This window comes from Triturus cristatus, chromosome 5_1, assembly GCF_964204655.1.
Source record: "Triturus cristatus chromosome 5_1, aTriCri1.1, whole genome shotgun sequence".
In the NCBI taxonomy this organism is placed as follows: Eukaryota; Metazoa; Chordata; class Amphibia; order Caudata; family Salamandridae; genus Triturus; species Triturus cristatus.
The window spans coordinates 613482027-614635459 of NC_140587.1; the positions used below are offsets into that span (position 1 = coordinate 613482027).

At 44.7% G+C, this 1153433-nt stretch overlaps 3 protein-coding genes across 11 annotated transcripts in view; 2 read left to right on the forward strand and 1 right to left on the reverse strand.

Annotated features, from left to right (window-relative positions):
• The first annotated feature begins 65661 nt into the window (after nucleotides 1-65661).
• ASPH (aspartate beta-hydroxylase) lies at nucleotides 65662-741463 on the forward strand. Of its 8 annotated transcripts, XM_085605550.1 has the most exons (25): nucleotides 65790-65927; nucleotides 105691-105757; nucleotides 140520-140666; nucleotides 152463-152507; nucleotides 158604-158672; nucleotides 263101-263181; nucleotides 301799-301876; nucleotides 304255-304527; nucleotides 313778-313849; nucleotides 320337-320390; nucleotides 344853-345329; nucleotides 368805-368858; nucleotides 414817-414861; nucleotides 512401-512439; nucleotides 537868-537953; nucleotides 542931-543017; nucleotides 552809-552959; nucleotides 557527-557663; nucleotides 589324-589422; nucleotides 599850-599939; nucleotides 611238-611375; nucleotides 686989-687124; nucleotides 691144-691235; nucleotides 725631-725764; nucleotides 738025-741463. In XM_085605550.1, exons 3-25 carry the CDS (start codon nucleotides 140588-140590, stop codon nucleotides 738173-738175), a joined length of 2667 nt encoding a protein of 888 aa, XP_085461676.1. In that variant the 5' UTR covers nucleotides 65790-65927; nucleotides 105691-105757; nucleotides 140520-140587; the 3' UTR covers nucleotides 738176-741463. The 8 variants fall into 8 exon arrangements, with proteins under 8 accessions (XP_085461671.1, XP_085461677.1, XP_085461672.1 ...); XM_085605545.1 differs by lacking the exon at nucleotides 105691-105757 and having other exon boundaries at nucleotides 65662-65927; XM_085605546.1 differs by lacking the exon at nucleotides 105691-105757 and having other exon boundaries at nucleotides 65667-65927; nucleotides 414820-414861.
• Nucleotides 158794-215845, forward strand: LOC146831277 (uncharacterized). The gene is made up of 4 exons (XM_085605553.1): nucleotides 158794-160390; nucleotides 170010-170183; nucleotides 209035-209079; nucleotides 214569-215845. The coding sequence occupies exons 2-4, from the start codon at nucleotides 170126-170128 to the stop codon at nucleotides 214892-214894; spliced, it is 429 nt and encodes a 142-aa protein (XP_085461679.1). The 5' UTR covers nucleotides 158794-160390; nucleotides 170010-170125; the 3' UTR covers nucleotides 214895-215845.
• An 87920-nt stretch (nucleotides 741464-829383) lies between the features above and the next one.
• Nucleotides 829384-1153433, reverse strand: part of CLVS1 (clavesin 1) — a 425751-nt gene continuing 101701 nt past the window's right edge. For both annotated transcript variants that reach the window (XM_085604129.1, XM_085604130.1), the window contains exons 3-6: nucleotides 1121168-1121342; nucleotides 965558-965668; nucleotides 947540-947775; nucleotides 829384-830548 (exon numbers count right to left, since the gene is read on the reverse strand). In XM_085604129.1, the coding sequence (XP_085460255.1) occupies nucleotides 830461-830548; nucleotides 947540-947775; nucleotides 965558-965668; nucleotides 1121168-1121342 (610 nt within the window). In that variant the 3' untranslated portion in view covers nucleotides 829384-830460. The remainder of the gene's footprint in view (nucleotides 830549-947539; nucleotides 947776-965557; nucleotides 965669-1121167; nucleotides 1121343-1153433) is intronic.

Sequence of the window (1153433 nt, forward strand, 5' to 3'; positions counted from 1 at the left end):
GGCGAGATGCGAGCATGACTGAGGGTGTGTTCCCTGTAAGAACCGTAGGAGAGAATGAAGGACGAAAGTGTGTAGAAAAGAGGCATAATTTGGAGTTGAGAGGGTATGGAGCGAATGAGTCTGAGGATGATGTTCTTGATGATATGTTCTATAAAAATCCACCACCGTATCGACCAGAACCAGAAATGTTAACTCCAAGTGCCCCAATGAGAGAAACGATGCGAATTATAAAATCAGAACCAGAATCCCTAAGTTTGAGTAAAAACAGTGGTACCAGGGAAGTAGAAAAGAGATCGTAAGGAAGAACAGATGGAGAAAATTCTGTAGAATTAGCAAGAACAACCCTGGAATTAACTGAGAAAATAAGAGAATTGACTAAGAATCTAGAAGCCGTAACTGTTCCAGTAACGATAGGTCCAGTAATGCCTATTTTTGAAAAACAGAAGGACAGTGAGCATTGTTTGACAGTCCCTTACAGAAATAATAACCCTGTAGAACAACCAAAAGTGAGTCAGAATGAGAATCCATGGAGGCAAACTATGAGTGTAATGGAACCAAATTCTACAAATAATCCATTTGTAGATCAGAATTGTGCAGAGAGACGTATGACAATGATAGAGAAACACAAAATGATTTTGGACACAGAAGTGTAGAAAAACCAGTAGGACCATCAACAGACGAGTTAAGTGAATGGTTGAGAAGCTTGCAGAAGAAAGACAAAGAATCCCAATCAATTGATGTGGCCAAGTTACAAATGGTATTGGAAGAGTTAATCGTAGGGACTATCCCGACAGAAAAATTGAAAACCTATCAGGATGAAGAATTATTATTTCTGTGCAAAAGTGTGACCTGGAGAGCGAAAAACGTACATGAAAGGTTAGAAGAAATAGCAAATGAAATGGGTATTGATATTGAAAAGGTAAAAGCCTTACAGAAACCTTATCGAGTAGAATTCACTGAGAAGGATATTGAGAATATGAACACCACAGGACGAATAGGTCAAATTAAGGACATAATAATTTTGCTGAGAAAATGGGGAGACGTGGATAAATGGAGAAGCAGGTGGTATAGAAAATGCGAAGATGCCTCAGATAAGACATTTTCAGCCTTTCCTGTAAGAGAAAAAGTGAAGGTAGTGACTGAGTGCCCTATGAGAGAGATTCCAGGAGGTGGATATATACATGTCCCATGGACGAGACAGGATATTTTGTCTTTTACAAATGATTTCCCTCGACTCCGCGAAAAGCCCGTCGAGTGGTACAGACCGGTAGACAGATTTGTGAAATTGTCTAAAGTACTATGGATTGATTTGAATAGTCTATTTGACATAATAGTACCAGCAGATTTATGGTCAGAATGAAAGCTGATGATAAGTTGGCCAACCAAGGAATATCCAAGGGATCCTAAAACAGGAGCACCAGACCCCGAGGTAATGAAGAAGTACGAGCAGGTTATGGTATTTCTGAAAAATAAAGTGCCCCCTAAAGAAACAGACTGGGTAAAAATTGATCGAACACACCAGGAAAGTAAAGAGTCAGTACATGCATACTATGAGAGGCTAATACAAGCTTTTAAGCAGTTTAGCGGAGACGAGAATCTGAGTGAAAAGGATTTGAGCCATTTTGTATACAGATTTGTATATGGTCTACGACCAGAAATTGGTGAAATGATTAAACAGCATACGGTAGATTGGCAAAACAAGAAAATAGATGAAGTATTGAGACATGCTAAATACTTCAGTGATGAAATTGAAGCAAAACAGCGGAAATTAAAGGAGAAGGCAATGTGGGCACAGGTAAAGGTAGTGGAGAGACAGGAATGGTGGAACAGGCAGGGACCAAGCCAAAATTTAATAATGGGAAGTACAAAGGGAACATTGAAGAAGTTAAAAAGAAATTTCCGTGTCATAATTGCGGCAGGATAGGGCATTGGAAATCCGAGTGTAAATTTCCCCCGAGTACTAACAATGAAAATCCATCATTGAACCCACAGGTGCAGCATGAGGTGAGTGGTCAACTGCAGCAACAGCAGCAAGTTGTTCCCCCACAGAATCAGGTGCCAAAGCCGCCTTTTCCACAGAGCAGAAACACACAGAAGTATAGTAGTGAATCGGGATTCTACAATGAAGAACAGGTAAATAAGCTGCCACGCGCTAGCGCTGTCTCGCAGTATTGGCTGCAACGTGATGAGAGTGACGCAGAAGAGAGTTATTGACGGTGCCGAAGGGAGGAAGAAGAGTGCGTACTTGGCGCAACTCTAGAAGTAGACCAGACAGGACCTTTTGTAGATGGGAGGGTTAATGATGATAATATTACTTTCCTAGTGGATACTGGTGCTACTCGATCAACTGTTAGATCAGCCGATGTTAAGAATCTTCCTCTCTCGGATGAAACGATCCAAGTAGTTGGTGTGTCCAACAGACAAATTAAGACATATCTTACAGAACCAGTGAAAGTCAGCAAAGGGAAATTTTCAGAAATGCACCGATTTGTGGTGTGTGACTCCAGTCCTGTGAATTTATTAGGTAGGGACCTGTTGTGCAAAATTAATTGCACCATATTTTGTACTCCGGATGGAATAGCTTTTGAAACACCAGATGATGATGTATTGTACAAGATGACCACAGCTAACAGAGAAAGTGAAGTTACTGAAACATATGCTGTATTCAACCCAGATGAATTACCTAAAGAATTGGGAAAATCTGTAAAGGCAGAAGTTTGGGATTTCACTGGAGAAGATGTAGGACTAATGAGAAATGTAGATCTAGTTAAAATAACTGTAAAAGAAGGAGTAACATATCCAAATGTTCCACAGTACAGATTGACACCTGAAATAATTGAAGGTGTAACTCCTGTGATAGAGAAAATGATCAGGCAAGGAATTTTGAGAGAAATAATGAGTAGTCCATGTAATTCACCGATAATGGGAATGAAAAAGCCTAATGGGAAATTCAGGATAGTGCAAGATCTGAGAAAGGTGAATAAAATTGTGGTATCATGTTGTCCTATTGTACCAAATCCATCAGTGATTTTATATCAGATTCCCCATGATGCAGAATGGTACACAGTAATTGATCTGTGTCATGCTTTCTTTTCCATCCCATTGCACCATGACAGTCAGCAAATTTTTGCATTTCGTTTTGGTGAGCGTATTTAGGCATGGTGCCGAATCCCACAGGGGTATACAGAGAGTCCCTCAATATTCAATCAGTTATTAAAGAAGTCTTTGGAGAGTCTAGAAATGCCAGAGAGCTCTGTATTGGTTCCGGAAATTGACGACCTATTGGTAGCGTCAAAAACACGTGAAGCCTGTGAGGTAGATACAATAGCCTTGCTGAATCATTTAGCAGATGGAGGACTTAAAGTGTCACCATCGAAATTACAGTTTTGCAAAAAGAAAGTACAGTATCTGGGACACAACATTGAGAAAGGACTAAGGAAAATAACCATAGACAGAAACAGAATAATAAAAGGAATGAGAGCTCCCATGACTCAAAGAGAAGTGAGAATGTTTTTGGGAATGGTAGGGTACTGCCGTCAGTGGATTGGTAACTTTTCCTTGATCGCAAAGCATTTGGTGCGATTGTCGAGAAGTGATGTAAAAGATCCCCTTGAATTAAACAAAGAAGAATTGGCAGTATTTAGACAATTGAGAGATGGTTTGTGTGAAGCACCTACATTAGGCATGCCTGACTATGAAAAAGAATTCGAGTTGTATTGCAGTGAGAGAAATGGATGTGCACTTTCAGCGTTGACCCAGAAACATGAAAAAATTAGAAGACCAATTGCATATTTTTCATCAATGCTTGATCCAGTAGCTGTAGGTTTACCTGGATGTTTGAAAGCGGTGGCTGCAACATGTCGAAGTTTGGAGCAGAGTGAAGGAATTGTGATGGGATATCCATTGAAAGTGTTTGTACCTCATGATGTAGCGATTCTGTTGACAAGGAGTCGTACTCAGTATATGACACACAGTCGGCTGACTAAATATGAGAAGGTCATATTAGGTGCAACTAATGTGAGTCTTGCAAGATGTGTCAATGTGAATCCTGCAACTTTGTTGCCTGATGCTGAGATTGTGGAGGTAAGAGATGAAGTTGATCATGATGGTCTGGATGTACTTGATTTTTGTACCAAACCACGACCAGACATAAAAGACGTACCTTTGCCAGAAAGTAATTTTGTCATGTTCGTTGATGGGTCATGTTTGAGAACAGATGAAGGAGTGCTGAGTGCAGCGTATGCTGTATGCACAGTCGCAGCAGTAATTGAAGCATCATATTTCAAAGGAGTGCAATCAGCCCAAGTAGCAGAACTTGTGGCCTTGACTAGAGCCTGCAAGATTGAGCAGAGTGTGAGAGTGACTGTGATAACTGACAGCCAGTATGGCTTTGGAGTCGTACACGACTTCGGCCAACTATGGCTAAAAAGAGGTTTCCTGACCTCGAGTGGAACTCCCATTAAGAATGCAGAAGTGGTTGGAAAGTTGCTTGAGGCGATATAGCTGCCTAAACAATTGGCTGTTGTAAAATGTGCTGCACATAGTCTGGGTGGTGATTATATTGCCACTTGGAATAGGTATGCAAACGACGTGGCGCAGTATTGTGCACGAAATCAGAATTCGGTCAATCGGGCAAAGGAAAGAGAAATGTCTTCTTGCTTATTGATGTTCACTAACATTGTGGGAACTTGGGAAGAGGTAAAACAATTGCAGGATGAGGCAGGAGATGAGGAAATGAGACAGTGGGTAAAAGCAGGATGTGCCCCAAGGGAAAAGGATCATGTGTGGGTCTATCGAGATGGAAGACCAGTTATGCCTGATAGCATGATGTCTACCATGGCACGGATGTATCATTGCCAGGGACATATTGGGAGAGATGCCATGATCAGGTCATTTAAGCAGACCTGGTACAATGCAAAATTCAGACTTGTGGCAGAAAGTCTTTGTCAGATATGCTTAATATGTCAGCAGTACAATCCTGGAAGGAAGACAGTAGTAAGTCTGGGAACAATATGTCGAGAAGGAGGGCCTTTCACCAGAATGCAAGTAGATTTCATTGAGATGCCTCCCTGTAACAGACTGAGGTATGTTTTGGTAGTGGTCTGCCTATTCTCCAGGTGGGTGGAAGCATTCCCAACAAGAAGAAATGATGGGGTGACAGTAGTAAAGCTACTGCTGAGAGAATTCATTTCCAGGTTCGGGTTCCCAGTGACAATTGAGTCAGACCGAGGAGGACATTTCCATAATGAGATTGTAGGATTAATTTGTGAAGCATCGAATGTACAACAAAAACTACATTGTGCCTACCGACCAGAGGCTTCTGGTGTGGTTGAACAGATTTTTTTTTTTTTTTTTTTTTTATTAGGCGCACAGCTGCCCCAGCGAAGGGGCGTCCTGGCGCCTGATCAGGTACACAACACAACAGGTCAAGGCCAAGAAAAGAGAAATCAGATAGCAGGGGCAAACAGATGTGTTTTAATGGCGCGTCTAAAAAGAGTCAGGCTGTTTAGGGCGCGAATATGTAAAGGAAGGGAATTCCATAGATCAGCCGCCAGAACACGAAAAGAGCGTCCTCCCATCCTACTCAGCCTGAACCTAGGCTTAGTCGCCAGATGGTAAGATTCAGACCTGAGAGACCGCGTGGGGACGTAAGGAGAAATAAGGCCCGCCAAAGCAGGGGGAGAGGAAAGCTTCAGGATCTTAAATGTCAGACAGAGAGCCTTAAATTTGATTCTCTGTCTGACCGGAAGCCAGTGAAGGGAGGTCAGAACAGCAGAGACAGAGCCTCGTCTCGGAAGGCCAACAATGGCCCGTGCAGCAGCGTTCTGCACCCTCTGAAGCCTAGTAGCCTCAGCCTGGTTGACTCCAAGAAGCAAGGCACTCCCGTAGTCCAGCCGGGAAAGAATAGAGGCCTGAACCACCAGTTGCCGAGTGGGGGGGTCAAAGAATTTGAGGACTGACCTCAGCCCTCGCAGAATACCAAAACAGGTAGCTGCTGTCTTCTTTGTATGGCTGGTATAAGAAAGATTGGAATCCAGCCACACCCCCAGATTTTTAACTTCGGCCGCTGGAATGGGGGACACCCCGAGTTCAGAAGGCCACCACTGGTCTCCCCAGATGAATGGTACTATCAAAAATAGAATAGGGAAAATGTGTTTGGCCACAGGTATGAAATGGCCTGATGTCTTGCCTCTAGTACTCATGACAATAAGGGCAATTCCAGACAGAACTACAGGATTGAGTCCTCATGAAATAATCATGGGACGTGCAATGAGACATGTGTTTATACCAGTCAACAAGTTGATGACAATAACTGATGACATGGTGTTGGAATACTGTAAAGGCCTGGCTGACGCAGTTCATTCTGTGTTTCATCAGGTTGGACCAGATGCCACCACACTTGAAAAGAAGCAAGCCCATGATCTGAGCCCAGGTGATTGGGTAAGGATAAAGGTCCACAGAAGAAGAAATTGTCTGGTTCCAAGGTGGGGAAAACCACGACAAGTCATTTTGACCACAACCACAGCTGTGAAGTGTGCTGGACTGAAAAACTGGATCCATGCCAGTCAAACATTGAGAATTCCAAATCCGGTGGACAGCACAGGATAAGAATACTTTGATGAATCAGAATCAAGCACCGAATCAGATGACGAAGGGTTAAAGACACGAGGAAACCCTGAAAGGGGGGAAACTGGACAAAGATTAACTTTAGTCCCCAGAAGTATCGCTCTGAGAAGAAGATTGCAGATTTCCGAATCTAGCGATTCTGGAAACAAGCAAGAAGCACAGGGTTCCAAGAAGGAACACAGGAAGAAAAGGGGAAAGAATACTGAAGACACAACAAAAGAAATTCGTGAAAAGGAAGTACCAGATGAGAGGCTGAGAGAAATTCCACCTGAAGTAACAAATCTAAGTGAACAAGGGACAGGTACAGAGAGAGAGGGACAGATTTCTATGGAAGACCCCCGAGGAGGTGTAGGGAACTGCAACATCCAGTTAGGTGAAGGGACAAGTAGCCAGCAGGAAGATTGCGTGCCGGAGACCCGAGGAGGGACAGAAGTAGGGAAAACAAAACAAGTGGTGGAAGAAGAAGTTGCTGAAAAGACAAAGCAAGTTGAGACAGAGTCTGAAGAGAGTGAAAATGAAATACCTGAAGGTCGAGTTCTAAGAAAGAGAGCTTGGAGGAATGAAAAGAATGACAAAGGAAGCAAAGTAAAAAGAGTTGCAAGAGATGATGTTTGGCCCAATAAAATAAGGAAATTGAGATATCGACTGACACGAGTGAATTCACCAAGAGCTGAACAGGTTTATGAAGTGACAAGTCAAGTAAAATCAAAAGAAGACGAATTAACTGAAGACAAAGAGAGTAGAAGAACAAGGAAACCTAACCAGAAGTATAAGTCACCAGAATGGACGTACGTGGCTCTATCTGAACAGGGAGAGGAGGCAGATAGTCAAGGAAATCCAGAGGAGACTGTACTGAAAGTGGTTGAGGATGAAATAGAATCGGAAATCCTGAGAGTTCTCTTGTCCGACATTGGAGAAGAAGAAACAGAAGTTCTGGCAAATCCATATTTGGAAGACGAGAGGAGAGTGAAGAACAATGAGATGCCAAACTGAATAAGTTAAGAAAACTATTGATGAAGAAAACAAGATATTGAATTAAAGATAGAGACTGGTAGAACCAAATAGGTGTTAGAACCTTAGGTTAGAAAAACTAGTTGTGAAGTAAAAGAGGCTAAGTCAAAAGACACGGTCCATTTTAACAAGATGGCTAACATAGAAAGTAGTAAAGGTAGATGTACATTCATTAAAAGATGGTGTAAAGTGTGTTGTTGTTGTACAGGATTATTAATGCTTTTATGGAGCATCCTTGCTCTTGTCATTTCCTTTAAGCCTACTATAGACACATTAGAAGGACATAGTGAGAATAAACCTAATATAGGGAAGATTGCAAAAGTAGTTCCAACTAGAATAGATAAAAATGATTTGCATAAAGACAGGTCAATAACAGATTTTTCTAATAATGTATTTTCAAAATTATTGTATAAATATGTAAAGACAATGGACGTACGGGACTGCTACGTATGTATGCAGTTACCTGCATCTGTTTCTGAGGGAGTGACATATCATCACCTTCCGGCAACGTATGGAATAACATGTAGTGTAATAGCTAGTTTGTTTTATGAGACAGGGAAATTAGAATATTACTTTTCAGATGTAGATAACATTTTTGCGCAAGTGCCTTCTTATAATAAATTGAGCAAAGTAAAACCTGCTAAGGTATTAGGTGAATTCTTTTTAGAAACTAAGGAACTAACATTAGAGTATATTTTTAGAAACAATCTAACATGCAGTTTGAAGAAGGAGGAAAAGACGTTCCTAGACATGGTCGAGGAAAGAAGATTGAAAATGCAAAGAAAAGCAGCAGAAGGGAAAATGGAGAAAACAATCTGGGATATAGAGAAAGAAAAACATTTGAAAGGAGAAGCTAGTCCAACTATAGCTTTAGGTTGGCCTCAGAAAGGTACATTTTGCATTCAAAGGAATCAAACTGTGTATGATAATTATTTTCTAGGTAATAGTGAGTGCCATGATACATATCGAATCATGGGTGGATGGGGATTCAAAGGTGGAAGAGATCCAGTCTTTCCTGGATTATATTTTATTTGTGGGAACAGGGCATATTATCGTTTGCCAGACCATTGGTATGGCACATGTTACGTAGGCCTGGTCTTTCCAAAAATCTTTCATATGGATAGAGGAGAAGATGGTGTACATAGTTTAAGTAATCATTTAGTGAGGAGTAAGAGAGAATCTTGGGCAGAAATTGTAGGTGACATTTTTCAGGCATTGATACCAGCAGTGGGAATAACTCTGAATGCAAACAAAATTAGAAAATTGTCAACAGTAGTGGATCGCTTGTCAACAAGCACCGCTGGAGGATTTGTATTGGTTAACACTGAAATGGTTGCCATGCGTGCTATGGTGATACAAAATCGACTTGCCCTTGATATTTTATTGGCAAATGAGGGGTCTGTGGAATGCTGAAATTTCAACATTGTTGTACTTACATTCCTGACGAAAGCAAAGATCTGAAAACTTATATTAAGAATATTACTGAATTGCATGATGAACTTGCACCAATGGAGGTTGAAGGTGTTTGGGAGCGAATTGGAAAGAAAATAGCTGCTATTAAGAATTTCTTAGTAAAAATAGGTCGTACTCTTATAGGTAAAATATTGTTTCCATTAACATGTGTAATTTGCATAATTTTAGTGATAAGATTATGTTGTATGTGCTGTAGAAAAAGAAAAATAAGAAAAGATTAAAAAGTGAAAATTAAAAAAGAAAAGATAAACAAGAAAGAGAAATTGAGGAAATAGAATTGGAGGAGTGGAAGGAGAGTATGTATGAATCAGTAAAAAGAGAAGACGTAGGTGAAACCGAATTATGATTAAGAGCAAGAAATCATTTTAAAGATTCCGTAAGACAGAACAAAATTCTGGGTGGTGTGGTGATAAAATCACCAAAGGGGGGATTGCTGGAGCGGGTTATGCAAAAATTTGTATACCCATCCCATTTTGCATGATATTTTATTGATTAGATTAATGAATTAATTATAATCGAACTAACGGATTGGAGTGATGTGGAAATAACTAATCAACCTTATTAATGACTGAAATACACGTGGCCTAATTAATGATGTGAATTAAAAATTGTATGCATATTAATGATAGATAAATAGAACAGAGCATGATATATGTCGCTTTGGTGATGTAATTGTGATTCGTGCTTTATTTAGAAAGTATAAATCGCATTGAGTGTTGCTTTAGGCTAGATAAATACACACACATATGGGTATTAGCGAGGGAATAACATTTAATTAGTCATTTCTATGTATTAATTACGTTTTTGTGTTTCTTTGCTTAAGTTGACTATTCTGGCCTATCGAATGATGGCTGCTTTTGGTGCCTAACCCGACTGCCAACGCTGAACCAGGCTTGGGTGAAGTGCGCCTGTGCTAAGATGAGCAACAGTGGCCCTGTCCTGACCCCAGGCAAGCTGTACTTATCAAGGCCACTGGGAATAGTGCCAACGCTACAGACAAAAGACTTTATTAAAGAACCGGAACCAGCAAGTATGCTGACACCATGGACTAAACCTTATGGGAACTTAGAGGATGACCCCTGATCAGCCAATCAGAACAGTTAAAAACTCAATTTTGTTACATTTTGTTATTGAATTTATTATAAAAACCCATAGAATAGAGAGGTCGGGAGTCGCTCCTTCGATTTCCTGATGATATGCTGACGGAGAGGACGGTGACACTGCAGGACAGCTGTTAGCCTGAATCTTTGACGGACTGAATTAATGCCCAAACTTCTGATGAACTGAACCTGCTAAAATTGATGGGAATAGATTCGCGAGACTGCCAGATTTGACATAGAGGACGACTTTAGCCAGAATAAGTAAATATGAATGGCAACTTGATCAAATGAATGATTTAATTTGCAACATTAATATAAATTTGGATTTGAAAATCTACAGAAATGAGTTGGGTTGTTTATTCATTGAAATGTGATAATGAAAAGGTCAATTAGAGTATTAGAAATTCACTTAAGCCTACAACTAACAGATCCGTCCCGTTTATGAGGGGAATACCAAAGGTGAAATCCAGGGCCTAATGAGTATTAGAAGGTTATGTAGATTTGTTACTCATTAGGGTAAAGGTGGTATCTTTCCTACCTCATTATCCAGCGCTTGGAAGGATAATCGCCTCTCGCACGGACTGATGGTGAGTGTGTGTTGGTGTTATGGGCCCCACCAGCGAATGTATGGATAGAGTGCGTGTGGGAGATCTTTTGGTTCTTGACGGTAGGGAGGGATTTTGCACTCCGCGCTGGAGCACTGACATTAGAAATTCAATGAGACGCTTGTTAGCAGAGGGCTGCTGATTAGTTTTTCTAGAGTACTGCCATTTGGTGGATGGAAGGGATGAGGGCTGGGACTACTGTTTGTGTATTCAGGATGCAGATGTTTTTAGGCAGGAGCTACCCCTTTGTCTTTTCTCTAATAATTGCTGCAGAAAGTCTGATGACAGCTAGGTGCATGGATCTCACACTTCATTGTGCCCCTGTTTTGGGTACTTCTGCTTGCAACAAGCATCATTGCTACCTGCTGTGAGCCCCACCACCTTGCCCAAAGGCTGTGACTGAGAAACAGCCCAAAGAAGACATTTGTAAACCTAAGCTGATTCCAAAACCATAGTCAGTGGACCAACATCCCTTGTTTTGAAAATGAGTTCAGAACTGAGCCTTCACCACCCACTTTGTTTCAGTTTTAAGTTCTTCATGACTACGAAAGGGAGTGCTCCACATGGTACTCAAGAGACTACTGTGGGACCAGGCTTGTGTCTACATGATAGCCAGAGGTGAGAGGTCTGACGTTTGTACTTCTTGCTAGAGGAGTTGAGGGTCTGCTTGCCTGTTATCAGAGGGAAGGAAAGTTCCTGATCCTGCAGGAGGAGAGATGCCTGGGAGAAGAAGCATGGAACATCCAGAGGAAGCTGACTGTGAGAAGGGGCAAAGCCAGGAGGGACCTGTGTTATAAAGGGTCTCCCGAGCAGTTCCCCTTGTGAACTACACCAAGAATGTCAGGAGCGAAAAATCTATGTGTCATTGGCACCCGGAAGTCTCATGGTGCTGCTGCCGGACATCTGAAGTGAAGATCCCTTGTCGCCGCTAATGAGGAAAAACTAATAAGCCTGCAGGCCGCAAATAACGAAGACACACTCCCACTGAAGATCCGTCCCATGGGCTGCAACTGCCATTGCTGAGCAGCCACCTGCACCCGTCATGGGAAGCTGCAACTGCCAAAGAAGAGTGCCCGCCACACAGGCCTGCTGTGCTGAATGCTTCCAGCAGCTCACGTCCTGAAAGACTTCACCACTGCTGTGTTTTTTTCATTAATTCAGCCCCCACCAGAGGAGCAGACACACAGAAAGCACCCACAAGAGCCAGGGCAAAACCGAATAGGAAAAAGCAAGACCCGCTGTGAACTGAACAAAAGACAGAGAGGAGAGAGGACCTTAAAGACTCTTGCATGGGGAACTTGAATTGGCAAAAGGCCTTGAACAGATTTATGCATCTAGCCAGTGTGGTAATCCAGAGATAACTGCAGCTGTGGAAAGTTAAGACGGGCTGTTTGCTAAAGAGCTACACTCACCTAATACCCAATAATTGTGTATGATTTAGTGATGTAGTTAAGCATCTGACCAGGTGATGCACATACCGATATAGTACATTTTATAGATCACTAAAGTGAAATACATTATGATATTGATGTCATTGGTGTAAATACTAGTGCATATAGAGGGAAAAGCTAGGTGAAAGAAAGACAGACTATCAGTTAGGTCTATTTGGATGATATGTGAACACTAAAGTGTAATGAGATGGGCTTATAATAGAGCAATTGAAACTAACAGATTAATTGCTGCTTGGTGAAATCTAGTGCAGGTAATGTTATGGCCGGCCAAACCGGCATGCGCACTTCGCATGTTCTCCATTGGGCTGTGTTGCATAGCTCTGTGGAGAACATGCCCAGCCTCCCCAGGCACTGCCTGAGTGTCCAAACAGGACGCTCAGACCAATCAGGATGCTGCTTCTGCAACGTCGTGATTGGTTGGGAGAGTCCGGAAGCTAGATGTTTCCGGTGCTTCCAGCAGATGGAGGAGAGGTGTGCGGCGGCTGGAGAGGTGTGCTGTGGTGCGGCGGACAAGGTAAATTACATTTTTTTTTTTTAAAGTAATCCCCCCGCCCACCACGCCCGTTCTGAGCGAGCCGCTACTGTCTCAGAGAGCATGCAGTTTGAATATGTTGGAAACGGTCTTTGCTGCCTGTTGGGGAAAAAAGAGGGACCCTAAATATGGAGTGGCCTGGCAGAGTTGTGTCAGTAGGGGAGTGTCATGTAGGAAGTAGGAAATGGTTAGTGTCAGGATAACCGAAAAAGGTGGAGAAACCATTGCCCTTTTGGATGGGACTGTTGTTGGCATTAGAAAGAATTGAATGCCAAGACAGAATATATTCATGAGGACTGTGTGGACTGAATTAGCTGGGGAGCAAAGGATAACTGAGGGTAGATAAGTATGAGAAAAAAACCTTTATATATAACTCTGGGTGACCGAGTGTGTTTGCCTTCTAAGGATGACCTGGGTGTAATATTAGCGATTCATTTTGGATTTGTTGTATTGCAAAAACATATAATTTGTTACATACATAGTAGCTTGCCCCAAAAGGTCGTAGGTTAACAAATTTGCTACAAACATGTAAGGGCTCTGATGTTTTTTCATTAGTTGCAAAGAGAACCGTCTACTGCAAGAGAATGACATAAGAGATGGGCGGATTTCAGTGGGACTTTACACACAGCAGCATGCAAGCGTTGTTCATTAAAGTAGTAGCAACACAATATAATTACAAGATTGTTTAGGATCAAGCATAATATATTTATCCCATAAGAGAAGTGATAACCAGCATTGATCAGGTGGATGGTACATAATATAAAACAAGCATAGTGATTACAGTATTTCCAAAGTTTCCACCAAGTACCAGTTTATCATCTGTTTTTTTGTGATCTTGCTTTACTATCTCTTGCAAATTGACAACAGCCTTAAAAAAGACAAAGAACTGCGAGCCAAAGCATAGCGCGAAACTCTTGTTGGCTGAACAATTTAAACCTTTTAACTAATGACTGATGCATTATCGACATTAAAGGAAGGCGCTACCAAGATTTGATTCTGTTCTTTTTACAACTATGTCTCAGTATCGTAATGTATTACGTATTAGCGATTGATAAAATATTGTAACTTGGTATGTGCATTCCCTGAACTGCAGCTATGCCTGTACCCATGCCACATTCTGGGAACTGTAGACATTAGCAAACTCCTATATCATGAAGAGGGCACCAGAGTGGGGTGCATTGCCTTACATGGGATCATGAATGAGAGTTTAATCTTGCACCCGACACCTCTGATGTTCTGTGTGGTCTTTTGTTTTCCTGGGACATTAAAGTATTTTCTTTTAACTTAAAAATTAGCTCTGGGCATGACAATATGTTATTGTATGTGTTGGTTGACTGTTGACTTCTGAGCTCTTGTCCCCCTCATACTACCGCCCTGAAAAGCCTTTGACTGCTCAGCCTTGCTACCCTCAAAGTCAAGTGAAGAAGGGTGTTGTTTGCAGAGTTACAGCTGAACTGTAGGACACCTACAGGAAACGACGAGAACCGCTATGTTTGTAGCCCAGCAGCCCCTTCCTGCCCTGTGCTCCCCCGAATAGATCTGACATTCACTAATACTGCTGGTGTGACCTATTTGTTTTGCCACCCCAATTTGCATTCTTAGGTAAAAGAAGTCTCCGACTAGAAAATTATATTGCACAAAAGGTAATAAATTCGGTTTATAAGGACATAACTGCTTTATTCTTCTTGAGATAAAGTGACACACATAAGGCATAGCAATGTCACTCATCAGACTACGGATTAATGGAAATGTCAATGTTAAAAAAAACACTTACCAGCTAAGCATATGCATATAATAATCATCAGTTTAGTTAGGGCCACGATGGTCATTTTTCTAGAGCAATGTGTAAAATTAGAAGTGTCAATATTTCCCATTTATTTGAACCCTTTCAGTGCCCATGACGGAGCGGTTCCATCATGAGCCACTGTGGGCGTGTGCTCATGACGGAACCACTCCGTCATGGCACCCACCCATGGCGGAAGCGCTGGTGCTTCCCCCATGGGCAGCCCAACATCGTGCCACAAAGGGGGATGGCAGCGGAAGAGCTTCCGCTGCCACCCCAGCCCCCCCTCGGCGATACTGTGACGTCAGCGAACACAGCGCGCGCCGACGTCATCAGAAAGCGCTGGGACGCCTAGAAGCCATTTGCTTCCAGGCATCCCAAGGAGAAAGGGGGAGCGTTTCTGCTCCGGTGGGGCGGGGGGGCCAGATCCACACGCCTTGAGCCATCGGGGGAGAGGGAACAGTGTTTCCTCTCCCCTGATGTCTCAATGCAGGGCATTCCTGCTGCACGATCGCGCATATTGTCGCGATCGTGCAGCAGGAATGCCCCCACTAGACACCAGGGATGTCTTTTGTCATGAAAGGAAGCGACCCCTTGGGCATGTGTCGCTTCCATAGGGGGATATTTAATTTGAAGTCTTTTCTGCCCCCCACGCCCCCCAGGGACAGATCACCCGATTTTTGGGGCGTTTCTGGCCCCAGAGGGGGCAGAAAAGCCCACTAGAGCCAGGGATTGTTGTTTAATTGAATTGGAAGCGACCCCTTGGGTAAGGGTCATTTCCAGGGGTCTTATTTTAAGAAAAAGTATATTCTGCCCCGCCAGGGGCAGATCGGTTTGTTTATTTGGCCTTTCTACCCCAAAACCTCACTAGACACCGGAATTTTTTTAAATTAAATTGGAAGCAAACCCTTGGGCAAGGGTCGCTTCCTTAGGGGGATACGTTTTTTGAAGACTTTTCTGCCCCCCCTGGGGACAGATCGCCTGCATTTTTTGCTGTTTCTGGTCCCAGAGTGGGCAGAAAAGCCCACTAGAGCCGGGGATGTTTCAAAAATTAAAATAGAAGCGACCCCTTGGGCAAGGGTCATTTCCAGGGGCCATATATTTTTTAAATATATGCTGCCCCCCTGGGGGCAGATTGGTCTGTTTACAAAAACCCCACTAGACACCAAGGAGTGTTTTAAAGTTTAAATGGGAGTGACCCCTTGGACAAGGGTTGCTTCCTTATGGGCCTTATTAATTTTTAAGACTTTTCTGCCCCCCCTGGGGACAGGTCGCCTGCATTTTGTGGTGTTTCTGGCCGCAGGGGGGGGCAGAAAAGCCCACTAGAGCCAGGGATTTAAAAATAAATGAATTGGAAGCGACCCTTTGGGCAAGGGTCGCTTACAGGGTACATCTTTTTTTTTGTGTGTATTCTGCCCCTCCTGGGGCAGATCGGCCCGTATATTTGGCCTATTTGCACCCGGGGGGGGGGGGTCAGAAAACCCCACTAGACACAAAGGAGTTATTTAAAATTAAAATGGAAGTGACCCCTTGGGCAAGTTTTTTGGGCCTTTTTGCCCCAAAGGGGGGCCGTGGTGGGAGGGGGGGGGGCAGAAAATCCACTAGGCACCAGGGATTTTGTTTTGTGTGTAATGGAAGCGACATGGTTGCTTCCAAGGGGGTAAAATTTGGTTAATGTTTTTTCTGCCCCTTTTTTGGCCTTTCTTCCCTAGGCGGAAGGGAGGAGGTGGAAAACCCTACTAGGCACCAGGGATTTATTTTTTTAGCAAGGGGGGCACATTTCTGTCTGCTGATTTCTGCCCCACCTGGGGGACAGATTGACCTGGCAGACAACCTCACCCGATCCCTTGGGAAAGCTCACGCCCCATTTTTCTCAGTCCTATTTGAAGGCCCATCCGGCAGATTGACCATTTGGGTAGTGACATAGCGTGTTATAATATTAACTGTTTTATTTCTTGTGAATTGCAATTGTAATGCCTTATTTCTCCCTTTTTGTTTTAGTTCAAGGCTTTTGCTCTTTAGACTATTCTAAGTTGTGGTTTCGTTACTGGTGGTTCTGCTGTTTGTGTAGTTGCATGTGTTTGGTAAGAGACTTTTTTTATACAATTTAAATGTTTTTCATTTCTCTGCATGAATGTGTTTTTTGCAAATAGTGTAATAATAACAATATGTTTGTCTTCTGGTTTCTGAGTGTCAAAAACTTTTTGTATTTGTGCTCGATGTGTATTTTGTTGTCTTGTGAGTAATTGGTTTTGTTTTTTTCTTTCTAGTGGGATATCGTTGGTTTTTGCTGTCTCTCTGCAGAGTAGATGCTGGTGAGTGTAGCTGTCTCTTGCAAGTGAATCATATAGTTTTTGAGTATATAGATCTTTGTGATAAAGGCACACATTTTCTTTACTTATTTATTTTGCACAGTGTTGGTTGTTGTTGACTTGTTTGTGCAGTCTCCTTTCTTAGTAAGGATAATGGCTAGCCGCAGGATTACTGCTCAGCAAGCTGTTGGTTTGATTTTTGAGTCTTCCTCTGACCATGGTTCCGAGACTGACTCTGTATCTGAGGCAGAGGAGGGAGGGGAAGATTCAGGCAGTGATTTTTTGCTCCCCATGGAATCATCGGATGATGAAGCTACTCTCAGTGTGGATGAAACAACTCTTAGTGCGGATGAAGTACCTGTTTTAGAGGAGGACATTGATGTGCCAATAGTGCAGCAAGAGGCATCTGGGTTGCAGCCTGGGGCTGCAAGGCTTCCAGTTGGAAGTGATGACCTCTGGGTTGCCTCAGGCATGGTGCAGCCGGCATTTCCAGACTTTACTGGTGTTCCAGGGAGTAGAGTGAATACAGATTTTTTTTTGCTGAGCTGATACATTTTTTTCAGTTGTTTAGGGACGATGTGTTTTTGGCAGAGATTGTTGAGCAGACTAATTTGTATGCCGAACAAGTTTTGAGGGTCAACAGTGCCAGCCTTAAGCCCCATTCTAGAGCTACCCGGTGGACTCCCACTAATCTGGAAGAGATGAAGAAGTTTTTGTGTTTAACTTTTTTGATGGGCTTGCTAAGGAAGCCATCAATGTCTTCATATTGGTCTACTAGTCCCTTGATGGCAACCGCTATATTTCCGGCAGTCATGAGTCGTGATATGTATTTGCTTTGGCTTCGGATGCTGCATTTTGTCGATAATGGTTTAGCGTTGCCACCAGATCACCCTGAGTATGACTGTCTTTTTAAGATTCGGCCTGTCATTGATCATGTTGTAGATCGATTTTCTGAGATCTATGCTCCAGGGTAAGAAATAGCAGTGGATGAGTCTTTGGTCTAGTTCAAGGGCTAGTTCAAGGGCTGCTTGGTTTTTAGGCAATACATTCCTAGTAAGAGGGCACGCTATGGAATTAAGCTTTATATGCTGTGTGACAGTAGGACTGGATATGTCTCTAATTTCAGGGTGTACACCGGTAAGGAATCCAGGATTAACCTCCCTGGTTGTCCATCCACTTTTGGAGTGACTGAGAAAATTGTGTGGGAACTTGGTAGAGGACTTTTTAACAAAGGTCACCATTTATACGTAAATAACTTCTACACTGGTGTGCAGTTGTTCAGGGAATTGGCCAAAGTGGTCACTGTTGCTTGTGGCACAATCCGCTCTAACCGTAAAGGTTTCCCTAAAGAACTAGTTTGTCAAAAGCTTGTGCGGGGACAGTGCAGTGCGTTGCGTAGCGAGGAACTCCAAGCTGTAAATTTTTCGGAAAGGAGAGATGTCTACATTCTGACTACATCCATGATGAAAGCACTTTTTACCTGTGACTGTTTGGGGTCAGGTTGCTGAAGCGCGCACACCTGTGTGCATTTTAGACTATAATAGGCATATGGGTGGTGTTGACAGAGTAGATCAGAGGTTGGAACCTTACACTGCTCTTCGTAAGGCTTACATTTAGTATAAGAATTTGGCTATCCATCTTTTCCACTTGGCAACCTTTAATGGTTTTGTTGTATTCAAGGATTCTTGTCCTGAGTCAAAGATGACTTTTGCTAAGTTTCAGGAGTCTGTAATAGGCAGCCTTGTTTAAGTGGAAAAGGCAAGTGTTCCTAGAGTTGGAGTGGTGGAGGATGTGGCTAGTTTGAAAGATCGCCACTTTCCTGATCACCTTCCTCCAACATCCTCAAAAGACTTTCCCAGTAGGAGATGTAGAGTCTGTTGGCGAAGAGGTACGTGGAAGGAGACTTGTATGTAGTGCCCCAGTGTCCTTCTAACCCTGGGCTGCGTGTGCTTGCTTGTTTTAGAATGTACCACACACAAAATAATTGGCGAAGAGGTACGCGGAAGGATACTCGTATGTAGTGCCCCGAGTGTCCTTCTAACCCTGGGCTGTGTGTGCCTGCTTGTTTTAGAATGTACCACACGCAAAATAATTTTGGGGAGCATCCATGAGTGGTAAAGTGAACTGCCTGCTCTCTATTGTTTTAGATTTTTTTGTTCAGTTTCAAGGTTGGCATTTGTGCAATGTATTTAGTTTCAGATTTTGTGTTAGTAGATTTGTATCTATTTGCAATTTGTTTTCTTTTTTGTATAAAAAATCCTAAATGTGATGGCGGTGTGTGTAGGCTGGCACTTGGCTGGTGGTGTGCGTGGACTGGCGCTTGGCTGGCTGTGTGTTTGGACTGGCACTTGGCTGGCAGTGTGTGTGGACTGGCGCTTGGCTGGCGGTGTGTGTGGACTGGCGCTTGGCTGGCGGTGTGCGGGAATTGGCACTTTGCTGGCGATGTGTGTGGACTGGCGCTTGGCTGGCAGTGTGTGTGGACTGGCGCTTGGCTGGCCGGTGTTGGTGGACTTGCGCTTGGCTGGCGGTGTGGGTGGACTGGCGCTTGGCTGGTGGTGTGTGAGTAGTGACTGGCTGCTGGTCGCTACACACACTGCTAGCCAAACGCCACTCCACACAATACGTGAGCTGGTGTGGTTGCTGTGTCAGGAATGTGAAAGTGATGGGCCCTTGAATGGCGCTGTCTGCTGGGCTCGCGGCTGGCGGTGTGAATGCTTTTGTATGTGTCACACGTATGAAAGGTGTATGAATGGCCTGTAAAGAGGTTGGTGCCTTGTCGTGGCTTTACAGCTCACGAGCTGTGAGTCAATGGTTCAATTTCTTGTCCTTTCAATTATTAACAGTGCATTTAATTTTTGTGAAATCTCTTGTTAATAAAATTTTATATACTGAACCATCACTCGCCCTTGTGCCAAATCCAACCAGTAAGTGTGTGTGCTTGAGGAATAGGCTGTGCAGTAATCTTTGTCTTTTTTGCCTCTCTGCCAAGGTGTACATTTCATCTAAGAAAAACCTACCAACTGTAGATTTTTTCGTAATTTCTGTGGGGGAAAGTTCTGGAATCTGCGTGGATCCACAAGTTTCCTCCCACCCAGTGTTCCTCTAGGTCTCCCGATAAAAATGGTACCTCAATTGCGTGGGTGGGTCAAGGACCCGCGACAGGCAAGGTCCCAAAACCTATTGAGGCAACATCAAAATTATCGATCACAAACCGACCTGGTTTTGCAAGGGGGGTCCCATGAGTTTTTGGCCCGGGGCTTGGCATCCATCTAGGGAAACCTACCAAACCCACACATTTCTGGAAACTAGACAGCGGGGGAGTCCAGCGAGGTATGGCTTGCGTGGGTTCCCCAACATTCTCCTACCCAGAATCCCCTGCAAACCTCAAATTTCGCTGAAAGAATCACTTTTTTCTCAAATTTCCGTGTGGGAAAGTTCTGGAATCTCTGTGGAGCCACAAATTTCCTCCCATCCAGCGCTCCCCCAGGTCTCCTGATACAAATGGTACCTCACTTGCGTGGGTGGGTCAAGGACCCGCGACAGGCAAGGTCCCAAAGCCTATTGAGGCGACATCAAAATTACCTATCACAAACCAACCTGGTTTAGCAAGGGGGGTCCCATGAGTTTTTGGCCCGGGGCTCGGCGGCCATCTAGGGAAACCTACCAAACCCACACATTTCCAGAAACTAGACACCTTGGGGAGTCCTGCGAGGTATGGCTTGCGTGTGTCCCCCAACATTCTCCTAGCCAGAATCCCCTGCAAACCTCAAATTTTGCTGAAAAAAAATCACTTTGTTCTCAAATTTCTGTGTGGGAAAGCTCTGGAATCTGTGTGGATCCACAAATTTCCTCCCACCCAGCGTTCCCCCAGGTCTCCTGATAAAAATGGTACCTCACTCGCGTGGGTGGGCCAAGGACACGCGGCAGGCAAGGTCCCAAAACCTTTTGAGGTGACATCAAAATTACCCATCACAAACCAACCTGGTTTTGCAAAGGGAGTCCTATGAGATTTTGGCCCGGGGCTCGGCGGCCATCTAGGGAGACCTACCAAACCCACACATTTCTGGAAACTAGACACCCGGGGGAGTCCTGCAAGGTATGGCTTGCGTGGGTCCCCCAACATTCTCCTACCCATAATCCCCTGCAAACCTCAAATTTCGCTGAAAAAAATCACTTTTTTCTCAAATTTCTGTGTGGGAATGTTTTGGAATCTGCGAGGATCCACATATTTCCACCCACCCAGCGTTTCCCCAGGTCTCCCGATAAAAATGGTACCTCACTTGTGTGGCTAGGCATAGTGGCTGCAACAGGAAATGGATCAAATCGTACTGTGGAGACTTCAAAATTACCTATAACAAAACTACCTGGTTTGGGGGTGGCACCTGAGATTTTGGCCCAGGGCTCGGCAGCCATCTTGGGAAAGTACCAAACCCAAACATTTCTGAAAACTAGACACCTGGGGGAGTCTAATGAGGTATGGCTTGCGTGGATCCCCCAACGTTTTCTTACCCAGAATGCCATGCAAACCTCAGATTTAGCTGAAAAAAACACATTTTCCACATATTTTTGTGTGATATCACCGTGCTGACACAAATGTCCTACCCCACAGCGTTCGCCTTAGTGTCCCAAGTAAAATGATTTTGTAGGATTGGCTAAAAACGTATTTTTAAAAAAATGTAGCGCTTAGAATTCTCTGTGCTATACCCTTATTCCCTATGTTTTTGGCTCTTCCCAGTCACAGGCCCTTGCCACACCCACACAAGTGAGGTATCATTTTACTCGGGAGACTCAGGGGAATGCTGTGAAGTAGGACATTTGTGCCGGCACAGTGATTCCACGCGAAAATATGGGAAAAATGCGGTTTTTCAGCTAAATTTGAGGTTTGCATGGCATTCTGAGTAGGAAAACGTTGGGGGATCCATTTTTTCTTTTTTTTTACTTGAGAGCCCATGGCTGCCTCTGCAATGAGGCGTCCCAGCGCTAAAGCAGGACAGAGTGGGGAGCAGGCGAGGAGTTAAAGTTGAGAGAAAAGCCAGGCCATCTCAAGACCTGGTGGTCCGAGTTGCTGCGGATGTGTAGAGGAAGAGAGTTTCATAAGGCGGGGGCCAGTCGCCTGAAGGAGCGACCGCCAGATCTGGTCCTTCGTATGCATGGAATTCGTGCGAGGATCAGGCTTGCCGAGCGCAGCGCTCGCGGTGGGGAGTAGAGGGCGCACAGGTCGCTCAGAATATCTGGGCCGATGCCTGTCAGAATCTTGTGCATGGTACTGCGCGCCTTAAAACGCACTCGGTGTTCAAGGGACAGCCAATGCAGGCGGTGGAGGAGGTTGGAGACACAGCTGTACTTAGGGGGGCAAAGATGGCACGTGCTGCAGCGTTCTGGACTCGCTGCAGTCGATTCAACACAGACTAATTCGAGGCCAAGAGAAGTACGTTGCAGTAGTCCAATCAGGCCAGTATGGAGGCTTGGATGATCAGCTGATGTGTTTGTGCGTCAAATAGACCAAGTATTGGTTTAAGGCCACGCAGTAGCCCGAAACATTTTCCGGCCACTGATTTGGCATGCATCTCAAAGATGAGATCTTTGTCAAGCATAAAACCCAGATTTTTCACAGTGGGTTTAGGGGCAGGAGGGGCTCCAAGGGCCAGAGGCCACCAGTCATTGTTCCAAAGATGGGAGTCTTTGCCAATCAGAAGAATCTCAGGTTTAGCAGAGTTCAGCTGCAAGACGTTAGCTGTCATCCAATCTGCAATAGCCAATATGTCTTCTTTAAATTTCGCTCTGTCCTGGCTGGGATTGTTAGACAGGGTGATCACCAGTTGGGTGTCATCTGCGTACGACACCAGGGAAATTCCCCGCGCTTTGGCCAACCGTGCCAGTGGGCTCATATATATATTAAAAAGAGTGTGGCTCAGTGCCGAGCCCTGAGGAACCCCACAGCGGAGTGGGTGGACATAGGAGGCAAAAGGTGAAGCTATCACTTGGAAGTTCCGGTCGGCCAAGAAAGAAGAGAACCACGATAAGGCTTTGTTGCCGATCCCTATCTCCTCAAGACGGTCGAGCAGGATTTCGTGGGAGACAGTGTCAAATGACGCGCTCAGATCCAGCAGAACCAGAGCAGAGGTTCTGCCGGCATCCAAGGTGGATCTTAGTTGCTCTACAACCATCAGCAGTCCGGACTCGGTACTATATCGTGGTCGGAAACCGTTCTGGGAGCTATCAAGTATATGATTGACTTCCAGAAAGTGGGTTAACGTTGAATTTAAATGAGCTTCCAGGATTTTGGATAGGAATGGAATCAGTGAAATTGGACGATAATTTTCTAGCTTGGATGTATCCAATGTTGGTTTTTTAAGTAGAGGAACCACTTTTGCATGCTTCCAAGATTTTGGGACCACCGCAGAGGCGCGGGATAGATTGAGCAACTCCAGACACTCAGGTAGGAGGCCCTGTTGAACTTTCCTGAAAGCGTCCGGGCTTAAGGGGTCATCTGGAGATCCTGATTTAATTTTGACTACTAATCCCTCCAAGTCTTTAAGGAGAATAGTGGGTAATGATGTAAGAGAAACGATCTCAGGACCAATGTGCGTGTTCCTCCTGGTGAAGCTGGGAGTTACGCCGTGGTCGAAGTTATGGTAGATACCTTCAACTTTCTCCAGGAAGAAATTCGCCAGCTCTTCACATTGTTGGCTAGAAGATATAATACTGCCTGATGCTGAGGGAGGAGTGACCAAGTCCTTCAAAAGAAAGAATATAGTTTTGCTGCGATTGGTAATTGTGGTGATCAGGCTAGAGTAGTGGGCTGCCCTAGTTTTGCGCACTAGTTTATGGTAGGATTTGATAGCTGATCTGTACTGTAATTTAGCCTGGGAGTCATATGATCGCCTCCATATTCTTTCCAGAACCTTGCAATTCTTCCTGGCTAGGGTCAGGTCCTCGTTGAACCAGGTGTTAGCCCGAGCACCTTTAGAGTGAGTGAGTTTGACAGGGATGCAGGTGTCCAGTGCTTGGGTTACGCACCATGGAATAGCGAATCAGCTTCTTCCATATTAATGGCTCTATCTCTCCTATACGGATACACGCAAGCCATACCTAATTGGACTTCCCCGGGTGTCTAGTTTTCAGAAATGTTTGTGTTTGGTACTTTCCCAAGATGGCCGCCAAGCCTGTGGCCAAAATCTCAGGTGCCCCCCCCCCCCCCCCCCCAAAACCAGGTAGTTTTGTTATAGGTAATTTTGAAGTCTCCACAGTACGATTTGGGCCATTTCCTGTTGCAGCCACTATGCCTACCCACACAAGTAAGGTACCATTTTTATCAGGAGACCTGGGGGAACGCTGGGTGGGAGGAAATTTGTGGATCCACTCAGATTCCAGAACTTTCCCATACAGAAATTTGAGAAAAGAGTGATTTTTTTCAGCGATATTTGCGGTTTGCAGGGGATTCTGGGTAGGAAAATGTTGGGGGACCCACGCAAGCCATACCTCGTTGGACTACCCAGAGTGTCTAGTTTCCAGAAATTTGTAGGTTTGGTAGGTTTTCCTAGATGGCCGCCGAGCCCCGGGCCAAAAACTCATGGGACCCCCCTGGCAAAACCAGGTTGGTTTGTGATAGGTAATTTTGATGTCACCTCAATAGGTTTTGGGCCCTTGCCTGTCACGGGTCCTTGACTCACCCTTGGAGTGAGGTACCATTTTTCTCTGAAGACTTTGGGGAACGCGGGGTTGGTGGAAATTTGTGGATCCAAGCAGATTTCAGAACTTTCCACCACAGAAATGTGAGGAAAATTTGGGTTTTTTGACAATTTTTTAGGTTTGCAAGGGATTCTGGGTAACAGAACCTGGTGAAAGCCAGTCAAGTCACCCCATCCTGGATTCCGCAGGTTGTCTAGTTTTCAAAAATGTATAGGTTTGCTAGGTTTCCCTAGGTGTCGGCAGAGCTAGGGTTAAAAAACTACAGCTAGGCACTATGCAAAAAAGGGGCATTTTTCATTGTGAAATTATGGTGTATCCACTTTGCGTTTTGCACTGTTCCTGTCGCGGGCACTAGGCCTACCCACACAAGTGAGGTACCATTTTTCACAGAAGACTTTGGGGAACGCAGGTGGGTGGAAATTTGTGGATCCACGCAGATTCCAGAACTTTCCACCACAGAAATGTGAGGAAAATGTGGTTTTTTTTAAATTGTTTACGTTTGCAAGGGATTCTGGGTATCAGAACCTGGTGAGAGTCAGTCAAGTCACCCCTTCCTGGATTCTCCTGGGTGTCTAGTTTTCAAAACTGTATAGGTTTTCTAGGTTTCCCTAGGTGCCGGCAGAGCTAGGGTTCAAAAACTACAGCTAGGCACTTTGCAAAAAAAGCGTCATTTTTCACTGTGAAATTGTGGTGTGTCCACGTTGCGTTTTGCGCCGTCTCCTGTCGCAACCACTAGCCCTACCCACACAAGTGAGGTACAATTTTTCTCGGAAGACTTTGGGGAACACGGGGTGGGTGGAAATCTGTTGATCCACGCAGATTCCAGAACTTTCCACCACAGAAATTTGAGGAAAATGTGTTTTTTTGTGACAATTTTGTAGGTTCCCCAGGGATTCTGGGTAACAGAACCTGGTAAAAGCCAGTCAAGTCACCCCATCCTGGATTACCCTGCATGTCTAGTTTTCAAAAATTTATAGGTTTGCTAGGTTTCCCTAGGTGCCGGCAGAGCTAGGGTTAAAAAACTACAGCTAGGCACTTTGCAAAAAAAGGGTCATTTTTCATTGTGAAAATGTGGTGTGTCCATGTTGCGTTTTGCGCCGTTTCCTGTCGCGGGCACTAGGCCTACCCACACAAGTGACGTACCATTTTTATCGGGAGACTTAGGGTAATTCAGATTTGTAGAGCAACTGTTATTACCTATTGACTTTCGATGCATTTCTGCCTTCCAAATGAAAGACAATGTGTAAAAAAGAAGTCATTTTGAAAAATTACCGATAATTCTCATGCTAGTATGAGTATTCCCAATTTCGGAAATGTGCACATATCTACTGTTTCTAAACTCTATATTTTGTTCCCATTTCAGAAATACATAGGTGTCTTTCATAGCAATATTTCCATGTATACATTTTCCAAGAATAATTGCTATATACCTCTACATAATAAAAAACCATTGCAAGTGGCTGCTCAGTTTTTGGCTCTGGGTTCGTCGGGTTCTTGGTGCACCTACAAGTCCTATATATCACCACAACCAGTAAGGTCCAGCGGATGTAATGGTATATTGCTTTCAAAGAGCTGGCATAATTAGAAGTTACAGGTGAAAACGTTGACACAAATGGCTGTTTTTTTCAACTAATTTTCAATTCTTCCTATATTTAACTATTAGTTTCTATCAAGAAACCTTAAAGGATCTACACAAATGACCCCTTGCTGAATTCAGAATGTTGTCTACTTTTCTAAAATATGTATAGCTTTCCAGGATCCATTATTGATTTCATACCCATTTCTACCATTAACTGGAAGGAGGTTGAAAGCACAACAAATAGCAAAAATAGGCTTTGTCCCAGAAAAATGCCAAAACTGTGTAAAAAATGTAGGTTTTCTGACAAAAGTCTGCCATTCCCTTAAAGCTGGGAAAATTGTGATTTCAGCCCCACAAACACTTTTTGATACCATTTGCAGGGAAAAAAACAGACGCTTTCATTTGCAGCACTTTTTCCCATTTTTACCTCCAAAAAACACATTTAGATGTATTTTGGCTAATTTTTGGGTCCCCTCCGGGGGAATCCACAAACCCTGGGTCCCCTTAGAATCCCCATGATGTTGGAAGAGAAGGATGCAAATTTGGCGTGGATGCCTTATGTGGTCAAAACGTTACAGGGGCCTAAGCGCGAACTACCCCAAATAGCCAAAAAAAGGCTTAGCATAGGGGGGGGAAAAGGCCTAGCAGCGAAGGGGTTAATGTGACTTTGGCAATTACCTTCCATTATGTCACTGACATCTGCCAAAACAAATAAGGCATAATGGAAGGCTTGATATGTACAAGCATGCTAAAATGCCTGCAACAGGTGGGAGATTCTAGATTTTAGAACATAAATGGCTTTATTTTACCTTTCTCCTGCTTAAAACTTTCTTTCCTGCAAAATATGTTATTGGGAATTGAAAAGACAGATTTTTTCTAAATAGCTCTCTTATCAGTTTCCAAATATTGGGATTCATAAATATATGTTTTAATCTGTTGTTTTTGGTAACGCCGGCTTTTACAAATCGTGTGTGTATGCGTTAACATATTAAGGGCATACTTATATGTTTTGCCTAAGCTTGTTTTATTACTTTCACTCTTTATGAAAGGTCCATTTGCCTGAATGCTGTCCTCGCTGTTCTTCAAATAAATGGAAATAAAATGAAATATGTTATCAGGAGCGCATTGGGCTGAATAGGCTTGAATCCCCCCCCCCCCCGCACCCCTGCCTGCCCCTCATCCCGCGTCAGGTGTCTCAGCCCAGGCTGCTGCTGGGGTCTCGACTGGACAGTGTCTAGAGTCATATCAATGGCACGCCTGAGTTTTTCACAAGTCTTTAAAGACCATTTGCATATTTACATACCTTTGTGAACTGTTTACCAAGGCTTACTTTTTTTCTGGTTCCAGTACCCCCTGGGCCCTCACTCTGCCTATTCCTTACATTTGGATTTTACTTTTACTGCTGTAGTGTGAGAATGCATTTCATGAAAAGGTATATAAAGTAGGGTTTCCAAAAGAAAAATGGCAGCCATGTGTTGTTTAAAAAGCCTGCAAAGACCTTGTCTTGACACTAAATAGGGTTACAAATAAAAAGGTATGTATTCATTTGTAATGTGACTTCTCTGTCTTTGTTCCCTTTAATTATCAGTCATGGATCATTCAGGCAGCCCTAGAACACAATTAAAAGTGATTTCTATTTATATTTGCTGATGGAAGTATGCACAGGTAAGTGCTGAAAATACGGCTTTAGGTGACTGTTTATTTTTGTAACGTCTGGGACATCAAATTAATAAGCTGGCAACCCTAATCATATATATATATTTTTTAACATACTTTATTGATGACTTTAACAATTCTGAAATGTAATAGTCATTCTACAGAGACAGTCTTTTGCTTTTATATTAATAACATTATACATGCTACATATAATGACTACATGTGTCATTTCTTGAACGAGAAAGTCGAAGACAGTGATCTCCAATAGGGTCGTGAACATCAAAACAATAGGATCTAACAATATAGATCGACAATAGAAGACAATTAGATTCCAATCAACCAGGGAACCCCATTAAACCATACCCTCCCTCCCTCCCTCCCTAGCTCCCCCGCTCCCCACTCCTGGTCAGTCGTGTTTTGGTTTCTTCAACTATCTCTCTGTGGCGTTATGATATAGAACCCCAAAGGGTAGCAATGCCTTCGGGTTAGCAAACCTGTGTGTCTGGGTCACGAAACCTATAATGGAAGGGTCATATAGGAATCCTGTGTGCTAATGGGCTGGGATAGTCTGCGAAGGTAATAGATCGAGTGATTCTAGCTTAAGCAGCATAGCCTCCCAGTCCATCGAGATGGGTTGTTTCCTGAGCCCCCTATCCTCTTCCCTGTGAAGAGCTGCACCCTCCGCCCTCCCCCACTGAATCATGTCACTCTGCCACGTGGATACCGCCGGGCTCCTAGGAGACTTCCATCGCATGGTAAGAGCTCTCACTGCCATGATAAGGGCCAGGTCTACAAACCGTAACTGGACTTTCTGCACTTTTGTGCGTCTGCGGAGGCCTGCGAGACAATATAATGCATCGTCCGGGACAGGGAGTCTAGTGACTGCGCTCAATGCGTCTCGGACTCCTACCCAATAGTCACTAAGGCGGGGACAGGACCATAACATATGGAGGAAGTCTGCCTCATCCCCCCTACAGCGGGGCTGGCAACCCTAATCATAAGACTGGAAGTTTGTTCCAGGATCAGCACATTAATTATTTACTGACCCTCGATCCCTGATTAATGCTGTAATAGCAGGGCTTTAAGTGGCCGGGTCCTGTCGGTGCTTAGCATCAGCAGTTCATAAAAGCAGGCATGGAGATGGATCCCTATCGGGCTCTCCATTTTCACCCTCACACTTAGACTGGAAAAATAATCTTATCTCTGCAGCAGTTCACTGTTTTGATGTAGCTTATATTTTTTTGCAGTTCTCTATTGCTAAACTTAAAAGTGCTTTACATGAGCACCAACAAGGACATCTTCATTTATTTTTTGTAGGCACGGACGATTAAGTGATTTGCCCAGAAACACAGGACATTGAGCCATTACGCCACAACCTCTTGCACAAGAACTTAAAGCATTTTCAATATTATATACGAAGCCATAGTTGTATGTATGCATGTAGTATTTTTATCTTATGCAACTAACAACCTTTGACAAAGCCAATAGTCGTGGCTTGTTGTAGGTTTAATGTTACTTATGTGGAGGCAATAACAGAAGCAGAGAAATACCAGTCGGGCGGCACATTATGCTGAGCACAGATTTTTAGCATAAATGTTTTAAGCCACGCCCTTAATTATATTGCCCTTTTGAGAGACCCCCTGTAGGAAGTTGGCTCTGTATCTACTATATCAAAATGAGGTATAGTGTGCACAGAGTCCAGTGGAACCGCAAAGGTAGGCAGATGTAAAAGTAGATAGCATCTTACTCTCTATTTGTGGTAGTGTAGGCGAACAGTAAGGCTTTATCAAAGGGTAGTGTTAAGCATTTATTGTACACACTCTGGCAAGAAATGATGTCACACACTCAAATACTGAACTCAGACCAATTTGTTCATATAAAAATATTATTTCGTTATTTTATTTCTAAAACTAAGCCAGTCCTGGTGCAGGTAAGTGAAATAATACTTTGCAAAATCTTATGCAGTGATTTACAGTTGAATACTGGTTCAAATGCTGTTGGTTCATTTACAGGTAAGTCATCAGTTTGAAATTACTTTTCAGTTACTTTACAGATTACTGTGTATGTTATGTTTTAGATTACTTTTTAAGTTACTTTTGCTGATCAGTGTGTTATGCTTAGATATCACACTGAGACATTTCCTAGACAAAAGGTAAATAATTCAGTTTTTACACATAGGCAGTTTTTCAAAGTTTCATACTAACCAACTCCACACTTAGAGAATGTTCAAGGAAAAGCAGTCAAAGCAATCCTATGGGAGGAAATTAAGTTATCAGTTTGCAGGTAAGTACTGGTGTGTGAGAGTTGGTATTCTGGGGGTTAGAACCAGGGTTCCCCCAGGGTCAAGGATGCACTCTCAGAACACCCCCAGCGGCACTAGGACGGCCGGGTGAAGAGTGCTGAGGCCCAATGTTATCCAGTGGGGGATAGGGGGCCTCCGGTTGGTGCCTGCTCACAAGCAGGCCACAAGGTTGTGGGAGCAAAGCTCCTGGTGTTAGGCTCAGGGCAAAGGGGGATCCGAGTTAGCACACAAGGTGCACCCACAGTGGCTCAGGGTTGGCTAGGTGGAGGGTGCTGTTTTGGCATCGGGTGCCCTGTTGTTTTCAATGGGGTATTGCCGGTTTTGTTTTTTGGCTGCAGGCTCGGTCCAGGAAGACTTCCTAGAAGAACCAACAACTGGGCAGGTAAGTTGGAGTGCTCGGGACGTAGGTGCACCTTGGGTGCAGGGAGGCTGGATGCAGGGGTGTCTTTTGAGGTCGGTTTTCACCTTACCGGGCCACTCGTGGTTGGGGGGTTCTCCGTCCAGAGGCTGCAGGCGACGTCAGGAAGTCCTGGGGAGGTCAGCCCACAGTTGACTCGGACTCTGGAGTGCTGGGGGACCTCGCTGGGACCAGTGAGCCACCCAGATTTGGGCGGTAGGCATCGGATGCAGTCGTGGTTCCAGGCGTCTGGTTTCTTTGTCCTCAGCAGGCTCCGAGTCTGTCTTGGGAGTTTCTTTGGAACAGCGCTGCTGTTCACAGGTGATCTGGTCTTTGTTGAAGGCAGTCTGTCCTCCCAAGGGTTCTGGAGGTCACAGGCTGCAGAACATGGCGACTTTTGGCGCAGGATCTCTGGAAACTGCAGACGGGCCGGTAGGGCTGGGGCCAAGTCAGTTCCTCTCTGTAGTTTCCTCTGCTGGGCGTCTTCTTTCGTCCTTCTTCTTCTTAGGTTGTGGGAGTCTATCTTCTTGGTTCAGGGCTACCCCCTAAATACTGAATTTAGGGGACGTTTTAGGGGTCTCAAGGTCAGTAGCCAATGGGCTACTGACCTTAGGGTGACTACACCCTTGGTGTGTTCACCCCACGTGGGGGAGTGCCCACAATCCCTAATCCTGATTGGAGAGTGCCTGTCATCAACAAGATGTCGAGCACTGAAGAGTGGGCTTCACCTCGCCTCCCCCACCTGAGGGGTTGGATTGGCAGAGATGGGCACACCTTCTAGGGTGTGCCAATTTTTCCCACCTGTCTTCTCACCGAAAAGGAGGGGGGACAGGAAGAAGGCCTGCTCCTGATTGCAGGAGAGGCTGGGGGTTGCGTTACCAAGATAGCAAGGCCTTTGAAGCTCCCCTGCCACAGATAGCTCTTCCTGGTCTAGGGGAGGGGTGACCACCTCCACCCAGGAAAGGCTTTGTTTCTGGGCTCAGGGAGCAAAGGCTCCCTGACCAGGGTCCAGAAACATGTCTTGTGGTGGCAGGCTGGTGTGTACCAGTCAGGGAACCCACCAGAGGTCGGTCGTTTTTCAGTGAGCATCTCTAAGACGCCCTCTGAGTGCATTGTATAATAAATCCCACATAGGCATCAGTGTGGATTTATTATGCTGAGAAGTTTGCTTCCAAACTTCCAAGAATTCAGTAATGCCTTTATGGTGCTGTGGAGTTCGTAATGGAAAACTCCCAGACCATGTACTCTTTTATGGCTTTACTGCACTTACAATGTCTAAAGATTGACTTAGACACTGTAGGAGTACAGTGCTCATGCAACTGTACCCTCGCCAGGGGTATTGTGCACCCAGCTAGAGGGGTAGTCATCTGGAACTGTAGTTAACTGGTTCACTTCTTTCCTCCAAAATAGATCCCAAAGATTCAAGGTCAACCAATCCCTGTCCAACCCCATGCCAGTCACTTTAGGAGTTCCGCAAGGCTCCTCCCTCTCACCCACCCTTTTCAACCTCTTCATGGAACCACTTACTGATCTTCTCAGCCTCGCCAAGATACACTTCCACATGTAAGCAGACGACACCCAAATCTACATCAAGATCCACTCACTTGATGACATCATATCCCTCAACTCCACACTACAAAAAACCCAAACTTGGCTGGCCGAAAACCATTTGAAACTAAGCTCCCTCAAAACGGAATTCCTCTTAACCTCTCCCCCTAACAAAACTCCCATTATGCTGGATTGGATGAAGCACCTAACAGCCCTTAATGGACAACCTCTCGTCATGGACTCAGCTTGACAGTAACCTAAAGATGCAGAAACATATCAGCGCCTCCACAATAGGACCTAACTTCCACCTGAAGACCCTGAGAAAACTGAAACCCTTTCTGCCTGCCTATGATTTCAAACTAGCGGTTCAAGACCTAGTAATCCCTCGCGTGGAATATGGGGTGGTAACCTTATGCGGCCTCCCAAGGTCATCGACAGCCCCGCTAAGAGCCACGATCAACTCAGCTGCGAGACTCATCACGGGTTCAAAGAGAAACTCTCACATATCCCCAGACATGTGAGCCCTCAACTGGCTACCATTTGAAGCCAGAATCCATATGAAAATCGCTTGTATGACACACAAGGCCCTCTGCCACAACGCCCCACACTACCTAGCTCAGAAACTGGTGCTCTCTGCGGGCGTCGGAGCCTCCAGGAGTGCCAAGACTCTTCTTCTAAAACCACAACGATTTACCAAGAAAAAAACCTATAACCAATCCTTTTCTGGTATGGCTCCTAGGATCTGGAATGCTTTGGCCAATGAAACAAGAATGAACCCTTCCTCTGCCTCATTCAAAAAAGAAGTGAAAGCGATCCTCATGGCTAAATTCACGTCAACTCTATAACTGTTTACCGTATTTCTTACGTATGCTGTTTCTACGCTCCATAGTCGACCTTCTGTTAGCTTATTCTTTACGATTATGAGATTTGTATAACTTTTTCACATAGATCTAGGTATGCTATTTCTTGCTTTCCTCCAATGTCTTGTAAAGCGCTCTGTTACTCACAAGAGTGTTGTTCGCGCTATATAAAACCGACAAAATAAAATAAAATAAATAAAATATACCTTAGGCTGTGGGTTGCAGGCATGGCACACAGGAATGTGTGCCATGTCGACTCTTCACTTTTCTCTGCACCAAAACACGCAGCCTGCAATGGCAGTGTGTGTGTTAAGGTACAGGACCTCTAAAGGTGACACAATATGTGCTGTAGCCCTTAGAGCAGAGGTCTTCAAACTCTTTTGCTCTGAGACCCCCAAGCAAAAAGTTTTGAAGTTGGGCCCCCCTCCAAAACTATATGGCAAGGATTTGGGGAGGGGGGGATGATCACAGGGGGCGGGGATCATGTCATCATTTCAGGATTGCTTTTCTGTAGCTCGTAATCCACACTGAATATGGGACTTATAAAAATGCAACAGCACCAAACAAGAATAGAATTGACCCAAAACACTACTGCCCATAATTGGGGTGCTGTAGGCCTCAATGCAGTCCATCTGCGGCACTAATCATCGCTGTGGCCCTTAGAAGCAGTCTATCTCCTCTTCTTTCACTCCTTCCCCACAATGTCTGACCATCACTTCAATCTCGCAACAAGCCTGGTCTCCTTCTGAAAGAAAATGAGCTACTGCACGCTGCCCACCTTTTTTGCGCCAAGGGCGCTATCTGTCCTGCTGCTAGCAAGGAAAATGAGCCCCCATGCACCCTTTTTATTGTAAAACATTCAAACTTGTGATGCAGTGGGCCCCTGGGCAAACGTGTCACTGCACCTGCTTCACTAATGATAGGTACAGACATTTGTTAACGTCATAGGCTCTCATCTCACACCATCCCTCTTAATCCCATCTCTCATCATCCCTCTCCCTCCCATCTCTCTGCATCCCTCTAATCTCTCTGATGTCCAAATCAAGGTGTCTCCTCTGAACTAATTTTTCCTTTCCCTTAGCTCATTGCTCCAAGGTTTCAAAGAAGCACTGACGGGGGCCGTGGCTTGGGCGCGCATGGAGTGAGACATGTTACACTGAATCTCCGCTCCGTTAACTCCCGAAACTGCTTTAATCTTTGACACCGGGCCTGCTTAGCGGGTCGGGACGCCTGGCCAGTTGTGGGGACCCCCCAGCGACGACTTCCTCAGCGGGGGCGGCCCAGAGGATCCTGTGGGACTGAGCTTCCCGGCTAAATGCAGCCCAGTCCTCTCTCGCCGCCATCTTATCTGGCAGTCGCGGCTGCAGACGATTGTGCGCCTGGCGGCTTTATCTGCGGGTGCTGCGAGAGGCTGATCCCCGCACAGTTGTTCTGGACACCGCTGCGGCCGCCGGACTACTCTGGCCCCCGGACTGCTATTGGGGGCCCCCTCGCTCCTTGGCGCCTGCTGGGACAGACGCCGACCCCCCTGCCATCTTGGATGCCTGTGTATCAAAAGGAGTGGGGAAACCCAATATACCCTTGGAAGCTTGGGCGATCAAACTTAGAAATATGTTAAAAAGTGTGGAACTGATGGAAACCGTGTATGTTGTGTAAATAAATGATACTGCTCAGGAGAATAAATCACACTTGATAAGTCGCTGTGGCCATTAGCTGTTGTTTGCACGGTTCAAAGAAATACGTGCATTTAAACTGGTCACCGATATTCCCTAAACCGGATGGTGTACGCGCTCAAGTACCTTGACTCTTCTGGATATAATTCCTTTCAAAGAAATTAAAGGATGATACCTTTTGGTTTCACAATCAACCTCACGTCCTGAGGATGGTCTGACGGTCTTATTGCCAACAAAGACCGAAACGTCGACTGCAACGTCTATTTCTTCACATATTTGTTAATCTCAAGGAACCGTTTTCTGTTTTGTCAGATCGTTTTCCTTAGTTAATTCATGGAATAGATGTATACATAGTTGCTTCGCAGGTTAATTTGTGACACCTCTGGCATTATGTCCCGAGCTGGGACACACGCTGTGGGAGCCTGCCCAGCATCGCCTGGTTTGATTCTCCTGGTCCCCGGGCCCGCACTGCCAGAGAATTTGCCTGTGAGGGCCCTGGACATGCCCGGTCTATCAGAGGGATCGCGCTGAGCTGGGCGCTGCCTTGCTGCTTATGGGGCCCTTGGAGGGGGCCCAGAGACTACCTCCACATTTTCATTTCATGAGGTCCCCTCCTTCTTGTCCTGACTGGCTTGGTTTCTGACTGGAGGCCCCTCTTGTGTTTAAGGGCAGCGGAGATGACCTGTGTTGGGACCCTACCTCCTGGAGGGTGCGGCGGCCATCTCCTGTCGCCGGTTGGAAAGTCATCTTCTGCCTGGAGGGGTGCAATCATCTGTGACCCCCCTGCTGAATCTGGCCCTACACAATCAGAGGCCCTTGGCGGTGCAACTCTGGCTGGTTGAGTGCTGTGTGGGTCTCCTGCTCTTTCTCACTTTGCTGCTGGTCGCCCCGGGGCCCGCCGTCGGCTGGGGTAGCATTGGTTTTCCACTGCTGGGCCCTTGACTATTCAGATCGCCGCAGTCATGCCTCCTAAGCACAGGGGTAATAAAGGCACTGACTCTGCGGCTGCCTGCGAGAACCCAGTAACCTCCCTTTGGTCCAAGTCGACCCCGCGCACACAGAAGGACTCTACCATTTCCTCAGTGCCCTCTGGGTCATCCATCTCAGCTGTACCAATCACCCAGGCATACATGCCGTCCTTTCTGCAAGAAATTAAGGGTGAAATTGGCTCCCTTCGGCAAAACTTCAAGGCCGGGCTTCAGGACATCCGCAGGGAGGTCACTGAGCTAGGCGACAGGTTTGATGGTCTCTAACGCACGATGGACACCAGGACGGAAGATCTTGAAAGCCTCTGAAGGAAAGTAACCGAACATGAGGACCAAAATATTACCCTACAATTGAAGCAGGAGGATTTGAAAAACCGGATTCGGCGGAACAATCTGCGCATCAGAGGTGTTCCATTGGGAACAGAGGGGAAAGACATCTTGACGTATACGGCGGACCTCCTGCACGCCATTCGGGAGAGTGAAGGCACCTCGCTGCCTTTGCTTGACCGAGCACATCGAGTACCTGGCCCCTGTAACCGAGAGTTCACTTCTTTGCGGACAAAGAGGCCATCCTTAGAAAGGTGCAGGGGGTTAAATCGGTCTCCTACAATGGATTCTCCATACAAATTTTCCAAGATCTTGCACCCTCTACACTCCTCCAGAGGAAGGAATTCAAGCCCGTAAGAGACCTTGATGTTAAATATCAATGGGGCCATCCTTTTGCCCTGATGTTCACCTGGGAGGGTAGACGGAGGGTTCTTCGGTCCCTGCGGGAGGCACAGCAGCTCCTCCATCTTCCCATGGACTCTGACGATGATGACCACCATCCTCTCAAACGCGCCCTGCGGGCGCACTCCAGCCAGAATGGTCCACAGTTCCTCCCCCTAGATCCAGACGCCTCTCGTGGGAGCCCGAATCTTCGCAAGCCAAGCAGGATGTCATACGCCATATTCGTTCTTTGAGTGGCTCCCCATCTCTCTCGAACTAGCTGCCCTCTGCTACACGAGGTTCTCCATCATGACTCTACCTCTGGCTCAGGCTTGGCAGTCCTCCCAGCCCAGGCCTGGTGGCTGGATTAATACTTGCTTTGTCCATTATTCCACGGGATACAGACGGTGGAGACTCTTAACCTCCTGTGTTAATGCCGCCCCCCCCCCTCTCAGAGAGTCACTTCTCCGGAGTGGCCCACTGTTAGACCTGTCAGCCCTTTGGGTGGTCCCTCCTCATCATTATTTATTTTGTCCCACTTTTGCCTCAAACCCTGTTTGAATTTTTCCTTTTTGGGAACCACCAGACTTTTTAGTGTTGCTGCAGATTCAGGGAGCCATTTTAGCTACCCCTGAAACTTCTGTCTGAGGGCCTGGAGCACAAAATGGTGGCCACCTGTGACATCACCAGCATCCACTGGAACCTACCAGCACCTTCCAGAACATTCCAGGAGATTCCAGAACTCTGTGACAGTTGGAGACCGTTTAGAATGTTGGGAGGATAAGAGAGGCAGTTGGCAGTTGGAGCTGGCAGTTGGCACCTGACTGGTGAAGAGAGAGGAGCACAACAGTGAAGGAGGAAGGAGTGAAGCAGCAGGGGTGGAAACTTGTGCCTGGAGTGGGGTCCATAAACCCACCCTTGATACTTGTCCCTACTGATGGATCCCAGCCTATAGCCCTGTGTGGGAAGAAGACAGAAGAAAACCATCCTAAGGACCTGGACAGCAGGAACAGGCCTTAGAACCAAGAAAACAGCAAGATTCTGACCTGAGAACTGGTTTCCCTGGAGTCCGGCGTCGAGTAGCCTGAAGACCTGGAGCCCGAGGTGGAGAAGCGGCGCTGACTGAAGTAGCAGACGTCGTACCCGGAGCCGCCTGAGGTCGTGAGAGGGCGCCGACGGGGGTCGAGAGGAATACCAGAGGTCGAGGAGGAAGTGAACCGAGGTCGAGCGAGCGGCGTCATCGGAGGAGTGAAGTCCGCCCTCCGGAGTCGTCGGAGACCGAGGTAGAGGTGAACCGGAGGTCGGGAGTGAGGATCGCACTCCGGAGTCGCCCGGAACCTGTGAGGAGGAGCACCGGAGGTCGGGGGTGAGGATCGCACCCCGGAGTCGCCGGAAGTCGACATCGAGGCCAGGCCGGCCGACGTCATCGGAGCCGAGAGCGCCATCGGACCGAAGCCGCCCGAAGTCGACATCGTGAAGAGACTGCCGGACGCCGTCGAATCGGAGGTAGAGATCGAACCGAGGCCGCCGACATCGGACCGGAACCGCCTGCCGGCGTCGTCAAAGAACTGACATTGTGCCGAGGCCGCCGAGACCGAACCGGAACCGCCTCACGGCGTCGACACGACTCCAGCGGCGTCGGAACATCAGAAAAAGGGCAGTAAGTGGAGTAGAGGGCGCCTAAGGCCCTGTGGAGACCTGAGAGACTGCTCTAAGGGGCTAGGGAGGTGCTGAAACCCATCTGACTGTGCCTGGGGTGAACTGGGACTAACCTAGAGAGGTTGTGTGGAGAAGGAAAGCCAGGGCATTGGTATTTCCCCCCTTTGATCTACCTCAGTTTAGGCCTCAGCCTTGTCCCAGCCAGGGAGTAGCCTCCCCCCTCAAGCCTTCCACAACCCTACAAGCTGTGCCTGGGCCAAATCAGCCCTTAAGAAGTGAAGTGTCATCTGATTATATGAGGGGTGCTGTATACTTGTAATTATTTATTGGGGATACTGTATTTATTGAATTTTTATCTATTTATTGCTGCACTATATTTATAGGTCCACAGGACTTGTTGGTGTACAATATTTATTGGTACAGTATTTATTGCCTCAAAGTATTTAATTGTCTGTATATATTGCACTTGTATTTATGCCCTGTTATTTATGATCACCCCTATTTATTTCATCAAACAGCCAATATTTATTTGACCTGCACTAATTGAAACTTGTATATTGTGATTGACCTATTTATTTTTCCAATCAGCAACTAAGAGAAAAAGATAAAGAAAGAATATTTTCATAATTTTTACGGTGTAGAGTCGTTTTTGGAACGGATGCACGCATGGTTATTGTATGGGTATATTGTATGCTTAGCACTGCGCCTGTTTCCTGACCACTCGAGCCAAGCTACCACAGTGTGTTCGGGGAGTCCACCACCACCCTGCGGAGTGGGAGTGGGCTGTTTCCAACATAAATTGGTGTTCAGTGGTGGGATAGAGCTGTGCCTACATATACTCAACAATAACTGTGGGTAGTCCATAGGCCTACACCGGGAGTTTTCTCACAGCGGCCTTCCTAATTGTGGGTTTTTGTTTTTTCCAAATTTACTCTGGTGGTGGGAGGAGGTATTATTAAAGGTACCACCCTACATTGTTACTGCACAAAACCTGTCCTCTAACCTGAGTGGGCAAGATGGAATTTGTACTGGAAGACTTAGACACGTACACTGTGGCCCAACTCAGGGAGTTTTGCCAGCGGGAGGGGGTGTACTGTCCCCCAGGAGCAAAGAAGGGTGCGCTCCAAACCAGCTTAAGGGCTTGGGGGGAGGCACGCCGAGAAAGCAAGGCTGAGGAGGAAGACAGGGATGGAGAGCCTGACCCCGAGGGGGCTGAGATGTACCAACCTGAGGTGGGGAACCTGTCAGCAGGGCCCAGGACACTTTCTAGGAAGGGCAGCACTGTCTCTAGCGGGGGCTTATCCAGCGTGGAGTTAGCAGATCGGAGAGAGAAAAGACAGCTCACATGGGATTTAGCAAAGCTGGAGAAGGAGAAGGAGGAACAGAGGTTGGCTCATGAGACGGAGAAAGAGAGGATGGCTCATGAGATAAGACTGAAAGAGATAGAGCTTCAGATCTTAAGAATTGGGGCACCAACTGTTCCTAATGGTGGCAGCAAAGACCAAGAAATCACCAGGGAATCCAAACCTTACCTGCCAAAGGACATAGTAGCTAGCTATGGGGCGGGTGACGACATCGCCAAGTGGCTAGCAGCCTATGAGGTCTCGTTGAGGGCCCATGGGGTTCCAGTGAAGTATTGGGGAGGAGGATTGTATAGGTACATGCCTCCAGCTGGTAGGGATGCTTTATTGGCCCTCGAAGAGGATGAGCAGACCCACTACCCCACCATGAAACTGGCGCTCATCAGAAAGTTTGGACTAACACCTGAAAAGTACAGACAGAAGTTCAGGGGTAGTCACAAACTGGGCACACAGAATTGGGTGGACTTCCTGGACTATGCAAAGAAGGCACTGGAAGGTTGGATTCAGGGCAGTGAAGTAAGGAACTACGAGGAGCTGTTTGACCTAGTACTGAAGGAACACCTACTCGAGAAATGTTTCCCTGAACTGCGGCAACACCTGGTGGATAGCAAGCTGACCAGCCCCCGGAAGCTTGCTGAGGAGGCGGACATTTGGGCCAGTACCCGGGTGTCCACAAGGGGGACTGGAGGGGATACTCAAAAGGCCGGACCGGGCGCCCCCCAGAAGAAAGAGGGAGGGGAAAAGAAAAAGGAGTTCTCCAAAGGCCCCCAAAATAACTTCCAAGGGAAGGGAACAGGATTCACCTCTAAGGCTAACCCACCCAGAAACCCTAATCCTGGCCAGAGTCAGCAGCCAAGGGTTGTCCATTGCTACGAGTGCGGTGGCGTTGGACACTATAAAGGAGATCCGAAGTGTCAGAAACGATCACCCCCTCCCACTGGAGGAAAGCCCCCCGGAGTAGCTAGTGTAGTGCTCGGGGAGGAGATGCCCTTAACTAAGGGAAGGGAGTGGGCGGGTGTCACTTTAGTGTCCCTGGGAGAACGGGAGATGGTTCCCAAGATCCAGGTGCCCGCAAATACCGCAAAGTATGGGCAGTGGATCACCATCAACGGCCAAAGAGGGGAGGCTCTGAGAGACACAGGAGCCAGTATGACTATGGTGCGTAGCCAGCTGGTGTCTCCAGAGCAGGTAATTCCCGATGTACTCCACCCAGCCGCGATGGCTGACGGCAGAACAGGTCACTATCCAGTGGCCGAGGTTCCCTTTGAATGGGGGGGGGTTGCAGGTTCACTTCGAGTTGCCGTAAGCCCTGCCGTGCCAGTCGATTGTCTGCTGGGCAATGACATGGAGCACAACGCTTGGAAGGAGGTGGAATACCGGACTCACACCGAGATGCTGGGTACACCTGACTGGGCCTGTGTTAGCACAAGGTCCGAGACTACCCGAAGAGGGAGTTCATTCCGGCTGGAGCCTGGAACAAAGGCCCAGCCAGCTGCCAGTCAAGGGAAGAACCGAGGACAGGAGGAGCCTGCCTCGGCGTCTCCACCCCGTAGGACGGATAGGCCACCGGAGGTGGTGGGCCAGGAGTCTGCGGAGGGGGACGTTACCAACCTGGAGGACCTGCCCATCCCGGCCGAGTGGCACGTGGAGGGAGGCCCGTCCAGGGAGGAATTCTGCCAGGGCCAGAGGGAGTGCCCTACCCTTGAGGGGCTGAGGCGACAGGCCGAAGCCCAGGCAGCAGGGAACGTTGAAGGGAACTACAGTGTTTACTGGGAGGATGGCCTCCTCTACAGTGAACCCAAGGCACCCCTACATGGATCGTCACGAGCCTTGGTAGTTCCTCAACGTTATCGAGCCTTCCTTTTAGAGTTGGCTCACGAGATACCATTGGCAGGACACCTGGGGCAAGACAAGACCTTCGCCCGTCTTGTCCCACACTTTTATTGGCCTCAGATGAAAGTGTCGTCCGATACCTACTGCCGGACATGTGTGTCTTGCCAAGCCAGTGGGAAAACAGGGGTGAAGCTGAAAGCTCCCCTGGAACCACTTCCTGTCGTTAGCACCCCCTTTGAAAGGGTGGGCATCGACATTGTGGGTCCATTAGATCCACCGACTACAGCTGGTCACAGGTTTATCCTGGTTCTGGTGGATCATGCCACACGGTACCCAGAGGCAATACCTCTGAGGACCATAACAGCACCTGTTGTGGCTAGGGCCCTGATGGGAATCTTTACCCGAGTGGGTTTTCCCAAGGAAGTTGTGTCCGACAGGGGGACCAACTTCATGTCAGCATATATGCGGGCAATGTGGAAGGAGTGTGGAGTGACCTACCGGTTCACGACTCCTTACCACCCCCAGACCAATGGTCTGGTGGAGAGGTTTAATAAAACCTTGAAAGGCATGATCAGAAGTCTGCCTGAAAGCCTGCGGAGGAAATGGGACGTCCTCCTACCCTGTTTACTTTTTTCATACAGGGAAGTGCCACAGAAGGGAGTGGGCTTCAGCCCCTTCGAGCTTCTGTATGGGCACCCTGTACGTGGACCTCTTAACCTGGTGAGAGACGGATGGGAAAGAACTCCCAGAAAGCTCCCCCAGGATGTGGTGAGCTACATGCTGGCCTTCCGGAGCCAAATGGCTAAGTTGTGGAAGCAAGCTTCTGACAACTTGGAAGCCAGCCAAGCAGTGATGAAGGCGTGGTATGACCACAACGCTCACCCGGTGGAGTTGGAGCCTGGCCAGAAGGTGTGGGTGATCGAACCAGGAGAGCTTAGTGCCCTTCAGGATCGCTGGTCAGGACCCTTTGAGGTGTTGGAGAAGAAGGGTAAGGCTACCTACTTGGTGGACCTGAAGACCCCTCGTCAGCCCCTGCGGGTGCTGCATGCCAACCGCCTCAAACCCCACCACGAGAGGCCCGAAGTCATCTTGATGATGGTGACTGACGGAGGAGAGGACGTGGAAAGCGAGCCTCTCCCTGATCTGTTTGCGTCTCAAGAAAAGGATGGGTCGGTGGAGGGAGTGGTTCTCTCCCCATCTCTAACTCCTGAACAGCAGGAGGACTGTCGCCAGGTCCTGGGGCAGTACTCTTCGTTGTTCTCCCTTGTCCCGGGTAGGACTCACCTGTGCGTCCATGACGTGGACACAGGAGACAGCCCACCTGTGAAGTCCAAGATCTACCGGATGTCAGACAAGGTGAAGGCCAGCATTCATAGTGAAGTCACTAAGATGCTGGAGCTAGGAGTGATTGAACCTTCCAGCAGCCCCTGGTCCAGTCCGGTGGTGTTAGTACCGAAAGCTGCACCACCGGGTGCCCAACCAGAACTGAGGTTCTGTGTGGACTACCGGGGACTGAATTCAGTGACAAAAACTGATGCTCATCCGATCCCTAGGGCGGATGAATTGATTGACCGGCTGGGAGCTGCCCAATATCTAAGTACCTTTGACCTTACTTCGGGGTACTGGCAGATCTCTTTGACTGATGGAGCAAGGGAAAGGTCAGCCTTCTCCACGCCCAATGGCCACTACCAGTTCTGTGTGATGCCCTTTGGGCTCAAGAACGCACCTGCCACGTTTCAGCGCCTGGTAAACCAGATCCTCACCGGAATGGAGAGTTTCTCTGCTGCTTATCTGGATGACATAGCCGTCTTCAGTAACAGCTGGGAGGATCACTTGCGTCACCTGCAAGCTGTTCTCCAGGCCCTGAGACAAGCTGGATTGACGATCAAGGCCAGCAAGTGCCAGATCGGGCAGGGGTCGGTAGTGTACCTTGGACACTTGGTGGGTAGGGGAACGGTGCAACCCCTCCAGGCGAAGATCGAGGCCATCATGGCCTGGGAACCCCCCAAGACACAGACTGAGGTCCGAGCATTTTTGGGCCTCACGGGTTACTACCGCCGCTTCGTGAAGGGGTACGGTACCATCGTAGCCCCCCTCACGGAGCTCACGTCCAAGAAACAACCTCGACGGGTAGTCTGGACGGAGGCTTGTCAGCAAGCCTTTGAGAGATTGAAGAAAGCCATGTGCGAGGCCCCGGTCTTAAGGGCCCCAGACTTTTCCAAGAAGTTCATTGTCCAGACAGATGCATCAGAACATGGCATTGGGGCAGTGTTATCGCAACTCAACGAAGAGGGTCTGGATCAACCCGTGGTCTTCCTATCCCGGAGACTACTTCCCAGGGAACAGAAGTGGAGTGCAATAGAGCGTGAAGCCTTTGCAGTGGTATGGGCTCTGAAGAAGCTGCGGCCATACCTGTTTGGCTCGCACTTCCTTGTTCAGACCGACCACAGACCCCTTCGTTGGCTGATGCAGATGAAGGGGGAGAATCCCAAGTTGTTGAGGTGGTCTATTTCCCTACAGGGGATGGACTTTCAGGTGGAACATCGGCCTGGAGTGGACCACGCCAATGCAGACGGTCTCTCAAGGTATTTCCGCCTTAGTGATGAGAACTCCCAAGGGGTTGGGTAGCTCTCCCCACTTTCAGCTGGGGGGGACGCGTGTTAGACCTGTCAGCCCTTTGGGTGGTCCCTCCTCATCATTATTTATTTTGTCCCACTTTTGCCTCAAACCCTGTTTGAATTTTTCCTTTTTGGGAACCACCAGACTTTTTAGTGTTGCTGCAGATTCAGGGAGCCATTTTAGCTACCCCTGAAACTTCTGTCTGAGGGCCTGGAGCACAAAATGGTGGCCACCTGTGACATCACCAGCATCCACTGGAACCTACCAGCACCTTCCAGAACATTCCAGGAGATTCCAGAACTCTGTGACAGTTGGAGACCGTTTAGAATGTTGGGAGGATAAGAGAGGCAGTTGGCAGTTGGAGCTGGCAGTTGGCACCTGACTGGTGAAGAGAGAGGAGCACAACAGTGAAGGAGGAAGGAGTGAAGCAGCAGGGGTGGAAACTTGTGCCTGGAGTGGGGTCCATAAACCCACCCTTGATACTTGTCCCTACTGATGGATCCCAGCCTATAGCCCTGTGTGGGAAGAAGACAGAAGAAAACCATCCTAAGGACCTGGACAGCAGGAACAGGCCTTAGAACCAAGAAAACAGCAAGATTCTGACCTGAGAACTGGTTTCCCTGGAGTCCGGCGTCGAGTAGCCTGAAGACCTGGAGCCCGAGGTGGAGAAGCGGCGCTGACTGAAGTAGCAGACGTCGTACCCGGAGCCGCCTGAGGTCGTGAGAGGGCGCCGACGGGGGTCGAGAGGAATACCAGAGGTCGAGGAGGAAGTGAACCGAGGTCGAGCGAGCGGCGTCATCGGAGGAGTGAAGTCCGCCCTCCGGAGTCGTCGGAGACCGAGGTAGAGGTGAACCGGAGGTCGGGAGTGAGGATCGCACTCCGGAGTCGCCCGGAACCTGTGAGGAGGAGCACCGGAGGTCGGGGGTGAGGATCGCACCCCGGAGTCGCCGGAAGTCGACATCGAGGCCAGGCCGGCCGACGTCATCGGAGCCGAGAGCGCCATCGGACCGAAGCCGCCCGAAGTCGACATCGTGAAGAGACTGCCGGACGCCGTCGAATCGGAGGTAGAGATCGAACCGAGGCCGCCGACATCGGACCGGAACCGCCTGCCGGCGTCGTCAAAGAACTGACATTGTGCCGAGGCCGCCGAGACCGAACCGGAACCGCCTCACGGCGTCGACACGACTCCAGCGGCGTCGGAACATCAGAAAAAGGGCAGTAAGTGGAGTAGAGGGCGCCTAAGGCCCTGTGGAGACCTGAGAGACTGCTCTAAGGGGCTAGGGAGGTGCTGAAACCCATCTGACTGTGCCTGGGGTGAACTGGGACTAACCTAGAGAGGTTGTGTGGAGAAGGAAAGCCAGGGCATTGGTATTTCCCCCCTTTGATCTACCTCAGTTTAGGCCTCAGCCTTGTCCCAGCCAGGGAGTAGCCTCCCCCCTCAAGCCTTCCACAACCCTACAAGCTGTGCCTGGGCCAAATCAGCCCTTAAGAAGTGAAGTGTCATCTGATTATATGAGGGGTGCTGTATACTTGTAATTATTTATTGGGGATACTGTATTTATTGAATTTTTATCTATTTATTGCTGCACTATATTTATAGGTCCACAGGACTTGTTGGTGTACAATATTTATTGGTACAGTATTTATTGCCTCAAAGTATTTAATTGTCTGTATATATTGCACTTGTATTTATGCCCTGTTATTTATGATCACCCCTATTTATTTCATCAAACAGCCAATATTTATTTGACCTGCACTAATTGAAACTTGTATATTGTGATTGACCTATTTATTTTTCCAATCAGCAACTAAGAGAAAAAGATAAAGAAAGAATATTTTCATAATTTTTACGGTGTAGAGTCGTTTTTGGAACGGATGCACGCATGGTTATTGTATGGGTATATTGTATGCTTAGCACTGCGCCTGTTTCCTGACCACTCGAGCCAAGCTACCACAGTGTGTTCGGGGAGTCCACCACCACCCTGCGGAGTGGGAGTGGGCTGTTTCCAACACCCACCTTCGGAATCCTGGGCTGTCCCAAATAGACGCTGTATTGACTTTTTCATTTCCTTTGTTACTGCTACCGGCTGCTTGTCCCTTTTTCCTTGCTGCGCGACCTTAGGGGGCTGCTCTTTTCCAGTCTTTGAGGGTTGTTTTTTTGGGCTTCACTGGGATGCGCCTGGCCAGTCAGGGGGCTTGGGCCTGAGTTCTGGCGAGGTGGATGGAGAGCAACGTCTTCCCCCATTTGTACCATGACGCACACTGTTACATTCCTCTCTCTCAATGTGAAAGGGCTCAATTCCCCTAACAAGCGTCGACAGGTATGGCGCTATCTGCTCCAGCATGACCCTGATGTGGTTTTCCTGCAGGAGACCCACTTACTCCCCACTGACACCCACCTAATGTCCCACCATAAGTACCCCATCCAATTTTGGGCATGCTCCCCATCCAAAACTAGTGCGGTGGCTAGTTTTTTCAAGTCTGGTTGGCGTGAGGTGATCCCCAGATGTGTGGCTGATGGGGGGGGAGATTTCTTAAGGTTCACATGGTCTGGGGTTCTGCACCTTTGTCAATGTATACGCCCCTAATCAGAAACAGGATGCATTTCTAGGCCTACACCTTGGGGCTCTCCTTCGCTCCCTTTCTATCCCTGTTGTCCTTGGAGGCGACTTTAACCTGGTTTTGGACCCTGAGAGAGATCGTACTGTGCAGGCGCACCATGCTGCTGGGGCGATATCAGCGTCATTACGGGATGCCATTACCGACTTCGGTCTGGTTGATGCCTGGAGACACCTGCACCCGGATTCTTGAGATTACTCTTTCTTCTCACATGTGCACCGCTCCTATTCGCGAACTGACTATTTTTTCCTCTCGCTCCCTTTGGCTCACAAGCTGTGCAACGCGGAAATTTCAGACATATCCATTTCCGATCATGCACACGTCTTGCTCAGGCTTCAATCCCCTGGCGCCCGTAGAGACCCTCTCCCTCTGTGGCGTCTGCTCCCTCAGGCTCTCCGGGCCCGGTAGATGTGGCAGACATTCGCAAGGAGATCGAGGCCTTTTTGTTAGCTAACTCTCTCTCTGATACCCCTGAGGATGTCCGTTGGGATTCCTTCAAAGCTACTGTTTGGGGGGTTATCACCTCAATCTCCATCGCCAGGACCTGGGAGGCACGTCTGGTCGAATCCTCCCTTTCTCTGGATATTAAAGACTTGGAGCGCAAGGACCACGCATGTCCCTCCCTCTCCAACAAGCAGTGTCTCGCTGACCTGCGTGGTCAACTGCGCTTACAGCGTACTAATAAGGCGTAACGGCTTCTCGTCAATCTTAAACAAAAATTCTATGTTGGCGGTGATACGGTTGGGGCGTGCCTATGGGCCCAGACTGCCCGCTCCCACATTGCAAGGCTCAAGCGACCAAACGGCTTCTGGGCCATCTCGTAGTCGGACAAGGGCCTTGCATTGATGGCATTTTAATAGAGATCTTTATGCGCATACTCCTTTCTCCCCGGATGCGGTCAAGGCATTCCTTGATTCCTGTCCCTTGGACCCTATTGATCCCTATTTCACGAAGTTACTTGATGAGCCTATTTCCCATGAGGAAATTGCTAAAGCATTAAAACAGCTCAAGATAGGCAAAACCCCGGGCCCTGATGGCCTGCCGGTCACTTTTTATCTGGTCTTCTACCCGCAACTGCGGGATCACTTGCTTCATATTTTTAACAGCTTCACTGATCTTTCGGGCCTCTCTCCTATGATGAATGAGGCGGAGATAGTGCTAGTCCCCAGGCCTGGCAAAGACCCGACCCTGCCCGCCTCCTTCTGCCCTATTGCCCTGTTAAACACTGAAGCCAAGATATTCACGAAAATTCTGGCGAACTGATTGGAACCTCATCTTCCGAGCCTTATCGAACCCGATCAAGTAGGGTATATGCACCACCGTCAGGGTGCAACAATATCCGCCAGATCACCCATCTAGTGGAGAAGTCGCGTATCAGAGCTATCCCTGCCTGCTTGGTCTCCCCGGAAGCCGAGAAAGCGTTCGATCGTGTGGACTGGGGCTTTCTTCGGGCGGTTCTCCAGAAGGTCGGTCTGGGACCTGGATTATTTCTAAACTGATGGCCCCCTATGCGAAGCCCACCACTTGCATCTATTTTAATGGCTCTACCACTGCCCCTATCCCTATCCACCATGGCACTCGCCAGGGGTGCCCCCTCTCGTCATTATTATTCGCTCTTGTGGTCGAGCCCCTGGCTATTGCTATACGCCGCAACCAGGACATACGGGGTATTCCCATGGGCGGCATTGAGCATAAAGCCTCTCTCTTTGCCGATGACCTTCTCCTGTCTCTGTCCTCCCCAGCAACCTCCCTCCCTGTGGTGGCTGCGCTTCTGGGGTCCTTTGAGGCCTCCTCTGGCTAACGGATCAACCTTGCGAAATCCCAGGCTCTTAATCTTATACTCTGGGCCGTGGAGGTCCAGGGGTGGTGGGACTTGAACCCTGTGCAACGGACACATGAGTTGATTCACTACTTGGGCCTGGATCTGACTCCTACACTTGCATCTTGGACCTCGTCGAATTGGCCCAGATATCAGAAGTCCATTCGGGAGGAAATGCGTAGATGGGAGAGCCTCCCCTTGGCGTGGTTAGGGTGACTTAACACCATCAAAATGTCCCTCCTTCCTAAAATCCTTTACCTGTTCCAGTCTCTTCCTACTCCCATACCACACATTGATATTTTGGCCCTGCAACACGATTTTACCAAATTTATCTGGGGGCTATCCCGCCCTCACTTCTCTCATATATTCTCATGCTTCCCTGTTCTCGGGGTGGCCTTGACTGCCCCAATTTGTTGGAATATTATTGGGCTTGTCATCTCCGGTTTATATCTGAATGGATTGTCCCTGAAAGCGAGAAACACTGGTTCCATATGGACTGGACGGTAGGTAGCCTTGTGGGACTTAGCCTGGCTCCCACGAGAGGCCCGCCCTCGCAGTGCCTACATAGCGACTCCAACGAGAACGGTACTGGAGATTTGGGATAGATTGGCGGTGTCCCGGGGCCTTACATTTCCTTCCCCCAACACCCCTCTAATACGCAATCTTAGGTTCACTCCTGCCTTGCAGCCTCAGGCTTTTGCTGCTTGGACAATAGAGGGACGGCGAATTCTCGAAGACTTCTTCCAGGGCACTGCCCTTTGGACCTTCGACCAGTGCAAACAATTCTTTCATTTCTCGGAAAGTGCACATCTGCAATATTGCCAGTTGCAACACTGGCTTAGCTCCCAGACATATTCCCGGGAGGTGACTTGGCAGCTCACCCCCTTTGACTCCTTGGTTCGTAGGTTCGAGGGGTCAAGGGGCCTGATCTCCAAAACCTATTCTGTCCTTCAACACTCACAACAGCTCCTGCCTCATGCCTACTAGATGCGCTGAGCCTCTGATCTGGCTGCTGACATCTCCCCGGAGGAGTGGGCTTGTTTTGGAGGGTCACCCCCAAGGTGTAACGTAGCACGCCTCAGCGCGAATCAGCATACAAACTGATGACGCTATGGTATTATACCCCTACCCGTCTCCATCAGATGTTTCCGAACACTGGTTATCTTGCCCGGGTCTTGCTTTGTTTTGGAAGGAGGTTCTCAGTCATATTAAAGAGGTGGTGGGTTTCCCGATTCCCTCTACCCCGTCACTAGCGATTCTGGGCATTCGGCCCGGCACGCTGAAGGCTATGACTTCGGCGGACTGGCACCTAATTCTCCATCTATTGGGAGCGGCAAGACAGTCCATTGCCTCCTGCTGGAAGCGAACACACCCTCCTCCTATTGCCGCTTGGTTTCTTCGACTGTGGGATGTCTTGTCTTTGGATCTATTCACGGCTTGCCTCAATCACACAGACACTCGATTTGACCACATTTGGCAGCCACTTATACGCTATTTCACTAAAACCGAGCACTCCCGCTTGATGCCCCCCCGACTGCGCGCCCTGCAGTTGTTTCGAAGACTCCCTGGAGCCCCTCTCTCGGGGTCAGAGGCCAGACCCCCCGGAGCAACCCGCTTGAACTGCCAGGCGGGCCCCTTTGCCCCTGAGGTCTTTGGCCCCCACTCTAGGCCCTGGCCCTTCCTCCTTCCCCCCCCCCCCCCCCCATGGTGCATCCTCCTTTGATCCCCTCTCTCTTCCCTCCTCCCTCTAGGAGGACGCACCCTTAGCTGATTTCTTTTTCTTTCTGTCCTCACCTCTTCGCTATCTTTTGTTTCCTTCTTTCTTTTGTTGTATGGTTCCCTTTATATTGTGTATGGCAAAGTATATTAATATTGTCGCAGTGCGAAGTGTCCCCCTTCTGCGGGGTGGATGTTTCTTATTTGTTGGGGCCATGTTTACTTAGACCCATTTTGACTCTCTGGCTGAGATGCTATGTCATCGAACCCTGGTTTGGTTTCTGCCCTTTTGTTCCTCCCATAGTCCCTCCCTTGTTCCTGGTGGGGGGTTATTTTTAGCGCTGTCACTTGTGTTTTGGGAGGGCCCCATGCCTTAAATGCATATGTATATCAGGGTTTGTGGGGACGGGGCTGCTTTGATGAGTTGACCCTGTACTGATAACTTACTGTGTAGCCCAGCCTGTGATGCCTTCCCACCCTTGTTTTTTCTTCACTGCGACATGTACTTCCTATTTGTTTGAATTCAATAAACAGATATTAAACAAAAACTAAAAAAAAAAAAGAAGCACTGGTACAGCAAGTATGTTGCTGTCTAATGCAACTGCTGCACCAATAATACCTACAGCTTCAGGCTGTCCACTCTGCCCACTCAACAGGGCCATTACTTCTAGGCCAGATGCCCAAACAGCCTTTCTGCCACTTTGTGTAAAAAACAGCAACAAAAAAGCACATTTACCCATCCCTCCTCCCCTGTTGCTTGGGCCCTGTTCTGTGCGCAACAATAGTGACTTGAGCCCTAATGCTGATAAGCAAAATGCACCCTGTGTTCTTTTTAATAGTAAGACTGCCATAACTGGGTTCCAGCACCCACTCACAGAGGATGGGAACTGGGTCCTGTGCTGTGAAACAGATAGTAGAGAACTAAAGAAGAAGCATGCCTTCTCACCAAGGTGCCTGCTACCTGAAAGAAATGGAAATGTGTGCAGTGGTTAATTACCAAATATAAAGGCTGCTGTGGAGTCAGTGTAGCTTTTTTATTAAAGGAGTCAATCGGCTACATGGTGACAAACATGTTTTCTTTTTGAGAGGTAATATATGTGTTCATTAAAAGGAGAGCGCATTTTGTAATGGACACATATAAATATATTTAAATTAGATATAGTTTGAATGCTTATCACTGAAATGTGTTTTTTTAAACACTTGTTTTTCTTTAAACAGTATTTTGCAGCAGCCTGTTTTATACAGTGTAATACAATTTTAAAATAATGGCATTCATAGTGATTTCTGTCACAGACTGGGACCTCGTAGCGCTATAAACAATTCAGTATTCCTCATTGCACCAATCAGGATGTAATTCTGTGACTGTCTGGTCACACATGAAGCCATCTGCAGTGATCACATTAACCACCTGAGGTTTCATATGGTAAAATAGTGGTTTCCCCCTTGATTAGTTTAACTTGCATTTATTTTTTATTTGAGGTGTGTGCATGTTTTATATGAAGTTACCCAAGGTTAACGAAAAACAATAAAATGCAGAATTTTTAGCCATGTCTTGGACCACAGGCGCAACTAGACTCTGAGTTCGGGGGGGGGGCTAATACTTTAATCAATGGTGGCATAACCATTATTGGAACCTGGGTTACAATGACTAGTTGAGGCTCCCTTTACTGTAGTGGTATGCTACATAATCTGGACAGCACGATAACGCACAGATTGTTGAAGCTGTATTTAGTAGTACTACATGGTAACCATGAATTTTAGCTTCCAGTGTGTATTCATGCTTTTGATATGCTTAGCAAGTACCACAGCCGCATGAAAACAACTAATATTTGGAAAGATGTTGGGGCTAACAGCACATAATAAAGTACAGAAACTGAGCATGAAGTATGATTATCCATGATACATCTACAGCACAAAGATTAGCATTATCCAACTGTATCAGCTGCTACAGCTTTCTGGACATTTGTTATCCCTGGTAGTGTCTTTGTCATTGCTGCTTTTTGGGTTCAATGCAGTTGCTGGATCAGAAACTAAACATGGCTCTGAAAGTCCTGGACTGATCAATCAAAAGGAGGTCAGAGAGGCCTAAGGTGCGTCAACCGATCAACCATGTATTGTCATTCATGGGTAAAGGGCATGAAATATCAGGTCCATTTTGGTACTTTAATTGTTTGAAGTCCATGACAGCACAGGACCAATATCCAAGCATGCATCGCATATATGTATATTCGTAGAAGGGGAGTAATAAATAGTAGTGATTTCTAAAAATAGTAACAGTGCAAGAATAGGAAATTCTACAGCCTGAAGTCTGTTGAATTTCAACCCAATGTGTTCTCTCTCTTTCTCGCGCTCGCTCTCTCTCTCTCTCTCACTCTTTCCCTCTCTGTAATTTCTTGTGGTCTTGCATTTCCTCTGGATTTTCGATGCTCTCTTGGATTGCTCTTTCTAGGAACGTTTTCAGTCTTTCTCTCTATCTTTCTCATTCTCTTGTTCTCTTTCGGCACCTCATCCTTCTGAGTTCCTCCTCTGCTCATTATCCTGCAACCACATAGCACTTCCTCTCCCTTTTCAATCCCTACTTATCCATAGGCCTATTCTGCATTATTTCTTTGCATAGAACAGATGTCTCACAAAAGTAGAATTTGTGACAGCCCAACTTGGGTGGATGCATGTTGCCAGATGGTCACCATGCACCCAGCCAGCAGTTGTGTCTAAAATAAAAGGTAGTAGTACAGCCACAATATCATGTGGTACATTACCCCACTCCACCTTCCAAAACATGAAATGTTACTTCAAAGGTATCGTAGCATTGCACCTTCCAAAAGACACACTAAACAGGCAGAGTATAAGTACCATTTATGCATGTTTTTCTCCCACACAAAACATATACATCATTGGCAGCAGCAATAGACGCTTACCTCAACAGCACAGGTACAGCATGCTCAGCAGGAAGAGGAACCTAGGGCTCCCGGTGACACCAACAGTGTATGAAGACTGGTGAGAGGGGCAGGGTTATGCCATGAGGATCATCCCTGCATTAAAGTCTGTGTTTGAAGATAGGGTTAGTGCAGAAGTCTGCTTTGAGGTCCCCAGCAATATATGCTGAAGGGGAGAGTATGGGTGAATGCCAGCTCTGAGTGTTGGGTCAGTGGTCTCCTGCTGATGCCTCTGTCATCTCCTAGAACTCCTCTGTCTTCCCTCAGTGCTGATCTGCAAACCACACAGCCCATTACATTTTTTTCAGGACACTATGAGCCCATCAGCCACCTGGGAGGTGTGGTGGTAAATCCCATCAGAGGAAAACAAAAGAAGGCTTCAAGATGGCAGATAGTCAAGCTAGTAAAGGCAGTCAGGATGTGAAGGTTACGAGGCCCAGAGAAAGCAACAAGGTAGGAGTTAAAACACCCAGCCCATAGCAGATCGTAAATACTCTACAATCAGCACAATTTCTCACTGTGTGTTAGTAGTGGAACAGAGGCTAGAATATGTGAAAGGCCAGACCCCTCCCTATCCGGATTCCGCAGCAACCACAGCACCGAGACTGCTCTACTCGCCACCACTGATGACATCCGCACCCTCCTCGACCAAGCACACACCACGGCCCTGATCCTACTTGACCTCTCTGCAGCATTTGACACCGTCTCCCACCGCAAACTCACCGCCAGACTCCACGGCGCCGGCATACAGGGAACCGCCCTTAACTGGATCCACTCCTTCCTCAGTGGCAGAACCCAAAGAGTCAGACTGCCGCCCTTCCTCTCCGAACCCACAGAAACCAACTGCGGAGTACCCCAAGGATCATCGCTCAGCCCCACGCTCTTCAACATCTACATGGCCCCCCCTCGCCGCCATCGTCAGACAGCATGGACTCAACATACCATCATCACCAGACTCAACTTCCAAGAAGTAATGAAGGACGTCGCATCCTGGATGAGCAATAGCTGCATGAAGCTCAACTCGGAGAAGATGGCGGTCCTCGTCCTCAGACCCTCCCTCTCTGCATGGGACACACCTGGTGGCCCTCTGCCCTCGGCAGCCCCCCCACCCCCACGGACTAAGCCCGAAACCGTGGCATCGTACTCGACTCCGCCCTCTCCATAACCCGACAGGTCAACGCCGTCACCTTCAGCTGCTTCAAAACCCTCTGCATCGTCCGGAAGACCTTCAAATGTATCCCCCCTGAATCAAGAAAGACCGTCACCCACACACTCATAACCAGCAGACTGGACTACAGACACGCCCTCAACGACGGGATCAACAAGTCTCTGCTCCGCAAACTCCAGACCATACAGAACACCGCAGCCAGACTCGTCCTCGGCATCACTCGATATGAACACATCACCCAACACCTGCAGAACCTTCACTGGCTCCCCGTTGAGAAGACAGTAACCTTCAAGATATTCACCCATGCCTACAAATGCCTCCACAAACACTGGACCCCAATACCTCAACAAGAGAATATCCTTCCACGTACCCAAGAGGAAAATCTGATCCACCGACCTCGCTGAAACTCTGTGCATCCGCAGAGCCAGAACAGGTGGAAGAGCCTTCTCCTACATCGAGGCCAAGACCTGGAACGAGCTCCCGATAAACATCATATGTGCCCCCTCTCAGAACATCTTCAGAAACACACTCAAGACCTGGCTTTTCGACTGAACGGAGCTGCTTATACCCCCCCCCCCCAGCATCTTGAGACCCTCACGGGTGAGTAGCTCGCTTTACAATTCCCTAATTGATTGATGTCACTATAGTCCCACATGCACCATGACGGTCAGGGTACAAACTTAATAGTGCTTGGTGTCCCCAGTGTATATGGAACCAAAAAAACAAAAGACTTGTGAGTGTGTGATATATATGACTTGTTTTCCACAATTTTCAAAGACGAACATCAATAATTTTACAATAATCACAGCCACTGTGTAAAATAATCAGAGCTGATCAAATGGTTCGCTTAAATTAGTTGTCGACGACGTTTCGACCCTTCATACGATATAGGGTCTCTTCAGGACCTATGGATGTAGGGACATCTGAAAGGATATTGCGCAGCCACGTGAAGAGTGTGACACACCAGTCAAGTGAAAGAAGACATAGAAAGTAAAAAGAATACTCACAGGGGACCCAGCCGGGTACCCTGTGTGAGAAACGGGGTGAGGGGCTGGCAACCACAAAGATGCGCAGCGCGGCGAATGCCGATGTGTAGGACGTTGAACTTCCTGTGGACTCGGCCTGTATTAGGTGCGGGGAGATCTCAGGGTAAGTGCCAAATGCACAGGCGGTGCGGTTGTTACAGCCTACGTAGGGTGAGTTCTGACGCGGGTACTGGATCGGGCCGAGGTGTCAAGATGCACTCTTGGGAATTCATCTGGAGATCTGTAACGCGTGCCTAAGCTATGCGGTGAGGTAGATCCATGCAATCCATCTACCTGGGCATCTTGACATGTCGGCATGATCGAGTACCCGTTTCAGCACTCAACCTACATAGGCTGTAGCAACCGCACCGCCTGTGCATTTGGCACTTGCCCTGAGATCTCCTCGTACCTAATACAGGCTGAGTCCACAGGAAGTTCAACGTCCTACACATCGGCACTAGCCACGCTGCACATCCTTGTGGTTGCCAGCCCCTCACCCCGTTTCTCACACAGGGTACGCAGCTGGGTCCCCTGTGAGTATTCTTTTTATTTTCTATTTCTTCTTTCACTTGACCGGTGTTTCACACTCTTCACGTGGCTGCGCAATCTCCTTTCAGATGTCCCTACAGCCATAGGTCCTGAAGAGACCCTATATCGTATGAAGGGTCGAAAAGTCGTCAACAACCAATTTAAGCGAACCATTTGCTCAGCTCTGTTTATTGTACACAGTGGCTGTGATTTTGTAAAATTATTGATGTTCGTCTTTGAAAATTGTGGAAACCAAGTCATTTATGTCACAAACTCACAAGTCTTTTGTTTTTTTGTTTCCATTTACACTGGGGACACCAAGCACTATTGGGTTTTTTCCTTTATGTATATATTCATACACTCTTTGAAATATAAAAAAAACATTGGAAATACAACCGTAAGTGTTCTTGGTCTCCTTTCCTTCTGACATCGAAATAACCCGTAACCATTGCGATTGTGCATATAATTATCACTATAGATAAATATTTTTCTCCTGGAACCACTGTTTTCTGTCACATACAATTTACCCTGGTTCCCAGCGAGTAGGGTGTCCCTTGTTTTTGTTCTCGCGGGTACAAACTTCAGCAAAATCCAAGGAACCCTTTTTTGTCATTTAACAAATATGTTATGTTATGTTATGTTATGTATTGGCATTTGTAAGGCGCATAAATCACCCGTAGGTTTCATAGCGCCCGCAGAAACTCCAATGAAGAATAGGGGGTTAGAGGGTGTCAGAATAACCAGGTTTTCAGAAGTTTGCGGAACTTCAGATGGTTAGCTTCAAGTCTCATAGGAAGAGGGAGAGAATTCCAGATCAGAGGGGCTATTTTAGAGAAGGATCTGTCTCCGTTTCTAACCGTCCGAACTTTGGGGACGGAGAGGAGGTGCTTACATGATGATCTAAGGGTTCTGGTCGATTGATAGGCTATGAGCTTGTTGGCGAGATATAAAGGGCCTTTTCCGTTTAATGTTTTGTGAACCAGACAACACAGTTTGAATTCGATGCGCTTTTTTATAGGAAGCCAGTGTAATGATCTCAGGCTGGGCGCCGAGGATGTGCGAGAGGGGAGATCAAGGACCATCCTGGCAGCGGTGTTTTGTAGAACCTGGAGCTTGTTCAGTATATAATGTTGTGTTCTACGTAGTGATTGCTACAGCAGATTTTGCAAAAGTAGAAAAGTACTGTGTGGAATGTTTGAGTTAATCTCAACCACTGGTAATTATTCAAGACCCCAATCCAGTGCATGATTGTTTTGCCCACCATACCACCCCAGACAGAAACGAGCAAATTAGCCTTGGCCCTGATTCAGTAGGAATAGTCCTGCTGAGACTGAGAGCCAGAGCCCTCAGAACAAGAGCACAAGCAGCCCTAAACCTGATTTGGCCCATTTGCCCTGGTCAGTCGGGTGATTGAGTCCTATAATGGAGTGAGCACAGGAACCAAGTCTAGGCTCTTAAAGCGTGGTGCTGAAGAAAGCACAAAAGGAATTGGTGAAAAGCTTGAATTACTCTCTACCACTGGTAACTGCTTGAGGCTGCCTTCCAGTCCATCAATTTTTTTCTCGCCATGCCATCTCTGACAGGAACCACCCATGCTCCAATTTGTGCAACACTGTGAATAACATGTTCTAACCTTAACTCAGTGATATCCATTTTTTCAGACTGTGAAAGATGAAAGTTTGGACAGCCCTGCTTGAATTCCTAATCTCTTCAGGTTGCTCATAGATATCTGTAGATGGCACAAAAATGGCATATAAACCTACCTACATACACCCAGCTGTATATAATGAGCAGTAAGCAGGTTTATATATGGAAGGTTTGTTTTTTTATTTGATTTCAAAACATACTCTTTCTTTTGTGCATTTTACTTTAATAGTGCTGCACAATATCACTGGCTTAACAGCACCAAGAAATAAAGTAAACTCTATTAAGATGTACGTTATAATTCAATACACTGGTCTAAATGTTTGCAATTTTCTGTGGAAAGCAACATTCTTTTGGTATAGCACAGCCTTTTAACTGCCATGTGATGGGTATTTATTGTGGCTTACATGTTGAAGTGGAAGTGTTGCTGGATACTCCTGCTATCTATTTGTTGATGGGTGTGGGGTGTGATAATGGCATTTTTTACCCCTGCCGATTTCCACCACTCCAAATTAAATCTGGTAGGTCATTGTTTTTTGTTATGGCATTGAAACAATCATGTATATAATATGAGACAGGAAGGCAGCAGCATTTTTGGAAAGTAAGAAAAACACCTAGTGGCTTGTCTGGACTTTAAACCATCATTGTAGTGAACACTTTACATGTAATTGAAGGTCAAGCCAGTAGCCTCAGCCCTTTCAGCTAACGCCACTGAATATGACGGTGGGAGGTCTAAAGCCCTCTCAGCCCAATGGTCGGTGTGCACCTGTCTTGGATCCCGAATTCACACTCACTGACCCTGCTCCATGTCACTCAGAATTACTGTCCTGGCCCGTTTTTAGGGGCTTTAACTGCTGCATGTAAATGAAGACAACCTAGAAAGGCGCCTTTTGCGCTGCCAAGCAGTCTTCATTTACATGTAATTGCAGACCCATTTGCGCTCCCATAGGAACACTTCCACACCCCCAAGGGAGGCCTGCCCCACAGTTTGAAGACATCTGCCTTAGAGGCCTTCCCTGGTCACAGTGCCCTTGGTGCCCATGGTACAATTTTCAAGGGACATACATGTGGCCAGAGAGGTGCAAATAGGGGGGCCGCATCTTTACTTTTTCTAAAAAATATGATGATGTCTCATCCAAAGTTACTAAAGCCACTGAGAAGGCGGAAAGTGTGTCTTCCAACACTAGTGCTTCCCTTTCCTCTATTGAAAGCGATCTGGGGGAGGGAGTAAGTAATCTGGAAACCTCTACCTCGTCCCATTTTTTAAGGGAGGTACAACGTTACAGACTGGGGAACAAAAAGAAAAACCCAAACCAAGAATCAGGAGGGGAGGGAAGAAATACAAAAATAGGCGTACAAACCAGAATGCAAAGCAAAACACAAGTGAGGAAGTGAATACCATATTGGATGAATGTAATAACGATGATGAAACTACTGCCAATGATCTAACCGCTAATGAGTTGAATATTGTAAACTTGTCAGGAAGAACTCTGACCGATTGTGAAAAGGACATCCTACGTAAAGGATTGAGCTTTTGTGTTACGAATTCATGTGATTTTGTTGATGTTCACATTGATCTCTACAAATTTGTAAGAAAACTGAGATTAAAAAAGTTCTTTGAAAATCGACCTTGTATGCGAAATGTATTGTCTGATCACCCAAATGTTTCCTCATTAACTATTGCAGATCTGAATGCTACACATCTTTTGGCTACCCTTGATAATGATGATGACAATATTGATATTACGGACACTGCAAGTATGCTAGAAATTTTTGAGGACACCTCAATAGATAGTGGTTTGAAAGATAGATCAAGGTTTCAACCACCAAGAACACAGGACACCCACATTGACGAGTTCTACAATAGGGTCACACAACAGTTACATCAGTTGGAGGATAAACACACCGTAAATGCCCATTGTAAACACAAATATAATATAACTAAAAGAGAAAGGGAATTGTTAGCATCACTAAGGGAAGATCCAGAGATAGTTATAAGAGAAGCTGATAAGGGAGGAAACATTGTGGTGATGAATAGATGTGATTACTTGGGTGAAATTGACAGACAATTGGGAAATAGTGACTGTTACACACAACTTAAGGAAGATCCAACGAAACTAATTGAACAAAATATCAATGCTAGTCTACGTGATTGGCACGAATCATGTCTTCTGTCTGATAAGGAATATAAATACCTACTAGCACAGGATTCTAGAAAACCATGCATCTACATTCTCCCGAAAATTCATAAGGGAGGGGGGGGATTTCCCCCAGGAAGACCAATTATCTCGGGTAATGGGGGACCAACTGAGCACCTCTCGGAATATGTAGATGGGTTTTTACAACCCTTTGTTAAGAATCTGCCATCGTATCTTAAGGATAGTAGGGATGTCCTTTGTAAGCTGGAGGATTTCATCTGGGACAGTAATGATCTTCTATTTGTATCCTTAGACGTTGAAAGTCTGTATACATGCATAAAAACTGATGTTGGACTTGAAGCTCTAAGACATTTCCTATACAAACGAAATGCTTGTCACCTGGAGCATACTCTTATGCTCCTTGAAATGACTCGCTTGATTCTCAGTATGAATGCATTTTTGCATGGTGATAAATGGTTTCTACAACAACAGGGCACGGCCATGGGATCCAGGTTTGCTCCGTCTTATGCAAACCTTTTTATGGGTCTGTATGAGACGGAGCACGCCTGGGGACCAGGCTCAAAAAATTGGAGCAACAATATCATTTTCTATGGGAGATACATAGACGATGTGCTCCTAATTTGGAATGGAAGGGTGGAAGACCTATTGGATTACCACAAATACCTAAACCAAAATAGATTTAATGTGAAGATGACCATCAATTACTCTAGAGATTCAATTGACTTTCTCGACTTAAACCTATATGTGGCAAACAATCAAATACAAAGTAAAATGTTTGTTAAACCAACTGCATGCAATAGTATTCTGCATGCTGAAAGCTCACACCCCAGATCTACAATCAATGCCATACCCTTCGGGGAAATGATTAGAGCACGGCGTGTTTGTAGCGAAGAAAGCAATTTTTAAAAAAGCATTAATAACATCAAACATAAATTCAAAAATAGGGGATATACAGAAAAATGTCTGAAACAAGCAGAATCAAGGGCATTAAAAATAGATCGCAAAACTACTTTAACATCAAGCCAACAAAAAGAAAATAGAGGGGCAGAAACGGAAGAAATTCTGTTTATAACCAAATATAATGCTTACAGTGATCATGTATATAATATCCTGCGAAAAAATTGGCATTTAATTGCCAATGAACAAATGCCACCTGGTAGTGTATCTAAAAAACCGAGTGGTTTATAAAAAAGGTGAAACATTGAAAAAGATTCTCTGTCCAAGTTACATTAAAAAAACTGATATAAAACCAACCACATGGCTTCCAAATAAACCATCAGGGTTCTTTACATGTGGTTCGTGCAGTGTATGTAAATTTGGATGCAACAAAAAAACAGATTTCCGGTATAACACACAAAAAGGCTATACAATTAATACTTTTATTAATTGTAATTCAACTTACACAATTTATGTCCTTGGATGTGCCTGTAATAAAATATATATAGGCAGTAGTATCAGAAATTTGAAAACTAGGATCCAGGAGCACATAAGGGCCATAAAAAACAAGGATGAACGTTATCCAGTAGCAATACACATCCACGAACATCACCCATTGAAAACAGACATATGGTTTCATGCATTGGAACACATAAAAATACCGGAGAGGGGTGGAAACAGAGAATCGATTCTAAGAAAAGCAGAAGCTGGTTGGATTTGCCGCTTAAGAACAGTAGCTCTGGGTCTAAACACAAATGATGAACTTTATCATTTTTTGTGAATTTGAATGCCCTAAAATGATTACAGATGAACAGTTCCATCTCTAAATAAATCTTGTATGGATGATGATTGACACATATATAAGGGGTATGTAATTTTTCTAAAAACTGGCCCCCTTGATCCTAAAGGTTTTCCTTAAAAAGACTATTAAGAACTACCTGGGGTAGAATGCCACTCATGGGAGAGAATCGGAATATAAGTGGTGTAAATAAAAATATAATTTAGATATTGTTCGGAATATCTTTTTTGAACACATGGTACAATATTCAGATGATTCACGACGTGATGTCATGTAAAATTTAATATCATAAAGAACCATGACAATTAGATCACTTTATATACTTTAAAAACTTTTTCATTATATAAATGAGACAAATAGAATATCATTCAAAGATGGCAGAATCTAAAAAGAGCAAAAATTGATGAATAATCCTTTAAAGAGATTTTAGTACATATTATATAACTACACAAAATAATAAAGGGAGCACTTAATAATAAGTCATATAGGGAGCATGTCATTGGGAGCACAATGTAGGATTATCGGCATTGTGAGTATAAAATAGAAATCCTCAATACACTAAACCCTCGTAATGTAAAAAGTGGTGTGTATCCTCAAAAGATTAAAAAAAATTTAAATTAACAAAATTTACCTGGTATTTGAAAAATTTGGAGAGTTTAATATGAGACATAAAAGATTACTGTATAGTACTTATATACGAGTACTAATGAAATGAGGAGTTTTTCATATATATTGAAGAATTCCCTATCCGAAATGGTGGTATGCTTTCAATACAAACATAACAATAATATATAAATAGAACTATTGTTGACAATATGTTTGAATAACAAAATATAGTATTCAGACACACACTAGTATGAAAAATCATGTGATTAAGAAGGTATTACTTAAAAAAGCGCTGTGGATATGCATAAATAATAACATAAGGCATATGTACATGCACGCCATTGAAACAATTCTGTTTCAAAAAGGGTGGTTTGCCTTCATAAAAAACCAAATATAATACACTGCACGATTGGGTATAATTTAGGAATGATTGACAATATATAGAATATATGTCGAAAGATATATAAAAGGAGACGCTTTCAAAACGTGTGTTGATATATTAAAACCTTTGAATTGGCTATTACGCTTATGGAAATCATTTAAAGATGGCGAAATGAAAGTATCGGCATACGTTTTGATAAAGATGGATATAATGCACTGCAAAATCGGATATAACCGAATAAATGTTGATAATATATAGAGTTATGTCACTAAGAACATAAAAATATATGTATTAAAGGGAGACGTTTTTCGAACGCGTGTGGATACACTAAAAGCATCAAATTAGCTATATGGCAGCACGCTTTAGTATACCATTCCAAGATGGCGACATAAAAACATTGGGTGAGGTTTTGCGATGGGTTGATGACTATATGACTGGGCTTAAAGAACAGGAAGCGGATAATATATACACGCATAATATTATGCTTGAGCGTACCAAGAGAATAAATTCTTTTAAGTAAAAAAGACGAGAATGATATATGGTAAAGTACCTATTCTAAGATGGCGTACAAGATTAGAAATCGTTAATGGACGAGGCGCCGACTTGATACAGGTGCAGGTACATGTTTGGGCTTAAAGAATAGGAAGCGGATAAAATATATTTACGCATAATACTGTGCTAGAGTTCACCATATGAATCAATTAAATGATTAAATAGATCTTTTTACGTAAAAAAACGAGAATAAGACATGATAAAGTACCTATTCCAAGATGGCGACCAAGATTAGAATTTGTTAATGGACAAGGCGCCGATCAAACACAGGTGCTTCACATTTCAATTAAAGCGGGGTATTTAAACCCGACGATCACACTGCTTTTGGCAATACTGACGCCACGCGATTAGCCGGCAGACAAAAAACGAAAAGGTAAGCCTATGGATATACATATTGGAACTAACTAAGATTAATGGGGAACTAATAGAATACCAGGGAAATTGCTTTTATTTGTGGCTAAAACATTTGTGTGATATACATATTGGAACTAACTAAGATTAATGGGGAATTAATAGAATACCAGGGAATTTGCTTCTATTTGTAGCTAAAACATTTGTGTGTTATGGAATTGAGGAGAAATATCCATTTTAGAAGTGAGGGTTGTATTAGTATTGAATCCCTACAGTCCTTTTGAGCACGTTTAAATCATATCTATATAAAGACCTGGGACAGAAAAGAGATAAAAAGAAGAAGGGGAAAACTAGGGAGAAATAAAGAAATATATGTATACTGGCCTATGATTACCATGGATGGGGGTAGCAACATACTCTATGTTATTTACTTTAAAATAGATACTCACTGACTGAGGAATGGCGGACTTTGACTAACCCAACGAACCGGGAAAATATAAGGAACTGAATTTTCCAATCGCCAGAGCACTCTGTCAGGTAGGGATATGCAAATCCTTTCGAAATTGGCAACTTAGAAAGTAAAAAATAGCATAAATCCCTGTGTCCTAACATTATTACTTTATTATCCTTTTACAAATAACTCTACAAGTCTGTATACATATTTCACATCTTATAAAATTTAAAAAAATTTAAAAAAATGAAATATTTTCTTTGATAGATATCGCAAAAACGTACACAACAATTAGACTACCCGCAATCGTAACGATAGAGCACAGACCACAGAAAAACAAAGCTACTACTTAATGGTAAGCCTGATGGAATTGATACCTTTTTTCTATTTTAGCCAAGGGTCTTGAGATGCTCCAACATGACAGTATATATTCATGTGAAACGCATACGGAATTGTAAACAAATGAAATGTTCAAGGAATAGTATATATAATTGTTCCTCTCTTGTAATTTGGAATTCAGCAGAGTGATTATGATCCCATAGGAGATGTACTGGAAATGGGCAAAAGGAAGGAATGAGTTTTGAGTACTTTTGCTTTATTCTTTCATGTTAAAAGAACTGTCAATTCATTGTTTTAATCATAAAGAATTGGGAACCTCGAACCACTATGGTTTGTACATTCATGTTTATATTTATTTTTACTTAATAAGATGCTATGATTGTTTGAATTGTATATAGTGTAATATAAAAAGAAAAATTTTGTGTAAATAGTGTATATTAATTTTATGTACATATATGTATTGTTTATAGCCCTGAAGAAGTCCGCGAGGATGAAACGCGTTGGCTATGGTCTGTTTTAACATGTTGAAAGAAAATTTCTGAATAAAGGATCAAAAAGGAAAAGAATCATCTCTGCTGAAAGTCCATGGTTTTTATTTGAAAGACGAACTGTTGACAATTATTTATGTCATAACAAATGTTTAATATCTGTTGCTATTTGGGTGCTGGACCATTGGATTTTGCTTAGGGGGTACAAAGTTACAGTTTTGGGAAAGAACACAGGCCCTGGGAACCTGATTGGCAGGTACCCAGGGCATATCAAGTCTAAGTGCATCAGAAATCTAGCAAAAAGTGTGTGGGGGGGGGGGGGGTACTGCAACAGAAACCCAGCTTCCTACACTCCCCAGTTTTTTCATCCCACTTAAAGTCTTGCATAATAACAATATTTTAACTTATATCTTAAACTATATGCCGCCGTCAATAGCACGCTGAGTTACTTCCAAGTGTCTGGGAATGCACCCTGCATTCAGACAACTCACTCCTCATTCTCGCCCTTCACTCCCCTGCCCCCGCGGTTCAGGTCTAGTTGCGCCACTGTATGTTATTGTTCTGCATTTGTTTAACCAAGCACTGAAGTCCCTTTAGAACTTCTGCAGATGCAGAGCTGTTCCAAGCTGCCAGCTTACTGAAAACAAACTGCGCGTCTATTTTTTTTAAACATCCTGATCGACCACACTGCCAAGTGGTGTGTCGCCTAACAGAATAACCCGCACTGTTGGAGTCATAACGCACGACATTGAAACACTTCCCACATAGGATCAAAGAGGAAAGCCAACACATTCCCACCCACACAACATACAAAACGCAGCTATCTGCCCAAGCGCTTCAGTGCCCCCAAGTATGAATAGTATTAGTTATATAAAATACGGCAGCAATACAAGTGTTGGCAGAGTGCTTACTTAATACACATGGGGGGGGGGGGGTAACTACAATTTCCCAGAGAAACCAGCTCTTAGCGCTCTCCTTTTGAAACTGGGGATTTTACGCCTCTCGCCCCCTCCCAAAGCTCATTGAAACCTCGCGAGAGGCTGCGCGGTTTCATTGTGCCACGTTCAAAAGGTTCTCTGGAGCTTCGGCGTCTGGGAAGAAAATAAACACAATGGAGAAAGAGAATGGAGAGAAGAAGGTGGGCGAGGGAGAATAGTTGACCAATCACAGATGGCTCACTGTTCTGACAGGCAGCACAGGGCTTTCAAAGCCTGAACTTACTTGCCTGCACGGACTACGTCCCAGACCCACTATCTCTCCCGATTGGTCGCGGTCAGTTGGGGGCGGAGATAGGAGTCCTTGCTGCGTGGCGAAGCTACCCAGTCCTGGAAAGGGGCGGTAGGAGGATTGCCTCCACCTTGGATTGGGAGCGGCGTGACAAGACTGAGCATGCGCAGAAGAGGAGTGCCAACCACCGTACCTGGCAGTAACCCAGAGGGAAGGAGCAGTAAGGGGCGCAGCATAGGCACGGTGTATTCCTTTCCACATATCCATTAAGACTGTCCACCACGCTACGAGACCCCCACAGGCAGCATAAAGGTGGCACCGACTACAGATCCCACAAAGCAGAGGAACAAGCGAGAAAAGCAGACCATGCCTTCTAGACCGAACAACAGGGGCAAGAACCCCGGGGTCAAGCGAGGTCGGTACCCGTGTGATAGACACATATGCATTAGCAGGTGCCCATGCTTATTCTTGCGTATGTGTACCCTACCATGCACTCCTGTTTTCTACGTGTGCCTATATCTGCTCCCCGTGTGTGTGTGGCGCTATGGTTTTGCGCTGGGCTGTACTGAACGAGTGCTTTATGTAATCTTCCTTGCCGTACTGTAACTCGACAGTGTCTTACTGCTTGACCCTAAGCCATGCCCTGTGTATCCATGCCATGCGTCATGTATCGCGTTTGCCCTCTCTGCGTTGCGTTTGTGTCTTAGACAATTGGTACTCTGCCTATTGAAACCCTTTGCCAGTAGTATACTCTCCTTTTTGTAGTCGTGCTACACCAAGAGAGTTTTATTTGAGGTATTTTGGGGGCGTGGCGAAGCGCATGATGCTGCCACTATGCTCCATCAGTGTGTAGCCCATAAACGTATGTACATATCCCTCTGTGAATCTTTACCGCCCTCTGCTAGAGAACATTTCACCTTTCCTCCTTCTGTCCTCTCATAAATCTCTCTAAAGGACCACAATACGCTAATCGTAGAAGGCTGCACAGCATACTCATAGGCTGTTTAGCCAATTTGTAGTAAGTTGCACAATTCACCTCGAACGTGCTCTTTGCCCATCTGCTTATTTCTCCCTTAAAACACACCATCTGAACTTATCTTTCTCTCAATAGTTAAATTATTATTATTTGCACTGGTAGTTTACTGCGCTTGGACAAATCAGTATTTTGAACATTATCTATCCACGTTTCCTTAATAATCACGTTAGGGGGTGAATATTATCTGCTACTTAGGCCTACATGTAGTGTATATGCTCCCACCTTTCTTCTTTTTCGTATGTATTCAGACGCATGTCACCTGATACTTTTTTTTCTTATCAACTCCACAGTTTGTACATTTTTGAACGTTTAAAGTCGCACTTGCGAGTTGTGGTAGAACGGTGGCATTTGCTGTGATTAGTACAAATGAAATTGTGAAGGGATTAGTGCATCACCAGGCAAAGTAGGGCAGGAGCCCTCTGCATTGAGCAGGGTAGGCCTGGGGGCTGGGAGTTGTACAGGAATTACCGGAAAGCTTGTTAGATGAAGCAGACCCGCCTGGGATTGCTTTCATTCGTCGACTGTGCCATATTTAAAACAGTTATGTGTCCACAGTAGATCATTTCAGCGGTCAAATGTTTTCGACAACTCATTCGAAAACATGGCAGTCACATTAATTGAAAGGCATTGTTAGCTAGAACGCTGAATAGCCTGGGAACATTTTTACTAGCTTTGAATGAGTCACTTCGCTCAAGGCTGCTTTTATTAAAGCTTGCATGGAGACGAGGGAGAGAGAGAATATTTGGCTTCATGCTTGAAAAAGTATTGAAATTGTAAATTTTTGTGGCTGCCTATACGAATATCAAGTTGTGGGGGTGTCCTGTGCGTCGCGTGTGATGCTTTTTCTTTGTATTCTTACATGTAGTAGTGCTGTCTTTTCCTATTGTACATGTAGGTAGGCCTATTAAGTATCAGATTGCAAAGAAGGAAAAAAAACAGGGTTCGGTGAGCGCATCGCAATCTGATTGATGCAATAGCACACATTGAGATATCTTGCATGGTTTGGGCCTGTCCCAGAAATCTTCAATTGCCTCCTGTCCGGTTCCAAATAACCCATTAGTTCGCGTTTGTTTCGTCAGGAATGGATAACATGCGCATGTATTTGACTCCGTGAGACGGTTCACGTGCGAGAGTGTAATCCTGTGGAGTGTAAAAATGTTAGGAGAGAGAGAGGCCATGCTTTGTAAACAGGTTGGGCCCAGAGGCGGAAATTCACCCTTCCACTGCTTGGGCTACTATGTTCACGTGTCAGTTCTTAAAGGGGAGGGGAACAGATGGTTCCAATTTGTTGCTCTCATTGCTGTCCTCAGTCACGTTGCCTTTCTTTGCTTTTAGCTAACTGGCACTTGAGCGTTTTGTGCAGTTCAACTATTTAGAATAGGGATGACCAATTCTAGCAGGATAAGGCAAACTTTCCCGTTAGTTAAAGTAGCACAGACATTTTGCTGAGAGAGCCTATAGTCGTTAGCTGTGATTATTTGAGGTATATAGAGCAACCTGTGAGTAAGTTATTACTCCCAAGTGTGTCACTCCAGAATGGTGTCTTTCTGAGCTGTTCTATAATTGAGTATGCCTGCCAATTCAAATCTACCAAGAGGCCAATTTAATTTTTAAAATTGAAATCAAACTCTATGTGGATAACCTAGGAAGATTAGTTTATCTTTATGAAACTGAGCGTTTATGTACTAAATACCATACAGAGACAACAAACATAAATTCGGTGTATATACAAAGTAAAATAAGGGTTAAACGAAACAGTTAAACTTGTAACTGTGATAATGCCTCTTTAACTCTGTATTTGAAAATCAGCAGAGAGAACAGGGCAGCACCATATCCTCCTAATTATCAATTCTCATTAACAGAATTGCTCAATGTCTAACTTAAATATTTCTCACTCTACTTGTTACTTGATGTTGAGATGAGAATGTCCTCTGCATGATTTACAGTTGTGACTGCTGTCTGCATCCCCGAACAGCTTAAACCTGTGATCCTAGTTTTTGATCGTGCAGCTTACTAGTCTCATGTGCACCTTAGTCCCTCTTTGTCAATGATTGTTTCTGGTCCTTGGGCGGAACCAGGAGTGGGCGCACTAAGCGCACACTTAGTGACAGAAAGCTACTGTCCATGTCGTGGGTTTCCATGCTCGGAGCTCAGTGGTGACAGCATACTGTGTTAATTATAGTAACACCTTTTTTACCTGTGAGACTTGAATGTACGCATACTGGCCCATGTACAAAGCTCTCTGCTCACTTTGAACCTAGGATCCTGAGCCTGACATAACTTGCGCGATGCACATATGAATGTGTGCTAGGACTAATAGTGTGCTATGCACAAGTGATAACGGCCCACATGTTCCCGTTTAGAAGCCTAAAGCCAAGACCGAGTACAAGATGGAGAAAAAGCTCCCCTGTCAGCGTATTGATATTGCTGGCATCTCCTGGAAGGAGGGAGGAGCAGCAGTCAGTGGTGTGGAAAGCGGATACAGGCTGTCCTAAGAAATGCCAGGGTCCTTACCAATACTTTGGGCTGTAAATGACTAGCTGCCGTTAAGTAGATGCCAGGGGATGCAGGATGAGTCCTGCAGTATCTGTTGTTGAGGAAAGGCGTCCTTTAAATGGGCACAGAACTCTTATTACGGTTCCTGATCTTTGTGGGGATGGATTGTTAATAGTTGTGTGCAGCATGCTCATGCCTCTTTGTACTTCTGTGGTGGGAACTCCACCTCGAGACTCTACTAGGCAGAGCAGCAACGCAGACAAAGGCCAGATGTGGAAGGTGGCATGGCCTGGGCACATGAAAGGGGAACCAACCTAAAGTGGTTCCAAGGAAGCAGAACTGTAATACTTTCACCATCTGAAAAATCGGTATAAAGATGGGAGCTTAAGCCCCATTGTTGTTCGTTGTGTAATCTCTTCTGCCGAGGACTGGCTACTCAGCAGAGTACGTGGTGACTACTACGAAGCCCAAGGGTTGGTGTTGCATTGACAGCCAACTCCCAAGAGGCAAGGGAACATCGCCTGGAGTCCGGACTGAAGGAGGAATTAATGAACTGAACTGTCCTGGGCACCAAGACATCCTGCATGTGAGCAAGAGAAGGAAGTGCTAACCCCTCAGAAGGAACTGTTCGTGGATGAGACGGCTGTAACTTACTGTGGTGTAGGGTCTGTCCAGCAGAGACTTGCTAAGCAAGAGCACTGAAGGGATCGCAGTACTGCCGGCTGAGCCAGTGCTAATGGGAGTCACTTATCCATGTGCATCTATAAACGCACCTGGAGCTGTGTCCGAGTGGTGGGCCCAACTTAAGCAGGAAGTGCCTGTTGGTGGCCCGTGGGCCTTGTAGTTGGAATGCATAACCACAACACTGCCCAAGTCTGCTATAGATTTAGGACCAATTTGGAAGACTGTGACTAGAGAAGTGCCCCTGGAGAAGAATCGAGGTTGTCCTGTTGAGGCACTGCATGCAAAAAAAAATAATAGTGCTTGATGTCTGCCGCACCGAAGAATCCTCTGTAGGTGTGTGGCCGTCGCACACAAGAAGTGCCAAGTACTCACCAAAATATAGGTGAACCATGCTGTGAATAGCCACCGAATTGACAGAGTGAACCACGACCACCAGCCCGCTGACTGGAATAAGGCCACAGACGGAAGCCTCCGATCCTGGCATGACCCTCAGAGTGACACACTGCATGGCTGGCTGCCAGGCAGCTTTCTGGAACACTGCAGTGTGCCGCTTGGGAAGATTTCTGCTACAGGTGAGACCCCGCTGTGGCAGGTAGGCCAAACGCAGCCCTTCATCGAGCTAGGTGAGAGACTGAGCAGGCGTAGGCCCGAGAGACTGAGCGCTAAGACCAAATGAGGTGGGGGAGCATAAGCAGCACCTATAGATCTTACCTAGAACTCTGAACCTGCAAGAGGGGGGCACCCAAAGAAGGGGGAGCTCATGAAGAGACAGAAGGATGGCTAACACAATTATTCGTTAGAGGCCCCTGAAAGCACACAGACTCGCACCATTAAATCGGTTGTTCATGCATTGTTGAACATGTAGTGAAATTATGTTTTCTGTACAATAAAGGACTTTCCTTTTCTATGAAGAAAAGCACAGGGCTGGGCATTGATCTTATTGCGCTTTTACGGTAGTGGTATTGATGCTTGAGTACCCCCTTACTAATCGCCCTGAGAAACCTATGACTACTTGCCTCGCTACTCCTGAGAGTCAAGTGTGGAAAGGGGTTGTGCTTTGCTCAGTTTGTAGGGCTATAGTAAGACCGACCCCCAGGTCAGCAGTGACAAAAAGACCTCAAACTCCCACAGTGGTAGCCATGTAGCTCCTTCTCCTCCTGAACAGGGTCTGAAGCCTAATTAAGGACCCAGTGCCGGATTTACAAAGCCTTTTTGCAGTCCCAAACAGCTTGATTCGCAGAATCGAGCTATCTGTAGATGCAAACCGGCTTTTCTAACGTATCAAACCCAACATGCGATTCAATAGCACTTTAACGAATCCCAATTTTGGTTTCCCACTCAATACCAGCTCGCTATTTCGAGTGGGTGTGTTTAGGGCGTTTCTTCCAAATACAGAATCTTAGTGGTATGTATTAATGTTTTGTCAACATTTCATGGGTGGCCTTCCATTCGCAAACAGAAAGGGGTCCCCAAAGAACCACTTTCCCTGTGTGAATGTTGTAAAAAAACATAAGGAGGCTGTTGTCTAATGAACCACTGCCTACTCCTGTAAACAAAAAAAATATATATATATTTTTTTTTTTACACTTTTCATTCTTTTGTTTAAATGCATCTCATTTTCCATTAAGGAAACCGGGTTACATTTCAAGAAAAACCATCCCTTTACTTAAAAAAACAATTTGTCATTGAGGTCTGCTGACCTCAGCACACCAGTGATAACTGTGATTCCTAGTGGGTCACAATTTGTGAACTACCTCCTTAATATTCATGGGGTAGGTCAAATTGAGCCCCACTGTGACTCAGTAATTTGCAAATTATTAGTACATAGGTCTCCGCAAAAATACTGATTGCAACCAGTGTTTGAGACCAGTTATATGTACATCTGGCCCCTAGTCCGTCCCTTTCTTCTAGAAGAGCCTCCGACAGTGGGGTGTCTTAAGTTATAGTGGGTACAAGCTACCTGTCACTATTCATGCTTGCTGGGGGCCTTTATTATTGACATATTCAGGTATCTTTATTCATTCTTCTGCTGCTTTTCCGAAGGTATAGTGGGTACAAGCTACCTGTCACTATTCATGCTTGCTGGGGGCCTCTATTATTGACATATTCAGGTATCTTTATTCATTCTTCTGCTGCTTTTCCGAAGGCTTAGATTTGTTGCAATCACATTAACATTTTTTTTTGGATATATATGTTATTTAAAAAAAAATGTATTTTATAAAGTGGAAACTCCAGTGTTACACAGCACACCAGGAAGAGAGCATGTACGAAACCGAATGTACGAAACCGAATGTTTCATACTAGTACTCCCCTACAAGCAACATAAATGTTAGTTATTTGGGATGCCAAAATTGTTCCACCACTGCCCCAGATCTTCATGCACTTATGGGACAACCCTTAGCCTTGAAACTTGGTTCTTCAAATATCGTGCCTCTCTCAATGGCACTCAATCACGCACAGTTGCATATTTCTGGTGCCTGGCACTGTCTTTTTTGGCAACCATAGTACCAATTCCACCTAGAGCACGTTCTCCACAGGTGCCTCCAAGATCCCTAGTAGTCCATGCATGGTGGTCTACCTAGCATTTGAGACAGTGGTAAGTATCGATGTCCAGTATATTACAATCGCAGGATAGTCCAAAACTACATGGAAGAAATGACCTTCATTTGAGCTCCATTGGAAGCAATGTGGCAAAGGGATCCTACACTATGCTACAATCTTGGAGAGGGTGAAGTAAGCGGTGTGCAGATATTTAAGCTGCACATGCCTGGGGGGCATCTTGCCATCCTTCCTTTTTTGACTTTTTTTTTCTTCTTTGCGTTCTCGTTCAGTTTTATCTTTTGTCAGTGTTTAAACTCAATAGTGTCGTGGCTGAAAACAGTTGATCAGTAATTCTCTGGTCCTTGCACCGCGTCTTGATGCCTCTGGGAGAAAGCTCTAACTCATTTTCTTTTATTTTTTTTCTGTGAATAATGAATATTTGCACGAGTAATGAGCACTTCCTGGCTGTGATCCTGGTGCGAGGATTTGGAAGCAGCATGTGTTGGCAGATTCCACTATACAAATTCATGTTTGCTTTCCATTACACCGTGACCCAGATGAGCAAACAGTGACTGCAAATAACCGGTGGCCGTTGTAGGTAGCTTGCCTTATTCAGGGCCATCGCTGCACACCCCAGAGGTCACAGTTCTAAAGCTTTGTTTGATTGTGTTGGTCGTGTTAAGGAGAGCTCATCTCGGAGTAGCAGTGCTACCACACCTGCAGTTCAAAGCCACAGATGACCATGCTTCATGCTAGAGCTTGTGAACAGGTACGCTAAGTGCCCCGATATTGAAACCCGTACAGCTTGAAGACAGCACAATGAGTTCATTAGCTGTTATGTAGGCTATATCTAACCTGCAGTTCAGAAGTTAAAATCCTGGCATAGCAGGTTCAGCCTTTCATACCTCTCACTCGACACACAAAACGGGTGCCTTTGGGGTGCATAACAACATTTACTATACTGCAAAACACGAGACTAACCAAGAGCAGAATGAATGAAAGGCAGAGGGCTCCAACATTGCAAAGTGTGATTAAGACGCCATTAAATTGAGGTTCCATATAAAATATAGCCATACTCCCCTTTATGTACTTCTGGTTGTGTTTTGTCGTGGCTATGCCAATATGGGCCGTGTAAAGGGGACAAGGGAAACCCTACTCACAAGGAACCAGGGTAAGTATTATATAAACAGAAACAATAGTTCCTGTGGAAAATATAGTTAATAAATGAAAGTAAGCACAATGGCAGTGAAACAAGGGGTTAGATGGATGTCCAAAGGAGAAGCAAAACCATATACCACTCAATGTTTGGTAATGACAACGGATATATATATATATATATATATATATATATATATATATATATATATATATCTCTATCTATCCTTCAAATATAGGTACAAAAAAATCAGTGCAAGGTGTCCCCAATGAACATGGAACCTACAAAAATAGTGACCTATTGTGAAATAGACAATTGGTTTCCAACAATAGAGAAGTCGACCATCAAGAACAATGAACACAGCCTCCTTATTTAATAATAGGGGCTGGCGAATGGTTCGCTTTAAGTTATGTCAACGGCGTTTCGACCCCCTTTACAATAAAGGGTCTGTTCAGGACCGAATGATGTAGGGACATCTAAAAAACAATGGAAAAAATGCATCCTTGTGGGGGCCAAGACAGCTACATAGCTATATGGAAAGGTCAGGGGAAAGGCTGTACCTGCGAAGGGACATAGACTGATTTCCAGGAGCTCGTGGTATACCTCAACAGAATCCAAAAACACCTGACATTCATGTTCACTGGGGACACCGTGCACTGTTTTTATTTACCTATATTTGAAGGTCATATATGTAAATAACCGTCGTTTTTACCAAACATTGAGTGGTATATGGTTTTTCTTCTCCTTTGGACATCCAGCTAACCCCTTGTTTCACTGCCATTGTGTTTACTTGAATTTATTAACTATATTTTCCACAGGAACAATTGTTTCTGTTTATATATGCCAATAAGAGAGCAGTAAAACAGAAGCTGTGATGTGCCAATCAAATTCATGCAATTGGCTGTAATTGCATTGTGTGTGGTTCGTTGCATCACAAAAACGGCAAAATGTAATTGTGATGACTTCGCTATTTCGTGGTCATGAAGTTCAGTGAGCAGTTCTAATTTGCATTCCAGAAATGCTTGAACTCTGGAATAGCCTGTTTAGATTTTTCGGATCACTGGTATTTTCTCCGTCTCTGAGCTATAGGCGTGCTCACTTTTTGCCTTCTAAAGGTGAGAGCAGCACATTCGTTTTCCACTCTTTGTGGGGGCAGCATTATTAACAACCCATACCGTGTAGGGATGGGTGATTTTGGTTATCAGCTTATATAGGAAATAGTTTTATGTAGTGCATATTCACTGAGGTGCAGGTATTGTGTTATGGGTCTCAGCCCCTGGCGGTGTGAAGATTGAGCATACATAAGAATGCCCAAATCGTAACTTTTATAAGGACTAAAATCATATACGCAGCTACACAGCACCGTACTGTCTAAAAGGGCAGCGGGATGCTCCATGTGTGTACACAGAAAAGGAGGGGGTTAACCAGAGACAGTCAAGTAATCCATATGGCAGTGATGCGCCAGGCAGAGATGGTGTTGAATAAGTAAAATGAAGCCAAAAGGAGAATAATTGATGATATGAGCAGTAACCGTACATTCTTTTTTTGGCAAGCTTGCTGCCCAAGATCCCATATGAGAACAAGCACCAGTTGGGTGAGCCCTAGTTGGGTAGTAGCCCTAAGCATACTGGCTGCACCTGCATATGTAAGGAAGGGTCAGAAAACAAGAGACTGGTTAGTTGCTGCCCTGTCAGCACAGGAGCAGATCTGTCTGCATCATGTTACCCATTTGTCCTTGCGCCCGCATGCAAGCCCAGTACTGTTCTTGTGTCCCAGAGACCCTTGCTCTATTTTACATAAAGAGGCATCTTTTGGCCTATCTAGAATTTTCTCCCAGACAATTCCACTTGCATTCTTAGCAGTAAATGACATGTCAGGGTAAAAAACAGAAACCATGCTGTGACAAGAGACTGGCCCTTCTTCCATTGTTTTTACCTGGACAGCAGCATGGCACTGAACTGGTAGTTCTCAAGTTTGTTCAGTCTTAGTCCACCTCTTCAGTAGGTTGTTCCGATTCTCTTGTACTTTCTGAGGCTGGGGTGTTAAGCGGGTTCTCCCTGCCTGCAGTGACATGCGTACAATTTTCGAATATTGATAAAATCACTAACCTGGTTTGTAAAAAAAAAAAAAAAAATTCGAATGCTAGTGATTACCAACATTTTTCGTAGGCTTTCTTATTGTCCTTTGTTGCTTTCAGTGACAATGTACATTTAGTTAACAATGTTGCCTTTGGGGATACATTCTCCCCCCCCCCCCCCCATTTTTATTCACTACCTGCAATACAACACGCACCTACAGTTTGTGCTTCTCAGTTGTGATTCAGCATGGTGAGCCAGACATTTTGACTGTCAAATGTACCCTTTTGTGATCTTTGTAGCCAAATTGAGTTGCGTTTGAAGTTCATGAAGCTGTGTCCAAGGTCTGGAAAATGACCTAGCCATGGGTTTGTGCGCTTTCTTTGTTATTCCATTGAGGAATGTTTGCTGACTGGCCTGTCACGCCAATGTAAGGTGTCTAGTCGTGTTCAGATTTTATAACTACCTCCATTTAAAACCAAGGATACTATAAACCTATAAACCTAGATCATTTCTGTCCCTGGGCGGTTCACTCTTTTTTTTTATTTTTTTTTTTTATGTCTTGCCTGACCCAGCGCATGCGCTGGTCTGGCGAGACTTATTGAGAGGGGTCCAAAAAGTGCTACCAGGCCAGCCTAGAGCTACTGTGCATGTGCGCGGGCGCGCGCACCTCTCTTTACCGCAATTACTTTCACTTTCGCGGCCGCTTTGCATAGCCAATAGGTCTTGCTTTTGGGACCTTATAAGTATTTAGTTATGCAACTGTTGCATGGCTAAACACTTATAAGGTCCCAAAGGCGAGACCTATTGGCTATGCCAATGCTTGTTCTCTTTGGATGTAATCGTGGAATACTAGGTTAGCTTTTTGCTGTCCACCCCAAAAAAACGTTGCTGGGTCCACTAGAAGGGTTCCTTAGCATGAGTGTGTTTGATGTCTGGCAGTGTGTAGTGGGATGTGAAGCTTAGCTCTTTTGAAAACGTAAAGGGTTTCCGAGCGTCCATGCCATACACTGTCTGTAGCACATTGAGAAAGTGTTTTTGCATGGAAGCTTAAAGGGTCAAAGCAAGTGGATCGAGTCTGCTAAAGTTCCATCCCCAGGAATTGATTAAGGAATTGCGATTCTGTGGCTCATCGTACAGATTCAGCATAGCGTTATTTATACATTAAGGAGGGCCCTTTTGTAGAGTCCACATGTTAGGCGTACATGTTTTGAATGGGTAGAAGTTGTGCGCTTCCACAAAAACATGCTTTCTTTCCACACAGCTGTAATGATTTTCTTTATTTATCCGGCTGCCAGAGCTTGAAATTTCAGGGGCGCACACAGCACTTCTAAACTGTCTAAACCTCCTTTTATGTATTGTTAAGTTTTTTTGGTGTATACACACAGTAGTGGCTGCTGCTGGTCCTGGGTGGTGGTGGGCCGAAGGATGGGAAAAGAAAAAACACTTACCTGGAATGGCCGGCCCGTCTGGCTGCCGCCTCTCCTGCATCTTCCAAGTCAATTTCCTGCAGACTCCCGGTAACAGGAAGCACCCCGCTGACTGGCTCCTCTGAACCAATCACAGTTGTGATTGGTCTGAGCGCTCCGACTGCAACAGGGAACCTGTGCATGTTCCTGACCAGGCTGTGTAATGCAGCCTGGCAGGAGCATGCACAAAGTGCGCATGAACTGTTTGGTCGACCCAAGAGGGCCGGCCAAACAGTTTATGCGCACTTTGGGAGTGCACAGCACTCCTCCCCTGCTCTGTGTAGCCCCGTCCGAGAGACACTGACTACTATAGGAAAAATAACATGATAATAACGATGGTTATTATCATGTTGTTTTTCCTTTTGTTCATTGGGGCGACGCTCCTCCACCTTAGCAGAGGAGCTGCCACTGTGTGTGTGTGTGTGTGTATATATATATATATATATATATATATATATATATATATATATATATATATATATATATATATATATACACACACACACTACTGGTGGTCGCCAGTAGATTGTTATAGTTAGGACCGTGTTTCCATAGGAAATCCGCAACATTCTATTTGGAACAACTTTGGCGCCAATTGACGAATCCTCGCGAAATTCTCAAAATAGGTGGGGTGCTCCGCTCCTTCCGTGAAAGTCTCGGGGGGGGGGGGGGGATTCGTCAAGCGGGGGCTGAGAAAAAGGGGGGGTCCCAAAACGCATTTTTCCATAGGACCTGTAGTCCGAGCTTCAGCCCGAACGGCTGAACAGAATTACTTGAAATTTGGCAGAGAGGTAGCCCTCAGGTCAGGGATGTGCCTTTTGAAGGTCTCGTGTAAATCTGTTCAGTATTTCCTGAGAAAATAGCATTTAAATCAATATATACATCTATAGGCGCGCTCCGAGCGCGTACCGTAGGCTTACCGTACGCGCACGCCGCCGTGCGCGATTCTGATTGGTTGTTAGATCTTAGTAAACATTCGAATCGGTCAAAACCAGGAAGTGTCGGCCGCCATTTTGTCTCTCGCACTCTGAGGGGGTGAAAAACAAAGGTGGAGAACGTGAAAAGGGGGCAGGGTGGACAGTTCCTGACCCCCTAGCCTTTGTCAGGGGGTCCCAGAAGGACCCCCAAGGGCAAAAATTTATTGTAATTTTTTTTCGAAAAATCGCAGAATGCGCGTAGCGTACGCGCATGACGTAAACTGAAAAATTCCGCGAACTTCGCGTAACGATTCCGCGACTACGCGTACCGTACGCGCACGGCAAAATTTTTTTTGCAAAAAGGAGAGATTAAAAAAAAAATTGTGAGGTAAGGTTGGCTCTTAAAAGAGCCGTTGTGTTAATACAGGGATAGAGGAAAGAAAGAATGGGAATATTATGAACGTCTACAAACGTGCTGGTCTATCTTATTGTTAATAAGGGAAACACTGGTCTCCCCAAAAACAATAAGACCACAACACGTTGTACACCTCATTGAAACCCTCCGAAATCGAGGGTTAATGTCCAGAGGAGCTGAAGAAGGTGATGCTCCCACCTCAGAGGAAGGGCTCAGCTGAGCTGCCGATGATGTACTCGGCTGAGCTTCTGAGGTTGGGCTCCGGTGACTTACTGAAGAGTTTTCTTCAGTATGTCGAGCAAAGGTCCTGGGATGTTTCTCTAATGTGTCTCATCATAGAGTGATTTCCAAAGGAATACTTCTTCCTTGGATTTCCTCTAGATAAAACACGGTCACAAAGTGTGCAAGTGACCAATGGAGCATTCACCTTTTTCTGCCCCTCTGGAAAAGTAAAATACTCCCACACAAGAATTCTTTTGTTTCTTCCTTCTCAGTCTGATGATGGTGCTGCTAGGCTCACTCTCAGAAGAGGACTGCTGCTCTGCCATTGTATCTCAATGTCAATTCAGCTCCTTCTCCTAGGGGATCTCGAGCAGTAATGAGGGGAATGGGTGTGGTGTTGGTAGTTTCTGGAACTGAAAGTAGTTTAAACCAATGAAAAGTGTTCTTTCTGGATCACATGACCTACCGTGCGCGCTCCGTAAGCTTACGCTACGCGCTCGTAAACAAGTACGCATGCGCAAACGTGACGTAAACATGCGCTTACAGAGCGCGTACGTAGGACGCACTCGTGCATGCGCATTACACGCACCCGCGTAACCGCGACGTTGGTTCCGCGCAACGCGCATGCGTGTACGCGTTGCCGAAGAAGTACGCGTACGTACGTCACGTACGTATCACGTAAGCGCACCGTACTTATGATGTACGGAGCGCGTAGCGTCAGCTTACCGTACGCGCACGGCAAAAAATCCATTAAAAAAAAAATTCAAAGTTTCAAGGGTTGTAGAAGATAACTGTGATGTACAACTATATGTTAACATTAATTTTTACAAAATTAACCATTCCATAATGCAGGATATAGTACATTTTTTTTTTATACATAGGTTGGATATTATTTTTTAACAAATCTCAAAAAAAAAAAAAAAAAATTGCATTTAAAAAACCTTTGAAATTCACTGAAAAAACCATAGGTTTCACACACGTTATAGTTAGGAATTAGCATTTAAAAAACCTTGCAAATTCACTGAAAAAACCATAGGTTTCACACATGTTATAGTTAGCTGGACATTTCACTCGTGAAAAACCAATGAAATTCCCCCGTTATAGTTAGTGCAGGCAACTATAACTCACGCGACCGCAATCCTCTGCTGATGATGTGAGATATTACATCACTGATGACATATGTGTCTTTCTGAAAAATAAATATTTGTAATATATGTATAGCTAAAGATTAATGGAAGAAGACATGGGTAAATAAGTGTCTAAATACAGTGATGTAATATCTGACGTCATCAGCAGAGGATTGCGGTCGCGTGAGTTATAGTTGCCTGCACTAACTATAACGGGGGAATTTCATTGGTTTTTCACGAGTGAAATGTCCAGCTAACTATAACATGTGTGAAACCTATGGTTTTTTCACTGAATTTGCAAGGTTTTTTAAATGCTAATTCCTAACTATAACGTGTGTGAAACCTATGGTTTTTTCAGTGAATATATATATATATATATATATATATATATATATATTACACACACACACCTCTGTCTAAACTGGATAATTCATGGTATTTATCTCTGGCATCCCTACAGATGGGAGGAGGTAGGTACGTGCATGGAGTTTTTAGGTCTGGTTGGCAGTGCACCTGATTATCCTAAATGTATTTGCTTCCACACAAATACATATACATGTCCATGCTATTTACTTGTAATGGTTACCATATACAATGACTTTAAAGTCAGACCTATTAGCATTGCAAATGATTGTTACAGCTGCTTTATTTAGTCTTCCGACACTTTCTTTCCACTTTTGTGACCGGTAACAAGTTACATTGTGCTTGGATGGTGACCGTCTGCTGTCGGCCCTTCGTAAACACTGTTCATCTGTGTATGGTATAATGCTCACTCCAAACAGTTTCCCTCTGCTCTTCTTGGCAGTAAGTCTCACAGTTAAGAAAACCTCCCTTTGCACTAACATAAAGCGATTGAATAGAATTCCAAGTTACATGACCACATAATTACCGGGTTTTAAACGGATTATGAAAGCATTCAAAAGTCTGTGCACTTCTTTTTTTTTTTTTACATTTTGTTTTAAATTTTCTTTTAACTGTGCAGGTTTGTGGTTTTTAAAGTGTGAAGAAGAAAGGCGCTGCCAGGGGCGAAACGTAGCATATAGTTGCCACGTTTGTTTTAATGCAAAATCTAGACTTTGATCCCCACCCGTTTTGGCACAGTATTGTGCAGCATCCTTGTCGCCCTTAGTAAATACGTGGGTGTGCGCACACCTATATGCTATTTAACTCTATTTCTTTACTGTTGTTAACCAGCTCAGTGGTACTCCTTTTATTGACCTTAGAAAAAAAGATTAAGTTGGCCACAGCCAGATTTGATCTCGTCACTATCGTGTTGTCCTCAGACTACGACAGTCAAACTCAAATCCATTGGGTATTTTATCTACTTATCTGCAGGACTAGTTTCCGCTGGTGAAATAGCTAAAAGGAGGGCTGTGGCTCTGGCTTCAGAGATCTGTGTATTCAGCAGGTCTCAAGACAGTATTCCTAAGAGAATTCGGATGTCCGTGTATCACCTGCAGGTTTCGGTTTTTAAACCTGGTCTTAGCTCAGTGGGTTAATGTATTTATTGCTGAGGTCCTTGAGTAGCCTACGTGGCACAAGTTTGAATACTGGTAACCTATTCAATTGGATTATGCACCATCCACAAACCATTTGTATGCAATTTGTAAGGCATTCGTATGAATCCTTTAAGGGCTAATTCAAATGCTTTGTCTTGTGAAGTCGATAACATAAGCACCATTTAATTGGGCAGTGATTAACAGCTTTTAAGTGCCAAACAGCAATTGAATTGTATCTTTTGCTACTTAAAACCTGGTTATTAATATAATTATACATGGAGTAAGTGAGAATTTATGTAGCGCAAACTATCTCTTCGCACTTCAGGTAATCTAAATGCATTGTGTTACATTTCATATTCATAGAGAAGCCATTTATGTTCATTGCCTCTGATTAAGACCGAATGCAACATATCTTGAAACAAATTCTTCAATCCCTTGTTGTTTCTTCTAGTATCATCAGGTACATTTTCTTCACCATTTTTTTTGAAGTCTCATCTTTTTAAAAGAGTCTGACAAATTTGAATGTCTAGAATTCTCAAATTTTCTTGTAATCAACTTGAGAAGTGTTCTGCAAAACATAATGTAATTTCCTCTTGTGTACGGGACGAAATGTGTGACCGTGTACACCTGCTCCCTTTAACATCTCGCACCTTCTCCCCAGGACACAAGTTTGAATAAAAAAACTACTTATTGTCCACAATATACAACGACTAAAGAGTCTGCGCCTCTACTTTTCAGATCTTGCCTAAAACTGCATATGTGAAGTCTCTTACGAGACCTATTGTCTTAGAGTGGGCATAGAGTCCACCCATTGCTTACCATTGGTTGGCTTCATTGTCACTCGATTGCTTGCTTGTTATTAGTTAGCAGTGTGCGTCTAATTTTCCTCTACTTGTGTTTGTCGCACCCCTTACTATGCCCTTCCACTGCTTGCTTATTCAGACTATACATTTTTTCTTTTTGTTCAAACACTCTCCCCATGTGCTGCTTCACACCTTACATCCCAACCTGCCTCTGTTGCCCACCTGTTTTCTTCCTTTATCTTAAATACAATTGTGCACTAATATATCTTTTTTTTCTTTTTCTATTTGAAGGTCCAAAACGGTTGTCTGCCATTGTGGAACAGTCTATTTTTTTTCTTTTCCACAATGCTGTTTTGCATCGGCATAAAGCTTGGCAAAGTCATGAGTCTTGATTATCAACGCCAAAGGGTAGACCTATTGACTTTGCCAGTGTTTGTTTCTTTTGCAGATTCACACGGCTTCATATATTTATTTTTGGAATCTGCAATGCAAAAGCATTCACTCTGGTCACCGGGGGTCAACTGGCAACTATCAGTTCCATATTGTGCACAGTAACAGGTTCCCTTTTGAAAACTGTTGCACTGTCCTTTTGTTAAAGCATTGTTTGGCCTTCCAAGAAATGGAGCTGACAGAGTACGGCCTACTGGTCTGGCCATTCTCGGAATATAAAAAAAAATGGGTTCAATTGTGCCCAAGTGGCATCTTGCTTCTTTTTTGATTTACTTTACCCAGTCCCTCAAGTAACTGGGTAACCTGTGTGTCGGACATAACCCAACTCGGGCAGTCAGCAGCAGCTGTGCAAGGCCTTTTGGGTTGGCCTTGAGGCATGCAGTGGTTGGCCACAAGGTGTGGACCCTGGCCAGCCCTGTGACCAACTGGCCATGGGTGTTCAGGCATTGTGACCAACCGATTACAAACGTTCACATCTGCACCAACTCTAGTACCGTGGATAGGAAAGGAATGATGCAGATAAGATTCCTGCATCTCATATCAGATTCCTGGTTTTTAAATGTTTGAATTCATGAATCCCAAATGACAGCTACTCAGAAGTGTTAACTCTTTAAAGCCCACTCAGCAACTTTTTAAAATCGCTTCTATTTCAAAAACTAGTGCACAGATTTTCCCCAAACCAACAAAAATAGGCGTTCGGAGTGAAGTCCTACTTTCATGCCGTGTTTGGAGTAAATCTGTTCAGCAGTTTCCACTGTCGGCGAGTGTAAAATTTTCTATGGGAGCTAAAATGGAATACTTCATTCTTTTGCCACTCTGCTATTTTTAGGTATCGCCTGAGCCAGCGCATGCGCTGCCCTGCAAGACATTTAGTAGGTGGGTTTTCCAAGTGCTGCCACAGGCTTTTGGTGGCCTAAAGCTTGTGTGCACGCGCGCAGCCACCATCTGTCTTTCCTTCGTTGATCGCGATCACTTTCGCCGCGCGGCCGTGTCACTTTCTCGGCCGCGTGGCCAATGCTTGTTGGGGTAGTTGCACGATTTTATGGTTCAGTCACTCCCATATTTCACGCTGGAATTATTTGGTATTTGTTTTAATATTTCATTTTACTGTACTTCGTAGCTTTTTGTTCTCAATTTTCATACATATCGCGCTGTTCCACTCTCTTATCAGTTTCTGCGAGATATATATATATATATATACCTGTTTTTGTTAGTCTTTGACCGCTGAGGAAAAATCCGGAGAACCCCTTGTTAAATATTCGTGAGTGGTTCAGGCCATGATGACTGTCGGGGGTAAAATTAACATAGAAAGCTCTCTGTTCATGAGGAATTCAACAACGCTCTGCCATGATGAGGGAGACGAACTTTAGCCCTTATGTGCTTAGTCTATGCCTGTGCCCTACCTGAAATGTCACCTAACTGTGGAGATTTTACCAGTTCTGCTCAGGTTTTTTTTTTTAATACTTTGCGGCCATGCAGCAACACTGAATGTAACAAAGTGATGCAACCTCGTTTTTTCTTAGCAAAGTCCCCGCTGACCGCTTGAAATGATCGTGGGTTCACGGAGTGCATCCTACTCAAGGGAGCACAGACCCTGTCTTCGTCGTGTAGGAGTGAATGAAAGGTGTGTGGAGAGGATACATCCGGGGACATTCCTAAACACGATCCCTGGCATGAGCTTAACACGTGTAGAGAGACGTGCAGCCGTTACCGTGGACTGCTGGTTGGCTGCATTTTAACTTTGTGACCCGAGATGTTTACTTCCTGTTTTCAGGATACTTTTGGCGCAGAAATAAAAACCATACATGTCTGCTTTGTTTTGATATTTCTACAGACATAGCTGTATCTCACAGAGCTTGATTTAACTCCTTTTAATAGGGTGTTGGTGTATAATAACCACCCGGTGGCAGCAAACGTGGTACGGCTGCGCTCAGAACACTTTTTTTCTTATATTAGGCCCTGACCTGTGCCAACAGCACCAGGGTGGAGTATAGTTTATGGAGCAGTCAAGCAGGAAAATCCACGATGGGCTCGCACGTTTCCCTTTTCCAGCCTTCTCAGCTTTGTGTGTCACGTCTACAGAAAAAGATTGTGTTATAGGGCAACCCAAATTATGTGACTTAAGGACAGGAAGATCCAACCATGTCATCGGCTTATGGAAAGGTGAGCCAATGGGCGCGTGCAAACCAACAGTGCGTCAGCACGCACGGGCTGCAGTAAACGCTGAGGGCAAGCGCGCGGGACTTCGTTTTCCTCACCTGCACCTCGCTCTGCTCGCTTTGCCAGCCTCTGGCGGTACTTAAAGTAATGCTGGCCCACATGGGACCCTAAAATAGTTCCACACTGCATGGCTATATAACGTGACCTTCACTTGTCACCTTAGTTACAATGATATAAAGGAGGGTGCCTAGCAGTCCAACTGGGCCAGACTCTGACATCCTCCCTCTCCATGCAAGACCCCTGTCTTGCCCCATAGAATCGCAGAGAGGATGACTCCAATGACGCAACCAACATAGAAAAAGCTTTGGCATAGCCAATAGGTTTCGCCTTTGGGACCTTATAAGTGTTTAGTTATCCAGCACAATATCCTTGGTGCAACAACTTCAAGAGTTGCATGGCTAAACACTTGACGAGACCTATTGGCTATGCCAATGCTTGTTTCCCCTTGCATGGATTGGTGCGCAAATTGGCATGCTGCACAATAACTGGAAATACAAAGCAAATGCCAGAGTTGGTGCAAATTAGTAAATGGGATTAGAAGTTGTAGGCATATGCACTCCCTAATGCCTGAGGCATGTAGATTCGGGATCGTAGAAGTCAAGTCAACCATGGGGAATGTGCTCTGACAACTTGCTTTGGCTCACTCTCAACTCTCATTGGTGGTGAGGTACAAATATTCGGGAGCCACAACCAACTTCCACGTACCACCATTCAAGGAAAAAATCTTCCACGGGACTCATTGGTGCAACGTGTGAAATGCGACATTATGAAAAGAGATGATCTGAAAATATAAACTTAAATAATGAAAGAATAATGTTAAGAATACGAGCCCAACATCGAAACCTTTCACTGAGAAAGAAGAAACCTGCTAGTAGGATGCAAACAAAAGCACTAGGGACAGCTGCACTTGGTTGACCTAAGAGAAAGGTGGCTTTCAGTGTTCAGTACCAGTGATGACATTTTCCAGCTGGTAGTAGGGCAATGCAGCACATGTTGCCTTCCCATTTTAGACGTGATGAATAGAAAGGGTATGTGCTGATCTCTACTGTGCTATAAGTGCAGACCGCCCTCATGACAGAGCGGAGCCTTGCACCAGGGGCCCCCTTTGTATTTTGGGAACAAATAAAAATGCATCTTCCAGTTAATTGCTCCACATTGAACGGACGAAAGACCGCACATCCACCCACTGTGAATCCCGGGAGTCGCTTACGCACAAAAACAAACTGTAAGGTGAGATGAAAGGTCCATGGAAAGGGATGGAACAAGGTAGGGTGGAAACCCAGAGACATTAAAGCTCACAGCAATATTATTCAAAGATTCGATTCGTCAAAATTGATTTCTTTATCATGTATTGGTCATGAACTTGTCACCTATACGTCCTCGGCTACAGCACAGGTGTTCAAAAGAGCCAGAATGTCATTGTTCGCTCAGTAATCTTGTTCGCTCAGTAATCTTGGAATAATATTTTGTGTCTCTCTGTGTTGGGCGCTATAACAGAAAATATAAAGATGAAAACAAGTTAATTAAAAGAATACTGGCATGTAGCGTAATTTCTAGCAACAATATCCTCATAGGTAATGTTTCACAATTGTGTATTTAATTGTAGATCACGGCTTCACCAGAGGACGACTAGGCTGATCACATTTATGGTTTAAAAAGAGGACTTTGTTAACATGCCATGCTAAATATAGGAAATTAAAAATATATATCTGATTTCACACAAGTTAATTCAGACTAGTTAATGCCGTATCTAGCTGTACAGTTAAAGATATATTTTTCTGTGCCAAGTGCATGTTACGAAACCTGACACGAGTCAATTTCGCAAATGAACCACGTTTTTAAACAGAGCTTTCCTGGATCTTCTCATCCATACGTGGGTTTTCCCCTTTACACACAGTTTGCCCGGCCGCCAGAATCCCACTCTGTGAATACCTATGCACTCTCCTAAAAACCTGAAACTTTGGCCTCTTCAAACCCATTGTAACGTGGTGAGCCATCATACTTGTTTAGAGTGTAGATTTCAGGAGTTACAGCTTCTTTGCACAAGGACCCGTGCATTGCCTGTAATATAAGACATTTAATGCAAGCGGTTAACCTAATATCCCCTAACTCGAAAATGAGTTTATTCTTGTCCTGGCATGAACAGAAACTCTAGTTCATCTTTAAAACATGAAAAAACTACGACATATGTTGGGTCTTAGGGAATATTTTTAAGACCTGGCATGGCTATACTCCCCAACGACTAGCTAAATACACACTGATATCCACGGGTCTAGATAAGCTGTTAGAATCACAAAACAACGATGATGCATGTCACCACTGGTGAGTGATGGGAATCCGTCCTTTTATAGGATTTCTCCTTCTGTAGTCTGCTAGAGGTATATAGGTTTGGTCACCACATTTAGGTCTTTTTGCATCACATCCAACTGAATTGCCTCGTCCTCCAATCCCTCTTCCCGCTGTTGCTTCGTCCCTCTCAACCCGTGCCTGCTTGCCCGGTGCTTTTCCGATTGTCCCAGACTGTTAGTCTCCCAAAAAAATCCGCTACCTACGCCTGGATATGAAACACTTGAGGTCTGCTGTTTTCCCAAGAACAGACTACACAGATTCCACGTTATACCAAACACACGTCCAAATACAGTTGAGCGATAACTTCAGAGTGGGCTGGTCAGTTACTTACAAAATCTGCAGCACATTTACTTCCGAGGCAACAGTGGGTGGTTCGTTCCGGTGAGTGGTGCTCGTAGCTTTTTGAGGCAAGGGCTTTTTTTTTGCTAACCAATAACATACTTTATTGAGAGAGAAACCGCAACTGAGCCACTCCCAGGACAACTCTTTAGTCTGTCAATCCCATTAAACTGGCTTTCTAATTACCTTTCTCGGCCTTCACTTATTCAAGTCGATCAGTGTTTTTCGTGCAATTAAGTCAGTAAAGATTCTAGCAGAGGAAACAGGATCTAAGTCCCAGGTACGGTATCCTCTCGCTTGGTTTGGGAAGGGTTGCCATGCATGTTTAACTATTGTGGGTGCACTGAGATACCCCTCCTTTGTTTCATGTCCAGGCTTCCTGTGACAGTTTCGCCTCTCCAGCAGCTTTTTTTCCAGTCTCCCTCCTGCCACCGGTCGTCGTACTTACCAACTCTTTGTCCCTCATGTTTCTTATCTATCTTTTAGGTTAATGCGGTTATCCGCTTTGGTGCTTACGCTGACCTTGCATCTGCAAGCGTCAGTAACGGTTGTTGCCTCAGCCTGCCAGGCTATCAAACTAGCTAGGCTGAAGGAAGCTTCATAAAAGCATGTACAGCATAGCTAAACCGAGACCTATTGGCTTTGCCAATGCTTTCTTTCCTAGACGCGACGAGGCCAAGATATTCGAGCCGTCATCATGAGACTGCGTGGCAGAGGTCTCTGTGGCTCGCTCTGTCTTTTTTCCAGAAATGTGGTTCCTGAAGGCCCTGTTGCAGACAACATATTTGAATATTTACGGATATTTTTAAAGCTGTAGTTGTGCACCTCAATAACCTCCACCACAATAACCTCCTCCATCAACTAACTCCCCCCCCCCCCCCCCCCCCACCCCAAAAAGCATTATAGATGTATGTTAACCAAGGCGACCTTTAAACAGCTCAGTATGTAAATGGAATTAAAAAGCAGGTTGATTAACAGTATATTATATTTGTAACGTGTAAGTTAGATGGTGGTCTCATTATGGAAAACTCAGGTTCGCGTTTTCCAAACTGAAATTAAGTGCTAAAGTTCGAGTTTAAATCGTTGTTTCTGCTGAGAGCATAAAGGGAAATGTGACGATTCTTTCCCAGCATTACTGGCCATGCAAAAGCACCATCAATTGCATAAATACAATAGGCACGTGACACGAGTTGGAACGCTAAAATTTTTTAAATACACTAGCCTGCCCAGAAGCAGTCCTTCTCCCAAATAACTCTTTCACGTCTCCATGAATCTATCACCTCAGTCCATATTTTCTATCAAGTAACCATTTTATTAATTCTGTGAGCGGGGTTGGAAATACTACATTGTTAAAAGCCTTCTTATTTAATACATTTAGGCAATGTGGCCCCCGCAAGTCTCCGCTGCCATTTGTTCGACCACTTTGAGGAAACCCTTTATAAAATTAATACCCCTCAATGTCCCTCTCACCGTAAAGATACATCCTGCCAAAAGAGGACTTGCATATGCTGTTTTTGAGGAGTCCAAACATTCTGAGTTTTTTCCTTACAATTTCTCATAAGTCACCTTTTCAAAAACAGATGTTAGGTGAAGTATAGCTTTCGGTTGCAAGCTATAGATTGATCTTTAATATTTTGCAGAAAAAAATACCTACAAAATCCTTTTTGCAGGTATTTCTACATTTTGCAGAGTCGCAATGATTACACTATCGGTCGGAGTGACCAGTCATCCAGTTTAGGTGACCTCATTATGCGCAAGTAACTGAGAATACCAGACCATCTCTAGCCATCTGTTATGCCATCAGTGAAATCATGGAGAGCAGCCATTCCCCTCGTCACTGCGACAGGGGTCTTCATTTAGATTGCTATCAGAACAAGCATTGGCATAGCCAATAGGTCTCGCCTTTGGGACCTTATAAGTGTTTAACCATGCAACAGGTAATGTTGTTGCACTAAGGATATTGTGCTGCATAACTAAATACTTTATTAGCGTTTCAGGCTGTTAGCTTAGCTGTTAATGTCAATGAACCGTTTCCTGTTTCTTCACGCCTTGTCATGTTAAATTTGCATAAGTTGATTTCTCGCACACAATCCTAAAATCAATATTACATTCTGTTTCTGAATTTTCATGTCGGGTGTATTATTCTTTTGAAGTTGTATCTTGAAAATGTATCCTTGCTCATACCTATGCTGAAAACGCAACCAAACAAAGCTTTGTAAGTTTTTTCTCTTTTTTTTTTTTTCTCTAGCTTGCCAGAGAATTTCTTTCTTTCCGTTAGAGAAGGCCCCGAGGGTGGGTTGTTAATTCTTTTTATAGTCCCGGACAAAGGGATTTTGTTGTACATGCATAACATTGTATCCTGTGGTGAACCCACAGTTTACAGAAAAATGAAGTTGCCAGTTTACATTTACATCGAGGCGAATTTTGAAAATTACCCACCTACCATGCTCCAAAGCAAAAACCTTGGAGCTGAATGAGTTTTCCCGATTTTCTCACATAACCTGCGTAATTGGAATGCAGCAGTTTTGAACGTTCCATATAATTTTACAAAGTATACGTGCTGTGCATGGGCTTGTTTCTTGTAAAATAATTTTTATTTCTCACAACAATGAGCCCCCTTTACATGTAAACCCCCTGTCACACCTATATCTGTTTTTAAGAAGCACCGCTGTCCTTCCCAGTGGCCTACAGTTCAAAATGTTTTTTTTTTTTTTTAAGCATTGTCATTTACACCTTTGCATACAAAATTTAAAAGCACCCCTATAAATACTAACAAGCATTTGCAATGCAATGGGTCTCGCATTACTGAAAGTTTGAGCTATTTGCGTTGCTAATAGTAATGCAACGCCAATAGTCCAAACTTACAGTAATGTGACACATAAAGGCTCTTCGGCATGCTGTGGTGGGAGGGGTCTGAAGGCGCCGCCAACCGCAATCTTATAATTTCAGCGGCCCTGCTTCTAGCTATAAATTCGGAACGACAAGTTTCCTCAACAATGCAGCCACATTCTGCCCTGCTGTCTCGTTCATCATGTGCAACCTTATGTGCGGTTGCCATTAAGCAACATGAAAACAATAAAAAGCAGGATCAAAACAGACACACAACTGAGAGCAGAAATATTTGACAAACTAATTATAAAGCAAAGTCACGGTGCACTGAGAGACACTTGGAGACACTTAAAATCTGGATTGAGATAATTGTCTAATAAACAATAAAGGGGGAAACCAGGCTGACGGGGCGTAACTGAGAGAACTTCCCGATCAAAGCAAGAAAGGAATTCGTGACGGTCTTACTTACATATTTCCGAACTTCAAGCGAGGTTCCAGGTAGGATAATTGCTACTGTCAAGCCGTAGCATTGGTTGTGCAGAATTCACGAGCTTTGCCTGGCACCCCCTTTGTCGTTGGCGTGTACCAGCCGTGCGCGTCTGCAGTGTGTGTTTACCACAGTACGAGGGAGGGTGTTAAGCTTCAGTGTGAGCACTAGCCGGGGGCAGGTGGAGGCACAGACTGAGCTGTGGAGATCAGGACGCCCTGGAATGTGAGACGCGGCGGGGGTCTAGAACTACAGGGAAAATGCCTGGCACTTTCTGACGGAAGGGATAGTCCGAGGGCAGAGGTCGAGAGGGGACTGACCTTCTCCCAGCCTTCAGAGAGATGAGTCGTAGGAGCATTGGATGTTTTGGGAATAACGGGGCACGCCTTTTAGAGAGGAGCCCTATAGTTTGTGAAATTACATAATGACGAAGATAGTGTTCACATTGTGTATCTGGCTAGGGAATAGACATAAGAAAGCCCGATCAATGCTTTATTTCAACTCAGTCTTATTTATGTGTAATTTTGACTCTTATGGGAATGTGCTGAAGAAAAATTCTTGGTAATTAATTACGCCTAATAAAAACACCTAATAAACAAATGTTAAATAGTAAAGATGATAACTACTTTATCTTACTGAACATGGGATGACAAGCTGGGCACGATAATTGAAAACAGATGTTGGCGTGCTGGTAACAGACCCCAATAGGCCATGGGCGAGCAGCGTGACCGCCTTTGGCCTATTGCGCGCTCTCTTTCTAAAAAAGACTGCAAACGCCAATACCGTGGACCAAAAGGAATCGCATGAGCGTGTGCGATTCCAGGGTCTGTTTTGGAACCCTCCACAAAAGGGCTCTCGCCTGCGCGAGCAGTGCTGAGCTCTGCATCGCTAGGGCCGAGCCCTAAAAAGGTGTAAAAAGCTAGTGAGGAAATAATTGCAGCTTTTACTTGCACAAAAGGTCTATAGTGAGGTGAGTATGATAAAGAAAGTGGATGTACCCATAGAGGCAGTAAGAGCCCACAACCGAAGAATAAAAACATCCTATGCATTTTATTAGAAAGAAAAGGAGATGCGACTAAAAGAGATATAAGAGCTATACACAAAAAAATCTGACCTAGCAATGAATCCTGTTTGACTTCAGATCTTGGTGCCAATTGCCTTGGCGACTGCCCGGTCTTTTCAGTTCATGGACATTTCATTATGACATTGCATTAATGTTCTGTAGTTCATTAATTACACTCTAAATGTTGACTTGCACTGTAATCCCAAGTAAGGATCGGTGCCCAGCGATTAGAAAGTAGGAGAGGAAAATGAGGGTAAGAGTAACTACAGCTTGCACTTTTTGTAGCAGCCAGGGCAATAATATTTGCACTTCTGTTTTTCTGGGCTGCCTTAAGAAAAGCTGCAACTCTCTGTGTGAATTTTAAAAAAATAGTCACCCATAAGTAGTGGAAGGGACCTACAGTGATCTTCATTTCGGACTAGTTTTAAGTATAAGTATCAGGCAAGGATTACCTACTCTTATAATAGCATTCACTCTATTCGCACTCTAGAAGAATGTGGGTGATGTTTGAGATTGATTTCCTCTTGTAAAGCTTCTGGATGAGTGATCTTTTTCCTTGTATGGCTCTGTTCGTGCAAGTCCAGCAGGTTGAATCTTGTCTGGGCAAGTGTCCTGCCATAATCTGCAATCTAGATAGTCGAGAGGTATGGCAAGTATGATTGGGAATGCAGCGCGAAGATCTCAGTCCATGGAATACATTTAAGTTTCCACATTTTCCTACTATTCTGCTTTTCTTCTGCGTTTTGCAGCATATGCCATCACTTATATCTAACATGGTAGTTTGACCAGAATATATACACAGTTGGCCTTAAGAGCAAATGTCTGAATTCTTCGTTATAGACCCCACAGCCAACACACTTTCCTCTCAATGATCCCAGACATGAGCTTCTCTCCATATCTGACCACACCTCTGAGTCGATTGGTTATGTAGCTATAGATAGTATATAGAAAGGAATCCTCCCTCTGAAGCGTTGTGAAAATGGAGGATTTTGCCATATGTGTCTTCCAGGCGGTTGTGTTGGTGATGGTTCTGCCCAGATAGTTGAAGGTCTTCGTGACTGCAAAGGGATCTGTTAGCACCAAGATCTTGCCGACTGCCAACGTGAAGCGCCTGTGAACCCGATTGTTCGCGCTACAATGACTGCTAGCGATGAGTTGCAATGCGAGATCTGCACTTTGTGATACAGTATCGACAACCTGCGGTGACTGCCAACGCAATCCTCCTCAACTCCATACAGGATGCTTGCACTACAGCAACAACCAAGTTGGCCTGAACTTGTCACTTTCCCCAGTCTCGCACAACCAGATCACTGCGAGTTGCGTTTTGTTCTTTTAGATGCTATAATTACCCTAACTTATTGAAATTGCATATCTCCGGTTCTACTAATTGTATTTTTGTTGTCATAGTGTCAAATATTTATTAATATTTTACTCTATTTTTCTTAAATTGGGTGGTATTTTTCTTGTCGTGTGTTTTCTCTTTAACGGTTTGTATGCTGCATAAATACTTTCAAATTTGCCTCAAAGTGAAGCCTGTCTGCTTTTGTGCCCAGCTACCAGACGGTTAAGCACAGGTTAATTTAGTGCCTTTTTGTAGTTCACCCTGATGAGGATTGAGGCTGTTCCTCACACCCTCCTTAATCAACAAACCAATTTATCACAGTGTGCTATGCACCTGCGCAAACCCAGAGTATTCCGCTTATGCCTGGACCCCACGAGATTCTATCAGCACAAATGTCCAACAGCACAAACAAAAAGCATGGCACTTTACTCCCACCATGTCACCATTACATCCTTGAACGCCACCCACCGTCGTTGCCTCTCATGCCCACCTCCACCCAGTAACATCACAGACCACATGCCGGTCGTAGTCATCACTGCTGCGCCCAACTCAAACACATATCCTTGTAAATGTTGCATGTCTTTACTGGCTGATGGAGGGAAAGTATGCATTGGTCAGAGACTTAATGACTCAGTATGTCAGACTTAGGAATTACTGAGTCCATTTTTGTTACGAAATTGCTCAATTAAAAAAAATCTTCATATCGTACTCCAGAGTTTCACTTCCCCTGTCACATTTAAAAAGTGTGGAAAGGGGTGGCAAAAAGAAAATAGGTTTGCAAAACCGTAGAAATCAAAGCAGTGTATTCGCACCCGTAAATGGAATCATTCTCCAGGTCCTTCTAAACTAGAAAAGGAGCAGATGAGATGGCTGGTCTGAGCTGAACTCTGAACCCTCATAATGTGCCAGCAATGAGTGCCAGTGTTCACTTTGGGCATGGTTCCGAATCTTCTCTGCTCCACTTGGAACGGCATACATTCTCTTTTTATTTTGTTACTTCATCATAATGCCTAGGTATAAATATGTAGGGTCTCAGTCTAGCAGATCGAATACCTGTGCTACTGTATATTACGGCTTATTTTTAGGTCTTGCCTGAGCCAGCGCGCATGCGCTGCTCTGCGAGGCATTTAGCAAGGGCTTTTGAACTCTGAACACACGCTCTTGCGTATGCTTTTTCCTTTTAGCCCGCAATTGACCTGTGCATGCGTCTTTCTTAAAAAGGCAGCACGCAATTGGTTCAAGGCGGGTGATTGTCCCGCCTTCTTTGTTCCCTGGCCTAGGGTTCTCGGAAGCTAGCATTAATGCCATCTGTTTCCAATTATCATGTTTGCGTTAATTTGAAACAGATGGCGGTCAGTGCTGGTTTTTCGCCTGTTATCAGCAGGCCGGCGATCTACAAGCACTCCATTTAGATACGTTATTTAGTGTCTGGGAGTTTGAGTTCTATGGCTATTTTGGCCGAGGCAGCGTGTCCTTCAGAGCGAGCAAACCCTGACAAGCGTCCATCTGCCAAATGGCAGCAGCGGCGGTAAGCAACAAAGTGAGTTACCTTGTTAGGAGGGTCAGTTTAACAGATTCCACAGTCTTGAGCAAAGTAGCAGCTTCAGAGGCACGAGCGACAGATCGATAGCCGACCGTACCGTCTTCACAAGGCGTTGTTTCCTGTTTACATCGCTGCTGTTACATCTGAGACTTCCGCCCAGTCCTCGGTTCGCTCCCGCTTGCAGTGCCACACCTTCCCTGGAAGCCAAGGCAGTGTGACTGCCAGTCTGTATCCAAGCTGTCCTCCTCAGGTCCGCCCGTCCCACTCTTTTGTGGCCAGGTGTCTCTTATGGTAGGCCCATGGTGTCTCCGTGCCTGCGTATGCACTCTGAAGTAAGAACCGACTTGTGGAGCCGGAAGGCGGGAAACGAATGGCTCCTAGCCAGCTGGGTTATTTGCATGTATGGACACTGGTGCTATTGTGTAATCCAATAGAGAAATTAGGCGTTTCCTAGGTTGTTGTAACCTGGCATTTCTTTTGTTTGATACAAAGTGAATTATATTGAGTACGTTCTATTTTATTTTGAAGTGGACGGTCTGTCTACATCACATGCATGTCCGTTGTATTTTGAATTGTAGTTGCAGTAGTGCATGCTTGATAAGTGGGATATGTATGCACAAACCTACCCCACCCCACTCTGAAACTGTTGTTACCGTCATATTTAAAGTGTGCAAGTCCTGCAAATAAGTGTTGCACGTTTCTTATTACGCTGGGGGCTGTTTTGAAAAAATACTGGCCCAGTAAAAGCTCCCGAACTTGTGCATACGCGCTCGTATTATTGTTATTAGTAGGAGATTCCTGTTAAAAGTTATTACTGTCCACCTAAAGTACAACTGTGCCTGGAAGTGTCGATACGGTGCACAAGTGCTTATGCATCTTATTCCTGGACAGACTTGCACCTTGCTGACAACCGTCCCTACCTGCAGTGGTGAATTCACAGACCAAATGTTAGTGATATCCAGCCTATGGGTCAATCACTCAAAGTGCGTATAGCCATTGTGCTCTTCTTCTCTCACTGGCAAAGATAAACTGGCGGTACCATATGCCTAGCTGAATCCTTGGGATGATCGCCATTACTAACGTGAATCCTTGATGGATGAGTCACCTTTTTGTACCTGATTGAATGCATTTGTCTTTTTGCCAGTCCTTCAATTTGATATGCCTTTTGCCAGTAGCGGCTGTTTTTTAGGGACATTACATCCTCAATTCCACGACCTGCTGCCTTTTCAAGTTTTAGGTCGCTTAATTACACTTCCCCCCCCCTTCTTTTCTCTCTGGGTTTCAATACTTTTTATCCTATACTTGTAGTTGCGTAGAGCCCAAGCGTCCCTAGTTACCTAGCGCGCTGGAGCGCTCCCTGTACTTGGGTGTTTTTCCAGCAGCCGCATTGGTTGACTCTGAGACCCGCCCATTTTCCCTCCTACGACCATCACGCCCCTTCCATGGCAAGCGTCATTGATTCCCTCTGGCGCATTGCTACGATGATTGGTTGTACCATCCTGAGACTCGCGCCCAAGACTTGGCCATGCCCCCACACGTCAACCACCTGGATATGCTTAGTATTTATCCCCACACCGACAGTGCTTCGATGTCACTCGGGGCGCCGATGCGGGTCCTGGATTAGGCACAACAGCCGATATTGTTTCACACGCAGTAAGTTCACAGACTTGATGCGGGTGGGCACCGCTAAGTCTGCCCCCCCTTCCCTATGCCTTTCTCACCCCTCCTCGTTCTCATCCGTAGATCGTGGTAGGAACAAGCTCCTTGAGCCCGGCACCCATGAGGCACGCTATTTTAGCGTCGCAAGTAAGGCCCGCACCCACGGCTTTGCATTCTTCTCCACCTGTCCAATTCTCGCTTGTATCTCACATGATCTTCACTGAGTATGCTCTTTTATGTTTTCTACACAGACTCACTAAGTCGAGTGAGTACGCATACACCCACGCTAAAGCCAATCCAAAACAGTCAGTGTGTATTTGTTGAATGACGAGTGTAACTCGTGCTAGTCACTTTACCACTCGTCGCTGGATGTGTGCACCCCAGTATTTCCTGTGAGTGCACACGAACACACATCTGTTTGAGTGGGTTGTTTTTTATGTATCACGGGCGGATTCCAGCCTTGTTGATGATACAAGTTTGGACTTCTATTGAACCCTTGGTGCCACTGATTCTAAATGGCACGACGAGCATGACTGAATTGAGTCAATTGATATTTCTCAAAAACACTGGATGCAGAATGAGAGGAGCCTTATATTAATGCTGTGTACAGAATTGATCATGCTTTGCGTATATTGTTGTTTTTTGTCTTCACAGGCGTTTTTCCTTTTCTAGAATTTCAAGTAAGGATCTTTCCCCACTGTGAGTACATGATGGGGTTTCACTATAACCAAGGGTAGGGTACACCTTAGCGTGTGTAGACCGCCCTGGTTATTAACACCGGTCCTGATAAAAACCTGGAGATTCCTCCACTAGGTTGAAACATGTAGACCACTTTTACCTTTCACTTCACTTTTAAGATACCTCAGGTCAATCTAACCTCGTATGGTATCCCCTGAATTTTTTAACATTGTCCAGTTGCTCCAGAATAAATTTTTTTTTTTATCCATTGAGAGTTAAAACTGCCCAATTTTTAAATCACTTATTTTCACTTGCACACAATAAAAGAAAATACCAGCTCCGCTGTAATCAGGTGTCACAGCACACCCGGATGGCATTAGGCTATCCGGGTGGGACCCCGATGATGAAGCATGTCACCAACTAGGTTGGTGAGTGAGGGGGTCATCTAAAAAGGATGACTCTGTCCTTTCGGTGCACCTCTTTTAATTATGGAGGCACTGGGGTACCTCCATGGGTGTACTCCTCCTAGTGTTTGTTTATACTGATTAAGGGGACCAGGAGTACCCCCGCGCAGAATACCCTTTCTCTCACATTGTTTTTCTAAAGATAAACTGGCTGCACAATCCGCCAGGGCTCAACTATTAGGTAGACCAGTTGCAATACACTCAGTAGAAATCCCATGTGCTTTGCACAATATCTGTTTATATGGTTGTCAGGAGGTGTTAATGCGAAGTCCTTGGTATCTCTGCCCCCTGACTTCATAAAAGTGGACGTACTGTTAAGTTCATTGTGGCATAGTTTACAGGGATTCCAAATGGCACATTGGTGGGCCTTGTAGAAATAATCCGTTACTGGCGGAACCATTGTTACTAGCCCCGTTGGCAAATCTCATCCTTGCTCACAATTTTATACTGGCAGCACTGGCACTCGGGGTTCAAATAGTGGATAGGTTGTCATTTCATCCTCTTCACTCACTGACAATCTAACCTTGGCTGCACAATCTATTCACGCTGAAACGTCTGACACTGACTTCAAAACAGTCGGTGTCAAATGATTGACCGAATCGGATCAACTTTCTAGTAACGCGTAGGACATTTTATTGAGCAGGTCCTGAATATTATCTTAGTCGTCCCTTTTCAGCTCCAATTCCTTTTCATGACCGATTCGTCCTCATTTTTTTTTTAACATGCTTCAAAAAATACAGGTACACCCGCTACTGCAGTATGCTAGCTTTTCAAAATAGATAAGATGCAGATTTTTTTTCTCTGTGAATTTGTAGTTATTAAGCATTTTCAAGTTTTGAAAGGTCAACCGGAAGCATATAGCGGAATAAATCTACATTTTATTGGAATGATGATGGAGTCTTACAGACACATGGCACTGTTGAAGCCTGTGAACCCACTGGCAAAGAATCCGTTAAGATTCTAAAATCTTAAAAACCAGCACATGCACTAGAACTGCACCCCAGAGAAATACAGGCATAGCAAACAAGACAGACACCCTCTGAAATTAAATCTAAATAGAAAGAAAACGATAACCTAAAGCATCTATAGTAGGTGTCTTCCTCGTTACAAAAACAAAACTACGTGTGAATCCTATAGATAATGTATACCGCTATTCGTTCCTTACAAAAACGAGCATTGGCATAGCCAATTGGTCTCGCCTTTGGGACCTGCTACATAACTAAATACTTATAAGGTCCCAAAGGCGAGCCCTATTGGCTATGCCAATGCTTGTTTATTATGTTGCAGGCTTGTATGCCACTCGGATAAGGGGCTTTAACCTCCAAAGCAGCGAACAGTTTCATTTGTTTGGCAGAGTTCCAGCTGTATAAAAGTATTCGTAATTGGTGTGCAGTTTTCTGTGGTGCCTGCATAAGCTGGTTGGTATCTGTGTAGATAGCTTTGCTTATGCGAGTGGCTACTTCGGATCTGCATAGTTCAGTGATAATCAACGGGGCTTGGTTCGGGTAATTTTGACTCTGTTATGAAACTTTCTGAGCATTGTCCTTTCAAATGAGCACCTTTTAGGTGATCCGGGCTTTTCTGGATAATGCTGATATGGTATTATTTGACCAGTGTGGGGTGGAGATCCATTTTCTTGTTGTAGCTTGCCAAAAGGTGTGACTCACCGAATGCTTGTAGATACTCCAGGCGGTGTCAGTTCCCCCGCTCCTGACAAGTTAATTCGTGGGAATCACCTTCGGCCTTCTACATTTTCAGTTCGTTTAATTTTCCGTTGTTATTTTCTCTGCAGTTTTTCAAAACGTTTGTTTGTTGTGCTAGCCAGATGGCTTAATTTGAATCGGAACACAGGTTGAACCACTAGCCAGAGTATTTTACCTCGTACCCAGGCGAGATTTTTTTCAAAGTAGACATCACTTTAACACACAAACATTGTATCGTTCTATTGGTAATGTGCTTTTAAGTGCATTATGATGTTCCTGCCCCAAAGCCTGAAGTTATATGTATTTCGACCATCTATTCAACTATACTTGGGTTTTAAGTGTTTTTTGTAAATCAAAAGGAATCATTCCTTAGCCCACTCGAGGAATGAGGCTGATGTATGCATTCACCAGCCTTTTTGCTACTAAAGGATTTTCTTTTTGCAGAATATATTCAAGAAGGTTATGCTTGTATTAACGTTCTCTCTTCTTTTAAGTCACCGGCAAGTGCCAAAGGATTTTTTTGGACTTGCCAGCAATAGTGCATGCGCTCTCGCTTGTGAGCGATATTGTATATAACAAGAGGCTTGCTGCCCACTCATTGCTTACCATTTGTTGGCTTAATTGTCGTTCTTGTTTGCTAGCTTCTAATTGGCCAGTGCATGCTGGCTTAACTTGATCTTCCTTCAGCTGGAGCATCGACCAAGTACTGATTGCTTCAGCTTGATTGCTGCCCTTCCACTGTTTGCTCTCGCTGTGATTGAAGTACTATTTGTGTGTCTCTGTCACTCTCCCACCCTTCTCACTATGGCTTCTTTTCCCTCCCACTCCTTAAGAGTCCTGTTCCCCTCAGTTTGGCCTTCTGAAGCCCTCCTCTTTTGCATTACTGGCCATTGCTGACTCACGGTTCCAGCCATCTCAGCCTTCAGCAGCCTTCCATTGCCTGGGATTGCAGCACATTCCTGCTTCCCACTGTTGGCGGCTGCAGATGCTGTTGCCTCATGTTCCCAGTGGCTTCTGTCCATCCACTGTTTGATGGTTCTCACTTGTCTCCCGTTTTCTGTGGCCAGAACATATTCGGCATTCTTTTATGGCTTCCGCTGCTCACAGCTACTGCACTTCTCCCTGGAGTACCACACCTGCAGCACTATCTTCAGTTCATAATGTTTCCATTTATGTTGAATATATGGGTCTGTGTTGTCAGCATTTGTGTTTGTTGGTCGTGTTGCTTTTTCCCCTTCCGTCCCCATTCTCTGTGAAGCATATTCACCACCCCGCCCCCACCCTCCATGTTGCCTCTTTCCCGCTCCCATTCCCTTTTGCCTGTGTTGCTGCTTCCCCCTCACACCCTGCCTTTGTTGTTTTGCTTCTTCCCCTCCCACAAGAAAACGAGCATTGAAAATGCAATAGGTCTCGCCTTTTATTAAGTTAAAGCCATTTGCTTTGCTATACAATACCATTAGCAAAGCAAATGGCTTTAACTTAATCAAAGGCGAGACCTATTGCATTTTCAATGCTTGTTTTTTTATGCCTTGACAATAATGCAATAAAATGATTGAATACAAAAAAAGTTTGTACAGTGAATTCATGTACCTGCTGCAGAGCTCTTCCTGCATGCACAAGTTTGAATCGTTGAGCTGGCTGACTCAGACTGTTATCCTTATGATGTCACTAAAACGATCACCACTGTGTTACCCAATAATAGCATTGCAAATAATTGTGCCTAACCACGAGCATGCGTTATATTTTTCGGTTTTCTTTCAAGTCATTACGGAGAAGGTGTGAATTAGTGGCAGCAGTGGCATAGATGTAGAATCAGGGGATCGGGATTCTAATCCCCAATTAATGCCTTCCCCACATTGTGTGCTCCTGAGCGAATGGTCTATCTTCATGTGTATGGCTTCCTTTCTTCTTTTTTTGCAGTTTTAATTCAAACTCGACCCTTTATTTTAGGGACGGGGAGACTAAATGATCTGCTGGAATTACAGGCTGTTGACAGGACGCCATGACTCTAACCTGGGTCCCTAATTCTAAAGTAAGCAGCTCTGGCCATAACGCCACATCCTTCACTTGTGGTGTATACATCAATAACAGCTGCTGCCCTGGGACATCAGCAGAACAAAAACAATCACGTTCATTATTATCACAACGGAGCTGGCATTTAATTTCGCTTGTTTCTATCTATTTTGACTTTTGTTGTATATGTGGCCCCTGCTGAAGTCTTACACTGTGAATCCACGCAGATATATTCTCTCTATCGCTCTCTCTCCCTCCACAGAACGGGACATCTCTGTTGCATGTGAAAGGTTTTTCCCCATACCAACACAGTACAGACACCACAAACCAGTGCGATGTCATTTCAGACCGGTGAAAACACATTCAAACAAGAAAGACATTAATTTACCGTTTTACAGCTGAAATCCATTTATCGTCTTCCACGCTCTGTCCCATTCTCGGAGCCTTTAATCACATTACTCCATGGCCCTCCTTTCCCATCCATGTAAGATATCCAGCGATCTGCGCGTAACTCCCTTTGATGTCACATTTACCCGTGCAGCTTGGGTAGTGAGAGGTGCATGTTTTCATTCCTGAGCTTCAGTAGTCCGCCCACTTGCGGGATGTACACGGAGTCTCGCCCGAGACTTTGAAGTACAGGGCACGAGACTGTGCTATATGATCATTGGAGCGTGCGCCCTGCAGAAGTGTGAAGAATGCCTCCTTACTGCTGCTGGGGGTTGGTTGAGCTGCTGCTGGGAAGGATCATGTGCTGTTTCCCCTATTGGTAGAGGGGCACGCCACAGCTGCTGCTGGGAGAATGTCCGTGCAGTGTCTCCTACAGCCACTAACACTGGCTGTGTCGCCGCTGAAAGAGGGTATGTTTACAATGTCCCCCGAGGCTTTGCTATGGTACCTCCGAGGTGTGTGTGCAGAGCTCTGTTTCCTCTGTTCATCCGTGAGCAGATCCGCTAGTCCAGGTTTTTTCACGTTGCATTCCGGGACGTGTAGGTCTGTTTTAGGTTATTAAAAATTATGACTACAAATCCTAGAAAGCAAAGCAAACAAGCAATGCTCGCTGGAAGCCTTGCACCAGCTTCATCAGCACTGTCTGGGAAAGCCAAAGCATGCCGCCATGCAAGCGTAGGGACAAAAATGCGTGTGCGCCAAGGGCTCTCCACATGCGCGTGCATTTATTTGTCCCTACGCGTGCATGTTTAGCTTTGCGGGCGGCGCGAGCAGCCATGTTTGTCCATCTGGACACGCGTGCATTCAGCTTTGGCTGAATCGATTACAAAAGGTCCTCTCCATGGCGGTCTGCAGCGCTTGCGCTGCTTTCGCCAGGCGAGACCTAAAAAGCACTGTGATGCAGCCAGTACTGGCCACGACATAGTGCTTAAAAAAAAAAAAGTTGTAATACATTTTTGCCGTGCTGGATAGCAGCTGCACGCTGCTCTCTACAACATGGCTAAAAGACACTGGCAAAGCCAATAGTTTTTGCATAGGTGAGACCTCGTGACTTTGCCGATGCATGTTTTGTTCTGGTGATAGCCAAGACCTTTTTTATTTTACTAAAATTATATTTACCTTTTTTATTTTACTAAAATTATATTTACTTGTAGCTTCTTCCATCTAGGCCTCTTTATCCATTGGTCTGTTGATGATGATCGTGTTTGCTTTTCGCCCACTGCAGCCTGTAGCAGTGGTGTAGGTCACTTCAGCAGTTTGCTGACTTAACTGGGAGTAAATTCTGCCCTCTCATAAGGAGCACATCCACACACAAAATAGTGACCTTATGTTTCAGAGACTATGACAATGTGTACTTTTGAGTAATCTGGCAGCCCAACGCCAGACCTATTGACTTTAAATCCTATTTCTTTCTTGGAGGCCTTCAAACATTTAGCTGGATTTTAGCAAGCAACAATAATTATTGATCTGAAATTGACAGTTGGGGGTAAAATAATTCTAGTTCCACTCTGTTCATAAAAGCTCTGTTTGACCCTGGTCAGAACTCTGGCCGCCCTCTTCTTTGCTTTCTGGTAGACTCTTCATGATGTGAGGTTTCCAGGATTGTATTTAGTTGAAGTGACTGCCTCAGATCGACCCATATTAAATTAACTCTTTACACAAAATCCTCTGAATAACGAGAGGACGATGTTAGCAAATTGTAACATGGCGATTCAGATGTTATGACTTGAAGCAGTTCCAGTTGTATGTTTGTTAAATTCATAAGTTTCCAGGTGTGCTAGGCGAGTTTATGTAAAACGTTCTTAAATCACAAAAATTTGCTTGCATGCCTGCGATGTGCTGACCGAGTACAACGTAGTTTTGGGACATGACCCGAAGACATGTAAGTGAATGATCAGTGATGAGAAGCGAATGCTGCAGTCAAGGGCTAATTTCTACATCCAATAACTATCCATTCAATCCCACCGTCCACATTGTTGGAGAGTTGCTGGGTCCTGCCGGTGCAAGCAAGCCCCCTGCATTCAATTTGCAAGGTTCACTGCATAGCGTCTAGTGAGTGAGATGGTCAGGAATGTATGGCTACATTCGTATAGATCTTTAGCCTATGCATACTGGGCTTGCCAAGGCAGCAAGATATCCAATATGGCCGCTCTGACTTGCTCCTTCCCTTGTGCCAGCATGCACCCGGTGATGCACAGCAGAAGATGAGACCAAAGAATAGCAGATCTGTATGTGCATCCATTCGTGAATTAGAGATGCAAATACATGTGCCTTGCACTCCTCCATTGGCTAGCTGTGATCTCTGTGCATGTCTATGGTCATATGAGCACATGTAAATCATATCGAGTTTCGAAGTTTGCATTCTTTTCTCTGTGTATATGTACATGCCTTAATTAAGAATGTTCTGTAGCTCGAGTTTTTTTTTTTTTTTTTTCTTTTTCTTCGCCCCCTCCCCTCCCCCAAGGCCCTTCAACTTGCTGCCAGAACGCTTCTTTCTTAAAACACATTGTCACCTCCCTCCCCCCCACACCCCCCTTTTAAAAAAAATGTTGTTTTATACTTTTTAGGGATGGGTGTCTTTCATCCGGAAACAGAAAATATATATCTATTTTTTTAAAAGGCAGCCGTGATGTGCCATAGACACATCCGTCATCACACTAGCCCACCAAACACCTCAGTTTTTTCCCCCCCAAGCGCTGTGCAGCATCAGCAAACTGATATGTTTTTTAATTTGGAAAGCCAAGGGGGCGGGGGCAACTGTTGATGTTGCCATTAGGATCATGAGAAGAAAGCGCCGACTTAATCAACAAATCCTTTATAGCTGATCTTTTTTTTAATGTATACTTTCATCAGTAATCCCCTTCTTAGTTCTTATTTGAAATGGTGAATGTGCAGTTGATGCCCCCAACAGCAGTACGGCACATAATGTCTATTTACCAAGGCTCTGCAAAGGTCTAAATCTACTTGTTTAATTGTGATGCATATATTTGCATCGTTGTGACATCGTGAAGTTATTATTTTTAGATTACGCATATTCTAGAGTTTTGTGGGAAACTTCTTGTGCAATAGTGCGATCCATGGGCGTTTGTTTTTAACAAAGAAGTGAAAACAAATCTAAAATGACCTTCGTTAGTTTAATGTGATACCTGCCAGAGAGGTTTGCCCGGGGTGATTAATCAGATGGAAAGTACGACCTGCTCCCTTGGCATTTCTTATCTCTGGTTACACTCCTTCTTTTCATATGTTGTCTCAATTTAAAGGTTTTAAGGGTTTTCGAACTTAAGAGGTACTTTTGGGCAGAACTAGTGGCAATATTTCCCATGAGTGCAATCATTTGTAAAAACAAACATTTAAAAAATAAAGTACTGCTATATACGTATATATCTTTGTTTTCTATTTAGTTTTGGGGCAAGAGGCACACAGATCACAAATGTGTCAAATGCCGATGGATTGCCATGTTTGTAGCCGTCCCACTGGTTAACCTTGTTTGTATAAGAGGCTGTTCTGTTTTGAAAAACCTGTAGCCTTATGGAGCCGACATACCCAAAACCCGTATAGGTTGATCAGCTGTTATATTTAATGATTCCCTCGTAGTTAGTTCCTTTGTTGTGTGCGTTTGTGTATATATTTTTATGATTTTTCTTGTGTCTAGTATTGGTTTATAGCCATTTTGATATTGGTAGGTTGTCACGAAAGTTGGCTTTTTAGTTTGTCCCATAGGGTGTCAGTCCTAAAACCTATAAGCTGGGATCCTTCTTGAGGCTGTAGGAAAGCTACTTCTTGGACACAGTTGGGGCTCACAAGGCGACCAAGTCCTAACTGACTTAATAAAGTGGGGATAAGGATTATTGAAGTCACAACAGTAAAATCTGCAAAGGAAAGTAGTCCCACCAGTGAACAGTTTGAGAAACCGCAGTGATGAATGCTTCTTGTCTGTCGTTTTTTTTTTTTTTATTATTATTTTTTTTTTACTTTCCTAAGTAGTCTTATTCACGTGATATATTTTTAACTGTACAGCCATTTAAAAAAAAAAAATCTGTGCATGTGGTACGTTCACTTTTAGTCCATTGCATTCGAGGCAGCTAACTGTTGAGTAAAGGAAAGTGCTTTTTATTCTCTGCATTAACCTTTATTCTGGATTCTTCTTTTTAGCGGTTTTATCCAGCAAATAAATCTATCTTTACCTGATTGGTTCTTCCCTGATGGCGATTATAAACTGGTAACTGGTGTGTGGTCTGCAGTGATTGCTCATGGTGTTCAAATGCATCCAAAACAGCGTGCTTTCTGTGTGTGCATGCCTTCTTGTTGTCCATTAGACCCACAATTGCATTTTTAGCTGAAGTCCCAACTAACAGTCCATGAGCTAATTTAAGCATATATTAATTCATTTGGTAAACCACATTCAAACCCAGAGTATAAGGTGAGGATTTTCCCTTGCATCTTGTGGCTGATGACCACTCTCACACGCTATTGAACTTTAAATATGTTATGTAAAACTGATGGATTGGGAGGAGCATGTACGATCCTTCCTGGGTGTTCAGGTGGGAAGAGCTGCGAAAGGAAGACCAACAGAACCGCTGTTCCATACAAATGTCGTATTGTTTCCTCTGCAGCTGGTCCCTGGCAAATGACCTAGATCATCTAACTTAGTTTACCCTCTTTTACTCCGGACTGTTGCTTTTCATCCGCCTTCTCAAATAAGGTTACAGGTACAATGATCAGAGCCTCGGTTCCCCCCTCACCCACACCATTTGCTCCCCTTCACAATTCGTTCAGTTCTCCCTCTGTAGAGAACCCAGCCTCTGAGAGATCTATATTGAAACACCACTCCACAGATATACAGATACTCTATTAAAATTCATTCAGCCTGCATCATTCAGACAAGCCCCCTCATGTGACATGCCTGTTCCTTTGCTCTGCCACAGAAACATTGAAACTCACACATCCGTGCCTTTGAGTACTACTTCTGATAAATCAACTTGTCCCTCATCATCAGTACCTGTACTCGTTGCTTTAAAACTACTGTTGTGATCCCTATTCTCAAAATTATCAGTCAGCCGCCTCCTTTCCTTAAATGACTTGCTCATCTCCATTCTCAATTGTATCAATGAAACCCTTGAGATGGTTTCCTTCAGTTTACTTCCAGATTGAATAAGCAACCTATGCACCTTCCTACAGACATGGTTCTTAAAAATTAACTGCACTGAAACGGCCCTTGTGCTTGTCTTTAACTTCAGTACTAACTTGCATTACAATTGCCTCTGATTCCTCCTCCTACACGACCACCCACTCACTTCAGTGATATGGACCATAGCCGTTGATATTCCTGGATGTGAGTCTTTACCTGCTCCTAGTGACAAATCTGCAACTCTGTGGACATTCTTGCACAGAACTGCGTTCCATCGGCCTTGAGGTCATTTACGTCTGACTGCTTCCAAGTAGATCCTCAAGAACTGTCTGAACAAAGAACGACCGTGCAGTTTACCATCAATTTACTCTGTCTAAATGCATTCACAGCTCTATGGTCTTTCTCTTGAACAGTGTAATGTGCTTCTGGGCCTCCAGGTTATAAGCTGGTGTGTCTTCACAGTTACCTGGACCCTCTCTCACCTTCATGGGTTATCATTCTCTGTCGTCATCCACTCTAATCCTTGGAAACCATCTTGTTCACACCACATATAGCATTTCTTGTCCAAATGTTCTCAGCAGCTTATTAATAAATACAAATGAATGAAAGCGTCATGGAGATAAAACGTAGACTAGACCAATCTATTCTAGCACAGTGTCCTAGTAGCTTGTATTAATTCCAAAGAGCAGTGTTCTCTTTTGTTTCTCAGCGTTTGCTACAGTAGTTGCACTGCTCTCTGTAGGTCAGGCGGAAGTCTGATCCAGCCAGGCTACCAAGCCTATAAATACATACCAATATTTGGCCCTTGGATATAAGAAAGTTCTAAAGGGAGGTGGTGGGCAATAAATTAACGGATAGCCCAGCCTGCTGTGCTTCACCTGGACCCCTTTGTCATTGTGGGATGGTAAACACCCGATAATTATGAAACCCAAATCAAGATGGTCAGCGGCATGCTTCTGATGGCACTGCACTGAATTTTGCTTTTTGTGTAGCAGCATATGCTAGGCCGAAGATGGGTCTACCACAGTTGCAAAAAGTGACTGGGGCTCCTTTATGGTAATGTGCTCCAATTCCTCTGGTCCTTACTCATGCCTGTGGAGAAAGATTCCCCCTTTTATTCTTTGTTGATGTCCTACCTAATTCTTGTGATCCCCCTTCACTTGCCTCCCTGAGAGTTAGGTTAACATCCAGATCAGCCCTTGGCCTAACCTAGTCAGACACATCTGCCTTGGGGTGAGCAACAGAGGGCCACCTAGCATTTACATTTGAAAAAATATCTTCTGATGGTCTGGTGCCTATTTCTGCAGAGTGACCATAAAAGGTTTTGGTAGAAGAGTGCAGAACTATTATGTCCCTCCTTTTGGAGGGGCAAAATATCATGCTTAGTGGGAGGGGCAGCATGGGTGATTTCTTTCAAGGTGGAGTCACCTTACTATTACCAACCAGGACTAGAAAACGGAAGGCTGTATGCTTTTTCTCACTGACAAAATGTTAACAGTTGCAACCACTAAATTAGTCAAGGTTTAAAATTAATTTTAAGGACCTTACAAATCTATTTTTCCACATGCACTATAACAATAGAAATGAAGTGGTTTGGGGACATAATGGAAAGATCAATGGTTGCCGAGCTCCCATTGTATTTCGATTAATGGATGTCTTTGTTACTTTAATCTTGTGTTTCTTTTCTGCGATTGGACTATAGTTGAGGATTGTATCTTCATGTCTGAAAGCAGACTCTGATGGGGTATATACATTTTTTCCCCTGTTAATCACAGCCAGAAAAAAACCTGCTGGTACCAAACAGAACAAGCATTTGCAATACAATAGGTCTCGCAGTACTGATAGTTTGAGGTAACTGATAGTTTGAGGTATTGGTGTTGCAAATAATCATGCAACACCAATAGCTCATACTTTCAGTAATGCGCGACCTAGTGCATTGCAAATGATTGCATAGTGAGCCAGGAACCAGCATTGTATGTCTCAGTGCAGTACTGCAAGCTGCTCCTAGAGCTCGCCTAGTGAGCAACGCACCAGCATTGCATGTCTAGGTGCAGTACCGCAAGCTGTTCCTAGAGGTCCCTAGTGAGCATCATAAACTTTAAAGATCTGGTAAATCCACCCCACCCATAATGCATAGCATGGAAGACTGTACCACAGTACATTCAATATATACAATTGGTAGCTTTGAAATGTGACAAAAGAATTATTATATTAATTCCGGATTAGGTTGTACTTTATGTGGAGCTGATGAAGGGAAATTTATAGAAGGTCTAATATAGATGTGTAGTTGCAGTACTGGAAGCTGCACCTAGATGTCCCTAGTGAGCATAAAACTGTTGGTCACATATGGTACTCCCCTAAAGCATTGCATGCTAGACAGTACGACAAGTACATTCAAATAGCTATGTCCATATATACAATTAATAGCTATGAAATGTGACAACAGAATTATATTAATTCTGATTAAGTTGTACTCTATGTGAAGCTGAAGAAGGGAAACTTATAGAAGGTCTAATATAAATGTGAGATGTGTAGGTGCAGCACCGTAAGCTGCGCCTAGATGTCCCTAGTGGGCATCATAAACTTTGAAGATCTGGTAAATCCACCCTACCCATAATGCAAGACAGTACCACAGTACATCAGTATATACAATTAGTAGCTTTGAAATGTGACAAAATAATTATTATATTAATTCTGGATTAGGTTATACTTTGTGGAGCTGTTAAAGGGAAATTTATAGAAGTTCTAATATAAATGTGGGATGTGCTAGCGAGTTAAGTAATCACTGCCAACCTTTTTGAGGACCAAGTGAGTGTCCTGTCAGAAGGCCTTTAAGAAAATAGTGCCTAGCAATTGTAATTAAAACCTGGGGCGTAACAACACATGTAATAGGGGGTGTCCTCATGGGAGGTAACAAAAAGACAGGGAGGTACTAAGGAGGGACTACACAGCCTAATAACCAATGAAAAGCCACCATTTACAAAGGACAGGGACCGGAGCCAATTAAAAAGATGGGCGGGAAGTAGGCGGAGCTTTATACACATATCTGGAATACAGCATGTCTCGAAGAGATCGCGCAAGCGCTGCCTAGGCGAGACCTTAAAAGTACCCCAGACCTTGGTAGATCGCTGCCAGGGTGTGGGGGGGGAGGGGTTATTCGTTTTTATTTTTCAAAAGCAAACTTCCAGTTTATGAGTTTGTTTTCCAAAAGAAAAAAAAAAAGTTTGGTGTGCTGCTGTAATGTTTCATCACAGAATCTATTGTGACGGCGGTTCCTCTGAAGGCACAGACATGACTGCTGGACCGGCAGTGATCTCTAAGTATGCCAGCCAGTTGAACTACAGACACTAAATTGGCTCCAAAGTGTTTCTGATTATGAGAACGTTCAACGCTTGAAGTGTTTACTCTTAAAAACTGCTTCAATAAAGGTGGAAAATAGGCCTGCTGGGGGAAAAAGGTAATATAGGTATTTGATGGCTTAGTATTGTATTGGTGTGTTTGTCTCTGAATCTTCTCTATATAACTGTTTTGTTGTGCCTTCTTTGTCTTGTTCAACCATGCACGCGACCTCTGTACTTGTTAACCTAGGATGCATGGATTTGTGCACGCTCTGAAACTTGCATTGGTACTACTTTTTTCAAAACTGGATCCTATAACCACATTCCTTTTTTACTAGTATTTTCTCAAAATGTAGCCAGATTTTATTTTAGGTCTTCTGAATGTGACTTTTGTTTTCAGAGTATCAATCCATACAAGATTTCTGACGCCACAGTCTTCGTTTGTAGCAGAACTTCTTTCATTGGTTTCTTGTGCTCTTAATGCAGCATGAAATGGAGTAAGGAGTCAGTAGTTCATTCAATAATGGTTTCCTCTAGCCCTGCAACTATGCCAAAATTGCGGCAGTGTGGTGCAAAACTCTTGCAATCCGTTCAGGTTGTTCCAGTTCAGAAGGCTGCTCTTCATGACACTCGTTCGCGAATAAAGGTGCTGTTGATTCAAATTTGCTGCCGTTGTGTATTATTCTTCGTGTTACCCCGTTTTAAATTCCCAAAGATGTTACTTGGTGCTCAGAGCCTTTCAAAGTCCCTCAGGGAGATGATTTGAAGAAGCACTTGTATTGCAGATGAATGATTCTTTCTTACCTTCCATCTAACAGCGTAATTTTGATTACATAGAACAGTTTTCAGCACGCACATCTTTTTTTTTTTTTTATAGCATGTTTCTAAAGTTTCATTTACTTTGTACGGATTGTGTGATTACATTACGTGAACTTTGTGCCAAGCCTATTTCTGGGTTTAGTAATTGCTTGGCCCTTGTTATCTAAAAGCTATATTTTACATTTAGTCTTGTAAATAACATAAACTTACATAAATAAGTGTAATATGGCCATGTTTGTGTCAAAACCAAACCCTTTCAGGCATAGAGTGAAGCATAAATTATGCAAAAAAAGAAGCAGAGAACTCTGGGTAGTTCTCAAGTTTAGGTGGAAAGCAGCTCCAGTATAGAGCTCTCTCAACACCAGCAACACTCTAAATTTGCTCACCTCAAATGTCTGCTTTTCTATCAGTCTTTAAGCGTAGGATTAGCACAGTGCCATCTACGTCGGGATAGAAAGGGGCGTAAAGTCTTTTGCTATTTCTACAGCAAAGGCTTTCAGCATAGGATTAGCACAGTGCTATCCATGCCGAGCTGTAAAATGGCCAAAGCCTTTTACCACTCCAGGCACTGTATTCCAGCTTTGGATTGGTATATTAGTGTGTGTGTATACATATACACACAACCACAAAAGTACAGTACCCGTTTCCTGAAAATACCAATGAATTTAGTTTTCAATTTGTAATGCATTGAAATAAATTACACACAGACGGGCACATGCTTACGCGCACATGCTTACGCGCACACAGATGCACGCACCGACAGACAGACGGACACACGGACACATGCACACAGGCACGCACACATTGAGAATGACAGACGCACACAATGTACTGGCGGCAAAATTGAAAACTTACCTCAAACATCTCACTCAGATAAGTGAAAACTATCTTGAAAGAAATAAGCCTTTAGTGTGCGGAGCAGACACTTTCTCATTAAGCAGTTACACTGAAAGTTGAACTTCCATGTAGGATCTGGTCTAGTTTCGGGAACATGTTGACACTGTCTGTCTCTTTTGGTTATTACAAGGAAAATATTTTCACTTTTATAGGTTCCACAAAGCCCTTCGTTTTGTAAGAGAAGTAATAGCTCAGATGCTGTGGGATAAAAGGTGAACATGCAGCATGAATAATTTGGTTTATTGCTAATTCCATCACCATCCTGTGTAGATACACCCATCGATAGCAGGCGGATATAGAGCTTATAAAACTCATCCAAAAATAGCATCATAAGACAGCTAAGGCCCATTGAGAAACGAAATCTAGCAGCAGTCATATTCATTATGTTCTTACCAGATGTCAGCTGAATTCTTGAATATTCTTTAATAGACACACATTTGGTAACTGGCAGCTAATCTTAGATACAAGCAACGTGTATTTAGTATGCCTAGGACACGGCTGAGAGAAACCAACATAGCAGCCCGTGAATTCCACTAGTTTCAAGGTGCAATTAAAACCCATGGAAGAGAACAGTTGCTCATTATACAGGAGTTTCAGTTGATGGATTGAATGTACAGTATATGCAGGTGAAGGAGCAGACCAAATTACATATAGGAAAGCAATAATTGTTGTGTGCGGTGACTTCTCAATGTACACCGGTGTTAGTACACCCACAAGATTAAATTAATACAACAACACATATCTACTCCCACTCTGGTTTCTTTGTGATTAGTACTCCAACTACCCCAGACCTTTCCCCATTTCTTAGGGCAGCCCCTGCTGTGATAGACGGCATGCTCTGTTGACCCCAGTCCATATCAGTCTCCCAATCTTCAATATTGGGAGGCATACCTACCCCTTCGCACATGCTATATTACGCTTAGCTACCTCTGAAGCCACCACCAGCCAAATCTTTGTTTATCTGGGCCATACCTCCTCACCAGTGATGTTCATGAGATGCCATTTAGCCTCCAGAGGCACAGTCAGACCAGTGACCTAGGCCATTATCCACACATTTCCCGCCCAATAATGTTGAATTTCGGGGCAATCCCATAGTATATGGAAAAAGGTGCCCATTTGTCTGCAGCCCCTGAGGCATAGAGCAGTGTCACACCTCCCCTGTCGGTGCAGAAGTGGTCTAGATTAGTATTATGGTGTAGTATCCTCAACTGAACCAAGCAAGAACTGATATTTGGTAGCCTCGTGCCACACCCTCAAGAGTCTGGGTGTGCGTTGGCAGGGAATGCTCCCGCCCTCTCCGATATAGAGCCTGCAGGTAGCACCTGCCTCCCATAGAGTCTCCCTTTACATGATACCCGGGCTCTGAACGGTCAGCAAATACCCAGTCATTGACTGCCACCAACAGCACAGCCCAATAATATTTGAGTATGTTGGGGGCTACCAGCCCCGCTTCATAGACCCCTCTCTGGAGTTTACACAGTGCTATTCTCAAGCTGCCCCCATCAAACAGTACTTGGTGTATGTCATGGTCCATTTTCCTCAAGAATTTAGGGAGGGATCTTATATGGAGTGTTATGCAGGACATAGAGCAGAAGTGGGAGGGATATCAAGTGGAGGTCAAACTAAACAGGGGGAAGGTATCCACCCCCTAAACTCAGCCCTCTATTCATGAAAGACTGGGGTTTACCATTAGGTGTAAAACACCATCGACTCAGACTAGTGTGTGCTGCACACCCCCAAAAATTGTCTCGTCAGAGAATTCTCGGCCAAACTAGAAGAATAACTGACCAAGACCTACCGTTGCAAAGGTTAACCACATAGATTTCATTTTGGAAAGGAAGGAGGCACTCCTCATAATGGGGGACTTTGAAAATCTCCACAGGTGACAACATAAGGTGTGTAATCCGTGTTGCCTCAACGTCCCTTCTCCCAAAAAAGGGTCTTTGAGGTGAGGTCAGAAGTTGTGTTGGTTAATCCATTATGTGAAGACTAACCTTGCCAGTAGAGGTTGATTACTGTGCTGTCATTGTCCTCAAGGACACATAGTTTCGTGTATCATTGCATCAAATATAAGATAAGAGGTATAAATACTTTGTGGTAGGTGAATGTTTGATAATGGATCCAGTTTGTTGGCGTAAGGCCTGCAAATAGGTTTTAGCAAATGGCTTCCTTTGGTGACAGACCCATACAGTTCTTAATCTGTACGCCTACTGTTCAGTTGTCAAGGGAAATTTGTTCTAGAGATTAGAAAGGCCGTGAAAGAGTGTACCTTCTGGGATTTACTATTTAGCTTCAAAAATCGAGTTCTGCTCTAACTTTCTAATGTTGGGCATAAATGCAGTCAAAGAAGTAGTTCACAGAAACCAGCATGGACACAATTCTGACATTTAGGAGAAATATCCCATTTTAAAAGACTTATGGGACTGCAAGACCTCGGACTTTGTGAACTGACATTCAGCATGGATGATATTTATTTCAGACCATTGTAGGACTGGCTCACTGGCTATGGGTCTAGGGGAAAGGTGAGGTGGAGGATGTAGTGTGCAAAGAGGGATATAGTGGTTGTTGCAGTGAATGGAGAGTTAATAACCGTTACCTAAGGGAAAGTCTTTCTAAGAATTTGGTTTTGGGTCAATCCGATGCTTCTCTCAGTGTCGGTAACATATGATAGATGTGACAAAACTAAGCAACTGAGGCCCTCTTAAAGGGGTGATTTGTATCCTTCATATACAAAAATATGCCTTGATGTACGTTCTTCTCAAGAGGGAAATAGTGTATTGAAAAACAAATACAGGATATTTCCTTAAGCTTTTCTGGTAGTTCCTCTGATACCTGCAGGAGAATGGAGGCAATCGTGTATCATAATTTTCTTCATAGGACCCAAATGGAACAGATTAGTATGACTCTCCCATTTGGTTTTAGTCATTCCATACTTAAAGTTCCTGGTCCTTCGCATCCTCCTAACTGTAAATCAGCCCAGGGTCCGTTGTGCAGATTTAATGTCTCTGAACTTGAGTGATGGAGTTTATTTAGGGACACCCGGAAATCGTTACTCAGCCATTTAGAAAACATTTATAACCTAGTATTTGTTTGAAAGTAAACTACCCATAAATATACACAAGTCATTTTACAATATGTATTTCACTCCGTGAATACAGGGTTGATTTGGAATTCTGAGGGTGTGTTTAGCTCCTTCGACAGGCTATATGAAGAGGAAAGAATGAACATCTGTTAGGACGCCATTGACCTGCTTTCTTTGAGTTGGTAAAGAGTCATCCTTTAGCATAGGACTCCTTATCCGACTTGGAAAATGAAATTGACACGGTTGTCATTACTTTTTAACCGACTGCATAAAGTCAAAGTACTTGATTTGAAGAGGTTTCTAATAACCACCACCAATGTTTTGAGTTGTTTCATAAATGAACCAATCCATTCAGAAACGCATAATTGCAGATGCATACAGAGCATGTGATCTGTAATGCTAGTAAGCTACATAACAAATGTTAGTTATGTCATTTTTCCTTGCATATCTTTTTTCGTAAGCGTGTTCTTTGACACCCACTGGGGCCTATGAAAACAAAACTAAGGTGTCTTTCATTAGTCAGTCAGTCCAATGGCCTTTTTTTAAACGTTCGTCCACTGATGAATTTCCAACTCAAAAGTGGTTTGTGTGTACTTTTGTCCACGTTTGCACAAGAACTCTAAACACATGGCAACCAGTCCCTTTCATGTAGTTGCAAGTAAGACTACTTTTTACACACAGTCGCATCACAGATTGTTGATTAATGATACCAAGCACACTAGTCGCACAAAATGTTTATAAATAAAACATTGAGCGCTCTTAATCAGTGGCGGCTGGTGTGTCCCGAGGGGTGGGTGAGGGAGGGCACATAAAGATACAATAAAGGAAAGAAAAGTAATATACCTTTTCTGCCAGCGCTACGTCCTCCTTGATCCTTCTCTCCTCGAGGCAGGCTTCCTACTTCCTGGTGCTGCTATCTTGCCGCATGAGATCAGCGCTATTGGTGGGAGCGGCATCGATCGGTGCTCAGCACTAGAGGCCTTTGCAGTCTTAAGAAAACTAGGTTAGAGAGGTTTAAATTGCACATGCCTGGCTGGCCGCCACAAGACGGCCGGCCAAAGGGACATGCACATTTTCTACTTCGGGCACACTGCTCCCTGCTGCCACTCAGCACTGGCCCCGCCCTGATGCTTAGTTCGGAACATGTCGGTTGCTGAAAAATAAAAAGTTAAAAGTTTATTGCCATTTTATTTTTCAGCTCTGGCCTTGGACTTTCGTTTGTGGGGGCGACACTTCTCCGCTCAAACAGAGGAGCCGCCCATGCTCTTCACACACATTCGGCATTTATAAACCAAGAGACCAGTCTTAAAATGTTATTTCCAAAATCATTTGATGCAAGAGCAAAGGAAATCGTATAATTGGATGAACTCTCACGAACTCCGAAGCTTTATATCAACCACCTGAAGGCTATCTTTGTGTATTTTTTCCACTTTGTAGGAATTCCTGATAAAAATCAAGTTCTAAAGTTATTTTTCTCTTTAGATAGTACTTGCTTTGCAAAACAGTAGACCATCCAAAGTGAGTCCTTCTGGAATCGATTCATTTCCAAGGATTCTTAAATTGGACCAGCAGTTGAATATCTGGTCACTTGTCACATTGTGGTCGCCTCTACCCACCATATTTTCTCCTTTAAAACCCCATTAACCTTTTGTCAGGGCTCATTAGATGCCAGCGTGCAAAATCGCTTTTCACAGGTTTCTTGAAATTTGTCTTCCTAGTCCTTGGATCGCTACACTCCACATATTAACCAGTATCTGCTCGGGTACAGAAATCATTTATAGCTTTACAAGACTGTTCAAGGTAATATATTAGGACTTGTTAGAAATGGGATTTTTGGTCGGCTATGGCATGTGCCAAAGTCTGGTAGAAACCACCATTCTAGTCTGGATAAGGGAGTTACACTCCTAAAATAACCCCTGATCACCCCCTTGGTAGCCTGGACCGAGCAGTCCGGCTTACCTTAAAGGCAGTGTGTAAAGCATTTGCACATAACCAACAGTAATACAATGTAAGCTCTAGAAAAGGATACCACACCAGTTTAGAAAAATATCCAATATTTTTGTATATTTAAGACTAGACCAAAAACGATAAAAATCCACAATACAGTAGTTAAAAATGTTAAATTATCAAAATATGCTTGAAAAATAGTTCCTTGATGTCGCTAGCTCCGTCCGGGGCTATCACGGCGTCGTAAGCAAAGAAATCCAAACAGTTCTGGCTGACCGCGGCGTCGTGGGCCAGCTACAGTGTTGGGAAGACCCGCAAACAGTACCTTTTTAGAAATGCAGGGCGTCGGCGACCTCTCGTTGAGCTTCCGAAAGCACGGCATCCGCAGGACGGTTTTGGTTCCGGAGGTCGGTGCAGGAGTCGTTGGGGCTCTTGAAGTCACATGCTTTGTAGGTCGAACTCCCCGCTCGGTGGCGGCATCAGATGGGGTCTGTGAGACCAGGGTCGCGGTGCGAGGTGAAGGCGGTGCTCGCCGCTGTGCTGGCAGGTCACTGTGCAAGCAGCAGCGGTGTCGTGGCTGAAGCGCTGTTGTTGGCTGACGAACTGGAGTCGATCGTGCCGGCGTCGGTAAGCCAAGACTGCGGTGCAGGATGAGGGCGGTGCGTCGTGTAACTTTACGAGCGGTGCCCTTGAACCACGGTGCAAGCAGCGGCGTAGATGTCAGCGTGGAGCGTCGTCCGGGATACCAACACGTTGTTGTGAAGCGAGGTGGTGCGGAGTGCAGTGCCCACAGGTCGTGGTGCGAGCAGTGGCTCTTTGGCGGCGTCAGGAGGCGTAGTTGGTGAGGCGTTGCGGTGCCTTCAGGACACGGAGTCAGCAGCGGCATTGGGTTGCTTTTTCCTCTGTTGCAGCACAAAACACACAGTTCCCAGTGCTGAGGGCAGAAGAGCTTGAAGTCTTTGCTGTTCCTGAGACTTCTTGAACAGGGGGCAAGTTCTACCTCAAGCCCTTGGAGAAACTCACAAAAGTAGATTGCAGAAAGTTCACTCCAGTCCTTTCACTGCCCAAGACCGAAGCAGCCACTGCAGGCCAACACAGCAAAGCACACAGCAAAGTGGTAGTTCGTCCTCACAGCTTCTCCAGCTCTTCTTGGCAGTCTTCTTGATCCAAAAGAGTTCTAAAAGTCGGGGGTCTGGGCCCCAATATTTATATCCCAAAATCCTTTGATCTCTTAGGCAGAGAGTCTGTGCCCAGCCAGAACCAGTTCTGCCTTCTCTGGTGGGACTTCCTGGCAGGAGGTGGAGATGGCATATGGTCAGAGGCAGACCAGGCCCTTTGAGGTGCAAGGAAATCTCTTCCCCCCCCCCCCTTCCCCCTTCCCCAATTGCAGATTAGGTATATTCAGCCCTTTCCTGACCCACCCAGATTATTTGGAGCCACTCCTGCTCCCCAGCCTTCTATCATCCAAAACCCAGACAGGCAATCTACATTCCAGCAGAGGCACACGGGATGACTGAGCAAGAAAATACCTACTTTCTAAAAGTGGTATTTTCAAACACAGAATGTAAAAATCGCCTTCATTAAAAGATGCATCTTTAGATTCTGAGTTCAGGCATACTAAACTTTGTTTTCCTACCTAATTCCCCGGGCCAGTTATGTTTATAAGATGTTATAAACAAACTCCCTATTCTGTCCTATGGGGAACAGGTCGCCTTGCAATGGCGAAAAACAAAATTGGCTGTAGTTCACTATCAGGACATACCACACACACACCAGGGAATGTCCTACCTTTCACATACACTGCACTCGGGCCACAGGGGTACCTGGGGCCTACCTTAGGAGTGGCTGACATGTAACAGGGAAGGTGAGGGACAGGCAAGTGTGTGCACTGGCCAAGTCGACATGGCAGTTACAAACTGCGCACAGACTCTGCAATGGTGGGTCTGAGTTACCTTTTACGGGCCGTTCGTGTGGGTGGCACAATCCTGTGCTACAGCCCACAACAGCATTTGATTCACAGGCCCTGACACACGCAGTGCACTTTACTAGGGACTGACACATAAATCAAACAGGCCAATCATGGAAACAACAATCCATAACACATTTTACCACAGGAGCACTTGCACTTTACCACTGATTAGCAGTGAGAAAAGTGCGCAGAAACACTAAGCCAGCACAAACCGAGCCAGAACCGGGAGGTCAGAAAGCAAAAAACTCAGGGTAAACACGCCAAAAGATGCCAAGTCTAACAGGACTTATGGTAATATCCCTTAGTGAGACTCGGAACAAGAACCGTAGCAGTGACACTTTGCAACAGTGCAGGACAAGAAATGTAAGGGAAACACATTGAAAATGCATTGGTGCAATATATGTCCCCTCACATTATCTGTCGTTCTGAGACGCGGAAGAGGAAAAAAAGTAGAATCATTTATCCTTTTTTGTAAAAAGGCTTGTTGTAATGAGCTTATAGCCACCTTAGACGCAATGCTTTGAAATATTTCTCTCCTCCTATGGTTAGTAAGCTTTTCATAGCATCACTCCTATTCTCCTATATATTTTTAAATATTTCCCAGTCTGTTTTTAAAATAAGTTGTCTGATCTTTTTTTAATCCTCTTACTTGATTCTTAGTCTCCAGCCTTTTTTTTGTTGCATATGTTAGGCCCACATGCTTCTAAGCACCGTACAGAGAACAAGAACATGTACAATATGCATAATGTGAAATCATGACCATATACTCCACAATCTGCCATTAAACGAAATTTGCAGTTGGGGATACTAACAGACCAGTTGTTCTCATATGCTAGGTGAGGGCGGGACATAGATTGTTATTGCAATTCCATGCGAACTTTGTGTCTTCAAGTTACTCATTTTACGCTTGATGTTTTGGAAGGAAGCGATCTTTTGTTAACTGGATAATGGATACTACTTTAACCTAATCAGAACTTTCTAAGTTAGTATGACTCACGTTCGAGGAAAAATAATAGTTTTTTTTCTCTTAATCATTGAATATTTAGTTGGCAGGGAGGCAGCGTATTTAAGATCTAGGGAGCATTATGATGATCATAAGGTGTGTTTGTGTTATATATATTTTTTTTTTTTTAGGTATTGCCTATCGGCAGGTTAGGATTAATTCGGCCATAGTAGTCTTCAATTTCAATAGTTTGAAGTGTGTTTCCTAAGTCAGAAATTTTATCTGTAGACTGTTTATTTTTTTATAGTTGGGTGTTACTGGCATACGTTGGTGGGAAATGTCTGTTTATTTGAGAATCGTTCTTGGTCAGTTATGGTAGAGGGTCAAGAGTTGGAGCTGGTGGAGAACCTCGTGGTAACCCGAAAAGCCCTATCTTCTTGCACAAACCTTGCTTTAATGGAGAAAGCAGAGCTTCACTAATGTGTGCTATTGTATGTTCTATACTTAAAGTTCCACCCTTGCTCATGATTGGATAGTTTTCTTGTTTATCTCTGTTTCTTGCCCCTACATTGATGGCTTCCTCCATTTTCTTGTGTTCGTCCTGCACAGAGGAGCATTAATGTCTCACCACGTTTTGATTGAATGAGTTGTTGTCCACTGCTGGTGTAAGGACATTACAGTGCATGTAGGACTATTTTTTTTTTTTTCCTCTCTTACCTTGCTTTCTCTGTTCCCCTGCTTTACCTTCCACTCTTTATTTAAAATCCTGCTCTTCCCCTAGTGTTCCATTTGCCCCAAACACTGATGCTGGCTGGGTCTATAAATGGGTTTCAAACCATTCCAACATCGCAAGAGTGTGTATTTGAGTTTGCGGATTCATGATGACTGTCTTTGAGTGATGTTATGCTTTATGAAAGAACATTACCAGTTTGCCTTCCAGATGTGCATGCACGACCGACCAACAAACTTGCCTTTTTAAAAAAGTTTTTTTTTTTTTTACATCTATGATGGCAAAGATGCATAACAAACACTTGCAAAACAAGTAGGTCTGGCACCATGTGCCACAGGCAAGGCTCACTAACTTTGCCAATGCCTATTCTTAAATGCCGATTGCATACAGATTCAGTACTCCATAAAGAACTTTGGCTTCCAGAGATTTTTTTTTTTCTTTTGCTAGATATTGAGGACTTTGTGAATGATGTTGTGTATGTGAATTTGTGTTCATTGGAAGCTACTGGAGTAACTACAACTGGAGTAATGTACTCAATACATCTACTTCCAGAACTAGCTGCTGCTTTAAAAGTATCTTTCAATGAGGGTGAGTGTATTTTAGGGAATTCTTGTGAAGAGAGGTTTAATTTAGTCAAGCCTCAAAAGGAATTGAACTAATTTCTTCAGGCCTAGCACTGTTATGGAGGGTTTCATTCTACACGGAAACCTAATGCAAATTTAGTTGTATTGATTATGTGTAATTGAAAACGTTAACCTTTTATGAAGGATAAAACTGATTTAGTGCATGCAATTATCTCCAGGTTATAGACAAGGAAACTACCCGAGTTTAACAAGGGTGGTATATTGGTACCTAGATGGTGGGGTAGATTAGGAGGAATTTGTCCATAATAGCTTTCACGTTTAGTTGATGGATAGTCCTCTTTTTATTGATTGGTTTTTCTAAGTGAAAAAGATCATGTGGTGAGTCTTATGATTTAGGTGTATGTTTTTAGCATACATTTGGTAGGAAATGTCTGTTTATTTGAGAATGGCTCTTAGGGGTCCAACATATCCTCTCACTCACCGACGACGCCACTAGAACCAACTTCCACAGTACATGTCAAACGTCACCAACTGGGAGAAGAACTGCCTGCAGCTGAATACACACAAGACGGAAGTACTGATTTTTGGCAGCAACATATCCAACGACTCCTTGTGGCCATCAGACCTAGGACCTTCACCCACTCCCTGCGACCACTACAGAAACCTCAGAATCATCATTGACAACAAGAAGCCCACCATGAAATCACAGATAAATGCAGTCTACTCCGCCTGCTTCCTCCCTCTGCGCATGCTACGTAAGATCTTCAAGTGGCTACCCCTTACAGACAAGACGCACCGTGACACAGGCTGACCTCACCAGCCGACTGAGCTATGGCAACGCCCTCTACTTCGGAATCACTGCAAACCTACAGAGACTTAAGACCATACGGAACGCAAAAGCCAGACTCATCCTTGGCCTTCCACGACGAGCACACATTACACCCCACCTCAGGCAACTCATACAGGCTCGCTGTACAGAAGAGATGCTGACCAACGCACACAAGGCTCTACACAACCAAGCACCTGCACACATTACCTACTGCCTGGACTTCCACCAATCTTCGAGAAGATTATGCTCCATCTCTTTTTCACTTACCCATACTCCCTGCATCTACCTTAGCAGAAGTGGAAGACTGTCCTGGAACTGCCGCCACACGATCCTCCGTACCATCACCTCACATCCGGAATTCCGAATGGCCTTCAAGACCTGGCTGTTCGAATAAACCTCCGTGACCTGCTAGTGCCTGCATACCCTATCAGTTGATTAGCCGTGATTTATAAATCCTGATTGATCGACCTTGTATGACTCTTTGTGGATTTCAAAAGGAGTTTCCTATTTTTATTTGTTGAACTGTCTGTAAGCTACGAGGTACACCACAGAAGTACTTTGACCCCAAAGGGCTTGCGTTCCTATTGGGTTTTAATCAGTATATTTTAGCTAACTCTGTTGAAAGCAGCCAGTAGATCTAAGAGAATTAGAGTTGCTTTTATCTAGAATTTTTGTAAAGATTCATTTATCACATGTTTCATGTCTGTCTCTGTGCTACATTCAGATCTGAAATCTGATTAAAATTCATTTATAGGTTATCATGAATGTATTAGTTATATAGCAACACAACTTGTGATTACTTTTGCTACTAGAAGGAGATCTGAAGCAAGTCTGAAATTACTGCTGTCCATGTAATGTATAGATAGATTTTTTTTTTCCTGAAGTTGAAACTTGGCCCATTTTCAAACTGTCAAGAGAAACCCCTTGGATGAGGAAACTATTCACTACGCTTGTCCAAAAAAGTGGAAAGTGGTGTCATAGCTGTGGCTAGAGAGGCTAGGTTGGGTTGTTTCCAGTGTTTAGATAGTTTTACATGATTAAAGGAAATGTTATTATGAGCTTTTAGTTTTCCTCTTTCTTTAAGATCAAGACTTAGAATTGCGAAGGAGCTATAATGAAAGTGCAGTTAATTTCTTTTAAAAATGTTTTAATTCCTCCCAGATTTTAAGTGTTCCGAATTGGACTTTGTGGAATTATGTCTTCATTTTCTTTTCAATGCTCTAAGAGATTTTCTTTCTGGGCTCAGTTCTTCGGAAAACAGTTGAGAAGACCGTTTACAACCTTTTTTTGTGATGTGCCAAGTCATTGAGTGGTTAAGCCGTACCCCAGTTACATATTTTTTTTGTTTTTAATATCTGTGATTTTATTGATCTAAATTACAATTCCGTTCATTTTCCCCAAGAACTTTGAGGTCCGGGCATTTATTTTCTCTAACTAGTGTTATCTTTTTGTGTTCTTTTTTTTTCTTTTTTTTTGTCTTTTTTTTGGCTTGATAAAATAACTGTTATCCTTGTAAGAAATGTCAACTACGCATTAGACAGTCACACTAGTCAAAATGATTCCGGTCTTCTATGCATTATTTTCTGAGATCTTTGGTCAATCCTTTACAGTGAGTTGCTTTGCGGAAGTGTTGAGTAAATTTACTAGTGAGGAAGGACAGACAATTTGTGTTCAGTATTGTTCACTTTACTCCAGTGCAAGTTGAAATCACCGACAAATATTGTTGCCTGATAAAATCAGTTGGTTTGTCTTTCTGAAATGTTTAACAACTCTTGCAAGGAAAATTAAATTTTTACTGGAGTTGATTGTTATGTTAAGGATTGTAGAAGATGATGAAATGTATTTCATTTCAAGAAATTAGGACTCGGAAGAGGACTGAGTTTTAAAAGTGGTTATTTATAAAAGGTAGGAACCCCATGGATTTCTGTTACCACTGCACTAATTTGACAACACCATCACTTTTAATGTTGGAGTTTTTATCTGGTAATAGAACATCTGGTGTAAATTTAGGCAAAAGTTCAAGGTCAAGCTAATAATCTCATCAGTTATTTCAATACAGTGTTTCACAGATGTTCTAATTAGGCATGCAGGGAGGTAAGGCATTTACTGTTTTAGAAAGAGAAGTCATTAGGGATCTGGATAGGATTTTTGAGTTACCTTGTACGAGTTAAATGATTTTTAATAGTCCTGTGTCTTGATAAAGTTGAAAATTGTATATTCTGTTGATAGAAAAATCCCTTTTGGGCAAATGGTTTGGGAGTCCTAATCCCACAACAATACTCTGTTCTCAGTAGTGAATTGAGAGTTAGATCTACAAGGTTGATGTTCGATATTGCTTTATCGAACTGTTGTTGTATCTCAGAGGTCCGTAGATGTGTATATCGACTTTGATGTCACTTTTAAATGTCTCTGCAAGTGTTTTTCATTTTTAAAAATATATCGCCGGTATTCTAGGTAGGAGAAATGTGTGGTGTGGAAAAAGAAGGGGCTAGTGTCCTTAAGTTGTTTACCTGGATAAAATTCTTAAATCATCAGGCAGTCTTTATATTGAAATGGCCTAGTAGTGAGCTTGTTATTGTGGTCTTGTGTGACATTGGTAGTTAGTTTTCAGAGTTAATACCCTGAAAGGGGAGTTAAAACCTACTACTTGCGAAATTTTCATTTTCCTAACTGATCAGTAAAGGACATATTGACAGACCTGATTCTCCTGTCCAGAGACCTGCCTGTTTTGTCACTTACCATTTTTGAAACACTACATTTTAAATGTCCACATCTTAGAATCGTATGTTATTTTGTTTGCTACAAAGTCATAGGTTTCTTTTCATAGTCTTCATGGGTTACTGAGCATGATCACTGCTGTGTTTCCGGGATTCGACCACTCTTTGGGGCACACCCTATTGACATGTTGTGACTCATAGTATAGATAATCCTCTCTAGAAGTCCTATATGTAATGATTGCATGTCTATTTGACATGAACTGTAAATATTGCTGCATCTATGCACATATGGGTATTTATATTTAGGGGTTTTCTTCAGCCAATACAGTTTTACCAAGTGTCTTGTGCATGTTAGTATTTATACATTTATTTCAGTTTTTGATTATAAAAAAACGTCCTTTCAACCTTTGTCCCATCCCTCTCCGGCTCATCCCACACCTTTCTAACTACTATGAACCCCCAAACATCCTTTTTAAGCCATTTTGCCCAACTAATTGGCACACACACGCACTACTTATAAAGCCAAATACTACTTCCCCTTCCAAATCCATTTCCATCACTCTATCCCTAGTGTAAACTCTACTTGACACATAACCAACCAAGAGCACAAACCTAACACAACTAATGCAGACAAAAAAATAACTATCTACTATCAACCTCAACTCCTGGATTCTGGAGAACCACGATGCTCGCCACAAAGCGCTTCAGCGCCTCATCAGGGATAGTTGATGCTATGTGAATACAGTTTACAATTGAAGAAAAGGTTGTCCTATATTCTGTATATGTATAGTAATCTTTCACAGCATACATTGGGGGACAAACGCTTGCAACTCCGACATTCACTATCAGAGTAGGCCAATTTTGCTTAGCATTCATATGACCAGGTTTCTCCTCCAGAAAAACACACTATTGCTGTTATTGCAATCTTGAATACTTTACTGCTCGATAAGGTTGAACAGGTTTTCCCTGATAAATTGCAGCATCTGTGAAATCCCTGAACATATGCCTATTGAAGATGTTGAACAACCATATAGCTAGAAGCCTGTTGCTGTCTACTTATCTAAAAAAAAGTGTCAAGTTGTAGTCTATTGGTTTGAAGCCTTTCATGATGTCGCACTCCTCTAAATAATCTAATAGTTGTCTTAATCAGACCCTGCAATGGGAGAGTGACCTATTTATTAAATAGAGTAGTGCTGCTTTACACCTCCTCGCTCTGCCCTACCCTCTTCAACACTTGTATGATCCCTCTATCCAGCACTGCCAAAACCCATGGACTCCACATCATAGCCTATGCAGACAAGATACAACTCATCCCCTCCCTCTCCGAAGACACCACCAAGACCAACTTCCACAACTACATGACAGACGTCTCTAACTGGCTGAATCACAGCTGCCTGAAGCTCAACACTGACAGGACGAAGGTAGTGATTTTTGGAAACAAAAGCTCCCCATTGGACGCATCTTGGTGGCCCTCAAAAGACGGGGCTACTCCTACTTGCACTGACTAAGCTAGGACCCTAGGCTTGATTCTGGACAAGCACCCTGACAACTCAAGCCAACTCGGTCTCCTCTTCCTTGATGCTCCACATGCTTCGTAAGATATTCGAATGGCTACACCAAAGCTCAAGACCGAGGCCCTCATGTCCAGCCTACTGGACTGCAGCAATGCTCTCTAAGCAGGAATCGCAGCTCCCTTTTTCTGACTACAACAGACCATACAGAACACCGCAGCAAGACTCGTCCTGGTTCCCCAAGTCAAAACCAAATCACTCCCTACCCCAGAACTCCACTGGCTCTCTGTACAGGAAAGATGGCAGTTCAAGCTCCTGACCCATGCATACATGGTCCTACACAACTGCGGACCTGCCTACTTTCAACTACTGCCTCCACTTCCATCATCCCATCAGACATCTCTGTTCTGCATCCCTTTCTCGAACCCTCACCCCCACATCTGATGTAGCAGATAGGGAGGTCGCTCCTTTCCCTGCCTAGTGGCAAAAACCAGGAACGAGCTACCCTTTCATCTACATACCGCCCCATATCTTCTCTGAAGACCTGGCTATTAGGCTAATCCGCTAGACCCTGTCAGCGCCTGGAAACTCACAGGTGACCAGAAGTGCTCTACAAATCGATTGATTGAACCTCATCATCTTATCTAGAATAGTCAACCGTTCTTGCGCTACGCGCCTGTTATTACATTTTGTGGTCCAGTTCAGGACCATATAGTACACAGGTGAACACAAGTGCAGGTGCTAGTCTCTTCACTTTTCAAAGCATACGCTTTTTTCTGGTATTCTGACTTAATGGGACTTTCTTGATTTAAATAAACGTATGGGCCCTGGTAAGTACACTTTAGTTTTAAAGTAAGAGGTTTTTGTTTTAACAAGAACGAAAGGTCTGTGGTCGGTGCCGTTGAAGTTCTAGCTCTTGGTGGTGGATATATTTCTTGAATTCGTATTGATATAGTTCTGCGTAAACAGCAGATGGAGCCATTCTTCAGAGCAACGCTTGTAACGATGGTGAATTTCCATTCAAAAATTCTGTGCAGAATAACCGGCCTTAGCAACTAGTTGCATAATTATTTTCGAGAGTTTTTATCGCTCAGTTGTGCATTGCCCTTCTATTAACAAGATAATGCAGAAGCCAGTGTGGAATTCCTACTACGGTTCCCATTTTCCGTATTTGGGTGCGAGATTTCGTCTTTATTTAGCAAAATTTTAATATTTTTTCTTCCCCCTCCCCCCACCGTTAAAATTAACGTTTTGCTGCAAGGTCATCCGTCTTAATGCTAAATATTTTCAGGAATGTAAAAGTAGTGCTTCATCTCAATATATTCCTCTATCATCATCCTAAGCGGTTTTTCATCATTTCTCTTAACATAGCGTGAGACTGACTTGCTTCATCTCTATTCTCATATGGATTTTTACTATGCACAATTTCAGAATGCCCCGCTGCTCTACATTCCCACAGAGCAAGAGAAGCCGCATTTACAGGGGACAGAGAATTTGCCTCTAAGCTACCAAATGTATCCCTTTGCAGATACTACCTCATTCTGTTAAAATATCTTGCATAGCTGCATGATTTACAATCCTGGCTGAATAGCACCTGAGAATCTCTTGAGGCAAACTCGAAGAGCAGGACTAAAGAACTTCGCCCCCCCCCCCTCCTCCCCCAGTGTAACATGAATAGACTTGAGAAGCCAGCATTACCTGACACTGGGGCTCTCAGGCATGTGGGAGGTTCTGTTAAATTTTTCATCCTCCCGGGAAGCAACCAGAATACTTTTTATCGATCATATATTGAATATCGGTAAAAGAGTAACTAGGCAAATTGGCTTATTTATGCACTATACAAAGGCGTATTCCTGTTTGCGTCCATTGTACATGTCCATACTATCAGGTACCCTATGTGCATTTAATTTTCATAACTAACGTTTACGGTCGGTAAACTATATTGTCTTCATTCTTACTCGTAAAGAAAGGTTGACTCTGTCAGCCAAAGGTGGTGGAATTTTTTTTTTACATGAGATTTTACATTGCTCACATCTTAATTATAATAAACACTGTGGGCATCATTAACTATGCAGCTTCATAGAAATACTGTCCTATACTGGGCGATGCTCTCATTTTTGCAAATCACTGCAAAATTGAGTTTTCTCTGTATCGCACGCAACACACATTCCACATTTAATTGTTGGAAGTTTTGATTTTGGTTCGATCATCCGAGTAGCCTTCGGTCTCTGGACTGTAGTGGAACCTTGATTAGTAGGAAGCTGCATGGAGCGGACATATGGATGTGTAGATCAGGACTCCCTGCTACTGATATCAGTTCCCAGGGCAGGGAAAATACAATTGTACCAACAAATCCTAGGCAACCACTTTTTTACTTGGCATTATGTAGAATAATTGCTAATTCATTCTAAAGAAGGCTAGGTGTAGGCATGGAAACAAACCATAACATATTTTATTCTATCGAACGATCTGTAAAAATCAATGATATACAGTGTCTGTACAGTTACATGTCAGGTTAAAAACAAAATACTTCATAATCACTGTCTCTCATAAGGATAAACCTACATTGTACGAAGATTCGTCAATGATTGAAGCCACTCTATTGACTCTCAGAACAGATATACTCTTTGAGATGTTCTATTATTTATTATATTAATGGACGAAAAAACTGCCCTTGTCAACCATCTGTTGTGACTCTATCAGAAAAATGTCTTTATGATTGTAAAAGTTGCACTTAAAACTATCAAATATCAGTTTACATTTGCATCTTGAATTTAGATTAACGACACGTGACCTTGCTATGTTTATCCTAATGAAAGACCGCTGTCATGAATTATTCAGTTTTTAACCTGTCATGCAACTAACTGTACAGACACTGTATATCATTGATTTTACAGATATTTTATATTCTATTATCCTCCATAATGCTAAGTAAAAAAATAGTTGCCTAGTGATTTGTTTGTACAATTGCAGAGGACATATGGACATGTTTCCGGAAGGATAACAAAAGGTGAGATAAGTCAAGAGACTTGATACCATTTGGGGCCTTGGGACATAGTGCCCCAGAGGCGCAATGGGCTTGTGCAACCATTTTCTGCACCACCGGGGCACTGTTTTATTACCGAAGGGATCTCGGAGACTTGTGGGCCCCTCCTTTAAAACTGATAGTGCTGGCACTATTTTAAGAGGGCGCTCTCTCCTTTGAGTGAAACACTTTTCTTCCTTGTCTGTGCGTCATGGACGCTGGTGCAGAATACCAACAGGAGGCACACTACCTGTGCACCACAAAGAGGCGATGCAAAGCCCCCCTGAGGGCAACCCTCTGGACGGACAAAAGGGGGTCCCAGACTTTCTCCTGCAGGTGGGTGCATTCAATCAGTGCACCTGCCTGCAAGGAGATCTTCCCCCGTTTGAAGTGCAGGTAGGTCCTGCCTCATCAGTGAGTCTGCTTTAGGCAGCTGCTCCGTCTTTCACAAATGGGCTTCCCCTACGACAGGCACGAGTTTGCTGCTGCCCTGAGGACAGTGCATGGTTTGTAATAGGGATCTTTAGCCCTATTTACACCAGGCATACCTGTTTATAGGTGCGCTGCGGCTCAAACTGGGACAGTTCTCTTGTTGCATAATACGGGCCTAGGTCTTATGTGGAGCTGCTCTGGAATGCATGCTATTTGGGTGCATGGTGCAAACTTTAGTCTGAGGAACCGCTCAAAAATAACTTCTATACTGGGTGTGTGGTCTAAATCATTGGTGTAATCGGGAGCAGTTCAAGAATAGATGCTGGTTGGATCCATGGTGTAGTCCAGGAGCACCTTTAAAATCTGAATGAGTGCGCTGGTGAGATGAGAGCCCATAACGTGTTCAAGAGATTACACAAAGTATGTGACTAGCATTGTCAGTGGAATAGTATTGCTGGGATTAGAGGTCGGGCTCTAATCTGAGTGGTGGAAGGTTTAGGAACTTAGTTTAACTTTTTGAGAATGGATTTCCTTCAGTTCCATCCATGTAAATGGGGAAATTATTGTCTTTTGGAGTATTAAATGCATCCATGCTTAAACATCTTTAAGGTCATTCGGAGAGATTTCCTTTGTCTCTGTATTTACATATTTAAAATTGAGAGTACATATTTAAAATTGAGATCTAATCACTGTTATTTAATGTTTCAATTAGTCTTGAAGCACATTTGTTGGTGGTGTTCCTCATTTGTATTAAATATATTGTAATTGCATTAATATAGCGCTTAGTACCCCTGAGGCGAGTAGCAGAAAAAAAAGATAGGAGTTAAAATTTGAAACCACGATTGTCCATTTTCTTTTAACAAGACGATTGGATTGCACACAAACCACTGTTTCTTCTCATCCACTGCAGCTGGTAATATCACTTTACCTCCCTACCTTCAGAAGCCACATATCCAGTCAGAGGCTTAGCACTTTCAAACATCAAGCCATTGCCACCCTGCTAATTAACAACACTTCTGATTGTCATGGGTCTGAAATGTGTGGGATGAAATGGTCAATCTGGAGTCCCTTGCACAAGGAGTGAATAGAATAATACTGGGCCTTTCCATTGAGGAAAATCAAATATCCATTAGCCACTTACAGTATGCCATAGACTGCACAGCTTCAGAATTATTACTCTGGCTCTTACATTTCAGATTTTCCCTGACCATTAAATCCTTCACAAAGAGCGTAACCAAAGCATTTGGAATATTAAAGTTAATTAGGGGTGTTTGAAATTTTGGAAAAATGACACTGAATTACATGAAACTCATCTCTGTCATTGAACGCTCTATTTTAGCATGAAGTGCAATTTTGACACGAGGGCACATTTCCCACTGGAAAAAAAATAGCGCAAAAACACAAGTGCCACAAGCAACAGCTGCTTGTGTTCTGACCGTTCACATTGGTGCAGGGAGCGCGGGTCAAAGCTTGCCGCACGCAACATAAAATTACATGACATAATGATATAATTTTGGGAATCTCCTGTCACAAGCATAATGTGAAAACCCTGAAACTACATGAATAACCTTGCGTAATTTAAATTTCGCCGGAGCCTAGTTTTCATTGCAATGTGTATAGAAGCTGCCACTCATCTGAGGACAAAGTCTGGAAGCTGTGCAGGAGAGTAATACTGTGCAGGCCAGGGCTAAGCTATAGACCACTGTATGTGTAGTGTCAAACGCACAATTGTTAGTTAGAAAGGCCTACCAGACATCATCTGATCTTAGCATTTTTTGAAATTGAAAAAATTGCAACTTGCCCAGGATCAGGCAGAGGTTGTGGTTCCGAGTAGCAAGTCTTATTTTTTCAAGGTCTGTGCTTCAGTTACTACACTTCATGGCCTGTATTTTAAGCATACGATAAAACTTAGTTAGTGTCATGATAAACAAAGGAAACGTGTCGTCTTAACCTGCATGCTTTGCAGTGCATCTCATGGGCGGAGTAGGAAAACACCCCAGGGCTTCTCTGTTTAGCAGGAATTCTTTCACTTTCAACACTTTTTTTTTCTTGCATGTTCTCTTAATTGCTGCATACCTAAAGCTAAAAGCTTCGCATGGAGTTCAGACTCCCCTCGAGGCATTATTCACGCAACATAATTGAAAGTAAACGGAATAATTAGGAGGCCAAATGAAGGCACTGGCGACACGACGTTCTCGTCCAAAAATAAGTAAGAAGTGCTCTTTCTCTATTCTGTACTTATAAGGCAGAGAGACACCGTTGTTGGAACCTACAATTGATTGTGGAATGGGTCTAAAAAGCAGTGTTCTTGGTAGAAAGCCAGGCCCCAATGAAATGGCGCAAACCGGCTTTTCGTGGAGCCATTTTGTCTTATTGTAGACGACTCTTGAACCCTCCAGCTCGGCAGTTGATGCGTATCGGAGTCCACGTCGAACTGTAGCCCAGTTTCTACCCTGCACTGGAGTTTAATTTCGCGTGAGGGATCTCGCCTAAATGGCACCCGGGCCGGAATGTCCTGGGAGCAAGTGCTGTGCCGGCGCTGCATTTCCATATGAGTGCTTGGAGAAGTTTGGCACATGCGGAGGGGAGTTCTAAAAATAACCTGGAGCAGACTGTGTGGGCAGGTCCGGTTTCTGGTTCTAGCTGAGTCTGCTGCACTGAACTTTACTGTCGCTGCAGCAAGAGCGCAGTTTGGAAGTGAATTGGGTTCGATTCCCACGTCGGGCAGTGGTTTGGGCAGTACACCTTTTTAAAATCCATGGATACAGGACTTCGACATGGCTGAAGACTCAGGTAAGAGCTGATTTTTGAAACCTTAATATCAACGCCATTTTGAGGGGTTTTGTTCCGGTCTCTGCATTTCTAATGGATTAGAACTGTCAGGTTTCTCTTTGTTCTGCATTGTTGAAGCTAGCCCCCACGCCCCCCTCATCTTAAACCAAGCCATAAACTGTGGATGTGTTACAGAAACACCCTGGCCCTTAGGTAGCTTGTCAGAAGTCACTTTCAAACTGATAGCTTTACCATGTTAGACCTGTTCTGAGCAGCGTGCCACCTGTTCTGAGAAGCGTGCCTGATGGAAAGTTTAGCTGGCTTTTGAAATGCGTTCAGAATAATTGCTTTTCTGTAATTTTACAGCCAATCGTTGATCCCTGCATTCTCACGTATGCACTGCTCTGATGCATGAGAGTGAAACATACTGTTTTGGGAGCGAGCAGTAAAGGGGTATACCGTAAGGCTGGCGAGTCCTTTAATCTGGCCTACTTTCATTTGAACTGGCCTAGTTTTTAAGCAGCTGCAGTGAAATGTGAAACATGATCCATACTTGTGTCTAAGTCTTGGGAAGGGAATATGGCTGCTCTAATGTACGAGACAGATTCTACTGTAATCTCGTACCAAATAGTCATGGATTAAGCAAAAGGAAAGAGCACCTCCTAAATATAAGTTTGTTTCCTTTTGTTCTTTCTAATTGCGGAGTAAATAACGGGTGTATTATTGATTCTTCATTTGTTACATAAAACTAGAATGTAATGTGTTGCTGGACCAAGATCTTTGCTCCTGTATGGAATCTGCAACCACCTCTTGTTGATCTTGGATGATTGTGCATGCTTTGCTGGCTAGAAGCCCTTTTGTTTTGGGAGCTTGGATGGTTGCTCCACCCTCTACTGTGGGTCATCGACGTCACTGCTTTTTTAATAAGAGAAAATGGATGCCAGTAAACAACTGAATGTGCGAAGGACTTTTTTTTTTTTAATATTCAAAACATTTGTTGAGGGTATCCTTCATCCTGCTATGCATGCTCATGGAACTTGTGCTTGCAGTGTGTCACTTACTGTAACATGGAATAGTCTGATTATAAATCAAATAGTAGAGTCTACGTGTTCTTTCACCCCCTTTTTTAGACCGCTTATGTTAAATTAATCTGAGTGGTTTTGCTAGCTTAAAGGTAAGAATTTTTTCTTAAAGTTGTCCTTCTAAGGTGCTCTGGGTTAATGGCTTTTCCTGTGTTATGCAGTTAGGTTATAGGCGTGCATACATTCTACTTTATGTTGCCTGTGGACCATTGACCTAACCTAATTTATTCTTTCATGTATTCACGGGGGGGGTGTGTGTCTCTCAAAGGTTAAAGTAACATTACAGTTTGGTGAGCTTGTCAGACATTAACCTTTTGAGCTAAAGCAAAATAAAAACACAGAAATTCGCCAGTTATAGTTAGCAGTGGTAAGTATTAGCTGCACTGCTTATGACCTCACTCATGACATGTTCTATGGCATCATTCGAAATCACTGGCTTCTCAAATGATATCACTGATAACATCATCTGGTGAGTGTGTTAGAAAAGAAATATGGTAGTTACTCACCACTATGTAAACTATAAAACTAACTATCTAATTTTCTACAGCCAGTGTCCAGTTCATCAGTATGTGTTTACAAAACGTGTGCTCCGAATGCACCATAGGTGTGTAGAGATTTGAACATATTATAAATGTTTGTATCGAAGACTAACCCTGTGTGCAGGTGACTGTTGACCTGTGTTCATTATGTTCCACACGTTTTTTGGCACTGCTGAAAAGTTTCCAACATGGCAAAGATTCTACCTACTATATACTAAGTATTGTAAGCAGCCTTTAACTATTGAACAGAATCATCTCGGCATGACCATTTCTGCATAACATATACTGTGTGCACCAGGTACTAACATATGTATATTGGCTTATTTTGCTTCAGAAGAACGTCCTATCTGTAAAGTTTTCACCACAGCATGAAGACTTAGTATGATCTTTAGCACCATTAGACCTTAGTTATTTTAAACGAATAGTGTCTTTTTTGACAAGCGTTGCGTAGAGTGTACGCTGTTTACAGTACCCACTTTTCTACTCCTATCAACCTATCTCAATGTAGGTTGGGTCACTGTGTAAGCTGTCTGTAGTAATAATTATTGAACATATGTTGAGTATCTTGAGGAACTTTGCTTTCTCTGAACAATTGTGTGTGTGTATATATATGGAACACAGTGTACAACAAGGGTTTCCCATATCGGTGGTTGATTGTTAAAGTGAACTAGGCTACCTAAGAAGTGTATGGTATGGGATAGGGTCATTGCACTGAACACATGCTTTCTACACCTAGGGGAGTTGTATCTGGGATGGCTTTAATGGTGCTTCATATTATTCTGTGCTATTGTGTACTTCATTTCAGGCCTCTAATGCCATACTAGTTTATAAAGTAATCTGTACAAATGAAGCTTGGATGAGGTCAGTGATGTAATCAATAATGTCATTTGAGATGTCATCAGTAATGTCCTAATTGATGTCATTGAATGTCATGAGTGAGGTAATATGTGAGGTCATAAGCAGTGCATTGTAGGGCATAAGTTCTAGTTAGCTATGCGAACTATAACTGGTGAATGTTTACTTTTTTTTTTTTTTGAGGGGTTCAAAACAATGTTGCTGACGTTCACCTAACTAACGTTAATTTAACCTTTTGTGTTTTCTTTTCCAGTGACTTTCTAAGTCTTTTTAAAACAAACAAACAGATCTTCTATTCACACTGAACTATAACGTTAGTTTAACCTTTGTTTTTTTTCTGTGAATTTCCACAGCTATTCAATGCAAAGTAATATTTTATTACTATAGGTAAAGCCACCGCATATGACCAGGGTTTGTTGCAGGGCCTGGCCTGCAGCAAACCTCCCACCGGTAGCCAAGACCACGCTGTGCACAGCATTTGGCCAACTCCATGCAGGCGGCCACCCAGAGGCAGCCAACACCACTCAACACTACACATGGCCTTTAGTCCTACGTGGCGTTGGGGCTAACCGCAGGGCCTTTCTTGTAGCCAGGCTTTGCTATCAACTACCCGCAGGCAGCCAACACCACACCACGCATGCCAATACTTAGTATCTACTGCATAGAATCTTTGCACTGCTGGAAACTGTCTTTGGCAGTTGCGCTGCCCTGGACAGTTTTCACGGGTCTGAAGCCGTCTCATTTGAGTCCTCTCGGCCAGACTGACAGGTGCTCCTTTTCAGCAGTTGCAGCCTCCAGGCTGAGGCAGTTCTCCTGTTTCAGTGACTGCTTCTCACAGATTTTACCACACATTTGCAGTCCTTTAGACATCAGGCATGCCGGACAGCATGTTGTTGCTTGGCTCAACGTTTCTTTATTAAGACCCATACTCTGAACCCCTCATGGCACAGGTTGGTCCCGGAGATGGTCTTCTGTGTGTTCAGCTCACCGGGAAGATGGTAGGATTTGTCCTTCTCAACAATATCTCCTTCTGCAGGTCTAGGTACTATCCTTTCATCTCTGCCTCCAGCCTTAAAGTATGCATTTAAACTCAAACTGACAGCTTCTCCAGTAGGTTGCTTAGACTTTGGGTTATGGCCCCTCACCTCTAGGAGACTCAACAGCCCAGGTCACGAAACAAATTCAAGTCCTCTTGAAGGCACTCCCTTCATTATTCAAGAAGAACTCTGAAAAAAAGTTTTGTCAGGAACATTAATTTGCAGATAATGGTACCAAGCCACCACCGCTTCAAGTCGACAACCGAGGACATGGATACTGGTTCCATTTCAACAAAGGAGGACACTATCGCTGTGCACCTCCATGTTAGAGCTATTTCTGGACCTTAGCATTACCATAGACAGGGCTAGGCCTCGGTGTATATGCTAGAGTAACATGCTGGCTGGGTCACAAAGTCCGTATACCCGTTTCAGGTGCTGCTTGGTCACTAGGAGAGCAAGTGTGCTTCCAGATACCAAACCTGGGATATTCCTTTCCCAGTAGAGCTAGCTTTATGGCTAGCTTTATGAAGCAGACATACCTCTTGTGTCGGCTGATTCTGTGTCTGGCAGTGTAGCCACGTCTTTTGTTGGGAAGGCCTGGTAATGGCCTGGGACTGTAACGATGTGCCCATTAAGATCCATTATTGGTGTGTTATTATTTTCTCTGGTCCACTATTTACCATAAGAGATCACGCAAGTACATCTTCTGTACTTAATGAATAATAAATGCTCTGCGTTAGGGTTGACCGGAGCAGTAAGCACTTCTTTCTTTAAAAACGACAGAAATTCTGAAAATGTATCCTCGACGTTGAAGGAGGAGGCGGATTTTGGCACACGTTAGGAATATTGTTTCGAAGTTGCATGACTGGATTGCTAGTTATTTGTCGAGCTTTAAAAGAATACTAACTGCATGAGTTATTGTTTTATACAAGACTTCATCCGTGTTTCACAGAAAACCTGTAAAACACATCTCTTTACCAGCGAGTCAGTGCACAGTATGAGGTTTTGTTTTTTTGCGCACTAAATTGTGGATGAAACCATCTATTTTTTTGACACGTAGATTTCTGTCAATTGCATTTTCTTTGAAATGGATTTTTTTCGTTTTTACACATTAATTCTGTAGAGACTGGACCTGGCAAAGCAGATTAATAGTTGAATCCCATTTTTTTTCACAAATAAGTAAACAAAGTGCTTTTCCCAATATCTTACAGTTTGATGATAAGGGAAGGAAGTTTACAATTTTAGGGTTCACAGGTAATAACTGACCCACTCAAATAAGTGTGCTTTTATATCTACCACATTGTCACGATCAGCTTCTCTTGTCTTTTACAAGGATTCTGTTGACCAGGCATGAGTTTAACCATCCCTGAACACATCCATTTTACATTCGCTCCCTCCAAATCTAAAACGTTAGTATCTGTAAGAAAAAGGTGAGCCGCCTCTGCCTCGCATTCTTTCCTGCTCATCCGAGTTTGTAATGTGCTGCCCTGTTATATTTCCAGTAACAGGATCCGTTTTAGTTACCTGCTATAATTGCTCTTCTCCAAAGTGTGAAGTTGAGATCACACATTTTCCTCATTCCCAAAAGCGAGTCAAATGTGTTAAGGCCCTTGTTTTCCTAATATAGTGTCACCCCGCCATTTCTGCAATATTTAAAGGACATCTCATTAAAATATATATATTCCAAAAGAAGAACACGCACCACTTCAATCAGACGTGCTTCAATAAAAAGATGCTTTTATTCCAGGCAAATGCAAAAACAACAGTTGATGGACAGAATGTAGAACAATGTCATACATTCACCCCAGTACAGAGATCTGGGCATTTGTCACCCCGAGTGGGAAGGGTATGCCCAGACGTGGGTCCCTTGCTCTCCATGCCACTGGAATCAAGCTATCCTGGCTGGAGAGGGGTGAATCCCCGAAACCGGTCCTAGGATGCTTGTTTCCAGTCCAGGGAGGACCTGGCTTGGCAGTTCGAGCTGGATTGTTCCCATGAGGCACAGGGTCAAGACTGATTTGCGTATGGCTGGGTTCAAACTGGAACAGCATGGTGAGCAAAAAAACGACGGATTTAGGCCCAGATCTCTGTACTGGGGTGAATGTAAGACATTGTTATGCATTCTGTCCAACTGTTTTTGCATTCATTCCAGGTAAAGCATAACACGTTTCGGTTCCAGTGAACCTTAATCATATGCAACTCAGTGGCAGTTCAGTTCAACCCCTTTAAATCCATGACGGACAGCGAAAAAGGACCAGGTTTCTTGCCGATTGCAACATTTAAAGTGGCAGTGGTAACACTTCCGGAAAAAAAATATATACACACATATATATATATCATGTGATCAAGGCTGTGTGTTCACAGCCGAAACGCGTCATGCTGACAATGGAGGAATAAATTAAGCACAAACTCTCTACGGCGCACTTTGTGGTCTGTACCTGTGTAACTTGTGAAGTACTCTTCAAGTGATCCAGGATTATTGAATTTAACGGCCGAAACGCGTCATGACCAAGAGCAGTGAGAACCGAAAATAAATTTCGTTTTGCCACCTAAGAGGAGTTCGTGTCATTTCCTGGTGGAGTGATTGTTGCAACATATATATATATATATATATATACTTTCCCACAGCGGTTCAAAAGTCCGGTTTGCCAGGCGCTTCAAAAAGGTGCGTCGCCACCCTCGCGGTTTGAACCAAAACCGCTAAACATGCCACAATTTCCTTCTGAAAGAAAAATAGGGTCTCACTCCAGTTCGTGTAGATTAATTTATTCTTGAATCATTTGCAAGTCAGCAAAAAGCCACACAGGTCCCTACCAACGCGTTTCGGTATTCACAAAATACCTTGTTCACGGTGTGCTAGCGACCTCACCTGCACTAAAGAACAATACTAATCCTGCTTTCAAAATGTTTAAAAGCAGCCATGTCCTCCTTCGTTGGAAACATTGCAAATTGCTTACTTCTCCTCCTACCCCGTTTCTGACCCTGTCCCCTCCTCCCCCTTTGCAGATGTCACCTATCGAAATGGCCCTTCTCACCTGTGAAATTCAAAATAATATAACATACTGATCAGGTTGCGATTCCTTTTGCAGTTTTAATTTCATATGCTTGGATATCTACCTTTTTATATGCCTTTTACAAACCTAGGGTTTTAAAACTTTACTGACTAGAATCTCAAACCTTCTATCTTCGTGCAGTGCTTCCATTCAATGAGAAGGCTATTGAGGGGCTAGTTTTATACATGTCATCAGAAAAATGAGTGGGGATAATTATGGCTCTGGCTTCATGCAGCATATTGTTTGTAAACAAAAGCACTCCTACTTTTTATCAGTAAAGAGAAATAAGAAATACATTTTAAAAGCGGGACACATGTTTAAAAAATAATAATTACAAATTCTCCGTTTGTCAAGCTGCTTTCCATCTTTCTTTTTAATTCCCTGCAACATCGGGGTGTCAGCAACCCAGCAACTCTTTCCAGCTGGTAGTAAGACCGATTTCCCTCCCTCACGTTAACCCAGGTGGATGACATGCCTGGTCCTAATATACAGGGGGTGTCCTCTCTCTAGGTTGGTGACTGAATGGAGTCTGGTATCTAACTGGTAGTGCATGCTGGCATCTCCTACATTTAGTGCAATTGGTGGTAGAATTTCTTTTTAGCTTTGGCAGTCCCTTGGTTTGTTCACGCTTGAAACATCCGATTCCCCAAAAGACAAATCTCTGGACTCAGTATGACCTTACCACAGGGCAGCAATGTCCGATTGGTCAGTCAGTGTATCTGATGTCCGTATGGTCAGCACTAAGTGGGTAGGTTCTGCAGACAATGTAGTACGAATGGAGAGTAGGCACAGAGGACAGGCTTTGTGGTGAGTGCAGCAGGGATGCACGGGGGAGGAATCCCAGAAGCCAGTTTTTACAGTCGCAGTAGTGGGAATGTGGACTTAGTAGAGACCAGGATCATCAGCACGTGCGTCAGTCACTGGAGTAGAGAGGCTAGGCGATGTAGTTGGTGCAGGAAGGGAGAGAAGCAGCGATGCCAGGTGGTGTTGTCTGTGTAGATGACCGCAAAACCAGCTTTTTTTCTCTTCAATTTAAAGCTCCTCCGAATATCAGCAGGGTCTAGCACCATCTTAAAGATGCCAGCAAAGTAAACAATTTTGACTATGCTCAATAAAACTGCCATCACTGTTGAGGCTCTGGTACACTTTGCAGAACATGTTCTCTATCTCATGACTGTTTAGTACTTTGCCTGGCCCTGTAATGACGATACGCCTGCCTTACCCCATGAGCGCATGCAAAATTTCTGTCCCTGTACAGCTTTTTCAGAGTCAAGGCTCAAATGTTGGTGTCCTACGTATACAGACAATCTTGCTATTTAAGGTTATTGCTTCTATGTCAGAAGTTCAGACTGGACAATTCAGCAACGCGCATGAGAAATGGGAATCTAGAAATGTTCTTGCTCCCCCTGACGTGTTTAATTGAAAAAATGTTCATAAACCTCAATCGCTTCCATATAGTTACCAGTCCGAATCTTCATACAGATGGCTTAGTTCGATCAGGTGCGATCTCCATGCCAGTTAACCTCCCCACTAAAATGTTGCAGTATATTCAATTTGTATTCATTGTCCTACCGTTGTTTAAATACCAAAAGAGTGCTCGGCAACTTTGTTATTAATATTTTCTCCGCTCCGCTGAGAAGACAGTTCTTGTAAATTACTACCAGATTCTTATTTGCCTTTGACCTTTTGCAGATACGAAGACTGGTGGCAAGAATGGCAAGAAAGAAGGTTCTTCGGGCAGCTCCTTCTTCACCTGGTTTATGGTTATCGCTCTGCTCGGAGTCTGGACGTCAGTGGCTGTGGTTTGGTTTGACCTTGTAGACTATGAAGAAGTTCTGGGTAAGAGACTTTTACTTTTTCTTTCGTCTCTTCGTATGATAGAAAGATTTGTAAACTCCACTGTCTTTAGTGTCCATTTTTAGGCATTTCCTTCTCACTCTCCTCAAACCCACATAGCCATTTTATTTAATGTTCATTGTAAACCATATACAGAATATAGGCTACACCACTGGACTCTACTAACCCAACAAACGCATGGTTCCAGTCTCAAACATTTTTCCATACTCTTGAATTTGAAAGTGCTACTGCAAGTGTTTGCAGTGTTCCCGGTGATTAGTATCCTCTACTTTGCCAGGATAGCCATATTTTTCAAGCCACAAGTTTAATTCTATTACATTTGCTATAATCAATATTTGGAAATTGCTGAATAAAACCATTGGTGACAACCCCGTTTCATATTTGCAAAGTTAATAATAAAGTCTGTTTCAAGGTTTCGAAGTCCAGCAATATGCTGCCAATTCCCTTGAGTGATAAAGCTGAATATATCACCACTAAGGGAATGTCGCAGATCGGATTCCTAACTTGATAGCCTTAATTCTCAACCTGCTGCAATTATCCCTATTACTTCTGTGTACTTTTTCAAAGTAGAAAAGGAGTTTATTACAAGTCCTAAAACTGTAGGTATTGCTTGATTTTTAAGCACAAGTAGAAAATTAAACTTTTGTTGTAGCATTACATTCTGTAACCTTTTTCAATGTGGATAACTCACACTGCAATGAAAGTGCTGAATTAATGCTTGCTTACAATGATTCAGTGTGTTCCAGATTATTTGACTCTACTTTAACACCCACATTTTAAGTGCCCCCTCAATACTGATCAGCTCATTCAACAGAAACAAAAATGTCATTCCTGGCTTCCCAAGGAAAACTTAGAGAATGGGCAGCAGATGGGCATCATACCCTTAAGATGGGTGGCTGACTCTAGGATTGGATGCCATTTGCCTTGTGTTGGCAAACTTGTGGCTAACATGAACTTGCAGTACTCTTCTTGTATCCTATTGGAGGCCTTACTGTACTACGCCATATGTTGTTCCAGTCTTTCAGAGCCATGTGGGTTTTGTATTTTGAATTCCTCAGATTTTTCATGCAGCCCTATTCAGTTACTTAAACTATTTCACTTTTTCGTTGACTTTGCTTTATAAATTTGTTTACAAACCTGTTAGGCTTTTCGTTATGGTTTATGTGCATTAAAGAAAAAAGATAGTGAAGGCACTATTGCAGCCAGTGGCTACTAGAACACACAGGGTGCCAGTGGCAAGTGAATTGCACTTTTCATAGCACATACGCCGGTTTGAGCATCCCAAGTAAAGAGACAATCCAATACAAAAGAGTGAGCAATATTTTGCAGCTTTTCATCCCCTCTTGTGCAGTAGCCTTATAGTTACCCTTCTCTGGTTATAACCAATTCATTTAGATCAGTTGTTTGAGGCATTGCTTAGCAGTGGTGTGTAGAACCTGCTAGCAGGTTAACACCATCTAACCATTTTCATGTTTTCTACATGGCAATCAACTGGGAAGTAAAGGAGATGAGTGGAGTAGTCCTGGTTCTAGAACGTGTGAACGTTTCAATGTAAACTCCTAATTCCTGTTTGGTGAAACATGCTTGCATGTTTTCAAGGTTCTTCAATTTAGGACGATTCATTAACCTGATTAAACTAATATACTGGATGTATGTATTTTAACAATACCTGCATCATCAGTGTTTTTTTTTATCCACATAGACACATTTTCAAAGCATTCGATTAAAAACAAAATTGAAACTATCGGTGAATATTCTAAGACATTCAGTGCTCTAATTTGCTTAGATCTCTATTCATGTGTTTATTATTCGTATATGCGTGGATCTGATGAAATCGTATTTTTACAGTTACCTTATTAAAACTAAAATGGAATATGTATAATGTGGTGCGGAAAATAACTGATTCATTTGCTTTCTTTAAGCCCCCCACTTTACGTTGCATATCTTAAGCGATTTTTTTTCACTCTGTTAATCTCACATGACCGTGTTTGTTTTGGTCTCGGCTCGAAGGCTGCACTTGCGCAGTCTCGATCCGAGATTTAATGACTTGGAGAAGAGGGGCTTGAACCCGCCCCTCTTCTCCCCTGTTCTCCATTGGCTGGCCTCTTGAATGCTGGCCAGCCATTGGAGAAGAGGTCCGTCACTCTGAACAGGCCCCGTCCTTTTCGGATTCGGGGGGGGAGTTTTTTTCAAGAAGTCTAATTATCTCCTCCAGCCAATGGCAAGAGGAGAGTAAAGGAAAACACGCCCCCGAATTCGAAACCGCCACTGCGTTTCTCCGAGGCATTTCTGCTTCGCCTCGGAGAAAGGCAGTGGTGTGCTTGTTCCCTCTTGTCTTGGTTTCCTCCTCAAACCCCCCAGAAGTTGGCCGCCTCGGTGTTTAGAAGCTGCCTGCGGGGTCCAGGTGGGGAATTACAGCCCCAAAAAAAAATCAAGACCTGCAACGTTTCCGTTTAAAAAAAATATTATTCTGCTGTTATCGGGTGTTCCGTTTCCTTCGTAGCCATTGGCTCGCTTACGCTCTCCGATTTAAAATGAAAACCAGTTTTTCTCGTGCAGAGTTGAGCCCTCGGTACACGTCCCAGCCCCTGGTTCCTTCAACGCCTTTGTATTGATTCCCTGCAGCCGGGCGCAGCAACTCCACCACACGGCGGCTATCTTGTGAGGAGACTGGGTGGAGCGCGAGCGCCCGGGGGAGAAGGAATGCCGTTGTTTTAGTGCTTTCTTGTCCAGCAAAATGCGACCTTACCGGCGTGAGCACCATTCAGAGGGGGCACCATTGCCAATAATTCCTCGCCTCGGAGAAAGGCGGCGGTGTTCGGCTGCTGCTCTTGTCTCCTCCCCCCGTGTTGTTATGAATACTATTTACATTGTATAGTAGTTCCTTGCACTTGGAGATTGATCTATTCGATACTTGTGCATTTCTCATTTTAATAGGATTCAATTTCTGTTTTGTGTCCACTTATCACTCTCTTACTAACCATCACGCACAAGATGTGTTTCTAGTTATATTTTGTATATGGGCACAATTTTTGGCTCAGTGCATACTTATTCACTCACTATTCTGACCTCACGGCTACACCTGTAACTAGGATTAGTTAGTTTATTTTTGCTTTGACTAGTCCATTTCAAGATGGCGGCCGTTTGTGAATATGTGCCAGGGACTGCCTTTTTTTCCAATGTACACTTGCATACTTGGATTCGGTCTTTTTGGGGTTTCATGATTATATTGGATCCATATTAGGACCCACCCGCGTTAGTGTTTATTCAGTATGTTCATTTTTTATTGAGATGATCTGGGAAATTCTACATTATCGGCATTAGTATGTGTCTTTCAACCGGCAACCTGGGAATTATCAGTAATAGCTCATAACCTCTCTCCCCTATAAGATGGCGCCTTTTTTGGTTACACTAGTCCGCCTTTTATTTCCATTTTTTGGTCGCATGCGCACTTGCAACCACGTGACTGTCGTGGTTTGTCCTGCCTATTTCAAGCTAGCGTGTTTGACCCCAACTACAGTTTACTGGCGAGCGTTATCACGCGCGGTGACTTCTATGACACCTTGGGAATTTATGAGGTGAGTCCTTGGGCGTCTTCATATGTACACAACATTTGATACGTTTTATATACGGGGTCTCGTTTGTCTACTGATGATATAATTTATAAATTTGCAGGACTTGACGCATCATGATCGGATGTTTGTTTTCCGACCTTACTTCTGGTCATTATACACTTGCCCGTTATAGGAGGTGAGTGTTACGAGGCATGCCAGTTGACTTGAATAGCATAGGTATACACTAGACATTAGGTTGTGTTTATTTCATGTTGTGCACTGTTTCCCTGCAGTTTGCTCCATTTTGAGTTATATGTTTGGCACACATCATTCGCATTAGTGATCATTGCTCAGTGTAACTTTAATAATATTTCGGGTGAGTTACACTATTCACGGAGAGTAGTCTTGCTTCGCATGCTCATTATCTGACACACTCGTGCATAGCTTTACTTATTGCTGACACTCTCACTGTATGCTTGAAACTTGTAGTTTCTTTATATGAGAAGCAGAAGGACGAGCAGCAATACAAAGGACAGGATAAGGGTTCCTGTGTTCGCTGACCAATCGCCCCCACTATGGCCACCTCAGAAACCTTTCAGATAATCTGTCAATTTTTATTAGTCATTTATTTTTTAAATGCTTAATTTTTAGTGATAAATGCAAAGATCTAGAAACGACGGTGCCACTTCTGTTTTGGCTCCCAAGATCTGTGTATGTGTCTAGATCTATGCGTGTGTGTGTGTGGTTCTGTATGTGTGTGTGGTTCTGTATGTGTGTGTGTGTGGTTCTGTATGTGTGTGTGTGTGTGTGTGGTTCTGTATGTGTGTGTGTGTGGCTCTGTATGTGTGTGTGGCTCTGTATGTGTGTGTGTGGCTCTGTATGTGTGGGTGGCTGTGTGTGTGTGTGTGTGGGAGGCTGTGTGTGTGTGTATATGTGTGTGCCTCTGTGTGTGTGTGTGTGTGTGTGTGTGTGTGTGTGTGTGTGTGTGTGTGTGTGTGTGTGTGTGGCTCTGTGTGGGTGGCTTTTTTTTTTATAGGTGGCTCTATGCGTGGGTGGCTCTGTCTGTGTGTGGGTAACTGTGTGTGTAGGTGGCTCTGTGTGGGTGGCTCTATTTGTGTGTGGGTTGCTCTATGTGAATAGCTCTGTGTAGGTGGCTCTGTGTGTGTGGGTGGCTTTGTGTGTGTGGCTCTGTGTGGGTGCAAATGCAATAGGTCTCGCATCTGAGAGAGATTAAGCTATTGACATTGTAAATAACAATGCCGTTTCTTTAAATGTTTTAAAAACAAAAACATAAACAAATAATGTCATGAGCAATGCCAATAGCTCTAACTTTAACAATGCTGAGACCATTGCATTGTAAATGCTTGTTTTGGAAGCTGGGGTGATGTCAGCTCCTTGGTGTTTATGTTGTTATCACAGTGGTTATTGGGTCTTCTATGAAAACATTTGATGTGAGAAGGATGAGCAACTGTCACGTTGCAAATAAGTATTTACATTGTGCACCTATATGCTGTACGTATTCATAGTAATGTAGAATTTAAAATATTTACCTGATTGTCCTGCTTGCCTGCTTGGAACTACAATTTGTGGGCAACACGAACACAGTGCATCTTTAGCTGAAAGCAAGCTAGCGGCTCTCTGGTCACATTTTTTTCATTTTTACTACACACGTGATTCTGCTTATCCCACTGATCCCGAAGGTCTTGTGTGGGAGTAGATGATTCTGGTTTCCTTGTTTTCCTGCTTGTCTTCCAATAACTACAGATTGTGTGCAGTGCTGACTTGGAGGGCACTGAACACAGTGTTGTCACAGGTTGGACATAGGATTTCATCTCTCTTAGACGCAGAGAGGGAAGGGTGCCCCTTTCTCCTTTCAGAAAGCTGCACTTTTTCACCAGGTTGTAACAGGTGTTACAGCTGGCCTGAACTCTATAAAGTAGTGCCTGTCGGCATAAGGAGGGAAATAAAGCACAAAAACCTCAAAAATGCAGGTTCCTAATTGTAGGACGGTTCTTTCAAGGTTATGTTTTGGATATGGTAAAGACCTGTCCCAGAGCACAATTGGCAGGCCTAGCACAGAGCTAAAGTAAGATCAGGACTGGTGCGGAGCAGAAGCGAAGGCTCAAACTGCAGAAGAAAGTTTGAGGTGTTTCAACCTACTGGCACACTCTTCAGAGTCTTTGTATATAACGGTATAACAGGAAAGGGCTGGACTCTGAACAAAAACCATCTGACAAGATGGGCCTGTCTTAAAGACCTACTGCAATGGTAATGATGATTGGTAGCCATCTTGGAATGACGTCTTGCTAAAGAAGAGCTGTACTGCAGTGTCCCGTTTAGAACCATGCACATTGCTGTTGAAGAACCATATTGTGTTGCCACTGAGCTAGTTGCAAGGCCCAGAGGACTGATTGAACTGCTACTAAAGCTTTTTCCTTAAGTACCAAGCTCTCCACATCTTCAGACCACCCATCGATCGAACCAGCAGTTGTGACTTCAAAGCAAGGGATTCATTTTCGGATAGAGAATAGATGGCCAAATAATATTACTATTACTGTATCTCAGTTAATCACAGTTGAGCCAAAATCCGTGACACATGTGTCGGCTCCTCTGACCCACTCACCTCCTTTAAGTACTCAGTCTTATCTCCTCTGCTATGGATCTGCTTGCTAAAAAGACCAATTCCACTGCTTAGACCATCACTTTTTTTTACGTACTGAAGGCACCATACAATATACGTCATCTGACAGCACTGAATGTAAAAAATAAACCGCAGATATCTATTGTTCATGCAAAGCTAAATGATCAGTGCATATCTGATAACATGAGAGGCCTTGACTGCGGATCTTTAAGTTCCATCCTCACCATGCTCTGGTATTTAATTGACCAACTTTCTGATACAGACTGGTGACTTCTCAAATATTTAGTTTAAATGACCGTTTATCTATAGCTAAACCATTTACCTTAATGGCACTGCAGAACTCTAGTGCCTGTTTTAGGTATTGTGTTACTACCTGCCTCCCATTGCCAATTTCATAGCAAACCCCTACCACACTTACATCCTGAAGATGTTAACATCTTGACATAAATGCATACATTTAAGATTTTCACAAATGTCTCTGATAGCTACTTTAATTAGCTCCATTGAAGAAGAGGATTTGGCACACAATTCTGCTGGGTTTATATACAAAGTGCTTGAAACTTCACTTTGAGCCCAAGAAGAACCTGTTAACAACTTCATAAGGTGCTCTGCACTTTGCTCTCACTTCCTTAACTGAAGTGTAAAAGTCTGAATCGAGCAAGCAATATGTGCTACATGAGAAAGTACTTAAAGCTATTACTGTAAATGCAAGACCATGCATACAACATTGGACACCTTATTACTTGACTGAACACAAAACACAATACAAGCAATGAGGGCCACAAACACGGAAACCTGGGTTTGAGGGCAATTGACATGTGCATCCCCAGAACACTACCAACCGCTATTTCTAAGCAAGCAGATGATCAAAACCACAGAATCCATAGCCTGAATATGATCCTAGGGCTGCCCTGGATATTCCAGAAACAAACGTTCTGTGATACAGTTATGGATGAAAACAAAGTAAATCGGTGCCTACCTGTTTCAAGCAAAAAAAAGAAAAACAAATTACAAGAAAGTGCTGGCATCACTTCTAGACAAAAGCGTGATGGTGTTTCCTTTGGACAAAAAACCCATACCTGGAAAGAAATGTATATGAAATTCAGTACTAAACTGCAGTACATGCTGATGGAAAGCAAGGTGGCCATAAATTTGCTGGCATCCATCTCAAATGTTACAACAAGCATCGATAGGAGTACAGTTGAGAAAAATCAGGGGCCATTCCTGTAAAGATGTTCACCACCTGCCTTAATCTTCTTTCACCCTGGAGGGGGGTGGTGTAGAAATACACTCCTAATAATATCAATCTTCTTGGCAGCCTTGAAAAACTCTTAAATTAATCTCGTCAAAGTACTCCAAATATTACAATTTGGTGCTTTAGTTAAGAGTAATTCCTTTCAGTAATATTAAACTATTGTCTGGTTAAGAGTTCATCATCTAACATTCAATTTAAAAATGCTACCTTCAAGGGACTTTGTTTTAACTTGGTGCTTCATTATATAGCTTGTCAGATCAGTGTGCCCTGAAAAAGCACATCTACATGCTGTTTGCTATTGCCTTCCCCTAATCTCAAACAATTTAACTTTAATCAGCTGCATTCTGCTTTTTTGAGGGAATGCACACCTCTTCAGTCTTAGTTACCGTTCATGTATTATTCGGTTTCTGTACTGCTGTTGGATTGTTGGATTATAATTGTCCCAGCACACCTACGGCTAAGTCCGCACCCACTACCATGCAAATGTTAGATGAGACCTTTGTTCTGGACTATATAATGTTTACTAGCATCCTTCATCACCAATGGGAGCTTTTACCTCAACAGATTCTCATTGCCTAACTTAGCGTTGCATTGATGGACTCAACCAGCATATGAGCTTTGCGGCATTCACATTTGTGAATATTGCTTTCTTCACATGCTCTATTAATTTTGAAATCATTGCTCATGAGGAGTAACCATCAATATAATTAGATGGTCTGTTTGAGATTTCACCTAAATATCTTGCCAGAAGTGCTAACTGAGACGGAGGTATTGATAGATAATGCATGATGCAGAAGGACTAATCTAAAGAAAGTTGTGTGTATATCAGCAATGATAATTACAGATGAGGTTGACAAATCTTGTCAAATCAAATGGTGCACATTCTTTAGATAAGCTTTATACATTGCTTGCACAAATCTCCCCTGTTATGAAGAAAGGTAATAGTATGTATATCACTTGCTACTAAAAAGTGCAGAATTACTGGTATGATTATGAAGTAAGGGATATCCACAAATATAAATGAAGGAACACAAGGAAGCTGAAGAGCAGTGTACGGCCTATATCCAAATTACTTCACGTGAAATTAAGAAAGATAAACAAATACTCTAGAATATGATTAAAAAAGTGGAATAGTTCTGCAGTTATTAGAAAATAGAAAGCAAAGATGGGTGCCCTTGACAATAAAGGCCTTGGACAATATTAATCCTTGTTACCAAGGTTCTCTAAGAACTTTTCCATTTGGAAATTGAATGAACTTCTTTCATACAATTACAGCTGATTAAAATATGGCGATCCTTTGCTGCCGCAGGTTTTCATGGCCATACCAAGAATTTAATTAAAGCCGACCCAATATGGTAGGCTAGTATTTTATCTCACTTTTTTTTTTTTTTATTCCATCCTGAAGTGAGTTTTTCTGCCTCCATTGTGGGTTGATCCTCTTCTAGTGCCTATTTTGAAGAAATGTAACCAAATTAACCCTGCAGACTATAGTATCATTGCAGTTCTATCATAGCAGTAAAACATTTAGAAAATTTATTTTTGAGGATAGCAGACAGGTAATTGAAGGCTGTGGCACTAGAGTGCTACTGTGACAGTTTTATTGTCCGAATATGTCCACTGTACACAGTGCAAGGATGCTTGCCAGCCGATAAAGTATTGGTGTGTGGCGCAGTGCCACTTAATTGCATTTATTTTGGCATGTGCTGATCTCTGCTATGGAAAAAAAAATAACTTTGGGATTGCTGTAAAAACTTGGTTGCCATGCTATCAGATTCACATTGACATACTTTGGCTAGATTATCGTCAGACCCTGCCTTTCAATCACAAATTTCAAATAAATCAGGTGTTCGGCAAGGGTGTCTGCTTACCCTGATTTTGTTCAACATATACTTGTCTGATCTTGACTCTGGTCTCTAGCTAGTGGACAACTTTCTCCTGTGTTAGGAGATTGTAAAATGTATGCCCATATTGTTCAGATGGTCTCTTCATCCGTGACCATTCTGCAGTCATACGCCACCACACTCTAGACATCTTACATAATGAGGAGTTTCAAACTGGTTATCCATTAATCAGCAATGAGTTGGCTAATGTTATTTGGTGGAAGTACCAGTTCTATCTCATTACATGTTGGAGAGCATAATTTGATAAACTGATTTATATTGATAATCTGAGTGCTCATTTGAACTCCAATCTGCAGTAGCAGATTTAAATATATCTAAAAAGAATGCTTTAGATACTTTTTGTAATGCCTGGCATTCATCCGGTGGTTTATATGGAGATTTCTCTTTGCACCTTCTTATTAACATTTTATTTGGCAAAAAGCTGTTGGTTTACCTGCTTACGGGGTCTCTTTTTGAGGGTCCCAAAAAATTAACTCCTTCTGGGATAGACGAAGTGGAAACTACTAGGTCTTTAACTGAACGCTAGTAGAACTTCTACCGCAAGAGCTAGCTGATTAGATAAGTTGGGTGAATGCTTTAGCTGGTACTTTTGCTGGACCTTGCATTGTCAATCATGCTTCTGTTAACACTCTACAGTGTGGTATTTGGAAAAACCCACAGAATACCATAAACGGAAGCTATCCTCATGTCAAATTCTGCATCAGATGGATAAGTTACTTACAGCCTGACCTAGCCTTAGTCAATTCCATTATGACCAGTATCCTATTCAGATAAATGCTGAAAGGGACAATAAATTCTAAACGTAATGAAGCATGCTAATGTTATATAGTCAACCAGCGTATGGCAAATGGTCACAGAAACGTATCGGGTTTCGTTTTAGACATCTTATTACTTTGAATCATTGGGGCATATGAAAGCTTCTCCTGGCTTTATTATTTTGTGGTAAAATATTGGGACAATTATATTTTTTCACTGTAGTTTGAGTGCTCATTTTAGATTATGGAATCAGCACTTTTCCTATTTTCGATAAAGTTCTTTTATGCAAATCTGTTTAATGAGGAATTGTAAGCAATGACAATATTATTTTATTTCTTGTATGTTGATGTTTCTGTTGAATTGAATTTCTAGTGATAAACCATGATATGACACATGTTTTAGCCTCAAATAAACTATCCGTTTTAAATGGATTTCTCGGATGCCCCATGCTGCATTTATCACTTAATGTTTTGGAGGTCCAGCACTGCATGGCTAATAACCGCCTATAATCAGACACTTTTCAGAATGTTAATATTGTTCCATGGCACCCCTGTGTGCTGCATATGCGGAATCCACTCTGTAAAAAGCAATAGGTTTCACTTCTGTCCCAGGTGTAAATCTAATTCTAGATTGGGGCAGCCCTATTTAACTTTTAGTACTAGATTCAGATAAATGTTAAAAGGGGCAACTTAACTGTAGCTAGATTTTTGTTTTAGTTTTAAGTAGAGAAAAAGTAGAAACCGAAAAAAGTCAATCTTTCAGTCATGTAACATGAGTGCTGTAGACAATCGTTATCAGGGCAGGGACTAGATAACAAAGGGCAACCACTGTATCCTAAAGAGATCAACCTAGAAAGATCATGTTCTTACTTCATACTAACGTTAGTATGGTGGAGCTGAATATGTGGACCGATCTGTGGCAGTACCATAGTTTTTTCAGTTCAGCAGTTTTTCACGGAAGGTAGGGTGTATAAATCTAACTCTGGGTTCGCCCACTGATTATACTACAGAGGGGTTTAATGTCTTCATCGTTAGACACAGACTAGTCATGGTAATTAGCTTTGGATCCTCCAGGGAGGTTAGACACATACTTGCCAAATGAATTCAGTTGTTCATTTATTTTCCTGGGTTCATTAGGTTGTTACACTAAGACAGTATAAAAAAGCGTACATGGATGCGAAAACCAATGCCTGTGTCCCTTAAGTCTCCAATATTGATGCCAATAAGCTTTCTTTATAAGGCACAAACATGCTGTGTGCTGTTTTGTCTACAATTGTCCTAATTTAAATTTCAAGTGCTCAAATAGCTACATTTAGTGACTGCAGGCTGTCTTCCTTGGCCAGTGTGAAGAAATCTATAAGCTATACTAAATCTCATTAGCTGCGTCCAATAAAGTTAGAGCACAGTGTGCATCGTCATTGGTAGCTGCACCCTGAACAATATTGGTGCAAGTTTATACTGGTTGCAGAAGCCTCTCTGATTTATTTGATGGTAGGTAACGTTTCTCGTGTGGTGTTTTTGGTTCCAGGCCCAAAATGTTTATAGTGTAAATGTTTCTTTGTTGTATTGTATTTTGCATCGTATTTGACTGTGTTAGGACATAACAATTAGAAAATATTTCTCTTTTCTAAACTCATAAATAACAGTTTTCATGTTTTTATTGTGCATGCAGCCAAAGCAAAGGATTTCCGATATAACTTATCAGAGGTACTTCAAGGTAGGATATTGGAGACCTACTCAATCATTTCAGACTTCTTTCATACTCCTTTTTGCCTTACACTGAAACTGTGCCTTCCTCAAACAAATACTGTTTCTCATCTTTAAAACTCTCTCTTTTGCAAATGGCAGCATGGTGCCCACTCTATTTTCAAATTTGTTATACTGACTCTTAGCAGGGATTATGATCTAAGGTTCCAAATTCTGAGTAATCCCCTTGTTCTTCATTCTGCATCTAATCTCTCAGGCTTCCAAGGGCTACATATACTGATCTTGCTTTTGATATTTCTTTTTGGTATGGTGATGGGCAACTGAAATCTACCGCTTTATTTGTATCTTGATCATGGGCAGAGGGAATAATTCAAATTGGTCTGTGCTTGTTTGGCTTTCTGTTTGAGTTACATGGTATTTTTTTATGCAATATACAGACTGAAGTAATGAAATGAATGGACTCGCAGTTGCCTTCTTTAGGTCCATAAACCTTGTCAGCTACTCTGCAGGGGTGTAACGCAAGCCTGTGTGGCTCCAATCCTTCAGGGGCCTCCAGATCCTTCAGGTCAACCGCCCAACGCCAAAGAATATTCCGCCCAATACTAATTAATATTTGTGAGATATGTGAGACTCTGGGTCCCCTGTTCACATTCTGCAGGTGGGCCGCATCATTTTATGTTATGTCACTGCTATACTGGTTCTTTACCCCTAATAAGTACATAGAACAGGGATTACATGGAGGAGCGGATAAACTGAAGGGAGTACTCTGCGGTTTGTTTTCGTTCAGTTAATACTTTAAATGTGGAAGCAATGGGCATATTCTCACATGCAGTCTATAAACATGACACACTTTAAAAGACCATATGCGATCCTGAACATCTGCGGTCTTTTTCTCTTTAAATTTGCCTAAAACTGAGTTCTTCCTCCTGTTTTTGTTTTCAAGTTCCAACTCCAGATTGAACCACTTAATAATCAGTTTGCTTGCTTCACCAGCTCCCTCTCCACCAAAGTCAGGCCTCTGGGCGTCTTCATTCAAAGAATTCAAGACCAAATCCTGGACAGGTTGTAACCGAATCTTAAATACCCTTCCTCCCAACTCGTACCTTCTACGCTGCAGCACAAGCACTTTTTCATTTGCACGTTGATTAAGGAAAAGCCCTGCTGCTAGCCCCTTTGGTGGCGAGTGCAGGAATGACCATATCTGCCCATTCCACAAGGGAGGTCGCTGGCTCCTAATCTTGGCACACGTCGTGTCAATTAATTTGTCATTTGTAGGGGCAGGCGAATAGCAAATCAAATTATCTAGATAAACTCTTTCTGGACGCAACCGCAGTAGATGCCTCCCAAACCTAATGGAAATCCCAGAGTTAAAAAAAAAAAAAGACGGAAAAAACAAACCCTCTTGTGTTATGCCTCAATAGTCTGGAATTAACTGTTTGCCACACAAGCATATTGTAAAGTAACTCCACCACACAAAAACCTGCCCGCTTTGTGTCACCGGTAGAGGGTTATGGTGCAATGAGAACAAAGTTCAGCAATGTGGAAATCCAAATTCGAATGGATAAGATATTGGTGGTGTTGTCCACAGCATATGCTGCTGAAAATGGAGGCATAGGTGAAGCTTTAAGCACAGCCACAAAAGAGGTATGCGATTTAAAGAAAAAAAAGGTTTACAATATGAAAGGCGTACTATAGAGGCAAATTATACAAACCATGCTACTGGAAAATACGTGGTTCCCTAAACCCAGTCAAGCTAGGGCCTTCCAAGCTGCCTGCCTCAATGCTATTACATCTGCATAGATTAGGTTGTCTAGATTCTTGTGTAATGGAGTCTGGCACCCCAATCCCCTTTGAGATTTGTGTGAAACTGGGGACACGTGTGTCAATTCTTCATTTTGATTGAACCACACACACTTGAGTCCAGAATCTAACATGTCTTTGCCTAGAGATACTAACTCCCTAGCGTCCACCTATCCTATCCCCTTCATTCTTTGCAAATGTATCATTAAAAACGGGTGAAACGTGATATGAGCCATCCACTTAAGTATTTTTGTTGAGAGGACATGTCACTCTTCCATGAAGGCAACTCTTTTCCTTTGACAAGTAAAACGCCTAAAATAAAGCAAGCATTGGCAAAAACAGGTCCGATCTTGGAAGCTGTGCAACGTTTTTTCTTTCTTTTTTGCATGCCTATGAAACGTTTTAAAGTGAAAAAGTAAAAATGCCATCGTCTAAAAGTGCTGTGCTTATGTTTCATGGGGGGAAAATGAACCATGGGCTAGTTAACCAGCCTTGGCACATAAGTACACTCCTTTTCAAGCAGCTGTGCACGTGTAATCTGGAAAAGTGCCATCACTGACCATACAAGGCAGAAAATGGCTGAAATGTGCTGACCCAGTGCCCTATGCTGTACGCTGTGATGGACGGAGGCAAATTATGAATGACCTTTGAACACACCAATAGATGAAGATGGCAGTCTGAAAGCCACCCCATTTATTTATTATTTTTGTTTGTTAAAGCTTTCTCTAGACCAAAACTCATAAATGTCATGGGGGCAAAAAAAGTGATGGGGAATGTGTCCTGCCTAATTTCAGCAATCCTGTCCGCAACAGGAAACCTTGTCACACACAATCAATGTAAGATGTAGGTTGTGCTTGAAAAGGAAAGAGTGTGAATATTCATAGAAAACACCTCATGGCCATATAACATCTAACATCATGGATAGATGGGCTGACGTTCCAAACACTTGCATTTTCAGTGTTTCTCTATCGTGCCTGTCCGCTCATCACTGTTCAACCAGCTCCTCTTCTTCTTCTTCTTCTTCTTCTTTTTTTCATCATTGAAGTTGTTTTATATTTGTTGAGTTACTACTACACCAAGGGATTTATTTGGCAACATCTGTGCCAAAAACAGACGTTGTCTCCTTTCAGCATTCACAAGAGCTTTGCTGCAATGAAGAGAGGGGCAGGAGGTAGAAGCTCTTGTAAGGGGATTGCCCCTCTCGGGCTGAAAGAGGAATGGTACAAGTGTGTCAACCTCGAAACACCCTCGTAAAAGAGTGAATTTCAGAATGGCACCATCAGCCCAGAGCTGCACCCAGTTTGTAGCTCTGCCACTGCTACAGTCGGTCTAAGGTGTATTTTCTTGGGTCCTGAGGAGCACTGGAGTAAAGCTTCGTCACATTGTTGATACTCCTGTTTAATGTTGATCATGCTTGGTCTTAAAATTGTACTGCAACTCCACTTTCCATGATGAGATTAAGCTATTTTTTAATACGTAATCTTCAATGGCCTACTTACGCTGATCTTCAGATATGGCATATAGCTTTTGTAATTAACAGAGCAGAATGTCACTTAAGTCGTCCTCATTGCTGTGGTATCATGCTACTGTGTTAGTTAATAATAGGCACGTTTGTTATTTGTTACATAGTCTTGTCAATGAAGATATGTGGTACAAACATGGAAGACGGGTTTCTTCCTTTGTTAGTAAATTTCACTGCAGATATTGTCATTTCAACTTTTCATTCATTGAAAACCACTGGGAAGAGATGAACAGAACTATAAGGAGCGACACCCCATAGTGCTTTTTCCTGCTGAAATCAGCCTTGGCCCCTGTGTAGTTTCTCAGTAAAATTATATGTTTTTTTTTTGCTGGGCTTTCAAGGAGTAGGTGTTGCATGGAACAATTGTCATCTTTCCGAAACAGTTTTCCCTCGATTCCGCGAATATGCTTCTATAATCAAGGACTTTAAGGCATGTGTCCTTTTATCTAACGAGTGGAGGGGACCTAAATCTCTGCTGCATTTTAACAGTGTGAATGCCTGTTTGTGAATGTCCGACACACCGTTTTTGGTATCATCCTTTCTCCATCTCCATCTGCATTGTAGTAATGCCCATGCCTCACAGACTCTGCTTCTCAGATTGAGTAATCTGTGGCTGAACACACCTTTGGTCACTGGCCTGTGACATTGAAACCAGGTCACCTCCTGGCAGTCTTTTTTAAGCTTTCTGAACTTACTGAAGAATTGCTTTCAGAATGTGAGATTATTTTTTTAAAATACATTTACATAAAAAATGTTCATTGATTTGCCCTATACCCACAGTGTGTGGTCTCTCTGTAGGCAAAGGTTACCAGACCGTAGGGTACGCACTACTATGTGGCCACTTCCAGTGGCTCTTTAGAAGATGGGAAAGATGGGCTGGCCAAGCGCTTTGCCTTCAATGGCAGTCCTAAGATTCCATAGACCGATCTTTGAAATCAAGAGTAGTGAGCCATGCCAATACGCCAGCTTAAAAAAAAAAAAAATACAACCTGGGTTACCTTGTGTAGTCCAGGCCAAGTATTGCTTCGGATTTCACTCCTATGCAGGGTTGATTGGGCATCCATCCAGTTCTTTCCTAGAGCCATTACCATTCAGTACATCTTTATCATGAAAATTACTCTGACATTACATCCTTGTCCTGAAGGAGGTTAAAATAGTGCAAACATTCTTTTTAGTGCCTGTTCTTTCTTGGCTAGAAATACACAGATCCTTATACTCCACCACCTGAACATCAGGGGCCGTATTATGGAAACTGTCCCAGGAGGAAGGGGGGGCTTTGATATTACAAAAGGAGCCTCATACGCTTGTGTGGCCCCCTCTGTAATACTGATAGTGCTGGTGCAGATGTAATGCCAGCACTATCTCAAAAGTGCGTTCCCTCATTTGCATGGGGTTGTGGCCGCATGCAAATGTGGGAATCACTTTGCCTCTGCACTCGCGCCGTATTATGGACAAGGGCGCAGAGAGGCAAACATTAAAAGGTGATGTATTTTCAGAGCGCCCGCCACCGCACAACATCTCCTTGCATGCGGGTGCAGCCACTCACTGCGCCCCTCTTTCATTATAGGGCACCCGTTCCCTGTTTGCGCCCGGTTCAACTGTTTTGAGGCGTGCTGTCACACAATCGGGGAAAGTAGCTAAATATGGGCCTAGATTGATCAATCACTCTTGAGGAACAGCCTTACTTTGGTAGGCATGGCTGTTTGTGCTTGTGTATCCAGCTCAGTTAACCTGATACTTTGCAGTTCTATGCCAAGCAGAGGTTACATACAAGATCTAGACTTGTTCGCATTGACAAGCGATCATAGGCTTTTATTCCTAGTAATTCTGCTTGCTGGAGGGAATGGGAGGAGCAAATGAGAGCTGGGATTTCTTAATTTTTTCAAAAGCTCTTGGTTCTTAATGCATTCCATCTGATATTCCATAATTTTCAATGTCTGCAAAATTACTCTGCCATGACCTTTCTCTGTTAAAACCTATGTCATTGTTCTGGTCCCACTTCCAGGTATCATATGCCCATGACAAACTGCCTGGTGGCAAAAGATCTATTGGGAGCTTACCAAGAACTTGCACTGGGCTATACAGCCTGCCCATTGCTTACCATTAGTTGCCTTTATTGCCACTCTTATTTGCTTGCTTGCTTATTCAGTGGATTTCCGTGTCCCATCGTGTCCATCTTTTGTGTTTCTCTTTCCTGGAGCATAACCTTTTTACCATATTTTTGTTTGGCTGACTTTTGGTGCTCCACTTGTCAGTTTGAGGAGCTACTTTTTTCATTTGGTTAAGCATTTCATGAGAGAGCATATATTTTCCAGCTCTCTGCCTTGTGCGCTCCTCCCCCGCCAAATACTTGCACTCCTTGTGACTCTGTCGTGTGCTGCTCCGTATAGTGTTTTTTTCCATGCATGTGTATACAATCAGAATCAAGCAGGCATGCGCCTATAAAACGCCAGCCTTGTCATCACACTTTTTTTTTGGTTTTTTTTTTTGGACTGATGCCTCGTTGCCAAAAGGTTTTGACAAAGGCGAGACCCATTGGCTTTGATAATGCTTGTTTTTTTATGTTGTGCAAAACAATAGTTTGCGTACACCCTAGAAATGGGATTTATTTGTGAACAAATCCATTAATAAAATACCAAACAAACAGGTAACGCTTGTCCATCAATGTGATCTTATTGAAAGAGATGGGATCTGTGATTCATCAGAGCTATGAAGCGCTAAATAAATTTAATTTCAAATCTGTGCACTGCATTTAATGACCTTGTTCCTCCACCCTTCCTCTAGGCAAGCTTGGAGTCTATGATGCTGATGGAGACGGGGATTTCGATGTGGATGATGCCAAGATTTTGCTAGGCAAGTATAGTTTTCCCGTTTTCTATGCCTACATGTTTTTTTTTTTTTTTTTTTAGTTTAGATGCCGTTTATTACTTATTACTTAAATATTTTCTTGTGTCCACCCATTAAAAATACACAGAGAACAACAGTCCGATATATGCGTTGCTATTTGTTCGTTTTGTGATGATGATGCTCACATTACTGTTTTTTGTTTTTACATCCTCGCCCATCGAACAACAGTCTTTCTGTTTAATTTTTTGCTGACAGGTTTCTGAAACATTATTCATGTTTGTTTTGCATGGGTGGGGTGTTGAGACACCTTGTGTCCTTACATGATGAATGGTTTAGTTTTCAATGTCCAAGGTAATATTTATATTTTAAATAGATGCACTTTTCCACCAAGCACACTTTATGATGGGGCGGACTTGAGATTGTGATGGGTTCATCCTTAATTATGGAGCCTCTGTCTTAAATATTTTACGCCACAGTTTGGCTGAAAGGTTTTCTGAGGACTTGTCTGCTTTCTTTGAGGCCATCTTCAGGAACCTTTGGAGTGAAATCAGCAAGGAAAGTGAGCCTGGTTGGTTTAAAGCATTCTTAAAATTTTAATAAACATACCCTTTTCTGGTACATTGTATTCTTCATAACATTAAATTAATATCCCTACCTGGAACCTTGAATACCTTGGACCACCCACCGAACTGCCCTACAACCTTGAGGTTCATGGACTACATGTAACATCCTAATGCTTCGCATCCTTTTTTTTTTTTTTTTAAGCTGCCCACTATTCTAACTCTTATTTACATCGTCATCTTTTTGAACCGTCCACGGTAATGTGTAGCACGCGCAGTGCTAGTTACATTCCTCTCAAATGCAACCTTGGACGTGGAATAATTGTTACAGAGATTTGAAAAGCACTGTGTTGCTATTAATCTAACCCTACTGCATTTTGTCCTATACCGATGAGGACTATGAGCAGATGATCCTATGGAAAACATGTTTCTTATGATAAGACTGCAATCTGCGTCATAGGTACTCAAGAGGCCCTTTACCTGTGGTAGTCAAGGCAAGGTACAGTATACATGTGCAAGACCTTCACCTCATTGCAAAAATGAATGTAACAGGTCTTGTACAAAACCTGCCAATTTGTCAACATTTCAGTGGATAACGCTGCACTGCAGCCTTCGTCAGTAAACCTTTGGTTGAGATGCCTTTCCTCCACACTACGTTTTCTTTGCATGGTTGCTGAAGTGTCACTGCAAAGGGTACATTTTAAGAAGTTTAATTAAAGCCGGTCAAATTCAGTGCTTGATGATACTGACTTTTAAAAAGTATGTTAATGATAACCTTAAATGTAAGACTGCAAATTATTGGATATGAAAGCCAACACAGTAGTGGAACATGACATGTAGTTTTTGAATGAATATTACGCTGTACTTTCCTTGCCATAAAAAGATTCCAAAAGATAGGTGTTTGAAAAATGTCTACAGCTTCTGCTCCCAGGCAAGCTTTAGCTTCATCCATCTCTGAAAGTTACTGTTATGAAGGCATATGATCTTTCCTTACACCCATGTGCCTGGTGTGATGTAGTGTATCGTGTTCCATGGCTGGTCTTTGATCCACGGTGGGGTCATTGGTCTGCGACTGCAAGTTGCCATGCGCATTAACGTGAACACCATCATTTGATTCAAGAGAAGGTTTGGTACCCTTGAGAACTGATAAAATACACGAGGCAGGTGAGCGCCACTTTCATTTTTTTGGCTTGTTTTGTATTAAGGCATGCCTAATATTATTTAACAGAGCTGCACTTAAGTGTTTGTGGCCTTTTGAATGCTTTCCGTTGTGCTGAACATTTCTTCAGACAGTCTTTCTAAACCTATTTTATTATGTCTTTCTGTAAAGCAAAATAAAATCATCACTAGATGAACAGCTACAAAAAACAGTAGCGATAGGGAGCCCTGGGGAGTTTAGAATCGCTGCCCTCATCATCTGTCCCTAATACTACTTGGGATGATGTTACCATATATTATGTGGGTTGCCCATGCTTTGAGACATCAGAGCTGGATGATCCTGTTACACCAGCTGTGTTTGGCTCCTTAGAATTTTTCCGGCACCATGCCCTACAACCACACTTGCCTAAATGCCCAAGGCTCCCTTCCACTCTCGCAGTGCAAACACAAATGTTGGGGCTTATGGCTGTGGATGTTCCTTTGCTTGTTTGTAACTGGCATTATCTTCTCCAACTCACAAAAAGCAGTTCAGCTGCTTGATAGTAAGTTCTTGTTAAATGGTTTACTGTTAATCTAAAAGGGAAAACCCCATTTAGGAGAAAATGCACTGGGGAATTGCTAGCTAAAAAAGAATATCATAAGGAAGGCTATGAATTCTTTATAAATGGAGTGCATTTGAATACTCCTGAACATCCAGGTCACCCCTGCATTTAAAAGTAGCAAGTGACATACTACTACCTGCAGAAATTATTTTTAAGAAGCCTGGCCCTGTAAAGGATATCACAGTAGTCATTGCAGCTCTGCATTGTGGTAGATGGAAGTCTTTTGGGTCAATTTCAGGAAATATTTTCTCTTCATGTTACTGAGCAGGTACAAGTGCATAGGAGAGGTAATTCCACAGTAGTGCCTAGTTCTTCAGTTAAATGCCTTTCTGAAAGTTTAATTGTTTACTTCTATTTTGGACCATTTTTTAATCTTCCATATCCCGAGTAAGCCTCCGAAGATCTTGGAAAGGATGGCACTCATTGTGCTTTGCAGTTTTCATCCAACTTATGTTCTCGTGAGCCTCCTGTGCTTGGTTATGATGGCATAAATAATCCATCTTTAAATGGTTCAGAGTCATATAATGCGAATTGATGTTGGCCAAAATGTGTGGTCCCACTTGTATTGTGTGTGATTGAACTTGATTTTTTGCTGTTTTTTGTATGCTTTATATATCTATTCAGTTCTTTTTCTGTGCTGACTTTGTTTTGTTGTTTTCCCCTCAACATTGGTGTAAAAGAGGTGTGTTTTCAAAGTGAAAATTTGAAGGGATAGATTTTGTTTAAAAAAATAAATAAACCAATAACTCTACATGCAACACCTCCCAACCCCAATCCAATTTGCCGTTGATACCCTATGCACTATTAATTGAAGGTAAAAGATGCCTACACATTTATACCATACCCTAGTTGTAGTTCAATGGACTTCCCTTGTATGCTTCCTGTCAACCTTCTTTTTCCGTCCTTCCATTTAAATAGATGTGAGCCCATGTTTTTGATTGTTCTGGGGATGTCCTACGTTGATGGCATTCTTTCAACTCATGAGAGAGAATAGTGACACTGATGGTCTCATGTGGAGCCTTATTTTTGTGGTCACGCAATGTTCTATTGGAGTAGCTTTAAAGAGCTTGGGCCTGAGAGACTGAGAGGTCACCCCCCTCTCCCACGAGGCCTGCCTTCAGTACAGCCTGTAACTTTTTATACCCTGTCACCTGCCCTTTGCTCTAAATCTGGATTGTGAAAAACACTTTCTCTTTTAGTAAAACATGTAGATTAATGTTTTGTGCATTTCCTACTGATTAGAACTACCAGCAGATTGATCATGTTGGTCACAAGCCTTTTTCCTGTCTATTGCGTGGCATGTTATTAGCCTGGATTAGGTTAAGGGGGGGGGGGGGGGGGGAGGTAGCAGAGGTGCAGCTCAATTTAAACATCCATGTTTGTTGACTATGTGCTGTCGTCATTCCGAGTTCATTCCCCTGGCTCATTGAAGTTCCACCCTAAACTATTTTGTTCATGGTACTACTGTGCTGAACAAGGCCTCTCGCATGATTTCTACATTTTGTTCTGCTGAGTTTACATTAGTAAAGGGGAGCAGAGGCTGAAGTTTACATAGAGGATAAACAGCAGGAGTGAAAAAGAAGTGGGCATGTAGAAGACAGACTTAAAGACCTCCTCCTCTGTGTTGGCAGAAGTAGGAATATTTGTCAAAATGTATTCAATTGAGTTACCAATACTACATAAATCTGATTAGCCACCCATACATTTTTCAAATAACTTAATATTTAAAACCCTTTTTAACAACATGAGGTGCACAACTGCTGGATCTAGGCTTGCCATTTAGAGAACAAAGCCCCCACTGCTGTGAATTCCTTATCTTCACGATTTTCAGGTTATGTGTGCCTGTTGCTAGACTGCCAGACTTGTCATTCCAAATTGCCACTGTACAGTAATGATGGAGGAGTGTGCCATTCTGTGGAGACCAACTTAATCCCCTTCACCGAAGTCCATTTTTGCCTGATCTGGTGCCTTTATAAAAAAAGAGAAACCAAGAATTCATAAATGCCCCTTTTGAAGAAATAATTCACTATGGCATACTAAATACAAGGTAACACCTCTCAATGCACTGCAGCCGGTCAGAGCTCTTGTAGGATGACCTCATAGACTGCTTTAGGCACAGGACTCACGTCAGTGAACGATTATAGCTCCAGATAACCTATGTATATAAAACGAGTTTTTCTATTGTGCCTGCTGTAAGATGTCAAGCAGACTTGCATGCCATCAAGAGGGGCTTATTGAAGTGTAAAAAGAAGAGGACTTCTACTAATATGCATTAATGTGGAAGGGGATAGGAGTTTGTTTATTTCTGGACCTCTAAAGCTTAAATTGGTCTCTGCAACTTGAGAATTCAAGATGGTCAGATCGGTCCTGGGTGCAGCAGCAATTCATGTGTATGATTAGAAAATACATGTTTGGATGGTGTGTTGGTCACTTCCTCTTTGGGTCACCCAGTGCACAGCCTTCGCCTAATGTAGGAGACGTCTTACTGCTTTAGTTGTATCAGTACTAATCCAAATCTTATCTACAGCAGCAAAGACACACTTATTGTTTGAGCTATCCTGAAACTAGCACATCTTTCTCCAGGAAGGAGTAGGGGTGCACAGAGCTTCATCCTCCACTTTCGGGGCAGTCTATTCATCTTGGTCCTGTAGTTTCTGTCTAGCCTCTTTTTAATTGGCCTTTTTACATCGATTTGCAGTTATTGGACAAGAGAGATTACAAGAGGAGCTAGTTCCCCAAAGGGCTCATTGGGCCTATCCAGAGACAGAGTATCCTTATTTTGTAGAACGTTAATCTTGCTCTAGTCTGGACTTGGAGAAACCTGTACTCCTATGGTTTCATTTCAGGGTCCTAGGTCTACTCATCTGCATAACTGATAAAAGTGTGGTTGTTTCAGGCTTCTTTTAGGCAAGTGGCCAGTAATCGAGGGAAGACAGCTGTCTAATATCCTAAATCAATGACAATCTTCATGATTCTCAAGACATTGTTCCTGCTCTTGTCCAAGAGGATTTTGATTCGGCCAGACACCGTTTCGTGTTTTGTTCATGAACCTATGGAAGTAGATTGGTAAAGGTCACAAGTCTGGAGATGGATAGACAATGCAGCCTCTTGCCATGCCCTACATAAATCGGGACTGAAATAATTTTGTTCGATTGCAACATGGGAACCCCACTGGTCTAACAAAATGTTGTTTATGCTTTTCCGTCTGCACAAATTATTCCAGAGCTGTTTGACAAATTCAGATGTAGCTTTCCTTATATCCAGATTGTTCATTCGTGTTCTCTGTTTCCGAGCTTGATCACTTGCTTCCCGATGCTCGGAGTAGTGTTTTTGGTCTGTCTGACTATTTAGCAGTAATGCAGTTCAATATTAAGTACTTTGCCGGGTTGCAGTTTAAGAGTAATCTGCCATGTGTTTGTTATTGAGCACTAAAGAAGCTTAATACACTCAGGCCTAGTTAATGGCGTTCTGTTACACCTCAGTGATGAGGGTAATCAAGTTAATTCACTTGCTTCTGATCCAGTAATAAACAGGAGAAGCTCAATATATTTTTTGTTCATAGAAGATTTTAGTTACTATTCCGATGGCAACATTCTGTTGCCATCTTAATATTGTGGTAGATATTGTTTCTGAACCCAGTTTGAACATACAGCAACCTTTCTTATTACCTGACATTGTGGAAGCTAGCTTTTCTATGTGCTAATGGGCGGAGACATTTTTTGTCTTATTAGTGCTAATTGAGAAATATCTTGTTATCTTGACGAGTACAAGAATAATTTACAGTATAGCAGTCATGAGGTATGTTGCATTGCTTTTTCCCATAGGCCCCATTCTTCTTGGGCATAGAGATGACGTCAGGACTCCAAAGAGATTTGTAGTCTTATTGGGTTTGGTCTCAACTAATAAGCTTTATCAGTAATGAAGACCACAACCCTGCCAGCTTTGTCTATTAAGCCATAGTTGAATAGCCTCTTTGACATCTAAGTCCCATTTCATTTGGGTGCTTTTCATCTGAAGGTCACACGTGATTGTCTGATCAGAAATGTCAACAGAGATGTGAGCTCGTTGACACCATTCTTACTTTCCCACCTGAGTAACTGACCCCCCCTCCACTTATTTTCTTCAAGCTCTGCTCTCTAAATGAAAGTTTAGAAGTGGGCATGGAGCTTTGGCAGATGGTACTTAATGTAATAGCATCCCCACTTCCATGAGGTGTCTCCCTGGGCACAGGTCAAAAAGCTGAAAGACAGCTGTTTAATTCTTCAAGGAACGCACTTCTCAACTGGTTCTTTTCCAAAATGTTCTTAATTATTTATTTTCACAATAATTCATTTGTGTTAAAAAAGTCATTTCCTAAAATGCAATGTTTCTGGGTTAATCAATCCAACATCTTGTTGTCCGTTCCAATGCATTTCGGCTAAAAGCCTTCATCAGGGAAATGTCTATAAGAATCAAAATTAATAAGTGTACAGAATGGGGAATACACATCTGAATTAATATCACCACCACACCATAAAGATGTCTCAAAGGGTGCCTAATGAGTCATGCGGATTATTCACCAATCTATGTCTATTCCGAAGTTTATTAAGTCTTGGTGCCTGTTAAAGATCATGGCGTGCCGCTAATATTAATGTGATTCGTTTATAGTTTGTGACTTCTGGTGTTCTATAAGTCGGAATACCTAGTTAGTGTATCGGTTATGTTATCGTGAATGACATGCGTCTGATTACAGTTAAACATAGAGTGCTCAGTTAGAGCAGGAGCTCAATGGATGAGTTCATTCAAAATTAGCTAAATTATTTCTCTCAAACGTAGTTACCAAATTAGTGTTGGACGTCCTTGATTCGAGATTGGTAAAATTGCCTTTTAAAAAAAAGAAAAAAGATGCATGAAACCGCTGCTACTCAAGAACTGTTGAGTCACCTTCATAAATACAATGCCAATTAGTTTATAACTATTTCACGGTCCTGCTTTTAAAATTATTTTGCATCAGTATCTGACCCTGTGAGTATCCTTGATGAGCGTCAAGGGCTTGACTGCGGCATATGTCTTCGTGGTATCTGTGAAGTCATTTATTGTTGTAAGTACTTCCGAAATGGCTGGTATTTGTGCTCCTTCAAGCCATACTCTCTCTGTTACTAGTAACCACAAGCCCTTTGCTGATAAGACGACTTTGTAAATGCAGAAGTAAAAAAGTAGAACCAGTCATTTTTGCCTCAACGAGTTTTGCAGCTCCTGCGTTTTATAATGTCTGACCAGTCTGAAAGCACGTTCAGCTTGGGGGGTTCGAATTGAGCATCCTAAAGCATGAGCAGTGCAGCTAGTTTTAGTAGTCCTCTTTTTTTTTTTTTTTTTTTTTTGTTTACCCCGGCCAGATGTTAATATTGAAATTGGACTTATTTTTTTTCTGCAGAGTTATCGATATGTTAACTACAAAGATACCCTGAACTTATCATATTATGATGTTGCCTTTGAGAGGAAGACCTATACTCATTTTGAGTACTCTGTAAATGGTTAGTCCCTTCAAAAGCAGAAATTCGGTATTTCACCTCAAGCATGCAGTTTAGAAATTCTACATTTATATTAAAATGCAAGTTTAATAGCTGTGGGGTCTGCAGGAAAAAAAGCTGTGAACTTTTTTTTATATGAGGGTGCCGGACAAGCTCTGCTATTAAAATGGTCTTCTTTCGTGTCCCAATTTAGAATCCTGTTGGTGCAGTTTGGATCACATAACTTTGTTGTTTTAAAATTGAAGGACTCGCAGACCACTTCTTTGACACATCAAATGTTGTTTTAAATGTTTTGTTCCCCGTGGCAAGATCCTCGAGCCTGTCAGACTGACATTGCACCCCAAACTCCACCTTCCATAGGTTTGTGTATTATACAGACACTGATACTTATTTATCATACCCAAAAATATCTCAATGCATATCTTATTTCAATGCATTTTGGCATCCTTATTCAGTGCATTGAAATATTAATATAAAATGTAAGCAGTTCACTGTCCACCATATTGACCATGCATAATTCTCATCGAAATGTCATGCATAGAGGTATATTAAAATGGGTCCTGATACTTGTAGGCTTGAGGAAATGGTGTGGATACACTAACCTGTAGACCATCTAATTGCTTTTGTCCCGAGTCAAAGGTTTCATGTCCGAGAAGAAAATGGGAGCTCGGGTAGTGAGTTGGGTAGGATGTTGGTGTGTTTTTATGCAGCCTCATCTGATAGATTTGGGAAAGATATTATTCTTTGTATTATATCTGGATCTGAATCAGAGCTGCCACCATTTCAGATATTAAAATGTGGAAACCACCCGGTTCAAATTCCCGGCTTTTATGTGACACTTCATCAATGCACTTTTGACCAGTAGGAGCTGAAAATTCGTAAATGAGCACAGACAAGACCGTTCTATAGGGGCTTGTGTGTAATTGTGAAAAAAAGCTTTCAGGGATATGCACCTTGCTCTTTCTTTCTTTTGCTGTGCATAGTCACAATCTTTAATAAACTACTCTGTGAAGACTGACAATTTAGGCAACTTAATGAATTTCTACAGTGGTTCTGAGTTCTGTCCTAGTTGCCAAGACAAATGATTTAGCCTAGCTACACAGATCCTCAATGGGCTATTGATTAGTCTGTTTTGTAAGGGTTACCTACAAGACTGACTCTCAACAATACTAACTTGACATTAAGCTAAATTACTGATATGCATTAGAGTGAGGCAAATACGACATTGGAGAACCCTGGTGTAGATGAAGCAGAGAATTACAAATGTTACTTTTTTCTTGATGTGCCATTGAATAACTGAGTAGAGGGCTATAGTTATTGTCTTTCTAAAAGTAAGCACGGTTGTACTCCATGACTTTAGATTTAACCAACATGGCCATCTTTTGTTTAGGTTGCAAACCTGCATTTTCGCAGTACTACATTTTATAGGAAAATAAACAATGCTAAATTCTGTCTGTATACTTAGTTTCTACATAGAGCCTACCCACTGTTAGCTCGTTTCTTGAAGATCTTCAATTAGTGAATATTGATAGTGGGAGAGAACATTGTGAGCATTCATAGATGATTTTACCCTATTTGCTAAAGTGGTCATTTAATGAACATGGCCTAGTGACCTGCTTTGCTTTCTCAATTATATCTGCATATTGGGTTTTTCAATGTCCTTGATCTCACCTATGTTGTGACTCGGGACACCCCTTGTCTAATTGTTGTCATACCCTACAATTCTTTAGCACCCTCTTATTTTTTTCTTTGAGATGGACTGCTGGCCAGAACATCCTCTCTGCTATCTTTCGCTACACAAGTCCATAGGAATCAACAGTTGTTCAGATAAACAATTTCTGCGCTTCCACTTGAGCTCATGTCTACGATATGCCCCCTTGTAACACTGACCAATAAAATTCAGTGTATTTCGATTTTGCCATTCTTCAGAGGAATCTTGTTTCATTTGTCAAAGTATATTAAAGCTACAACAAACCAAGCAGTTGTCTAATGTTGCCAGGCGCTGAAATGGTATGTCTGTTTTGCAGGGCAAGTCCGGTGGCCAAAATGAGTGCAGTGCATCAAAGGCACATTACAATTGTGCTGCAGCCTATGAAGCATAGGCGTCTATAATCCCAGGCATTTGTTACATTACTGGTACTCCCCCAGAGATGTCAGATTTTTGCAGCTCCGAATTTAATGGGGTTATGGAGTTTTTCAGTACCATGCAGACTAGTACAATCTAGTTTTAATGATTTGCTTATAAATAGAGCTACCTGGAACGCAGTGGTGGTGGCTGGATTTCGCCTTTGTGCATTTTGCGTGTGGCCTAGTGATTGGACCATGATTAATTAATGCTGTTCATGATACAGATGCATCCGCGTGTTTTGCAACTTTTTCCCATGAGTTTTCAGGCAAGCTATAAAACTGCTCAATCGACCACAGTGCTTGTCTTGGACATAGGCATGCCAAACATTTCTGTGAAAGAGTACCGATTGAAGATGAACTCGTGGAACCAATTGAAGATGAACTTGATTGTTTCATCAAAGCAAGAAAAAACATTACTTTAGAAAAGCATTACCAGCCACAGGTTTCGATCGTTTAACCGTCGGACCCTAAATGAGTTGTAGGTAATAAAATTCCCCGCACCCGTGCTAAGCCTGGAATTAAAGGTTCATCCCCTTGTTGGGGAGAGAACCACGGAACAGAGTTTTCCAAATCAGTTTCCTCTTTTGTTTGTGGAAGGCAGTGCTATGACGTATTAGAAAGGGTCTGTGCTGTAATAGTGACTTGTGGTGGCACGTGTTGTATGAAGGTTTGAATTTTATAACGTTTTTTTTTTTTTAAATCCAGTGAGCGGCTACTAGGGAGCAGCAAGAGATCATTGAATAGATCCCTGGGCAATTCAAGAAGGGAGAGAAAAGTAAAAAGAAATAAAGCAAACATACAACATTTAACGCCACATCTCTTTCTGCATGTTGTCTGTTTCTACGGAACCAAACTAACCTGCAAAATGTTATGCATTGCATTGTAAGCTTATATTAGAAAGCCCAAGCGGAACATTTGTCATACAGTTGATTCGTGTGCATGTGCGGTGTTATACAGTCTTTCAGATGTGCATGTGGCTGTCAAATGCAGGACATATTATGGTTTTTTCAGGGCCCTTGTATTGTTCATTGACACAAAAGGGGTCAGGGTTCACAAGAGTCAAAAAGGTGTAGTAGCAATGATACTGAATTCTACTTTCAGGTTGTGATCAAACTCTGCAGAACATGCACATAACTTTGGTCAATGTTCAGTTTCCAAGATATGTAACTGTTTGTTCTGAACCGCAGCATGTTGTGTGCGCGCATCCTTCCCATAACCTCTTTGGAGGGTCCCTCATTCATTTTACCTCCTTTCACTCCTTTGTGCTGTCCTGCAATGACTGCTGCCCTTCATGTCTGTCCTGCATCCCTCTTGTCCAGTGTCCTTTTTCGGCCTAATCTCTCTCTCCTTTTTCTCTCTCCTTTCCCCCCCTCTGCTCTCGTGTAGGCCTCTCCAAAGATGGCAGTAGTGAGAATATTGATTCTCTTGAGGAAGTGCTTAACATACTAGCGGAGGAAAGCTCTGACTGGTTTTATGGCTTCCTCTCGTTTCTCTATGATGTAATGACTCCTTTTGAGATCCTAGACGAGGAGGAGAGCGAAGCCGCAGACGACGTTGATGGTACGTCACAGAATGAAGGGGTTCAGGGGAAAAAGACATGCGTCATTTTGGATTTGCAGAACCAGTAGCCGCGTGTTTTGCCCTCGGTTCATTCGCTGGTGTGTGAACCTGTTCGAGCTGCCTTCACCGTTGGCGTATGGGGAGCTTTATGGTTGCACCGTGTGGAAAATATCCTTCACATTTCAGTGGACAATGCTAACTAACTCTGAACACGAAGCCATCTGGCATTAGTGACATGCTGCCTTGAGCAATGGGGGACAGGGACATTACACAGTTGTGCAATGCGAGTCAGCAAATCATGTGGGCTAATTGCCTCATTGGTGTTGTAAGTTCCTGTGTGGTTTTGCTTCTGTTTGTGCATTAAGGGCACTAAACATAAGCAACTAATAACTGTAACGGGGTGAACTGATTCTAACTAACTCCTGTTTGTATTCACAAACCCTACCACATTTTACCTTGGTTTCATCAACAGTATTCTGGTGCGGTTTGACAAGCCATTTAAATGTTGCAGACCAGTTCCTTCAGGAGCTCGCCTCACCATGTACAAAGTATTTATGTAAAGAGCATTAAGTCTGAGATTACATGTGGCATGTGAACACACTTTATGCTGTTTTGTTATTCATGTAGTGTAAGCAGGTAACCATTGCAAATGTGTGCACTGCAGGAAGTGGCTGAAGATTTATTTCATGTTACATAAAAAGAGCCAAAAAAATACGCTTTCATGACGGTTAGCACATTGTTTTATGCAGACCGTGGTGAACGTTTGCTCTTAAAGGATATGATTTGAAAGTTCTTTCAGAATACCATTACACATAAATACAGAAATACACGAATAGGACGGCATGTGTTTTTTTTTTTTCTTCATTGTTTGAGTTTGATTAGGAAGTTCTAACCAACCCTTTTTGGCCATTGCACTATAAGAGCTGAAAGTTAACCCTAGGCTGCCGCCTATATTTCTTTCTCTCTGCTAATCTCTGACAAGGCTCCAAGTAGACACTCCCATCAGTTCGTGTCTTCTCTCATGCTGCACATAAAATATCATTGCATTGGTCTTGAAACGTCCGAGACTAGCAAGGAGGGAGAACGCTAGTAGCTGGCAAGTATTTGTTTTGCTGCAGTTGTTTGAAGAAGTCTCTAGATTTCGGGATTTAGATATTTTATTCCAATCAATTCCCAAACGGATTTGGGTAAATATTTTCCTCTGATATAAAGGTTCGTACAGGTATTAACAGGGGAGACCAGACAGACATGTGTTCCAGGAATGTGCTCACGTCCTGTATTTACTTACTTTTGATATAGTAGCTCCAGTTTGTGCGTGGGCACATTTTCTTTGGAATATTTATTTCATGTCTTTTTCCCATGTGAGCGCATTCAGTGCTCTCCGTTTGTTTCATTTGGCACCAATGAATGGGAATGCTGGATCCATCCACGTCCTTCGAATGTGCATCTGAGTGACCCGCTCACGTAGAGTTAAGATGCTGAACGTATTTTGGTATGATCTGAAATCCAAGCACAATGTCACTGCAGATGCTGGGCACTCTGAGCCACAGGCAAGTGGAGCGACTCACCATGGTCACACAGTAACCGGGTGCTGACGTGAAGTATTGATTTTGCACCATGTGGAGGGCATTCTAAAGAAGCCCACTTTCAGCCTCCTGACTTAACAGAAAGGCATGCATAATGCTCTCTAAAGTCTGCATAACAAGTAATTAAAATGCATGGAAATGAGAGTATGAACTATATGTAATTATTTGTTAGTGTCCTGGAGGTACATGAAAAGGTACACCTTGATATTCTGATAAATACTTATTTTACGAAGGGTAATGGCTCGCTCGCAGTCGAATGCAGGTTAAGTTTATAGATTGTTTTTGGTTAACTGATTGTATAAGAGAATAGTAAACTGCAGTGTTTACAGGGGCCACAAAGAATGGCTATTCAACCTAGCTTTGCTAGTATTTAGCGGCTATTACATGGGATTTTTGATTACATTATATTGGACTGCTAAAAAAAAAAGGTACATTGCCTGATTAACAAACTGTGCTGCCAGACTCAGGAATGATGATTGCATGAACCAAAGTTTGGTTGAAGGACTAACACGTTTGTGATTACTTATGCAAAGGATATTTTTTGGATTGTACTGGAAAGCCTGTTTTGTTGCTTCTAAAAACTCCTGTATAGAGGTTGACATAATCTTGTCATTAAGTACATTCTCCTTTCTTTTAATTGGCTTTTTAAAATGTGGCAAAAAGAATCCCCAAACAAAATTCCAACAGTATGCAAATGAAGCCTGATGTTTTCTTTATCTTGGAAGAAATATTTTAACTTCCAGTATGTGTTTTCCATGGATCCACTCTTAAAAATGTTTCATAATTCTCTCCCAAGTGCTCTAATATTTTGGACAGTGTGTAGAGTAAAAAAAATAAGATACTAAACCACAAAATGTAGAGTCACATCACAGCATAGATAGGCTTGTTTTGATTGCAGAATACGAGTCAACCAAACCTTTCTCCCCACCTATAGAAAAGGACACTAAATTCATGCTCGCTTCTAGGCGGTTTTTTTGGTTTTTTTAATAACGGATATTACTACCCTTTTTACCTTTGATCAAACTCCCTGTTCACACCACCTCCCCAATATTTTATCATATTCCCGGAACACCAGTATGACTAAAATTGCATTTCTAGTCATGACTGGATGAGTGGGCTTTGAAGTGTACTTGGAGTTGCTTGTGCTCGGTGTGAACTTTCTCACTATATTCCTGTCTCGTTGAACACAAAGGCCCAAGTATATTGGGCAACACTCTTTACTACAGTATTAAGATAGGGAACAAGGTAGAGTTTGGATTTAAGTAAGATTTCCAGTTTCCTTACATATAGCAGACTGTTGCTGCTAGCCTGCGGAGGTGTGCGGTGTAGTGGGGAAAGGGGAGGAAGGAAACTAGGTGGGCCACTGGAATGACTCTGACCTGGGTTCTGAACCTTCCAAAAACATGTCTGCCTTTGCTCTGTTACGGAATTGGAAACTTTTTTTATCCCTCAAAATAGGCGTGTGTCCAAGTGAAGATGGTGGCCTGATTTGTTGGAATGTTTCTAAGATGTAGTGCATTTGCGTGTCAGCGATCATTTTAGGTACACCTGAGACTGCTGTAACAGCTGTACAAATCGTTATACATATAGCGGTGGAAAAGCTAAAGGAAAGCTCTGCATTGCTCCATGTGACGCATTCTGCTGTAATGATCCCTTTGGTTTCAACACGTTTGTCGCAAGTACCAGTTTCATTCTAGCCATATCCACTGACTCCAGTGTATTTACTATCTAACCTTCTAACCAGCATATCCTAATCTTTGGTGTTGTGGGTGGCTGAGAGTGCAAGCAACATTAGAGCTTTGGTCTTGCTTTTTCCAAGGACGGCATTGGTTCTTCTCAGTTATGAGCCCCAGAGGTTTCAATGCCTCTCGGTTGCCAACTGGAGATTTTGAAGAACAAATTTTAGTGCATTGTATTTTTGTAACTGCGTTATAACCTCTCATTCCATGATCTTTCTGGGTTGTGATAAATTGGACATTGGCCAGTAGCTTGTCAAGATGTTTGAGTCAGTTTCTTCAGCAGGGGCGTAATGGTGGTGTGTGCGCAAATCTGGAGAAACAGTGCCTTAATCATTACTAATAGTTTTACCTTAAAAGAAGTGAGGGCTTCTTAGTAGATTTTGTACCTCCTTTTTAGTTTTCTGATTCTTAGAGGACCAAGGTTGTAGGTGCAAAAAATATTAAGATAATCATTATTCAGCAAGGCTTTGGGTTCAAAGCAGTTTCTGAAGAGTGTCTTAGTTACAATCTTCTTTATCTGGTGGCAGATATATAATACAGTTTAAAAAACTGCTATTCTTGACAAACATGAAGGGGGACATTTCTCTAAATAAGTGCTGCCAAAAAGACCCTCAATCATATAAACATATTTTCTAATTCATTAAGCCCTAGAAGGGCACTTGCATCCAAGAGCATGGGGTAGAAGGAAAAAAAGCAGAATGACAATTTTTATAGCATTGCACACAAGAGAAAAACTCAGATGGTTGGACAATGACCCGATTAGGTCTGCATTCCATGTGCCTTTAATGCAGAAATAAATGTTAAGTTTGGTCCAGTGGCAAGATACTGTTCTAGATTTTCGGGCACTCTCCAGCAAGGGCTGAACAGGTTTGTTTTAAGTTATTTTTAGGTAACCCCCTCATGGAGATTGGGATGACCAACCCCAGCTCTGGTTGCACCACAACCTGCAAAACTCAATGTCACAACCCTCCTCCTCGGTAGGCCCCACTTCCAGACCTTCATTTGGTCTGATGTCAGCCACGCAGAACAGGTATTCTCACGGTGCTTCAATCTCAGTATGGGGCTACCTCAGAGGGAAATAGAGGCAGTAAATGGCCCACTCCTCCACTTACTACAGAACATCTTCAAGGTTCCCAGGTTCAAAGATTGGATTCTACTATCTCACCAATGCCCAGAGTAGCCAGGACAACTCCAACAGCAAAGCTAACTCATGGAGCCCACAAGGGTGTGAGCATTCAAAATCCTAATCCGTTTCCACTGTACCATCACCACTCCCAAATACGTTGTGTTTCCAGTTTTGTGATTTGCCCCATTTTATGACTATTCCATCATTCCATAGTACATGTGTCCCTGGAATCTGGAAAGTAGAACGGGAAAGGTGTAAACATATCAACGTGAGGGATATCCCTCCCTGCAGCATGACTTTGTGCTGGTCCTAAAGAATGCAAGGGAATGTGCAGGACAGCATTTTTGCCTTCCTGCCTTAAAGTGTGAATCCATGGTCAAAACATGACTTTTTCGAGTAATTTATTATTTTTCCACTTGCCTTTTAAAATTGAGTCATCTTTTTGGCAAACTAGCCACTCCACCCAAATCTAATTTGGAAATATCGCTTGTGATTTTGAGCCAACTTGTTGTAACCAGGCTGTTAAGTTTTATTGTCTGCATTGGTCATGATTTTGCTTTGCTACAGACTAGCGTGAATATAGTCTACAGTGATGCTATTTCTGCTGTCTGCCAAAAACCACGCTTTTAGTGTTGTTGTCAAATTTCGACCCCCACATTCTGTGACCACCTTCATCTGCCAGCAAAAACATTAGATATTTATAACAAATAATAATACATATATAAAAAAACGGTTTGGTAACACAAATGATGAAATTGTAGAAATCTTGCGACGGTTGGCTATGAAATTAGCCAAATTGATCATATTCTTTAACAGTGTAGATTTCTGTCTTCATTTAAACCTTATTCTAAACAATATTTTGAATGACCTGTTTTGTGATGCTTAGTCAATGATGTCATGTGTTGTGATTTACTAGTGTACACGAAAACATTATATTTTTCTTGCTGAACTTTTAATTTACCAAGTTTGTACGCCCATTTCATATAGGACTGAATAATAAATCTTCCGAAGTGGCCTTTCACTTTTTTCCAGACCGGGCCAACTTTCTGTTCTAGTATTGCAGATTAACCAGTTTACACCATCTATTTTTACAGCCTCTACAAGATATTTTAAGTGGAATTTTGCCATGTTAGACTAACTGTTTTTTGGCTCCTAGCATAAGAAAATCCATTATTTTTCCTCCGCTAGCTTCGTTTGATTATGAAAAAAAGGATTCGGTGTGTATACTTCTCATCCTACACTTAAAACAAATTTTGCTCCGTGAAACAAAAGAAAGATTTAAATGCTGCTTTGGTTTTAACTGTGAAGATGGGGAATGGGTGGTCATCATTGCATTTTTCTCTTAATGAGGCACGTACTGCTAGCAAGCATGTGCTTTGTCCACTATATTCCTAAACCGTGAAATTGCAGTTTAACTGATCAACGTTCTACTTCCATTCATAGCTTGCTTCTCTCACTAATTCTGAAATTGTTTCTTCTTACAAAATCTTTAATAAGAAACTGATTCAACATGCGCACAAAAAACGGTAAGGCTTACCTGAGGGGTGTTCTAGAAGTTCTCCTAAATCCTCTGCAAATATCTGGACACATCAGTTGTACCTAACCGTCATATCAAAGCTGCCTGCCTAAAATTAGGTTAATTCCTTCCTATAGCAACTGTGTTGCTTAACACTTAGAGTTATCACATGGAAACAACTGATGTCTTATTGAAGCGTCACTGATTTGAGGAAAAAGCCTAGTGGCGTAAAAAACCTGCGGGCAATCCGGATATCCTAGGTAGAAAATGGTAGAGTGGCTTAGAACTCACAAAACCCAGGCCGAAGGAGGTGAAGACCAAATCCAGAAGGAGAAGACCACCAGGTGCAGATAAAGGGATCCATGCGACACAAAATCGGTAATTATGGATCTAGAACCTGCTGACAAAGGTACTAGAGGATTTGGGGTGCATAGTACTGAGAGTTCAGCTCTTTTTACAGGTTGAATCAGGAAGTAGGTGAGAGGCAGCAGGAATTGACCTGCAGGGAACAGCGCCAACATGATGGGTTTAAATGTGACATTGACTGTAGAGGTGACCATGATAGTTGGGGAGGAATTGAATGTGTAACTTTCTTTTTCTTCTCAGAGACACTTTTTTTTTTTATAAGAAAGTTTTTAGAGATCTGGGCTGAAAAGGAAATTCAGAGTTGGAGACTGGGTTATAAGTAAGGATACTGCTAATGTGGTGTTTATTAACTTTAGAGATGGAAGAATGTGCAGAGTTGGTTTCTGAGAGCAGCATGCATATGTTTAGGCAAGTACAGGAGTCTGTCTCCTGCACTGTGCCAGGCAAGAAAACTGCTGCTGTCTTCGGGGCAGCCAGAGGCTGTGGTTGCCTGAGATCTGTGTGGCATGCACGCCATAACTTTCTCTCCATGATGACATTTCCTGATGTGGAGATAACCTACTTTTTGATGCCTTGTGGTCCATTTGCTATAACTTGCAAACCATTTGGCAGGCAAATAAGAGGTCTTATTTGAGGTTTAAATGAGCACGATCTGGATTTTTTAATAGCCGATGAGATGGTTAACAAAAACCGGACTTTTATTTCAATCGCTTAATTTGGTTTGCTTATAAACTCACCAGAGATGCTCTGTTCTCCACATAAGCATGCAGTGTGTTTATATTTGTTTTTTCCTTCATGCTTTTAAGTGGCCCCTAGAATAGCAACCCTACCCATCAAGGAGTGTATGGAATGAATATCTGTCCTGTAAAATAACTACAATGAAAGAACAAAGAAGCTGCATGAGCAAGCATTAAGTGGAGTTTGTATATGATGTCTCAAACCTTTCCATAGCTGTAGTAAAGGGGCTTAATGGAAGCCCGCAGAGGGCGATAAATACTTGTGGGACCAAGTTAAAAAATTCCCATTAGCCAGGTATAACTGCTGGTACGTATAATGGAGAATGAAAATGTTCCTAGCTACCTTAACAGACTAGACACGGAGGTGAGGATTGTTTTACTTTCTCCACTTTTATTATCACAGTAGCCATCTTAAAACAAGCTTAAACTTAATTTCCCATAACCTCAAACAGTTCATTAACCAATCGGGGACCGATATTCCACTTCATATGCCTCGAATGACTCTTCCCCCTCTTTCTACCTGTGACAAAAGCTGGCATTGGAGTGGCTTACTCCTACTTGGAAGACTCCGTTCCTAGAAAATAACATTCACATGAGTCCATGGGGAACATTATCAAAGCCAACAGCACATTTAATCATCTACTTAACAGTTACAACAGCAAGCTCTGCACATAGCACAAAGAACCATAAATATGACATAAACTACCCAGATTACTTGCTTATAACACAACCGTGTCCTTACCCAAATGGGTGGGGGAAGAAACCATCCAAACGATGGGGGGGGGGGGGGGGGCGGGGCGGGATCCTTTCCTCGGTGTCCTTAATAGAATTGAAACTTTCTGTTACGATAGTTGGGAATTTTTTATTCTATGTACGGACTGGAGGCGAGGATTATGCTAGTTTAAAGCTTGTCCACCCCCAGGGCTACAAAGAAGGACACTGGTTTGAAGTAGATCCTTTTTAAGGGCGAATCTGAATACCAGTCTGCTGCATTTTAAAACTATTCTCCAGAAGAGCCCACAAGGGCGAAGGCTTTAGAAGCCATAGCTCCCATATTGGAATGTGCCCCTAGCAATGTAGTGTAGATGCCAGCTTCCTGCATGGCCCATTGGCCCGTCTTACAATAGTAGGGTAAATATACCGGCTTATAAGGTTTCCTAAGGGCGATTAGTAACTGTCGGTCTCCGTGGGGATGAACGTCCTTCATTAAGGCCTTGTATGCCTTGATGCAGTGTACCACACAACTTGGGAGACTCCACAAATGCGGGATAGTAGATGCATGGAATTACGTTTTGTACGTCTGAAGAGGTGTAAAGTGTCCCCATCAGGGGTAAAAGTTCTGCCCGCAAGATGCACGACATCAGAGACCTTTCTGCAGGAGACCAAACATAACAATGTCGCGACTTTTGCTGACAAGTCTTTCCTGGAGAGGTGCCTATTGTTAGGCCGGGACAAACTAGTTCAGAACCTTATTAACGTCCCAGAGAACCGATTATCTCTGTTCCTGAGGAAGGGATAGGCGAATGCCTTGAAGCAATGTCTGCCAAATTGGTGTTTCCCAGCCTAGAGACCTCTAATATGGGCATGACCCAAGGATATCGTTGAGCGAAAGGTGTTTGCTAATCTGTAAGCCGTGCCTTCCGAGGCCAGCAAAGCCAGAATGTTCAGGATATTAACAACGTCTGTCCCCACGGGTTCAAAGTCCCTCTGTTTACACCAGCCCAACCATCTAGACCAAGCCGAACAGGATCTCGGTGTGGATAGTACAATCAGACTCTCGGTGTGGATAGTACAATCAGACTCTAGACAGGAGGTCCGCAGCGCTTCTCGAAAGACCCAGGACTTGGCATTGGGACCTGGAATCCTCCACGGCATGAGGTGAAAGGTGCCGTTCATCGTCATGTGGTGAGGAATTCCTAAGGAGATCTGTACACTGGGGTAGACGGATTGGAGAATCCCAAACCGGAACCAGAAACCACACTTGAGACCTCCAAGTTGGAGTCAGGACCACCAGATCTGCCTGCTGCTTGCGAGCCTGGGCTGTGAGCCTCATTTACATGGCGAAGAGAGGAAAGGTGCTGTGTAACCCTTCTCTCATGACCTATCCTGAAGGAAGGTGTCGGTTGCACCTGCACTGGGGTTCGGTCTCAAGCTGAAGTACCGGGCAGTCTGATGGTCCAAGGAAGATGTGAAGATGTCCACTGTGAAGGCCCCCACCGATCTGAAAGGGAATTGAAATACTGAGGAGTGCAGTTGTCAAAGACTTGTGTCCTTCAGCTAACATGACTGCCAATCCACCACTTGGTTGGCTGTCCGCGGAAGGTGTTCCACCACCTCAGATACATGGCTGTCAAGGCAGTATCCTCAAAAGCTCTTGGCCAAGACCGAGAGGGCTTTGGACCTTGTGGTCCCCAGATGATTGATCTAGCAGACCGCCTCTATGTTGTCCATCTTTAAAGAGGACACTACATTGAGAATGATCCTTGGTCCAATATTTCAATGGGAAGGAGCCGCCCATCAGCTCGAGACAGTTGATGTGCAGGGGTAGTTCTGCGGCAGACTATGTGCCTCTGGTGATTAATTTCCCACATTGTGCCCCAACCAGTGCTGCTGGCATAGGACTCAATCACCAGAACCGGTGCAGCTCGCCCATGGCCTTGTTGGAGAATGAAACTTGTTAGGAGTATACAAGACCTTGGCGTAGGTGAGACACCTCCAGATGTTGAAGTGCTCAGTAATGGAGGGCCCCGGGAAAAAGGTCTGGATGGAAGACGACAGGAGGACGACCAGCCTGGAAATCTGTCTGAGAGATGTGGAGGGCTTGGAGAGGTTCTGTGACTCTGGTGCTGAATTTTGTCAATCTTCCTAGACGTTCCTCAAGGTCGACTCCCTTGAATTGATCATGAAGCCCAGGAATGTGCAGGTCTAGGACAGTCAGTGCAGATTTCTCCCAGTTGATGACTAACCCCAGGGACTGAAGAAGGGGAAACTGTGGGTCACCAGAGCTTGAGGGCACTGGTCCATGAATAGTATGTCATCCAGGTACACTATTGTGCGTATCCTAGGCCTGGGCGGTAAATTCTGTTCCACTCGCGGAATTTGGGTAATTTCGCGGTCCGCGGAGAACACGAAATTGCCAAAAATTCCGCTTGTTCGTGCTTTCAAAATGCGTGTTCACGTGATTTTCCCCCAGGCACGCAAACAGCATTTGCAAACAGGAAAAACGATTTGCGAACAAGCAGTTCCGCATGTTTGCGGAATTTTTGCGTGCTTGCGTAGACTTTTTTTACCGTTTCGTGGAGCTTTGAATAGGGCGACTAAGCAAATTCCGCCCATCCCTAGCGTATTCCCCAGCCCCACAGGTACACCACCACCGGCTTGAGGACCTTGGTGAAGCACCAGGGAGTGGAGGATAGGCCAGATGGAGGGAGGTGAACTCGAAGGTTTGACCTCTCCATTGGAACTGAAGGAACAGACGGTGAGGCAGGAATATTGGGACCGTGAGGTATGCGTCCTTAAGGTCCAGATGTACCATTCAGTCGTCGGGTCTCTGGAGATCCTGAAGGAGGTGAATTTCTTCCATTTTGAAGTGGCAGAAGATCAACCACTCGTTGAATTCCTGGAGATTTATCACCGGGCGTTGGCCCACATCCGGTTTTTCCCTCCAGGAATAGGTTGCTGAGAAATCCAGAGTGATGTGGAATGGTAGGGGAGATAGCCCATTTGGAGAGAAGATCCTGGTCCTCTAATTGAACAAAAAGGGGCTTCCTCCTCTGAGAAAAACATGTTTTGAGGAGAGAAGACCTTACCCGGGGACAGATAGAACTCTATGTGGAAACCCTGAATTGACTGCAGAACCCAGGCATCTAAAGTCAAAGGTCTCCAATTGCGCACAAAACTCACTAGACAACCCCCTGTCATTTGTGGAAAATCAAAGATGCTCTTGTGTGCGTTGGTGGAATTGCCACCTTCTCTGGAACTGCTTCTGGACCCTCTGCGCTGTGGGTAGCCCCTGGTGGGGTAGACGCTCCCGACCCTGGAGGAGTCTTGCCATTGGCCCATCTGAAGCCCTGGCCTATAGTGGAAGCTTGAGATTGCTGCCAGCCCACCGAGCGCCTCCTTCCACGGCCGCCCCCTGTAAACACCCGGGGAATAATTATGCATTTATTGGAGGATTGAGTTTTGTCTAGAGTTGAACGAGGCGACTAATTTGCCTAGCTCTTTGATTAATGGCTCCCCGAAGAGCCCACCTTGCATCATCTGACCTGCCTCCGAGGTGGCCAGATCTCCTAGTTTTGGGTCAGTCTTATTTAAAAGGGACCTGCGGCTCTCTATAGAGATGATGCAGTTGGCATTACCCATAAAGATGATGGCACGTTGGGACCAACCGGAGAGTATGTAAGGGGAGATAAGGGCACCGGAGTCCTCGACATCCTCCACAATGGCTAGAATCTTTGTCAGGGGAGCTGTGACATTTTAGTAGTTTATCCTGGCATGACCGCCAGGAACGGTCTATTCCCTTCTTAGGGTCCCTGACATACTTCGCCAAAAAAGTGTCCATTCTCTGGTCTTTCAGGCATCAAGCCCACCTTGCTGTCCAGCATGGGGCTAGGGCAATCTGCTCGAAGGCAGTTGCATATTCCCTTGTCGAGGGGCTTGCTTAATCTGCCTGCCACATACGTGGCGACCTTGGCTGCTAGGGCCCAGTCGGAGGAACATGGGTGCATGAGCTCCTTGGGGCCCAACATATCGGATTCGTAAGCTTGGGATTCCCCATTGTCTGAGACAGTCCCAGTTGTGAGCGGTGCGGATGGCCGCCACGGATTGTCATACTCAGCCTCCACATCAGATCCTGTGTGGAAGTCATCAATGTCTAGACGGGGGCAAGGAGGCTGGCCTTCCTCCTTCGTGCCTACCCAATCGGTGCATCTTGCTTTTGGTGGGGGCAGGGGAGGAGCTTGATAAATGAAATCTGGCAAAATCATCCAGGTCTACCGGGGTAGGCGGGTGCTTGCACGGATTTTCGGGATGTCCTGCAGCGGGTTGTCCTAGAGGTAAGAGTGCCAAAGGTCCTGGAAGGTCTTCCCTCGGCGTGAGGGGTTGAAGGAACCTATGGGCCATTGCAAGAAGTTTTATGTCCAAATGCACCACCGCATCGGAGTCTGCCTTAAGGATTAATGCATGGACCCCCTCACAGAACCCATCTGTGACTGGGGAAGTAGGAGAATGACTCCTCTTCTGTAGAAGCGTCTTCAAACCCCTCCATAGTATAGAGGGCAATTGAACTGGCGGTACTCAGATAATTAAGGCCAGCCAGAGGCTAGGTCATATTAGTCACACAAAGGCGTGAGGCTGAAGGCCATACAGGACACCAAAGGCCCGTTTTTTTTAGTTTTGTTTTTACACTGGGTGCCAATATTGCTGCCTGGGTCGATGTCCAAACAAATATTTGTCCGGTTTCAGGTTAAAGAAAAAATAAGGACTCCCACAGTGGAGTTATGACTCCAGGCGGTTGAGGTGCTGAAAATCTACTCCGCCTGGCCAGAGGCACTCATACAAGCTTCTAAGGGGAAGTACTGAATGTGCTCTGGCGACTGGACCACAGCTGAAGACCCTATTCGCGTGAGGAGTGCACTCTCCAGCGGCCCCGTGGCGTGTACTGGGCCAAGGAAAACAGGACGCAAACCAGTGACAGAATCATCAAATTACAACCGCATAGAACAGCGCATATATAATACACATGCTTTCTACCAGAACAAGAGAAAAAGAGGACCGTAGCCACGATACTCATCTTGACGGCTGCTGGAGCAGCGAAGAAAGAGGTGGAAAGAGTCATCTGAGGCATATGAAGTGGGATATCTGTCCTTGATTGGTTAAATGAACTATTTCCTTTTCCCGAGGTTTTATAGGAAATTAAGTTTTATTTTGTTTTAAGATGGCTGCTGGGGTGATAAAAGTGGAGAAAGAAAAGCATAAATCTCACCTCCGTTCCTGACCTAGAATTCAAAGCTGGCAATTAAGTGAATGTTGGGGAGTTGTAGGTAAAAGTAATTCCTCGCATAAGCGACTTGAGAGTGGATTTCCATTGTATAGTCTTGTGCCAAAGATGGTTTGTGGTCTATAATAGAACCCAAATGATCTTTGACAAAGGTATACCCTCCTCAAGAACATGAACTTAGATATTAAATTTTGTGACTTTGTAGTCCTTCACATGTACCCAGACAGACTATCTGTGTGTCGTAAAATTAGTGAGCGCCAAATTTCCATTTATGAAACTACCTCTGTCATTGGGTAAATCTGCTGATAAAGACCTTCTTTTACAATGTCTTATCCTTGAGATATCTATGAAATCTCAAATTATGGGACAGCTTTTGGTCATGTATCAGCTAGAGGTGTATTTTCTTTTTCTAATAGTTGCTTCCATTTGTCAAATCAAGAGGTTGTTTTGCTGTTTAATGTAATTGGTGAATACCTCTTGTTCAGGATGAAATGCAGCGGTAAGTTGAAGGCCTAATCATGTCATTGTGCATGTCAATGGACACCTGCTAAACAATCAAACTGTTTAAAAGTGGTACTTTATACCCTTTTCTTTCCAGAGGAGAAGGTTTACGATATGTATAAGCCGATTTACTTTTTTAGGTTTTTTTTTTGTGTGGAACATAGCCAATGTTTTAAAGGCTTACATTTCAAATTTGAAGTGCGGAAATATCGAAGGTAGTGTTACAGTGATCTTTTAATGCGAGTTACTGGTTCATTTACTCCCACTTTCTCAAGACTCATGGAATGTGTAGGACCTGAACACATTTTTGCCCTCTGTAAAAATGGCCCTGCTTTTTTCGGAACTTTTCAGTTTATACCCTGTGACGTTGAGGTTGATGTGTTTGTTAGCTCAATGTGCTTGATATGTGATTGGTTACTTCAGTGCCTCTTGGCTGAAGCCCTTGCTATGAATGTATGCCTCTCAGGAACACCAAGGCATATCAATGGTACCCCTGAGGTGGAGACCCGCCCGCAAACCACTAAATGAGACCACACTTGTTTGCTTGGAAAGGTCAAACTGCTTAATCTGTAGTATCCAAGACCAAATTAAAGTGGCCTTTTGTTTACCAATCCTACGGTCATTTCTCACATGGTTAAAGTTTTGATTTTATAAATGAATTATAATCAGGCTGTTCCATGTGGATGCATTGGATAGAAAATATGACGTTTTACATAGAGAATTATACAGTTTTAATAATCAATTTCTTTGTTTTGAGTCTTTTTGGCTTAACAAATCTTGAAAATAGGAATCCCCTTCTTTACTAAAGACAGTCTGGGGAGAAGTTGTTCTGTATCGTGAGTTTAGGAAGCGTAGCCAATATCATTGTTTTTTTCTAACCCAATAGACAATCAAAATTGAAGAGACACAGTTGTCTTTTGTATGTGCAGTAGTAAGACCGAAGTATCAGAAATGTTAATGGCTTTAAATGACCTAATTTTGTGACTGCAATTGGTCTATTAAAATTGCTTTTGTTCTAAGCACAAACGCGGATATTTAAACTGAATTTACATATTGAACTTACTTAAGATGTTAGTCTGTAAAGTCATTGCATCATGTTTTATTCCCCACTTATTTTTGTTAACCTTTAATGTGACACTGGGTTTTGTCTTTTATGTTATCCTGAACAAAAAACGAGGGGCGTGGGAGGGATAAATAAATGTACTGCATTCATTCCTCATGTAAATGAATGTTAAATTAAATAAATTCTACTTTGTTGACCTCCCTTTGTACTTCTTTTCAATATGCGACTACGTGAATATATCTTTTACAAAGATCAATTCAAGCTTAAAGTGCTGTTAAAATTTCATTTTCAGGTTTGAAGACTTAACATTTATCAACTTCGCACTTGCACACACCCTGCATCCAATGTCAAGGCAGCAGCATTCACTATTAATTTTCTGTTTGTATGTTTACCCCATTTGTACCACTCCTGTGTGAAACCATTTTCCCCTCAAGGCCATTGCTACAGAGCTGCTGTAAGTGCAGCTGATACACATAGGCCATTGTTGACTTACCACTTTCGGCACAATTCGGTTAAGGTGCCACAGACCAATATCTATTTAACGTGCACTCATAAAGAACCCATTCTCCATACAACAGTGAACCTTTCCTTGTCTTAAGCAGATACGATGTCATAATTCGACCTGTGAAACAAATAATTGAATTGAAATCCTTAATCTGTACTTCAGCAGTGTCCACCTCTTGAAGACCTTTTAACTGCAGAAAAGAGTAGTACTGTCACTCTAGAAGGTCAATGCCCCCCCCCCCCTTTCTAACAACATACGCAGTATCCATTCAAAGACTTTTGTGCCATCATCTTTTTGGTTAATGCCAATTGCAACATCTCCACAGAGAGCCGCAGGTCCCTTTTAATTTTATTACCAGCCCTAAAGACCAGCAAAGCTGTGTACTGTTGACAAGAAAGGCATGTATCTAAATCTCAAAACGTAGCTGAAGGGAGCCAAACCAACAGCTTTCTATTGAACAGCAAGATGACCATCTTTGTATCTAAAACTGGCAGTATGCATGGTTTTACCTTTCTATTAGAACTCCAATACATATCGTCGAGCCACGTGACCCTTTATTTTTGTCTACAGACTTTGCTCAAGGGTGTTTATAACTGAATCTTTAGTGGCCAACAATTCTTTTTTTTTTTTTTTTTTTAAAGTTTTATTTTTGAAACTTTAGAGCAAAACATACAGCTGTGTTCCAAAGAGTGACACTGAGCAGATACAGTCCTCATTATTGATACATAGAAGGCGTGGAGGAGGAACAGGTAATACATTTCAGGCATCATTGGCGAGACCAGCATTATGGAATCAGTGCAAAACAACATCCATGTACCCTCCCGCAGAAGTCGACGCATGGCCCCAACATCCCAGGGGGGGCTCCCCAAAACAACACACCTCACACCAGAATCACACCAGTTCAGCTGGATGTGCGACCTACATCTACAGCGCCCACCGTGCCAACGTACCACGCCAGCAGCCCTGGGCAGCCACTCCCGCCAGCACCCTCGGCCACCAGCCCGACATCACCCAGCTGCCAGCATGTCGTCCGTGGCGGCCGCCCCGTCCAGGAGATAGCATCGCAGCGGAGCCCAAATGTCCGCGGGTTTAGACGTCGGCAGCATAAGCTCAGAGTAAGTACATATCTGTTCTTGACAGTATACAAGATCCCGCACCCAGTCCTTGAATTTCGGAGCCCTGCCTCTACCCCACCGACACGCCACCCTTCTCTTAGCAAGCAGAAAGGCAAGTGCAAAGAATTTGCGGTGCGTTGCCTGTATAGGCTCTACGTAGCCCAGCAGGGCAAGGAGAGGGGAGGGCACCAATACTGTGGAGATCATTTTGGAGAGCGCGTCGAGCACCTGACACCAATAGCGGTGCACCGCTGCACACTACCATGCCAGGTGAAGAAAGTCCGCACCGGGAGCCCGGCAGCGCTCGCATCTATCATCACGGAGCTGATAGCTATGAAGTCTGGCCGGGGTGTAATAAAGTCTGTGAATGTATTTGTAATGGATAATTCTAAGGCGGCTACTGGAGGAAACGCGAGCCGTCTGCATTAAGCAGAATTGCCACTGCTTATCAGTCATCGGGGCCGGTAACTCTCGGTCCCACTTCTCCCTGGCTGCCAACTGCAGTGCCGGCATTGAGGAATGCACCGAACGGTATATTTTGGAAACAAGCTTGACTGGAGTGTCATCATTCAATATGCGTTGCAGCGGAGCCACATGTGGGGGTTCCCGCGGGAAGCTGGGCGTGAGTGCCCTCAGCCCCTGTCGGAGGCGGAGGTATAAAAAAACATCGAGGGGAGAAGGCTGTATGCCGCCATACAAGTGCTCCATAGATCGGAACGCGCCATTGTGGTACAAGTCCCCCCATGGATAGCGTGAAGTAGTTTCCGGAAACCCGCCTCCTGCAACAGGGGCATATTCGGGTGGTAAGCAAGGGGCAACAGCGGCGCGTACACCAAGTCTAGCCCGAGAGTGGCAGCCAACCGGCTCCACGCAGTCACAGTGCTAATCAACGTCGTGGGCGTCTTGTCCCTTCCCTGCACTGGAATGTACAACGCGCCCTCTAGAGGAATGGGGTGCGCCAGCCAGTGTTCGGCCGCAACCTGCGGCATATATCTAGGCTGCCGTATCCAGAAGTAGGCATAATGCGCCTGGGCTGCTAGGTAGTAGAGCTCAAAGTTGGGAATGCCAAACCCGCCTTGGTCGTAGGGCTTAATAAGTATCTCCCACTTGAGCCGGGGTGTCTTACCACCCCACACCAGTCTGGTGAGTTCCGAGCGGAGTTGACGAAAGAAAAAAGCACCGGGAGAAAAGGGAATATTCAGAAAGGTACAGCAGCTGCGGCAATATTACCATTTTAATCAATGAGGACCTGCCAGCCATGGAGAGGGGCAAAGTGATCCAACGAGTAACGCAATCCGTAATGCGGGACATCGCTGTACCATAGTTAGCCCTCATAAGCTCGTCCCTGCTTTTTTCTATACGGATGCCCAGGTACTTAAAATCCCCTTCACACCAGGCAAGGGGGAAGTCCAGCCCGAATCGCGCTGTGGAGGCTGTCAGGGGGAACAGGCAAGACTTGTTCCAGTTGATCTGGATACCAGAAATCACGCCAAATCGAATAAATTCCCGAAGGATCGGGTTGAGATTATCCTTAGGGTCGCGGATGTAAGGGGTGATATCATCAGCGTACATGGAGATCAGTATTTGCCGCTGGAAACATCTCAGCGCCCTGTCACGATGGTGTTGCCGCAACTTGGCCGCCAAAGGCTCCATGGCCAAGGCAAACAGCAGGGGCGATAGGGGGCAACCCTGTCTGGTGCCTCTAGTAATAGGGAACGCAGAAGAAAGCTGGCCGTTCACCAACACTTTGGCCGTAGGATCAATGTATAATAACTTGATCCACGAGATGAATATGCTCGGGAATCCCATGCGCCCCAACACTTGGAACAGGTAGTCCCACTCAAGGGAGTCAAAAGCCTTCGTGGCATCAAGGAACACGGCGGCCATGGGCAGGCCATCATGCACAGAATTGAGGATCGAGAAGAAAGTGCGCAGATTATGGGATGTAGCCCTACCTGGCACAAACCCGGACTGATCGGGCAGTATCCGGTTAGGGAGGAGCAGGTTAATGCGAGTGGCTATGATCTTGGCTAGGATTTTCACATCGCAATTTAGCAGGGAGAGAGGCCGGTAGGAGTCAGTCACTCGCCTCCTTCCCCGGTTTAAGAAGCGACGTGATGAGGGCCATGCGCATGGAAGGGGGCAGGTGGCCCACCTCCAGTGCATCTTCATACACCTCTCAAGACTGGTGCCATAAAGTCGATGTAGGTTTTGTAGAATTCGATTGGTATTCCATCCAGTCCGGCGGTCTTGCCTGACCTCATGTGCATGATGGCCTCCCGCACCTCATCTAGTTCAAAGGGGGAACTCAGAAACTCTCTCTCTGCGCATCACTGAGCCACCCCAGGGAAGCATCTGCGAGGTAGTCGTGCAATTGTAGCTCCTCAGCCCTAGTCGACGCGTACAGCACACGATAGTGTGCCACGAAGGCGTTGAGAATTTGCGCAGTATCCCTGTACAATGTGCCGTCCGCCCGCACAATCTCCATGATAGTATTAGATGGTCGCACTAGTCTCAATGTCGCTGCCAGGGCTTTCCCCGGCCGTTCGCCCTCACCATAACTCCGGGCGACCCAGTATTTGCCTCTAAATTTTGTTTCCCTAGCAGCCTCAGCAGCGTACTCTGACTTTGTCCCTAATACTGGCCAGAGTGGCATCATCAGGATTTACAGCCAGTGACGTCTCCAGCGCCCGAAGATCAGTCTCCAAGGTGCGCAGGCGCGTCACTATACTCTTCAGAACACCCGACCCCTTGGCAATGCACAGACCACGCAAGGTCACCTTGAACGCATCCCAAATAGTCTCAACGTCCTTCACGGAGTCTTTGTTGTGCCTAAAGAAATCCAAGCAGTCCTCCCGAAGCTCCTCCTGAAAAGGGGGATCGAGGAGCATCATGGGCTGCAGACGCCAGGCCGCCAGTGGGGGGCCGAGGTCCGCAGCCCGCAAGGTAACACGTACTGGCGCATGATCCGAGAAGGTTCGCGGGAGATGTCGCGCCGCAACCAGCGCCGCATGAAACTGCGGGGCCAGGAAGACGTAGCCGAGCCCAGGTGCGCGCCTGCGCCGTGAAATGAGTACCCTCACGGACATCCACTTGGAGGTGTCTCCACGCGTCGATTAGTCTATGCTCTTCTACGATCTCAAACAGCGCCCCCCGGGATCTGGTATAATGATGCGGGGCCGGGTGGGATCTGTCCATCGTCGGATTGAGCGCGACATTGAAATCACCCCCCCATATGAGGTGCTGCGTACCCGCACCCACTATATCTGCGCCAAGGTCCGCAAAGAAGGTAGGGTCGTCCACATTGGGACCATAGCATGCCAGGGTAACCACCCTGTGTCCTAGTCTACCACACATCAAGCTGTATCGGCCTTGGGCAACACCCCTTGTGCCCGACAGAATAAAGGGGGTTCCCTTTTTGACAAATATTGCAACACCACGAGAGTATGATGAGTAGGAAGAAAAGGCAGTGTACTTCGCCCACCTACCAGAAAAGGTAGGAGCAGACTGCGCCCTGAAGTGGGTCTCTTGAAGAAACGCGATGTGTATTGCAGGACGATCTAAATAGGACAGGATTTGTCTCCGCTTTCTAGGGTCACCCAGGCCTCTGACGTTCCACGTAAGTATGTTCAGGTCAGTGTCCCCCATAAACAGGTCATTACAAAACAGGAATATAAGGCATTGGTATAGGGCTCTCGCCTACACAACCCCAACCAACCATGCACGCCATCCACTCTAAGCACCTCGCACAGAGGCACCGTCCTTCCAGAGCCCTCACCAGCCGCAAAAACATAGTGGTATACATCTCCAACAATTGTGTACCCTCCACGCCCCGCAGGGGGACCTCGTCTTAACCACACAGCAGGAGCCCATGTCACCTTTGTGGACCGTAACACCCTGAACACAGCTGCGCCCAACAATGGAACAACCTTTAGAAACACTCCCGACCTCCCACCCCTCCCCGAGAACTGTACCAACATGCAGCCCATGTAGAGCTCAATTGCGAATCGAACAGAAGGAGTGTGACACCCCATCCCACAAGGCCCCGAACTGGGTCTGCCCTCCGCCACCCAGGAACCAGCCCTGCCGTGCAGCCTCCCCAGTCCGGTGAGCAGAGCCTGCATCCCAGGGAAAGGAGCCCACTCTGCGCCCCCATCCCGCAGCCCCCAACCCAATGAAATCAGCACTCCACCACATCCAGCGCTATGCGCCCCACTGTCACACCCCGCAGAATAGGTTTTAGGACCTTGAGGCTTTGCGTCCAACCTAGGGGCCGCAGTGCGTTCCCCCACTGGAAGTGCAACGAAGCTTAATAAGGCAGTAAAGTCATGCACAGTGCCAAAGGCCCTAGCTGCAAGCCGAGTGGGCTCACACCATCTTCGACGCAATCCAGCCTTAGGTACACACATCAGAGTTCCCAGGGATAGTCTCGCACCCCACATGAACACCAACCCATCAGCCCCAAGGAAGGGAAAGGAGGAAACCGGCATGGCCTCGAAACCCTCCCACCCACCCCCCCACCACCCACTGAAGCAGCCCCAACTCGCCAGCAAAAACTACCCACCCCCCACCCGTCAGTGCAATCAAAGAGCTCAACAGGAGCAACCAAGTCAGTTTAGTCAATGGGGTACACACTACGGGAGCCATCCGCTCCCCATCTGAGACACAGGAAGAGGGGGAAAGGGTGGTGCCTGGAATACATTACCCACCATCGACCAGCACACGACCAGGACAGTCTTGATCAGTCATTGACGCCGCCCCTCAAGAAGGGCTCAAGTGGCGAGTCACCAGTGAAAAGCAGAGGAGCTGTAGACTAGATCAGGGGCCTGGCCACCATGGCAAGCCGGTTAGCAGTTAATGTTCATTCCCCTGAGTAGCATCGTCCTCTTCAAGTCTTACGTCTCGCACTCTCCGCAGAGATTTCAGGAAGTCCTCCACTTGTTGCGGGTTCAGGAAGAAATGTTGCTTCGCTTGATGGGTGACAAGCAGCTTCGCTGGGTACAGCAACGCGTAATCAATCTGGAGTGCCCGGAGCTTTTTCTGGACTTCAACAAATTTGCGCCGCTGTTCTTGAACCACAGGCGTGAAGTCTGGATAGATGGTAAAGCTGACACCTTCGCAAGAGAGGTTTTGATTCATACGCGCGGCCCGCAACGCAGCGATCTCGGTAGTTTAGGAGCCGCGCGATGATGGGCCTAGGCGGGGTGCCAGGACGGGGCCGCGGCCCAAGGGAGCGGTGGGCCCTCTCCACGATGAACTGTTTAGAGAAGGTCTCCGCGCCAATAGCGGCCAGTAGTATCTTTTCCACGTAGTCTTCCATGCGCCCCGTATTGGTGGACTCCGGCACACCCACCACGCGTATATTATTGCGCCGGCTGCGGGCCTCCAACTCCTCATTCTTAGCAGCTATGACCCGCAGGACATTGTCCATTTTTGTAAGCTGCGTAGAATGGGCTGCAGTTGTATCATCATTATCAGATATCCGTCGCTCGACCTCAGTGATGCGTTCCTCGTGGGCATCCATTTTCTGGGCAAACGCAGCCACGCGTGAAGAAAGGCGGTCCACTATGGTGGCAAAGCCCTGCCTCATCTCCCGCATCATCTGTTGGAGGTCCGGCGTCGGAGAGGCCATGTCCACGTCAGTCGCCGGAGGGCCCCGCTCACCTCCATCATCCGGCGCACTCCGCAGCCCCGTCTTAACAACCGGAGCCGCAAATGACAGCTTAGATTGTTTATTGTCATGCTTGCCCATCGTGGGCTCGAAGAGGGGGGACGCCGCCCACCCCCACAGAGCGGAGGTCGCTCACGCCACTGGCAGGACAGAGCCAAAGGACCTTAGGAGCTGTCCAGCCCGCGCCGGCGGACGCACAGATGATGGCCCAGTCAGTCCCCGCGGGAGGAATAAAGGCAGGGAGCTCGGCGTCAATCTTCGCCGCCACCAGGACTACGCCAGCCAGCCCACCTCGTCAAACAGTCGCCACTCTCACATTATAAGGGTTTAGCCACGCGGCAAAGTCACCCCAGGCCCAGAGGCCCACGGGCAACGATCCCATCCCCCGGACAACGGGGGGGGGGGGGGCAGGAGCCAGCCGGCGGGGGTCCGCAGGAATAGTCAGGCCGAGCTCAATGCAGCCGCCGCAGGCGCCGAACCAAGGTCCCCGCTGTCGCACCGCGACTCCAGCCGCCAGCACCACAAGGTCAAACAGGTACAAGGCAATGACGGGGCCGTGCCGCCAACAGGTCTCCGTGCGCCACAGAAGCGAACACAGCAGGAGGGCCTCCTCTCAGCCGGGGCTCCAAATCGGCGAAGGCAGACGACCCAGAGTGGTCTCAGCGCAGCATAAGGCAGCAGTAAGCAACCACGTGAACAGCGTCGGGGGGAGGTGGGGGGCCCCCATCAGCACCTCAATCAGCACAAGCATACCAGAGGGGGGGGTGGGGGGCGGCGGCCCACACCGCCTGTATCCCCAAGAGTCCCCACCGTCCTCCAGCCCAGTCCGCTCCGGTATCTCAGGCGCCCCCGCTCCACAGTCCGCTCCAGGTCAAACGCTTGCGGGGGGGGGGGGCACCCCAGGCAAATAAACAGTCTCGTGCCACGTCGTCCCCCTCCGACACCCGCCGACGAGCAGACACCACGATCCCCGCTCAGGGGGGCTCCGTTACAACAGTTGACACTTCTGGGCCCACCTACCTCGTGTCATGCACCGGAGTCGCGTAGCTCCAGAGCCCGGCAGTACCCTCCCCCACACAGAAGCCAGGGGCACGGTCCAATTTGCGGCGCCGATATCTCCGTTCCCGGAGGTCGAACAGCTTCCAAACTTGAGGCGGAGCCGCAGGGGGACATCAGCTACATCCCCACCTGGTCGTGGTTCGGAAGACGGTCAGGTAACAAGGATAAATACAGGATTGTGCGTCCAGGCTGCAGGAGCCTCGCGCGTGTGCGGCCATGCTGCTTGTGCGCCCTCGAGCGCCCCCGTGGCCAACAATTCTTGTATGGCCAACGGTATCTGTTTATTCAACTCTACAAAACACTGGTTGATGTTAGTCTGCACTGTTTCTCCTGGCACTTGTTTTCTAGACCATTTTAACATTGTGTTTATTATTAAATTGAATGCACCAATTTTCTATACTTGTCTCCAAGTCAAGTAAGCCTGTGTTCCAATTCCAATAACTCACTGGACGTTGTTGTCCAATTCCTGTGACACAACCTTTTATGCTGTGGGTTTCTGTGAAATTGCCATATCTAAAATGCTAATCTTCTGAGAATGCTGCAGAGTGTGAATTATGAAAGGAAAGTAAATTCTTTTTGTCTATGAATCACATTTATCCCCTTTAAACATTTGTGTAATATGTTGTTAAGGGTACTCCAGTATTGGAACTTTCATAGATTCCCATGCTTGAATCATTCCCAGTCGTCGAGATGGGAGTCTCGGTATACATAAAATAGCAATAAAAAAACATTACAAAAGAAGAAACTAGGCCTATTCTAATTTTGCAATCTATCCACCTCTTTTTGTAAAAGGGCCCGAACAATCTGAACAACCAATCAGAACAGCCTCACCTTCTAGAACCTCCAGACCCTCAGATTTTCTACCGCACGTTGTGCAAAGGGATTCTCCTTTGAGCTCTGCTCACTTCAACTCTGTTCTGTTTTTTCAGCAGTTTTTTTCTTCAGGATTGTTTGATATTTCTTCTTGGAATGTCTGACAAAGAGAAAAAAGCCCTTTTTAAGGATTGTTCCACCTGTGACAAGAAAAGGTTGTATGTGGAGGACAGGCATCAAGACTTCATCTACTGCCTGTATCCGGACCACAAGACAGCGGACTGCAAAATCTTTCGGACCTTTTCAACAAAGACTCTCCAGGACCGCGTGGGTCGCCTTCTCACCTGGCTCGACAAGTTGAAGTCGAGAAAGGAAACACTGTCAAGTGACAGTGCAGGATCGTCATCTGCTACTTCGTCCAGAAGGTCAGTGAATAGGGGTAGGGCTTCCCCTTCACCATCTACAGACCGTCTGGCAAAGGCCTCAAAGACCCCCCCCCCCCCCCCCCCCCCCGTGAGTCTGAGAGCTGGAGTCCTAGCGAATAATATCCTCACCACGGTGCAAAGGATAGGGAAGGACTGCCTTCAGCAGCAGCAGTGGCGAAGTCTGCTAAACCTTTTAAAAAGCCTGGTGTTGACGCGCTCGTTGACGACTATGTCAACTACTTCAACGTAGACAATGATGTCGACGAGGGTGTCAACGGTAGCCGCAACGACTATGGCGTCGACGACGGTGACTACGGCGACGACAGCGGGAGTGTCGACTGTCTTGTCGACGACCGTGCCGACTACGCCCATCTCCTCGTCAACGATCTGTCCGTCGACGGTGGGTCTTCCATCGACGATCTTGTTGATGGTTTCTTTTTCTTCACCACCGTCGATGGTACCATCGACAACGTCTTCGTCGACGGAGAAAATCACCATTTCTTTGAAAAGAATCACGCCGGACATGACTTCTCCAATGATGGTTGCCGCTCTGCCTCCCGCGCTGTTGCTGGATGAGGAAGAAGATTCTGAGGGAGAGGAAGATCCTTTTGGTTATGCCAATAGCCCCTCACAGCTCCTAGTCAAGTGCCAGGACACTGATTCTGAAGGTGAATACCTCCATGGGCACCCATATCATCACACTTTTCACCATCAGGAGGACACTCGTCAGGAGATGATATCTGTTCCTTCTTCTCTCTTGGCGGATCTTCAAGGCATGTTGCTGGACTATAGGAGGAGATTCTTCCAGCCTCTTCCTTCTCCACCTCCTTTGGTGCAGGCTGTGTCTGCTCCGCCAGCCAAGGCCACCGTCCCAGATGGTATCACAGCCTCAAATCCCCAGTCCAGTTATACCTCCGGTGGTTCCAGAGGTGCAGGTTGATTCCTCGGACGAGGATCACGGCGATATCAGCAGGCCGGACCAGTGTGAGGAGTGGGATGATTATGTGATACCAGACCCAGCATCTCCAACACCGGCTACAGCTGATTCTCCCCCCGGCAGACATTGGGGAGTTTCACAAATTGATGAAGAGAGCCTCACGCAGATTTGAACTTCCCATGCTTTCCGTTCAATCCGAGTGTTTTCTCTATGATTTTAAAGAACCTTGTAGGAAGACGGTCCGTTCCATTCCTATTGTTGGCCACGTCTGGGAGGAAGGAATAAAGGCAATGAAGAATCCGGCTACTGTCATTCCAGTCTTGCCGCGTCTGGAGAAAAAGTACAAGGCCCCTGACAACAGTCCAGCATCCTTAACAGGTCAACCGAAGCCGGATTCAGTGATCTCTCAGGCGGCTCAGAGAAAATCACGCCACCCTTCTGCGCCCCTTACTACTCCTCCTGATAAGGAAGGCAGTCGCCTAGATAATGCTGGGAAGAGATTTTCCTCGATGGCAAGTCTTTTGATTAGAGCGGCTAATGCGTTGGCGATACTTGGCCGGTATGATCGTCAGATGTGGTGTGACCTCTCACCATATCTAGACCCGTTGCCTGAGGAGTCCAAGGTGGAAGCAAAGACAATCTTGCAGGAGGGAGAGGTTACATCAGCTGAGATTGACTGCGCAATGGACATTGCCACGACGGCTTTCCGCTCGCTAGAAGGCGCAGCTGTTCTTCATCGCCAAGGCTGGCTAAGGGCGACAGGTTCCGGCCGGAGGTCCAAAACAAGATCCTGAACCTTCAGTTTGATGGGGAAGCATTATTTGGTAAATATATTGATGATGCCCTCCAAGACATCAAAAAGGATACGGAAATAGCAAGATCCTTGGGAATCCTACAATATCGAAAGGTTCCTTTCTGTGGAGCCAGTGGAAGAGGTACTACAGCCTACAGGGATTCATATCAGCAGCAGCGATATGCTTCTTATAGTTCAGCGTCCCAGTCTTATCGTCCACCTTACCATCAAAGACAAGGCCAGACCTTTTCTTTCTCTAGGTCCAGCTCTAGAGGGAAACTGAATCACCAGGGGCGTGACACCACTAAGCGACAATAGCGGCGTGCTGGCTCTTCCTGCTGTACCCCTCTCCTCGACAACATCTGTGGGGTGCAGGGTATCTCAATGCCGCCACAACTGGCAATGGATAACATCAGACCGTTGGGTACTCAACATCATTCAATGTGGCCACACGCTGGAGTTTGTTCATCTTCCACCTCCATGCCCCCTGCCTCCATGCCTTCTAAACATCTGCGTCTTCTGCGGCTCGAAGTTCATCAGATGCTCCTCCAGGGAGCTGTAGAGCCGGTCCCCTTTTCTCAGAGGGGAGCGGGGTTCTACTCCAGTTTTTTTCTGGTCAAGAAGGCGCTGGAGAAGTGGCGCCCCATTTTAGATCTCAGGGAGCTGAACACCTATCCCCTAAAACGATCCTTTTGGATGGTGTCTCTCAACAACATTTTTTTTCTCCACAAACCTGGGGACTTTATGGCCACTCTCGATCTCGAGGATGCGTATTTTCACATACCCATTCATTCAGCCCACAGGAGGTTTCTACGGTTTACAGTAGCCAAGAGCCACTTCCAGTAGAAGGTTCTGCCATTTGGACTTCGGGCTGCTCCGAGGTGCTTCACCAAGGTGCTGGCGCTGGTGGCAGCCTTCCTCCGGAAGCAGCATTTTCAGATCTTCCCCCTACCTGGACGATTGGTTGCTCTAGGCCCTGACCAGACGTGCAGCGGAAGAAACAGTCGATGCATGCACACGTCTGTTCAGCAATCTGGGCCTGACTCAACAGGGAGAAGTCATCTCTGTCCGTCCACGGAAGCTCGATTCCTAGGGGCCATTCTGGACACGTCTCTCAACAAGGCTTCTCCATCTCTCAAAAGGCAAGAAAAACTTCTGTCCATGGCTCAGCTGTTGCGAGGAAGAAAGTATCTTTCAGTTCGCCATTACAAAACCCTGCTAGGAACAATTTCCTCTTGCATTTCTTTTAATACCTCACTGCAGGTTGCGGATGCTTTCACTTCAGGAACAGCTCGACCTGCAATGGCGACCGGTAGACGGATCCTTCGACAAGGTGGTGATCACTCCGGCTATGAAAAAGGCCACTTTGTGGTGGACGAAGGAAGAAAATGTATCCCAAGGTCTATCCTTCGTAATCAATCCAGGTAGTGACTACAGATGCCTTGCTGGAAGGCTGGGTCGCGGTGCTACAGGACTTGCATGTAAGCGGACATTGGTTGCCACAGCACCGCCTTCTCCATATCAATCTCCTGGAACTCAGGGCGATTCGTTTGGCACTACATGCCTTTCTTCCACGGCTGCAGGAATCAGCGGTTCCCGTCCGCACGGACAACACCACTGTCATGCACTATATAAACAAAGAAGGGGGTACCAGATCTCGTCCGTTTTCACAGGAAGCCCAGAAGATTTGGGAGTGGGCTATCCTTCACAGGATATCATTGAAGGCGGAACATCTTCCAGGAGTACTAAACGAAAAGGCGGACATGCTCAGCAGGCTGACGTCAGTCAGCCACGAATGGGAACTGAACCAGACAGTCTTGGAGGGAGTTTTTCACCGGTGGGGCAGACCCTCAATAGACTTCTTTGCCACCCCGGAGAACAAAAAAATGCCAGTTTTACACCAGCAAGCTACACCATCACAGATCGCTGGGGAATGCGCTTTCGATAGCCTGGTCAGGCACATTTGTATACGCTTTCCCCCCCATTCCGTTGATACCCAGAATACTCAGGAAGATCAAAACGGAGCAGTGCAGGATGGTCCTGATGGCTCCAGCTTGGCCGAGGCAGTTCTGGGTCACGGAATTTCACCTTCTCTCTCTGGACCCTCTGCTGCTACTGCGGACGGTCCCAGACCTTCTCATGATGTCCCAGGGCCAGGTCTGGCACCCAGACCCTCGCTCGTTGCACCTGTCAGCATGGCTCCTGAGCAGCGAGAGTTTCTTGGGCTAGGTCTCTCGGAGGAGTTTAAGGAGGTTCTCTCTCAGGCCAGAGCTTCTTCTACTAACAAGACATACCGTTTAAAATGAAAGCGATTCTGTATCTGGTGTCAGCAGGAGGGTTTCGACCCTTTTTCATCTTAACCTCACAAAGTTCTTCCATACTTCCTATCTTTGGCTAAAGCGGGGCTGGCTCATTCATCCATGAAGGTTCATTTGGCGGCATTTTGTTGCTATAGACGCACTGCGTCTGGGCCTTCTCTCTGGTCAGCCAGGATTGTCAAGCAGTTTCTTAAAGGCCTCTTTAGAGTCTTTCCTCCAGTGAGGCCACCGCCTCCTATGTGGCACTTGAATTTGGTTCTCACCCAGCTGATGAAGCACCCCTTTAAGACGATTCATAGAGCAGATCTGAAATTCCTCTCTTGGAAGGTGGCGCTTCTCCTAGCTCTCACTTCCGTAAGAAGAATGGGTGAGTTACAAGCTCTGACGATCCAGGAACCCTTCCTTCAATTCAGGAAAAATACAGTGATTCTTAGGACTAATCCAAGGTTCATACCTAAGGTGCCTTCAGACTTTCATTTAAATGAGTCGGTGATTCTTAGGGCTTTCTTCCCTCAGCCCACTACGCCGGCGGACAGAGCACTCCACTCTCTGGATGTGCAGAGATGTTTGAAGCTCTATCTGGACCGTACTAAAGAATTCCGAAAATCTTCTCAACTGGTTGTTTCGTTTAGCGCTCCCCGCAAGGGCCTTCCCCTGTCCAAGCAGGGTATTGCTCGGTGGGTGGCCAGCGCTATACGTTTTTGTCTTTCAGCAGCGGGCAAACCCCTGGAGGGTAGAGTCCGAGCACATTCTACAAGGTCCATGGCTTCCTCTACGGCCCTTTTTGCTGGGGTCCAGATCAAAGATATCTGCAGGGCTGCAACTTGGAGCAGCACGCACACCTTCACAAGACATTATTGCCTGGAGGCCTCGACACAGGAAGACACGGCTGTGGGCCAGGCAGTCCTGAGGAACCTCTTCCATTGAGTGGTGAGCTTTCCTTTTCTTCCCTCCTTCCTTTCTTGCTATTGGCACATTTTGACTTTGTGTTTATATGTGCATTTGCTATTTATACTTAAACATTACTGCACTGTTTTTAATGTTCTTTTGCTTGATGCAGGTTTTTTAAAAAAAGAGGAGAGACACACACAACAATGAGATAGCAAAATGTGCTTCTGACTGCTAGCTCCTCTGATTCAAGCATGGGAATCTCCTGAAAGTTCCAATACTGGAGTAAGAAAACAAGTTACTTACCTGTAACTTTGGTTCTCCAGTATTGGAAACTTTCATAGATTCCCATGCGACCCACCCTCCTCCCCTGGGAATGCTCAGCTTTCAGTCTCTTTTGGATAAAGTTTTACACAACGTATACAAAAATCTGAGGGTCAGAGGTTCTCTCAGCAAGGTTCTGAAGGGTGAGGCTGTTGTGATTGGTTGTTCAGATTGTTTGGGCTCTTTTACAAAAAGAGGTGGATAGATTGCAAAATGAGAATAGGCCTAGTTTCTTCTTTTTTAGTGTTTTTTTTATTGCTATTTTATGTATACCAAGACTCCCATCTCGACGACGGGGAATGATTCAAGCATGGGAATCTATGAAAGTTTCCAATACTGGAGAACCAAAGTTACAGGTAAGTAACTTGTTTTCTTCTGCTGCTTGGTATGTCATATCCTTCCACCTCCTTTATCCATTAATTTACTGTCCTCATTAGAGATCCATCATTACAGTATGTTATTCCTCATTGTGGGTTCCGAAGGATCTTGCATATAGCATTTCAGCGCATAGAATTTTGTAACCTGGCATGCTGGGGGTTTTAAAGTATATTTTTGTCTTACCTTGTACATTAAGAACATGCAGATGTACACGAGTTGTTGGTAGATGTATGTGCTTGTATAATAAAATGTATTTTATTTAAAGTGTCCAATTGCAAAGTTTTGTAAACTTGTAACTTTCTCATTGAACATTTGTCCGATGTCCTTGCTGTCACTTCTTTTTATCTACTGTCTAATGCCCACTGAACCATTTTGAAACAAATAATTGGGTGATAAGAGTCCAACTCTACTTGCTATCTGTAGTCCATATGCGCAGTTGAGCACTACCATGCTGTGTTTGGTTTGGTGCCTGCTCATGCCTTGTGTCACAGAGTAAATGCACTTGTTAGGAAGTAAGTTGCTGTGAATTGCCGAAACGTGAGAGGAATAATGTTCATATAATTGAAACATAATGTAGGAACTAAATAATGTAATATCCAGGAGCATTTACACCGGTCACGCTCTTCACCCATCGCTTACGTTTTAACAGCTCAGTTTCTATTCTCGGATGGATTTCAGAGCGTATTTCATTCCAGAACCCTGCATGTTATGCACTGAATTGCCAGTGGGTCTTTCCAGCTGCTCACTTTACCAATTTACTTTCCAATTGCTGAGATCATATCTTTGAGGCATGATTGTTTTATATTGAGTTCTGTGATTGATCGGTATAATTTTTCTTTCAGTGTACCTGGTGAGTGGTCCCTATGCTCCATCTGTTTTGGTTGATGTAACTACTTGATTCTTCAGACACATTATTTGTTCCGCTTTAACTGTTGGAAAACAAAGAGTGTTTAACATGAGAACTCTCGATTGAGAGGATTTCTGCAGTCATAAAAGTTCTGACCTCCTCTTTTGTGTTCTGACTGAACCTGGACCAATAAAGGATGTTGTCTGTCAATATGTTCATACCTGTGTAGCTATAATGGGCAGCAATTATGATTAAGGTTGCCTCTGGACCTTGTTCTTCAGGTAAATGATAGTCCTCTCACAAGCTTACCTTGGTCTTTCTCCAAAGCCAAAAAGCAGGTTTAATGGTGTGCTCAGACTCTTCTTGTCGCGGAGTGTTTCGCTCGTCTACTGTGATCACCCAGAGATTTATTTCACCACTTACTACTTGTAGGGAAAGTGAAGAGTGGAATGCTGTCCTCGCATAACTGTACCCACAGGAGGATGCACTATTGCAAATGTATGTTTTGGAACAGATAGCAATATAGGTCTTAATGAAAATGCTGTCCTGAGTTACACACGAAAGTAGGCACCATATAATATTAGTAATAAGCCACACCTATTTCAACTAGCTGGCAATAAAGATATGAAATATCCATAAATTATCTTCTGAGTGTGGTCTTAATTATCCTGGCTGGTGCACTGAGTCATCTTGGCTTAGTCTCCTTAATCAAGCTTCGATAGACTACGCTCTCATTCATCCAAATATGGGGTTACGGCAAATTGAATCTAACTGCAGCATGCTTGAGCTGCAAGCACCAGATATTTTTATCTTTCTGTCCTTCCTTGGCAAGAATTTGGGCTCCTTTGTCCTTCACAGTGCCCTTGTCTGAATTTCACTGGTTTCCATAGAAATGTATTGATTCTAAAGTAGTAGTATGTCATTGCTCTGTAACCAACCTGTTCTAGCCTTCTCAATTTCTTAGTCCAATTAAAAAATCATGTTGGTGGCTAGGAAAGACTCAATGAAATCATATCAGAACGGGTAGCTGCTTGTATACCACTGAGCTCAGACCAATGTGGGTATATTTTATGATGATGTTCAGTAATCATTTAGCGGAGTGGGTTTTCCAGGTGAATATGTAAAACCTGTGTTTAACAACCATAGCCTACAAGGCTGGGTTAGCTAGTCTTTTTTTCTTTTCTAGGGGCACAATTGGTCATTTTGATGGTCTCCTTATTGCGTCTGATCTTTTTGTTTTATGACGTGCCATGTAATACTACCGGTCTGTCGATCATTGTTTCAGCAATAGAGTCTGACTCCTTTAAGTTTTATTGTCCCTTTTGAGCTTTACACCATTTTGCACTGAAATGAAGCAGGGCTCAGAACATACCATTCATTTATTCCTCAGATCCTTTAGGATTTGTGAGCTTTTGTAATTTTCATTTGCAGTAATCTAGACGGGCAATAGTACAGACAGCTAGGTCTGCAGTCAGTGGTGCACCCATTTGAGAGGGTGCGTTAATCATTCGGGACAGCATTCACCAATAGGTTGTGGTGATGTCTTAGTCGGTGTCTTCGCAAGTCAGTAGGGACATCAGTCTGGAGAATTCGTTGGTGGGAAAATCAGTAAATGAATTCAATATCAGGAGGGCATGAGTCAATAGGGTAGTCTTTTAGTGGTGGGTGTAACTTTTGTTGCTCCTTTTTGTATCAGTTGCATGCTTTTGCATCTGTTTACTTGTATTGTGGGGATCAAACATGTACAAATGTGAGACTTCATCATTCATGAAGGAACAGGTTTGTCCTAGTCACTGGTTAGTGTAGTCATCTTGGTGTTATGAGACAATGGTTAAATATTGGTATTCGGAAGAAAGGGAAACAAGTGAGTGGTTGTTTCTACTGGGGTTGCAATAATTTGCACCTGAAGGGACATTTTGCCATTAAACAGATGCACTGAGCGGATGATGATGAAGGAGGATGTTCAGGTAGGAAGCGGAGGTCGTCGTGTGCCCGCACGCCTGCCTTCCTTTTTTCAGAACTCTTCAAAAGGTCTAGGCATAGGTGGCCCACGTTAAATTGGCCCCTCCGACTTCTGCAGGTGCCCTTCTGTGGACTTGTGATAGTGGGAGCCAGCCTGTCCAAAGAGGACTCTATTTATCACCTGTAGTATGCAGATATGCCTGTTGGAGTGGCTGTGTCTTTTTGTTCCCCCTCTTTTCTCTATTCTGAAGTAATTTTGTCAGTATCCAGTAGTTGGACCTGCGTGACCTTAAGCAGCATGACTTCACACTTTTACTTCAAACAGTTTTAACAGTGATAAACCTTTTGCTTAGGATATTCCCCCCCCCCCCTTCGAGTGTGTCCCCTGCTACCGGATCCTCCAGGTATCTGCTGTATCGTCCTTAGGCCCGTGGAAAACCTAGCTTATTTTCTTTTTCTTTATTCTTGCCAATGTCTCATACCACTCTCTTGGCCCTCCGATGGATCTTGTTTTGTGCCCAGACGGGTTCGATATAAAGGGTTCCAACAGTCATCCAATGAGGACCAGAAATTGGATAACTGTACTACAAGCTAGAAATCAGGCTCGTGTGTTGTTCTCAGCACAATGCTAAATAGGTGAAAGATAATCCCTGCAGGCCCAAATCTCCTGAAAAAACGTAGGCAATCCAATGTCACACACACAAAGTTCAGCTAAGGCTATACAAAATAATAACTTTAGTATTTGATGCTTGCAGATCTCTCGAATATGATCTCCTCTAGACATAAGTAACCCCAAGTTGAGAGTGTATTCATTTGGCTAGAAATAAATCATAATAGTCTATATTGTAATGTAGTATAGTTTATCATATTTTGAGATAAATCTAGTACATTAAAATTTGCATCAGATTATATGGCAAATTGAGAAAATCATTGAAGTAAGATGCCAAAGCTAGAGAGTTCAGGTAGGGACATGAAATGTGCCAATTAAAGCAGTCTCCCAAGAAGGAAGAAGCCACTTAACGCACAAAGCGTATGCGTCGGTTCATAAAGATAGTCAGGTGAGTCCACATTCAGGCAAGTTAGGACTGCTAGCCAACAGTTTGTCTGCCACCAGCAAAGCAAAAGCAAGGAAACAATGAAAAAGAATCCAGAAGGAGTGAGACAGCAGCCAGCTAACCAACATTGTCAGTTTGGACGATATTATATTCTTAAAGTTTCTGGAGGTGACACTTGCTTGGATCACCTCCTCTGGTCAGACCACTCAGTCCATTATTCAGTTCGTATAAGATGAGTGATAGGCGACCGTAAGAAGACACAAATTGTAGAGAAATAGGTTGTACAATTACGCAGTCCTCAAGAACTCCACCTCGTGAAACGTTAGAGCAATGATCCTTTAGCAAGAGCACAAAAGCAAGTTCAAAAGGACCGTTTCCCAGGCAGCTGTTCCTCACTGTGTCAAAAATTGTATAAAAAAATGTAGCAAAGTGTGCTTGTACAGTACATGAGAACTCAGGAAAGGAAACACTGTTTCACATTATTAGTAATACTGAGAAATTCTCTCGAACAATAGATTCAGCAAGTCAAGAAACTTCATATATGCAGTTAGGCCTACATTAAATTGTGCTAATATAAGATGAGATCTATATATCATGATTCTAGTATTAGTCTGATGCCCTTTAAATCATTTGGTATGGTTACAAAGGATACATGTCAATATGATGTATTGCTGCTTTTTTATTGTAGTAACGTTCAAACATATTTTATAATTTTTAAGATCTCGTTTTAGATGCATATCAGTATATCATTAGTACATGTGCGAAATACAATATCTGAAAGTTTCATGTATGTGAGCATCATTAATTAGGAATTTGTAACTTCTGCTTTTCTTTTGTCATTTTCGGTGCACATGTATAAAAACATAAATGATAGGTTTTATTAAAGTTCACTCTCATAACTAGGATTATTCATAATATTCGATAAATTCTTATTAGTTATACACATATAGAAGTGAAATAATAATGATTAGAGGTAAACTCCATGCCATGAAAGTTTACCATTTACACGTTAATGAAAAAATACTCTTCAGGTTAATAAATCAGCCTATACTACTTATATGAACTATATCATGTAAGCTAATCATTGTCTGCATGCTTTTACGATGCAGTAACTAAAAATATCTAATTTTGCTAATCTTTCTTGAACATGTAGTTTGTGCACGTTTATCATTTTTTCTCTCAGAATGTCATAATTCTATTTTAAAAGTTTGACTGAATTTTCTCTCTAGCATACCTAAGAGGTAGTGGGGAGTCTTGGCGGATCTTCTAAGCTGTTCATTCCTCATAGAGTGAGAACTGTCCACTTTCTTAATGCAAAGTGCTTTTTCTTCTCTGTACATCATTGAAATGCACACAATGTTTTGTTAGATTTAGTTATGGGAAAATACTGCTTTTATCACAAACCTATCCCTTGTTTTTAGATGATGGGGTTGTGGGTTGCAGTTATTTACATAATTTGCTTCCTCTCTCAACAGGATTTGCGAACACAAATAACTGCCTGACGATGGCAGGTAGTGTATGTTGCATTATGACACGTATTAACTCATCCTTTACAGCACCTCATTTCTTTGACTGAAGTTAAGTCATTTTGGGTTCACCCTTTTTTAGGTCTCGGCTAGCATTGCTGCGCACATGCGCAGCTCGCTCTGCGAGATTTAATGTAACTGAGGAGTTTCAGTAAAGGGCTTTAAGCCCCGCCCCTCTTTTGCATTGGCCGGCGTCACCGTTTATGCTAAACAGTGGCCAGCCATTGGAAAAGAGCTTTGTATGTTGCCTCCCTTTGGCTTTTTCTGCCGTCCCACTTGCACAGGCTCCCTTGCTTTCCGTTCGTCGTAAACGTTTTCTTATTTTTATGGGGCCATGTGTTTCAAACACATGGCCCCATAAAGACGAGATCCGGCTGCAGCACGGTCCTCTTTCGGGACCGTGCTTGTTTAAATACTTCTATGCGACTTTGCATTCGAAGGCATTGCACCACATATGGAAGATACATTAGGTTAGCACAACAAAAGACTTCTCATAATGTTTAGTCTTTTGTTTATTCATTCTTCAAAGACCCACGCACCTCAATCTGTAGCGTCTCGATGTATCTTTCTTCACCCGACCGTTAGCTCCCAGTTTGTTTGGAAAAAAATGCACCAGCGCTAATTACTTTGACATCACAAAAGTCAAATATGTGCTCGCCACCTCCACAGACAGAAGGGAGGAATTATCAAGGGTAAGTACGGTAACGTCTCGGTAAGTGATGATGCACATCGCCAGGCTGTCAATCATGGGCGGGCGCTCGCGCTCCATCTCATTACTGCATCCCGGGGCTATGAGCACAATGTGCGCCAAGGGGCCAGACATCCCATGCAGCAGGCCACCTGGGCAAGACACAGCTCTGCGCGTATCTTTGCAGGCATCTTCTCGATGGCATTTTTGTTTTCCTTCCAAATGTCTTTAATGTCAGATATTTATAACTCACGCTTTTGTTCTACCTCATGAACAAGTGCACATTTTGGGAACAAAACCGAGGTTCTGAACACTGAATAGCTTCTTACGCAAAACGTACCAGCCTTCAATGATTAAACATGGCGGACAGCCGTGGAAAGTGACAATGCAACCTAATCGCTTCGGAGCTGGTCATTACGATTTTGCTCAGCTGCAACGAGCAAAGCAGGAAAAACAAACCAAAGAAGCTCGCTAGTGTCCTGATGGCATAGGTTAGGTTACCCCGCCACACCACCCCTGTTAAGGCTACTGCTAAATTACTTATTTTCTCAATAGGTCATTATACTTGAATAAAGCTTTTTGCCAAAACGCCACATAAGGTAAATAGGAAGGAACAAAATTAGATATAGGAACAGTCTAAGAGAAAAATCAAAGTATTCCAAATAGTGAATGGAGGTGGTAAGGTATCATCCCACTACAACGCATTTACCACAACATGGTAACTTACAATCCATTACATTTACAATGCATTTAAGGTGGGTGGATGGGTAATTTGGTGGTTTACGGATTGCAACTGGTTGGGGGAAAGGTTTAGTTTTAGGGTAGTAAGGGAATTGTAAGGTTCAAAGATGGTTTAGTGTACAGCGGTAAAAAGAGGTTTTTTGGGGTTTATGGATGGGTAACGTGCTTCTTGCGCGATCACCTCATCGCTGCATTTGCCCGCCTTCTACATGGGGCACATTCCTGAGGGAGGATCTGCCACCTGTTAATGCCTGATCATGCCGGAGAATTGAGTCGCTGGCTCTCTAACAACCCCCCTCACCCACACACAAACAGGCAAAAGTGGATTGGACATGAATATTTCAGGCGCCCGCTGGCCTCACAGCGTAGGCAGGGCAGAGCTGCTCACCCCGTTCAGACCGCGGCTCGGGGTGACTGGCGGCAGAGGGCAGCAGGGCAAGCCACCGCAACATGCCCAACAGCCCTGCGAGTTTCTCCTCAGAGGCCTCTACCGTGCCCTCTTGGGTGCTGGCAAGATACTCATGCCAAGCCCGTCATGACTTCGGCATTGGTCAAGGGGGGGCTTGCTGCTGCCTATTAAAGCCACAGGAAACGGGTGTAAGGAGCGGTGGGGGGTCCGGTCTGACATTTAATGAGCAGGTTTTATTTTGTTGCAGGTTTATATTGCGCGAACTCTACCTATAGGTATTGGGGCGCTTTACACGAGCACCAGTTACTTTACACTAGGACACATTCATTATTTGTTAGGCGCAGGAGAGATTAAGTGATTTGCTCAGAATCACAGGAAGCTGAGCCGTCGTGGGCATAGAATGCAAGCGTGGTGTAGATGCCATCGGAGTCTGAATAGCGCCCCTCCCTGGCTCTCAGATGGGCCAAGCACAAGGCTACACTAAGAGGGAGGGGCCGTAGCTACCATTGGTAGTAGCAGGGCCAGTTGAACGCTGACAATGGCAGTCTACTGACCAGCAGTCAGGGGGACATTAGTTTTTTTGCTTGCGCCAGGGTCCATGGCGCCCTACTGATTTCGCCAGGTCTCGCGCACCTGCCGCCAGCCCTCGAGTTGATATGTTTGCCACACGTTCTTATTGGGAACATCACTGATAATTGTGTGAACCCAACGTCACTTAGTAAGTGGTGGCCAGACATTGTCTTAAAATACTGGTTTTATTTCTCTTTAAACGGTTCTCTCTGTAAAACCCTTACCACGCGCAACAAAATTGTAGAGCGTCCCAAGTAAAACGAGCATTGAAAATGCAATAGGTCTCGGCCATGATTACGTTAAAACCATTTGCTTTGCTAATGGTATTGTATAGCAAAGCAAAGGGCTTTAACTTGATGAAAGGCGAGACCCATTGCATTTTTAATGCTTGTTGGGCTTGTCAGGAGTTTCACCATCATTCACACCCTCCCTGCCCAGCTACAGCCTTTTCTTGATGGCATGGACCCAGGCGCGCATTCTTTACTTCTCAAAAACACTGACCTGTTAACTGACATTTTTATTAGGCAGAGCCTTTGGGCAAGAAGGAAGTTTAGGTTTGAAAAATCTGATTAGTAACTGAGATTAGCATTATCTTTTGAAAGGTGAAATGTGAGTTAATGAATTTAAAACAACTTTTGTTCTATTGGGGAATGAATAAGGTTGACTGAATAAATTCATGGTACTGCTAGTTAGATTTTTTTAAAAACTTTTTTAGTTATTGTTATAAGGTTAATCCTGTATAACTAGCATCGCTTCCTGCCCCCGCAAATTCCTCAGCCCATCATTTGTTTGCTTCCTTCAAACGTTTGACGTGCTACCTGCTTTCTAGGTTCCCATCTCCTAGTGCCCATGTGTTTTCACTTCATTGCCCTTAACATCAGCTAAATTATCACATCTGTATTCAAAATCTGTGTTTTTTCCCTAGTGCCTTGTCGAAATTCTTTTTGATTCCCAAATAGTCATATTATAGTAATTACAACTGTTTGTAGTGTACGGCGATGGGAATTACTAAGATGTAATCGTAGTAGGAATCTTTTCAACAACTATTTGAGCTATAACCATTCTTACATGTTTGTCAAGTGCAATGCCATTGCTAATTGCATAGAATGCCGGGTTTCCTTTGTTGTATTAATTTTGATTTATTTAAAACTTATCCTGAAATGCCTGTAATGTATTTTCATCTTGTGAATATCAGGGCGAGATCCAGGCGGGATAGAAAAGGCCAAATCTAAGGCAGAAGGTACCTTGCTGTGTTTTTCTGAACTCCTTTGTCAGCCGTGTGTGCAGTTTGACTTTTTGGAGGCTGATAAGCATGCTGATGTAGAGGTTACCCAATGATTTGCAGTTATACGCCTGCATTACATTTGTACTAATTAGACTAAAAGGCCAGTGCCTGTTTTGGGTAAAGAGTATGGGTTTTTATGTTTAATGTTGAATGCTCAGTTATGCTATTTTTGAAGATAACTAATACATTTTTCACTTTAGAGATGCTTTCAGAACTTGTAATTCTGACCCCTGTCCTCCTCCTGCTTCTCTACTGGCTGCTTCTGTTTAATAGAAATTGTCAATTGAAGAATTTCAATGGCTCAAGCATGTGTGTAGGTCAAGCCTATAGATAGTGTTCACGTCACTGTATCAGAATTGTTAAGATTATAATAAAGGGCCTCAATCCACCCTATTAGTTAATCCTCATTAACATTGTGGTCTTAATGTGAACCATGTCTTCAAAAAAAAGCCTGATACTTCCCTTTTTACTTATTTGGTGCAGAAGCTTCTCAACGCTAGTTTTCTGTATTCTGCCAAGAACGTTCTTAGTTAAGACCATACAAATCTCATCTATCCATTTTGAAGTTGTGCTATAGATGACTTTGCTTTGGTGCATGATTCTTCATTCATCAGTGTGATGTGTTTTAAACATGTACATATTGGTAGAGCTTATTTCTTTGTTTTGCATACTGACTCCTCATCAGTTTTTACAAGAAAGCTGTTGTCTTCCTTTTCCCCAAAGCAAGTTGCTCTCCATAGCACTACTATGTGGGATGTGGTCACCATAAGGGAGATTGTATTGCTCTATGTGTAGGAACCTTATTCGACAGTCTTGGCCTGAGGATGTCAGCCCATGTTCCAACTCTTCCTCCCCCATGGGATGGTGCCCCCAACCAACCTAGTGCAGGCGACTTTTAAGAGGGAAAGGGCTCTAACATGTCAAGTTCTATTACAAGAAAGAGCAAATGAAACCTGTCCCTCTCCACCTTGTCTCGGCACATTCTTAAGTGCCCCCTGAAGCATAAGATATACAGGAAGAATCAAAGACACAGAGAGGCTCTGGCCTTGCTCAGTCTTGCCCCTGGCGAGCCCTCCATAGTACCCTTGTTGGGTGGTTACCCCAAAACTGGTGCACTGTACCCAGGATAACATCCAGCTGTCCTACTTGCTACTCCATATATTGGAAGAGTAAAACCTTGTTTCAGGCTCGGGTTGGGCCTGCTGTTGGTGCCCGAAAGTATAGGGAGTACTGGCTCTTCTCGATTCTCTTCCAGATTAGGAGGAACAGCCCTAGTACTTAATAATCCTCATGCTTCTAGCTTAGCCCTACCAAGTTTCGTTATTGGACATCCCTCCCCCTTCAGCCTAGACGAGGGAAGTTTTCTTCATTGAAGGATGAAGAGTGCTTTACTCAGACTCTTTCCATCGCTCAGCCTGAATGCTTAATTCCTAATAAGCTAGCAATTGACTAGAATGTGGTTTAGAGTAATTTCAAGTGAATTAGATTAATTCACACCTTCCAATCCGCACCGATTTGCTTTTCTTTAAGTTTACGTGTGTGCACAACCTGGCTTTCAAATATCTATGGAAGAGTCTTGGAGCTAAATTGAGCTTGAAGGGAGGGAGAGTTGTTCTGTTACAATCTTTGAACACCTTGAAGAACCTGCCTATGCACCTCTGGTCTAACTGACATTATAATCCTTTATGAGGCTGCTGAAATCACTGCTCTCTTAGAGCCCTGGAGTGATCCATGCTCCTAGATAACATGCCCGAGCTGTATTGCGCTTTATAGGCAATCAGCCCGTTCTTATAAGGACTTTCTTGACTCTTAGTCGGAGCTAGTTTTAGAATTCTGGGCAGGTACAAATACCCACTACCTACCATACTTTTAAAAACACATCACACCCTCCACACTGAGCTTTTGGCTGTGCTCTGCCAATCCTCTGTGGAGAGGTATGGGCCTCTTCTCTCCATGCGCCTCCGTGCTCCATCCAGTATTTCTAAAAATAATGGGTCTTCTTCAGGCAAACACTTAGCACCCACTGTTTTCAAAAATATTTTGCTATGGCATTTTAGCCGATCTGACCGGTTTGCTTTTACTCATGTTTGAATTGCACCGAGAAAGAATACATGTGATGAGACTGTGAAGTTAAAACTATCTGTCCACTATATGAAACATACATTTTTCAAACATGACTGGGTAGGTTGTACCGTGCATTGTTATGCAATCTCCTGTGAATGTAAATTTCATTTTGTTTTTGAAATGCAATGAAAGAGCCATGTCAAAGTAACTTGTTAATGAAAGGTATTCTGTCTGGTCACTAAGCAAATAGGTGTGATTAGGTTTAGAACACTTGGATTTTACCAGCGTGCATGCTGCATGGAAAAAATATTGCTAAGTATAGCATTCCTAGCTGGGGCACGTATGCTATTGTTCTTCGAGTTAACTTCCTGCTTGTGTGGTGTGTTTTTGTTATTGATGTGAAGAAAGGCATTCCTAAAGATGTCCAGATGGTCATTGTGGCACTTGCTAAGCTTTATCTGCATCGTGGTTTTGCTGTCAAGTTACTATGTTTTCTGTTCCTTCTAGCTGCACGGAAGTGTGCTTTTTTTTTTTTTGATAGAGTAGTTCATGTTGGTGTTTCTTCTTTATAAATGTTGTGCTTGCAGAGTGGAAATAACTCTCGTTCAATTGCTACATGCCTCACGGGTGAACAGCGTTAGTCCTGTCAATCCACTTATGAGATGGGGAGGGTTTAATACCGAAAGAATATGCTGAATGTTATTTATATCCAAACTATATCACACATGTTCATTTTACTTGACTTTAAAAAAATCACTTGGATAGACTCTAGAATGAAAGCTGTACACCCCTGATGTAATTGTAAATGAATGCAGATAGCCTTGTGTTTTTTTGTTTGATTCATGACTGCTGTTTTAGTGTAAATGTGCATTTCTTTACTCCATCCAGACAATGTTGCTATGTGTAGGATCCTTTACCCGAGAGACCAGCTACCATTTATTTTTATTGCACAATCCATATGTCCTCAATTTAACAACAACTTGTCCTTTTGTTAGGCTATTTTACTGTATAATTTGGTAGTGGTTGATCTTCATGTTGACTGTTGTCCAAAGTCTCGTTTTGTAAGCCTAAGAGTGAGGTGAATTTCTACTTTTGGTGTCTTCCTCAAAGCCTGGTTCTGTAGGTAACATAACACAGATCGCCTTCTCAATTCATTTTTAATGATGGACACCTTTCTCAAGTAAGTCTGGAAGAATATACTCTGCAAGGATTCTCTACATCCTGACTGGGTCTTAATCCTGATTTTCAACATCTTTCCAAGCTAAAGATAATTATGTTCCAAATACCTCCATGGTAAGAAAATTGGATTGGATTACTATTAAGTCCCTCCACAATCTGTTTGGGAAATGAGAATGTACCAGAATTAAATAGGCCATTGTACCTTACGCTTGTGTGCCCCGCAAAAGCTTATAGCTGCACGTTTATTGTACTTTAGTTTTGTGTTCAGAATGGTCTATACTTTCATTTAAGCCCGGATATGTCTTTGTGATTTGATCCTTGCTTCAGAGTACTGCTGTCAATTTAACTTGCGGGTCAGAGTACGGATTCCATAAGAATTTTTGGAAACTTGGATTTGGAATTTTACTGTTGGATTTGAATTCTGGGTGAAAGAAGGAGGTCTTGAATATATAGATTAACTGCAGCAACACTTGATAGTGCATACTCAGACTTATTCGAAGAGGTCAGTTTAATTCATCTTGTAACAGGCACCACCTCTAATCTATGAATAATTGATATTGAACTGACTATAAATTTTAAATTGATAGCTTGTTAACATGCATTTAGTTCCAAACAGATGTTCAGTGAGCACAGTGTAGGTACATGCAAATTACAATACATATTTTTTTATCTACATTTCTCAATAGTACTCAAATAGGACAACATATATGAACTTCTAGAATTGCAAGCCTCCAGTGCACCCACCCTCCCTACACAGAAGGCATTTATTCAGTATGATAGTAGCTTGAATAATCAGGAGGAAAAGTTTAGAAAAAAAAATTATTATCCTACTTCTATAATTAACATAATTTCAACAACCATTTCAGTGCCCTGCATTTACTATTCAGTTTATTGTGGCTGGCTTTTATCCTCCCTCGTATGATGTTTCTAACCATTGGGAGCGAGAGATGCCTGGGCAGGGTGGAGCTGCTTATGAAGTATGTCGACTTTATTTTGTGTGTTATCATCAACCAGAAATAAAATTCTGTTGAAAAAGGCAACTAAATACTGCCCTCTTGCTGTAACCTTTCTATTTCACTTCTAAATGCAGTGAAGGGCACAGGCTGGTTTTGGCCTTAACACACGCTTTTTTAAAGCATGCGCTGGAAGGAATAGGTCTTTATTTACAGTTTCTGTACTCTTCTTCTCTTCAGTGTGTTAAAGATTTACCAGCCCTACCAGCAGCATCTTAATTTTACTTGCTGGGGCGGGCTTTGGTCCTCTGCTAACATAATAAAAAGATGACCTGGATTTGGTGGAGTCAAAGTATTTGCTTTGAGCATTGCACCTTCCAAATTGCTTGGCTGTGATGTCCTCTTAGCGTAGTTGAGATTTTGTTTCGGTGTAGACTTTACGAATTCTTGTTCTGAATGGCCCTACTTGACAGTGTACTCTTGGGCAAAATACTTCCTTCACCAAGCCGGCTATAATTAGCTAGCATTTCAGAGAACGTGCCTCTGGTTTTCACCTGTACCAAGCATTTTCTTCAGTGTGATGATAGGTTTCAAGGAAATGCCTGGTATTACTTAGGAAGATTAATAGCTGACTGGCTCAATGATCCTTTTCTTGGTACGGTATGAATACAATTTCTTAAACTCCTTTGCATTAGCAGTCATAAATCAATGTAATGGTTTGTTTCCTTACAATGCAAATACAATTTATTTTTAGAAATCACTAGAACCTATTCATTTTTATAAACCGCTAGAACCGTAACTGTTTAATGCAAATCAGTACGTAGTTGCTAGATGGAATCCAGGAGTAAACTCTAAAAACATCTTTTACTCACTGTGTGGACTACAAACTATAAAAATTAAACTCACACTTGAATGCCTGTTTATCTTCTGCTGGCTTTCAGAAAAGGTCAGTGAAATACATTTTCTTTATAAAGCTTCAAGTCAATGAAACCATCTTCTGGTTACCAATCTTAGCAGTTCTCATTTTATTGAAAACCCATATGGACGTTTGTGCCCACAGACTTGGTAAAGGTTGAACTGTCGTAAAAGTGAGGCATGCTTTAGGGCTGCCTTAAGTTGCCCTCTCTCTGTGAGTAGGAGCCCTGCATGGCGTAAAGGAATGCACTTTTTACTGTTCTCGAAATGTTTTTAAGTGTTATTGTTTAATTTCACGTTTCTCCTTTCCAAAAAAAAAATAACACATTAAAGTCAGAGAATCGATTAAAGCCCAGCTTAAGAAGGCTCAAGAAAAGCTTGATGAACATAAAGCAAAATTAGAAGACAAAGAAAAATCCAAGAAGGACAAGGAAACTGCAGACAAAAAGAAACACAAGAAGGTGGAAACGTCCAAGAAGGATTTGAGCAAGGAGAAAGAAAAGGGAAAGCCAGCGGACAGAATCTCAAAACGCAAGGAATCTGCTAGATTGACCAGCGTGAGGGAGGCCAGGAAAGAGCGGGAGGGTAGCAGGGCGTCTCGAATATTAGCTAAGCTGTCTCGAAGTGCTGCAAAGGATGAAAAGAAGAAAGAGAAATGAGGAAACTGTGCTTCCCTAGTTAGTTTAATGAATTTAAAAAATGACTTTGTGAAAAAATGCTATTAGACGTGGAAGGATGTTGTCGGAATAATTATGGTAGAAACGGTATTTCTGGAAAAAGATGACATTCAAAGTTATGGTAATTCTGATCCGCTTGTGTAGGCATTTGTAAATTATATAGCTTGGTATGTGTGCAATCATTCTCTCCAAGAAATGCAGTAAAGTCTTTTTAGATGTAAAAAACGAAGTACCATGCTCACAAGAGATCCAGGAAACCTTCTTCAATGTTGATCTGCGTCCTATTAGTCTGTGCCAGACAATGGGTCAACACAATATAGATTTGCGAAACACAGTTTGAGCATACTCCATTTTACTCTCTTATAAATATATGTACATAGTGTAGTGATTATATAGTCTGTAACCTAACACCATAGCTTCAGGACAGTACTGAATGCAGGCCCCTTCCCCTTTAGCCTTCTAGCTAACACGTTTTGGGTTTACTACACCGAAATGTTTAGATTTCATGATGCACCTTCCAGCTGCTCGTGTGCATTGCCCCTGTTTTGTTGAACTGCCTATATTAGTGGAAACATAAACAAAGCACATTTCCAGTAGCATAGTTAGTAAAACGTTTTGAAATGCTAAATATGGAGGATGATTTTGTACACTTGTTGTATAGATGCATTGTAAATACATTGTTCTCGAAGCATGGTTTTCCTATCTGTTCCACCTGTACTTTAGCTAGTACTTTTTCAACTCCTGTTTGCTGTCATGATTTGACTGATGGTCTTGAAATTCAGCCGGCTAACACTGTGATGTGGCTTGGTCTTGAAGGTAGTGTCATCTATGTGACTTTCATAATATTATACAAATTGCAAAGTTTTCCCCCCCACTGTCAGGCAACTTTTAATAAATCTCCGGACACATTGCATGTGTCTGTGTGCCATCTGACTCATGTTCATTTCTGCATTTTTCTGTCTTAAAATATTGTCATGCCATTCCTTCAAAGCCCAGTTGTGGTTTACTGTACTGTGCCTTAATGTCCTGGCTTGTCAATTCTGCCATAAAGTTCATTCTGATATCTTCCTTCTCATAGCTTATGTGTAGGGTGTTTATGGTCCAGCTGCACAAATTTGGCCAATGGAAAAAAACTGTGCCCGTTCGCTTCTCTTGGATAACTTTCTTGGTAAAAGCCTAGCGAACTTGGGTAAAATGTCAATTGTTGCATAATATTTAATTTCAGATACCTGGATGTTCAAGTCACATCAACTTTCCCCAGTTCAAGCAGAAGAGATGTTAAAACCAGGCTTCTCTAAACGTCGAGTGGCTAGAAGACCACTCCCCAACACAGCATAGCATTGATGGCTGTGCTCACGTCTAGTGTCTTTTCTGTTCCCAAATAAGCCAGTAAAGAGCAATATTTAACAAAAATGCAAATTAGTAGTTGAATATAATTTACAATTGGTGTAGCCTTGCCCACTGTATCTTCTCAAAAGTAACTTGATTAGTACAATGTACTAAACGTGGCACTGGTGTAGACTAAGTTTCTTCTATGAGTATCCAAATCTGTTGCCTTTCTTCTCATATATTAGGTAGTTTTATGGAGCATGCAACACATCCCAAACTGTCTGTCAAATATTATAAACTCTGTTAAATGTTTCTCAATACATTGCATTTTAGTTAATCAGTGTGTGCACAACAAATAAACATAAACCACAGTCATGGCCTGTTTGTGGTGTAGCAAGAGATATTCACTATGCCACATGTCCAGCAAACTGGCACAGTCTAGTTTGAAATCTGCTGTTCATCTAGAAACACTAGATATCACATATATGGTGCACAACATGCGATTCCTCGAGATGACCTAGTAGTGGTGCATAAAGGAAATTAAGACAGTTGGTCAGATTTCTGGTATTTTAGTCTTTGCATGGCACCATATTCCACAGATTTCAGGATTAAAGCTAAATCCCTCTGCACCCCAGAGATCCTGGAGGCTGGTGGTTTTCTTTTAACAGCTTCACAGCTTAAGGGCAGATTCAGAGCAGCCATTTAAACAATGGAAAGATTTCATATACTTGTCAATCGGCGAGAGAAGAATTGCGTCACTGAAATCAAAGCAACATGTTTCAGTTACTGAGTTAAAGAGACTAGGAATGTTAATCCATTAACGGGGGTCTCATAAGATCTTGATCCAAGATCACTTAAAATATTTGGGTATGTATCGGTTGCTGGTGAGCATGGGGGTCTTATTGTTAAGGCTTTGGAATTTCATTTTAAGTACCATCAGCATTTTGACATTGTTTCAATTTTATTTGCCTCAGTTTGTCTTATATCGGCCATGTTCGGTTAAATGTAGTATAAAATTCAGGTTTCCTAGAAATGGCCGCCCTTGGAAGGGGGGGGGGGGGGTGCAAACTGGGAGCCAATAATGAAATACTGCAGACTGAAAGGGTTCTGACATCGAGATTTGTAGGGTATTCTGGTAAGCAAGTTGTTTAATTCACTGAAAGGGTATTTCTGTATAAATTATGCATTCTGTTGTTTCCATAGTCTTAGGGTATTTTCAGACAGTGAATAACTGCCTGAACATATTCGTCTGAAGGATGCAGTGATTAGCAGATACCTAGAGAATAAGAAACTTTTTAGAAGGTACAGTTTTTGAGCCAACCTGCTCAAACAGCAAACTGTGTCTACTGCCAAAGGTTGTCTGATGGAAGAAGACCCACTAGCTACAGGGTCTGTGGTTCCATATCAACACCTACTAGGTGGGGAACCTGATTTATGTCAAAGCAGGCCACAATTTTATAGCCCTGTTAGGAGCAGATTTAATTCAGACATTTTTAGTTCTTCTAGTGGTGTATGGCATAAACTGTTTTCAAATTGCCTTTCATCTTTTTTTGTTAATGGGCTTCCTGCAATTTGCCAATCTGGTGGTCATTTGTGTAACTGTTACTTTTTTCCATGTTAGCTAGAGCAACATATCGACACTGAATAAAGGAAACACGCTAACCCTGTGCGACTACTTACAAAGGATTGAAAGGGAATCATAAATGACCTGTTTGCTCTCCTCCCTTCCCCATTAAGGTGCACAAACAAAGAGGTGCATGTCGATGCATGTAAAAAGGTAAAATGCCAACTAGGCCAAATCGGGAGTCTATGCTAAGTTCTGATTTTAAGGGCACAAATCCCTCACCCAATGTTGTGGCACGCTTAATCTGTTTTGGCTCCTCTCCTAAGACGTAGATTGTGTGCGAGTGGGTTCTTTTTCTGGGGTTCGTTTGCAAGCTTTCTTGGTTGTGCAATTATTTTTAGGACCAAGTTATTGCTCGATTAGTTAGTAATTGCTTCAGATGGTTATGGCCCTTCAAGTCTTGTATATTCACATGTTTCTTGCCTCTAATGCCTTGTCTAGGCCAACGGCAATTCTTGAGGATAGTGGGGTCCCTGTTACCTACAATCTCAAACTCCCTTTCTACAGTACGTGTTTTTGTGTGTGTAGATTTTTTTTTATATAAAGGTAAGTGGTAACATCCATTTGGTATGAATTGCGAGATTCTTTTCTCGTTGGAACTAGATGGGTGCCCAAAATTTGCCATTGTCTTATGAGGCAGACGAGGCACCTACTCAAGCCCTCTTGCTTTTAGAAAAGCTGGAGGTGACCTAACCCTGTTTCAGCTGTCACTTCTTACTTCATACTGGTGGTAGAGATGGCTGAAATTGTCCTAACTGGTATTTTACCTGCTTGTATGCATCGGTATAGACCTCTCACACCTAGTTTATGTAATCCTGCGGGATATCACAGGCTAAATGGGAGAACGGCGAAGAGTCTCCCTGAAATCTGCCCGAAATAACTGGTTTTTGCTAGGCAAGCTGCAAGTCATTAATATCGATCTGGTAAAGACCATTTTGGAGAACAGTGTGGGTAATTGTTGACTACCTTTGTGTGATCAAGTATCATCAGTCAGGGGCTGCTCCTCCTCAATGTCGGAGGAGCGTCGCCCCACTGCCTAGCTCAGAGCCAGCAAATGTAAAATAAAATTATGTTCTAGCATAGTTGTATTTTCCATGTGTCGGCTCTGAGCCCGCTTGTGGAGGTAGAGGCAGGGCATGGGAGGAGGACTGCTAGCTGCAGTCCCTAAGTGCGCCTATGTATTTGGCTGGACGTCTCAGGCCAGCCAAAACACACATGTGCACTTGGGTTTCTCCAGCCTGGCTGCATTGAACAGCTGGGCTGGAGAAACCCACACAGACTCCCTGGCCTGGTCTTAAGCCCGCTCAGGCCAATCCCGGCGCTGCTCTCATAGGAGTACAGTGACTGAATTGGATGGGAGTCTGTCCCAGAGTCTTCTGGGTAGAGAAGAAGCGCGACACGGCCGTTAGCTTCAGGTACGTTTTTAATTTATTTTTTATTTTTCCTCCCCGCACCCTTCCCCCTCTGCGCTCCTGCGTTGCCTCCGCACCTCATGTATGTGGCGGCTGCCACTGCAATCAGTACATAGCATCCACCATCTCCCTAAAATTCTTCACTGGTGATTCACACACTTATTGGTCAAATCTCATTACAATAGGCACAATAATGGGTTGACACTAAATATAATCGAGCTGGTCTATCATTACATTTTGGTGAGTTTTTAACACAACTCTGATGTGAAATATGCCTACATTTGTCCAGTTGGAATGTTCCAAAGACTGTTTTAAATGCAGGATGACTCCTGCTCATTTAAGGGATGATCTCGCCAGCCCAATGAGTGAATTTGTCACTGCTCGCAGTTATGTAGCTTTTAATGGTGGTGGCTAATAAGAGAGGACAGATGGATGAGGTCATGGGCATTGTTGCTGTGTACATAATGGGGGTAAAGTCTATTGGGAGTATTAGGACACATTTTCCACATCTCCATTTGGACAGAAAATAGTTTCAGATGGAAATGACTTGGCATTATGAGAAGATTAAGGTCATGAAGATAAAGAAGGACTTTGAGCATTTACTTTTGAGAACATTTGTGCATTAGCTTTTAAGGATATATGGATTAAATTCAGTTTCAGCTTTCACTGTGTAAGCTTTAGTCATTGTTCAAATAACATTATGTGCTGATAACACAAACCACTCCCATTTTGTATTGGTCATTGATTTATCATTGTTCAAAGTACCAAAATGTCAGAGTATCTCAAACATGCAATTTTAAACATGTCTGCGGATTTATCAGTCCACAAACTCGTTTCACATGTTTTGTCACCTGTAAAGTGTAAACCATTTCATCATGAGGCTATCTATGTGGTATGGGACATATTTCAAGGCAGTCACCATTACTGCTTGCTACCATTTTCTAAACATTTCTCTAGTGATGTCTGTGCAATTTTGCCTTCCGCAATCCATAGGTTCCCGATGGCTTTGCTTCTGTATGAACTCAATGATCCTTTAATTAGGAAAAAGACCAGTTCTGTGTAGTAGTTAAAGCTATTGGAAAGTATCTTCATCATAGCCATCTTAAGGGAGAATTTGAATGCAATCGTAAAACTGTTTGAATTGTGATTGCTTTGGCTCCCACTTCATGTAATTGCAATAAAAACCACACTGTTTGACTGAAAATCTTTTGCACAACCTTGATGTCGGGGATGCCTTCAGATTTGGATGGGTGTGATTAACTCCATTCCAGTGATTGACTCTGTGTAACACATGAAGAAAGCTCTGATACAGCCATGCTTATGCAAAGATCTCTTCTGCCAGCTTGATCACTTAGTGCATTTCTGATGGTTACATTCTGCAGGGGAAACTTCTTCCATTGAATGTATCGGCCCATTCCACCAGAGCCCTGACTGCATCAATGGCATGCTCCAGAAACGTTCCTGTTAGGAAGATTTGCATTGTAGCGATATGGGCCACAGTATACTCCTTCTGCAAGCGTTACACATTTGACGTTTTGTCCAGTGTTGGGTTTGGTAATGAAATCCTGCAAAATGATTTTTCATAAGCCTTTTTAGTTTCTCAACTCTACTTTTGCTCATTCTTTTGTTTTTGACATTTGTTGTAGATCCTAAGTCTTGATTCCTAAAACCCTTGGTCATAAAAGTATTATAAAATGTTGTGATGGCCCCATTACTCCTGATCTGCAGAGTCTGTTCTGCCCCCAACGCACTTCTGTTTCCCCAGTGCCAATATATCACAATGATAGATTACTGAACATTGAGAGGGAACCTTCTTATGTTTATACAGTGGCAGATTTATGGGTTTACCTGAGTATAGCTCTGTAGTGAACTGCTTTGAGAAGCTATCTCCAGCCTCGCCAGTAAGCCAGATGGTAGCCCCAGTGAAGAAAGTATTCTCCCATTCCTACCCTGGACTACAGGAACTTTTTTAATGAGCTTGACTGTGCCATGGACGTTTTTAAATTTAAGAGCTTCTGTCCTAGGGCAGTCTGTTTGCAATTCGGTTATGTTAGTAAAGAATGTATGACACTTCCCCCCTGTTTGTTACCACCCAATACACGATGCACTTTCAAGACAAAGAGGCTACTTCCATTTAGCCTCCACTCCGCATCAGGCCCGAGACAATTTCTTGCAAGCGCCTTAGTTAGATCCAGCTGGGGGAGCCTGTTGATAGTAGAGGGTAGTGCACTAATCTACCATCCACTTTCTATGGATTGATACAGGCAGTCCTACTCCTTTTTGCCAAAACAATCCCACTGTTTGCCTAACTGAATATGCACTGGTCATAATGGCAGTATGCTCTAAAATAGACTATTCAGCTAGATGAACAACATCTCCACAAATTACAGTTTGTTTTATTGGCGAAACAGGTGCAATGTATTTGAACCAGAAGATGTTCTCATAATAAAAATCTTTGTGATCATTCTGCAAACATTTGGCCTCTCCCACCTTTAATGAAATGGTTTAGAAAATGCGAATTGAATGAAAATCTTAGTTATTCACAGCTCGATTGAACTTATTCTATTGAAATAACTCCCACGCCTTACAGAGATGTTTGGAGGCATATACAGATTTCCCTTTTCTGACCGTGAGGACCAGAACACTTCACCCCTAGGAGTGAGCGCTAGAAGGAGCTCTGTCTTTATCCACTGACCAAAATGCAGGCCAGTATTCATAGTTTGTGACATCGGTGTATGTAGTTCTGACTTTAGTTCCACCGTAAGGAGATAGCATTGTGTTGCCCAGGACTCACCACTACGTCGCTATCATGCTATTCCAGCAGGGCACCTACTTGATTTATAAACTGCACAAATGCTGGTACTTCAGAACAGCTCCAATCTTCCACAGGCCCGATCATTCAAAAAGGGTTCAGTGGAAGATGAGAACAGTCTGGCTACTTTGGCACCAACTCCTGTAGTCCCATTCATAATTTTTTTCAAAACGCTTCTGATTCCGTTCATAGAAATTACACGATTCATTACCTATCCTTTGAGAGGGTCTGGGAGGTTCTGCTGTCTTCGTAGTCTGCTGGTGCGGAGTTATTTTTCCGTAATCTGTGGAGTTGGAGGGTAATGACTGTTGACGTTTTTCACCTCTCAGAAAACCGGCACTGCTTTGGTTTTGAGATTGTTGACACTATAAACATTTCCTGCAACCTGGTTTGCTCTCATTAATCCTCCTTGACTTCTCGTGTAATTGGTGTTCTCATCTGTGCTCGGAGTACAGTGCACATGGGAATGTAGCCCTCTAGTCTACACTCCTAAGTACCAAATGGAAATTCAATGCTGGAATATCACTCCATTCATGCTTAGACATAGTTTCCCTACAAGTCCCCCCACCACCCAACTTTGAAAAACCTTGGTTATGCTTAAAAGCCAGAGAGCTGGGAATTTCGTACATATCTGGAACAGAGGACTCTGTGCCTCTTGCAATGAATGGTGAACAGGAAATGCTCCATGGAACCATCCTTCACTCTAATTAGCTTTAATGAGAAAAATACTGTGTGCAGCACCTAATAATGAATCTTATCCCGCCTATGCAATTGGTTAACCTTGCTAGGGGTGGAAAAGACTTCAAGACCGCTGCAGAACTTCCTTGCCTTTAAATGTAACAGCGGCATGTTTTCATCGCAAGGTCTCGTCAGTGGAGGGAGGGACATCTCCGATATCTTTCTTGCAGGTAAGGCTGTTGCTTGCTTCGCATTAGACAATGGTGATCTCTTGGACAGGGAAACTTCCCTAAATAGCTGCACCTTCCCGCTTGAGAGGACCTGCTGCTCTTTAACAAATATAATTGTCATCCATCTGGGGTTATGTAGCCCAGAAGTGTATAACAATATTACCAGATGATATAACCTAAAATATTTAAATGATTAAGGCCTAAATCCCCTTTGACACCTTAGTGGGTGAGTCCATGAAAATCTGGATTTCTTTTTCCTTGTTCCAAATAAAATCGTAAAAAATTGCATAAGCTTAGAAGAATTGTTTATTAGCAACTTAGGTACACATGACAATAAATATAGTACTGTATTGTCTGAACTGGGGTGGCGGAGTGAGCTAAAGAATGATGATGAAATGTCTGAACTGGGGTGGCGGAGTGAGCTAAGGAATGAGGATGAATCGTCCCCTTTGGTTTTGCTTTGTTCGCCCTAAGTTGGCAGGGTATGCCCAGACGTGGGTCCCTTGCTCACTTTGCCACTGGATTCAAGATAGCCTGGCTAATGAGGGTTATGAACCTGAAACCGGTCCCAGGATGCTTGTTTCAGGTCCAGGGAAGACATGGCTTGGCAGTTCGGGCTGGACTGTTTCCATGAGGCACAGGGTCAGACTGATTTGCATATGGCTATGTCTGAAGTGGGGTGGCGGAGTGAGCTAAAGAATGATGATGGATTAAACCCAGATCAGTTGACTGGGGGTGAGTGCTTGCAATGTTCAACACTCCGTCCATCATCCCCTTTGGCTTTAATCAATATAGTAAACCAAAACGTATGAATTGCTTGGTGTTCTGCTTTGTGAAAATGTATTGACTAGCTAATTCCTATTACTTACCTACTTAAAAACAAAAGTTGTCCTCTGATGAAATGAACGTGAAATATTTGCTTGATTAAATAAACAAACTTCATCGGATTTTATGTTTTCATGCGCTGCCAAATTTATATTCCAAGTTTTGTTCATTTTATTGGCCTTTCTCTGCCTTTGGGACTTCATTTCTCTACTGCCTCGGCAAAACCTGTTTGTGTGTCCTTTTTCTCTACAGCTGGTCATCAAAAGGCTTGCTTACACAGGTGTTCCGGGATTGTAGCACCAAACTGCCATCCACGCTGCCTATTTTTTCATAGGGTTTTTTCTTTTTTATATACCTAAACACGTATTAAGCTTCTGTGTTGCAATATAAGAATTTATTGTTTGCACTCAGATTTGCTTGCACTAAATAGCTAGTCTGCAGCGAAATGCGAATCACTCGCACTCTGATTATTTTTACTTCGGAGATCAATTGTTAAGCCACATCTCTATTTGACTATAGTTAAGTTAACTCCGAACTTGTGCGGCCCACATTTTTGACCAAATTACATGTAAAGATGTGGAGTGATTATTCATTAAAGAAACCTGGCAGATCAGTAGTTCACCATTATACCTGTTCCCAACAGCTGTATTCCAAAGACACTAAAAAGAACTGACAAATGTGACATTGGAGCACCTCTGGTTTACAGATGTTCTATGAGACTGACCGCTGGAACCTCTTTTCCAAGTAATATGAAAGTGAGATTCTGAGATGGGCCGAATGGAATAGTGACCATACGGTCCTCAAATGTCTGCTTTCCTGCTGCCTACCTGGTATCCTTTTGCTGATATATTAGTTCTGGGCGATTTGACTGCATTGTTTCGTGATTTTTTTCCCAGCCTTGTTCAATTTGAAGTATTTCGACTGAACCATTGCTCTGGCTTCAACAAATTGTTTTTGTCCTGATGACAACCCTTGATTTTCCATGGTTTGAACCACTGACATCAGTATAAATAAGTTCCTATTGCTCTAGAACTGTTGCGGTACCTGGAGGTCTGGGGCCTAAGTATACAAGCAAATTAGTATTGTTCCATTGTTTGACTGTTCTATGCACACTGTTGCACTGCACTATTGTTTCTCTCACTGTGTGATCACTGGAGCTCCGAGAAGCTCTTTTCTTTCAAAATATAATAATGTGGAACATCTACTGATGGTATTCTTTTTCATTTGCCGACTCTTGGAAACTGTGATGTCATTTGTGCATTTGAATAATTTCGTACAGAAAATCTTCTATGCATATTTTTTAATTGTGTATAACCGTCACAGACAGATATGCATTTCTTGTGAGTACATGTCCCTGGCTTCAGCCCCTGTTATCTAAAACATTTGATCCTGCCACAGCACTGAACCAGCGCTTGCTGATTTTTTTTTTTTTTTTTTTAGATGGGTTGCTTGCTAGGGAGTCCTCTCTTCTGATCATGTTGGCCTTAGTGGCAGTGTTCCACTCTGACGTCCATATGCTTATTTTAGGTTAATTGAAGGGCATTTTAGGAGTCTTTCTGAGTAAAGAATGCTTCCAGTTTTCTTCCTTGATGCAGCAGTTTTCCGTTCCTCTTGCAACTGTTGCAGTTGTCCTGTTTGACTAGAGGTGACCATACCAATTTAGGAAGTGCTGGCGTCATTATCTGGTTGCCAAGTCTGTGGGATGAATTGAATTTCACCTTGGTAGATTGTTTATCTGCTTTCCAGGTAATCGTCATTTCTTGGATGTGCTAGAAGTTCTAATACCTTAATTAATTATTTGGTTACTCGGAGGAAAAGGTTTCGGAATTTTTTTTTTAAGACCTGTCTGAGCACAGTGAGATGTTCCATATGTTTCTAAATATCGACGGCAATTGAATTCAGGAGTTGGACAGAACAAATATTCCTTGTTCGCTTCTTCTTTTGATATTGCCAGCAAATGTATGTGTTGGACAGCCTTGTGGAGTGTCCTTGGGGACCACGGTCTTCGTACAAGGATAACGTAGATTTTGCTTGATCGAGGCAAACGTGAAATCGCTCTAGACCCTCTCACTGGTCTGCTTTTTGTCCACTCAGCTATGGGAATGTCAATCAAATTGTTCCACGGTTATGATAGAGTAGGGAGAGGAGACCCGTCAATTTTCCTTGATAGCCAATGTGAGAACATTTTGTAATAACTTTAGGAAATATTTTTCTGTGTTGTTCAAAAAGTATTTGCTTTGGATTAATTGGAACTTTATAATTATTTCACTCCTAATTATGTATTCCAGACAGGGCAGGGCACAGTTGTCTTTGGGGTTTATTGATGAATGAAGATTTTTTTTTTTTTTTTTTTTTTTTAGCTGTTATTTCTTGGTGGTGTCCAGGACTTTTTTCTGTATTTTCTGCTATTACCTAATTAGTTAAATGTTATGTTCAAATTTACCTTTCCCGTTTCCAGTGGTGGAGTTGATTTAGTGGCAAACCATAGATGAGGGAGGCATCAAGTTTAACCAATGAAGGTGGTACAGGGTCTTTTGAGGTTGTTTGTCATGAGATGTCTATGTTAATGCCTTCTAGTATAGATTGAAATCTAGGCGCATCACTCCACGCTGTTTTTGTACTTATAATTTCTTAATTGATAATCTTTTGATTCTTCCCTTCCCATAGGACGATAATCTGTTTTTTTAAGGGTTGCAAGAAAAGGAGGAGGGAATGGAAGTTAAAAAATTGACATGGTGTAGCACATTATTATTAGTGTGAACATCATCTCAATGGAGTCCTGTTGGCCTAACCAGACTTGATTGGGAGGTGACCAAGATATCAACTTCCCTTTCATATCGCTGGGGATTGTCTTTTGTTTTATTGATTAATATACTTGGAGAAGAGTGTTCCGAGGTAAGTAATGTGGTTGTAATTCCATTAGATTTCTCTGTTAGAAAAATGTTTATTGCATAGCCTAGTTTATGGGCAGATTTTGCCCATATTTGTGAGTCTAGATCCAGAGATTGAGAAACCTAGTTCAAGTTCCATTAATGTGGTTGGTGCCGATTGTTGTGGATTAATGATCGGTAAAAGGACAAAATCTGCATATGCGGTAGTTCTAATTAGTCCGTTTTGGCCTTAATGTCTTCAATCAGTTGGTTCAGAAACCTATCTGTGGTTATTATCAGGATCATGAAGAACAGAAGGGGGCAAAGTGGTCATGTTTTCGGTTTTGTAATTGTATTCAGATCTCAAGATGAGAGGAGACTGAAAGAGCGGAAGCCTGTTGGATATGTGTAGAGTAGTTTATTGTATTGGATGAATGTTGTTGTCAGTTGGTGCCACTCCAGCATTCTGAAGAGATGAGCTCATTCCACTCTCTCAAAGTCTTCTTCCTCATCTAAATTACTGCCACATCAAATACTTTGCTTCGTATCTTCTACCAATGATATGATCATGGCTACAAGTCTTGTACTGAATCCAGAGGATCTCCCTTCATCAAACCCTGGTGTTTTGGTGGATTAAATGAGGGAACATGGATTATAAGCATGTGGCTTATATTTTGCTGAGAAGTTTGCTGAGTCCATTAATTAGGGAGATGGTTCTGTGGTTCTTATTCAACTTGGATCTCTATCTTTATGGATAGCTGTGATAGGACCCTCCATGAAGAGGTCCATTTTTTTTTGTTTTGGCCTCTTTATGAATTGGCTGAATATTGAAATGAGCTTATGAACTAAGAGAGGGAACTAAGATACTGACATCCTTTTGATGTAATGATGTTATTTTGTTTCATTGACAGACTAGTTTCAATATACCTGGTGTTCTCAGGTATGTAATGTGGGCGGGTTCTGTTGGAAAGGCAATGTTCCCTTGAATTACTTTTTAAGCATGTAACTCTCTTGCCCTGAGTAATCTGTGATGGAAGTCTCGAGTATGCTGACCTTTTTTCTTTTGTGCTGAAGCTGAGAGGGGCAACTAATGACTGATTACTGGAGAATGGTCTCTTAAAAAGTGCCCAAGTACATTTTTGTGAGGTCCTTCCCTTTTGTTCTCCTCAGGAGTGCAGTAGTGAGAGGTCTCTTTCGAACTGCAGAATTGGTCTTTGACCCTGACCTGCAATTGTGTTCCCCTTTAGGTGCTACTCCCAAAAGGCTGGTGAATATACAGTTTGAATGCTTCTCCACCTCCTGTGGCCCATGCGTTGTGTCTTTCTGAATAAAAAGCTCCCAATTCCATTATTCTTTCCTGATATTACTTGAAGGCAACAAGTCTGGCTGGCATGTCTAGGCATAGCTACACAAAGTAGCTGAACTCCTCATTCCAGTCAAACTACTGTGCTAGGGGAATGAACTCCCCCTCTACCCCTCTCGCCCTCTCCCCCTCTCTCCCCCTCGTGTTTCAAGCTTTGCACCGACCAGTGTAGGTACTACCACACAGGATGCTGGCAAATCTTCTGAGATCCAGAGCTGGTGTCCTCGACGGCCAGCTTCCCATTCAGGTGAGAGGAAATCACTTGAGAAGTCTGCTACTTTCTGCTGAAGGTACAGAAGGTCAGCCTTGGATAAAAAGCCTATCTTGCTGATGACAGGAGTGCTGGGAAGTGTCTCTGCTGGAGGAGTTTATTCAGAACAGCACTCATTTGTGGATGCCTTGTGGAAAGCGGCAGATAGAGGTTGCGTGAGCCAGAAGGTACATGTGATTGGCACCTTTATAAAGTGTTATGTGGAAAATGGATGCAGCTCTCTTGCTGCATCCCTCTTGCTTGCCTATCTTGGCTGTGCCGAACTGGGTTTTTCAGAGCATCTCTGCCATCTTCCTTGGCCCGGGAGAGTTTGTCTGGGTTGCTGGATTTAATTGACATATCCAAATAAGGAACTCTGGAAGGCCAGGGCCCTCCTGTCATTGAGTAGTCATCCATCTCACCAAAGTGTGTGATTTACTGCAACTGTGACCAGTGTTTTTTTCTCTAGTTGAGATATGTGCATAGTGCTTCTGAGTGTGCTAGTGTAACCATTACCTCATTACTCCTGTGAGTAGAATCTTCTGTGTTTACCCTATTACCGCTGTGATTAGACAACTTTGGTTGTCCAATGAACTCCTGATCTATTGTCTGGTGGGACACTCTACTTACTCGTTAGATATCCAGGAGGGATCACCTCTTGTATAGGTTGGGGGGGGAGGGAAGAGGGGGAATTGTGTGGACCTCTAAGCACATTGTGTGGATCTGCAGCTGTACCCGGCCTGACTGCAACCATTTTGTAGACCTGCAGAAGAGAAAAGGTGGGGCAGTGTGAAAGAAGGAACTGTGACGTGGTAGCTGTAAGTGAGCAGCGGGGCGCCCAGACATTTTCACCTGCAGCACATACTGAGGCAAACCATGGCGCTGAGGACTGTCAGCCTAAAGACTTGGATTTACTCCTCCTAATCTATGAGTGGCCTTCTAAAGCAAATAAATGTTTTCTGAGTTGGGGAATTCTGTTAGTAAGCCTTGAACTGCTCACATTTCTACCCAGAGAGTTAAGTGCTACAGGTACGTGGTGTTCGGTTTTCAAGGCCTTAGTAGGTCAGCCCCTATACACCAGACCTGTGGATTCGCCTCAGTCGGAACTCTTTAAATGACAGCAAGATATCGGATTCCTTAATACTAGCTTCTCAATGGACTTGTAAATTGCTGGGAGATTCTTCGATTATCCGATTTTCCAGCCTTCATGTGTTTTAATATTTTTTGGATTCCTGTAAGACTTCTCTTACTTTCTCCCCCACTAATGCAGTAAGATCTACGCGCACCCAGACCTTACATACATCTCGGATGACTTCAGGAGACAGTTCTGTGTCTTTTGCTTTATTGCATAATGTCTGGTTTCATCAGTTGAACAGTACTGATATACCATCTTTGAATTCTGGTTTGCAAAAGAGTGAGAATTCCTTTGTGTTTCAATGTGCTATGCTTCATATATCTACTGGTGTTTCATCTCCACTAACCCCCTTGAAGGCAGTGTTGGGGTTACCCTGAGCTGTCCGAGGCGGAGAGTGCTATGTGCCTCTAGGATTCACTCATATGGGCAGGCAGCTTGATACTGTTCCATTCAGCAGCTAATGCACGATGTGCCCAATAGGAGTTTCCTCTCCGCCCCTTCTGTGGGTGTAGTGCTCAGTATCCAATAAGTGAAGAGGCTCTGCAGCTTTGGTGTTAAAGTTGCAGGTCACCCACTGGATTTAAACACCAGCAGATCGTCTCTGCAGACCGTCCAGAGGCAAAATAGTTACTCTTCTTATCGACCACCATCCAGCCAATAAGGTTGCTTGAGAGTTTGCTGGTAGAATTCGGTGATTGAGTTTCTTGGGCTTATTCACATTCACTCCCATCCTTCAGTCAGTCCCAATGAAATCTTAGGAAATATTCTGGTCATACAGAGATATTAGAAAATGAATATGCTAAAACGTGTATTTAGCTTCAATTGCTCACTTACTAATGTGCACACGCTTACAATTCTCATGATTGTGATGCCGGTAGAGGTTTTCATGTGTATTTGACTGACTTTTTAGTAACCTGCAACAGAATGGACATTACATCATGGCCACCTTTGTGAAATGTGAAGCGTTGCCTCCTATTTATGTCCACACTATATTCAAACACCTCAAATGTATTATACGATTTTTGTTTTTCTTTTTAACAAATTGTTTGACTTTGTTTTTAATAAGTAGTGCAATGGATCTGCTAGGCACGAAAAGCAAAGAAAAAACTAAGATGAATTAAATTTTTAAAGAGCATACTAAAAAATAAATATTCCTTCAATATTACGCACACCTACCCCCCACTCCACCACCCCCCTACCCCTAAATTAAAAATACCTCCAGCATTGGAGTTTCCAGGTTGGGGGGAGGGGTATGGGGATTGGGAAGGGTAGGGTAAAAAGGGTAAGGAAAGTGTTGCATTTCTTTTTTTTATACTAGAGAATCCATGATTTTGTACCAGGTTGCCACATTTTCCATCCCTCCCTGCACTTTTATCTGAACATCTCAGCTGTTTTCTTCAGGTTATGTGCTTGAGTGAACTGCGAATCGTGTAACTCAGATGGGAACAGTATCTGTTACTGACACCATTGTGATTAAGGTGAGATTCGTAGCTGAATTCCCTACATAGAGAGAGGAGCTGAGTTTCTTGTAATTTTATATGGATTTTTAATTCTCAAAAACGTTAACATTTTGACATTTCCAAGCATATACAAAAGAAAGGGGCACATTTATAAAAATAAAGAAGTGGTCTACCAGCTCGGGCATACTTGGCTTTTCCCTGAAATGCGCTCCTGTTCCGCTGGCTGTGCAAGTCTGAGCAGGCAAAATGTATCGCTCAAAGTGCAGAACTCCCTGTAGGCGAAGTGGGCTTTTCATTGCCCTCTTCTGTATGTTGGGGCGGCTTGAAGGAAAATGCGAATGACACTTGATCAGACAATGTTTTTTATTATTTTGGAAAACATAAGGCTAGGAGCTCTAGGCCCTGGCCATTAAAAAAGCAGTACCAAAAACGGAAACTGTATGCTCTTGCACACACATTTCGATCCAAATGAAAGCAGTCCATAAAAGTGAACCAATATAAAATAATATCGAACAAAATTCACAATTTAAAAGCAGAACGAACCTACAGAATCAAACTGGGTAAAGCTCGCAACATAATTGTCCTGTTTTTGAAAGCGCTACTCGCAGGCTATAAACACATTTGTGTTTTTCGCCAAGAAATACCTCTGAGGGATTAAATAACGACATTGAGAAAGTGTGGTGTGGGGTGGGGTTCTGGGGGGGTGGGGGGAGTAATGAAAGAGATGCCAAGTTAGGGGTAGTGGGAGGAGCCTTCTCAAAAGGGAAATACCACAGCAATGGTTTAGAGAAGAGATGGCAAACTCTGCACCAAGTTGAGAAGTACAGCAAAATGGTGATCGCGGCGGAATGGCGAACAGAAGGACCAGTAGGAAAGTATCGAATTTGGACAGACTGGAAACAGCAGGGGTCTAAAAGAATTTGGGCAGCAGTGGGGACAAATCATATTAAATACATTAAAACAGTGGCTACTGTAGCATCCTGTGTCTTCAATTGATCATTCGGAACACTTTGTAAACTTCACGTTGTCAACATTGTTTAATAGAGAACGGTTTCCTAAGAAATAGCACAAAGTTATTGAAACTGTACATTCGAAAGTACATGGCTAAACCGGTTTCTTTATGAATCAGCACCGATCTATGTTTTTGTTGATTCATTTTGGGAAGGGAGTCTAGAATAAGGAAGCAGAAAGTCCAATAATATGTTACTGTCTAGGACAGCCCATTGTGTGAAATTAAATGGAAAAAATGAAATTAAAAAAATCTTGCAAAGCACAACTATTACCCAAAGGCATGTTGGCGCTAAAACCAGAACAAGGATCTAATCGGTAGGCAAAGAAAGTCAGAGAAAACAGCCAAGTCTTAATGAGTTTCCTGAAGGCGATGTGCTTTTCTGTAAGCTCAGTAGCTAAAGGCAATGAGCTCCAACGTTTTGCCGTAAGATAGGAAAAAGATTTACCTCCCCATCGACTACATTAAACTTGTGACCCATCAACTCATTCATGTGATGTGATCTCAAATGGTTGAGAGAAGTATATCAAGTGAATCTTGAAGCAATGAGCTGGGGCCTGAGTTGTTCAATGGTTTATGGGACACACTCAGTGAGTTAAACATAGCTCTGTTGCGAACTGGGAGCCAGTGCAACCTATAAAGTTATTTGGACACCGACTTGTGGCAAGAAAAAGTTTTTTGTTGTTGAAACTGTTTATTGATTTTTTGCAAAAGATGACCACATACAATAAACACACTGCAGTCAGGAACAGAAGGTATCGACAGGGTACACAGCACATCACAAATCGCAAATAAGCAGCAAATAAAATGCTTGTGGTGTGATTGTGACTTCTAGCATAGTGTAGACCAGTGAGAAGATAGTCCAGTAACGTCCTATAAGTGGACAAGTCCAGGAGGAGCGTGCAAAGTTAGCTTCAAAGCCATGGCATTTAGGACACTGGGATGAGATAGTGGGGTCAAGCGCGCAACATCCATGGGGGAGATGTATGCCCGATACAGGAACATGAAATTTAGAAGTTTGTGTTTATGATTGATAAATATGAGTTTAGTTTGAGAACAGCAATAGGACCAGACTTTGTCGGGAAGTGGGCGTCCCAGGTCTGCTCCCCAGGCCTCCCGAGCACACTTGGAGGAATCCGGTTTCATGGACAAACAGGCAGAGATTAGTCGTTCTCCAACATTGTCGGATATGATAAGTGTTAGTGGTGGAAATTTTCTGGAGCTAGAGGGTATGTGGGCTATCTGGAACGTCAAGTGTTATGGATTCACCATAGACCAAGTGATCCATGAAGGAGGCACCATGAAGCGAGTGTCATCAGCATGTACAATAACATGGTGAGAAGACATCTCCTGTGGTGTGCAGGTCATGACACTATAGGGTATGTTGGACGAGTTTCTCTTGTGTGAGGGAGAGCCAGGGGTTACCATTCGGGGGCAGGGCAGGTGAATAGAGGATGCCCCCTCCTATAACACGATGAAGTTTCCACCATGCCCAAGAGGTGGTGGATAAAGTTTGTATATCGGAAAGGCTCATGGGGACGCCCTTCGGTAATGTGGATGAGAGTAATAGCTCTCCAAACTGATCCCTCTCTGGTTTGAGATAAGGAACCCAGGCACATGGATGGTACCAGCGATACGCATATTGGCATTGGACGGCATGGTAGTAAAGATAGAGATCTGTGACTCCGAGGCCGCCGCGCTCGTATGGGAGGGTTCATGTTTCATTGGACACGGGGTTTACGCCCAGCCCAGATAAGTCTCAAGAGGAGACTGCAGAATGTGGTAAAGAAGTGATGCATCACTTTGGGATATTTAGGAAAAAGTTATTGGAAACTGGGCAGGACAAACATTTTAATTATCGCCACTCGGCTGGCCATAGAGAGGGGGTGTTTGATCCATCGTTCCCCATGTCGAGAGTTTATCGATGGCAGCGCCGTAATTAAGCCACATTATCTGGTCTTTTTAAGTGAATGCCTGAAAATTTGGTAGTCTGTATTCCAGTGCAAGGGATATTCCACATTCACCGGTTGGGTGCGCTCAGTGGGAAAAGCTCAGATTTGGCCCAATTAATGTGCAGACCGAGAAGCCCCCTAATATTAGAATTTCACGAATTAGAGGAGGTAAGTTATCTGAGAGATGGCGGACGAACATTAGTGTGTCATTTGCATACATGGAAAGTAAGAGGCCAATGTGTGAGGAGAAGGCTGCGGTGCATGTAGGCGATGGGCCAAGGGGTCCATTCCAATAATAAAAAGGACAGGGGAAAGGGGGAAACCTTGTCTGTTCCCTCTAGCTACGGGATGCGTTCACCCTTAGTTGTGCCACCGGGTTGGAATAGAGAAGCATAATAAGGGAGATGAAATTGCGGGATAGACCCACTTTACCCAGTGTTGCCCTCCCGAAGGACCACTCCAGAAAGTCGAATGCCTTCTCGGCGTCTAATAAGACCACCACTGCAGGGGTCATAGGGGAGATCCGATTTAATACTGCAAATATTGCCTGCAAATTAAAAGAAGTGGGTCTGTGGAGGGGACAAAGTCTGACTGAAAGTGGGAGGTGATCTGTTCCATCAGTAGGGACAGCCTAGTGGCGAGAACCTTGGCTACAATCTCATTGTAAAGATTGAGGAGGGAGAGGTGGGCGATAGGAGGCGAGCTGTCCATTTTGGGGCACTTGAAGCCTAATTAACACTGCTTGGTTCAGCCCCAAGTAGAGAGAATTATAATAGTCTAATCATAAACAGATTAAAGCTTGTGCAATTGTTTTGCGAGACATGATGGGGGATAAAGGAGAAGATCTTCCTTTGTACTCTTAGAATAGCAAAGCAGATAGCTATAACCCTGTTAGCATGAAATGAAAAATAGAGGGTACTATCAAAGATCACCTTCAAATTTCTTGCAGTGTTAACAGGCATTGGTAGTGCACCTAAAACATTTGGCCACCAAGCCTTGGACCAAATGGGCGAAACTTTCCAAAACAGAATAAACTCGTCATTCAGCTTAAAACAGTTGGACCTCATCCAACTGCTCACAATGCAGATACAGTCTCTAAAATTAGCCGCATTTAGCTGAATGTCATCCGAGAAGGTAACGGCGATCTGGATGTCATCTGCATAGGAAAAAACTAAAGTCAAAAAGATCAAATTATACTAGCCAGTGGAAACTCATATAAATTAAAAGCATGTGGAACTCGAGGAAGACCCCTGAGGAACAACATTGGAGTGGAAGAGGCTTGCATCGAAGCATATCGAACACTACAATCTGCGATCTGTAGGCCAGAACAGAGTTAAGAAGCTGGAGAGCCTTGCCCACAATTCCCAGCTGTCACACTAGTATTGAGAAACGCTGTGTGAAAAGCTGTCATGAGGTCCCCAACAGGATCAGGGATTCAGAGCCCCTTTATCCAGCACTCCTCTGATGTCATAAATGACAACCATTAGTGCAATTGTAGAATCTGTGGGCAGTTAGGACACTTTGCCAAGGTGAGTCAGTCTAATAAGGAGAGGGTCAGTTTGGTCCCAGAGAGGGAGTTTAGTGAAGGGTCAGAAGATGAGTAAAGTTTTTGAAAGGAATGTCGTTTTGGTGGTTGAAGGGGTGAATCAGTTTGTGTTGACCCTTATGAGAACATCATAGTTGGTGGAAAAGTGTTACATTTATTGATTGATTCAGGGGCAAGAATGAACATGGTCACAGACTAGTTGTACAGAGAGAATTGGCAGGATAAAGAGTTGTCTTCCTGACACAAATCCTGCTTCGTATGATGGGAGGAAAATCGAGTTAACTGTGTATTTTGAGACCTCTTCGGAGTACAGAGGGAGGTATATAAATTGCAAGGTATATGTGGTGAAAAAGGGGTGCATCTTACTTGGATGGTATCATCGGGGCCTTATTGGGATGACTTTCAGGCGAGGAAGGAAAGTACAGGTAACAGTGGTTGCAAGGGAGGGTGTCTATAGATCTTCAATCAGTGAAGGACAGTCTCTGGGTTTAGCCCTACAAGTCTGTCTTCAAAGAGAAATTGGGTAGGATAAAATGGTTCAAACATAATATTTGTGTTCAAGTAGATGCTAGCCCAGTCAAACACAATATATGGAATGTACCGTTTAGTGTGTGAGAAGACCTAGCTGATGTGCTCAAAAAAAATGTGAGGATGATGTTATTGAGTCATCTTTGTGGTTATCTCTCTTGGTTATAGTCTGCAAGAAGAATGGTCAGTTGAAGGTATGTATAGACCTCAAGAGTTTGAATGAAGTGATTTGGGTTGAATCACATCCACTTCCTAGAATAAAATATATAGTCACAACGTTTGCAGGTGCTGGAGTATTCAGCAAGATTTATCTGGCATCCGCATATCATCCGGTGGAGCTGGACCCCTCTTCTAGACATTTGACTGCTTTTGTCTCACCTGTGGGCACCTTCCAGTTCAAGAGGATGCCATTCGGACTAGTGTTGGAGGATGAGGCAGAGATGGACAGAGAAGCAGCAATCCAGGGAGGGTGAGTGGAAGAGCAGTAAAGAAATGAAAGAGAGAAGGAGAAATTAGGAAGGGACAGACTTTTCAAAATGGCATTTTAGTTGCTGGAAAGAATACTGAAGAACATGATAAAACCATGAAAAAAGTGTTAAAGGTTGCAGGAGACAGATTGTAGCATGAAAAAGTGTGAGATCCAGAAAGACCGCATTGAGTATCTGGGACACGTAATTTCTGAGAAAGGAGTTCAACCGCGACCATGTTTGGTTGAGGCTATAGTTAAGACTCCCATTTCATATGCGTGTGATCAGGTTGCATCCTTTGTAAGGGTGTGTGGATTTTATGCAAAATTTATCAATCTTTGCTGCTAAAACATCCGGTCTACGTGAACAGTTAAAAAAATAGGAAAAATGTTGTGGGATGGAAAGTGTCAGAATGAATTTGTCATTGAAAAATGGGATGGTCTCTGCAGATGTATTGGCACCTTTTTATCCTTCCAAGGAATGATGCGACCAACCGAGGACTGGGTGCTACCCTTGCTCAGATGAGGGAGGGTTTTGAGAAAACAGTTGGTTTCGCTTCACAGACTTTGAGAGAAAATGAGAAAAAAGATCTGTCATAGAAAAAGAGCTTTTGGCTTGCTGTTGGGCTGTTGAACGCTTTAAGTGCTATGTCTCGTGAAGGAAATTTGCACTGAAAATGGATCATAAGCTTTAGGTCAACCTCTTGAATGGTAATGTTATAAAGGATCATACTCCTAGAATAGCAAGATTGCGTTCAAAATTATTGCAGTCTAACTTTCAAATTGAATGTGTCTGGCGGGAAAAATTTCGGAGCTGACTATTTGTCACGCTCCCCTGTTCCTGGTGATAACAATATTTCTGGTAGAAATAATGATGATGAGGAATGCTTAATAGCCACGATTGCTGTGTGCAGTCAATGTGATTTTACAGAGCATGAATAGAATTTAGCGTTCACCGAAGATGTTCTAAAGGAATTCTCTAGTTTTGTTACAGGACTGTGGACTAGAGAGAAGCAGTTACCTCTAAATATACAGCCATTTTCTAAAATAGCAGATGAATGGTCTATATATAATGATGGCATGTTGATGCAAGGAGATAAATTCATACCTCTGCGTGGGCTGAGAGAGAATAATGAGGAGTGCCCATGAAGGGCTTTTCGGTCAGACGATTACCAAAACGAAAGTCACTGTGAATTATTAGTGGCAGAGGATGGATAATGATGTAATTTAGATGGTTGATAGGTGTAATATTTGTGCCAATAGCGATGCAGTTTTGAATACTAGTCCTATTCCTCTGCAACCAACTGAAATACCTGAGGGTTCTTGGTCTAAACTAGATATATATTTTATTGGACCTTTATATTTTATTGGACCTTTTATTTCCATTCCATGTAAGTTCAGATTTTCCATGGTTTTAGTTGATTACTATAGCAAATGATGGGAGGTGAGGTTCATGAAAGAACCGAACACAAATGGGTCAATCATGGTCTTGAAAGAAATTCTAAGGGAAGGGTGTCCCAAAGAGATTGTGTCGGACTGTGGTGTCCAATTTGTATCAAGATCCATGAAGGATTCTTTAGAGAAAAATGTCATCAGACCTAAGAGGATTGCCCTTTATCATCCACAAGAGGATTGTCCTTTATCATCCACAAGCTAATGGGCTTGTAGACAATATAAAACGTTCTTTGATGGACTGTGTGCAGTGATCTGTTCAGAATAAAATTGATGTGACAGAAGCGGTTGATAGCATGTTATGGGCACATCGATCATGCAGATTTGGTACCACTGGTATGAGTCAGTTTGAAGTTATGAGAGGGCGTTCTCCAGTGTCCAAAATGTGTCCGGGGTGGTTACAAACGTTTCAGTCTAAAACAGGCCAATCAAAACAAATGAACAGTATAATCTGACCTAAAATTGAGGCTTTCCAAGCTAACATGAAAGTTTGATTCTATGACTGGCATAAAGTTAAAGATGATTTTCTGCGAATAAAAGTAGGAGATTGGGTGCTAATTAAAGATCCTACTTATGTTGTCAAAGGCATGTCTAAGTTCAGGACACCGATTCAAGTGGAGGTTTCCTGACCTTTATTGGTGAGAGGCTACTACACTCACTCTAATATTTGTACTGGGAGCAGCAGTAAAGATATATATGTGATTTTCAAAATCTTACTGGTTTGCTATAGTTTTTTTTTCTTTTCACTGGAAACACAATGACTTCTTTTCAGACTTGAGGGTGTGCCTGAGAGAGCTCAGAGAATTACTGTTCAATGTGAGTGGAGACCGTATCTAGCTGCGATCCAGTTAATCTTTCAGAATGCTCCATGTGTAGGCTTGATAAGTTTGAAACCATTTCAAAAGATAGTTTCCACTCACAAGCTAATTCCATATCCTCTAGCTCTCCTCTTGATCCTTTTACACCAAGGGTTTGGAAAGATCTGTCAGAAGAAACTGGTTTTGGATACTTAGAAGATCATCCGCATTGGATGTACTGATGGTACCGAGTCAAGCAAAAAATAGTTTTCAAAGCTTTATGTATTGGTTTTAAATCTCTTCAGGGTTTAGGCCCAATTCTTCTTCAAAACTGTTTAAATATATATTCCCGGGGTAGACTGAAATGAAATGAAGTGGATTTAGCTTTGCTACTTGTCTGTCAACCTCTTCTGCATTGCCAAATTTTCAAAAATAAGCAGGGTGGAAGTGCTTTCAAAGTGAGCGCTGCCCAGATCTGGACTAACTTCCTGCTTTTCTAAGGTTTTCAGCCAAACTTCTGCACTTCAGGAAAGCCCTAAAAACTTGCATCATCCCTTATTAACTCTGCTGTTTTTCGTTATCTTATACGCAGTGTCTTTATCCCGGTTGGTTGCTCTAGCGCCAGGATAGCTTTTTGGTGATTAGTGCGCTCTATAAATATGTTAAATAAATAAATCCTCAAGAGACTTATTAAACTCTATACACTTACAATCACTTATGTTTATTTTTAATGAAGTTCACATAATTGAATGTGCAATTGCTGTTTCAGGTCTTACCGATCTAAAAAAAATATATATATATATTGATTGGAACTCAACTGATAATTCATAGGAATATAAAAGCTTTGGTCAGTCAGGTGAATAGGAAGGCCTCCTTACATAACAGGAAAAAAGCTTTTTAAGGGCTGCATTTATGGTCGACTTAACAAAGAAAGCATAAGTAGCACCCATGGGAAATATATTCCCCCACATTTGTGTAGCTGAACAAGTGTCTGCAGAAAGTTTAGTGGAAAATGCCTGGTGCTATTACAAAGAATAATTAGGGACAGAGTCTCCAAGAAATATTGGCCTATCAAAAATGTTTTGATTTCAATATGCATTGGCTCCCGTGCATTGCGAATAATGGGCCTGCGGATCACAGGAGTCTACTTCGTGGTTAACACAGACCTGATAAATGTGGCAGAAGAGGTAGGCAGAAGGCACGACATGTTGACGGGGACAGTCAATGCTAATGATGAAAGTTATAAGCAAATGTTGGGGAGGAGTAACATAAATGAGCAAGGGGCAACAACAAAAATAGAGGAACAGGAACAAAGGTGTCTTGAAGCACCAAGTAAGGGTGGTGAAACAAAGAATGTACATGGAAAAAGAGCAAAGGTAAATACGAGAAGGCAAAAACAACAAATATCTCGATAGAACAAAATAGCAAAGCAAACAAAGGCTTTGGCGGTTCCAAACTAATGGGTGTGTTCAACGAATGGGGTATAGAAAGAAAAGCAATTTGTTAGTGACGGAAAGGGTGGAGAGTGTACACACTGCTGACGAGAGAAAGCACACACTATGGGTTGAAGAAAGAAAAACACCAGCAGTGGAAAGAGGACCAACGATTAAGTCGATGGAGACCAAATACATGTGATTTGTGGTTTGAAAAGGGCAGCAAATGTGATGAGAAAGGAACAGTAAATGTTGGAGAGCAGTTGGTTAATGAGTTAACTTTCCAATGCTTGTAAATCAAAGTCATTGGATAGAAGGTGTAAATGAATTACTGCTTGAGCTTGGGGGAAGAAGTCCGGTTTTGTTTAAATGGCAAATAATTTATGTAGAAAATAGATCAGGTTGTGCATAAATTGAAGTGCGCACAGGTGAAAGAAGATGTGGATAAGACGGCCACATAAGGAAGAGAACAGATATACCATGCAATAAAAAGAAAAGGACATGATGAGAACTGAAACTTTAAGGTTTTTGTTGCATTGTACAACTGTTGCGTTCTGCACTAAAACGTCTGCCTAATATACAAACTCTAAACGTATTGCGTTTGTCCAAACCTCTATTTCAAACCCTTTTTGGAAGGTAAAACCTGAACTGCTAGGCCCTCCCTGCAGTGTTACTATATAAATCTCATTTTACACTTCATTACATTAGGTAAATGGACGGCTGTTACTCTGCCCTCTTTCGTGCCGTTTTTATCTATAGTAGTAAACAGTATCTGGAGAAAACACCCTGGCATCTTCGTCATAGCTGCCAAGGCTTCAGATTTCTATGTGTGACATTTTCATAATTTCAGTGCAATTATGAGTGACATTTCAACCACTATTAGTGACACTTTCTCGCGAGCAAAATCAAGCAATGAAGACGAGGGAAACGTATATAAATATCAGAAATTACACCAATTTGACCAACCAGAAACTCTTGAAGATCTTAAAACTGCTGCAGATCACCAGAAATTGAAGGGCACTCCCTTGTAAACTGATTGTTGTTTTGGGAAATTGCAATTATTATTTATTATTATGACCGCTTGTATAGCGCATGGTTACTCCATGCCGGAGTGTCCCCACGCTGGATTCCTTCAAGGCTGAACTCTGAAGGTAAAGACTGAAGCTAAGTATGGCTAGAGTGAGATTTTTCCTATACAGCCAAGTTTTAAGATGCTTCCTGAAAGCTGCTGCTGCTTTCTCCAGTCTGAGATGCAGAGGCAAAGAGTTCCACAGCTTGCCTGTGCATCATTGGTACAGTCAAGTTCTTTCAACAGGCTTATTTAACCCCTCCTCTGTGCGCAATCACTGCAGTAGCATTAATTTAATAATACCTTGTCTCTAGAAAGTCGAAACACCACACTGCATCTCCTAGGTGGAGAAAAATAAAAAAAACGAATGCAGCTGCCGATGTGCTTGAAATGTCTCTGAGAGTCTGTGCCTGTCCCACTCACTGCCTTAGACAGCTCCATACAGTCTCAGCCGCTGTACAGTAGCGAAGTGAGTCTGTCCCCAGTCACAGCACTGGTGAGGAGCTCTCGATGCAGAACTGGTCACGGTGGTTCTTCTTGGTTAATATGAGAGGCAAGCCTGCCCTAATCACCACCTGCTCAGCCTCTCCCGGACTCAAAGCATGTGTTCACAAAGATTTCTAGAGCACCCAGTCGACAGCGGCAATTACTGGGTGCTCTGGTTAGGGCACAGGCTAAGGGAGGAAATAAACATCGGAAATCACCAGAAGTTGAAGGGCACTGCACTAACCTAGTGACAAGGGTGAATGTAACAGCAATTTGTACATGGCAGTTACAGAAGTGTTTAAAGAGATGTAATTCATAATTACAGTAAATGGATTACCTGTTCGCTCGGGCACTTACTGATTATTCATCATTGTCACTGGGCACTTGACCTGGTTGTTGGCGCAGCAGACCGGTGGCCTGGGCCCCACTCCTGTGTGATACCACTGCTGCAGTGCCGTCAGTCATGCTGCAACTGGCAAACACTACAGCTTGCTGCACACACTCTCACGGCAACTGGCCCCCGGCGCTACCTCAGCGACTCGTGAGTAAGCCGCTCTGGGCCTGTCTGTGGCTGAATGGTGCAGGCGGGATCCTGTCCATATTGGATCCATGATCCATCTTTACGGCAGGCGGCGGTGTCAGCAGCTCTCAGCTTAGCTTGGCTTGCCCTACCCTGACAACTACGAAAGTCAGCCACAGCCGTTGTTGGGTCGCATCAGAAATCGATCACCTCATCCCCACCATCCTGCAGCGGTGAGAGCGGAAAGTTCGGGAAGAGCTGGGCCTTTTGGCTTCAAGAAGCACGGGCGGTAGCAAGAAGACGGATCGTGACTCACCTAGCCTAACTGTGTCTCTCTGTCTGTCTACTTCACCATTGGGTACTGACTGACATCAGTTTAAGTTAAGCGCCATGTGTGTCGGCCCAGAGCTCTACCACTTGGATACATTGTAGCAGCACTCGCAGCGCTGCAAGCAGGTTTAGCCAGCTCCCTTAGCCTCTGCCTACCGGGAGCAGTGCACACTGCGCTGTCAGACACTGCAGCTCAGTCGATCATGTGCATTATAGCAGCGCTCCAAGTGGCAGCTGAGGAGGTGCTATAGTGCGTGACAGTACATTTCAGTACAGTGATGCAGGCCACCACACTGAAATGCGTTAGACTAACCTGATGAGTGTTACTTGGGAGGGCTGCTTCCCCTTTCCTTTTACACACTCCTGTGCCTTGATGATGTGTCACTGTAGTGCAGTCATGACTTCCAACACATGTAAAAGCTATACCCTTAAGCAGAGACGGAAATTCCCTATTGACCCAAATCTGACGCCCGAGGAATACATTGCTAAGAATACAAAGATAGCCTTGTACTGTCTTCCAACTAAAAAGAAATGAACCTGTTCCTCCCAGAAAGACACTTTAAGTATGCTGTTCATGCCCTTGTACACTAGCATCTGGATGGTTCAAACACTCCGCTCTGTCCTCCCAGATTCCACAATGTCCAACATCTTAAAGGGAATCTTGTATGATGTAATACTACTTGCTTACTTACGCCTACTACCTTTACTGGGTATAGACTCTGTCCTGGGCTTTTCTTTCAGTCTGTGTTGTAATCTGGTCAGGAATGCTGCTGAAAGAACCATAGTATGTCATGGAATGTTGGAGGTGAAGTGGTCATTATTTCAGGAGCTGAGCTGCAGGCTTGACTGTTGATGCTGGATCTGTACAACTGAATAAATCTCCTTTATCATCCAACTTCCTGAAGGAGTCTTATTATTAACCTGGCGACGATTGGCGTTTTGGCTTGATTGGGGACAAGCGCTCCAGCATCAACTCCCCAACATTTTTTTTTGGGCACTTCAATGGTTGAAGTTTTGTCTGAACCCACGAACAAGGAACACTTTTTGGACTGTGCGTTTACTTTGGATATCATTCGTCTTGAAATGGTGAAGAAGGGACAGAAGTGCGGTGTTTTGGAAAGATCTTCGAAGAAAACATGACTTTGTGAAGAAGTTTAACGTCGTGAGCAATTGCCTGCAACTGGAATCTAATTATTCATTTATTCACATCCTATTCTCGTTCTTACGGATTTCCTACGGATAAAGACTTGTAAGGAAAAAAAAAATAAAAAAAATAAAAAAACGCTGGATGTCTTGTTTCCTTATCTACGGGGAACGGTCACCAGCTGTTACCTTTTGACTTGGAGGAGCGTTCTTACACGAGAACGCCGCGAGTTCTTCTGTGTGACTTCATTCTGTCTTGCTGAGTTCGGCATCCATCGGAACGCTTCCATCTGCTGGAATCTTTCGGACGAGCTGCTTGTGACGTCTTATCGCATCATCACGCTGAGATTAAAGAACGTGACCTTGCGCTAGAGCCAGATTGCAGAACCAGCGAGACGGAAAAGTTGCTTGTGACGTCTTCTTCTGTGTCATCACGCTACGGTTAAGAAGCGTGACCTCGCGCAAGAGCCATATTACGGAACCAACGAGACGAAATCAGTGTCTTTTGTTTCCTGAAGATGCTTTTGTGTTTAATTGGATTTTCTGATGGAAAATGTGACTTAGCAGCATTTGTAAGCGGCATATATTAAGACTACCTCGGTTTCTTACATCTGTTGGACTTTCTTGACTACCTGGACTACGGTGACTACTTTGCTTATTTTAGTTTATTTTTTTTCATTGGTGTTGAGGAATGGTTATGTGTTTACATATTTTTCAATTCGGAAAAAAGGGGGGATTTTATTCTGGGTAACAGTACACTGTATGCAATTTAACTGTACACAAGTTGAATTAGTTAGTTACGTGTAATCATTTTAGAATGGCCTCTTCAACAAGTATGTCTCAACCCCCAGCTTTTCTCTCAGAAAAAGGTGACCCCATACTTCCATGGAAAAGGTGGAGGAATCTATTTCACTCCTACATTGTAGCTATAGGAGGTGAAAAGTTTTCGGCCACTAGGAAACAAGCTATATTGTTGCATAATCTGGGTGTCGAGGGACGAAACATTTATGATAGTATGGACCTTATTCCAGTGGGAACTGGAGATGGTGACTCCAGTGATGTTTACGAGATGTCTGACAATGTTAGAAAGATATTTTGGACCCAGGATAAATGTGGTTCTTGAGAGACATAAGTTTTTCACTAGGATACAAGGGAGCAATGAAAGAGTGAAGAGTTATGTTGCATCGCTTAAAACTCTTGCACGGACATGTGAGTTTGGGGATTTGTCTGATTCTTTGGTCAGGGATCAATTAGTGCGATGCACTAATAGCACCCGTGTGCAAGAAAAGTTGTTATTCAAGAACCCTACATTGGTGGAAGCAGTGGCGATTGTGGAGGGTATGGAGAACACCTCTTCCTGGGTGAAAGAAATGAGGAAAAACCATGAAGAGAAAAAAAGAGACCAGTGAGGTTCATGTAGTTCATGAGGCAGAGAACTTAAGTGTGTGGAAAATGTAGCAAGAATTTCTCCTCCTGAGAAGTCAAAGACAGCTGAAAAAGACTCACGTATGCAAATCTCAAAAAACCAACCTTCTAGATCTGATAAGGAAGCTCGTACTAACCTGAGTTAGAGTGATGAGAAATCCAAAGATTTACCCAAAGTGAAGTGTTATAGGTGTGGCAGTTCTTCCCATTTTTCAAATTATCCTCATTGTTATGCTAAAGAGTCTATTTGTATGAAGTGTGGGATAAAGGGACATTATGCAAGGGTTTGCAAGTCAACTCGTAACCCGGACAAGAAGACTGAGGTGGTGCGCACAATAATTTTGAATGTTGAAGATAGCAATGGTGGGAAATTAACCATGCCTGAATGTAAGATTTTGGTTGATGATTTTGGTTTTGTAGTTTTGGCGGACTCAGGTTCTCCTTTCACCATAATAGGGAACAAACAATGGGATGAAGTGGTTGGTTTTGACAATGTAGTGCTTCTTCCTCCTGACATTAGTCCTGTCAGTTATGGAGGTGCGAAAATAAATGTTTTAGGGTATATTCAAGCATGTATCAAATTCAAAGATAGAAGCATGGTGGGGAAGGTCTACGTGGCGGAAAGAGGAGACAATCTATTGGGCTGGAGGCATCAGCGTGATTTGGGCATCATGCTAAATCCTAATGCTAAAAATCCTGAAGAGCAAGTCATGTTGATAGATAGAGAGGAGGGTAGTAGTACACTGGGTATCAAAATTGTGTGTATTTCAGCAAATTTCCTGAAGTCTTTACTGAAGATTTAGGGTGTTTGAAGGGTTTTGAACACCAAATCATTTTAAAAGACCAGGCTGTACCTTGTGTACATAAAGTAAGGAAAGTTCCCAACATGATGATGGAACCACTGAAATCTGAGCTGGATAGGTTGTTGAAATTAGGAGTCATCAAGGAGATAGAGTCCTCAGAATGGTTGGCCCCAATTGTTTTGGCCCCAAAGGATGGTGGTACAGCGGTCAGGATGTGTGTGGACTTGAGGAGTTTGAATGAGTGGATTTGGGTAGATCGGCAACCCCTACCTAACATATCAGAGTCTCTCAGCACACTAAAAGGGGCTCGCATTTTTAGTGTGCTAGATCTATCGTCAGCTTACCATCAAGTTCCTTTGCACAAAGAATCAAGACATCTTACGTCATTTGTGACCCCTCTGGGAGCATTCCGCTTCTTGAGGATGCCGTTTGGGTTGGCATCTGCAGCGGCATGTTTCCAGAGGGTCATGAAGAAAGTGTTAGGAGGTATAAGTAACATCATGTTTTTTCAAGATGATATCTTGATTTATGGCAAAGGAAAGACTGAACATGGCCGAACATTGTTAAAGGTTTTGGAAAGGTTGAAGGTGAAGGGACTAACTGTAAAAAAAGAAAAATGTCGAATTGAAGTAGACAGTTTCGTACTTGGGTTATGTGATATCCGGTGATGGTATCCAACCGAAATTGGAACTAGCACAAAGTGTGGTGAATGCTCCAACTCCAAATGATAAGGAGGAGGTAAGGTCATTTTTGGGCCTTGCGGAGTTTTATTCGAAATTTGTTCAGGGTTTTGCTTGTGTGACTGAGCCTATTAGAGCTTTGTTGAAGAAGGGGGCACATTTTGCATGGTCTAGTGATTGTCAGAAGGTTTTTGATATGATCAAGGTTGAAATTGGGAAAATGCCTACATTGGGGCATTTTGATGTTAATAAAAAGACGGTGTTGACTACGGATGCTAGCCTTAAGGGACTGGGTGCGGTGCTGCCTCAAGAGGTCAATGGAGAACACAAGACTGTTGCATTTGCTTCAAGGGCTCTTAGGGGAGCGGAGAAAAATTATTCTTGTATTGAGAGGGAAGCTCTGAGTATTTATTGGGCTGCACAACATTTTAAATTTTATTTATGGGGAATTCCTTTTCCTGTTAGGACGGATCATCGTCCTCTTGTTCAGATATTTTCTTGCAGACGTAGTGAACATATCACACCCAGGATTAAGCGCTGGAGTGAAGGTCTGCAAGAATTTAATTTCCTAGTACAGTACATACCAGGGTCCAATAACCAGTCTGCAGATTGTCTTTCCCGGTTACCTTTGGTGGAAATAGGTGAGGATGATGAGGTGGAGAGTGTGTGTTGGGTTACGGAATCTTCCTTGACGCAAGAAGCATGGGCTGATGGTGTGGACAGAGATAAAGAATTGGGGCTGTTAAAGCTATGGGCCAATCAGGGTTGGCCAGATTACAAAATGTTGGATCTCGAGATGCGAGCATATTGGTCGGTCAGGGATGAACTCTCATACATCGGTGGGAATCTTATGAGAGGTGATAGAATAGTGCCGCCTGTAGAATTCAAGAGCAAGATCATCAACACGGCTCATGAGGGACACCTAGGAAGAAGCCTCACCAAGGCTCGGGTGAGAGAAAGGTACTGGTGGCCTAGCATGGATCGCATTGGTTGAAGGAGTTGGTGAGAATGGTGATGTTTGATGCAGGCATACAGAGGGTATTACATATCCATCCCCAGCATGCTTTATGAGCAGGCAGTTGGAAAGTCTGCTGCTATAGGTCATGGTTGCTGATGGTGTTTGGTACTGCAATACTTCTCATCAATGGCCTGAAAAAATGTGACCCCATCACCCCCATCTTGATTGAGCTTCAGTGGCTCCTCTTGCCTGTTCGCATCGTCTTCAAAACCAACTGTGTTATTTAAAAAGCCACCAAGACCACCTCCACCCCTACCTGAGTGGTAATCTCTCCATTGTAAATATCTTTTTGGACACCTGCAGCCTGGCCACCATCATATTGGAAGCAAAGAAGTGTGTACAAAAAATAATACAGGCATCTTCCATCTATGCACCAGGATCTGGAACAACATCTGTATCTGTTGGGATTTCTCCAACGCTCCTCCAAATTAGAAAAGAGCTGGAGATGCTCCTTTTAAAAAAAAAAAAAAAAAAAAAAAAAATCACTATACAATAACAATCTACTTTTGCTCCCAGAACCCAGCCACCTCTTCAATCATGTGTTGTCTATCATTTCCTTTAACACTATACAGTACTTCTCTGCCTTTTGTCTAGACCTGGGCTATATTGATATCACATACATACTTAAATGCATGCATAGTATTATAAATGCTTGAACTGTTAACATTCATTGTTTTTTCTGTGCTTAAATTACCGTGCAAACAACGCTTTGAAGGAGTGGAACATTTGTACCTATTTCAAAGGACTGAAAAGACATTACACTAATGCTGCACAATGATCATGGGCGCTCCTGAATTGCAATGGTATACGTTGTTTGATTGCCTAAAAGTGATAAATCACCAAAAAATTGTTAAGATCAAGTGATATGCACCATCAGCTCACTGGCGTGAATCCCAGCCAGTGACATACTTCTTACCAATGAGTTGAGTTGAAAGATCTAGCATTTGAAACCTTGGCACAGTTCTGTTTGTGCTGTGCATTATTTTATGTGTATAATGTCTATGATATATATTACTACAATCATTAGTAATTAAATTGTATCCATTAATGGATAAACAGTGTTTGAGGGGACCATAGTAAAATCCATCGGGGACTGCCTTACTTGTGGTATTTATTGATTGCAACTCTACTAAAAATCAAATTCATGGGTAATTTGACATTCCATTTTTTAGGTCTCGCCTAGCGAATGCAGCGCAGCTGCTTCGCTTGGCGAGACTCTATTGCTGTGGCTTTTCCTAGCGAAGGGAGACAAACCATGTGCGCGCACGGACATCCGATGTGTACACGCATGGTGTCTCCTCTGCTTCACATGCTCCCACCGGCGCACCCGCATGGCGTCTCGTCTCTGGCTCCCACCGCGAGCTCACAAGCTCATAGCATGCTTTCACTATCCGTCACCCGTCGGCTCCACGGAGACAGGTTGTTATTTAATAGAGCGTCCGTAAAAGCGCCTCATTCCTTGCTTTTTTTGTCTTGCAGCACATATATATTGCCAATTTATCACGGGCGAGATTACGTGATTTTCTCACAATCACAAGATGTTGCGGAGCAGAGACTCGAGCCGGGATCTCCTGCTCTTGAGTCAGCACCGCCATAGCCTCTCCACTCACTTTTCCCTGAAGAAAAGAAGTCAAACAGTGGCCCTTCATAAAAAGTATCACAGTATTGGCCATAAAAATATAATCTGAGTGTATTAATGACTGTAAGCAGTCCCCGACCGTCAGTGATATTCGATCCGTGTTAACCTTTACACATAAATACAACACTTAGCTTGTGCACCTTCGCACCACATGCAGACACTTAGTAAATAACCTGCAGTGACATGTGCGTGATTTCATTTACAGCTGTCAGAAGGTATAGGGGAGAGGACAGAGTAAAAGGGTAATCCCACTGCTCCGCCATACAACAACACTTTGCTGCAAACAACGATGTACCTGTTGGTTGTGCAATATTACTCACAGCTGCAGGACCTTCTCGGAGAGGAAGCGGTAGCAGCTGTAATTCTAAGCTTCCTTCCTGTTATGTCTCACCACTGTGCACAATGCTTGATGTGGCCATATGACAGTACCCTAAAGTAAATATGTCTGCATAAAAGTAACATATTTCGTTGTTAAAGTTATCATGGTGAATGTCTTACATTGAGCATTTTTTTTATTGCTATTCGCTTAATCTTCAATTACAGATATTAACAAGCATTTGCAATGCAATAGGTCTCGCATTCACTCGAGTTTGAGCTATTGACATTGCAAATGACAATGCCTTTTATTTTTGTTTTCGTTTTTAAAACATAAATAAAAGGCATTGTCATTTGCAATGTCAATAGCTCAAACTCGCATAAATGCGAGACCTATTGCATTGCAAATGCTTGTTTTTATTGAATTTGAGCAGCTGTCCCAACCTTGGGCTCTGGTTTCTCCAATAAGTCCTCAGTCGAGACAAGTTTGAGATGAGCTCAGAGTTGATCTCCTAGCTCTGCTCTAATCCACAGAGGACAGAGCACACTAATATGAAGCAAAATATGCAGGGTGTGCTACAGCTGTGGGGAAGGGCATGCATTATGAAGGAACTGCTAGGACACATCTGGAGCAAGGCATGGACAGAGTAAGAAGTCGGACTGCTTGGAATGGATTGTCCTTGATGTTCCTAGTGATCTCAATGAAATCTTCTAGAAAACAGCTGATGCACCCCTCCCAGAAGTCAGATAATGTGCTGGCCATTTTATGGCCTTTGGCAACCCGTCCCCTGGAGCCCGCCTGATATATATTTGGGTAGGGGGCTTGGTAGCCCCCCTCCTCGAGTCACCTAAAGGCCCTGGGTACCCCATTCCCAGGGAGCTACAACATAACACTGTCCTGGGGACCCCACCTCTCATGGGCAGGGAATATTTCAACTCTCTGCCTGCCTTCCCTCGGGCAGGTAACACAGGATTGCCTCAACCCGGCAGGAGCAGATGCAAAAGTTGCTCCCGCTGGGCAGAAGCAATCTTCTGAAGCCGCCACCCATCCCACCCGGGACAGGTGCTGGTGGGGCATAGGCCTCCCCTAAAGTTTTGCGTGTCCCAGTGGGGCCAGACCACCCAATCAACAAAAAGGTAAGTGTCTGGCTCCTTCGTGGTGCCATACAAAAGGGAATTTGTGCAGGGACTTCCCACGATAGAGCCCAACACAAAAAGCATGGTGTGGGTGTCCTGGGTGGGGACCAGGACATCCACAAAAAAATACACCTAAAAAACAGCGGTATAGAATACAGGAGCCACTCATTTTCTACAGCTTCTGGCGAGTAGCGCCCCTTAGTGTGCTTTGTGGGCTAATTAACATATATTTCATGCAGATGCCCCAATCTGGGCAGAGGCAGCACCAGCATATTATTTGAGTTGTGGAGGCTGCAGGGAGTCCAGCAGCCCCTTGAAATAAATACAAAATTAACTATATGTCTTGCGGTGTATATAACCAGACCCCAGGAAAGTTGATAATATTTTCTAGAATTTCTAGAGATGGAGGTTTTGTTCTTCAGCTAAGCAATGCATGGTTCCCTTGTGGTTGGTCTTTTGGCTACATTATGTGGCCTGAGGAGTGTAAAATAAAGACTCTTAATACATGCTTGAAGTTGTTTTGAATAAAAATTCTTAATTTTGGGGGTTTATTAACAAACACTGCAATGGTTGTTATTAATGATGAATATCAGAGTATGGTTTTGGATGCGGTTTGTTCTAAAGATGCTTATTAACGAACTTTTTTTTATTAAAGGGTGATATTTTGATAAAGTCAATAGGCTTGTCTTTATATATTGATGCCCTGGCTCCTTGACCAAGCCAATAGATTTGCCTGTACATATCAATTTGGTGATCCCTAGACAAAGCCAAGAGGCTTGTCTTGTATATTACTGTAATCATCCCTTGTCAAAGCCAATAGGCTGCCTTTTATTTATTTAAGTGACTTGCATTAAAGAACCTAGAAATTCAGTGAAAAAACAAAGGTTAAAGTAACTTTATAGTTAGGTGAAAATGTCAGTTACAACATAAGATTTTAAACTAATAAACCACTGAAATCGACCACTTATAGTTAACTGAAGTAACTAGAACTCACCATGAATGAACTATTTTTCAGCCACCATGCACTGCCTATTCCCTTGCATATTTCATCACTCATGACTTGTTCAATGACCGCATTGATAAATCACTGATGCCATCTGAAATAATATCATTTATGACGACACTGTGCTTTGTGACAGTGTAAGTTATAGTTACTGCAGTTAACTCTAATTGGGGGTGGTGTATGGCTCTATGTACCTTTGCCCCCTCGCTTCTGTGTGTCTGGAGACCACAGATTCCCTATTGCATTGTGTCACTATTTTTGGAACACATCCCTCGTGTATCTGACACCCGGGCAGGGAGGTTTGCTTTCCGTTCCTTTCTGCATGAATTATGTGGCCACCCACAGTGGGATTGCATGATGAGGACTCCTGTTTGCCCCTGAGTTCCCAGAAAACTTCACACCATTCTACCCTACATCAAATATGTGTGTAAATTTGAACTTTTGGCTTATTTTAAGGTCTTCGTTTTCTTCAATGCTTGCTCTGACTGTATCAATTTCCCAAAACTGCCACGAAACGTAATTGAGAGATGCTTGATTTCCAAACGTTCATTTCCCCACTAATATTTACCAGATGGCACAGCACAGCAGATGACTGGACGGGGCTCCCCATGCTACAGACCCAGTCAGGAAGTCTCCGGGCTGCCAGTGCACAGTGCTGAAGGGGGCCCTCTGGAACTCTGGGGCCCCTTCTTTACCTGCGGGGGCTATTGATACGCCACTAGATGGATGCTGTTTATAGACCACTCTGGCTCATTTTAGCTTTTGCCTATCATATCTGAAGTGGCGTATGTGATAGTTCTTACCTTGACCTCTTTCAATCCTGAACCAGTATTTGGTTATCCTTTTGGGTACATAAAAACTTGTAGTACTAGTTAGAAACAATAGATTGCTCATATCCAGATTCTAGGCTGTACCTACTGTTTCCTGTGCCTTTTTTTGTATATGGGAGAGACTTCTAGCCTCATTTCCTTACCTTAAAATTGTCACCAGGTGTCAGACTGGATCTGAAAATTCGTGAGCAGTATCCCTGCATGCCGTTAGGTGGAGTTCAGCTCAGTATTGCCTGTGCTGGAAGTGACATACGCGGCGCCTATATAAGCATCACTCCAGCATGGTGACATCAGTTCTTTTCTTTCTGCGCCAGACAGCGCAGGTCTGGAGAGAGGTACCCCCAGTCAGTTTTCGACTGACTTTTTTCTATTTTTGCATTTTGTAATGATTTTTCCACAATTTTTTTTTTCTCCTAGTATGCTAGGGATGTTGCCTAAAAATACAGCGGTTTTCAAACCCTGCGGTGCCTGTCACAGGCAGATGACTGTGACATACGGACACTTGTTTTGTTTGTGGTGTTTGGTGCGGGACCATGACTCCAAGTCATGCAAGGACTGCTGTGGCATGAACCTGAAGGTGCTATGGAAACGTTCCCTAAAGCTCCTCGTTGCCCAACAACCCAACAGCTCTCTCGATCCTGCTCACACAGAAGGTCCCTGGACTGCTTGCGGTGCTGCTCCGGATGATCGTCGTCAAAGTCGTCGGGTAAGTCCCAGAATCATAAGAAGGTGAAACGTTCTTCGACTTCACCATGCTGGTCGAAGATATCAGATGAGGCACAGAGATTACGACACCGCTCAAGGCCTTGGTTCTCTGCGGAACCTGTGCATGGGTCTGCGCTTCCCAGGGTTTTCCCAGAGCCGGAGCGACCCTCGCTCAACTTAAGGAGATTTATGAGGCCATAAGACGGAGCCAGATTGACGTCGCCCGGACAGAGCCTCCGGTCCCGGCCGGTACCATGCCCTCCGAGTTAGAGCCAGTGCAATTTTCTTTTGATAGGCCTGGGGAAGGGGACAATTGGGAGAGGTCAGAGGACCTTTATGCATTGCACCACCCCCTAGATCAGCCAGAGGACCCGTAGAATGAGGAACTGTGGATGCCAATGGATTAGACACTTCGCCTGACACTGGCTTGGTCTATCCTCCTTCTGGGGCTACAGAGAATGGAACATCCTTTGAAATGGTGGTGTGGAGGGTGACTGAGGTCCTGAATCTTATGCTGTCCTCAATAGAAGTCAAGGCAAACGTCTTGACAAAGGTGCTTCAGCTGAAGTTGCCCCCCAGCACCTCTCATCTCATTCAGTGAAGCCCTTACGGATGTCCCGCTTAGGGCCAGGCCCAAGTCCTGTACAGGACATCCATAATGTGCATATGAAGAGTGCCCACTGCCATCGCTATGCTCCTGGGCACCCCACTTTCCTCAACCAGCATTTCACCCGTAGACCTTAGGGTTCAAAGCTTCCACCTCTAGAGTTAACCTTACCACTCCATCGGGTAGGGAGTCCAAAAGGTTGACCACTTTCAGCAAAGAGGCTGTGTTCTTCAGCCAGCCTAGCACTGCAGTCAGTGAACACCGCATGCCTTTTGGCATGCCAGTATGGAATTTGATTGTGCAGGGGCTGTTTATGGTCTCTGAAAAGGTCCGAGGCATACTCACCAATGCCAGTCAGTCAAAGAAACTTTATTCGCTACGCTTCCGTAGCATAAAACTACAAGTGAAATAAAATACATTAAAAAGAGAACGTTCCCATGACCTGGCCAGGGAATACTCTGGGACAAGCTTAGAAACTGTGTGCAAGCCTTTTAAACCCTGTGTAATAATATATATCCTTTGAAACGGAAATATGTAACCATGACAAAGTTGTTAAATTTCAATAAAAAGAAGTTTAAAAAAAAAAAAAAGAGAGAACGTTAAAAAACTACAACATATGACTCTTCCACATAAAAACACAGCTATAAACAGCAAATGCTTTTGCTTTGACAATCCTATTAAGAAACCCCAAATGCATAAAATAGAATTAAACAACCATAATTTTTACGAAAAGTTTCCTTTGGCTTGACTCCACATTATAATCAGTCCAAACCTTGAGCCATAAAGTGCAGTCATACAGTCCTGCGAAACATGCCTCTTAGAGACTGCAGACATACCATGGTACACAAATGTGTTTTTTGAAGTGCAGTAGTGCCAAGAAGTTGCACTCAACCTTGGGCACAAAAGGAAGAACTAAATACAGCTTACAGGACATTTTTTGAGTTTGGGAAACAAGTAGACTGAGATCATGGTACAATAAAAATTCTGAGACCAAGAAATTACAGGATAACATGCAGAACATTTCATAGAACCCTTGTATACAGTTGACTTACTAATAAAATGCTTTGAGAGTGCAATTGAACCAAGAAAGTACACCATAACTTGGATACAGGAAGCCTATGTTAAGCAGCATGCAAGACAATTCATGAGCAATCAAGAAGCAAAGCTTACACAACAAAGTGCTAAACATTCCTGAAACCCCATACATTAGAAGTACATTTTGCAGAACAAACCCTTCTGAACTATTCTTATTTTTAGAGATTACCATATGAAGAGAGTCACAGTATGGCAGACCAAAGGGCCATCAAGTTGTAGCAAAAAGTTCAGCTCAGGTCTGCATTGTCTAAAATTATACCTTTTCAGAAGTGGTACCATCAATCTTATCCTAGGGACATTGTGTGAGAGGAGTTGGCCTAACTGCTAGGGCGCTCGACCTCTGACCTGGGTAACTGGGTTAGAGTCTCGGTAATGACGCTGAACTTCCTGTGATTCTGGGCAAATCACTTCTTCTCCCCGTGCCTAACAAAAAACAAGCATTTACAATGCAATGGTCTCGGCATTGTTAAAGTTGGAGCTATTGGCATTGCTCACGACATTCTTTTTGATTTTGTTTTTTACAATGTCAATAGCCCAATCTCTCTCAAATGCGAGACCTATTGCATTTACACCCACACCCACACTTTCTGTGGTGCCGCTGCTTGCTTCCGGAACTCCCTCTGCGAGGAACTTCAACTGCCCCCACTCTGCTGGTGTTCTGGAAAACAGAAAAAAACGGCTTTTCAGTAACACATCCACGTACCCTCTTACTCGAAGGCCACTTCCCGGAGGTGCAGTGTTATAAACGTATCTTTCGCTTCTGTGTACTGCAGTACTGTTACCAGGTGTCTGTGTGACCCGTGCAGCGCATTGATGCCTCGGGCAACAGGGCGCTATATATAAAATTAATAATTCTATAAATAGATTAGGAAGGGGGCAGGTGTTTCAGGCAGGAAGTAGGACGTTGATAAGGCTATACAGAATAAAAGACTGCCAGTAGATACTTAAGACAGCCTGTGCAGAGATTGCTTCCAGTTCCGGGTCAAGAAAGCTCTTCCTCGAGGCACTGATTTTCTCGGGATCTGATCTAGACAGGGTTATCGAGCTAGAAGCAACCTTCAAATGTGCAGCTCGAGCCCACCCCGTCCTGTGAACTCCTGCGACTGTCAACACAATATAAAATAGTCAATTGTTGTTGAATGGCAACAGTGCAAGGCAATAAAACGGAGCCAGCTATTAGGAAGTTCTGATGAACAATAAGAGCTGTGCTTCCCTGGCCGGGATGCGAGAGGGAGGGGCCTCAGCCCCCACCGCTGCACTGGGAGCAGAGCATCTGGCTGTCTAGCAACACTGACATTCAGAAGTCAGTCAGTCCTGAATATAAAGAGCCGTAATACCTCCGTTTCCGAGGAATACCCGCCATTATTTGGAGTAGGATAAGAATAACACCATCTCCATGAGAAATGCATCCTGGGAAGAACCCTTCTGGGGTCAGTGAGACGTGATTGTGTCCCTGTTTGCACTAGTGACACTCGAGAGCTGAATGGAAACTGTGTTTGCTCCGGTGTAGCGCCAGCACTTGCTTGGAAGCTGTCCGCTTAAATATTAAAAATGTACAAGGGAAGCAAAATGAGCTTAAAGCATTCGCACAATCCTATTTTTGCACGCACAGGGCTAAATCGAGCACAAAGCATACTGCGCAAATATATGCCCTAATATGTTTTCACACGGAATCTGCACCGTGGTGAGGGTGATCCAATTTCTTAAATTCAGGTAATGGTTTATTTTTCATTTACCGCCTGCACCGGCCCAATCAGTGCACACCTTTCAAACCTCTCACACATTGAGCAATGAACAGGCGGGCTTTGTTCTAATTGAGAACTGTACACTTGCACATTGTGTGATCCTGGACTCATTTCTCAGTGCCTGAGTTACCTTATCCGTCACGATAGGTATAGCTCAGAAACGGGCGAACCCCACGCTTTAGGACAATGTAAACATCTGGCCTTATAAGCGCCCACTCTTCAGCTGTCTTTTCTGCGTCACCTCTTGGAGCTGAACTGACAGATGAACCACTTGCATCCTGTCCGTGCCTGCGCCCTGCGGGTTCGTGGTTTCAGCCACAGGTTTCGGGGGTCAGGAATAGCAGTCCGGAGTCCGCGCGGCACATTTAAAGCAGCCACAGATGACTTCAAGCTGGACAGATGGGTTTCTGGAGATAATAATAATATTATTAATATTCATTAATAAGGTTGGTGGTGACAATCTGTTTCCACAGCTCTTACTACGACTTGAGTGGAGCTTCGAAGTGCTGTGAGCAGCAGGTGCTCTTGGGGCTGTATTCCCTGGCTCCACACATTTGAGCTCCCCGCCTTCTCTGACTTTTGGCTGTCTCGCAGACGGCGCACGCTCCCTGTTATTATGCGCCGTTTTGCCCTCAGGGAGGGGTCGTCTGCACCGAAGTGCGCAGCTCAGAACCGTGGCCTCGGCAGTGACCGGGAAACAGGGTCCGCTCTCCGGCCCCGGAGGTGACACTCCTGGTCCTACAGCGAGTGACGCAAAACTGGAGTGAGCGAGGCTGGGGGAACCGAGGGGAGCGCAGGTCGCGAGAGGGAGGCGAGAAACGCCGTCTGCGCGGCATGTGAAAGGAAGGAAGGTACACGGGCATTACTGGAAGGGCAGAGAAGCGAAGCAACAGTATTCATAACACGACACCGATAACAAACTCAAAAATAATAATAATAATAAGATTTTTCACAAACAGTCATTGGCACATGTACGTAGCAAATAATAATATACGTAAGCAGCCTGACGGTACATTACACGTCCACACAGGCGGACTCTGCCTTGGTTCCCGGTTGCCGCGGGCATCGCAGCGACTCAGCTAATCCCAGGTGTTCTTGGCGTCAGCCTCACGCAGGGGGGCACGAACCAGCGGGGTGGGCACCACGCGAGTCTACAGCGTGTCTTGCTCATGCTGCCTGCACAAGGGGCCAGTAGGCTCTCTGATTGGTTGACAATGTCCACCAATCAGTGCTTATTTGGTAGTTGCCAACCAATCAGAGAGCCGACTGGCGCGTGTAGGCAGCGTGAGCAAGACATGCCGTAGACTCGCTGTCTTATGGGCGTGTTTTAAAAAAGAGAAATAATCGAAAAAACACGCCCCCGAATCTGAAAAGGACGGGGCTCGTTTGGAGAGACAAACCTCTTCTCCAATGGCTGACCAGTATTCAAGAGGCCAGCCAATGGAGAAGAGGAGAGAAGAGAGGCGGGTTCAAGCCCCTCTTCTCCAAGTCATTAAATCTCGCGAGCAAGACTGTGCAAGCGCAGCCTTCGCTAGCCGAGACCTAATGAATGTGTGTCCTCATGTAATGTAACTGGTGCTATGTAAAGCGCTCTGATACCTGATTGGATTCGGGTCCAGTTCGCGCTATACAAAACTCTGCAACAAAACAAACAAAAACAAACAAATTGTAAAACAAACAAAAGAACACAGTGTGCAAGGTGGTTTCGGCACATGGGCAAGGGTCTTGCTCCTTCAGGGAGTGACACTTTTGGGGGAAACTCAAAATAAGAGGCAGATAGTTAAAACAGGACTTGGTAAGGACAAAGCAATGCTGTTGATTCTGAATGACAGACAGATAAGGTTTCAAACCTACGTACCAGGAGATTAAATTATAAGAAGTAACTGCAGCTTTATTTTTATTAATCACCAATCCTTTTGCAGCATCATTCGCCAGAAAGGTCTGCTTCAGCTTTGACTTAGTGCAGACCAAACAGGACTTGGGTGAGGAAAATAAATCCGGAAGCCCTATTCCCTCCAAAGTCCGTTTGACATATGACATATGACATGAAAGGTATGTCAAGAGCTGCATCTAATTTCAAGCAGTCCTCAAGGACTTTTTAATTTAGGGTTGCAGTCTCCATTGTCCAAATTGAGTGCCACAGCAAGAGCGGGATTAGCTTCATTTTATCTGTAATGTAGGGAATACCCAGCTCGCCAGATAGCATTAGGACAACTGCGTGGGACTGTCAGATGTTTTTTAATAAAACTATTCTCAGCTAACAATCTCACTTTCGGGAGATTTCCAGGCTTCCCTTACGAACATACCCATTGATGGCCCTTGCTTTTTTGGAGCAAAGGTAGACTCTGCGCTGGAGTGCTTTAAAGGGTGTGTGGACAAAATATCGAAAACACAAATATCGTGGGAAAGAATATCGTGTCAAAAATATCGAGGACAAGAATATCGAGAAGGTAATTTCCTATGGGTTAGTAAAGTTTTACCATATTTAACTCCACATATAGGTATTTTGACGATATATCTTCAAGGTACGAAGTTCTGGAGTTAAGAATAGTACATTTATACCTATATATTTGCACTTACCTACTCGATATTCTTGTCCTCTATTTTTGACACGATATTCTGTCCACACGATATTTGTGTGTTGGATATTCTATCAGTGAACCCTTTAAAGATAGCAGGGCACGGCTAGATATTTGGGCCTATCCATCGCTCCCTGCCAAACCCAGTCTGCTTTCTGGTGCCCACAAAGGACGGAGGCTCCGTCTTATTCTAAACCTGTGCCTTCTCATCTTCTTGAAGAAGGAGAAGTTCAAGATGCTCACGTTGGTTCAGGTCCAGTCTGCACTGGACCCGGGAGACTGAATGGGTAGTGCTGGACTTGCCTATTTCCACATACTTGTCCTGCTTGCCCATAGGCGCTACCGGCAGTTCACGGAAGGCCACAAGCACTTCAGCTCACTGTGCTCTCCTTTGGCAATACCAGCACCCCTCGGGTGGTCACCAAAGTGATGGCGGTGGTTGCAGCACATATGCGGAGGTCAGGGTTCCAGTCTTCCTCTTCCTTGACGAATGACTGTTGAAGGCAAACTCGCCCCAGGCAGGAGTCTCCCACCTCCAGATTACGGTGGGCCTCCTGCACTGGCTGGGGTTCACTATATATGTGCCAAAGTCGCTCCTGACTCCCTCTCAGGCATTCCCTTTCATTAGAGCTGTTCTTGACACACTGGAGTTTTGGGCATATCCTTCTGAATGGTGAGTCCAGACAATTGGGCATCATGTTCTCCTGCATCCTGTTACCACATGCTCGTTGGCATATGCAGTGGGACCTGAAGGTCCAGTGGGCACAGCATCTGACATGGTCCAGATCTTGGAGGAAACTGCACAAGATCTGCAGTGCTGGCTGACCAGCCATGATTGGGTCCGTGGCAGACCCACCCAGAGATAACTGTAGTGACAGATACTTCACTCATCGGCTGGGACAGCCATCTGGGAGAGGTGGCAATCAGAGGGATCTGGTCTCTGGCGGAGTTCCAGTTCCATACCAACCTATAGGATCTGCAGGCAATCTGACTGACATTAAAAGCCTTTCTTCCTTCAATCAAGAAAAGGCTAGTTATATAATTAATTTTGTAAAGCGCATAGCTACCCCAGCGAAGGGGTGTCCCAGCGCTGATCCCAATGCAAACAGAAAATCAGAGGAGTCGCTGGAAGAGGGGCGGAAGTTATTTCGGAAAGAGATGTTTTTATAGCCATTCGGAAGGACACATGATTTTGGATGTTTCTGATGTGAGCAGGGAGAGAATTCTAGAGTTTAGGAGCGAGGGCATGAAAGGAGCGCCCTCCGGCCCGGGCTCTCTTAACACGAGGAACATGCGCCAGGTGTTGACCAGTAGAGCGCATCTTGTGGTTGGGTGTGTAGGGCGTTAGAAGATCGGCTAAAATATCGGGGGCATGGGCATTCAGGATTCTATGAGAGATGTACAGGGCTTTGAAATTAATTCTTTCCTCCACCAGGAGCCAGTGCAACCTGTGCAAAAAGCTTGGAGTAGAGTAGGTTCTCGGCAGGTCAAATAGCATCAGGGTGGCAGCATTTTGTGCCCTTTGTGACGATGTATCTCTGCTTTATAGGCCCCTAGGTACAGAGAGCTTGCGTAATCCAGCCTTGATAGTATAGTAGCCTGGATAATAACCTGGCGGGTGTTGAAGAATCCAAGCAGTAATTTGAGACTGCTTAGAAGTCCAAAATAGACTCCGGCTACCACCTTTGTTTGTGCCTGGTAAGTCAACACAGAGTCAACCCAATTCAAGTGTTCACGGACAACACCACTGCCATGAGGTACTGCATTAAACCTTGTGTCAAGATGAACTGCATCTCTGGACATGGCTGGAACTTCAGGACATTTTCTTACTGGTTCAACATCTAGTGGACTCTCTGAACACCGAGCAGACCAACTAAGCCATCGATGCCTAGCAGATCACAAATGGCATCTCTATTCGAAAGTGGTGCAAAGTCTCTTCTGAGACTGGGAAGAACCTTGGTTAGATGTGTTTGCCACGGTTGACAAAGCTCAATGTCGGCAGTACTGCATGCTGGAGTTTCCAAGGTGGTTCTCGCTCGGAGATACTTTCCATCTCAAGTGGATCTCAGGCCTCCTGTACACCTTTCAGCCAATACCACTCCTGGCCAGAGTTTTTAAGAATATCAGAAATGACCTGGCCCAAGTCATTTTTGGGTCTCCGGATTGGGCATGGAGAGTTTAATTTCCAGAACTCCTGAACATGAGCATCAGTCCTCCAAACAGGATGACCCTTGGAAAGATCTTCTGTCGCAACTGCAAGGCAGGGTCCTGCAAACAAATCTGCTCACCCTCATGCGTGAAGATTGAGCAGCGGCAGATTAAAGCCTATGACCTTTGTCCCGAAGTCTGTGGTGTTATTTTGGCAGCCTGGCATCCCTATCCCAAGACAGCATACTCTGACGCTGGGACAATTTGTGAAGTGATGTGCATCCAAGATCATAGACCCTCTTGCTGCACCCTCATCCCATGTTTTACTGTTTGTTCTTACTCTGGCACAGCAGGGCTGTGCTCTGGGTACTGTTAAAGTTTGTCTGCCATATAGACCTTTCTGCCATTTCTGAATGAACCTTTTTTTTTTTTTTTTTTTTTTTTGTCACCTGTTGTGACTACAACACCGGTTTCCCCCAGCACCATTCATTATGGCCCATGGGGACCTCAATCTGGTCCTAATGTTTCTTATGTGTGCGGCCTTCTAGCCACTGATCAACTGTCCACTACGGTTACTTACCATGAAAACAGCTTTTCTGGTGGCCATAACATCAGCCAGAAGGGTCAGTGAACTGTAAGCACTCCGTTTCCTTGCTACACTACATTCTAATCGAACTGGTTCTGAGAACCCGCGATTCCTTCCTTCTGAAGTGACTCTATGTATGCTGAAGTATCACGTTTCCTACTTCCTTTGCCCCGCCTCACGCTTCTAAAGAAAAGGAGACACTATCGCCTGGACCCAAAAAGAGCGTTATTATTCTACCTTGATCGTACAACAGTATTCCGGTTGAACAGTCAACTGTTGAGTTTCTCTGGGCAAAGGAAAGAAAACCTGTGCATAAACTGACCATATCACGATGGATAGTGCTCTGCATACAAATCTGCTATGCATTGGCCAAAAACCAATCCCCTGAGAGTTGGTGTGCTTATTACAGCAGAGCCAAGAGTGCGACCACTGCGTAGGCTCGCAGAGTCCCTGTCCTGGACGTCCTATCATTCAGCAACTTGGGTATCTTTACACACGTTCACCAAGCACTATTGCCTGGATGGTCCGGTCCATTGTGATGGGCATTCTGTCCATTTGGTCCCACTGGACTTTTTGGTGTAATCCATTTGCAGACCCACCACCGAGTAGGTATTGCTTGAGTGTCTGTTCTATGGTAAGGAATCTGTGGCTAGAAGTCTCTATCAGATCAGCAGGCTACTTAACTTCGGTAATGCCTTATCAGGTAGAGACTCTATCTACTCTCAGATTCCTTACCGACCCTCCCATCCTTCCTACCCGCAAATAGATTTCTGCATAAAGTCCCCTTTATGAGGGTTTTAGTGATGCACACCAGTTAATCAGCATTCTTTGTGGTTCTGCGCTTCTGGCATGGGTAGATCACAAAAAGAAACTGATGTGTGTGCGCTGGCATGGCACCTATATAGACACCACACACTTCATTTCCACTGAGGCAGAGATAAACGAGGCCACCTACCGGTGTGCAGGGGTACTGCTCAAGAATGTAAAGATTCAGTCTGATGCCTGGGGATAATTAAAGGGAAGGAATCTGCAGCTAGATGGTCTCTACCATATAAGGCGTTACTGAAGGTAAGTACCTTGTCTTTTAGGTTTTTTACATACTTCAATAATAGAGTGCTTTAATGCTAAAGTATATTGCATAACTGTGATTACAGGACTCAAGGAAGGTCCCGAAGTAGTACAAGCCACATCAACAGAAGAGGAGCCGGAAGAGCCTGTTCATCCTGATATAACTGGTGAGTTTCTTACATAAAGTCCGAGCTGACACTAGGTGGCTATAATACAGTTCTGTTTTTTACCATTTTGACCAGGTTAGTGAGGTATTGCCTCACATGGACTGACAGAAAAAAATAGACTATACATAAATATCTGCCTGCAAAAATGGAGATCTGAACATCGTCCAACTATCAATCAACAAATGTGTTAGGAGTTAGGTTGATGTATTAATTCCTTCAATGTGTGGGAAGTAAGTCTAGCTGGAATTAGTCTCAATATTTGGATAGACTGATCTGAATGTGTGGTTGATATTTTGGTAACCTGTATTTTTAAGTCTGCTTTTGGTATGTGTGTTTTCAATTTGAACAGTTTGTAAGGTCTTGCTCTATTATGCAAGAGGAAACATGCCACTGGTAGCCTTGGATGTGGAAGTTGTGCATCTGAGATTGAAGTGAATGGCACAGAAAGCAGTGACTGAGCACTAAATAACTGATTATTGGACAGTTTATTTTCCCATATTGACAGCACCACTTTACTCTGTCTTCCTCTCTTTCCATGACTTAAACTTGCTTTGAACATGTGTAATGGCCATGTTGCTATGGGCCCAAATTGACTTGCACTCAACTACTTCGGTTTTCCATGCAAGCACGTTATGAACATGCATCTTCTAAAACATTCCATACACAAATAAATTGCAATTCCCATCCGTACTGAGAGCGAGAAACTCTAATGGATGCCTGTCTGCTGTATCTAACTCAGTAAAGGTTGTTTAAGACTAAGCAGCAATGGTATTTTTTTATCGTTGTAAAAGTACAACTTGTGTTGAATTGTATACTGTATTGTTCATGGAGCTTAGCATAGAAGCACTTACTTCTACCAGTTTCATGTAGTACATTCAAAAACCAATTGCGCTTCTCTTTTATAGAAAATGCACAAAATAGAAAAAGTGAGTGTTCTCCAAGTGGTTGACTGGGGTCCAGAAATATTTTGCAGTCCACTCGTGATTGAATATAGATCTCCCTGCTTTCGTATATTATTTCCTGCCAAAATCTGGGGAAAAAACCAAGTTGACTCTACCAAGGCTGCATCCTTTTTAGGTCGAGCATTCAAGACCTTTTTTATATATTTTAGTATAGAAATGTGCATGTACTTTGTGGGTTCTGGAGATCAGCCATAGGACTTGTCTGCTTCCGCTTAGGGACTTCTTTTTCTGTTCAACTGCCTCTATTTAACTGTCTTGATAGAAAACGACCAGCTGAGGTCAGTAAAATACCAGAATCACTTTAACATTCCCTAGATTCCAGTCCTTACAAATTGTCTTCCATGAGCACGCATAGACAATAAAAAAAAATAAAAAAAATCTTCAGGGCTCGACAAATCTATTCAACCGCTCACATTTGCGAGGTAAATTTTATGAGGTCGAGCTATTTTTAGGTCCTACTCGCCCTTTCTGGCGAGTAGGAAAACATACTAACTTTTGTCCTCCTTTGAAAATGGAGCAAATGTGACAAGATAACAAGATTTAAAGGCCTTTTTATTGCTCACAAAGCAAATGAGCAATAAAGATGCCTTTAAATCTTGTTATCTTGTCACTTTTGCTCTGCTTTCAGAGACGGAGGTCAAGTAGGTTACTGTTAGGTCGAGGAGATTTTTCAAGGTACTAGACCTGCAGGACTAGCACCATTTTTCAGATTTTTCGAGCCCTGAATCTTGTATTTTCAGTGATATGACCACTGAAGGCCCTGATTTTATATTCAAAACAGAGCTTTGGACTATACCATTTCCCGCTGAAAGGCCATATTTCTCTCCATATGTTCCGATACCTGGTGTGTCACACAGTGTGGTGCTTACTTCCCCTCCATGTTAAAGAACAGTAAATGTTTCAGCACCCAGGCTAATGTGTTGCATAGCTAAATACATATAAGGTCCCAAAGGCGAGACCAATTGCATTGCAAATGCTTGTTTGAGTAGGCTTGGCTTGTTCTTCCAATTCTCCAGGAGTAAAATTTATTTTTAATTCCAAGATCCACAGAATCTGATAGCACTGTTACCTGGAAGACACTGTCCTCTTTTCCCAGGAGTAACAGGGTTCAGACAACTCTACTTTTAGGTCTACAATATGTGTTCCATAGCAGCTGGCGCACCGGTTTTCTCCCAGGCAGGCAACAACTGCCTCTGTTTCAAGGCTTTCTGCCTCGAAAGTAAGCAGGCTTTGATGCAGGAGCTTAATTCCCTTTAGCCTGGAGTCATCGGGACACTGGCATTACTTGTGGTGGAGTACAATGCTGTAGTAGAAGTTCAAGACAGCTGGAGAAAACTCTCTCCAGTATTCAGGCAGTCAAATTTGTAATTGCATCAGGCAAGAGAATTTTTCTATCCTAGATCTGAAGAGTAAGACTCATTTCTTTGAGTGAGCAAAATAGAATTTCAAGGATAAACTAATTAGTCGTTTTGTGACCAGTCATAGACAACACTAGGAAAACTCCAAGGTTTCTCGGTCTTCTAGCAAAGTTCTGCACTTTCCTTCCTCGGTACATCCTCTGTGGCAATACATTTATTGCAGAGTTCTATGTACCCAAAATGGTGAATCCCACTCTCCGCTTCGTGGAACTGTCTTCTCTTGTGTATTACTAGGTCTTTTTTGCCTCCGCTCAATCCTCAGGTCCGCATTCGCTTGGGTTGGCCCGAGACACTAATCTTTAAAATTTTGGACACACATTTACAGTAGCTAGAGCTGATGGGCTTTCTCTAAAATATTCTGGGAATGGAATTAGAACAGTTAGCCTGTTTGACTATTTTAGGTAATGTTGCATTTTGAATTCAAGTATTCGAGGACTGAAATTTAGCTTTACCAGTGTCAGCACAGCTTCTTTTGCTCTAAGCAGCTAAAGACAAGAATACAAAAGAATTTTACACGAACAAAGATTTAAGCAGGAGGGTCCTAGGGAAAATGTTATAGACCTGCATAGGATTATATCCCCAATGATACTCAACAAGAACAAATATAGAATCCTTGGGTCTGTTGCAGCAAGAAAAGAGAAGAAGTGAAAAGAACCACAGACTATAACACGCAGATCTAACTGCGGGCAATTCCCTTTATAGGACGAAATCCCTCACTCACCAGAGGTGACATGCTTCATCATTTGGTATTCTCCTTTCAAAGGAAAACTTAGTTCCTTTGAGGGCTACAACCCCCTCTCTGAGACCATTGTAAGTCACCACACACATGCAGTTTAAATCAATACCGCTGGTGCACTGTTTTTTAATCCTGGCAGAAAGTACATATGAATAAAGCTGATATTTTTGTGCTCTCTAGCTAGTTTTAATGTCGCATTCCTCATGTTATATTCTTTCTTTGCGCTGCGCCCTCACTCACACTACATTTTCTCCTCTTTAGTGGATTTAGAATATCCTATCGGAGTAGACACTAAAACATGCCTGAGCTCCTCCCTCTCAGAGAGGGGGTTGTAACCCTCAATGGAACTATGTTTTCCTTTGAGAGGAGAATCTCAAATGATGAAGCATGTCACCTCTGGTGAGTGAGGGATTTCGTCTGATAAAGGGAATTGCCCGCAGTTAGATCTGCATGTTATAGTCTGTGGTTCTTTTCACTTCTTCTCTTTTCTTGCTGCAACAGACCCAAGGATTCTATATTTGTTCTACAAAAGAAATTCCCCTTGAGCTAACATGATATCCAGACCACCTGTAGATCCTTCCTGAAGTAATTGTGCTGTGATCCCCTTCCTCGAAAGGGCTAAGTTGCCACAGGTAATTATACAAAGTCATATTTTCATATTCACAGCATTGAAAATATTTCTCCTCATCCTGGGCATTGTATGCTTTCCAAGGGTCTGTCAAACTTTATTTGCATATAATAACCGCACACACCTGCCTTGCTGATCTCTAGGAGAAACGAAGAATAATGTTTGCTGAAGGTTGGCTGTCATGCGAACAGAGTTGGCATCCAATATGCTGGACATCTCTTAGGACTCCATTGCTGTGATGGTTATGGCACGGGAGGATGCTCTTTCGAAAATTGAGAATATAGCAGAGGAATTGATGGACTTGAAGGGTAACTGATCTAGAGGATAGGACATGCAGTGACAATATACAGATATGAAATGCATGGGAAAACAAGGAAGATGACCACATAGAACACTTTTATCAGGCTCTCTTCAGACATGTACTGGAGGAGAAAGAGAATTTTGATGATCCGAGAGTATGTGCGTATTCAACTGCAGCCTCGTGACCTGCTCCTGGAGCTCGCCTGAGGGACATACTAACAGAACTTGTCTAATCTGTATAGGATCTTGAGGATGGCCCCTAGGACAGACCGCATGCTTTTCAGAGACTGTACACTTAATCTGTATCATAACCTCTCTCAAAACACACTGAACAAGAGGAAGTTCCTACAGGATTGTTTGAGAGAATTCGGAAAAAGACCGACCAAGCACAGTTGGGCTTTTCTCTTGCATCGCTGTTAGAGTATGAATCTGAGACTCATACAATTAAAATGCAGAGGAGGGGGAAAGAGTCCAGAATAGGACAGATGGGAGAAAATAGCAGAAAATAGCCAAGTTATGTTATTTTTATTTGTACCGCACACAGCTGCCCCAGCAAAGGGGCGTCCTGGCGCTTTGAGAAGGTGAACACAACACAGCACTAAAAGCGGACAAAAGGAGACGAGACACAACAGATAAGCTAAACAAATAAAAAGGTCTTGATAGCCCGTCTAAACTGAAGGAGCTCATCGATGGCCCGGATTTGTGGAGGAAGAGAATTCCACCAACTCGCTGCCAGGACTCGAAAGGAGCGGCCACCAATTCTGCTCAACTTAAAACGCGGGACCACTGCTAAGTTCTGGCCTAGCGATCTAAGAGTGCGAGAGGGGACATAGGGGATCAGCAATTTCTCCAAGATTTGTGGGGGAGTACCCTTTAGGATTTTAAATGCAAAGCAGAGAACCTTAAATCTAATCCTCTGCTGCACAGGGCGCCAGTGGAGAGAACGCAGAGTATTGGACACCGAGCATCGCCTAGGCAGACCTGTCACCAGTCGGGCCGCAGCGTTTTGAACCCGCTGGAGCCGCAGAAATTCTGACTGGTTTATCCCCGCCAGTAGGGAGCTGGGATAGTCCAGCCTGGACAGCACTGATGCTTGGACCACCAGCTGTCTTGTGGGTGCATCAAAGAATTTGAGGATGGGTCGAAGTCCTCTGATGATGCCATAGCAAGAAGCCGCCACCTTCTTGGTATGACAGATGAAACTCCGAGAAGGATCAAGCCACACCCCCAAGTTTTTTCTCTGCCGCTGGGAGGGGAGTCACACCCAACTCCGAAGGGCACCATTTGTCATCCCACAAAGCCACCTGTTTACCAACCACCATAATCTCCGTCTTCTTGGTGTTTAACTGGAGACAGGTGGAATTCATCCAGTTAGCCCATTTCCGCAGACCATCACAGAACCTGGGAGCCTCCAGGTCTGAGTCCCCACTCAGTGTGACCGCCAGCTGCGTGTCCTCTGCGTAAGAGACCATGGTCAGGCCCCACCGCTTGACGACCGCAGCCAACGGTCTCACATACAGATTGAAACGGGTGGGACTCAGTGAAGACCCCTGTGGGACTCCCTGGTCTAGCGGGTAGGATGACGACTTACCGGGCGGGATCGCCACCTGGAATGACCTATCCGTAAGGAAGGAACGAAACCAGTGCAAGGCGGAGCCAGAAACGCCCACCTCCTCAAGACGCCGAATCAGAATCCCGTGCGAGACCGTGTCGAAGGCGGCACTAAGATCTAATAACAGTAGTGCCGCCGTCCGACCGGAATCCAGCACGGAACGCAGATGCTCGACCATCGAGAGAAGGGCCGTCTCCGTGCTGTGACCCGCACGGAACCCGTTCTGGGTAGGGTCGAGAATGTTAAGCCTACCAAGATGGTCTGTAAGAGTGGCATTCACATGGGCCTCCGCTATTTTCGTGGCCCAAGGGAGAAGGGAGATAGGGCGGTAGCTTTCAGGTTTAAGGGGGTTAAGGGTCGCCTTCTTCAGAATTGGTGTGACTACTGCCTGCTTCCATCTAACGGGAACCACTCCAGAAGAGAGAGACAGGTTGATCAAGGACAGCACCGGGGTACGGCAAACCGGTGCCAGGGTCTTGAGTTGGGCCGGTTTCAGCGGGTCTGCCGGAGATCCAGACTTGATTTTGGCGCTGAGAAAGTCAAACACCTCCAGAGATAAGAGGGGTAAGATGGAAAGACATTCCCCCTCACCTAAGGTGCGACCAACCTGCTCTAGCATCAGGGAACCCGTTGGGAAAGTGCGATAGATGGCTTGCACTTTTTCATGGAAGAAAGAGGCCAAACCCTCACAATGTGAGTCCGAGCATATTTCCACTGCAGTTGCTCTCTTCGCCATCAAGTCCTTTAATACTTTAAAAATAAGTTTCGATGGATTGGCAGAGTTCTGAAACTGTTGAGCATAAAAGGAAGCGCAAGTTTGACACACTGCCCTGTGATAAATCTTGACCTTGGCCAGATAACATATTTTCAGATCTGGGTCGTACGACTTCCTCCATAATCTTTCGGCCTGTCTACAGGCCCTCTTAAGAGATGCCAAGGGAGTGTCATACCAAGGGCTCGGCTCCTTCCGGTGACACTTGGACCAACACATAGGAATCAGAGAATCGAGGGCACCAGATATCCACTCACAGAAAGAGTCGTATCCACAATCGACCTCGGTGAGCGGACCTAAAGGAACCTTCTCGAGCTGATGGTAAAAATCCTCCAATCTTAATTTGTTCCAGTGTCGTTTAAGACCAGTCTATCCTGAGATAGAAAAGGAGAGTCAGACAAAGAGCATGCCGTTTTCACCAGCATGTGGTCTGTCCAGACCAACTGGGAGGAACCAAGAACTCTGAGTCCTTCTAGATTTGTGAAGAACGGGTCAAGAATATGACCACCTTTATGTGTGGGGAAAGTTATCATCTGCGAGAGCTGTAAAGCCTCAAGATACGCCAGAAAGCTCCTAATAGAGGGTAAAGAAGGGCAGTCCAAATGGAGATTAAGATCTCCCACAACATTAAAATTTGCGCATCCTAGTGCCTCTATGCTAATATACTCAGGAAGAGCAGCCCTAAAAACAGTCACAGCCCGGAGGCCGGTAAATTAATAGCCCAGAGAAGGTAAACTGGTGACTAAACGCTATTTTAGATAGGGCACCCTCACACCCCAAAAGTTCAGCGGCTTTCCATTCGCAGGGATAACACCGTTTGGTGGCCATCGCAATACCTCCACCTCTATTCGTCCGATTTAAAGTGAAAATAGCATACTCTGGGGGAAAGGCTAGGTTAATTATCGAGGAGTCAGAGTCCTGGAGCCACGTTTCCGTCAGAAAAAGCACATCCGGCGAACCATCAATAAGAAGGTCGTAAACCTCCTGATGGTGCTTTACCACAGATCTGACGTTTAAGCTCCAGATACTCAGGTCCCGTTGTCCTCTCCTCTTTATAACAGGCCCCAAGGAGCGTATAAGAGAGGGGGGTTCCAATGACCAAGCACCACACCTACAATGATATGGGCCACACAGCGGGACTACAGGCGAAAACTCGCAGCGTGTACATCGGTCCCGAAGGGCCAGTAGATCGGCCCTACTATAAGTTCTCAAAAATATAGTCATGGTGGCCAGGTCCAGAGTTCTGCCGCGAGCCGCGCTTCCTTAGCGCGGACGGGCGCAGACGGGCAGGACTCTGGCACGACTCAGGCACAGCGAAGGCACGCCCACTGCACGTAACCGCTGCGCGTTGGAGGGAGCTTTAAATAGGCGTCCCTCTACTCAGCCGGAGCGCTAGACCGCTCGTCAGCAACACCCACCCAGAGTGACCACCACTCCAAGATGGCGCCCAAAGTGACCACCACTCCAAAATGGCGCCCAAAGTGACCACCACTCCAAGATGGCGCCCAAAGCCAATCCCACCCCAGAGACCGGACCCGCCAAAACAGCGGTGAAGGAACCGATTAGAGTGCAGATGAGGGGGTTACAATAAATCCTATTAAAATCAGGGCAAAATACAACTAAGAAAAACACAAATAGTTATAAGGGTAGCTTTAAAAATGATAGCGCGGTATTGAGGCGCATAGCGCGATGCAAAGCGCGAGTGAGACGGTTTGGCTGCCAGTACGATCATGATATAGGGCAACACATCTAGATTTATCTTTGTTCTTGTTAGAATCAGTCCCTGTTCCGATACTCCTCAGGATTCGGGCGACGCTATATGGGGTCCACCTCTCGACGTCACCAACTTCCTGCACTAAAGGCACGGAAGACTGGAGCAATCAAGCGAGGGAAGGGAAGGATGGGAACAGCGGGGATTAGAACCTGTAAAGAAAGAATTAACAGGCAACACAAAACACAAGTACACTGCCAATACAGTTTACTACTCTCGATAATTCTCGCTACCAATTCAACAATTCTAGTGATGATTTCTTTAGTTCATTTTTAAACATGCACACACAAACTTGTATGCACCAACACTCACTTGGGAGCCTGCTGACCCCAAAACAAATAGTAACCCCTGTGTCTTAGGGAATGTATGAAGAAAGATATATATATACAAAATGCATTAACAGAGAACCAGACGTTTCATTCTCTGGAACTTAGGTGTAGTGGTATCGGGACGATGCAACTGGAAACTCCTTTTTTTTATATTGCACCCTATCCTATGGATTCCCTCTAACCTATAACCTAAATTATCTGTTCTACTGTTCCTGCAGGACAAGTCTGGAAAGGCTGCTTTACTTGTCCTGGCAGCCAAGGTTATTTACTATACACATCCCTTACTCCCAGCTTGTACTAGAGATTGTGAACCGGTCGTAAATCAGTACGGTACTATGGCGGTTACGTCACCGCTCAATTCTGACACCACACACGAGAGAAAGAATATCCAGACCTTTCAGGAAAAGTAATTGAGGTGCTGTCGCTAGACGAGAGCTTAGATATAAAGTACTGAGTCCCCTTCTCTGAGGGCTTAACAATTGCCACCACCCATACTTGCAGTTTGTGTAAACTCCTGTATTTGCCCTTCTCTTACACGCAGCCTTCGCGCGGAACTCGTACTCCAGAGGACACACTTCTTCGGTGTCCCAAGTGAATCGAAAACAAAGGCCTCCGGTCCGTCCTCGTGCTGCAAACAATCTTGCCGGTGCTGCCCTTCTCTTGGATTTGCGGTCTCTGCCGCCTGTGACTCCAATGCTGATCTCGTCGGCTTCCACGAACCAAATTGCGGGAAAACACTGTAACAAGGTCCCGCTCCTCGAGTCTTCGGATTCGATAATTACGCACAACGTCGTGCGCGCGTTCAGGGCGTTTTAAGCCTGTGGCTCCTCCCACTCATGCACATTGCATTCTGGGAATCGTAGTTGTGGCAGGCGCTTCGAGCCCAGATCCTGACAGTTCTTACCTTAAACATATTCAAATATTGTATGGCAAAAGTTATGATGTTGTTGCACTACGACCATACGTGGCTTGTGTGCTGGTGGGGGAGGTAGGTAGGCTTGGGGGGAGGAAATCTGGCTACAGGTGTGTTTACACTCCTACACCTGCAATGTGTGTATTCCTTGACATGTGATCAATCTCGAGTAATAGCTCTGCCCTATTGGCGGGATCCTGCAGCCAAAATTTGTTCAGCCAACATGTGGTCGCTCTATGAAGCAGAGTGAGCACATCCACTGTGATAGTGATGGGTGCGTTGTCTGACAAGGCGATCGGACCTTTGTCCACTCCAGTAACAGCTGCCCTTAGGTGTGTGGTTACTAGGAAGTGATCTAGCGGTGTGTAAACTTTGTGCGTCATTGAGTAGAAAGTAACATTTTGTCCCTGCTAGTGTGTGTCTCTCCACCTATCAAGCACCCCACTCTCCCGCAGTGAGTCCTTGAATGCATCGGAGGCCAAACTGCCAAACCATTCCGGTTGTATTTCTGAAGGACCCTATTCACCACATTATCATCAATATATTTAGTTCCCTTCCCATGAGCATTTCTCTCTGTACATGTTCCAGCCCTGTGGAGATAACTGGTTTGAGGAAAAGCTCCACATGCTTGTTAGATGTGTAAACATGGAGGAGAATGTATTTGTGATTTCCAGTTTGGATTCCCACTTCAAGGGGTTTGCCTTTTGGATTCCCACTTCAAGGGTTTGTCTTTTGTTTCATCTGGGAAGACCTCTAGTCTACGCCATTGAAAGTTCCTACCAAATAGTCACCGCCCCTGACTCCTTTGTAGCTGTGGAGAAAATATACTGTCTGGGGAAATATTTCAGCAACATTCTATGCTGGTACGCTGAGAGCAAGTATATCTCTTGAAAAAGGCAAATGTTGGGTCCCATGCTTTTCAAGAATTAAAGCTAGTCTCTAGGCAGGAGAGTTAAGCCCTTTCATATTTAAACTAACCATCTTAATTGCCTAGTGTGTTGACCCCATGTTATTCAGCAAAGTCTTCCAATTCTCCCTCTGTGGGACTGCTCCCCCTTGTCATGGGTGCTGGGCTCTACTGTAGGACTGCCACCCTTTGGCTTGAATCCGATTGTGTGAAATATCTCCCCTCCCTTTCTCTGCTACCCTATAATCTATAAAACTGCGTAACTTAAGTCAACTGTTAAACTCGATGTCTGATACAATCAGTGGTCATCTCATTTCGGGTGGATTACCACTGTGGTTTGCCCTTCACCACCCCGCTACTGCATCTAACTCCCCTTGAACTCTGGGGCTGATGGGAACTCACTGTGCTGTGTCATCATCATCCATGTCCTGTTCCATCAGGTAATTGTGGTGGTCGCTTCCCTCCTCCAGAGATCGGACTATATGGTTCACTTTTTTCAGCCTCCTTGAAAGCCGCTTACTTCACCCTTTCAATTTGTGTTTGCGGTTTGGGACCTGTTCTGCGATTAATTTTGACCATGTGCCATTGGCTGCACAGATTTAGTCTAATATCTCCCGGTTGTGCTACACTTCTCGCGGGGTCTTGACGTAGTGCGTCTGACCGTGCCACTCAAAGTTAATAGAAAACAGATTTCCCTATTGATAAGGGGTCTTGTGGTTATAGAGGTGGTCCATGATTTGTTCCATGCCACGGCACCTCTGAAATGTGGGTATAGCTATATCATTGTAGAAAGTAAATTTATGGCCCTCGTAAACGACCTCACCCATTTTAAGAATAGGTAATGAGAGTTTATTTTTCATCTAAAACATATAGTTGATGTAAGATTTCAGCTGGCGCCGCCCACCGCTGCCTGCTCAGGTGGGTACTATGAGTGCGATCCAGGTAAATATATGAGCCATCAGGGCAGCCCCTGAGATGGCGTAAGAGTTTCTGGACGTAGGTTTGGATGTCTGAACCTTCTACTCCGAGCTGGAGGCCTCCTTTTCGTATATTGTTACGCCTGTATCTATTTTCTTGTTTTAGTGCCAGTTCATCATAGCTGTCTTCCAGTGTCAGCAGTCAAATACTAAGTTGGTGAGTCCCGTCCAACCATGTGTCCACAATCTGTTCACGGTTGTTTACGTGGGTCCTGAGATCTAATATGTACTTCTGAATGTCTTTGAGGTAACTCTTAAGATCTGTGCGGATTGTACTGATCTCATCCTTTATTTACCATAGAAATTGTTCCAGAAAGTCTTGTGAGATGCTAATACCTCACTGACTAGTATGCCTGACCACCTGTTGCATAGCATTTGCCCCATCTGGTTTCCCCTGTTTTGTAGGCGTTGGCATATCTTTTATGGACGTGTCCCTCCTGAGTCTTAGTCTCCTCCTTCTGGAGATACAGGTGGTACCTCCTTAGATGAATGCTCGCCTTGAGAATAGTCAGGGTTCACCACCACCTCCCTGTTTGCAATAGGCATCAATATGGCCTCTAGATACTAGGAGGGGTGGCCGGCTACAGGGAGCTGTTGAGTGTTCCCTACGACTGTTAGCAATAATCCTTCAGGGTCCCAGTGGTGTACAGAGAAATCTGTTCCAGCAGTGTGTTCTCTTTAGCTGAACTTCACTCCTTTGTCCCCTGATGACAGCACATGCAAGAAGGCTGCTTCCGGTAGGTGCACTCTCATCCCCTGGCCTTCCCTCATCTAATTTGGTGTCCTAGACACAGGGCACCTTAATGCTGCTGCTGGGCTCTGGTGGGGTGAGTCCATTCTGCCTTCCTCTGGAAGAGGCTTCAATCATGACCCCTTTTCCTGTCTGTTTTAGTGTTTTATTTAAGCTCCAATGAATGCAGGGCACAGCAGCTTGTCCTGCGGAGTCTGATGGGTTCCGCTTGGACCTTTGCTGGGACAGCAGGGTGCAGCTCTCAGATTATTTCACCATCTCAAACTGGTTTGAGAACGCATATATCGCCTCTCCTTAAGACCTGGGTCCTTGTGGTTGGGCCCGGGCAAGTTAGTAAACTTTTATTACTAAATTAATTGAAATCGTTGCAATACATAGAAAGTTTTTTAAACATAAGCAATCATAAGTTAGTTCATCGGTTATGTAATGAACTTAGGTTTGTTAACGTGGGTGAGGAAATACATGAAAAAAGCGCATTACAGAGTGGTAGAAGAAGAAATTGTTATAAAAAGCTAAAAGGGAACAAGAGTCAAAGTGCAACTGTGCTTTTAGGTTCATAATGAACTTTTAAAGGCCATCACATAAAAAATAACGTAGAGAGGCTCATATTCGAAATAGGAGTGGCGGTTGCTCGCAATTCTTTTCTTTGATGGCAGATTTCATAAACTTGAGGAATCTGACCTAATTCACCCTTAAGGCAGACCTCCACTGCTGTAAGATATGTTCTGATGGACAGGCCCCTAAATATCGGGTTTAGCCCCTATTTCAGAGTAATAACAAAGCTATGACAAACACAAATTAAATGAGCTAATGACTCCGGTTCTGCTCCACACAGGCGGCAAGAACGATCAGAGCCATGCCCCAACCTGCCACAACAGAAAGCTTTGAAGGAAATCAATCTAGAACGGTATTTCATTAGTGTTCTTTTCCTTTTAAGTGGCCATGGCTGCTTCAGATAATGAGCATCCCTCAGAAGATCATAGATCATGAGAGTCTGCCATACATATGATTCGAAGTAATTCTGTAGGCCACAACATTTTCAACACTTCAGTTTACCAATTTTGAATATTACTAATAGATAATTGTGTGGACCCCTTAATTACTCTATTAAAGTGCTCCACAAAACCATTGCCTTCAGGATGATGTGGTCTTGTGTAAGATGACATATCTTTCTCAAAAAGAAATAAATGTTATACGCATCTGACATAAATTGAGGTCTGTTATCTTAAATGAAACATTTAGGTAAACTCTCTTTTAAGAATACCATGTTTAAAAATGTATTATTCCTTCACGATCTGCTTTTCTTACTATGTCAATTAACCCGCCATTTAGAAAAAATTGCCCATCACAACAATGTCTTTTTTTCTGCCATTTCATCGTCCGTTGGGCCCATTCTATCTATTCCAATCTTTTCCCAAGGCATATTGGGACAAGATATGGGTAACAACGGTGGGCGATACCTCCTCTAAGTCTTATCTGGATTCCCTGACCAATCTTTCAATATCACCATCCAAACCTGGCCACCCATAAATATTTCTAATGCTCGGTTTTGTTGTCTTGACATACCTAAGTGTCCTCCTTGACAAATTCCCAATCTTTTTTCCTCGAACCATTAAGTGGTACAAACTTTCCACACCTTAACAACACGTCTTTTTTTTCACTTAATTCATTTCGTACTTCCCAAAATAAAAAACTTTTTTTGCCCATCTTCCTTTCCTCCGGCCATCCATCATTTACATGTTTGTGGACTTGTACACATTTGTTTTTCCATTCGTCCATGTCTGTGCCATCCATCCCTTCATCAAATACATTCGCTACTCAACTGTTAGAAATGGCATTTCTGGTTGGCTAAGGTATATACCCAGGCCAGGCAGAACCCACCACTCTAGTCAGGGTAAGCTGGATACACAACAAAGATAACCTGAGCCCACCCTCTAAAAGTGTGGCACAGAGCAAGCAAACTTATGAGCAGAGGCAATGTGTAAATTATTTGTACAACACAAACGCTCACAGCAATCCAATGAATACACCACAAAAACATTCCACATTGGTTTATAAAAATAGTTCTTCGTGGTCAAGGAAACTAGCAAAATGATACAAATGCGATCAATACTTTTTCAGTGTATTTGCATTCAAAATATACAGGTTTAAAATGAAAATACAGTGCGATAATAGGTTCTCTGTGTTAGGGGCACCAGCATCGTACTCCCTCCCAACTCTCGTAGAGAAAGCCTCTACACGATCCCTCGATACGGGAATGAGGATAATTCACCCTCAGCTACCCACCATGTTGCGTACGCAAGCTGGAAAGACCTCACGGTTCTCGGGGAAATCACAGTACCGTTGCCGTCAAAGGTGGTCATGCAGTGAGTCGCGCTGCAGCTTTCTTCACGGCTGGAGGCGGGCCACGACTTCGTCAGGCACGCTCTGATACAGGAAGCAGGCGTGTCCTGAAGTTGTCAGGGCAATGCAGGTTGTGAGGCACGCTGGAGCGTCCGCTTGGAGTGCTGCAGCGGCTGTTGTCGGAGTGGAGCACTTAGATGGGCACGGACTTCAGTGTTTGGTTGTGGTCCTCGATGCAAGGGGGACCTCACATGGAAGCTCCTTCCTGGAGTAGGAATTTTTAAAATGGGGGGGAAAACACAAAGCACTCAATCGTTTCTAATCAGTGGCCGTGAAGAACACTCGCTCTGTTTAGACCACGAGCGGCGAAACGCAAAACGCTCGATCAGGTTGGCATCAAGAGCCCACTGCCGGATGCACAGATTGCGCAGTCCCACAGCAGGGGCTAGCAGGCTAAGTCTTTGATGGCCCTGAGACTTTTGAATAGGGGGCAAGCCAACAAGCCCTTTTAGAACACTGTCACAAATGCAGAGGTAGCAGGCCAGCACAGCAAGTCAGGTAGCAAAGTGGCAGTCACTCCTGCAGCTCAACGAGCAGCTGGCCAACTCAGAAGAGCAGTTAGCAAAATGGCAGTCCCTCGTGACAGCACAGCAGTCTTTCTAGCAATGTGCAGATGTAGAGCCACAGATCTCTGGTTACAGATCCAAACGTGCATGATTTGGTGGGGCCAAAGCCCCAGTACTTATACCTAAAAGTGCTTTTGATGTGGGGGGGTGACTTCAAAGGACTTTTCTAAAGTACACAAGTATCCCTTTCATCTCAGTCTTCTCTGCCTTGCTACTGGGGGGGTGGGTAAATCAACTCTGTGTGTGGATAGGACACTACCTATTGAAGTGTAAAGGCCTGCCCAACCATTCCTCCCTGCGAAGGAAGGCCCATCCGAATTCAAATGCAGTTGATTGTCATGTGTTGTGGCCGTCTAGAGGGAATGCATTAATGTGGCTTTCACCCAGTCCAACCCAGACATGTACTGGAGACAGGCTGTCGGGCACACAGAGTAGTAAGTGCAAAGAAATGTCCACTTTCTAAAAGTGTTGTTTATAAAATAGTAAAGTTAAATCCAACCTCACCAGTAGGTAGGATTTATCAATATCATTCCAAAGATATGAAACATAGAAAAGCTACTCCTCTTTAATCAGAAATTACTACTTAAAAAGGCATAAGGGAAATTCCAATGCTATCCTATGGGAGGGGTAGGGCTCAAAGTAGTGAAAAATAAAATAGGCTGTTTGTCAATGCCAGGACTTGCAAAATATAACCGTGCTAGGTCTGGGCATAAAATTCTGCTTGCAGAGTGTTTTTTCTTCTCCGCCCATCAATTAGAGCATGGATTTCCGAAAAACTCCAAGGGTGGAGTTTTTCCTTGATTTCGCTCGCCAACGTTAAGTTGGCGAGTGAGGATAATCTTACTCCAGACCACCACGTGGGGACATTTATCAACAAGGAAGGTTGCGGATGGTCGCTCCTGCTCATGCCGAGAACCTTCTATTTGTGTCGAGGAAGCTCCCGCTCGAGTAGATCATCTACTTGAGCGACAGAACGGAGCGCCCTCTTAAGCTGCGTGTGGTGCCATTTGCACTATAAAACTCGGAACCAAACCCAGTTCTAAAAATCAGCACAAATGGCGCAATGTCACACACTCTGCCGCTTACAGAACTCCACATAAGCGGAACTCCACAAACTCCGCCCAGGCCTAAACAGTACATGTCCTACCTTTTACGTAGATAGCACCCTGCCCTTAGGGTTACCTAGGGCCTACCTTAGGGGTGACTTGTATGTAATAAAAGGCGAAATTAAGGCTTGGCAAGTAGTTTTAAATGCTAAATCAAAGTGGCAGTAAACTGCCCACATAGACAGTGCAGTGGCAGGCCTGAGACCGGTTTGAAAGGCTACTTGGAAGGGTGCACAATCCGTGCTGCAGCCCACTAGTAGCATTTAACTTTCAGGCCCTGGTTAATGGTTTACCACTTTACAAGGGACTTATAAGGGAGTTAAATATGTTAATCATGTATATATCAATTACACACGAGTCGGGAAGAAGCACATGCACTTTATCCCGGATTAGCAGTGGTGAAGTGCTCAGAGTCCTAAAGCCAACAAAAACAAGGTGCGAAAAAGAGGAGGAAGGCAAATGTTTCGGGTTACCCTGCAAAAAGGGCCATTTCCAATACCGGCTATCAAACAAAAATTGTTCACAACTATCAGCAGGCAACGGCATGCAACTTAGTCTGCTACTCTCTTTTAACCCCGAGTATGTACCATATGTCATAATTAAGCCCGCAGGCATCCACCAGCTCTGCAAACGAGATCAGTGTTTTGTCTAGGTAGCAGTCCCCGAAATTGTCCAGTCCTGCTTTAGACCACCGCACCAGTTGGTCGCTCGTAAATCTAGATTGTGGGTCACCATGAGGCAACCCCACTAGGGGCAGTATGGGGTAATACTTGGTGGGCTGCCACCCACCTCCCTGGCATCTTCGCCACGTCTGGAAATCTGTGCCTTGCAGCAGGGAGGAGTAAGGGGTAGGTGTAGCCGGCAGCAACCATATTGCCATCACCAGTTTAGGGCTAGATGTCGGATCTGACAGGCATTTTCCCCCTTCGTTTACACCCTCCAACCACTGTGCTAACCACTGCAGCTGGGCAGCCAACATATAGAATTCGAAATTTGGGACCCCTGGTCCACTCTCCAACATAGGGCACTGCAAAATTTTCAAAGACCCCCCTCGGGCACCCGCCTCCCCACACCAGCTCCCGCAAGAGGGCATTCAGGGGGTGAAACCAGCTGCTCGGCATCAAGACTGGTAGGTTTACAAAAAATACAACAGCCGGGGAGCATTTCCATTTTGGAGAGGGTGATCCGCGACATGATGGGTAACTGTAATGTGCACCAGAAGTGTACGCAAGAGCAAAGTGAGATTGGTGCCCCTCCCAGGTTCCCGTCCCTTAGGTCATCTAAGTCAGGAAAAATGTGAATGCCCAGATATTTAAAGGTGCTCTAAGCCCAAAGAATGTCGGCTGGCAACATTGCCGGACTGGGCAATGGCCCCGCTATCGGGAACAAGTATGTCTTGGATTTGTTAACCCTGAGGCCCGACAGCCGACCGAAGTAATCTAGGATATGCAAAGCCTCAGCGGCACACTCAACCGCCTCAGACTGGTATAGCAACACATCGTCCACATACAGAGAGATGTGGTGCCGCTGCCTGCCAAGGGACAGTCCCAGCCCCTCAAGACGGAACATTTCTGCTAGAGGTTCAATGGCCAGGGTAAACCGGAGCAGGGAAAGGGGACAACCCTGCTGTGACCCCGGGAAATGTTATACTGCCTAGAAATAGTTATACCCATCTTGACTCTCGCAGTCGGCTAGACATAAAGAAGCTGCACCCAACGCAACCAGTCCTCCCCCAGGCCTATACGCAACAGCGCCTTAAACAAATACTTCCAGCTCACTGTGTCAAAAGCCTTCTCCAAGTCCACCAACAGAACTGCTGCCCGTCGGTAGGTTGGGGCCTCCACATGATACAGTATAGAGTAGAGTCTGGGGAGATATAAGAAGTGCTGCATGATGGGATAAACCCATTTTGGTCTGGGTGCATCAGGGACTTTATATGTGGAAGTAGCCAACCTGCTAGTACCTTGCTCAAAATTTTTAAATCCAAATTGAGCATAGAGAGAGGCCCGTAGTCCTTCACTCCAACCTCTGGTAACCCGCCCCCCCCCCCTCTCTCCCCCCTCCCCCCCCTCCTCCAAAACGCCCCTGCAAATAATGCGACAAGATGTGGGGCTAGTGTCAACGAAACGCTGGTAGAACTCAGCCGGGAGGCCGCCAGGGCCCGGTGTCTTACCAGGTGTCAACACCGCAATGGCGGCCTTGACTTCCTGTAGGGTGATCGGGTCTCCCAGCTCCTCCTGAGCTTCATCCTCCAGTGTACGGAGCTGTAGGGGCCCCAAGAAGTGTCTTATATCTTGCAAGGGGGCCACGGCTGGAGCCTCGTACAACTTTTTCATAGTAAATCCGGAATGAGTCATTAATTACATCAAGATTGTGCACCACTTCTCCCGAGTCCAAGCCAATTTGTGCGATGGATGCTCCCCCAGCTCAGGTTTGCTGAACATCGCCAGCAGTCTGCCCGCCCTCCCTTCTTCCCTCTGCACTATCTAGGTAATCTTTGTAGTTGTAACACCGCAGTCCGCCCTACGCGTCGTCATAACGTTCTCGTTCTTCCTGTAGGGCCACCAGGGCCCCCTCATCCACCCCCTGTAATTATCCAGTCTTTGAATGGTCCCCTCCAATTCCAAGAGCTTCCAGCGTAGTTCCCTATGGGCCCCCACATGCCTGACCCATACAGTGGCCCCGTATGACCTCCTTAAATGCCTCCCGTTCCATTGGGGGCGATGAGGCTGTGTTAGCATTAATGGGGAATTCTGTTTCAGTTAATGTGAGCAACGAGGCCCTGAAGGGGATTTAATTTCCATGCGGGGATCGGGGGACCCCTCCCCGGTGGTTGATGTAATATTAATAGTGGGCTATGGTCCAACAAGGTACGCCCCAAATATTCAGAGTGGGAGACGGAACTATTGAAGGCTGGGGAACAGAGGAATGCATCAGGTCTAGAGTGCACCTGGTGGACTGGCGAAAAAAAAAGAATATTCCCTGTCCCTTGCATGCTGCAGTCTCCATATATCCTCGAGACCACAGTAGGACATCCAGGTACGGAAACCCTATGCCGTGCGGTGTGGCTGAGTCCCAGGTAGGGAGAGGTGGGAACGATCAACTGCAACATCCTCAATGCAATTAAAGTTGCCCCCTAAGATAAGGTGACCACTCAGGTGGAGAGCCATTGAGGCAGAAAAAGACTCCCCTCCGTATCAAGCCAGGAGTGTTCAAGGACAAAAGGGACCCCAGGCTTCATCCAAATTAACACCCCCTAGCAAAGGCTGAGAAGGTGGTTACAAAGATCTGGCCCCTCCATCACCTCGTCAACTTCCCAGCCTCCTCTCTATTAAGATATGTCTCCTGGAGGAATGCAATGTGCACATCCCTACACCGCAGATCGGAATAAATGTTGTAGCGTTGGACCATTGTACCCATTCCTCAGATGTCCCACTTAAGGAACCTTACTGTGTTAAGTGTGCTTACCGTGCCCACAGGAATACGCCCCACATCCAGTTAATTGGGACCCTTTCCCCGCCCACCCCCTCTGTCATGCACAACCGCTCTCCTCTGCAAACAAGGCAAAGAATTCCAAACGATGAACCCCCATATTGAACATCTCCCAAACCCCAGGGCAGCCTGACAACGGTGAGTTGCCCAAACGACATGTGAAACATACCCCTTGATGAGGCCCTAACCCAGCAAGGCCCTCATATGGCCATGTCTGAACTGGGGTGGCAGAGTGGGCTAAAGAACGGTGATGGATCAAACCCAGATCTGTTGACTGGGTGTGAGTGTTTGATTGGTTCTGATGCTCCGTCCATCACCACCCCCTTTTGTACCGCTTTGTTCGCCATAAGTTGGCAGGGTATGCTCAGACGTGAGTCCCTTGCTCACTTTGCCACTGGATTCAAGCAAGCCTGGCTGAAGACGGCTGTAATGCCAGAAACCGGTCCTAGGAAGCTTGTTACCGGTCCAGGGAAGGCATGGCTTGGCAGTTCGGGCTGGACTGTTCTCATGAGGCACAGGGTCAGACTGATTTGCATATGGCCATGTCTGAACTGGGGTGGCAGAGTGGGATAAAGAACGGTGATGGATCAAACCCATATCTGTTGACTGGGTGGTAGTGTTTGATTGGTTCTGATGCTCCGTCCATCACCAACCCCTTTTGTACCTCAGAGGCAGGTGAACGGGTAAAGACATAGTTCTGGCATACAAACCATCTGGAGCACGCCGGCCCCTCCAACTACAGGTCCGCTCGAGACCAGGGTCCATCAACAACAGTTCAGCAACAGCTGAGGAGCCAGGATCACCACTAAGTTCAAGCAGCCTCAGCTGATTTCATCAGCCATGTTTGGTGTCACCACCAGCAATTTTACGCTGGCACTACGGAAGGTGTCGTAGTCGTTGTCCCCAGTGTCCCTTGATGAGCGAATCTCCACCTCTGGGGACACGCTCCTGCTCTGCATAAGTGCCACCACCGCCTGAAGGGCTTCAGCTCTCTCCCTCTCTGTTTGCAAAGAAGTCGGTTTTTTAGGGGCTCCCCTGCAAGACTGCCTTCTGGAGCGTTTCCCCAGGTCCGTTGTTTTCTTCAGCTTGGGTCTGGGGCCTGCGGACCAGGAGGCCCCAGCACTGTAAATCTGGGTCTGGGGCCTGCGGACCAGGAGGCCCCAGCACTGTAAATCTCAATCCACTCCCAGGCTACTTTCGTCCTGCAACAAAAGTGAGTGTCACCCTCCAGAATGATCTGCAGTCTGGCTGGGAACATCAAAGAAAATTTGTGACCCTCCTCCCTCAGTGATTTCTTAACCTCCTAGAAAGAGGCCCACTTTCTTTGCACCTTGAGTGTATAGTCTAGAAAGAGGGTAACTTTACTGTTATTAACGCTGTAGGGGCCCTCTATGCGTGCCTTCTGCAGGAGGATATCTCTGTCCCGGAAGTGAAGCAACCGGGCCAATACTGGCCGCGGAGGATGTCCCGGCGCCAGTGGCATGGGGACTCTGAGGGCCCTTTCGAGAGTGTAGAAGGTAAACAGTCCCTCTGGTGCCACCACGCTTCTCAGTTATTGCTCCAAGTAGGACACCATCAACTCCCTCCGGCAGCCCCAGGACTCGAATGTTGTTCCGCCTGTTGCCCACCTCTGTCTCTTCGGCCCGTCGCTCCAACACGCTCACCCTGTCCATGACGGCTCCCATCTGTTGCTCCAGGGCCTTTTGGGTAGGGTCTATTACAGTAATGCAGGACTCCGTCTCCTTCACTCTTTCGGAGAGCTTCTGTGCTCTTCTTGTAGGAGGCCGAGCCCCACGTGCTGATGTCCTGTTGGAGGGTGGCTTTTGTGTCCGCTATGGCCTCTAGTCTCTTGCTCCGCTGCAGCTGCACTGGGTCCTATGGGGCAGTCTGTGTTTGCTCCCGAACACTATCTTTCCCATGGCGCCGGACAGGCCACCCGATCAAGGGATCTCGCCAGGGAGGGAAGGGCAGCCCAGCCACTAGCTCAGAGGCTGTTTTTTGCTCCACGAATGAGGCCTATGGTACTTGGGGGGGGGGGGGGGGGGGCACCTTTGCTCCCAAGGCAGCCCCCTTGTTGGGGGACTCACTGACCTGTGTACAGCTGTCCAGATCCCGGAGCCAAGTCTTCGCCCAAGCCACTGGCCACTCAGAAGCCCAGGGCAATCTTTACTTTCTTTTTTGGCAGTAATCCGCCTCCAGCCGCTTCTGCCGGGGGTGCACCCCCACTGTGCTGTCCCCGAGCTCCTCAGGGAGACCCACAGGGATCCAGAGCCGTCCACCCAGTCAGTATGAGAGGGGTCTACACCGCAAACTCCCTGTGACTCAACCGTGCGTCAGCAGAGTTTTGGCGCCCACTACGACTCCATATCAGTCCCAATGGACGACCGGGCTTTTCCTACAGGCCCCAGAGGGAGTGGGTGTATCACATTCGGACCTCTCCAGAGTCCTTCTTGACTGGCCGCAGCCTCTTACCCACAAGTCAAGTCCCCAACACTGCCAGCAAGACCCCAGAGGACCAATTCTGTGCCCCGGTGAAGCCCTGAGGCGGTCCTCAGTCACAGGGGAGGCCACAGCCCTCGCAGCAGTTCTCTCTTCTACTTGCGGGCCCCAACAATGGCACCTTGTCACTACATCCAGCCCGAGGGGCCACCCTCACCTCCTCTCAGCCGACGGGGACAGCAAGCACTCCCTTGTTAATGGGACCGACAGCGAGGCCTGCGCCTCAATCTACGAGCCCCGACCAGGCTCCGACGACACGCCCCGCCTTTCTCCTTGCCACCGATGGCCGCAGTGCGCTCGCGACTTGACCGCAGCGCTGTTGTCACCCCCATGCTTCGCCAGGCCCCCGCTGCCTACTGCAGGTTATTTCAGACCGCCGTCCGCGAGCCCTCAGTCGGAGTCCAAGATTTGGAGAGGCCAAGGTTCTGCACCGTTCTCTTACACTGGTCAGCTCTGGGTCGCCATCTTGCCTTCTTCAGGCTCCGCCAGGGACTCTGACTCGCCACCGCTGTACAGGAGACAGGCGCGAACACCGGGACAAGCTTTTGGCTTCCCAGCTCCTTCAAGCCAAAGTTAAGACGCACCCGGGATCGCAGGATTGTGCTGATCATTAAGGGGCCGGCTCGGAGCTCCGAGCTCACGCGTCTGCCATTCTCTGCTGCTTGGCCACCAAGCAGTTGGTAACCCTATACATATTGACAAAAGTGAGTGAGACCCCATATGCATGCTAAAGTCTTTTTATAAATGCATAGTTTTCTTCTGCAGGTGACAGAGCACGTGAGGCAAATGCTACTACTCATTAGTTTTCATCATATTGAGGCAATACAGCCCCCAATTTCTTTTTGCTTGCATCTGTAGTAATACAAATTTTGCATTTAGGATCAAGTCCCTTCAAGAATGGTTCATTGCAAATATAATTTTTAATTTCAACGAATTCCTATGACATTCAGCAGACTATATGAACTTGAATCACATTTCTGATGTGATATGTTTTTACCGAAAAAGTTTGGGCAAATTTTGAGTAGAATTCTACTAAGCCCAGGACGGCTCTCACATCTTTACTTGTCAGCGGTGAAGCATTGCAAATAGCAATCAAGTTGCTTTGCTTTAATCCCCTTTCTGCTGATACTATGTCCAAAATAAGTTACCTCTTTCTTGGTAAACATGCATTTACCAAATTCTACTCTTGGCCCTTGTTTTTTTTTTTAAACATTCCCAAAACTTGTCTTAATTTACTGTCATATTGCTCTCTAGATTTGCCCATAGTAAGTATGTCAGTCTGAAAAAACATCACCTTATCTATTACCTTGAATAGAATGCTCATCAGTCTCTGAAACATGGCAGCTGTTGATGCCAAACGGAAAAGAACCCTTAGAAAATGAAAGCATGCAATGGGCGTTATAAAGGTAAATTTTCTACAATCGGGCTGCAGTTGTACCTGGTGATATGTGGACTTTAAATCAAGTGCAGAAAACCAGTGTGTACCTTTTGTATTCACAAACATCTTGTTGATCCTTTGTAAGGGATATTGATCTACCAGTATATTTTTGTTTAATTTCCTAAGTTCAACACATAATCTGACCTTTTCATTAGACCTTCTGACTACTACCAATGGCGAAACCCATTAAGCTACCTGTCTGATTATGCCATTCTTGACCAGATTTTTCAGTTCCTGGGTAACTTCATTTCAAATGGAATGTGTCTCACCTTGTGTATGCATAGTGTAGCTGATGGTTTTAGTTCAGTTTTATTACTGAAATCTTTCAGCAGCCCAGTAGTAACAGAGAATCGTCTAGGGAATTCATCTAGTATTGGAGGCATACCCTGAAGCAGAGATCAGACCCGGGACCTGGGTTCGATTCCCGACGCGGCAGGGTCCATAGCCCAATTGTCCACGGACTTCATAATTCTCGCTTCGGTGCCCACTCTAAGAATGAGTTCACACTATGCAGCTCTGGGCAACAAGCCTGCTTAATCTCCACAACGGCCCCTGCGGCGGGATGCCTGGCTTTCACCTTGGGGATGCCCAGTACGGGTTATCTTACAGGGAAAAACCAGGACGGGTTCCCAATGCAAGCGCCAAGATGCCCGTAGGGTGATAGCTGCGCTCTATAAGTACATCAATCAATCAATCAATCATTGCCTTGCCAATATCCTTATCTATTTGAACAGATAACACTGGTTCTGCATTATCGGGATTCAGAATTATCCCTAAAACTGCTTGGTCATACCCTCTAAGCACAGATGGGTCCTTTTATGACAAATATTGCTTACACATAGCTTTTCTTCCTTTAAATATGAATTCTGATCTTTTTAATTCTATTGAGTCAGTGCTGTCCCCCGTGTAAGTGTTGGCTTCAACATCCGGTTTTCTAGGTCTCGCCTGAGCTAGCGCATGCGCTTGCTCAAGCGAGACCTTTAGTAAGGGTTCCAGAAAATGCTACCGCTGTGGCCTACAGCTTGCGTGCATGTGTGCGGGCACATGCTTCCGTCATAGCTCATTAAGTGCATCGCGCGCGGGCACCCTTCCAGCCCGCGATCACTTTCACTTTGACGGCCGTAACATTAATTTCCAGGGTAAAGCCTGTTGCACAGCAATGTGACTCTATGAGCCAGGAAGTAATGGAGATTTTCACGAAGGGTGCAAGACTTTGCATTTGTTCACCCAACCCAATCCGCCAAGTGGTAGATGGCAAACAACATGCAAATATTGCAAGAACTGGGATGATGGCAAAATCGATGTCCAGATCCTTCCCGAACTTGAACTCTCCGCTCTCAGCGGTAATTTGTTGAAAGACGCCCAAAAATACAATACTTTGATTCTTGTCCCGCTTGTCGCCAATGTAAGGTAAGTGAGGGTTCCTCAATAATGGCATGGGAACAATTGTACGAGTGAAGACAATATTTTAATGCCACAGAAGATAACATCTATAAGAGTATGTCTATGTTCCGATCAATCCAAGGAACTGGTCCTGACTGAACATTCCTGGCTCCCTTCATATTCCCCATACATATCCTTCCCATACATTCCAGCTCACGCTCGCACCATACTAAAGTATACATTTCCAATGACAATGCATCCTTTAATAATATCATGTGTAACCAAATCTACCTCAACCAGAGCTACGCAATCCTGTGTCCTGGCTGGTCATCACACCTACAAGGCAACACTTTGATATGAAAAAGGGAGATTTAGAAAACAAATTGGGGATATTTTCTCTGTTGTCTTACATTGAAATGGAACCAATATACCTAGCGCCTATGTAGATAGGTAGGGTGGCAACTCTGCCCACCTACGTTTTCAATAATTTAGATTTATGGCCACATTGTATACTCAGTCAAATGTGAATTACGATTTCTATATGTACCTGCTTCAAGTTATATGTACCTGTGCCAGGCTTTGTTCAGAGTGGGTAGCCAGGTAAATGGGTTAGAGCATCCCTTGACAGATTTAGCAAAGTCCCAACTGATACACTTTGGGGAGGGTGAACCCTATGACATCACTAGCAGCACTATAACAAGGCACAGCACGACAGCGAGGGAGGTACACCAGTGGCCATCAGAGAGACTCAAGATGCAAGACCTCTTGCTTCTTTAAGCACTCAAACTAAAGGGCTATGAACCCTACTCTCCACAACAGGACACGCAACGCTCACAACAATCATGGAGTCCGATCAAGTCCCTTAACACCCCTCTCTCTCTCTCTCTCTCTACATCTCTCTCTCTCTCTCTCTCTCTCTCTACATCTCTCTCTCTCTCTCTCTCTCTACATCTCTCTCTCTCTCTCTCTCTACATCTCTCTCTCTCTCTCTACATCTCTCTACATCTCTCTCTTTCTCTCTACATCTCTCTCTCTACATCTCTCTCTCTCTCTCTCTCTCTCTCTCTCTCTACATCTCTCTCTCTACATCTCTCTCTCTCTACATCTCTCTCTCTCTACATCTCTCTCTCTACATCTCTCTCTCTACATCTCTCTCTCTCTACATCTCTCTCTCTCTACATCTCTCTCTCTCTCTACATCTCTCTCTCTCTACATCTCTCTCTACATCTCTCTCTCTACATCTCTCTCTCTCTACATCTCTCTCTCTCTACATCTCTCTCTCTCTCTACATCTCTATCTCTCTCTACATCTCTCTCTCTACATCTCTCTCTCTCTACATCTCTCTCTCTCTCTACATCTCTCTCTCTCTACATCTCTCTCTCTCTCTACATCTCTCTCCATCTCTCTCTACATCTCTCTCTCCATCTCTCTCTCCATCTCTCTCTACATCTCTCTCTACATCTCTCTCTACATCTCTCTCTACATCTCTCTCTACATCTCTCTCTACATCTCTCTCTACATCTCTCTCTACATCTCTCTCTACATCTCTCTCTACATCTCTCTCTACATCTCTCTCTACATCTCTCTCTACATCTCTCTCTACATCTCTCTCTACATCTCTCTCTACATCTCTCTCTCTCTCTCTACATCTCTACATCTCTCTCTCTCTCTCTACATCTCTCTACCTCTCTCTCTCTACATCTCTCTCTCTCTACATCTCTCTACATCTCTCTACATCTCTCTCTCTCTACATCTCTCTCTCTCTACATCTCTCTACATCTCTCTCTCTCTACATCTCTCTACATCTCTCTACATCTCTCTCTACATCTCTCTCTCTACATCTCTCTCTACATCTCTCTCTCTACATCTCTCTCTACATCTCTCTCTCTACATCTCTCTCTACATCTCTCTCTACATCTCTCTCTACATCTCTCTCTCTACATCTCTCTCTACATCTCTCTCTACATCTCTCTCTACATCTCTCTCTACATCTCTCTCTACATCTCTCTCTACATCTCTCTCTACATCTCTCTCTACATCTCTCTCTACATCTCTCTCTCTCTCTCTCTACATCTCTCTCTACACACACCTCTCTCTACCTCTAAGTGGCAGCCGGAGCCTGATAGCACTGCTTGTCCTTTAAAAAAAACAAAAAAAAACATTGGCATAGCCAATAGGTCTCGCCGTTGGGGCCTTATATTGTGCTGCATAACTAAATACTTATAAGGTCCCAAAGGCGAGACCTATTGGCTATGCCAATGCTTGTCTAATCTATTGCCCAGAACTCTTCCAAACAAGTCGTTCCATACATTCCTGTTGATGATAATAGTAAATGGTGAACCAGAATCCTCCATTGCTTTTCCTGATACCCCATTAATGGTTAATTCACACTTAATTTTTTTTTCTAACAGCATGTTAAACATTGAGAACATCATACTCAATTCAAAATACACTAACCGCATCGGAATCGTCCCCATGCTGATCGTACTCTGACATGTCTTTCTCTTGTTTATAATTCATTTTACTATCCTCCTTTTTCTTGCATACTCTTAACATAATGTCCCATGATACCACAGATGGAACATTTTTGATTTTGTGCCGGACTCTTTTAGTAAGCGAAGTGTTCCACACTACCACATCTGTAACGCTTTCTAGTACTCCCTCAACTTTCTTTTTCGTGTCACTTTTACCGGCATTTGGTGTGGCTGAATTAAGTGTAGCTTTTTTGAGTAATTGCTTGTGGCTTTTTTGTTGCTTTAATAACATTAATCTGTTTACTTCCACTCTGATATTCTTCTACTACAGGTCTTGTACCCCCAACCAGGTAACTCCGCTTTCTTCACCAAATCTATGACCCCTTTCAATGGAAGCCTCCTTATTTACCCACAATTTAGCCTGTATGTTAGGATTACTGGCATGCATTATGATTAGGTAACGAGGAAGTTATTTTTGTTCGACACCAAACTTGCATGTAATAGCTAAATGTTTAAGTGTCGCAACATATTCCTGTACATTTTCCTTTTTTTCCCTTGTTTACGTTGGAAACAAATTACCGGTCTACAGCTACACATACTACAGGGGAAAAATGAACATTGAAAACTTCTAAAGCATGTGTCAAGACATCATTCATTCATTAAGTCTTTATTCGATTAAAAAATCATAAAAGACACAGCATCACAATATATAAGCCACATCAATAAATTAGATAAAAAAAGCATTAAATACACCAAGACTAGTATAGTAACAGTAAATCAATAATAACAATAAAATCTCATAACCCAAAAATAGCTTTTACGATTGCAGATGATCTAGATGATCCCTCCTTATGGCCCAACACGTGGACCAGAACTTTGCCATGACAACCACAATCACCTCCTTGGTATCACACTTAAGGATACGCAGAGCTGTTTGCGCTGAGCTTATCCCTAACTGTTTACACAGTGGCTTGATCCATTTCATACGAGGAGCTCTATATGCTGGACATACAAATAACACATGTGAAATTGTTTCAGATGACCCATGACAACAATGACAGGAGGAATCTGCATTTGAATCCTGGTTGTTTCCCCATTTTTTAGTAAAAGATTTTAGGGGCAAACAACCCACTCTATATTGATGGTACAACTTCCTGTCAATGGTTCCAATAATAATGTCCCAATAGGGTTCCAATAAATAATCGACCTTATGGTCCATAAAAAGATCAGATAATGAATCCCTAGGGGTCTTGGCAAGGGACCTAAGTTGGAGCATCTCAGCATACAATCTCTTAAATTCACTCTTGGACGGAAAAGAAGAACCTTCTGGATCTGACCAGAGATGGCCTAGGTTCAGAGCCTTAAGAGCTACTCTTAATGTTATGTAACCAAGAAATTTGACGGCACTTGTCCACCCCTATGAGATATTTAAGGGCCAAAGCGTAAGGAGCGAACTCTGGGGTTGTCCACAAGCGTCTCCAGTATGCCAATGGTCTAAACCCAGCTACCTCTTCAAGGGACACGCACCCCAAATCCTGCAACAATGGTTTTAAGGGTGTAGATTGGGGTAAACCAGTGAGAGATCGCAAGAACTTGTTTTGGGCCAGTACCAGCGGACGCAAGTTTTCGAAACCCCAGAGTTCCGCGCCATAGAGAATAGACGCTCTAACCTTCCCTTGATACAGCTTCATAACTGGAGCTATTGGTTTGGTTAGGGAGGATCTATGTTCTTTTAAAAGAGCTCCCGCCATTTGGTTATGTTTGATAACTAGGAGATCCAACTGATGGTTCCAATTTAGTCTCCGCCCCAGAGTCACACCTAAATATGCAAAAAAATCAGTTTGCTCAATAGGAGCATTATTCATTCTAAGTACAGTACTGATTTTTTTTCTTCTTGTGAAGAACCATAAATTTTGTCTTCCCGACATTGACCTCCAGCTCATTATCACTACAGAAGAGTTGGAAGCAATCCAAAGCACGTTGAAGGCCGGGTTTAGTTTTAGACAATAAAAGGGTATCATCTGCAAACATTAAAATCGGAATTCTTAATCCATCAAGTGTAGGGGCATCAGTAGGAAAATCAGTGAAATAGGAAACGACATTGATAAAAAGGGAGAATAAAGTGGGTGCTAAAACGCACCCCTGGCGCACACCTTTATCGACTTTAAAGCTATTAGTAGTCTCCCCTTGCCCTCCCCATCTCACACAAGCAGTGTTATTTTCATGGAGCCTTACAATAAATGATAAAATCCCTTGAGGCATCCCAGCCCTTTCCAAAGAGTCCCAAAGCTTGTTACGTGGAACTAGGTCAAATGCGGATTTAAGGTCCACAAAGGCTGCATATAGGGCACCACCGCCCAGCACTACTGTGTTCCAGTACAGCATCATAAATCTAAAAACCTGATCAATAGTGCTGGTATGGCTCCGAAAACCCGCCTGAAAGTTGGATAGTATACCATATTCGTCTATCCACTCCAACACCCGAAACCATATTCGTCTATCCACTCCAACTCCCTCCTGTCCGACCTTTTTCCCAATTTGATTATGCGTTTTTAACCCTCCAGGTCCTAAACAATGCAATGGTACATTATTTTTCTTTTTCTTTTCTGGAGTAAACACTTCGTCAAAAGTCTTCATAATTACAGAAGTATTCTTTCCAGTCTTGCTATCGCATTGATGGTTCTCCTTTAGCTGGCAAAAATGCTTTTGCATCGACCAGTGTAACACATCAAAAGCACACATTGCTCCAAGTATCCAGAGAATATGCGCTTCTGTGCTGAAATAGGCTTACCACATGAAAATGTCAAAATACGTTAAATCTAAAAACGATTTGCCACAAATGCACAGGTAAATAAATTGTACTTTTGTATCTTTGTGCAGCTGTACTTGATATAGCGCTGAACCACTGGTAAATATATTTTTAAAACCTGTTCAGACTAGCATTGCTTTATTTGCGCCTGACAAAATACGCTGACTCCAAAATGCGCTGATTTCACCTGGTATCAATTAGGGGTGGGCGGAATTTGCGTAATCGCGTTACGCAAATGTCCGCGAAACGGTAAAAAATCTCCGAACACGCAGAAATTCCGCGAACACGCGGAATTGCTTGTTCGCGATGCTTTTTTCCTGTTCACAATCGCTGTTTGAGTGCTCGGGGAGAAATATCTCGCGAACACGCATTTTGGGAACGCGAACAAGCAAAAATTTCGCGAAGTCGCGGAAAGCGGAATTTTGCTCAATTTCGTGTTCTCCGCATAACGCGAAATTACCCAAATTCCGCAAATTCCGCGAACGGAACGGAATTTGCCGCCCAGGTCTAGTATCAATCACCCTTTAATGCATCAAGTTAAGCGTACATCGCATTCAAGGTGCTTGGGGTGCATATAACTGCTACTTACTGGAAATGCTTTGAATGCCGAATTTTCTATGCACAAGGGTTTGCGGACTGTAGCTCACTTCAGCCGGTGTCTGATGCACAAGTCTGTGCTTACTGCAGCTGTTGCTATGAGGAAATGCAAACTGCTCCCGCGATTGCGGACTATACGCACGAGGTCAACAAGTCTCAGCTGTAGAAATGTGCCGCACAAACTGAATCCATTGTAAAGCCAAATAAATCTGCAGTTTACCGGGAACATGCTGACAGAACTCGTGCTTGGCTATTTCACCGCCTTGAATCCTTTGCAAGTTAAAGAAATGCACCGCTCACCTTAAATCATTCATGAGCAGAAAGGGCGCGCCGCATCCTGCGAGGCACTTAAACTTCAGTCTGCACCTGATAAACCGGCAACGCCTGCCGTCACCTTTCACCACAGTTATTCAAGCCTATAAAAGATTTCCAATACAATCTGACCTATTTGTAATGCACTTGACCCATAAATTGGTTTCAAATGATGCGGTCATGGCCAAATTTAATTCATTGAGCCGCTATTTTCTTTATCACGTATGAAAGCACCTTTAAATGTGCGAGTTCGGCATGTCTGCTGTACAACAAACTCTTTTGTTTGATTTAATAGACAAAACTTTTTTTTTTTCATATATAATACAAATCTAGCCACATATAGGATACACCTGACCCCTGACTTGCCTCTTAGTTCATTAACAGCATTGTCATCAGGGCGGGGGCAGGAATGTTTCTCAAATCATGTTTAAAATACCTATCATTTTTATTAAATACATAACTAAAGCTTGAAGTGGTGGCACACTGTAATTTGTAATCTGCAGATTTTACATTGAAATGGTCACAAACTTTCCCACTAACATGCTGCTTTACTGATTAATCTATATAGTGTAAAAACAATGTTTGGAAATGGAGTTTCTGCAAATATGTGTCATTCGCACATCGCCAAGTTAAGTGTTTTGTTTGTTTTTGTTCTATTTAACGGTTAGTTGGCATCACACTTGTTAATTAGAAAAAATTTGCTTTTGTAATTCCTGATATGTTTTGAAATATTTGTAATAATAATTTACAGGCTATCTATATAAATGTTATGCGTTAGAGAACAATACCTGACCAGACAGCTCACTTGACAAAAAACTTAAACGCTAGTAAGAGAGAGAATTAAACTTCATTTTCCAAGCGTCATTTAGTTGAAAGACAAACTGACATTTACCCTCTTTCCTTGAACAGAAGTGCATGTATCAAGATAAAAACAAGATTTAATGGCATCTTTATTGCTCATTCACTTTCTGAATGAACTGAACACCTGTTCCTTTCCAGCCTAAGCTTACTCATCAGATGGGACTAGTGGGTGCTAAAAATAGCTCAACCTGATAACATTTTACTCAGAATTTCAAGGCTAGCAATACTGTGGCACGTAATGTTGCGTTGCGTGACAGGCCATGTTCCTGACTATATGTAATCTCTGGCGTGCACTCTAACATAGTTGGAACGCAGCAATAACCCGCAGTATTGCTTAGCCGAGTCAGTTATGTTGTTGCCCTCGACAGGTGTTCTCATTTGGCCATTTGTCGCTTTTCCAGAAACCATGCACCTTCAGTGGTTTTACACTATCTAATCAAAGATTTCACCTCAAGAGTACCAGATTACCAGCCAAATACAGTAATAAGCAACTGGCAGATGACCAGTCCAGCTTTGCAAAGGGTAACACTAGAGTACAAGACCCCACGTTTTCAGTTACATTTGAAGAAACTGGCCTATTTGAACCTGTGTTTGTGCTCACTCTAAAAAAAAAAAAATTAACATGATACCCCAAAAACAGTCTTGGTGCATTATTCATTTTGCTAATTATTTGAACTTGCTTGTTGAGCAATGTCCATTGTAATGGGAGTCTATTTTTCCTTGTGACCAGGAACATTAAAACAAAAAAACACATAGCTTATGTGATTCACTCTAAAAAAAAAAAAAGCCTTGCTCTTTCAATTTCTTTGTTTTGGTCTTCGTTTCTCAAGATTGGTTGTTTACATTAACCCCTTCGCTGCTGCGGACATTCCGCTGCAGCGCTGGGGGGGGGCAGGGGGGCAGCGCGGTGGGCCTGTGCTCATGACGGAGCCGCTCCGTCATGAGCCACAGTTGAGCTGTGCTCATGACGGAACGGTTCCGTCATGACTCCGCCCATTTGCGTTGTCCCCTCGCACAGGCGGGGAAACAGCGCCGCGCAGGCGGAGCGGCCGCCAACAGGATTGTCATGACGGAACCGTTCCGTCATGAGCACACGCCAACCGTGGCTCATGATGGAACGGTTCCGTCATGAGCAGGGAAGGGGTTAAACATCAAAGTGTGTTGTGGTTGGCCCTAACCTTAATCGACCTCCTCACCACCACACCGCCTTCATAGTGTAAGTCACGGAATATATTGAACTGACCCATGTTACGTGTGTAAACACACATTTAAGTGAAAATGCAGTATTGTGCACAGTACCAGATGCTAACGTTCCACAGCTATTGCAAGCACAAAAATCTTGCTGACATCAATTTTCCAATCATCTTGTTCGCCCAGTACATATTTTTCACCTTCTTTGTAATAGTTCAAGCCAGCCTAGTTTGAGCACGCAAAGCGCTCCTACCCCAGGGGGGGCACAAGACTGAAGATGCGATTATGCACCAAGTTTATATCTATACGTTGTACTGATGTAGTAGGACAATGCCAGTTTGTATCCTGCTAGGCCCTGCATTTGGCCACACATTCGCGTTCTTGTTTGAGAGGTAAGTGTTAGTTTTATCACTTTTAAAAGTCCTACTTTTCAGAGTTCTTAAGTTGCAGCACTCCATAAAAGTGCTTGGTGTACAGAAGCATGGCTAAAAGTTAAAAACAAGCATTGGCATAGCCAATAGGTCTCGCCGTTGGGACCTTATAAGTGTTTAGCCATGCAACAGTTAACGTTGTTGCACCAAGGATTTTGTTTAGCATAACTAAATACTTATAAGGTCCCAAAAGCGAGACCTATTGGCTATGCCAATGCATGTTGTGCTACTGATTTGTGTTTCTCTGGCACTTTGGCCTGAAATCAATTTTTACTAGATTAGGCTCACTGTGAAGATAGGCCCCAGGTCGTAGTTGGAGTGGATTCTATCGGTAAATAGATACAGCAAAACCAAGATCATTCCTGCCCGAAGTGATAAACTGCTGCTTCAGTTACAGACCAATTAACTTTGTCGGGCTGGACAACATAAATGGAAAAATAAAATCTCACACTGAAGTGTGCAGTTCAAAATATCTTTAGAAGAATCGCATTTAATTGCCCTGTTATTCATTTAGGTGTATTTACGCCTCAGGGTGGAGTGCTACGTCTGTTTTCAGTAATTCTTTAATTCCTAGGTGTGAAAATACAAGCCCGTTGTCCATCTATATAGATAACTAGCTACGTCTGCAAATATGGTTTTATGCTGCCACCCAGAGGCTTTTTTAGGCTATTACAGTCCGTTAACTTGCAGTTGTGGCTTGAATTACACGCTTACAAATATTCAGTCACTCAAGCAAGTACGTTTTCTAACAACCGCTTAGTAATCCTCAGTTGAGACTTTAGTTGGCAATCTTTGTGTAAAATAAGCTCTCATAAGTGAGCCTAAATATTGTATTTAGGGGTTAAAACGAGTTTCACTTTAGCTGAGTTACTGTGATAAATAAATTGTCATTTTGTACTCACTGTACCTTAGTTGCCCTCTTTTGCAAAGGAATGGCTTTCCGGCCCTTCTCTTAAACACTTGGTAATTTTAGGGCCATTGAAGAATATAATGACAGCAAAACTTTTTCAGTGAGTTCAGACCACAAAACTGTTGGACACATTTCTGCCTTGAAGTACTTGACTCTACTGTAACTGTAGGATTACGTTCCAGTCGTTAGTGTCTTATTTCTCCCTCGTCTTTTATGTTATGCTATACTGGTTTGTAGGCTGTGCATATTACCCTGTGGGGTGCCCTGGCGCCTGTCAAGGAGATATAGGTTTGGTTATTATCATGTGGAACAGTCATTCTGCACAAGAGAGCACCCACTCTGCCTCCGATGTGAAGTAAAATGGTAGCTTTTTCACCTGACCCCAAATGTCGGTGATGTCTTAGTTACAAACCAACTGAAATTGCAAATTACATTAATCCTCTCCAATGGCAATTTGAGTTAACGCTTGTTATAGTTTAGAGGGTATGCAGACTTCATGCTGCGTTCTATCTGCTGAATGCCATTTAACCACCCTGTTCTTCACCAGGTAAGAAATCGACGTGTCAGACAAGGGCGTAGGCGACACTTAATTTCTTGGGGGCGGGGGGTGCATGGACGTCCGTTGGGAGGGACATGCAAGTGGTTTAGCTTGGCTCAGAGTCAAAGCACGAGCCAAGTCTAGGAAAGGTGTAAACCAGGCATCAAATGTCCTGAAAAAATATGATCGAGACTTTAAAATGACAAAAAAAAACATTTTTCAATGTTTCTCAGTGCCTCAAGCAGAACATGTCAGTCTGAAGCCATGTTGCTCTTCGCTGGAGTATCCTTGACCAGCAGTATCCTAAGAAGCAAACTCGGAGAGGGTTCGGAGACCCCTTCCTTTTTTTCAACTATTTAATCTCAGTAATTGAGGTGTAGAGCCTCCCCTCAAATTGTTCTTTTTCTCAAGTCCTCAGAGCCAGTGGTAACTTGAACAGAAACATGTCATCTCCTGCTTCCCCCTACTCTGCTGGCTCTGCTCCTCTCCATGATCTTGGAAGAGGCTCAACACCTCAATCACCGCATTTAAATCATTAGGGAAAAAAGAGGGTTTGCCTCTCAGGTTACAGAGCTTCGGGGAGACAGGCGGTGTGCAGCGTGGCTTCAACGAAATATGTTCTGTCTGCCTCTGCAAAGCTTCTACTTGCAAATCAAGTGAGGTTAAATCCCCCAGTACGCCATGGTTCCTACTCCTATGGCTGGTGGTCCGATGGCACAGAAGAAAAGGGAAATGGAGCAGACCGGGGCACACCGTACGAACAAGCATTTGCAATGCAGTAGGTCTTGAATTTACAAGAGTTTGAGCTAATGGCATTGTAAATGACCATGCCTTTTTATTTGTGTTGTTTTTAAAACCGATAAATAAAAAGCCTTGTCATTTACAATACCAACAGCTTAAACTTGCGCAAATGCGAGACCTATTGCATTGCAAATGCATTCGGCACCCGTGCTATAATATTTTGTTTTTAAAGTGTTAGGAGAGAGCGTGGGACAAAGATATTTGAGAAAGTAGTGCTCGGAGGCTGTAATTAAAGCCTACTGAGTAACAACACACGTAGCGGGGGGTGTCTCCATGAGAGGTTACAAAATGAGACAAGGCGGTACTAAGGAGGGACTACTTAGCCTATTGACAGACTCAGTTTACAGTGGACAACGAAACAAGCCAATGGAAAAAATGGGTGGATATTGGGTGGAGCTTCAAGTCCCTACCTGAATACAGCATGCCTCCCAGAGCAGCACATTCACTGCTCAGAGTCGACCTAAAAAGGAAGCAGGGCCCTCCATTCTCCCAGGATAACAACAACAAAAGTGCTCTCCTCAGTTAGACTATGGAAGAGCAGTTGGTAGTATTGCCAGACTTTGATTCGAGACACATTGCTACCCACATTTGATTGTGGGCTTCTAAGATGCACCAACAACATGTCACCACCACCCTTCCAGAAAAAACATGAAGGAGGGGTAAACAAAAAGGTATTTGAGAGGCAGTGGAACTAGATGACTTGAATGTATTTCTTTAACTCGTTTGACAAAAGGCAATGCATTCTGATTTTCATACAAATTGCCTAAGGTGGTCAGTTGGGTCTCTTTTTTTTATGATGTTAACATCTTGCCTCTCGTATAGGATATGAAATACGGTGGGCTATTGGATGATCTCATAATTCCCATCCTCTTATTCTCGTGGGTCAACTAGTTACTTTTAGGATTTACCTTGCATTTCTCCGATTCTATCACATCCACAGCTAGACAGTTGACTGGTTAGAGAAGCTCTCAGCAGGAGATTCTCTACAGACTCCAGGTTGTATGCACCGGTACATTCTCTGAGTCCCTCTAAGGTCTGCAGAACCTCCTTAATCCTATTTTGACAGTGTGAATACAGTAGCAGTAATGCTTTGGTGTTTAGTGCAACGACATAACAGTTTTGGCCATAAAAGAAAATGGAACCCAGATACCTTCGAAGGTTAAGCATGGATATTCAACTTGGATAAGATTTTAGCTGTTTAGTTCTGTCAGTGCAAAAGACATCTGCAATTGTGTGCTTACCACATACAATGCACATAACACACCAGCTGTGAAAAGCGAGAGGCCCATGCTTCACTGTGAATTCGTTTTTCATAGTTTAAGTGCTCCAGAGAGGGTGGCATTGGTTTATTACAAAGACGATTGACGCAGCGCTGAAACCCTTCAGACACTCACAGATAGGGGTTGAATCCATCATCGTTCTTTAGCTCACTTCGGCATCCCAGTTCAGACATGGCCATATGCAAATCAGTCTTGACCCTGTGCCTCATGGGAACAGTCCAGCCCGAACTGCCAAGCCAGGTCTTCCCTAGACGGGAAGCAAGCATCCAACATCTCCTTGTGTTTGCATTGGTTTATTACATGGCAAGGACAGTGCACAAGTAATGATCAAGCCATGAGCATTGCTTAATCATTAGAGTACACCTGCCTGACCTCCAGATGTGCAACCTGCAAGTCACTGGTTTTGAATCCAGGTAGAATTGATTTCAGCCATCTCATCCATCGATTGGTGCTCGCGAGGCTTTTTTTAATCGGGCAGTCCCTGGTTGTAGAGCAGTAATGTGTATGGGTGCTGTCACGTTCCACTGTTATTCCAGGACCACAATAATATTGCACTCATTTGAATAAACAAGTTACTCCAGTTTTGCTCAGGACTCTATAACGAGGTTGATGTGGCAGGTGTTAGGAACTCTGGTATGAGACAGTAAATACTACTAAATGACTTGGATGCCCAGCCAGTGCTATAATTTTAAAGAAGAATATATATATAACCGTATATGGGTGGCTGTTATTAGTAGGAATGTTTTTTCGCCCTGGAGTTCCGAGTGATGACGGATGGATATCCAGAGTGAAACAACTTTAAAAATCAACGGGGGCATAGGACCTAGAAGATGGTCCAAAGGGTTTTGAAATGAGGACCGTCTCCTCAACCGCAGAAGCAGAAGCTGCTGCCAGCTCTACCTGTTTGTCTGCGTTAGTGAAACTCTGGAAAAGCTTCTTTCTTAAACGCCGTCAATGATTGCCTCATCACGGTAAGTTAACTAGACATGGGTGTCTAATGTAGGCCCAGGAGAGATGCATCCATGCCCGAATTTCTGCATAGCCATGGGCAATAGAAAATGTTCCATTTAGATTATACACATATATTTGGATTTCCTAAAAATCTATAATGGGTCGAGTCTTCTGGATCTACGTTTGACACAACTTTTCTTAGGTGAGAGATTGACTCGCTCGTCAGAACTGCGGCTTTAAAAATCTAAATAAAGGCATTGGCATGATCTGTCGATTTTCCAGCTGTCTGTGTTTCAAAGTGTGGTGATGAGCCAAACTCAGGAGAATTTTCGTCGCTGCAGTGCAAATTTTGTGCTGTACCTGTGATGCTACTGGTGACGGCGAGTTAGAAATGCCCTGTGCAGACATTACTATAAAGTATAGAAATGTGACAAATATGTGAATGAATTGTGTGTGCAGTGTCGGAAGATTATAACTGTCGCCATGCTTTTTATTTTAGATGATTTCGACGACTTAGAGGATGTAGAGGAGTTGATCCACGCCACTCACCTTCACGAGGCTCACCATTCCCCACCCGGTATGAATTGATTATCCTAGACGGCCCCACAGTTCTTGATAAGGATTACTTTGATAATGTTGCTCTTTGTTTAGCATGAAGTCGCCACTCTAGAACTCTGACATATTCTTTTCTGCAATACTGTGCCAATATTTGAGCTGCCTCATTGGTACGTTCCTTCACTTTTCCTGGTGTTCTCCACGAGAGAGATGTCTTTGTACCTCTGTGGTTTGCATGGATGCGAGGCGGGAGCATATTCCCGCAAGGATATGACTCTATTGCAGGGGCACTTGAAATAAGACTCATCCACTGAGTTTTGAGGGGTAACATGAGAGCGTTCTTCACAGAAGAGAGGTAAACACAAGGACATGTCTTTCAGCAAGGTGTGTGGGGGATCAAAAAAGTGCCTTTCATTCTGTGTTTGCCTAGTTTGTCAGTTACCATCGATTTCCGCGCGCCTAGAGACCTGTAGGTGATTGGGCGCGATATAAATCCAAAATAACAATAACAACAATCAACTTTCCGTCTAGATCATCCAACACACGAAGCGCGATCCCTGTGGCGACAATCGCAATGATGTTAAAGTATATATTGAGTCATAGGAAGTAGTCACCCATTTGTAGAGTTCCTGAGATTGTGTGGTAGTTGCATTGCTTACGTTTGGGACTTCTCCTCTGTCCCTTTTTTCCTCCGAGCACGAAGAAGCATGTGCGCCTCCTAGCGGCCAGGCAGAAGCTTCCTTTGAATCTCACCTACACTGTTTGGGGTTGCTACACTGTTATGGTGGGTGTGGGGATAAAGAAAAAAAGGTCGGGCCAGGAGTCCAATCAAGAATCAACACATTGGACCTTATTGAGAGATGGATGGTAATGCTTAGGTTTTTTTTATGACAATCTTAAATGCTTATTCTGCAGGATAATCTGCTGGCTGAATTTTAAGCCTTTAGGGTGAGCAGGGGAAGCTGCTGGAGAAGCAGGCTGTCTGCAAGAAAAGACGTCCCGCTCACATCCATATCTTACTCCTTTGAGAGCCCACACTTGTTGGTTTTCCCCAGTGTCAAAGATTGAATCTCAAAATAACGTGAGTGGTTTCATTCAGAGTTCCACACTTTTGAAACCTCTTTCTAACCTTACTGTACTTATCTCCTGGATGAGAAAAAATTAATTTGAATTAAACAGAAATGAAAATGCACAAAAATATCATCATATGTCTGAGTATGTGTCTACCCCAACCAGCTACAGAGCAGATATGTAGGCCTAGCCTTGACATTCAGTTGACCTCTATAAACCATCACATACATGAACTTTTAAGCCTTCATAATTCAATTTTAGAGAAACTACACTTTTAAATATTGATGTATCTGGTATTAATATACCAGATTGATTTTCTAAAACATACATAAACTGAGTTGATCTCATGGCACTAAAGGAACAATTGCAGGCCCTCGTTTTAGCTTCAGTCCTCCATGAGAAGAATATCCGCACAAGCCTCGGCTTCAGCGACCGAGGATGCCCATATCTTGTATAACCGGCTGCATCTGGCTTCACACAAGAGTGCTGCCTGGGAGTAATAACTGCAAGCAGGAAATGTTTCTATAAAATAAGAAACTTTCATTCAAACTAACAATAGGTAAAGGAACAGAGTAGTGTCGGCCTGACCTATGCAAACCATCCAAGGATACAAAATAACTTTGTGAATAAATTATAATCCTGCAATCCCTGTATAAAAGCCCATCTCGAATTTCTTTATTGAGGCGACAAGTGCTGTACCTAGTTGCCTGTGATAAAGAAATGATTTAGCCTTTCAACTGTAATAACGTACCCTAGTTAAGTTCTAACATTACAGTGCCTCTAGCTAAAGCCAGAAACCCAGAGGGAATGCAGGACATGGAGCATAATTAAAGCTGCAGTTTAAAAAAATGAAAACGAAACCTGGCTTTTAATCCTTCTGCTCTTTTTATTTTTTATTTTTATATTCCTGCATGCTTCTACACATTTTGAGTTAGTGTTTTTATAAATCTCACTTGCATTAAGCTGATTTTAATCTCTTTTTGAGACAAATCTCCAACTGCTGTTTGGTGTGTTTAGTTTATCCTTTTAGGGGGAGGCTCATACAGCAATACCTGCTCCGCGCTAGGCATTCTGCTCTATCCTTGAGCACCCAACACTTTCTTCCAAAGAAGCGATGAATGAATGAAAATATTTATAAAGCGCAGGCTACTGCCTGGAGGTGTCTAGGTGCTGTACAGATCAGACAGGTGGTGAAATTTTGGATTTCCTAATTTGAAGCATAAAGCCAGGTTTTCAAAGATTCTCTGAACTCTAGTAGATATATAATGCTTTAATTCTTTCTTTTTGCTATTAAGATGACAATCTGTGTAATACTATGTTTTTGACTAGATGATGAAACCGAGGAAGACGCGGTAGATGAACAGGCACCCGTCGAAGAAGAGGAACCGGATGCAGAACAGCTCTATGAAGACTTGTTTGATGAGGGAAAGGAGGAGTTGCCATCAGAGGGTCAGTTTGAGGAGGAGCAGGAGGAGGAATATGTCGAGGACGGAGACGTACAGGTGGAACCTTTAGCAGCACAGGATCTTCACGGAGAACCAGAGCAGGAAGAGCCCGAAGGAGTTATAGATCATGTGGAAGAAGCCACCAATGATGAAACCGGTTAGTGTTCTTCTAAAACTATCTTCACCCATGTGTGCAGTGGGTAGAACAATTATTGAGATTCAGACAACTGTGTGTAAAGAGACCCCATTGCAAATTAAGTAGCTTGCTAATAAATGTTTTGAATAACTAATAATCGCATGCCAAACAAATATTGGCCTAATTTAGAAAGTCAACATCAAATTCATGTGGATTTTTATTCATCTATGTACTGTTTTTCTGCATAATCTGATCAGACAAATTCTGCGGTAATTTTGTGCATCCGAGTGCCATTTGTATTTCAAGAATGTGTTGGCGCCACATAAGCCAGTGGGTAGCTAGCTATAGGTGGCCGTAAAACTTTCAGTTGTGAGTCAAGCAGTATATGTTATCTTGTATCCTAGTTCAATTTATGTACAGCGACTTAAAATGACACCTACCAAATGAGCAGATATATTACTTTAATGATAACGTATGTTAACAAGCAAGTTAAAAACTGATCAACCTAAACTTATCCTGAGAAAACGTATGGTCATCCCCCCACATCGGGATATAAACTCGAACCAAAAATGAGACCATACGTTAGTAGCACTTTCACAAGTTAGACTGTCACATTTGAAGTACTACTGAAATATTAAGTAGAGCGAAACCGCTGCAGCAAATTTGTTTGTTGCAGGTCATGGACAGACATTTACTGTAGTTGTAGAGGCGGCCTGATTATAGTTCAGCTTATGTGGACTTTAGGGCTAGCCCAGCTGCCATCAGACCTTGAGGAAATGTATGTTTTTGGCGATATCTGGGGAAACCTAATTCATACCCAACAACTTTTTTTTTTTTTTAACTGCAATAATGTACTCGTCTCCTGGATGAGACAAAAATTGACTTGAATTAAACAAAAATGAAAATAGACAAAAATATGCAGAGGGCGTCCTATGTCTCTGCGTATGTATCGACCCCCAACCAGCTACAGAGAAAATGTGTAGGCTTGGCATTCAGTTGACATCTATAAACCACCCATGATATGTTATTCCTTCAAAATGAAATTTTAGAGAAACCTCCTGTTCGAGGCATATGAGCTGCAGATCACACACTGAGGATAAGATCGCCATCTGGTGTTGGGCTCGGATGATTGCAGGTTGTTGTTGTCTTCGGAAGAAGCCTTTGGTCACGAGATTGGTGACTCCTCCCCTGGACAACAGTGCGCATGGGCATCCACTCCATCGTCAGATTGTTTTTTTCCGCCATTGGGTTCGGATGGACTTTTTTCCGCTCCAGCAGAAAACTTCCAGCAATCGAATTAACTCTTCAATCTTCATTCCATCGACATCGAAATCAACTTGGACCGGTTCCGGAAGCGGCTGATGGACAGGACACACTTTAAAAAATGCCCCCAGTGTGGAGCGAAGTTCCCCCACAGTGATCACCACGAGGTTTGTAACCTCTGCCTGTCGCCGGAACACAACGAATCGAACTGTCCAGCTTGTGCCGCTTTCCGTTCCAAGAAGACCCTCCGGGACCGAAGAGCTCGACGCCATATTATGGCCAAACCAGCTCCAGAACGGGGAACATCTTTGCTCAGGATGTTCCTGAAGATGACACCGAAGATCTCGATCGTGTCCGAGGCCGACTATTCCGATGACCTCATTACTCCAGGGCAGCGTGTGAGTACCACCCCCCCTGCCCCTACCCCATCCAAAAAGACATTGGTCAAGACTCTGCCAGCTGGGCCCAGTCGCGACTGAAAATCCTCTTCAGAAGCCCCGCCCTCGGGCCCGGCTCCGAAGACATCTAAGCCTGTAGGTGGCTCGGGCTCGAGCAAACCTCATGTTATTGTACCTATAACACCTTCGGCACCGAAAACTCCACTGTCGGCACCGAAACAGGCTTCAAGACCGAAATCTCCTTAGGCACCAAAACGTTCCTCGGCACCGAAGTCTCCACCGGCGCCGAAACGTTCTTCGACATCGATGCCTAAAAGTCCCTCGGCGCCGAAGATTCCATCGGCGCCGAAGATTCCATCGGCGCCGAAGATTCCATCGGCGCCGAAGATTCCATCGGCGCCGAAAAAAGTTCATAAAGACCCGAAACGGCCATCGCCACCACCACTTTCGGAGCCGGATGAACTTTTTCGCCCAGATCCTACTCAAAAGCGGATCTACATCAATCCCAAAACCGGACATGTGACTGCCGTCCCATACAAGAAACAGAAGCTGGACATCACACCACCTCCAGCTCCCATACGGAAGAAGGACTGTGCTACTTCACCACTTCGTCCTTCCTCTCCTGTGTTACCTCCTAACCCGTCCCCCCCCCTCCTCCTCCTCCTTCTCCTTTACCTTTACCATCTCCCTCTCATTCACCTCCTCCACAGGATGATAATAATGACTTGGGGGGAGGGGCGGACCCTGATTTATTTAATTATCCTCTTGATCCAAACGACCCTTTTACGTTCCCAGACATCGCACCAGTAGATGACTGGTCTTATCCAATGCCTGACATGCCTGACCCCACTACCTACCCCTCCAAGCCCTTCCCTCCTGATGACCATTTGGGGTTTGGCCAACTGATAAATAGGGCAGCAACATTCCATGGCGTCACAATGCACACGGACGCCCTTGAAGAGGACTTACTCCTCGATACTTTTGAGCAGTCACAAAAAACTGTTCACATACTGCCCATGATTAAAGGGGTTATAAAGCATGCCACTGAAGTCTTTAAAGACCCTGTTAGAGCTAGGGTTCTCAACCCACGCATCGAAAAAAAAGTACCGCCCAGCCCCGCAGGACCCTGCATACATTAAAGCCCAGCTCCCTTTAGACTCCTTGGTCGTATCAAATGCCAGGAAGCGTGTTAACTCACAGACAACTGGAGAAACGCCTCCCCCGGACAAGGAGTCTAAGCTTTTAGAGGCCTCAGGCAAACGAGTCGCCGCACAGGCGGCGAACCACTGGCGTATTGCCAATACCCAGGCCCTGTTAGCCCGGTATGATAGGGCGCATTATGACCAACTTGAGGACCTTATGCAACATCTGCCTGAGCCCTTTAAATCCCAGGCTACTGACCTCATTCAAGAAGGCAAATTAATATCTAATGCCTCCATTAAATGCGCCTTAGATGCGGCAGACACCGCTTCTAGGGCGGTCAATACTAGCGTCTTACTCAGACGACATGCCTGGCTCCGTATTTCTGGTTTTAAACCGGAGGTTCAAACCACAATTCTAGCTCAACCTTTCAACCAAGAGCAGCTATTTGGCCCTGCAGTGGACACTGCATTAGAAAAAATGAAGAAGGATAATGAGACTGCCAAATCTATGGGAGCACTGCAGTCTCCACAAACCCGGGGTTCCTTTCGTCGCTCCTTTTATAGAGGCTCCAAAAATGTGGGAACTGAGACCACGTCCACCTTTAAAAATTCTGGACAAACATCCCCTAACAGAGGATATTTTCGAGGAGGTTATAGGGGAAACAATAACAAAGGTCGAGGGCGGGGCAATAACAACACCCGCACCTCCCCAGCCACTAAACAGTGACTTGCCACCACTCCCCCCAGACCATTCCACTCCGGTCGGGGGGCGGCTCCAACAATTCCTACCTGTCTGGACTTCCATCACCACAGACAAATTATCCAGTCTGGCTACTGCCTCGAACTAATACAATCCCCCCCAAACATACCACCCAAACAACGTCCAATGTCCTCACATCATCTCTCTCTCCTCAAACAAGAAGTTCAATCCCTGTTACAAAAACATGCGATAGAACCAGTCCCTCTTCAACATCAGGGAACAGGGGTATATTCCCTATACTTCCTCATTCCCAAAAAGGACAAAACATTAAGGCCCATACTGGATCTCAGACTACTAAACCAGTATATACAATCAGATCATTTTCATATGACCACCCTCCAACAAGTCCTCCCACTATTACAACAGGGAGACTTCCTTGCCACATTGGACCTCAAGGACGCGTACTTTCACATCCCTATGCATCCCGCTCACAGAAAATATCTACGATTTGTGGTAGATGGGCAACACTATCAATTTACAGTTCTCCCATTCGGAGTAACAACAGCACCCAGAGTGTTCACCAAGTGCTTAGCAGTCGTGGCAGCGCACCTCAGAAGGCAACAGATCCATGTCTTCCCCTATCTGGACGATTGGCTCATAAAAGCCAATACTCACCAAAAATGCGTTCTCCACACTCATCGCACTATTCAAACCCTCCACAATTTGGGATTCACTATCAACTACCCCAAATCCCATCTACAGCCTTCCCACTTACATCAGTATCTAGGAGCAACCATAGATACATCCAAAGCCATAGCTTATCCCAGCACTGCCAGGATAGCCAGTATACAAAATCTCATCTCTCAATTTCAAACTCATCAATCTCTTCCAGCAAGAGTGTTCATGCAGCTCCTAGGCATGATGGCGTCATGCATCTCCATAGTCCCACACGCACGACTTCAAATGCGTCCCTTACAGGAATGTCTAGCACAACAGTGGAACCAAGCTCACGGACAACTTACCGATCTGGTGTTGGTGGACAGTCGCTCACTTCGCTCACTGAAATGGTGGAACACCATCAACCTGTCCAAAGGGCGGCCGTTCTTAGAGCCTCTTCCACAAGTTGTGCTAACTACCGACGCATCTCTCACGGGGTGGGGAGCCCACCTCCTTCACCATACCATTCAGGGCAGATGGACCAGTCAACAAAAACTGCTCCACATCAACCACCTAGAACTCTTAGCAGTGTTCCTGGCACTAAAATCCTTTCAGGTACACCTAAAGAACAAAACTGTCCTCATACGCACAGACAACATGACAATGTATTATATACAGAAGCAAGGAGGGACACATTCTCTCCAACTGTCCCAACTGGCACAGCAAATCTGGAGATGGGCAATTCCCCAAAACATCTACCTGTTAGCAGAACATCTCCCAGGAATCCACAATCAGGTGGCCGACCTCCTAAGTCGCCACACACAGCAGATCCACGAATGGGAATTACACCCCAAGGTTCTACTCCCATTCTTCCAAAAATGGGGACAACCAGACATAGACCTGTTCGCCACTCCCGAAAACACAAAATGCCCAACCTTCGCCGCCAGGTTTCCACACCCACAGTCGAAGGGCAATGCCCTATGGATGAACTGGTCAGGCAGTTTTGCATACGCTTTTCCGCCTCTCCCACTCGTTCCATTTGTGGTACGCAAACTGAAACAACAGTCGCTAACACTAATACTGGTAGCCCCCACTTGGGCACGTCAACCGTGGTTCACCACACTTCTGGAACTATCTTTAGTTCCACATCAAAGGCTACGCCTCTCCCCGGATCTATTAACCCAGAACCATGGAGAAATCAGACACCCAGATCCTCAAACACTGAACCTAGTGATCTGGCTCCTGAAGTCTTAGAGTTCGGGTACCTCAACCTCCCTCCAGACTGTATGAATATCATAAAGGAAGCCAGACGACCTACTACTAGAGCATGTTATACCGCAAAATGGGAACGATTTGCCATCTACTGCGCTAATAATAACATACATCCATTGGATGCTTCCATCCAAAACATCATTTGCTATCTACTACACTTGCAAAGATGCAATCTAGCGTATTCCTCTATACGTTTACACCTAGCAGCCTTGGCAGCCTACTTGCAAAATAGGCAACACCTGTCCCTTTTTAAGGTACCAGCCATCAAAGCGTTTATGGAAGGTCTCAAAAGAATTCTTCCCCCAAGATTACCACCTTCCCCAGTGTGGAATCTCAATGTTGTTCTAACAAGACTTATGGGTCCCCCATTTGAACCTATGCACAAATGTGAATTACAGTTCCTAACATGGAAGGTAGCTTTCCTTATCGCAATCACTTTCCTACGAAGAGTAAGTGAAATACAAGCCCTTACGCTAGAGGAACCTTTCTTACAACTACACCGTAACAAAGTGGTTCTTAGGACAAACCCTAAATTTCTTCCAAAAGTGATTTCCCCTTTCCACCTTAACCAATCAGTAGAGCTACCGGTCTTTTTCCCTAACCCAGACTCCGTAGCTGAAAGGGCCCTACATACCTTAGATGTCAAAAGAGCCTTGCTTTATTACATCGACAGGACAAAACCTTTTCGAAAGACAAAACAACTCTTTGTTGCTTTCGCACCACCACATAAAGGCAATCCCATCTCCAAATCCGCTATAACCCTGTGGATAGTTAAGTGCATCCAAATATGCTACCAAAAGGCTAAACGTACACTTACAGTTCCCCCTAGGGCGCACTCCACGCGTAAAATAGGGGCTTCTATGGCCTTCTTAGGTAACATTCCCTTAGAAGACATTTGCAAGGCAGCCACGTGGTCTACCACGCATACCTTCACTAAACACTACTGTGTTGAAGTGCAAGCCAAACAACAGGCCTCAGTGGGCCAGGCTGTCCTAAAAACTTTATTTCAAACTGCTGCAACGGATACAGGTGACCACCGCTAAGGGGAAGTACTGCTATATAATCTATCCTCAGTGTGTGATCTGCAGCTCATATGCCTCGAACGGAATCTTACCAGTATGCATCTGTTCTTGGCATGTAGAGCTGCAGAGTCACACACGCCCACCCGCCTCCCCGGGACCTGTATCTGTTCCAGCATCTGTCTTACTTAGACATTGCACATGGACATCCTTTCTTTTCATTCCTATACACTCCATCTTTTCCCATCATGGCGAAAAAACAATCTGACGATGGAGTGGATGCCCATGCGCACTGTTGTCCAGGGGAGGAGTCACCAATCTCGTGACCAAAGGCTTCTTCCGAAGACAACCTGCAATCATCCGAGCCCAACACCAGATGGCGATCTTCTCCTCAGTGTGTGACTCTGCAGCTCTACATGCCAAAAACAGATGCATACTGGTAATTAGCATATTCCTTTTTAAAATATTTATGTACCTGGTATGTAAACAGTTTTTCTAAAGCATACTCCTACTGAAGCGGTCTTATGGCACTATGGAAAAAGGTACAGTACTTTGTGTTGCCACACTTGGGGGCACAGGCATCAAGATAAGAAATTGCGCTTCCTTAATAGCGATTTTTAAGGAATCGCTATTTAGGAGTCGCAATTTCTTATGCAAAAATAATAGCAATTCCTACACATTCCCTAATAGCGAATCGCAAATTGCGATTCACTATTGGGGAATGCTTTCCCATTCATTCCTATGCACCTAGGGGCCCGTAGGAATGAATCTGAAAGCATTCGCAATCTGCGATAATCAATTGATAATCGCACGTTGCGAATGCAATTGCAAGGTTGCTAGGGAACCTAAGGCCCCCCTGATGCACTCCCAACAAAGGTAAGTGTTCCCATGTGGCGCACACACATGCCCTAAGGGCATGTGTATGCGCCACATGGCACTTAGAAAAATGCAATTTTGTGCATTTTGCTAAGGATTTGCAAATTAACACTAACTTTAAGTTGATGTTAATTTGCAATTCCTAAATGCAAAGTCGCATTTTGAAAATGCTTCTTGCATTGCATTTAATTTTGCGATTACCTTTAGGGTTGATGATTCGGAAATGGCATTTTACCGGTCGCAAACGGGCTGATTCTGCGAGTTGGCACGTTTGCAACTGGTAAAAAGCTTGATGCATGTGCCCCTTGGTATCCCAAGTGATTTTTTTAAAAATCTTTATTTAAAGTTCTAGTTTTTCCCTTTTTTTAAATGGAACATTCATTTTCACTTATTCTCCTTGCATTCATAAGGTGGTGCCACCACATTTCTTTATACAAAAGGTTGGCACGTTCAGCAAATAAGAGGCGGTTGAGTGCAGGCTGTGTCCAGAATACTATTGGTTGAACTTTTTGTTTAGGATCAGTGGGAACTGGTTCTGCTATTTACAAATTAACCACACTCAGTGTGTTCGATTCTATAAGCTTTCATACTTGGAGAAATTGCAGAGAAATTCACGGAAGACCTGGTTGAATTTTCTGAAGTTGAATGGTATTTTTACTGCTACTTTTTTTCAAAGTAAGTTGCAAGATTGGCTACATAAGCCTGTCCTCCCCACATACGCCTAATTTCCAAAACTCAGGGTTGAGCATAGAAATGCATTAGGTGTATTTTAATACAATTTCGTATTCAAAAGGATAAAGCAGCCTTCAAAGATCCCAGAAGACTAGAAATTATCTTTGTCTGCCATTATTGCATTTTTCTGACTACTGTAGTGGGACTGGCCACAATTTCATAGATGAAAGGTACATCAGGCCCTCCAAGAATGGTAAAGCCTTCAAAGCAAGACCCTTCCCAGACTGAACGTTTAGCTCAAGAAAATTTGTGGGCATTGACCAACGAACTGCAGTGGGAACGAATGATAGCTGAAGTTGCACCACCCTGTTTTTCAAACTCCAAATGAGCATACATAAAACATATATTTAGTAGAAGACTTCAAGGGCTGTCAATAGATAAATGGCATAGTTGAAAATTAGCCTTAGTAAATGCAGTCTTGCAGGCTTTGTCGTGAACACAAAGGGTGTAATACCATTAGTCTGGTTGAGAGGATTAGAAAGGTTCTACCAAGCTAAGAGTTTTGCTTCACACGCTCACCTTTCATATAGATTTTGAAAAAAGTTCCTCCTTGTCAAGTTTTGTCTGTAGGAAACGGAGTGCTGATGCTCAGCAGTTGAAGATCACACCACTCGTGCAGATTTTCATCTTCAAAATCTCCAAAATGTAAGAGCAAGATCGCGTGCAATGCCCCAGTCCGTAGTTTGATGTTATGAGACAAATATGACCTACATATATACTTGTTGGTGCCTACCCAGCACGTCTTTGCAGGTCATGACTGTAAAACTTGTGAATGATTCTTCTTGGGTCTTGACACAAACGGACCTTTTGAGTCATCGTAAAGGGTACATTGAAGACCCATTTCTTTACAGACCTTTGTAATAATGCTATTATCACCTGCAGTTCTTCCTTGACTCTTAACTTGTTAGTTGGCCATGGCTTATGGATTTTTATGGTTCACTTCTCTGAAATTAGTGGTTTCTTGTATTGGCAATGCTCTGACTTGCCATGCACTTAAAACAAGATCAATTAATGCATGGTGCCTACATTTTTTAAGAAATGTTAAATTAATTTGCTTGACCAGCTCAGTTTCAGACACTCCATTAGTTTACTTGGGCTAGACTCATAGCTGCAAAACCATAAGACAGTCCGATTGTATGGATGATAAAGTGCACCAGTCTGTTTCATTAACTTATGAACTATGGCATTCAAAGTAATTTCCTGTTCTTTTAGAAACTGAAGATGATGGTCACAGTAATGCAGAAGTCTTTGAAGAAGATGAGCCGGCTCCGGCCGAAGTGCATGGTGAGCACATGAATTTCTTACTTGTTAAAAGAGATCATGGAAAATAATGACTTGCTTTGAAAAGTACAACAGAGTTGCACGTTTCTGCACAAAACACTAACTTTATAAGAAATAATATTAGAGGAACATATTGCTGTGCAATTTCCTTCTTGTTGTATCTTTTCTTCATACCACTATTTTCAAAAGGATATAAATAGTTTGATAGTGAATGCATTTATTTGCATAGTTGCACATGTAATTCTAGGGCCCGGCAAGTTCATGAATACATTGAGTAAGGCAGGAATGTTAATTGATTTGTGTACCATATGCCTCCATTAGAGTTGTCCCACTAAAATATCTGGTTTATTGTCGAAGCTAAATCCCTCTTCACAACTTTCCCAAAGATTTTGGTTTTGATTTAGAGACCCATGGATGCTACTCAGTCACTTTAGAGAATGAGTATATAGGTTTCGATTCACCTGGCCTTCATGGACTTGCCCAGTGCTTTTAACACTGTTAGAAAGGGTAAGCTATGGTCGTTGATGGGGGGAAATGGGATTTGAAGAACCCCTAATCACCCTCCTACGTAGGTTGCATGAGAGTACTTCTGTAGCGGTTCGTTTTGGACCAGGAGGAGAGAAGACCAGGCCGATTGCCTCCAAGGAGGGGGTTCGCCAGGGTTGTATCCTGGCCCCCTTTCTATTTCTTATATATACAAATGGTTTAGAGGCATTCCTGATTAAACAGCAACTGGATTTTCCAAAAATAAATGGCAAAACGGTCCCCTTGCTATCATATGCCGATGATAGTCTTAATGACCTTGACGGCCAATAGCCTACAAAAAGCTCTTACCGCCTTCACTGATTTTATGTTAGCCCTGGACTTCAATGTACATTTTTGCAAATCATTCGTCATGGTCTGCGGCCCAAAGAAAACTAAAACCAAGAAATGTATGGTAAAGAGAAAAATTATTGAGAAGGTGCCCAGTTTTACTTAGGTAATGTTTTAGCAATAAATTAAACTGGGATGACCTCGTTATGGTAAGTGCCCAATAGAATAGCAGACTGATAAAGGGGATTTTCCTTTTTTCCTGCAAATTGGGACACAGGCCGGTAGCAGAGATGATAACTTTATATAAATCAAAATGTTAATCTGTAGCTACCTTCGGGGCTGGAGTATGGGGTTATCATAAGAGCTACCAGATTCAGATTTTAGAGAATATATTTTTAAAAAGATTATTAATGGTTCCTAGTAACTCACCAACATTATTATGCCATTCTGAGGTGGGCCTGCAATATGTGAAATACAGAATAAGTATTGGCCAACTCATCCTATGAGGGAAAATCTGGTCCTCAGAAGACCTAATATTCCCTAGGAGTATACTTGGGGATTGTATGAACATGGACAATGCAATGTCACTCCCTCGGCTATCGTATGTCAATAACACCTTCCGTAAGATTGGACTAGAAGAATATTATAATAACTCAGAAATTATTCAGAACATCTGGAAAATGGTTATTAAAAATGCATACCGTATTGAAATAAGTATTTCTAACCAGGATCGGGGAATGTTGGATGCTAAATCATCAGCAATTTTACCTGTCTTTTACTTTGCACGTACAATCGCTTTTTCTGATGACTAGACTAAGACTTGGCACGTTGCACTTTTAGCAGCCTATCCTAAACCGGTTGGTTGGTGAGAGACTAGCCCCCTGTCCATGCAATAATATGGCCAAACCGCGCACAATGCACTGTTTTGTTCATTGTATGCAGTACCTAGCGCACGCTTTATAAAGCCCTTATTGAAAGCTATTCAGCCTTGTTCCTATATGGAGTGCTTTGATCATTTGAGATCATTATCTACGGATGCAATGTGTAGTGCAGTGCTTAGTTCAATTAGAATAGCACTTTCAATCCGAAAACGCTATGAACTGTGAAAGGAAGCGAAATTTTATATTTCTTGTAGGTCCTTTTAAGAATCAATTAAATGTATAAATTGTGTTGTCGAAGGTTGGGATCATTTTAAAACTGAGTTTTGCTGGTATATTAATAATAATTGGAGAATATGTTCATTTTTAATAAATGTTTTTAACTGTATTTTTATATATATCTTGTATGCAAACTTTTATGATTCACAAGAATCGAATAAAGTTATGTTGATGATGAGTATATTTCTTTGATAACCCGTGTGGTATTCGGCGAACTTGATATAGGATTTTGTGCAAAATCTAATTTATTTTTCCTTGATAGTGTCTTTACCTTACAATGAAAGATTAAGATCAGACTATCTGTTACAGTCCTTCACATGGACCAGGCAACTGCTAAGATTAAACATTACAGTATTTATAGAATTGGGTAAAATATTTAACCCCACATGTTAGATCTCCTTCTGGAGGGGAGGGGGTATTTGATTTGGCAATTCTTTAAAATGATCGATTGGAAGTATGCATAGCCTCAACCTTGGATAAGTTCTGCTCATAACTTGAGACTATACCCTAACGACAAGCAGTTGGTGTACGGAACGTCCAGGCATGGAGAGCAGTAACAAAACGTTATTTTCATACGCCAACATTGGCCCTACCAAACACTCCCTATAGGAGTATGAACTTTAAGCGATTACATAGAGACTGACACAAGTAATAAAGATTTAAGCTCTGCATTCTTACGGTTGAAAATCAGACTAATAAAGTAAGTCAGGCAGTGGAAACTTTCCAGTGACTTCAAAATAAACCGAACCCTGTCAAATGCCTTTCCCTCATCCAGTCTAACTGCTGCACTAGAGATATCAGTGTTTATTGAAAACATTCTTATGGTCTAGATCTTTTCGAAAGACCATATCTCCCTTTATTGAAGCATGTTTTTGATGAGTTAAAGTTAGACGTAGTACTGTGCAACCTAAAATTTTGTATCCTAGTTGTTATTTTAAGGTTTAGCTTTCCAAAAGATATGGGGCCAGTAAACAGTGCATTGAGCCCTGACTGTGTCTGGTTTTGGGACTGAACGGTTTTGAAAAGTGAATAGAGCTGATGTCATCAATTTTGGCTTTGTACATTGAATCAAAATCTCAGTATACATGGGGATCTAGATCAAAACTACTATTGTAATAATATTTGGCATGAAATTTGTTTAGAAACCTATCCAACCAATATAAATTGCACATCTTCATCAAACTCATAGCCTCACAATCTCCTGTTCACTTATAGGTATCTGGAGACTGCTTTGACAGTTCCGACTGACAGCGGGTCTGCAAACCTTTATTTTAAAGTCCCGTTCCATATTAGAGACATATTGAGGTACCTCCTCTGTATACAGTTGATTGTTATGTGCAGCGAAAACGATAACCACTCTTGTCAGTTGTTATTATTCCATATTCATAAGCATGTGAGCGAACCATTGGGGTGCCATGTCAACCTTTCTCATTAATGCTGTTAATAAATTATAATGCAAATTCTAAATACCTATTTAACATTTAATTCAAGTCGCACTCCTTCGAGGTAACATACGTTTGCACATCCTACAAAAAGACAAACTTCTTTTCGTTTGGGTCAAGGCAATATATTCATAATGGTAACTAATTAATCTTACCCTTGTATGGAATGATTGTATGCATTTGGTACGGCACTAATTGTCATTATGATCTCTCATCTTGAATCCGGTCTGGTGATTGGCATTTTCGCTTTGCAGTGAAGCGCAAGTTTATTATTGTCCTGATTAGTTTAAAAAAAAGTTTCAAAAAATAAACAAGCTGTGGTTATTAACCCAGCTGTTTTAATCTTGTTTTGTCTGTATGTAATTATTTGGTCATTGTGCATAAACACAATATTTGTATTCTGTTTTTATATCCCCATAAAATGTAAAACAATGATATCTCTAACAACATAAATGTTTCTTTTGTTCTTGAGCAACCTCCATATAATGTAAAGGAAACACAAACGCATTAGTTTCCTGGTTGATTTCTAGGTCGAAGCCTACCAGGCAGCGCAGCTGTGTGGTTTGTCAACAAAATCTTGGGGACATTCTGAAAACGTCCCTGGAAATACATTCCTACCATTGCCTTTGTGGTTTGTAACTCACATCTGCTTGGTTTCTATTTGCTGGCTTTGTTTTAGGCTGTCCAGCTTGAATTTGTCCTTTCCATGCCCCATATGCTATTTACCTTATCCTTCCTCCTGTGCTAAATTTACAGTATCCTTCCACCAGTGCTCGATTTCTGTAAGCAGGCTTTTATATCTTGTTCGTTTTTTTTTTTCTCGTATTTGCTATGCATTCATAGACTGAGGTCTTCATTACTGCGCTCTACACCACTCCAATCTAGGTCACTCCAATCTAGGCCACTCCACTCTTCACCACTCCTCTATGCCACTCTACAACTCTGCACTCTTTGCCAGTGTACTCTAAGCCAATGCACTCTACTCTGTACGACTCTACTGTATGCCAGTGCACTTTATGCCAATCCACTCTACGCCTATTTAAGCTGCTCTGTACCACTGCACTCAATGCCACTGTCCTCATCACCACTGACTCTCTCCTGCACCACTCCACGCCACGCCACTTAACTCCACTCTACACCCCTCTACGCCACTGGTCTATTCTGCCCCACTCCACTCTGCCACTCTATTTTGCGCCACTCCTCTCTACATTGCACCACTCTGCTCTGCACCACTCTGCTCTGCACCACTCTGCTCTGCACCACTGCCCTTTTCCTCTAACCACTGCACTCTGAGCCACTGAGCTCCATGCCAATGCACTCTACACCACTTTACCCAAAACCAATGCACTTCACGCCGCTGCACTCTAAGCCAATTTACCCCGCACCACTGCACTCTACGCCACTTTACTCTGCAACACTACGCCACTGCACTCTACACCATTGTACTCTTTCATTGAACTCCCGTCCACTCTATTCTTCCCTGCACCACTGTACTGTCACTGCTCTCTATGCCACTGTACTTTGCATTACTCTACACCACTGCACTCTACAACACTACTCTGCAACACTGCACTCTCTGCCACTGGACTCTACACCACTGTACTGTGTGCTACTGCAGCCACTGCATTCTACTCTGCACCACTCTACTGCACTCTTCGCCACTGCACTCCACGCCACAGTACATCACTGCTCTCAACGTCAGTGCTTTCTACTCTACAACTTTACTCAAAACAATGCACTCTGTGCCACTGCACTCTACACCAATCTACACTGTACTTTACACCACTTCACTCTAAGCCACTCTACAACAGTCCACGATACTCGAATCTGACGCTCTGCACCATTAAACTCTACTTCACTCTGACACTCTACGCCACTCTGCCTCTCCACAATACCCTACTCCATGGTATGCCACTCTGACACTACTCCATTCTACGATGCTCTACCCCACTCCATGCTACTTTACTCTACGACACACTGCTCCACTACTCCCCTCATCTCCAATCTGTGCCACTCCCTTTGCTTTATATAGCGCGAACTGGACGCGGACATCGGGTATCAGAGCGCTTTACATGAGCACCAGTTTTGTCACAGATGGACTCATTAGTTTTTGTTCGGCACGGGGAGATTAAGTGATTTGCCCAGAATCACAGCATGTTGAGCGTCGTCGAGACTTGAACCTGGTTCCCCAGCTTCGAGGTTGACCGCTCTAGCCGTAAGGCTACACCATCATCCTTCTTTCTACGATGATTTACTCTGCTCTATGCCACTGTGCTCTACAACACTACTCCACACCCTGAACTCCCTCCACTCTAACACTGCCACTGTACTCTACTCCACTCTATGCCACTCATCTCTACGACACTACTTCACTCTACACCCTTCCACTCTACGATACTCTTCTTCCTCCATGACACAGCACAATGCTACCCCAATCCATGCCACTCAACTCTACACCACTCTATGCCACCCCACACCACTCTCCGCCACTCTCCTTTACTGCACTAACTAGCAGCCACTCTGGTGTGCAACATGGCTAAAACATATTGACAAAGCAATATCTCCTGCATAGGTGAGACCGATTGGCTTTGCCAATTCTTGCTCCACTTTCTCATTGTTTTCCTTGTCTTGGCGCCCTTTATTTCATTCTTTTCATCATTTGTGATCTGCATGAATTGAATGACCATGCTTCATTTGCGAATTAGTAAAACTGGATAAATATCATAGTTAACTACCTTTTATTTACAATTAAGTAAGTACCACACAGCATACTAACTGCACCACCCCAGCACTCACACTTCCAGCACCCTCTCATCTGTCCCATATGTAGTCTGGCCAATTAAGGCATTGGTGATTAGTACAAAAGGATAAAAGAATGAGGAGCATTGATGAACACCTACTTCGAACTAAAAATCTGGTATTAGTGGTGCCATGAGGGCCCTAAAGATCTCCTGTATTAAGTGACGAAACAGCTAGTAGAATGCTATATTGTATTAAAGTAATAGTTATTCAAAAGTGTTTCTGTATGACAAATGTGACAAAATTGTACAGAAAATAATTGTTTTTGTTTTTTTCCAGATTCCGATGACATCCAAGAAGAGACGGATGAAACTGGAGATGCTGAAGCAGAAGGTTTGTTATGCTTTCTATCCGCAGTTATGATCTAATAATTGGTAATGAAACTGGGATTTCTGGGTTCTTGCCATTTGTAAATCAATGCACTCATGGGATATTTCCAGGTGGGGCCAGGATAGAGTGGGTGTGGCTGTCGAGACTCACCAAATACATGAGACTGCAACAGACAGTGCTTGTGAAGTGGGAGTTGTGATGTTCGTTAGGAGATATTCCCATTTTTTTGTATGAAAGAGGATTGTTCTGATCCAGACTTTACCAAATGTGGTCTGTGTGAGAGAATGTTGTAGTTCTGCTGCCAGAGCTGTGAAACTGGTGTTTGTCTTACTGCTGCTCATGCAGTAACTCTGGTTTGCAGGCAAAATTTACACTTCTCTGAATGTTTTTATGTGTCCACTGTTTATTTAATATAATTGTTTGTGTACGCACTTCCGTGCATGTGGGCATTGCAGGAATTGCAGTAGCTTGTGCTTATGTTTTTGTGAAGGAAGCTCAACAGCTGCAAGCTGTCTTTGCCTTTCGTCAAGAAAGCAAAGTTGGTATTGCTGCTGCCAGATCTGGTTGATAGATGAATGATCTGCTGCCTATTCAGTCTTGAAGTCCTTGTGGTGGCATCTTCCGTGGCAGCCCACTTGTGATTGCATGGGTCGCTCTGGGACTTTAAGAGTAATAGACGAATGCCTTCCATTTCAAATTCTCAACTCAAGAGTTATCAACCACTATAGCTGAATATCAAATGGGAATGTAAATTACGTTTAGCGTTACTCTCCTTGGGGGAGGATGGTGCTTCAAAATGAATATTTGTCCACAAAAGCATGTGGACGTGTGTCCTAAAAACAGCGCATCAAACAAAAGCTGAAGAGCTGTCATCTAGATACGCCAACGCCGCATCTGTGGTTGAATTGACCACACCATGTATCGGCAATTATCAGCAAAAGGCTTAATATTAAACTGCATTGACAAAATGGCATGGCAATTCTTTCTATTTAATCTGCAAAGTTTTTTCCATTTCAAATGACAAGCAGGATTTTTTGTTAAGAAAGAATTAAACTTCCAGCTGAATAAAGTCAGACATGGCCAAGTAAATGGTGTACCGAGTGTAATTTCATATTGCTAACCCAACCCAAAAACCTGAAAAAATAAAAATAATTTTGATACATGGTAGTTCAATCTGTTTGCCTTTTGGTGTCCTGGGGCTGATCTACTAGAGCCCCGAAAATTGTATACCTCTTGCATCCCATTAGCGCCGGCAGGATAATGGTTGAGCAGTCTAAGGCTTACTCAAGAAAGTGTTGTGAAGAAAAAGTAGGAACGGAGTATCTTACAATATAACCCCCAAAATTATGATTGTTCAATGCTCTAGCTTAGTAAAAAATAAAATTGTATTCTAAACAAAATCTGCAAATGTTCGTGCACAAGTCAATAGAACATAATACTTGGGAACCAGATCTCACAGTGTAATACGTGATTCTGCATTTGCCCTTTCCAAGACCAGAGTGTGTCATTCCATAAGCTTTCTGTGCCACCTTGTTCTATTTCTATGGGAAGCCACCCATAAATTAGCATTTTCTAAATGTCAGTCTTTACTCTGGTTCAATCCTCATCGGGATGTGTACTGTGCAGTATATGACAGTAGATACACATGCCCTGCATATTCCAGCCATCTAGTGTTGGGTTCGGCATTTGCAAGTTGTTTTTATTCAAAGAAGTCATTAGTCATGCAATGTACTGTAACTCCTCCCTTAGTATGCAATGTGCATGAGCAATGACTCAATGTTAGATAGTTTTTTCCACCATTGGAATGGGAGGTATACTGACAGGGCTTCAAGAGTTGATGTGTCTTTTGCGTTTCATATGGGCCCACATGGTAAAAACTTAGTCTGCCACTGTCATAAGAATCTCTCCACCGACCATGTTTGTTTCCTTCGTTGATGCCCTCCTCAAACAGACTCCAAGCGATCGAGTCCTTCAATGCTGTGGGCCCGTGCCCTTTTTCGGACTGCATGCCCCCTTCAGTGGCCTGCAACACCAGCAAATGTTGAGCTTCTAAGGGTGATGGAATGGACACTCTTACAGAACTGCTCCCTAGTCTACCAGAAGTACCCATGGCCAGACTCCCATGAAGGTTGTACTCTTACTCTCCCTGGACCGCAACTACGCCCCATGTGAAAGTTTCCCTTGACTTCTGCTCACAGATAGCTCCAGTACCAAAGGGAGAGGCATTGTTTGCACAGAAAAATGCTTCCACATTGCACCGCTGATACCCCAACATCTTAGTCGAACAAGAACCCTTCGGCACAAAGGAGAAAGAGGACACCTGCCCTTCTGACATACAGTGCACAAGGCCACATCCAGTCCAGAGGCCATCTCCTCCAGTGTCTCTAACCCAGAAGAATAAAACTGAAGATGGTTATGTGTGTGGTTGGCACCTACATCATCCCTAGCTTCACAAAGGCCTCATGCCGATGCAAAACACTGCTCCTGTCTGAGTTGGACATTGAACCAGGGCCTCTGCTGCCTTCTGGCTCCAGTCGGCACTGACCGAAGCCCTCCGATCTGAGGAATGAGCCTCCGAAGGGACCAGAGGTTGAAGAGATGCTAGAGAAAATCATGGACACCCACCACCATCGCATAATCAATGGGTGCCCTTCAAACTCCAGGTGCTATGAGCTACTTTCGGAGGCAGCAATCTCGAGAGAAGCGAAGGCCACCTCCCTTGACCAGCTATGATGCTGTTGGAGGCCGCAGCAAACATTCTACCAACAGGCAAGCAGGGGCTACACCAAAGATTCCTTCAGGGGTAGCAACTATAAGAACGACATAGGTCTTAGTAAAGAGACCGTCTCCAAGCACTAACTTGCCACACCTACTGTCATCTTCCTCCTTCTGTCATGTGGGGGGTGGCTATGCATGGGAAAGACTTTAGGATTTCCTCCTCCCCGCTGGGAGGATATCCCCGGGTTCTCACAGTCTGCCATCATGGCTTCTGCCTAGAACTACTCCTCCAAACCCTCACTTTCACCCTCTCAACAGTTGCATCCTGTTGTATCATTTCCGCATGATAACTCTTCAAGACATCATCCTGCTGCTACAGCAAGGTGACTTCATGGTGACTTTAGACTCTAGGACACCTACTTTCCTATACCCATCCTCCCTACCACCCAGTAAAACCTCTGCTTTGTGGTAAATCCCCAACACTACCAATTCACAATACTGCCCTATAAGTCACCACTGCCCCAAGGGTGTTAACCATGTGCCTACTGGAAGTAGCTGTACATCTAAGAAGGGCAGCACTCTTATGTTCCCTTACCTCAACGATTGGCTAGTCATGAGCACCAGCAGACAACAATGCCTAGCCCACACTCAAGCTACAGACTCCCTGCTCTGCAGCCATGGATCCACTGTAAATGCCACAAAGTCCCACCCTCAACCCCTTCAGAATCAGCCCTTCCTGGGCTCTGTCCTAAATGCAGTTACAAGCAAAGCATACTCCAACCAACAGAGGGTGTTGGCCTTTCAGCAGCTGCTGCCTGTTTTTCATCTCAGTCTTCGCCTCAGTCAGAACTGTAATGTACCTCTTAGTAATGATGGCCTAATGCATCGCCATAGTACCCCATGCCAGGCTCCACAAGCAAACAGTCAGTGAGAGGATCTAGTGTAAATGTAAAATGTCAAGGTACTTATAGAGCGCACTGTCACCAGACGGCCACCTTGCGGTGTCGCCTTTGCGGTTTCCTGGCGCTGATACTCATACCGCTGTGGAACCCCTCCTGGCTTTCCCTGTGAAGTGTCCACTCCTGGGCACCCCCAGGGTGAAGCCAGGCATCCTTAGCGCTGTTGGGGCCGGTGTGGAGGCTAAGCAAGCTATTGCCCAGAGTTGCAGCGTGGGGCCCGTGATTAGAATAGGCACCGAGGCGAGAATAGACAGGTCCGAGGAAATTGAGCCTAAGCCCCGCCGAGGCGGGAATCGAACCCTGGTCCCTGGCCAGAACTCTGCTCTAGTGTGGTTGGAGGCCAGTGCCCAACTGTCGCTGCAGTTGTGGTACAGTAACAACTTGTTGCGGGGCAGGTCCTTTGCAGATCCTGTTCCACAGGTGACCACTACAACAGACAAATTCCTCACAGGCTGGGGAGTGCATCTAGACAGCATGTCAATACAGGGGATGCGGTCCCTCCTATGTAAGTGGTGCCACATTAGCTACCTCAAGCTCCTAGCCATACACCTAGCTCTCAAAGCCTTCTTGTAAGTCATCAGGGGCAAAGTAGTCCTTATCAAAATGAGGAAGATGACAGTGATGTATTGCCTTTTATAAACAAGGTGATAAGCATTCTCCCCAGCTCTCAGCACTAGCGCAACAGATCTGGCACTGGGCCATCCATCGTGGCATACACCTTCTGACATAGCACCTTACAAGGAAAGCCAACAACTTTGCTGACTCTCATCAGGATGCATTAACAGGTCCTCAAGTGTTTGGTGTTTCGGCTGTGAGCCCGCTGCGACCCTGCTCGGATGGTTATTTCCACCGTTTTATCTTTCTTCTAAGCATCAAGCGTATTTACGTTTGTTCCCTGCCATGCCATATATCGCCTAGAACTCTGTTTCTTGTTATGCCTTTCACCTTATGAAGATTCAGCTGCGTCCATTATCATTTGGATAAATTCATCCTGTTGGCCGCACTTTGGAGCTTTCTGAGCACCATTTAGCTTCTTTGCCTGCCCTCCAGTGCTTTGGGCCATCGTCCTGGCTATCTAATCCAGGCGCTTCATATTTTCTTTGCACGCACGTGAACTTTTCGCCCTGAAGAAGGTGTGACCCATATGTGGGTTTGACACCGAAACGTGCGTTGGCGCCCCTGTGCCTCCTTTGTTTGCATCTTTTCTATGGAGAAGAAACCAGTTTATGGACTTTATCAGTGCCTTGAAAAGATGACCAACTGAGCCTGGATTTTCCATATCACCCAATATTGTCTGATTTTTCTGTGGATGTGAACTATTCTCGGACTATGTGACTATGTTTGGCACTACCTAATGCATTGCTACCTGATGGAATGTTTGAGTATGTTTGAGTCCGTGTTTGTCTGCTTGTCTGAAAGAGTGTGTGCGTGCGGCTTAGGATGTCTGTAGAGTTTGTGGACAGTTACTGTCTTTTATATATTTTTTCTACTATGGTGATCAAATAATATAAATAAATATGATATCCCTAACTCACAAGTATCTTGTACTATAAATGGGAAGGGTACCCTGTATAGGGCTTATATCGGTGACGTATAGCACTTCATAAAGAAATCTTTAGGCAGTGTTTTTTCTGATTGCCCCTCAAGTGGGAACGCCACCCACACGTCCTACTCTCCTGCTTCTACTGTTGGGGCACCCCCACACATGGACCTGTGTTCCACCCACAACAATTCAAAATGCCCAACTTTGCCTCCTGGTTCCCACACTCTCAGTCCATGGACAGTGCTCTGTTGATGAGCTGGCCAGGGATATTTACCTATGCTTTTCCTGCTCCTCCTGGTAGGGAAGATTTGGCAAACATCCCTCACTCTCATCCTGGTGGCTCCCACTTGGGCTAGACAGCCTTGGAACTGTATGCTGCTGGAGATATCCATCAGTCCCCACGAGGAGCTCACCAACAGGCCAGACCTTTTCATGCAGAACCAAGACTGAAATAGGCACCCAGACAGCTCAACCTAGCAAACTGGTCTTAGAGTTTGGCTATCTTATCCTTCCACAGGAGTGTACAAATATCCTTCCTGAAGCCTGCAGGCATACTATTGGAGCATGTTATTCTGCAAAATAGAAAAGGTTTGTCCATTATTGCATACCCAAGCAACTGCACCCTTTAAAGCAATCCCTCCAGGACATAATTTGTTACCTCTTGCACTTGTAAAAGTCGGGGCTCTCTTACACCTCTATACAGCTACACCTGCCCTTTACTGCAGCCTACATTTACAACGGGGAGCATTCTTCATTATTAAGGATACCTCTCATCAAGGCATTTATGGACGGCCTCAAAGGATTATACCTATCAGGGTGTCCCCACCTCTGTATAGAACCTGGATGTACTCACCAGGCTCAGAGGTACCTTGTTCAAATTCCTACACTCTTGCCCTTTTACAGTTCCTCTTGTGGAAGATGGCCTTCCCCATATCTTTCCTCAGATACATTGGTGAGCTTCAGGTACTCGTAAGTGTGCAGGGACGGGGTGTCAGAGCTACTCCTAAGTTCCTCTCCAAGGTATCGCCTTTCCACCTCAACCAGATTATAGAACTCCCAGTCTTCTTCCCACACCCAGACTCCGCAACAGAGAGCGCTTTATACTCTAGTTGGGCCATCCCATCATAAAAGCTGGCATAGCTAGGTGGATCGTCAAGTAGATCCAGACCGATCACAAAGAAAAAGAGCCCTACCAAAGACCCCCTAACCAGGTTACACTCCGGCCACAAAAAAGGCGCAACCTTGTCTTTTTTGGCCAACATTCCGCTTGGTGACATAGAAAAAGCAGCAACCTAGTGAACTTCATGCGCCTTTACAATAATTGTGTAGATATCCTAGACCTTTACAATAATTGTGTGGATATCCTAGACCATCAATGGGCTATGTTTGGCTTGACAATACTAAGAACTTTGTTTCAGGCTTCTGCACCATCCATGGGCTAAACACTGCTTACAGGGGGGTATTGCTTTAAAGTCTGTGCAGAGCATGTGCATCTACAGCCACACATACTATGAATAGATAGTTATCCTGTAAGCATCTGTTTCTAGCTTCTATTGCTGTAAACTCACATGCAATCGCTCTCTTCACCAGAGCCTGTGTCTGCTGCAGATCTCTCCTCATTTCCATTTCTTACTCTTACAGTACACATGGTCATCATTCGTGTTCAATCGCCACTCCATATATATGCTTACCCGCTCTGCGAAAAGCAGTCTAGCATGACTTTGGCGGTTTCGAACAATCCTCATTGCTGCTGGACTATTCCTTGTTCGCCTGACCGACCTTTTCCTCTAGTCTCCTCCCCCCCCCCCCTTAGGCCTCCCACACCCCTCTCATCGTACACTTTCACCGATACACAGGGAGTTTGGATCGTTGGTCCCCAGCCGGTTTGTCTGTCTCTCACTTTGACTACTTTGTCCCTCTGAAGTACTTCCTCCCTTGCCGGTCTGCCTGACACTATCTGCATTCCTTACCCCTTTTACTATTCCCTCTCTACCTTCCATTCCCCATTAGACGTGTGTCTTGGCTATGCTATGCGTCAATATCTCTTGTTATTGTGTAATCGCTGTTTTTCTCCTATTTTTTTTTTTTTTTTTTTGGTTTTTAAAAATTTTTATTGAACAATAATTCGATTACAAGCACGGGCCTACAACCACCAGGGCCGGCCGCTAAGTACAGAATGAAATATACATTTATCAACGCTGCAGTCGGTTCCCGGGGGTCGGCCCCGTAGTGAGTCCGGATAGTTCTAGAGGCACAGGAGACTTAGATCAAACAAACACAAAAAACTAAAAGAAAAACAAAAGGCGAGGCATAAAGACAAACGGCGCAGGTCAGGCTTCCTCCGGGGAACTCCAGGTCAGACCATTAAGCAGCACACGAAAGGAAGGAGTACCGGGAGGCTGGGGACGGGGGGGGGGGGCCAAGGGAACTGAACGTCCATATGTAGTCATTCCAAAAGGTGCCCGGAACCGTCAAGGGTCAGGGGGACAGGGCGATATCGGTGTCCACCAGGGGGGGCGTACAGATACCCCCGCGATAAGCATTCCATTGCCCCCAGATTCTGCCCCATGCCCCCGGCTTACCACGGGCAACATACACAGTCTTCTCCCTGAACATACACCAGTCCATATTCTCCTTCCATACTGACACGGTGGGCGGCCGCTGGGCACCCCAAAGCTGCGCTATATCTCTCTTGGCAATCATGTTCCCCAGGGCCGCCCACCGAGTCTGAGCCGCGCTATAATCATTGGGCTCCCACACATTCAGGACACAGCGACGCACCTCCGGCAGCAGCACAACCCCAGTGACCTGTCCCATAACCGTATGTACCCGGCGCCAGTAGTCCGCCACCTCGCGGCACTCCCACAGGATATGGAGAAAGGTGGCACTGAGCCCACAACCCCGCTTACAGAGCCCATCGTCGGAATATCCCATCGAGACCAAGCGAGGACCCGTCACATACACCCGGTGAAGAATCTTAAGCTGTACCAACCGGAGACGGGCTGGAATGGCGACCTCTTTGGGGGACGACAGTGCAGACTGCCAGTCCTCGTCGTCCAATTCCACCCCATCCCCCGTCCAAGCCTCCCGAAGGCGCACCAAGAGGTCAGCCCGATGATTAATCAGTTTCTTATAAATTAAAGAAATAGTGCTGTCCGGGACATGTCCGTCAAGTATGCGGTCCTCGAGGGGCGAGGAAACCGGGATCGTGGTCCCCTCTCCAAAGACCGAGAGCAGGGCGTGTCGAACCTGGGCATAGCGGAAGAACTCCCTGTCCGTAAGCTCATATTCGGCCTGAAGAGCCGCGAAAGTCTTAACCGCGCCCTTATGCCACAGGTCTCCCACTTTGCTGATACCAATCGTGTCCCACTGGTCAAACCCCTTCGTAGTCCAGAGGCTCCCCAGGCGATCGGAGGCAAACAAAGGAGTAGCACATGTCAGTCGCTCACCCCAGCCCGTGGCCGCAGTGGCGGCCCTCCAGGTCCGCACCGCGATCTTAGTAGGACCCGTAAGGGTCCGGCCAGCCGAGCGGGAGTACAGCGCCCTGTTATAGTCCCCGCCGGGAAGCAGGAACTTGTCCATCTCATACGCCGGGTTCAGGCCAGGCGCATACGTGGCATGGTTGATGGCCGAAAGCTGCGCGGCCCAATAATACCTGCGAATGTCGGGAAGCGCGATGCCCCCGTCATACCAGGGGAGAGTAAGCTTAGCAAGAGCAATACGCGCCCGCCCGTCCCACACCAGTCTCCTCTGCAGGCTCTCTACCTCCCGAAAGTAGGCAACTGGGATGACGTCGAAGGAATTCTGGAGTGCATAGAGGAACCTGGGAAGGGACATCATTTTGAACAGCGCGGCCCGACCCAGCGGGGACAGGGGCAGCCTGCACCACCGGGCCGTATCCTCTCGCAATCGCCGAAGCGGACGCAGGAGATTCAGCTCATAGCGAGCCACCGGGTCCAGCGAAACGTATATCCCCAGGTACTTAAAGCCGCTCAGTGATACCTGGATCGGAAGCCGAGGCGGTAGGAGTGGAGGACCACCGGAGATCGGATAGACGCAGGATTTAGACCAATTGATCGTGAGACCCGAATTACTCCCAAAGGAAGTCAGAACGTCAAAGAGGACGTTGAGCGACTGCCGCGGTGAGGTGAGATATAGGAGAATATCGTCCGCATACAGCGAAACCCGATCTTCAAAGCCCGGGGCCCACCGGATCCCTCGAAGCGAGGGCTCCCAGCGGAGCCAAGCCGCGAGTGGCTCCAGGGCGAGAGCGAAGAGCAGAGGGGACAACGGGCATCCCTGCCTCGTGCCCCTGCCCAGGGCAAAGGGCCGAGAGACCCGCCCGTTCACCACCACCTGAGCCATGGGTCCCGTGTACAGAAGCTTCACCCAGCCAATAAATCCTTCCCCAAAGCCAAATTTAGCCAAGACAGCCCAGAGGAATGGCCACTCGATGGTGTCAAAAGCCATCGTGGCATCCAAAGAGACCAGCACGGCCGGTTCGGAGAGGAGCTCCGCCCTGGCAAGGGCGCCATGAAGACGCCGCAAGTTAAGAGCGGTGTTACGATGCGGGATGAATCCGCATTGGTCCGGATGAATCAGATCGCACACGACGCTCAACAGACGATTGGCAAGGACTTTCGCCAGGATCTTAGGCTCCGCATTTAGTAGTGAAATAGGCCGGTAAGAAGTACAGCGATCTCGCGGCTTGTCCTCCTTGGGGATAACGACTATCGTGGCCAAACGCTGATCGGCCGGGAGGGAACCCGCCGCCAGAGACTCACGGAACATGCGACTGAGGAAGGGCGCAAGCTTGTCAGGGCGCAGTTTATATAGCTCAATGGGCAGACCGTTGGGACCCATAGCCTTGCCCGAACGAAGGGAGCGGATCGCGGTCGCTATTTCATCCACCGACAAGGGGGCCTCCAGCCGCTCACGGTCCTCAACGGACAGGCAGGGCAAGGCGATATCCCTCAGTAGAAGGCGAGAGTCGTCCTCATCCCTGTCAGTCACTGGGGAGTACACAGCCCGGAGGTGGTCGGCAAAACATTCCACAATCTCGTCAGGCTCCGTCACACACACACCATCCGCAGCACGCAACTCCGGGACCACACGATTCACTCTCTCCTTCCTGTCCAGCCACGCGATCAACTTTCCCGCCTTGTCCCCGGCATCGTACAGTCGGCCCTGCTGCTCCCTATACATAGTTTTGGCCGCGTCAGTGACCAGGGACCTATATTCAAACTGTTTCAAGCTGAGGGCATGGAGCCCGTCCGGAGTAACATTCGCCTCCAAGGCCGACTCCAGCCCCAAGATGTCAGTCTCCAGCCTCACCACTGCCTCACTCTTGACCCTCTTAGCCACCACTATCTGGGAAAGGGCGTGTCCGCGGATCACGGTTTTAAAGGCTTCCCACAGGGACATTGCAGAAGACACCGACCCCTCGTTATCCAGGAAGTATTGGTCCATAGCCTTAACCAGGCTGTCACGAGTCGTAGGGTCTCGCAGGTACCATGGGTTAATGGGAGCGATCCGCCCTGCAGACCGTGGCCCGGTGTCAAAAACAAGCCACAGCGGAGAATGGTCGGAGATACCCCGCGCCAGGTGCCTGACCTCTCGAATCCGACCAGTCTGCGCCGCGGGCATAAGGAAGTAGTCTAACCTAGAGAGACTCCCATGCGCCCCCGAGTGAAAGGTGAATTGACATTGGGTCGGATGCATTAATCTCCAACTATCCACCAGGCCGAAGGTCTCCAGCATCCCACCCAGCCATGCCTGGGCAGCGGGGAGGGTCCTTGGTGGGTGACGATCCAGTTCACCCGAAACCACAGAATTAAAGTACCCGCCCATGAGCAGGAGGCCGTCCGGAAGGTCAAGCAGCATTCGACCCAAGTCAGTGAAGGTGGAGTTCTGGAGGCCCGGGGGGACGTAAACTGAAACCAGGGCAAGGGGCTGCCCCTCCCACTTCCCAATCAAACACACATAGCGCCCTCTGTCATCCGAGACTATCTTAGTGATCTCCACCGGAAGTGAGGTTCGCAGCAGAATGCCCACCCCCCTGGAACCAGTTGTGAAACCAGAATGGGCCACGAGGCGGTATCCCCCCCTGTTCATTGCATGACAAACATTGCCAACAAGATGCGTCTCCTGGAGAAACACCACATCAGGAGTCAAACGACGCAAATATTGCAGTACTACACCCCGCTTGATACGGTCCCCCAACCCATTGACGTTCCATGACATAAGCCTCAACCCGTCCCCCCCCATCCCCCCCAATAGATCAAGGGTCCCCCCGCCTGCCGCACCGTTCCCAAATGTGGACAAAAATCAGTACCTCGCCCTGTAAACAAAAAACACACAGCAAAACAAACCCTCCTCCCCCCCAACCCCACCCCAGGACCAACTCCCCCCACCCTGCACCCCTGCGGGCCAAAAAACCCCCCCAACTTGCAGTGTGCCTGTCGCCCCACTAACCCCATTCTACGAAAAGAACCCAGAGGAGGTAAGGGACCCGTCCCCGCCCGCCCCCCTCACTGGTCCTGGTAAAACACAATATGCAAATGAAATAAGACCCGACTGTACAGTGCAAAAAGGCAAAATCAAGGACCAAAAGTCATTCTAAAGGGGACCCATCACCTGCGGGGCCCGCAGAGGGTCCGGGACGGCCACCTCCGTCCGGCAGAGAGTCCAGCCAGTCACTTGCAGCCACAGGAGAGTCAAAAAAGGCTGTCCGATCCCCATGTTCCACTCGGAGTTTTGCAGGGTAGAGCATCGAATACTTTAGGCCCAGCTCACGAAGACGACGCTTCACCCCTTGGAATCCCATCCGTTGTTTCTGGACCAGTTGCGTGAAGTCCGGGTAAAAATTGATGGTCGAGTTCTCATGACGAACCGGGCCGTGGGTCCGTGAGGCCTGCAGAATAGCGTCGCGGTCCCTGTAATAGAACAGTTTGGCCACGATAGGCCTCGGGGGGGCCCCCGGCCGTGGCCGACCGCCCGGAACTCGATGGGCCCGCTCCACGGCAAAGAACTTACTTAGGCCAGCCGAGGACAACTGTTTCAGGATAAGTTCCTCGACCACGAGGTCAACCGGGCGGCCGTCAGAGGACTCCGGTACACCTATGACGCGGATGTTGTTGCGTCGGGCCCGTCCCTCGAAGTCCTCAAGCCGCCGGGCCATATGGTCGTTAACCACCCTGATGTCTCCAAGCGCGGCCCGCAGATCCGACACATCCGCACCGAGGGTGGAGGTCCGTGCGTCGAGGGCCTGGACCTTCTCGTTAGTTTTGGAGAGGTCGGCCCGGATCAGGGTGACATCGATCGCGACAGTGTCAATCTTACGGGCCAGGGCCTCATATTGCGTCGCGATGGTTTCCCTGATGCCATCAATGGCGCCCATAATGTCCTGCAAGGATAGTTCCGTAGTGGCGGTCGCGCCTCCTTCCGCAGTATCCGAGGGGAGGCCAGCAGCGCCAGAGGGCCCCCTGCCCTGGGTGTAGCGGTCCATGTTATTGCTCTGGACTGCCCCCCCGCGGAGGGAAGCCTTGGTCTTGCGGCCCTCGGGACCCCCTTTGCCCCCCATGTGAACACGGTCACCCGAGGGGACCTCCAATCAAGAGGTGTAAGGCACCAGCAAGAAGACCACAAAATGTCGGTATAGGGGGTCCGAGGCGATAGGCGCTCTAGCGGCAGATGAAAGAAAACCTCATGCAGAGGCCCAGGAAGCACCTCTCCACCCCGAGCGCACCTCCCTGCCGGTCTCCTGAAGTGCAAAACCGAAACCAAAAGTGGTGGATCGGCAGCTGGCACCGCGCTGAAGCCGCTGTTGTTCAATTGCAGCCCGGTCCCTCGGGTCACCTTCACCCCGGTCACCTCCGTCGGGTGGGTCCCAAAAGTTCCGACGACGACAACTCAGGATTCCCAGGTCCGATTTGAGTTTTGAAAAGAGATATACGCTCAGCTGGTCTTTATCTCCCAGATTCCATAAGCCACGTCAGGATATTCTCAGGATAAATTCCGAGGAGCAGAGAGGGTCCGGGGAGCCCTGTGCTCACGCGACCATCTTGGATGCGCGCTAGGCTCCTCCTCTTTTCTCCTATTTTTATTCTTGGCTCCTGTAACTGATGTAATTTTGTAACCTGTAACTCACTGAGCCTCATGTAAAATGCTCTGATACCTCCGGGTCTAGCTGGCGCTATATACAACTCTGCAAATAAAATAAATAAATGACTTCATTGTCTGTGCACATTGCCTGCTAAGGAGTCACAGCACAACGCTTGACTTGAAAGATTTATTCGAAGAACAGCAACTTCCAAACGTACGAGTCCAACACTTGATTGCAGGATTATGTAGCGCATGTGAATCTACAGCACTACATGCTATGATCAGCTGCTTACAGGATACGTAACATTTTATCTTTGTAATGTGGTGCAGAAAAACTAGTCCGATGGTTGTGCTTTTCTTTTGCAGCTTCTAAGTCAAAGTTCCTTTATTCGCCTGGTTGTCTCTTCTCTAGCCTTGGAGAGTTGTCTCGGTTGGGCCATATAAAGTCTCAGAAACCAATGCTTTGGTCACAGGTCCAAACATTGCCCCCTACCCTCAAAGGATCCTTCCTGGATATCTGCTGAGTAAAGAGGGTTTTCCACTGGATCAGATGTTTGGTCCCCCCACAAAGTTGAGCCCTGTAGCCCACGCTCACTGGGCCTTAATGGTTAATGGGACTACAGGACACAGTTCGTCTGGTCACCAAAAAAACATTGTTTGTGGTAGCAGTCAATCAAGCTCTCCGGACAACTAGGGGAGACCTGGTTAGTAGCAAGAGGGTGGCCTTGCCGAACTCTGCTTGGTTAATGATTAGTGTTAGTTCAATTTGACAACCCCACCAAACTCTCTCAGGCAAGGAAAGAAGGCTGGGAGCCTCTCAAGGTATGTCTGGAAGCAGCAAGAACAGGTACTTTGCAGGCCGGGGCGCAGGGGCTCAACACAGATCCCAATACCTGCAATTCTGTTTTCTCCCTGGTGATTTGCAATTCACCTGTTCTTTCTTGTGCAGCCTCTCCACTATCTGGGCAGCTCTGCTACCAGGCAGCAATGTCTGGATTTTGATCTGGGCAGACTTCTACTACTACAGAGATACCTTCAAGGCCCACTGTCTGCAGCAAGTCAGACTCCTTATATAAGGCAGACCCTCCTTCAGGACCTCAGGAAGAAAGTTGCAAACTTCTCAGGTGATGTTCCCTCGTTTGACTGGGAAGCTGACTGTCAAGGACACCAGCTGTGGATCTGACGATTCTCCAAAACCTTGTGAGGTGTTGTCTGCACGCTTCAGTGAGAAGTCTTGGAAATTTGACCTAGAGTTTCAGTTCTTTCTTTGCTGTATTTGTAGACCGCTTTTGTGAATTTTCTTGGCACTGTTCTGGGACAGGTACAAGTTGGTTCTGCCACTTTGTATCCTTCTCTAGACAGGCAAATTCTGTTTTTGTCTTCAAATGACAGCAGGAAGGAGAGGTGGAGCTGGGAATCTTATTCCGAGAGACCCAAAAAATGGGCACATAAGGGAGAGAAGCTTTCAGGTTTTACACTCAAACGCCTATTAGGTGCAGTCCGAGTCCAATACTTGATTGCAGGATTAGGGAAGCAAAGGCAGGTTAGTGACCAAAGACTAATTCTCCTCTTGTTAATAGATCTCTGCCTCCTGTCCTCCAGTATCCCCTATCAGCTTGATGAGGGTGACACCTGAAGGGGACGAAAGGGCACACCCTTTCAGAAGAGTATCTCTGTATTTCTAAAGAGACTTCTCCTCCCAGTCATCCTATGTAGTCTAGTCTGGGGACTCCCTCAAACTTCAGGAATGTCACCAATAAACATCACTTAGTCTGGTAAACTACAGCCTACTTCCAATCTTTATTTTGTGCACAGTGCTTGCAGCAGAGATCCACAATTGATCCCCAGTGTGTGCACAGTCACCAATGGCTCGTACTCTCTAGGCTCATCTCATTTCACACATATAGACAACAAACATGCCTAACCATGCATACTCATTGAAGTGCAGAACAGGTTGCAGAATTCTTGACAGACCAGCTAAACAGGCAAGTACAGAAGGCCAACTCCTCATGCAGGGAACTGCCACTATAAATGAACGCGCTGCGATCAATGTCTGTTTAGGGCAAGCCTTTTGAGTTGACAGTATCCATGCTGACTTTGGGTGGCATACATAGGGCACCCCTCTTGATCGTAGAGCCCCTCCCTCTCTGTCTCAGTTCATAAATCAGCCATCTACCACTTGCACGCGTGATTGTCGTGCTCTCTGAAATAAAAAGAATAAAAAGGTCAAAATACGAGATATTTACATCATACCTGGGGCCTTATGTGTACAACAGTGATACATTGGACAGAATGAACTTAGGATATCCAGACTGAAAAACAAATCCTGCATAGTTAATGTTTGGGCACCCTAAATACAAATGAAGGTTGAACCACTATCAATTTGTTATTACCTTTGTGTCCATTGACAGTATTTTTGTGGTCTGATACCAACAGGCCCCCTTCTAAGTGAAAGAGTTCCTATTTTTTTTCCCCAGTTTTATATATATCTACTGGCGGTCGCCAGTAGATAGTTATAGTTAGGACCTAATTTCAATAGGAAATACGCAACATTCTATTCCCAATAAGTCTGACGCTGATTGACGAATCTTCGCGAAATTTTCCAAACTTTTGGCCAGCTCCGCTCCTACCCTGAAAGTTTTGTGGTGATTCGTCAAGCGGGGACCGAGGAAAAAATGGGGGTCCCAACACGCGTTTTTCCCATTCAATTTCCCATAGGATCTGTTGTCGCAGCTACAGCACGAACTGCTGAACGGAATTGCACCAAATTTGGCAAAGAGGTAGTTCTCAGTTCAGACTCGTGCCTTTTGCATAAATGGTGTGAATCTGTTCAGTAGTTCCTGAGAAAATTAGGGTGAAAAAGTTAGTGATATCTATGGCCCGGGGAGGATCCGAGCACCCGACCCGCACCGTAAGCGCACCCTCCCCGAACCGAGCGCGCACCCCGACAATCACGCGCTGAATGCTAATTGGCTGTCTACATTCGAAACCAGGAACTGTTGGCGGCCATTTTCTGCCTCGGTAGAAGCGAGGCTGAAGAAGCAAGGGGAATAAGTGTGTAAAACATATAAAGGGGGCAGAGTGGAAATACTCGAACCCTCTAGATCTGCTTAGGGGGTCCCAGAAGGACCCCCTGGGGCCCCCTTTTTAAAAAAATAATAAAACGGCGAAATGCACGCAGGGTGCGCGCATCCTATCGCGTTGGGTGCACGGATTCTCTCGCGTTGGGAGAGCGGTTCCTATCGTGTTGGGTGCGCGGATCAAAAAAACATGGAAAAAATATATAAAATAAAGTTTTGAACATATAGTTAAAATATTTTTAAAAATATAAAAAAAATGTTTGAAAAACCCAATAAAACAAATATATTTTTAATTTTGAAAAGATTTAAATGAAAAAATAGGTTAAAAAAATAGTGTTAAAAAAGAATTTAAAAAAAACCTAATTAATAAAATTGACACACTGAAATTGAAAAATATAGAAATCCAATGAAAATCATTAAACATGATATCTTTAGAGATAAGTTATAGATAGGAATTAGCATTTAAAAAACCTTTGAAATTCACTGAAAAACCATAGGTTTCAGGGGCGTTATAGTTAGCTGGACATTTCCCTCGTACAAAACCCTAGAAATTCCCCCGTTATAGTTAGTTCAGCTAACTATAACTCGCACCCCCGCAATGCACTGCTGATGACATCACATATTACATCACTCATGACATGGTCAGTGATCACTGATGACATCTAAAATGACATCACTGATGATGTCATCCTGAGTGTGTTTCTGTAAATTTTAAATATGTTTAATATATATATATATATAGGGAAAACCTATGGAAGAATGTATCAGTGATTGTATAAGAGCGTAAGAATGTGGTACTATTTTTATGAGTAAGTGAACTTGTGTATGTATAACTGCATAGGTGAGTAAATGGGATTGTGATTAATTATTTACATGACTGACTAGGTGTGGGAGTACCTCGATGGATGATTGGTAGTGTGTGAGTGTCTATGTAGGTGTATAAATGCATATGATAGTCCTGTACTGAGTGACTGTAAGTATGAGTGACTGTACAGGTGAGGTGAGTGGATGTGTGTGTGGATCTAAGAGTCAATGAGTGGGTATGTAGTTATTGGTATTGGAGTATCTATGGTTTTGAGAATGGACGTCTGAAATTTTGATTGAGTATATCAAAGGGTGTGAGAAGATGCACTAATTTATCACATGGATGACGTCATCTGTGGTGTCATCAGTGATGTCATTTCAGATGTCATCAGTGATGTCACTGACCATGTCATGACTGATGTAATATGTGACGTCATCAGCAGTGCATTGCGGGGGCGCGAGTTATAGTTAGCTGAACTAACTATAACGGGGGAATTTCTAGGGTTTTGTACGAGGGAAATGTCCAGCTAACTATAACGCCCCTGAAACCAATGTTTTTTTCAGTGAATTTCAAAGGTTTTTTAAATGCCAATTCCTAACTATAACGTGCATGAAACCTATGGTTTTTTCAGTGAAAAAAAAAAAATATATATATATACACACATCTACATAAAAGTAATTATTTTTTACAAATATAAAGAGAACAAGGGAATTAATATGAAGCGATAAGGAGGATGATGTGTAGGGCATTGCACCCAAAAGGATTTAAAAAACAAATGACAACACTGTCCTCTACTGGATACCAAAAATAATTAAAATATCACACTAAATCACACGTTTTACAGTGAGCACTGTCCATTTTAGGTCAAAAATAGGATCCCATTAATTACTGTAACAAAGTAGTTTATTATTTGGGATGGATGGTAGTCCTCCATGAGTAATAAATCCAGTATCCTGTTAGGTCCTTAAAAAGCATTCAATAATTTAAAGCATAGCTCAATCCCTGGTAGGTACGGCACAGAGTAAACCGACTTAATTTAGAGAAAATGTGCAAAGCTTTTAGAGATACCAAAACAGTTAAAAAGTCAAAAGCACACCACAATCGAAATCCCACTTTCATTTATTTGATAAAGATTGGGAACATTTTAATGAACAAAATGACACAAAAACGACACATACAATAGGGGGAACTGGAAATATGAATTAGTAAAATTTCTTACAAAAACAAAAAAGCACCAAGAAACAGTAAAGCACCAGTCAGTAATTGTTCGCGAGTAACTGGGACCTTGGTGCGATTTTTGATGCAGGAGAGCCAGTCTGATACTCCAAGCAGGTTAATCTCGGTCAAAATTTTACTTTCTAATATTGTCTCTGAAATAAGTCTGAATCCTACAGCCGGACAAGTAGCAGGCTGTATCTGGAAAGGTCCCTTCGAAGTCTGATAAGACTAAGATGGGTCCAGGTGTAGCAGTTGGGTTTGACAGGTCTGAGCAGGAAAAGTCAAATTTTTGGCCCAGGGAAGTCTTCAAGTTAGCCGGATTCTTTTGGTACCTTTATCCGGTTAAGATTTCTAACTTTGGACATAGTCTCTCTTTTTTTAAGCTTTTGTTCTTCCAACAGGGCAAGGCAGTAGGCTGTATCCGGGAAGGTCGCACTGAAGTCTGATAGGCTTGCTACAAGGGTATGCTGAACTAGATTTTGAGGTGACAAGAGGGACTAACCTGAGTTTCTTGCTGAGTAAGGTTGCGGATTTACTTGAGTGAGTGCTCCCAGTACTCCAGAGATCTGCAAAGCCAACATATTTTAATTTCAGATTTTTCAGAAAACCTCATCTAGGACACTAAGGGTCACACGACCTCACAGATAGCACTTAGGGGCCAGGACTCTGCCCAGCAGAATTCACCGGAAGGATCCAGTCGTCTTCCAGTTGTAACTGGTCATTCTAGGTAAAAAAAAAAGCCTCTTGCAGCTTTTGATGTCCCTGTAGCCGAAGTGGTGGTCAGCTTGCTGACCCTTAGAGTCCATTTCTTTGGCCTTGGTAGATGATGGGAGCAGGTCCAGCCCTTCGGGTCTCAAACAGCAGGTATCATCCTTCTGTATGTCCAGAAAGTGTTGGAGGAGTTGATGGTGAAGTCCATTTTGTACAGTTTAGTAGCCAGTGGGTGGGGTGACTCCTGGACATTCTGTAGCCAATAGGTTAAAGTACTCGGGGGGTGCAGTGGAGGGTGCGGGTTTAACCCTACTCACCTTTGCAACACAGGTTTGCTGAACTGCAAACTGTTCCAGATTGCACTATTTTAATGGAAATCCAAGATGGCACAGGCCTTCTGCCCCTGAAGAGGGACTAAGGGCCAGCCATTGGCGTGCTTATGGAAATGAGCAGTCCCCTTCATTTCAGCTATGCCAAACTTCTTCTGAGATCAGCTCTCCCTCCCACTGGATTGATGCCCAACTGGCTTCAGAGGCTTAAAGATCAACCTTCCTTTCCTCAGGTCTTCCCTCACACTTAACTGTGAATGTGTAAACCTCACCCTTCCCCATTTGTAGTAAATTAAAGTCCTCAACCCTCTCATCTGCCCTTGCTAGTTTCACATACTTCACGCCCAGCCTGCCCAACAAGACTAAGCCATTTTGCTGTTCATGGAGCTATTTTCGCACTCCATTAAGGCAGGGTCAGCTGCTGACAAACTAAGCAAATTAACCTCCAGGACCTTCATCCAGGAAAAAGGTAACTTCTTAAAGTTACTTTTCCTAAATGTTTATTAAAAATCTAACGTTACCAATGTAGTGTATTTTTAATAACTATTAAAATAGTTGTTGAACAATTTGTCTGTTGTCTCACACCTGAGTTAACAAATTTAAGAAATTAATCTGCAATCTAGTTTTCTCCTAGGAGAAACAGATTTCCACAGTGAAAATAGATTTTGAGGGGATTTTTCCCGGTAGGGTCATGCCAACATTACATTTCTACCCATCCCACTTTTGAATAATGAGCAGGCTTACTTAAGGGGTGACTTCTTAATAATTACATGGAAGGTTTTTGTTCTGTCAGAAGGGTTATTTTGACAGGTCGGACTGGAGATTTAAACAGTAGTTGGGCTACATTGGTAGGCCTGAAGCCGTGCTCTCCTTGTCACGCTTGCGGATGGCATAATAAGTTTTGCAGTCTACAGGTGACATGTAACTTTTCATGTCATGGCCATATTGCTGTACCATATACTAAAGGCCAGCAATAAAATTCAACAAATAATGGGGATGTCCTTGCACAAATGGGCATTTTCTCACAATTGCTCCCTTATTAATGACTAATTATCGCAATGGCTTGGATAGGGTAACCTATAAAGCCACCCTAAACCGATAACTGACAAATTAGGTTCACCTTTGTGGATCACAGTTCTAATTCTGCCAATGGAATTAATACCATCATTAAAGAGGTTTCTCAGCCCACAGCTGGCACGAATGCCATCACTCAATGTCAGTATCTCTGCTTCAACTCTCTGAACTCTTCATTGGCAAGACAGACACTACATGAACCTCAGCCCCCTCTCTACTAACTCCCTTTTTAAGACTCCTCTTCCTGGTCTCCTTATGACAGCTTTTTTTCCAATTTCTCTCCCTTCGCCGATGTAGTAACCAAACTGTCAATCTCTAGTAAATCTGGGTCTCCGGACGATCCATGCCCTCACTTTTACTCCTTCTCTCCTGATGTCATGGGTTTTGCAGTCACCTTTCTGCGCAGTACGTCTTTTGTCTACCGAGATCCCCAGTGCATGGAAACATGGCAATGTTATCTAACTACTTAAAAAGCCAAATGCAACTCTCCATTCCTCTCCAATTGCTGACTCTCAACTCTCCTCTCCTAGCCAGAGGCCTTGGAAAAACAGTTCACGCCAAATAATCATTCTATCTCAAAGTTAACTCCTTGTTGAACTTGTCTGAATCTGGGTTCGGCCCATAGTACTTAGACCATTCTTATTAGTGCTACAGACCGCATTCGCCGCATCACAGATCAGGAAGCCTTTGCAGCCTGATCCTTTTCAATCTGTCTGCAGCTTTGGACACCATTTACCATGCTTTCCTTCTTGACCTCCTCCATGACAGAAGCATCTGCCTGGGTGCCCTTAACTAGTTTAATTCCTTTCTTTCTGGAAGGACTCATTCTATCCCACTTGCCCCTTACTGTTTCAACCACATCAATCTGACATTCAGTGCACCCAAAGGCTTCACTATCAGCTTGACATTGTTCATTTTGTATGTGGCCCTTTTTGCAAGTATCGTTGGGAAACAGGGTTTCAGTACCACGTCATATGCCTATGATACACAGCTCAATTTATCTCTGACGAGACGGCTTCCACCCGTAGGAGCTTCAATACCTGTATGAGGTGGACAATTGGAAGCGCGAGCATTGCTTAAAGCTAAACCGCGACAATACTGGGGTTCTGATCTTCTCTTTTTTGGAGGACAGCTAGTGGTCATCGGCACTTATCTGTCCCCCACCACTTGTGCCAAAAACCTCAATCATTCTAGATAGCAGTGTCAACCTAGCAGACCAAAGTACATTGGTGCTTGCTGCCTGCTTCAGCATCCTTAAGATGCTCAAGAAGGTCTTTCAGTAGCTCCCCAGTAGTTCCCGTAGGTCTGTCATTCTGGCCCTTATAAATAGCTTTTTGGACAACGGTAATGCTTTGTATGTAGTCATTCCCGCCTGTCTCACAAACAGGTTCCAGGTCATTCAGTTTGCGGCGGCTCGTCTGGTCCTCAGTCTGCCTGCACCTCTGACTTCTCACCTACGAGCCCTTCCCTGGGTTGCCCATTCAGAAAAGGGCATCTTTAAACTGCTCTGCCACACCCACAGAGCCCTGCACCTCTCAGGTCGCTGCTGCCTCTGCTGCAGAGTCTTCTTTGCACGACATTCCCGCCTCTTCCGCTCCTCTAGCCCACACCCCATGCTGTAGATGATCCAGAGCTGGCGGCAACACGTCTTCCTTCCTGGGCGCCCGCCACTGGGATGATCTTCCTATGGCTCTGTCTTACTTTCTATTTAACGTCCTTCAAGAAACCACTCCAGACCTGGCTATCCTAAGCGCTTGCTTTCTGGCAGTAGGCCTCCTTGGCGCTTAGATTTCGGCATCTGTGAGACTGCACCCTACAAATCAAAATACCATAACCTATTCTCAAAATGACCCTGTTACTGCACCGAAACTAATGATGGGAGAGATTGATGGATTCGAAATTATTAAATGGAAGCGGATATTGGGTGTCGTAATGGACTGAGGTGAGTGTTGATCAGGAGGGGAGGAATGATTGTGCCTTATGGTGCCCTGGCTGTGGGGCTGAATGATCCGGAGGAGAATGAAGGAAGTAATATGGTGAACATTCTGTCATCGAGGTAAGATGTGATCCTTTTCAGTGCTCTTCCTATGAAGGAGAGTGGGGTGGTGAACCCTATCAAAGGTAATGAGAGATCAGATAGGTGTAAGGTTGCTGCTCCAATTCTCACAAAAAGTGAAGTGTAAATTCCTTTTCTGAAGCACATTGTGTTTGCTACAAAAACATTTTATTTTTAATTGTATGACTAATATGACGCTTTAAAAAAAAAATGTTTTATACCAATACCACCCTCAAAGGATTCCCTCACTAAGTTCCCTTTATTCATGCATTGGATTAATTTACATTGGCACCTATACCCAGAGCCTGAAAGCACTGCTGAATGTGAATTTAATAGAAATATGATAGCTGCTGACTGATGCCTGTAGGGGATAGGGTTCATATTTTGAAACTGCAATTTATATGATTACTTTTGGCTGATATCTACAGCTCTTTTTAGTACATTTTTGTAAAAATATGTACATCCAGTTTACCTCTGTTAAACGCATCCCATGGACTCTGATTAGTAATATAGAGTCGCTATACAAAAGGTGAATTCTTTGAATTCGACCACTGGTGATTCGCTTATGCAGCCTATTGCATCGTAGCATGATTTGCATTGCTTTTATCATACAGTGCCTTTTACACACCTCAGACCCTCCACACTGAGGTGTCGTTCTTACCATTCCTTGTGATAACATGGCTAGCAAGTGTCGTGGGAGCTTGGTTTTCAGCAACAGTAGCCCTCCGTGCTGATTTTTAGGTCGAGCCTAGAGCAGCGCATGCACTGTGCTCTGGTGAGACTTTTAGTAAGGGCTTCAGAAAATGCCACCACTGTGGCCTAGAGCTTGAGTGCATGTGTGCGGGCACGCGCTTACGAGCAGAGGTGCCATATGGCTTTCCTCTCTCATCATGGGTGACAGGCCCTGGCTGTTCTCTCCACCCTCTGCATTCCACAGACCTTCTCCAGCATGCGCTTTCCCCTCTCGACCCCTCCCTTTGGACAGGGAGGAGGGAAAACTGCTCCTGTTTGCATACCTCACCACTGTTCATGCCATGGAAGTTTGTCAATAGGGCATGAACAGTGCATTTAATTTCTTGAAAACAAGTGTCCCTGTCTCCCTTTCTACTCTGGGCTGCTCACTCCTCTGGCCCCACCTCTAGGCTTCAAGATCAGAGTCTGCCAGCAGCTTCACTCTGCAACTCTTCTCTCCTCCTTCTCCCCCCCCCCCCCCCATCCCTTTTCAGAGGGGAGGGGAAGGGAGGCTGGGTCCATTGCAAGCTTCTCAACCAGCAGCTTTCGGTATGTCATAGAAGTGGCCACTTTACCCTTAATACGTATTGCTTACCCCCTCTGCCCCCCTGCTCTGTCCTAACACTTACTATCCCGTTCAAAGCTCGCCTTGCTTACCCCCCTGCCCCCGCTCTGTCCTAACATTTATCATCAGGTTCAAAGCTCGCCGTGCTTGCCCCCCGCTCTGTCCTAACACTTCTCATCAGGTTCAAAGCTGTTCGTGCTTACCTCCCTGCCCCACGCACTGTCCTAACACATCAGGTTCACAGCTTGCCGTTATGCAGCACAATATCCTTGGTGCAACAACATCAATTGTTGCATGGCTAAACACTTATAAGGTCCCAAAAGCGAAACCTATTGGCTATGCCAATGCTTGTTATATTTAGTATTGGCATTACCTATTGCCAGTGAGATAAATGTTGTTCTCCGATTGGTTGGGCCTTTGCATGTGCTTTTTAAACGTTTTCTTGGCTTTCAGTTTTTTTTGTTTCTTCCACTTGAATGTTTGTTTGGATTTTAACAAATTGCTCACGGGAAGCGATTGTGACAGAATGAACATTGCAAGTTAGTAATTTACTGTTGTTAACTTGATTTAAGGAGAGTATGACCACAGCGAGGATGAGGAGCCAGAACAAGAATCCTTCCTAGAAGCTGAACCTGAGCTGGAATCTGAGGAAGAGCCGGAGCCAGAACGGGAACTGGACGCAGAGCCTACCCCGGAAACAGAGCCAGAGGCAGAACTGGACGCAGAGCCTACCCCGGAAACAGAGCCAGAGGCAGAACTGGACGCAGAGCCTACCCCGGAAACCGAGCCAGAGGCAGAATTGGATCTGGAGTCTGAATCAGAGGTAGAGGATCCATCCGAACCAGAGCCCCAGCCGGAATCTGAGCCCACTCAAGAACGAGAGTATGATTTTGAGGATGAGCCTGAGCCTGAAGCAGAAACTGAAAGCACGCAGGAACCAGAGCAGGAACAGGAACCAGAGCAGGAACAGGAACCAGAGCCAGAACCAGAGCCGGAACCAGAGCATCCGACTGAAGAGCAGAGGGACCATAGCCAACCAGATGTAGAAGGTATTTTATGTTACTTGTTGGGTTGGGTTGGATTGGTTTTCTTTATGGCAAATGTACATTCTCAATTAAGTATTTCAAACCTTTTCCTTTTTGTATTCTTTTACCGCTATACAGCAGCAACACTTTATCTTCAGACTAATATTTCATTTGTGTTAGTAAATGTAAACTTGTAAAGTGCATTAAACCATAGGCCTCAAAGCGCTGTAACCAGCAAGAGAATATGGGGGTGACCAACAGAGGCAATTATAGCTGTGAGAAAATCCTAGTATACACATTCTTGCGAAATGCAGAGTATGAAGTAATACTAGCAATGTGTACCGGGAGAGTGTTCCATAACCTAGCACCAGCCACCGAAAATGCACGCTCACCCCATCGCCTTGAGACCTTCACGGGTAAGTAGTGCGCTTTACAAATGTCCTGATTAATTGATTGATCTTGCCCTCCTGAAGAAGGGAACAGTCACTTTCCTCTCACCAGCAGATCTCAACTGTCTGCTGGGAAGATACTAGTTAAAAACGGTTCTTAAATAATAAGAATCCTGCTGGTTAAGGGCCGGAAAAATCAGACCCGTGGCTTTGAACAACAGGTGCTTCCTCGCTAGCAGCCAGTGAAGAGTTCTCAGCCCCTCACTCACCAATAGATGTTTAGTAATGCCCAAAACCACTCACGCCGCTGCATTCTGGATAACCTGAAGTTTATTAAGGGAATACTGGTTAGCGTTCAAATATAAAGTGTTACAGTACTCAAGGCGAGATGTTATTAGCGCAATGACCACCGGCACTCCTGGCTCCTTGAGAAGGAAGGGAAAGATCTTTTTCCGGCACTTGATCCAAATACAAGAACTCAGTCATCCTAAATTGGAGGTCAAATGTCAGGGTGTTTTGGAAGATTATCCCCAGGTTTTTAGCGGCGGTTCTAGAAACAGGTAGTGAGCTACAAGTCTCTGGCCTCCAGTTGTTGGGCCAAACAGAGTTCTCTGCCTTGAAGATCACAATCTGTTTTATCGGTATTCATCTTGAGCCAGTTCTCTCGCATCTATGTACTGACTTGTCCCATGCACAATCTAAAGGTGTCGGCTACACCTTCCCTATCACCTGATATTTAAACAATGATTTGTGTATCGTCCCCAAAGGACAATACCTGAAAGAATGTACCAGTTTAGCCAAAGGGGCCAACATAAAGGTTGAACAATGTAAGACTAAGGGAGGACCCCTCTGGAACACCAAAGAAGAGCTAGAAAGATCTAGCTCTAAAGTCTCCGCAGCTCACTTTTTGGGTCCTATTTGCCATGAAGGATACTGAAAGATTGAGGGCAGACTCAATAAACCGCCCTAAGAAGTCCTCTTCCATAGATGTAGGCACTGGGCCATCCTCCACAACTTGAAATTCAGAGAGAATCTTGAAAATCTTGGCCCCAAAGAAGAGGCCACCCTGTTGGTAACATCTAGAGAATTTTCCAGCTCCTGTTGAGCTGGCGGCGTTGTGAGATCTCAAACCACCTTAGTAAAACCATTCTCCCCAGAATGTTATGTAATGTGGTGTGTTTTAATTGACAATTCTCCAATGTAAAGTTAAGCTTCATAATCTTCTTCTGATTCCACAAATGGTACATATTTACATTGCTAGTGCAGTATGTTTCATGCACAGTAAACATGTTCAAGTTACATTGTAAGAGCACATTATAGCACATCGTTTTTGAAAATAGCACTTTGTCTTTTTGAGGTTTTATCAAGTAAGCACAAGGGGCCATGCTGTTTACATAACATGTTTTGTGGCGCAACTTCTTAGCTAATGTTTCATCATTTTTTGTATTAAACCACTCTCTAGTTTACTGGAATGGTTCACATGGGTTGTAGTTGCACTGGTCATCGGGTTTGTTCTCAAACATGAGCAGATCTGAGACACTGGCTTGCCTTAGTGATGCATTCCTTGCCCCTTCTTTCTACCTGTGAGGGGCCAGCAGTGGCGGTGCGTCCATTAGGGCGCTGGGGCGTTGACCCATAAGCCACACCCGAGGCTCTGTCTCAACTGACAATGCATGTCAGTCAGCATAACACCGGGCCGCCCACCCGCTTCAGAGTCTGAAGGGGGTGGGCGGTCCAGCGTCATGCTGACTGACATGCATTGTCAGGCCAGCGTGTGGCGCACAGCAGGCAGCAGCACAAGTGCGCATGTTGGGTTTAGGTCGGAGAATTTTCCGACCAGCCCAGTCATGAGCACTACTGTAACCCCCCCCTCCTCCACCAGTGTTGAGTTGCTGGATCAAAGGAGCTGCACTCAGTGGAAGGATTGATTACTTGTTCGGTTGTCACACTGCTGGTGGACACACAGGAGGCTGCTAGGCTGTGCTGAAGGTGAGTGTCCGACTAGTCTGCCATGCTTCATGTGCTGTCACTCACGTTAGACACGGGATGGTGGCGAAACCGGGGCTCGTATAGCGTCAAGAGCACAGTGCTCCTGCTGCCCCCTTGTCTTCCTGGACCACCTGTCCCGTGCACTGACCGAGGTCTGCAGGGGCCAATTTTGCGTACAACGAGGGTTTGTTGGCGCTATTTGGGTACATGATGTATCACTCATTGATTGTATGGCTGTCCTGCGCAGGTTAATGCATCAAGGCTACTTACTGTTTCACTGTGCACAAGTGCTTTTCAGATTAGTGCATGAAGGGCACCTGCTGGTGACTAGTACGGATTAGCCTGTAGTGGACGCATAAGGGCACCTGCTCCCTTTGCATTCTTTTCACACACTGTACCTGGCGGTTCGTCGATACACTGTACCGACTGCTTGATTCTGTTTACACGCTTGCGCATGGTAATGCATACATAGAGGCCCATTAGTATAGCGGGCGGATCGCCACCACCATACAGGCGGTGGCGATCCGCCCGCTAAAAACCTTCACCCGCTGCCAATGTGGCGGGGGGGGGGGCGCCCGCTGGATTTCCGCCGGTAGGCAATCCGCCCGATTGCCTACCGGGCGGAAAAGCAGTTTATATGGTGGCGGTGTCTGGTAGACACCGCCATACATATTACTATGCAGGCGGGGACCTGCCTTTCCATGGCGGCAATGCTGCCCCGAAAAGGCAGGCGGTTTTTGACATTGGGGGCCCGTAGCGGTCCCCCAGGGATTCTGGGGGGTGGGGGGTGAACATAGGGGGTACCCCCCTACATATCAATGTACAATATGGCAGGCACTGCATGGTGCCTGTCACGTTGTGCATTGAAAGGCACAGGCTGCCTTTGTGGCATTGCGGTAGGCGGTGCTCTCTGCACCGCCTGCCGCAATGTTGCAGATGTGCCATGCGTCCGCCAGTGTGGCAGGCGTATGCTAATCGGGAGCGCGGGACCGCCACACCCTCAGGGGGAGGACCCGTTTCCCGATGGTATGGCGGGTGGCCAAAGTCCGCCCGCCATACTAATGGTGCCCTTAGTCTCTGCCAGGGAGTGCATAGTAATCAACTTGTGTTTAATTGTATTCGCACTGAGTTTAATGCACACATGGCACCACCAGCTAGTTTACACAGTCAGGGTTTTTGGCGCCTATTTGTATTGATGCAATGAGCGGGTTAGTTGAAGCAGAGTACTGGTGTTACATTCTGGATGCAGGAGTATGATTCGCACTTAGAGCGAGATAGGAATACTGGTTTTGGACCCGGGACCTTCTGGTCTGTGCTGTCGCTGAGTTGGGGGTGATTTGGTGTATATTACTTTCTTTGTGCTAGAGATTTGGATGTCCGTATCTGAAGCCGATTGGTGGTGCAGGGGTGTGTTGCGTTGGGCAACAGTCTTGGCACATGTACTGGAGTATGTCTTTTTCAGTGCTGAAAATATTCATGTGGTTGGGTAGGAGTATGTCTGGATCGGAAAGCAGTATTGTGATTGGATACAGGGTGGCCTGTTATCTCTTCGGTTGAGATGGTGGGCAGTAGTAGTGAACAGCAGCATTTGAACTGATAGTTTGTGTATCTGCTGTGCTTGGTGTGGGGCTACAGCATTAGGGGCTTGCTTTGAGTTTTGCATGAACAGGGTTGGATTTTGGGTGAATCAGTATGTCATTTCTTTTGCTGAGTTGTATCGGAACTAGAGTTGGTTTTCGGTGCAGAAATAAGTGGTGTGCTTTGTTGTTGGTTAACAGCACAGAGTGGGTTAGCAGTGCAGAAGCATGTCTGTTGTGTAGCAGTTGAGTATCAGCATTTTAGGTGAAGTTGTAATGGAGTACGTATTGCAAATGTAAGTCAGCTGTGATGGATTAGATGCCATTTATGCTTGGGGTTTGAGCAGCTTTAGTGGGGTCCAGAGCTACTGTATTGTGGTATGGTTTACAGTCACGCTTTGACGAACAAACTGAAAAGCTGCCGTGAACACTTTACTGGTGTCACACCAGTAAAGTGTTCACGGCAGCTTTTCAGTTTGTTCGTCAAAGCGAGAGATATGTGCTTACTGTGTATCATGTGCTTACAGTGGCCAGTCCTCTGATGTATGGCATTAAAACTGGCCCTGTGTACATGCCCCTAAGTTAACACTGATGCCAAAAACATGGATTGACTTGCAAACAATGAATGTTAAAAACGTAGAGGGAATGCATTTCAGTGATGTAGTTCCTCTTATTTTACATGTTTACTTAATCTTGCATTCCCCACGAGTTAGCTATTTTATAATGTTGTTGTTTATCTGTATTTTATTCTGTGCATACTTTGAGGCTTAAGCCATGCCAGGTGTTTGAGGAGCTTTGATTGAGCAGGCAGGCGCTAAGGCTAAAGCCAAACAAAGTGCCTGTCAGTGGGTTGGCCTCTCTGCAGAGCACACAGAACAATGTTTGTGTATTCCATTTGCAACTGAAATTCTGTGGAAATGTGTGTGAAGGGGTACACTGATGTCAAAATATATGCAAGGCAAAGGTAAGAGAAATTAAAGTGCTTATATTTGAGGGAGTGCAGTGCATGTTGGGGGCAGTGAAGTGACAGATGTGAGAAAGGGCATTCGGGGAAGAGTGAAAAGAGGATGCTGAAGAGGAAAGAGGTGGTTGAAGATGTGCAGATGGACAAGCTATGCAGAGAAAAAGAGGATACATACCTAACATAAAGCACACATAATTGAAGGACGAAACTCCTTCCACAGGCCTCGATGCTATTTAATTCACAGACTCACTATTTCAGAATTTAAACATTTTCAATGTTAATTATTTATAAGAAATCATTGTTGTTACTCATTTATCTTAAACTGCTAACACCCAGTGACAAAGCCAATCATACTGACAGGATTTAGGCGTATGTCAGTTGCTGTGCCATTTGTATGGATAAAATTACATCTCAGAGAGAAACCAAAATACTGGTCTGATGGCACACTATGGGAATCACAGAAATGTATTTGGCATGTTCCTTTACTTTTGTCATCGCACTTAAAGACCTGTCTGCACATATTTCTATATGACTTGTTCCAGCCAGCAGCTGTGGGTGCTTCCCGAAGTCTGGTTAGAGCATATTTTTCCAAAGTTAATGCTGCATGCAGTTCAAGACACTGGGCAAGCATACATTTTAAATAGCTAAAGTTGTCATGCAGAACAATTTACATATTACAGTAGCTGTTGAACAAATTAATGCAAGAAGATACAGGGCAGTTTTTAATGTGTTTTAATATTTCCAGACTATACGTTGCCACTGCTTAGTAAGCCTTGCTTTATCGCTGCATTCATTTGCTTTAAAATGCACCATTTGCCAATCTTTTTTAAATTTCTTTCTCAGGAGAGGCTCCTCCCTAGATCCCAGGTTTGTCCATTGAACTTGTTCACATCGAAAGGGTAGAGCCAAAGCAGTCTTGCTTAGTACCCTAGCCCTCTTCAGAAGTCAGACTTGCTTGGCAACCCAGAAATTCTCTGAAATAATGAATTAGTTTTCTTTTATGAATTCCTAGAAGAACTGAATTTTTAGACAATTTATCACAGAAATAGTGCTGAAAATCGCACCAAAAAGATGCCCCCCCCCCTCCCCCAACCCCTCCTATTACCGTCGGGCTCGCTGCGCTCGCTCGCATTGGTTGATTAGTTCTGCTTACGCCTACCAGTTTCAAATTCCACCAGCCACCACTGGTGAGGGGGCAGAAAGTAGGAGGGTTTTGGTGGCAATGGGAGTGCTCTCTGGCTCCATGCAGACTTTAACCACGCACAAGAGAATTAGAAATGCAGTTTATCTACTCCATGCCTGCAAACACGACTTGGCATTTTCCGGTTTCTTTAGGTCATGCGCTTTGCCAGATGCAATCGGTGTGTGTGTGGGGCAAGCTGCCCGTCAGCCGAGAAACGTGCTCAGTCAGATGAGGCGTGTTTTTTCCTGAGTTCCATAATCCTGCTCACGGGGCTTTTGGTAGTTTGCACGTTCGCTGGAGGCCTTCACGGACCTGCATGCTCATGCATGTGACGAGACTGCTAGGGCGTCAAATGTTACAGATTATCAGGGACACGGGGTGAAATAATCTGCCAGAAAGCGAGCTGGTTTATTTGAACACATTTGCTGGTGATAAATGACCTGAACAAAGTTCTTGTGACGCATATTTGTTAGACCTTGTTTAGGATTGAAAGCATATTAAAACGGCCGAACTGGGCATTCTCTCCAGCAGTTAGCAGTTGGAGTTCGAGAAGGCCTATCTGTGCCATTGCTCCCAATCCACATTGGAGGATGTTTTTAAGAGCACTGTCCTGTAAACAGCCGGTGAAACAGAACCGGAACATACATGCTGAGCTGGACCTGTGAGGGGAAAGAGTATTGTTGGGAGAGTAGAGCCACATAGACGCCAGTGACATGCTTCAGATGTAAAATGAAGCACTGGGAAAGCAAATAGGTCTTGTTTTTGGGATCCATTGCCTTTGCCAGTGCTTTTTAGCTATGCTATAAAGCATTGACAGGATGCTGTGCAACATGGGCTAAAACAAAACGCAAGGATAAGGCATGCATGCGCTATTATGCATGTGTGCCTACAGAAATGATGCAGATCTGTGATTGACCAGGCACCCCCTGCAAATAGAAGTGTGGTGCCACTTAGTTGCTCCGCGTGCAGGAGCGAGGCAAGGCGGGTAGTCCTTCAGCTGTTTCACCATGGAGAGGGGCGGCGCTTGTGACGTCATCTGGAGGCGGCTTAGTGCTGCACGGTATAAGGCATCCCAAGGTCAGGGGTCCGCCTCTTTTCTCTCTACTGCGCACCCTGCCAACATGCCTCGGCAACCAACTCCTGGAGGAAGGAGGAATTGATGGATTTTCTTGCAGCAGAAAAAGGGGGCTACGCAAAATTTGAAATGATTTACTGAACTTACACCTTGGAGGGGTGTTTTGTGCGGGCACTGGGCAGGCAGGAGAGGGGACTGATCTGCTGGCAGTCCTGGACCTTCTTGCCCTACCCGGGGTTTCCTGGAGTTGAACATTTTTTTTTTTTTTACCTGGTAACAGGTACCACGGCAGGGACGGAGAACTATGCAGTGCCCTGGTGTATGTGGAACTGTGGGTATTGCCCATCCCTCGGAGTGATGGAGTGGAAGTTGACACCAAGGTATGCACTGGATGCCTGTGGTTGACGGCGTGTGTGTTGGGTATAGAAAAGAGGCCTGCTGGCACTTTGCATTCCAAAGTGTTGTGCTGTAATGGGTGGAGACAACTATAGTATTGCTTGCACAATCTTTGAGCTGGTTTGCTGATCTTAAGACCTGTATTTTCATAACAATGTCTTTGGCTGATCTTCAGCTTGTGGATACATAACAATAATGTATGTTTAACTATGGTTACCATTCCTCTCTGATGCAATGTGACTATGTGAATAAAAGACCTCTGAAACAAAAGGGGCAACCTAGGGACCTGGGCCGGATAATTTTTAATGAAAAGGTGGTCCCTATGGGGGAAGTGTAGCCCTTGACTTCCAAGGTAAGGTGTCAAGAAGGGGATACAAACACCTCCAACACAAATAACTTGGCATTACATATTTATCTTTTGATTTTATTTTAGCACATTTTTCTTTGAAAAAGGTGCTAAAATAAAAAGATAGTAGTGCGAGTTTACGAGACGTCTCCGGCCTCCCGCTGCATTGACGTAGAAGACGGACTGCTCAACACCCAGCCACAATTACCTGCAGTATGCAGGCCATCTCGGAATTCCGTAAAACTTAATTTCTGAATAGCAACTGCCTCCAAAACCAACTGATATAAGACCAAAAGCGACTGAAGAATTTAGATTTTGAAATTTTATGACAATGGCAGAAATCATATTTGTGATAAAGTTCACAAATCTTCATTAGTGAGTTCCATATAGTAACACAGGAGCAGGCCCTTAATTCTTTTTAAGACTGCCCCACTTCTGAGTCATGCTGCTGCCCGATCTCCTCATAAGCGCCAGCCCAAAGTTGGCACCCATCACTGATCCTCAGAGGCTGAACATACGGACTTAGAAAATAGGTACGTCATTAGCAGTTACATACTGTATTACTGATAATTCAATAAAGGAATCAAACGTCAATCCTGAGACATGTAGATTAACTCTGAAATACTCTAACCAACATTCGCAAGCTAGAAACATAAGTTAATAATCCTGGAATTTTCTCCAGTCCAGATGGTGATTTAGAATTCAGTTACCATTTATGTCCTTCAGCCAATTGCCCACTATTGGTGATCTACTAACATGACGGGGACATGGTTGAGAGTAGATGGGGGGGCCCCGCCATCGTTCAAGCCCTGCCCCCTGGATCGACAGGGGAACAGGGAGAGGAGGTGGATTAGCCATCATCTATAAAGACAAATTTAGTTGTCGTACTACATGGAACCCCTTACAAGATTGCGAAAGCCTTTTTTTTTTACGATTAGCATATCTCACGTCAGTACGTTCTCTGCCATTTTAGTTTATTGCCCCCCTGGCCCTTCAGCTAGTTTTTGTAAATCACTCCTGGACACTGTTGCCGGTCTGGCTAGCCCCCTCCCCAACTTTACTCTTCTTGGGGATCTTAATTTACATTTTGATGAGGTTCTACTCTCATCTGTGGTGGAAGTTACTGATGGCCTTGAAATGCTTGAACTCCGACAATTAGTCAATAAGCCTTCTCACAATAAGGGCCATACTCTCGACCCCATCTTTTCCAACGCCCCCAGCCTCTTGGTGAATGACCCAACCCCTCTTCCATGGTCCGATCATTACCTTATTCCTTTTAATTGGACAGTACAAGAGGCTCCTCCTCTGGTTGAGAAAAGTATCAGGCTCATACGCCCCTGGGCAAAATTGTCATCTGATTTATGGACTACTTATTTGAAAGATGCGGTCCCTACAGTAGACTCTAACCCAGTAATTGCGAATGATGAATTTAATGGATGGCTAGAATCATCACTTGATACGATTCTGCCTAAGAAACTTACGCATAATAAAATAGGAGCCCACCATAATCTCTGGTATTCGCCCAAACTACGATCTCTCCGGCAGGCTACCAAGAAGCTAGAGCGAAGCTGGAGGAAAGATCCTACAGTTGATAATAAAATGAAATCTAGAACTGGAATAAGGATTTATAAGCTTGAAATAAAATTGGCTAAATCTGCCTACTTTGAAAAGAGAATTACTTCAGCAGCAAACCGCCCTCGTGAAATTTTTAAAATTGCTAAAGAGCTCTTTATTCCCCCCCCCCCCCCCCCCCCCCCCCCCCCCCATTGTTACTGATATTCCTCTACGGTAAATGTAATTGCACATTTTTTTACTGATAAAATACAATCTATTTATAAATCTTTCCTCGCGGCTCCTGATCCACAGATAGTACCCCCCATATGCTCCGTCACTTATCTGTTGGAATCAATTCCCTCTCTGAATCTGACGTCTCATCAGGGGATCTTGAACCAACTGAAATCGGGAGCACCTTCCGATGTTGCCCCCCCCCCTAGTATTTTAAATCGAGTCTCTGAGACTGTAGCTGCAGTGATTCTAGAAGTAATTAACGCCTCTTTAGAAAAGGGAATAGTACCTCCCCTCTGGAAACAGGCTATGGTCAGAGCTCTTTTAAAAAAAAAAAAAAAAACACCTTGACCCGGAGATATAGCCAACTATCGCCCTATTTCATTGCTCCCAGGAATAGGGAAATTGGCAGAGAAGCATGTAAACACCACTATTTCTACATTTCTGGAAAATAACAATTGCTTTCACCCTACTCAAACTGGATTTAGAGTCCAACAGAGTACTGAGACCGCACTTGTGGTGGTGGTGGAAAATGTAAGGAAAATTCTGGACAGTGGGGGCTGCGCTGCACTTATTCTGCTTGATCTTAGCGCAGCTTTTGATACGATTAACCACCAGCTACTTATTTAAAGGCTTAGGAAGGCTGGAATCACCGGATCTGCACGGAAATGGCTACAATCCTTCTTAGAAGACCGTTCCTTTGTAGTCTTTGAAGAAAATGTTATCTCAAAGCCAATGCCTCTTAGATGTGGGGTTCCTCAGGGCTCGTCCCTGAGCCCCACTCTTTTTAATGTGTACATGATCTCTTTGGCGGAATTAGTAATACCTTTCAGCATCCAGATTGTCACGTATACGGATGATGCCCAGTTAGTGGTATCACTTAGTCAAGAGGATAACTTAGCTCCAAATCTGGCTCTATGTTTGCAAAAAGTTTCCGGATGGATGGATAATTCTTATTTGAAACTCAACGGAGAAAAGACTGATGCTTTTGGTAAATTATACTTCTCGAACAATAGCCCCTTCCTGGCCCAACTGTCTCGGCCCCCCGCCCTCTCCCGAAGCCGAAATAGAGTCTTGGAGTGTGGGTGGATTATAACCTGGACTTCAAAAAGCAGACAGGCAAGTTAGCAGCCTGCTGTTATGGAATACTAAGAATGCTCAGAAAGATCCTCCCCCTGCTCCCACTAATTGTAAGAAGAGTATTGGTCCAGGCACTCATCCTGTCTCGCCTGTACTACGCTAACGCTCTCTATCTAGGAGCTCCCCCTCTACTATCAAAAAGCTTCAGGTTGTGCAAAACTGTGCAGCACTTTTACTCACCAATTCTTCTAAGCGTACGTCAGCTAAACTCTCGCTCTTGGCGCTTCACTGGTTGCCGATTCATCAAAGAGTTCATTTCAAGGCATTGTGCATTACTCACAAAGCCCTTTCTGATAAAGGTCCCCCATCATCAGATCCCTTATTCAGTCCTACCGTCCTTCCAGGTCACTTAGATCTGACAATAAGCAGCTAGCTATAGTTCCAATAATAAATAAAGCACAAAGCGGAGGACGCCGCTTTGTGTACAATGCTGCTAAACTGTGGAACAACTTACCTTTGTCGATCCGTTGTGAATCGAAATCCCTCCCCTTCCGTAAGCTCTTAAAGACCTTTTTGTTTCCTTAGTCTTTTGCCTGCTCAAGGGGTCGCACTAGCACTGGGATGCCTTCGGTTAGCCATGTGCTCTAGAAATGCCTTATCAATTCAATTTTCAATTCAATCATTTAGTGTACATAAAGAATGAGATAAACACCTGGCCACTATCCAACCCCATGGTTCCTATAATTGTGCGTATTGTAAAACCTATTCGTTTGCCAGTAAATGTATTGTTTATTTTGACAACCAAGTCAAACATATGACATCATTCACTTTTTAAATTGCATATCCATCCTTATGAAATATGTAATTAAGTATGGCTATCACAAGTAGAGTATGAGCGCCACAAGTAGAAGTTGTAAAACATTTGGGGGGGAATAAACAAGGAGATGCCAGATATGGTATGACTTGCCACATTAAAAAAGTACGTCAGGGCTGTGTAGCTACCTGAAACTCTTTGCAATCCACTAAGTAGTTAAAGATAGTTGGGGTGGAGATTGCCACTTAGAAGGGAGTTGGATATATCGCTTATCTAGCCTTGGTCCTGAAGATGTGTTATGCTTTTGTTATTTGTAAAGTGCACTATCACCGACGAGGGTATACTGGCGCTGAGCAGGTGTGTGTCCCTAGTCCTGGCTATGGTAGGTTAATTGAAAAGCCAGATCTTCAGCTTCTTGCTAAATTCAAGAAGAAATAAGTAGTCTCTGACGTGGAGTGGGAAGTTGTTTCACACTTTAGGAGTGATGCAAGAGAACGCCAGTCCTCCTGATCTGGTTCTGTGTAAGCGTGGGATGTGTGTGAGTAGGAGTCCTGCTCTGTGGAGGTGTCTGGGTGGTTGGTGGAAGGAGATGCAACTGTTCAGGTAGGTGGGGCCCGAGTTTTGTAGTGCCTTGAATTGGTGTGTGAGGAGTTTGAATTGAGCACGTTTGTGTATCGGGAGCTAGTGGAGTACCCTGCGTTGTGTTGTGATGGGAGGTTGAGGATGAGTCTGGCTGCTGAGGTCTCAATGGTATGTAGATTTCTAGTGAGTTGCTTGATTATCATCACAGTGTAGAGGGTGTTCTCAGTCCAACTTGCTGGTGACTACGGCGTAAGTGACAGTTTTTCCAGTGTTGCTTGGGAGCCATTTGAAGATCTTCAGCATCTTCTGGATGTGGAAGCTAGATGTAGTGATGGTGTCCTTGTGTGGCCATGTCCAATTTGCTGTAAAATTTTTCAATTCTTCTGGGTGTTTGGTCTGAGTTCCGCCAGCCACAAGTTGGAGTCCTATAGTGAGGTGTTGTTGCTGAAAATCACTACTTCTGTCTTGTCTGTGTTGAGCTTGAAGCATTTGGCTTTCATCCAGTTAGTGACTTCGGTCATGCAGGCAGTGAACTTGTGTCTTGTGTTGAGGGTCTTGTCCGCGAAGGAGAGTATGGGTTGTGTGTCGTTTGCAAAGGAGAGGATGTTGATGTCGTGTGTGCGTTTGACGTTGGCCGGAGGGGTCATGTGTGCGTTGAAGAGGGTCGGGCTGAGCAAAGAACCTTGAAGCATTCTGCAGATGAGTGTGCAGGCTTATGCGGAGTAAGGTGCCAGGTTGACAGCTTGTGTTCTATCCGTTAAGAAGGAGGAGAACCAGCAGAGAGCGGGTCTTTGGATGCCAATCTCGTGCAGGCACCTGATGAGGATGGGGTGTTAGACCATGTCAAGTGCAGTAGAGCGGTCCAGGAGAATGAGGGCTCCTGTGTTTCCTCTGTCAAGGATAATGCACCAGTTGTCTGTAGCAGCGATGAGTGCTGTCTGTACTGTGGTTGGACTTGAATCCTGACTGTGTTGCGTTAAGGAGCTGGTGAGGTGGTTTGCAAGGTGTTGGTTGATTATTCTCTGTATGACCTTTATTGAGTATGGTAGGGGAGAGATGGATCTGTAGTTTGAATGCGTGGTTGGGTCAGCAAATGGTTTCTTGAGCAGAGGCATGACAGTAGCATGTTTCCTGGTGTCTGTAAATATGGCTGAATCGATGAAGGCTTTGAGGATGGGTATTAGTGCTTGATCAGTAGGGGTCCTTAGATGAAGGCAAGGGTCAGATGGTGCCCCGAGTAGATGGTGTTCATGGTAGCAGTGATTCTTGATGGTGGGGACAGTGGGCCATAAGGTATGGGTTCGCTCATCAGCCGTGGTGAGAAGTTGGGGTCTCGTTGAGGGACGAAGATGCTGTATATGAAGGTGACTTTGTAGCTGAAAAATTCAGAGAGCTTGTTGTAAAGGTCTTGTGTGAACTATTTGATGGTGAAAATTTCCCCTTGCTGCTATTGATGGCTTTGCTGCGATACGCAAGAGCTGTGCACTTGGTGTTCCATATCTGCTGGAGGTAGCATCTTTGGACTCATTAGAATAAGTCTTTATCTGTTGTGTCTTGACTTATTCTGCATTTGCACCCCTGCTTGCAGTGATGTTTCGTTCCTCTGTATACCAGCTGTTCTGTGGTTGATCTCTTGCTGTTGGGTTGCGCTTGAGAGGAGCCAGGGTGTCTGCATATGCAGTGATCCAGCTATTGCGGTTCTTGATGGCGTTCAGCAAGTTGCTCATGTGCTCGGAGCGGTGCTTGGAGAGGGCAGAAACCCACTCTTCCTCTGAAATGGTTTTCCAGCTGCGATGTGCGGTTCCCGTAGGTATGCTGAAACTGATGAGGCCAGGGTCTGTCCATGCCATAGTTGTTGGCTTGTTGAATGGGATGGTGATTGAGGAGAATATCGGGTCCAGTTGGTACCCGGCGGTTTGTTGTTGGTCCTGAGTGAGGTCAAGGTTTCAGAGACTTTCTAGATGGGCCATAGTGTTTAGGTTTGTGCTGTCTTCCAGGTGAAATATAAGGTCTCTGAGGATGGTGAGGGGGCTGGCATTGATGATGAGGTGGTGCTACCAAGTCTGTGAGGTTGCTGGCGAAATTGGTGTGGGGTCCTCGTAGTCTGTATACAAGGGTTATGCCTAGGGAGAAGTTGACTGTGATGTGCATCACATGAGGTGTTCCATGTAGCTGGTGGGGGTGCCCGTGTAGGTGATGCAGCTGATGGGATCTTTAAATACGATGGCAACTCCACCTTCGGGCTTCTACTGACTGTCTTGCTTTGCTATCTTGTAACTGGCGCGGATGACTGTAGTGAAGTCCGATGCCAAGGTTGGGTTTATCCATGTTTCTGTGAGAAAAAGCAGGTCTGGGGCGGGGTGGTGCTGTAGGTCTCCTATCTCCATGGCTTCTTTGAGTGAGCGGGTGTTAATAACCTTGCATGCGAGTGTGACCCCGTTTGGGTGATTTTTGATCTGTTTGAGCAGGTTGCTGGTTTGTGTGAGCGAGTGCTAGGTGCTTTTGGTGCGGGAAGGGTGGGTGTAAGGTACGGGAGGGTTCATGAGATTTTGCAGGAGGCACTTGTGAATGCTTCTTCCTTGTTGTGTGGTGCGGTGTGGCAGTAGTGTGCGAGCGTCGGCCGGGGTTAAGAGCACAGAGGAGTGCAGAAGGGTATCGGTGGGTAAGCAGAGAACATGGGTTCTGGGCGCAGTCCAGGCACGAACGAGGGCGGACAGTCTTGTCTTTGACATGCTGCAGCCGCCATTACCTAGGTCCTGGGAGAAGCTTAGGCTACCGTGGGTAGGAAACAAGTGATATCACTTCCTGTGCAGATGGATGATGGTACATCCAGTGATCTCACTTCCTGAGCAAATAGTTAATGGGGTTTCCAGTGATGTAACTTACTGTTCAGATGGGAAGTAGGAAATGAAATCCTCCTGAGTGGCTTCTTCTTTTAAAGACTGTTTTGTCAGGTATAAATATTGATGAATTAATCTGTTCATTTTTGTAGAACAGAAGCAAACGTTTTTGTCATTGTGTTAGAGTAAAAAAAAAAAAGTTCCACAGTTATTCTAACATTACAGTTGTCAACAATCTAATATCTGGGTGAAGAATCGAAAAAATCATTGTATCTTTTTTCACTACTAAATAAAGTAAGGGAGCTGAGTTTACAATTTGGCACAATCAGGCACCCGAACCCCAGGCAGTTCAATCTTGCGAATTGGCTACCTCATTCTGCCCCCCACGTCTATGTCCCTCATTAAGGAGGCCCGCAGACCCATAATGCGGGCCTGCTATGTGGCCAAATGGAAAAGGTTTGTCCATTATTTCCGCCCTAAATGCATTGACTCATTAAAACCAGCAGTCCAAGACCTAGTTTGCTATCTGCTTTATCTGCAGATGTCAGGATCTTCATTCCTATACGTCTGTCAATCTCCACTTAGCTGGCAGTTGCAGCTTACCTTCAGAATAGGGAACACTTGTTTATGTTCAGGTTCCCCATCATCAAAGGTTTTATGGAGGGCCTTTAAACTGGTTATTCCCCTTGCGTACTCCCAACCCCTAACTGGAACCTTAACGTTGTCCTCATTCGACACATGGGCCTTCTTTCGAGCCTCATCATTTGTGCCCTCTACAGTTTCTCACTTGGAAGGTGGCCTTCCTAGTTGCCATTACATCTCTCGAGCGAGTGAGTGAGCTTCAAGCTTTTACCCTCTAGGAACCCTTCTTTCAGGTGAACAGTGAAAGAGCCATCCTTTTTCCACTTTAACCAAACTTTTTAAACAAATGGAGGTGCACTGAACATAACACAAAGTCCAAATTATTTTCTTTCTTTTTGGCTTTTATTTCAAAATTGACAATGGTGCACACAGCTAACGCGTTTCGTTCCTCAAAAACCAACAGTTTTTGGAACTTCATAATGGCTTAAATGGTGACGAAAGAGTATATATAGATCTCATGCCAAGGTAATAACATTCGGAAATTCATAAAGTACAGAAATCGTCTCCTGACACTGTTTGATAACAGACCTAATAGATCATACTGCCAATCAATTTAGTAGAAGCTAGTAATTGATGATATTTGCTCGTAGCAAAGACTGACCCATACTTCGGCAATATCAGCACCTTCAGTAGTGCAAAACTAGATAGGAATACAATTATTCCATGTTTGATGCCAGTTCCATAAATTAGGATTATATTTCCAGCATGGAGTGGTGCGGCAACCGTGATGAGCAGTCACGTCTTCCTACTCGGACGCCACACTGTTGGTTTTTGAGGAATGAAATAAAAGACGAAAAGAAACAAAAAGTCCAAATTATTTTCTATTATGTTCAGAGCGCCTCCATTTGTTCAAAACGTTGTGAGAATCTGTAACCAGAGGCACCAAAAGGTGACCGGTGCCGGAGTCCTGTGCACGACAGTCCAGATTAGGCAGCAGTGAGCTAGTGAAGTGCTAACCGATTGGTCCGTCACCTTGTATCTATTTTCTGGTTCACTTTAACCAAACTATTGAACGCCTGGTGTCCTTCCCACACCCAGACTACTTCAGAGAAGGGGCTCTTCTCACACTATATGCTAAAAGAGTGTTCATATACTACATTGATAGAACAAAGCCCTTTTGCAAAATTCAACAACTGTCTCATTCTCAAAACAACACAAAGGCCATGCTCGCTCCAAAGCGGGCACAGCCAGGTGACTAGTCAAATGCATTCAGACTTACTACGCTAAAGCCAAAAAGACAACTGCCTACACCACCCAGCCCCTACTCTACCCGCAAAAAGGTGGGCCTCCATGGCTTTCCTTGGTAACATTTCCATATCCGACATTTGTAAAGCAACTATTTGGTCCACTCCACACACATTTACTAAACATTACGTGTAGGTGTTGTACAATGTCAGAAAGCTAATGTTGGCCAAGCTGTATTACGCACACTTTTGGTGTGCATTGCAACATCCTCTGGCTAGCCACCGCTTAGGGGAGAACTACTTTTGCAGCGTGAATCTTTCTGGATTCACTATGCTGTGCATTATTCCGCGATCTTGTGGTTGGGTCCGGATTCGTAGTCCTTTTTTTTTTTTTTTTTTTTTTTTTTTTTTTTGTAGCCCAGGTGGGCGTCGACGACCCACCATTTGGTGCACCTCCCGTGACGTCGTCGTGCTGCCTGCGGAAGTCCCACCTTTGGGGCGCCATCTTCAGATTCTTTTTTCCGCCGTTGGGTCTGGATCGTCATCGGGAAGCTCCAGGATTTCAGTCGGAGGAAGAAGAAGGAAAAGCGAGTTTCGTCGATAAAGAACTACGAAAAGATCACAGGAGAGGAAAATATAACATCCGGAGAGTGAAGAAGGAAGAGTTCCACCTTTTCTTCGACGCCCTTGGAGAATGCGCACTCAGAGGCCCTGAGAGCAATGGACAAGACGCCATTTAAGTTCTGCCCTAACTGCCACCACAAGTTCGCGCAGAAGGACCAGCATCCGGTCTGCAATCTCTGCCTACCGGTCGACCACCTGAGCAAGGACTGCAACGCCTGCTCAGCTTTCGCGCCGAAGACGCTCTGGGTGAGAGAACGTCAGAGAAGAGCCAACGCCAGCATGGAAGGCAAGGGTAAAGCCCCGTCGCTCTACGATCTGGGCCTCTCCACAGACGATGAGGACAACGTCGCCGAGGGACCCGAAAACTTCACGGTCGTAGAGACCGACAAGAAGACTCAAGATGAGGTAAGAGTCGTCGAGTTCAAAACACCCGAAAACGCCTTGAAAACCCGAGGGTGACTCGAGAAAATCTGAGTCAAAGTCCACAAAGGGAGCCCCGGCGCCGAAAACTTCGACGACCAAGGGTGGAGCCATGGACAAGAGGCCGAGCGGATCCTTCGAAAAGGACTCCCTGGTGCCGAAAGGCTAGGTTCGTCGAAGACAACCCATGAAACGGGGCGCTCGACGCAGAAGGACAAGCCGGCGTCGACGCAAGTTCCGTCGAAGAGGCCCGCGGTCGACGCCGAAAGCATCTCCGAGATGGAGAAAAAGAAGAGGCGGCTCGAGGCCGTGGTGGAAAGCATCCTTCAGAGGAAGAAGGAGTTCGACGCCAAGATGAAGGAATACAAAATTCCAACGGCTCCGCCGACGGAAGTATAAGCACTCTTCTCTGGACCCCCCTTACATCAAGGGTAGTATCACGGCCGACTCCATCATAGCTTCCACGGCCAGGAGAAGGGCCAACGTGCCAGCGACTTCGGGGCCACCACCCGATAAAGAGAGCAGGAGGATGGACCTCACAGGAAGAAAGGTCGAGAGAAACGCCGCAATGCACTGGCGCATGGCGAATTCCAATGCACTGCTCAATAGATACCAGTACCAGCACTGGGACGAGATGGGGGAACTAGTAAAACACCTCCCCGAAGAATACCGCCAAAGAGCCTCCCACCTGGTGGAAGAAGGTAAAAACATCGCAAACTCTTGCATTAAGACTGCGTTGGACAGGGCCGAGACTTCGGCCAGACTAATGGCCATAGGGGTCACCGAGAGAAGACATGCATGGCTAAGAATCTCGGGATTCAAACAGGAGGTGCAGAACAACATTCTCAGCACCCCCTTCAACGGCGAAACACTGTTCGGAGCAACAGTAGACGAGAAACTCACCCAGCTGAAAAAAGAAAACGAGATGGCAAGGTCCATGGGGGCCCTACAGCTCAGGGGGATGAGGAGAGGCAATCCCTCTAGGAGACCCTACGGTCGGGGAGGAAGCCAGCAGGGAGCGTCGCACCAGGCGTTCCAGCAAGGGCAGCAGGGTGATAGTCACGGACAACAAGGTCAACAGAAGCAAAACTGGCAGTACCAACCTCGGGGCAGTCCTTTCGCGGGAGAGGAAACGGACGTGGCCAAAGGAGAAGAGGGGGTGACCAACCCTCATCCAAGTGACTCAGCACGCAGAAGGACGCCTACCCACAACATACCCCCAGGGGTGAGGCGCAATGCAGTAACATCAGGGGGGAGAGGAAAACCAAAAGCCTACGATCATCCAACGCCAGTAGGCGGAAGACTGAGTCTCTACCTTCAGGAGTGGCGACGTATAACCACAGACAAGTGGATACTGAACGTCATGCAATACGGATACTGCGTGGATTTGGAGAAAAGACCTCCAGACAGAAAACCAAAAAGAAGGCAGAGATCGGGTCAAGAGCTTGCCCTACTCAGAGAAGAAACGCTGAAACTACTAGAAAAAGGAGCCATAGAGGCAGTGACGTTCAGAGAACGGAACAAGGGGGTCTACTCGAACTTCTTCGTGGTGCCGAAAGTAGACGGAAACCTCAGACCCATCCTGGACCTGCGGTACATAAACAAATTCATCAGAACGCAAAAGTTCAAAATGACTTCGCTGCAGGAGGTGCTGCCCCAAATAAGGGACGGGGACTTCATGGTCACCGTGGACCTCAAGGATGCCTACCTGCACATTCCAATAAACAGAAGACACAAGGGTCTTCTAAGGTTCAACATCAACCAGGAGCATTACCAGTTCACAACCCTGGCCTTCGGGCTAAAATCAGCGCCAAGGGTTTTTACGAAATGCCTGTCGGCAGTCGCAGCCCACCTACGAAGGGAGGGGATCCATGTCTACCCCTACCTAGACGACTGGCTGGCCAAGGCAGACACACGCGAGAAGTGCTAGAGACACGCAGCACGCGTGACAGACACTCTGACGAACCTGGGGTTCTCGATACACTGGGGGGGAAGTCATCGCTGGAACCAGAGCAGGTGAAGATTTTCCTGGGAGCAAAAATCAACACCCTAAACAGCACAGTGGTGCCCAGCGACAGGAGAACAGATGCCCTACTGAAGGAGACGCGTCTCTACCAGAAGGGGCGAGCTCTGACAGTGAGGTCAGTGAGCAAGATCATGGGGATGATGGCGTCGTGTATCCAGCTGGTGCCGAATGTACGCCTGCACATGAGACCATTCCAAGAATGGCTACAACAGCAATGGTCACAAGCAAACGGAAGTTGGGAGGATCTGGTGGTTGTTACGCACGCAGTGCAGGAGGAAATGACGTGGTGGAACAGAGACAACATGACAACAGGGAAGAGCCTGACGCCACCAAACCCAACAATGACCATTACTACGGACGCATCTCAAAAGGGATGGGGAGCGCACATGGACAATCTCAGAGTGAGGGGTCTGTGGGCTCCAGCAGATGCGGTACGCCATATCAATTACCTCGAATTGAAAACCATCCTGCTAGCCCTGAAGGCATTCCAGAGACACCTGTACAACCAGAGGGTGTTGGTTCAAACAGACAACACCACGGCAATGTTCTATATCAACAAGCAGGGGGGGACTCCGTCGTTCCCCCTCTCCTCTCTGGCACAGGAGATTTGGAGATGGGCCATACCTCTCAGGATAGATCTACTGGCAATTCACCTTCCAGGGAAGGAGAATGTGGAGGCAGACTGGCTAAGCAGGCAGACCTCGGCATCGCACGAGTGGGAGCTCAATGGCCAGGAAACGCAGAAGCTATTCCAGAGATGGGGAACTCCCACAATAGACCTATTTGCAACACGCCAAAATGCAAAATGCCAAAGCTTCGCGTCCAGGCAACCAGAACAGCAGTCCCTGGGCAATGCCCTATGGATAAGCTGGTCAAGGACATTTGCCTACGCCTTTCCACCGATACCCCTGTTACACAGAGTGCTCGACAAGTGCAGAACCAGCAACATGACACTGATCCTAGTGGCTCCGCAGTGGGCGAGGCAGACATGGTTCTCCCAAATTCTGGAAATGGCGCAAGGCAATCCCCACAGGTACACGAGAAGAAGAGACCTGCTCTCCATGCAAAACGGAGAGGTCCTACACCCGGAGCCAGAGAGCCTCAGCCTGGTGGCATGGCTCCTGAAGACCTAGAGTTCGCTCACCTTAGTTTGCCTCCAAGCACTATGCGGGTGCTGCGGGAGGCAAGAAAACCAACTACACGCAAATGCTACAGCGCGAAATGGCAGAGATTTACTATGTGGTGCAGGAAGAAGGGGCTGCAAAATACGATGACAAGAGACTCAACAGTACTGAGGTACCTCACACACCTTCTAAAGAATAACCTCTGCTCGACCTCCCTAAGGGTACACCTAGCGGCGATCGTAGCCTACACCAGAGGAGAGAAGGGTGTAAGTTTCTTCACATCGCAGGTTGTAAAGAGATTCATGGAAGGAGCCAAAAGAATTGCTCCTCCTAAAAGGTTGCCGCCGCCAACATGGAATCTCAACGTGGTACTGACGGAGCTCATGAAGGCACCGTTTGAACCCATTCACAAGGCCTCACTGCAAATGTTGACTATGAAAACGGCCTTTCTGGTAGCCATAACCTCGCTACGCAGGGTGAGCGAGCTTCAAGCACTAACGCTACAGGAACCCTACATTCAGATTCACAAGGACAGGATTGTCCTGAGAACAGACCCACATTTCATGCCCAAGGTGGTGTCGGCGTTCCACATGAACCAGAGTATTCAGATACCGAGTTTCTTCCAAAACCCGACTTCAAACGCAGAAAAGGCTCTACACACTCTTGACGCTAGAAGAGCGGTGATGCACTACATTGAGAGGACCAAGGAACTCAGAAAATCAAAGCAGTTGTTTGTGTCCTTTGCTACTAGCTTCATGGGTAGGCCAGTGACTAAGGGCACCATCGCTAGATGGATCGCCCTCACTATTCAATTCTGCCACAAACAGGCTGGACAGGAGCTAGCGGAGGGGCCTCAGGCTCACTCCACAAGGAAAAAGGGGGCAACCGTTGCCTTTCTGGCGAACACGCCCATTCAGGACATATGTCTAGCGGCAACTTGGGAATCTGTGCACACGTTCACAAAACACTACTGTGTGGGCATTCAGATAAACAAGGAAGCACAAGTTGGACAGAAGGTGCTTCAACACCTTTTCAACGACCAACGCTCATCTACCACCCAGCCGCCACAAAATTAGGAAAACCGCTACAAAATCTATGCACAGCATAGTGAATCCAGAAAGATTCACGCTGCAAAACGAATAGTTTCTTACCTGTCGGTGTAGTTTTGCAGCTTGAAGATCTTTCTGGATTCACTAGCGAACCCGCCCACCTCCGCCAGGAAGATGAGGATGGAGGAAGAGGGGGTGAAATAAGGAAAATCAGAAGGAATGAAATAGTACAGAAAAATGGACATAAAGGATTAGTCAATCGCCTAGGGTTAAAAAAAAACAAAAAAAGAACCCGAAGATGGCGCCCCAAAGGTGGGACTTCCGCAGGAAGCACGACGACGTCACGGGAGGTGCACCAAATGGTGGGTCGTCGACGCCCACCTGGGCTACAAAAAAAACAACAAAAAAAAACAAAGAAAGGACTACGAATCCGGACCCAACCACAAGATCGCGGAATAATGCACAGCATAGTGAATCCAGAAAGATCTTCAAGCTGCAAAACTACACCGACAGGTAAGAAACTATTCGTTTATATCCATGCAGAGCACGTATATCTAAAGCTACACATTCTACAAACTGAAAATATTACTTACCTTGTAAGTATCTGTTCATGCCATGTAGTGCAACAGGAAACCATTTTAGACAATGTATAGAAAAAGAGATCCAAATAGGTTTCTTGATGGTAGCCTCTTTGACACCACAAGGAAGGGCCTGCTTGATGTTTGAACCAGATTGTTTTAGTGGCGTACACCCCAAGTTGGTACATGCCCAATTCATTATTTTGAAAGTTTGTGTGAAATTTTGATACTTTCCTGTGACTTGTAAATCCAAATGAGGAAAAATAAAAAAATCACTTTTGTTATATTGATGTTTCCATGTAATTAGCTCCCACGTATTATGTAGTGTGGCACCAGGATTTTGCACATCATTGGATCTTCCAGAGAATGAACACACAGTAGAAGTTCATCATATTTCTAGATGGGTGCGAAGCTATTTTAGAGAAAAAAATACATTTTCTGTGTAAGTCATGTGGCAAAGTACCTACTTGTTTGTTCTCTGTGAAGAATGGTTCTATGTGATAACCAACGAGGTCAAGAGGCGCTCTTTCAAAAGTTTTCTAGAAGCTTTTTTTTTCTTTCTTTCTTAGGGCTGCTGGCAAGTTGTTCCAAAGGATAGCAGTTTTTAACTTTGAGAAACTGTACATCGTAAGCAGTTAAAACCTTTTGTTTGAGGTTGCAAAGTGTGTCGTCTTTATATAGCTTGAACTGCATTACATAAAGTATACATGTGGCCTAGGACTTCAAAGTAAAGGAAAAACATTTGAGCCTTTTTTCCAGTGTGTTTGCTCTACAGAATGAATAGTTGTATTTTGTCTTCCTGAACTATTAATTGACTTTCTCTATTTCCAAGGTAACACAGAGCAAGAGAAGCCACACATTTCTGACAAACACCCAGATGAGAGAGGTGAGCTGTTGTTTCATGGGATCATGTCTGTAGCGTGGTATTCAACGTGTTATTCTTAAGTGCTTACTGTGAAACTGAAAATTACAACCGGTTATAGATTGTTTCACTTTTTATGATCGGTCACTCGTGTCCACTCGAGAGAGCCACATGTTGTTCTAGTAATGTTTTTCTAGTGGCAGTAATGGATGTTTGCTTTGCTGCAGTATGCGTTCACGATCCCAGTGGTCCAGCTGCCCTGAAGAACAAAAACCTAGTAGGCAGCTTTATGTATTTGAAATTAGAGTGTACTGTAAATGTATGCAGTGTACATGTTAAAAGGTATCTTCCTCCTTGGACTCCAGTTTAATGACAAGTCTTTGGAGGTCTGAAAACTCCTTCAAGTAGAAACGTAACAATTACCTTTTGCTTTTTCAGAGTTCTTAGACATGGGAGTCTCTTAAGGATGGCTAGTGTTAATCATGTATGCAGTGCTGTAAGCACAACACGGTACCACTGCGAAATACACTCCTACCTGGGTCTATTTACAAATGAATGCAATGGTGCTGTGCCTATCAGCCAGCAATGCCCACACGGGTGTACTGAAGGCTTGCAATGAAGTGGACGCGGAAAAGTATAGTCTTAGAGTACATGCTGTGGGTGGCTTGCTCATGAGGTGGGAAGGCTGATGTGTACAGTATGTGAAGAAAGAGAGCAAGATTTTGAGATTATATTTTGAGGGACTTTATGAAGTAGCGTCACAGAATCGAGAGTTTACGGTTTCTTCCTCGCCAAGCCTCACTTATGGTTGTGAAATGACGATCACCTGGCTTGTAAATTCTGCTTATTCATATGATGCATTCCAAATTATTGGAAAGTCAATAGATTTAAATTAAAGTTTTAACTCTTCAATCTCCTCAGATCTTCCTGAGTACGCACACGGACCTGCTCATCCTTTTTGTCCCTCACTGTTAAAATGCTTCTACTATTTACATCTAGTTTTTGTCAATTTCTATAGTAAAGAATATCTAAATGTTCATGGCGAAACTTGAAGATGACAGCGGTAAATGTTCTTGTGCCATTCATCATATTAGCAATATCCGCTTCTTTAAACTCCGTTCCTCCCACCTAAAACAGCAGCTCTCCGCGTACACAAGTCTCGCTGTCTAGCATTCCTGCACAGATGTGTAGTTTCTGCTGTCATTAAACTTCACTGTAGTTTTGCTATCCGGCAATGGCCTGCTTTGTCTCTCAACTGCCTTTATTGCTACTGTCAGTGTCTTGAAGCACCTAAGTTTTGCAAAAAGCTATGCATGTTGTCCTGTATTTAAATTTAAATGACTATTTGTACGTTAACAGCAGCATCAGATTGGGAAGGTGGGCACTTGGGCATTGGACGATGGGCCGGTTGCCTAGAGGTCACCAGTGGGCCGGTTTTTGTCAACCGGCCCATATAATCTTATTGTCTTCCCCACCAGGCCACTGTACGGATAGGGAGGGAGAGCATCATGAGCAGGGAGGCTCCGAGGGAGTTGCTTCCAGCAGCGTCCCCGGGCCAATATTCTGTCTGTACACTGCAGACTTTATCTTGGCCTCCCGTGGGACCGACGCAGATGCCCAGAAGCAATGTCCCACACCCCTGCTGTGGGCCATTATCACCTCGGCTCCCCTGGAGCAGCAGCAGCTCTGTGCTTTTCTTCACCCTCCCCTGCCAGGCCATCACCCTGAGGATACAGTTGGCTGGGCTGGGGTGAGTAAGTGAATGGCCTTGCTGAGGGCCTGTCGTTGGCACCTCGGCTACAGTGTCTTTCAGGCCTTGGTGGTTGGGAGGTAGGTGTATGTTTGCATAACCCTCACTGTGAAGCACCTTTTCCAGAGCAGAAAATTGAGATAATTTAATGTTGGGGTCAGAGCTGCTGAATGTGGAACTATGGAAATAGGTTTGAGTCCCAGCCTCACCTCAACATTCTCATATAATTGCGCCCTTTGGCCGAGTTTATGCTAAATAAAATTACAATAAACAAAACATACCCTTCTGTTTGCTCATTTTTGAAGAATCTGCAAAGGCTGGAACTTAATAATGAGAGAGGATTCTTTATTCAATAATACAAAAAAGTCTGTATTCCTTCTTAACATGGCTTTTCTTCCTTTGTTTAGTTTTAACGATCAGTCACGGATCATTAAAGAAGCTTTAGACCACATTTTAAATTGCTTTCCCCTTACGTTTACTGTTCAAACTTTAAAGTACATATCGATCAGGGGAGAAAATACCAACTTTAAGTGTTTTTCTTCATTTTTGTTCTGGCAAGGGCATTAAAATACTGGTAATGCTGTAAAAGAAAAAAAAACAGCTTAGTGGCAAACACAGCCATATCAGGAGTTGTGACCTTTGGGCTACTTTAATTTCACTTCGCCCGCGCTGCCAAAATGTAGTGCTTCTAGTTTTCACCAATGTTTCTGGCTCTAGGAGCTTTAAAATACATAATGTTCGAGGCATGTGAGCTGCAGATTACACACTTTTGCATAGATCGCCATCTGGTGTTGGGCCCGGATGTTTGCAGTTTGTTTTTCCTCTTGGAAAGTCTTTGGAAGTCACGAGGTTGGTGACTCCTCCCTTGGTTCGTATTGCGCATGGGCTTCGGCTCCATCCTCGGATTGTATTTTTCTGCCATCTGGCTCGGATGTAATACTTCGCGCTCCGGTTCCGAACATTTCCAGTTCGACGATCGAAGCGGAATCCTCGCTCATTGCGGTATTGTTTAGATACCAGATCTCCTCAATCACCTTCTCTTCGACACATCTTCGATTCCAGTCGTCGTCGCCGGCGGCCTTCGGGCTTATCCAAGCTCCGGTCCCGGCTGATGGAAAGAACTCCATTCAAGAAGTGCCCTCGATGTGGGTCCAAATTCCCCCACACCAATCTTCATGAGGTGTGCAACCTCTGCCTCTCCCCTGAACACGAGGCTTGGGACTGTCCCGCCTGCAAATCTTTCAGATCGAAAAAGACTATTCGAGATCGAAGGGCCAGACGAAACATGGCGCACTCCTCGACCTCCGTTCCAGTCGAGTTCTTCGGGGACGACGTCGAAGCTCCGGGACAGCAGCACACCGAAGAGGACCTCGTCAGTGCTTCCGAAGCCGACGACTCGGATGTGGAGGACATCACCCCGGTGCAGAGGGTCGTGAGTACTATACCCGCGCCGACACCCAAAAAGGCTTCGGTCACGCCTTTGCCTCCGGGCCTAGGCAAGACCAGAGACATTGCTTCCAACACCCCACCTTCGGGCCCGGTGAAGAAGCCAAATAAGCCTTCAGGCGGCTCAGGCTGGAGCCAGCCTGCCAGCTGTGCCGAGAAACACACTTCGGCACCGAAAAAGAGACCAGCCTCGACACCGAGCTCCGCACCAAAGTCCTCGTTGTCGAAACCTAGCCTTTCGGTACCAACCAAACCCCATAGGGCCCTCGGCACCGACACTCCCGCACCGAAGCCTACCTCGGCGCCGACCCGAAAATCGGAGGCTCCAAAAAAGCACGGCACGGACAAAAGTCATCGGCCCCGAAACCTTCGGCGCCGACGGAACCAACATTGTCACAGGAACTGTTTACACCGGATCCCTTGCAAAAGACACTTACCAAGGATCCAAAGACTGGACATTTGGCACTCTCTTCAAAAAAGAGACATTTGGACAAACCGGCTCCGCCTCCACCTCCAAAGAGGAAAGACTCTGCTACCTCCCCTTTCAGAGTGCCTTCCCCACCTCCTACACCTCCTCCACCCTCTCCACCTCCGCCCCCTCCGCCTTCTCCACCCCTGCCCCCTCAGCCTTCTCCACCCCCGCCTCATCGCTCCCCGTCTCCAGACGATGATGATCAGGGGGACCCATATTACGATCCAGGGGATGTGCCACAAGACCCCACCCCTACAGGATCCCCAGACCCATGGGACCACTATAATAATCCAGACATCCCAGATGTCCCACAAGATGACCTTTACCCATCCAGGCCATCTCCACCAGAAGACTCATTAGGTTTTCACCACCTACTTCAGAGGGCGGCACATTATCACGGGGTAGAGCTACACACTGACCCGGTAGAGGAAGATTTCCTCCTCGACACCTTTGATACCGCACATGGGTCTACCTCCATACTACCTATGCTCAAGGGGGTAATAAAACATGCGCCAGAGGTTTTTAAAGACCCAGTCAGGGCTAGGGTCATTAACCCACGCATAGAGAAAGTATAAAGCTGCCCCCACAGATCCTGCCTATATCAAAGGGCCAGCACCACTAGATTCCCTAGTGGTCTCCACTGCACGGAAGAGGTCAAACTCCCAGGCGTCAGGCGAAGCACCACCACCTGACAAAGAGTCAAAGCTACTGGACGCGTCAGGAAAGCGCACTGCGTCACAGGCAGCCAATATATGGCGTATTGCCAACACTCAAGGGCTATTGGCCAGATACGACAGGGCGCATTATGATGAACTAGAAACCATCATGCACCATCTCCCAGAAAAATGCAAAAATGGGGTCAATGAATTAATTCAAGAGGGTAAGACCATAACTAACACCTCTATACGCTGTGCCTTAGACGCAGCAGACACGGCCTCCAGGGCCAGTAACACTAGCGTCCTCCTCAGTCGCCATGCTTGGCTGAGGGTTTCAGGCTTTAAACCTGAGGTACAGGCCTCCATTCTAAATCCTCCCTTTGACCAAGAACACCTATTCGGCCCAAAGGTAGATGAGGCCCTCGAGAAGATGGACACAGATACGGCGAAATCTATGGGCGCCCTGCAGTCACACCCTCCTAGGCGCTCCTATCGCCGCTCTTCCTTTCGGGGTACGGCCAGAGGCTACTCCTCAGATAGTGCGTCCACTTCCTACAAATCCCCTGCTCAATCCACCTTCACAAGGGGTTATCAAAGAGGCAGCTATAGGGGCAATAACAATAAAGGCAGAGGCAAAACAAATACCGCCCGCTCTGCCACACAGTCTACCCAATGACTTTCCCCCGCTCCCTCCAGACCATCCCACTCCGGTCGGGGGCAGGCTACAAAATTTCCTTCACGTCTGGGAGACCATCACCTCAGGCAGATGGGTGACTCAAATTATTCGTTCAGGGTACTGCCTAGAATTGACATCTACCCCCCCAAACATTCTACCCAGGCAACGCCCAATGTCACAAGAACATTCCACGTTACTAAAACAGGAGGTAACCTCCCTTCTACAAAAACATGCGATAGAACAAGTCCCTGCCAATCAGCAAAATTTAGGAGTCTACTCCCTATATTTTCTGATACCAAAAAGAGACGGGACTCTACGACCTATTTTAGATCTCCGGCCTCTAAACACATATATACATTCGGACCATTTTCACATGGTAACACTTCAGCAGGTACTTCCGCTCCTCTCCCAGAATGACTTTCTCACCACACTGGACTTGAAAGACGCATACTTTCACATTCCGGTACACCATGCTCACAGAAAGTACCTCAGATTTGTAGTGGACGGGCAACACTACCAGTTCGAGGTGCTCCCATTCGGGGACACAACAGCACCAAGGGTATTCACCAAGTGCCTAGCGGTAGTGGCGGCACACCTCAGAAGACAGCACATTCACGTCTTCCCATATTTGGACGACTGGCTAATAAAAGCCACGTCCTACAACCAATGTGTACATCACACCGCCACTACAATCCAACTACTTCACCAGCTAGGCTTCACGGTGAACCACCAAAAGTCCCAGCTAATACCATCCCACACAAAGCAATACCTCGGTGCCACTATAGACGCCTCAAAAGCCATAACCTACCCCAATCCTGCCAGGATTGCAAGCATTCAGGCTTTGCGTCAAAGATTCATACCTCAACACTCTCTCCCACCAAGAGTGTTTATGCAACTAATAGGGATGATGGCTTCTTGCATTTTCATAGTGCCTCATGCTAGACTCCAGATGCGTCCACTCCAAGAGTGCTTAGCGCGCCAATGGAACCAGGCCCAGAGGCAACTGACAGATCTGGTGTTGGTAGACGGTCGCACCCATCGCTCTCTGCAGTGGTGGAACACCACAAATCTTTCCAGAGGTCGACCGTTCCTGGACCCGGTTCCACAAATAATCCTGACAACAGACGCATCGCTCTCCGGCTGGGGAGCTCATCTGTTACACCTCACAGTGCAGGGCACATGGACGCCGCAACAAAAGTTACTCCACATCAACCATCTGGAGTTACTGGCAATCTCTCTAGCCCTAAAATCCTTTCAGACACAGATTTTAGGCAAGGCAGTCCTTATTCGCACAGACAACATGACGGTCATGTACTACATTCAAAAACAAGGCGGCACACACTCTCCACAGCTCTCTCAACTAGCACAGAGCATATGGAGATGGGCAATTCCACACAAAATCTTTCTCCTAGCCCAACATGTCCCAGCAGTCCAAAACACCATAGCAGATCTGCTCAGCAGACAGATGCAGCAGATCCACGAGTGGGAACTTCACCCGCAGGTTCTTCACCCGTTCTTTCAGATGTGGGGGCATCCACACATAGACCTCTTCGCCACCCACGAAAACAAAAAATGCCCAAGCTTCGCCGCCAGATACCCACACCCATTGTCCAAAGGCAATGCGATATGGATGAACTGGTCAGGCAAATTTGCGTACGCCTTTCCACCTCTCCCACTAATTCCATTAGTGGTGCGAAAGCTACAACAGCACTCCCTCACACTGATTCTAGTAGCTCCAACATGGGCCAGACAACCGTGGTACACCACGCTGCTGGAACTCTCGGTAGTGCCACACCAAAAGTTACACCTCTCACCATGCCTCCTAACCCAGAACCATGGAGAGATCAGACACCCGGACTCAGCTCAGCTCAACCTTGCAATCTGGCTCCTGAGATCCTAGAATTCGGATACCCTAACCTTCCCCCTGACTGTATGAATGTCATCAGAGAAGCTAGACGCCCTACCACTAGAGCCTGCTACGCTGCAAAGTGGAAAAGATTTGTTGTTTATTGCCATAACAACACAATCAAGCCTCTAGACGTATCTATACAGCACATCATATGCTACTTACTCCATCTACAAAGGTGTAACCTAGCATATACATCCATTCGGCTACACCTCGCAGCAATTGCTGCTTACCTACAAAACAGACAGCACCTATCACTTTTCAGAGTGCCTGCCATTAAAGCCTTCATGGAAGGCCTCAAACGAATAATTCCCCCCAGAGTACCACCCTCAGCTGTGTGGAACTTAAATATAGTTCTCACAAGGCTAATGAGACCGCCTTTCGAACCTTTGCATAAATGCGAACTGCAATTTCTCACATGGAAGACAGCTTTTCTTGTAGCCATCACTTCCCTTAGAAGGGTCAGTGAGATACAAGCACTTACTATACAAGAACCTTTTCTCCAAATACACCAGAACAAGGTTGTCCTCCGTACCAACCCAAAATTCCTACCCAAAGTCATTTCCCCATTCCATCTAAACCAATCGGTAGAATTACTGTTTTTTTTCTCGAAACCTCAAACTGTTGCAGAAAGGGCTCTACACACGCTAGATGTTAAAAGGGCCTTACTTTACTATATTCAAAGAACACAACCTTTCAGAAAGACCAAACAACTATTTGTCTTTCTCTCCACCACACAAAGGCAACCCCATCTCTAAATCAGGGATAGCTAGGTGGATTGTAAAATGCATACAGACTTGCTACCACAAAGCAAAACGAACGCTATCTGTTCCCCCTAAAGCCCACTCTACACGAAAGATAGGGGCTTCTATGGCTTTTCTAGGGAACATCCCATTAGATGATCTCTGCAAAGCAGCTACATAGTCAACACCGCACACTTTCACTAAACATTACTGTGTAGATGTGCAAACCAAGCAACAAGCTAGTGTGGGCCAGGCTGTACTAAAAACACTATTTCAAACCACTGCAACAGATACCGGTGGTCGCCGCTAAGGTTGGGAACTGCTATATAGTCTATGCAAAAGTGTGTAATCTGCAGCTCATATGCCTCGAACGGAATATGCTACTTACCAGTATGTATCTGTTCTTGGCATGTAGAGCTGCAGATCTACACACGCCCACCCGCCTCCCCGGCTACCTGTATCTGTTCCAGTCTATCTTATTTAGATACAACACACATGGGTTTCTTCACTATTATTACTACGCTCCATCTTTCCCTGCTGGCGAAAAACTATCTGAGGATGGAGCCGAAGCCCATGCGCAATACGAACCAAGGGAGGAGTCGCCAACCTCGTGACTTCCAAAGACTTTCCAAGAGGAAAAACAAACTGCAAACATCCGGGCCCAACACCAGATGGCGATCAATGCAAAAGTTTGTAGATCTGCAGCTCTACATGCCAAGAACAGATGCATACCGGTAAGTAGCATATTCCTTATCAAACATTTCTCTAAAAATGAGCCCGATGAGACTAGCCAAATGCTGTTTCGTGAACGGGCATGATCCAGTAATGTGGGCCACTTTTTGGGGAGTGCCCGGGCCAAATTGTGATCCTTGTCTGAATCTGGTTAACAGCCAAAATGTTGCTACGCTAAATTAGTTAGGCCCAGGTAAGGGAGTAGGCTTTATATATAAACAGGGTTAAAACCAAAGGAAATGATGGACGGAGTGTTGAACATTGCAAGCACTCACCCCCAGTCAACTGATCTGGGTTTAATCCATCACCATTCTTTAGCCCACTCTGCCACCCCAGTTCAGACATGGCCATATGCAAATCAGTCTGACCCTGTGCCTTATGGGAACAGTCCAGCCCGAACTGCCAAGCCATGTCTTCCCTGGACCGGAAACAAGCTTCCTAGGACCGGTTTCTGGCATTTCAGCCGTCTTCAGCCAGGCTTGCTTGAATCCAGTGGCAAAGTGAGCAAGGGACTCACGTCTGAGCATACTCTGCCAACTTATGGCGGACAAAGTTAAAACCAAAGGAAGCTTGTTTCCGGTCCTGGGAAGGCATGGCTTGGCAGTTCGGGCTGGACTGTTCCCATGAGGCACAGGGTCAGACTGATTTGCATATGGCCATGTCTGAACTGGGGTGGCAGAGTGGGCTAAAGAACGGTGATGGATCAAACCCAGATCTGTTGACTGGGTGTGAGTGTTTGATTGGTTCTGATGCTCCGTCCATCACCACCCCGTTTTGTACCGCTTTGCTCGCCATAAGTTGGCAGGGTATGCTCAGGCGTGAGTCCCTTGCTCACTTTGCCACTGGATTCAAGCAAGCCTGGCTGAAGACAGCTGAAATGCCAGAAACCGGTCCTAGGAAGCTTGTTTCCGGTCCAGGGAAGGCATGGCTTGGCAGTTAGGGCTGGACTGTTCCCATGAGGCACAGGGTCAGACTGAATTGCATATGGCCATGTCTGAACTGGGGTGGCAGAGTGGGCTAAAGAACGGGGATGGAGCAAACCCAGATCTGTTGACTGGGTGTGAGTGTTTGATTGGTTCTCATGCTCCGTCCATCACCACCCCCTTTTGTACCGCTTTATATATAAACAGGGCGCATAATAAGTTGTTTTCCACAAATTGATTAGGGGCCAAACAATTTATTTGCCATCTTGAATGGCTGAGATGGAACGATTACAAAGAAGACCTGAAAATACAGTGTCAGAAACCAGTCTTATTATTCAGATCACAGTGACACTGATTAGGTTCCTTTTATTGTACCCGATAAAATCCAGCTGCCTGAGATTTGGTCATTTAGTCCAATAAATTGCACTTATTCCGAGATTTGGCAAATAACAAGCCCAAAAAATTTGCAAGTCACAATAAAATACCGTGCTCTGTTCCCCTGTTAGATTCCAGCAGATTTTACCTGCTAGCATTTAATAAGGGCTGTGAACTTTATTGCACTTGATAATTAGTGGGCGCCATAAACTGTGTTTAAGTTCGAATTTGGAGCCCTGCGTAAGCAGACATGGGTTGGCAAAAAACGGTCCCACTGGTAGTCAAGGTTTAAATGCGCAAAGTCTGCCTTTATCAACAAGTCTTCAGCTCTTCTAATCTGGCTAGATAATTTTCGTCCACCACAACTAATGTGTGTACTCCAAAAACTACCTTCTTTCTTGAGGCTTCCCCAGACAATCCTAATGCTCTTATCTTTTGCCACACTAAAATAATGTCAGGAGTCACGGGAGGTTTCCTCCCTCTATCTCCACTGTGGCCACTATTTTCTCGTTACAAACCATTTCTACTGCAAGTGACCTCTTTAGTTGGAGCAATTGCTGGCATCGCAGAAATTCCAACATGGCTGCCAATAATTCCATACTGCAACAGCATATCGCTGTTTAGCAGTCTAGTGTTTGTAGTACCAACTGCCTGAGGAATGTTCTTCAACATTCCTCGGTGCACTTCACTGAGGAAATCACCAGAAGAACACCTGAATTCATGGCGTCGTGGAAGATAGGGTAGAAGCGAAATCTCGGGGTTAGAATTCGCCGGTCAACATACACTTCAAGAACCAGGTTAGCATGCTTATAATTTTGGTTAAATAATAATTCTGTTAAAAAGAATTCCGATTTTCTGTGGACAGTTTAGAAGTCTCTAAATAGGTTCAGGTACTAAATAAATGAGGATAGAATACAGGAGTAATATTTGGCTGGCACTACTTATTTCCTTAGTACTCTTTAAGTTAATCGAGTGTGTCACTCTTTTAAAATCTGCATTTAGCCAGAGAAACTCCTAAGAAGCATTGTGTGTTAATAACGTCGAAATATGAATGTCAACCTTAGAGAGAGCCCATAGAAGGTTTGACATTTTTGGCGCGAAGTCAAGCACCCGAGAAAACTCGTCAGACGGAGGCTTCCATTGTCGAGTTTACAGAGACAATTAACTGAATTAATTTAGGCTTTAACTCTGCTTGTGAATGCAGCGAGTTAACGAAAATAAGCTTAGCGCTTTCTGACAGAACTTCAGACAAGCGTGTGATAAATAGTTTGAAACTGTCTGTGAGGCTTTGCATGGCAGCATTTCCTTCCTACTCTCCCCCCTGGTGAAAGCAAAAAAAAAGGTTGATTTAAAAAACGCGTTCCAGTAAATAAACGCGTGTAACTAAAAGCCAAGAAACAAGAGCAAGCAGGCACATTCCTAAGGGTTTAGGAACCATTTAATTAATTACACTTCAGTCAAGGGTTATGAGCTTAACTCCTTCCGCATAAAACTAAAATAAATAGATAGTGGAATTACTGAGAAGCGCTAAACCCAAACTCTGCAGAAAGAAGGCTGACAAGAATTTTATCCTGAGACTACATGCAGGCTTCACCAGTTCTCATCTCGTAAGTGGCAAGGGGAAGGATTAATACAACCTCATACACAATACAATAAAAAAGACATACTCACCTTGATTTTCTTACCCCCTCTACAGTCCAGAATCAGAGCAGAGAGACAACCTATAAAAGAAAGAAAAAGAGAACAGAGTGAAGACTTCACTTAGTGTAGAATTACGCACAAGAGAAGTGTGAAGAGTAGCAAGCCCAAAACGCCATCCTGGTAAGATAAGTTATTTATAGACTTAAAATACAGTAAGTTTTTGGTTAAGGTACAGTCTATAATTTGCATAAATGTTTTAGCCAGAAGAAGAAGAGCAAAAGAAGACGAAGCAGACCTGGCAGAGTTTTGGAGCTGTCTCTTCTTGTCCCAACCCCTTTTCCCCCCTTGGAACTTACCTGCAAAGGCGTTCTAATACCAGGCGGGAAGTTCTGAGAGGGGCATAGGTACTTAGCATCATTCTGCTCCTGTGAGGCCTTACGCAAGTTTGATACGGCTCTGACAAATAACGCTTCTTAAACCACCAATTCTTTATTACTCTCCACTCTAGCTGTTTGATCCCTTAGACAAAACTGCCTTTTTAGACTTAAGTTCTTAATTAGAGTTCAAAATGTGGCAGATATCCAGTCCGTTGTATTACGAACACATTATAGTCTATGGCCCTTGTGATCAGCGGATGAGATATTATCTATGTTTGTGACTGAGTATCCCATATGCCAAATTCTAAATATGGCTCTTAATCTTGAAGAGCTTCACACAGGCCACCCCACTGTCTTCTTTTGATGAAACTGTGTTAACGAGTAATCCAGCAATTTAAGATGTCTGAAATCGCTTTGTCTGTCTTATGAGGGGTCAGGCACCCCTTTTTCGGTCTTGCCTGAGCCAACGCATGCGCTGCTCTGTGAGACATTTAGTAGTGGGCTTTGAAAAGTCCTACCACATGCTTTTTGCTGGCATGGAGCGTGCGATTACGCGCACATGCATGAGCGGAGGCACCATCGCGCACGCACCACTCGCGTCATTTTTTTTCTTTTTCTTTTAGCGCGCGCACACAGCTCCCACTTCTCCCCCTCCACATATCGTGTCTCGCGGCCGCTCGCGCGCGGCCAATGCTTGTTATCTCTCGGAATTAACCATACAGGATGGTTGCCTTTTTCACAAGTAGGGTAACTGTTTTCTTAAATAAAAAAGGTATGGCACGTCCTGCTACTCGGATCCCGCCCACTACGACCGCTGGTTCGTAGCCGTCCTTTGATTGGGCAGTGTTTTTGTCTAGCGCGTGTACTACATGCCTACTGTTTCTAAGTGGCATTAACGATAGGGTATGTGCTCTTGTCCTGCAGTTTAATGGAATAGAAATTCGACACCATGAGGCGGTTGAGATCTCACCCTTAGGTGGTGCTCACTTCGATCTAGGCCTGCGTCGCCTTCTCTCTAGATTTCTCTTTACCTTCGAGGCCTCTCTCCGCCCCTGTGCCCCATCCAATCAATTCCTGCTGCCCCGCACCCCCTGCCCCCCCAGACCTGGCTAAAGCTCCAAGCAGCTGTCACTCATCTGTCGGTGGAAATAACTGTCTGTAGGTTAGCTGATAGGCTTTGTTAGAAGGGAGCACTTTGGGGCTTCGCTATATTTCGGGATTGTAGGCTTGGTATAAAGTGTCGCAGAGGGCCGATGATCTGCGAGGGAAAATACCCCACATGGCAAGCGCACATTTAAAAAATGGCCATTGCTAGCTGAGTGCATAAAATTATTCATGGGGTCCGAGTGTGATGGGTTTATCCACTTGAAATGTGTTAAATCTGGTCCATTTTAGGAAGGGCAAGGTTATTTTTTAAATACAATAAACCCTTATGAATATACACAGGTTTATGTGGGATCAAAAAACTGAGGGGTTGGGGGGGGGTCTCTCAAAGGGGCGTGGTCGATGTAATTAAGGGCGCAGCTTCAAAACACATATGCCAAAAATCGGTGTTTGGCATAGTGTGCCAGCCGACTAGCATTTTGCTGCTTGTCTTTGCATCTAGATATAGAATACAAAAAGTAACAATACACCTACAAAAAGCCGGGACTATTGGCTTTGTCTGTGGTTGTTAGCGGCATAAGATAAATTAGCAACAACAATGGCTTTGTTGTATATAATATTGAAATTGTTTCAATTCTGAAAGGATGAGACTGCAGCTGGACATCTCTTCACTGCCTGTGATGTAACTTCAAAGGCACTCGTTATAGTTCTTGCAGAGTTAAAATCTTTTTTCACCCTGATGGTGAGGGCAAAAATGGAGAGTCTGATAGAGAACAGTCTCCGCACTGGCAGGACCCGGCCCACTTAAAGCCCTGGATATACAGTTAGAAAATCTATGGTCAGTCACTGCTCTCTCTGCCCACAAACTACCTGTATACTCACATATAACGATTACCACAGCATCATGCCACTATCCTTTCTGTCTACACACTACCTCCTTTGTTGATACGTTTTTCCCTACCAGTTCTGCTCACACATTGCTTCCTCTGCTGACTCACTGACTACTGGTCACACACTGCCCCTTCTCCTCGGAACATGCTCCATCTTATATGCTGTTTCCTAGCTATTTTGCTCATACTGGTCCCTGTTCTCCTCCTCTACTCCCTGACCCTTCTTCTCACACGCTGCCCAATTTGCGCCCTGCTCCTTCTGCTCAACAACCAAACCTTCTTCTCACACACTGCCCCTTCTACGCACACAACCTCCCTTCTGTTCTCACACTTCCACTCTGCCCCTTGCCCCTTCTGCTCTCACACTGTTCCCATCTCGCTGACTCTCAAACCGGCTCCCTGTGCCATCTGCTTGAACAATCCCCCTCTGTTCACAGATTACCCAACTGCACTCTGCCCAATCTACCTGCCCCCATTGACAACACACACTACCCCATCGGCTCCCTCAGGGCACAAGTCCTAAAAAAAGAAGTGGGGGGACTAACCAACCAAGTTAGGCAGTATGCAAGTGGCATTCATGGTGCTTGAAATCACAGCACAACATCATGGTGTGGCTTCACAGTTAGTGACAAAAGATGTTATCACCTTACACATATGTTTTGCTGGTCTATTATGAGTAAATTTCAGCTTATTATGAGATTTAACAAATGGAATTTTACATCAGGGTTGTGCCAAAAAAGTGAACTATCCCGACCCAAAATGTGAGCATCAACTTATACATTTATTTTGTAAAAACTCTTCTACCAAGAAATTGGCAACCAGGGGAAACGTGGCAGTAAATCTGTTCTGTTTAAATTGGTTGCAAAGTCCAAATTTTAAATATCTTAAGGTTATAAAAATGTTTTAATTATGGTATTTAAAATTGTATTTGTGTAGATACTATCAGACCAGCACATGTGACATTCTTACAGTGCATGCATATCCCTTATACATAGGTATTGAAGAAAGTCAAAAACACTCCTCTCAAATTCGTGAAGAGATAACAAGCTGTGAGCCTTTGTTTCCCCTCCCTTGCCTCTAGGCGTGACCGCTCAGATAGCTTCCAGCCAGGATAGTGGAGCAAAAGGCTGCCTGATAACCGCTTAAATTCTACTTTTGTTATGGGCCCAGCTGGAGTCTGAAATACGAAAGCCCCCACACTGCCTGCAAGTTGCTGCTCTGAAAGAAAGTAGACATCATCCAGGCGCAGCTGAATGCGTCCAGGTGCCTGGAAATTACACCTGGACAAGTTCATCATATTTCAGTGGGGCCCAGCTTATTGCAGGGTGGAAGGCGTCCACCCTGTGAAAATAGTGGGTGGACGCTGTGGATCCATGTGTACCCCGGCTTGTGCCCTGGGCTCCCTGCACCTTCTGCTATAACAGCCCGACCTTGCACTCTACATAATCTGCTCCCTGCCATTTCTGCTCTTACACTGCCCTCTGCTCTCTTCACTTTTTGCTTGCACATTTCCCTCTTTTTTCACACACTGCCCCCTCGGTTACCACGCTGCTCTATGTACCCTTCTTCCTCTTCTCACACACCACCTCCTTTGCTCATACACTGCCCCTCTACTAAAATAAGTCTTTTTGCTTCTCGTGCCTTTTCTTTCATTGACCCTTCTTCTCTCTGCCACATCTGCTCTCTAAGTTCCCTTTGCTCCCTGTCCTAGTTCCTCCTCTGAGAGAAGTAGTACGCCTTCCCGTCTGTCACTAACCCACTGATAATATCTCTTCAGTCTTCAGAAACAAATGATTTGGATTGCAAGACTTTCTTGAAGAGCAGTCTGTGCAACAATGGAATTGCTCAAACCTAGTCCAAACCATCATAAATCCAGGGGAAGGAGGGGACGTGTGTGTCCGTGTTCCATGCAAGGTGCAGTGACCCCGAGCGTGCATTGTCCTTAGTGAAGCGCGCACATCCCCGGAGAGCGATCGCGCCACCACTTTTAAAACGCGAGCGGCGCGAAAACAGGTTGCGGGGATGCGTTCCATAGCAAGTGGCTCCTGCACTTGCTACATTTCTTTCCTAATGGGCCACGGCTGCGGGCTGAGGGTGGGCGATTGTTAAAATATTTGTTAATTGTAGCGCAATAGGGTGCTGCAATTAACAGGAATACTTTAACAAGTGCCCACAATCAGCCCTCAGCTCCACTAAGAAAAGACATGCATCAAGTTCAAAAGCACGACATGTAAAGCACACGTCGTGCTTTTGGTCTTCTTGCATTTCTTCTCTTCATGGAGGGCTGATTGTGGGCACTTGTGAAAGTATTCTTGTTAATTGCAGGAACCTCCTGCGCTGCAATTAACAGGAATATTTTCACAATGGCCCACAATCAGCCCTCAGTCGCGCTCTATTTGGCTCTCCAGTGAGTGCCGCCACAGAAGCTGCTGAACAGTCTTAAGTTTGTGGTGTCTGCTGCCTGGTATGGTCATGCCACGTGAGTCTGGGCTGAACATGGCTGCCGTAGTTTTAGTGCCTGCAGCCTCTCATAACACTGGCCCCGCCGGTACCCAGAGCAAGAGTTTTAGAAGTCTCACCAGGCCTAGTCAGCGCTGCCCTGCAACCTAAGCAGTCAGCTTAATCAGTTTTTTACTTGTAAGCTTTACATTTCTGGGCAAATCACTTAATCCCCCCCGTGCCCAACAAAAAAATAAATGAATCTGTGTCTATAATGTAACTGGTGCTCATGTAAAGCGCTCTGACCCCTTCGGGTCGAATTTGCGCTACATAAAACTAAAGAAAACTAGCATTGGCATAGCCAATAGGTCTCGCCTGTGGAACCTTTTAAGTGTTTAGTTATCCAGCACAATATCCTTGGTGACACAACCATCAAGTGTTGCATGGCTAAACTTTTACAAGGTTTCAAAGGCGAGATCTATTTGCTATGCCAATGCTTGTTTAAAGTTTCCCTCTTGGTCCTTCTTCTAAAGAAACCAACTCATGAGTTTACATTTTTCACACTACCACTCCAGCTCAGATCTTCTTTTTCTCCCACAAACTGGTGCATCTATTTCAAGCTGCATGCTTCCCTTTAACGGGCACTAAATGTATACTGAAAATGCACTTTTTACAAGTAAACAGTTCAAGGCACATTTCTGCTGTCAAATCCATCACCAGAAACAGTACTATACTGAAGTTATGAATCAAGAATTTCTGATGGGCACTTCTACCTGTAGATTCCTTATCTTATAAATATGATTCAGGTGATGGGCTGGATCTGAAAACTATTTACCCAGTAATAGCACTTAACTGTCTCATTGATTCTGGTCTATAGCTTTTCTCTGCTTCAAAAATGAAATCTCACAGCTTTCAACAGGGACTAGGTCTGATGTCTTGTCCAAAAATTTCTAGATGTGTCCTTATCACGGTTACTGTAAGAAGACATCCTTTTTGGAGCTACATGACATCTGTGTGTGGTGTCTTCTATCCGAACACCTGACCTATCCGCCCCCAACTCTCGTTTATGTACCCAAATTCAGTCAAAGAGCAAGAGTCGTAGTTCTTGTCGGCCAATGCCCTCAGGGACTTTTCAAAGTGTTACCTTTACTCCAGTATTAGAACTTTCATTGATTCACATGCTGAATCGCCTCCCTTCATCAAGGATCCGTCTCTCTGTACCTCTAGAAAGCAATGTATTGGTAGGTATAGACTAGAAAAGGCCTGACCCCTTAGTTTAGCAACCTATCATAGTAATTTAAAAAAAGAAAAAAATGTCCAGCATAGTCTAAAACTCCATACATTGACCAGTTAACAGAGGATGTCCAAGCAGAGGCCAAGAAGGTTTTGCATGAAGGTGAGTGCACATTTTGTAAAGTAATAGATTGCGCCATGGATATTGCCATTACCGGTTTCCAAAAATTAGCTGACACAGACACAGCCAAGTCTTTGGGGACCTTACAATTTAAGAAAGTGCCTTTTCATGGCTCACATGGAAGAGAACAACCTTCATACAGAGGGGGCTACCATCAATATCATTACCTCTCATACTCCTCATTCGCTCAACAATATTGTCCCCAAAACCAGAAGAGAAACCCACCACAATCCTCATATGTCAGACCCCTTCAAAGGGGAAAATCAGAACGTCAAGGAAAGGACACCGACCGACGTCCATGATGTAACTCAGTCTCCAGCTACTTCCTTTATTCCTACCTCTCACCTTGGTGGCAGAGTTACCAACTTCCTCCATCAATAGCAGGAAATTCCCAGCTATCAATGGGTCCTAGACCTAATACAGTTCAGCCACAGATTGGAATTCCACCAAAGACCACTCCCCTCCAACCTTCCATCCACAAGTATCTACAACTTCTCAAATTGGAGATTAAAATCATACTAAAGAAGGGAGCTATAGAGAGAGGTCCTATAGCCCACAGACGGAAAGGTTCCTGCTCCCGTTTCTTCTTAATCCACAAAAAAATCAAGGAAGTGGCGACCGATTCTAGACCTCAGTAGCCTCAATGTCTTCTTCAGGAAAAAATAATTTTGAATGGTAACGCTTCAAGAGGTGCTGCAGCTCTTGAACCAGGGGGACTTTGACAACCCTTGACCTCCAAGATGCGCATTTTCACACACCCATCCATCCAAAATACAGGAAATTTCTAAGGTTCACGTTCGCCTGAAGCCCCAACCAGTTCAAGAAGCTCCCCTTTGGCCTCAAATCTGCCCCTCACATCTTCTCAAAGTGCCTCGCACCTATATCAGCTTTTCTCAGACAACACCACCAGCAAGTCTTTCCTTGTCTCGATGACTGGTTGGTCAAGGCATCTTCCAAATGCACTGCATGTGCTTCCACAAAAGCCTGCATGGATCTCTTCAAACAGCTAGATCTTAGGTTGAATCTAGACAAATCAATCCGCATCCATCACAGACCATAACACATTTAGCCACGCTGGACACAATATACTCTAATGTGTATCCCTCACAGGACAGAACTACAACTCATGATGGTGCCACAGACCATTAAAAAAAAAAATAAGTTTCTTTCTGTTTGCCTCTAGGGATGATGTCCTCTTGCTGAACTCTCATTACTTCTAAGATAATCAAGTGAATGGAAAATGGCAACCAGCTCAACGTCACTTACACATCAACTTACTAGAGTTTAAAGCAGTACATCTCGCCTTGCAGGCGGTTCTCCTGAGAATCCACAATTCTGCAGTGATAGTCTGCATGGACAATACAATAATGTACACCACATCAACAAGCAGGGTGGCACAAGCACCCACCTGCTATCCTAAGAAGCACAAAAAATATAGCAATGGTCCATTCATCACTAGGTGCGTCTTCAAGTGGAACATGTTCCCGGAAGCAAAACACTATAGCGGAAACTAGAGGACCCTGGACAACATCTTTCTCTGGCAGGGCAACCAAATCTGGACCTCTTTTCCATTCCCCAGAACCGCAAATGCTGGTTTTATGCAAGCTGGCATCACCAACTGAGATCATGGGGGAATCAATTTTCGATTGCATGGTCAGGCATCTTTTCCTGCGCTTTTCCTTAGATTCCTCTCGTCTCAAGAGTCCTGAGGAAAATGAAAGCAGAACCCTGCAAGCTAATTCTCATCGCTCCATCATTGACGCACCAACACTGATTATGGAGTTTCTTCTCCTATCATGAGCGTCACATTCAATTGAAGACGTTTCCCACTCTATTTACAATGAATCAGGGCAAAGTGCTCCATCTGGATCTCAAGTCTCTTCATTTTCCATGAATTCCAGCACATGAACATACCATCGGACTGTAGAGCAATCCTAGCTAGGGCCTGTGCTGATAGTACCAATAAAACGTATCTCCTCAAATGGAAAAGATTTTTCATCTGGTGTCGTCAGGCTAAGATGCACCCTTTCATATCCTCTGAGGAAGAAATTCTCCTGTATCTCCTTCACCTGGTCAGGTTTAGCTCAAGCTTCCAGCAAAGTCCACTTGGCAGCCATTTCTAGTTTCAGGCGATCCACATCTCAACCGTTATGGTCTTCCAGGACCATTAAACAATGTTTCAAAGGCTTACTCTGAACATTTCCTCCTGTAAGGTCTCCTTTGCTTTAGCAACTGAACATTGTACTGTCTCAGCTTATGAAAGATCCCTTCAAGTCCATCCACAAAGCGGATATCTAATTTCTCTCATAGAAGCTGGCCCTCCTCTTTGCCTGGACCTCAACCAGAAGGCTTAGTGAGATTCAGGCCTTTACCATACAAGAACCTTTCCTCCAATCAGGGGCAATAGGGTTATCCTTCGCACTAACCCCAAATTAATTCTAAAGGTCTCTGCAGACTTTCACCTTAATGATACAGTGAGTCTCAACTTTCTTTCCAAATCCTACAACCCCAACAGAAATAACACTTTACTCTCTAGGCATCAAGCAATACCCAAAATTCTACTGGGACAAGAGTAAAGCTTTTTGCAAATCCTGTCAACTGTTTGTAGCTTATATCGCTCCAAGGAAAGGCTTTCCTCTCTCAAAGCAAAGCATTTCCAGATGGATATCCAATGCCATTCAATTCGGTCACCAGAAGGCTGGAAGGCCGTTGACCTCTTCGGTTCATGCCCATTCTACAAGGGATATATCTACTTCTAAGGTATTATTTTCCGGTGTGTCTCTTCCTGAAATATGCTGATCAGTGACCTGGAAGAACATACAAACCTTTACTTGGCACTACTGCTTGGAATCAGCAGTCCACAGTGATGCAGCAGTGGGCCAGGCAGTGCTTCGACATCTTTTTCACTAAAGGTGAGCTATGCCTGCCTTTCTTCCATCCGCTTATTCTTTACGCACATTTTCCATGTATATGCATATAGTGATATATGTATATCATTTTTGCTTTATATACTGCTATTTTTGTGTGAAAATGTTCTGTTCAAGGCATATGAGCTACAGAATTCACACTGTGCATAGATCGCCATCTGGTATTGGGCTCGGATGCTTGCACCTTGTTGTTGTCCTGGAAGTAGTCTTTTGTGGTCACGAGATGGGTGACTCCTACCTTAGACGATAGTGCGCATGGGCATCGTCTCCATCCTCAGATTGTTTTATTCCGCCATCAGGTTCCGATGCAACTTCAGCGCTTCCGTTTGGTACCGTGTTTTTCCAAACCTTTCGACGCGCAAACCATCGCAAACTCGCTGTTATTGTTTTCGTTCGCCTTCCTTTCGACGCTCTAACTCACAAACTCAATTCCGTTCGTCGACGCGGGCCGCTGGGCCTATCAACTCCATTCGGGCCTACGGCTAATGGAAAGGTCTCCATTTAAAAAATGCCCCCAGTGTGGAGCTAAATTCTCACACAGTGACCAATACAAGGTCTGCAACCTCCGTCTCTCGCCCGACCACGAGGAGAACAATTGCCAAGCCTGCACCTCCTTCTGCTCCAAGAAGACTATCTGCGATCGCCGGGCTCGACGACACGTAATGGCGCAACAGGCTGCTCCAGTGCCAGAGGACATCTTTGATGAAGGCCCCAATGTTACAGAGGCAGAGCATTCGGAGGATCTCGATATCTTATCCGAAGCAGATGACTCCGATGACCACATCGCTCCAGGTCAAGGAGTGAGTACAACTGCCCCTGCCCCAACCCCACCCTAAAAGCAAAAGGCTCCGGTCAAGACTTCGCCTGAAGGCCCTAGTCGCGACCGAAAGAAAACTTTAGGAGCCCCGGGCCTGGCTCCAAAGACAAAGGAGAAGCCTTCTGGCAGCTCGGGACCGAGCAAGTAGAACACCAATGCCCCAAAAACATTGTCTGCACCGAAAGCGGGAACACATCCTACTTCTGCGGGCTCCAAAAAGGCCTCTCCACCGAGTACCTCGGCACCCAAAGAACACAAGACCTAGGAACCGAAAACACCTCAAACCTTCAGATCCGAAAAAGATTTCGGACACTACACCGAAGCCGCAGGACACAAAAACCCCTTCTAAGGCTCCAGATCCGAAGTCCATCTGCATTCGGAACCGAAACAATCGGCGCTGAAGGCTACCATCGAAGAGGAAGAACTATATGTGCCGGATCCCATCGATCCTAAGCAAAAAACTCTCCATGTGGACCCTAAAATAGGACATATTGTCATCGTTCCACACAAGAAAAGGAAATTGGACACACATCCCTGAGGTGCCTGTGAAGAAAAGAGACTGTGCAACTTCACCTTTAAGACCCTCTTCTCCTGTTCTTCCTCCTAAGCCTACCTCTCTTCCAAAGTCTCCCATGCTTCCCCCCCATATTCACCACCACCACAGGATGATGACCTAGGGGGTGGGGGAGGAAATAATGACCCTTTCACTGATCCTGGTGATGACAATAACATACCACCACACCCATGGGACGACTACAATGTCCTTGTAGATCCTCCAGATCTTCCTGATCCAGATGTATACCCCACTAGACCTTCTCCCCGAGATGACAACATTGGGTTTAATCAGCTTATTGATAGGGCTGCCCAATATCATGGCGTCCAAATGCATTCATACCCCACAGAGGAAGACTTCCTAGTGGACACTTTGGTACAGACACAAAAGACAGTACAAACACTGCCCATGCTCAAAGGTGTCATTAAACATGCTCCAGACATATTCAAAGACCCAGTCAGGTCCAGAATTATCAATCCTCGGATTGATAAAAAATATAAATCCGTTCCTAATGATCCCACCTACATTAAAGGACAGCTCCCCTTAGATTCCTTGGTAGTGTCCAGTGCCAGAAAGTGTGCTAAGTCTCAAACCTCCGGTGAAGCTCCACATCTGGACAAAGAATCTAAATTACTGAATGCTTCAGGAAAACGGGTGGCCTCCCAGGCAACTAATCACTGGAGGATAGCTAATGCACAAGCATTACTTCGCAGATAAGATAGGGCTCACTATGACAAACTAGAGACCCTCATGCAGCACTTGCCTTACCAATACAAGGCCAAAGCCAATGATCTGATTCAGGAAGGCAAGTTAATCACCAACGCATCCATTAAATGTGCCCTCGATGCAGCAGATACTGCATCTAGATCAATCAACACCAGGGTGTTACTACGAAGGCATGCCTAGTTGCGAATTTCTTGGTTCAAACAGGAAGTGCAAACTACTATCCTGAATCAACCGTTCAATCAGGAACAACTTTTTGGCCCAGCTGTGGACACAGCTTTAGAAAAAATGAAAAAAGACACTGACACTGCAAAATCCATGGGAGCATTACAGTCTCCATCTACATAAGGCTCCTTTCGCCGCTCCTTTTATAGAGGCGCATCCAAAACCATCAGTACAGACACTGCCTCTTCCTCCTATAAAAAATCCCACACAAACATCCCCCAACAGAGGATATTTTAGAGGTGGATACAGGGGAAATAACAACAAGGGAAGAGGCTGAGGTAACAACACTCACGCCTCTCCCACTAACAGTGACTTCCCTCCACTCCCTCCAGACCATTCCACTCCGGTCAGAGGAGACTCTCACAGTTCCTACCTGTCTGGAATTCCATCACTACAGACAGGTTATGTTATGTTATCCGGATTTGTAGAGCGCACAGCTGCTCCAGCAAAGGGGCGTCCCGGCGCTAAGTAAGACAAATTATCCAGTATGGTTAGTGCCTGGAACTTACTGCAACTCCCCCCAACATACCACCCAAACAGCATCCAATGTCCGCAGAACATCTAAGGCTCCTCAAACAGGAGGTTCTCTCACTGCTTCAAAAGCATGCAATAGATCCAGTCCCCATAGAGCATCAAGGAACAGGGGTCTACTCCCTGTACTTCCTAATCCCCCAAAAAGATGGGAGACTCAGACCAATACTGGACCTGCGACCTCTCAATCTCTACATACAGTCAGATCATTTCCACATGATCACTCTTCAACAAGTCCTTCCACTGCTTTAACAAGGCCACTTCCTTGCCACATTAGACCTCAAGGATGCCTATTCCATATTCCCATACACCCTGCTCACAGGAAATATTTAAGGTCTACAGTGGATGGCCAACTCTATCAGTTCAAGGTTCTCCCATTCGAAGTCACCACAGCACCCAGGGTATTCACAAAGTGTCTTGCGGTAGTAGCAACACGCCTGCGAAGGCAGCGGATCCATGTGTTTCCATACCTGGACGACTGGCTAATAAAAGCCAAGTCATACAGCCAGTGTGTTAACCACACTTGCCAACTGATTCAGACGACTTGGGGTTCACAGTAAACGACACCAAGTCGCTCCTTCAGCCCTCCTACCTTCATCACTATCTAGGAGCCACAATAGACACTTCCAAAGCTCTAGCAAACCCCAATCCAACCAGGATAGCCAGTATGTAAACCCTCATCACAAAATTTCAACCCAAACACTCTCTCTCCCAGCTCAATTGTTTATGCAGCTCATAGGAATGATGGCCTCTTGCATTTTCTTTGTGCCTCACACAAGACTTCACATGCGCCCTCCACAGGAATGCTTAGCACGTCAGTGGAACCAGGCTCAAGGTCAACTTACAGATCTGGTGTTGGTGGACAGCCGCACACATCGCTCTCTGCAGCGGTGAAACACACAAAACCTTTCCAGAGGGCGGCCGTTCTTAGAGATAGCGCTAACAGCGGACGCATTACTCACCGGCTGGGGAGCCAATCTCCTAAACCACACAATTCAGGGCAGGTGGACCACTCAACAAAAAGTGCTCCACATCAATCACCTAGAATTACTGGCAATCTTTCTAGCGTTAGTCATTCCAAGCACATCTTCTCAACAAGACTGTCCTAGTCCGCACTGACAATATGACAGCAATGTATTACATACAGAAACCAGGAGGAACACATTCTTTGCAGCTGTCATCTAGCGCAAAGTATATGGAGCTGGGCCATTCCACAGAACATATATCTTCTGGCAGAACATCTTCCAGGAGTGAAGAATCGGATTGCAGATCTGTTGATTCGTCAGACTACACAGATACACTAATGGGAAACTTCATCCGCAAGTTCTTCAGCCCTTTTTCCAGATGTGGGGCCACCCAGACATAGATCTGTTCGCCACACACGAAAACGCAAAATGCCCAACCTTCGCCACCAGTCCCACACCCGCTGTCCAAGGGCAATGCGATATGGATGAACTGGTCAGACAGATTTGCGTACGCTTTTCCGCTACTTCCGCTCATTCCACTAGTAGTACGCAAGCTCAAACAGTCTCAAGATGATCCTAGTTGCTCCCACATGGGCACGGCAACCATGGTTCACAACACTCCTCAAACTCACAGTAGTTCCACACCAAAAACTGTCTCTCCCCAACCCTGCTGACGCAGAACCATGGAGAGATAAGGCACCCAGATCAGCACAACTGAATCTAGCAATCTAGCTCCTGAAGTCCTACAGTTCGGTTACCTCAACCTCCCACCAGACTGTATGAACATTATTAAAGAAGCCAGGCGCCCCACTACTAGAGCTTGCTATGCAGATAACTGGAAAAGATTTGTCATTTACTGCAATAACAACAAAATTGACCCACTAGATTCTTCAATTCAGAACATCATTTGGTATTTGCTGCATCTACAAAGTTGCAATCTAGTATATTCATCTATAAGATTACATCTGGCTGCCCTTGCCGCCTACCTACAAAACAGACTACATTTGTCATTGTTTAGAGTACCCGCTATCAATCCGAAATCTAAACATTGTCCTTACTAGACTCATGGGTCCCCCATTTGAACCTCTACACAATATGAACTGCAGTTCCTTACAAGGAAAGTAGCTTTTCTTGTCACAATCACCTCTCCAAGGAGAGCGAGTGAGATCCAGGCTTAAACCATACAAGAACCATTCTTACAAATACATCGCAACAAGTTGGTTCTTAGGACAAATCCAAAATTCCGTAGCAGAGAGGGCTCTTGACATACTTGCTGTCAAAAGAGCTATACTTTATTACATTGATAGAACTAAACCTTTCAGGAAAACAAACCAATTGTTCGTAGCTTTCTCTCCCCCTCATAAAGGCAATCCCATCTCCAAAGCCAGAATTGCCAGGTGGATAGTTAAATGCATTCAAATATGCTGCCAGAAAGCTAAACGCACATTGACAATTCCCCCCTAGAGTGCATTCAACACGCAAACTAGGGGCTTCCATGGCATTCTTAGGGAACATTCCCCTAGAAGACATTTGTAAGGCAGCAACATGGTCTACCACACACACCTTCACCAAACACTATTGTGTAGATTTGCAGGCGAAGCAACAAGTTTCAGTAGGCCAGGCTGTTCTTACAACACTTTTTAAAACCACTGCAACAGATACAGGTGACCACCTCTAGGGGAGACACTGCTTTACAGTCTATGCACAGTGTGAATTCTGCAGCTCATATGCCTCGAACAGAAAATGCTACTTATCAGTATGCATCTGTTCTTGGTATGTAGAGCTGCAGAATCTCACTCGCCCTCCCACCTCCCCGGATCCTGTATCTGTTCCAGTGTTATCTTACTTGGATACATTACACATGGACATCTTTTCTGTTGCTTACAAACTCCATCATTTCCCTTCATGGCGAAAAACAATCTGAGGATGGAGTCGATGCCCATGCGCACTATCGTCCAAGGGAGGAGTCGCCTATCTCGTGACCACAAAATACTTCTTCCAAGACCATAACAAGGTGCAAGCATCCGAGCCCAACACCAGATGACGATCTTTGCACAGTGTGAGATTCTGTAGCTCTACATGCCAAGAACAGATGCATACTGGTAAGTAGCATTTTCCTTTTCATACATACGTATATGCAAATGTTTTTCTTGTATGTACTATTCATTGAATAAGCCACAAAATGTGCTCTTCAACAGCTGTTTAATCTGATCCAAGCATGTGAATCTATGAACGTTCCAATACTGGAGTGAGATATTAGTTACTTACCTGTAACTGTACTTCTCCAGTATTGGAATGTTCCATAGATTCACATGCGACTCACCCTCCTCCCCTGGGAAGCTCACCTTTCGCTCTCTTGCGCTCGCGCTCGCTCTCCCTCGCGCTCGCTCTCCCTCTCTCTCGCTCAGTAGACATGCATATGGTACACTCATGCTCTAAAATCACAGGAGTGTTCTAGAGGGTGATACAATCTGATTGGTTAAAACACAAGTTTGGTCTCTTTTTTAAAATGACTGATAGGTTACTAAACAAAGGGGCCTAGGCCTTTTCTAGACCATACCTATCAATACATTGCTTTCTAAAAGTACCAGGAGACTCCCATCTCGTTGATGGGAGATGATTCAAGCATGTGAATTTATGAAAGATTCCAATACTGGAGAGTACAGTTGCAGGTAAATAAGTAATTTCTTCCCTTTCAGGTAAGTTTCCCCTCAAACAATCTCCCAAGAGACCTTCCAATATAAAGCACACAAAAAACACAAAGGAGAAATTCTATTATTTCTTGAGTAAGAGGTCTCACTACCATTAAGAAATTCAGACTCTATTAGCCAACCATGCACAGGTCAAGTCTTTCCCGCAGGCTATTCTAAATAACTTTGGGGTGGGCCTCTCCCCAAGACTATGCTTACTCAAGTGGGTTTGGTGATTCTGGCAACTCTGACGCCACTTGACTTCGTGCTTCCACAGGCTTCAATCTTAGCACTGCTTTGTACGAAGTGCGCCCAACACCACCTAGAACGCCAACTCAAGCGCCACCATCTGAACTGATTTCAGCACCGCCGCCATAATACTCAATTACTGGACATCATCTCAGTGGCAATAGAAAAGGGTAAGGACAACCCCTCCTTAAGAACCAGAGATTTCCTCAGACCGAGGAACTTTTGTATCTTAAGTTCTCGTCATAACCAGTAAAGATTATGAGCATACACAGTATGATGACTCGGACTGATAGCCTCCTCCCCTTTTACAACACAGATTCTATCCCATTTATGGATTTACAAATGGAAGTTGTCTAGATACATTACTAGAAGGCAATATCTCTCACCTCTCTGGGCCTTCTTCAGAAGAAGTCTCTTAAAAAAAGAAGCAGAAGTGTTGGAATTAACCTTGCCAACTACTGAGACCAAATTTAGTGTTCTGAAAGTAATCTTCTAGTCTTCCTCTGCACTTTCAGAGCCCCTGTCACCTTTTACTGAGGCACTCCTGGAGTTTGTAGTGGCTGTCTGAGAAAACGTTCTCGAGCCCAGCTGTCCACAGATCAGTCCGATGCAACAGACCAGCATCTGACCCCAAATATTTCTTGTCACATCACCAAAGGGTCTAATGATTTAAGCCTCCTGTCCTAAGTTGAACCCAACTGCCATTCCTATGGCTTCTTCAGACTGGGACACTAAGAGACTTGAATCTGTGGATCAAAATGTCCTCTGTACTCGTGCACTGTGCTTGATGAATGCTATGTGGCTACTGGGCTGCTATCTCTGCAATATGCGAGATAGCAACATTGATTGTGGTCAGTCTGCTTTGTCACTTGGAAAAGCCTTCCTCCAGTCTGGGAAACAATGGTTTGTTCGTTTCAACATTTACCCAGAAGTGCTGCCTGGAATCTGAGGACACCATTATCATATGTCGCCATACCAGGATGCATTCCACTGGAAATCCAGACTACCCTCATGTACATTCTCTTTGATGTCAAGAGGCTGTACGGAGGTGAAAAAGTAAACTCCTCGAGGGAGCGCTTCGAAAACAGCAGAGTCGCATCACACTCTCTGGACCTAACCCTAATTTTCCACCAGCGTTTCAGGAAGTTTCAAGCTGTTCCAGGTCACAGCAGTCCTGGAAGCTCCAAACTTCACAACCAATCAAACATGGCAACAACTATCTCTCTTTTAAGTTAGGGTTAGATTTAAAGGACACCCTCACCACCAACATCTGGAGCTCTGGTCCCTTCCACCTTCTGATGGCTCTTTTGCCTCAATTTTTTTTATCCCACCCAACACTACCACTTTTCGGTGGGTGGAGGGTTTCCCATTTCTCTACCAATTAGGAGACTATCAGAATAGATCTCTGATTTATCAAGCGAACCTACCTTTCCTATCCTTACTTCTCTTCTCCCATACCTCAATTTTGTGAGGGGGCTTTCAAGTCCCCAAGAAGAACGGATATCTCAGTCCCCTACTGGATCTTCGCCTCTTGAACCTTTTGATGTCTCTGGTCCAAATTATTTTGGCATTCAATGCAGGGTTAGCCTAGTTTCCCTGGAACTCAAGATGCCTAATTTCATCTTCTGATCCTTCATATCCACGCTATCTAAAGTTTAGTGTGGGGTATGAGTTCAGATTTCCTACCTTCGTGTTGGTGACTAGACCCTGAGTTATCTCCAAGGTGTAGGCGACTTCGTTGTAGATGTCAAGGGTCTATGAATTTTGCAGTATTGCATCTTTCATAGATTCACATACTTGAATCATTCCCAGTTGTCTAGGTGAGCGTCCCACAATACCTTCTAAAGCAGTAGAAACCATATACATAGCTTATATTGGCAAAAGACATTGACTTTAATAGCTTATCCACATCATTTATAAGGAACTGAACTCCAGCCATTCAAGAGATAGCACCCTCTAGAAAACTCCCTACAGAGGCATCTTCCCTCAGATTTTCTACTGCACGTCATGTGAAAGGGAGTCTACCTGAGCTCTGCTCAATTCTTCCACTTTTACCCTGATTTTGGTTATTCAACTTCTGTTTCTGCTGGCATAAACATGTCAGAATCCTTGAGAAAAAGCCTTTTCAGACCATGTGGGACCTGTGGAAAGAATAGGCTACACTCCGAAGATACTCACAAGGAGTATATCTACTACTGTTATCTTGCCCATAAGGTAAAGGACTGTAAAATGTCACCCCTTTTCATCCAAAACTCGCGAAGATCGAGAGGGGTGGAGGGGTTTTTATTGTGGTTACAAAAGCTAAATCCCAGAACGTCTAATTTCTGATGAGGAGCTCCACGAATTTGGGAGCAGTGCCCTCCTAATCAAAAGGGACAGGGTATCAAAATTATTTAAAAACCAGAAAAGGATCCCTTTTGTGTCGCACACAACAATTCACACCAATAGTAACTGTGTATCTTATATAAGTATAGTGAAAATTCCCCTAACTATTGGTATGTAACAACACTCTAAACACTGACCACTGTAATATGTCTGGTTTATTACAGATTGGTGTGTGTATGTATATATATATATATATATTCCAAACGAACTTGTCATCCACTTCAGGATCACATAAGTCAAGCCACACCACCATCCTTTGTAACCACCTTTATTCCGGCAATCAGAGGTAATATGCATGACGCGTTTCAACTCTAGCGAGTCTTTTTCAAATGCACCAAACAACGTGGCAGCCTCATAGTTCCTTTATATCCATTAATGAAAGAGTGATGAGGGTCACATGACATTCACTCGGTTTTCAAATTTTTAAAGGGGAACAGTGTTCATGGTAGTGGTCCCTTGCTGACAAATGTCTCTTAATGTTTACGGAACACAGTGCGTAGTTCAAATGTTTTAATTCTTAAAGTTATTAAATGAACCTTCAAACACTTTATTTAATTTTCTTGATAATGGATTGCACTGATAGGCGTTCCGTTTTGTTAAAGGACCACATTACCCATCATCCATCATAATAGTCACACAAAACCGTGTCCCTTCATCACTTGAATTGCTTTTATAAATAATATTAGTGCGACCTTACTTGCTGTTTGTCATTTCTGCCTTTCAGAGGATTAAATTCCATATGTGGCTAGGTTAAACTGCAAGCAAGCTTCGGTTTTGCCACTAGATGTAAACTTGTCTTTCTCGATTTTAAAATAGATCCCTTTGCCTTTCACTCCTTTTTCAAAGGCATGGTGTGCAAGGGTCAAATACCCCCGCAAATCCTGGCTGTCATTTCACAGGTTCACAATTCCATCGTGCGGGCCTGCATTCCCTGCTGGCCCAGCTTCAGAGGTTTTGTTCACGTTGTTCATTTTCAGCCGGCGGGCATCCTGTTACATTAATTCCAAACGAAGAGCAACGCTGCAGGAAGCCTCAGCCTGTCGGATCGGGGCTCGTTGGGGCGCGTTATTCCCCTACATACTCCAAACGAACTTGTCATCCACTTCAGGATCACATAAGTCAAGCCACACCACTATCCTTTGTAACCACCTTTATTCCGGCAATCAGAGGTAATATGCATGACGCGTTTCAACTCTAGCGAGTCTTTTTCAAATGCACCAAACAACGTGGCAGCCTCATAGTTCCTTTATATCCATTAATGAAAGAGAAGGAGAAAAAGGAGTGAAAGGCAAAGGGATCTATTTTAAAATCGAGAAAGACAAGTTTACATCTAGTGGCAAAACCGAAGCTTGCTTGCAGTTTAACCTAGCCACATATGGAATTTAATCCTCTGAAAGGCAGAAATGACAAACAGCAAGTAAGGTCGCACTAATATTATTTATAAAAGCAATTCAAGTGATGAAGGGACACGGTTTTGTGTGACTATTATGATGGATGATGGGTAATGTGGTCCTTTAACAAAACGGAACGCCTATCAGTGCAATCCATTATCAAGAAAATTAAATAAAGTGTTTGAAGGTTCATTTAATAACTTTAAGAATTAAAACATTTGAACTACGCACTGTGTTCCGTAAACATTAAGAGACATTTGTCAGCAAGGGACCACTACCATGAACACTGTTCCCCTTTAAAAATTTGAAAACCGAGTGAATGTCATGTGACCCTCATCACTCTTTCATTAATGGATATAAAGGAACTATGAGGCTGCCACGTTGTTTGGTGCATTTGAAAAAGACTCGCTAGAGTTGAAACGCGTCATGCATATTACCTCTGATTGCCGGAATAAAGGTGGTTACAAAGGATGGTGGTGTGGCTTGACTTATGTGATCCTGAAGTGGATGACAAGTTCGTTTGGAGTATGTAGGGGAATAACGCGCCCCAACGAGCCCCGATCCGACAGGCTGAGGCTTCCTGCAGCGTTGCTCTTCGTTTGGAATTAATGTAACAGGATGCCCGCCGGCTGAAAATGAACAACGTGAACAAAACCTCTGAAGCTGGGCCAGCAGGGAATGCAGGCCCGCACGATGGAATTGTGAACCTGTGAAATGACAGCCAGGATTTGCGGGGGTATTTGACCCTTGCACACCATGCCTTTGAAAAAGGAGTGAAAGGCAAAGGGATCTATTTTAAAATCGAGAAAGACAAGTTTACATCTAGTGGCAAAACCGAAGCTTGCTTGCAGTTTAACCTAGCCACATATGGAATTTAATCCTCTGAAAGGCAGAAATGACAAACAGCAAGTAAGGTCGCACTAATATTATTTATAAAAGCAATTCAAGTGATGAAGGGACACGGTTTTGTGTGACTATTATGATGGATGATGGGTAATGTGGTCCTTTAACAAAACGGAACGCCTATCAGTGCAATCCATTATCAAGAAAATTAAATAAAGTGTTTGAAGGTTCATTTAATAACTTTAAGAATTAAAACATTTGAACTACGCACTGTGTTCCGTAAACATTAAGAGACATTTGTCAGCAAGGGACCACTACCATGAACACTGTTCCCCTTTAAAAATTTGAAAACCGAGTGAATGTCATGTGACCCTCATCACTCTTTCATTAATGGATATAAAGGAACTATGAGGCTGCCACGTTGTTTGGTGCATTTGAAAAAGACTCGCTAGAGTTGAAACGCGTCATGCATATTACCTCTGATTGCCGGAATAAAGGTGGTTACAAAGGATGGTGGTGTGGCTTGACTTATGTGATCCTGAAGTGGATGACAAGTTCGTTTGGAGTATGTAGGGGAATAACGCGCCCCAACGAGCCCCGATCCGACAGGCTGAGGCTTCCTGCAGCGTTGCTCTTCGTTTGGAATTAATGTAACAGGATGCCCGCCGGCTGAAAATGAACAACGTGAACAAAACCTCTGAAGCTGGGCCAGCAGGGAATGCAGGCCCGCACGATGGAATTGTGAACCTGTGAAATGACAGCCAGGATTTGCGGGGGTATTTGACCCTTGCACACCATGCCTTTGAAAAAGGAGTGAAAGGCAAAGGGATCTATTTTAAAATCGAGAAAGACAAGTTTACATCTAGTGGCAAAACCGAAGCTTGCTTGCAGTTTAACCTAGCCACATATGGAATTTAATCCTCTGAAAGGCAGAAATGACAAACAGCAAGTAAGGTCGCACTAATATTATTTATAAAAGCAATTCAAGTGATGAAGGGACACAGTTTTGTGTGACTATTATGATGGATGATGGGTAATGTGGTCCTTTAACAAAACGGAACGCCTATCAGTGCAATCCATTATCAAGAAAATTAAATAAAGTGTTTGAAGGTTCATTTAATAACTTTAAGAATTAAAACATTTGAACTACGCACTGTGTTCCGTAAACATTAAGAGACATTTGTCAGCAAGGGACCACTACCATGAACACTGTTCCCCTTTAAAAATTTGAAAACCGAGTGAATGTCATGTGACCCTCATCACTCTTTCATTAATGGATATAAAGGAACTATGAGGCTGCCACGTTGTTTGGTGCATTTGAAAAAGACTCGCTAGAGTTGAAACGCGTCATGCATATTACCTCTGATTGCCGGAATAAAGGTGGTTACAAAGGATGGTGGTGTGGCTTGACTTATGTGATCCTGAAGTGGATGACAAGTTCGTTTGGAGTATGTAGGGGAATAACGCGCCCCAACGAGCCCCGATCCGACAGGCTGAGGCTTCCTGCAGCGTTGCTCTTCGTTTGGAATTAATGTAACAGGATGCCCGCCGGCTGAAAATGAACAACGTGAACAAAACCTCTGAAGCTGGGCCAGCAGGGAATGCAGGCCCGCACGATGGAATTGTGAACCTGTGAAATGACAGCCAGGATTTGCGGGGGTATTTGACCCTTGCACACCATGCCTTTGAAAAAGGAGTGAAAGGCAAAGGGATCTATTTTAAAATCGAGAAAGACAAGTTTACATCTAGTGGCAAAACCGAAGCTTGCTTGCAGTTTAACCTAGCCACATATGGAATTTAATCCTCTGAAAGGCAGAAATGACAAACAGCAAGTAAGGTCGCACTAATATTATTTATAAAAGCAATTCAAGTGATGAAGGGACACGGTTTTGTGTGACTATTATGATGGATGATGGGTAATGTGGTCCTTTAACAAAACGGAACGCCTATCAGTGCAATCCATTATCAAGAAAATTAAATAAAGTGTTTGAAGGTTCATTTAATAACTTTAAGAATTAAAACATTTGAACTACGCACTGTGTTCCGTAAACATTAAGAGACATTTGTCAGCAAGGGACCACTACCATGAACACTGTTCCCCTTTAAAAATTTGAAAACCGAGTGAATGTCATGTGACCCTCATCACTCTTTCATTAATGGATATAAAGGAACTATGAGGCTGCCACGTTGTTTGGTGCATTTGAAAAAGACTCGCTAGAGTTGAAACGCGTCATGCATATTACCTCTGATTGCCGGAATAAAGGTGGTTACAAAGGATGGTGGTGTGGCTTGACTTATGTGATCCTGAAGTGGATGACAAGTTCGTTTGGAGTATGTAGGGGAATAACGCGCCCCAACGAGCCCCGATCCGACAGGCTGAGGCTTCCTGCAGCGTTGCTCTTCGTTTGGAAATATATATATATATATATATATATATATGCCAATCGTAGATACCCGAAGTATGAAGGCGCCACACCCAGCGTAGTTTCAATCTTTATTACTGGAAGACAGCAGCACACACAGCGAGACCCTCGCAGCTTAATCCTTCGTGCCATACGCGTTTCAGGAGCAATCTCCCTTGTTCACTGGCTTTCGTCGAGGAGGAAACAGCTGTGCTAGTTTGAATCGCACTCGCGATCTTTTGAAGTGAATCCGGCCCCAATGGGCGTGTCTTTGCAAGGTGTTCTGGTCATTGTGGTACAGGTAAGTTCTTGTATCCCAAGTGGATATTGCCGTTCACTTCCCTGAAGTATTTAAAATCCGATTAGGTCGCTGGTTAAAGTCTGGCTGGGCTGCTGCTCGTTCATGTCTCACCAGAGAAAACGCCGTTCCATTCGCGCTCTTTGAATTCACAGGCGCGTGGACCTGCTGGGGTACGCAGTGGGGCAACCTTCGTGGCCAGGGCAGACCACATATATGCCAATCGTAGATACCCGAAGTATGAAGGCGCCACACCCAGCGTAGTTTCAATCTTTATTACTGGAAGACAGCAGCACACACAGCGAGACCCTCGCAGCTTAATCCTTCGTGCCATACGCATTTCAGGAGCAATCTCCCTTGTTCACTGGCTTTCGTCGAGGAGGAAACAGCTGTGCTAGTTTGAATCGCACTCGCGATCTTTTGAAGTGAATCAGGCCCCAATGGGCGTGTCTTTGCAAGGTGTTCTGGTCATTGTGGTACAGGTAAGTTCTTGTATCCCAAGTGGATATTGCCGTTCACTTCCCTGAAGTATTTAAAATCCGATTAGGTCGCTGGTTAAAGTCTGGCTGGGCTGCTGCTCGTTCATGTCTCACCAGAGAAAACGCCGTTCCATTCGCGCTCTTTGAATTCACAGGCGCGTGGACCTGCTGGGGTACGCAGTGGGGCAACCTTCGTGGCCAGGGCAGACCACATATATGCCAATCGTAGATACCCGAAGTATGAAGGCGCCACACCCAGCGTAGTTTCAATCTTTATTACTGGAAGACAGCAGCACACACAGCGAGACCCTCGCAGCTTAATCCTTCGTGCCATACGCGTTTCAGGAGCAATCTCCCTTGTTCACTGGCTTTCGTCGAGGAGGAAACAGCTGTGCTAGTTTGAATCGCACTCGCGATCTTTTGAAGTGAATCAGGCCCCAATGGGCGTGTCTTTGCAAGGTGTTCTGGTCATTGTGGTACAGGTAAGTTCTTGTATCCCAAGTGGATATTGCCGTTCACTTCCCTGAAGTATTTAAAATCCGATTAGGTCGCTGGTTAAAGTCTGGCTGGGCTGCTGCTCGTTCATGTCTCACCAGAGAAAACGCCGTTCCATTCGCGCTCTTTGAATTCACAGGCGCGTGGACCTGCTGGGGTACGCAGTGGGGCAACCTTCGTGGCCAGGGCAGACCACATATATGCCAATCGTAGATACCCGAAGTATGAAGGCGCCACACCCAGCGTAGTTTCAATCTTTATTACTGGAAGACAGCAGCACACACAGCGAGACCCTCGCAGCTTAATCCTTCGTGCCATACGCGTTTCAGGAGCAATCTCCCTTGTTCACTGGCTTTCGTCGAGGAGGAAACAGCTGTGCTAGTTTGAATCGCACTCGCGATCTTTTGAAGTGAATCAGGCCCCAATGGGCGTGTCTTTGCAAGGTGTTCTGGTCATTGTGGTACAGGTAAGTTCTTGTATCCCAAGTGGATATTGCCGTTCACTTCCCTGAAGTATTTAAAATCCGATTAGGTCGCTGGTTAAAGTCTGGCTGGGCTGCTGCTCGTTCATCTCTCACCAGAGAAAACGCCGTTCCATTCGCGCTCTTTGAATTCACAGGCGCGTGGACCTGCTGGGGTACGCAGTGGGGCAACCTTCGTGGCCAGGGCAGACCACATATATGCCAATCGTAGATACCCGAAGTATGAAGGCGCCACACCCAGCGTAGTTTCAATCTTTATTACTGGAAGACAGCAGCACACACAGCGAGACCCTCGCAGCTTAATCCTTCGTGCCATACGCGTTTCAGGAGCAATCTCCCTTGTTCACTGGCTTTCGTCGAGGAGGAAACAGCTGTGCTAGTTTGAATCGCACTCGCGATCTTTTGAAGTGAATCAGGCCCCAATGGGCGTGTCTTTGCAAGGTGTTCTGGTCATTGTGGTACAGGTAAGTTCTTGTATCCCAAGTGGATATTGCCGTTCACTTCCCTGAAGTATTTAAAATCCGATTAGGTCGCTGGTTAAAGTCTGGCTGGGCTGCTGCTCGTTCATGTCTCACCAGAGAAAACGCCGTTCCATTCGCGCTCTTTGAATTCACAGGCGCGTGGACCTGCTGGGGTACGCAGTGGGGCAACCTTCGTGGCCAGGGCAGACCACATATATGCCAATCGTAGATACCCGAAGTATGAAGGCGCCACACCCAGCGTAGTTTCAATCTTTATTACTGGAAGACAGCAGCACACACAGCGAGACCCTCGCAGCTTAATCCTTCGTGCCATACGCGTTTCAGGAGCAATCTCCCTTGTTCACTGGCTTTCGTCGAGGAGGAAACAGCTGTGCTAGTTTGAATCGCACTCGCGATCTTTTGAAGTGAATCAGGCCCCAATGGGCGTGTCTTTGCAAGGTGTTCTGGTCATTGTGGTACAGGTAAGTTCTTGTATCCCAAGTGGATATTGCCGTTCACTTCCCTGAAGTATTTAAAATCCGATTAGGTCGCTGGTTAAAGTCTGGCTGGGCTGCTGCTCGTTCATGTCTCACCAGAGAAAACGCCGTTCCATTCGCGCTCTTTGAATTCACAGGCGCGTGGACCTGCTGGGGTACGCAGTGGGGCAACCTTCGTGGCCAGGGCAGACCACATATATGCCAATCGTAGATACCCGAAGTATGAAGGCGCCACACCCAGCGTAGTTTCAATCTTTATTACTGGAAGACAGCAGCACACACAGCGAGACCCTCGCAGCTTAATCCTTCGTGCCATACGCGTTTCAGGAGCAATCTCCCTTGTTCACTGGCTTTCGTCGAGGAGGAAACAGCTGTGCTAGTTTGAATCGCACTCGCGATCTTTTGAAGTGAATCAGGCCCCAATGGGCGTGTCTTTGCAAGGTGTTCTGGTCATTGTGGTACAGGTAAGTTCTTGTATCCCAAGTGGATATTGCCGTTCACTTCCCTGAAGTATTTAAAATCTGATTAGGTCGCTGGTTAAAGTCTGGCTGGGCTGCTGCTCTTTCATGTCTCACCAGAGAAAACGCCGTTCCATTCGCGCTCTTTGAATTCACAGGCGCGTGGACCTGCTGGGGTACGCAGTGGGGCAACCTTCGTGGCCAGGGCAGACCACATATATGCCAATCGTAGATACCCGAAGTATGAAGGCGCCACACCCAGCGTAGTTTCAATCTTTATTACTGGAAGACAGCAGCACACACAGCGAGACCCTCGCAGCTTAATCCTTCGTGCCATACGCGTTTCAGGAGCAATCTCCCTTGTTCACTGGCTTTCGTCGAGGAGGAAACAGCTGTGCTAGTTTGAATCGCACTCGCAATCTTTTGAAGTGAATCAGGCCCCAATGGGCGTGTCTTTGCAAGGTGTTCTGGTCATTGTGGTACAGGTAAGTTCTTGTATCCCAAGTGGATATTGCCGTTCACTTCCCTGAAGTATTTAAAAGAATTCACTTCAAAAGATCGCGAGTGCGATTCAAACTAGCACAGCTGTTTCCTCCTCGACGAAAGCCAGTGAACAAGGGAGATTGCTCCTGAAACGCGTATGGCACGAAGGATTAAGCTGCGAGGGTCTCGCTGTGTGTGCTGCTGTCTTCCAGTAATAAAGATTGAAACTACGCTGGGTGTGGCGCCTTCATACTTCGGGTATCTACGATTGGCATATATATATATATATATATTAAATATGCTGTGTACAATATTACATTATAATAGATTTTAAAAATCCACATTTCAAAATCGCATACAATATTTATTACATATAAAAAATTCATCGCAAATCCATACAAAAATACATTTCTTCATCTAATAGTTGTGGGTGACAGTAACCCTAAATTCATCATATCCACAGATAATTATAACCAAATCACATAAAGATACAAATCTTTGTCTCAAGTTGTTGACAGAGTTTTTGTAGTTTTTATAATTCACCCCACCTTCTTCAGGCCAAACAGTTTTTTTAAAAGACCGTTTTATCTCAAAAGGGGTTTCCTTTCTATACCCTTTTTATTTTGGATTGTATTCTCAAAAGAGTGGGGTTATCGCTGTTATTTCTCTTCCATGTACAGTGATCCCCTTTCTGTATTGCTACATCCAGGTAGTCATTCACCGCCCTAGTTAGTTTTTTACTGGATATTCCTAGTACTTGATTCCCTGCCCGTTAATTTATTAAGTTGATGAAGGGGGTCTTTATTGGTCTTATCCCCCACAATCTCTTTTCTTCCTTTTTCCTCCGTAGCGTCCCGTCTTTATGATCAGGGTATTGGGATTTTTGAAAGTCCCAAAAACCTATATAATGAGCCAACAAAACGAGGAAGCAAGTGAAATGAGACTTCTTTTAAATTCTAAATAAAGAAGGAATGAGGATTATCTACAGATCATACCCAGCAGTGAAAACTGAGGTTTGGCAGTAAATTAATGGGCTGGGAATCAAGTACTAGGAATATTCCGTAAAAAACAACTAGGACGGTCAATGACCGGCCTCAACAAAATACAGCTGCCACGATTATGAACTAAATCAATCCATTCTGAACAAAATCTTCCAACAATGGGGCAAACCATCACTTTATTTCTTTGCATCTCAAGAGAAACCGAAATTAATTTTTTTTACAAGCTGGTAACCTTAAGAAGGGTTGTGTGGGAATGCGTTTTCAGTCAGATGGTCAAGATCTTTGCACACGATTTCCCCCTGATCCCTCTTACTCCGACTTCTCAGAAAGATGAAGAAAGAGCCACGTCAAAAGATTTTAATTGCTGCATGGTAGCCCATGCAACCCTCTTACACAGAACTTCTACTGCTGTCAGAGGAGAATCAGCTAGAACCTTTGTAGGCTTTTACTGTTGATGAGCCGCAACCAGGTGTTTCATCCAAACCAGACTTCCCTGCACTTATCTACATTGCTCCTAGATTGAAGAGATATCCTTGGGAGAGGCAGAGCGGATAACACGAACAAAACATTCAGATTATTATGGAAGCGTTTCTGCTTATGGACCCACATGTCAAAAACTCCCCCTTTCTTAGCAACTCCAGAGCAAATATTGCCTTACCTGCTATCTTTGGCTAGATCAGGCATAGTTCATTTTTCGGTTAAATTACACTTAGTGACAATTTCAAGATACAAAATGACATCTGGAGCCCCTTCGTTATGGTATAACGGAATTATTACACAGTTTCTTAAAGGTTTATTCAGAGTCTTCCCTCTGATAAAATCTCCTCCTCCGATCTGGCAACTTAACACAGTACTGGCACAGCTCATGAAGAGCCCTGTTGAGCCTAGTAATAAGACAGATCAAATTCCTGACATGGAACGTAGCATTACTTCTAGCTTTGACATCAACCAGAAGAGTACGTGAAATACAAGCGTTTACTATCAATGAGCCTTTATTACAGTTTAAAGATGACGCTGTGGTTCTTAGGACTAATTCCAGGTTTATTCCAAAAGTTTTATTATGGATTTTTATCTGAACAAACCTATTCTGCTTAAAATATTCTTCCCAAATCTACAGACGGTTTTTTAAAAACATTGTATACACTGAATATGAAGAGATGCCTAAAGTTTTATTTGCCTTGCACAAAACAATTAAGAACTACAGATCAATTTCTAGCCGCATATGGAAACCATAACAAAGTTGGTTCGGATTCCAAGGCAAGCAAAGCTAGATGGATATCACCGACTATTCAATTCTGCTATTATAAGTCAGGTAGGCCTTTGATGGAAAAGGTTATGGCACACTCTACTAGGGCGGTCTCAACAGAAACAAAAACACTGTTTGCTGGAATACCTATTGAAATCGTATCCCGTGCAGCGACTTGGAAAAACAGGCATACGTTCACACAGCATTATTGCCTGGACTCGTCGCAGTGCAGTGATGCAGCTGTGGGACAAGCAGCATTATTCCATCTTTTGTAACTCTCATTCTTCAGCATTGGTATCGATTCACATCTGACCCACCCTCCTCTCCATAAGGCTCTCCTTCTTGTAAATGGAGACAAATGCTTGAAAATCTGAGGGAAGGTTCCTCTGTAGGGAGTATTCTAGAGGATGTTGTCACCTGATTGGCTGGAGTTTGGTTCTTTATAAATTATTTGAATAAGCTATTAAAGTCAAGGTCTTTTTGCCATTTTAAGCTATGTATACTGTTTCTATTTGCTTTAGAAGGTACCATGGGATTCCCACCTTGACGATGGGGAATGATTCAAGCATGTGAATCTATGAAAGATTTCAATACTGGAGAACAAGAGATACAGGTAAGTAAAAAGTTTTTTTCCAAACATGTACGACCAGATGTTGAAGGCTTGATCCCATGTCTTCAGTGGCCCATGACTTCCTCACAACTTGAGCTTCACAATAGCACATGAAAGAGCCCATGCCCTATGCAGCGGCTATCTTTCATAGGATCGATGCTAGACACAAAAAGAATGAAGGCCTTCCTTCCTCTTAGGACAGCTGATATTTGGGATGTGATTCCAAAGTTTATGGCTCGGACACCAATCCTTGTTTTGCAGGTCCTGATCGGATGTCCTCATGCTTCCTCCAACTGACCCATACCTCAGAAGGCACACAAGAGCCCTTCAGTGCAGTCTAAAGAGGCAAAGGCTCAGGCATCAAGGGCTTGTGTACATATTTTCAATTCTGACTTACCGGATCTGCACTGTTTGTGTCCCTCCAATCTGTCAGCGGGTTATCCATGAAGCTCTGTTCTGTTGCAGGATATTGTAGTTTTCAAATGCCTCTTTATTAAGCAGGAGTACTCATCTGGGAAACATTACTGTGTGGGCCTATGATCCATGTTGGATCAGCGTCTACACATAATTGTTTAGGAGCTGTGGGTGGTCTCTCTTGTTATGAAGGCTTTTGCCCCTTCCATCTCAGGCAGTGCCACTCTAGTTCTATTGGACACCACCACCAACACCATCCATTACATTAACAGACATGGCAGTGTTGTGCCATGGACCCTATGTTGTAAGTTGGTGTAGCTATGGCGTGGACCAAGCAATTGTGCATTTTTCCATTAGTGCCATACCTCACAGACATTCTAAGCATGAGAGCGGATACTTGAGTCACCTCTCCATATAAGACAACATGCATTGATCTCTTTGCCACAGCCCAGAACAGGAAATATCCTCGGTTTTTATGCCATATATTTCCCTCTGAATGGATCCCTAAGGGATGCCTTTAGGTTCACTAGTCACATGAACTGCTTAACACATTTCCGCCTATCTCGCTATTGGCAAAAGTACTGTGGAAGGAGCGGGGGTTCATGCAGAGTGGTCTCCTACTTCTTCAGACTGAGCGAGGAGATTCGATCTGTCACAGGGTCTTTGATATGCATTGCTGTGGATCCCACTTTCAGCACTAGTCCTGGAGAAGGTGCAGGAGGATCGAGCACAACTGTTCGTGATCGCCCATCAACTGGGAAGGAACTTTAAGTATGCTGACATGTTGGTACTCTGCAGTTAAGTTCCTTCTTTCTCTCCTGCACAGGGTAGACTGCTCTCTCCCATCAGTGTGGCCATGTACTTCATCCAATCCCCAAATTGAGTGATGCTAACTAGAATTCTTTATGCTTGCTGTCTAAGGTTGTGGACATCATCCTGGCTGGTAGGAAACCCACCACTGTATCCATTTATGCAAGTCTGTGAAGAACATTTGTTCAGTGGATTAAGTGAAAATGTCGGAAACATTACAAACACATCAATGTTTTAAGATTTGCATGATTTCTTGCCTTTCGGAACCAATCAGTGGCTACTATAAAGTGTTATTTGGATCTCCAATTTGTCTTCTTGCCCCCCTGACCAGCCTATTTTACTTAAGGTGCCACATTCACTGAAAGGTTTGATTTACTTAAACAAGTCAAGAAAACCTCCCACTCAGTTAATTATTCCTTGGTGGATTTAAAACTTGTACAAATGTTCCTCATGGCATCCCAGTTCAAGCTGATGCACAGTTGCCTGGTTCGACTTTGGCAGTAAGGTTGGTGGACTCTAGGATTTCTTGTCCAACTACCATTCATTGTGTTCTATCGAACTAAAGTTTTTTTATCCTTCCCATCTTTTTTATTTTGTTTTACTGAAAGTGGGATTTGCCTGTCACCTGGCCCAGTCAATCACTCCTCCATCTTTTTAACTTTTCCTCATCCCTCCAAAGAGGCAGAGCTGCTGCATAGTCTGTGCCCCTGGCATCTTACTACATTGACTCCACCTGACCGGGTATGATGTATGATCAGCTCTTTGTGTGCTCCATCTTAGCCAAGAAAGACAAAGTGGTGACAAAGCACACCATTTCACATTGGGTTTATCCTTGTATTAAATCTGCTGTGCCTTGGTTAAAAAAGATCCTCCTGGAGGCATTTGTGCCTATTTTGACAATGTCATTGTGCTTCGATGGCTCTCACCAGAGGCATCCCAGAGGTTCCCATTGGGTGGGTAGCCACAGGGTCATCTTTACATCCTGTTAAGCCTCACAGCTCAAGCATACAGTGGTTGATACTTTGCCAGGGCTGTTTTGCATAACTTCCATGATGAATTGGTGCTACTCAATCCCATTGGTGAGCAATGCTCTGAGACTCATTCTTAAGATGAGGAATCTTTGAAGTGCACAGGTCCAGTTTACGGGAGTCCCAAATCCATTGGCCTCTAGACTCTTTGTTGGGGCTGTGGCAGACTACAACTAGACGGCCCTTTACCCCACCATGATGGAACATTCCCCCCCCCCCCCCCCCTCCCCCCACTTGCCAGCCTGCACCACGCAAGACTGTTTTGAGATGGATGAAAATGTTGTGCAGTTGACCAGCCTGGCGAGTCATTTCAGAATTGGATGATGAGCACAGGTAGTGAAAGGGAGGATTATATTTAACTTTTTTAGGAAACGCTGAGTTACTTCAAAGGTGAATAAGCTGAATCTGTTCCTCTTCCCTGCATGCCTTAATTTCCAGTCATGTATGACGGAAGTAGGACGCTGGATGGCTAGTAACTGCCTCCGGCTTAACTCGGATAAAACCGAGGTCATGCTGTTTGGAAACAACCCTAATTTTTGGACGCCTTCATGGTAGCCGCCATCTTTGGGGGTTCTCCCCACCCCGGTCGAGAAGGTTAAAAACCTAGGGATTGTGGTTGATGTAAAACTCTCTATGGCCGCCCAGGTTAAGACGGTAGCCTCCAGTCTTGATTCTTCTACCTTTCGACTGCCGTAAAACGGTGGTTACAGCCCTGGTATTATCCAGGTTGGATTACTGCAACAGCCTGTACTTAAACCTACAGCAAAATCTGTTGCACAAATTGCAGATGCTTCAAAATGCTGCGGCAAGACTCCTCCTGACAGGTACCCCCAAATTTGCTCCGATTTCTAACGTTATTCAAGACCTGCACTGGCTTCCAGTTAAAAACAGGGTCCAGTTCAAAGCACTTTGCTTGATTTTTAAAGCTTTACATGATGAGGGCCCGGATTTTCTAAGAAACCAATTTCAATGGTATTCCCCACCGCGCCTGCTACGATCATCTGAAGCTAAACTGATCACTGTCCCCTGGATAAAAAAGGCTCGATGGGGCGGGCGCAGCTTTTCCTTTGGCGCCGCCAAGTTGTGGAATAAGTTGCCTTTGTACTTGAGAAACATTAATAATCTGCTATGCTTCAGAAAGTCGCTGAAGACCTGGCTGTTTGTGAATTAATTCCTTTTTTGCCCGGTTTCTTGGGAGAAGTAGTTTAGCGCCAGGACACCAAATTTGGTAATCGTGCGCTTTATAAATCGCTTTAACATAACATAACATAACATAACAAGGCTGGTTCCGTGGAGTAGAACACAAGATGTGTTCTTGCCAGCTGGAATGTCCAAAACTAGAGGCCAGTAGATTGTGCAGCACAACAGATTGAAACTGTTAGACCTCCGAACTTACCACTCCACTCAAAGATTGCACAATTTAAAACACATTGCTTACTTAGATTTTTGTCCTGGTGCTTGCAATTTACTCACCTTATCTGTCAAGTGTAATTTCATTCCATATTGTATGATGCAGTTCAGTGACATTTTGGTGGTCTGTTTCATATTTGCCACCTTCCAACATGGAAAATGTTTGATACTACAATGACAACTCTGTTCTGTAGGGCACATTTTAAACTATGCATCCTTCTTTCATGTCTTACCCTATGTCAAACCCTTTGTGAACACACTGTGGTGAATATCTCAAGTGTCCTAAATGTAATAATTATTCTGATGACCTCTTTGTCTGGCCCACAATGCCTTTCAAATGCATTGCAAAAACACAGGGCTAGCCTACCTTAGTCTGCAGAAAAGGAGTGTGTTGCTCCACAATTCTTTCTATCTTATTGCTTCATTGGTAGATTCTTGCAGAACAGAAAGCCCAACTTATGAGCCATTTCAAAAGTAGTCATGTAGGTGGTTTGATGAGATACAGAATCTCACACAGGCCAGACCTTTTTGGTTTACATTTTGCTTGTTATCAAGGAGTAAGAAACTGCACAGCATGTCAGTCAGTGAAGATAATTATAGTTCACATTCTTCAACTGAATAGGTTTCATGCTGTAGCAAAATGCTTCCCTGATGTGACATAGAGCAACTAGATTCCTGACCCTGGTTGATTAATTTTACTATGACGAAAGACCTCTTGGAGTCAGTAACTCCAGTGAACTTAATTTTTTTAACTTTAAGACCATTTTACATTTTAAACTTCATTTTCAAGTGTTCTGTCATTGTAGGTAAAGCACAGTTCTAAAGTTTCTATCAATTCTTTAGTCTGCACATCCTTATGTATGCACAGGTATCTTGGAAGGTATCTAGTATTTCTTTTTGAAAGAAGGGCATTGCTGTGGCATTTCTGTTAACCTTTTTCTCTCATAGAGTTGTACAGAACTGTTTCTTCGACTAGTCCAGTCCACTTTCCTTATTGAGTTGGAATTAATCTTGACCTGAAGCCTGGTTTAGACGTGGACCTTTCCATATTGATTGACAATGTAATGAAGGTGTATGGATCAGTGGTAGATGAGAGCTAGGCACTAAACTGTTAAATAATTCTACCAATGAAATATCCTCACTGTGGATCCACAAACCCTCAATCATTCTTGTTCTGTAGACAAGGGTGGGCTTTAGATTACGGTCAGAAAATCCTAAAACAGGCATGAAGGTACTCTGCAACATACTATTTGTTTATGTCGAGTAGCAATTGAGCACTCCAGATGCTACTTGCTTTTTGATAGTTTCTAAAGGTCATGAATGCATGGTGGGAGCAGATCCATGAATAGGAGCTCTTCTCGGTAGATGCATAATTATTGGTTATGTAGCCTAGATATAACTCAAAACTGGTATAGCAATTTGGCCTTTTCACTCTTGATCTGAAACAATCAGGAGACTTTAATCTCGTTTCACTTTTCAGACTAAAACTCGTTGTAAATCTGCATTATCGGGTTTAATGTGCTTTCTTACTTGCATTATAATAAAATCCAAATTATTTCTTTTCAGAAGAAAAGGCATTGCCTGTGGAAACACAAAAAGAGCAACCATCAGGTATTGTTGTTTTATTTTTTTCATAAATGTATGCATCTGTTTCTTGATATATTTAGTGGATTACCATGGCGACAGAGAGGGTACTGTTAAATGGTATCTATCCGTAACAGCATCCACTTAGGTTAATTTTTTATATATACTCGTTTAATGTTCTTTTTTGTTTTGAGAGATAGCTGCACAGCTCCAGCCGTATTCCTGGGGTTCTTTATATAAGTCTAGGTTAGACTCTTCTATTTGGTAGACTGTGATAAATTAGTTTCCCTCAGCATCTTTTGCTAACATTACTTTTCCAAAATAAAATTTACAATAACCTCAGCTTTCATAACATCTTAGCTCAATTTTAAAGTTGTATTCTGTCGCACACAAAAAAGCGTTGCCAAAAAAGGTTTTTCCTACAACAGTTTCCTTAGTTGGATTTATTATCTATTCCAATGTTAGATTTATTAGTAAATTTTCCCTTCAAAAATGTTCTGAAGGGAAAAATGGTAGCATACTCTCAGAGCTCTGAACCCTTCGGCAACATGCTGCAAATATTATGCTGGAGATAGGCTAAAGATAGCTCTCCTGATTGGCATCTGATTATGTGTAAACTGACCACAACCCAGTAAAATGGCTTGTTATCAATTTTCAGCTCTTCCAAAAACCCCACGGGACCATATCTGATTCCAAAATTGCAAATGCCCACATTTAACGAAAACTCAAAGCCCCGATGGATTATCAAAAGGAATCCTCAATGGATTCAACGGTTCTGTTCTACCACCAATCATTTACCCACCTTTCATCACTCGGACAGCTGCAATGATATCCCCTGCAAGCCATAAAACTCAACTTATGAAGTGCCTAGAGGAATACAAAATGCAGACTGTCTTGTACAGTTTGTCTCCAAGATTGTGGGCACTCTGGAAGATATGAAGCAACAAGTGGATTATCGGAGAAGGAGATCTAATTGGATTGGCCTTGCCAACAATTATTAATCGCTCTCAACCAATTATGACTCCAAGATGGCAGATGCTTTGAAAGTCCCATATCATTGAACATATAAAGATAAGGTATCAAAAATTGATGTAGACTTCTGCACCCTGATACTAAGGAATTCACATTCTTCAGCTTTTCCTACCAAATGCACTCAATAGATAACCTTCTATTATTCTTCTCGCACCTTCGCTTTCCAGAAGAAACAGACATTGAACCAATAATTGTCTGAGACCACATATGCATCTTTGACTTTGCCATGTGCTATAGCCATTATAAATAGTAGAATCTGGAGATTGAAGAGTCCCTGATACTGCAACAGAACATTAACTTGATCAAAACCACCAATATTCACTATTTAGCGGAGCGTTCCAACTCTTGTTCCTCATTTCAGATTTTATGGGATGCACTAAAAGCCAATATTACAAGCATGTTAATTGGCCTCATGCTGAAGACAATTAAAACTATCAATGAAAGACTCCTATTACAACATTAGGTAAAAGAACTTCGACTAGAATTTATGCATTGAAAAGTTTGAGAGACTATGGAATGAATAAATACACAGAAATATGAATATTACAGCATATTGAGTTTCAGAGTAGGCATGTGGGCTATGAAACTATGATCCTTAGGTTGGTGTGAATCCAGGGACGCAAGCCAAAATAAAGCAGCATGCTTAACATTTTGGAAAGCTATATCTGACTTCCTGTCTGGATTATATTTATAGTATACACACAGCACTCTGGGAAATTGCTGATGTATTTATATTCTGCTATTCTAGTTTATAATAGTTTGTATGCCTCTAATCTGACCATAAACGCAGACATCTGTGACCGCTATAGTCACAATATTGTCCTCCCAACTATTTCAGAAAAGTACAGGCAATTTCTAGATGCTCCAATAGAGCAACCCAAAGTCTTCAGAGGAGTATAACATCACAATAATGGCAAGTCACCTGGACCCTATATGTTTACAGCCCAGTTTTAGTCCTGTTGGGATCCTGTTTCCACTGATGAATTTATTTCAGAACTCTACCTCTTCTGTAAGAGTTTGATACTGAAAGATGGCAGCTGCATTTCTGTTACCTGTAGCCAATATAGCTTATTACTATTGACTCCAACATATATGTTAACATTTTGGTCAATAAAAAAATACCGTCGATATTCATGAATCCAATAGAGATTCAGTAATAATTTTGTTTTTCTCAATGGCATCATATGACTCTTTGACTGCAATGGTTACAGAAGCAGGAGCCATCCCTAAATATTTGTTACCTAAACTAAGATAACAGACGAGGCTGTATTTTTCACTTACCAGCAATAAAGACAGATGCTGAAGCATTTAGAGCTCGGACATCGTAGTTGCTAACTTTGATAACACACTGTGATATGCTAGGATCTTACTCCATTGCTTTAGGTTATACCCTGAATAAAGTCAAATTGCAAGTCAGGCGTTTTATTGTTTTTTGCATTCAAGATTTAGTTGGAGTTACTGGCTTGCTTCGCAACTTGAATTCCTAAAATATTTAGGCATCTGGTCTAACGATGACTTGTCCAGACAATTAGATAAAATGAAAAATCACACTAGACAAAATATATTATCTACTTGATAGTGGGTCTCTGGCATCTATTTCATGGTGGGAGAGATTGGAATCTATAAAAATGATGATCACTATGATGATTAATTACTTCATAAGTATAATACCCTCCATGCTTTTCTTAGATGTTTTAGTTAAGTGCTTTCTATGGAAAGGCGAGAAACTGTGTATGTGTGAAAAAATATAAGTTGGCCTGGCAGTTTGGAAGGATCAAACTAGAACAATTTGTGACTCTTTTTCTGAAAATCTGAACAACCACAATGATTGAGAGTAGAATGCTGTCTACCTCACAATCTGTCATGAATTTCTGTTTACCTTCATGTAAGATCAAGCCCGAACAAATACTAGACCTGGTAAATTTAACCCTGCTCTTCTGTGTCTTAAGAGAAAATAAATGGTGCCACAAAATATTGGGATAACTAGATCTCATAAGCTGTATTCTGGGTGTGATATCCAGGGTCTCAAACATTTCCCTATCATTTGCTGACCTTAGATATAAATAGAAAATAGACCAGTCCGAATTCTACAACTTTTTAAAATTAAAAGAAGCAACAGCTAAACTGAACTTAAATGAGGACTTGCGGTTTATTTCTAAAAGGCACCTAATTTTAAAAGTATATGAGATACTAAGGCTGTAATTACGATGTCTGGCGGACTTGGGTCCGCCCGACTCCATTTCGGTGGGGGAACTGCCCAACCGTAAGTCATCCGTAGGGATTATGTTGCTGTTTTCAGCTGGCCGATGGGCTCCTTTAGCCCAACGGAAGCCACCTGGAATGACCGGCCGGTTTGAGTTCCGACCGCCTACATTATAATTAGGTGGTCAGAAGTCAAACCAGGGATGCCGGTCGGAGGCTTTCCGACCAACATCCTAATGAGGCCCTTAGACTCAAATCCTAAACTCAACTTATTCTCTCTTGAGAGAGGGAAAGCGATTGGACAGTGTACCATAAGAAACCTCTTTCTAAAGAGAATTAGGCTAGAATTTGAAAATCTGCCTTTATGGTGAAGATCACCACTTATCTAGCCCAAACAAAATGTATGCTGTTACATAAAACATTCTGGACACCCTTTTGTTTGTACAGAATACACCTTCTTCCCTCTAATACATGTGAGAATTATTATAAGGAAGTGAGGTACTTAACACATGTTTGAATGTTCTCTTCTGTCAGAATATTGTGGGACATTTCATATTGTGACTAGGCCTGGGCCAAAATTCCGTTCCGTTTGCGGAAATTGCGATAATTTGACATTTTTGCGTTCCGCGGAAAGCGCGAAAACGTCAAAATTTCCGCATTCCGCAGCTTAGCGATAATTTGTTTCTTGCTCGCGCTGTAAAATAATACATTCTCGCGTGCGCGCGATCGCCTTACCTGAATCCCCGCGTTTTCCGACAAGTTTTTCCGGTCGCGTTCTCCACGAGATGTTGGATTGTTGGTAGCCATTTGCGCTGTCTCGCGACAGTTTGCGCCCGCAGTAACGTCATGCGTCGCGCGATCACGTCTTTCTTCTTGCGATCATGCACCGCGAGACAAGTGAAAACAAGATGGCCGCGCCCGCGAGCAACCGCATGGGTAAGTTTGGCGAACCGCGACCACGCAGAAAATACCGCGAACGGGCGGGAAAAAAACTTCTGCATCTTCGCGATATTTCCGCATGTTTGCGGAGATTTTTAACATTTTCGCGATAATTTGCGAAAGTGAATTTCGCAAATTCCGCCCACCCCTTATTGTGACAAAGTCTTCCAGATAAAATTGAATCTCAACCTTGTGTCTGTTTGTGTTGGGACATTTTCTTTTGAGGATACATCTGGTTTAAACTCCACAGATGTTTAACTATTTTATTTAATTATTACACTAGGCTTCAAAACCATCCTGTCTAACTTGGATTCCACTAGGAAAATGTGTGTAAGTAAACACTTGATGGGAATAGAAGTGCTTCACCTGAAGCGCTGATTACATTTCAGTACAGCAGTCAAGTCAATGAATCAGAAGTACTAACCATTGTTCACGATCAGTGGACCTAATGAGGAATACTAGTTTACCAATGACCCTTGATGCATAATGCTGTATGTCAATACAAGACTTTTCTCCATTGTTCCATTCTTCCGTATATTTTATCTCTATTTTGAGTTTGTATACAACTCTGATTGTTGTCCTGTTTTTGCTCATTTGAATATACATACCTCTACTGTCTACTTTATTCAAATCTATTCCACGCTCTTTCAGCTCGTAATATGGCTTGTTTTGGTCGGCCAGAGAAAAAAGTGTGTTATGAGCAAAATTACAGTTTTGTATATTTCAGTATAATAATTGTATTTCTATTGCTGCTATACACTTGTAAAATGCAATAAGGAGTTTTGTAATAAAAGGCATTTTAGAACCTCTAATTACCTTTTTTTTTAATCATATTGAAAAGAAAATAGAAAATACAGTTCAAAACTTGCAAAATTGACTATATTTTGCAACTGAAAATTCAATTCTGTTAAGCAGAGGAAGGTAAGGAATATGTTTTACACTCTAGTGAGGTACCATGTCCTTAAAAAATGTCAATGCTTATTAGGTTGCAATACTACAATTACAAAACATGAAACCAAATATTCTACCATAAGTCGATAGTATCAATCTTTTTTTACAGCAAAGAAAAACCAGAGAATCCATAAACCATAACTTTGTCTCAACTCTTGCTTTTGTTCAATATCTGAAACAAAATAAAACTAAATTACAAAGCAGAGATAAGGAAAAATAGATATTGCCCATTTGTTAGTTCATATAAGACAGCTTCAGTAATACACACTATTCAGATAAATATAGATTCAGCAAATGGGTGGGGGTAATCTTAGTTTTTGTGTCCTTAAATGTTGTGTTGTGAAAGCTAGGAAATTATGTATAATGCTTGTTTAGGGCAATGATTGCCAAGATCCATTTGATTCAGAGCACCAAATTAGGAGATGGCATGTGTGCAAAAGCTTTCCTGAAAGAAATAGAAGATTGACCAGGCCTCCATAGCAGGGAATTCCTGGTAAACTAGGATATGAATTGGAACTGGGATAAGATTTTGTAAATGGGCCTCTGGCAAGAACATCCTACTGCTTAAATACAAGTTCTGTACAGCAGATACTCTCCTACAGGAGATTTCTTAATTAACATTGCCAGCTTTGCTGATAATTGTTTGTTCAATGTGTCTTCATATGGTACCAGGTCTTGATAAAACATTACATTGACCTTTCTTGGTTGAGATTATCTTGGCGCAAGTGAAGAATGTTCAGTAGTTTGAACACCAAGGAATGTTCTCCAAAAGATGGATCCACCTAAACATGGCTTGCTGAAATGGCAAAGGAATGTACATTTCTGTAAGCTAGTCCCTTTTCAACTAACTGACAGAAAACGAACCCAGATAACATCCAGTCTCCCAGGATCAAAATCTCAGTCACTACACTGGTACTGTCATTGCTCGGCCGAAGCGTATCTTTTTTGTGTCCTTGCTGATGTAGAAGTCTTCTTGCTTTCTGTCATCCCATGAAATTCTCCAAATCATCAGAGGCAATTGACCTACCTATCAGTGGTGCAGACCAGCCATGAGGTTCATTGAAATCCTTAGAGATTTGTTTATATGGATTGGAGAATCCCACAAATGTTTCACAAGAACTAGAAGGCCACTTGCAACCTCCTAAAGTGGTGGAATCAGCATCAATTCTGCTTGGTTTTGCCTGAATTGGCTGTCTGCCTCAGTATCATCAAAAATTGTGGAGGCATATTTTTGGACCCCAATCCAATCCTGAAGAAGACCTCCTTGTCGGGTCACCAAATGATTAACTTTACCAATCCAGCTACCCAGCATAGTTCTGAAATCTCCATGATGCAGCTTGAAATCACTGGACTCTCTGAGGTAGCGGGAATTCCAATCTGATATAACATTGGCTTTGCCTGGAAGGTACCCCACAAGTAATATCTTGTGGTCTAGGTAATGTAAAAAGAAAAAACCTTGACTATCACTACTGTAAACTTCGAAATCCCCCACGTTGCCTCACATCTTGAACCTCAAAAATTATTTCCATTCTAACTGTTCTTTTCAATCTCCTGTTCAGAGCCAGACGCAAACAGTTCTTGGCAGTTGTGAGCAATGTTAATTGGGAGATAAACCATTTCTCTAGTGGATAGTGTGCTGCTTCAGACTCTCCATCCCAGCGTACTGACATCTGCATTGATCACCAGCTTTGAACCAATAGCAGGCGGGATTACACTCAGTAGGAGTTATTACAGCAGGTCTTGCAGACAGCGCATGTGCTGATGCTTGACCTAAAAAGGTGCAGAAAATGTTAACTGTTACATTTTTTTATGTTCTCAAGCTATCGCTAAGTCTCCTGTCCTGGTTTCTGAAAGAGTCATGAAGATTAAAAGTCAGTGGATTGCAGAGGTCTAGCATCTCTAGCTATTGCCGTACCCTGTAACGAAGGGAGCCAGTAAAATGTCCTGGATTGAAGAAGCCAACAGTCCCACTAGAGTCTGAGAAAGCTCCGCTCTTGAACAAGCACTCTTCTCAATTATTATGTTTTGATTGCGGTCATGTTGTCCCAGGCAAGTAAAGAATTGCTGTCACGGAGTTTCTTTTTAAGCATATGAACTCCATTTGCAACTGTGTATCCAGGTCTGATTTTGGAGTGCTGAACCCTAGGTCCTTACAATGGCTGGCAGCATGAAAGGTGCACCCAATAGTTTCTGCTGCTTAATCTAAGGTCTCAGTGCTGCAGCAACATTGTGCCACACTGAGTCTTTCAAATGTGCTATCAGTCGCTGCAGGTAACCCTTGGACTAACATGTAGGAAGTCACCTCTTCTACTCCTACCTCATTTTACCCCAGGTCAGGGATGCCAGTCGAACAGATTATAAAAAAATAAAGGAAAAAGGAAGACTGCAGATACGCCACTCTAAGCCACATAAAAGGTACAGGTCTCTAAACAGATCAGTAACAGGAAAATTAGTCTACCAGTTTTTGGTGTATTTGCAGCCTATGCAGTAACCAAGGTTATGACCTAGTTAATAGGGAGAATAAAAGGCATTAATGTAAGTGTCTTCCATTACAGGTGGTTGTTGGGTAAATTGGCAGACCATGTGGCGATGTAGAGTGAACTCTTGCGAGCTTGTAGACTGGGTGCAAAGGCTTCTGCTGCTGTTCGGTTAAACCGACGAAAGAGCAGATGGAGCGCTAGGCCTTTTAGCACTCTGGAAACTCAAAGTCTTTTCGCTCAAGATCAAAATCTGTAGCCAGTCACAACACAGATATAGGGGGGTCTGCGTGGCCTGTGAGATAAACTAATGTTATATTCCAAAAACGAAATTCTTGATAATGAAGATAATGCCAAATAATGCAAGAAGGATAGTGCCAGATAATGCTCGTGTGTGCTTCCATTGCTGAATAGTTTCTCTAAAACCAAAAAGACTACCAAAATCTCATACTAAATACAGTTCTAAAATGGTATAGTGTATAAATATGAATGTGAAAAGAAAAGGGCACTCGTCTCAAGCTGTCGAGCAGCAAAGAAAGAGGTTAGGAAGAGGCTAAAAACAGGAGATGCTGTTTACTTGAGATTTGGATATTTAGTTTAATGTGACATTTGTACAGAATTGAATTTGCAGTTAGAAAATACCTATTGTGGGCTTACTGTGAACATCTGTGAACATACTGGGACTTTAAGCCTGCCCACTGATTCCTATTGGTGGGCTTCCTGTCACTGTTACTCTCATTTGCCCTCTTATTTGTGTCCAAGTCTTTTTTGTCAGCATAGGCTGTTTACTATCATGTTTGAGTGGGTTTCTTTACGCTTCCACTTCTTGCTTTTCAAGCACTATTTTCTTTAAGCGCTCCACGAAAGTGTGTGTTTTCTTGTTATGCCCCTTGTGTACTTCTCTACCCCCTGCTCACTGTTGCCCATGTACTTCTCCCTGCTCTCCGCGCTCTTGTGCCCTCCCTGTTGCTTTCTCGTCCATGTGTTTTTGCCCCACCAGATCCATGTTGCTCTCACCTGCTGCTTCTCATCCGCACCCCCAGCCTCTTTGTTGCTTCCGCCCCCTAGCTCTCATGTTGTTTCCCGCACCTGCCCCCTCCTTCTCTTTTGCTTGTTGCTCCTCCTACCCACCTGACCTGTGTTGTTTGTTCCCCGCCCTCTAGTTGCATTACCCCACTTGCAGCCTCATTCCCTGTTGCTTCTCACTCACCCCCCCCATAGCCCCACCGCGCCCTCCATGCTGCCTAACTCACTTTCTCTGTGCTGCCCTACCCGAACCCTCCTCTGTTTCCCCACCAGCGTCCTGTGTTTTCTTTTCTTTTTATTTGCAGATTTAATTTTGTACTGTTATTTAAACATGCTTCACAGCATCGGGGATGCGGTACATCACATGTCTAACAAGCATTGGCATGGCCAATAGGTCTTGCCTTTGGGAGGGACCTTGTAAGTAAAAAAAAAAAAACTGAAGTGTAAGACTTCACATTTACATTTCCTGCATCCTAAATACGAAGTAAATGTAAACGTGAAGTCTTATACTTACGTTTTTTTTTTTGTGTTAAGGCGTGCACACACAGGGAGGGAAGGACAGGTACTGAAGGGTGAGAGGAGGAAGGGGTGAGAAGAAAGTCACATTGGAGAATGAAGGATAAACAAGAGAGAACAGTTATTGGAGAACAAGGGAGATAGTAATGAAGACATAAGAGGAAGAAATAATAACGACTGAGAGAGCAGGGAGTGAAACGGGGAAAAGCAGAGAGAATGGGAATACGTGGTGTAAGAGAGGAAAGATGACCTAGAAATGCCTAAGGTCGGCAGCGAAAGTGAAAGCGCTGCGTTGTATCAAAAGAGCACCAGGGCCAGCGCGACCGTCATCTGTTTCCAATTAACGGGACCGTGAGACGCGGGCGCGATAATTGGAAACATTTGGCACTGCTGCTCGCTCCCGAGCTCTCTAGGCCAGGGGAGAGAGAGAAGGCGGGACATGCACCCGCCTTTGACCAATTGCGTGCTGTCTTTCTTGGCAGGACGCATGCAAAGGCCAATAGCGGGTCATGAAAAAAAAAAGAGCATAAGTGTGTATTCAGAGTTTAAAGTCCTTACTAAAAGCCTCGCAATCGGCGCATGAGCGCTGGCTCAGGCGAGACCTAAAAACCATCACAAAGCCAATAAGTCTCCAGGTGAGGCCATTGGCTCTACCAATAACTTTTTTAATGGCTGCTGTCATTCAGTAAAAATATTGCAAAGCATAATACTAATTTCTGGTTCTGACATAGAATTTGTACAATTTTAATAAGTTTAAAATAATTGCTTAAATTATTTGTATTTTAAAGTACGTGTGCTTGGAGTTATTGGTTAACTCAAGTGTAGTGGGGGACACTGGTTTCCTATCCTTTAAGTCAGGTTAATGGAGGGAAAAGGTATTGGGTTATGGCAAAGTAGTTGAATTATTAACTATGTATAAGAGAGAACATGCCTCTTTTTAAATCCTAGACTGGATAGAAAAACATGTTATTAAACATTTTTGACAAGAAATGCTATGTAAAGATGGTTAGAAAAAATGTATCATAAGAAACTTCACAATTATCCTTCATTGTGTATGACTTACAATTATGAATTTTGAGTCAGTCCGGCTCTCATTGACATCCGTGATGTTTGCATACATTTTGTTAATATAGGATTTAAAACCCGAGTTTAATTTCAGGCCTGAACAGGATTCTCAGTTCTTCGGCCAATGTAAAGTGCACGTGCGTGGGTACCGCAATAAACTAGCAGCAATCGGGTTCTCCAAAGCATCAATAGTTCTAATTTTAAATGTGCAGAGATAAAGCCAATTATGCTTTTCATGACGTTTTAGCAATTAACTCTTTGCTAACGTTATGGTAGTGTCTGCAGATGCCCATTTGGCAGATAAACACTGTAGGTCGACGCACCCCCTTCTTCTTGCAGCCTGCCTGTTTGTCTTGAACCCTGGGCCAATGGTAGCTTAGCCAAAAACTGATTTGTGGACAGTTTTCAGTCATGCTCAGCGGCCTCGCTTGCATTATTTTGATGTTAAACGCATTTTCAGCAGTACTCTTGTATACATGGAAGGTATCCTCTGTGTGTAAAAGTCCCTTTGACCAGATTTGCCCTCTGTGCGTCTGGCTTGCATGCACACTACATGCAGCATTCGGGATCCGTACGCATATCTTGCACCACTCGAATTTTATTGAGTGAAAATCATCAATAATTTAAAATATTTACACGCGATGAACTATGTGAAAGGCGCAGTAAATCAAGTTTCTAAATCTGCCCTGTTCCTGAACATCAAATTACACCGATTTAATGTTTCCTTGAATATTTTTTCATCTAAACGTTTCGCCATGCTTTTGCATATTATGCCCTGTTTATTATTCTTTTTATGAATAAAATAAGTCCACCACAGTGTGTGACTGTGTATCGTAGAATCTTACTTTTGGCTCGGTTGAATGTTGCTGGTTGGTGATGGCTGACCAGTGCCCTAGTCAAGAATACAGTGATTGGACACAGGCAAGCCCGGCTCGCCATTGAATACCTTAGTGATGGGATATTATTGCTGCAAGAGTTACTGCCATTCCAAGAGCCATTCTTGTAACACAGTATAGACACCAGGTACCTCTGGTGGAAATTATCCTGATGAATTGCAAAACATTAGTCAGTCCTTTTTTTGTTACTTAGTTTGTCATTCTGGTTCCCTAAGTTGGCTTGAGAAGTTTATTGTAATCGTTGATTCTGCTTACGATGAGTGGGTTACTGAAACTCTTGGCATGTTTTATTACATAGGGAAAGTCCAATGCACACCTGATTGAAGGGAGGACTGATGCACATTAAATGGAACCATGATGTGAATGGAGTGGTAATTTAGACCGACACTTAGAATGATATTGGAGTCTACAACGGGCCATATGATAGACTATTTGTTACGTTTTCAAGTTTTTACCGTTTGAGATAGCTTACACGAAGTTCTATTTAATTATATTAAGATTTTTATGATGTCGAGTATGTCCTCCGATGTCTAATTAAATAAATGCAAGTTCCATTATCAGCTGTCTTTTAAAGTCTAGCTATAGACACCTCTAGCTGTGTGCCAGATTTAAGAGTTAATGCAGTCAACAGAATGTACAGAGGCAGTGAGGTAGTCCCTTTCAGCCCACTCACTGCCATTGGGTGTTGAAAGTGTCAGTCATGTGTGGAGTTTTACTTGTGCACCAGCTGTTTCATTGTACAAGTCCATGTCCATTAATTCAAAAGCAAGCGCTTCATTGAGGGACTACTTAATGCCCATGCTCAACTCTGAGGCTGGCCAATCTCAAGCTGATTGAACTGCTGAGTTATTTCTGTAGTTGCTTCTATGAACATCTAGAACCCACAAGAGGAATCAATTTGACCCAAATAATTAAATGAATGTACAGAGACAAGAGTGTATCTTCAGTTTCTATGATGTCAAAGACCTGCTGTTCAGGAACAAAGCCTTGCTGGCCATCTTGGAATGCTTTTACAGGAGTAGTCTTTCTTCGATGTATACGGATAAACCCTCCCCCCGAGAAAACGTATGTCAAAAGTATCCTCTTGCACATATGCAGAAACTTGGTGGATTCATTGGACATTTATAATATAATTGTATAGGATAACAGCAATGGAGAAGGGAAAATCGTAGGTAATGACTTCAATGCTTAAATGTTAGTGGAAACAAATAATCCACATAGCCCAGATAAACTTAGCGTTAACTATTCTGTGCTCTTATCAACATTTTAATCTGATGCTTGTTTTTGCGCTAAATTGGTGATGAATTTGCAGTTACCTCTCTAGAATGTCTGGCTTTAATTATATAGGCCCAAAATACTGTTTTTCGGGAACAGTGCATGACCCAGGTTTGTGCTTTATCATTGCAATTTCCGCTTCCAAGGCAGCCCTTGCTGCTTGTTTCTAGATCACTGAGATTTGTATTCTCTTGGAAGCTAATTACTCTTGGTAATGGTAAAGAATTACATACTGATGGCTTACGGAGTCCAGGATGGTGGTCCAAGTGTCCTGCATGCGCGCTCAGACTGGGGGCTTCCATTGCTGGACTGAGTGTCGTACTGAGGGTGGAAGTTGGGAGGCAGGGAATATAGGGTGAGTGCTGAGGACAGAGAGTGCTGTTCTCTGATGCCGATTGATCAAAGGCTCTAGGTATTTATATCAAAGGTACCTCAGCACAATCTGCGCAAGCTGAGTCTGAAGTTTAGAAGAAAGATGGCGCCCGCTCAGATGGAGCAGGCTTTAGGCCCGAAGACAGGCAGCTGATAACAACCTCACCTGGTTAATAGGCATATAAGTAGCAGATATTAGTACACAGATGTAGACAGTCTGTTTTGTTTTCACTGTGCCCATCTTTAACATTTATGTTCCTCCTGTGTTCGAACTTTGATTTACAATCACAGTTTCTTGAATGGTCTGCAGTTCTATTTAGATCTGGCAGAGGCTGCTTTAGCGGTCTGTCAAATCTTTTGAATATTATTCATACACATAAGCGGGATTTTGGGTCAACCTTCTTCAGTAATAGCCTATTAAAAGTGCCATTAGCATTTTTCCTCTGCCCACATAACAGCCTTCAAATGTTGCATTTATGATTCATGAATGTTTTTTCTGCTAAACTATCCTGTCATTGTATTGTATTGAACATACATATTGTGATTCATACTTCAGTGTGGGGTGCCGAAGCACCTTAACTGGCGGGTAGCAATCTACACTGTACGGGGCTGTGTTGTTCAAAAGGGTGTTGTCAATAAAGGGGTGCCTATGTGGCAGGCATTGTTGTGACCAGAATTGTGTTCTTATCTTGTTTGGGGTGCAGTGCTTAGGAGTTTTATGGATGGAAAGCAGGGTGAGAGACACACAGATTTATCATTGTTGAAGGTTGGTGGCTAGCAGTTAGCTCTGCAGATCCGTAATTTTCTGATTTCTTTCTTTTAGTACATTTGCGTGCGTGTGCTGGTGGCAGAAAAGGGGAGTGTCCATTCTGACGTCTTATGTTGGAGGGACTAGGCACAGTTTGGGGTGCTGAGATGAAGATTGATTAGATTGATACCAGGATGAACTATTCGAGTCCTCCAGTTCACCAGATGTGCATATTAAATTAAAATAGACCTGTAATGTATTCAGTTGATAGAACCAGCATGTCTAATAGGGTGATGTTTGGCTGGAATTGATATGATCAAGTCATGGGTTAGGGAGATGATTGGGACTGCAGTTGATGAATTATTTGGGGAGGAATATTTGTATGCTCCCAGGATTCAATAGCTATACATATAGTACATTTAGTGTACAGGTCTGAATCCATATCTGTAACATGCTTCATTGAGTTCCCTCTTGTCTCTCTGCTGAACTTCATGGGGTTGACCAGACTGGTGTTTTTTCCTGCTATTTTTTCCACAAAGTCATTGAAGAGCATGTGACTGGGACTAATTGGGACAGAACACCGAGCCTGGTGTAAGGTCCTAATATGTGGTTTATTGTGGGAGTCTGGAATGTAGATTGCCTCTCTTCGCATAATTGTGTCTATTATTTCTTGGCATAATGTGGACTTTCATGTTGTGATTGTGCTTGCTTCTATTGTATGCTTGATTTTTCCATTATTTTGCATTTGGTGCCAAGGTGGCAACTCTTGGCATATTGTTGGCATTCATTTGCATGCCTCATTTATTTGTACAATAATTGGGTTCCGGAGTACCGTGCTACTCTCCGAAAAGTTCTTCAATGCCTCGTCAGGGGTAGTAAGCACTTTATAAATATAATTACAATTGTGTGATTCAATTTTGCGTAGCCCTTATTATACAGTCATTGCTGTGTTTGCTTCATGAAACAATCTTATTTCGATTAGCTTACATGATTTGCACTTGGGGCAAAATAGTTTTCGCTTGGAAATTTAGCAGAGTAATTTTGTTTTTCATCTACATTTTGACAATATTCAAGACCATGTATGTGGTAGGATAAGATGATCTCCCAAATAGTTATTTGTAGATTCCGTAAAGAAGATTCACATCACAGTAAAATGATGAAAGAAGGTTTTTTGTTATTTTTAACTTGGTCTCTTGGGACTCTTTGGTTTATAGCAAAATGTCGTCTGATCCTATTGGCCTCAAGTGTGGGCATTTGTCACAGATTCTATCAGCAAGAACTATCTTAAATACTTCTGGTATTGTAAATGAATCAGTGCATTTGCTTGTTTTCATATAGCAACATATGAAAAAGCAGTTAAACTTAATACTCGAAGAGGGTAACAGAGGGAGGGATAATAAATTAGGGCGTCTACAGTCCATGTAGATGACCCATTACGTTATTTCTTCACTGGTACCACTGAATTGCTGGAAACATTTAGCATTTGGAGGTTTCCCCTTGAATTTATAATGACTTGCATGCCTCTTTTTTTTTTTTTTTTTAGATGTTTGTGAATGTTCCTGCCACCCATACATCCCTATCCTTATTCCTACACTTTTTATAGTGTACTTTTACATTTACACTTTGCAATAAGTATTAGATAATTAATATGTGATGGTTTCCATGTCTACTCTCACCGCTAGCAATGTTTCTTTAAAAAAGTTTTCATTGATGTCACCTCATGTCTTGCAATTCCCTTCTTTTCCTCTGGCCAAAATGTCTGGACCATATTGCACTCCAATGATTTGTAGCAAAGATTGTCCCTTTCGGTCACTCTCCTCAAACAATTGGTTGTTTCACTCCGCTAATTGAAAGTAGCCTTTCACTTGAGCCATGTATTCAGTACAAGTGTATCAGTTGCTCAGTTCTTAATTGTGCTGTTATTGCCACTTACCAGAGACTATGTTTTTGGATAGTTGTCAGGTGTCAACAGTGATGCAGTTTAGGATGGTAATGTCAGCCAACACCGCCATTTAGGAAGTGATCCTGACCAGAGCATCTTTCTTTGAGTTGCACTACATTCTAGCTTAATTCCACTTGTGAAAAATCCTATGGGATTTTAAATGCCCAGTTCTGCTCCTCATTGAGGATCCAAATTAGTGTAAATTTGGGAACAATACCAAACCTTTTTTTTCTAAATCTCTCTGAAGAGCTATTTTATTGAGCTACGAAGTGTGTAATTTAGATCATATTTTATATTTATATTTTTTTGTTTAAAGATTTCCAACTAGGATTGTGTTACATCTTAAAAAGTTCCCATACTCATCATGTGGTAACCTAGTGGCTTGTCTGGAAGTGGCTTCTGTAGCTGTTTTAATGCAGAGTTTGTGTACTATTAGTGTTTACGCATTTGTACATTATATGTGGCATGCCCCACCCCTCTGTTTGCCTTTTTATTGTTGGTTTTGTGTGTCCACTGTCGATCCAAACATACTTCCCTTGCACTTAGTAATTTGCTCAGACAGGGCCTAACCCTGATACTTAGGTTCTTTTTTTTAAGTTAGATTCCTCTAAAATCTTCTAACTGCAGATTGGATATATGTAGTAGTTTAGTATTTCTGTGTTTTTATGTCTTTTATTGTTTGCCTGTCTCTAATGATGTGTACTTCATTCTGGTATCTTATAGCATGTTACCTAGGTTGCGTGGAATGGTGGGATTCAAACAGAGTTTGGTGGTTGTGCAGGGCTGTTGCTGAGCAGCGAGTTAACCATGTAGTCTGTAAACATTAAACTACGACAAGAAAATGCAGAAGTGTTCCTGTGTACTTACTTCATATTTGTGGTGACAATCGACTACACGGTAGAACCTACGTGTCTCGTCCTCTCTGATGGCGGTTGAAGGCTTTCATCATCTCGTGAAGTATGCTGTGCTCTGCAGCGCACCAGCTGAGTTGCCGTAACTCATCTAACCCCATTGGTTTTCCTCTTCCATACGGAGCTGCACTACCTTGTGTTAAAGGTCAACAGTGAGTAAATCATTGCGGCTGTTATGCGCACCGGCACTCTTCAGATGCTCTAGTCGTATGACATGGAGAGCCGCCATCTTGCTAGTGTATGAGCTTGCACTCAAGCCATACACCAACATTGAGTCTGTGTACCAAAGGCATCATTGAGCCTACTCAGTCTTCTTTGTGGCTCTCTCCGCTGGTTGTTGCACGCAACAGGAGTAGGGAGTTGCGTGTTTTTGTGGACTTAAGATCTTTCAACAAAGAAATCTGGGTTGACTCACATTTTTTGCTGAAAATAGCTGATTTATTTGCTGGTATCAAGGGGGCTAATTTTTTTAGTAATCTTCATTTAGCCTTTGCCTATTACCAGGTTGAGTGTCACCCAGAGTCATGAAATTTCACTGCGTTTACTTCTCCCCTAGGTACATTCCAGTACCAGCGCGTGCCATTTGGGCTCGCTTCAGCAGCCTCGGTTTTCCAAAGAGAAATGTTGAACTTGCTCAAGGATGTGCAAGGTATCCTGGTCTTCGCTAAAGACAGGAATTCACATGATATTGTCTTACAGAAGGTACTCGCTATCCTCGAGAAAAAGGGAGTTATCTGCAAACCTGAGAAGTGCAAGTTTTTGAGTTACTTGTCTCTAGAGGGCATCAGTCCCAGACCGGGATTGGTAGATGCTATTGTTAACTCTCCACCCCCTACGGACAAAACTGATGTGAAGTCTCTTTTAGGATTATGTAAGTACTCCTCCAGGTTAATCTCTGATTTTGCCACCAAGGTGCGTCCCATTAGCAGTTTGCTCCAGAAACGGGTCAAATTTGAATGGTGTAATGAATGCAAAGAAGCATTTGCTTTAGTTAAGTCTCGTTGGCAAGCAACAAGGCTCTCAAACCTTTTGATCCCAATTTTCCGTGTTGTATTACAGTTGTTGCCAGCCAAGTGGGGTTAGATGCGACTTTGACGCAGAAGATTGATAATATGGCGCATGCTGTTGTTTTTGCGTCAAGAGTGTTGAGGGATGCTGAACTGCAGCATTCCATGATCGAAAAAGAATTGTTGGCATGTTTGTGGGCCATTGGTAAATTTTGCCCATATGTGTGGGTATGCGTTTTTTGTTGCAGACTGACCGCAAACCCGTGGTCAGCCTTCTCGGTGGAGGCGTAAGCAAGAATTTTAAGACTGGCTACGAGGCTCCTAAAATACCAGTTTGATGTGACTCACATCTCCGGGGGAAAGAATGGAAGAGCACACTTTGTCTCGTTTTCCTTTTGGAATCGAGGATCATGATGATATTCTGTTGTGTGATTTTTTTGGATGAAGACTGTGAGGATTGTCTAGTTGCGACCTTCGAGATTCTTGAACTCCAACTGAGTTCAGAGAAAGATTGGGAAAATGCTTTTGAAAATGACCAGGTTCTACAGGATGTGTGTGAGTTAGTAAAGTCTGGATGGCCCGAGAAAAGGTGCGGTCTCCTTTGAGGCAGTCGTACTATAATGTTAACTGAAATTTCCTTGGAAGATAGGTTGCTATTACGTTCTGATAAACTTATTCCACCTCATTGTTTTAGGCATGACATAGTAAGAAAAGCTCATGAAGGCCATTTGGGAGCCACATTAATCAAACGTCGAGCCTGAGAGTTGTTCTGGTGGCCAGGCATGGACTACGAGATTGATGAGGTGGTGATGAATTGTGGTGTGTGTATGTTCTGCTGACAAGAGTCTCAAAATTGTGACTCCACCTCTTATGCCAATTGGGTGTCTTTAGAAACCGCGGGTCAAACTAGGTTTGGATGTGATGGGATCATATGACTCTCTACCTCGTGGGTGCAGGTATATTCTTGTTCTCATGGATTACACCTCCAGATGGCCTGAGGTCATGATGGTGAAAGTGCCCAATACCAGTGTCGTAATAAAGTTTCTCAATGACTGTTTCATGAGGGAGGAGTTTCCTGAGGAGATCATAACCAATAATGGGACACAGTTTGTGAGCAATGAGATTTGTATGTTTTTGGAGTCGTGTGGAATCACCCATCTTAAGAGTTCTCTATATCATCCCCAAACTAATGGCCTGGTTGAGAGGATGAATAGAGTGGTTGGTGGGTGAGTGTGTGTGTGTTAAGTGGGCTAAAGTGTGCAATCAGGATGTGGATTGTGCGTTGAGAAGCATGGTTTGGTTTTACAGAACTACACCTCACTCATCTACCAAAGTGACTCCTTTTGAGTTGCTGAGGGGGCGTGTAGCAAACACCTCGTTTAGACCTGGATGGATGTCGAAGTGGCTCAAAACGGAGTCTGGTGTCAAACAGTTAATGTCCATTGTGAAGGAGAATGTGACTGTCACAGGAGAAACAAAAAATGTGGTACCACAAGAAAGTGGGTGCCAAAGTTGTTTCATTGATACCTGGAGACATGGTCAGGATGAAGTCTTCTGTTCATGTCAAAAAGGGCAAGTCCAAGTTTGGCAGACCTGTCCGAGTTCTGCATGTCAAAGGCAATGCTGTACGGGTGGAGGGAGGTAATTGGTGGAATCTTTCTAAGGTTGGTAAAGTTAAATCCAGTTCTGACCACGTGCTGGTTGAAGACAGTGGTGTGTCATGTCAGAACAAGAATTTGAAAAATGTGAAAGATCAGAGTTTGGGGGCACATGGTTGTGTGTTTCCAAGAAGGAGTTCCAGGGCTAAGGTCACTCCTAGCCGCTTCCGAGATTAATGAGTTCTTTGTTTTAGTTTGGTTGTGTTCTTTAGTTTGGTGTTTTTATTTGTTTTTTTTTTTTTTGAAGAAGGTGAGATATGTAGTAGTTTAGCATTCCTGTATGTAGTAGTTTAGTATTTCTGTGCTCTTATGTCTTTTATTGTTTGCTTGTCTTTGATGATGTGTACTTCATTCTGGAACCTTATAGCATGTTACCTAGGTAGCATGGAATGGTGGGATTCAAGCAGAGTTTGGTGGTTGTGCAGGGCTGTGGCTGAGCAGCTACTTAACCGTACAGTCTGTACACATTTAACTATGACAAAAAAACGCAGAAGTGTCCCCGTGTACTTACTTCAGTAGTTTATGCCACAACAAGTTGGTTTCAACCCACCCCCCCCCCATGCTGTCTTACTGCACGTTTATAACTATTGACTTAGTAACAACTGCATATTGTGTTCGAAAAAGGCATTTAGGCCCATATCTCTGTACTGGGGTGAATGTTTGACATTGTTCAACATTCTGTCCATAAATTGTTCTTTTTACGCTAAGTCAAGCCCAACTCTTCACCTGTATGTATTTCCCCAAGTGTTAGCCTTTCGGCTCCATCGAAATCTGGGATTTCAAGCCAACTCTATATAGGTGATAGTTTACGTTCTGGGCAGTGGTATTCATGATAGACAATAGGCGCATATGGTGAGTACACCCGGTATCTGTAGGGTTCAAAATTAGTTACGGTGCTAAAGGGTTGGAGAGAACCACTAGCCTCCCCCAGTAATTGTGGCAAGAGCAACACAAAATCAAGGTTGAGAATACCAAAGCACACGCAGAGATATGGTTCACAAAATATGTATATTATGCATGTAACACAATAAAACAAGTCTTCGTTTCTTTCTTGTGTATTCCTTCAATTTAATATTCTCGTTTTGCGTAGTAGTTTCACAGTCTTCACAGTGGTTCCCAAGCCAACACGTGTTTCGTCGCCTCTAGTAATATCGTACATGCGACTTGTTCACGGCTAGGTACAAATTAATATGATATTCCACATTAGTCCAAATGTTATTGTAGATGTTGCAAACATTTGTTAACAAACGCAAACAAATGTGCTCCCAGGGTTGGTGACAACGTATTAGGCTTTTAAGGTGGTGGTATCCCAAGGCTATGGTGTACATACTTACACCGTGAATTAAGGTGAGTAGTAGCCTTATCATATGTGATGGTGAATCTCCGAACGTATATAGATTTGGCGTGTGGGCGGTGTACGTGGAAAATGTTTGTTTGTATGGTGAAAGTACGTTCTATCCGGTGTTTACCAAATGTTTCAAGCGGTATGTATAGTCTCTAAAAAAAGAGCCAAAAGTGCAGACAGAAGTGAGCTAGCTAAAGAAAGACTAACAGGTGGTATCAATCTAAAATGTCCTGAAAAAGAACAAGTAGATATGATGAAGTCACTGACCTGAACACTGACTTGTAAAAAATATCTAAAATGTACAAGAACAGAAAGGAAAAGAATACGTGGCTGTGAATAACTATGTCTCAAAACACGAGTCTAAGGTAAAGACACCGCTGACAAAGTTACTGGATGTCAAGATAATTACATACATACATCAAATATGACGATAATTCCAAGTCATACAGTCATGCGACGTGGGGGGCAGGACCTTGTAAGGTATGCACTTCCAATTAAAAGTGGTATTCAGTACTTTTTAGTACGATCCCCATCTAGTTCAAAGAGAGATAAAAAGTGTCTCTGTTTAGGTTCGAGTTCGTCTATTAAAACTGAAATGAAAATAGTCCCTAAAACAGGAGAGATTCAGTCACATACATAAATGCGCCCAGTGAGCTTAAACTTATTTCTTTACCTCTGGGTTGAAGAAAACGTCTCTGAAATGTGAAGCTACCCCCTCGCGTCTGGCTCCGAATTAGAGTTGCCGGTAGACGTAACGAGGCGTGTTTATCTCAAACTCCCGATGTCACATGACCGGAAATCGGTCCTACGGACATATCTGCGAGGTTCTAAAACAGGCGCCATATATGAGAGGATTACAGATAGTATATACAATACTATCAAAGACCCCAATATGAAACGAGTTAGTTTCGTGTACTGTATATGTCGGGCAACACTATGTATGTGAACCCTGAGATGCCAGTAATATTATACGCCGTGTAATAAGGTATACGGCAGAAAAAGAAAATTTCAAATCTAATATCCTACTAATACAAAGGTAAGTAATTTCAGATATTTTTTACAAGTCAATGTTCAGGTCAGTGACTTCATCATATCTACTTGTCCTTTTCAGCACATTTTAGATTGATACCACCTGTTAGTCTTTCTTTAGCTAGCTCACTTCTGTCTGCACTTTTGGCTCTTTTTTAGAGACTATACATACCGCTTGAAACATTTGATAAACACCGGATAGAACGTACTTTCACCATACAAACAACCATTTTCCACGTACACCGCCCACACGCCAAATCTATATACGTTCGGAGATTCACCATCACATATGATAAGGCTACTACTCACCTTAATTCACGGTGTAAGTATGTACACCATAGCCTTGGGATACCACCACCTTAAAAGCCTAATACGTTGTCACCAACCCTGGGAGCACATTTGTTTGCGTTTGTTAACAAATGTTTGCAACATCTACAATAACATTTGGACTAATGTGGAATATCATATTAATTTGTACCTAGCCGTGAACAAGTCGCATGTACGATATTACTAGAGGCGACGAAACACGTGTTGGCTTGGGAACCACTGTGAAGACTGTGAAACTACTACGCAAACGAGAATATTAAATTGAAGGAATACACAAGAAAGAAACGAAGAATTGTTTTATTGTGTTACATGCATAATTTACATAATAATTTTGTGAACCATATCTCTGCGTGTGCTTGGGTATTCTCAATCTATATAGGTGATAGTTCAAACCAAGCTCCCCGTGCTCTGCCATTCCATCTCGCAGGAAACCGGGACCTGCTAAAGGGGGATCATTCAAAACTCATCCCTGTCCATCCATTCTTAATCTCAAACTTGTAATTGTGGGTACCTTCTCCCATACTCTTCATTGGATACCCCTTCCACCGGCTCAGTCTGCATCTTTTAGCCATCATTGAAGTTTCAGAGAATGGGTGGATTGCGCACCGCATGGAATTCAGTCAATTCCTTATGGGGAATTCAGCCTTATTCCTGCATATAAACGTGTACTAGCTGAAGGCAATTTGCTTGGTATTGAAGGCTTTCCTACTAGTTCTGAGATCCAGGATGATGATTGTTCACACAGACAACCGCACAGCACTCTGCATCAGTAAACAGTGGGGCCTACCAACTCCTCCGCTTTGGCCGCTGGTAGTGGCATGTTCCTTCTGATCATTTACATTGCAGGGCTCAAAAGAGCAGTCCGCTCAAGCAGGTTTCTACTTCTCTCAGGAGTAGCAAATTATAGGAAGTAATTGAGCACCACTTTACGGCATTGTTGTCCTCACATATGCGTTTTTTTATTTTGTTTCAACTACGCGTGCTCTTTTTGCTTCTAGGAAGAGACTGGCCTCCCATGATGGCTTTAAATTGGACTGAAGGAGGGGTTTTTGACGATTGTTCCCCAATCCCACTGTTACTCAAGGTCTTTCAGAAGATCAGTGGGGAAATGGATTGGTTTGTTATCCAAGTTGCTCTAGTTGGAGGGGGGGGGGGGTCTTCCACCTCTAAACTCTACCATCGCTCAGCTTGAGCTCATAGTTCTTGCAGACCTGACATTTTGACTGCTTTACAGAGAACTGAGGGGGCCTGAAGGTTGCCTCATTCTTAAGAACACTGAATATAAGCAAATGGCTGATGTTTCCACAGGATCCACTGAACACTGCAAAGGATCATCCTTTTTGCTCAGTAGATTTGATGTTCTTTTTACATCATCGTTGAATGAGTGGATTAACTGCAAGACCTACCATGCACCCTAGGAGCACATTGAACACACCTTTGGAATCCTTCTGCACATCTACTAAGACTGTTGAGATATCCGACCTACCTAAAACTTTTGTCGCCTTACGTATGGCGTTGCCCATCTCTGAGGACTGAAACTTGTACTGCTCATGTTATTGTTCAAGCTCTTCAAATCGGGTGCATCTAGCAAAGCAAAACGTCTGTCAGCCTTCCAAGTGGCAATAACATCGAACAGGTACAGAACAGCTGCAAACCTCTTTCAGCTGAATGCTCTTGTCTATGTTCCTTATTGACCAAGTGCTTCTTTAGACTCTTCCTTCTTTCCAAGAGTATTGTTCAGTTCTGTCTGAAATAAGATATTATCCAGACATCTCTTTGCTTGAGGGGAGTCTGCACAGTTTGGACATTGAGCACACCTTCCATTCTTATCTGGATTGAACTTAAGATCAGTGTCTTCAACATATCAACTTATTTTCACTTTTGGGGGCATGGATGTCAGCTGAGCAGATGCTGAGGACACTATTTCCAGATGGAAAGCGTCACACATTACCCATTGCTGCAATCTGCATGGAGCCGCGCTTCCATGTGATGTCAGGACACATTGCATCAGGGAAAAGCTATTGGTGGTGACATCCTGCGGCATGACCGTGTCAGACATACATGGTGGCAGCCACATGGTGTATTCCCTGGATTGTGTTGACACTACGCTCTCTGGACTTAATCCTGGAGCAATGCAAAGTTTGGCAAAGAAGTTCTGCAAAACCCCCTTGCCTGGCCTAAACTGCCCAGTGCTATCTTTCTCCTCCTCCCTTTCCTGTTTACACTTATTGCGCGATGAGCCTTTGCTTAAGAGGAGGATAAAGTTGCATTTATGATGACTTATCACTCATAGACATTAAACTTGTTTTTCATATTAACAGCTTCCCACCAACCCCTCAGCAGTTTGTTAAAAAACCATCACTGATTGCTCTTTCATTACATTGATGGGTATTGGTGCGAGTGCACATATGTACAGGGTTTCGTTGATGCCATGTGTAATGCACTGGAAAAATAAATTTCAGTATAGAAACGGGGAGAGCAGTTTCTGATCCTGCCTCTAGGTGGCAGGGTCCCCATACGTGTGTTAACCTTCTATTCATGCTCTTGGATTGGTGCGTTCACATGTGTGCATAAGGTGGGACTACTCAGAACATGCTTGTCATACTCTATTATGTTAACTTGTTGTGAGAGTCCGCCATTACCGTTTTTATGTAATTACATTTTTTAAGAAAGCTTGTTGCTGGTAGAAGCTTGTTTTTTAACAACTATTTTGAGTACTCCTCTAAACTAACCTTGGCAAAATCCGTAAATCTCGCCATGCATACCTATTAATTTTTGTCATTGCCTTTTGCCGATGCAGTGCAGCACCAGGGAAAAGCAAAATGCTTTTCGTCAATTTTGTCTAGTATTGGCAAAATAAATAAAGGCACAATGATCTGGCTACTTCTGTTGGTCACGTTATTCCGTTGGTGCACATGTCACCACGCGTGCGCATGCCAGCAGAGTGATGCACGCGTCATCTGCTTTTCTACTTTATTTACCGATCCAAGATGATGGATTCCCCTTTTGTGAGCTAATCAACAAAAAAAAGTAAAGCAGTTCTTAACATGAAAGCTCAAAATTAGAAGACCGTATCTGATGGGAAGACATCAGAGCAGTAGTTGAAGGGAGAAGGGGAAAGCAGAATTCAAGAGAGCGAGACCAACACTGGGTGTGGTGTAAGAAGCTCAGATTGGATAGAACAGCATAGGGTGTGCAGGGGTTGGAGGGGGCACATGAGCGATCAGAAAACGAGGCAGAGAGCTGGTAAACCCATCCACTCTCATGGTGTGCTTAACCAAAAATAAAAAAGTCGTTCCCTAAAAGTGAGCAGTTGAAAGATTACAGTCAGACAACAAAGAGGATGGTGAAGAGGCTTTGCTTCAAGAAAGAAACAAACACAAGATCCAACAAGATGGTCAAGAAAAGCCATAGAAATGAGAGTGAGATGAAAGTCAATAAATGGCACGCTATCGGTCTAATATAAATTCACTGTAAATTATTGCTAAATATACAATAAATCTTTCAAAAACCAGATAACTTGCACTGTCTGGTAAGGGAGATTTAAATGTACAGCAGACTTTATAAACAGATTCAATATTTTGGGAGTGTTCCAAAAATGTAAGCGGCCTCTTGAAATAACTGCTGTTTTGAGACAGTGAATGAGATATCTTAGACTTGGTACCATTGGCGTGAGTCTCCCTTCCATTTTTTTCTGATTGCCTCCTCTGTTTTCTATATGTTTTGCTGGTTTAGATGCTTTGGGCACTGTGCCACTGCCATTCAGTGCCACAGTGTAAGTGTTCCCTATGTTTAATTGATGTATTGATTAGTGACTCCATGATTGGGTTATTTGATTTACTTGTCAGACCCTAGTACAGTGCACCATGTGTGCCCAGGGCTTGTAAATCAAATGCTGCTGGTGGGCTTGCAGCACTGGTTGTGCCACCCACAGAAGCAGCTTGTAAAGTGTCTCAGGTCTGCCATTGCAGAGCCTATGTGCAGTCTAGTACTGTCATGCTGACTGACCAAGTGCACCCCCTTGCCAGTCCCTAAACCTCCCCTTATCTTCATATCAGACACCCCTATGGTAGGCACAAGGGCTGGGTGCATTGTAAGTATAAGGTAGGACAGGCCCTGGTGTGTGTGGCATGTCCTAATAGTGAATTACAGCCATTTTCATTTTCACTATTGCAAGGCTACCTATTCCCCATAGACCAGAATGGGCAGTTTTATTATTACACCTTATAATCCTAACTCACTCAGGGACATGGTAGAAATTCGAGTTTATTATGCCTGAACTCAGAATGATAAAATACATCTTTTACTGAAGTTGGTTTTAACATTCTGTGATTGAAAATGCCACTTTTAGAAAGTAGGTATTTTTTTGCTACTGTCCAAGCCTGCCTCTGCTAGGTTGTGTATTGTGTGTCTGGTTCTGTGAGTGACCGGGGCTGGGGATTCCAGGAGAGAGGGTGAGTCAGCACAGGGCTGTATAGGAAGATCTGCATGTCGATGGGTGGGAGGAGTTGCACCTGGGACCTGAATAGGGCTGTGCCTTCCCTCCACAATGCTGGCTCCACCTCGTGTGGTGTGTCTGATGTCTCTGCCCTGCACTCTGAAAGGAAAGAAAGAGTCAGGTAAACAAAGTGCTCCAGGACTGACCAGAACTGGTTTGGACTAGGCAAAGGCCTCTGCCTTCAGAGAAAAAAGAGCAAAGTATTATAAATATGGGGACCCAAACCCCAAGACTTTAGATCACTTGTAAAACAACAAGAAGAAACCTCTGCCAAGGAGAAGAACCAAAAGAAGCTGTAGGAGTTGTACTGCCCCCCCTGCCAGTGTGCTGTGTTGTTGGGTTGGCCTTCAGTGGTGTCTTCATTGCCAAGGAGAGGAGAAGGAACTTTTACAGAACTTTCATCATCTTGCAGAATATTACTCCAAGGGCTTGAACTTGTGCTTGCCTCCTGCTGAAGTCTCAGGGACAACAGACTTCACCACCAGCTCCCCTCTGAATTTCCTTGCTGGGAATTCTATCTGTAGAAGCCTGCGTGTCGCTGGGAGCTGCAAGCGCGACGGAACGAGAAAAAGCGTGTCGCCGCCGCAGCTGTAGTTATCGCATCGCCGGAGAAGCGTGCTGCCGTTGCATCTCCCAGAAACGTGCCTTCGTCGCAGCTGTTGCATCGCCGGAGAAGCGCGTCGCAACCGTGAGGGTTGCCGTCGCATCATCGGAGAAGCGTGTCTCAGGTCCTGTCGCAGCTCCAAAGTACAGAGTCGCCGCAAGGATGCCAGGGCGTGCCGCATCGTCGCATCAAGGGCGCCATCTTATCGCATTGCACCAGACTATCGCATCGAGGCGCCATCTTGCCGCATCGCAACCGGGCTGCAGCACCAGAATCTACACATCACCTCCTCTCCGGTAAGGATCAAGACGCATCCCCTACTCTGCGCAAGCATTGAGGCGCGACGCATCGTCTCCCCCGAAGCACGGAACCGACGCATCTCCAACGCTGCAAGCCTTTTGTTTATTTTGCTTTACGCATCCAGGTACTTTTGTGAGAACTGTGTCGCATTTATCATCAACTTGAACCAAGTTAATCCTACCATCTTTGTCAATTTTGAATACCGTATTGTGGATTTTTGTGGTCTTGTGTTAAGTCTATATAAATAATACTTTTTTTATATAAAACCTGTGTGGTGTCCACTGTATTACTGTATGTGTTCACAAATGTTTAACACACTGCCTCTGAGATAAGCTTGTCTGCTTGTGCCAAGCTACCAAGAGGGTGAACAGGGGCTATCCAGTAGTGTAATCCCCTTTCCCTGACTTAGAAGCAAGGGTCCCTATTTGGTCAAAGGTACCTACCTCTGCCAACTAGAGACCCCCAGTTCTAACATTGGTGGTCAGAAGTGAGGATTCGGACCTGCATTTGTGACTCATATACAGTAATTGGTGTAAACTACTAGTGAGTGCAGACCAAACGCGACCACATATTTTTTTGGTAGATTATTTTTTCCTTGGACTGTTATTTCTTTTCCTGAGAACTACCAATTCTTACTGCCATGAGTAGGCCAGCATCTGTTGTATCTGTTGCATCTATGGATCTTGATTTTGAGGAAGAGTGGTTGGAAACCTACACTTTGAAACGGCTCAAGCATCTCTGCAAGAAATTGAAAGTTGCTACACCAGGCATTTCTAAAAAGGATGACTACCAAAAGGTGCTGAGGGCCTGGGTAGAAGCAAGAAATGCCCCTGAGTCAGTGGTGGAGCCAGCTGGGGAGTTAGATGGTCAACTGGATAAGCCAGTTTTTCCAGCCAGGGGAGGGGTGCCATCCCCACCTGGCAGAAGTGTCTCTTCCAAAGACCTGTCCCCCAGAGAGTTGGAAGACAGGGAGAGAAATAGGGCACACAAGCTGGAGATGGCTAAGCTTAAGATGGAGGGTCAGAGGGAAATGGAGAATAACAAGTTGTCCTTGTAGAGAGAGAGAATGGAGCATGAGAGGATGTTGAGGGAGTTGGAGATCAAGGCAAAGGGCTTAGAGATCAATCCCTCTGGTGGCAGCGCACCATCTGTGCCTTCAGAAAGCAGAGTGTACATTCCCAAGGATGTCATCAAGGATTTCCACAAGCATGAGGATATTGGGCAGTGGTTTGCAGCCAATGAGATTGCAATGTTGCCCCACCGGGTCCCTGAGAAGGATTAGGGAGATGGGTTATGGGGCCGCTTTGTGAGTGAGGGGAGGGATACTTTGTTAGACCTGCCCAGTGAGAATAGGATGTCTTATGCGCACATGAAGGAAGCCCTGACTACAAGGTATGGTTTGACCCCAGAACTCTATAGACAGAGATTCAGGAATTGTAAGAAGCTGGAGGGAACCACTTGGGTAGAATGTGTCTTTCTTTTGCAGAGCTATGGATGGTTTGGTGAAGGGGAGCAAAGTGAATACTTTTGAAGCCCTCTATGATTTGTTTGCAAGGGAGCAGTTGTCTGCTAACTGTTTTCCAGGGCTACACCAGCACCTTGTTGATAGCAAGTTGACTAACCCTAGGAAGCTTGCTGAGGAGGCGGACCACTGGGTCAGTACCAGGGTCCACAGGGGTCATGTGGGAGATTCCACCAAAAGTGGGCAGGGTCCCCAGCAGAAGAGTGGGGGGGACAAGGGTAAATGGAGGGAGTTCCAGAAAGGGCCCCAAAGTAATTCCCAAGGGAAGGGTTCCCAGCCTCCCCCTGAGAAGAAGTCAGAGCCCCCGACAGGTAAACCTGTTCATAGGGAGCCAGCTACCTGCTTTCAGTGTAAACAAATGGGACACTGTTGGTATGATCCCCAGTGTCCCCAAAATGGTCAGTATGTGCCACCCTGCGCACCCCCCGTCAGATGGCCAGTGTAGCCCTGGGAGTGGAGGAGAAGGGTGCCCAAGGTTGGTGGGGTCCTGCAGAAAGGTCCCTTGTCTCATTAGGAGACTTTGAGATGGTCCCTCAAGCTCAGCTGCCTGATTACACTAAGAAATACAGGCAGTGGGTGACCATCAATGGCCATAGAGTGGAGGCTCTTAGAGACACAGGAGCCAGTGTGACAGCAGTCAAGTGGCACCTGGTGTCTCAAGAGAAGGTTGTCCCCAGTGCCTTCTACGCAGTTGTTGCTGCTGACAACACAGAGAGCCACTGCAAGGTGGCTCAGGTCCCCTTTGAGTGGGGTGGGGTCTCTGGTACTCTTCAGGTAGCTGTGAGGCCAACCATGCCTGTGGATTGTCTATTGGGCAATGATTTGGAAAGCTCCCCTTGGGCTAAGGTGGAGAAGAAGGCTAATTTGAAGATGTTGGGTCTGCCTGAGTGGGCGTGTGTAACCACTCGGCCTAAGGCAGCCAGTAAGGGTGTTGAAGAGGTCCTGGAGCCTGAAAGTATGGCGCGGGAGCCTGCCTTGAAGAGAAGAGGTAGGGGGCGTGGGAAACCAGCCCCCAGTGTTCCCACGGTCCAGGAGGAGCCAGACCTTGAGGGGGATGCCCTGGAACCTACAGGGGAGCAAGTTGCTGAACTGGGGGGCCTGCCTGAGCTGACCCATTGACAGCAAGAAGTAGGACCCTTCAGGGAGGAATTTTGCGTAGAACAGAAGAAGTGCCCTTCTCTTGTGGGTTTGTGGCAACAGGCCACAAACCAGGCAGCGGGTGATCAGTCTGAATCACATTGGATCTACTGGGAGAACGACCTCCAATCATTCAGAGCCTAAGATTGCTGAGCCTGGGTCAGCCCGTGTTGGTGGCACCCCAGCGCTTCAGAACCTTCCTACTGGGGTTGGCTCATGATGTACCTTTAGCTGGACAGCTGGGGCAGGACAAGACCTTTGAAAGGCTTGTTACCCACTTTTATTGGCCCCAGATGCGGAAGAGTTCAGATACTCATTGTACGACCTGTCAAACTTGCCAGGCAAGTGGGAACAGTGGGTGGAAGCAAAAGGCTCCTCTCCAACCTTTCCCTGTAGTCAGTTCCCCCTTTGAACGGGTGGGAATTGACATTGTGGGGCCACTGGACCCCAAGATAGCCATGGGCAACAAGTTTATCCTGGTCTTGGTGGACCATGCTAACTGGTACCCGGAAGCCATCCCGCTCAGGACAGTGACGGCCCCCGTGGTGGGACGTGCACTGATGGGGATTTTCTCCTGTGTGGGGTTCCCCAGAGAGGTGGTGTCAGACCGTGGTGCCAATTTCATATCCAGTTATATGAAGTCCCTGTGGAAGGAGTGTGGTGTTGCCTACAAGTTCACCACTCCTTACCACCCCCAAGGTAATGGGCTGGTTGAAAGATTCAACCGGACCTTTAAAGGCATGATCATGGGTCTTGAACCAACGAGGCATAAGTGGGACGTCCTCTTGCCATGCCTTCTGTTTGCTTACCGTGAGGGGCCACAAAAGTCCCTAGGGTTCCGTCCCTTTGAACTGTTGTATGGACATCCGGTAAGAGGACATTTGAGTCTGGTCAAGGAAGGCTGGGAGCAATCTCCCAGGAAACCTTCCCAGGATGTATACACTTAGATGCTGGCCTTCAGGAACCAGACTCGGCGATTCAGAGAGCTCGCTCAGGCAAATCTGGAAGCCAGCCAGGAAGAGATGAAGCGGTGGTATGATCAGAATGCCACTCTGATTGAGCTTCAACCTGGAGAGAAAGTTTGGGTTATGGCCCCTGTAGAGCCTTGTGCGCTCCAGGACAGGTGGTATGGTCCATTTGACGTGGTGGAGCGCAAAAGTGATGTCACCTACTTGGTGAATTTGCGGTCTCCAAGGAACCCTTTGCGGGTCCTACATGAAGCCCCACTTAGAAAGGTCCGAAGTGGGCATGCTCCTAGCAACGGATGATGGAATGGAGGAGGAGACCAAGCCTCTTCCTGACCTCCTGTCTGCAACAGAGCAAGATGGATTAGTGGATGGTGTCAGCCTCTCTGCCACACTGACCCTTGATCAGCAGCAAGATTGTCGCCAACTGTTGGGACAATTCTCTGATTTGTTTTCCTTGGTTCCTTGTGTCACTGAGTGGTGCGACCATGATGTGAACACTGGAGACAGTCCTCCTGTGAAGCACAAGGCTTACATCAAGGAGGAAGTCTCCAAGATGTTTGCCCTAGGGGTGAATGAGTCCTCCAACAGTCCTTGGGCAAGCCCAGTGGTCTTGATCCCAAAGGCTGCTTCGCCTGGTGTCACACCCGAACTCAGGTTCTGTGTGGACTACCGAGTACTCTATTCAGTCACCAGGACTGACGCGCACCCCATCCCCAGAACTGAAGAGCTCATTGATCGGTTGGGGGCTGCACGGTAACTCAGCACATTTGATTTGACGTCTGGGTACTGGCAGATCGCCTTAACTGATGGGGCGAAAGAGAGGTCAGCATTCTCCACACCAGATGGGCACTACCAATTCCGGGTTATGCCCTTTGGGATGAAGAATGCCCCTGCCACCTTTCAGAGGTTGGTCAACAAGGGGTTGGCTGTACTGGAAGATTTCAGTGCCGCCTACCTGGATGACATTGCAGTGTTCAGCGCCAGTTGGAAAGAACATCTGCGCCACCTCTGGGACGTGTTGATGGCACTGTGCAAGGCAGGCCTCATGATGAAGGCGAGTAAGTGACAGATTGGGCAGGGTTCCGTGGTGTACTTGGGGCAACAGGTAGGGAGCGGCCAGGTGGCGCCCCTGCAACCCAAGATTGATACCATCCTGGCATGGGAACCCCCAAAGATTCAGACACAGGTGAGAGCCTTTTTAGGACACACGGGGTACTACAGGAGGTTTGTCAAGGGGTATGACAACATTGTTGCACCCTTGACTGAGAGGACTTCCAGGAAGCAGCCCAAGAAAGTGAACTGGACTGACACCTGTCAGAAGACTTTTGATGCCCTGAAGACTGCCATGTGCATAGCACCCATGCTTCAGGCGCCCAACTTCTCAAAAGAATTCATTGTTTAAACGGACGCTTCAGAGCATAGTGTGGGGGCTGTTCTATCACAGATTTAATGAAGAGGGCCTAGACCAACCTATAGCCTTCATCAGTAGGAGGTTACTTCCACGGGAACAGAGGTGGAGTGCAATTGAGCGTGAGGCATTTACTGTGGTCTGGGCACTGAAGAAGTTGAGACAATACCTGTTTGGGGCTCACTTCCGGGTTCAGACAGACCACAGGCCCCTCAGATGGTTAATGCAGATGAGGGGTAAGAACCCAAAGTTGTTGAGGTGGTCCATTTCCCTACAGGGGATGGACTTTACAGTGGAACACCGCCCTGGTACAGAACACGCCAATGCTGATGGTCTGTCCAGATTTTTCCGCATTAGTGAAGAGAATTCCCAAGGGGAAGGGTAGTTCTCCCCACATTTCAGCTGGAGGGGACACGTGTTCGACCTGGTACCATTGGCATGAGTCTCCCTTCCGTTTTTTTTTTTTCTGATTGCCTCCTCTGTTTTTGAAATGTTTTGTTGGTTTAGATGCTTTGGGCACTGTGCCACTGCTATTCAGTGCCAAAGTGCAAGTGCTCCCTATGTTAAATTGATGTATTGATTATTGACTTCATGATTGGGTTATTTGATTTACTTGTCAGACCCTAGTACAGTGCACCATGTGTGCTCAGGGCTTGTAAATCAAATGCTGCTGGTGGGCTTGCAGCACTGGTTGTGCCACCCACAGAAGCAGCTTGTAAAGTGTCTCAGGTCTGCCATTGCAGAGCCTATGTGCAGTCTAGTACTGCCATGCTGACTGACCAAGTGCACCCACTTGCCAAACCTAAACCTTCCCTTATCTTCATATCAGACACCCCTATGGTAGGCCCATGGGCAGGATGCATTGTAAGTATAAGGGGACATGCCCTGGTGTGTGTGGCATGTCCTAATAGTGAATTACAGCCATTTTCGTTTTCACTATTGCAAGGCTACCTGTTCCCCATAGGCCAGAATGGGCAGTTTGATTATTACACCTTATAATCCTAACTGACTCAGGGAAGATGGTAGAAATTCGAGTTTAGTGTGCCTGAACTCAGAATGATAAAATACATCTTTTAGTGAAGTTGGTTTTAACATTCTGTGTTTGAAAATACCACTTTTAGAAAGTAGGTATTTTCTTGCTTAACTGTCCAAGCCTGCCTCTGCTAGGGTGTGTATTGTGTGTCTGGTTCTGAAAGTGACAGTGGCTGGGGATTCCAGGAGAGAGGGTGAGTCAGCACAGGGCTGTATAGGAATATCTGCATGTAGATGGGTGGGAGGAGTTGCACCTGGGACCTGAGTAGGGCTGTGCCTTCCCTCTACAATGCTGGCTCCACCTCCTGTGGTGTGTCTGATGTCTCTGCCCTGCACTCTGAAAGGAAAGGAGGAGTCAGGTAAACAAAGTGCTCCATGACTGACCAGAACTGGTTTGGACTAGGCAAAGGCCTCTCTGACTTCAGAGAACAAAGAGAAAAGTAGTAAACCCCAAGACTTTAGATCACTTCTGGAACAACAAGAAGAATCCTCTTCCAAGGAGAAGAACCGAAGGAAGCTGTAGGAATTGGACTGCCCTCCTGCCAGTGTGCTATGTTGTTGGGTTGGCCTGCAGTGGTGCCTTCATTGCCAAGGAGAGGAGAAGGAACTTTTACAGAACTTTCATCATCTTGCAGAATATTACTCCAAGGGCTTGAACTTGTGCTTGCCTCCTGCTGAAGTCTCAGGGACAACAGACTTCACCACCAGCTCCCCTCTGAATTTCCTTGCTGGGAATTCTAACTGCAGAAGCCTGCGTGTCGTTGGGAGCTGGAAGCGCTACGCAACGAGAAGAAGCGTGTCGCCGCCGCAGCTGTAGTTATCACATCGCCGGAGAAGCGTGCCGCCGCCGCATCTCCCAGAAGCTCGCCTTCTTCGCAGCTGTCTGCTGTTGCATCGCCAGAGAAGCGCGTCGCATCACCAGAGAAGCGTGTCGCAGGGCCTGTCGCAGCTCCAAAGTACGGAGTCGCCGCAAGGCTGCCAGGGTGTGCCGCATCGTCTCAAAATTATCGCATCAAGGGCGCCATCTTATCGCACCGGACTGTCGCATCGCATCGAGGCGCCATCTTGCCGCATCGCAACCGGCCTGCAGCACAAGAATCTACGCATCACCTCCTCTCCCGTAAGGATCAAGAGGCATCCCCTACTCTGCGCAAGCAGAGGCGCGATGCATCGTCTCCCCCGCAGCACGGAACCGATGCATCTCCAACGCTGCGAGCCTTTTGTTTATTTTGCGTTACGCATCCAGCTACTTTTGTGAGAACTGTGTCGCATTTATCATCAACTTGAACTAAGTTAATCCTACCATCTTTAAGTCAATTTTGAGTGCAGTATTGTGGATTGTCTTATGTGAAGTCTATATAAAGAATACTTATTTTTATAAAAATCCTTTGTGGTGTCCATCTGGAGTGTTTTTCACTGTATGTGTTCACAAATGCTTAGCACACTGCCTCTGAGATAAGCCTGTCTGCTCGTGCCAAGCTACCAAGGGGGTGAGCAGGGGTTATCCAGCAGTGTAATCCCCTTTCCCTGACTTAGACTCAAGGGTCCCTATTTGGTCAAAGGTACCTACCTCTGCCAACTAGAGACCCCCAGTTCTAACAAGATATAAACGAGAATTTGCGCAACTAGTAAAAAAAACTAAAAACATTTTCATACCATAGAAAAAATTACAATTTCCTCACTGCTTGAATCACATTAACATAAATAATGTATTGGTTTACTGTTGCAGACAAGAGCCCTCCTCCCAGCCTATCAACAGAGGATATAAACACCACTAGGGCAAAGGAGGGCAAAGGCAAAATAGGAACATTAGCTAAAAGCTAAACACTCCATTTTACCACACTATATGGCAATGTCCGAAGATCATGCCGAAGATCATGCCAATATGGGTGGCAGTGATGAGGACCATAGCACAGACGGAGGAGGTGTCGGTGGCACCAGAACCTAAAAGATGTTTGTTAAATATATGGGATCCCATTGATTTAAACCATCCAGCACAGGACTGGGCAATTTTAGGAATGATGGTCGCCAAAAGAAATATAGCTAGGTTGTGGGGCTCCAGATGCCCACCAACAATCAAGGCCTGGTGTATGGACATGGATGAAGCCATGGTAGCAGAGAAGACTACATATGTTAACTGAGGCTGTCCCCAGAAATGGGGGAAAGTGTGGGGAGCCTGGAAGAAATACAGGGGCTTTATCTGTGAACCACCGAAGTTGCTGAGTGAGGACATTTCGAATTGAAACGGGGAGGGGATGAAGCGGTGTACATGGGTTAATGGGTGTGGTCTGTCCTGTACTAGATGTAACAGTGATATGCACAATGGCTTAAGAAAATGTACCAGCCAACTGCAAATATGTGTTCATTTATGTGACTTTGTTTTGCCCTAGCTTTAATTTAAAAAAAAGAAACCAAAAAAAAAAAGGTAAACTCACTTGGCATGCTTTTTTTCGCGGTTTTGTACCAAATATTCAACATTTTAGTAACTTTTACTCTTTGAGAACTAGAAAAAAATGTAGGTGGAAATTTTGAAAATGATGTTATAGATGTTGGATTGTGTTGTAAATGCAGCACATGTATATTTAAGTGAAAATGCTGTTGTCCTGGTTGTAGGCTGTATTACACCCTGTGCACTACAAGGTTTGGTAATCACTATGAAAAGTTGAATACTTTCATAAGTTTAACCTGCACAATGTATAAGTGCATGTAATCTGCCCTCCCCCTGTTTAGGCACAGCAGGAAACATATCCCCCAACCTTAGGTTCATGGCCTCTATTAATTCACACCCTACCACTAAATGTGAAGGCATAGTGCTGCTACAGAGAAAGAAAAAAAGACAGAAAAATAAACATGCAAAATAAACTGGGAGTAATGTGATATCAACGAAGGTGAAAGTTATTTTTAAAAATAGTAAAACCTGACTCTTTCAGCTTTGTAAATGGGCTAAGAACATGTTTAGGATTGACAGACTACTAACTTGAGGAAAACTCACAATTGAGTTTGTGGTTGTGCACCACCTTTCTAGGCATTCCAAAGGATTTCTTTAAGCCAGGAACTCCATCTTTGGGCCACCGACTCCCTCTGGCTCTCCTTCGCACACCACAGAGCAGAGAGGTGCCTTAGTTTGGTAACTGCCAGCAGGTCTTCCCCCAACACCAACTGGGCCCACTGGATCCACTCCGGGATTTGGACTGACCTCGGTCTCAAGACCGAGACACATGCCAGAGAAAGTCCTTCTGACGCCACACCAGATGTCCCAGTGCCACCCCGACTGCGTGGAATCCATTGTCCTGTCCACCTCAGACATCCACACCGCCAGTGATTAGACCTTGCCTGTTTGGTACAGACCTCTGCCCTTTGAAACACCGAGTCCGGACATAGACTTTGGGGGCGTTGGTGATAATGACTAGCCCTGACCGAACCAATGACCGGGCCTAGTCCTTCAATCAGGACAATTGGTATGAGGAGTGCCAGCAGACTGGACACATCTCCTAGTTCTGGCCTAGTTTCAACTCTAGTACGGAGAAAGGTGCATCCTTTGCCATGGCAGCAGATGTTTTCGACTTGCACCTTCCCTCTGTAACATTCAAGCCCAATGTCCTTACAGAGGTGCTCCAATAGGGGCTATCCTCTGCGCAGCCCCTGCTCCCCCTTAACGAAGCCCTCACAGACATTCTACTGGGGGCCTTAGACAAGTCCTGCACCAGTGCACTGAGTGGTGCGTCCATGATGTGGACACTGGAAACAGTCCTCCTGTGAAGCACCAGGCCCATCGCCACTGTCTGCATAGGCGGGCCCAGCTTTCCTCACCCCGAGAGCCTGGCCTCAATTATCGAAGCTACTCTTAGCACGTTCCCTATCACCGTACCAGACGGGGAATTCTAGAATCTGGATACCTTTTGGGAAGAAAACTTCCCCTTCTAACAGCCTAGCATTGTGGTTGGTGAAAATGCCTTTTGGGCCTGTATTCCAACACGTTGTGGGATTCAGTTTATGCAAGTTCTGCCCATGGTCCAGGATGAGGTCTGGGCTATAATGAACCAGACCATACTTGATGGCTGGGATGCAGCAAAGTTCACTACTAGGTGTGGATTGGACACCACAGACTCATTATGCAGGGTGGTTGCATTTGCAGTGCTCTCGTCTGCCACGCCTGGTTGAGATCAATTGGCTTCTGGTTTTCTCTGGAGCTGTTGATTATTACTGTAATAGACACTTTAGTTACGTAAGGCATAATATGTGATGCTGCAGCTGTGCTGTCCTCACTTTCATTGGGGATCTTGTATGAGGTGATGAGAAATGCATTGAGATGTGTAGGTTGTGTGTGCGACATACTACATAAGTAGTAAAATAATTAAAGCATTGTTCTAAACCTAGTTGCTTCCTGTTGCATTATGTCGAGTCTATTTGCTCTCTCCCGTTGATTGTTATAGTGCTTCGTTCTTTAGCAAAATTATCTTGCTGTTCTGTAACAAACTATTTTATTTCGGATCGATTACATAACCATTTGTAAAACCTGCAGCCAGCACACCTCATAAACTAAACTGAACTCTAAACCAAAAGCACTCCACACCTCTTATAGCTCCATTTACACCATACAGGTGTAACCATGATCTAGAAACCTAGCAACTAACACCACCTAAACCCTAAGCTACTGACCATCTGCACCTCCTGTTCACTAGGCCAACCACCCCCACCCGATATCCTACTCATCACTTTGATTTTATGCTAATGTATACTATTGACTTTGCATTCTGCACATAACCCGTACTTTTCACAGATGCATATCACTATACAACTACTTATATCATTTCTTTGTAAAGGTTAATGAAAGCAAGTACTTTATTAAGTTGTCTTATAACACAATATATTTGTAATGGATATACCTTACCGCTGATTTTTGTATGTCAACCTCTCGAAGCACCAGACTCGCTGGCACCAAGTGCTACAGCGGAGAATCCGCCCAGCTCCATGGGTTGCAACTTCATGGATTCACTATAATGTGACATGAGAGCAGAAGGCATCAGTTAATTTTTTCAGAAGCACTAAACAAGACTGAATATATCAAGTTTATTTACATTTATTGTAATTTTTTTTACTTTGGGCAAAATTTGTATTTTAGAGGCTTTGTTGGCCCCATTGTCAGAGTTTCAAACCTTCCCCCAACGCTGTTTGAATGTGCTGGGGACAGTCTTGCCGGTAGCGTCTTTGGCATATGAGTAAAGCTCCTGACATGACTGCCTTTGAGCTATGCTCATTAATGCATCTTAAAGCCACCAGGCAGCATGAGGGCTGTTGCGAGCTGCCTTATCTGAGATGAACCACATGTTTCCAGAAAGCAAACAACGGAAACACAGGTCACACAAACTTCTTACTCCTCACAGAAGAAGTACTAGGAAAAGAGAACATTCGATAGGTAGCACTCTGAGTCATCTTAAGTCCTTCTGATTCATGAGAAGCTGAAGCCAAAGTCCTAGATTAATTTTCCACTGTCTGATGCAGCACCTTCACTAGCACAAGTTTGCCAACAGGAAAAATTGGAATTTTTTGGCAAACCTCATCCTTCTGGCCTCCATAGCTGAAGTTGTGCAGATTTTCGAACACTCGTGTAACTGATGTCGGTTAGCAGCAACTAAAAAAAAGCCATAGGTCTATATAGGAAGATTCCTAGATATAAAGAATAATCACTGAGAGGTTGTTTGAGAGTAAAAGATCTCTTTTGCTCTGATGTAAATTCTTCAGAGTTTGAGCACTCATCTTCAGAACGATAAAGGCATCAGGCAAGCAGAGCATATATTCCCCTAAAGCATTCTGATGAGGGCTTTTTGATTTGAATCTCAGAATTAAAGTGGATTGGACACTCCTCTGAGATAGGTTTTACAGTTTCATAAGGGCTCTTGCATGCTGAGTAGTTACTGTTTTGGCTGTTGGTAAGAACACTGCATAGGTTCTAGATGTTTAGCCTCACAGTGAACAGCAGAACCCCATACTCTTTAGTTTGGTTTGCTTGGCAACACTAAGCTACTGGAAGAACTAATTTTACCTTTAAACCAGTCTTACAAAGAAGTATGTTTGGGAATATCTTTAGTCTATCCCACAAGTTTCTAGACATACCATGCTGTTGAAAAGCATAGCTCTGCCCCTAGAGGCCCTTCATTTCTATTGGCGCATCAAATAGTTTGGTGTTCTAGGCATCTTATGCTACATTAAGACAGAATAGATTTCCAACAGTTCTCGGAAAAAAGAGTTTAGAATCTTAAGTCTAGAATCTTAATTCCATGTTGAGGAACATCTTTGCTTCTAGTAGTTTGGCACTGAGATCTTTCAGACACATCTGTCCTATAGCAAGGCATTCCTATGCGTTTTGGCAATATTTCCTGTGGTTGTGTACTTTACTAGAACATTTGTGTCCTCTAAAAGGGCTGTTGAAGGATGGTATGAACACAGCTAAACTGGTTATGCAAACTGTCTTATACATGTTGGAGATAGTTGCATGCTGAGCACGTTTTCAACTTTGTCTTGAGAATACATATGTAGGTGAGATTGACCTTTCTTATGGAATACCCAGGCAGAGTTCCTGGATGCGCCCTTTCATGGTCTGCAATTATTTGGTGAAAAGGCTGGCCATTCGATGAAAAATTTTAAGCAGAGTCCGTCTACTGTTTATATTTTGTTTTTGGCTTCTTCCGTACACAAGTTCTAGTGATCATTGATTGTGGAAGATCAAGGAGATTTTGTAACTTCTTTAAGTTGGATCAGTAGAATTGGTTCCAGAATTCGCAATAGGAAATGTCTTCATTCAAAGTATTTCATCAGCCCCGTAAAAGATGGAAGCCATAGACCTAATCTCCTCCTGCTTTCCCTTAGGTTTCAGAGGAAAGGCACTTCAAGATGGTTTCTCTACACGGGTGTTTCATGCTCTTCATGATCTGGATTGGTTGATGTCCTTGGACCTCCAAGTTGTGAATTTCCATATACCAATAAGAAAATGACCAGGCAACATCTTAAGAAGCTTCCCTTTGGTCCATCTTCGGTCACTTACTGATCAACAAGATTGGTTATGTTCTGATGTGGTGATAGCCCATCCTAATCCTCAGGGGTTTCACCGTCATCATTATTTGGGCAATTGACTGGTGAAAACTGCTGTTGCTACACGTAGAGAAGATCATCTCTCACCTTCTCAGTTGTTGATACATGAGAAACCTTTCTCTTGCTCTACTTTAAGAGATAAAAGTACAGAAGTTCCTTATTGTACATGGAAAAGGCATTAGCATTTCCCTTTCTGAAGGGGAGGAAAATATTCAGCCGATGGGTCAGAAGTTTGCTATGAAGTTAGTAAGGCAGTGAGGTCACCATTGTCGCTGATGGTGTCGTCATTAGTTTGGTACCATAGGCTCTTTCGCTTACGAGTTCGCCTCAACGCACACATTTTGGTCTAGTCTCATTCACTTGGTCCTCCGATGGATCTTTTTCTGTGCCGAGAGGGGTTGGACATAAGTGATCTACTCTAGTTATCCAATGAGGACCAGGAATTGGGTAACTGATCTACAAACACATAATTAGATTCATGTATATAATTCTCAGAACCAAGCTATACAAGTACAATATTATCACGGCTAGACCAAATCTCCTGAAGAAATTCAGTCCAACTATCATGCAGACCAATAATTCAGTTGAAGCTATGCAGAATAATGGCATTAGTATCAGCTGTCCAGAGATCTCTCTATTAGAATTTCCATCCCTCATTAATAACTTAATTGGAATGCACACTCAATTATTGGAGAGAAATCGCGAAGAGACGGAAACAGAAATTAGTTTTATCAGTAAATTTAAGAGGAGAAAATACATCAATATCAGGCGTTTGAGATTTAAGAGTTCAGGATAATCAAATTAATCTCTTTGATTTCCATTAATTATCAAAGCTCTAGGAAAGTTCAGGAAGGGACAGGAACTGACAGCTCAAAAGTACTCTCCCATGAGAGGGAAAGAAGTCTCAAGGGATGAAGGAAGGTTTGCTTTCTGTCACATCAACGTATAATATAATCCTCAAGTTCCGGGGCGACACCTACTGAGACACCTCCTCTGGTCAGACCACTCAGTCCATTGGTCAGTTTGTATATGGTGATTGTTATGCAGTATAAACAAGATACATATTATAGAGAAAAGGTGGTGATCCTCACGTAAGCTGTCAAACTGTCCAGTGTATATAATTTCCAAACAATAGTCCTTTTGCAAAAGCACATGTGTGAGTTCAAGAGGACAATTTCCCATGGCAGAGGTTTCCAAAGTAATAAAATTGTTGCCAACAGTCTTAGTATGCGAATGGTAGCTCTTCCTATGAGACATAGTTTATTTTCACATTGCAAGTTTATGAAGCCTTTCCATGAGAACAGAATCAAGCAGTCATGAAAATGCAGGCCTATATTGAATTTGGTTCATGAAATACAGTATGTAAAATAATGGAAATACACATTTCATTTAGAACCTTTTGAGACCTTATATACTTCTTTGCACTTTGCTTACTTTGCACTTTTAAGCATTTTAGTTTCATTATAAATAGCACACTTAACCATGACATTTTACTGCATTTTCAAAGTGCCAGTGTGTAAAATTATTTCAAAACATAAATTATAATTTCTGGTGATTCATATTAGTACATATGTGAAGATTATTCCCAAATATTTTCAGAACAATTGGCTTTATTATAACTGTGCAGCACCCTTTTCTCCTTTCTCACTTGGTGCACAATTTCACATATGCAAAATATGGAGTTTAAGAATGAAACCTTTCAGTATCACACATAAATGTCTGTAAATCATGTTAGATGTAATTACATTCTTCACAACCTTCATTAATTTCGATAAGAATGATCAGAAATCCTTTAGCACCTAATTATATCACATTTACCCTTTGATTCTTACACATTGGATTAGCAACTGAAACAAGTTAATTATGTACTAATGTTATTTAATGCATGCTTTTCCATTCTACACTACAATTTATCTGCATGCTTTAACGATGCAGTAACTAAGTCTTCTCATTAATTTGTTTCTCATGATTCAACTTCTAGTTAGGACAATTCGTGCACGTTTGTAATTTTTCTCTCAAATGTGTTATAATTGGTTTTGTGTGTCAGTAAAGGGATTCAGCAGTTTATCGGCTTCATCATTGTCAATGCTATGGAATGTTTGTCTTTGTTATTCATTACCTACAGTTCCAATTGATCCCGGTAGTACGACAAAACGGAGTGCATGTCATTCTGCTATCGCCAGATTGGATAACGACCTGTTGATCTCTAGATCGGTTGGAGCTCAGTTGCATGGCTTTTTTGCCCTTCTAGTGCAGTTCATCAGGGGAAGGGCGGTTTTTCATCCAAATATGTCTTCATGCATGGAACTTGCCCTGTCGGAAAGTCCTGTCAAAATATTGTCTTCCTGCTTCAGTGTTTGATCCGTTTATTAACAGCCAGTAAATAGTCTATGAAAGTCATTTATTCTGATTGAATATTCTTGATAAAAGTTGTTCTCAAAGGTATCTGGTCATGTGCAGGCTGATATTGTTGATATACCTCCAGTTGCAGGGAGTTCAACTGGGAATGTTTTCTGTGTATGTACTGTTAAGGTTTACTTAGCAGCTCTATTATTCTTTTCCTTCTTTTTACCCTCTTCATGTGTCAGAGCAGGAGAAAAGGTACATAGACTCAATCTCAGGAGAGCTATTAATTATGATTTCTTATGAAATAAAGATTCCAGGATTGAAGATACCCTTCTTATAGCCTATGAGTGTGCAAAACGTAGGTCTGTCAGGAAGCACACCTTCTTTATATGGATTTAACTTGAGTTAATCCTCTGTGGTTACAATTTATGAGCCTGCTTTAAAAGACCCATTAGTGGGGTTTCAGAATACCAGCAGCTACTTTGGTTTTGTTGAGAGGAGTTCTGATGTAAGCAGTTTATCATGAAGCTTCTGGGTAAATCCTGCATTCTTTTTTGAAATACTACTCTGTTTGGATGCTCTCTTGAAAGAAGGTTCACAACTTGGAAAATGGTGTACTTCAGAGTTCCTTGTGTAATTCTTGTATTTTCACTTGGCCAACGTCCTTTGTGTAGTGTCAGGAGTATTTCTTATAAGGAGTCTAGGAGGAGGAGTATCCTCCAGAAACCCAGTTACTTACCTGTGGTAGCGTTCTTTCTGATAGATGCACATCAACTTGGAAATCTTTTTTTGTAAACTTTCCCCCACCCTTCTTTTGAGAGAAGAGTATATTTGTTTTACTATTGCTTCCACCTTTACCACCCAAGGGCATAGAAAATTGGAGAAAGTAATATCATTGGCTCTTGTGACACATTCTATAGAATGTGTAACATCATCAACCATGGAGTCTTGTGACCAAAGCCGAGCAACATCACCTATTGCTGATGTGGAGCAACTGCTTGAAATTTTCTATCTTGGGTGTGGCTCCTGGGTGTGGTTACCATTTAGAAAGTAATAATTTTGTGGGAAGATGTGTATCTATTAGAAACTGTTATGAAGGTAAGTAGCTTGTTCCTCAATAGCACTTTAAAATAACTCAATTTAACAAATCTATCCTTGAAGTATTCGAGTACTGGATGATTTGCAACAATATCATGCTCGTTCCAAGATGGTCAATTGATCAGTGGCTTAAAGATGAGGATTAGCAAAACTAATCTAGAAAAGGTTTTCCACCTTGCCTCGAAGTTGTGAAGAAGGAATGTATGTTACTATATGGCCTACATACCAAGGTCTCCTCTGATGCATAATGCGGGCTGTACAAGGCATAGGAGGAGTTTCCTGAACCCACTATTTGTAGGGAGAATGTTTCAGAATAAAAATAGTGTGGCATGGCCGATATAAGAACACATGAACAGACATCCATTACTAGGTATCTTCCCCTCTCTGCCATTAATTAATTACAGTTGAGAGACAAAGGCATGTAAAGAGAATAGTAATCTTCCTGTGGTTGTGAAGACTGATGGTTTGTGTATCTGTCAGCAGCCAGTTTTTCAACACTACTGAAGATGCTGCCATTACCTGTAATTTTCTAGCAGACCTGTCAGTTTCAACGGTGTAGATCTTAGCATTTAAAGTTGCTGTTCTTAGGAAGAAAATAGTTTATTTTATATTTGCTTTTTTATTTTAAGTTTATTTGTTTCGTTGGTCCTTAATATAGATTTTCCCTTATCTTTGCAGATATATAAAGCTTCAAAATGACTTTCCCTTCCGCAAGAAGACCATCTCTTACCATACGCTACACAAGGGGAGCAGATGGTTTTAGTAGATGAAGTAAATTAACCACCCCTTGCATCTCTGGGAATGAACACTAAGATATTGTGAATCGGTTCTAGCCAATTGTATTTTTGGTACACGTTTTTAAAAGTCAATTTTTAGGTTTTAATTTTACTTTGTTTGATTTTAGAAATTATTTGTCAAATGGTAGCATTACTTTTTTGTACTTTCATGGACTAATGTGCAGCTCATCTGCATTTCACATGTACTTACTGATCAGTCATTTGTTTTTAAATATGTAGCTGCAATGCATTCTGTTTTCAGATTTTAATATACACATTTAGTTTTGGGCATCTAAGGTAAAACCTGCTTATTGGTTTGCTAAGCCAGATGTTGCCATGGTTTACTGTAACATTTTGTGATCACTAGCACAACGTCTTGGCCTCTCCCCTTTTTTTGAAAACACTAATCAAGAGGTATTATTGGTTAAGGAAGTTTGGAACTGTATCTGCACTGATATGTATGCACAGTGAAACTTTGTGAGCTTGTTATTTATTTTGGGATATTTCTCCGCTTTGTCTCCATTTAAAAAATGGTGACACAAGTACAAACAATATTTTACTCCTTTTAGCTCAATTTATTAAGGTGTGATTTGCTGGAAATATTGCTGCTGACAACATTTAGTATGTTGGAGTGTAGAAGCGTGTATGCTAACAAGAAAAGCATTTTGTGATGTACACAGCTAGATTTTACCTGGGGTTTTAACCAGTCTAGTATTCACTTAAAAATGTTTTGCACAACGTTTGTAGTGAGAGATTGCAATTTTAGCTTGTAGTGTTATATCTCCTGTTGAGGCCATGAGTATGACACCAAGATGCAACAGCTGGGACGTCTATTGCTCGCAGTAGCTATTGTTTTCCTGGATTTATTTACCTTGATATAGTCTAAGTAGGTAATACTTGTACGGTATTATATTCCTGTGGCGAGGATTCCCCTGCTCTTGGATGGATTTTTAGTACTCAGGTGTGAAGGAGCGTGGCTATCCATTCATTTGCAGAACAAAGTAGTTCAATACACCCAAAGCAGTTACCTTTTTGAAATAGTTTGTATTTAAAGTGTTATTTGCTGCACCCTTTAAGTTTTAATGGCTTGTGCCATTTAGCGTGGGCTTATAGGTAGTAGTATTCTAATTATGGGGATTTGTGTAAAACAAAATGTTTTCTCAAAAGAGATAGTCTTACTTCTGCTTCTCTTTATGCAAAATTTGTTGTTGTAATGTTAATGTTGCCAATTCTTTTGTGGGACCTAGGGGAGATAAATTAATGCAGATAACTAGATTTTTACAAGAAGTCAAGTGTTGACTTTAACAGTTATTATTTCTAATTATAGGTTAACTTTTAAGTTGTAATACTTTTTCAAATGAGCTTGTAATTTTCTTACAGTTACACTGTAATAGACAAAGTGATTTATTTTTTAAGATGGTTATGCAAGCAATATTCCAATGAAGCTGTGATATATTTGTGGCAGAGTATATATATTTTCGGATGAATAAAATCTTCATTCCACTTGGTTGTTATGGAGCAGTTTAAAGCCATATCTCATGGAGCAATCCTGGGGTCTTTATTAAAGAATGGGGAAAGTGGAAGATAAACTTTTATTTGCAGAACTTTTGTATTTGACAATCTATTTATAGAGTGCTGGGAATATTTGAGAGTGTATCATGCAATGATCAAATTGTGAGCATTTTGTAATTAATCGCCTGATTTAATAAGCTTCAAGTTTACAACTGTGTGCCAAGGTGGACAATTCTGACAGGATTTGATTTTTAACAATGTGCTTTTCTTCTGTAAAGTCATTTGGCTGCAATAAAAAGCAGAAGAATGTGTTGTTTTGTCATTTTTCGTATCTGACATGAGTACAAATACTTGGCTGATGCGTTTATCTGCAACTCACTGACTGCAGGGGATCCGTACTTTGAAACTTCTTTTAAAGTTGCCTTAATTAGCCCAGCATCTTAAGTTTAGGCTCCAGCTTTACTATCAAGTCTGCCTGGGAATCTCAAATCTTATTATTTCTCTCTGCTGTCAGTGTTGCCTATTTTAATCCTTTCAGGATCATTTACTTTTGTGAGTGGGCTTGCGAAATACCTTTACTCCAGTACAATATTTTACAGTAGACATTTAACATAATGCTTCAAGCAAATATCCAAAATAAACATTCACAGTGCTTCCACAACTTTGAGCTTATCGCACCCCCTACTTAGTATTTATTCTTATGTCCTATGATGTCTTTAGGGTTCTTCCAAGAGAGATTTATGATTTTGAGCAACTAAAACAAAGTGAGGGACGATCAAAAAGGATGGTGAAAGAATGCACTTTTAATAAAAGTCTTTTTCTCAGGCAGCCATTTTATATGAAGTTAATCAGATTGTCTGTAGAGGAACGACTGTTTTGTGACAAAGTAAAAGCTGTACAAACGTTGTTGCATCTTACTCAATCAATTAGGTAGATTTGCTTATTTTATAAAGTGTAGAGCAAATGAGTCATGTTCTCTCTTTGATAATTACCAACTGAAGGCAGACTAGATTACACCACTTGGTGCACCTGAAGATTTCATGGGCAAATTATTTTCAAAGTGTTCATTATCTTTCTTTCCAGAAGCTGCACAATGGTTTCACTTCAGGTGGAGCCCTTTGGGCTAAGATAAAAACAGTAATGCTTTGGAGCCTGACATGGTGCCAGGAGAATTGTTTAAACATTACTGCACAGTTTGCATGACATAACAGTTCAAACGCTAACTGAAATTAATTTCTTTTGGCATTAGTGATGGAGGCAGTGACTATTTTAATTCTCAAACTTGTAAAGTATGCAAACTTCATTGCTTACTACTGTCCTATCTTGCTGATGAACGTTAATCATCTGTTGAAGGTGAAACTTTCCGTAATATGCCTCAATCGAAGACAAAACCTGTTTTACACCCAGATCCGGCGACTTTTCAAGTTTTTGCTGCCAACACTTTGATTGTATGTCACTTTATTGCTCAGACCTCTGCCGCTTTCCTGGCCTTTGAAAAGGAGTTTTACATAATCTTGTTCAAATTCTTTTTTTTGCTTTGTTTGTAGAATGTTGTCTGCCTGTCCCATTTTTATGGATTACATTTGATGCCTCTTCCATCCCTCCTCTTGTTTAATGGATCAAGTGATTTTGAAGAAAAACAAACCTGGTCAAACTGTTTGTGATAAAACCTTTATGCTATTCTAATTTCCTCACGTTTTTAACTTGCTCAGTGCTCTGTATGGCAGAAATAAAATACCAGGTTTGTTTACCCAGCTACTTTTGAAAGTCCAATTTTATTTTTTATCCTTATTAGAAAGGATACTCCTAGAATTCCTTTCCTATTGTCAAACTACTGATTATTCTTTTTATTTTCCTGTTCTCTTCCCCCCCTTCTTGTTTCAGATCTCCGTCTGTCCACCTCCTACTTCTGCCTCATGCTGCTCCTCCTCATTTACAAACATTTTTATTAGTACATTTTACAGAGTCTCCCACTCGTGCCCCTTTCTTCCTCGGTATTCCTCTTCTTTGTCAAATCTTTATATATTGATGTAGGATTCTACAAGATTATGGATATTTTAATTTGAAACAAAGAAATGTGTATATGTATAATTGTTTTATTGCATTTGTATGCAGGTTTTATCTTTCTCGTTTCGTGTATCCCTTCTGGGGCATCAGGGATATTAGTATGTGCTTTGGCTTTTCATTGTTTGTTACATGGAGATATCTAAATGAAGTATGTATTTCGTTTTATTCCACTACCCGTCCTATTTTTTCTGCTGCTTACCCCTTCAAACTCTGTTCCTGTACCCCACCCTTTACCTTTTACTCCTTGCCTTTTTGTTTTTGTATTTTTCCTCTGTCCTGCATTTTCCTGTCTACTATTGAAGAGCTTTCTGTACACCTTTAGGAATTTTGGGAAGTGTTTTTACAATTTTTGTTTTTTTTCCATTCTCCGGGCTGTGGATTCCTTAATGAGTCTGAAATAACTTTTGCTAGTTTCCATTATTTGAATATTCCTTACTGTTGAAAGTTTGTCAGAAATTACTTTTTTCTATTCTGATTAACCAGCTTGGTGATTGCACGTTGGAAATTGATCAGATACACTTTGTACAGTGCTAGCAACTGTTGCTGAGAAACTGCTGAGGTTTCTCTGCAAAAATGAATCAGGAAAAGACTGTCTCTGGCATGACAGTTAATGGAAAAGATCGTTAAACTATCTTAGGGCTTGTTGCCAACTTTGAACTTTCCCTGATGTCAATACTTTCAGAGTGGATCCCACAATTCCAGAACCATTCCGAAGAATGGTCCCCTCTGTACATTGACCAGTTACACACTCTCAGTCCTGCTGATACTTTAGCCAATTAGAACAGCAGAGATTACCAGTGCTAAATCTCTGGATTATTTAGAACATCTGTGTTCCTGAGGACCTTCACTGAAAAGCTAGAATATGCCTGCAGTAAACTCTGGCATATGGGCCAACTTGATGGCATGCCTTCCAGTATACCAGATGCTAATTTTTTGTTTTCCACTTTTTGCATTGTTATATAGAGGAAATTCAAGTCTATATAATGGATCAGATCTTGGTCTTCCTGCATTTCACCTTTTTCATACACACCATAAGGAGAAGCAAAGCTTGGCAAGATTTTCCATGTAGTGAAAGTGGGACACAACCCAGTTTCCAAATATTTGTGGAAAGAAAATTCTGAAATCAAGCTTTCACTGCATTTGATGGCTGATCACCATAGTGAATATACAGGTAGTACATTTGTGAGGTGGTAAGTTGGACAGAATTCCCAGATACCACCTTTGCCCTTTAACACTGAATTTCGCACTAGGCCCACAAATTTCAAGATATTTTATTTAAATTCACATTTTACCATGCAATGAAATTACAGTAACATTTGACATTATGTAATTGTTACTTTGAGGAAAGAGAGGGAAGATATTGTTGGACACTTTAAAACCTTTTTGGTTCTAGTGATCACTTTCTGTATACACACATCTGTTTCCCAAAATATACTTTTGAAACTGCTCAAGGCATTAGTCTTGGATTCTTACATTTACATGCAGTCAAAGAGCTTCATTGGTTCACCTATTGACCATGTAGGAAGTGCATCAGGGCTTCTTCTCCAGATCCTTCACTGATTGCAAGTTTATATAGGGGACTGCATACAGTCCCCACCCATCTATTTTCAATAGCTTTAAAATGGCATCTTTGTGGAATTACTGGCCTCCCATTGTATTGGAGACTGTCTCTGTAAACCTGTTCTTAGACACCAGAGATAACCAAATCTTATTCTGTATTCGTTGGTGGCTTGAGGAGAAAGGTAAGGGTTAGTATTATCAATATAAAGGACTCCGTATACAGATATGTTCTCTTTTTAGATAAGTCTTAGTCACTGTGGTGGCACATTCTGGCACGAAGGGACTTACTTCTATCTCTACTTGGACTTGTTCTTCAAAACTTTCCACTCGGGTTGTGATGTGATCCCCTAACCAAGCCATTGCCCCAACCAAGCCATTGCCCTTCTCTTCAATCTGGCTGGTGCTATCCATTCATCTCTCAAAATATTCCACTGCCCCTTCACAGGATGCATTTTACAAGGGCCCTAATTCCTATGCATGTTAGGAAGGCTTTCCATCTGTGGAATTTACCATGCATTTTTAGGACAGAGGGCAGCACTTCTGCTCCACCCCCAAGTGGTTCCAGATGGCACCTTTTGCATCTGAAGTATTTCCGTTGATCACAGTAGCATATTGCTAACCAGTTTCATCTAATGTCTTCTAGAAACACCGACAGGCCCTCCTTTTCCACTTACTCCGTCACCTTCATTTTCTGGAAGGTTTCAAAATCATTCCACACCCAGCTTTCCTTGTTAGATCTGCTACTCCATACAGGCATCCTCTTAAGTACTACATCTTACACTGCCCCCGCCATATTTCGTTGCCACATCTGCTATTACATGTAACAGAGGTCCATGATAACTCAGGATGCCATGTATCACACACTGTATCAATTCCAATTACACTGCTTCATAAGAAATTAGCCCACAATACCATTCAATAATACAGTGCAGACTACGGCACACATACAGTACGCTACAATACTACACTGTTTTATGACTGCAATTTGGAGTTCTGTTATAATTGAATGTCATGAGTGTATCACTGGAAACTGTGGCACATGCACTCCTCAATACAGTTTTGTGTAACTTAACACAGTCATCACATGATTCTGTCAAAACCAATAAGGACTTGGCATCAAGAGGAATCAACCAATAAGGGCTTGGCATCAAGAGGAATCACATTTGAACTCAAAGACCTTCACTACTATTGGGAATACCTATCTCCCCCCAATCTCTGGCATCACGTCCAAATTAGTGAAGTCCTGGGCCTCTTAAATTTCAGTTAAAAAGACCTGCAACACTACCCTCCGTTACCTAACAATATTTTCCACACAAAGTAGATCACCAGAACTCCGAAAAGTAACCAGAGAAATAGATGTGAAAAGTGAGAAGGCACCTCACATACGCAACACCAGGGAGGCTACCAGCTGGTTCTCGCCAGTATGCCCACGTTTTGTCATCATTGGTTGCCAACTCACAAGAATCAGAAGACTAGTGTCCAGTGGAGAAAAAGTAGACAGACAAAGAAAAGAAATTTCAAAAAGAGACTTTGCTGTCCCCATAAACAGATAGAGAGAAAGAAAAACTCAGTGTATTGCAAAGAACGAGTGTTCCGAGCAATATTAAAGTTGAGTTGAAGACTCACTATAGGTCACACTCTTTATTCAAACCGGTGAGTTCGCTCAAAATAAAAGCACTATATGTTGCTAACCTTTATAAGGAAGACCAACATGTTTCATTGCCATTTATCCTTATTGTGGCAATTTCATCAGGACATAGGGTTTCAATCACTCGCCTCACTGGACATATACTTTTGTGTTGCGGAAGGGCTATAAAAAGCAAGAAAAAGGAGAGAAGAAGAAAAGCAATTTTCTATTCAATCCTCAATAAAAGTATGGACCAACCATTTATGCTTATAATCAAGTCTACACCAAATATTCATTCCAATGAGTGTTTTTACCATGTAAAGGCCGAGGGCATTCATACCAGCGTTCACCATACCAAACGGGGTTGTATTAAATACTCTTTTCCCCGGTTTTCGGAAGTGCGCTGTAGCTAGCGCGTGTTCCACCTGTGGAAAAAAGGTTTGCAACTTCTCATCAAGTGCCAAGGCATATTCTAATTGGTGTTTTCCACAAGCATGCATTCACTACGTATCCTCAAATCTCGTTTTACATATTTCAATAAACACCCGCTATACTCAAGCACCAGCAGTGTTTTGTTCACGTATCCTTTTTAATCACCAGCCAACACAGGATTGCTCAACGAACATCCGACTGAGACTAATCCAGTCACGTTATTTCAGTCGTCCTGCCCCAACCATACCTAGTTACGGCAGCGCATATGTTCACCGTAATCACACGTGACCATGCCCGGCGCCCCATAATGCCCCCACAACGTTTCGCAGCCTTTGTACCGCGGTTAAGAAATCTCACCACAACCAGTATCGGAGCGATCCGTATCTCGTCACCGCCTCAATTCAAATCCGCTTCACAGCCTCTAATGCTATCTCTCTGGGCCACGCGCCCCTGCTTCCGCCTCACGTATTAAGGGGCCAGTGTTGGGACTTACTCGGGTCTCCACCGCCAGCGGCGGCCATCTTGGAACAGCCACTATCGCGCATAAAAAGCTCTTAGTCAGATGTTTCATTGTTTGATAATCCAACGCAGCATAACAATGTAAAGGCAATGCACAGGATTCACATAAGTGTTCCCCAAATCTGTGTAAACAGATAATTTAGAACTGAATCAGTTTACGTCATTATTACAAGGAGCTCTCCCTTCCCAGTAGACCAAGGATTCCTGCAAATGCTCAGCGTACAACAATCATTTACTTCCCAAAAAATCTGCACTCATTCAAAATGGGAATTCCGCAATTTCCATCTTACACTGCTGCGCTACTCATAATCATTTCTTTAATCAACTCCTGTCAGGTCATACCTATACCCTATGTCTACCGATGATGCAACAGAACCGAAGGGCCTCGGGGCTAACATACACTGCGCTATAGGTACACACAAACTGCGTAACATAAAGGTTTGGCTCTTGATCCGAAAAGGACTACTTTATGGTCATACTTTAATGATTTCTTCTTGACACAGAGGTGCCTGTCCTAGGGTTTAAGCATGGTTGAGGACAGTTTTGAGTTCTACCAGTATTCAGTCTTTGGTTCACCAGAGGGGCACATATGTATTCTAATTCTGAACTCAATTGTTTAGCTTTTAAGATCTTCCCATCCTCATTCCTTCTCATTGATGGATCTAGTCATATAATTCCACTGTCATGTTTTTTTGTGAACATGCAAGTCGGTGTACTTCTTGGCCCCTCTGTCACTTTGCATGGGAGCTTTGATTGTGGGTCCCAATTAAAACGAATTCACCACATTCCAGTAAATTTCTCTAGTAATGGAGTTGTGTGCTGTAACACGGTACTTGAATGCCACAGGTTTTAATGAAATAAAGTATGTCATTTGACATCTCATGGACAGTAACTGTCATGTTAAATGTCAATTCAGGTCGTGTGAAATCTCTGTAGCTGCCTGACTAGTAACTGTACTATTACCTGCCCTTGCCTGTACTCTTGAAAAATGATCGCATTGTGAAAAAGACACAATGCGGAGGTGCATTTAATAGTGGTCGAAGTGAAAATGATCTGTAGGTGTCCCGGTGTAACTGAGGCCATAGCAGTAGCTGCCAGAAACCCAGCTTGATTTGAGGATTCTGGTTTTCATTCTAAATTAGAACATTGGCATGTTGGGCGCTCCATTGAAAAAATGGTGTGCTCCGGCCTTCTAATGGCTGGTAGAAGCCTGGAGCTCCAACATTACTTTGTTTTACAAATTAGAACATTCTGCCCTCTAGGGGGCAGAATGTTCTAATAGCCTGAGAGCCTTCCATAGCGGGCTCTACCAGTCACTAAATGCCTGCTCCCTTGTTAAAGGCCCTAGCCTTAGACTCGGGCCTTTAACCCTGAAGCAGGCCTTTAAAGGCCGGGTAGCGCCCGCTACTTTGGGCTCTAAAACTATAGGAGATTTGGCCTGTTCATAAAATTTATATAGCCCCCATTTTTAAGTATCATATGAAGGGGTATCTCAGCAGTGAAAGTTATATGGCAATAGGTCAGACGCATGTATAATATTGACCTTAAAATTGTTAATACCTTTCCACAGTGATTCTTGAAGGTCTCCCAGTAATGCTTCAATGTTTGTGACGGGTAAGACTGCAAGGTTACCCATATAACCCAGGTGCAGCTTGTTGTCATTTTGGTGCAACCATGTCAGTGTTGATGTTGTCTTGATGGTTCCAAATTAGCAGTTCATGACAGTGTGATATTAGCCTAAATTACTTTTTGGGCCTGCATATTCCAGTATTTCAACTCCTAGGTTCGTCCGTGGCTTGTATTCAACAGGACCCCGTGATGGCCAAGTTTTTTCTTCTGTTCTCAGTGGTTATTATGAAAAATTGTTGACAAGTTTTCAGTGAACTATTACAGGGGGTATAGAGTTATGTATTCGTCTGAAGCTTGCTTTTAGCGAGTGTCTGTGGCTGATGTTCAAGCTTATCATGCCTACTGAAAATTTGTTGTAAATCCTCACAACTCTGTTCACGGATGACACTTCTGGAGAGTATTTGGACACTGAAGGTATTTGCTCTATCATTATGCTGTCTCTGTACTGTTGCAGGTTTTTCTAGGGAATTCCTGATGGTCATACTTCCTGTAATTTTTGTCTGGCTGGGTGTCCCTTTGCAAAACTAATGAACCAAGTGTAGATAGGCCCGGCCATCTTGTCAGAACCTGGTCCATTGCGCCTTGCAGTGGTGTAGCGAAACTTGAGGGTGCCCCCTGCAAGGTATATGGAGGGACCTCCTCCGGGCTCTATCAGGAGCTCTCCGGCCGAAGTGCTGTGCTTAGGAGCCCCCATGGAGCTTGAGGGCCACCCCGTATTACGCCCCTGGCGTGTGGCGGAGCGGAGTTCCACGGAGTTTCCCCCCAACTCGGTGGACATCCACGTAGCTGCACTCTGCCCGGGGTTACTATTTTGGGCAGCCCTAGAGTGCCGGACAAACAGTCATTGCGCACTTAGGAGTGTTCTACGACTCCACCCTTGCTCTGCAGCCCCACCCCTCCCCCTCACACAAGCTGCCGCAGCAGGAGGACAATATAAAATGATAATAACATTATTATAATTTTATTTTTTCCTGCTTAATGCTCCTACGCCTTAGCGGAGGAGCCGCCACTGCTTAGTATAGAAAAGTACTGGAACTGAGGTACTCGGCGTGATAGATAATATGGCTATTCCAATACCACCACTGCCCCTGGTGGCTGCCTCTGGATGTGTAAAAGACGTCCTTGCTGGTGTCTGTAAACTCTGTACAATGTTGCTAATCCTGGCGAAGAGGTGAGTCGCTATGCACTGGGGTTGTTCTGCTTCGCCCAGCGTCCGTTGTATGTTAGTCGATTTAAACTCCTGCCAGGAGCGGCTAGCGGGCTTCTGGTCCCACATGCCGGTGCCCAGGAGACTGAAGAATATATTGCCTCCTTTCAAACTATATGTAGTGACCAGACCTGATGATCGACCAGCGGGGTGCGCAACATTGAGACAACGCTGTAATGAAACTTTACCTTGATGCACTGTACTGACATGGGAATGCGGGAAGACCCTTCCCATTTGCCCAGGAAAAATACCGCTGTGCACCTCCTTACCAGAGATCTTCTGTTTGAAACTGCCCGTCACTTAAACTTCCTTACATGCACTCCGCAACATACCAAAGCACGCCTCTGACCTGTTAAAACTTCAAAAAGGAAATGTCTATGAAGAATGCATGTTTTTTGTTGTAGAATGCACTGAAAATGCCAATACAAAATCTTTTTTAAAGGATGGGAAGGGAACAGATACCCCCCAGATTTGGAAAGGATGTAATGAAAGGGCTTTTTTTTTTATTCTGTGGAATTGTGTGCCAAGGAGAAACAGGCAATTTTTTAAAAGTCATATCAGTGGTACATGTGGAAGCAGAGCCTTGCATGGTTTTCCAGGTATACTATTTTGCCTCTTTTGTGAAGAACAAAAAAGTGTAATAGTATGATCAAGTGAGGCCGTAGAGCTCGAACCATATTTTACACCTTTGTTTGTGAATCGTCCCACAGTTTTGTTTTTACAAGACAAAGAAAATAATTACCAAGTCTGTAGGGATTACCATCTATCAGTAGTTGATTTGTGATACGATGGGTCACTTTAATTATGCGATTGTGAGGTTGCTGCATTTTTGCACAGATTTCCCGCATTTGCTTCATAATCCATCACCTGCTGCATAATCTACAGATGTTGACGAAATAAAATTTGCTTCTAGCTCAAACGGTTAAAAAGTTACTATAAATGCACCAACGTGTGTTGCTGTGCAGTGTAAGACCCTTTGCTAAGATTGACTGGTCACCATTCTGTTGCTTATTGTTATATTTGGATGTTAAACTGGTACTTAAGAGGTGCAGCGAATGCCCTGACAATGTAAAAATAACAAAATATCAAAGTAATACTAACACAAAATGTGCTTCATTAAGCCAAATAATTTGCCTTTTCCTGCTGCATAATTTACTCAACCCTGCCTCATAATTTGAACACCACATACATCAACATCCCCATCGTAAACTTTAGCAAGGCAGCGCGATAACTTTGTCAGCAGTTTAAGCTTCACAAGGGAAACGCCTCGCATGTTAAATACAGGGCTGTCAACAGCTATTGGTCTAACATTTATGACGGAGAACATCAAAAGCCACTTGGAGAAGACCCGCTTTCCATTTTTTCCATCTGTAAAATTAAGTCCAGCCCAGGAAATATGGTTTTCTGTAGTTGCAAGTTTAAAAATCAGTAAAAAAGATAAACTGGGAAGTATGGCTATTATTATTAATACTATTATAATTACTGCTTTTTTTTCTTGTTTTCATTCTCATCTTTTTATGTTTAGCTTTCTCTCCATTTGCTTTTTTCTCTCTTTACCGCCACTACACCTTTTGTCTTTATTATCCTTTTTTGTTCGTATTTATTCCTCTTCACACTTTTTTCTCTTTTGCTCTTTTTCTCTCTCCTCTTCCTCACTACACTGATCGTCTTTTCTACCACTCCTCTTCATTAATCTACTTTATTTGTTTCTCCCCGTTTATCTTTTTCATTAGCTCTCACTCCTTTCACTGTCTTTCTTCTGTCATTTCCTTCCCTTCCATCGCTCCCTTCTCCTATCTATTTGTCTCATTCTGTTTCTCTTTAATTTTCACCCGCTTGTTCCCTTCATTTTGTTTTCTGGCCTCATCCCTTCACTCTTCTTTCGCTGTCATTTTCTTTCCATCAGTTATTCTTATCGTCACTGTATCTCTCCTCTCTACGTTCTCCACTCTTCTTTCATTTACTTTCTTTTACTTCTTTCATGGTTTCTTCCTTTCATCCTCACTACAGGCAGGTGCTAATATAATCTACATCAAATCTCAGAATAATGAAAGGGTGAGAGCACCTAACTATTAGATGTGACAGATCTCTGTTTTCCTATAGGTCGGATCACTCTTAATTCTATTTAAGAAAAAACTGACAAATTCCCACTCTCTCTTTTCTCACCTTCCTCACATTGTTTTTTCTGCCTCTTCCTCCCCTTTAATCTAGGCAGCTCCTCTCCTTTTCATCCTTCTGTTTGACCTGCTCAGGTCTCATTTCTTCTTTCATCTCTGCTTTTCCCTGCCATTAAAATTCTATTCATTACTTTAACATATCTCTTAAAACTAACCCCTAAATCTTAACTGATTTACATTGAATGAATAAGGATTACATGAATCCATCCTTTAAAGTAACACCTCCCACCCAGCCATGACATCTTTATAACCTCACTAAACATATCACACATACAATATCATATTACATCACCTATATTATTTGCCAGCATTACATTGTTTCCCATGTACAATCCATATGTCAAATTGCCTTTTTAGCAACATCCCTTTGATCTCCATCAGAATCCACTGTATCCCTATTGACCGCTAAAGCACTACATAGAACAGCTCTGTGAGGCACGCACTGCATCATGAGATAGGAGGAGGATGCACAAAATGTGAAACTTTATAGGGCCCTGATGGGTTTCTTCTGGAAGGCCTGCTGGTGGTTTGGGGCTTGCGCACAGTCGTGTGGCTGCAATAATATCAAAAATTGTAATCATGATGATGATTGTCACGGTGACAATCACCTGCCATGATTACATTTTTGATATTATTGCAGCCACGCGACGGTGCGCAAACCGCAACCACCATCCACCTCGCTCTCACTCACAAACTGGGGCAATGAATCAGTCATCATGGTCTCCACTGTGCAGCACCCTGGCAGAACAGAACAGAACCGGGCCCGGGGCCTTACTCCTACTTTATCTCGGCCTGGCCGCCCGCGGCCCGCCCCATGATGCAGTTCAGTTGCGCTGCGCGCACCGTCGCGTGGCTGCAATAAATCAAAATTTGTAATTATAGAGGGGGGTGAGCCAAGATGGTGGACGAGCTTTGAGCCGGGTCCCGCCCATTACATGTATCCTGCACATTTATTCTATTCCCCGGCGCTGAGGTGCCCTGCTTGACGGCTGTGAGGGGTGACTGGCAGCGGCGGCAGCCCGAGCGACTTTGGAGTCTCCCGCGAACTGCCAGACAACCGAGCGGCAGTTTCCGGCCTAGTGCGGCACTGAGCTGCGGCCTCCCGTGCGCTGAGAGGCGGAGCCTGGCCTTTATGAGTGGAGCTGCGGCGGGGACCCACATTTAGCCTAGCAGTGGCCGGACGGCGGTGTAGGTGGCAGGCGGCGGAGCAGCGCCCTGGGGAAGACGAATCAGCCCTGACTGGAGGGGACCTGTGGAGGCTTCCTGGGGCGCCCTGGCCTGGAGGGGCTCGCGCGGCGGTGAGGTGCGGTGAGTGTCCCGGCCGGGCAGTGGGCCCCATATCAGCGTCGCGCCCCGGCTCCCTGTGCGCCGCGCTCTTCCCCCTCTCCCCCGCCTCCCCCCCCCCCCCGCCTCCCTCCCCCCCCCCCCCCCCCCATTGCACCAGAGATTCGGGGGTTCGGCGGCCGATTCGGGTCGCAGGGGGTGAGGAGACCTGTTGGGGGCGGCTGGGACGGACAGACATCAGGCCCGGTCAGGGCGGGCTGCAGCATCCTGGACCCCTGGGACGGAGGGGCCTGCCTCGGTTGGCCGGCTGGATTGGGGAGGACGGTGCGCCCTTCCCGGGGCATCATCTGAGAGGTAGCGCCTGGATCCATCTGGCGGTGATTGGGCCTAGTCCGGAACAGGCCAATGGCACATGGATCAGGCGGTGGCGGCAGCTGTGCGCCTGGGGCGGGGAGGCCAGGACCCTGATCCCCACGGTTCTCACCTGACGATTGGCACAGAGGACTCGTCTCATGGGCAACATCCTGGAGGCGGCAACGTAGGTGGCAGAGGAGACCTACCACTGGGCCTGCCTTGTTCTGCGCGGACGTGGAGTGGGGTCTGCGACAATGACCAAGGACAAACATGGCGGAGGCGTGGCGAAACAAGGGCCGATTGATAAATTCACGGACCCGGGCCTGGTGGGGACGGCAGCGGGGGGCTCCTCGGCGTCGACGTCGGATAATGCTGCCCTCCTAGCAGCTATAACGCAATCCCGAGACATGCTGGATGCCAAGATTGGGGCAGTTGGTTCGGATGTGATGCTGCTGCGCCAGGATCTGCGCAATGCGGTGGCCCGCATCACAGAGACTGAAACCAGGGTGTCGGGTGTGGAGGACGAGGTGGCAACGCTGAGGAAGCAGGTTGCGGCCTTGGAGTCGACCCAGCGGGGCCTAGCTGGCAGGGTCGAGGATGCAGAAGGGCGGGCCCGCAGAAACAACTTGCGCTTTGTGGGTTTTCCGGAAGGCTGCGAGGGTAGCAACATGGAGCGCTTTCTTTCCCAATGGCTGGAGGGCTGGCTCCCGCCTAAATTGCTGTCCCGCTGCTTCGTGGTGGAGCGGGCGCACCGAGCACTTATCCAGAAGCTGCCGGTGGGGGACCGTCCGCGGCCAGTCATCGCTAAAATCCTGAATTATCATGACAGGGATGTCATTCTCCGCCAAGCCAGAGAGAAGGAGCCTCTTAACTTTGAAAACTCCCGTATCCTCGTCTTCCCAGATTACCCTGCGCATGGTCCAACAGCAGCGCCAGTCTTTCCTAGCGGCCAAGGCTCGGCTGCGAGAGCTTCATCTATCCTACGCTCTTCTTTATCCAGCTTGCCTGAGGGTTGTCCATGAGTCCCGTACATTGTTCTTTGATTCCCCGGAGGAAGTATTTAAATGGGCAGATGAGACAGTAAAGCTGCGTCCTCCTACACCCCCTGGTAGGGAATCGGACTCATCCCAGAATGAGGCAGCGGGAAACAATTCAAAGAGACAATGGCGTTCCAGATCCCGCTGTCGCAATAAATCCGGGGGGGACCGGCGTGGGGCTGGCCCGTAGGCTGGCCGTCCGCCGTCTGGGTCCTGAGGGCCCGGGAGCACCATGGGCTCAGGTTCTATTTGTCTTTGCATCATGGGCTAGCTGTCGGCTGCTTCATCTTCCTTTGTGCGCGGGGTTGCCTTGGCCCCGGAGAATGCGTGAAGGGCACATACCACCATAGCAGGTTGCGGGTGGGGATTCTGTGGTTTAGTTGTGGGAGGCAAGTTGGGGATCCATTGGTTTGGAACACCTGAGGTTCACGGTTGGGGCCTTGGGATGTCTCTCACCACGACAGGTACTTCAATTTTTGTGAGGTATGGGGTGGGGGAGGCGGGGCTGGGGGGTCGGTTGGGTAGTTGGGGTCTTAGGTTAGGTGTTGACCGCACCTTTATACAGAGCTGGGCATGGGCAGAGACAGACGCCGGAGTCTCTTCGTTGCTATCATACCATTGTTATACCTCCCATGGCGGCAGATACCCGGGGTTCTAGTGGGCGATTAGCCACAATAAAAGTGTTGAGCTGGAATGTCTGGGGCGCCCTGAATAAGATCAAGAGGGGGGCTATCCTGCAGTACGCGAAGAGGGCCTCTGCGGATGTACTGCTCCTACAGGAGACGCACCTGTTGGGGACGAAAGTGCTATGCCTCCAGCGCTATGGATGCACACAAGCTTTCATTCGGGGTTTGTTCAGGGTTCCAGGGGTGTAGGCATATTGGTACATAAACGGGTGCCATTTACGCATCATCGGACTTGGGCAGACACACATGGGAGATGTATCTTTGATCTGGGACAGATAGGGGCGGAACAGGTAGTTTTTGGTAGTGTGTACGCCCCCCCCCCCCCCCCCCCCCTTGTCCTGGACATTTGCTGAACTCATGGCGCACTGGGCAGACAGCCAAGGTTCTGGGTATTATAGGGGGGGACTGGAACGATGTGATGGATCTCCCTAGAGACCGACAGTCAGGGGGCCGGGGGCGAGGGGAGGGTGGGCCGACGAAACTCAATGCGCTGGTCGGTGGCCTAGCATGGGTGGATGCCTGGCGGCGCTGCCACAGCACTACCCGCGAATACACATACCTGTCGGCGGTACATGGCTCCTTCTCCCGCCTCGACTACATTTTCCTCTCTGGGGCCGTGGAGTCCCGTTTGGAGGCAGCGGAGATTCTTCCACGAGGGCTTTCGAACCATTCCAGAGTGTCTGCGGTCCTATGGATGGGGGGCGCGGGGCGGCCATTTCGTTGGCTGCTCTCGGTGTGGCACCTGCAGCAAAATGACTATAGGGCACATATGACTACGGCATTAGATCAATACTTGACACTGAATGTGGGATCCGTGTTCGGGGCGGACATGCTGTGGGAGGCGCTGAAGCCGACATTACGCGGGTGGATATTTCATACTGCGCAGCGGCCCGCTGCGAGCGCCGAGCGGGGCTGGTTCGAGCGGAGGCCGAGGTCACGGATTTGGAGCGTAAGGGCCGGGAGGATGGTGGTGAGGTGTCCCGCCGGCAGCTACTCTACACACAGCAGACGTACGGACCTCTCTTGCTCGACGAGGCACGCCAGGCTTGGCTTGCCACCAGGAGTAGAGTATACCAATGGGGGGACAAATCCGGTGCAATGCTACACAGGCTGTGCCAGGGGGTGTATCATACCCAGGATCTCCCAGGGATCGTAGACTTGGAGGGCACACCTCTTGCGGATCCAGGTGCACTCGCCAATAGCTTCGCTACATCCTATGCAGGCCTATATAGTCCCCGTGAATGCCTCACGGAAACGGAAGTAGAGCGGTTCTTGCATGATCACCCTATCACAGCTTTATCAGAGGCGGCAAGGACTACATTGGATCTCCCGTTTACGGTGGAGGAATTTGGGGAGGCGCTGGGTGGCCTCAACCCGGGCAAGGCCCCGGGCCCAAATGGGTTCCCGAGTGAGTTTTCCAAGAAGTATTTCCTCCAATTAGGTCCACATTACACGGCGGTGGTGGAGGAGGCGGCTCGAGATTGTGGATTGTTACCTCGGGACTGGAGGCATGCTGAAATTGTGGTGTTCCACAAGCCAGGCAGACCCCCGGAGGAACACACCTCGTATCGTCCGATTTCCCTCCTCAACGTGGAGGCAAAAATCCTGGCGAAAGCCCTGGCCAACCACCTCTTGCCATACATCACCTCGTTGATCCACCTGGATCAGGCGGGCTTTATGCCCTCCCGCGCTATGCGACATAACATTTGGCGGGCCCATGTGGCGATCGCTGAGGTGCAGCGGTTGGGAGTTCCAGCAGCCCTGTTGTTGGCGGACATGGATCGGGTGTTCGACTCCCTCAGCTGGCGATATCTGTTCCTGCTGCTGCAACGCTTGAATTTTGGTCCGCGGTTCATATCCTACGTGCGGCTTCTCTACACAGAGCTTACGGCCTCTGTCAGGGTAGCGGGGGCGACCTCAATGACTTTCCCCGTACAACGTGGAACACGCCAGGGGTGCCCCCTGTCCCCATATCGGTTTGCCCTGGCCATGGAGCCCTTGGCAGCCTGGGTGCGGATAGATTCGCAAATCTCTGGCTTTGAGTGGGAGAATGGACTGGTCGATCGCATAGCTCTCTATGCGGACGACATCCTATTTTTTCTGACAGACCTTGACCGCACGGGGCCCCGGCTACTCCGTATTATGCAGATTTTTGGTGAGACGTCGGGTCTCTTCATGAACCCCCGGAAGTCTACCCTGTGGGTATTGGGGGGTCCGACTCAGTTGCAGGGGTGGGCCTCTCCGGTGCGGATAGCGGTGGGGGGACTCCAGTATTTAGGGGTGTTCTTATCAACTACCCCGGCGGTTTCTTGGGAGCGTAATGTGGTGCCCGTGTGGGATCATGTTTGCCAAGACATCACATTGTGGGCCCGCATGCCGCTCACCATAGACGGCCAGTCTGCGATTTTTAAGATGGTGGCCCTTCCCCGCCTTTTGTACCAGCTGCAGAATCATCCGTATATGATTCCACCGGGCTGGTTCGGTCGGGTGAACTCGACCCTGGGTCAGTTCCTGTGGGAGGGTGGGGTGGTTCGGGTGGCCCTGCGGACGTGCTTCCTCTCAACCTATGAAGGGGGGCTGGCTATGTCAGATATGCTTTCCTACTATCGGGCCTCCCACCTGCTAGTTCTGAATGAGTGGTGGTATGGGGATAGGGGGGACCCGGCCTACGCAGTGGAGCGGCGACTCATGATCCCACACACACTACACACCCTGCTATACTCCGCCACGTATCGGGCACGCTTGCCACCGGCGACGCAGGTAGTCTTTCAGATATGGCGCCAGGCGCTGACACAAATTGGGTAGTGGAACGTGCTCACGCGGGAAACCCCCCTGTGGCACAATGGGCGACTACCACAGATGGCGGCCCTGTCCGGGTTTGAGGGGTGGGATCGGATAGGCATCTCCACCATAGGCGATGTGGTGCAGGGTTGCGCCTTGAAGTCCTTCCAGGATCTACAACAAGAATTCAGCATGCCCCGGACTCAGTTCTATAGATACCTCCAATTCCGCCATGCACTCTCCCCCAGCCTAGCGGGCTTGGACTCCATAGCTTAGTTTAGCCCAGTGGAAGCGAAGCTCTTTATGGGGGACCTACAAGAGAGGAAAATCTCCAAGATATACAGAACGCTTGTCATTCACAGCTCCCCCTCGCTCCAGCATCTAAAGGGGAAATGGGAGGGTGATGTTGGCCCCCTCGACGAGACGGACTGGACGGAGGCGCTGGCCTCGCCCCGAGGGGCAGTCATAGCTATTCGACTTCGCCTCATTCAATTTAAATACTTGCACAGGGCTTATTTTACCCGTAGGAGGCTGTGTCGGGCTGGTCTGATCGTATCTCCGGAGTGTCTCCGATGCGGGTGGGAGGAGGGTTCCTTCTATCACATGGTATGGCTCTGTGTTTCATTATCTCGTTTTTGGAGAGGGGTGTTGTCCTGCCTATCCGAGGTGTTGGGTTGGAATCTTCCCGCAGACCCTAAGTTGACACTTCTGCACGTCATAGATGATATTGGCGGAAATATATATGAGACACCTGCTACTGTTGGGCCTTACACTGGCCAAGAGGGATATCGCCCGGGCATGGAAGGCTCCGGTATCTCCCTCTCTGAACGTGTGGAAGAGGGGTCTGGACTTTAGCATGGGCTTGGAGCTCCCCATATTCGGATGTCCCCGTAAACATTATAAGATATGGAAGCGTTGGGCAGACTACAGGGGTATCCCTCTGGAGCCAGTCCCGGAGGAGCGGGAGGAAGGGTCCCTTTAGTTCCCCTGGGGCGAGAGGGCTTACTCTGGGCCCGGGGTCAGAACTGTCTAGCTTATGCTCATACAGGATGTCGCTTGTTGGTTATGGTATGGTGCGGTCGGGGGGGATCCGGGAGTCTGTTTTTCAAATGAAGTGCATCTTCAAGTATTCTACTAATGTAAAATGTCAATGATATCATGGTTGTAATGCTTCGGCAGGTACCTCTGGGATTTCAGGGGCCTGCAATTTATGTGTTTGTTGACGAATAAAAACTATTTAAAAAAAAAAAAAAATTATAATTGTCACGGTGACAATCATCATGATTTAAAATTTTGATTTATTGCAGCCCCACCACAGGCGGCCCGTGACTGATGTGCAAGCCGCAACCACCAGCCACCTCACTCCGCTCTCACTGTAACTGGGGAGATGTATCTTCACGGTCTCCATTGCGCAGAACCGTACCGGGCCTATATTACCTTTTGGTTTTTAATCCAGGCCTCGCCGCCCGCCTGCCCACTGCGCATGATGATGCATGCATCCATTCCATTCCAACCCGACTGGTACAGAGAGACTCACCTGCGCGGGCCGCAGATGATGGGGCAAACAAGGGGCTAGAAATAATTAAATTATGGCCCGCGGTTGCTGGCGCACGGTGCCTCTGGGAGGCCTCCACGCCTCACTAGTCAAGCGCACTTTCAATTGCGCGAGTCGCAATGCGCATGCCAATTATTGGTCAACAGCCCCACCCTAAGGGTGAAGAGTAAGACTGCGCAGACGCAGTGGCGGACACATCTGCACGCTGCGTATTGTGTACCATTACCATTGTTAGGTCGAGCCTAGCGCAGCGCGCAAGTGTTGCTTAGGAGATGACCTCTTGGAATTGGTCTGTACTTTTTGGAAACTCGTGCATGTACTGCACTGTTTCCAATGAGTACTCCTGCATGTACAGCATCCAATTATCGCTCCCGCGCTGGTTTAAATTTGCTTGTCTCGCGGTCACGTTAATTGGAAACAGGTCGCGTTCACTTTTGCGGCTGCTTGTTTCCTGATAATTGTTATACGTGTCTCCAGCAACGAGCATGTACTGTAGTGGTGCACGCGCCTTCCTTGTGTTGACGACCTTCTTTTATAGAGCTCACCAACACGACAAAAGTGCTTGATATTATACCGATTCCCAGCCAATAGGTGTTTTTATGTCCTGGAACGTAGGCAGGTTACTTCAATGTAAACCGACTTTTCCGTAGATTTTCTTCCGTTTCACTTGCTCTCTGTTCTACTCTAGCTGTCTAGTGGTTATGACGCTGACTGTACGAATGCTCAGTGCGTTGCTCTACTCTGCCTGGTTTTTCATGAATCAGCCCCAGACTTGTAGCTACCTGGGGAGGGGTGTCTCCGCTTTATCCCAGCCTAGCTACGCTAGTGTGTTCAGACTCATCTGTCTTTTAACGTTTCTCTGTTTTTCTCTTTCACTTTTCATACTCTCCTTGTTTCTTCCTGTCGCTCACTCCACTCTCAACGTCTCTTGTGTCTATATCGAGTTTTCTCTCTTGAGTCTCCTCCTCACTTTGTAATTTCTTTTTCTTCATCTGTGCCTCATAGATCTCTCCCATCGCTCTGTCTCCTACGCCAATATCAAACTGACTTGTTTGTGGGCTGTTTCTTTCATTTAGTTTCTCTCAAGAGCCTAGTTTTCGTTTACTGTTTAACTCGTTCCTAGTCCCTCCTCCCCCTTTTTTTTCTTGCATAACTCTTTATTCTCTGGTTCTATTGAACTTCAATCGCTCATCAAGGTAGGCTACAATGATGAAAGTATAGCTAATGGAAAAAGTAGTATTATTCGTAATTTGTGGATTTTCTTCTTGGATAGCACAGTTTTCAGAAATAAACATAAATGCGACTGGATTGACGTGTTTGGAACGTTTCTTGCTTGATGACAGAAAATCACAACCCGGGACAGGTGTCTGTGTTTTGTTGATGCTAAACAATTTCACAGGTAACTTTTGTTTCGTTCTCGGACAACTTCTCAAATCATGTTTCTCAGCTACACTGTACTTTCAACAAAGCCGAGGGCAAACCCCTCAACACTGGGGCCCTACGTCCTTTACAGCTGCTTGTCCCAGTGGAAAGTGTATGGGCTCCCTAAGGCTTACTTTGCATTCTTTCTCCTGAGCTGGGCAGTGGTGTGGAAGACCTGATTAGCAATGGTAACATGGCCTAACATGTTGGCTATATTCAGTGCCGTTAGAATTATTTAGTGTGGAGGACAAAATCAGGCAGCAGGGTTCATTCTGATGGAACCAGTAGGTTGATGTGTTAAATGGTAGCGGCAGTTTCAGTCGATAATCTTTCAAGTATTTGCCCGGCGGTAATCGCCTCTCATACCACTCGATGATTTACCAATAAAAGAGGCAGGCGCCGGAGACTGGAAGGCAGGAAACAAAGTTTTATTCCGTCGGAGCAGAACACATCAGATCAGACAGCAAGGTATCGTCACGAGGTGCTCTAACTGCATCTCTGAGACCTGGTCTCTTATACACTGGTTTATTGCTTTATTACATATAGTACATTCTTGAGATTCCCTTGATGCCTGAAAGAACATCCCCTGAAGCCCCGGCTCAGATCCGATCCCACACATAGATACAGTAGAAGTTCCCACCCTACCCGCAGTGGGAGATGGCTATCGCGCAGCAGGGAATTCCGCTAATTCCCGGGGGTGTGTGCAACTGGCCGGGTCTCAGGGGGTAGGGTCTTTGATCTACTGTAATCCCTTTGAAGTGGGGTGTTTCCCTTACAGTAGGGGCAGTAAACTGCATCCGCAGGGCTAGGTGATGGCCTGGGACCAGTTCAGACAATGGGGCGTAGAGGAAGGGGGTTATCAAAGGAGAGGCATGACCATGTATGGGTTGTCGGTTGGAAGTGGTTCCGTAGCAGGGTCGCGCAGAAGGAGAGGGTTTATGGCCTGTATGAGAGAGCGGGGGTGGCCGGCGCGCGGGGGATGCTTGCAGCGCCAAGGGAAAACGCTGGCGGTCGAGAGTGAGCGGGGAGAGAGCGGGGTGCCTAAAATGGCGGCCGTGCATTCGTTGTGCGTGGCGCTGGGGAGAGGCAAGATGGCGCAGATAATGTTCAGTTTGCACGCTAAATTTCCACAGTCCTCCCTTTTAACATGTCTCGCCAGCTTGCCTAGTTTGGATCTATCCCCATAATACCCCGTACCTCCACCTCGTTCAGAGCTTTCATCCGCTCAGTTTCAAAGTCCAAAGTCTTAGGGCAGATGCAGTTCATAAAAAGCGAACATAAAGGTGGCAGACACTGAATCCCCAAGCAACATCCACATAGTAACACAATCGGTATCAGGATAAATGAAAACAGTCTCCATCCCCAACCTTTAATAGTGTCCCAAAACCAACTCCCCAGTGACCATTCTTCTTGTTCTTGATGAACCTCTGCGGACAGTCTGTGGAGATGTTCAATTGCTTTGTAGACTGAGGGTGAGTTATCCGGTACGTAGGTACAACAGCTGGACCCAATGATGCGGCATGCTCCTCCACGATCTGCCAGAACCACGTCTAGAACAAGGCGGTTCTGGAGAGCCACCAGGCGGACGGCCTGAAGCTCAGCGGTGTTGTTGGCGAGGGCGCCAGCTGTAATGTTCATTGCCGTTTCGACTGCCTGGGTTAAGTGGCGGATGGCACGGCTGTTTGCCATCGGACCCCAGAGTGGAACAAGGCCTTTGACTGCGTCCATGAACTGTGCTCCGGTGGAGTCGGCCTGCACAATGTCTTTGGCCCGTTTCTGTCGGTGATGGTTTGCTGGAGCCACATACGTCGGAGGAAGGACAAAGGCGATGTAGCAGGTGCCTCCCCAACCTTTCGGAAGCCAGGTGTAGGCCTTAGTACCACAGACGAAGTACATATTCGGGGAGGCAACAAAGGAGGGTGGGTCAACTGAGTCCAATGTTCGGGTGATGAGGCAGGAGCTGTGGCCCACCAGCTGTGCCCCCAGGCCTTCGAGGCATACAGACCCAGTGATGTTGATGACGGACAGGGCCACTGTTAGGGTGGCGGCCGTCCGTTTCCGGAGGTAAGAGAAGGTGGGTCTGGCTGGATTGTTGAACACTTGCATTTCAACTCGTTCTTTGGCAGGGATGTCCATGTGAAAGGAAGTGTTCGATCTCAGAGGGCAGAAGTTCTTCCAGTTTTGTTCAGCCAGAACCCATGGTAAAAGTGTGACATGGTTCTGCCGGAAGTGGCATTGTCCTTGTAGCTTTCTTGCAGGAGGATTAGCCAGGCGAGGCAGGAACCATGGACAGAAAAAGGTGAAGGGATGAAAGGGATAGAGTGTCCAGTGGCATGTGGTAGCAGTCCACAGATCCAGCAATTAGTGGCGTTGGTAGCAAGATTGTGTTGGTGGAGCAACTGCACAAAAGAGTTATTCCAGAACTCCTTACGCCTTTCTCGGAGTTGGGGTGAAAGCGAGATCAGATGATGTTCTTTCGTGGTGGTAGGTTGAACGGTGGTCAGTAATGTCTTATGAGCGGGTGTGCTCTCCTCCATGATCCAGAAGGTGACCATGAGGAGAAGGCAAAAGAGAAGGGTAATGAAAAGTGCAATAGTCTTTAAGCTGTGCATTCGGTCAGTCTTTGGGTTTCTGTAGTGGATCTTCGGACGTCCGGTTGCTTCCATCATCTTCATGTCGGGCGCTTCCATCACCTTCAAGAGACTCGGTAGCGGGCAGAACCACAGACTTTGTTTTAGTTTCTCTCCTGGTGGCCTTTTAGGTGACTAGGCTACCGTTCTGAGATTTCCACTTAGCCTGTGGTCTGCTTAGCCGAAGTTCTCTCCTTTCGTCGCAAGTTATACCCTTCTTTGGATGGCACAGTGGGATCGGGATATTCAATCAACTCAAGTGTCTCTGTATCCGGGCCGCGGTTCAGGGATGGTCGGTCTTTGTCCAGTAGTTCCTCTTGGGTGGTGATGTTGTCCGTGGTTGTCAGGGTCGGTGATACCTTCTTGCAGTGGTGTGCATGCAGCCAATTGCGTTTCCCCTCCACTCGAAGAGCTGTTCGGGTGGTGATCAGGACTTGCAGGGGGCCCGTCCACCGGGGCTCCAGACTCTTGGTGCGCTGGAAGTTACGCACTAAGACGAAGTCACCGGGTTGGATGTCGTGTCCCGGGCCCCTGGAAACATCGGGAATGGCGTGCAGCACCTGCTGGTGGATAACAGACAACGTCTTAGTTAGGTTATACAAATAGTCAGACATGAGGACGTCCGGGACGTCGTGGATGGATGATGGTTTTGGTGCAGTCCAAAGGTTCATGGGCCGCCCAAAGACGACCTCGTAGGGGGTTAAGTGGTGTTTGGTGGGGGTGGAACGCATTGATAGCAATGCTAGTGGGAGAGCGTCTGGCCATCTTAGTCCTGTGGTGGCGACTATTTTTGCTATCTTAAGCTTCAATGTGGCATTGTGTCGCTCAACCAGGCCTGCAGATTGGGGATGGAAGACCGCATGGAACTTCTGTTTTACACCCAACCCTTTTAAGATGAGTTGGATAACTTCGGCTACGAAGTGGGGGCCATTGTCGCTCCACAAAATTCGACAAAGGCCGTATCGGGGGAAGAATTCCTTCAGTAGTACTTTTGCGGTAGTCATAGCGGTGTTATCATGGGTCGGGTAGGCTTCCACCCACTTGCTGAAGGCACATACAACGACAAGCACATACTTTAAACCTTGGCACCTTTCTAGCTGGACGTAGTCCATTTGTAGGACTTCAAAGGGGTGATTGGGGACCCCAAACCCTCCCCGGGGTACAGCAGTTCCTTTCCCAGGGTTGTGTTGGAGGCATACTAGGCATTGTTGGACCAGACGTTTGGCTGAGTCTGGTATTCTGTCGTTGTGCCAGACTTTGGAGATGAGTTCGATCATGGGGGCAGACCCTATGTGCGCGGGGGAGTGTGCCATGGTCAGCATGGGGATCAAGTATGAGTCGGGTAGCAGCCATTTGTTCGAGTCTTTAGTTCGCCAACAACCGTCATCGTCCTTCAATCCTACCCGGGCCCATTCAGTTAATTCGTGTGGTGTGCTGGCTAGTTGGATATCCCTAATCGTTTCCCTAGCATCCTTCCATTTCTCAGTTTGTGACCTGGTCACGTACATACGGGTCGTGGACCTATTCTCGGCTGTGGTTCGGGCAGTAATGTCAGCTAGTGCATTTCCCTGACCTATAATGTCTGTCACCTTCTTGTGTGCCTGGCATTTGATCACAGCTAACCGTGTGGGGAGGAGGACTGCTTCGGTCAGGGCAGAGACTAGGTCTCCATGCAGGATGGGTGTGCCATGAGAAGTCAAGAATCCCCTCTCTTTCCATAAGAGCCCGAAGTGGTGAACTACCCCAAAGGCATACTGACTGTCTGTGTAAATGTTTGCGGTTGTCCCTGCTGCCAGGATGCAGGCTCGTGTGAGGGCAATTAGTTCAGCCGCCTGTGAGGATCGCTGTGTGATGCGGGCTGTCTCAACAACTGTTCGAGCTGTGGTGACTGCATAGGCAGCTGAGGTGGTGCCATCAGGGAGCTTGATGCATGAGCCATCCACCCACAGTTCTCCGTCAGGGTCCGGGAAGGCAGTATCCCGGAGGTCAACCCTACTCTTGGTTTGTTCGTCGGTGAGGGTCACGCAGTCATGTATAGGGGATGCATTGGGGTCAGCGTCAGGGAGAGGTAGTAGAGTAGCTGGATTCAGAGTGGTGCATCGTTTCAATGTGATATGGGGTGCAAGCAGAGTCAGTTCATACCCAGTCAGTCGTGCGCTAGTCAGGTGTTGAGTCTTGGTTTGGTTCAGGAGGGTATCAACAGCATGGGGTACCAATACTGTGAGGGGGTTCGAGAGCACGATCCCCTCACTTTGTCGGATAGAGACAGCAGCGGCGGCTACTGCTCGAAGGCAGGCGGGCAAGGCTCTGGCTACGGGGTCGAGAGTGGCAGAGAAGTAGGCACAAGGGCGTTGCTTAGGGCCTATGGACTGGGTTAGGACAGACAACGCACATCCCTCCCTTTCGTGGGTGTAGAGGGAGAAAGGTTTAGTGTAGTCTGGGGTTCCTAGGACTGGGGCCGAGCAGAGGGCGTCTCGTAATTCTTTGAAGGAGGATTGGCATTCGGGTGTCCAGGGGAGGGGGAAGGGGACATCCTTAGCCAGCAGGGAAAGCAGAGGCTTTATGGTGAGACTGAAGTTTGGCAACCACTGTCGACAAAAGGAAGTGAGGCCCACTAGGGATCGTACTTGCTTCTGAGTTTTGGGAACAGGGGTTTCTAGGATGGTTTGAATTCGGTCAGGGGTAAGTTTTCTCCCGTCTTTGGATAGTAGGTGGCCTAGATAAGTTACCTGGGGCTGGCAGAATTGCAATTTCTTTCTGGAGACCTTGTGACCGTTCTCCGCAAGGAAGCGGAGGAGGTGAATGGTGGCTGTGACGGCAAGAGGAGTGGTGTCGGCCGCCAAAAGAATGTCATCGACGTACTGTATCAATACCACTCCATCGGGCAGTTGGACTGCATCCAGTTGCCTCTTGAGGGCTTGGCTGTAAATACTGGGACTCTCAGTGTAGCCCTGGGGTGCCCTGCAGAATCTGTACGAACGGGCTTTTAAAGTGAAGCCGAACAGGTAGCGGCTGTCTGGGTGGATGGGGATGGAAAAGAATGCGTTCTTGAGGTCAATAACAGTAAAGATGGTGGCGGTGGATGGAATCAGGGTGAGGATGGTGGTGATGTCTGAGACTACGGGGTACTGGGGTATGACTACTTTGTTAACCTCTCGCAAGTCAACAATGAAACGGTAGGCTTTCTCATCCCCCTCGCCTTGCTTCTTTACAATGGGTAGGATAGGGCTGTTGCAAACATTACTCACTACTTCTTCTACCACTCCTGCCTCGACCAGGGACTCGATGATTTCCACCAATGCCCTCTCGCCTTCGGGTGATATCCGATACTGTGGAAGCTTTGGGAGCACTGCGTCCGGTCGGACGGTTATGTGTACCGGGTCGATCACCATGCGCCCTACATCTGAGTCGGTTTTAGCCCATAGATGTGAAGGTAATGTGTCGAGTAGGGACATATCAGCATCGGTTATAGAGAGCATACGCCGAGTGTGACAGGGTCTGGACAGATCTGGGTTATCGTGTAGGATGACTCGAACTCCGTCTGGGGAGCATCTGATAGTGGCTCGAAAATGTTTTAGCAAATCAAGTCCCATAATAGCATCGGGGGTGTTGGAGGAGAGCAGAAAGGTCGTGTCAGTGGTGTTATCTTCTAAGTCAAAGGAGATTGGTGCTGATTAGGGGTTAGTGGAGGGCGTTCCGTCAAAGCCTATTGAGGTTACGTGTGAGCCAGACAAGGGTGCCCTAGGAATCAGTCGTTTAGATAACGCACTACGTGTCGCCCCAGTATCTACCAGGAATGGAGATTTTGTGCCCAAGACCTTAGCGGTGACGTAAGGACCTTGCTGGTCAACACGGAGTTCGACTGGATCCCTCCCTTGCCCCTGGCGGTCCTATGCGAAGTCATGAGTGCTCTCATAGTCGGACTGCTGACACTGGTTTTGGCGGGGGCGATCAAAGGTGTTTGGTCTGCCTGGCCTGTCGTTGATGGTGTTGTTCGTGTGCCCTCGTCCCTGTCCTCTATTTCTGTGGTCGTATGCTGCGTCTCTGGGGTCCCTATTCTTGTTTATTTCCAGAAGGACCGGGCACTGGGATTTCCAGTGTCCGAACCCTCTACAGAACGCACATTGATTTCCATCTAAGTCTCTCCGTCCGTTGTAAGGTGTATGGTCTCTAGGGGGTAGCTTTCTAGGGGCGGTTGGTTGGTAATTCTCTTTTGGGGGTTCCCTTCCTATGGTCACCCCTTGCAACTGCGCTATCATCACCCTCTCCTTTAATTCCTTTTTCTTCTTCTCTGACGCCCTATCGTTCTCGTTCTTCTGATTTTCGTAGTATTGGGCCATCTGGAGAATTGCTGCGGGTTTGGAGGCTGCCCAACTACTCTCGCTGGTCTGTAGCTTCTGGGAGACTTCTTGAGACAGACCCTTTACATAATTCTGGACAAAGAGGTGGTGTCCGGTTGCGGTGGTCATGTCTTGGCCACTGTAATCGGAAAACACAGTCTCGAATCGGGAGAAGTATTCAGACACATCCTCCTGGGGTTTCTGGCGGCAAGCCGTCACTATCGACCAGTCTACCTTTCTTTCTGGGATTAAAGTCTTCAGCTTTTGTACAATCTTGTCTGGGAGCTCTAAGATGGCTTTCGGGGGTTTCTGTCCAGGTTCTCGCTGTTTATCTATGGTATCGAGTTGTACCCAGGTATATCCGAACGGCTCAGCGTGGTCAACTTTCCGGATTTGTTTCCACACATCAGCCGGCAGACATAGCCCAAAGAACAAGTCGATATCTGCTAACGTCATTATCGTTGAGCCTAAGGCTGTGCCTAATTCAGTGTAGAAGGCAGTCGGGTTCTTTCTCAAGTCGGGTAGGGTCTTTCTAAAGGTCAAAATATCTTGCCGGTCCCACGGCTGGTAGACCCAGTTATATACAACCCTTCCCTTCGCATCTTGGTGGTTGATGTCGTCGTGCGTTCCCTGACCCCGTGGGGGGACCCAATAGGGGGCAGCTTCTTTAATGGGCATCATGGCATCGGCCCTTCCTCCCTGGGGCTTAGTTGCTATGGGGGTTTCTGTTTTGGTTGTCTGTCCATGTTCTTTAAGGTGTCGGTAGACCTCGAGTGTACGAGTGAAGAGGTTCGTTACATCGCCCTCTCTTTCTTCCCCAATGTCTACCTTCCTATATAGGGCCGCTAGGCCTTCGGGACCTTTATCGTGGTACCTATCCTCATATGTATTCAGGGTGTGATAACAGAGCCGTACGACGAAGTGTCGTCTGCGGCTGTCGGCATACGATTTATACACGTCCGTTATATACTCCTCACTTTCTTTTCGCTCCACCAGCGTCCCTACTATCTTGTCAATTCCTGCTCGTTCATCTTTAGTTAACCGATTCATTCTGGTGGACTCTTTCTTTCCTATCTCATGGTCGTCTAGCGTTGTAGTCGACGTTAGGTTCAGTACAAGAGGCTCAGCCGGCGCGGAGGCCGTGAGGGCCGAGGCCCCTGTACTGCTTTCGTTCGTGTTCGGGGGTTGTGGGTGTTGCACTACCGATTGGGAGGGTGCATACGGAGGGGGCATGTAAATGGTCGGGGGACCTAACAGTAATTCGTCATTCGTTTGCTGCTTGGAGGACAATACAGGGTAGAGCAAAGAAGGGGTCCTAACAGCGTACTGGCCTGAGGTTTCGGGCTCCTGTCTTAGTTTAGTTTCCCTTCTCTCCTTTATGTCTTCTTCTAACTTTTTAGCGGCTAGGTGAGCTGCCTTTCGTAATTCCTTTTCTGCTTTTACTTCTTCCCTCTTTTTCCGTTGCGTCGCTTCTTTGCGCCACATGCCAATACTGTCAAGCATAGTAGGCGTCGTCTTATTGCTACGCAGAGCTACTTCTAGCGCTTCTATCTTGCGATCGTCGAAGGATCCCATCAGTGGCCACTGACTTTCGGGGTCCTTCTTGGTATATTTATGCCACAGCTTGCTATAAGCTACGGCGACTAGTCCATATTTAGTGAACATGTCCTTATTAGGGGTGCCTTCCAGTGGAGCCGGATGGTTCACCTCTAATAAGCGGTCCGGGCAGAACCAACTACCAATCAGTGGGGAGAAGATAGGCATGACGGGTTTCAACGGGGACAAAAGTCAGCACTACCTATCTTTTCACTGCTTGCAAAGACTAGACAGAATATCTCTATTCTTCGTTATTTGTAAGCAGAGAATACCTCCAAAGAACCAATATCGAACAACTAGTGTTCGGACAATCAATCAATCAATCAATGGGGAGATAAAGATAGGCACGACGGGTTTCAACGGGGACAAAAGTCTGCGTTACCTACCCTTCACTATTTGCAAAGACTAGACAGAATATTCCTATTCTACGTTATTTGCAAACAGAGAATATCTCAAAAAGTACTATTCTTCAAAACAATCAATGTTCGGACAATCAATCAATGGGGAGATAAAGATAGGCACGACGGGTTTCAACGGGGACAAAAGTCTGCGTTACCTACCCTTCACCATCTGCAAAGGGAGAGAGAGAGAGTATTTCTACTCCTCCCCGTTTGTAGACAGCGAATATCTCAAAGAGAACAATCAATGAGCATAATCAATGAGCAATACTAGTATTCAAACAATCAATCAATTATTTCGCACTTTTGTCGTATTTCACGACCTTACCCGGACCGCGTGGACAGTTTCTCGTCTTCCGCCTCCAGCGCCCGATCGTCCTCTATTCTCCGTATTTGCCGCGGCACTCCTGATGGTTCCCAGTCAGGACCGTAGATCACTCGAGAGAGGTCTGCTCGGAACCAGTGAAGTTCGGATGATCGGCTGCCAGACGAGGGTCTATTGGGCAGGAGCTCTCCCGATCGTTGCAGTCGTTCACTCTGTCGTCGGGACCTCTCCCACTGGATCCACGTGTCGCTGATGGGCCCCACGTTTGGGACGCCAATTGTTAAATGGTAGCGGCAGTTTCAGTCGATAATCTTTCAAGTATTTGCCCGGCGGTAATCGCCTCTCATACCACTCGATGATTTACCAATAAAAGAGGCAGGCGCCGGAGACTGGAAGGCAGGAAACAAAGTTTTATTCCGTCGGAGCAGAACACATCAGATCAGACAGCAAGGTATCGTCACGAGGTGCTCTAACTGCATCTCTGAGACCTGGTCTCTTATACACTGGTTTATTGCTTTATTACATATAGTACATTCTTGAGATTCCCTTGATGCCTGAAAGAACATCCCCTGAAGCCCCGGCTCAGATCCGATCCCACACATAGATACAGTAGAAGTTCCCACCCTACCCGCAGTGGGAGATGGCTATCGCGCAGCAGGGAATTCCGCTAATTCCCGGGGGTGTGTGCAACTGGCCGGGTCTCAGGGGGTAGGGGCTTTGATCTACTGTAATCCCTTTGAAGTGGGGTGTTTCCCTTACAGTAGGGGCAGTAAACTGCATCCGCAGGGCTAGGTGATGGCCTGGGACCAGTTCAGACAATGGGGCGTAGAGGAAGGGGGTTATCAAAGGAGAGGCATGACCATGTATGGGTTGTCGGTTGGAAGTGGTTCCGTAGCAGGGTCGCGCAGAAGGAGAGGGTTTATGGCCTGTATGAGAGAGCGGGGGTGGCCGGCGCGCGGGGGATGCTTGCAGCGCCAAGGGAAAACGCTGGCGGTCGAGAGTGAGCGGGGAGAGAGCGGGGTGCCTAAAATGGCGGCCGTGCATTCGTTGTGCGTGGCGCTGGGGAGAGGCAAGATGGCGCAGATAATGTTCAGTTTGCACGCTAAATTTCCACAGATGAGCATGTTGGATTGTTACTTAGAGGGGCTTGAAGGTTTTTCTTAAAAGGAGCACATGTGAATGAATCTCAGCAGTAACAAAGCTCCACCTTTTTCTGGGTAAAAAATATTTGAAAAATAAACTATGCTTTTTATAAAGGTTGTAAATATTAAATTCAATATGCAATTCTGAGATACCTAAAATGCTTGTTTTCCTGCAGTATTCAGCATTTTTAAAATATTTTTCTTATGCTTAGCAAACGAGAATTGGTCAAACCAATAAAAAAGGCACCCGAATTATACAGGCGAGACCTATTGGCTTTGCCAACGCTTGCTTAATTTTACCATTTCATTTATGAAATATGAAGACAAGTCTAGAGCGAGCGTAAGTTTGTTACATAACCTTCCTATTAATTAATTACCTATCCCAGATGGTCACGGATGTGTAGTGCTTGCTGGCTCCACTGAGGGGGCCCCTGGAGCACGGCCCCATCCCTTTGATTGATGAAGTCTAGAGTGAGCGTATCATAACGTAAGTTACGTAACCCATACCTATTAATTAATTACCTATCAAAAAAATCCCAGATGGTCACAGTTGTGTATTGTGTAGTGCTTGCTTGCTCCGTGCTGAGGGGGCCCCTAAATTCCCCCCCCATCTCCCCCCCCCCCCCCCCCCCCCCAACGCGGGGGCTGCGGTGGCTTGTGTTACGCCCCTGGCGCCTTGATGCCTGTCTCTGTACCGCAGATTACTTTGGGTGGCAAATGGAAGTACTTTCTCTGCTGGCATGTGTTCCTGTGTGTGCTGCTTGTGTACTGGCTTTATTTGGGCTCAAATTAATCGTTGGTTTCCAAAAGGGGTTTGTAGCAGAGAGTAAAAACAATATGGCATGTCCAGGCTCATGCAGAGCGACATTCAGCACATGGTACAAACATCGTGCACCTCATCATCCTGGGCAAAACCACAAAAACCCTTTTGACCATGCATTTGCCAGAGGTGTGGAGAACAATACAATACAATGCAATAAAGGTCACAACATTTAAAACCTAAAGATCTGTGTATTGTTAACTGGAAGTAATCCAGCCCATATTTTAATATATTTTTGCCCTGTAGATTCAGTTCTGTGAATGCACATTTATCCATTCCTGTCTGCACCTTTATATTGGGGTGCTATTCTCAATCTCCAGCATCTCAATATAACTTTCTTCCCCTTTAGTATTACCAGTCTTATCAGTGAGTATTTGTCCTCCGTGTACCCCTCTTCTTCCAGTACTCTATCCTTCCTTGTTTGAAGTATTCCATTCTCTCTCTTGAGGAAAGTAATTGTTTTGTTATCTGCTATTTGTTGAATATACCTGTTCTTTCAATGAATTAATTTAGGTGTCATAATCCTGTGTGTCAATAGGACAAGGTCCAGTCTAGAAGACCAGTTGTGCTGTCCATTGACAGTTTTTAATAGAAAGGACATTAGCATACATGAATCACTATTTATTGCCATCTGTGTCAACTGTGCCCTCTTTTATGAAGGACAGTATGTCTTCACCACTAAGATCAATGACCTACTTCAATGAATCCTCTTACATAATGGTCATACTAGAGGTAAATGTATTGTATATTCGAATTTGCCATCGTAAAGGGATCGAGGCTGAGGATTGACACCATTGCTATACTACACATACACTATGATTATACTTAAAATGATAGAATTAGGTCTCAGAGAAAATGTTCATTTTGTTTGGCATGCTAGATAACCAATTAAGAGGGAGTGCATTGTGTACCTGCCTTTTCCCCATCTGCAAGAACTTATTCATGGACTGGTGGGATGAGCAGGTGCCCAAGGACGTAAAGATAAGTCTCTACAATAGTATTGTGGCTATGCTACAGAGACTATTTATTTATTTGAATGGCAGCAAAATTGCATTATAGGTATTTTGTGAATAGCTGAATGGCAACAATTGAATAAAAATAAAACCTCTAGTGTAAAATTAAACACATCAAAAACCTGTTGGATATTTGTTGCAAAAAGATTTTAGTTCAATACAAGTAAGTTAAAAAAAAATGTTTAAAGATGCAGTAGCTCAGAATGTGTAGAAACATGCTGAAAGATTCTAGCTTTTCTCTGTGTAAGGTGTGCAAAAAATATATTCTGTCGGCTTGTCATTGTAAGCCCTTGAAATAGAGCATAAGAAAGAAAAGCAACATTCCATTTCTGTTGCTTTAAACAGCTGCTTCAGTTATGCTCTGTGGCCTGACCTGCCTTTCACTTCTGCTGCTGGCTCTGGCAGAAAGGCATTGTGAAGTCAAAACTCGACTGTAATAACTTATAAACAACGTCTTTTCTTTTTAATCAGCGAATGAGTGCGTCAATAGTCATCTGTTATAAACAAATTAAAGATCTGCATTTATACAGGGATTACAAAATCTCCTGTTTTATCTATAGATCTATTCATGTAAGTATAGATTTTGCCTCTCTGTGCCCCTCCCTCATCCTTTCAGAAGCTGGTCAGATCACGGAGATCCTCAGAGTGTTTGCAAACTACAGAATATCTGCTGATGGTCAATGGACCCTGAAACTGATTTGCAACAGACATCCAAAAAAGTACAGTGTGGTGCAATTGTATTCAGTAGTGTTTGCTGTAGAGGAGAGCAAATATTCCTATAGGAATTAAATTGTGAAATTTTACTTTTGTATTGCCCCAAATAATCCTGCGTTCCCTTACCAATCTGAACGAAATCTGAAACGAGAACTGTAGCTGAGGGAACAAGGCTGCTGCATGTTTGTCAATCCGCACCAAAGTGATTAGCAATTTTTAACTTCCATTGTTCCAGGTATAATGGACTTAATCATGCCCACAATTGACCTTGCTTACTCTGTAATTTATATACAAATGCAGATGTACAGTATGGGACGTTAAAAACCTCACATATACAAAATGCTACTTGTTAGCACAATGTTTGACATTGTGGTCACTGGTACCAGGAGTACGATGCAGGGCATAGCCAGAGGTCATTCTCTGTTCCCACCCAATATGTTCCTCAGAATCCTCTGTGTGGGGCCTTCGGCTGTGCCTGGTTTTCATCATTTAATGAGTGATTTAGTTCAAACTTAACACTACAAACTATTCATATGCATACACTTGTATGTAAAACAGGGCTTATAAAATATATTTTACTACTCTTAAAAAAAAAAAAGGGTACCTATCTCTTTACATCGTTTTATTTATCATTGGTCTTTCAGTTGGGATGCTAGGAGCCATTCTCACAGTCAGCCATCTGATTTTACATTTCACTGCTCTTAAGTCCATACCTGATGTCATACTGCCTTAACTGACTTAATTTTATACCAGTTTTTTTTCCCAAGTATTGTTTCTCTGTATGTTAACAGTTTCGCATGCATTAGTCTAGTAACTACTTTGGTGTATTTCCTTACTTCACTTTTACAGTACTAGGATTAAAAGACTGTTAAACTCTCGCGACTGGATGTACTCTTCACTTGGGCAATCAGCAAGTCAAAATGTATTGTGTAAGAGCTAACATGGTCACTTTGGGTCTCTTGCAAACTGACATCTGATGTGAGCATCAAATGTATTGCAGTCAACCAAGCTATAAATAAAGGTTGGAGAGATATCTTGATTAAAATCCTCTCCCCCCCTTCCAAGAAAAATGTTGCACTGAAGGTAATTAGTAGGATATGCCTATTAGTGGTGTCAAACAGTTCCTCAGGATGCTCATTCGTTAGTGACATCGCTGGTAAAGCCACCTCATGTCCCACACCAGGTTCCTTTATAAACAGTGGAAGTGGCCAAGGCTCTGAGTTATTAGGACAAGTGGGTACACTAATGTGCCTCCTATCCACTGCTTTGGAATCAGTAGTCTCTCATCTGATGATGTATTTGCTTGAGTGACTCATGTGGATAAGATGCTAGTTGGGCCTGCTTAAGGATAAGCAGTGTAGAAAGTCATTATCTTTATTCATGTCACTTATTAATAGAAGTATTGGTAAGTTACACAGCTAAACTTAGTTGAACCCTCCTTGCCCCGTACATCATCTGCTCTGCCCTATTCGCAATGCCTATTTCAGACCTCATTACATGTCTGTCCAGCAGACATTGAACGATCTGGAGGAATCTGGGTTCCCAATTCCACTCTCTTCAGTTCCCATATGGGTGCTCAGAGCTTCCTGATTTTTGGGGTTTTTTTTTAGGTCTCGCCTGGCGTTAGCAGCGCACATGCGCTGCTCTCGCCATGCAGGGCTTCTTGGAATCAATATGGTTCCAGAAGTCGTGTGTGTGCTCCGCCTGCAATTTTAATTTGTGCGCGTCGTTTGTCATCATGGATTATACAAAACACAGTGTAATTATTGCACCGGAGGCATTTTAATCCCTCCTGGTTGCCACCCTGTCCGCTTTTGGCCCTACCCACTGGGATTGGATCTTTTACTTGCGGCGGGAGACAGTGTCTCTTAATTAGCCGCTAAGCACTTTCTTTTTGGTTTTAGCGCGTTTATCTTCAACAATGGCTGACGCGCCTTTCATTTCTCTGGCGCGGCTTGTTCTGTTTGTGTTGATTTCCGCATGTCTATTTCTTTTTGTTTGGTGTGTTTCTGTGCCTAAGAGCTGCATCCCTCGGGAAAGTGAGGCCACGCATATACATTCTAAAAGATAAAGTAAACACAGAGCGGCCTCAAAGAGGCACGGCTTCCTGTGAAGTGGTGCGGGAGACGTTTCCGGGTGGAACTGTTCATGTGCTGCAAGAGCAAGGGCTCTTGTTTTAAGTGTGTGCTCTCGCGACAAAGTTGTAAACCTGATTGATTTGTTTTCGCTGTCTGAAGTTTTTTTACACGTCATTGTTTCTTTAATGTGATTTGCTGCTTTAAGGCACGCCTATGCCCCCAGCCCTGTATCTCCTGCCCCCGGGCCTCTGCAGGCAGTTCACAGGGGTGCCTTTGTCTCCTAACAATGTCCCCAGAAGGAGCCCGAAATGTAATAGAGTTGTCTGGCGGCACGACTTGGCAGCCGCGCTTCCGACCACAAGATGGAAATGTGAGCAGGTTCCGGGTGATGTAACTTGCTTCTTCAGGAGCCCCCTCCCTGTGCCTTGACTTCTTGAGTGGTGCAGACGTGTGAGGCGTGGGGTGTCTGGACCTGTGGGCTACTGTGGGGACAGTGTGCACGGCTGTGCAGGGTACCGCTGACAGCTGCTAATCCCGATGCTGAGCCAATGTAGATCCTATCTGATCCTGGCTGCTGCAGACGCTCACAGGGGGATCTTCTCAAGGACTTATCGCTGAGTTAGCGGCACTTTATCGCAGCCAAATTTATTGCACCATTCACAAGCTGGTGTCATCAGCCCATAACACCAGATTACCCGCGATATCCGCCAATAAAAACATCGCCACAGATGACCCCGGCAACTATCGCTAATGAGATGCAGAGTAGGCGTTCCCGTGCCAAAAGCCGCAACAAACACCACTCCGCAACATTCTCAATGACCAGCCAGATCGGCGAAAAGACCACAAAGCATGCGATAAGGCGCGTTAGCAGCAGGAAATTAACACCTGCTCTGACCTGGTGCAAAGTTGGACCACAGCCTGCACCACAAAATGGAGCCCAGCCCAGACCCACACCTGAAGAACAGATGCCATGGAGCCACTGATCATGCAGCTCGGAGCACCAACAGGGCCCCAACACCCAGCGCCACCACCCCCAGGACCACCCCCACCCCCCGGGCCAACACTGAGGCAGCGCAGACAAAGACAGCGACCCTCCGAAAATTTACCAACCTCACAGACCCAACACCAGAGAATGTCATTGCCCAGTACATGCTCAAAGGGAAAACCCTCCTCCGCATCCTGACCACCATTGCCCACAGATTGACGGTACCAACACAGTGGACAACCAACATCCCACCTCAGTCAAAGCTGCTGGCCGTGCTGCACGTGTTGGCTTCTGGTACCCTCCAACCAACATCTGCCTGAGACGGAGGAGTCACACAGCCAGGCCAATCCAAGTCCGTCACAACGGTCATGGATGACACCATCAGCTTGGTACCCCACTATCTATACTTCCCACACACTGCGCAGGAACAGCCGGAGACCAAGCAAGGCGTGTCTGCCACAGCTGGCTTCCCGCACGTGTCAGGGGGCAATTGACTGCACACATGTCCTACTAGTGGCCCATGGCAACACTGCACACAGTAAGCGCAACAGAAAGCGCACGTATCCCATCAATGTGCAGGCAATAGTGGCCCACCGGGGATTCTCTGCCAACACAGCCGCCAACCACCCAGGCATTGTGCATGATTCCTACACCTTCCGACAGTCCATCAACCTGCGCCACCAGGATGGCACCCACGGAAATGCACTGCTCGTTGGCCAATAACAAATCCACACATATCAACTCCACAATCATGCAACACACAACACAGGAAATGCATTTGTCACAAGCTCACATACAACATGCACACCCACCAGACACGACAGCACAACTCACTGTGGAAACCTGGGCCAGCCATGTAAATTAACCATCAACGGCATGGCACCTCGGCCACACAATAGCAGAATGTCGGAAGAGGTGGGGACCAGGCATGCGAAGGAGGCAAGTGACCGATGAATGAGACTGTACACAATGCCAAGTGTGGCGTGGATGTGCTGGCCAGACTGCAGTATGCAGACCACACACATATCCATGTTAATACACACCGCTGGTGTCTGGAGTTTAGTAAACAGTGGATGCAGCCATGTCACCCCAGCCAGTGGGGAATATCGCGGAAATGTAGCTTGTTACGTCCCCTCCCCTCCCACCATAAGCTTGAGCGGAGTGGGCTGGTTCGACGTATGCCAGGCCAGTGTAGGGGTGTGAATAAAAGGCACGTGACTCTGGGCGTGGTCCTCTCCCGGAATGCCCAACATCTCTGCCAGGGCAGCGCCTCTCACCCTGCCATGAGGCCGACGCCATGAGCGGTGTTGCCAGCGATCCTGTGCGCCTGCTGCACCCCGGGACGCTGGTCCCCCGAACCTGTCCTGCCCGCCCCTGTGCACCCAGGCCTCAATGCCCACCTGCCGACACCGACGTGTGTCGAAGAGGGCCCACCACGTGCCAGTGCAATCTCCAAGCCCGAGGCCTGCGACCTTGGCACCATCCTCAGACCATCACGGCCTCCGCAACACAGGCCCGCAGTACTCCTTTCACGTTGACGTACTCCACCGGCATGCACAGCGGACAAGTGGGTCACACATTTGGAACTGAGTCTTGATTACACCATGGCAGAGCACATTAATTATGTCTGTGTGTATGTCACTATACACCTTTCGATGTGGTGCCACCAGGTCTTAGTAGTACATCACAGCTGCAAGATTCTGTGGGCCCACATGGACTACTGCTCTCGGCCCGCGCTGCGCTCGAGTAGGTCACAGAATTGGAACTGAACATAGATTATTTAAAGGCAGAGTACATATCATTGCACGCAAGGAGAGGCATAAGAGGATGACGCGTTGCATTTGGGAGGAAAAAAGGATCGTCGTTACGGAGGTGATCGAACACTACCGACAACTGCCCTGGTGTCACTAACTGTGCATCGCGAGCCCACTGCTGACCGCTGCCGCCGGCCTACACTGCGGTCCAGTAGGTCACAGAGTCTTGATTTGGCAATGCCGGAGTTCATATCAGTGTACCGGCATCATTGCAGACTGCATCCCCTCTCAGCCCCAGTGCCACTATATCTGTTCCCCGACATTCATGGGCACTCTGGTCGTACATTGGTTGCGTCTGAGTCTATGGACTAGGGGGTAGTTTTCATCCTCATGCAGCTAACACTGAATTGTGGTGGCATCGAGGCTGTCGCTTTCCACTTCTCAATTTGCTGCTTCCGGATAGCTTCTGCCCTCTGCATCATGCCATGAAGGGCACCTTCCATTGTCCCCCGCAATCCTCTGCCACATTCACCTTCGACATCGACGAGGACCCGCTCAGTCTGCGTGGTCCTACCTCAGTGGGCCGCAAGTCCCTGTCCCGTGGCGGTGTGCCTCTGCCGGCTGCTGTGCATCCGGGGCCACTAACTCTGTGCAGCTCAAGTCAGGGACCCTGTCTGTCTGAATGAATATTGGATGACCTCTGTGACGGTTGTCTTGGGGTCATCGACGCCATGTGCATGTAGCCCAGCGCTGTCCGCTTCCTCCGGCCTCAACTGTGGACCACCAGGGCTCACACATCAAATTGAGTCCTGACCGGCCCGGATGTTGCATCACCGCAGGAGGCACTCGCCGCCAGGGCCAACTCCAACCACCATCTGCCAGAGTCGAAACAGTGGTACTGACAGACTAACGGAGTTGCTCAGACCTGTCGTGGATGCCATCATCTGCCTGATCCCCTGCTCAGCACTCCAGGTGCCACTGACTCAGTGCACCACAACCCATGGACCGTTACTGATTGAGTTTTGTGCTGTGCAGAGGCTGCGCAGCAGTGTCACCTCAGGCAGTGTGGGGGACCTGGGACGTTGATGAGGAAGTTGATGCAGGTCTAACACACCCCACTGTACCTTTATCAGGAATATCCCGAATGGACACAATCCTTCTCAATTTCATCACATGAGCGCGCTCGGCTCTAGTGCCCCGACCTCAGTGCACTGCAACTCATGGACACTTCTGTTTGTATGTTGGGTGACCTCTGTACTTGCTCCTACTCCCTCCATGTTGCTCAGCAGTTGACTCTGTTATGCAGGTGTTTTCTGTTTCCATTGCACTGGTGTCCACTGTTCAAGTTGTTGCCAGCACCAAGCACTCCGTGCGGGCTGCCTTATACTCACCCCACACACATCCAGAACAGGCGTCACTATACATGTGGCCCTGCCAATAAAGGGGCCGGGCGCCCGTGCCCGTAGCCAGTTCAACATAATATCTGTGTGTGTCCCTGTGGTCTTGTTGTATGCATGAGGGCCCTGGGCCCTACAACATTACATTGTGTTGTGTACAGCGGACGCAGACATGTCACCGCAGGCAGCGGGTTGGTGCTTGGACATGTAGCTTTGTCGTCACCCACTCATTTCGTCAGGGGAGTGGACTGGGCCGTCGTACGCAGGGCCAACGTGGGTGTGTGACTGATATGTGCGTGCCCCTGGGTGTGGTTCTGCACTGGGAATGTGCATCTGCATGTTTCTCTATGGCAGTGGTCTACTTTGTGGGGTGTAGGTGGTCCCTGAAGGGTAATAGACACCCACGTATGTGATCTAGTTCGCCTTCCATGGGTTTGGACCACACCCGCACCTGTTCGGCCACCTTTTGGCGTTCTGACACCTGGCATTGGGGTGCCATGTGTGGGTCGGTGAAGTGTTGTGAGCCAGCCGTGCTTGCGAGTGCTTCATGCTGTGTGGTCTGTTGCAGGGGCTGGGTTCTCCTCTAAGTAGCTTGACTGCCCTGGTCCTGGTGGTGGGTTGCGTGGGATGTCCATGGGCTGTTGTAGGGCGTCTGTGTCGAAGGTTTGGTGGCCCTCTCCGGCATCACTGATGTGTGGTCTTCTGTGCACTGCTGGAGATATTATGTGTCCCTCTGCAATGTGAAGGGGAGATGCATGTTGACATTGTGTTGACATGTATGTTGGCGCATTGTTCTTGTTTACATGCAGACTGTATGACAATGTACATCGTGACTGTTTTGGATGTGCAGGATTTAGATGCGGCACAGTGTACATTTGAACTACATGACGGATGTGAGGTTGTACGCGTACATTTCCATTTCAAAGTTTCCAGCTCTGTCAGATGTAGTAGGCCTGTTTCTGCGCGTGTATTGAGCCAGTTGTGTCCTCTGTTCTGCAGTGTCGGGGTTGCACATTGTACCCCATTGTCGTCAATGTGGATGTGCAGTTATTGCTATGTGTATGTGCTGCAGTGTGCCAAGGGGATGAGGGACATGATCCAGGGTCATTGTGGGTGTGCAGTGTGCTATACATCGTTGTGCATGTGTGCCATTGTGCCATCTCCCCCCGTCCCCCCAGTCCCTGGTCTTTACTCACCCTGTTGATGTTGTCAGGTCCCCCCGACCTGTGTCCGCACTCCCGACTCCTTGCACCATCCCCACACTGTTGACTTTGGCCTCTGTTTCCTCCAGCTCCTCCTGTGACGCAGGACTCCCACCTTCTGTCGCCGTTGTTGCCTTCCTGTTTGCAGCGGCTTGGTGCCTGGTTTAGATTTTCACATCATGCCATCGCCTCTTGGCCTCCTCGACACTCCGACTGCATTCCCGGTGGTCTAATTGTGGGTCAGTTGATGGTAGTGTTTTGTCACCTCCGTGACGCTGATCTGGTTTTGCTGCGGACTGCACCCCGTCTTCCTCTCCCTCTTCTCCCTGTCGTTCCGCGACACCGTTGTACCTTGCTGGTGGTCTGTGGGGGTTTTGGGGTTCGCGTTGGCATCTGCGCTTGGTCAGGGTGCATCTATGTTGCTACGCACTTTGGTTTGTTTCTGGTGTGTTGTTTTTGTAGCTTTTATAGTGCATTTTCCCGCCAGACGCGTGGGATTTGCAGGCCTGCCGCTGGTTTTTGCAGCTTTTGGTATCGCAATTGGCCTCATCGCAGCTGTTTTTGTGTTTGTGTTTCGCATTTTTGTGGCGTTGATTTTAACACGGCCATTTGACGTGTTATCTGGTGACTATTGCATGGTACCACCGTGTTGTGAATACTAAATTAACGCGGCGTAATTTTCCTGCGATAGACTGCGATGTTGAGAGTTGCGTTAAGTTATTTTTGCGATGGTTATCACACGTTCTTGAGAATATGCCCCACAATGTCTAGCCTTTTTTCTTATTAGGGGTGGGCGGAATTTGCGAAATTCACTTTCGCAAATATCGCGACAATGTTAAAAATGTCCGCAAACACACGGAAATATCGCAAAGATGCGGAAGTTTTTTTACCGCCCGTTCGCGGTATTTTCTGCGTGGTCGGGGCTCGCCAGCTTACCCATGCGGTTGCTCGCAGCAGCGGCCATCTTGTTTTCACTTGTCTCGCGGTGCATGATCGCGAGAAGAAAGACGTGATCGCGCGACGAATGACGTTACTGCGGGCGTGAACTGTCGCGAGACAGCGCAAATGGCTACCAACAATCCAACCTCTCGTGGAGAACGCGACCGGACCGGGAAAACTTGTCGGCAAACGCGGGGATTCAGGTAAGGCGATCGCGCGCGAGAATGTATTATTTTACAGCGCGAGCAAGCAAAAAATTTCCGGTAAAATGCGGAACACGAAAATGTCAAATTATCACAATTTCCGCGAGCGGAACGGAATTTTAGCCCAGGCCTAGTTCTTATGCTCCTCTTTGATTGTTCACTCCGGCCCTGTGGGTGTAAGGTACTCCAATGAATGCTTCAGTTTTTATAACGGAGTCCGCCGTGTTTTATTCCCCTGCTAAAGTGATGCAGGGAGACGGCACACCGGCCGTGTTTCCTGTGTCAAATGTGACACCTTCAACCCCACGGAGTGCTGCCAGGTGTATGGATGTCTGAACGCACCCTGCTTAATATCTGTTTTTATATAGTGCCTCACTTCTTCTATTTCTAAGGACTGTAAGCAATGGCTGTTGCCATTACACAGTTTAATATTGCTCAATCGGGCCTTGGACAACATTAAATGCTAGTTGAATTGGCAGGGGTTCAAAGTTCAAAGTCCTGTCCCGGGCAAGTTAATAGCTGTGACGTAATCAGATCTCTGTGTCCACCAGCACTGAATTCTGGGGTTTAGATTCGCGTTTATCTGGGTACTTACGGCCTAGGAGCCCTGGAGGGCGGGCTGTGGGGGGTGAATAAGGGGCCCCCTGGCACGGGGCCGCTTGGCAGCTCCGAGACCACCTGTCTGTCTAACACTTTTTGAATGAGTAGCCCCGTGGTGCGAATCACTGATTCTCCATTGAAATCAAATGCTGTGTTTTAGTTTCCGTCTCCATCTATAGCGTGCGCTGTAATGGTGATGCGCCCTATAGGCAGTTTCTGTACATGTGTAACTGCACGCTCGGCCCCATGTACTGTGTAACGCAGCCATCAGTTGTCTGCCGTGTCCTGTGGTCTGGTTTCACCATCACCCAGTGTCCAGCGCTGCAAGCAAATACGCTGTGAAACAGGTGTACGAAAGTACAAACTCGTTTCTTCCCCCATAAAGCACAAAGTAAAAAGAGCACGCACTGGCAAGTGCCAACATTTCATCTACACCACAGGCGCTCTGAACAAAGGAGGCTGCTGGCCAGGTCCAGAATCCCAGTTAACTCTCGCACTGCTGCGGAGGCTGGACAGCCAGGCCCAGTTGTGAAGGACCGCTGCAACTGACAGCGAGGACTGAGGATTCGGCCTACAAACCAGTTAAAACATAAACTAGCATTTGCAATACAATAGGTCTCGCATTTACGCGGATTTAAGCTATTGGCATTGTAAATGTCAATGCCTTTTATTTATGTTTTATAAACATAAATAAAGGGCATTGTCATTTACAATGCCAATAGCTCGAACTGCATAAATGCGAGACCTATTGCATTGCAAATGCTTGTTATTTACAGATTTCAAATGAGCTCTGCTGATCCATGATGATGCCTACCATGGTTTCCGGAATTTGCCAAGCTAATTTGTATTTGTGGGATCTATAGTTACCTGTTTTGATAAGGATTCTGTCTACTATGATGAGGGATAGAGCACGACTATCTTGGAGTCAGGCGGTAGGCTTGTTTTGATGTTTTGCATTACAAACAATATTGTTGGAAATCTACATTAACAAAAAACGTACAGAATACATAGTCTACTTATTGTCTAGACCCTTCACAGTCTCGTTTTAGACCTATGTATAGCATGGAATCGACACTGATAGCGGTAACAGATTGTTGATAATAACCAAGCTGTGTTGCTAGCGCTGTTGGACTTATCCGCAGCTTTTGATAGTGTCCCATCGTACTCTGCTCCAAAGATTGGAGGAGATTGGTATTTGTGGACAAGCCCTACAATGGTTCACGAGCTTTCTAACACCGCACGCAGACCATTAACCTAGGACCTTTTCAGCCCTGTATTAGTGCCCTCACCAAAGGTAGTGCAACAAGGCTCCTGTCTGAGCCCTGCATTGTTCAATATATATGTGGCCCCCGTGCTAAGATTAGAGAATTTGGTTTCACTCCCATCTCTTATGCGCATGATACCCATCTTCTCCTATCTGTTAATAATAGCACTTTGACCACAAAATCTCGTTTTTCGGATAGTATGAAAGCAATTTCTTCATGGATAACGGAAATCTCTCTCCAGCTGAATACTGGAAAGACTGAGATTATGCTCTTTGCCAATGCAAATACATTATGGTCTGCAGACTGGTGGCCCGTGGGTTTGGGTTTGGGCTTAGGCCGGATCCCTAAGACAGTGGTAAAAAATGTGGGTGTGCATTTGGATCAGGCCCTTTCAATGAAGGACCAGCCAGTGGCTACCACCAGCACCTGCTTCCATATGATGCGTCTATTGCATAGAGTATTACCTCTGCTTCCATTGTCTGTGCTTAAAACCCTGGTTCAGGTTCTGGTTATCAGTCGCCTGGACTATTGCAACGCGCTTTTGCCTGCAGCTAATGAATCATTACTGAATAAACTTCAGGTGGTACAGAATACAGCGGCTAGTCAAGAATATGCCTCCTAGAATGGCCTCTCTACCCCACTTCCAGTAACTTGACTGGCTACCCGCTCGCCGGAGAATCAAGTTTAAAATTTGCTGCATAGTGCACAAAGACTTAAATGACAAAGGACCCGGTTACTTAGCTGATAAACATATCACCTACCAACCAGGTAGGGCCTTACGCTCTGGGAAGAAATCTCTCCTGATTTACCCGTACAGGAGGTAAAGCCACCTTCTATTTGTCCACCCATGTTATGGAATCATCTACCTCTTAAACTTCGGGGATGTGATGATCTCTCGGTCTTTTGGAAACTTTTTGCCAACTAAACCTCTGCTGGTTTGTTCCCTTACTGCCTACAGCTCTGACATACCCCTCTGGGAGTTATTCGGGCACTTTTTAAATCTTTAAATTAAACATATGGCACGACGTGTAATGCATTTTGCAGAAGAGAATAAAACCCTTATCTTTTTGCAATGAATGATCACATTTGACATCCAACTGAGCAGAAAACATAAAATATGCCTTCTGAAACCAACTTGAGGCTATTACTAAAAAATATCTTTCAGATTTGTTCATTACACAGAGCAAATATGGTTTCACCCCAGATATTTCACCCATGTGCCCATCCGGCATGTTTAAGCAGTTTCGCAAGTAATGCTCAGCCAACTTATAATCAAAAATACAATGTTTTTGGAACCCATGCCTTTTGTTGGGAAATAATGTTCTCTGGCGTGGTGAAGAGTGTCCGACTTCTGACTGTTTGCATATGCCTTTACTTGCAGGCTATCCAAGGAATGGATGAAAAAGTGTCTGGCTGCAGATTGTCTTTGTAATAGGCATGAGGAGCAATAGAGCCAATGTTATCCTCTAGGTATTCTAAAGAAAATTCTTGCTGCATTGCATGTATAGGTGCAAATCTGGATAATCAAAGTATGCGCCTTGAGATTCTTTTCTCCTCAAGCTGTCAAGTTTTCACTTTTGCTTAGCTCCAGACACCAGCACTGCGTATAACCCCTTGCACGCCCTTTACTTTAAAGATTTTTAGCTCCTATGTAATGGGTTTTGTACCAAAAAGGGTGGTAAATGAAATAATGGCACCCAGAGCCTTAGAATGACGTGTTATTTGGTCAAGTGTGGTGTCCAGCTAAGAGCACCATACAATTGTACTCCTACAAATGGAAAATAATCAACTCTTTTTCATATGGACACTTTGGCTGATCTGATATTCACCTTAGGTTTTCTGGACCTAATGCCTTCACATGTGATTTAGAAATATTCGTTATTTTGGTCATTGAGGCCTAAAAGGTTTTATAATGATCAGTTACTTTACGGAGACAATTTGTCATCCCGGACTGAGGCAAAGTGTTGTTTACACAGAGAAGAGGCCCCCACTCTTGGTGTGTCTGCTTTGAGGGTATTTCTTCACCCAAATAAAATGTAACAACACTTGAGTGGGAACACCTTGTCCTGCTTCTCTAGTCACGATGAAATATCGTGTATTCTCGATTTACACCAAATATTACTGTAGTATATTGTTGAGATCAGAGTCTTTACAAGTTTTTGTAGGTCAGTGTATATTGCAGGTGTCTTTAGTATTTATTCACACAGCCAAAAGCTATGGGTAGGGCCAAGAACACCAAATCAGTGGTTCCCTTATGGAGTATTCTGTGCCCTTATAGCAACATTAGTACATTTAGGACTTGGTTAATGCCGTCTGGGATATGCTTTGGCCCTTTTTCATGATCAAATATTAGGATGATTATAGAGGGTGCCCAGCATTTTTGGAAGTGTTTGTAGGTTCATAGTGGCATTAAATACGGTAGTTGGAGTGCAACATTCTTGGAGATTACATTTATGTACATTTGGGATACTCCATCGAGGCCAGGGCTTTTGCGGGACCTAGACTACTGTACTTCTTTCCCGTTTTTGCTGTGATGAAATCTGGATAAATGATTCCCATTCTGGATTTTATTATTGAGCGTAGTATGTTCTTCCCAGTGTCTTGGCTGTGCTCAAGATGGTGACATACTTATTGAGTGTAACTTCAAAGTGAGAAGCAATAGATTTTGATCACTCCTCGACCTTGTTATACCTTCAGTCATCAGCGCTATTGAAATAATCTAGTGAGACCAAACCCATACTACCTGGCCCTCTAGAGATATAGATAGGTCTTTCTGTTGAATCTCAGAGGAGCAGCCATTTAGTAGTTCCAAATTATGCCGGGATATTCGCTTTAGTAATGGAGACCATGACGTCGACAGCAGTATATGTCTGAGCATCCTTTACAAACTTAAGTATTTATTTGGTTGCCCATACTAACCTTAGAATTAAAATTACCTGCAATTAGAACAGTTTCGGTTCCTGGGCAACATTTAGCGATCTCATATTGGGTACTGAGTCCATAAAGGCATTCTTTCAAGAGCAGACACTGTTTACTGTGAGAACGTTTGTTAAAAATATTATGATGCGTGTATAGTAGCCTACAGTAAATGCAATTCCCAATGCTTGAATATTTAATGAATAATGCTACTAATTAATGTGTGTTGCTTTGAAATATAGCTGTACCAATAATCCTCTATTAGGTCTATCTGACATAGATGAAAAGTGTAGCTGTCTAAAGATTGATAGCAATCAGGAAGCAATATAACTTAGCTAATGCTTGTTGTGAGATAACAATTTGCTAATATCAACCTAAAATTGCAAGTAAAGTTTGTCCTACAGACGGTCATATCACAGGACAGCAGGGGTCTGGCATCACTAGGGCACTTGATGACAGAGGGAGATTGTTTTGGGATATACTAGTTGACCCCCATTTGCTTTGAATCTTTAGGGAGTCAATCTATAGCTTCACAGGTATAAACCGCTTCGATTGCTGCTGACCTAACGGCTGCAGTTGAGTTGGTGCATACATGCCTGTCACTGGGCTGCTATTTGCTGTGTGTATGATTATTTGCAATAGCATACAGGCTATACTGAATGCAAGTGAGCTTTAGAGTCCAGTGTGGGTTTGAGAAAATAAACCAAGGCAAGTGTCTTAATCTGTGAAATCGCGACATGTGCCTGCATTTCCATCTAAAATTGTTTTCACAGGTTCAGTGTCTTAAAATTGACAACTATGCAATCTCCTTCCCTGATGATTACAGAAGGGCCCTGCTGCTAGTCTGACCGGCTATCAGTACATCATGGTAAACATCGTTTAACACATGTGATACAACGCATGCCATTACAACGCGGTCATTAGAACGACCGTGTTGTTATATTGTATACCATTACAATGACTTACTGTAGGGGGTAGAAGGTGTTGAATTTAAATTTTAAATCCAACACCTTCCCTACTGTTGCAAAGACTGAAGTTGGAATAGTAAATTATACTGTTCCAAAATCCAGCGCCCCCTACAGCAAGTCATTGTAATGACTTGCATTGTAATGGTATGTGATGTAATAACGCAGTCGTTGTAATGACCGCGTTGTAATGACATGCGTTGTAAATGCATGCGGTGTAATGTGGCCTATTAGTACATCATTGGACATCTAACTGGAACAGCCTTCTCTTTGACGTCAACCAATAAAGTATATTTTCTTTTTGGCTCCTGGTTAGCAGGGCATTTGTTAAAATGACAAAATAAGCATAGCGCTCTTCAAGTCCTTAAAAACTGCTGCATTCTTCTCCCAGAAACACCAATTATAATGTCAGTTGACAAATGCAAGGGTATGAATCATTTCTTTGCCAGAAAGATGTGCAATGTCAGAACCCCGACAATAATATCAGACTGACATCCATACTGCCTCCAATACCCCTCAATCTCCATTACCCAGTTGACAGCTTTCGACCTGTTGCTTACTGATCTCTCCAATGTTTTCAAATCACTCAAGGCCACACCTACAGAGAAGACATTCTAGCACCATTTATCATAAAAGCTCTCCAAACAAAAAGCAAGACAGTCTTAGACCAATCCTCGACATAATCCATGCCACTCTCTGTCAATGATCCTTCCCAACCTTGCATTTTTAAACCGAGCAAAGCAGTTCCTGCTGAGAAACTATCTATTGCCATGTTGTCCACCTAACTTTTATTGGCAATATCTTTGAGAAGCACTTTCAGCTCGATTAGAATATCAAATCATCAAGAATTACATCACCCACACTAACAGGCTGGCTTCGAATGATGCTACAGTAGAAGTTGGATAGGGTGCCCGGAGCCCATCCGCCGACCCTGACTCCGCCACCCGCAACCTCAGATAATGGATCGACGTCTGCGCCAACACGCTCGCCCGATCAAGAAACCCTCCGACAGACACACCAGCAAGAAAGCAAGCTGGTTCACTGAAGACATCCAGGCCTCCAAGCAAACCTGCCGAAAAATACGGAAGAAATGGCACAGTGAACAGACACCGGACAGCTACGTAGCACACAAGAACGCCTCCCGCAGAAACCATCCCCTCATCATATATGCCAAAAGGGCCTCCTTCAAAGACCGCCTAGACAACAACGCACACAACATCAAAGAGCTCTTCAACATCGTGAAGGAACTCTCCAACACCAACGACATCCCACCTTCGCAAAACCTGTGCGACTCCCTTGCCACCTTCTTCCATCGCAAGATTGCAGACATCCAGGACAGCTTCAACGCCACGACCGTCCCGACAACCACTGAGACCTCCGTCCACACGGCCACCATCCGCACCGATCCCCTGCTTTACTGGACCGACATAAGCGACGACCACACCATCAAAATCATGAACACCATCCACTCCGGATCTCCGTCAGACCCATGCCCACACCACATCTTCAACAAAGCCAGCACCACCATCGCACCCCATCTCCGGAAAACCATCAACATCTCCTTCGAGACAGCAACCTTCTCGGAGAGCTGGAAGCACGCCGAGATCAACGCCTTACTCAAAAAACCCAAGGACCTCAAAAACTTCCGGCCCATCTCCCTACTCCCGTTCCCGGCAAAGGTCATTGAGAAGACCGTCAACAGACAACTGACCTGCTACCTCGAGGAGAAGAGCATCCTGGACCCGTCCCAGTCCGGGTTCCGCAGCAACCACAGCACCGAAACCGCCCTCTTCGCCGCCACCGATGACATCAGGGCCCTGCTGGACAACAGAGAAACCGCGGCCCTCATCCTCCTGGACCGATCACCTGCCTTCGACACGGTCTGCCACCGCACCCTACGCACACGCCTCCACGACGCTGGGATCCAAAACAAGGCTCTGGACTAGACCATCTCCTTCCTCTCCTGCAGAACTCCGAGCATCCGCCTCCCCCCTTTCGGCTCCGAAGCCACCGAGATCATCTGCAGCGTACCCCAGGGCTCATCCCTCAGCCCAACATTGTTCAACATCTACATGGCCCCGCTCGCCCAACTGCACGACCTCAACATCATCCCCTACGCCGACGAAACCCAGTTGATCCTCTCCCTCAACAAGGACCCCTCACTGCCAAAACCAACCTCCATGAAGGAATGAAAGCCGTCGCCGAGTGGATGAAGAACAGCCGACTGAAGCTAAACTCGGACAAGACTGAAGTCCTCATCCTCTGCTCCACCCCCTCGGCCTGGGACGACTCCTGGTGGCCGACCGCACTGAGAACAGCTCCAACACCCACCGACCAAGCACGTACGCAACCTAGGATTCATCCTCGACTCTACTCTCTCCATGACAAAGCAGGTCAACGCCGTCTCGTCCTCCTGCTTCAACACCCTCCGCAGGCTCCGCAAGATCTGCAGGTGGATCCCCACCGAAACAAGAAGAACGGTCACCCAGGCCCTTGTCAGCAGCAGGTTGGTCTATGGAAACGCCCTCTACGCAGGAGCCTCGGCCAAACTCCTGAAACTACTTCAACGCATCCAAAAGGCCTCTGCACACCTGATCCTCGACATCCCTCGCCGCAGCCACATCACACCCCACCTGAGAGACCTGCACTGGCTTCCCGTCAACAAGAGGATCACCTTCAAGCTCCTCCCCCACGCACACAAGGCACTCCACAACAACGGACCAGCATACCTCAACAGACGACTCAGCTTCTGCACCCCCAACTGCCATCTCCGCTCCGCCGACCTCGCCACAGTCCCCCGCATCCGAAGAGCGACCTCCGGCGGCAGATCATTCTCCCACCTCGCCGCCAAGACCTGAAACACCCTCCCCATCCTCCTACGGCATACCCAGGACCTGCTCACCTTCAGAAGACTCCTCAAGACCTGGCTATTCGAGCAGTAGCAGCATCCTTCCCCAGGCGCCTTGAGACCCTCACTGGTAAGTAATGTGCTTTACAAATGTTACGATTGATTGATTGATTGATTGATTGCAATGCCTTCCTTATCACCTACAAGAATGGCTCTTGCAACTTGATCATCCTTTATCTCGCTGCATCCTTTTGAATCAGTTGCTCACTAAGCATAAATAAACCCACACTCATTAAGAATACATGGGCTTCTCTGGCTCGGCTCAACAATAGTTCATATCCTACCTCGTCAGCACCCCATCGCTCCTCTTTATGAGAGCTTAAAGATGGCAGAAGCCCCACATCTACTTCGGAAAAGTCCAGAACTATCTTTTCAGCATCTACATGGGACCCTTACACCCCTTTGTCACTGACCGTAACATCCATCTCCAGCAATACACCAGTGGCACACAACTCTACCTGAAAATATGCTTTGCTGATGGCATCTAGGAGCACAACAATCGAAAGTCAAGTAAAACCCTGAAGTTTATCCCACTGCCAAAATAGAATTTCAGCTTGTTACCAAGAGAACCAAACCACAGAATCAAGCCTGGCTATCCAAAATGAAATTAAGCCGCTTCACTTCCCTGGCTGACAGCCATGCACAATCATCCTCAAAACTGACCTCTTCTTCAAATGCAATGTCTCAAAAATGAAGACTCCATGGCTCCAGTTCTCTCCATTTGTACCTACCTCCACCTGAAGTTGTAAATAAGCACGAATCATTCCTTATGTGCTCAGTGCTTTCCCCCTCTCTAGGCAGGTTCTCACTCCACAAAAACCATTACATACCTATTCAATGTCCTCTTTGATGGATCCTGTACTGACGCAATTGATCCAGATGACAATGTGGCCGATGTGCTTAATCTGCCCCCTCCAGATTGAAGAGTAGATATCCTTCCCTGCCTGGAATGTGTTAAATTGTAATGGCTGAACAAGCCATAACCGTTTACCTTTCCTGACTCCGTATAACCTTCCTTTACATTTTTACAGGGACTCCTGACAAAGCAACCAAGGAGAAACACGAGAAAGGTAAAACCGATACATTGTTTTTTCCAGTAGAAAATGTCTTTACTAGCTATATTATTATTCAATGTAATTCCTACAAGAATGCTAACCTTCTCATGAGTATGGCAATTCTGTTCAAACTACTGTTATGCATGCAGAGACAAAATATAAAGAATTAAATATTCTATTTTAATGAGAAAACAATATCTGATGCATTATATCAGGTCTACTAGTGCACAAAGAATCTAGCAAAACGTATCTTCCAACAATCATCACATATCTCGTACCAGACTAGAAGTCTTTACCTAAAATACCAATAACCAATTGGTTATCTGAGTCAGAACTGGGCTCAGTTGAAGTATCCACAAGCCCTGGCCAACCAAGCAGTTCGGGGGAGTTGCAGGTGGTGGCAAAGAGAGGGAGCATGGTGTGCAGAGTGAAATGAGAGGCTGATAGAAGCACAGCCATGCCTCCGTCGCACTGCGACTACCAAACACACTGCATGAGTCCCCAAGTCCAGGACTTTTCCTCCAGATAGTAAGACCACCTCCTATTGGTAGAGGAAACCTGGAGGTGGCTTTCGGAATGGAATTGCTGCAGGAGTTGTATTTAAAAAAAAAAAAAAAAAAAAATGTTATTTGATTTTCAATAATCTAACTTTTATCATGAAAATACAGTAAGCAAAGACATTCAAATTTACATTTACGAGACTGATATATGTAGCATGACCCCAAAGTTCCGGTAGATCCCATTCACAATGTCTGAAGTGATACAGTCACTTCTGTAAACATTAATGAGAACAATGGAAAACTCAGAATGCATAAATGAAAATACTTTTCCGACGCTTACATTTGAAGTCAAATTGCTATTATCTAACATGGTCAATACGTTTTCAAAGGTGAACTCTGGTGCAGGGAGCAACCGCCCCCAAGCAACCACCCATTTGGTCTCACTACAATCGATATTCAAGTCTTAGTCTCAAACTCCAATACAACCCATTAGGGTCATGTTTAAGGATACGGTATCTACCTACATAATGTCATCCCATCCTGGTGATGCCAGTGATGGTTGGTCTCATCAATTATTGCATTAAGTATTTCATCCATACTTTGGGTCCCAACCCGCATCAACACTTCTGCCTCCCACTTAGAAATGCACAGACCCCTGGCTGACTTCTGTGACAATACTATTTGTTTCTCAGCCAGCAACAATGCAAGATGTATGAATCTGCTGCTAAGGTTTATTTTTCCTTGGTGAGGAAAAAGGTCTAATGGCATATTTCTGGCTTCCATATATCTGTTCTCCCAGTAGCTTGAGCTGTAGAATGATGTATGGTTCTTCTAGTATTGAACGATGAGCAAGCATGCCAAAACAATCTGGAAAAATCCACCTCTGTGACCCTATATCTGGGAGAGGATGACTTTGTGAGTGCGAGGTGTGTTCTAGGGTAAAAATTAGCTGGTAGGATTTTAAATCTACACTTCCTAGACACTAAGCCCATATCGCAATATTAGATTTCACTACATGTCATTATCTCCCTCCCTGCCTGTGTCACTTGCCCAATTTTCTTTAATCTCTTCCAGAGAAGATTTTGGCATATCCAGAAGTTTTGATAAGAATATGGACATCACCTACCTCCCCACCTCTAATGTAATTTTGTGGTGGAGGTTCTGTCTACCCAATTCTACATAGCTGAAATATTGCATAAATAACACGTGTATGGTTTTCTTGCTCTCCCCTTGCTTCTCTCCCCCTCTTGCTCCATGTTGCTCTATCTGTAGTCCACGCGCTTCTCTCTCCCCACCACCAATGCTAGTGTGTTTGGTCATGTATCCTTCGCAGTCCTTGGGTTTCAAAAAGACCTTTCCTCCGTCCTTTTCACAAGCTCTGGAGGAAAATCAGAACCTGGCATACAGGGATGTGCTGTTAGATGATCTTATTTTGTGAATATTACATCTAGTGTGATGTCAAACATGTACTGGAGTCCTAGAACCTTTGCAAAAATTGCACCCTCTCCATATTTGCTAAAAGTTTTTTTTTTTTTTTTTAACATTTATTTTAACATTGATAATGTGCACAGTTACCCCAGGGAGGTTTTCTGGTGCAAGTATCGGATAGGGACTGCCAGAACAAGCAACTCAGAACATCCAAGTTTTCAGGTTTCTTCAAAAGATGAGTGAGGGACATTGTCTCAGCTGTTCAGGGAGAGAGTTACACAGCTTGGGGGCCTGATATGCAAACAAACGTCCTTCATAGGTGACCGTTTTACTGTTGGGATCCCACATAAGGACCGGGCAATGGAACAAAGCGAGGGGCCAGTTGATACGGCTTTCACAAAGTTGTGTAGATGGTATGACCTACCCCTGCTCTTGTTCTGTGCACATAACAAGGTTTTAAACCAAAGCTGCTTCACTATTTAGAGCCATGGCAACTCCTGCAGCAGGCCCACCACCGAGGCCTGCTTCGGAAACCTGTAGAGCATCCATGCTGCAGAGCTTTGGACCACCTGCAACCGTCTACTGGAGGATGTGTCCGTCCACTAATAGAGTATGTGACCGTAATACAATCTCGCCATAAGTGGCTCTACCTTCGTCTGTTTAGCTGAATGTGGGAGTAACCAGATCTTTCTCAACCATTTCAAAATGGTAAAATATGTGGCAGCCACCTTTTACATCTGAGGCTTCATTGACCACTTGTCATCGAGCACAAACCCCAAGTTCTTAAACTAAGGGGCTGGCTCTGGCAATGTGCCCACTTTTCTTGGCCAATAATGAGGGCCCCAGAGGGACGGATTCCTTCCCAGCACCAACACCTCTGTCTTGTCTCAATTTATTTTTAGTGAGTGGCGATTCATCCACTCTACTCAAACATGAGTTCAAGGCTTCCGAGTTGTGGTGCTGTGCAGATGACAAGTAAAAGATGATTTGGGTGTCATCTGCATAAAAGAATAAAGTGGGACCACAGCTTTCCACCAGGTCGGCAAGGGGGCGCACATAGAACTCCTAATTTAAGGGCATACTGCTCCATGGTGTTAGTGGCCTAAATCATCTGGAAAGTCTGGTCTGCCAAGGAGGATGTCAACCCAGCAAGGTCTATTCCCTGTTTCCCTTTCTCAACTAGCCTGTCTATGAGAGAGACATGGGACACAGTGTCACAGGCCGCGCTAAGGTTGAGAAGAATCAACTTGCTATCTCACCGTCATCCAGGACACGTCTCAGATGTTCCTTAACTCCTAGAAGGACGGATTCAGTACTGTGTTACATCCTAAACTGTGATCGAGTTCGGAAACGGGACATCATCATTATGGAATAAGTCCTGGTGGCCGCTAGAGGCTGGGGAATGGCCGCATCCTGTCAGGATGGTTAGGAATCTCGGAATTATTTTCGATGATAAACCTAACATGTCAGCACAGGTCAACAGCTTAACTTCTGCCAGTTTTTTCCTGCTAAAGACTCTTCGCAAAATCTTCCCTTTCATCCCCCCCCCCCAAACTACAGAAGACGGTTATGGCGGCCCTTTTTTGTCGAAATTGGACTATTGCAATGCAATGTTTTTGGGCATCGATAAACACCAGATTAACAAATTGCAATTGTTGCAGAATGCGGCGGCACAATTAATTCTAAAGCTCCCTAAGGGTCATCCCTCGTCGCATGGAATAAGAGCACTACATTGGCTCCCCGTGCGGCAGATAATCGAATTCAAGGCACTCTGCCTGGTGCACAAGGCATAATTTGGGGGGGGGGGGCTTAGATGATTGTCAGGAAATGTTCAGGCCCTATATTCCTTCTCGAAACCTACGATCAGCCTGTCTTGGCCTGATCTGCACCCCCAAGTTCCGAAGGGCCAGATGGGGTGGCCAATCCCTGTCCTGCTGTGCGGCAAAACTGTGGAATAAGCTGCCAGCGGCACTGAGACTACAACCCAATCTTTTAGTTTTTAGGAAGGCCTTGAAAACCCGGCTGTTTACTCCTGAGTAGATTTAGCTCAGCCCCTGCTTTTGCCTACACTCATCAGCGTCAAGACGCCTCGGCATTAGAGTGCTTAATTAGCCCCATATCATCATCATAAACTCTGATTGAGAGGGATCAAAATACTCTTGTGACTACATAATTGTAGAGTTTCGTGTTGACATGCTTCTCCATTTGTTTCGCCATGGTGGGCAGCATTTATACTGGGCTGTACTTAGCTCAGTACTTGGAGTCCAAATTCTCTTTCTTCAAGAGGGGCCGGACCAAGGTATGCTACCATATTTTAGTTTTAATATCACATTTATCAAGACACTCAACATACATATTTAAGAACCTATGAAAGAGAGTTCCTGTTTGCACCTACTTTGGTTACTAGATAGTATGAAAACTATGATTTATGTTTGAATAGTTGAAAATGTATGCTGTATTAACACTTAAGCATTGATTCCTTTTCCTTTGAATCAGGGGGTTCTTGCAATTGTGGGTCATTCTAAAACAATATATCCATGCATAATGTTTAAAGGAGAAGCCCCATTCCACCCTCAGTCCAGCATTGTCATGCACCAGGTTCAATGGCTCACCATCATCAAGGTCATGACTATGGTAATCACATCATGCTCACGCTCTGTGTATCACGGAGTTCTACCAGCACCCTTTTACACTGACCTGTGGTATTAAGTTACTGTTCTGTCATCCCATGCTCATGCCAGACTGCTTTTCATACTGCTAAATCCTCATCCCTTATTCTAACAGACAGGAGGAAGAGTGACAAATGATCGTTTAGTTTCTATCTGGTCAGACTAGAGAACTTATTTTGCAAAAAAGTCTTTGTAGCCTATTTTGGCAACCTGGAAACATCTTCAGGTGCTGCCTTAAGTGGGGCAGAGCTAACTGCCTTGCAGTGAGGAGGGACGTTGCGAACCTACTTGCATCCCCCCAGGGCCTTGATCATACCCCTACTGCCTGGGTTCGACTCCAGCATAGAGGAGGGATGGGAGCCTGTAGAATGCTGAGAGACCCCACAGTTGCCCTTTCTGGTGAGTAGAAGACTGAGACTGTCGCCCAATGTCTCCATCCAAGATGGCAGCTGCGAGGTAATCGTGGCCACAAAACCAGCCGAAGGACGACCGCGGTGGGCTTGGGCGGAACGCAAAGAACAGTCTTGTCCCTGAAGGACCAGCCATCCATCAGTTGGGGTGTGTGCGGAGTCCCCCTCCACCTTTCCTGAGAGAGCAGGATTCGGCTCTCGGCTGCGGTTCAGGAGAACGCCCTGTGAGGGCAACGGTGAGATTGCTGCCTTCCTTACCAGGTCCAGCTCCTGGTGAGAGTGGCAAATTACTTTCCTCTCTCTGCCACTGGCTTCAATGTTTTTGCTCGCAGCCTGAGGTGCCTGTCGGAAAGTAGGATCTGCTTCTTATGGTTACCCCCACTTTTTGCTGGATGTAATGCTGTTTTTGACTAGTCTGACTGGGATCCTGCCAATCAGGATCCCAGTCTTAACTGCTTTCTCTCTAAACTGTTATGCTCTATACTTGGGTACACCCCAGATTGGATACTGGAGTACCCTTCTAAGCCCCTAGAATATGGTACCCATGTACCCAGGGCATAGGTATCCCAGAGGTCTCCCATGGGCTGCAGCATGTAGTGGTCCACCCATGAGAGACCATTCACAATGGCCCTACAGGCCTGCCATTGCAGCCTATGTAAGTTGGTGCATGCACCGCTCACTAAAGATATAGGTTTTCTATATCTAAGGGTCACTGCACTTAAAACCTATGTCACCCCGCTAGCAGGGCTTTACAAATCTGAGGGCAGGGTGCTTGGTTCTAAGTGAAAGGATGTCCCTGCATCAACAGGACACCCCTGCAGCCTAAGGAGTCCATTCTCCCGGGTTGCCAGTGAAGCAGCCATATATTAATATAGACGGGCATTACGTGACCGCGCGATGACCATCTCCAAAACGGCTGCAACAAACCCTATTGTGTTTGGTGTCAAACATGTTGGAATCGTACCCCCACACCGGTAAGTATGATTTGACCCATGGGAGATCTCTCCGTTAGGCTATCGTTGTTCTCGGTACCAGCTTTCTAGTCCTGGACAGCACAAAGTGGTTGCTGCTGACCAGAGACACATTTCTGCCCTCTTGTTGCTGAGTAAAGCTCGAGCAGGTGAAGGAAGAACAATAGGCCTCCCGTCACAGAGAGGTGTGACCACCTCCCAGACTAGATTTAGTGTATTAGGGCATGGTGGGTGCGCTTGCCAGGACCAGAAAACCTGTATGACGGTTACATTTGGGGTCCCTGTGCATAGTCCAGTTCGAACCAGTCTTGGGAGCTGTTGGCTCCCACTCTTGCGCGAAACTGGACAAAGGACATGGGAGTAACCTCCCGCCTGTCCAGGCCCTCCCCTGGGAGGGTTCCCTGAATCTTCCTAAGCCTATCCTTGGGGTACTTAAGGGCTTACCTGGATGTAGGTACCTAGATTCGTCGTGGACAAGATTCGGAACTGAAACCACTGCACTTTGACCGTCTGGGCACTCTGGACTTTGCTGGACTTCGTTTGGGCCTGACTTCGTCTCCCTCTCAGTCTGCTGCCTCTCTGTACCCGTGCACCATACAGGATCCGTGTTGGGCGTGTGGATCATCCAAGACACCTGAAGATAATCTCCCTTGGAGTGAAGGAGTCACTCCCCTGCATTCGCAGGCACCGCAACACTGCTGACCGATCTGTTTATCCCGAGCTCCTGCGGACTCCGAAGGGTTCAACAACACAGGAGGTGGGTTTCTACTTCCATCGACACCCGAGCTGCTCTCTCACCCAGTTTGAGGTCAGAATCCCTTGTAGGGGCTGCAATACCTGAAACCCTGTGCACCGCGTACTTTTGCTAGTGCAAATGCTTGTTGGCAATTCTGCAGCAAGTGCATTGGGCTCCAAGTAGCCCCAACCCCAGGCAACTTCTCCTGCAAAAATCTTCACGCACATCGCACCGTGTGCTCCGTGGCCTGTTGTTATGTAAAGCTGCCCGAGGTCCTTCTGCGACTCCAGTGTCTTCGACCTGTGGGTCCTGTGGAGGGTCAACTATGTCTTCTTTGGGCTTCCCCGACTGCTCTGGGTTTGCCCTGACTCCCCTGCTTGTGGTGAGTCTCCTGGACCTTGCTGGTCCTCTTCCTGCAACTTCTTGACTTCCTGCATGGGTTGCTGTTGCCAAGGTTTGTTGGTGCTCCCGCCAGACACCGACCCCTTAGTACCCAACATCCTTCGTGGGACAGCTCGTATCCAGCTCCAGGTCATCCTTGGCGTTGCCTGGTCCCCACAGCTGCAGAGTCAAGATCATCGACATCTATCCTGAAGCACCCGATATCGGTGGGCATTTTGTCTACCGAGTCCCTGGTCACTCTCAAGTGACCCAGACTGTCCCCTCTGCTTTCAGGTACTCTTCATCAAGAATCCACATTTGGATCGCCACAGACACTTTCTCCTCTTCCAGCAGCAGCAATTTCCTGAAGTCCTCTATTGGGTTTGACGGCGGTTTCCGACGCCACTTCACACCTATGCACCCGGCTTCCCTGGGATAGGTAACTTGGGTACCACGGTATCCACGGGTGGGGTGGCTCTCCAACCTTCGGTCTTCCACGAGGTTTCTTCAGGGTCCACTGGTAAGGGTCCTTAATCATTAAAAATCCAACTGCGACTTGCACATAGACTTGTACGGAGCACGCGGTTGTGTACTTACACTGCACACGCTCTCTGTGGGGTCCCTATCTACTCGCTTTGGGTGGTTCCATGGGTCCCAGCAATTCTACGTCCTCTCGACAGTTTCCTGACTCAAGTCGTGGTTCTTGTACCACTTTTTTAGGATATGGGTCGGTCCCCCCGGGGCCCACTGTGTATTAGTGCTATTTACTGTGATTTCTTTGCTATAGTATTGTGTGCTTTGTGTATATCTCCGAGTGGGAGATACTGTAACGTACTAGAGAGTATTATATAATAAATACATAATTTAATACACACCTTGTGTGGTTCTCTTTCATTTAATCAATACAATAAGATTACATTCTGGTAAAACAAGCTGCTTTACACTCTTTCAAGACTAAGCCTGCTCTCCACAGCTACCACTTGTATAGCTTTCTAAGGTTGTCTGAGACATCTTAATTCACCATAATGGTTGTCTGGACTGGTGCAAGGTGCCCACTTACATTAGTGGACATCGTATACCAGGCCAGCTTCTCACAGTGCCCCTTCTCTGAAAGACTGCACCCCCTCCAACTTCGTATTCTGGGCGCTGGGACAATGACTTGGAGGGACTGGACTGCAGGGTCTCCCCTCATGGACCCCACCCACTTACTGGGCTACCCTACTGGAGATCCCCTCCATAGTAAAAGCACCTCTTCCTGAGGGTTGCCTGGCGGGGGTTGTCTTCACTTCCAACAGGAGACTGTATGGCTGCAGAGGAGGTAATTACCCCCTTGACCAGCGGTGCATCTCCTTCCGTATTCACCATTACCCCTTGAAGCTCCTTTCAGACCCTAAGATTGTCTCAAGAGACTCACCTGCCATCTTGGGCACCACCTAGGCTGAAGTTTGAGCAGCTGTTCGTGGACTGGGCTTTACAAACTGCACATACCCAGTTTCTTTGGTCATCCCTGCTCCTTTAAAGGCGCTGCCCCCCACAGATCTTTTCCTTCACCCACTCCCTTCTCTGCTCACCTTTTGGCGAAATGGGGCACACGCACATACCCCATGCTTCCTCCTACTGGGGAGGCAACATCAGACCTGCCTTCCTCCTCTACAGCCACTGAATCGGGACGTGCGCTGGAGATATGTTGTATGGTAACTTGGCTGCTTTAGGCTCTACAAGAGAGGCGTTGGAAATCAAAATTGATTCACTAGTGGTAGATTTTAGCCTAGTAAGGGATGACCACTGGAAAATGACTGACCGAGTGCACAAAATGGAGACAGGGGCGCCAGCTGCACAGGAACATGCCTCTGCACTATTTAGCTAGGGGCAGTAACATCCAACTGGTTGGACTACCTGAAAACATCAAGGAGGGGCTTTCTTGAGCATTGTTTGCAGGAAGTGTTCGCTCGGGAGGGCCTATCCAAGTCCTATGCCCGAGAGAGAGAGAGAGAGAGAGAGAGAGAGAGAGAGAGAGAGAGAGAGAGAGAGAGACAGACAGACACCACACAGTGTGCCTGCCTGGTCCCCCCCGCGCCACTCCATGCCTGTTGTTGCCTTGCTTCTGCAGTTTTGAGACCGAAATTATTTACTGATACAGGTGTGCCCTGCAGGCCCTTTCCTGGTGGAAAACACTAGAGTATCAATTTTCCTGGATTACATGGCAGCTTTGCAGAAGCTCAGAGCGGTTTTCACTGCAGTGAAAGAGACTTTGTGATCTGTCTATCTGTTATGCACCATTTGCTCCATGTCAGACTGCAAGTGCTGTTGGATGATGGTAAATCTACATTCTTCAACAATCCTACTGAGATCTTGGACTGGAACGCAACTCACGACTCCCGTGGCCACCTGGAGCAGCCACAGAACCTTCCTGCGCCTTGGAGGTGTAAACGGTCCTGCTTGAGGAGGTGTAAAGACTTGCTGCAGCTGCATTGGTTGATGCCACTTCTGAGAATCTATGGGGTGGGTCCTCCTTTGATGGGGACTCTTGACTGATACTTATAGTGTCCCAGGCTAGGAATGTTATGCTCCCTAAGGTAATGTCTGGCACTGCAGATGACCTATGATGACCCCGCATTTCTTTCTTCAGCCTCAAGGGGCACTAGTCTATTGCAGGGACTTCTCACCTACATATGGCCCAGGCGACTATTAATACTTTGTGGTGTTCTCAATGCATGTGGGAGGCCTTGGGGAGCAGGGGCTTGATTTATTTAATGAGCGTTTCTCCCCATCCTTTTGTTCTCTAACCTGATAGCGATATATGTGATGCATGACTAAGGAATTTTAAGTCACTATTCTAAATGCCCCTAATACACGGGGAGGCACATGACACCCACTTATCGCTATGAATGTTGGTGGGTATGTATTGAATGAGAGGAGTACACGCTATACTCCCTTTTAAAGATGCATCACTGAAAGTGCATGAGATTTATGTCACAAAGATATGACATATAATGTGAAAGTTCAGGTTCCGTCACTCTTGAACTATGGAGAGTTTTTATCAATTTAATGGAGCAACATACTCACAGTAAATACTGCAAACAACTGTGTACCATGTGCTCTGTTCTATTTTCTTTCCGAAAAAGTTTTTGGTCCCACACAGAAGGCTGTAAGGGTGCCGAACCGTAAGTACACGGTCTGGCAATTTGGTGATCCAGGGAAGGGTGCGCCTTAGTGTGCGTAGACCTCCCGGTTCACACACCTGGTCCTGACGAAAACCTTGTACTATCACTTTAAAGGTTGAAACATGTTGACCATCTTTTCATTTGAACACTGATACTGCCTAGTGAATCAAGCCAGTATAAGTATCTCACTTGGTTTTTAATCGTGTCTTGTGGGAAAGGGGGCACAGAAGGTTCTTTTTTGGCTGCTCTGGCATTCGGAGCTTATGGTGCCTCAAAGTTATGTTACAGCTTTCGAACTTTGATACTGTGGTGGGCTAGTTTTGCATGTCCCTGCGTTTTTGCAGTATTCACTGGCCCATACAATTCCGTGAATGGATGAGCCAATTGGAGTATCTGATGATACACTTTGTATAGGTTCAAGGCATGTGTGCTCTAGATACTCATGCTTTGCAGACTCCTGCCATTTTGGGCTGGGATAGGATGTTGCAAATTGTTTTTCTTCGAAGGGGTATATATGTATGTATATATATATATATATATATATATATATTTCCTACTGCCGGTCACCAGTAGGTAGTTATAGTTAGGACCTAGTTTCCATAGGAAAAGCATGTTTTGTTTTCTCAATAACTTTGGCGCCGGTTGACGAATCTTTGCTAAATTTTCAAAACTCGTTGGGCGCTCCGATCAGCTCCAATCTTGAACATTTTGGGGTGATTCTGCAAGTGGGGGCCGAGAAAAAAGGGGGTCCCAAAACATGTTTTCTATATGTTAATTCCCATAGGAAACTTTAGACACGGCTACAGCCCGAATTGCTGAACGGAATTACACCAAATTTGGCAAAAAGGTAGCCCTTGGTTCAGAAAGAGACCTTTTTTTTAAATGGTGTAAATCCGTTAAGTAGTTGCTTAGAAAATCTAAAAATAAAATTTGATATTTAGAGGCGCGGTGGATCCGCGCACCCTCCCGACCACGAGCTTTATTCTAATTGGCTGTCAACACTCCCAACCAGGAAGTGTTGGCAGCCATCTTGTGCCTCGGTAACCAAAGCACAAGAAAACAGGGGAAAAAAGGTGAAAAACAATGAAAAGGGGGCAGGGTAGAAACACCCTGACCCCCTAGGCCTGCTCAGGGGGTCACACAAGGACCCCCAGGGCCCCCAAAACTTTTTTTTTTTTTTTTAAATCGGCGAGATTCGCGCACCCAGTGCGAATTTCGGCCGAAAATAAAAAAAAACTAAGCGCGGGCTACCGCGCTTCGTTATTATTTAGCCCCCGGGTGGGCCAAGTCCCGGGGGCATGCGAAAATGTAATAGCGGGGGCCCAGGGAAGCCCCCGCAGCCCCAGGGACCGTCACCACCCGGGGCTTTCCATAAATATTTGCGGGGCACTAATATTCAAATTTGGGGGTCCGTAATGGACCCCCGAGCCCCGGGGAACCACCACCTCCCCGGGGCTTTGCAATTGTTGGGAAGGGGGCCGCATGGCCCCCCTCCTGGAGCCCTTCATGGCCCTGGGGACCACCACCCCCCAGGGCCGGCTCCTGCAGTGTCCCGGGGTGCCCACCCCCGGGACACTGCTGTTTGCAATGACAGGGCGGGAGCCGTGCGGCTCCCACCCTGTCATTGCAAACTGCTTTGCTTCATTGAAGCGAGAGGAGGGAAACCTGTTCTCGCTTCAATGAAGCAAAGCAGATTGCTTTTCCATGAGGGGACCTGCATGTCAGCAGCTTCCCTTTTGGAAAAACAATGCCTGCTCCCGCAGGACGCGGGCGGCTGGCAGGGACCGTGGGGGCATTGGGGCTTCCCCCACGGTCCCCAATGAAGAGGCCAGGCCCCGGGGGATGGGGTCCCTGGGGCCAGAAGTGGCCCGGGAGGGGGGCCACGCAGCCCCCCTCCCCAACAAAAATAAAAAAAAGGCAGGCCGGCCCCGGGGGATAAGGTCCCCGGGGCCATAATTGGCCTGAGGAGGAGGACCACGCGGCTCCCCTCCGAAAAAAACAATGGCCAGGCCCTGGGAGATGGGGTCCCGGGGCCAGAAGTGGCCCCCTCCCAAAGAATAAATAAAAATAATAAAAAATAAATAAAGGGATGGGGTCCCTGGGGCCAAAAGAGGCACAAAATAAAAATATTTTGCCATGCCCCGGGGATGGGGTTCCCGGGGGCGGAATTGGCCACGGGAGGGGGGCCCACGCGGCCCCCTTCCCGTTAATATATATATATTTTTTTAAAAGGGGGTCAGGCCCTGGGGGATGGGTTCCCCAGGGCCCAAAAAAGTAAAAAGAAGGGAGGTCACACAGCACCCCTTCCAAAAAAAGAAATTGCTAAACACACGCCATCGTGCCGGAGGCCCCGCCCCCTCAGCGACACTCTGCAAACGTGCCCTGTGGCGCGTTTTAAGTTGGGGAATTAATTCCCCTTCAATACTGGGGGTCCCTGAGGGCTAACTAGCCCACCAGGTACCTCCAGTAAGCGCCACAGGGCTGAGTTGCAGAGAGGTGGTCCAGGCCACGCCCCTTTTTACACCTCTCTGCAACGCAGCTCTATGGTGCTTACTGGAGGTACATGATGGGCTAGTTGGACCCCAGGGACCCTCAGGACTCAAGGGGACTTTATCCCCCAACTTAAAATGCACCACGGGGCGCATTTGCACAGTTGTGAAGGGAGGGGGCGGGGCCTGAGGTGACATGTGTGCAAACACGCCCTGTGGCGCCTTTAAAGTTGGGGAATTAATTCCTTTTCAATCCTGAGGACCCCTGGGGGCCAACTAGCCCACCAGGTGCTTCCAGTAAGCGCCACCGCGCTGCGTTGCAGCTCTGTGACACTTACTGGAGGTACCTGGTGGGCTAGTTGGACCCCAAGGACCCTCAGGATTCAAGGGGACTTAATCCCCCAACTTAAAATGCGCCTCGGGGCATGTTTGCAGGGTGGTGAAGGGAGGGGGCAGGGCCTGAGGTGACATGTGTTCAAACACGCCCTGTGGCGTGTTTTAAGTTGGGGAATTAATTCATCTTCAATCCTGAGGGTCCCAGGGGGGCAACAACCCCACCAGGTACCTCCAGTAATCGCCACAGCGCTGCTTTGCAGATAGGTGGGCCAGGCCATGCCCCTTTTTCCACCTCTCTGCAACGCAGCTCTGTGGCGCTTGCTGGAGGTGCCTGGTGGGCTAGTTGGACCCCAGGGACCCTTAGGATTCAAGGGGACTTAATCCCCCAACTTACAACGTGCTAGGGCGCGTTTGCAGAGTGGTGGAGAAAGGGGACATGGCCTTTGTCTACCTCTCACCAATCCCACTGCGTGGGGCTTACTGGAGGTAAAGGGTAGGCTAGTTGGCCCCTAAAGGACCCCCAGCAGTGAAGGGGACTTCAATTCCCATCCAAGAGCGTGCCAGGGAGCACGTTTGTAGAGTGGTGGGCAAAGTGGGCGTGGCCTGGTATGAGTACTTACCAGTGCTGCTGTGTGGTACTGACTGGAGGTAATAGTTTGGGAAGTTGGCCCCCAAGGATGTCCTTGGGGGCCAACTACCCCTCTTGTTACCTCCAGTAAGTCCCACACTGTGGGATTGCTAAAACGTCTTCAAAGGCCATGGCTTGTGGCAGACTACGGGATGGGGGATGAAGTCCAATTTAGTCCTGAGGGAGTTTGGGGGCCAAGAATCCCTCCTGGTACCTCCTGTAAGTCCTACGCAGCGGCATTCCTGAACATTGGTTGGCCGCCCAGCACCCTTTCTCCACCACTCTGCAAACGCGACTACTAGTTAAAGTACCATATTACTGCACCTCTGACTTAGAGGTAGTTTTAATCCCCCTGCCCTATTATGTACTAGGGCCTTACAGAGGAGGTCATGCTAATCACAGGGGTACCCCAACGCATAGTGTTCCCTAGTGTATGTAGGTGTTTTCACTGTATTCTAAGTGTCTTTTAGCATAGCACTGGCTCTAGACCTGGTTAGTCAGTCAGTTACCACCAGTACCCGTCTGAAAAAGTTGCGGGCACAGGATGATTTTGCAACAAGGCCTCTTTCTGCTCCTCTGTTGGTTCTTTCTGCACATGTCTTGCTTCTTCCCGCACTTTTCTTCGTCTTTGTGGACTTCTGTTGCTTCTTTCTGCATTTCATTTGCTTCTTTCTGTACGTTTTTTCTTCTTTCTTCACATGTCCTACCTCTGTAGGCATAGTTAGAAACTAGCATTTAAAAAACCTTTGAAATTCACTTAAAAAACCATAGGTTTCAGGCATGTTATAGTTAGAAATTAGCATTTAAAAAAACCTTAGAAATTCACTGAAAAAAACATAGGTTTTAGGGAAAGTTATACTTAGTTGGACAATTCACTGGTACAAAACCAGAGAAATTCCCCTGTTGTAGTTAGTTCAGCTAACTGTAACTTGTGCCCCCGCAATGCACTGCTGATAACGTCACATATTACATCACTCATGACATGGTCAGTTACATCACTGATGACATCTCAAATTACATCACTGATGACATCATCCATGTGATAATTTGATGCATCTTCTCACACCCTAATATAACCTTTGATACACCCACTCTAAATTACAGACTGCCATTCTCAAAACCATAGACACTCCAACACCAATAACTACATACCCACTCACTGGTTCTTCGGTTTACACACCTGTCCACTCACTCACCCGTACAGTCACTCATACTTATGGTCACTCAGTACAGGACTATCATATGCACTCATACACCTATATAGACATACACACACCGCCACTCATCCATAGAGGTACTCGCACACCTAGTCACTCATGCAAATAATTAATCACACTGCCATTTACTCACCTATACAGTTATACACACACCAGCTCAATTACTCATACAAATACTAGCCCATTCTTACGCTCTTATACAATCACTGATACAACCACACACTCATCCATACAGCCACTCTCACAATCTCACTTATAGCCATTTATATACTCCAACACACATATATACTGCCTTTCACATATGTAGTTACTCACGCATGTACCACTGAGATATACATTCACTCACTAACACACCCATACACATACTCACCCACCCACCCATACAATTCATCACAGATGCACTCTTGAAACCATGCACCCTGTGAATCACCCGCTCACACATCTATACACAGTCACACACACCCCAAACACTCAGGCACCCATACAGATACCCAGACAGCCAATCAATAACCCATATAGGCACTCATGTAGCTATTCGCAAACCCATGCAGCCGCTTATACACCAACAGATAGACGGATACAGACATTCACACAGTTTAGTCACTAACCCATGCATTCAGTTAGATATGTTTAATCACTCACTTATAGTCAGTCACGCACCTACTAAATCATCCATTTAGACATGTATACACCCACTCATTCTTCAATACGCCTTTCCCTATATATATTAAACATATTTAAACTTTACAGAAACATACAGTCACTGGATGTTGTCATCAGTTATGTCATCAGTGATGTCATTTGAGATGTCATCAGTGATGTCATCAGTGATGTCACTGACCATGTCATGAGTGATGTAATGTTTGACGTCATGAGCAGTGCATTGCGGGGGCGCGAGTTATAGTTAGCTGAACTAACTATAACGGGTAAAGTTCTCTGGTTTTGTACCAGAGTGAAATGTCCTACTAACTATAACTTTCCCTAAAACCTATGTTTTTTTCAGTGAATTTCTAAGGTTTTGCAAATGCTAATTTCTAACTATAACGAGCCTGAAACCTATGGTTTTTTCAGTGATTTTCAAAGGTTTTTTAAATTCTAATTTCTAACTATAACGTGCCTGAAACCTATGTTTTTTAAAGTGTGTATATATATATATATATATATTTTTTTTTTTTTCACAAGTCAAATCCGAACCTCTTGAGGTTCTTTTGCCTGGATCACGTCCCAAAAGATGAGAGGGGTGGGGACAAGATTAAGAAACTTAGACGACTCGAATCAAAATATATATTGGAGATGCAAACTAAAAGCCCCTCTGGGCTAAATAACGAAGAGGAGCTCTGGGTGCATATCACATAAGAATTTGAACAAAATGAATACTTGCATCATCGGTACTACCCTAACTTCATTTCTGTGAAAGGTTTGGTGGGTGTTAGACCTGTCAGCCCTTTGGGTGGTCCCTCCTCATCATTATTTATTTTGTCCCACTTTTGCCTCAAACCCTGTTATGAATTTTTCCTTTTTGGGAACCACCAGACTTTTTAGTGTTGATGCAGGGGCAGGGAGCCATTTTCCCTACCCCTGGAACTTCTGTCTGAGGGCCTGAGACACACAATGGAGGCCACCTGTGACATCATCAGAACCCAGTGGAGATTTCTAGAACCTTCTGCAACATTCTGGAACCCTGTGACAGTTGGAGGCGGTTTAGAATGTTGGGAGGCCATCTCAGAGTGTCAGTTGGCACTTGACTGGAGAGGAGAGAGGACGGAGAATCAGAAGGAGGAAGGGGTGAGGCAGCAGGGGTGGAAACCAGTGCTTGGAGTGGGGTCCAGAAACCCACCCTTGATGCTAGTCCCTACTGACCAAGCCCAGCCTAGAGCCCTGTGTGGGACCAAGTCCAGAAAAACCATCTAAAGGACCTGAACATTTGGAACAGGCCTTAAAAAGGAAGAACAGCAAGATCCTGACCTGTATAGCAGTGTTCTCCTGGAGTCCTGACGTCGAGAAGCCTGGAGACCTGGAGCCCGAGGTGGAGAAGCGGCGCTGACTGAAAGCAGACGTCGTACCCGGAGCCGCCAGAGGTCGATAGAGGGCGCCGACGGAGGTCGTGGAGTCACCGGAGGTCGAGTAGGAAGTCACCTGAGGTCGAGTTGAGGCGTCGACAGGGGAGTGAAGTCCGCCCTCCGGAGTCGCCGGAAACCACGGTGAAGTGCGCAGGAGATCGGGAGTGGAGATCGCACTCCGGAGTCGCCTGAGGTCGAGGTGAAGCGCGCAGGAGGTCGGGAGTGGAGATCGCACTCCGGAGTCGCCGGAACCCGAGGTGGAGCCGACGGAGGTCGGGAGTGGAGGTCGCACTCCGGAGACACCCGGAAGCGGGGAGACCGTGACCCTGTGACGCCAGAACACGACATCGAGCCAAGTCCGGCCAGCGACATCGATCCGGAGCCGCCTCACGGCACCGACCCGGCGTCAGGTAAAGCGGATCGACGCGACATCGAACCGAGGCCGCCCAGCGACATCGAACCGGAACCGCCAGACGGCATCGACACGGCGTCAAGTGGAACAGATCGACGCGACATCGAACCGGAGCCGTCCAGCGACGCCGAGCGGAGCCGATCATCGTGAAAAGGGCAGTAAGTGGTAGAAAGGGCATCTGAGGCCCTGCGGAGCCCTAAAAGACCATTCTAGGGGCTAGAGGGGTGTTAGAACCAGCCTGGGAGTGCCAGGGGTGAACTGAGAGTGGTGTAGTGACCTCTGTGAGGGGTTGTGTATTGTGGGAGAGCCAGATCTGTAGGTTACCCTTAGTCTACCTCAGTGCAGGCCCAGCCTTGACCAATCTAGGTGGGACACCCCCCCCCATGTCATCCAAATGACCACAAGCTGTACTTGGGCATAGTAAAACCAGACTACCTCATAAATGTGACCTGATTTGCAATTGTTATTGATTGCTTATATTATTGAAGGCGTTTTATTTATGGTCTGACTGTATTTATTCCTGCATAGTATTTATTGTCTGACAGTATTTAATTGCCCTCTGTATTTATTGCACCTATATTTATTCTGTGTTTATTTATGACCTGATCCTATTTATTGAAACCCCACTGTGGTATTATTTATTTAACCTGCTCTTTTGAGGAAAATCTTATTGTATTGTATTGTATTTATCTTTTATGAAACCTGCAACTAAGAGAAAAAGATAAAGACAAACTACTTTCTTTCATAATTTTTACGGTGTAGTGTCGTTTTTGGAACGGATGAACGCATGGTTATTGTGAGGGTGTGACGTACGCTTCACACGGTGCCTGTACCCCAACCGCTCGAGCCAAGCTACCGTTGTGCCTTGGGAACCGGGTGACTGCTGACCCGGTTGCCCGGTTTCCAACAGTGGGTAACAAAGGGGATAGAGCAGGGGAGACGTTAAATAACAGAGAGATTAATTTAGACAACAGGGGTTTTATCAACATCATATAACGTTTTTTCAATACCTGACAATAAGGAACATAGATAGAAGTAGTGATGTAAACCTCTGGTTGCGTATGCCCATTCAGGGCTGAAATCACACAGAGAACATGTACAGTGGGAGATTGGAAATATATATGTATTTTTAACATTAAAATGAATAGCGATGAACGAATTCATTAAGAAGTGTACAAATATATGTGCAGTGTTATGGTAGGAAATGTCTCCCCCCAAAAAAAACAAAAAAAGAAAAAAAAGAAGGGGAGTTAGCCCATTCAGGGCGAAAAAAATTCTGGGAGACCTACATTATAGATGAATTTCATGAGTGAAAATGAATACCTAATCTATGAATTCACTAAAAACTGTGCAAATGTACAGAACAATGTATGATGAAACAGCACGCTATAAGATGTCTGCCCTAAAGGAGATCTGTAAGAGTGATACAATGTTTCCCTCCTCTGTTTCATTGATTGACAGCGAGCGATCCCCTCTCTCGATGTCGATGGAACTTTATTGTTTGATTTAAAATGACAAAAAAATGTAAACCCTATCGACATTGACAAAGGCTTGTAGCCGAAACGCGTCTGTCGGGTGTTTTCTTGCTCTGTTGCTGAATAAATCTTAATGAAGATATTTCCCATGGAGTGCGCCTCATTCATGATCCGAGATAGGATCAACGACTAGGAATAATTTACGCGTCTCACCAACGCGGAGGTTGGAGCACCCGTGCCGTGAGAGAAGCAGCTGGTGATCGTATGGGAAAATTCTGTTTGCTGCTGGCTCCGTCACTGAATGGTTCTGCGGAAGTAAGCAGACGCCGATTGGAACGACGAAAAGAATTGGAACTGAGTGGAAGATAGCGGGAAACAACGAGGAGCCGTAGGAGGAAAACCAACGGTCGCCGCGGGTCGGAGGACGTGAGGTGATCGGCGGGAACCTTTCCGGTAAGCGTTGCTACCGTTTTCTGATACATTATTTTGAGAGTGATAGGCACGTTTGGGGTGAATCAAAATAAATTCAAAGCAACAGAGTTCAAGATTCCAAGGTGCCGTAATATGTTTTCCGACCGAGAGAGGGAGGAAGCTGCGGCGAGTATATTCACCAAAAGTACCCGCAGAACGAACGCTGACACAGAGGTGAACACAGGTGTACCGACTAAAACGAGTAACTTACGATCTTTATATGGCATTCTAGAAAAAGCCTACGAAAGAGAAACGAGAAAGTGGTGGGAGGCCACCTCCCTGCAACGATATTTGGATGTCAATCGGATCCCAAGGGGGCTACGAATCTATACAACCCCAGCATATGAAAATCCTGATCCACAACTTTTACAAGAATGGTCTGAATATACACATGCATCATCAAGTGGAATGGTCAAGATATTGATTAAGTATGCGTGGAGCGATCGGCTAAAAATACAAGAGGAAATAAAAATCATTGAAGGCGAGATAGCAGCGGAAACGGATGACAAATTAAAGGAAGAGTTACAAAAACGGATGAAAAAACGTTTGATGGACTATGAAAGCATAATCAAACATCGTAAGCAAACAAAGTACCTCCGGGATGAGGAAGATTATGCATCAGGGAGGGTATTAACCTTTGCAAGAAAGTTTGAAGGCCCCAGAAAATTGTTAATGCAACAAGGATCACAGGTAACCTCCTCCAGAGAGACATCGGAGTCTGAGATATTTGAGGGGGAGCAACCAATACGCAAAGAAAAGGAAACAATCCCTTCTTTTTTCCACGAATATCAACTATTAAGACAGGCAAAACAGAGGCCGGCTGCAAGGACACACCCACCGCCAAAAGCAAGAGGAGATGGAGAACTAGAAGGAGCGGAAAAGGGAAAAGCCGGAACATCAGAGTATATGGTGACAAGGAGCAGACGTGGGGGGAAAAGGAAGTAACAATGAATAAACAAACAATTATTAATCTGTCATCAAAACAATTAAAAATGGAGGAAGAAAAAGTATTGAAATTGGGACTTTCATTCTGCCCCACGACTCAATTTGATTACGCAAATGTGCGTATTGATTTATACAAGTATGTAAGAAAATTAAAACTGATGAAAATGCATCTCCTACACCCGACAAAACCGCAACCTGTAGCTGGAAACGTGGAATCAGAAAAAGAGGGGATCATCACGAGTATGGAAATTGATTTGGAACAAGCCTTACATGAACTTGAATGTGAGAGCACAATGATGAGTCAGCATGATATTGTCAAGACACTACAGGAAGCAGGAATTACGCAAGTAGGTGCCTCTAGCAATCTAGAAATAAAATCGCGATTCATTCCACAAATGGCATATGATACAATAGATGCCTTCCATGACTCGATGATCAGTGATCTTAAGAAACTACAAACGAAGGGACCAAACTTAAGCAAAGAGAACATTACACAAGCTCAATGGAAGATAATTACGGATTTGAAAAATGAGAATTTGATCATTAAACCCTCAGACAAGGGAGGCAACATCGTACTGATGGACAGGAAGCTATATCAAAAGGAAGCATGGAGACAACTCTCAGATAAAGAGTGTTACAACATTGTTACTCGGTCAACATATGAGCAAAGCATAACGGATTTTCATGTGATCTTGAAAAAATGGCATGACAAAGGGATTCTAAGAGACACAGATTACAAATTTATTTTGTGCGAAGCACCGGAAATTCCCACCTTCTATCACCTGCCGAAGGTGCACAAATGCAACAAAAATCCACCAGGGAGACCGATAGTGTCTTCTTTGAATAGCCTACTGGAGAATGTATCCATTTATATTGATTGCTTTCTTAATCCGTTAGTCCGAGACTTGAGTTCTTATATCAAGGACACAAAAGATTTTCTCCGTGCAATCTCGAACATTCAATGGGAGCAGGACATGTGGCTTGTGACCCTAGATGTCACCAGCTTGTATACGAGTATCGAACATCATAAGGGACTGAAGGCAATTGAGTTCTTTCTAAAAAAACGACATGCGAAGTATTACGAGCATAATGCAATGATTATGGAATTTGCAGAATTTTGTTTGAAAAATAACATTTTCATTTGTGCAGGAGAATTGTACCATCAAGAGCAGGGGACTGCGATGGGCACGTGCTTCGCCCCCAGCTATGCGAATCTTTTCGTAGGCTGGTGGGAGAAGCACGTGGCCTGGGCAGGAGAGAACAAAAAATGGCTAGACAAAATTGCATTATGGGTCCGTTACATAGATGACCTCTTCATTATATGGAAGGGGACATATGAGGAGGTGACTCTCTATGTGGCGGCCCTGAACAAAAATGATTGCAATTTAAGGTTCACTGAATGCATCAGTAAAACCCAGGTACCCTATTTAGATTTATTAGTCTATATTGAAGACGAAAAGATTCAGACAACACTGTATCGGAAACCTACAGCTGGAAACAGTACACTTCATGCAAAAAGTTTCCATCCGAATAGTGTAATAGAAGGGGTCCCATATGGGGAACTTGTCAGGATAAGAAGGAATTGTACCATTGACAAGGATTTTATCAAAGCGAAAGATGAGGCATTCAACAGATTAAGAGAAAGAGGGTACAAAGAAAGAACACTTAACAGGGCAGAGAAGAAAGGGGAACACCTGAAAAGACAGGAGTTGATAATGGGAGAACGTAAGCCCCAGAACACAGACAACAGCAATGTAGTGAGGATGATAACTGAATATTCGGCCCAGTCCTCGGAAGTTGTACAGATTTTCCGAAGAAATTGGAAAATATTAAAAACAGATGTAGTTATAGGGCCACATATCCCTAAGACCCCCCAGATTACATACAGAAAAGGCCCTGCCCTTAAGGATCACCTCGTAAGGAGTCATTTCCCAAAGAACCCCAAGAGAAAGGATTTAATAACAGGGTTTTTCCCGTGCATTAACTGTAAGGCCTGCAAGAATGGAACCAAGGTGAAAGAATTTTCAATTCCGGGCAGAACCACAAAAAGAAAAATTAACAAATTAATGAATTGTAACACCGAATTTGTAGTATACTGCCTGTCCTGTCCCTGCGATCTGAAATACATAGGGAGCACAATCCACCCCACCAAAAAGAGAATTTTAGAGCACATGCGTGCTATAAAAAATTATGATGTCAACTATCCAGTGGCACGCCACTTTAAGGAGTTTCACAAGTCAAATCCGAACCTCTTGAGGTTCTTTTGCCTGGATCACATCCCAAAAGATGAGAGGGGTGGCGACAGGATTAAGAAACTTAGAAGACTCAAATCAAAATATATATTGGAGATGCAAACTAAAAGCCCCTCTGGGCTAAATAACGAAGAGGAGCTCTGGGTGCATATCACATAAGAATTTGAACAAAATGAATACTTGCATCATCGGTACTACCCTAACTTCATTTCTGTGAAAGGTTTGGTGGGTAACAAAGGGGATAGAGCAGGGGAGATGTTAAATAACAGAGAGATTAGTTTAGACAACAGGGGTTTTATCAACATCATATAACGTTTTTTCAGTACCTGACAATAAGGAACATAGATAGAAGTAGTGATGTAAACCTCTGGTTGCGTATGCCCATTCAGGGCTGAAATCACACAGAGAACATGTACAGTGGGAGATTGGAAATATATATGTATTTTTAACATTAAAATGAATAGCGATGAACGAATTCATTAAGAAGTGTACAAATATATGTGCAGTGTTATGGTAGGAAATGTCTCCCCCCAAAAAAAACAAAAAAAACAAAAACAAAAAAAAGAAGGGGAGTTAGCCCATTCAGGGCGAAAAAAATTCTGGGAGACCTACATTATAGATGAATTTCATGAGTGAAAATGAATACCTAATGTATGAATTCACTAAAAACTGTGCAAATGTACAGAACAATGTATGATGAAACAGCACGCTATAAGATGTCTGCCCTAAAGGAGATCTGTAAGAGTGATACAATGTTTCCCTCCTCTGTTTCATTGATTGACAGCGAGCGATCCCCTCTCTCGATGTCGATGGAACTTTATTGTTTGATTTAAAATGACAAAAAAATGTAAACCCTACCGACATTGACAAAGGCGTGTAGCCGAAACGCGTCTGTCGGGTGTTTTCTTGCTCTGTTGCTGAATAAATCTTAATGAAGATATTTCCCATGGAGTGCGCCTCATTCATGATCCGAGATAGGATCAACGACTAGGAATATATATATATATATATATATATATATATATATATATATAGCAAATTGTGTCTATATATGCATCTTTTGTGTCACTGAATGTTTGTGGATGCTGCACTTTGTCCACACTATATTAATGATGACAAAGGGGTGTTGTTTATAGTTCCTTTGGGAAATGGGCTCTAAAGGTCCTATTAAGTTTCTGGTAGGACATCTCTTCTTTTATGTTTCTTATTGTCAGAAGTCAGAAACAACAGAGATTATGTGTCTTCTATAATGCATTTGACCCTATAGGTCATCCAGACCTCTTTTTTTCCTTTTTAAGGACAAAGTGGTCATGTCATTTTTCTGTCAGAAGACTCTTAAAGCTTTTTACCTCTTTCTCTTTAAAGACCGACTTTCTCTGGCCTGTACAGTTGCTTTCATTTCTATGCTCCATGACAGAGGTCATGGGTTCTATTAAGAGCAAGCTCTTGTTTTACTATTCCCACATGCTCTTGGGCAGCCTTTAGTTGGCCACTTAGTTCTCTTTGAGAACTTTTGTGAGATTAGTTTGCAGACCCTCCTCCAGTGGGGTATAGCTATGGTATCTAATTCTAAGTTAATGAATCTGCGGGTAGATGTCTCTATCAGATGTAAAAGTTACTTACCTTCTGTAATGCTATTTCTGGTAGAGACACAGTCTAGACGCTGATTCCTTAATGTCCAACCCATCCTCCCCGCTCTGCGAAGGTCCTTTGAGGTAGGGGTTATACCCATTCAATGCTGGCCTTATATGCCAGTGATCACTATCTCAACCTATGTTTGGTCTAAAGAAACTCCTTGACCTGGTCACCTATTTTTTGTTTAAATGTTGCGTTCACCATCTCAGTCCCGAATGTGGGTGGTTGGTGAAGTATGTGTGTTCTTCTTTCGCACCCTGGGTTCTTTCACCAGTGCGCAGTTTTAATTCTTTCTTCTTTCTATGCGAAGTTTCTTGGTAGTATTACACCTTGAAACTGGTGCTGTCAATAGATCATGTGATTTTGTGAATTAAAAAAACAGTTTTGTACTGTTGTTGTAGGTTCTGTTGAACTATTACCGTATCATTCATTACCATTCGTGATTGGTTTATAGAGGGTATGGTCTCTCCCTTTATATGAGTTATTCACTAGGGCGCAAGGTTTCTTATGACCCTATGTTACAATTTATTTCCTTTATTATTGAAACCCATGTCTGATAATTTCATACCATTTATTTAATTTTATTGTTGTTTCAAAGATTTTTGATCATTTTTGGCACAGTGTTTCCACATCCAGTTTTAGTAGTGGCTCCGCGTTTTTTTGCACGGAAAAGTTTCACAGTAGAAAGCTGATGTCCGCGCGCCGGAGGGGACTTGTATGGCTCCACGGATGTCATATCTATAGCCGATGTCACTACGGAGCCATAGGATGCTGTCCCCCGGCGCGCAGAGGTACTGCTGAAAAATCTCCGGATCCAGACTGCCGCCTGTGGGAAATTGTAAGTTAAGGAATCTGCAGCTAGACTGTGTCTCTACCAGATATAGCGTTACCAAAGGTAAGTAACTTTTACTTTAACAAAAGTGCTGCCTTAGTCTAGGACCCACTTTTGTCCAGAACAGTTCCTTATGTTACCAACTTTGAAATATTCTCTGCAGACACCTTTTCAAAAATATAACATTTCTAAGCCTTTTTCAAACACATGGAAAAATGTTTGAATTGTGACTATGTGAGTGTCTTGAAACAAACACCACTGATAGGATATAAGAATCTGTGTAACGCACAGATGTAATAACTTCTAAATAGCTGATAGTTCTCAGGAATACCACTGATGCATTCAAATAAGGGAACTGCAGCTTCATGTTTTGTCTTATAATAGGCACAATGTGAATGGACTGATGCATAAGTGTGTCTTTGTTTCTCATAGATAAGAAAAAGAAGCCTAAACTAATAAATAAGTTTGATAAATCTATCAAAGTGGAGCTGGATGCTGCAGAGAAGCTACGGAAGAAGGTTTGTGGAGGTGTTAGATAAAGTTTTTTAAATCTTTTTTCAATGGGAAAATTGTGTAAATCGTTGACAGATATGTGAGTGACGGTATATTTGAACGAAATTACCTTTTTGTGCTCGTCTTCCATCTTCCCGATAACCTCTTACCAATGTTCTCCCTCCCTTGTAACTTGTGTTGCTTTCTGTGCACTTTTGATGCATTTCCACCACACACCTCTATACCCTCAAAATCTACCTCCACTCCTCCCGCCCATCTCCTTACCACTGGATACAGTATAGCTTGGAAAATGTGTTTGTTTGCCATGTAGATTGGAATAATTGTACTCTCATGATGGTTTTATTTTAATTCTCTCTTGCTTTACAATGAGCAGTTTATTACTGTCCCATCTATTGCTCATGTCCAGCAATTACCTGGTATTCTGGCCCCAGTTCACCTTATGTTTTCTAATATTCTTTCCTGCAGTACCTACTACATAAATGCTGATTAGAATATTGTATGCCCGTGCATATCAGTCATCACCCCCCCACCCCGCCCCCAATCATGGAATGTCTTCCTCTAATCACTGTGGTGCTTGCAGGTGATATAATTTATGGGTCGGCTGCTTTGCACTTTCCACTAAATACTTTAGGCCTTATTTTGATCTTGGCACAAACCCTGAATAATGGGCAAGCTCCAGTTTGTGCCCAGTTCGGAGTTGCAAGTTTTGTATTAATTACCCCATGTGCAGTTTGCCCTCAAGAATTTCAAATGATTATACCTGGTGTAATTGCTTAGTTCAAACACCCCCACATTCTGAGTTTACACATCTAGAACAGGGTGAAACCTTGTGCAGTTAGCATGCTATCACTCATGAGGTGTGCAAATCAGAACGGTGTGGCAATAACACACCCACAAAATGCCATAACACAGATTACAAATTGCAGGTGTGCTACTACTGTGCACGTTTTTGCTTAAGATTCAGAATGATCCCTCTTTTAATTAGATGATTTGCCTACTTAAAAAATCTATCGGAAATGTCAATCATGTAGGACAAATTCAAGATGCTCATGCTGGCCCAGGTTCTATCTGCCCTAGATCAGGGAGAAGTGTCAGTGAGCCTAGCACTAAGCGAACCTGCCAAATTTTATACAGGTTTTGGAGAAGACTTCATAAGATCTGCAGTGGTTGCAGCTCAACTGCAATTGGACCAATGTGGGTGTCAGTGCTCACATTGACGAAACATTCCTGCCTTCGCAGCGGAGTCCTATGGGAAGCACATTTTTGCTGTTCTGTACTGCAAGACATTTTGATCTGTTATTCAATAGACCCACCACCTTCGGAGTTACTCTTTCAAATGTATTCTAAGGATAAGGAATCTGTGGTTGGAAGTCCCCATTTCTTACCTTCAGTGATGCTCTTTCTGGTGGATTCTCTTAACAGCAGTTTTCTCCCTGCCACCTCGAATACCTTTCCCCCCCGGGGTCATTGAATTGCCTCATTTAAGGCTAAAAAGGTGCAAAATTAGTGATCTGCACACTGGCACAGATAATTGGTTTTGGACCTTTGCGTCTGAGGGGACAGTGTCAAGCAAGAAACGAAGGTCAGCGCTCTTGGTTGACGTTTATAAAGGGACTCCAGCTCTCATTTCTGTAGTCGAGCTGGGTCGACGCAGAGCCACACGATGCCACCTAGGAGCACAGGGTCTACACAGAAAAATCTTCAGGATCCAGTCTGGCACCTGGGGATATTCTAAAGGTTAGGAATCTGTGGTTAAAGTATCCTCCAGAAAGAGCATTCCTGAAGGCAAATAAATAGTTATTTTCAACACATCAGACTCATTCTGCAAGGAGACGAACAGAGACGACTTTTTGCACAGGGTTTGCCAGCCGCACCGAGTGTCAGTCACAGCCTCATTCAAGTGCACACAAGCCATGGCGTGGTCGGGTAAATGTGGCATTGACTGTCCCCTTTCACCTGCCTAAGGCCGACCGTTGCCTTCTGGAGTATTAGGGAGAACCAGGAAGGTTCTATGGTGTGACACACATTAGATCACTAGAAGCACAACGTTTTTCAAGCACTATTAATCAAAAACTGGGAACATTTAGATGAATTGTGAGTTCAAATTTCAGTGGCATTCAAGCCCAAAATGGTGATACTGTGGACCAGAGACGGTGGGGTTGTGATGCATTAGGCACAATTAGTGACTAGGTGTATCCCCTGAGGGTGCGAGATGAATGCTGAAGGCAAGGACTGCACAGAAGAGGAGGATGTTACAGTGAGAGTAAGACGAGAGGGTGAGGGTGGCAACCTGAAGGAGTGAACTTGACCGTTTCATGGCAGTTTCTTCCCTAGACTGCCTTCATACTATCCGCACAAGCGTCTGCTGCCTGATCTTTTGGCTGCCTATGGTTTGTATTAAAAATAGTTGCAATGAGAATATTCATACATGGAATGCTGAAGATCTACCTCACTTACAGTAAATCATATTGCCCATTGAGGGTCCTAACTGTCAGGAGGATCCCAGAGGTTCACAAGTCCTAAGAAGAGAACTAGACACACAGTCGGCCCCAAAGACGGGGTCCCTTTTATTGAAGTGCGACTTCAGAGGTCGTCGTTTTCCACTTCCATATGCACACTGCCACCAAATATGAAACCCCCTGGTGCACGCCAGGCAGACGCCACTTTAGACAAAGCGCTAGTGCTGGTAAAAGCGAAGACAGAGAGGCCAGTAGAGCTCCCCCCATGACAACCATAAAAGCCCTGTACAGACACTGAGCATAATCCTGGTTACACCAGGAGCCACAGTCACCTTCAAATAGACCTTATTGCGAAGAGTGAAGGGATAATGCAGGATATCCTGGACCAGAGTCGAAAGGACTTCCAGCGGAGATCTGCCATCATAGAGACTGCCATGGTTGCATTAGAGTCTGCAGGAAGAGAAAGCCATGCAGCCGAAAGACTCAACTTTTACTTAAGGTGAATGTGAGAGGCTGGGTCAATGGTTTATCATGAAGACACATACTAGCTTCTGGCTGAGTCACTACTCAAGCTCTCATTGAAGAAAGTCTAGAGCGCGCCCATTCCAGAATTGAGAGATTGCGAGGTATAAAGGCTGCGGTGGTTTAAGGAAGGAGCGTTCTCCCAGAATTTCTAAGACCCAGAAAGTTTAAGGGAGCTGGGTGCACTGATTGAACAGGTTGGTCTCTTCTAAACTCCTTTCATTTTCTAAAACCATATTTCTTTTTTCGTGTTATTACCTTTTTAAATCCCAAACCCTACGCTGGGAGGAATTATTTAAAGACATTTGCAAAAATGCTGACTTGTGCATTGTATGTGATTTCCAGTCGAGGCCCTAATTTTACGCTTCTCTTCCAAACTCGTTTCCCTTCTCCGCCAGAATGAATTTCCTACCTCTTTCCTGGATTGTTTTCCTTTCTACCCCATCCCTTCTTGTAATATCACATTCCCATCATCCTCTTGTGTGCAAGAAACTGTCGAATGATTCCAAACGTAAAATGCAGATGGTTTCAGGCAATGCATATTGTCATGTCAGTTTCGATGTTGGTCACCAGCCTGCCTGATTGTTAATCTAAACAGTTGTTGACAAAGCCAATAAGTTTGGCTTTCACTAAAAATTGGTAAAGTGTGAAATTGGCGAAATGCTTCTTTGACGGTCCTGAGCTGGTTATATTGATGACTGAACGTTTGGGAAAACTCGAACTGAAACCTGCTCTTTCAAGTCTTTTAGAATGCGTTTTGGTATGTTAAGCTCTGAAATTATTTTCCAAAAAACAGCAATATGACAACTGCTGATCACTTATTATCAACAGTGAGAATAACTTATTTGTACACAGTGCTGCTGTATGCTACAATTTTGCCGCTTTTAACACAGATGCTATTATCCAATATACCGACTTCGGTAGGATGAAAAGATGAGTTGGCCTAACCAGGATTGGAGCTTCTACGGCCCATTCGATGTCATCAGCGAGCGTTTAACTCACCGAGTAATCTTGCAGAGCTTTGCTAGGCTAATTCATACTTTAGCTGTAGTCAAATAGTACTGAAAGCAAGCAACCTACAATATGAGTTAACAGAATAAATGTAGGATCTCTGCTAAAAAAAGAAAAAAAGAGCAATATGAGATATGATCACTGCTTAACAACAGCAAAATAGCATGTTGTTCGGGTTTTTATGCTCAGTTTGAAAAATAAACAACCGTTAAACTAGTTGATACGGTTTTATCCCCCAATTTCTAAGTGTCTTGTGTGTTCCATGTGTCTTATTTGTTTTGATATCCTACAGACAAAGTCTTTCCTCCGAGCAGGAAAGGTACTTGTTCATTGTTTTCCTTTTTGTCTGGCATTGCGTTTTTTCATAGATCGAAATCTTTATGGGTTAAACCTGCTGTTTATTGTTTACACCTCTGTGGCTATGAGTTATAGCATTAACTCATTAAAAATGAAACATGTCATACAGCGCTGGGGAAAACATTGACCCTCACGCCTCAGTTAGGCCTACTTAATATATGGGAAGCCACAGACCTCACCGAGACCGAGCAGCAGATGGTAACGTTGGGCTTCACTTTGGTCAAGCGAGAGATAGCACGCCACTGGGGGGCTGCTGAGGCACCATCCGTACGAGTGTGGCTACAGGAGCTCGACAGATGCATGATAGCTGAAAAAGAAGTGTTCATCATTAGAGGGTGCCCCAGAAAGTGGGAGAAGAAATGGAAGGCGTGGAATAGCTGTAGAGGGTCCCTATGCACGCCCCTGTTGGTGGACCTGACGTTAAGGCGAAAGGAACTTAGAAAAGTGTTAGCATTGTGAATGTAATCTTACATATGTTATTCATTTTGGTGTGCTATGGTGCTGCGGACATAAATGTGAATCTATCTGTGTGCCTGGCAAAATTAAATAAAATATTATTCCAAAAAAAAAAAAATGAAAGATGTACACCTAGGCTACAAAGAAATTGATTGATAATATTTTCTTTTTTGACAGGGTAAAATTGATGACGCAGTGAAAGCATTTGAGGAATTAGTGAAAAAATACCCACAAAGTCCACGAGCCAGATACGGCAAAGCTCAGGTACAGGACGTTTTAAAGTGTCAAACTGTCTGTTGTACGTATGTGTGTGTTTATGATGGCTTCATTCAGAAGTAGGATGGAGCGCAGATCACTTTAATGCATGTGCCACCGTCAGGATGTTGACTAGCGCCAACCAGAATCCAAATACAACATTTTACTCGCTCTGTTTTTGGTCCTACTTTTTTTCTGGCATTTGCAAGAAGTTGATTGTATCAGTCAGGAGTCTGCACAGCACTGAAAATGTAAGTCATCTTTTCTTCTAGCCTTCAAAGGTGACTCGCAGATCAGCTGTGACGTCTCTTATGCAGTCGTCAGAGACAAGTCATAGAGGCAGCTTCCTTCCAGTTTTCCTACAAATTAAGAATCCTTTCTTGATACATAACTTAATTGAGTAAGGTAATTAAGTTGTTTAGAAACATCATTTAAGATAACACAATAGGATGTTTCTTAATTTCCTGATTGGCTACTAGAAACTTAGTTTCAATAACTCGATCTCACCAGTCCTTTGTAGAAGAGAATCATTGCTGGTACCACTGGCAGTACAGTTGTTTTGACTTGCATTGTTTTTCACATAGCCTTCTTCAGGGGACAAAATCCAGGGGGTGTGAATCTCAAGTTTCCACCCCCAAAAAAGCAGTGCGTGGAGGCTTAGATGACCAAGGTTCTGGATGGACGGTTTCCATGAGGAACAGGGTCAGTGCTGATTTGCATTGGGTTGTGTGGTCCTCTGTCTACAGTGGCACAGCGGGTGAAACCTGATGGGTTGGAATGCTTCCTCGAGCGTTTGCCGCTCCTTAGACTATTTGCAAGTTTTCATACACTCATCTTTTGGTTGATTGATCGCCAGTAGTCTGCTTTGATACCTGAGACTGACGCAGATTTTAAGCCTACTACTGCCAGTGTTTGTGGAAAAAGTAGTACCTCTGCGTCCATTCAGGGAGTACTTCAGTGGGTGCAGATTTACTACTTTTTTTGGTAAACCAGTCACTATACATATGTACGTTTCCACTCCAAAAAATCAACAAGATAAAACATCTTAGTGAAATGAGAACAACGAGAAAACCAGACGCAGACATAGGAGACCCGTCTCACGACCCTCCAGACACGAACTCCAAACCAAAAATTTGTTTGGGGAATGTCACCACCCATATGACCCCCCCACCCCCTGCCCAGAAGCTATGCTGCCCGGGGGTCACATATTTTAAATCTATTTTGATTGTATGCACTCTTCTTTGTCTCCGCTACAAGAAGCATTAATGGTAGAGTTGTCAAAGCAGTGCATGAATTCAGGGCCTCCAACAGCGCCATTGGTGGACTAAGATGAAGGTCAGTAGTCATGTAAACCCTAAATGAGGCCTAGATTCTTATTAAAGGTGGAAAAATATTATAGTCTATTATGTCAAACATAAGATGTGCTGGTACAGCACACATCCTGAACACAATTATCCAAAAGTGCTCTTATATGTGATATTAAAGAAAAAAGAGCCTCCATGAAATAAAGTGTTTGCCTAGGATCACAGAATTTGGACAAGCAGGAAAGCTGGTATTGATTCTAGGTTATCTAGTTTCACATTTTGAAATTCAGCACAGATGTGTATCTCGGTCTCTCTTCTGTTTTACATAAAAGGACACCGTTTCATCTTTTGTTGTTTTCTCAGGAAACAAAACCCACAAATATGGCAGGCCTGATTCAGGACTCTCAGACTCAACTACCAAACCAAGAATGCATTTTTTGGGGGGGAGGGGGGTATACCCCAAAGACCCCCAAACTGGTGCTATGCCCCTGCCAAAATCCTCTATTTATATATGAATTACTTTGTGAATGGGCACAATTCCTAAGATACATTAAAAGGTGTAAATCGGTACATCACCTTACCACCATTTGATAGCCTTTAAATACCGTTGTGTAGCCCAACGCTTCAGTTCATTCAATGATCTACATGACTAGGTTTTTGTTCCGAAGTATAGGGTCAGTACCACAACCATTGTGTTGCTTATAGTGCCCTAACGACACAAAACAAAAGCTACTTTAAGTTGCCACTCACTTAGGAGAACAACTCCACTAGACAATATTTAATCTTTATCTCACTAGTGGACTCTTAAAACGCTCTCATCCCCCTTTCCCTGTTTTTCTTGACATCGATTTCTGCACAATTTCTGGATAATATTAAAAAAATGATGATCTTTTCAGCAGATTAAGATGCTACGAATGTCCATATTATCTCAAAAGTGGATTAAACCTTGCTTGAGGTCTTTATTTGGCCCAGAAATAGCTTGATTCTGCAGGTTGGCCGCAGACTACCCCTCACGTCCCGGTGTACCTTAATTTCATGGAATCTGAAGTGAAGTATTAATTTGATCAAAAAACTAATTGCAAACAGTTTATTTATGCTCTGTATTATTCCCCCCACCTCTTCTTAATTCATGTGGAAGGATAAACTAGCTATACCTTAGTTCAGAGTAATAAAATATATGTGTACGTAGAGGTGTTTATAATCCACGAACCAGCGATAGAGCGAGCAGTATAGTGCTGAACAGTGGCTAGAGTCAAGGACTCAGTGCTTCATTTCAAAAGAATGAGGGGCCTAAAGTTGTGCTCAGAAGTCTGCGGCCAGCGCTGTTGAAAAGTCAGGGGGCTGATTACCACAGCTGCTCGTCTTGATTCCACCCCATGCCTCTTCTGTCCACCACCAGCCACTTCCTGCCTCTTTAGCGCACACTTGTAAGTTATTTTTCATCCTTGCAGTCTTTGCAACTGTTTTTCTGTCTTTCTCTTGCTCTTTCTTTTCTCCTTTTGTGTTTCTTTCTGTCTTCCTCTGGGTCAAAGCCTGATGAGGATAACTGCCTGTCCCCAAAAACAAGCGTTGTCATGTAACCCTTGCAGGTGAACTCCGCTCGCGGAGTTTTCCGCACACCGCGTTACACGGGGCTCACAGAGTTCCGAAAAACTCTGCGGAGCGGAGTTTTTTACCTCTCTTGCGTTTGTCAACGTCAAGTTGGCGACCGCGGAAAGTTATCCTCCTGGCGAGATTTCTCAATGTGGGGGGACAGGTTTCTCATTGCGAGTGGTCGCGTATGCTCGCGACCACTCGTGCTGAGAAACAGCCCGTTCGCCTTGAGAAAGCTGCCACTCGAGTAAAAATCTACTCAAGCGGCAGAAAAGGAAAGCAGGGACCGCTTGCGCTGTACATGGTGCCGTTTGCGATGATTGCACAGTGCGGACAAGCATCCGGCACTGTGCAATCACCGCAAACGGCATTTTTCTATCGTACTCCGCCGCTTGCGGAGCTCCGCGAAGTGCAGCAGAGTTTTTTTTTTTTTGCACTTCGCGGAGCTCTGCGTAGTGCAACTCCACAAGCTCCGCCCAGGGTTAGCGTTTTGCATCCGGCACAAATTAAGCACAGTGTCCAGTAAGTCAGGCGAAAGTGGCCTGAACGTCTGTAGGGTAGTAGTAATCGTTGAAAAGATGCTTCCTTAGTTTCTGGATGGCAGGGCGGTAGGAGTAATCCTGAGGTCAATGCAGATGTTGTTGCAGACACTCGGTGTAAAGATGCTGGAGGCCTGTCTTCATGTCTTGTCCTCTTTGCATTTCTTAGTCTCTAGTTTGGTGACGTCCTTGCCCTTGGTGTTGGTTTCCCTGCCAGGATTACAACTATTGTCCCCTAAGGATCCCCTTTAACCGGTGAGTTAAGAGTGCTGGGGACCACTTCCCTGAGACCAAAGCCTTACTAAAACTTAAGGGATGTAAGCAAAAGAAGCTACTTACTGCTTCGCACCGTGAAATCATGTTTTTGTGTCATTAGTAGGGGTGGGCGGAATTTGCGAAAGCGACTTTCGCAAATTATCGCGAAAATGTTAAAAATCTCCGCAAACAAGCGGAAATATCGCGAAGATGCGGAAGATTTTTCCCGCCCGTTCGCGATATTTTCTGCATGGTTGCGGGTCGCTAACTTACCCCTGCGGTTGCTCGCGGGCGCGGCCATCTTGTTTTCAGTTTTCGCGGTGCATGATCGCGAGAAGAAAGACGTGATCGCGCGTCGCATGACGTCACTGCGGACGCGAACTGTCGTGAGACAGCGCAAATGGCTAAAACAATACAACATCTCATGGAGAACGCGACCGGATAGGGAAAACTTGTCGGCGAACGCGTGGATTCAGGTAAGGCGATCGCGCGAGAATATATTATTTTACAGCGCGAGCAAGAACCAAATTATCGCAGAGCTGCGGAATGTGGAAATTTTGACATTTCCGCGCTCTCCGCGGAACGCAGAAATGCCAAATTATCGCAAATTCCGCAAACGGAACGGAAATTTTGCCCAGGCCTAGTCATTAGAGCTGCACATTCTTTGCTAAATTCCAAGCCTCTCTTGGTTCTTCTTCCAGGCAAACATAGGGTGTTTTTTGTTTCCATAAGTCTAATGTCCACATGCTAGGTTGTGGGCCTATTCGAGGAGGGCAAAGATAAAATATTGGGTCTATGGCCCTTCCTCAATCTGTCCTGTGGTGGCAGCTGCTTACACCAAAATAGAAGCGGTCTTCGTGGGCCTCTTTGTCACTGCTAATCATTTGTCTGTTGTCGAAGGTGCAAACCAAGTAATATTTTCTGACCACACTTGTATTAGTTATCCAAAAGCAGAGGAATCAAAGCCTCATGTATTTTCAAACTGCAAGCTGAGACTTTTACGCGTTACAATCAGTGTACGCATCACAATCCCAAATGGCTTTAGTATATGTTTCAAGGCTTTTCTGCTTGTGCAAACCTTGTCTGTTTGCTTAGCGAGACCTTTGCACATGCTCTGAAGCTTTCCTTCACACTGATCTCCTTTCTGCCTCACGCTCGAGTCAAAGTCTGATGATATAAAATCAGTCCCGGTGCCCACCAACTGCAGCCACCGGCACAAATTAAGCACTGCCCCTATCAACTGTTCTCTTTTTTCACTTTTCTAATAATTAAATTCTATGTCGGTCAGTCTGGATCTGAACATGTGATTTGCAAGTTATACACCACTCTCTCTTCAACATGTTTATAGACTCTAGAAGTTATTTTAGTACAATATGTTCTAAATAGTTTCCTATAATTTAAGTGAATGGGAAAGACGAGGCTGTTTTTTTCTATAGATTACTGCCCCTTCTACAAATTTTGTGCAAACAACTCGAGTACATTTTTTTTAGATATATTACATTAAAATGTATGTGGCGGCATGGACACAATGAGAGCAGACCCGAAACTTCTATTTGGTAGTGAAGTAGAAGGTCGTGTCCATGATTGTATTTATTTGTTTATTTTAGCTCCAATCAACCTTAAAGGACATTCGAGCGCTTTACAGGGAGGCAAAGAAAAACATTTAAAATCATTTAGAAACAAATGGTATAATTACACATTACAAGTTAAGTATCATCATTTTTACAAATATACGGGACGTTTTAAGATTTACTACACATTGTAGATGGCAGCAAGATTGGTTGGTGGCGAGATGTATTCAGAGATTTGCAGTACTACAGCAAATAGTTGTTCCTTTGGAAGGAAGGGTACAAGTTAGGTACACAGTGAAGAGAAGGTGTGATGAAGATGGCCTCTGTAGAAGATGTCTCTCAAAAGGGGATATATTTTAGATCTTACTAGGCTGTTCAAAATATCAGTATGTCGGCGTAATTTCCAGCATTTCAATGTACGGTTTTTATGCAACATTCCGTGAAATGACATTGTTATGCCAAGTTCATTCATGTAAAAATCCTATCACCAGAGAACCGGACAATGTGAACAAGTGGGTTTTGTTTTTGCGCCGTTTATTAGCGTAAAGATCGTCCTATTACCCAACATGGATGCATATCGCACTAAAACATAGCACAAGTTGCCAGACTGGCCTTATGCCTAATTTTGCATAATTTCTCAGAATTGTGGCAAAGAAGTGCACGCCCCTTGATCTTACTTGAAAGCAGACTGGCAGGTAGAGAGCTGGAGTGCAGAGGGGGTGGGAGTGCCAGTGACATGGTACATAGTACCCCCAGGGGCACCCCGCTTTCCCCCCTCCCCCAAATTAGGTTACCCAATGAAAACACAAGAAACAGTTGTAAGTGGGTAACAAATGCTGCAGGTTTATTACATAATTCCAGTATATGTAATAGGTGGGTTATCTTACGGGCGATCCAAGGGCAGGCGGCCATCTACTTCACCTGCCCGCCTGATGAGCCGGGCAGCACGGGAACGACCCGCAAGTGCTGCCCCCCAAGTGATTCTTTTACGATCACGTGCCGTTGAAATTGTACTCACACCCCCCCTCTCGGGGCGGAGCGTCGCATAGCAAGCCCCCGGTTGTTCAGGCCCACAACCGCCCGCAGGCCTAGCGGGGCGCCGACCGGCTTCCGGGACCTCTCTGGAGGCTCCTCGTTTTGGCTCAGGCACTACGTGGTGCCGCGCAGAGGTACCCTTTGTACCGGCCTGCTTCCAGATCGCCCTGTAACTCTGCCTGCAACGAAAAGGAAAACATTACAACGCTCAGAAAAAACCCCACCCAACCACGCCTACGCCGGGTAAGCGGTAGGGAGGGAAAAAGGCGAGGTGGGCGACAAAAGAGGTCGCCAGTGAGGGTGGGGGAAGGCTAAATAGCCTCCCCCTCACACCTGGGCCCGGAAGTGACGCGCATTGCACGTCACTTCCGGCCCTGACACAGAGGGGGGCACCAGTCTGTGTCCCTGCCCCCCCCCCCGAAGGAGGGAGTGGGGAGGGGTGACCGGGGCCCCGGGGCCACTAAGGCGCCGACCGCCGAGTGGCCACCTGCGGGGGCCGCGGTCAGCGGCATAGTACCCCCAGGGGCACCCCGCTTTCCCCCCCTCCCCCAAATTAGGTTACCCAATGAAAACACAAGAAACAGTTGTAAGTGGGTAACAAATGCTGCAGGTTTATTACATAATTCCAGTATATGTAATAGGTGGGTTATCTTACGGGCGATCCAAGGGCAGGCGGCCATCTACTTCACCTGCCCGCCTGATGAGCCGGGCAGCACGGGAACGACCCGCAAGTGCTGCCCCCCAAGTGATTCTTTTACGATCACGTGCCGTTGAAATTCTACTCACACCCCCCCTCTCGGGGCGGAGCGTCGCATAGCAAGCCCCCGGTTGTTCAGGCCCACAACCGCCCGCAGGCCTAGCGGTGCGCCGACCGGCTTCCGGGACCTCTCTGGAGGCTCCTCGTTTTGGCTCAGGCACCACGTGGTGCCGCGCAGAGGTACCCTTTGTACCGGCCTGCTTCCAGATCGCCCTGTAACTCCGCCACAGCCCTGGAGGCGGCTAACCGTCGCAGCCAGGGCCCCCCACCAACCTAGCTCTTACCTGCACCTCTCCTATGGTACAGTGTTTCATGGAAGAGCTCTGAACGGTATGGAGATCATGTGATTTTCAGTTTCTGTACCAGATAATCAGGGCGAACCAGTGGGCTGTATTTTATGCACCAAGCAAGCCATTTTGGAGATGTGCCAAGCATCAGCCGGTAACCACTGAAGCGTCATGAGAGCGAGGGTGATGTGGTGAAGTGTTTTTGCTCCCAGATGCTAGGAGCTGAAGTGCAGAGCAGAGCCGGTGCCTCTGGTTTCCCTTTTGTACTAATACAGACGTGTCCACGCGGAAATTGGGTGATTTAAGGGAGTCACAATAAACATAGAAGGTGAGGCTAGGCAGGGCGGCTGAAGCAGAGAATCTAAGCGTGTATTACTGCTGAACCAAAATGGGCATTCCCTCAGAGGAACAACTTGTGAATCAGGGCACCGCAGCAGACACTCGGCACACAGGAAGTGAGCAGAGAGACAGAGACGTTTTAAGGCATGGGTAAAGTGGGCTCTGGCCCAGGGCCCCAGCCTTTCGGAGGGGGGGGGGGGGGGGGGGAGGCTGATAGATCCAGCTCTGTTCTCCACACATTACTGCCCTGATGAACTTGAATGATTCTTAAACATAGTTTGTTTTAAATACCACTTGCCTTTAATGTATTTTTAATATGAGTGATGTGTGGGAGTCTATTGCGGAAATGTTGCAGTTTGTTTTTCAGCACTATGCAACATCCAGAAAAGTTCCCTTTAGATCAAAACAGGACTTTTCAGATGAGAAATGGCAGTTGGTCGCAGAGATTATTTGCAATGATATTAGTGAGCGGCTGGTGCTGTATTACAATATTTAAAACACACATCACAATCCCTGGCTGATAAATAGAAACGCATTTAGAATTTGGACCTTTGGGCCTGTGCAGTGTCGTTCACCTGGCCAAAGAGGGCATGGAAAAGCGGAAATTGGATCATAAATTCAAAGCTGTTCTGAACAGGGGCTCCCAAAATCAGTTGAACCCAGGGAGGGCCCCCAAAATCCTTAAGATGTCTGCAGAGAGGCATCCTGTGTCTGGCCATGACATGGAAGGCATCCCTGCATCTGTTTCCATCCCTGCTGTTTGCTGTGCGGCTCCTTGTAAGCTCAGTGGCAGCAGCCACAAACAAAGGGCGGGTGTAGGGAACAGAGGAGGGGGAGCGCGGGGGGTCACGCAAGGGGATGTTTCAATATGAAAAAAACAACCTACCTTCAGGGGCTGGCGCCTCCTGCTTTGCGCTTCCCCTTCTCTTCCTTCTTCCAGCAGACACTGGAACCAGCACGTCACAGACTCCCATCCAATCCCCTCGCTGCTCTCCTGCTAGGAAAGCAGCGAGGGGATTGGGCTGAGCAGGCTGAAAAGATGCTCCGCTCAGACCAGAAAGTCTGTGGGGGTTTCTCCAGCCCGGCTGTTCAATGCAGACGGACTGAAGAAACCTAAGTGGGCATGTATGTTTTGGTCGGCCTGAGACAGACGGCCAAACACATGTGCGCACTTAGGGAGTGGACATAGCACTCCCCCTCCCGTGCCCTGCGCCTTCCTGCACAAGCTGGCTCAAAGCCGACAAATTAAAAATAAAATGATGTCAGAACATTGTTTTATTTTTTATTTGCTGGCTCCGAACCAGGCATTGGGGCGGCGTTCCTCCTCCATTGCACAGGAGCCACCCCTGTGTAAGCTCCTCCTCTCCTCTGCAGTTTTCAGTACTCTCCTTTGCCAACCACCACCGTGTGGTGGGAAAGCACAGCCAGCGCTCCAGCACATTACGCAGCCCAGGTCGATCTGGTCAGAGGAGGAGCGAAGCACAGGATAGGGCAGCCCCACTGGGCATGCCACAGCTGCATAGACAGCACTGCCGTGAAGAAGAGTGAGTGCTGTGCTCACACTGTACCACGTGGTTGGCAGTTGTCATTAAAGAGATCCGTGCCCAGAAGTAGGCTCCGGAGTCCATTACTAGCAAAGACTAGTACCAATTAACCATTGTCGATGACAACACATGTGTGGCATTGGCATGTTCAGAAACTTACGAAAGCATTGCAGGCCAAAGGAAGATTAATATTTATCACATTGGTCTGTTTCAATTTTAATTCACCCATATCCAACATACTATCTTCCATGAACGTTTTAAGCAATGAGCTGCCTCCATTGGCGGGAATAGGAGAGCTTACTCACGACAGCAAGCAAGAAGACATATGGGCAATCGTAAGCATCCTTGTAAGAATTCATGTTTGCACATGGGGATATAATATGTCTATCTGATACCCTGGTGAGATGTGTAAAAGAGTATGAAAATTCTAATGGCAGTTCTAAGTTTGTTTTGTTTTCATGCCCACACATATTCTGCCACACAGGAGATATCATCAGCCGTCTGTGATTTTCCCCTTTTCACAAAGCTGGACAGTTAAGAACTAGTGGTTTAAATGTAATTTGTGCTTCCATCTAGTGTGAGGATGACCTGGCAGAAAAAATGCGGAGCAATGAAATGCTGCAGAGGGCTGTCAGCACTTACGAAGAGGTGGCCAACTTACCAAACGTTCCATCAGACCTGGTGAAACTGGCCCTGAAGAGGCGAGCGAACCGGCAGCAGTTCCTGGGTGAGGTTGATTTTTTTTCTTCATTATAACATTTTATTGAATTTTTCGAAATACATGAACCACTTTGCACAATAATTTAGCACTAAGATAACAAGTTCATATAGACACTCACGTGTTTGAGGAAGTATAGTATCATGAACCCGTCACATTATCAGGGGAAGAACCACAGTATGCGCGCATTATGCCGCAGCGATTTGGAAGTGTTCCCGGTGAGGTTCAGTGAGCTGTGATAACTACTCATTGAGAGTCTGGTGGAGGTGTATACCAATGAGGATACAACCCGCCAGGCTATGAGTTACCTGGTGTTTTCGCCCAGTACCATTGGGTGCAGGAACGCCATGCCCCGGTTTACCAGGTGCCAATATGCACTTAGTAAAACCTCAGGCAGGAAGAGGCTGTAAGCTGAATGAAAGCCAGGCACCCACCTGACCCCCTGTAGCACACTGGTGGAGCACACAGGTCTCCCACCATCATTGCAGGAGTCTGCCCCTGAGGCCCACTCACCCATTGCCTCTGCCTGACAAGCTGTCATGGCCCCGCCTCCACGCAGATTTACTACTTGCGCACAACAAGAATGGACATAGCCCCAGTATTGGTGATACACAGTTGAAAAGGACCCAGTATTTCTAGTCTGTGTGGTTATTCCCCATTCCAAGGTCATTATCTTGTAATAGCCAGATTTTGACGTGAAGATACCAGCTGTAATCCTTCATCGCCCGGTTTCATTCACTCCAAACACACTATAAAGCAATTTCCCTTGATCACCACCTGATGCACCTCTCCAGTGACGACTTCTCATCCGTTGATATCCCCTCACTCTCCCAATCAACTGTGGAGTGATGCCTCACCCTTCCCAGTCAACAGTGACGTGCCCATCTAAAAACTACGTTTTCTTTCTGACTCCATCGTGGCATTTCTTGAGCACATTTACAAAGCCTTGCCTTACCAACAGCCTCCAAAACCTTCAAAGCACATCATTCCACCCTAGGCTCTACCTTCAATCCCCTCTAGCCTATCCCCACCTTTCCCTCAGTGGGTCACTATTCCACTTTATCTGCACCTTCAAGACTAAGGTGTGCCTCTGCCTGCACAGTGGATAGACCTCTCCAGTTAAACTCCCACATCACTGCTCTCAGTGAACCCAAAGTTCAATAAATTCAAGACCTAAGCCGGTCCTTCAACCACACTGAAAATATCTGTTCCATTTGCCAATTCACTTCTCTCCTCCAACCTCCACTATCTCCACAAACTACTTGGCCAGCAGCATTTCTACTTTCTACTTCCATACAAAGATCAAAAGCACTAAAAATACACTGTCTCCAGTGTCCTGACAGTCCTCCTTCTATTTGCTTCCATCTGATCAGCCAATTTAATCTTCTTCACTGTTGCACCCCAAAGCAACATTCACTCCACCCTAAAAATTGTTCTTGTGCCCTTTCCAATCCATTCTGCTCTCTTGTCGTCAAAGCTTCAGTTCTCTTCTCCAAAAATCTTACTTCTCTCTTTACATAAATCAGTTGTTATTTCTGGACTGAAATCTACCCACAGTTTTTTAAGTCCGGTGTAGTACTGCAGCTTATAAGAAAATAACTTTTTTTTCTCAGAAGCTCTTGAATGGTTGACCTTCAACAAGCTTAAGCTCTACATATTCTCAGATAACCAACTTAGCGCACTTCGGTCTGGACTCTGTAGCCTCCACTCCCCTGGGACTACTGCCTCAGTCTTCTCTAACTTCATAAACTCTTCCAATAATTATCATCATCCCCTGTCATCTGTCTTCTTCCTCTGCAACCTGTTTACCACTTTTCACGCCTTCAAACGATCCTACAGAACCTCTTCACAGTGAATCGATACCGTCTTAGATTGGTTCTCTACAGTTGTCTCTTAGTGTTTCTTCTCATTCTTCCAGGGTTCAGTCGAATTCTCGCACACATCTGTTCCTGTTGGTGTCACCATGGTGCTGCCCACCTCCCCCACTTTTGTTACATATATGCCACTTTCCTTGGTGCATCACCACCTCCTTTGGCTGCTCTTATGACCCCTTTCCTGATGACAGACAGATTATCTTCTATTTTTCATCACTCGCCCACTCAAACTCCAACTCGGATCTTAATCTGTAGACCACCATTTATCTCTGCATAACTCTGCCATTTCTCACACTCCTTGTCCACGACTGAGATCGATTTCCTAGCTTCCCTACCAAATCATGCTCCATGCTTATGCCCTTCATCCTGCGTAAGAAACCTTTTAATGTTATTTGACTCTATGATTTGTCTAAAATCATTCAAACCCTCCACAGCCGCTGCTGCCAGGTTTCACTCTATTTTTATTTAAAAACAGCAATCGCATTACATTGTACACCATCAAATCACTCATTTATGCGTTCACAGGGGTTCATTCACAAACTGTATTTTTTAGTACGTTTAGTTGTACTGCAGTAGTGCTACTCATGCACTACATGGTCACCACCCATGCCTCTTATCTCTCCTTTGCAGAACTCCCCACCCCAACTGCACAGATCTCTGCACATGTACACCTTTGTTTTAGTACTAAATGAAGGTGGAGGGATAGGGGAGTGGTCATAAAATGCGCAATAATTACTACTGAATGGGATGAGTTTGGGGATGGTTCAGGGAGGGCCATGCACCCACCTAAAAAAGAGTAAGTCCACTCTATTGACAAACAGCACTTCTGAAATTACTACAGCCAAAATAGGGCCCAAAACAGTCGTAAATGTACTCTGCTGAGACCTGAAGTGAGTCCAGCACAACACATGGCCAACCACTGGTACTGCAACACACTCCCTTAGAAAATAATGGTGGACTTGGGAAATAATGTTAAAAGAAATTAATTTTTGACTTTTAAAATATATGAAATGAATTTACATTAATCTGTAACCTAAAAGAATTTTTACAGTGTTTAGTAGAGCTTAATTAACTTTTTTAAATGTCCCTATAATTTACCAAAGGAAGATCTCTGTCCAGCGGGCGAGACCTGAGCTTATGTGTGAAAGGTTACTAGTAGGAACTTTTCACTGGTAAATTAGGCGTCACTCCCTCAATTCAGGGGGTGAAGACATGTACGCCTGCACTTTGTAGTAACTTTACATTTTGGAAATTGTGAATATCAACAGTAGTTAAGTTACTAACTACAAAGTGTCAGAGTAAATTTACACGTGTTGATTTACTCCTGTGTATATCTACCTTTATGAATAGGGCCATACTTTGTAGGTTGGTTTATTGCAGCTGCTGCTCATTTGTCTTCGAAAGACTCATTTGACGCCCTGGTCATCAGTACACAAGCTCCCACATCACCAATCGATGTCTCTTAATACAGTTTTGTACTTGTAGCAGAGCCCAGTTCAGCCTTCTCATGGTGGGCTCGGGACAATCTATGACCTATCCCCACTCTGTCTTACCCGCTTTGCTGCCCTCATGGCAGTGTTGGACTGGCCTGTTAGGTACTCAGTCCCTCAGGCACTGCCAGATGAGCGGGCTTGAAAGGGCCGGTGTTTAGGTGATTTTTTTTAAATCTTATGGACCATGATGGATTAAAGTGGCACACGCATTGGCCCTCTCAAACCTGCTCTTCGGGCAGTGCCAGAGTGACCGAGTGCCCGGCCGGTCAGTCTAAACCTGCCGCGTGGTGCACTGATATCGGACTCTTACTCTCCCAAACACTGATAAAGCTTTGCCTATATGTGTGCATGTGTATATAGATTGTTTGTTCTATATGTGTGCATGTGTATATAGAATGTTTGTTCTATATGTGTGCATGTTCTATATGTGTGCATGTGTATATATATTGTTTGTTCTATATGTGTGCATGTGTATATAGAATGTTTGTTCTATATGTGTGCATGTTCTATATGTGTGCATGTGTATATAGATTGTTTGTTCTATATGTGTGCATGTGTATATAGATTGTTTGTTCTATGTGTGCATGTTCTATATGTGTGCATGTGTATATAGATTGTTCTATACGTGTGCATGTGTATATAGATTGTTTGTTCTATATGTGTGCATGTGTATATAGATTGTTTGTTCTATATGTGTGCATGTTCTATATGTGTGCATGTGTATATAGATTGTTCTATATGTGTGCATGTGTATATAGATTGTTTGTTCACCCTTCAACAAATCATATATGTAACCTCCAGACTTGCATTCCACGGCTGCGTCACTCTTGACAAATTGCTTTCCAAAGTATTTCTGTTCTAAATGCGCCTCTCAACCTTCTTCAGATATATGGAACAAATAATTGCATTATGCACTCATTAGGGGCCTTTCGGGCAAGTGGATTAAAATATACGCTGATTATGATTAATAACCAAAGCCCTCACATGTCCAGCAACGCTTGAAATGATTTTCTCCTTTAGGATAAGGGCTGTCAGGCATCAGGGCTGCCTGTGGAGTCCTTAAGGTGCCATGAACCTTTCATGCGAAGACGGCGCTTCATGGAGTAATGGCGTCCGAATAGTGTAACCTTACTAGCGCGTGCTTCTAATGTGCCTGTGACACGCTTCTCTTCATTTATGTTCTGCTTTTTCCTCTCTGAATGACATAAGGTCGCACAAGGAGTTCGCTGAATACTCTGCAGAAACTAGTCCAGCTCTTCCCTGAGGACACTTCCGTTAGAAACGACCTTGGGGTTGGATACCTCTTGCTGGGAGACAACGCCGCCGCAAGGAGAGTCTACGAGGAGGTACATTCCATGCTTCAGAAAACGTATCATGCCTCATGCTTTACTCTGGTTTCCCCTTTGCTGTGATTCATCTTTCATAGTGTTACGAGGACCACGTGGCTTATTTTGTATATTTTGACAAAATCCTTGCTGGAAGAAATGTTATTGTTAAGGAGATATGCGGATGAGACCCTTGATAAGGATCGAATAATCGTGAACCACGAAGATTTTACTAGAACTCATATTGTAGCACGAAAACGCAATAACTAGGGATGGCTAAAGCTACTATCTGATGTATTTTTATTGGTTTAGTTTGGTGTTTTTATTTGTGCAATGATACAAGAGAATGCCAAAAAAACATAAAGAACGTCTATCGCAGTACACTGAGAATTAAGGAAAAAGAGAGGGGGCTGTGTGCTAGTTCTATCAGTCCCAATTCTTCCAGCTCACAAAATGGAGCACACTTTGTAGTAAAAGGGGACAGGTAGGACTTCCGTGCTGCATCATTCCCGACAAATGATTATCCATTAATATCAGGGTTCTACCATTCGTTTGTTTTGGTTAGTGACAGAGGAGGTTCATCTCAATTTAAGTAATCATTTACCAAATCCAATATTGTGAGGATCTGGGTGTACTATATGATATGGCTGTGGATCCTTATCCTGGAGTACACTCACACATACCGTCTTGCGTCCAGTCAGTATCGTTTACTCAACCTTAGCTCAACCCTGGGTAGCTGTGGCTGTGAGCAGTAAGGTTTGGGAAAGGTACCAAGGGCCTGATTTAGATCTTGGTGGGCGAGTTACTCCCTCACACCAGTGACGGACATCCTGACCCCCGAAATATAAATCCCATTACATCCTGTAGGATTTATATTTTGGAGGACGGGATATCACTCACCGTTGTGACGGGAGTAACCCGTCTGCCAAGATCTAAATCAGGCCCTTAGTGTGAAGCATTTGACCACACCAAACAACAGAATAAAGTCACACAACAAGAAAGAGATGGAGTGTATTTTTATGAATTTTTAGAGTCCTTGATTATCAAAACAAGCTGAGGGTTTCGGAGATACAGATTTTTAAAACAGTAAATACTTTTAAATGCAACCGCAAACAAGCATTGGTCAACAAAAACTTTGCAACTTATGAAAAGTTTAAAACAGTTCGGCAACTCCTACCCAAGTTCTGCAAGCAATTCCAACAGGGCAGTGGGCTATGAGTTTATTATGGATACTTTGGACAGTTACCTGGCCACCAGAGTGTTTTTGAAGAAAGTTCTCAACTTTACAGGATGTCTGCCTTAGACTTCAGTGGAGTGGTCCTGATGCTGAGCCATCGACAGGGGTGAGGTACGGTTCATCCCTCGGTTCACGGTGGGTTAAGTTGACTTTGACCTCGGCACTTGGGGTTTCACTGCATCCGCTTCGCAACAGTAGAAGGTCAGCTGCGGTTAGGCCCTCTGTCTCACGACGAAGCGGTCACAGAGAATATCCTTGGTGGGGGGTAGTGTCCCTTTGGTGTGATGAATCCAGTCACAGATAGCACTCTGCGATCTGGCTGACACGGGTGCAGGTTTTGGCTATCTGTGTGTCCAACGACTGGCATTGGCACAACAACTGCAATGGCTACCTCTTTGTCGATTTGGGCACTTTCAGCTCTTGTGTCCCTGCAGCTGCTTCCAGGGGATCAGCGGACTGATCCTTGGAGTCACTGCAGTTGGTGAAGGAGGGAAACCATCTTTTTAGGTTGAGCCTAGACAGCGCATGCGCTGTCGCAAGACCTGTAGTAAACAGAATATGGAGGGTAATTTCTCCTGCCACTCGCCATTTGTTAACTCTGGCATTGCTCTTCTTATCTGACTTATTGTTGGCTGACGATCCGATATGTCACTACCATTTTTGTAGGAAGCAGCACCGACCAACTACAGTTTAGTTACGCTACTGGGCTTTTCATTTAGGGACTACTTGTTTTCTTTGCTGCTCCCATTCCCAGAGGAGGTTTGCACACTGCCGCCGCTGGCACATCTGCCCGGTTCCTGCCCTCACCCAACGCCTTGCTCCACCGCTCTCTACCCGGAATCGATGCTTCCTGTTTGGCACCACCTGAAGCACTGGTCTCTGCTCTCACCCTGACTGAATTAAATGGAACTGACAGTGGGTAATAACCGGCAACAGTTAAAACTGCTGTGAAAACTGCAACACGCACTGTCACTTACTTGCGGTAAATTAAGGTGCGGTACTCCTCTAAGATGGCTCCCGCTATCTGCCATACGCGGCTTGGAAGAAGATCAGTCTTCTGTGTCTACTTGATGTTGCAGCTGATTCTACTGCTGTGGCTTTGGGCGTCTGGAACATACTGCTTCATCGTGTGTGCATGATCTGAGCCCGGACAGGGCCGGTGCGCCCAAGTAACCAGTATGTGCTAGTTTCCCCACCAAACAGTGTAGAAGTCCGGCTATGATCAGAGCTGCAGCGCTGTCACTTTCAAAGTGCAGCAGTCCTTCTAACAAGTGAGGGGGGAGCCCATTTAAATGCACTGGAGTACTGCAGGACTCCTGTACCTCTACAGTGCATGTCCAGTCTGCCTCGCTGCAGTAAATGTACACATTTTGTGTTCCCCACCACGGCCGTTGCACCTTAAGTGATGCTGTCCACACTTCTTGCATCACTATTTTACTGAAGTAACAGTGACTGCCAAAGCCATCTTTGATGTGAAGACGCTGAGAACTTTTTAATTGAAAGAATGCTAATTCCTCATAATACTACCATCCAGTAAACATATAACAGCCCTGCTCAGGACCCTGGTGCTGCAAAGCATCTCAGCTAAAAAGTGAAGCAACTGAAGTGCTGCACTCCCTATCCAAAGAGCAGCACTCTGAGAAGCCCTGGTTCTGGTTGCCGCGGTACGTTCCCTTTAAGAGCGCTCAAAGTTTTCTGCCAGCAAGGATGCAACCCACATTTCTTATTTCAGCTGCATTTCAGCATTCGTTTCCAATCTACTCTTGTGATGGTGGATCCATCTGTCCTCGTAATTTTCAGTCCACAATTACAGACAACGTGAAAGAGCAATTAGCAAGCATTTGCAATGCAATAGGTCTCGTATTTACGCAAGTTTAAGCTATTGGCATTGTAAATGACAATCAGGCACATGCATCAAAAGAAAAACCGGTCGCAAACGGGCAGATTCTCAGCATCTACCCCTTTGCGGCCAGTATTTTTGCATTTAGGATGCATCATCCCAAATGCAAAAATCGCAATTTAAGTAATCTCTAAATTGCGATTGCATTTAAGGAATCGCAAATTGAGATTCCTTAAATGTAATGCATTAAAGTAACAAAATTAGCGATTTCGCTAATAGGGGGCGCAAATTTCCATGAAGTTGAACTTCATGGTAATTTGCAAAACCTTTGAAAAATGCACTTTTGTGCATTTTTCAAAGTTTCATGTTGCATTTGTGTGCGCAACATATGTGCACAGGTCAATCCCAGGGGTGCAACAGGGTGTCCTTTTGACACCCTTGCACCCTGAAATTGCATGCGCAATTTGCGAGTATCTATTGGTACTTGCAAATTGCGCTAGCGATTTCCCATTCATTCCTATGGGCCTGTAGGTCCATAGGAATGAATGGGAAGCCATTCCTTATTTGCGACTCGCAATTTGCGACTCGCAAATGAAGAATGTGTAGGAATCGCTACTTTTATAGTGATATAGTGATTCCTACATGCATAGGATTTTGAGAGTCCTTAATTGCAAATCCTTAATATTCGCAACATTCTAGCTTGATGCATGTGCCAGAATTTATTTGCTTTTAAAACCAAAACATAAATAAAAGGCATTGTCATTTACAATGCAATAGCTCAAACTCACGTAAGTGCGAGACCTAGTGCAAATGCTTGTTTTCTCTGTCAGGTATAGTCCCAAAAGTGCAGCAGGTGCAGTCCTCTCAACAGGGGAGAGGATGTTGCCTTACAGCTAGAGCAGTCGACCTTGAAGCTGAGGAACTGGGTTCCAGTCTCGGCAGGGACGCTCAACATCCTGTGATTTTGGGCAAATCACTTAATCTCCCCGCACCTAACAAAGATGAATCTGTGCTTGTGTAACAAAACTGGTGCTATGTAAAGCGCCCTGATACCTTCAGGTCGAGTTTGCGCTATATAAAACTAAAAAAAACAAAAACAAACAAACGGTGCAGCCTCTCTTTGTGCAAACTAAAGGCAGCAGGGCAGTCCTTCTTAGGTCCTTTCTTCTTCTCCAAAGTGAACTGAGGGGCAGGTTGCAGAGGTGCCGTACTTATCCCAGGAAAGTGCCCTGAGGGGACCATGCAGTCACTAGCCAATGTGCTACTGCTGTGGTTCCTAAAGTGTGTGCCACGGCACCCCGGTGCGCTGCCAAAACTAACCAAGGGCGCCGTGTTCGCAGTTTCTGAGCATAGTCCATTATGAGTTATACCTTCTTCTGGAGTGCAGGCCGGGTGCGCGGTGCCTGGCGACCACTGGGTGGCGCACTTGCTGCCTCGTAATGTAATAATTCATTGTAAGTGAAGAAACACATTGTGACCAGAATAGACGTTGCCCTCATTGAAAGTGTTTTCACTTTGCTTAAGCATCTGCTGAACAATCTCCGCACAAGGACAGCAGGAAGGGTTTTAGTATTTGGGTATTGTTTTATGAGCACCACCTTCGCAGACCACGCACCCCAGGAATTGGCATCCCGTCTCAGAGAAGGCTTCCATGGCGATGGCACAAGGACATTAAGATTCACTGTATTCTCAAAAAAGAATCTTTGTCCATAGAGTCCAGTGCCCACGGTGATGGATATTCTCATTTACTTATGTTTCTGTTCCCGGTATTTATGAAAGACAAAAGATTGGGCCTGTGAGGGCTACACCGACCCAACAGTGAAAGCTTCACTGTTTGACTTTGTTACCACTGAATACGATCTTGTGTAATTCCACCCCGGTTGCTCCTTCAGGACAACAGAACAAGCGCCTTCATTTCCTTGCAGCACTGCTGTGTATTTGCCCATCATTGATAACACCGAGGAACAAACCGAATGCTGCCCTTTTTCATTACAGAGGAGTTGGGAGGTTTTGGCTAAAATATATCTTATTACATCAAGATAAACCCGGAAGCAGCTGGAGTTCTGCCTCAAAACAAGATGTCCAGTACTTTTTATAAATCGCGATTTTCACTAGTATGCTTGTTCGTATTTGCTGATGGCTTTTTCTGATGTTGGAGCCATATTCAGGGCTTTGTCCACACTATGCGTCGTGGCTCTGTATTCTGCCTTCAAATAGAGGAATTGTGTGTACTTTCATGGGGGTTATAGTGCCTTCAGTGCATCCTACTTCCATTGCAAATGTGCCAGCTTTTAGTACTGTATTTGATGTATGTGTCAGTACAGTGTAAAGACTTGCAGAAGTGAAGCATACAAACGACTGAGCTGCAGCAACGGGACCCTGTGGTTCAATTAGCGGCATTGCAGAAGGTTTGTTTTCCATCTCCATACTGTGGCTATTGCTGCTGTTTTGTTGCTGAATTACAGTGGTTTGCATAAACAGTATTCGACCGCGCTATCTTTCTTAATTGGAGGTATAGCACCAGAAGTACTCTGAATGCCTTGGCCTTTTGTTGGTTTTATTACATCAATCCTTGGCTACAAAAATAGGCTTTGTCTTTCTTGACATAAGAGCTTCCTTTACTGGAATTGAAGTGGAGTCATGGAAGCAGTCTGAGCGGACTTTGTGTCCGAATGAACCTCAGTGGTAGGCCACTGAGCTGTCATAATGTGAAAGGAAAACCACAAAGTCAACAAGCCATTGTAATTCCTCATTGTATTCTATGTGGATCACTAGCTAGCATATGAAAGGAACTATACTAGTAGTTCCCAAACTGTGCTCCACAGCACCCTGGTGCCCCTAGCTGGTTTCGACTGGATGTGTCCAGCTCTAGTCTGAGCGTGCATGACCAGCAAACAGATGCAGTCACTGCATGGTCCGAGGGCACACAAATATTGTGAAAAGGGAGAGAGGAGACGTATCCCTGCATTGCACGCACTATTCTCCATACCTTCAGCGCAATTACTTTCAGGGATTAAAATGAAAACATTACTGAGGCCGGGCTTACACACATGCACACGCACACACCCCGTCCCAAAAAAGTAATATAATAGGAAGCCACGGCCAATTGGTCAAGGGAGCCGCAGGTCAAAAAAGTTTGGAATCCACTTCCTTACTTGATTAGTTAGGTGGTCCCATTCAGAAGTTAGCCGGGCTGGGGTGCCAGCCGGTAACCCTGTGTTAGCCAATGGGGCACCTAACCCTTCCACAGGAAAATTACAATTTAGAAGTGTCACTGCTGAGCCATATAGAAAATAATATGTCCTACTTAATAATATATAGCTCCCTGCCATAGGGCTCCATAGGCCTTCCTTCCGGTGACTTGCCTATATCCTTTAGGTGAAATGGCAAAATCGAACTAGCAGTGTCACACACTGCCTTTTCAGTCTGCAGTGGTAGGCTGTGGTCCATTTTGTCTCTTTCACATGCAGGGTAGCACAAACAGTGCTGCAGCCTGAGTAAACAGTCTGCCTTGCGTGCCCTTTGTATCCTGGTAGCATATATTGGGGACTTATGAGTTAGTCCTTGCCAATTGGGTGTAACCAATTAAACATACCTTTTGCAAGGGGTCAGTACACTGGCACTGAGGTCTGGACAGCCGCCTCTGTGCACTCTCAAAGTTGAAGTCAAAAGGGGGCAAAAAGTGGGGGGAAAACCCGCAAAAAGCCTTTTTCCTTACAAATATATACTTAATTACTTAATAAATTATTCAGTTGATTTAAATCAATTCTATACATACCTTTAATGCATTTTTAATGCATGCTGTTAATTCATCTTTTTTCATTGCAATGTCTTGATCCAGTCCTAGAACAGACCCCAGTCTTTTGATATTTCAAAAGTTGCCTGGTGCTTAATAGAACTGTCTCCTCCAGATATCCATTTATCCTTTTGAAATTGCTTATCCGTTCTCCTACTCTCAAGGGGTCCTCTGACCTCCATTTCTGAGCCATGATGGATCTTTACTACCAGTGACCTGAAAACGATTAAACTCTCAATGACATGACATGATCATTGCTGTGATTTCACATCCTCCCAAGTAGGCCCAACTTTGGGCCATTATTCAGATTGAATGCTAAGACCATTTCCAGGTTCTTAAGAATAGAGGCTCAAAAAGATATACGTATTTGGGAACTCCCATACTAATTGTATCCAGGTCCCCACTTCATTTTCACATTTGGTGCATTGAGCGCTGTATTCTGTGACAATGTTATGTATTGTTTGTGGAGTGTAGTGTAATCAGTATAGCTAAAATGCTGATTTACCAGAAGGTGGTTTATAGTGGTGTTCATCACCTTATGTTCTTTGAGCAAAATGTGCATCACTGTGTCCAGAGAGCTCTGTGCACAGATTTTAGTGTGATCTGGTGCTGTGGTTTCTTATAGCAAGTGATATACTTAGCCAATGTAGCCTTTGAAGGCGAAATAGGGCTTTGACACGTCTTTATTATATCCAACAAAGTAGTTATGGATCTGTTTATATTTAAGGAACTACTCCTTAAGTTCTACACTATATCTTTGTTGTATCTTTGCAAAAGAAATTATAGCATTTCCGTTAAGTATTTAATCAATCACCGAGATATCTTTTGAGGTGCAAGTGAGTTCCTGCAGTAGCATAGGTATAGACCCTCTTCTTTTCTGGATTCTCATCTTTATTCAGCCATTGTGGATAGACTTTATAAAGTGCACTCAGTGGTTCAAACGTAATAGTTTTGTAAAACTTTGCACTATTGAATTAATGGCAAATCAATAGGTCTCCCTCGTGTCAACCATGTAGATGATAATATTTGTAAAGTATTTGTCATGACTGATTATGATTTATGATTTTCCATACCTTTTGACGTATACTAGCATAGTAATATAACTCAAATTTTGTTAGTGTCCAGCCACTGCCCATCAATGAAGCACATGATTTAGTTCAAGCAGTACGAGGGGTTTTGCCTGCCTTCACCAACGATATATTTAAGCTAGTTTAGCGACAAAATAATTCTTATAAACAACATGAAAAGTGTTAAAACAACAATAAGCAGCGTGGAAAGGCGACCATCTTAATTTTGATTATTATCTAACCTACAAATGAGAATGCCATGTACCACTATGTCTCAAACTCTTTTTCTGTTTTTGTTAATAAAGGTTCATAGTTTAGTTTACGTCTTTCATAAGCTTCTCCTTTGACCATTGACGCAAGATATTGAACTGCATATTTTATCACCATATTTTAATATTTTAAATTTCCTTTGTTAGTTCAGATTTTGATTTTGAATTTAGATACCTTCTGTATTAGGTTTGTTTATTTTGTAACTATCATATCCTAAAATGTTTCTGTTGCTCTGAAGACATTATACAAATGTTCCAATTCAGGGGTAAGAAACATACCTACATCGTCTCTATATAATAAAATCTTAATTGTTGTAGGAGTATTAAGACTTGCCCGTATGGTTTATTCTTTGTCTACACTGTGATAAACGCTTAATAAAAAGATATTGAAAGTGGGCCCCTGTCATGTCCCTCTTTCATTCTCAATCTCGCTTATGCATTTTCTTTCTATTACTAGACCTGTGTAAGAGCCCTGTAAAAACTAGGTAGCCGTGTGAACTAAATTGGGAAGCGTACCCATTCCATCGCTTGCTTTAAAAATCAGCAGTCCAACAGGTCAAATGCGTTCTCCATGTTTAAGAATCACATCACCATGGGGGTCTCATCGACCTTGGCATAATCCATTGCTTTCTAAAGATATTGTATGTTTTCAGCTTTTAGATGTGTGGTAATGAAGCCCGTTTGATTTGGAGAGCTAATATGTGCATGGTCAGAGAGGGAGCGTGCGGCTATTGGAGGAGTCATTATTCCTGGGGAGGAGTGCGTTAGAGACCAAGAGCATGTCTAGACGTGCATAGGATTTGTGAGCCGCAGAGTAATGGGTGTAATCTCGCAAGTCCGAATGTACGAGTTACTTACCTTCGGTAACGATGTATCTGGTAGAGACGATTCTAGCCGCAGATTCCTTCACGTAGAATTATCCCCAGGCGTGAGACTGGATCCGGAAACTTTTTGCCAAAGCATCCCTGCGTGCTGGGGGACGGGGTGACACCATGCGACTCCGCCCAGGCGTCGTCCGCGCACGTGACATCAGCGAGGTCACATAAGACCCGCCCCGGCGTGCCCACGTCAGTTTTTTCTTTTTTCCGCGTGCAACGTGGATCCGTTAGGCCCTTTTTTCTTCAATTTTTTAGTGGAACAGTGTGCGAATGCCTTCGGGCTTTAAGTCTTGCACGTCTTGTGGGCATATTATGTCGGCGACAGACCCTCACCTCATTTGTATGTGGTGTTTGGGGGAGGATCACGGCACCACAGACTGTACACAGTGCCTACGGTTGAAGCCGAAGTCGCGGCGGGAGCGTCGGATGAAACTTCTCTCGGCGCGTCTCTCCAGGTCGACGTCCTCCCCTCGGTCTGCTTCGACAGACGGCTTCAGACTCGGCCGTGGTCGTCGTCCTCGCCTTTCTTTGATGTCACGTGAGCGTCTCTCCCCGGTGGGTAAGTGTCGCAGTTTGTCCCCGGCGGCTGGGTTCCGGCCTCCCGGGTGCGTGGACTCTCCGCGGGTGATGCGTCCCCGCATGTCATCCTATCCACCGTTTCCCGTTGTTGGGGCGTCGAGAGTCCAAATGGAGACATATGCGGCGGCTTTGCAGGCCTCGCTGGTGTCTCCTCCTCCTTCCCCTCCTGGGGCATCGGCGGATCCCTCGCTCTGCGCAGGGCCATCTGAGGCGGCGGCTCCGGCCCCGGCTACGACTGGTTCGGATCCATGCTTGGAGGATGTGGTACTGTTGTGGTGCGGCTCCTCTGGGGCACCTCCTTCAGGCCACGATGTCTCTGCCTCGCCGTAAACTCCCGCCAGAGTCCCTGTGGTGTCGCGGGAGGTCGCTGGGGCTTGGGTCGCATCCCCGAGCCCCTCTTGGTCCTTTGACAGGGTGGTCCTGTCTAAGGCCGAGGTGATGTCGCTACGGCGCCGGCAGCAGCTGGACCGCGCGGAGCCACGGAGGTCGGTGGACCCTCTTCGTCCCGTCCCGCTCCAGGTCGAGGCCGAGGGGAGACCCCTCGTCCCTCTCCGGGCCCCTCTCACCCCTCCACACAGGTGGGTGCCTCGTCGGAGGGTGAGTCGGAGGTTGAATCGTCCCTGGCATCGCCGCATGGGTTGCCGAGCAATCTTCGCCTCATTCTGGGCCGCGGCTGTCGGAGGGCTTCGTGCCACTCCCCAGGCCCGTCTCGATCCCTCGCGCATGTGGCTGCCTTGGCGGGGGTCGGGTCGGCGTCACTCCGGCGCCGCCCCAGAGCTAGAGCAGCTGCAGTCCTACTCCGGTCTCCACTCCGGTCCCCGGTGCGGGGTGACTTGGAGGTCCCTTGTCCAGCGACGCCGGCTAGTGCCGACGTCCTGCCTCAGGCAGCGGATTCTACGGCTCCGTGCAGGGGTTGTACCGCGGATTCGTCTTCGGACACTCCTTCTTCTCCGGAGGCATGCATATTGGTGTCGTCCTCCCCGGAGACTGGTCGTCGTGTGGTATCTTTTTCACCGGCGTCGAAGGCCGGGTCCCCGCCCTTCCTGGGGCAGAGGTGTTCGTCGGAAGAGCGGCAAGTCCCTCATTCTTCGGCTCCTTCTGACTTCCAGGTCTTGCCCGCCCCGCTTGGCCTCGGGAACGGCCGCCTTAGTTTGCAGCCGTCGCCCACGGAGGAGCTGATTTCTCCACCACGGGGCCCTACGGAGGGGGGTGCGGCTTCGCTCCCGCGGTGTCCACGGCTGTGGGCATCCTGCGCATGGGTGATCCGGTGGCTCACTTTCAGGCGGACCATCTATTGGAGGTCCTCCACCAGGGCTCTGGTGGGAGGGAAATCTAACTTCCCTTTGAAGGTTCGCTCTTGGCATCCCTGACGGGGGCTTGGAAGCATCCTGCCTCAGGGGACCCGGTGCCTCAGCACCTTCTGCACCGGCACCTTCCGGCACCGCGTGACCCGGCGTGTCTTTCCCTTCACCCCTCAGCCGCCAGCCCCCTTTTGAAGACTGGTTTTCCCTCCCTGCCGCCTCTGTTGACTCCGCCGTCCCGAGAGGCCCGCTGGCTGGACTCTTGGAGACACAACATGTTTGCCTCGACGAGCTTAACACCTTGTATGTGCTGGCTAGGGCCTCCTCCTGTTTGTGGGATCTGCAGTTTACCTGGAGTCTGTCCTGGTGGACTTGCGGCATCATGCTATGGATGGCCGGGAGCTTGCGACGTTTATTCTCCGCTCCGCTCTGGACATCTCGGAGGTGCTGGGCCGGGCCATGGCTTCCTCTGTCGCTCTCCGTCACCATGCTTGGCTTCGAGACGGAGTATTCCTTGAGAATATTCGGGAGCGTCTCATCGACCTTCCGTTTGATGGCAGCCTGTTGTTCCATGCCCCGGCTGACACTGCCATCCAAAGGCTCTTGGCAGGGCTCCTTCCTTCTCCTCCTCCTCCGTCACCTCCTCAGTGACTTCTGAGTTGGGTTGATTCTGGGCCTTCTTAGGCCGGCTGTTCTGACTGTGCAGTGTGTTTTCTTGCCGTTTACGTCCTTCCTTGGGACTTTGGCATTGTTGGCTGCTGGACTGCCCTTGTGTTGATTGTGTGTGGTTCTGCAGGAGTTGTTGCCAGACTTGGCCCTGAGATTGGGCCTTCTGCTTTGCTTGGGCTGCTTGTCAAGGCTTCAGCGGGGGTGTTTTTTTCCCCGTGGCTCTTTTGTTTTTTCCTCTGCTGCGGAAGTTCTTCCAAAGAGGGTTCCCATGTCTTGGGACTTAACGTACCCTATGTGGGGTAGTAGTAGCGGTCATATGGCTTGCGCTCTGCTAGAGGGTTCTGGTCGCCTTCGGGTGCCTGGTCTCCATGGAGTTTAGGTAGGTTGCTTTTGCTTTCTGAGGTCGTGGTGGTGGTTCGGCCATCTCCTCCTCTCCCTGCTCCTGTCTTGAGGTCTGGGATGATCCTATGTCTCCCTTGCCGGGCGTCGCCTAGTCGGCCTTCCTGGGGCCTCTGGCTGTTCTTCTTGCTTCCGGCTTTGACTGCCGGTGCTGTTCTGGCGGGCAGGCTGCTCTCCATCTGGAGTGGGTTCGCCTTCTTTCCCTAGTTTCCTTGGGCCCTCTAGGCTTCTTCTTTTTCTTCCGCTTTTCCTGTCTTGGCATTGGGTGGGAGCTATGTTGCCTTGTGGGGGAGTGGGGTGCTTCGGCCTCTCAGTCCTTGCCCTTGGTTCCTCTGCTGTGAGTGTACGAGCCTCTTCAGCCTTCTTTCCCTCCTACATCCCCTTGGGGTCGGTGGGGTCCTGCTTGTGGGGGTTCCCTTGGCCTGGCAGGGGCGAGGTTCTACCTGGTCCACAGATCTGGTCCCCTGTGGGACCCTCTGTTCTGCATTGGCTGGTGGGGTCCTTTTGCAGACCCTCCTTCCCAGGGGGTATTGCTAGGGTATCTATTCTACGTGAAGGAATCTGCGGCTAGTAGTCTCTATCTGATGTACGAGTTACTTACCTTTGGTAATGATGTATCTGGTAGAGACGATTCTAGCCGCAGATTCTTTCACTGCCCGCCCTTCCTCCCCTATTCTGCGAGGACCCTTGGGTTGGTCTTCGTACACAACTTCCGGTGGGGGGGCTGTGTCTCCTGTGAGTGCCTTCCTTGTTCTTGATGGGTGGCTCCGTCTGGGGGCGGTTCATTCCTCCTTTGGTCCTTGGAAGATGGGGTTCCGGTGCTCCGGTGTCCTGCTGCTGTGGCTACTCCAGGTTTGGGGGGGGGATTGCTTTCTATCCCTGTCCTCCCTCCCCTCCCTTCCTTCCATTGCTATCCTCTGATTAAGGGTTACCTGGCCTTGTATTGCCCTTGTGCCTTGTGGGTGGTTGCCCTCTAGGTTGGGGTGGCTTGGAGGTTTGTTGTCCCGGTCTGTCTTGGGACTGGTCCCGTTCCTTGCTCAGGATGAGGGGGGTGGGCTTCCTCCGTGTGCCATGACTTTACGCCTGTTCTTGCCTCTGGAGCACAGGGTTGGGAGGTTGTCTATGTGCGGACAGGGTGACTGCGCAGGTTTCTGCTTGTTCTTCTTCTTTCTTCTTTTCCTGCCCTTGGGTTCTGCGGTGTTGGCACTACCCTGGTGGTGTTGTTGGTCACCGTTTCTTTCCCATTTTTCTGCTCTTCGCACACTGTTTGCATGCTCCCACAGTTTTTTATCTGGTGGTTCCGCGTTGTGGTGCGGAAAAGTTCTCCGAAGAAAACTGACCAGGGCGCGCCGGGGCGGGTCTTATGTGACCTCGCTGACATCAGGTGCGCGGACGATACCTGGGCGGAGTCGCGTGGTGTCGCCCCGCCCCCGGCGCGCATGGATGCTGTGGCAAAATGTTTCTGGAACCAGTCTCACGCCTGGGGATAATTCTACGTGAAGGAATCTGCGGCTAGAATTGTCTCTACCAGATACTTCGTTACCGAAGGTAAGTAACTCGTATATTCGGACTTGTGAGATTACACCCATTACTCTGCGGCTCACAAATCCTATGCACGTCTAGACATGTTCTTGGTCTCTAACGCACTCCTCCCCAGGATTAATGACTCCTCCAATAGCCGCACGCTCCCTCTCTGACCAAGCACATATATCTATTTCCCTGCTAGATAGGGGCTGTGCTTAGGTCTTTTACATTCCCCTAGCGCTGTAGAGAGTGTATGTGCCAAGCTATTTGACTACCTTCAAGACAATGACGAGACCCCTCTAGCTACCGTCTCGGAAACTCTTAAAGCGGTGATCCGCAGGAAATTTATAGCAATCTCCTCCGCTGACACCCAAAGCGTAGGGAAGCCCGTCAGGGCCTGAAAAAGAAGTGGCTGAACTGGAAGCGATACATAAATGCACCGGGGCCCGAGGGTTTGGCGGTCATTAGAAAAGAAGCGGATGCTTCTTAAACGAATAGACCTTGACAGGGCGGAATATGCTTTGCTCCGCCTCCGCCATAAGTGTTATTTGGGTAGTGATAGATGTGGGAGTATGTTGGCACAGAGATTGCATGCCAGGGCAGTGGTGGGGACCATACCCTCCCTAAAACGGTCTACATGCAAGCAGATCCACCTGGATCGTGGAGGAGTTTCGACAATTCTACCAATCTCTCTATAGCGTGGATGCGAATGGCTCCCCTGACGCAGGCGAGTACCTAGAATCTAGCAACCTCACCCAGCTCCCTAAAGTGCAGGCAGAACCCGTGGAGGATCCCATTTGGATAGCGGAGGTTATCTCAGCTATCTCTCGGCTGAAGCTCGACAAATACCCGGGCCCGACGGCTACCCTGCCCTGGTTTATAAGATATTCTGTCACGAATTAGCTCCCCTCTTTACCCGGCTGTTCACCTCTTTTCTTGACAGTGGGGCGGTTACCGACTCTATGTCCGAGGTGGCGATTTCTGTGTTCCTTAAGCCTAATAAGGACTCAGGGCTTTGTAGCTCCTACCGCTCGATCTCGCTGCTTAACATAGATGCCAAGCTCTTCAAGGGCATATTAGCGTCTCGGCTGAACCCCCTAATGGTGGGCCTAATCGATCCAGATCAGGCGGGATTGATTCCCACCCGCCAGGGCGGCGACAATACCAAACACCATATGCACCTCATGTACAGTGTTCACCGTTCCCAGGTGGGTGCGGTGCTCTTCTCCGTCGACGCAGAATAAGCGTTTGACAAAGTATGCTGGAAATATCTCTTCGACGTTCTGCAGGGCTTCAGGTTCGGCCCCCGCTTTATCCAATGGGTGCAGTGTATCTACCATGCCCCCCGGGCATTTGTTAGAGTCAATGGAGTATCCTCGTCCCCTTTGAGATTGCCAGGGGCACGAGACAACGGTGTCCACTCTCCCCCCTTTTATTCGCCCTCTACATGGAACCCCTTGCGCAGAAAATTCATGATCACCCCGGCATCCATGGTCTCCGGTTAGGAGGCGATACTCACAAAATAGGCTTCTATGCGGATGATGTCATCCTATCCCTCGCGCAGCCTCTCACCTCCCTCCCCACATTGGTCGGAGAACTCGAGTCCTTTTGGGCTACTCTCTGGCTTTAAGGTCAATCTTGGCAAATCCCAGGTGCCCAACCTGTCCTTACCCCAGGCACAGGTAGAGGTCCTCCGGCAGACCCTCCCTCTGCATTGGTCTAGCGACCCTGTGCCCTATTGAGCATTCTCCTGAACGCCTCGCTCTCACGTACGTTGGAGCTGAACTATTCGAATCTGGTGACCCAGACTCTAAAAGCGCTGGCCGGGTTGACCAAACTCAAGTTGTCCAGGTTCGGGCGCATCGCCGCGGTAAAAATGACGGTAATACTCTACTTGTTCCAGACCCTGCCTTTAGTACCGCCACCTAAAGCCCTGCGAGCTCTGCAGCTAGCCATGAACAAATTCATCTGGGGCAACAAGAAGGCACGCCTTTCGGTGGCACAACTGTCGTGGCCCAAAAATGACGGGGGTGAACCTGGCGCTAGTCCACAGATATTTACAGGCTGCACACCTTCGATATGTGCTGGAGTGGAACCGCCCACTTTCCGAGAAGCACTGGACCTTCATGGACCAGGCGGTAGCTCCCTCGCCGCTTGGGATCGTGGGGTCTCTACTCCTCCCCAGTCACGGCAGCGACAATGAAGATGTGGGACGCGGTGGCGCTCTCGAGAGGCCTTACAACCTTCCCCTCCCTGATGAGGCCGTTGGTTGATAACCTCGATTTCCCCCCGGGATGTAAGACTGCGGTTGCCCAGCGATGGAGGGAAACAGGCTGTAAGCGCTTGGGCCACTTATTCGACCTTGATGGTATCATTCCTTTTATTCGGGTTCGCCAAGACCTCGGCCTTCCCCGAACCGACGAGTTCTATTACCTACAGCTCCGGCACTGGGCTACCTCTGGGGCCTATCTACCACATGTCTCTCATAAGCTTACCCCTTTTGAGAAATGGATAGCGAATAAAAAAGATGACAAACATTTCATAGCGGAACTTTATGTCCTCCTTGCTCCGCATAAGACAGGGAAGCACTCACAAGAACAATTTAGGTGGGAGGTGGAATTGGGGTGGGCTCTTACGGATAAGGAATGGGACAACATCCATTACAGGGTCCACCACACAGCATACAACACTGCTGGGACTGAATCCGCGTTCAAGGTCGCATCCTTTTGGTATCTTACGCCCGCTCGAATCCACCAATGGAAAAAGAACCACACACAGGGGTTACGGCTTGACGGGCTCCCTTGCACATCTTCTCTAGCAATGCCCGAGGCTAGGGAGATTTTGGGAGCAGGTGCTCAATGATATCGACACAGCATTTGAAACTGAGATTCCTCGCTTCCCGGCATACACCCTGCTAGGAATCTCGAACCCATTCACTTTACCGTTACGGTCCTTGCGAGGCAGGCAGATGGCATTAGCACTGCTCGCGGCGCGGCAAGCGATATTGGTTCATTGGGGTACTACCACAGTTCTGGATCACACTGCTTGGCTCCATAGACTCTGGAGAACCCTGGCCATGGAGCGACTTTCGCTGGTTCAAGATCAAAAGAGCGAGAAATATGCAGAACTTTAGGCTCCTTTCATAATGTTACTATCGAAAGACCTCCGTGAGGTCACCTGCCCCAAACTCCTGCAAGTTCTACATCTAATACCTTCAGCTCAGGAATAAGCTGTTCCCCACTTGGGTTGGTGGGTGGTCCGGGGTTGGGCCTGGTGGGTGGCACGGGTCACTATATAGTTCCTGAAGTCCTTGGTACGGGTCTCCCTTTTGTTTTCCCTTTTCTTCTGGGGAGTGGTTGGGAGGGTGGGTTTTTGCTCTTATTTTGGTGGTTTCTCGTTTCTGTACCTGCACTGTCCTTTGCCGGTTTAAGCTGTTCTTATTCCTTAGGCTTAATTTTGAGTGCTGCCAGCCTCTGGGATGTCGGCATTAAAGCTGTGTATGTATATACATACTCTATGCATTGTCTTTTAGCCGCCGGCCCCTGTGGTTGTGCGCGATTAGCTGTGTACAAGTGATGAGATACCTTCCAACTAAATCAATAAAAAAGATTTGTTCCATAAAAGATGGGGGTAACTCACCACTTTTATTTAACAACCGGCACATATGTGACATTAAGAGTTCTGCAATAAGTTTATTAAACTCGTTCAGAAGCCTATCTTCCCCAGGAGCCTTATTTTTTTTTTTTTTTTGAAACCGTTTATTACATGTTAAAAAAGGTTACAAGTATGGGCCTACAACCATCCGGCCGGCCGCTAGAGTGGCAGAAGCATATGACATACCTACAGTAAGAGTCTCTTGGCGGTGCAGATCGGTAAATCAGGAGATATCAATAGCGCAGGCCACATAACTCCAAGCCCACAATACGGTTTCCTTTTTTCAAAACAGAACAACACAAAAAACCACACCCGCAAGGCAACCCGCCATCCAAAGTGACGGCACGTGCTCCTTAAGTGGGGGATCCCAACCAGCAGCCAAACTCTGAAGAGGGGAATGGGAATAGATCAGGGACAGGGGAACCACATGCCCGTGGCTGGGGGAGGGGGTCGGCTAGGGGGACGGAGCTGGTGAGGCGGCCGGTAGCAGTGGCGGCTCACAAATACCCCCGCGATAGGCGTTCCAGGGGCCCCAGATTTTCACCCACGCCCCAGGCTTACCCCTCGCCACATACACTACCTTTTCACGAAACATACACCAATCCATATGTTCTTTCCAGGCCAACACCGCTGGGGGCCACTGGGATCCCCACAATTGAGCAATGTCGCGCTTAGCTATCATGTATCCCAGAGTCACCCACCGCGTCTGCGGGACCGAATAGTCATTTGGTTCCCACACATTCAGCAAGCATCTCCTCGCTTCAGGCAACAGCGCAACACGCGTCACCACACGCAGGACCTCATGCACACCACGCCAGAATCGCTCCACCTGTGGGCATTCCCACAGAATATGCATGAAAGTTGCCAAGGCACCACAGCCACGCTTACACAATCCGTCACCAACAAAGCCCATACGTAGAAGCCTTGGCCCCGTCACGTAAACCCGGTGGAGGATCTTAAGCTGGACGAAGCGAAGGCGAGCCGGGATGGCCACCTCCTTCGGAGAGGCCACCGCGGAAATCCGGACCTCGTCGTCCAGTTCCAACACGTCGGCAACCCAGGCCTCGCGGAGACTAGTCAGCAGGCACGATCTGTCGTTGATCAGTTTTTTATATATAAGGGAGATCGTGCTGTCTGGGACATGGCCATCCAGCACTCTGTCCTCCAGGGGGGAAGACTCCGGAATGGACGCGACATCAGGGAAGACGGAGCCCAGCGCGTGGCGGACTTGTAAGTACCGAAAGTACTCACTGCCTTGCAGCTGAAATTCCGTCCGCAGCGTCTCAAAAGTTTTGAATCCACCCCTTGTCCAGAGGTCTCCCACTGTGCTGATTCCGATCGTGTCCCACTTCTCGAAGCCCTTCGATGTCCACAGGGAGCCCAACCTCTCAGACGCATATAGCGGTGTCACCCGGGTCAAACGGTCCTTCCACCCCATCGCTGCATTAGCCGCGTGCCAGACACGCACCATGACACGCGTCGGTCCCGTCAGACGGGAGTCGGGCGCGCCAGAGTAGAGCGCTCGATTGTAGTCGCCACCGGGCAGGAGCATCTTGTCCATTTCAAATGCCGGGTTCAGGGCGGGCCCGTAAAGGCCATGATTAATCGCAGCTAGCTGGGAGGCCCAGTAATACCGTTTAATGTCCGGGAGGGCAACCCCCCCATCGTACCACGGGAGCGTCAATTTAGCCAGAGCAATACGCGGCCTCCCGTCCCAGAACAGGCGCCGCTGCAGGCTCTCCACCTCACGGAAGTAGCGCGCCGGAACCAAGTCCATAGTGTTCTGAAGCGCATACAGAAAGCGCGGCAAGGACATCATCTTAAACAAGGCCGCTCGGCCAAGCGGCGAAAGCGGAAGACGCCGCCAGCGCGCGACGTCCTCCCGCAAGCGCTGGAGGGGGGGTAGCAAGTACCGCTCGTAGCGGGCCTCCGGGTCTAGAGTAATATATATACCCAGGTACCGGAACCCCTGGGAGGCAATCTGGATCGGGCAGTCCCGTGGTAGGGCCGGAGCCTCCCCGGAGAGCACATACACGCAGGATTTCGCCCAGTTGATGACAAGGCCTGAGTTACGACCGAAGGAGCGCAAAACATCAACCAGGACAATCAGCGAGTTACGCGGGGAGGCGAGATACAAAAGGATATCATCGGCGTAGAGGGACACGCGGTCCTCATGCTCGGGGGTCCAGCGGAGACCACGGATAGAGGGGTGCCACCGCAGCCACTCCGCCAAGGGCTCCAAGGCCAATGCAAACAGGAGCGGTGACAAGGGGCAACCCTGACACGTGCCCCGCCCCAGCGCGAAGGGGGCCGAGACTCGCCCATTCACCACCACCTGCGCCAATGGGCCCGAATACAACAATTTGACCCAGCTAATGAATCCCGGTCCAAATCCAAATTTCGCCAGCATCGCCCAGATGTATGGCCATTCAAGCGTGTCAAACGCCATGGTGGCGTCTAAGGACGCCAAGATGGCCGGCTCCCGCACAAACGGGACACGCGCGAGCACCCCATGCAAGCGTCGCAGATTAAGAGCCGTGTTGCGATGGGGTATAAAGCCAGATTGGTCTTGGTGGACCAAATCGCCCACCACGCCAACCAGCCGGTTGGCCAGTACCTTGGCGAGGATTTTGGGCTCCGCGTTCAAGAGCGAGATAGGCCTATAGGATGTAACCCGCTCACGGGGTCTCCCCTCCTTGTGGATCACCACGATTGTGGCCAGACGCTGGTCCGGCGGGAGGGAACCCTGCGAGTGGGCCGCCAGGAACATGGCGCGCAGGTGGGGCGCCAGTACATCCGGTCGCAGCTTGTAAAGCTCGATGGGGATACCATTGGGGCCCATGGCCTTGCCGGATGCGACCGAGCGAATAGCCAGGGCAATTTCGTCCGAGGTGGGAGGAGCGTCCAGCAAATCCCTGTCCTCCACCGTAAGGGAGGGCAGAGGAGCCTTATTTTTATTTATTTTTTAAACTTGTTTTTATTTGCCTTTAACAAATAAACATTCCGACCACATCAGCGATCCAGTACAGGTTCCACAATGTGTTATAACATAAGCATGCAGAATAAAGCATGTATGGCTGACTATTTCCTGCGGGGAACTCAATGATCATGTATGTCAACGTGCTTTGGGATGCCATGTGTGTGAGTGAGCCGGGACAAAGTGTGGGCCTCCTGTCTTGGATGTGGTCGGGTAGTAACCGGGGTCACAACAGTGGTAAGGGGGTGGATGATTGGGAGGTGGGGGGACACAGTGATGAGTAATAGTGGCAATGTCTTGTGTTGCACTTAGAGATGGCGTGCTAGCTCTGGATAGTGCAGATGAGGAGAGGCTCGCTCACAGGCAGGGAGAAAAAGGAAGGGGGAGCTCGGGGGTGCATTTCATTGGTGTCAGCACAACGGATGGAGGCCCGTTCGGGTAGTGAATGGGGTACCAATGAACCACTCTGTGGTGGGCCGGAGGCCACGGGAGCGGTATCTACATCTTCACCTATCTTCACCCAGTTGCCAGCAATGCAGGAGAAGCCCAGTCCATTGCAGGGAGATAGGCCTGCGACATATCAGCCGGACCTCCTCATTACGAAGCACGTTATCTTCTGCCGCGCCCCATTTACTCAAGGTGCCCCTCCACCAGTGGTGTAGCTGGTGAGCCCCAGTAGAGGGTGATGGTACACTCTTCCAGCAGCAGTGCAAGGGCGGCAAACCATGTTTGCACTTAATGGTGCTTCCTTCTCTTAAAAATGCAGAGGGAGCATGCCTCCCAGGAAGCTATGTCTGGGAGACCAGTGACCTCCCAAAGTGTGTTGTGCACAGAGCGCCAGTAATCCTGAAGGGCCGGGCATGACCATAGCAAGTGCATAAGCAGGGCATCCATGGTGCTGCAGCAGGTTCATTCGAACTGCCTGTCCCGGAAGTATCAGTGCAATTGGCCGGATGTGAGATATGCCCAATGCAGTATAAAAAACAGGATGTTTTTAAAACGGGAATTCCAAGAAACCTTCTTCGGGAATTAGAGGGCAAGTTCCCACACCTTTTAATGGAGTGCATGCCCGAAGTCCTCTTCCCATTTATGGCGAAGGGGAAGGAGTGAGGTAGACGTCAGGACCGTATGGCTTTGTACACCCAAATGATGAGGTGGCGACACGGACCCATGGTCAGTATGACCTGCTGGACCGGGTGTGTCTTGGGTTCCCCCCGGAGTAGTTCCAAAGGGCACCAACACGTGTGAAGGATCTGCCAATGAATAAGGAACTGTCCCATCGGTAGCCCCCTCTATTCCGCCTGTTGGGCAAAGGGGAGAGGGTCGAGTTCCGTGAAAAGGTCCCCCACTTCGAGGAGAGAGTTCTCAGTCCAGACCTGTAGGTCCTTGGTTGTATAATAGTGTCGCCCGCGGGTCAGGCCAATGGGGGGCTAGTCAGGGGTGTATAGTGGGACCACCCTGGAGAGGCGGTGGATCCTGGACATACGTGTCTGCGCCACCACCACCCGTATCCGCCAGTGGAGGTGGGTAGTGCCAAGAGTCAAGTCTCGTGGGATCTGCTCAGGATGGAGCGGGTACATGAACGATTTTTTCCAACTGATCCGAAGCCCCCCCACTAAGGCAAACTACGTCAGTGTGTCCCGAATGGGCGTAAGATCCATTGGTATGTCTCGCACATAGAGGAGTAAGTCATCCGCGTTCAGGAATATCACGTTGGTCCCATCCGCCAGAGGGATCCCCCAGTCCCAGCTCTCCCTGCGCAGGTGCACGGCAAGCGACTCCATGGTGAGCCCCAATAGTACGGGGGATATCAGACACCCCTGATGCGGTGCCCAATGCACCGAGAACTGGGCCGAGATAAGGCAGCCCAGGCGCTCACGGGAGACCAGGTCAGAATGTAGCAGTTTAGTATAAGCCAGGAGCCAAGGCCCTATCCCCAAGCTGGCCATTACAGCAAATAGATAGCGCCAGGATAAGGTGTTGAACATCTTCTCCAAGTCTAGAATAAATCAGGTCGCCTGGGGGAACTTTTCACATACTTGGTCCTGTATATGGAAAAGGCGGCAGAGATTATGTGGGGTACTTCAGTCCGGGACAAACCCATCCTGGTCTGGGTGTACCAGGCCTGGAAGAATCTGGGCATACCGGGCAGCTAGCGTCTTGCCTAGTATCTTGTAGTCAGCCTCCAGTATGGCAATGGGCCTGTAAGAGGCAAGCCGTGTGGTTCTTTTTCTGGCTTCAGGATGTAAACCAGGAGGGACTCCCACAAGAAATGAGGGAGTGCCCTTCCTTCCACTGCCACTTCATACATGGCTGCCAATTTAGGTGACAAGAGGGCAGAGAACATATGGTAGAACTCTAGGGGCAGCCCATCCAGGCCAGGAGTTTTCCTACGGTCTAGATAGTGAATCACTTGCGTTACATCTGCAGCCGTAATGGCTGCATCTAACACGGTTCTTGTAGTGGCAGGGACTAGGGAGGAGTGCAACACTTGACAGAAAGCCATTGGGGCAGGCCGTGCCCAAATCCTGCATCGTACTATACACAGACGAATAGTAGCCATGAAAGGCTTGCAGAATGTCGGTCTGCGATCGGAGGGTGACACCCCGTTGTGACTCAGTTTCGGTAATAGGAAGGGTTGCTGTGGCTTAGCGAGCGAGCCACGCCAAGAGTTGGTCAGGTCAGTTACCCTCCCGGTGCGTCATTAGGAAGGTGCCCCTTTTTGCATGGTTACCACCCACTTTTTGCCTGACCGATGCAACTTGACTTGATGTGTCCTGGGTCCCTGCCAATCAGGTTCCCAGGGTGTGTACTCTTTCCCAAAACTGAACCGTTGTACACAATTGGCACATCTCTGGCCATAGGTAAGCCCCTTGTAAAAGGTACCATGGGTACCAAGGGCACTGTGACCAGGGAAGGCCTCTAAGGGATGCCACCCTTAGTGACCCTGTATCTTAACACCCACACACTGCCATTGCAGGCTGTGTGTTTTGGTGCAGAGAACATTAACTGGTTGAGTGCTCATGACAAGCTCAGTTCGTCATGAGTCACAGTGGTGCTGTGTGCTCATGACGAGCTGAGCTCATCATTACGTCCGTGGCCCGCCCACCCGCGATTAATTCCCCGCCTGTGCGGGAGAATTAATCAGTGGGCGGGGTCGTGACGATCTCAACTAGTCATGAGCACAGCTCCACTGAGAATCATGACGAACTGAGCTCGTCACAAGCACAGCGGCGCCGCGCCACTCCCCGCACCGCAGGGGAATTACCCCCACAGGGAAGGGGTTAAAGAGTCGCCATAGCACACATCCCTGTGTGCCATGCCTGCAACTCACTGCTTGAGGCCTAGGTAAGTCACCCCTCTAGCAGGGTGCACTAGCCCTCGGGTGGGGGTACAGTGTGAGTCTAAGTCCATTCTTAGACATAACTGTAGTAAAGCCATAAAGAGTATATGGTCTGGGACTTGCCCATTATGAACTCCACAGCTCCATAATGGCTTTACTAAAACCTGGGAAGTTTGGTAGCAAACTTCTCAGCACATTGAACCCACACTGATGCCAGTGTGGGATTTAATGTACAATGCACTCAGAGGGCATCTTAGAGATCCCCCTGAAAACCGATCAGCCCTGGTGTGGTTCCTGAATGGCTGCCTGCCATTTGCCACCACCAGACAGGTTTCTGGACCTCTGGGTGGAGAGCCTCCGCTCTCTCGGCCCAGAAACAAAGCCCATCCTGGGCAGGGGTGTCATGCCTCTTCCCCTAGGATGGGCTGGGTCCATGAAGGGGAAGCTTCAAGGCCTGCCTCCTTTATAAGCTGTCCCTGCCTTTTGCTTCCCCCAGCAACTGGCTCCCACCGGTTCTGCCCCCCCCCCCCCACATTTGGTGGGAGAATCGGTGAGAAAACCAAGCTAGGAGGAGAGGTGTTCCCAGCTTTGCCAGCCCCACCGCTCAAGTGGGCAGGCGAGGCAAAGCACACATCTCATTGCCCTCCATCTTGAAAATGAGCGGCCAATTAGGGAGAGGCTCATGCCCCCCTCCCACTGGAGGATGGCATAATAGGGGGTGTACTCACCCCAAGTAAGGGACCCATCGGCCGTGCTGACCCAGGAAGAAGGGGACACCAACTGCTTTGGCCCCAGCCCTATCAGCCTGTCCGGACCCCAACCGGACTACAAGGAAACCCCGACATGTCCAGCAGCCCCCTAGAGCACCGAGGACCTGCCCGGCAACCATCTTTAAGACTCTGTCCCCCGTGAACACCGGATTTGCTCAACAAAAGACTTACCCACAGAATTCGGATCAGGCGGCTCTGCGATTTTGCATTACCAGACGTCAAGGGCCTGAGTTTGAGTGGCCCAACACCACGAGGTCCCCCAGCGATCCTGATTTAGGTATTGGATATCCCTGACCTACCTCAAGCCGACGCCTACATCCTCAACTTGAAGGATCCCCCCCAACCGTAACCGGAGCTGGTAAGAAGAACCTGACGCCAAAAGACACCCCTGCACCCTACGCCCCACAGCTGTGGGTGGCCCAACCGATGGTGTCCGGGCATCGCCAATATCCCAACTTACCTCTTCAGCCGGTGGTTAACTTCAGGAAGTCTCCCTGCCCGAGCCTGCAGCATCTTTACCGGACCGGAGATCTCCATTGAAATCAACAGGGCCCCTGACGTCGCCTTTGCACACTGCACCCGTCTGCCCCTGTGCCGCTGGTGGTGCAGCTCCTATGCTGATTGTTGGCCCCTGCAGTGCTGATCTCCACTCCAGGAGCTTTGCTCCCAAATCCGAGTGGCCTGCTTGTAAGCAGTCCCTGACCCACGATTCCCTTAGCCCCATTGGCTAAAATTGGCCCCTGAACTCTGCAACCAGCCGCTCCAGTGCCGCTGGTGGTGCAACTTGATTGCCTACCTCGACCTTGGGGAACCTTGGTCCTAACCCCCAAAACTCCCACTCGTAAGTTGGCCACCTCCTCTCTTATTGATTCTATCAAGTCTGGTCAGTTGGTAGTCAGAGGGGAAGGCTATCGCGATGTCAGGGAGCGAGTACTCATGGAGCCATGTATCTGTGACAAAGAGAGCTGTTAGTACTTACCAAATTTAGCCTCTGCTATACCTCTGGGGACTCCCTGGACTCTGCGCATACTGTACCTTACTTTGGTATAGTATATACACAGCCAGCTTCCTAAATACTGTAATTAGGGTAGGCGGATAAGTTGCAAAATCTCAGTCAGCCCTTACTTGGTATGGTCGTCAGAGGTGTATGATGGCAGCAGACACGGCGTAATCTCTACTTTTGAAACACTGAAGGTCTGCCTGTCTCTAAAGGAGGCGGAGAGACCTTGATTTAGGCGTGGGGGAGAACTCTGTCGCCATTGTGACGAAGTGCCCTCCCCTCCAAACTCAAAAGCCAGCCCTCAGTCATTTGTGGCAGCCAATCTTATACTCTGGATCACTGGAACTGTGCGATTCTGTGGCTACAGCATTTTCTGTATAACTATGGATTTCTAAATCACGATAAGTACTCCTTGGGTACGTGGATGTACACCACGGTTTTCTCTACAGTAAACCCTATTGAGGTTCCAGTGGGAAGTCCTAGGATGAAGAAACCCACTAAGGAGTGGTGAAGGAAATTATTCCTTTTGTTTTAATTACCCTCACACACCCATGTGGTGTCATGCTTCATCATCGGGTCACCCTGTCACCTAAAAGTCAGGGTGGGCTCAACCGTATTTCAGGGAGCTCTTTGTGATAATATGACCAGGGGGAATTAAAGATAAAAAACCACAAGCAAATCCCGGTATCCCTTTATTCTTGGATTTGCTAGGGTTGTTACAAATTTAAAATAGGGGGTCAAATGGGAGTATTTATGGTCCTATGACCCTAATGCCAACATGTTCAGTCCTGCAAGGGCCTCGATAGGTCCCGGACTTTCTTCAGGTTAACAACAATCAACCTCCCTGGAAAGATGCAGAAGGAGATTCCCTATACTGCTTTTTAATTAAGGGCAGGTAGCTGCTCCTTGTTTCTTTATAAAAAAAAGATCATTTACCTTTTTAATCCTCTTAACACCATCTGTGAATACAAACAAAGAAAAAGGAATTCATAGTGTATCATTTTTTTTAATACATTCAGATGCTTCCCAAGTGTGATGTGCTGATGTTAGAAATGGGGGTCTCTAGTTGGCAATGGCTGGCCACTGTCCAAGTAGGGACCCTTCTTCCTAAGTCAGAGTAAGAGGGCTACACCCTGTGATAACCCTTGCTCAAACCTGTGGTAACGTAGCACGAGCAGCTAGGCTTATCTCAGAGGCAGCGCGTGAAGCATTTATGACCATACACAGTAACACAGTGAAGAACACTACAAAGGGACATCACACAAGTAGATATAACAAATAAGTATCTTTATATATAGACTTAACACAAGACCAATAACGATAAAAAGCCACAATACGGTAAAATAGGATTACTCTTGAAATGCTGCAAAAATAGTTCAAAGTGTGCAAAGAGGAGTTCAGTTCAAAGCAGCGGTCTCTGCGACCCTTTTACTTACAAAGTACCTGGATTTCGTAGCAAAACCAACAAAATGTCGCAAAGAAGCTGTAGCGATGATTTTCTGCACGCGAGACCGGCGATGCGATGAATCCTTGCCGCGAGGGAGGAGACGAGGCGCCGATCTGCTGATGGGTGCGGGGACAAGGCGACAAACTTCTGCATGCTAGGCCATTGATGCGATGACTCCTTGCCGCGAGGGAGGAGACGAGGCGACGATCCTGTTGCGTGTGCGATCGGGTTGTGATGCAAAGAAATGGCGCTCCGCGAGGGCGTGACGATCCTGATGCGATGCGATGAAAATGGCGGAAGCCCGGCGTCCGCGCTGCGATATCGTGATGCGATGATCTCGATGCGATGATCTGTGGGGTTAGCGAGCACTTGGCAGCCCACAAACGTGCGATGACCTTTGGATTTAGCGAGCACTTGGCAGCCCGCAAACGTGCGATGCGATGATCTTTGGTAGCGAGCACTCAGCGACAGCAGCGCGATGATTTTCCGGTGCGCTTTCAGCTGCGGCGGCTCGCAAATGTACGTTAGCGATGATTTCAGCACTCTCTTCTCTGTAGTAGAATTAGAGGCCCTGGAACTCACAGGAGCCTTACCTGCAGCTAGAAATCCTCGCTGGGAGGAATCAGGAGGCTGGTGGTGAAGTCTGATGTGCCTGAGACTTCAACAGGAGGCTAGCTCTCTCCTAGCCCTTGGGTGATTGCTGTAGCAAGATAAATAAAAGCTCTCTCAAAGTCCTTTTCCCTCTTCTTTCAAGTCCAATGGTAACCACTGCAGGCCAATCCACGAAACCGCACACAAGCACAAGGATAGTCTCCTCCTGCAGATTCCTTCAGTTACACGGACAGAGATTCGTCTTGATGTCCAGGAGCAATACCAATTGTAGGGGTTTCAGCACAGATATTTAAACCCCAAAAGTCTTTGTTCTCAAAAGCTACAAGTCACTGAACCCAGCCAGAACCAGTTCTGCACAGTCCTGGAGCACTTTGTTTACCAGGCTGCATCCTTCCTTTCAGAAAGAGGGGGTCTGCAATCAGACCCACAGTAGGAGGTGGAGCCAGCATTCACCTTGCCAGGCACAGCCCTATTCAGGTCAAGGAGCTACCCCTTCCCATACTCCAAATGCAGATCTCTCTATTCAACCCAGGTCTGACTCAGCCTGCCCTGTCCCTCTAAAACCAGACAGCCAATACACATAACAGCAGAGCAAACTGGAAGGCTTAGGCATGAAAATACCTACTTTCTAAAAATGGTATTTTCAAACACAGAATATAAGAATAAACTTCACTAAAAGATATATTTTAATTTTCTGAGCTCAGGCATACTAAATTTGTTTTTCTATCATGTTCCTTGGGTCAGTTAGGATTATAGAATGTAATATTCAAAACTGCCCATTCTGGCCTATGGGGAACAGGTAGCCTTGCAGTAGTGAAAAACGAAATTGGGTGTAATTCACTACCAGGACATGCTACACACACCAAGGCATGTCCTACCTTACACATACAATGCACCCTACCATAGGGGTGACTTACATGATGCCAAGGGAAGGTTCAGTGGCTGGGAAGTGGGTGCACTTCACAGCCAAGATGGCAGTTCTGGACTGCACACAGAATCTGCAGTGGCAGGTCTGAGACACACTTTACAAGCTGCTTCTGTGGTTGGCGCAAACCAGCACTGCCGGCTCACCAGCAGCATTTGATTTACCAGCCCTGGGCACACACAGGCCACGCTACTAGGGACTAACAGGTAAACCAAATAAGCCAATCAAGGATATACCAATTCACATAGTCATATTTACAAAGGGAGAGCATATGCACTTTAGCACTGATCAGCAGTGATAAAGTGCCCAGAGTCATAAAAACAACACAAACAGGTCAGAAAAAATACAGGAAAAAGGCAAAATATTTAGGGATGACCCTGCAAAAAGGGCCATTTCCAGCAGCTGATCAATGCACCTGTGTTGTAAACAAGGCATGAAAAACACATCATCTCACATCAATACATTGGTATGTGATTACAAAATGTGTTAAATTTTACCACACTCTCATAGGTGGCAAAAAAATGGTGTTGTGGCGATCATTATCGCATACTGTCAATATCCACATTCTGTGCATGCTTAATCAATGTGAAAACACCTGTGTCATTCACGCTCAACAGCGCAATGCTATCAGTCGCCGTGTTTAGTCAATCATACCAACCATTCACACTGTCCTCCTTACTTAGTAACGGGAGAGGAAACTCATCTCTGGGCACCTCACCGGTTCAAGGGGTAGCCCTGTTGTCACACACTACTTCTCGATACCAGGTGCACAACAGAAAAGACAAAACCAAAGCGTTTTATGAGAAATTGTTCTTCACAAACTGCCTGTGTCAAGGTGGGCGTGCACGTACCTCTGTAAAAAGGACCAAAAACCGCTATTACTCACAACATCAAGGGTCCTGCCCCGCTCTGCAACCTACTCGGTGAGGGTTCCCCAGGCTTTTGCATTGAAGTCTCTGAGAAAGGAGTTTAAATGTACCTCACAAACTCGAACACTCCACCTAATGGGTGCGGTCATGCACACGCGTCATAGAACAGGCGCGTGCGAGTCGCGTCATCAGTAGCGGGAGAATGCTGGGGAATGTAGTTAATACTATCCGTTCTTATTTTAGCAGATAGCGCCGCAATGATCAACAGCAATTGTAAACAACTAGAGATTTTTCTGATTGTAAAGGGGCACGCACTCACATAATGAGAACCGCGTCCCTATGTATCTATGTAAGGTTAGAGTTTGGATAGAACCTACCCACAACCACTCAAAGCTCTTGAAAAGTGTGGGCCATTGGCAATTGCCCACTTTGCCCATGACTTAAAACATCTCCGGGATGTGATACATATCATCAGTACTTTCGCATAGAATCCAACTTATGCATGCAGTCTGGTCACTCTCAACAATCAAGACAACTCCAGTCTCTTTTTGGGCTATCCTATTTTTCATAATTATGTAATAGTTTCCGGCATTAGTCTTGATTATGGAGGAATCTTTGTACCATATCATAGATTGTAAAATTATGTTTCATTGGTTTCTTCCAAGAATGAATATTCTAACAATGGGCCATTTCAGTCCTGGCATTTGCTAGCCTGACCTTTAGCTGTCTCCACACTCCTAGTCTGCAAGTGGAGCCCAGGAGTTCCTTCTTCCACTCGAATGACAGTAGTATTGATAAGAAAGTTGTTTTTCCTCTCTGCTAGGTCAGAAAACAATCCCAGGGTTATCTGAACTGTTAATTTTGTACAATAACCATGAGCTCACCAGATCTAGAAGACGCACCCCAACATGTTGATTTCCCTGGATCGGTGATTGACGTAACCTAGAATCATGCCAGGAGATAGAGCTCTGTAGAATGCCAGAATCTGTGTGGTCTCTAGAGGGAGTAGATGTTTGGTCAGGAACACAGTAAAGATTTCCACCTTTCGGGCCTGATCTGCTCCTTTGGTTTGAAGTAGTTTATGCCTACCAAAGGTGTTACAGAACAAGATGAGGTCAACGCCAGGAGACATGGAAGCAACAGAGGGTTAGAGCATTAGATCACTTGGCCTTTATCTTTAGCATTTTCTGTCTTACTCTTCCTCAGTGTGCTTCTCACATATTAAAGTAATTGTCCAATTTGGAAAAAATTGTACCAAATGCCATGCCATGCCCAACATCACAGTGCTACAGATCTGGAGTCCACCGTAGCATAAGAGCTGGATAACACCAATGCAGGACAGCACACGTGATTGACCTCGGTGAAGACTGAACTGGATTAGCAAGGTAGACCGCATCATGGAGAGTGTGTGGAATCAAGGTGTAAGGAGAAGGACATTTTGTTAGTTATAATCCACACCAGTAGATCTCGCTGCTCCATCAACCACCGAAGAACCTCTAAGAATGGAAGCGAGGTTTAAACAAGCACCTCTGATTTCTACTCTTCTAGCTTTGGGACATACGCAGGATGCAAAGGATGGTTGGGCTGTGATTTCTATTGTTTGTTAAATTATAAGGAACGGTAAAAAACAATGAAACGTTTGTGGGGCTTGGAGGGTAATTGAGATATTATGATGGGACTTTCATGGGTAATTCAAGGTGATTTTATACTAAGGATCAAGGTCCAGGTTTTGCCCTCTTTGCTAGAGAAAAATTCAAGAGAGAAGTGTTATCTATGGGGAAAGAACGCGAAATACACAGAATTCTAAGTAAATATCCAGTAAGTGCTCAGTACTACGCAGGGGTGATAAAGGGTTCAAATATATACATTGGATGATATAATACTTTTCAGATGATGGCATGAATGTGACGTAATAGAGTTCCACAATGTGTCAGAGGAATAACATAAACGCGTATATCACACTTTCTCTTGTTAAATGAGATAATAAAGAGGAAATATGTCATATGTGAATCATTTCAGTATCAGATCCAGGCCATGCAGTCTGTGAACAATCTTCCGCAGCCTCTCAACTAGCTCCCAGTTCCTTGGCCCCTCTGACGGCTTTCTTTCCATTGCATTGTACTTTCAAATGTATTGGTTTCCTCCTGCCCAGTTTAGTCACCTGCTGTCTTTTTATTTACTCGAGTACCACGGGCTTAGACTGTAGCATGCCTGCACACTTTAACTGTGATTAGACCATGGGGCAAAATTGCAATATCTAGAAACTGTGTTCATACTTTATAAAAGAATGTTATATGTTGTACTTGGACCATATCACTGAACGTCTTTGGCCCAGAAGATGGTTCCATGAACGCAATGTGCACTAAAATTGTAGTTCATAAAGAATAAGCTGATTATACAGCAGGTTAGTAGATATTTCCACTGCAAGGGCATTACTCGTTTAAATGCCACTGTAGTCATTCTTAATCAATCATGTGTGGGAGGTAAATTAATGGATTGTAATTGACTTGTATTTATTTTAACAGGTCCTGTCCATGGCTCCTAATGATGGCTTTGCAAAGGTACATTATGGATTTATCCTGAAAGCACAGAACCACATTGCTGAGAGCATTCCCTACCTAAAGGTAATTCACTAATATTTGTCACTTCTTTCTACATATATGAAATGTTAATAACCTCAATTAAAATCAGCACTGGAGGAACTCCATAAAATACGTATAAACTTAACTGAATTGTTACAATTTTTAAGGGTGCATATATGACACATTTGTGATGGATAATTCTAACCACAGATTACTCGCCTTAGAATACACTTGAGGTGCCAGACTGGTGCTGGAAACATTCTCATTGCATTACTTCCGCACACCGCCATGTAGCGTCATGCGACTCCACACCGCCCTGGAAGGAGCGAAGCCAAATATAAGCATCACCCCTCCGAACTGATATCAGTTCCTACCTTTCTGCGCCTTGTAACATTGATATGGCTATCGGCTCCTTTTTTTTGTCTGTTATCTGACAACTTTTAATGATTTCACAGTGTGCCTTGAAACGTTGGCCCCACCAAACATTACAGGTTTCAACCCATGCCACGACTACAAAAAGTAGATGTCAGTTATAGACCATAATGAGTTGCGTCTTTAGTGCTTGGGCTCTATACTCGTCTTCTAAGTCATGCGTTAAGTGTGTCCTCATGCACCCAAAGGTGATCTGTTAATGGAAGATGAGGTTGTTTCTTGCATAATGCAATAAGTCGTTGTTTTCAGGTAGGACTTGCTCCAAGTTGCAGCCGCATACTCCGCTCCGGGTCACCTTCCGTTACTGTTCAACTTTGCTCTTGTTGTCCTCCAGAAATTCCAAACTCAAGTATAAAAAAGTGTAGCAGGACTCAACTCCGTCTCTCCACTCTGATTCCAAAGAGAAGGAACAAGAGAGTCATAATGTCAACTACATTTCTTTGAGGTCTCCGACCACAGAATTGTTTACTCAGTTGGTCCTGACTCATCCGAATTTCCCTGGCCATCCTTGATCACGCTAGAGAATGAGGCCTTGCTGCAAATTTTCTGTGTGTTTCTGGCTCCCTCTGGACTGCCTTCAGCCCCATGGAACCACAGGGGCCTCCAGTCGGATTACTACTAGCTCGTCCATCCCCAGTGCCATTTGTCCCCAACACTGGTAAAGTCTACTTTAGTCATGAGATCCACGCTGATCCCTGCTCCCAGATGCCAGTACCAGCAACACCCTGAGTCAAAAGATAATCAGGTGCTGTTAGACCTGTCAGCATTAGGGTGATCTTCAGCCAAAAACGTTGCCATCTCCCCTCCTATTGCTAACTGGTGCTAAAGTGCTTGTGCTCACTCCTTAAAACATGGTAAAATAAGTTTACCGCTAATTGGCAAATTTAATTTGCTTATAAGTCCATAGTAAGGTGGTATACCATATACCCAGAGCTGGTAAATTAAATGCTTCTCATTGGCCTGCAGCACATATTGTGCCATCTTTCTAAGCCGCCCCTTAGAACATGCCATTGAAACCTGTATGCAGTTTTAAACTGCCAATTCGACTTGACAAAATAACACCCTTGCCTGGCTTAAAATTCCCTTTTTGTTACATATAGGTCACCCCTAAGGTAGGCCCTTAATAGCCCATAGGGCAGGGTGCATAGTATTTAAAAAGTTGGACATGTACTTTTAAGTTTTACATGTCTTTGTAATGAATAACTTTCAAATTTGTTTTTTGCTACTGTGAGGCCTACGTCATCCATAGGATAACAGTGGGTTATCTTATTAGATTTAATAAGTGATAACTTTTGCTTGGGACCAGGTGGAAGTGTCATGTTTGTTGTCTAAGGAATGTCTTATCCTAACCATTTGCTGCCTGCAGCTTTTTTCCTGGATCATATGACTAGGTGTAGTTGTCAGTAGGCCTTTGTGTATTCCTCCCAGACAGCCACACAATAGAGGGACTAGGTGTTGGCAGGATGGGCCATCCAAGCAGGATGGGGCGGAGCTGTGCACAGCCCTACTTGCACTTTAAAGACACTGCGTCAGCTCACCCACAAAGACCTTCACACTGTCCTATTGTGACTGCAGACAGCTTGGGGCCAGAGCAGGGAAGCAGTAAATCCCAGACACTTCTATGGGGGAGAACACTCCAGAACTTTCTTCCACTGGGTGGCACCAGGAATGAAACTAGGACCCTTAGATCCACTCTTCAGTTCACTCCTGGACCTGTGGACACTATAGAAGAAGGACTACCCTGCTGAAAGTGGCCTGCCCTGCTGTCTGAGAAGAAAGACTAGACCTGCTCCCTTCATCCCAGTCTACCTGAGTTACTCCAAGGGCTAGTTAGTTGGCCTCCTGTTCTGAGCTACAAAGATACAACAAGCTCCAGAGGCCTCTCTTCAACTGCCCAGCTGACCTGCTGCACAGGACCTTCCTGAGCCCTGCTTGCCTCTACTGGGATGAGTTCCTGATCTCCAAGAGGTGCCTCCCAGGTTCTGGACCCTTGATGTGGCATCAGTTGAGCATCTCGTAAAATAAAAGAGGAAATCCTGATATTTTGGGCTCTTTACGAGTACAAATGAGGTAAAGGCTGGGGAAATGCTGCCTGCAACGATTGCCAAGAGGAAGCTCTGGTGAACCCGACACTTCGCGCTACATCAATGACCGGCAATGCAAGATCTGCACTTCGCACTGCAGCGTTGACATCCCACTGTGACCGCCAATGCGAAGCTCCAGCAATGACCATCCGTGATGTGTGACTGAATATTCGAGCTAAATTGACAACCATCTTGGAAGCCCGGCCTGCTTTTCGCGCTACAGCGACGACCATCCGCGATGCTCTCCCTGCTCCTCATTGCCTCCCCCACTGTGAACTGGACTATTCGCGCCAGACTTTGAGAAAGTAACTTTTTCAGCTGGACTAACCTGGTACCTGTATCTGGCCTGTGCACCATTGCAGTCAGCCTGAACTTGTGACTTTGGTGTCAAATACTCTAACTCTATTTTTCTAAATTGGTGTGGGATTTTTCTTGCGCTGTGTTTTCACTTTATTACAGTTTAAGTGCTGTATAAATACTTTACACATTGCTTCTAAGTTAAACCTGACTGGTTTTGTGATAGGCTACCAGAGGGTTAAGCACAGTTTAATTTAGTGACTTTTTGTAGTTCACCCAGATAGGGATTGGGGCTGTTGCTTGAGTAGGGCTTAATTTCCCTCAACCAACAACTCAATTTCTCACAGGTGCCAATGCTAATATAGGACCCCGAACAGACTTCGGCTCGAGCCTGACCGATATCACGCTACGAAATCACAAAATCAGTCCTAATGCAACCAATCTCTAACCCAGTGCCTCTGCCATGTTGCACCTTCCAGGCCAGAGCTGAATATCGTATATGGTTCTGACTCTCATGTTAAGTCAGAGTAGGAGGCACCCCAAGGTGGTGATGATAGTGATGGGGAGGGCTTGCTCCCTCCCTCACAATACTGATTATGGGCTTAATATCTCATGTGATTCAGTTTCACTCGCCACTTGGATCAGCAATGGAAGTGAGTGCTTCATTTACGGGTGGTGGTTCAGAGGATAGCTGAGGCACTAGAATTTCAGCTACCCTCGACTGAGAACAAAATAAATGCTCTGACATAAATTTTGCAGCCTGATTCAGCAACATCTTAGCCCTTGCTTCCTTTTAATGATGCCCCAACTGATACTTTTATAGCTACTTGATAGAAGCCTTGCCTTTGCCCTCATGTGAATGGGCAGGTGGCCAGACATCACAGGCCGGTGCCTGGTGACCTTCATTTTCTCTCCAAGCACTCCACCCCAAACCAAGCACCCACCCCAGAGACTATTATTGTACAGACTTCAGCCAGCAAGGTGAATCCAAATTAATTTCCAACTGCTCCTTCGGATAGGGAATTCAAGAGGATTGATAATTTTGGCAAGTGCATGTTTTCCTCTAATAGTCTAGCACTGTGGTATGCAAATGCTGTTTGTCTACTGGCCTGCTGCACACATGTCCTTTGGGACATGACCAGCAAGATCTTGTCGACAGTCCCAGAAGACCTTATGCCCAGCCGATTCATGATGGACAGGACATGGCAAAATATATTATCCGCTCAAGTCTAGATTCTGCAGAATGGGAAGTATGGTCGGTACCATTGTTCTCCTTCATTGACTTGCATAGATGTGATCTATAGAATTCTTCTGCAATGTACAGGTCTCCTTCATTGATATGAATTTAGATAGGTCCCACCTTTTGGTGAGAAGGCAAAATGTGCCTTGGAATGCTTTAAAGACAACAGAACTAAAGCACATTCCTTGGGGCTGTTGATCCCAGCCAAATATTTTCTGCATCAGTTCTGAAAGTTTGAGACTATTCCAGAGGGCTGCAATACAGACAGAGACAGTCTTCCCAACTAGTGATGCAGCAGACCACTTTCAAGGTGGGACTGGCAGGTAGTGAATGGGTCAGCAAGGGCATCAGTCCTCTAATTCCTCTTCATCTGCGACAGCAGCCACCAAACTACTTTAGTTTGCCCTTGGTGGCACATGCCCAACCGGTGGTGGACAGTATTCACATTTCCTCCAAGGTAGACGGTCCATCATGTCTGAGAGATGGGTCTTCCAGATAGTTCAACATAGAATGTCCTTCTTTTTCTGCCCGCCCACTATTCCTTCCATTCCAGAGAAAAGTTCAGACAAGTACCTGTTCATTCTTTTTCAGGTAAGCATGAGCTCTCCATAGATCCCATAGAGAGTGCCAGACTTGAAAAGAGTAGTTGTTTGTTACTCGTGCTATTTCCTTGTTCCAGAGAAGGACTGGGGCCTCATACCTATTCTAGATGCCCTTATATGGAAGGACAAATTAAAATGCTCATGCTGACCCAGATCCTGTCTACTCTCGACACAGGCGACTGGATGGTGCCCATGGATTTGAAGGACACGTATTTTTATGCCAGTCCTGTAGTTCTACAGACTGTATCTGCATTTCAAGGTAGGCCAGGAGGATTTTCAGTTTTCTGAGCTCCCTTTCAGCCTTACCAGCGAAGCGCAGGTGTTCATGAAAGTGACAGTAGTGGTTGCTGATCATCTTAGAATGTCTGGGATATACCAGTATTCCCATACCACGATGACTGGCTGTGGAAGGCAGGCTTGCTGCACTCAGTCGTGGATCACCTCTAGACAATGGTGGACCTCTTGACATCATTGGGGTTAGCTATCAGAGAGCCTTTTTTAACATCTAGAAAGGTCCCAAGTTAGTATTCAGCACACTATTGCCAACAACTGCTCATGCTCTGCTTCTAAGGGCATGAAAAGGATAAACAGAAGAAACTGAAGTCATTTTGCAGGGTTAGTTCTCGTATGCAGGTCCGCGCCATCATTTCTGGGGCCAGCCCAGAGCCAAAGCAGGCCACCTAGTGGCACGTTGGGGTACTGCTATGAAAAAGTTTCTGCATCCAGTCTGCTGTCTGGGAAAATATTCTAAGGTGAAGAATCTGCAGTTAGGAAGAGTATCCACCAGAAAGAACGTTACTGAGGACGAGTAACTTATTGTTATTTAGATAAGCAGTGCTCCAGTACTTGCAGGGGAAATGCAATGCGCTCATACCACTTTGTTACCTCTGACCTATTGCAACAGAATGTAATATATAGTTGTTCGAAATTGTCCCTTTCTGCAGGGTCATCCCTGATGTTTTGACTTTTTTCTGGCTCTAGAACTCTTTGTATGTTACACCTGCTAACCAGTGGTAAAGTGATTGTGCTTCTCCTTTCAACATGATGAAATTGGTATACACCCGATTGTCATATTTAACTTACCTATTAGTCCCTATTATATGGTCCAAGGTGTACCCAGGGCCTGTAAGTTAAATATCACAAGTAGACTACAGCACCCATTGTGCCATCCTCTACAGTGACAATGTAAGCAGGCCTGCCATCAGTAGCCTGACTGTGCTGGTTTTAACTGCAAATTTGACCTGCCAAAATAGCCCCCTTTGAAAGGCCTTAACCTTCCTTTTAAAAATGTATAAGTCAATCCTAATTAGGCTTTACTGTCTATAAGGCACTGAGCATCTCAAATCTATTTTCACTGTAGAAAAGCTGCCTGTTTCATAGGAAAGCAATGTTGGCTGAAAGCACTTTCTAGGTAATCAGTGAGTAATTACTACATCTGTAAAGCATGGATGAAAGAAGGACGTTGTTGGGAATCAGATCAATTAGTGTTGAGTTTTAGTGTCTTGTGAGAGTCCTAGACTGTGTGCTTCAGGGTTTGCACAATTAAATGAAGTGCGAGGCACTGGGTAGGCATAGTGCTGGCCCGGGATGGACTAAACGGTCCCTGCAGACCAGCAGTGAGCAGCACCAGGGCGTGAATGGCCAGGTAGGGTGGATTTTCCCTATGCCCTTGTCACTGAGCTCTCTTTTCATGGGAAGGGCAGAAGCTTCCCAAGGCACTTCCCTCATCTTGTGTTTGTTTCCCTCTCTTGGCCTTTTACCTTCCCCTCTCATGATACCTGTCCAGAACAGATGCCTATTTCATTACTACTACTACATGGCGGTGGTGTAAATTGGCCCATGGTGTAGAGATGAGTCTGTTTTCGAGACATTTAAAGAGTATTATGATTTCCCTTCCACCTAGACACCGACTCTATGCCTGGGAAGGAAGTCGCTTTCTGTTTGGATTTCTCTGAATGCCAGGGCGCAGCTTTGACACATCTGTGTCCCTTGGATGAGTGGCTGCTAGCAGCAGTGGTAGGACAGGTGCATCACTCAACATAGCACAATATGTGGCTGCCAGTGATCCATTCCCCTTCACCTGGGGCTATTTACAGGACACTTCAACAGTCACGGACGGGGAGGTTTCGAATATCTAGTACAGCCGAGTTTTTGAGCGAGGACAAATAAACCTGTTCAGTTCCAGAGCGTGTGCAGAAATAGAGTTTGGGGCACTGGGGGAGTATAAGACATTTATGCCAGATCCCTAAGGCTACTTAACTTTGCTTTCCTTTAATATATTTTCTACTCATTTTATCTGTCACCTGTAATACCGCTGTCATAATATCGCACAAATTTCCCTTCACTATGCCTATGTTGTCTCCTTGATCACTATCTCTCTTTACATATCTAGTTTTTAATCCACCCTCTAATGACCTTGCCTTTCTGTCTTATTCCCCCTTTGATTCTCCTTTTCTGTCTATCCCTTCAGCCATATCACTTTGTATTCCCTTTTTCCCAGTCTCTTCCTTATTTTCCACTCACCCTTGCATTCTTGCTATCTCTCCTGCCCTTTTTGTCATTGCTTCCTTTCTCTATGTATCTCTTTTGCTTTGTTCCTCTGTTTTAAGTTTTGGTATAGTGCCTGGTGTGTGTTTTTTCTGCATCATTAGGGGTAAAGTAGAGAGATGGACACCTTCACAGGTGTAGTTGGGGGTTGTTCACGTTTATTACAACATGCACACCATCAAGTCAAAATGGGAGGTGGTGTTCTGCTTCTTCAGTAGCATGAGGCTGTCTTACAGCAACTCAGTGCTGGGCTAATGCGCAGCCTCCCTCTTTCTGAAGCTCAAACCCGGCATCCATCAGAAGAGCTTTGGGGGCCGGCGCCTTACAGGGTAGGACTGGCAAATGTGCAGCGTGAACCTTCAGGCAGAAGCCTCAACATTACCATGTTGTGTATGCCTTGGGAAATCTGGCTAGAGATGCTTGGGAGGGAGGTGTAGCATATAGTGGTCACACTGGAGGTTATTACCTTCAAGGGTGTTTTTGTCTTGAATTTGAGCTGAAAGGGATGGATCTGGTTCGTGCCTCTGGTGTTGCCTAATGTGCTGAGAATGAAGGACCTCTTTATCCTTGTTGTGCTGCCTTTGCTGTCTCTCAGGTCTGAGCTGCCCTTTTTACAAGGCTACTGTCTTCTTCTCTGTGCCCCTCTTTGTGCAATCATTTCCCCAGATCCTGTGTTCCAATTACCACCCCCATCATTTTGTTAATTTTACTCCAAGTGGTGCTTGGCCCCTAAGCCACTCTTCTCCACCCCCAGTTAGAGTTCTGTCCATCATGTCTGTGTTTCATTCTGCCACCTTCTACCCACGGCTCTTAACCACCTTTCTTCCCTTTACCATCCCCCAGCCTATAGAATGTATGCACTCACACTGCCCCACCACTAGCCTTTATCTCAGTCTGACCCACAATTAGGCTATCCTGTTTTCAGTGTTTATTTTTTATGGCTTTCAGAGGTGTTTTCAAAACCTTCTGAAAAATGTCCTTACCGGTTCTTGGTCTGCTGCCTACCCCCTAAATAGAAATTAAACAAATATAGTGCTGCGCTGAAAAATGCATTTTTGGATATAATCTCCCTCCAAATATTTTACATTGAGCTTAATGAAATAGAAGTTCACAGAGGTAAAATGTTTGAAACAATGTGCTGTTATCTGAGACACTTATTTATTGTCCGCTTGATGATGATGGATTCTACCCAGATCTGTGACTGGAGGTGAGTGTCTGAAAGGTTTCAGCGCTCCGTCCATCATCTCTTGGTGTTTGCCCTAAGTTTGCAAGGTATGCCCAGACGTGGGTCCCTTGCTCACTTTGCCACTGGATTGAAGCTAGCCTTGCTGATAAGGGGTGTTATCCTGAAACCGGTCCCAGGATGCTTGTTTCGGGTCCAGGGAAGACCTGGCTTTGTAATTCGGGCTGGACTGTTTCCATGAGGTACAGGGTCAAGACTGATTTGCATATAGCTGGGTCTGAACTAGGGTGGTGAATTGAGCTAAAGAACGATGATGGATTTAACCCAGATCTGTGACTGGGGGTGAGTGGCTGGAAAGTTTCAGAGCTCCATCTTTCATCTCTTTGTGTTTGCTTTGTTTGCTCCAAGTTGGCAGGGTATGCCCAGACATGGGTCCCTTGCTCACTTTGCCACTGGATTCAAGCTAGCCTGGCTGATGAGGGATATTACCCCAAAACCGGTCCCAGGATGCTTGTTTCCGGTCCACACAAGACCTGGCTTGGCAGTTCGGGCTGGACTGTTCCCATGAGGTACAGGGTCAAGACTGATTTGCATATTGCTGGGTCTGAACTGGGGTGGCAAGTGAGCTACAGAACGATGATGGATTCAACCCAGACCTGCGACTGGGGGTGAGCGTCTGAAAAGTTTCAGCACTCCACCCATCATTTCTTTGTGTTTGCAAGTTGGCAGGGTATGCCCAGACGTGGGACCCTTGCTCTCTTTACAACTGATTCAAGCTAGCCTGGCTGATAAGGGGTGTTATCCCGAAACCGGTCCCAGGATGCTTGTTTCCGGTCCAGGGAAGCCCTGGCTTGGCAGTCCGGGCTGGACTGTTTCCATGAGGCACAGGGTCAAGACTGATTTGCATCATCTCTTTGTGTTTGCAGCTTTCTTCCAGGTCAGCAGCATATTGTTTTTTTAGGAAGAGGAGGGCTGTGCTGCTTCTGTCACCTCTCCCTTTCTCACAAGATGCGTGCACAGTCTTAAAATGCAGCATCAGCAGGAAGGCAGCAGTATATCCCAAACTCAATGGGTAGGCAGCAAGCTACTCCAAGACAGGCAGTGAGCCTCTGCTAGCTCTTGATCGTCATGTTGGAGAGACCTGGTTTACGCTAATGAGGGCTGTTTTGCTTTCCAGTGTTTTTTTTTCAGTTATTGCAGGGTTAAACTAAAAGCAGGATAATCTACCCATGAAGTTGGTGCAGTAAAACAGCACTCCTCTTGCATGTCTCCTTTCCCTGTGCTCTCTTCATTACACCCACCTACCCCTCAGTTTGTATCCCATTGTGCCCCTTACTTCAGCCTGGTGCCAGACTCCTCTCCACTTGCCAGTGTCCCTTTCGGTATCCACCCTTCCCGTCGTCTAAAATGGGACCTTGACTCAACACAATTCAGTGTTGAGACCTATCCCAGGACTACAGAGCTTACTGCAGAGTAGTGGGAGTTGATGGTTCAGACTGCACCACATCACGCATAATGCCCCCAGCTCTCACATCAAGCTTAACAAATACACACCAACTCATACCATTGCATCATCACACATCCGCCATGATCACTCATGATTACACTGACCATTACGAATACATCCACCCACAGCATAACTCTCAGTTGTGCACCATCACCCAATTACAATCGATCATATATACTCAACCTGGGTGAAGCTTGCACTACTTCTGTCTGTGCTGTGCCGTGTCAGTTCTATATGTGATGTAAGTGTACAGTGTAGTTGCCCATGTGTTTTACTTAGGTTTGAGAAAATGTTACAGCACAAAAGTAAAACAACTGCCATTACCAGTGCTTGTGTTGCATGTACTATATGACTAATGAGAATCTCATCATGCTGCACTCTTTGTGCATCTGGTCCCCATCACGTTCAGTGTGTGTGTGTGTTTGTTTTTAATTATAGCTTTAACATGTATATATTATACGACAAATGGTTTAATATCTTTCTAGCTCATACTTGATGTGTATTTTAGTTGGTGTACAATTTCCAAAAGGAAATGAAACTGTCATCCTAAATAATAAATATATTCTTTTCATAATAGGAAGGACTTGAATCTGGTGACACTGGAACTGATGATGGAAGATTTTATTTCCACTTGGGTGATGCCATGCAAAGAGTTGGAAATCCCGAGGTATGCATGTTGAAATAGCAGTCTTTTTCATCAATGCAGATTCTAAATGTTTCTCGATATGTGAATTGTAGAGCATGACTTCATGCAATGCAGAATAGATTGACCTTGGGTTAAGGAGGCGAAAAATGATTCACTTGCCCATGCTTTTTGTTTTTTCTTTATCTCAATCTCCCAAAATCTCTTAATTTGTTACACAAATTGCAATTTAAGCTCAATTACTGTTAATTTCCAAAACTAGCAGTTTGGCTGCACTTTCATTTCTTATACTAGTACATTTGTGTGTTTGTATATGAGCATGTTAGGAAATGATAATAATGCAGACATACCAGTGATCCTAAGAACCACGTATGTGCATTAACTGACACCATTGGTGCCTCCTCCGGAGGAGTGAGGGTTATGGTGGGGGTGGTCACCGATCCCTCAGCTAGGATCTAATAACTGTTTTGGGGTTGTTCCCTAAGAAAAATATTTGTCTTGAATTCCAAAACTAATGTGTAGGAACACACAAAGTTTCTCATTAAAGCTCTGTTGTTTCAATGATATCTTTACGGAATGTTGTACAGTCCCCCTTGTTATTTTTGTTAGATGATTTCTTTTGTGAGTTCCTAAATTCTTTCTTGTTCTCTCTTCCTGACGGATACAAATAGTCTTCACCCCAATGACCACGTCAAAATCATGGTAATCATATTATATTTTCAGAACTAGGGCTTGGTAGTAAGCATGATTAACAGTCTGCGTGCCTATTGTTCTTTCCTGGCACAGATGACACTTCAAAACAATACTCCTTTAAACTGGAGCATAACCTGTAAATCTGGGCCCTAGAACTCAACCCACACAAATGCCATAGACGTAGCCATAGACATAACTCCTTGTTCGGTACCGTCCTTACCGCCTAACCCTCCCACTCACCTACCCATTCCAACTTTGCCCGGTCACATCCTTTCCAACTTACAACTAAAAGACAACACCTCCTGGTATAATTTCTTTCCTATGACTGAGCTTGATGTCTTTAATATCATTGCTAAACTAAAGCCGACCTCGCACACCAAAGACTCACTCCCTTCTAAGCTAGTTCATAACCTTAACCATATCATAGCCCCTTGTTGGACAAAAATCATCAACACCTCTTTTCCCACTGGATGTGTCCCCGACTCCCTCCAACTCTGACAAATCCCTCCCATTCTTAAAAACCTAACTGCTGACCCCAATGATCCCAACAACCTCCGTCCTATCTCTAACCTCCCACTTCTTGCTAAAGCCCTTGAGAAATGTGCATTACTTCAACTGGACAACCACATAGGCAAATTTAACTTACTTGACTCCTTTCAATCCGGTTTCAGGAAAGGCTGTAGTACAGAAACCGCCATGCTGAACATTGTGGATGACATTCACAGTTCCCTAGGCAATGGAGAGACTTGCCTTCTTATCCTCCTCAAACTCTCTGCAGCTTTCGATACAGTCAACCATTCTTCCTTACTTAATTTGCTTAAAGCTCGCTTTGGCCTTAATGGTTTGGTCCTCAAATGGTTCTCTTCCTTCCTCCAGCACAGAACACAACAAATAAAAATCAACGCCTGCCTCTCCAATCCTACCCCTGCCTTCCTGGGTGTCCCCCAGGGCTCACTTCGCTCCCCCTCTCTCTTCAACCTCTGTATGGAACCCCTTACTCTCATTTTGAAACAAGCTGGAATCAACTATCACCTCTATGCTGATGACACCCAACTCTATTAAAAGATCAAATCCCATTCTGATGTACTTCATTTAAACAATACCCTGAGCAAGATCTACTCCAACCTTCTTTAACTGAACCCTAATAAAACGGAAATTATTATTTTCTCTCGTAAAAACAACCGTCTCCCCATCCAAGGCTGGATCTCGGACCTCAGGGCCCTCAATTGTCCGTTCACCTTATCTGACTCGGCAAAATCCCTAGGTTTCACTCCTGACAAAAACCTGGCTCTGAAGGACCACATAAATAACGTGGTCAAAGGAGCACTTTTTACTCTCCGACACCTCAAGAAAATAAAACCCTTCATTCCTCTAGACGACTTCAAATGGGTTGTCCAATCACTAGTCCTCTCTTAACATGACTATGGTAATACTATCCTCACCGGAACCCCTAAATTACACCTAGCCCCCCCTTAGAGCTGTGCTCAACTTGGCGGCCAGGCTCATTACTGACTGTAAACGATTTCACCACATCTCGCCTGCCCTCAAATCCCTAAACTGGCTGCCCATCGAAGGAAGATGCTTTTATAAGACTGCCTGCATCACGCACAAAGCTCTTCACCAACAAACCCCGTCGTACCTAACAAACAAACTCAAAAAAGCAGGCTGCTCCATACTGATGAGAAGCACCACTGCGCTCCTCCTCGTCCCCTCGCTACTAAGAAAGAAAGCCACCCAATCTCACTACTTCTCTGGAAATGCCCCCAACATTTGGAATGCCCTCCCGAGGGACCTGCGCTGCAATCCCTCCTACCTCAGATTTAAAAAAGACCTAAAATATCACCTTCTCAAAAAATATTGGAGTCTATAATCACTCCTTTCATCTTGCTTTCTGTTTCCCTGCATTGGTTATCTTTCTGTTTACCTGGCTCTCCCTTCACTCTCCCTTTTTACACATCCTCCTGTTTACCCTGACCTTATCCTCTTTTGCTCTCCACCCCCCCCCTCTCCTACCCTTGCCCCCTAACTCTATAATTTGTTCTTCCCTGTCGATACCCTCTTCTCTGCTCTGTGCCGTTACCCCCATTTTATTATTTAGATGTATATACTCGGTGAACCACCCATAATTCAGCCCCCTTAAATTAATGAGAGATGTACTTGCTTGTTTTGTTTGCCCTGAACAATTGCTTTTTTGACTGCTTCTGCTCATGTAAAGCACTCTGATACCTCCGGGGTCTAGCCAGCGCTATATAAAACCTTTCCCAAAAAATTTATAAAATAAATAAACACTCAGGGGAAAGGGTGTGATTCAAAGGTTGGTGGTCCATCTGAAGCACACACTTGCTGCCTTTGTTAAGGAAACAAGAGTGTGCTTGTTGGAACAAAAACCTCAGTAACTTTACAGTGCTCATCAACCCATTCCTTGGCCCCAAGTTGCCCCAAATGAACTGTCTTAAATGATTGACTTCCCCTACACACACCAAGGGTTCTCGCTGGGTTGACTGCATACGTTCTTTTAGCTTTGCTGAGAGTTCTTAAGGTGTACCATACTAACTTAAGCTTCCTGCCAGCCCTTTGGGATAGCACTGCCCACCGCCCCTATGCACCTGCGTAGGCAGTTATAATACACACATTGCTCAGGGAAAAAGGTGTTGGTGGGTGTGCTGACTATATGTATCTTCACCAAACTGAATTTTTTTTTTATCACTGACCCACATGTACTCCACGCCTTTGTGTAGGTGGTTCCTAAATTGTTACATGACTTGGTGAAAACTCGGAAAAAATCTGAGTAGTGCTCACAAATGCCACAAAAAATGTTGTATCCTTGATGACCTTCACCGGTGACTCTCTAGGAATTACTCCATGTTCTGATATGGAGTGCCCAGTGTGCTCAACATGAGTCTGTAAGGGACTACTAGCATCCTTAGTAAATACTAAGATGTTCTTTGGAAACATCTGATGTTGTCTTCCAAGTCTTTAAACTGGTGGTACAGAGCATGCTGTAAAGAGAATGCCGGCAGCGCAAGGCCAAACTGAATCCTTCTGTATTGGAAGAGCCCAAGGGGCATAATAAAGGCAGTCAGTTGTCTTGATGCTTCACCCAATTCAACTTGATGATATGCGTGCCCAAGTTTGATAGTGGAAAACACAGCAGCACCTTCTAAAAGAGAGATTAGCCCAATCTACTGTGTGTAGTGGGTGCTTATCAATGAAAATGTTTGAGTTTAATGCCCCAAATCTATGCATAACACTCAAACCTCCAGGACTTTTGTTGACTAATACAGTGGGTTAAACCCACAAGAAAATGTTATTTCCTCTATAATGCGGTCTTCATTAGCTCCTCAAGCACGCTTTGCAATCCCTGTTCACACAAACTAGCAACTGAAGTCTATGCTGTGCCTAATAATAGCAACTGAACTATCTGGGAAAGAAAGTATGCCTGCTTAGGATGCAAATAAGAATCCAGTGTTTTCTGAGTTTTAATCATGTAGGGAGAGCCAGAAACTGCCATGGCACTGAGGTGTGCCGCAAAAGATTTAGTGTGCACATATAAGGACCATCTACACCATCCTTCGGTTTATCAGTGGATTCTCGAATAACAACGACCATATTACATGGGTTTGGGTAATGCCCTACTGGGTGTACCTTGACAGGGATTTATATATGGCTTATTTGTGCCATCCTGGGTTTGTCGGTTCACTTGATCTCTGTGCAGACTCTCCCAAAGTGACCCATGCTCCTACAGGTATTGCACTTTTTTCCTTTGGCTGGCCAGTTCTTTGTAGAAGCAATATGTGAAGTGCTGCCACAACGATAACCAAACCACTTCTGATCAGATCTTCTCATTCCCAGTGGCTCAGATTTTCCCTGCTTGTCAGTGACACAGCACCCCTCATTCCCTTTGTGATCACTTTTGTCCTCATTTACTTCTCCTACCCAGGAAAATACTGTTCAATTGTTTTTGTTATCACTTCCTTTAAGGGTTACCAGCGAGCCCTCTTCGGGGTGTCACAGTTAGTTTTCCCTGTGGAAGGCAGGGCCGTCACTCTCTCCCTAATTAACAGGAGGAGTGTCCACAATGTGAATGGGCTAGGCGCGGTGCGGGCGACACTTTCTATAGGTGACTGATTGGTTGTGTGCCTGCAATAACAGTTGGTTAGAACTGTATTTCTAACCTACTAAATAGTACTCCAGTCCCTTTGTGTTTTAAGGGGTCTCTCTCTGTTCTTATATACCTGCAATAACAGTGCCATAGCACTGATCAAAGAGATAATGTTCAATATGGATCCAAGAGAGCTGGATTGTGTGAAACTGCCACTTGGGGAAAACCTTTGTTGTGTGATTTTGACCTCACTAACTCTTTGTAAGCGAGATATCCTCAGAGTAGCTAATAGACTAGAAAGAGGTCTCACCAAGAGGTGGATAAGATCCTTGGTGATCCATTCCAGGGGGCATACGATGGAACAGGACAGGGCTGACCAAAGCTGTCAATGGGCTTTTTTCTCAGGCTCTCTCATACAACGTTATCTGTAGCCGAGGACTTTGCAGAAGACAGAGAGCAAATATTGTACCCCACATCCATAGATTCCTGCAAAGCAGTGAGTGACGCCTGGCCTGCCAGACCAAACGGATGAGTTATGGCACAGGTCGGACTCTAGCTCTGAATCTCTCAGGTTGGGTTTCCTTTGCTGGGTGCCGAACCACAGCTTTCCCAAAGGGAACACAGGCATTGTCGCCCATTTTGATGCATCTGCAAGGAATGCAGGAGAGTTAATCCCTTACCTCACTTCACTTGACTCACTGATTTGTTGTTCGAACCTGTGGCAGGTAAGAAAACCACCTATGCCCCACTAGGAAACCACCTGGGAGGATAGTGATGTCCCAGTCTTGAAATGTGGAAAGTCCTGATTCTTTCCAGAATCTTATTTGATCAAAAAGATCACTAGCGCTACTTACGAATACGGTGATGTATTCCTGCTCACATGCGTGAATATTGTATGTTTAACGAGACCCTACAATGGATGGTCAGGGTCATTGCTGCTTTAAATGTATGGGTTTGAAATCATGTATTGAAAACTATCCGTGCAAATGTTCTAAGGTAAATAACGAATGCATAGGTAGAGTACTAATTGTTTGTTTATTGACAGAAATAAAGAGTTTCAAGACATATGCAAAGAGATGTCAGCTACATTAAAATAGACCTATTTGCCGCAAAGTTTTTCACTGAGGATTTTACAATGTAATGTGCATTTTCTTAATATTATGACCAATTAAAATAGTTTCTTGTTACTTTTTCCCCTCAGTGCATTGGTTAAGTAAATCATCTTTAAATTACCAATTTATATGGGAAAAGAAGCTTTACACATTCAGTGGTAGCAATTCGTTAGTTATGGGTGGATTAGAATTTGCATTATAAAACACTTTTTTGTTTTCTTAATAACTTTGTTGCCATTTGTTAAATCTGCACAAACCTTTCAAAAAATGCCACCCAATTTGGTTTTGGTATGGCAAATTTTGAGCGAATCAATTAAAGGGGCTGGGCGTGGGGGATAAAAAAGGAAGACAATGAAGTGACTTTCCCCATTTTGACTTCCAGAGGAATCCTTGGTTTCTGCTGCAGTCGAAAAAACACTAAACGGAATTTTACCAAACTTGGCATGAACGTAGAGCTATACTTATAGAATGCATATGCTTAATTTGGGAATAAATCTGTTCAGTATTTTGAAATAAGCACGCATTCCAAAAATGTGGGTGGACAGAAAAGGATTGAAAAAGGAGAGATATCTGAACCATTAATTTGCAGACCTTCCTCAGATTCAAAAATCTTTGTAAGATTTGTGAATCTATGTAAAACAAATAAAGGAGTCCTATTGGACTAATGAGCTTTTTCTGATGTTGTCCATTGGGGATTTGTGAATCCAGCTATGGAATTGTGAATCCGGTGCACCATGATTAGATGGCTGTCCAAAACAAATTCTGTTACTTCTGTCATTATCCAAGGTGATACACTGAGCACTCTGTTGTGAAAAATAAAGTAAAATAGGGCATAAGGGGCCAGGACGAATGTACCCTACCCAGGCCCGTGGATTGGTAGGGGAGCACAAAAGGAACCGTCAAAGCATACAAAAAAAATATAAAAGTGAATTTTTGGGAGATTTGTGGATCCATGACTGAATTTGCAGATCCTGGACCTCGTGAGTTTTTGGGGGATTTGTGGATCCATGACTGAATTTGCAGATCCTGGACCTCGTGACTTTTTTGGGGATTTGTGGATCCATGACTGAATTTGCAGATCCTGGACCTCGTGGATCCTCCTACTGGTCTCAGGATATGTGGGTAAGGATGTGGATCCTCCTTTAGGAAAAAGATGGCACCACACAGTTGCACATGGCCAGTGACTGTGTGTGGCAGGGCTTGCTTGAGTGGGGGTTGTGCACCGTGCCAAAGACCAGGCCTTACATCCACCCCACACTGTAGCAGTAGATAGCCACCAGTGATGGGATGGGCACAGAGCATGGCCACAGGCCAAGCCACACAGTCCAACACCCCTTCCTACGGTCGAAGGCCTTGAGCTGGGTGGCTGTTTGCATCAGATCAGGCCTAGCTGATGGCCAGACTCTGCAGGAAATTTAATGCGCAATGTGGGTTGACCACCCACGGTGGGTTGGGCACAATATCTGATCTATGGGGTTGGCCTGGCTGAAGACCAGTCCTTGCTGTATGCCACCAAAGGTACAAACATAGCTGTAGAAAACAATTTCATAGAAGTTGAATATGGTATATCATAAAGAAGGAAATTTGGTGAAAAAACTACAGTTGAAGTGAAATTATGGTTTATGATGTTCTATAAAACCTTATCATGTTACAAAAAACCTCAGAAATTCACTTAAACACAGCCTACAGTTGCTGTTAGCAATCTAAACCAATAAAAACCACTGAAATTGGCAATTTATGGTTTGCTGTGCAAAAAACAGCAATGTAAAACATAACTGGCACACCAAATGCAATGCTCATGACCTCACAATATGTATGCCAGTAATTAACAGCACCTAAATGTGGGAAAATGCCCTCTTTCTTGCATGGTATGCAGCCACTTTTTGCTGAATTGCTGATGTACTTTGACTGAGTGTGCCCTGGGCTCCTGCCAATCAGGTACCCATGGCCTGTGTTCCTTCCCTAAAACTGCATTGAAGCCTAAACCCAATTGGCATCTCTGGACACTTGTCAGCCCCTGGTAAATGGTACCATAGGTACCCAGGGCACTGTGACCAGAGAAGGCCCCTACGGGCTGCAGCACTTATTGTGCCACCCTTAGAGGCTCTGTACCCTAACACACACACACACTGTCTTTGCAGGCTGAGTGTCTGGATGCAGAACAAAACAGAGACGACATGGCACACATCCCTGTGTGCCATGCCCACAAACCACTGCCCTGGCATACATCAGTCACCCCTCTAGCTGGATGCCCTATGCCAGTGGTGAGGGTACAGGTGCATGAGCCCTGTACCCCTACAGTGCCCAGGTCCATACCTGGGCCCTGTAAGTGCAGTGCTGCCATTAAGAGTATATGGTGCTGGGAGGTTGTTATTGCGAACTCCACAGCACCATAATGGCTGCACTGAAGACTGGGAAGTTTGGTATCAAAGTGTGGGATTTAATGTAAAATGCACGACAGAGGGCATCTTAGAGATGCCCCCTGAAACTCGACCAACTCCCAGTGACCTGACTGACTGGCTGCGCAGGCTGCCACCACCAGACATGTTTCTGGACCCCTGGGTCGAGAGCTTGCTGCTCTCGGGGGCCTGAAACAATGCACATCCTGGGACGAGGTGCCAAGCCTCCTCCCCCCAGGATGGGCAGGGTTCACGAAGGAGAAGCTTCAAAGGCATGCTGCCTTTGTGAGCTTCTCCAGACCACTTGCTGTACTCAGCAACTGGTCCCCACTGGTTCTACCCCCCACTTTGGGCGGGAGACCCGGCGGGAAAAACAAAGTGAGGAAGAGAAGTGTGCCCACCTCTGCCAACTCCACCCCTAAGGTGGGCGAGGTGAGGTGAAGCACAACCTCGAGTCCCCGCCTTCTTGAGGATGGGGGGACCCAGCCAACCAGGGACAGGCTCTTGCCCCCTCCCACTGGAGAGTGGCAGAATAGGGGGTGTAACCACCCCAGAGAAGTGACCCATTGGTCCCTGCCCTTTACCTACCTGTAACGCCCCTACATTTAGTATTTAGGGGCACCCTGAACCTCCCTTCCTCAGATCCAGCAACCACAAGAAAAGAAGAAGAAGGACGAGAAGCCGGGCAGAGCTAACAAGAGGACGACACCCACTGACTTGGCCCCAACCCTACAGGCCTGTCTCCCCTCGAACCTGCTCCTGCAAAGCCCTGGCGTGTCCAGCGGCCAGCAACCTCAAAAACCCCAGAGGACCTGCCTGCATTCACTCTCCAAGCTGTTTCTCCCATGAACACCGGACGTCTTTGAACTACAGCTTCTGGTTCCAGCCAGAAACTGCAAATCCAGCACACTCTGCACCCGCCGAACCCGGCCTGTGTTTGAGTGAACAAACACCACGAGGAGGTCCCCCCGGCGATCCTGACCTGAGATCCGGCGACCCCTGACCTGCCTCAAGCCTCCAGACGACACCTGTAGCCTCAATCCAGGAGACCCCCCCTACCGCGACCAGAGTGGTTAAGAAAATCCGACGTCTAAAGGCACCCCTGCACCCGACGCCCCACGGCCTTGTGTGCCCAACCCAGTGGTGCCTAACCATCCCTCTACATCCCAACGTACCCCTCGAAGTGGTGGTCACTCCTGGAAGATCTTCGTCCCCGAGCCTGCAGCGTTTCTTTGTCCCGGAGAATCTCCATTGAATTCAACAGGGCTCTCCACCTCAACCCTGCACCCGGCTGCCCTAGCGCCGCTGAGGGTGTTCCTTTGGTGCTAACTTGGTCCCCAACGTGCCCTGAGCTTAACCCTAGGAGCTTTGCTCCCACAACCCTTTGGCCTGCTTGCCAGCAGCCACCAACCGGAGTCCCCCTATCTCCCATAGGATAACATTGGGCCTCAACACTCTGCACCCGGCCGCCCGACTACCACTGAAGGTGCAACAACAGTGCATCACTGACCCTGGGAGACCCCTGAGTCTAACCCTAGAACCCTAACTCAAAAGGCCGATTACTTACCTTGAAAACGATAATTTATTTTTCCTCTTAGGATAACATTGACACTATTTCTCTCAAAAAGTTTCGAAGTGTCGACTTTTGAAAACTGCAAATATTCCTTAAAAATCAGCCGATTAACCAAAACACATTTTCTCAACTGTTTTCAGGAAATGTCCCAGTGCTGAATCCAGGATCCAGCACTGAGTAAGAAAAAGTAACAATAACCTAACTTACCTGCTAAGTGAATTTCCTCTCATAGGATAACATTGGTGATTCTATGTGAAAAAGTTTATTAGTGTCAACTTTTGAAATGCAATAATAGTCCTTACAAATCATACCTTTAACCAAAACGCATTTACTCACCTGTTTTCAGGAAATATCCCAGGGCTGAATCTAGGATCCAGTCCTGTGGTTAGAAAAGTAATCTGAAAAGTAATTAACTGCATTTTACTTAAAAAGCCCATTCAATTGAATGTACTATACCTGCAATGTGTTGCAAACTGCTTTCTTAAACCTGTAATCAAAACCATTACCAGTTATACTGCAATTCTGAACTGTTCTCAAACAACTCAATTACTACTGCAAAGTATTTATATGCTTACCTGTACCAGGCTTGCTTGGTTCTAGAAATAAAACAACAGTATATTTTTTTATACAAAACAATTTTCCTAGAGTTCAGTTCTTGAGTGTGTGAGACCATTTGCTGACTGAGTGTGTACATCAAATGCTTTACACTGTCCTCTGATACTGCCTTACTGCTCGACTAAGCTACCACTTTAGAGAGGACGGTTCTATCTAACTTTAACCTCTCCCAAACCTCTGGAGACTCTTGGACTCTATACACACTGTACCTCACTTTGTTGCAGTATATATAGAGCCAGTTTCGTACACTAAAGGTACAGCATGAAACAATACTACATTAATAGCTGTCGATCATAGTGCTAATGTACTATGTAATCTAACCTGAAGGATCAGTTACGTCCTTTGTAAATGCGAGTTATTTCAAGGAATTAGGTCATCAGCATTGTATGTGGTGTGCAAGTTATGGTTTGCATGGCTGTTTTGCACGTCATGGATTACAGAGCTAACCATAATTTACGAATGTAAGTGCAGATGTTCTTAGGTTTCAATATGTAACCAGAACTGTAGTTTAACTGTGCTTTTATGTGAATTTGTTTGAACAGTCTGCTCTCAAGCCAACTCTACTATAACGCACAGATTCCATAGAATTCAGTAATGTGCAAAACATCAACTGATAGTTTTAACCGTGATAATCCCAGCACACTGGATGATCAATGTGTTGTAAGAGATTCTTCCCTCATACTGCACTTTCTGAGAGGTAGTTTATTTCTGCTCATCATTTGGCCTCCCAATCTAACCGAAAATACATCACTGCCATCATTTTGGAGACGAATGAATGACGCTGAGGACGTTGCAGTTTTTGATACTTTATAAAATCCACCCATGCAGGCGTACACGTGGTATGAAGCTGGCCACAAGAGAGGACACTTCGCGTCGGTGTGGCAGCGCTCACTCTACAACGTCAACGGACTGAAGGCTCAGCCGTGGTGGACGTCAAGGGAAACTGGGTACATGGACTTGGTCAAGGTAAGCTCCTCTCTCACCACAACTGTGACCCAGAGATAGTCACGAGGACAATTTTAATGTAGAATTTTTATTTGCAGATAGCAACACCACGGTAATAACTTGCATGTAAATTTGTGGTGTTTCTAATAATTAAAATGTTAATTTAGCGATGTAACATTATTGTGGATTTGTCGAGTGATGCCCACGTCATGCATCCCATGACAAAGACAAGCGCTTTATTTCGAAGTGAAAGGTGGTAGAGGCGTGACAACAGCACTACGACGAGACAACCAGGGAACACTACGTGAAACAAAGACAATAAATACTGTCACGTGTTACACCATGGTTCATCCGTCTGTTGGCTGCTGACCTAGTGACCACACCGTCATCCGCTCCACACAACACGCATGCACAGATGTCACCCAAAGATTACACTGACACTTTCATTATGGGTGAAGAACTGTCGCAGGTTTATTTCATACAACATAAGTATGACGATAAGTGGGTTATCTTACGGGCGATCCAGGGCAAGCAGCCCCTCGCTGCTCCGCCCGCCTTGCGAGCCAGCACGCATGGTGGGTCGATGCCCTGCAGTGCGGCACATTTTTCCAGATCCTCCTTTGGATCACGTGATCTGTCTAATACTCCCGCCCCTTTTAACGGGGGCGGAGCGTGTTGTGGCACACCCCCGGTTGGTCAGGCCCCCCAACCGCCCGTAGGACTAACGGGGCGCCGTCGCGGTCTTCCCAGAACCTCCTTCGGCTCCCGGACCTTGGCTCGGGCACCCTTACTGTGCCAGACAGGGGTACCCTTACTGTACCGCCTGTCGCAGAGGTACCCTTACTGTACCCTTCTGCCTCCAGATCGCCCTGTAACTCCGCCTGCAACGCAAGAAAAAACATTACAACATTCCGATAGCGCGCTGCCTCTGCCGCGCAGGGTAAGCGGAAAGGGTGGGAATTCGCGTGGCCAGGAGCGCAGGAAGCAGAGGAAGCTCTGAGGGGGTGAGGCGCTTAAGAGGGGGGTCTAGCCTCGCGGCACGCCTCCCCCAAGACAAACCCATTGGGGGCCTCCCCTCCCCGAGGCGCGGCCTCGCTAGAGAGGCGGAGCAGGGGGGGGGGCTCCGACGGGCGGCCACTAGAGGGCTGCCCTGCTGATGTCCCCCTTCGTGGGACGCGGGCAGCGGCATAGTGACCACACCGTCATCCGCTCCACACAACACGCATGCACAGATGTCACCCAAAGATTACACTGACACTTTCATTATGGGTGAAGAACTGTCGCAGGTTTATTTCATACAACATAAGTATGACGATAAGTGGGTTATCTTACGGGCGATCCAGGGCAAGCAGCCCCTCGCTGCTCCGCCCGCCTTGCGAGCCAGCACGCACGGTGGGTCGATGCCCTGCAGTGCGGCACATTTTTCCAGATCCTCCTTTGGATCACGTGATCTGTCTAATACTCCCGCCCCTTTTAACGGGGGCGGAGCGTGTTGTGGCACACCCCCGGTTGGTCAGGCCCCCCAACCGCCCGTAGGACTAACGGGGCGCCGTCGCGGTCTTCCCAGAACCTCCTTCGGCTCCCGGACCTTGGCTCGGGCACCCTTACTGTGCCGGACAGGGGTACCCTTACTGTACCGCCTGTCGCAGAGGTACCCTTACTGTACCCTTCTGCCTCCAGATCGCCCTGTAACTCCGCCACAGCTCTGGGGAGGCTCCCGTCGATGCCAGAGCCCCCCCTTCCCTCTTGCTACTACTGATGCCCTGCCCCTGAGAGCGCCTCTTGCACGTCCAGCAAGAACATGTCCATCCCTACCCTGGACAGGTGTACCCCATCAGGCTCATAGAACCCCTCCACCTTCCTAGGAGCAATGCATGTCTGATGACAACCCATGCCCCAATTGATGTATTGAGAGTGCCATGGTTCCCAAATTGCTGCTGCTTCGAGGTTTGGATGATGTCTCGACAGGGCAAAACATTTTACGTAACTGCTGTGTGGACGCCGTTTATCATGGCTCCGGATGAAGCTACTATGACTGACTGAGCTGCTGAAGAATACGTATCTCTCAGCTCGAGGACCAAAATTTGTGAACGTTTCCCAACTCCCTGGCTCCAAGTAAAGGCTGAGCGAGAAGGGCAACACCTACATCTGTTTCCCAGGCTTGAAAATATGGCATTGGTACCAAGGCATGATGAAATAGGTGCTTATGGACCTGCAATCCGATTATGATTTTCAATTGCAAATGAGGGGCCTTCCTGGCTTCAAAGTGTGTTTCCAAACAGCTACAGCACAATAAAGCAAGGTGAAGGTAACGGGAGAGAAACCACCTCCCCTACGTATATAAACACAAGCTGACATCACGGGATCTCATGAGGGGGGGGGGGGGGGGGGGGAGGGGAGGGTCCTTGAAAGCCGTGAGCATCAGACAGTATGAGGGGCAACAGCCTCTGTCTTTGTACTCTCACCCAGCACACGGGAACATATGCTAACTGTCCCTGGCTGCATCATGTCACTGTCTCTGGATGGGTAATGCCACAACCTTAGCTGGTGACAGTGTTGTTGGCAAATGTGTCGTAGAGACAATCTCACCTTCCTACGGCATGCCAGTACAAATAACCCCATCCCAATCTTTTCTTGCTCCCCACTGGGACAGCGTATACAGTTTCGTTGCTGGTTGAATAGGAGCTAGATTTTAAACTTTATTGCTGCTGCAAGGAGTTAATGGTTTGCCTACAGACCTTGTTATACCAGCGTTGTTGCGTTATGGTAATTTGTGGCACCGACATAGTGGCTTGAAAAAAGAAACCTCTTATTTTATCAAATAATTTGGTGTGAGCCCCAGTTATGATTTAATGTACATCTTCATAGTTGGCAGTGTCTATCTTGCCAATACCTGGGTCACGTCTGCCTTAATTGATGACAATACATCTGGCTTTTCCGCTAACTTTGCCCATTTAACCTGTCAAATGTCGTTGGAAGGCAACACAGCTCTGGTCATGCTCATTTCAGAAGGTGTTAAGCCCTTTCCATTATTAGAAAGTTTAAGTGCAAAGTCCAAGAGGTATGGTCGCTCTCTGCTCTCTCAATTATGACCATGTAGATGAGGGCATGCCATTCTGGGGTGTCTGGTTGAAGTATGCACAGGTAATGGACACTCTCCCCCGTGTAGTGCTGTGAAACGAATGAAATGGTACATCAAATTCAGTCAGCCACCCCACTAGGCGGAGGCTTTGACTCCCTAACCTCTGCTAGTGTAGAACCCGGTCACACCTCCAGTTCATTAGAATTTAGTAAATTCACGACATTGACGACCCCCAGGGGCCTGGTACTGGGTTGTGTATATGCGGCCCTATATCACCTTGGACACTTAGCTTGGGGTGGATGGGTGTCAACCTAGCCTGGCTGAAGTGCAATACCTTTGACAATCACTCCTGACCAGATGTGCCAACGCAGGTAGAAGTAAGGGGTATCAAGGCCGCCTTGCTTCCTTTCTCAGTTCAACACAGGTCGAAAAAGATGCCCCTTCCAGTCACTGGTTTTAGGCCCTGGAAGGATAGCCCGTGGGGCAGACAGGTCTGTTGGAACCGGCGGTGAACCATATCCCCTGGCAGGATATCGGGAATGCCAAATGGTCTATAACCCCTTGTCATTATTTGTGCTCTAACGCTGTGTTTACCAAACCTCTTGCATCGCAGTTACACTTACTGGGGGATTAGTGTGCTGTGCTCCTCGCCTGTTTGCTCGCAATTGGCGATGGTCCCTCGAGGGGTGAAAGGTCAGGGCCTTATCCCTGAAGCTTAGCCATGCGGCATTCTACGGGAAATCTACAGCATTGCTTTGTAACGCTGCCCCTGGTTCCACTGTGAATTATAGTCGATATGCTCTCCCTCAGTTTTGACAAATCTCAGCTGATCGTACGCCTGCCTAATTCCCAGGGCTGACTGGTTTAATGCTTTACACATGGAAGTGCCCCACGAATGTGGCCTTGCACTGAAACTTCACTGGGTTTTCTCAATTTTTTTTTTTTTTTTTTTTTTAGCGCTAGAAACGCCCCCCCGTGCTCCATGTGCTTACTAAAATGGACCCGTTCCTTAGTTTCCAGCACACAATGCACTTAAATGTCATCTGGCCCTGTTGCCTATCAAACAACAGTGACAGCCTCTGTCACCTTCATACAATACATAAACAGACCTCACAAGGTCGCAGAAAAGGCAAGCCAGGCTAGGTCTCGGTAAACCCTGTCACTCTGTGCTTTCCCTGGCCTCCCTGTGGAACAGGGAGAATAACCTCAAAGATGTTAAGTGTGACACACAAACCCAGGCCTTCTACATGTCTCAAAACAGCTCAGTCTGCAGGCTTCTGTATAGACTAAGCTGCCACTATGCCTGATTTGAAAGAAACCTTACCCCAGCTGTTTCCGAATAGCAAGGCAAAGATGAAAGACAGCAGCATCTCGTGACTCATGCGTTGAACTCATAATGTTAACATTGGTAGATCGATTTCTTTGTTACACCTTTCCACAAGCTGACCATTGCATTATGGTTGAGACTGGGTTTTGGGCTGAACCTTGACCTACTTGTATTCCTGCTACCAAGATGACATATCTATATATACTCTCTTATCCTGTTGCACCACTTGGGACCCATAACTTAGGCCCTTCGTACCTACAGGCATTGCACTAATGCCAATGAGATTCCCCCCTTGTACCGGATAACCCTAATAAATGCTGGCTTTTGGGACAAAGATACCAGGGAACCTATGTAAAGGGCCTTCCAGTGCGTGTGAACCCATGTCATTGCGATTAGTAACTGTCGCTCAGTCTGAGCTAAAACATGCAACTTCATTCATATTAATCAATTAGTCAGCAAAGCATGCTGGAGATGAAGGAATGTGTGGCCAGCCCAAGGATATACAAAATGAGCCACGGCATTGCATGGTTCCAGAGACATGGCTGAGTGAAGCGGCCTCACGACTTTTGTGACCGTGCAGTGCAGGTACGACTGCCCCTCAAAATTTAATTTAATTGACAACACAAAGATGAAGCCCTACATGTGTACATACGGACAGCTGCTGTATTGCTGGCGGCGCCGGAGTCTGCATAAGACACTGCATAGGGGCATAAGCAATGTGGGTTTTAATTCCTATTAAATGCGTGCCTATGCACGATGCTGCCGGGTCGATACCGAAGGCTGTTGGCACTGGTGCACCACAATGCAAGCTCGCCTGTATCACAAGAACCTTCCCCAACTTGGACACACACAACCGCCTCTAGTGTCCTGCCATGTCATCTATTCTGAATCTTGGCTAACGAAACTACCATTGACCAAAGCTTGGCGATACTGGCCCCTGTGCCAGAATGTTGTTGGCGCCCCCCCAATGTCACCTCCCCCACAGATTCTCTCACTAGCCCCCTTTAACAGTTGACCAAGTTTCCATAACCACACTCTCAGATGCATTGGGTTAGTTATCTAGCGCCACTCCTACCAGTGTCGGGTGTCCGAGAACTTCGCATCTCACACAAAAACCACCGAGCCAATAGATCATATGCATGTGAATCAGTGTATAGGAAATGTTACCTGAGCCAAAGGACTCAAAGTGTAGGAGACTTGTGTCTTCCCAACTGGAAGGCAGTATAGTTTAAGGCTGCTTTGATAAAATACTGCACACTGATGCCTTTGGGTCAGATCTGCGCATTGTAAAATTGCCCATTTTTTTTTTTTTTTTTTTTTTTAATTCACTTAACTGCGCTAAACAATATTTGCCAGCCTAAGAGGGGCCTAAACTCATAGCAAAGGCACCAGCATCCTGCAGATCCATTCTGGCCTCCCATCCAAGTGCTAACCAGTCCCTACCCTGCTTAGCGTCCATGGTGCCTGAACGTATAGCGTGTGCAGGGCTGCACATAAACACAAAACACCGCAAATGCAGAGTGCAACAGAGGAGGTTGCTTCCCCACCGCAGCGAAACACGCACCATGCGCGTCAAGCCTGCTGTGCTCATGATGAAGGAAAGGAGAAGACGGGTGATCTAACCTGAGACCTCATGCGCTAAACAATGCTCAATAAAGTTCCGTTGCCTTGCTCATCTCTTATGAAAATCTCGGCTCAAATCCAGGTTTAGTTGCGCCCTTGCTGATCAACATAGAATCACTACTAAGTGGCGTGTTTACACCGATGCACAAGCTCGTGCCGCGGGGTTAAGGCACAGCTGCGGGGAACTTGTCCACAATGCCAGCGATGATCACGCTAAAACCCGCCTGTAGGACAGGCAGCCCCCGTACATGGCGGCCCCCGCGGTCCCCAGCGCATCTCGGTCCCCAGCGCATCTCGGCCCCCTGCAGCAGCTCCCCTCGCGTGACGCACTTTGGCCAAAACAGCCGCTCCTGGCCTATCGGTGCTATATCTAGTAGCGCTAAGACCCCCATGTCGTCCGAGGCCCGGCACGGCCTTCCGGCGGCACGGGTCACCGTGCAGGAAGATCCGGGCACTGAGGCGCGCTCGAACACTCCACCACAATTAATGCACGCTGCATGTGACCGCGCCCCACTCTTCCCTAGCTTACTTACATACACGGCACAAATGAACATGGTGTTCATCAAAATGTACGAAAACTCTCACGGTCCCATGGCAAAGTGAAGGGACAAAAAGACAACACACTGCATGTTTGCCAAGTGCAGACGCTATACTGTGTAGCTAAAGATATTTCAGTATTTCAAGAAAATTACCATAAAATTACTAAAGCCAGCCACACATTCCTGAATGTATACACGAGTAAGTCACTGTCCATCGCCATATGTGCGAGCGGAAAAAAACACCTCGAATCTGTTAAAACCAACCTGCTACGCGCTCTTACTGTCGCTCGACCATTTACACCCGCACCATTTCCAAGTATTGTTTATAGAAAGGCGGGATCGAACCCGTACTAATATATCCTTCAACACTATTTTAACCGTCACATCCCGTCACCTCCGTGAGAGCCTGCACCGCTAAGCAACAAGGCACGTCTCCAGCGAGTCGTTCTTGACTTTGGCAGAATAGCTAATGCCAGCCCCAAGCGCTCTAAATAGCCTAATCTATCAATAGTTTATAGGGGGCCCTGCGCAAGTACTCAGATAAGCAGGCGATTCCCCGCGCGCGGACCGCGCACCCCCCTTTACAACGATTTCGGGCGCCGGAAACACAAAACCTTTCCTTAAATGGCTCGCATGGTGCCATCAACCTATGGCTAATGCCGCGGCTCGGTTCTTCCGTGTTCACGCGGGCCCGGTTGTGCAGATGCTGTGAAAACAGGGTGAGCGGTGAGTGACTTTGTCTTGTGTGTTTGTGAGAGGGCTATTGGTGTAATTGGTCTGACACATGACAGACGTGTTTGTGATGACATGGGGAGTGCTGCTCTGACTGAGGGGTGGCGTATTGTGCATGTGATGAGGGAGAACATGTCACTGTGCTTGCTTTTCATGGCTGTGGCTGTTTTGTGTCGTGCCTGTGTTTAATGTGTGCTTAGAGAAGTTTGTGTTAAAAAGCAAGTTTGGCTGCGCAGCGCTCGTTAAAGGGGAGATTAGGATAACTCAGGATTGAAAGTGTATCTCTGTACACCATCCTTCATATCAGCAAGGACATCAATGGATCTCTCAACCCCGCGAGACAATGCACTAAAATACACAAAAGCTCATTTTATTCTCACTGGAGAATTTAATTATAACTAGAATGTTCAGCAATTTCTTGTTTTGGTAAGAATGGCATTGGAACTAATTGTTACTTGCAAGGGCACGAGTTAGGAGTAGGTGTGAACAGAAATTTTGGATGTCAAGAATTACTTGATTGTCTGCACACATTTACTCCTATAATAACCTCATCGAATGGGGAATAACTGTTCAGACCTTGATTTACTGGGCAGTATTTCGCACTGTGGAGTTTATTACCAACGATAAGAAACTGCCTATGAGCTCGTGGTAAATGTGTGCATAGGGGCCGATTTAAGGCAGTTGGGGATCGTAGAGGTACGGAATCGGAGAAGCATGGTTGTCAGGGGTACTATCACCTGCTTCCGCTATGCCTTATTTGACTGGCTGTGAACAAGGAAGTGGTCCAGGCTTCAATGCAGCCCTTTTTTTTTTTTTTTTTTTTTTTTAGGTCTTGGCGCGCCTCATTACTACACGGCACTCGGAAGGATCGAGAAAGATACATTTACAAACTGATGTTGCCCCACATAAGTTTTGCTTTGACATATCAGTATATCGGCTCGGTCTCGAAACCTGTCTTGCACCCCCCACAGGCGCGGATAACTTCCCGCACTCAGATATTTAAAACTAATAGCTAACCTCAAAAAAAAACAACCCCTACTGCGGGTGACAGACTATGCTCGCGCCCCCTAACCTCCAGTAGCATGCTCCGTACCACGCCGACGGGTAGCATCGATCCTCGACGACGGGCCCCTGCTCGCGGAGATGGCGTGCCCTCGCGCTGAGCCAGCCCGCGAAAAACGGCTCTCGCTGATGCCCACAATAGCTGACCGACTCCAATAAACTATGCTGCCCACTTACTTCGCTCCGAAGATCGAACCCCGAGCCGCCCCTCCTAGCGACCGGACTCGAACCAGGCTCTCCTGCTACACGGTCCGCCTTCCTCGCCCTCCGCCGCCCGCGAAAACGGCTCTCGCCGCCATCTACAAAACTCACCACTTCAAACTACTCTGCTGCCCAAAGCAACTACACTCACCGAACCGGTGTGCAGGGCAGCGAGGAGTGTAAAGACGCAAAGTCTGGAGGTTTAACTGGAAGTAGTTTATTACTCATACAAACGACACACTCAACTGGAGGCGGAGTGCGACTGGTACATACAAGGCGTTAGTGCCAACTGTCACCTTAAACTGTAAACTGTCACTAGAATCTCCGGCTGTCAACATTCCAGCCGGGAAGTGCCACGCGCGGAAGGGAGGGGCGTGCGGGGACGTAAGCATGGTGACACATACTATGTAGCATCATAACACATCTCCCCCCTCAAGGAAAGGAATATGGGAGAAAGGAAACAAAGGGTACAACTTGGAGAAGTGGGGCAACCACCAGCTATTCACACAAAAAATCCTTGTATTTGCTGGGTTTAATCACAACGCGACCACATCTACTCGTTGTTGCTTCCTCTTCCTTATCTTCCGTCTCCAACTCAGGTTCCAGTATGGATTCTAGTGTTTCATCTAAACCAGTTCGACCACCAGGTGTGGAGGCAACAGGAACACCACTTATTCCACCATCTTCCGGTTCGCCTTCTAACTCCATGTCACTTCCATGACAAACTGAAGTGCACGATTCATCCGTGGTAGCATCACAGCTAGCACCTATGGTCTCAACAACCTCTTTTCCCTGTCCCTTGGTGCCGTTTTCTCCCGTTTGTTGCTGTGGCATGTCGTCACCATCTTCCTCTGAATCCATAAAATCAAAATCAACTCGCCCCATTCCACTAGTTCCTTTGCACTTTTCTATCCTTTCCATGTTTACTTCACTCTGTGTTTCTTTAGGAGCTTTTTCCACTCTTTTACAAACTGATATTGCAGAGGCATGCCATACTTTTCCGTCCCCAAGGCGTGCCGAATTACAAAATACTTCCTTTACTTCTAATGGGTTGGAGAACCTGTTTTGGCCTTTGGTTACAATACCGCTTTTCCTTACTCTCACTACGTCCCCAACTTTCAGGTTGACTTCCTTGCAGTTGTGTTTCTTGTCATAACGTACTTTACTCTGTTCCTTTGACTCTTGTATCTTCCTCCTTACACCCTCAACAGACCAATCTGATTTCCTTGCACTTTTTAGCCAACCAATATTGTCTTTGGAAATTGGAGTTCTTCCCCTTAGCATCTCAAAAGGGCTTACCGTGGTTTTTTCTCCAGGTGTTATCCTGTAGCTCCATACCATTTTTTCCACTTCCTTTCTCCAGCATTTTCCGTTATTGTTTGCTAACTGGATGATGCCTTTTATCACCCTGTTAAACCTTTCTACGGCACCGTTACCTGCTGGATGGTAAATGCTGGTGGTTTTATGTTCCATTCCTTTTCCTTTTACAAACTTTTTGAAAATGTCAGATGTGAACTGACTACCATTGTCACTGACAATAACCTTAGGTATGCCTTCTCTACTGAATATCTTTTCCAAAAACTTAACAACATCTGTTGCTTCAGCCTTCCTGCAGATCTTAATTTCAGGCCATTTTGAGAAATGATCTATCAATACCAAAACATACTTTTGTTCTTCCTGCCATTTTACTGGACCCATTACGTCTACGCCAACTCTTTCCCATGCCATGTTAGGGCAGTCTAATGGTTGCAACGTTGGTTTTAAAACATGTTGGGTTTTATCCGAATTCTCACAGGGTACACAATTCCTCACGGCTCTCTCAATCTGAATATCACACCCTGGCCACCAATACCAGTTTTTTACTCTCTGTTTTGTTTTACTTATGCCGAGATGTCCCTCATGGCATAACTCAATAAGTCTTTCCCTCAAGGCTGTGGGTGGTATCACTTTACCTTGTCTTAATGCCATTACTTTTTCTATCGATAGCTCATTCCTTATTTCCCAATAGGCTCGCATTTCCTTTGTCATATAATGCTTCTTTGGCCATCCTGCCACAATGTGTGTCTTTACCTCTTCTAATGTTTTGTCTTTTTCATATTCTTCCTTCCATGTTTCTTTGGTTATACTTGGGAATTCCTCACTTACGCTGGCAACACATAGTTCTTCTTCCATCTCATTTTTTTCCGTACCTTGCAATGGTAAACGACTTAGAAAATCTGCTACTACATTCTTAGATCCTGGCAAGTATTGCACATCATAATTGTAATCCATCAATTTGATTGACAACCTAGCCAATCTTGGAGATGCGTTGAATAATCCTTTTGCTGTGAGCACTTTTGTAAGGGGTTTGTGGTCACTCCTTAAAATTATTCTTTTCCCCCATATATATTGTCTGTAATGGTCCAATCCCCAAGCACATGCCAGTGCCTCTCGCTCGATTACGGAATACCTCTCTTCCGTTTGAGTAAGAGCCCGGGATGCGAAGGCAATTGTTACTTCCTTGCCATTAGATTCCACTTGGGATAATACTGCTCCTATCCCCTTTCATCTGTAGTGACTACACACTGTAATTCGTTATCAAAACCCTGAAGGGGTGGTGCATCACATATTTCTTTTTTTAGGTTTTTGAAACTGTTCTCACAATCTAGTGACCACTCAAATTTGACTTTGTTTTTTAGCAGGTTTCTGATACCATGTGTTTTCATCGAGAAATTTTCCACAAACTTAGAATAGTATTCCACTAGACCTAGGAACGATCTTAACTCCTCTTTATTTTGTGGTATAGGAGCATCTTTTATGGCTTTGATCAATTCCTTCTTGGGTTTCACTCCATCCTTGGCGATTTCATGACCTAAGTAAGTAACGGAGTTCTTCCTAAATTTACACTTCCTGTATTCTGCTGTTAAACCTTCTTTCTCTATGATTTTAAGAACTTGTTCCAAACGTTTGTCATGTTCTTTCTTGTCCTTTCCCATTATGAGGATATCATCCTGAAAAATGAGTATGTTCTTTATGCCTTTGAATATTTCGTGCATCAGTCTTTGGAATAGCGCAGCTGCAGACGCTAACCCAAACGGTACCCTTTTGAATCTATAACACCCGAAAGGCGTTATAAACGTAGTGAGGTGTCTGCTCTCTGGATGCAAAGGCACCTGATGGTATGCAGCAGCCAAATCAACGGTTGAAAATACAGTCATTCCCTTAGTGAGGGATAACAACTCGTTTATTTTTGGTAAAGGGTACTGGTCGATTAGAATGTTTTTGTTTAAGTCACGCAAATCAATGCATAATCTTAACTTTTTGTTGGCCCTTCTAGCGACTACCAATGGTGCGACCCACTCTGATGATTCCGTAGTCTCAATTATTTCAGCATCTAACAGTTTGTTTAATTCTGTTTCAACTTCTTCTTTTAAAGACAAGGGTATTTGTCTAACTTTGTGTAGACAAGGTTCTGCGCCTTCTTTTAGTCTTATTATGTGTTGGAATCCTTTTAGTTTCCCTATTTTCCCATTAAATACTTTAGGAAACCTTTCAATCAGATCACAGTCTTCCTGTATTGTTATTAGGACAGGTTCAGCGCAATTCGGATTGAGAGTTATTCCCAGTTTTCCTTGATCTCTCCATCCTAGAACTGAAGGACCGTTGATCGCTACATATAGCTTGCTTTTGGTTTCTCTTTCTTTGAATGCAAATTTAAGTTCCTTAAACCCCATAAGTTCTATAGGCTCTCCTGTGAATGTCTTGAGGCTGATATCCGGTTCCCTTAATTGTTTTCCTACTTTATCCTTAAACTTCTCTTTCCATACATCACGGTTTATTATTGTACACGGTGACCCAGAATCCGCTACAATATTAATACTCACACCTCCTATTTCAACCAAACAGGTTGGTTTTTTTTTCTTGCATATTTCCTCTTCTGCTGTATTGGTTTCTTCATTAATCTCCAGCACGCACAAATTGTACACAGATTCATCAGAGGATTCTTGCTCGGATTCTTCCTCTTCTACGTCCTCCACAAATTTCACCTTCTCTTTCATTTTCCTATTGCATGACTTTTGGAAATGGCCTATGATACCACATTGGGAACATTTATTGTTTCTTGCTGGGCATTTCCAATCGTTTGCCAGATGTTTTCCGCTACCACAACGGTAACACTTCAATCGTTCAAACTGGCCAGCATTTCCTCTGTATGTGGGTATGTCCCTCATTTTATTCTTAGCATATGTTTTTCTACTACTTATCTTAGCCACAACGTTGGTTTCTTCTACCTTATTCTTTCCTTCATTAATCACCTCCTTAGCACATCTCCCTGTTAACTCAGCTTTCTTTACTATTTCAATTACTTGGAGGAGGGGTTTTTCTCCTTTAGCCCACAGTGTGTCTTGTATATTTGAATTTGCAGCACACATGACAATCTGGTCTCTTATTAAATCGTCATGCATATTTTCAAATTTGCAAGATAGTGCTAAGTTCTTGAGTGCCGACACATAGTCATCAATGCTTTCTTCTTTCCCTTGTTTCCTTCTATAGAATTTGTACCTGTGTACAGCAACACACACTGTAGGCTTGTAGTAACTATCCAAATCCTCCATTGCCTCATCGTACACTTTCCTATCACCCTCTGTTCTTGTTTTCTTTGTGATATTGTTATATACTGTCAAACCACCAGCACCTAAACAATGTAATAAGATTTTTTTCTTCTCTTCCTGTTTTAGTGGTTCATCCTCCTTGTCAAAAGTGGATATATAGTTGCAAAAATACTCCTTCCAATTCTCCCATTTTATACTTGGTGCACCTGTACCTTTTAGAAATGCCTCTGGTGGCTGTAGATTGTATACATTACTAGATGCCATGGTAAACTCTCTTTACGTTTATTGAATATAGTTTCTTGCTTAAGCTTCTTTTTTTTTTTTTTAAACAAATATTGTGTAAAACCCGTTCTTTTCACACACACCCTTAACTAGTGTGCTTAGTACGCTTCCGCTGGAGATTAGTCACAAAAAAACGTTGTTATTCCTACTCTCCAGCTGATCGTACTGTTGTTCTAGTCAATTTCTTCGTAAACCCGTTACCAGCGTTTCACTTCCTTATTAAAATGGCGGCACGCCGGTTTCCTGTGCGTGAAAACTAGACCGTGGTTTGCATACTCACTTCCGCTGCCTTGACGTCACGACGTTCTATCCTGAACGCCCTGGGTCTGAGGAGAATTTCTTCCACGTTACCTCACGATATTTCGCCGCGCTGGATAACAACTACAAAAATGCTCGGTGAGTTTGATAAGTTGAAATTATTTGTAATCCGTCACTACTCACACATCTTCGTTGTTTTCGTTCCTTTAGATGCGTAGCTAGTAAGTCTTTTCCGTAATCCACTTGTTCACTGTAGAAACCCGTCTTGTTTCAATTGTAATTCGACAGTGTCTTCTTTAGTTCGCCGGTAAAGCTTCCGACAAGTCTTCCATATAGATACTCGTTTGAAGTCAGTCACTACTCACACGACATTTGTTCGTCGCTGTTCGTTACGTGGTGCGTGGCAATCATTTATTTAAGTTGTTTTTACCACCTTAAGTCCGACGCTTCTTAAATTGGAATCCTTACTTCAGTTACTCTTGGTGGTGCTGAACACACAAAAGCCTTTTCAGGAACACTTTCCTCTCAAGATTCGTAGATGACCACTATAGCCTCTTAATTCCATCAAAGTTCCGCTTAATAGTTGACTCCTTCAAACACTTTTCTTATATCTCTCACTTGTACCGTTATTCTCAAATTTCTTCGCCTCCTCTTCCGTTGCACAATCCTTTTTCTACTTGTGGGTTCTTCTGTGTGTCGTTAACATCACCATTCCTCGTCGCCAAATTGTAAAGACGCAAAGTCTGGAGGTTTAACTGGAAGTAGTTTATTACTCATACAAACGACACACTCAACTGGAGGCGGAGTGCGACTGGTACATACAAGGCGTTAGTGCCAACTGTCACCTTAAACTGTAAACTGTCACTAGAATCTCCGGCTGTCAACATTCCAGCCGGGAAGTGCCACGCGCGGAAGGGAGGGGCGCGCGGGGACGTAAGCATGGTGACACATACTATGTAGCATCATAACAAGGAGGACCCAGCGCTGGGGCGACGTGGCGAACGGCGGGAAGATAGCAGGATAGACCACGACTCGACCGACGGCGTGTCCGGCGCAAATCTCGCGTGGCCAAAATTCGCGTGGCCAGGAGCGCAGGAAGCAGAGGAAGCTCTGAGGGGGTGAGGCGCTTAAGAGGGGGGTCTAGCCTCGCGGCACGCCTCCCCCAAGACAAACCCATTGGGGGCCTCCCCTCCCCGAGGCGCGGCCTCGCTAGAGAGGCGGAGCAGGGGGGGGGGCTCCGACGGGCGGCCACTAGAGGGCTGCCCTGCTGATGTCCCCCTTCGTGGGACGCGGGCAGCGGCATTCATCACGCTGACGTTTCTGTTATGAGCTGGTGACCTTTACCTGGAATGGTGATAAGCTGCCTCCAGCTGAGTGGTATTACACAACATGGCAATTTGCTATCTGCGGTGCATAAATAAGGGTCTTGGTACATTAACACGCGCCGCTCCACAGTATGTGATGGGTGTGCTGACCACACGCAAACTGTCACCGAGCTGCGGAACCCCAACTATGCACACACATGATGAGTCTGATGTACACATGCTCCCAGTGGTGGCTGCTACCGGATTCGGGAGGGGGAGACCGAGGACGAGGGACGACTACGAAGAAAAGATTTTTAAAAACATACGTACCTGAAACGGCCGGCCGCCACCTCTCCTCCGTCCTATTCCTCCTTCCTGCACTCCCGGCCAGCAGCAGCAAGCACCCGGCTCCCGGGTTCCCCTGAGCCAATCACAGTGATTGGTCTCAGCGCTCAGATGGGGAATGGGAGGCTTTGCAGGTTCCTGTAATGCAGCCCGGTGAGGAAGATGCGAAGTGGACATTACTGTTTGGCCGTCCTGAGAGGGCCGTTCAAGCAATCATACCCACTTAAGCAGTGCAAAGCACACCCTGCCCCACGAGCCACTGACTGCAAAGGAAAACTGAAATGATAATAACGATAGTCATTATCATTTCAGTTTTCCTTTAGTTCAGTGGGGCGACGCTCCTCCTCCATAGCGGAGGAGACGCCACTGCATGCTCCGTAATGACAATCACCACCTACCCACTCAAGAGAATTTTATTAACAAAGGCCAACCCAGCAGGTCTCACTGCCATTTCGCCCGCTCAGAAGCATAAACCTTTTACAAAGGATATCAGAATGAATAACCCTGTGCATTAATCAGCTAAGTGGACTCTGAACATAAGAAACACCATAAAGGGACCCGCAGAGCTGCTCAAAGTTGCCAGCTTCCTGTAAACCGTAAACTGTGCACCTGTCTCTTACACTTGTTCATCCATCATACTGCTAAGCGCTATGTCGCGTAACACGATAACCCGCTCCTCAGTGGTCCTCACGCACAACATGGAAACACTTCCCACACAGGATCATAGCAAAAACAACACACTTCCAACCACACACCCTACAAGGTTTAGCGTGTGCTACTCATGTAAACAAGTGCCCCACATAGGGGTAGTAAGTGCTACATAAATATTGCAATACAATGCAAGAAATGCAGTTCCATTGTTTAACATTATTGACAAGATAGGCTGGCAGTATAATACTGTCTGTGCGAGATAACCTATTCTATATGGTTAAGAAGTGGCATGCAGCATTAGTACAATAGAGCGAAGCACTGGAGGGAGCCAGCAGGCGCAGACAGAGAGGACCACAGTTGTCAAGTAGTCCCTCATGCAGTTCAATGCAAGTACTCCAAAGGAGGTGGAAGGATCAGAGACGTTTTAATGCATGGGCAAAGTGGGCTCTGGCCCAGGGCCCCAGCCTTTCAGGGGGCCCCCTGACAGAGTTAGCTCCGTTCTCCAGAGTTTTGCCCTAATGACCTTGAATATTTCTTAAACAGATTGCTTTAAATACTGTTTTCATTAAAAATTATTTTTTATGTACCTGATGTGTGAGTCTAGTACAGCCATTTTGCAGAGAAATGTTGTGTTTATGTTTCATGCAATGTACATTAAAAAAAAGTTTCTTTTAGATCAAAACAAGGCCTAACATATAAGAAATGGGAGGGCGTTACAGAGATTATTTGCAGTAATATTGGTGAGCTGCTGCTGTGTTACAATATTGAAAACACACATAACTATCTATCCCTGAATATTAGATGTGAACACATTTAGGGCCTTATTTATGACAAGTGATGCATCGCTGTGTGAAAACAGGGATGCGTCATTTCTTAGTGCGCCCTCCTTGCGACATGATGCATCATGTCGCAAGGAGTTACAGATACGTCAGTATTTCTGATGTATCTGTAGGTGCAAAAGTGATGCATTGCTGGGCTGTGTCTGTAAATAGACGCAACAACAGCAATGTGTCCTTTCACATGGGGCAAGCCCCATGTGAAAGGGCCTGCTGGGAGGCAGGTGTAAGATATTGATGCAATGGCGTCCTAGAAGTGGCGCACTGAGTTCTCGTAGATTTCAATGCGCCACTTCTACGAGGCATTTTGCGGGGGCACACCCACCCTGCATACATTATACCTGGTGCAGGTGTAATGTGGTGCAGGGGTTTATAAAATAAAGCATCTGCCTAGATGTGTCACTTTGTAAATAGGGCGCAACATGGCACATTTGTTACGCTGCCCGTGCGTCACAAAAAGTGACACACCGACGGCATAAAAGTGAAGCAAGGCCTCATAAATAAGGCCCTTAGAATTTGGACGAGTGTTCCTTTGCACTGTCAGGGACCTAATGAAATGAAATGAAATAGTGTATTTAATAAAGCGTGCAGCTACTCAGAATAGAGTCTCCTGGCGCGTGACAGCGGTGGGAAAACATGCGTAAAAGACCCATCAGTTATTAAAAAGTAAGCAAGTTCTTCCTGAAAGAGAGTAGGTCTGTGGTTAGGTTCAGAGACTCAGAGAGTCTATTCCACAATTTTGCGCCTAGGAAGCCAAGGCATTTGCCTCCAGTGCGGGCATGGCATATTTTAGGCACAATGGCCAAGTTGGTCATTGGAAGATCTTATGGGTCTAGATGTTGTGTAGCGATTAACGCGCTTATTTAGGTAAACGGCTCCTAAGCCATGAAAAGCTTTAAAGAAGATGGTCATCGCTTTGAAGTCGATCCGTTCTTTTATGCGCAACCAGTGTAGAGACTTAACAATAGGAGTCATACTAGATCTGGGTTTAGGTCTCAGGATGGCTCTGGGCGCCGCGTTTGGTACCACTTGTAGGCGCTGGATAAGGGATTTGGGAAGACCGAGGCACAAGCTGTTGACACAGTCAAGCTTTGAGGTCACCAGAGCCTGCACCACAAGCTTTCTGTTCTCAAGCGGTAACAGTGGCAGGTATTTTTTTTGCATCCGGAGTATGCCAAAGCAAGTGCCAGTTAGATTTTGGATTTGAAAGCGCATGGATAGAGTCTTGTCTATGACAATTCCTAAGTTTTTGACTTTCTCTTTTTCTGCTGGTGGGGGCGGCAAATCTTTTGGCCACCAAGAGCTCCAGTCAGGCGTTTCTGGATTACCAAAGAGAACAACTTCAGTTTTGTCAGGATTGCACTTCAGCTGATTGTCTTAAGCCTTTGTGAGGCAAGACCTAATCATTGCCCCGTCAAAGTCGGTTCCTTTTTCACATGTAAAAATCAGCTGAGGGTCATCAGTATAGGAAACAATATTGGCGCCCTCTTCCTCTACTGGAAATGCAAGGGGGAATAGATATATATTAATAAGGGTAGGACTGAGAATGGAGCCTTGAGGGACATTCACGGTTGGAACTGGGGATGAGAAAGGGGGGAGCCAGATGTCCTGAGATCTATTTGCCAAGAAGGATGACATCCCTGTTAAGGCGGTCCCCCCAAGGCCGATGTTAGCAAGTCTCTCCAGGAGCCTCTCATGTGGAACCGTATCGAAGGCCGCCGACACAGCGAGCAGTATCAGAACAGCCTTGCCTCCCTGGTCTAGCTTACCCTTGAGAAATTCAGTCACTTCCAGCAGAGCAGACTCCGTACTGTAGTTAGCCCTAAAACAGGATTGGGGCTCATGAAGGAGCTTCCCATCTTCAATGTGTTTTTGGAGGGCCTTGTTTACATGCTTCTCTAATACTTTGGAGAGGGCCGGAAGAAGGGAGATAGGCCTGTAGTTGGCAGGGTCCATCGGTTTGGCGTTAGTCTTTTTTATCAGTGGAAGAATCTTAGCATTCTTCCATAATTTCGGCATGTTGCCTGAGGAGAGGGAAGCATTAAAGAGCTGGTTTACTGTGAGGTTTATGATGGGAGCTAATAGGTTCAGGATATTCGCTGGACATGGGTCGGTATGTGAGCCGGACTTAATGCTTTGGAGAAGGGTCAGTGACTCTTCAAGCTGAAACTCATGGAAAGCTAGTAAAGATTAAGTATCCAAGAGGTGAAATTTGCTATTAGAGCTAAGGTAAAAGGTCAGTTCTTCCTATGAGATGTTAGTGAAGGCTTGTTGGATCACAGAGATCTGTTTGTGGGAGAATTGAGCTATTTGCTTAGACCATTCTTCCGTGCATGGCCCTTCCTTTGTGCTGGCTTTCGGGGCGGTAAAGGATTTAACTATGCTAAAGATATCCTTACTTTTATTTTGGGCATTTTCTATCTTGGTTTGAAAGAAGTTTTTCTTGGCTGCCTTCATGAGAATGTAATAAGCTTTTAAGGTGTCTTTATACACTTTCCTGTCCTCAAGTAGATAGGATTTAGACCATTTCTGTTCCATTTTTCTACAATTTCTTTTGCTATATCTGAGGGAATCGTTAAACCATGAAGCTGGTAGGGCCGACCTCTTTGAGGAGCGGGAAACGACCGGTTCTGCTGCACAATGTTGGTTCCGAGCCAGGGATCTATTGAGAGGCATCCGGGGCAGGCAGACAGACAGCTCCAGTGAGGAACGACCGAGGGCGTCTGCTAACATCTGGATGGATATTTTATGGAACGTCTTGTAATTAGGGACCCTCTGCCCTGCGTTAGCCCGAGGGGCTGTGGCAAAGTTGGGAATTGCACATTTTAATAGGAGGTGATCAGACCAGTTAATGGGAAGAGGTAGGCTTACTGATATGTCAAAGTTGGGAAAGATTTGGTCTAGGGTATGGCCCGTCTCACGGGTGGCAGAAGAAATAGATGGAAACATGTTGCAGGCCTGCAGCGTCTCCAACAAGGAAATTGTTTGAGGGTCTTTTCCATTGTCCATATGTATATTGAAATCTCCCAGAATAAGGCAGGTATTGTATTTTAAGGCCAGGGAGGTGGTGGCTGTATTAAGCGTAGTAATAAAATTTCCAATTGCACCGGGGTATGTAAATCAGAAAACCAGCTATGCTATGATGGGGGGATAAGGTACAGTGGAAGCCTAAGGACTCTGTGCCCTCGATGTTTTCCATGGGTATGGGAGAGCAGTCTAGTTTTTGATTGTCAATTATGGCGACACCGCCCCCCTTCCTACTCGGTTTGTCCCTCCTAAGAATTTTATAACCCGTAGGGATGGCCGAGGTGATAGTGGGGTTGGAGGCTTCAGACAGCCAGGTCTCAGTGAGAAATAAAAGATCAGACTGTTCATATAAAAAGTACAACATCCAATCCCGTTTCAACCATACACACCAAATTTCCAGGGCTGGATGAATCCCTATACTACAGGGCCCCCACCCATGGGACAATACATGGGACCCTACATGCAACAACCTTCTTTTTTAGGACGTGGCCAAACCAACCAGAGGGGACGACGAAAAGGAGTTACGTGGACAGACCCAGAGAGACAAGTGCAAACAAGGAGCATGTCCAACATAACCAAGGAAAAACCGGGAACGAGCGGGACTCGTTAATAATCAATCTGACAAAAACAATCCTCACACAGGCCCAAGAAAGAGTGCTGAACAAAGGACTGGGATACGTACCAACCCCCAATCTTGATATTTTTAAAACAAAATGCGAAGTCTCAGAATTCTGCAGAAAATTAAAACTGAAAGCCTTTTTTTCTGGAAAAGAGACGGAACATAAAGAAGGGGATACATCCTTACGCCTAAAGTCCACTTTTTGTCCACTAAACCATCAGGTCCCTATCGAACTTTTGGCTTTTGAACAAGCCATAATGAAAGAAATCGATGATCTAACAGTTTCAAAAAAACCATTCATGAATCTAACCAACACAGAGAAACAAGCATTGGAGACATTGAAAAACAATAAAGACATAATAATAAAACCAGCAGACAAGGGAGGAGGCATCGTTCTAATGAGCAGAGAAGGCTATAACCATCAATGCCTTGATCTACTATCAGATGAGAAATTCTACAGCCCAATCACCACAGATCCAACCACAAGACTCCAACAGACGATTAAGATTATGGTGGAAGAAGCCGAAACCAACAGATGGATATCACACAATGAAGCAGAATTTTTGAAAACTATCTCACCCAAAACACCATATTTCTACTCCCTCCCCAAGATACACAAGGAGAAGAGACCACCTCCAGGCCGCCCCATTGTGTCGGGCATAGGATCGGTCCTGGAGCCGCTTTCACAATTTGCAGACCATTTTCTAAAACCGTTAGTCCAACAAACACCTACCTACTTAAAGGATACTCGCGACCTACTGAATCTCTTGCAAAATGTGAACTTCTCTCCCGAGACAATGCTTCTAGTAGGTTTCGATGTAGAGAGTTTATATACCAGCTTACCTCAACAAAAAACTCTCGAAACTTTAGAAACAATACTCTTTGGTCAAAATTGGACATACCAAACCCCCAGACATTTTATCCTACAATGCTGCACCTTGGCTCTCACAGAAAACTACTTCGAATACGAAGGGAGACTTTACCAACAGCGACACGGAACTTCGATGGGGAGTACCTTTGCGCCTAGCGTAGCTGGACTCTACGTTAGCGCATTTGAACAAATGTACATACAAAACCCCATAAACCCATACAATACCAACATCCGTTTTTGGAAACGATACATTGATGACATCATGGTGATCTGGGAAGGTAACCAGGAAAGCCTTAACAACTTTCATCAATGGATGAATGCCCAAGATGAATGTCTTAAATTCACCTACACAGCCAACAATCTACGGCTCGATTTTCTAGATCTAACCATTTATGTTGAAAATGACATCATCAAAACACGAACATTCTTCAAACCAACGGCAAAAAACAGTCTCCTTTCGTTCAACAGCTTTCACCCACGCCCCCTGAAAGAAAATCTACCTTACAGCCAGTTCCTACGGCTCAAACGAAACTGCAGTGATCTAGCAGAATACAAGAAACAAGCGGACGACTTGAGTTCCAAACTGCTCAGAAGAGATTATCCGATCAGGATTATCTCCAAATGCAAAAAAAGAGCCAGAAACCAACCTAGAGAATGTCTACTCCAAACTACAGCAAGGAACCCAACAGATGATACACCCACTTGTGTCACCACCTACAGCACAGCAAGCAATGCTGTCAAGAAAATAATCAATAAAAACTGGCGTATCTTGAATTCTGGAAACCTGAAATGGCAGAAACCCAGATTTGCAAATAAGAGGACTAGAAACCTAAAAGACATCTTGGTACACACACGACCTGCGGCTCCACTTAAACCGAAAAACACCCTATGGGACCTTCAACCAGTCACAGGTCACTATCCATGTGGACAGTGTTCGGTATGTCATTTAACAACACCGACAAAGACTATCCAGTTGCTACCCAACCTGAAATGGACCATAAAACAACACACCAACTGCAACACAGCCTTTGTAATCTATATGATTACCTGTCCGTGTAATCTCAGGTACATCGGAATGTCCTGCAGAAAAATAAAGGTGAGAATCTGTGAACACAGAAGTAATGTTAAATGCAGACGTGAAACCACCAAAATGAGCCGTCACTATATTGAACAAAAACACTCAGTGGACGATCTTAAATGGATCATAATAGAAACATTAGTAGGGTGCAAGAACAATGCCGAGAAAATTCTCATCGAAAGAGAACAGAGGTGGGTCCACCGCCTCAGCACAGACACAAAAGGCCTGAATGATAATATACCTTGGCTCAATTTCAAATAAGGTATGAGCCATCTGGCCTTTTGCTATACAGCGCCGAATACGCTGAAAAGTGCCATCCTGATCCGTCCATAAGCTCCCAGTTCTGAATCATACACATGCAAGACTTTTTACCCATTTAAAAATACACCAGGTCAATGCTAATTATATCGAGTGGCTACACCCCATTTTTAATAATTTTTTAAATAATTTATCACCCCCTTTTCATGAATAATACGTAAGTCTTTTCTCAGTCTCTTTTCATACACGAAGCTAAAAAACCGGCAACACACGGGATCTCGTTCTCCACGAGCCCTGCCCGCCAGCGTCAGCACAAGTCGTGCTCTGCCCGCAACTGAGGTACGGAAGGCACATCCCGTCGGTGGTCAACAAACCGCTTCGAAGCCCGAGATACTAATGGTATCTGTAACACCCTATCCCCCAACCTCCCTCCTCCCCTTCGTTCCCCTTTCCCTTGCCCCACCTCCCCTCCCTATCTTCCCCGTTCTTCACCTTCACAGGCAAGTTACTGACGCTGCCATGGCAAAACCGCAACTCGGATGCGTCTCAAGGTAATCTGCCTCTACCTACCTAACGTTGGGGTCTGCATGTATTACGAATGTTCAAAACGTACAGATAACAGAATGACTGTAACGATTGCCCTGTTTATTTGTCGAATCTAACGAGATCCTTTCGCGACTTTCGCGATGTTTTTTCCAACCAGTCGATAAACCAAGGGAAACATATCGTAAAAACGTGATCGGTCAATCGTACCGCACACCGAGATATATGTTTCCTTGGCCAATTCCCTCCCACAGTATATCAGAGATTTGCCATTATATAAGTTGCTTGACAGTATCAATAAGAATTGCCATTTTTTGTTTGTTCATTGTTTTAACTCACTTATCTTTTTTAAGCCCACTGACGCCCAGAAATTGGGGGTTTTCTTCTCATTGATTGTCTCTTAGATTTCGTTTTCATTTCTCCACAGGTAACAATATTTCTGAGACGTAGCTATCTATCACATTGTTTGAAGACAGCATTTTCAATTCCTTGAACTGTATAATAACAGCTCACACTACTAATAGGTCCTGAAGAATGCCCCACGACCCCCTCCTGGGACACTGAATGGGCAGAAACATGTCGACCTTTTGATATGGACACCTACAGTGCTCTGGTTACATAACCTAACCCTCAGCACCACTTCTCCTTTTTTAGAAGTCTCCCCACACGCCCACCAGAATAAATTGTCATTTCTTCAAGGCAATGTGTGTGCGACACTTTTAACCTCACTATCATCACCTTTGCACTATTATTACTGATCACTACCAAGAAGCAGTGGTTCCCTCCAGGTGGAGGCAGCATGACAAAAAAAGAGACCCAATGATAATGCTGACGCGTATTCTTAAGGCGGAGAATCAAGATAAACCGCCCAGAACCGCCCATACCACTCAAAAAATACGCTATTGAGGGTTCTCATTAACACCTATCGAGGTGTTCAAAGTTTCAAACCTAGATTTACGAACCTCTACTTTTGGTTACAAGTGATCCATTCCCCCTTGATTTATGACATATGCTTTGGAAGATGAATGGATAACTATCTCTTCTAGCTCCCCCTCTCTTGATTGAATCATATAAAAAGTAGGTCATAAATGTGTGGTTCATGCTTTTGCATAGAGCGACAATTTAAAAGGGTGGCCTTTAAGTCCTCTGTTTTCTTATTGTTTTTACACTTATTGTTGCATGGGAGGATCTTGGGTGCGAGTTTCCTGGGCTGGAGGAGAGACCAGTTGCACTTATTGCATCGAAAGTCTACCTCCAAGCTCGGATCAGCGGCTGTACACTGACATAATGGTAGCCGCCTAAGGCTAAGCAGTTTTTCCTTATTGCAAAATATTGGAAGAAACTCACTGGAGGGGAACTGGGCAGCATGGCCGGTGCCGCACGCCTCCGGGACGCTGATGAGCACAGAGGGGCTTGCGTTTGGCGCGACTTCCGCGCGCCCGCTGCGCGTGTCCGTTTGCATCAGGAATATATAGACTAATGCCTATGATACAAACTGGATCGCTAACGCAGCTGAGGAAGCGGAAACTGCGTGGGCTGAAATGAGGAGCCCGATAGTAGCCCCAGCCCTCCGCACAATCAGCGTATCAGCCGCGGCGGACCAGGACTGGAGGAAAAGCGAGATTCGAATCCAAGCAGCGAAGGAGGTGTAGGCAAGCAGAATCAAGTAAAGGGCAAGTGCGTGTAGGTAGGAGAAATTGTTAAAAAGCACAGAGTAATTCAGCCACACATATATACAATTTAAAAAGTATTGAAAACCTAGTAGCAGGGCAGGAAACACTAAATCCTAAAGCTGTCAGCTGTGCACCTCCGTTTACATGGCAATATATAGGCTAATGCCTATGATGCAAACTGGATCGCTAACGCAGCTGAGGAAGCGGAAACTGCGTGGGCGGAAGTGAGGAGCCCGATAGTAGCCCCAGCTCTCCGCACAATCAGCGTATCAGCCGTGGCGGACCAAGACTGGAGGAAAAGCGAGATGCGCATCGGAGCAGCTAAGGTGGTGTAGGCAAGCAGAATCAAGTGAAATGCAAGTGTGCGTAGGTAGGAGAAATTGTTAAAAAACACAGAGTAATTCAGCCACACATATACAATTTTAAATGTATTGAAAACCTAGTAGCAGGGCAGGAAACACAGATCCTACCGCTGTCAGCTGCGCGCGTCCGTTTACATCGGGAATATATAGGCTAATTCCTATGATGCGGACTGGATCGCTAACGCAGCTGAGGAAGCGGAAACGGCATGGGAAACAGGGGCTCAAATTGGATCATAAATTCAAAGCTGTTCTGAACGGGGGCCCCAAAAATATGTTTGGCCCAGGGCCCCCAAAATCCTTAAGATGTCCCTGGGAAGGATACCTCCAAATTGTAACTGAGCTAAGACGGGGTTGGCAAAGGCTCAGGACAATGCCTTAAAGAGGCAGAGCAAAGAAATATAGTGATTGAAAGGAGATTACCCAAAGCTCACTCTAGGTATATTGCAAGAATGGTTGAAAAATGCTTTGTGAAAATCCAAACCTAAAAATCTGTCCGAGTGTCTGTCGTGGCACCCCGTGAATAAAAAATGGAACTCTGACCGCAAGCCCTCTGCCAGCATATCCGGCTCTAATCTTACTAGAAAAAATTGAAGTAAATCCACATTAGTATTATTCTGTTTAGGAGGAATGGCCTCTACTGCATTATCTACCCACAATGGCTTCTGATAGGTACAAGCTGTATCTAGCTGGACCACTGGGTATTTTAGTTGGGGAGAAAAATAAAATTTAAAAAATAACACGTACACAAAACGCCCTAACCTGCATTTTCTCCTTGTTTAGATCACAAATACTAATAACCATCTGTCAGCTCTGACTCCACATGTTAATGGAAATGCTTGCACTGCTATGAAAACATCAGTTTTGCAGAAATAGCAGATGTAATCGTTTTTTAATAAGTTGTTTATTCCTAGCTCTCTTTAATGACAGATGCACCCATGTTAATTGGCTCTACGGCATCTGCTTGTTTACCTTTGACATCAATTTCTTCTCTTTGGCTGTGTGTCTGTTTTTAATTTGTGATTGTAGAGGAAGGTCGCGCTTGTTTTATTGTAAAGTGAAGTGGATGCGTTTAACAGGGCTCAAGAGGGATTAACTGTCTGCAATGTAGAGGGCTTTGAAAATGTGAATAATCCAGGCGTTTTATTAGATATTGAGATTAGAGAGTGAATAATTGAGGGAGTGGAAACACTAGACTGCGGAGCAGTGTCAAAGAGTTAAAGTTAGAGGCTTGTTGGCAGAAAAGGAGCTGCTCGCCGTTATGCATTGATTGGTTGTAAAGAAGAGTGCTGAATGATGGAGTCAACTAACGTAACTTTATTAAACTTGAATTAAGTTCATTACATTGCAAGCTGTTCAGTTTTATGACCACTCTCATAACTGCTTTGTGCACGTCACTTCTCTACCAATCTTCAATGACCAATAGAACTTCATAGAGTAAAGTGGCAGACGACATGAAAAGAAGAAATTATATCTCCACACATCCCCCTTCCGCACCAAAAAGGAAGAAAAGAGAGAGAAGGGAAGAAAGCATTGTCAATACCACAAGTAGTCCTTCCATTTTGTCGCTGGTCCACATTCATGCCTAGGTCTCTGTGGTCCAGTTTTCTTCACCGATGGGTGTTTTTGAAGAAATCCAGGCATCTGGTTCTTCTCCATTCTGTTGCCTTTAACTTGCACTTTGTGGAATATAGTCATCACCGGTGAGGGGAAGATATCCAGATCTTCTCTGTTTATCTATTCCAGTGTTTCACTCTTTCCTCATGTACAAAGCTACATTGAGTACATTCCACCTTTCACATCACCTAGCTACCCCAATGATCCGTGCCTTGACTTCACTGTTTTCATGTGATCCACACTTGTTTCGCCCTTGTTTTTGTAATTCTTGCAGTTTCGTTCTGACCATATTTAATTTTTTCAAATTGCATATATTTAGTTCTTTTTGGTCATTGCAGGTTTCTCATTCTGCTTCATTTTTCTTCTTTTCCATTATTCATTTGTTGCTCACTTGTCCTTTTGTCCACCGTTTTTGTCCACCATGGTGTTGACTTGTTGCTTGCTTTGTGTTCCTCGTAAGTTTGGACAATACCATAAGTGTTATGGGTTGTAGCCTTATGAGTACATAGCATGTCTTTTTTAACATTCAAGCTACTTCAAATCACCATCTAGATGGTTTCTTTTCCCATGTCGTTCATTCTTTCCACAGTTCTGTTGCTTAGGGGATAATAAGGTGCTGTTACTCTGTGGTTTTTGTTGTTATGTTTTCAAATATTCCTTCATTTGGTGTGACGTAAATTGCACTCCACTGTCTGTGACAATTTCCTGTGGCACCCTTCCCTGCAAAATATTTCTGCAAAAAATGCTAATTTAAATGCTTTTTCCTGTAAAATTGTATTTCCATCCATTTCATATTTTAATATACTGTCATCCATTTGCTTTTATATTCTACCACGACAGCTGCATACTTTATATCACATGGTAGGGCGTACATTGGTCCCATGGTGATAACGCCTAATTTCTACCATACCTTCTCTAGTCCTACAATACCAGAGTGCTTCCCGAGATAGGAGTCTTTTTTCGCTCTGATTGCACACTGTGCAGTGGTTAATCAATTCGTCTACTGCTTTGTTTACCCCTGGCCACCAATAGTCGTCTTTCAGCCTACGTTTTGTCATTGCTCTTCCCAAGTTCCCTTGATGTGCTAAATGAATTGACATAGTGAGCATGTTTAATGGTGTTGCTAGTTATTCTCTTTTGAGTATAAACCTCTTTTAATGAGGATTCCTCTTGCTTTCCAGTAAGATTGCAGTGAATGTTGAGTACTTTTGTCGGCTTTCCAACCATGTCTAGTGCACTTGGTCACTACTTGAATGGTTTTGTCTCTCTGTAATCCTTCCAGCCGATTCTTTTTAAACCTGTGTTCTTCTTTTCCTAGTCCTTGTATGCAAGTGACAATTGTTTCATACTCCACTTATTATTCTTCCCCTTTTTCCATTGCATCAGCCTTGTGGAAGAGGCAGTCAGCCAGCTGGTCTTCCAATCAGGGATATACTCTATTTTGTACAAATATTTTTGCCTTCTGGACGCTAGCCTTGTTAGTTTTAGTGACACTTCGTCCTGATTCTTCCTGATTCTACTACTTTTATTAATGATTTATGAAATGTTTGAAGATGAAACTCTCAACTCTCTACCCCAAAGGTGTATTTCCAAATGAGCAGTTGCCCATAGAGATGCTTGTGCTTCCTTTTCTTTGTTCAATACCTTTCTTTGGTTGGCATCAATGTTTTTGATGAAAATGACAATATTTCTTCCTCATTCTTCCCGTTTTGTGTCAACTTCATGCCTAAGCCGTAATTTCGGGCAGAATATTTTGGAATCATTCTCTTCATTTAGTTGTATGAATTTAGAATTTTTGTTGTCAGATATTTTCCTTGATGATTAATTCAACCATTCCATCCTTAAGCGTTTTTTTCTTTCATTTGCTGCCCTAAGTGCACTTGGTATGCCCAGATGTGGGTCACGTGTTCATGTGTCACTGGAACCAAACTATACCTGGCCAAAGAAACCAGTCCTAGGCTATTTGTGTTCTGGTTCAGGGAGGGCCTAGCTTGACAGTTCTGGCTGGACTGTTCCCATGAGGAGCAAGGTCAAGACTAAATTGCATATGGCCGGGTCCAAATTGGTTTGGCATGGTGGGCAAAATATTATGAATTAGGATTTGGCTGGAGCAGTTGCCAGTGGCTGAGATTAATTCAAGCATTCCATCCATCACCTTGCTATTTTTGCATTTTCCACCCTAAGTGCGCAGGATATGCCCAGACGTGGGTCCCGGGCTCAGTGTGCAACTGGAACCAAACTATGCCTGGCTCAAGAGTCCCAACTAAGGAACTAAATCAAGGGTGTCTCTATTGGAGTATAAAGATGGGAGCTGGAGTCTCACCCTTTGTTCATTTGTTCAACAGCACTATTCATCGTAAGAAAGGAGGTCACCAAGACTTTGAGCTGCTGCATCCAGAAGTGGGGACTCAGGTCTGCCAGTTGCCCATTGTGTCCTGGGAGGAGGATGAGAGAGCCTGAAGGGAGCAAGATCCAGCAGGGATCCTGGTGAGTGGATCCTAGTGAGTGGAGTGTGAAGTGTCCAGTCAGCACTGATGTTGCGAGAAGTTGGTAATCGCCGTCGGAGCTGCAGTGAAGATGATGCCCAGCGTCACTGACCCATTTGGGCTGTCAGCCATGTCTGTGCCCGCATATTCCAGGAGTTGGCCACTGAGACTGTTGGGTCTGTTGCCCGGAAGTTATGACCTCCTTGGGACCACTGCCCATATCTTTGACCCTGTTTGGGAAGAGGTGTGGCGCTGCGGCCAGGGCGACTTACTCCGGAATCTGGGGATCACGGTTCGATCCCCGGCACCGGCGGCAGATTAGCCCAGCACCATGTGACTCTGGGCAATAGCTTGCTTAATCTTCCCGACGGCTCCCAGCGCCTAGAGACCCTCACGGGTGATTGTTAGCGCTTTACAAATGTGGATTATTATATGCCAAGAGGGGACCAATAGAACCATTGGGGCCATTGCCCCTGTTGTAGTGGTTCCTACACAAGCTGTGGGACTCGGGAGCTAGACCAGAAGCTGCCTTGCAGCATTGCTGCTGCTTCACCATCTTACCAACGGTAAGCACAAAGAAGGAGCTGATGCACCCCGGAAGCAATCCCTATCTGTGACCACTTCAGCGTGTCAACCCCGCTGACTGCAAGAGGGCGCAGTGCAAGCTGCTCATTGTTGGAATGCGGGGAGACTCACCCCAGCTCTCAGACTCTTCTGTAGCTTCTGGTCGGGTAAGACTAAAGCTGGGCCCTAGGCCCTTATGCCCGTTTGAGACTTGCTAGAGCTCAGAAGTTTACAATCCAGGGAGCTGTTATTTTGAGGCAAAATCCAGACTTTATTGCACACAGTCAGTGTGGGTTGCACCTGGGGTCACCCCCCGAAATCCACAAGTGACGCAGTGTTTAGCGTGGAGGAGGAAGAGGGGCAGATGACCTGCAGGGCAGGACACAACCCTGTTCAGCACTAGGGTGCCGACCTTCAGAGAGACTGTTTGGTTTATCTGGTGTGCTGTGTTTATGGATATAATACTGCTATATCACGCAAAGTAAGTATAGGACTGGACAATCAACTTATTGCGGTCACTGTGGTCATTTTGAGTTATGAGCTTAAGCTTATCTTGTGCCTACCTTCCCTTGAAAAGCTTTGGACTGCTCTACCCGCACTACCATGAGAGGCAAGTGCTCAAGGGGTAGTCCTTAGGCCAGTTACTCAGGATCCACAGTAGTCTCTGTATTGTAAATCTCTGGTCAGTTATACCTAGAGTTTAAGATAAATGCGTGTGCTTGAAAGTGGCGCAGGAAGAGCAGGACTTTACGTTCATTCTTGAAAGCCTCGTAGGGAGGCGTTGTCCTAATGTAGTGTGGTAATGAGTTACAGACTTTGGGACCACTCCAAGAGAAAGATTGATTTAGAGCTTTAGCTTCCTTAAATGCTTACCTTTTTCAAGAGGACTGACCTTGTGCATCGCAATGATCATGAGCCAAACCAAGGCATCAGTTTCCTGGATAGATAGTTGGGAAAACTGCCATGTTAAGCCTTAGTAAAGATGCATGCCAGCTTGAATTTACGTGTTTGATTTTTTTTCCACATAGAATCTACTTACATAGTTTTACTTTCCTTTATTCTAGGAGCATGTGTTTCTGGGACCAAGAACAATTGCTTCCACTCTGTAAGAAGCCACAAGAGAGCTATTGTAGAGGCTTCTAACTCCCCTGTGACTGTTAGTAGCACGCAAGGTGATTAGTCTGTTAGTTGAGATACCTAGGGACCTATAACCAGTCACGACTCGCATGACTCGCGGGTGGGTGGCTTCACGCAGGGGTTCGCGCTGAGGGGGTTAAGAATAAATGTGAAAATAAATGTACTTTCTAGGTCCCGCGCCGCCTCCACTCCTGGCCGTGTCTTGCTGCAGTGCTGGAACATGAAGAAGGCAGCTTCCCTCCCCTCTCCTAAACCAATCACAACACTGCAATGACAGTGTTGTGATTGGTGTGGACAGCGCCCAGACGGGCGCCTAAGAGGAGACCATTTTTTCTATGTAGGCTGCATGCAGCCTACATAGAGAAAATCCAGAGTGCGCATGACTGGTTTGGTCGGCCCCAGAGGGCCGACCAAACAGTCAGGGCACTCAGAGGGGCCAAGCCACTCCTCCCCGACCCGCCCATCCTCCCGCCCCCAACCAGGCATACCCTGCTTTCTCGCAGCACAAGAAGCAGAAACATAAAATGGTATTTAAAATACCATTTTATGTTTCTGCTTTCTAACACATGCGAGAAAGCAGTGGGGCGACGCTCCTCCGCCCTAATGGAGGAGCTGCCCCTGCCTATAACTTACACAGTAAACTGCATCATCTGCCATCTATTCTCCCGATGAGCTGCCCAACAACAGGGGACCTTATCACATAAAATGCCAACGGGCGCTCCCTCTTTCTAGCTCCCACCCCTCATTCCAGGTAGAGGGGACCTTGCCTAGTGAAACCAAGCTCGGTTGTATGTGTGTTAAACTACTTGTGCTTGAAACTATTGTATAGAGGTTTGCAAAATTCGTATTTGCGGGTATTTCATTTCTGTTATGGCCGCTCAGGTGAATAAGAAGTGAACACATTGAATGATATATAGAGAGATCCATGTGCCTGTTCACTACTTAGTGCAGCACGGCTCACTCTTCTAAGCCTCCAACTCTGTCTTTGCTCTGGTACTATGAATATTCATTGCTGTCTGTCCTTTTACATCCAGTCCTTTCGACTCCTGTGGGACTAGAGCGCTATGCATGTACCACTTTTTTTTTAAAACCGCCGTCTAATATTGTATAGCAATGTAATTTGTTTTTCCAAATTAAATCAATACAGTACACATTAAAAAACACACATTTATAAAATTAATAAACGTTCAAAGATATAGAGATATTGAAATAACTAAAGATGACTGGCTAAACTTCTTTCTTACTTACGCCTACTACTCCTCCTAGGGGTATACACCATTAACCAGGACTTTCTAGGCATCTTTGTCCTGGGTTTTTCTTTCAATCAGAATGTAATAAGTAGTTAACACTAACACCGCAAAGAAATAAAGAGAAGGCAAAAAAGGCATAAAAGCACAAAAGAAAGAAAGATTAACTAAAGGAGGAAAGAAAGAAAGGCAGAGAGGAAAGAAAGGAGGAAAGAAAGAAAGGTAGAAAAAAGAAAAGGAACCAAGAAAGAAGGAAGGAAGGAAAGAAAGAAAGCAAGAAAGCAGGTAAGAAATGAAAACAGAAGGAAGAAAAGAAGTAAAGAAGGAAATGAAAAAGTAAGAAAGAATGAAAGAAAAAGGAAACAAACAAACTGAAAGCACAAGAGAAGGAAAGAAGGAAGAAGGAACACATAAAGAGGAAGGAAGCAGGACATAAATAAAAGGGTCACAAGTTCTGCAAATTAGACACCATAAGGCCTGTTTTCCTAATAGGCAAAGTTTAATAAAGAACCATTGTTGAAAATGAGTCCAGAATAAACATGTTCTGAAGAATTGTCCCCCATAACCCACTGTTGCAAGTTCTTTTTCATCCCTTCGTTCTATCTCTGTCAATGTTCATACGATGGAAAAAATAAGTTCTGGCCTTCAAATAAAGACTTCTGGGGGTCCCCACCTGCATCCACCGGCTCAAATTAAGTACTGTCTGTTTGTTGCCTTGTTTTTACTGGAATCAGTGCGCCCGCTCCTTAAGTTTGTACTTTTTCTGTGTTAAAGTGTATCGATGCTGCCTCTTCTTCGTGTGGGTGGGTGTTTCTTGTGTAATTTTCTAGTGAGAAGGTCATTTTAGATTATCAATGTTTGTTATTTTTTTGGACTGCAGACTTCAATTCACTTGTGCAGGCTCGCCTCCTAAGTGAGAGCTCAATCACAGATGCGTTGCAGGCAGCAACCCTAAGCCCAGAACCTTGGTCAGCAGTTTCCCTTTCACGTTTACCTCCTGGGTGTGTTGTCTTTAAAGATTAACCTCTGAATCCTTCCATGTAGCGCTGGTCTCAGGCGATCAATAGCCTTGTTAGCTTGCAGTGTATAATGAGCTGCCTAATTGCCCTTAGGCTGTTAAGACTTCACATTAGTTAGCAGGCCTCAGTTGGAGACCTGCAGCATATTCATATTCACATCACTTTTTAATGAGTCAAGTGGAAAATCCGCACGTGACATTTCTATGCATTTCTTTCATAGATGACATATTTTTACTTTACCAGAGGCACTGATAAAAAAGATAGTGTTAGAAACAAAAAAAATAGCAGCTGTAGCGGTTCCCATATATCGCGAGGTTTTGAGGTGGGTGGTAACAATTCTTCGGCAATAAAAAAAAATGGAATCCTCTCCTGCCTGTGGCACAGGAAGCTTAACTTGAATCAGTTCAGTAAGTCCACACAGGCTGCACTCTGGGGAGAGCTGGCACCTCTGTTACTCAAACCATGTTCTAATATTTAGAAGTTGGTGAATTGATTCCTGTCCCACAGGGAGATGGTCCCTTACACAAGGTGCTGATACCCTGGAATATTAGAGCATTGTAATGTCGAGCGCTCCATTGAAGACAAAGGAGTGCTCCGAGCTTCTACGGGCCGGGCCGGTAGAAGCCTGAAGAGCAACATTACAATGTTGTTTTCCTTTCACAGCTGCTGCTGTGAACAGAGGCCTCTAGGAGCCCGAGCGGATTTAAACCCCCTCGGACTCCATGAGGCCTTTGTTTTTAGTAAGTAGAACATTCTGCCCTCTAGGAGTGGAATGTTCTAATAGCCTTAGAGCACTCCAGAGCAGGCTCTACTAGCCATTAAAGGCCCGCTCCCTTGTTAAAGGCCCTCGCCTTCTGCTCGGGTCTTTAACGCTGGAGCAGGCCTTTAATGGCCGGTAGAGCCCACTCGGTCGGGCTGTAAGACTATATTAGACTGCCACCTCTTTCAAAGATAATGATGACACTGAGCCTTCAAAAGGGGCTGCGGTCATTGATATGGTACAAAAGATCTCCCACACCAGGTCTCAAAGACACATGTGCTTCTTTGCACCATTATTTCATCTAGTCACAGCCCTTTGCACTACTCAAGCTGGGGCGTAGAAGGCAGCACATACCTTGGGCTATTTAAAGACCCATGGTGAAAGAGGAATTATAAAATCTCATATTCCTTCTGTATCAATGAATCCTTTAATCCTCATCCCTTGTCTAATGCCTGTCACCACATCAGGTCCAACATCACCATATGCATATATGCACTATTGATAATCACCTGAAACATAACTCTCCCTTTAAGTTCTGGATACTTTTTGTTTTGACTGGTTTTTACATGGTGTTACAGTCAAATACCGTCACATTGCACTTATTCTTGTTGGTAGAACATGTTTCCTAAGTTACAGGACATTTCGCATTTATTCACACAATGACAACAGCCAGCCAGCTCATATTTACTTTGTACATTTTATGCGAGTATCTAACTTGCATGCTTATCCTTTACTTCTATCGAGTGCCTCTTCCTCTTTCCCCTGCCCTTTTTAGTCTATACCCTGTCTTGTCAGCCATATCTAACTGCGCTTGGGCTTCGAAGGTGCGCTATTGTCCACTGTTGCATTGTCCTGGTCTGACAGATATCGCTGTAGCGGTTCCCATATATCTCGAGGTTTTGAGGTGGGTGGTAGCAATTCTGCATACATAGTAAGTTGGTCTTTACAGTGGGTCATGTCATGTAACCATTCCTTACATTTGGGGGCTCGCCCTCCCCATCTGCAAGCGACCCGTCTTTTCGCTAGTAGCAGTCCTAATGATATAAGCTTTCTATATGGTGTGGCTATATCCTCAGTGTAGCCCAGCAGGGCTGTAATGGGGTCTTGATGTATATATTGGTCAGACATACGTGATAGAACGCTGAGTATCTCCATCGAGCAGTCTTGAATTACTTTGTACTCCCAGGCTAGGTGTAAAAAATCTGCTCCTTCCCTCCAACATCGCGCACAACGATCGTCCAGTCGTAGCCAGGGTATAGTATACCCACTGCAAATATTTATAATGTAGAGTTTTAAGACAGCTACTGGCTGTTATTGCCTCCGTCCGATTACAACAATATGTCCACTGCTTGTCCATTAATGAAGTGACAAGTTCTAACTCCCACCCCACACATGCTCCTCTCAGCTATACCGGGCGTTCCATTAGTGCCGTCTTTTATAGTCGAGACGTCGGCTGTCGATTCTGTAATAGCATGTGTAACGTACTAAAGGTGGCTCTTTCGGAAATGTGGGCGTGACCGCTTTTACATCATTTCTGATCCTGATGTACATGAATATCTCAAGTGGGGTGTGTGGGCCTTCACAAAAGAACAGTGTGCAATCCTTAAACTCGCCATTTTGGTAAAGGTCTCCCCATGTTGTAATACCCCTCTTCTGTAGCATGGTTCTGTAGGTCGCTTCATGAGTGACTGGTATGAGTGAATGGTATGTCAAGGGCAGCAGTGGCGAATACAATAAGGGCTTGTTGATTTTTTCACCTATGTTTTTCAAGGCCAATTCTGTGCTACCCGCTGTTGTCAGGGCATACCCCGCACATTGGGGGTTGGCCCCTAGGTATGCTGTAGTGGAAAGGGGGGCCATGTAGCCTTTTTCAACTGCTAAATGTGACATGTATGCTGGAAGATGAAACTGTTAGACTTGGCACCATTTGCGTGAGTCTCCCTTCCACTTTTTGCTGTTGCCTCGTCTGTTTTTGTTGGTCTAGATGCTTTGGGCACTTTGCCACTACTGATCAGTGCCAAAGTGCAAGTGCCCCCTATTCTAAAATGATGTAATGGATTAGTGATTCCATGACTGGTTATTTGATTTACTTGTCAGACCATAGTACAGTGCACCATGTGTGCCCAGGGCCTGAAAATCAAATGCTACTGGTGGGCTTGCAGCACTGATTGTGCCACCCACAGAAGCAGCTTGTAAAATATGGCTCAGGCCTGCCATTGCAGAGCCTATTTGCCTTCTGGGACTGCCAGGTCGACTTGGCAAGTGCCCCCACTTGCCTGTCCCTAAACCTTCCCTTTTCTACATACTAGTCACCCCTAAGGTAGGCCCAAGTGCAGGGTACATTGTATGTAAAAGGTAGGACATGCACTGATGCGTGTGGCATATCCTGATAGTGAAATACAGCCAATTTCGTTTTTCACTATTGCAAGGTTACCTGTTCCCATAGGCCAGAATGGGCAGTTTGATTATAACATCTTATAGTCCTAACTGACACAGGGAACCAGGTGGAAATTCGAGTTTAGTATGCCTGAACTCAGAATGTCAAAATACATCTTTTAGTGAGGGTGATGTTTACCTTCTGTGTTTGAAAATAAAATTTTTAGAAATTAGGTATTTTCTTGCCTAACCATCCAGCATGCCTCTGCTAGGTTTGTGTATTCCATGTCTGGTTTGTGAGTGACAGGAGTCTGGTGAGGGCCTTGGCTCCAGCAGTCTGATGGGTCAGGGCTGGGCTGAATAGGACCTGCATTGAATAGAGAGTAGGGGGCGGAAATTTCCTTTCACTGACCTTAGCCCTCATAGAATAGAGAGTAGGGGTGGGAGATTTCCTTTCAGGTACCTGGACCAGGTCTGCTCTCAAACAATGCTGTGTCCACCTCCTGCGAGGAAGCTGCACCCAGAAGGACAGAACTGGTTTTGACTAGGTACAGACACTCTCTGCCTTAAGAGACAAAGGATTTGTGTGTATAAAAAGGGGGGACCCAGAACTTTAGATCACTTCTGGGAAATCAAGAGGAACCTTTGCCAAGGAGAAGAAACCAGAGAAGCTGAAGGAGGATTACTGCCCCTGTGCTGTTTGCTGTCTGGTGTTGGCCTGCAGTGGTTACTTGTTGCCAAGGAAAGGAGAATAGGACTTTGCTATTTGCTTTGCCATCTTGAGGAAGATCTCGAAGATCTCGAAGGGCTTGAACTGAGCTTGCCTCCTGTCTAAAGTCTCAGGGAAACAAAGACTTCACCCCCTGAATTTCCTTGCTGGGAATTCTAACCTACAGAGAGGTGCTGGCAGCTGTTTAGGATCTATAGAGACTGCTTGTCGCTGGGAGCTGGAAGCGCGACTCAACGAGGAAGAAGAGTGTCGCCGCCGCAGCTATTCACTGTTGCATCGCCGAGGAAGCGTGTCGCATCACCTGAGAAGCATGCCGCCGCCGCAGAGGTTGCCGTCGCATCACCGGAGAAGCCTGTCGCAGGGTTTGTCACAACTCAAGCGTCTACCGAAGTCGCCACACGGCCGTTGGACGTGCATGCATCGCATACACATTGTTGCATCGCATCAAAGTCACCATTTGTCGCATCGCACCGGAGCGTCGCATCACATCGAGGCGCCATCTTGTCGCATCGTAACCGGAACATAGTAAGAAACCGACGCATCACCTCCTCTCCGGTAAGGAACCGATGCACCACTTCCCCTGCGCTGCAGTAAGGAACCGATGAATCACCTCCCCAGACTCAAGGAACCGACGCATCACCTTCCCTGCGACCCTTTTGTTTCTTTTGCATGACGCATCTAAGGTACTTTGAGAGTAAAGTGTCGCTTTTACCATCTACATTGAACTAAGCTATTTCTACCATTTTAAAGTCATATTCTTAATACAGTATTGTGGATTTTTGTCGTTTGGTCTTGTGTTAAGTCTAGTAAAGATTACTTACTTTTCTAAACTAGTGTGGTGTCCATTTGTAGTGTTTCCACTGAATTACTGTATGTGTTCACAAATGCTTTATACACTGCCTCTGAGATAAGCCTGTCTGCTCGTGCCAAGCTACCAAGGGGGTGAGCAGGGGTTATTTTAGGAGTGTATCCCCCTTACCCTGACTAGAAGAAAGGGTCCCTATTTGGACAAAGGTACCTACCTCTGCCAACTAGAGACCCCCATTTCTAACAGAAATCAATACACAGCAAAGTGTGATTGTGCACAGAGTATAAGTCCGTGTCTGGCGCCTCAAAGCCACCTTTACTAAAGGGTTGAGTCATTGTGGACCATTGTACTGAGTTGCTTGCCTCCGCATGCAAGTCTGATTAGTTGTGTCTGTGGTGTGCGAAAGAAATGGCGTCCCAGTGAGTATGGTATGTTTATAAACAAATATAGCAATTTCGGTAGGACAATCATTTTAATTAGGGAGATGCGCCCTGCTAGTGACAGTGGTAATGTAATCCAGCATGATACTGAGTACATGATGCTGTGCCGTAGTTGGCCCTCAGTGTCGGGTTTTTGTCTCTGGAAACTATTATCCCCAAATATCTGAGTTCAGAATCACACCATTTCAGGGGGTACTCGGAGGAGAATTGGCTTGTGTTTGGAGCGAGATGGAACACCTGTGACTTATCCCAGTTAATAGTAACTCCTGACAGCCTCTTGAATTTTATAAACATGCGAAGAATGGGGTTCAAACTTATGTGCGGGTCTCTGAGATACAATGTAATATCATCCGCATACATGCGCATTAGTATGTGCCTTTCTGGATATCTCACCACATGCTCCCTGTGGTGGTGCCGTAGCTTTGCAGCCAGAGGTTCAACTGCGCATGCAAGTAATAAGGGTGATAGCGGGCACCCTCCCTGGCGCCTCGTGATATCGCAATGGGAGGTGAGCAACATCTATTATTTGTACAATTGCTTGCGGTTTATTATACAGTAAGGTGATCCATGAGAGGAATGAGGAGGGGAAGCCCATTCTTAGCAGCACAGTAAAAAGATAGTCCCACTCCAGGGAGTCAAACGCTTTGGTGTCTAAAAAGACTGCCATTGCAGCGAGTTCTGAATCTAGATCTTGTATTTCTGCAAATAGAGTGTTCAAATTTTGGGAAGTGGCCTGCTCCGGTGCAAACCCAGATTGATCAGGCAATATCGGCTTGTCCATCAACAGGCTGAGTCTGTTGGCTAGTATTTTAGCCAGTATTTTTGCATTACAGTTGATTAGGGAAAGCGGCCTGTTCACTTTGCATTTAGTCGCTGGTTTTCCTGTTTTCAAGAGGGAGATGATCATGGCTTTGCGCATTGTTGGTGACCGCGTACCGGTCTTGCTGGCCTCTGTGTAGACTTTTATTAGTATGGGCACCAAAACTCCTATGTAGCATTTGTAAAAGTCAGATGGTAAGCCATCAGGGCTTCGTTTCCTGATCTGAGCTGCATTATGGCTGCTCTAATTTAATCTTCTTCGATTACAGCAGCTAAAAATTTAAAAAGGGTCCCTTCAATCCATGCCAGTGCAGTATCTTCTAAGTATGTGCCCATTTCTGCTGGTTGGTCCCTACAAGTTGTGTAAAGGTCTGTGTAATAAGCTGTGAATGTCTGAAGAATGTCGGCAGTGTCTCTGCTCAGACTGCCTGTAGGGGTTTCAACCTCTACGATATGACTTGAAATCTAGGTGGTTGGCCGGCTGTTTCCGCTAGTGCTTTACCCGGTTTTCTCCCACACCGTATTGATGCGCCCTATAATATTTGGAGCGAAGTAGACATTCTCGCTCAGCTTCCAATTGGTATTCAGTTATTAAAGCACATAGTTTAGTTTTGTTTGCTCACTCTCATGTCTGCCCTCTGCAGCTTTGATATCACCCTTTAAACTGCGCAACGTGTTCCGGATATCTCTCAATATTCCTCCCCCCGTGGCTATGCTTAGTCCAAAGTTCTGGATACTTAAAACAAGGCTCAGCCTGAAAGAAGCTAGGCCCACAATATCAAAGGAGCCATGTCCGTAGTGTGCACTGCTACTCAAGCTTGGTGTAGAACCACCATCTTTCTACTGACCGGCCTTTTCAAGTGAGATGTGAGTGCAGCCAGCAGTATTTATAATAGGAAAGTCACAATTTAGAAGCAATCAAAAGGAAGATCTGTATTCACTTCACTGGGCAATTGCATTTAAATTATGGTTTAGAAACACAGTCCTGGGTAAAGCTGTAGTTAGATTTGACACCGTGAGTGTAACCAGAGTTAATCCTGTGCATGATACATCTGATTACTGTAAGTTAACACTGAAAGATAAATGTATTAGGGTAGAGAATGTGGCGTTACGGCCAGAGCTGCTAAAATGGAAATGGGGAACCAGGTTCAACTCTCAGGGTTGCCTCAGCATCCTGTGATTCTGTGCAAATCACTGAATCTCCCTTTGCCTAAAAAAAAAAAAATAATGAGACCTTGTGTAATGTAACTGCTGGTCATGTAGAGTGCTCCAATCCCTTCAGGTCGAGTTCGAACTATATAAAACCCCAAGCAAAAAAAAACCCAACAACCATCCAGATTCACGCCCTGCTGTATTTTCCAGTTTTTAGAGGATCAGTGCTGCCCTTCTTATGGCGAAGGGTGCATATATATCCCTCTATTCAACTATATCACTTACCATGATCATGCAGACAGTAAAGTCAATACTCTCCTAGCGGTTCTGAATGACATGACCGTGATTGAGTGGAAATATCCAACACTCCTACAAATGACAGCAAAGTTTGTAATAACACTAGCACTGGCCACACTGACTTCCCACCCTTGAAAATGCTCTCTAGCACATAGCTGGTTTACCCCTATAGACAAATGACCTTGCATTATGGACTAAAGGGGAGCTTACTTGTACAGCTTGCTATGGCATCTTAACCTTGAGTTTGAGGTTTAACTTTAGTTACGTGAGCTACCTTTTTAATTTGTATGGCAGAAACCATAGTTCAAATTCATAATTTAAAAAAACCCTTAGCTGTTTATCCAATAGCATTTCAAGATGGCGTATAATTGACCATGAGACCAGATATGGGACTAAACAAGTCCGCTTCAGAGATCCATGAGAACATGTCAGGATGTCTAACTTCCATCCTACCCTTGAAAAATGATAATGTTCCCAGGCCTAATGTTTCTAAACCTGAAGGTATACTTCTGGGAAAGGATCCTCTGTGGCCACCTGGCTGTTGGCTTTCCTGTCTGAGTGACCCCCTCCCGGCCTCTCACCCATAGTCAGGAAAAAGAATTTGGGTTTTTGGTTTGGCAGACATTTTAGGATGCCCTCTCAGAAAAATGCAATAGAGGCATTTTGTGTTTAAAAAAAAAAAATCTTTAAACCGTCTCCTTTCTTGTCCTCTCAAAACATGTTTGCACTGCTATCATCATTTCTAGGCTATGCAAATACCTTCTACTTCGACCTTCCAGAGGCTGACATTTGTAAGTCCCAATGCGTGCAGAACACAGCAGTATGACTTGTTAAGAACATTAGGAAATCTGCAGGTTCTCTGAGGCTTGCAGTAAGCTGTGCTAGTTGCTACTCTCCAAAAAGATTGAAGATATCACTCCCTGCCTATCCCTCAGAGCCTTTTATGAAACTGGGCCAAGGTTGTTCCAGTGTATGTTATCAAATACTTGCCAAAACAATCTCTCCAGTCCCCTTTTCTGTCAGTTCCCCATGTTAGAAGATCTCGTGTGACTATGCACTTTTTCTGTTATTGCTTCCTCCTTTTGGATCACACTTCCCCGTAAAATCGAAGAACAATTTACTTTCATAAATGCTCCCAAAACTCATCTGTTTTAATGGTTTCGGCTAGTTTCTCAATTAATTGTGTTAGTCCCAGCTCCGAAATGCCTTTGGGTCTAAGTTGAGGTTTGCAGGTATCAACTCAACAAATGAAAGTGGTCCTTAAATGAGTGTTGCTATTAGCTGGAGACCTTCCTATCCAACAAGAACCCCCATTAGAATTTGAAAATGAAGTTCCAATGAAGATACACTACAGGTCATAGCACAGTTCTGTGTCCCTAAAGTCATGCGAATGTACAGCGCTCTACTGCCGTTTTGCTAGGTTTACGCTGCAGAAATACTATATACATACATATGTTCACAACCCAGCTTTCTGTTATATTATTCGTTGACTTTATGCTTGTCATTGACCATGTACAGATCTCTGCTGCCTTTTGGCTAGTTTGCGCTATAGAAATCCCATATGAATACAGGTCAAATAGATTCTTAAACATGAAAATGGATTCTTGGGCCATGTAAGGAAGAACTTGTCTGGATAATTATTCATCCCACCCGTGGATTAATTGCAACATTGATTGCTTCCTAATGAATACTGTGAACTGGCATTTGTTGATTGATAAGGGTATGGATGAATGCACTGAAAATGACCATGATACAATTTAATTACAGTTATCCCCTTTAATTTGTCCCAAATTCCCATTAAGTCCCCCCAGAGATATTTGAAGTTAGCCATATTTCAAACAGTTTTGTAGCTGCTAGCAACAGAAAAAGGATTAAGTGGCAATCTAGTGATTTGCACAATATAATTTTAAATATCTTTTGACAAAAAGCTACATTTACAAAGCAGTTTTTTCATTAGTGAGTTGATCCAGACAAAATAACATCGGTGCTTGTTGAGATGTCAAGGACTCCTCCATTACTTATTTCAACTAAAAAATAAATGTAAATTGAAAAGTTGGTTCCATAAAGAGTATATATGCATTTGGTATTTGTATAGCGCAAACTTAGCCTATAAGTAGTGGAGCGGTGTAAAGGGACAAGATAATAAACCTTCGAAAAGCCAGAAGTAAAATAAAAAAATCTTGATGCATGAAAAAAGTAAGAGTGGGAAGACTGCCTTTGTCAGAGCCTTTGCCTCGAGCATACAAATAAGAGAGAGCATTTTGCTTACAGTCTGTAAAAAGGATGCAAAAGTTTCTACATAATAGGAGATTCAGATTCGTGACGGCAAGTGGTATGATAATAGCTCAGCAATTTATTTGCGCTAACTGGATTTCATTCCTCCAGTACTTGCTTCTTATCCGACTATCAACCCCCCTCTCAATTCCAAGCAGAATTTTAAACTAATCTGAGCACAGCTGACCAAGAATTTGACCTGAATATTATGACTTCCAAATATATTACCCTGAAAAAAATCTGCCCGTATATGTAGCATTTGTGATGATCAGGTGTATCTATGATAGCATTCCTTGGTTCAAGCCCTGGACTGTTGTTCAAAAGATGGGCATTCCATACTACTTTATCAAGATGCTGTTAAATAACTATGCATTAATAATTTTGCATATGTGAGGTGCTGCTCAACAGATGACTTGACAAGAGAATTTAAGGTACCCACTGACATCCGGCAAGGTTGTGTTTTTGCTCTTGACTTGTTCTGTTTATATAATAAAAGCTGCATGCTTATCTCTCAGTTGATCCTGCAGATGATTCCTGTGAGCTAGTGAATTAATAGTTGGAGGGGATGTTAGTCTACACCAAGTAATAATGTCACAATTCAGTACCAGTGCCAGTTAGATCTCAATAATTTAAACCTGAGCTCAACATTGACAGGCTTAACTAAGGAGAAATGTGTAAAGCATTTGTCAGTACCAAAGCAGTTAAAAGTTAGAAAAGACAACACAATAAAAGTGGCACTCCAATTTATAACAAGCATTTGCAATGCAATCGGTCTCACATTTTTTAAAGTTAGAGCTATTAGTATTGTAAATGACTATGTTTTTTACTTATGCTTTTTTATCTGCTGAACTAGGCAATGCATTTCATGTACTGGCATGGCTGAATATCCACTTCATTACCAAACAATAGAACATTTAACTAAGTTACTTAAGCATGATAGGCAAACTAGTTTAGCCAGAACAACACATAAACCGTCACAATACATCTTCAATGACTGGGGGGGGGGGTCAAATATTGCACTGTGTGTGCACACACACACACCCACACACACACTCTCTCCCCCCACCCCATGCTGTAGCCCATCGCATACTGCACTCCTCACTTAGCAACCTCCTCGGAAGACACAGTAAATTGTTCAGTGGAATTTGCAATTGCTTGTTTACTAAAAGGTTGTCAACCCAACAACATGGGAATTTAGATTCGATTTTACAAAAACAATTTCTAGCACAGGCAGGCATTACTTGGCAGTTTCCATGGTGCATGCAAAACAAACATCCATGCCAGCTGAGAGCTCCAGCCGCTCTACGAGACTGAAGGAGGAAGGGGAGGGGCCAAGAATGATGAGAATTCGGAGGCTTGAAAGAACAAGTTACACAATCACAATTAAGGCTGGTCAAAAAACTAACTTGCAGAAGGTATTTATAATGTTCTTGTTCTCCACAACTCTGCACTTGCTGAAAATGTCACTGCAGAAACGGGCGGCTTGTTCTTACTATCTTGCCGATGTCGTTTAGGGTTTTGGTTAGTTTTATTTACCCCTACGCTCAATAAGCATTTCCTCCTTCCCTCCTTGTTAATTATTTTTAGTGAACACATTGAGTATTTGGGTTTAGAATACCTATGAGCAAACTCTGCGGCTTTGTTTTAACATTCTAAAATAAATATATTTAACTTGACCCCACGCCCTTTCTTATCGGCATCCTTATGAAGTAATTAACCCATTGCTAACCCTGCTTTGTGTGTCCTGTGTTTTTGATTGCTGCTCAGAGTGAATTACAGAGGAGACACGGTTTGCTTTTCTTTTCCCAAAATGAAGAGAAACTGGTCTGTCACTGACCAAGCAGAAATGAATGTACCTTCGAAGATGTTTTCCTTTGTAGTCTATAAGATGCTCCATGGATGATAAGGCTGTACAAGCAGTGCTTGAAATAGAAAAACAGAAGTGCAGGTACTCTGTAGCAAAGTACCTGCTTGTTTCTGAGGAGTGCCGGTACTCGCCAATTAAAAGTATTCAGTGAAGGAGAGACAGCAGCCTGTAAGGCTGTGCAGGTCTCCCAGCCTTCAACAGAGGGGGCATGCAGAGTGAGAAAACGAAGCAGCAGCTCCTCCCGAGAAAGCAGTGCCCAGTCACCAACGTCACCAGAGGGGGTGCAAAAGAGGGTGCTGCAACCCGACCCATGTCCTAACTGTGATTGGAAATACTGAAAGGAAGGGGGCTGGCCTGGAGGCGTCCTTGATAATTCCAGAGAGCCACGGGGAGGGAACTGAGTGACTCCTCCCCAGATGCGCCGGTGCCTCTGGCTTGAAACACACATTAAGTGAAATGGACACAACAGCCTGTAAGGCTGTGCAGGTCTCCCAATATTCCGACAGAGGGGGCATGCAGAGTGAGTACACAACAACAGCTCCTCCCGTGGATGCAGTGCGCAGTCACCAATATCACCACTTTATTTTCATAGTGGAAAACCCCCTGCTTGTGTGCGCGGACATCGGTACACCTGACAGGAAAAGGTACAGAGGCGGTTAAGGACAGTGCCCCGCGAGTGGTGTGTACGTCTGCTAGTATGGAAGTACAAATATGCTACCCGCTTCCCATACACGCAGCTGCAATGCCAGGCAGAGGTTCTGTGCGCAGCGGCTGCGGGGGTGCTGGGAGATACTGTTTGGCGCGCTGCACTTGCACACATGCAGCGGCTGCCATGATTTAGAAAATGAAAGCGTATTCTATCAAGCGCTGGGGGCACAAGTCCTAACAAGAGGCAGACTTTTGGAGCGCATGTGTACGATCTATAGCACCGCGCGCATGCGAGAGTCTGGAAAGGTCAGGCAAAATAGAGTGCGAATGCAGCCAGCCAATCAGAGGGGGGGAAAAAAGCATTTACAAATGCAATAGGACTCGTATTTACGCGAGACCTATCGCATTGTAAATAAAAATGCGGGCGTCCAACAAGTCAGGAACGGGAGTGGGTGGGGTGGTTGTGGTGGGCAGAGAAGTGACGGACTGCGGGAGGGAACGGGGGGAGGCAGGGGAACAAAAGAGTTTTAAAAGTAAAGGGGCCGATAGCTATGGAAGGAGAAAAATGATGACATGGCCGTTAGGAGGCGGGATTACGTTGAGGAAAACCAATCAGATTGCAGCATTTAGGAATTCGACCAATGTAAATCAAAAAGATAGGCGGAAAGTGGGCGGACCTTCCCCTGCTATACTGTATACAGCATCTCTCGACGCGTTAGCGCATGCGCTGCCTAGGCGAGACCTAAAAATAGAGAAAAATATCATGAACAAATGGACACAAAAACAACAAACAATAAATGTAGGGAACCAGAAATATGTTTTTGGGAAGTTTTAAGTCAAAATAGTGCCTGAAAGATCAAGTGCCTATTACCGTTATCTGGTCATGCTAAGTTGCTTCCAAGTAAAAAATCAAGGTTGACTGCGATCTTCTTTTGGTTGGATGCAGGGGCTACGTTTTGCCCAGTTTAAAGTTTACCTTTTGACTTTAAAGATTTTCCGCAGAGAGATCTTCATCATTGGTTATTTGAAGGGTCGGGCTGCAGGCTGTGTCCCAAGGAGTGCTCGACGATGGCAGCCTGGTGAAGTATGGGTCCTCGGTGGGAACTCCGACTCCAGCAGGAAACTTGGCACAGTCATAGTCCACAGCGGGAAAGCTCAGAGCCGGTGAAGTCCGGAATCTTTGCCCAGGAAGATCTCGCTGGCGGTTAGATATTGCTCAAAGTCAACTTCAATGAAGTCTCTCTATTTACGGATTTGGAAATTTTTCTGGACATCAAAATACTTTCAGCATGGAAAACATGCAAATGGAGTCTGACTGGTGATTTGACTGCAGCTTCGGTGTTGATCCCAGTCTCCTCTACTTCTCTGGAGAAAAATCGTTGAAAACGTTTCAAAGTGTATAGTTTTGCAGGTTTCTGGGTCATAGGAGTACATTCTAGCACGAGCCAAGGGTCAAGTACTCTGTGGACTTCACTTTGGGGTTAGAACTCACTCTCCCAGAAGCCACCAGCAGGGTCTCGAGCAAATCGAGTTGCAACTGGTCAGCTGGGCTCTTGTAAAAAGTAGGCTTCTTGCAGCTTTAGCGGTCTGGTAGCTTAACAGGCGGTCAGCCAACTGACCCTTGAAGGCCACTTCTCTGTCACTGGGTTCTAGTGGGAGCATTTCCAGCCCGTGGGGTCTGTCTCCACAGGTTCATCAGCAGGTGCAGTCCTTCTTTTGTGTTCCACAAGACCAGCCTGAGGGTGGGGAAAACGTCCTGACCAATAGGGAAACAAGTTTTCAGGGGCACCCCTACCCACTTTGACATCACATTCTGAGGGGTTGGCCCTAATGAGTCTCACAATACATTGCTCTGCCAAAACCCAACATGGCATATCCTTTCTTCCCCTCGGCAGAGCTTGGGGCTCACCCTAAGGTGTGTACATGGAAATGAGAAAGTCCCTCTGCAAACCAGTTCTGAAACAGGTTCCCTGCACTGGGATTGGTGCCATTCACACTACCTGATCAATGGTGTGCTTTACATCTGCCTGTGACAGGTTAGTCCCCTTTGAAGCATGTGCAGTTGGTTGGCACATTTCCCGGCCATCCTGTGAGGAAAAGGTTACACCTCCTCCCATCCAGGGCTATTTTGTTGCCTTTCCTGGGAGACACTCTCACCTCCTTGCAGGGGGGCAGCAGGCTGCCAGGTGACAGCTGGGGATTAACTCTGAAAAGGTTATCAGAGGCTTTAGGCAGAAAAATAGTAACTTTCTAACGCAACTAATTCTAAAATAGTTAGACAAAATTTGACTTTGGGAGTAAGTTGGATTTTATTTAACTATACAAATGAGTGTTTGAAGTATTTTTCTAGCTAGTAACAATTTGATGTTAGCTTTATTAAGTGTAATACAGTAACACAGTATTTTCCATAGCACAGTCAGCCTTGCTACTATCAAAAACCAGTTTGTAAACCTTTTTACTATAAGGACATGTAAAAACATTAAACACATACGTCCTACTTTTAAATCCTTTGCACCTTGCCTTTAGGGGTGTCTTACTACTATTTAAAAGGAAAGTTTAGCCCTGTTTAAAGTCCGTTTTTAACTGGTCAAAATGGGAGTTTTAAAACTGCTGAACTAAGCTGCTGTTGCAGGCCTCAAGTCATGTTTTACATGGTCACTTTAGTGGTGGTACAATAAGTGCTGTACTTCACTTGTCCCATTTAACTTACAGGCCCTGGCCACATTGGGTACCTATACTAAAGACTTATCAGTAAATTAAATGTGTCAATCAGGGTTTTCAACCAATTCTACACATTTTATGGGGTCAGGGGACATGCCCTGGGGCCTGGTTAGCAGGATCCCAGGCTACAGAGTCCAAAACCCAACACCATCAGTCCAGAAAATGGTGGAGAGGATGCAAAAAGTGGCACTTTCTTACAGTCACAGATTAGGTGGACTACCCTTCTTTTTGCAGATGATTCAGCCAATGTATGCAACACCCCATAAGACTCTCTTGTCTGCTCAACAGATTTGCCAACTTCTACACAGGAAGAGGTTTAACCATAAATAAAAGTAAAACAAGTATTTAGTATTAGACCCTCCATAAGTCTTTTTGTTCCAAAATAATATTCTACTTGAGTGTGTCATTGAACTTGACTACCTTGAGGTGAGAATATGTGCTTATAATAGATGTAACAAACAGATTGGTTGAAGTGTGACCACACTTTGTCATAGAGTGAATGTAACTAAGTGATTCTTGCTGCAGTTTGGAAGTGCAATCTCCTCATAGCAGCATATGATGCATAGCCATGGGGCCATATAAATGTCTCCAAATTAATAACATTAGAGAATGTATTTTCTAATTTGCTACTTGTGGTCTCTTTCACTGCTCCATTATTCCCTGTATATTTGGACCTCGGGCATAACCCGTTTTAGTATAATGTTGTGGTTAGGCCTTCTTTGCATTTATTTAAAATATGGCCCTTTAATGCTCATGGCCCCTCAAGGTTAGGTCACATTGCCCTTTTTTAATGACCCTAGATTGAGACATTTATCTTAGTTTTTAGGTCTCGTGAGCCAAAGGCTCGAAGAGACATTTTATATCTGGGCTTTTCAAAGTGCTGCCGTGGCCTAAAGCTACAGTGCACGTGAACGTGCACGCGCGCAGGGCCATGTGTCTTTCCTCCGTAGCGATCGTAATCACGATCACTTTCACTTTCGCGGCCGCGTTTCCAAAGCTTGTTTTCCTTATCTTGGAGCATTTCTCGGCAAGTCACCAGGACATAAATGGCAGAGCTACAGAATAACTTCACTCTTCCATCGAAAGTAAGGTCAGGGAGCCCGACTTCCATTAATTTGCTATTTCACACTTCATTACTCCTCGGGATTTCTGCAGAGCTTGAGTTTTCATCCTTGAGGTGAGCCCAATGACTTCAAATAACGGAATTGTTTCTGATACAGGCTTTGCTCTGCACAGCTGCTCTTTTCTTCGGCTGTCCGTCTCTGTTGAAAACGATCACACAATCTTCAAGTCTTTCTGTGAAATATCAATTTGCCACACACGTGCATGCATTAACATATGCTAATTACTTGGAGTGAATTATTGCGCGCGAGTTCTTCGTAATTTCTAGCAACAATCCACTTTTTGTCTCCATTAATGCTGAGCCCGAGTTTCTAATGAGGAATAAGCCAGCAGTTTAATCATAAATCCGTCAGGCATTGGAGGGCAAAGAGGGCTGCCCCGGGGAATGCTAATAAGGCAATACTACTGATGCACACAAAAAGGTTCTTCAAGAATCGTTTCCGTTTTCAGGCACCCTCACTGCATCTTTTCATATTTCAAGTACAGGTCCCAGCCTGATAAAACTTTTTTTTGTAGGTATTTTGTTGTATGAACTTTGGATTGGTCCACGTAATCGGAAAGCTGATAACTGCAGTGAAGCAAAATGAATAATTTATCGCGGTGTCTGGACCTGGTCTAATCATTGTTGAACGCTGGAGCTTTGTATCATGCTGTAAGAGGAACTGAACCATCATGAAACCCAATTGGTATAATTTTTTATCGCATCTACTAGCTGATAATTCGACAGCCAGGCACAACTAATTCATCGCGCACTCAAGGCAAGACCATGACTTCAAATCATAAGTGGGTTATGAAATGATAGACACAAAATGAATCAAGAACAAATGGAGAGAGATCTTGTGAGCATTGTCAAACTGTGGGCCCAACCCAAAAAAACACCTTGTTTAATAATAGACAGGGCCTGGTAAACAGGAGGAAAACAGAAGCTGAGGCATACAGGAACAAGCATTGGCATAGCCAATAGGTCTCGCTTTTGGGACCTTATATGTATTTAGTTATGCAGCACAATATCCTTGTTTACTTTTGTTTTTATGTATGCCGTGGGGTGATGTTATTTGCATAGTGCTATTGCCATTCGTATGACCTTGCAGCGCTGGAGAACCCGAAAATAGAAAATTGGTTATGAGGGAGGGGAGACAATAGTAATATGCTGGCTTAAAAAATATATATATAATTACTAACGTCCTGGAAATAGCAAACACTCCTAGGCAGTTCAAGATTGAGTAAAGCGAAGTGTAAGCAGGAACAACATAGTTGCCTTAACGCTTTTACACTTATTATTCAGAATCAGTGTTTTTGCCAGAAAAGTTAAGAACATGACTACAGGCACCTGTTACAATGTCCATTTTTAGGTCTCGCTGAGACAGCGAAAGCTGTCTCTTTGAGACATTTTGTAAGTGGGCTTTCAAAAGTGCTACCCACATGGTTTTGCTGGCCTAGGGCTTGAGTGCACGATGGCGTGTACGTGCACAGCTGCTCCTTGCATTCCCCCCTCCCTTCTCACCCAGCCCTTTGATGCTCTGCTCGATTCCTTTTCACTGTCCTTAAATCCCTTTGTAAGTCCATCTTGTTTGGGTCACCTTTGCTTCATTAGACCCATCTTTCCCGACTAGGAACCGGTTATTTTTGTCCACTCCCTTTAATTTACTTTAATAATAAACTCTCGCCTTAAGTGAAGCAATTGACTTTTAAATGTCGTCGTAATCTTACAGCCTTGTTCTTAAACAAGAAAACTCCTCTCCTTCCACACGTTTCCCATTCAGCCATCTTTTCTTCAGCAGTAGTTGATAACATTGTGGCCATGTTTTAACCAAAGCATCAGGTTTCTGCAATTTTGTAACGACGTGGTGATGCACATACTTTCTGTATGTTGTACATTCCGCTGCCCCTAATGTGTCCGAGGTTTGTGAGCTGTGATGCATGCTAGCGCGATCCCACGGCATGCGCCTCTTCAGCCCTCCTAAAATATACCATCCTCACTCTCCAGGTTAGAATTCGACACTTCAAAAACAAACGTGTAGCAACGATCTTCTATTAATAATACTATAATGGCAGCGCTTCTATGCATTCCATCGTAAATGTTCTGTGGAAAGTATTTTTATTTTATCATTTTGCAGTGGTTCCGGTAGGTCGGCAGTCATTGATTCCTTGTTTGTGTACCTTTGCCCAGGGGCGTTTCTTCAATTGGTGCAGCAGGTGCAGTGGCACCAGGGCCCACGAACGCTGATAATTCATGTATTTAATATAACTGTAGCATATTGAAGAGGTTGGGGGGTCATTTACTTACTTGCCCTGGGGTCCATGACACTGAATAGGCTGGTGTTTCGCCACGTAATTTCATTGGTCAGTGTTTAGCATTCGAGGTTGTACTCCTGAGTGACGTGACATAGAATGTAAGATTGATTGTGCCAGGGCATGAAAAGGAAATGCTGCTCAGGGCGCCAATTGTGTAAGGCGTCTAGACCTCACATATGCTCTTCCCTCTGTTTTTCTCTCTGGTCTCACATGTGCTATTCCCTCTGTATTTTCACTCTGCCATCACATGTGATTTTCCCTCTCTATTTTTCTCTCTTTCCTCACACATGCTATTCCCTCTGTATTTGTCTCTCTTCCCTCACATGTACTCTTCCCTCTGCATTTTTTCTCTATGCTCTCACATGTGCTCTTCGCTCTGTATTTTTTTTATTTCTCTGCCCTTGTATGTGTTCTTCTCTCTATATTTTTCTCTATGCTCTCACATGCTCTCTTCCCTCTATGTTTTTATCTCCGGTCTAACATGCGCCCTACCCTCTGTATTTTTTTCGCTTTGCTCTCACATGCGCTCTTCCCTCTCTATTTTTCTCGCCTCCCTCACATGGACTCTTCCCTCTGTATTTTTCTCTCTGCCCTCACGTGCTTTTTCCTCTGTATTTTTCTCTCTGCCCTCACATACTCTTCCCTGTATGTTTTCCTCTTTGCCCTCAAGTGCACTCTTCCCTCTGATCACATGCATACACAACTATGCACACATACAAACACACACATGCATTTACACACACATCTGAACATATACAAACCCACACAGACATGCATAAACATATGCATATACATGCACACCAACACACACACCCCACATACACATATAAACAAGCACGCACACCAACATACTCAAACACATATACATACACACAAACATGCATACACAGACATAGGTATACACACAAACATGTGTACACATCCATGAAGACAAATGAACACAATGACACACCCATACTTGCACACCAACACACACATGCATACACAAACATATACACATACAAACACACACACATGCATACACACAGATATATACATATAGACACACACACTATGCACACACACGCATCTCCCATACTGTCTCAGGGGAAGAGTCGGTGTCAGCTGTCTCCTAGAGGGAGATCTCGCATGAGACAGTAAGACTCAGAGACATGTGGCGGTGGGGAGAGACAGACATGCCTCCCTTTCATTGTGTTGTTGCAAGATGGGGACTATCTTCTGCCACTGGTGCATTCAGATAAGCGGCAGGAAGTTCGTCGGACACATGCACTGGTTTCAATTTCGAGAAAGTGGGGTGAACGTTTCACAGATCGGGAGTGTGTGTCAACACGTGTTTCTCCTTCACGGCAAGGCCAATCAGTACATTTTGTTTAACCGTGTGGTCATGAATCCTTTAATTGCATAAGTGAGCGGGTATGGATGTAAACAAAAATGTAACACTAATACCACATTTTCTGTCACTCTTGTGAACAGGTTTGCTGTGAATGTATGAATGAGAATGGCGTTTTAGAATACATTGCATGGAAAAGGGTCAACATGGTGTATACGTGTTTTTGGGTGTTTTTTTTTTTTTTTTTTTTTTATAGCATGGTTAACATCATGATATACCGGATTCGGATGCTTCATTGCAGATCAGTTGTTTGGCCCGTGGTTATTTACGAGTTTGGAAAATACTTTTGTATTGTTTCGATTCTTTTTGTCTCTGCCCTATCTATTGGCTGCGTCCTTACTCTCTCACCCTCCACCTCAGTCTCTCCTCACCCTCCACCTCAGTCTCTCCTCACCCTCCACCTCAGTCTCTCCTCACCCTCCACCTCACCCTCCACACGTGTCTCTCCTCACCCTCCACCTCACCCTCCACACGCGTCTCTCCTCACCCTCCACCTCACCCTCCACACGTGTCTCTCCTCACCCTCCTCCTCACCCCCCACACGTCTCTCTCCTCACCCTCCACACGTCTCTCTCCTCACCATCCACACGTCTCTCTCCTCACCCTCCACACGTGTCTCTCCTCACCCTCCACACGTGTCTCTCCTCACCCTCCACACGTGTCTCTCCTCACCCTCCACACGTGTCTCTCCTCACCCTCCACACGTGTCTCTCCTCACCCTCCACACGTGTCTCTCCTCACCCTCCACACGTGTCTCTCCTCACCCTCCACACGTGTCTCTGCTCACCCTCCACACGTCTCTGCTCACCCTCCACACGTCTCTCCTCACCCTCCACACGTCTCTCCTCACCCTCCACACGTCTCTCCTCACCCTCCACACGTCTCTCCTCACCCTCCACACGTCTCTCCTCACCCTCCACACGTCTCTCCTCACCCTCCACACGTCTCGCCTCACCCTCCACGTCTCTCCTCACCCTCCACGTGTCTCTCCTCACCCTCCACGTGTCTCTCCTCACCCTCCACGTGTCTCTCCTCACCCTCCACGTGTCTCTCCTCACCCTCCACGTGTCTCTCCTCACCCTCCACGTGTCTCTCCTCACCCTCCACGTGTCTCTCCTCACCCTCCACGTGTCTCTCCTCACCCTCCACGTGTCTCTCCTCACCCTCCACGTGTCTCTCCTCACCCTCCACGTGTCTCTCCTCACCCTCCACGTGTCTCTCCTCACCCTCCACATGTGTCTCCTCCTCACCCTCCACGTGTCTCCTCCTCACCCTCCACATGTGTCTCCTCCTCACCCTCCACATGTGTCTCCTCCTCACCCTCCACATGTGTCTCCTCCTCACCCTCCACATGTGTCTCCTCCTCACGCTCCACACGTGTCTCTCCTCACCCTCCACGTGTCTGTCTTCACCCTCCACGTGTCTCTGCTGCACGCCTCACACTGCTGCACGCCTCACACTGCTGCACACTGCTGCACGCCTCACACTGCTGCACGCCTCACACTGCTGCACGCCTGACAGCTTCACACTGCTGCATGCCACACACTGCTGCACGCCGCACACTGCTGCACGCCGCACACTGCTGCACGCCGCACACTGCTGCACGCCGCACACTGCTGCACGCCGCACACTGCTGCACACTGCTGCATTACTCACTGCTGCATGCTGCACGACTCTGCTGCACGCAGCACACTGCTGCACGCAGCACACTGCTGCACGCCACAGTGCTGCATGCCTCACACTGCTACACGAAACACTGCTGCACGCAGCACACTGCTGCACGCCGCTGCATGTCACAGTGCTGCATGCCTCACACTGCTGCACGCCGCACACTGCACACTGCTGCACGCCGCATACTGCTGCACGCCGCACACTGCTGCATGCCGCACACTGCTGCACGCCGCACACTGCTGCACGCCGCACACTGCTGCACGCCGCACACTGCTGCACTCCACACACTGCTTTTATGCGAGTTTATGCTACTGACATTGTAAATGACAATGCCTTTTATTTGTTTTAAAACCAAAACATAAATAAAAGGCATTGTAATTTTACAATGCTAATAGCTCAAACTCTTATAAACGCGAGACCTATTGCATTGCAAATGCTTGTTCTATTTCTAGTGCACACTACAGATCATAGGTCATTCAAAGATAACTGGGAGGGCAAGTCTTATTTTAAACTATCTGGACTCAGAAAGGAAACTTTGAGGTTGTTTTGTTTTGTTTTTAAATCAGTTTGTGCCACAGAGTTTTCCCAGAGTCATCAGTCACCTCTTATTGAGGTGGACCATGCTCTCCATTATCTTATTACAGATTTGGTTTGGGGATGGTGAAGAAAGAAGCACATTTGATTCTTTTTTTGCCCTGTCCATGCAGGGTTTCTTAAACCATGAATACACCCTTTATTTAAAGCAGGTAGGATCACCACTTATAGACATTTTAGTGTTTTGATAATTACCATCAACCAGATATTTAGTGCATGAATTTTCACAGTTTGTGGTGCATTCATGGAGAATTCTCAGCTTTTATGTGAAATAATGAACCTCTAGGAGGTGGGCTAGAAAGAAAGGTTATGTTATTATGCAGCACATTGATTGAGTGGTGTATAATTTGTCAATCAAATAATTTGTGCATTGAAATGTTCTTTGTCTTATTGCTTCTAAGTATTTTTATAAATTTGCACAAGAGCCATTAAGCATCTAGAGAAAAGGGATGGTTATAAGAACAACATTTCCACATATACGTCAGGTTGAACTGACTATAGATCATGTAAAATGTGTAGCACTTTTCTCAATTATTGTTGTTAGAATTTAGTATGTATTAAGATGTAGTGTGAATATTAATTTGCTGATTTTAGTTTTATAAACCGATTGTATTTCTGCAGTTTGAAAGCCCACACTAATGATACACTAAGTTATCTCCGCACTCCATGAAAACAAATCTTCTTGTATTCCTAGGTTCTCATGTGAAACATGTTCTAGCTACCTGACGTGTTTTGTCAATTGGTCTTAACCCAATGACTTTAATCAGGGTTTCTCAGTATATATATAGAGTGCGTAATGTGGAGAATGCTGGATATCTCGTGCTTGTAAGTGTCCCAAGCATGAGACATACAGCTGTCTCCACACTACTGATCCAGCGTAGTTAAACCCCGTGATACTGGGGCTGATTATTCTTTTCCACTTCTATTTTACTCCTAGGCTGGATCATTTAACTTCGCTTTACTTACTTACAATCTTGACTCTCCGATTGACCTTTTTGTGTCGCATTGAGGGGAAAGAGAGTTAGCATTTGTTGTTCAATCAATCAATTAACAGTGCAACCAATTGGCTACACTATGAGGACCAGGATTCGGGAACCAATTCAAGGAATTTTATTACAAGTTAGAAATCCGATTCAAATAAATTTCTCTCAATATTAAACTGTATAAATACAGGATTGGAACATGGAGGTCTAGCCTCCTCAGGAAATTTAAGCAAACGAGAATCAAGTTTACAAGCAGCTCTGAGGCTGCTATGCAGAACAATAATTTTAAAATCTGATCGTCAGAATATAGTCTAGCTTGTTCTCTCTTAGGCATTAGCAAATTAGCCCTCTTCAATACAAACTAAGGCACATGATTTCTCACAAAATAAATCTACAAAATACAATGGGTATTAAGCAAAAGAGTACAAGGAGTATTAGCAACAGCATCTGAGAACCTCATTTAAGTCTTCCAGAGTCTGAAAGAGTTGGTCTAAATCACTGTCGGGGAAGTTATCATGATGTAGGGAAAAGTCTCTAAACGTCAAATTTAAGGGGCCCTACAAAAGTAAATATAGGGAAATGGTTCAGGTCGGAGTCCAAAGTAAGGCTCTTCAAAGGATTTGCAGAGATAGTTCAGCAAAGGGATTCAGCATACGGACTGCAAGAAAGTCCAAAGTCATCAGCTCACTCATCTATCCCTTTATCCAGGGAAACTCATAAATTATATTCCACAAAGTTCATTGTCAACTTCCCTTTTGATACGTCATCAATACTAACCCATTGTATTTGTTTCAAAAGTCCATATAGTTGCACATAGTGTTCAGAAAGTAACACCGCTGTAAATTCACACACTGAACATGGGAACATCCTCTCAGTCCCACACTCGTGGGTAAAGACAACAGTCCATTGTTTGGCCACAGAATTCTCATGTGCTCTTCGTCTAATTCCATTCCCAGACGTGTATCTAATACTTGATACAAGAAATGTATCAATTCAAGCTAACAGATGGTGAAAACTCCTGCGAAGGAAAGCAAGTCAGCAAAATGTAGAATTGCAATGAATTCTTAAGAGAAAAAGACACACAACTTTAATAGAAACCGATAACTTAAAGTATTACATCTCTATATATGTGTGTGTGTGTGTGCACATTTAAAACATCTATGCAACTATAACAATTCTTTTTAATATTTAAGTCTAATAATTTTCATAGTTAGCAATGAAACTGCATAACAATGGGTACGCTGGAGAAATACATTTATAAGTATATAAGTGTAACATAAATGAAAACAATAATAAACTTTTATCATTTCAACTACATTTGCAACCTACGTAATAGGAGATCATTTAAAGCCATGAACGACATTTCTAGCAGTTACATGGACTAATTTGCACACAATTATAAGGTCAGGTAAGAAAGTTTCAGCAATGAAAATGAAAATATGGTTTAAAGCAAACCACACATTATAATATCTCATTATTCAGTACAACACATGTTATTTCTTATAAATCTCTTTTAGTGCTAAGAATAATATAAACAAATTAATACATAGTAAAATATTAAATATGCGATCTAGACCTCTAAGTAAAGACTCTTCTGCATCAGCAGTAATAAATGTAACATTGTTATTGAAGCACAAAGACACACAAGATTCAGGTGCAGAGGCACATTCATTCTGTGCATCGTAGATCATTCAATTTTAGATTTTTGTGACGTGGGAAGAGTGGGCAACTTGACGCTGCAACAATCCCTCCTCTGATGGTGAATCAAGCCATCACATCAATCTGTTATCAGATATTCAGATTACATCTTTGTTGTCTTCATTATTTCCCTCTGGAATACTCAAGAAAAAAGGTCATGCAATCATAAAGTTTAATCTGTTTCACTTCTAATTCTATATCTGCTCTCATCCTCTTCACTCCTTTTGTCACTTATGTATGTATATTCATTATTGTCCGATTAATTAAAATCATTACAATAAAGCACAGTTCATAAAACAAGGCAATTTCTTACATTCCTTAAAAATAATGAGGAGGTGTTAACAAATCTTTATAGCTGGTACAAATACATAAAATATCATAAAAAGGTATTTTGTTCATAACCGAATATGAACATTACATTTCTTTGTTATTCACCATACATATTAGTAAACCCATCCATACAGAAAATCTTCGAGTCCCCTCTCTAGTTTTTAAACAGCCCCTTAAAAGAAGTACAGCATACAGTAACACATGTTTGGTCCAATTATGATCTTAATGCTTAAAATATAAAGTGCATCCGTGCTTCTTAAAATTACCCCAAACCTTAGATACTTTATAAGATGTATCAAGTTATATTGCCAGTATAGGGGAAAACAATATAGTTGGAATCATAACCGCTTTCTATTCTTATTATAGGACCACATCATCATCCTGAGCCAGTTTTTTCTCAGATATAAGGATAAATTTAACAAAGTTAACTGTTAAATTGATGATACATCTTTAAAGGCACAGTATTATCGCTTGGCGAAATGTTCTCACCCTTTGTTCGTTAAATATTGGTTTTAAAATTGTTAATCTTTCTTGACACAATTTGGGGCAAATACATACAATGTGCAATAACGTTTCATTTATATAACCACATAATCTACAATTGTGTGTTTGCCAAACTGGTACCCATATAGGTGTACCATCTTTTGTTGGGTAGCGTCCAAACCTAAGCTTAAGCAATATATCCCTTACCGCCGGTTTCAAACAAGAAATTAGATAGAATTGTGGATCAATTTTATTATACGAATTAATAACCGACCAGGCGTGCTTTTTTTTTTTTACAATCTGCTCCTGTTCCAATATTAATGATACCAATTTAGTTGATTGCTTTAAAATCTGTTTTAAAATGTTTTTATTTCTAATCATATTGTCAAAAGGTTGGAGCTTAAAAGTATTCAACCTTTCCGTTAAGTATGACCTCCGTGGTCGGGCATACTCCTTCTCATTCATTTCTTGCCAACACATATATCCTTTTGTCACTTGTGCACGCCTGCACACTTTCAGTATCACAAACAAAAGTAATCCACAAAGAGCAATTATCACTAAGGGTTTTACGATGCTTCCAAGAAGTCCACTTCCTAAGTTTAAAAACCATCTGCAAATCCATTCCCTATTGCTTCCCAGGCACCTATAGCCTTTAACCCTTTCAAATTCTTCTGCAGGTCTGTAATGTTACTGATGTATTTCTTCAGGTCTTTATTCCTGTCTGTAATTACAACATTGTTGAACCTTTAACATCTGACAGAATCCACCCTTCTTTGTGAGAAGGACGTCTAAAGCAAGTCTGTTCAGCAAAACCATTGATCTGATGGCAACAATTTCTGTATCGAAAATTAAGAACCCCCCTAGCTGTACTAGTAGCTAGCTTATCAACTACAGTAGAAAGTTTTCTAATCTTGTTAGAGTTGAGTATTACTCCTACCATAGGAATCTAGGGACCACAAATATCACTTGTTGTTTCACTGGCAGTCGCTCTCCTCTTAGTTCTCACCTTTTTCCCCCCTTTGGGATCCTCAATTTGAGCCACATGATATATTTCTGGAAAAACTACTCCCAAATAACACATTCCTTACCATCTCATGGGTAACCTGTAACTCTTCCCACAAAGATTATAGACTCCAAGAAACACAGGATCTCCTCCATCCCAAAATAATCCCCAATTTCCTTGAACTTCAAATGTGTGGTCATATGCACTCGTCCCAACATAATTTATGTCAGTCATAGATTTTCTAATAATGAAGCTTCCCCATATCACACATGCCCTATGTGGGTACTAATGCATACATCGCCCTCTTCCATTTATTCACCATACATACTGATATTCTCTGTTTAAGCAGCCTCCATTACACACTCCAAGACGCTGCCAAAACAGATATGGAGTTGAGTGCCCCTCTGTCCATACCGGTTTTAATTGGCAAGATAATTAGCTCTCTGCCCTGCCTGATCCAACACATGAATTTGGGGTGTTCTTTGTGAATATGTGCCCCTTACGTGCTTACGCAGCCCTAATAATATTAATACACTAACTGGCTCACCACCTGCATGCCCGTTCTAAGATAGCTGCCATGAATCCTTAACCTCGGAATGGAACTCTGTTTAGTCCTGTCCTAAGCTAGGGCACGCCCAGGCTGTGCAAGCCATGTCCATAGTGCTACCTGTACACAATACTGCTTCCTTCGAGTGGCACCTAATCCAAATCACTTAACACACCTGTGAGGGTTCGCCCCACCGATTACCTTTAAAAACGGATCGCCCCCTCTGCTAAGTCTTAATCCTGCCGACCAGAGGAGGGTAGGTCCCGGGTCTTCCATGCACCGTAGTTCTGTGAGTATGGCTCTCCGAAGCTCTGTTTGATTTACTTGTCACTTTTTGCCACGTTTGGCTCCCTAACATGAATTCTGATGCTTAGTTTAGCATAACCTCATTTCTTTTCTAGTCAGTAGCAGTGTGCTGACCTCTGCCTCTACTAGTGGGTACATTGATGATTGTTACAAAGGGTAAGACCTCTATATGAGATACATATGAATCACATGATTTCTCACCGTGTGACACCAGCATGTGTGTTTTCTATCTATGTGCTGTTGTGTGTGTTGTTTACTGTTTCAATAACGTGCAGGGTACTAGAGGACAGTTTGTACTGTCCACATTTTTTGGGCAACCTTGAGTGTCAGACAGAGCATTTGCATGTCTTCCGGTGAAGACATTTTTACTGGCATTTCCAGGAATCCAGTGATATATTATATGAGATATGCTGTCTTCTAATTTTCTTTGTTTTCTTACTATTTCATTTTCAGGTGGACGATCATAATTTATCTACATCAGTTATTTTACCGTTGTGTAATACCTACATAATACACAACATAGGAGTGGGGTAGGCTCACCACCCTCCTTTTACTAGTCCTGACAAAGCACTTGGGACAATCAGGCGCAAAACATGTTGATCTGATTACACTATTTCTTACTCACAGCTACTTGGGCACATTACGCCCCACCAGTAGCTTTAACAATTTTTGGGGTATTTTTAATCCTGCCAGGAGAACCTCCACATTAAAATATTTATTTGGTATCTCCTAGACAGTTTTATTCCTTATTCCCTTACTTATTACCACGCCACACACCCATCACACCCTCACACTCGCAACTTCCATCATACAGCAAAAACAAAAAAAGATCTCCACCAAAGTGACTCTTCATTGGACCTGTAGGGCATTGTAGAGCCGCAAGATGAGGAGCAATGCACAATGATGAAGAATGACATCCTTAGGGTTGTGTGAAGGAGACAAGAAATAATCTGTAGGATTCCCTCTCATGCTTTTGCAATCTTGAGAGTCGCCTTTTTCATAGGAATAGTACCTTTGTGGTGGACATTAACATTCTCAGCACCCAGAATTATTTGTTCATATCTGGTAAGCCAGCTATTGGTAAGGTGCTGTGTTCAAGTATGAGTTAGTAGCACCTCGACGGAGTGGGGTACAAAGACTGTCATTGGGTGACCCATAACTGTACTTTCTCACGGTATAAAACTCACACAGGTAGAAGCAACCGCTTTCAGGCAACCAGTCAGTGCGGTAGGTACAGTGTCAAGAGTAGCAGAAAAATAGACTACTGGCCTGCGTGCATTGCCATGACTTTGGGTAAGCGCTGACAGCGCAGCCCTCTCTCTCTCTTACTGCCAAATTATGCAGATCTCTTGTTATAATCAGGCATTCCCGGGGCTGGGGCGTGACAGAGACATTCTCACAGCTCTGAGAAGGCACACATACAACTGTCATCCCATGGTACAGGTTCTGACAACTCTTTGTTTATCAACCTCTGAAGAGGTTTGGCCATCAGGGAAAAGTTGCAAATCCACTATTGACAGTAGCCTACCATTCCCAAAAACATTCAAATTTCCTTCTGAGTGGTTGGTGGATTCATTTTCAGAATCACCAAAATCCTCTCTTGAGACACCTCCTTTGCTCCTTCCTCAATGTGGTATCCTAGATACAGGACTTCCCTTTGGCAGAATAGCATTTTGGACGGGGACACTTTATGTCCATTCTTAGCTAAGTGGTTCAGCAAAGCAATAGTGTCACATTTGCAAGCCTCTTGGGTATTTAACACCACCAACAGGCTGTCGATATATTGGACCAGGGCTGAATTCTGAGGCAATACTAAGGATTCTAGATTATTTTTAAGTATCTTATCGAAGATCGATGGGCTTTCTGTATATCCTTGAGAGACTTGGCACCATGCCAAGACAGAGCTGCCGACACAGAAAGCAAAAAGGGAGTGGCTATCCTCATGCAAGGGAATAGAAAAGAAGGCTTGAAACAAATCAATGACAGAGAACCACTTGGCCTCACATGGGTTCTGAAACAATATCACAGCTGAATTCGGTGCCATAGGACAAGGGCCAACGATGAAGTTGACCTTTTGCAGGGCTTGTACAATGCAGCACTTACCGTTGGGCTTCTATAGTCTCATCATCGGTTAGTTACTTGGACTCCCCATGATCTCTTTCAGGATGCCTTGCTCAATCATTGAGTCAATCACAGGAGTAATTCCAGCAATGGTCTCAGGAGTCAAATTGTACTGTGGGATTTGTGGAAATTCAACATTTGGTTTCACAATGATACAGACTGGTTCAACACTTTTTATTAGTCCCCCCCCAATGCAGAAAGACTGTCACACACGCACTCATAACAAGCAGACTGGACTACGGAAACGCCCTCTACTTCGAAATCAACAAATCCCTGCTACGCAAACTCCAGACCATCCAGAACACCGCAGCCAGACTCATCCTAGGCATCCCACGACACAAACACATCACTCAACACCTGCGATACCACCATTGGCTCCGTCGAGAAGAGAGTAACATTCAAGCTACTCCCCCCCGCCTACAAATCCCTTCACAACACCAGACCCAAATACCTCAACGAAAGAACCAGAGCAGGTAGAAGAGCCTTCTCCTACATCGCGGAAAAGACCTGGAACGAGCTCCCGATCAACATCGGACACTCCCCCACTCTGCACACCTTCAGGAAGAGCATCAAGACCTGGCTCTTCGGCTGACTCGGAGCTGCACTCCCCCTTGCCCCCCTAGCGCCTGAGACCTTCACGGGGTGTAGCGCGCTTCACAATTCCCTGATTACTTGCTTGATTGTTATCTTTACCTGAAAAGTCCCAAACCTCCGGTAACACTGTATTCCTTAGCTCTTGGGAAAAATCATTTTAGTCAGCAAAGGAAACATTCCTATGTCGGATCTCTGTCAGGCAAGTTTGAAAACAATATCCTCCTCATGAATATGAAACATGATACCATTTAGAGTATAGTAAATGGAACAGTTTAATTTGCATAAAAGGTCTCATCCAAGTAAATTGATTGGACCTGAATCACACACCACAAAGTGATGCTGATCCTTAAAAGACGCTTCTGAAGCTGGGCTAATCATTTGTTTGTTTGCAACACTTATAACTTGTATTCTTTCTCCTGAGAATGGTAGGTTCAGAACCTGTGTTGTCACAGCAGAGTGGGTAGCACCAGTGTCAACCAGGAATGAGACAGGATTACCATTTACCTCACCGTCCACATAGGGACCACTCTGGCCTGACTCTAATGTTACGCCTAGCACGCAGTCCTCCTCCCCTCTCAGGGCCTGCCATTGTGACAGGTCTGAAATGAAATCATTTGTCTGAAGCATGAAATATTATTGAGTCCCGTTCTGATTTACAAAGGGATTTGTATTAATATTCGGAACCTGATTTGTAGTGTACCTTTGTACATGAGCATTCTCCTGTGCCATCGGGGCTTGGGGAACCTGCATCGTTTGAGCTTGAGGCACGTTAGGATTTTAAACTCTTTGCCTCTCTCCCTGCTGTAGCTGTAACATACTATTGCCTTGTGACTGCACAGATCCACCATTCTGAACCCGATTTCCATTATTCACATTGTCTGTAATAAACCAACGCTTGCGTTTCCATTGCCCCAACTTGCTGCAGATGTGGCAAATCAACACCCATTCCTGGATCAATCGGCACACCTCGCCCTCTACCCTGCGGTCGAAAACCTTGCTGTTGGAAACCATTATCAGCCTACATGATAGGAACCTGCTGATATCCTCTCTGCATAGGAACAGCATTATGTCAATGTACGGCTCATTCTGACTTCTCTGTGCTGCCTTCATTTGTTCAATCATTAACTGTTCTTTTAATTATTTTATGTTTCTGTGAGAGTCTGAGTCGCTAGGACCCTCCCTTGCCAGTATATCGCCACACCGTCCTCACAATGTACTCCCTCAGCATCAGGAAACCTGTAAAAAAAATGGAAAAGGGGTTAAAACGCCCATACTACAGTCGCCCAGATAAGAAAAGGCGCATGTTCTTTAAACAGAGAGGCTGGTTCAAGGAAGGAGAGAACCAATTCTGCTGAGGCTGTCGGGAGGAAACGGGAGCAGAAATACCAAAAGAGGAGGCCATCGAGCAGAACTACGACAGCGGGAGAGAAGAGACCGGAACAGCCCAAGAAGAGAGGAACTCTTCTCTGGATACCACGAAGCAGAGAAAGACAGCGGCTACCCAGGAGTCCGGTGGAGGAGACGTCGAGTAGGGGACATCAGAAGAACCCAATCTTGGCAGTGAGGAAGACGAGTCCTGCTCAGAAGAGTGGTGGATCCCCCCCGAGGACGCTGTACAGCTGCCGCAACTCTGGAGAGTTGCGGCGTAGCGTGTGATTACACGTAGCTGAAATAGCTGGGGTTATTTACAAGGAGGGAGAAGGTATTGGGAGAGGACATTACACACGGGGGTGTTGGTGTATGGGCTACTCTGTTGTGTCTTTTATTTACTTAGCGCGCCTAGCACTGAAGGGCGCTACATCTCCCAGAAGGAACTGGGGGTTAATATCGAAAAGCGGACAAACCGTTTCCTCTTCTTTTAATGAGGTAAACGGATTGAGGAAACCTCTGGATCCTCTTAGCCTATCTTTACGTTTCCCTTGAACTCCCAAGACTCTGAGATATACAGAGTCGTCTTTTCATACCCCAAAATGAGGGGGTGGGAGGAAAATATAATTTAAAAGAGAAGACAAACAGGCTATCTGTTCCTCTCTCCCTCACTCCTGTAAATCTTCGTCTATCTTTTCTTTTATTCTTACTTATCCTACTTTGCCACTCACCGTTTTCAGCCTGAGCACCTACGGATATGTTGAAGGGAGATTATTGATTTTTGCCTGAATAGATACTTGGCGCTCTTTTTCTTTTATCGGAGATTCCAGGTAGCTCCCTCCACCTTTGAAGACCTAGAAGGCGACAAAGATGAAGATACAAAGAAAAAGTCACTATGATTTCAGAAATACTCCTCATAACTTTAAATATATGTTTTAATGCTCTCCAAACCGGAAGCAGAAAACAACTCCATCCCTCCCTCACAGGACCTCTGCGACTCCCTCGCAACCTTCTTCCACCACAAGATCACCGACATATACAACAGCTTCCCGACCGCCGACACAAGCCCCCCTCCGGAACCCGCCACCGACACCACCACCATCCTCACCTGGAACCCTACCACCACCGAGGAGACCACCCGCATAATGAACTCGATCCACTCCGGATCCCAATCGGACCCCTGCCCGCACCACATCTACAACAAGGCCGACGACATCATCGCACCGCACCTCCGAGACGTCATCAACGCCTCCCTCACCGCCGCCACCTTCCCGGAGAGCTGGAAACACGCAGAGCTCAACGCCCTCTTAAAGAAACCTACAGCAGACCCCACCGAACTCAAAAACTTCCGGCCCATCTCTCTCCTGCCGTTCCCCGCCAAAGTGATTGAGAAAATCGTCAACGCTCAACTCACCAACGCCCTGGAAACCAACGACTCCCTCGACCCCACACAGTTCGGTTTCAGGGCCAACCACAGCACCGAAACCGCCCTGATCGCAGCAACGGACGACATCAGAGCCCTGACCGACAAGGGAGAGACTGTGGCCCTCATTCTCCTGGACCTCTCTGCAGCCTTCGACACGGTCTGCCACCGCACCCTGATACGCCGCCTCAGCAACGCCGGCATCAGAAGCAAGGCCCTGGAATGGATCGTCTCCTTCCTCTCCGGAAGGACTCAGAGTCCGCCTTCCCCCCTTCAGATCCACAGCCACGGAGATCATCTGCGGCGTACCTCAAGGATCCTCCCTCAGCCCCACTCTCTTCAACGTCTACATGACCCCCCTGGTGAACATCGCACGCAAACACGGACTCGACCTTATATCATACGCCGACGACACCCAGCTCATCTTATCCCTCACTAACAACCCCACATAAGCTAGGACCAGACTACATGAAGGAATGAAGGAAGTGGTGAACTGGATGACAGACAGCCGTCTGAAACTGAACACAGACAAAACGGAGGTCCTCATCCTCGGCCCCACTCCCACCGCATGGGATGACTCCTGGTGGCCCCCCGCCCTAGGCAGCACTCCCCTACCCACCGACCACGCGCGCAACCTCGGCTTCATCCTGGACTCTTCCCTCACCATGACCAGACAGGTGAACTCGGTGACCTCGGCATGTTTCAACACCCTCCGCATGCTCCGCAAGATCTTCCGCTGGATCCCCACCGACACCAGGAAGACCGTCACCCACGCCCTCGTCACCAGCCGCTTGGACTACGGGAACACCCTGTACGCCGGCATCGCCACCAAGCTGCAGAGGAAACTCCAACGGATCCAGAACGCTGCCGCAAGACTCATCCTGGACATCCCTCGCCACCACCACATCTCCGGACACCTGAAAAAACTCCATTGGCTACCCGTCAACAAGCGGATCACCTTCCGACTACTCACCCACGCACACAAAGCCCTTCACAACCTCGGACCCAAACTTATCAACAACCGCGTCTCCTTCTACACTCCCCCGCGCACTCTGCGCTCCACCGGACAGGCCCTGGCAGCCGTACCCCGCATCCGCAAAGCCACCGCCGGAGGAAGATCCTTCTCTTTTCTAGCAGCGAAGACCTGGAACTCTCTGCCCAGCCACCTTCGCGCCATACCTGACCACCTCTCCTTCAGAAGGCAGCTCAAGACCTGGCTCTTCGAGCACTGACCCCCCCCCCCCCCCCCCCCCCTCCCAGCGCCTTGAGACCCTTGATGGGTGAGTAGCGCGCTTTATAAATGCGATTGATTGATTGATTGAATGCGCAACAAACTAAAAACACGATTGCGAAACAAACAAAGCCTCCTCACTTATACATCTGTCCCAGTCTCCTACAGTTTCATTTCCAATTTGTCACTGCAATACTTAGCGTATCGCAGAATCTCATCAATGGGCTTGCTCTGCCAGCAAATCAAGGGCTGTTGAATCATTGAACCAACATTGTATCTTAACCCATGCACACATCGGTAAACAAAATCTCCCATTTCCTTCTCTGAGATATTCTCTTTGCCACTGAACTGTTTAAATTCCTACAGCAATCTTTCATAGTAGTCATGAATTGATTATTTAGACTCCTGGGTCATCCAGTCAATTGTGACCCAGTCAGTCTCTTTAGGAGAGATTTTAGTTTTTAAATGGATAATTACCTGATGGTAACTCTTAATTACCAGTTGGGATGGAGCTTGTGTATGAGGATACCTCATTGGCTCCAAATGTGGCCAATCAACTGCAACCTTGCACTCTGTACCACTCATCACTTGGAAAAACAATCTCGAACAATGTGTCTGAACCTTTCCGAAAGACTTTGGACATTTTCACACATCTCTCAACCTGTCTGTACTATTCAACTGGATTTTCTCTCAATTTCAGGAAATCATTTGTAAACGATGTACGGTCAGTCCCACTACATGGCACATGTATATAACCTCCAACAGGCCCCTCTCTCAAAGGAAGTAGGTATACATTCTCTTTGTTCTCCTCTGTCCCAGGTGGAGGCATCTGTATCCTAGCCTTCTTGGGCTCCATTTTCTTGAACCATCTACCTTCCCATTTATCTAGCTGACTCCACTTCCTGACATAGGGTATCCATTCTCTAGTATGCTATTTAATTCCAGGCAGGCGCATGTTAACAGTGTCTCAATCACTAAAGCCCGATCTGTAGCTTCTCTGTAATACTTTAGACCTCTGGAGATCTAGCCCATGTTTCTGTTCTAGTTCTGTGAGAATGAGCTTGTCCTGCATGGCTGTTAATGTCTTTGCAAAAGAACTGTAGTTAATCCTCTTTATAGATCTCTAATCAGGTCGAACTAAGGGTCCCAGAAATCAATTCCTCCATGTCAATTTTCAGTCTGGCCACACCCACAACCCTTTCTCTCTCTGGAGTTTGAGCAGTATCGTTGTCATTTGCAGGAGAATTCCCACTAGTCATCTTGATATCTGTACTTTTGAGTCAGTCATCCAATTCTCGAGTGGAAATACCTGGTTGCTCAGGTGGAGTATTCAGAATTGTTTCTCCACTATAGGTACCACTACCTAAGGTAGGTCGTGAGTACAACAGGGACATGTCTGAGGCAGGCGTTCCTATGGATGCTTCTGTCCTCAGGAGACTATAATTCACCATTGGTGGGGCACTTATAGTTGGCGTGAGAAAGGGTGACGGTCTCTGAGGAAGCAAACAGAACCAATCAATCCCTGTCGTATCAGAAGCAGAAGTTACATTGAAGACACCTGAAGTGTTCCCCTGTATTGGAACAATGGGAGTCGAAGGAACTTGTCTTGGTACCATACTTACTGAAGTGTCAGTCACAGTGGTGTTCCCAATAGGAACAGCCAGATCATATGTAGGGTTTCCCGTAGATCCAGTTTTATACAACAGAACCACAGAACCTATAGCACAGGTACCGTCAAGGCATCTGTAGCATTCATAGCATGTGATATGCAAGGGATGGTCTTTACTGAACTTTCTCCATATACATTTGAGTTTTGATTTAACAATGGCGAGAGCACATCAAAAACATCATCAGCAGGTGTGCTACTTGGTCCAGCAGGTGATAATTCATGGGCATGAAGGTGGACGATTTTAGTAATTCAGTCACAAAATCCTTCTCTAGCTCACTGTCACTATCCTCAAGAGTTTTCTCATTCCCTTCTATTTCTAAATTATTTTTTCTTTTCTTTGCACTTTCCCTTCTCTTCTCCTTCTGTCACCAGTACAGGATATAATCAAGTACCCTCAATTATGTCAGTCCTCCAAGCTTTCTGTTGACCATCCCACCTAGCATCCGCACAAGTGCACATGGCTCTCTTGACTCTCCCCTGATATGTTTCTGTCTCCTTTAGATGCGCAGCATGTTCCCAAGCATTAAGTGCTTCGAATTGGTTAGGTCTAGAGGGCGGTCTCATTTAATACAACTTTCTCCCTAAATTCTCATATTGAATGTCCAACAGTAGGGAAACTGTAACACCCCATCTTTTTCAGTGATTTTATGCCACTGCACGAGCCAAAAACGTATGAAACCCCTTATCGGTCACCATATCACGACCTCAGGTGGTGTTTCGGCTCCTTCTGTAATGGGTACAGTTACATCTCCTATTATTATTAGCTGTATGGCTTTCAAAAACTTCATTTCAATTCAATTTAGTACATCGTTCACAACTGACTTACCGTGGAAACCAGGAAATGAATTTCTCCCACAATTTACTTGTTCAGTGATCACAACCAATACCAGCGCAACTCTCTATGATGTATTCAATCGATCCGAGCGCGGCTATACACCAACCTTCCAATACCAGCGTGGCACACTGTGATGTCAGACTCACTCCCTGAAGCAGCTCACCCCCTTTTATAATTTTCCTTTCACACGCGTTTTCTAAGCAATTCCTACAATACAATGCAAAAAACTTAACAGCTACATTTGTCTGCTCCACTAACAAAAGAAAACATTTCACTCAAGGTAATTTGGAACCACACTTCCCGACCTATTCTAGTACTTACTTTGAGTGAGACCTCGACCAGCGGAGTCTCACTCAGACTGATAGTTTTTACCTGTGTACTGAGATCAACTATACCAACTGCTTCTTACAACCACACAAAGAACAAGTCCCTATCTTACAGATGCTGTTGACGATGTCACGCGTCAGACACCACAACACAGCAGGCAACTTCACCCAGTGTCTTCTATACTGAGACTTCATTGATAGGTGCGTATTCCGGGATTTTAGGCCTCGACGGACCCGATAATCAGTTCAAGTTCTCTGCATTAAGCACTACACTCATACATCAAATTAAACCAGCTCCGCATAACGCCACACAACCATTACAAACCCTGCAATCTTAGCATAAGCAATTGCAACGCACAACCCTATTAATACTCACACTCCTCCACTGCTACAAGTCGTCTCCGCTCCACTGATACTCCATCACTCCTCCGACCGAAACATGAGCATTGGGTTTGAACTGGGCTTGGGCAATTTCTAGATCGGACACCCTAACTCCCTCAAGTCAGAGGACAGAACCATTCAACGTGCTACTAGATTTGATCCAGCGGATTTTAACCCCGCAATACTGGGTCCGATTATTCTTTTCCACTTCTAATTTACTCCTCGGCTGGACCATTTAATTTTTCTTTACTTGCCATCTTGGTTCTCCATTGGATCTTTTTGTGTCTCACTGAGGGGGAAGAGAGTTAGCATTTCTTGTCCGATCAATTAATTAGCAGTGCAATCACTTGGCTACACAATGAGGACCAGTAATCAGTAGCCAATTCAAGGCGTTTTATACGAAGTTAGAAATCAGATTCAAATAAATCACTCTCAATATTAATCTGTATGAATACAGGATCGGAACAGGGAGGCCTAGCCTCCTAAGGAAATTAAAGCGAACGAGAATCAAGCCCACAAGCAACTCTGTAGCTGCTATGCAGAATAATAATTTTAGAATCTGATCCTCAGAATATAGTCTAGCTTGTTCTTTTTTAGGCATTAGCAAATTAGCCCTCTTCAATGAAAACCAAGACACATCATTTCTCACAGAATAAATCTACAAAATACAATGGGTATTAAGTAAAAAAGTACAGGGGTATTTGCAACAGCATCTCAGAACCTCATTTAAGAGTATTCCAGAGTCTGAAAGAGTTGGTCTAAATCACTGTCGGGGAAGTTATCATGATGTTGGGAAAAGTCTCAAAGTCCCATTTAAGGGGCCATGGGATCTAGGACTAACGGTAATATAGGAAAATGGTTCAGGTCGGAGTCCAAAGTAAGATTCAGCAAAGGGTTTGCAGAGATAGTTCAGAAAAGGAATTCAGCTTACGGTCTGCAAGAAAGTCCAAAGTCATCAGCTCGCTCATCTGCCCCTTCATCCAGGGCAACCCATAAATTATATTCCACAAAGTTTGTTGTCAACTTCCCTTTTGCTACGTCATCTATAGTAACCCATTGTATTTGTTTAAAAAGTCCACATAGTTGCACATAGTGTTCAGGAAGTAACACCGCTGTAAATTCACACACTGAACATCGGAACATCCTCTCGGTCCCATACTCATGGGTAAAGACAACAGTCCATTGCTTGTCCACAGAATCCTCATGTGCTCGTGATCAAATTCCATTCCCAGACATGTATCTAATACTTGTTACAAGAAATGTGTCAATTCAAGCTAACAGTTGGTGAGAACTCCTGCAAAGGAAAGCAAGTCAGCAAATGCAGAAATGCAATGAATTTTTATGAGAACAGGAGACAGGCCTTTAATAGAAACAGTAAACTTAAAGTATTAAACCTATAGTGCATCCTTATATATGTGTATGCACATTTAAATCACCTATGCAAACATAATAATTCTGTTTATTCTTTTAGTCTAATAATTCACGTAGTAAGCAATGAAACTACTGGAGAAGTACATTCATAAGTATATACGTGTAACATAAATGCATACATTAATAAACTTTTATCGTTTCAACTAAATTTGCAACCTACATAATAGATCATTTATAGCCATGAATGACATTTCTAGTAGTTACGCAGACTAAATTGCACACTATTATATTGTCAAGTAAGAAAGCTTCAGCAATGAAAATGAAAAGGTAGTTTAAAACGAACCACACATTATAATGTGAAAATCATAATTGCCTCGCATACGGAATAAACATATTGCTCCTATTAGCGTTTTCAAATGTATTGTGTGTATGTGTATTGATGCAAATGGTTTTTGGAGTGTACTCGCCTCATGTAAACAGTTGTTTGGAAGGTTATGCACTGGTTAATTAACGTTTTCGTCAGTTAACAATTGGCTATTTGTTTAAGGTATAAATTAGTTGTAATCTCAGTTGCCTTGTACAGATCTGACCTTTTCATATGACCCTGCAGCCGCAGCCTGTCCTTATGGGCAGAGGGGCCACTCTCCCTCACTATTTGCCCAATAAGAAGAGTGTCTGTCAGGCTGAGCAAAGGTCAGTCTGACAGGCAGTCTTTATTTTCAGGTGAGGCAGCCAGGAGCCAGGTGAGCTGAATGCAGAGGCTCCTGGCTGTTTGAGTGGAACGTTGCCATTCAGAAGATATCAAAGCTCCTGTGGATGTGGCCTCTTCAGCCTGGCAAAGCACCTTGAGGCCCTTCTCCTCGAAATGAGGGGAAGTGTCACTGATTTTCTCGGATCTGGTTGCTTCAGTTTTAAGCCCTGAAGTACCCATGGCTGAGTGTCAATCACCGACTCCTCGTCACAGAGTGGGGTGGGGTCAGCAACATTCAGTGACTCCATCCCGCTCTGTGATGAGATAGGGACAGCCATTGATAGAAGACAGCAGTCACAACCCTTCTGGGGCCTCCGAGGCAGACCTGCGCAGGTAAGTGTTTTTATTTTTTTATTTATGTTTGGTGCATTGATAAATATTTGGGAGTGAGTGTTGTGAATGGGGGGTGGGTGAATGAGTGTGAATGTGAGTCCCGTCTATCCCGCCCCCTGACAAAATGACCGCCACTGTGACCCTGGTTTTTGATTTTTCTCCCCGGCTATCATTTGTATTCTTACCACCCTTGTTGCATCTGCAGATTTGTAGATCCCCTACCTCACTGTACATTTGATTCAGAGAATTCAGCTGCAGATTCCTGGCTGAGAAGAATTGCAGTGGCCAAGTGTACTCTAATATTAGGTGATTTCAGTGTAATGATGGATGAAAATGATGTCATTAGAGAGATTTTTATGATACTTTAATTTATATTTAACATGCGTATGTATTTACCCATATTGCTGATTGTCTTTTAGTTTCTATCTTGTTAATTAGACATCGTGCCATTATCTTGGATAGACAATGCTTTACTTCACTACTCCATACCTCCTCCCATGCAAATTGAACTAAATTGCATCCTCCAAAGAAAGTTATAGTAGACACTAAAATCAATAACTTAGGAAGATTTATGCCAGGTGTGTATCTATGTCTTCACACATTTGCTTACATTTGCCTTCTGACTCCTGAAGTATGTTAAGCCAATTGAGTTATAATTGTAAGCCAACCTTTGGTATCCTATCCCCAGGAAAATCTAGAAGAGAGCATATACTGAATGATGTTAAACCATTTTTTGATGGGTTCAAGACAAAGGGAGAAATAAAATGGCCTTTGTCCACATCTTGAGGTGATAGACCTCCTTTTAATACACAATAAACCTGTTGTATCAACTAAATGCATTATTATTCAAGCTGTATTACCACTGAACAAATTTAGATGAAGAAATTATTGAACGTTTATATGACGACCATGTATTAAAACTTGGACGAAAAATCAGCGTGGCTTTGGAACTAAGTGCCTGCCTCCCTCCCTCCAATGCATTACTCCGTTTAACGGCTATACCATACAACACAGGCACATTTGTTGTATTCTATGGTTGACTTTTAGTTGTTGAAATTCTGTGTATTAAATCTTAGATTGGTTAATGGTTTTATTTATTATTTTTTTGTATGTGTGCTTTGAAGCTTAACATGTTATTACATTGCCTGCACATTACGAAATAAATACATTTGAAATGAGATGAAGATGGCAAAATTATGATCTCCCAATCCCAGTATTGTGTTTTGTCCACTACCTTCTTCTATCAAATACTTTTTTTTAGTTAAGAGTCAGATTTTTTTGCTACGCTTAAATTAGAGGCTAAAACTTTTACTAGTTTCCTGGACATTGACTTACAGAGCCAAGACGTCACGGAAAAGTGATGCCATGTGGTTTATAAAACTTCGAAATAAATATATTTGAGCCTTGCAAATAATTACACCCTTGGTTGGTAGGGCTGTGAATCACTTACATGAAGTTTGCCATAAACATAAATCTCTTTAGCATTCTCTAATCATCTTCGGAGAGTTGTAAACCTGGCAGTTGAGCAAATAAATGGTAACTGGATGAGTGAATAAGTGAATAATATAGGACAGTGAACTTGGAAGGTATTCTTAAGTAGAGGAAATGTCCGAACCTAGTTAGGAAGACAGAATTAAGAGATATAGAAGGCGGTTCACCTCCATGTCTTGAGAATCTTTCGTAAGTAGGTTCATTGGCGAGAGAGAGGATTGTTTGGTTTAGATCTTGAAAACATGTTTGTGCTTGAGCACTGGCTGTCAGGGTGGAGTCTTTGCAAAGTACTCCTTTTTAACCACAAATAATGTGGACAGACTACCTTTCCTTACATTTGTAGTGGTGTCTTTCACTTCAAACCTAAATGTGTCTTAAACTTACAGAGTAGTAAAAGTCACAAACACCCAACCCAACGAGAGATACAGATGTAAACATGTTAAGGAAGCATATCAATTAGCTGCCTTAGAATCATGTTAAGATCCAAACCAAAGGTAATTGGGTCTGTAGAGTGTCCTTAATACATCCCTGTGCTCGTGTAGGTTAGGTTTTCCATAGAGATATTGTTATATGGGTAGAATGTCTCGTCAGTATTCTACAGCCTTGGACGTTGGAGGCTTTACCTTTGGTACTGATCAGTAATTGCATCAATGTTTGCCAACATGGCTTTGTAGATGAATGAGGCAGTAAGTAAGTGGAAGCACATTCTGTGGATCGAAAAGACCACAATCAGCACAGTACGCCCTCAAGAGGTATGTAATGATGAGCTTTGAAGTGCGCACATGATCCATGCCTGCTTCAATAGAGACGAGAACCACTTATCAGACTCTCTTGTGACCTGTGTGCTATTTAGGATTTAACTTACCATATTAAGAAATGCAATATTACCCCTGTTTCTATGCTGCATTTTATTTTAGTTGTTGTCTGTAACGATTTAACTAAACATAGGACATATATTTTCAAGTTCTTGATATTTCGTGCTTCCTGGCACTTTAAAACAAATTGGTTATTTATGCTTTCCAATAGACTGAAATCAGTAAATAAAATATTCACAGTAGGTTCACTTTTCAACTAATCAATATTCTATCTTGTTTTAGGCCCTAGAAAAGAACTGGAAGGTCATTAGGGATGAAGGACTGGCTGTGATGGACCCAACAAAGGGACTCTTTTTACCTGAAGATGAAAACCTACGAGAAAAGGGCGACTGGAGCCAGTACACTTTGTGGCAGCAAGGTAAAACAAGCATGGGCAATGTTAATATGTCTGACCTTGGCAGGCTTCTCAGATGGTTATTTTTTATTTATTCCAAGCATACACCACAAAAAAAAAAAAAAAATGCGCTGCTGACTAAACGTGGTGGCTTTATGTTTGTAATAAAAAAAATAAGTGCATAAAAAAATAGCCATTTCATATAATTGTAATAAAACAGTGCAGTTCCTTCCTAGTAACGTATTGACTTACCAGCCTTGACACTGAGGTGCACTTCTTTTTAGATGGATGTGCAGATGTGATTAAGCAAAGCGTTATTCAGAGTGCAAGAGAGCCAATAGATGAAGTGGAGGGTGGAAGCAAAATGTTCAGTCCAATTGAAAAAGGGCTGACCAAAAGTCCATCTCTGTATGTACAGTTGTATGTATTTTTGTTCAAGATTCTTTTGATTCTTTCAGGCTAGCAACAGTATCCAGACCATACTTGCAAAAACATTAGCGCCATGATTTCCTCAAATGTATAAGCAAGTGACATGTTTTTCTTTTCCAAAGTAAGCCAGCGAGATCCTATGTAGATGTTAAGTCACTGCTGTTTACTAATTGATCAATCAGCATTTGTAAAGTGCAGCACTGTCACCCCTGGAGGTATGGGTGCGCTGGGGGTGCCATGTGTCTTTCAGGTCTTGAGTTTCTTTCTGAAGTCTGCCAGGGAGGGAGCTGTTTGGAGGTGGAGGGGCAAGTCGTTCCAGGTCTTGGCGACGATGTAGGAGAAGGAGTGGCCCCCGCTGCAGCAGCAACAGAAGCGCATAGTGTGTGCGCTGGCGAGTGAGGAGAGCAGGTGTCTTACGTGGCAGATGGAGGACAGTCCTGTTCATGTAGAGCTTTGTAGGCGTGCGTGAGGCTCATGAACTGGCTTCTTTTCTGGATGGGGGGGGCCAGTGGAGGTATCTGAAGTGAGGGGTAATGTGGGTCTGTTTTGGGAGATCCAAGATTAGTCTGTCTGCATCGCTCTGTATGGTCTGGAGTCTTCTGAGGAGCTGGGTGGAGATGCCAGCATACACAGCATTGCCATAGTCGAGGTGACTGGTGACAAGGGCCTGAGTGACGGTCTTTCTGATGTTGACTGGAATCCATCTTAAGATTCTGCGAAGCATGCAGAAGCAGGAGGAGGTGACTGCGTTGACTTGTCATTCATGGTCAGCTGCCTGTCGAAGATGATACCAAGGTTGCGTGCATGGTCTGTTAGTGTGGGGGTTGGTCTGAGTTCTGCAGGCCACCAGCTGTGGTCCCAGATGGACGTGTTCTTCCCAAAGATCAGTACTTCCATCTTGTCGGAGTTGAGTTTGAGGCAGTTGTCTCTCATCCAGTTGGCTACATTTGTACTGGCGTTACAGAAGTTGGTTTTGGCGTTTGCGGCGTCCTTGGCGAGCAAGAGGATTAGTTGATTGTCGTCTGCTTAGGAGATTATGTTGAGGCCTTGCGATCTGACGACATCTGCGAGGGGTATCATGTAATTGTTTGACAGGTTGGAACTGAGGGATGGTCCTTAGGGTACGCCACATATGTCCTTGAGAGAAGAGGTGAACTAAGAGGCCTAAGGTCTAACCTTCTCTTCCCCATTTGATCAAAGCTTGTGTGATCCTGTAAAAAAATTACGTTCTCTTGTTCTCTACCCATGGCTCATTTATGTTTTCTTCTAAAGTTTGAAGTGCAGTGGCAAAACAGGTTAAATGTAATGTGAAAACAAACACTGGACATGACTGGATCTGCACAATGTGAAGAGTATATCCCTGCTTATTTTAATACTCGCACTTGTGGGAAGTAGAGGCAACCGTGGGTGCTCTTGCATTCACATTAGTAGTTGGCAGGTGGAAGACAACTTTAAAAGCCATGCATTGTGTTGCAGCAAAACGAGAAGGGCATAGTTCCGGACCTCCCATTCTCTAGTTTTGCCGGATTCCCTGCAAAACATATATACAAACAATACCCAGGCACATAAATGACTTGGAGACAGAGTCAAAAAAGGCACAATACCAATTTTGGATTTGAAATAATTTTAAATCGGCCTTGCACTGCCTACATCTCCGTGGCCAATGAAAATGTGGTGACATGTTTGACCTCAGCATGGCGACTTGCGTTTTCACTGCATTAAAGCGTATTGTCGCCATTTTGTATAGAGTACGCCTGTGGGTGTCCAATGATCCCCATTTTACCCATCAACAGAAACCTTCCTTTCTACCCCCATGCTCTACACCTGCATCCAAATAGGGTACATTGAGTCGAGATGGAGCTAAGAACATGGTCTCAGCCCTCCTCTCCTGTAAGGTTGCCGGATTCCCGGGCCCGTGTTACCATATGGGTGTGCTTTCCCTGTCTGCGCCCCAGTGCACCTTAAAACAGGTGCACGAGTGCAAATAGGGAAAGTACGCCCTATTATGTTGAATGAGCTGCTCTGGGGGCAGCGCATCAAGTGAAATATGGAGCTGCTGCTTCAAAGCCCCTCCGTGTTTCACTGTGCAGGCGGCAAACCTCCTGTATTAGGTTTTCTGGAGAGGAGGGGTAGGGGGGATCCCCTTTCTGCCCTCCAGAGAACTGACTTTAGGAGGCTCAATGAAATTGAGCTACTTCTTTGTGGCACACTTTCAGTATGCCTCATTAAGGCATGTTTGCATATGTGCCCAATTAGACTCATGGCAGCATATACACATTCTAAAAGTGAACATTTAGACGACTTAGAACTGACAACAATAAAGATGCAACACACATTGGATGTAAAACTGGCCAACACCAGATTTTATTTTTAAAAATTAATTTGAAGTGTGGTCCTGAAAGAACTGGTGTTTGCAGTTACATCACTACGATATGTACCATCGAGGTATCAATAACTATGCTGAGCTTTAAGGTTGTGACAGGGCTTCTAATTGCTGCTCAATGACCCATTGATGCTGTCCAAGTTCTACAAGGTTTCTTGTTTCCCAGTGTGGTCCTAACTTCCTAGTATCAAAGGCCCTTTATAGCAGGTGCTGGCAAATATCATAGCCCAAGCCCCTCCTTCGTCCGAGGCCCTCTGAGTCACCCGACAGCCATTAAATCAAAGTTAGTGCTGCCAAGTACGTTAGCATTAAGGAGGTTCTGTATGCCATTGAAGGTTGTCAGATTTCATAAAGGCTTCTCCTGCAGCATCCTTGTAGGCCATGTAGCATCTAATTTTTCAGGCTCCATTAGGAAGTCACTTCCTTGGACTGTGATCTAATCCTCCTTGTATCAGAGGCCCTCTCCGGCACTTCCCATGCTCTTCAGTTCCTTCGTAAAGGTAGTGCTCGCTATCATGCCCATGGACTCAAGAGTAGCGCTTATGCTGCTAACACAGTGTGTACCTTCCCAGATGTAGGCACCTGCACATGTTGAAGGTATGCCTGGGTGGGCATCTGCGGCTGCAACTTACTTAATATTACCACCTGCACAGTTCTGCTGCTAAATTAACCATGGTTACCTTGTGCAATGCAACGCTTTCTTACCAAGTCCATTTCATGTGCATAACTTTGTTTTTTGATTTTTATGATTTTCATTGAGTTTTTATCGATAAATGATATCAAATTGTATCAAAAGCAGTGGCAGCAAGAAGTTGTAAACAAGCATGCACACATCAAGGTGTACACGTGATACAGCTAAGATGGAAGGTCTATCAGTTGCCATAAATCAGAATTTAGATGGACGGCAGAGAAAGAAGGGTTAGAAAACTTCATTAGCTTGGAAACATCCATACATCTATCAGGAGGATACAAGAGTAACGTTCCAAAGAAGTCAAATATGGATGCAGATTGAGAAGCAGGAAGAACAATGAGGAAGACAGAAGGTTAGAGTCAGTCTGGAGGGATGTTACAAAGGACAATCACAGTGACAGGATAAACTCTAGCATGATGCATAGTTATTTCTGCTAAAACAGTCATGCTTGTTTTCACTGGAAACTTATGTATTTACCATGTTCAAACACATTTCTGAAATGCAATCATTACAAATCAGTAAAAACTTTTATTTTTCCAGGAAGGAAAAATGAGAATGCTTGCAAATCAGCTCCCAAAACGTGTGCAGTACTTGAAAGATTTCCGGAGTCCACAGGGTGCCGAAGAGGACAGGTACACAGTGATTTCGTTCACATTTTCATAGAATACACGCTTATGATCAAACTTGTTTAGTTAGTCAGCGTAAACTATTTTCTGTGTATTTATTGACTTTGCAAAACTTGTTTTATTGCACTGCATTTTGTTGTGGTTATCTTGGTACCAAGAATTGAAATCTCCTTCCCACTTCCATTGGTCTATTCAACAACTTAGTCCATTAAAAACACATCTTAAAACATGTTTATTTCAGCAATAACCATTTCGTTTACTCCATGGTTCCCCCCTTAACAGGAATACCTGCTCAAGAGCCAGAGCACTCTATTTAGGGTATTTATGAAAACTCCTGCTGAATAGGTGGATAATTAGCAGAAAAAAGTTATTTTATTCAGCAAAAAGAAAACCATCAAAGCGTTTGGGCAAACAAAATGCCTTGTTTACGCGTTAGTTCCCAACAGTGAAGAATGACATTTAATTTGTTGTACCTTAACTTAAACATTAACAAACCGTAACAAAGGACTAAGAGATGTGCAATCTAATTTAATGCCATCCTGAAAGGCTTCATTTTAAGCGCATATGCATTCAAAAGCACAATTTTACGCTGGTGTAAGACAAAATAAATAATTGTTCATACATAATTCCATACATGTTAAATAATAAGAGCATTTCCTATATCGCTCAAGTGGGCTCAATTTAAACATATATTTCCTCTGAAATATATAGACTACTATGCCGCCATCTTTAAAAGTTCCAGCTTAAACAATATCAATAAAACAGAACAAAAAAAATCTCTTTTATTCTGCAAATAAATAGAATGAACAAAATGTCATCGAAGCATACCGCTTAAACATTGATATATACCTTATTCTACCCAAGTGGGCGTTTCAAGCCTAATAAGATGGCTATATTACATCCATAAACAGATTTAATTTTACAAAATAAATAATTTTACATATAGTGATGTTCACATTTTTTTAAACAAAGCCTCAATTGTATTTAACATACGCGAAAATGATCATACCACCAAAAACATGAATGTTAAATCATGCCCTAGTGGACAAAATCATTGTTCAGGTTATCCATAATTCATTCACTCGCAACGAAAATGTGCATGATCATCAACATTATACAATATTCATGGACATTAAATACTTCATGAAATAGCAAAAAACATTTCTTCGCTTAAGTAGTTGCATATTAATCTATCGAATCAAAAGTGCACCTGTGTAAGAATAAAAGCACTTTAAAAACCAAGTACATTGCACAGGAGGCCATAAGACAACTGCATGATTCTTTAGTAACATATTTTGCATAATAAAACCTGCATTCAGCCGAATTGTATGGCCAATTCCTTATCTAAGTTCAATCCGGAGGGGTGTAGGTGTTGAAATTAATAACGCACCGATATTTCAGTCTTCTTAATGCCAACACTCTCTCACCTCCCTGGTTACTGGGAGGGATCCTGTCGAAGTCAAAGAACTGCAACTGACTAACATCACTTGAGCGATATTTCTTGAAATGTCTCACAACCATATTTTGCTTGTCACAACAAGTGATAGACTGGTTGTATGATGTTACATCGCATTCCGTTGTAACGCAAATGCCATTACATCACAAACCTTTACCACACATATTTTTTCAACGACTGCCAATACCATGCAAGCCTTTACAACATATTCATTGTAAAAGCATGTATGATAAAAGTATATGCATGGTAAAGGTTTCCCTGACCCCTACCTTAAACCCTAATTCCAGTCCCTGGCGCATCCCACCCCTGGCCCTCAATCCTTGTGAGAAAAAAAATCCCTGCCCCTTCCCTAAACCCTAAAACCCTATCCCAACATGACTCCCCCTGGCCCCAAGCCCTTCCCCTGCCCTAAGCCCTAAAACCCTACCCCTATGCGACCCCACTGACCTCCAGCCCTTTCCCTACGCTAAACCACCACCCCTGGGCGACCAACCCTGGCCCCCAGTTCTTTTCCTACAATAAACCACCACCCCTGAGCAGATTGTCCCCAGCACTTTCCCTACTCTAAACCACTACCCCTGCGCAACTTCCACTGCCCACCCGACCCAAAAATAGTAGCCCCACAGGCCGAATCCCCCTCCCCTCTCTCCTCATGGTTCATGCAGGCAGCTCGTCTAATGGGGCGGTGCACGTTGTTGTGAGGAAATGGAAGAGTCTGTCCATTTTGTCTAACGACGTGGATTGCCTACCAGCACGGCTGTTTCCACGCACATAGATGCCAACTGTCTCAAATATATTTTTTACTACACATATGTTTTTACCATACATACCTTAACAACGACATTCGTTGTAAATGCATGTGTGGTAAAAGCATATGCGTAGTAAAAAAATACGTAGTAAAGTCGATGCGTTGTATTGATGCATGCGTTGTAACGGCATGTGTGGAAACTGCTGTGTTGTAATGGCTGTTTCCCAAAAGCCTGCATGTGCTCTAACATTCCTTTCTTCACTTTGTGAATGGTGCTACCAATTTAGACTGGTTGCAAGTGCATTTCAAAGCATAAACACAATAGGCAGAGTCACAAGAGAGATGTTTCTGAATCCTAAAGTTCGTCCTCATATTAGGAACAGTAACATTTTGCACATTCTTACTGCTTTTACACGCCTTACAATTCCTGCATGAGACAAAGACGATAGTTTTCTGCTCTTTTCTACCCGCTCGCTCCTTTGAGACCATACTCTTGCACAGTATGTCCTTCAATGACTTACTCTTCCTAAAAGTAATATCTGCTAGAGACTCCTAGATGCAGATTTTTTACCTTTAAATTTCCCAGGCGTCAGGCTGGACCCGGCAACGTTTGCTGAGCAATACCATTGCGTGCACTGTTGGGTGGCTCCATTTGGCTCCGCATGACGGTGTCGGTTATGACGTCGCGGTACCTATATAGATGCCACTCAGGCACGCGGGCGTAAGTTCTTTTCTTTCGGTGCCAAATATGCGCCGATTCGGGAAGAGCTACCCCTCTGTTGCTTTCTGACAGGTGTTTTCTCGACTTTTGTCAAATTCAGAATTTTTTCCAACTTCATGCGCAAGGGATGTCTTCGAGAAAGACAGGTTAAAAGCCGTGCAGTGTCTGCCACCACATGATGTCCGTTACCAACCCCCACCTTGTCTGTCTATGGTGTCTCGAGCGCGACCATGACTCAAAGCTGTGCTCGGATTGCTGGGCCATGGCTCCTGAGGCCTTGAGGAAGCGGGTGATGAAGCTCCTTGTGGCCTGGCAGTCGACACCGTCAAGCGAGACTCCGCGGAGGTCTCGGTCCCAACCAAAGAAGAGGAGGTAGGAGGTAGGAGGTTGCGAGACCGCTTCTGGAGCTCTAAGTCCTCTTCGTCCCACTCGAGGTCCTCGGGACACTCGGGAAGAGGAATAAAAACAAGTCCAAGAGCACTTCATCTTCACCTCAGCCGTCGTCCGGCAACGAGAGAGGTAAGGAGCACCGATGCTCTAGTCACGGTTCCGCTGAGCCGGAGCCTGGGTCGACTTTGCGCCTCCTTCCCTTTCCGGGAGCCAGAGCGACCCCATCTCAGATAAAATAATTTTACGAGGCTATGCGCTGCATATTTGAGTGGGCCAGCCCCACTGGTGAGCCCTCGGGCCCTGTGGGGTCATAAGAGGTGCCATCGGGTTCAACGCCGTAGGCTCTGGCAACAGTGCCGGTGGTGCCTCATGGATCCGATCCGGTTCGACGCCGGTCGTGCCAACGCGACCTCCTCTGGCATCGGACCCCAAGTTGGTTTCTGCAGTGCCGCTGATGCCCATCGGCGGTGCCAGACCCATCCTCTTCCCTGATGACACGGGGTTGGAACAACGATGCTTGAAGCTGATTCCGACGTCAATTGATCCCAGGGGTTCTATGTTGTCGCCTGAGCACTTTGAGGATGTGCTGGGCTCAGGAGAGGAATGGGAGGGGTCTATGGATCATCTGGAACACCAGGATGACTCTGCGGAACAATTGGACTGGTATGGGGAACTTGCGGAATCCAGTGGACTGGACACATCTCCAGGTACTGGCATGCTCTCTCCGCCAACAGTGGCTACGGAGGAGGGGGCATCTTTTGCCATGGTGGTAAAAAGGGCAGCTGAGGTCCTTGGACTAGAACTACCCTCAGTGCAGGTCAGGGCTAATCTCCTGACCGAAGTGCTTCAACCTGGATCTTCCACTTCTGACCCACTTTTGCCCTTTAATGAGACACTTATAGACGTCCTTCTAGGTACGTGGTCCAAGCCTAGCACAGGGGCTCCTGTGAATAGGACGGTTGCACGCCGTCATCGCCTAGCACTAGGTGATCTGAAGTTCCTTAGCCAACACCCCACTCCAGAAAATTTGGTGGGGCAGGCCTCGACTTCCAAAGACGCCTTCCCTTCCGCCCCTCCTGACAGGGAATCCAAGAGGTTGGATGCATTTGGGAAGAAATTGTTTTCTTCTTCCAGCCTGGCATTGTGGTCGGTAAATACTGCATGCCTATTGGGCAGTTTCTCCCACTCCCTGTGGGAGACAGTTTCGCAAGTGCTGCTTCAAGTCCCAGAGGAGGCCCGGGCTGTGCTCTCCCAAGCAGACAAGGATGGGAGAGATGCAGCAAAATTCACCATACGGTGTGGCCTAGATATGACAGTTTCACTGGGCAGATCGATTTCAACAACAGTGACCTTAAGGCGCCACGCCTGACTTAGGAAAACTGACTTCTCGGGCGATGTCCAGGCCAATCTGATTGACATGCCTTTGATAAAACCCATCTTTTTGGGGGAAAGGCAGATTCGGGCCTGGTCAGGTTCAAGGACTCTTGAGCTACGGCCAGATCCTTGGGCCTCTCCTCTACTCCTCGTGGCCAGTCTTCCTTTCGACCCTTTCGTGGATCCATAACATCGGAGAAGTGGGAACATTCAGGAGGGCTATTCTCTGCCTTTCCTTTCTTTTCCTCCTCTCATTCTGCCAAATCAGGAACGGCTGACGGAGGATCATCTGAAATTGCTTCAGGAGGAAGTTACACCTCTCTTGACCAAAGAAGCAATAGAAAGTGTCCCGATTTCAAAAGTAGACGGTGGGTGTTATTCCTGCTACTTTGATTCCAAAGAAGAACAAAGGATTGCGGCCCATTTTAGATCTTCGGACCATCAGTCTCTTCCTCAAGAAGGAAAAGTTCAAGATGCTCACTCTAGCTCAGGTTTTGTCTGCCCTAGACCAAGAAGACTGGATGGTAGCATTAGACCTGCAGAATGCATATTTTCACATCACCACCCTGCTGGGCCACAGGCTCAAGGTAGGCTGCGATCACTTTCAGTTTACCGTGCTCCGCTTCGGCCTTACCAATGCCCCTCAGGTATTCACCAAGGTAATGGTGGTGGTCGCAGCTCATCTGCGCAGGTTAGGGGTATCAGTCTTCCCCTACCTCGACGACTGGCTGTTGAAGGCGTCCTCGCCCCAGGCAGTTGCCTCCCACCTTCAGACTACGGCGGACCTCCTGCTTTCGCTGGGGTTCTATAAAAACATGCCAAGTCACACCTGAGTTCTTCTCAGATGCTCCCTTTTATTGGAGCATTTCTGGGCACAATGCAGTTTCGTGCATATCCTCCCGAGTAGCAAGTCCAGGATATTCAGGTTATGATTCCGATGTTTCGGCCTCTATCCTGGATTTCGGTGAGACTGATTCTGAAGCTGTTGGGCCACATGGCCTCTTGCGTTCTGTTGGTAAAGCATGCCAGGTGGTGTATGTGGGCTCTGCTGTGGGACCTGAAGTTCAAGTGGGCACAGCATCGAAGAAATCTTACCGATATCGGAAGGAACTGCGAAATATTTGCAGTGGTAGTTTAGGAACCGCGATTGGGTCAATGGCAGACCCCTCTCTCTTCCCAAACCAGAACTCACAGTGGTGACAGATGCGTCACTTCTGGGATGGGGTGGTCATCTGGGAGAGGTGGCGATCAGGGGACACTGGTCTCCAGCTGAGTCAGGGCTCCACATAAATCTGTTGGAGCTCCAAGCAATTCGGATGGCATTGAAAGCATTTCTTCCCTCTGTCAAGGGGAAGCTAGTGCAGGTGTTCACGGATAACACCACCGACATGTGGTACTGAAAAATGCAGGGCGGGTTGGGGTTGTGAACTCTTTGTCTCTGGACATAGCTGGAACAGTAGGGCTTAAACCTGATGGTTCAACACCTGGCAGGTTCTTTGAACACCAAGGCGGACAAACTCAGCCGTCGATGCCTTGCGGATCACAAATGGCATCTCCAGTTAGAGGTGGTGCAAGGTCTCGTTCAACAGTGGGGAGAACCTTGGCTAGATTTGTTTGCCTCCAAAGATAATGTGCAGTGTCAGCAATACTGTGTGCAGGAGTTTCCAAGGCGGCTGTCGCTCGGCAATGCCTTACGTCGCGAGTGGAGCTCAGGCCTGCTGTATGCCTTTCGCCCATACCACTCCTGCCCAGGGTTCTTAAGAAGATCAGGAGCGATTGGGCCCAAGTCATCCTTGTGGCTCTGGACTGGGGGAGGAGAGTCTGGTATCTGAAGCTTCTGAGAATGAGCATTGATCCTCCGATCAGGCTGTCACAACAGCAGGGGATGGTTCTCCACCCGAACCTGCGCCACCATGCGTGGAGATTGAACGGCGGCAGTTGATGGTTTTTGACCTTCCTCCTGAAGTTTGTGATGTTATTCTGGCCGTCAGGCGGCCCTCCAATAAGACGGTATACGTCTCCTGTTGGCAGAAATTTGTTTTCTACTGTACAGAAAGGTATATTGACCCTCTTTCTGCTTCTCTTTCTACTGTCCTTCTATTCATTCTAACCCTTGCCCAAACAGGGCTCTGCTTTGGGAACTCTCAAGGGTTAACTCTCAGCTCTGTCTGCCTTTTTGCAGCTGCCAGACCAACCCTCTCACTTCAAGTCTCCTATTGTACATAGATTTCTAAAATGGCTGGTTTACTTGTTTCCACCCACGCCCTTTGCTATGCCACAGTGGGACCTTAACTTGGTCCTCACCTAACTGATGTGTGCTCCATTTGAGCTTCTACATAATTGACCCCTCTGGCTGTTGACCATCAAAACAGCCTTCTTAGTGGCGATTACTTCAGCCCAGAGGATTAGTGAGTTGCAGGCGTTATCATGCTCACCTCCCGATCTAATGTCCTTTCCGTACAAAGTGGTGCTTTACACATGGGCTTCCTTTCTAGGTGTCGCCGAGTGCAGCGCGCATGCGCTGCTCTAGGGGAGGGCCTCTTGCAATCACTCCAGACCGTCACTCGTGCATGTGGAGGCCTGCAGCTTGCGAGAGCGAGCAGGGGCGCGCAGGGTGCCATCTGTTCTGTGTCATGGTCGCTTTCAGTTTCGCGGCCGCGTGGCTGCGCTGTTTAATTAATACAGGCAATCCGTTCAGGAGCAGGCTTTAAGGGAATTGTGGATGTGTTCTGAATGCTAAATTTCAACATACAAATCTTAAAGAAAGGTTGCCATAACGTGTACTTTTTTGCATGCGTGCGTGTGTGTATAAGCAGCACCATTTATTTGACTTGGGCTTGATGTGCCCGCTGGAGGCGTGGGAGATACGGACGGTGCTTTCCACGATGCGTCTGGCAGTGCACCGGGACACGATGGGCTTACAGTGGGGTTCTACAAAGAGTTCCAAGAACTGCTTGTACCGCATTTGCTAACACTTTTTGAGGAAATGGCTGAGGAGGGCACTATGCCGCCCACAATGAGAGAGGCGCTTCTGGTAGTTATTCTGAAACCTGTTAAACCCGCACAAAGTTGCTCCTCCTACCGCCCACTCTCTTTATTGAACGTAGACGCAAAGATATTCGCCAAAGTGCTAGCAAATAGACTTGCCCCCTTAATGCCAACCCTGGTGGGAACAGAACAGGCGGGGTTTATACTAGAACGCACTCTTACATACAATTTACGCACAGTTTTCGGTGCAATACAGCATACTGTCCCTGACACTAAGGCTGTGTTAATCTTTTTAGATGCTGAAAAAGCATTTGATTCGGTGGAATGGAAATTCATGATGCTGACCTTGGAGCGCATGGGGATGGGGAGTGTCTTCCTGAGCCAAATTAGCACACTATATATGAATCCCACTGCTAGGGCGCGGATGGGTGACGTGGTTACGGCCTCCCTGAAGATATCCAGAGGCACCAGACAGGGCTGCCCCCTATCTCCACTCCTGTACGCCCTGGTGGCTGAGCCAATGGCCTGTGCATTGCGGGAATACCATAGCAATAAAGGGATACAATTCCCGGGATACACACTGATCGTCTCCTCTTATGCAGACGATACTCTCCTATATGTCAGGGACCCAGCCACTAATGTATCTCCTGTCCTGCGTGAAATAGTACGATTTGGTGATCTCTCTGGTCTTAAGATAAACTGGACGAAATCAGTTATATTCCCCCCTCACCCAGGCGACTTCCCCTGAGGAGCTAGACTTTGCAAATTAAATTGGCTGGGCCAACAAACAACCCTGATCGAGCTGGAACCTCCTGGTCCTGCCATATTCTATGGGTGGTTTGGGTGCACCGGACCTTGAACTCTACTACCGGGCTGCCCAAGCCTCACATGCCTACTTCTGGATGCATCAGCAAACTCCCCCGCCACATCTGCATATAGAGTGTATCACGCATGCTCCAGCCCATTTGGCGACTGCTCTGTTTCACCCGCCTGGTAGAAATACTACTATTCTTGACTCAATTAATGCGACAACTCATGCCTGGCATAACCTTCTTAACAGACAAGCGGTAATTATCTTATACTCACCTATCACCCCTATAGCCTGGTGCGAATGGTTGCCGACTCTGACATCCCAAGAAATGCAAGCAGCATTACACACCCTAGGACTCATCACGATAGGGGACTTCTTTAGAGACGGAAAGGGCAGGGACTGGACAGACCTACTAGAGACGAACTCGCAACCCCCACCCCTAGCTACGTTTCATTATTTTAGAGCCAGGAGTGCGCTACGTAAGCTGCTGGGGGGTGAGCTGCTGGAGCCTCCTGGGGTACACTCATTCTCCACACTGATTCGTGCTACATCCCCTAAACGCTTAGTTGCAAGAATATATTCTGAGACACAGGAGCTGTGCAGGGACTGCTACGTTAAGGCCAGACTAGAATGGCAGACTGATTTGGAACTAATTATAGATGACAATATGTGGAAGTATTGTTGCAAGGCAACTAAACAAATCTCGTTTAATGGCCGGCATCGGCTTATACAATTTAAAATTTTTAACCGCATCTACCATACACCTGTGAGACTTCACAAATTCGGACTCCGCGATACACCTAATTGCGAACGTTGTGGTGCCACCGAGGCTGACTCATTGCATCTTGCGTGGCTCTGCCCTCCTATAGCGAGCTACTGGATACAGATATTTACAGAACTCCAAACAGTTACGCAGGCAGACCTCAGCCCTGACCCGCTACTGGCTCTCCTAGGATACTAAAAAATAATACAGGAACCTATCAGACGATTAGTGGACATGGCGCTATTGGTCGCCCAACGAGTATTGGCGATGCACTGATCTCGAGGTCCCCCTCCCACACTGAAACAATGGTCTAGGGATATGCTGTACTGCAATACACAAACAGAAATATACAGTGAGCTCCTCCCCCTAGGAACCGCCCGAAGAACTTTTGGAGCCTGTATGCCACTTACATCGAGTATCGGACTCAAGAACAACCAGCCATACCTCCTCCCGCAGAGGGAACCCCACTGACACAACAGACATAACAGATTTCCCTGGTACTTGAATACACTTGCTGGAGAATGATGCACCCGCTAAGGCAGTGGTGAAACTGGATAGAAGTACATGCTGTTCTCTGAAGGATTGATCGTATTGTGATGTCAGGTTTTGTATTATTTGTTTGATTATTGTCAATTGTTATTTTAGTTGATTTGTTATTTTTGTCAGAAGGAATATTCAAGCTGACTTTGCTCTTACCTCTCCATCGTTATTTTTTGTATGAAGTTTTGTTTTATAATTATGATTTTGTCTGTATTGTATTATTAAAATGGGTAAAATGAAATAATTTTAAAAATCATGACTTGGGCACTGCAGTGGGAAGCTGCGACCTCCCACTCCAGACTGAAGTAGTGGAAACAATAAGCGCATGCAAAGGATGGGGAGGCAAAAGAAGTATCACCAATTTAACACTATGCACTCCGAGGAACCCCGAGCTGCCCCTCCCTGCGGTGCCAATAGTGTGATTGTGGACAAAAGCCTTAACTGGATCCGAGTGACTAATACCCATTAATTGAACATTTCCACATGCCTGCTGGTATATTAGGGCTGTGGGTTTCCAGTCTCTCTCCATGAATGTGCAAATGCCGCCCTTTGAAGTGAGCTCTGCCATGCCTCCCAAGCAGTGTGGTCATGTTGAGGCCTGCCGTGCTGCCACCGGTGGACATGTCTGGTTAATAGAACAGCGTGTCCCCTGTTGCCGGGGCGCATTATAGTCAGATAAATGCTCCCGGAGGCACAAGCTGTACGTTAACCTTCAATAGATATGTCAGCTGCAGCATTTTCCTATTTTACACCTCCCCCCTTTTGTTAGGAGCCGTTCCTCCGCACAACTAGGCGACCTTACCCATCATTGGTTACGGTCAGATACATTACGGCAGACAGGCAGAAGAAAGCAAGCCATGTTTCTCTTTTTGTTGTTTTGAATGTTTTATCGCAGTGCTTGCTGTTTTTTTTTTTTTTTTTACAATTTCTCTGCTTTGCATTATCGTTGCACGCGTTCTCCATTTCAATCGGTGCGCCATGTGAGGAACATCCAAGCAAAATGGCAAATGCAATTGATGAAACTTTGACATCCGCTAGCAGTTGCATCATACTTGCTATGGCAGACGCCCACAAAGGTATATACTATTTATCAAGGCAGTTTATGAGCCATTTGTTATTGCATCTTGATGCAGTGTTATATGATTTTGCTGTCCAGCTGTAGAACAGTACGTGCACTACAGGGACATAGCTTCAATTGGTGCAGCAGGTCAGTGGCACTAGGTTCCAGGTGCCCTAGGGGTCTGTTGAATACTGATTAAAACTGTAATTTATAGTTAAAACAGCAGTCATAGTTCCCATTCCCTCTTTTGCACTTGTTGGTTACACTACCGCTGCACAAGCTCATTTATACTTGTGAATTCTTTCGATTCAGAGCTCTTCCACGTCACACACTCTGTGGGATAGACCAAGTATTTGCTTTTCTTGCTATCTTAAACCATGTGTTCTTAGGAAGGGACTTTGCATTCCATATTAAAACGGACATGCATTAAATTGTGAACTCATGAAAACCCATTTGGTGTGAATGTTTTATACTCTCCAATTTTGCTTATATTTTAGTTATAACCAATAAAAGTATTCCATAACTGGTTAGTCGATCATCATGTTAGCTAGATAGTGCCAGAACCCTAGAAAGAGTGACTTAGCAATTTCGGAATAGATTTATTGGCTGAAGGGAGAGGCAGATAGCTTGAAAGACAACTCTACGTCAATCCAATAAATCATGTGTAATACAGGTAAAAACTGAAGAAGCTTTCCGAGTAAGTTCAAGGTGGCCAGATATTCAGGCTGACCACCGACTGTATGCTATAGTTCCTTCGTTCACCTTATTTTATCTGGATAGCCTGATAATTTGTCATGGATCTGGCCCTACTGGACCTAAATTGGACTCCCCAGCTTTGGTGTCCTTTATCTCTCCTTCGTGCTTTTGAAACACACTGCCTGGCACCATGGTCCCTGCCTTACTATGGCTTGTTCCGCCCTCCGTCTCAGAGCTCAACAAGCATTTGCAATGCAATAGGTATTGCATTTGCGAGAGTTTGAGCTATTGGCATTGTAAATGACAATGCCTTTTATTTATGTGTTTGGAATACATGCAAGCGGTGCATAAACGCGCACTTTGTACTTATGGTAATTATTTATGGGAAGATAGGCTGGCAGTAAAAGTGGTGCAGTTACTACCAGCCTTGCTTCTTGTAAGCATGGACTGTAAGTACGAAGTGCGCACTTGTAGGTTTTCAAAACACATAAATAAAAGGCATTATCGTTTACAATGCCAATAGCGCAAACTCTCGAAAAAGCGAGACCTAGTGCATTGCAAATGCCTTTTTTTATTTTTATTTTTATTTTTTATTAATTTATTTTATTGATTTTCTTAGAACAAACAAATATGAGACTCAGTATGACAAATTGGCATGGTACATTTCACACACTATCTAGAAAAATGACAGTAAGTCACCATTACAACAGACAGAATATCTAGTCATTGCGTAGGTTGAGACATCCCCAGCAGTACTCCCACAAACCATGCGCTCCACCCTGTTAAGTCATTGCGTTATATCTGTATCAAGTTGGAGGTTAGGTGGCAACGTCATCAGAGTGGTTAGCAGTTGATGTATTTGGCTGAATAGTCGTGTCTTGTATTCTATCAGGTGTCGTATTCTCGTCACTAGTTGTAGTGGCTAGTAAGTTTGTACAGTTCCCAGAAGTATTTAGGTCTATTACGTGGAGGTAGCAGTTCACTGAATAGTTCCGTCTGTGTACTACAGTACGTCATGTCTCGCGACCATTGAGTTATCGTGGGAACCGATCCACGCAACTAGTTGATTGCCACCCTGCGTTTGGCTATCAGCAGTCCCATATCCACCAGTCTACGGACCCCTTTGGGTATTGATTTAGAATATCCCAATAAGGCCAATGCTGGGTCCGGTGCGAGGGCTAGCTTAGTGATTTGTCCTAGTTCTTTGAAGACTAAGTCCCAGAAAGCAGAGATCCCAGGGCAGGACCAAGCTAAATGGAGGAAATCAGCTGGTAGTGCTGCGCAGCGTTCGCACGCTGGGTCGTCCTGCAGTCCATACTTGTGCAGTCTCTCTGGGGTGTAGTATACCCTATTGAGGTATTTAAAGTGTATCAATCTGTGTCTCCCATTTAGTGAGATACGTTGGGTGCTGGTGCAGCAGTAGGTCCACATAGTGTCAGCTATGTCTATATTTAAGTCCTGTTGCCAGCCTAATTGGGCCTTGGTGTAAAGGTTTTCTCTGTATGACATAGATAATTTATAAATTGTGGAAACTATTCGTAGCGGACATTTCGCCCGTATGATGTGCGTTAAAGCTAGTAGTTCAAGATATTCATCTCCTAGAGTGTTGTGCAACGCGTGTCGTGTTCTGTGGAATTGGAATTGTGTTAACATAGTGGGTTTCGGCTCAATAGCATTAAAATCCTACCAAGTCTTGGACACCCCATCGTCAAATAGCTCACCCATTGTCTGTATGCCAAGTTTGTTGAGTGCTCGTGTGACCCCTTTTTCTCTACATGGCGGCAGCCATAAGCACCAATCGAGTGGAGTGGACAGTCAATATAAAATCGCGCCCGCCTGTAGTTGTAATAGATGGTGCCATGCATGTGTCGTTGCGTTAATCAAGTCTAGAATACCCGTCCTCCGGTCCGTAGCTTGAAACATCAACGCAGGAAGTGGAAGTGGTGTCGCCACCTCAGTTTCTATTCTAAGATGCGGGATGTCTGGGGAGCCCTGCATCCAATAGTATGCGTGTGCAGCTCTGTAATATAAATCGAAATCTGGTGCTCCCAGCCTGCCCATATGGTAAGGTAGGACCAGAATTTGCCACTTAACACGCGGTTGTTTGTCTGCCCAAGCTAATTTCACCAGCAAAGTGGTTAGACAGCTGAAGAAGGCACATGGAAGAACCATAGGGATATTGGAGAATAAAAACAAAAGGCGTGGTAACACCACCATTTTCATGATGGAAACTCTGCCATGTAAAGACAGGGGGAGCCGTATCCATCTCTCCACATCATCTTCTAGTCTGCTAAAGGTCGCACTGTAATTTTCCCTGAACACTATCTCGGAATCTGTGTGTACTTTTATACCCAAATATCTCACCGCATCTGTAGACCATTGCATTGGCTAGTCCGGTTCTATTCGGGGGGTGTTCGGTGTAAGTGGAAAAATAATGGATTTCGGCCTTGACATATAGGCCTGACAGGGCTCCAAAGAGCACCACCTCTCGGAGGACTATAGAAAGGTTGGATTCCGGGTTTCTTACATATAGGAGTGTGTCATCGGCGTAGGTGGAAATGATAAGTTGATAGCGCGGAAAACGAATATCGCGAAGCTGATGATATTTCCTAAGCGCATACGCAAGAGGTTTCGCCACTAACGCATATAGTAAAGGAGATGAGGGGAAGCCATGACGCGTGTCCCTTGATAAACGTATGGAGTCTGTCACTAGGTTGCCTATTTTTATTCTGGCAGAGGGTCTATTATAGAGAACACCTATTAATTGAAGGAAAACCGGACCTACGCCCATCCTAGTCAGTACTTGCATCATAAAGGGCCATTCGACAGAGTCGAAGGCTTTCTCTATATCTAGGAAGACAGCTACTGCAGGCGTCTCCGGGCAGGTATGTTGCAGTGCTCTGAAAACTGTACGCAGATTATAAGTTAAGTTCCTACCTGACACAAAGCCCACCTGTTCCGGTGCAACTAGGGTTGGGACTAGAGGAACCAAACGGTTCGCGAGTATTTTTGCGAATATTGTCGTATCCACGTTGAGCAATGAGAGCGGGCGGTAAGAGGCGCAGTCTTCCGGGGGCTTACCAGGTTTTAGGATAGCCACTATTACAGCTTCTGTCATGGATGGTGGCATAGTTCCCGTAACGCACATATCGTCGAATAGTGTAGTCAGCTGCGGAAGTAGTAGATCTAAGAAGGACCTGTAAAAGGATACTGTAAGGCCGTCTGACCCTGGAGCACTCCCCACCCTCATACTGGACAAAGCTAGAAGAATTTCATCTCTTTCAATGGGTCTCATGAGGAACTCTCGGTGCGTGTTAGTGAGCCATGAAAGTTTCATATGTGTTAAATAATCTATAATCTCTTCCTCTGAGGTGGTACTGTGGGATGTATAGAGTTCTGTATAATATTGGCGGAATCTCTCTGCCACCTCTGTTACTTCGGTTAGGATCTCGCCCTCTGTTTATCTAATTTCTGACACCTGCATTTTTTCCCTGTGCGACTTAAGCAATTGGGCTAAAACTGACCCCGGTCTTTCACTCTCACCATACGTCCTCGCTGTGGCATATTTACCCAAATGTTTAATTTCATCATCTGATGCCTCATGATATGCCTCGAGCAGGTCCGAGAGTTCCCTCTTGTCTGTATCACTCGGGTCCAACAGTTGGCGCTGTTCCAGAATCTTTATTTTCCCCTCCAAGTCCGATAGGCATTTCCGAATGGCTCTGAGGACCCCCGAGTGTTTTGATATTGTGACCCCCTCAAAATAGACTTTAAACCTCTCCCAGATGACTTGATAGTCATCATCCGAGCCCACATTCTTATCAAAAAACGTTTCAATTGCTTCTGCCAATTCTTCTTTAAATACCGCGTCAAGTAGGTAGTAGGGTGGAAACCAGCGGTACAAAAGGGGGTGGTGATGGACGGAGCATCAGAACCAATCAAACACTCATACCCAGTCAACAGATCTGGGTTTGATCCATCACCGTTCTTTAGCCCACTCTGCCACCCCAGTTCAGACATGGCCATATGCAAATCAGTCTGACCCTGTGCCTCATGGGAACAGTCCAGCCCGAACTGCCAAGCCATGCCTTCCCTGGACCGGAAACAAGCTTCCTAGGACCGGTTTCTGGCATTTCAGCGGTCTTCAGCCAGGCTTGCTTGAATCCAGTGGCAAAGTGAGCAAGGGACTCACGTCTGAGCATACCCTGCCAACTTATGGCGAACAAAGCGGTACAAAAGGGGGTGGTGATGGACGGAGTATCAGAACCAATCAAACACTCACACCCAGTCAACAGATCTGGGTTTGATCCATCACCGTTCTTTAGCCCACTCTGCCACCCCAGTTCAGACATGGCCATATGCAAATCAGTCTGACCCTGTGCCTCGTGGGAACAGTCCAGCCCGAACTGCCAAGCCATGCCTTCCCTGGACCGGAAACAAGCTTCCTAGGACCGGTTTCTGGCATTTCAGCCGTCTTCAGCCAGGCTTGCTTGAATCCAGTGGCAAAGTGAGCAAGGGACTCACGTCTGAGCATACCCTGCCAACTTATGGCGAACAAAGTGGTACAAAAGGGGGTGGTGATGGACGGAGCATCAGAACCAATCAAACACTCACACCCAGTCAACAGATCTGGGTTTGATCCATCACCGTTCTTTAGCCCACTCTGCCACCCCAGTTCAGACATGGCCATATGCAAATCAGTCTGACCCTGTGCCTCATGGGAACAGTCCAGCCCGAACTGCCAAGCCATGCCTTCCCTGGACCGGAAACAAGCTTCCTAGGACCGGTTTCTGGCATTTCAGCCGTCTTCAGCCAGGCTTGCTTGAATCCAGTGGCAAAGTGAGCAAGGGACTCGCGTCTGGGCATACCCTGCCAACTTATGGCGAACAAAGCGGTACAAAAGTGGGTGGTGATGGACGGAGCATCAGAATCAATCAAACACTCACACCCAGTCAACAGATCTGGTTTTGATCCATCACCGTTCTTTAGCCCACTCTGCCACCCTGGGGTGAATGTATGACATTGTTCTGCATTCTGTCCATCAACTGTTGTTTTTGCATTTGTCACCCCAAGTGGGAAGGGTATGCCCAGACGTGGGACCCGTGCTCTCCATGCCACTGGAATCAAGCTATCCTGGCTGAAGAGGGGTGAATCCCCGAAACCGGTCCTAGGATGCTTGTTTCCAGTCCAGGGAGGACCTGGCTTGGCAGTTCGGGCTGGACTGTACCCATGAGGCACAGGGTCAAGACTGATTTGCATATGGCTGGGTTCAAACTGGAACGGCATGGTGAGCAAAAAAATGATGGATTTAGGCCCAGATCTCTGTACTGGGGTGAATGTATGACATTGTTCTGCATTCTGTCCATCAACTGTTGTTTTTGCATTTGTCATCCCAAGTGGGAAGGGTATGCCCAGACGTGGGTCCCGTGCTCTCCATGCTACTGGAATCAAGCTATCCTGGCTGAAGAGGGGTGAAACCCCGAAACCGGTCCTAGGATGCTTGTTTCCAGTCCAGGGAGGACCTGGCTTGGCAGTTCGGGCTGGACTGTACCCATGAGGCACAGGGTCAAGACTGATTTGCATATGGCTGGGTTCAAACTGGAACGACATGGTGAGCAAAAAAATGATGGATTTAGGCCCAGATCTCTGTACTGGGGTGAATGTATGACATTGTTCTGCATTCTGTCCATCAACTGTTGTTTTTGCAGTAGGGTGGAAACCGTCATGTGAACGGAGGAATGATCCTGCGGGGGGTGTCCATCACCAGGAGGATCAGTGAATGGTCTGAAAATGTAAGGGGTAACACACTACACAAGCGGACCCTTTCGCTGAGTGTCCTAGCTGCCAGCCAATAGTCAATACGGGTATGTAGGTTGTGATACGCTGAGTAGTGTGTAAAGCCTCCCCTGTGCGGGTATCTCTGGCGCCACATGTCACTTAGATCAAACCTAAATATCGCGCACTCTACCGCCCGAGCAGCTGCCGTGATATGTCTCTCCGGTTCCCCCGATCTATCTAGTCTTGGGTCTCGAATCAGATTAAAATCCCCCCCCAAAGTTGTACAGCTTCGCTGACGCAGCCTACTCTATCTGACAATGCAAAAAAGAACTCCCGGTTGTCAAAGTTAGGGCCGTAAATATTAACTATGAGTAGGTCCATGCCCTTTCTCCTGCACCTCGAAATCGTGTATCTACCGTCTTTGTCAGTGGCCACCGGATCACGGGAGAGGGCCGATATAGGATTGACCCAAGTGAGTACCCCCAGCGCATGATTGGTAAAATCTGCATCATGAATGTTGCCGTGCAATGCATTGCAAATGCTAGTTGCCAAAAGTTGTGACCCCATTCCATCTGGGTCAATCCTTGACCGCCCAGAAGAGTCCCGGGTGAACGACCAACTCTTTGTGGGGTATGTGGGAGCAAAGAGGGAGAGGGCAGTTCAGAAAAGGACCATTTCTCGCTGGGTCGTTCTCTTCATTAAGATATTCTATGCCCTGGCAAGAAAGCAGCCCCATGAGGGATTACGGGCCTATTCCACCAGGGAAAGGCTGCAACTACGGCCTTGGCTCGGAGTGTCCCAGTCCATGACTTCTGTCAGGCGGCAATGTGGGCATCATTGCACACGTTTGCAAAACACTTATGCCTGGTTGGTCAGGTCTACAGAGACTGCCACTTTTCCCGCTCAGTGCTGCAGGACTTTCTAGATTAAGGTATTGGTCCGCAGCCCACCGCTGGGATAGTATGGCTTGGGTATCTAATTCAAAGGTAAAAAATCTGCAGCTAGAAGTCTCTATCAGATTAGCAAGTTACTTACCTTCTGTAACGCATTATCCGGTAGAGACTCTATCTAGCTGCAGATTCCTTACAGACCCACCCATGCCTCCCCTCTTTGTGGACTAATATTGTATGGCTAATGTTATTCCCCTTTCAGGGCCTTAGTGTTGCACATGACTGCGTCAGTTACTTCATGGCTCTGTGCTACTGGCGTGGTAAAAACGAAAAGTACTGACATCTGCGGTCCTGGCTGGCACCAAATAGGTACTGCGTTATCATGACCGACGCTACCGACACCGACGATGTCATGCGGAGCCGAATGGAGCCAACCAACGGCGCGCGCAAGGGGTATTGCTCAGCAAAAGTTTCCGAATCCAGCTTGACGCCTGGGAAATTCAAAGGTAAGGAATCTGCAGCTAGATAGAGTCTCTACCAGATAATGTGTTGCCAAAGGAAAGTAACTTGTTCTTTAGGATGAGTTGCTACATATTTAGATACTATCTCATCTGGTTGCCAGGTGTTCCAGTGCTTACCTAAGACTCCTCTCACCTTGTTTGCCTGATTAGTATAAGCGGTAATAAATCTAGCGGAATACAACTTATTACATATTCTACTATCCTTCATTAAATACCTTCTTGCACTGAATCTCTCTAGCATAATCTTCTTTTCTTCTAAGGGTGCATTGCGGCTGTAATTCCTTCTGGTCCTTATTAGTTCTCCATAATGAATGCCACAGACTACGTTTTTAGAGCGATTGCTAGTGGCATATAACACACTATTGCCAGCAGTCTCTTTGCCGAATAGTCTTGTCTCTATCCTAGAATCACAAATCTCAATCCTCAGGTCAAGAAATTCTAACATACTGCAATGGATATTGCCACAGAAACTCAGATTGTACTCATTATTATTGAGTTCATTGACAAATTCAAATGCTGCCTGTTGCGACCCCTTCCAAATGATGAAAATGTCATCAATATACCTGGCCCAGAGCACTATGTGGTCATCAAATTGATGGAGGTTACCAACGAACCTCTCCTCTCACCAGACCATGTACAGACATGCATAGCTGGGGGCGAAACAAGTTTTCATCGAAGTGCCCTGGGTTTGCAGATAATGTTTTCCATCAAAGATTAAGAAATTATTATTAAAACAAAACCAAATCATGTCAATAATCATTTCAGTATGCATCAAATAGGATAGGGATCCTGCTCTCAGAAAATGATGACAAGCTTGGACGTCTAACTCATGAGGAATGCAAGTGTATAAGCTATTACTAACCAAGCCCATTAGCAGATAGTTTCTCTCCTAGGTTATGCCAGTTATGATCCCAAGAAAGTAACCACTATCCCTAACATATGAAGGGAGTGCTTCTACAAATGGTTGCTGCAGAAAATAATCAACATACTGGGACGTTTTTTCCAACAGACTACCCACTAAGAGAAACTATACATCTTCCTAGGGGGTTATTCAAAACCTTATGTAATTCTCGGAGATGATAAAGAATTGGTGTTCTACGGTGACTGCATTGTAAGAATTGATATTCCTCCTACTCAAGAAGACCTTGCTCCCACTAGTCTAACGATTTCTCCCAGTTTGTTGTGTTCACCGGATCAGCCACTGTTTTATCACATAGAATATAACATGAAGCATCAGACAGTTGCCTGTAACCTTCTCGTAAATCTTTATTCTTTGACATAATCAAAGTATTCCCGACATTGTCATATTTTCTGATGACAATTTCCCTATTATCCTGCAGCTCACTTTATGCATTTCGATGCTTCCTAGACAGATTTTACCAACCAACTGTCTTTGAAAATCTAAGTATTTTCAAATTTTGTATCACACATTTCTCAAATACATTGATGGTGTCAAATGGCATTGTAGGCAGAAACACTGATTTTAGTTTAAACCCACTGGGGCAGCTTACATCAAGGCAAATTCACTTACTTTAAAAACGTGTTCTCACTGCTATTGACATTCTCAGCTAATTTTCACAATGTATGCAGCATCTCAACATCCCCTAAGCTCAAATTAGCAGGTGAGCTTCTTATAGTATCCGCACACACCGCATTAGTGCTTTTCAACTTGAACCATTTCTTTATCTTTAACTTTCTAGTAAAGTTGAAGAGATCAATGAGGCTTTGGGTTTAGTTCAAATAAGTGGTGGGGGAGAAAGATAATTCTAGAGAAAGTACTTCAATGTGTGTATCAGAAAGAAACAAATCAGACAGGTTTACCACATTGATATCTGACTCATCACTCTGATGCTGCTTATTGGGCTCTTGTCTTCACTCCCACTGAGTCTTCGTCTTTTCCTGTTTTCTTTATATCTTTTCCGCCTTCCCCTTTTCCTCTTACCAAACCATGATAAGGTTGAGTTCCAACTGAATCCTTGTGAGCAATTGGAATTCCCATATCAAAATCTTTTTAGGGTCTCCAAACCTTTATACTCACTGATGTATCAGTGTTGCTCATACTGCTGTCATCAGCAGACTCCTCTTGTATTTCCGTACTGTCCTTTGACATTTGAGATACAGTTTGCTGCACTCTCTGGCCTAAGATTGTCAGAGATTTGTCATCCCCCCTTAGTGCATCATACTTCTTCGAAAGAGGAAAATCTTGTCCATTAAGATAGTCCTTGTAGTTCCGATAAAATTACTTTTATTTTTTTTATTTAATCTCCTCTTCCACTTTCTCCATTTTCTTAAAAAATTTCTACATTCAAGTATCGTATTTTTGCTGATCCACAATCTTTTTTAGTTATATAGTTACAGCTTCTTTCTCCAACAACAACTTCTATAGATCTTTCCTTTTGCATTTTACCAATATGCACAGCATTGTAAGCGAACATTCATGCAAATTTGCCGTCTGCTACTGTAGCATGTCGGGATCAGGATTTTGATATGCTGGAACCGAAAAAAAATTGTAGTGCTCGTGGGATTCTTCCACTGTCGATGACTTCTGCAGTGAGACAGCTTCCCACTATTTGGACAATTCCTTCCCATACAGTTTTTCCAGTTTGTCCCAAAGTTGTTTCCTTGATAAAGCTATATTTGGTCCTGGGTTACTTGCATTTTTCCCAGACTCCAGTTCCACACTGAGTAAATCAAATAGCTTGTCCGCAGCCTCCCTGCACTTACTCTCCATCATTGCCACCATTCTGTCTTCATATACGCCTAGATTAATTACCTTATGCGTCTCAACTGCAACCTACTGGATGCCTCAAAACAATGTCATGCTACCATTGGCTGCATAAGCAAAGTCCTGTGCCTATATAGGATAGCTACCATAAAAGTGGGCTCCGCATCTTGACTGTATTTATTTTTTTAAATATATTTTTGTTGTATTTTCAAACAGATAAACAGCCACTTTTATTGAGTTAATAGTTACAATTAAACTTTTACATTTATGCATTGCATCTGATTCCTACAATGGGCAGTCTTATAGACCATGCATTACCAGTGATAATCCAGAGAGTTACAGTACTATATTTGGTGATCAGTCAACTCAGCCGCAATTTTATTTTCAAACATGTCTATTGCATGATATTTACACCAAAGACCCCATACCTTAACATACTTCTTAGGGCAACCTCTAGCTCTGTACATGACTTTTTCTACCCCCATATAGAGGGGAAACAGCCTTTAGATCGCATGCTCTACATCACATGCCATTACAACCCGGTCGTTACAATGACCGCTTTGTTACAACCCAAACCATTACATCTCAAGTCGTTACAACTACTTGCTGTAGGGGGCAGCAGTCCAACAATCCAACACCATCCCTGCTGGGGTAGGAATAGGAATTTATACTATTCCTAAGTCCAGCGCGCCCCCTACAGCAAGTCATTGAAATTACTTGCGATGTAATGGTTTGCTTTGTAACAACGCGGTCGTTGTAACAACCGTGTTGTAATGGCATGCGATGTAAAGCATGCGTACTAAACGTATGTATTCCATATAGAGGTCTATTCCCCTTCTACATTCCTCCAGGTTTGGTGGGTCAGGAGAGCCCCATTTTTTAGCTATATCTCTATTTGCTTTCACCAGGCTCAAATTGCAGAAGAGAAGTTGGGCCCTCGAGATGTCTATCTCTGTGGGATTACCTAGAAGTATATATATTTGGGGTCTGTTTACAGGGGAACCTTGAGGACTCTGCCAAGTTCACCCAGGATTAGTCTCCAATAGTTATGAATGTTAAGGCACTCCCATAAACTGTGGAGGAATGTACCTCTCTGTTCTCCACATCTAAGGCAACTTTGCGTCTCTGCCCTCCCAAACATGTGTAATCTCACCTGATCACAGTGGATTCTATGCAAAAAATGTTACTGTATCATCCTCAGCCTTGACTTAATGGCTACTTCCCTTGGATGCATCAGAGCATTCTCCCACTCTGTGGTATCTAAGTCTCCCAGTCCAGTTTCCCAGTTCTCTCTTGGTCTCTGTAAATTCTCGGGGATATTATTATTTATAGTCTTGTATGTGAAAGAGATTGTTTTCTCTAGGATTTCTCCAAGGCGTAACCATGCTTCAAAAGGGGAGCATTCTGGGATGTCTGTCGTATCTATTCCCTCGAGATGGCATACAGGTTTCAGTTGAATAGATTAATAATGTTGCATAGTGTTTAGCTGATGGTCGCGCTGAAGAGAGGTGAGCGGGCTAGTTCCCCATTTTCCAAAAGATCTTCCAATTTGGAAATTTCTATGAGATCTCAACTTCTGAAACCTTTTAGTTTTTCTTGTTCTGTAAACCTCATTCTGACCCACACCAGGGTCTTTCGTGTATACCTCTTCGCCCATCCCAGGAGTCCATCAGTCTTAGTCCATGCGTCAATGGCCACCTGTGTTGCAGGTAAAAGCTTCCGTACACCCTGACCTCGGTATAGGTAATGCATGTAGGAATTAGTTTGGAACTGTTGTCTTTCAGTCTGATAGGTGGGATGGTCCCCAGGCATAACTCCCCATTCATTAATTACTATCAAGTGTGCCGCCCAGTAATAAGAACGGATATCTGGGAGGGCTATGCCTCTGTTGTATTAATTTCTTTGTAGGGCTTGTAGTGCTATCCTGGGATGTCTCTCGTCCCATAGCAGTCGGTGGAGTTCCTCATTGGTCCTAGTGAAATAATCATCAGGGAAAGAGTAATAATTATTTTGACGCATTTACAGAAATTTGAGGAGGGTAATCATGTTGAACAGCATTGCTCGTCCTACCAGTGTTGTAGGTAATTTCCTCCTCCTCTCTACATCAGTCTGGAATTCAGTGATTACCCTGCGGAGATTACATTTCAAATTGCGTTCTCTGTCTAGGAGGGCAAATATTCCTAAATATCTGAAACCAGATTAAGACCTGATTTGTCCCAATTTATGACATAGCCAGAGTGGGCCCCATAGTCATCAAACACTTGGAGTATGACCCGGATGGTCTCTGCTGGGCTATCTGAGTATACTGAAATCTTCTCTTCTTCATCAGAGTCTTGTGTTGCCTGGAAACCCCTAATAGTGGGGGTGAGGTCGGATCAGATACACTACTGGTTCCAGGTCTAGGGTGAATAAGAGGGGTGATAATGGGAAGCTTTGCCTGGTGCCTCTACCAATCCTAAATTCAGTCGACAGGACTCCATTGACTCTAACTGTTGCTACAGGGTCTCTGTATAACAATCCGATCCATTCTTGGAATTCTTTCTGCCGAATCTATATTTGGTCAGAAGCCGACCTTGACTGTATTTTTTAAAGTAAAGTATAGAAATTGAGAGACTCTCCCACTCAACTAGCTCGAGATATCAAACGTGCGTTCTCCATCCCGTGTTCGAATTATTCCTGCTGGGACTCGGGCTGTCAACGATTCACAGCTGTAGGATCTGCAACTTCACTTTGGCCTCTTTCTCTCAATCCAGGTCACGGCGGGACAAAGGAGAGCTAAATCTAATGAAACGCGTTGAGTTGTTATCTTTTTGCTGAATAAAATAACTTTTTCTGCTAATTATCCACCTATTGGAGTATGTGCACCGTCTGTCTTGAATTCAACTGGAGTTTTTGTGTATTTGATACGGGTCTCATACCCAAACGCGCGCCGCTGCCATGGCCCAAAGTTAATTAACGTCACAAGTTATAGTTTCTTCAGATAAGTATAACTATAAGTATAACTATAAATGCTGATTTTCTATGGTATTGAGTGGGTAAAATGTCAACCTAACGTCCTTCCTTGTAACCTTTGTTTTTTTTAGTGAATTTCAATGGTTTTTTTTAACAAAAAGTAATATATAATTGGATCCGCAGAGAATCCATGTCCCTAGTTATACAAAGTTTTAATTATTTAATAACTCCAGTACTACTTTACAGATTTACCCAAATTACAAAAAAAGGGCTCTTTCTGGACCAAGAGCTAGCTGTCTGCTAAATTTGGTGTTAATCTGTTCAGCGGTTTTGGCCCCATACACATTGAATGGGTAAAAATTGTTTCAGGACACCATCGCCCTTTTTTCTCAGCCCCTGTTTGATGAATCACCCCAAAACTTTCCATGCAGAACTCGGCAAAGCCCACTTTTTAAAAAATATTTTGTGAAGATTCGTCAAACGGCGCTAAAGTTATTAGCAAAGCAAAACAATGCTTCATCAATGGGAAAAGTTGGTCCTAACTATAATACCTACTAGCTATCGCCAGTAGGATATATATATACATATTGCCATTAATCTGCATAGACTTCAGTATTTTATAAACTGCAATAAATAGGACAACAATTATAGGGTTGGTTAGCCCAATATTAACCCCGAGTTACGAAATAAGGTACGAGAATCCGAATATGCCCTGTCATGGTCCGAAGTAATACCGAAAGCATGAAAGGGCATTTTATATTTGTTGTTTCAGATCTCATGCAAGTAGACATCCGGGCCTTACCAATGTCTGATTGTATTAGTTTTAGTAGCCCCTTACTATCCAAGGTAATCTCTGAGGAGTCCCAATACATTCTCTTGCCCTGTGTGCGTATATCTCCATGGGACTTGCTTCCCTTTATCCACTGCTTGGCCAGAGTGTTTCTAACAACTTCTAACTGGAGAGCATCAGGAAAGATACAGGGATTTTGAGACCATGCAAATTAATAAAATGAGACACATGGAATTTGGAAAATGTTCAAAATTTAGTTTCTTTTTTTCTCCAAATAATTGTTGGTGCACAGCTGTTCAAAGGCATCTTTCACTTGGCATTCCATACCGGTTTTTTTAATGGCTTGGATTTTCAAGTCCATTATCTTTTGATAAATTGTCATGCTGATCTTTAGACCATATACATTTTTCAATGAACAGAAGTATTGGTGGGTGCTAAATATACCTGTAGCAATGTGTTTTGAGAAGGTGAAATGTTCTCTCTCATACATTACTGTGTACTGTCATTGGCATACTCGTGCCAAAGTGTCTTAAGTCTATTTTAAATTATTCTCTATGAGTTTCCCATTTCAGAACGTGTCAATCATCTTTACTTAAAAACCTATATCTCTGATTCAAGGGATGTATGTTACCATGGTCCCCTATGGCGAGGTGAAATGCAGTTTGCTTCTGTATTCAGGTCCATATTCCTGTACGCTAAATTTGCTCATTGGGCTGGTTCCTGACGCATAGGCCCAACTTACTGACTCATTCACTGGAAATTCTTCAAATGATTGAGTTACAGAGAAGATTGTCTCAGTTTCTGTTCCATTTCAAGATGGGCATTGGACGTCCCAGATGGCTCCAGCACCTTTTGGTTCAGTTTTCTAAAGGACTTTACTCTCGGTCACGTGACTAAGCACACATAATGATGTGAATCGAGCACTGCAACCACATTTAGCTTGACAGATGCCACTTTGCCTTTTCACATTTGGTATCGTGGAGGTAATTAGATGGACTGCCTTCATAAACTTATAAGTAAAGGAGATGTCCTGAAGGAGGGACCCTACTCTCCAAATATATTTCTCTGACTTAATCCTTAGATTACAGTTCAGAAATCTCACCCCACAAATTCCCAAGGTGCCGTATCTACCTTTGGAATGGGAGAGCATCCCGATTTTCATCAATATTGCAATTTCATTTTTCAATATTGCTATTTACCTATTAGGTCCCCCATTATGCAATCAAGTGTATGGAAAATACTCCTAAGTATGGGAAGAGGGATATTAGGAAAGTAATAAAGTAATCTCGGCAGCATAGGGATATTAGGAAAGTAATAAAGTAATCTCTGCAGCATAAGAAGATTTCTTAGGGCCACTCACCCCGGGACCAGCAGGGGTAGGGACTTCCAAAAAGTAATTTGTGTCTTAAGTGAGGACATTGCTCGCTGTAATTTCCTATCTAGCATTTCCTATTCAAACAGTAGATGTTAATGCCAAGATATTTAAAGGTTGGGTCTTTCCATTTGACTGGGTGCTTGTTCAGTACTAAGTCATGGCCGTACAAGTAGGGTTCATTGGGACTAGGCAGGTTTTAGCCCAGTTCACACCAAAGACGGAAGCTCCCTTAAAGGTATTTAGTAATTGTGCTTTAGATTACATTATCTTTCGGATATCCTTGATCTATACCAGCATATCATCAGCATATAATGACACAGCATGAATTTCATTGTCTAAGAAAATACTCCATTCCCTCCCCCAACTACACAGTTACAGGGCTAGGGGCTCCAGTGTGAGTGCAAAGAGCAGAGGTGAAAGGGGACACTCATGTCTTGCGCTATGTTTATGGCAAACGAGTTGGAAATGATTTGGCCAGTTCTGACCCTGGCTGGTGGTTGTGAGTATAGCTATTTTATTAACTGCATAATTGTAATGCAGTTCACCAAGAGGCCTATATAGGTGTGGTAAAATTTGATCGGGAGGCTGCCCAGCCCAGGAGACTTGCAGGTTGCAAAGTCCCAGACTGCGCCACAAATCTATTGCTCCGTAATAGGGCACTGTAAAGATTCTATATGGTCCACAGATACTCTGGGAAGAGTTATCCTGAACGGATGTAATGTGATAATGCAAAGGTTAGAATTTTACTTACTTTAATGTTCTTATTGCTTGCACTCGATTGTGTAATAAAATATATAACAGCCCCTGTCATCAAACAGACAGCCTCCTACCCACTTTCATGCTTGAAAATGGAAATTAGTTATTCTCTTGTGTAAATACATTAAATCCTACTTTGTAATCAGGGGCTAGCCCCAAAACGTGTAGACAACAAAATGTCCCCCTAAAAACCAGTAAGAAAGGGATAATGACTCTGGGATCCCAATTGTGTGCATAACCAAAAATGCTGAAGACATAATGGAATAATTAAGAAATCTAAGAGACTATTAGTTTATTGTGACAACTAACAAATAAAAGCACCTATTTCATTTAGTTACCTATAAACACCAATAAGTTATTCACTGGATTCAGGAGTTTCGATTTGTTTGTGAAATGTTACAATTCGTGTTGCCTATCCTTCATCTTTGTGAGGAGATTTGATTATTCTTTGACTTATCACCATGTCAGAACACCTTTCAGAGGGCCACAGAAACAATTGGGTAACTGGGTTCAACTGTGGGGGTTGCAGTCTTTACTCATGATGTCCAGGGGCCAGACTTACTATAGATCCTGAGCAACTGGGCCAAGCACCCCTTCTGCCTTTGACTCTCAGTAGTAATGTGGTCGAGCAGTCCAAGTCTCCTTCGGGGAAGAGTTGGATTCAGGAAAGTGAACACAGGCTCACACCTAAAAATGCATGCAGCAGCAGCAATAACTCACTGCCCAACCAAATTCTAACACTAACATAAAGGAAAAATATAGCATTCACAAACAACTACACAGTTGAGGCTTTTGTGTTTCTTTAGATGGTATCCAGGGTCTCACTCTTTCTTGCTCCCAGGAATAGTGGTTATTTCCCACCCACTACAGGCAACATCCATAGTAAGCCCAACTAACGTTAAGAGTGTTCCAGCTGTGCAGCGCTAACTTGTAAGCAAGTTTCCCCAGGGCCAACTGGCACAAAATCTGTCTTGTTCGCACCCGCAGGCTTGGAGTGTCTGGATTTCCTGAGTGCGCTGCGGGTAGTAGGAGCAGCAGCAGCGGAATCAGGTGAGTTTGTTGCACACAGCCGAGGCAGGCTGCACTCAGGGGGCACAGAGTTCCTCACAAGCTGTTGTGCCACCGAAGCTGCCGGAGGTTCTTTGCAACTCCTCTGTGCAGAGTAAGTGTCCAATCCATCCCACTGTGAGGGGGAGGGGTAATGTGTCCCTCATCTTGGCAACAGTGGCAGTGCTCCCACTGCACTCTCACTTCTGCGGTGGGGGTTGTAGATCAGGTTGCACATCTTGTTGCTCCCGGTGATCCCCTCTGGCATACTGTGTTACCGTACCTTTCTTGTACACCGACTCTGGCCTGCTCGGCTCAGCAAAGTCTTCAGTACTAGCCCTCATAGTATACGGGGTCATGGCTCACCACTGCTCAAGGGCAACGGCCCACAAAGCATGGCAAATTTCACACAGTGGCCTCTCCTGTGCCACGGCTCACCACAACTCAAGGACTAAGGCCTCATTGCACAGCAATTTTCACGTGGCAGCCCATTCTGGCATATAGGATCACAGCTCCTCACTATGCACAGGCTCTGATCCGATCGGTGCAGTGATGCAGGCATACAAGGATAGCCAAATTCGCCCTTCACATGGACATTCACCCAATCGGTGCAGCAGCAGTTTCCTCACACCTCGCAAATGGAGTCCACTTGACAGGGCCAGACACCAAATGTGATTTAGAATCTGAGTCTTTGAAGTTTACATTAGGGGGTCTGTTCTTTTGAAATCCCCACTCCACTCCTCTGCTCTCTCTTCCTCTTGAAAGCAGCCTGTCACAGCAGGAATGACTCCAAATCTGATAGCCCTACGAAACAGTCCACAGGAGTGACTAGAGTCATCAAATGGATATCAGCCACAGTGATATGTGTATCAAAAGATCATCCCAGGTTCCCAGCCCTACTCTTTATGATTATCTAATCAGCCCCATCTCCTTCCTGAGATGTGCACAGGCCCCTTCCTTTTGACCTCTGACTGAATCAAGACAACCCTTAGGCATGTATGGGGGAAGCCTGGCTCTCCCCATGTCTAGTGTGTATTCCTCCCAGCTTACAGGAATGGAGTAATACACAAATCTGGGGGGGATTCCTCCTCTCCATGTTTAACCATGTAGGCCTAGGTTTTCCAAAATTCAACACAGGACCTTCCATGTATTATACCATCCACAGGCATACATACATCCAATGCATGTATACAGCCTACACACACTTCACAACGCGGTATACTTTATGTACTGTAATACTTATAGGCATACATACATCTAGCACATACATTTAACATGCACGCACTGCACAACACTGTATCCTTCATGTAATGTACCACTTATAGGCACACGTACATCCATCACATATTAATTTACCTTGCATGCACTGCACAGCACTACTTCCTCCATGCAATGTACAACTCATAGAAACAGATACATCTAGCACATGGCTTCACCTTGCACGCACTGATCAGTACTTTGTTATCCCTGTATTGTACCCTTGCCAGGAACACATACACCCATCACAGTTACACACTTCATGTGCTGCGCAGGACTACACACCAACCCAATGTAGGCCAATGGTTAGTTAAGCAGTGAAACTTTAACTGAATGAGCCAGTAGGCCTCACTCCAGTGACACAGGTTATAAAAACCCTGTTCACTCCTACTTATCACTACACGGTATGCTGCCACCATTGCACTCGTGCTGTTTAGCTCCTGGTGAATTCAGTAGCCTTCCATCACTCTGAGGGTAACGCTTTGGGTGCCCCTTCCAGTCCAACAAGACTGCAATCAATGAGTCAGGCCTATATCATGGCACACACACATGATCCATGTTTGCCACTGACAACAAAAATGAGCATTAGGGATCAAGATATCAGTAAAGTTGAGGACTCAGGGCAAGGGTGCACATCCATTTCCATGCAGATGACTTTTCTGTCCCAGCACATCACTACCCACTAATACAATAGTTCGTGATTTGGGAGTATGTATGCCACATTTCATACATTTCAATTCCTATCCGATATAGGTCTTGTAACCTTAGTAGAACCCTGTAAAATTTATATATTCTTATCCTAAGGATGTGTATCCCCTGAATTTGTCAAAGAAGTTGGGAACAGAGTGGAGTGGATAGCTCTCTACTAGCTAATACCCCCTTAACAAAAGCAACCCTTCACTAGCCAGCAGGTACTTATCTTACAGGTACTTTTCCCTATGAAACTTAATGGATGAGAGGAATCATCCACTGTTAGAACTGAGCAACTGAATCCCTTTCAAGTCAGTTTTAGACATGGCAGATGGATCTAATCTGTTGCAATGTAATGGATTGCATGCTAAAAACCCAGATAAGGCTGGCAACTATGATCCAACTTGTGGGATACAGGAGGTGCTCCCCCTATCACCATTGTTTTCTAACAGATGTATGTTAACTACAGCAGGCTTGGTTGCACGCTTTCCTTTCTGTATTGACAGGCACGCCAATAACACAAAGATCCTTTATATAGGCATGACCAACGTGTGTCATGGTGTCAATTTGGTGCAAAATTAGAGGATTATCAATGGCACCAAATTGTATTTGTCTGACTCAGATTGTTTTTTCAAACTGTGCATTCATAGAAGACTATTAGCATTTCCAGCTTTCCCTCACTGTGTGACTTTGGTTAATGTGTTTATGTCCTTCAGATTGTTATTCCCATGATCTTCCTTAGAAGATAGTATGAGAAAGGAGTTCTACAAATAACACAGTAAATAAATCTGGGCCTTACCCAACCTCTTCTCACTGTGTGTACTTACTCGCTTGCTCTGTATGGTAGATACTGTCCATTAAATTGCAACCCGTAATTCTGGCCAGAGATGGAGGTCACTATATCACATGTAATATATCGCTTGGCAATAATATCTTATCACTACATTGACCTACCACTGCATTGTATTGTAGATATGTAATAATGTCTCGCATTTCCCCTCTGTTAGACCCAGCATTTACCAGCTGGCTGGGACACATCGAAGCCAGTCAGAATCCACATTACTAGATAGGATGAGTACGAAACACATGTCCGATAACCTGTGCTCACCCTTGGGTAGCCTGGCACAGAGCAGTCAGGCTTATCCTCTGGGTCTCCGTGTAAAGTATTGGCACAACACCAGCCTCCCAACACACTGCGTTCGCTAGAAGAAGACTCCACACCATATGTATAAAACACTGGTCTTTGTGTTACACACACATTAAATTCAAAACAATATACTCATTGAATATATACTTTACAGTTATATGCAATTGTCAAATTTTCCCATTAGCAGCAGAATGGCATGAACATATATGCCATATTCAGAGGTATTCCTCAAACTCAACATTCCCCAATATTGCATACCTCCAACAGTTACAATGGTCAAGAAATCGCAGGTCTTTGACTACTCCTCACGACCCAGCCCCTCAGTCACTCAACCACACCAGTCAATGATACACTGTGCCCCTACTGGTGACATGTTGATTAGATTGTTGGAACCACCTAAAGTGGAAAGAAACTACTTAGTTACTTAGTTTTGCCAATCCGGATTAAGCCTCCAGCAGCACCTACACAAGTGCAGGATCACTATCTCTCTTCCCCCATAGGCAAAAGGTTGTGACACAGGAAGCTGGCATGCTTTCAAGTCTGGAGAAAGTTTTCCGCACTAGCAGAGGTGTGAGCTCCTGGCAGCCAGCCATAGGTCTCCACAAGGCACAATGAGACCCCTTGGGTTCAGTCACGATGTTCTCTCCAACAGAGTACCTTGTGGCGTGGGTCCGGGGAGAGGGAGCCAGCGAACTCGGATGGAGGCCACAATGTCAGGCACTGCCGTCCTTCTGATTTGGAAGTCGAAGACAGTATAGGCTTCCAGCTCCGGTCTCCCAACGCCCCTCAGACACCACATGCTATGGAGTGCAAGCTAGCACAGGTTTCCACTTGCGAGCATGAGTCCCTCAGACTCTGCAAGCTTCCCTCTACCCCTCGAACTCCTCACGTCCTAGCACCTCAGGTGGGCTGCTGATCTTTATGAGCACATTCCTCTACACAGCGTGATGACGATGTATGTCGGGATGGTCCTTGTCCCAACCAACGTTCCCTTCCAACCTTTTTTGCTGCATTCTGCATGGTCCTTACAATCTTGTGTAAACAAGGAGATCCTTTTTGCCCCTGGGATCTCGTGGATAGGAGGCCAGCAAGTTGGCCCTTGAAGAGAACTTAGGGACCCAGGTCACGACACCGAGTAATAGTACCCTTCCTGGAGCACAACAAGCCTCAGGCCGCCACAACTCTGTTGATAATCCAGTTACAATCCCTCCTGCCCTTACGGTCCCTCTTGTCAATGTCCCTGCGTCGAACCAGCGTAGTATGGTTCCAATCCCAAAAGCGTCTCTAACTTCTGAGGCCAGAACCCCAGTAGTTATACCAACAATATCCTTTGAAGATCCAATGAGTTCAAAAGGCCACCATCGAAATGCACAGGCCCTTCTAAATTCTGTCCTGTCTGCCATCCTACCCCGGTATGATTGATCACTATCTTTATTGGGGCCAATACCCTGTCCCTTGGCATGCAGGTGCCAATTACACCCCCACATCTCCATCCCAGGAAGGCCCCTCAGAGTCAGAGGTTTGCAGTTTCCCTTGAGTCCCTAGTATATGGCCTTCTATCAGGAACGCACAGATGTAGCTTTCCCCTCAGCACCCAGATGTGAACTGGCGACAGGCTGACAGAGCAGTGAGCATCGAAATACCCAAGTTCCCAAAGTGACATTTCCACGTTAGTAATGTGGAATCCACTCCCCCCTACCTGAGAGGATTTACCATTACAAACTCATTGATATGAAACACTATACTGTTACTATTCTGCTCAATAGCTTTTCCCTAGATTCCCCCATGCTAATCCAATGTGAGAAGCTGGCCCCATCGTACCGAATACACCATCCGGTGCCATTCACAAACCTTGCATGTAAAGCACATGCGCTCATGCCCTACGTCTTCCTGACACCGCACCCTGTCCCCGGGGAGAACACCGATATAGCAAGAAACATGCAGAACCTTGGCACGTAGCTTTTTAAGTGCCAAACCGAGTAACAGTAACCTGCGTGCACAGGCTCCACCAGGGCAAACCTGTGGTATTTTCGATGAGCAATCTCTTTAAAAATCACAACCAGTGCTGCAGGCCCACAGTGGAGCATTCAAATTAACTGCCCTGGTTATATGTCTTACCCCTAGACAACGGACTTAAATCTAACTCAAATCAGCCAATTATGTATACACCAATCACCAGTATGTATATGACCAGCACTGCGTTCTGGGATTGAATGACAGTGTCAAACGTGCTCAAAGTCCTAAGGCTAGCACCTAGATCAGCTGAAAACCAGGAGGGTTAAAAGCAAAAAATAGAGGGAAAGCACCCTAGAAAGGGCCAGTTCCAACACCTCACACTCACGTCCTAAGGTAGTACATGTGGTCTTAAGAACTATAATTAAGTACTTGGTCAATATAGTGGATACTCTATTATTGTAGGTCAGTATTGTTGACTTCGACATACAGTGACATATGAAGAGAATCCTGGCACCTTCTCCTCGCTTACTGGTATCCAAATTGGAAGGCCCTGATGAAGTTTTTGCTTTTTTCGATTAAGTTCCCAACATCTTCAGGTTGTGTTTTCATGGCTTGTAGATAGCACAACCCTGGAAGAGTGCTGGCATTATTACTAGCTGTTTCATTCATAATCCATGCTTCTGTTGTAGACTGTTCATTAGGAAGTCACACAATATTTTCAGATTTTCCATTTACTGAAATACACAGTGATCGGTGCATTCCTTTGAAAGTCTGGCATCATTCTGTTTAATCACATTTGTTTGCTGTTGAGGTTGATGCCTCAGACTGATATTTACTTGTTACTAAGGATGCTAACAAAGTGAAAATGCTGTGAGCCTGTTTCTTTATGTGCCTGTGTGTTTAAATGTTGTGCAACATTTTACATAGCTGTTGAAGGATGCTGCTTATTGAAGTATGCATTTGTTTGCAGATAAAGTATTCAGTCATGCATCCTGGTACTCACGTCTGGCCTCACACTGGGCCCACCAACTGTCGCCTGAGGATGCACTTGGGGCTGGTCATACCCAAGGAGGGCTGTAGGATCCGCTGCGCAAATGATACCAGGTAACACTTGCAATCTTTACTTTATATTTCTTCAAGTTGTTGACCAGTTTTGGCTATTTTATTGAACAATGGAACCGCACTTTACATCTGTGGCATAAGTGGCAAGCTGCCTGAGTGAGTTAAATGCTTGTGGCTGATATCTGTTGTAACCTGTAGATCATGGCTTCGAATTCCAGTCAGGGAATCTCAGCCTTCCATATTATTCTAATCATTATTGTAATTACAGTGATTTGTGAACAAGGCTCATCAGGGCCAAGCAGTGCCTTTTATATATAGCAGTGGTATGATTCATAACCACAGTTGTTTGTGCTTTTCTCAGAACAAAATGTTGTTTATGGTAGTAAAGAGTGGGGAGCTTGACCTAATATTGAGGGGCAATTTCCGGTATGCATAGCCTTTACTTTCCATGCAGGGCACTCTTGTAGGTGAGCTACGATAATAAACACAAGGGTTATGATCAGCACATCTAAAAGCTGTGGGGATCTTTCAGGGAATCTGTCAGGGTATTTTACCAAACAGTGAGCAATTAAGCATGAGTGAATGAAAATGTGTGTGACATTTTCCTCCCACATACACAGATCTAATACTAAATGTTCCTCTTTTCAAGCTGCTCACATTTCTTTTCCTTTTTGTGTGAAATGCAGTTAAACTGGTAAAACAACATGTCTCCTGCCTGCGCCTCTTGGAATTGCATTAAAAGTCGTTGTGCAGTCTAGATGTTACAAACTGGTTTGTTTGCATTGCAGGCATGGAGAATTGAGATTGGAGATTAACTGCTACAATCTTCCCTTCAGCAAATCTTCCAATTTTTACAAGCTCTCACAACAAAACTAATGCATTACACCTGAGATACCATGAGGAAGATGTTACAGGATGATCTCAGTAGACCGCCATGGGATCAGTGATTTAGTTCATTGCCTTTAGGTTTTGCTAATTCTCATTGCACAGGCACTCCATTTTGTTTGGAATGAATCCCTCTGGATTCAAGTGAAACTTGGCGGAATAACAAAATCTCATAGTTCTAGCATCTACCCATTCTCTAGTACATGATTATGGTCCATATTGCAGATAAGTGCCTTTTTACCTCATTCCCACACCTTTCTGTTATCATCATTTAATTGAAAAGAGGGCCATGTATATCGGAGGATGAGTAGGTAAAATATTGAATTCCTCATTCCATTCAGTGGATATCACTGTGCTCCCATCTTTTTATATGCAGTGTTTCGAGGATATTTTCCTCCACCATGCTTCTAGCCCACAAAACTCCAGATGAGACCGCACACAGCACATGCAGCATTGCCGGAAGCCCAGCACCTTTCAAACAGGAGCTGCTACTAAACAGAACAATGTGGAATAAACAACAGAAAGAGAGAGATACCCCAATCCTCCATGTGATGTTCGTACTTGATGACACTCATTAACTACTAACTTCTCTCACCTTCCAGATGAAGGACACCAGGTATAAATATTGGACCTCAGACACTACCACTTCAGTACACCTCTGGACCTGTGGATAGTCTGCCAAGAAGGACTGCTGTGCTGCTGAAAGGATTACCACTCTGCTGAACTGCTACACTGCTGGACTACTGACTTGCTGTGCTGCCTGCTGCCCACTTGCATGGGTGAGAAGGACTGGACCTGCATCTTTTTACCCGGGGAATCCAAAGTGACTCTAAGGGCTAGTTGGCTGGCCTCCTGAGTGGAGCCTCAGGGACAAAAGGGTCCAACAATCTTGCACCCAGCACCTGTACTCTGCCATCTGTGAGTCCTACTCTGCCAAGTGGTGCCACCCCAGTCTTTGACCCTTGGAAGTGGGTCAGAAGGTGCTCTGCCAGCCCATCTGTGGATCCAGCAGAACCGCAGTGCAATCCTGAGCAAAACCCAACGCATGACTACTTCTGCAAGAATTCTCCCGATGCAAGGACTCCACAGTGACCTCGCAGCCTGCATTGAAACTGCTGCCTGTGCGAAGCTTTCCCAACGCAGGCCATCACATTTCAAATCCCTCATCAACAGCAGCCTCGATGAAGATGCAGGTTTTCACATCACATCCCCTCAGAACCGATGCCTCAACTCGACTGCGTGACACATCCTCGACGTCAGACTTCACATTGCAGGCCCTCAACGATGACGCCGGACCTCGTATTGCTGCTCCGTATCACCTCGGAATGGATGCATTGCTTTGGCTGCACTGCGCAATGCTCCACAACCTAAGGTACTTTTGTTCAGTGGGCCTAACTGAGTCCCTGTAGCCCGCCTGTGCTCCATCATGGACATATATAACCACTAGAGACCTCAGGTAAAGGCCTGAGGAAGGAACCAGAGGCAGTAGGGCACTAGAAGACGGCCAGCCTCCAAACTAACATGTATATCACAGTGAAGACCGCTTCTAGAGTATGACCGAGTATATGTGAAGTGAAAAGTGGGCACATTACAAAAAGTGACGGACTGGCATCACACACCACCTGGTGTCATGCTTCATCATCTGCCAGTCCTCGCCCTCCAAAAACCGCGTTTGGTGGAGGGCGGGCATACACCTAAAGATAGGGATGCACTTCTAAACTAAGTGGGTGCCCAGAGGGTAATGTGAGTTTAAAAAGCCATAATAGTGCACCTGATAACTTTTTATTCTAATGTGGTGACTAGATGGAAATAAAAACATAAGTGCGGTGAACAGGGACCTTAATTATCCCATCGCCGCTGTGTTAAAGGTCGACATGTTTCTGCCAGTTGTCCAAAAAGGTACGTGGCATTCATCAGGACCAAATAGAAAAAGGGAGGGCTCCTAGTCTGATCACCGACTATCCACTGCGTGTGGTGACTTATGGTCACTCAACATTAAGAGGGTACATTAACCCTGCTCTTTAAACCTACATGCCCCATGGGAGTTGGAATGAGGAGAGCCCCTGTAGTCAAACTTTCGTCAAGGTTCGCTCTCCACGGAATCACCTGTAGATTATACGTCCATCCTCCCCGGCGATCAATCATGGACAGCCTGAACTTGCGACTTAGTCCAGGTCAGGCGCGACCAGATATTAACAGCTTTGTGCTTTTTGACCTTATTTTCACTCATATCTTTAAACCTGCATATCTCTGGTTCTACTGATTGCATTTTTGTCATTTTGGTCTTGTTTTATTTATTAAACATCACTCTATTTTTTCTAAACTGATGTGAGATCCTTTGGTGGTATGTTGTTGCTGTTTGAAGTTTTGCACAAATACTTTACACATTGCCTCTAAGTTAAGACTGACTGGTCTCTGCCAAGCTACCAGGAGGTTGAGCACAGGTTAATTTAGGGTTTGCTGTGACTTAACTCAGACAAGGATTGTGGTTTCTTCTTGAGTAGGGATTTACCCCCCTTAACCAGTAACTCAGTTACTTACACCAACATTCCTTCTTTGTTGGGTGCTGAGAAAGCCTCCTAGAATTGTATCTTGTGTTTAAATATGTTTACTAACTTCTTCTGCTTAACCATTGCAAATGTGGGTGTGCAAAATGGCCAAAGTGTATTCTACAAATTATAAACAGAACAAGTAAGACTGATCATTTAGAGAGTAAGGAGTAAATATCTGTCTTTCTATGTCAAAGCTCTATCAACCTAAAAATTAATATTCTTGTATGCTATTGCATCTTTTCACCAGGGTTGGTAATGTGCTGGTGGTTATTTACCAGTAGTCTTTATTACTCCGAGCCCTGGTCTAAATCATCACAGTCCTGACAATGTGATGTCTGCCCTGTTCCAAAAACAGTTCTGCCTACACTAGCAAATTAAAATAGCTCCTGCTAAACAAGATGTATAACTTCAACATGGTACCTGACTTAGTCCTGGCCCACTCAACAGGAATTTAAATACAGTGCTAACCCTATGAACTTCTAAAAAATATTTCCAAGCTTTTTATAGGCCCTGTGAGAGGAGGGTTTCTGGAAACTAAGGACTGTGACAAGAAGTCCAAGACTGGGGAATGAAGATTACTGTTAAATAACTGGGCCATCACTTCCCCGTCTGTCTTCCTCATTCCTGTCCTTACAATGTGAGGAAACACTCAAACCTTCACAAGTAACCATAATGCAACAAAAATCAAAACAACATGCACAAAATAGTGGGGTGTGCAATAGAATGTTGGGCAGTCTTGTTTTATTTGACAAAGTAAAAAACTTGAATAAACACTCATGGCAAAATAGCACTCAAAACATGAGAAAGAAAACATGTAGAAAACCTCCATCAATCTACATTTGGTATAATGTGACATAAAGTACTGGGAAAGGGCGAGTGGCTGTGTTAGAAATGCCTATTGAAGAGGCCCTTTTGAAATCTACATATGAACGTAGATACTCCTAAGGGAACGACCTTGCAGAGACCCTGTTAGCTGAACTCCCAATATATACAGAACGATAAGCAGTTGAAAAAGCAAAACAGATTGAATGGCTGAGAGTTAGACATTCACCCTGCCCTGCCAACGAAGAGAGAGCCCTCTGAACATCAAATGTATGTGATTGCTCTTCAACCTGCCAAGGACAGGAAGATGGGAGAACATACCTTGGGATGAATGATGGAAGGAATTTTAGGAAGAAAATGTGAAGGAAGTTGAAGCACAACTTGTCTGGAAAGAACTGAAGAAAGGGTTTGCCGCACAGTAAAGCCCTCTGTTTTCCCACACTATAACCTGAACAGATTGCCACCAAAAACAATGCCTTGGCTGAGCGAGATTTCAAGTCCACTGACTGAAGAAGTTCAAACAGAGCAACCTGTAGCCCTTGCAAAGCCACAGGAAGTTCTCTAGAAAGTACTGGGGAATGAACCACAGAATGTCTTAGGAAGAAAGTCTTTGGTAACTGCAAGGTTAGATCTATAGTAGATATAACTTCTGATCTTCAAATGGCTCTAATGGCTCTCCCTGGCTCCAAAGAGGTGAAACAAATAAACCCAGTAAAACAAAATTTCTAAGGAAATCCAACATTTTTATTGGTTCACAAGCAGAGGCCTGAAGGTCCCCAGAAGCACACAAGACTGCACATTTTGCCAGTGCCTCAGATAGACTTTAAGAGTCTCAGTGCACCTAGACTTCTGAGTACAGTGAGGGACCTCTGCGGAACAGCCCTGAGCTTCCAAACTTAGGTTCTGAAGCTTCAAGCTGCCAACTGGAAGGGTGAGGGACACCTCGGGAAGAATTGGATCGCATAACAGACATGACAAAATCGGATTAGTCATCAAGATGAAATGCTGAGTTAGAAATGGATACCAGGGATGTCTGGGCCAACCTGGAACAATGTGGATATCTTGAAATTTTCTAAGAGCTCTGGCGCTTGGAGTAATTGAGGGGAAATGCATACTGACAAGCTTTTGGCCAGTAGATGGATGGACCATCCACCCCTTCACATTCCCTCAGTTTCCCTGCCCATAGCCTTTGGAGGTGGAACCAGAGAACAAATGTACAGAAGAAAGGCATTATAATTAAACCTAACAGGTTCAACCAGGGATGACCGATCCAAAGCGTGATCTTATGAAACAGAATGGTACATAAGTTCAAGGATACTGAGGACAGAAAGATTCGACTCAGATCATTTGTACGTCCATTTTCAATCCCTGACAGATAAACTGCTGTCTGGTTGAGTAGATTGGGCTCTGCCCATTGGCAGATTTCCTGTGCCAGGCAAGCCAGCACCACAATACAAGTACCGTCTTGACAATTTACATAGGCTTGGGCCACCTATTTGCCAGTTCTCACTTGGACTGCATGACCTCTGAGCAGAGGACAAAAATGGAATAAGGCTTGATATATGGCAGCTGGCTCATTCCAATCCCAAATCTTCTGAATCTCCTCTGAATATCAATTACCTTGGACTGATTCCCTTTCCAAATTTTCACCCCATTGTTTGCTGCTGGCATCTATAACTAAAGCATTGGGAGGAGAGGGATCTAGAAAAATGCCAGATTATTTTATACTAGCCACCACTAAAGAGCCTGTCAGACCTGGAAAGTCACAAGTTTCAGAGTCTCAGAATCTCTGGGCACTGGTTTCCATTGGGCTAGGAGGTCCTGCACAGCCTGGATTCATATGACGAAACGGTAGACTAAACAGGTGCTGGCTAAAGCACAGCTACTAGGGTACATTATAACATGGAAAATGCTAAGTCTATCACATAATTCACTTACCAACTTGCCGGGAAAGCAAGGTGTGTCTTACAGCATTAGGCAGAAAAAGTGAATAGTAAAGTTAAGCATCTGGTGTAGTGGATAGTGTTTTTGTTTGCTAGTGTAGGTAAAAACTGTCCATGAGACTGGGCAGACCTCACATTGGGATGGGAATGGGGGAAATGGTTGAGGAGGTAAAGTGTTTTATCACAAATGGACGTTCTGAAGTTCTTTAGTATTATTATGTACTAATGTTCAACCACAAGTTTCTCCATTCCTTTCCTCTCCCCTCCCATTCTTCTCATACCTTGCTTTTCCACCTTCCCTATTTCCATTGCTACACGCTTTGTACTAGGTTTTTTTGCAGCAATTACTTAATACGTTACAAATATTTAATGTGTAAATAAATACAGAAATAAATATCCTATGGTTAAGGCCCTTTATCTGGGAGTAGTCTGCATAAGTATGTTTCTGAAGGGTACTTCTACCTGCAGATGCCTCACCTTTTGAATTTCCCAGGTGCCAGACTGGACCTGGAAACTTTTCCATTGCTCTTCCACGGCAGTAGGTGGTGTTGGCTCCGTGTTGACACCTGAAGGAACATCATCATGATGTCACCAGAGTCATAAAGTGTCCAGCTGGCATGCCGACATTCATTTCTATTTCTGCACCTTTGGCATGGATCCAGCGCTTGCTGTTGGCAGTTCTGTCAGGAGTTCTTCCGAAATTTTGTTCATAGGTCAAGTGCTATTATTTTGTCCCCCCCTAAGCATTCAGGCTTCAAACCCTGCAAGGATTGTCAAGGTCAGATGTCTATTACTGACCCTCAACACATCTGCCTGTGGTGTCTATGCCCAGACGATGACTTTAGATTCTGTGTGTCCTGTCAGACCATCCTTAAGCCATGAAGACGTAGAAAAGGAAGTCCTTCATGGCCAGGGATGATAATCATGGCAAACAACACTGTCACCCCCATTCAAGGTTACCCTGGTCTCTAGCTTCAATCAGGGAGAAGAAATGTAAACACAAGAAGAGGAGATACGACGATAAACATAGAAAAGGTAAGCCCCTGGCCACTTTCCCAACGCAATGGAGTTGTCTTCAGAACCCGAATTGGTGATTATTTTGCCATTCCCTGACCAGGCTGCACCTGCCAAACCCAAGCTAGCACTGTTGTCGCCTCCGCTTCCACCACAATCTAAGTGACCATCCTACCCCAAGTTCTCTGCTTCTGGTACAGCTCCAGTTTTCCTAAATGCATTGTTTGAGGTATTTAGAAGAGCTATGGTAGCTCTGGAGTGCCTTCGGACCCTCATGAGATCTTTACTGGTGCTGTGTGGCCTTTGTCTGGTGGGACTTCCCTCTGAGCTGTTCACCCCCTTCATGCCTCAAGTCTCTTTGCCGTCCACACCTTCAGCTCCGCCACCACCAATGACTGCACTGGCACCAGCCCATATTCATCTCCCAGCACCTCTTCCTCCACCAACTAATACATCTTTTAGCGTTATTGCCATCGGGTGACAAAGATCTTCACTAGTCTTGGAGAGAGGCTCAACATTTTAGTTGGTAACAACAGTAAGGTCAAGAACATGGCACCCATCCCCACAAAGAAACCATGACTCTTAACATTCTGGATATCTAGAGAGCAGAAAACGAGGTTGAACCTCCACAATACCTCTTAGGTGCCTTCCATAACTTGGGTGATGGGAGTGGCACAGACACACCCCCTTAATTGGAAATTTTTAATCTTACAGGGCTTCCGCCCCTAGATGTGGCTTCCTATCATGCAGTTTTGAAACTCCCTCTTATTTTGGTTGAATCATACGAAAACATCCTCACTGAGGTTCTTCAGTCTTCCACTCAAAATCTGAGCCCCTTCTACCTTTTATTGATGCACTTTTAGAGCCCATTTTGGCAGCTTTGGAGAGGCCTACTACATCCCCTGGGGTCACCAGGGGCATAGCCATGCCATACTTCTTTGCCCCAGAAGACCCTGCCTTTCTCTCAGACCTCTCTTCGCTAGAGAGTTTGTTGGTTCAACACTCCTGTTCAATGAAGTTCTCCCCTGGCACCTTTCCTGCAGCCTCTGCATATAGGGAGCCCAAATAAATGGAGGCTTTAGGCAAGAAAGAATTCTCTTCAGGAAGTCTCATATCCTTCAAATAGCTCAAAGGCACCTACCGTTTGTGACATTACAGCCTAGTCGTATGTGAAATGGCAAACCTAGTTACCAATAACTTGCCGGAACACCTACTAGGGCACTTTTCTGAGCTGGACTGGCATGGCTAGGCAGCATCCCAGCAGATTATTCAACCTGGCTTGGAATTAACAGATTGTGGCCAGAGCAATGGGATGCTCAGTGATGCTCAGGCACTCCGAACTGGCTCCGAACTTTGGGCTTCTCCTCGGATGTGCAGACCATCCACATAGAGTTCCCCTTTGATGGGTCCAACTGAATTGGAGAGATGGCGAACGTTGTCTTGTAGCGCTTCAAGGCAAATCATGCTACTGTGGGTTCCAGTGGAGTGCAGCCCTCTCTGCATGGTTGTAGGAAGTTTCATATGATTCACAGGTTCACACAAGGCTTCGGTTTTTGCCATCACCAGTCTCATACAACTCTGCAGCAGCTCTCTGCTTCATCAGTATAGAAGCTGTGGAAAAGGCCAGGATGTCTAAAATAGCCAGCCTCCTCCTACTCCTCCCCCCACGCCTCTACCTGGAAGTAGCTCTAGTTTGCTCTTGTTGTCCCATTTAAGACCAGTGGGAGGCCAGGTGTCCTTTATAAAAACCTTTACTTCAGACCAGTGAGTCCTTCAAACTGTGTAAAAAGGGTATACCTTACCCTTCCACCAGGCTCCTCCCTACATCCACCCTCCCAGTTCTTGACAAATAGAATATCATCTCCACATCTATCTCAAGCAGGAAATGCTGGCTTGCTGCTGAAGCGAGCAGTAAAGTTGATGCCAGAGCAGGAGATTGGACAGGGGTTCTATTCTTAGTCCTTCCTGGTGCCCAAGAAGGATGGCGGTCTTCTTCCAAACCTAGGCCTCAGCATCTTGAATCTCTTTCTTTACAAAGAAAAATTCAGATGGTGACACTGGCTTGAGTTCTTTTAGCACTGGAAACAGAAGACTGGATGGTGTCCTTAGATTTGCAGGATGCATATTTTCATATTACAATCCTGTAATCATACAGGAAGTACCGGCGATTTATAGTGGATCCTCCCACTGCCATTTTACAGCCCTCCTGTTACATCTATGTCTGCACCTCAAGTCTTTCCTAAGCTGATGGCATAGTAACGGCACTACTCAGGCTACCCACTATATCCTTACCTGATAACATGCTCCTGAATGCCAAGTCCTCAGAGATGGTGCTACGCTACTTGCCATCAACGCCATCCGTGCTGTTCAACCTGGTTTTTTTTATCAGCCTGCCCAAAGCTCACCTGAAACCTTCTTAGTGCCTCCTGCATACTCTATCACTCTAAGCCTTCCTGTGTCCTAAGGGGAGTAGAGACATCTAATCTTTGTTTCCTTCGTTTCTGGAATTGGCTCATATTCCAGTGCTGTTGGTCTTGTGCCTACTCGGTCTGAAAGTTTCTTGTATCCTCTGGTCATGCTTGTACGCTGGCACGAGGGCTCTCCAGTCCTGCCTCTGTAGGCAGTAGTTCCAACATGGGGAAGACTGGTCATGTTTCATTGCAATCTTCCGGGACACTGCTGTGAATCTAACCCGATGGGGCGTAGAGGAGCATCTAGTGTTAAGGATATTCTTTCAGCTTCCACTAGTTATGGCCACAGTGCTCATCTGAAGGAATTGGAGATCAGAGGCCGCTGGTCTCTATATTTGTAGATTTTGACATAGTCTACTGGAGCTGAGGGCAATTCACTTGGCACTCAAGGCATTCCTTTCCTCCATTCTCAGTGGGTCAGTCCAGATCTTGACAGACAATTAAAATGCAATGTGGTGCATCAACGAGCCGGGAAGGAGGGCAGTTGCACCTTCTCTGATGAGAAAGGTCTGTGACTCTGGTCTTAGGCTCATCAACACAGTGTTTGGCTAATAGTAAACCATCAGGCAGTCGCTCTGAACATTAGAACTAAAAGACTCAGTCAGTGTTACCTTGCTGACCACAAGTAGCATCTCTATCCGGAGGTAGTTCAGCACATATTTACCCAGTAGGGGACTCCCCAGGTGGCCTTGGTTGCCACTCACAGCAATGCACATTGCCCAAAGTTCTGTACCCTCACTACCCGTTGCAAGAAGTCATGGAATGCATTTCAGCTGAAGTGGAGTTTTCCTCTTCACTGCGTGCTTCCTCCCATGCCCTTGATTTCTCCAGTCCTGAGCAAAATTCGCAAAGACTTGACCCAAGTCATTTTCATCTCCCCAGATTGACTGAGAAGGTGCACAGACCTCCTGCACGTTTCACTGTTTCCCTGGAGTCTCTTCCTTTCAGGCCAAATATCCTCTCTCAATCAGGGGTTCAGTTCCTGTAACCCCAACCTTTAGAGCCTCCATCTTCATGCCTGGAGATTGAGCAGGGTAGTATGGCCACATTCCAATTGCCGTCGGAAGTGATGGGAATAATTATGTCTGTTCGCCATCATTCTACCACGATGGTGTACTTCGGAAGATGGAACAGGTTTTCCACTTGGTATGCAGAAAATTGGGTGGATCCCCTGAAGTTCTATCTGTCGCACATCTTAAATTTTGTGCTAGCCTTAGTGCAGCAGGACTGCACTGTAGGGATAATAAAGGGTTACTTGGCGTTCCTCAGTCTTCTGGACCAACCATCCTTGTTCACAATGCTCATTGTTCTGCACTTTCCAGGGGCTTGAAAAATATGTTTTCCTTACTCCCTTTGTTATGCCCCAATTGAAACTCAGTTCAGATGGGTTCACCATTTGAGCCCCTTCATAGTTGCCAGTTACATCTGTTGACTATTAAAACTGTATTTCTTGTTGGTGTTACTTCAGTGAGGTATGTCTATGAGTTACCGGCACTCAGCTTTGTCTACATTTTGCGTCTTTTTCCCTGACAAGTCGGTTCTTTAAACCAGGGCTGCTTTCCTCTCCAATGTCATGACCCCCATTCTATCCGGATCAATCAATTACTCCTCCTTTTTTCTATCCACCACCACATCCCACTAAGAGTCTGCACAGGCTGGACTCGAAAGGGGCAGTGAGTTTCTATTTCGCCTGCTCCAGGGGGTTATGGACTGATGAGTAGCTCTGTGTGGGGTTCGCAGGCAACAGGAAGGGCAGAGCTGTCCAGAAGAGGACTTGCCCTATGTATTAAGATGTTATGCCATGGTGTGAAAAGAATCTCCAAAAGCCATAAGCGCCTATTCTGCCAGATTCAAGTCATCCACTTCAGCCTTGGCACGAGGAGTTCCTGTGGCTGACATCTGCAGAGTAGCATTTTTGCTAAGCATTACAGCTTAGATTCAGAAGTGCATAGGACGGCTATTTTGCCTGCTTGGTTCTTCAGGACTTCCTTGTCTGAACACAGTCTAACTATTCCTTCAAGCCCCTTCTTCAAGTGGGGTACTGCTAATCTAGTTGTTAATCTATTCAAAAGGCAAAGAATCTGCAGGTAGAAGTATCCATCAGAAAAACTATTTACTTGCCTTTGTCTGTGGTCTTGCTGGTTGAAACTCTGTCTACATGCAGATTCCTCACTAATTCTGCCCTCTTCCCCATCTTGTAGTATGGTTCTCTTTTATAATCGTAGGATGCTCCAAGGATAGTCCCTTGTAAGGGTTATTAAGGTTCCAGGTTTGTTGTTACGTTGCACCTCTACTCACATAATGCCATTTTCGTGCTTTCACCCCATTATTGTGGAAAAAATCGATGGAAAACTGATGTCAGCATGGCAGGTACTTTATGAATTTGGTGATGTCATGATGACGTTACTCCTGGCGTCGACACAGAGTCAGCGCCACTTACCATCATGGAAGAGTTATGGAAAAGTTTCCAGATCAACTCTGGAGCCTGGGATATTGAAAGGTTAGGAATCTGCAGGTAGATAGTGTCCACCAGAAGGAACATTACCAAAGGTAAGTCACTTTTTTCTGTTCCTCATTAAGGTGACATTAATGCAATGTATCTTTTGATATTCCAGGTCCTGGGAGGAAGGGAAGGTGCTCATCTTTGATGACTCTTTTGAGCACGAAGTATGGCAAGATGCGCAGGATTTCAGGCTCATCTTCATCGTGGACGTCTGGCACCCAGAGCTAACCTTGCAGCAGAGGCGCACCTTACCTGCCATTTAGAGCGTTTGCACCTCTCCAAAATGAGGCTCCAATGTGTCAAATATATGAAGGAATTGATGTGCACTGCAAGGAACGCCAGTGCCGCAGTAGTCCCTCCTCTCTTTTTATATACATTAACTGCACTGATTGTATAGACCTGACCATTTCTTCCAGGAGTCTTCACAGTTCTTTCTCATAAATAGTTGTTCTCCTCAGCAGTTTAAGACAGTTAGGCACACAGATGTTTAGTTAGTACATCATGTAGATAATGTGAAGGGGTTGTTTAATTTTGCAAAATAAATATATTTCTAAATGGTACCTGTATTTTTGTACAAGAACTTCGTGGATATTTTACTTCTGGGACCACTATATTTTTTAAAGATGTGCAATGGATGCTGTTCTTTACTCATCCATATTTATGGACTCTGGTGGACCACACTACATATTCTCTGACAGCAGGTGTCCTCAGTGCAGAATGCTGCTGAGTAAAGTCCTGCGTTTAGCTGCTAACTGTGCGAGCCATGAACATGTTAACATGGATCATCCACTCACCTGCCACCAACACATGACTGCAAGGGCCTCTAAGGCCAGCTCTCTTCTTGAAGTGAAACATGCATTATTTGAAACGAATAGGTTGTAGTTGAAATATGGCCATTTTGCCGCTCCTGTTCTAGGTTAGGGTTGACATTGCACTTTTAAGAAGATAGATTGCGGTCTTCCATGTGTCAGTTAAATAAAAAAAACTATTTTCCTTAGTATTCGCTGTGCCAAAAACTATATTGATGTATGATAAGCAGAAGTTAAAAGACATTTTACATAGTGCAGTAATCATTTAAATTTAAGAGAAGTTTTGAGTTTACAATGTACACTTAGCTCTCTAAGTGCGCCCAATCTTTACATTGGTCCTTCTTAATTCCGTGGTTTACAATGTAAACTGTCTCAACCCTTAAGATGTCTCTTTATGTAGCAAGCGTTCATGAACACTAAAATCAAAACTAAAACAGCACAGTGTAAAATCTTGAAAGATGTTTTACACCTTTATATGTTAGTACTTTTAGCGAATTTAGCAAAGATATAAAGAGTTTTAAAAATAAACTACATAACATTGAGCTATTTAACACTAATCACTTTGGGCTCCTAAACTGGACATATGTCTCTGCTTTACGCTGTCACCTCAGTCTAACTGTCACAAATGCCGCTGTGGCAGCCAGGTTACACTAACAACTCACCTGAGATGGGCCAGGCAGTAAAACGGGCGCACTAATGACTGTTTTACTGATGAGCAGTGAAGTGTCAACGGTGCCTCGCGCCGACGCACAAACAATGATGACGCTGACGTCCTCAGCTGCCGGGAGCAGCGTAGTCTGAGGCACCTGGTGATCAAGCGCCCGTCCTTCATCTTAGGTGACTGTCCTGTGTGGACCGTATGACTGAAGGGGCCCTCGGTAGCCAGAGTGGTTGTGTGTGGCCTGGCCATAACCGTACGCAGTCACAGTGCTACTACGAGCTTTACCACCATACCCTGTCATAGTCTTATAACTGCAATCAGTACTTCTTTGTTTCAGCCGAGCGGACCTTTATCCAACACAGATTGTGGTCGTTGAGGAATGACATACTGTGCATGACGTATGTCCCTACGGATGCCCATGTGGTTTACCAGAAGACTCAGGGACGCAGTTGTAGCTCATAAATAAAACACGGTGCTGGGGGTAGTACCTCTCTCTGGTCGAGTAATGGCCGCTGTAAAGGACAAATACCGCAGACTGTAGCATTTACCCTAGGGTAGTGTATTAACCGTTGAGTGGGAAGCCCCTGCTATCTGAAGATTGCATCGGTGACATCAGAGCACATGTCACTGCACCAAAACTGACGACAGGCTGCCTACAATTACGTGATCAATATCAAACTTAACATCGGGTAGCAATTGTTCTTCCTAGTAAGTAATCATTCTTAATATTAGTATTATTGGTAATTCAACATCTGTGCCACTGAAAATGGGTTTAAAAAATAGATCATTTGGCTAATATGCTAAGTATTTGCTGCTACGTTAGGGGCAATAAACCAAATGGTCCCTGGTGTGTGTTCCCGTTTTCGCCACCGAGAAGCATAGAGCATATAGAAGTGGGCGCTGTTAAGCGTGCTATTTACACGTCTCTACTTCATTAATTCTAATTCATTGTAAAGCATCAATCACCCATCTGGTTGTTAAAGGCAGAATTGTATGTCTGATATAGTCTATTGTCTTTCTTTGAAATATGTACTGCACACTATATTTTTTTCGTTCTTCTTAGTCCAACCCTCTTTCTTACCTCACTCATTTTCTTATTACAAATGCCTTTCTAAGCTCTCCTTTTTTTCAATCAAGAATGTATAATATGTTTTTGGGTCACAATAACCATTTGTCCATCTAAATTAATTCCCTGCAATTAGGTTAGTCAGCCACCCGTCTAAATAATTTTGTAGCCAGCATTGTAAAGTGTGATCTAACCAGACTCAGATGCTCTACTACAGCCCTTCATGGAGATGAGAGTACCGAGTCCATAAATATTACTGTCACAGGAATAAATACATGCAGCCGTCATTTTTCTCTAACCCATCAATTGTTCGAGCTCATCTTGTACCATTTCTTCATTCCGTAATCCCTTAAATTGTGCTCTCTCCGGTCCTTAATTCCCACCTCACTTTACCTTTTTCGCCGTTTGCTGTCCCCTTTCTGCTCACAGTGGCCTTAGGCTTGTACCATATTTGCCATGATTTATAGCCCTGGTGTGGATGCTTCACTGGTCTTCACCACGGTTTACTGCTTCACCTCCTGCCTTTATCAGAATGTATCCAGTGCCGTGAAGTTGCCACCATGCGATTGTTATTCCTGTACTTCTCTGACTGTACTGGAACGTATTGTGAGATAAAGTATTCTTCATTTGGGAGATATCAGTCAGACATAGCTCGAGGTGGATCCAAATGGACTATGTATGGATCTTGTCTAAAGACCTGTTCAGTAAAACTCTGCTCTTATGGTTAAAGTAATGAGGGAATCAATTGTTGTGGACCAGAGACAGTGAGCGGGAAAGTTTGCACCGATGCAGTTGGGCCTTAATGATCAATGCCGTTCACCGGGTCAAGCCCATCTTCACAAGACCGGTCTAGCATACCTTTATAGGTTATGTGGTAAGATATGATGCATATATATAGCACTGGACGAAACAACAATCCTGCTTGTACACTATGGATGATCATGTTTTCTAATTATATTTCTTGGAATGTTAGATGGAATACACATTTCATTGAATAAAAATTTACTACCAGTAATATGGTGCTGCGTGATTTTGTTGAAACCTACATTTTTAACATTCCACTTTCACACTTGAAGTACATAAGTGAATAACAGGCTAGGAGCATATTTCTGAGACTAATACTTGAATCCAGGTCTGTGCTGAGCCTGGGTTCTCTGCTATTTAAAAAGCTTGTCTTTGTAGGGTGCAGTGTAATAGAGTCAGAGATGCTTAAGAAGCACCTCCCAGATGAGCTGAGTAAGGCAACTATGATTTGCTTGTGTGCGTTTACTGGAATGAGACATGCATGTAATTTACTTTTGCTTTTGGAACAAACATTAAGGTTAGTGCACTGGATGTTAGAGAGCAGTAATCCAGCTCCTAGACTTAGTTTTTATCAATCATTTTTGCCACAGCAAAATATTGTTAGGTCTCGCTGAGCCAAAGGCTCGAAGAGACATTTTGTATGTGGGATTTTCAAAGTGCTACCCACAGTCTTTTGGCTGGCCTAAACCTTGAGTGCACGATCACATGCACGTGCACAGCTGCTCCCACTCCCCCCTCCCTTCTCTATAGCTTTCTTTCACTTTAGCCGCTTTGACCCTTGCATTCCCCCCTCCCTTCTCACCCAGCCCTTTGATGCTCTGCTCGATTACTTTCACTTTCGCCGCTTTGATGTTTGATTTTTATTGCCTTTGTTTATGTGACGGAGATCCATTGCATTTGGCAGACCATTTCTGGGGCCGTATTGCATGAAATACACCAGGTGGCGCTAACGTGTTTTACAGAGCACCATACAGCATTTTGTTCTGCGTTAAAAAAAGACGCTTTAGGAGCGGAAAGGAGCTATCCCTTTTACTTGTATTAAAATGTATTTTTAAAGGTGTCTCAAAGGATCCTGAACATAGTTTATACTAGCATGCTCCAATACTGTCCGTATTTCACTCCTGATTGCACTGGCCTTCCAGGTCCTAAGACTCAGACTCATGATTTTACTGTTATTTCAAAACCAATCTAACATTTGTTTTGTTTTAGGTATTACCTTAGTAAAGCATACCTATGTGATCTTACTCTCCTTGGTCAGTGTTTTATTATGGATGACAAGATGTTTTCTCATTAGGACTCGCACCATAAGCCTCTTTCATTCCAAACATCTGGAAACGCATTCGTCTCTGTAACTATATAGTAATGGCTTTCAGTTACAGCTGGCGGAAATTATGCTACACACCTATTTATTGCCTTCACCAAACGATTCTGCTTTCACTGGTGTGACCATAACTTGCCAAAATATTTTACTGATGCTTTCGGCAGTGTCTCCACTTCTGTCTGATCACTCCTCAAATGACACCTTCCTTAATCCCACCCACAAGCAAGGTAAGCCACTCAATTTTATGCTAATTTCAAACACTTTATCCAAATCTAAACCCATCATCGCTCCATCTGACATCACACATTTCACATGCAAATCAGTTCGCCTCCTTGTAGATCGCTCTCTCATGTACCCATCTGCTGTAGAAAACAGGACCCCACTGCTCTCACTGCTTTCCACGTGATCTTCATAAAGACCTCACTTCAGTCTTGCACTACAGCTCATACAACTGCTTCATTATCCACCTTGTACCAAAGATAGGCCTCAGCCATGAATTACACTTGAAATAAGAGCGCATAGCAGTAAATGAGGGCAGCAGTACATAAATGGCGAAAGCACATATTCACTGCTAACTTCTTGGTTAATAAGCAAGCCCTTCATACACTGCATAATGATCTAGGAGGTGTCCAATCTATCTATTTCCAGGACCTCATTACCTCACCATCCACAAGCGCTCTGTGCAAACCTTCAGCTCTTTACTCTCTCCATCATCTTCAATTATCAGTATTCTATTGTTCATCCTTACCTGCTCATGACTTCACCCTGCTACATCTGCTCCAAGATTAACACTATAATTAGTCCACAGTGCTCAAGTCTTCACTCGCCTCAACCCTGCGCAGTTACATTATTACGATTTAACACAACATCCTCCTAACAAACGTTTCCTCTTATGAAAGTAGCTAATCCACCCTGTGCCCCCCCCTGTAACCATTTCGTCCTCCCTTCATCAAATCTTTGCCTCTTTCATCCAACAGTTTCCCCTGCGTTTCCCTTCGCACTGACTGCCTGTCCTGTAACCGACTACTCAACCCTCTCCTGTGTTCGGGACCCATCATTCCACTATCCTATCCTCTCCTCTGTTCTTGTCTATGCTCATACTCTTAGATCGTTCAGCCTCTCCTTTGATATTGCTGGTCACCCCACACTTTTCTCAATGAGCGCACGGGGCATTAGCTGGGTACCAGCCCTTATGCTCCTCAATAAGCAGCAGCAATCATTGCAGTTTCACCAAGGTGAGTTTAGTAAAAGTTTATTTTACTACTTTCGATAACACATTTGTTCTTAAACGACATCCATATCTTAAATCACACATTTTATGATTTTGACATTTGGAATTTCATGTCATACCCTTCACTTGTGCCCATTCCCGACTTCTTATACCCTTGTTATCTAGCAGTGCTTTCAACACCACAGGCCATCAAATTCTGGACGGCACGGCCCTAAACGGTTTTGCCCATACCTCTATAATCACACTCAAATGCTAACAAGCATTGGCATAGCCAATAGGTCTCGCCTTTGGGACCGTTTAAGTGTTTAGTTATCCAGCACAATATCCTTGGTGCAGTAACATTAACTGTTGCATGGCTAAACACTTATAAGGTCCCAAAGGCGAGACCTATTGGCTATGCCAATGCTTGTTTTTTATAGTTATGTGGCCCCACTGAGAAAAGGCCTTGAAGAGAGATCCCGTGATTATTTTGAGACAATAAAAGAGTTCAACACATTGCCCATTACTAGAAAAAGAAAGGATCAATCAATCAGGGATTTGTATAGCGCAGCTAATTACCTGTGAGGGTATCCAGGCACTATGTAGCAGGGCTCAGTTGAAAAGCCAGCTCTTGAGTCTCTTCCTGAATTCCACCAGTGTGGGGGATGTCAGGAGGTTGAGGAGAAGGCCATTCCAGGACTTGGCTGTAAGGTAGGAGAAGGAATAGCCTCTGCTGTAGCTATGGTGGATTCACAGGTTCTGTGCGGGGGTGGAGGAGCAAAGGTCTCTGGGCGATTGGTGGAAGTTCAGGCGGTTGTTGATGTATGCTGGTCCTAGGTCATGGAGGGCTTTGTAGGCATGTGTCAATATCTTGAATTGGAAGTAGGAGAAGGAGATTGCATTGCTTCTTGGTGCTCTTGCTGTCCAGGATGATGCTGAGGTTGCGGGCGTGGTCTGTTGGTGTGGGAGTGGGTTTGAGTTTGGCGGGCCACGAGGTGTCATTCCAAGGGGAGTCATTGTTGCCAAAGATCAGCACTTCGGCCTTGTCAGTGCTGAGCTTCAGACAGTTTGTCTTCATCCAGTCCGCGATGATCCTCATGCAGTTGTGGAAGTTGGTCTTCGTGATGGTGGAGTCTGCTGAGAGCGAGAGGATGAGCTGCGTGTTGTTGGCGTAGAGGAAGGTCAGCAGGCGGCCACCTTGATTGCTGCCCTGCGGCAACCCCCTAAGCTTCATGTGTCTTGATGTCTGAATACATTTTACTCTCCTTTCTACCTCAGCTTGCTTTCTGCCACCCCTTCCTCTTTCCACCTCTCCTCCTTCTCAGACTCCCCATCCTCTATTTGATCACTCCACCTCTCGATCGCCTCCTGTCAACACACACCACCAAACATACATCAACACACATATGCACTTAAGTGAAGCTTGCACTTTAGGTGCATGTGCTGCTCCTTTTCTCTGTGTGTGAGGAAGCATACACATCATGTCAGAGGACCTCGCTCTGCTACTCAAGCATCTGACCTGTATTAGTTCATAAGGTGATTTCAGAATGTTATTGGCCAGGTAGTTCAAAGTTCGCTAAGAAAATCCTGGGAAATGGAAAAGTTTAAATAGGTCACAAAGTAAAAGAGGATATAGTTTCAGTCAGACACAAATTATGAAATGTACGATTGAATGTAAAGGAGGATTTAACACAGTTACTGAAAAACTTGTGCAGTGAGGGCATAATTGAGTTTAGTAGTCTTCATCAGGATTTTACTGGTCATTGTGGCAGGAAAGAAACCTTGCTTTTTTGTGTTGACTTTTGCAGTCTCAAAGGGGATATATTAGCTGACTAGCATCTGTTACACACAAATTGTTGCTTTCTTTCTGCTCTGAGTGGTGCTAGTAATTTACAAAGTAGAGCTTGAGGGCAGTGTATTCTCAGGTGCAGTAATATCTTGTTGTATTTGTCCCTCATTATGGTGCATATCAGTTTTGTCGCATGATATCTGCTCTGCCTTTGTCCACTTATTTCTTCCAGAGGTTGTTGGGTCATTGTCCAGAAGTGTCCCCACAGTTGTGGCATTCCATGACAATTTACTAATGTTTGGCTAAATCTATCAGGTTCTCATGATAGCCTTGGAAATGATTCTGGAAACTATGTAAAGGAGGAGGGTACACTGAGCAAGATAAAGGTGTGTTTAAACTCAAGGATGCGGAGTATTTGGGAGTAAAACCCAATCTGGGGTTGGTGGAAAGCTTTGTGAAAGTTCATCACCAAAAGAAAGAAACCACTGAATGTCATTGTCAGGACTCGGTGAGCTCTATGCAAAATGTCCAGAACATTTTTCCAACAAGATCAAGTGTTTAGAGATTTTCTTGTAAAAGGACTACATGTTTGAAAACTGAATTAAGAGAGAAGTGTTTTATTCCATTGACACTTGTCTTCCTCTCTCCAAAAAAAGGGCTAACAATCACCGGCCCCCAGCACCCTGGTTCACCGAAACTCTGAAAGCAGAGAAGGCCAAATGCAAAGCTATGGAGCGCAGGTGGAGAAGGAACTATTCTCCTGAAACTAAGATCAGTTACAAAACCACCCTAAAAATTTACCATAACCTTTGCAAAACTGCTAGGGCGGACTATGTCTCATCCACCATTTCAGATGCCCTAAGCTGCTCCAAAACCCTCTTTAACACGGTAAAGGAGCTCGCCGGCTCCAAAACCCAATCCAGGCCCCCTGCAATCAATAAACATCAATGTGAGGCGCTAGCCTCCTTCTTTGTCCAGAAGGTTGAGAAAATGTACCTGGACATAGTCCATGCACAACTTGATGACAACCCTCCCTCCCCTCTAGTAACACTTGCTCCCTCTTCAACGTATAGCATGACTGCTGATCAGGTTGTGACATCTAATTTACCTGCAAACTGTATTGATACATGACCATTGCTAGACGTTACTACCTTGAAAAAACTCTTAGACAGTTTAAAATCGGGATCACCTATGGACTCTTTACCCATCTCTGTACTGCAGCAGCTGGAACCGACTCCTTTGCTCGTGATCAAGGATCTTCTAAATGCCCCTCTACAGGAAGCCACCGTCCCGCCTGACTGGAAACATGCCATGATTCTCCCTCTCCTCAAAAAGGCCAGTGCTGACCCGATCTACCTTCCAACTATCGACCCATTTCACTACTTCCCGCTTTCTCTAAAATTTTGGAGAAGCATGTCCACACACAGCTCTCTCTATTCGTCGAAACTCAAGGGCTTCTTCATCCCTCCCAGTCTAGTTTTAGAGCGGGTTTCTCCACAGAGAGTACCCTACTGGGGGTAACTGAAAGACTGCGTCGTCTTTTGGATGCCGGAGACACCGTGGCCCTCATTTTACTGGATCTGAGCGAAGCTTTCTACACAGTGTCTCACACCGTGCTAAGTAAAACCCTAAATGCGCTAGGCATCTGCGGCTCCGCCCTGAACTGGCTCTCTTATTTTCTCTCAAATCGAACCTTTCAGGTTTTTTCCCCTACAGCCAGATCCGACTCCCTTTCCATTACCCATGGGGTCCCTCAAGGCTCCATCCTCAGTCCGCTACTTTTTAATTTATATGTGCGACCCTTGGCCAAGGTGGCGGAAGAATCCGGGCTGTCCCTGTTTTCCTATGCGGATGATTCCCAAATAATTTTTTCACTCTCTATGAAGAACGCAGTTGGACTCTCTCCCCTTAAATTAGGTTTGAGCAGAATAGCATCGTGGATGCAATCAAACTACCTAAAACTTAACGGAGAGAAAACTGAGGTCCTTATATTTGGGAAAAATAAGGATCTCTGGGGTCCGCAACATTGGCCGTGTGAGCTTGGTTCCCTTCTCTCCCCCACCCGCCAAGTCCGCAACCTGGGCGTAACCATTGATGATTCGCTCAGACAGCACGCCCAAGCGGTCAAAGTAGCAGCTACTTGTTTCACCATTCTTAAATAGCTGAAGAATGTCATCTGGATGCTACCAAAGCCCACTCCGAACACGGTGGTCCACGCCTTGATCACATCAAGGCTGGACCACGGAAATGTTCTTTACTTGGGCTCAAACAAAGAGGTCACTCGCAGGCTCCAGATGGTCCAGAACTCCGTTGCTAGGCTTTTATGCCGAGTACCGAGAACCGCCTCCATCTCTGGACACTTACATAATCTACTCTGGCTCAGGGTGGAGAACAGGATCAAGTTCAAAGCTCTGTGCTACATGCATAAAATAAAAGCTGGAGCTGCCCCCCAATACCTTCAATCTCTGGTTAGTCCGTATGTTCCTACACGCAAACCTCCGCTCATCCACTCAGGGGAAATTTATTGTTCCCAAAATTAAACTATCCAGGATGGGTGGAAGGTCTTTCAATTATCTGGGCCCCTCCCTCTGGAATGCCCTGCCTACAACTCTTCGAAATGAAACAGAATACGTCAAATTCCGCAAGTCATTGAAGACGTGACTTTTTAACAAATAACCTACTAGCCTCTCCATCTCAGTCTATGATCTGCCCCTGAGCCGAGAAACCCTTTTGGGTAGCTGCTGCGCACTACAAGTTTAAATAATAAATAAATAACTAAATTCCATGATATGTGACACTGTCAGTGCCACAGCACTGCAGGCTTTTTTATTGCTATCAGAGTCTGCAGCTTGACACTTGGTTACAGTGCAAATGATTACTGGTCTGTTCTTACCCTGCGGAATGGTCAAGTTTCATATCATGCAGTTTGACAAGATGGGCAACAGTTTTTTGTCACTGAGATAAAGATGTTTCTTCTGCCTATGATGTAGAGAACTTTAAATCTATTTCGCAGGGCATGAAATTTGTACTGCATACTGGCCTTTGAACATTGATCTATATTTATAGTTGGAAAAGTGTTAAGAAGTCCACAGTCATGTTGGTTTCGCCAATGTCAAAATTGTAATAATTGCATTTCAAGTCTGAATATATCTGTGGGGAGACGAGAACTGGGTCTTCATGCATAATGGAATGCTCTAGACATATTGCCAGTTGTTAATGTGGGGTGAAAGGTTTCACTGTTTGAGAAAAGAGTAAACACAGTTCATGACCCATTTGGAAAAAGGTTTGCGCTGCCTCTTGGGCACCAGTAATGGGTTGCCATATTGAGAAAGTAGTTCATCAGATGTGATTTAGCTAAAACAGTAGGTATTTGGTTAAAATGTTGGCATTGTTGCAACAGGTTGGGTGCCGAAGTAAGGTTTTGGATTAGACTACAGTGAACTTTATGGACCTTCTCAAGTGCTGCTAATAGACTTGAAATATCCTATCATGTTAGTTGACTATCTGTCTGGATGGGCTAAGGCTCGGTTCATGGCAGGCCCTAATACAGTCAGTAATATAGCTTTCAATAGCTTTGTTTGCGATGGAGAGGTTTCCGTCACAATTTGTATCCGAAAATGTGTGCACTTCACATCACATGAGGCACTTCCTCCCATCTTGTGGAGTCAGCCATCAAAACACAGTGTTTACCTTCTGCAAGCCAATTCCCCATGAAGACATTCAACAGAATTATAGTGTAGGGTCTGCACTGGGCTGTGAGACATGGAATGAATATGTTGGAAGTGAAAAAAAGCTTATTGTGGAGCTATCATACCACAAGTAATGTGTCTATTTGTAAGAAAATGTCTGAGTTTCTGAGGGTGCATGGTGCGTGCACTTTAGTGTGTCAGGTGTGGATGAGGGGATCGTATCAGATCTGTGAATGTGAAGGTTGAGTTGAAGGCTAGATTGCAAAGGAGTTAAGATAGATTGGAGGATTTTTTTAAAAGTGTATGAGTCAAAGGGGAAGGCTTCTCCCAAATCCCGGTCAGGTCTACAGCAAAATGTTCAGTTGCTTTTGGTACCACCCTGTGCTTAATTTGTAAAAAAAAAAAAAAAAAAAAAAAAGAAGTGCGGGTACCAAACTTTTTGCCAAGGAGGCCACAGCCCACTTCTACCTCCGATGTACCCCACTTTCAACACTCGCACTGCCGAAGTCTCTATCGTCTAACTTTGCTTTGTTGTCTGTCTCCTAAGTCTGTGCTCTAAGAGTTCATCCTCTCACCTCTCTAATAGTTTTCTATCGCCTCAGTCACACCTGGTGTGTTACCTTATTCCCAGTATTTCTGATTTGCCCTCTTTTCATTCTACCCCTGACCTTTTTCCTCTTCACTTTTATCCATGCTCTGCTCTCTCTCTCGCCTCGATCTTGGCTCTTTACCATCACTCTTTTAGCAGTGATTAGCGGTGTCTCTGTTTTATCATTTCTCCGGTCCTCTGCATCCTTTCATTCTATCTTTTCTCTTATTGCTCTCTTCTTCACACCATGCCTGCTTTCTCTTTTTATCTGATGTGCTCTCCTCCTTTTCTTCTACTTTGCTCCGTTTTATCTCTCTCCTCTCTTGTTTGTTCTTTCACCTCTTTACTCTTGCTCTCTCTCCTCAATAACACTGCTGCTGTTACCCCTGTCTCCAGCCTGTACATGTTCCTGCTATTTTGAACTCCGGGTTTTCTTGTTGTCATTTCTAAAGAAGATGAAGATGGCATGAGTTTTACTTTCCTACCTACACCGAGTGCCAAAACAAAATGTACACCACATGAAAATGCTTTTTTGCATATATTAATCAGTGCGGTATGACTGGGTTTATTGTGGAACAGGCGGCTGCTCGAGCACAGCAGGTCGTGTGACTGCTAGTGCTGCCTGTAATTAGTAGGTCCAGGGACGACAAGGGCATTAGCATCCACTGCTCAGCTTGCTGTGACCCTGCCTGCTACAGCATAAGCATTGTCCCCAGCCATAGTGCTGTCAATGCCGGTGAGTGTGGCTGTGGCGCCTATTGGACTCATGCACGCTCAGCAATTAGCACGCTGAGAGGCAGCGAACCGATACTACAGTTGACTCCATGGCGCATAAAAGTTGTAGTGGGCCGCATCGAGCACGTGGATTATTGTGCAGCAATGCAGGACTGCAGGTTATGCTACTCTGGCTACGCAGCAAGTGGAAAGTCCACACTTACTTTGTTTATTCTTCCTCATGAGCCCTCACTCCCAAGTTCCAAATGAGCTCTCGCAGCTTCCTTGCATCAACTCCGTCTTGAGCCAGCCCCCAGCTACAATTATCCACTGGGAGTCTTAGGCTCAGGCAGTGGCAGGGTGCAGCAGACTAGGGAAGAGAATGCAAGCCATTGTTTCAAGATGACTTCTTGGATTTGTGACAGGTGTGATGACAGCATCACTAACGTGGTGATACACAATCATGCCTGCCTGGACAGGCGTACGCTGGCCTGTCTACGAACACATACCAGCCAGTCACCATGCAAGGGTTTTCTTTTTTTTTTGAAATTGAACAATTAATATTGAGACCACCACATGCAGGGTCAGAAATTGTAGGCTCACCGTGTAAAATAAGTGCCAGTGCTGAGCACCGGCACGCACCGGCTCAAATTAAGCACTGGTACCACCTATGTTTCAACTGCATCAGCTTCAACTCCTTCGGCCTGCAAGGCCGTCTCCACTATACAGACGTAAGGAGAAGTTTCACATGTCCATATACCAATGGTCGTCTGGTTCTCTTCCCTGCAGACACAGCTTCTTCTGTCTCCAGGACATTCTGCGCTTTGCCATTTCAGGAAAGACTGTCCAACCAACTGACAACACCCCCCTTCGAGGACCTGGACATGCTTTAGACAGCAATAGCCTAGATTAATTGGTCATTGCAGCATCATTTTAATCAAAGAGGCCCTATTCTCGCTGTAGTCACCTATCATGAAGATGGGCTTTATTCCAGGGAACAATAGGGAATCTTCTCCTCTGCATCTGTTCCAGTTAGCTCACTCAAAGAGTCCTTCGAGTAAATTTAAGAGGTACTTTCAGCTGTGTTTGCTGACAACCCCTGAGCAAATTAAACTGAAGGAAGCTTTTACAGTTTCCCCACCAGATACGTGCAACAGTGTTGCCCAGTTTCTTTTTTCACGAAGATGCTTTACTACAAAAGCTATCTATCCCTGCGTGATTTGTACTATGGCATACCATAATTAAAGTGTTTACGTGGGCACCCCCTTGCCACAAAGATAGGAGCCTCCAAGCCCATACAAAAGTACAGGCCGTTCTTCCATGCAGAGACGGAGGGCGCCATCGTCGCCTTCCAGGCCCTGGCAATATCGCTCTTAGCTAGAGTAAATCCCAAAAGCATAAGATGACTTTTGTAAATATTGCCCCCAATTCCATCTATTACATGTAGGAGCACCAACTTCGGAGAGCAGGGGAGGTCCCAACCCAAAACCTCGGAAAGGCAGACCATTACCCCCCTCCAGAATTGCGCCAATGCAGATCAATGCCATACAGTATGTAGCAAGGTACCCTCCTCATGCTCACATCGAAGGCACAGTGGGGAAGCCACCAGACCCGCCCTCCACAGCCTAACCCTGGTATAGTACACCCGATGAAGGTATTTGAACTGGATGAGCCGTAGGCTCACCGCAATAGCTGCCTAAAAAGACAATGTTTGACAGTTTAAAATGCAAACTACTGCCGCATGTACACAACATGGCTATCTCATCTCTTTCAATGTAATTTGGAAAAATCCTTCAAGCTTACATTGTAAACTATAATATACGCAGCTGTGCAAAACGTGTGCCCACTTTTATGCTGGCTTATCAAAGTGTCAAATGTTGCAATTCAATAAAGACAAGCCGTCTTTTCTGTTTTTAAACAGAGACAATTTCATATTGCATCAATAAATGCTGCTCAAGAACTTTACATTGTTTTCTAGATGTTAGTGAGGAAAATCTGCCATTTTAAACACTAAACGGATTTCAGTTTTAATACAGAACATGAGCCTGCAAGCTGGTTAGCAGGTCCAAAGCGTCACCAGAGGTCAAGAAACAATATAAGGACAGGAAAACCACATCAAAACAATGGATGTCCTATACTGTTCATCATGCCTTTGTTTGTAAAGAGAAGATGTGTTGTACCTGCTAATTTCTGCTACATGATGTCAACAATATGATGCTGTGATGGAATACATATATCCTGATTCAAGTGGTGGTTCTAGTCTTGTCATTCAGAACAGCGCCTTTTATCAGGCTGCTTCATTGAACCTCCAGCTTATACCTATTCTGGCCAGTTCAACGTCACAGTAGTCACATAATACATATATAACACCAACGTGCTGACCAGTTTTGCCACTTTTGAAAATATTTGTGTCGCCATTCAATCAATTTCACTGTTTATGCTTGGTATAATAATACATAATTGGAACTTTGATAATATCACAGGTCCCACTATAATCCTGAATATATACATTAACCCCAGTTCCTCTCAAAAACGGTGGAACTTAAAGGTACTGGGAAATTTTCTTTTCTTATGGATCATGAAATTTCACATGGGTGAATACTGCGTATAATTACCGGCAATTTAAAATTGAAATTGGCCAATCATGCAAGAAGAAGTGGCATTTTAAAACGGACTGATATGCGCCGGGTATCTCAATCCAACTCTCCAAATTCAGCTCTATCAATAAACTAGACCAAGAATTTATTTGCATGCTGGTGGCTCTGGGCCTCCGGGCTCTAAATGGATGCTGCCTAAGAGATATTCCAATGACTGCAACAAGGAGAACTTGTAAAGTTGAATCTGTTATGGATTATATGTTCGTATCTCTACATCTTTTTTTTATAAAATCTTGTCCTTTACCATAACACCAAGGTGTGAAAGTTTTTAATCCCAATAATTTGTGGGGAACAAGTTATTGGGATTAAAAACTTTAATGTGTCGGTGCAAACATATAGAATTATTGGTATGCAAGGTCTTGGCATTCATTGGCAAAGAATTAGGTAGAACAAGCTCTCGCCAGCCCGTTATGAGGTCTAGAAACAGGCAGTATAACATCTAACTGGGATCCAGAGGCTCCAATCGGTGCATGGCAAAAAACCCAGGATGAACTTAAAGCCATACTGCTTAAACCTAGTGATGGAGCCTGGATGTTACTTGGCATCCATCTTTACCAATTCATCCCTGGGAAAATCATTTAGGACACTTTTTTCAGGATGAGAGATGTTAACCTATTTAGTCGAAAACATGAGTTCACATACTGCATTGTAAAAGCGTGCAGAGTTTTAGACACTGATGATATGAAAATGTAAACTAAGTGAGAAATAACGAAAAACTTCATGCTGATGCATTTACGTGTTCTAAGAGAGATGAAAAATAAAAATAATATATAAAGAGTTTTCATAAATACCTATATTCAAATGTACATGAAACTGAACGCATATATGCATAGTGGTACTAGAGAAACGTAGAAAATGCTTTCTGCAAAGAAGACTGACCTAGAATGAATATGGGCTTTTGTAACACATATGAAAAATAATACATGCATGGAAAGGTTCAGTTTCAGTTTATTGTGCAGTTAATTAAAACTTTTACAATCATACATTACACATTTTTTTCCTTATACTTAAAATTGATTGTTGTTAAAACACAATAAAATAGGAGAATCACAATAAAAGGAGAGCCCAAAGGTGACATTAGATTTGCAGAAGACGTTATCGGACAGGCTAGGGATATAGAGAACGAAAGTGCGGGATGCGGAGCAGCAGTTTATTGTTTCTAGACTTCCACTTAGGGAAACCGAGAGTGCTGTGCTTGTCCAGCAGCGAAATTGCTAGTAGTCCCTTTCCTGAGTGTTTGCTATATGTTGAAGCCCTGTATGCTTACTTAGGAGGGGGCTAAACAGTTGAAGCTATAGACCTTCTAAAAATAGATGCAGAGGCCAGTGCTTACCATGGCAGGCAGCTGAAGATGCCCAGTTGCATTGATGTATAGTCTAGCAGCATATTTGGATGCAAGGGCGGGGTAGGGAGTTTATTTTATGCAGGTTACGGGAACAAAATGCAAGGCGACGAATATTGCATGTGCACGATATTAATAGAAAATGTCTATGTTGACCTAGTATGTAGAATGCTGGGTACTACTTTACAAAAGTCTTCCTTAAATATAGGGGAGAGTGCACTAATCTGTGTTTGGCCTGATGCTTGGCCAACGAAAGAGAGGTATTTAAAAGGGCTTTCCACCTGATAATAGCATTTTAGATACACAATATACCAATCTTTAACGTAAACAAAATAACAGTTCTGCAATAACTGTATAGTCCTTTAAAGCGCGGACTCTGCTAGTCCTGATATTACTATGTTTCCTGGTTAAGTCGGCAGTGCAAGCGTTGACCTGTATAGGATGACTCAAGGACCCGCAGGCAGTTCAGCTGTATTTCAATCTGTGACCTGGAGACCTGCCTTTTTCATAGATGTTTCTGCAACAGATAAGTATTTTACCAGCCGACAGCTTAGTTGGACGTCCTCCCCAGGGAAGGATGCTTTTACTGCTTGTCTGCAGGTTCGGATGGCTTTCATGTTAAAGATGTGTCTTACCAGAGATCGTCGAGCCGATTTTAGGGCCTTGCAGATAGTCAGTAGGTGCACTATATCCTCATCCCCTTCTCCGCAGAGGCGGCAAGTTGCAGGCAACGGGGGGCGTAGCCAAGGTGGCATTTGATATGCAGATGGTAGTATGCCTAAGCGGAGTTTCAAGAATTTCTCTTTTATCGCTCTTGAAAAGCTAGTGAGGAGGTATGCTTGAGGTGAGGCCATGTTGTAGGTCTGTAGGGTGAACCAGCCGTGGGAGCGCTCTGACAAGGCAGCTTTATCCAGTATGAGTGACTCTTTTTTTATCACTTTATTTACAATTTTTTTAAAAATAGCAGTCGATGTTGGTAGCTCCCAGAGTTCCTGCAGTCCCAGTTGGCTGAGTGATTTGTCCAGATAGTTTCGGGCTGGGCATGTCTCCTTGTTCTTCAATTCTTTCCACAGGTGCATGTTTAGTGAGTCAGACGGACCCCTTTTGATTTTAAACCAGCTTTTAATAAATGCCCCTCTGCGGGCAAGCTCTTGCCTTTGAAACCCGAACTCCAGCCTCAATTGTGCGGGGGATGTGTACCTTGGTAGCCCAAAGATCATTCGAATTGCTTTTGTTATTGTGTGGTCCAGTATATCAGCATCTCTCCCTCTCATGGCTTCGCTTCCGTAAGTTATCGACGGTAGAAGTTTTGCCTGGATCACTGTAATTAAGGGAAGGAGGTTTGGACCAATGATGTTGTTCTTAAGGTTCCTTAGCGCCACAGCGATCATTAATCCCCTTTTTTTTATGGCCTCAGTTTGCGCCGTGTACTTCCCTTTATCGTCAATCATGATTCCCAGGTACTTGTAACTTTGAACTGCCTCCAGTTTCCGTGACGCCAGATACCATTGTGGTTGTTTCTTTTTTTTGCGCCAGTTCACACAGAGTGTTTTTGTTTTTTCTCTGTTGATTCTGAGTTTATTCCCCTCAGAGTACTGAGTTAAGTCGAGCAGGCGCTGTAAACCCACTGGTGTCTGACTTATTAGTACCAGGTCGTCTGCGTAAAGTAAATTAGATAGCTGGAGCCCACCTATTTTTGGTGCATGCGAGTTATTTTCGTTTAGGGTAGTTGGAAGCTCAGCCATAAAGAGATTGAAGAGTAATGGGGCAAGTACGCAACCTTGCTTTAATCCGATGGTTGTTGGGATCCTTTTTGATAAGTGGTCTCCTCTGCCCAGTTTGACTTGCACCCAGGTGTTACTATGCAGGAAGACTAGCTGTTTTAGGAGTAGTGATGGAATGTTCATTTTTTCTAATTTTTACCACAGTAAGTTCCTATTTATGTGGTCAAATGTGGCGCTATAGTCAATAAAACATAGATATTGGGGGCTGTTTTTTGACAAGTGCAGCATCTATCACCAGTGAAAGGGTCATGATGTTCGTGGTAGTGCCCATGTTCTTGCAAAAGCCTGTTTGATTTAACGGGATTGCAGATGTTTCCGCCGCCCAAGTTGTTAGTTCTTGTAGGAGGAGTCCTGCGTAATATTTTGCTTCATTATCAAGCAGAGCTACCAACCTATAATTTTTTGGGTTATCCCGGTTGCCGTTTTTATGGATGGGGGAAATGATCGAACCCCTCCATGAAGATGGTATCGTAGAGGTTCGCAAGATTGATTCAAAGGTTGGTTTTAATATGGATGCCCAGTATTCTGGATCTTGTTTATATAATATGGGCGGGATCCCGTTTGGGCCTGGGGCACCCTCGCGCCTGCCTTTTGAGATTCTTTTGCAAATGTTTTTACGCGTAATTTTGAAAAGTTTTTCTGGGATTGGATTAGTAGGCAGTTGAGGTGTTAAGGGATCGTTTTCGGGTGAGGGAGCATTGATATAAAGTTGGGTTTCCAGATCTTTATTGAAGTGGGTATGTAGGAAAGTTGTCCAAGCCTCTTCGGTAACGTATGAGTTAATGCCTAAGTTAGATGAGCTGGCAAGTGTATTGACCTTTAGCCAGAATTGAGCGCTATTGTTGTTTTTAATGTCGTGCAGGAGTTTTGCCCAAAAGGCCCCTTCACCATCTTTTTTTAGGCTCCATAATAATTTCCTTCGTTTGACTTTCAGAGCCCTCAGTTCTTCTAGGGTCGTTTGGTCCAGTTGATTTTTCTTTAGTCTCCGGAGTGTACGGTTTATCAATGTTCTGAGATTTTTAAGTTGCGCGTTGTTTCCAATGTGAAGGAATGGGCATTTCGGTTGAGCGAGGCCTGGGCTTCTCTTTGAGTATGATTCCTTTTTCACACCATATTTATTTCCTAGTTTCCTTGTAAACATCTCCCAGCTTCTCAGGCTGTCGGAGTCTGCAAGTTGTGCCTCTTCCATCAGTAGTTTTGCGAGGGTGAGAAACCCTTCAGGGTCGTTTATTTTGCATTTTATTCTCTTTTCCATAGCTGTGAATTCTAAGTTGTGGACGTTTGCTGACAAGGTATGTGGTGTAAAGGTTGAACATATTGTAATTTCCTGTGGAAGATGATCACTGTAATCAGAGGTTCCAATGTGATAGTCAATTATTTTTGAAAACATACAGCGAGTAACAAATGTATAATCTATTGTAGTACTTGCTATTGAGTTATGGAATGTTGCAGTCTATGGGCGGTCTCCAGGAAATCTTACATTTAGTGATCTAAAACCCAGCTGTTCAAGGATTGCTAGAAGCTTCTGAGATGTTTTCGGTGTTTTTGTGTGACTCCCGCCTACATTGATAGCATTTATTATTGCGGACCATGCAAAGGGATCATCCCCCATGTCGGTTTCTTCAGATATTCTCCTAAACATGTTTGCGTTGAAGTCCCCAGTAATAATCAGCCTATTGGTCTGCTGTTCCGTTAAAATGATTTCTAGCTTCTCCAGCAGCTGCAAGATTACTTTAAATCTGCCGCGCGGGTGTCGATAGAGATTTATAAGAATTACCGGCTCATGTTTTTCCTCCCCTTGCAGGGTTAATCTGAGTACTTGCATAACGTTTGGGAGAGTTAAGTTGTACGACATTGGCTCCAAAGCATAGATCCTCTTTATGGAACTGTATGTAGCCAGACCTCCCTTGCTGTGTCCAAATTTGGCACTTTTTGTTGCAGGTGTGGAGAACAAGTTGAATCCATTCAGGGCTGGCGGAATTTCGCACCAGGTTTCTTGGAGCGAAAATATATCGAAGCCTTCTAGGTAAAGTTGCAGTTCCCGGTCAAAGATCTTCTCTCCAACCCCGTTGATATTCCACGAGCAGATTTTAAGAGTTTTATTTTTTATTTCGGCGTTGGGTACACAGAGCTTCGAGTGTCACAGGTTTTGGTTTTTTGTATTTATGGTCCTCGATAACCAGGTCCACTCTTGTGGGGGTGTGGTTTTTGTTACGTTGGGTATAGGGTAACTCTGGTCCCTTGTTTCGTTGCACTCTGGGCTTTCGCTGCGGGCTCCGCGAAGCACTGAGTAAGATTTATTGCTCAGTTGAGACCCCCCCGGGTCCTGTTTGATTTGACAAGATGTTAATTAGTGGTTCCGAGTATCCTGGTTTGAAGTAAGGCAGAAGCTTGATGCCCCAGGTGTTAAATTTAGCGTGTTCTTTAAAAATTTTATCTGCTACCATGGGTGAGGCCCAATCTGGTTTGGTTGCTTCCACCCCTGGATGCTCCGAGGACTCCGCAAATTGTATTGACTCAAGGTCCTCGGATCTTAGGGTCTTCAGGCTGTTAACCGAGTGTATTAAGCGTAGAATGTTTCCTCTGTTGAGTATATCTATCCGTCCCCTGGACTTATATTCGGGGTGGAACATGATTGTTGTGGGGTTCAGTTGCGCAGTTTGGACTATAGATGGTTCTTGGATGATTTTAAGTGTATCCACTAGCTCAGGGGGTACTCTTGGGGTGGATGGGACCATGCCGTCGGTTATGCCCTCTTTAGCGTAACCTCTTTTTTCAGGGGGGTAGATCTTTTGAGCTTCTCCCCTGCTTATGGGTGTTCTAGGAGAGTTGCTTCCCTGCGCTCCTGTCCCCTCTTCCAAGTGTTCTGGGGGTTCTTGATGACGCTCTGTCTCGGACCGATGCCCTACCAGAGGGGTTTGATTCAATAGGTTCAGTAAGTTTCTGATTTCGCCTCTTTCTCATCAGCTTCCTTCGCTGCTTGCGGGTAAGCGAGCTGGATGATGGAGAGTTTGTTTTGTTGCGCTTTGTTGGTCCCGGCGAGGGTGTCCGAGGTCCAAACCTTGTTTGGTTGTTTTCCTCTGAGCTTGTTGGGGCTGAGGCCTCTTCGTGGGGGCAGGAGTCTGGTTTCTGGTCCGTAGTGACCTGCCCCACATCCCCGGTTGTCAGTCGTGGTAGTTGTTGCTCTGCTGTGCTTGTTAATGTGGCTAACCCTTTTGGAGTTGCCTTCTGTGACACGGTGTCTTTTATATCAGATAAAAGATTGTCCATTGCCTTCGGAAGGGTAGCCAGCTTGTCTATTAGTGTTGCACAGGTGCAGCTGGCCTGTGTTATTTGTGTCTCTGCCTGTGCTCTTCTAATCAAATTATTAAGGTCTGCCAATTTGTCATCGATATTTGCCACAAAAATCGAGAGGGAGTTCAAAACTGAGAATTGAACATCCATCTTGTCTGAGTGATATTGCATGGCGTTAACTGACATTTGCATTGTGTGTAGCAAAGTAGTCCAAATGTCTTGTTTTTCCTGTTTTTTCTGTTCTTTTTCCTCTTCTTTTGAATGTTTTGTGTTATTCCTTGGCGAGCTATTTTTTCGTTGGAGTTCGACTTGGGGACCGAGAGAGTAAGAGGCAACTAATTCCTCCCATTCCTCCAGTGTCAGATAAGAGCATTCGGGTTCAGCTTCCTGTGTTATTAAGGAGGATTGCCGTTGTGTGTTGTTTTGTGTTGTTGGTTCGTCTTGTACAGATCTTGTAGTCAGTTGGCCGTGATTACCTTGCGGGCATTCCTGTGTAAGTTGGGAGAATACTTCCAGTAATGCCTTTGGAGTGGTATGAGTTTCTCCCACCGCCGTTTGAGTTGGCATATGCAAGGGGTCTTTATTCCCCATCATTGCAAACTTGGACTCGAGCACTGGTAAAGGTGGGAGGGGGGTTTCTTTTGCCGTGTGCGGATCTGAGTTTTGCTTTTCCGTTACTTTTTCCTCCTGTAACGGCTGTAATTCAGGGGTATCTGAGTCCTCCTTATTGATAGTAATTTTATTGTGGTTGTCAGCAATGCTGTTGGCAGGGTCACCTGGATCTTGTTCCTCGCACTCATAGAGCATTGATTCCTTTTTTCTCTGGTTATGTGGTGTCCAGTCAATCAGGATTTCTTCTTTGTTGTTGCTAAGAAATGTGTGAGTATTGTGGCTTGTGTTCTCTCCATCTTTCATAGCCCTTGTAAGACTGTTGGTTCGAGCTTGGTCAACTGTTCCACTTACTTTAGTTTTATTAATATTTTCCTGGATGTTTGCTTTTGGCGTCGGCATCAGCTCTAGTTGGTTCAGTTTGATGTTTTTTACTTCCTCATATGCCTTGACCCCCTGTTTCATCTTCCCTTCATACATCTCGTACCTCTCATCTTCTAAGCTGATTTCACACAGTCTTGTAGCACCTGGCACTTCCCTGCTGGGCGAAGGCCTCTCGTAGCCATTGTCTAGCTGCTGCTGCTCTTCGGTGTAGAATGTTTTAATGGGTTGAAGGGGCGGTGGGGGATTCTTTTCTTTGTTATTGGCTAGGCATAGAACTGATCCTGCGTCCTTTAGAAATGATAATTTGGTGTATATTTTTGGATGGTGGTTTTTGGGTTTGGTGATCCCAGTGGTTGAACTGTTTATATTGACAATCGGCGGTACCTGCGGGCTGCTAAAGCGTGGGGAGATCAGAAGAGTTTCCCTTTCCTTTGTTGAATGAGCTTCTATGCTCTCTAAATTCTCTATGGTGGGAGTCTTCTTTGTCCTGCGCGTTCCCCTGTTGGGGTTCGACGTCACCTGCTGTCTTGTCTTCCCTGATCTCATTGTTGCGTCCGATGTGACTTGCGATGCGGGCCCCTCCGCTTGCCACCCCCACCTGCTCCCCACCCCAAGGCTCCACACAACAAGAGCGGGGGGCAAGCGGGGTAAGGTGTGCGGGAGGCAGCTGGTAGCTAGGAGCAGCGCAGGAAGGAGCCACAGGGCTGGGGGATGGGCCGGGAGCTGGGATGGGCAAGGAAAACAGTACCCCCCTCACACTCATGCAGCAGTCAGCCCTCACCAGCCAGCCCTCCCCAGCCAGTTGTCTCTAGTCCAAGCGATAAGCAGCGGCCCAATTCGCTTACCGCCTCTCAGTATGGCGTGCGGCGTTGATGGCGACTGTTGCTAGTCCATTCACTCCCCCACGCTTTAGCCCTGCTTCAGCACCGCCCGGCGACTTGTGGGTCCAACGGCTCTGTGGCGGCTCTGTGGCGGGTCGGTGGTAGCAACGGCAGCGGTAGCTTTTCAGCTGCTTTTCGGCGGTTACAGCGGCGGTTAAGGCAGCGGTTAAAGCAGCTTCTGTAAACCGTTCCCGCAACTTGCGCAGCTCCTCTCCTTCTGCTGTCCCCAGAATCCTTTTGCGATGGAATACCGCCGAATGCTGTCACTGGGTGCCAAGGCTCAATTAGGTGGGGGCTGCTCCTGGTACGAAATTCCGGCTGCTCCTCGGCACCGCGACTCGGCTACTCAGCTCACCTTCTCGCCTCTCGCAGCTTGTGTCTCGCCTCGCCTCTCACCTCGTCTGCTCCTCACCTCCTCCTCTCTCTGCTGCTCTCTGCTGCTCTCTGCTGGCAGAAACCGTACTTACATATTCCTTAATTCAGCCTAACTTCTCAAGCAGTATTTTTGTGTTTGTTTTTTGTAAACCATGCGGTGGCGTCCGGGTAGCTCTGAGCGCAGCGCCCCACTCTGCTGCCACCTTCTGCCTCGGACTACGGCAGACGACAAAGCAAAGCGCAAGCATGGAAAGGTGTCACGTTGAAACTTATGCCTGCATGGTAATGTGCCAAATAATGACTAGAACACATTTTATTTTTGTAATGCTTAATACTGATATGCATTTCATGAAGACAGTCATAACTGAATTAATGAAGACAATTAAATGGAATTGCAAATATATGATCTTTCATAATATTAACACAACAGTGATTCAGCTAATTTTTCATGTAGGCCTCAAAAGCTTCTTTTGTCTTTTCGGTAATGTAAAATTATGTGAGACAGTCACCTAAGCCCTATGAGAACTTTCTGTAAAGTTTCACTTGAGTTCAGCCCAACAATGGACTCACTTCTCACTAGAAGTGAAATCGATACAACTGTAGCAAATATTTTTGCAAACCTGGAGAAAGGGGCGTGGGAATGGATTGACTATGGACGAATACAAGTACCTCCTACTTCCATGGATGTGACGAAATACTAACTAAATGAACCACAATGAATTTTAATGAGACTTGCAAAAAATAAATATTTAATTCATCCAAAATTGTATGATTTACTGATAACCCCATGACAGCCCACCGTGAGTGACGAATGAAACCCCATGGATTGATGAAATGGATACATTAAGGGGGTGCAAACCTGGAACATTTAGAGTAAAATTGCCCCATTTGGGAAGGAGACATGGGTTGGCTGTCTTTCTTGTTTCCTGCTTGACATGCTGTCAGATTGACTCTTGATTCCTATTATATACTCTATATCCCTTATCTACTCGCTCTTGGTCGAATTGCCTCTAATGAACTGAACTTTATTTAAACTGCAACTCCAAATCCTGTACTTTGCTGGCTGGCAAAGTTGGCCGGGAAATAACCTTTCGGCTGAGCGGTCATTTGACTCCTGCTGTGACATGCGGTGCTAAGCGCGGAGATACCCCTTCGGGGGTCGAGTTCCTGCGCTATATAAGAATATAAATAAATAGATTGAACCAGAGCTGAGTCACTTGAGGACAGACCTGAAGCGAACTGCCTTGTTTGGGTTTTTATGATGAATAACTGAATCAGTATTTTTCCCATTCTCTCTATAGGCTGAATCGTGCTGCCGAAATAATCTGTGCTAAACTGTGTGATTATTTGCATTAACATATTGTCATAAACATTCTGTTCTTGAAATATATTCCTGATCTGTTTTTGCAATTTGAGGCATTAGATAAATGTTTTTCTTTAATTATCTTTATCGATTCTGTCTCCTTCTTTTGGTCTTATCTATTATCTCAAGGAGTCTATATATGTGGCAAAGGAAGGTTTTGTTTCAGGTTAGAGAAGATTATGGTCATGTTAGCAATTATCTGTTCCAGGTTCTCATAGGATAATTGTTTGCATCTTCTGAATATTCTAGTCCCATTTAGCTCAACAAAAAAGATCCCCAGAAGACCTATTTCATGGTAATGGTGGGTAACAAATAAAGGGATTATAAGATCTGGATGTGTTAGAGAATGGGCCTAGTGATATTGATTGAGTGTAAGTGGCAAGAAAAATTTGGTAAGCTTTGCGCTGCATCAGTTTAATGGTAGCGAGTTGGATGGTTTAGTATTGACTGATTAAAACTGGTATATGAGGAGATGCTGTCATATGGATTCCTTTGTAGTATAAAAGGTTTAGTGAGCTTCATTTGACGATAAAAAGAAAAAATGACGAGACTGGCGTGGAATTGTGATCACAGAAGTGTTATGTCTTATTGTGCAATTTGTATGTTAGTGTTGTATTAAGTTGCGTATGGGTCAGTCGAGGCCTAAGATCCCGGGATATGCACCTACGGGTGGGTCTTAGAGTGGCATACATTAAGTAAGTTTGTCGTTTCGAGGGTGCTGTGCATGAGACGTCGTCACCACTGCCACCAATGAAGGGAACTTTTTGAAAGTGTGATGAGTTAAAATTTTGTTGGGGTTTCTTCCAAGAGTGCACCGGAAGGAATCCTAAAGATTTTTACTCAAAGGGTGTAATCGCGCTGGTCAAGATTTTACTAAGAGGGATTGAACATTTTCTGGTTGTAAGAGGGTCTATAATTCTTTTTAGTGGAGCAGACAAGAGTTGTTTTATGTTTAATGTTGTTTTGCGTGAAATTATATAAAGAAGAAAACGACAAGACGAGAATTGTAAAGCGAAGGTCAGTCGCTGTGAGGAGTTAGATTGATGTCATAAAAGTACTGCGATGAGATAGGGCAGTTGGTGTGGAGCCGCGCTGGGATTGGTAGTTGAGATCGAGCAGTGATTAAAAGTTGAAATGATAATACGGAAGCAAAACATTTAGAAATAAGGCTGATTTGAAGTAAAAGGAAGTACATCATGAAATTCTTTAAGTGATTAAGGGCTTTAATACGAAAAGACAAGCCTATTCCTACTAGGTAGGGAGTTCCTGTGGCTCCGGAAGGTACAATAGCTTTGCATATGTCCCTGGAGAGAGGATATCACACCTGTACCTGGTTAGAGATTTTGGTCAAATACACTGAGAAAGATGGTCCCTTAGCTTTCCTACAATATTAAACTTTTAATGTACGGATTTTAGAAAATCTGAGAAGACAGATGAATGATACGAAACAGACACCTAGACCAATGCAATATGAGACTCTTGAAAAATGGGATCATGAAGCCCATTGAAGAGAGAAGGAGAAATATCAGGGCAAATACAAAAATACTTTAAATCGATATGCAGAAGCAAAATGGGATTCACAGAAAGACATGTGGAGATGAGACATTGCAATGGGTGCACAAATATATCCTGTAATGGTAGCTGAAAATAAAGAAGGAGAGAAATGTAAAGAAAAAAAGAAACATGCAGAGAGGCCATAAGCTCAGGTTCTTACATTAATATAGGAGAGCCTGGATGAAATAGATGATGAATTATTGAATAAATTGTTGACCTCCACCCTATAACGAAGAGCAGACGAATTCAGGAACAAACATGTTTGTTGGAATGACACCAGAGGCACCAACTGTACCTTTAGATTCGGCTCATAAAAATATCTTTTTGTCTGGAGGACAGACCCGTGATGAAGTATAACCTAATAATTCTGCTATGACTACCGGTCCAGATGCACTATATGTTCCAGTTACTATAGGTCCAATTGTTCCATTATATCAGTCAAGACAAGGAGTATCACAAGTACATGCTATAACGATGCCTAATGGGTTATCGGGAATGAATCACTTCTCCCAAGAATTAAATGGGGAGTTAGTGAATCAGAATGTGCCATTGGCAAGAGAAAATGCTGAGACACGAGGGAGTTATGTGAGATCAAGTGAAAAGATAACCCGAATGGAGCGGAGAACAGACTCATTGATTAGTATCACTGAAAGAATTTCCGAAACGCCAAACAGAGGTCCACAGGTTATAACAGGAGCAGTTTTATAAATGGGAACTCAAAAATGAGATACACCTGTGACCCAACGATTAGGGGAAATTGGTGAGGAGTCTCAGGGACGAGAGACAAGTACATCCATAGGACCAATACCTGAGGAACTCGATGACTGGATTAGGGATATAACTTCAACAGCTAGTACAAAACATATTCCAGTAAGAGATGGTAAGTTAGTGGAAAGTGGCGCAAATAGCAATCTACATGTAAGCAGATTAAAAGTTGAATTAGAAGAAATTATATTGGGAACCATTAGTCCAGAAAGACTGGCGAAATACTGTGATGAGGAATTATTGTTCATGTGCAAGGATATAACTCGAAAAGCTAGGAATACTCATGAAAGGTTTGCTGAGGTGGCTTAAAAGTATGGAGTGGATGTCCAGAAATCAAAGGCATTACAAAATACATATTGATTGGATTTTAGTGATAAAGATTTAGAGTGCCTAAACCCATCAGGGAAAAGATGACATACTAAATAGTTACTAACTACCTTCAAGAGATGGGGAGATGTAGAATGGTGGGAAGGCAGAAGGGCTAAAAAGAAAGAAGACACAGTAGTAGTACCCAATGATTGAGAGAAAAAAGGGGGAGGCATAAACAAAAGCGTATCACATGAGCGAAGTGCCAGGAGGATGGTATGTCCATGTTCCTTGGACTAGGTCAGACATTTTGTCCTTCACTAATGATTTCCCAAAATTGGGAGACAAGCCTGTTGAGTGGGAGAGATTTATAAACGTTTCAAAAGTTTTGTTAAAGGATTTGGATACCATGTTTGACATTGTAGTTCTGACCGATTTATGGATCGAGTGTAAGATTGCAGTCGATTGGCCAGAAACAGATCCTGCGAGAGATTCTAAAACTGGTGACCATCGCAGAGGTGATGAGAAAATACGATCAGGTTATTACCTATCTGAAAGGAAAGATATCACCGAAAGAAACAGATTGGGTAAAAATAGACAGAACACCTCAGTAATTGAAGGAGACAGTGCAGGCATATTATGAAAAGCTTTTACATTCATTTAAGCAATGCAGTGGAATTGAGAACGTAACAAAGAAGGATATGGGACATTTTCTGTATCGATTTGTTATGGCTTAAGGCCTGAGATAAGTGCCATGATACAGCAGCATTTGATCTGCTGGCAAAGGAAACCAATTTATGAAATTCTTCAGTATGCGAAATATTGTGGAGATGACATAGATTCACATCATAAGTTTAAAGAGAAATTGATGTTGGCTCCGATTAGGGTGGCAAAGAAAGGATATGTGGGGTTTGAGTCATACTTTTCAGGTATGGTGCAGGGAAATGGTCTGACGACTATGGGAGCGCGAGGTGTAGCAGGAAGTCAGCCGCACTAAAAAAGTGCCTCAAGGATGAGGAAACGGAGCCCAACTAGAGATGTTGAAAAAGACTTATCCATGTCATATTTGTGGCAAGTGTGGGCATTGGAAGCGCAAGTGTAAGTTCAATACAGTCAGTCAGGCGAATGGGCAGACAGTAACAGAAGGGAAGATGCAGCCACAGATGAATAATGAGATGCAGAATCTATCAGTGACGAGACAGAGAAATGAAAATCAAAATATGCCAGAAGCTCCTATGCCTCAGTTGAATGGACAGGTGCAGAGATACAGTGCAAACATGGGTTTTCATACCAATAATAAGTAAATTCGAAAACGCAAGTAGCATCACAGTTTCTGGTGCAGATCGACGACAGTGATTCAGAGATGTCCCAATGATGGTGCCTGAGAAGGGAGGAGGAATGCATGCTTGGCGCATCCTTAGAGGTGGATCAGAACGGTCCCTATGTGGATGGCAAGGTAAATGGAACACCTATTTCATTCCTTGTAGATACTGATGCTACCCATTCCACTGTGAGACCTGTGGCAATTCCCAACCAACCCCTCTCGGGAGAAAGAATCCAAGTTGTAGGAGTGTCTAATCAATTGATATCGACTCCAGTGACCAAACCTGTATAGGTACAATTTGGGTCCTTTGAAGACTTACATAAATTTGTGGTGTGTGATTCCAGTCCAGTGAATTTGTTATGGCGAGACATATTGTGCAAATTGAATTGTTCCATCTGTTGTACACCTAAGGGAATAGAATTCCATACTAATGAAGAAGATGTTGTATTTAAAATGGCCAAACAGAAAATTGGAGTACAGGGATTGTATCCCCTACTTGCTGAAAATAATTTGCCGCTTGAGTATCAAGATACAGTTTTACCAGAGGTTTGGAATTTTACAGGAAAGGATATTGACTTGATGAGAGTAGTAGCTCCGATCCGAATCACACTGAAACCAAATGCAGAATATCCCAGAACCCCATCTTATAATTTGAGTCCTGAAACCATTGCATGTATAACACCTTTGATTGAGACTTTGATTGAGCAAGGAATTTTGACAACGATTTTGGGAAGTCCTTATAATTCACCTATTATGGGAATTCGAAAACCAAACAGAAAATACAGAATTGTGCAAGATTTACGAAGAATCAACCAGATTGTGATACCATGTTATCCGGTTGTACCAAATCCAGCTGTGATTCTGTATCAGATTCTCTGCGAGGCTGAATGGTTTTCAGTGATTGATTTATGCCAAGCCTTTTTCTCTATCCCTTTACATCCAGATAGGCAATATTTATTTGTTTTCCAGTTTGGAAACCGTGTCTTAGCATGGTGACGAGTTCCACAAGGGTACACAGAGAGTCCTTCAATTTCCAACCAGATACTGAAGAGAAATCTGGAATGATTGGAGATGCCAAATCACTCTGTGTTGGTGCAATACATAGATGATTTGTTGGTCGCATCCGGTACCAAAGAGGCTTGTGTTTATTACACTATTGCTTTATTGAATAATATGGCAATTATTGGACATAAGGTGTCACCAGCAAAATGTACATTTTGCAAGAGAGAAGTTCTTTATTTGGAACACCACATTGAAAAAGAAGTCAGAAGAGTGTCACAAGATTGGATTACTGCTATTTTATAAATGAATCCGAGTACACAAAAGGAGGTTTGCATGTTTTTGGGAATAGATGGTTATTGCAGGCAGTGTATACTTAACATTTCCCTGATTGCCAAGCCACGTCAAAGACTTACACACAAAGATGTGTCTGATCCAGTCCCATGGGATGAGGAATGCATGCGCTCTTTTAATGAACTACAGGATAGCTTGTGTTGAGCTCCAGCATTGGGAATGCCTGACTTTAACAAGAGTTTTAGCTTTTTCTGAAGTGAGCGTGAAGGTTGTGCACTGTCCGTTCTAACGCAAATGCATGGAACTGCTCGAAGACCTGTTGCATACATTTCTGCTACTTTATATCCTGTGGCTGCCGCGTTGCCCGGAAGTTTGAAAGCTGTTGTTGCATCCTGTTTGAGTTTGGATCAGTGTGAAAACATAGTCATCCTTTGAAAGTGCACGTGCCACACTCTGTTGAGATCATGCTTACTCATACCAGGATGCAACATCTCACAATTAGTTGATTGACTAAGGATAAGCAAGTGATTATTGGAGCAGAAAATGGGACAGTGATGAGATGTATGAGTTTAAACCCAGCTACCTTGATGTCCCTACCCGGACACGAAGTTGTGATTGATGAGGCAGATGATGACTGTTTGGACGTGACTGAATTATGTACAAAACCGCGTCCTGACATTCAAGATGTTACATTACCTGAATCAGATCATGTGCTGGTTGTGGATGGATCCTGCCTGAGAGACTCTGGAGGTACATTGCAAAATGCATATGCCATTTGTACTGTGGTGGGTGTAGTTGAAGCGTCATGGTTGAAAGGAGTGTATTTCGCACAAGTTGCTGAATTGATTGCACTTATCAGGGCTTGCAGCATTACTGAACAAATGCGAGTTACCATATTTATGGATAGTCAATATGGATTCGGAGTTGTCCATGATTTTGGACAGTTGTGGTCTCATCGTGGGTACATGACCTCTTCAGGTTCACCCATACGAAATGGAGAGAGCATGAAAAACCTATTGATGGCACTACAACTGCCGGTGCAGATTGCGGTGGTGAAGTGTTCCATCCACCCGCAAATAAAAGATTATGTGACGGTCGGAAACCGCTATGCAGACAAAACCATGCACTATTGCGCTCTACATTCTTATGCTTTCAATGGAGAGCCGTTGAAGGAAAAGTCTTATGCCAAGGAATGCTGGATACGTTTTTCAATCATAGAGACATGGGAAGAGATTAAAGAATTACAGGATGCAGTGTCACAAATTGAAAGAGAAGGGTGGATTAAAGCAGGGTGCAATCGCTGGCAAGACGATGAAGTGTGGGTGTACACTGATGGGAGACCAGTTCTACCAGACAGTCTGTTGTCCCCTATGGCAAGGAATTGTCATGATCCCGTGCATGTGGGAAGAGATGCCATGCTGCGTCTCTTTGGACAGACGTTGTATAATCGCAGATTCAGAGCCATTGCAGAGAATCTGTGTCAAAGTTGTGTGGTATGTCAACAACAAAATTCAGAAGAAAAACGCTGGTCAGTGCAAGTCATGTAGGGAAATCAGGGGGTCCTTTCACTAGAATGCAAATTGATTTTGTATAAATGCTCCCTTGCAATGGACTAAGATACGTTCTGGTGATTGTATGTTTGTTTTCTCGCTGGGTGGAAGCTTATCCTACGAGATGCAATGACAGCCTAACAGTGGCTAAACTGCTTCCTAGAGATCTCATTCTGAGGTTTGGATTTCTGACCTCATTGGAATCAGATAGAAGGACTCATTTTAACAATGAAGTGGTGCACTGGAAATTTAACAGAAATTGCATTGTTGCTATCGACCTGAAGCGTCCAGAATGGTTGAGTAGGTGAAGAGAACCTTAAAGTCCAGATTGACAAAGGTGTGTGCGTCTACATCTCGACTGGCCTGATGCTTTATCCTTGGTGTTGATGAGTTTAGAAGCTTCCTAGACAGAAGAACTGGACTGTCCCTGCATGAGGTAATTATGGGGAGGGCTATGAGACAGCCTGCAGTCTCAGCAAACCAGCTTGTAAATATAACTGATGACTTGGCACACGATTACTGTAAAGGATTGGCTGATGTGGTGCGTTCTGTGTCATCAGGTTAGAAAAGCTGCAAGTTCAACACAACAGGAGCAGTGTCATGATCTATGCCCGAGTGACTGGGTATTAGTGAAGAAACACGTGCGAAAATCCTGTTTGGAACCTCATTGGCGTGGGCCTCACCAAGTGATACTTGTAGCCACAACTGCTGTTAAATGTGGTGGTCTGCCTAATTGGGTGCATGCCACCCACACTCATCGAGTCCCATGTCCCCTTGAAAATGAAGGATCTATAGTGGACTGTTAGACCTGGCATCCTTGGCATGGTTTTCCCTGACTTTTTGCCTCTACCGCCTGTGTTTTTGATGCTGTACTGGATTTCGTTTTTGCTGGCTAAGATGCTTTGGGCACTTTGCCACTGCTGATCAGTGTCAAAGTGCAAGTGCTCCCTTTATAAATTGATATTGTGATTGGTTCTCCCTGATTGGCATATTCGTTTACCAGTAGGTCCCTAAGAGAGTGCACTACATGGGCCAGGGCTGGTAAATCAAATGCTACTAGTGGGCCTGCAGCACTGATTGAGCCACCCACATGAGTAGCCCCAAAAAGTTGTCTCAGGCCTGCCACCGCAGTGCTTGCGTGCAGTTTTCTAACTGCCATGTTGACTTGGCAAGTGGACCCACTTGTCAGGCCCTACCCTTCCCTTTCCTTGCACATAGGACACCCCTATGGAAGGCCCAAGGTACCCCCTGGGCAGGGTGCAGTGTATGTGAAAGGTAGGACATGTACTGGTGTGTGTACCATGTCCTAATAGTGAAACACTGCCAATTTTGTTTTTCACTATTGAAAGGCTATCTTGCCCGTAGGACAGAATGAGGAATGCTTATTTTACAAGCCTATCTTCCCATAGGAGTAAGATAGAAAATTGGAGTCAGGTATCCCTGAACTCAGAATTTAATAACGCATCTTTTAGTAAGGATGGTTTTTAGATTCTGCGTTTGAAAATAGCACTTTTAGAAGGTGGCTGTTTTCTTGTTTAACCTTTCTGTGTGCCTGGTTGTGGATTGACTGTCTGGCTTTGGAGTGACTGGGGTGGCTCCAGGAGTCTGGGTGAGTCAGCCCAGGGCTAAATAGGCCGAACTGCATTTGGAGTTGTGGGAGGCGTAGCACCTGTACCTGACGAGGCCTATGTCTGCCTTCCACAAAAGACTGGCTCTGCCTCCTGCGATGTGTCTGAAACCCTGGCCCACACTGACAAAGGAAAAAGTTGTGCACTGGCAGAGTGCACCCAGAATTGGTTTGGACTGGGTTCAGGACCCCTTACAGAAAGAGAACAAAGACATTTGGGGCTATAAATATTAGAGCGGTCCCCCTGAATTTTAGATCATCCTGGAATCAAGAGGAACCTTCGCCGAGGAGAAGAGCGGAAGAGACTGAGAAGAAGGACTGCCCTTTCTGTGTGTTCTGGGGCTGACCTACAGTTGCTATTCTGTCTGAGGAAGGAAGAGGACTTTGCTGTGTGCTGTGTCTCCTGCTTAAAAAGAGATTTTCAAGTGCCTGAGGAGAGCTGGCCTCCTGTTGTGGAAACTCAGAAACACCAAAGTTTCCAAGATCTTCATGACGCTGTGTGTGTGTGTCTGGACACAGCGTGTAACCTTTGTAAAGCCTGCAGTGATATCCAGAGGCCCTGATCATTTCAAGTGCTGCTTATCTGATACCCTCGTCGGCCCGAGTCATAGCTCTGCTGTGTGCTTGTGTCAGCACACAGCCCTGCCTGCGCTGTGATTCCTGTGAATTCTGCCGTGGGTTAAAGCTACGTGCCTTTCACCACTGCCGGCCTGAGCCGTGACCCACAGAGTGCTGCGTGCTTTCACAACCGCCGACCCGAGTCGACTGCCTGAGACCGCAGCTATGAGGAAAGGAGCAACGCTGTAACCGGAGCGGAGACAAGGAGTTGCCTAGCAACCAGCATTCCCCGGTGCCAATCAGCTGCTGCCGCCGGGACTGCCTGCCAGGACGGCAGCCGCGAGAGAAGGAACCGCAAACCCCAGGTAACGCTCGGACCGAAGTCCTGAGCCGCTGCTTGTGTCGCTGCCTGGGGAAGGTTGTGGGGCTGCAAGAGGCTGCTCAGGCGGCCCTTTAAACAATGGGGCCTCCTCCCCTGGTGACTCCCACGGCCAGCACTTGAACAGAGGGGGATCGAACATACCGGGGGCCAGTGTTACGCCTTCCTTTTAGTTACCGCGCATTTGGGGGCCTAACTTCATGGTCGCTGGCCGCGGAGTCAGCTTTGGAAGCGTATTGAAGGGCTCAAAACAATCGGGGCATTGTCCGTTGGTGCCGAAGTGACGGGGTGTTTGTAATACCACGTTTGGGCACATAACTTTCTACAATTCAAGGACTGTTTCACCCTAGTACTCTTGCGCACAAAGAAATACAGAGTCTACAAGATTATTTTTGTAACACCTGTGAAAGAAATACAGAATCTACAAGTTTAGTTTTGGCAACACCTTTAAAAGATATTTTTACTGAAAACCTTTTCCTATGTATGTCGATTTGGTCTGGTGAAGCTTAGATAAAAATACTTTATTTTTCTAAACCTGTGTGGTGTCCATTTGTGGTGTTTTCACTGTGTTACTGTGAGTGTTGATACAAATACTTTACACATTGCCTTTGGGATAGGCCTGTCTGCTCGTTGCAAGCTACCAAGGGGGTGAGCAAAGGGTATCTAGAGTGTGTTTCTCCTTACCCTGACTAGAAGCAAGGGTCCCTATTTGGTCAAAGGTAGCTACCTCTGCCAACTAGAGACCCCCATTTCTAACATGGACGAACCAGTGGTCCCATTCAGGTCGGTCGCAGAGTAGAGGGGGTGCCAGCTACTGGGACTTGAAACACTGGTTCAGACAAGAGTCAAGGAGAGTTGATCCCAGTTGGTATTGAGGTACAAACTGAGAGGGGTCTGACTAGATGAAATATTGACTGAGATAGTGTGAACAGTGTAAAAGAAAAACAAGTGTGAGGAGGAGACCTTTGGCCAAGAAAATCTGAGAGGTTGAGACACATTCTAACTGCAGGTAGAATACCTCCAATTGTGATTGAAGTCTCGAGCCAAGCTTAACAAAGTGATAGAGAATTAAGAACCTGCAGTGCGCAGAATGAAAAGAGCAAGGGTACGAAGAGATTCGCAGCATGGACTTATTTAATAGCTGCAAACGACTGGGAGAAAAAGTATTACACTTTATGCTTCAAAGGTTGCAACTCACAAAAACCACCTTGAAAGAACTGTTGTGAAAAAGCGGATGAAGTCCGAGAAATAATTTAAGGGATGAGCGTTCAGAGGCGCTAATAAGGACATTATTGCAAACCTTGAGATACAAAGCATTCTATAAAAAAAAAAGTCATGAGTACCCTCATACTAGAGAAGGGAGATCCAAACCAGTCTTCGTCAAGGCATAAACATATATGTGCTTGCTTTTTAGCTGTTTTTGTTATAATACTTGTGTTATTTTTGATAATACTAAACCGTCCTCATCATGTCTGCATGAAATCTAACCTCCATATAACTACGAGTACTGAAACGATAAAGGAAAAGGACAATGTAACTGGTACGGTTATACATCATGATCAGTCCATTAATGATTTCTCACTAAATGTGTTTACCAAACTACTGTATGAATATGTGGAACTATGGATGCAAGAGATTGTTATGTGAGCATGCAGTTACCTTCTTCGGTGTCTGAGGGGGTGACTTATTATCACCTACCATTAACCTATAGTATTTCATGTAGTGTACTAACAAGTTTATTCTATTGCAAAGGACAGTTTCAATACTATTATTCAAATTATAATTTGATCTTTTCAGAAGTTCCAGATAAGAAATACATAAATGTAGTACCAGATGCATGAAATGCCGGGATAATGGGAGAATTTTTCCAACCTACATTAACTATAGATACAGTGTATGCACATCAACATAATTTGACTTGTGCACTACATAGTGTAGAGAAGGATTGCATTAATTCTGTAGAGGATCAACGTGGGGATATCTGAATCGCAAATAAGGACACCACCATGGGCACACAGGGAGTGTGAATTGAAAAGAGGGGAGACACATGATGCCATGGGTCTGGATTGGCAACATAAAGGGAAGCTATGCATACTGAGACGCCAAGCAGCCCATAACAATACAATTGTTGGTTCCACTGAATGTGATCATACCTTCTGACTTGTAGGAGGGTGGGGAAAATATTTAGTAGGGGTGAATCCTGTATTTCCAGGAGTATATTATGTTTGCGGGAGAAATGCTTATCACAGGCTGCCAAAACAATGCTATGGATGTTGTTACATGGATATAGTTTTTCAAAAAATCTATCATATGAATCAAAACAGTGGAACCAATGAGAACGGACATACTCGCTTTAAAAGAGGAATCAGTGCTGCTGAAATTATAGGGGACATTTTTGGTGCTTTAATACCCCCAGTGGGGGTAATCCTAAATTCCCACAACACTCGGAAGCTTTCGATTGTAGTTGATCGGCTGTCAACTGATACTGCTGAAGGATTTCTTGTTATAGACACAGAAATGGTTGCTATCCGATATATGGTTTAACAAAATAGACTTGCTTTAGGTGTACTCCTAGCAAAAGAAGGCGGAGTCTGTTGCATGTGAAAGGTTCAACAGTGTTGTACTTATATTCCTGACAAGAGTAAAGATTTGCGGGGATATATTAGCAACATTACTAACTTAGGGAAAGAACTAACAGAACTAAAATCTGATGGTGTTTGGGAAACAATTGGGAAGTGATTCACATCTGTGAGAAACTGGTTTGCAGCACTGGGAGGAAGCTTAGTGGGGAGAATACTGACACCTTTAATAACTATTGCTATTGGCTTACTAATCATAGTAGTGATATATAATTATTGCAAACGTAAGGGTGTTGAAGAGGAAACCAGGAAAAAGAAAAGGAATAGAGCAGAAATTGAATTAGAAGCTAGACATTGTGCATACTATGATAACATGAAAAATTTGGAACAGGCAAGATTGAAACGAATGAAGACCACTGCAATCTAATGTGACATCAGAATTACATCAGATGATGATAAGATAAGATTGTGTGATGGAATGATTCACCATCAAAGGGGGAATAGATGGAGCGTGAATGTTACTTGGCATCCATCTTTACCAATTCCTACCTAGGAAAATCATTTACAACACTTTTACTGGATGAGACATGTTAACCTATTTAGTCAAAAACATGAGTTCACATACTGCATCGTAAAAGCATGCAGAGTTTTATACACTGATGGTATGAAAATGTAAACAAAGTGAGAAATTAACGAAAAACTTTATGCTGATGCATTTACGTGTTGTAAGATAGATGAAAAATAAAAATAATAATAAGAGTTTTCGTAAATAACTATATTCAAATGTGCATTAAAATGAACACATATATGCATAGTGGTACTAGAGAAATGTAGAAAATGCCTTCTGCAAAGAAAACTGACTTAGAATGAATATGGGCTTTTGTAACGCATATGAAAAATAATACAAGCACCGAAAATTATGATTGCATGGTAATGTGCCAAATAATGACTAGAACACATTTTGTTTTTATAAGTGCTTAATACTTTCATGAGGACAATCATAACTGAATTAATGAAGAACATTAAATGCAATTGCAAATGTATGATCTTCAATAATATTAACACGACAGTGATTCAGCTACTTTTTCATGTAGGCTCAAAAGCTTCTTTTTCCTTTTCGCTAATGTAAAGTTTTTTGAGACAGTCACCTAAGCCCTATGAGAACTTTCTGTAAAGTTTCATTTGAGTTTATCCCAATAATGGACTCAGATCTCACTCAAAGTGTAATCGATAGAACTGTAGCAAATATTGTTGCAAAGGTGCCTGGGAACAGATTGGCTATGGACGAATACAAGTACCTCCTACTTCTGTGGATGTGACAAAATGCTAATGAAGTATAATGAATTTTTATGAGACTTGCAAAAAAGCAATATTTACTTAATCCAGAATTGTATGATTTAATGATCACCCTATGACAGCCCACCGTGATGAATGAAACCCCATGGACTTATGAAATGGATATGTTAAGGGGGTGCAAACCTGGAACATCTAGAGTATAATTGCCCCATTTGGGAAGGAGATAGGGGCTGGCTGTCATTCATCTTTCCTGCCGACGTGCTGTCAGATTGACTCTGATTCCTATTATTCACTCTGTGTCCCTTATCCACTCGCTCTTGGTGGAATTGACTCTAATGAAATGAATTTTATTTCAAGCTGTGACTCCAAATCCTGTACTTTGACGGCTGGCAGAGTTGTGCGGAAAATAGCCTTTCAGCTGAGAGGTCATTTGACTCCTGCAATGGCATGTGGTGCTGTCGCTTGAACTTGAACTGAATCACCTGAGGACAGACCTGAAGCGAACTGCCTTGCTTGGGTTTGTATGATTTATAACTGATTCTGTATTTTTCCCATGCCATCTATAGGCTGAAGCATGCTGCCAAAATGATCTATGCTAAACTGTGTGATTATTTGCATTAACAAATTGTCAGTAAAATTCTGTTCTTGAAGTATATTCCTGAACTGTCTTTGCAATTTGAGGCATTAGATAAATGTTTTTCCTGATTATCTTTATTGATTCTATCTCATTCTTTTAGTCCTATCTATTATCTCAAGGAGTCTATTTGTGTGGCTAAGGAAGGTTAGAGAAGATTATGGCCACGTTAGCAATTATCTATGCCAGGTCCTCATAGGATAATTGTTTGCATTTTTCGAGTATTCTAGTCCCTATCAGCTGAACAAAAAAAGATCAGTTGGAGGACCTATGTCATATGAATGGTGGATAAAGAGTAAAGGGATTATAAGATCTTGATGTGTTAGAAAATGGGCCTAGTGATATTGATCAAGTTTAAGTGGTAAGAAAACTTTGGTAAGCATTACGCTGCATCACAAATAATCCTCTATTTACATCACGGCCAACGAGTCAAATATAGTATTGAAGTACTCTCAGATTACAGGGTAAAGCACTAGAAAAGGAAATGAGGGCTATAAAATTTCTTTAGGATCCTGTGGCACAATGTTTAAAATTCAAGAACTCCTAAAGGCATTTAAAAAGGCAGTTTGAGAAGCGAAAAGGGCTCAAGACTGAATCGACATTGTTCAAGCTTGTAAAAAGAAACACTAAAAATACACTCTGGTCCCTAATAAATCGTCTTGCTAGAGATACATCGAGCTCTCCAGGTAATAATGTAAAGCAAGAAGCATAGATAATATACATAGGTTCTTTAAACGATAGCCAAGATCAGTTATCTTCTTTTACATCAGAAAACCGTCTCACTTTACCTCTAACCTTCTCTCAAAGTGAAATAGAAGAAAAGCTCAAGAATAGCAAAAGTAATGGCATCCCCAGCCCAAATGGACTGTCTGCAACTTTATTGAAAGAAAATTGTGGTTTTTGGAGTGCCCGCTTCTGTATGGTGTTTAGTTTTTGTCCATCAGGGGTGTTAATCCCCGAATCATGGTGTGGTTCCATTTTTCAACCAATCTATAAAAAAAGGTGCTTCCACCTCCCCTGATAGCTTTCATGTGATTACTCTTGGGGATATCGATTCTAAACTTTTTGCGGGCCTGATACTACCCAAAGTGGAGGACTGGGATGAAAGAAAATGTAATTCCATTTAACCAAACGGGATTTAGAACAAAATCGAGGTAATTTGGTTGCTCTCACAATGTTTATTGACACATGTTTGTCTAAACAACAGCTATTATATGCCTGTTTTGTAGATTTCCTGAAAGCTTTCAACCATGTTAACCATAATCTATTATGGAGAAAACCGACTACCTGGAATATTCCAACAAACCTATTCCAGGCCATCCAGTTTTTACATTAGAATAACAGGATTCAGGTCAAATTTGGCCTGGACAAACACTTATAGAATAAAACACAAATAAAAAGAGGCCTGAAGCAAGACTGTGCTCTTGCTCCAATTCTTTTTAATCTCTTCTTGGTCGACCTAAGCACGTACCTAGATGCAGCCAATGCCCATTCCCCAAGCCTAGGGCGCCATCAAATATCTTCACTACACTATGCCGACTATGTAGTCCTTATGAATCTGAATGGGATTGGTGTACAAAGGCTGCTAAATAATCTGCATCCCCACTGCACTGAGAATGAAATGACCATCAACCTTACAATAACCCAGGTTGTGGTGTTCGGCAAGAAGGTTAAAATAAAGGGGAGTTGGTTGTTGGGTGGACATGTCCCAAGAAGCACATGCTATAAACATCTTGGCGTCTGGCTACAGGATCATTTGTCCTATCGACTACACCTCAACTCATTGAAACCAAGGATTGCCCCCTGATCGCAGCATTCCAATTATTACACTATAAACTACAAAGCCCGACATTCCTACTGCTTATTACAGCAGTAAAAACAAAGTTTAGCCCAAAATTTTGTTTTGGGATGGAATGTTTCCTGGTAAACTTGGGCCCATTCTTAATTCTGCACAAAGTAAGGTATTCCGTATTCTTTTTCAGCTTCTTCAAAATGCATCGCCATCCCAGATTCAGTTGCAGTTTGGCTTGAACAGCTAAAAATTGTTACAAAAAGGTTCTATACTTAAGTATATGTGTTATTAAAATCTTCAAAATAAGCCACACTACGCTGCCTACTATGGAAAGAAATACAAATTGATACATCCACAAAAATAAATAGCTGGGCTCCGGCTTTTGACCAGCAAAGCAAGGACTTGAATGCAGATGAAATGTGGGACTTGGCTTTACCTCATAACTCTTTTAAGTTGTTTAAAGAAATAAGGAGGCTATCATGTAATAAAGATAAAGAAGTTTTCAATAAAGGAGGTATGCACGGGCTGTAATTGAGTCTTATAAACAGCCTAGTTCACAGCTGTATCTAACAATTCTCCTTACATCTTTCTTTTTTAAAAGCTGCCGGCATGCGCTTTGGCCTGTTTCAAACAATTAACTATAGTCCCAAATGGCTGCCCGAAACCTTCCACGGCTAAGTGCAGGCTTTGTCATTTACATGAAGAAAATCTGATGCATATTTTATCGACTTGCCCTATGCTGCTAATTGAACGCAAGGGTTTGCTGCAAAGAATCTTTACCCAGCATGACATCAGGTCATGTCAACATGTACTACTTTGCTGTTTGAAGGACACATTTCCTCAAGTAATTGCAACCTTCATAAAATGTTATTTTAAACGAAGAGACGTCATTAACAACAAACAAATATAATCAACACTCTGCCACAGGAACAGTAAAAATTTCTGAGCTATACTTATGGGACATGCCTTTAGTTTTTAAAACCGCCTTGAGATAAATATTCCCTGACTGCTCAGATGTAGGAGGGCTAATGGCAGAGACCATGAAGACAGAGGAAAGCATAAACGATTTTCTGAATAGAATGAGGGTGAGATCGGGACAAGAAACCGGACAGCTGTGGACTGATACGGACTAACAAGTTACATTTTTGTACAATATTCTTAAGAAAGGGTTACCCAACAAGATACAAACAGGGCTGGACAGCGTAGTGGGGCTAGATACCAAATCCTGGTGGGAGATGCAAACTCATATACTTCACTACCATAAGAAGAAGAAGGAGAAGGAAAGAGAGAAGCAGGAGGAGGCCCACAGAGACGCAGCAAAACTTGTTCAACACAAGTTGGAAATGACTGCCCTCGAAGGGGGCAGCAATAGCAGAAATCATGCAGATGGCACCGGTCACAATGGGTGCTCAATCGCAAATCACCCCGGACAAGCAGTCCAGGAGCATGACCAAATAATGGTAGCGGGGCCAATGAGGTTGGTCGCAATCAGACCTTAGAGAGTGCTACTATTGCCGTAGGTGGGGGTCACCTGTTAGAGAGGTGCCGGATAAAGGCATTCCATGAGCAGAAACAGGAGAGGTCAGTGAACAAGGGCCAGCTGCCAAAAACCGCCACAAACACCACAACTCCATATCAAGCACGGGCTAATCAGAACGTACCCTACGCTCAGACGCAGGGAGGTTCGCCGACTGCCCAACAACTGTAGCAGGGGTCCAGCAATTGGGCAAGCACATGGCAGCAACAGTCACAGACAGGGAAACTAGCGCAACAGGGACCTGGGACACAACCCCAGCAGGGAGGGGTGACAGTGTGGGGAGGTAGCTCCTTCTTGCAATCACAAAGCCAAAATCAACAGTAAAGTAGGCCGCCCTCAGTAAACGAAGACAGCAAATATTAATAATAACCAATGGCCTAACCCCAGTAGTACACCCCCGATAGTAAAGACAAACAAAATGCCCCTTGAGTCCAAGGTATATTGGTGAATCAGTGAGTGTATGAGTGCCTGTATGGATGATTCAGTGGGTGCATGACTGACTGTATAAGTGAGTGATTAGGTGTCTCAGTGAATGTATGGGTCAGTGATTGGTTGTGTGAATGTTTGTATCAATCGGTCAGTTGGTGTCTAACTGACTGAATGAGTGTGTGAGTGGGTATGTGAGTGGCTCTATGGGTGATTGACTGGTTGTCTGAGTACCTGTAGGGGTATCTGAGTGTCTGTGTGGGTAGGTGAGAGTGTGTGTGACTGCCTGTACGGATGAGTGAGTGGGCGAGTCAGTGGCTGTATGGGTTAATGAATGTGTGTGTGAGGGGCTGCGTGGTTGAGTAAGTGTGTGTATGTCTGTGTGGGTGAGTGGATGTGTCAGTGGTATATGGGTGAGTAACAGGGTATGCGAAAGGCAGTATAGGTGAGTGATGGGGTATGTGAGTGACTGTATGGGTGAGTGAGTGAATGTGAGAGTGGCTGTATGTTCGAGTGTGTGCTTGTGTCAGTGACTGCATAGGTGAGTGAGTATGTGTTAGTATCTGAATAAGTAAGTGTGTGTGTTTAACTGTATGGGTGAGTAAGTGGCTGTGTGACTGACTGTATGGGTGAGTGAGTAGGTGTGTGAGTAGCTCTATGAGTGACCAACTCAGGGTATGAGTGGCTATATAGGTGTATGAATGGATATGTCAGTGGCTGTATTAGTGAGTGAGTGGGTGTATGAGTGGCTGTATGGGTGATTGAGTGGATGTGTGTGTAGATCTAAGAATCAGTGAGTGGGTGTATAAGTACTGGCATGAGTCTTTGAATGGGTTTATGAATAGTTGTGTGGACGTGGGAGTTTGTAGGAAAGGTTCTATGGGGTGTGAGACGAGAAGCTGGGAAATGGTGGTAATACCACAGGCAAATGTTAGAACTCCATTGCTCAGCGGGAAGAGCGCACACAATTAATGTCCTGATATGAACCTCCACGAAAGCAGGTTGAAGAACAATTGCTTAAGAGTGTCAAACCCAAGGACTCATGAACATTGTTTTAACTGGGCCTGGCAATTTGTATGACAATTCTTTTAATTGTCAAATGTTTTATCTGGTTTTAATGTTTTAGTCATTTGCGAGCATCAGAGCATCATTTGTACGCTCTTTTTGTTTCATCGCAAACTTTGTATCAGTGTTAATTAACTATGTACAATAAAGTTACTTACTTACTATGGGGTGTGAGTGGGTGTGTTAGTGATTTTGTGGATTATGTCATCAGTGATGTCATTTGAGATGTCATCAACAGTGATGTCACTGACCATGTCATGAGTGTTGTAATATGTGAGGTCATAAGCAGTGCATTGCATGTCACTGGTTTTGTATGACTGAAACCTGAGACTAACTATAACATCCCTATAACTTTTGGTTTTTTTCAGTGAATTTCTACGTTTTTTAAATTCCATTTTCTACCTATAACGTACCTGTAACCTTTGGTTTTTTCAGTGAATTTCTATGTTTTTTAAAGTAGTAATCGCGTTTTCAGAGTGGTGGAGAAAGGGAGCGAGGTCTCGAACTAGCTCTCAGGAAGCCCGCTGTGTAGGACTTACAGAAGGTAACGGGAGGGGTAGTTATCCCCCAAGGATATTCTTGGGGGCCAACTACCCCTTCTGTTACCTCCAGTAAGTCCCACACAACAGGATTGCTGAGAGGTTGTCGGAGGCCATGCCTCTTTTCTCCACCACTATGCAAACATGCCTCCTGGCGTGTAACTAGTTGGTAGGAGGAAGTTCCCTTTGTTCTTGAGGGTCATTGGGGGTCAACTACCCCTCCTGTTACCTCCAGTAAGTCCCACACATCCTGAATGCTGAGAGGACTTTGGAGGCCATGCCCCCTTTCTCCACCACCCTGCAATCAAACCTCCAGGAAACTTTACTAGTTGGGGGAAGAATTCCACTTTAGTCCTGAGGCCCTCAGGAGTAAAGTGGAATTAATCTCCCAACCAGCAGCGCATGTTTGCTGAGTGGTGGAGAAAGGGGGCAGGGTCTCCTGTGAGTTGGTGACTTTTTTATTTCTGTTTTCTATTTGTTTAAGAAGGGGGGGCCATGGTGTCCCCCTTCCCTGAGGCGTTTTGGACCCCATCCCCCAGGGTCTGTCCTTTTGAATTTTTATTAAAAAAAAATAATATTAGGAAAGCAGCCCCCCTCCTGGGCCATTCTTGGCCCCTGGGACCCCATTCCCTGAGGACTGTCACTTTCTTTAAATGCTTTTTTTTTTAAAGCGCAGGGGGCGTCACTCCCCCTTCCCAGGCCGATTTTGGCCCCGGGCACCCAGAGTAGCATTCCTACTCTGGGTGCCCTGGTCCCAACCAGGGCACCTACACTTATCTATTTGGGACCACTGGGGGGGCCTCAAGGGCCCCGCAGTCCCTGCAGGCTCCCCGCATCCTGTGGGAGCCAGCATTGCTTTTGGATGGAGGGAGCTGCTAACATGCAGCTCCCTCTGCCCAAAATCAATTTACTCCACTTTGAGCAAGCAAGAGCATTTTTAATGCTCTTGCTTGCTGAAAGTGGAGCAGTGTTTGCTATGGCTTGGCGGGAATGGTGCTCCTGCCAAGCCATAGCAAACAGCAATGTCCCGGGGGTGAGCACCCAGGGACATTGCAGGAGCCGGCCATGGCGGGTGGCAGTCTCCAGGGCCATCTAGGGATCCATGATGGAAGCTGCGAGCCCCCCCTCCTTTGTACTAATTTGCCCAGGGGAGGTGGTGGTCCCCGGTGACTGGGGTCCACAATGGACCCCCTACATATATTTGATTTGAGACCAGGAGAGATGGTGGCCACTGGGGTTGCGGTGGGGCCATGTGGCCCCTTCGCATTTCTATCAGTCACTGTCCCAGGGAGGTGGCAGGTCCTCTGGGCTGCAGGGGGCCTAGCAGGCCCCCCGCATTAACACATTATGAGCCCCTGGGAGGTGGTGGTCTCCGGGGCTGTGGGGGAGCTGGGAGGCTACCCCGTATATAATCTTCTTACTGCACTACAAAGGTGACGGTCCCCGGGGCTTTGGATAGACTCAGAGGGGGGCCCGTGCGTCCCCCTCCTATGTATCCACAATGCCCCTCGGACCTGGCCCACCAAGGAGCCTATATTTAACCAAGCACAGGAGCCCATGCTTTGTTTTAAAAAAAATATATTTCCTGCTCCCTTTTCTTTTACTTAAATGTTTTTCCTTTGACTCGGTTCAACAGAGTCACAAGATGGCTGCCAACACTTTCTGGTTTGAAGTGTTGCCAGCCAATCCTTGGTGTCCCAAGTTGTATATCTGAAAAACCTTTAAGTAACTCCGCAACTACTGAACGGATTTACTTTAAATCACAAAAAGGCACTTCCTTGGACCTACATCCACCTTCCTGCTAAATTTGATGTAATTCCATTCAGCAGTTCAGCTGCAGCTGTGTCTAAAGGTCCTGTGGAAATTAACATGAGGAAAACACGCTTTTAAGCACGCCCTGGTTTCCAGCCCTACTTGGCGGATCAGCCTGAAATTTCAAGATAGCAGCTGAAGTGTGAGTCACATGACTTTTGAAATTCTGTGAAGATTCATCAAATGGCGCATAAGCTATTGACAAATGAAAAAACGCTCTTCGTATGAAAACTAGGTCCTAACTATAACTACCAACTGGTGACCGCCTTTTGGAGATATCTATATACATTAGTCACCCAGGTCCTGCAGCCAAAGTCTAATGGGATGTAGTCCAATCACCAGACCAATAGGCCCCATTTCCTCGGGCCACACACCCAAGCTTGATGTTTTATTCATGGCATGCAGATCCAACAAATTGTTCCAATAGCCTCGGATGCAAAGGGGGCTTCTCTTTCAGTTATGGACAAAGCTATCCTCTGGGTTGGGAAACAATGCTCTTTCCCGCCTAGAATGGCAATATCTTAAAACTCTGCAGTTCCTCCACATGCAGAAGTCAATAAACCTAAAAGCATCAGTGTAGGGTGACCACATGTCTCAGATTTGCCCGGACAGTTCAGTTTTTTTTCTTTTTGTGTCATCCGTCCCAGCAGATCTTTCCAGGGTTACAGGAGGCCCCACCGGGCTGGCCTTTTTTACTAGTATTTAGTCTATGTTCTGTAGTGATTAAGGGTTGGCGTTGAATCCATTGGTGAGTGCCGTCTGCCAGGCATTCTGCGTCCCTCTGCGTAACAACATTTTATTTCTACTCTCATTTTTATAAAAAATGGTCCAATTTTTGGATTTGGGAAAATCTTGGTTGCCTTACCACAGGGTATTGACGACCTTCTTACTCCAGTCGGTGGCCTACTGAGCCTTCCAAGGTGGGGTATGGCCTGAGGGAGAGGCGGTGCCAGGGTAAGAGGCCTCCAAGTCTCTACCCCTGATCGGGTGCACCACTGTCCAGATTCAACCTCCTTCCAGGCATAGTCTGCTCACATTGCTCCAACCCTGCAAGCACCATCCAGGAAGTTGGCCCCAACTGCCGACCCCACAGGGGGCAGAATAGGGGAAGAGGGAGAACTGAAAAGCAGCCTCCGACCCTGTCTCCGCGGGGCAAAGGGAACAATGAATGGTGTGGCTCAAGGAAAATACCCAAAACTCAAAGTAAAAAATGCCCAAAACCAGCCCAGAAGGAAGAGTCTAGATTATGGGTGGGGTTGAGATAGGCACAACTAGATATCTGAGGCCATGAGGGAGGCCCACATTACATACCACATGCCACGAATAGAGAAATACACTGGCAAAAAAACTTGTTCACAGGGCACGTGGCAGACACCAGCAACACCAACCGATAACATACCCCTTCCTCCTACACTTCCACACACCCATACCGATACTGAGCCTCACCCGTAGTACAACCACTAGAAGCCACAGTTCCATCACTCCCTGTTTTCATGAGAACCACCTCACAAACATACTTAACATCAATCTGGTCACCCAGATTAGAAATTTCGAGGGTCCAAAAGACCACCCAAGTAGGATTAGTAAGGGGGGCTCAACAGTTTATGCAAATAAGATTGATCTAGAGGATAACAACCCCACTCCCCAAAACATGAAAAGACGTTTTAACAGGGGTTGCCTTCCAATGACAGGCTGACAGGATCACACCTGCGTGGCAAAATACAGGGCCACCTGAAACTATCAATAACGGAGCAGGTTTGACTAGCTGAATTAACAAACAACAAAGTTCTTTCAAAACAGGTAACAACAAAAACAGCAAGTGCACCAACGCAGTTTTCTTCATCACCCTCCACGACCCAAAAGGAAAAAGGACATTTGCGTAAATGGAAGGAGGGAAAATCCATGGGCCCTCAGTGAGGGGTCTGCCTATCACCTGCATGGGTGCACCGTCCCACTGTACAGTTGGACTCTTCTGTGACAGTGATGCCTTTGGACCAAATTCTCCGAACATTTTTAAATTGGGCTGAAGGAACACAGCCACCAGAGGAGCGTAGATGGCTCTGAAGGGTCTCACACCTCAAACTACAATATCACGACAAAAGTTATGTATACTTGCATGGTTGGGCACAATCTGCCTTATATGGGTAGTCCCACACTTACTTACCATTAAGGAACTGCTGGGTGAAAAGAGACTCACAAATGGGGAACTACAGCACCTGCATAGGGGCCTTTCGTATGTCACGTACAATTACGCTAAACCGAACACTACCATCCAGCATGAACTACATAGCGCCCTCTTCTATAACACTTAGTATCAACACATGACTTCAGTCAGCTCCCAAGCATCAGCCAAGTCACGTTATGTCTGTTAGTTGATCCCACATAAGGTAGGCACACATAGGCTTTACCTGTCCCAAGAGGTAGCCCAGCCAAAGCAAAGTACCTCATTCACCTTTACTTATGTATGATAAAGGCAAAGATCCAACCCAACAAGATAGAACCACACAGAGTAGTTGTAAACCAGACCTGATAAAACACCAGCCCAACAGCGTTATACCTTTTCACTGAACCCACTATTATCCAAACTGAGCTGGACAGGATGCGTAAGAAGGGCACCATAGGGAAAGATATTGTTTGGCCCCAAGATTTCCCAGAGAGGAGATTTTTGGAGGTAGCAAAACCCCAAACTCAGTGCACAAACATGTCTACTCCAGCATCCATCTGTGTACCGAGGATGCCCTTAGCGTATCTGGGGCAGTCTACTTTAACAACAAGTGGTCTCCTGTCATTGAATTCCTGTGTAGGGCAGTCCAGCTCAGGGACAGAAAGGGGAATGGGTTGCATGGGGGAGGGGTCATTGAAAGTACGCTAACCCGTGTCAGGAAATCTGGGACACCGAGCTGGGTGGATACACTTGGCTAGACGGAAAGGTTTCAGAGGAAAATGAATACTTCCAATGGGCACGAATGCTAACTGCAGGGTGATTTTATACATTCCTGTTCTTCAATGGGGCACCTCCACGCCCATGCATTTTTACTGGCAGTGCGGCGAACATGCCTACACCCAAATGTTTCTCGGTTGGAGGGGACTGTGCTCCCTGGTGACCTTGCACACCCTGATCCTCTTTATTCCCAGAGAAGAGCTAAGAATGTTGTACCAGACTACACGTTAAAGAAAAAGACTACCTTGCTGCATCAAGAATGAGAAAAGAGAGTGGGGGAGTATTATGGCTGGGCTCAGTTCAAAGGCATTCCAGAAGAATTCAGGCTGTTCATGGAAGCACAGCTAGGGTGGTGGGAATGGTACCCTTCTTCACCCTACAGACAAAAGCTAAAGCCCACTGGCTCCAGAATACCTGGTGGGAACTGCTCAAGATGATGAACAGCACCGAGCTCGGCCTCAATTCGAGCAAGGAGGAAATGCGAGCCATCCGCCTTATGGCAATGCAGCACCGATGTGTGCTGTACTTAATGACCGCAATGAAGGGAGGGGACTGCGCCAAGACAGGAGCCACCTGCTGCACCTTCATCCCAGGGAAGGACATGGACAATGGAACATTGACACTTGTGATCCAAACACTGCATAATCTACAGAGAAGCATGCGTGAAGAAGGAGGTGCCCCTGAGCAGGAGTGTTTTTTGCAGTGGCTCCTACGATGGATATTCCATTTCTGTAAATCACTGTTGCCAGTTATCGTTGTGTTTTTATTGGTTTGAGGGGTTATACAATTGGGGCTTCCCTGCTGTAAAAACGCAGCCCTCAAACTAGGTAAAATGCAAGTAATTTGGAAGGTTGGCATAATCACGAGTGAGTATAGGGAACAGTAGGACCCAAATAAAATAATGGTGAAAACGCATGAATTAAATAGTGTAGTTGAAGAATTAACTATAGGGAGGAATGTTAATATGAATATTGATGCGTTTATCGATAAAAATGAACTATCATACTTATTAATAGAATCACCCATTCTGAACTTCACATCTACCTCAACAAGCAAGTATGTAGTCAGGCAAGCCCTGCGACGTAGGCCCGGGATTACCGATTGATGGGTCACAGGTGGAAGGGTGCATAGCTGGCAGGCAAACACTCGGGCACGAAACTCCTGATCAAATCCACATATAGGCGCTGCAACATTACAATAGTCAGGGGATATTGCCCCAATAAAGCACACATGGCCGGTGGGGGTGCGCACTCCTAAAAACACCATTAAGTCAGATGCCACACGAGTTAGGAACACATAGCCAATCAAGACCTAGCACACTCTCTCTATGCCGGACGTGTGGACATATTTATTACTGGTCACACTGTGTCCATGCAGATCAAGACCCACCTGTAGCGACCATTGACCATTAATTTTTGACTCTAAAGGCAGCAACCAACATTCCTCACCATCTATGGTATGATGGAAACCTTAAATGCTTGTTGTAATTTTATATAAAAAAAGACCTCAAACTCTATATAAATTGAGACAGTCCTCAAACCTGTTACTGTTCTCCTGGCCGAACTGTTTGATTAAACAAAATTGTACTTGTTTTGCTAAACGCCTCTTGCTTTCTGTTTTTTTAAGGAAATTCTACTTCGAGTAAAAGCCTTTTGAATCCCCTTTTTCCCCTCCACATGTCAGCCATTTTCCCCATGGAGAAAGCCCCACCCAACACCCATAGCAAGTCCAGAAATGGACTGTTCCCCTTTCTGTCTAGGAAGGAAAGTTAATCTCTGACAATTTATAGTGTGGAAAGGGGTCAGCGAGGAGTTTAAGAACACCTACAAACATATTTGTTTATGGGTGTTCCCAAGCTGCCAAAACAAACCACGCCAATGGAGTGCACACCCCCAGAGTAGGATTTACAAATGCAGGTTTCCCTGCACTCGTAGTGGAGAAATTTGTGGTAGGAAATAGATGTATGTCCACCAGGAATCTTTGTGAATTCTTGACAAGCATAACAAAGGTAAATTAGTCATAATTTTACATTGACGCCTGAATTTACCTTTGTGAATTGGGGTCTGTGTGTTTCATATAAGTATGTTGGTATATTTGTACAAGAGTGCTTGAAGGTGGATTCATGGATTCATAGGTATGCAAGACTGCCTATATGTCTCTTCGCTTTTGTGCCTGACTGTATGTTGATCTGTCTGTGTTGATGGACGCCTGCTATTGACCCATCTCCATTAATGATGCCGAAGCTTTCCATCTTTCTGCTCTACTCCCTGAGATTTTCTGGCTGAAGACCTCTGCAGAAAGACCTTCAAAGCTAGGCCTTTCCTGACCCTTTGTTTGTCAGTTGATTTTGTATAACTAGTAATACTCTGGTTCTTTTTCTATTTAAGATAACACCACAAAGAGGTTTGAAAGCACAGTAGTCTTAATATCACATGCCTAGTGCAAACCATATGGAATCTGGATAATTTCTATTACAGATTCATGTGTAAGCTGCCACGTGGTCCCATATCATTTGTATAACATATTTTAACCATCTGTGCTTTGCTTTCTGAAACTTGTAGTTTCGCTTTTTGTCACAAGTAGTTGTTCAGAAATCCTTGTATGCTAAGTGCCATAGGCTAAAAAGCCTGGTTGTAAGTCACACATGACCTGGACCAATTTGGCAGCCACAAGTGTTTTTCCTCCACATTCCCTTCCCAGCCACATTTTTTCCCTCACACTAATTACCCCTCATTAAATATTGAGGGAAGTATTCATCATTTAGTTGCATCGCCCTTGCACCACCACGCAAGGGGGCGCAACAGCGACACAACTACTAAGTTAGATTTAGCAAGCCACACAAGGCCACCTTGAATGGCTTGATAAATCTAGAGACAGCGATTTGCACTGTGTTGCGTTACTCTGTTTCAGGGAGGCGTTCCATGGGTGGAGCGTGAGTGTTCCCATGCATCCACCCATGGATTTTGGTGCATTCCCACATTACCATTACTGGTAGACCTGGGAATGCGTTAAAATGCTATGCCTTCCCAGGTAATTCGTAACAAAGAGAAATATCTTTATTTCGCTTTGTTTGTTCCTCTTTCTATATGTGCTGCATTGAGCAGCACACATAGAGATAGGAAAATGCCCTAGAGGATTGTTTTTGTGCAGGAAGTTGTCCCTTCCTGCACAAAAGCAATTCTTCTTACAAGACAGACACCCTTGCATCATGGTGCACAGGTGCCTGCCCTGACGCTATGCAGCTCATTGTGCGCCAGCACAGAAAAAGGACAGGAATGCGCTGAATAATGTTAAATACTGGACATTTCTGCCCTTTCCCTATCACGCAGCGCAGTGCAGCAAGGTAGCTTGCTGCGCTGTGTGATTTCTTGATAAATGTGCCCCTGAATTTTCTCTGAGTTGCTCCATGGTTTGGCATGAGTAGCCCATTCAAGCCGGGTGTTCCTTTTCAAATGTGATGTTTGCAACGAAACGCCTTCCATGGTTATATCTAGCCTACGTGCAGTGCCATTGTAGTCCTTTATCTATAACGGTAGGTGCTAAAATTGTAATTCTCTGTCCATGATTGTTGCTAACGTGTAGTCCTACTTCTATGTCTGTAATCATCGGTGCCAGTTTTTAGATTTGAAAATCTAGTCGCCCTATAACAATGTGTCTTGGTGAACGGCAGTCACATTGCAGTAGAGGTTAAGTAGATTGGCCACAGTCCTCCTCTGCAGGAAGTGGAAACTGATTTGGAAGTCAATGGCACGCTACTAAAGAAGCCATGTCCGGTTCCATCTAGGGATAGAAAGGAGAGTAATGATGGTCTTGGGGCAGTGCTGCCAACATTTCAATTTTCGAGAGGCAAGGGCGTTCAGAGAAATTAAAAAAACACTTCTGAATTTGGATATAGAATCAACAATGTGTCCTCTTGACTGGCTGATCTGCGTTCAGTGGACACGAAACAAGTTTAGTAACTTAAAACGGACATTAAAACTAGTCCCTTTCGGGCTCTGTATTAATGTTCTTAACTTTTCATGCAAAACACTGATCTATTTCTGAACAATGTGTGTAAAAAACGTTCAGGTAATCCATGTCTTTGCTGCTTATATTTCACAAGCTTTATATTTCACATGCATTCCCTTTGAGTGTTTGCTTTTTCCAGGATGTTGTATTAATATTTTTTTTTCAGGCAACATATTACTCTCGTCTAGTGAATAATTTGAATTGAGTCGTATCCAGGTGTTTATAATGGGCCACAATTGAGTTGGAGAAGGCAGTGTCTGTCAGAGGCAAAAAGGTATTCAGAATACGTGGTCATCCAATTCTTGGCCTCTCTGCAAACTCCATACAGCCACGGTCTCGTGTGCCAGTTGCACTTTTGACCTGTGCAAATATGTGGGTAGAGTGGCACTTAATTTTAGTGTATTTGTTTAAGCCACACCCTTAATTATATAGGCCACACCCCTTTTGAGGATCTCCGCCCCCACTTTTTTCATCCCACTTAAAGCCCTGGAACAGGGCATGTGGTCAAGGCTCATAATTAAGTGGGCTGTGTGCTGCAAAGGCATTGGCACATGACAACCTCCTATCCATTCTTGAGCACAGGATGGGCCTTTCTGGTCTGGTTTTGCAATGGTTTTCGTCCTTCCTTCACCACAGATCCCAAATAGTCAAGGTGAATCAATCTCTATCTATCTCTATCCCAGACAAGGGTCTGCCTTATCCCCCATACTCTTTAACATGTTCTTGGAACCGTTAGCTAATGCACTAAACTCCATGACCATTCTTTTTTATATGTATGCGGATGGCACGCAACTTTACCTGAAAATCACCTCCCCTGAAAACTTCACATCACTCAACACTACTGTGACGAATACTCAAAACTGGCTAACTGAGAACCACCTCCTGCTCAACACTTCCAAAACAGAATTCCTTCTAATATCTCCTTCTAATCACACCCCCAAGATAGACCTCTGGATGAACCACCTCATAGCCTTCAACTGTTCTCCTCACATATTGATTCAGCCAAATCTCTCAGAATCACCCTGGACATGCACTTGAACATGAAGAATCATATTAGCATGGTGTTCAAGGGTGCTATTCACCAGATGAGGATACTTAGGAATCTCAAACCCTTCTTCCACAAGTTGACTTCAAGCAGGTGGTCCAAGTGCTTGTTTTGCTGAGGCTAGACTATGGCAGTGCTATGCTCTGTGGCCTCTCCAAATATACATTGGCCCCACTAAGGGCTTCTTTGAATACCACTGCCAGATTGATTACGGGCACAAAAGGAAATGCTCACATATCCCCAGCCTAAAATCCTTTAATTTGTTGCTCTATGAAGCAAGAATACAGCTAAAGATTGCTTGCATGACTCACAAAGCCCTCCATTTCAAAACACCCTGTTACCTGGCTCAAAAGCTAGAATTATCTGGAGGTGGTAGACCATCAAGAAGTGCAAACTGTTTCCTCTTGAAACCACAGATTTTTTGCAAAAAGAGAACGAGTCACAGAGCTTTCTCAGGCTCTGCACCGAAGATCTGGAACTCTCTCCCACTGGAAGTCCGCAGAATCTCCTCCACAGTTGCTTTCAAAATGAAAGTAAAAATAATCCTAATGAACAAGTTCTTGCTTTAAATGCCCATGGATCGTCTGTTTTACTGTATTGGACTTACACCTTTGAAGCCCAGAGTCGGCTGCTTTACTCCTATAAGTAATTGTCTGTTCCTCTCTCAGTTCGCTATTGTACTAGCTAAATGTGATGTTCTTTGATACCCCCTTTGTCATTGTTCTTGCTTACATACTTAAGTGACGCCTGTCTTTCCCTTTATTATGTCCTACCCTTCAAGTGTAAAGTGCTCTGATAACCATCTGGGTCATGTTCGCGCTATACAAAACTTTATAAATAAAAAAATGAAGCAATCTTGCTAATGATTATGTTTAACAAAACATTTGCTACTGGGAACAACATTATTAGTTGCAAGTTTGAAAGTGTGTTCTTTGTACCCAGGCCACAGCCCTTCAGCAGGGTTGGTAAGCAGTTCTACTTAGGCAGCAAACAGCTATGGAGCACTGTGAATAACAGTTTGCTAATGCGACTTTAGAATAATGAAACAATAAAATATTTTCCCTTCTACTGCAAGAGACAGACTGGGGAAGAGGAAGATGGGCTCACAGTGATGGTGTGAATTGTGACCTGGAAGTGAAGTCAAGATTGGCAACGCAGCAGTCCTCTGTGCTTGTGTAGCCCACCTCCTCCTTTATAACCCAAGTATACCGATTGTTGCTCCACTTTTTAAGCAGGTCTCTGCCAATATGGCCGCAAGCACCGCCTGTGATTGCTGTGCCCACACATACGTGCCGACGTGGGAATCACCAGCCCTGAAAACGAGGCAGTCTCGCTGCTGGATACTGAATTATAGCGAGAATTTGTATCAGCTTATTCAGTCCATTGTAGTAATCTACACCCATTGCTTTACACAGTTGATCCGAAGGAATGTAAGTGTTATCTCCTCGCCTGAGGCTGACCATGCCTTGTGCTTTATCTGTCACTTTCAGAGTGATAACTTGTAGAAATCACAGTTGTTTGTAAGTAGGCAGGACAAATATTGGACCGCCAAACCGTAAATGATGTTCTTGTGTAAACCGAGTCATTTTAACGTGAACACTTGTGATTAAAAACCAGAATGGCCAAGTATAACTACTGTGGTTAAACTAGACAGGCTTATAAAATCACTAGAGAAACACAGGAAAATGAAGTGTTTGCTACAATTGAAACGTATTTATCAGAACTAAGGTTAGGCAAAAAACCCAGCAATCTTGGGCGACCATGACCTGCAGTGGTTGACCACAACCGTAATTTTAACATCATCTTTAATATCAACCTTACATGACAGTCACAGAGCAACAGGCATACTGTTGTATCAGCTGAGATATATTTGCAGAACAAAGTGTCCCACTTTTTGACAAGCAGGACTTCATTGGACAGTGAACAAAATGTGAAGCATATTGTCAAACTGAATTGTACACACTAACCGTGCAGAATTTGAGATGGTGCCAGGGGTCTCACAGATACAGATCTGTATACATTCCTCATCCACATAGGAAGGTATAATTGTGTGTTCTGACACAGGGATCCATTCCCATGTGTGAGCTCTGCCCTGGCTCAAGGCTCATGCCAGGGAAAGCAATGGCTTCTTCTTTACCATCATGCTCTTTACAAGTATAGCTCGCAACCCACATCCACCAGCTTCCGTTATCAGTGGCGTAGCTAGACCTTTGGCAGCCCATAGCTGTCCCTGCGTTTGGCGCCCTGCGGCGGTCACATGTATGACGGTGAGGTGCTGCCGATTCCTGTGTTTGCTGCTCGCGACGGCCACAGGTAAGAGCTGGGGGGAGGCCGCCACCCCAAAAACTCGTGCCACCCGGGGCAGACCACCCCCTCCTGCCCCCACTTGCTGCGCCACTGTCCGTTATCACAACGCCTTCACAGTGAGTGTTAAATGTCTCAAGAGGTTTTGCCACCACAATATCATTCTTGACCCTTTCAAAAGCCTCCTTGTTTGCTATGTTCCACACGAACCTCACATTCTTCTTCAGCAAATTTCTGATTGGGGGAGTCTTCTCTGTATACTGGATGACAAACCATGCACTGAACTCAGCCAGCCCCCAGAACCTGATCCTTGATCCTTGTAATGAGGACTTGGAGCTAACTTATTGACTTGCATCAAAGTTTCCTTGGGTTCCCCCTTTACCTGAAACATGATGTCCCCACCTTCCACTCCAATTTAAAATTGAAATACTTATTATCTATAGGTGACTACCGAGAAAAGAAGCAACACTAAAGCCCTAATTACGAGAGCCCCAGCGGTGGGTGCTTTATATAGCACTTATTAAGAGTTGTGCTTGAAAAATGGGCATAACATGAATCTTGTTGGGTCCCAGACCAAAATCCACAAGTCCCAGAATTTAAAATGTTGACAGGTTTGACCTGCCAAAATGTACTTTAGGAAAATTTCAAGGGTATGGTGTTTGCAGTGAAATCCACATATGTGGGGTATTCATTCATGCAATGTCTCACTGGTTTCAGAAATTGGGAAGCACCACATTTACTAAGAGTCTCCTGCCGAAGATTTCATCCTCATAATCGAAAGAAGGGGGTTCTAAATGGGAAAACAGCCATTACAACGTGACTGTTCCACTCAGAGCCTTTACCATGCATGCGTTAGAATGCCTGCACTGTTACCATGCATAGCTATTACCATGCATTTTTTGTATGATGTATGCGGTGAGTGCATATGCTGGTAATGGTGGTAAAGGTATGTGCATGGTCAAGACTATGGTGTGGGCTGCGCTGGGGTCTATTTTTAGGGAATAAGGCAGGAGTCGGTAATTTGTTAAAAGGTTCAGGGTGGGGGAGCACCGGGGACCGACCTGAGGACTCAGGGCAGGGGTCAGGGAAAACTTTTATCACGCATTGGCCTTTAACGTACATACTTTACAACAAAATACATTGTAAAAGCATGCGTTATACGAGGTAAAGTCATTCCCATTGTTGCGCATACGTGGTAAAGGCTATACGTGGAAAAGGCATTTGCGTTGTAATGCATGCGTGGTAAAGGCATGAGTTACAATGGAATGTGTTGTTCTGTCATACAACCCACTATCCAGTTACTTTTTTAATGTAGTAACACCTATTAATGAGTTGCCACTAGATTATTAATTTCATAACAGTGTTTTGCAAAATTGTGCTTTCCCTCGGTTTGTCACTAGTTGATAAAGTCAGCTCTCCATTTAGCGTCAATTCATTATTACAAAATTCATTTTTAAATAATCTTTTTAACATCTGTACACTGTTTCAAAAGGGATCCCACCTGGATCATCATATTTACACAGTCTATTCCTTGTAATACCTTTTGGATGCACAGCACATCATTCTGTGCCTATTTATGCAGGGAACGAGGAATATTCCATTTATAGAATGGAGTATAATGTATTTTGCCCCTTTCGTCCCACTGTGAGTCTCTTCTTTTCTCAAGAATTTTAGGTTTTTGTTAGTCTTCATGAAAAGTACAGTCGACTGATAGGCTGTGCTCCTGCCTGGGTGAAAAGGACTGGACCTGAATTTGTTTAACCCAGGACCCCAGAGTGACACCCAGGTCTATGCGGCTGGCCTCCTGACTTGAGCCTCAGGAACAGAAAGCTCCAACAACCTCAACCCCAGCCTCTGGACTCTGCCATCCATGAGTCTACCCTGCTAAGGAGTGCCACCCCAGTCACGGACCCCTGGAAGTGGGACTAAGGTGCTCTGTAAAACCCTTTGGATCCAGTGGAACCAACACATCTCCTCTGCTGCATGGCTCAACCCCGAGCAGAACCGACGCATCGCCTCTGCTGCATGGGTCTCCTCCAGCGCAAAGACCCGCATCGCAGCCCACTGCCTAATCGGAACCGCTGTTGCATGATGCATCCTCAGCGCAGGCCCTGGTATCCCTCATCAACGGCAGCCTTGACAATGACGTCAGACTCTGAACCAACGCATCGGCCTGACTCTATATCGCAAGCTCCCTTTGAGGAAATCCTCGCTGATGACTCAGGACTTCACACTGAAACCTCGCCGCATCTTGGAACTGACACATCACTTTGGCCGCTCAATAAATCTTCAACACAAACCCTAGTAACGCTACGCAAACCAGAATTGATGGTACTTTGTTCAGTGGGCCTCACGGGTACCAAGTAGCTGAGCCATGCTCCATTACGGTTGGCCTTAACTTGTGACTTTATCCCGGTCCAGCGTGACCTGATATCCACAGTTGGCGCTTTGTACTTTTTGGTGGTATTTTGGCTGAATCTGTAAAATTGCATATCTCTAGTTCTACTAATTGGATTTTTGTCATTTTGAACTTGTTATGTTTATTAAAAATTACTCTATTTTTCTAACTTGGTGTGGAATCCTTTTTTTGTGGTGTTTTTCACTTTATTACTGTCTGGTGTGTTGCACAAATACTTTACACATTGCCTCTAAGTTAAGCCTGCCAAGCTAACAGAGAGTCTAGCACAAGTTAATTCAGGGTTGGCTTTTGCCTCACCCTGACAAGGATTGTGGTTGCTGCTTGACCAGGCTTCGCACCCCAGTCAACCAACAACCCAGTTTCTTACAGCAAGCATAGAATAATGAGTGATACAAGAGGTAGCTGGGTCCTGGGATAAGAAGTGTACAGTTTCTGCATTGTGATGTAGTGTTCTTTAAAGAGGTGCATCTTCTATTTTTTTCTCAACTGGAGAAGTTTTGAGGTGGCCCTGATGGATAGGGGATATTGTTCCAGATCCTGGGAGCATGGATGGAAAAGGCCTACTGCCTTGTCTGTTTTTTTACACTTCTCTCCAGTTTGATGGTGGCCTAGCTGCGGGTGTACTGAGAACCATCCAGAGGTGGTCAGCTTACCAGTTAGATAAGCGGGGGTGCCGGTTGTGATGGTTTTGAATTGATGCAGCTGGTTTTGAAGATGTGTGGGCCAGCAAGAGGGGCCAGTGGAATTCCATCAGGATGGGTGTGATGTGATCGTAGTTCTTTGGGCCCTTAATAAGTGCAGTGGCGGCCGGTGGTGTAGCTAGAGATTGTGGCACCTGGAGCTATCCCTCAGATTGCCGCCCCTGGTGAGGGGGGGTTGCTGGGGAAAAAGGACGGCGAGCACTTGAAAGAGGCCCGAGAGACACGTATTATCGCAGCTAATAGTTATCTCGATCATGCAAGTTACATGCACATACATGACACGGTCCAAGGCTACACAGTTGAATACACCAGTGACTGGCAGTACAAAAGAGAACACACAGACTGCATGATCTATCTGGGGACTCAGAAAAACCGCATGTGACATCCATCAGAGATCTGCGTGAATAATTACCTGGTAATCCCCTCAGCACAATTCAAACATGGACATACATGACACTGTTCAGGGATCCATCATCTACAGCTGACATTAAATGACCATTCATCATGGTCCCCGCATTAAAGCAGTGCACTTTGTGATCTGCATGGTACATGTTCTTTGCAGCAGGCACATTAACCCTCTGTGCTACCTTTCCAGGAGTCAACCCTTCCACTAGACAAAACTCCGATCTCTCTCTAGGAAGATCATTAATCACCGAAGTTATCATGACATTTTTATTGATCCTGAAAATTGCTGGAGGCCAAGAAGGATGCAGCAAGTTATTTTTAAACCATAATATACTTTCAAACACTATGCACCCACCAGAAATAGGTACCCAGTGCGGTCACCGTTCGCATCGCCCTAACCTGCTCAAGGTTCATGTGACCTCAGTGACAGACTCTCAGCGAATGGATCACTGTTGCTCTAGGGTGTGCTGCTTCGTAGGCCTGCCCGTAAGACAGGAGATGAACTTCAGTATGGATTGTGGTGGACAGGCCTTCAAGGTTAACCCACAATTGACACCACTAGGGTACACCTGCTTGTGCTAAGACATCAAGCCTTCTAAGGTCTAGTGGGGCCTTCTAAGGTCTAGCATGGGAATGTGCTCCCTCAGTAGAGTGGTCTGGTGGACTGGTCATGAAGGCTGAACCCGGTTCCCCAGTTCCAAATTCAACAGCTCTGGCCATAGTGCCACATCCTCTCCCCCACTGAACACCATACTTCCCCACTGAGAGAAACTCGCACTGCCTTCAGCTATAACCTAATTGGGCCCGCTATAAACACTTGGATGTGGCTCAATTCAAATTATGCACTTGATAAGAGTAATATGCTGCCTAAAAAAAAAAGTAAAAGCAACCACTCATAGGGAATGCAAGATTAAGTAAAGCATGTGAAATGTAAGTAGAAACAACATGGTTACCTTAACGATCTCTCACTCACTATTCAGAAATCAGAGAGTGGTTTTACCTGAAAAGTTAAGGACATGACTAGAGGGCCCTGAAGGGAACCGTTTCAAGGTCCATTGCTTATATCCTTACAAAACGTAAGCAGTATGGTTTAAAAAGACCACATCCATAAACACAGAGCCATGGTACACATTTTGTTTTCCAATTCACCCATCAACCAGGTATTGCAGTACCTCCAGGAATGGTACACTTTCCCACCTGGGAACAACAATGCTGTTCAAAGAAAGACGAGAAAACAAAAGTAGCACTTTACTGGCAAACTCTGTAAAGCGATGCTGATGTATTTGGATGTAAATAAAACCAATCTGGCCACTTTGCAACCACTCTGTCTTGCTTTATTTAGTTATATATTTATTTTTCATATTTAAAACCTTCTATTTCTCTCCATCCCGCTGCACTTTGGAATAGAAAAATGTCAGAAAAAGGGCATTTCTCGCAAGAGTGTTTTTCTTTTTTGGTTCCATTTCACAGGGAAGCAACTAAATGAAAGAAGGAAAGAAAGGTTGTGAACAGTTTCTACAAGTCACAGTTTTCAGTAAGTGAGGAGCAAGACAGAAAGAGAGGGAATAATAGGAAGAGAGGGGGGGGACAGCTGCCAGTACAAAAAAGAAGAGGACATTGCCCGAGTCCTATTCCTTCTATGCCTGTCCCCGAACGTCCACGAAAGCAAGCCGAGCCTTATCTGAATGCCTTTGTCCCCCCCAAAATAGTGCCGCCTGGGGCGGACTGCCCCCACCGCCCATCCTAGCTACGCTCTAAGGCAGAGGAGAGTCGTCCCAAAGCCCGCGGAGCAGTGTAAAAAAAAAAAAAGATAAGAACCGAAGTTATTTCTATTATTATCATTGTTTTGGGGCCAGGCTGGGTGGTGTTGGGACTTCTGTGACGTCCGGGAGGAGGAGTGGTTTGCACTCCCTAAGTGTGAAACTTTGTTTGTTCCCCACTGCTGGACTTGGCCCTTTTTGCAGGGTCATCCCTAAGCTTTTTGCCTTTCTCCTAGCCTTTTTTCTGACATGGTGTTGGTGGTTTTAGGACTCTGGGCACTTTAGCACTGCTGTCCACTGTAAAGTGCGTGTGCTCTCTGTGATAAACATGGTAAGATTGGTCTACAAGTGTTTGGCATATTTCATTTACCTGTCAGTCCCTTGTAAAGTGGTATCTCATATACCCAGGGTTAGTAAATTAAATGCTACTGGTGGACTTGCGGCGCTGATTACGCCACCCACCAAAGTAGCCTTTCAAACCTATGCCAGGCCTCTGCCATTGCAGGGCCTGTGCGCGCAGTGTTACTGCCGCTGTGATGTGGCACCTAAAGTGTGTGCCATGGTTGTGACCCCCTTTAACTACATGTCAGTCACCCCCTAAGGTAGGCCTAGCTAGCCCTGTGGGCAGGGTGCATTGTAGGTGAAAGGTAGGACATGTACCTAAGTGTGTGACATGTCCTGGTAGTGACAAATAGCCATTTTGCTTTCTCTCTGCTGTGAGGCTGCCCTCCCATAGGAATTAATTGGGGATTCCCTGATAAGTGTTTCAGTAGTAATTCCTGAGAGGAGCAGCGTGGTCAAGTTTGGTATATTTGGAATAGTGATAATAAATGCTACGCAATGGTGTGCGCAGATTTATTCTAACTATTTTAGAAATGCCACTTTTAGAAGTTGGCATTTCTGTGTGCTATGTGTCTGCCTGCCTGATGTGAATTGCATTTCTGGCTTTTGAGTGACAGGGGCTGGTGAGGTGTGTGTGGTTCCAGGAGGGGCAGGGTGAGTCAGCACTAGACTGAATGGAACATCTGCATTTAGAGTAGTGGTAGGAGAAGTCCCTGGTCCTTGAATAGGTCTGTGCCTAGCCTGTGCAATGCTGGCTCCGCCCCCTGTGGTGTGTCTGATCACCGAGCCCCAACCTGACAAAGGGGAAGAGGAGCCCTGTAAACAGAGTGCTCCAAAAAAAAAAAAAAGAACAAGTTGGGACTGGTTCCCCCTATCCCTGTGCCAGGGCAGACAAAGCAAATATGTGGTATAAATATAGGGGCTGTGACCCCATGAAAAGGTTGTGCTTTTGTGCTTCCAGAGGACTGCTGCACATGGGCACCAGGAGGAACCGCCATGAGGGACTGCCTCCCTGCTGGAGGGCCTTGTGTGCTGGCCTGCCTGGGCCCAGCCTTTGCCCCCTGGAACTTTGGGACCAGAGCGCCCTGTGTGCGCTGAAATAACTCTCCCAGGACGGGGAGAGTGCTGGGGCTTCGCGGAGCTGCATCCCATTTAGAGGGAATCCCGGCGTGGGGATTCCCCCCGTATTTATGCCAAATAGACAGTGGCAGCTGGTGACATTTAAAAGTTGTAGGGCGTAAAATGTACAAACATAATAAGTTAACATGATGCCATGGTCCAAGACAGCAGCAGACACCGGATTTCTCACCCACATGATGTTTGTCCCACACTGAAAAACAGGATTCCTCTTTTGTTACTCCAAGAGTCCATAGACTTTGAGATTTCACCAGCTTGAAATGCATCTCTCTGCTTCACTGTCGTATACTTTGTGAAACCTTCAAATATCCCACCTCATAGGACTCACTGATAACATTGGCTTGTGCACTTCTATTTCTATTTCGGTTTTTGTTAGGTTGGACTATTTTCTGCATGTTAGCTATTTGACGAGCCTCTCCGAAATGGAACTGCACGGTTATGCGCCTATGAAATATTTAGCTTGTAAAATTTTAACGGCACGGCGTGCTGTTGGATTTGCCAGATATATGAACACCTAAACAAAGAGAATGTTTTATGAAATGCGGACTTAAATATCCACGTTTGCGATCACAGCAATGATGCGCCGGCGCACATCACCTGCCGTTTCTTACAGTGGTATGTATGCATCGTGAGGGAACTTTTACAAGTCGGCATAATTGTTGTCAATTATCATCCCTCAAATGTAGGAGCTGTGATCGATTCTGTTTGTGCCATGGGTTGAATGGGTGCGTGTTAGTATTCTCCTGTGCTCCTCTCTGTTGTTGACATATTTCCACTTGCAGGGCGGACCAAGGGTCTGAGATTGACAGCGGGTGATTGGCGGTTTTTGGTATTGCTGCACTTGCAAAGGCTGCCGCAGTTAGCATTTTTGGATGCAATTACAGGAGCTCCATTCTGGGATGCTCGGGTGCTGTCAGTAATTGCATTTATATTTCTGCCTTGTAAATGAGATGCAGGCAGCCTCTGAGGCTTGTTTCTAGCACAAGCACGATTAGGCACCCACACTTTCACACAATTGGGTGGCGTGGCAGGCATTCGATCAGTGAGGCCCAGGACAGTGAAAAACTAAGAATAAGGCGCACTTCTATCAGTCGCGGGCCACGGCCGGCATGACGGGCGGGTGGAAATGGGGTCGTCGCAGGGGGGAGACGGGAGGGGTGAAATGAAAAAAACATATAAAATAAAACTTACCATCAGCCACCTCAGCTTCTGTCCCGACTCCCGCTCCCGCCTTCCTGCGTTATTCATGCACTCTCGTCATCAAGGAAAGGCAACCTCCCTCCATCCCCTCCGCCAATCACAACGCTGCATTGGCAGCCTTGTGATTGGTGAGGCGCAGCAGAGCGCGCCCCACACGGGTCATTTTCTCTATGTATACTGCTGCATGCAGCAGCCTACATAGAGAACAAGAATTGGCATAGCCAATAGGTCTCGCCTTTGGGACCTTACAAGTGTTTAGCCAGAGATATTGACTTTGCCTATGTCTTAAAGCTATGCTGTGCAGAAGTTTGCAGCATGCTGAAAAGTTATAATAAACAAGTGTCAGAATCATTTTTGTTACCTTATATATGACCAAGAAAGCATTGTGTACAACTGGACAACCGTATTAACAATAAATGTGTTGATTTTTTTTTTATCCTTTCAATGCTGGCAACTTCTATCTGCCTGTCCCAATGGTTGCTTGTTATGTTTTTTTGTTATGGGGGGGGGGGCATAAATAACAGGAGGGTGAAGAGGGAGAAAGATTAGTCAGTCAGTGAGAGATTGAGAGAGTCAGTCAGTGAGAGCGAGAGAGAGTGAGAGAGTGAGAGAGAGAGTCAGTTAATCAGTGAGAGAGTCAGTCATTCAGTGAGAGAGAGAGAGAGAGTCAGTCAGTGAGAGAGAGATTGACAGAGTCAGTCAGTAGGTCAGTGAGAGACACAGTGAGAGAGTCAGTAGGTCAGTGACAGAGAGATCGAGAGAGTGAGAGAGTCAGTCAGTGAGAGAGACTAAACTCAGGCCTGTTTCTGTTTTTTTTCTCAAGACAATAGCAAATATATTCTGGGATGTGGAAGTCAACCATTTAAACTTCTGTTGACTAAAAGGTCAGGACTGTGAGTCACAGACACGCAATTTGCAGTACTTTCGGCTGCAACAGGAAACGACGACGGAAGAGGATAGTAGCATGATTTAAAACACAAGCTTAACCCCTTCAGTGCCCATGACGAGATGGTCTCGTCATGGGCCGCGGTTGCGCTGTGCCCATGACGAGACCATCTCGTCATGAACTCCGCCCGCTAATGGAAAGCCCGGCACAGGGCGGGGAAAGGGCGTGGCACACAAGGGGCTAAACCGCACCCAAAATAATTAAACAATTACCTTACACTGGCCAGGTTCTCAAATTCAACACACCCCGGTACAGTTTTTTATTCCTTCACTTCATCACTTAAAATATTTACATTACTCCCTGCTTCCACCTCGCAGCATGGTGCGTTTTAACCACAGTGTGGTCAGTAATAGTAACACATTCTGCAGTCACTTGTCAGATCACATTATATAGTCTCCCAAGCCGTAAATCCAGTCCTTCCGGAGGAAGTTATAGTGCCACCTCCCCTACAGTAAGTATGACTGCTGACTACTGGTTTATGCACCAGGTGCAAGGTTTTGCAGAGCTCAGAGATTGCCACGTCTGAAGACCACAATGCCAAACGTTCTAATTCCTTCTGGATAGAAGTATTTTGTAAGTAGCTATGCTTGAGAGAGGACTGATGAAGATTGCTGCGATTGGACTCGTTAATTTTCCAGCGAATCAGGTAGCTCTCCAGCTACAGAGCTACAAGGAGGAGGTGCTTGTGGGCGCATTTAAAGTGGAGCCCTGAAAGACTTTAGCTCTCCCTAGCCCAGCATGCCCTCTAGGGAAAAGGCATTCTGCTTTAGGGAGCACACTGGGTTGAAGGGATCTCTTGAAAGGAGAATCAGCCTTTTTTGCGAACAAAGCGGTGGGTTGTACATTCAAATTCCATACATATGTTCTTAATCTCACCAACCCAGGCTTGGAAGGGGTGATCCAGAGGGCCTGATAGTTTGAGATATGCTCTCAAGCCCACAAACCTCGCCCTCTTGGAGTGTTGTATAAAGTAACATTTGACTCTTCAGCAATAGGAGCCTGTGAATAAACTTCCAGAATGCATCACCCAGCCACATATGTATTTATGATTAATTTACTAAGTAAGACTCAAAGAGGATTTCCTGGAATCACTTACCACGATGGAGATGCTATAGGTGTTCTTTTAGGAGAATGTTTTGCATCTCAATCGTACACGTTATATTTGGGGCACAACCATGCTATAGAGGCTATGGCATGGATTAGGGAAACCACAAATCCAGCTCTCACCAGTACGAGGGCTTCACATGGCTCAACTGAACACACACCCAGCGTTAGACTTCAAAAGGTCAACAGATAGACCACAGGTGGTAACAAACCCAGCGTACCCATGCATAGCATCAGATAGTTAAATGGCGGCATTCACTCTAGCTGTTACCGGCAAGAGGGGACACCTCATTTGGAAGAAGTAACCCATTCATCCATTAACTGGCATAGTCCAGCCACACAGCAAAGTGTGATCACGGAGGCCCGTCGAAAATTATCCCTCACATGCAAGGTGCAATATAATGGCGCTGTTTGAAAATTAGATGTCAGTGTATTAACTGCCCACAGAAGAAAGATTTGTTGAATGGCTGAGAAACGGTGTTCATTACACATGCCACCCTGTTTAATTTCTCTGCTAACACTTTTATTTCCAAGTTGTTGAATGCTGAAAATACCTGGGCTGGCAACCGTTTAACAACCGATGACACACTTTTAGCGAGCACAGCATACGGAAACGGGTTTACATAAATCCTCAGAGCATATACCATCGAGTGTTTCTCGCTGCTGTTCGAGGGAGGGGCGCTTTAGCATTAATACCTTTATCAGGTTCACCTGTCACGCCTCTTGGGCGGGCTAGTCATGAAATGCTCATTTGTTATAAGCCCTTGCGCGAGCCACAGGCCGAACCATAGCGGGGAAGAGCCCCCCTCACCCGCGGCTTGTGAAGGCAGCAGCACTATCCACAACTCCACCACTGGGGAAATGGCCAGGGACTGGCTGACCAGAGGAGTAGGGTAGCCCTCCAGGGGAAATGGCGGGGTCGTCCCAGTACAGGCCGGTGACCCAAAAGATCCGGTAGAACTCTGGTGCTGGTAGTGTCAGGTCAGAGGAAGTAATCGATTCCGCCATAGCTCTACCAGCCTCAAAAAGGGCCCCTAGAATGTCAGTCATTTTACTGCCAATTAGGTTTTGACCTTAGTATTAGTGACCATTTATGTAGTCCACACAACTATCTCCAATGCATCTTGTCGCTTCAATATCATATTCTTATTCCTATTAACTCACAGGTGCGTTTTATCGACTTCAGAAGGATGACGTCTGAGCCAGTCCAACTGTGAGTAAGCGTGCGTGTTGCACGCCGTTATGTGCAGCGGTTGCTCAACCAACCGGGCTATCTGACTTGCTTGATAGCCCATATTGATTTCCCCTTCCTTGTGAAGATGTCTGAGCAGTGTGTCAGCCTCCCTGCCGGCTCTCCGTGGTAGCTGTGCCGCGCAGGCTGAGTGGAGCAGGCGGCCTTAATGGAACGCGATAAGTGCCCGGCATGCGAACCCACTGTGGCCACCGTCCGCCACTCATCTCTTTCCGGTGGAAACAGCATGATGTTGGCAAGTCCTTGACCGGTCCGAATGAGGCCCTGCGGGTGGGCACCGTCCTGCCGCAGTTTTAGCAGACTCCGGTGACAGGCAGGGGCAGTGGAGCAGGCATCTGCTGCTGGGTCCGGCCATCATCCGGACCGAGGAGGGAGGTTGGGGAGTATTTGACCAATAGCAGAGCCAGACCAGCCACCTCACCTAGTCATGGAACAGAAAGGGATGGGGTGGGGGACGGTTTGCTAGTCGATAGCTGAGCTTGTTGTGAGATAGGAAGATGGCCCGGTCAGTAGTTTACTTGGTGGGTGACTTTGGGGCATGTTCTGAACACTTCGGAGGCTCAGAGCCCTGGCCACACTGCTCCTGAATTTCTGGGCAAAGCCACAAGCGCACGCGTGCCTCGCGTGGCAGCAGGGGGAGGGGAAAGAGGAGGGGACCTGCGCGATTCACTTGCGGGAGCGAGCGGCTGGCGCAGCGATAATTGATAACATATGGTGCCAGCCGCTCGCTCCCGCAAGTGAATCTCCAAACGTGCACGCGTTGCCATTGAAGGCAATGGAACGCGTGCAAGTTTTTGTCCGCAAAGCTGTGCCGCTCACTAAAGGTCTCTCCTAAGCAGCGCATGCGCGCTGCGTAGGTGAGACCTAAAAAGGGGGAGTGGGCGGTCCTGCTCGGGGGCAGGGGGGAGTAGCTTGCCCACTGTTGTGTATACTGACTGTTTGGTCGGCCCCAGGTCCGACCAAACAGTCAGTATGCACAACAGTGGGCTTGCCACTCCCCCTGCCCTCGAACAGGACCGCCCACCCGCAAACAGGCACTTCTGCTTTCTCGCAGTGCGAGAAGCAGAAACATAAATGGCGGTAGTTATTACCATTTATGTTTCTGCCTTCTCGCACTGCGAGAAAGCAGTGAGGCGACGCCCCAATGGGGGAGTCGCCACTACAAACAGAGCGGGAGCCTACCCCGCTTTATGCATATTTTAACAGTGGGTACCCACCCCACATTGTGGTGCCTATAGCGGGTGCCCACCCCGCATTTATGCATATTTCAGAAGGTGGGTGCCCACCCCGCACTTGAGCTGTACTTTAAAGTGGGTGCCCATCCAGCATTGCAACGCTGAGGGAAGGTGCCGCCGGACTGCTGCCAGCGTGACCCGGAAGTCAGGCAAAGCTGCCTGGTTGGGGGCATGGCCGGCCGGGAAAAATAAAGTCCCGCCCACCGCAGAGGGCCGTCTGGAGCCTCGCAGGCTCCACTCTGAAGTCCCGTCTCCCAGGAGAGGGACCCGTTGAAGGAAAGAGACTGGAGGAATAAGGAGTAAGGGAGAGCCTCAGTGAGTGGGGCTTTCATTGGGTCACCAGCGAAGAGCGGAGGATAGAGATGCCAGAACCGGGACCGGACGAGGCACATTGCCGGTGCCTGTACAAGGTGAGGAGCTGTGGGGTGGGTGGGGGAGGAGCGGCTTCGTTACCCCGCAGTAGCAGCTGCCCCGGATAGTAGTGGGCAGCTGCCTTGAGTCTCTCCCCGCACCGGAGCCCCTTTAGAGGCACATTGTCGGGGCCAGGTTTTCCAGAGTGGACCCGCAGGAGAGTGGGCCGCTCCAACGTTGGGCACATTTGTTTTGTATAGTCCCAGTGGGGGACTCAGGGCACCGGAGCACCAGTGCCTGTTTTGTTCTTCAGTTGCACTGCTGTAGAGGGCAGCTGCAACGTGGGGGCCATTTGCTTGGAAGAGTCCCAGTGGGGACCTCGGAGGCACAGTTAGTGCCAGTGCCCTTATTTCTTTGGGGGCATTCTGTTTATACTGGGAAGAAAGGGGTGAGTTACACTCCTGCCCCAGCTCTTTGCACACTTTGCTTCGCTGCATTTGCAGCTACGCCCGGACATTTTGGACATTGGGCATTTGAGCCCCAGTGAAAGGACTGTTGGCCTGGGGTCAGTTTCAGTGTGTTTGGCCCTATGATTATTGCATAAGGTGTTTATGCTTGTGATACCTATTGCCTAATGTGATTCATTGCATACTGTGTTTATGCTGCTGAATATGCTTGATCTAATAGGATTTATGCATCATGTGCTTATGTTGCTAAGGCGATATAAGGCTGCGTACAGTATTTTACCATTAGTAACTGGTTGTGTTTTCTGAGGTCATTATTATACCAGTAGTTACTGGTGGTGCGTTATTTACTACTTGTTACTAGTGCTTTCTAAAAGGTGCTGAGAGTCGCCCGATTGGCCCTGCCAGGTGTATATAATCCCCTGTAAATATTACCTAGTGCCAGTTGGCACAGTGTACATTGTGTGATTAGTATTCCAATGTGTTTTGGATAATACAAAGGCTATTTTTATATAACCTTGTGTGGAGTTCCTATTGTGGTGTGCCTAGTGTGTTGCTACTGTGTGTTTGTTGCGCAAACGCTTTACACATTGCCTCTGGGATAAGCCTGACTGCTCGTGCCAAGCTACCAAAGGGTTATCTTCAGTGTGGAACTCCCTTGCCCTGAATAGAGTTGTGGTTTCTGCGTGGCTTAGGCGCAAGCCCTAGCCAACCAGAAATCCCATTTCTAACACCCACCTGTCTGCATTACACAGCCTGGTGGGGAACATGCTCATCCTCCCTGTCTGAGCCCCGAGCTACGGTGTTCAGACCAATCACAACGTTGCATTGCAGTGTTGTGATTGGCTTAGGGTAGGGAGCCTATGTGCTTTCGGCGGAGAGGCGACATCACTACAAGGCATATGGAGGAGAGACGACTCGAGACGCGGCAATAAAGTCTCTGCTTTTATTTTGTAAACCCGCGACCCCCTCCCCGCCCCTCTCGTTCTCTGCCAGCAGATACTGAGTAAGCGCCATTGTGAAGTACTTTAACAAGACGTTGGTGCTTCACGACACAGAGGTTTTTGGCACTGCACTCTCATCAATGTTTAGTGTTAAAAAAACACACAGTGGAGCCAGAAAGTTGATCAGTGCTCCAGTCTGCACTGCTTTTGGTCGAGAGCCACTGCTTAGCATTGTGAAAGGACGCGGTGTAACCTTTTCTCTGTTCCGGCTACAATTTATCACCCTACTAAAAGGATTAATACTTGTCTAATATTCCGTATCGAGATGCCAGTTTCCTGGCTCTTTCGGCTGGCGTAGGATATTAGTGCCGCACTGAAAGCTTTAATCTGTAGGCATAGTCAGTGAATTCTTGGTAATTCAAGGCATAATTGAAATTATAACGCTAGATTTCAATTCGTTTTTAAACCACTTGACTACGTCATTCTCCCACGTATTTTCTAGTGAAGCTACGATTTCTAAGGTTGGGAACTTCATCCTTAAATGTGAGTTGATTTTGCTTATCACTCTTTAATTGTTATTCATTAAGAATGAAATGTTGTGCGCACCGAAAGCTAACTAACACTTGACATCTCATTTTACTTAAACTCTATTTCAAGTTACATGTAATGCTCATGCGTGCCACTAGATGGAGGCGATGTGTAACACCAATATTATTCACAATGCTTTTGATTGCAAGTCAATGCTCGATAGTATTCATCTTAGTTTTCAAATTTAACATAACCAATGTCATTTAGTTCTGTTTCATTTGTTAATTCCAGTCATTCATTACATATTAGATTCCCATGATTGGTCGTGTCAAATCACAGAGTGAGTTTCACAGAAAACGTAAAGCTTATGTCATTTGAATTAAAATATACCAGTTTTCAATTATTTCTTAGATACAAATACATTTCCTGGCCCGTGTTTAGGCCGCCCGTTTCTGGTTTTTACATTTGGATGAGAAGTTTGGATTTCAAACATTTCATTGATTTCCTGTCAGCACCACCTTCGGGTTTGTTTTCAGTTTTATTTAGCGTGAACCGAAGGGCATTGGAGCTCTTTACATGAGCACCATGCCACCAGTTACATTACACAAGGCCACATTCACAGGATGTTGATCCGATCCCTAGATTCGAACCTGATTCTCAAAGTCGGCAGCTCTGGCCATTAGTCCACATCATCCTTTGGATATGTTGGAGCACTCTCACATTTAGACATTTGGGGCCACTATTTGGAAACTGAAAACCGATGGTTATGGGTCGAGATCACAATTATGTGGTCTGGGATTCTTAATTTTATCACATTACTACCGATATTTAACTGTGAATTTGTGCATTGCAAAGCCTAGGCTACAAACGCTGTCCTGTAGATAATAAATCAATAAAAACGCATACATTTATTCGACCACATAAAAAAATTCCACTGCCGCTTGTCGCCCTACCAGAGGCACTACTGAAGGCTATAATGATTCTTAAAGGCCCTGTTCCCGTGTTACTGGGCCGAATCACGGCATCATTTAACAACTGGTATAGCCTGGGGCCAAAGGGCATTAATGCTATAAGGACATTTCAACCAATGATGTTAGAATGTTCTAAAATAAACAGGGAGTAACAGAACGACAAACATGTCGGTTTGTACCAGCAATTACTGTTATTTAATTATCTTCAATAGAGCTCTCAACATTCCAATGTTCTGATGGTCCAGATGTCCCTTAGATTTTAAAGTCCTACCCAGTTTAATTGCTCCACTGGTCTTCGATCTAGCTTCAAAATATGGCAATGGGCCTGCAGTAACTTACACCACTGGTCAGATTTTATCTAAGGTCCTAACGTTTATTTTGCTGTCTCTGAGTAACTTGTATTGATTCCATGGAAGTTGCTTTCTTTCTGTTCACCTTAAGCTGACACTTTCCATAAAGAGAACCTCGTTGATTTTTATGCTTTAAGGTGCTCAGCAATGGTGTTTTGAACTCCTTTAGTTAATTAGACACAGCGTATAAATTGGCGAGATAATGGAGAGAAGTGATGAACCAGTAAGAGGTGGAGGCGGACTAGCTTACCTACAACTACATGGTAAATGTGCTTTACTAAACAGTCTAAACCTGAAACAAATGGACCAAATTAGGAAAAATGCCCAGAGTGAGTCACATAAAGTAGTAGTTGCAGTTTGCCGAGTTTTGCAAAACAGTATAGTAGGAACAGGTGTGGCCCAGCGGCCTGGGTGCCTGACTCCGGACCATGGGGTTCAATGTTCAATCCCCGGCGGCAGGTTAGCCCCGCACCATGTGACTCTGGGCAAAAGCTTGCTTAATCTTCCCGACGGCCCCCAGCGCCAGAACACCTCTCCGGAGGTAGCTGTGCACTTTACAAATGCTGGTATTTCATTTCATAGTGTTACAGACTTTTTTCTTTATATTAGGGGGAGGGTATTTTACTAATCCCTCTCATATAAAGTTCCACCGTCATGTGTACCCCAATTCGTTGTGCTGACATTGTGTGCACATGTTCAGTGCATACCCGTGCAGTGAGTGTACAGCACATGCCTGATAGTAAAACTCTCTGTGTGGTGAGAGTCTGAGTGCTGGGACCAATGGATTACATTTTGGCTGCCCCCTGGTTTAGCATGCCACAATATGTCCATATACAACTAACCCCAAAAGTGGAAGCGACCTGACTACATTACTGTGTCTGGAGGACGAAGACACAGACACTGAAGTGATGGAGAATGGAGATGGGGCTCCACCTAGAAATTTATTGAGGACGTGATTAGCAAAGGCTGCAGATTAGTTCTTCCTAGAACTGCCATTTGTTAGATGGTAGGGTTGATGGGTGGGACTGCAGTCTCCGTTGTTCAAGGTGAGGAGGTTTCTTGGTAGGGTTAGTCATTTTGTTTGTCCCTGCTTCAGAAAGACTTATGACAGCCAGATGTAGAGATCTCCTACCTCATTATGCCCTTACTTTGGATACTTTTGCTCTGAGCCAGCATCATTGCTACCTGCTGCGAGAGTCATCCCTTGTGTCTGAAAAACAGCTATAAAATGACATTTAAAGGAAAATCCTACAGAATCAATCCACATCTCGTATCTGGAAAATGTGTATAAAAGTGTGATCAACACCCCCCCCCCACTTTGAACCAGGTTCAAGGTCTTCATGACCAAGATAGGGAGTGCTCTGCAGAGTGCTTGACACACTACTGTGTGACCAGGACTCATGCCTGACAGCTTTTCTCACAGAGGTGAGATAACATTGCTTGAAGTCTGTACTTTCTGTTTTAGAAGCTGATGGGAATATTTATCAAAAGTTCAGGCAACATAAGGCAGCAAGCAAAGTTGCTCCGATGTATTGCGTAAATGGGAGTGAGTTGAAAAGCGCCATATCAACTAAAATATGGCACGTTTCAGCTCTTTCCTAGCACTGGTGGACTTGTGGCTGCATAGTCCCAATGCAGGTCTCCTTCCACCTTAGTGAAAGGGAACCTGCGTTATGGGCTGGATTGCTTGTTTTTGTACAGGAGTGGATACCTTCCTGCAGAAAAACTATCCAGAGAGGCATTTTCCTCTTTCAATGCATGATGCACCGACCTCTGTAACCAACGCCTGTTGATGCCGCCTTTTCGGAGCTACCCGCAAGGTCCCCGGCTCCCTACATTTCTAAAGGTACTGTTTTGTGGGTCTTCTCGACACCTTAGCTGGTTCGCAACTTCACGGTCAGCGAGAACTGTTTGGTTTTGTTGTTGACGACACAGTGATGGCCCATGACAGAGCTATCGACTTCAATGAACTGTATTTTATGTCTATTTTTGCTTATTGATATTTCTAAGAACTGTATGATGAATTTTTATCGCCTTTAGTCTTGATCTGCACAGATAAAATATTGGATATTTTTCTAAAACCGATGTGGTGTCCTTCTGTAGTGTTTTCACTGTATTACTGCTGGTTGTGTGCAAATGCTTTACACACTGCCTCTGAGATAAGCCTGACTGCTCATGCCAAGCTACCAAGGGGATGAGCAGGGGTTATTTTAGAAGTGTATCCCCCTTAACCTGACTAGGAAGAAGGATCCCTACTTGGACAGGGCAACAACCTGCCAACTAGAGACCCCCGTTTCTAACATTGGTTGTCAGCGGTGGGATAGGACTTGCATTTTCACTTGACCTACAGTGATTGGTGTACACTACTACCATATCGCAGACCATTACACACCACATACTGTTTTTCCCTGTTTGCCATCTGGATGTATTGTTGAGAACTGGAACTCTCGTTAGTTGTTGTACCTGTTAGGCCTTGACAAAATGGAAATCAACTTTTGGCACTTGTACATCTACACTATGAAGCAGCTACAAGTTTTTTGCAAGGAGAGGAGGTTGCCTGTAAAGATGAGATCCACAAGGCAGGATCTTGAGGCAGCCCTGTAGAAAAATGGGGTGAATAATGGGCTTGTGAAGAAAAGAGTAGGATCTGAGCTTGTGATCTGAGACTGAGAGAGTTTGACCGGGAACTCAAGAGGGCTGAGGCCAAGATGGCGTTAGTCCAAGAAAAGGAAATGTGTGTAGCTCATGAACTGAGCTTGGCTGAGCTGGAAGTGGAAGCCATGAGGGTGGAATCCAGCTCAGATGGTGGCAGCAAAAGTGTTGTGTCCAGTACAGACAAGGGAGATGCACACACACACCGAGACTTGGTGCCCTGCTTCAAGGAGGGGGTTGACATACACCAGGAGGTTAAGAAATGTGCTGTAACTCCAGTGGTGCTCAGGGTCCCTGAGGTGAAATGGGGAACTGTCACAGGGGATAATATTCGTAGTGGTGGGAGGGACACTCTACTGACTCTAGATGAGAGGTGCAGGGAGAGGAGTTCCCTCATGGTAGAAGCCCTGGTAAGTGAGTATGGAGACCACCAAGAAGAGTGTGGGTTGAGTGACAGCAACAGTCAGCCACTGTCTCACCAGTCTCGCAAGGGTGATGTGGGGTTATTTTCTGAGGCACTGGATGGGTGGGTGAAGGGTAGTTTGGTTAACGACTGTGAGGGGCTGTGTAATTTGGATGCTGTAGAGCATATGTTCAGTCCCTATTTTTAACAGCTATGCCAACACCCGGTGGAGTGTGAGTTCTCTGACCCCTGGGAACGTGCACTGGAGGCAGACCTTTTGGTGGATTCCAGAGGGTCTATAGAAGCTTGTGGGAGTGATCCTGAAAGAGTGGCTCAGGTTTTCCCCAACCAGGTGAGGTTGGTAGTGACCCAGATAGGGTCCAGTGTAGTGGGATGGGTGAGAGGTCCTATGTTCTGTCTGTGAGTAATGAGAGTTAGGGTGGGCTGAGTCCCAGGGTACCCAAAACCCAGTCCCAGAGTCTGGTTGGTTTCATGGGTGACCACCAGGAGGGGGGCCTGGTCTGTACTGGGTGGCCATTCCCTAAGGGGGGGTCCCAAAGTGTCAGGTGAGCTTGGGGGGAATGCTGTAACAAGTGTTCCACCTGTTTTGGTGTCTGGCAGCATCACTCCAGTGGAGAGGGTGCATGAGTCCCGAGAACGAAGCTAGGGGAGGAGACAGTCCCCAGTAGAAGGACCAGTTTGTCAGGGGTTGCCTGCTCGGATGCCACAGCATCCCAGGACTGACCCTGATGAGGCCACTTCTGGCCTGGGAGTCTTCATGCACTGTCAGGTAGGCAGGAGGCTGGAGACCTACACCATGCAGACTCTCGCACAACTCAATAGGAGTGTGTTTCCCTTAGGGGGGTGTACTCCCCCAGCAGTCCTGGCTTGTCAGGCACAGGTCCAATCTCAGGGTACAGACCCTGTGTTGGTGGGGCAGGTTCAGGGTGCCCCCTGGCCTGGGGGAAGGGGCAACTGCTAGCAGAGTCTCTACCAGTTTGTCTTTTGGGGGTACCACTTTGAGTGAGAGGGTGCAGAGCCCCAGGAGGGGGCATATTGGGAGGGAAGCTTCACCCCTAGCTCCTATCCAGCCTACGGGTACAGACCCTGGGCTAGGAAACCAGTTGCAGGATAGCACCCATGAACTGGTGGGAAAATTATGCGGGACGCCTACCACAGGTGCCCTGACATTTCTGAAATCTGGGGGTACTGCTTCAGGTGGGAGAGTGTAGAGCTCCAGGGAGGGGCATAGGATGTGGGAGAGTCCACCGCAGTCTCCTGTCCAGCCGCAGGGTACAGGCTCTGGGCTGGAGGGCCAGTGTCTGGATACCATACCTGATCTGGCAGGAGGGAGAGTGGATCCAAGATGTCTGGCATCTAAGGCTCCTACCCCCATTCTCTGATGCCACAGGGTTTAGAGGACCATGAGAGGCCTGGCTCCCATCAATGACAGCTGTTGGTGGACACTGTGGCTAGCTGTCCTTGTAGACAGAGTTTTCCCGGGGGGGTGGGGGAGCAGGAGTCACACCCTGGGGGGGGGGGGATACTCGACCACACCACTGTGTTGGCCATGTGGGTACCGTCTACCTGCTGAGACATCCCGGTGAGCAAGCCAAGGTTAGGTGCTTCACAGATGGGGTCTGCAGGTGAGAAGGAGGATTCCCCAAGTATTAGCTTAGTAGGTCCTGAGAGTATGGACAGAGGGGTCCAACTGGGTTTAGCAAGACATAGAACCAGAACGTGTCCCGCTGTTGTGGGCCAGGTCTATGTTCGCCCCAAGCATGTAAGACCATCAAGGGATTGATGTCTATCCCAGCTTTAGACTGGGAGGGGGTTGTGTTAGACTTGGCTTTTTCAGTGGGTTCACCCCCAGACTTTTTGCCTTTTGACCTCTTGTTTTAGACCTTGCTTTTGTTGATTTTAGGACTCTGGGCACTTTACCACTGCTATTCAGTGCTAAAGTGCATATCCTCTCCATGTAAATTGTGTTTATGGATTGGTGTTTCCATAATTTGCTTAACTGATTTACTATTAAGACCCTAGTACAGTGCACTGTGTGTGCCCAGGGCCTGTAAATCAAAGGATACTAGTGGGCCTGCAGCACTGGTTGTGCCACACACACAACTAGCTTTTCAAAGGTGTCTCAGACCTGCCACTGTGGTGTCTGCGTGCAATTTTTACTGCCATGTCAACCTGGCAAGTGCACCCACTTACCAGGCCCAAACAGTCCCTTTTCCTACATGTAAGGCACCCCTGAGGTAGGCCCAAGGTATCCCCCTGGGCAGTGTGCAGTGTATGTGAAGGTAGGACATGTCCTGGTGTGTGTGACATGTCCTGATAGTGAAATGCTGCCAATTTGGTTTTTCACTATTGCAAGGCTATATGTCCCATTGGCTAACATGGGGGTTGCTTTGTAACATCTTACAAGTATAACTTTCCATTGGGACAAGATGGAGAAATTGAGTATTATGCTCTCTGAACTCAGAATTTAATAAAACAAATTTTTAGGGAGATGGTTTTTAAATTGTGTGTTTGAAAATGCCACTTTTAGAAAGTAGGCATTTAACTATTCTGTGTGCCTCTGCTGGTTTGTGTATTGACTGTCTGGTTTTGCAGTGACAGTGGCTAGGGGTGTGCTTTCACTGTAAACAGTCACAAAGAGCGTTGAGGTGTGTCCTGCCTATCCTGAGTGACTCATAGTTGGGCTGAAAAGGCCTGGTCTGCATTTAGAGTGGTGGGAGAAGTTTTCACTAGCACCTGAATAGGCAGTGTCTCCTCTGCACAAAGCTGTCTCCACCTACTGTAGTAAAGCTGGGCCAGACAGAGCAGAACTGGTTTTGACTGGGCTCAGAGACCCTTACCACAAAGAGAACAAAGAGGAAATGCGGTATAAATATTGTGGCCCTGACCCCAGGTCTTTAAAACACTTTCTGGATCAAGGAACCTGCCAAGAAGAGCTGGAAAAGCTGTGAGGAGGAACTACCACTTTGATGTGTGCTTTGCTGTATTGGCCTAGAGTGGCTGCTTCTGCCTTGGGCAGGGAAAAGAATGGACTGAACTTTCTGCAACTTCTTTGCGTTTCTCTATGGTTTGAGGTAGGGCCTTCCCCCTGTTCAAGAAGTCTCAGGAACAGCAAAGACTTCAACTTCATCTGCTTCCAGCACTGGGAACTGTGTGTTTTGTGCAGCAACAGAAGAAAAAGCAACCTGAAGCCGTCAATGATGCCGCAGCTGGCTCTGTGTCCTGACGGCACAGCAGAGGGCACTGCCGCACTTCACACTGCAACCCTGGTCTCACCGACGATGATGCCAGATGCCGCCACTGAGCGGCTGCTTGCACTGTGACCTGTGGGCACCGTACTCCGCACCGTCTCGCTTCACATCGCTGCCCTGGTAACCCCAACGAAGACGCTCCACGTCGACATGAACACCACTGCTTGCATGGTGGTTAGAGGACACCACTCGTCAGTTACCCAACACACATCCCCCGTCCCACACCGCAACCTTGGCCTACCGATGCTGGCACTATCGACTCCAGTTCGTCAGCCAACGACAGCGCTTCAGCAACAATGGCGCCGCTTCCTGCACCGTGACCTTCCAGCACCGCACCACTTTGCACCACAGCCCTGGTCTCACTGACACCGCTGGATGACTGTCACTGAGCTGCTGCCTGAACTGTGACCTGAGGGCACCGCATGCCGCACCGATGCCGACGCTGGTGCTCCCGACTTCCACCGCACAGAGTTCGACCTGCAATGTGTATGACTTCAAGGGCCCGATGACTCCTGCATCAACCTCCGGAACTGATGCCTGCCAATGCCAACTCTTCAAAACTCACTGCGAGGTCCCCGATGCCCTTAATTTCTAAAGGTACTGTTTTGCAGGTTTTTCCGACAGCGTAGCCTGCCCGTGACGCCGCAGTCAACCAGAACTGTTTGGATTTGTTGTTCACGATGCCGTGATAGCCCCAGACAGAGCTATCGACTTCAAGAAACTGTATTTTAAGTCTATGTTTGCTTATTGATATTTCTAAGAAGTGTATGGTGGATTTTTATCATTTTTGGTCTTGTTATGCACAGATACAATAGTGGATATTTATCTATATCTGGTGTGGTGTCCTTTTGTAGTATTTTCACTGTATTACTGCTGGTTATGTGCAAATGCTTTACCCACTGCATCTGAGATTAGCTTGACTGCTTGTGCCAAGCTACCAAGGGGGTGAACAGGGTTTATTTTAGAAGTGTATCCCCCTTATCCTGACTAGGAAGAATGGTCCCTACTTGGACAGGGTAACAACCTGCCAACTAGAGACCCTCATTTCTGACAACCTGTCACACCAGATTCCTGTCTACACCTTGCCTGTGGTGGTCACAACAGCTGCCAAATATGAGAACTTCTGCCAGGTGCCACCTGGCCTCCACCTTGGGGGTGCCCAGGAGTGGATGCCTCACAGGGAAAGCCAGGATGGGTTCCACAGCGGTATTCGTACAAGCGCCTTGAGACCCTTGCGGGTGAGTAGTGCGCTATACAAGTATCAAATTTACATTTACCGTTCTGAAACCTTCAAAATCTTCAAGTTCCCAGAGAGGCTGTGGCCCCAACAGCTAGAAAGCAGCCGCTGCAGCAACAGAACCATTTCATATGCCTGCCCTGCACCTGCATAAATTGCAATGCCAAGATGTTGGTAACCATGGGGCTGGAGAACCGTGAGATAAGAAGAGACAGAGTAGCAAACCAAGGACTGCAGAATGAACTAAGACTTTAAAAAAAACAAAAAAATGAAAAATGAACTGAACTGTTTGAGGCATATATGCCTTTGGGATGATTGAGGGAATTGCATCTGTGCCTCATCAGCGCTGTATGCCAGAGGAGACGCCAGGAATTTCAAATGCTGGAGATCCCTGTTAGTGAGTGTTGAGCCTTAAGATCATAAATAGGATTTAAACCTTGAGTCACATTCAACAAGTGCTACTGTACTGTATTACAATATGCCGTGCAATTAAAGTACCTTCTTTTATTCAAAAGGTAAGCTCTGGGCTGGACAATATGGTATTGTGTCTGTTGATTGAATGTTGAGTCCTGATCTCTTACCCTCACCTTACCTCCCTGAAAAGCCTTTGCGTGCTTGGGCTTGCTATACTGGGAGTCCAAGTGCGTAAGGTGAGTGCGTGGCCCAGTTTGCAGTACCATGCGAGGATGGACCCCAGGGCACCAATGGCAAATGAGCTAAACCATGAAAGTAACAGGTGCCGAAGCAACTGTATACCGATTGCACTGCAAAGAAATGCCTCAGTATGTACTCCACTGAACCTGTGTTTGTTTAAGATACATATAGTACACCTTGAATGTAAACAATTGTTGTGTTGGTTACAACTCATTTAATTCATGAGCCTCCAAACCCACAAAATACATAAAATGTTGTCATCAATAATGAAATGGATAAACAATGTAAATAAGCAATGAATATGAATTCCTTGTAAATGCACATTAAACAATGCTGGTACAAAATTCCATAATGTTATGCATCATGACAGTAGATGTTGAAAATAGCCCATAGCCCAATGCATTTCGGGATTTACAGCAATCCCTTCTTCAGGGGCCTGTATATAAAAGAAAAAATTAAATATGTTTTGCAACATGTAATGAATTAAACAAATATCTTCTTTCATTTTCATTTCTATCGATAAAAGTTTTTTTTGGTAACATCGTCTAACAGTCCAGAGAGGTCTGGTCATGCCTGTACTTTGTCCTACACATGCACCGAAAGTGAAGTTAGGGTGGAGAGATAAACCTATACGTGGGTGTGTTGGCTTGAGAAGCCAGATATGAAACAACCTAATAAATTCCAAAAATTAATCACTGCACGTCACTGTTAGTGGTTGTGATCCAGTGAAACATGAAGACCCCCTGAAGCCCAGTGAAAAATACATATAAAACAACCCTTACGTAAGAACTGTCGAATTTAGCATTTCGGAATATATAGGTTCAAACTTCTCCAAATGCAGTCGAGGGAAAAAATGCGTATCAATGCTGAAATTGGCTTCAGATCCTTGCAATCACCTATGTATGAAGAATTACAATGTAATGTGGTGAAAACGCTCTATTGTGGGGCTGTGGCGTATAATTACTCTATCTTTGTTGGAGGAAGTCACCATATTTACCTCGGAGTATGCTGAAAACAACTCGATAATGGAATAGGGATCACGAAAAAACAAGTCTTCCTTAGATCTGGTGGAGACAGCCTAAAAACAAAAAGCGGAATGACTACGGATGTCTGCTCCCCCCTCGTGAAGCCCCCGCCCTATCCACTGAGTTCCTATATGTGAAAATGTAAAATGTGCCTACCTCGCCTGGCCCTCCGCGATTCATCGAAGTCTTGAAAAGTAACGCCGAGCTCCGTAGGGAAACGCGCTCGCCCATGTTGTGGTAAAACGCTTTCAGGCTGTTATAGGCGGATGCGCGGGGCATGCGCGAGCCGCCAAGATTAAGGAAGGACTAGATTGCATTCGCCTGAATGAAAATGGCATCCATCTTGAAGTGGCGCATAGAAACTGTCCGGCAACCTGTTAAGAGGTTCACGGAACGTAAAATGTATGTAAATATGAGTAGTGCTAAAGCTCAGTGACTCTGATATGTGATGGACTCAACCCAAGTTGAAATGACGCTCAAGAGACGCTAAAAAGCCTCTTGATAGCAAAAACTGTGCACCTTTGTGCTAGCTCACCCAATGTCACCTCGTTGCTATTGCACGGATGAACCCTAGGATACGGAAAAAGTATGGACATGCTGCTGTGCGAATACCACCAAGGAAATGGTACTATAAATGCTAAAATGGTCCAAACCAGAGTGGCATTTTAAGTGTGAAATTGATGCTATATGAATTGTAGATAATCCTGGTCCTGTGGGTGAAATGGAAAAAACGGATGTGATGAACCCTTGTCAAAAATATGTAAGAAAAATGAAAGAATTGTGCAAGCTGTGAAAGCAATAAATAAATGTGTTTTTAAAAAAACAAATGAACTGAAAGATGAGTGTAGCTCAACTCGTAGTGAAGTTATGAGATGGAAATAGATCCCACCACCAAAAAGAACGTGAGGACAGTACTTACAATCTATACACATTCACTGAAAATACAGTTCCCATGGTCTATGTTGATTACAAGAAGCACACAAGTTCCAATTTGTCATTCAATCCTGCTGGTGCCAGTGTGTTTAGAAATTTAACCCACCATACCTCTCTTTGGGCCAGGAGTTTAGCTGTGTCTGAATGAGTATTAATTGGTACCATTTCTAGAATTGTGAATTTTAGTTGTGCTATGGTATGTTGATGTTCCAACCAATGTGATACTAAATGAGATTTTTGATTCTTTGTGCGAATTGTGCTTTTGTGTTCTGATATACGGATTTTGGTTTTACGGGATGTTTTACCCACATATAACAATCCGCATGGACACTTGATGGTGTAAATGACATTCAAGCTGTTGCAGTCTCCACTATATTTGAGTTTGATGGATTTCCCGGTGTGTGGATGGTTGATGATATTTCCTTGTATAACATTATTGCAGTTCACGCAATTGTAGCATTTCTGCATCCCTGAAAATGGTGTTGTGTTTGTTGCTCCTGGTTGTTTCAACAGTTCTTTGATATTTCTACTCCGCTTGTATGCAAACAGAGGTTGTTGTTGAAATAAGCCATTGAAATCTGGTTCTTGTTGGAGTATCTCCCACCTCTTTTTGATGATTTTGCTGATTGCAGGAGACGTGATGGAATATTTAGAAACAAAAACTTGTCTGTTTTGGCTGCTCGTGGACTGAGATCTAAGTAGCTCACTGCGATCTTTGAGATTCGTTTTGTCCACTGCTTTTTTGAGAACTTGTTCTGGATAACCCCGTTCGTGAAACTTCAAGTTTTGCTCAGAAAGAGCTTTTTCTAGCTGATTGGGGTCTGATGTAATTCTTTTGGTGCGTAACAGTTGTGAAAAAGGCAAGTTCTGTAGTAGAGAAGGAGGATGAAAGCTCGAATACAACAACAAGTTATTCCTGTCTGTGGGTTTAGTGAATACTGAGGTTACAAAGGAATTGTTTGTCTTAGTGATAAGGACATCAAGAAATGACAGTGATTCTGTGCTGATGTTATGCGTGAATTTTATCCGGCTATTTTTTTCATTTAGTTCTTGAATTTTGGATTCAAGGTTGGCTCGTGAATCAATCCAAATCAGAAATATGTCGTCAATGAAACGAACATAAAATGCGAGGTTCGTTTGCCAATCATTGTTGTTGAAAATATGATCATGCTCAAATTTGGACATGAAAGTGTTGGCATACGCTGGTGCCCCAGAAAAACCCATACTGGTGCCACTGATCTGGAGATAGTACTCATCATGCCATTTAAAATAGCTATGTTGGAGACAAAAAGTTAACAATTCGAGAATGAATACCTTGTCGGTTGCCAATTCTGGTAATTGTAGAAGCGCCCATTCGCACGCGTCAATGCCTTCTGAGAGGGGTATAGATGTATATAAGGATGTGACATCTATGGTGCACAAAAGCCAAGATGAAGAAAAGCGTGCCATTGCTGTGTTCAAGAGATTCAAAAAATGTGTGGTGTCCTTCACATAGCTTCTCCAAGATTGTACAAATTTCTGGAGAAAGTGATCAATGAATTGTCCTGCTGGTGTGAACAGAGACTCACACCCTGAAACTATGGGGCGGAATGGAGGATCATGTAAGTTTTTATGGACTTTAGGCAACATGTACAATGATGGTCTTCTGGGATGTGTGACTGATAGGAAACTGCGAACTTTGGGAGAAATCCACGACATTTCCTCCGCGTGATCTAGTATGTGTTTCAAAGTATCCATGATCTTGGTAGTAGGATCCTGTTCTAGTTTCAAATACGTATCCGGATCTTGTAAATGTGACTCAACTTTATGATCATACATGATTTTGTCCATAATCACTAGTGATCCTCCTTTGTCAGCCATCTGAAATACTAATCTGTTGTCTCTAGCCAAGTGGCGTATGATAGCGATCTCGTGTTTTTTGAAATTGGTAGTGGTCGGTGCATGAAATTTAAGTTGAGACAGGTCCTTGCGGACAAGTGTCTCAAAAGTATCTAGTGTCTTGTGCGTAACTGGTGCCATAAATACACTTTTCGGTCTGAACTTGCTCAGTTCAGAGTCATGCTCTTCTTCAATGACATCTAAACTTGGTGTACTGGTAACAACGTTGGTAAAAAAATGTCTCAACCGTATGTTCCTCATAAATTTAAACACCGCAACCTCAAGTTCAAAAGCGTTGGTTTGGTATATGGGTACATCAGAACCTACCAGCGGAGAGGACCAAGCTACATCAGCAGCCCCTCAACCTTCCACGTCTCAGACACAATCGGCTTCTTTTTTAGAGAGCGGCCAAACAGCTGGTCGCCCACCAGATTCAAAAAAACCAGGAGGGGCAAGAGAAGGGGACACCAGGAGCACGAGGAGCCGAAAAGTCTTGTAATTAACATTTCTTCCATTCAACTTACACCTAGCCAATTGACAGTTCTCAACAAAGGGACATCTTTTGTACCCATATACCAAACCAACGCTTTTGAACTTGAGGTTGCGGTGTTTAAATTTATGAGGAACATACGGTTGAGACATTTTTTTACCAACGTTGTTACCAGTACACCAAGTTTAGATGTCATTGAAGAAGAGCATGACTCTGAACTGAGCAAGTTCAGACCGAAAAGTGTATTTATGGCACCAGTTACGCACAAGACACTAGATACTTTTGAGACACTTGTCCGCAAGGACCTGTCTCAACTTAAATTTCATGCACCGACCACTACCAATTTCAAAAAACACGAGATCGCTATCATACGCCACTTGGCTAGAGACAACAGATTAGTATTTCAGATGGCTGACAAAGGAGGAGCACTAGTGATTATGGACAAAATCATGTATGATCATAAAGTTGAGTCACATTTACAAGATCCGGATACGTATTTGAAACTAGAACAGGATCCTACTACCAAGATCATGGATACTTTGAAACACATACTAGATCACGCGGAGGAAATGTCGTGGATTTCTCCCAAAGTTCGCAGTTTCCTATCAGTCACACATCCCAGAAGACCATCATTGTACATGTTGCCTAAAGTCCATAAAAACTTACATGATCCTCCATTCCGCCCCATAGTTTCAGGGTGTGAGTCTCTGTTCACACCAGCAGGACAATTCATTGATCACTTTCTCCAGAAATTTGTACAATCTTGGAGAAGCTATGTGAAGGACACCACACATTTTTTGAATCTCTTGAACACAGCAATGGCACGCTTTTCTTCATCTTGGCTTTTGTGCACCATAGATGTCACATCCTTATATACATCTATACCCCTCTCAGAAGGCATTGACGCGTGCGAATGGGCACTTCTACAATCACCAGAATTGGCAACCGACAAGGTATTCATTCTCGAATTGTTAACTTTTTGTCTCCAACATAGCTATTTTAAATGGCATGATGAGTACTATCTCCAGATCAGTGGCACCAGTATGGGTTTTTCTGGGGCACCAGCGTATGCCAACACTTTCATGTCCAAATTTGAGCATGATCATATTTTCAACAACAATGATTGGCAAACGAACCTCGCATTTTATGTTCGTTTCATTGACGACATATTTCTGATTTGGATTGATTCACGAGCCAACCTTGAATCCAAAATTCAAGAACTAAATGAAAAAAATAGCCGGATAAAATTCACGCATAACATCAGCACAGAATCACTGTCATTTCTTGATGTCCTTATCACTAAGACAAACAATTCCTTTGTAACCTCAGTATTCACTAAACCCACAGACAGGAATAACTTGTTGTTGTATTCGAGCTTTCATCCTCCTTCTCTACTACAGAACTTGCCTTTTGCACAACTGTTACGCACCAAAAGAATTACATCAGACCCCAATCAGCTAGAAAAAGCTCTTTCTGAGCAAAACTTGAAGTTTCACGAACGGGGTTATCCAGAACAAGTTCTCAAAAAAGCAGTGGACAAAACGAATCTCAAAGATCGCAGTGAGCTACTTAGATCTCAGTCCACGAGCAGCCAAAACAGACAAGTTTTTGTTTCTAAATATTCCATCACGTCTCCTGCAATCAGCAAAATCATCAAAAAGAGGTGGGAGATACTCCAACAAGAACCAGATTTCAATGGCTTATTTCAACAACAACCTCTGTTTGCATACAAGCGGAGTAGAAATATCAAAGAACTGTTGAAACAACCAGGAGCAACAAACACGACACCATTTTCAGGGATGCAGAAATGCTACAATTGCGTGAACTGCAATAATGTTATACAAGGAAATATCATCAACCATCCACACACCGGGAAATCCATCAAACTCAAATATAGTGGAGACTGCAACAGCTTGAATGTCATTTACACCATCAAGTGTCCATGCGGATTGTTATATGTGGGTAAAACATCCCGTAAAACCAAAATCCGTATATCAGAACACAAAAGCACAATTCGCACAAAGAATCAAAAATCTCATTTAGTATCACATTGGTTGGAACATCAACATACCATAGCACAACTAAAATTCACAATTCTAGAAATGGTACCACTTAATACTCATTCAGACACAGCTAAACTCCTGGCCCAAAGAGAGGTATGGTGGGTTAAATTTCTAAACACACTGGCACCAGCAGGATTGAATGACAAATTGGAACTTGTGTGCTTCTTGTAATCAACATAGACCATGGGAATTGTATTTTCAGTGAATGTGTATAGATTGTAAGTACTGTCCTCACGTTCTTTTTGGTGGTGGGATCTATTTCCATCTCATAACTTCACTACGAGTTGAGCTACACTCATCTTTCAGTTCATTTGTTTTTTTAAAAACACATTTTTTTAAAAACACATTTATTTATTGCTTTCACAGCTTGCACAATTCTTTCATTTTTCTTACATATTTTTGACAAGGGTTCATCACATCCGTTTTTTCCATTTCACCCACAGGACCAGGATTATCTACAATTCATATAGCATCAATTTCACACTTAAAATGCCACTCTGGTTTGGACCATTTTAGCATTTATAGTACCATTTCCTTGGTGGTATTCGCACAGCAGCATGTCCATACTTTTTCCGTATCCTAGGGTTCATCCGTGCAATAGCAACGAGGTGACATTGGGTGAGCTAGCACAAAGGTGCACAGTTTTTGCTATCAAGAGGCTTTTTAGCGTCTCTTGAGCGTCATTTCAACTTGGGTTGAGTCCATCACATATCAGAGTCACTGAGCTTTAGCACTACTCATATTTACATACATTTTACGTTCCGTGAACCTCTTAACAGGTTGCCGGACAGTTTCTATGCGCCACTTCAAGATGGATGCCATTTTCATTCAGGCGAATGCAATCTAGTCCTTCCTTAATCTTGGCGGCTCGCGCATGCCCCGCGCATCCGCCTATAACAGCCTGAAAGCGTTTTACCACAACATGGGCGAGCGCGTTTCCCTACGGAGCTCGTCGTTACTTTTCAAGACTTCGATGAATCGCGGAGGGCCAGGCGAGGTAGGCACATTTTACATTTTCACATATAGGAACTCAGTGGATAGGGCGGGGGCTTCACGAGGGGGGAGCAGACATCCGTAGTCATTCCGCTTTTTGTTTTTAGGCTGTCTCCACCAGATCTAAGGAAGACTTGTTTTTTCGTGATCCCTATTCCATTATCGAGTTGTTTTCAGCATACTCCGAGGTAAATATGGTGACTTCCTCCAACAAAGATAGAGTAATTATACGCCACAGCCCCACAATAGAGCGTTTTCACCACATTACATTGTAATTCTTCATACATAGGTGATTGCAAGGATCTGAAGCCAATTTCAGCATTGATACGCATTTTTTCCCTCGACTGCATTTGGAGAAGTTTGAACCTATATATTCCGAAATGCTAAATTCGACAGTTCTTACGTAAGGGTTGTTTTATATGTATTTTTCACTGGGCTTCAGGGGGTCTTCATGTTTCACTGGATCACAACCACTAACAGTGACGTGCAGTGATTAATTTTTGGAATTTATTAGGTTGTTTCATATCTGGCTTCTCAAGCCAACACACCCACGTATAGGTTTATCTCTCCACCCTAACTTCACTTTCGGTGCATGTGTAGGACAAAGTACAGGCATGACCAGACCTCTCTGGACTGTTAGACGATGTTACCAAAAAAAACTTTTATCGATAGAAATGAAAATGAAAGAAGATATTTGTTTAATTCATTACATGTTGCAAAACATATTTAATTTTTTCTTTTATATACAGGCCCCTGAAGAAGGGATTGCTGTAAATCCCGAAATGCATTGGGCTATGGGCTATTTTCAACATCTACTGTCATGATGCATAACATTATGGAATTTTGTACCAGCATTGTTTAATGTACATTTACAAGGAATTCATATTCATTGCTTATTTACATTGTTTATCCATTTCATTATTGATGACAACATTTTATGTATTTTGTGGGTTTGGAGGCTCATGAATTAAATGAGTTGTAACCAACACAACAATTGTTTACATTCAAGGTGTACTATATGTATCTTAAACAAACACAGGTTCAGTGGAGTACATACTGAGGCATTTCTTTGCAGTGCAATCGGTATACAGTTGCTTCGGCACCTGTTACTTTCATGTTGTACGAGGGTGGCTACCTTTTCCCGATTAGCACGCATTTCTAGTTTTAGCATGACTTATTAGTGGAGACGTAGAATATCATTTAGTTTACTCAGTAGTGCGCTGACTTCCATAGATTGCAAATGAGCTAAACCACCACTGTGGAGGACCCATGTGCCTTGTGACCCCCCACTCTCCCAAAAGAGGGTTGACATTCCTCATAGATGAGTGCCTGTTCCCACCGCATACAACCACTTGCGCAAACTATGCACTACGTTTGTACCATGAAAATTGATAAATTACTTCCAGTTCCATTGAGGTTTTGTATGATATACTGAACAGGCTAGTCATTGTTTCTGGTCAATGTAAGTACAGGAAGAAGCAATGCTCTTTGCCCATGGGTCATAGCTTGTCTGTCTTGGAAGATAGTGATCAATAAGTATGACAAAAGCAGATGTGTGCATTAGTTACGGCTCGGGGTTGAAAATATACCCTTGGCTCACTCATAATCACAAACCAGATTTCGTATTACATCAGGGATTTTAATTAGGTGAAGAATGGTTATTATTTTCTTAAGTTATGTGTCAAAAGAAAAAGGTGTTGCAGAGTTACGACTGTTGTGACTTCTCACTCTGCAAGAGACAGAACCCACAATTACAGGTGCTGATGATTATTTCAGGGCACAAATTCAAGATTAATAGAGTTACTACTACCCAAAATGTCAGTATAGGATGTTATAAAACCAGGGGTGGCGCAAGTGTTCTTGGTGTACATTTGCTAACATTTTGGCACAACCCTCCCCCCCCTAGCAATTGCATCACATTTAGTGCTACTAAGGGTGGCATGGCTCGTCATCAAATATTGCTTTGCCCTAGAAATGACCTTGTCACTCAGAAAAATGATGGAGGTTGGTTGCTGTGTTCAAAATAGAGATTAGTGGTAACAGAGTTAGAGCCAGATGTGCTAAGAACTGGTCGCAAAACACTTGTCGCAATGTGCAATCAGGATTTTTGCGACCAGTGTGGCAATTTGTGAACCACCTATGTACTCATAGGTTGGATTGCAAATTGCTGATTCCTAGTGGATCACAATTCAACCTACATATTGAATAATAATGAGGTATGTTGCAAATTGTGACCCACTAGGAATAAGCAACCACCAAAGGGATGGTGGCCTGTTGAGGTCAGCAGACCTTCGTGTCTGTAATTGCTTTTAAATAAAACAATTTTTTAAAGAAATGCATCGTGTTTTCCTTAAAAGAAAATGGAATGCGTTTGAAAAAACCCAGAAAAGTGTATGTTTCATTTTTAAACTACACTTAAAAAATGTTTTTGTCAACATTTACAAAGAGGGAGTGTCCCTTCGGGAGCCCTTCCCACTTGCAAATTTACCACCTGCTTTGAGGAGGTGGTAAATGATTAATGTTTTGCAACTGAGATTCAGTCTCAAAACAATTTATACCAATCTGATTTGGTATTTGGAAGGGACACCCTAAACACACCCTTTCCAAATAGTCCTTTGTGTGGTGGGAAGCGGCCCAATTCTGTTTACCAGATCCTTTGAGAACACAAAAAGTCTCCGTAATACAGCTAGCACAAGGTAAGAGGATTTATTATTTTTTTTATTTAATTTATCATCTGTTGACTTCCCTGACCCTCACCCCGCCCCGGCCCCGCCGCTCATACCTGTGACGGCCACCACTGTGCCCCAGTCTTTTTTACCAAAGGGCAAATGCATTATGGAGATCTTTGGACATAATGCCACACATTACCTCCACTAGCACCAACACCTCATCAAACAGGACCACCTCCAGGGACTGGGATGCTCGCTGGTTTTCAAATAAATCTGCGTTCGCTTCCTGTTTTTCTCTTCGGACTCCCCAGGAGCGCGCGGCCTATCTAGGTCACCACAGACGCATGAGGATGCGTCAGCAACCAGTTGTGCAACACTCCAAGAATAACCACGTGTCAAACAGTATGGTGTCCACCAGTTTTATTAAAATTACTTTCAACTTTTTCAGTTTGAAGATGAGGATGGTAAAGCGCATGAAGAAACAACAAAACCAGTGGATCTTTGGCATTTCAGTGTCCATCGCCCTTTCTCTACATTTTCTATTAAAATTCTATCAATAATGTATCCACGTTTTTTTTTCTCTTTTCATTACAACTCACAGCTGCAAGCGTGCCCCCTGTTGGTGGCATTGGAATAAACATTTTCTTATTTTTCTCCAGGGAAAAAGAAAACGAAAATCTTCGGTTACACTACAACACAGAGTGCTCAGTCGACACACAGAATGAATGCACCAACACAGAACGATTAACTAACCACCTCGTCAACTTGCCTTTGCGACCACTCATCCACCCACATCCAGGCACCTCCCAACATAAACATATCCGTCTTCTGTTTCTGTACATTGACTCATAACATATTTCTGATTTTGATACATTAAATACAATTGGCAACTTTTTGCTTGTCCCTCGACAGTGTAAAAAAACGATGCGTGGGACGCTAATACCTGATCCCTATTGGGCCAAAATAACGACAACACGACTCCATCCTACAAACAGGTTTATGCTGGTGAATTGTTCCGAATCATAGTCCAATCGTAGTCCAAGTTCCCTATAAATACTATTGATTGGACCGTGATAAAGGCCATGGCGTCCTCCATTGGCTGCGAACAGTGGTACCTACCACTGAACTTTAATACACTTGAAATGCCCGTAACCTGAATCATGACTGGGGGGCTGCCCCCGTGTGTACAATCATTAAAAAAGTAACTAACATTTGTGTTCTGTGAACATACAATTTGGCAGTGATCAACTCAAACGCAGTAAATTCCATGAGGGTGAGCGAAACAGGCCACAAACCTGTAGTTTGCACCCCAGTTCTTTGAAACTGCAAATCATGTACTTCCGCTGCACAGGCAGATGGTTGGCGTTCTTGCTGAGTAGGAAAATGTAGGTTCATGTCAAGCAGAATGTGTGTGTGTGTTGGTTCAGCCTGTGCTTGCACCCAAAGGTTACCATACTGCCAAAACAGACAATGCGCGCTTGTGGTGGTGACGGGTTCAGTCTAGCGCCAGCAGGGGCTGTGTGTTGTCGCTCTCTCTTGGCACCTCATGTCTCAGGGTCCCGGGCTCCACCACAGACTGAGACCTGGAAGGGAACAGACACATTGTGGTTAGGGTGGAGACAATCACCACAAACTTCTTCATTGACTGAGGTCTCAATGATAGTTTCTGGAAAGCGTTGCACCTTTCGGGATATTGCCTTTACAGAGTTTGAACGGCAGTTCACAAAATCGTATTTTCAATGGTGTAACAGTGGCATTAAAATATGACATTCACTGTCACCAAAGATCATTATTTTATATTCTCTGTTCAAAGAGGCCCCAATAAGCATTGTTGTAAACAATAAAAGGAAGGCAGTTCGTTGTCTTGGAAAAACCTGAAGAGTTTTAAAACATTTGAGGCAACTCAGATTTTCTTAAGAAGTAGGTTCTAAGTTATCCATTGAGAAGGTTCAAGCCCTCCGTCTTTCCTGCCAGATTGCTGATAAAGACCACAGCAATGGCATCGAGAATAGCACACAACTAGTGATTAAAAGCCACTGGGAAATGGCTTGCTTCGCAAGAAGTCCAGTAGCAAACGCTGCACCAAATGCTACTGAGACCATCCAGAGCTGGATCTCAAAGTTCACGCAGCGGCGGAGGAGCGTTGCCCTCCCTGTCAGCAGCCTCAAAAAGGTGAAAAATAAAACGATAATAATGTGTTTATCATCGTTTTATTTTTGTTTTCAGAGCCAAGACTTGGAGGAAGAGGCAGAGCCATCGCGGGGGTAGGAGGGGAGCAGTCACAGGGGGAGTGGTGGGCACTGTTCTCAGTGAGACAGCTGTCCAAACCGTCATGCGCATTATAGCTGTCTCTGACTCGAGCTGCGTTGCCGGGTTGGACACAGGAGGCCCTGACTCCCAGACTCCCTGGGAGCGCAAATCGAGGGCGTGCTGGCCAGTCCTGATGCTGCTTTCGTGATATGACAGCAGCGTCAGGATTGGCCGCAGGGCAGTCTGAGAGCCTGTGCTGCCTGTTCTGGACCCTGAAGAGCAGCGATGCGGCAGGTAAGTTCTTATTTGTATTTTTTTATTTTTGTCGTCCTCTGTTGTCTGTCGTCCCTTCCCCCGCCTCTATACCCTAACACCAGCCACCATAGTGGGTGCCAATGGATATGATGCTAGGAACTGGAGTCACACGTACAACCGTCTCTTGAGAGGGGGATTTAAACTAATTTTGCTGTGGGTTTCAACTATTAAATATTTTGTGACACTTCCCCCTGCCTTAACTGCTCGTTCCATAGTAAAGACAAATTGCTTGAATACGTACTTGGTATAGAGGGTTCATCTCACAAATGCCCAGGCTGTAAATAAATTTAGAACATTACATCTGTAGGCAGTAGCTTATGAATTGCACAACTTACGACTAGGCAGAGTTTGCAGAGTTCCAAATTGACAAAAAAACTCCACCGCGCTACGCGGAGTTCCGCGAGCGGCGGAGTGCATTAGGGTCATGCCGTTTGCTGTTATTTTGAGCGCCGGGTGTTTGTCCCGTCCTGTAAATTCATCGCAAACGGCACCATGCACAGGGCAAAAGGATGCAGCTTCCTTTCTGTTGCTCGAGTACATTTTCTACTTGAGCTGCAGCTTTCTCAACGCGAACGGAAGGTTTCTCAATACGAGTGGTCGTGACCTGCGACAACCACTCGCAATGAGAAATCCGACTACCCGCAATGAAAAATCTCGCCAGGAGATTGATTTTCCTCGCTCGTGCTGGCATACTAGACCTTGGCGAGCGTGAGCAATGAAAAATCTCGCAGAGAGGTGGATTTTCCTCACTTGCCAACTTGACGTTGATGAGCATGAGCGAGGAAAAAAACTCAGCTCGGTGAGTTTTTGGGAACTCCGTGTGCTCCGCGGAGCGTGGAGTGCGGAAGACTCTGCAAACTCCACAAACAGAGTGGAGTTCACAGCCCAGTGTTGAAATTTACATGGAAACTAGTACTCACGAAGGATTCTAGGTCTTCACGTGGGATCATGTAACTGTCACAGATGACCAAAAGCACACACTTGTGAAAACAATTCCACTGACAGAAAGTGGGAAAGTCTGTATTTGCACAAGCAAAAATCAAGGCAAAATGCACCTGTAATTTCTAGATCTTTTTTTTATTTAACTATGGGATGAATGTGATCCCCAAGGAAAATCATCTTTCCCCACATAAGCACTGGAATGTTCTTAGAGAGATTCCCTCCCCATTTCTACCCTATATACTAGCTTACTTCTTCCCTTAGTCGGAGTACATTTTCGACAGTATCCAAGTTGAGAATTAATTTGGCAAAAATTTACAAATACAAACTTGCAAATGTGTTAGTGTCATGTACTTTGGCAAGTAACCCCATCCTGGAACATGCACATCCTTCCCAGAGAGCAGAAGAAGGATGGCATGCCTTCGGAGATTTAAGGGTGAGTAAATCCACTTATGAGTGAAGATTAATGTTTTGTGAATCACGGACATAATTTAGCACTCACAAACAATGATACAGTCACACGAAGATATACTTAAGTTGCAAATAACCCCCACACATTAGCTTAGTGCGGCCTTCATACGTATCAACAGTGGTCCATCCAAGGCGCAGAAGCATCTGAACGTCAGCAGGTGTTTAGAAGTCTGGTTGACACCACATATTGTTGTCCCCACATATTCCGCTCATTGTCTCTACCTCAGGTGTGGCCAGCATGGAGATAGTCAGAAATACTGCCACATCTAAATCAAGTCATAGTATTCGTTCCACTTAGCATCAAAATTGGGTACACGTAAGGGCATTTCATACTGGCATACATCTTTTTTTCGGTTGCCATGCACCACTCCTTGTAAGTACTCCAGTATTCAAAACCGAGGTCCACTCCGCTACTCGACAGTCATGCAGTGTCTCTTCTCAACATCACCATCTCTGTCTTTCAAAAGAGTTTGATATTTGGGAGAGGCGAGATCACCCAACATGCCCAGCAATGTAGCTTTAGCATCAAGCCCATTCTGAATGTCCAACAGTTCAAAGAGGCATTCTACCACTTTGAACCAAAACGTTAGTGTTTTGGGACATTCCCACCAAATGTCGAAGGAGGTACCCTTCATACTACTTACCTTCAAGCAAAAGCCTGAATTAATCCAACCAAACTGCAACAATTGGGTAACGCGCCTGATGTAAAACTTTTTAAGTTGCACTGATCAGAATCCTGATCTAATAGCCACTCCTATGGGGCCCCATTTTTCTTCATCCCACTCACACCGTCCAGTGGCCAAAAATCATTTTACCACCTTTCTTTAAATGTAATAACGGTGTCAGGGGAGTTATTAATTAGTATTATGTAAATGTGTGAGACCATCTCCCTAATTCTGTCAACTCTGATCTGCCAGGGAGAACTAGCTAATATGCATTTTATACAGTTCTTGTAAAGCCTAAGTGTATGCTTTAGATGTATGTATCTAAAAGTCTGAAATTAGTCCAAGGCAAAGTCTATACTCAGTTGTTTAAAGGTCTTTATACATGTTGTGCCCAAAATATTGCCACTTTTTGAATACCTATGGTGCATGGTGGGATAATTTCAGTTCACTCAGCATTTTCATGGAGGACCTGGTATCATTGTAATCATTCACTGACTTCCCCGTGATCGGATCACCCCCCTCATTATTCCTTGAATGGTGAAATAGCATGTAGTTTTGGCAACAAGTGCAAGCTAAGATTTTAGTGGTGAATGCTGCAATGATGACCCCCCTTCCAGCAACCTCTACCCCCTCTTCTATGAGGCTTCCATGGTCCATGTTAGAAGTGAGCTGAACAGTGTCTCTGCGCTACCCTTGCCTCCAGGGTCCGCTCTCCAACTCTCCTGCAGAAGAAGACCTCTCCTGCTGGACACCTGGGCAGGCTGAGCTCTGAGTTCACAGGTGTCATTAGGGTGGCACAGAGGAGAGATCCCTCTCTCATTCTCCCCTATACCCACTGACAGTCATGTCCTCCTGCCTCTTTTATGTCGGGCTGTGGTGCTTGATTGACCCGGCATGCCCACAAACCAGCCGCAGACAATCTGTGGTATGAGTGGGGTTGGACATTGTAGCAAGTGTTTGAAGTAGGAAAAGACTCTTCTCCTAAAGAGCCATTGCTCACTCGCTCTCTGTCGTCACATCTCCCATTTTGGAATTTATGGGGCCTGTGTGAGCAAGTAAGATTATCACATACTTCGAGATTTTTCCCTACAAAAATCGGATCATTCGGATGTGGGACGCATTCAATAATTTGATTGTTGATGCAGGTGTCTGGTTTTAAAATAGAATTTAAATTCTTCACTTTTAAAATCAATTCACCAATTCCCTAAAAAAGACTAGACTAATACTAATAGCACCAAAAACAAGCCCCTCTCCAACATCTTCTGGATTTCAATAAATACATTCTTCACAAAAGCTGTCTACAAACAATGCTGCCCCCATCCACGTCAACACCTTGAATCGTTTTTCTGGCTAATCACCGGTGCATTCTGGACTAACCAAAGGAGGGCGTGTTGTCCCTTCTTGGCTGCTCTACATTGCTCTACACACCCTGCCCCACAAGACTGCTTCAGATGAAATATGAAATATGGTGGGTGTCACCACTTTCACTTGTATGCATTCGCGAAAAGCACTGCAGTAAATTATAGCGCTGAGACATAACTTATAGTGCTGAAATAATATGAGGGCTTCTAAGTCCCCACAGAAAGTCTATTTCAAGGGAAACTCTGTCCCAATCTACAACCACTTGTTTTGTCTCTACCAAAGGCTTCCGGTTTCTATTCTCCCTATCACTGTCAGGCTACCGAGCTCCTGCTCCCGTCACAGGTCCCACCGCTAAAACTGTGTGGTAAATAAACCTGCGGTAAATACCTGCGGTTATTAATGCAGCTCTGCGCCGTTTCGCGGTGACGTATCCTGCACCGCACCAGCGCAGCAGGTGTCAGTGTGGTTCTGTTTAGCGTTTGCAGCGCACACATTCATCAGCCTCGAGTTAATGCAAGTTTTGCTGACAGCACAGCTCGGAAACACAAAGAGGCAATTACGGCCCTTCGTGTCAGAGCTCTGTTGTCAGCAAAAAATGCATTAACTCAAGGATTTTTCAAGTCGATGTCGGCGCTGAAGATGTCAAAAAGAAGCCCACGGACCCCTTCTGCGCTGGCGCAGAGCAGCAAACAGCCTCATCGGGATACTGACGCTGCGATGACTTTCTCTACTGTGCTCTGGGGGCTACTTTGTTGACAGCACTCTGATGTAAAGGGTCTCATGTAGAGTTTGGCGATGAATGAAAATCCTGCAGTTTCTGGAGGAAACTCTAAATATGGAGACGGACCCACAGGCTTAATTTGTCCAGGTCGAGATAGGATTGTGGGGGGAATGTAGCCAGTTGATTCTACTCCTTATGTAGTGTTCTGGAGGTCATGAGTGCCAATCTCAGCAAGACAGACTCCTCCTTTCATCCATCCAAAGAGGCTGAGGGGCTTATTCACAAGAGGTCTGCGCCGCTGGACCGTCACATTTTTTACGCTCTGGCGGTGTTGACCTCTCAATCATATCTATGAGGCGACGCAAAGCCACCCTGTGTGGCTTTCCGTGGCCTCATAGACATGAGTAAGGCAAGGCGGCGCTTTACACTGCTTCAAGGAGGCGTTCCATGTGCATTGAGGTGGGAGTTTCTACGCGACACCCATGGATTTTGATACTGCCCCAGATTTGCAAAATCACGTAAACCTGGGGTAGTGCCAAAACCTTACACCATCCCTAGAGCAGGCATAATGAGGAGAAATATTTTCATTTCTTCTTGTTTTTTCCTCTTTTCGAGTGTGCTGCATAGAATGAGGAAAACGCCTCTCTGGATTGTTTTCGTGCAGAAAGGCGATTTCAAGATCACTTTCCCATCATTGACATACTTGATTCTTTCTCTGGAAAATATTTGCAGGTGCTCTACTAATCTCAATCAGACTGCTGGTTCCTTTCACTGTGTGTATAATGTAGAACACTTGGATATTTCTCCTCGAGCTTCTAGTGTGCGGCTGCCTTCATCCCATCCTCGCTCCTCAGCAGTCAGATGACTATCGGGAACTTCAGTCAGGATGAACAAAGCCTGTTCCTGCGGGGAGGGCTGCTCCTGGCCTCTTGTCATGCTGCAAAGGCTCAGTAGCCTGTCCTTCTTTTTAAGGCAGCCCAGGACAGGGCGATACACAGCATGCGGATGATTCTCCAGAGCATGTTCACGCCATCCCCTTCTGCTCCGGGGTTTAGCAGCCACAGGCCACGGTTAAATGGAGCAACAAATGATCGCTGCCACAGGCAGCAGGACTTTTCTTTACAGGGAGGCCATGTGCGTCAGAAAGGAGCAGGATGGTGATTCTCCACAGCAGAGTCAGAGCCATATTCATCAAAGGGTTGGTGTAGCTTTCGCATCACGCAACAGGGTGCAAAAGTGGCGCAACACATAAGATGAAATTTAGCAAGCCACGCAAGGCCACGCTACGTGGCCCTGAGTGGCATGACAAATCCAGAGTTACGCAACGCAGGGCAAATCTCTGCGTTTCATTACTGTACCCCAGCGAGGGTTTCCAAGGGTGGTGCATGGTTGTTTCCATGCAAAACCCATGGATTTTGACAAATTCCCAGCTGTACCATAAGTGGAATACCGGGGAATGCACACAAACTGCTTAGCCGCCACAGGTGAGGTGTCACGAGAAGAAATATTTTTATTTCTCTTCCTTTTTTTGCTCTTTCTATGTGTGAAAGAGTCAAATGCCTCAGGGTATGTTTTGTGCAGAAAGATGCCCCTTCCTGCACAAAAACAATCCTGCTAGCAATACTGGCACCCTTACACCATGGTGCAAGAGTACCTGCATTGGTGTTAGGCAGTATATTGTGCGCCTGCACTGGGAAAAAGACAGGAATGCACCGTACAATGTTAAGTACGGTGCACTCCTGCTCTTTCTCTATCACACAGCGCAGCAAGGTGACGCTGCGCTGTGTGATATAAAGATAAATATGTTCCCCGCTTTTTTTTTCACTTTTGTCTGAGGGCCTTCAGCTGTGCACCACTAACCCTTCCTCATAGTACCAGTTAAAATGTATATTGTCCTTCGAATTAAATGTCAACAAACAATATTTGCTTGCCCCAAACATTTTTCAGATATGGAACGTGGATCAATTTTAATAAGGCAATCTTACTCCAAAGTATATCTCCTCGACATCTGCAGCAAGATCCTCTCGAAGGTTAAATCCAGTGGTGGGAAGCTATAAGGTACCAGGGGTGTAACGCAGGTCCCGGCAACCCCTGTAGGGCAGTGGGAACCCCAACCCTTTAGGGGGTCCCCAAACCTTCAGAGACCCCCTATTCAGGCAAAGGACAAAGAATATCTGTGAGATAAGGGAGAATCCTGGGCTCCTCATCACATTCTGCAGGGGGCCCCATCATTTTGCGTTATGCCACTGTAAGGTAGCGCTCAGCTGTCTGCACCCCTCTGTTCAAGTTTCCGCTCAACCTCTTTGCAGTGTGGCACTGGGCATGAAGCACTGTGGTCTGTTGCCAACGTTGCTCATCTGCGCAGGGAAGGTAATTAGGCAACGCTGACCTTTCTTAACTGGTGTGTAATTGCGTCAGTTCCTTCATTTATCCCAAATATTTGCTCAAAATACAAATATTAAGCCAAAGTGGACATTGGTGCCTTTGCTGGCTTGGATAATGAATTGGTTACAGGAAAAATGCACATCTTGTTATTCCATTAATTTATCTCACATGGAATTAGATGTTGGTGAGTCATTAAGTCTAACTTACCGCAGCTTGAGCCAGCCCTCTTTATCCATTCGCCTGCTGTAATGTCATTCACGATTTGCTTGGGCTCACCACAGCATACAGCTTGAGGCACAGGGTCCGCCCACTTTAGCCATTGGCTCTCTTGCACTGTGAGTGACGGATTCTGAGGTTGCACAGTGTGCACATCCGCTCAATGAGTAGTCCCCTTTTATACAATATTTGTTTTTATACAGTGTGCGGCTCTATACCTAAAACATTCACAAACAACTCAAGCATTGGCAAAGCCAAAACGTCAGCAGCCAGCGCCAGACCTATTGGTCTTTGAAAATGATTTCCCTGATTTGGAAGCGCTGATCGTCCCACGGTTGTTCAGTGGCTCCTCGTGCCGGCCAGTGGGCGGCTCCGGACCCCCCACTGTAGTGTCTGATGTCACGCGCCACGAACGTTAATGACATTCTTCGTCCTTTTCCTAGATAATGATAAGAGCGTGCTGCTGGCTGGCTGCTGGCGTGATTAATTTATATGCAAAAAACCGACTAACTAGTTAAGGCCTCAAAGAACCTTCGGACCCTAACTTCTCTGGGGACAGAATCTAGATAGGCATTGATTTCATGGCGCTCTTTCTGTTGTTCACTTAATAAATGGAATTACATTGATCGACCTTTAGAGAGGAAAGCCCGCTCACTTTGCTGAAACATGTTTCTCTTAATGCCCTTGTAAAAGTACTTTACATTCCAGAGACAGTCTCCCAAACGACTGCCTGCTGTTTGTCCCACACAACACTACTGCATGCTGTTTGTCGCTCACGACACCACTGCATGCTGTTTGCCGTTCACGACACAACTGCATGCTGTTTTACACACATGACACTACTGCATGCTGTTGTCAGTCATGACACACTACATGCTGCTTGTCACTCACGAGACCACTGCATGCTGTTTGTGCCACATGACACCACTGCATGCTATTTGTCCCTCACAACACCACTGCATGCTGTTTGTCCCACACAACACCACTGAATGCTATTTGTCTCTGACGACACACTACATGCTGTTTGTCAGTCACGACACATGACATGCTGCTTGTCACTCACAACACCACTGCATGCTGTTTGTCTCTCACAACACCACTGCATGCTGTTTGACGCTCATAACACCACTGCATGCTGTTTGTCACTCATGATACCACTGCATTTTGTTTGATGCTTATGACCCCACTGCTTGTTGTTTCAACCTCATCACACCACTGATGCTGTTTCATGCTCATGACACCACTGCATGCTGTTTGTCACTCATGATACCACTGCATGTTGTTTGACGCTTATGGCCCCACTGCTTGTTGTTTCATGCTCATCAAACCACTTCGTGCTGTTTCACGCTTATGACACCCCTTACTGTTCTTTCACGCTCATGACAACACTGCATGCTGTTTAACGCTCATGATACCACTGTATGCAGCTTCACGCTCATGACAACACTGCATGCTGCTTTACGCTCATAAAACCACTGCATGCTGTTTCACGCTTATGACACCCCTTACTGGTATTTCACACTCATGACACCCCTTCCTGGTGTTTCACGCTCATGACACCACTGCATGCTGTTTCACACGCATGACACCAATTCATAGTTTTCACGCTCATGACACCACTACATGCTGTTTCATGCGTATGACACCACTTCATTGTGTTTCACGCTCATGACACCACTGCATGCTGTTTTATGCTCATGACACCCCTTCCTGGTGTTTCACACTCATGACACCACTACATGCTGTTTTACGCGCATGACACCACTTCATCGTGTTTCACACTCATGACACCACTGCATGCTGTTTGTCTCTCACAACACCACTGCATGCTGTTTGACGCTCATAGCACCACTGCATGCTGATTGTCACTCATGATACCACTGCATGTTGTTTGACGCTTATGACCCCACTGCTTGTTGTTTCAACCTCATCACACCACTGATGCTGTTTCATGCTCATGACACCACTGCATGCTGTTTGTCACTCATGATACCACTGCATGTTGTTTGATGCTTATGACCCCACTGCTTGTTGTTTCATGCTCATCACACCACTTCATGCTGTTTCACGCTTATGACACCCCTTACTGTTCTTTCACGCTCATGACACCCCTTCCTGGTGTTTCACGCTCATGACACCACTTCATGGTGTTTCACGCTCATGACACCACTGCATGCTGTTTAACGCTCATGATACCACTGCATGCAGCTTCACGCTCATGACAACACTGCATGCTGCTTTACGCTCATAAAACCACTGCGTGCTATTTTACGCTAATGACACCCCTTACTGTTCTTTCACGCTCATGACACCCCTTCCTGGTGTTTCACGCTCATGACACCACTTCATGGTGTTTCACGCTCATGACACCACTGCATGCTGTTTAACGCTCATGATACCACTGCATGCAGCTTCACGCTCATGACAACACTGCATGCTGCTTTACGCTCATAAAACCACTGCGTGCTATTTTACGCTAATGACACCCCTTACTGGTATTTCACACTCATGACACCCCTTCCTGGTGTTTCACGCTCATGACACCACTGCATGCTGTTTCACACACATGACACCACTTCATGGTGTTTCACGCTCATGACACCACTACATGCTGTTTCATGCGTATGACACCACTTCATTGTGTTTCACGCTCATGACACCACTGCATGCTGTTTTACACTCATGACACCCCTTCCTGGTGTTTCACACTCATGACACCACTGCATGCTGTTTTACGCGCATGACACCACTTCATCGTGTTTCACACTCATGACACCACTGCATGCTGTTTTACACTCATGATGCCACTTCATGGTGTTTCACGCTCATGACACCATTGCTTGCTGCTTCACGCTCATGACAACACTGCATGCAGTTTCACGCTCATGACAACACTGCATGCTGTTTCACAAGTTCATGACAACACTGCATGCTGTTTCACGCTCATGACAACACTGCATGCAGTTTCACACTCATGACAACACTGCATGCTGTTTCACAAGTTCATGACAACACTGCATGCTGTTTCACGCTCATGACACCACTTCATGCTGTTTCACGCCTATGACACCCCTTCCTGGTGTTTCGCGCTCATGACACCACTGCATGCTGTTTCACGTGCATGACACCACTTCATTGTGTTTCACGCTCATGACACCACTGCATGCTGTTTCACGTGCATGACACCACTTCAAGGTGTTTCACACTCATGACACCACTGCATGCTGTTTTACGCTCATGATATCACTTTATGGTGTTTCAAACTCATGATACCACTGCATGCTGCTTCTCACTCATGATGCCACTTCTTGGTGTTTCACGCTCATGACACCATTGCTTGCTGCTTCACGCTCATGACAACACTGCATGCTGTTTCACAAGTTCATGACAACCCTGCATTATTATTATGAAATCTGTTTATTAGCATTTGTTAATTTAGACATAGCATACATCATAAATGTAATAACCCACAGGCAATGAGTCTGGTACTCAGAGGAGTATCCGTCAGTCGTGAATGCGGTGAGCCGCGGGATCCATCGCCACTACGAGGCGTGGAGTAATGCAAACTGATAAGTGTCAGGGCCACCGCCCGCATTTGAACAGATTCATGGAACAACCAAAATGGGGTAAAAGAGAACAGGTTAAACAACAGAAGCCCAACAGAACAGCAGCAGCAGGGTCGATCTTAGACCATACGATCCTCAGGATACCCCCCCCCCGTCCATCCCCCACCCCCAGACCCGGCCCCCCCATCCCTCGTGACATATCGTTCTAGGGAAGGCAAGTGTCATTGTCCGCACATCCGCCCGATTCGGCTAGGACCTCCCCGCCAATCCCCAGAGTGGGTCTCCCAGGCTCACCTCCATTCCCCTCCCCTCCAGGAAGTGGCTCCGCAGTATGTGTCCCACAGAGTCCCAGGGCATCCCCATCCAGCTGCATCAGGACCTGCAAGTGTACGTCCCATTGATTCGCTATGGGTGTGCGTCTGAGGCCTAACGTTTCCTCTCGCAAGAGAGCCGTACCCTCCGCCCCCGCCCACACTAGCAGGGAGCTCCGCCACGCCTGCGCCCGAGGGGGCTCAGCCGCCTTCCAGCGCTTAGTAATTAACCGCTTCGCCACGATCAGGCCCAGGTCGAGGAAACGACAGGCAACCTTCGTGGGGGGGTTCTACGAAACAAGTGCAACAGACAGGCTGGCCAGTCCCGCCGCGCCAGCGGACCGACGCAAGTACGTAACGCTCCATGAACGTCGGCCAGTATGAGTCGAGTGCTGGACAGCTCCATAACATGTGCACCAGTCCAGCATCCAGAGCTCTGCAGCGTGGGCATTCAGCGTCCGCCCGGTGGAAATAGCGATTGATGGAGTCGGGAGTGAGATATGCTCTGTGCAGTATGAAGTACTGGATTTGGCGAAACCGCAGGTTCCTGGGGACCCGTGTGGGCCCCCGTAGCGTATCTCTCCATTCCTTGTCGGTCATGGGGCGGTCCAGATCCACTTCCCATTTACCCCGTAATGGAGACAGGTCCGCCGCCACCAGCGTGCGCAAGGAGGCCGCGAACCAGCGAATCATGTGGCTGCCCCGTCCCATGACGTGGAGGTACTGCATCATGAGGTGTTGTGCCGGTTCCTCCTGAAGAGCACCCCACCGGCTCGTCAGCATCGCGATTAGCGAGCGGTGACGGAGGAACTGACCGGCCTCTAACCCCGTCTCCTCCGCCAGTTGAGCGAACGGTATAAGCGCACCATCGCGGTAGAGGTCCCCCAGTGTACAGATATCCACCGCATGCCAGTCGACAAGCTCTGCCGGGCGCAATATCCCTCGACCGCTAGGTGAACCCTCAATCGGCATGGCAGGGGAATATGGGGTATGCGACCGAGTCAGGTAGAGGGCACGCCGATAGCACTTAGAGGCCACCGCCACTAGAAGGGGCCCCGGCTTGACCACTCTGGCCGTCGGGTGGAAGAACGCGATAATATCCGTCAGGGGGAGCGGTGGCTCCATGGATGCCGTGTCATCCCTCTCCCGGTCGGCCAACCACCTGGCCACCCATTGCAGCTGTGCTGCTAGGTAATAGTGCGTTCATGACAACCCTGCATGCTGTTTCACGCTCATGACAACACTGCATGCAGTTTCACGCTCATGACAACACTGCATGCTGTTTCACAAGTTCATGACAACACTGCATGCTGTTTCACGCTTATGACACCCCTTCCTGGTGTTTCACGCTCATGACACCACTGCATGCTGTTTCACGTGCATGACACCACTTCATTGTGTTTCAAGGTCATGACACCACTGCATGCTGTTTCACGCGCATGACACCACTTCATGGTGTTTCACGCTCATGACACCACTTCATGGTGTTTCACGCTCATGACACCACTGCATGCTGTTTCACGTGCACGATACCACTTCATTGTGTTTCACGCTCATGACACCACTGCATGCTGTTTCACGTGCATGACACCACTTCAAGGTGTTTCACACTCATGACACCACTGCATGCTGTTTTACGCTCATGATATCACTTCATGGTGTTTCAAACTCATGATACCACTGCATGCTGCTTCACACTCATGACATGGTGTTTCACGCTCATGACACCATTGCATGCTACTTCACGCTCATGACAACACTGATGCAGTTTCATGCTCATGACAACACTGCATGCTGTTTCACAAGTTCTTGACAACACTGCATGCTGTTTCACAAGTTCTTGACAACACTGCATGCTGTTTCACGTTCATGACATCACTGCATGCTCTTTGTTGCTCTCAAATCATGATGACACTGCACTGAGGCGTCTCCGTGGGGGGTTTCACTGACAATGTTTATTTAGACTTCTTGGAGTGAAGTTCAATGGTGAACCTTCTTTATTGTTTTTAAACTGAGGGACTTCTTTACACTGTATGTATCAGTGTATTGTTAATCTAGGCTTGTGAGAAGTTGGCCTGGTATATGCTGTCCACTAGTTATAGTGGGCACCTTGCACCAGTCCAAACAACCCCTTATGGTGATAGGTTAAAGACAACCTTTATTGATAGATATCCTAGTGGCAGCGATGGAGAGCAGCTTTCAGACTAAGTCTCGAAAGAGCTTGCTTTACCAGATTATAGCCTCTTGAATAACTAAATGAAAGGAGAACCACACAAGGTATATATATAAAATATATGTATTTATTACTAAACACTCTCTACTAACCTCTTTATGAGATTAGAGAGCAAGGCACACAATAATACAGTTCTAAAACAACAGTAAATAGCACAATATACAATGGGCCCCAGGGGGAGACAAAACCATATATTAAGAAAGTGGTATAAGAACCACAACATGACTAGACACAGTGCCTAGAGCACGTAGAATCGCTGGGATCCCAAGGAACCACCCAAGGTAGTGACACAGGGGACCCACGGGGGACGCGTGCAGTGTGAGAACACAGCTGTGAGCTCCGTACAATCCTATGGGAAAGTCGCGGTTGGAATCTTAGAGATTAAGGACACTCAGGAGAGGACTTGGAGCAAACCCTTTCAGACTTAGAAGGTTCTAAGGCCAGCACCCACGTGAGCACCGGAGTACTCGTATTACCTAACCGAGGGTAGCCGGGTGCATAGGTGTCAAATGGTGTCAGGAATCTTCGATGTCTTCAATGGAGAGTTGCTGCAAAGTGCTGCTGCTATGGAAAGGAAAAGTGTCCAGTGTGATCCAAGCCTGGATTGAAGATGTGAAGAACCTGAAAGCAGAGGGCACAGAGTCTGGGTCACCTGCCAGTGACCAGGGGCATGATAGACGAATGCCCACCGATGTCGGGTGTTTCAGGTACGATGAGGTGAAGCTTGACTCCACTGCCGCGGAGACCAGGAGGCGTTGACGACAACCTCAGTCTGCAGGCGAGCTGTCCCACGAAGGATGTCGAGTTCTGGGGGGGTCGGTGTCCGGATTGGAGACCAACAAGCCTTGGCAACGGCAACCCACGCGGTAAGAGTAAAACGGCTTTGCTGTAAACCAGCAAGGTCCTGTGGACTCCCCAAGCGATGAAGAGTCAGGGCACATCTGGAGCAACCAGGTAAGCCCATTGAAAGTCAAAGTACCCTTCTCAGGGACCCACAAGTCGATGGAAAAGGGATCGCAAAGGGACCTCGAGAGGAATCACTAAATACCAGCCCACGGGTCACTAAAGGAGTGTAGGCCTGTAATCTTTAGTGGAATCACTGCTCGGGGTCTGGACTACAAGTAGCCCAAAGCACAGCCTCAGGGATTGCCAAGAAGCATATGCTGCTGCAAATGTGCACTGTGTCCAGGGGTTCGGGTTGCACGGTCCCCACAAGGGCTTTGGATCTCAGGATTGCTGAGAGCACGGATCAGCCTCGGGAAAGCTTGGAAACCCACCTCCTGTGTTGCAAAGCCTTTGGAGTCCTTCAGGAGCTGAGTAGTTGCAAACCAGACAGATGCATCTTTGGTACCTGCCTTGCAGGGAAGTAACTCCTTTGCTCCAAAGATAATTCTTCGGTCATCCAAAGTCGTGTAGATAGAGGTTCTGGGATTCTGTAGCCGAGTTTCTTCCAGGCAAATCTAAAGTCCTGTAGTCAGGCGTTTCTACTTTATACCCAAGGAATGGGTAGGACAAACTCTGGGGACCCACTTATGGGAGGGTCAGGACAGAGGGGTGGCTACACCAATATCCTTTGTCCAGTTTCATGCCAGAGCAGGGTCTGGTAGCCCCTGTGACCGGTTTGAGCTGGACTATGCACAGAAACACCAAATGTGCCCCCAGTGCAGACATCTAAGCACTCTTGGAGTGCACCCACCAAGCCCCAATACACTAAAGCCTGTCTGGGAGGTGGTCACACCTCCCTGTGACAGGAAACCTATTGTCCAGACCTCCCCTGCCGGAGTTTTGTTGTCCAGGAGCAGGAGGGCAGACTCGTGTCTGTGGCTGGCAGCAACCATTTTGTGATGCCAGGGTCTGGAATCTGGTACCGGGTGTATTGGTGAAGTCATGGTTCTCCCTCTAGTAGGGTGGAATCATACCTCTCACACCAGTTACTGGTGTGGAAGTATGATTCCAAGGTGTTTGACACCAAACACAACATGTTTCCGTGCATCCATTCCAAAGTTAGCATTTACTGCGAGGTTATAATGCACTTAATGGTTTGGCTGCATCACAAACAACCCCGGAATAAAGGTTCTGAAGACTGCAGAGGGGCTCTGCTAATGCATGGGCACCCTCTCACATAAAACTCAGCACCCTGCCTTCAGGATTGATAAGGCCTGCCATAGGGGTGACTGATAGGTTTATATGTGCAGTGATATGGATAGATATAGGGAACCTATATCTGAGTAAGGGGTGCATACACCACCTTACACAGGCTGCTGTAGAAGACCTGTTGTGTTATTTTAAATGGTCTCCCAGGGGTGGCATAATACATGCTGCAGCCCCTGAGAGGCCCCTGGGGTACCTATGCCCTAGGTACATAGTATACCATATACTAGAGACTTATAAGGGTACCTCAGAATCCAATCTGGGGTGTACCTAAAGTAAATGCAATCAATTAAGAGAGGAAGCAGCTAGGCTCGGGTCGTTGATAGAAGGGTCCCAGCCAGACTAAAGTCGAAAAACAGTGAAACATCAGCAAAATGTGGGGATAACCATAAGAAGCAGATCCTGCTCTCCTACAATGCTCTTTTGCACCACTGCCACGTGTGTTTTACAGGCAGCACCACCCTGCAGTTGAGTAGTCGTGGGCTGATGTCTGTCCAGTTGGTATTTTAATAGTCAGCCTTTTTTTCCAGGACCAGCTGCTACAGGGGCCACACATCACTCAAAAAGTGAGACTGGCCACCAGTTAACAATGCACCTGGTAACAACCTAGGGTAGGGGCAGTTTGAAGTGTTTGTTTAGCAGTTTCATGAATGTAAACCTACCTCCTTGGACTGATTTTTAGTGGTACAGGTCATCCAAAACGCAAATACCTCACTCCTGAAGGATCCTGGAGGGTCAGGGTCAGTGGTTTCTCACTCATTTGGGACCAACCTTTATGGTGATGGGCCAGGAAAGAATCAGATGGGAAACCTGAGAGGGCAAAGAGCTCCTCTCAGATCATACAGGCCTCCCTAAGTCTGCTTAGCTGGTAAACCAATTGTGCGCCGGAGCATTGCAACATCAGGGTCAAACGAAGGACATGAGGGCGTGTTGTGGGTATTTGTACTGACTGCTCATCTGCAGTCATTTGTGGTCATAGCTTACTCTAATGTATTTTTTTAAATAGTGTTTAAATTTAATTTGCTCTTCGTGGGGTGGGGGCTGCGGTGGTGGGGGGGCAATACAAGTGAATTTAGAGTAGGAGTTCTGTGGTTATTTTATGGCTGATTTGGGAAAGATCAGATTGCTTAGCTCTGAGCCTTTTGTAGTTCTGGATTACTTTTTATACCGAGACAAGTCTGCTCCCAAGCCTTGATAAATATTAAATTAAGTAATAGTATTCGTTCACTATAAAAAGCCAGAAGTAGGTGTTTTTTTGCATTTAAATTATTAAGATCAAAATACACAGATAAAGTAAATCCCTTATTACTGTTATCCTTCCAGAGGGGTATCCAGCATAAAAAGGCATCTAAAAAAAAGTCATTCACAATTTTCACTTGGGTGGGCCCATATATAAAAATACACCAATACCAACTGCATGTAGGGAAAGTAATAAAGGAAAGGGAAAATAACCGGAATAATCTGGTGTGGAATGGAGCATCGAGGGGAAAACACAAACACGAGGAGCGCATGACGTACAACCTTGAGGTTCCTCAACCATTACTCACATTAACGACTATTCACTGTGGGAATAAACCAGTGAAGAGCACCCCTCCCCTAACCACACCCAATGGTCTACAGGGGAATCTTGCAGTGCATCCTAGCTCCTGCACTGTGCACACTTTGTAGTTCCTTTCAACATCCTGCCGTTTTTAGGTCTCGTCTGGGGTAGGCTGCGCACATGCGCAGTCTCACTGGCGAGATTTAACGATTTGTGGTATTTTGTGTAAAGGGCATTGAGCCTCGCCCCTCTTTTCCAATGGCTGGCGTCACCATTTATGCTAAACGGTGGCCAGCCATTGGAAAAGAGCTGGTTGTGACGTTTTCGTTCGGCCTTTTCTGCCGTCCCACTTGGACGACCTCGCCTGCTTTCCTTCTGAAGTAAAAGGTTTCTTATCTTTATGAGGCCAAACACATAGCCCCATAAAGATAAGAAACCTTTTAGGAGGTGAGGCCGTTCAAGTGGGACGTCAGAAAAAGCCAAACGAAAACGTCATGACGAGCGCTTGTTTCCTCGTGCACCTATATAGAATTAACAAAATGGCACGTGAAATAAACTCAGTCTGGCGGCTGGTCGAGGCTCAGTCAACTAGTGAATGATTCTATGCGCTCTTCATGTAATCAAAGGCTTGCTTCCAAGAGGTGTGCTTTAAATTCGATTTCACCGGCATAATAAATAGAAGTGTGTCCAAATTACATACATTATTTCCGCACAGTGTTTATTGCAGGACCCTTCGTTTCCAGTCAGTTGGTTATTAGGCGCGGTGATTTACCGTCCGTTCATCTACGGCCGTGTGAGCGCATGGTTCATTATGGGAGACATGATGGCGCATTCATTGAACTGGCCACCGGTGTGTGAAGGCTCCGCGGATCTCACGGTGACACCAGATCCATATGTAGCGGCGCGCACCGTGCGCATTGGCTGTGGTTGTAAACAAAGGACGCAGCACGTGCACTGGAGGAGCAGTGTCACCATCAGTTAACCCCCCTTCCGCGAGGACATCTCATGCTTTGTGTGGGGTTTGGGAGGGTCCTGTCAGTCATGATTTCGGGGGATCTTACGCTAAGGTTTCGGAGGGAGTTGGTGTCTGTGAATATGGAAGGCAGATACTCGGATTGCGATTGACAAAGGTATGAGACTAAACTGGAAGTTGTGCTTGGACAAGTCCAAAGGCAGCTGTTTACTGGCAGTTCACCTGCGTTTCCTGTCACTCTTGCGTAATATGCAGTTATATTTGTAATTACTTGTAGTATTTACTCATGTCTACAGATTGATACACTGGAAGACACTGTCCAGTATTGAAGGCAGGATTAAAACGTAGGTCACTGGATTAAAATCTTGGCATCTTAACTATGAGAGTATATCTCCTCTCGGAGAATGTGCACATTTCCATGATCATCCATTATGTATTCTAAAAGAGCTTTGATGGGGTGTAAGAAGTTCCCTTTGTCATCTGTTAATTAAGTCACTTGGCTTGAAGCACGAGTGAAGAGATCTTATGTCTGGAAACCCTATAAGATAATGCTGTAGGGAACCGCAGAGTCCAACCTGACCAGGCAGAGGAGACTCCCCCTCGAACAATGGTTCACAGAGCCAACAAGCATTGAAAATGCAATAGGTCTTGCCTTTAACTAAGTTAAAGACATTTGCTTTGCTAATGGTATTGGATAGCAAGGCAAATGGCTTTAACTTAATAAAAGGCGAGACCTATTGCATTTTTAATGCTTGTTAAGCTTCCCTCTGAAAGGATCTTGCTGGTTCCACCTGCGTAAATTCATATGTCTTACCCTTCTCCATCAAACGGATGTGGGATGATTACCGACCTGAAGAAAACACATCTAAAGTCAACACCTCCTTTCACAACATCTGAAGATTTCTTCTCCACAACTTGGCCGTTTGGTAGAGATTGGGGGAAAAGAATAATGTGCTTCCCATCTACTGCTTCAAGAGAGTCCCCTTTTTCAAAAAAGGATCTTGCTGCTCCAGATACCATAAGCTCACAATGATAGCGCCATCTCATTCAGTGTACTGTGAGTCAGACTTCCTGGAGTGAAGCCTATTGGCTCCTATAACAGCCCTCTCCTAATGTGACTCCGAAAAGTCAGGATCTCGGCCTCACCACTGTCACTGGTTCAAGGGCCCAGCTTGGGCAATATTACCTTCTGTTGATCTTCGTCCGCCCTCCCAGCGTGCCACCGCAGCAGGGCCCGAACACTCCAGGCTGAGCGTACCATCACTAGCCGCAGTTAAGCACGCTTCCTTGTACTATTTGGAGAAGATCCCACACTGCTCCACACTGCAGTGATCCAAATGCACTGCAAATGCACTCCTCTGCCCCTCACACCAGTGGAGGAAGGATCTGGGCACTCCGCAGCTCCCAGCTCTGGGAGATGCCTGTCCCCACCACCTGCTCATGTCAGTCTGAGGCTGCTGAATGATGCTTTACTGGCCAAAGCCCATGTGCAAATGATGCCCCCTGAAAAGGAGCGAGACTCCATTAAGTAGAGGCGGTGAATGGAGCAAGGGATGGACTGGCCATCTTGCATGCTGTTGGCTCGGCCTTCCAAGTAGACATGTTTTTAAGCACTCACTAACGTTCCCATGGGTCTCAGATTCTCTCACAGTTGAAGGCAAATTTGCCCATCGTCGGTACACCCTTGGAATTGTCACATGTTGGTTTAAGCAAAAATCATTGTTAGTGAAGAAAAAAGGGGCCACAGCACAAAATGACAACGTCCTTCAAAAATTACATGTTTGAGTCAATTAAAATCTGCTGGATATGGTTAGAAAAGAACTACAGCATCCAATCCAGAGCCTTTTCTGACACAGTCTCTCATTTTCATAAGAAGTCGAGGAAAATTGTAATTGTGATTGCATTTATAAAGCGCTTACTACCACTGATGACGCATTGAAGTGCTTTTTGGCGAGTGTCAGGCTACTCCGGAACCCAAAAAGGAGTAGTGGTGCATTAATATAGGGAAATATGAAATTAATTTGAGCGGTGGACATGTGAGTCTGTTATTTGGATTGAAAAATGATAGTGGAGGGATAGACGAGGGAAGGGTTTGCATCTATATAGCGCTTGGTACCCCTGATGAAGTGTCAACGTGCTTTTCAGAGAGCAGCACGCTACTTTGGAACCCAAACAGGAGTAGTGGTTAATTAGTTTAGGGAAGTATGAAGTTAATTTGAGCGGTGGGCATTAGAGTCTGTTGGATTTCAAGAACTACTATGTTGGATGCAATGGAAAGATCAGACAACACCTGGCTGTGAGGAGATCTGGATAGAAGCTAAGGCAGGCTCTGTGCCACTGATGTTCTGAAAGGTGTATATTGGTCAGGGATAGGGGTGGGTGGAGTGTGCAAAGTTGCATAAAAATTCTGTTGAATTCCGTGGAACTCTGCTCCGTCCTACCCTGGGTGCCCCTTGCTCCAGAATGCAGCTGCTGTGCCCCATGTCACCCTCACCCAAGCATAGCAGTGGGTGGTGCAGGTTATAGAGTCCTGTAACCCTACCCACCCCCTCCTCAGATCAGAAGACCCGGTTGGTGTTTGCAACTGCTGCCTCGCCCCCTCCTTGGGGGATATTGCTGCATTCCCTGTCTATGGGTGTCAGCGTTACTGCTCTCATTAGGCCTTGCTGTATCCAGGAACTCCATCCACACAGAAACCGTTCCTGCCTTGCCGGTCTCCTCAGACCCACTTCAGCCCAGCTGCAATGCAGCTGCAATGCAGCAGCTCCCTGTCTCCCCCCAAACCAGGGCCGGCTCTAGGGCGGTGCGACCGGTGCCACCGCACCTGGTGCTGACTACTCGAGGGGGCGCCCTGTTTGGAAGTATTTGATAGTTTTAAAAGCATCTCCTGCTGCATTGCTGGCCTCTGGCAATTTTCGTACAACATAACTACAGTGATTAATGTTCTTCCTGGAGAGAGAAGGAGTTTTGTCTAGTGGAAGCTTTAACTCATTTTATGGTAGCACAGAGAGTTAATATGCCTGCTGCAAAGAATGTGTACCATGCAGATCACAAAGTGCATATAGTTTAAATGGGTCAGTGCTTTTGTCAGACAGATTCTTTTGTTATTAGCAGTGTCGATGTTAAAATCCTAACATGGAACAGTGAGCTAATAACTGTCACAGAGCTGCATGCAAACTGCAAGGTATAGATTAGACCATTATAATTTTTATCTCTGTCTTTCATTATTCTAATGTTTCAAAAAGGGTTCATTTCTGGTATTTGTGCATTCAAAGGTCGTGAGCACACCTATGTGCTTGTGTTCACCACATGTGCAAATATATACTATGGGCACTGAGTGCACAGATGCATTCACTGCAGTGTGCATGTGAATGAAATGCCTCCTCACGTTTATCTTGTCCCAGCTCACTTGGTGGGCAGCGGGGGCAAACTCCACCAGGTGGCGGAATCTGAGGTTTTTTGCAGACCTCTGAACTCCCAGTGGAGCGTGGAGTTGGCAAAAATCTGCTGGCGGAGTGGAGTTCAACGCCCACCATTGATCACGGACACATTGGTGGACATACAAAAATTCTGTTGGAATGTAAGGAGGTGGGACATTCATTGCTTTCATTAGAAGACTTATTATTTGGTGTTCGAGTCTGCGAGAATTGTGACATTCAGCAGCATGATGATGCTATGAATGAGAGTATTGTTGCAAGCTGAAGGATTTTTGGCTGAGTCAACGGAAGGAATGAGGACCGGAGGACCGGGCCATTATGATCATGGGAGAGCAGACCCGTTGGCGTGGCAAATGTCTGAGTTTTTGTTATCATAGTAGAATAGAGTGTCAAATAGAGAGGCAGAGGAGAGAGTCTCCTTGCTGCACTGCCCTGCATCACACGGAAAGGGCAGGAATGCACAGTATTTATCCGATACAGTGCATTCCTATCCTTTTACCTCGCTCTGGTGCTACATTGGTGCAAGGGTGTCTGTGTTACAGGGAGGATTGTTTTTGTGAAAGAAGGGGGACCTCTCTTCATCAAAACAATCCTGAGAGGCGTTTTCCTCTTTATAATTGTGCTGCAGAATGCAGCACACAATCTAAAGAGGAAAAAACTAGGAGAAATAAAGATATTTCTCCATGTTATGCCTCTCCTGGGAGGCGTATCTTTTTGGCGTATTCCCAGGTTTGTCTTGTAAACCTGAGAATGTGTTAAAAACATGGTAGTTGCATGGAAACACCCGCGCAACGCCCATGGAACGCCTTCCTAGGACCGAGTAATGCAGCGCAGTGATTTCCGCTGCGTTGCGTTACACCATATTTTTGGATCCACTCAAAGCCATGCAAGTAGCTTTACGTGGCTTCAAAAATATGACAATGTTTGGGTCGCTGTTGCACCACCTCTTGCACCACACTGCGTGGTGCAAACGCGATGCAATCCAGGTCCTAATTATGGCCCTAAGTCTGATCTACTTGATTTTTTAGACATTTGTGCAATAAAAGCAGGGACACCTTGCAGTCTGTTGACACAGTGGCAAAGGTGAAGGAAATATGATTTATATCTGTCAGCTCATTCCCTTTGCTGTCTAATCCTATTATTACTGTAAAGAAAAAAAACTAACATCAAAGAAATCATAAAACTCCACTTGTAAATTAATAAGTTGTCACCTGCAATAGATTTTTTTTTTGTCAATTACTTGTATCGTCTTGTATGTCAACATTTCAATGTGTATTTTAATGTGTATGCTCTATCCTAATTATAACAAAAATAAAATGTTGCGAAAACGTAAATTGCTTTCTTAAACTCTACTTTATTGACAATTTGTTTCAGTACAGCACCTTACTACACATTTCAAGTCATTTATGTCATACAATGATAATTGTTTAGCATATTATAATGACTGTTTATCATAAACCAATATTTGTTACGAGAACTTTCTCGTGTTTGCTGTGTAATTTCCATACTATCTGAGCCAAATTTACAAAGTATTTCCACAACACAGCGTAGCAGTAAAACTTGCTGTGCTGCATTGCGTAAAAGGGAGAGAGAGAAGAACAACGTCATAGTCAATAAGATACAGCACTGTTTCCTCTCTCCCTGCTGGGGAACTGTAGACTGCCCTGCGCCAAGTCATGCATCATAGTGCAAGGGCGTGTGTGATGTCAAGCACAGGTTTCCTATGCGAATGGGACCTTTCCAATACATAATACTATGTTTAGACTTATTTTAGTACTTCTATAACTTTGTATGTGCGCTGTACTGTATAGCATACATGCAAATTTAGAAAAGATTTGAGAAAAGAAAACTTTACACTTGCCACAAGGAGGTGTATATATTTGGGTGCAAAACTCTGTCTAGCAATATCATCAGATAGGGATTTTTGTCAAACATTCATGGGCGGCTGCATCGGAATGCCCATATACCATACGTTGTGTGCCCCATTGGTGAAAGTAGTGCAAACTACTACTTTCTGTAACTTTGAAGGTACTTTCTAGTACAAAACATATTTTGCTCTTGAAAGTAAATTCCAAATTCAGCACTTTGACCCGGGATTCCATCATAAAAATGATGCAAACCTGGTGCAAAGTGTTGATCCAGTTACCATCCCACCCTTGCCGTTCTATAAATTGAGGAAACAACAGTGCTACCTTTCTAAAGTAGGAATGAGAGTGGAGCCACAGACATTCAACTGCTGCAACTTTTCAACTTAAAGAACTGTTGGGTCATTCTGCGTTGGTGTTATGAATGTCTTTTGGGACTGGATTGTAAGCTTCATCTGATTAAATGTACTGTCTCCTATCTCTTCCAGATAGACATGGGTGGGGAGAGCTCCAGTGGAAGCATGATTCCACCATGTGCAGGGTCCCAATATACAAAATGGAGGGGCCCAGGCCTCAGTGTGTTACCTTCGCTATTCATGCCTTTGGGTCATACTGTGTGTTCGGTGGAGGGTATGAGAGTGTATGCTTTGTTTGTCCCAGCCCCATATTATGCACCTATAGCTCAAAATATATATTAGTCACCATCGGCTTGTGCTGATAGGCTATCCTGCTGCGAGAGGAAGGTCAATAGTAATTCATGGCACCGGTGTGTAATTATATTTTTCTTTAAATCTGCTCGGTGCTATGCCATGCTTTCAGCTTTGGCCCATTTTATACCCATCGCCTCCATTGATTCAGAGGTGGGCCTGTGGGTGGTTCTTGGGCCATGGTAGGAGTTGGCCCAGTGAGATATCCCAAAAAGAAAAACAAGAGCTGCAATTTAATCAGTTTATTTGCCACAAAAATGCTGCAATAAATGCAATTGGGTGCCGCAATATTTCCATTTTTAGGCTGCAAAATTTTAAAATTAATGCCATAATATCCTGTGGGGTTTCTCTCATAAGACATTGGCCAAGACCATAATTTAACATAACACCAAAGTTCACATGGACAGAAAACACCATTATGTATTCCCACCAAAAGGAATAAATGTTCACCTAAATTGCAAACGTTTTGTCTACAAATAGATGCAATACATCACTATATGTTTCCACTAACATGGTATAGTACCGTTGCTGATCTTGTGCTGTAAGCCATAATTTGAGTCTGTGGGTTTTAAACAGGACCTACAAGTTCCTTGATAAGCTGGCAGCATAGACAGACATTACTATCCCTGAAAGCCATATTAGAGTGAGGCTCTTAGTACAGTAAGATGAATTTATTTGTATATATATGTTTGATGTGTGATGGTGCTTGTGCAATTCATGGTAAATGTATAGTACTCTATGCATTTTTTCAGAGGCTTTGGGTCAGTCTCCTTTGGCTATAATTCAGTTATCGACTTTGTTGGCTCAGTCACTGTAGGACTTGGCCTTTTTGGCTAAAGTTCCCTAAACTTTTTGCTTCCCCCAGACCGTTTTCCTAACACAGAGTTGCCAATTCAGATGCTGTGGGTACTTTGCCACTACTGATCAGTGTCAAAGTACAAGGGTTCCCTATGTAAAGTACAATGGTAATTGGTTGGCCATGATTGGTATGTTTGCCTTACTAGTAAAAGTCCCTAGTGATGTGCACGGTGTGTGCAAGGGCTAGTAATGCAGAGGCGCGCAGAGAAGGGAACTCAGGCCTTCAGTGTAGCGCCTGCAGGCAGAGTGCTAAGTTAGCGTGTTGTCCTGACAAGTGTAACCACTTTTCAGGCCTTACTTTCCCTTTTGTGTACACAGTGGGCACCCCTGTGGTAGGTCCCGGGTAACCCCTGGGCAGGGTGCAGTGTAAGTATAAGGCAGGACATATACTGAGGTGTGTGTTATGTTCTGACAGTCAGCAGCGGTCCTTGCAGGCAAGATCGGTGGGGCGGTGGGACCAGGTAAAGGGGGATTTCGAGAGACAAATCAGAGGGAAAATTACATAAATAATTAATTTTCCCTCTGCATCGTCCCTCGAAATCCCCCCTCATCCAGCCCCATCGCTCCACCGCTGTTACCTGCTCGGACCGCGGCTGCTGACAGTGAAAAACACTCCATTTCGTTTTTCACTGGTGAAAGGCCATTCTGCCCATATGACAGAATGGGGAGGCTGGGTATTGTGTTTGTTAGCCTAGTTTCTTATAAGTTTAAAATGGAGAGGTGAAGTTTAGTATGTATGAACTCACAGTGTCATAACACATCTTTTTATGAAAGTGGTTTTGTCACTGTGTGTTCAGAAGCCACTCTTTTAGAAAGTGGCCGAGTTTTGTGCTTTAAGCATTTCTGTGTGTCTCGGCTGAATGTGGATTGACTGTCTGGATCTGAGAGGAGCTGGGAGAGGTCTTGACCCAGGGAGGGGTTGAGATGGCACCAGGTTGCCCTGCATCTGGAGAGTAGGGAGAGGAGAATCCCGGGAGATGAAAAGGCCTAGACTGGTGCTATAAACCAAGTGACCCATCTCCTGCTGAGTGATTAAGGATCCAGACCCCCAGTATCAAAGGGAGAAAGGTGACACTGGGAGAGAGACACCCAGAACTGATTTAGGGAGAGGTCAGGGACCCCTGAGCATAACGAACTTCAAAGACATTTAGAGGTATAACTATGAGAGCTGAGATCCCTGAACATAGGAATAGAAATGGATTGAGACTGAAAAGACTTAGACCCATTTCGTGGTCAAGAGGAACCTCTGCTAAGGAAGGAACTACTGAAGAGACTGCTGGGAAGGACCAATCCTTGCTTCGTGATCTGGGGCTGGTCTGCAGTTTGCTGCTTTAACCAAGAAAGAGGCTGTTGGGACTGTGCTGTGTGCACTGGGTCCTCCTGCTTTAAGAATACTGTACTTTGTCCTGTGTCTTGTAATCCCAACAGCCCAAGGTGAGCTGGCTCCCTGTCTGGAAACACAGGAATATAAAAGTTTCAAGCAATGCGGTGGGCGCTTGTTGTCACAGCATGAGACCCACGGAAGGTGTGCCCTGTGATCTTGGACACACGGAGAAGAAGTGAAACTCGGACACGCTGGGTGCGTGTCGTGGTGCACAGGAGGCTTTGGAGAAGAGCGCCTAGTCAACGTGTGCACTGAAGGAGAAGTGAGTCTCGGACACGCATGTTGTGGTGCACCACAGGCGGTGGTGAAGAGCGCCTAGTCAGCGTGGGCATCGGTGGTGGAGTGAGTCTCGGACACCGGGGTGCGTGTTGTGGTGCACAGCAGGCATTGGTGAGGAGCGCCTGGTTGGCGCATACATCGAAGGATAAGTGAGTCTTGGACACGCAAGGTGTGTGTCGTGGTGTACCGCAGGCGCTGGTGGAGAGCCCCTGGTTGGCGCGTGCATCGAAGGAGGAGTGAGTCTTGGACGCACAGGGTGCGTGTCGGGGTGCACCGGAGGCGCTGGTGAGGAGCGCCTGGTCATCGAGTGCACCAGGTGAGAAGTGAGGCTCAGACACGCTGTGCGTGTCGAAGTGCGGCCGGAAGCGTTGGTGAAGAGCGCCTCGATATCAGAGCACCGGAGTTAGAGTAAGTCTCAGTGAAGCAGTGTGCGTGCTTTGGTGCAACCTGGGACTGTGGAGGTGATCGACGGATCATCGTGTGCACTGGAAGAAAGTGAGTCTCTGCAGCACAGTGTGCGTGTCTTAGTGCCAACTGAGACCGCGGGAAGGAGTGCCTGGTGAACATGCACTCGGAGTCAAAGTAAGGACTCATCAGCATTGTGTGTATGGCTTTGTGCCAGATGAGACCCGAGGGTGCTGTGGTGAACGTGCACCCGGAGTAACGCAGTCTTAGGGGTGTGGGTACGTGTGCCCTGCGGCTGCCTGAGACCTTCCTAACAGTCGCGGCCCAGACCGGCAGCCCCGGAGAAGCTCAGCTGCCATGCCGAGCTACTGAGGCCCATTGAGGAAGTTCTACATGGCAGGCCCAGTCCGTTGAAGGAGGAGAGGAGAGTGGGGTCCCACCCCCAGGTATCGTGGAACACTGCCTGGGTGGGGTGAGAGCTTGGAGGGACACTCTCTCGGTCTCTCAGTCCTTCTGGCGATGTGAGCCTTTGCTTTGGCTCAGGGTGATGCCCGTACTGACCAAAGGAGTGGCGGTACTGGGGCCAGAGTGAGAAGCTGTTATTTAGGTCATCGTTGATCCGTGTGGGGGCAACTGTTATGGAAGAGGCTGACTGTCGTAATACACATCGCCAATATTGCTGCTAACGAACTGCCGAACTGTCTTATGATGTCTGACAGTATTTCTGCATAACGAAGTACGCGATTGTAGCGCTACACATTGCATTATTTCTCCCTTGCAAAGTACAGGATTGCAGCGGCACCCATTGCAATATTTCTTCATTGCAAAGTACATGATTGTAGCTACGCATTGCATTATTCCTTAAGTGCAAAGTACATGATTGTATTGGGGCGCATTGCAGTATTTCTTCAATGCAAAGTACGTGATTGGGGTGTGACGCATTGCATTATTCCTTCATTGCGCAGTTACATGTTTGTAGCGGTACGCATTGCATTATTTCTCCCATTGCAAGGTACCAGGGTGTATCGTTACGCATTGTATTATTTCTCCTTTGCTTAGCACAGGATTGTATCTTTACGCAGTGCACTATTGTCTGTCTATTGAAACGTGTGTGATTCTAGCATTACGACCAGCATCGCATTTTAAAAGCGCCGGTTGGGATTTGAACCTACCAGCCAGCCGGGACAAATATTACCCTGTATTATATGTTGATTCTTGTATTGTGTGGTCTGATCCTATATCTTTATATATAAAGTTTATACTCGTTTTATCAAACTTGTGTGGAGTCCATTTGTGGTGTCACCAGTGGGTTGCTGTGGGCGTGGTTGCACATACTATACACTTGTGCCTTAGAGATAGGCCTGGCTGCTCGTGCCAAGCTACTAAGGGGGTGAGCAGGGCTATCTCAAACGGTGTCCTTACTTGGCCTAACGTTGAGTGGGGAGTTCCGTGTCGCGCATTTTGTGACAGTATTGCGGGCCTGGGACTCCGGCTTCCAACAGTCACCTTCAGCCATTGACTTGAAATATTGTCAATTACACCTTAATCTCAAATTCTTTCTATTGTCCGCACTGGGGTAGACTTCTGTCTCCCTTGGAATGCATTTGAGACTAAGTTACATCTGAAAAGTACATCCTGTTAGCAAAAATATATTTCTTTATCTCATCCATACATTTAATAAACAAGCAATATTTGTATATTGATTTGCACTGCCAGCCAGCATTTATGTTTTGCTTTTATCACTGCTTGAGAGAGCGAGAGACAGAGTGTGTGTGTGTGTGTGTGTGTCTGTGGGTGTGTGCGTGCATCGTCCAACCTATTTGCTTTGCCGATGCTTGATTTATTAGTTTCTATATTTATATAGCGCGTTCCTGATTCAGATGTTGTCACTGTTTTAAGGGTGCAGATGAGTTTGAATATTTGTGAAACTTACACGTTGATTTATTACATACATAATTAACCTGCCGCCTCTAGCACTAATTCTTGGGATGGATTGTTTTCGAAAACATTTTTGCTATAATCGAACCTAGAGCCTTGCTTCCAATCTTAATTAATTAAGGGGTTGGATGCCTGTTAGACTTGGGGATCTCTAGTTGGCACAGGTATACACTTGTGACAAATAGGGACCCTCGCCTCTAGTCAGGGTAAAGGGGTACACTCCTAAAATAACCCTGCTCACCCCCTTGGTAGCTTGGCACGAGCGGACAGGTTTATCTCAGAGGCAGTGTGTAAAGCATTTGTAAACACATACAGTAATCAAGTGACAACACTACAGATGGACGCCACACACGTTTTATATCAGAAATAAGTATTCTTTATATAGATTTACCACAAGACCATAAATGCCAAAAATCCACAATACTGTTACTTTAAATGGTAGTTTTAGCTTAGTTCTCTTTAGTTCTTAAATGCAACACTTTACGTCAATGTACCTGTAGATGCGACACGCAGGGCAACGAAGGTGTTGCAACGATGTTGATGCGATGAACGTTTGATGCAAAGAAATAAAGATGTGAAGATCTTCCTGATGCGGCACGCTTCTCCGATGTTGCGAGAGATCTCGGCTCGATGCGTCAGCTGCAGCGTCGACACCCTTGTCCAGTGATGCGATGACAGCGGCTTTGGCGGCGACACTCTTCTCCAGCAATGCGAGACGTTTCCGCTCGATGCGACAGTTACAGCGGCGACACACCTTGTTCAGTGATGCGACGGCAGCAGCTCCAACAGCGGCACGCTTCTCCGTGGATGCGAGGCGCTTTTCTTGATGCGGTGCAATGCGACAGCTACAGCGGTGTCATCCAAGATGCGACGCAGCGGCTGCGACACGCTTCTTCCTCGATGCAAGACTCTTCTCTTGATGAGGTACAATGCGTCAGCTACTATGGCTGCGACACACTTTTTCGGTGTTGCGGGGTGCTTCTCGTGATGCGGTGTAATGCGACAGCTACAGCGGCGACACCCTTGTTCAGTGATGCGACAGCAGCGGCTGCGACGGTGACACGCTTCTTCTCCGTGAGTCGTGCTTCCAGTTCCTTGCGACACGCAGTCCCTCAGAAGGCCCAAATCAGCTCAGCAGCAGGCACTTCCAAAGAACTCTGGGGAGCTGGTGGCTGAAGTCTGTTGTCCCTGAGACTTTAGCAGGAGGCAAGCTCTTTTCCAAGCCCTTGGAGATCCTTCACAAGTTGAGCAAAAGTACACACAAAGTTCCTTTCTCCTCTCTTTGGCAGTAGGCAACCCCTGCAGGCCAATCCCCCAGTTTCAGGGATAGTATCTCCTCAGTTTCTTCTTGGTTTCTCTCCTCAGCAGAGGTTTCTTCTTGTTTCTCAAAGTGAACTAAAGTTCTGGGGTCTGGGTCCGCTTTTTATACACAGTTTCTCTTTGTTCTCTGAAGGCAGAGAGGCCTTTGCCTAGTCCAAACCAGTTCTGGTCAGTCCTGGAGCACTCTGTTTACATGACTCCTTCTTTCCTTTGACAGTGTAGGCTAGGGCACCCAGATGCACCACAGGAGGTGGAGCCAGCATTGTGGAGGGAAAGCAGAGCCCTATTCAGGTCCCAGGTGCACCTCCTCCCACCCATCTACATGGAGATCTCTCCATTCAGCCCTGTGCTCACTCACCCTGTCTCCGGGAATTCCACAGCGCCCTGGAATTCCCGAGCCCCTGTCACTCAAACTCCAGACAAGGAATACACAGCTTAGCAAAGGCAGGTTTGGATGGTTAGACAAGAAAATAACTACTTTCTAAAAGTGGTATTTTCAAACACAGAATGTTAAAACCAACTTCACTAAAAGATGTATTTTAACATTCTGAGTTCAGGCATACTAAATTCGAATTTCTACCATGTTCCCTGAGTCAGTTAGGATTATAAGATGTTATAATCAAACTGCCATTCTGGCCTATGGGGAACAGGTAGCCTTGCAATAGGAAAAAACGAAAATGGCTGTAATTCACTATTAGGACATGCCACACACATCAGGGCATGTCCTACCTTATACTTACAATGCACCCTGCCCTTGGGCCTACCATAGGGGTGACTAATATGCAGAAAGAGGAACGTTTAGGGACTGGCAAGTGGGTGTACTTGCCCAGTCAGCATGGCAGTACCAGACTGCACACAGGCTCTGCAATGGCAGGCCTTAGACACACTTTTACATGCTGCTTCTGTGGGTGGCACAACCAGTGCTGCAAGCCCACCAGCAGTGTTTGGATTACCAGCCCATGGCACTCCTGGTGCACTGTACTAGGGTCTGACAGGTAAACCAAACCAGCCAATCATGGAATCAGTAATTCATACATCAATTTACAATAGGGAGAGCATATACACTTTAGCACTGCTCAGCAGTGGTAAAGTGCCCAGAGTTATAAAACAGCCAACGACAGGTCAGAAAAATACAGGAGGAAGGCAAAAAGTTTAGGGATGACCCTGCAAAAAGGGCCAAGTCCAACAATGCCCTACGTAATAATTAGCCTACTGTGATGCGGCGTTTAATAAGCAGTGTCTGCTCCTGAGGGGTCTTGGCTGGGCCAGCTGTGACGCCTCTAAAGAAACTCAGAACGGCTTAAGCCTGGAAATGAGAGAAAACACCCAGCAGTGACGTGATTCTGCGCGTGCGCGGCACTGTTGCTGTCAACAACTGCACTTACTGCCACGGTTGCTCTGACAGCACACTATCTGTGATACCCGTGACTGTGAACCATAGCAAGAGCTGCAGAACGTGTGTCTCGACCTTGAGTCGGAGGCATTTTAAAGTGGTATTAGCTGGAGATGTGTGCCTTGTATTTCGCTTTTCCGACTCACCTAGGAATTTCTCAGATTCCTTCACTTCTCACAGTCCTTTATAACATATTCATGTTTATGGAATAAGACAGACAGAACTTAACCAGAAACAGTTAAGCATTAGCTGCTGACGTGTGTGTAGAATGTGAGCCCAAGGACTGCTTTCTTGGTCTTTCATCCTTCCTAGGCCAATAATATCGGTGTCCATGATTTGAATAATTGCAAAGTATGGTATGTACAGCAGTATGGAAGAACAAAACTGCTATAGCAGGCAGTATACTAAAAGAAAGTTTTTTTTTATTGCACCACCATTTGGACAGGTTCAGTAATGTTGGCCTGAACTTGAATGTTTAATGACAATCAATATCAGAAACCGTTGAAAGTAAGACTATATTAGCTTGTTTATAGCAGGTATTTAGCGTGTGCATGCAAAATATTGTTTTCTGAGTTATTCTTTTTAGCTTATTTCACTCCATAATGTTATAATATGTTTTGCCTTTGGCCTTTGTAAACCAGCTCCGAAGTATTCTAGAAGTTAAGCAATGTGTATCGTACAGCACGTATTCACAAATGGATATCTTGGGGCCGAATTATAGATCTTATTGTTACCCAACAATACTCCTGTTATCGACCTTAGGAGAGTGAAAGGCTTAGTCGACCCCTCAGTATTCTGACTTGTGCTCATTAGGTCAAACACTGATCCCTTGAGCGATGAATTAATCCCCTCACCATCAGCCCGTAGTAGGAGGAGCAATTGCTGGTAATTTTCTTTTGTTAAACAAACTTTATTAGGATTTTCCATATGTAAAGGACAATCATATCAACAGTCAGAGTCGGGCACTCATCCAGTAAAATGTAGCGAACCAACAATGAGCATCATACAACACCAGTACACCTACAATCAGAAAGAGGCAGCAGTCAGTAGAATCTTAATATACTACAAGCACAGGGCCATGTTGTGTCTGTTCACTCAAGATAGTAACAGTGAGAAAGTCCCACAATATAATAAGGGCTATCACAGAGATAATAGGGGAAAAGCTAACAGAAAATAAACAAACGCATGCCCAACATGGTACAGGTAGGTCTTCTAATACACTGGGGATGCTCTATTAACATTATCATGTTGCAAGAAGAGGAGCTGGTAGATAATGTAGCGGAGTGGGGGTCAGGGGACATGTGCGGTGGGACTGTAGCACGTCCATCATCTCCAGTCCAGAGGGGGGTAGTGGAGCTATCCTCATCTAAGGAGTCTTTTCCTGGGATGGAGCTGTCCGTTGTTATCGGTGGACAGTCATGCATGATCTGCTTCCATGATTGCGCCTGCTCCGGATAGCACCACCCTCTACGCACCTCAAGCGACATGTTGGAACATACACATTCCCCCCCTCTTGTAAGCTCACGTCTCCATGCTAGCAGCTGGGGACCTGAAGGAGCTTTCCAAAATATAGCGAAAATTAAAGAAGGGTCTGGGAATCTGGAGGCAATGGCCTTGGTATGGGACTTAGAAAACAGCCTTAGTAAGCAGACTGCAGGGGTTTTGTCGAGGCTGCGGCCAGTAAACGTATTTATTAGAGATAACACTGTATTCCAATATGAAGTAAGAGACGGGCAACTCCACATCATGCAACAAAAATTCGCCCCATCCAGCTGACCGCCAGGGCAGGTGGCAGAAGCCCCTGGAAACATTTTGTTGATAGGCTTAGGAGTCAGGTACACTCCGTGAAGGTAGTAGTATTGTATCAACTTAAAGCGAGCATTACAAGAGGTGCGAGGGGTATGACTTTGAACAGTACATCAGCCTTTGTCCATCAATTCTCGCCGCAAGTCTGTAGCTCAACATCCCGGAGGGGGTGAGATCGCGCTTAGGTTTGGAGAACACTGATCTATAAGGAAGCGTGACTGCACGTTACTGGCTGGTCGTGGTGTATAAAGTCTAAGACTCTTATGTTCTGTGGGCTCCACACCCTCTCTGCCCCATTGCCAGCATACAGTGGCAATCACTGTGCCACAAAGAAGGAAATGCTGTGTAGGGATCATTGGGTCTGGAAAGCCACACAGTTGGCCATTGGCAAACCAGTCCCCAATAGTCACCATACCCCTCCGCTCCCACTCCCGTAGCCCAGTCCAGTTCCTTGTATGAGGAACGTATAGAAGCATTGACAGGGGAAGATCTTTTGCATGGGGGAATTGTGTGTTGGTGTGTTGCAGCACCCATGCCAATCGAAGAGAGGATAACCGGCCCGAGTTCTGCACGGAGTTGAGGACGAGGTGTGAAGATCAGCGCAGCCTGGGTGGCTCCCGTGGGGCTGAAGTGCTGATTGCCACCGTCTCCACCCCCTTCAAAGGTTATGCCAATGAGCCGCCCATTTCAATTGTGATGCAGCCCCTCTCTGCGACTGGGGGGCACAATTTGCCCAGCCCTACATGGCGGTGTTCAGTGCCCCACATAAGTTGAATCAATAAGCTATCTGTCTCCTTAAAAAGGGATCTGGGAAGTCGGACGAATAGTGTAGTGAAGAAATAAAGGAGCCGAGGAAGGAATATAATTTTTGATAAGGAAATTCTTCCCATCACAGACAGAGCCAAAAGAGTGTAGAGCGATGAAGCGAGTCAAGGGTCGCTGTAATATTACCCTCTATTAGTTCTGAATCAGTGTGATATACCTGTACCTACAGCACAAGTCCTAAAAAAAGAAGTGGAGGGACTAACCTAGGTAATCAGATTAAAAGTGGCATCACGGTGCGTGACATCGCAGCGCGTGACATCACGGTGCGTGACATCACAGGAATTGGCATCATAATTAGTGACATCAGATCTTATGCCTTCACATATATGTTTAACATGTCTATCATGATTACATTGGAGCACATTTTGAGCATATAGGGAAACGCTCCTGATTTAGGCAGAAGATTCACACTTTTGTAAGCTACACATAAAACAATGTTGTCTTTTGTCAGCGTAAACTTCCTCTACCCATAGTACTTTAACAGAAAAAATAGTGGGAAGCGTCCTCAGGGGTAGTAAGCAGTATATAAATTACATTTATTTTGTGTAAATACTGGGAAAGATCAACACATCTGACATTCTTACAGTGCATGCATATTGACACAAGCAGAGTCTGAACAAAGTGAAAAGCTACATCTCTTAAGTATGTGTGAAGCGCTAACAAGGTGTGAGCCTTTGTGTACCCTCTGCTGCATTTGCTTCTAGGTGTGGGGCTCCTGACTGTTGCCTGCCAGGAGACTCTAACAAAAGGAGGCCTGATGACTCCTCAGATTGGGCCTTTGTTATGGGCCCAGCAGGAGCTTGAAATAAGAAACCCGCTCCCCGTCTGCACGTTGTTGAGGATCGAAAGCAGATAACAACGTGGAGGCACTGCTTAATGTGTCCCAGTGTTTGCAAATTACACCGTGACGAATTCAGCATATTTCTGTGGGGCCCAACTTCTTGGCAGGGTGGACGGCAGCCACATTGCGAAAGTAGTAGGTGGACGCCGTCCATCCGCGTGTACACCCGACTCGTGCCCTGGCTGTACCCCTGGATAACGGAACACAACCAGTTTCCAACGTAGGGTAGGGCCACCTCAGAAGAGGGAGCCCAAATGTGTGGATATACAGTGGGAACGCATTAGATTTGTCCCAATTAATTCGAAGGCCAGAAAGACGGCCATGTATTTGCTTGTAAGTAACTCAGTGATACACTTTTCAACACTGACTTAAATGCTGAGCAGAACACTGGGATTAGAATCTGTGGTCATCACTCCTTTCTGGGTGTTCTGGAGTCTAAAAACACCAAGCTTGGAAACGAGTGTGCCTTCAAAGTTTAACATACATATTTCACTTAATTTACCGTATCATTCCCAGCTGTTCAGCCTCAGAGGTCATCCTAAATTGACAGCTGGGCGCTTTTTGAACGTTTGCGCCTTGAGTATATCTCTTTGCAACCCTCCTTTTGTTCTTTGTCCCCTCAATCGAATCTGAAAGCCAGACTGGCAAGTCTACTCTTTCGCCTCATATATATAGACAAGCATTGGCATAGCCAATAGGTCTCGCCTTTGGGTCCTTATAAGTGTTTAGCCATGCAACAGTTGCATAACTAAATACTTATGAGGTCCCAAAAGCGAGACCTATTGGCTATGCAAAGCGGCCCTGCGGCCGCGAAAGTTAAAGTGATCGCGATCGGGATCACGATCAAACATCAAAGCGCCCGCGAAAGTGAAGTAATTGCGGTAAAGCACGGCGCGCGTGCCCGCGCACATGCATTGGGGCTCTAGGCTGGCCTGGTAGCACTTTTTGGAGCCCTCTCAATAAGTCTCGCCAGACCAGCGCATGCGCTGGGTCAGACAAGAACTAAGAAAAAGGCATTGCCCCCCCACACCCTCTCTAACTACAGATTCCCAATTTTGCATCAGTAAAGTGTTTGCCTCCTCTCAGACTCAGTCGTCACTGCCTGTAACTTTTTGTACCAGGGCTACTTCTGTACCACAGCTATAATTCGTCTGGACTTAACTGCTATATTTTCATCTTCTCCCGCAAATTCTCTCCTCCCTGCTGACTAAGTCCTTTTATAGTTTGATAACACAAGTGAGACCCAGGGGACCTGGGACAATGAGCAGAACAAGTAACAGAGGTCAGTAGATAAAGGAATATGCAGAAATGATGTGCAGTCAAATGACAATTTTATTCAATTTAGCAATTAAAGTCACAAAAATGGCGCACTGAGCACCAGTGCACAGCAACTTGCTTGACGGTTCTTCATAAGTGACACACGCATGTGATAAATATGATCATCATGTGAGTCAAAATAACAACATAGCCCGTCATAACAAATCATATATTTAACCCCTTCCCCGCTCATGACGGAACCACTCCGTCATGAGCCACGGTTGCGCTGTGCTCATGACGGAGTGGTTCCGTCATGCTGCGGCCGTTGGCGGCCGCTCCGCCCACGCGGCGCTAATTCCCCGCCTGTGCGGGCGATTAGCGCAGTGGGCGGAGACATGACGGAACCACTCCGTCATGAGCACAGCTCAACCGTGACTCGTGACGGAGGGGTTCCGTCATGAGCACAGCGGACCCGCAACTGCCCCCAAACCCCCCAGCGCCGCGGCGGAATTTCTGCCGCGGCGAAGGGGTTAAAAGTGGGTCTGTGGTATAAATCGTCCGACAGCATTTCGATCCTCAACAACTACCAGGACAATCATCAGGACTCTAACATCTATCATGAGCCCAAGACCATATTACCTGGGGCTGAGAAGAGCAAGAACTCCCCTCTTGTAGAAAGAATTAATCATGTTAAATTCCAAAATGGGCAGTAGAAGCGGGGGGAGGGGGAATGTTAATGGGACTGTTTGTGAGTGCCTGGGTGTGGACTTACCATGAGGCAGGCAGAGGCCAGGGTGAACTGAAACAGGCCACAGGAGAAGGAGCAATGAATTCCTGTTAGCCAAAGCAGGAGCAATGTCGGATGACTACAACCAGGCTCCCCTCAAAAAATATCCACAAAGGGCAAGTTTCTGGAATTTGTGTAAAGGCTTTTGATGGGCTCCTGTCCCATAACAGGCATGAGGTCTGGAGAGCTTGGTTAGTCGTTTACTCCAAGAACCTTTGCTTAAATGCCTTCCCTAGAGGTGATAATATCTTTTATGGGAAAACAGGAGTACCTCTGGTGACATCTGTGATGTTTGTTGCACACACTTTTTTTTGTGTGCTAAATGTAGACACTGATATAGTTTCAATAAATGTGTCTTATTGGCAATGCTTCAGATTTATAGCAATGTGCCCTACGCAGGCGCGTAGCTTGGCCAGTAAGAGTGGGGGTTTGGGTTAACTTCAGATTTCCGAAAATCTGACTGGAATATAATGCTTAAATACATTATATGACAAGTAGAGTGCATGGGAGGGACCTAAGAGTTAGTGAAAAGGAAGAGGAATCCGGATTGTTAGGAGTACTAACAGAGAAAACACAATATTTTGTGAAATAACCAACATTTTTGAGGACTTTCAAAACACAGAGTGAGAGAGTGTGCGTTTTTGTCTGTGCATATGTAAAAGTTCCCGCTGAAATCCGACTGACATCTCACAGTAGAACCTGTACCCAAATACTTATCAGAAAATACATTTTTTGGGGGGGTAAGGGGGTGAAACCCCTCAAACCCCCCCCCCCCCCCCCCCAAGCTAGTCACCTGGCATTATGAGCACCAGTGACCCCTCCCCGTTCCCCAGGATCTCCAATTTGAGGTACAAGATAGCTCATTCTATAGGTACATTTTATCATTCTGCAAAAGGCATCAGTAACTAGAAAACGTTTGGCAGGAGAATGCTCTCATGTCCACAGTTCCTATGGCGAAGCCCCCCATGCTCTGCTACACAAACTGCTTCCTCCTTGTCATCTTCACATTACGAAAGTCTCTATCTCATGTTCCTTTCTCTCTGCGCTCCAGTGATGCCCCCTGGACAAGTAGGTGCAGGCATGTTGCTTAATTTGAGCAGGTGTTGGCCAGTGCTCAGTAGCTGAACTCATTTTAAAGCACTGGTGTGCATGCATTGAGAACAACACCAATAGTCCGGGGGGGGGGGGGGGCAGATAGTTGTACATTTCCATAAAACAATTACTTCCGCTGGCCAGAATGACTATTTATGACACACAAATATTTTTGCTTTAAAAATAGCACAGTTACCACAACAACGGGCCAGTGGCCTCAGTGGCACACAAGACCTTTCCTAGACCCTGAAACACCCATAAGAGGGGAGCGCCGTTGGCTTGTCTGCCATTGGCTGGTTTCACGCAGTGTGATCTAGCCAGCCTTATACCACCATGTACCCCCTGCGGAACGATTCCGCACTGTGGAGCCGCCGGCTGGCCTAGCACTGGCACAACAGATTTTAGATTTCGAACCCGAGCCACAACAAATATGAACTCTCAAGGCGGCCTTAGAGGGCATGTAAATTACTACCCACGTTTTTTCATTGAATTATGTTACTTATAGTTTGTTTCTTCTATAAACTTGAGACTGAAAAAAACACAGACTGCAAAAGAAAAAGCAGCACTAGATAAATTACAATCCAGGATCTGCCCATCGCTGAAATAATGTGGAACAGTGGCTGTTTGCAACATTAAATATAGGTATTGGTTAACTACAGTGCGGGACACATCTAGTTGGAGATCAGTGGAGCGCTGCACATAGCAACAGACTGGCCTAATATGTGATAAAAAAGGGACAGAGCGGTGGTGACAGCAGCAGCTACAGTAGGCACCGCTGGTGGAGACCAGAAATAATAATCTTTGGGCCCGTTTATTTAAAATGTACTTTACAAACTAGACATTTTACAGGCTTAACTCCCTCTGTGCTGGAGTAGTGTATTCCCTGACTTTTTTATTTTATTTATTTATTTGAAAAGTTTTATATAGCGCTGGCTAGACCCGGAGGTATCAGAGCACTTTACATGAGGATCTGCGAGTTACAGGTTACATAGTTACATCAATTAAATCAAAGAATCACAGAGGGAGGAGGAGGGGGAGGGAAGGAAACACAACGGGGAAACGAGGAAAACTGTCAGATGACCGGCTGGGTAGGTGAGGGCCGAGGGGGTGAAACCAAGGACAGACTCCTCTATAGCTGCATATGACAGTTTCACCGGGTATCGGCCAAGGTTGCTCGTGCTCCAAGGTGACTTTGCAGTGTACAGACACTAGTTTTGTGTGTACAGTGCACATTTCCTAGTACTGACAAAGCTTCCGGTTACAAACATTTTGCCTGATCAGCACAGAGAATCCTTCACCTTTTCGGGTTACAGTCTTAATAATACAAACTTTTCTTTCACAGGAAGGTATTTCGTATGCATACAAACAGACATTGTTTTTGTAAAGGGCAAACAGCTTGTTATAAAACTCTTCTTACAAGGGAAATTTACTTCACTCAAAAGAAGTGCGTCACTGCACGTTAATGTATTATCAGAGCGATTCCCAGAGCAGGCCATGCATCATTATGTCTAATGAAGGATTCTTAAATACATTCTTGTTTGATATTACCAAGCCCCCTGCAGTGCTTGCAAATTGCGGTCATTAGCAACGCAGCAGCGTCCCCTGCTGGCTCGGATAAGTACTAGGCAGCAGGTGAATGGCTGCGTCGTATGAAAATGCATTTCTGCACAGCGGTGATGGGTTGTGTTCGGCTTTCAGAGCAGCTCGGTACTAAACGAGGAGACACTTCACATCAAGCAATCACATTCTGCTGTTTATAATCAAGGTTTGGGGACATAGTTGCAAAACACACTGCTTACAGTAGCAGCAGAGTAATAGGGAAGAAGCCAAGGCCCTTTTGAGATCAAACTATTTCTCTCAATAGACACTTAGGCCCAGATCTGCTAAGGTTTTGCATAGGGAGTGCAGTCCTGATGCAAAATCCTTGTTTGGATTCACCAAGCCACTCAAATCAAAGTCTGAGTGACTTCGTATGGGGTTTTATCCAAAAATAATAAAAGGCAGCCTTGTGTTATTGTGTTGGAGAGGAGTTACATGGGTGGAGCACGGGCGTTCCTGTGCAACTACCGATGTATTTTGATGCAAACTCATATTTACCTAAAGTCAGTAAATGCGAGTTTGCGCCAAAATGGTGCACATACCCGAGGCTAGTGTAACAAGGAGAGATATCGTCATTTTTCATCATTTCTTCCTCTTTCCATTGTGCTGCACCCAGCAGCACACACGCAAAGAGGAATAGGCCTCTAAGAATAGTTTTTGTGCAGGAAGGTATGCCTTCCTGCATAAAACTATTCTGACCACAACAGAGGCAACCTTTTGTTGTGGTGCAACAGAGTCTGATTTGGCGCTAGGCAGCCAGAAGTGTGCCAGCACTACAAGAGAAGAACAGCGCCATCTCTTAGTAGATATGGCTAATTTCATCTCTCTCCCTTTTGCTCAACAGAGTTGAGCACTTTCCCGTGTTGCATTGTGTCAAAGTTTAGTTAATCTGGCCTAGAATTTGGAAAACCTTTCATACATCAGGTCCCATGCACTGATGGCAGATTTAAATGAGTTACACAAATGGGCAGGTAGTACGTTTTCTCCAACAGAGAAGGCAGAAAGGTTCCAGCTGAAGGAGGCAGTGACATCCCTGGACCAGGCACAGGCTCATTAAAAGTTTGCCCACCGTATACCTTGCTCAGAGTCAGAAACATAGCGAGATCTCGTGAATGGAAGCCGCATTGTATGAACATTCACGATCTCAAAGGTATTGCTAATATCATGAAGGTCTTCCCCTTGCACACCTAGGTTAATAAAACTTTCCATTTACTGATGTGATGTGACTAATAATGGGTAGAAAACATCATGCTGCTTTGTTTATTGGTTTCACTCTTAAATGACTTAGACGATCCTGCAGGAGAGTCACCTAAAGGACCATCTATAGGCATGATTTCTCTGATTTCCTCTGTAACATAAAGTGAACAATTTATACTTAGGGGTATATTTATGAGGGCTTTGCGCCATGCTTGCAACACGCAACATGTTACATGCATGACGCAATCCTCGAAGCCATATTATATTAATGAAGCCACGCAAAGCCGCTTTGTGTGGCTTTGAATGGCTTAAAAAATATGGAGCAATGCAACACAGGGCAAATCACTAGGTTCCATTCATTTGCGCAAGAAGGGCATTCCATGGGCATTGCGGTGGGTGTTCTCAAACAAATCCCATGGTTTTTAACGCATTCCCAGATTTACCAAACCTGGTTAACCTGGGAATGTGCCAACAAAGATACACCTCCCCAGGTGAGACATAACGAGGAGAAATATCTTTATTTCTCCTTGTTTTTTACTCATTCTACAGCACACATAGAAAGAGGGAACACCGCCATGGATTATTTTTGTGCAGGAAGGTGCCCCTTCCTGCACAAAACAACAATGCCTACAACACAGTCACCCTTGCACCACGGTGCAAGGGTGCCTGCACTGGTGCTAGGATACTGAAACGGTGCCAGCACAGGGGCAAGGGACAGGAATGTGCCATATTGGTTGGCTATGGCACAGTCCTGCCCTTTCCCTGTGATGCAGGACAGTGAAGCAAGGTAAGTTGCTGCTGTGTCCTGAGCCACTATTCTCATAAATATGGCCTTGTAGTCTTTTAACATTTGCTGGTCTTTGCTAGGTGGTGTTAACCCCTTCGCCGCGCTGCAAATTCTGCCGCGGTGCGAGGGGGGGCGGGGCTGGGCGTGGCGCTCAAGTACCCAGGACGGCTCCCGGCCGTCATAAATCACAGTGGGCGTGTGCTCATGATGGCTGGGAGCCGTCAGAACTCCGCCCACTAATTAATTCGTCCACACAGGCAGGGAATGAGCCGCTCGTGGGCGGAGCGGCAATGGTCGGATTGCTCCCGGCCGTCATGAGCACACGACTACCGTGACTCATGATGGCCGGGAGCCGTCCTGAGCACCCATGTGGTTAAGTGGTCTCACTTCCAGGTTCTCCTACTCTCTGCGGCCCAGTCAGATGTCACGTAATTTGTGATTTTTGTGATCAATAATAGTAAAAGATGTAATTATCCAGTTTAATTACAGATAAAGCTTTGGCAACTGCCATGATTTTCATGTGATGTCAGTTGTATGGAATTTGGCAAGCAGGATGAAGAGCCATCATAGAAATGAAGCAGACTGAGGCTGGGAGTGGGAGGAAGAATCGCTGGATCTTGGAGAGGCAGTGTCGTAGCAAGGGGGAGAGGTGGGGGGGTCTGCCCCAGGCGTAATGAGTTTTGGGGTCGACGGACGCCACTTTTCATGCGGCCATCAACGGAGAAACCAGCAACACTCCCTCGCTCTTTCACGCAGTCGCCGCGGGCGGCAAAAGCAGTGACCGCCACCGGCGGCACAAGGGCTAGTTACGCCACTGTGGAGAGGTTAAGTGTGAGTAACGCCATTTTGGGCGTTCTTTAAATACAAAGGTAGTTGGTGTTCACTGCCTGGAAATATATTCACGTGTGAGCTCTAACCACGAAACACAGATGCAATTCACATTTTGATGCTGTTTGGTTACACAAATTTGGTTGACAATTAGCAGTATCAAATATTAGCTCAATTGTTTTCTAGGAAAACAATTTACTTTTAAGTTGCAGAAATAAATGTCGTTTTCCAAATTCATTGTGACATGTTGGTATATTGTGGTTTGTGACACATGGATTAGTTCATACACAAGAACTCATGCTACTAACATCAGAAGCTAATATATTTCTTAATTAAGAGGACTGTAGAAACTGAACCACTAATATACTTTCGAAAATATTTAAGGCAGTTGTACTGCTTGTAGATTGCAACACAGCCAGGGCCGGGCTGGGAACCAGACGCAGGCCTGGCAAATGTTTCCTTCCCAGCCTCCATACTGTATGTAGCAAGCATGCAGGTAGCAAGCGAACACGCGCAGGGGTGCTTGGGAGGGTTCACTTTACAACTCCACATTATCTAAAAAGGTGTAATGTTTGTAGCATTGTGATGATGTCACAATGCATCATTGCTTGAGCCTATAAAAAGTGTATTTACGATGCGAATTTTTCATTAGCTAAAAGCTCACCTAACATACAAAATTTTGGCCTCCTAAAGAATTATCCCACAACCAAGATGGAAAAATTAGTTTCACTTGCAGAAATTCCATCTAAAGAGATACACTGAAGGAAGATGGAGCATCTTTTTCAGACTTAGCCAGGATCTGCTGAGCTGTGTTTTTATTATAAAAGTGCCTGCAATAAATTCCAGAGCAAAGTGAGTTTGCGTGACTTTTTTTTTGCATTTTACAGTTGAGTCATAGCGAGTGTCTTCAATGATCCTTAGAACAGGGCCTGCACGAGCCTGCTACTATTCACCTTTTTCTTATATTTTGGTGTGGAAGTGGTGAGTGGAATCAGAAAGTCCCAAAGCTTAATCTCCTGCTCCCCGTCTTCATCTCACAGGCAGGCACCTTACACTTCTCCATAATTGTTTACAGGTGCAGCTTGATAAGCGGAATGGGCGGTATATTATTTTATTTGTGCAAAGGTATTTCACCACTCAGACAAAAACAAGTGTTTGTAATAATTGTCTGAGCTGAGCTGCCTTCTGATGTTACCTCTCATATGGCGCACTTTTATGTTGAAGCAACTGCTAGCTGCCGCAGTCTGCTTCGAGTACCGGCCCCTGTAGGCTGTAAAAAAAATTGACTCCACCCCTCCAGCCTCCTGGGGAACCGCCCAATGCCCAGTACAGCCAGTCTGACCCTGAACACGGCATTATCAACATAGTGAGCTGCCCCTTTAACAATTCATATTCAAATTCATGTTACTCTTTCTGCAGCTGCTATGGCAAGGGAAACTTCCACAGCTCTCTTCAGAATCTGTTCATGAGTGAAGGAAATCTGCTGAGGTCACTATGTATTTTTCATCTTTTGCTGAATCCTATATTTTTGCTGATGCATGCACTTTAACCATGCTGATCAGTGATAAAGAGCCTGTGCTCTTTCTTTTAACTTTTATTTAATCTGCCTATAAGTCCCTAATATATAGTCATGGCCCCTGGGAATTATGCATTAGGAGAAGGCCAAATTATGCAGCAGGGTTGAGTACATTAGGTGGCAATAAACAGAAAATTATATGGTATAATGCGGCACATTTTGTAATAATATCAATTCATTATTTCGTAATTTTTAGGTTGAGCATCAGCATGCATGCGGTGTCTGCAAGACCTGCTGTAATTACTCTACAGAGTGTAATTACATCTGCTGCTTGACATTGGTTCTCAACTCCATCAGTCCTATTTCCTGGCTCCTTATTGGCCATTGCTCCCAATACATCACTTCTGTTTTTAAACTAGGAGCACCGGCCAACTACAGTTTCCTTACACTGTAGGTCTTTAGCTATTTCACTGGGGACTATACTTTGTCTTTTTTTACAAGTGCCCCATTCAGTGCATTCACTTTAATATTGCCACTCCACGTTCTTTACACAGGGCTCGTTTAATGAAAAGTGCGCGGAATGGGGTGCTTGTAAAAATAAAATCATTTGTTGGTGAACGTGAGAAACTTCCAGGCACTGCTAGTATGAGTGCCTTTATTTTCACTTCCCTGTGGCCGACGCACTCCTTTATTTGCAAAATAGCGTGTTTCGCCCCACTCCAGCCTTCCTTTTTTTTTCTTCTAGCGGCGGCCTGGCATAATGTTTACAAAATGCGTGGCTCATCGAACTGACAGGGAGATCACTTGACAGCTTCCAGCCGCCTGTTTGCTGGCCTGAGGACTCCACCATTTCTGACCTCTCTTAATATGTGTGGCCAAAAGAAAGTGGCGGGGGTTGCCAGGAGTTTCTTAAGGCTGCTTTGCACAAACCATTCGCAGGACAAGGAAGAGAGTGGCAGCGCTGCAAAATCGGACACTGCCAGCCTGAGAGGCCACTGACAAGTAAGGCTGTATTTTATTTGTGAAGGTTTTTTTTGAGCTTGCACACTGGTAATGCACAATGGCCGCTGGGGTACCTATCCTCGCTTCAGCCCCCCCTTTCCTCCATCACCCCCTTCCCCTCCCCTTCAGCACTCATGTACGCCAGGAAGCACAGGTCTGATTGTAGTTATAAAGCTTTCTTTTCCTTCATTCTGGTAGGTAGAAATGTTATTGTCTCATTGAGTGATTTTTATTAATAACTGCTGCTGGCTGGCAAGCTTCCCGTTCAGAGGGTGACAATGTGACATTACGTCTACACTCTACCATGCATGTTAAAAAAAAGTACCATTTATGGCTTCCAAATACTAGGTGAGAGTCTTGTTCTTAATCACAACCATGATGAAATCTGCCTTCTTAAACCTTGCTGCAGAATAATCTCCTTTTATTATTTTGCAGAGTGCTGTTACATTAGGCGCAATGTGGTGTTTATTGGGAGCAGGCTTTGATTAGAAGCATGGTGGAGGTGTATAATGCTGCCTTTGTGAACTCCCCCGCCCCCCTCTATGATACTTTCCTAGAAACTGTTGTGCGGGAGAGGGGGCAGCCTGCTGTAGTGAATTGTTTGTCCCACCTCTCTCCATGCAGAGGCTTTAATGTGGACATGGCATGCAGAACTGTACTTCAAGGAGCCTCCCATCTGCTCAAGCTTTTACTTTTCTGCTACATTTCAACCTGCCACGGCGTCTTGGGAAAGAAAGACAGATAGATGGCAGGAGTAGGAATAATTCACTAACAGTTTGTTTTGTCTGTCACTGAGTCAGGTGAAGTCCACAGTCACTCAAAGGCTTTAAGGGCTGATTCCTGCAACCATGGGATATTCGGAAAACTTAAAATCCTTTAAACTCGCTTTGAGAAATCGTCCTCCTCCTTGCTGTACACTGTATTTTTATTTACTGTTGCTTGCGTATATTTCCGTCACTCTGTCTGCTTCCTTCACATACCAAGCATTTTCAATGGAATAGGCCTCGCATTTGCAAAAGATTGAGCTATTGGCATTGTAAATTACAATGTCTTTTATTTATGTGTTGGTTTTCAAAACAGATAAATAAAAGGCATTGTCATTTACAATGCCAATAGCTTAAACTCGCGCAAATGCGAGACCTATTGCATTGCAAATGCTTGTTAATCTTGGTAATACTGTCTGGGTATTGGTTGCACCTTATTAGTACCAGTTTAATCCCCAAATATAGCAATACGCAGCAGAAAGGTGACCAGTCCAGCTTTGCAAAGGGCGTTCTGCAGCACCCCAACATGTGTTGCTGCTTTTTTAATATCTTTTGAACCGTTTGAGAAAGAAACAACATATTTTTTTGTTAAAATCTGAAGATTATGTGGCAGTTGATGGATTATGTGGCAAATACTGCAAATCTATAGTTACGGGAATATCGCCATGGTCGCACTATCGCATAATTCCAATGGCCATGTAAGTGCAAGATGTACCCAGGGCCTCTAAGTTAAATGTCACTAGCTAGTGCACTGCAGCACTTACTGAAGTGGAGTTATGATCGTTGACTCTACCAGCATCCTGCATTTGCAGGAGTGCTAAATGGAAATGTACCCTTGCAACTAAATAGGTATAGTTAACTCAGTCCTTGCAGGCATAGGTTTAGTCTACTGAGTCTGTCTCCGATTAATATTTTGTGTGTGTATGTCTCTCATGAATTATTTTTGTACATATATTGCTACTCCAGTTGCTTCTAGATGTACTGGATGGGCGGTGTTTAAGTTATTTTCTTTCCTTTGTGCTACTATTGTTATTTTCTGCCTCCCTTTATGTTATGTATTTCTCTTGCAGTACCTGTGATTGATGTCCGATTTACTCCGAGGATTGGCTAGAATAGATTTGAGCCTGCTTGGGCTCCAATCCTTCTGGATTAGATGTGGGTATAGATTTACTTAATAGCCCCATTTGTCCTCCCACTTTGCAGCAGATATTGCCCATTTTTCCAGCTATTCTGTCTTGCCACTCCCATATTTACTGTAAAAACGTAGACCTACGAGGGAGGAGTTTTCAACTCTTTTAGTGGAGAACTCCGCATATAAGCAATGAGATAGACATAGGTAGAGATCTGAGGCTCATACTTTAGTATTGCTGAAAATGGGAGGTAGTGCTGCAGAAGTACTACGTCCCTTACTCAAAAAGTGAATAGGCTCCTAAGTGTATTGAGGTGGAGCAGTGGTTGGACATTTGGGGACATATTTACTAGAACCGACGCATCAGCATTGATGCGTCAGATTTCTTGTGCCTGCTGGAAATGCCCTAACGAAGCCATGGATGTGCTGTATTCACAATACAGTTCTCCATGGCGCAAGGATTCATGAATGCGTCAGAAATTCTGATGCGTCTTTTGGCACCAAAGTGATACTCTGCTGGCGTTGGTCATAAGAGTGACACAACTCAAGCAATGCTTCAGAACACAGAGGCAAGTCCCATGTTAAAATCCCTGTGTCAATCCTTATGCCAGGTTTGAGAAGGTGTAGGGATTTTGACGCTATCAAGTCATAGAGTGATGCAGTGGAAAGTTGTAAATTTCACTGCGTCAGTTCTACGTGGCTTTTAACGTGGGAATGCCTACCCTGCATACAGTATACCTGGCACAGATATAATGTGATGCAGGCCTCTACAAACTGACGCATTTGGGCTAATGTGTCCATTTGTAAATATGGAGCAGTGAGGAGCACTGATTGTGCCGCTGCTTGTCAAAATAAATGGCGCTGCGGCTGGCTAGCTCTTTGTAAATATGCCCCTTTGTATGTTGTGAAAAGCCACAAAGTCATAACTCAATGAGTATCCTGAACATTCACATTAGTTTTACCATCCTGCTTTCACACTTAAAAATAAGAAGGAGAGTGTGTGCAAATAAGGTGGAAAATTCCCCCAAATACCCTGACATGGTGTGGTATGTGGAAGCGTTTTCTTCATGTGGGAAACAATTAAATTTGCAAATGCAGGTTTCCATAGAACTCCTGTGGGTTGTTTGTACTTTGGACAATCTATGGCTCCTCTCATGGGGTCAATTCTCTTCATCTGCCTGGGGGTCATGGAGTTGTGATGCAAGAAATTGAAATTAAGTAACTCAAACCTGTTATTACAGGACACCCGCCTAACCAACTCACAAGCACAGGCTAAGTCAGAATCCAAGATGGGCTCCCCCAACTCCCGAACCCAGGCCCCACGCGCCGCACACGTGACACCCACTGCATCTGCCTGCATCGAGCCATAAAACAGGGTAAATAGATGCTGCATGTCTCTCCATTGAAGTATTCCAATAAGCACTCAGGAGGGCCGAGGTGCCACCGGGAACCAGGCCCACACCTGCCTGTCAGTATTTTCTGATTTGGCATAGTGGATAAAGTAACCCGGTCTCACCCCAAACGTCTCTTATGCATCTATAAAGGTGAGAAAAACGTCCCCCGGGTACAAGTGCTACAGTCCATCCTCCCAGCCTCCATTTTTCCATAGACCTATCATGTCCGATAGCATAGAAAGGTGCCAAATCCCACAGGTTGAGCTCCCTGTCAAAGGGGGCTCTGCACAACACCCTTGTGACCATAGTCTCCCACACCATCGCTGTCTGTCGCACCAAGTAGGGGACCGGATGTTCGGAGTGACCCTCTTTCATCAATAAACGCACCAGGGTATTCCCAACCAGCATTCTGGTATAGAGTGCCTTTTCCCAGTTGACTCCTAGTCAGTCAACCACCTCGCTGCGTGCTGCAGAGTGGCTGCATAATAATAAACACTCAAGTTTCAGAGGGCAAGTCCCCCATCCTCAATGTCTCGTTTGAGAACTGATAATGCCACTCTAATGCCACTCCCACACCCACACCAGCTTAGCGAGCAGACAATCCAATTTAAAGAAGAATTGCGGCATGAGAAGGAACAACGAGTTTTAGACTAAGTAAAGGCACAGAGGAAGGAAGACCATCTTTGCCACCGCTGCCCTGTCCATCACCGACCGAGGGTGACTAGTCCAGAAAGCTATAGACTCCTACAGCCTTACCAGGAGGCTGTCCACATAAAGGAGTTTAAACACAACCTCAGTGTAAACAATCTTAACGATGAGGTACCGAAACCCCTCAGTCTCCTATCAGAGGCCATATCTGGCAACAGGGCTTGAGGCGTGCCGATCAGGCTCCAAACTTACGGACATTGACTCGAAGCCTGGACATCTGACCAAAGACAGAAATCAAGCTCATTAAAATCGCCACTGATTTTTCTGAGTCGTGAACATAAATGAGTGCGGCATATGCATAGAGGGAGATAACATGCAAGGTGCCTCCTACCCGGATTCCTCACTGCTCCAACTCCTTCCGTAACTTCAAGGCCAGGGGTTCAATCACCAGAGCAAAAATCAGAGGTAACAGGGGGCAACCCCTGATTCCGAGAGGCCACTTTCAACTCTGACGCGGACCATTGGTCCAGTGTACATAAATTGCACCCAGCTGCAGAACACAGGTCCCAATCCCAAACCATGGAGAACCGCCACTAGGTAAGCCCACTACACTCTATCAAAAGCTTTTTCTAAGTCTAGGGATACCAGGTCCAGCTCCAGATTGTCACCAATGGTCTCATGGAGCACATGAGTGCGCCTTCATAAACTTAAAGCAAGGCTGCATGCCGGCATAAAGCTGCATTGGTCTTCATGTAATAACTTTTGAATGACCCCTCCCAGTCGAGTTGCAAGCAGCTGGTAGGCATTTTGACATCTGCATTAAGCATTGTGAGGGTCCTATAAGAGGAGGGGTCTGTGGAGTCCTCACCTGGTTCCTACTTTTCTGACCCTTTTTTGTTGGCTGTAGGACACTGGGCACCTTACCACTGCTAATCAGTGCTAAAATGCAAGTGCGCCCTGTGTAAATTGGGATTATGATTGATTATCCATGATTGACATATTTGATTTATTTACTGGTAGGTCCCTAGTAAAGTGTACTGTGTGTGCCCAGGGCCTGTAAATCAAATGCTACTGGTGGGCCTACAGCACTAATTGTGCCACTCACCCAAGTAGCCTTTCAAATGTGTCTCAGACCTGTCACTGCAGTGTCTGCGTGCCCAGTTTTTAACTGCCATGTCGACCTGGCAAGTGCACCCACTTGCCAGGCCCTAACCTTCCATTTTCTAGCAATGTAAGTCACCTCTAAGGTAGGCCCAATGTACCCCCATGGGCAAGGTGCAGTGTATGTGAAAGGTAGGACATGTGCTGATGTGTGTTACATGTCCTGATAGTGAAATACTGTGTATTTCGTTTTTCCCAATGCAAGGACTAGCTCTACCATAGGCTATCATTGGAGCTGCCTTGTAACATTTTACAAGTGTAAATTTCAATTGGGAGCAGCTAGAGATTTAGAGTTTGGGCTCCATGAGCTCAAAATTAAATAACACATAATTTAGTAACGGTCGTTTTTAAATTGTGTGTGGGCATTTTCTTGCTTAACCATCCTGTGCCTCTGCCTGCCTGTAGAATGAACATCTGGTTTTAGATTGACAGAGGCTTTTTTGTGCATTCACTCCATACACTCACACAAAGGGAACTGATGTGTGCCATGTATATGCTGAAGAGCCATCCTGGACTAGAGTGGTTAGAGGAGTTGTCACTAGCACCTGAATAAACTGGGGCTGCAGTACACAATGCTATCTCCACCCCCTGTAGTGTGGCTGGACAAAGAAGGACAGAACTGTTTTTGCTGAGCAACAGAGACTTTCTGAACAAAGACTTCAAAGAGAAAAAGGTATATAAGTATTGGACCTTAAACCCAAGAGAGTTAGAATACTTCTGAACCGAGAGGAACTTCTGCCAAGGAGAAGGGCTGAACAGCTGTGATGAGGATCACTGACCCTTTGCTGTGTGTTGTTTTGCTGGGTACGGCTGCAGATGCCTGCTTCTACTTGAAAGAGGACAAAGACAGAACTTTGCTGTGAATTCTGCTTGAGAAGGTCTCCAAGGGTTTGATGTAGATCTTGTCTCCTTTTCTGAAGTATCAGGGACACAAAGACTTCACCTGCAGCATCCCTGAACTCCACTGCTGGGAGTTCTGACCTGCCTTGTGGTGCCAAACTCCATTTCTGGGCCCCTGTAGGTTATTTTGCTGCAAATCCACGCATCACCCTTCCAGCGCCATTTTTGCCACCGCAAACCGCCATGCGGTTGAAAAACACATGTATGGCTGTGATGTGACTGATCACCGGATGACCTGTCTGCAGCTCCAGAAATCAATGCAGTGCCTGGATCGCTACTGCATTGACCTGTAGCGCCTGGATTTTCACACGCATTGCACCGTGTGCCAAATATACAATGACGCTGGGCTTTTCAGTAAGAAACCCGATGCATCACCTCCCCTTGCAGTAACAAACTGACGCATCACCTCCTTTTCAGTAAGGAACCAACGCATCACCTCCCCTGCGTGGTAGTAAGGAACCAATGCATCACCTTCCTTGAAGCAAGGAACTAACACATCACCTTCCCTGCAAGTAAGGAACCAATGTATCACCTTCCCTGCGCCTGTTTTCGGCCTGTAATTTTGAACCATCTAAGGTACTTTGCTCGAATAGTGTCTCATCCATAGTTTTCTATTTACAGAACTGTTTTTACCTTGTAAAAGTCATATTTTGATATCTATATGTTGGATTTTTGTAGTTTTGGTCTTATGTTGTTTAGATAAAGAGACTTTCTTTTTCTAAACTGGTGTGATGTCCATTTGTTGTGTTTCCACTGTGTTACTGTGTGTTATATACAAATGCTTTACACATTGCCTCTATAGTTTAGCCTGACTGCTCTGTGCCAAGCTAACAGAGGGTGAGCACCGGCACACTTATGTGTGTACTTTACTCATCCTGACTAGAAGGAAGAGTCAATACTTACACATTTACTATGGACATGAAAATGCTTATATGTTCCTCAATGTGTGCTGTTACATTTTATTTATCCATTACAATGTCATTCTTACATCTACTTGAAGACCACTAAAGTCTTCATATTGTTGCACATTTACACACATTTTAAATGACCTATAGTCCTGTTACTCTTTGTTGTACACTGTATGTTTCTGCTGAACCACCCTAGTCTCATTCTAAAGTTGACGCAACGATGCAAGGATTGCAGAAAGTAGTCGATTCAGCTCCTGCTTATGTTAGGCCTATCTTTCTGTCAAGGACTTCTCACAATTCTTCCCCTGGAGTCTGCTCATTATTAGTTATCCATTAGTTTCATTTGTCACAAGTTCCCGCTTCCATTCCTCTTATTACGGGGAACACAAAGATCCTGGTGGAGTCCAACATTCTGAAGACATTTAGATGAGGCCATGCCCCACTCCCCCCCCCCCCCCCAATTTCACATATTGCATTATGTGCAAGCATGGGGATTATAAATAGCAATAATATTGTATAGTTTAAGTCACAGTCAACGACCAGCTGACAAATGTAAGAACCTAATAGCACCTGATCACCCCCAAGTCTTCACAGTTTGTGCATCTAGGAGGATTGCACTAACCAACATATGAATACAATTAAGGTTTAATTATATTTATGAAGTGAATTAAACTGAAATCTTGTTTGATGATTCACAACAAATGTATAAGGAGCTAGATTTAATATGGCGCATTGCCTTTTTGATAGATAGTCAACCTCGGCTATGCTTAATGGTCATTATTCTTCTGACAAACAAACAAACCCAAGGATAGCTGGACCTATACTTGGCTATTGCTCAGCCATTGTGACAAGTCTCTATAAAATGAAATCAATATTAAAATATTTTTTATGGCCAAACGCCTTGGCATTTTGTTTGACACTGAGCTCTCTTTTTTCAGACCAGTCAATGCTGTGGGGTCTGATGGTTCCTGCCAGCTGTTGTTCTCGCGGCAGATCTTACCCTCCATCAGGACACGCCTGCTCCTCGCGCGCTGCTCTCTACCCTTCACAGGGCTATGCTTGAACTCTCTTGCTGAAACTATCAGCATGCTGCAGCTGGCCCTGAACATGGTGTGAAATTGATCTTTGGCCAATAAAGGAAACTGGCTGAAAATCCTATAAAACCAATGGAAGTGAAGTGGATCTAAAACATCAGCTCCGAGCAACACTACTGTTCAGTAATGAAAAGCTGAGTGTTCTTGCAAACATGTGCCAAGTGCAGAAATGAAGAGAATCTTACAACTCACATGGAAAAACAGAACTGTGACTTACAGCTTCAAGAGCATACCCTAGGTTAGTAAGTCTTTCATTTATCAACAGAACTGACAATATAGGTTGAATCCTAGTGCATTGAACTTGGGGCCTGGGGTTTAGTATTATGTTTTAGGACAAATAAACTCAACCCAGGGAAAAAATTTATATGTCGGCCTCGTTTTTAAGAAGGCGTAAATTTTAACCGCCGATTATTTGTTTGCAGCATAGTTATAAGTGAGCTCGACACGTCTATTTCGTTGTAACCTCACATGTGCAAATGGCATATTCTGCTAACGTTCATCTGCACTGGCTAGCATGGGTAAAATGTATATACTCTCAAAGAGCAGTTGAAGACAGCAACCTATGCCCTGGTCATCTCCGAATAGGTGCTGGCAGCGCCATTTTCCATTTTGGTGGGTCTTTTAGTGAACATCCTGTCATCCCTAAACGTTATTCTCCATTCTATTGTTGAGAAGAAAAATAAATGGATCACAGCTCACCTGTACTGAGGGATCTACACTGACTCCCAATAGGAGCTCGGATAAAGTTCAAAATTGTATGTCTCACTTCTAAGACTCTACACTCAGGCACAGCGAGATCAAGAGCAAATAAGTGCGCATGGGAACTATTTTTTTGTTCAGTTTCTCTTTCCAGTATTAACATTGAGGGGGAAAAACAAACAATACATGCTCAATAAGCCACAAATTGAAAACAAGACATAATTAAGAAAATCAAAAAGGTCCTTAAGAAATTGGGTCATTGCTCACATGTGATGCCAAATAAAAGTGTGTAAGTGGCGATTTCTAGCAATAGGATAATTTCTTCCCATTCCAGACTTTAGACTCTTACGTGACCTGTGACTGCATAACATTCAGGGGCACATGCATCAAGCATATATTTCGCGATTCTAAAATAGTGATTTTTACCGAATCGCTATTTTGGAATTGCAAAATGCAATGCAGGTAGGAATCGCAAAATATTTTGCGATTCCTTTACGTCACCTAATAGTGATTAGGAAAATAGCGATTCGCTATTAAGTAATATGTCTCCATTCATTCCTATGGGCTTAAAGGCCCATAGAAATGAATGGTTTCGCATTTGCTAATTTACGAATACTAAATTGGTTATCGCAATTAGCGAATGCAAAGCAAAGGGTGCCTGGGGATCTAAGGCTCCCCCGAATCACCCCTCAAAAAGAATGTGTGCACATGTAAAGCACACACATACCCTAGGGGCATGTGTGCGCTACATGAAACTTTGAAAAAAGCATTTTTGTGCATTTTTCAAAGTATGCACATGGTTACCATAAACTTAAAGTTGAAGGTAATTAGAGTTTCCTAAATGCACAGTTCACATTTAGGAAAGGCTTCCTGCATGTCCATTAGGGGATCGCAAATTGCGATTCCGTATTTGCATTCTCAATTTAGGTAATCGCAAAAAATTCTGATTACCTAAATTGCGAATGTCAAGCCTTTGATGCATTAGAAATGGCCTTTTTCCGTTCGCAAATGGGACGATTCTGCGTATCGACCCATTTGCGAACGGAAAATGGCTTGATGCTCTGGCCCTCAGTTTGCTGTGCGTGATGATTACTACGTTCTTTCAGCTGTTGGAAGCTGTTTACAGTACTGCGCCATTTAAATTTGTTATTGATTAGGTCAAAGTGGTTTGAAATGAATACCCTTCTAGCTAAAATAACATATTGCTCTATAATTCTATTCTCTGGGTTGTCTCTTAATTTACGGCCTGCAAAGTAAAGCAATGAACACTTCTCTCAGCTACTTGAGACATGCATGTGGTTGGAGGGTGGAATATTCCACAGTTTGGGAATGTCTTGTTCTTAGGCCCCGATAAATGCTGATACCCCGCGGATGGATATTTCTTGGGGGCTGACAAATAACTCCTATTGTAGCTTTTCCTCAGCCAAATAGTTCATGAAATGCGGATTTCGAGGCAGTAGAGCCAAATTCCACCCGCCCCTGTGTTTACCAGGCAATTTGTACCTGTTTCATTGTGGCAGGTTTTAACTACCGAAATGTAACTCTGGACCTGGGAAGAATTTAACAGGTATTTGATTGAGTAAGGGCCACAATTTACCAGGCCACTCGTAGTGAGGGCCTTAGTGTGTTGTAATTAATGAGTTCAGAAAGGATTTGCAGGGGCCATTGTTGTTGACATATGATTCCAATTTTCTTTTGCAATTGCCTAATTGTATACTTTTGCTATCTTTATTTTGATAGATTGCATATAATTACAGCTCTTGTGCTATTAAGAAAAGAAGAACATTTATCTTTTAGCGGTGACAGGGAGAGGAAAGAGCAGTGACCATATTGATTGCCAGACGACACTAGCATTGCTGAGTGAAGATCTGAAGTCATTAAAACGAGATTGAACGATTCCCCAACACCAGCCATTCCATTGCCTTATGATGGAAAGGCCAGGACACTGCTCCGCATCCGCGGTTCCTGCTGTAGCCTGTTCTCTGCTCGCCAACAAGGTCTCCATTGACGCGACAATCTAAAGCTGTCATTGTTAAACACCCTTTGATGAATTTGGCTTCTACACTGTCTATTAGTCCTGTATTAATTTGGTAGTCAAGCCATTTATTCATCTGCATATATTTTACAGACCTAGTAAATTAGGGGACTAGATTTATAGGTAGCTACTGCTTCACTTTAGCTGCACCACTGCACTCTATGCCACTCTACTCTACACCACTGCACTCTATGCCACTCTACGCTATGCCACTCCACTTTACTTTGCACCATCCACTCTGCACCACTTCACTCTAAAACACTGCACTCTGCTAAGCAACACGGTACTGTATTAAGCTGCATTGCACACCACTGAATTATATGCTCCTGCACTGTACTCCTCTATACCCTGCAACGCTCTATGCCAATGCACTCTACACCATTCCACTTTATTCTACGCCACTCCACTGTGCACCACTCTACGTGACTCCACTCTATGCTACTCCAATACACAGCACTCTCTGCCGCTCCACTCTACAACATTCTACTCCACTCTTCATCATTCCACTCTACGAAATACACACCACTCTCCTCTACACCACCAACGTTTTGCCATGCTGCACGGCAGCCACACTGGTGTACAACATTGCTAAAACATATTGGCAAAGACAATAGCTCTTGCAATGGTGAGACCCTTTGGCTTTGCCAATGCTTGTTTGACCACTTCACATCAACTTCTGTTAATAGGGCATTACTGGGTCATTATAGTACAAACTCCCATAGCTTTTGATGGCAAGCCAGATCTACTAGCTGGATGACCTTGATGACCAATCACCTGGTTATGCCACTGCGTATTTCAGCATACTGTCAGTTAAATCTCAGTCCCTTTGATTGAGAAGTGACTGACAGTATGCTGGAAGACACAGTGTCATTACAATGTGACTGATCATAAACACTATTGTGAAATTAGTAATGATATAAGAGGTAGCTCACCGCACATTGAACATTATAGTAATTCTAGGCCCTGAAGAAGTTCAATTATTTCAAGGAACGAAACATGTTGGCTGCTTATGCTTAATTTGTCAAATATTTGATAAAATAAAAGAGGACTTTTAAATGGACATTTAAACTCTTGTCTGAGTCATGGTACTTGAAGGGTGTTCACTTTCAAATTTGGATTTATAGATTTTCTCTGAACAAGGTTGTAGCATTGCCCAGAGGTGCTGAGTAGCAGGAAGAGGAGCATCTGTTGATTAAGTCACATTCAGGACTAATCAGGGTTCTGCTGAGTTTCTGTTTTGCCACAGCTGCTGTAATTGTATATTTATTGTGTTCTTCATTATTAAACAAAATCTACAACTCATACTGCCTATGGCATTATCGAGGCGGTAAAAAGGACGTCATTGACGCGTCGTCCGGGGTCGCAGCTGCAACTCTAGGCTTGCCCCATGTTACCCCTGGCACTGCCGTTGCGACCCCTGGCCTCAGAGTTGGCAATATCAGTGCCAGGAATACAGGGCCAACTCGTCCTTATGGACGTCAGTTGCTGTTCCACTTTCCTTGTTTTCTGTAAATGTTTTATTACAGTAATAGTGAATAATATTTTATCATTCACTAGTATTGTAATAAAGCATGCATTATACAATCAGCTGGATTATGACACTCCCTGGCAGCTAACGTAAGTAAAAGTGCTTTTAAATATATGTTGTGTGCGTGCTTGCGGGTGCGAGCATGTTTAAGTGAGAGAGAGAGTGTGTATGTGTGAATGTGTGTGTATGCTTAAGCAGGCATGCGTGTGTGAGTGAAAGTAAAGGTTATATGGCACATGATATCACTTCCGCTACCCCTGGCAATTTGATGAATTAACCTTCATGGGAGGTAATCCTATTTAAGCATAACATGCGTGCTAACATTTGTGCTTTCATGTAGTATTTTCAATCTGATGCTGAAGTTTTTTGTGTGTAGTCTCTTCTGAAAATACTCGAAGTCTTTATGTTACTGGATATATTTTGATTAGCTATGCTTTAAACTTCCTCAACCACTGTGTTGCCTTGTGTGGAGCTGTCCTTACTTTGCAGCAGTTCACCAGGCTGATATTGGAGGAGGTGTGAAAATATACATTTAAATGTATCATTTCAAGACCACCTCAGAATAGTTAAGCATAGGAATCTTGTCGGGTGGGGAATCGGCTATATTCTTAGAAACCTAAAACTGTCTTCATGGTATGTACAAACTCAATAATTAGCCTGGTGGTGGCCATTGATACGAACATTGTTGCATATATGTATTTTTTTCTGAAACACACGAGCCGACAACAGACTTTGATTAACATTTGTATACATTTCAAAATAGAAAATAGTGCACCCACTTCGATTCCGAGTAAATAAATGCAGTAATTACCAACACTGGGTTGAAGAACTGATCACTTCTCACATGCAAATACCAGTTGCATCTGTTCAGGTTTCAACAGGATTAGGCCCAATAGCCAATGTGAGTGGGAGAAGTTGCCCTGGGCTAACAGTCCTGTCATTTGGAAGAGTATAGCTCTCCATAGGCTTCCATTTTCAACTATAAGATCCTTTTAAACTGTAAACCTCCATCGTCCTATGGGAACCCTGGTCATTGTGGTAACAGAGGTGTTCTAAAGTATTTGAAGTGGGCAGGGCTGAACTAATTGGCAGCAGGTGAAATCGATGAGCAGGAGAGATATTCATCTCCATTAGGAAACCCTCAGCCATATAGGAATAATACCTGCAAGGTGTTCAGGTAGATTTCATTCTCCACAATTCATCCAGTAGGAGCAAGAATTATATCATACTTGCGTCACATCATAAGTGCAGAGTGTGAAAAACATTCAGGGGCAGATTTACAAGCCCATTGCGACACTTTTGCGCCGATGTTGCAACTCTTTTTGTAACGCAGCAACAGCGTAAACAGTGCACCATGTTGCATCCCATTTACAATGTGACGCATCTAGGGACATGCGTCACCTTGTAAAGACCTGCACCACATTATACCTGCGTCAGGTATAATGTATGCAGGGTGGGCGTTCCCACTCGGGGAAGTCTCATAGAAGTGACGCAGTGAAATGTACAAGATTTCACTGCAACATTTCTAGGACGCCACTGCGTCAAAACCCTACGCCTGCTCAGAGCAGGCATAAGGAGTGATGCAGTGTATTGGGAATAGACCTCCCCATGCATTGCTGGAGTTGCGTCGTGCTTGCGACACGACTCCAGCAATGCGTGACTTTTGCGCCAAGAGACATATTTCCTTCAAAACAATTAATAAACTATTACATTTAATTTATTTTATAATTTTATGAATACATAAAAATGTACAAATAAATATATATATATATTTTCATACACATAACATACAATCTAATAAAACATTATTTTATAAATTAAAACATTAAAATATTTAATAGTCTTTATAATGTAATTTTGCACTCCATTGAGTGCAACAGTAGGGAAAGTGTTGGATAGCGGAGGGGTAAAAATGACTATTCCCACTCCAGTGGGTGCAACAGTATGGAAAGAGTTGGATAGCGGAGAGGTAAAAATTACAATTCCCACTCCAATGGGTGCAACAGTAGGGAAAGTGTTGGATAGCGGATGGGTAAAAATTACTATTCCCACTCCAGTGGGTGCAACAGTAGGAAAAGTGTTTGATAGCGGAGGGGAAAAAATTACAATTCCCACTCCAGTGCGTGCAACAGTAGGGAAAGTTTTGGATAGCGGAGGGGTACAAATTACTATTTCCACTCCAGTGAGTGCAACAGTAGGGAAAGTGTTGGATAGCGGAGGGGTAAAAAATACTATTCCCACTCCAGTCAGTGCAACAGTAGGGAAAGTGTTGGATACCATTCCAGTTTGTGCAACAGCATGGAAAGTGCCATCAGAATTTCTGGCACATCAGTCAATCCTTGCGCCATGGTGCACCATATTGTAAATATGGCGCATCCACGGTGGCACAAGGGTTTCGCATGGAGGTGCAGGGAAACTGACGCATCTGTATGGATGCGTCAGTTTCTTGTAAATCTGACCCGTTAGAGTTTGGACTTGAGACACCCACAATTAGCAAACTAGATTCTCCCATTAAGAACTCATGTTTGACCCCCTGAAACTTCAAACAAGAAATTAAGAAAAGGGAAGGCTCTCTGCACGCTTTGCGCTGATGAACCTTCGCTGCTTGGGACATTGGAACAGCTGTTTCTGTGTCTTACTTGACTTTTTGTCCCCCGGTACTTGCTGTCAAGTAGTAGGGAATCAATTCCATTAACAGAACCACTGATTCATTTAATGTATCGCTTGGGATAGATGCTTATCTCCTGAGAAGCTTCCACCTGAGTACCAGCAATGTTGAAGGCTGAGAAGGTCCTGTGCCAAGCAGGCCCCATCACTATTACTAGAAATTCCAGTGAACTAAAATAACTGGAGTGGAATGGGGAACAGTGTGTAAGTTGGCACAAGAATACTTGAAGAGTGTCATTTTATAAGACTTTTTTGCTATTGTATGCGACAACGCTCCATATATTTGGACTCCAGAACAAAATGGTGAACTAGACGTATCTGGTGCACAGACAAAATATCGAGTTTAAAATGTCGACATACACAAATATCGAGTTTTAAATATTGTGATACAGAAATACTGACAGGAAGAACATTGTGGTCAAGAATATCGACTTGCAGGTATAAATATAGTTTTTGGAAATATCGAAGTTGTTAATATCATTTGCAAAAATATAGTTGTTTTAAATATCGATTTTTTTAATTAGTGTTATGAATTTTAATATGTATTTTAAAAGTATGTGATCTATTTTTTTGTATAACAATTTGTATTGTTTTTTAATTTATGTGTTACATTTTTAGTAGTTATTAATTTTATCTTAATTACATTTTGCGTTTTTGAGTTCTGTAGCGGGTTGTGGGTTTATAGGGGAATAAGGTGGGAAGTAATTTAATTATAATAAATTAGTGATTATTTTTTATCTATTAGTATTTATTTAATTTAGATTTTATATTTTTAGTTGTGGCAATTAATTTATTATTAATTATGTATTAATTAGTTGTTAATTATTTGTAATTAATTAATTGGCAATTATGTTAATTGTATATTTTTTTAAGAGTGGGTTGTGGGTTTAGAAGGGAATAGGGTGGAAAGTAATTTATCTACAATTAATTCATGCTAATTAATTAAAATAAAAAAATGGCAACTGTGTAATTAATTTCTGATGTAAGCTGTGTCATTTATACTGGTAAATGGTGGGAAGCAAATTATTTTAAAATAATTAATAAATTGGTAATCTGTTTATATCGTTTGTAATATTCAAAACTTTTATATGTGTTTTTTTGTTTTTTAAAAACTTTTGTGTTGTTAATTTGTTTGTTTTTAATTTTGAACGGAGTCTAGTGGAAAAATTAATTTCTACCCCTCCACTAGCCAACGCTTTCCATGCTGTTGCACAAACTGGAATGGTATCCAACACTTTCCCTACTGTTGCACTCACTGGAGTGGGAATAGTATTTTTTACCCCTTCTCTATCCAACACTTTCCCTACTGTTGCAATCACTGGAGTGGAAATAGTAATTTGTACCCCTCCGCTATCCAAAACTTTCCCTACTGTTGCACCCACTGGAGTGGGAATAGTAATTTTAACCCCTCCGCTATCAAACACTTTCCCTACTGTTGCACCCACTGGAGTGGGAATAGTAATTTTTACCCATCCGCTATCCAACACTTTCCCTACTGTTGCACCCACTGGAGTGGGAATTGTAATTTTTACCTCTCCACTATCCAACTCTTTCCATACTGTTGCACCCACTGGAGTGGGAATAGTCATTTTTACCCCTCTGCTATCCAACATTTTCCGTACTATTGCATTCACTGGAGTGGGAAAAGTAAGTTTTACCCCTCCGCTATTCAACACTTTCCCTACTGTTGCACCCACTGGAGTGGGAATAGTAATTTTTACCCTTCCGCTATCCAACACTTTCCCTACTGTTGCACTCAATGGAGTGCAAAATTACATTTTAAAGACTATTAAATATTTTAATGTTTTAATTTATAATATAATGTTTTTCTTAGATTTTATATGTGTATGTAAATATATATATTTATTTGTAAATTTTTATATATTTATAAAATTATAAAATAAATTAAAATTACTAGTTTAAGAATTGTTTTAAACAAATATATATATATACATATATATTACATTTTATATAAGTATGTTTAAATATTTTTTTAATTAAATTAATTGTATTATTTTTGTCAAAATATATATGAAATCTAAATATTTTTGAAAGTTCATTTTATTATTTCATGTATTTAACATTAATTTTTATTTAAATAAAAAAACATCTATATGTTGTACATCTAAATAGCGGCATAGTGGAAATATTACCTATTGCCTTGTCTAAAGAATGCAGCTGGCAAATGGCCAAATTTCTTCTCTGCTAATATGTAGAAATAAATAAGGGTAAAATCCTGAAGGTGTGGTAATTATCTTACAACTCTTATGTACGACCCCTGTATAAATTTCTGTTTGCACAGGGATGGGAATTTAGCCCCAAATTGTAATTTAGACCTTACGGTCCGATTACAAGTGTCCTGGATGAGTAATCGGAATTTATTGCACGCAATAAAATATGATATCCATCATAACAAGATTTACCATGCTCGATAAATTCCACCTATTTCAGGTTACTGGGGAGTAACAGGTGGATTTTGGGGCTTACCACACCAAAATTCCCGTAAATACAGGGGCTTTTCATATATTAAATTTGGGCAGGTTTGACTTGTCACATTTTAACAAGGAATGGAGACTTTCTTGCACTCAGTAATTGCCAAGGTTTGCACAGGGGTCAGAATGTTCTGGCTCGTATTATCAGGCCAATAATGGCACATTTAGGAAGTCTACATTTCCAGGTGTCTTTACTTGTCCCTTTAGTGTCAGCTGCGCATCAGTAGATTTTTCTTAGCTGAATCATATTGAAGCCTGGTATGTTTTTGCTATCAGATCTCCTCTTGTTGCCATGGGAACCTTTTTCATATCCAGCGGTAACTATAGTACGTAGATACCAATAATGAATGCAGCAAAGGAAAATTACATTATGAAAATGCTTCATTTTAACCCAATCTTTTTCACACAAATTGTAGCTAACTCTTTCAGCCTTCTAACATCTGCTTGATTGTGATGTTAAATGGCTGATAATTGTCAAAGCAAGCTCCTAACTAATAAAAGACTGCCTTTACAATCTTAAATTAAAGTTTAATGCCCTAGGCAAAATGCTCATTATACCTTAGAAATCTAGTAAAAGTTGTGCATTTCAATGCAAATTTTGCAGAATAGCGTAAAAATTTGTGGCTACAAATTTTGGATAATTTCCTTGTGCAGGCCACTGGTTCGAACAGAAAATGTCTTGCGTTACTTATGAAATCCTGGCTGGCTGTGACATGTTTTCCTGCCAGTATCTCGTGTGAGTTATTCCGTAAAGTTCAATTTCATCCAAGATACAAATACATTTCATTTTTTTCTTTAGTTCTGTGCCATTTTTTGCGAATTTTGTACAATTTGGCCTCTACAATTGAACTGCTACAAATTAGGAACTGGACAAAATCTAGTGAGATAGACATCAATGTATTGAGGAGTTCCACACCTTGTCATGTTCATGGAGGCCATGGTTTTTGTCATGCCTTGAATTAAGGAGTTAGCGTGTGGTGCAGAGGGGCTACCTACATTTGCCATGGTGTAGGATTTTAAAATAGCAGGAACGATGGGCCTCAAGAGAGTAAACCACCAAGTCAGCAGCAGTAGCTCAAGTCAGCAGACAAATAGACTAAACATGCTTTAAAAAACAATGGTAACCTCTCTCTATAAAATCCATCTTCTAGTCCAAATTGAATGTAAAGCAGCCAAGGGCTATGACTCCATCTAGTCTTCTTTATTACTACCTTTTATGCATGTGAGATAAAGAACCCTTATTGGTGCTGTCAATTTTGTTTCTTTATTCAAAAATTCTCTCCAAATGTTCAGATCAAACAATGTGCACCACAGAAACAAAATTCAGTGTTTCCCTCAACACGTCCACTTGTTTTCTGCGCACCTACAACACGTGTATGTATACGTTTTGTTAATCCGAATGTTCCAATGCCCGTCATAGTTGGTGCTTCCAGTGGTTTGTTTTTGTTATGATGTCATTATTGGAAACTTGGAGCTGGTGCTGAGGTGGAGGAGAATGCTTTGACAGTTGTCAGGCTGTGAAAATGTTAGATATGAGAGGGTAAACTGAAGATGTGACCTTTGCATCTGCCAGTATAAATGATTTAGATCAGAACTGTATCATTTTCAGTGTCTCTGAAGAAGCCTTTGTACATGTGGCCCCTGAGGTAGTCTTTGTGTGTACTCCTTTACATGTAGTTCGTTTCAGGCTTCCCAGTAGAGGGGTCCTAGGATCCCTCAACCACAGACTAGGATTAAAGAGACAAGGCCCTGCCACAGTTTGGGAGCTGCACATTGAGGGGTAGAGCCTGTGGTAACGAATACACAGGTCAGTCATAAGAAATCTGTTTCTTAACTGAGGAAGAAGGTTTACTCGCGATCCATGATTGGATTGCATGGGATGCCTGATGCCTGTTTGGAAAGTACTTTATTTGGCTACTGGAGCAAGTAATGTACAGTACTTATCTTTGCTGTAAATTATAGTTCCAAGTACCGATGCATTTCTGTGTCAGAAGATATTCCAGGAAGTCCTAGTACCAATATTTACATGAAGGATTCTCACGTTGACTTATTATCTTGTTGCATTTGCATTTCTATATGGTAATACATTATCTCAAGGTTTATTTGTGCTATGTATTTTCCTTAAAGGGAGAGGTGTGGCGCAGCGGCCAGGGCGGCTGACTCCAGAGCGCAGGGCTCACAGTTCGATCCCCAGTGCCAGTGGCAGCTCAGCACCATGTGACTCTGGGCGATAGCTCTGTTAATCTCCGCGACGTCCCCCAGTGCCTTGAGGCCCTTAGGGGTGAGCAGTTCTCACTTTACAAATACCGGAATTAGGTTTCGATTTTAAATGGTGACTTAACTGATCATACTCAATGCAGGAACAGGAAGCACTGCAGCACTAATGATTGAGTACCATTATATGCGCTTGTAAATGGCATATATATTTTCACCCTCTAAATAAAATTGTCAAATGGATCTGGTAGAATTGTTAACCCACCCTGCCAAATAGGTATGTGTTTTGTAGGTAAATACCTTGAAAGCTGTCAGACCCTGTTTGGGGGCCCGCATACCAGACAGAGTTTACTGGGACCCAACCCCTCTGGCTGAAGTAATTTACTGTTAGTGTCCTAGGGTCCATCCTACTATGGCTCTGTAAACTGGGCCACATACAGCCTTTCTGCTCTTCGGTTACCAGTCTGCACTTGGCTCAACAATAGGCACAAAAACATACAGTCTAAACCAGTGTCGTTCAAGGTTGCAACCTTGTTAGACCTGACATCCTTGGTGTGGTTTCTCCCTACCCTTTTGCCTTCAGGCCTCCTTTTTTTTGCTGACTTAGTTTTTGCTGGCCTTAGAACTCTGCGCACTTGACCACAGCTTACCAGTGCTAAAGTGCTTGTGCTCTCTGCAGAAAACATGTAACTTTAGCTTATACTTTATAGGCATATTTAATGTACTTATAATTCCCAAGTAAAGTGCACTATATGTGCCCAGAGCCTGTAAATTAAATGCTACTAGTGGGCCTGCAGCACTGATTGTGCCTGCCACTTAATTAGCCCTTTACATATATTTCATGACTGCCATTGCAGAGCCTGTGTGTGCAGTGCTTCCTGCCATGTCGACCTGGCAAAATAAACTATTTGCCAGGCCCAAACCTTCCTTTTTAATACATATGTCGCACTTAAGGTAGGTCCCATACAGCCCCAAGGGCAGGGTGAAGTTTATTTAAAAAGTTGGACATGTACTTTTAAGTTTTACATGTCCTGGTAGTGAAAAACTCTTAAATTCATCATCATCATCATCACATCACAAAGCTTTATTTCGACAGTTTGTCATAAAAGCACAACAATACAACACATAACAATCAATAAATAACACATATACAATTACAAGATAAAAAGTTATTAAATTCCATGACTGTCTAATATCTAAAAAAATTAAAAAGAGTACATTACTGTAACAACTGTTTTCTTACAGATCTTATCCTCCAAGCCCAGCCCAAAAATTTAGCCAAGCAACAGGCATAGAAGGGACGGGCGTCTGAACGTAATATGCGTAAAGCTTCCAGACAAGATCTTGTGCCTAGACACCTACATAAGGGCTTTAACCATCTCGACCTGGGCACAGAATAAGCATAGCACTCAAATAACAAATGGGCTGTAGACTCGACCCTAGAATCACAAAAGGGGCAATAGGGTATAGTTTGGTATGGAGGTTTCCAAGTAGACGTGAACAGACCTAATGGAAGAACGCCCACCCTAAATTTAAAGTATAATGCTCTGTCACCCGGGTTAAGGATTGAATCCAAGTAGGGTTCTCTGCAAGGGATCTCCTTAACCAAGAAAAACTGGGCGACAGATTTACAATGGTTAGGGTTACACAACCTCTCATTATCCACCCAGAGCCAATAGATCTTCTTAAGCAATTGTTTTGAGGGTGCTGTTCTATTTGCCCAGGCATCTCCTAATCCCAGGTCCAAAAGGAGACGCTTAACCTCCCTGAGCCAGGTAACCTTATGCCAGCCAGATAAGGATAGAATTTCGCTAAGGGCATCTGCATAACTACTCAGTTCAGGGACATTCCATATCCTGGCCCATAATAAGAGAGGACGTAGCCTAGCTTGCTCACAAATTGGGCGTGTGCCTGCGTCTAACAAAAGAGGAATAGTAGGGGTGCTATGGGGTAACCTCATAAGATCTTTGTGGAAATTGTTTTCGAGGTATGTCAAGGTGTCAACACTCTGTATACCCCACAGTTCAGCACCATACAATGCTGCACTCACCACCCTTGCCCTATAGATATCAAGCAGTGCCCCTATAGGTTTTAAAGCTGAGGCACGATGTTCCTTGAGCAGGGCCCCTGAAACTCTCTTGTGTGTCAGAAACACCTTCTGGTGGTGCGCCTTCCAACTCATATTGGCACACAAACGAATACCAAGGTAGTCAAATTCATTGACTCTATCCAAAGGAACAGAGTCCAAGGTAGGGGGAACAACCGTTTTCCTGGGAGGATTAAGAACGAGGAATTTGGTCTTGCTTATGTTTATAGACAGGCCCTTGGTATCACAAAAGGCCTTAAAGCTAGAAAGCAACTTTTGGATACCTACTGGTGACTTGGAAATTAGGAGGGTATCATCCGCAAACAGGAGCGTAGGAACTTTCCTACCAGCCAAGGATGGTGCATCTGACGGCTGTTGAAGCAGATGCTCCACCACTCCGTTAACGTATAGAGAAAACAGAGTGGGGGCGAGCACGCAACCCTGGCGGACACCCCTGTCTACGGAGATACGAGATGTTTTATCCCCCTGGGTACCCCATCTAATCTGGGCAAAGTTGCTTTCATGAAACTTTATAAGCAAGGCCAGCAAATAGGGAGGTATGCCCAACCTATCTAAGACATTCCATAGTTGGGCTCGAGGGACCAGGTCGAAGGCAGTTCGCAAGTCTATAAAGACCAAGTACAAGCTGCCCCCACCCAGCACAACCACCTTCCAGTAAATCATTAAGAGACGGAACGTCTGCTCGATAGTACCCATCCCAGATCTGAAACCTGCCTGGAAATCTGACAAAACCTGGTTTTCTTCAACCCACTGCAGGATCCTACCTAGAACCACTTTGCCCGCAACCTTTTGCGTTGAATCAAGCAGGCTAATAGGGCGATAGTTAGCTGGGTCGTCCCGACTGCCTTTCTTAAAAATGGGGACGACCTCAGCACCACTCCATGAGTCAGGAAGAGAACCACCCAACACCGCCTCATTCAGAAGAGCGGCAATTAATCTACTCCACAATGATGGATATTTCTTCAACAAGTCCCCCGGAATTCCATCGGGACCAGCAGCCTTACTAGAAACAATACGACTGATTGCCCCTTCAACTTCCTCTATGCTGAAGGGGGAGGCATTGGTAGAAATCTCAGGTGGTAGGCTGGCATGGAGGCCCGTTTTAAGGATGGGTGCCCCACTTTGAACAGAGTACAATTTGGAAAAGTGGGCAAACCAGAGATCGCCAGAAATATTACAAGTGAACTGCGAATCAAGGGGTTTGTCCCTGGCTCTTAGCAGATCCCAGAACCCCTTGGAGTCTTTTCTGGTACTTGCCTCCGCTAAATCCCACCAAAAGCTAAAGTCATGGGCCTCCTTCGCCTCTGCCACAACTTTTTTATAGAGATTCCTCGCCAATCTGATAGTGCCTGGATCCTTGTTTTTAACTGCGGTAATAAGTTCCCCCTTGGCAACCCGACATTTTGAAGAATACCATTTATTTCTTGCCCTGGGAGCACCCTTCACAGAAACCTTTGCGCTGGATTGAGGTATAATAAACAAATCGCTTAGCACCACAATGGTTTCTGTGAATAAAGGTAAAACAGATTGGCTGGAGACACCCAGGGCATCCAGGCGCTGCCCTGCCGCTAACATTGCGGTCCCTGCCTGTGCCATCCTTCCCTCATCCGCTTCTACTTTAGCCCATTTTAGGCGCCTACCACAGGCCGAGGGGACAAGCTCATGGGAGGTTTTCCACTTATAGGGAAACTTATTTTGATTTCCCACCTGCCAGGGCGGAATCAATGATAAGGAGAGAGGATTGTGGTCACTATCACAAGACGCAATGACCTCCATATCATAATGGAATGCCCACAAATTATAATTCAGCACAACATAGTCTATTCTGGAGGTACGGCCTATCCGGTTGTAAGTGTGCGCACCCAGGATATCCGATTTAGATCGGCCGTTAGTTGGTCTTAAGTCATGTTCCATACACAGCGCGTTGATGTCTACCGCACTCTGGGTCCACTTGGGAATCGGATCTAGGGTCAGGATGGGAATACCTCTCCTTGTGTCCTCATCCCAAGTATCCAGTATATCCTCCACAGCCAATGGCTCAAAACAGCAATTAAAGTCGCCTGCCAGAAGAACATAAGAGTCGATACTGCAGGCGGCTAAATCGCTGCCCAGACCCGTAGAGGATAATGTGGATGACCCACCCCTGGCCCCCCTTAGATAAAGGTTGAAGACTTCCAACTTCCTACCCCCTGGGCATAGAATGGTTATCCTCTGGAGATCAGGAGAATGCGTGGGCTTTTGAGTGACACTTAGACCTAGAGCAATGTTAACCCATATGAGAAGGCCACCTGACGGGCGACTTTTACCTCCATTTTGGTGGGAAGCTGGAACAAAGTAAGTCGTGAAGCCCACTCTATGCCTAGGCTCAAGACACCAGGTTTCCTGCAAAAGACAGATGTTGTAGGGGGCCAGAAAGGCATTCCATTCTGGAATTTCGAAGTTACGGGCGAGCCCTGCCACATTCCAACATATGATCTTTATCAAGGGGTCGGCAGAGGTAGTCTGTCTTGGAGGGTCATCTAATGTGGCCAATTTGATCACAGGACCTGCCCCCCCCGCAGCAGATCTATTTGGCCTAGATAATGGCTCAATCTGATGGTAATAGGGAGCCATTGTTACATCAGTCAGCTTCCTAGCTAAAGGAACATGCTGGATTGAGATCGTGGGAAACGGGCAAGGTAGGGCCAGTTGGTCCATTACAGGTTGAGAATCAGAAGAATACAGCGTAATCGAGGCCGCCTCCATAGATGGAACAGACAGCATTCCCTCTGAAGTTGGTGGGCTAACAGCCGAGGGTTCGGTCACACAAGGAGAGGAAGATAGTTCATTATGCCCTAGTACCAGTGGTAAAGGATCCTGGGGAACAGGTTGACATGCCAGTCAATCTACCTCCTCAAGCCCAGTAAACCGATTAGAAGTGGAAAAAACATTCCAATTTATGGGGAAGACTTGGGATTTTTTGGGGTGGCTCCTCCAGTTGCGGTGGTGTACTAGAGACCAGTCCTCATCACGTGTAGATCTAAGACACGGTGGATAAAAGAAGGACAAAGGCCTAGGTATAACGAGAGAACCTTCGCCAATGGGCCAGGAACAGATGTGGTGTACCATGAAAGGATCTTCAAAGGTCACCACTATGCAATCCCCAGCGCTAGATTTCCTTGAGGGGCCCACCCAGGGGGTTCTACGTACCATTAAAATTCTACTTCTCTGACCATTAGGGATTGGTCTATTCGCATTGAGCCAATGGATTGTCTTAAATTCGTTTTCACTTCTGCAAGGCCTACCTCTCCCATAGGTTAAAATTGGCGTTGCCTTATTAAATTTCATAAATGTATTTTTCAAATAGGAAGAAACCCGGTTCATATTTGGTGTCTCTGGAATCCTAATTAAAAATCCCAAGAAGTCGGATTTTATATTACAATTCTAAAAATTCAATTTTTAGAAAGTTAGCATTTTCTTACCTTAGCCATTTGGCGGCTGCAGCCTGACTCGGGTTACATGACTGGGTATATAGGGGCTTTGTGTATTCCTCCTAGACAGCCACACACAGTGGTAGCTTAGGTGTGATTGTATGGGCCATCACTGGCAGAATAGTAGGGAGGAGCTGGGCCCAGCCTTACTAATACCTGAATAGGCTGTGTTCTGTCTCCACGCAAAGCACTACTTACCCCATGTAGTTAGTCTCGAGCCAGGACAGGGAAGGTAGGGCATCTGTGCACTTCAAAGGCATCACCACTTCAGGACACTTCTAGACCTGTGGATAATCTGACAGCAAGAAGGACTTCTGTGCTGATACAAGGACTGCCACTCTGCTGGTCTGCTGCTCTGAAGGAACTGCAGCCCTGCTGACCTGCCGCCTGTTGCCCTCTTGCCTGGGTGAGAATGACTGGACATGCATCTCCAGAACCCAGAGTGACTACAATGACTAGTTGGCTGGCCTCCTGATCAGAAGTCTCAGGGACAAAACAGGCTTCCAACAACCTTGCAACTGCACCTGGACTCTGCCATCTGTGAGTCTACCCTGCCAAGTGGTGCCACTCCAGTACTGGATCTTTGGAATTAGGGTAAAGGTGCACTGCCAGCCACTGTGGATCTCTGAACCAACGCATCACCGCTGCTGCATGAATTGGAACCATCGCAAAGACTTGCATTGCATTGCAGCTTTTTGGTACTGCTGCATCGACCTGACTACATGATACATTCTTGGTAAAGACCCATGCATCCTTTGACTACGGCAGCCTCGATGATGACAGACTCTGCATCGCAGCATCGCAACCTTTCTGAACCGACGCATTGCCTGCATCCTTGACACTGGACTTCACATCACAAGCCCCATCAACGTAATTCCCAATGATGATGCAAGACCTCTCATTGCAGCCTTGTTGCATCTCAGGACTGATACATCGCTTCGACTGAGTGACGCATTTTCAATAGTAGTCACACTCTCCATTGCGATTGGCCTGCACTTGTGACTTTGCCCTGGTCTGCTGTGACCAGATACCCACAGATGGTGCATATGCTATTTTCACTAAAACCATTAACATTTCATATAACTAGTTCTACTGATTGGATTTTTGCTTTTTGTTCTTGTTTTATTTATTAAACTTGCCTCTATTTTTCTAACTTGGTGTGGGATGCTTTTTACATGCTGGTTTCACTGTGTTACCATTTGAAGTGTTGCAGAAATACTTTACACATTGCCTCCAAGTTTAGCCTTACCGTTCTGTGCCAAGTTACCAGGGGGTGAACACAGGTTAATGTGGGGTTCGCTTGTGCCTCACCCTCACATGTTTTGTGGTTGCTGCTTGACCAGTGCTCAGACCCCAGCCAACCAGTAACCCAATGTTTCACAAACCTTACCTATGAACTCTAATGAAGTGCATTTACGCCCTTCAGAGCCCTCTCCTCCCTTCTCTTCCTCTCTCTCTCTAGGAAAATTCCCTATGTTTATTCTCACTTTGTAAATTATATGTTTATTGGCATTAATAGACACATGTGCAAATAACTATTAATTATCCCAAATAAATAGTTTGTAGGTCACTTCATAAGAGTTTTGTAAGGGCAAAGGTTAGCATTCTAACATCAGAATTTACCTTTGAACAAACCAGGCATATTCTCTCAGTTCGCACGCGCTCAGTCCTATTTTTTACCTGCTCAATTTTATTGTGGTTCAGTGGCGTTGGCGGGTGCAGTCACCCGGTTCGCACCCTCTGACTTCAGCCAGTGGAGAAGGACCACCGGTAGGAGTCTCTTGCCTCTCTGGACCACCGGCGTTGAAAAGTAGGTCAAGCCTGTTTGTCGGAGGCTCACTTCCAGCACATGCAGCCTCCAGGTCGTTGCAGGTTGGTACTCATTGTGAGGATGTGGGTGTATTATATGATATGGCTGTGGGGCTTTATAGTGGAAAGCACCACTGCTTGGGTCCAGTCTGGTGGATTTGTATCACCTTTGCTCAACCCCCTTAGCTGTGGTTTTGAGTAGCAAGACTTGACAAAGGAACCTACTGTAAAGCATTTAACAACGCCAAGCAACAAAATAAAAAAATCACACAGCAAGAAAGAGACACAACAACAATTATAAAGATAGAGCATATTTTTATACATTTTTAGAGTCCTTGATCATCAGAATCCACCAGAATGTTCCGGAGATACTGATTTTTAAAGCATTCAATAACTTTTCATCCAACCACAAACAAGCATTGGTCAACAAAAAGTGTGTAGACTTTTGAAACATTTGAAAGAGTTTGTTCAGTGACTCCAGCCTGACTTGGGTGACTAAATCCGACAGGACAAATACCTAGGAGGCAACTATCGTTTCTTTGGAAATTCACCTGACCACCAGAGCCTTTTCAAGTCTGGTTACAGGTTTTAGGAAACAACTGTCATAGACGACAATGGAGTTGTCCTGAGGCTGGGGATGCAGAAGGAAAAGATGCTCAAAGATGCTCCTGATGCTGTGTAGTTAATGTGGGTGAGTTGTGGTTGAGTCCTGGGTCCCCGGATGAGGTGGGGCAACTTTGGCCATGGAACTCGTGGACCCACAACATCCTCTTTGCAACTATAAAAGGCCACCTGCAGCTGGAGTACCAAACTCATGACACCCCAGTCACAGCAAAAATCCTTGTTGGTGGTGTCTAGTGTACCTATTTGTTGATGAATCCGGTCTGTGATGGCACGCCTGGCTCCAGGACTTGGGTGCAACTTTTAGCCATCATGGATAGGTCACTTTGGGCACCAGGCAGTGGCAAAACATCTGTGGTGGCTACCAACTTGCTGGTTTGGGCTTCTTCAGCTCTTTTGTTCCCGGAGCTAGTTCCAGGGGATCAGCTGACTGATCATTGGAGAGGCTTTTTCGATCTGGGGCTGGGAATCAACTTTTCCCTGGCTCAGGAGCCACAGGCACAGGCCTAACTTTACTAGCCTAAAGAGCAGCAGGTGTAGTTCTTGCAACAGCTTCAGAGACAGCAAGGCAGTCCTTCTTCGGTCCTCTCTCTAAATCCAACATGTACTAAGGTCCAGGGGGCCGGGGTGCCTATTTTATCCTAGGAAAGTGTCCTGAGGAGACAACGCAGTCACCAGTCAATGAGCTAGTAGGTCCCCTTCTCTTTGGAGACAAATTTCCATGACGTGTGGCATTTGGCAATCCCGGAGTGCAATATTCTTGCCACTCTTAAGATGTTGGGAACTTCCCTCAACTGTGAGAATCTTGGTAGACCAACCCAGAGGTGTGGCTACGTAAGAACTACACTCCCACGGGAAAACCAGTTGGGAATGGGTTTTTCCTCACTGTCTCCAATTTGTCTGCGTGAACAAAATGCAGCCTGCTTGAGAGTGTTATCTCCAGCGGCTCTTCAAAGGTGGCTTCCCCTTTGAAGCTCACCATTTGGGCTAATACACTGAGTGCCCTTCCTGGGAGAGGAGGTCATACCTCACTCTGTGGCAATGCCCTTTCCTCTAAGCCTCAAACATCTCCCCAGGTGGGAAAGCGGTCTGTGTTCTAGAGCCTGTCTGAGGCCACTGGACTAGATGGGGCACAGAGTGGCACCTTTCTCAAAGTTGCTTAACTTTAATAGAGACATTAATCTTGACTTGGGCATCAGGTCAGATTTAATGCCACGATTAATTTGATACCTTACAGTACCCAGTTAGGTAGTCCCATTAAGACTGGGACGCCAGCTGGTAACCCTGTATTAGCCAATGGAGATACTAACTTTTCGTCATCAAAACAGCAACTTTAAGGGTTTTACGGCTAAGGCACCAGGCCGTCAAAAAAATTGTTGATGAAGCAAAAGTGGAAGTGATAAATTTGAGACGCTGCCTATCATATTCCTCAGGCCATGTGACCTTAGCATTTCCTGGGGGACGGGTCCAGTGTTCTCTACCAGCTTCAGTTGGCATGCAGTGCTGAGAATCTGTCTGATGATAACACAGATGAGCAAACTCACAAAGCAGAATCAGCGTTCAAGCTCAAGCTGACTGCTGAGCCTTTGTCTTAACTGAAGAAAGATTACTATCTTTTCAGGCCTTTGGTCCTATTCAGCACAATTGAATATCAGTTTGGCTTCTGGCCTGTCTCTTACTTCAATTAGTACATTGAAGTTCCACCAGGACATGGGTATCCGTTCTCAAGATGAAGGGAGCTCCAGCCGTAGCATACTAGCAGCTGCAACAACCGTTACTTGAGACTTATTCCTAGCTTTTGTCAATCATCTATGATTGTCAGAATGAAAGCAAAATACTGATTTTAGATTGCCATATTCTAAGTTTTGGCAACTGGTGAGGTGCTAGTGTCGAATTGGTCTTTGAGGCACCTGTGAATTTGCAAGTGGCAACCAACCAAGGCTGGGGCTACTTCCAATTACTTCCAACACTGGTCAGATGGGAAGGATAGGGAGGACAAGAGATGGCCCTAGAAATGTCTATTGGGCATTTCTTCCCAGAAATCAGAAAATCAAGTAAAGTGGTGGCCAAGTACCATGTGACAGGGGATAGAGGTGACTGGATGTTGATTCCAGCCCAAACTGAGGTTAGCAAACTACACAAACTGGGTTTCTGAGGCACATACACCAGATATAGTTACATGTTTGGGATATTGGGGATCCACATCTATGTATCTCTGTCTTTCTATTATCACAAATGCCACAATTCCCACAGCACATATTAGCAACCCCTATAACGTACAGCACAAAACATACAACACTGGGCTGGAGGAAGCAAAACAAGCTAAAGAATTCAGGAAAGGAAGCAGGAAAACAATGGTATGCCAGTTTCTGAGTGGAGATAATGCTCTGTTAATCATTCCATAGAATCAAAATGGGGAAAGAGTATTTTAGCTGCAACAAGTTTGTGATATATTTTTAGTTTGTGATTTTGTAATTGAGAATATAGGAGTTGATTATTACTAAGTGTAAGGTGTAACTTGTCTATTAGCGTGGGTGCATAAAAATGCCATGCAAAGTGTAAAAAATACAAATAGGGAGAAATAAAGGACTACATTTATGTGGTACTAAACACATATTTCATAGGGCGCCATATCTCAGCTGTCCCTGGGACCACTGCCTGCTCTGAAAAACAGTTTTTGCTGCCATTCCCAAAGGGGAAGTGGTCCCTTGGGGACCCCTTTCAAGTTGCGAATGGGTTACCACCTACTTGAAATAGGTGGTAAAATGCGAATGTTTTGCGTCCGCATTCACAGTCACAAAACATTCATACATACCGTTACAATTCGGTATTTGGAAGGGATGCCCTAAACATGCCCCTTTAAAATACCGAATTGCACACCCCTTTTAACAGTTGGTAACAGGTTACAGAATTGCAAAATAGGGTTTGATACATGTCAAAAGCATTTTTTTGCATTCGCAAACGGGCCGATTCTGAGAATCGGCCTATTTGCGAGTGCAAATACTCTTGATACTTGTGGCCCTATATCCATTTCAAAGTATAGTCTAAGATTTTTTTTTATTGTTACTATTCTCCAAACATAAATCTCTCCCTTATGATGTGTATTTGTTTTAGAGTTTAGCCATTCCAAATCTAACTTCAGCAACAGCCAGAAAGGGCATGGCCGCTGTAATAAGTATAACTCAGTGCTTTCAATTTTGTTACATGCTGCAGCAAGGAACAGCTCAGGAATGTATAATCAATTGTTGTCTTGAATTGGCAACTTATTCTGGTTGGTTGCCCCAGGCGATCACCTAAATAAGCAACCATCACCAATAGTTCCCATTCAATCAATTAAAAACCTGTGGAGGACTGGGACCATACAATACACCCGCTTCTGTGAGAATGTAATCAACATAATTGTGTACAGAAATTTACATTTAAGCCTTGCCCCAGAATGTATATCAATTATGTTGTGACCTCTTGCAATCATATGCATTCTCCCCATATTCTTGATGTTCCCAGCTGCTTAGCTAGAGAGTGAGGTCACTGGATGGTTGGAATGTTGAGAGTGTTTGTGCTTGGATGAGTGGACAGTTGGATGGAAAAGGGCGGAGCAGCAGGATGCTGCTCCTGGTGGGGTTTTACATGATTTACCTGTAACCTAATCTAAATCTCATAAACTTACTCCTTTTGTAACCTACAAGACTACATCCTTGATTGTAACACTGGCAATGAGCAGAAAAGAAACTACGTGTGAGAAACTAGAAATTAATAAGAAACTAGAGAAACTAAGATGAAACTAGAGGAACTGCAGAAGAAGAAGAAACTAAGTGGATTACAAAGAAAAAGAGTTTGAAGCCTGTAAGGAAGAATTGCACCCGGCAGCCCCAGCAGTGTCTATTTACACCAGACAGCCTGCAGTCCAGAGCAATTGAATAGGCCAGCGTACTGTGTACAGCAGATCTAGAGGGCGGCTGCTGAGTTGAAAGGACTTTGGTGCTAACAAGATTGAGGTTGGTGTGTACAAGAATATTTCATGGTTTGGCTAGTCATGCCAGAGGGGAGTGAAGAGGCAGCGCTATGATACAAATAATGCGGCAAGTTGTGAAGTGAGCGAACCGGCAGCATGAAATTGACCGTCATGGAGATCACTAAGGAAGGGTTTCTACTGATGAAGGACGTCAGCAATGTTGTAAAAACTGGTGAATTTTACTTGTGTTGAAACGCCGACTTGAGCTATGAGTGACTTTTGAACAATGTGTTTGAATTTGAAAGCAGCGAGAGGAGCAAAGCACGAGACGCCGCGGTGCACCAACATTCATATTCAGCTCGCAAGGAGCAGTTTTGGGACTTCACGTGTGATAAACTGTTAGTGTTTGAAAGAAGCACTGGTGTGGAGCGAACTGGTGGCAAGGGGCATCTGACCTGCGTAATGTTCATTGTGAAGCAAGTACCTGCAGGGAGCTTTGCAGATGAGACACTTGAAGGGCTTAAGTGTATGCCTGCCGCTGCTTGGGTTCATTTTTAATGCTGTTTTGAATTGAGACATGCAAGTGATGACAAGTTTAATGCTCTTTTCTGTATTGATGTTTGAATGGTGAATTCACTATGCAGTTCCTTTGTTAAGGGCTGAGCAGCAGAATGCTGCTCCTGGGAGGGCTTTACATGATTTACTTGTAACCTGATCCACTCCTAATAAACCTACTCCTTTTGTAGCCCACAAGACTACATCCTTGATTGTAACAAATGAGTATGATGAACCATAATCATTTCAATCTCATGAAACAATGTATTTAAATGTGTATCATTCCCTGCACCTGGTGGAAAAAAATATTGAAGAAAACCACTGCTTGCTTTATGTAGCTTTCTTTCCCTGCATTACCTTATTTCATCAGCTTTAAGTTGTAGACTGTTAAAGGGGTAAGGGTGACCCAAGGAGTAAACCCTGTGATGTGACTGAGCGTTCTAACCTTGAACAATGCTTTTGCAAATCAAGGGTCCATGGTTAAGCCACAGGTAGGCAGGAAATAAAATTCAAGTTGTTTAATGAAAGTCACCAGTTTTTTGTGTGACAGAATTGAGGTATGAGCGTGTAAATCAATTGATATTTATGCATTAAGCATACATTAAACATAACGGCTCCATATCAGTTAAGCAGCTGCATGGCACAGGTATACATTAGACCTGCATTCAGGTTGTGTCTGGTTCTAAATAGATTTTATTTCAATAGACTGGATATTCTTGTCTCAAAATGACTCTGTCCCGTAGTGGTGCTGGAGCAATTTTCAGAGAGGGGATGCTGCCTTCAAAGTTGCATTACTGAAGTCATAGGGATTGTGAAAAATCCAAGCATCACTGAAAGAACAAGCATAGCAAATGAGTTGCACTCTTTCAGCAGGAGAGTGGTAATGGTGTGGTATGTAGTCGGTGGTACATTTTAGAGCACAATGTCGGTTAAAATATTAACCTACAGAATGCACATTTTCCATTGAAATGGCCACAAAATCCACACTTACATGCTGTTTTACTGATGAAATTATATAGCGCACAAAGGATAATGTGTGGAAATAGTTTATTAGCAAATGCTGATCATTTGCACATCACAACTTAAAATCCCTCCTAAGTGCGCAGTGACTGGTCGGTCCTCTCGGGCCGCCCAAACCAGTCATGCGCACTTTCCCTATTCTCCATACAGGCTGCCTAACAGCATGCACGGAGAACATGCCCAGGCCCCCATTTCCTGGTTGAGCTTCGAACCAGGACACTCAAAACCAATCACAATGCTGCATTCCAGCATTGTGATTTGTCAGGGCAGCCTGGGTGCTTACCAATCACAAAGCTGCATTGCGGTGTTGCGATTGATCAGGGGAGCCTGGCTGTCCTTTCTGGCTTCCTGTTCCACGAGTAAAGCAGGAGCAAGGAGAAGAGAAGCAGTGGCAGGATCCAGCGGCAAGGTAAGTGTTTAATTAAAAAAAAATGTTTTACATTTACCTCACACCCACGCCCTCCTGCCCTGCTCCTGCTCACCACCTGCGAGTCATGCCAGCTGCCACGGTGGCTGTGTAGGTGTACGTTGGTGATGAGAATGCAGTAAAAGACTTTAGAGTCTATGTCATTTAGATTTAACTCATGGTATATGGTGTAGCTGCTGTGGTTGGATGTTCGATGTAGAAAATTGGGTTATTGGTTTTGCAGGATGTGAGGCTTGCGCAAGTAATAGGCCCAAAATGTGCCCTTCATGTGATCTTAAATGCCCATTGTAGTGCTTCACTCTATCTGGGTAGCGAAGCAGAGCAGTCCAAGGCCTACTCAGGCAAGGGGGTATGGGCTAGTATTCACCATCAGCTGGCACACAATAATAACGCTCAACAACTGATTGTCCCAACCTTTAGAAAAAGGAAAAGTACATTTAATACCACACTACTAAATACTACGCATTAATTTACAAATAGATACATAAGGCAGATAGGAATACTTTAGATTATATTATGAAATCACCGTTGACCCCCTAAAGGTTCATGATCCCCAATATCACAGTACACCTCCACGTATACCAGACAGCACATCACAATGCAGGGGCTATCATTTTAAATAAAACAAGGCTATTGGCTTTATCAAGGATCATCACACCACATCAGTTCAGCCTATTGTCTTTATCAAAGGTACACCAATTAAAAATAAAACACACCACAAACAAACCACATGTTAAATATCATCAACCTTTCACTATAGTCATTAATCATGTGTGAGCATAAAAGATACATAAAGCATTGGAAGCAAATACAAAATGTGTTTGTGTCTTTTTTATACACTTCAGGCCACATAAATTGCAACCATACAACCAACTCCTAAAAAAACATTGCATTGCACTCTATGTGATTTATTTATATACTTACAGGCCCGTTAAAATCCAGTCAAAGAACTAACTAGAGAGAACAATACACTCCTACCTGTAAAGCAAAAGCTCTAGCTTTGAGATTTTATTTTTCATAATTAAACTCTTGGAGGGGTCATGATATCCTTGACCCCATAAACTTAGGGCCAGTTTTTCAAAAATCACATTTGGGGGCTCTTGTGTAACTCCTGCAACACTTCTTTATTATGTTGGTGGTGCTCCTGCCATCCTAGGGCCATCACAAGGCAAGACAAATATGTAAATGAGCCTCTCCTGAGGCATCATGGGGCGCTCCAGCAGGAGCTCCCACTTTGCTTGGAACCGGTGTGTCTTTTTCTTTTTTTTTTTTTCATGTTTACTTCTTTTTTCCTGGGTGCACGAGCCCACTGGGCACCTCAGTGCAGATTGGGTGATAGGGGCAGCACCATTAGCCCGCTACCAGCTGCCCCACCAGCTCCCCACTCGTGTGCACACCTGGACTGCAGCGCCCAGGAGCTGGTGCTTCTTTGGCTGCTCCTGCAGCAGGGGAAGCTTGTCTGCTGCTCCAGCTGGCAGTAGAAGGTGCCAGGAAAGGCTTGGCCTCTCCTTGTCTTTGGTGCCCGGAGATAGGGTGCTGGGCCCCTTCGCCCTGTGCTCTATGGGGCAATAGTGCGCTGCATTGTATCTGTGCATTGGGCCCCCCGGTAGATGGAGGCCCAGGCAGGAATGAGCTTGGGGAGGGAGCTCAATGAATACCCCCTCCCTGGATAGAATTTGCTAAATGCTTCCCGCGCCAGCCACTGGCCCATCCCGGTATAATTCCTAAGTGGGCGGTGGAACCCCACGTGCTCGAACATTGCTTGGTGGATCAAAGGTCACCAACATTAAAACACCCCAAACTAGGGCCCCGATAGGCCAATTTCAAAGTTATTCGCCTCATTTTATTTCTGGTGGTGAGCTATAGCCATTGGGAGCAGTTTTAGCAAACGTCCTCACCTCCAAGATGGTGCCCTTTGCAGGGAGCTGGTTCCACTGGCTCCCTGCACCAGATTTCCTATTGGCATGTCTCTGGTGCTCCTCATATCCTTCTGTGCACAGAAGTCCAGACCTGCCCCCAGCTGGCCATCAGGGGGTCTTACGGTGCCAGTGTCACTCTCCCTTGGAGAGACCCACTGGTCCTTGGGTCAGCTGGGGCAGAGTCATTGGTCCTTTTAGGTGTCAGGGGATTTTTCCTTCCAGTTGTCCATGGCTGATGCCTCAGTCGCAGTTCCAGTGAAAAGCACAGGATAAAAAGCCCTCTCTCTAGTGCAAGAGTTTTTGAATGGGGAAGTAAAATTCTAAAAGCTAGGCCCTGCTGGCCAATCCTAGGGTGCCACATCACCTTTCCAACTCTGTCTCGACCCTCCTGTACAGCATGCTGTGGCATTTTAAGATGGCACTGTCTAGAAGACACTGGTTACATATGCTCTAAGAACCTCAGCTCTGCCTCTCGCTGACATAACTTCCAGGGTCTTTCCCATCAAAACTTCAAAGAGGAGCAGCCTACTGTGTTGGCTCCAGTTGTCTGGGCTTCCTCCTTTGTTCGGGAGGCCTGAGCTGTCTCCAGCCCTGGTACAGTGTGACAGCTAATTAACAGATGCAGATTTTCTTCCCCACCGCTGGGGAGCAGAGCAGTTAATGTGGCCCAGCAGAGTGACAAAAGGTCTAGGCTCTGATCCAGAGATGAGCCATGGAAATATGAACATCCTGGATGACCCATAAAGGGTATGTTTATGATCTTTAGACCTGAATATATGAATTGGGCGCACACTTTCCACCCCAGTTTCATATCTCACAGGACTTTGTATGCCTAAGGGAATCCAAACTGCACTCTAAGGCAAATTCTCCCCTTTGTATATAATCACTGTAGACAAAACAATAAATCATACTAACTTTACCTATGAGATCCTACTAATATTATAAGGCCTACCCAGGTCAAGATCTAACCCTGCAGAGTCTCCCCTGCACCCGGCTACCTGTGCGCAGGTACCAGGCTGCACATGATGGTAGTCTCATATGCATAGTCCTCACATGTGTAACCAGCCAAGTACCCCTTACCATAGCTGGGTCACAGTGGCCTTATCTTATAAGGCAGATACTAGAGGTAAACACGTGCAGTCCATTTGCCATGTGCTTACTGTGGATGAGACACATGTAGTGAGACTACCAACAGTAAAAAGTCCAAAACTGGGTGATCAAAAAACAAATAATATCTGCACACTAAATGGGAATCTATTTTGCAACAGTCTAGGTTTAAGGTAGAGTAGGCTCGTAGTTCTAACCAGTGTTACAGATGAAGTCAACACCTCATACCTGCCCCTGCATGGTTTTATTCTGCTTTAGTAAGATAGAAAAAAGCACATACCATGCAGATGACAGCATTGCTAAATTTCCTTGTACAGAGATTGAAAAGGAACAGATGCGGCATCAAGGTAGAGCAGTTACCACAAGGGCATTAGTAGTGCAGCCTCCACATTTACTGAGTAGGGGCCACAAGGCCACATGTTTTCTTGCACACACAGAAAAGTGACTGCAAGAAAATTATCAAGCAAGCTCACCCTGCACACATAAAACATGTACCGCATGAATCTCAGGAGTGTGTGCAACCTTCCCTCATAGAGACCATGGCCAGAACCCAACATCAATGCAAGTTCCTCACACAACAGGTACATCGTGTACAATAAGCTTCACTTACAGACACAACAGAAAATTAATTACCGGGGGTCCCTGTTAAGGCTCCAACAGATTTTGTTGGTTGCAAGAAAAGGCCTTGCAGACTACAGCAGAAGAGATCCTTCTGATGTCTGTGCACACAGGTGGGGATCTGTGGCAGTGGTACACAGTAAGGCCTGCCTGTGCAGTTGGGGTGCTGCGATGCTGGGAAGCAGAGGGGGTCTGCAGGATTTGTTACTCATGGAAAGGTTTAGTGTTTTTCATCATTCACTTGTGACAAGATACAAGATTGAGTCCAACCAGACTGAGCCTACCTTTTGGAAGGGTCTTCTCACCATCATGGATCTCTTTAACACGGGTCACCATCTCTAGGGTTTTCACCTCGCCTCAGAAAGGGCGTGCTAACGTCATAAGAGCAGGTGCAGTGTTGCCCAGTAAAGAGCATGGCCAACTTAAGGCTCAGCGCCACCAGAGCGGTAACAAAGTCTCTTGTGCCTTGGCGACTGCTGGCTGGCATTGAAAGCCCACAACAGGTCCTTTGCTGGCATATATTGTTTCACGCATGCTTCTTAAGGCACAACCACACTAACGAGATCCTTCTGTCCAACCCTACAGCGCGATGCTCTGAACAGCGCTCTTGGTCACATCTCTTGAGAGAACAGTAGGACTGCAGTGGGAAGCTGTGCGTCATCTCTTGTCTTTGAGGATACTGCAGGGGCTGATACAAAATGGTGGCGCACAATGTGCATGATCAGTCGGAATGTGCTGCCACTGCATGGAATTGACGCTTCACATTCCACGTATTGCAATGGACGCACTCCTTTCACAACTTAAGGCAAGGAGAGCGCCACTAGATTTATTATTTACAAGCCCCTTGCACCGCAGGTACGTCACTTTTCCCATGTTAAAAGTGACGCACCAGCTGCGCAAGGGGCTTGTAAATAAGCCCCTTGGATTGTACTTATCGCTAACCACTATGACAATACGTGAAATGGAGAAGCAAATCCGAACAGGCGCAGACTGCATTATTGTGAGTGATTCTTCTATTAGCCATCCTACAAGAAAGTGCGTTAAAAACACCGGACTGCACACAAAGCAATGAAATGAACCGCAAATGGTTTGTCTTGTCTGAAGATTATATGAAGTAAGGAAGCTAGGATTAGATTTGATCCCTGGCAGGTGTGCCGCATTTGTGCTACCTCTTCTTGAATTATTCTGCCGCTTGGTATTGCAACTTGGCATGCTGGGTGTCCAGGGTAAAATAAGGTAACGGGACCTGTTTATCTCACGCAGACAAACATGTGGCTGGCTCTCTCTGCAGAGCCTGCTGCGAATATAAAGCTCAGCCAACCACACGCGAGGGAATCGCCACAGTCATTCCGCTCTGCGCCTCTGAAAACAAGCACAAGCCACGCTACTGCTAAACTCATGGAGGGCCCGAGGCACGGCTTCAGCGACGGGGGAGGGCTGCTTCAAAGCTTAGAGGAGCTCACGGCGAGACAGCATCTCTGTGCCACAACGACAAGCAGACGAGCCCAAGGGAGGGTGGAGGCAAGGATACTGCAGGGCAAGGGGCTCAGGCGAAGGAAGGTGCACGCCCTCCTCAAACTTCTCTCCTCCACCACCCTGGAAAGGAAACCAGAAACATCAAGGGGCCGGTTCACGAGGCAGCGATTCACACGGAAAACCATAAGTGGACAGTGGTCAGCTTACACCTAGATTTTCACAACGTTAGCTTTATGTTAGGATTCACAAACATCATAGTGTCTGATTTACACAGAAATCTTCCAGACTGACGTCTGATTTACACGTGTAAATGGGCTTGCATAAGTTAAACCATATAGTTAAGTTAAACCTATAGTCACAAAGCGGCATTATTAAATGAAATGAGTATGTCACTAATGTGTCGTGTTATCATATTCATATTTGCTTAGCACCAGCCACCATTGTTGTGGCATCATAGTGCATTATCTGTCTGAACATCCTTTGTGGAGACCTGGGAGCACCACCAATCAGAGTGGAGGAACCATCGTTTGATTGTGCTTGTTTTTGTTGGTGTTTGGTTGTTGTAAGTAGAGAGTTTGAATAGTATTAAGGTATTAAATGGTTTCTGAGAGTTACTGTGAGAATAAAGTGAGCTTTATGTGTATGAAAGACTTTCTTTTTTAAACTTCTTTGGGGGAGATCAATTGTCCTTAACTTAACCAGAATATAATGCTGTTTTTACAATTATCACAATGTAGCTCCTCTTGTATGATGTGATGTGCACATGAGAGTGTGTTATGCTTATGCACATTGTATCTGCATGTTTCTTTGTATATTTGTGTGGTGCATGGCAGTGCTGCTGATTTGGAAGAACTTTGCCAACTTTATGGCTTTGGTGATGTTTTGTATGTAAGATGATGAGGGTGTTACATCCAGAGTGTACTTTCTTGAATATGACCAATGTAGGCACGCTTGAAACATGTTGTGATATTGTTGTGTTTTTGGATGTTGAATGGAAGCCCAAATGTGGGATATCCGAAGTGCATCGTGTGTAACTTACTCCCTCTTAAGTGTCTCTTGTGGGTGTCCTAAGGGGTGTTTCATGAGAGTGGTTAGGGAACTCCTAATCAAATGTAGTGCACACCCACTCATGTGTACATTTTTTGATATTTAGAAAACAAATGTAAGTGCAACTACTTTTCCCGCTCATCTGCAGGCTTAAGTCACGAGTGGAAGGTTGGAAAGTCCAGAAGTAACTGCTACTGAAAGTGTGTGAAGAAGAACCACTCACCCAATTTACACAGGGGAGGGTGAGGGAAGAATGAGTCTGTACGGGGAAATATTATCAATTGTATGCGCACAATGTGACATTCACCCTTCTCCATTTCCAACATTTTTCCACCCTGCTATGCCCAAGAACTCTCAGAGTCAGAATATGTTGTCTAGGGCGTAGCCTTTTATTCACATCAAACCAGGTAATTCTTCATCGACCAATAGGAGAAAACAATCCTGTTTGGATATATACAATTATTCACAGCACCATGCTTTTGCCACATCAACCTGTCAAAGGCATTAAGTACATCAGGCATGGCATTACTTGAACATCAGTTTTGGCCGTACATTTTAGCGGCAACAACATGTCAAAGGCAGTAAGAATGATTAGGCACAACATTACACCTGCACTTGAGCTTGGCCTTACAATGGAACTTGTCCGACTCATCCCGCCAAGCTCTCCACTCAGCTGCGCAAATTGTGCCGGCAGGCCCCAACGCGCACAGCAAACCGTTGCATTACTTGAAATACAGGGCACCGCATAACGCACCGGCTCACCGGGGTGCCTGAACACAGGCAGTCTCCCCTAGGTTCTACTCAGTCCATACGTTGCGGGTTAGGGCAGTAGAGTCCAGGACTACCGGCAGGTCAGTCCTCCTCCGCCTACCCTCAGCACACGTAGATCCTACCCCCTCCTGGGGTCCATCCAGACGCTGACCTTCCCTTGTTGTGCATCCCCCTTTGTTTTTAACTGTCAGTGCTCCGTGAAGACTCGTTCTTCTGCCGGGTGGGTGGGTGGTCAACAACGTGCCTCTACGGCTTGCTGGAGGTCTGAGGGGACAAAGAGGCCGAATACTCCAGGGCGCAGCCTTAAATAACCTCCCCTACAATCCTGCACGCCCCAATGACATCATTGTCCATCCTTACTCAATACACCCCCTTAACCAACCCTTAAGGGGCTCAGTCACATGGCGCAACTAAGGGCGATCCTCCACTAGGCGCGGGGGCACCTGTTCAGTCTGATAAGAAATGATCTTCAAAATGAATTGAAAAATGTGTACAAATCCCTATTCTAAAACTGGACTTTTTACTAGATATTTAAGCATGGGCTAGGAAAACAATCATGCATTTCCTTTTTAGTGAATTACACACACTTGGCCCATTCTCAATGGCAATCATAAGTTACACCTGTTTGGAAAGGAAAGTTTGGCAAATGTCCGTATTATAGGAACAGACGTTAGCATAACTTATAAGAGTTGTAGATCACATGTGTTCTCATAAATCAGTCGAATGGAGCCTGTGTGTGGAAATCTATGTGAAATGGTCATTTTCACGAGTGTATCTTTACCTAAAGTGGCAGATTTTCATCAAAGGGGAAATCCACCCCTTCACAATTAGAGGTATTGTGCAAATGCACCGTAACTTTTTTTGCCCCCCACATCGAAAAGGTGTTTCCCGATACACAATCCCTTCCATTATCCATCAAGAAGAGGGGTTTGGACGTTTTCACGTCTATAGTTGCACCAGTGTATTTGGCAACAAGAGCAAGTGTACACATTGGGGGGACTTATTTACAAGCCTCTTGCGCCACTTTTGCGTAATTTTTAACATGGGAAAAGTGACGTACGGGTGGCGCAAGAGGCTTGTAAATAAGCCCTCGGGAGTGAAAAGACCAGAGGAAGTTTGTGAGTACTCACAAAGTTGTGCCGTTAAGTGTGGTCACTGCTTCCCCAATCTTCTTCTTTCGGGTCTTCTGCATTTTGCGCTTTCTGTGGATTGCAGTAATAGCATGGCAATGCTTAACGACACCACAGAAGTAATGTCAACGATTTTCATCATCATAAATAGCGGTGAAAACCAAATGCAAAGACAAGTGGAAAGGTAGTTGGTAATAGTGCTGCTGAAAAACAAGTGTTGAAAATTTGCTTGCGACCAGGCACTGGCTTGTAAACGAATGCGGTGGTAAAGGCACACAATTGGCTTTCACTCCCTCACCAACATGACTGCCAAACTACATTGAAGGCTGGATTTTCTTGAACTGATTTGCTTCCGGAAATGAGTGACACAGAACGTGACTGGCAGGGGCGTACATTTTGGGGTGGGGGTGTTACACCCCCCACACCCCAAATAAATGTATACTGTAGTAAATAGTTGGGTACAGGTAATTTCAATTGGGTATGGTGAGGTGCCTGTTGGATTCACTTAGGATTTTGTATGCACACACAGACTAAAATACACACACATACACACTCTCACATCTCTGTTTTGAAGTTCTCAAAAAATGTTTATTTTCCAAAATATTTTGTTTTAAGTACCACTAACAATCCTCACTGCTCTCCCTTTCCACTGCTGCTCATGCCGCCTGATGTCTTGCTTCTCAGATAATGTATGTTAACAAGATATGCCAGCATGATAGTTGGGAAATCTGAATATCACCCCCTGCCCCCAATCTTATTGACCAAGCTACTCCCCTGATGGCTGGAATGGAAGCCATAATCACCCCTGGCAAACATGATCTAACCAGCCGCATACTGCAGAAAGCTATGGCTACATCGGTGTCATGGCAGTCCATCCTTCTCTGAAAGAAACCCCCAAGCCAGGATCCCACCAGGAAAATGGTGATGTGTACAACCCCTTAATTCTAAAGCAAGATGGAAGTTAAACATTATCAATGCATAGCGTCTTCCTTCTAGGAGAAATGCTAGTATGAATAACTTATTTAATTTTGATGACACCGAATTCATCTGGTGCATCAACTTATTGTTAAAATATCAATTAATGCCATATGTATATAATCAGTTTTGAAATGTACTGGCTGAGCCGAAAAATAGTACTAGCTTACACGGTTAGATATAATTTATCATAATTTCAGAAGCAGTAACAGAGCATAGCCTTGGTTGGGACACCGCTCCCTTCCTAAGAGCTCATTGTCTCACCCCTTGCATCTTCAGCAACTTCCCAGGCATTTTTTGATTGTTTAGTCCTGATTATGATCCCATAACCATTGTTGGGGATCGAAACGTTGTCGACAACCACGTCTTAAACTCTAACCTTTATTTGAGATGTTCTTGTTATTGTGACTGTTGTTATTTCTTATTTTCACCAATAAGTCACTTTTAAGTTATATGCCTGAGGTAAGGAAATCTGTTGATTTCCTAAAACCCATCACGTCCTGCTCACTTTATGTTAATATAATCTTTTTGCTTTAATTTTTGTAAATAAATCCTAGATATCATCCATTTGGACACGAATAGCCCCAATCCTGATTGGAGAGTCGTGGTTATATGTATGTATTTTTCTTGAAAGGGACTGCTGTCTCTAATAACTTACCACTGATGACATCATCCAAGCTTCATTTTCTTGCATATTGCTCTATAAATTAATATGGCACTAGAGGCATGCCAGTAAATACAAAATAGCTCAGGAGAATATCAGCCATTGTTACTGCCAACCCAGACACAACTTCCTTAGGTGTAGACAGAATGTATTATGTGCAACATTGACCCTATACCATACACTTTACAGATAGCATAGTTCACAATAAGAATCAACCCCAGATAAGTGGAAAATCCTCATTGAGTGCGGTGTTAAATCTGTATATAACTGTTCAGACAAAGCCAAGTTCCTAAAAATAGTGAATGTCAGTTCCAAAACAAATGACCTACTATGGACAGCTATTATTTTTATCAAACACCTGAAACTCACAGAACCTAAATTGAAAAATAAAGTTGATATCAGTAGACAACTGAGTACTGTAAACAGGGCTTACTCTATGGAGAGAGATTACTTTATACCACACTGTTTACAACCAGTTAAACTTTCATAAGAAACACACTACAGAGTATTAGAAAGGATCTACTAAGAACAGTGATCAGTGTATGCAAAATTTGTCAGAAAGGCACTATTTGCTAAAAATAACTAATATCTGAAGGTGCTAAACATCCTACCACTTGCACCCTTATATTGTCTTGAAGGATTTACACATAGCCCATCTTCTGAGGCACAAGTACATATGTTAGTACCTGCTGCACAGTCTTCTATGTTAAGTAGAAATTGTCATGCTGAGATGATTCTGTCGAATAACTCAAGGTTGCTTACAATTAGGGCTCCCGGTTTTCCGTATTTACGGATTTCTACATATAAATACAGACGGAAATCTATATTTCCTTTGTCTGTATTTATATTTAGAAACGGCAAAATACTAGAAAATGTTGCCACACTGCTGTGCTCGAATCCAGCCATGCCCCCTTCCTGCTGCTGGAATTTCCATCCCAGGCGCGCACACAGCCGCACCCGAGTACTTCACAGGTCTTTTTAAAGACCATTTGCTTGTTAACGAGGCTTTATTGTTCTTTCACCCCATGATTTCACACGGCAGCGTGAGTGCTTCGGACCGACATAGCTGTGCATGCAATTCACGCTCAGAACCAGGCGTCTAAAGATAGGAGGAGGAGAAAGAAGAAAGGTGCCACTTTAATGATTATCCAGATCACCATGGTTGTCATTGTATAGCCGGGAGTTTGGTAGAAGGGGCATAGCTGCAGGGTGCTTGGTTTCACGGCCAGGTGTGAGGCGATAAGAAGGCCGGCGGTACAATCTGAAACCTCGGCAGCTATTAGCAGAGAAGGAGCTGACGCTCCCCTCCCGGGGTTTTGAAAACAGGTTTTGGCAGCAGAGAGCTCCCAAGCGACATGCCACGTCCTTAAATGATATATATAAGTCTTTTGCAGGCATATTTGCGATTGTCCAGATGCATTATAGGAGGGGTAGTTCTGACACGGACACATACATTTGTTAGGTAACTGGCTTCCATGAAAGTAATCACCCGAGTAGAATGCTTATTGGGGTTCGAATTAGTGTTTGCTGCACTTTCATCTGGCTTTGTAAGTCATTATAGCTGCAGTATGAGTCAGCATTCAATTATCGGCAGAGCGCTTTTCATTTCAGAAATGCATTCCAGGTCTGAGGGGAGACAGAGGCGCTTTTCACTTTTATGACGATATAACTGCAGCGTGTTTTAAATGTCAAATAGTTTGTTAAAGACTTTATATTTTTATAAATGTTAAATATACAGGCGGCATATTTAGAGTGTTTGGCGTCTCATGTGTAATTTATGAGGTTTCTCAATTAGGCTGGCAACATATAGATGTTTTGTTTTTTTCATGTTTAAACTCTTCACCCACACAACATTTATTCATGTGACTATGTATATTTTGTATGTGCATTGCGCAGCATTTAATCCATTACCATAGCACTTGTGAAATGTAGAGGGTTTGAAGTGAGACACGTAGTAGGTTGTTTATGTTTACTAATGCCTTAAGTGGGAGTGACTATTTAATGTGACAATGACGTGGCGTGTAGCTTGGGATCTATCTATCTGTCTGTCTATCTACACACAAACACACCACCACCAATATAGGTAACCTTACGTACTTTCTGTGTGAAAACCGTAGACACTTGAAGGCAGATTTCTACCTAGTTTTAGATGGAAATACAGAAGAGCTGGCACATGTTTGCTCCTGATAAGTGCTTGTACTCTATCCTAAAGTGTTTTTATAGCAAAACTGAGAAGCACAGGTACTCTCCTTTTGAAATTACTCAGTACCGGACCATTTATAGCACTGCTAAAGCCACAACAAATCACTAGTTTAAGTGAGCGCATGTGTGCATTGTTAATTTAAATAAATGTGGAAAAATACTAGCTGTAGCGTCGTTTTTTACTTACGGCAAAAATAAATGTGGATAAATACAGAAAAAATGCCCAAAAAATAAATATGGATAAATACAGACGGAAATGGCAAAAGAATAAATACCATAAAACCGGGAGCCCTACTTACAATACATAGTATGTAGTACGTAGAATCTTTGTCCTGTTGGAAATCTCTCTCTCTCTCTCTCTCTCTCTCTCTCTCTCTCTCTCTCTCTCTCTCTCTCTCTATATATATATATATATATATATATATATATATATATATATATATATATATATATATGTATGGGCTTCGGATCAGCTCTCTGCCTGCAGTTGGTCTGTGGGAGTGTCATTTACTCTCTGTTTCAATCCATGGCAGCATTAGCATGGGACAATGCATCATCCTACTTCAGCCACTGGCTCTCTTTCCCTCCCAGTGACTAATATTTTCTAATCATGTGTGAAAATAATTGTGCTTAAGTGCCAAGGCTGTCAGATCAGCCCTTTAGTTTGACATTTTCTGCTTTTATAGGTGCCCTTTAATTTCTTTTCTTCTCCTTTTTTTTTAGAGCATACCAAAACACCCCATAGTGTGCTAATAGGCCACTTGTATGCCACTCTTTTAATTTGCAGTGCCCTGCATCCTGCATGACCGCTGCTTCTAAACCAGGCTATCATCATAGAATGATATTTGCTTTAGTGCCTCATTATTTTACCATTCCAAGATAGCCAACTCATTGGTTGTAAATGTTGTGGTCAAGATGGAAATTTAAAATGACGATACACTATGTACAATATGTGCATATACTGTACCATGTGCAATAACATGGCAAGGTAACTGTTATATTTTAGGCTGTTATTGAAAGTATATGCCTGCCATGTTTAGAAGGCAGTATGTTTCTTTTTTCTACTTTTATTACTTTTCGTTCAGTTTGTGTTTCATGTGAATAATGGTTGTGTAAGTGGTGAATGCAATAAGGACACAGTGGGTGGACGAATGGGCACATTGGTGCATGGACGAGTGATAGAGTGCATGTAGGATTATTTATTGAGTGCCAAACACATTATTGACTGAAGAGGCACTTTCTTTTATTAGACAGACCTATTGGCATTGCCAATGCTTGTTGTGCTGCAGGTGGATGGTGAACGCCAGAATGCTTCAGGGGGAGGTGCTCCTCTTCAATAAGATGCGGGTAGATGCTTGCTGTATATCTTGCAAGAGAGAGGGCTTGACGATTTACATACAGCTCGGTTTTGTGTGACTACAATCACCCCTAATCAGACATGTAATTATTGTGCTGATGAGATATTGGTGTTTAACTGCCGGGAATAAAAATACAGCAATCACTCTCCATGTGAGAACTTGTCTTCCTTTCCACTCAGGGGAAATTAATTGTTGTCTCTATTTAAGTGCAGTTACATCAACAATTAGGCTTCTGATGAATGCTTACTTTGCATAATTGTTTCCTTTTCGAGCTGGAAAGGTTTAGAAAGCTATTTGGCTATATTCCCTGAAAATGATTTTGCAGTTCAAAAATACGTTTACAAAACAGAATTGATAATAGAACTTGAAAGGGTTATCTGGCACAGCTGAAGGAGCAGCAGCTTTTTCTGAAGTTGGGTTTGTAGCTTTCAAGATACGTCAAATAAATTCTACTTTTGAGAAGCTTAATCTTAATGTAGATCATATTCTGGCTCATAAGTGCGGATAGGAAACAATAGTGCTTTAAATTAATCTTATCCTAGTTAGACCAAGCATCCTCGGCGTGGTTTCCCCCTAACTTATTTACCCCCAGAGCTCCTGTTTTTGCTGACTTCCTTTTGCTGGCATTTTCATTTACTTTAACGTACCTAGTAAAATGCACTATATGTGCCAGGGCCTGTAAATTAAATACTACTAGTGGACCTGCAGCACTGATTTGCCTTCCACTTAAGTGGCCCTTTAAACATGTCTCAGGGCTGCAGCTTTAACGTGCCATATCGACCTAGCAAAATCTTTTGCTAGGCCTAAACATTCCTTTTTAATACATATAAGTCGCCCCCAAGGTAGGCCCTAGGCAGCCCTGAGGGCAGGGTGCATTGTACTTGAAAAGTTGGTCACACACTTTTGAGTTTTGCTTCTCCTGATAGTAAAAACTCTTAAATTCGTTTTTCGCTACTGCAAGGTCTACCTCTCCCATAGGATAACATTGGAGTTGCCTTATTGTATTTTGTAAGTGTAATTTCCAAATGGGAAGAGATAACCGGTTCATGTTGGGTGAACTGGAATCCTAATTTAAAGTCTTAACTTATGATGAAGTCGGATTTTCAAATTAAAATTCAGAAAATGGCACTTTTAGAAAGTTAGCACTTTCTTGCATTAGCCATTTAGTGCCTGCAGCCTGTCTCTGGTCACATGACTGGGTGTAGTTGGCAGATGGGCTTTGTGTATTGCTCCTAGATGGCTGCACACAATGGGAGCTTAGGTGTGACTGAATGGACAGACAAAAACACCATGCTTCCCTCCCTAGACCTGGTACCTTGGAAAAGGTTTAGCCATGGCACTTGGAGACTTGGGGGCTTACTTATGGGATTTTGGTGTAGGGCAGTGTAGCAAGCCACCTTGCTGTGCTGCCCTACACCACAGTGAAAGGACAGGAATTTACCGTATTTAAGCAATACCGTGCATTCCTCTCCTTTCTCCCTCCGCTGGTGCCGTTTCAACACGCTAGCGCCAACGTAGGCACCTTTGCACCATGGTCCAATGGTGTCTCAGCTGCATGAAGGATTGTTTTTGTGCAGGAAGGGGTACCTTCCTGCACAAAAACAATCCTAAGAGGCAATTTCCTCTTTCTTTGCGCACAGCAGAATGCAGCACATGTAGAAAGAGGAAAAAGCGAGGAGAAATAAACGTATTTATCCTCGTAACGCCTCAACTCGTGAGGCGTACTGATTTGGCTTTTCCCCAGCTTTACATGTTTTTGTAAATCTGGAGCACCATTAAATTCCATGGGTGTTGCAAGTGAAAACCCAGTGCAACGCCCATGGAGCTCCTCCTGGGCAAAGAGTAAGGCGACAAAGCTATTTGCGCTGTGTTGCCTTACCATGATTTATGAGGCCACTCAAAGCTGCGCAGGGTGTCTTTGCGTGGCTTCATAAATCAGATTGAGAGCCGCATGTCACACATGTACCCCTTTACGTGGTGCAAAAGTAATGCAGAGCTCTCATAAATAAGCCCCTTGATGTTTAATCCTGGCTTTACCATTGTGCCAAAATATGTGGGTAGTAAACTCTATTTAAATTCTGGGTAGGTTTCCCAACACAGTGGCATTTCTTTGATGATATTAGTCTCTGAGTCTCACCGACAGAATCAGACCCCAGTTGTTATGTAACTAGCAAGATGGAGATTATGGAACTAGAAGGAATGGTTTTCACTAAATCCAGCTTCAACTTCCTCTTGGGAAATCACTTTTTGAACATATTTCTCTGCTACTTTTTTATAGCGATAAGAAGAACTTGTATGAAACTAAAGACTGGTAATAAGTATGTGATCAACAACAATACTGCAGCCCTACAATCAATTGATATTATCCATGATGGAGAGAACACTGAGTCCTAGGGAAAGCACACCAAAATATGGTATATTGAGAAAGTTACGGCAAGTGTAACAAAACGTCTGGCACTGTGATGTTGGTGCTCCTGCTTCATCCAATTGTTGTTTGATTGTCAAATCATATCCTTCCTCTGCCTTTGCCCCCTTAATTCAAATAATATGATAGAGGTGGGAGAGCAACTAAAGGCACGAGCCAAGCTCAAACCAAATGCTTCCCTTTGACTCTGCTCCAGCAGGTCGTGAGTTCTCAAGCCTAACACGAGTCACCCCTTCACGTGCCTTCTGTCTATCACACTAGCTCTAGCCTCGTGCGTCAAGAAATAAAGACAAATCATTAACCTTTGATGGAAAATGAGTGTGGGAAGGGATACCTACCTAGTGGCTGAATTGCACAATGTAAACCAGAAATAAATCCCACCTTCCCTGCTTAAATAAATTGTGTGATCCTGGGCAATTGTTTTATTTCACTTTGCCCCCTTTTTCTTCATTATCACATATGAGAGCACCTTGAAAACATGAGCTGAGGATATGTGCTGCACATAATCCTCTTAAATGTTTGTTTTAATATACTATAATGTTGTCCAATGTATAATAACAACCTATGCCACACAGAGGGTGCACATGACAACTGACTTGCCTCGTGGTTCACAAATGGCACTGTACTTAAGGCAGGGGGAGGCATGAATGTTTCTAAGTTGATGTTTGGAAACAGTCACTTTTTAAAAATACCTCTCGATGGAGTGATGTGATCTGATGTACTATCATGAAACGCTTCTGCATACTAAAAAGGGATGTTTTTTTAAATTTAGAAGAGACGTTAAAACATATTTAAATGCTTTTTCCAAGACATCTTTAAAAATGAAATAAAGATAAGTGGTGCAGAACACTTTGTGCAGGTCAGTTAATGAGTAAATAAATGCTGGCCCCATTTGTTTAATATCTTTCTGAATGTTGGTGCTCAGTCAAGTAAGCAACAAGCCAGCGGTACTGTTCAGTAGAGAGCCACAAATAAAGGGCTGCAGGCCTCAAGCTGCCTCTGGGCCATATAATAAATATTTCTGCTATACGCTTTTGGTTTCTGGTATAACAACAGGAATTCATTTGAATTAAAGACAAAGCACAGAAAATGGTTGGGGTAAAATCTACTGGTTTAAAAAGAATGCATTAAAAAGAAAACTGACCAGCAAAAAAGCACTTTGCTGTATGTATACATTGAACAAAACCATGAAAATTATAAATCCATGCCGAAAAATCCTGAAAAATGTTTTGAAGAAACAGTGTGAAAATCTTGAAAACTATAAACAGAATTTAATCCAGGGATGAGGTGCATAGTACTAAGATTGGCAACACATTGGTAAAACATCTGTAAAGAACTGAGTGAACACTTCAGCAGAATTTTCATAGATATTAATAGAATATCTTCATATAGATTGCATGATGTTACAGGCTACTCCATTCATCGTCTGCATCACAATTTCAAATGATGCTGGAGTTGATTCTGATAATCAGATGACCTATTCAGCAAAAAAAATATCTAACCTCTGTTCCACCAAGTGCAGCTGGAACACCACATTCTAAAGAAAAATAGGTAATCCTGTTGGCCTAAGTGCTACTTGTTAGACCTGTCAGCTTAAGGATGGCCTTCCCCCAATTGTTTTGCTTTTTGCCTCCATGTTTCCCTGAATCCTTTTGTTGGCCATAGGACTCTGAGCACTTTATCACTGCTAATCAGTACTAAAGTGCATGTGCTTCTTCCCTAAATATGTGGGTAATTGGTGTATACCTGATTGATCTATTTAATTTATTTGTAAGTCTCTTGTAAGGTGGTACACCATATACTCAGGGTCTTTAAGTTAAATGCTTCTCGTGGGCTGCAGCACTGATTGTGCCACCTACAGAAGTTGCCTTTCAAACCTGTCTCAAGCCTGCCCCTGCGAGGACTGTGTGTGCAGTTTACTACCACTTTTACTTTGGCATTTAGAACTACTTGCCAAGCCTTAAACTCCCCTTTTATTACATATAAGCCACCCCTAAGGTAGGCCCAAAGTAACCCTATGGGCAGGGTGTGTTGTAAATCAAAGGTAGGACATGTACCTTTCTGTTTTGCATGTCCTGGCAGGTACCAACAGCCTATTTCATTTTTCACTACTGTGAGGCCTGCTCCACTCATGGACTAGCATTGCAAATTCCTTAATACACTTTTAAGCTGCAATTCTTGATCAGAGATGAGTAGTTTTTTCATGTTTCATATATTTGGAATGGTAATGATAAATACCCCTTAATGGTGAAGTTGGATTTAACATTACTGTTTTAGAAATGCCACTTTTAGACAGCGGACATTTCTCTCCACGTATTGCTCTTCATGCCTGACAGTAATAGCAGCAAGCACAGGTAAGAGAAGTGGGCCGGGGCAGGGTGGGGGACGGATAAGTCGACATACGACGGGATAAGTAAAATGAAATAAATAAATTTAAAAAACACTTACCCTGCGCTCGCCGCATCGCTGAATCGGCAATGCGGCGGGCGCAAGGTAAGTGGTTTTGTTTTTTTATTGATTTTATTTTACTTATTCCATCGTATGTCGACCTACTCGCCCCCCAACCGGCCCCGCCCGTGCCCCGCCTCACCGCTCCTACCTGTGCTGGCTGCCACTGCCTGACAGCTTGTCTCCAATACACATCTGGGGTGGGTAACAGCTACACTTTATGCATTCTTTCTAGACAGCCAAAACACAGGAAGGATAGTTGTGTCTGAGTACCCATCTATATACATCTGCGTTCTGATTGCCTTGCCTTGGCAGGATGGAAGGGAAGAGCTAACACTTCACTTTGAATAGGCAGTGTCCTGTCCCCACACAAAGGACTAATTACCCCCCACATGGGGGATAGCCTGGCAGACAGGACTGCATTGAAAGAGATACTTGTGCACTTCAGAGAGCTGCTTTGAAGTCATACGCACAGCAAAGTCAATTTTAGGAATAAGTACTGCATCTCTGACCCCCCTAAAACAAGACATTCCTGGATCTTGAACTGAACCTCAGTCAGAAGGACTGCTGTTCTGATTAAAGGACTCATCTTTGGACTGCAGACTTGGAAGGCCTACTTTTCTCTTGTTTTGCCCTGCTGCCTGCTGCTCTCTGACTAAGTTGAAGGAGAGCTGGACTGTGCCTTCACTCCAAGCGATCTCCAAGGCCATGCTGGCTTGACTCCTGTTGCTTGAAACTCAAGGATATCACAGCCTCCACCTCTGCTCTTGTGCCAGGCTCACTGGAAGTGGCCCAGATACTGTCAACATGGATTTTGACGCATCTCCTGTCTGCGTGTAGCAGAACCGGTGCATCGACCAGGTTGCAGGAGTAAAATTGGTACATCGCATCGGAACCAGCGCTTTGCCTTCCGAGACTGACACATCTTCTCAAGCACCTGCTTGTGGAAACAACGCATCGCCATCACTGCGTGCAGAAGATCGACGCATCTTGTCACTTGTGACCAGGAAAGGTACTTTGTTTACCGGGCCCTACATGGGTCCTGTAGCTGGCCGGCCCTCTATCACGATTGGCCCGAACTTTGACATTGCCCCAGTCCAGCGTGACCTAAAGTAACTTTTAGACCTGGCTCTTTTTGCAGGTTTAACCCCAAACCTTTTGCCTTTTGCCTCCTATTTTTCTGACCCTGTTTTTGATGGCTATATGATTCTGGGCACTGTATCACTGCTGATCAGTGCTAAAGTGCATATGCTCTCTGTGTAAATTGTGATTCTAACTGGTTATCCATGATTGGCATATTTGAATTACTGGTAAGCCCCTAGTAAAATGCACAGTGTGTGCCAGGGCCTGTAAATCAAATGCTATGAGTGGGCCTGCAGCACTGGTTGTGCCATCCACATGAGTAGCCCTGTAAATGTGTCTTGGACCGACCATTGTAGTGTCTCCGTGCGCAGTTTTCAACTGCCATGTTGACCTGGCAAGTGCATCCACTTGCTAGACCTAAGCCTTCCCTTTTATTACATGTAAGGCACCCCTCAGTTAGGACTAAGGTACTCCCCTGGGCAGGATGCAGTGTATGTGAAAGGTAGGACATGTACTAGTGTGTTTGAAATGTCCTGATAGGAACATTCTGTGTATTTTGTTTTCCCCAAAGGTTAAAACATTTTCGCTGCACTGTAACATTTTACATGTGTAATTTTGAATTGGGATAAGATGGAGAAATGGAGATTAGGCTCTCTTAACTCAGAATTAAATAACACACCTTTTAGTAACGGTGGTTTTAACTTGTGTGTTTGAAAATGTCACTTTAAGAAAGTGGTCAGTTGCTTGCTTTATACTTCTGTGTGCCTCTGCCTGTGTGTGTATTCACCGTCTGGTTTTTGAGTAACAGGAGCTGGAGATGTGCATTCACTCTAGACAGTCACAAGGGGGGTTGAGGTGTGTCCTGCCTTGCCTGGGTGACTTATCGCTGGGCTGAATAGACCTGGTCTGCATTTAGAGTGGTGGAAGGAGTTTTGCTTGCACCTGAATAGGCTGGGTCTCCTTTGCACAATGCTGTCTCCACCCCCTGTGGTCATGCTGGACCAAGGAGACCAGAACTGGTTTCGACTGAGCTCAGAGACGCTGAAGCAAAGAGAACAATAAGAAAGTGGGGTATAAGTATTGGACATTAAACCCCAAGACTATAGATTACTTCAGGAAACAAGAGGACCCTGCCAAAAGGAAAAGCTGAAGAGCTGTGTGAGGAGCGCTGCCTTTTCTGTGTGAGAGGTGGGTTGGCCTGCAGTTGCTGCTTCTGTCTGTGGTGGAGGGAAAGGACTGGCGCTTTTTGCCCTGCTATGGTATCCTGCTTTTGAAGAATCCCCAAGGGTTTGTTTATACTTGCCTCTTGTTGGAAGTCTCAGGGAGATAAAATACATCAGAGAAAGATCCTTGCTGGATTTAAAGAGAACCTGACTGGGAGGAGAGCTGGAGAAGCTGTGTGAGGAGAGCTGCCCCTGATGTGTGTGGGGTAGGATGGCCTGCAGTGGCTGCTCCTGCCTGGAGCAGGAGAAGGACTGGACTGTTCTTCACCTTTTTAAAATGAAATCCTGCAAGAGCGCTTTATTGTTACCTTCCTCTCAAAATGCGTGTGGAGCGATATGCTTTCCATTTCAAATTGAGGAAGTGCTAAGGAAAAGACCAACCACAACGAGTGCGTGGTGAGTCCTTTATTACTGGAAAAGTTCTGGTGCTTTTACTTTATTTTGCAAAATCCTGGTTCTTTTTGATGTCTTTTACTCTCTGTATGCTGTGCAAAGTCTCTCTGGACTTTTGTGAATGAGGATCCCATGTGCTCCCCCCACTTCTACTAAGGTGAGCAGCGACCGAGGCATCGCCCGCCGTGCCGTGCTGTGAGATTCTCAGACCTAAAGAAACCGAAGTGTGGCCACAGCTGGGTGAGCGCAGCAGGACAGCCAAGTGTTGGCTGGCAATAAATGCAGGGGAAAACTCCCTCACTGGCTGACAATGCCTCGGAATTGCAAGAGGAGGGCGCCTGTCAGCTGTGGGTCGAAAGAGGCTGCATGAGTTCAGGGCTGTTCCCCTGCAACCTGGTGTACATTGCAGCTGCACCGCACTCGTGTGCAGCTGCCATTGGGTTTAATCTGCCTGCAGGAGACCCAACGACGTCTCCATGTCGAAGGCGGCAGAGCATGTCTGTTCCCCCGTCCTGACATACCTTGGGGGTATCTCTTTTTTTGTACTTTTGCGACCATTGCAGGGCGAGCCCAGGCCGGGCCCGAGCTGGAACTGGCTGCATTAAGGGAACATTGATTGAAAATCACCACACTACTTGTAGTATGCGCGCAGATGTTCCTGTGGCCTACATTCCGAGCTGGGTTTAAATTGGGTGAATCTGGTATTATGCCTCCAACCTAAACAGCTGCATTTTCATGCCCCGATATATGGCAGTACGTTGTATTAATGCCTTGCAGTGCCAGAGCAACAAATGTAATGGCAATATCTACCTATTATGTACAGGGGGCCTGTTTTCATGACAAGTGCAATCTATGAGTAGTTACTTTCTTGCATTAACTGTGATGTTATGCCTAATGTTTGCCTAACATGTGCAATTTATGAGTATTTACCTTATTCCACTGCCTATGCTGTTATGATCCTTGCCTATTGGCAAAGTGATTTATGCTATATGCGAGGTTATGACCATCACCTAGTTGGTGAAGTGATTTATGTGGTTGTGGTCTAAGTGTTTTATATACAATACATTAGATATTTTTTATATAACCTGGTGTGGAGTCTCTTTTGTGGTGTGCCTAGTGTGTCACTGGTGTGTGTGCATGGTGCGCAAATGCTTTACACAATGCCTCTAAGATAAGCCTGACTGCTCTGCCAAGCTACTAAGGAGGGTGAGCAGAGGTTATCTTGGATGTGTAACTTCCTTATCCTGACTAGAGTGGTGGATTCTGCCTGGCTTAGGTGCATACCCATGCCAACCAGAAACCCCATTTCTAACAGTAACCCTTTAGCGCTCTTGCTTTTAAGTGCTTTACTGTCAATATCTCAACTTCTGTACATTGGATTTTTGTTGTTTTGGTCTTGTTCTGCTTATTATAATCTAGTTTTATAAACGTGTGTGGAGTCTTGTTGTGGTGTATTCATTGAGGTACTGTGTGTGTGTGTTACAGAAATACTTTACACATTGCCTCTTTAGATAAGCCTAACTGCCCTGTGCCAAAGAACCAGAGGGTGAGCACAGATTATCTTTTAGTGTGTTTCTAGCTTACCCTGACTAGGATGGGGTCCATATCTTTGCCATTAAGAAACCCAAATTCTAACACTATTGAACAGTCAAGATCATCCAAACCGGTCCAAAATGTCTGAGACCGGTGGTTGTAGATAAGTTGTGCTACACACCAGAGGGTGACTGTTTCTGATGGCCAGCATCTAAGAGGGATAATAAAAAATCACTAAAAAGGCTAAACATACTCTTAAATATTTTAGGAATTTGACACAGTTGTTTGCTATTGTCAAGTATGGTTAATTTTGGACTTTCTCTAGTGAAAGATCTAAAAGGTTTGGTACAGAGATCAATTTTTCTGCTGAGAAATGAAACTATGATATTGCCGGAGGAGACAAGTACCCTACTCACACTACCTACATTGTCAGAATCATCAAGAAAATAATTAGGGTCTAAAGCTCTGGGAAATCTGTAATTGGACAAATGCCTCGAGAAATGTTTCTTTTAGATAAATGTTATTGGTTTTCCAAAACACACACACGACATGCGCAGGACAGAAAATATTAAGTACGAAGTAAAGACCCACACCTAAATACCGTAATATTCCCATCATTTCCCCCACACCTTGTTATGCTTCTGTGGGTCTCTTCCATTTTATCCCATCAGTCCATGGTGGTCTGTCAGTTCGACAGAGGAGGAGCCGACGGAGGGTTCCAGTATTTTCCAAGCTCCCTCTTAGTTAGTACTGTTTGAATGTCCAGTAAAGTACAGTCTTCCCTGGTACCCCCAAAACCATCTACTACTCCCAGCAAAGCAACTCTTGGGGATGGATCCACCAGAGTGCCCAACATGCGGATGAAGATTGAAATATGTTTCCCCAGTATTGTTGAATCATTGTGTATTTCCAGACTATGTGAAAAAATAGCTTTCTCTGCTTGACAACATGGGCACAAGGGGACTGCCAGTTTATTTTCCAACCCCAGTCTAACTGGTGTAAGGTAAGTCATATTGAGGAATTTAAATTGTATCATTCGTAGCCTGGAGGGGATGACCAGGGCTCTAGGGGACATGCAAGCATCTCTCCAATCGAGATCATCTAATGGTCCCACCCAGATCTCTCAAAGGGCTTTGAGATGATCCAGGGAAGGAGCAGCATGTATAACGAAAGGTTTGTAAATCTGCGAAATCACTTTCACTGTCAGGGAGCTCATGAGGAGTTTTACCTCTCAGGAGTCAAAGTCAGACACATTAACCAGTGTTTCGCAGTGTGGAAAACGCATGTCTGATCTATGGGTACAGGTAGAATCGGGAGTTGTGTAGAGAGAATACTGCCTGGAGCTCCTGAAAAACATTAAATATGTGAACCCTGTCATATGTTCCCCAGTACCTAAATGCCTGTAAGGTCCCATCCATCAAATCCCCCATGCTCCACCATATGCTGCAACCATCTGCCCCTCCAAAGAGGGGGTCTCAAGGGTAATCCTTCAGACCCAGCCCATCTGCCGCATGGAAGTCTGCCACAACCGCAGCACAATCTGAGTGATCTCTGGCACATCCTGGGGAATCCAGTCACCGTACAGGTAACCCACAACGGTGCCAAACCCCATTCTCCAAAGTTCAAAGAGGAATGTCAGGTCATTCCAACCCCGATTCAACCAGTCATTTATCACTATTAGGCGAGAAGCCCAAAAGTAAAATTGAATATTTGCCATTCCCAGTCCTCCATCGAATGTCGACTGAATGCATTTATCATAGACTACCTGAGATAGGCGGTTGGCCCACAGAAACAATCTAATTTTAGCACTTGGAACCACCATTGATGGATCCATAGGGGGAAGTTTTGGATTATATATAGCATGCATGGGAGTAAAATTATTTTGAATAAGGCTATCCTACCCATCATTTTCAGTGGGTGTTTAGCCCAGGAAGTCAGTGATCATGTCTGATTAGACATAAAGGGTTGCATATTTAGAGACCATGTGAGGTGCAGTTTCAAGGCTATATGGACCCCCAAGTATGCAAACTAAGCCTCCTGATAGGATAAGAAGTTGGGTTTCCAAGTTCACATTACTTTCATCACCTTTCAGGGGAACCAGAAGAGATTTATGTTAATTGACCCTCAGACCAGATGCGACATCCCTTACATGGTCAGCATGTGTAATAGGCGGCGTCCTGATACAGAGGGTCAGGAAAGGAAGAGCAGGACGTCATCCTCATATAGTGTGATACGTTCTCCCATGACCAGCCCCCAGTCAAATCCCCACATCTGTGTGTCACACCTGATTGAATCCGCCAAGGGTTCTATGGCCAGGGTGAACAGGAGAGGTGACAATGGGCAAACTTGTCTGGTGGCACACTGAATAGGGCTGATAGGGTCCTATTAACACAAACCTGTGTTCTCGGTGTGTAAATAAAAGTTGAACGTATGACTCAAATGGGGTCCAAATCCCATTCTCATTAGGACCTCCCCCCAGAAAATCCAAGTCAACCGATTCAAAGGTCTTTTCAATGTCCACCAATAACAATGCAGTAGGGTCCCTTGATCTGGATAATCTGGCCCACTGCCATCTGGACTCTGAGGATACAGTGTCATCTATTGAGTTTTGGCACAAAGCCACATTGGTCTGGATGGATCAACTGAGAAAGCAGTGTTTGGAGTATTTGTGCAACACTACAATAGTGGCAAGGTCTAGTTTGAGGGGAAAATGTCCCTTCTCTGCTGCTTCTTGGAACATGGTCAGAAGGGATCTCATAAGGAGGGGAGAGAGACTGCTGTAGTATTCTAACGGGTATCCATCGGGCCCTGGAGTCTTGTCTGATTGAATCCCCATGACAGCATCTCCCTGATCCTCAGCTGTAAGAGGATTCTCTAATGATTGGCGTGCTGCAGAGCTCAGCACTGGTCAGTGGAGGTCCCTGATGAGTGGCGCAGATGTTTCCCTCTCGGGGCGCTTCCGGGTGGTATACAGATTTTGGTAATACTCAGCGAAAGTCCTTGCTATCACTGGCTCTTGATACCTGTTCACCAGTGTACCTTATTATGGTGGTAACTCAGTGTGAGTCAAGATCCTTGGTCACCAGCCAACAGATCAACTTGGTGGATGTATCACCCCATTCATATATCCTTGTTGTTGAGGTCAACCAGCATTGCCTAGAGTTATCAAGGAAACCTGTCTAAGAGTCGCCTACAAAGCCTCTAATTGTCTTAGTGATGTCTTAGTGTCTGCTCACAGGGAAGATTATAGTACGATCTCTCCAGGGTCAGAAAGGCAATTTCCAGGGATGTTATCTGTTGGTGATTCACTCTCTCCTGCTCCTTAAAATAAGAGCATGCCTCACCCGACTCAGAGAGCACCCCTGGGGAGTTCACTGGTTCGTGGTTAGGTGTAAGGTAGTCTTAAAATGTGTGTAACAATTTCCGTATAAATTCCCCAGCTGTGAAGTGCCAGGCATTAAGCCTCCACATTGGTTTGGGAGCCGAGTCAGGAGCACTGAGTTTAATCACCACTGGAGCGTGATTGGAGATTTCCCTCCGTAATATATTAGAACAGGTGAAGTGAACTAGGTCGTATGCTGGGAGGCAAAGTAGGCCAATGCATAAATGTGTTTTGTTTGCTGCAGACAAATGTGCATATTGTCTGTCATGACGGTGCCATATCTGCCAGGCATCATAGAGACCCAGGCCATCCACCCAGTTTTTCAGTCTGCCACTATTGGTCAGCATCGGGACAAAGTGGAGTCCATTATCGGGTTAAAATCACCTCCTACAATTGTAGTTTCATGTGGTAAGTGTGAGATCACAGCTTCTAGTTTCTGAAGGGTACCTTTGGCTAGGAGGGGCATATGTGTTTAATAGATGGAGTGGGTGGCCTTTTGTGTGCCATTCAATTATAAATATTTCCCAAGGGAGTCTAGTATAGCCTTGGACAATGCCACGAGAAAGGTTTGGCATAAAACAGTACCAACCCCATGGGAGCCCTTAGTGTGATTGGCATGATACACTCTATTGTATCCATATCCTGCTCACAATGTACAATTATTACCCAGAAGATGTGTCTCTTGAAGCCTGAGGAGGGCCGGGGTATAACTCTTTGCGAAGCGGAGAACCGCTCCTCGTTGTATTTGGTCATTGAGCCTTTTAACATTCTAGGACACGGTTGTGAACTTTGCTCAAGCACGGTAACTCACCTATACAGTTGGAAGAGACTATATGGGTTCTGGAGTATCAGTCACCCGTATGCCCCATTAAACCTGGCCCTGCACTATTGGGAGGGACTTTGCCCCCTCCGAATCCCTGTTTCATATACAGCAAAGCACATGAACCACTTTTCCAACGTATGCACACATCCTTATCGGTACTGCTGCCAAATATTGTGTGGGCATACTTTCAGCCAGGATAGCTTGATTCCAGTGACACAGTGAGCCCAGGACCCACGTCTGGGCATAGGGTCAAGATTGATTTGCATATGGCTGGGTCCAAACTGGGGTGGCGTAGTGGGCAAAAGAACTATGGATTTAACCCAGATCTTTTGACTGGGGGAGAATGTTTGCATTGTCAGCATTCCATCCATCATTTGTTTGTTGTAACACTTTTCGCCCTAAGTGGATTGGGTATGCCCAGAGGTGAGTCCCTTGCTCACTGTGCCACTGGATTCAAGCTAGCCTGGCTGAAGAAGGGTGACATACCCTGAAACCGGTCCCAGGATGCTTGTTTCCGGTCCAGGGAGGATCTGGCCTGGCAGTTCGGTCTGGACTGTTCCCATGGGGCACAGGGTCAAGACTGATTTTCATATGGCTGGGTCCAAACTAGGGTGGCGTAGTGGAAAAATTAACGATGGATTTAACCCAGATCTTTTGACTGAGGGAGAATGTTTGCATTGTCAGCATTCCGTCCATCATTTGTTTGTTGTAACGCCACATATTGTGGCGATATACGTACCAACCATGTATTTCTGACACCCGTGCCATTCTTGTAATGAGTGCATCCCATAAGTGATCTGTAAAGATTTTTGGTCAACATATCAATTTTCCAGACTTATAAAAAGATGTTAATGTGACGGCTTCCTGATTAAGGCATTTCGCCGAAATGCGCATAGTAACTACATCTTCAAGCCGTCCTTATTTGTTTAACATTGCATTGTTATTAATGAATGTTTGTTTTTAGTCATACATATAAAAAACATCAATGTTCTTTTGAGATGATGCTTTCTCCATTGTATCTACACTAAACAATTTCATTGTAGGCATTTCCATATCTAAGAATGTATGAATTAGTGTTAAGGACAATTTTGAACAATTGTTCAAGTAGTCTTCAAATGACATTTTTAATTTTCTATTATTATATATTTAATAAAATATTTTTTGCTAATTTGAATATAAAATACATCGGTATCTTGTCAATTTGTGATGATCATTTATCCCCATTTGCATTAGTTGAACCTAAGTTAATACGTGTATTTGTATACCCACAATCTAAATGTAAATATTCTTGCCCAAGAATTTTTTCAAAATTGCATTTGTTTTTCCCTTCTCTTGGCAAGCTATTTGTCTTTAAGTTCAGACACACATCTCTCCGCCTCTGTGACTTTATCCACTAACCCTCGAAGGTTCTGGTGTAGTAAGGAGACTTTAACCATTTATATCACCCTGACAAAAAGGTAGGACATGCTGTGGAGCCGCTGGGTCCACATCACAGGCCCCTGATGTTGGGCTGTAAAATTTATCAATTTTGCTCTGAGCCTGCAATACAATGCAGGGGGATTTGTCCTGGATCATGGTGCAGTTAAGTACAGGAGAAAGTGCGAAGTCACAGAAGAGTAACCTGAGCCAGAGATATAAGTCACAAGTATGTTCTGCTGGCTTGCGCTGTTAGTTGTCATGACAGGCAGCACAAGCAGCCAGCGCAGATTCCACTAGGTGCCAAGTCCCAATAGGCACAAAACTGTTCCAGACTTCCAGGCCCCCGGCGTAGGAGTCTTGTACGGTTCTTTCAGCCATCAGGGGGCCCAAGTTAATGGTCCCACAGCAGTCCAACTGCCTCTGCCATGAGAACAAACTCAGTGGGGGAAAACCTCCATGTTTCAGTATCCTGTGGGGTCAGGCCTAGGTCACCGCGTTGCTCATCCTGTGGGCCCCAAAAACTTCCAATGCGCCCCTGGCGTTCTGCAGCGCACCCTCCTGGTCCCAGCCCTGACCAGGCTGATCCAAGGTGTATGACCTGTCAAGCATGCTCTCTCTGCACCACTTGGGGCTCCAGCTCGATTCAGGCGACACTTCAAACTTAGGCCCAGAACCAGCTATTGATTTTGCTGCACTCTTCAGCATCCAAGGGCAGATATGAAGGGGGAGGAAAGAGTTTCAGATGCGGTAAAGGGATCCCCAGCTGCAGATGCAATCACTCGCTGCCAGAGTCCGTGCAAGGCAAGGCGCTTTTCCAGCCAAGCTCCGCTCCTGGAGCCGATCCACCATCTTGCTCTCCTCGCAGCATGATCAGGTCCTCCGGGCCACTTGCTTCCCACACGCAGCACCAACAGCCACGGGACACAACAGAGGAGACCAGGCAGTTAGTGGTCGTCTATTGGTCAGCACGTCTAGGGCGCCAGTGTGTTGGTTATGTCAACACTGAGTTTACAAAAATGCCACCAGGGTGCAGGAGCTCAGATGACTGCGTCCACCATCTTGGCCCACTTGGCTACGCCCCCAAGAAATTAATCTTTTTGACACCTAAAGAGTAACAAGACTAATTCGCTTATTAGACTAATACAAATTATAGTTTTCTATTTATTTTCATGATCACACACTGAAAGTCCCATCCTCAGGAAGCCAGAATACTAATCAGTAAGGAAACATACAATGCTACACAAAGCACAGGGAAGATGTTTGACAGCAAGGGTATCCCCAGGGCTGTTGGATGTAGTGCTTGCTCTACCGCTCACTGTTCCAGAGTTCTCAATGCTTCATTGCTTTCTAAACTGGTTGCAAATAATATGCAAACCATCAGCACTATACTGAAGAATGTTAATTGCTACAGTGTAGATTTACATTAATCAAAATATAATAATACTTCCTTTTAAGATGATTGCTTTCAATGAGGTGAAACAAAAATCCGAGAGACAAAGTGGTAAAATATTTTCAGACAGAATGCATGATGTTTTGTCCTGTTCTGGGATGCAGGCTTTCCTTATGAATAATTTATGAGGTGAATTGAGACAAAACACATTTCATTCTTTGAGGAATTGAGAAAAGTGTAGGAAACATAAACGACAACACACTTCCTGATAGAAGGAACTTATCTCTCAAATTAGTCCACTTTCTATTCACACTGAATTATCAAGGTAGAGCTAGAGGTAGAGGTACTTTTGTATGCATCCCTATTTGTCTCTCTATTCACTCTGGGTATCATTTATGAAGTTTTGCCATAGGGCAGCGCCACAGGCTTTCCTGATGCACTGCCCTACCGCATACGAAAAGGGCAGGAATGCACCATATCTATCAAAAACAGCACATTCCTGTCCTTTACTGCTGCACCAGCGCACAATGGACTGCCGTGCACCAACGCAGGCACCTTTGCACCAAGGTGCAAGGGTGCCTGCATTACGGGGATGATTATTTTTGTGCAGAAGGGAAACCTTCCTGCACAAAAACAATCACAAGTGGCGTTTTCCTGCAGCACACATAGAAAAAGGAAAAACGATGAGAAATAAAGATATTTCGACTTGTTGTGCCTCCCTTACGCCGCCCCTGGAGGGCGTAAGTTTCTGGCACTGCCTCAGATTTACAACTTCTCATCAATCTGAGGCAGTGACAAAAAGCCATGGATGTTGTTGGGAACGCTGCTAGCAACACTCATTGCACCCCCCCCTTTTTTTTTTGTTTTGAGTGTTATATAGCGTGAACTAGAGCCGAAAAATCGGGTATCAGAGCGCTTTACATGAGCACCAGTTTTGTTACAAATGGGCACATTCATTTTTGTTAGGCACAGGGAGATTAAGTGATTTGGCCTGAATCACAGGATGTTGAGCGTTGCTGCCGAGACTCGAACCTGGTTCACCAGCTTCGAGGTCGACCGCTCTAGCAGTAAGGCTACATCCTCTCCCCTAACACATAAAACTGCGTTAAAGGGAACGATATTTATGAGGCAGCGTTAAGCCAAAAAAAGTGGCTTAGTGCTGCCTCGTAAATATGGAGCAGGATTCTGCAAAATGGAACGTCGCAAAAAGTGACGTTCCGGCAGGTCAAGGGGCCACATAAATGAGGCCAAAGATCTGCAATTCCATTTCTACTGAAGGAAAGGACAATGTAATTTCCTCCTTTTTGATATCTTTATAACATTATGGTGCTGCAGAGAGCACAGCTCGGAAACATAGAGAAGCAATTACAGCTGTGAGTTCAAGAGCTTAGGGGCATATCATCAAGCCCCGGAGATAAAATTATCGCTGCTTTAGCGTCCGTTTTCGGACGGAAAGTGGCGATAATTTTATCGCCTAATCAGCAAGGTCACGCTATCGCGTGAATCCTTGCATTATTGCCCTTTCCCCAAACGCCCATCTTTGCATCTCTAATGAGATGCAAAGTGGGCGTTCCTGCCCTGACATAACTGGAGAAATGTCGCTAAGCGACATTTCTCCATATTATCAAATGGCACGCTAACCTGCAGAGCGACAAGCAAAGTAGCGATAACCTCTGTTATCGCTACTTTCCTTAGCCTGATTCAAAACTGACTTAGCCATGATATTCTATGTAAGGTAGATATCATGGCTAAGTATTCCTTGCCCTATCAGCAAGCTTTTGCCAAACCTTGTGCGATTATCGCTGTATTTCCAGCCATAATCGCACAATTGGCAGCTTGCGCTCTGAATTTTATCACTTTGGAGATAAGCGTTGCTGATAGCATGCTATCTCCGCGATAAAATTCAGAGTTGGCCGGCAATAATTATCCTTGCGCTAAGAGCGCTGAGCGATAATTATTGCATGACCTTGAGATATGCCCCTTAGTTGTATGCACCTCATGCTCTAACTCGGAGACTTTCGGAGTTAATTTATGTACAGTAAACAGCGCAGTTTTGGGAAAACAAAGGCACAGAACTGTTATGCTTCTGCGCACACTAAAAAAAGACGGGAACATGATACGCCCTGATTTGTAACCCCACTGCATATGTACAATAAAGGCAGCAGTAATTTATTTGTATTACCATGACTTATATGTTTTCAATGCATATTAGTTATTTCAAAATGTATTTACTACACATTTAACAAAACTTATGAACCAGGCTAAAACATGAATCAAACGGATTTCACTCTATTTAAACTTTTCTCCATGTTTTAGATCTGAAAGATGTGCCATATCTGAACACTAGACACTGAGAGTTTGTTAAATTTTTTATGACATAGGCAGCAAACTTTAGGCAGAACCAACCAAAAAGTGGTCTTGCGATCAGTAAAGAATTTTAAGAACCAACCTATGTACACAAAGGTTGGTTCTAAAAATTCTGACTCAAAGTGGGTTGCAATCCGATCCGCATCATGAATATAAATGAGATATGTTGCAAATTGCGACTCACACTGATTGGAGGCCATCACAGAAATTGTGGCCTACTGGGGTCATCGGTGCACCACGTCTGTGATTGCATTAATTTCAAGCAAACTTATTTTTAAATGCAGAAACGGAGCTGCGCTTAGAAGAATTGTTTTCTTTTATTTTGAATGCTTTTTTATAAATTGCCAGTGGATCCTTGGACTACTGCCTATACTTCAGCGATCTGGGCCTAAATCCATTGTTTTTTTGCTCACCATGCCATTTCAGTTTGGGCCCAGCCATATGCAAATCAGTCTTGACCCTGTACCCAATGGGAACAGTCCAGCCCGAACTGCCAGGCCAGGTCCTCCCTGGACTGGAAACAAGCATCCTTGGACCGGTTTTGGAGTTTCACCCCTCTTCAGCCAGGATAGCTTGATTCCAATGGCATGGAGAGCACGGGACTCACGTCTGAGCATACCCGTCCCACTCGGGGTGACAAATGCAAAAAGAACTATTGATGGACAGAATGCAGAACAATGTCATACATTCACCCCAGTACAGAGATCTGGGCCCAAGTCCATCGTTTTTTTGCTCACCATGCCGTTCCAGTTTGAACCCAGCCATATGCAAATCAGTCTTGACCCTGTGCCTCATGGGAACAGTCCAGCCCAAACTGCCAAGCCAGGTCCTCCCTGGACTGGAGACAAGCATCCTAGGACCGGTTTTGGGGTTTCACCCCTCTTCAGCCAGGATAGTTGATTCCAGTGGCATGGAGAGCAAGGGACCCACGTCTGGGCATACTCTTCCCACTCGGGTGACAAATGCAAAAACAACAGTTGATGGACAGAATGCAGAACAATGTCATACATTCACCCCAGTACAGAGATCTGGGCCTAAATCCATCGTTTTCTTGCTCACCATGCCTTTCCAGTTTGAACCCAGCCATATGCAAATCAGTCTTGACCCTGTGCCTCATGGGAACAGTCCAGCCCGAACTGCCAAGCCAGGTCCTCCCTGGACTGGAAACAAGCATCCTAGGACCGGTTTCGGGGTTTCATCCCTCTTCAGCCAGGATAGCTTGATTCCAGTGGCATGGAGAGCAAGGGACCCACGTCTGGGCATACCCTTCCCACTCGGGGTGACAAATGCAAAAACAACAGTTGATGGACAGAATGCAGAATAATGTCATACATTCACCCCAGTACAGAGATCTGGGCCTAAATCCATCGTTTTTTTTCTCACCATGCCGTTCCAGTTTGAACCCAGCCATATGCAAATCAGTCTTGACCCTGTGCCTCATGGGAACAGTCCAGCCCAAACTGACAAGCCATGTCCTTTCTCTACTGGAAACAAGCATCCTAGGACCGTTTTTGGGGTTTCACCCCTCTTCAGCCAGGATGGCTTGATTCCAGTGGCATGGAGAGCAAGGGACCCACGTCTCGGCATACACTTCCCACTCGGGGTGACAAATGCAAAAACAACAGTTGATGAACAGAATGCAGAACAATGTCATACATTCACCCCAGTACAGAGATCTGGGCCTAAATCCATCGTTTTTTTGCTCACCATGCCGTTCCAGTTTGAACCCCGCCATATGCAAATCAGTCTTGACCCTGTGCCTCATGGGAACAGTCCAGCCCGAACTGCCAAGCCAGGTCCTCCCTGGACTGGAAACAAGCATCCTAGGACCGGTTTCAGGGTTTCACCCCTCTTCAGCCAGGATAGCTTGATTCCAGTGGCATGGAAAACAAGGGACCCATCTTCTGAGTGCTTGAGAGTTTTGAGATCACTACATTTTTAAAGTGTCCCACGTAGGTGCTCTGAGTGCAAAAAGGTAGTTGCATCTATGACCTCTAATAGTCTGATGTTTAATACCAGTAGACAGTTTTTTGGTTGAGAAAAACAGTTGATGTGAGATGTAAGAGGGAAAACACTTGAGTAACCTACCTCATCATCTTAATTTTCTCTTTTCTATGGCCCTTGCTCACTTGAAGAGAAGATGATGAAGAGGAGAGGGGAGCTGTGTGGTAGCATTGTGATGAAAGCTTACCTAACAATTGTGCTTTTTGAATCACTGACACAATATTGAGGTAAAAAATATAATTTGACACAAATATCATGTCAAAATGATCATTTACCAAAATATTGTGTCCCTATACTTATAACGGTAAGTACCAAACCATTGGAAATAAAATATTGATTAACACTAATATTGTCCAAAACATACACAAATATGTATATACAGTTTAAAGTAGTAAATCTTAAATATTTTAATTTACAACATTAGTATATTATAAATTAAATAAAGTCCACTAATACTTACTGCTATATATATATATATAGTGTTACATAATTATTAAACAAAACAATTTACATTATATTTTTTATTTCTTTTTTAAATTCATTACTATAAAAAGCAATTATTATATATATATATCTATAGTTAAAATAAAACATAAACATATTACAAATTCAATTTACAAATATTTACTAAATTACTAAATTATTAAATAAATTACCAAATAAATAAAATATAAAAAACTCTGAAAAACAAAAAATGAGAAAAATATGATAAACATTAAGAAATAATAGTAAATAAGATAAAATAAGCAAATAATAATTAAAACTCTATTTAACGAATATTAGGAAAAGTACTGGAGTCTTGAAATATTAGATATACTATTCACACTCCTGTTTATGCAACAGTAGGGAATGTGTAGGACTTCGGAGGGGGTACATTTACTTTTCCCATTTCAAACAGTGCATCAATAGTGAAAGTGTTGGACTTCAGAAGAGTGAAATTGACTATTCCCAATCTGAACATATGAAACAGTAGGGATAGTGTTAGACTTTGAAGTTGTTAAATTTACTATTCCTACTCCAGCCAATGCAACAGTAGGGAAAACGTAACACTTAGGAGGGGTTACATTTACTATTCCCACTCCAGTCAGTGCAACAGCAGTAAAAGTGTTGGATTTCAGAAGGGTTAGATTTACTAATCCCACACCAAACAGCACAATAGAGGAGAAAGTGTTGGACTTCGGAGGGGTAAGACGTACTACTCCCACTCACTTCAGACACATTACATATATGAATAAACCTATTAATTTAGACAAAATATTGAAGTCTTAATATAAGCCTTATTAATTAGCATGAAGAAATGTATATGTATGTATTATAAACAATTAAACAACTTACATAATTAATAATCAATTAAATGATTAGTTATCAGCAGCTATGAAAATGTTGGACTTCGGAAGAGTTAACTTGCCTATTTCCACTCCAAACAATGCAACAGTAAGAAAAGTGTTAGACTTCAGAGGGGTTAAATTTACTATTCCTACTCTATTCACCACAACAGTACGGAAAACATATGACTTTGGAGTGGTTAGATTAACTACTCTTACTCCAGTTTGCACAACAGTAGGGAAATCATTGGACTTTGGAGGGGTTACATTTACTATTCTCATTCCAAACAGCATAATAGTAGTGAAAGTGTTGGATTTTGGAAGGGTTATTCTAAACAATCCCACACCAAAAAGTGCAATAATAGGGAAAGTGCTGGACTTTGGGAGTTGTAAGATTTGCTACTCCCCCTCAGTCCAAGCATCAGAATTAAAAGTACTTCACTTCAAACACATTACATCTATGAACAACACTATTCATTTCGACAAATATAAAATTCTTAATATGAACATAATAAATTAACAAAAAAATAGTATATATTTGTATTCAAACAATTAAACAATTTACATAATTTATAATCAATTAAATCATTAATTATCAATTAATATTTAATTGTTAATTATTACTTAACTCCCCACCCTATACCCCTACAAACCTAGCAACTTGCACCTGAAATATAACTTCAATATATAAATATTACACAATTTACATAATCATTAGTCAATTAAATAATTATCTATCAACTAATAATTCATTGTTTTTTAATTATTACTTAATTAACTTCCCACCTTATACCCCAACAAACCTAGAAACCCACACCAAAAGTAACTAAAATAAATCAGTATTACATAATTTACATCATTAATATCAATCACACAATTCATTCCAAATTAATGAATAACTAATTATTACTCAATTAACTTCACACCCCATCTACCTAGAACCCAACAACCCGCTACTACACTATAAATTACAATTAACAACTAATTAAAAAAATCTAAACCATTGAAAATTACAAACCATATTTAAAGAAAATAATAACAACTATACAAACAATCGTAACACATAAAATTAATATCTCAACTAAAACACATTAAAATAATTTTAAAATGATATTTTTTATGACTATATTTCTCAATAGGATAATAACAACAATGATATTCTTAAAAACAATATTACCTACGTAAAATATCAATATTCTTGACAACAATATTTTTGCATCACAGTGTTTTTGTATCACAATATTTTTTTCATATATTTCTATCTTACAATATTTCAGCTTGGTTTTTTGTCCAAATACTAAGGTTTTTATGTTTTTCCCAAATCCCCTGGGATGGACAGACCTTTTATAGCACTGGGCATTTCCTCAATGGGCGGGAGCGCTTTGAGTCCATTTTGAGAGCCCATGGTCACTCATGGTGCCATATTGCTTTTCACAGCTCACAGAGGTTAACTGCTGAATGCAAAGGGACTTTAAGAGAGAATGGAAAAGAGGAAGAGAGGGGAAAGGTAGAGTGAAAGTGATGAGAGAAGAATAAGCGAAAGAAATAAGAAAAGAAGACAAAAAGGAAGAGAGATTGGACGGATGGAAAGAGAGAGAGAGATTGCATGAGGAGATGAGGGGAGGGAAGATAGTTTGATATTTTTGCCTGGACTGCTTTTGTTTCCCCATTCCAGCCCTGAGAATCCCACATAGTTATTGTGCGTTATCAATAAGTGTTCAAGTATGCCATAAAGCTGTCTGCTGCCTTGTTTTTTCGTGCTGTTTTTTTATGGGATTACAGTGAACTGGTGGGACCTTAGAGTCAACCAGGGATGCAGTAGGATGAAAGTTTCTCAAAATGCTTGGGTACATTATCCAACAACCTTCTGCATGATGCATATAATCTTAAATTACAGAAGACCTTGTGCATGATGCACAGAATCTTGAATTACAGTTATATCTCTACTGGGAGCCAGAGTGGGGGTTCGATGGTGGGGGTTGTGTTGCTAAAGCACATTTGCTACCCCATTGTGTTTTTAAATTTACTTTCTAGATGGTCTGCGTTGTTTGTGTTGGAATAATCCAAATTTGAAAGGACTAAGGCCATTGTCAGCATTATATGGTCTGTCTGAAGAAGGGAGTGGTTTTCCTCAGGGTGTTTACTGTTTATATGGTACTTTGTTTGTTTCACTACTGCACTGATCTGTGGATTTGGATAAGAGCTGGCAATGGAAAGGGACACCGGGTTCCTTACTGCCTTAGTTGGAGTCACAGCAGAAGTTGTCCCTCTAGCTAGGACAACAGGATGGAAATGGAGTCAGTAGTGTGTTGCTAGCCTGAAGAATCTCTATCTTTAAACCATTCAGCCATATGAGGGTGCATAAGACACTATAAACATGGTCCACACATATAAGATAATTGTGGCAGTATGGTGTGTGGAGTGTACGTGTAAAAGATGAGTGTGAGAGTGTGATGCGCATTTAGAAAATTGAATGTAATTGTTTGAGGGTTGGCATGTTAGTTTTGTCATTTGGAGTCACTGCTACGCATCGCTGGCTCTCTACATGTACCTGAATTCTTGTATATTAAGTCTTTGAACCCACTTGTCTTGGAGCTCAGTGTCTTCTTCTCGCTCCCTCTTTGTTAATCCCATGCAATGAATAGTTACTGAACACGTAAATCATAAACTTTCTTACCTTTTCATGTACTTGGGAGAGCACTCCCTCTCTAGGTTTGAGGGTGCGTGCTTCACATGCATCGCATTGTAAGAAGTGTGAGTATATTCATTTTCATCATTGTAGTCCGGTCCAAGTAATGTCCTTGCCCAAGTTCCCATATCATAGGGAGGAAGGATGCCTCCAAATTCAGAGGGCAGGCATTCTGGGTGAATTAGTTGATGGAGACTGTTCAGATTATTACCGTGCAGAAAGATCTTTAAAAAGGAAAGTAAAAGGGGTAGAGTATTAGTACTTGTTATAAATCACTTTTCATCATCATCATCATCACAGAACGTTATTTTGGCCTAAACGGCCATAAAAGCACAATAATAATGCAGTACAGTGCATTCAGGTCAAAAAGGATAACCATTGCTCTACATGAGGCACCAAATAGCACATTGTTGGTGTGAATTGTTATATGTTGCTTAACTTAATCATCTCATCCTCTCGTCAATCACAATAAACCGAAAATTAACCCTTGAATATAAAGGCCATACATAATTTGTGTACTATACAAACAGCAAAGAACCATTTCATAGAGCGAAAGATGTTCTACAATAAAATGCATATGTTATGCAAAGAACAAACATCAATCAATTAGTGGAGAGTTCTATTACTGTGCATGTGATAAACTCGGACAACATAAAGGCATATGCATTATTAATAACAACAAAATCGATTAAATACACAAGCCATGCCAAGACAAAAAAAAGGACCATTCCAGTGATCCTAAGTTGTTCTACTATTCCACGTGCCTGTCTTGGGTGTGGGGGGGCAACCAATCAGTATTTATCTCAATAAAGTGCATGTGCGTACTTCAGCAACATCTTGAATTTTGCTTGGATCCTAATCTTCACTCTTCAAAGTGAGTATGCAAAACCTATACAGTGCAAGGGCCGTTAAAACTGCCCAGGACCATAATTTTTAGTGCAGTCATGGAGGCCCTCATCTAGCAGCATTCAATGATAACCAAAGTATATAATAGTACATAGAACAATTTATACAACACATGAAAATTAAAAGAAAGGAGTATTTATCTCAATAAAGTGCATGTGCTTACTTCCGCAATATCTTGAATTTTGCTTGGATCCTAATACTCACTCTTTAAAGTGCGTATGCATAAACTATACAGTGCAAGGCCCATTAAAATTCATTATTAGTTTTCTACTATACTGTATCTAATGAACACATATTTACAATGTTCAAAAGATTAAGATAGGAAAATAAATCTGTAATAATTTTGAGCAAGATGGACAAAGATTTTTTGGGTCACAACCTCTCCAATTTGAAGTTTGTCACTATCTTTTGCAATGTTCTAAAGCCATTTAAGCACTTTGTAACTTTATCCACCTTCTAAAATAGGCTTAGGAATGGTTAAGGAATCGCTATTTGGAAGGAGTATATTGTAGGTGTCTCTTCCAAAGAGAGATTCCTATCCACATGTATAAATGATTTAGTAGCAAAATAGCGGTTGTAAAGCATTGAAAAGTTACAGAACCCCAAGTTTGGGTGGTACTCCATTTGCAAAAGGCAAGGGGTACCTTGGTGACCCATTCCTCTTTGTGAATGTTGAAAAAAGTTTGTTGAGGAGTAGACAGTTGGTCACAGGACCAATGCAAACTCTCAAACAATCATAAACAAAATTCCTTTTCCTTTTAAACACAGCACAGTACTCTTTAAGGAAATTGGGCTTCACTTAAAAAACAAAAAAAATCCCTTTGCTTTATATAAATGTGACAGCAGACATGCTGCTATGCTGACCGCAGCAGGCCACCATCCTTGTGATGGCCTCCAATCATAGCGAGTAATGACCTATCTCATTAAAATTCTAGAGGTAGGTCTGACTGTGACCCACCATGATTCAAATGTTTAGAACCTATGTATTAGTACATAAGATGTTTTAAAAAAATCTTTACTGGTTTGCAAAAATGCTGGTGACAATTTGCAACCAGATATTTGTACCTCTTGCCCTTTCTACTTTAAAAGTCACAGCAAAGCCAAAAACTGTGCTTTTCTCTATTTCATACATTGGTGTGGCAAGAACTTCATCTCTCACCCACTACAGTGCCAGGCAACAGCACTAATGTAATAAACTTACATGGTAGTATGACATTATATTGAGGCTGTCACTATCGACCTACAATAATGTTACATCTATTTTATCCACCTAAAACTACATTGTATTGTAAGTATATATTTACCTTTCTTAACAACACTCATACTTATCTTGGGAGGTAAGTGTAGTTAGGATTTAGTATAGTAATTACATAGTTACTATATTATAGTAGTAGGACTATGTAGCGAATTTGATCTTATTGCTATGTGATATATGTCTACACACACAACCATCCATCTACCTATTTATCCATACCTGCACTCACACGCATGGATGGTGGAAATGTTCACCAAACAGGAAGCATGGCAGAATCCATTATTCTTTTTAGTTTTCCTTCTGATTGAACTTTAGATTAAAAAAGACACATCGCTTGCCTTGCAAAAAAAGGGCTGATGCCATGACTCGATATGGGAATATTGTTGGTATGTAGGCTTAGTACAGCTCATCGGATTGTAAAACAACCTAAGGGAGTGGGTGTCCTATGAATGTTATAAATGACTGTCTTCTAGCAAATTAGAAAGGTCCAATGACAGAGCCCTGTTCCGAATGATCGAGGTCAACCAATCTGAAGTATTGAAACAATAGGCAGTTGTTTAATTCTATTGACTGCCCTGAACCAATGAGAACAAGCCTCTCTGATTAGACCATTCAGAGTAACTGCTGGAAGCCTTCCCCATTGCCCTACCGTGGCCTGTCACAGATTGTTCATTGTGGGAGAACACGCGGGCAGCCGGAGAGTGGTTTGTGGTGAAATGGAAAGCACAAGTGATAGATGTATCTGCCAAATCAGTCCAATAATTTTTTTTAATAAACCATGAAACGTACCATGACATCCACCACTTAGTACATAGACCAGTCACTCATGAATCATTACACATGTGGGTGGAGGGTACCACAAAAAATGTACACCCTTAAAATATTCTGTCAACATCACGCCTGCAAGTCTATTGGAGATGGAGTTAAACTTCAATTTCATGAGGCAATGTGTGCCCGAGATAAGGCACCTTACAGCATGTTACAAATACAGCCAATTAATTAAGGGCAGACTCAATAACTGAAATGCAAGTTTTTATTACAAAATTCAAGAGGTGCCTACAGAAATCATATATGCAAATGCATAAAGTCTAAGCCATAAATGATGTCAGTAAATATAGCAATACAGAATAAAGTTCACATTCAGAATCATTCTTAGACCCAAGTGAAAAGCAAAATCAATAAGAAACTAGACGGTATTTCTAATAGCAAAGTTGCTGTGTTCCAAGGATATGGTCCGCTTCAGCTCTCTCTCTGGCCGTGGTAGTGTTGTGAAGTTGTAAACTCGTATTAATCTATGCTTTAGAAGCAACCCCCTCACGCGACGCAACCGCCAAGCCTCTCATTCTAATTGCGCATTTTACAGCGCCATTTTAACCGTCTTTATTCAACCGTTTTCACGGTAGACACTTGACAGGATCCACACGCATGACATATGAAGAGCAATCACCAGGCTGCAGGCTCCTGCTCACCCGTAGGAGCGCCTGCCTATCAGCTTCAAACACCCTGAGAAGATGACACTTCATTGTGCGGCAAAAGAAGCAACAGAAACCAATTCCGTGGAAGAAATCTGACAGGCAGCCCAGATACGTTTAATATGTATGCAGCTGTTGCCAGTGTATCTTCATATGGTGAGTTTAGACGCCATTGCAACGCAACATCCAACGCCTAGCGAGCTGAACCCTGCAGGCGCAGTGTAGATGGGTCGAGATTTCTCTGCACTTTGCAGGTTGAACTTCCAATATTTATTTCTCAAGCATTCTGACAAGAGCCTTTTAAACCTAAATGGCTCTTTTCAAGAGCCCAGGAGAGAACCCAATCTGTGTAGAAGCAGCACCCATCTTACTGACCAAACAAACCCTCACTGAGACAGTGAGTGAGGCTGGTCACTGCCAGGCTGATTGACCCTCGCCCCCCCCCCCACCCCCATCCTCAGGCTGAGGCTGCCCCGCAAGGAGCTTTACACCCCTTAGAACCAGAAATATAATCTGCACTCTCTGAGCTCGTGGTCTTCCACCCGCCCGAAATAAGCTCCCTTTAGAATAAATATCTGGGCGGCATCGACTAAAAGTACCCAGCAGTATTAACAATGCATGAGAGAGACTATGTACAGAAATCCAATAGTTATCTTGAATCTGTTACAAAAGGCTCTTCTAGGGCAGTGTTTCCCAAACTGTGGGCTGGTCAGTGAGCCGATTTTTGGTGTGTTGCAGAAAGTCCAAACAATAAATAAAGATGCCTTTAAATTCTGTATTTATCTTAGAGGTGGGAGAGGCAATATATTTACAGGGAGAGACTTGCCCTAGCTGAGCCAAGGGTCTGGCTCGGATCTTAGAGCCAGTGCACGAGTCGAGTCCTAAAAATGTTTGTTATGTGAATCACACAACAAACATAAGGTAAAATGCAATAAAGTTGCTACAAAAAAAGAAAAAGTGTTTTTCCTCAACATGTGAGTATTTGATATTAATAACTCAAAAGAGTTTTGGTGAAACAAAATATTTGCCCACGATCACACAATTTAAGCAGTAAATCTGCGATTTAGTCGTGATTTCTGGTTTCATTTTGTACAAATCAGCCAGGAAATGGGAATCTGTTTGTCTTTCCTTATGTTAAGGGTTTGTTTTTATCTCCTCGTGCATATTTTATACAGCGTCAACCCGACCCAAATGCCAAATTGGAGCACTTCAGATGAGCACCAGTTACATTATACACGGTCACATTCATTGCTTATAGGCATGCAGAAATTAAGCCCAGAACCACAGGACTTTGAGCCTACGCCAAGATTCAAACCTGGTTCCCTAGTTCCAAATTCTGCAGCACTGGCCTTAACGCCTCATTCTGGGAAGAGGGAGAAAGGTGGGCAGAAGCCACATGAGAGCTCGGCTCGTTATGGGATCAAAGTTCCAACAGGACCTCAAGCTTGGCCAGAGCCGGGCTTCAGACTCGAGCCTGTCTCAAGCTTTCAGTGGCTCGCCCACCTCTAATTTATGTAGTCACGTTTGCTGCTTCGAAGACAGAGATCAAATGTCAGGCTATGTCTTCTGCGGATTGTTTTTTTAACATTTGGACTGAGGTTTACAAACTCCTCGCAGTCAGAGAAAGAAAAGTAAAGTGCATTTTGTTACAATCTGGCTGTGGAACATGGAGTGTGAAAGGAAAGGCTGTAGGGTGTAATTGTTCCCATAACACACCACAAAATTGAAATAACTGTAAGCGAACTGTGCACATTGAGCAGGTAGGAACGCTAAAATGAAGCACACTTGTTTGTAATTCTGAGGCATGAAGGAAACAAAGATTTTAATAGGATTAGAACAAATCAAGACATTTTAATTGCTGATGCACAAATAATGTTCACTGAAACCCGGTCTCCACACATATCATTTAAGTGTTATATAGCTCTATCAGTAAAACTCTGGGGCATATGTACAAGCCCCTATCGCCACCACAATGTCACTTTTACGGACGTTTTGGAGGCGATAGGGGCTGCGCCTAATGTACAAGGCAGCGTTAAGCCACTTAACGTGGCTTAACGCTGCCTTGTAAATAAGGCACCCTTTCACGCTATGGTTAGCATGAAAGGGGCGTGCAGTGGGTGTTGTGGTGGCCATTCCACCGCAACACCTATTGTATTTGACGCTACCCCCTATGTACAAGGGTGGCGTACATGGGAGGCAGCACCAACATTAAGACCAGGAAAACCCTGGTCTTAACTTGGCGAAATGAGGAGAAATGCATTATTTCTCCTTGTTTTTGATTTTTCCTTGTGCAGCACACATGGAAAAAGCAAAATGCCATGGTTTGTTTATGTACAGTAAGGTGTCCCTTCCTGTACGTAAACAAACCTTTTAAAAAAATGCAATTTTGTCACTTTCATGTGTGCTGCATGAAGCAGCACACATGAAAGTGACAGAATTGCATTTTTGGATTGTTCATGTGCAGGAAGGGACACCAAATTTCTGTAACTATTTTGTTGGTCTTTCCCCTTTAAGGTAACTGCATATAAAATAACGCACACATCTTAAATGAAAAATAAATGCAAGTTAAACTAATCATTATGAAACCTCAATTGGTAATGCAATCACTATAGATGTCTCTGTGCATGTAACCAGAAAGTCTCAGACTTGAATCCTGGGTGGCACAGTGGGAACTTGTGACTTGTGTACTTATACCACTATTAGGTCCCAGCCTCTAACAGAAAGTGCTGAGAATATGCAAGTAAATATTTATAAATTGTGTTACACACAGTATAAGATAGGCTGCCTCAAAATGTGCAAAAAGATATAGGCCCATATGATATACACAGCTATGGTTATTACATTTTGAATGGAGGATGAGTGACGAGTTGACCATCCAACCATTCAAGTGCTTCTATAGGGTTTCCTGTCACCCACTGATGTCCTACATGCAATGTACTACAATGGCTAATGTTTGCTTACCATATTGGTGTTTCTTTTTTTAATAAACTCTTTTTTATTGAAATAGGCATATAGACATTTAGAACCCAGCATTATACAGGTAATCAATAACACACAGCGCAGTAAGACATAAAAAAAAACATTGCTACAGTACAACATGATTGTCCCCGGCTATCCAATATTAGCAACAGTATCATCCCAGCTCTTCGGCAGTACACAGATCCCCCCCCCGGAATGTGTTCCAAGGCCCCCATGTCTGCAATCACTTCTTCGGGCATCCCTTGAAAACATATATAGGTAACTCTGTCACCATACACCAGTCCATATCCCTGGCCCATTCAGCAATGCGAGGTGGGTTCGGAGCACTCCATAGTCGTGCGATATTTCGCTTCGCTACCATGAAACCCAAAGTAACCCAAATCCTCTCCTTGGCATTAAGGTCAGTGGGGTCCCATATGTTCAACAAGATCAATTTGATGTTGCACTGTATCTGCTGACCCAATATCTCCTCTATCATGCGTACCACCCCCTCCCAGAATTTCTGAATTTGTGCACATTCCCAGAGGGTATGGATGAAGGTGCCTTCTTGCCCGCATTGTCTTGCACAGCCACTGTCTTGGACGTAGCCCATATGGACCAGTGAGGGTTCTGACAAGTACGTTCTATGGAGGATTTTTAGTTGGACTAATCTGAGTCTGGAGGAGATGGCAACTTCACGGAGACATCTTGGTGTTTCTTGGGTCAGTGTAGACTTAGGTTATTGGTCTTGCTCCCCTCGTTTTGTGGGCTGCAGATTTCTCATGCTCCCAGAGAGTTTGTACTTTCATGTTATCAGTTCAGCAGTTCGTAGGGGTTTTGGCTACGTCCGTTCTCCCTGTAGGTGTTCCATGGTTCTGCAGATAGTCCTTCCTTCTTTCTTTTGCAATGGCTGATGGCTCATTTGGACTGGGCTCTATGCACTGCTTGGAGGAACATACTCCTTTTCACACTCTGTTGTCCTCTGCTTGCAGTAGAGTGATTTCTAGGTTCTTCTGCTGTCTGCTCTCTGGTGGGTCCTTGGTGTGTCAGTTTCGTTGTGCAGCTTGTCCTTCCTTTCAGGTGCTCTTATGTGGACACCATGGGTTGTTTTTGTTCTTGAGATTTATCCTAGAGAGATTCATTTGGGTTTATTCTGAGCTTCTCCTTGTGCATTGCCTTCCTCATCCTGCAGGTCTTTACATAAGATGCGAGGTAGCTGGCTCAATGGGTGCACTATCTTTTATGACCTCTCTGTGATATGCATTTTCTCCATCTTCTGCGTTCTATGAGAGTGCCATATCTTTCCCTGTAGCTCTACCAGGGTCTACTAGGGGCATTTCAGCAGGCTGGGTGGAGGATCAAGTCCCTTTAGCCTCTATAATGGAATTGTTTCATGGGGAGATATTTCTTCCATTGTGGTTAGGCTTTGTTGTCTCTGTGAATATCATACCAAGGCTGATTTTTTGGATACCTTGTACAAAATTGACTGTTTTGTACATGCTATGGCTGCACGGAGTGGCCAGAGTTTCAGTGCAGACCTTTATTTGGACGGTTTTTGGTCAGCCTTTTTCTTACCTTTAATGTCTGGAACGAGGAAGAGGAAGTAATGTAACGACTTACCAGTAATTGCATTTCTCTGAGCCCATTTTTCAATACTACAATCATAACTACCCTACGTCCCTCCAATTTGTTGAGTATGGATATTCTGGCTTCTTGGGGCCATTAATGGATGTGGCCACCTTCTGGAGGCTGAGCTTTTTTGTTTGGAAATGGAAATAGCAACAACAAGAAGGTGATGGATGCAATGCTTGAATTATTCTCAGCCACTGGCAATAGCCCGGGCTGCATTCCAGTCCATCATTTTTCATCCACCATGCCATCTGGGTTTAGACCCAGCCATGTGCAAATCATTCTTGACTCTGCTTCAATAAGAACAGCCCATCCTGAACTGTCAGGTCTTCCTTGAACCTGGAACAGAAACAAGCTAAGACTAGTCTCGCCCTCAGGTATAGCTTGATTGTAGTAGCACAGTAGCATGGGACCAAAGTCTGGGCATACTTTTCACACTTAAGTATACAGAACAGTAATGGATCGAATGCTCAAATTAATAGGACTATTCTCATTAGAGCAGGGTCAAGACTGATTTGCATATGACTAAGTTCAAAATGAGATGGCATGGTATACAAAATAATGATGGGCTGGGTTACAGCTCTTAATGATTTACAGTGACTGAGATTAATTGAATCATTCCATCCATCACTTGTTGTATATTCAGTGTGAAGTTCTAAGTGGGACGGGTATGCCCAGATGTAGGTCCTGCGCACTCTGTGCCACTGGAGCCAAGTTAAACCGAACTGATGAGTCCCAGTAAGGTTGAAACAGGTCTTGGTCTGCTTATGCCACGGTTCATGGAGGACCTGGCCTGGCAGTCGGGCTGCTCTGTTCCCATTGGAACTGGGCCATGACTGATTTGCAAATGGCTGAGTCCAAACATAGGTGGCGTGGTGTGCAAAATTACGGTGGACTGGGATGTTATGTAATGTGCATTTGTAAAGCACACTATCACTCGTGAAGGTATCCTGGCACTGAGCAGGTGTGTGCGCCTAGCCCTTCCTTTTTTATGTAAATTTCTCTTTATTGGGGTTATCAACATAAATAGAACATTAACAAACCTTATAGTATGGCAGGAATAGAATATGCATTACATTGCAGTTACTTGTGTTCTCACTGTCGATGTGGTTCAGTTATCTGCTACATTTCGAAACAAAGCCAAGATGCGAAAAGCAATTATATAAATACAGTAGTTATAATGCTGGTTTCAATGCACATTTGATCTTTGTGACTGTGACAACCTAGAGGAAAAAACTAGAACATAAATTGTGGCATGTATTAATCTATTCACCTGTGGGTTTGTGCATGTGGAAGGTAGGGAAGCGAAGTGTCCAATAAGGCGCAACAGGGGGACGAGACCCGGGCCGAGTGTTCTTCTTGTTCAAGCAAGCAGGGTCGGCGTCCCACCCAACCAGAGCTGGGAGTGTGTAGTAGATGTGTATTGTGTGTCTACAATATTAGGTTGGTGTAGAGGCCGGCTACGGAGGTCGCTGGTCAGATTTAGTATTTATCTTTTCTTATTATGCCTGCCAGTCCGGTGGTGTGGTTGGGGGCGCGGGTCCAAACTCGATATACTGTAGTGCTTTCGCCAGTATGCTGGAGCGTAAGTCTGAAAGCCACATCCTAATTGGGGGGGGGGGGGGGTTGGCAGACTTCCAGGATATGGCTATTCTGCTTTTCACTAGGGCCACTGCAAGGTCGTCTATGACCTTGTTGACCAGTTTGCATGCTTCCATTCAGGTGGTGACACCCAGCAAGCAGTTAAAGCACTCCTTCTGAAAGGGGGTGCCCAAAGCATCAGTGAGAAATCCTGCACTCCTTTCCCAGTAGAGGCCAAGTTGTGGGCAATCCCACACCATGCGCACAAAGTCTGCTGCAGGGGTGTGGCAGCATCGGCATGCATCCGTGGATCCCAGGTACATGCGTGCTAACCGTTTAGGGGTGAGATACATGTGGTGCAAATAGTTGCATTGTGTATATTTGAGCCTGGCGTTAGTTGAGATAAGTTTTGGTGCGCCTGAACGCTGCGCCCATTGTTTGTCCATCAGTGACATAGCAAGGGCCATGTCCCACCCAGTAAGCTTGTTGCTGGTATAGGGGGTTCTCCTTATCCAATTCCATGTTGTTAAATAATTGTGTTATGGCCTTGCGGTCACCTCCGTGTGTCAATAGGACCTGGAGCACTGCAGACATCTCCGGTTCATTGTATGTTTAAGCCAAATGGCTCATAAGACTCTCATGAATGTATCATAGAGGAAGGAACCTTGCGGTATCCCGTAATCATCCACCAGGCATTCAAATGTTCTAATGTTCTTATCAGTAAACAGGTCTCCCCAGAACGTGAGTGCTGCATTTGACCATGCTATTGCCTCCTTTCTTGTCTGCAACTCCTGACAGTCCGGCATCACCCACAGGTGCAGTTCCAGCACATATGTGGGTTTACAGCATTTCTTGGATACGTAAGCAATCCAAAAAGACTTGGCCACCCTCGTTAAGGAATTTTCCCTCCTCCCCGGCCCCTCTGCCTCAATTCCCAGTAGCCTTTGTAGTACTCGTGCTGATGACATTCCATCCAATCAGTATCCCATTTCTGACATATTGTCCCTGGTCAGGCCCCATCCCCCCAACCCCCACCCATGGCCAAGCAACCCTCCCAGCCATCAATTCTCATGCCAATTTAAGAACAAATAACAGTAAAACAATACTGAACAAGATGAGTAAATAAACCAAAGGCATTTAACACCCCTTCTCAGGCAGGCAGGTCAACGGGCTCAAAGCCAGTAGAACTGAGAACGTGAAATTGTAAATTAGTCAATAATGATGACACTGTCAATGTGTGGGGGAGTAGTAATGGGACAGCTTTAGTGACCACCCATTAGGGACATGAAGCCCCCAACCTCACAGGCACTTGGGGCTCTCCTGTGTATTGTTGTGTATCACCTGCTGAGTTGAGCCTCAGTGCAAGGTTGAGGGTGATATTTTTGCCTGTTTATATCACCTTCTCTGCCTACTGAGGGGTGACCAGCAATGCCTCAACCAGTGTCTGTGAAACATCTGTTGCCATGTCATCAAGTCTACTTGCCACTGATCCCTCCCCTCCTCAAAGCCAATCACAATGCTGCAATGGCAGCGTTATGATTGGCTGGGACGCCGACCACACAGGTGTCTATGGGGAGGCCATTTTCTCCATGTAGGCGGCATGCAGCCTACATGGAGAAAAGGGAGAGTGCTTATGACTGGTTTGGTCGGCCCTAGGGCCAACCAAACAGTCAGCGCCCTCAGAGTGGGCAAGCCAGTCCTCCCCTGCCCTACAGCAGGACGCCCACCTGCCCCCAATCAAACCCTTCTGCTTTCTCACAGTGCGAGAAGTAGAAACATAAAATGGTATTTATAATACCATTTTATGTTTCTGCTTCTAACACTGCAAGAAAGCAGTGGGGCGATGCTCCTCTGCCCACATGGAGGAGCCGCCCCTGGATGGGGTTGATTCTCTCAGTTCTAATTCCACAACCACCAGTGCCATGTCTTGGGATGCCTGCTCTTTTGTGAGGCCCAGTGGAGAGCACATATTGCGGGGTTTGTGGTAAATTTGCATTTTCCAGCCATTGGAAGTGTCCTCTGCCTCCTGGGGTGCAACAGCTATGCTCTTGCACTCTAAACAGGTCCAGGCCTCTTCTGGGGTTTGCTCATAATGTGGCACTGTCATCCTGCATGATCCTGAGCGTGGCAGGGAACTGCATTACGCATTTGATGGCATGCTTTGCGGCGGCAACGCTTCACGAGAAGGAAGGAGGACCTACGGCACTGTACTTCCATGGTGTAGTTGGGTAAAATGTTGACGGGGCATTTCACACAGCCCAAGGGACTTTCACTCGGGTGACCTGTAGGATATGGCCCCTGTCCTGGTAACTGAAGAGCCGGGCAACCACTGGATGCAGTGGGGCCAGTTGTGGGGGTGATCTTCCCGGTACCCTGTGGGCTTGTCTCATGGAGAAGAAGGTTGAATGCTTTCCCTGTAGAATCACAGTCGAAAACCACTCCTCCAGGTAAAGTTTCATTCTGAGGCCCTCAACCCATTCCAGTAGGCCCACTATCCATACATTGTTACGCTGTCCATTTTTTGAGATAGTCCACTTCAGCTTGGAGGGCCTTCATTTGTGCTGTGGTTTCTGTGACAGTCAGTTCAATGAATGCCAGTGTTGATTATGTGTTAGTGACCCGATCTTTTTAACTTATTATGGTCATCTCTCAATAGGCCCACATCAATCCTCAGTGCATCGACATTCAGCTACAATGTAATCTTGACATCCAGCAAGGCCGACAGCATCTTGTCGAACCTACGAGATTGAACGGCAAGAGTGATCTCAATGGATCATCCCGCAGAGTAAAGCACATCTCCTGATGCCGCATCAGCCAGTGCCCCTGGCACCGCTGCCTGGTCCTTATCCTGTTTTGTGCGAACCAAGGTGGGTGGCCCCTGTTTCTGCCGCATATGGTTGATCCGACTAAGATCCTGAAGGTCACTCAGTCCTTTTCGAGAGCAGCCAATGTGGGCCTGGTAAACCCCTAGGAGGATGTGTGCCCTATCCGTCAGAATGAGCAGTGAGCTTGGGGGAGGGGACAGGCGCTATTCAGCATGCCGAAGTCAATGTAGCATGGCAGTTAGTGGTGCCCTTTCCCCATGTAGAATGTTCAGGTTGTCAGCCCCCCAATTTTACCCGGCATACAGTAGGATTAAGTGGAATGACTCTGGGTGTGTAAGGTACGCCTCGTATTTTAGTCCTCCCATTGTCCTTTATAGATGTATGCAGTCAGGGCCGCATGGCGCAGTACCTTGTGTGGGCCATACTGGAAAGGCTCAGGAGTAAAAATTATTGGTGGTTCACCAATGTGCACTCCCCGTCTGTCGCAGGATCCCGAGCAAGGGTGAGGGGGTCCCAACATGCTGTAGCAAGCACAACGTGCCTCAGTCCTCATTGATTGGAGAGGGTGACTTTGCTGCATCTTTTCGGTGTACCCCACTTGGAATGAGGTTGAGGGCCACCGCCGGCGAGGAATGGAGGAGGCAAGCAGTTCTCTCTTCTAAGCACATGTCAGGCCGGTCTCGGGCAACGCCTAACAGAAGCACAGGCCCGCTCCTCCCTGACACCACGCCAACTCCGCCCACTCGCCTAGCCCTTACTATGGTAGAACAGTTAATTGAAAAAACAGATCTTGAGCTCCTTGCTCTGTTTAAGAAGCGAGGAGGAGGCTCTGATATTGAGTGGTGGGTCATTTCACACTTTAGGAGGAAATGAAAGAGAATGCTCGTCCTCCTGATCTGGTTCTGTTTATGCATAAGATGTGTGCACATAAGAGTGCTTTGGAGCACAGGTGCCTGGGTGGTTGGTGGTAGGTAATGTGACTGTTCAGGTAGGTGGGGTCCAAGTACTGTAGTGCCTTGAATGTAGATTTGAGGAGTTTGAAATTAGTGTGTTTGTGTATTTGGAGCCAGTGGAACTCCCTGAGATGTGGTTGTGATGTGAATTCTGCTTGAAAGATTGAGGATGAGTCTGGCTACTGAGGTCTGGATGGTTTGTAGTCTTTTGGTGAGTTGCTTGGTTATCCCTGGTGTACAGGGTGTTCTCGTAGCCCAGAGTGATTACCAGTGGCTGAGATTAATTCAAGCGTTCCATTCATCCTTTTTTGTATACATCAGAATGATGCTTCAAGTGGGATGAGTATGACCAGATGTGGGTCTCCTACACACTGTGCCACTAGAACCAAGCTATACCTGACTGATGAGTCCTAATAGGGGCAAAACCGGTCTTTGGTTATCCGTGTTCTGGTTCATGGAGGATCAGGCCTGGCAGTTTGGGCTGGAGTGTGCCCATTGGAGCAGAGTTTAAAGAATGTTGGGACTATCAGGCATCCACTGGTGACTTATAGACTTGACAGCCTTAGGGTGGTTTTCTACCAAACCTTTTGTCTTACTCCTCCATTTTTGCTAATCTCATTTTTGTTGGTATTAGGACTCTGTGCACTTGACTACAGCTAACCAGTGCTAAAGTGCATGAGCTCACTCCTCTAAACATGGTAAAATTGTCCTACACCCAGTTGCCATATTTAATTTACTTGCAAGTCCCTAGTAAAGTGGTATTACCCAGGGCCTGTAAATTAAATGCTACTAGGGGGCATGCAGCAGCTACTGTGCCACACAATTAGGTAGCCCTTTGAACAACTCTCAGGCCTACCATTGAAGCCTGTGTGTGCAGTTTTAAACTGCAAGTTCGGCCGGGCAAAAAAACCTTTTGCCAGGCCTAAACCTTCCTTTTTTAATACATTTAAGTCCTTCCTATGGTGGCTCATAAACAGCCCATAGGGCAGGGTACAGTGCATTTAAAAAACTGGACATGTGGTTTTATGTTTTTCATGTCCTGGTAGTGAAAAACGAATTATTCACTACTGCAAAGCCCACCTCTTCCATAGAATAACTTTGGGTTAACGTATTACGTTTAATATGTGATAACTTTTAATTGGGAGCAGGTAGGAATGTAAACCCTCTTTAATTGGGGAGAGGAGTTGGCCTAATGGCTAGGGCGGTCGACCTCGAATCTGGAGAACCGGGTTCGAGTCTTGGCAATGACGCTGAACATCCTGTGATTCTGGGCAAATCATTTAATCTCCCCGTGCCTAACAAAAATGAATGTGTGTCCTCATGTCACGTAACTAATGCTATGTAAACCGCTCTGATACCCGATACTGGGTCAAGTTTGCGCTATATAAAACTCCGTTAACTTGATGAGGGGTAGGAGCTGTCACCTACCACATTTGCACTTCACAAAGGTTCTCCCTGAGCATCCTCAGAAAGGGTTGGATACTAGTCTTTTGTGTTCCAGACAAGCTGAGGCCAGGGCAGGGAGGCACGACATTCCAAACATCTCTGGGGGTGGAAACCTCCAAAACCATCCCCTACAACAAAGTGGGCACCATGTATACATATTGGACCCTAAGGCCCATCTCTTCAGTACACCTCTGGACCTGTGGAAGACTCAGAAGGACTGCTGTGCTGCTCTGCAAGAAGTACTGCTATTCTGTTGTCCAGCTGCGTCCTGCCTTGCTGCCTGATTTAAAGGACAGGACCTGCCTCTTGAATCAGGACTACTGCAGTGATCCCAAGGGCTAGTTGTCTGGCCTCCTGATCAGAGCCTCAGAGACAGAAATTGCTACAACCAACTTGAACCCAGCACCTGGACTCTGTCTGCTGTGAGTCCTACTCCCTTAGTGGTACCATTGCAGTCCTGGACCCTTGAAAGTATGCCTGAAAGTGCTCTGCCAGCACAGCAGTGGTCTTGTAAGCAGAACCGATGCAGCGCAGAGCATCACAGCCGCTTCGGAACCCGTTGCTTTGCGGTGCATCCCAGATGCCAAACATCACATCGCAGCTTGCAGTCTCCTAGGAACCGCTGCTGCACAATTTATCCTTGATGCAGGCCTTTGCATTGCAAGCCCTTGTTGGAGGCATCCTTTGTGCCAAGCTACCAGGGGGTTACGCACTGTTCATTTGGGGGTTGGTTGTGTTTCACTCTAACAGAGATTGTGGTTGCTACTTGAGTAGGGTTACACGCTCCTCAACCACTAACCTAATTTTCAGCAGTGACCAAAAGAGGCTGAAAAGGACAAGTGTAATTAATGTTTGGGAGATTGGGGAGGGGTCTTCTTAAACATCCTAGCTATTGTAAGGTGTAGATTTTAAAGTATGCTCAGCTGTATTATGAAAGACACGCTGGACTCAATTATCATATTCGATCCTATAGTGACAGGAATCTGTTGATAGTATTGATAGGTGCTTGTGAACAGTGACAATTGTAACTAATTAGCAATAAAGAGGCTGCTGCCGATTTCTAGAATCTTTAGAAAACAAACATCAGTAAAGATGTATATTTTTCATGAACCTTTGTTTTTATCATTTGAAAAATATTGCCGCTTTCGCAAGGCAATGGATTCTTTAATGTCCCCCCTCCTCTGCCCCACACCTTCCAAACAATTGTAAATTTGCTAAACAACATTGCAAGGTGCATTTAAGAAAAAACAATCTAAATGAGGAACATGTGGACGTATCTTAAAGTTTATTTTTATAAAAAGCAGATCATAAATTAGAAGCGTGCATATTAATTTTTAAAACAGAACGAGCTCTGTCAGTCTTGTGCAAATAACACTGACATGAGTGAACCAGTTTTAAAAGGCAGTGGTGTGAGGTGCATAAAGAGTATTTTCCTGAATGGCATGTGAATGGCTCCTATGAGGTGAACGATGTGTGTACTATTGCTGTTTGTGACTGGTGTGTGTTTGTAGGTGTGTATATGAATAGTGCAATATACTGGTGTATGTTTCACAATGTGAATAGTGGTAGTTCACACTGTGTAGGTGGTTTGAGTGCATATTATGTGCATATATGTCTGAATATGAAAGATGTGTGCAAATCGTGTTTGTGATGTGTGTACAGATCATGTTTTTGTGTATATGTGATTGTGACTACTGTGAGTAGTATAAATAACAGTGATGGGTGTGACTGGTGTGTGTTTATGTGTGTAAATAGATTGGTGCAAATCACAAGCGCAAGTCATTATCACAAGATGTGTTAATTAGCGGGTGCACTTTTTGCACCACATGCCAATTTTCACCCCTCAGAACAGGGAATTACGACTAATTCATCCGGCTTGGGTGTGTGCAAACCAAAACTGCGCATGATTTGCACTCATAGGTTGAGGCAGGTTTTAGCTCTCTGGGGCAGTGCTACGGTACTCCCCCAGTGTGCTCCTTCTCACCACTGTCACAGCCTCCCAAGATTTCTCGCAGTCAGACTGTGTCTCTCTTACTGTCTCAGAAATGCTTGATGCTGTCTAGAGTGTAAATTTCCCTTGGATCCAAGGACCTCCTCTCTTCTCCCCTCCCCTGCAGTATGTGCTGAGTTCAAGAACAGATGAAGGTGCACAGAAGACAAGCCAGGGGGCGCTGGAAGGCCAGGGACCACAGTTATCTGACCGGCTAAGCTCTATAGAAATGACCATGCATAGCAGTTTCTCTAGATCCAGGAGAAGGCATTCGCTATCTGGGGCATGTCTTGGCCAAAATGTTACACCCTACCTATAGGGGTTGAACTCAGACCCCTGTGACCTCTGTGGCAAAGGGGGTCTCCATTCTTCAGGAGGACCACTTTGAGCCCAATGCACATAAGTATCTGTAAGATTGTGGGAGTGTCAGGGACCCTCACAACATTCTGCAGGAAAGCCACTGCATACCAAAACCAATGGCCAGGCATGCCTTGAAAAGCTACGTAAACATTGGTGTGAACGGTGAAGCCTGCTCAATATTTTAATCAGCTTTCCACATGCATCAGCCTGACGTCCTCCTTGTTGTTTACCATTGAACCATATAAAACAAGAAAATCAATAATTGCTTGAGTATGAGTCATAGGCCGTGGGGGAGGGAGCTCAAAGCGTGCTAGAAGCCAGTACCAAAACTGAAGCGCGCCTTCATGACCCAGCATTGCAGCACAGCCCCCGCCCTGCGGGAGCCTCCGCCGTGCCCGAGCACTGCACAGAGGGCCGGCTTTTGTGAATGATGAAAGATTTCCGATGAAGCTGACTCTGCATCTGAAAATAACCTAATTTTGCTGCATTATCGATTAAACCTCAACCTCTTTCTGGCTTCCAACTGAGATTAAGCTCTGAGATATCTCCATCTGTCAGCAGAGGCCAGGGCATGGGAAGATTGCCTTTTAAAAGTCTGGCCTATAGATTTATAAGGCGCTGTTCGAGTTACCCGTTTCCGTGTCTTGTCTTTGAGGAACGGTTTGATGATGGTGTACAGGGCGTGGATGTACCAGGGTTGATTGACAAAGTGAACTCCTCCGAAGCGAGCTGGGAAACTGTCCTAAAACAACGAGAGAAAAAAAACCCAGTTAATTCACGTGTGTGGGCCAGACATGGAGGAAGGCAGAAGAAAGCAGTAAATATCAGAGCGTCAGGCAATTTACACCCACATTCTGTGTGCGAGGAATAAAACCCCATACATTTATGCCCTGTGAAAAGCGCAGGAATGTGTCCCAGGACGTAAGTATGGGGTGTCCTAGGGTAACAGCTCTACCCCAACCTTACTCTTAGTGACTACTGACACTGCCCCTGCTACCCTGTACAAGGGTTCATAACGGAAGCGACAGCAGAAGGTAAACAGAGCTTTGCCAACACTCTTTACCGTCTGCAGCTACCAGACATTACACCATCCCTATAACCCCTCAGCAGCAAACAGGGCACGAGAAAGGGCAAGGGCTCAACCCAATGGTGTAAGCAAGGTCAAAGTGTGTATGATGTCACTTCCTATCAACATACAGGCTCGTCACTTCTTCACCTACAAGCTAACAATGCACTCTGAGGGGTAGGGAACCATGATAGGCAGGGACTAACAGGCGTAACTATCATTGGTGCAGCAGTTGCAGTGGCACAGGGCCCCAGGGCTCTGAAGGGACCCTTTGAAGTAATTGCTATATTTTTCTACCCCTGCAGCAGTGAAAGGGGCCATTTTTCTTGCTTCTACCTGTGCCCATTGCATTCTTGCTACACTACAGCTGATAGGAAGGAAGCCAGGTTAGTCCTCAATATAAGAAGTGTGACTTTCAGTCAACTATCTGTCACTATAAAACTTCTTCCTACTTGTATTACTCATTTTTAACAATACAACTTATATCTCCTTTGACAAGAAGTGCTACTAGCGACGACCCTAACACCATTTCCACTGGCAGATCGACAGTTCCACATATGAAATCATGGAAGTAGCATGGGCATACGTCCCTAGTGCATCCTTCTAACTTTTTATTCTGTACTTTCGAGGAGGTGAGAGTGGACCAAGTAGGTGCCAATGGTTATATGATACCCTTGACAAATGTGTGTCTACAGGGACAGGTCCCATTGTAACAATGGCATTTGTGTCCTTTGCATGTCATATATTTTGCATGTTAAGTTTTGTCCTGACTGAACTTAGTTAGATCTCTTGACATTCTTCACTGACATTTTTCTGAGGTGAAGCAACCTAGTTCTGATGAAAGCTTTGGATACTGGTGAAAGCCCTGGACCCTATGACCATTACAATTTAGGTCTGAAACATGTTGATTTATATACAGGGTGTAGGTTCATTGTTTCCATAGACATCCCCTTGTAATATAGGGCCTGATTACAATGTCGGTGGGACGGCCACTGATATGCTGTCAGGGGCAGTCCCACCAACAGACAGACCTTTGGTTCAACCGCTGCATTAGGATGCAGGCAGTCGGACCAGAGAGGTCGTGGGGAAAGCCCACTGCGTCCAACAGGATCTATGATCCCATCGGGGCAGTGATCGGAATCGTGTGCCTAGCATGAGGCGGTGTCTGCGCGGGCACCACCTTAGGGATTATGATGTCCCTTTCGGACAGCCTTTTCATGGCAGTCCGACTGCCATGAAAATGCAGTCAGAAATGGACTTTGAGGGCCCCAAGCAGGGCCCCTTGTGGGCCACTGTAAAGTGGCCCTGGGGGCACATGTAGTGCCCCCATGCACATTCATGGACCAGGTGTTCATGCACCGTGTGCCAGGCACCTAATGGTGCCTGGTACACGGTGCATGGATGTGCACAAAGGGCTCTTTCACGCTGCAGCGTGTGCTGCAGTGCTTTCCCTGGGCAGCGGCACAAGCCGCAATGTAAAATAGCACTTTTCCAACTGCCAGCACGGCAGTCTCATCCTACTTGGGCGGTCGGATCGCTGCTTGTTTGTCGGTTGGTCTCCTGACTGATGAGATAGCGGGCAGCGGTCTGACCGCCCGTTATCGTAATGAGCCCCATAATTATAATCATACCAGGAACAGCATTAATAATACATAGTTGTTCTGAAGTATTTATTTTTTAGGACCCCGACAAGAGAATATCCTCTTGGGCTCCCAGGAATATGATCGAGCCCATCCTGGATTTTAGGGACCAGGATGAAATCTGATGATGAATTCCTCTCTTCTGTATTAGCAGAGTTTAAGCAAGAACCATTATTGCGTGTTTGATTTCACACACAGTGCTGCTAAGTGGTTATTTAATAGTACAACATGAGCTGACTGGGTTAAATCCTTGCAATGTGACAAAGGCCTCACTGCACAAACCTGTTGTCTGTATAGGAAGCCAAGGGAGACTCTGAAACCCATTTGCCAGTGTTGGTGCTTTGCACCAATGAAATGCTAAAGGGGCAGATGCACAGAATCATGCCATGTGAGTCCCAAAGGATGAGGGCCCAAGGTAAATAAAGAAAACTTATGCAGGGCAATATTCAAAGTCAAAACCATGAAGAACCATTACAGAAGGCAAAAAGATTAAGTCAGCATCAATTTAATTAATAATAAGCAAGAGGTTTCAACATTAGGTCTCCCTCTAGAGTAAATCAATTGCTAGAGTCAAAAGACTGTCATAGAGTCTGCCTTCATTAAAGCGAGGATAAAGTCTATAAATTCTCTAGGTACAATGTGAGCAAGAGGGCCTTCATTAAGTCTCTCTCTGGAGAATAGGCATACAAATCTGGATTACAAATAACCTAAGTATAGAATTAAATAACAGTCAGACATGAAGACTGCTCGGTATGAATGGAAGGAAAAAGTTCGGCAATGAAGAAAATTCTAAATATGGAATATAATACCAAACGGAAATAGAGACTGTTTAAAAGAAAAGAAAGGTCTGGCTCACATCCCAGAATAGCCACTTTTTAGTTTTTGAAAAGTGGAAAAGAATGCTATCGACATACGTGAGGTGATTTCATAGGGCTGAAATAGTAACATTACATGACATAAATCACTCAACATTTCAAGCATTTTGTTACATAATACAAGCTATTTGAAAAACTGCCTAACTTATTAATATTCTAGTGTCTCCCTTAAAGCACATGCAATGGGAAATGGCATTGCACTGCTAAATAATAAACCTTTTAGATGAATAAACAAAATGTTGTGGCTGCATGCAGCACCGGCCTTGAATTTTTGCAACATTCCAAGAATGTCTCTGGCATGGCTTCCTTGGAAGCACAAGCTAGATACAGTACGAGATGCTACACCACAAAACAGATCCTATTTTTACTATTTTCTTGTTAGTGGAAAAGAACACCAGTAGGCCTTTAAACATGAAGAATACAACAGTATTTCTTTTACAGGCAATATGAGGCCCCGTTATAGCACATTGAGCCTGGTCATGCTAACTTAAACGTGCAAAACAATATTAAACTTTTAATAAATAAATCTGCTCTAACACCAGTGTGGTGCATGACTACTACTTGTGATAGAAGAGACAACTAATGCAGCTCCTTCCATTGGTGGCTGGTGACTGATGCGAGAGCCATTGTGGTAAAACACGGTACAGCAGATTCACTCTTCTCACTTAGGCACAACCACTCACCTACTTCTGCAGGCAATGTCAACATAAAGACCAGTCAAAGTCTATTCTTATTTCTGGCAGTGGGTATGAGTCTCTAAGCAAACAATTCCTTCCATTCTTCTTTGTTCAGAGCCATCCGTCAAACTTTCAATGCATTTACAGGAACCACAGTGACAGCAGGTCCGGCCAATGCAAGAGATGTCCACTGTCCCGGCAAACGTCTCTAAATTTAGGGCAGGAACTCCCTCAGGGTGACAAAGCTACTCTGTCGGTCTGATGGAGTAAATCCTGTCTGCCAAATTCTAAATCAGGCCCCAAGTCTTTTTCCTGCAGCAACATTCTGAGACTGGTTGCTCGTAAAAGTGGTCCCTATTAAAGGCACTGCATCCCCGAGTTGACTTCATGAGGCCTTTGGTCAGTTCTTTTGTTCTTGTAAGTATGGTTTTTCAACCTAGAATTGTGTGCACTTTTCTTTGCCAGAAGTTCTTCTAGGTTTGGTGCAATTGTATGCAACATTTGACACTTAGCTGTTTCCGTGAACTCATCTGGTTCAGCTTCTATGAAACCCTGAATCAAGACCACTTTCTCTATCTGCACAGGATACACTGCAGGATTCAGAGACCTCAGATCAGCGCTCAACCAGCTAATGGGGGTCGAGGCTTTAGCTCCCAAATGTCAACATCCTTAACTGGTGTTGACAAAGTATCAATGAATAGTAGTACACCAGGCCCTAAAATTACGAACCTAGAGGCATATTATCAACAAACGGCGTTAAAATTATTCCAATAGAAGCCCGTGTTCTGGTGTCAACATGGGCTTCTATGGGAATTCTCAAAGGCATATTATCAAGCCCATTATCGCAGCTTTAGCGGCAGTTTTCTGCTGCTAAAGCGGCGATAATTTTATCGCCGTGCTTGATAATATGCCCCCTAGATCTTTTTCTGTTACTCGAAAGATGACATTGGGTAAATATCGAAATTAAGTCACTAACCTGAGGTGAAAGGGCACTTTTTATAGAATTTAGCTTTACCTGACCCATATGTACTATTTCTACGGGCAGGAGCAGAGTGAGCAGTTTCAAGGCACTTAGGACCTGATTGAGATTTTGGTGGATGAGTTACTCCGTTATAACATAACGGATGGAGCGTACTCTTATTACAATACCTAATGCACTTACAATAAGGCAGACAGGCTATCCGTCACTTGTGAGGGAGTAACCCGCCTGCCTCTCTCTAAATCAGGCCCCCTATTCATTACAAATGAAAAGTGTTGCTTCCCTTACTTTTCAAGTAATTCCGTTTTTAATTGTATTCCTGTACAGCATATTTTTCCTAAACGAAAGAGACCCTTCGATCAAGCTTCTATCTATAGTGTACGTATGTCAATTAAACTGGCACCTTTTTAATTTATAGTTGTACAGAATACACATTTGGTATAAATACAAAAGTGATGTATTCCTATATGGCAAAGCGGAAATTCTACCCCAAACTGCTGCATTGTCCATCCATGTTCTGCACACCTGAAGCACTATGACAAAAATCGAAAAGTATTTAGTTTTTTAGTACCTAGGTCCCTTTATGCTTCAAATGTATGTATATGTTCATTTTCCAGTTACCTTATTGTTTTCTTATTGTTTTAAAGTCAGAAGTATTTGTTCTCTGGTTTGTATCATGAAAAACTGAAAACACTGTGGGGCATATTAGCAAGGGCTGGCGATATAATTATCGCCGCTGTAGCGTCCGTTTTTGGGCAAAAAGCGGCGATAATTATATCTCAATATCATCAAGGACACACGTGTTTCCTTGATGTAGAGCCTGTTTTTTCACAGCCTCGCCTTGCATCGCTAATGAGATGCAAAGAAGGCGTGGCTGTGAAAACAACACAAGTTAATATCGTGAAGGCAGCTTCGCGATATTAACAAGGAGGTGCAGCGATAAAAAAAAGCGCGCTACCTCAGCCTTAACTCAGGAATTTAACTTCTGTTAAATTCCTGACTAAGGCATACTTTCAATGGGAGATGGATTATGTTGATAGGACCACAGGGTCCTATCAGCAATGTTATCACTGTTTTCAATGGAACATCGCTGGAAAACCAGCGATGTTCCATTCAAAACACCACTATCGCTGAAATATTATCGCCATTGCACTATGCGTTGTAAATATAGCATTATCATGGCGATAATATTCAGCGATAGCCGGCGATAATATTTCTATCGCTATGTATGGCCAGCGATAATTATCGCTGGCCGTTGATAATATGCCCCTGTATTGTTTATTTATCTCCAGGGTTAAGCTTGGTGTGCTATTTAAGCTCATGTGGTAAAGTTCGTTGTTTCATTTCTAGGATTATGCATCTAAGATCAATGTGATTTCTATTTGTTAAAATGTTTATGTGAGAGCAAAGTACGGTATAGTTATGGAAATAGCCAACTTCCATTTGCTAGATATTAATTTAGTTTGTCATATTATTCTAGTCCCATGTGTCGGTTATACCCACCTTGGTAATTCGTTTGTACTCAATGATGAAGAGTTTTAATTTTTTTAAATATTTATTTTATATTTTATTTTGCAGAAAACATTTATTGTAGCGGGAACATCTCACACACGAGGACTGTAAATTAAAAATTATGGTCCGTGAGATGATGTATTTCGATTTTTGAAAAGTCAGAAAAAGTCAAGTATTCTAGGTATTTGTCTGCAAATTGTGTATATGTGATGTTTTTCTTCAGGATTTACAGGTATCATGCAAAACGTTTACATTTTATTGTAATTTTGTTGTTAACATATTGGCCTAATAGACTAACGGCTAAATAAACATAATTTTTGTATTGAACTAAACTTTTTCAGAAATGACATAAACTCCAGTAATAGCCTTGCCAATCATGGTGCAGATACACATACTCTTTTAGCAGGTTGCCATTACTTTTTGACTTTTTTATACAAAGAATTGTGGACAATTATTTCAGCCAAAATCTTCTGCCTCCTTACGGCAGGTGTCATTTCTTCTCGTAGTCCCACATTGCATGTGTGCTACATTCTGCAGCACACATACAAAGTGGGAAACGCCTAAAAGCATAGTTTTTGTGCTGGAAAGGACCCCTTCAAGCACAATTCCAATGCTTTCCACAATGTAGACACACTTCCACTATGGCTCAAAGATGTCTGCATTGGCATATGGCAGCCCAAAGTGTACCAGTGGTTGGAGAGAGCAGAACAGCGACACTTCATAGTAGATATGGTGATGTTCTGCTCTCTCACATTCATGCAACGCAGCACCCTTCCTTTCTGCACTCTGACTTTTACATAAAACTAAACCCATATGTACTTCATAGAGTTCCGGGGCCTGATTATGATGGCAGTGGGACCACCACCGTCAGCCCGTCGGTGGAAGTCCCACCGCCATCGGACCATGGAGGTCCGCCCGCCACATTACAATGGCAGGCGGATGGTTGGCAGTCATAGAGACTGACCCTCACACATCCGGCAGGCTCAAGGAGTCCGTCAGAGGGAGTTGTATCCCTACAACAGTGGCGGTGGCTGTTCAGGCATCGCTGTAGGGATTACAATGTCCCTTTCTGATGGCCGTTTCATGGCGGTTAACCCGTCATTTAAAGGCTTGCGGACAGGGACTTTGGGGACCCCTATCGGGCCTCCCTTCACCCCTGGACCTCCGATATGAGCCCTGGGGGGTACCTATGGTGCTTCCCCTACATATCCCTTTACCATGTGGCAGGCACATAGTGCAGGGATATGTCAGATGTGTATTTCTTGTATTGCGACGTGTGCTACAGCCCGCAGCACACGCCGCAATACAAAGAATACACATTGTGACCGCCTTGAAGGCAGCCACATCCTAATTCCGATGGCGGGACTGCCGACAGGTAGTCGGGCGATCCCATTCCCGACAGGTCCAACCGCCATCATAATGAGGCCCTTAATTCCATGGGATAGCTACAACATTCGGGCCATATTTATCAAACTTTCATGTCGCATAAGACAGCAAGTCACCATGCTCTGTGAAAGGGCAGGAATGTGCCACATTTAACATTATAGGTCGCATTCCTGTCCTTTCCTTGTGCTGGCGCTCTTTTGCCTGCCTAGAGCCAACATAGGCACCCTTGCACCATGGTGCAAGGGTGCCTGCATTGCAGACAGGACTGTTTTGTAATGTAGCACATGTAGAAAAAGGAAAAAACAAGGAGAAATAAAGATCTTTCTCCTCATTACACCTCACATGGGGAGGCGTAGCATTTTGACGCATTCCCAGGTCTACTACTAATGGTAAATCTGGGAATGCACCAAAAGCCATGGGTGGATGCATGAAAACACCCACGCTTCACCCATGGATGTCTCCCTGGGGCAGAGCAACACAAGGCAGCGAGTTGTGCTGCTTTGCGTTACTCCACATTTAGCAAGCCATACAGAGCAATTGCGTGGCATGATAAATCTGACTTTAATTTTGTCTTCCCCTTGCGCCTCCTTGCATGGCACAAGGGTGACACAACACTTTGGTGCTCTTTCTTACTTTTTTCCTCCATATACAAATTATTTTCCCAAATGGGTAAATCCCTTATTGGAGAAAATAACGGGATTTTGAGGAGCTTTCACACCCAGTTTTGAAGTTTATTCTGTCATTTTTTAGGGATGAAATTGAGTGGGCCAATAAAATGTAAGACAATAGCGTTAATATTTGTGAATACCTGCAAAATACAGGGGTGTTTGCTGCATTCAAATATTCACCCCCTGTTGATCCCATGGGAATACCACGGATTTCAGAAGTTCTTCAAATCTTGACTGTGAGTCAGGATTTTGGAATTCCATTCCTAAATTCATTTGTAGGTGCCATAAATATAACTTACATCCACATACATTTTTGTAAATTATACTAAATGAGACATTAATGTGTTAGAGAGGCAACATGTATTTGGTACATTCCATATATACAATTATATTTGTTTGGTCTACGGTAAGCAAAAGTGACATGAATGGTTCTCATCGCCTCTAAATGCTCGGATTTGCAATTTAGACAATGGATCACACGTCTTAAGATAATTTAGGGGCATATTATCAAGAAACAGCGTTAAAATCATCGCCGCTTTAGCGGCAGAAAACTGCCGCTAAAGCGGCGATAATGGGCTTGATAATATGCCTTTGACAATTCCAATAGAAGCCCATGTTCTGGTGTCAACATGGGCTTCTATTGGAATTCTCACGGGCATATTATCAAGCCCATTATCTCCGCTTTAGCAGCAATTTTCTGCTGCTAAAGCGGCGATAAGTTTAACGCCGTGCTTGATAATATGCCCCCTAATGCTTTGCTCTGCTCTTGAGCTGAGGGCTTTATCACCAACACCGACACAATGATGCATCGACAATTCGGATGCACCAATCAGGCTCTGACCATAAGTCTGTTTTAAAAGGTTCACTGTGGCAGCACCAGCTTGTCAAGCAATGTAAGCATTACAGGCCGCCAGGGAGGATCACATCAGACAGGAATCGGACTCCAATTAGTGTCGAGAAACCAAACACAATGAAAGTTGGTCTGTGTCCTCAATTATAGACTTTAGAAGTTGCACAAAGTATGAATATTTATTGCTATTTGCACCAGTGACTCTTTTTTCCTCTACTCTTGAGCCATCATTTAAATGAGGGTCTTTTTTCACCAGTTATCTGAAACGCACTGCTGCACATTTCCACATATAAGAAAAAAACACAACAGGGAAACGGATTAAACACTTTATTAGTAGTCAGCCAGTAAAAGATACTTTTTACCATTACAAGGTCTGAAATCGAAAATAAATTTCGTTCCCATATTTCTCAAAAAAATTCTACTTAAGAACTGCTATACAAAAGACTCATGCAAGAGAGCTTCATTTGGCAGCATCCTCCTTCCAGGTTTCACACTTCCCTTTCTGCCCCAATGCTGCTTGAGATAAAGCTGGCTCGTGGTGTGAGATGAGCGACAACTAAAGCAACTGAAGCTTGGTTAAACAATGTAAATCTATTTGCAGTTTGGCACCATTCATGTGCCATCCATTAACTGACTGAATTGTGAATATTATTACTACATTTCTGTAGATGTCAGTGCACATCTAGACAGAGCAGAAACAGGTATCTTTCAACTGTCCTGATCAAGAGTACGTTGGTGGAAAATGTAACTGGGATTTGGGATCCATATTTTTAATGGTATTTGTATATTTCTAAATCTATTAATATGTTTACATCCACGACCCTAATGTTAGTTTCAGTGGTTTCATCAGACCAAACGTCACATGACTTCACTTCCAGTGATGTAATCAGGATTAAAGGTGAGGTGATTTCACTTCCTGTGATGTCACATTGGGGTCATGTTGCCAGTGATGTCACTTCTGCTACCCCTAGCATTTTGGTGAATTGACATCCAATGAGCGCTTCATACATCTGGAATTGAGCCCAACACTGGTACAGACTCATGTTGATGTTGCAAACAGAGGCATGGCGTTTCCATGCAAGTGCCTGACACAGAAATAGCCATGGATGGAAGGAAATGGTGGAAGAGGGGCCTGCCTAAAGTCAAGAGCCTACGTTTTTAAAGAGTACGCAGTATGATTTGTGTATTTTTCGCCCTTCTGTTGACCCCATATTCCATATTCAACCATCCACTGAAATTCTACTGTAGATATAAGGCCCAGGTCTTGAGATGTACTTCGACTTGCCGTTTACTGGAGGGAATCTTTTTCCAACTGAATAGCTTGCCAATATTCAGATATTACAAGTCATGTAATTTGTACTGCTTTGCTAGTAGCTTCTAATGAATTTGTCTCTAGCTGCACAACAGGGGTGAGTGGTGTTACCCGTGTAGCAGACTATCCTATAAGGAACTTTCTGAATATTTCACTGTATGGCTGCAATGGGAAGCGGTACATAGGTCTGAGGAGTAAGTGCCTGTACTGCCATTTCTAAGCATCATGATGTATGCATACATGTTCCCCATACCTGTTTGTGGACCAAATGTTGAACTTACACTTTCAAATGGATTCATGAATTGGGCCAGTTGTTCCCACCGACCAAGGCACACCATGGGCCGACAGCAGAAGGCGACTGTGGAGGATTCTCCAACAAGAGCCATCGCACCAAGACAGGCACTTCATAGAGATCTGTTTCACTTCACTTACATTGCTATTGATGACATGAGAGCAATATTAAAACATTAGAGTAGCAAACTACCAGGGTGGTCCGTGCCTGTCGATTGTTATTATGGACTGAGAGGAGAAGCTACGGTGTAAATCATGTGCGTTTTTAAGTGGATTTGATTTCAGTGCCCTTTAAACAGGGGAGGGCTTCCAGTGTGTTAGTAAATCCCCTCACTGGATCCATGTGCATGTAGTGGCTTCTGACCTATCTCTAACATTCTTTTTCTACCTTGTGTCCTGGAAAATGCCTACTATTGAATTACAGGTATTAATGGAGTAAAACAGTATTCTGAGAGACAAACTGCTTGGCGTCTGACCAGGGAGGTGCACTGAATCGACCGCACTGGATATTTAGGATCCCATTTTTTATATGACTGATGCTACTGGCCTTAAACGACACTGCTGGTTATCAACTCCTGTCTGGTAGGAGTGAGAAAGTAGTGAGTTTTACGCCTAAATGTTAGAACCACTGTAGTGAAATTATGTACGTTTATTTCAGACTCCTCTGTAGGAGAGTGGAGCTCTAAAGGGCTCATCATTAGCGCCTTTACTGTTTAACTTAATCACTCAACCACTTTGTAGGCTTGATCTTTCTCTGATTACCATCCCCAGATGGTGATGATTTCTTGTTCCACTTTATGGATCCAATCAAGAAGCTTTACCCTGTACAAACAAAGTTATTTGACTGTACAGGCTGTTTATCCTAGGACAGTTTGAGTTGACCTGATTTGCATAAGTACATATTCTCTCCAATGATGCAGACTAACAGGCTGTCTTCTCATCTGATAAGACCCTGGGACTTATGCCATTAAAGGGTTGAAACGTCGACATTAAGTATAGGATGGGAATTTTGGAAACCGTTGGTCCGGAAAAACAAACAGTGACTGTTCCCTTTTGCTGTTGGATACACCCACAAACCTAACCTATAGTGATTTAGTTGCACTGCATGTGCTTTTTTTACTCACTACTCATTGTGCAGTGCACTTTCAGCACCTTAAACACCTGTTATGTACCTGCATTTGCATTGAGAAATATAAATATACTCATTGCACTTACTCAAGATTTTGGTCCTGTTTGGTTTTGCATACTTCATATATTTATGGATTCTTGTTGTGGTATACCGTATTGCTACCATTGATATGTTGAACTTGCATATATACGGATACTTTGGGGCTCATTACAATGTTGGGTGGAATGACTCGGAATCGGGACTGACGACTCGCGGTCCGCGGTTCCGCCCGTCCAATTACGATGCGACCAAACACTGTTCGGTAGGATTCCTATTGTTTCTATGGGAGCTTGTGTTCCGCCCGACAACCGGCCGTAACACTGGCTCCTATAGGAAAATGGGGTGAGTGAGTAAAACCCTGCACCCTGTTTCTGGCACCCGACGGTGCCTGCCACACAGTGCATGGTTTTACAGGGGGGTCCCTTAGGTACCCCCTTGGCCTCTAACCTGAGGCCGCAGGATGAAGGGGGCCTTCCTAGGGACTCTCAAAGTCACTTTCTGACAGCCTTTCCCGTGTTGGACAAGCAGAATCGGAAGGTTGTTGGAAATCGACATCGTAATCCCGAGGTCCGAAATGCTAACCATAGGGGTGTACGATGCGGTTCTGACCGACACCAATCCTCCGAGAGCCGGTCGTAACCGATTCAGAATGATCGCATGGTTTCCCTTCCAACTGCGAACATCGTAATCGGTCTGGCGGATGGTAAACCGACCGAGTTGGTCAGAAGGGCTACAACACGGTCGAGGAGAATCCGACTGTCGGGAGGAGGCTTTCCACCCGACATCGTAATCGGCCCCTATATAATTTTATTCAAATGAACTCTTGGGAGCCATTGTTTTCTTTTTTCATTATATATTACAACAACCTGAATTAATTTTTTTAATTGTATGCCAATGACACACAACTGGGCTTCGAGCTTTCATGTCACCTTCAGAAGGTCTGTATAAGCAAATAGATCTCTGACATAATATCCATCCTGCAAATATCAATTTACGCATACATAGGAATTTTAATATCGATTACAAAAACATCGCCTCCCAGTATTTAACTATTGAAATCACTACTATCGAACACACAAATATCGTTAACAATAAAAATTATGTTTACATATATTGATAGCAAAAATATCGGTAACTCTAATATCGTCACCTATAAATAAAAATATAGCATATCAAAATTACCCATTTACTCAATGTCAATCACAATATTATCTCAATAAAAGAGAGGGGCCCTTTCATACAAGAGAGGTAGGGCACCAATTAGACCAAGGTCAAAAATTAAACCCCCCTTTGGCAAAATCAATTACTCCACTTCCATACGCACATACCAATAATCAATCAATATCACCAAAACATACATTCAGATTAAAATGAGTGGATGTATATACTAAATGTGGGACAAGTTTATTTTAACAATATAATATGTATTCTTTTAAAAAACACAGTACACTCAATTTCATTACTAAAAACAGCAATTTGTTGAATACAATCTTAAAAAGAGCATAAAAAACATACATCATATTAGACAAATAACACAGTATTTCAAAATCGATAAACCCTCATTAGACAGACAACACAGTGGGAGAATACATAAGACAGTTGTATCGTGTCAATAAAAAGACACCAGTTTGTAACAGATCATTTGTTTTGAGTCGGAATATTTCTTATATTTTATTCTCTTTAACTAAATATTGTCCCAAAGATCTAGTGTATCGAATCTTGTAAAGCATCAACGTGTTTCAGTTGGTACTAGCATTTGACAACTACCTTCTTCAGGAAAAGCGATATTTCCCTGGCACAATTTGTGCTCTACAGAATACACAGAAAAAAAGAAATGATAATTACACATAGCTAATGGCACCCATTATAAAACATTTATATCCTGGTGATATTACAAAGATCATACCAAATTACAAACTCACACATTCAGAACAATGTTACAAGACCCAGGTAAAACTCTCAACCTTAGGTATTGTTGTAAAAATACCTTAATTTTCCACAAGCAAAAATTCTTGGCAGACCTTGAAGGAGTGTAGAAAATCCGGACACAAATATATGCTGTATATGAAAACACTAATTTCCCTTTCATATATGCTTTACTACCAAACAAACAAAGCAACATACATTATAAACTGCTAAATATTATAAAACAATATACAAAAAACTACTACCCCCAAAAATTGATTATCGACTTTGAACAAGCTATGATTCAAACAGTTCTAAAAATATACCCCAACACAGCCATACAAGGCTGTTACCATCAGTTTAATGAAAGTATATTGAGACACCTTCAAAAATCTACACTAAGGGCCTTATTAAGAGTACAGTGGTCCCAAGACCACCGTACAACAGTTTCGACCTCAGTGGTCCGACCGCCCGATTCCGACCCTGGCGGTCAGACTGACAAAAGACCGTTGCCACCACCAGGATCCTGGATCCCGCGGCTGCGGTAGTGTGGAAAGCGGCAGGGAATGGATGCGGTGCCTATGCCGGCACTGCCGTGCCCATTCTGACCTAACATTCCGCTGACCTTTTCATGAAGGGGATTGTGCCATGACAAGGTTGGCGGAAAGGCAGAGGGGGCCCAAAAAAGGTCACATGTTGTGTCCTCCTATGCTTGCACTGTCATGCGTACACTGTTTGCCATGCATGACATGGTGCATGGTAACATTGTACTCATGACAGTGCAGGCACTGCAGTGCAGTGGCATTGCCTTCATGCTCACTCTGTGAGGCCGAAACATGCCACCACAAGACTGCCACCAGCACACCGCTGGCCTGGCGGTCAACTCAGATGCGGCGGTCGGGATGCTGCCAAGTCGGTGGCTTTCTCCCAACCACCCAGGCTTAGTTCTGGCAGTTCGACTGCAAAGGTTGGGATCAGTCCCTAAGTGTAGAATGCTCCACTAACACTACATTTGCATTTGAAATCATAAAAAGTATAGTACTTGCCTACGTCCCTGTCACAGAGGTAGTCAACCACTTTACCTTACTAATAGAAAGCTCTTTCTACCAACAAAATGATGACAAAGTTAGTCCCCTCATGGACTATTCTGAAGATACATTGGTTGGCAGACTGTATCAGCCAGGACACAGGTGCCAAGCCAAGTACCAGATACCTTGGTGGCATGTCTATGACAGCACCTTGGCACAAGAAGCCAAAGCAAACAACGCAGTTGAAGGATGGCACAATGCCTTCCATTCCACACTAGGCAGAACTTAATCTACATTATATAAATGTTTTGAAGCTTTACAAAAGAAACAAAGATGCCAAGTATTTAGAATAGAGCAATCCATTACCCAAATTGGCCCTAAACTAAGCAACCAAACTAAAAGAATGTACGACATGCTACAATTTGAAGTCAGACTATTCCTAAAAAACAAAGGACTACATGGCTTAGAAATTTTAGCCAAAAGCAAATTAAATATAAACCTAACAAAAACCTCAAAAACTACAACATACTATAAACCACCAAATCAAAACCTTTTTATTTTTTAGAATATGAACATAAATATTTTATTAAAACAGAGAAACAAATATATAAATCACCAAGTTATTAAACACTACTTTAATAAAATATATAAGATAAATATTAAAAAATATCACAATTATCCACCAACTTACATAAAAAAAGTCCAAAGCATAACATTAAATATATGCAACACCTATTCAAAACAATTGCACGTAATACTAACCTGAATATAGCATAAACAATATATCACATTTCCGACCCACAAAAAACAGGTAAAAAATAAAACTTACAGTTTTGAGGCAGCAGATCTTTTTCCATCCCCACAAAACAAAATAGGAATCAACAAAAAAGAGAAAAATCTAAAAGCAAAAAGCTCAAAAAAATATGCAAACATATGAACAATCCAATCAAAATTCCTCGAAGCAATCCAAAATCTGTGGATTCCATCAAAAATGAATATAGGCCCTTCACATCGGATGTGTTTACAACGCATGCGATTACAACGCGGTCGTTACAGCAACTGTGTTGTTACATCGCAGTGCCATGGCAATGCAAGCCATTACAACAACTTGCTCTAGGGGCCATGCTGGATTTAGGAATAGTATAATTTACAATTCCAACTCCAGTGTGTGCAACAGTAGGGAAGGTGTTGGAATAGTAAATTATACTATCCCTTAGTTTAGAGCGCCCCCTGGAGCAAGTCGTTGTAACGACTTGCGTTGTAATGGTACTGCGATGTAACAACGCGGTTGTTGTAACAACCTCGTTGTAATCGCATGCATTGTAATGCATGTAATGTGCTGGCTGTTTCCCATCAATACCCCCAAAAAGGCATAAAAAAAGAACCGCCCCAAGAAACCAGAGAAAAAGGAAATTTATATTAAACCAAAACGGATTTCTTTAAAAAAATAATAATAATTGAAACGTAAATTCCAAACTTCCACAAAAATCGTTTGGGATCAAAAACCTACAAAACAAACATTAAAAACCACCTGCATAATAGATGGCAGTACCAAAAATGCAAATACGCAGCACTAAGGGCCTGATTACGAGTACGCCTGTCCCAAGATCGCCGTACTTGCATTGGCGGTCCGACCGCCGCGTCCTCACGGTCTGATGGCTCAATTAGGACCATGGTTGCTGGACCGCCACAAGACCGCTGCAGATTAAGACCTTCCACGGGGTCCCCATCATGAAAAGGTTGTCATAAAGGAAGGTAAGGGGCCCCAAATAATTTTGGTAAGTGTGGGTAGTAGCCCCATGCCCCCCTATGCTTCCACTGTCTTGCGTGTACTGTGCACCATGCACAACATGGTGCATGGCAACAATGTGCGCACAACAGTGGAGGTGCTGCAGTGTGGCAGTATTGCTTTCTGGATCTGTATAAGAGCCGAAGCATGCTGCAAAACCGACTCAGGCCAGCCCAGCAGTAAAGTCAAAATCTAGCAGCCGGTATGCCGCCGGCTTGGTGACATTTTTCCAACCGCCGACACTACGGCCAGGCGGTTTGACCGCCAAGGTCATACATAATGCAACTTAAAACATTCATACATTTACATCACATTTAAAAAACCCAAAATGACAAAACACATTTAAATATACAAAAACACACTAAAACAACACTATACTCAACTTTTAAACATGCATCCTAAATCACCACTAACCGCTAAACCAATACCAAATCCTTAAAATAGGACTTACCTGTACAGACGAACATCAGCACCTAAATGCGACTTGGTTAATGGAAAAATTACCCAAAATAACACCATAACTTTTCTCTCAACGTATCCTTCCACTGTCCACCAAACCCACGTGCCCAACTAATACATTCTTTAAGAACATGATTTAATCTTTCAACTTGTCCATTCCCTTAGGGATCGTAAAGAGCAGTAGTAATATGTTTAACATTACTAAAAGTGAAAAAACTTTGTATCTCTCTTGCCACAAGCTGGGTACAATTGTCAGATATCACAACTTCCGGATATCCTTCTCTGACAAAGACCTCTTCGAAAAATGTAATAATAGCACCAGCGTTAGCATGAGGTACTAATTTCACCTCTGGCCATTTTGAGTGATAATCAATGAGCACCAAAGCATAGCGAGAATCAGCATACAAGGTATAAAATGGTTCAGATATGTCAGGTCAGATAATCCGTCCAAGGTACAGGCTGAAGGGGAGCAGGCACAAACAGCGGCCCTCATCCTCCTAGACCTCTCCGCGGCATTCGACACGGTCTGCCACCGCACCCTAGTACGGCGCCTCAGCAACATCGGAATCCAGGACAAGGCGCTGGAATGGATCATCTCCTTCCTCGACGGAAGAACACAGAGAGTCCGCCTACCACCGTACAAGTCAGAGGCCTCCGAAGTCATCTGCGGCGTCCCCCAAGGATCGTCCCTGAGCCCCACCCTCTTCAACGTCTACATGAGCCCCCTCGCGGCCATCGTACGCAAACACCACCTCAGCATAATCTCCTACGCCGACGACACCCAGCTGATCCTCTCCCTGACCAACGACCCCGCCGCCGCCAGAGCCAACCTGCACGAAGGGATGAAAGAGGTAGCCGAGTGGATGACGACCAGCCGCCTGAAACTGAACTCGGACAAGACGGAGGTCCTCATCCTGGGCTCCTCACCCTCCGCCTGGGACGACTCCTGGTGGCCTCCCGCCCTGGGCACCGCACCCAAACCGACAGACCATGCACGAAACCTGGGCTTCATCCTGGACTCCTCCCTCTCCATGACCAGACAAGTCAACAGCGTCTCCTCGGCGTGCTTCAACATCCTACGCATGCTACGGAAGATCTTCTGGTGGATCCCCACAGAGACCAGGAAGACCGTCACCCAGGCCCTCGTCACCAGCCGACTGGACTACGGCAACGCCCTCTACGCCGGGACCACCGTCAAGCTCCAGAAGAGACTCCAGCGGATCCAAAACGCCTCAGCCAGACTCATCCTCGACATCCCACGATCCAGCCACATCTCCGGACATCTGAGAGACCTTCACTGGCTCCCCGTCAACAAGAGAATCACCTTCCGCCTCCTCACCCACGCACACAAAGCCCTACACGACGAAGGCCCGAGCTACCTCAACAGCCGAGTCAACTTCTACGCTCCCAAACGCCACCTCCGATCAGCCAACCACGCCCTCGCCGCCGTCCCCCGCATCCGAAGAACGACTACAGGAGGAAGGTCCTTCTCCTACCTGGCCGCCAAGACCTGGAACTCCCTCCCGTCCGACCTGCGCCTGACCCAAGACCACCTCTCCTTCAGGAAGAAGCTGAAGACCTGGCTGTTCGAGCAGTAGCGGCACCCCCCCCCCCCCCCAGCGCCTTGAGACCCTACGGGTATGTAGCGCGCTTTATAAGTGTCACTGATTGATTGTCTCAAATTTCTTTCGCTATGTACACACACACTAAATTCTCTCACTACCCTCTCTGACATCTTATCTAGCCCTGGCCACCAAAAGCTAGTGCGTATTAGTCTTTTCAAAGTTGACATTCCTGGATGTCCTTCATGTATGTCAAAAATTATTCTTTACGACGTATCCATGGAATAGGTGGATCACCCTTATTCTGGAGGTATTTTGTCATGGCTCAAACTGCATAATGTTAATGTAATCACAAACCTATAATATTATGCTGAATTAAAAGCTGCACAGCAAACCAAAAAAAAAAGAAACACAAAAAATAATTGCAAATCACCTAGACACTAGTTTGTAACGTGTATTAATTGAATTAAAAATAATGCGATATGCACTTTCAATGGATAATAGTGTGCAAATCATGGAAGAAGGGCGGTGACGTGGGGAGGGGGAGGGGGAGGGGCAGAGTGGGGGGTAGTAAACTATGGATTATGGAGGTTTACAGGTAAGTTAACATATAAATTAATAAAACGAATTTCGTTGCGTGCACTGCATCCCCAAATGCGATGCAGTGCACGCAACGAAATTCGTTTTATTAATTCACCGCCCTGCAGTTACTCCTACTACCGACCGTGGCTGGTTACTAGATACCTGCAACTGCCACTAAACCACTACCCCTCTATGTGGCCGATTACGATCTAGCTAGGAAGTTCCGGAAAGAGCAAAACCGATTCAGATCCTATTTTTCCGACCGAGTCGTCCCCCGTTCTGAACGACCAAGTACAAAGCGCAGACCTCGTCCGCGTCAACCGAATCGTTTCCGAACCAGACCCTGTCTGTCCAACTCGTTCGGAGCTGAATCGTGCCGTGCAATGGAGCCGGATTCCGAATGAGTGAGTACGATGAACGATTCTGACAGCTGTATCGACTCGATGTCAGCGAAATTAAATGGCTGTCAGGATCGGATTCCGGGGGGCTGTAGTAGGCCCCCCTTCACCCAAAGCCCTCCGATTCGGGCGCTAGGGTGTGTGCATGGGTCCCCCGATCCAAGCATGCACAGTGGGGCGTGCAACATGGGGTGCCCACCACATTGTGTACGCTTTTCCCCACCCACCCCTTTTTTGCTATAGAAGCCTGTGTACACATCGGTACACAGGCTCCCATAGAGTTCAATGGGAGTCCGAGCAAACCAAGTCCCTCAGCATACGGCTGCATCTTACTCGTTCGTTCGGATTCGCACAGCGCAATTCACTAGGAAAGCCCTCCTGATCAGAGTCGTACGGAGGGCTTTCCTGACGAGATCGTAATCGATCCCTATGTGTATGCTTTGCAATCACATCCAAACACACTTTGATGGCAGCCAATACAAAGCATGGCCACATTTCTGCAGGTTTGTTATCAAAGGCGATGATCAGTCCTGGATGTCATGTAACCCATAGGTATATGGATTCTGCACAGTCTATAGGGTTGTTTAGAAGGATTACATAGTTAGATATAGGAGTATGGTGGTCTATTGTAAATAAAATGGTGCTGTTGATACTGTGGGTTACCCCATTCCCCCATAGGTGTGCATGTTCCTTCTAGCAGTAGGTGACAAGTATGCAGGTGATTAGGTTTGTCACAGTCATCCTTTTCAGAGTGTGGGTGAGAAGGTGTTTTGTTCATATACGAATTTAGACTACTTGGAAGTGGGGATGCACATGGATACTAATGTATCAAAGGCCATATTTAAACATTTTCACGCAACGCAACACAGCAGGACACCTTGCCACACTGTATAGTGTTCCTCTACACCAACATTCCACAGAAACCTGCCCTTGATGTGATGCGGTTGGTATTGGATGTCAGACCACGGCTCTTACAGGTCCTCACAGAATTCATATTACAACTGTCAGAAGTAGCCATGATGAAAACATTTTCAGGGCGAGTTTTTTCTCCAACAAGGGTGTTGCAATGGGTGCTAGCTTTGCAACCAACTTGCCTATCCTGTACATGGATGATTTTGAAAATAATTTTATGCTGTGTGCCACGAACTCGTTCCGTGATCATATCACATTGTGGAAGCATTACATAGATGATATTGTTTTAATTTGGACTGGCAGTGCCACTGATCTCTAAACTTTCCATTCCTGGTTGAACCAATGATCACCAGACAATCGTTTTACTATTGAAAAGAGTTCTTGCTAAATCAATTTCTTTGATATCTCAATAAAAGTAGTTAATGATCAGCTGTACAGAAATGGGTATGAGGGGAACACACTTCTCCGTTACAGCAGCCATCATCTCAGGGGTCTCAAGGACAATTTGCCCTTCGGTCAATTTCTTAGAACCCTCAGAAATTGTACCCTTAGACAGGATTATTTTAAGGAGTCTAGGATGTTCTGGTAAGACTCACACAGAGAGGTAACCCTATATCTCAAATGAAAAAGGCTCGCAAAAGAGCTTGGTACAATCCAAGGGAATCCTTGCTGAAGGTTAAATCCCGGAATGATAATTCTATGGAACGAATGATCTGTGTCACCACTTACAGCACCTGTAGTAATGACATCAGACGGCTAGTCAACCAGTACTGGAAACTCATTTCTGATGATCTAGGCATGACCAAACCACCAATGGATTCCTTCAAAAGAGGCAAAAGTATCAGAGACCATGTGGTCCAGTCCTTTATGAAAATCCCTGCGCAACCCTCTTTAAATACCTTGTGGAACCTGCCTTCCACTGTGGGACATAGCAAATGTGGCCACTGCAAAGCCTGTGACCTTGTGATCCAGACAAAGACATTTACACACAAAACTTTTCCAACACACTAATTGCAATAGCACAAACGTGATCTATGGTATTGTGTGCCCCTGTGGTTTGCTATATATTGGTCAAACCAGTCAAAAGGTCAAGACTCACATTCTTGAACATTGCAGTAGGGTGTGATGTGGGTTCCAGGGGCACCCCTAGTGGATCATTTTCAGTCAGATCATCATTCCGCTGATAACATTAGATGTGTCATCCTTGAAAAGGTTAACCTGGGCCCTAGGGGTGGCAACATTGCGAACATCATGAATCTACTTGAACGCAAGTGGATGCATTATTGGGACACTGTCCAACATGGTTTGAATGAACAGGAGGAAACTGTGAGACAATTACCCTTATTGACCATGGGCTGACCCTTGTACCCTTTGTACCTTTCACGGGCCTTGGTTATATTTCACCTGCCCATCAACAGGCAGTTCTCTTTGACCCCGGAGATTCCTACTCTGTGCTTAAATCGTCATTGTTCTAATTTGGGTTTCAATTTCGCAGACTTTGTGTAGCCTCTACAGATGGTTATTAATTATTTCTCAATTTGCATTGCAGTCTACATGGTGAATATTATTAACACATACCATGATTGTCTTATTATATACCCTCCCTGTTGGGAATGTATTAACTATGGGCCCGATTCACAGAACTAACTTAAGACAAAATCCTAAACTTACTACCATTTTGGTATTCACAGAAGGCACTTACTCATTTTGGTATTCACAGAAGTTAGGAGTCCTAACTTTAGGACTCCTAAATGCCTTCTGTGAATACCGAAAGTCTTAAAGTTAGGATTTTTCTCAGTTTAGGAGTCCTAAAGTTAGGAGTCCTAACTTTACTACTCCTAAACTGTACACCGTACTTTCAGACCGTTAACAGTGATAACTACCTACTGTCGACCGCCAGTAGATAATCCAGAACAAATTACAATAGTTCCTTGATTCTTTTAGCTTTCAAAAATTCTCTCTATTACTGTCTTTCTTCTTTTCCATATAAATAGTTTTTTAATATTCAAGTACACAGGGAAGTCAGAAATGCAACGTATTCTATCAACACACTTTCTAGAACTTTCTACAACACGTGGCGGTTAAAAGTTCATCAATTTTTTTTAAACCTAATGATATTTTTTTGCAACATTTTCTCGAACATTTAACGGCTTGTGCAGGTCACAATTGTTTTAAGTTCGAACAGTGCCTTCCAAATGCAAGTAGCAGGTGTGTTTGACTTGAGCAAATTTTATCCTATAATATGTACTATATTATGTACATGCAAATATGGCTCAATGATTAGAGCGGCAGACCCTGATGCAGAGGTCTAGCCCGGGACCAGGGTTCAATTCCCCACCTCGGCGGGTCTTGGGCTCAAGATTCCACGGACATGATAATTCTCGCCTCGGTGCCTATTCCAATCATGGAGTCCAACTCTGCAACTCTGGGCAATAGCTTGCTTAATCTCCACAACGGCCCCCACAACGCTAAGGATGCCTGGCCTCCACCTTGGGGGTGCCCAGGAGTGGACGCCTCACAGGGAAAGCCAGGATGGGTTCCACAGCGGTATTCGTACAAGCGCCTTGAGACCCTTGCGGGTGAGTAGTGCGCTATACAAGTATCAAATTTACATTTAATATCTTTTTCTTAACCAATCACAAACATACTTTTCCACAAAACAAATGTGCACCCTACTTTTAAAAAACAATGCTTTTCATCTCCCAATCAGGTACCGTTTTGTATGCGAAAAGAAACTAGTTCCCCATCTTTAAACATATCTCTTATTCTACGAAGGAACTGCATGATCTACAGACATCTTTCCATACCTTCCAGCCATACCTTCAAAATTCTAGTGTGGATCGTAGGATATAGCTATGTTTTCTGGTGCAAGAGGTATGCAGAACAGAAACGTATTGACTTAGACCTAGGTTTACAAAATGTGGACATTTAAATGGTTTGGACAGAGAGAATTGAAGTGGCCCCAATTGTTGCCTTTGGTTAAAACCTGTTTGCATCTCCAACACCCTGACCTCATGATTGTGCACTGTGGTGGAAACGACCTAGGCACATTGACTGGGTAGATTTGGAAATGCTTATGAAGGACACCTTTGGACAATTGATGTTACTTTTGCCTCAAACTGTCTTTGTATATTCCAATATATGCCAAAGACAGAAGTGGAAATGGTCCAAACAGTTTTGTCCTCAGATTGAAAAATCTCGGAAAAAAGTCAACAAAGCTGTCTCTGCATACCTCAGAGACCACAAAATGGGGTCCATATACAACAACAACATACGTTTTTATAAGGCGGATATATACAGAAGTGATGGAGTACACTTCACAGATCAGGGAAACCGAGTTTTCCTGAAAAACTTGAAGCTGTGCATCCGCACTTATATGTAGCTCCAACTAATGACATCAAGGGCTCTTTTTAGAGCCACCATATAACTTACAACTTAGGCCCGCTATTTTAGGGCCAGATAACGCCAACTCCCGCACCCTCACCCAAATTTATTCTCCACACAGCTGTGGCGCAGCGGCCAGACCATCTCACTTTGCAGCACAGACCTCTCGCTTTGATCCCCAGCTCTACTCACCCATAGGGGTGAGTAATTTGCGCTCTACAAATACCATATTGATTTACCTTCGCACTCCCTATACAACACCACCTAAGCACCATACACAAGCTACAATGTTCTAAACAAAAGTTCATTCAAGTACCTATAACTACATGCTGACACTACTTGCACAGATGTGGCACAGCGGCCAGACCACATGACTTCCCAGCATATGACACACAGTTTGGGCTCACGCTTTAATCCCCGACTCCGGCAGCAGCTCAGCTTAGCAACATGAGACTCTAGACAATACCTCACATATATTCCGTACCCCAGGACTTTCATACCAGTACGGGTCAGTAGATCGTCCTAGTAGTTATAAACACATCCGGACACTACTTCCACAACTGTAGTGCAGCAGCCACGCACATGCCTTCACTGCATAAGATACACAATTTGGACTCACGCTTTAATCCCCGAGTCCTGCACCAGCTCACCTTACCCGCATCAGACTCTACCCAATACTTCACTTAATTTCCATAGCCCACCACTTACACACCGGTAGGGGTAAATACTTCGCTTCGTACCCCCTCTATAGCACACCTTAAACACCCCACAGAGGTTAGAGTGCTCCTAACTTCCTATTTCCCACTTCTGTCCCCCTTTTTTCCCCCTTTTTTCACCTTACCAACGGAATCACAAAATGGCGGCGAACACTTCCTAGTTGCAACCGCTCGCACCACTCGCAGCCAATCACCAGCAAGCTTGTGCTCGTAACGCCTCAGCCAATCAGATGGCAGAATTCCCAAATATCGATATCTGTAAATTTTGATATTTCTCAAAAACTACTGAACGGATTTACACCACATAAACAAAAGTGTGCTTTCTAGATCAAGACCCTTCTCCCTTCCAAATTTGGGGTAATTCCGTTCACCCGTTCGACCTGTAGCCATGTCTAAAGTTTCCTATGGAAATTAACATTGAAAAAACACGTTTTGGGACCCCCTTTTTTCTTGGCCCCCCTTCACGAGTCACCCCCAAACTTTCAACATAGGAGCTGATCTCAACAAAGAATTTGTTTTGAAAATTTCGCGAAGATTCGTCAATCGGCGCCAAAGTTATTGCCAATAGAATGTTGCCATTTTCCTATAGTAACTAGGTCCTAACTATAACTACCTACTGGCGACCGCCAGTAGGTAATATATATATATATATATATATATATATATATATATATATACAGTTCGATCCACTCACCGCCACAAGCCCACTGAAGGAAAGCCAAATGGCAAAGTTGTGGCCGTGTAGGAAGGGATTCGAAGCGGGGTGATTCCTCATTTTGATCGTGTCGAAGGACAGTCTTTATTGCAGATACATTTTGATATGGAGCACTGGGCATGACAAAACACAAAAAATAAGCACGGGACAATGCTAATTAATGAAACCCACTATATTGATGCAGGTATGAAAAAATTACTTTGAGTCAAAGGCAGACGGATGTCATAAGATTCCATGCAAGAAAATGTCTATTGAAATGCATTATGGGGATTGAAGTTTTGTGTATCTGTCACGTGACTTTTAACTGAAAAGGCGCGCACAATTGCACTCTGCATTTACATACTCCACCTGTGACCAAGGCATAAGGTTGCCGAAACACGTAAGGAGAGGGAGTTCTGTTTGCGCTGCTGTACCTGCAAATAAAGCGCTTTACTCCGATATTGGGCCTCACTTTGTTCGTGATGGTGTGTCAAAGGATGGGTCTCTCCGGGACCATTGTTGTGAGGCCGCCCTGCAGGGTCTGGGGCTCCTGTGCCCGGAGGCACGTTGTTTGGATATTTTATCTGGAGCTCGATCCACTCACCGCCACAAGCCCACTGAAGGAAAGCCAAATGGCAAAGTTGTGGCCGTGTAGGAAGGGATTCGAAGTTGGGTGATTCCTCATTTGGATCGTGTCGAAGGACAGGCTTTATTGCAGATACATTTTGATATGGAGCACTGGGCATGTCAAAACACAAAAAATAAGCACGGGACAATGCTAATTAATGAAACCCACTATATTGATGCAGGTATGAAAAAATAACTTTGAGTCAAAGGCAGACGGATGTCATAAGATTCCATGCAAGAAAATGTCTATTGAAATGCATTATGGGGTTTGAAGTTTTGTATATCTGTCACGTGACTTTTAACTGAAAAGGCGCGCACGATTGCACTCTGCATTTGCATACTCCACCTGTGACCAAGGCATAAGGTTGCCGAAACGCGTAAGGAGAGGGAGTTCTGTTTGCGCTGCTGTACCTGCAAATAAAGTGCTTTACTCCGATATTGGGCCTCACTTTGTTCGTGATGGTGTGTCAAAGGATGGGTCTCTCCGGGACCATTGTTGTGAGGCCGCCCTGCAGGGTCTGGGGCTCCTGTGCCCGGAGGCACGTTGTTTGGATATTTTATCTGGAGCTCGATCCACTCACCGCCACAAGCCCACTGAAGGAAAGCCAAATGGCAAAGTTGTGGCCGTGTAGGAAGGGATTCGAAGTGGGGTGATTCCTCATTTTGATCGTGTCGAAGGACAGGCTTTATTGCAGATACATTTTGATATGGAGCACTGGGCACGACAAAACACAAAAAATAAGCACGGGACAATGCTAATTAATGAAACCCACTGTATTGATGCAGGTATGAAAAAATAACTTTGAGACAAAGGCAGACGGATGTCATAAGATTCCATGCAAGAAAATGTCTATTGAAATGCATTATGGGGATTGAAGTTTAGTATATCTGTCACGTGACTTTTAACTGACAAGGCGCGCACGATTGCACTCTGCATTTGCATACTCCACCTGTGACCAAGGCAAAAGGTTGCCGAAACGCGTAAGGAGAGGGAGTTCTATTTGCGCTGCTGTACCTGCAAATAAAGCGCTTTACTCCGATATTGGGCCTCACTTTGTTCGTGATGGTGTGTCAAAGGATGGGTCTCTCCGGGACCATTGTTGTGAGGCCGCCCTGCAGGGTCTGGGGGTCCTGTGCCCAGAGGGCACGTTGTTTGGATATATATATATATATATATATATATATATATATATATATATATTATCTACTGGCGGTCGCCAGTAGATAGTTATAGTTACAACCTAGTTTCCATAGGAAATCTCAAAATTCTATTTTGAATAACTTTGGCGCCGGTTGACGAATCCTCGCGAAATTTTCAAAACTAATGGGGCGCTCCGCTCAGCTCCTACCCTGAAAGTCTCGGGGTGATTCGTCAAGCGGGGGCCGAGAAAAAGGGGGGGTCCCAAAACACGTTTTCCCCATGCATTTTTCCATAGGACCTTTAGTCGCAGCTTCAGCCCGAACGGCTGAACAGAATTACGAGAAATTTGGCAGAGAGGTAGCCATAAGGTCAAGGAAGTGCCTTTTGCAGGTCTGGTGTAAATCTGTTCAGTATTTCCTGAGAAAATAGCATTTAAAAGCATATCAATATCTATACGCGCGCACCGTGCGCGCACCGTGCGCGCACCCTGCCGTGCGCGAGCGCAATTCTGATTGGTTGTTAGATGTCGGTAAACATTCGAATCGGTCGAAACCAGGAAGTGTCGGCTGCCATTTTGTCTCTCGCAGTCTGAGGGGGTAAAAAAAAAGGTGGAGAACGTGAAAAGGGGGCAGAGTGGACAGTTCCTGACCCCCTAGCCTTGGTCAGGGGGTCACAGAAGGACCCCCAAGGGAGCAAAAAACAATTTTTTATTTTTATTTAAAATCGCGAGGTGCGCGCACGGCATGCACTGAGGATCGTGGGTGCTCGGTGCACGAAGCGCACCGTGCCCCCACAGCGCGCGCACGGTGCGCGCACCTCGCGATTTAAAAAAAAATAAAAATACATAACTTTGCATTTAAAAAAACGTACAAATTCACTGAAAAAACCATAGGTTTCACACACGTTACAGTTAGGAATTAGCATTTAAAAAACCTTGCAAATTCACTTAAAAAACCATAGGTTTCACACATGTTATAGTTAGCTGGACATTTCACTCGTAAAAAACCAATGAAATTCCCCCGTTATAGTTAGTGCAGGCAACTATAACTCATGCGACCGCAATCCTCTGCTGATGACGTCAGATATTACATCACTGATGACATATGTGTCTTTCTGAAAAAAAAATATTTGTAATATATGTATAGCTAAACATTAATGGAAGAAGACATGGGTAAATAAGTGTCTAAATACAGTGATGTAATATCTGACGTCATCAGCAGAGGATTGCGGTCGCGTGAGTTATAGTTGCCTGCACTAACTATAACGGGGGAATTTCAATGGTTTTTCACAAGTGAAATGTCCAGCTAACTATAACATGTGTGAAACCTATGGTTTTTTAAGTGAATATATATACACACACATATAGTCTCAATGAAAGAACAAAGGTTGAAAATAACTTATAGTTAGGATAGTTAATTATTTATTTGTACACAAACTTAAATTACACCAACATTGGAAATTCTAAAGTTATAGTTACACTTATAATTTGCGCAACACCAAAACCAAAAACCTAATATAACTTCCTTATACAGTGTTGTGAACTTGCAAGGCAGACTAAATGAACTATAACTCTTGGTTTTTACATTCACTCCTAATCCTCGTTCTTATTAAATCACTTATAGCATTTTAAATCATAGCAGTCATAAAAACATTCATTACATCACTAGTGACATAATTTATGAGAACACTATGCATGGTAGAAAGCTTTTCTTCAACTTTTGTTTTTTTCGTTGAATTTCAATGTTTTTCTGTTTGAAAAAATTGTTTTTTGATCAGTGGCAAAGAGTGCAGTGGCCTCGATTAGACTGGTGCAAAGTATAGCAGAGTTGCGTAGAGTCGTAGAGGGCAGTGGCATAGACTAGAGCGCAATGGCGTACAGTGCAGCAGTGGTGTACAGTGCAGTGGCATAGAGTGGAGTGGTGGAGAGTAGAGTAGAGTAGCATAATGTGCAGCAGTGTACAGTAGAGTGGAGCAGATTAGAGTACAGTAGTGTACAGTGCAATGTAGTACAGGGCAGTGGCAGAGAGTTCTTTAGAGTGTCAGAGAGTGGAGTGGCATAGAGTGGAGTAGAGGAGAGTGGTATGGAGTGGCATAGAGTAGAGTGGTGTGGAGTGAAGTGGGGTAGAGAGAAGCAGGGGAAGGAGGAAGGGTAGAGTAGAGTGGAATAGAGTAGAGGGGTGTAGAGTAGAGTGGCATCAAGTGAAGTGGAGTAGAGCAGAGTGATATAGAGTGAAGTGGGCTACAGTGGAGAGGGGTTGAGTAGAGTGGCGTAGAGTTGACTGGTATACAGTGCAGTGGTGCAAAATAGAGAGGAGTAAAGTTGCATAGAGTGGAGTTGAGTTCAGCGGCTTGGAGTTGCATGCAGAAGAATGGCATACAGAAGACTGGTGTAGAGTAGGGTGTCGTAGAGTAGAGTGGTGTGGAGTGAAGTTGGGTAGAGAGAAGTGGGGTACAGTGAAGAAGTGGGGGCGAGTAGAGTGCGTAGAGTGAAGTGGGGTATAGTAGAGTGGTTTAGAGTGAAGTGGCATAGAGTGAAGTAGAGTGGGGTCAAGTAGAGTAGGTTGAAGTGGGATAGAGGAAAGTGGCATAGAGTACAGTGGTGTGGAGTACAGTGGCATTGAGTGCGTAGAGTAGGGTGGTGCACAGTACAGTACAATGGCGTAGAATGAAGTGGCGTAGACAAGAGTGGTGCAGAGTGAAGTAGGTTAAAGTGTAGTGACATAGAGTGCAGTAGCATACCGTGGAGTCACGTGTCGTAGAGTAGAGTGCCATGTCATAGAGTGGGCTGTCTTACAGTAGAGGGGCATAGAGTGGCGTGGTTTAGAGTGGAGTGGAGTAGAGTGGAATAGCACGGGGCAGAATGGCGTAGAGTGTTGTCTCATAGTGTTGTGGCGTACAGTGTCATGATGTACAGAGTTGTGGCATAGAGTGTTGTGGCGTACAGTCTCATAGTGTATAGTGGAGGGACATATAATAGAGTGGTGTACAGGGAATGTCTTAGAGTAGAGTGGGGTAAAGCAGAGTGTTGTAGAGTGGCATAGAGTGGAGTAGAGTGTCGCAGAGTGGTATAGAGTGGAGTACAGTGTCGTAGAGTGGAGGAGCATAGAGTGCCATTGAGTGTCTTGGAGTGAAGTGGGGTGTCGTAGAGTGGAATTGTGTAGAGTGAAGTAGCACGTTGTAGAGTGGAGTGGTATGTCACAGAGTGGAGTAGAGTGGTGTGTCGTACAGTGGAGTGACATGTCATAGAGTGTTTTAGAATGAATTATAGGGGTGTAAAGTGAAGGGGTATAGCGTGGAGTGGAGTGATGTATTTTCAGAGATGTGCTGATTTATACTGTTGTACTTGTCAGTAGAATGTGATATTAGAGTTTCTGGAAAGGGATTAACATTGCTTGATGGTTTTAACGAGAGAGGAGTTTCTGGTGGAAAATACTGCAGTTGTTAAACTACAGTGGATCATGTTGGCTATTGTAATAAAGTTGCTGAGTGAGGAGTGAGAAGTTTTCAGTTGTTCTAAGTTATCTTGAGTTGTGTTTTGCACCAATTTATTTCTTGCTGTTTTCTTGCTTGAATATAAATGTATTGCTGTCTGTGAACTCTTGGATGTATGATGGTGTGAAAGATGTTACTTCATGGATCATGGGGTGGGTGTGTTGATGTTGATTTTTAGAAAGATATTGCCTAATAACATTGTATCTTGGCTCAGGCTTGAGGCCACCATTGTGGTGAGTTTTAGCCTGGGCATGCCAATGGTGAAGTCCTTTAAGGAGTGGGATATGCTGCTTGGATGATTTGGGTCCAGTGCAGCAGTGATGGGGAGCAGGATTTGAGTAGTGACAAGAATGTGAGCACTAGAAAAATGGTCCTGCACTTTTTTTTAAATGTGGTAGAGTTATGTGAAGTGTTGTGTGAGGTTCTGGTGTTTAGGAGGTTGAACGGTGCTTACTTATGGACAAAATATACTGGGAGGCATAAATCCAAGAGCAAGATTGTGGAATGGACTACCCAAACCGCACCCACATGACACTGCACCTCAGGAAGCTTCACTGGCTCCCCATTCACAAGCGCACCCAATTCAAACTTCTCACACACACATACAAAGCCCTACACAACAAAGGACTAGAATACCTGAACAGCCTCATACACTTTTAACAACCCACCAGACACCTACGCATTGCCTCACTCTCACTCACACACTCTCTGCATCCGCAAAACCAACTCTGGAGGTTGCTCATTCTCCTACATCACACCCAAGACATGGAACTACCTCCCTCAAAACATCAGAGCCTCCTCTTCACATCTTGAGTTTTGCAAGAAGCTGAAGACCTGGCTCTTCCTATAGGTACCTTGAGACCTCACGCGTACACACCTTGCCCAAGCACCTGGATACCCTCTCAGGTGATCAGTGTGCTATACAACTAAATATAACATAGCATAACATAAGCATAACATTACATACCTGTTGGAAAGGGCCTCTTTTGGACATGGTCAGCCCATATTTTTTTCTCTGGAAAATTATGTAACTTCAACTGGAAGTGCACAGGGTCCATGCTAACCAGGTTCCCTGTTCCAGAGCTCTTTCCCTAACTGTACCTTTTGTTCAATTGGCACAGCTTCAGTGCCCCTTGTAAGTTCCTAGTAAATGGTACCCCTGGTACCTAGGGCATTGGCACTGAAGAGGGAGCCCAAGGGTAGCAGCACAAATTGTGCTATCGTAGGATCCCCTCACTGAGGCCATGCACACTGCCATTGCAGACTGCATGCCTTGGTGCAGACAAAACTGAAGAGTCAACATGGCACACATCACTGTGTGCCATGCCCCCAAACACTGCATGGAATATAGGTAAGACACCCCTATACCAGGCCTTATAGTCCGAGGTCTCCTGTGAGGACATATCTGCATGAGCAGATATGCCCCTGCAATATCCATGTCAATTCTTGGATATTGTAAGTGAACAGGGAAGCCATAGGGAGTACATGGGCTTGACACTCGTCATTACCAGTTCCCCAGCTCCATGATGGCTACACTGTGTTATCAAATGTTTGGTAGCAAACATTTCATGTTAATACACCTGCATTGATTGCAGTGTCAGATTTATTAATAACTGCACACAGAGGATCCCTTAGAGAGGTCCCCTGAAACCTCCCAACTACATAGTGTGGTCAACAACTGGTCTAAGTCAGCCTGTCACCACCAGACAGAGTTCTGACCTTATGGGGTGAGCGTCTGGTGCTCAGAGGTCAAGGACAGTGCCTGCCCAGGGCAGAGGTGTTCATACATCCCCACCGTCAGGAATAGCCATGTGTGGCAGGAAGCTTCAAAGGCCTTGCCGCCTTTGAAACGCAACCCCAGCCTCTCCTGATAGAAGGAGTAGCCCCCCTCCTGTCCTTACCCCTTTTGGCGAAACGACAGGAAAAGGAAGAAAGAGTAGTATCTTCCCTCTGTGTGCCCCCTCTGCCAACTCCACCACGAGGTGAAGTACATTTTTCATTGTCCACTATCTTGAAGGTGGTGGGCCTTCTCCAATCAGGGTGAGGGCTATGCCACCCTCCCACAGGAAGTGGACATAATAGAGATTGTAGACACCCCAGGTAAGGGGCCCGATGGCCACTACCTGACACTCCCTTGCAAACACCACAAAATCTACTATTTAGGTGGCATCCCCAGACCCTGAACAGTTGTATCCATGAACACAAGAAGAAGACAAACACAGAAACACTGTTGGACTGAGAACTGCAGACCTTTTGCTGGACTTTGGGTGCAAACTACTGCCTGCCGCCACAGAACTCAACAATTGCCATCCTCCAGCTCGTCTTGTCACTGTGTGGCCTCCACAAACTCTGAAGGATCATCAGCCCTTCACAAATCACCAAGGAACTCCCCTGAGATAGTGGAGCTATCTTCCTGCAGCCGCAGGTCCCAAAAACAACAAAGTCCAGAACAGTGTTGTCCAGCTGCCCAGCCCAAACAGCATCTCTGAGAGCCAGCCAAAAGTACACTTGCTCTGCAGAGTCAGCTTGACTTCTGCACCAACTTTTGAAGCCCCAGGACCCACTGGAGCTGAAAGGCATGAATACCCAGGGTACAGGACCCCTTGCTACAAAAACCTACGAAACTGAGTCAAGGTGGACTCCAACTTTACAGCAAGCCATCAGCTGATGAGGGACATCAGGACTCCAGATCCACCTCAGCAGTGGCCCAGCAGCTCCAGAATTGTCACTCCAAGGTGCCGGCCCCTGACCATAAAGTTTATCTTTGCTCACCTTTTCCCATCTGCACATCTTCACTGCACCCCATTGTGGTACACTATACAGAGAGGTGGGTTTCCTACAATAACATAACATAGCATAACAATGGTTCAGGCATTTTGTAGTGATGGGGGTCTGTGATTTTCTTGATGTGGGATTTGTTGCTTCCACGAGTTATGTAAATTGGGGGGGGGCGTGGCTTGGACGCTGAGGAAAGATGGCGGTCCCGTTGTAAACTCCGCTCAGACGCGGAGCTTATCTCGCAACAAGTGTCTCTTAACGTGGAGTTTTTTGAGCCCTGACATTGTCTCTGACATCACTATGTGGCGGTGAGTCTGCAGGCTGCGTTTGGCGTCTCCAGCATTTTTATTGAACCTTGGAGCTGCAGCGGTGCTCCTTTTCCTCAGAAACGCGAGTGCCCGCCATTTTGAATTGTGGCGCTCGCGCTTCGTTTTTACCCTCACGGCTGGGCTTCATTTACAATATTTACTGCCATGAAGTCTTTTTCTGGCAATAGGACCTTGATTTTCAAGCGGTCCTTTGCTCTATTTCTGTAATTTTTTGGCAACATGTGGTGAAATATGTCTTTACTACAACTCCTCAGTTAACACTTTCTTGGGTCTACTGAAATACATTGAATTGCATCACAAGCTGCCTCCACCTCAATATTACGCGCTGAGGGAGACTTTTCTTCTTTTTTACTGGATGTTTTGGCATGCTCTGCTCCTACTGATGGTGGAATTTTGCTGATGCAGTGATTCCTCCCCTTATTGAGGTAATTTTTGACACTCTTTTCAGTGTATAATATATTGTGCTTATACCCATCTATTTTATTCCATTGGGACTATCTTATTATTATTGCTCATTGACTTTGCCTGCTTCTACATTGGTGTATAGGAAGGATTCGCCTGAATATAGGTGCTAGTCATCGTTCCTATCAGCAAGTCAAGATGGCCAGTGACCCTCACACCACCTCCAAATCATCCTTTTCAGGTGCAAAACCCAAAAGGCACAAAAACGACCCACCTTCTCCTATTCTCTACTCACAAAATCCGGTACTTGACTTTATTTTAGACGAGGTTCACGGGCTACAACCTTTTATGACCGCTACCAATGAAAAACTGCAACAAATAGAGGACCGATGGATTGTCATGGAGGGAAAGGTGTCGGAACTTGAACAACGTGTGGGAGACCTTCAGGATATCTCCACGAAGATTCTTCTACTAGAACAAGAGATCCATAAACTGACACTACACACTGAGGACCTTAAAAATCGAAATTGGAGGAGCAACCTATGCCTTTATGGTCTGCCGGAAAATATTAAAGGCCCGGATATGCTATCTTCCTTTAAGAAATACCTCCCAGATCTCTAAGATCTTCAGTTTTCCTCACCTCTCAACATACAGCATGCACATCGTTTGGGTTGTCTTCACCCTAATTCAAGCAAACCACGTGGTATTATTTTGCTCTTTCTAGAATTTACTGAACTTAGAAATGTTTTGAAGGCATTTAAACTCAAACGCCGTCTTACCTGGTCGGGCCATAATATCTTCATTTCTCAAGACGTCTCCAATGCTACGAATGCTCGTCATAAGGAATTTCTGGCTCTTCGCCCTCAGATGAGACATTTGAATGTCCAGTATGGCATTCTACATCCCTGTCTCTGCAAAATCACGCACAAAGGAAATTCACGTTCTTTCGATGACCCTCAGAAACTGAAACTCTTTCTAAACAGCATTTCCTCTCGCAATATGGATACTAATGTTTAACTTCTTCTTAGTTAACTGGTTGTTACTGTTCTCCTAAAGTATATCTCTTTTTATGTTATGTATTCCTTGAATTACATCTATTTTCTCATTTTCTTTACTCATTTTCTATTTCCTGTTATGTGTTTATTTCTTTATTACTTAAGAGGTTTTTTATTACCTATTTACTTTCTCTTCAGCCCTTGTCTTCGGCGTCACCATGCTCCGCTCATATCGGTTACTTATTTCTTTTCAGATCTGGATTCTTTTCCTTGATCTGTTTACTTATTCTACTTTTCTATCTATTTCTTCTTCTCCTTCCACCTTTTTTCTTGTTCCTTGGCTATTTTCACTTTCGGTTGTTTCTTACCATTATCTTATTATCTCTATGAGTGTCTTGTTTTATCCCTAATTTTTCTTTTTTAATTTCCTGATTTCCTACTTTCACTGTGTAACATTTGTTAAATGGTATCTTCTTTTTTCTCTTTTATTGGTCTTACAGCGTGTTGTTCCTGTTTCCATATGTCTTCCCCCAATCCTTAACATGTTTAACGTTTTCTCGTGGAATGTACGTGGTCTAGGTCATCCTGTCAAGCGTCAAAAGGTATTGTCTCATTTATCTAAACTTAATGCCCAGGTTTCTATTTTACAGGAGACGATTTGCAATGATGTGGACTCTCTTAAGCTTAAACGTCAATGGGTTAACCAAATTGTTTTCTCTCCTGCTGTTGACCTCCATGGCGGTGTTGCTATTTTATTTCATAAATCAATTGATGCACAAATATTATCGACTGAATGTGATTCCAATGGACGATGGGTTTTGGTTGAAGCTATTATTTTTAAAAAGCAAATCATCTTCCTTAATATTTATGGCCCGGTCAAGCCTGATCCACAATTTCGGCATTGTATCAAATTAAAATTGGCCTCTACCCCAATATAATCGTTGGTGGTGATTTTAACAATTGGCTAGATCCTTTTTGTGACAGAAAATATAAATGCAAATTTAAACCTGATAAAACCCATAAATCATTTCAATCTGCCATCGCCTCTTGTCCGTTGTTTGATATATGGAAAACGTGAAAACCCAGACATTTGTGAATATACTTTCTTTTCACCTGTTCACCATACTATGTCCCGCATTGACCATATTCTAGTTGCTAAATCATTACTTCCCTGTATACATACCTCTGAAAGTGGTTCTATTTTTATCTCTGACCATGCACCTATATCTGCCTCTTTTGATCTGTCCCTAAATACGTACAAACATGGTCGTTGGCGTTTTGATAATCGCTTGCTTTCAGATCAAACCTTTATTTCTGAAGCCACTTTCTTTATTAATGAATTTTTCCATCTTCACAAACCTTCGGTTACCTCAACATATAATAATTGGGATGCTTTTAAAGCATCCTTTAGAGCCTTTACCATTGCTTATCCTGCAAAGAAAAAGAAATTACTTAATTCTCAATACCATGACACTCTTCAACTGATTAAAACTCTGGAACACAATTACTTTTCCTCTAAATCCTCTTCCACTCTGTAAGAATTGATTAAAGCCAAGACTTCCTTGAATAAAGTTGCTACTGTGGATGCTTGTAACATTCTCCTTAAGATTAAATCTAAATTTCACGGAGGCCAAAATAAGGCAGGGAAAATGTTAGCTAACTATTTAAAAATCAAATCAGAATGTAAAAATATTGGTCCTATCCACTCAGAAACAACCAATAAGCTTCTTTCCTCTGATTCAGACATTCTAGATACATTTCAATCATATGATGAACTTTTATATACAGAAGATTCTTCTCCCTCTGAAAAAGATTTCGGAACATTTTTCCAAGGTATTCCCAAACCTCCTTCCCTCCCTGACACTTTTTTACCTCTTGAAAATGATATCTCCCTTCAAGAGATAACTGATGCCCTTAAACCTTTAAAAAAGGCCAAAGCCCTGGGACCGGATGGTTTTTCAATTGAACTTTTCTTAACTTTTTCCACAGTTTTTTCCCCAAAACTGCTACACCTTTTTAACTCATTCCTCTCCAACTCTAGAGCATGTGGCACTTTTTTTAGAAGCCCTTATTGTTGTTATTCCCAAACCGGGCAAAGACTCTTCCTTTTGTAAAAATGTCCAACCCATCTCACTGATTAATTATGACTGTAAAATGTTTGCAAAGATTTTGGCTTCCCGTTTAGAAAAGGTTATCCCTCATCTTATTAAACCAGATCAAGCTGGCTTTGTTAAGAGTCGACTTGCTTCTGACAATGCTAGAATGTTTTCCAATATTCTTGCCCTTGGAAAAAAGTGCTCCTCTCCCTTAACTGCCCTCTCACTTGATGCTGAAAAAGCTTTTGATCAAATAAATTGGCATTATATGTTTAATACTCTTAAATGGTTTGGTTTTGGTCAGAAGTTTATTTCTTATATCAGGTTACTATATACTTCCCCACGTGCATATGTTTTTGTCAATGGTCTTATTTTCCTCATATTTCCGCTAGCAAAGAGGCACCCGCCAGGGCTGTCTCCTGTCGCCATCACTTTTTCTCCTTTGTTTAAAACCCTCTCTTGAGCGCATTAGTCATAACCCTAACATCACTGGTTTTAATCTCAATTCCCATCAAATTAAACTCTCTGCATACGCAGATGATATCCTTGTTTATATGTCCAATCCCTGTAATTCTCATCCCTATTTTTTACAAGAGATTTCTTTGTTTTCCACTGTCTCTGGTTACAAACGCAATTTCTCCAAAACTGAGGTTTTACCCTTAAATTTCTCATGTTATCGGTATATGTTTGATGCAACCAACTTCACTTAGTGCCCCCAAAAAATTAAATACTTATGAACATGGTTTTCATCAAGCATTCCTGATTCTTAAGCCCATAATTATTCGGCTTTAAAAATCAAACTTACCAATTTGTTTTCCTCTTAGTCTCCATTATTTTTATCCTGCTGGGGCAGACTTGATACGATTAAAATTATGATTGTTCCCCAAGTGTTACCTTTTAAAATTCCCAATTATTATTTATCTCAGATTAACTCTATTTGTACCAAATTCTTATGGAACAACGAACAAACCCGTATTGCTTTATCTAAATTAAATCAACCAAAATCTGAAGGTGGTGTGCGATTTCCTGATTTTAAATTGTATCATACTGCTTTTTTGATTCGCCAATTTTATGCTATGTCTAGAGATTACCAAGATTTCCCTATGCCAACATGGGTTGAAGTTGAACTTTCTCTGTTGAATGTTTTTTGTTTTCAGGACATTACACTTATGACCAATTGCCCTTTCATTTTCAAATACCCTATATTAAAATACTCTCACCATCTTCTACATAACCTTTTCTTCTAAGGTTTTGATCCCTATCAATCCTTCTTAGCCTCTTCCATATGGTTTAACAAACATATTAAGTTCCGTCACAAATCTTTCTATTACAAGCACTGGAAGGAAAAGGGTATATTTTATGTACATCAGTTGTTGCTTAATAATTCACCTCTATCCTTTCCCCAGTTACAAGAGAAATGTAATCTTCCTGGGCCTGATTCACAGAACTAACTTAAGACAAAATCCTAAACTTACTACCATTTTGGTATTCACAGAAGGCACTGCCACTTACACATTTTGGTATTCACAGAAGGCACTTACTCATTTCGGTATTCACAGAAGTTAGGAATCCTAACTTTAGGAATCCTAAATGCCTTCTGTATATACCGAAAGTCTTAAAGTTAGGATTTTTCTCAGTTTAGGAGTAGTAAAGTTAGGACTCCTAAATTTAGGACTCCTAAACTGAGAAAATGTTTTACTTTAAGACTTTCGGTATTCACAGAGGGCATTTAGGAGTTCTAAAGTTAGGACTTCTAACTTCTGTGAATACTGAAATTAGTAAGTGCCTTCTGTGAATACCAAAATGAGTAAGTGTCTTCTGTGAATACCAAAATGGTAGTAAGTTTAGGATTTTGTCTTAAGTTAGTTCTGTGAATCGGGCCCTAAGACTCTTGTCTAAATCAATATAATACACTATTTCCTTGTCTCCAAACCTTTCTAAAAAACTTTAAATCCAACCCCCCCATATTTCTTTTACTCCTGTTACTCCCCTATTTCGAACTTCTCTTGACCCAACTCCAAGTGCTTCTTTAATATATAGGACCTTATACTCACCTACTACTACTCGAAATAAATCTCCTATCCAATTGCTTTGGGACAAGACTTGTCTCAAACACTCTCTGTTTCTCGGTGAAACCGAATGTGGCAAAAGATTTTCAAGACTTCCAAAACTGCCAATATTACACAATCCCTATATTTTATTTATAACAGAGTTGTAATTACTCCCCTTTTTCTACACAACATTGACCAATCTATCTGTCCACTATGTTCTTCATGTCTTTCCTCTGAAGGTTCGTTGATGCATTTACTTTATTATTGTCCCAAGGTTTATGACTTTTAGAAAGCTATATGGTCGAAATGTTTATTGATTTTTACTTGTGATGTACCGTTTGCTATTCTTAATATCTTTTTAGGTATCTTGTCTACGGATTTCGATCATCTTCCTTCCAAATCTATTTCATTCAACCTTTTTATTGCTATTGCCTTTAAAGTTATATTAACATGTTGGAAAGACAATTCTAAGGTATCCTTTTTGTTATGGTGGAATATGATTTGTGATGAACATAGAATTGCTTCTGTCTCTCACTCTTCTATTTATTTACAGATAAAATCTGATTTACTATGGCTACTTTTTAAAACATTTTTATCCTCACACTCATCTTTCTTATAACATCCATTTTCTATTATAATCTTTCATCCTTCCTTCTCCTTTCTATCTTTACTCTCTTTCTTCTTTTCTTTCTTCTTTCTCAATTCTTTTCTCTATCTCTTTCATATATCAAATTATTTCAACTATAACGTCTTCTCTAATGGGACACATGCCTTTATTACCTTACTGTATTTTCTTTATTCTTATTTTCTCCTTTCCTCTAACTTATTTCTTTCTTTCTTATTACAATATTTGCTATTGTCATTATGTATTGTTTTTGCACTAAGAAACTCGTGTAATTTTCTAACTCTGTGTTCATTCTCTCAATAAAAATTATTTAAAAAAGAAAAGAGTTATGTAAATCAGTAAGAAGGTGGCTCTCTGGGAGGCAGACATGGGAAGTGGCATCTGAGGATCTGAGGGTTGTGGGCTCCAGGAGAATGCAAGGCTTTGACTGTGGAGACAATGTCCAGCCTTGTGCATGAGGTTAATATGTTTTATGCTTTAGGTTGCTGGACAAGGGCATTTATCAAGTGAGCTGTGTCGGTGCAGTGAAGTTTACAGTGAGGCTATGCATATTGTGGGTGCCTGAATGGTCTCTGTGGTAAGTTGAGTTTAGGCATATTGATGCCAATAAAGGTATAATGCGTTTTTTGCAGATGAGTTATGAATTGTCATCGCTGAGGTGTTTATGAGGTGAATAGGGTTGAAAGAGCATTTGTTGCAGATCAGAGGGGTTATTTGTATGCAGATGCCAGGGTGGGGATTGTGGGTTGGATATGGGTGATCTGGTGCAAGCTGCTAGCTTTTTTTTCATTATGATTCTGGCTTCTTTGAGACTTATAATATGGTGCTTCAAAATTGCCTTGTGGCAAGTGACCTCACAGAAGCAAGGCGCTCCTTCTGTTTGGCATTTTATCTTAACAGAGCAACGTGATAGTTTACATAATTTTTCTCTCTGCTCGTCTGACAATTTTCATTTTTGCATAACCACAGCTTAAATTGACAGCATGCTTTGGGTACTTTTGGTACGGAAAGGCTTGCAGGAGTGCTGCTAATGTTCCCGCCACAGCAGGAGGCCACTGCGTTCACGTGCGAGTTCCCGCACAATGAAGATCACGCTGTTTAACAATTTGCCCGCCACTGGTTTTATTACGCTTAAAATGTTCTGAAGAACATAAAATGGAATAAGGCACAGTGTGCATCTTCTTTCGCTCTCATCTCAATTTATATGCTTAAAATGTGAAAATTAAATGTCCATTGTCACTGAAAAGAATCTTTAATTTATTGTGAATGTTGCAAGGATTGACTTTTTTTTAGGTTTATAGGTTTAACTGTTTTTATTCGGAGTTCTCTAACACAAAACACACCTTTGCCCACAACCCATCAAGCATCTTGTTTGGTGCTACCTTTGGTCTTTTAGGGCGCCGCTTCTTATTTTAAAGTTCCTCCTTGCCCACCACTCTTAATAATTGGGGTGCTGAAACGATTTTTAGAGTAGGGTGCCGGCCTCCTGCATCACCTGGCTTAAGCGCCTTGGTAGTACTTTCCTGTTGCTGATAGATATTTTGAGATATCTATACTTTACTTCTCAACGCAAGCACAAGCTTTGGGACCCTGTGGCCTTATCTTTTCACCAGTCTCCCAGTAAGAGTGTCACTGGTTAAAAGTACAAAAAATCCCAAACCTGCTATCAGAGAAAGGAGTAGGGAACAGAATCGGAAGCACTTTGCCAGACATTCGCATGTCTCGAGAAAATTTGGGGGCATATCAGCAACAACCGGCGATAATTATCGCTAAGCACACTTAGCGCTAGGATCATTATCGCCGGCTAGCATGGATTTTTATCGCTGAGATAGCGTGCTATTAACAACGCTTATCTCAAAAGCGATAAAAATCCTAGCGCTAACTGTCTAACGTGAGATTATCGCTGGAAACCCAGCGATAATCTCACAAAATGTGGCGGTAGCTTGTTGATAGGGACTCACAAACTTAGCCATGATATCCACCTTACATAGGATATCATGGCTAAGTCAGTCCTGAAGCAGGCGTAAGGTAAGTAGCGATAACAGGGGTTATCGCTACTTTTCCTGCCGTTATGCTTCATAGCGTGGGGCTTGATGATAGGAGAAATGTCGCTTAGCGACATTTCTTCTGTCATGTCAGGTCAGGAACGCCCACTTTGCATCTCATTAGAGATGCAAAGCAGGACGTCAAGAATAGGTGCACTAATGCAAGGTTTCACGCGTTAGCGTGACCTTGCTAATTAGGCGATAAAATGATCGCCGCTTTTCGGCCGAAAACAGCCGCAAAAGTGGCGATAATTTACTAGCGCCGCCTTGTAAATATGCCCCTTGTTTTGGTGCACATAAAATGCTAATAAATAATAAATACATTATTAATGCTGCATCTGAACTTCAGGGGTTTAAGGGGTGGCTGCAGTAACCCCGTACCCTTCCTTGCAGAGCCCAAGCAGTGGATGCGGTGCTGAAGGTGTCCCTGATAGATATAAAACCAGGTTTAAGAAGAAGGTGTCTACCTTCTTTTTAAACTTAAACTTGGTTTTATATCTATCAAGTAGCCATATATATTAGCAAGACTACATAAGGCCCCTGTTTGTGCTGGGAAACTGACGATCGTCAGTCTAATAGTCTCAGCAGGTTCACCCTTCAACAAGCAACGACAAGCAAGGAAATACAGAGCGAAAACTGAGCACTGGCACTGAAGCAATCTAGCGATCACTCGCTAGAACAGCTGTAGCTGGCTGTAACCCAGCAGGCTCTCTTGCCTTTTCAAACAGAAGACAAAACAAGCATTGGCAAAGTCAATACGTCTGACTGCTTTACTTGCATTTTCAGTCCTGAATAGCGTTTCTTTTTTTTGTTTGCTTTAAAACCTGCTACAGTGACAAAAACAAAACAAAAACAATTGCTTTCTTTATACAAAAAAATCACTTAGAAAAATTGTTTAAAGTGCAATTCTGTGTACTGTTGAGATTTCAAATAGTCCCTAATGCATTGCATTGTAAGCACTCCATATGTTGTGTGTTGCAGGCCTCACTACTTCTCAGCAAAAGCATCAGTCCTACCTAAGGCCTGTTTTCCCCATGATCATGAAATTAATTTTCATTTTTCAAGGGATCGGGTTCACAATGTTTTTTTTTTTTAAATAAACAGACCTTTATTGACACTATGCAGATCTGACACAGCCAGGTGCCTACATCCCAGCGGGCCGGCACAGCAGTGCGTGAAATTCTGTGTAAAGAACATTGGGGAAGCAACACAGCAAGCTGCCTACAACCCCTATGGGCCGGCCGCGTCAAGTGGGCAATCAAAACGGGTAACAGTCAACACAGGTCCCAAACACAAATATCCCCCAAACGTCAAGTTCAATATATCACCGTAACGCCGCCATCATGTGCCTGGTATGCCAAAGCATTGTCCAATTAGTCTCCAACCATCGTGCCCTCCTCCCGCTCCATCCCGCCCCTACCTCCCCAATCACCCCGACATCAGTATATGACCAGTGTATCTCCATTTCCAGGAGATCCTCTGCTACATTGCATCACTTTCCCTCATTTCCGTCGCCCCCCCCCTCGGCCAGGAGCAGGGTCAGGGGCCCCAGTGTCAGTGTGTGCCAAGAGATACGTTTGAAGAGGGGCCCAAATATCTCTAGGGCGCGAGGAGGGTGGCATAAGTTCAGCATATATGTGTAACTGGTCTTGGCAGTGTATGAGATCATTTATCCAGTCCTTGAATTTGGGGGCTCTACCGCGCCCCCATCGACAGGCTATTCGTCTCTTCGCCAGCAGAAGGGCCAAGGAGACATATCTCCGCATCCTGACAGGGACTTGTTCCGTGTACCCCAACAGAGCAGTGAGGGGTCATCGGGCACATGTGTCCCAGACATCTCGTCTAGCGCGCGCAGTACGTCCCTCCAGTATTTCCGCACCGGCGGACAGTCCCATGCCAAGTGCCCAAAGTCAGCTCCCCCCGACCCACATCTATCACAGCCATCAGTGTCCCGCAAGTGCAAACGGTGTAGCCTTGCCGGTGTGTAGTATAGTCGATGAATATATTTATAATGTATGAGGCGCAATCTACTATTGGCAGATATGGCTCCCGTTTGGCGGCAGCAAAAGGACCATTGTTCCATCGTGATGTAGATTCCCAATTCCGCCTCCCACTTGCCCTTGGCTGCGGCCGGATCCCCCTCCCCCTGAGTTGAGCGGTATAATCGCGACACTACATGCTCCGGGTGAGCGTGCTGCAGGAGGGTATGTATAGGAAGCATAATGGGGGGTTCTAACGGGAAGCACTGAGTCAGTGAACGCATATCTTGCCTAAGCCGCACATAATAGAATCTCTCCAAAGCAGTGGGGGTCATGGTACCAAAGAAGTCCTCACTATTTTTAAACTTGCCATTTGCGTACAATTGGCCCCACGTGAGGCAGGACAGCCTCCGCAGCATGCGGCGGCATCCACCCTCCGTTGTGACTGGTAGATCATGTCTTCCCTGTAAAGGCACCAACGGCGAGTAGAGTATAGGGCTTTTGAGTCTGTGCGCCAGATCACGCCAGGCGCTGGTAGTGCATTGTACGGTTGTAGAAGCTAAGAGTCTAGGGACCGCGGTAGTGCTTAGATATGCTGTACTTGGTGTAGGGGCCATATATCCATCTTCAATTGCTAAGTGAGGCATATATGGAGGAGGATGCATCCAGTATGCCGCAAAGTGCGCCTGAGCGCAGATGAAATATAGTTCTATATCTGGGACTTCAAATCCTCCAGAGTCAAACGGCCGAGTAAGAACGTCCCACGCCAGTCTGGGTTGTCTTCCACCCCACACTAGGCGGATCAACTGGGCTTTGATGCTTTTAAAGAAGTAACGGCTAGGAGCATGAGGAATGTTAGTAAACAGGTAGAGGAGCTTAGGTAGTATTACCATCTTGATCAATGAGACTCTAGCTGCCATGTAGAGGGGCATCGCGATCCATCTGGAGATCTTATCCGTGATAAGATCAAGTGCGCATCCGTAGTTGGAGCGCATCAGTTCTTCCTGGCATCGAGAAATCCGGTTGCCAAGATAAGTGACCGTATCTGCACACCAGGTCAGAGGGAAGTCGGGAGCAAATTCCAATGTGGCATCTGTTAGTGGGAAAATTTGGGATTTCCCCCAGTTCACGTTTATCCCTGATAGGCAGCCAAAAAGGATGAGCAAGCGGAGAATGGGACTGAGGCCGACTGCAGGATCCCTCAGGTACAACGTGAGGTCATCGGCATACAGGGAAAGTAGAATCTGTCTCTCTGGGTATATCAATGCACATTCCCGAAAGTGTTGCCGGATTTTGGCCGCCAGAGGCTCAATGGCTATGGCGAAAAGGAACCCCATTCTTTGCAGCACAAAAGCGAGGTAGTCCCACTCCAGGGAATCGAACGCCTTGGTGGCGTCAAGAAAAATGGCCGCAGCTTGAAGATCCGGGTCTATATCGTGGAGGAGTGAGAATAAGGTACGCAGGTTATGGGGACGTACCTCTGGTGGGCACAAAGCCCGACTGATCCGGGAGCACCAACACTGTCATTAGGGGGCTAATCCGATTGGCAATCAATTTGGCTAAAATCTTTGCGTCTACATTAATTAAGGATAGGGGCCTGTACGAATCACAGTAGGACGGAGGTTTCCCCGGTTTAGGTAATGATATGATACGCGCCTCTCGCATTGAAGGGGGAAGTATACCAGTCTCATGAGCATCCTCGTATACATGTCGTATGACTGGGATGAGCAGGTGGTGGAAAGTTTTATAAAACTCGGCCGGGAGGCCATCCGGGCCTGGTACTTTACCTGATTGCAATTGCATTATTGCCGATATCATTTCCTCATCCTCGTGATGTCTCAAAAGAAATTCCCTCTGCCCATCCCCCAACCAAGCAATCGCCGTATCCTCAAAGAAGGGGGTGAAGTCTTCCGGTCGATCCCGTTGGGTCTTGTAAAGCCCTCTGTAGAATACTCGAAACGCCTCCACTATCGCAGCCGTGTCACTATGACACTGGCCGGCCTCGTCTTCCACCTCAAGAACAACGTTTGAAAATTGCGGAGGTCGAATTAAGGACGCCAGCGTTTTTCCAGGTCTGTCCCCCTCTCCATACTGTCGAGCCCTAAAGTATTTCCCTCTGTATCTACATTCCCGCTCCGCCGTCTCTTGGTATTCAGTAAGCACGCTGCACAGCTTGGCTCGCACTTCAGGTGTGGGATTAGTGTGCAGTTCCGCCTCAATGGTTTGGAGTTCTGACTCCAATCTGCGCAGAGTAGACCGGATGTCTCTCAAGATCCCCCCACTTTTTGCAATACACAGGCCACGTATGGTCACTTTAAAAGCTTCCCACACCGTGGAGTATTGCGTCACCGACTTCTCGTTGCGCGGGAAAAAGTCTGTGATCTCTTGCTCGAGTTCTTGCTTAAATACTGGGTCCATTAAGGAGAGTGGATTAAACCGCCAAAGTATAAACGGCGAATCCACATGCGGGGGGTGACAGCGATCAGCACTGGGGAGTGGTCCGAATATGTCCGGGGAAGATGGGAGGCATGCGTCACCCAATGGGCCAGACCCTTGGTAATGAGCCATGCATCAATTCTGGACCCGGAAGACCGGGCCGTAGTGTAACAAGTACCCTCCCGTCTCGATGGGTGTTTATGTCGCCATGCGTCAATCAGCTCGTAGTAAGCCATAATCATTTTGAGGGTGGCCTGCGATTGAGAGTAATGATGTGGCTGCGGGAGTGACCGGTCCCGAAGGAGATCGACGGTAACATTGAAATCCCCCCCCACAGTAGGTATGTAGAGCCAATCTCTAGGATTTTACCCCACAGCACTCTAAAAAATTCCGGCTCGTCAGTGTTCGGCCCATAACAGGAAACATAGGTAAAGGAGTGGGCGGCGAGTCTACCCCAGAGAATAGAATATCGGCCTTGTTTATCTGTGACGGATCCTATTGGAGTGTATGGAAGGGACTTCATGACTAGGACACATGTGCCCCGTGCATAAGAAGAATAGGAGGAGAAACACGTATATCTGGCCCATCGAGCGGCAAAGGTGGACGGGGCGGCGGGATTAAAGTGCGTTTCCTGCAGCATCGCACAGTGTATGTCATGGCGGTCCAAGTACGACAATATGTGTCTACGCTTGCGGGGCTCCCCCAGTCCTCGTACATTCCACATTAGGAAGCGATATGTGGGGGGTCTAGAATGGTCAGTCATGGCAATGAGTGGGTCACATATGTTGAAACCATGGGTAGCAGCAAATTGGCATAGAGATCTAGGCACAATACTAGTATTTAAGGCTCTGGCATCCATCGCATCACTAATCCGTACGCTACTCGTATGTGTATCCAACTCAGTCCCTCCCCCCTCCCACATCAGCAGCCCAATCCTGCCGTGGTACCCGTCCCTCCCCCCCTCCCACCATTCCCTCAAGTCCGTGCTCCCAACAGGGGAGATTGGTTCAGTCTGTAACATAACTGACAATAAACCCACAACAACTAGGATATTAAGGGTTCACCTGAGAGGTGGTGTCCAGAGGGCGACCAAGGGGTCTTCCTCGTCAAAGCGAGGGTGTTCAGGCCATCACATGTAGGGTCATCTCGCTTCAGTTTAGGGTGCATCTTGGACGTTCGTAGGCAAGCACCAACACGGTAATTCTGGAATGGGGTACAGTCGTCTTTGATACTTCAGTCAGACAGGGGGGCAAGGGGGCAGACCACCCACCACCAAATCATACCAGCCTCCCCCGGATCACCACAGGGGAAGCCTTCTGCACGCATGTCGGGTTCTGCGGCTGCGGCTCCCAGAGTCAGGCAGCTGTCCTTTCTCTGGCCCCCTGCCCCCCGCAGCGGCCAGACGTTCCCAATCGGGCAATCCTCTGTTGCGTGACCGTGTGGCAGAATTCCAATACGTGACAGCTAGTGTAGAGAGTACCTGTTCATTCGACATCTGAAGTGTTGCTCCATCCTCCCTGGTGACGGGGCGGAGAGGCACGTCCCGCCCCCGGTCCGGGCAAGGATTTAAGGAAGTCCTGCGCCAGCTGTGGGGTGTTAAAGAAGTGTTGCTTACTTTGGTAGGTTACTTTAAGCCGAGCAGGAAAAAGCATCGCATAGGGAATGTTGAGCTGTTGTAGTTTCTTCTTCACAGGAAGAAATTTCCGTCTCTGCTCTTGCACGGTCAATGTGAAGTCGTGATACAGTGAAATATCCATCCCCTCATGTCGAAGCTGCCCCCGCTCCCTGGACAAGCGGAGGGCCGCATCCCGGTCCCGGTAATTGAGTAGCCGAGCAATTATCGGGCGAGGCGCTGCCCCGGGCACCAGGCGAGCCGCCAACGCGTGGTGAGCCCGCTCCACCACCAACACCGGTGAAAAGGCGTCCCTCCCAAACAACGCAACGAGAAGGTGTTCCACGTAGTCCTCCATCCTACCGGTAGCTGTTGATTCAGATACGCCCAAAATGCGGAGGTTGTTTCTTCGAGAGCGGGATTCTAAGTCCGCGTTCTTGGCCGCCACCACTCTCAGAACCCTCTCCATCTCCAGCGTTCGGGACGTTGTCGCAGTGGAGGTGTCTTCAAGATCCAATATTCTCCGTTCCGTCTCCGTCAGTCTCTCCTCATGTTTGTCTACCCTATGCGTGACACCATCCAGTCGCGCGGACATGGAGTCCATCTTGGATTCGATGGAGGACAAACTGGACTGCACCGCTAGGAGTAGATCCTTCAAATCCGCATTGGAGGGTGCCGGAGCCTCCGCCTGCTCGTCTGCTGGGTCCATCTGGGAGCGGGTACCCTTGCGCGCCTCAAAGTTAAGTTTAGGCTGGCGCCCGTCCGTTTCCCCATCCCACCCGAAGGTCCAGGCAAGGGTCAGTCCCCCGTCGCGTGTCCTGAATAGGGGGGGAGCAGAAGGACGAGAGCAGGTGGTGTAGAACCCCCCCAGCGCACCAGTTCCAGAAGCGGGCACTCAGTTGCGGCCCCCCTCCCCCGGCGACACCTCTTCAGGCTCTCTGGACAGGGGGCAGGCCAGCACTCCCAGCGTAGTATCCCCGTCAGGAGGGGTCCCTCAGGTCGTCCGGGCAAGGGTCAGCCGAGCCCAGTCTGCGCACCAATTCCAGAGACCGGCACTCTATCGCCAGGCCTCCGACCGCTCCAGTCCGGCGGAGGGCCAGCAACCCCCGCGCGTTGGCCTGGTCAGAAGGGGCCAGTCAGGTCTCCCGTCGGTCCTTGCAATGCGAAGGCAGGCGCCCCCAGCAGGGTATGCACACCTGACAGCTCCGGGCCGCCACCTAGATTCACTTCAGCAGGTCCTTCACCACTCAGAGCCCCAGGCCGCCCCTCTCCGCAGATTCGCTGGCTCTCCTGCTCTCCACGCTACTTTCCAAGGGGGGGGGGGCAGCAGCACATCGCCCCAGGGCACTATGCCTCCCGTACCCGGATCGGGCCCCCGCTCATGCCTCCTCGCTCTCCAGAGCGTCCCCGGTACGAGTCAGGGGTGGGTAGGGGAGGGGAGCCCCAGCGGCCTGCGCTCCTCACCTCAGTCGTTCCGCGGATCCTGCCGCGAGGACTCTCCACTCCCCCGGGACGCCAAGGCTCTCTCCGTCCCCTCTCAGCCTGCACGTCAGGAAGTACCGCCAGGCAGAGCGGGCCCCGCTTCCCGGGAACCATCCGGTCACCAAGCAGAGACGCTCCGGGTTCGCGCCTCCCATGGAATGGCTGAAAGAGTCCCAGGCTCTTAAAATAAGCGCCAATGGGCCCTCCCAGTGCTCCCAGCTCAAATGAACTACTGCCATGGGAAGAGGCACTGAGGGAATACTTGGATTGATGACCAGGTTTTGTGGTCAGAACGTATTGGGCACAGCTGAAATCTGTTCTCTGAAACAAAGGGCTTTGTGGTGCAGGGGCACTGAGCGTGTCATTGAAGTCATCATTGACGCTGTTGTTGAGGTGATGCATCATTTTAATAGATAATGTCTCACATGATCACACACATACACACACCAACACTATGACTTCCAGTGACAACTCTTAAGACTCGATTAACCCACACAAAAACATGAATCCTCATGGAGGTGTGTTCTGACACATATGTTTGAAATATTCTAGTTTTTGCAGCTTGTCAAAAGACCTATTGTGCACAATATCAAAATTTAAGGGCAGATTTACAAACATTTTGCACTGAGTTTGTGTCAAAAAATTATGCAAACCTGTGGAAAATGGGTTTTTGTTTTGTTTATTTAGTGTGGCTCAATGATTAGAGCGGCAGACCCTGATGCAGAGGTCTAGCCCGGGACCAGGGTTCAATTCCCCGCCTTGGCGGGTCTTGGGCTCAAAAATTCCATGGATGTGATAATTCTCGCCTCGGTGCCTATTCCAATCATGGAGTCCCACTCTGCAACTCTAGCTTGCTTAATCTCCACAGCGGCCCCCACAACGCTAAGGATGCCTGGCCTCCACCTTGGGGGTGCCCAGGAGTGGACACCTCACAGGGAAAGCCAGGATGGGTTCCACAGCGGTATTCGTACAAGCGCCGTGAGACCCTTGCGGGTGAGTAGTGCGCTATACAAGTATCAATTTACATTTACATTTATTTACCAGCGCAAAACTTGTTATGCGCGTGAACATTGCCTGAAAGTAATGCAAAGCAGTGCAGAGTGCCAAAGTGGCATTCCATGGGTAGGGCATGTACCTATCTACTAACAATAGTAGACAGTGTTTTGCACCAAATTATGACGCCACTTTGAAGTAGGTGTTAAAAAAGACAAATGCTTTTATTTCTTTAGCACTTCACACTTTGCATGTGTGCTGTACTGTGCAGCACACATCCATTGTGGGAAGCGTTTCAAAGTTAGTCTAAACATACTATTTTGTACCCTTCCAGTACAACACGTATGCTAGACTTATGCACACACCCTTGCACTACGGCGGAAAGGTGTGTCGCTCAACAGCCTAATTGTGTGCTAGTGCTAGGGAGAGAGGAGGAGAGTGCCACATCTCTGTAGATATGGCACTGTCCTTCTCGCTCCATATCACGCAACACAGTGCAGCAACTTTGGGTGATGCGCTGCGCTATCGGACAGTATTGTGAATCTGGGCCTTAGGGTTGGCTTTGCATCAGCCCATTGCTTACCATTGCTGGGCTTTTTGTCTACCTAATGTGCTTGCCTCTTATTCGATGGCTTTCCTTTCGCTTCTTGATCAGGTTCCTCCCTGGAACGTAGCTATCTTACAGTGTTTCTGATTGGATGAGGTGTATCCTTCCACTGAAAACAATGAGGGAAATGCTTTTTCTTTTCACTACTCCATGGGATTGCATGTATTCAATCCTCCCTTGCCCTTGTGTGCTCATTTTGTTTACATTTGTAATTTTTTCAGCACTTAATGATTGCATGTCTTTCATTACTTTCTCCTATTTCAAGCATATCCCTAATTTCACCCACTCTTCCCTTCCACTTTCGCTAGTCCGCTGCACCTTCACCCTCACCTCTCCCTACTTCCCTGTTTATTTTTCATTTACCTTTAATAAAAAATTTTAAAAACCTCACAAACAAATAACCTTTTTCCATGGACCCCACCCCATCCGCTTTTTCTCCCTCATAGTCCCAATCTTACATCTGACCTATGCTCATCTGTTGCTCCCCCAAAAAATGCCAAGCAGCTGCACGCTGCTGCTGGACCACTTGCTTTTTTTTCTTTTTATGCCTGTACATTGTTTTCTAATTTTATTTGCCAATAAAAAATGGCCACCGGCCATCTTTCAGCAGTAAATTAAACTTAAAAACAAAAACTCTAAATAGTGACTTGTGCATCACGATGCATGCACATGTGTTATTAACTCATGATGCATTAGCTTGCCCTGGTGGCTATCTTGAAAGGCTTTGTGTTTGAGGAAACACGCTCCATGATGGCCCTCTATGCATTTGCGAGCATCAAGACAATGCAGTAGGCATCTTGGAATGGTATTTCTTACATAAAAAGCATTCCAAGATTGCTCCCGATGTGTGCATATGTGTTGTCACGCATGTGCAGCCATTTTGAATTTTTGTTCTTTTTGGACAAACATTGGCAGAGCCAATAGCTTGGTACTCGCAACATTAAGGCGAGATCTATTGGCATTGCCAATGCTTCATTTTACAATAAGGTGATCCTGGCTTTCTGAGCCATATTACAAAAAGTGGTCCTGGGAAGCATGGGGCGAGTGAACCTGCTATCCGTGCCCCTGGGGCACTTTGGTGTTACAGAAGATGCTGCAGATGCGTACACGGCCTCTTCTGTGCTACGGATGGCGCCAGTGCGATCTCAAGGTGGCATTGCCTCATTTGCATGAGGTCATGAAGAAACACTTTGTCTCTACGCTCGTGCCTTCTTACAGATGTACAAGCAAAGGACCTGTCAAGTGCCATGCTAACTGTGTGCTACAAAGAAGTGCAGCCTACTCGCCCTCAATGATGACCCTTGAAAGGGGAGAAAAGGGGTCTTAGGCACCTCTCAGGCATCCGTTAGGTGGCATTCATTGCATCTGTCTGCAGGGGGCTCTCAGCCTCCCTTTTGAAAGCAGGACTGGTTGCCGCGTACACAGCGAAAGGCCCACCTGCTGTTTCAAACAACTGGTCTGCCTTTCCCTAATGTGCAGCCTCCAGGCCAGGAGTGAGTTCATGGCTGCAGCAGGGGCAGCACATGACCCATAATAGGGTGCACTATCACAGTCTATGCCAGATGCACCCATTAAAAGGTGTGCTATGGCGCAAAAGGGAGAGTGCGCCCTATAGTGTGGGGCAGAGTGATGCAGAAGAGCCCCTGAGCAACAGCCAAACAAATTAACACTTTTGTGGTCCTAGGACAAGGAATTTGCTAGTGGCATGCTTATAATTACAGAAGCTTGAAATGTGCACTAATGATTTGGTTAAGAATACTAATGAGGATTAACAAAGCAAACAAAGAAGCCAACCCATTTGTCACGCGTGTATTATGGGGTAAGAAAATAGCTAATGTTAATAACCGCAATTAAAGCAGGATACTGAAAACAAAATACAATGTCACTGATTAGCATTAGGAATGTTGAGTGTGTGAGTGTTTATAGGGCAGCTGAAGGCACACGTATTGTATGCACAGAAGGGAGACTTGTCAGAACAAGGCTTCTGCAAAGGGCGTTATTTCTGGAACGTGGAAACAAGGCTCATCAAAGACTTATGCACTGAGCCCTGAGCTGAACGAAGCACTCTGCTCTTATGCATGTGAGCTTAAAGCAGAGTGAAAGTGATATGAGACCTGGTGGCATACATTCTCTGGCTGAAGCAGGCATGCACAAATGAATACACTGATCACTGCCAGGTAGGAAAGAAAGAGACACACGCAGAGCCGAGGAAGTGACGAAGGCGTGTGCCGTCTCTACAATGGAAGAGGCCACTCTCTTTCACGTGCACACACCAGTGCCAGGACTTTAAAGTGCTCATTCAACACCACAGAGAATATAAATAAAACATAAGAGTTTTGCTTCGAAATATAAAATGCCCAGGGCTATACAGTTCTGAAACGTCAAGAGACTGGGAAGGAAGCCAGGGCAGAAACTGATATTCAAGTCCATGGGTGAGAGGCTGTCAGAGAAAAATCTGGAATGGTGTGACGAGCTTCTGTGCATGGAAGACACCTTCGCGACAAAGGTGCAAGCATCTTCATTGAAACTAACGAAGCGTTGACAAACTCCTAAATTCTGCTCAAACACTGATGATATGTCTGGCCAACTCATCGGCTTACTTGTGCTAGGGCCCACCCTGGGTCGCGTGTCTCCTGTGTATCGGCTGTGTTTGGAGCTGTCTGCAGATGGATCCGTGGTTTTAGGGAGGCTCTGTGAACTGAATCTTAGTGATCTCTAGTCCTTCATATTTTTTATCTCCATCTACGGTTTTCTCTGACCTGGTTTGGAGCTACTACGGAGAACATAAACCTACTTTTAAAGAAAAAGATGTGCCTTGACGCTCTTTCGGCATTGCATATAAGACCAGATCAGTGGAAGATGAAACTGGAAATGAGCACCATCTTTCCTCGGTCCTGCAAGATGTGGGATTTGAAAAAAAGATTGGAGGCAGAAGAACGTACAGGGTGGGAGGGTATTTGGGGTTTGAGGTTCTCCTTCTTGTATTGAGGTGTAACTCTAATATACAGTGATGAACAAAACACAGCACCTCAAATACAAGTCGCTATTCCACAGCAGGTTTGTCCAGTGCTCACAGGAGAAGGGAAACTAGCTGGGATGAGAGTATTCCCACAATTGAATGTTCAGGAATTTCCTGGACCTGTGGAAGTTTTGTCATTAACTATTTAGAAGAGCCCAGGTATAAATTCCTGCAAACGCACCATGGTAGTAACAGCCACGATCCTGCCACCTCTCATAAGACCCTGTGAAATTTATATTTGCAGGTGATATAAGATAGCTCAGCATCGAATCGAAAATCAAGGTTCTGCACTTACGTAACTTAGGGGAGATATCTTCTTATCTAATATTAATTTGACATTATTTGATCTATGAGAATGTTTCTGTTTTCTTCTTCTAAAGTTATTTTCACCTTTCTATTCAACTTGCTCATTTCTTCGTCTACTTCTTCTTTTTGCAGGTAAGTCCTCTTCTCAAAATTGTTGTCTTGATGATGCCCTTAAAATTAATGTTAGATCAACACTTAAAATGCTACACCATGCTAAGGATAATCTATTGATTATGCTCCATGCTTCTATTTACTCAGACATTTTGCTAGCTGCCGTCTTAGTCTTTCTATACTCCTCTTCACTTTTTTTTCCATTGCACTGTGTGATCACTGATCTCAGCACTTCACACTGTCTGAAATGATGAAGATGAATTTTAGTATCTGTAACCGGTAATATTTTGCTATCCTTACTAATCCAAAGATTATCGAAAAAATTGAGGAACCCCTTCATACCAAAGGAATAGGGTACTACACAGTTATGGGAAAACAGTTTCCTTTGGACAGTATTATATCATGTAGACCTCATCTATTCTATATATTCCAATCAACCATTGTTTCTCTCATCCAACTGCACACAGTACATACTCAAGAAGTTTAACCATATATCCCCAACAGACAATCTAAACACCTTGAGTTATAACAAGATACAAATCGATTTATTGATTAAAAACTCATAAAAAACACAGTTTTAAGAAAGACAGTTGACATAATCCATAGCATTGTTAATCAACAACATTCTATTACAAATTACACTGTCACAAAATCATATCCATAGAAATACAGTCAAGTTAAAAAAAGAGAGTACATATCATAGACAAAAACACTATGTCATTTACGTGATACACATCCGTGGTCAAACAATTTCATGGGCCTGGAACCTGATACTTTTTTTGTTTGCTAGAAACTCGCTGGCCACAGACCCTTCACGGATTGTGTTGTTCTCGAAGCGTCAATGCGTTTTGATGGATATCTTATACCACCATCTTTTTCAAGACAAAGATTTTGTCTCTCTTTGACATAAAAATTTTACTTTGATCAGTTAAAAACACATTTCATTGGTAAGGATAGCCAAACGAGTTGTGCTGGACATATAATTCCCAAATGGGTGGGGTCGTTGCCTCCTGCGTTCTATCCAGGTTGCACTATAATTTATCTTCGTATCTCCAAATTCGCCAAAACGGTGTGCTCGTGCTACGTGATGTAGCCAGGGGAAGTGTAAGACTCAAGCCCAGTTGATTATTACAGTTATTATTAAGGACCACGATATCGAATTCAAATGCGGTTTCCACGTATGCCTTCTCAACAATATCGCACACCGAAATTCCCTTTCATAATTAGGGTTTCTGTAGATGCACGCTCCTGCGTGATATCGTCTCGACTTTTACTCTGAATTGCACTGCCTTGGGGCTATCTATAGATGGATCACTTGGATTTAGGAAGGCTCTGTGATGCAAAGACAATGAAACTCCTTAATAAATCTGGCCTATAATGTTTTCTAAAAGTTCACTATAGGCATACTCAACTACCCTTGTTATTGGGATACGAAGTTCAAGACAGAGCTGGAGACAAATTCCTACAGTACTCTGGAAGGCAGGCAAAAAGTCTTCATTGCAGCAAACTGGTAATTATATCATTGAAGTGGGCCAAGAAGCCATGTTTTAAAGCGTAAACCAGTACACCATTGTTCTAAGAGGTAACTAATCCTAGTAAAATACCCATGTTTTCCACATCATGTTTTGCCATGGACTGCTGTGCTCCCTTTCCTCTGTACATGCTTTTTGGCCAGCGTATCCTCCTAATTCCACTACTGACACTCTGAAGTCAACATGTTGGCATCAACAACAATGTCCTTCCCTGAGGCAAAACTTGGTCGAGGTCTCCAGTAAAGCCTACCTCTACTGGGTGTGCTGGAGAGACAGATGTCCTGTGAGGGGTTTAATCCCTCCCATTTTAGGCATTTTGTAGTCAGTCTTGTGACCAAACAGTTGTCAGGCACTCAACAGAATCCTGCAGACCATTCGAACCTCGGCTGCCAGAATCACTCTCAACCTCTCACGCCACACTCACATCGTACCACACCTGATGGAGCGCCACTGGCTCCCCATACACAAACAAGCACGATTGAAACTCCTCACCCGCACTTTCAAGTCACTACATAACACTGGCCCAGCATACCTCAACAATCGTATCTGCTTTTACAAGCCTTCAAGACAACTCTGCTCATCCAGATTCCTATTTGCACACATCCCACGCACACGGAACCCCAAATCCAGTGGTTGAGTCTTCTTCTACATTGCTCTTAAAGCATAGAACAACCTGCGGCTACACATAAGAGCCTCCTCCTCACTGCATGAATTCTGCAAGAAGATGAAGAACTTGCTTTGTGAGTAGTCCCACTAGGTCCTAGGTTTGGAAAGACTCAGCGCCAGGATACCCTCCTGGGTGTTAGTGAGCTCTACCAATTTGCAAAACATAACACAACAAAATGTATGATTAGGTTTAGATTCCAGAACAAAATGTAGATGCCAGTGGAATTTACTTCAGCTGAGCTCGGTCAGAATATTCTGTATTTGAAAACATATATAAGGGTCTTATTTTACAGGAATTTAACATGTCCACATGCTACTGGTCATTCACGCTAAAGCAGAAGGGACCGTCAAGCACAAAATCAGATGTGCTGCCACTATTATTATATAGTATGGCTGGTAATTTGGAGAAGTAGTGGGGCAGGCACAAACGAGAACATTCACTTCTATCCATCCACAACCATATACACTCACACCCATCCCATCACAGGCCCACACATGCGCATGTATTCACAGCCATCCATGACATCCATGTGCATGTACAAATACCCAACCATTCTTAAGCACAACACACACACACTTGCACATACCCCATTCACTGCACACTTGTACAAATACATATACACTCATACATACAAACATCCACCCAAACATTCAATAAATTACTTACCAGGCGGTGATTGTAAAGACATGACCAGTGGGTGACAGGAGGTAGAAATATGATGACTCAGGAAGGATGTTGGGCTAAGAGGGAATAAAACAGAAGATCCCAAGACCTTCTCCCTTTAGATAATCTAGTTGTGGGTTAGTTCATGAGAGGAGGTGCTTCCCTGACTCGTCAAAGAGTTGCTTGGGCCAGTAAGACTTGCTGATCCAATCTTACTCTGTGAGGAGCGAAGAAAGGGTGGTGTGAGGCATTATTGATGGACACTCAGCCCTGGGTACTTCAGGACTTAAGCCTGAAGCACCCAGGGGTGACTTTATCAGTGACGCTCCCCTACGTCTTCAGGGCGCGAATCTTGCAGACCTTTACCGGGCTGATGTGGCCACTGCCCTCAGGGCTGTGAGTTCCTTAGCTGGGTAAATCTTTGTTCAGGCTCCAGGTGTCTGCACACATTAGCAAACTTAAAGCACCTGGTTGCCTGACTCTGACATGAAGATGGTCTTTCAGGCTGACCATTGCTCAACCTGAGAGACACTCATCAAGCTTTGGAAAAAAGTGGGAGTGGAGACCTGGTGCCCTTGATGATGGACCGCCACTGCTACTATGCCTCATCATGACTAAAGTCATATGCATAATCGACAACTCCATCGACAAGACAGGCCCAGATTACCTCAAGTACACATATTTTACTTGGTGTCAGTGTCTCCTTTTGAGCACTCATAAACTGTTAGGAATGATCCTCTGTCCTACTAACTAAAAGCATATCAGGTTAATGTTCTACATAATGAGATGCAGGACATTAGAGACTTTTAACCTTCCCACATCAGTACACATTTGTAAATCTTATACATTTTGGGTGTGTGGACTGTAATCACTGGCTGATCTTGCCTATTGCATGATCACTAATATTCACATTGTCCACTGTAGGGATGTTATTGTTTTTGAAGGCATGGCATGTTTCCCACCATTCCTTCCAACTTCCAACCCCAGGGCCAGAGCTGAATCTGGGCACCTTATTGTACATAAATATAGGTATATAGCATCTTTGCAGAAATGCGGGACTCAAGTAGTTGTTCATCTCTGCAGCAAGGTAGACTCTATGAACACTATGAATAGAGAACTCCAAAACCTTCACTGTACCGAATATTAAGAAACCCTCTGCTCAGGGTGATTCATCAATGTTTTATAAGCTCAACTTTGGGATTCACACAAGGATATCAGAGCATTTCACAATCAGGGTTCTGTACAAAATGTCTCTAGTCTTCAGACCTCTAACACATTTTGCTACTCTGTGTAAATAATCTCTGGGGACATGAGGCTAGGAGTGGAGTTTATGTCTCCTCACTAGTGAAATATAAAAATACAATAAGATACTAAAATAACATGTACAATCATATGCACTACCTGCTAAATTCATATTCTATTTTTCCAGAAACGAGCATCCACATTTTCAGAGTATCCTGATTCACAATCATGACTTGTGGGCTGGGGAGGACCAGGCCCTCAGAGCAGGTACTGTGACCTCAGATTCACTCTGGCCCTCTGTGCATATTAGGGCTGTGCATGCTCCTTTTCATGCATTGGCTCCCATGAACAAGCGGGCAGAGTAACAGGGCTTGCTGGTGGCAGGTGGCGTTCACCACTTTACCCACAGGATCCATTGGAACAGTAGTGACATGCATGGGCCACATAGGACACATATGGCAATGTACTGAATTGAAAGTTCACCCATATGTTACTGTAGACATATTATTCTGGACTCTGTTGCTAATGACTTACATGAGCAGCTGAGTCCAAGAGTCTTGCAATGCTGGCAAGCGCCCTTTATGTCCAGTCTGCTTTACACATGTCTCTATGACAGCTCTGAGCCAAGCAGGACTTCTTTGTGGCAAGTTCAAATCTCACTGCAGCCCTCCATGAGTGAGGGGTACATTGATATCTGCGCCTCCCAACTTATCAGGGTCACCCCATTCACACATTTTGTACCAGAGGTATTTGAGAACATTTCCACATGCGCAGAATTTTTTATTGAATTATCGATCGCATGTGCAAATGATACTTTTTCGCTGTTTGTGCAGAGAGGCAAATATTTTATCCCTACCCAAAATGCCTAAAGGTTATGTCAGCTGTGCTAGTACTTGTACGTGTAATAGTTGCAAAGTGTAGATGCTATGACTGGTGAGTTGCAGACTGAGGTAGCTCAGTTGCAAACTGATTCCATATTTATTTCAAATCCCACTAGCCAGCTTCAGAGCTAATCCTCGTGCCTCAGAGTAATAACCAGCAGATAAGCAGGGAGAGCTGATGGAAAATCTGCTTTAGTAAAGCCAGATTATATATTGTTTGTAGGTTCAGAAGACAGCCTGTCATGGTCAGTTGCACAAAGCACAAAGTGCCTGATTTCGATTTTGGCAGACGGGAAGCTCCGTCACAAAGTTGATGGATATCCCATCCGACATATTACAACTGCATTACATCCAATAGCATTTGTACAGTAGCGGCCGGCATTATTCGTGTGTGGCAGGGCGGACGTGTGGTGGGGCGTGGAAGGAGTGGAGGAAATGGTAAAAAATAATAATAGTAAAAGCAACACTTACCTTTCCGCGCCGGTCCCGCGTCTCTGCTCATGCTCTCCTTGTCAGACTGAGGCACAGGAAGCACAGAAATGGATCCCCTGACCAATGACAATCCAGCAATGCAGCGTTGTGATTGGTAAGCACCCACGCTCCCCTGACCAATCATAACGCTGCAATGCAGCATTGTGATTGGTTTTGACGTCCTGGTTCGAAGCTCAACCAGGGAATGGGGACCTGGACTTGTTCTCCACACAGGCTGTAATGAAGCCTGCACGGAGAATGGGAAAAGTGTGCATGAATGGTTTGGGTAGCCCGAGTGGGCCGACCAAACAGTCATTGAGCACTTAGGAGGAGGAAAAGCATTTTTCACCCTGCCCTGCCATAGCGGAGGAGCCGCCCTGCATTTGTAATAGGCGGGCAGAATATCTGTCACAGCTTTGACAGAGTAACCCATTCGCCAAAGTCTAAATCAGGGCCTGAGCCTGCTCATTCTTTATAAATCTTTGTATTCCCGTTTCTAAAAAAATGTTTAATGCGCACGAACAGAATTAATAAACCATTCTTGACACAATTTATGAAGTAGGCACATTTTCAACGACACTAACATGTATAGGTGTGAATGAGTAGTACTGTCATATTTTCAAAATACGCTAATAGAAATATTCACTTAAAAAACTATATTTGTCTTTTATCATAAAAACCAATAACGTTTTTGAAATCAAAAAATTTGAAACTCGCTTCAAAGTAAAAATAAAGCTTTTTCTATTCGAGGACTTTTTCATAGATATTCTTAAATTGTTTCAAGTGAAGTGTTAGTAACAAATGCTTTGCTTGCAATTTTCATGAGATTTGTAATTTGCCTAGATGCCTGGTGAAAGGGAATGATTTCAATATTTTCATTGAATTGATAATCCATCAACATGATCCATGTTCTGGAAGTGCTCTGCAGAATGATTTTATTTTTGCAGTATGAGTGAAATGCAAAGTGTTCGCAAGTATTGTCAAAGCCAATAGGTATTGCCTATATGAGAGCTATTGCCTTTTGCCAATGTCTTTTAACAATATTGCAGAGCAGCGTGCCTGCTGTGCAGCATGTCTAAATGTTATAAAAGAAAAAAAGCTATAAAAGTTATAAAAACACGCTATGATGAGGGAAGCTTAAAAAAGTGCAAATATTTTTTTTTGTTATAATTTTTAAAATAAAATAAAATATTTGTTATTGTCCTGACTACCTCATAAATTAGTTAAGGTTCTCCACAATTTTTTTCAACCGTCTGATAAACTGCACATAAATGCTGAGGTTTCATTGTAGCTTAATAAATAACACGTGTTCTGCTTTTAATCTCATTTCCTAACGAAATAGTTAAATGTTTCGAAAGTCCATATGGCGTTCCTTTAAAGTATAAAAAAGAGGGCAGTGACATGGATTCCAATAAAAGGGCCGGGCGCACATACCCTGGGCCAGTTCTACACACTTACTTCTTGCGTCTGGGCCTAGAACCCACCTCGTTACGTTGGCAATGAGGACAGTTGTATACTGTACCCCAACACCATCTCTCCTGCTTTGTACATCCCTTCAGGAGTGCTGGGACAAGGGCAAAGTGCCAAGGTCGGATTGGGATGAAAAATTGGCCCGGGCACCCAAAAACGGGTGCCCACAATTGAAGTTCGCAACCATTCATGACGAAAAAGGTGATTTCTTCTTATCAGTTTCTAGTCAGATTTTGTTTTTAAATTACAAAGTTATTTAAAACTTTTGTGTTTCTTGTTTTTTTCTCTCAATCCATTGCACAGTATTTGAATGAAACTCCTAACCTCAATCAAGAAAACTGGCAGCAGGCACCTGAGGCTTGCCTGTCTGGTCGTTGTGACCTGTTGTGGGGGACAAAAGCCTTCTCCCCACACCGACGACTTGTTAATTGCACTGCTCGAAAGACACACTGCTCTCAAAGGCTCACTGACACCTTCTGGGGCCCGGGATGGAAGGAGGTGCACTACATGATGCGCGTACTCCTGACGCCCATTGTCATTCTGCAAATAACAATGAATGGGTCTAATATGTGGCCTGCTCAGACTACCTCTCACCTGAAGCTGCAGCTCTATTGGAAAAATCAGCCCAGGTATTTGGACTTGCTTGATCCACAGACTACAAAAGTCGTCCCACAAGCTGGCCTGTGCCACAGGCCCCTCGGGCACCGGCCGATTGCCCGCCCTGCCAATCCGACCCTACAAAGTGCACTGTGTGTCCTGTGGGCTACTCCCCCGCCGCATGGGCGTGGCCGCCTTTCCCATCCCTGAAGCGCAGTTGCAATCGATGGTTGTTGGGCAGAGAGCCTGTGGAGGAGATGTCGGCTGCAGGTTCCTGAGAGGCTGCTTAGATGCACCTGTGGCCAGGTGGGAGACTGCCACTGCCAGACCTCAGAGAGATGAAGCACACAGATAAGGGTGCCTTCCGTCTAGACACACACCTCCAAGCCGACCGGCCAGAACATTCAGCAGTGACCGGTCATCCTCCCCCTTACTGCAGCTGTGCACTTGGTTTAATGTGTGAGATGAAGTGAAGCAGACCAGAAGCATCAAACGGTCAGCCGGGTGTGAGGTGAGACCCACCTATGAGCGAGGCAAAGCAGGGATGGGCGGGGGGGCGGCAGCAAGCATTCTGCGTCCTCTGGTTGTCACCTGCTGTCACTGAAGACTCAGAAGAGATTGTTTGCCGCTGGCTCAACTGCCGTCATCTGCCGGTAAAAGGAAGGGCGGTGCAGCTGAGGGAATGCTCTCAGTAGCACAACCCCCCCTCCCGCAAAGCCAGTCAACCTGAAGAGACAGACTCTTGAAAAAAGGGAACTGTAATCTTACAGTGAGCATTACACTGGTGAGACCACAGAGAAATGAGGCGCTGCAAGGCCACCGGTGTTTAAAATTTTGATACTGCTGCTACTCCCATCAGTAACAGGGTGGCAGGTGAGAGGTAAGGCTGTGAGACAGAGGAACAGTCTAGACATGGGCTATAGCCAGCACGCATGCTTTAACTACAGGTGCAGTGCACGTCAGCGCCCGCCAGACAGCACACATGGCTTAGAAAAAAACACTCTTTTATCCAACCCCTGCACTGCGCAGCTGTTTTGCCCAACACTATTAAGCTAGTGACCTGGGGCATAGAGAGACAGGAGGAAGATGGAGTGGCAGGAGGCTGCAGTCCAGTTGCACGCTCAGCACACTCACCAGTGGTTTGCAGCTTCAGCGAGCCTTCCACTGAGCGAGCTCCACAGTTGTGCCTTTCCTCTATAGCCTTCTGTATTGTTCACCAGTTACAGCCTCCAATGGAGGGATGCAATGCAAGTCTAACACTTCTCCAGAGACATACGCAAAATGAGAGTTGAAGATGTGCAACTCCTGGTCATTGCTGGAATGAAGCGCAAGAGGTGAGCAGTCCACCCAATTGCAACATGGGAGACAGACTGCGAACGCTAACCCGCAGGGAGAACTAACTAGTACAATAGCATGAAAAATCTCAGGGCACCTGCACCGCGTGGGGGTAAAGTGAGGAAGAACTTTGAAGTTTCCACCCAGCAGCCCTAGATCTCATCAGCTCTAAGAACTCAACAAGGGTGCCACACTGCCCAACACTGAACGGCCCCCACCCAAAGAAAGAAAAGAGAAAAACTGCCAACAGTCTCTAAGCAGAGATATCATAAAGATAAGACCTGCCAACAGCCTCTAAGCCAGGGCCGGAAGGTGCAACAAGTTGGCTGACAGTGCTCACAGACTGCCAGAGGGGGAGCATGAGCACAACCAGGTCACCAACCCTTGGTATTGGGAGCTCCAAGAAGGTCCCCAAAGAGGGAACCTGCAACCTGCCTCTAGATGCTACGCATGACTCAAAAAGAAGCAAATGGGATCATCGACTGCCCGGATCATCACCAAGCCAGAGCCCAACACTAGAGGCCAGTGGCCAGACCACAGCGACAGTTGACCACTCAGAGGCCTTGCTGGCCAACATCTGAAGAAGGTGCGTACCTGCTGCACCCAGAAGAAGAGACTCACAACGAGAAGTCTCAACTGCAAAAAACAGAAGGTGCCTGCAGAAGCACCAACGAGAAAGAGTAGAAGGAAGTGTGATACTTGGAAACTTGATGACCGATGAACCCCTGAGGAGGGAAGATCAAGAGTGGTCAATGCTGGAAGGTGAGCTTGAGAGGACTTGAGCAATGCACGAAAGGCATCTATCTACACAAAGAGGCAACCGACGTGAAATAAAGGATGCCTAGCGACAGCACAGTGTGAGAACTCGGAGAAAGCTGCAAGTACACGCAAACAGGGTTTCTGCCCAAAGCCCAACTGGAGAACAGGAAATAAGCCGCAGGAATGCACAAACCAAGTCTCTGCCCCAAGGCCAGCGGGAGAACAGAGAGGAAGCCACAAACATGCACAAACCAAGTCTCTGCCCCACACTTCCCAGCATAACCATCCAGCCATTGTATCCGGTGGCTCAGCACACAGAATATCCAGAAAGAAGGATACAGGTGCCTCCACAATGAAAGGAATGTAAGCACCTGGTCACCGTCATACACGTTTTGACCACGACCCAAGGCAAGTCATACAGGTTCACTGCATGGCTGGAAAACTGATCATGCCATTCCCTGTCTTGTGCATTATCACTACCATCCTTGGAGCACTGAACACCCCGAGTGGAGTTCAACACCGCTATAAGAACAACAGACAAGAAGTACTAATGACACTTGGAAGAGTCAGTCAACCAGAGACTACCTGCTCACCCTGCCTTCACCCTGATCCTGGAGGCGAGAGCGAGTATTGGCCAAGACCCATCTACCCCCTGCGGTTGCAGGAGCAACAGACCAGTGGCTCCTTGGACGTTTTGCAGCAGCCCCGACGTCGCACATATGCAGCCTGGGCGCAGACCACCCAAGGGGCCTCCACAAGTGCAAAAAATGGACTTAACACTGCCCCACCGTTGGGTACCAGGAGGTGATGTGACCTTGCTGTGGGAACCTCAACAGGTTGCAGACGTGTTCAACGAGCCAAGCGACATCACCAATTCATGCTTCATGATGGATGCTTCGCGGTGGACTCTGACAACACTCCTGACGCTCCCTGTTTATGAACTGTTGACACAAACCACAAATCATCTGGGGCATCAGCAGAGTAGTCAAACTCCATATAAGGGGCCTGACTTCAACCAGCATGCAGCTGGAAGGTCCCGGACATCTCTGAGCCAGCGTTCAAGTCCCAAACTACTCAGGTTAAATTATGAATGCAAACAGAGATGCCCTGCTGCAGATAATATAATGTGGTATAGTTGTATCTATCTGACTGTAGGTATGGTGTTTAACTCACTGCGGTGTAGGTGATGTGAGAGGCTGATGACAGACTGATGACGTGTATTCTGGAAGGGAACCTTGGACAAGGTCAGCCAGAGGAGTGGTTGGGATCTGGATGTGTCTACTGGGCTCTGAACACATATTTGTGTTTGTATTATCATACAATAACCACTTCTGGTCATCTGCTGTAGACCACGTGGTATCCAGTTTATTGTTGCTTTGTTTCCACAGGTTGGACTTCTTGCCTTTCCTTTTGGATTCTGGGAGGAATGTCATGATACAGCCCCTCTCTAGGAGCAGTGGCTCGACCCACCACAAACCCATCCAACACAGTTTTCACCAGTCAGGTGACCATGCCAATAAAACAGGCCAGGTGCATGCGCCCTGGGCCAGTTCTATACACTACACTTACTTCTGGTGTCTGTGTCCATAGTTTATTCAGAGTGAGGACCTAGGGCCCATCACAGTACAGGACTGTGATTTGCATTGGTGCACGCAACCACTCCTGCCACCTCCCAGAGTCTAAGAACTGCAAAAATCATTCAATAAAAATCCCACAGCAGGTACCCAATGCTATTGACTCAGGTTCATTTTGGGGTGAAATAACGTTGGTAGAAAAGTATTTAAAGCCAAAGCACAAGCAGGCTGCAGCTTTGTCCCTTCCCTTTTATTTCCCTTTTGGTTTGTCTCACCCTTACCCGCCCCTTTTCCTATTACTTGTGTAAATTGCTCAGAAAGTTGTATTATGTATAGATTGGGACGATTTTTCTTACTTCAGTCTGAGGTACAATTTAGAGCACTGGAATATTGCAACGAACCCGGAAGGGGTTAAAGTCAAACATTTTTACCAGGACCCTTTCACTGCCCCCATCAGACTCCCTGTCCCTCGCAACAAAGTGAAGCAGCCACTGTCAATGGTACATTTTAAAAGGCATTGAAATAAAAGCTTTGATGCAAAAAGCCAAAGGCGCTTCTTCTCGTTAGACAATATACATCAAGAAGAGAAGCAGTGATTATATTCTCTCTCTATAAATACAATTGCTGTTTACGTGGAACATCCATTGAGGACAACTTTCACTAATAACAGCTCTAAAAGGAGCTGGCACTTCTTGGCACAGTGTGCAATAAATGTTGCCTTCGACGGCTGCTAAAGAGGCCGCCTTTTACCCACCGGGTGTCTGGTGGCTACCACAGCCCACTGGCTAGATAAATGTGAGTTTCAGGACAGTGAAGTGAAATCAAAGGTTACAACGCTCGCTCACTAACGATAATGTGGTAGCCAATTTAGAGTATGCACGTTAATGTGCTTCAAGACTAGTCGACATGCATTGTGATTTTGCATATCTACATTCAGCTGCAAAGGATCACTGCTATTCCAAGACGGGTGCGGCCTGTTAGATGCTGGCAGGCCTGGGCTTTGTCCTATGTCAAAGCTCTGTTTTATATTTAAATCAGGATAGATACTACCGCCTGCTATTCGTTTCAGTGCTTGTTTAGTATGTCTATGGATTACGACGTGCTCCAAGTGTGGGAAAAAATGCTGTAGGAACTGCTGAGCCCATTTGCTACTTAAGTGGCGTACATTTTCAATAAGGTTGGGTGTGGTGTGTGTGAGGCAAAACTAAACAACAAATGGGGACATGCGGATGGGGACAGAAGAAACAGACATGAGGGTGGATGGAGGGAGATGAAACAGGGCGCGGGTGGGTGGATGAAACAGGAACGGAGTGAGGGTGATGAAGTAACGGACAGGGAAAGTGGGTTGTGAGGGAAAAGTAGCAACATTGATGGGGATATGGGAGTCAGCCTGACAAAACATGCTTGAAAACAAAGAAAAAGTCAGCTTCAAAATGTGTGAGCAGTGGAAGGACACAAGTAGTTGGTCCTTGCTCCAAGGGAGGGCCAAACTGAAGAGATAACATGACACACACATGCCCTGACAAATTAAAAAGAAGCAAATGAGAGCCATGCTGAAGCTAACCCATGGTAAACTGTGGGTGGGCTGCAGCCCACTATACTGTTAAAAAACATGTCTCGAAAAGGCAGCTCATGCGCTTTCTAAGCGAGACCCAAGAATGGGACAGAAAAGGCCATTTGGGCTTCTTTCGCAGTGCCAAAGAAAAGCACCAGCACTCTGGTCAAGTAAAGTTGTTCGCCCAAATACATTAATGAAGCAGCCACTGTGGCCAATTAACTTTTTTTTGTGAGTGATGATGAGTCTCGTAGAAATGTAGGTACGGCTACCATTTTTATATCACACAGCCTGATGTATCTTAGAACTTAAATGCATCAATAAAATGTTTCCCACCGTCATAGCCATCCATTTCTTTGTATTCAGGTAATTGGCGAGCATGTGTCTACTGAGCATGCTGCATAACTGGGCAACCAACTACCTCACCCAGCTGATGGTATCATACCAGCAGACCAGGCAGCTAAGGGTGGCCCCCCAGAACAAAATTCCCATCCTCCCTACAAGATTCAAATGAATTATGGGAAGAACCCTGCATTGTCAAGGCTCATCTCTATGAATTTCCCTTCTTCCTCACAGTGACACCTTGAGAAGTTCTGCAAATACCTGAAAACACACCTGTTGATACAGACCTATGGGTGCGAGTCAGCTGAACTACTTCACAAGAATCTGTACACAAATGCTACATGTAGCAAGTTGCAGCCTATTTAGGAACATCTGTCCCCTTACATCCAGTCTTAAATCTGGGACACCGTTGTACCCTTGCCCTGTTTATGTTTGAAAAAATCTATGCCTAAAGCTTATCTCACACTTTATAACATTTCTAATTCACCTTTATCTCCTTGTCAATTTCCTCTAGACTTCAGTTTGGCAGCTTTTTAATTTTTGTATTTCTGGCTCCCACTGAGCATTTTACTCCTTCCTACTGAAACTGTTGAGACCTCATGAGTTGCTTTGTTGACAGACCATATGGAATCCAGCAGTCCACTGGATGGATCACCGATGGGTGTCTTGTCTCCCTGGAGTGCTAAGGCAGTCACTTAGGATCACACTTCTGAGGGGCTCAATATACAAGAAGTGGTAAGGAATAAAAAATGCTTGTCACCGCCGTGTGATACCACCTATTAGGTAATGGGTGGTAGTAAGAGAGGAGTACCAACTTACAGTGCTCCCTCTATGCCATTGTAATTGCCTAAAGACTAGTCTGGCTAATGGAAGAACCAGCTTGGGAAAGGACAGTGAATGTCAGTCGTGCCAGGCGGTTTTGCTAGGCCTGGGCGAACTTGATGCTGGCAAAACTGTCCTCTGGGGAAAATTGAAAACACAGCATCTCTAGCAGATGGCACCATTCAGTGGTATGATCAGGTTTAGCTGCCTTTTCATTAATAGCAAGCATTTGCATTGCTAATAAGACTGGCTTATGAATGAAAGTGTATTTGTGTAATTGATAGGCTTAGGCACTCATTAAGCCATCATACAAGCACACTGTCATTCATCTTTGCACACATTAATCCATTTGCACATGCACTCACTCATTCTTTCTTTCACCTTCTGATGCAACCACAATAAAGCACACAAAATCAACAACATATGCAAGAAAAATTAAAAGAGTACAAGAAGAAAAGTAGCATATTCTGGCAATATTAAAACTACACATAACAATGGCTCTCTCTTTCTGGAGGTATTGTGAACAGTCTGTCATTGTTTTAAAGTTCCGGTATGACATTTAGAACCAACTTATTGGCATCTTGGAATAGTAAAACAATGATACATTATAAGCAACAGGATTCTATAATGGTCTTTTGGGTTTAGCGGAAGGGGCCACGTGGGATGCAACGCACTGCAGATTAAATGAATGGCCCATTAGTACTCTGGCGAGCTTTAATATCCTCTGAAGACACATTAAGATAGTGGAGAAGCAAAGAAATAAAAGGGGAACTATACAAGGAGAACACTGAAAACGAGTGGGCTGGCCAGCCAGCCCTGACACTGTGGTGCACCCATTTTCAGGTGGGTGTACACATGTGATCACTGGGCAAGAGAGCAAATGACTGATGTTGACTGAACCATTACGGCAAGAGAGCAAACGACTGATGTTGACTGAACCATTACCCCATGCAGTATGCTGACATGAATGAAAGCAGAGTGTAAATGGCACTTTGACATATCTGTATGCAAAGATGTATGTAATATTTAATATTTTTTTTACTACACAAGATCCTGGTGGTAGACAGCTAAGTAGAGATTTGTCTTTAAAGTACAGTGCAAAGGTTCTCCCTCTAGGGTTTGTTACAGGGAGTTAACAACAACAAAATCCTTAGGTAATCTGTGACATTCTATGCAACAAAATACCTGTCTGTAGGCGTTAATACAGAAAAATAGCAATCCAGCCTTAAATGCCTATTGACTTTAACAGATGTTGTCATTATCAATATGCCAGGCCTACTGCATTTTTAATCATTTGTATGGTAAACAGATCCAACCTATTGCATGGGAAATATTTTTCCTAGTGAACTGATCAGGCCTCTAGCTATTAACACTGACTTGTCACTATAACCGACTGAGGCCTCCTATACTGAACTTAAGCTTTCCCACAAGACAGCCATCAGGCATACAGTTATAAAACTATATAGTGTACAATATTCTAGCTGGCAAAGCAAAATACTTCCTCTCCTAAAAGGGCCTAACAAGGATTCTGACAGAGCAAATCTTCTATACCCACAGTTTGCCAGAGGGGACAGCCAGCACTAAAACCCTTGCCTACTACCATAATCTGTGATATTCAATGTAATAAAATAACTATCAGTAGGCTTTAATACAGAGTAAACACAATCTACCTGTAAACGCCTATTGGCTGTAACATATGCTTTTCACAAGCCATTTGTCAGGCCTACTGCTTTTATCATAACATTTCATTATAAACAATCAGGCCCGTAACCTTTATCATTGGCTTGTCACTGCAGCCAACTCAGTCCTACTGTGTTGGATATCAACCTTCCCACAAGGCAACCATAAGCTAAACTGTCATAAAATTACAAGTATGTACAGAATACAGTTGTCAAAACAAAATAAAATCCCCACTAATATCGCCTAGTAAGGATTATTTAGCTCCATGGTTTGTTTGGGTGGGTCACGCACACCAAAACACTGGGCTTCTACGGTAGTCTGCAAGACTGTGTAATGTAGCTGGTGCTCACAGATATAGATTAGTTTGAAGAGGAAACTGAAAACTTTGCAAGAGTTACACGTGGATGATCATAACCTGCAGACAAAATGGAAATTTTAGATTGAAGTGGACTTTTCAAATAAAGTATGAGTAACAGAATTAAGGCTATGCATCGCATATTTTCAGCAAATCAGGTGTCTTGAAAAAGGGGGCTTACCAAGAAACGCATGTCGGCTGGCTGTGAAGATTATTTGAGGGCAACATGAGAAGAATAAACATTGTGAAGATACAAGGATCAACCGTTTTCACTGCAATCTATAAGAAATGATTGAACTATATAAAATATTTAATTGAATGTTTATGAAAAAAATATTTTGTTGGTATCCCATCACCTTTGAATTACATCTAATTTTATTGGTCAAAACCACTGCATACTATGCTAATCAGTGAGATTTCATGAAACAAAATACCTATCTGTAGGCTTTAATATAGTACAGTCCATACTTACATTCCTATTGACTTTAACATATTCTTTTCACAATAAATATATTAGGCCTAGTTCCTTTATGTTAATATTTCATAATAAACACATAAGGCCTATAGCCATGATCATTGGCTTGCCACTATAAGCAAGTCAGTCCTGTTTTATTATTTGTAAGCTTTTCCAGAAGCTAAAATGTGCAATACAAGCAGTCATTTCAGTTGAAGTACCCAAATACGGCCAAATCAAACGTTGTACTCAGGGGAGCTAACAGGTGGGTGGAGACTAAGCCTCTCTCTCAGTAGTACTCTCTAAGCTTTTTTTTCTGATCACATAAACTCAACAAGAGCTTACTAACAAGCCAGACCTAAGATTCCATGTAGATTAGTGTAGACTTGGGCATGTCGAAACTGCTCTCTGAAATCTAAAGTTAATGATGGATGGTGAGGGTTCTGGGACTGCAATACATTCCTCATGACTTCCTTCCTTCCCATCTGTGCTTCTACCAGAGAAAAACAAACACTGTAAATTATCTAGGTATCTAAAACACTTTAATAGTACTACAATGTCTTGTGTATGCCCCTGAAAGTTCAAACCCAGACAGCCATTGTCCTGCTGGCTCAGGTAGCTAGATAAATAAACAAAATCTTCACAGCTGCATAGAGAGAAAGCACTTTTTTCTGTGGAAGCACACAACTTCTGCCCAATCAAAACATGTACTCTTAGCTACCAACAAGTTGGCGTAGCCAAAAATCTCTACCGTTAGTGATTCTTAAAGCCCTTTTGTAGGTCGATAACATAATGTCTGGCCACAGCTGCACTGTCAAGCCAGACTTCATAAGCAAGTTCGCTTTAAAGACTATAAATTATTTTGTGCAGCAAGGGTGCGAGGCCTTAATAATGCACAGGACCTCCGGCTTTATACCCCCTCTGCCCTCTCCTTGTGACGGCCCCAGTGCATCTTTCTCCTTAAAACCACGTCCCTGCTGTTCTTTGAAGCATAAACACATATTATTGTGTAGGAATATCCTGGAGCATATGTGCAGCCATCCTTTATCACTTTTTAATTACATATGTGGAGTGAATAATCAAAATGTTAACATTATTTAGTCACAGACATTTTTTAATTTCTACAATTACTTTAATTACAATACATTAACGAACATTAGCTGCTGATGTGTGGTATTAAGAAGTGTGCTATGGCAGTAACGTGCATTGGTCGACTCGTTATGTTCCAATCTGAAAAGGTACTTCAGAATCCTTATGTTGTGGGCTCATGAATGAAGGCATTCAAAAGATGAAGGCATTCAAAGATGGAGGCATTCAAAGATGGAGGCTGGCATTACAGGATGAACTATTGTCATTACTCGGATTCTGATTCAGCTGTCCAGTTTGTGTGGTGGTTCCATGCTTACCTTAACACATCCCAAATACTTTTTTCACACATTTGGCTGCCTGTTTCAAAAACGGAGGGGCATATTATCAAGAAACGGTGTTAAAATGATCGCCGCTTTAGCGGCAGAAAACTGCAGCTAAAGCGGCGATAATGGGCTTGATAATATGCCCTTGAGAATTCCAATAGAAGCCCATGTTCTGGTGTCAACATTGGCTTCTATTGGAATTCTCCACGGCATATTATCAAGCCCATTATCGCCGCTTTAGCAGCAGTTTCCTGCCGCTAAAGTGGCGACAATTTTAACGCCGTGCTTGATAATATGCCCCTTAATTAGGCTAATGTCTGTATAATTTGGAAAACAATAAATTGCAGAAGACTGCAGTGATAGGGAAGAAAGCAGCTGCGGTTCCACCATGGGAGCGCAGGAGCGCCGCCATCACCCATACTGCTGCGCAGAAAGCTGGAAAAATAAAGTGGTAATAAAACTATTTTATTACCATTTTATTTTTCTGCTGAAGGGAGAGGGCAGGGCGGGGCCATGGTGTCATTGCTGCTGATTGGCAGCAATGGCGAGTGGCCCTTTCAGTGTGAGTTGCGCATGTCGGTTTGGCCAGATACCTTGCTATGTCCAAACGGACATGCACAATTCAACCTCTCCAACCAGCTGGGTTGGAGAGCAGGCACAAGCCTTCAGTGCTCCTCGGAGCGCTGAGGCAGCCTGCTGCAGCCAATCCAGACACTTCTCTTATGCAGCATGAGAGCAGTGTCTGGATTGGATAAGGGCTTGTGGCAGCTATGGGACCTCGCACTCAGAGGAGTCTAGAGTCTGTTTAATAAGGTGAATATTATTTAAATTGATGTTTAGCACACAGATCTGGAAAGTGACCAAGTTTTTTTTTTACATAATATAATGTTCTATGTTTAATGCGACATTTCTTTCAGGTCCATTTCGTATTTAAAATATATCCCTATTGCTGGGTATTCTGGGCATGTTTTTAATTCACCTTAATAGTAAGCCACTCTAAAAGGTAGCTTCCAAAACGCGTCAGGCACAACTTGCACTTTTTTTGATATTTTGACCACTCGCACTTTATTTTCCTTTATTTTCTGGGCTGAGAGAATATATAATTGGGTACTGCTGCTATGGAGTAATTGAGGAAATCTTTGCAGGAAGGGATGTCTGCCCACATATAGCATAATTGATGGTGATGGTGTAATGGTGAAGCTGACACACTGTTGGAAACTCACTGTATGTCTTTGGCGCCATGTTATGCACATGATGGTGCCAAAGTATAATTTTATTGTGTTTCGTTAGTGTAGGACGAAGTATAAATATATTTGGATATGGATGTGGAGTTGAGGCTTCAAAACGTATGAGTGACATCAGAGGTTTTTGTATAGTGCACATTCTGTTTTGGAATGACAAGTGCTGATGGCAGCTCGAGAGACTTTGAAGTTTGGATTCAAAGACTCGATTACAGTCCACTTGGGCTCTTGATTGTGTGTCTTTAGTTGTGTACTTATGTCTGTTTATCTATTAGATAGAAATGTCACATTCATTGAGTTGTGGATGTACGTATGTGATGGCTGGTGAGAGGCACTGAAGGCCTATCTCAAGTGCATCATCTCTTTCCTAAATATGTGGGTCTGCCCATATATTGGAAGGTGGGCATGAGTGAAGGCAGTTGATAATATTGGGTACAGTATTAGTCATCTGATAGCATATTTGTTATATAATGACTGTATCCTTCCATTGCTGTAAATTCAAGAGCAATTTTCTCTCGTATTGACTATTGTAACAGAATCTACATTACCTCCCAAACAAAACATTGATCAAATTACAAAGAGGTCGAAATCATGCGACTTGCCTCAGCTACACCCTGAAGCCCTCGCGCCCAATAATCCCACCACTGGCGCCTGGTGAACACCGGATTGAATGTGAGACCATTGTTTTGTTTCACAAAGTCCTGGCCCAGCACCAGTCTACCATGCTAAACGGTATGCTCCTCATCCTCTGAGATGAGGCCTAAGGCTGGCCTCCCACCATCATCTCTCAACAACCCAATAAAGCTGAAATGGTCTGGGAGAAGCTGACTTCACCAACAGGAGTCCAACCTTTGAAGCTCTCTCCGCTGCATTTCCACCTGGAAAGCATTTTCCTAGCATTCCGCACAAGACTGACGACTCACCTCTCGCCACAATTTGCACCATAATTCCTTCATTGACTGCATTTATTGCCCCGCATTCATTTATTTCTGGTGCCCTCTAATCTTTTCTGGTTATATGAACACCTTGGAATAAAAATAGCGTAAAATAAAATAAAATGAAACAAAATAAATTTTGCTGGCAGTTTAGTTAAATGTGTTCCAAGGAAGGTTAGAGTTTTGTGTCTGTGTGAAAAGTGCTGTTGGAATCTTGTGTGAATCCAGCTACAAGGCATCTCTGTGCTGGATACATGCTCTGAGATCTGTTTAACATACAATATTGGGTGTTCTGGCATTCTCTGAGACCTGCAGTTGGGAGCCTTGTGATAGTTTGCGTTGTATGTGCACAGGTTTCACTGGGTGCAAGAGAAGTCTTCTGTCCAGTGTGGACTGCCGAGCCTTTGTGTGTGTTGTTTCTTTCTTTTGAGGTCCTAGGCATGACAGGGCTGGGTTGGATGTATTTGGTAAGTGGTCTAAGATAGCGCCTTGGGCACTGAATGACAACTTTTGAGTGTTTTAGTAGAAATCTAAAAAATAAATGCATTAGATAGCACTTTTGTTTGCTTTTCTCTTTTGCTTCATAATTACTGCATAGCTCAATTGTTGAGCGCAGCACATTAACATGTGTATTTTGATGCCTTTCCATAAATATTTATTATGTTTAACCTACACAACACATTGATAGTGTGTGGTGCTCTGTCAGTGTTTGTTGAGTAGGTGTCTGAGCATACCTAAACATTAAAGCGTAATACAGTCATTAGTTGCTGGACAGTATTGCTAAATGTATGTGCTATGACTTGGCAAGCTAGGCTCATTATTATGGGGCATATCTACAAGGTGGCGATATAAAATTATCGCCGCTTTTGCGCCCGTTTTCAGCTGAAAAGCGGCGATAATTTTGTCGCTATATTAACAAGGTCACGCTATCGCGTGAAACCTTGCCTTAGCGCCTGAATTCCTAACGCCCGTCTTCGCATCTCTAATGAGATGCAAAGTGGGCGTTCCTCCCCAGGATAACTGGAGAAATGTCGCTAAGCGACATTTCTGCTATTATCAAGCCAAACGCAAAGCAGCATAGTGACAAGAAAAGTAGCGATAACCTCTGTTATCGCTACTTTCCTTACGCCTGCTTTGAAACTGACTTAGCCATGATATCCTATGTAAGGTGGATATCATGGCTAAGTATGTGAGGCCCTATCAGCAAGCTATCGCCAAACTTCGTGGGATTATCGCTGGGTTTCCAGCGATAATCTCACGTTTGGCAGTTAGCGCTAGGATTTTTATCGCTTTTGAGAGAAGCGTTGCTAATAGCACGCTATCTCAGCGATAAAAATCCACGCTAGCCGGCGATAATTATCCTAGCGCTAAGTGCGCTTGGCGATAATTATCGCCGGTTGTTGCTGATATGCCCCTATGTCCTTTAGTTGAAGAGTATGGTAGCCATCTGTTAAGTTGCAGAGATATTATTTTTTAAGTGTTTTGTTAGGTAGTTACAGTTCACTTGTGGCCATTTCATAGCACAAGTGTTGCACAACTGGAAGCCTGGAGTGACAGGCAGGGGCGGCTGGTGACATTTGAAAGTGGTAGGGCGTAAAACAATAGCCGTACTCCAATCCTTTATTCAGTTTGTCCATGCGCAGTTCAGATACTATATATACATTGCTAATTCCATTTCAATGCGGATAGCGCTGGAATCAGTACAATTCTCCGCGCTTCTACGCATTTAAACATATTCTGAATTATTATTCACCATCATCAATCATTGTAGTCCTTCTGAACTGTCGGCAAACTAAGCGAGGAAAAAGGGACATTTGTTTGAAGCTTGCAGAATTTGGTGGATGAAGTATTTCTAGAGCCAAAAGAGGTCAGTTATTAGTACAAAGCACTGCCATTTGGTATCATTCATTTTCAAAGAATCCGCCTTCTGCTACCCCACACCTCACATCTCACCCAAGCACTTTACCAGGGCTGAACTACTTAGCAGTCCAAAACGTTAGCCTAGAGAAACAACTGAAATGCTGCGGGCATTAATCTTATTTCAATGGCGTGCTAGGCACTGGCACAAAATTGGCTTTCTATCGCACTACCCTGCACTGCATGGAAAATAGACAACGGCATCTCATTTGGTCTGCCAAGCTGGACTGGTGCAGGAGCATGCACGGAAGGAGCAATGCAAACAGTGCACACGTGGAACATGGAGGAAAACAAACCCGACCACGAGCATGAAAGCAGAAAATTATGTTCTGGGAGGGAAGCATCCGATTCCCATCTCTGTAGATTACCAACAAGCCGCTCGCGCCCAGCCTCCTCATCTGCGATTCATTTTTATTTCTGGGAATCATACAGGCAGAGGCCGGTGAAGATAACAAACGGCAGGCCTAGTGATTTCAAGCACTCACTACGAAGCCTGCACAGCCAGGTTCATGAATCACTCTGCACATTTACAGAATGTGGTTCCAGGCCGCACCGCAGAATAAACAAATTCATTGATTATCAAAGCCAAAAGAAAAAACTGAAAGCAGTCTGACAAGCTTGCAAGCACAAGATACAAAATACACACCGTGTTAAGTAACAAGGTACAGAAAGTGGCTGCGGGGCCCGTCTGAACGTTTCTGACCTTTTGGAGGTAACATGGAGTCGCGGCTCGTGCTCCAATACTCGGGGGGGGGGAGAGATTAAAATAAAGCAGCATTATTAAGAAAACTAAACTTACCGAGTCCGCGCCGCCTGACTGCGAGTCCTCCTGGGCCGGGGTCCGACTCCCGCGTTGGCACCTTGGCAAGTACCACCTGCGTCTCAGCCAATCCAGACGCTGCTCCAGCAGCAGCGCCAGGATTGGCTTGAGCAGTAGTGCGCATGTTCTGTTTAGGGCTTAACATTTTTGCGACCAGCCCGAACATGCGCACTAGGCTGCTCATTAGAAGAGCGGCATGGAACAACCATCGCTCTTCTAATGAGCAGCGTCTAGTGCGCATGTTCGGGCTGGTCGCAAAAAATGTTAAGCCCTAAATAGAACATGCGCACTCCTGGTGTGCGCTCGCCAACCACCTGTTATGATGGATGTCAATCAGACACTAAGTTGCAGCTGAACTTCCGTAGTGCAGCCCCATCCCCTTCTGAGCCGACTGCCTCCGGCTCCGGCGGCCACTGGGATAGATTGCATTGTGTGAGTGAGAGAGTCAGAGAGAGTGACGGCAACGCTCAGTGAGGCAACGCCCAAGCACCCTAATGGACGCACTGCCCCTGGTGACAGGAACTGAAAGACACGGGCCTTGTTAAACCCCAGGCTATCATTCGTAGTACAACACCATGCTTATTTTGTTTTTTATCATAATTTTGCTTTACTTGAGTTTGCATGTATGAAATTGTATTAACATTAAATTAGTATTTTATTTAGAAAAATGAATGGTAAAAAATACCTACTTAAAATAACTATGCTATCTCGTGCTTAAGATTAGAAAATCAAAAAAAACTAGCCAAACCAACTTGAAGTCCAAATTGCAGGCAAGTTATAGATCTGTGTTATAGATCTGTGTGCGGCAGGAAAGAAGGGGGTTCATATGTTGTGCTGTCAAAGTCTTACGAACGGCAGAACTAACCAGCATTGATAAACTAATTGATCTCACCTATGCACAAGCTATTGACTTTGACATTGTCTTTGAGCTGTCTTGTGCAGCAGCATAGATGTGCAGCATGGCTAAAAGATAGAAAAAAAAGTGCTATGATGCAGTCACCACTTGCAATACCATGGCGATTGTTTTCTGATGGTAGGTGGGAGGCAACAGGAGGGAAGGTGGTGGAGGACAAGCCATAAGGACAATGCAGGGTGGAGGGAAGAAGCAACATGGACGACACAGAGGGTAAAAAAAAAGGCCTATGACAAGTCCAGTGCTGGCTGCGTAATAGCACTTTTTTTCTCATGGTGGATGGGGGAGGCAACACAGACAACGGGGGGGATGGTGGGAGTCACCAGGCAACACAGACAACGGGAGGGAGGCGGTGGGGAACAAGCCACATGCACAATGGGGCTGGGAGGTGGGAGGGAAGAAGAAACATGAACAGGATGGTGGAAGGAAATAAGCAACACAGGCAATTGGATGTTGGGAGCGAAGAAGCAACATGGAGAACGGGAGTCCGGTTGGAAGAGACACAGACAATGGAAGGCTGGAAGGGGAGAAGCAACACAGACAATGACGATAGGGAGGAAGAAATAAAAAATAGTACCTCAATCACAGCGTGAGCAGCAGAAGGACTCTAATCAGAATGAAGCAATCAGTACTTGGTCCATGCTCCCAATATAAGAAGATGTGAAACTGTCTTGCGCTAGCCAATTAAGAGGCAGCAAATAAGAATGACAATGAAGCCAAGGAATGATAAGAAATGGGCGGGCACCAAGCCCCTTTTTAATAACAGGCCACTAACCCCCTAGGCCGGTTCTGGTGGCTTAGTAAACAAATGAGCCCACAATAGGGGCCTGTGCTTGACCTCATGGTCACAGGTTCAAATACAAGTGAGTTCACCCCACCTTTCATCCTCCTGAGGCCCATAAAATGAGTACCGTTGAGATGGGTAACAATTAACATCTGTTATTGAGTGCCAAGTTGCCCACCGGTGAAAGTACGCTTTACAAATACACGTTATGTCATAAAGAAAATGTTTTGCAAGCGGCAGTGTATGTGCACTGTCTCAGGCGAGAACTAAAAGGTGGTAACTTGTAAATTAGCACAGGCCATCTCCCTGAAGCCATACTGCTGCATTAAATGGTGATTTAAAGTGCAAAGTCATAATTCGCTGAACTTTTATTGCTTAAGGCAGTTTTCAGCTTAGTGAGTAATACACAATGCCGTAAACCTTATTTAGCGGGCACTTCTCTTCCTTGAAGAGGAAAGTAAAAGCAGCACCATAGTATCTGAACTCATGTTTCCTTCAATATCTTTGATATATTTGGAAACAAGAATTGCCTTGCCTGATATTTTTTCTAATGGCACACAGGTTAATATTTGATGTTTTGCTTCAAAATAAATCCTCATAATTAGGAGGCCTTAAGAAGAGCGCATCTATAATTTAAAGCAATTCAGATTTATGCACATCCAGAAGATGGTCTGAGGCGTGCTTCAGCTGCGGGGGTGGGCAGGAATTAAAACGAAAAACTAGTTCTCTTGAGATCAAGGTGCTGGGAAAGACAGAAGAGGGCACAGCAAAGGCAATTTAAGATAGTGGATTCTGTTCCTTTATATAAAACCGTTAAGCTGTGGTAGCCATAAACAGCTGATATAAGGACATCCCTTGGCATTTCAGACAGGCAGGAAGTCATTCAACATGGAGCTTTCTTTTATTTGCAAATCGGTTTACTTCATGCAAATTAGATTGCTCCCGCTGGGCTGGATTGGGTCACTAGCAGGGGATATGGGGCCTGGTCGAGTTGCCCCCTGATAGCAAGTAAAGGTGTTGCCCTCCGGTAGGTTTTTCTACCTTTGTAGGTGCTTTCTCAGGGGTATCAAGTGGTTCTGTCAACGGCAGCAGCTTGAGATGGACCTATCGCCCTTTCAAAACCAGACAAAGGTAGAGAAGCAAGGGGACATGTGCAGATCCTGTCTGCTGGACACTGGTCCTGATGAGAGCATTTCACATTTGTTAGTTGTAAGGTTTCTGCAGTCCTCATTGTGTGTGGCAGGGCTGTCCTTGTAATACATATATGTTACATACAAGTCAGGCCTGGTTATATGACACACTAATACATTATTAGAGTACGTGGGTATTTAGGTTCAGGGCCTAGAATATGGTTTTGAATTGTAATTGTTTGAACGGTAATGCTACCAATGTGTGCATGAGCGCCATGTTTTTATTTTGAACCCCCATTATGACAATGTTTATGTAACCAGGACTTAGAAGGAATTTTCCATCTCTCTGAGCTGCAGGCAGTGATTGTAGCCACAAGGCAAAGTTGCCTTGTACAGAATTAGCTTGGAAGGAAGGAAAGTTGTTACATTGCGGCCTTCAGAGCACTTCTACAAGGCAGCATTATTCCCATACTGAAGTATCAGCAAATGTTCTGAGCAGGAATGCCCCTTCCCTTCTGTATAGAAAATAATTAGAAGATAAGGTATAGAGAGAGGCCAGAAAAGGCAGGGGTTAGACACATTGACTACTTACTGAGGGGGACATGCTGAAAGACTCTATTTCAACTGCAGGACCACCAGCAAAGTAAGTTATACCAAGAAAACCAACATGACTTGGTTTGCTGTAAATTAGTTAGATGATACAGCCAAGTGATTCTATGGCTGAAGATACTTGTAAGAAATTGGGTTGCTTGTTGACTGGGGTGGGAGCCCTGGTCAAGAAGCAACCACAATCTTTGTCAGGGTAAGGCACAAGCAAACCCCAAATTAGCCTGTGCTTAACCACCTGATAGCTTCACACAGAGCAGTCAGGCTTAACTGAGAGGCAATGTGTAAAGTATTTGTGCAACACGTCAAACAGTAACCCAGTGAAAATACACCACAAAAGGATCCCACACGAGTTTAGAAAAATAGACCATAATGTAATAATACACCAAGACCAAAAAAAATTAAAAATCCAATCAGTAGAACCAGTGTTATGAATTTTTGAAGATTAAAGTGAAAAATAGTGCCAAGAAGCACAGAGTGCCAACCGTGGCTGCCAGAGAAAGTCACAAGCTCAGGCTGACTGTGAGGAAGCAAGGGTCAGATACCGGGACCCGGTTAGTCCCAGTAAACAGATGCCTTATCATTCTAGTGCCAAGAGTCCTGTTCGCAGAAGAGCAGGTTGCGAGGAGCAGGGAAAGCATCATCGATGCAGCGCGAACAGCAGACTGGGGTGCATGGGTGGTCGTCGCTGTCGAACAGAGATCCTGTTGCTGTCATGTATGGTCAGGCCAGTGCTTCGCGGTGTCGCTCCATGCGAGTGGTCGATGTTGTAGTGCGAAGGGTATGGCTGATAGAACTTTGTGTTGCCGGGCTGTGCGAGTGACAAGGATTCAGCACCACGGGGCCTGTTTGCGGTCCCAAAGAGCCCAAAACTTCAATTCAGTCTTTCTTAAGTCCAACAAAGGACATGAGGGGCATCATGTAGGAGTTAGAGGTTTTCTCCAGCTGGATTGTGGGTGTTGGTACAGGTGGTTGGGAGTTTGTTGTGTCCCTGTGGATCAGAACAGGAGGCCAGCAGACTAGCCCTTGGGGTCACTCTGGGGTTCTTGGGCTTAAGGGGTGCAGGTCCAGTTCTTCTAACCCAGATAAAAAAGGCAGCAGGGCCACACAGCAAGACAGCATAGCAGGGCAGCAGTTCATTCAGTCGAGCAGAGTGGAAGTCCATTCAGCAGCACAACAGTCCTTCCTGGCACAGCATCCACAGGTCCAGATGCATGTACTGAAGAGCTGGTCTCTGAGGTCCAGTATTTATGCCCAGTTGTGCTTTTGAAGTGGGGGAGAAGCTTCTAGAGGGTTTCCTTTGAAGTCCTCAGGCATCCTGCCTTACCTGTCCTGGCTCCAGACTAAGGTCAGGGAGCATACAGCCCTTTGTGTGGAGGCAGGGCACAACCTACTCAAGTGTAAGTGGTGCTCTGCCTAGCACCACCCTCCCATCCTGCCAGTGATGTCCAATCCAGGCACACCTACGCTTCCTATTGTGTGTGGCTGTCTAAGATAAATAGTGAAAAACACTAAATTCCCCTGGGTAGACAAGAACATACATACCTACACTTTCTCTCCACTCAATCTAGTAACACCCATACAGTACCATTCCCATCATTCTACTAGAGCAAATATGTTTGTTTGGATCAACCTCAAAACACTATAGAGAAAAACGTAAATCCCTCAAATTCAGATGTAGCGCTTACAAATATATGATTTTATTAAAACAACCAATATGGAAAATTAAAAAATATACAATTTCTCTCTACAATAGAATAAGTAGTAAATCCTCAAGACAATAATTGAAACCACATTGCGGTCATCAGTGACATACAATTCATAACTAATAAAAAACATACAACAATACAGTTAAAAACATCAGAATCCGTTTACAAAAGGAAACCCAATAGACACAGGTTTGTAAGCTGTTGTCTAGATAGATCCAACTGTTGTATATTCAAGGGAAAGACCTGGTAAGAGTACTACTCCTGTCCAATGAATTTCTACAGGTTGGATTTTCAAAGCAACTGGCGTCGACATGTTTCGATGGTTATTGAACAAAGATAATGAAAACCATCTTCTTCAGGACTCAACATATATGGGATATTCTCCTCCACCCCGCAGATCTATAATCATGGACAAAAGAAGTATATCGTTTGATCTACATGACCCAAAAACTTAGCCTCCATTTTTTGCCCTCTTAATGCTGTTTCAGTTCGTTATATATACTTATTCTGTCACTGTTCTCTTAGTGCAACAAATCACTTTGGGTATTGCAGCCTCAAGTGGTTAACACGCCGCATATGTAGTAGTTAGTGCAGCAGAGTTTCGATGCTTCAAAAAGATATATTGGAGGAATATCCAATTATAATCTCGCACATTGGAGTGTTCAATCCCTCCAACATAACATTTCACAGGGTTCATAAAATAAAATATACCAACGTATTTCGGGAGCCTCTCACGTGCTGGGTCCCCCTATTATAGTCCTTCCGCCTCAATGGGTCAGATAAAAAACATTCGCTCTCAGTTTTGTCGGTCTGCCTTCATTGTCCTGTGTAAATTTTCCATATTGGTTGTTTTAATAAAATCATATATTTGTAAGCGCTACATCTGAATTTGAGGGATTTACGTTTTTCTCTATAGTGGTTTGAGGTTGATCCAAACAAACATATGTGCTCTAGTAGAATGATGGGAATGGTAATGTATGGGTGTGTTCCGCTTGGGTTCTCGGGTCAGATAGAACCCGCTCATCAGAGCCTCACTAACCCAGCCAGAACGTTACCCCCTCCCTAGAACCTATTTACAATCCTACAACCACATATATCTATCACCTAAGGACAGGGGATTCCTACTATGCATACCAAGATCTCATAAGTGGCGGCCTCGCGGTCCCATACGAACCCAGACCTCTCTGCCCATACGACAGTATCACAAGTGGCGGCCTCGCGGTCCCATACGAACCCAGACCTCTCTGCCCATACGACAGTATCACAAGTGGCGGCCTCGCGGTCCCATACGAACCCAGACCTCTCTGCCCATACGACAGTATCACAAGTGGCGGCCTCGCGGTCCCATACGAACCCAGACCTCTCTACCCAGACGGCAGTCTCAGCACAATCGGCGGCCTCGCGATCCCATACGGATCCAGACCTCTCTGCCCATACGACAGTATCACAAGTGGCGGCCTCGCGGTCCCATACGAACCCAGACCTCTCTACCTAGACGGCAGTCTCAGCACAATCGGCGGCCTCGCGATCCCATACGGATCCAGACCTCTCTGCCCATACGACAGTATCACAAGTGGCGGCCTCGCGGTCCCATACGAACCCAGACCTCTCTACCTAGACGGCAGTCTCAGCACAATCGGCGGCCTCGCGATCCCATACGGATCCAGACCTCTCTGCCCATACGACAGTATCACAAGTGGCGGCCTCGCGGTCCCATACGAACCCAGACCTCTCTACCCAGACGGCAGTCTCAGCACAATCGGCGGCCTCGCGATCCCATACGGATCCAGACCTCTCTGCCCATACGACAGTATCACAAGTGGCGGCCTCGCGGTCCCATACGAACCCAGACCTCTCTACCTAGACGGCAGTCTCATACGACGGTTCATCCTATGATCACCATAACATACAAAAAGGGAATCAGTCTCACTATTCATCAGATCACACAAGGATTGCCAGTTCGGGCATAGCCTGTTCTCAGGTTTGAGGGGCTACTCTTTCCCTTATTCAGTTAACACTTACCTGATCAGGGTTAACATCTGTTCATGTAGCCGCAGCTGACTAGAAGAATAGGCTACCCTCTTATACAAGAACACACAGCATATGTTGGTTCACTACAAACTGGATACTTTATTACTCATTGCACATACAATCACATAACATTACGATATAACACATAACCTGCAAAGAAAAGTGAAAGATTAAGTTGTACACTCTAATAAGAAAGGGTCGACATCACCTTAGTAGTATGTAGCCTGCACTCAGTGGTCATCTAGGCTCCCTTCTCGTCTGTGCCTCGGCTCGCCTGGAATCACCCTTCTCCGAGTCACTGGGACTCTTCCTTATCGGCTACTCTCTCCTCTCTGGTTATTCTGTTAGGAAAGCATCTGTCTCTCAGTTCTTCTCCGCCCTCAAGATGGCGTCTGTCTTCCCTGGAATAAGTAGTAGCTCTACTGCTAACGGCTAGATGCCGCCTACGGACTGCCCCTGTAACTGCCTCAGACTTTCACTAATATAGAGGTGCATTTCCTCATGGAAAATTCCGGCCCGTAACCTGCCGCCCACCAAATTCTTGTACCTCCCCGTACCAAGGACACGTTCCCAGCCGGCCGGCCTGATGTAGTGTCTTCGGCATGAAGAAAAATACAATCCTTCGATAAGGGCCGGCCTGAACCGGTTCTCTCCAAGCGAATAACACCTCATAACTAAAACATTACGTTTGACCTAGAAGAATCCCAAGCTGCCGGAGCAGAAAGAAAGATGGAGTCTCTCCCGTTTGAGGCCTACCAGGCCTGCATTCAGCACGGCTCCATGAAATACCCTCACTACAGGACAGGTTATCCCTAATACTAACAAATCTATCCCCTAGGCTATATGTGCAAGCCCTGATCTATGGGGAAGAGCACAGAATCATGTCGAAGTGCCTAGTAAATAGGCTCCATCCACTACTCTAACCCTTAGGCTTGAATGGTAAGAGACTGAAGTCACATTCAATCACTTGTTAACACAAGAAGGCCAGGAAAATCGAGCAGAACAGGGTGTTACTAGATTGAGTGGAGAGAAAGTGTAGGTGTGTATGTTCTTGTCTACCCAGGGGAATTTAGTGTCTTTCACTGTTATTGAGTGCTCTGTTTCCGGGACTACTGAGCCACCTCTCTCATTTTTTACATTGTCTGGGAGAAATACACCAGTCCAACTGTCATCTACATCCAGTCACCTGACCAGGGACAGGCTACAGGCACAAAATGGCTAAGGCAGAAAAATACCAACTTTCTAAAAGTGGCATTTTCAAAATTTCAATTTAAAATCCGATTTCCTCATAAGTTAGAAGTTTTGATTACAATTCTAAAGACACCAGACATGAACACGTTATCTGCTCCCATTTGGAAATTACAGCTCTTTAAATGTAATAATGTAAGGACAGGTAAAAATGTAAATTACATGCCCCATTTTGTAAAACAAAAGCACCCTGCACCTGGGCTGTCCAGGGCCTACCCTATGGGTGACTTATGAGAATTAAAAAGGAAGGTTTTGGCCTGGCAAATGAGTGAATTTGCCAGGTCGAAATAGCAGTTTACAAATTGCACACACAGGTGGCAATGGCAGGCCTGAGACATCTTTAAAAGGCTATTAATGTGGGTGGCACAATCAGTGCTCCAGGCCCACTTGTAGCATTTAATTTACAGGCCTTGGGCACATGTAGTGCCGTACAAGTAAATTAGATATGCCAATTGGGTATGAGCCAATGTTACCATGTTTTAACGAGTGAGCACATGCACTTTAGCACTGGCTAGTAGTCGTAAATTGCACACAGTCCTAAAGCCAGCAAAAATGACACCAGCATACATGGCGTAGGAAGCTAAAAAGTTTGAGGGAAGACTACTATAAGGCAGACAGGTCTAACAGTACTTTTGAATAATACATTGGGATTTTAGACTAAAAGAAACGGGATTTGTAATGAGATATATGTGGAGCTTTCACTAGGTCGGCTCTGATTTTAATTTAAAATGCTGAGATTTCAGTAATAATTCCCATAATTCAAATATCTATGTTTTATAGATGATTTGGACATAATAAAAAGGATTTTATTGTAAAATCCCAACAGTTGTGTGTGTGTATACTGTTTACGAGGGCCAAGATGAGGGTCAGTGCATAATAATAAAATAATAATAATATTAAAAGTGAAGTGCTGAGAAATTTAAAGGAGATAAAGAGTTTAATATTATTGTACACAGTAAAACATGAGACTACATACCGACTATAACAGTCCAAACAAAATGTGTAGGATGTGCCCTTCGCTTTACTAAACCAAACTGCAAGGGAAGTGAAAACATCTATTGTTCTTCATGCAGTGAATTGTGAACTGACGCCGTTAAATGACTTCCACAGAGGCGACAGAGTCTTCCCACAACACCAAGTACAGATGCACACGCAGTAGTAGTTGAATATCACATGCACATCCATAATTGATGCACCAGTTTCTCAGAGTGAGGTTTGTGACATTAGGTTGGATTATAACCCCTTGAAATGTGAGGACAAGTCTAGTGCATGTACCAACTCTTGCAAATAACTATTTGGGATTCCAGTCTTCTAACCATGGCTTTATTGGACATGTTGGGTCCCATTTTTGTGAATGACACAAGCCATCTGGGTGCCGCACTAGACTGTGACTCCTGCCACCGTCGCCAAAAGATGTGCATAGTGGTGCAACTGACATAGCTCTCAACACAAAGGCAATATAACCTTTCATGTCACCCGCTCTTGTCGAAGATGCTGTAAAGACTGGTGGGTATAGGGAGGGCACTGCCCAATGCCTGATCAACACCAATGCGAACGAGCACTCCAACAGACCAAAGATATGTCCTTGTACCTACATATAATAAGAAATACCCCAAAATGGATATTCATTAATTGCACTAATATATCCTGTAAGCCTCCTTGTCAAACCAATGCCAACATGTTATTCTTTTTGCAAAGAGAAAAATTGCTACATGCAAAACCAGTACAAAAAATACCTCCTATGAATTAGGTAAGCAGTTAGCAAAAATATTAGACACATCAAAATATAGGGCATTGAGCAAATAGTTGTACTTCAATGTCGATTGCTAAATCACCAGAAACTACATATGTACACCACCTTGCAAAAATGTATTTTCATGTTCTTGGATTTCTTTAAGTGTTGACTGCTAGATACTCTGCACTGCTTAATATACCAGTGATGCAGGCACAAGCATCCAGTGGGTAATGGACTGAATTATTTGGGTCAGAGAGAAGGACGAGGGCTAGCAAATATAATAGCCGCCCTTCCGGTCGTTCTACAGTAGAATCCCAGTAGCTGGTGTACTCACAAAACCAGGTCAGATCCTGAGGTTTCTTTGTTTGATTTTTCAATAAAAATGTCCGCCAGCGTAAGACATTTAGTGCCTCATTTATGAGGTTTGGCGTAGGGAGCGCCGCAAGGAATCTTGCTGTGCTACCCTATGTCAAAACAAAAGGGCAGGAATGCGCCGTATCTGTGATATGGTGCATTCCTGTCCTTTTCCCCAGTGACGGCACACAATGGGCTGCCATGCGCAAACCCAGGCACCCTTGCACCCTGGTGCAAGGGTGCCTGAGTTGTGGGCTGATTGATTTTGTGCAAGAAGGGACACATTCCTGCACAAAATCAATCAATTCAGGCAATTTCCTCTTTCTATATATGCTGCAGAATGCAGCACACATAGAAAAAGAAAAAAATGAGGAGAAATTAAAACATCTCTCCATGTTGTACCTCCCTAATGCCACCCCTGGGGAGGTGTTAGATTTGGACACATTCCCAGGTTTATGATTTCTCATAAATCTGGGAATGGTTCAGATTCCATGGCTGTGCGTGGGAACACCCACAGCAACACCCATGGAACGCCCCTTTCACGCAGTATTCTGCGTGTAAGGGGCACATATTTACAAGGCCATGAAAAGTCACGTAAAGTCGGAGCACATTATGTCACCGGAACGTCGAAAAAAGGGAAGTTCCGGTGCCGCAATGGGCCTTATAAATGAGGTCCTCAATGATCTCTATATGGTGTATGAAATTAAATACATTCTGTGGGTAGCAGGCATTCAGTTGTTGTCAAATATGAACAGTATGCAACATTTATACTACATTGCATGTTCAACATTAGTTTGAGAGTCTAAAAGTCCTCGAGGTATAATTAGGGATGCCCTTGAAAAGCAGACGTGTGACTTTGTGATGGTTCTTACAATCGTTGCAACTTTTTATTAATCAGCACCAGATGGTTTGAAAACCTTGCTGACTCACTCACATTTTTTCTAGTATTGCAATATTTGAATAGTGACTCAAAAGTTCTAACTAAACCGTATTACAGTCATTTTCCTTTAAAATATCTCAGTGACTCCTTGCACAAGCCTTCAAAGAGAAAGAAGTGGCACCCACTTCCTACAGATCTTGGCCCTCATTTACAAGGCCATTGAGCAGCCGATGTGTCATTTTTGATGCACCAGCGGCGCAGTGTGCCAACCCATATTTACAAGGCCATGTAAAGTCACCCTGTGGGCTACACATCCTCAGGGACATTTTAAGGATTTTGGGGGCCCTGGGCCAAGCATATTTTGGGGGCCCCTGTTAGGAACAGTTTTGAATTCATGATCCAATTTCAGCTTTTTCATGCCCTCTTTGGCTGGGTCATTGAAAATGCACATGCGCACTCGTCCAAATTCTAATGATATTTACATGTAATATTCAGGGATAGTTATGTGCATGGGCTAGGAAGTGTGGGGGACGCGGGGATATATCCCCCCCAGATTTTGGAGTGGGGGGGCACGGGGGACACGGGTGTGGGGGACGAGGGGACAAAGGAATTTCCCCTCTCCCTTCTGTTATCACAGGGCCATTAGCACGCGAAAGCGCTACCTAATGGTCCTGCACTTGACCTGCCTGGAGTCGGAGGAGACCCGCCCTCTGCCTTTTGTTATGCTGCAGGAAGGCTCAGCCGTTCTGGGAAGGGCAGAGAACGGAGAAAAAATAAACGCTGTCTCTTTTCCTTCATAGCAAGGACCGTGTCCACTACTCCTGATCTGCCTCTGGCGGCTGCCCTCCTCTCTTTATTCCTCCATCTCTTTCTGTCTCTGTCTCGCTCCTGCTTACGTGCTGATTTCAAGAGGCAGCTCTTAAGGTACTCTCTCTTGCCTCTCCTTTTCTTTATTTGTTCCCCTGTGAAATTGATCCAAAAAAGGCTGAACACTTTGGCTGTAAATGTCCTCATTTTCTGACCATTTTCTATTGAAACGAAACACCTCGGAATGTTGAGAAAACATAGTTAAATACCTAAATAAAGCAATACAGAGTGGACAGCAGACAGGCCAGACTGTTATTTACACCCTCACACATTAGCGCCACTTTACAGAGTTTGCCAGTGAAAGCGCTACTTTCTTTTTTATCTTCTTTCCTTGAACAACATTGTTTTCCCAGGGTGGGTAAGTGCGCCATTCCTAAAGGGACTGCAATACCTGGTTGATGGGTAGAGTGGAAACGTTTAATATGATCGTTTTCAACTTTTTAATTATTTTAGCTTATAAAATGCGGCTCTGTGTTTGGGGATGTGGTCTTTTTTAAACCAAACTTCGTTCATTTTGAAAGGATATAAGCAATGGACATTGAAAGGGGTCCCTTCCTGGTCCTGTAGCCATGTCTTGAACTTTTCAGGCAAAATCACTTACTGATTTCTGAATAATGAGTTTAAAACCGTTAAGGTAACCATGTTTTTTTCTGATTACAGTTCACATGCTTTGCTTATTCTTGCATTCCCTATGAGTGTTTGCTTTTTCCAGGGTGTTATTCATTTTTTTTCAGGCAGCATTTTACTGTTGTCTAGTGCATAATTTTAATTTAGTCGCAGCACAATTGAGTTGTGCTGAAGGCAGTGTGAGTTTCTCTCAGTGGGGCAGTATGTTGTTCAGTGTGGGAGAGAATGTGGCACTCTGGCCAGAGCTGCTGAATTTGGAACTGGAGAACCATGTTCAGACCTTCATGACCAGTTCACCATACCACACTCCTGACAGAGCTTATTCTGATGCTACACCTTAGAAGGCCCGATAGTCCTTAGAAGCCCAGGTGTCTTAGCACCCGCAGGTGGACCTGTCCACCACAATCCATACTGCAGTTCACTTCCAGTCTTACGGGCAGGCATATGAAGAAGCACATCCTAGATCGACAGTGAATCTGTCACTGAGGTCACAAGACCCTTGAGGCCAGTCCATCTCACCCATTGGTACCTCCATTGGCCTTTTTCCAGCACTAGCAGTGCAACTTGCCAGGGGTTGGCAATGTAGGATTTGCATGCACACCAAACTTAGGGGGTGATTATAATGGCAGTGGGACCGCCACGTCACCCCGTCGGTGGCGGTCCCACCGCCATTGGTGACTGCATCACAGCCCGCAATATTACAATGGCGGGTGGTTACCTGGCGGTCGGAAAGACCAACCACCATGCACCCGACGGGCTACTTGAGCCCGCCGGTGTGGTGGAGGGGCTTGTGGTTCCTACAATGCTGGTGGTGCCTACCATGCACCGCAGCAGGGATTACAATGTCCCTTACCCGCCAGCTTATCAATGGCGGTTCACCTGCCATGGAAATGCTGGCGAAAGGGACATTGGGGGCCCGTAGCAGGCCCCTTTACCCCTGGCCCTCAGACATGGGTCCTGGGGGGCATCTATGATGCCCCACAACATATCACTGCACCATGTGGCAGGCACCGATATATTTAACATGTTCCTTTTTTTTTTACTTTGCGGCGGATGATGCAGCCAGCAGCACCTGCTGCAATGTAAAAGATGGGCACTACGAACACCGTAGTGGCAGTCACATTGTAATGCCTATCGTGGGGCCCCCACCTGGAAGGCCAGCGGTCCCATTCCCTGATTCGATGGCGGTGGTACTGAAGTCCGCCTGCCATCGTAGTCAGCCCCTAAGTTTGCATTTTATGAACATGATTCAGCGGGAAATAAATTGATGTTTGCAATTTAATTGACTTTGGTTGGCCTCTTATCTATGAGATTTCCCTGTTGAATGTGCCTTTACATGATACATTTTCGGTTGTACGAATTGATTGCATACTACACTCTCCTACAGGTATTAATTTGAGTGTCATTAGGAGTGTCTGGGACCAATTGTTTTCTTAGGAATTGTTTTCTTTACTAACCTTTGCAAAGGGCCCTAAACTTCACAGCAACACAAGTCACATTTATTTTAGTAATTTGGGATCTGTTTGAGCTACAAAATTGTTTTGGAGGAAATCGTTAGATTATGCAGCAGATGATGTATTATGTGGCAAATATGATACAGCCATAGTTAAGTGGAAAACATTTTTCCACTTAATTTTGCCCCAACATTGTAGTTGATCAATTTGTAAGTTCCCCAAACCCAAAAGTCGAGTTTGGGCACAATTTGCATTTTAAAAGCAGCCCTATAACACAGGGCTACTTTTAAACTGACCTCAGGCTTCAGCAGTGCACACATGCAAGCGCAGAAAGGGCTGCTGGCCTCTAAACTGCCATGCCCTATTATATTCTAGGGACTTAAAAGTGGTTCTAATCCCCCTGCCCTATTATGTACTAGGGCCTTATAGGAGAGGTCTTGCCAATCATAGGGGTACCCTAACCCATAGTGCACCCTAGTGTATGTAGGTGTTTTCACTGTATTTTTAAGTGCCTCTTTCAGAATAGCACTGGCTGTTTAGGCAGAGGCCAGGGTCAGTCAGTCAGGTACCACCAGTACCAGTCAGCAAAAAGTTGGGGAGTGCCCAGGGCGGCTTTGCAACACTAGAGAAACACAAACTCAGAATGTAAAACATAACACCATGGTTGGGGGGTTCTCTTCAATAATCAGAATTGATTTCTATCCTAATGAACCCATTTTCCAACATTAGGATAGGGAAAGACTGGGGAAAAATCACAACGTTCTAATCTATACAGTGAAGTTTTTATGCAGCTCTTTGATGACGGCTAATAGCTCACTGTTCAATGTTAGGATTTTAACTTATAAACTTCAAATACCAAAAGAATATCTCAGACAAAAGCAGTAACTCACTGACCTATTGAATTAAAACTTTCAATAGACAAGCCTTCGATCTCTCTCAAAAAAAAGAACATTAATCACCAAAGTTATCTTCACATTTTTATTGTTGCCTGAAAATTGCTGGAGACCAGGAATGCAGCAGCAGGTACTTTTCAAACCCTAATGCACTTGCAAACACGACACCCCCACCCTAAGTCAGCGGCCTTTGTTTGCTTTGTGCATTAAGATGCAAGATTCATATATATGTTTTTTTTTAAACATTTGGTCTCATTACTATATGAATGTAAATAACAATAAAGCATACATGCAAACTGTGACTACATGCCCGCTTTTCTCAATATTTCACTCCGAAAGTATGCGATTGTATTTGTTTAACGGGCGGTGATTTGTATAGGGTCACTGGAAAGTGCACAAGGTTGTCCCTGTCCCCCCCAGAATTTTAGTGTCTCCTACGCCCCTGGTGATGTGTGTTTTCAATATTGTAACGTAGCAGCTGCTCACTAATGTCTATAATAGACACTCACATATCAATCACATGGAAAATAAAGCAAAGGAAAACGGTATTTGAAATAATCTGTGTAAGAGTTATTCAAGGTCATCAGGGCAAGACTGCAGAACAGAGCTGGGTCTGTCAGGGGGCCCCCTGAAGGTCTGGGGCCCTGGGCCAGAGCCCACTTTGCCCCTGCCTTAAAACGTCTCTGCACATCCTGCACCCTTGAACCAGCAGGCAACTCGTCCTGCACCCTTGAACCAGTGGGCTACTCAACCTGCATGCTTTTAACCAGTGGGCTACTCAACATGCATCCTTAAACCAGCGGGCTACTCATCCTGCACACTTGAACCAGTTTGTTACTCATCCTGCATCCTTGAACCAGCGGGCTACTCATCCTGCACACTTGAACCAGTTTGTTACTCATCCTGCACCCTTGTACCAGTGGGATGCTCACCCTGCACCCTTGAACCACCAGCCTACTCAACCTGCATCCTTGAACCAGCGGGCTATTCATCCTGCACCCTTGAACCAGTGGGATACTCATCCTGCACCCTTGAACCAGCGGGACACTCATCCTGCACCCTTGAACCAGTGGGATACTCAACCTGCACCCTTGAACTAGCGGGATACTCAACCTGCACCCTTGAACCAGCAGGATACTCAACCTGCACCCTTGAACCAGCTGGCTACTCATCCTGCACCCTTGAATCAGCGAGCTACTCATCCTGCACCCTTGAACCAGTTGGCTACTCATCCTGCACCCTTGAGCCAGTGGGATACTCAACTTGCACCCTTGAACTAGCGGGATACTCATCCTGCACTCTTGAACCAGCGGGATACTCAACCTGCACCCTTGAACCAGCGGGCTATCACCCCTGCACCCTTGAACCAGCGGGATACTCATCCTGCACCCTTGAACCAGCGGGCTACTCACCCTGCACCCTTGAACCAGCGGGATGCTCATCTTGCACCCTTGAACCACCGGGCTACTCACCCTGTATCCTTGAACCAGGGAGCTATTCATCCTGCACCCTTGAACCAGTGGGTTACTCGTCCTGCACCCTTGAACCAGCGGGCTACTCACCCTGCACCCTTGAACCAGCAGGATACTCATCCTGCAACCTTGAACCAGTGGGATACTCAACCTGCACCCTTGAACCAGCGGGCTATCACCCTGCACCCTTGAACCAGTGGGATACTCATCCTGCACCCTTGAACCAGCGGGCTACTCATCCTGCACCCTTGAACCAGTGGGCTACTCACCCTGCACCCTTGAACCAGCGGGATGCTCATCTTGCACCCTTGAACCAGCCGGTTACTCAACCTGCATCATTGAACCAGGGAGCTATTCATCCTGCACCCTTGAACCAGTGGGCTATTCGTCCTGCACCCTTGAACCAGCGGGCTACTCATCCTGTGCTCTTGAACCAATTAGCTACTCATCCTGCACCCTTGAACCAGTGGGCTATCACCCCTGCACCCTTGAACCAGCGCGATACTCATCCTGCACCCTTGAACCAGCAGGCTACTCACCCTGCACCCTTGAACCAGCGGGATGCTCATCCTGCACCCTTGAACCACCGGGCTACTCACCCTGCATCCTTGAACCAGGAAGCTATTCATCCTGCACCCTTGAACCAGTGGGTTACTCGTCCTGCACCCTTGAACCAGCGGGCTACTCACCCTGCACCCTTGAACCAGCAGGATACTCATCCTGCACCCTTGAACCAGCGGGATACTCAACCTGCACCCTCGAACCAGCGGGCTATCACCCTGCACCCTTGAACCAGTGGGATACTCATCCTGCACCCTTGAACCAGAGGGCTACTCATCCTGCACCCTTGAACCAGTGGGCTACTCACCCTGCACCCTTGAACCAGCGGGATGCTCATCTTGCACCCTTGAACCAGTCGGTTACTCAACCTGCATCCTCGAACCAGGGAGCTATTCATCCTGCACCCTTGAACCAGTGGGCAACTCGTCCTGCACCTTTGAACCAGCGGGCTACTCGTCCTGTGCTCTTGAACCAATTGGCTACTCATCCTGCACCCTTGAACCAGTGGGCTACTCACCCTGCACCCTTGAACCAGCGGGATGCTCATCCTGCACCCTTGAACCAGCAGGATGCTCAACCTGCACCCTTGAACCAGTGGGCTACTCACCCCTCACCCTTGAACCAGCGGGATACTCATCCTGCACCCTTGAACCAGTGGGATACTCATCCTGCACCCTTGAACCAGCGGGATACTCACTCTGCACACTTGAAACAGCAGAATACTCATCCTGCACCCTTGAACCGGTGGGATAATAATCCTGCACCCTTGAAGTAGTGGGCTACTCATCTTGCACCCTTGAACCAGCGTGATACTCATTCTGCACTCTTGAACCAGTTGACTAATCATCCTGCACCCGTGAACCAGTGGGCTACTCACCCTGCACCCTTGAACCAGCGGGATGCTCATCCTGCACCCTTGAACCAGCGGGATACTCATCCTGCACCCTGGAACCAGCGGGCTACTCAACCTGCACCCTTGAACCAGCGGGATACTCATTCTGCACTCTTGAACCAGTTGACTAATCATCCTGCACCCTTGAACCAGTGTGCTACTCACCCTGCACCCTTGTACCAGTGGGATGCTCATCCTGCACCCTTGAACCAGTGGGATACTCACCATGCACCCTTGAACCAGCGGGATACTCATCCTGCACCCTTGAACCAGTGGGCTGCACACCCTGCACCCTTGAACCAGCGGGCTATTCATCCTGCACCCTCGAACCAGCGGGATTCTTATCCTGCACCCTTGAACCAGTGGGATACTCATCCTGCAACCTTGAACCAGCGGGATACTCACTCTGCACCCTTGAACCAGCAGAATACTCAGCCTGCACCCTTGAACTGGTGGGTTAATAATCCTGCACCCTTGATCTAGCGGGCTACTCATCTTGCACCCTTGAACCAGCAGGCTATACATCCTGCACCCTTGAACCAGAGAGACACTCACCCTGCACCCTTGAACCAGCAGGCTACTCAACCTGCACCCTTGAACCAGGGGGATACTCACCCTGTACCCTTGAACCAGCGAGATACTCATCCTGCATCCTTTAACCAACGGGCTGCTCACTGTGCACCCTCGAACCAGCGGGATACTCATCCTGCACCCTTGAACCAGTGGGAGACTCATCCTGCACCCTTGAACCAGCGGGATACTCATTCTGCACTCTTGAACCAGTTGACTAATCATCCTGCACCCTTGAACCAGTGGGCTACTCACCCTGCACCCTTGAACCAGTGGGATGCTCATCCTGCACCCTTGAACCAGTGGGATACTCACCATGCACCCTTGAACCAGCGGGATACTCATCCTGCACCCTTGAACCAGTGGGCTGCACACCCTGCACCCTTGAACCAGCGGGCTATTCATCCTGCACCCTTGAACCAGCGGGATTCTTATCCTGCACCCTTGAACCAGTGGGATACTCATCCTGCAACCTTGAACCAGCGGGATACTCACTCTGCACCCTTGAACCAGCAGAATACTCATCCTGCACCCTTGAACCGGTGGGTTAATAATCCTGCACCCTTGATCTAGCGGGCTACTCATCTTGCACCCTTAAACCAGCGGGCTATACATCCTGCACCCTTGAACCAGAGGGACACTCACCCTGCACCCTTGAACCAGCAGGCTACTCAACCTGCACCCTTGAAACAGGGGGATACTCACCCTGCACCCTTGAACCAGCGGGATACTCACCCTGTACCCTTGAACCAGCGAGATACTCATCCTGCATCCTTTAACCAACGGGCTGCTCACTGTGCACCCTCGAACCAGCGGGATACTCATCCTGCACCCTTGAACCAGTGGGATACTCATCCTGCACTCTTGAACCAGCGGGATACTCATCCTGCACCCTTGAACCAGCGGGATACTCATCCTGCAACCTTGAACCAGTGGGATACTCACTCTGCACCCTTGAACCCGCAGATTACTCATCCTGCACCCTTGAACCGGTGGGTTAATAATCCTGCACCCTTGATCTAGCGGGCTACTCATCTTGCACCCTTGAACCAGCGGGCTATACATCCTGCACCCTTGAACCAGAGGGACACTCACCCTGCACCCTTGAACCAGCAGGCTACTTAATCTGCACCCTTGAACCAGGGGGATACTCACCCTGCACCCTTGAACCAGCGGGATACTCACCCTGTACCCTTGAACCAGCGAGATACTCTTCCTGCATCCTTTAACCAGTGGGCTGCTCACTGTGCCCCCTCGAACCAGCGGGCTACTCACCCTGCACCCTTGAACCAGCGGGATACTCATTCTGCACCCTTGAACCAGCGGGATACTCATCCTGCACTCTTGAACCAGCGGGATACTCATCCTGCACCCTGGAACCAGCGGGCTACTCAACCTGCACACTCGAACCAGTGGGATACTCATCCTGCACCCTTGAACCAGCGGGATACTCATCCTGCACCCTTGAACCAGCGGGATACTCATCCTGCACCCTGGAACCAGCGGGCTACTCAACCTGCACACTCGAACCAGTGGGACACTCATCCTGCACCCTTGAACCAGTGGAATACTCATTCTGCACCCTTGAACCAGCGGGATACTCATCCTGCACCCTTGAACCAGCGGGAAACTCATCCTGCACCCTTGAACCATAGGGTTACTCACCCTGCACCCTTGAACCAGCGGGATACTCATCCTGCACCCTTGAACCAGCGGGATACTCATCCTGCACTCTTGAACCAGCGGAATACTCATCCTGCACCCTGGAACCAGCGGGCTACTCATCCTGCACCCTTGAACCAGTGGGATACTCATCCTGCACTCTTGAACCAGCGGGATACTCATCCTGCACCCTTGAACCAGCGGGATACTCATCCTGCAACCTTGAACCAGTGGGATACTCACTCTGCACCCTTGAACCCGCAGATTACTCATCCTGCACCCTTGAACCGGTGGGTTAATAATCCTGCACCCTTGATCTAGCGGGCTACTCATCTTGCACCCTTGAACCAGCGGGCAATACATCCTGCACCCTTGAACCAGAGGGACACTCACCCTGCACCCTTGAACCAGCAGGCTACTTAATCTGCACCCTTGAACCAGGGGGATACTCACCCTGCACCCTTGAACCAGCGGGATACTCACCCTGTACCCTTGAACCAGCGAGATACTCTTCCTGCATCCTTTAACCAGTGGGCTGCTCACTGTGCACCCTCGAACCAGCGGGCTACTCACCCTGCACCCTTGAACCAGCGGGATACTCATTCTGCACCCTTGAACCAGCGGGATACTCATCCTGCACTCTTGAACCAGCGGGATACTCATCCTGCACCCTGGAACCAGCGGGCTACTCAACCTGCACACTCGAACCAGTGGGATACTCATCCTGCACCCTTGAACCAGCGGGATACTCATCCTGCACCCTTGAACCAGCGGGATACTCATCCTGCACCCTGGAACCAGCGGGCTACTCAACCTGCACACTCGAACCAGTGGGACACTCATCCTGCACCCTTGAACCAGTGGAATACTCATTCTGCACCCTTGAGCCAGCGGGATACTCATCCTGCACCCTTGAACCAGCGGGAAACTCATCCTGCACCCTTGAACCATAGGGTTACTCACCCTGCACCCTTGAACCAGCGGGATACTCATCCTGCACCCTTGAACCAGCGGGATACTCATCCTGCACTCTTGAACCAGCGGAATACTCATCCTGCACCCTGGAACCAGCGGGCTACTCAACCTGCACACTCGAACCAGTGGGATACTCATCCTGCACCCTTGAACCAGCGGGATACTCATCCTGCACCCTTGAACCAGTGGGACACTCATCCTGCACCCTTGAACCAGTGGGATACTCAACCTGCACCCTCGAACCAGTGGGCTACTCAACCTGCACCCTCGAACCAGCGAGATACTCACCCTGCACCCTTGAACCAGCGGGATACTCATCCTGCACCCTTGAACCAGCGGGAAACTCACCCTGCACCCTTGAACCAGCGGGATACTCATCCTGCACCCTTGAACCAGCGGGAAACTCATCATGCACCCTTGAACCAGCGGGAAACTCATTCTGCACCCTTGAACCAGCGGGCTTCTCATCATTACAATATTAGTTTATATTTTCTTGAAGTGGCACCAAACTGAAACTAACACTTACTTAAACACCCCGTCTAGGTATTTGTCACCATACATTCTATTTCTATAGCTACAGGAAATTTCCTTTATGCTTACTCTTAAACCAGTTACCCCATACATTTTATTCTCCCAGCTTTACCTAGTAATGTCAAATCTTGATGCATTTTTAACAAAACTACTTTGAGGAGAAAGTGATTTAAACATTTTTTGAATATTTAATGTGCAAACAATTGTACAGAAACCTCTGGTTGACACATGCGCACTGTTTAATTATTGTTTAGGGCCTGCATTGTGTTCTTACAATATCATGGCGATAAATCTAGTTATAGTATTTAATATTACTCCCACGTAGTTCTGGCGATTACATTTTTTATATATTAGAATGCCCAGTTGTGCGCAATAACAAAAGAAGCAGAGGAACAAAAGAGGCATGCGCGGTGACCTTTGAAACATGCTTCTGAAGGCCATTATGTGGGCACGAGCTTGCAAATGATTCTGGTTATATACAGGATATAAATGGACTCGTCCATGAAATACGCCGAAGCACGGCAGAGCCGTTGCTGGGTGACGGCAGCCTTGATTCATCCAGGGCTTTTTGTACCGTTTGAGATAATTACTCGTCTCTTTGACTCTGAGTTCTAGGCCACTCGAAGAATGTCACTCCTCACTCCATGACCTCCTCTATTACTAGAAAAAGACATAATTGTCACTCATTTTCACCGAGGGGAATAAATAATATAGAAGTATTGGATGTGGAATTCTCTCGTGGCAAGTCATAAAAGTAAATGGCAGCACTAAAGCCCCAAGAATGTCACTTTTAAGCACGAGGAAATTCTGTTTTTGCATTCAAGCAAAAAACGTGTTAATGAGGAAACTGTAGGAGAGGATGGCTGTAAAAGTAGTTAGTAACTGAGGAATATGCTAATATAACGAGCAGGGGAGGCTGGTGCATAGGGGCGAGATGGGCATTGCCCTCCCACCCTGGGGGACAAAAAAAATGCCTGATGAAAAACACTGAGCAGCTAGGAATAAATTGTGCTGGCTGCTAGTGCTCAGTGAACAAACATGTACAAAATTGGGGTTTTCTTTAGGGGGATGTGGGGGTATGGCCTTTGCTCTGCAGTGTCTGCACATGCTTTTGGCTGGGCGAAGATTTCTTCGACCTAGAGCCAGAAAGCAGGGCAGTGACGACACACTGGTGGGTGCAGCCTGTGTCTAACTAGCAGAATAGCATTTCGATTTTGGGCGTTATTCCCTTGGCCCAGGGCGGAGCTGGAGGCCCTCCATTAATTCCAATGGCCGAGGGTGGAGCATTCCGGCAGGCTTAGAGTTTGTGGGGGTGTGGCAGTGGCCTTTTTCTCCTCCACCAGACCCAGCAACAGTTGTTGTTGTTCAAGTGATTGGTTTGCTGGGGTCTGGGGGAGGAGTCGAAAGAGTAGACCAATTCCAGAAGTTTCCAGTTTGGTATTGCCACGCTGTGCACTGCTGCGACAAGGAGCCCGGTTTATGATGAAAACATCGATGGAGCCAGCGAGCCAGGTCGAGCATGTCATCATCATCGCGTCGTCGGTAAAACACGGGGGTAAGTGAAGTGAAGTCTAACTTAAGTAAACTTAAAGTCTGTCTCTGTCAGTGAAAGTGAAAGTGAGAACAGAAGCGAAGCGAGTATGGCCGTACAATGATGAACGAACCCAAACAACGGAGGGCATCTGGTGTGTGTCTGTGGCATACATGCCAACATTTCCGAAGAGCAAAGAGGGAGATTTAAAAAAAAATAATCGGGACTCGGGAGATTGGGGCCTTGAATCGGGTTTGGGCTTTGGAAGTGTGCTGCTACAGGCCCTCTCTCTTCCTGCCATTGCTGTGCTCCATGCTTCTGTGAAATGTAAGAAAAAAGTGCATTTGCGTTTCAAATGACATTTGAAACGAAATGCACTTTTTTCTTACATTTCAGAAGCATGGAGCGCAGCAATGGCAGGAAGAGAGAGGAATGCAAGTGTGAAGTGTTGTGCCCCCCGAGGGCAGAGGAATCGGGATTTTGCTTCAAGCTTGCAGGAATCGGGACGGGACGGGAGGCGGGAGACTACTCTCCCGCCTGAATCGGGAGGGTTTGCAAAAGTTGGCATGTCTGCAGCAATGATAAACAACGAACCCAAACAACGGAGGGCATCTGGTGTGTGTGGCATACATGCCAACATTTCCGAAGAGCAAAGTGGGAGATTTAAAAAAAAAAATCGGGAGATTGGGGCCTTGAATCGGGTTTGGGCCTTGGAAGTGTGCTGCTGCAGGACTGGACATTTGAAACGCAAATGCACTTTTTTCTTAAATTTCAGAAGCATGGAGCGCATTTGTCAGCAAGCAGTTAACCAATAAAGTTTGATATATTCAAATCATGCAGTAGTAGTAGCCAGAAAATGCCAATACCAGCACCCTGTAACGAGTTGCAACATTTCCGAAGAGCAAAGTGGGAGATCTAAAAAAAAATAATCGGGACTCGGGAGATTGGGGCCTTGAATCGGGTTTGGGCTTTGGAAGTGGGCTGCTGCAGGCCCTCTCTCTTCCTGCCATTGCTGCGCTCCATGCTTCTGAAATGTAAGAAAAAAGTGCATTTGCGTTTCAAATGACATTTGAAACGAAATGCACTTTTTTCTTACATTTCAAAAGCATGGAGCGCAGCAATGGCAGGAAGAGAGAGGATGATGCAAGTGTGAAGTGTTGTGCCCCCGAGGGCAGAAGAATCGGGTTTTTGCTTCAAGCTTGCAGGAATCGGGACGGGACGGGAGGCGGGAGACTAGCCTTGAACTCGGTAGTCTCCCGCCTGAATCGGGAGGGTTGGCAAAAGTTGGCATGTCTGCAGCAATGATAAACAATGAACCCAAACAACGGAGGGCATCTGGTGTGTGTGGCATACATGCCAACATTTCCGAAGAGCAAAGTGGGAGATTTAAAAAAAAAGAAATCGGGAGATTGGGGCCTTGAATCGGGTTTGGGCCTTGGAAGTGTGCTGCTGCAGGACTGGACATTTGAAACGCAATTGCACTTTTTTCTTAAATTTCAGAAGCATGGAGCGCATTTGTCAGCAAGCAGTTAACCAATAAAGTTTGATATATTCAAATCATGCAGTAGTAGTAGCCACTGGCCAGAAAATGCCAATACCAGCACCCTGTAACGAGTTGCACTCCTCTTTGCGCTAATGATGACTGACCCGTTACCAAAATGAAGTTCCAACGAGGAGTTCCCAGTCTATGCACACTGACAAAGATGAAAAGTACCCTGGCAGTAAACGCTGTGGAGGCATACCTCAGGCAATGGAGACTAACATTGCTCCTCGTAGTATGTGTGCCCCAGCTAATTATCCTCAAGTGTCCGAACAAGACTGCACACACTGCACCAAAGTCATGGAAAAACACACAGCAGTTCAGAGGATCACCATGGCGGCACGTAGGATGTACAGCTCTGAGGGGTTAACATCTCGTAGATGCAAAAATCAAATGTCAGGTTCCATAAACGTTCTTAGGTGGACAGGCTGCATTAAATATAAAAGACTTCCCACAACGTCGTGACCGCCATGAAAGTGAAAGAAGTTCTTACCAACAAACTATGGGGCATATTATCAAGCCAGGAGAAAATTATCGCCGCTTTAGCGGCAGAAAACTGTTGCTAAAACGGCGATAATGGGCTTGCTAATATGCCCTTGGGAATTCCAATTGAAGCCCATGTTAGATGTCCTTCACATCTAACACGGTCTTCAATTGGAATTCCATAGAGCATATTATCAAGCCAATTATCGCCGTTTTAGCGGCAGTTTTCTGCCGCTAAAGCGGCGATAATTTTATCACCTGGCTTGATAATATGCCCCAAAGATGGATGTCAGTACGTTGTTTTGCGTTGGTTTTCGATGAAAATTCGGCCTTATGTCCCATGTTGACGTCACATACAGCCTGCACGGGTTGTCACATGCCTGAAATGAGTAGTGGAGCAACTTAACTGGTAATGCTTGTGCTAGTGAAACCATGCATTTCTAACTGCGTAACGTATTGGAAATGTGCAGCAACAAGTGTAATGTATTAACAGTTGGTGACAAAGAAATAGCCAGCACTCATTCCCATGGCAAACAAACACATTGGCTCACCAGAGATGTCACTTTCCCTCTTAAGAAGTCGCCACCGGGATGCTGACGAGATGCTTTCTTCCACAGACACTGTTAGGACGCTGGTCACATCAGTAGACTGTACTTAAGGGGCAAGCAACTGGATTTTAAACAACATGGCAGGTCCTCCCACGCTGCAGTTGCGGCAGAGCGATAAGGAGCTCACACGTGGAAGCACAAGATCACACCCCCCCCAAGTTCACACCCCCCCCAAAAAAAACAGTAAAACACCGCAGGTTCTGGCATGCCGAGTTGGGGCTGACCAGTCTCTTGGTCACTGGAGGGGCTCAGGGCTGCCATAAAGCTGTCCACCTAGAGGCCATTGTGTTATTTGATGGGTGGTGTTTTGGTGTATCACGGCTTTACTTCACACACTTTTGCTTTCAGGGCAGATGTATCTCGTTTTGCAGACACCCGGCCAAGACGACTAAAACCACCTGAAGCTAGTGGCATTGGCTCGGTGCCAGCAGCATGAGTTACAACTGCCATAATAAAAGAAGATGAGTGAAATGTGTTGATTGTAATACAGCATTTTGGATTTTGTGTGCCACAGGAAGGTTGGCTGGCAGGTGATAAGAAAGTAACCACTTACAGGAAGGAAGTGCGACACGTAAGCAGCTTGTAACGGCTTCATGCCACTTGCATCTAACCTGAATACATGATGAACACAACAAATCTAAAAATCACTTTACCAAAGAAGTTCGTCTTCCTCGCTGTGTACATAGCTGCAAAGGTTTCAGATTGCTTTGTGTGACAGTTTTATAATTTCAGTGTCAGTATAAGTGACATTTCAACAACTATGAGTGACACTTTTTCGCAAGCGAAATCAAGCAATGAAGACGAGGAAAACACAAATATCAGTAAATTACACCCATTGCAGAAACGGATGGGCTTTAGAATCATGTGTTCCAACACACTTAGCTAAGCTAAGCAGGCTCGCATGATAACAAATATAAACCCATGTCCATCTCGTAGCGCAATAGCAGGAAGAGAGAGGGTGATGCAAGTGTTGGGGCCCCGAGGAATCGGGTTTTTGCTTGCAGGAATCGGGAGGCGGGAGACTAGCCTTGAAATCGGTAGTCTCCCGCCTGAATCGGGAGGGTTGGCATGTCTGCTATTGTGCATTGATTTTTAAATATAGGCTCACGACTGCCTAAAATATTCCGTGCTTCAAAGGGTAAAATAGACGTGAATGTGTGGCTTACATATGATCAAATCCAAATGTATACATATATTTATTTGCATATCTAATATGCAGCAAAGTGTGTACCTTAGTTAGGTTTGGCTGGAAAATCCATCAGAGTGTGTGGGAGTGTTGTGATTTGACTTACTGTGACAACAACTCTAGTGTGAGGTATGTATTCTCTGGCTTGCTAATATCCCCCATCAATCAACCAACACACAGATTTTTTTTTAAGGTCTCGTTCCCTATTTCTGGTCTCAAGGAAAGACATCTTTGGTGATCAATATTAGGCGATTTGCAGAATATTTACTATATAAATAAGTGTTTTGTGTATGTCAAAAGGGTCTGAGGTGCTCATTCATTCATGGGTCTTTCATAAAGCACACTGCACAGAGCTCTGGGCATTCCACAGGCTGGACAGGGCCTTTGGCATGACCCGGCCCCGCCAATAATTTGGTGATTCTGACTCCAGTGAACTGGACTATTAACTTGCCCCAAGTAGGAATTAAAAAACCTGAACTACACTGTTAACCAGAGGCGCAACTAGAGTCAAATTTCGGGGGGGGCTGATGCTTCAAGCAAAAGTCGGAGTGGAGCTGCAGGGGTGAAAACCATCAAAGCCTCATTAACAAGCAAAAGGTCTTTTAAAGACCTGTGAAGTACTCGGGTGCGGCTGTGTGTGCGCCAGGAAGCTGTCTCATTCCCGGGCAGCCAAACACGACGGGGGGCTGAAGCCCTTTGAGTCCAATGGGCGTTGCGCGCCTGGCATAGAAGAGGCACTATTATACTTTTAACTAGCTCACGGTGCACTCCTGCCTTTTCAAAGGGCTGCAGGCAGCAATGTTATTATTACCCCGTGTAGTGGCCCACACCATGAGCCTCATGGTGTGGGCCACTACACTGGGTAATAATAACATTGCTGCCTGGAAGAGAGACTAAGATTTGCATATCTCCATGCGTCAGTGATGAACGCTCAACCCATGGAGCTATCCTGGAGTTGAGAGACACATTACTGACTGTACTGACGGCTGCAGGTCCCCTGGTGGAAGTTTGATACCAGCTCTCGTTTATTCCCTTCCCCCATCATGTACGGCGACAACCCGGTTCCTCACACTTTGAGTGGCAGCTTAAGCTTTTAGTGTAACTGTTATGCACATACGGCGCGGTGGCCGGGACTAGGACACGGCGTGTCCAGCTGGAACAAGGCTGGCTGACACAAGACCAGGCGGCGAGGCACAGAGGTGCGAAATCGCGCGCACCCTCTCCCCCGTGCCGCCTGTTACCACCAGGGCCCCCAGCAAACTCACCACGCCCCCAGCGGTCGCGACCTCAGAGCGGCCATAGCGCCTCTATGTGAGTCCACCTACTTTGAACACCAGCACCCTCGGATGCAGAAGGCAGCCAGCTATCCTGCCTCGAACTGTTAACTCCCCCCATAAACACCGACGCAGCGACCTTGGGCTGGACCTTAATAGACAGACCAAATGTGGACCGGTCCTCCTTAAAGTTAGTGGGCGTCCAAACTCCCCGCCGGATACCCCGTGTGCCTGCCGATCTGGTTTACCATTCTTCTGACACGGGGCCCTAAAAATATATTTATTATTTGTACCTCTTGCGTTAGTGCTTTAGGATAACAAGGCGCGCTAATCTCTACCTAAATATTTGTTTTTTTGGTCGAACCCGTGTCTCCCAGGCCGAAGGCGAGCGCTCTGATAATTGAGCCACACTCACCTACACATGTGAGCTGAGAGCCATCCACACTTGATTAAGGCAGGACGGAAGCCGGACACTGGATTGGGGGAGTCACATCAGCCCCCCTTGCGGACACGAGTCCAAGGCAATGGTGCCGCTAAGCGACACTGTTTAACTGTTGTTTTTCATTTTTATCACTGTCTGTCTACTCTGCTGCGAATCCGATAATTTACTTTACTGTTGCCTGCGGGCCCGGACGGCAGGGTCAGGGTGACTGACTCTGTGGCGGTAGTTAAGGGGATAGTAGTGCTGAAATATAATTTCTGTTTGTCTGGCTAATCTTAAAAAAATCAAGGATGAACTGCAATCCTGGGATGGATTTTTTTCGCCATCTAATTTTCAAAGTATTTGCAATGTACGGTCTTACCAATGGTGTGAGCCTTGATGACTTCATTAACCAATACAGTAAAGAGGAAGAGATGTGTTACAGGTAGAAAACACTTAGAGGGCCTCTTCCCATTGGCTGTGTGTGCTTGGCTTGGGGGTCGTTTTGCAAGCAGACCAGTTAGAGGATTGGGCACATTTTTGTAATATTTACTTCACACTTGTGCTTTAAAATGCTATATTTGGATCCCGTTTTTGCAAAAATTTACAGTAAATATGTGGTGTAAAACCCAATGCTCGCGCATTGTACAAGGCTACAAATATTTCGCCCCACCAGTTTCAAAATCCACCAGCCGCCCCTGATAACAAGAGAAGGTCAGGAGTGAAATATTTTCTACCAAACAAGTCAGAAATGTAGGTTTTACATATGATGATTGTTAAATTCCATCCCTACTTAAAAATAGTCAGACTCCCCTCCCCTCAAGCATTGCAGAGCCAGGCAAGCCACACTGCAGGGGGAATATCCACCGGAATAAGGGAAGATTTCGGATAACTGGTTCCTAGGTCTGCCGCGCCAGTATTCCTGGGTCTGTTTGAGTCAAGGGTTGTTGGGGAATCCTGGTCACAGGTGCTGCTGCTGTCCTTGGAAACCTTACCACCAAGTACTACTGCAAGCTTGTTGACTTTCAAGTACCTCCTCTTTCGGCTTTGACCTTCACATGGTGAAGTAGTTGAACTTCAAGGCTTATTCTTGGAGAGTGGAGTTGAGGAGGAGGTGCAGTTCAGGTGACACAAGCATCAGTCATAATACATATAATTTCCAAGCAGTGTTGTTCTTTTAGGAAAATATATGTTGTGTAATATCATCAACGCAATATACTCAGAGACTATATGCAGATTTATGGCATTAACAGTTCTTCTAACTATAATCTCTGCTACTCTTCAACTTCTCAGTGTCCCAATTTTGTGCACATTTAACAGGGTATACAATACTAAGCTTAAGCCCAACTGTAAAGTCAAGAACAGTGTCTGTATTGTCAGTGTTCCTGTAACACAGTTTGATACCTGTTCTCTTGGATTGTCACTGCACGAATGCGCAGGAGAAGTGCAAACTCCTCTCCATCATTGAATCAAACAATACTACCAGGTCCAACATTTACACCTGCATATCCAACGTGGCCAACTGGATGCGAGAGAACTGTCTCAAACTCAACATGGACAAAACGGAAATCCTGATCTTCCGCAATTAGAGCTCCCCCTGGGACTCTTTCTGGTGGCCACCAAACCTGGGTCCACCGCCCCCCCTCGCAGATCATGCCAGAAAGCTGTGCATCGCCTCGATGATAAGCTCACAATGAACAAACAGGTCAACACCGTGAATAAATCCTGCTGCCACATCCTAAGCATGCTCGGCAAGATCTTCAAATGGCTACCCACGTACACTTGTCGCACGGTCACACAAGTGCTCATCACCAGCAGACTCGCTATGAGAACGCACTCTACATCTGCATCTCCAGACAACTCTCACAAGGACTCCAGACCATCCAAAACACTGCCTTCAGACTCATCCTAGATTTCCCAAGAAGCGCCCACATTACTCCCTTCCTCACTGAACTTCACTGGCCACCCATCCAGAAATGTTGCAAGTTCAAGCTGCTCATTACCACCTACAAGGCCCTGCACAACACAGGACCACCTTACACCTTACCTCATGACTGACTCCAACTCTACCATCCCCCAAGACAACTACGCTTCACCTCTCTCTCCCTCACATAAATCCCACATATCCGCAGAAGCAAGACAGAAGAGCACACCTTCTCAACTTCCACAAGAAGCTGAAGACCTATCTGTTCAACTGGAAGCCCCGCCAGACCCATGCTCCTGTTCCAGCACCTGGATACCCTCATGGGTGATATAGGATGAACCACATAAGCTTAGGGGCTGCTCTCGGACAAAGGTGGTGGATGGACTGCACTTCAATTGTAGGTACCTGATCTTAGCATCCTCACAGCAAAATTCAGAAATGCTGGGCTACGACGTGGAATTTCATGTATCCACAAGGTAGTCCATCTCCTGCTCTTGTTCAGCAGCAGCATTAGCAGCTGCAAAACCTTTTTGCCAAAGCTGGTGCTATGGTCATTACCTCTAAAAGAAAAACCTTCTGTATATATGTAAATATGTAAGCATAGCTGCTTGAAGTAAAAGTAAAAGCTAAACACTGGATAAGATGAAAGGTTCTTCTTATATCCAGCCTTTTGGACATTGGCCTGCAACCAATTGTCCAGCCAGATTTAAAGTTAGTCAGAATCTTTATTCTTTATAAGTGGGGAACAAATCCTGAGAAAATGTATTTTCCTATCAGGTGTGCCACAGCTTCAAAGTAATGAGCCTCAGGGAATCTGGTACTCTCAGTTCTTGTACAGGCTTCAAGTGACACTTTAAAAAAAAATATTTTTATTTTGGGGGATCATTACAATGCATTACATAAGTAGTCGACATCTTGTAGTACATAAATATTGCAGGACTGATAGATAGTAAAAGCAAATCCAATAAGAAGGCACAAAATCCTGAAGCAGTGAGCCCCCTTGCATGAATTAATCACATATTTTAAAAACCAGTTTATGCAATTTTGTACTGAAGATACCAAAAAGCGATCCCATATTTTACCAAATTGCTTCAATTGACCCGCCCTCTCCGCATACACCCTCTCTCTCCCCCTTACTCTCTGCATTTTCCTCAGCCAGTCAGCAAAATCATGGGATTACTTTTCAGCTACGTAAAACTAGCTATATTGCCATTAGCATCGAGATAAATATCACATTTTGATGTCTTATTGGTACCAGCGGTATGTGACAATATTCCAGTAGCCCAAGTAAAGAATTCTGGGGGATCCCAAACTGCAATTCAGCTCCCTAATATATAAATATATTGTTCCAAATATTACCCAATTTAGTACAATGTTGAATATTAAGAGACCAACTTTCATTGTCTACCGCACCTAAAACATTGATTCGGATGATCCATACTTATTTTATTTAAACATTAGGAAGTCACGTAGATTAACCACTTAATAGCATTTTACAAAGATTGGTACCCTTGGTCCTTCGCAGTTCAGTTAATTTGTTATTCGTCAAATATCTCTTGTTGACGTTATCCCTTCCCCTTTGCAGAGATCTGACTATAAATATCTACTTTGTTCCAGGTTAACAACTACCTAAACCAGACCCTTATTTTCTTCTTATGGGGAGTGCAAATTAAATTTTACACTAACTCCTTCTTCTATACCTGAGTCTTGAGATTAAAATGCTGTAAATAGCCGTATATGACCAATGAAGCCAAATTTTGTTACTAACAATAAGCAGTTTGATTTCCTCCCAAGTTTTCCTTATTTCACAGAACAGAAAGTCATCTAATTTTACATACCCACTATCCTGCTAGCTTTTGACAGTGGCTATCTCCAAAGCTGTCCCATTCCCCTATTCGATGTGCCCTAAAGTAGATTCAGAGTTTAGGTAGGGGAGGTCATATCTTCTAAAACATTATACTTTCCTTCTAGAAAACCATTGGATAGTCCTATATCTCACTTTTTTAGGAGACTTAAATATGCATAAGGAATACCAAATGTGGTTCTCTGTAGCTATTATATCTATAAGATCATTTTGCAGATCATTAAACAATGAACAGGGCTTTTAAAACCTAAACGTGTATTATGCAAAATGTTCTGAGTTTAGGGAGAGCTAGCCCCCTCCCCCATATTTCTATATTAAATTTATTTTGCTACACTTGGACTGCATTTAATCCATAGAAATGACGAGATCATTGAATCAACATTTTAAAAGATAGTGTAAGATACAGGGAGCAGCTGCAAATAAGAAATTAAATAATGGGAGACCTGTTATTTTTTAAGAGCTAGCCTTCCAAAAAGCGTGAGGGATAATATCTAATTATTTAATAGTTCTTTAACTTTATTCAAAGGAGGCTTATAGTTCATATCGTTCAACCCTTGTTTTGGTCAGGTGGGTACGCAAGCCCGAAATTCAGGCAGCAGCTTCACCACTGGACAGCTACAGTGAATAACCTCAGTCTTGGCCTTATTAACTTTATATCCATCTGAAGTAAGGAAGGGTGTGAAAATCCCAACCACTCTCCTTGCACCAATATCTCAAGCGCCAAATATTACATTACATCATCAGGATATAATTTAATTTTGGACATTTGTAACAAAGGCGCCTTAATACCTCCATCTATTCAAATGGCCTGCGCTAAATGCTCAATAAAATAAGCAAAAAGCACGGGCAAGAGCGGGCAGCCTTGCCTGGTTCCTTGTAGAACTTGGAAAACACCAGCTTCGGACGCATTTAAGATTAAATTTACTTCGCCAATAGTATACATTCTCCATGTAAATTCCATGGTCTGGGAGGCAAATTCAAATCTCTCCAGAATCCGAAAAAGTGTTTCCCAGACCATGAGATCAAACGCCTTTTTGCATCTAATGGAAAATTGTTGCTGGTTCCTGTTCTGTGGCACACATATCAAGAGCCTCAATTAAATAATTGGTATTCCTGCCAAGCTGCTGCCCTGCAATAATGCTATTCTGATCTTCAAGTATCAATCTAGGTGCTAATGTATTCAACCCATTTGTACATAGCTTCATTCTAATTTAATAATCTGCATTAAACAGTGCAGTAGGATGGTAGGAGTTTGGATCTATGGCATCTTTACCTTTTTTAGGAAAGCACAGCACATTGCCCCTATTGAAAGACGGAGTGGTGATCTACCTTTCAGAATAGATTTAGCTACTTCCCACAGTGAGAAATTTAAAAGATCTGCAAAAACCTTATAAAATTCAGATGGAAAACCACCTGGCCCACCTTCTTTACTCCCCGGCATACTCTTAACTACTACCTCCAATTCTTATAGGGGGAATGGACTGTCCATAAAAAGTTGCTCCTTCTCTAATAAAACTGGAATTAAGATATCCTTTAAAAAATACTATGATTCCTCTAGGTCTATATCAACGGGGGTGCTATGGATATTTTTAAAATGTTCCAAGAAAACATTCCTGATCTCAACATCAGAGGTAGTAATAGCATCTGTCTATGGACATTTAATCATATTAATCACACTGTTCATGTAGTGCTTCCGAGCTCGCCATCCCATGTATCTCCCTGCATAGTTACCCTCTTCGTAAATCTGTTGCAGATGGGTATAATTCTGCACATAATTCTTAGCGTAATAATACTCCAGAAGCAGTGGCGGCTCCTCGAGGGAGTGCTGCAGGGGGTGTGGCGGGGTGGGGGAGGGTCAGGGTGGGGAGTAGTAAACTTCAGCATACGGCCGAACGGAGTTAGGTAAATAAATAAATAAATTTAAAAAACTAATTACATTGTGCGCGCTGCATCGCCATTTGGCGTTTAGCGTGCACAATGTAATTTGTGTGATTTATTTATTCCTCAATGTTTAACTGTAATTGTGAGTATTGTACAGTGTCTTCCTCTATGACATGAATCAAATGTCGTAATAGTTTGTATTTTGAGTGAAACAAGAAAAGGTGAAATAAAAGCACCATAACCACTTAATGATTAAAGGTGGTGATTTCTGAAAGTATCATGAGAACACATCCATAACACCCCCTCTATTTCCCACTTTCTAAAACTGGCATTTCTAAAATGGTAATGTCAAATTCAACTTTACCACTTAAGAGGATTTTTCACCACTATTCCAAAAACATGAAACTTAAAGTAGGTACTTCTTTCCAATCAGGAATTATAGCTCAAAATGTATTTTAAGGACTCCCCCATGCTAGCCTATGGAAAGAGTAAGCCTCAGAGCAGTGAAAAACGAATTTAGTTGTTTTTCATATCCTTCCTTTTAGTTACACAGCACCCTGCCCTTAGGGTCACTTAAGGCCTTACGTAGGGGTGTGTTATGACTAATAAAAGGGGAGTTTAAGGCTTGGCAAGTGGTTTTAAATGCCTAGTCGAAGTGGCGGTAAACTTCACACACAGGCCTTGCAATGGCAGTCCTGAGACAGGTTTGCAAGGCTACTTGTGTGGGTAGCACAACCAGTGCTGCAGGCCCACTAGAAGCATTTAGATTACAGGCCCTGGGTATATGGTATACCACTTTACGAGAGACTTATAAGTAAACAAAATACGCCAATTAGAGATATACTAATTTCAACATGTTTCAGGGGAGAAGCACATGCACTTTAGCACCGGTTAGCAATTTAACCATTTCAATTTAATTGCAGAGGAAGTAAAAATAAAAATAAATGTGGGTCGAATTTTTAGATCTATTCAAGAAACAAGAAAATTCCCTTTTATCAGGAAAGCTTAAACATTCTAGAGTAATCTTAAAGAGATTTGCTGTTTTAGGTATTCTGCTTCTGATTTCTAGTTGTTAATATACCCACCCCCCCACGATAATTTTGCCTTCAATAGACCCTAGAGATTGATAAAGTGTTCTTAGTTGGCCGGGTTCATCCTCTACAGGGGCATTTATGCTTACTAGTATTAGTTGAAAAGAGTGCATTGAACAATTCACCCAACACCATCGACCCTCAGAGTCGGCCTGCCATGTAGAGAATTTTCACTCTTAAATTTCTATTGATACAAATTGCAACACCTCGATGAGCTGCCCTGACAGAAGAAAAACACTTAAAGTCCATCCAAATTTTAAACATACTAAACTTTCCAGAAGGGATATCAGGCTCTTGCAAAAGCACTACTGTTGGATTGTACCTTTTTACACAAGTGTCTACTGCTTGTCTTTTCCACTTATTATTCAGCCCATTAGCTTTAAAAGAGAGTACTTTATGCACAGCATAATTCATTGCATTCTGCACAAAAAGTGCTTGTGCAAAGCAAAGAGCAGTAAAAAGTGCAACAGTGCAAAACAGTAATCCAAGATGCAAAAAGCAAACTTTTACAAAGTGCATACATTATAAAGTGCATTGCTACAAGACTAACCACTTTAAAGGGCTAAGAATATTTCTAACTTTGCTTAAGATTCACATCTACTCTGCTTGATCTCATCACTACCTCATACCTTCTAAGCCTACTTTCTCAGAAATTCGGTGCAAAACTTCAATTCCTGTACCTCTTTTTTTCTTGCCACAATCCTCTCCTCACCACAACATCCATTCAATCCAACCACCCATTGCTGCAGGAGAAACCACCCCTTCTCCTGTCTCAAACACTCTGCAAAACACCCGAAGGTGACCAACATCATAGTAAGGTTTTGCGGTTCTCATTCCAATTCTGGACAGGCCCTTTCCCCTCCGCTAACAATACCAGCCCGCAATTTTCATCACACATCTTCGCCAATATCTTGACAATTCAAGCGTTCACCAAAATAAAGTAAACATCTCAAAAACTGATACATTTTCCACTGAGATGAGCATCCAATAATCACCAAACTCTATATAGCAATTGTACTGTAATCATCAAATTCTGCCATGATTAGGCCATTGTACAGCTACTTATTACCAATTTAAACTCCCTGTTTTATCTCTTTTAGAAACATTTGAGCTTCAGACACCCAGGTGAAAAAATGGAACTGCCCTTTAAACAAAACCTTTAACTTTGCCATCTGGACCAGCAAGGCCTGAGCACCTACAACCTGAACCAACACAATCAGATTTTTAAATTCCTTTCGCCACTCTGCAGTTTGAAAAGTCATGTCAGAATACATTGGAAAGGGACATTTGTTCTTTCCTGAAAATGACCTTTCCTTGATAACCTTAGGCAGGATCTTCTAATTAATCCTGTAATTTGAAAACTTTACAACAATCGTACAGGGTACTTAGCATTAGAGGGAATATTGGATGGTACTTGTTTGGCCTTCGTGATAGTCAGATGCTGAGATTTTTCCATAAGGACGTATGATTTTATCAGAGATTCAATAAGTGCAAAAAGTCCTCCATTATCCTCTGGCGATCTGGAGGTTCTGTCCTCTGGAATGATTTTCCAAATGCTCTTGCTTCTGTAGTAGGAGTTTGATCTCCCTCTGGAAGCGATCCATCTCTGATGATGTGTAGGAAAGTGCCCCTTTTCAAATGGTCACCTGCCACTTTTTGGCTGGAAATTGATGCAATTTTAACAGAAGTGCACTGGGTTCCTACTATCCAGGTTCCCACTGCCAGATCTCTTTCTCTAAAACTGTACAATTGTACCCCCAATTGGAAATATCTTTAGCACCCCTGTAAGTCCCTAGTGAACGGTACCCCTGTTATCTAAGGGATGGGTACTAAAGAGGGTGCCTCTCACCACACTCATGCAAACTGCCATTGCAGGTTGTGACATGGTGCAGACAAAAGTGAAAACACAACATGGCACAGGTACTGCGTGCCATGTGTACAAACACTGCATGCAATATATATAAGTCCCTTCTACAGCAGGCTTACAACCCTAAAGCAGGGTGCATTATATTACATGTGTGGACATATATGCATTAGTAGATATGCCCCTGGGATGTCTAAGTTGATTCATAAAGATTGTAAGTGAACAGTGAAGCCATCTTAAGGCTTAAGGATATGTACTGGCCTCCGGTGAAAACGTGTTCCCCAGCCACTTGATGGCTTCACTGAAACCGAGGATGTTTGGTATCAATCCTCTCATATTAATAAACCCGCACTGATTCCAGTGAAGGACTTAATATTACATGTACCCAGGGAACCTTAAAGGTACCCCCTCAAAAAACCTATTAGTCTACTTATGTGCTGGCTGGCTGACTGGTACAGTCCAGCCTGCCACCACAGACGTGCTTCTGACCCCTTAGGAGGTGAGAGCCCTACTCTCAGAGATCAGGGGCAATGCCTCCTCTGGTAAGAGATGTTTGCACCTCCTCCAAACAGGATGGCTAGCAACCAGCGTATCACAACCGGAGGCTTCAAAGCCTTGACCCCCTTTGATATGCGACCCCGGCATCCCCCAGACCTGGGAAACGCCCCAGTGAGGCTTATTTGGCACTAGGACAGGTAGGAAATTAGTATACGAAGTGGGCGTGGAGCAAACTCTGGCCAGTCACACCCTTAAGGTGTGCTGTTAGAAGTGCCCCACTCTAGGAAAAATCCGCCATCTTGGTGATGGCAGAATTTAGGAAACTGGACAGGGTTATAACCCCTTCCAACAGAAAGTGGTAATATATGGGGCATAGTGACCTCAAGGGTAGATAGCTCATTAGCAACTACTCTCCACTCCCCTAATGCCCCTGAATTCAGTATTTTCCTGGCTCTCTGAATTCAGAACTTCGGATTCCCTGACTAAAAAGAAGAACAGGACACTGAAAAGTTGATCCCTGCAAGAACAGGAGACTATTGTGGACTTTTGGCACCAAACCCTGCTTTCCGAACAGAAACTAGATGATTGCAATGACTCAACTTGCCCTGCAGCTGTACATCATTCACAAGCCCCAGAGGGTTGCCACCACTTTGCCCAGAAGCCAGCACTTTCCTTGAAGTAGAGGAGCTACTCCTCTGTAGCCTACAGGCACTGACCAAGATGTCTGGTTTGAAGAAGCCACTGTCCACCAGATCTACCAAGCAGCAGCCATTCAGCAGAAGGTCAGCGCACTCATGGAGGGCAGATTAATCTTCCTGCCAAGCCTGAAGACAGCAGGACCTTCATGAGCCCTCCTGCACCAATACCTGGACTACGAGACCCTTTCCACGACCAATGCTTGTTGAAAGTCCAGCCCTAACTCCAATGACATCACTGATGACCATCGGATGAGGGACATCAGCACCACAGAGGTCAGCACAGAGAGTGTTGCTGGCACTGACCAACAACAGTGAGCACCTTGATGCACGAGAGCCAGCCAACTACAACCCTTCTGTATCCGGGTCTCCCGGCACCGGGCCTAAGGAAAATGACTGCTCACCCTTGCTCACGGGACCCTCACAACCCAAGCCGTCCCCGTTGGGAGCTCTCCGAATTGTCACCAAATCCCGCCTTGCAGTCTATTTCCAGGTTGCCCCCTTCCATTCTACAGCTCAGCGCACAAGGTTACCAACTCTGACAGAAACTCTGCACCCACACTCACCAGGGCAGGTAAGACTGATCTGCTGGTGGAAACTTGGCCCTTGTCTCTTTACTACCTCACAACCGAAAGGGGTCCCACTAAAAAGCATTGCAAGTGTAGGTATGCAGTGAATGTTCTTTCTCCCATAGGAAAACATTATGCGTGAAAATGAAAGCATTGTTGGTTAACATTGCTAAAACTGTAAAAAATCTATTATGAAACATTACTTACCTGATTAGGAAGTTCTAGGGTTCAAAATATATATAGAAATACATGATATTTTTCTAAATTTGTGCGGATATCCTTTTGAGTGTGTGCACCACTTATTGACTGTTTGTGCAACAAATGTCTAACACTCCTCTCTGATAAGCCGAAGGCTGCTCGACCACACTACCCTAGATAGAGCACCTTCGATTGCTAGAGTAAGCCCCTGTCCATTCATAAGGGATACCTGGACTCTTTACACAGCATAACTCTTTTTGGTAGACTATATAAAGAGCCAGCTTCCTACAGATGGAGCCTTCATTTTATCCTCACAACTGGCTGCTCCAGCTCATTACAACGATCTGTAACTGATGCCAATTGTGCCTCTATTTGCTCCAATTGTAGCTTGATTTCATTGACTTGCCTAACCTGCTGGTGTCTCATGGATGTGACCTTGCCAAGTAGTTCTCTAAGTAAAAACATCACATGATTGGAGTTTGATGAAGAGCCAGAGACAAGGCCCTCCACAACATAGCCCCCTTGGAAAGGTTGTGAGGCAGCGGACTCTTTCGACAATGTTTCATTTAGAGTTAACTTCACGGAGCTACCTGTCGTGAGCTGCTGCGGATGGACTACCTCTATCAGACTAGTTTTATTTGGAACCTGCTCCAAACTCAGCTGTACTACAGCCTCGGATTCAGATCTGGTTGAGCCATTGAAATAATCACCCCCTCCCCATCATTGCAGGTCTTCCCAAGCACACCTTTATACAAGCATTGGCATAGCCAATAGGTCTTGCCTTTGGGACCTTATAATTGTTTAGCCATGCAACAGTTGCATAACTAAATACTTATAAGGTCCCAAAAGCGAGACCTATTGGCTATGCCAAGCAGAAAATGAAGGTGATCGCGATCAAACATCAAAGTGGCCGTGCGGCCGCCAAAGTAAAAGTAATCGCGGTCAAGCGCGGCACGCGCGCCCGCGATGCAGACCAGCGCATGCGCTGGGTCAGGCGAGACCTAAAAAAGGGGTTGTTGTCTCTTATTTAGGGTACTCGGGCTGCATTTTGCTTGTACGAGGTTGGGGTATCAGCCACTGCATTCCCTAGATTCAGTGTGCTACAAAAGTCCTTAGCCTTTAACTGCTCACTTTCCCTTCTTCTGTTCCACTCATGTGATACCCACTTTACCCGCACTGATGCCTCTATCTCCATCTCTCCCGGCTGCTGTTGCCTACTGCTGTTTATCACACTAGCTGCTAAAGCTTGAGCGTGGCCAGCCTGTGCATTTGGACTCCTATCCTCTTCCATGTCCCCTACTGTCTTTTCATAATAAGTCCCTGTGTCTTTTTCAGGGACAGGAAGAGATTGAGGTGGCCGCTGAAGAGATGTTAGGTCCGACAGAGCAGAAACGGTGTCGGATGTATTTGAGCATAGTGCAACAGCTTCCATTTCACTTGGCCTTTTGGCAGCTTGCTGTGTTACAAAGAAACTCGACGCTGCTTTCGATAAAGCATCTTGCTGTTGCTTGCCACTGTTCATCTGACTGACTTTCACACCCCTTGGAGGCATCATTTCACCGGATTATCTTTGTGGTACATAGGCCAGGGGCTCCATATAGGAGGTCAGGTTAAATTCCAATTCCAAATCTATGCACCAAGGTAAGGCAAATTTTTCCTATATAACTCCGATTAATATAGGATCCTGTTTCTTAAGAGGGGTGGAGTCCAACTTTTTAAAGGCCAACCTGCCTCCACTGTTACCAATCATACTCAGCAGTTTAATGTCTTTTTTAGGTCGGGCCTTATGTACTTCTTCTGTGAATGCTTCTGGCCACTTCTTTATCGGGTGTTGCTCTTCACAGGCCACAGACTGGCCTGTAGAATCTATCTTGGTCCAGTGCAATTAATGATCATTCCCTACTCCAACCTCTTGAATGGAAATTCTAACTCAGACAGATGAACTTGCTTTCCAAAGAATTCTCCAGGGAGGTTGCCATCAGAGGAGCAGTGCCGAGAGACAGGCAGGGACAAGGGGAGAATGAAGAAACAACACAATGAAATGCTACGATGCACCCTCCAACTGAGGGGCTGCAGATATCTGTAGGGCGCAGTCCAGGGATTGCCCTACCTCTCGTGTACCCAATAATTCTCATGCTTAGAACTAATGATAAGGGGGAGCCAGGAGGCCATGTCATGACATAATACATGGATTTATTACAGAGAGCCAGTAGGTAAACAGGTTTGTTTCCCATTACTATGCACAGCTGCCAGCAGCTATTAGTAGCATCATGGGAGCATGCAGCAGTCCACGGAATATACATACCTACAGTGAGCTTGAAGATTGAATGCTGTTACTCCAGTGCATGTCACCATGGCAAGACATCTTCAGATCTTTGAGTCCAATTGTGTGTGTCATTGGGGCATGTATTATGATGTTGTTTATAATTGCTTTACAACGTTGCCATGGGGTCTCTGCAGCATCAGCAGTATCCAAATCATTGATTTCTCTCAACAGTAGCCAACTTTGTTGGTGTGACATTTGTGACTATTATTTTCTTCTCGCAATAAACACAGTTGGAGAAGAAGAAACATGGCAGCAAGTTTAGAAGCATGCAGGGAGATAAGGCACCCTGACTACTGTTTTATGTCTATATGAGATGCAATTATGACGGGTATGACAAAACCTTATCTTTGGAAGGTTTATTAGAATCCAATGCCACAGGAATGAAGTTGAGGAGCATAAGACATGAGGCAGCTGGCCTAGAGCATCATGGTTTCTTCACTGAGATGGAGGAGCAACCCCACAGATCTCCTTCTGGGACTGCGTGGGCAGTGTCAGCCCTATCACTGCAGACCAAGCACACACAGAGCATTGGAGTGCAGAATACAGGTCGCAGGGGCTTTAACAACAATGAATGTCGACAGAGCAGAGGGACTCCTTGGTTGGGAATGAACTCCTAATTAAACATACAAAAGGAGGTGTTGCTGAGACACATGAGATAGTAGCGACTACCCCCTAGAAGATGATGGGGGAAAGAGTGGCACTGCTGTCTAAAGAAAAAATAGTGTCATTAGAGGTATAGATTTAGAGAAGCAACAGAAGGTTACTGCAAGCTATGCACTCAAGTCGGGGATTGCTATAAAGCCAAGTCAGCAGAAAGATGTGGGATTAGAAAGTATGGTCAAGATAGGTTAACCTGATAGAAAGCCACACCCACAAAGGTTGGTCAGAGCTGTGAGTTGAAAATAATTTTCAAACCAACAATCACCGTAATGTCTTTCTTCAAAATATTACTGTGGCACAACCTACTAGAAATTGGCTACTATTACTAAGTACAGAAGAAGGAGGGGGTAGAGGGTGATGCAGTATGGCTACTACTATGCAGTTACAGGACAGGAGGTATGGGGGTGAGAGGGTCAGGCATGATTGCGGTCACTCCCTCATTTACCTTCTACGGCAAAGAAGGCATCAATAGACATTCAAACCAAGAGCTTTTCAGTACAGGACACAAGTTCAATACACATAGCTATGTCTACAGAAGAAAGGGTTGACTCATAGATATTATTGAATATCAGCGCAAACAACTGATATGATGGGTTACTTGAGGTAGAGAGGGCCACAGAAGAATTAGTAAATAATGTCATAGAGAGAGGTGTACAAGAGAACTCTTTGGGAACCATTGGTACAAAGAACCAAGAACAGAGCTTACTACAGCCTGAGAAAGTAGATGAGAGTCCTCTGCCTCAGATTACACAACTAACATTCAAAATAAAAAATAGAACAAAATCAGAAAGATCGAAAAGTGACATGTTCAATGCTGGAGAAAAAGCAAAATGATTTAACCTCAATAACTGAGGGGGAGATTTTCCATGCAACGCAGGGCAACACGCAAAGTTGCTGCCCCACATTACATTAAAGGGAGACAGTAGAAATGTGCCATGTTTACTCAAATATGACACGTTTATGCTGTCTTCTAGCTCTGGTGCACTGTGTGCCAATGCAGGCACCCTAGCACCATGGTTCAAGGGTGCCTGTGTTAAGGCAGGATTGTTTTTGTGCAGGAAGGGAAACCACAAAACTAAATATCAAGCGGAAGTAACAAGGAGAAATAAAGATGTTTCCTGTTACACCAGGTACAGGGAGGCATAGTATTTTGGCACAATTCCAGCTGGACCCAGCGTAGTAAATCTGAGTTGAGTCAAAATCATGGCTGAATGCATGGGTAAGCCCATGCTCCACCCAATGCAGCGCTATGTGCTGCCATGCGGTAGGTTTTGGGCAAAATCCAATACAAAACCATGCACATATGACTTGCCCCCCTTTGAGATTCATTGATGACCTTCTAATTATTTGGAATGGAACAGAGGAAGACTTTGCCAGATACTTTGAAAGACTAAACAACTCCCCCACAAATTTAAAATTCACATATGAAATAAGCAGAGATAAAGTCACATTTCTGGACACTGAGATCTACATAGAAAACAATGTGATTCAAACTACCTTACACAGAAAAAGCACAGCAACAAATGCAACACTACATGGTGAAAGTTTCCATGATACAAACCTAAAATGGAGCATCCCCTACGGGGAATTCTTGAGACTGAATTGGAACTGCTCAAAGAAACAGGACTTCATCAAAAATAGCGAGATCGCCAGCAATTGCTTTCTAGCACGGAAATATCCCAAAAAGGTGGTCACAAAGTGCTTGGATAGAGTAGTAAACCAAGACAGAAACACGATCCTCCACCAAGCAAAAGCAAAAAGCAAAGACAGTGATCAAAAGATTAGACTAATAACAACGTATAGCACAGAAAACAAAAAACTGAACAAAATCATCAGAAAACACTGGGGTATCTTACGCATGGACACGACACTATCGGAAATCATTGAAGACCATCCAGAAATCACATACAGAAGAGCAAAAAACATCGGGGATTACATTGTGCATAGCCACTTCCAAGATACAAAGAAACACACATGGCTACAGAGGGAAGGGTTCTGGCCGTGCAAACAATGCAAGGTCTGCAAAATTGCCACACCCCTGAAGGAAGTCCAGACCCAGAAAGGCATGACCTGGAAGATAAAGCAACACCTCACTTGCAAAAGCTCTTATGTGATATACATGATCGAATGCCTGTGTCGCAAAAAATATATAGGCAGTACGATTTTTGAAGTGAAAAAATGCATTTTGGAACATGTGCGAGCTACAATTCACAAAGATCGAACCAATGCAGTTGCAAAACATATGGAAAGACATCACAACAGCGACTGGGAAACCCTCCGATTCTGGGCTCTGGAACAAATACCTGTTTCTGAAAGAGGAGGAGACCGACTGAAAACCCTACGATGAAAGGAATCGAAACACATCCTCACTTTCAGAACCCTAGACCAAGAGGGTTGAATCAGAACGAAGAATTGTACACTCATCTGTAAGTACATTACTGGATTGTCACCCCCAGCAAGCAACTGAAAATACAATGCTCACTAGAGAGCAACAAAAGAACTTAAACAAAATAGTATTCTTTCCCCTTTAAAAAAAATCGCGAGGATTAAAGAGTTGGAAAGACATGGAAAAATACCAGATTGACATCTGGAAATGTCTACAGGTATTAAGGACTGACAAAAGACCATCAAGTGTCCGCAAACACAAATGTTATGTAACATATTCACCTCACAAAAGAGCACATTTACTATATGTAAACTTCTTCACTGTATAAAAACTTCACTGACCATAATGCAATTGTCTAAAAACAAACAGGAAGTGATTGCATGCTAAACATAAAAGAGAGGCATGCCATGTAACCTCATCCCGTGATCAAGCCTTTTTGCAGAGGCGAAACGCGTTGGGTTTGGCAAGAATAAAGTCCTTTCCATAAATACAACTACGAGTGAGTGCAATCCTTTCTTAGTTCACAGAATCAGAGGACTAAGAACCTGCTATATAATTATCGGCTGGATCCTGCCGAATGGTTTATGCAACGCGCTGAAAACGGAGCGCCTACGTCACAAAGGGATCCGTCCTGTATATATATATATATATATTACCTACTGGCGGTCGCCAGTAGGTAGTTATAGTTAGGACCACGTTTCCATAGGAAATCCGCAACATTCTATTTTGAATAACTTTTGCGCCGATCGACGAATCCTTGCGAATTTTTCAAAATAGGTGGGGTGCTACGCTCCGCTCCTACCCTGAAAGTCTCGGGGGGATTCGTCAAGCGGGGGCTGAGATAAAAGGGGGTCCCAAAACGCGTTTTTCCCATGCATTTTTCCATAGGACCTTTAGACACAGCTACAGCCCGAACGGCTGAACAGAATTACTTGAAATTTGGCAGAGAGGTAGTCCTCAGGTCAAGGAAGTGCCTTTTGTAGGTTTGGTGTAAATCTGTTCAGTAGATTCTGAGAAAATAGCCTTTAAATCAATATATATATCTGAGCCAGCTTACGGTGCGCTTACCGTGCGCTTACCGTACGCGTACGGTGACGTGCGCGAGCGCGATTCTGATTGGCTGTTAGATCTTAGTAAACATTCGAATCGGTCGAAACCAGGAAGCGGCGGCCGCCATTTTCTCTCTCGCACTCAGAGTGGGGATTAAAAAACAAAGGACAAAAACATGTAAAGGAGCTGTTTAGCCAGCTCCAAAGCACCTAGCCATGTTGAGGGAGTCCTCAAAGATCCCCCAAGGCCAAAAACGGAATTTTAATATTTTCGATAATTTCCCCGATTACGCTTACCGTACGCATACGGTAAAAAATTACTGGAAAAAAAAAAATTCCACACCCTCCCCACCCCGTGCACAAATGGTGCCCGAAGGGCACCATTTGTGCATGGCTTATAACACATATGAAAAATTAAAATATTACCTTTCACAACGAAGCGCATCATATGTCCTCCATGTGCGCACGGTGCGCGAAGCGCATCGTGCGTACATGGCCCATCTAGCGTAACGTGGGCACGCGGTGCGCGTAGCGCACTGCGTGCCCACCGTGCGTGCACGGCACTAACTGCGTAAAGTGGGCACGCGGTGCGCGAAGCACACCGCGTGCTCACTGTGCGCGCACGGTGCGCGAAGCGCACCGTGCGCGCACGGAACGAACTGTGTTAAGTGGGCGCGCACGCCACGAATGGCGTAAAGTAACTTAGCATTTAAAAAAACGTACAAATTCACTGAAAAAACCATAGGTTTCACACACGTTATAGTTAGGAATTAGCATTTAAAAAACCTTGCAAATTCACTGAAAAAACCATAGGTTTCACACATGTTATAGTTAGCGGAAATTTTACTGATAAAAAACCAATGAAATTCCCCCGTTATAGTTAGTGCAGGAAACTATAACTCACGCGACCGCAATCTTCTGCTGATGACATATGTGTCTTTATGAAAAAAAAATATTTGTAATATATGTATAGCTAAAAATTTATGGAAGAAGACATGGGCAAATAAGTGTCTAAATACAGTATTAGCATCAGCAGAGGATTGCGGTCGCGTGAGTTATAGAGTGTTCATATGGAAATAATTGTTTGTGAAAAGTATATTTGTTGTCTTTTTCAGTAGAATAGCCACTTGGCTTTTCTGATGTTATTTACACTCTTTTGTCTACGCACTTGCGTTTGTAAACTTTAAGGATTTCTTCTTTTCTCACTTTGAGTGTTTTGAAGTCTTTTGTTTATTACATTGCTCGGATAGCGAGCAACGCTTGGTCCACTTTCTATGTTTATTCATTTTAAATGGAGGATGAGTGTTATACTTTCTGTGGCCAGTGAAGAAGAGCGTCTGCTCGAAACGCGTAGCCAATAAAACTTTCTTGAAAACAACGGACCTTGGAGTGCGAGTGTTCCTTTGGATTAATTGCGGTGGAATCTTCATCAATATATATATATATATATATATATATATATATTACCTACTGGCGGTCGCCAGTAGGTAGTTATAGTTAGGACCACGTTTCCATAGGAAATCCGCAACATTCTATTTTGAATAACTTTGGCGCCGGTCGATGAATCCTCGCGAATTTTTCAAAATAGGTGGGGCGCTACGCTCCGCTCCTACCCTGAAAGTCTCGGGGGGATTCGTCAAGCGGGGGCTGAGATAAAAGGGGGGTCCCAAAACGCGTTTTTCCCATGCATTTTTCCATAGGACCTTTAGACACAGCTACAGCCCGAACGGCTGAACAGAATTACTTGAAATTTGGCAGAGAGCTAGTCCTCAGGTCAAGGAAGTGCCTTTTGTAGGTTTGGTATAAATCTGTTCAGTAGATTCTGAGAAAATAGACTTTAAATCAATATATATATCTGTGGCAGCTTACGGTGCGCTTACGGTGCGCTTACCGTACGCGTACGGTGGCGAGCGCGATTTTGATTGGCTCTTAGATCTTAGTAAACATTCGAATCGGTCGAAACCAGGAAGCGGCGGCCGCCATTTTCTCTCTCGCTAACTGAGCTGGGCAGCAAAAACGAAGCCAAAAAATGGCTAAAGAGGCAGTTTCGTCACATCCTAACCACCCAGCATTGATATAGGGGTCCCCAAACAACCCACAAGCCCAAAAAAAAAAATGTTTTTTTTTTTCGGAAATTCGCCGATTACGCTTACCGTACGCGTACGGTAAAATTTATTTAAAAAAAAAAAATAATCCACATTCTCCCCACCCCGTGTGCAAATGGTGCCCGAAGGGCACCATTTGTGGATGACATATAACAGATATAAAATTAACAAAGAATAAATTTCACAAAGATGCGCATAATATGTCCCCCATGTGCGCGCGGTGCGCAAAGCGCATCGTGCGTACATGGCCCACCCGCATAACGTGGCGCGCACCGCGTGACCACCGTGCGTGCACGGCACTAACTGAGTAAAGTGGGTGCGCGGAGCGCACCGCGTGCTCACTGTGCGTGCACGGTGCGCGAAGCGCACCGTGCGCGCACGGAACGAACTGCGTTAACTGGGCGCGCAACGCCACGAATGGCGTAAAGTAACTTAGCATTTAAAAAACCGTACAAATTCACTGAAAAAAACATAGGTTTCACACACGTTATAGTTAGGAATTAGCATTTAAAAAACCTTGCAAATTCACTGAAAAAACCATAGGTTTCACACTTGTTATAGTTAGCTGTACAGTTCACTCGTAAAAAACCAATGAAATTGCCCCGTTATAGTTAGTACAGGCAACTATAACTCACGCGACCGCAATCTTCTGCTGATGACATGTGTCTTTATGAAAAAAAAAATATTTGTAATATATGTATAGCTAAAATTTAATGGAAGAAGACATGGGCAAATAAGTGTAAATACAGTATTAGCATCAGCAGAAGATTGCGGTCGCGTGAGTTATAGTTGCCTGCACTAACTATAACGGGGCAATTTCATTGGTTTTTTACGAGTGAAATGTACAGCTAACTATAACATGTGTGAAACCTATGGTTTTTTCAGTGAATATATATATATATATATACATACAGTATAGAGCACTCTCAACACCAGTGCCGGGATGATGGTAAACCCAGATTTCTTTTTAATGGAGGACTAATTTCCGCTCCTGCAGGTTTGTTTTCCGAGTTTTCTGGCCTTGTAGTAAAGCAAATGCATCTTTAACGTTTTTTTAGCGAAGATCAGGATCTATGCATCAGATAAATTATAATCACAATCACTAATCTTTTTTCAGTCAAATGAGCGAGTCTGGTATGAGTTAAGGGGTTTTTATTAATCAAATCTTTCAGTAAATCATCTTTGTTAAGATCACAAGTTGATTTGTGTTAATCTCAATTATTAAATATGAACAGAAATCAATGATCAATATTAGTCAATAATAATCATAATAAAATACATTAAGCACGTTCTTTGAAAGAAAGAATCCCTATTTTAATAATCCGGGAAAAAGGTGTCAGTTGGAACCCATAAGGGTACTAGTTAAAGAAAAGTATAATGCTTCAGATTTAAAGTCAGCTCAATAGATCAAAATGATTTCAAAGCAAACTTCCCATAAAGGGAGTTTAAGAAACTCAGTAGAGTCTCAAAACACTGTGGAATAAGGGTTAAATGGAAAAGTTATATGGATAAGTCTGAGTAAAGGAAGGCTGGGCCTACTCTAAGAACAAGCACTATTTTAGACCACAAATTCCATGAAGCTTTGCAACATGTTGTTCCTTCCTTCTCCAGTCAGTCAATCAGTTTTCGATCCACTCTTCGTCTTTTCACAGGAATACCATAGTCCACAGGCAGCAATGTTAAGTTTGCAACAAATTTGTATACATTTTAAATTTCATTATAGATCATTCTCCCATTCAGGTCTACTTTCCCACATATAAACCACATTTCTAACCTTCTAATATATCAATTTTATTTGTTTAACACTTGTCTATGTAGAAGTTGAAACATCAATATCACAAAAAGAAAACCATTTATCACAGCAACCATTCATTCTCTTTAAAATGATGCATCTTTGTATATGAACTCTTCCTTATTCCAATAAAATACTATTTTCTAATCATTTGTTAACAGTGATCTTTGTGTAAGTAGAAATATTCAATGGAAATATATATAAACATTTGTGCAAGTATTATTTATCATGGAAAAAAAATGTAAATGGAAAGGTGAAGAAATACACATTTTATGCACATTAAGCTTTTCAAGTAAAGTCAGCTTGTCAGACAGCTTTAGGCATTTAAGGTTTAACATGAATAAATATGTTTGCCTACTGCAATGTTTGCATTTAAACACATTTTATTTTTACTTAAAGTCTACATGTTAATACTGCACATTTATTGTAAACTGTATTATTTTTTGATATTACTAAAAATGCCTCTACACCCCTCAGTTGTTAAAATAATATCAAGTCCGATTTCAGTTGTGGAAATTCCTTGTAATATTTGTGCTAGCTTTGGTTGGCCCTTTTGACAAAATTCACATGTAATATTGCCACCATAATCATTATTTGTGCTCCTTATGAAATCCTAGCATTCTGAGCGATTTAGAATCCCTGAGGTTTTTATGCTATGGGCAGGTTATCAGTATTGATTGTAATGCCCCAAATGTGATGCCATTTAAAAACGTGTTCTCACTGCAAGAACTGCATAATACGTACTGTGATGGTGTAGGGAGTTGATTTCATGATGGTTTTACAACGTGTGCAACCTATAAGCATTAACTTGATTGCACTAACTTGTGCTGTTATGATGATTTCCTGCTTGGCAGAAGTGATTTTGTGATCTATATGACGTCATGACAAGTGCCTAGCAGCACAGGGATTTATGTAATTATGGTCTAAAGTGTTTTACTTGTGTGAAGTCTCTTTTCTTTGGTGTGCCTAGCGTGTCACTGGTGTGTTTGTGTGTTGCATAAATGCTTTACACATTACCTCTGGGATAAGCCTGACTGCTCTGCCAAGCTACCAATGGGGTGAGCATGGGTTATCTCCCTTACCCTGACCAGAGTAGTGGGTTCTGCCTAGCTTAGGTGCATACCCTAGCCAACCAGAAACCCCATTTCTAACATTTCCAAAGACAGATTTACCATTCTTATGACATAAATCATCATTGATGCATAAAAATAATTTTTGAAATCCAGAATATCCCAATCTCTTTCAGAGAGAGGTCCACTGTACCTCTACCAATTGTACAATACATTGGCTCAGATACTTAAAGTCAAGTTGGCAAGGAAACAGCCTGAAACTAAAATAAGCACTGAGGCAATATCAAGATTTTCATTAGATCTAAGCTGCTGGTGATAGTCAATGGAAGATTTCTAGAATTGTGTGGTTGGCTTTGTACATTATCTACAATATATTTAAACTTTCATTTGCAAAATTACTGGATCTCCCGTGAGGCCTGCATCCATGTATTCGTCATACGTAAGGTACGTTTTTTGTTCTTGGTCCTACGGAGAGACTATGATATATTGTATACATTGTTTTCTGCTCACTTCTACCAAAAATACTTTTGGTAAGCCTAAAGTGTTGTCTTTGTGCACAAGCAAGAAAAATGCAATGCCATCTATGGATAACTGCATAATTGGAAGAGAGCTCACATGCGTCCCTGAATCAAGTTCACTTCTGCAAAATATGCTTACAAGAGGCTGCCTGAATGTTGTGAAGATATGAAGGAGAACCCCAGAGTGGTTTCCATCTGAATCCCTACCTCCTGTGCAATCTGACGAACTGGACTGAAGCCCAAATAACTAACCTTGCTTCCCATAGAAATTCCAATTTTATAAGGTTGATTGCTTTGACGACATCGAAAAGGTAGCATCCTTTGCCTATATACATAAGGGCATATTTATCAAGGTTTTGCATTACGATGCCCTATGCAAGGGAGCGCAAGTGCGACACAAAACCTAGGTGAGGTTTATCAAGCCAACCTAGGTCATCTTGAGTGGCCCTGCATGGCTTGATAAATCTACCTTAACACAAGACAGCGCAAATCACTGCCTTGCATTACTGTGCAGCAGGGAGGCGTTCCATAGGTGGAGCCTAGTGTTCCCACACATCCGCCCATGGATTTTGGTGCATTCCCAGATTTATCATTAGTGGTAGACTCGAGGATGTGTCAAAATGCTACACCTCCCTGGGTGAGGCATAATGAGGGCATTTATCTTTAATTTCCGATTCTTCCTCGTTTTTGCTCTTTCCATGTGTGCTGCATACTTCAGCACTTGTAGAAAGGAGAAAATGCTTCTCAGTATTGTTTTTGTTCAGGATGGTGCCCCTCACTGCACAAAAACAATCCTGCCTACAACACAGACACCCTTGCAACATGATGCAAGGCTGCCTGCATTGGTGCCTGGCAGCGAAAAGGGCGCCAGCGCTAGGATAGGACAGGAATGCGCTGTATAATATAAAATATGGTGCATTACTGCCATTCCCATTTCACGCAGCGCAGCAAGGTGGCCTGCTGTGCTGAGCTGCATAAAAGATTGATATATATGCCACATAATACCTCAAACAAAACCAGTTACTTTTAGTATGAAAACAGATCCGTCTACCTCTGCTATCCATCTTTCCAGTTCCATCACATAAATGTCATAATCATTGTTTGGCAGCATTATCGGTCTATTAGACCCACACAATATTTTGTGTTTGTTTGACTTCTGGTACACAGCCAATATTAATGTGTTGAGTAGGACATCTTTCCCTGCAGCATCCCCAATAGTTATCAACGTAGAGTTCATGGCCAGTTTTGCTTGCGAAATTGGTGCTACCAGTAATATTGCTTTTTCTGTCCCTAAACAAGAACAAAAGCTGCCTCTGTACACTGAAGAATTTCCTCTTTTCTAGCTTTATCAAATCACTTTTCTCACATCCATTCACTCAAAATGAAGTAGTGATGCAATTTTCCCCATGAACATATGGGGCGGGTACTAAGTATCACACACTAACAAAACTACACTCACATGACACATGCTAAGTTGTTTCTACTCTCCTTGAATATGCCTTAACTGATCACATTTAAACGTACACATCTCACAAATAAAGAAAAGATCATTGGAGATAAGTTTTTAAATGACTGTTAAATCAATCCTGATTAATTGGACACCCACACCATCTTCATTACTACATATAAACTCGCAAAAACATTGAATGTAGTGACAGAAATAGCTGAAAAATATAAATTTAATAAAGAAACTTGTATACAAAACCAGTATATCTTTTTTATTTTTTTTATTTTTATGCCTAGCATATGCAGCTTTGTATTGCGTTATAATTCTTTATAATTGACTCTAACAAAATAAACATGAGGATCAACGGACATCAACGTCCTGGACACTCTTATCAACATCTTCACTCATGTTACTTTATCCAACACATTAACCACCCTCACTTTAAATATTCCTCATAGGTACATGCTGGTTTAAATATGTTTAAATATGTGTGTTTAATGGCACTGTGAAACAGTGTGGTAGGGATCCGCAACCTTTTCCTCTTGGCGACTAGGGTAATGTGGGAGGTGTTGAGTAAGGGGCCACCAAACAACATATCGGACTGCCTTGTAAGACTTAGTGAAAATGAGAAGCGCACTTATGCTTTCTGGAGAATTAGCACTCTTGCATCCTAGCGTAGTGGCCAGTCATACCAGCCTTCAATTAAAATAGCTTCAAATTCTGCAGAGAGTAGATGACAGTAGAATACAATTTTACTCTATGAAAATGGCAGATGTTTGGTCTGATCCTGCCTGCTGATCTTCTACAGTACTTGCTGATCTCATGTTTTCATATAGTCGCATACTGGGATGGACTTAACAGGACTGGCGTGTAGTGAGGTCAAGGGCGACGGTGGTCTACAATTTATTTGCGTTGTGTGTACCCTATTAGAGATGCTTTGGGTTGGGCAATGGCCATGAACACTAGATATGTTGTGACACTCAGGGCATCCATTCTTGAATTTCTGACCTATTTATGCACCACATGGGCATCCTCTGCAATACTTTCCGCTGCCTAGAAGCACTTCCATGTCTGCAGGGATACTCTTTCCCATACTAACCTATCATCCAAACCAAGTCCTGGGCACACGTTCAAGAAATGTTTAAGAGTGTCAATGCACAGTTATCGTATTGCAAGTGAAAAATTAGCAGAGGTCGACACCAGTAGATACTTTTTTTTTAATTGTATTTGTAAATTTCTTTAGATAGTGTCAAAATAGGAAAACCAGCCGACACGTGTTTCGTCACCTGGGTATTCACCCGTTACTCTTCAGGGCTGGGAAAGACATAAGAAGTATAATATAGTACAATGTAAAAGGGCAAACAGTCCATAGGACAATGATCAATGACATCTGTGAGGTGACAAAATGAGAGGCACCTCTATGTGTGGAAACCTTAAAAGAATCATGAAAAGGACATGAAAGAGTGACTTCACAGCCCACGGGACAGAAACTTTTCATGGTGTGAGTGCACTTAAGGAATAAAAATCAATGTAGGGATAACAACAAATGGTGAACCTAGACGTATTCTGTAGCAAACCTAAAACATTAGCGACGATAGTGGAGTGAAATGTGAGTAAGTGATATTATAGTGACAAGAAAAATTGTACCCTTGTAAAGACATTCGCATTTAGTATAGAAAATCCAAAATAATCCTGGGGAAAAAGACCATGTATGGTCCTAAAATAAAGAAACCCTAATTGACCACCAATCTTCCAAATCAATCATTTTCGAGCTGTGTCACATTTGTTGACTAAATCTGTGGATCGCTGCTGCCTGAGGTTACAAGATATATTTATTTGAACACATAAAAACATAGCCAATATGGCAGACATGAGGCCGCGTATTTACATTGTTCTCCCCACCTCTCTTCCACTGTTGTCCATACCAATAAGGCCAGGTTAATTGGTTATTTTAGTGATTTGAGCCTTCCCCTTCCTCCTTACTTACCACGGTCCATATTTCTGGAGCTGTCATAATCTTCTGTCAAAGTGCTGTTCACTATATTCGCATGTGGCTGAATTTTTTGGAAGGCTGGAGTCCAGCTCCCAAACCATTTTGAAGTTCAGTCGTGGCTCGTTGTGGGAGTGCTGTGGGGCAGTGGGGAGGTGCAGGGTGGGGGGTAGTAAACTCCGGCATACGGCCGACCGGAGATAAGTACATAACTAAATAAATAAAACGAATTACATTGTGCGCGCTACTACGCAAATGGCATTGCAGCATGCGCAATATAATTTGTTTTATTTATTTAGTTATGTACTTAACTCCGGTCAGCTCTATGCTGGAGTTTACTACTCCCCACCCTGGCCCTCCCCCGCCCCGCCCCCCCCCCCGCAGCACTCCCACTACGAGCCACGTCTGTTGAAGTTGTGTGCTTGCCCTGGCAAATAATGTTCCTATGATAGTTTCTGGAGATCTGAGCCTGTAGCATGGCCCCTGTCCCCACTCAAATATGAGGGGCATTATGTGTAAGCGCTGAAAAAAATGGTGATTAACTAAGAGAGCTGGAAGAAGTTCTAGATTCTCCCACCCAAATTTACTCACTCATCCAACACATGCACGGCGCTGGCGGGGTGGCCTGGAGATGTGTAATCCATCCTGATCTGGGTGGTAGGTTGAAGGCCATGCTGCTGAGCAAAGATATGAGGATTAATGCAGCCTTGACAAAATGGGATGAAAGATACTGTCCAATGAAAATAGAAAGATAACTGCCCCTCTTCTAATATCCATTTCACCAGATTCACTTTTCATAGTGAACCCTTGGCCAAACAAAGAATACCAGATTTACCAAAGTATTACCCAATGCAGGGCAGTAGCCAAAAATGCTGTGCTGCGTCGTGTGACAGGGAGATAGCAGGAGAGCGCATAAGAATTTTGCAGCCCACTGCCACCCACACACCTTTGTGCCATAGAGCAAGGGTGCATGCTTGAGTCCAGCATACATTCTTCACTTCACTACAGGAGGTGGAGATAGCATTGTGCAGAGGAGACACTGCCTATTCAGGTGCTAGTGAAAACTCACCCCACCACTCTAATTTTAGACCAGACCTTTTCAGCTCAACTATGAATCTCCCAGGAAAGGCAGGAAAACACCTCAACCCCTCTTGTGACTGTCTACAATGAATGCACATTCCCAGTCCCTGTCACTCCAAAACCAGACAGTCAATACGCAAACAGGCAGAGGCACATAGAATAGTTAATCAAGAAAATGCCTACTTTCTAAAAGTGTAATTTTCAAACACGCAATTTTAAAAACATCTCTCCAAAAAGATATGTTATTAAATTCTGGGTTCAGAGAGCCTAAACTCCACTTCTCTATCGGGCCCCAATGGAAATTTGGGACAAGATGTTACAAAGCAACTCCCATGTTAGCCTATCGGACAGATAGCCTTGCAATAGTGAAAAACGAAATTGGCAATATTTCACTATTAGGACATGTCACACACACTACCTTTCACATACACTGCACTCTGCTCAGGGGTGTACGCTGGGCCTACCTGAGGGGTGCCTTACATGTAAGAAAAGGGAAGGTTAGGGCCTGGCAGGCACTTGCCAGGTTGACATGGCAGTAAAAACCGCTTGCAGACACTGCAGTGGCAGGTCTGAGACACCTTTGAAAGGCTGCTGGTGTGGGTGGCACAATATGTGCTACAGGCCCACCAGCAGCATTTGATTTCCAGGCCCTGGACACACACAGTGCACTATACTAGGGACTTAGTAGTAAATCAAATAAGCCAAACATGGAAACACTAATACACAAACACAATTTACAGTAGGAGCACTTGCACTTTAACACTGAACAGCAGTGAGAAAGTGCGCAGAGGCTATAAACCAGCAAAACGAAATCCAACGTACCATTAAAAACAGGAGGACAGAAAGCAAAAAGACAGGGGAATCACACCAAAGGATGCTAGGTCTAACAATAACCCACTTCATTTCCCCCTCAAAAACTCCACACCGTCTTAAATATCTTTCCTGAGAACATGGGAATATTGTTTTCTTTTGTCCTATTAGCACCACAATACTCCAACTTCCTAGTTTAATGTGATATCAGAGAAAAGGGCTAAAGTTGTCAATCAAACAATCTACCTCCTAGGGTTATAAATAAAGAATGCACTGTTGCACCCTATTTACAAAGTGACTAATCTAAGCAGATGCGTCACTTTGCACATCCCTGCGCTACATTATACCTGCGTCAGGTATAATGTATGCAGGGTGGGTGTTCCCACGTAAGTAAGCCTCGTAGAAGTGACGCAGTGAAATCTACGAGATTTCACTGTGCCACTTATTGGGTGCAAATGCGTTAAAATATTACGCCTGCCTCACAGCAGGCGTAAGACTGACGCAGGCCCTTTCACATGGGGCATGTCTGAAGGACACATTGCCGGAGTTGCGTCACTTTTGTGACACACTCCAGCAATGCGTCACTTTTGCGTCTACAGATACGTCAGGAATACTGACGTGTCTGTAACTCCTTGCGACATGATGCATCATACAGTAAATATGACACATCCATCATGTCACAAGGAGGGCGCACTGAGAAGTGACGCATCGCTGCTTTCACGCAGCGATGCGTCACTTCTCATAAATGAGGCCATTTGTATGGTGTAACCTCAGTGCTCAATAGAGTAGGAAGGGGATTCACATTGTGACCACTATGACAAATATTGTAGGAAGGAATTTTACATTGAACTGCTTAAAACAATTCAAGTGTCATTAAACTGTGAATCTTATGACAAATACAATAGGAAGGGGTTTTTCAATTGTGAACTATAGTTCCAAACATCATAGGCAGGGCCTTTACATCCCGAACCTTGGAACAAATTTAATAGGAAAGGGTTTCACTTTGGCAGCTCTGACAAATGCAAAAGAGGTTTTTCATTGCCAAATCTCTGATGAATGCAATAGCAAGGAGTTTTACATTGTGCACTTTGTGGCAAATATCATAGAAAGGGGCATACATTTTGAACTATTTGACAAATACAATAGAAATAGGTTCCTCGTTGTCAACTCTCTGACAAATGCAGATTCGGGCACAACTGGGGCAGATTGGGGGTAATCACCCCATATGCCTCCCAATGGGGGGCAGAAAGACTGATGGTGAAAGAGGAGGTAGGGAGAGAGCGCATGCCCTTGCACAAGGGGCCGCTAACTCTACAAAAATCCCTAATGTCTAGGGGAAGCTCCAGCAACCACATTCTACGTTGTTTGACTGGCTCTCTGAAGTGAAAGGGAGGTGTTGTTCGAAAGCTGAGTTTCTCATCGTTTAAAAGATACCTCCCTTTCAGCACAATTCCATGGAGCGTAGAGGACATAGCTGTTTTCAGCCCTCTCCTGCTCTCAGAGAAACCAGGAAATGGTTTCCTGGGTGCCAGCTTGCCAATGACGTGATTGCGTCACCGGCACAATTGCAACATTGGCAGGAGGTTCACACCCGCCAGAGTGGGAGAGTCTCCCACGCTGACCCAGGCGGTAGAGACAAGGTGGTGGCACGGGAGAAGCACACATCTGCTGCTCCAATGGTTGCCCTATGGACGTGACCTCCACATCCATGGCACCCGACCAAGAGCACTATGGACACAGAGGTCACGTCCATAGCGTCCAACAGGTCAAGAAACATCCATGCCTTGTTTGTGACATTTCCGATAGCATGCTAAAGGCTGCGACCTACTGTATTTACAATAAATAGAGGGGTGAAAAAGACTAGCCCATTGGCTTATGGGAAAGAGGGTAGAGACCTACTTGGGGCAGTTCAGGGAAAATCAATCAGAGAAATAGCATCTTTAGGGGATGTTTTTGAACGAATGTCCATGAGAGATATTTGTTTGGTGGCCAATTGGGCCCACCCTCACACATTCATATCGCATTATTGGCTGACTGATGGGGCGGTATCTTCAAATTTTAGGTAATGATGGTTTTAGGGGTTGATAAGGCAGGGATATTGGTAGATGGCTAAGGCGGCATCTCCAGATTCTAGGGATCAGGCCCTTAAGTCTGTTAAAAATGCTTAAGAAATATATTTTTGGTTAAATTAAAAGCAAGCACTAGGTGTTGCAATAGCTTGAGGTGGTATTTATTTGTTTGGATTTTTCTTTCTGTAGTTACAGCTTGGGTAGGGACCCATTCAGTTAAGGACTGTGATGAGAGAAAAGTGTTGATGAAGATTGACACCTCTGAGAACCATTCAGTTTGAATGCTGCTAGTACAGTCGCTGCTTCTGAGGAAAGCACGCCCTTACAAAGCATTCTATCACTGACCTTGTTTCACGGGAAACTAAACGCTCATCAATACTGCTTGGTGAGGTATGACCTGACACATTCAGCAACACAAAGGGGCAAAATAAATAAAAGCACCCTTCTCGGGGAGCAGTGAATTTCATTTTCAATGTCAATTCCAGAGTTAGTTTATGAGTCATTTCCAGAGTAAGTGCACAGGAGATTATTATATTTTCAGGTCCTGCCATATGTAATTGCTGTGACTTTGCTGAGCACAGGTACGCCTTGTTAAGTCTGCCAGCCATAAACTCCCAAGTCATATCTCAATGTTAGAATTTTTTACTGTGCCCATATGTCTCACAAATTGTTTTTAGATAAGGGGAAAATGCAGCAGTAGGCTTCTGAAACTGAATAGCCAGTTCTCACTCACTTTTATTTAAATAGATCTAGGAAAATCTTTACTAATCGTTCATGCAACGCAGGGCAGCAAGTACAGTTTCTGCATCGAGTGAAATGGAGAGAGCAGAAATGCTCCATATTTACAAAGATATAGAGCATTTTTACTCTCTCCTTGTGCTGGCGCAGTGCGTGCCAGTCCCAACAGTCACCCTTGCACCACAGCGCAAGGGTTCCTGTGTCATAGGCAGGTTTGTTTTAGTGCATAAAGGGACACCTTCCTGGCCAAAAGCAAATGTTAGAGACATTGCGTCTTTCGCTGTTGGCTGCAAAATGCAACACACTTTGAAAGAGAAAATACTGAGGAGAAATAAAGATATGTTTCCTCATTACACCTCACTGTGGAAGGCGGAACATTTTGACACTGTCCAAGGTTTTACTGGCTTTAGTAAATTTGGAAATGCATCAAAATCCATAGATGGATACGTGGGAACACCCATACTCCACTCATGGAATGCCTCCCGAGTTGAAATGTAACGTAACACAGTTCAAGCAGCTGTGCTGTATTATGTCTCGTTACAAAGCCATGCAACGCAGCACAAATCCCTCCTTGCGTGGCTTTGGAAAAATTACTGAAGCTGTGCGTTATCCTTGTATTGCCTTGTGTGATGCAAGGACAAGGAAGAAGCTTAATAAATTTGGACCTTAGGGCCTCATGTAGGTAGCCTAATACCGGTCGGTAACGGCCGATTTTCGGTAATAATACCGTTACCGACCGGTATTTAGGCTTTTGCTATGTAGGGGGATCATTTCTGTATTCGGTAATTTACCGAATCGGTAAAATTACCGAATCGGTAATTTTACCGATTCGGTAAATTCCGAATACAGAAATGAGATGTAGGGGGAGTGTGTGGGTGTTGTCTGGAGTCGGTATTTACCACCAACTAATAGTTGGTGGTAAATAAAGAATGGATGTGTAAAAGCATTTTAAAGCGCTTAGAAGTGTGCAATGTGGCAGACATACATGCCCTTAGGGCATGTATGTGTGCCACATGTGCACACATGCAGGAATCAGGGGTGCAACAGGGTGTCAATGTGACACCCTGCCACCCTTGATTGTGTTCCCCCCATTACCGAATCGGTATTTACCGATTCGGTAATGAGGCATACCTTCCCATTGATTCAATCAATGGGAAGGTATGCCTCATTACCGAATAGGTATACCGAATTTCTACGAATTGGTAATTTTTACCGCAGGAATACCTACATAGCATTTACCACTTCATAAATACCGAATCGGTATGATTCGGTATTTATGAAGTGGTAAATGCCAGGCCACCTACATAAGGCCCTTAATGTCTTGCTGATGAAAAAGACATTAAGGAAAACAGCAATACAGTGAAATGGCATTTACTGTGTTCCCAGTTGCACTGTGTAAGCAATTGGAAATAGATAGTGGGTTTCCACTTCCAACACAATTTGATAATTCTGAAGTGGCCGACTTGTCCACACAGCCCATTCTCTAATACACAATCAAGCTTCACTCCGGGCTGTATTACATATTGAGTGCATAGTTCCATTGTGTATTGCAGTACCTACCTAATTGGGTGTACTGGGTGCAAACGTGCAGTGCTCCCTGTTACAGTGAATGCACTGTTCACAGTGCAGGCGTGAGTTAGCATCTGCACTTTACTTAAAGGCAAACTGGCTGTTTGAACCCCCAGTTTGCCTTTCAGTTGCAGCCAAAGACCCTGTCTCAGCTTCAAGGGGGACAGTGAGTTACTGTATCGGCCTGCAGCGGAACGCCTGAGGGGTCTCTCTGACTTCTGTACAACTCTCCAAAGGGATGCGGTTGGGACCCACTGACTTTGCGCCACCATTATAGGGCGCACGGTCAATGCGCCTCCTGACAGGTCCTTTACTTCTGCTACTGTATCTGTAATATTGGATGGAGGCAATAGGGAAGTGTTCTATCATTTGTATGAGGCAATGACCTGCACAATGTGGGCCAGCACAATCCATATTATGGAAGGGGCCCCAATGGCATCTGTGGCCCCTTCTATTGTACCAAAGTGTCCTTGGAGTGGAAGAAGCAAAAGCTAATGCTAATGTGTCCCAATGCACTTTTTTCAATGCAGCCCCTGGAAGGCAAGCCCTGATGCATTGGGTATGCCATTACAGAAGCAAGTGTTGATATTTTAAGGTTCCCTCGAGGTATGCTGGTAAGAAGGGGACATTTGATACTTTCCGGCAGGGGGCGTGGGAGATCTCTGGGAGAGAGTCCATGTACATCTGAACCCCTTTCAAATTGTGGCTGGCTTTGAATAAGTATAATTCACACCCAGGCCATTAAGAACAGCCTGAGAATTGCATTAGGGTGAGGACTGCACCCACCTACGGGGTGCATTCAATACCCCTCAAAGAGACCCCTGCAATGTCTGCTCCTCACACCCAGTAACAGTGTTGGCTGCATGGGACACTACGATTGTATTGTGAAGCTACGCCCCTCCTCTGTTTGTGCATGCTGCTACAGTGGTGCAAACGATGGTGCATATTTACACAATCACCAACAGCTATTTAGGTGCAGTGTAGTCCAGGGGCTATATTGTGATGGAGCACGTGCAGCAGTGATTTCCACACGTGTTGTGACTCCAAATCTACCATTAGGAGTGAGGCTGGGAGGGGCTAAGTGATCTCATGGCCAAATCCTCCTTGAGTCTGTCCAACGGAGAGTAGCAACCTGGGAGCAGCTTGGTGAAGTACAGTTGTCACAGGTTTGAGTACGGATTCTGGCTAGTGTTAGACCGCAGAAAGGATATAAAAGCTCAAGTGTAGAATTACTTGTGTAGTGTGGTGCTTCTACCTGTTTTCAGTGGGGTTTATGTTACTAAAATCCAAGCCTCTCATTTAGTTTTCTCACTTACAGGGCAAATGTGCCCTTACTGTCGGTGGATCGACAGTCAGCTAAGTCTAAAGTGTCACTAGAGGAGTCAGGGCTTTCACTCGAGAAGCAATAGTATCTGAGAAATTACTTTTCCTCTTAAAGAAATCTTCCTTTCCTTCACATGAAAAAGCCTTTAATAATTAAATTCTGGACTGGCAAGCAGTATTTTTCTCTTTTGCATCACAAAAAAGAGATAGAAGTGTGGCCATGATCAAATGCCAGACAGCCGAATACACATAATGATAACCTGGCTGGCAGATATATAATTTAAAGGTGGGGAAACATAATTTTACATTTTCATATTTAACGTATTTATGAACAAAGTGTGATTTGCATTATTAAATAACATGTGCATATTAATCATATGATTTGTAGCAAGTGATCGCATTTAGTCATTATGAGCAGCACCCGAGTTAACATACTATGCAACTTAAAGTTCGCCACATTTCTATTGCCATCTTGAATGTCGACTTTTACACGTTAAAGGCTAAAAGGCGTGCACATTTCATTCTCATTTGTTTCGCACGTTATGTCTTTCTCCATTGCAGATGCTGTTTTCACAGATGCCTATTGCTAGCTACTGAATCGTTTATTGTCGTATATCAGAAGACGGATAGTGAGGCTTTCGGCAAGAGGAGGAGAAGATGCCAGGATGGAAGAGCAACTCGTGGGAAGAACTGTCTGTCCAGTGAAACAATTCCAGGACACAGCCATGCATGGATCATTGTGTTGCCCTGAGAAAGATAGGCGTTTACCTGCCCCCAGAGCCCATTTCACAAACTTTTAATAACTTTGGGGCATATTATCAAGCACAGTGTTAAAATTATCACCGCGTTAGCGGCAGAACACTGCCGCTAACGCGGCGAAAATGGGCTTGATAATATGCCCTTGAGAATTCCAATAGAAGCCCATGTTCACACCAGAACATGGGCTTCTATAGGAATTCTCTGTGGCATATAAGCCCATTATCGCCGCTTTGGTGGCATTTTTCTGCTGCTAAAGCGCCGATAATTTTAACTCCGTTTCTTGATAACATGCCCCTTTATTTTGATCTCTAGAATCATAAAAAGTACAATCTTCAAAAACATTTAGTACATATTCATAAAAAATTCCATGATCTAATACAAGTAAAAATACAGTACTATAAAACACAATATAATAAAATCACTGTTTAAAATCATAAAAAATCAAGGCATCAAGGTGATGTGTTTCTCGGCAATTTCTTGCTCAGTACCCAGTATTGGTAAACAACAGATAACAGTTTTTATATCAGAAAAAGTGTGCTATACAAAGCCAAATTCCCTAGCATTAAAAACCATAGTAATGCTAAAACCAAATAATGACTCTATAATAATTACTTAACGAGTAGGGAGTGAAAACAGGAACGCACAGACAAACACATTACAGTATTTACAATGATTTTAGGCTACTGCATATATGGCTATATAAAAGCATACCACTCCTCTTGTCGCTCTGGGATAATCAAACCGTTGACACTGGCTGACAGGTCTGTAGTTCCCTGGGATTGCCCGATCCCCCTTCTTGTATATTGGGAGAATCTCTGTAGTTTCCATTAAGTGTGAATATCCAGTCCAGAGAGAATGGTATTGGATAAGATATTTACATATGGACCCCACACTTCGGGGTTCACTTTATACAAGTCATTTGGAATCCTATTGGGACCAGGGGCATGGGCAGAAATGCAAGAATCAATTGCTGTCAAAGTCTTTTTTAATGTTCGAATTTTCAAATCACCCCCGTCTACTGACGCTCTAACATGTTATGTTAAAAGATATTTATTCAGCGCACTTTCACCAGACGGTTTCTTGGCGCTAAGCAGAGTCAGACAGTTGAAAAGAAGAAAGAATAGAGAAGAAAAAGAAATGTTTTAATTATGAGCTTGAATGAACAGCCAGGTTTTAAGAGCGGATCTGAACTGAGCGTAAGAGGAGAATGAGCGAAGATCAGAAGGAAGAGTGTTCCAGAATTGAGGCGCCAGAAATGAAAAACAAAGGCCACCGTGTTTCTTGCGCTTAAAGGAACGGGGCGTCAAAAGGTTCATGTTTGAAGAGCGTAGTACACGAGAAGGGGTGTATCGTGACAGTCTAGACCTAATAAAAGACGGACCAAGATCCCAAAGGGCTTTAAAAATGGTGCATCCTAATTTGAAAAGGCAACGTTGAAAGACGGGGAGCCAATGAAGATCCTTCAAAATGGGTTTCACATGGTGAAATTTAGGCTGGCTATATACAAGACGCGCAGCTTGGTTCTGTACCAATTGAAGTTGGTGTAGTTGATAAGAGGGAATGCCAGCGTAGAGGGAGTTGGCAAAGTCAATACGCGACATCACCAAGGCAAGGACGGCCTGAGTCCGAGCCTCAAGAGTCCGAAATCTGGAAATTTTGCGAATTCTTCTAAGATGGAAAAAACAAGCAGATACCACCGCTTTAATCTGTGCTTTCATTGAAAGATCGCTGCTGATTACAATTCCCAGACTCTTGACTGATTTAGCTGGAGATGGAGGACGACCCAGGGCGTCAGGCCAGAATTGGAGTTCCAGGGGTTTCCCTGGCCCCCTGTGAGGATCAGCTCTGTTTTGTCTGGGTTTAACTTAAGCTGACTGGCACTCATCCAATTGCTAATAAATAGCATGACCGATTGAAAGTTTTCGATAGAAGAGGGAGAGGAATCAATATGAAAAACTAATTGAAGATCGTCGGCATAATTAAAGATGGTCACCTCTCGTTTTTGGAGGGCCGAGATCAATGGAAGAGTGTACAAATTAAATAGGAGGGGGGAGAGGGCCGAGCCCTGGGGGACACCGCATATCAATCTCTTTTTCTGAGCTAGAAAACTGGGCAGACGAACCGCTTGAAAGCGGTCACAGAGAAAAGAGGAGATCCAATCCAGCGGGGGGCCCCGAATCCCGGCACTCTCTACACGGTCGACCAAAAGTCTCAACATCTTTCTCAACAATGCTCTTATTTGTATACAACTTACTAAAATGGGGCACCCACTCGTCGGGTTGGACACAAAACTCTAGCGCAGTTTTGAGGTAATTTAGGCAGCCTGCAGCAGCCATCCTGAAAGATTTGTTGTCTTTAACAGTCATGGCTGCATGGAATGAAGTCCACAAGGAATTCTCCCAATCCTTTTTAGCTTAAGCCAAAACCTGCCTATACCTGATCCTGCACCACGTTATATCAGGACATAAGTTAGTCTTTGCTGCAGTTAAAAGCTCGCTTTGGCTAGCCTACAATCACGGTTAAGCCAAGCAGTTGTCTTCTTGGGCCCCTTCTTCCCCCCTTGTGCGACCTTTCCTAACAAATCCCTGACTTGAGAAAACAGGAAGGCATGGCTAGAACTCAACTCTACCCTTCTGAGTGTCTCAGGGAGTTGTGGTAGGTGTGCAATCTCTATCTCCACTCTGACTTTGACTGCCTATAGACCAGATGTTTTTATTCCACCCAATTCCACCTAATGGTCTTCCTGTTGATGGTTTGAGAAAGGCCACCCAAATTCGTGTTACTTTAAAGAGATGGATTTAGAGCTGAGTTGTCTAAAAGTGTCAGGGTTAGGGTGTAGTGGTAGCCATCAGATCCATCCACCACTACCATATCAGAAACGGCTGGGTAAAGATTCACATCAACCAGGAAATAGACAATTCTATTGTGATGGCCCAGCCTGTAAAAATGTTGTCCTACCATTTGTAGCTCTAAGATCATAGTTAAGTGTTAGGACTGGTGCCTGGGCTGCTTTAGGGGTCCATCCCACACTCAGCAAATCAAATTGTGGAATGCACCACTGATCGTCCCAGTCCAATTTCAGGTCAGAGTACCTGTTAAAGGTTCAAATGTGGTGTTTAAATCTTCAGCCACCAGAAGGGAACCATTTCTTGTGTGTTCTCTAAAACATTTATAAACCTGGTCACCAAACTACCTGTTCCTACTCTATTGTTAAACATTGAAAATATTTAGGGACAGCCCTGATGAGAGCACCAACCCAACTGCCAAAATGCCAGGGGAATCAAAGGGAATTGTCCTGATTTTACACTGCAGGGCTGTTTTGATCCATCCAAATCACTAGGCCCCCTGAGCAACTGCCCATTCCACTCTTAATTGCATTAACACTAAATGAAGTGAACTGACTCCTATGGAAGGGGGTCAGACACCATGGGGTCGATTACGATGCTTTCCAGAAAGGCTTCGAACGGGATTCAGAATCGGCAAATCCGATTCGGAACCTATTTTCCGACCAAATTGGACACCTTTCCGGGTGACCGATTACAATGCAAGGAAACCGCTCGGGCTGTCCAAATCGGTTCCAAAAGGCATTTGGACAGCCCGAATCTTTTGGAGCCGATTTGTACAGCTCCATAGACACGGTTTCTGAGCGAGCGATTACGATGACCGATTCGGACAGCCATTCTGATTCGGCCTGCCCAACACAAAACGGATGTCGGAATCTGAATTTGGGGGCCCATAGCAGGCCCCCCTACACCCTGAGGTCTTTGGTCGGGACCCGTAGGGGTACCCAAGGGACCTCCATGTTAAACCATACACAGAATGTCCTGCACCATGGGGTGCCTGCCACAGGGTGCAAGGTTTTCCCCAACGAATGTGAGTTCGACTGAGTTCGACTGAATGATGTTGGGAAGCATTGTTATCGGTCGGTCAGGCTTGCAGAACCCGAGTCAGTTGGAAACGATTCAGAAACCGATTCGGTCAGAAGAGTTTCTGAACGACATCGTAATCGGCCCCTATGTCTCTTGGAAGAGGCAGATGTCAAGGGATTCTATGAATTGTCCCCATTCCACCTCGGGGAGCAGTTTAGATCTCGAAACCGTTCCCAGGATACTTGTTTCTGGTCTTGGGAAGACCATAAGGACCAGTGTTAAGACTGATTTGCATATGGCTGGGCTTAACTGGGGTGGAGAAGTGAGCTAAAGAACGATGATGGATTAAACCCAATTCTGTTACTGGGGGTGAGTGTCTGAAATATTTCAGTGCTCCGTCTATCATCTCCTTGTGTTTGCTTTGTTCACCCTAAGTTGGCAGGGTATGCCCAGACGTGGGTCCCTTGCTCACTTTGCCACTGGATTCTAGCTAGCCTGGCTGATAAGGGGTATTCCCAGGATGCTTGTTTCCGGTCCAGGAAAGACCGGACTTGGCAGTTCAGGCTGGACTGTTCCCATAAGGAACAGGGTGAAGACTGATTTGCATATGACTGGGTCTGAACTGTGGTAGCGAAGTGAGCTTTCTGAAAAGTTTCAGTGATCCGTCCATCATCTCCTTGTGTTTGCAGTAGTTAGATATCCCTGCTACCTTCAACGACAAGATTTTGAGCGAAGGTTGCTAGGTTGAGGATACAGTATAAAGATCTCCAGTGATCATCTCACAAACAGGATTATTATTCTCTGGAACACCCTGCTCACTATTCCTAACAGGCAACCAAGGAGGAGTTAAACAATTCCTGTCAGAGCTCAGTCAAGGAAGAACCCTAAGGGGTCCCAGTATTCGCATCCTCCGCTGGGTGAGGGGCTCCACCTACGTCCAGACTAGCATTAACTGCTGGGGCATGATATTTGATCAAAATGCAGGTATTAGCTTGGGAAATGGTCTGTGAATCTATGGCTATAAGACCATCAACTATGATCTTTTGAGGAAAGTAAACCTTTACCCTGTAATATTGTTCCTCTGGGTTGGAGAGCCTTTCTAAACCCACGATGTTGCTCTGATACTAGAAAAGCAGTAACGTACCTCTTGGAACCAGTGTGTGACTTTGTTAGTAAGTGATTCACAATCTTCCCTGGCTCCTACAGTGAACTTGGGAATTTGGGTAAGGTAAACTGTAGCCTGATTATGCCCTACTTGACTCGGAATATGAAACCCATTTTGCACCAGCCTTTTGGGCTGTACTGTATGGGAGCTCTCCTTGGGGTATTTGCACAAACCCAAAGCTCTTGGTCTCCAATCTACTCCTTCTCTCGTTTTCCTCCGTGGGAGTCCTATCCTGGGATAACCAGGCTTATATCCCACAGACCCGGAGCTGTTACTTAGACAGGGGAAGGGGATAGAGGGGATCTGGAGAAATTTGGGAGAGCTTGCTTTCTAACGGGGATGTTGGGTTAGGGCAGTATGGAACGGAAGGTGGGGCTAATCATTTCCATTAATACTTGGTTTCCCCACCATTTCAGCTCCCTCCATAACTCTCCACAGCCTTTGTCTGGTCCCGCAGGTCCCCAATCACACCAATCAAACTACGGAGAATTGAAAAACACTGCAAACAGGAGACGCTAGTCACGTCCTCTGGAGACCCCTAGTTTAAAACATTGTTAGGGCAGAGGATTGAGAAGCGATTACGGCACTCAATTACTTCATCATCACATACTGGCAAGGGCCGCTCTCTGACACCCCTCGGGGAGTGCACAATATTTCCCACCCCCCAGACTGCGTTCCAACACACACCTGGGGTTTACTAAACATTTGGGGTATGCACTTAGTAAACACACCTGTAATGGGTTTGGTAGTATAACTGCTAAAGGAAATGTTGGGATTAATGTATGATAGGAGGTTGGCGATCCTGTCAATTACGGAGTTTCCTGCTGCTGAGTATAAAGTCTTCTTTTTCACTTTAGAGGACAACAAAGCCCCTTTTGTTGCCTTCCTTTTACTCATTATAAGAGAGAGAGAGGGAGGCAAACACTAACATACAATGAAATCAGGGTAAATACAGAACAGTTACATCAACCTTATCGACCCCGACAAGGGTTTAACTTGTAATAAACATAGGGGCCTGTGCATTCACTAAACGTTCATCGTTTCCTAGACTGAGGAAGAGCAGATAGAGCGCACAAGGATCCACTCCCCGTCATCTCCACTCGCAAAGATGCAAAAATTAGATGGGGGGCTGGAGGACGAAAATAATGATCTGTCATCAGTCAAAAATCAAGGGCTCCAGGAGTGAACAATTCCACCCGGGCTCTACTCTTGTAAGGGTTAGAACAAAATATGGAATCTGTGAGAAAGGAAAGTACCTTGATTAGGAGAGATTTGACCACAGCACAAAACAAATCAAAAGTCAAAGGTCAAAGTCTCAAACAAAGAAAACCAAGTCCGTTCACGTATGATGACAAGAAGAGGTTATGGGATATGTGGTCCCCTGCGACAGCAATCAGAGGCTGTTCCCCCAACAGTAATTGAAAACAATGGCCAGACTGAAGTACTAAGCCCCCCAAAAAAGCGGGGCTGCAGAAGTTGTCAGCGGCTTCTCCAATCAGGACTGCGATCGTAAAGATAGACCTAAAAAAATCCCAGAGTCTGAAGTAATATGATTGGTTTCCAAGAGTGAGAAAGAGCTGTAATGTTGCAAACTAATGTCTTGTTGAATAATAATAGTGTGTGTCCCTTAGACTAGAGGCTGAGATGCTTGTTGACTTCGAACAGAGAAGACCCTTCTCGCCACTGCAGAGCTCTACTTCCCAAGTGCAAAGGCTTTCTTCCTAAGCATTTACATTCTCTCGTCAGAGACTTTCATTTGGTTTTGTGAAGCTGACACCTTATATTTATTGTCAAATAAAATGCCCTACACCGATACACTCTTGTATAATTTAGATTAGGTGTTTCCTTTATGGTACACACTTGTTGAATATTTTGTATTCTTTGCGTAGTTCTTATTAATATCCTTTTTTATCTTATCAAGAAATATTGGTTCATGGGCCATGTAATTTTGTAATAATGATGCTTGAAATCTGAATATTTAATGAATTAATTACGTAGATTTAACACAAATCTTTAATTAATCCTTTTAAACTGGCTATAATTCTCTTGGTCATTTCCTGTGGCGCCCCATTGGCCCTCACTGATTATAGAAATAAATCTATATGACTCCTCCTAGGACTCTCCACGTCGACTAAAAAAAGTCCACATGACCAGTGACAGAGTTTGAATGATGATTACACCAGGCGTTTGGGATTTAAGAATTCCTTCTCCATCAAAGGGTCATAAATTGGTAGGCTTGAGAACCTGTACCTTAAAAGATCTCAAAGTATGTTGTATGCTTTTGAAAACGTTCTAACTGGCCTTTAACATTCAAACAAAGAGGATAAACTTTATCTTTAAAGCATAACAACGTTTTTAAAGGTAAAACCTCACTCGTTATTTCATTTTGTGGTTGCAGGCAGTAGCCATGTGGCACTTTTCTCTTTAGTTAGGTCTTGTCTCTGACACCAATTGATACCAATTATTTTAAATATATATGTTTTGGCTCAACCAAAAGGAGTATTACTCTCTCACCTTATGCTATTGGCTATATGTTGATTTTCAGTTTGCTGTAGGGAGCTTGCATTACAGTATTTGAGGGACTATTTTACCTCTCAAAAGTGCACTGGATCATCACTCATTCAATTCTTTACACTTTCTATGCCCTGAATACAGAAAAAATCAATTTTACATTTCACTATTGTTACAATACAATAATACCTAGAGTGGGCTATGTGTAAGCCCCTTGCTCATAGTCCGGTAGCTTCATTGGGTATCTTAGTTTATTGCTTCTGATTTGTTGTCTTTCCTCCGTATCCTTGTGTTTGTCCCGCCCCTGGAACACTGCTGCTTTACCATTCTTTTCATAGGATGAGTTGTATCCTTCCACTGTGGACATGGAGGAGCTATTTCTTTATTTGCCCTTTAGAGTTTGCTGGGAGTGCATGGCTTTCATCTCTATTTATCTGTTCACACACTCACCACCACCCCAAATATCCTCCCGCTCATCAGTTGCCCTGTTGTCCTTCCCCGTCCCCTACTACATCATTTTAAAAAAATACTTTCACACTTTTTTCAAATAATTCATTGTCGAAAGACCCAGCAGTTTCACTCTACTACTAGGCGGCTTGCTTCCATTCTCTTCATGGTTCCCTGCCCCTCCACCTCTCACTCACATTATATTTTTTATATTATGTTTGTATTTTATTAATTCAGTAACTGCCCATTGGTAGCACACTGCTACTAGGCTGCTCACATCTTCTGCTTTGCGTGGCATTGCCCATGCTTTAAAAAAATATTTCATTCAAAACTGCCGTCGACCTTCATGGAACTGTAAGTACCAGTTTAACAACTGGACACTGCATCATGATGCAGTCGCATGAATGTGCGTGCATTGGCTGCATCTTGGAAAGGGCTTTCTTTATTTGAAAAGCATTCCAAGGTGTTTGCTCATCTGTGCATGCGTGATTCACCGACAGCCATTTTGGAAATATTATTTTTTCTAATGGCAATGCAACCAAGCATTAGCAAATGCCGTAGTTCAGCATTCTAAAGGTGACACCTACTGGTTTGCCAATGCTTGTTTGTTTCACTTTTCCACTGCATCAGACGTTTCGAAAAATGTCTTAGAAATAAATCATCTCTGTTTACACACACAAGCAAACAAACACATACATACATGCATAAGGGCTCACAATCCAGCTGCTTAAAAGAAAACAAGCAGTAGCAAAGGCAATACATTTGTCTTTAGTTTGGTAACGCATGGAGGCAAAGGCATTCTCAAATGCAATTTGCTTTCATTAGCACATTAAAGCCAGATATAATGGCTCGTTTTTGACATAGTGGTTACAATAGAATGTTTTGTTTTCAGATTTACCATTAAAGTCTTTGAGCATTTATTTATATTGTTACATCCGAGCACCTTTTGTACTTCACGAAATTCCTAAATGATTAAACGAATAAGAGTTGATCCTAATAAAGCCATAAAGGACTTATGTTAGGAAACTGAGAAATCGGCCTTGCCTGTACCTACCCCCTTTTTATGGTGCATCTGTCCACCCTGGGGCCATGGGACAAGGGCAGGTGCAGTCCCCACAACTCGGTCTCACAGAAAGGGGTCAATTACTCTCTCACTCGATTTGAATTGATTTATTTGTTTTAAATAATATTTTTTTTACAAAAAGCCATACACAATACATCTTTTCATAAACCCTTATTTGATATTACTGAAAACTCTCTCACTCCCTCTCTGAAATGTCAATTATTATGACGCTCCTAATCTGCTCTTGGAAGGCAGCGAGAGAGTGCTAAAACACATTCCAGCTAATTTATATAATTCACTTATTTGCTCAGGACTTTTGTTTAGCCTGGGTCAGGCCAAGGAGGTAGAGGATTACAAAAGAAACAATTGATGCATGGCTCAGTGCTGAAACAGAAGCCAACCCTATGTAATAAGGCACATTCATGCCTACTTGAGTATGAGTGTTGACACAGACATGTTTTATAATTTAGGACTAGTTGTGAAGCAAGAAACACATCAGGCTGGCTCATTGAGTTAACACACTATCATCTGCTGTGATCTGCAGGTCACAGCAAGGGCAACTCAGCCTTCCATCTGTCAAAGTCACTAAATTGATCACCATGGAACAACTGTTATTTGCAGTGCTTAGAAATTAAAGTGCTAGATGCATGCAAGCTGCTATTTGGGTGGACCTATTTTTGATGTTGAATACAATTTTTACTTTATTTTGTTTTAGTGAGCAAAACAGTCAATATAAAAATAGAATTACAGATGAGTGTCTGCAGAGTTAAACTTAAGCATTACAGAGTATAACTCATGATTGATAGTGTATCCAAAAAAGCCATGCAAAATTTAAAAAGAGCTGAAGACAGGCACAATTTAGACTTTGGAGTTGCCTGCAATTCGCTCTCAATTCAGGCATTTCTCTATGACCTATGTTATCACAAACGTAGTAACCTCTCAGTGTTTAATGGACAGAATGATTTCATACCTATAAATTGACTTAAGGCGATAGGACAGACAGTGTTGAGGAGACCTCTTGAGAACACACAGGGCTGGCGTCACCGCTGGTTGCGCCCAGTGCGACAATAATTTCTGGCGCCCCCGTAGTCCCTTACCGCCTCCTGAGATTCTCTCACTACCACCAGGCAAAAGTGCCCCTCATTTCTCCAATCATAAGTTATTTCTTAACAAGGCGCACCCCTCCTAAGGTCAGCGCCCCCTCCACAGGGCAGCACCCAGTGCGGCCGCAACGGTCATACTGCACTAAAGCCGGCTCTGAGAACACATACAACAGGACAGAACCTTCCATCAACTCTTTAATTGCCTTCTAATTTACAGGATACCACTGCAGCTTTGGATTTGGGCAGGATTAAAATCAAGGTTTGCATTAGAAGAGATTGCATGTAAATAGGAACATCCTAGACGTGTAAGGTCAACTCATAGTTTGAAGAATTGGCCTGTCTTTGGGAAGGGCAGTAAGCAAAACCCTAGTGCTGAGCATGAAAATGTAATCTAGGTAAACATGGTCAGCAACAACAAAACATTTTTCTAAACATGTATGAATCACAAACGCCACTAAGAGTTGGGAACAGATACAGGAAAGCTGGAAACCATGTAATGTTCATAGGTGATGCACTGATGGTCATAAAGGTGTTGGGGCAAAGGTGGCCTAAATGTGTGCTGTTGATCGTTGACTTCTGTGGACTTTGTACGGAGGGAGTCAAAGGCTCAGATAAAACAAAGGGCAAAGAATGATATTTGGCCACTAAGAGCCTTTTGAGTAATTTACACTGTTGAGTAAGTGTAATACTTATGAAGATTCACAAAATCTGAGTGTAAGTTTTTAATAAAAGAAAACTGTGGTGAGTCCAGCACCGCACATGGCCAACCACTAACACTGTCACACCCTCCCACAGAAATTAATGAAGGTATGGAATCAAAATAAAAACCCACAGGAAATAGTAGGAAATAATGTTAAATTAAATTAAATTATTTAAAATAGTCAAGATATAAATATAATATAATTTAATGTTAAAATCATGTAAACAGTATGCAATATTTATCATTTCATTATGACAATAATGCTTCCTTCAAGCAGGTGTTCAGTTGCAGTTATCTTCTAATTTCTCCAAATGTTTCCCACATTGCATGCGTGCTACTCTGTACAGCACACATGCAACATGGGAAAAGTTTTAGGCCCTCATTACAATGGCGGTCGGACGCTCGTATCCGGATGGAGACTGCCTGACATGTAGTCAGGGGCTCCACCTACCTTATTATGATCCGACCTCCGAGAAGGCGGTCAGAAACATGCCTTTTTCAATTGCAGATTGTGCTGCGTCCTGGGAAAGGGCCGCAGCACAAGCCACAATTGAAAAAGGCATGCTTTTAAACATCCATGCACTGTGTGTCATTTACCATGTGGTGCCTGGCATACTGTGCATGGATGTTTGGGGGTCCACCACGTGTGTCTCCCTGGCCCCTTAGCTAAGGCCCACAAGGGACGGAGGCCTTGGTAGGGGCCCCCAAAGTCCCATTCTGTCTGCCTTTACATGGTGGTCAGACCGCCAAGTAAAGGCAGAGGGAAAAGGGACATCATAATCCCTACATCGGTGCCTCCACAGGCACCGCCCCCATTGTAAGGATTATGCTCTGACCGAAGCTCCGACGGGCTCCTTGAGCCTGTCGGAGACGTTGATCGGTCCCTCCACCCACTGCGCTCTGACCGACCACATCATTATTCGGCAGTCGGGCCTCAGATGTTGTATGGACCGCCACCTATGGCCTGTCAGTGGCGATCCGCCCAACATCATAATCGGGCCCTTAGTTTGCCTAGGCTTAATATATTGTAGTGTAATGATACTGCCAGCAGCAGCACCATTTCTTTGTAGATATGGCTTTGCCCTGTGGTTCCCTCTTCCATAAACAAGCACAGCAACTTTGGTTGTTGTGCTGCATTGCACAACTTTTCAAGAAATCTGCCCCTTTGAGATGAATATGTCAGTAGTAGGTGTTCAAATGCGGTTGAAAAACACCCCAAAATTAGGGTATGTGAAATTTCAAAGTCCTTTGGGGCTTATTTACAAGCCCCTTGCGCCGCCAGTACGTCACTTTTTTCCATATTAAAAGTGACGAACTGGCGGCGCAACAGGCTTGTAAAAAAGGCCCCTTTGTGTTTACGGAGCCAGACTTTGAGCAGCAGTTAATCTTCAATATATGGCTGCCAAGCAGCACCTTTTTACCTGCTAGTTCTGCCTTAAGACAGCCCGGAGTGAGAGCAGGTAAAGCATCGCTAGGACCATCCGTCCACAGGGCTAGTAGCCATGCACCGAAAGGCTCCCTGAAGGCCAGCACTAGGAAATCATCGCCTGCGTGAAACGTGGACCCGCATCAGGCCGGGCATATTTAAACTATGTCTGGCATGAGGTCGGGTGAAGTTCCTAAACATCAGCACCATACGATATGGGGCAGATTTACAAGAAAGTGACGCATCTGTAGAGATACGGCACTCCATGCGCCACCCTGAGAAACGCTTGTGCCACCATGGATGCGCCGTATTTACAATACGGCGCACCATGCGCAAGGATTGACAGCTGTGTCAGAAATTCTGATGCATCTGTTGACCCAAAAGTGGCAGATTCCTGGAGTCATGTCGCAAGCACTCCGCAACTCCAGCAATGCATGGGGAGGTCCATCCTCATTGTGCTGCATCACTCCTTATGCCTGTTCTAAGCAGGCAGAAGGTTTTGACGCAGTGGAGTCCTAGAATCTTGTAGTTTTCACTGCATCACTTCCACGAGGATTTTGGCGTGGGAATGTCGACCCTGCATACATTATACCTGACACAGGTATAATGTGACGCAGGGCTTTACAACGTGACACATCTCGTTGGGTGCGTCACGTTGTAAATGGGCTGCATTTTTAAGCTGCCCCATAGTCACTAAAAGTGATGCAAAGGTGGCGCAAAAATGACACAAGTGCCTTGTAAATCTGTACCTATATTTCTTCTTCCACCAAAAGACCACTGAAGTGTTTCCTAACTTTATGTAAAAACACTGATTAATGGCTTGCAGTAAACTTCATAAAATCACACGACATTAGTTTTCTTTCCGATGGAGACAAGAATTATAGGTGCTTCATCACAAAAATGGATTACTTGTGGCAAACGAAGTCAACACATCTAGAAATCTTAGAGTTGCTCACTCAGAACAATGGTAGGACTCCACTATTGCAGCCACAGCAGGCAGGGACAACTCAAGTCAGAAAGCATCAGCTTAATTATTTTAATTTCAAAGGCAGCTAATTATAATTGTTTCACAGTCTGTCTTAGGAAAAATCGACCTGCTCCATTACTCTTTTCTCTTCAGTGCTGCCCAATCATCACAGCACAATCACAAAATGATGAAGGAGAAGAAAGATTCAACCACAAACGTTGCTCGAATAGACTTTGCCCTCAGTTACTTGTCGATATCACATTTCCCAGCGGCACAGTAGTTCACCCCCCCCCCCCGCCCCCCCACCCACAATGTGTTACCAGAATTGTTGTGTCTGGCAGAAAGATGTTAAAATCGAAATGCGTGGACCACATTTCTTTTTTCGTTTTGTTTATTGTGCATATTCCCATAAAACAATGATTTTTGTGCTTCCCAATGGACTGTACGCGAGTCACGGCATGCCAGGATCCTCACATTCAATCCCAGTTGCTCGCAATTAAGCCTAATTATGTCCAAGGAGTGAGAAGTTTTTTCCGGGACCTTGGTCAAAAAATTCATGAAGGGCCCACTTAGCGGGAGCACCTGTATTTAAGTTAAAGGAAAAATCCACCAGACATAGAGAACACATGGCAGCCCCAGCATTTGCCTTCATGTAGTGGTACAGTCAAGTTAGCAGCGTCATCATAAACATACATAGGCCAGGATTGCTTCACAATCTATGAATAAATAAATGCAGCATTAGAGCGGTGGTCTGAAAAAGAGTGGGCCATGGGCATAATGCCCTCCTCAACCGCCACTTCCTCGTTTTAATGCCCTAGTCGTGTCTGAACAATCACTCTGTGTTGCCATGTTTAATTATGCTCAAAATGGCCACCATCACTTGCTTCCATGCAGTTGACCTTTTAGTACCAAGATAACATTAGCAATGATGCATCATCATCTCCTGGGACCCACACATCACACACTGGCTCGCTCTTTTCTTTACTACTACAATGTGCAGTGTTTCCCTGCACCTCTTCAGCCCAGAGACATTTTCCCTGTTGAACTGGTTGCTGATGTTATCAACTCCCACCTAAGCCAATTTACAATATTTTGTTTTAGAACATATATACAAGCATTCCCACAGAACAATTTTGAATTTTGGCAAAAAGCTGTTCTGCACTTTAGCTGTCAGAAATTACTCATTGCATTTTGAATTTCGTTTCCGCTGTTCAGCATTATTGATGAAAACGGTAGATATCAAAAGTGGAAGGATCCTCGTGATTTCTCCTGGTATCTTAGTGGGTGCTGATGGTACTAGTTGCTGCCCTGTGCATAGGCCTTTGGCATTTAGTACAATGTCTTGGAAATTCATTGATACATTGTTACTATTCTACAACTTCCATATCGCCCACCACTTTTTGTATGGAAGCACCTTCAACAGATGTTCTAAGGGCATAAATCCTGTGCCCCCAAAATTCTCTTCCCAAATAACAGGGAAAGAATGGATCACAACTGAGTATATAGCTAATTATAAACTGTGGTCTACATGTTGTGCTTTCAACCACCAGCGGCTGGCCATGCATAATGTATAGTCCTCACCCACTAACCAGCAGAGTGCAATGTTTAGCTTTAGAGAATGAAACCAAATAACCCGGATCGAGTGCCAGTTCATTGCTACTCAAGCCAGACATGACACTTGGTCCTCTTACACTTTTATCATTTTCTTTCCGGGTATTGACAAAGTCCTACTGGTGACTGGTGATTTGCTGCACCTTTAGTTAAGCAAATAGTCTAGCTTGACATATGTGTACATTGATACAAAGGGTTCTATATACAATCTTGCTTTCTGCTCTATGTTTCCCACATAGGCGCACCCACTCAGTGCATATTTATTTCTGCCGGGCGCTGCATGTGTTTAATATTGACAAACTCTCAAAAGGACTAAACCACAGATGCCCACCAGCCAATGTGCCTTTTTGCAATTTGATCAATACTAGAAAGATGACTGGTAGACAGGCACAGTTAGAGACACACAGTCATTCAACACTACATCTCTTCTGCTGGTCACGAGACATCTCTATGGAATACGGTACCTGTAAGCCCTCAATGGCCAGTCTCAGGATAGACGGGGTCAGCTTGGAGGCTTGCTTGAAGGAAAAATTGCTCCAGTCGATGATTAGCACAAAGCCGTTGATCTGAAGCTCTTGGTCTTCAATGAGAACCTCCAGCGACAGCAGGATGGCCCGTAAGATGTCCACAAAGGAATTCCTAAACATGAAAAAAACATAACAAGTGACGATTATCATTGGCCCACTTAATGAGATCCGGGTGGCTGATAAGGCAATTGATTGTACTTATTTGTGAAAATTATATTGAGGGGGAGGTTCTTCAAAAAGGAATCGCACTAGTGTGCATAAGACTTATACAATTGTACAATTGTTTAAGTGTATAAGACTTACACATGTTTATGCTCTCTAACACAAATCTGTAAACTGTTTGCGGTTTACCAAGGGCTACTTTGCAAGCATATCCAAAAATGAACTTGCAAAAAACCTTAGCTAAATAAATTTAAAAAAACATTCAAGTCCTCCAAGTCTGTTAACACAAAAAGCATCGGACAAAAGACAGAAGTAGTGAGAAAGCCATTTAAATGGATACAATTATGTAGGTGTACTGGGTAGGAAGGAAATTCCTCATTAGCTAAGGTTCTTTTTGGTTGGATTTGAGGAGCTTAGGCATAATGCTTCTCTCATTTCAGTGAGCAGTTTGTTCCATATCTTGATTGTGAAGCTTGAGAAGAAGCAGACCAGGAGGATGTATTTCTTTTGAGAGAAGAGTATAGCTGATCCAATTAATCCCGGCTGGCTCGGCGCGGGCTTGTGGCTTTCTTATGAGCATAAGAAAGCCACAAGCCCGCGCCGAGCCAAATAGAGTAAACTACCTTTTGACATAACTTGACTGCTGCAACTATGAATTTGAAAACAAACCACGTAAACTCCTGGCTAATCTCCTCAGAAGGAGACAGGCCAAAAGCTGCAAAGTTAAGATTAGAAATTGAAATTGCTCTATGTGTTTCAGAGAGATTGCCAAAGCTTATTGACTTAAATAGTGATTTATACAAAAGGTGCCCCACTGACATGACACACTATAAACAATATATATAGAGGTGCAAAACTCCCTAGGATCTTTGCAGTCAACTATGAGAAATTAGAACACCTCATTTCCTAGGCAGAGATTCCAGGAGCAATATCGGAATTATGCCCATGGAAAGCTCCAGGCAATGATGGATTAACAGCTCTCTTTTGCAAATCTTTTGGTGCTCAACTGCTCCAATTGTATCAAAGTATATCATGAAACAATGATGGGGAAGATGGTAACACCCACGTTGGCAGAACCTAAGATTTCCCTGTTCTTAAACTCAGGTATAACTCCCAAAGATTGAGCCAAGCATGGGCCCTTTTCGCTCCACAATATTGATTTTAAAGTACCTACCAAAGTTGTAGCAACTTGACTTCAGTCTACCCTCAAAGAACACATTCACCCTGATCAATCAGTTTTTATCATTGAAAGGCCAGCCTGTGATAATACAAAAAACTCATTTCACCTTGTAAACACTGGCAATCGAGGGGGAATATGGATAGCCCTGGTCTCCTCGGATGCAAGGAAAGTATTTGACACGGTTGAAAGGGGATTAATGGATGATACCTTGTGCAAGATCAGCTTGGGAGAGACCTTCAGATGGTGTGCAATGGCAGAACATCTTCCTCCAAAGGCAAGTGTTTGGGTAAAATGGGAGACTGTGGCTGTGTTTCCAATAGAGCAAGGCACAACACAGGGATGTCTGCTCTACACCCTCCTTTGTGCAATTACTCTGGAACCCCTTATTCAGAAGATCCCGTGTATCCCACAAATCCAGAGGGTTCAACTAGCCCAGGATGAATTTAGACTTACAATGTTTGCAGATGATTCACTAGCCCATCGTACTTGATCAAGAGTCTTAACATTTACTCTCCCACCAGCATTCTAAAAGGTAGAAAGACTAAACAGACAACCTCCAGCTCAAATGTTCAAACTTTATTTGGTAAAATATGAAAGGGAGGCTCGTTCGCCATCAATGCATGTTAAGTATGAAACAGGGGGCATATGCAGCTCAGCTCCTCTTCTTCCTTGACTGGAAAAAAGAGAGATACAGATAAAAGCTTGTGCATGATTGACCACAACTTTATTTTTGCAGTTTTAGATAGCATAAACTCAGCACAAGTTCATTGGAGCCCTTTATTTGAGCACCAGTTATATTACACAAGGTCGGATATGTATGTGTTTGAGGCATGCGGGGATTAAAGTATTTGTCCAGAATCACAGGATGTTGAGCTGATGGCAGGACTCAAACCTGGTTTCACAGGTTCAAAGTCAGAAGCTCTAGCATTAACGCCACATCCTCTCTCTCCTCTTGAATGGGAGGTATCTCCATGAGGTTCCTTGGACACCAAACCCTCACAAGAAAGCTATCTTATATACCTCCCTGATCACAGCATGTACTCCAAGGGCCAGGAACAGAACAGGTGTACCATGAGACCTAACCACCACGTTCACACCATCATGGGGCAATAAGGATTTCTCCCCAGGCCGTGATGAGATAGAAATGACTTCCTTGCCTGGTGGGAAGGGAGATGTAGATCATTAAAGATATGTTTAAAGGAGGTCCAATAAAACCCTTTGAACAAATTAAAGATGAATATGGACTGCATGAAGCAGATCGCTTTTATTTGTTGTTGCAGATTTCCCGAAGATATTGGAGCGCTTTACATGAACACCAGTTACGTTACACAAGGACCCATTCATTTTTTTGGTAGGCACAGGGAGATTAAGTGATTTTCCCAGAATCGCAGGATGTGGAGTCGACCCCGAGACTCGAACCTTAATTTCCCAACTCCAAAGTCGGCAGTCTAGCGGTGAGACCACCTCCTCTCCGTTCAAGTGTCCCACGGGGTACTATAGCCTCTCATGAAAAAGACAGCTGTAAGAAAGCCCATCCTATTTGAAAAAGTACATTCTTCACCACAATAGTGAGAAAAAGACAGTCGCAAAGTTATACCAACTCCTTAACAAGCTAGACCCAGGTGACAGACTTCCCTTTCAAGATGCCTGCGAACGAGGCCTTGCTATTAAAATAGATGAGGGCAGAAGGCAAGATATAATAACCGGGGGGATACATTATCTAGCCATATAAGGACCACACGTCGCTCGAAGGTATGCGGGATCTGGGCTCATTCATTAAGATACTCTCTGGTCCTACCCAAAACCACAGTCCTTTTGGCACTTTATTCTTAGTACAATTAAAGACTTTACAAGCTCCCAGTTAGCTCTGTAGTGGATCTCCCTCGGAAGAGATTTACTCCTGTATGGCAGAAGAGCCACACCTGTATCCCAGCTACCTTAAGCAGCGAAACAATGCATATTGTCGCTATGAGGCACCACAAAGGTCCCAGGTGAGGCGATTTGGACAGGTATGATTTGGTGGCCTCTGGTATGGAAAAAGTCTCAAAGTGCCCACGATAAGAACGGAATTTAGAAGTCAGTGGGAAAAGCTTTAAAGCTACCTCGCGAGAGACTTTAGAGGGCTGCAATGCCCCAGAAGGTTGAGCGTTGTAAGCATCAAAGAAGATTCTAAACTGGACCTCTGTTATGAAAATGAGACATTTGTTGGGGGCTTAAAACAGCCTTAATGTGTTTTTTGCCGGTACTATAATTAATTAGACTGATTGGGATTTGTAGAGCTGAATGAAGCTGATGGGGGTGACCACCTGGGTGGGAAGAGGTTTTGCGTGGGAGGGGTTGAGAGTTGTGGGTATTGTTTTACACCTTCATGTGTGTTTTACTTTTCTTATATACGAAATGTAAACAAAAGTATTTAAACTAAAATGTGGTTCATAAAAGAATGCGTGTGGGTCGCTGCGACCTTAAACACTGAATTGTTGTCCCGATATGTCGAAACCAAAGCCCAAAGCCCCAGCCCAGACTCAAATTCTGCAAAAGTACATTAAGAGCAGCTTATTAAGTCTGGCAGATGAAGAGGCATGAGTCATTGACAATAGTTAGTTACATCCGAGCACAGCAAGGTCAGAACTAATGCATTTCGGTGTGGAAGGCACAAATGTAATCATTGGGATGAATCACCAAAATGTTCTTTCCCGCACAGCTGCAGCACACACAGTCTTATTTATAAATGTGCAATGTGCTCAGCATGTATTTTTTCTGAAATTCTAGCTGCTTCACGCACTTGAAGAAACTATCCCCTTTCTTTCTGTGCAGTATTAAAAAACACACGTGTGATACACATTCTTTGTAGTGATAGAACACTTGGAATTCGCTTTATTTTAAAGGATGGTCTCCAGCCAACTGCTTCTCAAAATGGCCTTCTGTAATCCAGGCACTTCTCCCTAAGCTGCAGAATCCATAGCATCAGAGAAGCCAGGCAACCCCATGCCAGTCTGACCTCGATTTTACACGACATTCCTATTACCTAATTAGGTGTCGCTCACTACAAATGCTTACAAAACACGCCGGAGCATTTTACATCTCTTTTTATAATTCATTTTGTAATTAAATGTGTGCAACACCAATCCCAGCAGAACAATACATGCAAGGCCTCTAATTGGAATTGAAAACGCTGGGGGTCTCTAAAAGGGGCGTGGCCATAGACGCTATCTGATAATGCTTTCCAATGAGAGTGGCATATATTATTAAGGGAATGGATTAAATCTAAATTATGCGTTCCCCACTGTGTTTATGCGGACCGTATTTTGGTTCCTGCCTGTGAGCTTTCTATTGTTGCATCCAAACATATCACAGCCAGACCTATTGCTTTTACCAATGCTAGCTAGCAGTACCAGATAAAAGATTAATAACAGTGAAATATTTAGAATTAAAAATATCAGCTGTGACAATATGAGAGTGAATAAAACATTACTAATGCCAGTGGACACTGGCCATTTGTCTACCCACACCATTCTGAAATCCTCCTTGTGCACATCTCACACTTCATCTCTTTCCCTCTGCAGGTACCTCCTAGCATCTCCTTCACTTCACCATCCCCCTCACACACAGCCAACCCACCCACATGTAACACTGGTTTTTATTTTGCTTTCTTCCCTGTCAATATTCTGACAGCTTTATACGCCCTTCACAAACTTTCCAGTACTATCACAATAACAATTGGAACATGTGACCATTGCTCTGTGCAATCTGAAGAGAGGCCAAGGATGGGATGAGCAGATATATTGAACACCCTTATGATCAAGGGACAGGAAACTCGCACTGCTTTCAGCCGAACACGGCAGAGCTCTGAATTGTGCCAGTTATGAACACCCATAATCTGAACTCTCCAGACACCGAGAAGCGAATGAGTTCACCGTACGCTCTCTACAACAGTCACATGTGGCAAAAAATACAGAAATACAACTCCTGCAAAAAGCAATTACGTTGATGGAATACAAGAAACATGCTCAGTGTAATCAGGGACACTGTAGCTGACGTGAACTATTTTAATGTTTTTTACAGTTATTGTTGAGAAAACGAGCAGTGTTTTTTTTTTTTCTGTGAAGCTAAGGACCTCAAAATAGGGCCTGATAAGACATGTTTATTTATTTTTTCAAACTCACGTGGTTATTGAATAATGACGCTAAGCACGTTTATCATGGCATAGCAATTTTATTCTCCAAAGCAACGTTTAACCACAACAGCTTGACCTAACGTTTCTCTTATGTGTAAGCACATAGCATAAATATGTTCCTCACCTAAACAGGCTACCGCTTACTTCCCTGTCTGAATGCCCCCCTCCTCCCCACCACAACCCATGTGATGGTCCACACAGAGTTAAATACCCACTACCAAAGCCATCTAATCTTTCCCATCTATTCAGTAAGCAGACTTCATGCCATGTCATCCTCCCGGCAAGGTTAGTCAGGCATTTCTGTGCCCATACCACATCGCAACATAACCCAGCAGATGGGGAAAGATGCGGACATTTTTAAAATGAATAAGAGAAGCAGGTGAATGGGTGTACCCTCTGGAAATAAAAAATAAAAAAACAAATAAATTATATATGTATATATATAAATATATATATACATATATATATATTCACTGAAAAAAACATAGGTTTCAGGCACGTTATAGTTAGAAATTAGCATTTAAAAAACCTTAGAAATTCACTGAAAAAACCATAGGTTTTAGGGAAATTTATAGTTAGTTGGACATTTCACTCGTACAAAACTATAGAAATTCCCCCGTTATAGTTAGTTCAGCTAACTATAACTCGCACCCCCTCAATGCACTGCTGATGACGTCACATATTACATCACTCATGACTTGGTCAGTGACACCACTGATGACATCACTGATGACATCTCAAATGACATCACTGATGACATCACTGATGACATCATCCAGTGACTGTGTGTTTCTGTAAAGTTTAAATATGTTTAATATATATAGGGAAAGGCGTATTGAAGAATGAGTGGGTGTATAAGTGTCTGAATGGATGATTTAGTAGGTGTGTGACTGACTCTATAAGTGAGTGATTAAACTTATCTTACTGAATGCATGGGTTAGTGAGTAAACTGTGTGAATGTCTGTATCCGTCTGTCTGTTGGTGTGTAAGCGGCTGCATGGGTTTGCGAATAGCTATATGAGTGTCTATATGGGTTATTGTTGGTTGTCTGAGTATCTGTATGGGTGCCTGAGTGTTTGTGTGGGTGGGGTGTGTGTGACTCTGTAAATAGATGTGTGAGTGGGTGATTCACTGGGTGCATGGTTTCAAGAGTGCATCTGTGATGCACTGTATGGGTGTGTTAGAGAGTGAATGTATATCTCAGTTGTATATGTGTTAGTAGCTACATATGTGAAAGGCAGTATATATGTGTGTTGGAGTATATAAATGGCTATAAGTGAGAGTGTGTGATTGTGAGAGTGGCTGTATAGATGAGTCTGTGCTTGTATCAGTGATTGTATACGAGCGTAAGTATGTGCTAGTATTTGTATAAATAAGTGAGCTGGTGTGTGTATAACTGTATAGGTGAGTAAATGGCAGTGTGATTAATTATTTGCATGACTGACTAGGTGTGTGAGTACCTCTATGGATGAGTGGTGGTGTGTGAGTTTCTATATAGGTGTATGAGTGCATATGGTAGTCCTGTACTGAGTGACCATAAGTATGAGTGACTGTACGGGTGAGTGAGTGGATGTGTGTGTAAACCTAAGAATCAGTGGGTGGGTATGTAGTTATTGGTGTTGGAGTGTTTATGGTTTTGAGAATGGCAGTCTGTAATTTAGAGTGGGTGTATCAAAGATTATATTAGGGTGTGAGAAGATGCATCAATTTATCACATGGATGATGTCATCAGTGATGTCATTTGAGATGTCATCAGTGATGTCACTGACCATGTCATGAGTGATGTAATATGTGACGTCATCAGCAGTGCATTGCGGGGACGCGAGTTATAGTTAGCTGAACTAACTATAACGGGGGAATTTCTATGGTTTTGTACGAGTGAAATGTCCAACTAACTATAACTTTCCCTAAAACCTATGGCTTTTTCAGTGAATTTCTAAGGTTTTTTAAATGCTAATTTCTAGCTATAACGTGCCTGAAACCTATGGTTTTTTCAGTGAATTTCAAAGGTTTTTTAAATGCTAATTTATAACTATAACGTGCCTGAAACCTATGTTTTTTTCAGTGAATTTCAAAGGTTTTTTAAATGCTAGTTTCTAACTATGCCTACAGAGGTAGGACATGTGAAGAAAGAAGAAAAAACGCACAGAAAGAAGCAAAAGAAATGCAGAAAGAGGCAACAGAAGTCCACAAAGACGAAGAACATTGCAGGAAGAAGCAAGACGTGCAAAAAGAACCAACAGAGGAGCAGAAAGAGGCCTTGTTGCAAAATCATCCTGTGCCCCCAACTTTTTCAGACGGGTACTGGTGGTAACTGACTCTGACTAACCAGGCCTAGAGCCAGTGCTATGCTAAAAGACACTTAGAATACAGTGAAAACACCTACTTACACTAGGGAACACTATGCGTTGGGGTACTCCTGTGATTTGCATGACCTCCTCTGTAAGGCCCTAGTACATAACAGGGCAGGGGGATTAAAACTACCTCTTAAAATGAGCCACGGGCCGTGTTTGCACAGTGGTAAAGGGAGAGGGGGCCTGAGGTGACATTTGTGCAAACACGCCCTGTGGCACGTCTTAAGTTGGTGGATAAAGTCCCGTTGAATACTGAGGGTCCCTGGGGTCCAACTAGCCCACCAGGTACCTCCAGTAAATGCCACAGAGCTGCCTTGCAGAGAGGTGTAAAAAGGGGCATGGCCTGGACCCCCTCTCTGCAACGCAGCGCAGTGGTGCTTACTGGAAGCACCTGGTGGGCTAGTTGGCCCCCAGGGGCTCTCAGGATTGAAGGGGAATTAATTCCCCAACTGAAAACATGCCTCAGGGCGTGTTTGCACATGTCACCTCAGGCCCGCCCCCTCCCTTCACCACTGTGTAAACACGCCCCATGGCACGTTTTAAGTTGGGGGATTAAGTCCCCTCGATTCCTGAGGGTCCCTGGGGTCCAACTAGCCCACCAGGAACCTCCAGTACGCGCCACAGAGCTGTGTTGCAGAGAGGTGTAAAAAGGGGCTTTGCCTGGACCACCTCTCTACAATGCAGGTCTGTGGCGCTTACTGGAGGTACCTGGTGGGCTAGTTGGTCCCCAGGGGCCCTCAGGATTGAAGGGAAATTAATTCTTCAACTTAAAACGCACCACAGGGCGTGTTTGCACACATGTCACCTCAGGCCCCGCCCCCTCCCTTCACCACTGTGGAAACGCGCCCCGTGGCACGTTTTAAGTTGGGGGATAATGTCTCCTTGAATCCTGAGGGTCCCTGAGGTCCAACTAGCCCACCAGGTACCTCCAGTAAGCACCACAGAGCTGCGTTGCTGAGAGGTGTAAAAAGGGGCATGGCCTCTCTGCAACGCAGCCCTGTGGCGCTTACTGGAGGTACCTGGTGGGCTAGTTGGCCCCCAGGGACTCCCAGTATTGAAGGCAAATTAATTCCCCAACTTAAAACGCGCCACAGGGTGCGTTTGCAGAGTGTTGGTGGGAGGGGGCGGGGCCTCCGCGATGCCGGTCTTTTTTTTTTTGTGTGGCCCCCCTTCCTTTTCTATTTTATGGGCCCTTGGGACCCCATCCCTCAGGGCCTGACCCCTATTTTTTTATTTCTTTTAAAAAATTGGAAGGGGGCCGCACGGCCCCGCTCCCGAGGACATATTCGGCCCGGGGTACCCTATCCCCCATGGCATGTCCAGTGTTTTTTTTTTACATTTATTTGGAGGGGTGCTGCGTGGCCCCATCCTCAGGTGATTTATGGCCCCGGGGACCCCATCCCCCAGGGCCGGCCTTTGCGTGATTTTTTCTTTTTTAAATAATTTTATTATGGGGGAGGGGGGCCGTGTAGCCCCCCTCCCGGGCCACTTCTGGCCCCAGGGACCCCATCCCCCGGGGCTTGGCCACCTCATTGGGGACCATGGGGGGAACCCCAATGCCCCCCGTCCCTGCCGGCTCCCTGCCTCCTGTGGGAACCGGCATTGCTTTTCCACACGGGGAGCTGCTGACATGCAGCTCCCCGTGTGGAAAAGCAATCTGGTTTGGATTTTAGAAAAGAGAGCAGGTTTCCTGCTCTCTCTTCCAAAATCCAAACCAGTGTTTGCTATGACAGGGCGGGAGCCGCACCGGCTCCCGCCCTGCCAAAGCAAACTGCAGTGTCCCGGGGGTGGGCACTCCGGGACACTGCAGGACCCGGCCCTGGGGGTGGCGGTTCCCAGGTGCATCACAGGCTCCAGGAGGGGGGACGTGCGGCCCCCCTCCTAAACAATACACAGCCCCGGGGAGGTGGTGGTCCCCGGGGCTCGGGGGGCTCGATCCCCCCCACACAGGTATTATTTTTTTTTTTTAAAGAAGCCCAGAGGGGTGGCGGTCCCAGGGGCTGCGGTGGGGCAGTGTACCCCCCGCAAATAATTAATGAACGCCCTGGGGGTGGCGGTCTCCTGGGCTTGGGGGGCCTTTGAGGCCCTCATACATTAAAAAAAGAAGCCCCGGGGTGGAGGTCCCCGGGGCTGCGGGGGACCCAGGGGGGTGACGGTCCCCGCGGCTGCAGGGGTCCCCCGCAATTTTTGTTTAGCATGCTCCCAGGACTTGGCCTACCCAGGGGCTAGATAATAACGCAGCGTGGGAGCCCATGCTTCGTTTTTTTTATTTTTGCGGCCGGATCCGCGGATCCTCTGCGCATCTCGCCAATTAAAAAAAAAAAAATGCTTTCCTTGGCTCTGGGGGTCCTTGTGGGATCCCCTAAGCAGAACTAGGGGGTCAGGGTGTTTCTACACTGCCCCCTTTTCTGGTTTTACGCGTTTGTTTCCCTGGTTCCTTTTGCCTCGGTTCTACAGAGGCACAATATGGCTGCCAACACTTCCTGGTTTGGAGTGTTGACAGCCACTTAGAATACAGCTCGTGGTCGGGAGGGTGCGCAGATCCTCTGTGCCTCTAAATATCGAAACTTTTATTTTTGTTTTTCTCAGCAACTACTGAAACGGATTTACACCATTTAATAAAAAGGTCTCTTTCTGAACCAAGGGCTACCTTTTTGCCAAATTTGGTGTAATTCCGTTCAGCAGTTCGGGCTGTAGTCGTGTCTAAAGTTTCCTATGTGAAATAACATGGAGAAAACACATTTGGGACCCCTCTTTTTTCTCGGCCCCCGCTTGCCGAATCACCCAAAAACTTTCAAGATAGGAGCTGACCGCAACGGACCATAAGTTTAGAAAATTTCATGACGATTCGTCAACCGGCACCAAAGTTATTGCGAAAACAAAAAATGAGTTTCCTATGGAAACTAGGTCCTAACTATAACTACCTACTGGCGTCCGCCAGTAGGTTATATCTATGTATATATGTATAATATGTATATATATATATATATATCGCGCTCAGATTCCGTCTTTTTCACTTCACTCGTGGCCGGGTGCTCTTTAATGTGGTGACGGACACACCACGCAACAATTTCATTTAGCTCAGGGTAAATAAAGTACCAGAACTCACAGGAACGTTGTATCCCAGATTTTATTGGGATTCTTGAACACGACCAGACGCGTTTCGGCTGCCGCCTTTTTCAATAGCGCTGACATGAAGCGAACTTTAAATATCATGCAATACCAAACATAAACAAAGGACACTGGACTTACTTCAGTCCCAAGGTGTCGGCCATTTGTAAACATGTAATTGCTTTGTTAAAACAACAACATAAAACATCAGCTTTATAACACATTTATCTGTCCCTGAATGGGAACGTCCTTGTTATATTTAGCCTTGTTCTATATTCCTATATGTTATTCAGCCCTGGATGGGCTTTGTTATTCTCCTCATTATCTACTTCTACCCTGTATGGGTCTATAACTCCAAACCAAGATTATTAAAACAAATGAGCAGTGTTTACATCATATATTGTGATTGCATTGGGATAAGATAAGATTCACACAGTTAGATGTATCCTTATTCTCTCTCAGCCTCTATAGGTGCACCGCCCTCTCTTCCCCGCTATTTAAACCTCCTGGTATTTTAGTTTGGTTGTCCATAATATATCTCAACTCCAATCTGCGCAGTTGTAACTGTCTGTCCCCACCTCTCGCATTGGTATATATATATACAAAAATACAGTTGCCTGGAATTTGGAAGCCCAACACAGGTGAGTAATGAATGACCACCTTTTTAATGGAAAAACGGCTTGGGAACTAATCAGAAGTGCCTCGCAAAGAGTAAATCCTGTGATCTTGCCTGGCGCATTTCATGTTGTTAGAGCATTTCCTCAGGGGCTCGCAGGTGAACAAGAGTCTCTGGTCACGGCAGTAAAATAGGCACCATGTCATAACTTAGTCCCCACCCAGGTGGGCGTGGCCACTGCTGTGGCCTGCTGGATCCTGTAGTGCCAAATGTCGCTACTCAAGTGAGCCGCTGTGACCAGGCTCAAAGTACCATCATAATTAATGCCCAAGTGGGTGGCGATGACTAACTTGTGCCACTTCTCATGCTTGAAGTGTTGATCCATTGCGGCACACCTGCCCTTTTGTTACAGCGTCGGTTGACGTCACAACAGGACTGTGGAACACAGCGGGGCTTCACTCAGGCTGCGCTGCAACATATCCAAAAACACAGTTGCCTGGAATGAGGAAGCCCAACACAGGTGAGTAATGAATGACCACCTTTTTAATGGAAAAACGGCTTGGGAACACAGCAGAAGTGCCTCACAGAGAGTAAATCGTGTGATCTTGCCCGGCGCGTTTCATGTTGTTAGAGCATTTCCTTAAGGGCTCGCAGGTGAACAAGAGTTTCTGGTCACGGCAGTAAAATAGGCACCATGTCGTAACTTAGTCCCCGCCCAGGTGGGCGTGGCCACTGCTGTGGCCTGCTGGATCCTGTAGTGCCAAATGTCGCTACTCAAGTGAGCTGCTGTGACCAGGTTCAAAGTACCATCATAATTAATGCCCAAGTGGGTGGCGATGACTACCAGCCCGATGCACCCCCCGCCATCCTTATCTGGCCGGCAGTAATAGCTCGCACAATGGCGGTGAACCCACCACCGGCAGCCTGCCTGTGGCGGGTTCGCCACCATCATAATCACCCCCTTAGACTGCAGTCTGATGGTATCCTGCCCTTGAGTATACTGGTAACCACCAGCGACAGTGAGCTTGTGTGCAGGATAAGTGCAAGATAAGTGGGGGTAGCTAGTTGTGATAGCTTACCCAGTGGTATCTTTATTTATCAGGTGCGATTAATAGCACCTCAATTCGTAATCAGGGGATTGAGAACTAGGTATAAAATTCACAGTCTTCCTTCAGAACTGGCCACTTCATCCAAGTAGGATTATACCAGTTACGCATTGTACACCTCTAGTACATCCTCCTGATTTTGTTTTCTGATTCCCTGGACTGCGATAATCTGTCACACAGGGAGGGTGCGGCAGAGCTCTCAAGTTTCCCAGCTCCATGTGCAGTGGCGTAGCTAGAGCATATGGCGCCCGGGGCTATCCCTCAGATTGCCGCCCCCCCCCCCCCCGGGGGGGGGAGGGCATGCACTTCAAAGAGGTCCGAGAGACACGTTGTATCGCCGCTAATAGTTACGTTGATCACGCAACTTACATGCACATACATGACACGGTCCAAGGCTAGACAGTTGAATACAGCGGTGACTGGCAGTACGAAAGAGAACACACAGACTGCATGATCTATCTGGGGGCTCAGAAAAACCGCATGTGACATCCATCAGAGAGCTGCGTGAACAATTACCTGGTAATCCCCTCAACACAATGCAAACATGCACATACATGACACTGTTCATGTAACCTTCATCTACAGATGACATTAAATGACCATACATCTCTTCTTAGTCTTAGAAGGACCAGTAAAACTCACTCTTTTCCAAATCTCTTTCTAAATATTATCACTTTCCATGTAATGTTCCTTTGATGGGAAGAGGAGGTTTCTGAGGTGGGAGTATCAGGCAAGTGATACTACTCAGGCTCCATCTGTTCGAGCCTTCATGGAGAATCCCTCTTCATTACTACATCCACCTGACCCCGGACTCTGCAACGCACTCCCTTACAGGCTCCCTCTGTGCGAGCCTTCAGGGAGAATCCCTCTTCATTACTACCTCCACCTGACCCCGGACTCTGCAACGCACTCCCTTACAGGCTCCCTCTGTGCGAGCCTTCAGGGAGAATCCCTCTTCATTACTACCTCCACCCGACTCCGGACTCTGCAACGCACTCCCTTACAGGCTCCCTCTGTGCGAGCCTTCAGGGAGAATCCCTCTTCATTACTACCTCCACCTGACCCCGGACTCGGCAACGCTCTCCCTTACAGGCTTGATTATCCACTACTCCTCTCTCCAGTGCACCTTATCTCACAGCTGACCTTGGGCCCCAGCCCCATATCAGGCACCATCGGGCTCCACTTTGCTTTTTCCCGGTAAAAACATTAGTAAAATTACCTTCAAACTTAAAACATTGAATATAGCAGTAAATATAATTAGCATGCACTTTAAAGTATGTTCCACAGTAGCCCTTATGACCCGACTGCTAATTAAATAAACAAAAACAGAAAGGCCATGACAGGGCCGGCTTTAGCGCTGATGCTAAAGTCTTTTTTAGCGCCACACTAATAACCTCTTTCTCCGTAAATACCTTTACTACCACCTTCCAACAGTGCCCCTCATCCCTCCATGGCCCCCCGACCATGTGTAAGTAGCTCATTCATCCCAGGAATTGACTTTGCACTCTAGAACTGATAGTCCTAATTACCTAATGAGTAAACAAGACCATACATCCCACAATGCAAAGAAAGTGAGGACTGGTTCAAGCTACTCAGCACCTAACTGGGAAGCGTGAGATTTCTGACCATTAGTATTCCAGGGCGAACGATAAATCTTTATTTTAAATAAAGATACAGGCAAATATCTCACAGTTACAGGGACTCACAACACATGCAAAGAAGTAACCACTACCAACAGGCGCCCCAGCTAAGTCTCTGACTGAGGAAATGAAAGTTCGTAAAGCTTCACGTGTGCACTAATTACATTGTCCCTAAGAAAACGTACAGGGCTCACATGACACCAAACTAGACAAATCACGAGAACACAGAACACACCCTTTATTCTAAATGAATAACCACTATATAACAGTGTACTTTTTTCCTATTTTTTCCTTCTTTTTTTTGCGATGCTAATTTATAAACGTATCTTGTCGACCGTTTCTTGAATTAAGACCCAGGGTAATAGCCCTATAAAACTGTAACTTAAATGTGTTCATACTTCCTGATTTCAGCTACTTTTTGAACAATAAGGCTCTATTTGTGAATTTTACAAGCACAGGATTCTTTTTGACGAGCATTAGGACACACCATTATTTAGACAGGCTTCCTTTTCAGGAGGTTTGCTGGATACACTTCTTAGGCTCACCCCTTTAGAGCCGCTCACACCACCTTTCTCATCCTAACTTAAAACACTGATTCTAAAACAAAGACACACAAGTCACATGATAACAGTAGTTTCCAATAATGGTAATGTTATTATGTGTGCTAGATTGAGAGGACATGCTTAGCACAAAAATATATCCAATGAATCGAGTTCAAAGTCTGCATGCCAATGACAGCAGCATCGGTCATTTTTTTTCTTCTGTAAAGCTCTTGATGTATACAGTATGCTGTGGTTTTGACATGGGCATTAAAAATAACCATCTTGGCAGGTGGAAATATAATAACCGCTTTTAAATCCTGCTGAATGCCTCCCAGTGGTATCTTCGAAGTGACTGTGCCCAGTTTCTACCTAATTTTAGTTTTAATGAGGTGTCTGCTGCTTGGTTTATTAATCTGATTGGCAGGTGTGTTCAGGGAGAGGAGCAGGAGCCGGCAGCCTCCTGACCGCGTCTCATAGTGGCTTCCATGAGGAACACGTGATTGGCTGTAGAAGACATCTTTGGGTAAGGGTTGTTTAATAATGCCAGCTAATTTGCTGCACTCTGCCATTTTTGCTCAATCATGGATTGGATGGATGTGTTTCACTAGGGGGTCATATTTGTGCACTAGTTCTGCCTCCAGGGTCATCAGACTCTCTTAACACAGAGCACATGAATTACAACAATGGGCAGTGGCCAGGCGGGTGTGAGGGTGCAATGTTCATGATGTTGATATATTATTTATACAAATCCTCAATTGCAAACCACATGCATAATGTAATGTAAGCTTTTCATTAAACTGTAGCCACCTGTCCACGTCCCTCTGATCGCCTGTCTCGTGTCTTCACACCTGAGGGAAGCGGCGCTACTCCAGGGAACACTACCCGGCGATGAGCCCTGATGAGGTAGGTGGCAGTGGAAGGTGGATGTGTGCTGCTCTCACAGCACAGCAGGATCTAGTCAGAGGGAAGCAGTGCTGGTTCAGGGATCACTACCTGGGGATGAGCCCTGATGAGGCAGGGGGCAGTGGAAGGAGGATGTGTGCTGCTCTCACAGCACAGCAGGATCTAGTCAGAGGGAAGCAGAGCTGGTTCAGGGATCCCAAGACAGGTATAAGCCCTGATGAGGCAGGGGGCAGTGGAAGGTGGATGTGTGCTGCTCTCACAGCACAGCAGGATCTAGTCAGAGGGAAGCAGAGCTGGTTCAGGGATCACTACCTGGGGATGATCCCTGATGAGGTAGGGAGGAGTGGAAGGAGGGTGTGTGCTGCTCTCACAGCACAGCAGGATCTAGTCAGAGGGAAGCAGTGCTGGTCCAGGGAACACTAACTGGGGATGAGCCCTGATGAGGCAGGGGGCAGTGGAAGGTGGATGTGTGCTGCTCTCACAGCACAGCAGGATCTAGTCAGAGGGAAGCAGTGCTGGTTCAGGGATCACAAGACAGGTATAAGCCCTGATGAGGCAGGGGGCAGTGGAAGGTGGATGTGGGCTGCTCTCACAACACTGCAGGGTCAGGCCAAAAGGAAGCAGCTTTAAACAAAATGCGGGTGAAAACTTCAAGAGTTTTAGTTTTTCAAGACAAATACTGCAAAACTTACATTTAGCATAATAATTTCCCCAGAATAAAAGTTTTTACACAATAGTCCCCCCATGAAAGACATTTAAGTTTGAAAACTTGAGCGATGTAGCTTTCAAAAATCCACTACGTTTTGGCCACTGTTTGGGTCATAGCTTAGAAAGCTAGGCACATATTTATTATAGGTTTTGCATCACCCTGCACCAAGCAAGGCAACGCAGAGCGGCGCAAAACCTACAATGAGATTTGTCAAGCCACACAAGGCCACCCTGTGTGGCTTGGTAAATCTAGTGTAATGCAAGGCAGAGCAAGTCGCTGCCTTGCGTTACACTGCGTGGCGAGGGCGTTATATTGGTGGTGTGCGTGGGTGTTTCCATGCATCCACCCATGTACTCTGACAAATTTCTGAATTTACCAAGAGTTGTACACCTGGGAGTGCATCAGAATTGTATGCCTCCCACCAGAGGCACAGAGAGGAGAAATATCTTTGTGCTAAGTGTAAATGTATGCAGATGCTGTGGCCCATTTTTTAGTTTCGGAAAGCCAAAATCTGATTGCAGTGTTCAGAATAATCTAGTGTTTTTCAAACCTGGCAAGCTACAGCAGAGGTCTTCAAACTGGCGGGCGGGGCCCCCTGGGGTGGCCTTAAGTGATCTCAGGGGGAGGGGAGGGCAGTCTCTGGCCAAGAGAAGCATCATGCTTTGTTTTAAGTGTTAAAAACATGAGCGTCAGTAAGCCACTTTGTAATGGGCCATCACTAACAACGTTTGTTATGCATATCCTGAATGGGAGTATCGGTAAAAAGGGGTAACGGAGCTTAACTGCAATATTTAAATATGTTTTGACATATTTAAACACATATTTAAACATTGCAAAATTAGCAGAATAATTGCGAAACAAATTGAGGGGGGGGGGTGAGGATTTAGAATTTTTTTTACAGGGGGCGCAGCATTAAGACGTTTGAAGACCACTGGGCTACAGGATCAATATATAAATGGAAAATGGCATTTTAATAAATGCCCAGAAATTGATTAAGAATTGCAAAGAATGTAACATCAAGGCCAGTAAGGTATTAAGGTATCCAAGTCACCAGTCAAACCTCTAATAAGTATGCCAGTGCTTACTTTGCAAAATAATAAGTGCCAGGGCTCTGGCCAGGAGGCCACTGTAACTTGCACCACACATTGCCCCTTTCATGGCCGTGAAAACAACTACTACCGTCTCTCTCGCCTGCAAGTGCAACAGTTCAGATTTTTCCAGGACCCCAAAACTAAAGGAATGGCCGAGGAGGCCGGTATTAGTCTTTTTTTAATGTATATTGTATCCATAAACAACCATTGTTCTACTCATCTCTAAATTAGATGAGCAGTGCTACCATGTGGCAGAATGTCACAAGTACAGTGTTGACAATTAAGTGCAGGTGCCGAGCTCCGGAAACCAATTAAGTGATGGAGCGAGCAACCGAAACCACTGGCTCAAATTAAGCAGTATTATAGATTTAATTATCTCTGACTATTAAAAACCAATAGAAAGGGACTTTAAGACATGGAGACAGATGTGAAATGTTGGTTGAATAAACAAAGTTAAGAATGGTAATACTGCCCCAATGCTTATTTTTGTTCCAGTTTTTATCATGTAAAGTGGACAAGGGTTTTTTTTTTAAGTTAAGAAGATTAGTCATTACTTTTATTTGGGTGTTCAAAGTCTTAAGGTGTCTAGGAAAGAATTATATTTAGCCAATGGAAACAGGGTGATGGCACATAGTCTGATTTTGAAGAGTACTGGTTAGCAGCGTCTGCTGTCTTTCTTCAGAGATTAGTTATACCTCAGTTTGGTAGTTGCTTTTTTTGCAGTTATGCTGGACTAAATTTCTGCAATTCACAGATCCTGGGAGTGCATGGTACAATTCTATGGCTAAAAATGATGTAGCGAGTTGAAACATAAGACCCGCTATCCCTATGTGAAGTACATGCACTGTGAATGAAACAACTAAAAAGTAGATGCAAAATCGGGTGTGCGCAAAGATGAAGAAACAGGGAGGATCAGGGCAACGACTGACAGGAGTAGAGTGGAAAATGCGTTGGAACGGAAGTGGCTGAATAAATGATGTTGGGCAGATAGGAACAATCGTGAAGGGGGGGGGGGGAGGGGTCAGAGGCCGGGCAGAAGGGGGGGGGGGGGCACTGGCCTGTATCCCAAGTGGAGTTCGGGTCAGGGATTGAAATATGACCCACTAACAGTGCAATTATGGCTCTCAGTATCGGATTTCCTGTCACAGCTCGCAGAACGTTGTTGGTGACACAATATCACCCTACAGCTACTGCACAGCATCAAAGCCAGTATATCAAGATGGCAACTACCTTTTTACAGCTAACAAGAGAAATAAAATTCGAATTCGGTTCATGTTGTTCAAATGGGCAGAGCCATATAAAGGGGGGCTCCCAAATGTGAGTATTTCTATCGATTGCTTGAATATATGGTTGCCACATTTTGCAATAATTTGAGTCTTCTTAAATCAGTTTCTTTTGCATCTTTGCTGTTCATTCATCAAGTTTAACAAATGCAAAAGTGGAATTTTGCTGTGCATATATCATATATAGATATATCCAATATCAGATAAGAAAAAGAGAAAAGGAAGATGGACACGTTTGAAATTTTGAATGTATATTTCTGTTTGGCTCTAGTTTGAATATATGCAGGTCTCCTCCAGGCAAGCAGGAGCCTACTGTAGGAAACCACACTTCATATGCAATTTGCATATGAATGATACACGTGATATCCAGGCCTTGTCTGGGCATTATCGGACCAATTCACAAAATACGGGGGGTCAATCTGCACCGCAAAGTTACACACATGCAGGAATGGAGATTTAAGCCATTTATGTATTCAAAAAACTTTCCAGAAGCACTCATGACAAGCTGTACCAGTGACACGTTTGCCAGCAAATATTTTGTGTAATCCTGATTTCACATGTGTGTAGGAATAGTTGTCGAGCAGTACTATTGAAAGCAAAGGGCCTCATTCAGAATTTGCTCTGCTAAGCTCACTGTTTTCTCGCTCTGTTTGCATTTAGGAGCAGCACTGTGTTTACACTGATGAAGCCTCTGCCGGATCTCTGTCAGGAGATGAGTAACTGGGGCCTGCGAGGTTTTCCAGAAGAAGTGAAGAGTAGCCCACTGGAAGAGCATAACACACATGCAATACACAATGGTGCAAGTTTGGCGAGGGTGGAGAGTGGGGCTCTGGCAGGGAAAGCCTGAAACAAACAGCCAATCAGAGATCCCGTACCACACCACAGCTTAAGTGGGGTATTTAAAGGTGACTGTAGCAGCAGAACGAATTAGTCTGTGTCTTACAACTTGATGTGTCGTACGGTTCCCCCTCTGATCAGTTCATTCACTGTTAGCGTTTCCTCACCTTTGTTGCTTTTCCCTTCCCTCTACGTGTTTCTAAACTTTAGGATTTCTTTCATACATGGTCCCAGTTTGTCAGCCATCATTTCCATCTTGAAATTTACCTTGCTGCCTCCTGTTCTTCCGAAACAGGAGTGAGGCTCCTGCTACTCTGGTTTGTCAATGACCAGTGGGGGTGGCCGCCTATCTTGAATGGTATGGCGGCCTCGCGAGGAGGGCAGGGGTTTGAGGGGGGGGGGGGTGTTAAAATAAGAAAAAGAAGAGACTTACCTGCCGCTCCGCTCTGCTGACAGCCGCCTCGCTTCTCCTCTCATCGCCATCGGGCCGGAAGGGGATAAGCCCTTAAGGCACAGGCTCCACACCCAATCCAGATGCAGCTCTCACATGAGATCAGTGCCAGGATTGGTTTGAGCGGCATTGTTTGCCGCTCAGACGGTGCATTGGAGGCTGTGCCTTTTCTCCAACCCTGCTGTGTAACATAGCCAGGTTGGAGAAACATAAGTGAGCATGTGTGCTTGGCCGGCCTAGGACAGCCAGCCAAGCACACATGTGTACTTATGAGTGCACTCTACTCCTCCCTGACACTTATCGGCCTCGCCACTCTCTAGAGTCATTGCGGGGCTCGGACAGACCGCATAAATAAAATGAAAATAACTGGGTTATTGTCATTTTATTTACCGTCTGCTGGCGGGGGCTGTGGGGCGACGCTCCTCTGCCATTATGGAGAAGGCGCCTATGTCAATGACCCATCTAGGGATCGTGGTGTTCCATTCCGGAGACCTGTCTACCAAACCTGGTAGATGAGGAGTCGAACCTGATCATACAATGATAACACAATGAAGCGCATAGCAGGTACCCTCATGGGTGTCGCGGCTCTAACTGATTTTGTGAGTTAGCACCTGAACATCCGAGAGGATGATTGTTTTGAACTTTATACATTTCACAACAGAAATAGAATAGAAGAAGAAGTTCAAATGGAAGTAGGTGCTGCAGCAGTGTTGTGTTCTCTTTGCCCCTCCTCCCTCACCTTCTTTTGCCCTTGTGGAGGTCCTGGTAGTGGGACTCTCTAGCTCTGTGTTCACTGACCTGCCCTCTCAGGGAGCGGATGGATGTATCCTCATCAGGAGCCTATCTCGACATTACATCCTCAGGCGGAGTCTCGACACTCCACCAGTGTAAACCTCTGGCCTGCCCCCAGAGTTCACGGTGACGGCCATCCTGCCATATGGAAGACAGGGCAGATGTAATTCATTTTCCTTACCCATATCTAACACGTGACGTATGAAGGACGGAGGCAGACCCACACTTATAGGGAGGACACTCCCTGCACCTGGGGACCATTAGCCATGTATTTTTTGTATTGGGAAAACAACCTCCTACTTGGCTTTTTATTTTCTCTGTACGCATTTTTTTTGCTTTGGGCGATTTCAACGGATGTATGACGTTACAACGCACACTTTTACAACGCATGCACTTACAACGCATTTTTTACAACGCATAATCCATTACAACGCACTACACTTACAACGCATGACACTATAACGCATTTTTAAAAACTACCTTTACAACGCATACCATTACAACGCATAATATAACATTGCATTTAAGGTAAGTATTAGATAGTATAGGAGTAAAAATTAGTTTTCTAACTCCAGGGGATGCAACAGTAGGGTAAATGTTGGATAGTATAGGGGTAAAAATTACTATTCTAACTCCAGGGGGTGCAACAGTAGGGTAAGTGTTGGATAGTATAGGGGTAAAAATTACTATTCTAACTCCAGGGGGTGCAACAGTAGGGTAAGTGTTGGATAGTATAGGGGTAAAAATTACTATTCTAACTCCAGGGGGTGCAACAGTAGGGTAAGTGTTGGATAGTATAGGGGTAAAAATTACTATTCTAACTCCAGGGGGTGCAACAGTAGGGTAAGTGTTGGATAGTATAGGGGTAAAAATTACTATTCTAACTCCAGGGGGTGCAACAGTAGGGTAAGTGTTGGATAGTATAGGGGTAAAAATTGCTATTCTAACTCCAGGGGGTGCAACAGTAGGGTAAGTGTTGGATAGTATAGGGGTAAAAATTGCTATTCTAACTCCAGGGGGTGCAACAGTAGGGTAAGTGTTGGATAGTATAGGGGTAAAAATTACTACTCTAACTCCAGGGGGTGCAACAGTAGGGTAAGTGTTGGATAGTATAGGGGTAAAAATTACTATTCTAACTCCAGGGGGTGCAACAGTAGGGTAAGTGTTGGATAGTATAGGGGTAAACATTACTATTCTAACTCCAGGGGGTGCAACAGTAGGGTAAGTGTTGGATAGTATAGGGGTAAAAATTACTATTCTAACTCCAGGGGGTGCAACAGTAGGGTAAGTGTTGGATAGTATAGGGGTAAAAATTACTATTCTAACTCCAGGGGGTGCAACAGTAGGGTAAGTGTTGGATAGTATAGGGGTAAAAATTACTATTCTAACTCCAGGGGGTGCAACAGTAGGGTAAGTGTTGGATAGTGTAGTGTAATATTATGCGTTGTAATGGTAGGCGTTGTAATGGAATGCGTTGTAAAGGTAGTTTTTAAAAATGCGTTGTAGTGTCATGCGTTGTAAGTGTAGTGCGTTGTAATGGATTATGCGTTGTAAAAAATGCGTTGTAAGTGTAGTGCGTTGTAACAGTTGCGTTGTAAAGGTTGTTCCCTGATTTCAACAAGATACCCACCGGGTAAACCTAAAGTGTTGTGATGGTAGCTGTGGTGGGTTCAGTTCCTTTCACCACACAGAGGTCCCTGCCAGGCAGGGGGGGGGGATTATTCAACGGAATGGGCAATATACCACAGAGGGCCTTGTGCGCTGGAGGACTGCCCGCCAGCGCCTAAATGACCATGAAAATCACAACCTAGCGCTAGCAAAACTTTCGTTGGATGGGCCGCATGAGGCAGTGGTTTCTGGTGTGGTTTCCAATACGGAATGTGATTGGCTTAATAGTTCATATGCTTTCACAACTTATTCCAATAGCAATGACAGAAAGGGGAAGGGCTCCATTTTACTCTGAAACTGATGCTTGCCAGAGCAATTAGCTCTCCCCAGTATATGGTGCAGTATGTTGTTTATGTGAACCCGGTCACCAAGGCAATCTAGTTGTGAAAAGAACCCTTTTCTCTTTTGTATCAGGAGATTTCCACTTAATGTTCACATATATTACTCATCAACGACATGATGTGTTTATTAGAACAGGAGCATCTGAAATGAATATTGCTTGCCGACAAGATGGGATTCAACGGAAATGTAATTAAATGAAGTTTCAGACGGTCTGCAGTTTTAGGCTAGTATTAATTTCCCTAAGGGTCTGTCGTAGAGGGGGAGAAAAGTGCTTCCCGTATGACATTCATACAGAAAAATGGAAGAGAAATATTGCTTTGTAATGAAATTTTATAAAGCTCACAGCTTGTGTGCATCTGCCAACCTCCTACGGGTCAAATTATCTTTTATTAAAACGAGACTGTGGGCATGTGGTGGCGCCCTCTACAGGGCTCATTCGCTACACCAATCAGCTTAAGTACCCTCCGTGTCATAGTGTTGAAAAGAACGTCAGGGCATAGGTACAAGGGGATTGCGGAACTGGAACATCATTTTTAGCAACGTTCCGGTGGGGCAATGTCCTGATTCATATTTACAAAGTGGACTTAAGCTACTTTTTCTGTGCAATAGGTGTTGCTGTGGACGTTCCACCGCAACACTCATTGCTTTGTGAGACTGCCCCAGATTTACAAAGATCTGTACATCTGAGGCAGTCAGACACTAATGCCATACAAAAGCAGATGTTAAATTGGTGCAATAAGAAGAAATACTTTAATTTCTCCTCGTTTTTGCTTTTTCTATGCGTGCTGCAGAATGTCAGACCTTTCCTCAAGAAATCCTCCGCTGACCCCAGTGAACTCCAGAACTGCTGCCCCATATCGACTACTCCCTTTCCTCACCAAAGTCCTTGAGAAGGCCATCAACCAGTGGCTTACCAAACACTTGGAGAGAAACAACCTTCCTGACACCTCCCAAAGCGGTTTCCATGCCGACCACAGCACCGAGATCGCCACTGACAACATCCGCTATCTCCTCGAAAAAGGAGAATTAGCAGCCCTGATCCTCCTTGACCTCTCCGCGGTGTTCAGCACGGTATCCCACCATACACTCATCAAGAGACTGCGCCACATAGGGATCCAGGGAGATGCCCTCAGATGGATAGCATTCTTTCTCACAGAATAAACTCAGAGAATCTGCCTACCCTAGGGTAACCGCTGCGCTTTACAACTTTCTCTAACATAACATAACATAACATAACATAACATAACATAACATAACATAACATAACATAACATAACATAACATAACATAACATACCCTCCTTTGCTTCAGAAGCCAAGAGCACCATCTGCTACATCCCTCAAGGTTCATCCCTCAGGCCCATCCTCTTCAGCACCTACATGACACCTCTAGCCAACATCGTCAGAACTCAAGAGTTCAACATCACATCCTATGCCGACAACAGCCAGCTCAACCTCTCGCGGTCAGCAGACCTCGCCACCACAAAGACCAACTTCCACAACTGCATGAAGAAAGTTGCAGACTGTATAAAGACCATCTGTCTAAAGCTCAACACTGACAAGACCAAAGTGCTGATCTTCAGCAACACTGACACTCTCTGGAACAACACCTGGTGGCCCACCGAACTCTGACCCACTCCCACACCGACAGACCATCCGCAACCTCAGCATCATCCTGGACAGCAAGCTCACCATGAAGCAACAGATCAACACAGTCTCCTCCACCTGCTTCCAAACTCCCCGCATTCTCCAAAGTATCTTAAAATGGCTGCCATTGATATGAGGAAAACCATCACTCAAGCCCTAGTCACCAGCCAGCTGGACTATGGCAATGCACTGTATGCAGGGACCTCAATTGAGCTTATGAGGAGACTACAGAGGGTACAGAACTCAGCGGCCAGACTCATCTTCGACCTGCCCAAATGGACCCACATCACCCAACACCTGAGGAACCTCAACCAGTTCCCCATTCAGAAAAGATGCCAATTCAAGATAATGACACATGACCACAAAGTCCTCCATGGCCTAGGACCAGCATACATCAACTACTGCCTGAACTTCCACCAACCATCTAGAAATCTTCGCTCTGCCACCCTCCGAGAGACACCGTGCATTCGCTGAAGCCACAGCGGAGGCCGTTCCTTCTCCAACCTTGCCACCAAATCCTGGAACTGCCTTCCTCTCCACTTACGGGCACCACCCTTGCTGGCGGAATTTAGGAACAGACTCAAGACCGACTGAGCTCTGCAACCTAGCACCTGGATACCCTAACTGGTGATTAGTAGCACTATACAAAATACTGTTTGGTTTTGGTTGGTTATAACAGGAAAATATAACACTGGGAAGAAGCATGCAGTTTGTGGACATCCCATGTGAACAAGCTCAACATTTTTGTGGTGCCATTTTATATTAAGTGATTTCTACTATTTTAGCTTGGTGACATTTGTTTCTCAAGTACCAAACTATTAAAAGGTTTAGAAGAATATTCCATTGTCTATCATCCACACCTCCATCTAAATGCTATAGGCACTTGACCTGGTGTCGATGACACCATATGACCTGTTATTTTTTTTCACATCATATATTGTTATGCCTATTATATGACGAAGGAAGGTACACAATATTATGGTAAGATCTGCTAAGAAGAAACATGAAATGCAGCCAAATTACACATCATAGGGACATATTACAGCAAATAGTGTCCTGGACCTCTAAAACAAGAGTCCACCATGATTCACTACAAATGGGAGTCTAAAAAAAGCCTTTCTCTTCTAATTTTCGGTTGCAGCTTATTTATTTTTGCTTTGTGCAATAAAAATAATTCTGCACATTATAAAAAGTAAATTCTAACATTACAAATAGGTCTATCCTCACCCTGAAAAACTGTGGAATAATAAAACACAGACATTCAAGGCGTGAATTAAAATGAAATAGTATTTTCACACAGACAAGACCGCTGGCAGCTTAGCAGGACCTGTCCGTGTGCACTTTGTTGGTTCTGGAGAGTTGCTGTAGATCACATCCTTTTTAATAAATTCTAGAGAGGTCATGTTTTCACTGATGTGCACATGCCTAAATTTGAACAAACTCCTGTAGATTATGCCCACCAGGCATGCCCATGCCCAACACCGCCAGGACATTTTATGTACTTTACCCTGACAATGCTGGCTGCACCTCTGCCTGTAGCTGCAGGACTGTCAAGAGTCTTACCGAGAATACACATCAAAATAACCTGGAAAGACACAGAGGTTTTACTTAAATCACATTTTCTACCATAAATAAACAGTAATGTTTGTATCTAAAGAGAAGGAGATATATGTGAAAATCTGGGTATTGTTATGAGTGAGTTGGAATTCATCGGGTTCAAGTATATTTAAAGTCTGCATTGATAGCACTTAGGAGCAGGGCGTCCATTATTGGTAGACAGGGCTATCAATTCACCATCTAGTTTGCCTTTGCACCCATAGAATTGCCCTTGCATGCCCTGGCTTCAGGAGGTCGTAGACAGGAAGAGGAAGCGCTGATGGTTCATTGCCTAGCCCCTCACAATCAATTAGGAGGATTTTCAAGGGATTTTCACAGGACAATAGGGTTTCCACTTACTACCCAATCCCTTTGGATATTTCGTAAGGTAGAGGTTTGAGCTCTCGGCACACTCCAAATTAATTAAGATAAGGTCAGTACCAGTGAAATCTCTTTGTGATTCTCTTTTTCAAACTGGAAACTTTCAGGAAGGTGGCATCAGGTCAGGGGACCAAAATGGATCCTTTCCCGCACTGCAACTCCTTTTGAGGTTTGGGCTCCCAAAGTAAGTTAGATGACCCAAAGGCCCATCACTTACCAGACCCTGTTTATACACGAGGACATTATTGAGACATACAAGGCCTGGTGCAGGTACAATGGGGCAACAGCATCAACTTTCAGGGCATGGTTTATGCTTCAGGTGATTTGAAAGGGCAGATCAGAGTTTCGTACAGCAGTCTTCACAATGGTAGGAAAGAGTAGGAAGAGAAAGGAGGCTATGGTGGGATTTTTAATAGGAAGACAATGATGATTGAGTGGCAGGGAATTAAGAAGGTAGCGCCTGGGAGTTGGGAGGCTTTTCCACACCAGTGCCGAGGACTGTGGTGGGTGCCCTGCCTTCTGTGTGGGTTATTAGCTTTGAACATGGGCTCTTCACTTATGTCTGAGCAATTGTGGAGGGTTCAGAGCCAGAAAACTGGCTTTAGCCCAGAGGGACAGGAACACCATTAGGGCTAAAGCCCATATAATTGCTATTCATCCATTCCACTGGCCCTTTTGGAAATCCTACTTTATCAAGAGATAATTGTTGCTGAGCTGCCGTGGACATATTAGTGGGGAGGGCGGAGAACAGCCAGGCAGGACAGTTCAAAATCAAGAGAAAGACGGGCGAGATGCAAGAGAACCAAAAAGTAGAGAAATAAGGGAATGATGGAAAGGACATCCATCTTGAATGCGGTACAAGAATACACGTGTCAGAATATCCTCTGACATTCATATTGTGCCCTAGATACCATTCACAAAAATAGAACCCACTAGAAATTATAAAAGGAAATGTACACATAATGGGGCAATATATTTATAAACAATTTTTTTAACATAGTATTTATATCAGACGATATTTCTGATAATATTCTGACATACAAACACAATTAGTGAACCAGTTAAGCAAGCAAAAACACTGGACTGAGGTAACGTGAATACAGAGGTAGGAAAACATAAACACTGGGACAAGGAGACCTGCACACTAAGAGAGACACTAACCCCAGGAGAGTGAGATATAGTCCCCATGCTACGAAGACAGAGACAGCAAAAGAGCAAGACATAGGCATCGGTATACAGGGATTCCGCCCCACGTTGGGCGCCATGTTGCAGGGATTCTGCTTATGCACAGAAATATGCACAGGAAACCAGGACCTCAGAGAATTGTGGTGTACCAGAAACTCCCCTCAGAACCAAGAACCCCTATCCTACTAGCTTAGTGTCCCATTCGTTATCCGAGATTTAGCTCGGCGGTCCCAATGTATAGACAACCCAGAACAAGCGACTTAGATACTCTCATGAGTGGTGGGAATCCGAAATACCCGTTGGTAGCTATATATCAGTCCACAACAGAATAACAAAGACACGGTAAAGTTTAAAGAGTTTATTTTATAAACTTCCCGTCCTACGATGCAGTACTTTGGCTAACACAAGCAGACAAATGGTTAAGATCAGCACCATCAGCATTGTTACAATACCGTAGAAAATGAAAGGAACAATCATAATAATAATGACAGTGGAAAGCGACCACCCTCCTTTCTCTAGCAACTAATAAGTTATTATTAGACTAATAGAAGGTCTCTTAGGCTTGCATGGGGGACCCCATACCTTGTAGATCAGCTTAGTGGAATCACATCACAGGATCAGCTAAACATGCTACTCTGCAATATTACAGGACTCGTCTTTCAGGTATTGGCAGCTGTATGTATGTTATGGCTAAGAAGTGGTACGATCAACCTGAACACAACAACCTGCACCGTCTAGTGACCCAGACTCATTCTTTACACGGTGTACAGACCAAGGTCACTGCTCACTGTTAATGATGTTAAACAACAGACGGTTCTCATGTGAAGCAAAGTCGAGTCAGCAGTTCTCGTATGAATAACATGTAACAACAGTGTCGCGTGCAAAAGCAGCAGAAGCAGCAAGCTGGCTTTCTAACAGCCGACGAGGTTATGCTAACTTAGCATTGTACATAGGGAGTGGTTAACCCATACTACACCTGGTCACAAGACCTTAAAAAATGAAGTGGACTTACCAAGTTAGGCAGTATGCATGTGACATCATGGTGCATGACATCACATGCGGCATCACAGAAAGAGGCATCACAACCCATTACCTCACAGAAAGTGATATCAGAAGAAGTAACATCATATCTTAGGACCTCATACGTTTAGCAGGTCTATCATCAGTACATTTCAGCACATTACAATAGTTAACAACAGAGATTTTGAATTGAGTTGTGCCACAAAAGAGACACAACCTGACAAAAAATCTGGGTCTCACCTTATACATTTATTTTTCAAAACTCTGCCATAAAGAAATTGGCAACAAGGAGAAACATGGCCATAATATTTCCTGCTTAATCAGCTGCAAAGTCTGCATTTTAAAATATCTTATGGGATTAAGGCCCCTACTGCAGAGGTCTTTGTGTGCCCACTTAATCCCAGGAAATAATAATAATGAGATTAATCTGGAGGTTAACACTTTTGAAAGAGAAATCTGCGCTATGTCTAGACCCAGTTTTGAATCAAAGTAGCATAGATGGTTAGTTAACATATCTCCTGTAAAGCACATCATGTAAAACGCAGATAACTGATTTTTATTACATATAGATGGGTAAGTGTGTTACTGCTTTTAACAAAGAGATCCTTTTGTTACTTGCAGTTCAAAAATTGCAATCCTTGTAATATAGCACAGTGAGTTATGAAGGACATGCGACTCTTACACCTTGTAACCCCCACTGTCTTATGTAACATATCCTGTACATTGATTTAAACAATTGGCAAATTATACTGTGCATGAGTGATGTAAAGCATTCTGACATCCTGCATTTGTAGGAGTAACACTAAAAAAGAAATAAACCAAAATACTGATATTTAAATTGTTATTTGTGTAAATACTGGGACAGATCAAAACATCTGACATTCTTACAGTGCAGGCATATCTCTTATCTACAGAGCCTGAACAAAGTCAAAGTTATGCCTCTCTTAAGTACTTGTGAAGTAATAACAAGCTGTGTGCCTTTGTTTTCCCTCCATTGCATTTGCATGTGTGAGGCTCCAGATAACTTCCAGCCAGGATACTCTAACAAAAAGAGACCTGATGGCCCGGTAACTTTGGCCTTTGGTCTAGGGCCAGCTGGAATTTAAAATATGCATGCATGTTGCTGCTTGGAACAAAAGCAGACAGCGTGCAGACACTGCTAAATGTGTCCCGGTGTCTGAAAATTACACTGGGATGAGTTCAGCATATTTCAGAGGGGCCCAACATCTTGGCAGGGTGGATGACATCCACTGTGTGAAAAGAGTGAGTAGATGCCCTCTACCCACGTGTAATGCAGACTTGTGCCCTGAGGTAGACATAAATACAAGAAAATTAGGCATAGACACTCTGACAGTACCCAAGCATGGAGAATGGGAATAGGAACCACAGTCCCTGTGACAAGTCAACAGGGACAATTAGATTGCAGGCAATGACACTGAGACAGAGCGACATTGACACATGGAGAGGTAGGCTTGAACCTGAGGGAGTGGGATTTTCTATACTTCATTCTGCGGGTGTAACCCCTGCCACTGGTCATATCGACCTCTGTTCGTCAACTATGAGAAGTAAGGAGCAATCATCTACATCAATCCAATAACATGATAAATCATTTATGACTTTTAGTACAATTTGAATTATTGTATTTAATATGAATTAGTCTTTTAAGTATCAGCATTACAAATGAACCTAGTCCATCAATTGATATTTCAATATAAGGTAAAATAGGACAGTAGTCAAAATCATTGTGATTATTGTTATAATGCAGCAAGCATGTTCAATCAAGGAAGTTCCCTAATCTAAATTTATTAGAATTAGGTAAAAATAAGGTTGCATTTGAGATATTCAATAAAGAGTTCTGATGAGAGAAAATCAATGAATAAGCATACAGCCACTGCACGACAAGCTGGAAAGTATACTCCGCTCTAAATAAATTCAATGAAAAAAGTAAAATAATCTCTCATGAAAAGAGGTATCAGAAACTCACAGCTGAGTCTTCAGTCAGAGAGTCAGGAGAGGAATCGGGCCGCTACTCCAGGAATACACACTAATATAAACACACAATTTTCTATATTGCAACATTATTTTCTTTTGTCTCCTACGCCCTCCAATAGATTTTCACTAAACTCCTGGGAATAGGCAAACTCCCCCTTTTCTCATACTGGTACAATAGACTTTAGACGTTAGACCTTGAAAAGCTACAATGTTTGCATTTGTGATCCAGACTGTTCTTCTCACGACTCATTCTTCCTATTGCCTCCTCTCCTCCCAGTGAGTACCTGACTATCAGCGGTTTAATACAAAACAAGTGCCTATTCACTAGCTAACCAAAGGCTTCTGGAAAATTACATCTGCAGAAAAGAGAAAAACATCTCTTGCAAACAATGATTCAACATGAAAACAGGTCTTTGGATGCTAATGCATTATTATCAGTTAACTTGGCATCAACAGAGCATAACTTAAGCCGGTAGTTTTTTATTTCACTTAGAGGCTTATATCGTTAAGTATGATTGCCTAGTACAAATTTTGTATTTAGTGTATGTCCTATTTGGTTTTGCACATTATTAATAAAAAGCATTTTTGTTAGCGAATACAATTCACTCTTGTTAACCCGAGGACCGGGACACAAGGAGAATTGGAAAGGGATGCACAGACACATGGTTCACATTCAGAAACAAGTAGCGGAACTTGGAATCATGGATACTGGTAAAAGGAGCCCCAGAAACCGAGGCAGGAAGACCCTAATGCTAGGGTGAACAGGTACAGATATAGTTTACTCATTAGACGCTGTTCTGCTGAACACCACACTTTCGGTCTGGAATGTATCGTCTAAGCAGACAAGGTCAGCCCAGCTGATGAAGTGTGGCAGAAAAAAGTCAAGTAACTTAAGATAACTTATTTCTTCAGGCATCGCTTCGAAAACGCCAAGAATATATTTTGTTGAATGGGTAATATTTGACTGACACGGTTCTGGCTTCTATGAAACTGAGGGGACACCCAGCACTTAAAATATCATTAAAGTGTGGGTCTGTGAATTCCTTTATAAAATACGTTTTGAAAGGAGTCTGATGCGTTCGTCGCCATTATCTGCCCTATGCTGGCTGTGGCGCTTCAGTTTATCTGCACCGCGCAGGACGCCACATCTGTTCTTCTCCACAGTGCATTCTGGCAGCGGAAGTGAAGCTGCGTCACAGCTGCCACTGGAATTGTTGTCATCTTTACAAACTAAATAGCCTGACATGAACAGGCAACAGGAGGAAAGGAACATTTCATTAACAGTGATTGAATGGAGTTGGTCTTCGAAATAAATACAGCGGTGCTTATTTACAAGCCCCTTGCGCCGCCGGTGGGTCACTTTTAATATGGGAAACAGTGACACACTCTTTACTCTCAGCATTGGTACTCACTTATAATAAT

Excerpts from the sequence above, each read along its gene's own strand:
- ASPH (XM_085605545.1), top strand. The coding sequence starts at position 65,879 with ATGCCTTCTAGACCGAACAACAGGGGCAAGAACCCCGGGGTCAAGCGA. Across the intron at positions 345,330-368,804 it reads TAGCCAACCAGATGTAGAAG|GTAACACAGAGCAAGAGAAG; the intron begins GTATTTTATGTT and ends TCTATTTCCAAG. Across the intron at positions 512,440-537,867 it reads CAAGGAGAAACACGAGAAAG|ATAAGAAAAAGAAGCCTAAA; the intron begins GTAAAACCGATA and ends TGTTTCTCATAG.
- LOC146831277 (XM_085605553.1), top strand. The coding sequence starts at position 170,126 with ATGACTCCTTTTGAGATCCTAGACGAGGAGGAGAGCGAAGCCGCAGAC. Across the intron at positions 170,184-209,034 it reads AGCCGCAGACGACGTTGATG|GGCGAGATCCAGGCGGGATA; the intron begins GTACGTCACAGA and ends TGTGAATATCAG. Across the intron at positions 209,080-214,568 it reads GGCCAAATCTAAGGCAGAAG|TCAGAGAATCGATTAAAGCC; the intron begins GTACCTTGCTGT and ends AACACATTAAAG.